This window comes from Carcharhinus amblyrhynchos, chromosome 4 (genome assembly GCF_965287045.1).
Source record: "Carcharhinus amblyrhynchos chromosome 4, sCarAmb.v2.hapA, whole genome shotgun sequence".
NCBI classification, from domain to species: domain Eukaryota; kingdom Metazoa; phylum Chordata; class Chondrichthyes; order Carcharhiniformes; family Carcharhinidae; genus Carcharhinus; species Carcharhinus amblyrhynchos.
This window is the reverse complement of record NC_137327.1, coordinates 19,929,073-21,070,017: the sequence shown is the minus strand read 5'-3', so window position 1 is coordinate 21,070,017 and position 1,140,945 is coordinate 19,929,073. Positions and strand designations below refer to the sequence as shown.

The window sequence follows — 1,140,945 nt, the reverse complement described above, 5'->3', positions numbered from 1 at the left end:
TATTCCCTTGGTTTCCTTCCTTGACACCACATCATTCACACGGTGGCACAACGGTTAGCCTCACAGCACCAGGGACCTGGGTTCAATTCCAGTCACAGGTGATTGTGGGGTCTGCACGTTCTCCCCCTGTCTGCGTGGATTTCCTACTGATGCTCCGGTTTCCTCCCATAGATTAGGTTGATTGGCCATGCTAGATTGCCCTTTAATGTCAGGGGGATTAAATAATGGGGTTACGGGGATAGGACCTGGATGGGATTGTTGTTGGTGCGGGCTGGATGGGCTGAATGTCCTCTTTTTGCACTGTAGGGATTTTAGCAGGCCATGCCTGGTGCTCAGGAAAGGCCCACTGGTACCAGAAGCCCTCTAGAATTGCACCTGGATGGTTATTCTTCACATGGAAGCCTGGTGGAAGGATATTGGTTGATATTCCACTATGGGCCGTATTTAAAGGAATAAATTAAAACAGTGCTAAGGGCTGAGGATTGTCAGTTTGATAACACTCAAAAAAAAAGTAGATTTTACGGTTTCACAAAGAATTGAGAAGGAGTTGGCCATTAAACACTTCCCAGAAACATTTTGCTTTAGGCATAACACAAACATATTATCAATAGGTGTCCACTGGGGAACACAGTCAGATTTCTGCCGAAGGTCGGTTAGGAACTGTAGAGGGAATTGGGGGAGTACTGCATTTTGAAAATAAAGCTTGCATATTATAAATTCCAGGACATAACTTCTGTTCTTTTTGCTTGTAACTTTAGAAATGGACACTGAGTTGAATGTAGTGGTTCAATTTTGTGCTGTAGAATGAGTGCTAGCAGAAATGCAGTGAAAAATTGGAAGCCATTTTTCTGCTGTGTTTGGAACAGATACCATTGAGTTCAGCACAAAATCTAGGCTGATGCTCCAGTGCAATGCTCAGGAAGAGCTACATTGTCCAGGGTGTTACTTTACAGACGAGACATTAAAGCAAAGCCATGTCTGCTCTCTCAGGTGGAGATCCCATGGCAATATTTGAAGAAAAGCAACTGAGTTCATCCCAGTGCCTTGACCAACATTCACCCCTCAACCAATAAAACAGATTATCTGGTCATTATCAGATGGCTTGTCAGACTTTGCTGTGTGCCAATTGGCTGCTATGTTTCCTACATACGACACTTCCAAAGTATTTCATGATTATGAAGCATGTTGAAGCATTCTGAGCTTGTGAAAGGCACCTTGTAAAAGAAAGTCATTCTTATTTTACTTTTTATCCACTCTATATTTTATTTTTTGCGTGTGAATCCCTGAAGGCATGTAATAGCTATCTCATTTTCTGAGTTTAAAGTCATTAGTCTGCCACTTACTCTGTTGAGGAACACTCCTCAGCAATGTGCAGCATTATCTGTATCTTTCCACAAGTGCATAAGGGATTTGCACTGAGGCCCCAGCAGTGAAGTCTGACTACACAGAGGCCTAGGCCTGCCCAGAACCTGTTTAGCAGGGACCATGCTTGTTGTGGTAGTTCAAAGCCATTTGATAGATTTGTCGGAATTCTACTGCCCTGCCCACTATGGAATCAGAGAGACAATGGACGGACAGTGGAAATGTCCATTGACCTCATGCGGGATTTTCCGTTCTCCCTTGAGCGAGCCCGTGAAATCCCGCCCATTGTGTTTGTAACACAGAACTTGTTAGTGATTTCCCTTGTTTCCCATTCCTTGATCTAAAGCGTGTTTTCCTAGTAGATTGTGCCCAGGAAAGGTGTTCCATAAATTGTGCCAAAATCAAAGCTGCCAGTAAATGGATTGAACAGGTCATCATGGAGTGTTAAATGAGATGCAGCATGGATTTTAAGTTTGGTTTATGGGTTTTTGTCAGTTGGTGGATGTGTTGGGGAGTAATGTTTCTGAGGATAGAAAGCCAGGGGAGGGTTTTTCAAATTCATTTATGGGATGTGAGCATTGCTGATTAGTCCAGCATTTATTGTCCGTCCCTACTTGCCCTTGAGAAGGTGATGGTGAGCTGACTTCTTAAACCACCAAAGTCCCTGGTGTGTAGACACACCATGCTGTTACAGAGGGAATTCCAGGATTTCGACACAGTGACAGTGAAAAAACAACAATATATTTCCAAGTCGAGATGATTTGACTTGATTTGATTTATTATTGGCACATTTATTGGGATACAACGAAAAGTATTGTTTCATGTGCGCTATACATACAAATCATACTGTTCATAAGAACATAAGAAATAGGAGCAGGAGTAGGCCATCTAGCCCTTCGAGCCTGCCCCGCCATTCAATAAGATCATGGCTGATCTGTCGTGTCTCAGTTCCACTTTCCCACCCTCTCCCCATAACCCTTAATCCCCTCGCTTATCAAAAACCCATCAACCCGCATCTTAAAAATATTTAGCGAGGCAGCCTCCACCACTTCAACGGGCAGAGAATTCCAGAGATTCACCACCCTCTGAGTGAAGAAGTTCCTCCTCAACTCCGTTCTAAACTGACCCCCCCTTTATCTTGAGGCTGTGTCCCCTAGTTCTACTGTCCTTTCTGAGTGGGAAGAGTCTCTCACCTCTATCCTATCCATCCCATTCATCATCTTATATGTCTCAATGAGATCTCCCCTCATTCTTCTAAACTCTAACGAGTACAAGCCTAGTTTATTCAGCCTCTCCTCATAGCTCAACCCCCTCAACTCCAGTATCAGCCTAGTAAATCACCTCTGCACTCCCTCCAAGGCCAAAATATCCTTGCGTAAGTATGGCGCCCAAAACTGCACACAGTACTCCAGCTGTGGCCTCACCAGTGCCCTATACAGCTGCAGCAAGACCTCCCTACTTTTATATTCAATCCCCCTCGCTATGAAGGCCAGCATCCCATTAGCCTTCCTGACCACCTGCTGCACCTACAGGCTGGGTTTTTGCGACTCATGCACAAGGACCCCGAGGTCCCTCTGCACCGTCGCCTGCTGCAGTTTTTCGCCACGTAAGTAATAGTCCTTCCTACCATTATTCCTACCAAAGTGGACCACCTCGCACTTGCCAACATTAAATTCCATTTGCCAGTTCCTGGCCCATTCGCCCAGCCTATCTAGATCCTTCTGCAGACTCTCCACGCCCTCCACGCAATTTGCCGTTCCACCAATCTTGGTGTCATCAGCAAATTTCGACACTATACACTCGGTTCCCTCCTCCAGATCATCTATATAAATGGTAAATAGCTGAGGCCCCAGCACCGACCCCTGGGGCACTCCACTAGTCACCAACCGCCAATCCGAATAGCATCCATTGACCCCCACTCTCTGCCTCCTATTTGACAGCCAATCCTCTATCCACGCTAACACCCTACCCCCAACTCCATGCCCCCTTACCTTCTGCAATAACCTCTTGTGAGGTACCTTGTCAAACGCCTTCTGAAAATCAAGAAAGACCACATCCACCGGCTCTCCTCTATCCACCGCCCTAGACACATCCTCATAGAACTCCAATAAATTTGTCAGACACGACTTCCCCTTAACGAAACCGTGCTGCGTCTGCTCTATCAAGCAATTCCCCTCAAGATGCCTCACTATTTCCTCCTTGATGACGGATTCTAACATTTTACCTATAACAGACGTTAAACTGTTCATAATGTATATAAGGGAGACGGAAAGGAGAAGGTGCAGAATATAGCATTGCAGTTACAGAAAGGGTGAAGAGAAAAATAAGCTTAATATATGATAGGTTCATTCAATATGTATGATAACATATGAAAGGTTTGATGGCAGCAGGGAAGAAGCTGTTCTTGATTCAGTTGGTACATGTTCACAGACTTTTGTATCTTTTTCTCAATGGAAGAAGGTGGAAGAGAGTATGTCCGAGAATCGTGGGGGTCCTTGATTATGCTGGCTGCTTTTCCAAGGCAGGGTAGACAGTCAATGGATGGGCGGTTTGCATGAGGGACTGGGCTTTGTTCACAACTTTTTATGGTTTCTTGCAATCTTGGATAGCGCAGGAGCCATTCCAAGCTGTGATACAACCAGAAAAAATGCTTTCTATGTTGCATCCATAAAAAATGGTAAGAGTCGTAGTGGACATGCAAAATTTCCTGAGTCTCCTGAGAAAGTAGAGGCATTGGTGGACTTTCTTAACTACAGTGTCTTGAGTGGCTTGGAGATAAACATCCAAATGGTGGTGTTCCAATGTGCCTGCTATCCTTGTCCTTCTCGATGGTAGTGGTCATGGGCTTGGAAGGTGCTGCCTAAGAAACCTTGGTTTCTGCAGGGCATCTTGTAAGTGGCACACGATGCTGTCACTGTTTGTCAATGGTGGAGAGAATGAATACTAAGAAAAGGAATACCAATCATGTGGGCTGCTTTGTCCTGGATGGTGTCGAGCTTCTTGTGTGTTGTTGGAACTGCACCCATCCAGGCAAGTGGAGATTATTCCATCACACTCCTGACTTTAATCTATAAATGGACATTCTTTGGGGAGTCAGGAGGTGAGATAATTGCCGCAGAATTCCCAACTTCTGACTTCCTCTTGCAGACCCAGTATTTACAGAGCTAGTTCAGCTTCTGATCAATGGTAACCATGAGGATGCTGATAGTGGAGGATTCAGTGATGGTAATGCCACTGAATGTCAAAGGCTGAGGATTAGGTTCTCTCTCATTAGTGATGGTAATTGCCTGGCACTTGTGTGAAGTGAATGTCACTTGGGCTGAGGGTTCTCGCTATGATACACATTGTTGCATTCAATTGAGTGTCATCACATTCTGTATGATGAACCTTGTTAGACATGTGTACAGTACTCTTCTGGGGAGTATTATTCTACTGCCCTGCCCACTATGGAATCAGACGAGGGGTGGACAACGGAAAATATTCTTTCTTGCATGCTATACAGACAAAGCCTACCATTCATAGAGAAGGAAACAAGAGAATGCAGACTGTAGTGTTACAGTGATGGCTAGGATATAGAGAAAGGTCAACTTAGTACAAGGTAAGTCCATTCAAAAGTCTGACAGCAGCAAGGAAGAAGCTGTTCTTGAGTCGGTTGATACGTGACCTCAGACTTTTGTATCTTTTCCCCGATGGAAGAAGATGGAAGGGAGAATGTCCAGGGTGTGTGGGATCCTTGATTATGCTGGTTGCTTTGCCGAGGTAGTGGGAAGTGCAGACAGAGTCAATGGATGGGAGGCTGCATTGCATGATGGACTGAACTACATTCACAACCTTTTGAAGTTTCTTGCAGCCTTGGGCAGACCAGGAGCCAAACCAAGCTGTGAAACAACCAAAAAGAATGCTTTCTGTGGTGCATCTTTAAAAGTTGGTGAGAGTCGTAGCTAACATGCCAAATTTCCTTAGTTTTCTGAGAAAGTAGAGGCATTGATGGACTTTCTTGGCATGTATTGGCATGGGGGGACCAGGACGGGTTGTTGGTGATATGGGCACCTAAAAACTTGAAGCTTTCGACCATTTCTACTTCATGCTCATTGAAATAGACAGGGGTATGTTTTCCTCTATGCTTCCTGAAATTGATGACAATCTCCTTCATTTTGTTGACATTGAAGGAGAGATTATTGTTGACGTACCAGTTCACCAGATTCTCTATCTTATTCCTGTACTCTGTCTCATCATTGTTTGAAATCTGACCCGCTACGTTGGTGTTGTCATCAAATGTGAAAATCGATTTGGAGGGGAATGTGGTCACATAGTCATAGGTGTATAAGGGGCATAGTATGGAGCTGGGAGAAGGCAAGTGTGCCCCCACCCTATCATAGGTAGCTGTGAGGTCCAGTAGCAGGTGTCCCTAAATAGCACTAACCAGTTAAAAGTTAGTCACACCTTCCTCTAGCCCCACAAAAGTCAATATAATCTTAAGCATCAATGCAATATCAATTTTGAGATAAAAAAGGCTTGATTTTTTTTAAGTAAATTTACTTGTGAAAATTGGAGTAGCAGAGGGATAAGAATCTGAATGGGGAGACACAAGAGAGGAAACAAAGAAATGAAGACAGAAAAGTAGAAAGGAAAATTGGAAGGCACAGGAAACAAAAGCTCACAGCAAGTTGGGCCATAGTACGTAGAAATAACATAATGTTAAAAAGACAAGTCTAGAGACACTGCTTCTGTACGCAGGGAGGATTTACAACAAGGTAGACAAATTAACAATGCAAATTGAATTAAATGGGTACAAAATGATTGCGATTACGGAGACATAGCTGCAGAGTGCCCGAGGCTGAGAACTAAATATCCAAGAGAACTCAATGTTCAGGAAGGACACACAAAAAGGAAAGGGCATGGGGTGCAGTTGTTAGTCAAGGATGAAGTCAGTGCGAGAGAGGATATTAGCTCAGAGAATCTAAATGCAGAATCGGTCTGGGTGAAATTAGGAAGTAACAAGGAACGGACAACGTGCATGCAGTAAAGCATTTCCCCACAGTGATGATCAAGTTAAGTGTAATTTAGCAGCCAGATAAGCTTTTGACACGTGCGGTGCTGAACAGTTTCAAGAAGACAAGCTTTGGCATTTTGCGGGATCACACGAGTGGAGAGATCAGACAGGTGGAGGGATCAGACAGGTGGAAGGATCACACAGGTAGAGGGATCACAGGGTGGAGGGATCACATGGGTGGAGGGATCAGACTGTTGGAAGGATCAGAGGGGTGGAGGGATCACACGGGTGGAGAGATCAGACTGTTGGAAGGATCAGAGGGGTGGAGGGATCACACGGGTGGAGGAATCACAGGGATGGAGGGATCACACGAATGAAGGAATCAGACAGGTAGAGAGATCATACGGGTGGAGGGATGCACACATCACAGTGTAGATTGATAAATAATTGCATTTCGTGACATGGGAGCCAGGGCTGTTAGCCTACAGTCACTCATGAGGCAAGTTAGTATTGCAGATGAGTTCTAACTCCTGTCAGCTTCTTATTCATCCTGCAGACAGCTGGTCAAAAAGCAAATGAAGACTGCATTCATTGATGCCTGCATAACAGCAGACAGAAATGGGAGAAGGAGACAACTGCGAAGGAGAAGGCTGGCGCACCAAAGGCAGGAGTAAAACCTGGAAGACCAAGGCCAAGCGGTGCACACTCTGGACGGGGTGGTCCAGGAAAACAGAAATGTTGTGCGTCGGTGTCTTACTGCAGTGAGGGTGTACCGACGTCACATGTTTTATCTGCAGGAGAAACAGTTTTGCCAACATTTCTGCATACTCAATGATCTAATCTGATTTGATTTGATTTATTATTATCACATATATTAGCATACAGTGAAAAGTATTGTTTCTTGTGCACTGTACAGACGAAGCATACCATTCATAGAGAAGGAAACGAGAGAGTGCAGAATGTAGTGTTACAGTCATAGTTAGGGTGTAGAGAAAGATCAACTTAATGCAGGGTAGCTCTATTCAAAAGTCTGGTGGCAGCAGGAAAGCAGCTGTTCTCCAATCGGTTGGTACACATCCTCAAACTTTTGTATCATTTTCCCGAAGGAAGAATGTGGAAGAGAGTATGTTCAAGGTGTGTGAGGTGCTTAATTATGCTGGCTGCTTTTCTGAGGCAGTGGGAAATGTAGACCAAGTCAATGGATGGGAGGTTGGTTTGTGTGATGGATTAGGTTACATTCACAACGTTTTGTAGTTTCTTGCGGTCCTGGGCAGAGCAGAAGCCATACCAAGCTGTGATACAATTAGAAAGAATGCTCTCTATGGTACATCTGTAAAAGTTGACAGGAGTTGTAGCTGACATTCCAAATTTTCTTAGTCTTCGAGGAAAGTAGAGGCGTTGGTGGGCTTTCTTAACTATAGTAATGGCAAGGGGGGACCTGGATAGGTTGTTGGTGATTTAGACACCTAAAAACCTGAAGCTCTCAATGATTTCTACTTTCTCCTCTTTGCTTTAGGTAAGGATATCTTCTCCACTATGCTTCCTGAAGTTGATGACAATCTCCTTTGTTTTATTGACATTATGGGAGAGATTATTGTCATTGCACCGGTTTACCAGATTCTCTATCTCATTCCTGCAGTCTTGTCTGATCTTGTAACTCACATTTGCCATATTCTGCACAAGTTGGTGTCATGTGGATGCAGAGGGCATCCGTTGCCAGTGGCTGTGAAAGCAATAGCCACACTTAACATCTACACTGCTGGTTCCTTCCAGGGTTACACTGGGGACCTCTGCAGGATCTCTCAGGCATCTACACACAAGTACATGCATGAAGTCACAGAGGCCTTTTTGCCAAGGCCCACAGTCACATCACATCACATCAACTTCAACAAAGATCAGGTACACCAGGACGTCAGAGTATAGGCCTTTGCTGTGACTTTCGGGTTTCCATCGACTGCCCATGTGGCTATCAAAGCTCCCTGGCAGCAGGCACTACAGTACATAAACAGAAAAGCTTCCATTCCCTCAGTGTATGGCTGGAGTGCGACCATAATAAGCAGGCATGACTCCAGGAAGCTGTGTTGTCTCCCTGGGGTCAGACATGTCACTGAATGGCTGCATGGCTTCCTAAAGGGGTCAGAGGTCATGGAACATGTTGGTGGAATGAAAGATGAGGCCTTGAATCAAGAATTCAGGGAGCTCGACAGTAGACTAAAAAACAGTATCTCAAAGGTTGTAACCTCTGGATTCTTCCCGGTGCCACATGCTGGTGAGTACAGAAATAGGAGAATAGGGCAGATGAATGTGTGGTTCAAGAGTTGGTGCAGGAGGAAGGGTTTTAGATTCTTCGATCACCAGCACCATTTCTGGGGAAGGTGGGACATGTACAAGCAGGATGGTCAGCCCGTGAACCAGAGTGGGACCAACATCCTTGTGGTGGGTTTGCTAGTGCTGCTCAAAGAAACTTAAACTAGTCTGGTGGGGGAGGGAGCATGGATCATTAGTACAACAGGGTCACAGCATACTATAGTAAAGGAAACAAGACAGAGAGATACCAACAATGTCAAGTTCCAAGGGAGCAAGGTGAACTGGATAGCCTCTACTTTAATGCTAGTAGCATTATAGATAAGACTGATGAGTTAGGGCGTGGATTGACACTTGGAAATGGGATATTATTGCCGTCACAGAGCTGAAGTTGCGGAGGGGCAGGATTGGCAACTCAACATTCTGGGCTATAAGATCTTCAGGGGAGACAGGGAGGTTGTGTTGGATTATTAATTCGGGGTCAGTTACTGGAGTAAGGGGGGATGATTCTATAACACCATTGAATCATACAGTGCAGAAGGAGGCCACTTAGCCCATCGAGTCTGCCCTGACCACAATTCCACCCAGGCCCTATCCCCATAACCCCCATGTATTTACCCTAGTTGGTCCCCCTTAGTTGGTGGCACTAAGGGATAATTTGGCATGGCCAATCCACCTAACCTGTGCATGTTTGGACTGTGGGAGGAAACCAAAGCAGCCGGAGGAAACCCATGCAGACACGGGGAGAATGTGCAAACTCCATATAGACAGTGACCCAAGCAGGGAATTGAATCCAGGTCTCCGGTGCTGTGAGGGAACAGTGCTAACCACCATGCCACCCCTCTGTGCTCATCAGGTTGGTATCCTCAACCTGTTCTACATCTCAGTATGACTAAGGTGTGTGTCAGGGCATTGGTGGAGGATGTGGGTGAGAAAGGTGACAGGTCCTCAGGATCCTCATCCTATTTGCTCTTGTCTTTGGAGCGGAGGCCCAGGTTGCCTGAGGATGTCCGGCTCATTGTCGATGTGCCTAGGAGAGAAAGTGGCAATTATTAGTACGCGACAGCTGTGTAACACACAGAACAGCTAACTCAGAGTAGCATTGCCAGAGTGATGATCTGGTGCAAGATCCTCACATGGGTGCTTGCTGCTGGCTTCACCATTGCAACAGGAACGGTCAACATAATCTCTGGCCGGTGCGATGGCTCTGTTTTCAAAGTTGCAAAGGCCCGTGAAGTCCATCACACAACCCCTCGTCTGTGACTTCCACCTTTTATTGCGTGTGATCTTGTCCTACATAAAGTGAAATGGTGAAGGTGTAAGCAAGATGATGGCAAGGCAATTGGGAAGGATGGCAGGCATTTCAGGGTCATTAATGGAGCCATGGAAGGAACGAGGACATGATGAGCAGAGGGAATGGGACCCAATAGAGAAGGTATATCTGACAGAGTGAGTGATGATGTCCATTGAGCTGAAAGTTGAGTGAGATCCCTGTTGATGTGTGGTGGGCTTGTGATTGTGTGAGCTGAGAGTGATGAGATGGTTAACTTATCCTGGCAGAATGGACGCAATCATTCATCCTCTTCTGGCATTGGGTAGCAGATCTCCTCTGGCAACATTTGCACTCACCGCGGCTGTCACCACTATCCAAGACAAATTTGTCACAGTGCTGCCCTTCTTGTGGCCAGAGTGGAGGTGAAGGACATCACAGTGGGTCTCCACAGTGTCCATCAGGCTCACAAATGAGGCATCACAAAATCAGGGGCAGCACTCTTCCTTTGGGGCCATCTCTTCAGTGGAGTGATTGTACACTACAAGCATTTAGAAATGTGTGCACTGTGCCCTTTTAAATAGGTCGCCCCAACTGAGGAAACGATGAGTTCACATCAGGGCTAGCGAACCGGAGACCACCACCAGCAGTCTGGTGGATTTTAAGGGAATTCATAACAATGAGGCAGGATGGGATGACATGGTGCGAAAACCCACCATTGCAGCTGGTGGGATCAGTGCCGATTTTACTGCCATTATTGCACTTAGTGAAATTCAGGGAAATTTCACCCTTCATTTTACTTCCCTTTCTGGGTGGGAAGAGGGCAGAGAACAGTTGCCAGTAGGGCATCATTAGACTCGCAGATAATGGGTGGGGTTTTTGAACAGGTCTCAGGGGGACAGAGGCTCAGAGAGAATGGACTGGTGGAGATTGTGACTTTCTTTGGGGGACGTAGAGGAGCACTCTGTTCCTTGAGGCCCCAGAGGGGAAATATCTTCACTTTCACTGGTGGACCTCTTTGTTCTTTCCACCAGCTGCTGCCATATTGCAGTCTGGCAAGTGAATGGACTGTCCCTTCAGGTCCCGGTTAAAATGTCTTTCGAGGCCTATTGATGTCATAAGATTTTTATTATTCATTCACACAATGAGAGCATCACTGCTAAGGTCAGCATTTATTGTCCATCCCTAATTTCCCCTGAGAAGCTTGTGATGAATACCACTGAATGGCTTATTGAGGGCAGTTAAGAGTCAACCACTTTGCTGTGGATCTGGAGCCACATATCTTGTAGGCTAGTCAAGGGTGGTGGATTTCCTTCCCTAAATGATATTAGTGAACCAGATGTTTTTTTAACCACAATCCAGTAATGTCATGCTTACTATGACAGATACAAGTTTTTATTCCAAATTTATTTGATTAATTGAATTTTAAATTCCCCAGTGACCATGGTGGATTGGAATTCATGTCATGGTATCTGCATTACTCATCCAGTAACCATGATACTACAGTACCCATTATACCATGCTACCCTTCATGAATGAGGTTATCATTTGTGTATTTACCTCAGATACCACCAAAACCAACAACTGTAAGATCAGTGATTGGCGAGAAGGGAACAAATAAAGGAGCCACTCTAGATTAGCCTCTAAAGCAATCCTTTCCTACCCAGTGGGGAAAGTTTGCACCCCCTATACTGGCAGATAGCTTAGAAACAGACACATAGTAATTGTCCAAATGCTTTATACCATAAGAAGGGTGCTTTTTTTCCTTCTAGATATTTACATTCTTTTATTAACTTACATATTTTTAAATGTGATGTGAATCCCAACGTTGTTCTTTCAAATCAGGATGGAGTTTCCACATTGCACACATCAGCAGTCCTGACGCAAAATACAGTTGAAATTGTGCCAGCTGTCCTGAATTGAGTAATATAGCTAAAACCTATTTGCATATGGCTGAATGTAACATCTTCCATGAATGAATGCTATCAAACAGTATCATAGAGGATAATAGTTTACTTTTTCCTTTGCAGTAAAACATGTTCCTCGATACATTTAAGCACCAAGTGTTGTTTTATCAATACAGTTAAAAATTAATTTATCACAAAACAACATAAGCATCTTAATAAGTTCCCTGTGTGAGTAACCTGATTTTAAAGATTTGAAAATGCCTTTTAATGAAAACAAAGCAAAACCTTTAGTTTCATTGGTGTGCACCATAGACAGTTTCTTGCATTTTAAAAAACTTTGTGAAAATAAAGCTTAATTTCCTTGAAGGACTACAATGAGAGCAATTGGTGAGAAGATGCTACGTAATTAATTTTGGCAGGGACAGTTTTATGGCTATGGCTGGCTTCCCACATGATTTTTAAAAAAAAACTTGTATAAAAGATTGTGGAATTCCTATTTATGCTTAACTGACTTGTGTTTAAAATTCCTTGATCTCTGATGCTTTATTTTGGCCGAATTCAGACAAATCGTGCTGGCGAAACAGTACAAAGTATTGGAAACTCTAGGTTCGAGAGAGATTAGACGAATCAAGGCAAGCGTTTTCCTTTGTCTGTTTCTCAAGATTGTTACAGCTTCCTGGTTTGTGATGCACTCGTGTTTTAAAGCCATTACTCGAATACTGGAAAATTGTCATGTGGAGAGGGAAGCATTGCATCTGGACAAATGTAACTGTTGTCAAACCTTTGATGAATAGTACTTCATTGTAGGTGAAGTATATATTATTACATATATGTTTTTAACATATGCTGTTGATTTGTTGAGTTGAATTACAAATTCTAATAACAAAATGCTTCTACCGTACACAACTAACAATATGTAAGCAAGCATATGACAAAACATCTGGAGGTTGTGACACTAAAGGTTTCTGTCTAAACACAAGTAATGAATCAGAAAATGACACGGCATTTTTTTGTCACATTCAACATTTCTTGGTTATTCATAGCAATGCAATAATATTTTATTAAACTATTAATTATTTATAGATGTCGTAGTATGACTTTATTAAACATTAATTCACAGGAATATTTAAAATGAACTGTTTCCTAGCATGTGAGACAAAGGAAATAAGAGACATAAATATTAAGCGAAATATAGTGTGAAGATAAAACAAGGCCAAAAGTACTAATCTATTCAAGTAAATATATTCGTCTTTGATGTAATTCAAAAATGAGACTCAATTAATGCAATTCCAACTAACCTGAATTCGGATTCTGACAATGAGATGCTTTGTTTCTTTCTGTAGAATGCAGTTTTACTTAAAGCAAACACATAATGAAGTTAGAAAAATAGAATTCTGAATGACAATATTCCTTTATTCCTTTATACTTTACTGCTAAGACATGTCTAATTTTAATTAATAGTGAATACAGTTCCTGCTCCAATAATAGTAGCAAAGAGACTCCAAGCACAGGGAAGAAATAGTAATAATGTCGACCAGCACCTCTCTATAATTCCATGTTACTGCAGTCTTTTATTCTCATGTGTCACATCCCTATGCATGTGACTTCAATCATGCTGTGTTGCTGCTGTCTATCTGCTGAAAATGAACAATCTGTCTGATACACAATCAGATTATCCAAGCAGGTTAAGTCAATTACTACTGCCAATATGATGTCACAGAAGTTGTTGCATTGCCATTTAAATAGAATTAAAATTTCACTATTTTAAGTATAGCTAGTTTCATTGACGCAAGATCTCGTGTATAAATTGCACCTCAATCCAAGTTTTATGAACATCCTTTAAATGAAGAATGTAGGAGCCACTTCAGCAAAAGTGCAACAGTAAAATGGGGGAGAGTTTTGTGCAGAGGTGGGACAATTCTCCCACCCTGCTGTGCTAATTGTTTAGTGCAGTGGGCTGGGAGATTTAGGCGGCACCTGATCCGTGGTATCCGCACTGGGTGTCTGGTCTCGAGCATATCTCCCAGCACCATCAGTTTATATAAATTCCAATTTAAATGTGATTTTAATGCTATTAGCGGGCCCCAGGACTGAAATCTCTGGGCCTGCTACCATCTCCCATCCTTGCCAGGAGTATTTCATTCCAGTGGGGTTTAAAGTAGCTCCCCACTTTTGGGGAGCTGGTGGCCCGACCTCACTGGAGTGAAGGGGGGCAATTGGGGCCTCCCAGGGGGAGGTCACGCTGTTGGAATGGTTGCCTGAACTGCCTGAACCCCCTGGACCCCTGGCACTGCCCAAGGGGCAAAGAACCAATGCCCAGGGGGCACCTTGGCACTGCCCATCAGACCTGGGGCAGTGTCAAGGGGGCAGAGCCTAATGGGGGTGGGGCCTGGTAGGCTAATCAGTTGGGGTTGGGGCTCCCACTGCCACTCTGCATTTGGGATCAGTGGGGAGGGAGGGAGGCCAACGATCAGGGCTGGCCATTTGGGCTCAGGGTTGGGGATGTGGGGGGGGGGGGGGGGGTGCGGTGTGTGAAGGGGGGGAGGGGGGAGTGGAGTGGGGGGTGGAGGGCGGAGGAGAGTGGTTGGGACTGTTGGAGGGCTGGAGATGGGGACGGGCCGGGGGTTCAGGGCTGGCCCAGGAATGTTTGGGGGGGCCAGCAATCTAGTCGTGGGGGCATCAGTGGGGAAGCGTTGCAAGGTCACAGGGCTCAGGTCAGCAATCAATCCGGCCAGCAATCGGGAGGCCAGCAGACCGGGGCCACTACACATGTGCCCATCTTGGCACTGACACTGAATTCTGACTGGCCCTGGCCCACTGAATTCTAGAGTGAATCATATTGTGCACTCAGCAGTGCACAAAGTGTGGGACATTCTTCTCTGAAGTCCCACTTAAAAAACCAGCATGTTACTCCTGTTCCCACGCAAATTCAACACTTGGAATTTTTGGGGGGGAATCCTGGCCTGATATACATTAGGATTTACAAAAATGTTATATTGATACAAAAATATATCAATTCACCACGTCTCTAGTTCCCACCATCAGATTCACTGCCCCAAACTCCCACACCCCCATCATTTACAAAGGGATTGCGATATAAAAACTAAGTCTAGCATGTGATCATCGGATAATGCTGCTTTATGTGCAAGTCAAATGCTTTGAGTGACATCTTAAAATCAGGTTAAAAATACTGCTTTCAGTGCAACAGTAGCAAAACATAGAATCCTGACTTATCTTTCAATGTTCCATAGTTAAAAGTAAAGCCATTTCGATAATACTTCAGATTGACAGAGAATAGTTCTTTAAAATGGTTGATTATTTTTGTATGTACTGTACTTCTGTTCGTGTTTAAATTTTAAAATATGTGTTATTATTAAAGTTTCAATGACTTTATATATGAGATGATTTCACAGTCCATTGGAAATAAATAAAAAACTCAAATAAATGCTTTGTGTTCATAACACTGAACTACAGTTTCAGGCTAATATTAAAACCCATTAGTTAACGTGAATCATTATGTTCTGGCTCCAGTGATACTTGCTTCCTCATTTTTGCACAATCAGATCTAACTTTCTTATCTGGGTGAACAGATTTAAGGTGTCATGGCCAACAATTTGTACCTCTCTAGTAATGGCTCAAGTTAGAGCATTATCCATATTCAGTTTAAGTTTATCTATTCGTGCCACAAGTAGGCTTATATTAATATTGCAATGAAGTTACTGTGAAAATCCCCTAGTTGCCACACTCCAGCACCTGTTTGGGTACACTGAGAGAGAATTTAGCATGGCTAATACACCTAACCAACACGTCGTTCAGACTGTGGGAAGAAACCGGAGCACCCAGAGGAAGCCCACACAGACACAGGGAGAATGTGCAGACTTTGCACAGACAAGCTGGGAATTGAATCTGGATCCCTGGAGTTGTGAGGCAGCAGTGCTAACCACTGTGCTGCCCTGCCACCCATTCAAATGCTGCCTGGTGAATGGGTATATCTTGTGTAAGACCAGTCTGTACATTTGTGTAAGACCAGTCTGTACATTTCCTGTCTGTTTTAAACATCTCTGACTGCTCTCCACCCCTTCCCTAACCCACATCCCTGGAGTTTAATTTAGACGGATGTGGGGTGATGCATTTTAGTAGATTGACCCACCTCAGGACTTACTCAGTTAATTGTAGGGTGTTCGGGAGAGTTACAGAACAAAGAGATCTAGGGGTACAGGTTCATAGCTCCTTGAAAGTGGAATCATAGATGAACAGAGTGGTGAAGGAGGCATTCGGAATGCTTGGCTTCATCAGTCAGAACGTTAAATACAGGAGTTGGGACGCCTTGTTGAAGTTGTACAAAACATTGGTAAGGCCACACTTGGAATACTGTGGGCAATTCTGGTCACCCTATTATAGAAAGGATATTATTAATCTAGAAAGAGTGCAGAAAAGATTTATTAGGATGCTACTGGGACTTGATGGATTGAGTTATAAGGAGAGGCTGAATAGACTGGGACTTTTCTCTCTGGAGTGTAGGAGGCTGAGGGGTGACCTTATAGAGGTCTTTAAAATAGTGAGAGGCATAGACAAGATAGTCAATATCTTTTCCCAAAGGTAGGAGAGTCTAAAACTAGGGGACATAGGTTTAAGGTCAGAGGAGAGAGGTACAAAAGTGTCCAGAGGGGCAATTTTTCACACAGAGGGTGGTGAGTGTCTGGAACAAGCTGCCAGAGGTAATCGTAGAGGCAGGTACAATTTTATCTTTTAAAAAGCATTTAGATAGTTACATAGATACAATGGGTATAGAGGGATATGGGCCAAATGTGGGCAATTGGGATTTGCTTCGGGGTTTTAAAAAAAAGGGCGGCATGGACAAGTTGAAGGGTCGAAGAGCCTGTTTCCATGCTGTAAACCTCTACGACTCAATGACTCTATGACACATATATTAAGCATGAAAGAAAACCCAAAAGTAAATGAAGCTTCATCTTTCTTTTTAGGGACTCATCTCAACTCATTATTTTTGTATTTGTTTATTGCTTGTAATAAAGCTATCTAAATCAAATTCAAATAAACAAAGCAAACCATTAAAATGCCATTCAAATATAAATCCATACAGTTATAAAACTGGGAGTTATGTACATCTCATGCGCTCTGAAATAAGAGTCATCCTCATTCAAAACATTGGCTCTATTCTCTCTCCATAGATGCTGTCAGACTTGCTGAGATTTCCCAGCACTTTCTGTTTTAGTGACAATATATATATTGGAATATATACCAGTATTCCAAAATTATCAGCACTGAAGGATGCTTTTGTCCTTCTAAGTTTCCTACATGTGGTGTGACTAACATAACTTACCATATCGTCTTGATAATAGTCTGAATTTCCAACTTGTTAAGGAAGTTGTGAAACATTACTTGAGTTCTGAGAATATCACTATATTTGGTTAGATCAAGAGTTAATTATTTTGAAGTGAAATTTGTCAAAGTTAAAACTATCTGATTGGGTTTCCATGCTGAAGTGCTCAAGAGTGATAACAGGATTCCACCGCCCAACCTCCCCGCTCCCTGCGATTCCAGCCAACCCCACAACACTCTCCTACACTCCCCCTCCCTTTTTGATGTTCTATCACTGATTAGAAAGTCAGTTATAAATTTCTCTGTGCCACAAATGAAACATAGAAACACAGAAGATAGGAGCAGGAGGAGGCCATTTGGCCTTTCGAGCCTGTTCCGCCATTCATTGGCTGATCATTCAATAGCCTAATCCTGCTTTTAATTTTCCACAAAGCCTTCATTGAAGAATATCCCATTTTTGTCAATTACAAAGCATGAATAATTTTGTAATCTTTCAGAACTGGAATAGGGAGAGGAAGCTATCAAAAATATTTTGTTCTCTTTACCCAGACTCGTATTCTTAGATTAATTTGTTAGGTTTTAAAATTCATTCACAAAAGATTGTGGGATTGAGGCCAATGTCCCCTCTAGATGTCATAGCTGCAGCACTTTAAAGCCTGTGCACAGGCCATGCGTAAATTGGTACCTTTAAGTTACCACCCACGTGCATTGATGCAAAAGGAAGTAAAGGGTTTGTGCACTTAAACAAGTTCACTGGGCTCTACAAAAAATAGAGGGTTTGTTGAGTGAGGCAATGTGTTGATGTTCAATGCAGTTTACAATGGAATAATTGTTCACAGGTTTATGCCTGCAATACCCAACATACCACACGACAAATCCCTGAAACTGACTGAGCCAACAGGAGTTGCAGTGGCAGAAACATCCCCTCAGGCAGTAAGGGAACAATCAGTTTGCAATTTATCCTGATTTTCCTACTTATTGTCTATTTGGTGACAGCCAGAGACTACTGCAACAAGGGAAAATTTGGCTGCATTTGACCCTGATGGTTGCTGGGAGTAAAGAAAGACTGAGAATAAGTTTAACAAGGGTGGCAAGTCATGTATTCCTATTTTGATATATTCTCCAGTAATTCCAGTGCAGCAAGTCACATTTACCTCTGCATTTCACCTCTTGTGCATGAGGGATTAAGTTCCAGGTAATGATGTTGCCTGGGAAAGAGTTGTATCAGGGTTTGAGAAATGCGTGACTGCCCGCTTCTGGCATTGTGGCTTAAGCTGTTTGCGGCTGGATCAAAAGCAGCTTTGGGAGAGTCAAAGAGCAAGTTGTCTCATCACCTTTCAACTGGAAAATGAAATATCTCAAAAAGAAGGACAGAAGGTCTGCGAAGAAGGTCTTTATAGGCTCATAACACAAAGTTATTTAATCCCATCAATTTATAATCAACCTCCTGCCTCTCATATGAATCAGTTTCTGCCCTACTGGTATGAGGGCTGTGGGATGGTGTGTGACCTCCCAGTGTAAGGTATCTTCATGCTTCAACCAAAGGAAAAGGGAAGTCAACAGGCCATTGACTTGGCGAGACTGCTTTTCCCTGAGGGGAGATTTCCTACCAAGCACCCAATGGAGAGGTGACAAAGTTCACTGGGCATTGTGACCAAATTCCAGTGTCACACACAACCACGACCGACCACATCTGCAGGAGTAAACACCTTGACCACCTAGTAATTCAGTATTAGCGTTACAGTTCATTCTACAAAAATTGTATATAAAATAAATGTAATTTCTTCATCAAGAAGTGTACTGTGAACTAAACATAGTTAGGCTATGTCTGTCATTGTCTAATAAGTATTAGGATCTTGACAACTGGAAACGTATTGCTGCCCAAGAATCTGTATTTTAAATTCAGTGATCATAGCCACAAATACACACACAAAAAGATGCACTGTCAATTTTTGCTAACAACATCTGCACTTTCAAGTTGAAAATTTTGCTATTGAAAAATATCACACCAATTATAAAAGATAATTACCTTTGTTAAAAAAAAACTCCTAAGGTGTTTGGGAAGAGAGTAATGATGGTTCTTAGCTTGGATAATTCAGCCAGCCATTGGGAGAATTGCTGTCTTTGTATCAGAAGATGACTCTTGTTTCTCCTTCTATTCCGGCACACCAGGAAACTCATCTCTATCACTCACAATCACAGTCCTCTAATCACAAGACACAAAAAAACAAGACAGTCATTTATATAATGTATTTCCCTGCTGAGTGGAAAATGGTAGGTGGCTTTGTTCAGAAATCGCTGGCTACTTCTGATGGTCTTATAACCGTGCTGTGTCTTTGTTTTCTCATCTAATGCTACAATTCAAGACCATCAAAAATCAAATATGCACATACTTTTTACACCCGTAAACCTACTTATGAAGCTCAATGTAACATTTCTCCACTTAAATTCTGAAGTTGAAATTGTGTACAAAGTGGTTTCTATATTGCATCCCAACGACCATGCAAAATGATTCTTACAGAAGAAATATGCATTATTGTAGTTAGGTTATATCCAACCACCACCTTGTCCCCCCTCGCACCCACATTTACTCCAATAATTGAAGGGTAAGCAAATAGGCCATTGACTCGAACACAGTTCCCATTCTATTGTGCAGCTGACAGGATTTATGCGATGCCTGAGCGAAAGAGGAGTGCCTACTGTTTTCACTCAATGTAGATGCCATGCAAATCCTGGCAATTAGCTGATTTTATCCAGTGCCTTTCATGACCTCAGAATGTTCGAAAGCACTGTACTTTTAAAATGTAGTCACTGTTCTAACATTGCAAATTAAGGTAACAATCTGTTCATAAGCTCAGCAGATTCAGCTTTGTTATTATTGAGACTGGAACCTGCAAGTGCAATAGTTGCAGACAATATTTTAACTGCTGTGCTACTAGATTCCTCAATAGCACTAAAACCTTTTCACCCCCAAAGTTCACTCCTTGTGAATGTGCTGTCTCTTTCTAGGTTTGATAGACATTGGCAACTTCTGGCACCCTCATCATTATGACTGTCTTTCGTTTCTGAGCTTACACATTGCAATGATGCACATTCAGAGACTTCATTAGTAGAATAAAAAGGGATTTATTAGCAAGTCATGTAGTTGTAGAACCATTATGAATGCAACTAGTTCTTAAATACTTTGTACTAGGAGAATTCCTCCTCCTTAGGTGATCCTCTGCTCTGAGTTCTGATTGGTCACACCAGTCAGATGACACTTACTCTGCTGTGTTGCCCTTAAAAGGACAATCACCACACTGCTCCCCTTTTTATCTCCTTTATACAATCTTCAATAACTAATTCACTTAGCCCTCAATCCTAAATAAACATTATATACATGACTCAAATATTTATAAATTCAGTCTTGGAGGGTGTTTCCTGATACTTATTGAGTGGCACAATTCTGTTGTTGGGGATCCTTTCTGAGGATTGACCTTGACTGCAATAATGAGTACCTCTTCTAATACAAGTAATTCATCACTATTTGATGCTAAGGAGGCATCAGTTATCCTATAATAGATCAGTAAGGTACTTTGGTTTTCACAGATTCGGAAACATTTAATGATGGCAACACTGACTGCTGGAGCATCTCTCTAATCCTCAAGTGATCCATATGTTTACAAATGATCCATCCCTCCACGTCCATGTGGTATAGAAGAGGTCTGGCCTTAGAGACAATAATTCCGGCATCCAACTTGATCTACTACTGAAGTTTCTGACATATATATCTTTATTTACCACAACTGAATGTGCTATGTTATGTGAATCATGGCTTACTTTCTGATTACTTTGGCTAGCTTCTATCCTCCCTGGTAAATTTGGAAACACGAGGCTCAATCTTGTTCTGAAACAGCATTTCATTAGCAGTTCTGCTGGTGGAACTCCTGTTGTTGCATATGGAACTGTATGATAGCTAAGGAGGAATTGTGAGATTTTGGTTTCCAAGATTCCTCCAGATATTTTCTTTCTTGAAAGTTTGGACAGCTCTCTCAGCCAATCCATTTGATGTTGGGTGGTAAGGCGCAGTTCTAATATTTTAATACTGTTGAGAGTGGTGAAGTTTTAAAATTCCGCACGTGTGAATACGGCTCCATCTTCTGATATCATGACTTCAGCCAAACTGTGAGTTGGAAAGCACTGGTGTAACCTTTCAGTGGTAATATCAGAGTGCCCAGGAATGGATCAACCTAATCAATATGTGTTCATACCCGTAGTTGGTCAGGCCATTCCCAAGGGTGCAGAGGAGCTGCAGCAGGCAACCATCACTGCATTTGGCACTGTTGACAATGTTTGATTAGTTTCTTGATACAGCATCAATAGCTGGCCATAACACATAACTCCTGGCAAGCATCTTCATCTTAGAGATGCCAGGATGAGTGCTGTGTAATTCAGTTAGGTGCAGATCTCTGCCTGGTACAGAAATAACTACGTTTGCGCTCTGAAGTATGATGCAATCCTGACACCTCAACTCATTTGTGTGGGTAATGGTTTCAGTTCCTCAGAAACTGGTTCATTTACCAATCCGATAAGTATTTTGTTTCTCACTTTGGATAGAAATGGATCTTGATTGATTCAGTTCCTGATCTGCTTTGCAGACTGGCAATGTATCTAAAAATTTAATGACATAATGATTTCTTGTGGCACTGGAGTGCAGATAATCCCATTTGCAAGGGTGTTTAGATAGAGGGGCTGCATTCATTATGTGTGTTCCAGATCAGTGTTTGAAAATATATTCATAGGTGCTCAGAATTAATGTCCATCATTGAATTTTTGCTGAGGCAATCGGTGGGATAGTCTTGTCTTCTTCGAAGAGAGCCAAGAGCGGTTAGTGCTCAGAAACAAGGGTAAAGTGCCTACCATGTAAGTACTGGTGGAATTTCTTGACACTAAAGATTATTGATAGTCCTTCTGTCTTGATTTGTGAGCAGCCTTTTTGGCTTCTGAGAGATAATATATTTGGCTTCTTGACACATAATATATCAGCCTTTCAGAGTCATCATCCAACTCATTGCACCCAAATCTCACCAACATCATATGGAAAAGTCAATATCCATTCTTTAGATGGATCGGAGTACACTGACAGCAATTGCTTGTTGAAACCTTTCTCCTGGGAAGCCTTCCAAGACCAATGATTCTTTAGCAGAAGATGCGGGAGTGGGGGGCAACATCTTTGATAAGTTTAGTAAAAAGACATCCATAGTAATCTATTATCCTCCAAAATAATTTGATTTTGATTGTGTCTGTAAGAGGATCACCCTTACGTTGTCTTTCACAGGGTGTAATCCTTGCCCTAGGTAGGTCACCCTAGTGGCTTGAAAGATGTATTTCTTTCTTGAGCTGAACTCCAGCCTCCTGGAATCCCTTTAACATCCCTTCTAAGTTTGCTGGATGCTTGGCCTCTGTTGATCCAGTTATATGGACATCATCAAGATATACTACAGCCAATGGTAGTCCCTGTAGTGGACTCTCCATTGTCCTTTGAAATATTGCACATGCCAAAAACATGTTAAAAGTGCACTGCAATAGGCCTTTTGTGTGTGTTTATCATGACCCCATATCCCAGGAAGCATCATCTAATTCAAGTTGTTGGTATGTCTAACTCATATTCAACTTTGTGTAAGATTGACCTCCTGCCAGCTTAGCATACAGGTTTTCAACTCTTGAGATTGGATATTAATTCAGCTTAGCATCCTGATTAACTGTTAGCTTATAATCACCACAAATGCAGATAGTTTTGTCCACTTTCAGCACAGGAACTACAGGTGCAGATCCTACTACTGAACTCATTGGATAATGCCTGGTTCTTCCAGTCTGTTTAACTCAGCTTCTACTTTTTCTAGTAAGGTATATAGTATCTGTTCCCCCACCACCCCCCCCCAGCCCAGCAAAAGAATCAGGGAGTTGTCTCTGGATCAGTGTAAATTTTGGCTTGTAGCCCTTTGATTTTGCCTAATTAATCACAAAAGATACTGTTATATTTCCTCAACAATTCTCACAATCCCCTTCCCTCACTTGAAGGAACTCAGGCCAATTCAACTTAATTTCTTTCAGTCAATCATGGCTTGGTCCTCCACCAGTCATTACTATCACCGGGAGTTGGGTAAACTGTTGTCCATGGCTTACAGGTACCACTGGGGTGCCTTTTATTTTTATTATTGTACCCATATAGGTTTTCAATCTGACAGAAGTGCTCTTCATATTCAAAGGTTGGACTTCCTCTTTCTGGTACTGAAATGTATGTTTGCCCACTACTGTAGCTGATTCCCCTGTATCCATCTTCATCTTAACAGGCTTCCCATTTACCCAGAGCATTATGCGTTAAAGTAGTAGGATCTGGCTTGTGCATTTTCAGATTAAAAGGAAAGTGAATACTAGAATCACTGGTACCAGGTGCTCCCACATTGTGTACCTGTAACATCTTGCTTGATCAATTACTCTGCAGTCTGAGTTAGCACTGCATAGCTTTTTCAAATGTCTTCTGTTGTAACAATAAAAATACTCAGCCTCCTTAAACTGATAACATATAAGAATCATATAATCCTTCCAGAAGGAGGCCATTTGGCCCATCAAGTCTGCATGACTATAATTCCACCCAGACCCTATTCCCATAACCCCATGCATTTACCCTTTCTTGTCCCCCTGACACCAAGGGGCAAATTAGCATTGCCTATCCATCTAACCTGCAAATCTTTGGACTGTGGGAGGAAACTGGAGCACCCAGAGGAAACCCACACAGACATGGGGAGAATGTGCGGACAGTGACCCAAGCCGGGAATCGAATCCGGGTCCCCAGCGCTGTGAGATAGCAGTGCTAACCGCTGTGCCATCGTGCTACCATGATTCAGGAGTGTGGTTACCCACACAGCGATAACATTCCACTCTAAGTATCACTGTCTGATTGCCTCTGCTGTATCATTTCTGTTGTTGGAAGCTGAAATTGTTCCCCGCTTCGTGGCTACTTCAATGGTTTTGGCACCCCACTGGTGGACAGTGTCATTTTGTGCTTTCTGTAGATCTTGTGCACCTTTCTTAGCACTTTCCATGGCCAGCGCGATCTCCATTGCTCATTTAAAATTCACATCAACTTCTGCATTGAACTGTGTTGTTCATGCTGCCGACTAACCAATCCCATAACATGCCATTATAATGACTCCAAAATCATGACTGTCCAATAATTGCTTCAGTTAAGCCATGCAAGTCATGATCGATTCAGTTTGGGCTCTCAACCTCACATTATATTTCAATCTCTGGAGTATGATTGAAGGTTAAGGTTGCAATTGAGAATTGAACATCGCTGAATGTTTCGGAGCTGGGCACATTTGGGGTTCTAAGACGACTGTAAATAAGGTTATATGCCTGACTTCCACAAACATTTAGGAGAATTGCTTTGCATTTTGTTTCTTTTCCACTTGGAAATAATACAGAGGCGCTTGACACATGTGCCAGAATTCTACTGTCTTGCCTGCCTGAGGCTCGTAAGATTCCACCCGAGGCCAATGGAAAATGCCATTCTGTGAGTCTTGCTCACCCTGATTCTGGGGAGGATAAGCGGTAAAATTCCAGCCATTGTGTCCAGTCCCCCATTGAAGAATCAAATCAGTCTCTTCACTCAATAACCAGCATTCTGGTGAGTATATTTCTTTCTTTCTCTCAGGTTTCGATTAAACTTCCTGGTCAGGGAAGTTGCTTTTGGGCGGCACGGTGGCATTGTGGTTAGTGTTGCTGCCTCACAGCACCAGAGACCTGTGTTCGATTCCTGACTTGAGTCAATGTCTGTGTGGAGTTTACACATTCTCCAATGTCTGGGTGGGTTTCCTCCAGATGCTCCGGTTTCCTGCCACAGTCCAAAGATGCAGGTTAGGTGGATTAGCCAAGCTAAATTACCCCTTAGTATCAGGGGGACTAGTTAGGGTAGATGCATGGGGTTATTGGGGATAGGGCCTGGGTGGGATTGTGTTTGGTGTAACCTCGATGGGCTGAATGGCCTCCTTCTGCACTGTAGGATTCTATGACTTTAAAACAGGGTCTTCATGGATGTTGGGCTAGCGCCAGTGCCAGGATAATTTATCTTTGTTAGCAGATGTAATGATGCACTTTCAGAGACTTCATTAGTCAAACAAAGGGGATTTATTAACAAATCATGTAGAGCAACTGCATGTTTACAGCTAATTCTAAAATACCTCTGCCATAGGACAACTCCTCCCCCTTGGGTCATTCCCTGATCTGCGTCCAGGTTGGTCACCCAGGCTAAGTGAACCTTACTCTGCTGTATTTCCTTTAAAGGGACGATCACCACACAGTGAGTTTTGTCAGGCTTGGAGAGGTATAGCAACTGAGATCTTATCTGAAAGCCACGGATGTGCAATTTCCAGCAAGAGCCTCTCAAGATAAGCAATCAGTGGGTTCTTGATCCTAGGAGGCTGAAACTATTCATTGCACTTCATCTTTTGCCTTGATTCAGAACAGCAGACAAACCAATTCTGTGATTGTTTCAATAGAATGGATTGGTGCTGGTAGTAACATGAATAACATTGTACTCAACATATTTTCTCACTCCCATTATCAGCCTTTTGGTAATGGCTTAAATGAACATGTCCATGTGTATCTGGACAGGTCTATGAGTGCATGAGCATTTCAGCCACTGAGTTTGATGAGAATAACAAATGACTGACAACAAATCATTAAAATAGCAGAAAAAATCTAAAGTCACCACTGTTGGGAGGATGTTGGTTACAGACTGTGTCTCTTAAAAAAGTCTTCATAGTCTTCAGTAAGTTAATTATAAGTCTACATTAACAAGTAGAACTATTTCCATATGTTTACTAAAAGGTACAGACTAAGAGCTATCTCCATTTCTTATGTCTTAACCCATCCCTGCTCAATGGCACATAGACCCCTGGATCTGGGTCATGTGCCTTCTTACATCACTGTGTGTAGGTGGTACTGTACTTAGTCCTATATTGACCCTGTAGGTGCCAGACCCTTTTGCTCCAACTGCTGTTCCGAAACTCTCCAGTTCCCTAAAAGTGATAATTGAACTATTGAAGTGGATATTACTCAGTGTCAAGACTTTTAAATGACTTGACAGCTTTGACAGGTCCTTTTGAAAGGTCCTCTTAACAGTTCTAATAGTTGATTTTGACAGTTCTATTAGTTGATTTTGACAAGTTGACAATTCAGATAACAGTGAATAGGCTTATGCACTTTTTACACACATTCATATCTACTTTTAATAATTCCAAAACGCATCTGACCTCCCCCAAAGGACGCCTTACTTCACCAAAAAGGCACCTGTCCTTCCCCAAAGGTATCCCAGGACAAGATCCATGGGGCACCGTCTCTAAATGGGTATCCTGGCTATCCAAAGAAATGCACAAAGATCAGAGCTGCTCTTACGAAATCTATGCTGCATACTCCGGGATTCAAGAATCCAATTTGAGTGAAGGCAGCTGATGATTTAAATGGCCAGTTGCCTGTATGAACCGAGTATCCATTTCTGCCCCTGTATAAATGGGAGGTACCAAGTTTGGTAGTGGAGTTTACAATTTTCGGGCACTTCCAGTATTTCTGCCACAACAGAGAAGCTCTCTGTTGTGGCAAAAATTCAGACCTCAGTCTATAGTACAGCGAATGTAGGCATTGCACGCCAGCTCTAGTTCATCTTTGTACCTTATTATACATAATTCTGTCCAGAATATTCTCTGCACCATTTGCTTTTCAGTAGAATGAGGGTGTTACTTTGGGTTTGACTTGACTTTAAGATGATCTATCTGAAGATGGAAGATTGGAACCAAATTGTATCTTAATAGCAGATTTGGTGGCCTCTTGCCTGAATAAGGCAGGTTTGTAGGACTCCAAGGTGTTATTGATTATTAATCTATCAACCTAACCTATCAAAGGCCTTGTCAAAAACGCCTAATTCCAGACATCTAAAACCGTCTAGATTTCATTTCCTTCTGGGTAGGAGTGCGTTCTGGTTGACAATTTTGTCAATATCATTCTAGATACTTGCTGCAGGTCAAAATGGACTCGTTTCCTCAGCTCAGAGGTACACCCTTCTCTGAGTCAGACATCCAGTCACATCCAGCTCCAAATTCTTGAGCATAAAATCTGAGGATTTAATAAGGATGCTGCACAGTCACAGATGCCTTCTTTTAGCTGAGATGTAAACCACTTTCAGCTGGTGATAAAGGGGGTGATCTTATCAGCTCTTTATGTTGTTCGATTGATATCCAGTGGGGGGGACCCTGGCACAGGGAGCGATTGGCAGTGGGTCCCAATGTGGTGGGTCGGATGGGGAGGTGTGATAGGAGATCTTTCATGACATGGTGTGCACTGTGTGTACACAGTATTCTGGGAGATTGGGGCACATGTGCAATGGTGTCCCTAAAGCTCAGCAGCTGGCTTCATCGGCGAGATTAGGCTCCACCCCCTACTGGCGAGAATCACATCCTGGCGCTATTTTTTAACCAAGCGCCATAAAATTGCTTCTTTCAACTCGTAGTAAAAATGACTCTCCCATTTTATTGCTTGTTCGGCATTTAGAATTTTTTTGGTAAGGTCACTATCAAAGTTCTGATGGCAATATTTAGGGAAAGAAAGCAGGATAATTCTCCTGATTAATATTCATTCCTCATCTGATGTGCTAAACAAATGATCTGATAATTTTCACACTACTGTGGGACCTCACTGTGCACAAAACATTTCCCATGTTACAAGAGTGACTGAACTGTAAAGTACTTTAGTGACTGTAAAACATTTTAGGAAGCTGTGAGATCATGAAAGACAGTTGATAAATGCAAGTTAAAGTTTATTTATTTATTAGTCACAAGTAGGCTTACATTAACACTGCAATGAAGTTACTATGAAAATTCCCTAGTTGCCATACTTCACCATCTGTTGAACTTAGCATGACCAATTCACCTAACCTGCACATCTTTCAGATAGTGGGAGGAAACCGGAGCACCTGGAGGAAACCCACACAGACACAGAGAGAACGTGCAAACTCCTCACAGACAGTGACCCAAGCCAAGAATCAAACCCAGGTCTCTGGTGCTGTGAGACAGCAGTGCTAAGCATTGTGCGACTGCGCTGCCCCTATTTCTTCCTTTCTGATTTTGGAAGGTGATCTAGAAGTGTAGGACCAGATGAAACTCCATTTTTGATAAAATCTTCTCTAATTCCAAGCAAAATCTAACCTATTAACAATTAGTATTCTTTACCTTTTTTCAATGACAAATGTGAGATCATGGCTGGGCTCCAGTTTCTATTTCACAACTAAGTCTGGCAGGATTTTACAGGACCAATCATTACAATATTACTGTGATGTGCATATTTAAGTATTTCTGAGTCAGAGGACAGCCATAATATGCTCTGAACTTATCCTGGCCAAGATTAGATAAAGATTAAATTTCAAATACAGAAAGTTTTATAATCACAATGTCACTGGACTGTTGCTAATAAAAATGACCTTTTTGTAATGTTTCGAACTATTTAATCGTGTTTGGTCATCTATGTTGAATATCCAATTTATTAATTCCAGATGACTCATCAAAAGTCATTTAATTTTCCACAGGTAAAGTCAAAAGCATGCCCATTTAAAGGGGGCAATGTTTTTCTTAGTACTAAGCTGGATGTCTAACATGTGCACAGATTGTTATCATGCTTAAAGGTCTCCCAGTCAAGGAATTGTTGCATCTATACCCATCTGTGGGGTTTTTATTTGGTTGGCACTTCCTGTAAGTATCCATCCCATTATTGAAGTCAAGGAAACATAGTTTCAGGCTGGCAGAGTCATGATATAAAAATCTCTGACTACCTCTCAGAATATACTACCAAAAGGATATGGGAGCTTTGGAGAGAGTGCAAAGAAGGTTCACCAGGATGTTGCCTGAGGGTGTTAGCTATGAGGAAAGGTTGAATAAACTAGGATTGTTTTCACTGGAAGGACAGAGGCTGAGGGGAAAACTGAGAGAAGACTACAAAATTATGAGAGGCGTAGACAGGGTGGATAATCAGAGGCTTTTTCCCAGTGTGGGAATATCAATTACAAGGGGCACAGGTTCGAGGTGAGAGGGGGTAAATTTAAGGGAGATGTTGGGGGGGATGTTTTTCACACAGAAAGTGGTGGGTGCCAGGAACGTATTGCCAGAGGATGTGGTGGAAGCAGGCACATTAATAAAATTTAAGAGGCATGGATAGGGAGCAAATAGAGGGAATGGAACGAGCAAGGGCAGAACGTTTCTCTTGTAGTTTAGTTAGGGCATCATGATGGACACAGGCTTGGAGAGCCAAAGGGCCTGTCCCTATGCTGTGTTCTTCTTTGTTCTTACTTTTTTGTTTGTGAAGGGTTTTAGGAAGAGGTATGCTTGACCATACCTTGGAGCACTAGAAAGTTCTTCCATTTAACATAAAAGAATTCAGAACTGTGGGAGAGAGCCTCAAGGCCACAGTTTTAGCACACAAGATCATCCTCATTAGAACTTCACTGTCATTGAAAAATGACTAGAGGCAAGAAAGACCAAGGTGCCATTGTGATTTTTCAGTACGATTACAGTGGCTTGTATCTACGCTGAAGCTAGTACCCGCTAAGAACCCAATAGCCAATATGGACTAACAATTGGAACTGATGTTCGCATATTTTCCAATTAATAACTTTGAAATCTCCCTGGACTTTGTAAGGCCAAAAAAATTATTATTGGAGGGACATCACTGCCTTCTCCTACCAATGCCTAATTAGCTATTTTCTCATGTAAACATTAATTAATTAATTTTCATACTTGGGATGTGGACATGCGAGCACGGCCAACATTTATTGGCCTTAAAATAATAGAATCCTGAACTGAACTTGAGAAGGTGATGGGGAGTTCCCTTCTTGCATCGATGCATATGTAGAATCTTGTGGAGGCAACAGGAGTCTCAGCTGCTGGCTGGTGAGCTGGTGAGATCCCCATGTTGCCTCTTTTTGGGAAAGTACACTGCAGCTTGTGCCACTCCTGTACTTAACAGGCCAGTGACAGACCTTCTCCTGGGGTCAGGGCACCAACAGGTGGACATCCCATATGCTGAGAGCTGCCATCCAATCTGAAGCCAGCAACTTCTGTACTCAGCAGTGATGCTGGGGAGGCGGTAGCTAATGCTGTTATTTCAGCCTCCTGAGGCACATGTCGAGGACAGCAGAGGTTAGTGATGGCAGGAATGGGTTGCAGGAAAGGGCTCACAGGGAAGGGGAAGGGGTCAGCAATGAGGGCAGAGGATTGGCCTCTCCCAATTCTGTGCCTATTGGTTAGCACTGTTGAATGCCTTTGAATGAGGGACCATCCTGGGACCCTGCAACCAATTGTGGTAGGGTTTGTACATTGCTTTCCCCATTTGGTGAGCTGGGTTAATGGTGGTAGAATGAGGCTCTTAAGCAGGCACTAATGCTGACTTCAGGGCCTCAACTGGAGACGGGGAAGGCTACAAGATGGTAGAATTATAGAACCCCTGCAATGCAGAAGGAGGCCAATCAGCCCATTGAGTCTGCATTGACTCTGTGGCAGAGCATCTCTCCAAGGCCCTATGCCCATAACACCACCTATTTACCCTGCTAATTTCTTTAGCCTTTACATCTTGGGACATGAAGGGACAATTCAGCTTGGCCAATCAATCTAACCGGCACATCTTTGGATTGTGGGAGGAAACCACAGCACCGGAGAAAACCCATACAGAGATGGAGAAAGTCACTCAAGGCCAGAATTGAACCTGGGTCCCTTATGCTGTGAGGCAGCACTGCTAAGCAGTGTGCCGTCATGCCATCCCATCACAGTCTTTCCCACTTCAGACTTACTCAACATGGAGGTGGAAGGTGGCAGGTCCCACCCCAATAAATCCACCCGTACACCCAGCAAGACACAAGATCACACCCAATGTGATGTAATACACAATGCTATTGGGAAAGGCATTCCAGGATTTTGCCCTAAAACATTGATGCAATGGTTGCCAGTCGGGATTGTGCGTGACTTGCAAATGATAGTGTTCTGTTGCATCTACTCCCCTTGTTCTTCTAGGCAGTAGAGATTGCAGGTTTGAAAGTTGCTGCTGAACATTGCTGAGTTGCTACAGTTCTTCTTGTAGACGGTGTACACACTGCTGCCATTGTGTGTTGTTAGTGGAGGGAGTGAATATTTAGGGTGCTGGATGGGGTGCCAGTCAAGTGAGCTGCTTTGTCCTGAATGGTGTCAAACTTCTTGCGTGTTGGTGCTGCACTGATCCAGGCAAGTGGAGAATATTCCATTACATTTCCGACTTGTAGATGGTAGACAAGCTTTGGGGAGTCAGGAGGTGATTTACTCACTGTAGAATTCCCAGCCGCTGACCTGCCCTTGTAACCCTAATATTTGTATGGCTAGTCCAGTTTAGTTTCTGGTCAATGGTAACTTCCAGAATGTTAATGGTGGTGATTCAGTAATGGTCATGTCATGGGGAGATGGTTAGATTCTCTTTTGTTGGAGATGAGGTGGCACAATGATTAGCATTGCTACCTTACAGCGCAAGGACCCAGGTTCAATTCTAGACTTGGGTGACTGTGTGGAATTCATACGTTCTTCCCATGTCTGCATGGGTTTCCTTCAAGTGTTCTGGTTTCCTCCCACAGTGCAAAGGTGTGCAAGTTAGGTGGATTGACCATGGTAAATGCACCTGGTTGTGGGGATTGAGCAGAAAGGAGGGGTTGGGCAGAATGCTCTTTCTGAGAGTCAGTGCAGACTTGATAAGCCGAATGGCTTCTTTCTGTACTGTAAGGATTCTATGGTTCTATGGTCAGTGTCTGGCATGCATGCTGCAAGGCAATATTATGTGAAACGAGGTTGCAGTTTTATGTACATTTTGCGGTTTCAAGAAGATAAGGTATATGGATCAGCAGTTGCAAAAAAAATGTCACTTGCAAAAAACCTGCGGTGCTGTTGATTTGATTGTAGGGTGGTGAAAAAGGCAAATGGGACACTTGTCTTTATCAGTCGAGGTATAGATTACAAAAGCAGGCAAGTCATGTTGGACTCGTATAGAACTTTGGTGAGGCCACAGCTGGAGTACTGTATGCAGTTCTGGTCACCACATTGTAGGAAGGATGTGATTGTACTGGAGAGGGTGCAGAGGAGATTCACCAGGATGCTGCCTGGGATGGAACATTTAAGTTATGAAGAGAGGTTGGAAAGGCCTTGATTGTTTGCTTTGGAGCAGAGAAAACTGAGGGGTGACCTGATCAAGGTGTACAAGATTATGAGTGGCATGGACAGAGTGGATAAAGAGGAGCTATTCCCTTTAGTTAAAAGGTCAGTCATGAGGAGACATAGGTTCATGATGAAGGGCAGGCGGTTTAGGAGGGATGTGAGGAAAAACGTTTTTACCCAGAGGGTGGTGACAGTCTGGAACGCGCTGCCTGAGAGGGTGGTAGAGACGAGTTGTCACACGTCCTTTAAAGAGTACCTGGACGAGCACGTGGCACATCCTAAAGTTCACGGCGATGGGACTAGGTGGGTGTCAGGTATTTCACATGTGTTGGTGCAGACTCGATGGGCCAAAGGGCCTCTTTTGCACTGCACGATTCCATGAAACAAAACCCAATGTACTTTTGTTTTTCAGGTGTGCAACAAGTTGCCCTTTGAATAACATCATAGTAAATGACAGAGAACTGTATAAAATTAACACACGGTGAACATAGTGAGAATGGCATTGCGTATGTTTAAACTATGAATGCCTATGTTCACACAGTTGAAATGCTAAGATAATTTGTGAAAAATTATATCATTGCCATAATGGTTTCTGGCTGCTACTAATCCAGTGTAAGAGGAAGAATGAGGTCATTTCAAAACAACATGGGACTAAACAATGGAATAAATGCAACACTGTTATACATGTTGTAATTACTTAAAATTATGAAGGACTGATCAAAACAGAATGGTTGTACAGAACGAATAACAATTTATTTTAAATGGAGCATATCACAGGATTTTTCTGGGGATTGAGTGATGCATACAAACACCTCTGAGCTAAATAACTAAAAAAAGCTATGGAGCGGTTCGTGAAAAATATTAAGCATTCTCATCAAGTGCTGGTATACATGTGATTTTTTTGATGATTTAAAATATAGCCTAGGTAAAAACCCCAAAATGATTAGCATTTAGATTGTCTGCTTCCTGAGACACTGGCATGCAGCGCTGGGCTGGGAGAATAACTGTGCTGTGCCTGGAATTGTTGTTTCAGAAACTTTAACTTGAGTATCAATGGGCTGGAGTGCTGTTCATCATAGACAGCTTCACTTCAAAAGCACAGCAGAACCTTATTCAACTAAACCCCTTGGGACGGAGGGTATTCCAGATATGTGAATATTTCTGATATGTTGAGATCAGTTAGCTCGGGAAAAAAAAATCACAAAACAAATCCAAAATTGGAAAGGACAAAAGGAATTAAAATTCAAAGACATAGGCGCATCAACAAAATTTCAATCAACTCCATTCCAAACAAACATGTAGTGCCCATGAGTTATGAGTCTTTTACATTCATGAAAGAACCCCCATACGTGGCGCGTACTGATAAGCTATTGTCATTCTATCCCTGTGCAAAGACATGACTGGTTTGGATACCACATTTCATCTCGTGGGTCTGATGCCTGAAACGATTTTAAAAAAAGGAATGTAAGCTACTCCCAAGCAGCAGGAATGGACTGTGAGATCCCCAGAGCTGTGGTGGGTGGCACGGTGGCGCAGTGGTTAGCACTGCTGTCTCACAGCACCGGAAACCTGGGTTCGATTCCTGGCTTGGGTCACTGTCTGTGTGGGGTTTGCACATTCTCCCTGTGTCTGTGTGGGTTTCCTCTGGTTTCCTCCCACAGTCTGAAGGACGTGCTGGTTAGGTGCATTGACCTGAACAGGCGCTGGAGTGAAGCAACTAGGGGAATTTCACAGTAACTTCATTGCAGTGTTAATATAAGCCTTACTTGTGACAATAATAAATAAACTTTAAACTAAAATTAGAGTGTTACATTTATCGTCCCATTCCTGCTTCCCATCCACCAACTTTTAGTGCAGTCTTTACATCAGGATGGCCCAGCCACTCACCTGAAACTGATGGGAGCTTTATTAAAGTATGTAAATTGACATCCAGTAATATCAATCTGACCCTGGTGCATGATTATGTGGTGGAAATAACACACTGTACTGACTTCACCCATTACTGCAGACTTGAAACAACAATTTGGCTACATTTAAAGTGCTCAGAACATTGGCATCCATGTGGAATTGAGTTGGCTGGATTTCTTCAGAAGTCTTTGCATTCATTAATATTTTACTTTGAGATCTTCAAAAAACACCGCACCCAAGCTGCACACCATCCGTGCTGACGCGGAGGGAGGAAGAGATGAAATGAGAACAAAAGAAGCAGCAACAGCATCAAATGGGACCTCAGGAAATTGTAGATGGGCCTCTCTGGAGACCACACATAAGGAGAGCTACTCACAATCATCCTCACAAAGCTTACGGAGCCCATAGGCCCCAATCGCATCCGGCCTTCTCAGGAGCAATGAATCAGGTTGCTGCTCTTCCCTGGACTTGCGAAGTCCCTTATCACAACCCCTGCCACTGCATCTCCCAGGTGACCCAGCAATACAATCTCCCAGCTGGCCCCTACTGTCACTTCAAAAGACTAATGTGCAGAAAAAAAGTACTTTAGAACATCAGACAATACAAGGTAGTGTCTCTTCTCATATCCCCTCTCTCAGTGCATTAGACATCAGCCCTTAATTGCCTTGGGCTTGTTCCAGGCGGCAGCTGGAGACATTAATTGCATAAGTCAGTCTTATGACCATGAGGCAAGTGACTGATATCATCTTTGCCAAGATGATGTGGTTCACACTGCAGTTAATCTGTTTTTGGTGGTGTTGATTGACAAAAGAACATTAGCAAGGACGCCATAAGAATGTCCTTTTCTTTCAAATAATGACTTGAGATATTTTGAGTGCAACTGAAGAAGCAGATAGTGCTTTATAATAAGGATACTGAATATTGTCCTTTGAAAGATGGCACTTCCAAAAATGCCACGCTCTTTGTATTGTATTAACATGTCAATAGGTGGCACGGTGTCAGGGGGATTAGCAGGGTAAATATGTGGAGTTACGGGAATAGTGCCTGGATCAGATTGTTGTCAGTACAGGCTCAATAGATCAAATGGCCTCCTTCTGCACTGTATAGATTCTATGATTACATTCCAGTTCCATGGATGCCAGCAGTGAGCACTGAAGGATGGTGGCTTTTGTTCAGTGGCAGGCTTGACACCAGCGCAGTCTGTTATTGACTGTACCACTGTAGCCACAGGAGTGCCTTCCAGCCTTCGTAAACAGGCAGGGTTTTCATTGTTCAGCTGGTGAGTGACCAGCACCACCAACACATGTAGCCCTCCCTCTGTGACTGGTGCAGTTATCACATTGCCTTTTGCACTGCACCAATCTACCGTACTTAAAGAAGTTTATTTACTAGTCACAAACAGGCTCACATTAACAGCGCAATGAAGTTACTGTGAAAATCCCCTAGTCGCCATGCTCTGGCGCCTGTTTGGGTACACTGAGGGAGAATTTAGCAAGGCCAATACACCTAACCAGCATGTCTTTCGGATTGTGGGAGGAAACCTTAGCACCTGGAGGAAACCCACATTGACATGGGGAGAATGTGCAAACTCCACACAGACAGTGACCCAAGCCAGGTTTGAATCAGGGTCCCTGGAGTTGTGAGGCAGCAATACTAACCATTGTGCCATGTACTTAGCTTAGCATACCAGAGAATGGCTTCTTGAGGACAAGGAAACCTTCTTTTGAATACTCTTCCTCAGAGAACCATGGAGGCTCTGTTGAATATATTCAATTCAAATAATGATGGACTTTTGGATATTAAGGGATATTAAGGATATGGAGCTATTGTGAGAAGGTACAACTGAGGTAGCGGATCAATCCTGACAGTATTGAATGGTGACACAGGCTCAAGGAGACAAATAACCTATTCCTCTTCCCATTTTTTATTTTGTTGCATTCTTGTTTTCGTAAGGCCAATCCTCTGCTTTTAGCTTGAAGCTTGCAATGCCCATACATAGTTCTAAAGAGGTTCATTCACCAGTTTAGGGGAAGCACAACTTGTTTATTTCCTGGTTAAAACTATACAGAGGCTTGTAGCCTTGTGGCTGCAATCAGCTCCCAAGGTGACTCCAAGCCCAGAAGCCTGTGTTTCCAAGGGTGATCTGCCACCCTCTCCCTGATTGGTTTCTGGATCATGTGACCCTCACCCTGCAGACTGATCCTTAAAGGGACAATCACCACAGTCCCGACCCCCTCCGCCTCCCCCCCCCCCCCCCCCCCCCAGCAGCCCTGAACCTCCTGGTGGCCCCCCCACCCCTACCTCCCCGCCGGCACTGACCGATGCCTGGCGGGTAGTGCCAAGTGCCCCTTGAGCATTGCCATTTTGCCCCTTGGGGACATTGCCATGGGGCCAGGCTGGCAATGCCAAGCTGGCAATACCCAGGGGCAATCCCACTTATCCCTTACCTCCCGGGGAGGGGGGCCCCCCTCTTCACTTCAGTTGGGTTGGGCTTCAGTTCCAGGCCCACTAATGGGATTCAAATGAAGATTTTAATATTCAAATCAGCCCCGTGTCGATTTCTGATGCAGACCTGACAATGCCAGAAACTCAGGGCCCAGAGACGTGTGGAGGCGTGGCATCCAGTGGGAAGCTCACTAAACAGCATCCGCTGATGTTTCACAGCCTGGTGCATTGCTTGAGCAATACAGCAGGGAGGGAGAATTGCCCCCTTTCTGTTTGGAGAGATCTCTGTAGAATAAGCCACAGTGGGGGTCAATTGTAACACTCCTCAGAAAATAGAAAAAAAGCAGATGGATTTGGCAATTAAAACGGAATGTGTAACTTTCCCCTCTCCTTTCTTGTTTGATCTGACCCAAACTGTATAGATTAAGCACCAATGGTATGCTATTATAACCTGAGGCCTGACAGGGAGCATAATAGTGACTTTCAGTAAGGTAACCACTTTGTTAAAAGAAATAGGTTTTCTGGCAGGAATGCTCCTCAAGGTTTCACTATGAAACCTCATACCCACCCCAGCCCGGGACACCCCGGGTCGTTGGAAGTGATTTTAAGGGCTGAGCAGCATAACCTGGCCCGGAAGTCAGCAAGCACGCTGACTGAAAATCAACCACGCCTCCATGTACGAAGTCACACAACACCAGGTGAGTCAATCTGATGAAGAAGCAGCGCTCCGAAAGCTGGTGATTCCAGATAATCCTGTTGGAACTTAACCTGGTGTTGTGTGACTTCTTACTGTGCCCACCCCCTGTCCAACACCGGCATCTGCACATCATGGTTGCTGGACAGAGCGATACATTCACATTCTCACTTATTTTCTTTCTGAACTATATTTTCTGGAGCTAGTCGGGGTTCGAGACCATTGACTAGTTTGTGACCCAAACCAATCTTCTGGATACATGAGAATTGACAAGTTGGGGATGGGGGGGGTATTAGTGTCACAAGTAAGTTTACATTAACACTGCAATAAAGTTACAGTGAAAATCCCCTAGTCGCCACGCTGCGGTGCCTGTTCAGGTACACTGAGGGTGAATTTAACGTTGCCAAAGCACCTAACCAGCATGTCTTTCAGACTGTGAGACAAAACCGGAACACCCGGAGGAAACCCACGTAGACAGGGGAGGACATGCAGACTCCTCACAGATAGTGACCGAAGACCAGAATTGAACCTGTGGCACTGTGTGGCAGCAGTCCTAACCACTGTGCCATTGTGATGGATGGGGAGGCGGGGGGGGAGGTGCTGGTTGGAATGACATCCCAAAGGGTCGATTAAAGGAAACATGGCTTACAAATACAAAGATATATCCAACTGTGATCACGAAGAAACATATCTTCATTACCAACTTCAACTGAATAAGTGAACGTGGATCAGAAGATGTACTCTCCATGGCTCTCCACATGTCACTGTGTAGAATTGCTTGTGGCTTATGCAGAAGTAGCTGACCGATTTCAGGATGTCTTGCTGCCAATCAGCTTTAACAAGTCTTGCAAACCAACTTTGAGATTGCCACCAGCTAAGCAAGAGCCACATGTTGCAAAGCCAGCAATACTAGCAGGGCACAAAATCAATACAACATCAGCTATATACATTGAAGATTTGTGCGTGCAGAGGATAATGGGCTTGTAGGGGAATCTGTTACACAGTGAAACTCTTTTATATTGATCACCAGTTGCACATAATGATCAAAATCTGTTCCCAAAATGACAAATCTGATATCCTGTTAATTCAGTTCTTATAATAATCAGTACAGCTCAGTTTGTAGTGATTATTTAAGTCACAGTCATCAACTTAGTGACAATTCCCCATTATTGAAAAACAATTGCCTTTTTTGCCTCAGTTAATTTCCATGATGCAGTTTATGAATGGCAAGCAATATTACTGATGGCTCATATTAGTAAGCAAAATTCGCTTTGGGTTCACACTTCAGTTGAAGCCATTCCAAATAACATCCACTCTGTCATTTACAGAAACCTTGCAGGGACACGTGCAGATAATATCTGCTTTTCCCATTCAAAATTGACTTCCTTTTATGCATTCGTGTCTCACTACTGTTATTGGAAAACCGTAAATGCTTACCTTAAGTATTGATAGCCAGTAACCAGATGGTTATAAGTGTAACATATTAGGCCATCAGCTGGGAAAACTAAACCTTAACCAGAGTCTCAATTTGAATTACTTACATTTCCTATTCTTTTCTGGAAATCAGCTCAATGAATCTTAGGGATAGTTATTGGAGAGCGTGTATGCTAGACATCTCTCCCCTTTTTGAACATGTCTTCCAGCTGAGCTCCTTCTTTCCACAATGCTTATAAATTAGCATTTTCCGTATTATGTTTTGACTCCATCTACACTGTCCCGCTGCCTCAGAAAAGCAGCCGGCGTTATCAAGGTCCCTACGCACCCCAGACATAGGGTGGGATTTTTGAGCCATGCTCTCCCCAAATCCAGAAAATCCCACCTGAGGTCACAGACCTTTGCATGGTACCGACCCTCCCACCCACCCCCTGCCCCCCACCCCCCCACTCATGGCAGGTGGGGCAGTAAAATTCCACTATCTTCCGTCAGGAAAAAGATACAAAAGTCTGAGGTCACGCATCAATCGACTCAAGAACATCTTCTTCCCTGTTTCCATCAGACTTTTGAATGGAACCAATATATATTAAGCTGATCTTTCTCTACCCAAGCTGTGACTGTAACAGTACGTCCCGCACCCTCTCCTTTCCTTCTCCCCTATTTGCTCTATGAATGGTATGTTTTGTCTGTATAGCGTGCAAGAAACAATACTTTTCACTGTATCCCAATACATATGATTGTACAATAATAAAATCAAATCAAATTATTGAATTGGGGGAGTGATGGCTAACTGGAAATGACCTCTTTTCCACGCTTTTGAAGTGTGTCTTTTGCTGGGCGCTAGATAGTTATGTCCATGGGCTGAACTCATCATTTGTCTCCAAAGGGATTTTCACAGTGACTTCATTGCAGTGTTAATGTAAGCCTACTTGTGACTAATAAATAATTTTTAAACCTTATGAATCAAAATAGGAGAAATGCAACAATCCTTAAAAAACATGTAGAGGCAGAAAAATAAAGTTGAATAAAAAATTGCATAAGGTTATAGCTTCCACTTCTTGACTGCAACATTGCAGACAATAAGTCACAGTGAAAAGCTTCAAGTAAGCAGGCACCATTATAACTCAGCCCAAAGAGGATTATAATCACTCCCATCCTCAGATCAGAAGTGTTGGCCGTTCTCCTGTGTTCTATTTTATTTCACAATATCAGCCTGCTATTGATGTGAACTGTTGAAAAAGTTCCACCGTGTCAGTTAAATTATGTATGGCTTTTATAGCAGCTTGTACAAAGGCTGTATATGAAATGCAGCTCTTTTTAAGAAATCTTTGTTTTCTTATTTCATTAGCTGACCTGTAACGCTGTTACTAACGCTCTCCTGCAGCCATCACAGGAAAATTGTTAAAACTTTTTGTTCTGTGAAATTGATAACTCCTGTCTGACTAGCTCTGTGTGCAGCTTCCGTCTTACATCTATAATTTACCCGCGATACACCTCACCAGTCAAGGCTGTCACTTTTTTCCACAGAAGAATATGAAATCCAGTTTCAGCTCACAGTGGGATCGACAACTGAATCCTACAGGAGTAAATTGGTATCAGAAGTCTTCAGATTTAAAATCTCCATATGCCATTATTTTCATACTACATTATCTCCCTGTATCCTGGAGCCATCAGTTACCTGACCACCATTTAATTCACCTTGTCATGATGAAACTCTGCTCAAAGAGAAACCCTCTTCATTTTGTTCCTTACAGTAAATCTGCACCGTTCATTTTTTTCAAGAGCCTTATGCTAGGGTTTCACCAGAGTGCAGTCAACAGATGTTTATGGAAAGATCTTTCCAGATCAAAGGCCTATGTCTACTTTATGTGGAAAATATGCATGTACAATATCCTATCTCTAAGGGGGGGAGGGGCGATCTCACCAAAATAATTTGAAGTGCCAAATGAACATGAAAATGGGAGAGAATCTCGTTGATTTTTGGGTGAGTTAAAAATCCAATCTTTCCACACTCTGAGGAAAAATGTTAAGCAAGACCTGTTTCCTACCAGCAGGGGGAGGGGACAGGGCCTAAGCTTGCCTGAAAGCTGGCAGCTTACAGTGGAAGGCACTATTTTGCATGCGCAGATCTCTCTTGTGCTGTGTGCAACAGCACGGACCATAGGGATCTGTCTCTGATTCCCCCACCCCAGCTATTGTTGGGCTGTGCAGCCTGCATAGAGCTGCTGATTGGCCCCCTCCCTCCTCCCCATCCTATCCTGGTCGATTGCCAGTTTTAGAGTGCACAACTCACCAATCCTGGTTGCAGGATGCACAGCATTTCTCCCCTCCACCTGTCCTGATCCCGGTTGCAGAGTTTGTCCCGACCCCCCACTCACCTCCCCTTAGGCTTCGTCCCTTCAGACTCCATCCTTCCCAGTTGGCTATGCCCCCTCCAGCCTCACCCCCATGAGATCCCTTGCCACCAATGAAGGAGCACTGCCTTGACTGCTCCCAGCCTCCTGAGAGGGCCTCCAATCCTACTGGTGAGGCTATCTCCATAAGTCTGCGTTGATGAGGATCATGCATGAACTTTGCAGGTTAGAACCTTGTCCAGAGGCTGCTAAGGCAAATGATTCTAGATGTTTGTGCCTCAGGCTCAATTGTAATATGCAAATTTTCGTTATCATAGAATTTAAACATTATAAAAGCACGCGAGGCTGATCTCACCGGAAAACCGGTGCCAGTAAGATTGCGAGAGGTGAGAAATCAGGCATCCCCTAAGAATCATCTTGTAACACGTCCTGTTGAAAGAAAGCTTTTGGTTAGAAATTTGTTTTTATTATTGTTGGCAATATTTAATTTGCTTCTTAAACTTAGCTGCTAAGATGACTAAGAATGGGTTAATCATTCGTTCAATTCCAATCCTTTATTATTTGTTTCATTCTTCCTCAGTTTCCCAGGAGATGTCCTGTTCCCTCACATCGAAATGTAAAAGGTGGCTTGCTTCCACGTCTCAGTCTCGCCTCGTTTTGTGACAGGTCGTCGAGAGGTACGCAAGAGCAACTCGAGATCCCCTTGGCAAATGATCAGCTTTTCTTTGGAGTTTCCCCGACGCTCGAAACAGTATCAGAAACTGCCCACCAGGGTTCACCAGTGTGTACCTGTATTTTATGGCTTGGTCTGGTTTTGCGTCTATATGCTGCACAAATTAAGTGAGGCACAGAACTACAAACAAATATATTTGTATGACTATAGAATATAGTTGAGCATCTTGCTGTTAGCATTCATGCCTGTGTTTGGAAATAACCATCATGGGCATTGAGAGTGAGTCAGCTTTGTTCTGATTGCGGTGTTTGCTTTAAATGTAAAAAACTTTTTCTAGAAAGTCCCGTCCCTTCAGTGACATAAGGCCATTTGTCTACTCTCAATTTTAGATTTGAAAAATATTAAGTACTTCCTTGCAAAGCAGCCAATTTATTTATAATTTTCATAATAAGTTAAATAAAAAAGCAGACACCCCACAGATGGAACATTCAGAATCGGAAACAATCTTCACTGTACAGTACTACAAATTCAAGTGTGGTTTAAAAGTTTTTTATTTCCCTGTCAAAATATTCCATAGGATTGCTCACTGAAAAACCCTACATAATTCTTCTAACATTGGAACAATTGCAATAGGATCTCGAAGGATAAATTATAAGTCAAATAGGATTTTTACAATCTTATAGGATCCGCTAGGACTTTGCAAGTTACAATAGATTTGACGTAATATTTTTCTGTGTGTTGGTTCCGTCTGAGTCTAGACTGTTTTTAGTCCAGTCCATTGTAAGTACCATATCTGAATAATTTGCCCCATCTCAAAATATCAAATGGATGGTGCATTATTTACTGGAAAACACTCTTACTTACGCCGGTATTCAAGGGAAAAAAAACATAATTTACACTATTGGAAATTTTTACGAAAGGTGATTTCGCTGAATACATTTTATTTAGAGGCCTTTGTTTGCACGTTAATAGAAGTTATATTTTTACCATCTTCAGGAACCAAAAGCAGCTGTAATTTCCATTTAGAATATAAATTGCTAAATCATCCACCTCTTCTAAGTTTAAAATAAAAGGGGAAGTAAAAAAAAGGCCTGTGCTTTGATCTTTCCACCTTATTGCAATGGTAAATCAAAAAATATCAGATCCAAATAGAAAGCCTATGGAAGGTGCACTTTACAATTGAAAATTACAGCTCATTATTTAGCCATTGCCCTGTCTCCTTTGAAAATAAAAAAGGAAGATGAAAGAAAAGAAACAACCGAACAGACGTGACCACCATATCTTCACTGAAAGGAAAGGAAAAGCGACCACCATGTATCCACTCTTCTCCCATAAAATGCATTAGTCTACAATGTACCATCCAAATCCATGCCTTCCATTTTCGTGGTGCAATTTCCAGTTATTCACAAAAAGCCCGTGCTTCAATGTGGGCTATATTGCTTTTTGTGGAATTAAGTGTTCAAATGCAATTACAGCATGTTTCTGATCCTAACTATTCAGAAACCTCTTGTTCTTATTTGCAAACAAAATGGGACTTTTTAGTGGTTGTGATGTGTCTGCATGCAATTAACTATGGGCCAGCATTGCCTTATTTCTCTATGATGACTGGAATGACATTATATGCCAGGACTTGTTTGCACTGTAATGACAAGTAACAGGGGACCCAGGTCTCCTAGGCAACCGCCTGAGCTCAATATATCATACCTCGTTACAGCAGTCAAGCGGGGGACATTTGGTCAAAAATTAATATATCAAAAAAAATTGTCCTGTATTTGTTATAGAGCACTGATAACCGACCAAAATGCTAGCATTCTTAATTTAACACAGAAGCTGGCTGGCAGTGTAAATTACTGCTCCGTGACCCAGGTTCCAGTGTGTCTGCATACCAGTGTTAGCCTGATTTAAAGTCTAATAAAAGGCACAATCGGAGCACTTTAATTTTGATGTTTTTGTAGATTTGATAAATTTATATTTTCAGGTTGATGTTAAATAAGCCTATTAAATAACCTCTCGCATGTTTTCTTTAAAGTTATTACAGTCTTTACTGCGTTCCTCAGAAGTGCTATGTGACCAGAGGATAGGATTAGCTCGAAACTGTAGAAAAATCCAAATCTCAACACATAGCTTTTCTGAAGCATTTGTAATATTGAAACAATATGCAAGCGAGGAAAGAAGTAAAACTTAGCATCAATTATGAATTTAATACTGTAAAAATCTCTTGGAGATTTTGGTAAAGAGGAATAAAGAATAAAGATCAGTACAGGTGAGAATTACTTGTATCATTTGTGTCCACCTGAGCACTGTGTTACAAACCATGCTAAGCAGAGTAGTCACTCAGACAACCAATGCCAAGTGTTCGTGTTTGAAAGAAAACAACCTGCTTGCCAGATACTTTTCAGTATGATGCTTTACTTAGTTCACATCATGATTAGCAATCAAAAATATATTCATGAAATTAATAGACCATACTTAATTTATAGTTTGAGAGTTTAATTTATGTTGTAAATTGTAATAATAGTCTTTTGGGGGGGTCTCAATAAATGACAAAGATTTGATTTAAATTCAAAGATTGTTTAAAATGTGCAATGTTTTCAAATGGAAGAGAGTTGTGCTACATCTGTCACAGACATGCATTGCTATGTTGATACATTTGGAGTGAAAGGAATTTTGTGTGTTCAATGTTTCTTTTATTCATATGTGTGCATTTCTCCAACAAAAGTTAACTGAAATTCTTTGTTTCTGCTTCAAGATATTCTTGTAGAATATATTATAACTCTTTTAGGTTAAGGACAAGAAACAATATGAAGAGTGATTTAAGGGTAAATGGTTAGACTGGGTAAAATGCATCTATTTTTTAACCTAGATCTTGCCTACTCTTAAAATTGATGTTCACACAGCACTTAAGGATTGCAGAGTCTGGATGCTCCAGTTCCTTCTATTACTGGCACTTTAGTAACAGTATGGATTAGAAGATTACAATAGAGAAACTGAAATTTACAGGTTAGGAATATATTTTCGTAACAGAACAAAGACAATAACTAATTCTTACCTTTGCACACGAGTGATACTTTCCTTTAAATTGGTATTTCTCAAAGGACTTCTGTGAACTGCCATTTCATGGGTCCTCTGCACTTTGAACAGATAAGATTCTCTTATCTTCTTCCTGTCTTTGTTCTGTCTTTTTAAAGATACATTTTACATTAATTTCTCTGTTGTTTTGACGTTTTGCTCTTCAATTTTGCGTTTTGACTATAATTTCTCCATATGTTCTTTATTAAATTGTATTGATTTTCCAGATAATATGAATTGCCTGTCTTCCATAAATTTTCTTATATCCCCTATAGGAACTGTGGGATACAACATATAAACATCAGCCGGTTAGGGAATTTTTCTGTGTGAAGGGATATTTTTTCCTTTGCTTTTAAGATGATTTTGACCTGGTGCAGATGTGTTCTTGGTCTACTGGGGTCTGTGGCTGCCAAAACCTAACTGACATAAAGCTCCATTAGAACATTAGAACAGTTTCTGTCCAAAGTAAAAAAAAAGTCTTTTATCATATTATAAAATAGACTCAAAGGTTGAGGTTTTGGAAGAACATTTATTCGGCTTCCCGCAATACTTTTTCTTTCATTTCACTGTCAGATTCTTTAGGAGAAGGTTTTTTTTAATTCAGTTCGCACAATTGTTTTCTTGAGGACAAGAGATCAGATTTTTGCAATGCATTTGGCTACAATGGCTTCTGGGATTTCTATAATAGATTATTACCCATCATACAATAGTTAAATCTTCAACCGTTCAACTTTATCTCCTGAAAAAACCCTTTTAATTCAAGGTCAGCCTGTTTATCAATGCATACCTGCAATGCTTTCCTTCTTAAGCAGTCTTATTCTGTGCGAGTGGCGTATCGTCTTGCCTTCACAATGTGAGGGGCAATGCAAAGAGTGTGACAAAACTTCCCAAGCCAAGTTGCTCCATGATTGGCAAGCTCGTGCAAGTGACATCTATTGAGCAGAAAATATTCACGTCTAATCCACTTACTTTTTTTTAAGGTTAATCTTTACCACTAAATGCTGATACAAACTGAAAAGTAGCAGGTGCCATTAGCTGAATTACCTTGCAGGCCTCTGTCACTTGTGCAAAAAAATATGTACTTTAAAAATAATTATAGATAAACAGCAGAGATTGTTGTGTTTGTGCTAGGAGGTCTAAAATATTAATTTCCAATATATACTCCAGCCTTAAAGCTCAAGCCAGTTATTAAATCACTTACTCTCCTGTTCCCCGGGGGGAAAAGGAAACTGGGAAAATAAGCATGGTCTGCGCTTTTTTATTCCCATTTTACCAGGAGGTAGCACTGTTAGCTTCAACGTATAGGAAATGGATATGGTGTCATCAGAAGAAGCAGGGCTTGTTAGTTAACCTCATTTCTGGTTCAAGAATCGTGCATTTTGACACTCTATCCAGTGCAGATAATCAAAATCCTGTGAGGGTTTTGATCAATCATTATTTAGGCCTCTTCTGTTATTGCACAACTAAAATCTGTGACTTTAAAAAACCCTTTAAAATTCACCTTGAAGTCTGCTCGCTACACGTTTTCCAAATTAAAGAGATTTTACTAAAGCCGTGGTTACTTATTCAAAATTAGTGGAAATATGTTATCAATAAAATATGCAACAAAGTAAGAAGGCGGGAGTACTCCTTCAGCAGCATTTTCAAAGGTTACATGGCACTGCCAAATTTATAATAGCAGTTGCCCCTCACAATGTTTCAAAGTGGTTCCAGATTTCTCAAAATTCAAACCCACTTTTGACTCAGCTATCATCTGGTAACGGTGTCTAAAATTTAATCTAGGAATCTAGCACAAGGCAAAGATATGGAATGCTTATTTATCAACAGAAACTAACTCTCCTTCATCAACTAATTTTGCATGGATTTTTCTCATTTAGCTAAACCTGCATGTGATTTGACCTAATGGTCATTTATTTTTGGTCTGTCTTTGCATTGTAACATCTTTCTGATACATTGGAAAGTTAGGATTTTCCCTTTTGTTCACTCAGGTAATCTGACTCATTGTAGTAACATGTGCGCACTGTAGTTTGGAGGTACGGATAGTGATGGTAGAGACTCCAATGTTTTTTTCGACCACATGGTTGACCAGGAATCTCTCCCACTTTTACAGCCCGCCATTGGGATGCATTGGAAGGATTCACTCAGCCTGGTTGGCCACATTAACAATACGGCTTTCTTGACTACAAAGTCCTGAGGTGGAATTCAGTAGCTTATGGGGTTACAACTTCAAGGCTTCGCATTGTGCAAAGGTTTCTCGTGCTGCCCATTATATTGGATCAGTGGTATGATAAGGCCATAAATTAGGGATTAATTGGTCCATGGCTGGGTGATCCATCAACATCTCCTCAGTCATCTGTATAATTGTGGAACAAGCCAGGGGTGGGTCAGTGGACTGGTTGGGGGGGGGGGGGGTGGGGTGGGAATACTGCCAATGGCACAATGTTCTAATTTATGAGTCTAGTCATTTGGTTTACAGCCCACAATGGCCCATGTCTTCCATGCTGCTTCCTAAAGGACTCAGCAAGAGATGCTCTGGAGTACAGTTCTCTCTGGGCAATGATCTCTCGTTGGTGAGGAAACACTGTAATACTGGGAAACCTGAAAGCAGATACTATGTTGAACTATGAATGTAACTCAGATCATCTTGTTTAAATTACTATTATTGCATTCTATCATAGATGGATTAGCCATGGTAAACGTGTGGGGTTATGCGGGTGGGGTGGGGAGAAGGTCCAAGTAAGATCCTCTGTCAGAGAATCGGCCCACACTCAATGGGCTGAATGGCCTCCTTCTAAAAACATTTTTTGTTAAATAAAAGAATGGAAAAGTACCTTCCCACACTTTGTCCTGAACAGGCATTTTAGTAAAGTCTGATTTCATTCTTTTTTTAAAACATATTTTGAGATCCTTCATACCAACAGCAACATTCTGACGAAATAATGATTGATATGTGTACAGTTCAAGCCAGCCTGGGTCCTTATTATTGGAGGATAAGTGGCATTTATCACTATTTTTGGAGTTTTAAATGCAGTCAAGGACATGTGATGGTGAAAGAGCTTCATGAGAATTCAACATTATAACAAAACCTGATCGTTTCTGAATCGGCTGCACAAAATAAATATAGAATAGTAGATTCTCGCAGTGAGTTACAAGATTGTAACCTAATTGAGGGGTTTAGATGACATCATAACCTGCGAGAGTGAAGCTCAATGGTTTATAAATGTCAACTGAAACTCAAAGATTAGATTACGGCCTTTAACTCACCCCTTTTTTGTACCTACTATTTGATAAAATATATTCGGTGTATGAATTTTTAAAAAAACTTTCGTTTATTTGTATATTTCCGTGTGTGGAAATACTCTGGTGTCTCGATGCAGTGCCAGATAACATTCACGGGATGATATTAGGTTTCTCTGTGATGTCATTACTGCCAATTTACCACAGAGAAAGCTGCAGAGTAGATTGTGAGGAAATTCCGCACACAGTAATATATTATAAACAGGCACATTTCAGCAAACGTGTGTGGTTTATTAAAATCAGAAATGCGCCTGTCTACCTAAAGGTCACCTATATATTATTGGGTACTTGAAATCACTCTGCCGCTGTAGATAGATTAGACAGTACATTTAATAACCATTGTGACAGACTCGAATTCTTTTATCACTTGTTTCCTTCATTAATGATTTGAACTGTGGTGTTGTTCGAGTCTGCTGGGAAAAGCTTTCTTGTGATTCTGCGAGGGAGGAAAAGAAACCACATTCTACATCTTTGAAGTGAACATTCAGCTTTCCTTCTGCACCTTGGATAATTGGTGATAGAAACTAATTTTCTGCATATATTACATCTCGATAGCATTTTTTCCAGCCACACAATATTTTTACCATATCTTTTTCATCCGGTCTTTCATGGAAACATAGAAACAAGAAGCAGGAATTGGCTATTTGGCCCTTTGGGCCTGCTCCATCATTCATTATGATTATAGCTGATCATCAAATTCAATATTCTGATTCCCCCCTTCCCCCCATATCCCTTGATTCCTTTAGCCCAGGAGGTATATCTAATTTCTTCTTGAAATCACACAATCTTTTGGCCTCAACTACTTTCTGTGGTAGTGAATTCCACATGTTCACCACTCTCTGGGTGAAGAAATTTCTCTTTACCTCAAGCCTAAAAGGTTTACCCTTTATCCTCAAACTATGATTCCTAGTTTTGGACTTGCCTGCCATTAGGAACATTCTTTCAGAATCTGTCTCATCCTATTAGAATTTTATAAGTTTCTATGAAATCTCTTTTCACTCTTCTAAGCTCTAATGAATATAATCCTAACTTTAATGAATACAATGTTTCAAAGTTGAATATATTCAATGGCGCATTTTAGGTACACAGCGACGCTTCTTGGCTAGGATCAAGTATAATATCGATGTGCTGCACTTGGTTGAAGTCATTAGGTTACATTTAAGCTTCATTTGAAGCTATTTTTTAAAGCAGCATCTCGGCCTTTTGGCTAAGATGCAAATGAGATCAAGCCTTGGAGGAGGAGCTCTGCCTACTCCAATCAGCTTGGATCATGTAGATCAAGCCCAAGACAGGAAGTGAGAGCCCCGTCTTGTCAGCTTGGATTGGGAATGTCTCAACTTGTTGAGACTCTGAATTGGATTTGATTTGATTGAATTGGAATAAAAACAAAAAAAAATTGTGGAAAACAAAACTCTTCTCATTCTCTGAGAAATGCCATACAATAGCTGTTACAAAATCCATTATCAACTTAGTTTTGCATAAACAAGCAATTTGTTTTGGAGGTGACTACAAAGATCTTTATTTTCAATGCCTCTTGGTACTATGGTACTGCTGTTAATGATAAGCTTTGAACTTAAATCCTCTCATTTGTGTAAATGGGAATCTCCACCTTTTACATTTTTTTTCTCGTGCTGAAATTATCAACCGTAGTCTAAGACAAGTTAAAAGCTTTTCTCCAGGTGAAAGCACATGTGGCATTGACTAACACTAAGGGCAGAATTTTATCACACTTTTAGTAGCACATAACAGCTTTCAGTTTTTGTTCAATATACTGGGAACACAACTATGCAGCATTTTACAAATTGGAAGAAGATTCCCTCCAGTGTAGATGTGTTAGTCAATTAGTAAACACGCAGGAATATTCTTGTGTTTCGTCATTCTAGCAAAATGATAAAGGTGCTCTGAAAGAATTTGGATGATAGGGAGCAGAGATTACTCTTAATGTACTTACTTTCAGAGCACATCTTCATTGATCACCTCAACTGCTTTGGTTGGGATAGAGAGAATGAATTTGAAGTTATACTGGCCTCAGGAAGCATCTTACAGTTCTCCATCTCTGGCAGTTGTGTCTCATGAAATCTACAGAATGGAAGGAAACAAAATAATATACCATGAAATGTTCAAGTAAGTGTTCAGATCTATCAACACAGTTGAGTTGCTCAGTTACGTTTGTTTCTAGTGTCTACAATTGCCAATGTCCTACTGTTTTGAGATAATGGCTTTCAATTTGTCAGCAACTTGTTTGTAGATTAGTGAGGGAGTGAAAGGACTTAGAGGGAAGTAGAAATTGGGCTCTCCCTGCATGAACCTGGAATTGCCCCGGATTGAACTTGGGCTCTCCCAATTGATAGCCAAAGAGTTGCTAATTTACACTTGGGCCGATAAATGGCTGGACAGCAAACTTGTCCATTTTGGCTGTGAGGCATCTGAATGTGACAAGATGGAACCATACATGTTCCACTCAGTCGTACCAGGTAGCGTGTGGCCTAATCTGTGATCCTTGAAAGGGGTAGTGGTGGGTCACTCCAGGAAATGCTATTAACCATTTCTTATTTTAATTTGGTGGGCTGGGAGGTAAGTGGACTATTCCTGGCTCACCTGCCGGTATACTGTGGCTCACTGATGGCCTGTGATCCTCTAACTCAGGAAACAAACTGTTGTCGAGAGCAAATATAGGTTTGAAACTCCTTATGTCGTTCCCCTGACAGTTATGCCAAATTGTTCATTGCAGCACTCGGTGCTTGCAGGATTAGAGGGAGAGTATCTCATTAACACTGAGCAGGGAGCTGTAAGCAGGAGTAGAAGCAGATCTCTGCCAACCATTTTGTCCATACTTATATGAACCTCCCCTTCTGAGAGGGTATCTAAATCTTGCCCCCAGCCACAACCATGACATCCTCTGCTTCCAGAGAAACAGGGCCAATTTGGAGAAATGTTTTTGGCAGTGGTTTCTAAGGTTTTTAGCAATGCAAATTTCAGGTTTCTTATCTGGTCTGAACCCCAAATACACCCTTTTGGAGGTTGCTGCACTTCCACCTCATTCCTTGGCTGCGACATCTATCTTGGGCTTTAAGGAACAGGAACAACCAGCTTAGAGAAACTTTTCCCCTTTCCACAGGTCATCATTGCCATGCAAGTGCTGGGTGGAAATTCCAGCAGAACCCTGTTTGCCTAAAACTAATGTACACGTAATTTCTTTTTAGCTTTGCTCCATTAACCTGCAGGGCCCATAATGGGTATTCGCTCACTGTTTGGATATTCATTATGGATTCAAGAATCCACTTGACAGGCAAAGCCATGAGAAGGCTGTCATAATCCACAGTCTTCCATAGAATCCATAGAATCTCTGACGTGTAGTAGGAGGCTATTCGGCCCATCAATGTTGCACCAATCCTCCGTAAGAGCATTCTACGTTTCTCTGTAACCCTGCGCATTGATCTTGGCCAATCCACCTATAGCCTCCATATCTCTGGAGTATGGGAGGAAACTGGAGCACCCGGAGGAAACCCACACAGGCACGGGTGGAACGTGCAACTTTCACACTGACAGTTGCCCAAGGCTGGAATCAAACCCAGGTTCCTGTCCCTGTGAGGCAGCAATGCTAACCACTATGCTACCATGCCACCCCTACTTCCCCACTGTCAGATGACTTTACCCTAATGGAACTGGAAGTTTGCCTAGCAATTGCAAAAAACGGCAAAGTTACTGAGAAAGATGGCAGCCCACTGGAGTTCCTGCATCATCTTGGCCCACTGGTGACACAGTGGCTACTGGAACTCTTCTCAGTCATAATGGGGAATGGCCACATTTACAATTCTGGCATGAGGAGTTGATAGCTTTGCCAAAACTATAAGAGCCAGCAGATGAGCATGAAAGCCCATTTCACTGCTCTACAAAGCCTGTAAGCTCCTGGAGCAGCTCATTCAAGAGCAGGATGGCTTCAGACCCTATATCAGTTGTTGTGAACAAGCCCCTGTTATCATTACAAACATTGAGGCTGGTTTTCATCACAGGCTGAAGATTGGAGCTGCTTTGGTATATTTTTCCTTAGTTGATGATACAGAGGAGATGTCAGGGGTAAGTTTTTCACTCAGAGGGTGGTGGGTGAGTGGAATCGGCTGCCGTCGGTGGTGGTGGAGGCGAACTCGTCGGGGTCTTTTAAGAAACTTCTGGATGAGTACATAGGATTTAATGGGATTGAGGGTTATAAATAGGCCTAGTAGGTAGGGATATGATCAGCACAACTTGTGGGCCGAAGGGCCTGTTTGTGCTGTAGTGTTCTATGTTCTATGTGTGGGAGCATGAGACAAGGTCTGCATTCTAAGAACACTCAATAATGGTCTCCGACATACCAATATCCTGGTACTTATACTTCTTAATATCTCATATGCGACCTGCCCACAACATCATCACAATAATTTATTTACACTGACAATATTGCGCTGACAACTCAGACTCTTCCCAGGATAAGAAACCACTCTAAATTCTGACCTGTCAAAAGTGGCTGAATATTTCTACCAGTGGATGCTGGGACCAACAACCAGCCACGCCCACCATTTCTGCATTCTACAGTGAAAATCATAACATAGGAAAACAGAAGCAAAGAAAATAGAGGCCCTTCAGCCATTCATTTTGATTATGGCTGATCATCAATTTCAATATCCTGATCCTGCCTTCCCCCCCATATCCCTTGGTCTCTTTAGCCCCAAGAGCTATATCTAATTTCTTTATGAAATTAATTATCATTGCAACAAGCGATGTGGACCAGATCACAATCACATCTGGCCCACAACATCCTAATCGTTACCTTCTGTGGAAAAATTGTACCCTATGGCCCAACCTATATTGGACTGACCCTTGGTCATGCTCTGACTTACCATAACCATCTCTGAAAGACAGGTGAAAAGACTGAGACACAAGTGGACATCATCATCAAGCTTGTCAGCTCCAAGTTGGGGTGCAAAAGACACCATCCTTGTTACTTCTGCTGTGACACTGGTCTTATCAACAGCTGAGTACTATGTACCTGAATGGGCCTCACACCAAACTCACTGACACACAACGTCGCTCAGTGTGGGGATAATCTCTGGATATCTGAGATCAACTCCAGTACCAGTCATGTCAAATATCACCCCTTCATCCATCTGAAGGAACACAACAACATTTAGAGAAATATCAAAAGCAACTTGAACTGCCCCAACCTTAGAGTTGAGACCCTCCAATTTACCACATGGCTGTACAAAATCACCTCTGAATATGGAATCAAACATCTCCTAATCCATAACACTGATGAAACCCAGAGGAAAGCTTGGGTAGAAAAGATACACCAAATAAACAGATGGTCTCTGACCCAGTATCTCAACAACCAGATTTCAATCTCCCTGGAGCATGTGGACAACGCTCAACAGAATACAGACTGGACATGGCTGATGTGGTCACTTGATATACAAGTGGCGCTTCGAGATCTCACAAGGCTGGGGCTGTGGAAACCCTGATCAAACTATGGAGCACATAATAATATCTTGTCATGACTGAAGTTTGAGGGTGACATCTTGGTGTTATACTGGCTTTCTAGTAGAGTCTTGAACTGCATTGGGAACTTGTCATTAAAACTGTGGTGACAGCTGCTCCTAAAGCCATACGAAAGAAGAAGATCCAGTCACAGTTGAATTGCTGAAAACACAGATATCAGCCATTAGGACAGATGCAAGAATTCCAAATTTCAAAGGGAGCCATAATTTACACTGAAAAAGAAAAGGGTGCTGATTGGTTGGAAAGACAACTCTGATTGGTCAAGGCATTGCCATGAAGAATATACTTGGGAACTCTGGTCCCTGATGCTTTTGCTTAATTCAAAAAAGGCACATTGCCTGGGCATGTTCCTTTTCCCCATGGAGGAAATCCACACAGTCACGGGGAAAACGGGCAGTCTTTGCACACAGTGACTCAAGCTGGGAATCGAACCTGGGTCCCTGGTGCTCTGAGACAGCAGTGTTAACCAGTGTGCCACCATGCCATCCCAAGTTGTTGGTTCCCTTTGGAATTTGGCATTCTTGCATCTGTCCAGATGAGTACAAGATAAAAACTTTATCAGCTTGTCTCTTTTTTCAGCAATACACATGTCTGTACTACCAAGTGACAATTAGTAAATTGTATGTCCTGTTTTGTCCTCTGTGGTGGATTTCCTGCTGAAACACATGTTGAAAAGGACAATTGCACCTTTACTTTTATTTTGTCACCTACTATTTGTCATAAAGGATACTGACATGGTGAACATTCATACGCGAACAGCAAATAACTGACTAATCCCTTGGAGAAAATTTTATTACATTTGTGGCACCATACAATAGTAAACCACATTTTGCAGAATGATGTCAATGCTGGGAATAATAAATATTGAGATAAAAATAAAAACAAATGGAAATCTGAAATGGAAACAGCAAATACTAGAAATACACAGCAGGATCTGTAAACATCTAAAAAAGGGGAATGGTTAACACTGCTGCCTCACAGCGCCAGAGGCCCAGGCTCAATTCCAGTCAGGGGTCACTGTGCAGAGTTTGCACATTCTCACTGTGTCTGCATGGGTTTCCTCCGGGTAGTCCAGTTTCTTCCAACATTTTAAAGATGTGCAGGTTAGGTGCATCGGCCACGCTAAATTCCCCCTTAGCATCCCAAGATGATAAGGTTAGGGGAATTAATGAGATAAATAAGTGGGGTTACAGTGTTAGGGTCTCGATGAGATGCTTTGTCAGACAGTCAGTTCAGAATTGATGGGCTGAATGGCCTCCACCTGCACTGCAGGGACTCTATGATTCTATGATTTGAATCTCTTCCTCATTGGCACTTTGCAATCCTTTCGTTTAAACATTGACTTTCGCAAATGAAGGCCTTTCATTAAGCAGTTTCCTGCTATTTCTGTATTTTTAATGTATTTCATCTCCTGACTGAGGTGATTATTGTCTAGCATGGAAAATAGCAATTATGTGATAGCATATTTCAATTCTTGTCTTTTACCAGCTGCTTTCCCCTTCAGAATTTTGTTCTATTAATTGTGAAAGTGGAATACTTTTCTAATTCCCAGTTCAGATGAAGTACCCAGATCTGGAACCTTATTTATATGTTTTTTTTCTCTCTCAGGCTTCCTCAGGTCCAAGCTTGAGGACTACTGAGATACTGGTTTGAAACTAGTACCAAAACACAGTTGGTATAATTTTTTAGAACGTGCAGAATGAGAAATCTTTTATCCCATCAGGCTTGGCTGGATCCAAAAATAGAGACAATAAGAAGTCTCACAACACCAGGTTAAAGTCCAACAAGTTTATTTGGCTGCAAAAGCCACTAGCTTTCAGAACTTTGCTCCTTCATCAGGTAAGTGGGAATTCTATTCAGGGCATATAAAGACACACGCTCAATTTACAAAATAATGCTTGGAATGTGAATCTTTACAGATAATCAAATCTTAAAGGCACAGATAATGTGAGTGGAGAGAGCATTAAGCACAGGTTAAAGAGATCCCGATTGAGGCTGTCCTCATGTGTGTGGAACTTGGCTATCTGATCTCGGGTAAGTGTTCTCCACGACAGACTACACACAACACAACACAGAGTTGCTGAACAGAGACTGATAGCCAAGTTCCGCACACCTCAACCGATCTTGGATTCATGACACACTATCCGTAAGCCCCACGACTTGCCTGGGCTTGCAAAATCTGACTAACTGTCCTGTCTGTAGACAATACATATCTCTTTAACCTGTGCTTAACCCTCTCTCCACTTACATTATCTGTGCCTTTAAGACTTGACTATCTGTAAAGACTCGCATTCCAACCATTATTTTGTAAATTGAGTTTGTGTCTTTATATGCCCTGTTTGTGAACAGAACTCCCACTTCCCTGACGAAGGAACAACGCTCCAAAATCTAGTGGCTTTTGCGGCCAAATAAACCTGTTGGACTTTAACCTGGTGTTGTGAGACTTCTTACTGTGTTTACCCCAGTCCAATGCTGGAGTCTCCACATCCAAAAATAGAGCACAGAGGAAAAAGAGTCTGCAAACTAACATCCACAGTTTTACCATGTCTCTAATAAAGGTAGATATTTATTGATTCAAAATTTTCACTGTATGGAGCTGAACTTTCCTGAGAGTTACTTTATTCTAGATGCATTTTTCTTATTCTAAGTTTACGCCTTTCAACACAAGCACCCTATCACCAAAGCAGAAGACTTTGAATCAGAGTTTTTGAGATGTTTTTGCATAAAAGGTGTAAATACATTTGGACTTCGACTGATTTAGATGAAATTTCAAACAGTAATCTTCCACTAAACCTTTAAGCTTTCTGAGATTGCAATTTTCACAGATGCACCATGGAAAGCATTCTTTCTGGTTGTATTCCAGCTTGGTATGACTACTGTTCTGACAAAGACCGCAAGAAACTACAAAGGGTTGTGAACATAATCCAATCTATCACACAAAACAGCCTTCCTTCCATTGACTGTTTACTTCCCGCTGCCTCAGAAAAGCAGCCAGCATAACCAAGGACCTCATATACCCCAGACATATTCTCTTCCATCTTTTTCCATTGGGAAAAAGATACAGAAGTCTGAGATCACATACCAACTGATTTGAGAACTGCTTCTTCCCTGCGAACACAAAACTTTTGAATGGACCTACCTTATATTAAATTGAATTTTCCCTACACCCTAGTTATGATTGTAACACTATATTCTGCACCCTCTCCTTTCCTTCTCCTTTTTGTACTCTATATATCTATGCTTTGTCTAAATAGCATGCAAAAAGTAATATTTTTCACTGTATCACAATACATGTGAGAATAATCAAATCACATTACATATACAGGTTGTCTTCAAATGTTTATCTTTGGCATCAGATCAGCACTTAATAGAAATTACAAAACTTGAGAAATGCATTCAGAAGGGCATTAATGTTAAGTTTATTTATTAGTAACACAAGTAGGTTTATATTAACACTGCAACGATGTTACTGTGAAAATCTCCTGGTTGCCACACTCTGGCACCTATTTGGGTACACTGAGGGAGAATTTAGCATGGCCAATGCACCTAACCAGCACATCTTTCGGACTGTGGGAAGAAACTAGAGCACCCGAAGGAAACCCACACAGTCATGGGGAGAACATGCAGACTCCGCATAGACAGTGACCCTGGAATCAAACCTGGGTCCCTGGCACTGTGAAGCAGCAGTGCTAACTGCTGTGCCACCGTGTCACCCCGTCTATAATACCTATTTCACACTTCTGCTTAGATACTGAAACCAAAGTATAAAGTCCTGGAGCTTGACAGCTAACTTTGTATCGCCATGTGAAGGAACATTACACTTTGTATAATTAAGGTTACCAGGGGATTTTAATTCCTTTACAATCTTCCATTTCTTCCTAACACTGATGAAAAAGAGTTTATGATATTTGCAAGTTTTGTATCCACGATAACATGCAGTTGAAATTTGCATGGATTATTTGCATTCAGGAAATAGCACCATGTTGGTGAATTCTCAATAAATATGCATTTCTCTTCAGGAGAAAGAAACAGAAAATGTTTAGTTACATCTGATCAAAAATAGTGCTCCATAAACTGCTGCAATACTTTGGAAAATATTCCACATAAGATGGAACAGAAAACTTTAATTTGCACAGTGCTAGGAATATTTAATACATTGCTGTTCCTTCACTATCACTGCATTAAAATCCTGGAACTCGTTCCCTAAGAGCACAGAGAGTGTACCTACACCACATGAACTGCAGAGATTCAAAAAGGCAATTCACCATCAACTTCTCAAGGGTAATTAGGGATGGGCAATGAATTCTGGCCTTTCCAGCAACACCCACACCTCTTGAATGAGTAAAACATAACCCAAGATGTGAAAAAATGTGGGAAACAGTTCAATTATTAAACAGAAGAAAAACACTATCATTTAATTAATAAGCAAATGAGAATGTGAACTTCAGTCCAGACTCATTTAGATTCTGTGCCCTTGGTTTTTCAAGATAACTGGAGCATGTGTATGCAAATTGGGATGGAAATTTGATTCCTTATGCTTTGGGTAGGCCAGTTCACGATAGCAGGGCAGGTCAGAGGCTGGGTATTCTGCAGTAATAACTCATCTCCTGACTCCCAGAAGTATTTCACCATTGGGAATCAGATGGATTTGCTGCACAAGTGCATTTCCAACAACACTCAAGAAGCTCAATAGCATCCAGTACAAAGCAGCCTGTTGGAATGGCACCCATCTCCAAATCCAACTTCTGTACAAGAGCAGCAGATGCACTGGAACAAGTGCTGCAAGTTCATCTCCAAGGCACAGCCACACACCATCCTGTTGTAGAACTATGGCAGCATGATGATACAGTGGTTAGCACCATTGTCTCACAGTTCCAGGGTTTAATTTCAGCCGTGGGTGACTGCCTGTGTGGAGTTCATACATTCTCCCCGTGTCTGTGTAGGTTTCTCTGGGTATTCCAGTTTCCTCCCGCACTCCAAAGATGTGCTAGTTAGGCAGATTGGCCATGTAAGTGCATGGGGTTACAGTGATAGGGTGGGGTAGAAGGCCTGGGTAAAGTACTCTGTCAGAGAGTCTGTGCAGACCCGATGAGCTGAATGGTCTCTTCTTCAATGTATGGATTCTATGATTCTATACCACTGTTTCTTCAGTGCCGCAAGTTAAAAATTCCGAGCATCACTGTGTGTGTACTTACACCAAATCAATTGGAGCAGTGGTTCAAGAAGGCAGCTCACCACCACTTTCTCAAGGGCAGTTAAGGACAGGCACACAATACTCAAGGTGTGGCCTCCCAAGGTCCTGTACAACTGTAGCAAGACATCCATACTCCTATACTCAAATCCTCTTGCTATGAAGGGCAGCATGCCATTAGTTTTCCCCACTGCCTTCTGTACGTGCATGCCAACCTTCAGCGACTGTTCCACCATGATACCTACGTCTCATTGCACTTCCCCTTCTCTTAAGCTGCCACCATTCAGATAATAGTCATCTTGGCCAAGCAATGCTCACATCCCATGAATGAATTCAAAACAAGGATCACAAACAAGTTGCTATGGGAACACCTTTGTTGACAAATTACCATTGCAACCAAATAACACTGTTCATTCATTGTTGCTGGATGAAGATCCTGGGATTGCCTGCCTAATAGCAATAAGTTGCCACAAGGACTACTCCCATTGAAAAGGAAGACAGGCCTTTGTTTTCTCAGAACAAGGAGAATTTGACAGTATTTCATTTTGGAAGCCTTACCCTCGTCTTCAGAATAAATAATTTAAAAAAATTTAATCCACAGTGCAGTGCCTACCATGACTAGTTTGCAAAGCATTCATCAGCTCTTGCTGCATCTTTTTTACAATTTGTTGTACTATTTTCTTTCAACTCTCTCAGGGTCTTTGTGTGTTGCTGGCTGTTGCCCTTGAGAAGGAGCTGCCTTGTCGAACTGCTGCAGTCCATTGACGTAAGTGCACCCATAGTGCTGATAGGAAGAGAGTTCCAGGATTTGGGCACTGTAACTGAAGAAATAGTGATCTATTTCCAAGCCAGGATGATGTGTGACTTGGAGGGGAGCTGGCACGTTGTTATGTCCTCATGTATCTGCTGCCCTTGTCCTTCTAAGTGGAGAGATTGTGGAATTGGTGCAGTTGAAGGAGCCTTGGTGAATTCCTGAAGTACATCTTGTAAATGGTGCACTCTGCTGATACTGTCTGCTGGTGATGGAAGGAGTGAGTGAATGTTTAAGGTGGTGGATGGAGTGCCAATCAAACAGGCTGCTTTGTCCTGGATGGTGTCGAGCTTCTTGAGTGTTGTTGGAGATGCACCCATCCAGACAAGTGGAGAGCATTCCATCACACAATTGAGTTATTGATGATGAAAAGACTTTGTGAAGTCAGGAGATGCATTATTCACTGTAGAATTCCTCAGCCTCCCAACTGCTCTTGTAGCCACAGTATTGAAATATCTAGTCCAATTAACCTTCTGGCAATGGTTACCTTCAGGATGTTGATGATTGGCGATTAAGCAATTGTAATGTCATTGAATATCAAGGACAAATGGTTAAATTTTCTCTTGTTGGAGATGGCACGAGATGATGAGAAAACATTGGGAAGTCAGGAGGTGAGTTATTCTCTGCTGAATTCCCAGCCTCTGACTTGCTTTTGTAGCCACAGTATTTATATAACTGGTACAGTTCAGTTTCTGGTCAATGGTAATCTCCTCCCATGAGAAGTGATCAACGTTTAGTGAGAAATGATGGATGCCACTCTTCAGCAAAGCACTCAAAACTCTTAAGGAGAGCCTGAATAAGGCTAGAAATCTAAAACATCACTGAACCTGAAATATTATAACTATTTTTCCTCTTTACAGTAACAACTTAGCAGTTGTATATTTCCAAAAATCTTCATTTTTTTTAACGGAAATTTCCAGCATTTGTGGTTTTAGTATTTTATCTTATGACGTGCTTGAGCTCCTGATCTGTGTTGATCACCGAGAAAAGACTTGAACACTAGGTTGTCAGTTATTTAACAAATAACTAATGGCTTTCTTTTTTTGTTGGGGGCTGGAGGGGCAGTATATGGTCTCTTTGGGGTTGGAAGATTACAAGTGATAGAACTGTTCGATGGAAGTTCACAAGCAATCCACCTTCTTTGACTGACATAGCAATCTCATACCTGTCTAGGTAAGTCCACAGTGCTCCAGAGCAGGTTTGATGATTTGTTCATGAATGAAATCTGGAGCAGATATCACTGGTAGTTGGGAGTCTTCCCGTTTGACTCCAGATAATACTGCGAGCGAATGTCTTAACATGTTGCACATGGCCTAATTCTTTGAGTAGTATAAAGATTACCAGTGATCTTTTCTAGTATTGTTATTCAGTTTTAGTTGGTTTCACTCCAAAAATGCCCCTGGACATATTTGGGAGCTTTGCCAACTTGTGCCTGAGCTCTCTGAACTTAAGTAACTGGAGTGTCCTGTTGAGTGAGAATGTACATTCCATATCAAGTAAACAAAAAAAATCAAAAGGCAGAATTTTCTCAATCCATTGGAAGCCTGTTCCAGTCTCAGCAGAGTAGGAAGATCCCTGAAATTGATGTTAGGTTGAAATCCCGACATGATCACACGCTCTTCTGGCTTTCCCTGGGGCAAGTTTGAAGGCGTGTCGGGAGCAGCCTTGGATCTGTCAGTTGAGTAATTAAGAAGTGATTGAGGTTGTTAAAATAATTATGAGCTGTTTTATTACTGAACCCTGGATTTCCCAGCCAGGGAACCTGTTTCTTAATCTGTTACAAACTCATCGGGGTCACAGAGGTGAGGGCACAGCAGGAAGTGCTTCTTCAGTGAAACTGACAGGCTTTCCTCCGTTACACTGAGGGCTTCCAACCACTGAGAAACTGATGTTCAAAACATTGGATCCTCTTGGCATGCTGTCTCCAGGTTGAAAGGTTGCTGCTGACTCCCCCAGCTATTTCCATTCACATCTGCTTGGATGGAAAGCTTGTCCACTTCCTCCAATACCTGGATCCTGTAGCAGGATCCGCAGGTAAGAATGAGAGGTCCATGGAGAGAGAGACCTTCCACTGTCTCTCCATTCCTCTGGTTGTTACGGCCTCAAAAATCCAATTGCTGGTGAGCCCTCGTGACCTCTGCTGTGGTCCCTTTAATTGAAAATTCTTCCTTAGTCAGAATGGACAGGTGAAGCCCTGAAGAAGAGAGATGGAGCGGGATTTTGCAGTCTTAGGTTGAGCAGACATTCCCATTGTCCGCCCCTCGCTCACTCCAATTCTCATGGTGGGCGAGTTGGTAGAATTCCGGTGATGATGTCAGAAACCTGTCACTTTTTAGGGATTTAATTCCCATCAGGAACTGAGCCCACCTTCCTTCTGCCCCGCCACTTCAAAGAATTATACACAAAAACACACACAAACATTATATGACAATTCTCTTAACAATATTATACAGCGATCTGGAAAAAGTGATGAGGGAATACAGCCCTCTGTGTTCACGTTGCATGAGACAAAAGATCACCCTATTATCATTGCATTCTGTGTGATATTATTCTCACTGTGTGATTATATCTGCGTTGATGGTGATCTGTAGCAATGATAAGGAGTGGATTTTTAATCCTTGGTGCCATTTCCTGGGGAGCCATCAGTAAACTGTGCTTAGCTGAGGCCAGGAAAGCTTCATAAAATAATAGCTTGGGGAAGTAGTCCAGAACTGTGACAATTGAATTTTGTTCCCCTTGAATTTTTGCAGGTTGCGGTTAACTCAGGTATTTGGGTAACACAAAATCTAGTCTCAGCAAACGGCTGCTGGATTTTAGTCAGCTAAATTCAGATTAATTCGATAGTGCTTAATTGAATTAAGATTCCCTAAGTGGAATTGTACAGCTTGTAGTGTGAAATTCAAGGCTGGAATTTCACTGCCCCGCTCGCCATGAGAGGTGGACAATGGAAAGGTGCATTGACCTCAGGCTAGATTTTACAGGTTTGGGATGAGGAAGACCGTAAAATCCTGCCCCAAGAGTCAGAGCAAACCCAAGGTGAGGTGCAATGCCTCATCTGGTCAACTTGATTCTTGTCAGCATGGTTTTGTGAAGGGTAGGTTGTGCCTCACTAACCTTATTGAGTTTTTTGAGAAAGTGACCAAAGAGGTGGATGGGGGTAGGGTAGTTGACGTGGTATATATGGACTTTAGTAAGGCGTTTGATAACGATCACCATGGAAGGCTTCTGCAGAAATTGCAGATGTATGGGATTGAGGGTGATTTAGTTAATTGGATCAGGAATTGGCTAGCAGATAGGAGACAAAGGGTGGTGGTTGATGGTAAGTATTCGTCATGGAGTTCGGTTACAAGTGGTGTGCCTCAGGGATCTGTTTTGGGGCCACTGCTGTTTGTAATTTTTATAAATGATCTGGATGAGGGTATAGTTGGGTGGATTAGTAAATTTGCTGATGACACCAAAGTCGGAGGAGTGGTAGATAGTGAGGAGGGGTGTCATAGTTTACAGAGAGACTTGGACAAGTTGCAGAGCTGGGCTGAGAGGTGGCGGATGTAGTTCAATGCGGGAAAGTGTGAGGTAATTCACTTTGGCAGGAATAACAGATGTGTAGAGTACAGGGCTAACGGTAGGACTCTGAATAGTGTTGATGAGCAGAGGGATCTAGGTGTATGTGTACATAGATCCCTGAAAGTTGGGAATCAAGTAGATAAGGTTGTTAGGAAGGCATACAGTGTCTTGGCGTTTATTGGTAGGGGGATTGAGTTTAGGAGCCGCAGTGTCATGTTGCAACTGTACAAAACTCTGGTGCGGCCGCACTTGGAGTATTGTGTGCAGTTCTGGTCCCCACATTATAGGAAGGATGTGGAGGCATTGGAGAGGGTGCAGAGGAGGTTTACCAGGATGTTGCCTGGTATGGAGGGGAGGTCCTATGAGGAGAGACTGAGGGATTTGAGGTTGTTTTCGTTAGAAAGAAGGCGGCTAAGAGGGGACCTTATTGAAACATATAAGATGATTAGAGGTTTAGATAGGGTGGACAGTGATAGCCTTTATCCTCGGATGGAGAAAGCTAGCACGAGGGGGCATTGCTTTAAATTAAGGGGTGGTAGTTATAGGACGGATGTCAGAGGTAGGTTCTTTACCCAGAGGGTGGTGAGGGATTGAAATGCCCTGCCTGCTGCAGTTGTAAATGCGCCTAGTTTGGGGGCGTTTAAGAGATCCGTGGATAGGTTTATGGATAGAAAGGGATTGGTTTCGGTTAGAGGGTCATTGCTTTTTAATTGGTCGGCGCAACATCGTGGGCCGAAGGGCCTGTTCTGCACTGTAATGTTCTATGTTCTATGTTTGTCTCCCTCGTGGGGGACCTTGAATTGGATTCAATTAGATTTTGAATTTAGACCAAGCAAGGAATGGATTTGAGTTTGTCTGGTCCATTCTGAGCACTGGCTTTGTAACTTTAAGAATAGAGTAGGGTAAACACTTGCAGACAACTAAGTTCAGGAGCTTTTTTTTAATTGCAGGTAGAAATCTGCCTTTGACCATTTCATGGAAGTGCATCGTTAAGCTCAATTAGCTGTACTAAGTGATCCACTTCATTGGAGAATCTTTAACAATGAGAAGAAAATGACATTGATATTTACCTGATTTAAAACATTGGGAACAGTGTTTCTGACAGAATTCTCAGAAGGTTAATTGAGGGCATTTGGTGATACTCTTGTGTTTTGCCCAGACTTATTCTTAACTATGCAAACAGCAAGCAATGATGACCTTAATAGGAAATTAACTTCTAGGTGTTTCTGAGCCAGACAATCAAATGAGTTCAATTAATATTGGAAAAGACACAATCATTAAGGTAAGGCGTTTCAGCGGCTGCGCAATTCAGCAGCACATGTTAATTCATCTCCCCCACACCCTCGTTCACAGAGAACTCCTACAAGCTGCTTCCCCAGTGTCATAAAGCTTCAGTGGTTAGATACAAAAATTCTTTAACTCAACAGAAATATACATAAAAAGGATGCTGAAATTCATTAAAATGGCACTGTGGTGAAACTCCCACTGTTAGCTTGAGTTACTGGATTAACATCTCTTTATTAAAGCTTATTAGTCTCATTTTATTAAAATTTGAAAGCATAAATACATTTGGTCATTCTTATGAAGCAATGACATTTATTAAAATGTATCTTATATTGGAGTGGGACTTTGAGACTCTAAAGCAAACCAGTATCATATTTGATCTAGGAGTCCTTGGCATGCAAGGGAGTATTTGATTTTTTAACATTGGCCAGGAATTTGCCATTGTAATCATGGAAGACATTGTCATGCATTCACTGTCATTACTTTGTGAACTGACAGCTACTACTGCCATCCACACACGCACAGATAGATGCAAGAATCCGCAAGTCGCTGTCACTGATACCACCCTCACCGCATCCCAGGCCCAGTCCTCCGCAAGGTGTACTGTTAAAATCCTCATGGATGAAAATCAATTAAAAAATGTTTAAACCTGGCCTAAAGAAGCATGTCATGAGGAGTCCTGGACACTCCAATCTCACTACTCCTTTTTGGTTACTGGACCACTGCACATGCAACAGAGTCCCGCCAATTGATAAACCATCCTCTCAGAATGAGACTGAGCTTTGTGTTTCCAATTTTGCTGGACAGCATGGAGCCAGCCAGAGTAGTCAGAAGACAAGTCACGATTCAGGTCAGTTAACATGGCTTTTTATGGTGGATTAGGGCATGTATGTGAAGACTTTTGGTCGAGAGTTGAGTTGGATCCTGGAATTGTTGTCTCTAAAACTGGGCGTCTGTCTTTCAAGTGAATGTGGAAAGAAAGATCATCCAAAAATACAGAACCATTTGAAAAAAGACAGATGCCTCAGCAGCCAGTTTTGCCATCAGGAAGTATATTGCCATGAGGAAATTTTGCCAACTGTTTTACTGCTGAATAAACTGGTTGCCCTGTGGCAGGCACAACTGGCATCCCCATGGAAGTAGATAGAACTGAAGTGCTTGTGCCTGAAGAGGCATTTGTTGCATTTAACCTCACATCTATCCACATTATACAGCATCTACCATGCACACGCCCACTCACTTAGCTTGTCCAAGTCACGCTGAAGTTTCTTTGCATCCTCCTTACAGCTCACCCTCCCACTCAACTTCGTATCATCTGCAAATTTGAAGATAATATACATTTGGTTCCCTATTGCAAATCATTAACATATAATGTGAACAGTTGGGATCATTGCACAGATCCCGGTGGAACCCCATTAATCACTGACTGCCAATCAGAAAAAGACCCATTTATGCCAACTCTTTGTTTCCTATCTGCTAACCAACTTTCTATCCACGTCAAGACATTATCTGAAATCCCATGTGCTTTAACTTTATGTAATGAACTGTCATGTGAGATCTTGTCAAAAGCCTTCTGAAAGTCTAAATAAACCACATCCACTGGTTCACCTCAGTCAACCCTACTAGTTACATTCTCAAAAAATTCTAATAGATTTGTCAAGCACAATTTCCCTTTTGTAAATCCATGCTGATTTTGTCTGATTAAATGCCGAGTTATGAGTTAGACTCTAGCAACTTCCCCAGTACCAACGTTAAGCTCACTGGCCTATAGTTCCCTGTTTTCTCTCTACCCCGCTTTTTGAATCACGGGCTTACATTAGCTACCCTCCAATCTGTAGGAACTATTCCAGAGTTCAAAGAATTTTGAAAAATAACCACCAAAGGATCTCCTATTTCTAGGGCCACTTTCTTAAGTAGTCTGGGATGAAGGTTAACAGGATCTGGAGATTTATCCACCTTCAATCCCATCAATTTCCCCCAAACCATTTTCTCTACTAATGTTGATTTCCTTCAGCTCCTCACTAAAACATGTTTCTCTCAACACTCTTGGCACATAATTCATGTCCGATAAGTTCACATACCACTATTTTGCACAAACTGTGATGTAAGGCTATGAGTGCGAGTATTAGTTATAGATATGGGGCACAGTTACCTCACAGCTCTAGGGATTCGGGTTCGATTCCCAGCATGGGTCATTATCTGTGTGGAGTTTGCACGTTCTCCCTGTGTCTGCGTGGGTTTCCTTTGGGTGCTCTGGCTTTTCCCACATTCTGAAAGATATGCGGTTAGGTGCATTGACCATGCTAAACTCTTGCGCCATGTGCCCAAACAGGTACTGGAGTGTGGCGAATGGGGGATTTTCACAGTAACTTCATTACAGTGTTAATGTAACCCTACTGTGACAGTAATGAATTAACTTCAAACATTAATTGTCAACAGTAGAGTGATAGTTATAGCAATGTGAACTATTGTAAAGCTTTCTGTTTGCCTGGGCATTTGATTGCGATAATGATAGTTAGTTATTAAAATAGGATGACTTCTTCATTTTTTGAATAGTCTCCATGGTAGAATTAAAGATGCAATCAAGGGTGGTATACAAATGGAACGCTGAGTAAAGTCTGTGAAATACTAGTGTCGCACATGAGCAAAAGGATAGTCATGGGGAAGAAGGAACTCAGTTTTATGGCTTTTTTTGGTTGAAATATTTTCCTAAGTATGTCCGAGTGGAATCTTTGGGCCGGATTCTCTGAACCTCGCCTGCAGCTGGGATTCTCCAGACCCCCTGCAGTGAACGGAGATTTGGCTGGGTGCCAAATTGTCCGTTCTCTCAGATAACGGAGCTGGGGAATGAATGGTTGGCGAATTCTGGCCTTTATCTCTGAGACTCACATTTTATATTTAAATAATTTTTTTAATTGATGTACACTGATTAAAATGACTTTTTTGTACGATTGTGGAAACTGAGATTAGAAGATAGCACTGAACTAACTGGAGCCATTTGTTAGTGGATGTCTTGGGATTATTTACTAATGAAAGAGACTGACTACTTTCATTCATCTCCTATCCGATTACCTGCTAATTAAAATCACTAAAACTACCTGAAGGTATACAACAGTCTATCATAAATGAATGTTTACGGTCCACTCCACAATTTTAAATTTGATCTCATCTGTGACAAAAACCCTTTTCCTCTTAAATATAAATTTAGTTTGGCAAAACTGAATTGATCTTATCAGAATTGGACGGTGTTCAAATTTTTGCAGTAGTTCCATTTTTTGAAGGATAGGCCTTGACAGACCACAACTACTGTATATGCAGTGACACATGTTATACAACTGGGCTTTACAATTTAGTTTTCACTGCCAAAACCTAAAGAACAACGATATGAGAAAGATAAAGCAAATGGTTTTACTCTGCTGTGCTTCAGTTGCCAAAATTATTCTATCCTGGTTAAGAAAGGATTTGGACAATCCAGGAGGATTATATTTATGTGGCATAGCCAGATCTGAAGCAAGAGGAACATATGAGTAAGCTGAACACAGGCTCCTGTTTCAAACACCTGGTCTCCATTAATTTCACATCCCCATATCCATGCATCCTGCATCGGACTGGTATGTAAATTAAGCCACAGGCACTTTAATCTTTATATCATTAAACCGGTAAAAGGTCAACATGGAGTTACAACACATTTTTTCTCTGAATTCTTAACAGCAGTCTGACTCGAGTGGAAATCAAGGGCTGCCAATATTTAAGAAGAGAACAATTATAGTATTAAGAACCCACTTTTCTCCTGGCCCTTTTCCCAGTGCTAAATGAAACTGTACCTTTGTGCCTCATGTTGAAGTTATTTATTCTCCTAAGCTTAGTTGATCAAAGGGACCTGCTAAAACAAGAACAGATAGACAGAGCTAATAGGTACTGAAAAGGCATTAAAATCTCATTGTTGCCAAAACATATTCCCTATTCATTTGAAAAAAAAATGAAGCATTCCTTACACATATTATCCTAATTATTCGGGGAAAAATGATCAGTTCTTGTGTGCGTAGCTAATGTATTTCTGTCAAGGTCTATTTCTCCTCAGTTTTTCTCAAAGTCTTTCTGATGTTCTTCATTTAGGAATAAATGAAAACAGAAGTTGTTGTGAAAACTATGAGAACTGCTATATGTTTCATGGTGTAAAAAAAAACTTCTGCTGTCTGCCAAGTACAAAGCCCCCAAAATTTAATTCCACTCCTCTGAGGCCTGTAACTGGGTTTTGGATTAAAACCACCAGATCTACAGAGAACTTGCAGTAATATGCAAACTCCCTAAAGTTCTTTCTAAAGGTCAACGTGCTTCAGAGGCCAGAGTTCACAGGGGAGCAGATCTAAACCACTATATATAAAGAAGTAATGAGAAAGAAGGAACACTGATCAGATCCAGTAACATTACACTGATTTGGATGTGAATGGCAGACATTTGGAGCAGTAAAGGTTTCTGCATTTCTTCTCTGGCAACATACGCATATGTGCATTTTTCTGTCAAAGAAATGCAATTCTAACATCTGTTGGGGAGCTGGGGGGTGGTGGTGTGGAGAGGCGATTCTCCCAGCCCCGCTGTGCTTCTATAGCAGTGAAGCGGGCCAGGAGACTCTAACGAAGGCTGTTCAGCGGACTCTCCGCTGTGTGCCACAGCCTCTGCGCGTCTCCTGCCACTGGATTTCCGGCGCCACCAGCTCCTCACCAGAAACTGGTGCAGAGTTGTATAATTTGTGAAAATTATTGTCGGACTCAGTGACAGAGGGAGGGAGGCCAGTGATTGGGACTGGCCATCAGAGTGGGGTGGGGGGGGATGGGGTTGGGGGGTTTGGGCAGTGATGCTGGGCTCACAGGGCTGGCCAGCAATTGAACTGGCCAGCGATCAGGAGGCCAGCAGTGTGGGCTACTGCGCATGTGCTGATATCAGCGCGTGCGCAGTGGCCGCTCAGCACTATGCTGCCAGCCGCTCCAGCTGGAATAGGCCCCGCCCACAGATTTTTAATGAGATTCATGCTAGAGCACACTGTGACGCACAGAGTGTGGGAGATTCATTTCTTTCTGCTGAGAAATATAGCAGTTTTACTGCAATTTTTATACGAATTTGACACTTAAAATTTTCTGGGAGAATCCCACCCCTGACTTGGGCACTCAATACAATGTTAAATTTGATTGATCCCATATTTGGATTGATTTTGATTGTTACATGTTTTTAATACTAAAATAATACTCAGTTCCATGAAGTGAAACTTTGCTGAAGATGCAAAGGATAGCTCAGAATGGGATGCAACTACCATTGCCATTGTCCATGCCTCTCTGGACAGTAACCCTATATTGGACAAATTATGGTAACCATTTTGCATGACCATTGCATACTGAAGTATATATCTGCCGCTTAAGGTACACTGACTGAGCCGGCTATTTAGGGCAATTAAATACGCTTTTGTTCCTCTATATTGAAGTTCTCTTAACTATTTATCTAAGGAACTGAGTGCCATGGAGCACAGTCCCTCCTTTTTATCTGTTTCTAATGCCGCAGGCAAAGGTGACTGAAGCTAAAATAGTGTCCACTCTCCCACTCTGGGGGTGTTAACAGTGCAAAAAAAGATGGAAAATGTAGGTTGCTTCAGTCAAGTGTTTGTTAAATTTAGATGATCTGTTTGACACACAGGCATGATGCGGACTATAAATCAGAAGTGGTTATTAGGCATGTAAAGTGAGGAGTTGATGAAATTATCATACTGCTGAATACAGAAGTTTAAGTTTATATTCAATGATGAATTTTCCATTCTTCAAAGTGTCCATTTCCATTCTGTTTTCTTTAGCAAGGAACATTCAAGAATGGATAGCTTGACTAACCATGAGAAATGATGTCATTGGTAGTGTGAAACATTATTCAAACCAACAGCAATACCTGCAATGAATGTCAGTTGGCATTGATTTGGGCTTTCGGGTTACCAGATACGGCATGGTGGCACACTGGTTAGTACTGCTGACTCACAGCACCAGGAACCTGGGTTCAATTCCAGCCTTGGGTTACTGTCTGTATAGAATTTGCACATTCTCCCCGCATCTGCATGGGTTTCTTCCTGGTGCTCCGATTTTCTCCCACTCTCCAAAGATGTGTGGTTTAGGTTGATTGGCCATGCTAAATTGTCCCTTAATGTCAAAGGGACCAGTAGGATAAGTAAGTGGTGTTACGGGGATAGGGCCTGGGGGGAATTGTTGTCTGTACAGACTCGATGAGCTGAAGGACTTCTTTCTGTACTAGAGTCACAGAGGTTTACAGCATGGAGACAGGCCCTTTGGCCCAACTTTTCCATGCCGGCTTTTTTTAAGACAGAGATTCTGTGATATGTAGTAACTGCATCGATTTAGACCACCTATTAATTGATTTTTGATTACAGCAAAGACCAATTAAGAATAATAGTGTTAGCGTCAGTCATTACATTGAAGGCCCCATGTTCATGGAAACATATTTGACCGACTGCATCTGTTCAATAAAAGAGAGCGGAAGAAGTGAGGCCTCTTATTGTAATTTGAATTTTTTTCAGCCACTTTGAATGTTTGTGGTTGCTTCTAAAAAGAGATGGATCACTGCCATTGAAGAAAAAGTATGATTTAAAATGTACGGCCGGGTTTCATCCTCCTAATACTGTATTTACGATTACTCTCTTGGTAAATGTCAAAAAACATTTCTCATTCAACTGTTTCAAAAGTTTTCGCTCCAATGTTATGTTTCTGCAGTCTGTCGGAGGCCACTTTCTTTTTGAAATATAATGGGAAGGAATCTCCAGCCGTTCATGCCAGCGGGATTCTCCAGTCCCGCTGCAGTCAATGGAGATTTGGCTGAGTGCCAAATTCTCCATCTTCGCTTGCAGCATCAGCGGGGCGTGAACGACTGCAGAATTCCAACCAATAACGTTTCAGGCTGTATAAGTTCCAAAACTTGACCATTCATTGAATATTCCTTGATGACTCAAGAATTGTAAACATATTCACGTATCATGACAGTCAAAGCATTCTGTATGGCAGATAATTGAATAATTCTGAAAAGATGTGACAAACATTATTACTTTAAATAATAAATACTGCAAGCGTTGCTCATATTTTTCCTTAAATTAATTTAAAACCTCCATGCATTCAAACATTAGCAATTAGCATTTGCATTGTTGCTTTGCTCATGTTAAACAAGGTCAGTGAATCTGAAACGTTCCCACTTGCGGTGCATTTGCTAACCTGCTGTAGCAACTTTCTGCATTTTTTTAACTAAATTGACATTTGCAGCACTGTCCCTTAAAAGAATTACAACAATTACAGGAAACTCTCTTTTGGTAGATTAACAAAAGCTTTTTCTTTTGACTGTGGGGCTTTTAACAAAATCCCAGTTACAAAACTGACAATGACTTGTTACACCATCTTTCTAGAACCTTTGAAAATTTCTGATAATAAAATAAGAGATAATTCATACACGGCCACGGTGGCATGGAATTGAGGTACTACTGCCTCATAGCGCCAGAGACCTGGGTTCAATTCCCATCTTGGGTCAATGTATGTGTGGAGTCTGCATGTTCTCCCCGTGTCTCCGTGGGTTTCCGCTGGGTGCCCTGGTTTCTTTCCACAACCCAAAGATGTGTAGGTTAGATAGATTGGCCATGCTAAATTGTCCTTTAATATCAGGAGACGAGCAGGGTGGATGCGTGTTGAAAGGATGGGGCCTGGGTGGGATTGCAGGCTCAATGGGCCAAGTGGGGGCTCTATTCCAAGATTGAACATAAAGTTATCTTGGTACTGATGACATTAGAATGTGAGAGTAAGAGATTGAGTGAACCATATGTAAATTTGTATTTAAGTCTGATAAGAGTAGTAACATTCATTCTGATTCAAAAGGAGTCAAAATAGCAATTTACATTCATCATTACTGATTTGTGCTGCTTATTGAGATTGTTTGATTTTATATATACTGATAGTTCGAAAAACGATCTTTTCACCAAAAATCTTCAAGGTGTAAAGCTTTAAAATTGGCTTTTTAAATATTAGCGCATGAAGACAAAACATTTCTTTGAAATCCCTTCCTCCACTGTTTTATTGTATGGGCTAATTTACAGAATAATCTTTGCTAATCTTCGAAGTGCCTGATTTCACAGAAACAGGTTAAAACTTCTATTTTGAATGTAAAAGCAACGTTAAAGGCAGCAAAAGCAGGAGGGTAAAAACATCTGCTTTTCACATGTACATGTGCTGTGGCGGCTTCTCCTTCATGCAAGTTTGAAAAAAAGGAAGATTTTATTATTAGTAGCTTAGCAACAGGCAATAGACTATTATTATATGGTTGGCATAGCAATGTGGAATGAACCACGATGACATCATGATCTTAGTAATCATATAGGCCTCACTAACAAAGCCTGTTTCCTTAATATTTTGTAATTAAAAGCCAATACAGAGTTTTTTTTAATTGCAGTTTAAACCCTTTTTTAAATAACATGAAGAAATCACTGGATTCCAGCATTATTTAGCAGCAAGCATAAGGACACGAAATTGCTTGCCCATTCCAGTAGATTCCTCCTGTAATTCTAGAGCAACTTTTGACAGAGAAGGGCTGCAAACTCTATTAGCATTTGGAAATGCCTGGACATCATATGCTGGGAGTACCTGCTTCCTCTGCTTCAAAGGGACCTAAAATAATTTTGGAGACTGGTTTTCCAATTGAGAAGGAGGCATACCAGACTCCTTGAAGGGTGCAGGTAAGCCCCTGTGGGAAGTTTCCAAGCCTGTAATCCTGAAGGTAAGTAATATATTCTTTTTATGATTACCAACATTAGAAAAGGGGCTAAAAGGTGCACAATCATCTTTCTGTGGGGGAAGCGGTGGGGGAGGGAGGAATTTTGGCAACCTCCCAACCCCAGAACAGCTGGGGGCTCTGGGATTTCCATCACTGGGTTTCTGGTGAGTGCATGAGATGCAGTCAGGATCACGTAGTTAGCATTTTTCAGGCCCTAACATTTCAAATTATTTTTGAGCCATACAAGTTTCAGGTGGGATAGTTTGGACTTTTAGTTCCAAAATGCTAGATCCAGCAATGTTTGGAAAATATCAGAACCCCCCCCCTTCCTGCCCCCCGCAAGAATTTTTTTTTAATTTAATGTATAAATAAATAAAACCTCAATGTTCAGCACAAGGGATCTTAACATTAAATAACTAAAGTAGCCATGACTTTAATTATGAGATTTGAATCTCTTCTGCTCTAACAAACTGCAATTGATCCTAACCATGCCCAATGGCTTTTGGCAACAAAGAGCAATCTTCCCAATGCATTCGAATCAAATTATGACACTACTGAGAGGGCAGTCATTTTGTATGCAATTGTCCTTTGATGCCGTTTCCTCAAGGCCATGGACCAAATTCAGGTTTAGACTGGTACTAATGCGTCATTTGCTACTAGTGTCATGTTAGGCTTAACTAGCCTTGACCTGTGCCAATTTGTTATTGCATTGCCTTTACAGCAGTTTGAAACCACAGGAAAATTACACACCACAACAATTTGAGCACATCTGAATTGCATCCAGCACCATTGTCAAAAGTACATGTTAGAATAAAAGCCTCAAAACATACATGACTAAAAGGACCATATTATTCCCTTTCATTTGTGTAGCTTTACTTCTAATACCATACTATACCAGCTTGGAATGGCTCCTACTCTGCCCAAGACCACAAGAAACTACAAAGGGTTGTGAATGTAGCCCAATCCATCATGCAACCCAGCCTCCCAGTCACTGACTCTGTCTACACTTCCCACTGTCTCGGCAAAGCAGCCAGCATAATTAAGGACCCCACGCATCCCGGACATTCTCTCTTCTCTCTTCTTTCATGGGGAAAAAGATACAAAAGTCTCAGGTCACATACCAACCGACTCAAGAACAGCTTCTTCCCTGCTGCCATCAGATTTTTGGATGGACCTACCTTGCAATAAGTTGATCTTTGTCCACATCCTAGCTATGACTGTAACAGTATATTCTGCAATCTCTTGTTTCCTTCTCTATGAATGGTATCCTTTGCCTGTATAATGTGCAAGAAGCAATATTTTTCAATGTATACTAATACATGTGACAATAATAAATCAAATCATATAATGTAAAGGTGTGTGTAATTACACCGTGCTTTGACTTTTGGAGACAAGACTCTATTCTATCTTGCAGGAATATCTGAAGAGTGATAATAAACCTCTAAAAGAACTTAGTTTTATTGAAGTTGGCTGACAGATTGTGCAAGTCAAATGACTTTGGAACACAACATTAGGTTTATAACACAGTTTCAAGCCATTCTAATCTCAACTTGTTCTTTCAATTCACCCCACAATTGTTGTCACTGCATCAACATGTGACAAAATTTAATGACTCATAAGTAGCCATTAGTACAGACACATTGGGGGCAATTTTAACCATCCCTGGATGGGTGGGAATGGGATTGTTTAAAAATGTAAAAAATGGAACCTGAACTTCACCTCACCCTTCTCCAGTTTTAATGGACTATCATGCCTGTTCACCCCCTTTGTGCTGATCTAATCCCGCTCCAATGCCATTGTCCTTGCCAGCCCCACCGCAATGTAATACCAGATCTCCAACATGTTGCCCCAACATCCCAGATGCCTTCCTCCCTTCCTGCTGTCCACACCCTGCATCCAACCTGGTGACTTCACTGCTGAAGAGCCAGTCATACTCTCAAACTGGCTGGCTGCCACCTGGGAAATAGAGTCAAAAAACCAGAAGTCCTGCTGTTAAACTTGGTCAGACTGCTGGGATGCCCGTACTTCCACGTTTCCCAGCCATTATTTGTGTGTCTGTGAGAGTTGGACCCTAGATAAACTGAGAAGGGGATTAGAACTTTTGAAATATGGCTTTGGCGAAGGATCTTAGAATAAGCTGGACAGACTGAAGAACCAATTAATTTTTCCACAGGAAGATGAAAACTGTTTTGTGTCGAGCAACTCCCCTCAATTCTTTTCGATATTGTTGGTTATTAAAAATGTATGGCTGGCTAAAGCCAAAAGATTAGAGTAGGGCCAATCTATTCTGTTAAATGTTTTTAATCTTTGCATTTCAACTGAGTCAACACAGAATAGGTACAAATTTTACTTAATATTTTATCTTATAATTAATGATCTGCAGATAAGGAAAACCAGTGCCCAATTTAAACCCTGTGCAGCTGACAACAGAAGACTTTATAAGGGATTATGTTCCTGTTACAATGTATAATATGGAATATTATTGTACATGATAGAGAGAGCATTATTGCACACTAGAGGTCACTGTTCTAACCCAAAAGCACAAACATTGGCATTGTTTCCAGGCACCTTGCAATCGGCACTCGTTTTGGCACACTATTACCAGCTGCTACGTACTAACATGCTCATAAATCAGTGATTATAACCAGCCTGAAGTATTTGTTCAAAAAATAAGTTAAAAAGCGTGCGGTGCTCTCAAGTTCTCGGACTAGAGCTCTCTGTAATTAAAAGTTTACCCAAAGGCAAAATAATGTTCCCGATGATAGTACTTAAATTTACTGGTGTCTTTCAGAAAATGTAGAATTCCCTAAAAAAAAGCTACATAACATCAAAGGTGAGAATCCAAGGATGTTGCTTCTCAATGGACCCACTGTTTCAAAGGTTTAGAAGATAGCAGTCCTCCAACTTGTGAATTGCAAATATGATGGGTTTCACTTAACTGTTCGCTAGCAGGACTCCTAATTATAAAGGCTTTATAATCTGGGAAATAGCTGAAAGCAGTTTGCTCAACATGATCCTCAGGAGAAACTGAGGCGATAGACAGGTCAGCACAGGTACTGGTGGCAGAAGAGCATCCTTGCCTTCTCTCCTTGTGTGTCTTTTGTTGAAGCAAAATTGAGACACTATGAAACAAGAAATAAAGTAAAGCCTGGTTGTAGGTTTGGTTAATTATGTCAAGTAATCCTGTTTCCACTCTTTTTTTTTATACATTTATGTGACATGGACACCGCTGACTGGCCAGCTTCATTGCCCATCCCTAATTGCCTGTGGGCAGTTAAGAGTCAACCACATTGCTGTAGCTCTGGAGTCACATGTAAGCCAGACCAGGCAAGGATGGCAGATTTCCTTCCCTAAAGGACGTTAATGAACAAGATGGGTTTTTCCAACAATTAAAGAACAAAGAACAGTACAGCACAAGAACAGGCCCTTTGGCCCATCAAGGCTGCACCAATCATGTTGTCCTCTCTCGACCAACCATCTGTATCCCTCTATTCCCCGCCTATTCATGTGTCTATGCAGATAAGTCTTAAATATTGCAAACATGTCTGCCTCAACCACCTAACTTGGCAGTGCATTCCAGGCCCCCATTTCTCTCCATGTAAAAAACTTCCCCTGCACATCTTCGCTGAATCTTTCGCCCTTGATCTTGAACTTGTCTCCCTTGTAATTGTCATTTCTGCCCTGGGAAAAACCTTCCAACTGTTCACTTCATCATTACCCCTCATAATTTTATAAATTTCTATCAGGCCATCCCTCAGCTTCCGTCTTTCCAGGGAGAACATTCCCAATTTATTCAATCTCTAATACCCTCCATACCAGGCAACATCCTGGTAAACATTTTCTGTATTCCCTCCAAAGCCTCCATGTCCTCCTGGTAGTGTGGGGTGACCAGAATTAGACACAGTATTCCAAATGTGGCCGAACCAACATTTTATATAACTGTAATATAATTTTCCAACTTTTATATTTGATGCCCCGGCCAATGAAGACAAACATGCCATATGTTTTTTCGCTATCTTTTCCACCTGTGCTGCCACTTTTAAGGATCCGTGAACCTGTATTCCCCGATCTCTCTGTGTGTCTATGCTTCTGATGGTTGTGCCATTTATTTTATAGCTCCCACGTGAATTGGATCTACTAAAATGCATCACCTCACACTTGTCCAGATTAAATTCCATCTGCCATTTCTCCACCCAATTTTCCAGCCTATCTATATCCTACTGCATTCCCTGACAATCTTCTTTATTATCCGCAACTCCAGCAACCTTAATGTCATCCACAAACTTGCTAATCAGGCCGGCTACATTTTCTTCCAAGTCATTAATACGTATTACAAACAACAGATGTCCCAGCACTGATCCCTGTGGAACACCACTAGTTACAGACCTCCATTCAGAAAAACACCCTTCTACCGCTACCCTCTGTCTTCTATGGCTAAGCCAGTTCTGAATCCATCTAGCTAGCTCACTCTTGATCCCGTGTGATTCAACTTGTTGTACCAGCTTGCCATGAGGGACCTTGTCAAATGCTTTACGGAAGTCCATGTAGATAACATCCATGGCCCTTCCCTCATTAATCATTTTTGTCACCTTCTCAAAAGACCCAGTCAAAGTAGTGAGACATGACCTCCCTTGTAAAAAACATGCTGTCTATTACTAATAAGACTGTTCAGTTCAAAATGTGTATCAATCCTCTCCCTAAGAATATCCTCCAGTAATTCCACTATCACCGACATCAAGCTCAGTAGCCTATAATTACCCAGGTTATCCTTGCTACCCTTCTTAAATAATGGGACAACATTGACTATCCTCTAACCTTCTGGGACCTTACCTGTGGCTAACGAGGAAACAAAGGTTTCTGTTAGAGGCCCAGCAATTTTATCTCTTGTCTCCCTTGGTAACCTGGGATAGATGCCATCTGGCACTGGGGATTTGCCTACCTTAAGGCTTTTTAATTCAGCTAGCATTTCCTCCCTCATAATGAAGACTTGCTCCAGAGGGTTTACGTACCCCTCTGAGACACCATCTATCAACATATTCCTCTCCTTTGTGAATACCGATGCAAAGTACTCACTATGGATCGCACCCACTTCCTTTGGTTCAATGCATAATTTCTCTCATTTGTCTCTGAGTGGACCAGTTCTTTCTCTTGCCACCCTCTTGTTCCTAATATATGTACAAAATGCTTTGGGATTCTCCATAATCCTGCCTGCCAAAAACATTTTGTTACCCCTTTATGCCCTCCTAACCCCCTGTTGGAATTCTATAATGACAATTGACAATAGATTCATGGTCATCAGTACATTCTTAATTTCAGATTTTTTTTGTTGAATTCTGTCTTCTACCTTCACAAAAAGAAGACACAAATCAAATGCCAGAAATGTTGGAGAATGCAAGATTTAGTGAGAGGGAAGAATACTGAGGGAGATAAATATTAGTAGAGAAATTGTGCTGGGAAAATTGTTGGGATTGAAGGTGGCTAAATCCCCAGAGCCTGATAATCTACATCCCAGAGTACTTAAGGAAGTGGTTCTAGAAATAGTAGATGCATTGGTGGTCACTTTCCAGGATTCTATAGACTTTGGAACAGTCCCTGCAGATAGGAGGATAGCAAATGTCACTCCAATACTTAAAAAGGGAGGTAGAGAGAAAACAAGGAATTATAGACCAGTAAACATAACATTGGTAGTGGGGAAAATTCTTAAATCCATTATCATGGAAATTTTGACAGAGCACTTAGAAAGCAGAGGCAGGATCAGACAGAGTCAGCTTGGAATTATGAAGGGAAATCCATGCTTGACAAATCTATTGGAATTCTTTGAAGTTATAACTAGTAGAGTTGACAAGGGGGAACCAGTCAATGTGGTATATTTGGACTTCCAGAAAGCATTTGAGAAAGTCCTGCAACAGAGATTATTGTGCAAGATTAAAGCACATGGGATTGGAGGAACTGTATTGAGATGGATAGAAAACTGGTTGGCAGAGAGGAAATAAAGAGTAGGAATTAATGGGTGCTTTTCAGATTGGCGGGCAGTAGCTAGTAGGGTGCCACAGGAATCAGTTCTGGGACGCCAGCTATTCACAATATATATTAGTGGTTTGGATGACGGGACAAAATGTAACATCTCAAAGTTTGCAGATGATACCAAGTTGGGTGGGAGGGCGAACTGTGACAAACATACAGAGATCCTTCAGCATGATCTGGACAGGTTGGGTGAGTGGGCAGATCAATGGCAGATACAATATAACTTGGGTAAGTGTGAGATTATTCACTTTGGAAGCAAAAACAAGAAGGCAGATTACGACTGGTAAACTGGGAGAGGGGAGTATGCAGTGGGACCTAGGTGTCCTTGTCACTGAAGGTAAGCCATGCAGGTGCAGCAGATGGTAAAGAAGGCAATTGGTATGTTGACCTTCATTGCGAGAGGTTTCTAATACAGGAGCTGGGATGTGTTGTTGCAATTATACGGGGCCTTGGTGAGGCCACACCTCGAGTATTGTGCGCAGTTTTGGTCTCTTTTTCTAAGGAAGGATGTTCTTGCTGTTGAGGGAGTGCAGCGAAAGTTTACCAGGCTGATTCAGGGGATTGTGGGGCTGATGTATGAAGAGGGATTGACTAGGTTAAAATGTTTTCTTTGGAATCCAGACAAATGAGGGGGGATGTCAGAGAGACTTATCAAATTCTTACAAGACTAGACAGGGTAGATGCAGGGAGGATGTTTCCGATGGTGGGCTAGTTCAGAATCAGGAATCACTGTCTGAGGATTCAGGGGTAGACCATTTAAGGCGGAAGTGAGGAGACACTTCTTCACCCAAAGAGTGGTGAGTCTGTGGACTTCATTACCACAGGAAGTAGGTGATGCCAAAACATTGAATGTATTCAAGAGGCGGCTGGATACAGCACTTGGGGCAAAGGGACCAAAGGTTATAGGGAAAAAGCAAGATTAGGCTACTGAGTTGGATGATCAGCCATGATTGTAATAAATGGCAGAGCAGGCTTGAAGGGCCAAATGGCCTCCTCCTGCTCCTATATGTTTCAAATTCCACCATCTACTGTGGCAGGGTTTGAATCTGGGTCCCCAGGACAGTCTATCCACTGTTGACAAAGCTGCCCTGGTCATTGTTTGCAGGTGTGACTATCTCCCAGCTTCTTCCCAATACAATCTGGATTCCCCCTTTCACCTTTAATGAGGAAGCCACCCAAGCAAGCATGTTATCGGGCAGAATTCAGAGAAGGTCTCAAGAACTCTTTTGGTTCTCCATTTTACACTAAGTTAAAGAGACACCACAAATTTCAAATTCATAACTGTCACCATTAATTGATTTACCGATCCATCATTTTAGCTGCATTACCTATGAACTGGACATGAGGTTGTCTTTGCATCAAATGTCATGAAGCTCTATCTCCTTTCACACGTCTTTTTATTTGAAAGAACTCACAGGCGATTAAGAGGGAAAGGGGAGGCAATGGCCGAGTGATTCTATTGCTGGATTCTTAATCCAGAAACGCTACACTATTTACACAATAATGCACTCCAAACAATTTTTAATTTTATCTTTAATAACAGAAATACCATTTCCTTTGAACATTTTTGAAACCCAGATATTCTGTGGAATTGCCAGTTGTGTAAAGAACAAAAGACACAATTATAATCGTAGTTGATAACATTAATGATTTATCATATTCATATCTTATGATAACAGCACAAACATTTATGGAATAATAGCCATTCAGCTATTGTGCCTGGTATATTGGTACTTTAGGCAGTCAGCATACATCATTTCTGAGTCACATCCTATCAAATATGAACAAATTTAATTAAACTTTATTTTGTATAACTTGTTTTAATAACTTTGTTTAAAGTGAATTGTTTTATTTTTGATTTGTTAGAAAGAACAAGAATATTAACTATTCTTTAGTCCTAGATTATTAATGGGCATTCAACAGGCAGTATGGTGGCACAGTGGTTACCACTGTTGCCTCACAGTGCCAGGGACCTGGGTTCGATTCCCGGTCTTGAGTCACTGTCTTTGCAGATTCTATACATTCTCCCCGTGTACGTGTGTGTTTCCTCCCAAAGTCCGAAAGATAAGGAGGTTTGGTGCATTGGCCATACTAAATTTGATTATTCAGGCACACATTCAGTGTAGCTGAATAATTGACGGATTGTGGTGACTGGGGGATTTTCGCAGTAACTTCTTTGCAGTGTTCGTGTTAGCTTACATGTGATTAATAAACATATCCAGTTTCCTCCTTAAAATGGGTCATGTATAATTTGCATTGTCATTTATCTTACCCAATTTATTTTGCCTTATGAGGGAGGGGATTAGCAAATAGTAAAACTTTCATGAGGAGAAAATTCTGTGGAATAAGTAAAGGGCTTTCATGCAAAAATTCAGATATAAATCTGTCATGTGCTGTCCTGATCTTGAAGTTGCAGTTCTCTATGGCTGAAACTTCAATTTGGAAGTCCAATGCTCGAAACTAGTCTTGGTCATCATGGTGGACAAATGTCGAATGCACTTGTATGCTATTCCTTTGTCTGCTAGTTTATTAAAGTATTTCCCATTTAAACCATAACTCCTGCATTAAAACAATGAACAAAAGGAACACATTAAGCCTTTGTCTGCTAATATTGAAAAACTTTTGGGCCATAACTAAGAACATAATAAGAACATAAGAACATAAGAAATAGGAGCAGGAGTAGGCCATCTAGCCCTTCGAGCCTGCCCCGCCATTCAATAAGATCATGGCTGATCTGTCGTGGCTCAGTTCCACATTCCCGCCCTCTCCCCATAACCCTTAATCCCCTTGCCTATCAAAAACCTATCAACCCACGTCTTAAAAATATTGAGCGAGGCAGCCTCCACCACTTCAACGGGCAGAGAATTCCAGAGATTCACCACCCTTTGAGTGAAGAAGTTCCTCCTCAACTCCGTTCTAAACCGCCCCCCCTTTATCTTGAGGCTGTGCCCTCTAGTCCGAGATGCAATGTATTTTACAGCATTAATGCCAATTCCCTGGACTTAATCTAAACTTTTTGCCATGCATATTAACATTTTGATTGTCTTAACTAATACTATTTTAAATTGCAGAGCTATTTTGAACACCAGTTCATAATCATTCTGATGTCCTTCTTCTAGGTCCATTTTGTAGAGTTAATGCCATCTGCATTTAGTTTTGCTTCTTTTCATGCTAAATACCAACTACTGACAATAAACTCACTTCAAATCTTCACCAGATCCTTTCAATAATAAGGGTCTTGGCTAAGAAAAGGTTTGAGAAAATATATGGTGGCTTTCATCAGAAGACATGAAATTCTTCTTTTAAAATGTGTGATTGCATTATGAGCACAAATTGTGAACATACAAACTTAGAATTTAGGAACAGGATTGGGCCATTCAGCCCTTTGAGCACGTTCTCTCTGCCATTCGATGAAGTCACATCATACCTGATCTGATTGTAGTCTTAACTCCACTTTTCTGGTTGCCATCCATAACCCTTGACTCACTTGTTGGTCAACAGTCCATCACTTCCCCCTGATCAGAGCAGAATGCAACCCTGACTGTCAATTGCTGCACTCTGCCTCCCACTAGGTTCCCCAAAAACATGGCTGCCCCATGATGTGACTGCCCATTTATGCACCTCACCTACTGACCCACCTCAACCACTTCCATCTCATCTAACAACCCACTTTACCCACTGACCAACCTACCTATCCACCTCACCTACTGACTACCTACCTACCCACTTCACTCACTCACCCTACCCCTTCACCAATCACTCGCCTACTCATTCACTCACCCACCCACTCACCCATTCACTAAATGACTTGAGACCTTTAAAAACTTACCTGAATGTGGCAGCCATTGTCATGGAAAGTGAGTGTGTCCTTGCTTTCCCCCAACCCTCCTACACTTGCTGGACTACTGGAGAAGCTGCACTGCCCATTCCTGCTGCTGCCAGGATTGGAGGATACAGCTGAAAATGGGTAGCATTGTTCAGTTAGAGTGAATGTCGTGGGTAGAGGCATCCAACATTACCTCTATCCAGAAGATCTAAACCAGAGTCTCTTCATAATAACATCGACCTTCTTTGAGATCCCACCATCTTGATTGTGGGATCTAGAATGGCTCTTTCATGGATATTCGAGAGAAAAATCTTCTTCTCACCTTCAGCCTTTCACTGATCCATTGTGACTAATCTGCTGGTTTAACCCTTAACTGGGGACCTAACTTGTTATCTAATCCTCTGCCACAAAGAGTTTATAAACACAACATTGAATTCCAAATGATCCCTCCACAAGCAGGAGCCAGACCTTCCTGTCACTTTCCACTTCAACACACCACCCGGCTGTCTTGCCCACATGTCCGTCCTTGGCCTTTTGCAATGTTCTAGTGAACCCCAATGCAAATTGGAAGAACAGCACCTCATCTTCCGATTAGGCACTTTACAGCCTTCCAAACTGAACATTGAGTTCAACCATTTCAGAGTATGAACTCTCCCCTCCAACCAAAAGAGAAAATGTTGGCAAATCTCAGCAGGTCTGGCAGCATCTGTGAGGAGAGAAAAGAACTGATGTTTTGCGTTCGGATGACTGCTTTGACAAAGGGTCGTCTGGACTCGAAACGTCAGTTCTTTTCTTTCCTTACAGGTGCTGCCAAACCTGCTGAGATTTTCCAGCATTTTCTCTTTTCATTTCAGATTCTAGCATCCGCAGTAATTTGCTTTTAATTCTCCCCTTCATTCTAGTTCCATTTATTTATTTCACTTTATTTAATCTCATTCTCCATTTTATCGCTCTCCTTCCCCACCCCCATCCCCCCTTCCTACGGCCAACTGCCACATTCCTCAGGCAGTCCTTTTTCAACCTGTACCTTTGTTTTGCCATTAATGCACTTAATGGACACTTTCAAAACCTTCTCAACCTTTTGCATGCTCATTTACACTCTCTTTGTCCAAGTCCACCACCCCTCTCAACCCTCATAGTATAAATCTCCGCTGACTCTCTTTCCTTTCAGCTCTGACAAAGGGTTATCTAGACACGAAAAGTTGGCTCTACTCTCTCTCCACAGATGCTGTCAGACCAGCTGAGATTTCCCAGCAGTTTTTGATTTTTGTTTCAGATTCCAGCATCCACAGTATTTTGCATTTATCTTATGTTGTTGGTGCTAATGTTGCCTGGAGCTAATTATGAACTGTTGCTATTTATCTCTAACTTACCCATCTGCCCACCCTCAAGTACTCACATTCTTTTGCTCTCAGCTAAATATAAAACTCTTGAATTCATTGCTAATGTGATAATAAAGTTAAAGCAAAGTATTTGTGTATTTGGCCCTTCTCTATTAGCTGCTGAAACTGTATACCATTTTATGATGCAGTCAAATCTGGCTGCTGTATCTTGGCTGCCCATTTATAAACATTTCTGTGAAAGAATCACCTTTTGTTGGTCCTCTGCTCTATCACCTGGCTGCAGCAAATCAGCCAGCCATCTCTTCTTGTTCCCTTGCAAGAATAACTAAATAAATGCACGCCATACGATCTGCAGCGGTTCAAGAAGGCAGCTCACCACCACCTTCTCAATGGCAACGAGGGACGGGCACTAAATGTAGGAGAGGCAATGACACCCATGCCCCAAAACTGAATAACCAAAACAATATGAATAAAATAAAAATAATGATAAACAGAAAAAGAACAACTTTCTTTGAAAATGAGAGAACTGAAACTAATAAGGAGACCCTCAATGCAAAGAAGAATCAAAGGCAAATTTAAACTAGATTAATGCCAAAGGTTGTATGAAAAGTAAATGAAACTTAAAAAATGAACAAGAACGAGAAAGGACAACAGGCAAAAATGATAGACAATGCTGCCTCCGCTATCTATATTAACATACCACAAATCTTGCATTTCTTTCAATTTATCTCCTGCAACACTATCATATCATGTCTATTTCTGTCATATCTTTTCGCTTATGTTTAAACTTACCTTTTCATTACTTCTGATATAGTTCTCTGCCACGTAAATGTAACTATTGCATATCTACTTTTGACATTCCTGAGCTAGATCTTCAAGATATCTTTTGAAATTCCTAAGATCAGGCCATGTGTCTGATTCTTGCTCCCTCTTCCCGCTGTGATTGAGGGGTCCACTTAGGCCAGCTTTGCCTCCTGGTAATGGGGCAAAGGCAGGAACATTCTTTCCATGTCCACCTTGTCAGTACTGTTTAGGATTTTATCCACTTCAATCAAGTCGCCCCTCTCTCTTCTAAACTCCAGTGGAAATAAGCCCATCTTACCAACTTATCATAAGACAACTGCTCATCCCAGCTATCAATCTAGTAAACTTCCTCTGAACCACTTCCAATGTATTTCTTATGTTCTTATGTTCTTATTTACATGTTTCATTTAATAAAGAGACCAAAACTGCACACAGTATTCAAGATGTGGTTTCACCATCTCCCCGCATAACTGAAGCATTTATGCTCAATCCCTCTTATAATAAAAGATAGTATTCCATCAATGGAAGGAGCTAATGGTGTTTTAGTTAATTCATTGACTGGATGTGATGTTTCTGGGATGGCAAGTATTTATTGCCCTTTCCTAATTGCCCCTTGAAAAGATGCTGATGGACTACCTTCTTGAACTGCCACAAATGAATGAATACCCCTATGGTACCTTTAGGTAGGGAGTTTCAGAACTTTGGCCCAGCAACAATGAGGGAATAACAAAGGTTTCCAGGTCAGGGTGGTTTCTGATTTGGAAGGGAACTTGGGAGGTGGCAGTATTGCCAAAGGACTATTTACCATCACTGAAAGGAGCATTACATTCCAGATTTATTAGCCAAATTTAAAATCCAACCTCTGCTGTAGTGGGTTTTGAATCCTTGTCTCCAGAACCTGTGCCCCTGGATTCCAGTGATATTACCACTATGCCACCATCTCCTCAACACTGTTTTTCAGAAGATAAGCTAGACTGTACTTTTGTCAGGTTTATCCTACAACCTTCTTTCTAATCATTTCCTATACATAAAAACCATTTCCATTGTTCTCTCTCACATAATCCAAGATTACCACAGTGCTGTCATCTATTGACTTCCCTTTTTCCCCTCCCATCTTTTAAGATTCAGTACTGTTAAAACCCCTATCATTTCTCTCCCATTCATCTCAATCCCCGTTTCCTCTTTCAGAATGGTCACAAATTGTAGGACTGCCATCCTGCAGCTCTCTTACCCCGTAGCACCTGTCTTGATTCTCGGAAAAGCCCACCTAGAAGCTCCAGTGACCTATGCACACAAACCCCATATCCTTTGACTGCATTTCAGAAGGCTAAGATATAAATCTGAAAACATGTTTAAATTAACTTTCAATTGTAATAAGGTCTCTGATTCACAGTATAACATGTATACACATATTACCATCATTCAATTGTCATATATCAGTGACCAACTATGTTCCACTTTACATAGCATAAAGCTCCATCTCAGACAGGAAATTTTGAAAACACCTTTCGAATCACAAAAGTTTCTTTTATGTTTGAAAACCCTTTACCTTGTGGGTCAAAAATGAGCTAAAAAAAATGAATACAAACAATCTATATTCACTCTCATTTCCTTAAAGGTATGGTACTCAAGAGAAGAACCCAGGGTTTAATTTATTAATCTCACAATTGTTCTCGCAAACTTTTCAAGGTGAGTGGCAGGACATTTAGGGAGTTTTACTCTGAGGTTGGTGATGGTCTGGATTGTGCTGCCTGGGAGGGTGGTGGAGGTGGGTTGCTGCACAACCCTTGAAAATTACCTGGATAAGCACTTGGCGCGACGTAACATTCAAGGCTATGAGCCGAGCACTGGCTAATGCTATTAGCTGGGAGGTCAGGTGTTTCTCATGTGTTGATGCAGGCTCGATGGGCTGAAAGGCCTCCTGCACTGTTTGATTCTATGATTCAAACTATCCGTCTGCCACTGTGGGTCGAGTCACTTCTTGCCATCTTTGCCTGCTCTCAATTCCTTCAATGGCCTCCCCCCACTCAATTCTTTTGCCTATATCTGCCTCTGCACTGCTCAGAATAAGTAATTTGCTAAGTGTGGGCTATTGGAAGAGAGTTTTGCCCACAATATTGGGGAAGGATATCATCAATGGGGGAATAGATTCCACAGGGATTCTGCCATGACTTCAGTAAGAGACCACGGGGAAACAGCCACTTTTGTCATTTTCTGGTGGTTCTGGTGAAGTTGGAGACTGAGAGAAACATTGGCATCAATTCAAAATGGCGGTATTTTCTCCAATTCCATTTTTCTGGTGCTCTCCAGAGTTTGCCCGTCACGGCCCAGTTGGGAGTTGAACCTGGTCCTCGTGCAGTTTGGTTACAAGCCTAGCAGAGTTGTGGAAGATTTGTGTGAATAAGTGAAATGTTGGCTGCTGAGGCAATCACATGAAAATCAGTGAATCTAAGAGATGTGCGGAAGGATTCTTTTCCTTGACTTTGTGGAGCACACCCAATTCACTTCTGCCTCATTGGCATGCCTGTGTTTTGAGCTTTGCAGATGAAATCTTCTGCTTAGGAGTTTGAGGCAAAGAAATTAGTGACATGGAACAGATAAGGAAGCAAGTACTTTACATGGAAAGCACTTACCTTACCAATGTCTTCTTCTCAAAGTACTCTTTTATGTGTCACCCAATTCCTCCTCTCCTACTTAATGCTTGACACCCATAAGTACTGTACTATTGGAATTGACATGTTTTATTTAGGCTTTTCATATATCTTACACCCTTTAAAAAAATTGTGCTGAAGCTAATGAGTGCACGTGTGTGACACATGATCACATTTGCTTTACATGGGCATATACATACAAATTTGACTACATTTCTTCCCAGGCAAATGCATACGCATGCAAACAGTTACAGTGATCCTTCTTTATAGTGAAATATCCTCAAGTAAGTCAGCCAAAATAAACAGGTTGTCAGGATTAGAAAAGCTCTTTGCTAAAAACTCCACATGTGCAGCTGGTTTGTATTACCAGTTTAATAAGGCAAAAGTAATACAGTCGACTAGATTGTAAACATGATAGAACAACATACTTGGGATCGAATTATAGTAACAGCTCAAATGCAGTTCTCAAAAGTTGTTCTGAATAAACTTAAAAAAATCAATCAAATCAGTCCTTCCACTTACGGTGTTACCTTACGAGAAATATTTCCCAATTCCCTCAGTTGCAACGAGTAAACTTTCAGATGTTATATAGTCAGGGTGTGGCTCTGAGGAAATGTGAAGAATGTGTAATTATGTCTCCTTTCATATGGCAAGTAATGAAAACCTTATATGTTACAGTCTGCTACCAGAAATGATGCTTGTTTGTTTCATGTGGAATATTTGGAAGAATTGATAGGTTCACATACCACTATTTTGCACAAGCTGTTTGATTTATGATCTGATTTATTATTGTCACATGTATTAATGTACAGTGAAAAGTATAGTTTCTTGTGCGCTATACAGACAAAGCATACCGTTCATAGAGAAGGAAAGGAGAGAGTGCAGAATGTAGTGTTACAGTCATAGCTAGGGTATAGAGAAAGATCCGTAATGCAAGGTAAGTCCATTCAAAAGTCTGACAGCAGCAGGGAAGAAGCTGTTCTTGAGTCGTTGGTACATGACCTCAGACTTCTGCATCTTTTTCCCAATGGATGAAGATGGAAGGGAGAATGTGTGGAGTGTGTGGGGTTCTTAATTATGCTGGTTGCTTTGCCAAGGCAGCGAGAAGGAAAGATAGAATCAATGGATGGGAGACTGGTTTGCGTGATGGACTGGGCTACATTTACAAACTTTTGTAGTTCCTTGCAGTCTTGGGCAGAGCAAGAGCCATACCAAGCTGTGATACAAGCAGAAATAATGCTTTCTATGGTGCATCTGTAAAAGTTAGTGAGAGTTGTAGCTGACATGCCAAATTTCCTTAGTCTTCTGAGGAAGTAGAGGCATTGGTAGGCTTTCTTATCTATAGTGTTGGCATGGGGTACTAGGACAGGTTGTTAGTGAGTTGACATCTAACAACATGAAGCTCTTGACCCTTTCTGCTTCAGCCCCCGTTGACAAGCATGTTCTCCTTTATGCTTCCTGAAGTCGATGACAATCTTCTTCATTTTGTTGACATTGAAGGAGAGATTATTGTGATCTGTGATCTAGTGTGTGAGTATTGGTTATATATATGCAGCACAGTGACACAGTGGTTAGTACTACAGCCTCACAGCTCCAGGGACCTTGGTTCCACTCCTGGCCTGGGTCACTGTCTGTGTGGAGTTTGCACATTTGTCCTGTATTTGCCAGGTGCTCCCGTTTCCCTCACACTCTGAAAGGCATGCGGTTAGGTGCATTGGTCAGGCTAAATTCTCCCTCAGTGTACCCGAACAGGTACACTGTTCGGGTTCACTGGTCAGGTACCCTCCTCGTCAGGTACTTCACCTGACGAAGAGGGTAACCTCAAAAGCTAGTGAGTTTACTATCAAATAAATCGGTTGGACTTAAACCTGGTGTCAGACTTTTTACTGTGTTTACCCCAGTCCAACGCCGGCATATCCACATCATACCCAAACAGGTGCCAGAGTGTGGCGACTGGGGGATTTTCACATTAATTTCATTGCAGTGTTAATGTAAGCCTACTTGTGACACTAATAAATAAATTTAGAATAATTTACATAAATGGGCAAAAAAGCCAACCCCTGTAATTATACCTTTGGCACTGGTGAAACTGCAAATGATGGCCAAGTTGTGAATTCTAAACTAGCAAAAGAATACAGAAATATAAAGTGCATTCCCCACCCCTTCGCAATGCTGACCTGCTTAATGGTACATTGTTTCCTTCAATTCAATGAAAGCCACTCTCAGGGGAAACAATGGAAAAGATAAAATCCTCCATTTTTAACAGAGGCAACTAAATGAACAACCATTGATATAGAGACTGCATTATCTTTCTCTTGTCGAGTGTGCTGATTTGAATACAGATTTCTGCAATATGAGACTTCTATCAACTACTCCTGATTAATTCAGAGTAATTGAAGGTCATAACTTTCAACAGGCAGAACTTAGCAACAGAAATGTTCACAAACGTAAGCCAGAAATCTCATTTGACTCCGCTATGTAAATCCATCAACTGCCTCGGTACTAAGCTATACAGAGCAGTGGGGAGGAGGAGCTGATACATTGTCTGATTTATACTGGGTGACTTTATGAGAACAGGAGTGGCGGAAGGTGGAGTGGGAGTGGATGTGTAAGGGAGAGCTTTAACAAACTTTAACATCCCTGGGTAAGAAGGAAGAAATCAACATTCGAATCATGATGTAATGGCACCTGTCGAAATAAGCATGGAAGAGAAAAATACAGCGAAATGCTTAAAAAGCAGAAATAAAAATAGACACTTCTGGCAGCACCTCTGGTGATTTTATGGGGTGGGACGGTGCATACTCCTTGTACTAAACATTTGGTCGGAAACCGGCTGACTAATAATAAAATCTACCCCACAGTAATAACACGCTGTGGGCAGCAGCAACGAGGAAAGAATGGGACTCCCCACCCCTCACTGAGAAGAAGTCCCGTCCTCCAGATGTGCCAAATAATCTGAATGGCTGACAGTTCTTGCAGTGCCAGGGGTGCCAGAGGTCAGTATTGGGCACTGCCAAGACTGCAAGCAGTCACAGGATGAAGGCCCAGTGGATCCCAGACTCAGATAAATTGAGGCACTGAGTGGGGAGCAATCTTATGAGGGAGGAAAGAGGGGATACTATCTTCAGAAAAGGCTTATTTAAATGTCTTCTGAAAGAACTGGCTGCACACTCTCGCCTGCCTGCTCACACCCACATTATGGAATGGACAGCGAAATATCGGTGTCAACTGGCTTGTAAAAGAAACTATCTATTTACATATGGTGGGCAGGCTGCCAATTTTGGCACCTGCCTGACACCACTGCTGTTTTATGGGGGAGAGGGAGGGTGGGGGTGGGGGTGGGGGCAGTGGGACTGCCACCTCTTGCAGTTTATGTGCCCCCACCACCTGCCCAGCAGGGGAGCCAAAAACTCCAGCCCACATTTCAGGGAAATAACCCAGGGCTCACACTTCATGGGACAAATGGGGCAATTGGGCCTCCAGGACTGGCAGGGCAAGGTGACACTGGGGCTTCTGGTGCTCATTCCAGCTGCTGTCCATCCCTGAGGGAGGAAGAAGCTCTGGAGCCATCGCCAAGAAACCTTCCACCCGGGAGATTCTGACAATTCCTAGACCTTCCATTTCCCACCTTCTTGACACCACTCTTGGGCAGTAGGATGAATAGGGTGGCACAGATAGGTCCATGAACAGTCAGCACGGTGGCACAGTGGTTAGCATTGCTGCCTCACATGCCAGGGACTCGGGTTCAATTCCAGCCTCGGGTCGGTGTCTGTGTGGAGTTTGCACATTTTCCTTGTGTCTTCATGGGTTTCCTCTGGGTGCTCCAGTTTCCTCCCACAGTCCAAAGATGTGCGGGTTAGGGCTAAATTGCCCCTTAGTGTCAGGGGGATTAGCAGCATAAATAAAGGGGGTTATGGGAATAGGGCCTGGGTGGGATTGTTGTCGGTGACGGCACAATGGACCAATGGCCTCCTTCTGCACTGCAGGGATTCTATGATTCTATGACACAACAAAGTCAGCTGGGAGTTCCAAGTCCTGGCCCTCTGTAGGATACCTACCAAGGGGATCATAGGTCATGGGGCACAGGACGCCGCTGACATCCTCCACTTCTGATGCACGTACATATTGGGGGAACACCTCGATCATGGGCCATGTAAGATTAAGAAGTTGTAGGGTCAGCGAGAGGATAGGTTGAAGGATTGCACTAGTGAGGTTTAGGAAAATAGGCATTGTTTAGAATCACACACACCTGTTTTATTGCACTGTTAAACATCACCACTGAATGTTATCGCACTGTTAGTTTCACCAATAAATGTGACTGAACCCCACAGCTCTGACTAATCTGTTTGTGATTTGCCTGTCACAGGATTGACTGTACCCTGAACATACCCAGAGGGACTCAGAGCATCATTCTGCATGGAACAGGCCCTTCAGCCCACCCAATTGGTGATCCCCATTTCCCAACGCCTGTCCCAGATCCCTGACTGGCATGGGACTCCAAACTGTCCTAGCATTGGGTGTCCCATGAGTCCATTCTGTCACACAGCCTGGCATGGCATCCCCAGCACCTACCTGACTCTGAGAATGTCCTCTCCCCCAATAAACCAACACCGCCACTCCCCACCGCACTGGGGGCATTTTGAACCAGGCGGTTGTGCCCTTAACCCTCACTCAGGTGCCACTGTGCAGTCTGAGAACAGGTAGGAGTCAGACTGTGTGGCATCGGGGCTACATCAGATTGTGCCACGTAGCGAGTTGTCATCACCCTCCTGTTTGGACCAGTAACTCACTAACACGGCCAACCCAGGCCCATCACCCTGGTGTGATGTCAGTGGGTCCCATGGTGGAGGGGGGGGTGTGGATTATGGGCGCGGGGGGGTTGCAGGCTCCAGGGGTGGGGTAGGAGGTGGTGGATCGCATGCCCCCCAAGTTGTTGAACCTTATGCGATGAGGGCCTGCCCTGCGGATGCTTGTTGTCACATATCCTCTTGCCCCTGGACCCTCCTTGGCCTCCTCCTCCTCATCATCTTCCTCTTCCTCCACATCCTCCTCAGGGCATCTACCTAGTTGCCCTCCTCCTCCTCCAGGTTGTGTAAAGGTTTAGGCTGCCGTAACCTTCACCGTCACCAGGAGCACATGTCCCCTATCCCTCAAAATACCCAAGTGCACGACGACCCGACATAGTTGCTGCACTGTCTCCTTGCTGAGTTGGAGCCTGTGATGGCACATGCCTTCTGTCAGCTCTTCATAGGAAATGTGCGTCTTGAACTGTTGGGGTTTCCATCTCCTCTGTGCCCTGGCCCCCTTCTCAGCCTGCCCTGTCTGGTGCCATCTTGCTGCAGTCTCTGGCCCAGACTAGCTTTGCAAATGTCTCCCTCCTCCTCCTCCTCATCCTCCTACCCAGCAGCAGCGAGAAGAATGATGGCCAGGTCTATTGGCTCCATGCTGAAATTCTTCTTTGCTCTGGAGGGGTGGGAGGGGGTAAGAAAGAGAGAGACAGAGGGAGAGTCTGTGGCGTTATCCGTCCAGTGACCCACACTTCCTTCAGCAACCCATGTCCCCATGAGTGTGGATGGTGGCAACGCCACACCATCCTTCCTCGATGGGTTGGCAACCGTCACTGTACCCTCACCATGGAGGACAGGGAAAGCAGACAAGTGGCTGTGCAGGGTCCCAATTGAGAACCCTTGAAGCAGAGGCATTGGGTACACCCACCCGGACATCTGCTGCAGTGGCTTCCAGGAATGCTTGCAGTTCAGACAGATGATGGAGAAGCGCCTTCATGACTAGCACAAGCTGGGCTCCCACTGAGGGCAGCACTGCAACATCCATGCTGTGTGAGGAGCCGCGTTATCAAAGAACAATACAGCACAGGAAACAGGCCCTTCGGCCCTCCAAGCCTGCACCGCTCATTGGTCCAACGAGACAATTCGTTTGTATCCCTCCATTCCCAGTCTGCTTATGTGACTACCCAGGTAAGTCTTAAATGATCCCAGCATGTCCGCCTCCACCACCCTACTTGGTGGTGCATTCCAGGCCCCCACCACCCTCTGTGTAAAAAACGTCCCTCTGATATGAGTTAAACCTTGCCCCTCTCACCTTGAACCTGTGACCCCTCGTGATCGTTACCTCCGACCTGAGAAAAACCTTCCCACTGTTCACCCTATCAGTACTTTCACAATTTTATACACCTCTATTAGGTCTTCCCTCATTCTCTGTCTTTCCAGGGAGAACAACCCCAGTTTACCCAATCTCTCCTCATAGCTAAGACCCTCCATGCCAGGCAACATCCTGGTAAACCTCCTCTGCACTCTCTCCAAAGCCTCCACATCCTTCTGGTAACACCAGCACAGCTCCCTTAACTGCAGCAGCAGCTGACAGACCGGCTCCTTGTTCCCATGAGTGGAGACTGGGATGGGATTTCAGCAATCAGCCACAGAGTTTGTCCAGCAGAGAGGCGGCAGGGTAACCGTGGTAGCATCAGTGGGGTTGGGGGTGGGCACGACCTCATATGCAACCCCTCGGGGGTCATGCAGTGGGGAGGAGGAATGTGTGCAACACCAGTCCCCCCAAGCCAATGCCAAGCCCCAAGATGTTGGAACTCCAGACTGGCTTAAGCCAACCCAAACCGCTGCAAACATGCAAGCACCCCACCACACCTCGTACCAGGGCCACAGCTGGAACCCACTGCTGCACCAGGAGGTGTTGCTATTGGTACTCTCCTTTTCGCTCACCTTCATCACTGCGGCACCTAAAACTCAATTAGATAGAGCAGCTGTCTAACCAACTGGCTCTCTGGTGTCTGACCAACGAGAAATGTCTGCATTCGGACATATGAGTGTCCGCATTCTGAGACGCGACTGCCTGCATTCTGAGACATAGGTTTCTGCATTCTGAGACGTGGGTGTCTGCATTCTGAGACACGAGTATCTGCATTCTGAAACATGTGTGCCTGCATTCTGAGACATGTGTGTCTGCATTCTGAGATATGCGTGTCTGCATTCTGAGATATGTGTGTCTGCATTCTGAGATATGCATGTCTGCATTCTGAAATGCAAATTTCTGCATTCTACAACACAAGTGACTGCATTCTGAAACATGTGTGTCTGCATTCTGAGACATGTGTGCCTGCATTCTGAGACATGTGTGTCTGCATTCTGAGACATGTGTGTCTGCATTCTGAGATATGCATGTCTGCATTCTGAAATGCAAATTTCTGCATTCTACAACACAAGTGACTGCATTCTGAAACATGTGTGTCTGCATTCTGAGACATGTGTGCCTGCATTCTGAGACATGTGTGTCTGCATTCTGAGACATGTGTGTCTGCATTCTGAGACATGTGTGTCTGCATTCTGAAACATGTGTGTCTGCATTCTGAGACATGTGTGCCTGCATTCTGAGACATGTGTGTCTGCATTCTGAGACATGTGTGTCTGCATTCTGAGACATGTGTGTCTGCATTCTGAAACATGTGTGTCTGCATTCTGAGACATGTGTGCCTGCATTCTGAGACATGTGTGTCTGCATTCTGAGACATGTGTGCCTGCATTCTGAGACATGTGTGTCTGCATTCTGAAACATGTGTGTCTGCATTCTGAGACATGTGTGCCTGCATTCTGAGACATGTGTGTCTGCATTCTGAGACATGTGTGTCTGCATTCTGAGATATGCATGTCTGCATTCTGAAATGCAAATTTCTGCATTCTACAACACAAGTGACTGCATTCTGAGACATGTGTGTCTGCATTCTGAAACATGTGTGTCTGCATTCTGAGACATGTGTGTCTGCATTCTGAAACATGTGTGTCTGCATTCTGAGACATGTGTGTCTGCATTCTGAAACATGTGTGTCTGCATTCTGAGACATGTGTGTCTGCATTCTGAAACAGTAGTGTCAGCATTCTGAAAAGCTGGTGTCTGCTTTCTGAGACACGAGTGCCTGCATTCTGACATACCAATGAGTGCATTCTCAATGAGTGCACCAATGAGTGGTGAGGGATTGGAATGCCCTGCCTGCTGCAGTTGTAGATGCGTCTAGTTTGGGGGCGTTTAAGAGATCTCTGGATAGGTTTATGGACGAAAAGGGATTGGTATAGGCTAGTGGGTCATTGTTTTTGTAACTGGTCGGCGCAACATCGTGGGCCGAAGGGCCTGTTCTGCGCTGTAATGTTCTATGTTCTATGTTCTATGTTCTGAAACATGAGTGTCTGCAGGCTGTGATGTGAGTGTCTGCATTCTGAAACATGGGTGTCTACAGGCTGAGACGTGAGTGTCTGCATTCTGAAATGCGAGTGTCTGCAGGCTGAGACATGAGTGTCTGCATTCTGAAACGCGAGTGTCTACAGGCTGAGATGTGAATGTCTGCATTCTGAGACACGTGTTTGTGTATCCTGAGACAGGAGTGTCTGCATTGTGAGATACGAGTGTCTGTATTCCGAAACATGAGTGTCTGCACTCTGAGACACAAGTGTCTGCATTCTGAAACATGAATGTCTGCATTCTGAAATGCCAATATCTGTGTTCTGAAACACCAGTGTCTGTATTCTGAAGCACGAATGTCTGAATTCTGAGACACGAATGTCTAGATTCTGAAACGTGAGTGTCTACATTCTGAAAGGCGAATGTCCGCATACAAAGACACAGGTGTCTGCATTGTGAAACGTGAGTGTCTGCATTCTCAATCACGAACGTCTACATTCTGAAATGTGAGTGTCTGCATTCTGGGATGTGAGTGTCTGCATTCTAAAATGTGTCTGCATTCTGAAATGTGAGTGCCTGCATTCTGAAAAGCAAATGTTTGTATTCTGAGATATGAATGTCTGCGTTCTGAGACACAGGTGTCTGCATTCTGAAATGCAAATGTCTGCATTCTCAATCATGAGTGTCTGCACTCTGAAACACAGATTTCTGCATTCTGAGACACAGGTGTCTGCATTGTGAAACATGAGTGTCTGAATTCTGAGACGCGAGTGTCTGAATTCTGAGACACGGGTGTCTGCATTGTGAAATATGAGTGTCTGCGTTCTGAGACACGGGTGTCTGCATTCTGAAACACAAGAGTCTGAATTCTGAGACACGGGTGTCTGCATTCTGAGACACAGGTGTCTGCATTCTGAGACACGGGTGTCTGCGTTCTGAAACACGAGTGTCTGCATTCTGAGACACGGGTGTCTGCATTCTGAAACACGAGTTTCTGCATTCTGAGACACGGGTGTCTGCATTCTGAGACACGGGTGTCTGCATTCTGAAACACGAGTGTCTGCATTCTGAGACACGAGTGTCTGCATTCTGAAACACGAGTGTCTGAATTCTGAGACACGGGTGTCTGCATTCTGAAACACGAGTGTCTGAATTCTGAGACACAGGTGTCTGCATTCTGAGACACGGATGTCTGCATTCTGAAACACGAGTGTCTGCATTCTGAAACACGAGTGTCTGCATTCTGAGACACGGATGTCTGCATTCTGAAACACGAGTGTCTGCATTCTGAGACACGGGTGTCTGCATTCTGAAATACGAGTGTCTGCATTCTGAAATACGAGCGTCTGCATTCTGAGACACGGGTGTCTGCATTCTGAAACACGGGCGTCTGCATTCTGAGACACGGGTGTCTGCATTCTGAAACACGGGTGTCTGCATTCTGAAACACGAGTGTCTGTGTTCTGAGACACGGGTGTCTGCATTCTGACACACGAGTGTCTGCATTCTGAAACACGAGTGTCTGCATTCTGAAACACGGGTGTCTGCATTCTGAAACACGAGTGTCTGCATTCTGAAACACGAGTGTCTGCATTCTGAAACACGAGTGTCTGAATTCTGAGACACGGGTGTCTGTGTTCTGAAACACGAGTGTCTGAATTCTGAGACACGGGTGTCTGTGTTCTGAAACACGAGTGTCTGCGTTCTGAGACACGGGTGTCTGCATTCTAAAATGCGAGCGTCTGCATTCTGAAAAGTGAATATCTGCATTCTGAGATACGGATGTCTGCATTGTGAAACATGAGTGTATGTATTCTGGGACGTGAGTGTCTGAATTCTGAAATGCAAGTATTTGCATTCTGAGACACGAGTGTCTGAACATGAAAACAAACATGGAATGGTTTAGATTTAAAATTTAACAGAAATAAACTCCTTTGAAACAGTGGCAATATCTGTTTTTTAACCAAAATCTTTCATTTTGGAAACACTGTGAAATGTCTTTTTCTGTTTTACTTGAGGCTTATTTGTCAGATTATGAATTTATGTGACTGGAAAATGTTAATTAGTTTAGGACTGAGTTTTTGTTCATGTTCACATTTTAAAATCTCCTCGATTTGGTTTTTTATTCAGAGATTTTAAGCATCTGTGAGTCGAATTGCTGTTTTCTGTTTGGGTGTTTCATTTGGGTGACCTTTGACATTAATATTTTGATTTGCACCAAATTTGAGTTCTGGTAATGCTTGCTATTTCACTTTCAAAATATGTCTAATCAGATCATAATCTGGCAAAATAAACAGAGCTTCTTCCTCTCTCACTGGGCATTTTCTATTGTTTCTCCTGTGGTCTAATCTCATAGACCACCCCCCCCACCCCCCCCACCCCCAGTGCAGAAAGAGGCCATTTGGCCCAGTGAGTCTGCACCAACTCAGACGGAGAATCTTTCCCAGGTCTCTTCCTCTACCCTATTCCTGTAACCCTGTGCATTTACCATCGCTAATCCATCTAACCTGCACATCTTTCCCAGGCCCTTTCCCCCATCCTATCCCCAGAAGCCCATGAATTTATTATTGTTAATCCATCTAACTTGCACATCTTGGGACACTAAGGGGCAATTTAGCATGGTCAGTCCATCTAAACTACACACCTTCGGACTATGGGAGGAAACCCACGCAGACATGGAGAGAATGACCTGTCTTCACCTCTGCCACTTTGCCTGGAGTCTTTAGCTTTGCTGGCCTGATCAGCTACATGGCCTACTCCCCCTCCTATGTTCCTATTATAGTTTTCTAATTCTTTCTTTCCTGAATTTCTTGATCCAATTGTGCCTAAGAAGAGGGTAGTTAAGTAGGTTCATAGATTCATAAAGATTTACAGCATGGAAACAGGCCCTTCAGCCCAAACTGTCCATGCCATCCTTTTTTTTAACCACTAAGCTAGTCCTGGTTGCCCACGTTTGATCCAAACCTTTAGACAGATGTTCAGGAAGGAGAAAGGAATAATAGACATAGGGTGAGATGAAGTCAATTGGGAGAGATTTGGGTGAAGTATCGACACTAACGTAGACCTGTTGAGCCAAATGGCCTGTGTCCGTGCTGTAAATTCAATATCCTTCAATGCTTGTCTCTCTTCTGTTTGCATATGAAATTTGGATGCTCAGCCTTCAGCTACTCCTACCATCACGTCCCTCATTGACGCACCTCAGCTCAGTAATGAAACCTTTTTATCGTATTGCAAAATGCTAGAGTACTGATTATGAAAAGGTTTGAAAGTGAGATCTTAAGTGAAATAAGAGACAAGTGTAATGAGTCAGTGGCGAGGATATGAAAGGTGACATTTCATATATTGATAGAAGAAGCAGTGCGAATATAAATATTTTGTCCTTTTCCATTTCGTTTTCCTAATTTCTTTCCTCATGAACAAATGAGGTAGGATAGTTACCATTTATATGATCATTGATGAAAGAACGTGACTGAATGGGCACCTGTCCCAAAAGGAACAATAGGCCAAGTTCTCTGTGCGGTCCATTTGGTACTGCACCGACTCTCAGGCATTTTCTTGACCTTAAATGTCACCCTTTTATCATGATCAAGACTGCTGTTGTTACCTTTGGACCTTGTTCGATCTGTCACAAATAACATGCCAATAAGGTTAATATCTGTAGACTTTTATGTACACGTTAAAAACCACTTTGTGCAACGCTGCCCAAACCTTTAGACAGATGTTCAATCAACTCCCTTTTGGAAAATGCACAAAGGAATTTGATATTACGGCTGCTGATCATTTTGGGCATTTTTATCCTCCTCTAAAAATAGAAGTGTAACTCGAGCAATTCCAAAATGAACACAAATGACCTGATTATCAAGTACAGGATATTGCAAGTAAAAAGGGATTGTATGCCACTTTTTAAAGCTGGAACACCTGGTGGATTAAATAAATGGAGGATAGATGAGGAAAAGATGTGGGGTATGATTTATATCTTATAATCTGTTAACCCACTGGTTCACAAGCAGCAGTTATCATAGAGTCATAGAGGTTTACAGCATGGAAACAGGCCCTTCGGCCCAACTTGTCTATGCTGCGCCCTTTTTTTAACTCCAAAGCTAGTTCCAATTGCCCATGTTAGAACCACAGAACAGTGCACAAGTGGGCCCTTCAGCTCCCAGGCTCCCAAGCCCTATCCCCCCACCCTATCCGTGTAACCCTATGCATTTACCATGGCCAATGCACCTAACCAACACATCTTTGGACACTAAGGGGCAATTTAGCATGGCCTAATCCACCAAACCTGCATATCTAAGGAGTGTGGGAAGAAACTGGAACACCCAGAGGAAACCCATGTGGACATGGGGAGAATGTGCAGACTCCTCACAGACAATGACCCAAGGAGTCGAACCTGGGTCCCTGGTGCTGTGAGATAACAGTGAAAGAAAGATTTGCGTTCCTATAGCGCCTTTAATGACTTCATAACATCCTGAAGCATTTAACAGCCAATGAAGTACTTTTAAAGTGTAGTCACTGATGTTGTTTCATTTTTGATATGAAAAAGTGGGATGTTTGGGATTTGGAAATGCAATCCTCTATTGTCATGTGACTGTCATGAGGCATTTTGCTTCTGGAGGCAAACCTTTCACTGAATCCAGAGACTGCCATCCTTCCAGTTGAAACAGTTGTAACACAGCAAACATCACAGCAGCCAATTTGTGCACAGCAAGCTCCCACAAACAGTAGGTGACAATTAATCCTTTTTTTGTGGTAATGATTGAGGAATAAACATTGGCCAGGACACTGGCAATAACTCCCCCAATGCTCTTCTTCAAAATAGTGACAGCGGATCTTTTACACCTTTCCCAGGGAAACATTTCATCTCAAAGATGGCACCTTTGATAGTGAAATGCCAGGACTTTTGTGTTGAAGCCTCTGGAGTAGCACATGACCTCATAACCTCTGACTGAAAGGTGGGAATGCTTCCAATTAGGTCAAGTTTGACAATGTAAAAATAGTGAAAAGGCTATGAAAGAGTGAACATGAGTAGCCCCACGGTGACACAGTGGTTAGCACTGCTGCCTCACAGCGCCAGGGACCTGGGTTCGATTTCGGCTTTGGGCGACTGTGTGGAGTTTGCAAGCTGTCTGCGTGGGTTCCCTCAGGGTGCTCCAGTTTCCTCCCACAGTCCAAAGAGGTCCCTTAATGTCAGAGCGGATTAATAAGGTAAATATGTGGGGTTTTAGGGATAAGACCTGGGTGGGATTGCTGTTGGTGCAGGCCCGCTGGGCTGAATGGCCTCCATTTGCACTGTAGGAATTCTTTGATGTTTTGTTACAGCCATGGTTGAAGGAGTGGTTAGTATTGTCAGTGCAAATGATTCTCACATCTACTGATTATGGATAAATATTTCTTTAAAACTAGCCTTGTCTTCAGGAGAGATTTGATTTTTAGTCATCTTCACATAGCTGCAGTTAGGATTACCTTTTGAACATCGATGGATCTCACTCACTTGAGCTGATGTTTCAAAGTGTTGGTGCCTGCAATCGGCACTCAATGCAGAAAAGGACACAGACTCCGGCTGATTTCAGCAAGGGCACAAAACAGCAGGTGTTGAAGAAGTTGAAGTGGGGACAGGGATATTAAATATTGAATTATCTTCATTAACTTTTGCTTTCTTTAAAGAGTTTATAAATCCCCTGAAGCTGATGAAAAGCAAAATAACCACTCAAGTGATTAGTGATAGCCGAGCCTCCCATAAATAATATCACCCAATCGTGCACATATTGTGGCACAAAGAGCAAAGAAAGTTACAACACAGGAACAGGCCCTTCAAGCCTGCACCGATCTTGCTGCCCATTTGAACTAAAACCCCCCCTATCCTTCCGGGGACCTATATTGTCATCTCATTCATGTATTTGTTCAGATACCCCTTAAACATCACTATAGTTTCTGCTTCCACTACCTCCCCTAGCAACGAGTTTCAGGCACTGTGTAAAAAACTTGCCTCGTACATCTCCCTTACCCCTCGCACCTTAAACCTATGCCCCTAGTAATTGACTCTTCCACTCTTGTCAATCACAAGATGTTAATTGTCTTTTGTCCAAGATTCTGAAGTTCAACCAGGGAAGTAATCACAGAAATTGTTCAATACAGACTGAACTAGTAATTGTTAAGTGCAATTAAGTACAATTAAGTAAAACCTCCATCTCGCTGAACGGAAGTTCTGTGCAGACAACGAAACAAATGTTTTAAGGAGCCAGGATTAACTTTATCTTCTGCTAGCAGGGTGGTCTTTTAGTCACGTTGTTCAACATTCTCTTCAGTTCTTTGTCCAAAGAAGGGGGGCATTGGCTTCTTCAGAAACTCTTGTGTGCAGACGACTGACCTTTATTTTTATCTTCTGCAGATCTGGCCTTCAGTCATGGTCATCAGCTATGGAAGCAGATTGTTGCATCAAGTGATCACACCCAGACAGGGGGCATAAAATTCTTCTTTGCATTAGAACTAGGCATAAAGTGTAGCAATTAATAAATGTCCAGGATCCTGAACTTCAGCCAGGCAAGTGATTTGGTTTAATGTACATTAATGCAGATCTGGCATTTTATATATATGTATTTGTCTTGTTCGGAACTTGTTAAGCTCTATTAGATGATGAGCTTAAACATTCGCTCATAATAATAAAAACAAAATACCGCAAATGCTGGAATCTGAAACAAAAACAGAAAATGCTGGAAAATCTCAGCAGGTTTGATAGCATCTGTGAGGAAAGAATAGAGCCAATGTTTCAAGTGTGGATGACCCTTTGTCAGAGTTCTGATGAATGGTCATCTAAACTCAAAATGTTGACACTAACATTTGCTCATTCTTGACTGTCAGTCCACATACATTAATGGCACCCACCATGAGATTGATGTGGTGAAGAGAGTCAGCTGGATTTCAGATAGTCAATTTTGCAATTCAACTGTTGGATTAAACTACAACAATCTTCCTTAATGTTAGGTATGCCTCCAGCTTGTGGAGAAATTTCTCCCTGATTCCCATTGACTTCAGCTTTACTTGGGCTCCCTTGTTGCCAGTTTCACCTCACTTCTGGAGTGCAGTTCTTTTTGTCTATATTTAGACCAAGGCTATAATAAGTGTCAGAGCTAAATGGTCCTAGACAGAGATGAGGAGATTTCCTTTTTAGAATGGTGGAAGCAGAGTCTTTTAATAATTTTATGATGGAGCTGGAAAGATTCTTGATTAATGAGGGGGTGAAAGGTTATCAGGGGTAGGTAAGAATGTGAAATTGAAATTATAGTAAAATCAGCCATGATCTTATTGAATGGTGACAGATCAGGTTTGAGGGGCCTAATGGCCTACCCCTGCTCTTAATTCTTACGTTCATATGTCAAGGAAGCCAAATTGGGCATCAGTGATCAGATTATTGGTAACTAGTGTTGTTTAATAGAATGGTTAACAATGCTTTACCTCACTTTGCTGATGATTGGCTGATAAGTGGTAATTGATGAGATTGTATTTGTCCTGCCAGCATTTATGGAAGTGGGGACTTCAGGAAGAAGCAAAGCTGGAAGAGGCAAAGAGGCGCAGTCAGGACCCTGATCTTCCCATTGCTTGCCATTTTAACACACAATCCTGCTCCATCCCACATGTCTGTCTTTGGCCTGCTGCAATGTTCCAGTGAAGCTCAACGCAAACTGGAGGAACAGCATCTCATCGTCCAGCGAGGCACTTTACAGCCTTCCCGTCTCAACATGGAATTCAACAACTTCAGATGATTAGCTCTGCATCCCCCCCCCCCCGCCCCGCCCTGACCCCTTTGCTTTTATTTCATTTTTAACTGTTCTCTACCTTTTATTACAGAGAAATACAGAGTTGAGTTGAACATTTCTGAATTTCTTTATTACAGAGAGTGATTGAATAGGTTAGGACTTTATTCCCTGGAACGTAGAAGAATGAGGGGAGATTTGATAGTGGTGTATAAGATTTTGATGGGTATAGATAGAACGAATGCAAGCTGGCTTTTTCCACTGAGGCTAGGGGAGAAAAAAAACCAGAGGGCATGGGTTAAGGGTGAAAGGAGAAAATTTTACAGGGAATATTAGGCGGGGGGGGGGCTTCTTCACGCGGAGAGTGGTGGGAGTGTGGAATGAGCTGCCGGACAAAGTGGTAAACACGGGGTCACTTTTAACATTTGAGAAAAACTTGGACGGGCTCATGGATGAGAGGGGTGTGGACAGATATAGTCCAAGTGCAGGTCAGTGGGACTTTGCAAAAAATGGTTCAGTACAGACAAAAAGGGCCAAAAGGCCTGTTTCTGAGCTGTAATTTTCTATGGTTTCTATGGTTCTATTTATTGTCTTCCCTTATTTTTCTTTCCCCCCACACTCTTTCCCCCTACTTTATCCCTCATTTCCTTACCTTTTCTCCCCTTTGCTTCTGCTTTCCACCTTTTTCTCAATTTTACCTCTCACCTACCCATCCAGCACCCCCCCCTTTCCCCCATATCTTCATCTGTCACAGTTTACCCTCTGATTTCATCTTCTCTGCCATTTGGCCATTCACACCTTCTATTTCTCTTTCGGGCTGCCATTAGCAGACTTTCCTCTTGTTTTCCCTCACTCTGCAGCATAAATATCTCCCACTTTCTATGCCTTTTAGCTTTGACAAAGGGTCATCTGGACTCGAAACGTCAGCTCTTTTCTCTCCTTACAGATGCTGCCAGACCTGCTGAGATTTTCCTGCATTTTCTCTTTTGACAAAGAGGGATTATCCACTCACAATTTCTGGTTGAAGATTCTAATTGCAAACTCTTTCGCTTTGTCTTTTGTATTCATGTGTTGGGCTCTGCCATTGTGGAGGATGTCCATGTTCATGGAGTCTCCTCTTCTCATTAGTTGAGTTGTCCACTAGCATCACGATGGTAGGTCTGTGGTTATGGGATTGCTACGCTCTGTCTACAACTTGCTGCTTCCACTATTTAACATGCGTGCCATGTTGTATTGTAGCTTCACCAGATGTGAAGTGACTCAATTCATGCTTCTTCTTCCAATCCTGTAATATTCTCCAGATGATCAGACTCTGGGCTGATAGCTGCTTCAAGTGGTAATGATGCTGAATGCTGCGGTGAGACTTGTTGCCAAGAAGGTCTTCAGATTGCTTCTGCTGTGGTTCTGGCTATTTGTAACAAAAATTGAAGACCACATGATGAAGTGCGTAATATGTCATGTTGCTGTTATACAGACAATACATGATGGGTGGAATTTTACAAGATTTTTCTAAGTGTCCAGCTATTCTGAAAATGGTAGAGTTTCAGATCCCTTTTTTTGGCCGAGTTTTCACACCCAATCTTTTGCAGTATGTCTCTAAAAAGATGGGCTCGTCATTTTCTAGCCAGACAGACTGTGGGTTGGGCTTAAATCACCAGACAGCCTGAAGAGGGAAGTATTGTGCATGTGCAGACCTCTGATGCTGCACATGCACAACAATAGACAGACAAAGCAGAGCTGTCAGGCCCCTGCTACTGCAGGCAGCCTCAAGCAGCAACCTCCCCGCAATTGCAGGGTCCTGCGGCCTGAGATGCAGCTCCTACCACGACTCTGTCACTCAGATCTATCACAGCCCCACCGCCAAAATCAATTGCAGCCTCCTCTTTCCCCACCGATTGCATGTAGAGTGGCAGTGGGCCCCTTCCCTCCCCTACCAATCACATGCAGAGTGGCAGCGGGCTCCCCCCATTGACCACACCCTGAGACTCACACCCTCCCATTGACCCCACCCTCTGGCACTGCCCCCATAGGCCTCACCCCCATTGGCAGACTGCACAATTTAGCCCTTCTGTTCAAGTCAGGCATATAGTTCCAGGTAGCTCTGTAGCTACTGTGATACATGATCCTGACCATAAGACCAGAGTGATATATGGCTCATATAACTAGCACAAGTAACTAGTGCTTGGGCGCCGTACTTACGCAAGGATATTTTAGCCTTGGAGGGAGTGCAGAGGAGGTTTACTAGGCTGATGCTGGAGTTGAGGGGGTTGAGCTATGAGAGGCTGAATAGATTAGGCTTGTACTCGTTAGAGTTTAGAAGAATGAGGGGAGATCTCATTGAGACGTATAAGATGATGAATGGGATGGATAGGATAGAGGTGGAGAGACTCTTCCCGCTCAGAAAGGATAGTAGGACTAGGGGGCATAGCCTCAAGATAAAGGGGGGGCGGTTTAGAACAGAGTTGAGGAGGAACTTCTTCACTCAAAGGGTGGTGAATCTCTGGAATTCTCTGCCCGTTGAAGTGGTGGAGGCTACCTCGCTAAATATTTTTAAGACGCGGGTTGATGGGCTTTTGATGAGGGAGGGGATTAAGGGTTATGGGGAGAGGGCGGGAATGTGGAACTGAGCCACGACAGATCAGCCATGATCTTACTGAATGGCGGGGCAGGCTCGAAGGACTAGTTGGCCTACTCCTGCTCCTATTTCTTCTGTTCTTATGTTTATGTTCTTATGTTACATCACACAGAGCAGTTCACCTTGTACTTGCGTCCTTTGACTCTGAACTGCAGATTTTGTCGAGACCACCATTCTGCCAACTCTAATGCCCTTCCATTTCAATATCCAAGCTTGGCTGCTAAGTGGGAAGTAAATTCATGCCACACAAGTGAGAATCTAACTTAACCTTCAATTAGAGAAAGTTTACGGCACCAAATGAGGCCACTTGGCCCATTGTGTCTGCACCAGCTGAAAAATGAGCCACTTAGCCGAATCCCACATTCCAACATTTGGTCTGTAACCCTGCAGGTTACGATAATTCAGGTACATAATGTTATGACGCAGAGGTTAATCCCCTTTACCTCGCTTCGGAATCTGGTATATGTGTTTGGGAACATGTTAACTGTTCTTCATTAATATTTAGATGTTCGTTAGCATAAAGACCTGGCTTTCAGGGAATAATTAACAAGTTATTTTATTTTTAACCAAACAGGAACTTCAACTGAACCAATAACGTTTTAATTAAAGGAAAGTTCAACTGAAATGCTGTTGAAGTAAACACACGGAACATTCATTACCAAAACAGTAATAACAGAATTTTAGTCACTCTCAAAGAAATGATATAGCCAGGTCTGATAGTGTTCAGAAGTTTTGGCGTTCTTTGGTAGTTGTCCACTATCTATGAATGCTGTCTGATTTAGTGCTGCTCACTGATTAGAGGATGACTTATCTTAAGACTTGTCTGAAACTTACAGAGTTAAGAACCAACTTCTCCAGTCAATCTAATTTCCTTTAACTGCTTCAGATGTTCAGGGTTCTGCTCCTGGCTCAATCCCTGGTGGAACTGAAGTGAAAGCAGTTGAGTTCCTTTTTTATATTCCTGATGACTTGTGCACTCTCTGCATTAGGATTGGTCTGATGATGAGAACAGCAGAAAATTCAAATCTGATAGGCACCCTTTAACTGAGTGTTTTCTTTAAACTCATAGGCTAACAAAATGCAAAAACCTACAGCGTCTGTTACCAAGGCAACATTGTTGTCTGATCCTCAAAACAAATGTTGCAACTTCGAGTCTGTGTATACTCTGCATTTTGAACCCCTCAGCATTGAGAAAAACAGTTTTTAAAGGAACTGACATAAAGCCAGCTTTTAAAGGGACCATGCACTGTTGTTTCCCCTCAAGTATTTTACATTCTTTATAAACTCAACCTCACAACAATACCCAGAATGAGTTGAACATTTCTGCATCTACTACTCTTTCAGGCAATGAGTTCCAGACCCTACAAATTGTGTATGAGGACATTTCCTCACCTCCCCTATAAGCCTTCTAACAATCACTTTAAATGCATGCCCCCAAGTCACTGACCATTTTGCTAAGGTCAGTAGGCCCTTCCCATTCACTCTATACAGGGCCCTCATAATTTTGTACACCTCAATCAAATCTTCCTTCAGCCTCCTCTGTTCCAAGGAGAACAATCCTAGCCTCTCTAATCTTTCCTCATAAGAGAATAATTAACAAATTATTTTATTTTTAACTAAACAGGAACTTTAACTAAACAGTACCATTAATTAAAGTTTGACTGAAATGCTGTTTAAGTAAACACAAGGAACATTCATTACCAAAACAGTAATAACAGAATTTTAGTCACTCTCAATGAAATGATACAACCAAGTCTGATAGCTGCAATTTTCCAATCCTTCCATTCTTGTAAATCTCCTCTCTACCCTTGCCAGTGCAATTACATCCTTTCTATAATGAGTTGACCAGAACTGCACACGATACTTCACTTGTGACCTACCTAATGTTTTATATAGTTTGAGCATAATCTCTGCTGTTATATTATATGTCTTGGCTAATAAATGAAAGGAATCCATATTCCTTCTTTACCATCTTATCGAGCTATCCTGCTACTTTCAGGGATCGGTGGATATTCACTCCAAAGTCTCTCACTTCCTCTGCACTTCTCAGTATCTTTCCAATCATTATGTATTCCCTTGCCTTGACTGACCTCTCCAAATGCATCACCTCACACTTCTCTGTGTTGAATTCCATTTATCACTTTTCTGCCCACTTGACCAACCCAATGACATTACCATTGCTGAATCCCCCACTATTAACATCCTTATCATTGACCAGAAGCAGAACTGGACTAGCCTTATAAATACAGTGGCTCCAAGTGCAAGTTAAAGGCTACAAATTCCATGGACAGTAATTGTTATGATCCCAGTTGATGTTATGACCAGACAGGAAGATCCCAGAATAAAACCCTGGCTCAAAAGACTTTGAGAAAAAGTGGAGGAGCAGAGTCACATTTCTCTTTAAAAAAATATGAAAAGTTTGACTACAATACAATACTCCTTCACTCCCACTTACCTTCTGCACAACCGTACATAGATTTCAAACTCAACACCCCCCTCTGAAACACAGTGGCAGGTGCCACTCAATGATCTGTGAATTTCTCCTCAAATTCCTCCCAGATGATTGTGACATGAGTATTTCTGAACTTAAAAAGACACGCTTTAAAATCTTTTTTCTACCAATGCTTTCCCTCTGCTGTTTTCATCGAGGATCCGTCTCCAGGTTTTCAAATTATCCTTTCAAACAATTTTTTCTCTCAGTTGTTTTAGCAAAGGTCTACCTCCAGGTATTTAACTCTCCTTTCAGTATTCTTTCATATAAATTCTGAGATCCAGTCACCAATCACTCCACAATTACTTCAATTATTGCTTCACCAACTGTATATGACATCATAAACCTGAAATTACTTGAGGTATCTTTCTGGCTTTCCACTAGCCAACTTCCTGTCAGCTCTGTCTGTTACTTAAATGAGCAGTATCTGGTTCTAGTTCCAGTTTCCCTTGTTTCTGTAACTTCAAACTTCCTGGAAACTCGTTTTCATTTCTTCAGTTTCTTTAACTTTAGATTTCTGGTATTTGCTTCCTTGTTTCTCGTTCCATTATACGGCTTTTCTTCTAGGAGAGCTCAGAGAGCTGTTACCTCTCTAATTGCAAAGCTCTTTCTGCCCTGACTTCCAGTTAAAATCCAAACTAAAAAAGTTATTTTTCCTAAAAGTGATCCCTGGTTGCAAAGAAACAGCTTAATCTTTCTCCAATTTCTTATTGACTTTTTATGTTGTAAATTCTCTAAATGCAATAGCCACAGCTTAAATTGAAACCAACAACCCTAATATATGCAAACGCCTTTGTTTAACATGAATTGAACTTGAGTTTTGGCCTTCCTTACACATAAACATTAAAATAAACCCATATATAACCTATGTGTAATATTTAATGATAGAAATAGACATCACTTAAACTCACAATAACAATAACTCACCTCTTCACTCTGCAAAACTTGTCCATCATCTATAAGGTGAAGAGTGCAATGGCATATTCCCCACTTTTCTGGATAAATGCAGCTCAAACAGCACTCAAGAAGCTCAACATCACCCAGGACAAAGCAGCCCACTTGATTGACATCCCATCCAACACCTTCAACATTCACTCTCTCCATAACTGACACAGTGAGAGCAGTCTGTACCATCTACAAGATGCACTGCAGCATCTAAGTGAGGGTCCTTTAACAGCACCTTCCTAACCCAGGACCTCTACTACCTAGAAGGACATGAGATACCTAGGAACACCATCACCTCTTAGTTCCACTCCATTGTCATACATCACCCTGACTTGGAATTCCCTCCCAAACAATAATGTTGTTGCTCCTACAACACATGGACTACAGCAGTTCAAGAAGGCAGGGCAGCACCAACTCCTCAAGGACAGTTAGGGATGGGTAATAAATGCTGGCCTGGCCAACAATGGTCACCTCCCATGAACAAAAAAATCAGTAAGAAGTCTCACAACACCAGGTTAAAGTCCAACAGATTTATTTGGAATCACGAGCTGTCGGAGTGCCACTTCATCAGGTGAGTCATCAGGTGATGAAGGAACGCTGACATCTCCACATCAAAAAAGACAGGTTTCAGAACTTTGCCACATGTAATATATTCCAAAGAAAGTGTTGTTGGAAGTTCATAGCATATTAATAAACATATCAGTGCTCTGACAATGGAATTGGTTGGATAGGTGTGATGAATATTTTAGGCACACATAGCATAGAACAAAGAACAAAGAAAATTACAGCACAGGAACAGGCCCTTCGCCCTTCAAGTCTGCACCGACCATGCTGCCAGACTTAACTAAAACCCTCTACACTTCTGCGGACCATATCCCCCTATTCCCATCTCATTCATATATTTATCAAGACACCCCTCAAAAGTCACTACCATATCTGCTTCTACTACCTCCCCTGACAACAACTTCCAGGCAGCCACCACTCTCTGTGTAAAAAATCTGCCTTGTACATCTCATTTAAAACTTGCCCAAAGTTGCCCACTCATCACAAAGATGAGTGGAAAAGCAAATTGTGTGGAGGGTGTGGAAAGTCTGCAGAGGGATCTAGATAGGCTGAGCAAGTGGGTGAGGACCTGGCAGATGGAGTATAATGTTAGCAAGTGTGAGGTTATCCACTTTGGCAGGAATAATATTAGGAGGGATTACTCTTTAAAGGGCAAAAAGCTGCAGCATGCTACGGTGCAGAGGGACCTGGGGGTCCTTGTGCATGAGTCGCAAAAACCCAGTCTGCAGGTGCAGCAGGTGATCAAGAAGGCGAATGGGATGCTGGCCTTTATAGCGAGAGGGATAGAATATAAAAGCAGGGAGGTCTTGCTGCAACTGTACAGGGCACTGGTGAGGCCGCAGCTGGAGTAGTGTGTGCAGTTTTGGTCGCCGCACTTGCGCAAGGATATTTTGGCCTTGGAGGGAGTGCAGAGGAGGTTCACTAGGCTGATACCAGAGATGAGGGGGTTAGACTATGAAGGGAGACTAAATAGACTGGGTCTGTACTCGTTGGAGTTTAGAAGGATGAGGGGGGATCTTATAGAGACGTATAAGATAATGAAGGGGATGGATAGGGTAGAGGTAGAGAGATTCTTCCCTCTCAGAAAGGACAGTAGGACTAGAGGGCACAGCCTCAAGATAAGGGGGGGGCAGTTTAGAACAGAGTTGAGGAGGAACTTCTTCACTCAAAGGGTGGTGAATCTCTGGAATTCTCTGCCCATTAAAGTGGTGGAGGCTACCTCGCTAAATATATTGAAGTCACGGGTAGATAGGTTTTTGGTAGGCAAGGGAATTAAGGGTTTTGGGGAGAAAGCGGGAAAGTGGAACTGAGCCACTTCAGATCAGGCATGATCTTATTGAATTGCGGGGCAGGCTCGAAGGGCTAGATGGCCTACTCCTGCTCCTACTTCTTATGTTCTTATGTTCTTATGCCCCTCGCACCTTAAACCTATGCCCCTAGTAATTGATTCTGGAAAAAAGCTTCTGACTATCCACTCTGTCCATGCCCCTCATAATCTTGCAGACTTCTATCGGATCTCCCCTCAACGTCCGCCACTCCAGTGAGAGCAAACCAAGTTTCTCCAACCTCTCCTCATAGCTAATGTCCTCCATTCCAGGCAACACCCCGGTAAATATTTTCTGTACCCTCTCCAAAGCCTCCACATCCTTCTGGTAGTGTGGTGACCAGAATTAAGCACTATATTCCAAGTGCAGTCTCTCTAATGTTCTATAAAGCGTCAACGTGACTTGCCAATTTTTTAAACTCAATACCCCGGCCAATGAAGGCAAGCATGCCGTGTGCCTTCTTAACTACCTTCTCCACCTGCATTGCCACTTTCAGTGACTTGTGTATCTGTACACCAAGATCCCTTTGCCTATCAGTACCCCTAAGGGTTCTGCCATTTACTGTATATTTCCTATCGGTATTAGACCTTCCAAAATGCATTATCTCACATTTGTCCAGCATATTATGAATACCTTTTTTTTCCTTTGATTCTTGGCCCACTTTTCCACTTAAGGCTTTAAATTGCATATATTTTAATAATCTGTTTTCCAGGAATCTTCTTGCATCAAACTAAGTAGTGTACAAAATGGTCCAAATCAGGAAAGAATAGTTCACTCCTTCTGCTCCCAAGGATACATTTTTACTACTAGAAACAATTTATAAAGAGTAAAACCACAAGGGTCTTCTTCATAGATATTTCAGAATGTATATTCAATCAAGAAACCCAATTGGTATTTTTCTTTTAATTCATTCGTGGGACATGGGCATCGCTGGCTGGCCAGCATTTTTTGCTCATCCCTCATTGCCCTTGAACTGAATGGTTTGTTAGGCCATTTCAGAGGGCAGTTTAGAGTCAATTATATTGCTATGGCTCTGGAGTCACTTGTAGTCCAGACCAGATAAGTATGGCAGATTTCCTTCCCTAAAGGACATTAGTGAACCAGATGGGTTTTTCCGACAATCGACAATGGATTCATGGTCATCGGTAGATTCTTAATTCCAGACATTTTTTATTGAATTCAAATTCCACCATCCGCTGTGATGGGATCCGAACCTGGGTCCCCAGAACGTTAGTTGAGTTCCTGGATTAATGGTTGAGTGATAATACATCGAGGCTATCACCTCCCACAACTGATCCACAAGATTAATCTGACAAAATAATTTGAAATTCCTCAATTCAGAAGACGTCATGAACAAAAATTAGCCATAAAAGGAAGATTGCAGCCAATAAATCTGTTGGAAATTTGTGATGGAACTACCTCATTGACGTTTGAAGGAAATGTGACTGATAATGAAATGTTTTGACTTTCAGATGCATTTAATAAAGTCAGTTTTGAAAATATTAAGGAGGAAGCCTGGACAGCCACTTGGACTGAAAAATAGCTCCACAATACAAAGAAGGAAGAAACTGTGATGGGGAACAATTTAAGTGAGAATTGGTGTCTTGCGAAGATCAGCCCTTTGGCTTCTTTTAGTCATAATATTTATTAACAGCGTCAACTATTCTAAGCAGCAAGCCTGAATTTGATGCTTTTATACTATGTGAGAAAGTGATACGCACCAGCGATGTGAATATGAGAGAACGAGATTTTCAGAGCCTGGATATCTGAGTTAAAAACTGCATTCAATATTGATGAATGTAATGTATATGGATATAAAAATAGGAGAAACCTAAGGAATCAAATGGAAAAAAATGCTGATTCTTTTCCTTGACAAATTCAGAATCTATGCATCTATTGAGATATTCTTGATCAGTATGCGATCAAAGGCACAGTGGTAGCACTAAGCTATGACAACCTTGCTGTTGTGTTTGACCCTGAGATGAACTTCCGACCATATAGCCATGTATTCTCTGTGATTGCTTGTTTCAATCCCTATAACATCACCTGACTGCACCATTGATGAATCTATGAATCTCCAAAGAGTAGAGGTAATCGGCTGATATGCCCAGATCTTACATACCTACAGTGCAGAAGGAGGCCATTTGGCCCATCAAGTCTGCATCAACTCTCTAACAGAGTATCTTATCCTGGCCCGTTCCCCTGCCCTATCCTTGTAATCCCACACATTTAACATGACAATTTCATTTAATCTGCACATCTTAGGACACTAAGGGACAATTAACAATGGCCAACTCATTTAAGTTGCACATCTTTGGATTGTGGGAGGAAACCAGAACACCTGAAGGAAACCCAAGCAGACATGGGGAGAACGTGCAAACTCTACACAGTCAACCAAGGCTGGAACTGAACCCAGTTCCCTGGCGCTGTGAGGCAGCAGTGCTAACTACTTATAATGGTAACCTTGTCTGGAAGTTGTTTTTAGCTGTTTACAGTGATCTGTGGGATTGGCATTCTTGGATGTTGTTTCTGGTTGCATTTGGGGTCTACTCCTCAATGTAATAGGATTGTATGGTGGTTGAGGAGATGAAATGTATTTGATTTGTCTGCAGTTATGTCTCACTGTGTTACCTTTGTGTGTAATGACTTCACAGATCCTTGATTTTGAACAATTCCTTCTCATCTCAGCTGGTTTCCACATAACTTCTGTGCAATCCTGAATGCTATCATGTTATCCCAACCCTAAACAGGCAATTCCATACCTATATTTTTATTGTGCATCTTTTCCAGTTGTAAAAGTTGTTCTCTAGTTTCTGAGAGAGTAGAGTAGGTAAGGGCAGGTAAATTTGTGTGCACTGGCCTACCAAATAGCCTCTTCTAAAGGAAAGGAAGGATAAACTATGAAGCTGGGCTAGCGCTAAATATGAAAAAGGATAGTAAGAGTTTTTATAAATATATAGAAAGGAGGAGGCTGGCTAGGGTGAATGTTGGACCCTTAGAGGATGAGAGGGGGGATTTAGTGGTGGGGATGAGGAAATGGCTGAGGCCTTGAATAACTTTTTTGCTTCTGTCTTCACGGCGGAGGACGCGAATAGTTTGCCGGGTGTTAGCGATGGAAAGATGGTAGGAGTGGAGGGCCTGAATGACATTATTGTTACTAGAGAGGCAGTGCTCAACAGACTAGAGGGACTGACAGTGGACAAGTCCCCAGGACCGGATGGAATGCATCCAAGGGTTCTGAAAGAAATGGCGGAGGTGATAGTGGATGCCTTGATGATTACTTTCCAAACCTCGCTGGATTCCGGGGAAGTGCTGGAAGATTGGAAAACGGCTAATGTTACACAGTTGTTTAAAAAGGGTAGTAGGCAAAAGGCAGGGAATTATAGGCCGGTTAGTTTAACGTCTGTTGTAGGTAAAATGCTTGAATCCGCAATTAAGGAGAAAATAACGAGGCATCTTGAGGAGAATTGTTTGATAGAGCAGACGCAGCACGGTTTCGTTAAGGGGAAGTCATGTCTGACAAATTTATTGGAATTCTATGAGGATGTGTCTAGTACGGTGGATAGAGGGGAACTGGTGGATATGGTGTTAACTGATTTTCAGAAGGCATTTGATAAGGTGCCGCACAAGAGGTTGTTACAGAAGGTTAGGGGGCATGGAGTTGGGGGTAGGGTGTTAGCGTGGATAGGGGATTGGCTGTCAAATAGGAGGCAGAGAGTGGGTGTCAATGGGTGCTATTCGGATTGGCGGTTGGTGACTAGTGGAGTGCCCCAGGGATCGGCGCTGGGGCCTCAGCTATTTACCATTTATATAGATGATCTGGAGGAGGGAACCAAGTGTAAGGTGTCGAAATTTGCTGATGACACAAAGATTGGTGGAATGGCAAATTGTGCGGAGGGTGTGGAGAGTCTGCAGAAGGATCTAGATAGGCTGGGCGAATGGGCGAGGAAATGGCAAATGGAATTTAATGTTGGCAAGTGTGAGGTTGTCCACTTTGGTAGGAATAATGGTAGGAAGGACTACTACTTACATGGTGATAAGCTGCAGCATGCTATGGTGCAGAGGGACCTCGGGGTCCTTGTGCATGAGTCGCAAAAACCCAGCCTGCAGGTGCAGCAGGTGGTCAGGAAGGCGAATGGGATGCTGGCCTTCATAGCGAGGGGGATTGAATATAAAAGTAGGGAGGTCTTGCTGCAATTGTACAGGGCACTGGTGAGGCCACAGCTGGAGTACCGTGTGCAGTTTTGGTCGCCGCACTTACGCAAGGATATTTTGGCTTTGGAGGGAGTGCAGAGGAGGTTCACTAGGCTGATACCGGAGTTGAGGGGGTTGAGCTATGAGGAGAGGCTGAATAAACTAGGCTTGTACTTGTTAGAGTTTAGAAGGATGAGGGGAGATCTCATTGAGACGTACAAGATGATGAATGGGATGGATAGAGGTGGAGAGGCTCTTCCCGCTCAGAAAGGACAGTAGGACTAGAGGGCACAGCCTCAAGATAAGGGAGGGCAGTTTAGAACGGAGTTGAGGAGGAACTTCTTCACTCAAAGGGTGGTGAATCTCTGGAATTCTCTGCCCGTTGAAGTGGTGGAGGCTGCCTCGCTAAATATATTTAAGACGCAGGTAGATAGGTTTTTGATAGGCGAGGGGATTAAGGGTTATGGGGAGAAGGCGGGAAAGTGGAACTGAACCACTTCAGATCAGCCATGATCTTATTGAATGGCGGGGCAGGCTCGAGGGGCTAGATGGCCTACTCCTGCCCCTATTTCTTATGATCTTATGTTCTTATGTTCTGCATCGCAAGGATTCTATTATTCTAGGATCATCTGGTAATGGAATAGTTGCAGTTGAATGTGTCACTCTTAGATGTAACATTGTGTTCAGTCTGCCTACATTTGAGAATTAGAGATATTAGCTTGTGAATCATTCTTTCAGCTAGGACATTAGGTCTAGGGTAATTGGAAGAAGTAGTGTGATTGATATTACACTCCTCACACACATCCTGAAATGGCTTACCAATAAATTGAACATCGCTATCCATAGTGATATCTCTATGCACACCAAATAATCTGAAAATAATACTAAAGAGCACGAGCAATGTTTGTGCTTGATGCACAAGTAAGGCATTTGATAAAGTCATCAACAATGACAATGAAGTCAGTGCCATGGATCTAAAAGCAGTCAGATTCAATTTTGAATCAAAGATGATAGGAACTTCATTTGGAATCAGTAGTGCTTGGTTCTGACTTGGCAAATGCTCTTGACATACCTCACATTTCTTGGTGATGGCTTCAATGTCTTAGTTCATACCTGGTCAAGAGATTGTCTCTCTTGCAAGTCTTCTCCTTGAATGTCCCTTTGCCAAAACTTATTTACAATGGTTTACAGTTCTCTGCCAGGTAACTTCCCAGTCCAGAGTATTCACCCCGAATACTGGTGGTGACCCAGACACTCCACCTGTCTCGAGAGCTCCCTGATTGGGCAGCCTTAACAAGCCTCAATCAGGGAGCTCATATTCCAGCAAGCGGTAAGGCCCAAATGTTCTCACATGTTCTTGGACATGCTGAACAGAATCAGGCTGTCCATCAATGATGGCTTTTCACCGTTTATGCAGTGTGAAATTTTTCACTATTTTTTCTTGTAATCCAAATGAGCATTGCGCAAAATGTGCCAAGTCAGCTGATGGGCTTGCATTCTCTTGAAACTGGCAATTTTCACAGAAGTGCAGAAGAAGGCCATTCAGCCGATTGAGCCTACACCAACAGTAATCCTACCCAGGCCATATCCTATCAAAACGTTCTGGATATTTGATGATAAGTCATGAACTGAAGTGCTAGGAGTAGTATCTGAGGTTAATCTACTGTATGAAGTCTTACTGATTCCATGGATTGCTGTAAGTATGAGATGACGACGTGCTAGTAGATCTGCAATTACCAGGCCTTTTGTCTTCATGATTAGAACATTTCTGGAGGAGGATTGATGGAACCTGCACATCAGGCCCATTGAAGTGGTGGAGGCTACCTCGCTGAATATATTTAAGTCACGGATAGATAGATTTCTGAGAGACAAGGGAATTAAGGGTTATGGGGAGAGAGCGGGAAAGTGGAACTGATCCACTTCAGATCAGCCATGATCTTATTGAATAGCGGGGCAGGCTCGAAGGGCTAGATGGCCTACTCCTGCTCCTATTTCTTATGTTCTTAGGACTATGTGTCCTACACGTGGAATCAGTGAACGGTTGGACACTGAAAGTTTCACATTTGTAGGTTTCTTCACAGCTTTCTGTGTTTGTGGATACAGGCCTTATAGAACTGACAGAGGTATTCTGTTGTCATTTGCCCCATGTCAATCTTGGCCACTCACAAGCAGTCACCAGTCACTGGGCTAACAATTTGAATCTTGGCAAACACCTCAGAGGGTGAGAAGGCATTTAGGCTTTCCATGAGGTTGAGGGTGTGAAACATATGTTCATCACTCGGCGTCTTATTGTACACATCATTGTTAGGAAAAAGGGTTATCCTATCTCGAAATGTTGACTCTATTTTCTCTCCACAGATGCTGTCAGACCTGATGAATTTCTCCAGCAGTATCTGTTTTCGTTTCAGTTTCCAGCATCTGCAGTATTTTGCCTTTATCGTTATTTTTTAGTTTGTTGGGAGAATGATACAAAAGTCTGAGGACACAAGAGCAGCTTCTTCCCTGCTGCCATTAAACTTTTGAATGGACTTACCTTGCACTAAGTTGATCTTTCTCTACACCCTAGCTATGAATGTGACACTACATTCTGCACTCTCTCCTTTCCTTCTCTATGAATGGTATGGTTTGTATAGCACAAGAAACAATACTTTTCACTGTATACTAATAGATGTGACAACAATAAATCAAATCAAGATCAGATCAAAATGCCAATCACCTCATGTTTATGTTTCTGATGGGAAATCGGGTGGTCATTCTTAGTGCTTGAATGTATCTGTCATGTACAGTTTTTTCTGGATCAGCGCATAGCTCTTTATAGCTGCATCAATCTTTGATCGAGTACATTGCTGCTGCCATTGGCCCTTTCTGCTACATGCCGAGCAGAATTGCTGGAAATCTGGGCATTTCCTTGGTGCATGCAAAAGGCCACACCTTCCACATGTCTTGCCGGGTTTAGGTATTCCAGTGATTGCATCAACAATTTGGATTGTACTTAGCACCTGTGAGCTTTGGGTACTTAAGTCCATCCTTGAGGAGTTCTTCAATGCTATATGTTTTCAGTTTGTGTAGTGGATCTTTCTGGAACACCTCCATGGGAATGGATGCAATCACCAACTCAATAATTCTTTTTGTGTTTGAAAAATGACACTGCATTCCCTTTTCTCTACATCTGCTGCTGAAGCAGTCTGTGGATTCTATAAGCTGTTATCAAAGAACAAAGAACAAAGAACAACACAGCATGGGAAACAGGCCCTTCAGCCCAACGAGCCCGCACCGCTATTTTAACATTGTGCTTTTCCTCTTCCACCCTTGACCCATGTCTATGCTTATGGCACCCACATTGGAAACCAGATTGAGGGGAGAATAATTTAGGGACAATTTGTTACACCAATCAGCGTAAGAGCACATCTTTGGGGTGTGGGAGGAAACCGGAGCACCCGGAGGAAACCCATGCAACCACGGGCAGAATGCACAAACTCCCACAGATACTGGCCCAAATCCATGTATCTGCACAGCTAACAGTGATAGTCACTGAGCTGAACTGGCCTTCCAGTATAGCTCATAACTTTTGAGGATTTTTTAGCTTTTCCTATGTAAATCCTGATATCGGTGCTCTGCTTGTGTTGATCTTCATTTACAATTGCGAGGTAAATTTTTATGGCTTGCTTGCCTAGTTTAGACAAACCTGAATCAGGAACCTATAGCTCTGTACAATGTTTAAACTTCAGTCAGCTGCATCCCTAAACAAGCTGGGGAATTTTGTAGACATTCTGACAATATTCCTTTGACCTTCCTTCCCCTATACTATCTGGGATCAACGTTGCTGTAGACACTCCCACATGCTTTTTCAAAGCTCCAACTATTATAATTACAACTTTCTTGGACTGATTTTTATGACAGATCTTTTGTTTTTTAAATTTTGTTTGACTCTCCCTCATTCGCGATCAATCCAGTCCATACCCTGGTTACACACTCTTCCCGACCGTGCTGACCTAATGCTGGTCCATTCGATGCACTAACTGAACTGGCAAGGTATGCATTGCAATCTTACCTCAACGGATCTGTTTACTTACCACTTCTTTATTTAAGCAGTCTACAAAGCTTCCTGTGCAGTCACCACACTGTGGTTCTTAGCACCCCCTGACACTATAGCTTCATCACAATCTGACCAAGGTTCATAAGAACATAAGAACATAAGAAATAGGAGCAGGAGTAGGCCATCTAGCCCTTCGAGCCTGCCCCGCCATTCAATAAGATCATGGCTGATCTGAAGTGGATCAGTTCCACTTTCCCGCTTTCTCCCCATAACCCTTAATTCCCCTGTCTATCAGAAACCTATCTACCCGTGTCTTAAATATATTTAGCGAGGTAGCCTCCACCACTTCAACGGGCAGAGAATTCCAGAGATTCACCACCCTTTGAGTGAAGAAGTTCCTCCTCAACCCTGTTCTAAACTGCCCCCCACTTATCTTGAGGCTGTGCCCTCTAGCCCTGCTGTCCTTTCTGAGCGGGAAGAATCTCTCTACCTCTACCCTATCCATCCCCTTCATTATCTTATACGTCTCTATAAGATCCCCCCTCATCCTTCTAAACTCCAACGAGTACAGACCCAGTCTATTTAGTCTCCCTTCATAGTCTAACCCCCTCATCTCCGGTATCAGCCTAGTGAACCTCCTCTGCACTCCCTCCAAGGCCAAAATATCCTTGCGCAAGTGCGGCGACCAAAACTGCACACAGTACTCCAGCTGCGGCCTCACTAGTGCCCTGTACAGTTGCAGCAAGACCTCCCTGCTTTTATATTATATCCCCCTCGCTATAAAGGCCAGCATCCCATTCACCTTCTTGATCACCTGCTGCACCTGCAGACTGGGTTTTTGCGACTCATGCACAAGGACCCCCAGGTCCCTCTGCACCGTAGCATGCTGCAGCTTTTCTCACTTTAAATAGTAATCCCTCCTACTATTATTCCTGCCAAAGTGGATAACCTCACACTTGCTAACATTGTACTCCATCTGCCAGGTCCTTGCCCACTCGCTCAGCCTATCCAGATCCATCTGCAGACTTTCCACACCCTCCGCACAATTTGCTTTTCCACTCATCTTCGTGTCATCAGCAAATTTCGTCACCCTACACTCAGCCCCCTCCTCCAGATCATCGATATAAATGGTAAATAGCTGAGGCCCCAGCGCCGATCCCTGTGGCTGGGGTCGTTTTATGCCGTGTAACATGATCTAAGGCTGATTACCATACTGTACCTGTATTTAATCTTGCTACCACATTGTTTGGCCATTGCTGAAACCCATGTTGTGTTTTTATAATGATATAAAGCCACCAATCAATCATAAGGGATTGGGACACCTTGTGGGTTAAGTTGTTGAGATTAAGCACGTGAGAACATTTATACAGGCGTTTAGAGTTTGAAGAGCTGAGCTGTGTGTACAGTGTTCTGCTCACAGGCCAAAGTGAAACTGAGACTGGATCACATGAGACATTGGACTGGATTTTACGGCCTCGCTTGTCCCAAAACTGCCTGAGGTTAACGGATCTTTCCATGTTCCTACCCTCGCCCGCTCTGATTCTCATGGTCGGCAAAATGGTAAAATCCCAGCCATTGCCTTTCTAGTAATGTCATGCTGCTCCCCCTTAAATGCAGATTATGATATAAAATTCTCATTCTGACTTTCAAATTCTTCCTCAGCTTCACTGTTCCCTTACAGCTCTCTAAGATGTCTACACTGCACCAATTCTGATCCATTGTTGCGCTCCCATTGCTGTTGGCAGCTGTTAAGTCCCAAGATCTGAAATTCCTTCCCTAACCTTCTCCAGCTCTCAGTCTAACATTGCTCCTCTATGACCATCTTTAAAATCTATATCTTTGACCAAACCTTTGGCCCAAATAACCCCTTATGTGACTCAATGCCAAATTTTATTTGATAAACTTCCTGTGAGCTGCAGTGGGACATTTTTTTACAGTAAAAGCACTACATAAATGCAAGCTTTTGTTGCTATTGAGAAACAGCAGCTAATGTGGAACACAGAAAAAGAAGCTTCATAGAATCCCTACAGTGCTGAAGGAGGCCACCTGGCCCACTGTGTCTGCACCAACCACAATCTTACCCAGGCCCTATTCCCATCACTCCATATATTTATCCTGCTAATTCCCAATACTAGGGTCAATTTAGCATTGTCAGTCAACTTAGTCTTTGGACTGTGAGACGAAATTGGCACATCCAGAGAGGCCCATGCAGACATGGGGAGAATGTGCAAGCTCCACACAGACAGCAATCCAAGGCTGGGATTGATCCTGGGTCCCTAATGCTGTGAGGCAGCAGTGCTAACCATTGTGCCGCCGTGCCACTCCAACTTCAATTAGAGTTAGTTGTTCTCATAAATTATCCTATCTATTCCTCTCCCCCATCACCCCCAACAAAAAGGCGAGGGTTTTAAATGCTGGGAATGATATACTTAACATATCGGGCATCCAGTATAAATCCTAGCATTCCCACATCAGACACCATAGAGTCAAATCCAAAATAAAACTGTCTATCCTTCTCTAGCACACCCCCTTCACTACCAACTCCCACCCACTCCACACTCCCCCTGCCTTCCCCACGCCACCTCCCCCCGCCACCCCGACCCCCACCCCCCAACCCACCTCAGAAGAGTAGCCTCTCACTACATCACACTTCTGACATCAGACATATGCAGCGCCTCTGGGGGGTGTTATCAGTTAGAGCTAAAAAGGGAGAGTTTTGTGTTGTGTCCCATGCCCAGTCGGAACCTTATTGAGACCCTAATAGAGAGCACTGACCTTTAATCAGCCTAGGCTGGATTTAAACCCAGAGCAGGCAATCATTGAGTCATACAATCTCTACAGTGCAGAAGAGGCCATTCGGCCCACTGAGTCTGCACTGACTCTCTGACAGAATATCTAACTCATGCCCTCTCCCCTGCCCTGTCCCCATAGCACCACACATTTCCCATGGTTAATTCCACTTAACCTACACATCTTGGGATATGAGGGGCAATTTAGCATGACCGATCCACCTGACCTGCACTTCTTTGGACTGTGGAAAGAAACCAGAACACCTGGAGGGAACCCCACAGACAAGGGAAATGTGCAAACTCCACACAGTCAGCCAAGGATGGAATCAAACCCGAGTCCCTGGTACTGTGAGACAACAGTGCTAACCACTGTGCCACGGTGCCACCCCAGAGGCAAGTGTAAATCTTTCTATGCCACCCTGTCCCCTGTTCTTTATTCTCCCTCTATTCTAAAAGCAAGTGATTGGTTAAGTTGGATAAATAATTAATCTTTTGCCAGTGTTCTAACTAGGTTTCCAAACAGCAATGCAAAGTCACGCCTGTTCAAGTTCACTCTTGATGCCATTTTCAGTTGTGGTACCTGCCTCAGTTGCAGCAATGGGAATTGCAGCAGCAATCCGTTACACCAAAGAAAGAATTGTAATAAAGTAACATCTAGAATATCATCTATTAATCCCTTCTGCACATTTCATTTGGTGTCCTAATGTATTGAACAAAAAAAGCAAATAAGATAACTCGCCCCTGTAAGGACAAGTTTGATCCACAGTTTTTGTGTACATTTTCTCAAGTGCTAAAATTCTCACAGGCCAGTGATTTAGCTTGTCCTTAGGTTCTTTCATTCTGTATCTACACCGGTAACCATCAATGACTCTTCACCATATAATGAAGCCTCCAAATGCACCAGTCTATCTCTACAAAATGAGATGATGACGAGGCACAATGTGAATTGAAGTACAGACTGATATTTTTCACATAAACTGGCTAATCGGCAATTCCCAAGTAAGAGTTGCTGTTCTATTTAGACAATTCTTCCTTTCTACTCTATGCCACTCTACCAAATTCACAGCGTTTCGAGAACGAAATGACAAGCTTCATGGGGCTGGATTTTCCATCCTGAGGATAGAGTTCAATGCGTGGGTCATCTGTGTCCTGACTCCATGTCACATCTACTCGGCTCCCGCAATGTTATTTCCATATGCAAAGCTGCTCACTGGGCTGGAGGTGAACTCAGTGTTTAATCAGCAGGAAACAGAACTGGCTCTGGAGACCGGGGGAGGGATTTTTCGGCCGTGCTTGCCCCAATGCTGGAAAACTCCTGCCCGAAGTCAACTGTGTTCCCGACGACCGTGCACTTAATTCTTTTCCATTGTGGGCGCTTCTAGCTAGGCCAACATTTATAACCCATCCCCAGTTTCCTTTCAGAAGATGATAGTGAGTTGTCTTCTTTAATACTGCAATCCATGTAATGCAGGTACACCCATGGTGCTGTTAGAAAGAGAGTTCCAGAATTTTGACCAGCATTACATGGAGCGCAGTCTTAAAGAAGGCAACTCACTACCATCTTCTGAAGGGAAACTGGGAATGGGTTATAAATGCTGGCCTAGCCAAAATTTTGACCAGTGACAGTGAAGGAACGACAATAGATTCCCAAGTTAGGATATTGAGCAGCTTGAAGGAGAGCTTCCAAGAGATGGTGTCCCCAGGCATCTGCTGCCCTCATCCTTTGAGACATTGATCATGGGTTCATTCTTCCCATTCTCAGATTTTAAAATGTAGTTCTGTTTCTCTCCAACACATTAATAATTAGCAAGACCTTCAAAGAGGTTAACCGCCAGGTAAAAAAATGTAGAATTGGAGATATTGTAGGATTGTAGGTAAAATGTTAGAATCCGTCATCAAGGAGGAAATAGCGAGGCATCTTGAGAGGAATTGCTTGATAGAGCAGACGCAGCACAGTTTCGTTAAAGGGAAGTCGTGTCTGACAAATTTACTGGAGTTCTATGAGGATGTGTCTAGGGCGGTGGATAGAGGAGAGCCGGTGGATGTGGTCTTTCTGGATTTTCAGAAGGCGTTTGACAAGGTACCTCACAGGAGGTTATTGCAGAAGGTCAGGGGACAGGGAGTTGGGGGTAGGGTGTTAGCGTGGATAGAGGATTGGTTGTCAAATAGGAGGCAGAGAGTGGGGGTCAATGGGTGCTATTCGGATTGGCGGATGGTGACTAGTGGAGTGCCCCAGGGGTCGGTGCTGGGGCCTCAGCTATTCACCATTTATATAGATGATCTGGAGGAGGGAACCGAGTGTAGGGTGTCGAAATATGCTGATGACACCAAGATTGGAGGAAAGGCAAATTGTGCGGAGGGTGTGGAGAGTCTACAGAAGGATCTAGATAGGCTGGGCGAATGGGACAGGAAATGGCAAATGGAATTTAATGTTGGCAAGTGCGAGGTGGTCCACTTTGGTAGGAATAATGGTAGGAAGGATTATCACTTACATGGCGAAAAACTGCAGCAGGCGACGGTGCAGAGGGACCTCGGGGTCCTTGTGCATGAGTCGCAAAAACCCAGCTTGCAGGTGCAGCAGGTGGTCAGGAAGGCGAATGGGATGCTGGCCTTCATAGCGAGGGGGATTGAATATAAAAGTAGGGAGGTCTTGCTGCGGCTGTATAGGGCATTGGTGAGGCCGCAGCTGGAGTACTGTGTGCAGTTTTGGGCGCCGTACTTACACAAGGATATTTTGGCCTTGGAGGGAGTGCAGAGGAGGTTTACTAGGCTGATGCCGGAGTTGAGGGGGTTGAGCTATGAGGAGAGGCTGAATAAACTAGGCTTGTACTCGTTAGAGTTTAGAAGAATGAGGGGAGATCTCATTGAGACATATAAGATGATGAATGGGATGGATAGGATAGAGATGGAGAGACTCTTCCCGCTCAGAAAGGATAGTAGGACTAGGGGGCACAGCCTCAAGATAAAGGGGGGGTGCGGTTTAGAACGGAGTTGAGGAGGAACTTCTTCACTCAAAGGGTGGTGAATCTCTGGAATTCTCTGCCCGTTGAAGTGGTGGAAGCTGCCTCGCTAAATATTTTTAAGACGCGGGTTGATGGGTTTTTGATAAGAGAGGGGATTAAGGGTTATGGGGAGAGGGCGGGAATGTGGAACTGAGACAAGACAGATCAGCCATGATCTTATTGAATGGCGGGGCAGGCTCGAAGGGCTAGATGGCCTACTCCTGCTCCTATTTCTTATGTTCTTATGTTCTTATATGTGAGTTTCTGCTTCTCACCTGCCCACCCTTCTTTTGAAAATTGCAGAGCATTCTGCAGCCACTATGGAGCGCTATTTTCAAAGCGTGCCTATGTTCAGCATGCCTCACGGAAGATTGGAAATTCAACCTACAGGGCTGTTGAATCTGTGAATTGTATGAAATCATGATAGGAAGTATGATTTATAGCTTGGCACTTTAACACATGGGTATTTTTCCTTCTTCACCAGCAATGGATATTTGTGGTAAGTTGTTGAGTTAAGCTTTTTGACCTTGACTTCCTGTTCTGTTGTTGTGTTAGCACTGTTGCAGATGTTCTGTCCACTGCACTGACACACCTTGACCCTGGGTGATTTTCTGAATGTATACCACTTAACGATGCACTGCAGTACTCATCAGGTTTACTTCAATAGCTCCTCTCAGCACATGACCTTTGCCATTGAGAAGGCCAAGATCAGTATTGTCACAGAGACACCATCACATGCGGGTTCCTCTCCAAATGAGACACAATGTGGTTGAAAGAGCGGCAGAATAAGACTAAGTCTCACAGAAATGGCTGAGGCCGTTTAAGGAGAAGTTATACCACTATCTTCTCATGGCCACTAGGGATGGATAATAAATGTTGGGTGTGATTCCACAGCACCCCCACCCCTCACCTGCTTCTATGGCATGTGTAGGCGGTTCACCATTGGCTGGCAATGGGATCTTCCAATCATAGGATCCTGACAGTGCAGAAAGAGGCCATTCAGCCCATCCAGCCTGCACTAACAACCTATCCTAGTAAATCCACATATTTACCCTATGAAATTTCCTGACACAATTTAGCATGGCCAATCCACTTAACACGCACACCTTTGGGCTGTGGGAGGAAACCAGAGCCCCGGAGGAAACCTACACAGACACAGGGAAAATGTGCAAACTCCATACAATCACCTGAGAATGGAATTGAACCCGGCCCCTGGTGCCTTGAGGCAACAGTGCCAACGACCTTGCCACCGTAACACTCAATGTCAATGTCAACTGCACTTTGCATTGCTTATTGGCCGGGGAAGCTGCCAGACGGGGTCACCATCAATGGGACTGGAAGATCCTGTCAATGGGAAGGGCTGGAAAATTCAGCTCATTATCTTTCCAGTATTATGTCAACTCAAAAATAACTAAAACAAAAATGGGAACTGATTGACTTCTGTACACTATGATCTAATTATTTCTTATCCTCTTTAAGTGTGTTGCTTAAAGGCCACACTTGCCCCTGAGTTTTAAGAGGAACATGTTAGGTGTTTGACTAGCATATCTGGTAACAATGTTTACACATTTTTTTAAACAAACCTTGTTTTACAATTACTCTTAAGAGTTCAGTGCTATTTTATGGTGGTCTGTTACATCTGTACACCATGCAAGTGGCTAATAAAAATTTAAATAAAGTTCTCCCTTTCATTACCTTACTGAGCAGTAACATTTGATATACTTCTAATTAACATTCTTATTCTTTGTACCTAGCTATATGTTTAACTACCGTTGAAAAGATCAAGTGGAGGCCAGGAGCAGCAAAAACAGCACAAACATCCAGTAAATATGAGATTATATTGTATCATTGAACAGAGATGAGGAAGAGCTTTGTTGTAACACAATGCATTTTTTAATTTGCCACTTTTAAGTGAAGAGAATTATCTGGTAATAAGGAAATCCCTGTAATGCAGCTGTATCTAAGTAAAATAATTAGATGCAAATCATATTTATTATGAACAATATGTGCCCAGCCATGGGTCACTGTCTGTGTGGAGTTTGCACATTCTCCCCAAATCTGTGTGGGTTTCCTGCAGGTGCCCTGGTTTCCTCCCACAGTCCAAAGATGTGCAGTTTAGATGGATTGATCATGGTGTCCAAAGATGTGTACGTTAGGTAGATTGGCCGTGCTAAATTTTCCCTTGTCCAAAGATGTGTAGGGTCGGGGGATTAGTGGGATAAATGTGTGGGGTTATGGGGATAGGGCAAGGAATAAGATACTGGATAAGATAGGCCTGGATAAGATACTCTATCAGAGATTCGGTGCATACCCGATGGGCTGAACGACCTCCTTTTGCCTTGTAGTGATTCTATGATTCTATGAAAATATTTTGTACCTCTTGACAATTTCAGGTCATTGAGTTGTTGACCTCTGATGCATTATTGACGGTGACACCGAGCAGACTCTCTGGTGTATAGCATAATCAGTAGAGACCTGCAATGGGAATGTCCTTTCAGTTTTTCATCTGCACATGGTACAGATTCTTGAGAGCTAAGAGAAAATGGCGTCAAAATGGTGGGATTCATAGCGTCTACAAACACAATTAGATAAAAGGCAAAAGTAAAATGTGAACGAAACCAGTTTGAAATGATAAATAATCCACTGTAAAATCAGATTGGATTTTTTAAAAGGATTGCTAATGCCTCAAGTGATTAAAGATGGTCAACTTGCTGCCTTCTCCATGAAGTAGCACATTCAGGCCTCAAAATTTTCTCTGCAAACTCCCCCACGCAGGGGTGGGTTCCATCTTATTGCTCAAGAAGCATTATGCAGAAACTGGCCGCTTTCTCATGGTTAGTCGCTATTTTGTTTTGGAGCTCTACTGAACAACATTAGAGGCTGAGGTAAATTGATCATGAGTTATGTGTCTGTATCCTGCAGGGACTTTAAAAAAAATTGGCAAATATAGTGTTCAAATGTAAAAATGTTTTCAAGAGTCAGTTTATGCAATAAAGTTGTTTGTTAACGACATCAGTAGAGTTAAAGATATTTATTTGCGCTGACTGGGTTTTCAGCCGTTTAAGTCCAGTGACATTTGACATTTAAACATTCTGAACTGCAGGTGGTGCGATCTCTGAAATTCATCCAGCATCAACAAAATTCCGCCCTTTTATCAGACACTCTCTTCTACCTTGGGAGACTGGCTTAGAGAGAGCACATCAAATTAAAAGCAGACGCGTTCATGTTACAAAGTGCCTATTATGCAGTAACTTTACATTCTTTCTCGTTTGCAAAAAAATGTAGCTTCCATGAGGCTTAACATGAACATTTTGGTTAGGAACTATGCGTCATTATTCTAAAACAGAAAAACAGAAAAAGGGAAAACAAGCATTGTTGGAGTTTGGGCGATTTGTAGTTGTACAACTGCACCAAGTTGGATTGGGAAACTGCCTATTTGAGTCATCCAAGGTCTAAAGTTCCTCACTTGTTGCACATTAGTCAAGCTCAATACTGGAGAGTTTTTTTTAGACATAGCTAAGTAGAGTCTTTTAAGCCTCTAATTCTATGGGATATTCACAAGAACGATCCCAGGAATGAAAGGTTCCTCATATGTGGAGCAGTTGGGGAGTCTGGGTCTATACTTGAAGGAGTTTAGAAGGATCAGGGGGGATCTAATTGGAACTTACAGAATACTGAGAGGCCTAGATAGACTAGACATGGAGAGGATGTTTCCACTAGTGGGAGAGACTAGAACTCAATGGCACAACCTCAGAGTGAAGGGATGCACCTTTAAAACTGAGATGAGGCAGAATTTCTTCAGCCAGAGGGTGGTGAATCATTGGAATTCATTGCCACAGAAGGCTGTGGAGGCCAGGTCATTGCGTATCTTTAAGACGGAGATAGATAGGTTCTTGACTGGTAAGGGGGTTAAAGGATATGGGGAAAAGGCAGGAGAATGGGGTTGAGAAACTTATCAGCCACGATTGAATGGCAAAGCAGACTCGATGGGCTGAATGGCTTAATTCTGCTCCTATATTTTATGGTGTTACGGTCTCAAGGACTAAGGTTTCCTCCATATAAGTTCTAACATAGTTATACAGTGTTGCAGTACCACAGATATGTGCATAGAGTCCAAGGGACCATAACCACAGTTGACAGTGAGCTGTAGTGATATGATTCTGAATGAGGTGTACCTACTCACGACATGTTCATTGACTCCATGGAAGCCACAGTCTGTCTTAATAATGTTAAATTTTAGTTGCTATTGGTCTCTGTGCTGGAATAAAGGAAGTGTAATGCATTCCTGCTCAAATCCTTATCTCTGATTCACCTTGATTTTTGTTGTTTTGCAAGTTCTTTGAATTTTATTGCAATAATCAATATTTTCCTCATCAATTTGTTTGTGAATGACATAAAATTGACATGAGCATATTTGGAAAAAGGATGATTCCTGTTTTATACAGCTACACTATAACTACCAGTTGCAGAATTTTGCAGTCAACAGCTTGAACTCAATGAAATCACTTCCAATGACTAAACATAGAAGGGTCTGGAACCAGCCTGAGTGAAATGTAACTGTTTTGGGACAGCTTTTTAAAAAGTCATCAAACATTTAACTACATTCCAAATGGGAAAAGGACATGCTGATTGGGTGCAATGGCCATGTTAAATTCTCCCTCAGTGTACCCAAATCGGTGCGACTGGGGGATTTTCACAGTAACTTCATTGCAGTGTTAATGTAAGCCAATTAGTGACACTAATAAATAAACTTAAAAAAAACTGTAAATGTAATGTCATGACCATTCCCACTTACATTTATTTGTGCAGACGCAATAGCTTTGCCATTTGGTGTCTTTTGATTTGCAATGGGAATTATGCCCAATGGCGTTTGGACGAGTAAATGAGTTAAGAATAAACTGAACTTATCAGAATTGATCTTCAAAGAGTTCCGCTGTCATTAGGAAATGTATTTGATTCATGGTTAACCATGTGGGCATGACCAGGACCACAGACTCCAGTCTGACAGCAACCAAGGGTCCTAGTCACGTCCATATGATGGATGAACCACTTGTAGGTAAATAAATACAAGAAAATTTTCACTGTTGTAGCTCAGTAATTCAAAGGAATGGGAGAGTTGCTTTTCATTGAAATTAGAGCTGTTAGGAAGTGTTTCAGGGGTGGGAGGTGTGGGTGCTGGGGGTAATCAATCTTTTATTACATGAAGGTCCATGATGTTAAAGTGATCTTGTTCTCTTGGAAGATCGTTTGCCAAGTTAGTAATTGGACAATTGGGCAATAGCATAGCTGCTGCTGCATGATATAAAAGTGAACACAAAGAAAAGACCAACTCTGGAAGGTACGAACTATTTCAACAGCTCACATGCTATTGTTGAGCGAGTGTTTGCCACAGAGTGTGCAGATTGTGCACTGGACTTAAAATCATTTCAGAACCCATCAGACTAGAGTGGAAGGAAGTCATCCTGGATCCCAAAGGACTGAGGAAAAAGGGAGGTGGAAGTTTCTCATGTTAACTGCTCAAGGGACTGTGTAACCAATGCTGCTCCTATCCTCCCCTAGGGGTGGCCCGGTGGCACAGTGGTTAACACTGCTGCCTCACAGCTGCCAGGGACCCGGGTTCAATTCCCAGCTTGGGTCATTGTCTGTGTGGAGTTTACACATCTTCCTCGTGTCTGCATGTCTTTCCTCCAGGCGCTCCGGCTTCCTTCCACAGTCCAAAGATGTGCAGGTTAGGTGGATTGGCCATGCTGAGTTGCCCCTTACTGTCAGGGGGACTAGCTAGGGTAAATGTATGGAGTTATGGGGATAGGACCTGGCTGGGATTGTGGTTGGTGCAGACTCGGTGGACCAAATGGCCTCCCTCTGCACTGTAGGATTCTATGATCCTCGCTTGTGTATGATTACATCAGATGACATAGTTCAGTTATAGCCTCCTTGATGAAGTAAAGTCCCCTCACTGATTGCTTCTCAGTGAGGTTGAGGTAAAAGACCCCTGAAGATCCACATTGTATGGTCTCTAGTGCAATGTCCTCTTCTCCCAGAAGCTACTGCTTCTGACTGTTTTGGAATGAATTTATTCCAGTCAAGTGTGGTCTGATCAGCTTAGCAGCTCTCTCTTCTTCTCCAGCCAGGGGCAAACGATAGTAGTCGAAGGGCAAGCTAACATCCAACCCATCTCTTACATGGAAGGGTGAGTTGAGTGAATTCGGTCCTTCCTAATTGTTAGTTTGAATGAGCCGTGTAACTCATTGGCCGTGTAGTAAGTCAGAAACAGTGACAGAGGCCAGAATTCTCCATGCCGCTGGGATCTTCTGTTCCTACTGACACACACCCTGCCACTGGTTTCCTGTTGGATTGGGATGCAATCAATGGAAAATCCCAATAACGACGGTAGGACCAGAAAAACCCTGCCACCAACAAATAGCGGGTCACCTGCTTCTGCCAGAAACATGCCAGAGAAACCCCCCCCAAATAATTTTGGGAAGAGGGTCCAATGAGAACATGTGGCTTTGAGGGGGGGCAGGGGGGAGGCGGCATGGTGGCACAGTCATTAGCTCTGCTGCCTCACAGCTCCAGGGGCCTAGGTTCAATTCCCGGCTTGGATCATTGTCTGCGTGGAGTTGACACATTCTTCCCCGTGTCTGCGTGGGTTTCCTCTGGATGCTCCAGTTTCCTCCGAAGATGTGTGGGTTAGGTGCTAAATTGGCCCTTCGTATCCCGGGATGCGTAGGTTAGAGGTATTAGCGGGGTCAGTATGTGGGGTTACAGGGATTGGGCTTGGGTGGGATTGTTATTGGTGCAGACTTGATGGGCAGAGTGGCCTCCTTCTCTACTGTAGGCTTTCTATGATTCTGTCTGTGATTTAAATATGTTAATAACATTTTTGAATGCCATAGGTACCCAGCAGTGTCCAATCCAATACAGCCACTTGATGATGGCGTGGATGAGTACCCTTTTGGATACTTGGTTGCTAAATTGTCATCTGAAGAATGGATGCAATGATATTCAATTTCTAAACCATTAATTTCAGTGAGCCAAATGGCCTCCTTTGTGCCTAAGCATTGATTCTATGATTTATGCATAACCAGCAAGATTATTAAAAACATACTTTCCTGTTGCAGCAGCAAAACAGCAACAGAACTGAACGAACAGGAACATACTGGGGATTACTTAGGTGTATGTATTTTTCATCCACTGCACAGGGACATTAACAGCAAGCTCACAAAATGCATCGAGCACCAGAGCAAATGGGAATATAAATGGAATTAAATAATGATGTGGAACGTGTGCCAAAAGCACAAAATGAAACAGATGCAAATAGTGCAATGTCTGAAGGCAAGCCAGCTCCCAACGGCTTTCCTTTCTTTGCTCGGATTGGTAACCTGAAGCAACAGCGATCCTGATGACAGAGCAGATGGGCTGCAAAGCTGAACGGAAATGGTTGCAAGGTTCTCACACATCTAAGAACTTGGATCATCACAAAGTCATGAGGAGTAATGCGGTGCTGTGGGCGGCAATTAGGGCTCCGGACCAAGAATTTGTTTCGGTCAACAGGATCATTAGTATTCAGAGCTCTGATGGCAGCCTGAGAGTCAGGAAGAAGGGTGGGATCAAGCCTCGAGCTTGCAAAATAATAAAACAACATATTTGTTTCAGGAACGCAGCTGTAGCTGTTTCAGATTAGAAAGTTCCAGAACAATTTATTAGATGAGTGCAAAATATGATTGACTGACTACTGTGAAGTGGTATACTTCTGACTTATGTGTCAGGGAACATGTAGCATTATGGATACCTGAAATGGCGATGCAATTATCTATAAGGGTACTTTATAGTAAGAGAAAAATGTTAGTGCTCCATGAAGGGGGGAGGGGGGCAGCATCCTGTGGGGAGCAGTCATGCCAGTAGCGATTAATATATCTTGGACCTGTATAGTGGTGCATAGAAAATGGAAAGGAAACTTTATGAAAACACTTGCTGAATAAGTCACATCATGATCCCATTAGAATAAAGTGCCTTATCCCTGGAAGTTACTGGATGGTCTCAGAACAGTAACGGCTGATGTTGACAGCAGCAAGTGCCTTCACAGTAATATTGCGCACAGAATGATTCAAGTCAACCAGAAAGGGCTAAGAATGTAATCAAAAAGCTTGCCAGCAGTTTTCTGTATGAGAAACAGAAATGATTGTTATACGTCAGGTTCAATTACCGGAAGACATGACAAAGTAATAATCAGTCACGACACAATGCAGCACTAGATTGCGTGTCACCGCAAACATTCTGAATACATGGGGCCAGATTCTCCCACCTCACCCGGGCTGGGATTCTCCCACCTCACCCGCAGCTGGGATTCTCCAGTCCTGCTGTAGTGAACGGAGATTTGGCTGAGTGCCAAATTCCCCTTCCTCGCTGGCAGCGGTGGGGACATGTGAACGGCCAGAGAAAATAGTTGCAAAAAAAAGTTATAAATCTTTGAGTGTTCACACCTTACATTGACAGAATCACCAAAAATGGGAGCAATGCCAAGGGGGTGGAGCAATGCAAGTATGATGCTAATTTACAAAAAAAAAACAGATGGCTATTTCAAGGAACTGCAGTCTTAGGAAGCAGACATCTATAGTTGAAAAAACAACGGGACGTATCCTGAAACAGATAGTATTGAAACACCAGGAGAAATGTAGGCTGATGTTACCTTTCGACTGTGGAAGAACATGTGCAGCAATAGATTGGCTGTTTATTAGGCAACCTTCCCAGACTTCAGTGAAAAGGAATTTTAGGAATAGTGTATAACTAACTAGCGCTGGTTGTCCATTTTCCCTTACCATCAATAGGCAAAATCAACCACATCGGGCTTGATTTTACCATTTGCATTCCAAGTGCTGAATCTGGACGCAATTCAGGTCCAACTTGGAAATCTGCTTTCAGGCAACCCCCCCATACGCACTTAGCCTGGAAAAAATATCGTGGGTCTGAATTGTGCTATGGACAGGGCTTAGCACACCTGAAATGATTGGAGTTCCAAACTGCGCATGTGCAGTTAGAAAAAAGATTGATAAAGCACGCCCGTGTCAGATCGCTCCCAGGACACAAAAAGGGGAGAAAGTGGCCCGGGAACAAAAAAACGGGAGCGCTGGTGCCCAAGGACATCACTGTCCCCCTTATCCACCCACCTCTCCCACTACCCAGACTGAGCGCGACCCCCTGCCCCCTTCCCCCCTACTGGTCACCCACAGAGTGGCCCAAAGAATGATCTGGCCTCATTCCTTCCCTCCCCCCAGTGAATGATCTGGCCTCATTTGCCCCTCCCCCCCTACCAGAGAATGATCTAACCCATCTCCCCCTCTCCCCCCGCCACTGACCTGAATCAGAGAGCCATCGGAAGTGCTGAACTCACCTCTTCAGCAGCTGGAGCGCCTGAAACAGACTTCTATTCAGCATGTCCATTTTGGTGCAGTTCCAGATTGGCGGTGGTAAAGAGGGAAAGGGGGATAAAGTTGGGCAGGCAGTTCATTAATTCAATTTAAATGCATGCATTTAGGCCTCGGTAAAGTGGCCATCTGCGCGGACGGGGGCGTGGATCGTGTTAATGGCCTCATACCTGACTTTACCACATTTTCACACCAGAAAACGGGCGCGACACAATGGTAAAATTGGGCCCATAGAGTGAAACACAGCATGCTGAGAGAGTTCAATCTTGCTTTGCAGCGAAACCAAGAATAATGAAGGAATGGCAGACTCTCTAGTGAAACTGGATAATACTTGCAGCAAAATGCACAATTAAAATATGAAAGAAAATATAGCTTTACTGCAGGCTGAAACAGTAATTAAAACAGGAATTAAAACAGAAAATGCTGAAAATACTCAGCAGATCACGCAGTATCTATGGAGAGTTAATACATCAGGTCATAATGACCCTGCATTCGGACCTTGGGATTTCTATTCAGTTCCGTTAATATGGATGAGATGCAAAGTCTGGTCACAAGCTCATCCGAAATGGGGAGATTTGGCATTGTGCCAATGCCTGGCATATGCTTAACCACATCACATTTCGTGCCCTCCTCAGCGACAATGGGGAGAACAACCACCCCAATGGTACTACTGATGTTTCTAATTAACTGGTGCATATTCTGAAGCGGGGCAAAAGCTTTCCTGATGCTTCAACCCCTGGGAGGCAGGTGGGCCAACGGTTGTTTGCAAAGTGGCAATTGAGTAATCTGCATTCGAGCTGTAACTGCCATGCATGGATTTCCTGAGCTCTCGGAGACATGCCAGGTCAGAGCAGTGGAGGAATTGACAGAGCTGTGAAATTGACAGACTAGAAAGACCTTAAATGCAGAACCATGACAGATGCTTCCTTAGTTGATTGCAAGGATTTCCCTCTCAGAATTATTCCAAGAGTGTGCTTTGCAAGCAATTTCCAGCACTTTGGAGGTCATTCCTGCCTTTTTGGAGTTTTGTTTTACTTTGATCTTCAGTTCTCAGATGTCATTGTTCACAGGAGCATGGGAGCTGTTTATAAAGCTCTATCATGGTCCTCTGATGAGGATCAGCAATTCCAACTGCAAAAGCACCAACAGCAGGAGCAGCAGCAGCTACCTTCTCTTTAACTGCACACTACTCCATGGGGCAGACTAAATTAACATTGATATCCAGCTCAAAGGACACAATACCTCTCCCAACACAGGTTCTACAGATAGGGGATCAGCTGAGTAATATTTGTCTTGATTTGATTTGATTTATTATTGTCACGTGTATTAACATACAGTGAAAAGTATTGTGTCGGCATGGGGGGACCAGGTTGTTGGTGATCTGGACACCTAAAAACTTGAAGCTCTCGACCCTTTCTACCTCATCCCCGTTGATGTAGATACAAGTTCTCTTTTACGCTTCCTGAAGTCAATGACAATCTCCTTCATTTTGCTGACATTGCGGGAGAGATTATTTTTAGGGCACCAGTTCACCAGATTCTCTATCTCATTCCTGTATGCTGTCTAGATAATGCCTCAGGAGGTTCAAGTTTCCTTGGTCCTCCAAAGCCTCCATGATCAAGATCTCTTTCCAAATAGATCTTGTATTGCTCATGGCTGTCAAGTTAATCATAATCATGAGTTTTGTTACCTCCAGTTCCTTCTATCTACAGGTGACATTTTCAGGATTTGATAATATGTTGCTCACAAGTGCATCCCCTGGGTGACTGATACCATGTTTGTCAGAATTGCTACTTAGATAAACCTTGCTATAGATGTGGCCATGTTTGCTGCAATGGCTAGATTCCCACAGGTCTAAGGAAGAATTCAATGCACTCAAACAGCAGTCAAGGCATCCCCAAATCATCCTGGAGTATTCATTCATTTAAGAGCTTCCACTTCATAAACATTCAGTCGGTATGTTATTGTTGGAAGCTCATTCATGTCTGTGCAAAATACCCTGGGAGCTTTCGGGATGCCTTTGTCCCACGTGTCTCCCACAGATCTTCACCCTTCCAAACAGGTGGCTTCTTGGAGACAGAGGCCATCCTCTAAGGGTATGGCTGATGCAGAGGAAAGGTACAACCCGAGATATAAGTGCACTCATTGAACAACCCTTGGGTTGCTGAGGATGCTGAATTCAATATCACTCCCACCCCTCACTGCATGTGATAATCCATCCATTTCATTGACACCTATTGCTCATCTTCTACTTTGATCAAATCAGTTTCTTCAAGGCTAATGGTCATTTGGCTGGTCAGAGGCAATGATGGAGATGACTGAATGGTGGAGACTTGGAATAAAAGGTGTGATTTATTAACATTGATTCTAAAACTGGCACAGTGACAAAAACACCCAAATGATACCTGAGCAAAATTAAGGGCAGGCAGAGAAAACGGCCTTGAAGCCATCGGCCTCACGGGTGGTTTCTTCCCTCATATTTTTAGGGTCTTAAAAAAAACGTTGAGGGGCATGCTGTCATGCTGACGGGGTGGAGTCTAATTGAACCCACGCCACTGGCAATGTTGTTTGTAAAAGGTTCTTCTGAAGGAAGCGCTGACAAAGCCCCCACCCCCTACATCCCAGCCCCTCCCCAACAACCAATGAACCCCCACCCCCGTCCCATCAGGGAGTCCCCCTTAAAGAATGCCCATGGAACACCTACTCACGGACTCCCGCTCCCCCTCACATGGAGAACCCCCAGTACAGCTTCCTGGCACTGCCCGGACAGTGTGAGGGGAAATGCCCGACCATGTGAAGGGGCACTTCTGGAGCAATTTCAGGTGTGAGTTTAAGAGCCTGTAAGGACTCTGCCAAATTATGGACATGGACAAATTTGGCCAGAAGGACAGGAGCCAGCATTTGAAGCTCTGACTGAAGGGGAGTCAAAGAAAACTTTGCCTCAGTGTTGTGTCAAATGGATGAGGTGAGAATTTCCTCCATCCTATCTGCATTGGCAGGTTGATTGTCTAAGGTCAACACACACTCAGTTACCTGTTGTGTCTGATGCCTGCATAGGTGTCCCCACTAATTCCTGAGATCCATTCTGAGACATCATGACACTCATGCTGGAGACAGACTCCTACAGTTATTTGTATTGCCCTTGGGAGGGTTGACAGAACCTCACATCTGCTGCTGCTCCATAATATTTCTCTACCTGGATGACAGCCAGAGCTCTCAATTTATGTTCATTTCAGCAGAACTTTGTGTGTCCTTTGTGGATTTTCCACTGCTGTCCCTGTCTCCAACACCTGCACCTCTTCACCAGTGATATGTGGCTTCCCAGGTGATAGCATAGCTATCTCCCTTGGACATCCTGTCCAGATGTGTGTGTGTTTGCTGATGGAAGGTGTGTGGTGTGTATCAACCCCATGTCAGTGCTTCGTCAAGCGTGCACGACCTGCTCTGAGAACTCTTTGATTTCCTACCACACAATCTTCTGTTTCACGCCTGTCAGACCTGTGGGAGATGAAAGACATGGATTAGAACTGACAATGATAAAGGGTACAAACTATCATTGTGCAGATCATTTTATTTCTATGGTGTTGGTCTGAGGAACACTGTGCAGGAGAAAGCTGTGGAAAGTAGAATGAGGGAGTTGTGCACATTAATGTGGCTTGTCACTCACCTATCCATGGTGGCACAGTTTTTATAGCACTGCTATTTCGCAGCACCAGGGTCCTGGGTTCAATTCCACTGTTTGTGTGGAGTTTGCACAGTAAGAATTCTCACAACAACAGGTTTATCTGGAATCACGAGGACAGTGTGGAGTTTGCGCATTCTGCCCACAAGTGCACCTCCTCCACAATCATCCTCATTATTGGTGCCCCACAAGGCTGTTTTTCAGTCGCTATTATGCTCTTTATACACCCATGACTGTATGGCCAAACTACCCTCCAACTCAATTTTCAAATTTGCTGACGACACCACTGTAGTGGGTCGGATCTCAAACAATGACGAAACAGAGTAGAAGAATGAGATAGAGAATCTGGTGAACTGATGCGGCAGCAATAATCTCTCCCTCGATGTCAACAGAACAAAGGATATTGTCATTGACTTCAGGGAGTGTAATGGAGAACATGCCCCTGTCGACATCAACAGGAATGAAATAGAAAAAGTCAAGAATTTCAAGTTTTTAGGTGTCCAGGTCACCAACAACCTGCCCTGGGCCCCCCATGCTGACACTATAGTTAAGAAAGCCCACCAACACCTCTACTTTCTCAGAAGATTAAGGAAATTTGGCATGTCAGCTGTAACTGTCACCAACTTTTACAGATGTACCATATGAAGCATTCTTTCTGGTTGCATCACAGCTTGGTATGGCTCCTGCTCTGCCCAAGATTATGAGAAACTACAAAAGGCCGTGAATGTAGCCCAATCCATCACGCAAACTAACCTCCCATCCATTGACTCTACCTACACTTCCCACTGCCTTGGCAAAGCAGCCACCATAATTAAGAGTCCCACACACCCAGGACATTCTCTCTTCCTCCTTCTTCCATCAGGAAAAAGATACAAAAGTCTGAGGTCACGTACCAACTGACACAAGAGCAGCTTTTTCCCTGCTGCCATCAGACTTTTGAATGGACCTACCTTGCATTAAATTGCTCTTTTTCTACACCCTGGCTCTGACTGTTACACTACATTCTGCACTTTCTTGTTTTCTTCTCTATGAATGGTATGCTTTGTCTGTATAGCGCGCAAAAACAATGCTTAATATATGTGACAATAATAAATCAAATAAAACCAAATCAAAAAGATATGTAGTTGAGGGGCATTAGCAGGGTTGAGGGAATGAGACAGCTGGTGTGCTTGGGTAACATGCAATGTTGGAGAGTTGGTACAGATTCGATGGTCAAAATGGCCTCCTTCTGCACAGTAGGGATTCTATGATTCTATATATCTATAAGTCACCATGTGGGACTCTGAATGAGGTGAGGCTGAGTTGAGAATCCATCATTGCACTGTTCTCTCTCCCTTTCCAGATGGTTTTACTGTAGATCCATTCTGATCGCTACCTGAGATCTTTGAAGTAGAGAGCCTTCATCAGTCAGGTCTGGGGAAACATTATCACCCACCCTAACTGGAGACCTGGAAAGCAGGATCCTGTGGCTGAGTTATGTAGTCAAGGTAAAGCCAAGGCAAAAATCCAGTGACATTTGGATCACTTGCATAAAAGTAAAAATAGCTTCTTGAAGAATTACTTTGTGTTTTTAGTCTGAAGAATAATGGCACAAAAAAGTTACGATTGGAATGTATGCATTGACAGGAACAGCCATTTTTGAAGAAACCACAGCAGATATATGTGGCAACACTATAAAAGGATCATGTGACTAATCCCACAAGTTACTTTGACAGTGTTCTTTGAAAATTTAATGTCCTTTGTACAGATCTCCTGAAGAATGGAACAATCCCCAAAGTCACTAAGTCAGTTTTATAAATAATCTATATGAATATTTTGCAGTGCTGTTTGTAATAATATCTCTCCACACATAAAGATGACTTATTAATGAACCTGTTTTGATTTATACCTGAACTTTCTTCAGGGCTTTTTGCACTGTTGTAATTGGTTGGTAATTGTTCTACATTAATAAAAAAGAAAAAAGAACAAAGAACAACACAGCACAGGAAACAGGCCCTTTGGCCCAATGAGCCCGCGCCACCATCTTAACAAAGCATTTTCCTACACCTACCCTGACCCATGTGTATGCGTATGGTACCCCCATTGGATACCAGATTCAGGGGAGAATAACTTAGGGACAATTTATTACACCAATCAGCCTAAGAGCACATCTTTGGGGTGTGGGAGGAAACCACAGCACCCAGAGGAAACCCACGCAACCACAGGGAGAATGCGCAAACTCCCACAGACACTGGCCCAAAACCATATATCTGCACAGCTAGCAGTGATAGTCACTGAGCTGTTCCAGTGCCCATCTGCTGGTCCAGTTTTAAGCACACACAACAACGCAAAGTACTAGGCCACTCTCGAAACATCCAAGAGCAGGCCACGCACAACCCACTGTGTGCATGCCCCTTGTTAGACAACAAGGTGGACTGACACACCTACGGAGTAAAAGAGACAAAACATCAACACATGTAGCATTAGATTTCCAGTAATGTCCCGAGGCTCTGACCCTTTTTAAAACCGTCTCCTATAACCCTCCATCCCTGTTTCATTCATGTGTCTATCTAAGTAAACCTTAAACAAGTCCAGTGTGCCTGCCTCCACCACCTTACCTGGTAGTGCATTCCATACCCCCATGACCCTCTGTGTGAAAAACCTCCCTCTAGTATCCAAATTATACTTCTCCCCCCTCACCCTTAGCTTGTGACCCCTCGTGATATTTGTCTCCAATCTAGGAAAAAGCCTGCCTCTATCTATACCCTTCATTATTTTATACACCTCTATCAGATCCCCCCTTAATCTCCGTCTTTCTAAGGAAAAGAGCCCCAGTTTACCCAATCTTTCCTCATAACCCAGTCCTTCCATACCAGGCAGCATCCTGGTAAACCTCCTCTGCGCTCTCTCCAAGGTCTCCACGTCCTTCCGGTAGTAAGGTGACCAGAACTGGACGCAGTACTCCAAATGCGGTCTAACCAACGTTCTTTACAACTGTAGCATTAGACACCAGCTCTTATACTTAATGTGGTCAGCACACTGGTACAGCAAGATAAAAAGGGTGAGAAGGTTGTTGCACTTTGGGCTACTTGACCAATTGGTCAGGATTTATGAGTAGGTGTTGCTTGCTTACAGCCCAGGATGGAAGAGAAGGAAAAGTCCATGAATGTCTCTAATGATGTCTCTATACGTCATGTGACTAATCAAATAGTGATGCATTTCTTTACAATGTATAACAACCCACCCCCTTTCCTTCAATAGTACAACAACAAACTTTAAACATTAACACATCCACTATGGACATATGTTACATTACCAATTATTATTATGTATATATATATGCATTGTTAATATAGGTTATAGGTGGCACGGTGGCATAGTGGTTAGTACTGCTGCCTCACAGTGGGTCCAATTCCAGCCTTGGAGCCTGCATGGAGTTGGCATGTTTTCCCGTGTCTTTGTGGATTTTCTCTAGGTGTTCCAGTTTCCTCCCACAGTCCAAAGGTGTGAGGGTTAGGTGGATTGGCCATAGCAGATTGATCCTAGTGCCAGGAGGATTAGCAGGGTAAATGAGGGGTACAGAAATAGGGCCTGGGTGGGATTGTGGTCGATGCAGACTCGATGGGCCAAATGGCCTCCTTCTGCACTGCAACGATTCCATGATATAAGAATCTTTTTGGCGGAAGTCGATTTCATTTTGGTAAGATATGACCTTCTGAAGTCATATCTTCAATATCCTCGGCAGTCTGTTCTTCACTAATATCAGGTCCTTCATCTTGTGATTTTGCTTCCTTGCCAGCTTCCAAGGATGTGAGTTGTTCATAAGAACATAAGAAATAGGAGCAGGAGTAGGCCATCTAGCCCTTCGAGCCTGCCCCACCATTCAATGAGATCATGGCTGATCTGATCTGTTCTACCGGCATAAAATCTGAGCTCAGTATTGAAGCAACTCTTGGTTCAGGAATTTCACAACCTTGGGTGTCTGATGTAAGCCTTTCTAATACAGACTCCACTAATTCACTCTTTGAAGTAAGGAAATGATCTGTGTGTCCCCTCCAAATTCTCTCATCATCAAGTTGTATGGTATAAGAACGGGGCCTGACTTACCTAGATTGGTTGCAGGTACTCACTTCTCAATTGAAGAGTAGTTTCTTGCTAAAACATTTTGTTCTTGATTAAAACTCCCCTGTTTCACTGTTTGTTCACTGCGCTTGTTGTCGCTCTCCTATTGTAATGGTATCAGGTAGTATGGGTAAATCAAATTTTGTTCTTAGTTTCCTCCTCAAAATCTATTTTGTCGGTGAATTTTGTGTTGTTGCATGAATATGTTTCAATAGGACATGAGAAAGTTGTTTACTCTGATGGATAACAAACCTTCATTTTTTGACACTTTAGGGGCATGCATCAGTGACTGTACAAGCCTCTCTGTCAATCCATTAGTGGATGGATGGTATGGTGCAGTCCTTATGTGCTGAATATCATTGCTCTTAAAGTAATCCACAAATTCCTGACATGCAAATCGTGTTCCTTTATCAGTGACTAGTTGTTCAGGCTTTCCAGATCTTGTGAATAACTCATCTGACTTTTCTGTGGTCCTTTCAGTCATGGTAGATTTCATCATCATGACTTTGGGCCATTTTGATTTGTCCTGTATGTGTATTCTCTGCCATGACTGTTTTGGCCATTTCCACGGATGAAGTGGTTGTAAAGGTGGAGTATTCTAGTGCAGGACTGGCATTGACCCACTTTTTCTTCTAGGTGTGAGTCAAGCATCTGCCAGCTCTTTCATTCTTACTACCCCTGGATGACCCTCATGTAATTAATCCAGGATTCAGTTTCACTAACAAATGATCACTCTGATCCCTCATGGCAGTACTCCATTTTGGATAGTTAATTCAAGTTCCCTTGTGATATGAGGTCTGAATTCAGGCTTCTTCCTTTGTTTGTCCGGTGATGCTTCTCTTAAGACCATAACTTTCCCCATTGCTGGGTCATTCCTCATGTGCCTTAGCACCTGAGGCGATGTTATTGGTACACTTTCTACATGGGAAAACTGTAATAGTTGATGCAGCTATCCTGTGATTCAGTTCATCCTGAACTGACAATCTTGATAAGGCACCGGTGTTGGCGTGTTGTTCTGATCTCCTATAATTGATATCATATACTTGTGCACTGATGGTATTAAACATCACCTTTGTAGACGGCTTGCAGCTGATGATGGAATTCCCTTGTATGGACCAAAAATTATTGTCAATGGTCTGTGGTGGACCAACAAAGTGATGTCTCCCATACAGATACTGGTGAAAACATTTGATTCCAAAGATTATGCTCAGGGCTTCTTTCTCAAGTTGAGCATAATTGTGTTCAGCATTTGATAAAGTTTGAGATGCAAATGCTATTGGTCGTTCTTCCCCTGTTGGCATGATGTATGGGGCAACTCCATAGGGCGATGCATGGCATACTAGTCGAATTTTCAACTTTGGGTTAAAATGGAGCAATACTTCAGATTTCTTCAGCATATCTTTAACTCCTTTGTACGCACTTTCATACTGTTATCAAATTCCATGGCTGGTTAGCACACAATAAGGTTTCAGTAGTGTTTGCCAGGTTGGGAATGAATTTTCCATAATAATTTATTAGCCCTAAAAATGACTGCAACTGTAACATGTTCTGTGGCCTTGGTGCCTTGAGGATCAATGTCATTTTCTTTGGTTCTTAATGGAGGCCATCTTTATCTAGTATGTGACATAGATACCTGATTGATGATTTGAAAAATTCACATTTTTCTTTCTGCACACAAAGATTGTGCTTCTCTTCATGCTTCAGTGTTTCTTTTAAGTTTTGTAAATGTTCCTGTTCATTTTTGTCTGTAATTAGCATAATACCATTGAGGCCATCTCGGATTTGATCCATGGATTTTTGGAATAAGGCTGGTGCCAACTTTAATTGAATGGTAGGTATTTATACCGGAACAACCCTTCATGAGTAATAATTGCTCGCAGTGGTTGTAACTCAGTTGCCACCTTCATTTGGATGTATGCTTGAGACAAGTCTATCAAACTGAACTGCTGACTCCAGACAACCCAGCAAATAGGTTCTCAATTAATGATAACGGGTACAGATTGATACACAGCACTGGATTTACTGTCATCTTGAAGTCTCTGCGAATTCTTGTGGAATGATTTGGGTTAGTGACAGGGACAATAGGAGTTGCCCAGTTGCTCTTGGTTACAGGTTCAATAACTCCATCCTTTACTAATTTCTTTGGTTCCATTTTTACTTTTGGTTTAATTGTGTATGGCACAGTTCTTGTCTTTAAGCATCTAGGGTGCTATCAGATTTGTTCTTGAGTCTTGCTTTGACTTCAATCATGGGCCCTAAAGTGTTCTTGAACACCTTTTTACTTGTCTAGAAGCTTTTCAAACGTGTTCTTTTCATCAACCAATTGGTTAACTGCTACCCAGTTTAGCCTGATTTTATTTAACCATACTCTCCCAAAGAGTGCAGGGAAATTTCCTTTTACTATGTGCTGTGGCAGTTCTGCTGATTGGCCATTAGCTTCTATTTAAACCATGATGTATCCCTTCAGTGGAACAACCTCCTCAATATAAATTTGCAGGATTACGTTTGATGGTTTTAGTGACAGATTTTCTAAGATGACTGATACAGCTATTCCAAATCTATTTCTGTCTTTACTTCTTTCCCATTTAACTTTGGATAAACCCAGAACCTTTATGTATCCCCTTGTTTGGCTAGGATGCCTAGTTTATGTTCTTGGATCCTCTCTAGTATGGTAATGTCTGGAAAATTTTCATCTTCATCAGACATTTTGTAGATCTTTTTTGTAGTTCTTGTGTTTGCACACCTTTGGAGTTTGAGAAGTCTGTCATGTCCAACATGCCTTTGTTATGTGGCCTTTCTTGCCACAGCTCTAACGTTCATATGGAGACTGTCCCACCTGAGCACATGCTTGCATCTTTAAGAGATTTCTTTCTGTGAATTCCCATCTTGTGTATTTTGGCTCCAGCTTTAATTTGGGAGATTCTTTCGTGGCCAATTCCATGTACACCACAATCTCAATAGCAAGTGTTAGTGTTAAAAACTTTTGATGAGTAATTATTTTTGAATTGTTTCATTTCGAAGTTGACAAACACGTCTGTTTCACTGAGTGGAGTGTCCTTGAGGGTTGGGCCAAACTCATAGTTCTTTGCTTGCCTTCTTAATGTTATTACAAATTGCAATATATTTTTGTCCTCTTTCTGTCTCTGTTGATGGAATCCAAATCTCTCAGCAATTATTCGCGGTTTAGGTGAATCTTGTTCAGTTCCTCATAGGTTTTTCCATCGAGCTTCTTGCGGTGGACAAGAACTCTGCGGCAGTGTAAAAGGTCTACCAGGAAAGTAACCACTCTAGGTTCTTCCAGGCCCCTGTTTGCTGCAAGAAAATATTGAAATCCTTCTTTGTAAGTATTCCACGTTTGCTCATTTTCGTTGAAAATTTCCATGGTGCCGCCTTTGCCCATTATTGCCAGTACCAATTCTTAGGTTACAGTACAAAGAACAAAGAACAATACAGCACCAGAACAGGCCCTTCAGCCCTCCAAGCCTGTACCAAACATGTTTACCTATCTAAACCAACCACTTATAATCCCTCGATTCCTCATTTGTTCATATGCCTATCAAAGTAAATTTTAAATGTGGCTAACGTAACTACCTCAACCATCTCACTTGACAGTGTATTCCAATACTTCTTCAACTTCCCTCTTATTTCTTTTTATTTCCTTGTCAATTTGTATTCTTTCTTCTGTTGTTTCTTTAAATTTGTTGTTTGATTTTGGAGCTGCGGCGTTTTTAAAATCACCAATCCAATCCAAAACAAAAAGATTTAAGCATTAATTCTTGCCTAGTTTTCTTTGTAGCTTTCCCTTTTATTTTTGAAAGAATGCAGGCTCTCTCTCCGTCTTCCAGTGTGAGGTTTCCGAAGCTACAGCCCATCACATGCGAGGACTTGGCAGTTCAGAAACTTCTCCCAAGGCTTACGGGTAAGTAAACCAGACCTTTTTTCAAAACAGCTGACTCACCAATTTCAATGATTTCCTCAATGTCTGGAAGGTTTATTTTGTTCTTCTTGTTGCATCTACTTACTGGTTTACTTTGATTTATTTTTCAATCGATTCGCTGGCTTAGATTTTTTTTTCCTGGTTTCCCGCCTCTGACTCTCCGGAGTCACAGTCGAGAGAAGAAAAAGAGTTAGGATCAGTCCAAAGTATTTCCTTTCCGTTTTAAAAATTAACTGCTGCTTCTAGCCTTTGCTCGTACCCGATTCCTGTAGCAAATTTTACCGTAGTGCAATTGATGGTGGAGTGGTTCCAGGAAACCAGGCCTGAGTTAATTTTGTTGGAAAATGCTTTGTCAACAAAGATGAGTTTTAGACAAAACTGGTGACACAATCTTGCTGGAAAACACATCTCAATGCCAGTTTTATTTTTGTTCATTTCTGGGACTTGGGCGTCACTGGCTGGCCAGCATTTATTGTCCATGCCACTTGCCCAAGGGCAGTTGAGAGTCAATCATAATGCTGTGATTCTGGAGCCACATGTAGGCCAGACCAGGCAAGGACAGCAGATTTCCTTCCCTAATGGACATTAGCGAACCAGACAGCTTTCTTCCAACAATTGACAATGGTTTCATGGTCATCAGTAGATTCTTAATTCCAGATAGTTTTCTTATTGAGTTCAAATTGCACTATCTGGCATGGCAGGATTCAAACCCTGGTCCCCAAGACCTTCTGGATTAATAGTCCAGTGATAATACCACTAGGCCATTGTCACCCCATATCTTTTACTGTGATAAGCTTACTTGCACAGCAAGATAGAAAGGATGAAATGGTTGCCATATGTGGGTAACTTAACTAGTTAGTTGAGCTTTATTACATAGGTGTTGCTTGCTTACAGCCAAGAGAGAAAAGAGGGAGAAAAACGTGTAAATGATGCCACTACATGTCATGTGACTAATCAAACAGTGATGCATTGGTTTACAATACATAACAGAGATTTAATCTTAAAGACTATTTGCATATACGTATTTCTCCTAACTCCTCTCAACATTTTTTTGGTGAAGATATTAAATTTATCCCTTCTAGTCACCAACTCATCAACAAGTGGAAATAGGATTTTCCTCTCTACTGCACCAAAACCCTTGTGTTTTGTCAACGTCTCAGATTAGCCCTTGGTGGGCTTTATCCTTGTGAAAAGAGCTACACATTTTCCTCATAAGCAAATCAGCTCATCCCTGCTTTAGCCCTGGTAAATTTATTTTGTACCTGGGCTGTGGCACTGTTGGTTGCATTCCATTCCAGTGACATTCCAGTGCAGTACTGCAAAAGTATTGGAGGTGCCATTTTTTAGGATGTTAGAACAATGGCCACCTACCCTCTCAGGGGGGTGTAAAAGATTCCATGATGCCATTTTGAAGAAGAATAAGGGAGTTATCCATATGTGCTGGTCAATATTTATCCCTCAATCAACAGAAGAACATATTATCTGATCATTTTCACACTGCTGTGTGGAGGAGCTTGTAGCAAGGAGCTTGTCTATATTTCCTAATGGTTGTCAAGCACTTTGGGATGTCTTGTGATCATGAACTGTGCAATATGAATGCTACTCTTTCTTTTTGTCCATGGCTTTAAGATTCTTCCCAAATTAGACCATCCAGAAATGGATACAACCTTCTATCTTTGACCAAAGTAGCCAATTGTGTAGGTTTAGGATATTTGTAAAGTTCAGGCTTGATAGACATTTTTCTTTCACTAAACAGCTCCTTCATTAACTTGTCTTGCTATTTTTAAAAGAAATGTCATTAGAATTCCTGTATCACTCCCTGTTCCTCTCCTCTCTTTTAAGTTTTATAGTATTTGCTTTGATGCGAGTTCCCCTTGTTGTCCACTGAAATTTCAACAGAAGTTCTGCAGAAAGGCAATGGCAGAAATTCAACCTCTTTATCTTAATGTTTAGCATAAATATTTCATCCACTTTTTCTAACTTTTCAAATGTAGCATCTCACCTTTCTCTGCATATAATTTATCCTGAAGTCTTTTGCCCACCCTAGCTTATCTCCATATGAACTTGCTTCACAACCATGTTTGTACTGTCGCTAAACATTATTACAGTATTGTAAGAACCACATTAATCCCAGGGGTTACTAGTGTTTACAGCTCAGTAATCTAAAAAAAAACCATGAATTGCTACCACATTCCCTTTCATAATAATCATCTTAAATTTATTAGTATGGCTTATATACTTGTAAGGGGGATTGGCCAAACTAAATTGCCCCCTTAACATGCAAAGATGTGTAGGTTAGGTGGTAAATACGCAGGGTTACAAGGATAGGGTGGGGAAGGGTTGGGCCTGGGTAGGTGCAGACTCAATGGGCCAAATGGCCTCCATCTTCACTGTAGGGATTCTGTGGTTCTATGACACGTATCTGTTTTCTCAAATGCCTTTTGAAAATTCACACACACAACATCCATTGAAGTTTCTTTCTCAATACACTCCATTGTTTCCTCAGCATACCCTATTAACTTTTGCCATACAAGACTTGCCTTTTACAAATCAGTACTGACTGTCCTTATGGACCCATGTCTCTCCCTAAGTGAATATTAATTGTATCAGTGTTAGAACTCAGATAGCAGATGGTGGAGGATAGAACACTGCTGTTAATTGTATATTAATTGCACTTAATTGTATGCAGGTGGTGGACATTAACTGGGGATTCACATGTGCTCCTACAAATAGATACAGATTGATACTGCAGTTGTTGGGTTACGAAATTAATGCAGTTTTTTTATTATTCATTCTTGGAATGTGAGCATTGCTGGCAAAGGCCAGCATTTATTATCAAACTCTAATTTCCCTTGAGAAGGTAGTGTTGAGCCATCTTGTTGTCCACGTGATACAGTTATATCCGCACTGCTGTTAGAGAGAACATTCCTGGATTTAGATCAAATGACAGTGAAGGAACAGAGCTATAGTTCCAAGTCAGGATGGTGTGTGACTTGAAGGGGGACATGCAGATAGTGGAGCTCCCACGTATCTGCTGCCCATGTCCCTTTAGGTGGTAGAGGTTACGCATTTGGAAGGTGCAATCAAAAGAAGATTGGTGAATTGCACCATGTAGAAGGTACATCCTACTGCTGTTGTACACCAGTTGTGGGAACAGCAAATGTTTATGATGGCGGATAAGGTGTCAAATCAGTGGGCGACTATGTCTTTGATGGCGTCAAGTGCCTTGAGTGTTTTTGGAGCTTCATTTCATTTATCAGCTCACTGTAGATGGTGGACAGTCACTTGGGGGCCATGCGACATGGAATTCTCAACTTCTGATCTGCTCATTTGGCGACAGGTTCTATATGGCTAGTCCGGTTACGTTTCTGATCAATGGTAACCTCCAGGGTGTTGATGGTGGGGGGGTTTCAACAATGTTAATAACACCTAAATATCAAGGAGAGAGCTGGTTAAATTTCCTCTAGTTGGAGATACCACTGCATGGCATTTGTGTAGCATGAATATGTAACTCTGTAAATAAATACTTGCAAAGGTGTGTAAAGTTTGGCTCCAGTTCTATCATACATCAATTGGCTTTCTAGGATGCAAAACTGGAACCAATGTATGTCACACATCTTCGCGTACTTTCAGTCTGTCCCTTTCTATACAGATATTTTTAATCCTTTTGTTTTATCCCAATCTCACCCCCTCCCGCAGGCCCATCTGCCACTTATTCTTAAATTTGCTTTAAGAGCATTGACTCTTGTTCTGTTACTTTGCCTTTATGTCAGCAAATTATTTAGCTTTCAGCATTCCCATGAACACTCCCTTTGCCTTGTGCCCATGACATCTTTATCAAATGTCTCCTAACTCCCACTTATCTCTGACCTTCTATTTTGCTCCACCTACGGGCCTTAAATAGCATAAAATCCATTAATTTCTCCCTCTCTTTAAGTCTAAAGAAGAATCCAATGGACTCAAAATGTTAACTCTGTTTCTCCCTCCACAGCTAAGAATTGGAAAAAATCACAATCATTGATAACAACCATCTTTTGAGTCTGAGTTCCATTTTTAGCATTGTCTTAGAACCATTTTCATCTGGCTTCCAGTTTTAATTGGGAAAATTTTTCCATAGAATCCCTACAATGTAGAAAGAGGTCGTTTGGCCCTTTGAGCCTGCACCAACAGTCCCACCCAGGCCCTATCTCCGTAACCCTATATGTTTGCCCTAACACTAAGGAACAATTTTATATGGCCAATCAACCTAACCCGCACACCTTTGGAGCGTGGGAGGAAACCGGAGCACCCGGAGGAACCCCACACAGACATGGGGAGAACGTACAAACTCCACACAGAGAGCGACCCGAGGCCAGAATTGACCTGGGGTCCCTGGCACTGTGAGGTAGCAATGCTAACTACTTTGTCTTAGTTTTCTGCATTCTACCTGACGTATAAAATTTGATTTGTTTTTATGGCAATTCAACATCCAAGTTTGTCATGGTGTTTGGCAATTAGAGACCTTGACCAGAATTTTCCGACCATTCACGCCAGTGGGATTTTCCCATCCTGCTGCAGTGAATGGAGATTTGGTTTGTCGCCAAAATCTCCATCTTCACTGCAGCGGGACAATGGCGTGAACAGTCGAATAATTGCACCCCTTGATTCATGGTTTAATTTTGTGAATCGCTAATTCTGCTACTTTTATAACATAGTGGATTTTGGACACCATTTTGCTTTAGCCATTGCCAGCAGAAGCCGTTAACAAAGGCCAATTATTTGAATTCCTGTAAGCTTTTTAATTTGCACAATTGCAGCTAGCATTCCATTAGATATCTTAACTGGCTATATTTGGCAAATTAAGATGTGAAAAGAAGTAAATTGTATATTACTGCTTGGGTTGTAATTGTAGGTAATTATGTCACAGTTATCACTGAAATAATCTCAACAGCTGCATGCAAAACAATTCTGCCCTTTATTCAAAACAAGTTATGTGAGCACTTTTCTTAACCCGGCCTTTTTCACTCATGGTGAAGCAGTTGAGGCTGCCTCATTGAATGGTTTTAAGGCAAGAATAGATTATTTTTTGAACAGTAAAGGAATCAAGGGTTATGGTGAGCAAGCGGGTAAATGGAGCTGAGTCCATGAAAAGATCTGCCATGATTTTATTGAATGGCGGAGCAGGCTCGAGGGGCCAGATGGCCTACTCCTGCTCCTCGTACTTAGGTTCTTTTGTTCTCATGGTATTCCTATTTGGTTTCATAACCTGCTTCCTTGCAATCTGTAGTCTTCTGTCTTATCTTCTGGTGATGCAACTCACTTAAACACAGCATGGTTCACCTATATGCATTAGATTCTTCTCAGAATGCTAAGGTTCAACTCTTCAACGCAGCAAGTTTTGACCAACTTAAACAACAGCCCAAGACAGGGGTGTAAAACCTGTCATTTTACAGTTGGAGATGTAGCAATTAAATAACCTGGAACTTGGAAGTTTTTCACCTTTTCAGGTCTTTGTACTAAATATAATTTTTCCGACATTCATTTGAAATAGGCACTTAGATGTATAATTCCTTTGTAAAAGTAACTTGTTGAATTGCATATACTATTAAAGTGCACAGAAATCACACCGCCCAGTCCATGCAATTAAGGGGGAGGTTGGGCGATGGAAATCTACTATCATTTTGAGATGTTTTCGGGTAATAATGATAGGTTCCACTGGGGTATAGTTAGGAGCCTACAAAAAAAAACAGCAAATTCAACAGATGTTGTCAGAGATGAAAGCAGGGAACTAACTGTTGAAAGAGAAGCAGTTCTGGGTCAATCGAAAGATGATTTGAGTGGCTTTTAAACATATAGAGTGGAAATAACAGGTTTGGCATCTGGATTTCACAGACAATACTGTATAGGGATCAGTTTGAAGTTTTATCTATCCCATGAGTGATTCAAAGTCATGAGAGACAAAGTCACAAGTAAATTATGCAAGCCAGGTTCACATAAGGAACAAATCATGCTCTTTATAGGTGAACTGTTATTGAAGATGAGATAGTTAAAACAGTTATTTTCTTTTGTAAGGTTTTTCTTACAGTTTTTCCATTTAGTTTGGAGGTTGGGTGAAGAATAATGCACATTGGATCCAAAGATTTCCATTAGATCTCTTTCCATGGAGCTGTAGTCCTAAGCGTTTTCGTATTAAGTATCTTTTAACAAATATTACAACAAAAATATCAAAAAGCTATATAGGATGTGGAGACTGCTGAAGTAAATGTTATGCAAACTAAGAGAATCAGTACAAGGTCTGAACTATGTTTGGCTGCGTATTCTGTAATCCAGTTTGAAACATTGCATACTTCCAGTGCACAGAGCGTGAGATTTCACTTTCTCATATGTTGCTTTCATTGTGGACAGATTTCCAACTAACAAAACTGTCCTTGGTAAAATACATTATTCGAAGTACTTCAATCTTTAAACCCCTAACCAACTGGTATAGTATGAAGAGTATCGATTATCTCAACATAAATGGCAGTGTGCATTAATATCAGCTTAGTAATAATTACATACCAAGACTGTGATTGGGCAGGGATGTGCATTACCGCTGTGGTAATTGTAAAAGAATAGCATATTCACAGACTGGTTAGGGGAGACTCTACATATCTATGCCTCTCATAATTTTGTAAACTTCTATCAGGTCACCCCTCAGCTTCTGACATTCAAGTGAAAACATCCCAAATTTGTTCAATCCCTCCTCATAGCTGATACCCTCCAAACCAGGCCTCCAAACATCCTGTGAACAAATATTTGAAGAAATGCTGAAAGTTAAGGTAGATAATAGTTTAAAATGCTGGACGAGGGTATAAAAGTTGTGATGGCAAGTGTTGTTGAAAAATAGAAAGATCAAGAGCTGTAGTCACATTTACTGTTCTTGTGTGATAATTGAATCTCATTTTATATTGAACCTAAGTCCTAGTGGTGACACTACCAGCACTGACTCTCATAGCCATTGCTGACCAGCCTGTTGGACAGTTATTCCTGGTCATGTCTTGCATGTGTGGTGAGCAGTATCTCTCTCCTGACACAATCCTGTAACTCATTAATTCTGGTATTTCATTGGTATCCTTAAGAAACTCTGCAATATGTGTACAAGGTCTTTTACATTACCCTTTGACATCACATTCCTGCAGTCACATCAGCTTCCACTTTGGGCATTATAAACCTCACAAAAAAAATGTGGCGATGACAGTCACTATCCCAATATGAATCTAAAACAGGAAATAACTGGAGCGTGTGTATGTGTGCGTGTGTTGGGGGGAGGGGGGAGGAAGCGGATTGGGGGTGGAATGTATGACAGTGTATAAAACATCTTTCTGAAAATTGTGAACAACATGGAAAGTGCATGCCAACTGACATTTTTAAACATTTTCTGGAAATTAAGTGATGAAATGAGAAGCTAACGTGTGTGTGTGTGTATGTGTGTGCATGTATGCATGTGCGTGTGCGTATGTTAGTGTTTACAGGTGGAGAGAGAATCAAGTTTCCATCAACTTCACTTTTAAGGCTGATGCAAGGGCACAGCTGGGCACCTGCTTGAAGTGGGTATGCCGGCGTTGGACTGGTGTAAACACAATAAACACAGTAACTGCAGGATCCAAGTGGAGAGGATCTCCAAGAAGATTGCGCATACCGACACAGACATCATGTTTTTACAGAGATGCAAGAAAGCAGACAAGATACCAAAAGGACTACAGATCACGAACCCACTCAGGGCAACCTATAACACACCTGCTTGAAGCCAGACTATGTTTATTTAGTACTCAGTGATAAATCCTCTTCAATTCGGGGAGATCAACAAGCAAAAGTTGCTGACAATACTTCTTGTGTTTTTTTAAACCAGCCTTTGTGTCAATGTTTGATAAAGAGAATTCCCCTTCAAATAACTGCCTCTGTGCTTCTCTTGGCCTGCCCTGCTGACATTTTTATATTTTGAGATCTTTTCCAACTTTCTAATCAAAGACTATTCCATCTGTGATATCTCAGATCACTCCTATAAAGGCTACACAGTGACACAGTGGTTGGCACTGCTGCCTGGGACCTGGGTTCAGTTCCCAGCTTGAGTGACTGTGTTGAGTTTGCATCCCCTTGTCTGCATGGGTTTCCTCTGAATGCTCTGGTTTCCTCCTATGATCCAAAAGATGTGCTGGTGAGCTGCGTTGACCAGGCTAAATTCTCCCTCAGTGTAACTAAACAGATGCTGGAGTGTGGCGAGAAGGGAATTTTCACAGTAACTTCATTGCAGTGTTAATGTAAGTCTACTTGTGACACTAATAATTAAAATTTAGGTGAGTCCTCACTGTTGAAATCTTCCAGATTGTCCATTCCTGCCTTGAGATCCAGGTAATTATTTGGAAATACAATTACTAATTTCTGCTTTCTACAATTACTTATTTCCGCCTTCATAAGATCTCATTTCAGTCTTTGCATGCAGCAGATCATCACATTCGGCGTCAATTAAAGTCAGACAGATCATTTGTACGCAATATTTAAACACACATTTCAGGTTGCAATCAGTAGCATGTTGCACATTTTCTAAGAGCAAGAAAGGCATCAGAAAGCCATAACCTGCTGTGCAAAGTTCCATGTTGGAAGCGCTCCTCCACCATATTGATTTGGGTTTTTGATAGGTGTCCTTGGCAGCTGCCTGAAACAAACAGAGGCATCATTTAAATATATTAATGCAGGGTCCCGTATTGCAGCAGATCTTTGCTGCCTTCCTCCCTGTGGCAGTGCTGGTTACCATGATTCCAAAATCTGGCTCCTTCCAAAATACTTCTGATGATACCAACAACATCAATTTGCTGTGTGCTCCTCATTGGCATGTCAAAGCCCAACCCTGATCTCGCTCATCTATAAACTTTCTCTGAGATGTCTATGCCAATTCCATCCTCACTAACAAATACCCCCATGAGATTGCTTCACGTCTACAATCTCACAGTATCACAGCCTGTACTTCTTCTGAATTGAGGCGCTCTGTCAGCCTCTTAAGACTCCATACACGGAATTGTGGAATGCTGGATATCATTAAGGGCAGCGCAGTGGCGAGTTGTGCTACCTCATAACTCCAGGAACCCAGGTTCAATTCGGTCCTTGGGTGACTGTGTAGAGTTTGCACATTCTCCTTGCATCTGCGTGCACTTTCTCCGAGTGCTCCAGTTTCCTCCCACACACCAAAAAATGTGCAGGTTGGATTGATTGGCCATAGTAAATTGCCCCTTAGTGTCAGGATAAATATGTAGGTTTATGGGCATAGGGCCTGGGTGGGATTGTTGTTGGCGCAGGCTTGATAGGCTGAATAGCCTCCTTCTGCACTGAAGGGATTCTATGATCATTCCGCCTTGTTACTTCCCTCATCAAAAGCCGCAATAAACAGACTTTTTTGACTGTGTCCTTGACCACCTTCTTGAACTCTTCTCCAAATTTCTGTTCAGTGTCCACCCCTGCCATGAGAGGCCTCGGGATACAAGTTCAGCGAACACAACATTCACCTTGAACAAATTGGTTCTTAATTTTATAATGAATTAAGCTGAAGTGTCTAACCATCTGCTGAAAGTTGACGTGTGTTGAGTTCCAAGCCAAGCTCTCAGAAATAGTCGCACCTTTTGTACACATTTTGCTTATTGCCTAATAGATTGTCGTGCCAGCTGGATGGTAGATTAGAAGCTTCAATCAAAGTCTGGTGGCTTACATGAATAGTTTATGATAATAGGATAATAGCGTGTGGAAGGAATGGTAAAATAGGATTAGTACTTAGGGCATGATGAAGGAATTTGTGGTTAGGGTGTTGGGGGGAACACAAGGAAAAGAAAAAGCTTGTGTTGTTTACGATTCTGAAACATTTTCCCGATCATTAGTCACTAAAAGGACTCTTTCAACTAATGCGCGAATAAAGAAATCATGAGGAAGATCACAAGGTTATTATTGCAAATAGCATCATGTAAAGATGCAAGAAATTTAGATAAAATAGTTTAAAAATAATGCCAGTCTCTATACTGCAGTGAGAAAATGAAGGCAGCCAGGTCAGCTGTGCAAGATTTTTTCGATTTAATTTTCACATCATAGCTACAAAACACATGAAAGAAGATTATCAATCACATCATGTTTTGATTATATTTTGTTTAAATTCCAACCATAGATGCTATTTGCCTTCCCACAGCCTTGGTGGGATTTTTAATTGCTCAGACCTGTTGTAGTAATAGTAGGACCACTGATGGGTGGGGAACTTGTTGATGTCCGTAGCTTTTACAAGGCTCTTTGTCATTAGTGTCCAGCCTCCGTGTTCACTGGCCAATCAGGGAGGGCAGGTGGGATGACGCACCAGATCTGTCGAACAAAAGATTATGTATTAAAGGTCATCATGGGTTGGAATGACTCAACGCCACATAGATTTCTGAGGTTGCAGCAAACATGAGAGTGGAAAGGAGAACTGGGAAAACTGCACCCCACCCCCCGAACCTGAGTCTTCCACTTTTACTGGGGGTCCTGCCACTGGATCTGAGGATCTGAAGTGATCTTTCCCAAGAAAGGGAGGAAGAAGTCAGCCTCTCCAACTAAGCAGGCATGGATGGAAACGACCGAAGATTTGAGCAGTGGAACTGCAGTCCCTCCAACGTGAAGACAGTGCGGCAAGAACCTCCAAGCCTTCAGGGGGATGGTGAAGTTGAGTTGCATCGCAATTTTAGGTGCCATGCCCCACACTCTGACTTGCCCATGCATTCACCTGCATAGCTCTCCTCAGAACGACACATCTTCGAACTCCATTCATTCCTCTAGAACATAGAACATAGAATAGAATATAGAACAGTACAGCACAGTACAGGCCCTCTATGTTGTGCTGAGCTACGTCCAAAACCCAAGATCAAGCTATCCCACTCCTTATCATTCTGGTGTGCTCAATGTGCCTATCCAAAAACCGCTTGAAAGTTCCTAAAGTGTCTGACTCCATTATCACAGCAGGCAGTGCATTCCACACCTCAACCACTCTCTGAGTAAAGAATCTACCTTGGACATCCCTCCTATATCTCCCACCATGAACCTTATATTTATGCCCCCTAGTAATAGCTACATCCACCCGAGGAAATAGTCTCTGCACGTCCACTCTATCAATCCTTCTCATCATCTTATAAACGTCTATTGAGTCTCCTCTCATCCTCCTCCACTCCAAAGAGAAAAGCCCCAGCTCCCTCAACCTTTCCTCATAAGACCTACCCTCCAAACCAGGCAGCATCCTGGCAAATCTCCTCTGCACTCTCTCCAATGTTTCCTCATCCTTTTTGTAGTGAGGTGAAATATCCCAAATGTCCTGCATAGTTGCAGCATAACCCCACGACTCTTAAACTCAAACCACTCTCTCCAGGGACATACTCACATCCTCATCTGAACAGCCAATATCCTCTTACACCCATATTTCACATTCACACTCCACAAATGTTGCCCGTTCTTGTTTCAAATTCATAAAACTCCCTGAGTGCACACAACGTCGGGGAGAGGCAGAGACTAAGGGCAAACCTCCAGTGGCAGCCACCTTGACAACCACTGGCAACAGATGCCCAGCTAGTTCAGTGGGAAGAGGATATTGTTCCAGGAGATTGCAGCTGCCAGCAATGACCTGCTATGAAGCCTGAGCCTTCTGAGGCACTGGTGCTCGTACATTGAGAAAGCTGTAGATCCTAAACTGGGGACCTCATATCCTTGTAGCTGGATCTCCTTTGCCCTTGGAGTGGCATGTGGCTGAGGAAAAGGCAGCTGGTGTTGTTGATGTTGCTCGTGACCATCAGAATGGCAAGATGCATCTGCAGCAGTTGCTGCCATGCTGTGATAAAGGCCAGCAACAGGGAATGGCAGCAAAAGCTGAATGAAATGCAAGGCAGATGGAGTGACTTCCAAGAAGTTGGCAATCACTTGTCAAGCAATGCATGCACCCTCTGAGAAGGATTGCCAAGCATCCACGTCTCACTAAGCCATGGCTGCAGCTCTTCAGTTTCACTGATCAAAGGCTTCCAAATCTGCCAGTTTCGCTGAAGGAACACTCGCCACCGTGCACTCGTCCCAGTGACCCTGCTGAGTTGCTGAAACAAGTGAAATAGATCGGAGGGCTATTAAAGCCAGAATGTTGAATTAGCTGCCTATTTGCATAATCTGCATGATGGTTCATCACTTGTTATCAAACCTGCCAGGATAAAACACACAAGGCAGTCAGATAGGGATGGCACAATGCCACAATGGTCAGCACTGCTACCTCACAACGCCAGGGACCCAGCTACAATTCCCATTTGTGTCACTATGTGTGTGGAGTTTGTACATTCTCCCCATGCCTCCATGGGTTTTCTCTGGATGCTCCAGTTTCCTCCCACAGTCCAAAGATGTGTGGCTTAGATGGATTGGCCATGCTAAATTGACCCTTAGTGCTAAGGGGTCTAGCTAGGGTAAATGCATGGGATTATGGGGATAGGGCCTGGGTGGGATTATGGTTGGTGCAGATGCGATGGGCCAAATAGCCTCCTTCTGCACTATAGGATTCTATGATTCTATAATGTTGGACTTCAGGGAATAAACTCCCTGTGCACTCCTGAACCTGCCTCCTTGTGTACCTAGTTAACAAACAGGCATGGCAAACAATTAGGAAGGCAAATGGTGTTATGGCTTAACCGTGGAGGACAAGAACAAGGAAGACTTGCAACATTTGTAAAGGTTTTCGTTAACTGGGTGTAATGTCGCGATAGCAGAGGCTATAGACGATGGCGTGAATAAGATGACTTGCATTATGACGTGATATTTTGCTTTGTTTTCTGCACCGTGTCCATGAAAATGCTCACCTGAGGTTTTCCTCATACTCAATTTCCTTAATTACGCTTCATTACAAATTCAAGAACTGGCCAACCCCATTGCAGCGTTCTTCGCAGATATCTCGAATGAAAGTTGCAGAGCCCAGTCCAAGATCTCATCACTTGTGCAGGTAAAACTCCTGTACTTGTAACTTAAAAGGATTTCAAGGATTATCACAAGTTTGACAGATTCAGGATAAACATTACACATGATGAACAACTGGTACTAGGGTATAACAGGCTTTACCTTAACAGAATTTATAACCACTATTGTTTCAGACGAAACAATTTAAAGATTATTTATTTATTAGTGTCACAAGTAGGCTTACATTCACACCGCAATTAGGTTACTGTGAAAATCCCCTAGTCACCACACTTCGCCAGGTGCACTGAGGGGCAACTTAGCATGGCCAATGCACCTAACCATCAGGTCTTTTGGACCGTGGGAGGAAACTGGAGCACCTGGAGGAAACCCATGCAGACACGGGGAGAATATGTAGATTCTGCACAGACAGTGACCCAAGCTGAGAATCGAACCTGGGTTCTTGGCGTTGTGAGGGAGCAGTGCTAACCACTGTGCCATGATGCTTATAAGAACATAAGAACATAAGAAATAGGAGCAGGAGTAGGCCATCTGGCCCTTCGAGCCTGCCCCGCCATTCAATAAGATCATGGCTGATCTGTCGTGGCTCAGTTCCACATTCCCGCCCTCTCCCCATAACCCTTAATCCCCTCTCTTATCAAAAACCCATCAACCAGCGTCTTAAAAATATTTAGCGAGGTAGCCTCCACCACTTCAACGGGCAGAGAATTCCATAGATTCACCACCCTTTGAGTGAAGAAGTTCCTCCTCAACTCCATTCTAAACCGCCCCCCCTTTATCTTGAGGCTGTGCCCCCTAGTCCTACTGTCCTTTCTGAGCGGGAAGAGTCTCTCCACCTCTATCCTACCCATCCCATTCATCATCTTATACGTCTCAATGAGATCTCCCCTCATTCTTCTAAACTCTAACCAGTACAAGCCTAATTTATTCAGCCTCTCCTCATAGCTCAACCCCCTCAACTCCGGCATCAGCCTAGTAAACCTCCTCTGCACTCCCTCCAAGGCCAAAATATCCTTGCGTAAGTACGGCGCCCAAAACTGCACACAGTACTCCAGCTGCGGCCTCACCAATGCCCTATACAGCCGCAGCAAGACCTCCCTACTTTTATATTCAATCCCCCTCGCTATGAAGGCCAGCATCCCATTCGCCTTCCTGACCACCTGCTACACCTGCAAGCTGGGTTTTTGCGGCTGATGCACAAGGACCCCGAGGTCCCTCTGCACCGCCGCCTGCTGCAGTTTTTCTCCACGTAAGTAATAATCCTTCCTACCATTCTTCCTACCAAAGTGGACCACCTCACACTTGCCAACATTAAATTCCATTTGTCAGTTCCTGGCCCATTCGTCCAGCCTATCTAGATCCTTCTGCAGACTCTCCACACCCTCCACACAATTTGCCTTTCCACCAATCTTGGTGTCATCAGCAAATTATAAGGAATCTGATTCTATTTGCCATGTCATGGCACCATCCCCATGTGGCATGCTGTCAGGAAGATAAAAGCAGGTTGAAATGCACGTATTAACACTGACTGTGCCAGCCCTTTGGAGTTTGTTTTTATGGATGACACAGCTCTTCAATGCGCTGTCAGCTGACCCAGGACCTGCAAGAAACAGTTTACCATAGATGACATCTGATTTTATGACAATGTCAGCACAATACACAATCATAGAATTGTACAGCACAGGATGAAGTTGCAGGGTTGGGTTTTCTTGTGCGCTGGCACTGTGGGAGAATTATCCACTTAGTTCCAGTCCCCTGTCTTTTCATTACACCCTTAGAACAATTTATTTTTCAAACATTTATCTGCTCCTCTCTCAAAGGCTAAATGTATTCTACTTTCATCAGCCTCCTAAAAACCTTCCTCTCTTAATCTCTCCCGACGACTGACTCACTGACGACTGGAAATAGTTTCCTCATGTTATCTTACCAAAAACAGAAATGGTTAGCAGCCCTACCTTCTCAAACAGGCTGCTAATTACACTGGTGTACAGTGGCTCTGAAAGCATGAAATATGTAACTGAGATGTATCCAGCCTAATAGTGAATCAGTCATTCACATAGAAGAACTGTGCAATCAGCCTTATTGTCACAGCTTACCAGCTTACATTGGGAATAGAAGCCTCCAAAGTGAGGTGTATCTCTCACTGCCATTGTGAGTTGGCGCAGACATCTCTGGTAGAACCTGATGGAGCCTTTGGTTCTTTGCTGCCTACTCCAAAGAATAGAGATTGAGGGTTTCCATTCCAAAGAATAGAGATTGAGGGTTTCCATTCCAAAGAATAGAGATCGAGGGTGAGAGGAAATGTTTTAGAAAGTACATGAGGCTGAAGAGAGCACAAACCTCAGCAGGGATGGTCAGACACCTTACCTTAACTTGACTCTGGTGTCCTCCAAGGATCTATCTTTGGTCACCTCCAATTTCTCAACCACACGTCTCTCAGTGACATCAATGTTAGTTTTCACATGTAGGCTGGCAAAATCTAGTTGTTCTTCACAACCTCTCTTGGCCCCTTCACTGGATTGCATTTTAACTGTCCCCTACACCGCACTACCGCCACCCGCCCCCCCCCCCCGCCCCTGACATCCTGGGGTGTTTTCAAAGGGTGGGGGAGAGGTCATGTAAAATAGGGCAGGGGCCCACCCCACCATCTTGCTGCCAGCCCAAAGATCATCCCCATAATGCTGGAGGTGGGTGGGTACCAAAATTGGAAGTTCGCCTGCCAATATTTAGATAATCAAGGGTCAATTCAGATTTTTAACAAGTCAATTGACCCTGACCATGCTACCCACACCATAAAATGGCTGGCATTGGCAGTTGGGCAGGCTGCTTTTAAAAAACCTTCTTAAAAGAGGGGGAAGATGGGAGCATATTCTTTGTGGATCGGGGGAGGGACTGTGGGGGAGGCATTGCCGTCAAACAGGATCACCCCCTTTCTTCCGAACCACCTAGAACGTAGAACACAGAGCAGTGCAGCACAGGAACAAGCTCTTTGGCCCAAAATGTTGTGTTGAACTTGACACCAAATTAAACTAATCTTTTCTGTCTGGCCTTGGTCCATATCCCTCTATCTTTGCATATTCATGTGCTTATCTAAAAACCCCTTCAACACCCCTATTGTATCTGCCTGCACCCCCACCCTTGGCAGCAGGTTCCAGACACTTACCACTCTCTGCGTAAAAAACTTGCCCCTCACAACTCCTTTGAACTCCCCCCCCCCACCCCACTCCCCGAGTATTAGACATTTCAACTCTGGGAAAAAGATTCTGACTGCTACCCCTATCTATGTCTCTCATAATTTTATAGGCTTTTACCAGGTCTCTTCTCAGCCTCCACCGCTCCAGAGAAAACAACCCCAGTTTTCCCAGCCTTCCCTTACCCTCTAATCCAGGCAGCCTCCTGGTAGACCTCTTCTGCACCCTCTCCAATGCCTCCACATCCTTCCTGCAATGTGCTGACCAAAATTGAACACAATTCAATATTGAATTTAACCTGGGCCATTAACCACACCACCTCCACCACCTCCATCACCTCCCCATGGCCCTGCCCATGGCACTGCCCAAACCTTCCATGCCCAAGATCCTCTTGCATATCTCTCTCCAGAATCTATGAGCTTTCTTCTCTTCTGGATTGCATTCCCAGCAGTGCTTGTTAATGTGCTCTTGGCGCTGCCAGCACTGATTCAGCTGCCAACTAATCAGATTGGCTGGTGGCTCCCATGGCAGGACTTTCTCCCCAGTGAGGGGCGGAACTCCAATGCTGCCCCTACTTACCCCATCCACAGCACATTATGGCTGTGGGGGGGGCTGGCATCATGCTGATTTTACTTCCAGAGACACCACTCCTGCAACATTTTGCCCACTGTCTCTAAATTGTCAGACTGCTGGCTCAACATACTGTACTGGATGCACAGAAATTTCCCCCATATAAATATTGGGAAGATCAAATCCATTGTCATCGGTCCATGCAGCAAACTCCCAAGCCCCTGTCTCCAGCCCTCCCTCAATTATCAATTGCCTGAGGCTCATCCAGACAGTTCAGGTATCATATTTGACCCTGACCCAAGCTTCTGACCACATATCCACACCAACACGAAAACTATTTATTCCCACCTTTGGAACATCACCTGCCCCTGTCCCTGCCTCAGCTCATCTGTAGCTAAAATGCACTTGCACCCCAATGTTACCTCCAGACTTCACTACTCCATTGTGTTCTTGACTGGTCCCCAACATTCCACCATTGTAAATTTGAGGCCATCCAAAATATTCCTGCCAAGGGCCGAACTTGTGCCAAGACCTGGTCAGGAATGTAGGCCAACGCTGTCTCCCAGTTAAGCAACACATTGATTTTACAATTCCCATCCTTGTTTTCAAATCCCTCCTTGGCCTCATCCCCACTTATCTCTGTAATCTCATCTAACCCCCACAGCCTTCCCAACATATTGCTTCTCCTCCACTTCTGGCTCCTTGAGCATTGCTGATTTTAATCGTTCCACCAGTGTCTTCAGTGGCGAAGGCCCTAAGCTTTGGAATGCTCTGTCTAATCCTCTCTTTCCCCTTTAAGATGCTTCTCAGAAGCTATTTCTTTGACCAAGTTGTTGTTACCAGCCCTTGTCTGGCTCGGCATCAGATCTTGTTAGATCACGATGCTGTGGAGTGCCATTTTACAAAGGTAAAGGCACTATATCAATGCAAATTACTGTTTTTCTTTTTGAATCACTGTGCTGCATATGTGAGATTCGATATACTACCTAGCCATAGCAACTCTGAGAACAAAAAGCCATGAAATTGCACCAGGATAATGTGCTGACATTTTAATTGAAATTACCACCATTTCCAAGTGCCCATTTTCTACTTCCTATATTCCTGCCAATGAACGTACAAGGACCACAAATTGGATGGAGCTCGTACACCATGGATACTTACTTACTTTTCCAATGGAATTTGTTCGATTTATGTCTCTGGATCAGGTGAGCCACATTGGAATGTATTAAAAACCAGTTTGCGGTGAATATTCCAACTTCACAGTGAATGGACACAAGGACATCAGTGTCTCAAATTCATGTTTTTGCATTCCATTTTTTCCAAATTAAGAAAGCAAAACCTACAACTATCCATGTGATATTGATCCTGGCATAAACTTTAACCTGCTAGAAGTATTCGCCCATGTCATTCTTTTATGAGGGCTTTCTTGAAGTTGAAGTGTGTGCTTTGGTGCTCTGGTTTCCTCCCACAGTCTGAAAGATGTGCTGGTTAGGTGCATTGGCTGTGCTAAGTTCTCCCTCAGTGTACCGGAACAGGCGCCAGAGTGTGGTGACTAGGGTACTTTCACAGTAACTTCATTGCAGTGTTAATGTAAGTCTACTTGTGACACTAATAAAGAAACTAAAATATACATATAAACTACCTGGTCAACACATTGGAATCACAGTATAACCTGCATTATCCACATGGAATATGAGATGGATGCAGATTTGTGAAATATAGGGTGATGGAGAATGACACTTTTGGATTCTTGCGAGAGAATTTCAATAATAACAAATTTGCAGGGCAGTGGTGTGCGGAGAGTCAGACCTCTTTTGTCATACAGCTATATTTTACAACCTAGCTGATACGGACTAATATGCTCTCAAGTTAACAATGCGGTAACAAAATGCATGACATGAGTTCACCATTAAGATCTTAGCAAGCGGCTTCCAATATGTTTTTAAACAAATTTCCACGAATACAATTTTAGTTGATGGTAGTCAGCGAATCAGTGCCACACAATCTGGAAGCACATTCAACTGACATCATACCATGTTCCACCTTTTACTCACAGCAAGATTTCTATTAAAATTATCCAAGGAAAATATAGTCTTGAGTTGTTTGAAGTGGGATATCTGTTTATAGAATTCCTACAGTGCAGAAGGAGGCCATTTGGCCCATCGAATCTGCATTGACCACCATTCCAACCAGGCCACGGCCCAAAAACCCCACCTATTCACCCTGCTAGTTCCCCTGACACAAAGGGGCAATTGAGCCTGGCCAATCAACCTAACCTGCACATCTTTTGGAGTTTACAGTAGAAATTGGTAACAATGTGAGCTACAATTGAGGTAAAACACTTTTCCTTCTCCCTGCACCTCCCCAAAAACATTGAAAAGACATTTGTTGAAGAATTTCACAGCCAGAAAATTCGTACCTATCCAGGAAATAGTTTGAAATATGGAATCAAAAGGGCTGAACCACTTTGCATTTTCAAACTACTAACTATCTTTCTGTATCTGATAATAATTATAAACTAACCTGCATTATCCACATGGAATATGAGGTGGATACAGCTTTGTGAAGTATAGGGTGATAGAGAATGACACTTTTGGAGTCTTGTGAGAGAATTTCAATGCTAGTGTACTCTTAATCATGTCCTGCTTTTAGTAATATTGGAGACTTAATTATGCAAGCATTTAGAATACCTATTGAACTATCCCACTGGAGTAAAGGACTTTCGGGGTTTGCAGCTGGGATCAGCAAATCAGCCTTGACTCAATTTAGATCAATCAAGCATCGCACCAATGTCTTTCATGACTAGGTATTTCCAAAAGCATCTGATAACCATTCATTGACTTGACAGCTTTTCCATCCAGATATAACTTTATTATTCATTTTCATTGGATGCACTTTATTTAACAAAGACTTCTCCTTCTTCCATTCAGGAAAAAGGCTTTGCCTCTGAAATTATACATCACCATATTCACTTTTGGGGGAGACCAATTCATTGCCTCGCATGGGGTATTTGTTTTTTCACCATGGCACTTCACAAACACCCCTAACCAACTGAGCTCCCCTATCAGTCAACTGACCTTGCTATTGTCATACTGCTAAGACCAATATCACTTACTTGTGGAATTCCAGCATATAAATGTCGTGGAAATGTTGCCCAAACTGTACTGGTGATCACTATTTTTCAATGCTTTGGAACCTTACCAAGTCAATCTTACTGCACCCAAACAGAAATTTAAAAAATATAAGGGCGGTATGGTGGCACAATTGTTAGCACCACAGCCTCACAACACCAGGGACCTGGGTTCAATACCGGCCTTGGGTCACTGTCTGTGTGGAGTTTGCACATTCTTATGTCTGTGTAGGTTTCCTCTGGGTGCTCCAGTTTCCTCCCATAGTCCAAAGATGTGCGGGTTCAGTAGATTGGCCATGTTAAATTGATCCTTAGTGTCAGGGGGATTAGCCGGGTAAATATGTGGGGTTACGGAGATCGAGCCTGGGTGGGATTGTAGCTGGTGGAGACTTGATAAGCCAAATGGCCCCCTTCTACACTGTAGGAATTCTATGATTTAAGCTACAAATTATTAGTTGGGCAAAGAGTTCTGTTTCTCGCTCTTGATATCCTGAAAGTGCTGATTCAGAAAAAGAGTCCAATACGAAGTGAAGAGCAATTCCCTCATGGGGCTAGTAGTGACATGTCATTTTGGACACCAGATGAAGTGAAAATCCAGTATGGCATCAACTTGCTATGCAGTATGCTCAAGATTCCACTGAAATGCTTTAAACAGCAGGCTTCTTCCTCCAACTCTCCAAACCTTTCAATTCCTAACTTTTGGAACAAGTCCACATCTACAGGTGTGTGCACAGTCTCAAACAAAGGGGTTAAAATTCCATTCAGGCAGGAGTCAATCATATAAATGGGCTGGAAACTAAACTCCAGTCTCAGACTACAGAATAAATGCACCCTAAAACAAAAAGCTAACTGTGGCCTGGTCTCATCAGACTGACTGTTTGCTGATCAAGAGACCTGATGATCACTTTTCCTTCGTCCAGCCTTCACTATGTTGCATTGAGGATGAACATGGATCTGTTTTACATCTTTACATCCGCAAAAAAAATCAAGGTTCTAAAAACTGTGAGCAGCGTTGGAACAATCTGACAATCCCACCTGGACTTTGCCCCAGATCTGCCAATAAATCACCCTCCCATTCCCTTCTCATTCTGATGCATTTATTTCATGAAAATGTGACTTTATTGAATACATCATTTTATAATATCAAGAGGTAAACTCAACATGGAATTGTTTTGTAATCCAATCAAAATTTAATTGTGGTACAACCTGCATTTCAGAACAATGGAATGTCAAAGCTTAAAAACATGACGGCAAAAAAAAATTACTTGATATCATGGCTGTTTTAAAACATGAGCATCCAATATGGCACATTTCTGCCAGAATTTTACCATCTCGTTCGCCTGAGGCTCGTAAGATCCCACCCAAGGCCAACGGAGAATGCCATTCTGTGAGACTTGGGACAGACATGCCAGTAAAATTCTGGCATTCATGTTAAAATTATGCTGCCGACTATATTGGTAAAAGCTCCAATGTTGGTGCCCAGGAGCTGTTGCATTCAAGGTAATAGTGCCTGCATGCGACCGAATCAGCACTTCTCAGCATTTTGGATAAGATCAAGCATCAGATCATAGAATCCCTACAGTGCCAAAAGAGACCATTCAGCCCATTGAGCCTGCACCAACAACAGTCCCACCCAAGCCGTATCTCCATAACCCCTATGTATTTGCCCTGGGAATCCCCTTGACATTAAGGGATAATTGAACATGGCCAAGCAACCTAACCTGCACATTTTTGGACTGTGGAAGGAAATCGGTGCAGCCGGAGGAAACCCACACAGACACAGGGAGAACGTGCAAACTCCACACAGACAATTACCCGAGACCAGAAATGAACCCTGGTCTCTGGGACAGTGAGGCAGCTGTGCTAACCATTGAGCCCCCCCCAAAGCCTAAGATCAGTTTGGATCTTGCTTGTCCCTCTTGAGGGCACCATAAATTGGATTCAATTTGGATTTGTTTTTGGAGGAAGCAAGGCGATGGATTAAGGGCTTGCCTGGTTCGCTCTATGCATTTGCTTTGTAACTTTAAGAATGAAGTAGATTTTTTTAAAAGGAGCAATCAGTGTGACTGCTGGAGACTGCCACTGAAAGATAAAGTTTAGAAAAATGATTATCAGGAGCCAGGAGAAACGGGAGTGGATTCAATCAATTCATTCAGTCAGGGGCATTTAACTGCAGCCCACACGGGCAGTATTTTCTGGTCACAGCTGCCCTGAGGACGGAAATTTCCACCCATGGTCAATGGACCTTTATGTGGTCTATCAAATTGTCTCTCCCAACCCTGACAATTCCTGCAGTCGGCAGGACCAGAAAATTTACCCCTTTATTCTGATGATTAAATAACTAATTTTCAAATGAGATTACAATCAGTTGACCTCTTATATAATTTTATGAAGAAAGTAGAACCCGAGGAATTGGGAATATGGCCATGTTCCACTGCGTAATATCATGTCGCACTTGTTATTTTAAACTGCATTGGGCCATGAATTCTGAAAACTAGGCCTTCAGGAGTGACTAAAAGGCCTTTGCGTCTCTTGTAGTATTTCAAATTATAATATTTACATGGCTTTGCTTCCTCTGGTAGCATATTAATACGCTTGCATAAAATGTGTTCTCCACTGTTTGAACAGTTGTTAACCCAATAATTGCATAAAGGATTCTCACACAAATGCAATTGAGCGTTTTGCTATTAGAGAAAATTACGCTCCTTAATGTCTTAGAAATGTGGGGCTTTTAATAAAACAACTTAATAGCACAAAAGGTTTACACGCGTGTAATGATCAGGGTTCATAATATGTTTTACTGCATCTCATTACTATGCAATTATCATGGTGTTTAACCGTTTTGCACCAAGATTTTCAGTACTTTTTCTCAATTGTTCATGAATATGGTTCTGTTCAATTACTGACTATCTTCAAAACAATCATCAGCGTATGTATGCAGTATATATGTTGAGACTAATTAGGCTGAGAACTCATTCTGTGGTGTGTAAATATGGTCATTAGCACCTGGATATTGTGGGCAGGAATTCAATCTATAGGCGCCTGTTTCTCTGCCATAAAATCACTTCCAAATTTTCCAGTCTTGATCTTGAGTCCAAATGTCAGAATTGTGCCACTTGAAATATTAGCTTGGGCAACTTTCATCCTCTGAAATGAAGGCTTCATGAATATACTATTAGGATCCAATGTCTGGTTCAGGCCCACTTTCTGCCAAAATCAACTGAGAGCACACAATGCTGGAAGTCTTAATTGCTAAAACGGCCCACTATCCATTGATGCCAATAGTAAGGAAGAAAGTTTTGGCAGCGTCAATTAAAGAGATTGTCACTGTATTTTGGAGTGGCACAGTTGGTTAGCAGTGCTGACACAGAGTGCCTAGGGCCCTAGGTTCGATTCCTGGCTTGGTTCACTGTCTGTGTGGAGTTTGCACATTCTTCCCATGTCTGCGTGGGTTTCCTCCGGGTGCTCTGGCTTCCTCCCGCAGTCCAAAGATGTGCGGGTTAGTTTGTTTGGCCGTAGTAAATTGCCCATCATATCGGGGGGCTAACAAGGGTAAATGAATGGGGTTGTGGGGATAGGACCTGGATGGGATTGTGGTTGGTGCAGACTGGATGGGCCAGATGGCCTCCTTCTGAACTGTAGGACTCCGATTTGTGTAAGTGACTGCCGAATCTTACCAGACTGTCCATGGTTATTGTTGGCTGCCCAGGCAAAGCTGTAATATTTCGGAAAATTACTTTTGGAAACAGCAGGACAATTTGTGTGTGGGAGATCCGAGTGTCACTCGGTCAGTCCATCCTTGAAGTTGAAGGAGGAGGAAGGGAAAGGGCAGAATTACAGAAAGTTACAGTACTCTGTAACTGTCAGGGAGAAAGAGAAATTAGGAAAGACACAGGTCGAACACCATAGGAGTGATTTTCAGCCCGCATTAGCGAGAAGGGTGCGCGGAAAATATGGTGGGAACCGGGAAGTGCTATTCTCACTGGAAAGATCGCATTTCCTGATTTTCCACACCCCTCACTGGTGACATCACATTTTCACTTCACACAAAGGGTGAGAATCTCATTTTTTTTTACATACAATTTAATCTCATTACCAAACCTACCGCACTCCCCGCAACTCCGCTACATGATCCCCACCTCAAATATTCAAATTTCACTGATGTTTACAACAGCTATTTAAAGACATGAGTCAGCCAAGTGGACACCCAGAGGCATAAAAGCAAGCGTAGCCCCCAGGGAGAGAGGGGCGCGCCCGGGCAGTGCCCTGGCACTACCGCTTGGCACAGGTCAGCAGTGCCAGGTTGATCCTGGCAGTGCCAAATTGGCAATGCCAACCTGAACGAAGAGGCAGTATCGGGGCAAGCCCTCCAAGGGGGGGCGGACAGGTGGGTTCCTGTTATTTTGAATGTGTGTTGGGGGGGTGGGGGGGGGCGAGTATTGAGGAGGGGAATGATGGCAAGGCAATACTACCAGTGACTATTGGTCATGGCAGTGGGGGTGGGGGGTGGGGGGTGGCGGGGAAATCGAGCTCCTGATGATTGTGCCGTGGGGTGAGTGGGGCAGAAAGAGCCCTGATATCGTCATGGTGGAGGTGGAAGAGGGTGGAGGTTAACTTTGGTGCTGATGTGGACGCCCTTTAAAGCTGGTGGTGCCCAGTCTCTGTGGACCTGGCCTTGCTGACTCTCAGACCCTGCCCCACCAGACTGATGGCATAAACCATCCCCCCTCCACCCTGGTTATTTTTAAAAATCAGAGTGGGCTGAAAACTCGGACGTGCGACTGGAGGGATACACATCGACTTTCAGTCAAAACTTGGCCCTCTGATAAATAAGGGGAAAATTCTGCTCCATGTGTGCAGGAGCAAAACATGTTCTCTGCATTCAGCTGAGGGGCCATGTGTCCAATGGCCATGCTTCACCTTCTATGATGACCAACTGCAGCACAGTGCCGGGTGACACACTCCACTGACTTTTCTCAATCAGAACAGGACGTGGCTATTTGGTGACCTTCATGGTGATTGTCCACATCTGCTTCCTGTGCCTGCAATGTCATAGAAACATAGAAAATAGGTGCAGCAGTAGGCCATTTGGCCCTTTGAGCCTGCACCACTATTCAGTATGATCATGATTTCAGTATTCCACTCCTGCTTTCTGTCCAAACCTCGTTAGCCACAAGGGCCATGTCCAGCTCCCTCTTGAACATATCGAACAAATTGGCCTTAGTAGCTTTCTGTGATAGCGAATTCAACACGTTCACAACTCTCTGAGTGAAAACTCATCTCAGTCCTGAATGGCTAACCCTTATTCTTAGTAAGAAGTCTCAGAACACCAGGTTAAAGTCCAACAGGTTTATCTGGTATCACAAGCTTTCAGAGCACTGCTCCTTCATCACTCACTCACCTGATAAAGGAGCAGTGCTCTGAAAGCTTGTGATTCTAAATAAATCCGTTGGACTTTAACTTGGTGTTGTGAGATTTCTTATTGTGCTTACTCCTGTCCAATGCTGGCATCTCCACATAATAGCCCTTATTCTGAGACTGCAAGAAGAAAGGGAATGTGCTCCTTGGTGAAAGGTTACAAAGATAATTTTGGCATAGAGCTGATAGTGTCTAAAAGATAGTGGGCAAGTGGGGGAGTAACTTTGAGGGTAGCAGGTGAGGGGGTGAAAGCAGCAGCTCATGAATGGTCCAGTCATGTGTACTACTGCACAAAAGTCAAATTCTGTAGATGTTGTAAATTGGAATAAAAAATACTGCAAACACTCAGCAGGTCATGACCTGTGTAGAGAAACAGAGTTAACCTTTCATCAGTACTCATTGGCTCACCTGACCACCTGAGTATTTCCAGCAATTTTGGTGAGTTTTTTTGATAGAAAACCCCATGTGGTTCACTAATGTCCCTTTAAGGAAGGAAATCTGCCATCCTTACCTGGTCTGGCCTACACATAACTGTAGAGTCAAGGAAATGTGGTTTGACTCTCAACTGTCCTCAGGCAATTAGGGATGGGCAATAAATGCTGGCCAGTCAGTGACACCCATGTTCCACAAATGAATAATATAAAATCTTTGCCTTTATTTTGCATCATACTGTGATTGGAACAGTGATACAAGCAGGGTAAAGAAGGCTTGGGAGTTCTGGAACTACAGCAATAATTTCAGAGATGCAAGTTGGGTGTCTTACCTTAAAGGTCCAGCTCATTAACCTTCTTCTGCCTTTGCAACAAGTCCTGGGTCCAGTTCTTTTCACGTTGACCTGTAAGGCCACCTCTGTCAGCTGATTCTGGGCAACTTGCCTTGATACCTTTTTGCCATCTTTGGGACAGTTCCTTCCTCCTCACCTCTTCAAAGCGACCTCCAGAGCAGCATTTGGGAATCTGGGATGGGGCTGGGGGCTAGTCTTGCTCTCCTCCATTCACAATGCTTAGCAATGATTCCCTTCAGTAGAGTGTACCTGCCCTTTAAGGGCTGCAAGCAGTCTTTAAATACCAGTATTGACATCTGACTTTCTGACCCCTGAATTGGAGAGTTGCCAATAAAATGGCAAGGAGCGGCAGCAGATCCCCAATCAAAATGAGCCACTGCCCCAATTTTATTTGCTTGCCTCATCAATGTCATTGGGCACTACATCTATTTTCCGCCTGCTTTTGGCAATGGGTGAATTCCTCCCCCGCGTACCCACACCGCCCCCCCCACCCCCACTCTCCCCCTGCTTCCAGTGAGTCTCGTAAAACTATGCGCACTCTGTCAACTTTTATTTCATTGTAATTTTGCCAACAAAAAGAAAATGCTCAACTCAAGTCATCAAAGCTAATTCAAAATCCAGAGGAATCATTAGAACCACAGGTCAGCATAATATAAAAGCAACTGCGAAATGCAACTATTTCCTCATTGATACGTTTAACAATGCGGTTATAGTACTTCTTTTATGGAAAATTATTTTCAAGGTGCAGCGAGTTAGCAGGAGTGTTCAGATTGCTAATCCGACTGCGTGCTGTACCAAATGGAGTGAGTCAACCATTGCTGGCTCTACTCACTCCTTGGGCTTTGCACCAATTGGAGAGTCAGTCCGCCCATTATGAAGCCGCACGCCATTGAATAGTCTGAGAACTTCATAAACTTGTTTTGAATCACTTCAGTGCTCAGAGTCCACTAAGTCCCGATCTTAGCATTTAATTGCCTGGAGAGTGGGCTACTTGCTGCTAAGTTTAATGCAATGTTCTTTATTTAATAGTGTCACCATAGTGAAGTTACTGTGAAAATCCCCTAGCCGCCACACTCCGGCGCCTGTTCGGGGACACAGAGGGAGAATTTAGCATGGCCAATGCACCTAACCATCATGTCTTTCAGATGTGTACTGAGCTAAAGCCAGCGGTGGGATTCTGGTCTGCCAGATGCACATCACATTTTACAAGTACTGATCAGACACTGGCATCTATCACATCATTTTAAAAGTCACCCAGGCTTCGTAATAATTTTGAAAATAATTTTTGCTATGTGCACCTATTAATAGTGAGCGCAAGAGCCCATGCCAGGTATCAATTATAGAACTTGCATCCTGATCAAATTATTACACTAGAAAATCTGTTTGCAGAAGTACACAAACACACTTCTAAGATCCTGGCACTTTCCTGAGATGCAAGTTTATTTTATGATGTTCCCCACAATGTAGGCATATAAATTAATATTCCTCAGGTGATCTACTCAGTAATGTTGCTGGTTTACCAACCTTGCCAGTAACTTATGTCACTAGGTCATGATATTCATTCAATCCCATTTGTCCTGGCTGCAATACTCAAGTTAATAATGATCTCCACATGGTAAACACATGCTGTATTGCAATATATTATTACCATATGGCGATCAAAGGATTATTAGTATGACAAAAGGGGTCAGGTTTGGTGCCCACTGGTTAAAAACTGAAATATTTCTGCATATATTTGACTTGCAAAGATTGGAGCAGACATTCACTATACTACCTTAATGATCACCATATGGTCAAAACAGGTGGGAGACTAGGCTTGTATTGTCAGAGGCTTAGTCACTCACCTCACATTTTCGCAGACTGTGAATGTAAATGGATGAGTTGGTTTGTGCAAATCTAATTCTGCATTTATTTCTGTGGAGCTTTTGCAACACAATGTTGCTGCTTCCATTCTGAAGTGGATGGGCGACACAGTGGCACAGTCATTAGCACTGCTGCCTCACAATACCAGGGACCCGGGTTCAATTCCTGCCTTGGGTCATTGCCTATGTGCAGTTTGCATGTTTTCCCCTTGTCTGGGTGGGTTTCCTCCAGGTGTGGCAGTTTCCTCTCACAATCCGAAGGACATGCTGGTTAGGTGCAGTGGCCTTGCTAAATTCTCTGTGTATGCGGTGGAGTGTGGCGACTAGGGGATTTTCACAGTAACTTCATTGCAGTGTTAATGTAAGCCTAATTGTGACTAATAAATAAACTCTAAACTTTTAAGCTGAGGGGGAATGAGCAGCATATCTGTCTAGAAATGGAGACGGAACGCTGCTGCTATTAAAAACAGTCCCAGAGAATTTCAGCCCAAACTGCAATGTACACTAACATGAATGGTCAACGCATTTGCACGTGTATGAAACCTCTACCTGTGGTCTCCAGACTCAGGTGGAATGGACTGTGCTACTTCCCAATCTCTGAGAATGGCAGCACCAATATCTCACCAGACCGGTAGGTATAATAGTGATATTGGTTACTGTAAGTTGTATTTTGAGTAGGATCAAGAGTCATTTCTTAAATGAGTGAATAACATTACCAAACACAAGGTTTTGCTCATACTGGGTTTTTTTTAATGTATCACAATGAGCAAGAAACATACTTGATGAAGTATTTTCAAAGGAGTATATTCAATTACCATCTACAATCAACTTAACTATGACAACAAGGTTTGTGACAAAATTTTTAAAGTTCGAAATCCACGTGGTTGTTAGTTTCCATGATTTTGGTACAGTTGAAATTTTTTTTCATTATTGTTACAGTAACAAAAAAACTAACAAGACTACATTATAGAAAAAACATCAAGAACATCATTTTTGGTTTAACTTGCTCTTTTTTTTTGTACATTGCAAGGCTGGAGATACCTCTTTCACCTCAGGGTAATGTTTCCAAAGTTGCCCAAGATGTAAAAGTCAATGCTGTTCACAGTGGGCAGTTTCTCCACAAGAACGACAATAATCTTCTTTATTGTCCAAGAACTTAGATACATCAAGTATGCTGACTTGTGTTAATGCTTCTCTTGTCTTATTCTTTTTCCCCATGCCACAAAAAAATGGACACTTTTAATGTGGCATCATTCTCATTGCTTAAAGCTTTGGCCACATTCATATATAGTTAAATAATTTTTTTTTCAAAAAACTGCTCAGTGCTTTTATCCAGCTCCATGTTTCAGTACTGGTGGTGCCTTTAGATGCAAATATGTCTTGTCCACTTTTCACCTGTACGTCTTGCTACGTTTAACTGTAAAACTTGGGGTAGCCTGACCCACACAATATTAGTCTTTGTAAATGGTAGAGTACAAGTGCTACTGAACAGACTTTGGAAACAAAGGTCAGAGTTCCAAGAAAATACAAACCAGAAAATTGCACCTTAAGAGGCCATGTCATAGTATATAAAGATAAAAAACATAAAACAAACCAGTATTTAAAATATAATGCTAGTGTTAAAATGTTAACAGTTAATATGAGGAAAATTATATATGATACAGAAACATACTAACATACAAATTAACAGTTAAATGCCGAATATATTTCATAGAATCACATCAAAAAACAAAACAAAAAACAAAAACTGTACAACCTTGGAATAAAATTTTTCATCTTGTGGGAGCTATTTTTTTTTTCTTAACCTCATTTAGAAAAGATTTTGATTTTTTTCCGTTTTTGAACGTTATCAGATATCTTTATGTAAAATAGGCCTACTTTTAAATGTAATTTAAACTTCTGTCACCTCTGAACTGAAGAGTTATACTATCTGCATGTAATTATTACAAAAAAATCATTTTTGCACTGTGCACAAGCCTGATTATGAATATGTACAACAGCTTATCGACTACTTCAAAAAAATAAAAACAAAAAACAAAAAAAAAAGATTTTTTAAACAAAACATCAGTCCCTGCAACAAACTCCAAGTTGATAGTTTGGAATGAACTGGAGTTCTGCAATTTGTATTGGCTTTTGACATTAATAGAAGCATCAGCCAAACTGAACCATGGAAAGGTGTATTCACAGTCTAAAAACGTTCCATTTGCAACAGAAAGATGAAAAAAGGAATATCAAAAAGCAAGGGCTAAAACTGATTTATTGGTTTGCAGTAAAGCTTAGCAAAAAGCAAGGTATAAGCAAGCATCTATTGTGTGACTACAACATTTGCAGCAAAAAAAGATTTTTTTTTCTTAAAAAAGAGTTCAGACCTTTTTAATCCTAATGAAGTTTTGACATTAATGTGACTACAGAGATGTACATAACACAAGTGCCCAAATAACAAAGACATTTTCTTAAAAGATCACTATCTGATATTCTTGGTAGTAGCAGTGCCTTCTAACCACCACTGCACTTATTCCACAATACAAGGACAAACCTTTAAGTAAAAAGTTTTTTTTGGTATTTTTATTTGTTTTGTCTTAAGCCACTCCTTTGCTTGCAGAAGAAGCAATGGCAGCGACCTGGATATTACCATTCCTTTTTTGTTAAATTTTTATTAAATCAGAAGAACAAATTCTCAAGTATAAAGATGCCTCTTTTCATCTTTATGCACCAATGGTGAAAGTGTATGTCTTTGGATTTTGTTAAAGCGCGAGAATTTTTTCTCTTTATGACAAAAGAAAAAAATAATAATTAATCTCCTCCCTCCCTCCCTCCCCCCCCAAAAAAAAGACCAGACTGCCGCCACACTACACAAAAAACAAATGTCTGCTTCATAGGAAAAAATTCCACAGCATCTACAAAAGCAGAGAGGTAAGTGCACAAAGGTTACAGACACAGGTAAATAATCATTATGTTCCTTAAAGGTTCACAAAAAAATTGAAAAGGACCCTATCCACAAAAAATCTTTAAATTTACTTTTTTTTTCTTCCTTCTATAAAACTAGAGCAAAGCACCTTCAAAGAGGAAGGTGAGCATTAAGGAAGGTTTCAAGGTCAGAAGGGGAAGGTGGGAAAGGAAGGAATACGACAGAAAAGCATAGACCAGTAACTTGATTCAATCTACCCTATAGGAATGAACAAGACAACATCAAAATGAAGAGCTTTCTGTTGGACAATACAAAAGCTAATGTACACAAAGGTTTTCAATCTACCATACTGTTTAGGTCATTTCCAATGCAACAAACTACTCAACACCAAAATGTTCATATCTATCATAAATACAGAAAGTTAGTTTTTCCTTTAAATTCGTTGTTATCTCAGCTACAAGTCCTCAACACTCTTGTGTTTTGGTGGCAATGGGAGTGCTTAATTATCCCTCAGATTATACAGCAGAAGAGCTATTCTTTGTAAATCCCCAGTAAGATGTGTTTAATATTTTAACTCTTTTTTTTGAATACTTTCTGCCCGTTTTGAAAAAAAAAATCTTCTTCTGGAACAAAAAAAAACAAAAAACAGGAAAAACAAACAAACAAAAGCAAAGTATGATTCTGAAAACAGAACAAGGTGTGAGCTATTGACCTGAGAATACAAGACATTACATTTTAGCTAGCCATTGGTATCCGAATGCTTACATAGCAAGAAATCTAAACTGTAAATGGTGGATTGTCATCCCATAAGGTACATGCTGACATCTGCTGTGCTATCAACTTAGGGCATGTTTGCACTGGGGAAATAAAGGGTTTCAGGTTCAAAGACCACTGTAATTAAATTGAGGCAGTTCATTGCTTTCTGGTTTCTGTCATTGCTCAGCTAACCATAGTACCTTCTAGCAACCAGTGTAACAGGTTTAGATGTTGCCAGCATATCAATATGAGACAACAATCCTGAAAGATTTTATTTTTTTTGGTTAGAAGCTTTGGAATTGCAGTTAGTCTTTTTTGAAATTGGTTTGTTTTTTTTTATTAATCATATTGTCCATCTTCAAGCTTACAATCTGAAGGTGTCCATTCCTACACTAGTCAGACTACTGTCTCTGCGGCAGCTGGGGTCATTTGGACCCTCCAGCGGGCAATCCAGGCCATCTGACTTTTGGCTGAGCTCACTATCAGACTCATCTGAATAGCCGTCTGTTGGTATAGAGGTCTGAACCCCTGAGGTGCTGCATGAACTTGAGGTAACTGTTGAAGATGAGGAGAGAGAAGGTAAAGAACAGGGCTTCCTGACTGAGGCTCGGGAAAGAATGTTAGGCCAAGATTTTATGGAGGCATGGGGGGACAGGCTGGAGGAGGGGCTGTCGTTAGAGTGAGTGGCAGACTGCGAGGTAGATGCGGTGTTAGGATCGGGGAAGCAGGCTGAGTGAGGTAATAAACTAGCGTGCTCTTTGGCGTATCTTGCTGCTCGTTTGATTGTTCTGTGTTTGTGCAAGGTTGACTCGAGATGTTGACTTAGAGCTTCATCCCCGCTCAGTGTAGTATCACAGGCCAGGCAGTGGTAGGTGCTGGTGGGGACACGAAGCACCGTCTCTTGCAGATTTATCACAGACTGACCGAAGAAACATATTGACTGCAGGTGGCTCATGGCTGTCTCTTCATCAGTGAAGACCATCTGACACTTGCGACAGACCAACTTGTACTGCACCTTTGAAACAATGAACAGGTCAAGCGAGTCCGTACTTTTGCTTTCTGTTTGTTGCCGTTCCTCTGGTTTTGAAAGGGATGTTTCTCTGGGAGCACTGGCTTGCTCTTCTGTTTTAATAGATTCTTTGGTGGATTCTTTATCTGGAGAAGCTGTTAGTTGTGGGGCGGGGACTTGGCTTGGTTTAGGCTGCTGCTTTGGCTGTTGCTGCTGCTGTTGCTGCTGTTGTAGCTGTTGCTGTAACTGTTGCTGGAGCTGCTGCTGTTGCTGCTGCTGCTGTTGCTGCAATTGCCTGTGTTGCTGCTGGAGGGCATCTTGTAGACTTTGCTGATATTGCTGATATTGCTGCAGCAAAGAACCTGGCGACAGCCCCATCAGAGCTTGGGATAAAGCTGGGTTGTAGGGGAAGAGACCTTCCATCCCGTACATCGGTTGTAGGTATCCTCCTTGAAGGGCTCCGGGAATCTGTGGGGCATAGTACGGAGAAAAGCCTGGCACAAAGTAGGGCAAAAACTGGCTGGTGAGCAGGGCAGTCGGATCAGAAGCCAGTGCGTTTTGCAGAGCTTGAAGCTGGGCCGGGTCGACCACGTACTCCATGCCAGGAAGAGGCACCGATGTGCCGGCGCTGTTGTCGTTTTTCTCCTTGTTTGCTGTAGGCATAGGGTCCATCTTATCTTTCTCCTTTTCTTTCGCCCTCTCGTTTTCTTTGCTTTTGCGTGGTTCGGGTAGTGGTTGCTGGGTAGCTGAAGCCGGACGTGGAGTTGTCGGGGTAGTCTGTGTCGGGGCCTGGGATGTCAGTGAAGAAGGTGGCTTGCTTGGCAGTCCAGTAGTAGGAAGGCCAGGGGAGGGTGCAGTTGAACCAGGAATGCCCAAAAGGTTAGGTTTAGGAGAAGTTAAAGCTAAAAGAAAAACAAAATACAAAGCAGAAGAAACATAAATACTAACAGATCCCAAATACGTTGAGGAAAATAAAAAGAGTTTGTTTTTCAATTTATACAACATTGCAAAATAGGTTAGAACAAGTTATTTGTTTTTTTCATGCACGTCTCTTTCATTAAGACGAGAGTTTTACAAATGCAAGTAGGTCTTTTACTCTTTATGAGTCAACGGTGAGGCCAAAAGTAACATGCAGCACTACCATAAAGTTGTTGTAGAACAACAAAATTCTGATAGCAAGGTTTTAGCATTTAAAGCTTCACCCGACAGAACATATTTCACCATCCAGTGTACAAATCCGTTTCATTCTTCCTCTTGTTGAAACTCTGTTTTCTTCCCATTCTTACTTTGTAACTTACTCCTCTCAATGCTCCGCTGACTTGCAATGCAGCATCATCCATCTCAGACACACACCAGTGAGCTACACTTCGGCCCTTGCTGCACTGGTGGGGATTTTGTTTTTATTCATTTGTGGCAATTTGGGCTCTGCTGGCTAGGCCAGCATTTATTGATCTTGAGGAAGTGATGGTGAGCTGCCATCTTGAACCGCTGCTGTCCCTGTGGTGTAGATGCACTCACAGTGCTGCAAGGGAGGGTGTTCCAGGGTTTTGATCCAGCAACCCAGGAATGAATGCCACACGCCTCGTCTTGCCCTCCAGACTACACCACCATAAAGTCTAGCCCAGCTAAAGGATCTAGGGTGAGATTCCCTGGTCTCCTCGCCATGGGTTTCCTGCCAGTGGGAGGTGGCATGTTGTTTGCCAGTGGTGGGATTCTCTGGTCCTGCTGCTGTCGATGGGCAGACCCTGCTGGTGGGAAATCCCCATGCGGGGGTGCACAGCTGGCTGGAGCAGGAAATCCCGCTGGCATGAATGGCCAGAGAATTCCTAGTTCTTCCCCATCACCTTTCATAGATACCTTACCGCTATCAAGAATTCACTGTAAAGAATGCAGTGCTGGGGTGGGGGGACGGGTGGGGTGGGGGGGGGGGGGGGGGACGCTTTGCCACACAGTGTTCAGTTTCTCAACCAGGGTGGCACAGTGGTTAGCACTGCTGCCTCAGAGCACCAGAGAACCTGGCTTCAACTCCAGTCTTGGGTCACTGTCTGTGTGGAGTCTGCACATTCTCCCCATGTCTGTGTGGGTTTCCTCTGGGTGCTCCAGTTTCCTCCCACGTGCTAAAGATGTGTGGGTTAGGCTGATTGGCCATACTAAATTGGCCCTTAGTGCCAGGGGGATTAGAAGGATAAATACCAGCAGATGGGGACAGGGCCTGGATGGGATTGTTGTCGCTGCTGGCTTGATGGCCTGAATGGCCTCCTTCTGCACTGTAGGGGTTCTATGATAATGTTCTGGTGGCAGTTGGGCACAAATTATTGTTACTGTTAATAAACCTTAATTATTGCGCAATAGCTATTAGGAACATGAGTTTGATCGTTGTGGTTATAACCACGTTGTATAAAATGTGAATCAAGTTAGTTTAGCACTGGAGCAAACAGGTCAGGTTATAGGCTTCAGCTCTTGGTTTCTGCTCAGTTAGTTCATCTGAATTGGGCCCCAAATAGGCTTGTGGCTTGGGAAATGAAATTTAGCGAGAGTTCTGCTCCTCATCAGAATCCAGTGCTGGGTATGGGTATGTGTGGATCACAGGTAAGAACCTGGTCCAAACTGAGCTACAATGGCTCTCCACAATGGCTCTCTCTACAATGGAGAATACTCTGCCAACACTTATCTGTAGCATCAAACACGGATGTGAGGCATTCAAAATCCAGCAATGTCAATATGGAACTTCATGCTACTGAGAGGTCAAAATGAGAGCAAAACAACAGATTTGAGCCCTGATTTTAAACAAGTACCATAAAATTTATAAATTTGTATTTTATTCCAGTTGCCATAATGGCGAGAGATCACTGAAGGAATTCTAATTTTGAATATTTTTCTGGGTGGATCATCAGTTTCTCAAGCAAGTAACAAGCAGATAAGAATGTAGGCCAGAATATGCAAAACCTGTTAAGACATGTGATATAAATATTAGCATCTCATTGTTATTGGAAAGCAGTGCCTGTAATAGTTCAGTGCCAACTGAACTCACTTGGCATTAGAAATGTAATTTAGCAACATGGTGCACTGAAATTGACTTCTATGCAAACCTGATGAGCAGTAACATCCACTTAAATGCAAACTGTAAGCAGTGTCCATTTTAGTCATGTTAGGAGGGAATCTGTGACTTTGTCTTCTCGAAGACTAGTGGACTGAATCTCAATAAAGGGTTTCAAGTGGGTTCCTTGACAGGAATGGTGCAGCCTGATGGATGTGGGTATCTTAACAGTAACTGCAGAGTCAGTTCCACTGCCTGATTATGTGCAAGTAAAAGGTTTAAGCATTCAATTGTTCCAATGAGTACTCCTAGACGTCCTATGTTATTCTTATGATCATAATGGCATGATGAAATCCCTATAGTATACTCAAAATTAATTATCAAACTAATAACCATTTCCCTGGCAGCACCGAAAAAGAGGTTTGACTCCATCTCTTGGAGGGCTGTGATTATTCCCTTCTGCTGCTGCATTTGGAAGAAAGGTTGTGAATCTTCACGACTTTAACTATTCTCCTCCAAAGAGTGAGGCACTTAGATGTCCTAACTGTTTGTGTTGACTTCCCGCAGTACTGAACGCAGAGGGACACTAACAAAATAATGCAATTATTTTGGAAAATATATCCAAGATCTATTTCTCACTTAAAAGAAAATCAGAATCTGTATAATTTATACAGCGCTGTAACTGAAACAGCAACAGCCTTCTAAAGTACAAGGACAGATTAGAGTTGAACACACATTGTTAATGTCGTATTTTGTTGAATGCTATTTAGTACAACAGTAAAATTTGATTCTATGTAACAGCGAAAAGGTGAGTAACATTGGATCAAAAGACTTTCTTCTTTACACTTCTGTTCAATTTAACCATATTATGCTGATATCTTTTAATAACATTGCTAAGATCTTTAAATGTAATCCTGCAGGTGACATGATCCTGTTCCAAAGAAATGTCAAGTAACCTGCTGTTATTAAATTAACAAACATGAAGCTATATGAAGTTCATATCCGATCCACTACATCATACAATTAATCTATGGGCTAGATTAGTGCCAATGTCACAAAACCTGTCAGCAAGTCAGCTCCTATCAGTTTACAAGCTGGAGATATTATTCCATTAACAAGGTTGCTATTTCAGGTTGAATTGGCTTTGTTTGGTGGTTCTGTTTTATTGCATATGTGTGTGTGGTAAAAATGGAAGAATAACATGCATGAAAGGGACATTTTCCATTTTGCATATAGTGAATAAAGCACTGCCAGGTCAGGTTTGGCTCATCCTGACAAAGTACTTTAGCCCCAGTCTCAGAAGAGCATCTCCCAACCCATTCCCCACATTCTATCCTTGGTGCCTTCTAGAGCAAGATTGCAAAAAAAAAATTAATATCAAATGTGTAACAATTTATTGTCATGGATTAGATCCTCTGCAATTTGTATAAACCATTTTTGATAGCAGCCTTCAAAGACAGGACACCTTCATCCTATCTGTTGGGCTGGATTTGACTCCAGGTGATCCAAGTTAAATTTGTATGGTCGGCAAATATCAGATTGAAATCTACCAAGAAAGCTACATTATGCAAACTTAAACCATTAATGCTACCCACCTGAGTTAGATGAAGTAAAGCCAGGTAAAGATGAAGGACTGCCCACACCTGGCAGTAATACAGGTGAAATCCCTGGCAATGTTGGGTAGGCAGTAGGAAGATTAAGAGCTTGTACTGGTGGATTATCAAACAAGCCTTGCTGCTGAAGTGTTTGCTGCTGTGCCGTCAAACCAAGAACCTCATTAGCCTTCTTAATACGGTCCAGTTCTTGTTGGGCCATTAGCCGGCGGACAGTGGCTGGATCAATGTATTCAACTTCTTTGTCCAGCTGACTTCCAATGGTCTCCTTCACTTTGGAGATATGTTGCTGAGAAAAGATATGATCTCGCACAGACAATCGGGCACTATACTTGACGCCACACAAAGTGCACTCTGCTTTGGGTCCTTCATAAGTCGTCTGATTGATACCAAAGTGTTTTGCCATATTCAGCTTGGATTTCTTCTCCTTAGCCCGAGCATTTTGGAACCACACTTGAACAACTCTTTTTGGCAGCCCTATATCGTTTCCCAAGACCTCACATTCCAGCATGGTTGGCGTTCGATAATCATTAAAGCAGGATTTCAGCAGCTTGAGTTGGAGATTTGTCATTTGAGTACGGAAGCGTTTTTGCCCTGGACGCTCATTGTCCACATGCCTTTGCAATGTGCTGCTTCCACCAGGGCACGGTGAGGAGGGATCAGCAAGGCTGGAGGTCTCACTGTAATCAACTGTACACTCATTTTCCAACTCTTTAGCACAGTAACTGGGCGATGGACTGACCAAGCCAGATGATATCCTGTCTTCATTGTCTTGTATTGATGATTGCACTATCCTCTGAAGACCCTCTGCTTGATAAAGGACAGGTTTGGATTCAGCCATTATTCCTGTTGCGCTGTCATTGTCCGCATTGGCTTCATCCCCAGTTGTAGTGTCAGTGATAGCTGTGTTGACTGAGGAACAATCATCATTATCAAGCCTGGCTTGGTCAAATCCCAAGTTCACTGAAGAAATTGTAGGACCATCAAATTCCTCAAGCCCCTCCACTTTGATAGATGATGGGCTCAGGAGAGCTTTGGGTGAAAATTCCCCGCTTTTGTTCACCGGTGAGAGGGTAGCAGACTGACTGTCACTATTCATTGAGGATAGCTGGGCAAAACCGGAGCAATCGGTCGGATCTACCTTCAGTAGGTTTCCTCCGTCGCCATCGGTTGACAGGACAGAGGACATGATCAGGCTGTAGCCGGCACGTTTGGCTTCGTGCCAGTGGCGTGATCGGATGTGGGCTTCCAGTGCTGTCTTGGCTTTAAAGAGGGCTCTGCAGAATGGACATCGCCTGTGAGCTTGCGCAGGACCGACAGCCCGAAACTGTCCTTTCCTTTCCCGAGCGCGGGTGTTCTGAAACCAAACTTGGACGACGCGTTTTTTGAGACCGACTTCGTGTGCAATGTGGTCCAACATCTTCCGTGTGGGGTTGGAATCGAGCAGGTATTTCTGATAGAGGATTTCCAATTGTTCTGGGGTGATGGTGGTCCTTAAGCGCTTGTCCCTCTGAGGCTCATCGCCGTTGTTCCCACTGTCGTTATCCCCGGGACTAACACTCGCCTTTTCTTCCAGTTTTCTTTTGAGTGTGTTCATGGCGGAATTTGGTGTGGATGGTGAGGACGCGGAGCTTGTTGCGATCTGAGGTAGAGTTCCTGAAAGTATCTGGCTGGCTAGCAGAGGGTTGGTGGGGTCAAAAAGCATGAAGGGCATCTCGATGGGCCGGTCTAAGAACTGGGGGTGCACAAACTGGTTCTGCGCGGAGAGAAAATGCAGTTGCTGATGCTCTTGCCACAGGTCGAAGGTGGGGAATGCCAGCTTGCACTGGTCACACTGGTAATGAATCATCTGTGGAGGTAGGTTTCCAAGCTGCTGTGGTGTCGAGGTGTGAAGGGGGTTGAGGGAGACGTGGGGGAGCTGAGATGGGCTGGGGATGGCTTGGGGTACAGAGCATTGCTGCTGCGACTGTGAGGGTGAGGAGAGCTGGGGGGCCTTCTGCTGCGTTACCTGTGTCTTCTGATCTTGTTGCGGCTGCTGCTGTACCTCAGGTTTTGGTTGTAACAGCTTCTCTTGTGAATGCTGCTGCTGTGTATCAGGAGATTCGGGCTGCTTTGGTTTCTCGTCGGGTAACTCTGGATTGGAGACACCTTCCTCCTTCTCGGGCGCGCTCCCAGAGGTGACATTTGATGTTGCCGTTGAAGCACAGACAGCTGAGGTCATAGGAGTGCTGCAGGATGAAGCAGAGGGCCCTGACATCTCAGATGCGTCCATGGAGTCCTCAGTCTGACTGTCGTACTGACCGTCGTCATCTTCATCTTTGTAGCACAGTTTTTTTTGGTGTTTAATGAGGTCGAAGATGCGTTGGAATACCAAGCTGCACTTTTTACACTGGTAGTTGAGATTATTGGTGCGGATGTAGCGGTCGTTGGACAGCTCGCGGCGTTCGCCCTCCTTGCCATCCCCTTGGTTCTCGTAGTTCTTGCGCGCCTTCTGCCGCGCGTTTTGGAACCACACCACGATCACGCGAGTCGGCAGGTTCAGCAAGTTGGACAGTTGCTCAAACTCGTCGTCCTTCGGGTAGGCATTGGCGTCAAAGAAATCCTGCAGGACCCGCAGCTGGTAGTCGGTGAACCTGGTGCGGGTCGACCGGTTGCTTCTGTAATACTCTGCCCTGGCAGGTTCCGGGGAGGGGGGCTTCGAATCCGCCTTCAGGTCTTCTAGTGAGGTGACGGGGGGATTGTTGAAGTTGTAGGGCGAATCCTTATTGCGCTGCCGCTCTTTGAAGAGTGTGTTTCGGAACCAGTGCTTAATCACCTTCTGGGGCAACCCTGACTTGTCTGACATTTCTTTGATTTGGTCCTCGTTGGGTGAGTTGTTGATGTCAAAGTAGCCCCGGAGGATTTTGAGCTGTTCGTCCGTGATGCGCGTGCGTGGCCGCTTGTTCTGTTGCTGCTGCAGGAGGCTGGGGTTCAGCTGCTGCTGGTAGAGTTGAGCCAGGTCGGCGGGTTTGGGCTCCACGGGGGTGAGCTGCGAGGGCAGCTGCGGCGGGAGAGACTGCAGAGGCATCGACTGCATCAGCAGCGGGGAGAAGATGGGCAGGTCCATCGGCATGGAGAGCTGAGATATCGACACCGAGGGCTGGGAGGTCGCGATCGCAGGCGGCGTGTGGGCCGGAGCACTGGACGGGAGACTGGGGGCGCTGGCCGGCTGGGGGGGTGCTGGCGGCGGGGGCGGGGGTGGGGGTGGAGGCGGGGGAGGGGGAGGGGGGTCCGGCGTCTGTGGCCTCAGGGGGTACAGCTTGTCATAGCTGTCCCTGTACTGCTTGGCGAAGTGCTCAAGCTCCTCGAAGGGCAGGAACTGCTGGTGCACGTGCTCCTGGTGGCTCTTCAGGATCAGGATGTTGGAGAACATCTTCCCGCAGCTGTCGCACTCCAGCTTGTCCACGTTGTCGCTCAAGCCGTTCTTGCTTTTCTTCTGGACCTTCTGCTTGTTCTCGTTGTACTGGATGACCAGCTCGAAGCCAAAGTTCTCCAGCAAGGCCTTGGTGGCGTTGCCCCGGGCGTCAGAGGGGATTCGGGGAGGGAGCAAGGACGCTTCGGGCGCAGTCTGCTCTTTCCTATCTTTGGATTTGTGCGCCTCCACGGATATCTCCTTCGACATCAACCCTTCGTCGGATTTCTCCGAGTTTTCCTTGTCCTTGTGCCCGTCTTTGTCTTTGATGACCGCCTTTGGTTTCTTGTCCAGCTGCTGGCTTTGTTGAAGCAAGTTTGCATGTTGCGGTGTCAGTGAGGACTGTTGCCCTTGTTGTTGGATCAGCTGGTGCTGCAGGCTCTGGGCATGGGGTTTCACATCTTCCAGCAAAGTGTTAGTGCCCGGCATTGTTAACGTGGCACTGCTGGCTGGTATGTTGATCTCTGGGTTCAGCTGGAACTCGGTGCCCGGTATATAAAACGGAAACAGGAGCTGCTGTTGCTGGAGCTGCAGTAGCGCCTCAGTGGTCATGGGAAAATGTGGGAGTAAGGCTGGATTGAAGAGCTGGGGCTGGAAGAGAGCAGCTTGCTGAAGCTCTTGCTGTAGCTGAGCCTGGACCTGGGCCTGAGCCTGGGCTTGGGCGTGAACGTGGGCCAAGGTTTGGACCTGCTGCTGTTGGGTCTGTTGCCGGGATGTGATCATGTCAGCTATTTTCCTCTTGCTGGCATCCTTCTGTTCCAAAGATGTGGCAATGCTGGTCGCAATCGAGTTGCTAATTGTACACGTTCCAATGGAATCGGTCGCGATCTGGCTTCCGCTCATTAAACCTAAGCTAGAGGTAGCACTATATGTAACTCCACATCCACTGCCACTTATGCTAATGTCAACGTTACCATTGCTATTGCCAATTGGGCTCGGGCTAGATGTTGACAATGCTAGAGTAGCACTACTGTTACTACTGGTACCACCAGCACTTCCACTGCTACTAGCAGCTTCTAACTTTGCTGCTCGTGCTTTGGTCTGGTGTAACACTGATCTCATATGGATTTCTAGGGTCGAGCTTTGGCTGTAGGCCACGTTGCATGTGTTGCACTTAAAAGGCTTGTTATCCGGGCTGCTTGTTGGCTCAGATTGACCAGTAGCAGATTCCTGAAGTGCCCTTTTCAGCTTGTGCAGGTGGGATACAGAATTGTAATGGACCAGCAGGATGTTCTTTTGCGTGAAGGACTCCTTACAAACGGTGCACTTGTAGGGGCGAGAGGGATCCAGAAATTTCTCCATCGTGAAATTGGGGCCTTTCCTGAATGGCAGAGCCCGCTTTGGCTCAGATCCGGAATCTTCTTGGACGGAGCCAGAGTCGCTTCCGACAGGGCTCTGCTTCTCGTCGGAATCACTCTCCTCATCTTTATCCTCGTCTGCCCCCAGAGCCTGGTCTTCACTAAGAGATGCATCACCCAGGGCCACAACGTCACCATTGACCGCAAGTCCGCTATACAACTGCTGGATGTCACTTTCACTCAGTTCCAGGTGGCTGGTCTCTAGGTGCTTTTTCAAGGCTTGAAAGGTACGGAAGCTGCGCTGGCACAGACTGCACATAGTGGCAGCTCGAATAACATGGTATTGAGAGTGCAGTTGGAGTTTTTCAATGGTCTTGAAGGCTAGGCTACACTGATTACAGCGGTATTTGTAGACATGACGATCTGATACAGGTAGTTGGGGCCTTTTTGCATGAATCTCATTGAAGTGGGCCTGAAGTGCAGTGGAAGTCTTAAACAACTGGTTACATCCTTTCTTCCAGCACAGGAACCCAGCATCATCCTTCACTAAATTCTGGTCAACAGAAGACTTTGGTTCCATGCTACGCTCTGTACTTTCCGAAGGTACACTGCTCTTTTCTGGTGGATCTGATGTTTCTAATGAAAACAAATTTAATGAGAACTATCAGTGGGTAGTGTAATTTCTAATAAGTCCCACTTCTAATTTGCTTTTACTGAATATGAGACTCGTAATCGCCATATTGACTAAAAATTTAGATTTATAATACCATTTGTGCATTGTACAGCTCAATACCAAAATACAATATGTAACCACTTCATTAAAATACCTTAAATATTTTATAGCAATTTTTATTCAATGGTTTGTTTTTTAGAAACAGATCAAATTGATAAAATTTACTGGAGTTTATTTTTCTTATCCTCAAGAAACCAATAACTGGGGCCAATAGCCATATCACTTACAGAGGCAGTGATGTTTCTGCTACTTTGCATTCAGCTTTGTACACACCCGTGTTATCAATACGCTAGGTCTTCAATATCATACATTTCGTTATAAGATCATTTAGCGTGCCTCGAGATTCAGCTCATTTTGGCACTGTGCTGTAACGCGGTGAAATGGTTATACAACCAGTTTTGAAGCACAAATTGAGTTTTTTTTTAAGTTGGCACCGGCGTTTTTGATGAGGCAATGCTAGGTGCATGTAACAATATTCACTGCCAAGGTGAAACTGCTGTTTATGTTAGCACGCTGAATAAACAGGAAGAACATTTCCAAAAACAGTGGTGACTCCATAATCTGACATTTGCCAAAGGTAGATTCTGATGGAAAAAAACAAGCCTGGATGCACACAAATCAGGCAGCCCTTATTCTAATAAATTTATAGAAATATCTATTTCATTTCCCACATTAAGGGATACAATTCCAATAGATACAACTAATTCTACAAAATACTTTGGTGTTCAAATTCAGAATTGTTAGCTGATTGTTTCATTCACTTTGTATTGCCATTGAGATTCACTTCCTGCAGTCTGGTTTCAATATTTTTACTTTAAAAGCTAGCTTCTAGCAGCTTCATGGAACAGGAGTTGCGGAAGTGAAAAAAGAAAGGCAGATTCAATAGTGAAGGAGTTAAAAGGGCACATGGTAAAATGAATGTGCCCCTACTAGAATGAAGGTGTCAGAATAAAACTACTGATACTGAACTGTAAAATGGGGATAACGTTGAAATTCAAAGATGCTGGAAGACTGAAGCTTGGAATGCAAAATCAAATGTTTGTAAGTTGACAACTTTTGCTCACAGAAAGTCTTTCAGGACACAATCTGACCTTAAAGAAAGTACAGATTATGGGGTTCACACTGATAAACAGACACAAGGCTCTACATTAACTTTCAGAATATTGACCAGTGGAACAAGATACCTCTTAACACATTTCCCCAAAATTGCTAAATAATTGGCAACGGCATGAACAAACCTCTCTTCTTGGATGCACCAAGTCTAAAGCAGTACAAGCTAACTCGCTCACGTGAATTGCCCATTCAACTCTAAAGACTGTGTGGAGTTAGTTTTAACTTTTGGGCTGGAGCATAAAGAAAGAGAGATACTGGAGCAGATGCCCGACATACACTCCGTACCATTTTACTATCCTCTGATTCCGCCTTTGGGAAACATAACGAATATCTGATTGGCTTAAACACACAGGTTCTGCATAGCAATATTCCACCCAATGCCTGGGTATTTTCATTTTGCAATGTTGCCCGTAAGGAATCCAAGAGTAGAGCATTTGTCAAGGTAAGTGTGATACATATGAATCTAAGAGAGTCCCAAGGTGGAGGGAAGAAACTCTCCTTGTTAACTTACAATTGTTTCAGAAACTGATCTGAATCAGGACTTTTAGAATTTTGTGTGCAATATCATTATCAATTTTGGGTCATTTGTTTATATATTGCCTACTTATGCAAGTGATGGACAAAGTTTGGCTAATACGCGATGATGCTTACTTGCCCTAGGCAAGTGAGCAATGGTTAATGTAGAGCCATAAAACATTAATAATAAACAAATCAATATGCAACATTTTCTCTGATAATGCAAAGTCATTACATTCTATAGCCTGACTTGTGTAAAAACAATGACAGTACAAGCTGCAGAATGATAGGTACTCAGCAATGCATTTTACATTTCCCGTCTGGCTGCTAATAACCAACATACCTAGTAGTTTTGTGGTGTCCTCTGCATTGGAGCTTGTTGCAGTCACCGAATGGCTCTCTCTCTCTGGAACAGTTGTAGGGAGAAACATGGTGCTTGGCATCATCATCTCTGGTGTGGTTACCTAAATAAAATAATTTTAATAATTAGGAAGAAGCACCTAGCTGGTTTAATCAGGCTCCAACAACACATTGTGCACTCAGTACATAATACTCACTTTGGAATAATGCCCCAAGAATACAAGGGTCTATGAAGAGAAAAACATGAACAACGCAGGAAAGTCCTACACCTAGAAAACACATCATTCCTATTTTTCAAAACTTCATAATTTGATTACTGACATGTTATCATGTATGCAGAGTCATGTATGCTATAGCCAATTAAAAAGACTAGCTAAGAGAACCCACCTGACTTCCAGAAAGAATTTTGATAAATTAATCCTTCTGAAATATCTATATTATACTATAGAGTATCAGTCATTAACTGGAGAACTTAATGGGGAACAAATTAGACACAACTTTCTCCGACTTGATTATTTTGTTAAGATTTAATGGTTTTAAATTTCATTTCTTTTCAAATTACAGTAAGATTTCTCCCTGTTCAATTAAATTCCCTAATTCATTTAGTGGACTGCTAATTCTCACAAATAGCTTTTCCTTCAGTGCTCTGTTTATTGTCCCTTTGAAGATTCATCTTTTGTTTCTTCTAACTTTCAGATATGGGTCTTACTTGCCCATCCTCCTCCCTACATTAAATAAAAGCAAATTACAGCGGATGTTGGAATCTGAAACCAAAAGAGAAAATGCTGGAAAATCTCAGCAGGTCAAGCAGCATCTGTGAGGAGAGAAAATAGCTGACGTTTTGAGTCCAGATGACCCTTTGTCAAAGCACCAAAATTACTTTACTAAAGACACGTATTGAAAATTCGGTATTCGGTGCACTCCCGCTACAAGACCCTCCACCCTTCCTCTCAAGACCAAGATGAACTTTTTACAACTCTCAATCTTTTCCTTTTTCTATATGTATTAGCCTATACAATTCAAGTTTTGTTTCATGCAATATTGACTGATCATCTTCACAACTCATTTTATCGTGATATCCTATATATTTAATTCATTCATAGAAACATAAAGAAATAGGAGCAGGAGCAGGCCATTCAGCCCATCAGGTTTTCCCCTCCATTCAGTACGATCTTGGGTCATCCTCTATGTCAGTGCATACTCCCACACTCCCCCCATATCCCTTGATGCATTTAGAGTCTAGAAATCTATCTATTTCCTTCTTAAATGTATTCAGTGACTTGGCCCCCACAGCGTCCTTGGTAGAGAATTCCCCCGGTTCATTGCCCTCTGACTGAATAAATTTTTCCTTATCTCGGTCCTAAGTTGCCTACCCTGTATTTTGAGGCTGTGACCCCTTGTTCTAGACCATCCCAGCCAGAGGAAACATCTTTTCCTGCATCTTGTCTGTCCAGCCCTGTCAGAATCATAGGATTCATACAGTGCACAAGGAGGCCATTCGGCCCGTCGAACCTGCACCGACAACAACCCCACCCAGACCTTATCCCCATCTTTACCCTGCTAATCCCACTGACTAAGGGCAATTTAGCACGGCCAATCAACCTAACCTGCAGATCTTTGGACTGTGTATGGAAACCACAGCAACTGGAGGAAACCCCATCAGACACAGGGAGAACGTGCAGACTCCACACAGTCACCTGGGGCCGGAATTGAATCCTGGATCCCTGGCGCTGTGAGGCAGCAATGCTAACCACTGTGCTGCCCCAAAATCAATGTCAGGACTGGGATGTTATGGTCAGTGTTCCCTAAAGGACCCTGCACAACAGGATTATTAATGAACCCCTTCTCTTTCTCTTTACATAGTATAACATCACGGGATATGGGTGTCGCTGATTCATCCAGCATTTATTGCACATCCCTAATTTCCCTCAAGAAGGTGCTACCTTCTAGAATCACTGCAGTCTATGTATTGTAGGAACACCTGCAGTGTTGTTAGAAAGGGAGTTCCAACATTTTAGCCCTGTGACAATGAAGTTATGGCATTTTGGTTCCAAGTCAGGATGGTGTGTGACTTGGAGGCGAATTTGCAGACGGTGATGTTCCCATGCATCTTCTTTTAGGTGGTAGAGGTTTCAGGTTCGGAAGGTGCTGTCAAAGGAGCCTTGGCGAGTTGCTGCATTGCATCTTGTAGATGGTACTGTGCATCAGTGCTGGAGAAAGTGAATGTTAAAGCCTTGAATGGGGTGACTATCAAGTGGGCTGGCCTTGTCCTGGATGGCATTGTTGAGTGTTTTTGGAGCTATTCATTCAGGCAAGTGGAGAGTGTTCCATTACACTCTTGGCTCATGCCAAGCTTCAGAATTCCCAGCTTTGGACCTGGTCTTGCAGCCACATGACTAGACTAGTTCAATTTCTGTATTATGGCTTTTGGCCCTCCACTTAAGTTTTTAAGAATAAAATTGTTATGGCTGAACAATAACTCTTCTCTTGTGCTGGTAAAGGACCTGTTTAAGTGGGTATAATCATCGTCAGTTTACCAGCATAATCAGAGATGACTGGCTCTTGCATGTGTCGAATCATCCGTTGTTCTAATGGAGCCTGATTGCAGGCCTGCATGGCTTTCTACTGTGCGAGAAAGAATGAATTGACTGATTTTGTTTGGATTGCCCAGTCTTTCAAGCCTGCCTTTTGTATTTGCTGCCTGAAGGAAACACCATTACTTTAGATTGCTTCCCAGGTAGGTTATTTTTGTACCTTTTTCTCCAAGCCAGTGGTAGGTAGGCCACATTTCCTGAGGGCCGCCTTCAAGGAGCCCTTGAACCTTAAAAATCTGTCTACTTCACAGGGACATCCAAGTTTAAGTTGCGAATACATGACCACATTAGGGATTTTATCATCTGTCATGCTTACTATATGACCACTCCATCTGAGCTGAACTCTTAACGATGAGCTCTTCAATTCCTGACATTTCTGCCCCAGTGTTGGGCACTTAAGAATCACAGAAGCCCTACAGTGCAGGAGGAGGCCATTTGGCCCATTGAGTCTGCATCAACAATAATGCCATCCCAGGCCCTATCCCCACAATCTCTTTGTCCTCCTATTTGATGCCCATGATATTCCGAATGCATCTCATGTGGAGACTCTCCAGCTGCTTAATGAAGTAGGTAGTGCAGATCTCACAGGCATGTAGGAGGATAGGTATTTACACAGCTTTGAACACAGCAATGGAAGCAAAATACTACGACTGCTGGAAACCTGAAAAACCTCAGAGGGTCTGGCAGCATCTGTGGGAAGAGAAACAGAGTTAATGTTTCAAGTCCAAAGAGGTAGCCCATTCCCTCCAGTTCTGAAGAAGTCATATTGGACACGAAACATTAATTCTTCACAGATGCTAACGGACCTGCTGACTTCTTCCAGCATTTTGTGGTTTTGTTTGTACACAGCAAGTTTTGTTGTTAAGATACCTCCCCCCATGCTGATCCTATAGTTAAGAAAGCCCACCAATGCTTCAACTTTCTCAGAAGACTAAGGAATCAGCTACGAGTCTCATCAACTTTTACAGATGCACTATAGAAAGCATTCTTTCTTGTTGTATCACACCTTGGTATGGCTCCTACTCTGCCCAAGACCGCAAAAAACTACAAAGAGCCGTGAATGAAGCCCAGTCCATCATGCAAACCAGCCTCCCATCCATTGACTCTGCCTACATTTTCCAATACCTCAGAAAAGTAGCCAGTATAATTAAGGACCCCACGCACCCTGGACATCTCTTCTATCGCGACAAAGATACAAGAGTCTGAGGTCACTTAGCAACCAACTCAAGAACAGTTTCTTCCCTGCTGCCATCAGGCTTTTGAATGGACCTACGTCACATTAAATTGATCTTTCTCTACACACTATGACTGTAACACTTAGGGTGGCACCGTGGCACAGTGGTTAACACTGCTACCTCACAGCCAGGGACCCAGGTTCAACTCCGGCCTTGGATCACTGTCTGTGTGGAGTTTGCTCCAGGGGCCTGGGTTCGATTCCTGGCTTGGATCACTGTCTGTGTGGAGTTTGTGTATTCTCCCTGTGTCTGCGAGAGTTTCCTCCGGGTGCTCCAGTTTCCTCTCACAGTCCAAAGACGTTAGGTTAATTAGCCATGCTAAATTGACCCTAGTGTCAGGGGATTAGCAGAGTAAATATGTGGGGTTACTGGGATAGGGCTTGGGTGGGATTGCGGTTGGTGCAGGCTTGATGGACCGAATGGCCTCTTTCTGCATTGTAGGGATTCTATGATTCTATGAATTCTATAACTACATTCCGCACTCTCTCCTTTCCTTCTCCATGAATGGGATGCTTTGTCTGTATAGCGTGCAAGAAACAATACTTTTCACTGTATACATGTGACAATAATAAGTCAAAATAAATCAAATCAAATCTCATTTCTTCCACAGTCTCTGCATGAAAGGGCAAAAGCTGAATTTGATCTGGCAATTGGATTTGCCACTTTGTTATCAATGCAGACGTTTCTGAAGCACGTATCTTGTGCATTTGAGGTAGATGAAATTATCTACTGCCTTTGGGGCTGTGTCATTGATAGTTATAATAGGTGGGCATTGTCAAAATTTGGTGGTGATTGGTGGGGTATCTCTGTCTTCCTTGAACTGAAGGTTCACCTAAAGTCAAGATGCTTTTGAAAAAGAGCCCATTATCCTTTGAAGGCCATGCTCACAGGGTGATAGTGTGAAATATATTTAAAAATGGGCATTATATATCTGATTTCCTTTAGGGATAGTTTGTGTCTTATTTACAATAAAATAAAGTCATAGCAGTACTCAGCTATATCTAGTTTATGCTATCCTGTTTTTGAAATGTTTCCTACATTACAACAGTGACCCCATTCTTTAAAGTTAATTCTTCACTGCAAAGCATTTTGAGCTTTCCCATGGTGAGGAGAGGTTCTTTCTTTATTCACTCATCTTCACGGACGTCACTGGCTGGGCCAGCATTTGTCGCCCATCCCTAGTTGCCCTTGAACTGAGTGGCTTGCACGGCCAGTTCAGAGGGCAGTTAAGAGTCAACCACATTGCTGTGTCCCTGGAGTCACATGTAGGCCAGATCAGGTAAAGATGGCAGATTTCCTTCCCTGAAGGATATTAGTGAACCAAATGAGTTTTTCCGACAATGGTTTCACGGTCATCATTAGATTCTTAATTCTAGATTGTTTTTATTGAATTCAAATACAACCATCTGCCGTGATGGAATTTGAACCCAGGTCCCCAGAACATTTGCTGGGTTTCTGGATTAATAGTTTAGTAATAATAAGATTAGACCATCGCCTCCCCTCCCTTGCTGTTTAGGTGCAAGCATTTTTAATTCTTTATACATAATATGCTGAATACTGAACTAATAGCTTTCATAGCACAAGCACTCTACAAACTGACCAACAGAGATGCACTATGTTCAGCAACGTACTGGCAGCAATAAGATTGGGGGCTGCCTTCTGCTCAGCAACCAGTATGCCTTATGAGTATCCAATGAAGACATTGGAGACGCTCATTGCCAGCTGCTGAAATATGTGGCAGATAGGTTTAGGATTAGATGCCACATAGTGGGGTATTTAACAACTTCTCTGAGACAATATCCTTCATTCGCACATGCCAATGGCACTGTGGGGGCTAAGGGGTTCTGACGATTGGCGATGCAATCTGCTCAGAAAATTTGAATTTCTCAGGCAAAAGCTGCATGTTGATTCCTTTCAGATATATATCGCCGACAAATGTAACAACAGTGTATACAACATTATTGTGGCAAAGAAGGATGGGTCTATTGCATCAGCAAGCTTAACAGTTCTAAGAAATTTTGAGTGTCAAGATAGGAGAGTATTATCCTAGTAGCAATCCAATATATAAGCATCATCTGTGCAAAAGTAAACCTCTACAACACTTATTTACATGGTAATAAAACATCAACTTCTGCAATACAAAAGTCATTAACTACACAAATTGGTAACACAAAGCAAAGGTAAGTTTTCTGGCCTAAACAGATGAGTGAGATAACCGCACAAGGGGCAAACACTTAAAGATTCGTTGAATAATAATGGTCTCTCAAACTGCAAGTGAAGACCAGTTGGAAAAATAATATTTGGATATTCTAATGCAATATTGAAATTAGAATGTAAGCTTTAGCTGCCATGAGGCAAAAAATGACTTTTGTACTTGAAAGGTGAAAGTCAATCATGTGTGAATGACAGCAAGAACAGACAAAAATTCATCAACTCTGTTATTACACAGAGCCTATTTAATCATAATCAGTGATTAAGTTTAGAGAAAGCAGTGTGGCTGCACAGTGCTTGCCTTCACTTTCATTCAATTAACTGTTGAAAAATAATAATCAAGTTCTCTTGCTACTCTGCATTTTAATCAGAGGGCACATTTTACAGTCATTAACCCTTTTGCAAAGCAATATCTAAAGACCGATCAGCCATTTGTCAACAGAGATTGAAATGCTGAATTTGGAGAAGTTTAAAATAATGAAGGCAGAGGGTAGCTATAGAAATACGACTGGGGAATTAAATTATTACACTGTGTCATATTTTTTCCATTTTTTTTTCATTCATTCGTGGGACGTGGGCATCGCTGGCTGGCCAGCATTTATTGCCCATCCCTGGTTGTTCTTGGAGGGCAGTTGAGAGTCTACCACATTGTCGTGGATCTGGAGTCACATGTAGGCCGAGCCCCGTTAAGGGTGGCAGATTTCCTTTCCTGAAGGACATTAGTGAACCAGGTGGGTTTTTCCCACAATCGATAATGGTTTCATGGTCATCAGTCAATTTTTAATTCCGGATAATTTTTATTGAATTCAAATTCTTCCATTTGCTGTGGCAGGATTCGAACCGAAGTCCCTAGAACATTAGCTGAGTTTCAGGATTAATAGTCCAGTGATAATATCATGAGGCCATTGCCCCACACATGCCCCTCATCAAGTTTATGGTTTATTTTATTAGCATCACAAGTAGGCTTGTATTAATACTGCAATGAAGTTTCTGTGAAAATCCGCTAGTCACCACACTCTGGCACCTGTTTGGGTACATAGGGAGAATTTAGCATTGCCAGTGCACCTACCCAGCACATCTTTCGGACTGTGGGAGGAAACCGGAGCATCTGGGGAAACCACACAAACACGGGGAGAATGTACAGACACCGCACAGACAGTGACCCAAACCGAGAATCAAACCCGGATCTCTGCCGCTTTGAGGCAACGGTGCTAATCACTGTGCCACCTAACAGAGATTGCATGCAATGGGTGCCTGTAATAAGGGGAGATGCTTCAGCTTGGGAATCTTTGCATCACTGGCAATAAACTGGTGAGATTAGTGGGAGTGTTGAACTGCAGCCCCAGTGGAAATAGCAATGGTCCAACGGGAACAGTGATACTGCCCACTCTCAGGATGTCAGTGCATCTGCTCCTTTACCACCTGTCAGTGTAAATCACTGGGCCAGAAAGGCAGCTGAGCGAGAGTGTCCTGCCAGAAACCAAGGTTCTGTTGCCTGCAGCACAGCGTCACTGGCCACAAGCACCTGAACAGTCTCTACATGTGCAACAGAATCAAAAGGGTGGCAAAAAGGGAACAAGAACAATCTACACTGAGGCGTCTGTTGTCACTTTTCAGGGAAGGGGATTGGGGAAGTGTTTGAAAGTCCTGTTTTGAAATCTACTCCCTGGCCTGCCTGCCTGCAGCATATTGTTCTGCCCCATGCCTTGTTGTTCTCATTTGCCTTTATCCAAATCTATCCTGTCCGTTGATCTTTCCTGTCGCTCCTGGGACTCCAACACTCTTTACGTTGCCAGGTTCGTCAGATGTGATCCACTTTAACTGAGCCACAGTGCACAGAACCCTAAGGGCAATCTAAATCTTAGCTTTACAAGGCAACTGACAAGCTTCTGATCAGCCTGTGACTGTGAATGTATCCGAGCCAATCAGGTGTGGCAGAGTTGTGAAGGAAGTCTCATCCACAATGTGCAGGCATCACATCTCCTTGTAGCCACCTTCTGATCATCCTGGGTGGATCAAAGCACCCCAAAGGGAATAGGTGAGTGCCAGAGGATTCAGGTATCCTGCCAAATGCCAGGAAAAGGGGCACAGGTTTGTATGATTGCACACAATTGGACATCGAGGAGTGGAAGTCCCTCCAGTTCTCAAAGGCTCACGATTCAGCCTTGGGTTCCATGAGACAGTCTATCATTCCCAGGACACGTGGGAAGTCCGTCAATCTGTGTGCTGGTGTCCATTAGGAAGTGACTTGCTCTGGCAAAGGGGGTCTTTGGCGGGCCGCTTAATGAATTTGTGAGCAGCAGGTTAGGAGATCATGGGATCACATGCTCTTTCAGAAAGCCAGAGCAGATTCAATGGGTTGATTTGTCTTCTATACTGAGACCATTCTATGATGCTGCAAAACACACCATCCTCCAGCATTGCACTCATCGAGAATATCCAAGAAACCAAATACAGTCTGATAGACACTGCCACCTGGCTAAAGCCTTTATAGAGTTGCTCCTCTCACTTGCAATGCTCCAACAGGCCCATCTGATTGCTGCTCCTGCTCCTTTAAATTTGTGCCCACTCAAAAAGAAATGAATCAATAATAACACCCACAGTAAATATCATAAAATCCCTACAGTGCAGAAGGCGGCCATTCATCCATTGAGACCACACCAACAACGATCCCACCCAGGCCCTAACCCCGTAACCCCATGTATTTACCCTGACACTAAGGGTTAATTTAGCATGGCCAATCAACCTAACTCGCACTTGGGACTGTGGGAGGAAACCGGAGCACCTGGAGGAAACCCACGCAGTCACGGGAAGAATGTGCAAAATCTTCATAGCGAGGGGGATTGAATACAAAAGTAGGGAGGTCTTGCTGCAGCTGTATAGGGCATTGGTGAGGCCGCAGCTGGAGTACTGTGTGCAGTTTTGGGCGCTGCACCTGTGCAAGGATATTTTAGCCCTGGAGGGAGTGCAGAGGAGGTTTACTAGGCTGATACCGGAGTTGAGGGGATTGAGCTATGAGGAGAGGCTGAATAAACTGGGCTTGTACTCGTTAGAGTTTAGAAGAATGAGGGGAGATCTCATTGAGACGTATAAGATGATGAATGGGATGGATAGGATAGAGGTGGAGAGACTCTTCCCGCTCAAAAAAGACAGTAGGACTAGGGGGCACAGCCTCAAGACAAAGGGGAGGCGGTTTAGAACGGAGTTGAGGAGGAACTTCTTCACTCAAAGGGTGGTGAATCTCTGGAATTCTCTGCCCGTTGAAGTGGTGGAGGCTGCCTCGCTAAATATTTTTAAGAAGCGGGTTGATGGGTTCTTGATAAGAGAGGGGATTAAGGGTTATGGGGAGAGGGCGGGAAAGTGGAACTGAGCCACGACAGATCAGCCATGATCTTATTGAATGGCGGGGCAGGCTCGAAGGGCTAGATGGCCTACTCCTGCTCCTATTTCTTATGTTCTTATGTTCTTATGTACACAGATGGTGACCCGAGGCTGGAATCGAACCTGGGTGCTAAACACTGTGGCACTGTGCCACCCCACGTTAATCAAGGCAAGCAAGGGGAAAATTAGAAAGAAGCAATGGCCAAGGTCGGAACTACCTTGAAAATGAACTGACCACAATGGCACAGGGACCTTAACACCTCAGGTGATTGCTCTTTTAAATGTTGCTTCCAATCGTCTCAGCCAGTCTATGATGCTCGTCCCAAAAGTTTTCACTCAGTGGATTTATGGCTGGGCAGGATTTCTGACCTACACAGTTAAAATGAGAATGGGGCATTAATTACAACATACGGTGTGGAGCTCTCCTGTCCTGCCCAGCCCGGGAATCGTAGTGTGCAGGGAAAGTGGGGCGTGTGGAGGTGGGGGTGGGGGGGGGGGGGGGGGGGGGTGGCCAACAATGCAACGATTTGTTGAACTTGGGTGGGATTTTCCATCTTTGGGGCTAGTGCAGCAGGAAAATCCTATCCCACAGTCTCTTCGTGTATTTAATAATGAGGTACTTGTTGGTTCTGAGCAGATACATCTGTCGCCAAATTAACCCTTGACTTAAAATGGGACAGCAAATGAATTTTTGCTTTTTAGCCACTCACTTGATCCATTCTAACTGGACTGAAAGGGGTTAAAATTGGGCTCTTGGGGTTTTCCTATTTCTCATGGTGATTATACATTGCTATCAATTTTTTAAAAATCAAATTAATCTTACTTGCAACTTAACCTGAATGGCCATGCTTGTATTTTTGGCATGAAATTGAGAAAATATACACTGCCCGACAAAAATGAACCTGCCAGAACACCATTTTGAGCAGACTTATATTATCCACATACCTTGTTTACATTAAACTCAACAAATGAATGTGAAAACAAGTGCATCAAGTTCAGAATTACATTATTTTAATGGTATTTACTCAATGAAAGGAGGCTGGTAAATTTACAGGGGAGACCTACATCTCCCTTGTAAACCTATGGTCTAAAGGGATCCTGTTCCCAGGGGAAATATCAGTTCAATACATCTCTCCCCTTTTCATGAAGAAGCTGAGGCTTGACACAACCAAAAGAGAAAAATGCTGGAAAATCTCAGCAGGTCTGGCAGCGTCTGTAAGGAGGGAAAAGAGCTGACATTTCGTGTCCAGATGACCCTTTGTCAAAGCTTCCAGCATCTACAGTAGTTTGCTTTTATCCAGTGAAACTTGATGCAATCTGAATCCAGGAATATAGGCAATTCTCAAGCAACTTGCAAACGTGACTATTTCTCCTATTCTGGGTTGCAACAAACTTCCTAATCGCGCAGGACATCATAGCCGATCTTATCCTCATTTAGCATCTCTACACACACGTCAGTCATCTCCACACACACACTTTCCAGCAGGGCTCACTGAATAGAGATCAAGAATAGAAACCTGGATATCGTTTTCATCTTTTCATCCAGAAATGCTGACATCAATTGTCAAACTCCAACTGAAAACCACAGGTCAAACCAAGGATATTCCTAGCTAGAATGGCTCAACTCCACAATGGCCAAGCATTACCACTCTGAACCACCAGTGTATGTGGCAATTCATTGCTTTTGTTAATAAACATAGCACAAAACTAGGCTCTGGATTGAATTGTTGAAGCCCTGAGGCAAGATAAGAGTGATTGTCTTGACATCAAGACAGCATTCAATCAGTGGAGATCAGGGGCAAATGCTCCACTGACTGGAGTCATACCCGCTACAAAAGAAACAAAAGTTGTGATTGTGAGAGGCCAACCATCTTAGCCCCAGGAATTCGCCATAGGAACTCCTCGAGACAGCATTCTAGGTTCAACTATCTTCAGCTGCTTTATCAATTGTATTCTCGACATCATCAAGTCAGAACTGTGGCTATTCACTGATGATCGAATGTTCAACACCATTTGTAATTCCTCAAATAATAAGGCAGAAAATACCTGCTGGAAGAATGATGTCCAGGTTTGGGCAGTTAAGTCACAAGTAATCTTACTGCTGCATGAGTGTCAGATAATACCCATCTCTAGTCAGAGAAAGCCTTAACCACCTCCCCATGACATTCAGTGGCATTCCCATTACAAGCACCATCAGAATCCAGGGAGAATGGCCATTTATTTACAGTCGGTCTGACATTCAAGACCTATGGCGAATGTTTCAATTTCTGACTCCCCAAAACCTTTCCATCATTTACAAAGTAGTAATTAAAAGTACAATGGAATATTGCCTTACCCACTCGTCTGGGTACAACTGCAACAACACTCAAGACAATCAATGTCATTCAGCGCAAAATAACCTGCTCAATTGGCATTTATATGATTGGCCAAAGCAACCATTCACTCCAACACTGATACAATATAGCTGAAGTGGTAATGAGGCTACAGGGAATCAAGGGATATGGAGATCAACAGGAAAGTACAACTCTGTTTGTGATCAGCTGTAATATGATTGAATGGTGGGTTCTATGGCCTATTTCTTACACTCAAATTTGTACAATCTACAGGATGCAGTCCTGCAACTCACCAAGGTCTCTTTAACAATACCTCCCAAAACAGTGATCTCCACCACTGAGAAATGGACAAAGCAAACATATGTGAGCACTATCATCTGCCAGTTTCCCCTCCAAGTCACACGCCATCTTGATATGAACATACACTGCTGTTCCTTCTTGGCACTGGGTCAAAATCCTGGAACATCTGACTTAAAAGCATTGTGGAAATACCTTCACCGTAGGCACGTACACTACTGCTTAAAGGACAAAGGTGTGAGGGCACTAAAGGCTAGGCTGCCAGCAACACCCGCATCTCAAACCTAAACTGAAGTAAAATGTTGTCTGTTTGTAAAAATTCAAAGGCATTCGGGTGGGAGAATTGAAAGTGCAGTGCTGGCAGCATACCTTAATGAATCTGGTAATTTGGTGTGCATGGGTGAGAGTTTGGTCAGACAATAGTTTGCTATGTGAGCCCAAACTCTCCATTTGTCACTGTCCAGTGAGCAAAGGTCCCCACCAGAAACACAGACTCATTATGTTATTGAAGAGATTTATATCTTTTAACCTGGATGAATTCAATTCTGTAATGAAATCTCTGCAAGATTAGAGTTCCCTCATTAGTACTGAAGCTTACTTTATTTTAGTTATTTATTAATGTATATATTGAAACAGAAGAGGATACACATATTGCCAAGCCTTTAATGGCTAGAACTGCTCCAATATCTGAAAGAATGTTATCAGAACAATACTGCAACTTAACAGGAAGGTTTCAGCATTTCATAAAGACAATTTTTTTTGAATTACAATCTAGGTGAACCAACCTAACACAGGAAACTGTTCCTGTAAATCAATTCTTGGCAGGGTTTTTGTGTGCATTACTGGATTTAATGATCAATTAAATGATAAATAAAACAAACCCATACTGCAAATCCCACAATTAACATCCAGTATACAATATCCTCATTCTCGAGAGAGATTTGGACTGGAAGAGGTTAAGCACTTCTTTCTTCCCAAGTATTCCTCCCACACTCATTTCCATTTTGAAGTTGATTTACTTGGGGGTGGGGGGGTGGTGGCGGCGGTGGGGGCAGAATGTGTCTTTAGCTATCAGCTAGTAACTACCAGAGAAATCCCAAGGTCACTTTTAATTTAGATGATTTAATTGGCAAACATAGTTCAAAATGGCTGTCATCTCACAGGGCTCCTGTTTAATGAAGCATGATCATCTTCATTACCTGCAGTTGAGTTAGGCAGACAAAAGAACACCTTTATGCACAGTGCATAAAGAAACAACGTCTCTTCATAAAGCTTTCAAAAACCTAAAGTATTAGCTTCATAAGAGCAGTCATGTAAATAAGGGGATTAAGTGATCATGAATACACACACAGGCTGGAATTCTCTGACCTCGCCTGCATGGGATTTTCCAGTCCTGCTGCAGTGAATAGAAATCTGGCTGACCGTCAAATTCTCCGGCCTCGCTGACTGCAGTAGCAGTGCATGCGAGACCGGAGAATTCCAACCATATAATTGTACTGTAAAAGCTGCTTCAAAGTAGGGATATTTAAAACAGGCTGATGGTTAGTTCCAGAACTAGCGGTCACCGCTTTAGAAATTAAGGGTCACCCATTTAGGGCAGAGGTGAGGAGAATTTTCTTTCTCTCAGAGGACACCGAGTCTTTGGAACGCTCTTCCTCAGAATGTAGTGAAAGGAGACTCTGAACATTTTTAAGGCAGAGCTAGAGGTACGTTTGATAAGCAAGAGGGTGGAAGGATATAGTGGGTAGACAGGAAGGTGAAGTTGAGGTTGCAGTCAGGTCAAGCATGATCCTATTGAATGGTGCAGCACGTTTGAGGGGCCGTGGCCCCTAATTTCTATGTTCATATGTTAAACTCATAATTCTTTTAGAACCCCCTCAGTTCGGAGAAGTAGGGCAAACTAAGTCTACTTGGGCTAATCAATCATAGCTGGAATTCACAAAACATCTAAACATTTTACCTAATCAATGTATCTTTTCACGAATGTTAGCATCTGCTCTGTGCTCCGTTGGAAAGGTTGGCACAGAGGAATCTTCAATTGCTGCCAGTGGGCACCCTAGGTAAACTCAGATGAAGCATGCTTAAGTGGTGCGGGAAATGATCAGTGACTGGCAAGTTCCCCTCTGCTCCTCAGATGACTTGCTGCAGGTTTATAGATTTTCCCGTGGAGAGCCCCGTGTGATTTGAAGTCTAGGTCTGTGAACTGAGATATCAATGCTGCTGATCTGCCACACATATTTAATTTGCAGTGTGATTAAAAATTAATAATCTTAGAAAAATTAATCTGTTGCTCAGTTGCCGATTTATTGGGCCCCGTTATGACACCACAACATTCCTGTTTTAAGTTCTGGAAAATGTAGCAGCAGAACCTCAACGCGGGTATTGTAGATCGTGACACGTGTCGCCAGTTTTTCAGCTGCTCACTCCATAAACTGTGACCAACCTATTATTCTTTCATGTTGCTTAAGCGTTGCCAACAATTCCCTATTGTTGCTGTGTCACAGTGACTTCATGAAAATATGTGGCACCAAAACTGCACAGCTTTCAAACAAACCAGCCAAAGGACCCAATCTCATACGATAAGCACTACTTTCCGACGTCCCGAGGATGATCAGGCTGCCGGCAGTGGCAACACCAACTGGACTTGCCAGATTTCACAAGGAAGGTGGCTGGGCTGATCCATTCTTATATGCGAGGTCTTTCCGGCCACTGGTCTCAACGAAGCTGGAACACTCTCCTTGGGGGTTGTGGCTAGCTGCACAAGAGTCACACATGTTGCAAGCTGGGTGTCGCCAACACAGTTGCACAAAAGAGGTGAACCTTGCAGAGAGGCACTCAAACATTTCACGTTTAGCAAGTAAAAATTTCAGCTGTACTTCAATTTCGGGCGCATGGTGCATTATGCAGCTCAAGGGCGTGCGCTTTGGCTGTTCCTTCCAGATGCTGATGCATTCATACAAGTATCCTTGCATTATGAGTGGCCTCAGGCTAAAAGGTGTATATATTTCATGGAGAAATACTCTAGTTTTCAGATGCACTGAACTTGTATTTCGAAGGTAAAGACAGTAATAATATTTTGAATAATAATATTATCAAAAGCCAAAATGTTTTACAGAAGAAAGGAAATCCACAATATCTATCATGTCTCAGAATCACAATCAGGAATGAATTAGCATTCTTCAACTAAGTGCATTATCATAAAAGGACCTACTCTCATCATTTTTGTATCGTGTTCATTTTTTCCTAATATTGATACTGAAAATGTCTACAATGCATAATCTTCAGTATTATTAAGTGAGCAGCAAAGCGGGGAAAAATAAGCTCCCAGAAGGTTTGCATTATTCTCATTAAAAAAAACGAAACATTCTAACCATGTCATGTGTGGTTCAGGGATGTCATCTGAGAGCTCGCATGCAGGCAAGTGGATTAAGTGTACTGCATACTTTCATTAAAAGGAGTTGCTGAAGACTCTAGTAATGCTGGGAGCTCTGCAGCGTAAGCAGGAAACAGTAACCATAACAACGACCACATTACAGGCTCTGAAAAACTGACTGCCAAATCATCAGCTAAGCTACTTTTTCCTTCATTTGGCAAATACAATGCTGCATCAAGCTGTAATGGCAAAATGTATTTTCTGAATTAAGCGGTCACTTACTGTGCTTCAGAAGAGCAGGGCTTCCCTTTTATGAGCCCAGAATCCCTTTTATGCATTTATTTAGCATTTTCCTTTTGGTTCAAAGTACATGTTGCACATATGCAACACCTTTTAAACTCCATAATGCCAGCCTCACGACTAATCCAATTGCCTTCAGAAGCATGGACAAGATTTCTCATTATTTTGTCACTTTGCATTAGTTCTTAAACTTCACTACACAATTAGTCTGAGAGACACCATATGATCATGTACCTTAGTCTTTTGTTTACAAAGCCCACTCATTCCGTCCAAGGCTCTTGCACTTCCAGTCATTGCTGCAGGAGCACTTCACTGATTATTCCACAATAACTGCACAAAGCCCAATGAGAAATTTTGCGGATCATCGCTACAGTACCCTGTACGCTCTTGAAAAACCAGCTAGTTATGTAAAGGAAGTTACTTAACACCAACATGTTCAAAGCTTGAAGAGCCAACTACCCAAGTTTCCACACGTGCCCAACGTCCTTTAGGGGCTGGGGCATCATAAAAATGTCACTGTACAGAAACCCCATCTTGCAGTTAGCTAACAAATTCAGCGACAAAAACTATAAAGTGATTCATAGCGAATTTATGCTTTTTCAAAGGGACAAACAAAAAATCCGATCAGATTTTGTAACTCTTTTGTTAAACCTCTATGTCGACTGTGTCATATTCCCTCACAGTATTAGTAAGAGAATGAGTTCTGCATTAAGTTAATGAAAGATACATGTAGACCTGAAGATAGGGGACTGCCAACAATCCTCACTACATTAGAAGCTCTGCAGTCACTCACACTGAAGCTCCGACTTCCTCTCTTTACTGCTAATACTCTTAAACCTCCTTGTTGTTAAGATGAAATTGACAGATAAGTTCGGACAATCACAGTAATCTGAAATTGTCTCTTTTGTTGCCATTTATGACTGACTGAAGTACTCTGCTAATCAAATTAATGTTGAGGTGGAACTTCCTGCCCTGGCCAATTAAGCACGGACATAAGATAGCACTGGTCAGGGGCACCTTTCATCTCCTTTTATGCCCTGAATCTTCCTGATTCTAGAGTTGAAACACAGGTTAATGGAAAAATGCATGTCTGAAACATTGGATATTGAATAATGTGGGTGTTGCATTACGGCAAACCCTTTAGTTATTACAGATAATGGGAACATCTCCACATTTCTACTCCACAACACCAAAGAGTGAAATGTATCTTATAGTTTAGATTTCCGCTGTTGCTATTAAAGCTTTATGTTTCAAAGATTTATTATTGCAACTCACCACACTAAATAAACATAGTAATGCAGGCTGATTGTTGAGAAGTACAACTCTCCTGGGAGGAGTGAGACAGGAAGAGAGCATTTGAAGTCATATGTAATTGGGGCTGTGTATATTGGGTTGGACACTTACCGCCACAATGAGTTTTTCAACGCAGTCGGGTGCCACACTGTGCAAGTGAGTCAGGTGTAACTGGAGATGGATCTTGTTATTCAGCATGTCTTGACAGAGAGGGCAGCGCAGCATGGGCTGCACAGAATGTTGGGATAACACATGCATCCTGATGCGGTTTACATCAGTGTTGCTGTACTTGCAGTATGGACATTGATACATCTGGCGGGAGGGAAGAGGAAAAAAAAACGCTTAAAACTTTTTAACATTATGACAAGTATGTGCAAATAGCTCGCGTGACGAGAGATGTCTAATATCTTGGTTTCTCCTCAAAAGAGCTTTATCGAAATCCTCCTCCTGAAATCCTAAATTTAAATACTTTCCCTTTTCTAATCCCTCCCCCACCTACCCCAACATCCCCTCCCCCAACGAGTGCAGTTTCATCCAGCAATCTTGTACAGAAAGAGGGGTGGGGGGGGGGGAGGGGGGGGGGGGGGTCAGCGAATAAATTGTTCCCCTGCAAAAATAAACAGTGCTCATTTAAGGCTTCCCATAAGAATATGAGAGAAACCAAAGACCCTTTCCTATTGGGAAACGTCCAGTTTTTTTTTCTGCCTCATGGCAGAACGTATTCGCACACCAATTACTGCATCACCCAGAGTTTTAAAAAATTATTTCTCAATTAAGTGCTATTGTGCCTTACCCTTTGTAAAACTGCCATTTCTTTCCTCCATTTCTGAAGGCCCTTACTCATGCTACAGTTCCACAGGAAAGAATATCCAACCCATAAATCTCTCACACTTTCCAATTCTCTCGTCTTCCTTCTGTTCCTTCCCCAGTTGATTGAAGTTTGCACACAAGGCATTGCTCAAGCTTATATATGGGCCTGCTGTTACCTGAGCTGCTCTGGGGAGCAGAGGACCAGAGCTACAGCTTCTGGCTACTTAGTAGGGTACTTGAGTCCGATGAAGATTACCTCTACACTTGACTATTCCAATGCATGGTTGCAGTGTGATTAGCACTGCTAATCTCAGTAGTAAGGACCTGGGTTCGATTCCAACCTTAGGTGACTATCTGTGTGGAGTCTGCACATTCTCCCCGTGTCTGCATGGGTTTCCTCCGGCTGCTCTGGTTTCGTCCCACAGTCCAAAGATGTGCAGGTTAGGTGGATTAGCCATGCTAAGTTACCCCTTAGTGTCCAGAGATGTGTAGGTTAGGGGGATTAGTGGGATAAATACATCGGGCTATGGGGATAGGGTGGAGTAGGGGGCCTTGTTAAGATACTCTTGTCAGAGTCAATGCGGACACAAACGGTTGCCTTCTGCACTGTAGGGATTATATGAACACATCTCTGGCTGGCCTCCCGCATTATTCTCCATAAACCTGAAATCATCCAAAGCTCTCTGCTGTTTGTCTCTTAACTTACATCGAGGTCCAGTCCTTTGCCAGCACTATGCTCACGGATCTTCAACTAGGATTGACTGGGATGTCAATTGCCTTCTCTCATATAGTGGCATGGAACCTCACAGGTCTATTTGAAGCACTAAATCAAACTAAGGGAATCTTTGACTTGATGCCTAACTTCATGAACGAACTGCATTATAATATCCTGTGTAGGAACGTTGCAGACTGGTTTGCCAGGGCAAAAGAATGAAAATACAGGGAACTGCCATTAAAATCACAAAATACCGGATATGCATTTCGAGTTTGCCAGCATGTAAAAGGAACACAATACTTCAACGTTGCAGACCAAGGATGATGACCACCTCTCTCCCCTTCTAATGCCATCTAAACCACTGTGAATGAGATGAATGGTCTCCATGTGGAATTTATCCCCCCTTTCCTCTCAGGCACTAATGAAGCCACTGACTGTTTCCTTCATCCTTCCTTCTCATATCTAGGTTCCAGAATTCCCTTTTGAATTGAATGTAACTCCTGGATCAGTTATGAGCACCAGAAAGGTATCATAAATAACAGTGCATGGGATGTCCCAGTCTGAAGGAAATAAGTCTTTGGCTAAGAAGACTGAAAAGTGAAGAATGAACTGGCACTAGATAGGAGAGGTGGAATGGGAAGATGAAGTGTAGATAAATCATACATTCCATAACCGTCAGCAGCTACAGACGAGAATGGAAGCATCATGCACTGAAACTCCTCCTGAATTATGTCTAAATAAAAAAAAGGCAATTTCTAATAATTGTATGTGATTTAAAATGAACTTATGCATGGACATTCTCAGGAGAAATAAACAAAAAGCTAACTCAGATTGGGTGGCACGGTAGCACAGTGATTAGCATTGCTGCCTCACAGCGTCAGGGACCCGGGTTCAATTCCAGCCTTGGGTCACTGTGTGGAGCTTGCACGTTCTCCCTGTGTCTGTGTGGGCTTCCTCTGAGTGCTCCAGTTTCCTCCCATGCTCTGAAGATGTGCGTGTTAGGTTGATTGGCCGTTCAAAGTTGCCTTGCAGTGTCCCAAGATGTGTAAATTGGATGGATTAGCCACGGTAAAACGTGTGGGATTACGGGGATAGGGAGGGGTGGTGAGCCTGGGTCGGCGAGTTGGTGCAGACCTGATGGGCCGAATGGCCTCTTTCTGCACTGTAGGGATTCTATGATTCTATATTATTAACCTATCCTGTGAAACTAAAATGAAAAGTAATGATTTTCAGTATGTACCTGCTCTGTACTTGTTTCTTCGGATGTCCGTGGCCTTTTGGAAGTAAGAGGGGATTCCATAATTCCTGGTAGTGACGGTCGTTTCGCAGTTGCTGAATCCTGTTGTTCTTTGTCTCCTATAGATACTATAATCAAAGGGAGATTGTAAGTTGAGGCCGATCCACCCAATTTAATCACTATATAAGGTCATTTTAAATCCCACACATGACGAGAGCGTATAAATCAAAGTCTGCCAGCTGTAAAAAACAGAGGCATCATTTGGGAACATAAGATTTGTATATTCTCACAAAAACTAGACATTTCATCATCAGATGTGCTGTAATGCTCAGTAATTTTAATCGTTAGGCCCATTTATTTCAAACCAGGGCCAATTGCATTAAAAGTGGATGTAGTTTAACTCATTGAAATGGTGTACAATTGATAGCAAATAGTGGGACATTCTGTGGAGTGTGCTATTCCTAAACTCTGTAAGCACAGCATTAACTGAACTATTTATAGTGCGACAACACTGTCAAAAACAACAAAGCATACATTAATTGAAGTGAATTATGAGGCTTGTGATTTCACATATTCAAGACTATTTAATTCTTATTATAAATATATTTTGAAATATCCCCTTCCCCTCCACAGAACACTGGGTTATTCAAATGTAAGAGTTGATGGCCAGACCCAAATTTAACCTTGTTGATGATGATTCAGGGAGCAGTAATAAATTGGTTAACATTTGTAAAATTGTAATTAGTACGGCTTTTGGAGTGCAACTCAGAATCATAGAATCATACAACGCAGAAGAGACACTTTGGTTCATTGAGTCTGCACCAACACATTACAAACACCTGAATTCCCACCTAATCCCATCTGCCAGCACTTTGCCCATAGCCCTGAATGTTATGATGTGCCAAGTGGTCATCCAGATACCTTTTAAAGAATGCAAGGCAACCTGCTTCTACCACCCTCATAGGCAACGCATTCCACATCATCCTGTGGGTAAAAAAGTTTTTCCTCACACCTCCTCTAAACTCCCGCCTCTCACCTTGAACCTGTGTCCCCGCATGACTGACCCTTCAACTAAGGGGAACAGTATTTCCTTATCCACTCTGTCCGTGTCTCTCATAATCTTTACACCTCGATCAGGCCGCCTCTCAGATTTCTCTGCTCCAATGAAAACAACCCAAGCCTATGCAACCGCACTTTATAACTTAAATGTTCCATCCCAGGCAGCATCCTGGTGAATCATCTCTGCACCTTCTCCAGTGCAATCACATCGTTCCGATAATGTAGTGATCCGACCTGCACACATTACTCTAGCTGTGGCCTCACTAAAGTTCTACAGAGCTCCAACATGATTTTCCTGCTTTTGTAATTGATACCTTGATTGCTAAAGGCAAGCATCCCATATGCTTTTTTCACCATTCTACGAACATGCCCTTCTGCTTTCAGAGATCTGTGGACAAACACATCTAGGTTTCAGTTGTTCCACAGAACTTCCTGATGCCCTGCCATTCATTGACTACTTTCTTGTCAAATTATTCCTTATACTTTACAGAGTTAAATTCCATCTGCCACTTATCTGCCCGTTTGACCATTCCGTCTATATATTCTTGTCGCCCAAGGCACGTCGCCTCACTGTTAACCACCCATCCAAACTTCGTGTCATCCGCAAACTTACTATCCTCGTCTCCACATAGTTATCAATGTCATTTATATAAACGGCAAATAATAGGGGGCCCAACACAGATCCCTGTGGTACGCTACTGGACACTGGCTTCCAGTCACTAAAGCAGCCTTCTGTCATCACCTTCTGTCTCCTACAACTGAGCCAATTTTGAATCCACTTTATCTATTACCCAGTAACCCATGTGAATTTACCTTCTTTACAAGTCTCCTTGTCAAAGACTTTCTGGAAGGAGAAATTGGTTTGCTCCCGTTTCTAGAGGCTGGGACTGTGATACATCATTATTCCATGCCTACTCCTATGCAAGTGCATGGCACCTAAACTTTGTGCTCTTCTAAATGGTTTCAGTGTGCAGCTCAGTGCAATGCATGCTGCACTTCTTAATAGGAGACCCAGCAGCATGTGCACCAGGTAGCCTAGAAGACCTCTTAAAGGCTGTCTTATATAGGTACTTGCAGCACGAGCTGCTTTAATTGTCTCTGAAAGGCTTGGTTGTAAGGAAAAACACAACAAATGGAGCAACGGGCAACAGATGTAGCACTTGGAGGCATTGGTAATGGAGATGGAATGGAGGTAAGACTCCTACAGTTGGCCAGGACACATCTGGCATTGCTGAGAAAATTCTGAGATATCTTCTTGCCTCATGCCCCTTTTCAAATCCCACCTCACTCTCATGCTGCTAATCAACACAAAGTACGAGTTACAGATGGTATGACCCTGGACTTTCTACCTGTACTCATCCTTGCTGCACGCACCCTTGCCCTCCCATTCTATACTTGTTTTCAGATAGCCGAGAACTGTTGCCCGGCCTGTCACTGCAGCCTCAGCATGAAGGGTGAGCATTGTTGCAGACTTTTGATGAAGGCGCACCATCGATTGCAACCACCAGGTACTAGCAGTATACCAACCTGAGGGCAGTGTAGAGTCATCAGGTAAGGGTGGGCCACAGTGGAGCCAAGGGAAAAGGATAGCTTTTATCCCAGCTCACTGTGGGAACTGCGGGGTGCACGGCATGGGCACAAGTCCAGCTTGTGGAGACTCAAATGAAGACTTCCACGGTGGCCTACAGGAAAATGCTGCACACCTAGATGCTTGATGTATTGTTAAGCCTGATGGAGCCTCTTACATTTGCCAGGAGTCAGGGCGAGTCCAGCTCGAACCTGGCACAGGGTCTTTCAGAGGTATTGTGTTATTGTCACTGGACTAGCAATGGGAGCCCCAGTGGTCCTCGCAGTTAAGGAACATCTCCCTCTAAATGTCTGGCTCCTGCAGTGCCATGCCCATGATGTCATTGCACCTTCATTACAGGGAATCCTATCAGTTTGGAAAATCACCATCTCCTGGTCAGTGAGAAGACAATGAAGTCCACTCTCCTTCTATACAGGCCCTCTGTCATTGATGGATGGTGAACAGTGAGATGTTGCTACTGTTCTCTGCTCCGGCCTAGAAATTGGCTTAGAAATTAAGGATGACTGTAACCTTGACAGCTCTTCTACTCGTCTGGGGGCATCCGCTCTGCTTCTGACATGTGCATGGCATGCCAGCGCTGGTGTCTTGTCAATGTGTGTGCTGCATGGGTCACATCAGAAATGGTGGCGAACGTTTTGAGTTTGGGACTTCCACTGCTCCTGCAGAATGGGGTCTCAGCACCTTCAGCATAAATGTGGTTTTCATTTATACTGTAGACTTTTGCTTGAACACTTTCTCTCTATGTAAGCTGTTTTTCTTATTCATCAAACACGCCTACGTATTGCTCAATTCCCAATTCCAAGCAGTTCTTCTCAAATAACATTTGTTTCTATACATGTATTTAAATTAACCAGAGTCCATGATAGATCACAGAGTTAATGGATAATAGAAATAATTACATGGTGAGCTGAATGATTAGTTCTTGGCTCTTGCTTTATGTTCTTCCCATCATTTTTCGATTTGCTCACATTCCAAAGCATGGAAAATGCAAGGACTTTTAATTAGAAATATTAGTTAGCTAGCAGACCCAACAAAGGATATTATTAAACGAAACCCTTAAAACAAGTGAAATGCATCCTCTGCTGGGTCTATAGGTAAATGCACCACTTGAAATGATACTAATGTGCACGTATTACAACCGTCCTATATTTGACCCCGGTTTTGGGGCTACGTTAGCCGCTTCCCAGAAGAAATGTCAAGGGAAGCACTCCACAAACTAAGAAAGGAATCCTGCTCTGGAGGGCTATCATTGGAAAGTATGTTTTTTACATTGGGAGAAAAGATCAGACCGGCAGCATGGTAGCACAGTGGTTAGCACTGTTTGCTCACAGTGCCAGCACACTGGGAATGGAGGGATACAAAAGAATGGTCTAGTTGGACCAATGAGAGGCACAGGCTTGGAGAGCCAAAGGGCCTGTTTCCTGTGCTGTACTGTTCTTTGTTCAGAGACTTGGATTCGATTCCAGCCATGGGTGACTGTGTGGAAATTACACATTCTCCCTGTATCTGTGTGGGTTTACTCCAAATTCCAGTTTCCTCCTACAGTTCAAGGATTACCTTATCATAGAATTCCTACAGTGCAAAAGGAGGCCTTTGGCCCATCACGTCTGCACTCATCACAATCTCACCCAGGCCCTATTCCCATAACCCCACATATTTACATTGTTAATCCCCTGACACTAGGGTCAATTTAGCATGGGCAATCTACTAACCAGCATGTCTTTCAGACTGTGGGAGGAAACCAGAGCACCCAGAGGAAACCCACACAGATACGGGGAAAACGTGCAAACTCTGCACACACAGTGACCTGAGGCCGGAATTGAACCCAGGTCACTGGCGCTGTGAGGCAGCAGGGCTAAACACTGTGCCACCCCATAAAGATGTGCAGGTTAGTTGGATTGGCTAGGCTAAATTACCCCTTAGTGTCAGGGGGATTAGCAGGGTAAATAAGTGGGTTTATGGGAATAGGGCCTGGGTGGGATTGATGTCAGTGCAAGCTTGATGGGCTGAATGGCTTCCTTCTGCACTGTAGTGATTCTATGATTCTATTCTATGGTTATGTTACCATTGATTTGTCAAGATTGGTGACTCAGCAGATGTGGAGACTTCGGTCTGTAAACAGTAGGCATTGTCATTCCCAAGACGTTGCCAACGAAGGAAGTTCAGAAATTCATTCTAACCGCTCGATCTTTAATGCACCATTCCTTGAACTTGATAGTAGAGATCAGTTGACCAAATCCCGTACAGTTCTTTCAATGTTCAAATTTCATGCGTAAATTAGCCATTACTTTTCAGTCTATCACTCAAGTTCATTGGCCAGAGCTCTACTATGCTTTTCTTCTACGGAATATAAAGAATATTTTATGTGCAATTTTAACTGATAACACTTAAATAATTGAGAAGGAAAATTATATTTTTAGTTAAATATGTAAAATTACAGAATGTATCCCCTGTGACCAAGTCTCTAATTCTTTTGAATATCAGCTTGTTGCCATATAAGCCAGCTAATAGATTTGCCCCCAAGTTTTACTGAGAGGTAATTCCATCGAGATATGGCATTCAGAGAAGGCAATTTAAATTTTAATGTTACAAGAATGTTTTATAAAAACCAGTTTGCTACTCTTAAAATGGGATTATTTGCCAACTTCAGCATTGGATCATTGTATAATGAAAAGGCTATGTCCTAGGGCTCAGCTAGTTTTTACAGAGCTTGGGCACATGGGTTTCAGTTTGTGTCTGAAAGGAGGGTAAATGAGAATGATCATAAGTGGTATTCTACTTGTAATTAAATAGCACATAATTCCTTCATTAATTTTTGATATTTATCATTTTTGTTCAGCCGCGGATTATTCTGATGATTGACTGGGCTTCAGAAGTATGCACAAGTCTAGCACCAAAATAAGAAATAATTCTGCCTTACCATATTCAAAGAATTGCCATTGAATTTTACAATTTTGCAAAATTAAGTATGACGTTTTTTTCATTTACTTGTTCCCGGGACGTGGGCATCATTGGCTAGGCCAGCATTTTTTTGCCCATCCCCAATTGCCCTCAAGAGTACACCTGCCCTAGAGAGGGAGTTCCAGGATTTTGACCCTCGACAGTGAAGGAACAGTCAGGATGGTGTGTGGCGAGGAAGGGAGCTTACAGGTAGGCGATGGCGTTCACATGCATCTGCCCTGATCTTGTGGAAGAGTTTGTGGATTTGGAAGTGGTTGTTGCAGGGATCTAGGTGAGTTGTTGCAATGCATTTTACTGGGGGGATTATTCTGCTGTCACTGTGCACTGGTCGTGGAGAAAGTGAATGTTTAACCTCTAACCCACTCTTGTGGCTACAATATTTATATGGCTGGTCCAGTTCAGTTTCTAGTCAATGTTCACCCCCAGGGCGCTGATAATGTAGGATTCAGTGCTGGTAATGCCATTGAATGTCATGGGCAAGTGGTTAGATTCTCTCTTATTGGAGTAAAAACTAAAAACACATTGAATTCATGGTAATCTACATTAATGGACTGAAGTGTTTTGTATTTGACACATGTTCACCAATATTCTTCCCCCCGAAGGTGGTACTGACTTCTTGTTGGGGTACAGTGCCACGGGTATTATTCAAATGTGGGTTTTGACTCTGAGGCCTGGTAAACTCTTAACAATGGCAGGTATCAAACGGTGATCAAACTTCCATACAAAGTTCACACAGGGGTCTCTGGATAATAATGCAGAGGGAAAGCTCTTAATGACTTTCTGCTCTGAAGTCAGGTGTGGCAGCACATCCAAAGTGCTGGATAAGACCAGGTAACCTCAGCAAAGACTGGGGACAGAAATGGGGACATGGATAGCTTCTACTGTGCAACTGAGTAAACTTACTGAGACACGCAAGGACAGTATCTGACAATCTCAAAGAACAGTGTGTTGAGATGAAAAATCATAGATAGATAGAATCCTACAGTGCAGGAGGCCATTCAGCCCATCGAGTCTGCACTGACCACAATCCCACTCAGGCCCGATCCCCATAACCCCATGTATTTACCCTAACTAGTCCTGCTGACATTCAGGGGCAATTTAGCATGGCCAATCCACCTAACCTGCACATCTTTGGTCCACATGGCCAATTCTAATAAAGTAATTGCAATCTTCATTCTTCTTCTCAGACACACACACTGCAAATCAAATTCTTACACGAGGAAAGTACCTTAAAGACAACATGGGAATACCATACAAGAAAAAGAACAAGACTGTGTAGTGTGTACAATATGTTGAAATTCGAGTTGGATTACTATTTTCCAAAGATAATATTGTCACAAAAAGAAACTGGGGCTCCTCAAATGCATTATGATGATCTTACTTAATAATTATCAATTAAGTTTTGTCCAAAAATATGGTTATTTCAGACTGAAAGATACACAGTAGCTCTCACTGTGACACACTATGATTTACCACGACTGTTGACATAAAACAATTTATTTATGACTCTCTCGGTAACATACAGCCCATGAAAAACATGAACAAGCTCCCTTACATAAACATATTTTTGAATGCTTTCCAATGGTAGTATTATGACGGGCAATTGCAGTTTGAGAGAATTCTTTGAAATGCCGTATGTACAGAGACCATTTGCAAAATTCCAGCATCTGCAGTGTATTCTTTTTTTACACCGTATGCAAGTTTATGTTTCACTGAGTAGAACATATGGATGAGTTTAGTTAATATAATTTAGGACTGAAGCTTGTCTTTCACATTTATTGTTAAAACTTTTAATGCTTTTGACAGGGCCATTAAACTAACATTCCTCACACTATACGCCGAGATTCAATTGCTGGTGATCTCATTCTAGTCACCAGGCTGCATAAACCAATAAAAACTTCCATAATCAAATGGCAAAAATTGAGCTCAGAATTGAATGTCTGAAGCCTGCATTTTAACTCCTTGGTGCTTAGTGTTCAAAAACTGAACACCATTAGTTTATTTATTAGTGTCAAAAGTAGGCTTACATTAACTCTGCAATGAAGTCATTGTGAAAATCCCATAGTCACCACACTTTGGCACTTGTCTGGGTACACTGAGGGAGAATTTAGCATGGTCAATGCACCTAACCAACATGTCTTTCAGTCTGTGGGAGGAAACTGGAGCTGCTGGAGGAAACCCATGCAGACACGGGGAGAATATGCACAGGCTTCACACAGACAGTGACTCAAGCTGGGAATCCAACCGGGTCCCTGGCGCTATGAGGCAGCAGTGCTGACCACTGTGCCACCGCGCTGCCCAATTTCAGCAACAAAACCAACAAATTGAGCTTGAAAAGAAACTCAACACTTGATGAATAAGCAAGTCATCGATTAAATTTGGTTAATAATTAGTAAATATTTGAAAATTGATGTTTTTCTGTTCAGTGATTCCTGTAGTCACACATGTAGCAATCTGAAGCACGCAAACTTCTTTTAAGGAAATTTAATGCAAGAAATATTATTTTTAAACGAATTGACTCAGATTATTTAGAAAAGTTTTGGAAAACTCCTTTAAACTTTACTACATGGTCTACAGAATTCTGCTAGTGGGGGCAAAACAGACTTGAAACAATTCTCGCTACATGCATTGACGTGAGAAAGTCCTTTGCAAAATGTTGACATAGATTCTATATAAAATCCCAAACGACGTAGGAGTTAGATCGACATTTGCTGTAGCAGAATACACTAAGATTTCTGATTGGGAAAGTGAGGGTAGAAATGGCAAATCAGTTTTAAAATCTTTTCCAGTTGATTCAAAGTTATGTTGCTTCTCGGAAATGATTTAGAGCCCGAGTCACATGTTAATCTGCTTCTGTCCCTTCTGTTTCTTTGACCACTGCAGAGATTTATTGGGCAGCCTTACTCCTGCTGCTATATGGCCAGGTTAGCTGTACAGTAAAAGTCACACCAACTAACAGATTGCTTTGACCTTAGTATAGCAATGTTTTATTGGCCCTTTTCACATCCAGAAGCCCCCATAATGGCATAAAAAATATTTACATCAGGAAATGGCCTTTAAAACCAGATATTCTGCTTCTCAACTTTGCCTTAGAAAAAAAATGAACTGATCAAAATTGTGAAACATTTGAGTGCAGTTAATAGGTTACAAATCACTTACGGTAAATACAGTGAGTCAGGTTGTGGTTGTTATTTGTTGTGTGCTGAATGAACGAAGCATAGGCTGGTACATAATATGTTTGCTTCTCCACCCCCCACTAGACTAGCTTTCACATATTAATTTCCATCATTGTTAATTGTCATCTACACAATTGGTCTACGCTGTTTCATACATTCACACGGGCATAATTTAGACTCAGCAACTCTGATGTTAAGTAAATATAAAATAATTAGAGATATATTATATGGTGATGTCTGTGGCATATGTTAACATATTCCTTTGTCCCAATTAGCAGATTATAAATGGCATCTTTAACACCCTGTCTTACAGCAACACAGCCCACACAATGCAAATGGAAAGAAGCTGGCAGTTGTCCAAGAGTGCCAAAGGCATCATCAACAAATTATGGGTCCAAAAAGCTCTGTTATGTGATAATGCGAGGGTGCAATGCAAACACAGCTGCTTTATATTGAGCAACAGGCACACTAGGCCAGGCAGTATATGGACTACTGAAAAACAAACCCCCCCCCAAAAAATTAATTCTACACGATGAAAACAATTTTAGTCTATTTTTACATTACACTTACACATTGTGCATCTGAAAATTTGGCTTTAAAATGGGAGCGCAGCTCACATAAAAACAGTAGCAGATAATGGTTATGGTACAACACCTTTCTTATCTCCTTCTGGACTGGTCAAAACAACACCAGCAATAAGATTAACAGCCCTCATAATAGCTCTCTGCATTCCCTGTGACACAGGCAGTTGAAGGATTAGGAATCGGAATATTGAATTGACCACAAATACGCAAGTCTCTTCAATGATATAGAACTGTCAAGTCCATCAGTTTTGTATGAATCTATGGCTTCAGAATCAGTTAAATGGTCAGTAAAGTGGTTTGATGTGCACTGCAAATAGCTACCAGTCTGGTCTCCTGGAGCCATATTCTGCAGGAATAAAAAACCTAGACTGAAAAACATTAATTGAAGGGAGAAAAATATCTTTTATAGTCATGCTTTCAATGACAGGGCCTCATAAACATAGTGTAGATCATATAAAATAGCTCCTAAACAATTGTTGAGGATGCATTGAGCCAAGTGGCACGAGATACAAAAGATAATTTGGCAGTGAAAGTAAGTCAATCTTGAAGAAGAGCACTTCCTAACTTGCATAATAATTGAACTACTGTCAAGAAATTGCAGGACTCACGGGCCAGAATACTCAATATTTCTCACTCAAACATGAGTTTTGTCTTAGCTGGTTACATGTGCCATTTAGATTTCAATAATTAATTCTGTAAACTGCAATAAAGTAGGAAATCCATCATATATGATCAGGGGGCCTCACGGACATACTAAGTATAGAAAAATGCAAAACATTGCAATGACTGCAATGTCCAGGTTTATGATAAAAATGCACAAGCATCAATCAATACGTAGACTGAGATACATGGCCACACCCCAGGAATTTGTGCAAATCAGTTGCATACGCCTCTTTTAGAATTTTTGTTGCATTTCGTAAGGTGAATTCTGAATTCAAACTCTGTGGGATTTGTAACCATACACTTCTGAATCAATTCAGTTAGAGGCTGAATTTACTTTTTTGCTGATAGTTCTGCCCTTTTGCCAAAAGCCAGTTTCAAAATCATTAATTGGCAGCCAGTCCAGGAGATGGGGCTTTTGGATATGGTTCCCATGCTATCCTGAAGAATATATTAAAACATGAGAGAAAAAGGATTTGATAAGGCAACAGGCAGGTTTTATTTCCTATCTCCAGTGAGTCTAACACTCTAAACTAGTGTCAAAATAATCTTCACCACTTTTACTTTAATCTGCAGGAGAATGCATACATGAGGGGTGAATAGAGCAAATCTTTTCCAACCAAGTCTTAAAGATTCTTTGAACTTCTTGTCTTTATTTTTCCCCCTAAAAATACACAACTGATGACACAGTACTTCAAATGATGGTATTTTTTCTACCACCGTTCCTCTATCACAGTCCAGCTTACAATTTCATTTGTGCTATTAGTGGATGGCAATTATGGTATTGGCAAGACTGGATGGCAGCAATGCTGGAGGATCGATTATGTGCCAACTGATCTTCTAACACTGACAAATGTCGTTGCATTTATAGTGTGAAGATTGGGCAAGTGAGTGTCTTTGCTCAAGGTTTTGTGACAGGGAAGATGCAAGGGAAAGAGGAAACACTAATGGGGACGAGTAAAGGACTAGAGTCCAAAGGAAAAGATGGGAAAAAAGGAGGAAAAAGGGAAGCCAATTATAGGAATGGGATGAAATGAAATGACGTGGGAGGGTTTCACAAGGGAGAAATCAGAGGTGAGTGGAACTTTGATTTTACCAGTAACTAACTGCAACTCATTGTAATTGCACCAATTACTGATAGTAATGTTGGTAACATTCATATTTTTGTCATTACCAACAATAATACAGAAACCTGATAATCATATAAAATAACAGAAGGGCATTTTAATACCTTGGGTTTGATTTTCTGGCTGTGTTCAGCCCAAAGCTGGAAAATCCTGCCTGAGGTCAATGGTCCTTTGCATGGTCCGTGTCCAAGCCACTATGATTCCTGTGGTGAGCAGGATGGGAAATTTCTGTCCCTTGTTTCAGTTCTACAGGTTGGGGAGAACCATTGCTCATGTACTTAAGTTACGTGAGAGCAGGAACAGAGTGGGTGTGAGGTGGTTCCACTTCTCGACAGTGTGATGAACTGTGCAAATGTGCTATCAGCTTTTACAAGAGGTGAGAGTTGAACAGGTTTTTAGCTAAGGCAGAGATCATATCTTTTAAAAAGTTAGTGATTTAACCGTTAATGTAAGTATGGCCCGTTTGAACTTCTGGACAGTAGTCTGATTGCCTGACAGTGTCAGGATTTCCCAGACACTTGCCCCTCTTCTGGCCTTGGTTTTTATTCTCTCCCAGGGGAATATATGCAGCTGGGCAGTTACTAAATGCTTTATCATGATGCTCCAGGCATCAGGAGTGTGGGCCAAGACTAGATAGACCAGCTGCTCAGCAGTTTTGGCACACTTGAAAAGAATATGGTTCATCTGTCAGGAGTTAGATTGGGTTAGGTTGTTCGTGTGAGGTGGACCAAGTCGAAGAAGTCAGTAGTATTCATGCTAGACCACACCTGGACTACAAGGCGCAGGCAGGCTTGGCCATCCAATATTTAGTTCAAGTTCTCCAAGGCCAGGATTTTGCGGTCCCACAGAAGGAAATGGCGAGTTAAATGACCTGGCGCATCGCCAGCAGAGACAGGTCGCGGCGGGACTGTAAAATCCGGGCCAAGGAGTTCCTTCATAAATGTCTGATTTGTAAATTGAGCTCCACAAAGTATTCATCAAGGCAATGCCGGGGACCCGAGTTCAATTCCAGTCTTGGGTGGAGTTTGCATTTCTCCCTGCGTCTGCATGGGTTTCCTCCAGGTGTTCCAGTTTCCTCCCACACTCCAAAGATGTGTGGGTTCGGTTGATTGGCCGTGCTAAATTGCTCCTTACTGTCAGGGGGATTAGCAAGGTAAATATGTGAGGTCATGGGGATAGGGCCTGGATGAGATTGTTGTCACCCAACAACATGGCCTCCTTCTGCAGTGTTTTACGATTCTATGACACAAGTTCTTCATGCTCCATAATGTTTACATTTATACCATTTACATGTTAATTTAATAGTCGGACCGCATGGGTTCAATTCCTGTATCGAATGAGGTTATTCTTGAAGGCCCCGTCTTCTCAACCTTGCCCCTGCTGAGGTGTGGTGATCCTCAGGTTAAATCACCACCTACAGTCAGCTCTCCCCCTCAAAGGACAAAGCAGCTTATGGTCATCTGGAACTATGATAAATTTACCTTTCAACTGTGAGAAAACAGCAAAATAAATTATTATTGTTACATTGTTTTCTGCTGTGAATTTTCAAATTCTTGTTGGATGAAACTCAGGAAGAGACTGGGATCACCTCTATTTATACTGATAGCTTTAAACTCAATTGAAAAAGACGAACTTTCGTGGGAAAAAGAGGAAAATATACGCAGCAGCAAGAATTGAAAACAATTGCAATTCCAACTTTACGAATAGATGAAGCAGTGAAAGCATTAAACATATTGATAAACACATCCGAATTTGGATGATTTTCAAGAAAGGCTAATTGATTAAAAACTGGGTTAATAGTATTTCAAATGTTCGCTCATCTGGCCCACACCAACTTGAACGGTTTTAGAACTGAAATTGCCTGGAAATTGAATGGTTGTAGCAGCTTTTACTATTCTCATCTCCTATGCCCACACTTAGAATGGAAAACATCACAAATGAGCCACTGCGCTCTTGCAGTTTACTGAATCCATTCCTAGGCCGGGATTCTTCCAGCCCCATCATGGCAGGACCTGTTGCAGGAGATTCGGCAACCGAGCCAAAAAGTCCATCGACCTTCAGCAGCTCTGGACAATCCAGGCGGTGGGTGGGACTGGAAAATCCCACTTTAGGTTTGATTTTCCAGGCCCACCCACACTCAAACTTTCCGCTTGAGGTCAACGGATCTTTCAACTGTCCATCAAATTGTCCCTCCTATTCATGACGATTCCCATGGTGGGCAGGACCAGAAAATATTTACCCCTTAGTCCTTCTTTTGCCATCTGCTGACTTTTTCCTCTGTAACTGAAGTATGTGTTTAATTAGTCTTTCATTTTTGTTAGTGCATCCATTAAATCTCCTCCGTAAGTCTGTGCTTAAAGATCATACTTTGCCCATATTTGAATTTGGGCTCTGAGTTTACGCAGTGTATCTATTCAGTTTTCTAAAACAAAATCATTTACAAGTTGTGGTTGTCACTGGTGAGGCCAGCACTTATTGTCCATCCCTAGTTGCCCTTGAAAAGGTGGTGTTGAGCTGCCTTCTTGAACTGCTGTAGTCCCTGAGGTACAGGTACACTCACAGTGCTGTTAAGGAGGTAATTCCAGGATTTTGACCCAGTAGCAATGAAGGAAAGTGATACAATTCCAAGTCAGGATGGTGAGTGACTTGAAGGTTCCCTCCAGGTAGTGGTATTCCAATGTGTTTGCAGCTTTTGTCCCTCTAGGTAATAGTGGTTGTGGGTTTGGAAAGTCCTGTCTTGGGAACCTTGGTGAGTTCCTGCAGTGCATCTTGTAGATGGTACACATAGCTGCCACTGTTCGTTGGTGGTGGAGGGATTGAATGTTTGTGGAAGGGGTAGTAATCAAGCTGCTTTGCCATGGATGGTGTTGAGCTTCTTGAGTGTTGTTGGAGCTACACTGATCCAGGCAAGTGGAGAGTATTCCATTACATCCCTGTAGATGTTGAACAGGCTTTGGGGAGTCAGGGGGTGAGTTACCCTCTGCAAGATTCCTAGCTTTTGACCCGCTCTGGTAGCCACAGTATTTATATGGCTAGTCCAGTTCAATTTCTGACGAATGGTAATCCTCAGGATGTTGGTACTGGGAAGTTTAGCAATGGCAATGCCATTCAATGTCAAGGGGCAATGGTTAGATCCTCTCTTGTTGGAGATGGTCATTGCCTGCCACTTGTGTGGCGTGGATGTTATTACATATGGAGGAGTATTTTTCTTTGGTTTCTAGCAGTTTCAGCCCAATTGTTTCTCAAAACTATTTGAAGAAAAGCTAGGTGATATTACTGGAATAAAACTCAGAGATCTATTTAGAAAAAAGCTGTGCCTATCTGTGTGCATGACAGGAAGAAAAAAGTGTGACAGAGGTTGGCAGATGGAAAGATATTGGGATTAGAGATAGAAGACTGAAAGGAAGGAAAGACATATATTCATGTAAGGAACAACTGAATTTTCAAATCAGCTAATTGCATACCTGTGCTTTGATTGACATTTTACTTGTGAGAAATAATTCAAAAGATTATGAGATGGTGAGAGATAGGGACAGATAGAGACAAATACAGAAGAGTTTTTCTCCTCATTCTAATATAATTTCTTTGAAAGTTCTATTTTCCTAGTACATTAAAGCCATTTTGTGGCAAACAGGTGGTTACAAAGGAGGCAAAGGAAACTGGTGGATTTTTCCTGAAAGGAAAACTAGTGGTGGAGAGGGTGGAGAGGGCTGAGTCAGGTGACAGGAAAACAAGAGGTGGTGAGAGTAAATTGGATGAGCAGGTAGTTCAAAAGGGGAGACATGAGGATAATTATGGGAGCGCTAGTGTGGCAAGAAGGGCAATGGCGAGAGGGAAGCTAAGGGAGTAGAAAACGCAATGGAATGTAGGGGAAAGCTCAAATGATTAGAGAAATGAATGGGGAAGAGTGCTGCCGCCATTCTTTTTTCCCTTCACCACAACAACTGCTTGCAAGCTTTGGCCATTCCTTTGCCAACCACATTATATCAAATCATCCATCACCTCCCACCCAAAGCAAAATAAAAGCAAAATTATTTGAAAGAAACAGGGCTGAACAAGCAACAATGTGACAAAACTACACTGCCTGACTTACCCTATATAAACTGACAAGCATATATAAAAATATCTTGCATCTGCATACACTTCCTGTCACCCTTTCCCATTATAAATTCCTTTGTTCACATTTATAACGGGAGCTGCCTATGTAAACTTGTCAGTGTAATTACAACTATCCAGTGAACTGCCACCACTGGTAGGAGAATTAATTGCAGCATGATGCATTTACATTGGCAGTTTCCATTATAGATATAATGGAAATGTGGGAACATAATGGAAAATACAAAAATAAGGATTGAATTTATGACTTGAAAATGGTGACTGAATTACAGTGGTATACCTTGGTTCAATTATCCTTCGTCTGCAACCCTGCTACACCTGCGGATTACATTAGGTCTCACTCCCTGTGTGCAATGTGCAGTATGTGTATTACATGGACAGCTGTGACGTGGTGTCGGTTATGGTGAGTCACAGGACATGGTATTGCTAAACAGTAGGGATGTGACAAGGAAAACTTGACATGGGGAGTGTGACTGTAAGTAATTGCCACTGACAGGAAATGCATACTATATGACTCTTAATATAATAAACATTAATGTATTTTTACAAGCCTCCAGGATAGCCAAAATATTACAGACCGCATATGAATAATTCTGGTGAAGATTCAAGATGATCTGATTGCATATGGCGTGTTGCTCTGGTCGGTATGAAATCAGAACTGGGCAGAGATCTGAAGCAGTAAATGCCCAGAGTTCAGAAAAAGATCACACGAGAAAACTTAACTTTTTTGTTGCCAATTTTATGTTTCTGTTTGTTCCAATCAGAGTACAGCTGGCAGGCAGGAAATCTATAGGGTTAGAAATCAAAACTACTTACAATTTTAAGTTCAGTTACAGAGAAAATACTCGCATGATGAAGGAACTAGCTTTGGACAGAAACAATGCATTCTGTTTCATCTTTGAAAACAACTAATTGTACGTTAACGATTAAAATAAACTTTAAAAATGACCAAACCGAGAGCAATGACTCAAGTCTCTGGAAGACCAACCCAGCCCTCATGTTTACAAAGCCTGGAAGGGGACCACAGGCTTAGATAATCTCGCCACATAGGTAAAGTGACTAGTGCCCACAGCTGGGGTAGGCCATGAAGAAGTCCATCGTTCTCAAATGACAGGACGACTAGAATGGCATCTTCCTTTCTCTGAAAACCCACCTTTGCTTAACGATAATGATCCATTTTCACCTAATAAAAATAAAGTGCAACATCTGGAAAGCTCAAATGATTGAGAGAGCCCATATTGAAACATGTGTTGAGACGTTTATACATCAGAAGCCTCCGAATTTCATCCTGCCAGGAAAATAAATGTAATCTAAATATGACTGTATACACTGGACCTACTTCAGACTCACATTCCGCAAACACAATGCAAATCTTTCACTCATATCCTTTCAATTTTTTTTTGGTTCCTTGAGTGATTGTCATTCGAGTGAATAAATAATAAATGAGAGCAGAGGCCTGAGTACCAGATGTGGCTGGAATAGGTCAGACAGGACAACGGTTATTGCAGATATTTGGTGTTAAAGAAACATATGCTGCTGGAATGCAGCTTGGAGTTAAACTGTCCATCTCCACTGAACTGCTACAGATTCTTTCAGTCCTTAACTGAGGAGCAGGCTCAAAGCCACGGTGTCTAAATTTAAGTTTATATTTTATATTTACCCCAGTGTGGCCAGTTACAGTGGTCACTTCACACCTTTGATGGTTGCCTTCCTCAAGCCCTAATTTCGGCTGCTTTTCCAAACCCCCAGCTACAGATACCCAAAAAAAAGGTTTCCTGCAGTGGACTATAGGCATGCCTGTCTGCCTTTAAACTAATGTGTGTGTCTTACCACCTGACACAGCAAGGTCAGCCACCAGAGTTGTGGAAGAGTTTACAATCCTACTCGCTTGCCAAACTGGAGGTTAATGGCAGCAAATGGAAAAAAAACCTTTAAGGCCAAGAGACCGTACTTTCCTTTCCATTGGCTTGCTGAATCTATATTTCAAACTACTAAATCAAACTAATGGATTGTTTTTCAAAGGGGTATTTATCAATTGCTAGTCGGTGCTTTCAATTTCCCCAGTGGAACAGTGCGATGCCTTTGCTATCTATGCAGCTTTACAACAGCAGCACAAATAGGGCATCCGATGGTTAACGTCTCTGGACCAAATGAAGAACTCAGCAGAAATCTTGAAAATTAGGAGTAAGCATACCAGATGCCCTGACCAAATGTAAATTCATTTTGAATGAGCTGCGCTGGTAATTATATTATGTTACACATGTACATGCATATACTTCTGGACAGATAATTTAACTCCTACAAGTGGCATTAGAGAGGGTACATTCTTAAGACATCTGAATGAGCCTGTCTACTCAGTTTGCCCACTTTGTAATTAACCCCCAAAAGTATGACCAGCTGTTTTGTATTAAGTCCAAGACTAAGGCTTGCAGACTTGCGGAGGTGAGGGATGTGCATTATTCCTGCATCTTCCAACAATCACACCAAATCAAGTACTCCTACTTAAAGTACTCCATGGGTCAGTGGATTGGCTATCGCACCCTTCACATTGTGCCTGAAATAGATCTCATTCATCTATTTTATTGCTCGGGCAGCAAGGATTGAAGCTGACACTTCAGAAAGTCATTATGTCGCCAGTGCCTAGATCACAAAGAGTTAAATTTAGGCTGATTAAATGACACTGCTTTTGCTGGTAGAGGGAGGTTAGAAAGCCAGGTTAACCACATCTGACCTTTTGCACAGCTCAAGACATTAAAGTGTCAGTCTCAATCAAACATCAGGCGTCAAAAATGATTACATTGCAGGCCCGACATTACCCACACATACAACAATCTGCTGTGCACCATACTTTACACCAAAAGCCACAAAGGAAACCCACCCAGAACAGTATGCCACGGGAGTGTGTGTGAATGTATATGTGTGTGTGTATGTGTGATTGTGTGTGTATGATGGGGGAGGTGGACATTTTTCTCTCTTTAGCATCTACATCAGTCAGCTAAAGTACTTTTGACAGGCACATCACATAAACTTCCATCTCCCAGTGAAAAAAATCTAAGAGCCAATTAGGTAATTATTAATTCATGCCATTTTCCGTAAGTCCCGTGTTTTCAGCATCGTGTGTCTATAATACAATACCGTAAACTAATAAACTTTTGCGGCTATAAATTTGCCTGTCTTTCTCCCACTTATTAATAATAAAAATTCACAACACTTTAACCTTTTAATCACTGGCTGCTGTTATCAGCGTGGAGATGCCAGATTTAATCTGTTTGTTTATGGCTCCTCGGCAACAATTTTTTTTTATATATATCTAATAATAGTTCAAGTTATTTTCAGTAGCAGCAGAAAGAAATGATGCACACAGTTGCCCAAGAAACACAGCCCTTGGGCGATGACAAAGAAAGATTACCACAAAACTAAAACTGGGTGGGTCTGGCTTGTCTTGGCTCTCACCTCATACCGCTATAGCAGCAGTTTACCGATGAACAATAGATAGTGACTGATTATAGGACATGATTTTTGCCGGCTCCATGTTAGACGGCATCTCTGTTTGGGGAAGAGTGAGAAAAAAAACCCCACTGATATCATTAGTTCCTCCTGTTCAAACAAATCCTGCAGACAGCTCTGTAAGGTTACCTGCATAAAAACTGTTTCATTATTACAGTGTACCTGCCTGAACCACTTAAATGTCCTACCATTTAATTGGTTACTCTTGTGGATTAAGTGCTTATGTAGAGAGTATTATAAATGAAGCTAGCTAATGGTATCAGATGCAGTTGCTTGGGTGACTGCTGTTATGCAGATAAAACCATTCCAACATTTTAGTTCAGGATATGAGAAGATTGTAAGCTAGAGAGAGATATGACTAAACACTTTTTAAAAAAATGAAAGTTACAGTGTAACTCTCTTGAAGGTCTGGGGCGAAATAAAATAACCAAAGAAACCCAAGGATAACCTAATCTATTTCTTGGGATCTGCAGTAATTGCTTTAATTCTATTGTTAGATGTGGGCTTTGTTGGCTAGACCAATATTTGTTGCCCAATCCTACTTTCCTTTGAGAAGGTGGTGGTGAACTGCCTTCTTGAACCGCTGTAATCCATGTGGTGTATTGTTAGGAAGGGAGTTCCAGGATTTTGATCCAGTGACAGTGAAGGAACAAAGCTATATTTCCAAGTTAGGATGATGGGTGACTTGGAGAAGAACTTGAAGGTGATGGTGTTCCCATATATCTGCTGCCCTTGCCCTTCCAGGCGTTAGAGGTCACAGATTTAGAAAATGCTGTCAAGGGAGCCTTGGTGAGTTGCTGCAGTGCATCTTGTATATCGTACACACTGTGTATCAGTGGTGGAGGAAGTGAGTGTTTAAGTTAATAGATGGAGTAACAATCAAATGGGCTGCTTTTTCCTTGATGGCATCGAGTTTCTTGAGAATCAGTGGAGCCACACTTGCAGTGGACAGTATTCCATCCTGTTCCTCGTGGTGAGGAGATATGCACCTCAGAATTCCCTGCTCCTGTGGCCACAGTATTTATGTGGCTGGTTCAGTTCAGTTTCTGGTCAGTAGTAACCGCCAAGATTTTGGGGCTTTCAGTGATGATAATGCCTTTGAATGTCCAGGGGAAATGGTTAGATTCTCTCTCGCTGAAGATGGTCATTGCCTGGCACTTGTTTGGTGTGAACATTACTTACCACTTAGCAGGCTAAGCCTGGATGTTGTCCAAGTCTTGCTGCATGTTGACATAAACTGCTTCCGAATTTGTGAATGGTATCTGCGAACATCCTCACTGACCTTATGATGGAGGGAAGGTCATTGAAGCAATGGATGTTGGTTGAGTCTGAGACTCTATTCTGAACAACTCCCCCAGCCATGTCTCAGTAATGAGATGACTGGCCTCCACCAATTACTATCACCTTCCATTGTGCTAGTTATGACTCCAACCAGTGGAGAGTCCATTGACTTCAATTTTGCCAGGCTCCTCAATGCCGCACTCAGTCAAACATTGTTGATATCAATGCAGTCGCTCTCACCTCCCCTCTTGAGTTCAGCTCTTTTTTTCCTTATTTGGACCAATGCTGTAATGAGATCAGGAGCTTAACGGCCCAATGCGGAACACAAGCTGAGCGTCAGTGAGCAGATGTAAATGCCACTTGCTAACACTGCTGACAATACCTACCATCACTATGCTGATGATCGAGAGAAGGCTGATGGAGCCCTGCTTTTTGCGGACAGGGCTTACCTGGGGAATTTTTCACATTATTAGATAAATGCCAGTGTTTTAGCTGTACTGGAACAGCTACAGGTGCGGCTAATTCTGCTGCATAAGTCTTCAGTACTATTGTCAGGGTGGTGTCAAGGCCCTTAGCCTTTGGAGTATCCAGTGCCTTCAACTGTTTCTTAATATCGTGCTGAGTGGATCAAACTGGCTGAAGACTGACATCAGTGATACTGGGGACCTCCAGAGGAGGAGGTCAAGATGGATTATCCACTCAGCACTTCTAGCTGAATAAGGTTGCAAATCATTCAGCTCTCTCGTTGACGTGCTGGGCTCCCCCAAGATGGGGTGATACATGGGGCTTCCTCCTCCTTTTAATAGGCCACCATCATTCATGACTCGATGTGATAGTACTGCAGAAGGTTGATCTGATCTGTTGGTTGTGGAATTGCTTAGCTGTTGCTTCGACGATGTGGCATTTAAATGGCTGGTGTTGAAGCTTCACCAGGTTCACACCTCATTTCTTGGTATGGCTGGCGCTGCTCGTGGCATGCCCTCCTGCACTCCTCATTAAACAAAGGGTGATTGGCATGATGGTGATGGTGGAGTGAGGGGGCTATGAGATGACAGACTGTCATTAAATACAATTCTGCTGCAGCTGATGGCCCACGGCGCTCATGGATACTAAGTTTTGAATTGTTAGATCTATTCTGAATCCTCGCCATTTAGCACAGTGGCAGTGCCACACAGCACGAGGGAGGATATGCTCAGTCTGAAGATCGGATTTTGTCTTCATAAGGACTGTGCAGTGGTCACTCCTACTCATACAGTTATGGACTGGCAACATAGCCCAGCAGAAGCGATTGCACAGTGGTATATAGTTGGGAGGAAACTGTGCTGGGAGTCCTCAACATTGATCTCAGACACCATGAAATCTCGTGGCATCAGGTCAAACTTATGGGCAAGGAAACCTCCTATTGATTACCAACTACCACACTTTCTCAGCTGATGAATCAATACTGCTCCATATTGAATACCAATTGGAGGAAGCACTGAGGGCAGCAAAGGCACAGAATGTCCTCTGGGTGGGGAACTTCAATGACCAAGAGTGGCTCAGTAGAACCACTTCTGACCAACTGGCCGAGTCCTGGAGGACACAGCTGCTGGTTGGGGTCTGCTGCAGGTGCTGAGGGAACCAACAAGAGCAAATTGAATTTAGATGCCACCAGCTGCTGTGATGGGAATTTCCCTGGGTTTCTGGATTATTCAGCCAGTGACAATACATCTATGCCCCATCTCACCATTCACAGAAGAAGCATGTGAAGTAAATGTATTTTTGTTTGAAGGGAAACAGCAAGTAGTTCGAACATAGAACCCTACAGTGCAGAAACAGGCCCTTCGGCCCATCGAGTCTGCATCGACCACAATCCCACCCAGGCCCTACCCCTCATATCCCCACACATTTGCTAATCCCTCTAACCTACACATCCCAGGACACTAAGGGGCAATTTTAGCATGGCCAATCAGCCTAACCCGCACATCTTTGGACTGTGGGAGGAAACCGGAGCACCCGGAGGAAACCCACGCAGACACGAGGAAAATGTTCAAACTCCACACAGACAGTGACCCGAGCCGGGAATCGAACCCAGGTCCCTGGAACTGTGAAGCAGCAGTGCTAACCACTGTGCTACCATACCGCCCAAATTTTTAATTAACAAAAAAGGGAGAAAAAAATCACCCACACACAAGAATGGAAATCATATTTAGATATTGATTAAAATATTATTGTTTGATGTAACAAGAGGAAATTGTGTAAGAAGGAAATGGATCATTGAAAGGGTTAAGAATTTTTTTAATGAGATGGAAATGGCTAAATTCTGGGGTGTTTTCAACATTCCTTTAACCTTAATGCAAGAGTGAAAATAGATGTATGGTTTTAAGTACACTTTTATGTGAAAAAGTCCATCTATATATTTATTGTTAGCTTCTGATTAAATACAACCAAGGTGAAATGAAAGTACTACACCATATTAGGTCCTGAATCTTGGCTTAAATAGAGACTTAACTTGCAACACATTGAGGTAAGGGGGGTTTCTGACAACAGGACTGAATGCATATTCAGAAGGAGTATTTTTACAGAATGGAGTGCAGGTCCAACAATATCGGTATCCAACCGCCCATCCTGTCCCCGCCCATGCATCATGAGTGGTTGCTAGCCTTACATAATTTAATTTTGGTAAATAATTTGCAGGTGTTATTTTGCATTTCTCTTTCTCCCTCCGATTGTGGCTTCCCTGTTTTGCTGTCTGAGCATTGGCCGACCACCCTAAATTCCAAGGACATGATCTTCGCCAGAAATAGCACATGTCTGCAGAACTTCTTCAACTCTGGAGATGACAGTCTGTGCAGGACAAATCACTGTTACTTAAATATAACAGCCACTGTTACCGTCAAGTAACAGAAACAGCTACAGCAACTGTCCATTGCTGGATCTAGCCTCTATTTTGTTCAGCATGCCTGGACTGCACCACTGGAATCACCGTCATCATCCTCACTTGAGCTCTGATAGCTCTTTTCCCCTTTACATGGTTTCCACCAGTTTCAGTTGTCCCAGGAGTTCCAACCTTAGTTTCTAGAGAAACTGGCAAGAGTTTCAATTAGGACCTGTCTCAAAAAGTACAACCTTGGAATCTACGGATTCCACCACACTCATCACCAGGGGATACCTAAACTGGACTTAAGGTCATTTTTCTTCTCAACTGATACTTTCTGCGTCCACAAGTAATCCAGCAATGGGAGATCAGGGCCCAGATTACAGTGTTACTGAGCCATGGAGGTCTGTATTTCTGCTGTTAGCGGTTTCATTTTCTCAACTGGTCTGCCCTGTGGCAGAACAGGGACTAAGTAGCAACAATGGAATTTCATTTAGAGTAAAGGACAAGATATTCAGAGAGGATTTGAGAAAAAAAACGTCGCCATTTGGGGGGATTGTGGGAATCTAGAATGCACTGCCTGGGAAGGTAGTTGAAACTGGAAACCTTGCAACCTTCAAGAAATATTTGGATTAGCACTTGAAATGTCATTATAGGATACGAGACAAGTGTAGGAAAATGGGATTAGTGCACCTTTAGTGGTGGACTCGATGACCTGAAGGGCCTTTTCTGCACCGTATGACTCTATGACTATGACTCAATGACCTCTGAACTGCAGGTATTTGGGTTGTAGCCGAAATATATCAAGTTCTACATATATGATAAAAATTGAATCCTCATCAGCTACAATCACCGGAATTCTCTGACCTCGCCCACGGCTGGGATTCTCCGGTTCTGCTGCAGTGAATGGAGATTGGACTGAAGCGCCAAATCCTCCAATCTCGCAGGCGGTGGCGGCGGGTATGGACGAGACTGGAGAATCGTGCCTAATACCTTTAGTTGTAAGGTTATACTGTGAAACACAAAAAAAATGAAAATGCTGCTATCAGGGCTGACTCAAGAATGCCAAATTTGACTGATAACTGACTGGTAAAGGCTGGCTTTGGTTAGGTCTCTTGCCGAGGCATTAGCAACCCCATTGGGGCTGGGGACCGCATGAAACTGTGAAAAACAAAGCCAGCGTTTCACAGGAACAACTCAGCCAGGCACACTCTTATTATAGTGTAATGCATTCTTGGATTAAATTGTCTGAAGTGTCTAAAGTTTATTATTTATCCAGAATAGAAATATTACAGCTCATTATTCCACCCTACAATGCTCCAGGCATTCAACATCACTTACAAAGACAGCAGACCTTTCATTGGTGCATCGCGCTGATGTTAAAAACTCAAACAATCTAACCCTGATGACATTTTCCTTTATGATTCTCAGCTTCTCATAAGATTTTAGGTATCATCAATTAGGTTAATTTTTGCTGCAGCAATCGACTTCTATCTTTATTTATGGCTCTGTGGAAAAACTACCTTTGAGTGATTTAATTGAATGTGAAGGCTATGGTATATTAGACAGCTTTAATACTCATTAGTTCTGATTTTGCAGTCTAGGTAGGTCATCGAACAGGCACCAATGAATAAGATTCAAAAAATCATACCTACATTGCATCTTCTTGCATATGTCTCAGCCTTGCCACTAACTTGTCAATTTATATTTATTCTGAAAGATGATAGCGAGGATGTTTTCAAGAGGTGGGCAGGAGGCTGGGGAGCTGCAAGGGGGTCCCGATTTTTGACAAAGGGACCCAATTTCAGGCTCCAGTCCCAGCTGGTGTTTGCACTAAAGGTTTCTTCCTGGGGATGGTTGCCAGTCAGAACCATGTCATCACAGAGCATAAGGGAAAAGACGACTGGTGGAGAGCGCACGTGGTGGTCCCCTCATTCACTGCACAAGCATGGCCTCCTGGCTGCTTGACTTAAGGGCACAATCAACGAGGGGTTTGTGGCACCTTTGGAGATATTTACAGATTTGGAAGCTCCAATCGCCTAATTCATAACTTGGAAAGGGGGAGAGGGAAGGGGCGTTTAGAGACACTACTGTGTAATTTATAAAGCTTGCTGTTATGCTTTTGTGCTCTCTATGTGGGAAACATGAAAATATTTGCCAGGACACTGACAGGGATTTAATTATGCCACTGGCAAGTAAGGCCTTGGTCTAGCTTGTACATTCTTTGTGCCAGCATAGCTGACGACAAAAGGTCTTTAGGTCCTTTGAAACTAAATTATTGATTTTATATAGATTTGATGATTGAAGAGTTTAAAATAAAACCCAGTTAAAGCCATTGTAAGGAAGGTGTCTCATTCAAATCCTATTTTATTCTAATTATTTAAATAAATAATGCAACGCATTTTCCATTTTGAAATTTTGAATGTCCACAAATATATATATCATATGCCTGAACGCCTCACACTAAAGATCAAGATATGTACAAATATTCACGAGAATTTGTACAAAATATGAGACTAATGGCTCTAACATTTTTTTATGAAGCTCACTTGACAATGATTTCAAGATCTTTTATTCCTTCCTTCCTCAGGTGATTTAAATGGTTAAAATTCTGGAGAGATTAAAATAAACTTTTTTTTTAGCGTCATTTTGTTCACCTTTACATTCTCCTTGCCCTTTAAGCTGTTTGTCCGGCCAGCTCATTGTATCACAGACGTATTCTGCACATCCAGCACTCAAGAGGAGGAAAAAATACTGCTGCTCAAGTAAAGATGCGCATGACCTATTTTTTCAATTTCAGTAATTAGGGAGGCATGGGGCCTGAAGGAATTATTCATGAATGCAGGAGCCCTGCTGTATACATTTATGTTAAACATGTCAAAGCCTATTGAAATCATGCCTGCCAGCACTATACACCATAAACACACTTCCATGACAACTTTTCTTTGCTTGCAGTCCATTAATACCATCTTTAATAGCTATTGCTCCCTTCCTCTCTCTCCAACTCAAATCAGAAACGGTCCATTTCACTAATCGCACAACGTTAGGTGAGCAACTCCAACCTTTAGGCCATAGTTTCATAAATATTTTATTTTTAGTACAGGAACGTGTGGAGTAGGATAGGGCACTGCAATGATTAGACACTTTCAGAATCAGTTTATTCTAAGAAGTCCTCTTATCATTCAGACAATTAATTGGTTTGACAATGTTACTTCCTACGTGTTTATTGTTAGCATTAGCTTTCATTTTTCATTTCGTTCACTCACTTATTTGCACAGTCTTCCATTAAACTGCTCCTGCTTTCCTTCCAACCGTAATGATAGCTGCTTGTTTTTAATGTGCTATGGTATACGGCTCTTTGTAAGTTTGCTCCTCCAGCGTTACACATTTCTTATTCACTAGGTGAGAGGGCGTAAAAGCAACCTGCTTTTTAAGAGCAGTGACAATGTCATTGGTCATTGCCTCTCTATTTTGTCTCGCATATTACTATATGTCAAGCTAGTGTCCAGAACTCACCAGGTGGAGGAATTCTTGTCATCCTTTAGGAGCCTTTGAGAGGGATTTGAGAGTTGCAATTATCTGCAATTACGGGGCAACACAGCAGCACAGTGGTTAGCACTGCTGCTTCACAGTGCCAGGGACCTGGGTTCGATTCCCGACTTGGGTCGCTGTCTGTGTGGAGTTTGCACGTTCTATCCGTGTCTGCGTGGGTTTCCCCCGGATGCTCTGGTTTCCTCCCACATTCTGAAAGACGTGCTGGTTAGGTGCATTGACCCGAACAAGCGCCGGACTGTGGCGACTAGGGGAATTTCACAGTAACTTCATTGCAGTGTTAATGTAAGCCTTACTTATGACTAATAAATAAATAAACTTTAACTTTATCTACCAGCTAAGTTCTGCTGGCCAGGAAAGATGCTACCTTTATTTTAACATCTTGTAAAATGGAACACCAGTCAAAGGTCATTCAGTTGATGGTCTTCCAATTTTCCACACTGATTGAAGGAAGGACTATATTTATCCAAGTACATTTTTTAAATAATGGCTAATAGGTAAGTGTGAACAAGATCTTGATTTGAATCATTGAGGGCCTCTGTAAGGAAAGCTATGATGGTCTTCTCTCTGCAATTCTCTCTGCAGTGAGGTGGAAAATTCCAGGAGAGCAGCAAGATTCACTAACTATCGTCAGTGACTGGGAATATTCCTGTGCTTGCCTCGACAAATTTTCATGTATTATATATGAAATTATTATTCCTTAAATTAATTTTGAGAAGTAGATTGCTTCCACGTTTCGTAATAGAAACTTTCCACAGCAGAGATTAAGCATTAAATCCGTGAGCTATCTCAGCCTTGAAAAACACATAAGCGCTTGTTAATTATTGAGTCAACCCAGCTAGTGGGAATGCAAAAGAAAAAAAACAAAAAAATGTATTTCAAATTTACCAGTGGCTTCAGAGAGGAAAAAAAATACCATCCTTATATCCTGCAGCGATTCTAAGGCAGTGCTAAAGGTGAGCTGTTTGGCGTTTTAGAGGCCTACAACTCATGATTAAGAACTCAAGCTGTAAGCCCACGTTCAATGTTAAATTTCAACATAATTTTGGGTTTTGTACAAAGAAAGACGTGTTTGACTTACTGCTGGAGTTTACCTTTTTTGGGGCTTATGTTGTTTTATGTAATCCTCATGCAAATGATATTGGATCATAAAATAGTAGAATCCCTACAGTTGCAGAAACAGGCCATTCAACCTGTCAGATCTACATCCAACAATAATCCCACATATCTATCTTGCTAATTCCCCTGATGCTAAGGGGCAATTATGCGTGGCCACTTCACCTAACTTGGGCGGATCAATGGCACAGTGGTCAGTACTGCTGCCTCACAGCTCCAGGGACCTGGGTTCGATACCCGGCTTGGGGTTCTGTCTGTGTGGTGTTTGCACATTCTACCCGTGTCTGTGAGGGTTTCCTAGCGGTGCTCTGGTTTCCTCCCACAGTCCAAAGATGTGCATTGGCCATACTAAATTGCCCCATCATGACCCAGGATGCATAGGTTAGAGGGATTAAGGGAGTAAACATGTGGGGTTACAAGGATAGGGCCCAGGTGGGATTGTTATTGGTGCAGATTCGATGGGCCGAATGACCTCCTGCTGCACTGCAGGGTTTCTATGAGCTTTGCACTGTGGGAGGAAACAAGAGCATCCAGAGGAAACCCACAAAGACATGGGGAGAGCACGCAAACTCCACACAAACAGTTACCTGAGGGCAGAATCGAACCCAGGTCCCTGTGCTAACCACTGTGCCCATTTGCAATGCTTTAATCGCTGGTACAATTGCCCCAATCTTCATAGTTTAACAAATCTTAAGTCATTGATGTGCAGGTATGGAACATATCCCAGTGATGCTCAGATATATATGAAATGAAACCTGGACCATTCTGGTTCCATTCTACCCATTTTGCTTTTGTCTTCATGTGGCTAGTAGGCTTTTTGTAACTTGTATTTCCTTGACTGCTTCCTTTCAAAGGAGGTAAAACCTCATTCGAGTACAGGGAGGATTTAATGCACTTCCATTTCATGGTAAATTTTGCTGTTTGCAAAATTCCATGAAGAAATTCTGGGTCCAACCTAATTCCCCAAGGAGTTGGTGCTTACGACCGGCCAGTGTGCTGGAGACGATCTCTGACAGCAAGGTATGAATGGGTAACAGCCTGAGGATTGACCACCTATACAGCAGAAATGGCGGTGATACTGGTATTTAAAAATTAATGCGAAATGATAACAACATCGCTTTTCCCGTAACAGCAAAAGTAGAAGAATTATGCATCACTGGTCGCATAATGTGAAATTCCAGAGAAGATTCTGTTACAGCCCCTGATAAGCACCTCTTCATTCTCCCATATGCACTAACAACATTGAAACGCTATTATAGTGGAAGCTTGTGGGCTAAACAATCTTGGCGGACTTCAGGGCATTGTATGCACTCCCAAGTGTATATGTACACTAACTAGTGTATAAGTAAAATAAGGTGGTGAATTACAGGCTGTAATGCAACCTCAGATCGCAGTTCAGATTGTCGTCGGAACCTCTGTTTTTATTACAGCCTTATAAGGTGGTCCAGCCCAGCCACTACTGCACGGGCTGTGGGATCAGATACCTGCATGCATAAATACATTAACACTCGTGGCAAATTCTTTCTCCCATCCCCTTTAAATTGTACAGGCATTACATACTGGCCACTGCATTAGAATTGTTCATGATACAATCCAAGCTAAAATGCTTTACATTACAGATTGTGGTATACTGGACATTGAAAAGCTACTCTAAATATTACCTCACAGAATTGCAGAGAGGCAGCACCATTCATGAAGGGAGATGAAGAAGGCATGTGAAGGCACGTGAATCAATTCAGCACTCAGAAGGTTAAAAATTTTAAACATGCAACATGCTGAATAATATATACAAATTTTTGCAAGAAGACTATTTTGGAGCCAGTTGAGTCAGTTGTAAAAGCCAAAGTGTAACCCTTTTGTGGCTCATTTTATAGAAAGTAGCATACGGGTGAAAAGATCATCCATGGGTTGGTGTTGTTTAGTCTTATAATTCTTACTAATCTTTAAATGCCCACAAAACTTCATAAATCATTTCATTAAAGTGATGCATCGTTTTTAATAAGGTTTTATTCATTTTTATGGTCTGATCAAGCAATTTTCATCTAAAAGAATTACTGTGCAATCACAAAGCATTTTGTGTGAAAAACTAGTTATTATGGAAATTGTGTTATCAGAGAATAATTTTTCGTACAGCAAATTGAGGCCAGACACAAGTGGAAATTTAATAGGAGCGTGGTGCTGAAGTAAGCAACCATATTACAGAGAATGCCAGGCTAATATTTTAGACCAATTTCAGAAGAATTATTTTTAAATTGATTGGCGATATTAATGGAAACTGCCTTTACATGAAATCCCAAACTCCTTCCATTATGCTCCTACGATTTGTAGCCATTCTTTTTAAAAACATTTTTTTTTAAATGGAGACCACTCCAGATTGCACTGACTATGCAATTACAGCATTTAAAAAGGGTAATAGTTTCTCCGCACCCTTTTCAAATGTGATGAATATTTAAATGTTTCATGAATAACTGATCGTTTTAATTAATGTGGTTGTTTTCCATACTTTTTGATGTCACTGAGCCTATCTGTCATCATTATGCTATGATTGGTCCAGGCGGCCTTGCAGGTGATGTGATGTCGTACCGAGTCCCTAAGGATGATTATTTGCAACCTTCAAAATAGAAGTAATTATAAAATATACGTGGATTTGCATGTGTGACTGGAAACCTTGGAGCTTAAATGAATCACACTGCCTAGTTTTACTTGTGGGGAAAAGTGCGGAGAAGAATTTCTTCCAGCAGTTTAATGTTTTTGCTCCTCTTGGGCAGCACAGTGGCTAGCACTGCTAACTCATAGCGCCAGGGACATGGGTTCGATTGCCGGCTTGGGTCACTGCTTGTGCAGAGTCTGCATGTTCTCCACATGCCTGCGTGGGTTTCCTCTGGGTGCTTCTGTTTCCTCCCACAGTCTGAAAGACCTGCTAGTTAGCTGGATTGGCCATGCTAAATTCTCCCTCAGTGTACCCGAACAGGCACCGGAGTGCAGCAACTAGGGAATTTTCACAGTAACTTCACTGTAGTATTAATGTAAGCCTACTTGTGACAGTAATAAATGAAATAATTAAGAATAATGTTCCGAGATACCAATCCCTAACTGCAGCACAATGAAAGTTGCAGTGTGCCTTTGTCTGAGGCTTTCACACATCTCAGCTCATGGGATAAACCTACAGGTCACGCCTCCATTCATTCAAAGAGAAAACTTATCTACACCTAAAGTGTAAGGCTAAGGTACAGGTATTGGAAAGTGGGATTAAAATCAGCAGCTAGTTTCTTTCTCTCTTTTTGGGCCAGTGCAGACATGATGGGCTGAAAGGTCTCATTCTGCATCGTAACTTGTAATGACTTCAATCAGGCCACTAAGATTGGCCTACTGGAATATGAACTCCCTGATTAAGGAGTCAATTGGTGGGCCAATCAGGGGGTCTTTTCCTTGTATTTAACTGGGAGTGTCAGTTCCTCTGGCACTCCCAAAGGTAGATTGTTGACTGATATCACTCTGTGTAGTGCTGTTGGAATTGTAAATAAAGGGATTTTGTTGAAGTGACTTCTGCCTCTGAAGGCTTATTACATGATTTTTCTATAGTTCTAAGAGTACAACATCATATTGCCGCCCAGCAGCCGAACAGATTAAAGTCCACATGATAAAGAATAGTATGAGAACATTGGGCAAACAGTGTTGGATCCAAATTCCCTTAAGCTTGCAAGCCTATGTTTTTTCAGCCATGCCCACTTATTCCTCTGCCTTCTTTCAGGATCCCAGGAGATCAAACGTAGACACAATTCAATCGATATAGCTTCACGTCGCTTTACATATACTTGTGATCTTGGCTTCCATTTGAACCTCCTCTACCATGTTCTGTGCACATGCAAATCTTAGGAGACATGGGTTCACATCTCACGTTGCAGCTGGTGGAATTTAAATTCAATTAATAAAATCTGGAATGAAAAGCTAGTCTCAGTAATGGCGACTGTTGATTTAAAAACAAAACCCGTCTGGTTCACTAGCGCCCTTTAGGGAAAGAAGCCATCCTTATCTGGTTCCAAACCCACAGCAATGTGGATGACTCTTACCTGCCCTCTGAAATGGCTGAGCAAGCCACTCAGTTCAAGGACAATTGGGATGGGCGATAAATGTTGGCCCAGCCAGTGACACCCACAGTCCCGTGAAAGAATAAATTTTTAAAAGATGTAAAGAGCTGCTACACAGAAAGGAAACCAAAGCAAGTAACAAAATACTCTCACGTGGCTGTCTCATGTGTTTTTAGATGGTCACCCTTCTATATTTGTCGGAGTGTATTGACATCATTTGGATCATTGGGCCACTTGCTGTTCAAGGTTTTCAACAATCCCTGGATTAAGTAGGGAAATATTTAAGTTGAATAATAAGTAGCTTGTGTTGCTCTACCTGTTTCTTTGCTGGGTTCCTTCTCACCCCCACTGTCTTTGTCTTTGGTAGAATCTTCTGCTTCTTGGATGGACTCATTAGGACCTTCCACATCTTCGTTTGCTTCATCTAGAAGAAAAGAAAAATGTATTTTTATTTAAACGCAGTGCACTTCCAAGTGGACAATCTGAAGACAACAGCAAGCCAGACGATGTCCAGAATGGAAAATGTCTCACATAGATTGCACAGGGTCTCATTCTCAAATGCTGCAACCGTACTTGGGACTGCCTTGCAGAATGTCCAACTTGCTGGTGGTGTCTGAACCAGTCAGCTTGAATTCAAATGTGCACAAATTGCACTGACATTATATGAATAACATGGTGAAGCAGTTGCACTTAAGTGTGCTGTAGAAATTTACAGAACAGCGTTGGGCAAGGGGATGGCTTGAAATGTGCTCAAATTAAGCTGAATACCACAAGGCTTTCTTTGGAAATGGGAGGTGCACCACACAATTGTTTGGCTGGCCTACTCATTTCCACATCTGTCCTATAGGTGTCACCCTAAGCAAGCAGACGTTCCAAAGTCAACCTGTTTCCCCAGAGCGCCACCACCAGAACCCAACCCCCAACCTGAGCACATGGTAATAATATACCTCACCATGGTGTCTGGATACCAGGCTTGATAAAAAAAACACAAAGTGCTTTAAAAAGAGAATCTTATAATCCTTTCTGCATGCTCTGTTTTGGACCACATCAATTAATCAAATTAAAATCTCAGTTTAAGTGTAGGATTCCAATAGCCAGTCCCTGTGGCGACTTGAACATTTACCTCTTGATGGGATCCATCATATAAAAGATATTTTACCACCTCTTATCCTGCTGTGCTACATTGATTTTTAATAAGACGTTCCTCACTGATGTAACATTCTACCTTCAGCCAGTTCTTTTTTCAAGCAGTTTTTTTTTTAAACCCAGCTTTTTCTTCCAGCCAGGATCAAAGCAGGCAAAAATAAATCAGGTTTGGAGAGAGAGCTAAGGTACCTCACATACCGATATCATCAAAAGCTCATACTGTATGAAGTAACTCAGGAAGGTCAAAGGTCAGTTTGGCATCCATATTTCATCTTTAGCTCAGGCCTGTAAAATATCTATGCATCAACCCCAAATGAGATATTATTCCTGAGGCCTGACTCCCCTTCAGTCAGTCTGATTACATTACACTGTGACCACTTGCTCGCTCTGCAAAGAGGAACAAAACATTAACTGCTTATTAAAGGGGCTTTCCTCTGCTTGTGGATTTTAACTGCTTCATAATCGTGCCTTCCCAGAAGTAAGGACGATCTGCCACTTCTTTTTAAAAAAAACTTAAGAATAAGCTTCGCGGTTATCGAAGTGAGACTCCTTGCGCCTTTTCATTGTAATAAAATGTGAAGCGACATGTGCGACTGGCAGGAGTGCGCTCAGAGACAATGAGTGCTGGCTTCCATGCTGTGATTCTTTCATGCATAGTCCGGTTTTTTTTGATCTCCTGCACCTCTCCTTCTCCACACATCTCCCGACTGCTGCAGCGCATCCACATTTTTTTTTTGCTAACATTTGTGTTTTCTCTTCCAATGTATTCTGTGGCCCTGGCAACTTTCTGCTTAATAACACAACAACTCAAAAACGTTGGTCTGCAAGATTGGGGCTTAGTAAATAGCACTCGAAAAGTTGAGCATGAAAGAGGAAAGTGACTTCGGGGGGGAAAAAAAAGCCGAATACAAGCTTTCAAGGTATCAAGCAGAAGGAATGTACCCCACAGGTCTGGGACACATTTTTTTTTGCTGGGCGCATCTTTCTCAATAGTTGCTGGTATGTGTTTCAGTTCAAAATAAGAATCCCAGACATGCCTCTCCTTACATCATTACTAAGTCTGACCTTAGACTGACCCCTGGAGCTGTTAGACTAATCTAAATGTGAATGAGCACTTTGTGCCAATGCTGTGAAGGGGCCGAATCCAGCAAACAGCAAAACTTTACACATCAACTTAATCACAAACAGCAGTGACTGGAGGCCCCAGAACAATGACAATCCTCCACTTCCCAAAGAATGAACAGTTTCTTCAATGCTTTAATGTAAGTCCTTATTAAGGACAATATGCAAAGTCAGGTCAGGTCAGGTCAGGTTAGCTGATTGAGATTTTTGCTCATTAAGCTCTCCAGCTGTTCAGTGAGAAAAGAAAGTAGGTATTCTTGAGGTTTCTCGGTATTAGTTCCGAAGAACTTAACAGCAGCTGCAGCAGGCCCTGGCATAGATGATTTAACCTGTTTAGACATGATCAGATTGTTTCATCAGAGGAGCCATACAGTGACTGGAGATGACCCAACATTGTTTCAATTAAAACACTTTTATATCTCTGCTGGTATTTCACACTGTAGATTTTGATTGCCTCTTCCATCAGTTTTATGTACGTGCTATTGGGTTTGCAGAGCAAGGCTGGCTGGAGACTTGAAGACAGCGAGCATTGCATTATACACAGGGGGCGGCGGGGGAGCTCAGGGGCCAGAGAAGTAGATCATTGTGGGGTGCAAGGTGGGGAGGGGGCACTTTATGAAGCAATATATTAGTGGTGTTCGGGGGTGGAGTGTTGACACATGGATTCACGAAAGCTTCAGACAAGACAGTCTTGGTAAATTAAATTGCGAGTATCAGGAAGTTGTGTGAATTCACAACTGCTTTTCTCAGAAGCTCGTTGGGTTGAAAGAGAGGAATCATAAAATATGAGCGAGCAGAAACTCCATTTGTTCTGAAAATCGGGTATGTTAAAGACATTCTGAATTTGGGACCTGAATTGAAACTTAAAGTTATTACGACATGACCTGGCCCTCTATATTTACAAGATGGCAATACAGGGGACACTATCTCACCAGGCATGTGTAATCTATTTTGTGCTTGCCATTAGGAAAGGTCGACTTAAACCTGCCTGCCATTTTGCAACAGATGTTGCTTCTGTGCTGGCAATGCATTCTCAGATTGCTCAGTTATCCACTGATACAAAAGCAGTGGTGCCGTACATAGATAAAGCAGTGTGCCATGCAGTGGTAGGGTACAGGGTTCATGTTCTCCCACTTCTTGATGTTATTCATTTTGGCCCTACAAGAGGCAGATATTGAGATGTACAAGATCATGAACAGAGTGGATAGGGAGCAGCTGTTCCCCTTAGTTGAAGATCAGTTACTAGGGGACAAAGGTTCAAGGTGAAGGGCAGGAGGTTCAAGAGGGGATGCGAGGAAAAGCTTTTTTACCAGAGGGTGGTGACGGTCTGGAACGCACTGCCTGGGAATGTGGTGGAGGCAGGTTAAAATGTACCTGGATGAGCACTTGGCACGCCATAACATTCAGGGCTATGGGCCAAGTGCTGGTAAATGGGATAAAGTGGGAGTCCAGGTGTGTCTGGTGCAGACTCGATGGACTGAAGGGCCTCTTCTGCACTCTATGATTCTCTAAATGGGATGTTTCTATACGGCAAAGGAAGGGAAGGTGAACAAACAGTCACCAAAACCTACTCTCACATCAGGTCTTTGTGTTGGTGCTGGGAAATGCCTCACTACAGCTGCCCACAACCTCGGCTGGAGTGCAGAATAGCAGGAAAATGTAATTAGACTAAAAAGATAAAATCAAGGTTAAACAACAAGTGGTCGCACCTCAAATTAACAATAATAACATGTCCTGGATTTTCATCCTCAAGGCTTATAGTGGGAATCAGGAAAATTCCCAGCTCGGCCAGCTCCCTCTGTTTCTGGGGGGAGGGGCATACCTTGGCATGGGGAGGTTCTCTTAAACTTACCTTTAAAAGGTCCACACATGCAGGTTGTGGCTCAAGTTGTCTCTGAGGTGCAGTGAACCACAACACATTGAAATCCTTGCCCAATCCATGAAAATTGCAGGGGACTGGAACATGGCTGTCCCCCCGCAACGGAGCAGGCTATGTCAGGAATGCAGGGGACAGGACTTTGACCCGGCCCCAACCAACTCCAAAAAATTGGAAAACAGGGGAAGGGGGTCAGGAATCTGGTCGTGGCCACGATTTTTAAAGGGCCCTTGAATTACGCAGATGCAGTGAAAATCCAGCCCTACTAGTATGAATTATAAATTAAGTTTATAAATTAGTTTATAATTTAGAGCTGGAGTTTAGAAGGCTGAGGGGGGGATCTTATAGAGACATATAAGATAATGAAAGGGATGGATAGGGTAGAGGTAGAGAGATTCTTCCCACTTAGAAAGGACTGCAGAACTACAGGGCACAGCCTCAAGATAAGGGGGGGGGTGCAGTTTAGAACAGAGTTGAGGAGGAACTTCTTCACTCAAAGGGTGGTGAATCTCTGGAATTCTCTGCCCGTTGAAGTGATGGAGGCTACCTCGCTAAATATATTTAAGTCACGGTTAGATAGGTTTTTGATAGACGAGGGAGTTAAGGGTTATGGGGAGAAAGCAGGAAAGTGGAACTGATCCACTTCAGATCAGCCATGATCTTATTGAATGGCGGGGCAGGCTCGAAGGGCTAGATGGCCTACTCCTGCTCCTATTTCTTATGTTCTTATTAACATTAAAATTAAAAAAGGCAAGCATAATCAAATGCCTCTGGTCTTTGTTATAGTTACCAGCTTCAAATTCAAACAGTAAGAGTTAGTCTTCTCATCTCATGGCGTTTGCGTGCTTGGCAGCCTCCAGAATTATGTTGCAACTTTTCATCTGATTGAAACTCAAAACAACCTTACGCTGAACCTAAACTCTCAGTGTATTTTCAGCTTTTGTCTCACCATAAGTAGCATGCCTTCAAAAAGCAATAGGAAAGATGGTCAGCTTTCAGATAGCTAACTGGAAAGCTATCTTGATGCTGCGGCAGCAGATATTAGCATTTCACCTCCTGCAACATGAATTCAAAACTGGTTCAGATAAGTGAAAGTCATTGCTAGCTGCAAAAGCTCCAAATGAAATGGGTTTTATAGAATCATCAGTGCAGTGCAGTGCAGGAGGCCATTCAACCCGTCAAGCCTGCACTAACAACAATCCCACCCATGCACTATTCCCGTAATCCCTCATATTTAACCTCCTAATCCTCCTGACACTACGGGACAATTTAGCATGGACAATCAACCTGACCTGCACATCTTTGGACTGTGGAAGGAAACTGGAGCACCCGGAGGAAACCTACGCAGACACTGGGAAAACGTGCAAATTTTGCACATCACCCAAGGCTAGAATTGAATTCGGGTCCCCCTGCACTGATGCCTCACAGTGCCACTGTTGCACCCACTGTGCCATCATGCCACACACTGTGCCATTTGGTCAGATTCGAATCAGTTCTGAATACAGATGGGACCAAAAACAAAACTGTCCCTGATGCGGTAAGAATTGGCAAACTCACTCAAAGGGATGGAGTTTCTAGCTGCCCAATGCCCCAAGACTAGCAATTCCCACCTGAGGTTAATGGACCTTTGCACAGCCCGCCAAATTTTCTGTCCTGCCTGCTACAATTCCCGTGGTGGGCAGGACAGGAAAATTCCACCCAAAAAGTTTCTAAGAGGCGTTGGACGTGGAATAAATCTCGCACTGGTGTGGCACAATGACCACTTCTATGGTTGGGGTGAGGTAGAGTATTGAAGCTTCGTAGCAGGAGGTTTAATCTTCATCTGACTCTGTTATACCTGACCTGGGAATGCTAAATACTGCCAAGCATGCGGAGTGAAATCATTCCACTGCCCAAAAAAAACTTCAGCACAAAAAAAACTGAAAATATTTTTGCTAAATTACAAACTGAATTCTTGAAAGAAATCCAAAACTTGACGAAAAATCTATTTAAAAAACTTTGGCCTGATTTTAGCTCTCTGCAAATGAGTGGATTTTGAATCAGTTAGAATCTCAGTTAGACCCATTGTCTGATATTTTTTGGACCTTTGGCCACCTTTTCTGTATCAAAAATTAAAACGGGGGTGATGGTAAGATTTTAAGGGTCGTTGCAAACAGCAAGCCAAATTATCGGAGTTGGCGGGGGGGGGGGGGGGGGGGGGGGGGGCGGGTGGCGGGTGGGTGGGTTGGTGAGGATGGGAGGAGTAAGTGTGAAAGAAGGGCAGGGGCAGAAAAATGAAGTGACTGGACACTGTAGATTATTTCTTTGAAGTACTTGGTCAAAGTCGAGCGTCTTAACATATGATGAGAATGCCCAAAGGAAGGCAGTTGTCCTCTTTCGCACCAATGTTTCTAAGTGATCTAATTTTATCACTGTGTTGACTAATTGTCCTACCATTAATTCACAGAGTACCTGCATTATCTGCAGTTCTTCTGGGTCAGATCATTTTCAGCTGACTTAATCAGACATGTTGGAAAATTTCAAAGGACAAAAACAAGTTTAAGCACACCAAATGGAATTTTGTCAAAACACCCAAACCAAATGACCTGATAAGAGGCAACTTTCACGAGTGTGGCATAAATTGGCTTTTTTTTAAATATTGAGGTATTTAATTAATTTGGGAAGCTGTCGACTTAAGGTTGAATTCATGTTACAAACTTTGGCACGTAACTTTGAATAATACAGGTCTGCCAGCAAATTCCATAATGGAATGAGCTAAGTGACTACAATTCAGAAACTGTGAGATCAAACCAAATGAGTCATTTTCCAGCAGGTCCCTGTGAATGGGAAACAAAAACAGAAAATGCTGGAAATGCATAGCCTGTGGATTAAGCGGTCTTTTTTTGCCACAGATGCCCCTGCATTTCCAGATGTTGCTATTTCAGGTTTCCGGCGTTCTTTGGTTTATATCTCTCCACTCACAAATCCAGCCAACCTGAAGGCTTTCACCGGGACATGAAACACACACAAAACCGAGAAGGAAAATGGCATCTGTTGGAGCTCAAAGTGCTTCTTTCTGATAGGATCTTTTCATCCGTGTGGAATGTGAGCTGGAGGTGGATCATAAACAAAACTCATCTCAATGAATTGAGAGACTGCGAGCCAGGGCTGAAAGGATTAGCATAAAATCAGCCTCAATAGAGGAGAGTAAATTTTAAACACACAGTCCAAAGGTGTGCGGGTTAGGTTGACTGGCCACGCTAAATTGACCCTAGTGGCAGGGGCTTAGCAGGGTAAATATGTGGGGTTACGGGAATAGGGTCTGGGTGAGATTGTGGTCGGTGCAGCCTTGATGGGCCGAATGGCCTCTTTCTGCATGCAGGAATTCTATGAAACACATGAATGTAATGAGCAGATATGGGACGGTCCAGCACTGAGGAAAATAAAATTAAAAGATGAGTCACCCCTGGTTCCTCTCACAGGCCTCCATCTGGCTAGTTGTTGAAAGGAGAACATCAGTTGCCTTCACTGCAAGATTCTGAGCATGTGTTGCAGAAGACGGGGGTATAAAAGTGGCAACAAAAGAGGGGACTGCTTAATAATAAAAAAAATCACTAGTATGGCAGCCCTTTTCTGTGCCAGGCGAGAGACTTTCAGGAAAGATGATAGACACAGACGCTGAATTTTATGTGCAATGAATGCTCAGATTACTTTGGAGGAAATTTTGGGAAGGTTCATTTTAAGATCACATTGAGATGCATTGCATAAAAGGCAAGTGTAACAATCTGCTTCACATTCGAATTCTCCACCTTGCCCCCGCTTTGATCTTTCTATTCCCCACTTCCTGCTGTGTTGCAATGAAGCTCAACCTAAGCTTGTGAAACAGAACCTCATCTTTCAGTAGGACACGCTGCAGCTTTCTGGATTCAATAATGAGATCAACGGTCCCACATTATAACCTCTGCCCCCACTTTGTTTCCGGTTCTTACAAGGTTTTGGTTACTCTCTCATTTTCCCTCCCCTTTTGCTCTTGACTGGATGTTCATGATCACGCCATCTATCACCTCCACCTGGGAACACCTTTCATTTTCTCATCCATGCCATTAACACTCCCTTTGGCCTTGCAACACTACCGCTTTTGGCATTTAATCCCTCCTCTGCCTTCCACCCTGTCATAGACTATGGATGGGATTCTTCAGCCCTGCTACCGCTGCCAGCGAGAATGGAGAATTTTGCGCTCAACCAGATCACAGCAGCAGGTCTGGAGAATCCCAGCTGCGGGCGAGGTCAGAGAATTTAAGTTTTTCAAGTTTATCAATTAGTGTCACAAGTAGGCTTATATTAACACTGCTATGAAGTTAGTGTGAAAATCCCCTAGTCGCCACACTCCTGCGCCTCTTTGGGTACACTGAGGGTGAATTTAGCATGGCAAACACATCGAACAGCACATCTTTGGACTGTGCGAAGAAACCAGAGCACCTGGAGGAAACCCACACAGACCTGGGGAGAATGTGCAGACTTCACACAGACAGTGACCCAAGCTGGGAATCGAACCCAGTCTCTGGAGTTGTGAGGCAGCACACCAAATGGAATTTTGTCAAAACACCCAAACCAAATAACCACTGTGCCACCATTCCGGCCTCTCTCTCTTTAGTTTCTTTTCCCCCACCCCTCCGTCCCCCCCTCCTTTCATTTGCCTAAATCTCGTCACATCCTAATTCTCCCCCCAACAGTTCTGACGAAAAGGCAATCGACCAGAAACATCAACTCTGCTTCTGTCCACACAGATGTTGCGAGATCTGCTGAGTGTTTTCCAGCATTTTCCGTTTCGGTGTCAGAATTATGAGGGGGGCAAGTTGGAACTTACAGCAAAAACCTATGGACGCAAGCAATTCAAACAACAGACTGCTTTTAAAGTAAAAAATCTCGTAACTGTGACACTGGTTTAAATGTCCAGTGTGTCCCCTGACAGCTCCACAGATACACCACGCAAAGTTAGTAGTTTTTTTAACACGAGCAGGGCTGAAAGATGGCTATTTCCCATCTTTTCCTGCAGGCTATTTTCCACACAATGTGCGAAACACTAGCCAACAGCTGACACTGCTCAGTTACTTGAAGTGTGTGGTTAGGGGCTGAGGACATTAACGCTGTCATGAACTGCAATCAAATCATGTTGAAATATTCACCAGTGGATTGGAAAATGGAATGGTACAGATATGGCGAGAGAGGAAGTAACAGGACACCTATTTTCCATTATGATGGAAAGATCAGCCCCATTCTGAATATGTATAACCCAGAAAACATATTGATTTTTCATCTGGAATAAAAATCACCAACCTGAAACTGTCAGATCCCTTTGTTAATAGCTCATCCCCTATAGATATGAGTCCACCGCAAGCAGATTTTAATTACAAAGCATACACTCGATAAACAACTAACAAAAGGACGTGCTGTCCTAGAGGCTTCTGTTTTCCAATCTTGTTTTTTTTTAAAGAAAACAATTAACCTTCATCACGAATGCAAGAATGGCCCACAATCTGCCTGAGCAGAGGGTCTCACGGGTGTTGCATGCTTTAGACTGACTTCCTCACCTTCCAGTTCCAAAAACTTTTTTTGTGTTGCAGATTGCTAGAAGTACAAGCTGAAAATGGCACAGTGAGGTCAAAGGGCACAGAGGTTAAAGAGTGGCTCTGACTTTGGTGGACCAAGGAACCCAACCGTCTATCTCCCTGGCTGATAAGAAGGAAACAGGAGTGATAAAAATGCAATGGTAAGCCCACATTTGGAGTACTGGGCACAATTCTTGTCGCCCCCGTTATGGGAAGGATGTTATTAAACCGGAAAGGGTGCAAGAAAGATTTCCAAGGATGTCACTAGGACTGGGAAGTTTTCCATTATAAAGAGAGGCTGGATAGACTGGGACTTTTTCCCTGGAGTGTAGAAGGATGAGGGGTGACCTTATAGAGGTTTACAAAATCATCGAGGGCACAGATATGGTGAATAGCAAAGTCTTTTCCCCAGCGTGGGGTAGTCTGAAACTAGAGGACATAGGTTTAAGGTGAGAGGGGAAAGATATCAGAGAGATCTGAGGGACAACTTCTGGCACAGAAAGTGGTATGTAGATGGAATAAGCTGCCAGAGGAGGTGGTTGCAATTACAACATTTAAAAACATAGGCACAGGGATCGGAAAGATTTAGAGGGATGTGGGCCGAACGCAGGCAAACGGGACCAGTTCAGCTTAAAAAACCCGGTCGGCATTGATGAGTTGGGCCGAAGAGCCTGTATCCACGCTGCATATCTCTAATGTCTCTATGAGTGGATTAGAGTCAAACTAGGTACAAAAGGAGAAATACAAAGGGGAAATAAAAACGGGATTGTGAGATTTGTTTCTGCGGCAAATTTAATTCGCTTTAATAATGCAAATGCAGCAATTCCTTAAAACTCACAGGGAGTTTCACAGTGAGCTCTTGATTTGAAAGGCGAATGGTCAGGCAGTGCAAATCACCCAGCAATTTGTGGCAATTCTCAAATCATGGCGTATCTCTTCTTCGCTGTAAATTGTTGGACAATTTACATATTGATAACAGTACACGCACTGAACTTGTACTTATTTTTTCAGCATATTCTTGCCCATTAATCTGCATTCTTAAACATGGTATTGTTTTTGTTGGTCTATATGGAATTCCTATAATGCTGCAATGTTCCAAGGATGGTGGAATTCTAAGTATGTTCACCATAAAGTAATAACTGATTATTCTGTTGTCACAAAGAAGCACATTTATCCTCTGTGAAGTGTCAGGAATAATGGGGAGGACATTGTTGAGCCTGGGCTGGAATTAGTGTCTGGTCTATTCATTGAATAGAATCCCTGCAGTACAGAAGGAGGCCGTTCGGCCCATTGAGGCTGCACTGACAATAATCTTATCCTATCCACGTAACCCCACATATTTACCCTGCCAATCTCCCCAAAACTAGGGTCAATTTAGCATGGCCAACCAATCTAACCCACACAGACACAGAGAGAACATGCAAACTCCACACAGACAGTGACCCAAAACTGGGAATCAAACCATTGTCAATGCTATGAGGCAGCAGTTCGAACCACTGTGCCACTGTATCGACCTACGTATCTAGATTGGAAGGTCAGTAGTTCAATTTTTGGCCTCTGTTGAATCATTTGAAATTAACCTGAACAGCACAGTGGGTAGCACTGCTAATTCACAGCTCCAAGGTCCTGGGTTCGATTCCCGGCTTGGGTCACTGTCTGTGTAGAGTTTGCACATTCTCCTCGTGTCTGCGTGGGTTTCCTCCAGGTACTCCGTTTCCTCCCACAGTCCAAAGATGTGCGGGTTAGGTTGATTGGCCATGTTAAGGAATTGCCCCTTAGAGTCCAGGGATGCGTAGGTTAGAGGGATTTGTGGGTATAATATGTAGGGATATGGGAGTAGGGCCTGGGTGGGATTGTCTTCAGCGCAGACTCGGTGGGCTGAAGGGCCTCTTCCTGCACTGTAGGATTCTATGATTCATTTGGTAAGTTACAGTTCACTTCAGAAACCCCAAACTAGGAAGTGGAATAAAGCAGCCACTAACATCCTCGATGGCTATGTTGTGATCTCCTTGGTTCAACTGTGATTTCCTCTACAGTCAAAGACTACAGTCACATGCATGTCACAAATAGACACATAAAACGAGTGTCTTCAGGAGAAAAGGGGAGAAAACCGGAAAGGAGAAAATGGAAAGAAAATCTTAAGTTTTCTCCCAAAACTTTCTGATGAATGTGGTTTATCTGGGGCCTTTGCAAATGGCACTGCAGGTCAGAGAATGAAACGTAGAGGTGAATGCAACTGATCTGTGATCTTCCGCTTTCTCGTCATATTTATTCTAATGATGACAAAAGTGAGGGCGCTTGATACTAACCCTAGCAGCTGGTCCTCTGATACATTCATCTATCTGATCCTCATGCAAAGTAACCAGCATCAGCACAACGGGGACAAGATTCCGATTAGGTAGCACTGTTTAGTCCTCTATTGCCAGAACCAATGATCCCCCTTTAAAATATTCACTATTTCACCGTATTGATTATTCAGTGATGTTAGGCTTTGAAGTTTGCACTTGAGAATGTGTTACGAGAAGGTGAAGATTAAGAACACTGGGAGTATTAATTAAACAACATATGATGGCTGTGTGCAGAGCCTTGCCAAAGTGAAGACAGATTTGATACACAAGGACAATGGTGACAAGCCAGCTCATATATTACAGTCTGCTTTTGATAGAAATACACAACAGACATTTCCTCAGTTTGCGCTTTTTAAATCCTCACATGCATTGTATGTACTCATTATTCTGACTTTGGAATAATTAATAAGAAAAAGAAGCCGGCAGCCTATTATTGTTACCTCATCACGGCTTTAAATTGTGTCTTGATTTTTACATTCCTTAGTGCGTCTGAAGTTGTTTGGTCAAACGCAGTGCTGCCAATGCCCCAAGCCTCTCCGATGTAGTTGAGTCCCAATGTGAGAACTAGCACCAAGATGGCATCAAATCGCAGTGCTCAAGGGGAGGCAATGGCCGGGTGGTATTATAGCTAGACTATTAATTCAAAAACTCAGCTAATGTTCTGGGGAACCCGGCTTCAAATCCCACCACGGCAGATGGTGGAATTTGAATTCAACAAAAAAAATCTGGAATTTAGAATCTACTGATGACCATGAAACCATTGTCAATTGTTGAAAAAAACCCATCTGGTTCATTATTGTTTCTTTGAAGGAAGGAAATCTGCCATCCTTAACTGGTCAGGCCTACACATGATTCCAGATCCACAGCAACGTGGTTGACTCTCAACTGCTCTTGGGCAACTAGGAATGGGCAATAAATGCTGGCCACCCATATTTCATGTGTGAATAAAAGGAACAGTAGGCCAGAATACCATGTAACTTGCTCTGCTACGTTTTCTGAGGAAGCTTGAAGAGTAGCAGAACTTAACAATCCTAATTATCATCATGGTGACACTATTTCTATATAGGAGGATGTTCAGTGATAAGGGCAGCAACATGATACTGTCATTACGCCACTGATTATATTCATGGGACACATTTTATTGCAAACCAAAAAGTTTTTCCATTTGAAAGCTTCAGCCAGGAATTTCTGCTCTCGATCGCATCGGGCAGGTTTGGCGACAGGAGCAGAAATCCCAAATCGTGGCTGAAATTCTCCTGACCTGCCCGCCGTGGGAACAGTAGCTTGAGCTTGAGTGGGAATTTCTGGTTTTGGGGTGCGTGCAGCTAGAGAACCCCATGTTTTATATCGTTATAAGTATGTGATGTGATAGTCCCCACCCCCTGTCAGTGACAGGACATGCTTGAATGTATTATCATCTACTTATCATTCCCCTCTGCAGCACCCCCACCCGCCAACCTCCCCCCCACCGACAAAAAGACCATCCATGTTGGCATGAGGGCAGACCCGCGTGAATCACAATTGGCCTCCCAATGTGTACGCCTGGCAAGCCGACCTCATAGGGGAGCTCAGGTGAGCACATCACTCGGGGGTAAGAAGGTCAAGCACGGGAGTGCCAGGGGGCGATGGCGAGAGGGAGGGGCAGTGTGGGGCGGTTCCAGGTGAACTCCTTTGTGCTGCAGCGGCCTTTAAATGGCACCCTGATCATCGTGGGACAACATTGCTAGTGGGGTGGGTGAATCAGGGGGCCAGCGTTATGTCATGGGACCCAGTCCTTTAAGTTTTGTACACTAAAGTCCTGCACTAAATGGTGGACAAAGTTGTTGTCAACGCCATTTTCCCCTCTTGCTATTGGCTTTTGCCACTTTCTGGGAAACTTCTGCCACTAAATTCTGAATTGAAGGGAAGTTGGGGCACCAGGAAAGCTGGGGTTTTCTGACTCCCATTCCTGGCAGCGGGATCTTCTGGTCCCACCAAAAGCATACTCTAAGCTTACCAATTGCCCTTTTAACGAGATAGATGACAGTCAGATCACTTAATATCCTATGCATCCAGACTAAGTCAAAGGTGCGCTGTTCAAGAGATGTTCTGTCCCTAAAGGGTTATGTTACCGATTTTCCTTTCAAACCCTGACATTTGCACTCTGTGAAACTTTCCTCAGTTGTTCTGACACTAATTATCTAAGTTCCATTCTAACTGTGGTATATGATAACCAAATGGAACAAAACAAAAAAGCTTAAGAGAATTAAAATAACTCCCAAGTTGCAGCATTGTCTCTCAAGTATGTTCTTTCTGCAGAAGAAACACTGACTTATTTGATCGGATATTTTCTAATAATAAACTAAAATACTGCATACCAGAGGAAAATTTTCTCCCTTCTGAGAAAAATGTTTTTTTGTAATCAAGAGAGAGTTTTGCCAAAGGATCGTCTGGACTCGAAACGTCAACTCTTTTTTCTCTTTACAGATGCTGCCAGACCTGCTGAGATTTTCCAGCATTTTCCCTTTTGGTTTCAGATTCCAGCATCCACAGTAATTTGCTTTTATCCAGTGTTTTCTTTTTGTGACTAACTGCACAGAAGTATCAAAGCTTTAACCATCTCTTCATTAGGTTATCAACTCTTTCCAAGAAATCACTAAAATGGGAAATCAAGTTAAGCCACAGAGTACCATGGGTGGCACGGTGGCACAGTGGTTAGCTTTGGTGTCTCATGGTGGCAGGAACCTGGGTTCAATTCCGGCTTTGGGTGACTGTCTGTGTGGAGTTTGCACGTTCTTCCCTTATCTGCTCCGGTTTCCTACCATGGTCCGAAAGACCTGCTGGTTCGATGCACTGGCCATGTTAAATTCTCCCTCAGCATACCCAAACAGGTATCGGAGTGTGGTGACTTACATTAACACTGTGACTGTTGCAATGTTAATGTAAGCCTACTTGTGGCAATAAACTTAAACTATCTTTAATACGTTAAGTTTCCCCTCTTCTATTTTTCCTTTTCAGTCATGTGCGGGTCTATTCTGTGAACTTGTGAAACAGGTATAGAAAACACAACTCCTTCCTCAATAATCAGGAGACATGCATCAGTGATGCAAAGGCTAACACATTCCTCTCCCAACTGGGACAACTTTCCCTCCAGTCAAATTCTAGTGAGTGGCCACAGATTTCAGCTGGGAATGGTGCTTTGGTCTTCTCCCAGTAACAAGCTCAGAAACTAGGACAGCAGTTTTCAAGACTCTCAAAGAAAAGGTGTCAATTTGCCAGTCTCTGCACTTCATCACAGAATCGTTATTCTCTAAAGATCATAATAACGGGGATTATAATCAATGTTATGCTGTCTTTCTGTCTGCCCTCCCACTCCACCCCACAGAAAAATAATATTTTAAATTCTGGCGCTTCTTAACTCCCTTAGACTTTCCTTCATTTGTCAATCTATAAAGGTTTGAGACTTGATCTGTCTCCCACCTAACCACAAAACTCTTGACTTCTCCTGCTTTCTTTCCTAAGCATTTAAAGCTGCTTTATTTCTTGCTGGTGTCGCTGGCTCCCCACATGTTGTAACATGTAGTTGATAAAAAAGTCTTAAATTAACACTAGTGGCTGAAAAGTTGTATTTCTTCCCAAATCGGTAACATTTACTTGTCTGCACAATGGAAACTGGCAGCAACCACAATCCACAAAACCAAAGGTTACTTTTCACTTGTGTTCTGCAGGTTCTGGTCTTCTCCTTAAGAAGGGCAATCTACATATACTAGTCACCTCTTTACAATGTAAGCTCTGTAGTCGCACCGTGTAATGTAGAGAACCAGATCGGAAAACATATGGGACCAACTCCACACATGTATTTCACTGAACCATTACCTCAGTTCAACAACATTTCTGTAGAAGCAGATTTTCTGGGTCTACAATGACTTTGTGGGTTCTCCAATTTGACTCTGGATATCTGTGACTTCCTTCAGGCTTCTCTGTTCATTTCGTTTCTCCACTCATACTTCCATGTCTTTAGACATTTTTACATAAGAACGTAAGAAATAGGAGCAGGAGTAGGCCATCTAGCCCTTCGAGCCTGCCCTGCCATTCAATAAGATCATGGCTGATCTGTCGTGGCCCAGTTCCACATTCCCGCACTCTCCCCATAACCCTTAATCCCCTCTCTTATCAAAAACCCATCAACACGCGTCTTAAAAATATTTAGTGAGGTAGCCTCCACCACTTCAACGGGCAGAGAATTCCATAGATTCACCACCCTTTGAGTGAAGAAGTTCCTCCTCAACTCCGTTCTAAACCGCCCCCCCTTTATCTTGAGGCTGTGCCCCCTAGTCCTACTGTCCTTTCTGAGCGGGAAGAGTCTCTCCATCTATATCCTATCCATCCCATTCATCATCTTATACGTCTCAATGAGATCTCCCCTCATTCTTCTAAACTCTAACGAGTACAAGCCTAGTTTATTCAGCCTCTCCTCATAGCTCAACCCCCTCAACTCCGGCATCAGCCTAGTAAACCTCCTCTGCACTCCCCCCAAGGCCAAAATATCCTTGTGTAAGTACTGCGCCCAAAACTGCACACAGTACTCCAGCTGCGGCCTCACCAATGCCCTATACAGCCGCAGCAAGACCTCCCTACTTTTATATTCAATCCCCCTCGCTATGAAGGCCAGCATCCCATTAGCCTTCCTGACCACCTGCTGCACCTGCAAGCTGGGTTTTTGCGACTCATGCACAAGGACCCCGAAAGGTCTGTTGAATGCAAGTTGCTGTTTTAAATCTAGATTATCCAGGGAGTTGCAGTGGTCCATGCCCATATGCAACAAGGTGTGGAGAACATTGAGGCTCAGGCTGATAACTGACCTTCGTTTCACACAAATGCCCAATAATGACCACTTCCAACGAGAAAAAGTCTAATTCACCTCTGCTCGATGGTGGCACAGCGGTTAGCATTGCTGCCTCATAGTGCCGGGTTCGATTCTCAGCTTGGGTCATTCTCTGTGTGGTGTCTGCATGTTCTCCCTGTTTCTGCATGGGTTTCCTCCGGGTGTTCTGGTTTCATCCCAAAGTCCGAAACACGTGCTAGTTAGGTGCATTGGCCATGCTAAATTCTCCCTCAGTGTACCCAAACAGGCACTGGGTATTTTCACAGTAACTTCATTGCAGTGTTGACGTAACCCTACTTGTGACACTTAAACTTAAAAAAGTTCAACAGCATTGAATCCTGCACCATAAATATTCTGGGGGCTCGCTGTTGATCAGAAACTTAACTAGACTAGCCACATAAAAACTGGCTACAACAGCAGGTTGGTGAGTAATTTCCTTCCTGACTCCCCTAACTCTTTCCTCCATCTGCAAGGCATAAGTGAGCAGACTGATGAAAATAATCTCAACTTGCATGGATGACTGCAGCTTCAGCAACACTGAAGAAACGCCACATAATCTGGGACAAAGCAATCCATTGGACTGGCACTCCTCCATCACCTCAAGCATTCATTATCTCCACCACCAGTGTCAAGCAGCTCACCAAGATTTCTTCAATAGCACCTCCCAAACCCATGTCCTTTACCCCTAGAAGGTCGTGGGCAGCACCTGCCAGTTCACCTCTAATTGGCACACCACCCTGACTTGGAAATATATGGCCATACCTTCACTGATGCCAGTTCGAAATCATGAATCTGTTCGTATATGGACATCAGGCAGACCTCAGCGACTCAGGGCAGTGGCTTGCCACCATTTTCTGAGGAGTGAATAGGGACGTGCAGTCAATGCTGGCCTTGCCAGCAAAGTCCACAACCCACAATCAACTAAAACAAAACTTGGATCCTTTACTTCAGATTCTCAATTTAGAAAAAAAGGACTTTATCTGAATGATTCATTCGGGGTTCTAAATTAAGCCCTTTCTATATCAAATCTGAGAAGGCACTTATACAGAGAATAGGAAACAAAATGTGGTTAGATTCTAAGGCATTGCAAGGTTCTCCTTATTTAAAAAAAACACACCTGATATGATAAATATACAACATCAAAATATGTAACATCAATTAGATGAGGACATAAGCTGATTTCTAAACAGAATAACCCAGGTTAAAACAGCTGAAAAATGAAACAATCATCCAACAGAAGGAAATAAGTAGATTCCATACAATGTGCTAAAGGGAGGAAAGCGACAGTGAAGGGCTGTAACAAAGATAAGAGAGTGAGTGAGAGCAGAAAGATTAATGTAAAGTTCAGGGTTATTTACAAGCTTAAGGATGGTTCATTCACAACAAAATTCAATGTGAAACATTTAAGCAGGCTTGAATGTTAAATTCAGGCTATTTTCAAGATACTTTTAACCCAGACATTAAATTGGGTTCCACTGTGGTATAAACAGGCTAATTTATGTCAGAATTAATAAGAAGTAGCTCATTTTTTCAAAAAAAAAATTGAGTATAATAATCAAGTTTCACTGTGCTACAAATGGTCCTTTATAATTTTAATCATTTGAATAATTATTTATTCATGATGTTGTACGTTTTTTTTCATATACAGTGTATAGGGATATACACTTCAAGCCATTTATATGCAAATCTTATCTGAGGAAATTCCTGAGATAAGCACATTTTCACCAAGTCCTAATTTGTTCCAGGGAGCCTGTATATCCAGTCCTGTTATATGTAAACCTATTCTGGATATAAGCAATTTATTTTGAAAATCTGTTGCCCTGCTGCATATGAAAGGTTTTCAGTTCAATGTACATTCTATATTAATTGGCCACAAATAACAAAGGGAGCCAATTTATTATGTGGAATCCTCAGCGCACCAAGGAACTCTTTCAACAAGCTGCTCTTTCCCCCACCTCCCCCTGCACTGTGTAATAGGACTGTGCATTTGGATGCATTCAGACTTTCGATATTGAAGGTGCGACATTCAGAATCCTAAATCTAAATAATGAGGTCAGTGCACAAGCTTCTTTCAAGACACCAGAATGGGAACGGTGAGGGATTTCCCACCCAGCCTGAAGGATCGGATGCATACTCCCTTTTCTAACCAAGAAGGCCACCAGGGACTGTACATGATACATAACGTCCCTTCGTGACTCCCAAGCAGACCAAAGACAATTGAAACTGAGTAGACCAACACGAGTGAGCCAAAACACAGCACGCTGCCGCCCCCCCCCCGCCTCACTTGACTGTCAGGAACTGACTGGATGGACAAACCATGTGTTATTAGTGACCCTAAATAGAAGAAAACAGCAACAAATTCTCTAGGTAAAGAGGGAAAAATAAGGATATGAATGTGCAAAGAATGAGAAGCCGCTCCTATGTTGATGCCCACCAACTATCACATAAAGAGTTTGAAAAGACCAAGTTTTAAAATAAAAGCAACATCCAGTGGATGTTGGAAATCCGAAATAAAAACAAAATGCTGGAAAAAGGCAGCTCGTTCCAAAACTGTAAAATCCCATCCCCCGAGGTCAATGGACCTTTTATGGTCCGCCCTTTGCCCGCTTTGATGGGCGGGATGGTAACATTCCGGCCAGTGGGTCTAGCACCATCCATGGCCGGTGAAACACAGTTAGTGCTTTGAGTCAAATCTGACTCTTCCTCTATCCCATTCTGGTGTACTGAAGCAGTCCCCTCACGTGCACTAATCTCATTATTTGGATTTAACATTGTGAAAGAAGAGTGCTGAAGAGTTGCATCGGACTCAAAACATTAACTCTTGTTTCTCCCTCCATGGACGCCGCCAGACGGGCTGAGGTTTCTCGGTGCTCTCTGTCTTTTGTTACACTATGAGAATATGTGTTGACACAGAAGCTGGTAGGGTCCCCATGCATTTCTCCGCCTGCAGGTAGTCAAAAGCAAATCCCATTGCCAACGCTGGAATTATTTAAAAATAAAACAATTTGGTGACACCCGTACTGTACACTATTTTATAACGAGTGGTTCATGGAGCCACTTTGCTGGCTTTTCCTTTATTAATTATAATTCTCATGCGGCAATCTGACCTCAGCATATTAAACATCGTGGCCAATCACAAAGCATGGAAGTTTGATGCAATTTTATTTTCCTTAATTTGATAAAAGCATCATGTTTTCAACCAGTAAAAACAACCTTGGACACGGAATGAAAAATGGATGTGCTATTAAAATACCACCGGTGCAGCCTTTATTATTTTGAAAACAACCTTCTCTGAGATGAAGAATAATTATGTGCCTTCTGTTCATTTTTCAAACTAAATAACCAAACGCATGTTTCTCTTAATTTTTAAACCTGTTGCTTAAACGACAATTATTATTGCTTGAACAATTATTGTTATTGCTGAATACCTATTTGATCAGCCAATGAAATGTACAGCAAGTAGCATGGAGCAAACAATGACCATTGCTTAAGCAAAATTGTTAGATTAATTAGCTATTACCTGTCCTAAAGAAAAAACCTAATCTGGTGAAATCTACATGGCGTGCATGTATTTCTCTGCTCTTCTTTTTAGCAGTTCCATTTAAGTTAACTGATGTGTTTACTGTCTAGAATGGCTGAATAAATTCCGGGTCACAGTGCAAAAACAAGACCGGCTAATTGCATTCTGCACTTTACTTCTGCCGAGCTTCCATCTCCTACAATAACAGCATGCCTGAAGTGGTAGGAATATTCATCAAGCAGAAAAGGCACAGACACCTCCTTGTTATGATTCTGCAAGACCAAGCACTACTACCCCCAAGGTCATTTATAAACCTCAGCCACAACTAACAGCAAAACAAGTAGGTGACACGGTGCTTCTTTTCATATTAAAATTACACATCGACACACACACACAAAAATTTGATTTCCTAAAACACAGCGAAAGGTTATTCATAACATGGATTAGGGGATTAGGTCAGCGGTCTGGATGGAAAGTAAGCCAGTTTCTATTCCTTAAAATTATCACTGCCGCCTAGCAGAACATCGTAAAATCAAAATGAGAATGAACAGCAATTTGACCATGCCTGTCATTTTTCTGCCCAGTTATTCACATGCATCCCCGGTCATAGCAAAAAAAATTAAGCGTATTCTTTATACGTAAACATGACTCAAACCGTGTGCACCTGATATTTTCACACTTCAGGACATCTAATTAAAATCATTCCATGGGTCAAAGTCTTTGTTTTGTGAATCAATAATGGAAGAGCGGCTGAAAGTTGATCAAACTTCAGATGTGGCAAATTAATCCCACAGCCTGTTTCTGTCCCCTGAAGCCAGGCGGTGAATTTTTAAAACAAAAATCCACGTAAACTCAAAATTGTTAAAAATATCTGCGAGGATTAGGTTTCTTTTTTTTAAAAAATAAGAATTTTAAAAACAGATGGCACTGGACACCTCTCACTTAATTAAGTAGAAATGCAATCAAAGGATTCAAATAAGGCCATGAATAGTCAGAAGGAGGCTCAAATCGGAACCCCTTAATGATCTTGCAAATCACTGACGTTAACCATTGTTGTTCATAATATACAAGGTGCGAATTTTCCTTCATTTATTATTTACAGTTGAAGGACCACAGTTTGCTTTTTTGTGTGCCAGGAATTAACATAGGACAAAGATGCCACGGATTTTTATGATTTAGGAGTCTGGAGGTATATCAATTTGATGAAAGAGGATTTGAAATATTAGCAGACTATTTTTTTCGCAAATTACAGGAGAATGCACTATCCTTATGTGCCTTTGTTACTGAAGCCTTGTTACTTCACACAACACACATTTTAAAAAAGCATCTCTATTCATAATGATTTATATTATTTTCTTTGAAATTTCTCCTCTCCTGTGAAAAATCTACAGGGCATTTCAGCGAAGGTAAAATAGCTCCAGCCTAGTGTCTAACAGGAAATTGAGTGGCGTAATGAGCCAACATGTTTAAATCTGTCTTGCTTCAGAGGGGTGGAAGGATCTGAGTAATTGCATTTCCACTCTCTTCTCCATCTCAACCCCCTCTACCCCCACCCCACTACTGATAATCATTTCAGCAGAGGAAGAATTCAAGCTTCCTCTATTCAACAAAGACTTCCCTGGAAAAAAATAATCTGAACTGACTGCAATTTCAGTCCTCAGTCTGCTGCATTTATCTATCCCAGCGAGGTCGCCGATGTCAAGTGCACGCTCTTCAATTCTTACAATTTTCCTGCCCATGACATTCACTCGTGTGCTTGCCTCGGCCACACAATCGGAGGTAGCCATTGTGGAAACAATTAAATATATACATCACTTGCGTAGTTTTTTTTGAAAAGGGGAACTGTGCTGTGCTGCACAAATGTGCCTAGCGTTATCTGTTGTTGCGCAGGAGAAAAGCTTCGATCCTGCACAATTTTTCATTAAAAGCTGAACTTCCCCCCACGCCGCTTCCCTTAAGATTTTTATATGGACTCATTAGAATGCTAAGTGACCAAAACCTGCCTTCCGCATTTGTGGTAGATGTAGCACTTTTTTTTAAGGGATGCCACGGTTGTGCTACTTTTAACACAAAAGACAACCTCATGATTGTGCACATTTGCTCCAATGGTCAAAGTGTCAAGTTTGAGTGATCTGGAATTAAATGAATTGAAGAACTTGGGGCAAATTCAAAGATGAGGGATCATCACCAAATGGGTGGCTGCAATAAAATGCAAACAATTTGTTAAAGGGCCTTTCAGAAGTAGCAAAATTTGGGCGAAATAATTTTGAAATTAATGGGAGTGAAATTTATTATGCTATAGATTTTTGAATGGACAAGAAATGCGGCAAATTGAACAGCACTGAAGAAAATTCAGGTTCCAGAGGCAAAGATTTTCTAATAGAAAGTTTGCTGTTAGATTCAATGATTAAGGAAAACGAGTTGTTTCCCCCCCCCCCCACCCACCCAATTTCTCTCTCATCCAAAATAACTCCCCGGTAAAGATGTATACTGAAGATGGTGCACTCTCGAACAATTATCCTGACTCCGTCCAGAAATGTAAATTGGAGACAAATGAATGGAAATTGAAAACTGGATTCATATTACCGATTCACTTTGGTGCGCTCTATCACATTAGAAAGGTCACAAGGAAACTCTGCTATTAGGACTGTCCGCTGCCACATCCCCTGACTTTGGAAGGAATGGGGCCAAATCACCACAATGAAAAGTGGGCGGTTTCAAAGTGAAATTCAGTCGGGGTGTCCCTCTGAAGCCAAACCCAGTCTCGCAGAAAGAGAGAGAGAGAAAAACAATTGGCTCTATCACCTCTGCTACTTTTGACAGGGCACTTGATCAAAGTGCCATGCCACTTTGGCCCTGCAGCTCATCCGAAACTGCATCAGGATTACTTTTGCGTTTGCGTAATGGACAAAAATACCGAACGATCACTTCTTAAAACAAAAACAATAATTACTTAGAGCACAAAATAATTGGAAATTCATGAAATGCCCTTTTTTGCAATGGTAAAATAAATGAGATATCAAATTATTTGACTGTTGTAACAAAGAAGCTCAAACATGCATGAATCAGGATGTTCGATTTCTGATTGTTCTCGGAAATAAAATTGGAATTTTGTTTGGATACAATGAAGTGAAATTACAGAATGCCGGTGAAACAAGTTGAACTGTTGCTTCAATAACCCAATCCTCTGTGTCCCTTTTTAAACAGAGCCAAGCGTTTTGTGCCACCTGTGATAAGAATTTATTTCTTTCAATTAGGTGCACTTGTCCCCAGTCCCAGTTCATCAGCTCAGCAGAGCAAAGTCAATGAAAATGTCTGTAATGAAGTAATCAAATGCAGCCTGGCTTCCTAGCTTACTCTGGCCACCACGGTAATAACACTTTGAACGTAACTGAAAGAACGACACCGCTCACTGCGCCAGGCCTGCTGTGTGGCAGGCAACTCGAGGAGCAGTGTCGAGGTTACAGGTAAGCCAAGGAAGAAATCAAGGCAAGATCAATAAATGAAAACCTCACTGAGAAAGGGGCAGCATTAAAAGTCGAGTGCGAGCAATCGGAAGAGTGATCGCAATGGCAAAAATGTTTCTGTGTGGGACATTAGGGGCAGACTTTTCACCCTGATATGGTAGTGGTGGGTAAGTAATTTCACGCGTATGTGGCACAGTGGCATCATCCCTCCCCCAAGCCATTATCCCAGAGGTTTGATTGGGGGCATAAGGATTTCTGGGAGTGCTGGGTAGCCAATTAAGGTAAATTAAAAACCAAATTTGTAAGTAATTGAGTGATTGCAAAGATTGAGTACAGTATAAGGAGAAAAATCACACCATTTGGCTTGAGAATGTGTAATTAGAATTATTTTGTTACTGTCCTTGTACTGCCTTTTCTCTTTCACCTGCAATGGCAAGCTGTAGCTCCTGTTGTGGTGGAGGGCCTATGATTAGCCATCCAGCTTCACTAGCTTATAGAATTATTGAATTATAGAATCCCTACAGTGCAAAAGAGGTCATTTGGCCCATCGAGTTTGTATCAGCTCTCTCACTTACCCAGACCCTCGCCCCTGTTCTATGCTTGAAACCCTATACATTATCATGGCTAATTCACCTAACCCACACGTCTCGGGACACTAAGGGGTAATTTAGTATGACTAAACCAGCACATCTTTTAGATGTGGGAGCAAATGGGAGAAAACCCACGCAGAAATGGGGAGAATGGGCAATCTCTATAAAGACAATCACCTGAGGCCAGAATTGAACCTGGGTCCCTGGAGCTGTGAGGTAGCAGTGCTACCCACTGTGTCACGTTCTTTAGCTTGTCAAGTTATTTAAGTTTGTCAGCCAATAATTGAGAAAGTCAAGGAAAATCACTACTGGGTTTGGATCCCTATTTAAACCTGATGGCGCTATCTTGACCCAAAACCCCAAATCCTGCTTTAGGTTTTAAGCATCATCTCAGATTGCAATGTGCACAGTGAAATGATGTGGAACAATAGTTGTTCCAAAAGAAAAATCACATTTCATTTCTCCATTTTTAAAATTAAAAAAAAGGATGCAAATGTCCTTTGGAGACTGGATTCTAGTGCCATTGTTTGCCACTCCTATGTTAATTATTGCTGACACGCTCAGTATACAAAAATGTAGTGACACTTTCAGAATCAATCCCAATTCCAGAACTGTAACTACCTGCTGATAAGCACTATCTCCCAGGCCATTTATTCATGCGCGATTATTTAACAGTCAGATTACTGCCTATTGAATCCAGCCAAGGTGTGGCCAAAACCTGTACTTATCTATTCAGAGTCAATAGTGAAATATTGTCTATCTCTTCCAGGACAGTTGTGATAGGCACTCTATAGCATTGTAAAACAATTTCAACAACACTACAAAGTATAATGTACATACGTTAGAACCACAACTCAACTGTTGACACTTTGGGGTTTGACAAAGTCTTTCCTCATTTCATTGTTACAAATTTATATATTTTAAAGATGTAGAAAATATCCAGGTTTCAGTCAAACATGAACATTTTAGCTCAAAGTCAAGAAAGAAAGGTGTTGTAGCCTTACAAGAAATACCACCATCACTGGAACACAAGTAAACTGAGCCCTGTGCATGTTTATGGACAGATGCCAGAATTCTGTTTTCTCCATATCTGAAAGCATTATGAAGTCAATTTGCATGACTCTCAGTTTTAAAAAAAACTGTATACAGTATAATGTTCCTGGAGTAAAACATTCTTTGGCAACTGTGCCAGTTACTAGTCCTCTTTTACTTATTCATGGCATAAAGTTGAATGTTTTGTTGCTAGTTTCGACTTCTTAATTTCAACGGTGGCACAGTGGCAAGTGGTTAGCACTGCTGCCTCACAGCGCCAGGGATGCAGGTTCAATTCTGGCCTCCAGTGACTGTGTGGTGTTTGCATGTTCTTCCTGTGTCTGTGTGGGTTTCTTCTGAGTGGTCCGGTTTCCTCCCACACTTCAAAGTTGTGCAAGTTAGATTGAATTTCCACTTTGTGTCAGAGGGGATTAGCAGGGTAAATGCGTGAGGTTACAGGGGGTGCAGACTCGATGGGCTGAATGGCCTCTTTGTGCACTGTAGGGATTCCACAATGCAATGCTTCCATGATTCTGCAGTTTGGCTGCAAAGAGATCCTCAGTCAGCTGTACTCAGGAATAAAAAAGTGTTGAGCTTCAGATCGGTTAGTGACCTGAAGTGTCAGCTACTTGCACTATTCTTTGTAAACCCATGAAGGCCTTGGACAAAAGTACCCTCTGCCTTTCAAACCTGATGAATATCCCTGCTTCTAGCATGTTTTATTTGGCTCTATTTTTCTGATCGACATGAACAACTCTCAACTTAAGATCCCCTCTATGCAATGCTTAACAATCAGTCTCAATCATAGATTCAAGTCCGGCTCATGGAATTGGACCGATAACCTTCAAGTTTAAGAGCAAGAGTTAAGGATAGTAACAAATCACATTTTGGACAATCTTCAGACTGCTGCCAGATGCAACAAACCACCGAATATCTGGTTATAAAACAGAAGCTGGCATTTCTGTCAGCCATTCAAACATATTACCGAGACGCAAATAACAAAAATGCAGCAAATGAATATGGTTTTTGTCTTGATCAGTTAAGGAGCACTCTTACCCTAAAAGGTTGTGGGTTCAATTCCATGAGATGGACCTGAATCCGTGATTGAGACTGACTGTTAAGCACTGCTGCAGCATCAGAAGCACTGTCCTTTGGACAAGACTTTACACCTATATGTGCCTGGCCGCTCAAGCTGACACAAATAAAAATCAAATGGAACCATTCAAAGCTGAGCAGCGAGTTCTGAGAGTTCTAACTATCATTCTTCTGTCATCTAAAACCACCAAAAATAGTTCAAATTCATTTGCACCAGACATCATGTTGCTAATTGTGTGACCTTGCTGAGCTCAAACTTGCTTGTTCGTTGGCCTACATTGAAGTCATTGTGATTCAAAGGATGCAATGTAAATGTTGGGACTTAATGTTATCACATTAACTTTCTGCAATAACTCACAAATGTGCACTGCACCTAAGTGGATAAATTATCACCATCATGCCTCCAACAATTTTTTTTTTAATCAACACTTAATATTGGGCCAACGTTCCCAATTTCCTGTCATAACCTTGGTTGGAGATCGGCAGAGCACTTGGGAGAATCGGCATGGTGGCACTGTGGTTAGCATTTCTGCCTCACAACGCCAGGGACCCGGGTTCAATTCCTGACTTGGGTCATTGTGTGAAGTTTACATGTTCTCCCTGTGTCTGCATGGGTTTCCTCCGGGGGCTCCAGTTTCCTCCCACAGTCCAAAAGATGTGCTGGTTAGGTGCCTTGGCCATGCTAAATTCTCCCTCAGTCTACCTGAACAGGTGCCGGATTGTGGCAACTAGGGGATTTCCATAGTAACTTCACTGCAATGTTAACGTAAGCCTACTTGTGACACTAATAAAAATTAATTTAATTAGCCAGCTGTGTTATTTTTCTGCAGGTTTCCCAGATCACAGGGTAGGAGAATGTGAGCAATTCCGCTGAGGTTCAGGGTGCTGATTTCTCATTTTGTGGGGTGCTCTCATCAAAAAATTCTCACAGTAAAGGTTGTTAATCCCTGGAGTTGTCCATTTAGGAAACATTATTTTCACTGAAAAGAATACAACATTCAGTCAAAAACCCAGTCAAGATCAGATGCTACGGAATAAGTAAAACCAAAGCAAAGCTGGTGCACACTGGCTTCCAAAGTACATTATCATCAACAAATATTTTATCAGCTTCAAGTTTATTTATTTGTGTAACAAGTAGGTTGACATTAACATTGCAATGAGGTTACAGTGAAAATCCCCTAGTCACCACACTCCGGCACCTGTTCAGGTACAATGCACCTAACCAGCACGTCCTTCAGACTGTGGGAGGAAATCAGAGCACCCAGAGGAAACCCACACGGGGAGACTGTGCAGACTCTGCACAGACAGTGACCCAAGCCAAGAATCAAACCCGGGTCCCTGGCGCTGTGAGGCAGCAGTGCTAGCCACTGTGTCACCATGCCACCCTCATCAGCACTCATGAATGGATATTCTGGAAAAAAGCTTGATTGAAATGAACACATATCTCAACTAGAATATCCCAATTCGAAGGAGTTGACAAAAATTAGTCAGACTTTCTGCTTCTGATTGCCATCCTGTTATCCCGGCCTGAATGTGAAGCTGAGTTGGCCTTGAAAACGATCTTCTTTTCTTCTAATAATATGTATTTGGACTTCAGCATCACACAGCTTTTTCCCAGGGTGGGAAAGTCAATTATCAGGGGGCATAGGTTTAAGGTGCCAAGGACAAGGTTTAAAGGAGATGCACGAGGCAAAATTTTTACGCAGAGGGTGGTGGGTGTCTGGAACTAGCTGCCGGGGGAGATAGTGGAAGCAGATGCGATAGTGACTTTTAAGGGGTATCTTGACAATTGCATGAATAGGATGGGAATAGAGGGAAATGGTCCCTGGAAGAATAGGGGGTTTTAGTTCAGTCGAGCAGCATGGTCGGTGCACGTTTGGAGGGCCGAAGGGCCTGTTCCTGTGCTATAATTTCCTTTGTTCTTTGTTCTTTATGATGCTGCGGAGCTAAATGGAATATCCATTTCACAAATGGACATTGTAGAGGTGATAAAGTCCTGCCTGCATTATCTGTTTGAAATACCTGCAACAAACAAAACGATTGAGAGCGGGTTTCCTTCATTTGTTTAAATTCCACAAGTCAGAATCGTTATGGCTACTATGTTCACACATTTTCACATTTCACTCCAGGTTTAAAGTTGACACGTCAATTTTCCACTGTGCTACAAAGAAAACCTCCCTCTGCAGATTCTGTGCAACAATGGTACTTAACTGCTCTGAGTCATTAACCTTTAGTGCAGTGTGGTGTAATGTGATGTACTACACTGAAGTCTACTGAAGGGCCCTATTGATCCAGCTGGTCTTTTCCACATAGTTTGTGCCTTCAAAGTTGTTTATGATCAATATGCAAATGACTTGCTGCATTGATCCAATATTAATTTTCAATTAGGAAATCCACAGGGGTCCTGAGGGTCAATATCTAACAATTCAAAGAAAAATCTTGAGCAGGTGTAGGCATCGACATTCCCCACCACTGAACAGCTTACTTATTTCACATTTATCCGCTCATTTCCTTTTCATTCTGTCATGTACACTTCACGCATAGGGGGCTTTCTCTCCACCCCCCCCCCCCCCCCACCCCCCCACCTTCTCACACACACGCCATTAATACCAATGGAATATACAGCAGCGCTGTGTAGAACTGTCACTCCCTCTCGCCAGTATTCAGGAACTATTGATGAACAAACAACAGCACAATCAAAATTAAACAACAATCTGCTTGTTAAGTTCTGGTATTAAACGTCCACCATGGTACTCAGATGTCGAAGCAACTTTCAGCATGAACTAGTACATTTTCTACCAGGCCTAATTGGTTTATGGATAACATTAATTACTGTGTTGCTCATTAATGGATGAAATCTTTATTGGTTCCATTGATCAGTGTGACTTGTTACCCATCTTCCTAACCAATGGCGGATATAACAAGATCATTTATTGGCATATCAATTAATGTAATCAATTTCTAGCCAGCAGATGCCATTTGCTGCAAGGCTTGTTTAAACATACAAGACAAAGGTGGAGGAATACTGGTTTTAAATTACATTGTGCCCACACACATGTACACATTGCAACTCCAGTCTGCTGTTTCAGATTTTGGCTCTTTTCATGAGACTGTGTATCTGACTAAATGTTACAAGTCATTCAAAATAAATTTCCTAGCGTTTTGTGTGAGTACTGTATTTTAAGGCAGGCATGATGGTCATCTTTACTTACAAAGCAGGGTATTTCAGGAATATTTCAAGAAGTAGGACGCAGCCACTCTGCGTGGCACAGTGGTTAGCACTGCTGCCTCACAGCGCTAGGGACCCGGGCTCGATTCCCGGCTTGGGTCACTATCTGTGTGGAGTTTGCATGTTCTCCCCGTATCTGCATGAGTTTCCCCCGGGTGCTCCGGTTTCCTCCCTTTCAGACATGCTGGTTAGATGCATTGGCCATGCTAAATTCTCTCTCAGTTTATCCGAACGCCGGAATGTGGCAACTTGGGGTTTTCACAGTAACTTCATTGCAGAATTAATGTAAGCCTATTTATGACACTAATAAATAAACTTTAAACTTAAAACGTGCAGTGTATATGAGAAGAAATGGAGAGTAGCTATTGCATAGGTCAACCAAAAGAATGGACGTGTTTTAAAAATTTCAAATATATGCATTATTCTACATATTACAAATATCGACTGCATCAAAGCTGTAACAGTTAGTGGCCCCAAGATCACATGTTTAACCTGGGGGATAGCAAGTTAGTCTTACAGTCAATGTTAGTTTAATTACTGGTGGAAGTTTATTTAAACTGTATTAAAAACCTTTCCAGCTGTTAAGCACACCCCTGCACAGTGTGACATCAGTAGGCGCCAATCTCTGTTTGATTGCTTTGTCAATGACTTTTATACCGCCAACCACTGCCTGCCCCACATCATGAGTGGCTAATCGTGAAAGCTAATGCACAGGAAGGATAGTCACAGGCCACTGATCTCAGTCCAGTAAGGTTAGGGAATTACTATATTATCATCCTTGTTTCCACATTTTTTTTAAATTAAGTATAGTCCAGCTATCAGCTTGCATGTTTAATAACATCTATCCCAGTTGCACTATCTGCCTGTTTAAAAATGAAAGGATTAACACAAAATGATCTGTCCAAACATTTATTACAGATGCAAAATATTGCAGATGCTGGAAATCTGAAATGAAAATAGCAAGTGCTGGTAATACATAGCAGGGAGGCAACATCTGTGGGAAGAGGAATACAGCTAATAGCCACATTCCTCCCCAAAATAATCTAAATGCTGTTGCCAGTGACAAAATCCAAATGTTCCTGTTGGTGTTGGCAGCACTAACCAGGTGGCATTCTTTGACTGCAAAAAATGTCTCCAATGTGAAACACGCCGGCATGCCTGGCTTCACGGAGATCGGGCCATCATCGACCTCAGAGTGCCAGCCCCCAACCCGCACCAACCATGGATATTGCAACTCCCCCACCCTCCCCACAAAGGGAGCATGCCCAACCATTTACCACAATTGAGGGTAAGCTCCCCTTCCCTAACATACTGGCACGAGGGTGACCTGGATTCCTCCCTCAATTCCAGGCTGAGTCTGGACAAGAACCTGATCAGGGCAGACGCAGCATACCAGGAGACTCGCAACAGATTGGATGCCCCCCACCCCCTCCCCTGATTCAACGGGCCAGTGGGATTCCTAGCTAGGGCTAGTGGCCCTGGAAAATCACCCCCAATATCCCAGGTTGATGACTTTTCATCAAAAGTGGGAAAGATTGGAGATGTTTTAGGCAAATACAAGGGGAAAGGTGCCTCAAGGGGTGCCAGTTTGTGACGTGTTCCTGAAGTTTAAAACTGAATTGCTGGTATTAAGGATTGGAATATTCAGGCTTAGCATATTAATAATGAATTATTGTTTATCCTGATTCTCCAGTGTTTGGGGAAAGGGTGGCGAAAAGAACAAAAGGGGGAGGTCTATGAAATGCCGTGAGGCAGGTAGGATTGAATGCCAAAGGGATTCATGGTGCAAGGCCAAAGGAAGTGATAATGGGAGCAGTAAAGCAACAAAAGATGTGCCTAGAGGAGAAGTGAATGGCATTTTCTCTCACTTGAAACTACCCATTCATGCTGGGGCACAGGTGGTGATAGTTCTGCAGAAGCTATTAAAATGCCATTTTGTCAAGTTGAGCCAAGGGCCGGGATTTTACTGCCTTGCCCACCCCAGAATCGGGATGGAGAGGCTCGCAGAATGGCATTCTCCATTAGCCTGAGGGCAGGATCTTACAAATCTCAGGCAGGCGAGGTCGTAAAATACAGACATAGGCATCCACACACTAAGCTAATAGCAGAGGTGAATGGATAGAGTGCAAGAAACATTTCCCTCTACAATGCTACCATATAAAATATAAAGTTTGTCTAGTCAAGTAGGGTGCACAAGTTTACCTTCCCAGAACTAAGTTTCTAGGTACAGTCTGTGATGCCATTGGGCCTGAGTGGCTGGCGAGAAGGGAACTTTCAATAGTTCATCATTAGCCTCTTTAAACACATGGGGCAACATTAACAATTCCTGGAATGCAGAATAAAGTGGCAGAAGGTGGATACTTTATTTGCATCATTTGTTGCATGGATATTGAAATAATTTTTAAAAAATGAAACCTAAACCAGCCCTGCCCTCTCTTTCTAATTACACTTACCCCTCTCTGAAACCTAAACCAATCTTAACCTCTGTTTCCTAATTACACTTATCCCTCGCCGAAACCTAAACTAATCTTAACCTCTGCTTCCTAATGACCCTTATCCCTCTCTGAAATCTAAACCAATTTAACCTGTTTCCTGGTTACACTTACCCCTCTCCGAAACCTAAACCAATCTTAACCTCTGTTTCCTAGCTACATTTACCCCTCTCTGAAACCTAAACCAATCTTAACCTGTGCTTTCTAATTACCCTTATCTCTCTCTGAAACCTAAACCAATCTTAACCTCTGTTTCCTAGCTACACTTACTCCTCTCCGAAACCTAATACAATCTTGACCTGTGCTTCCTAATTACACTTATCCCTCAGAAGTTTTTTTTAACAAGCAATTTTAAAGATTTTTTTCCCAGCATAGTTTTATTTTTCTCAAAATATCTTTAAAAGGTATCTAAGCAAGTAGCAGGCGTTTACCAACCCACTAAAGTTCAGAATTAGCTCAAAGGATTTTATAATCTGCCAAATCAGTGGTATTACTGAAGGACCAAACCTGACTGAATATGTCAGTTTTATTTTGGAACAACTTCTCACTGTAAGATTACATGCCAGCACATGGGACACTATACTTTTAGACGTTACAGAATTGATATCAACTTAATCTATAAATTTATAAACTGCTGCCAAACAGAAGGGCAGAACAAGAGTGACTGAAAAGCGAGCTTCAAAGCAATGGCATTTGTTTGGAAGAGTGAACATTTCAAAAAGCTGTCACTTCTCATGTATAACATCCACTTCCCTGAGCTTCAACGACACGGAGGCAAATCACAAGTAGCTAAGGACAACCAAATGCCGAAACATGACCCCACACGTGCCTGACAAGTGGCACAAGACCAAGAAAGATGAAGTGACTGTGATGGAATCAACGGCATCCTTCTCAGCTCCTCTGCCCTGTGTGCTTATTAGACACAGAGCACAGGCAAACATGTTGAGCGATTATACTCCATTTCCTTTCTGCCATCCCATCCACAAAATCTCTAAATTATGGACCAGCTCCCACATATTTCTAAATGGTTATCTGACATAAGTTGCATGTTATACTAGGATTACTGACGCAGACGCTGTCAAACCTCTCCTGCTGATGTGCATACTTACCTAATGGTAACAGTTTTATTTTGCTCAGTATTCTTGTAGAATCTGAGTCAGCAGTTAAGGTTAGAGTTCATTTATTCCTCACAATACCGGGCGGCAAGGTATCACAGTGGTTAGCACTGCTGCTTCACAGCTCCAGGACCTGGATTCGATTCCCGGCTTGGGTCACCGTCTGTGTGGAGTTTGCACATTCTCCTTGTGTTTGCGTGGGTTTCCTCCGGGTGCTCTGGTTTCCTCCCACAGTCCAAAGATGTGCGGGTTAGGTTGATTGGCTATGCTAAAATTGCCCTTTGTGTCCTGAGATGCATAGGTTAGAGTGGTTAGTGGGTAAATATGTAGGAATGTGGGGGTAGGGCCTGGATGGGATTGTGGTCAATGCAGACTCGATGGGCCAAATGATCTCCTTCTGTACTGTAAGGTTTCTATGATACAAATAGGCTTGCATTACACTTCAATTCAGTTATTGTGAAAATCCCTTACTCGTCATGCTCTGAGGCCTGTTTGGATACACTGAGGGAGAATTTAGCACGGCACCTAACCAGCACAACTTTCGGACTGTGGGAGGAAACTGGAGCACCTGGAGGAAATCCACGCAGACACAGGGAAAATATGCAGACCCTGCACAGACAGTGACCCAAACCAGGAATCAAACCCGGGTCCCTGGTACTGTGAGGCAGCAGTCATAACCACTGTGCCACCCATGTGTTACATGGATAAATTACTCAGGCTTCAGTAACTTCAGTATTAGAACTTTAAATGTACTGAAATGCACTTAAACAGCAATACACTGTACTTGATTTAACTTTATGATGACCCATGCCTCAAGTGGTGTCAGTCTGTGATGTGTTCCTACGGTTTAAAACCAAACTGCTAGCATTGAAATATTGGGATATTAGGTTTAGTGATTAATATGAATGAATTATTGTTCATTCTGACATTCCAGTATTTGTTGAAATGTAATATCAAAAGACAATACCTGCAATGGGAATAGAGCCACCGCCTTTTAGCAGATGCTGAACCAGACCATAAGCTACTTCAAGCAATTTCAAGCATTACACACATGTGGTAAGCCGCACTCGTTTCCAGAGGTAATAGTAAATTAAATTAGGAAAAAAACTCCTAGGAATTAAAATGCTGAAAGACGTTAATGGAGACAAGGATGCAATTACATTTATCTGAGTGCCACTTTTGAATAGCTACAGCAAACTTCTAAAATATTTAATATTGTGCTGAAGGTATGTTGTAATTGCATATGAAACAGGAGCAAAGCATTCACAATGATTATCTCATATACATCTGATGTTTTGCGCAACTCATAGATTCATAGAAACCCTACAGTGCAGAAAGAGGCCATTTGGCCCATCGAGTCTGCACCAACAATCCCACCCAGGCCCTACCCCCATATCCCTGCACATTTACCCGCTAATCCCTCTAACCTACACATCTCAGGACACTAAGGGGCAATTTTAGCATGGCCAATCAACCTAACTCACACATCTTTGGACTGTGGGAGGAAACTGGAGCACCTGGGGGGAAACCCACGCAGACACGAGGAGAATGTGCAAACTCCACCCAGATAGTTACCCAAGCCAGGAATCAAACCCAGGTTCCTGGAGCTGTGAAGCAGCAGCGCTAACCACTGTGCTACTGTGCCGCCCTCATTCTGAACAGGAGCCGCGTAACAGGCTCACCAAGAACAGAGGGCAGGACTTTCCGGCCTGGCTCACCCCGAAACCGGACAATCCCGCCCAATTTTAACGGACATTTCCATGATCCGTGCCCCTCGCCCGCTCCAATTCCTGTGTTGAGCAGGATGGGAAAATCCGCTCCAGAATGTTGGAATTTTTGAAACTCAGCATCTTGCGAAATAAATTCAGAATTCAAAGGTTCGTGTTTGCATAAAAACATAGAAGATTGGAGCTGGAGGAGGCCATTTTTGACTTGATTTGATTTATTATTGTCACATGTATTAACATACAGTGAAAAGTATTGTTTCTTGTGTGCTATACAGACAAAACATACCATTCATAGAGAAGGAAAGGAGAGAGTGCAGAATGTAGTGTTACTGTCATAGATAGAGTGTAGAGAAAGATCAATTTAATGCAGGGTAAATCCATTCAAAAGTCTGACAGCAGCAGGGAAGAAGCTGTTCTTGAATTGGTTGGCACGTGACCTCAGACTTTTGTATCTTTTTCCCAGAGGAAGAAGATGGAAGAGAGAATGTCTGGGGTGCGTAGGGTCCTTAATTATGCTGGCTGCTTTGCCGAGGCAGCGGGAAGTGTGGACAGAGTCAATGGATGGGAGGCTGGTTTGCGTGATGGATTTGGCCCTTTGAGCCTGCTCCATTCATTATGATCATGGCTGATCGTCCAACTCAATAGCCTACTCCTGATTTCTCCCCATAACCTTTGATCCCATTCGCCCCAAATTCATTAGGGAAGGTTAACGACTGCCTGCGTTCCAGGAGCCACCTTTCCATAAAAGCAGTAAAAATCTATGTTTTATACAGAGAAATAGCTTGACAGATTTAAATTTAGCACACAAGTAACGCTTGTGAACCACTTTGCCGTTTTCACTCACCTCGAAGAACAATGCAAGGTTACCTAACAAATAACTTATTAAAAACAACTACATAATTCAAAAGCTAAAACTGATCTGCAACATTGTTACCAAAATTGGTTATGACAGCTCAGTATGACGCTGAATTTAATAATGCAAACTATCTTACATGCTCTGTTACAGTGCCCAAGTGGCTAATTTTCACAGTCTAGATTTTACAGCGTGCCATATTCCCCATCACTCTCTCTGCACCAACTGCAAAGTTCATCGGGGGGGTGGGGGGGGGGGCCTTTCCACAAGAGGCTGGTTGCACCGTAGCCATTTTATTTCACAAACGAAGTTGATTGGCTCAGGATGAGACTTCCGTCCTAATCTGGGGAGAAAGCCCCACCCGACTGGCCAACAGCTCTGCAGTTCTAGCAATACCGGGTTTGAGTGGTGATAACCGCTGGGACCAGAGGCAGCGCCCAAACAAGAGAATGTTACGGAGGATTTCAAGCTAAGTCCTGGTTAGCTGGATTGGCCATGCTAAATTGCCCCTTAGTGTCGGGGGATTAGCTAGGGTAAATGCATGGGGTTATGGGGATAGGACCTGGGTGGGGATTGTGGTCAGTGCAGACTCGATGGGCCAAATAGTCTTCTTCTGCACTGTAGTATTCTATGATTCTAGCATCTTGCCGGCAGACCCCGGGAGAGGTGACGGCAGGGTATGAGAGGCCAGTGAGGACAGAGGGGAGGATTCAAGGCAGGCATAATCTTGGGTAGGGGTGTGGGGGTGGATGCCTTTGATGGGCACAGGAGATCCTCAAACAAGGTCTTCCCCCCCCTTTCCTGACACCAGCCTGTGCAGCAAGAGCTGCCGGACATACACCCGTTCTGCTCCCCTCTTCCCCCTCGTGCCATGGGTAAAATTGGGGCAGAAGCAGATTGGGCCATTTCAAGTAGCCTTAATCAGCCACTTAAAGGTCTCAATAGGCCTCAGGTTGGGTGGGCTGCTGATGCCTACTCACTTCTCCCTTCCATCAAGCTCCCCCACTGTAAAATGGACGACAAGTTAAGGGTGAGCGAGAAGGCCAGATGCTGCGTTGTATGTGCCCCTCCCCCCACCCCCACCTTCAAACACACCACAGGGAACCATAAAATCGAGCTCCCTATGGAGGCCAAAGATGTGCGGGATAGGTTGATTGGCCATGCTAAAATTGTCCCTCAGTGTCCTGGGATGCATAGGTTAGAGGGTAAAATATGTAGGGATATGGGGGTAGGGCCTGGGTGGGATTGTGGTCGGTGCAGACTCGATGGGCCGAAGGGCCTCTTTCTGCACTGTACGGTTCTATGATTATGATTAAAGAGTATGGGCAGTGAGCGTCAACCCATTATTTGACAGTGTGGAGGGCTTCATAGTCAATCTTTTTTGGCAAAATGATTGAACTAAATCAAGTTAACTGACGGTTAAATCAAAATGGGGCAGTCCCCAAAAAGAAGGGAAACACCTGAAACAAAAAGCAAAGTAGAAAGGAAACTTACAACGCCAAATTAAAATGCAATTCAAGGGGTCGATAATGCACCCCAGCCCCTGCGATGCCCATCAGGCACAGAAGACAATGACAGGGACCTCGGACACTGCATGCCCTCTCTCCAAGGACACCTGGCTGCAAATGTAGCTGAAGTAGAGTACAGGCAGTCGGGCCAGATGACCTCCTCGGTTGCTCACTGCCTGGACCTGTTAATGGCAAGTTTTGCCAGCCCCTGGAGCAGGTTAGTTGAGTTCACTATGTGCTCTTTCCAGTATAACTCAGTGCTTGTGCGCAAGAATCCTGATAGACTCTTCTCTAATTTGACATAGGCACAAAAGTCATGGTCTTGGGTATCCTTACCATGGTTGCAACAAGCTAACCCAGCACAAACTGAGCAACAAAATCAGGACATTCTGTAGGACTTGCATAAGGTTTGCTAGCGTAGGGAAGATTACAGTTCTGAATGGTGCAATGTCATCATTTTCCATAATGTCAGTGACCACTGCAGTAAATCAAGTCAGCATAGATTAAAAAACAAAAGAATCAAGAGGTCCAAGCTGTGGTCAAATATTGATTGCTTGGATTTTAATGATAGCTGGGCTCATGCTTATTGCAAGCAGACCAGATGAATTTTTCAGATTTGTTAATCAGTTATTAATAGAAACTTAAAACATATAAGCATTGATTTGAAGAATGTCCTATGGTTAGAGAGTTCTGTGTTTCCCACAGCAGAGATTGCCAGAGGAGTACAAACATTTTTGACTGAATCCATCGCAAATTACGGAAGATGTTGTGTCTGTTTCTTTTCCTTTTTTGGTCATTCCTCCCACTCTTTGCTCTTCCCATTCCATTCTTAAATTTGTCATCTTCCAGGATTGAAAATGATCTCCACTTTCAAAGTTTAAAAAGAAATTGTCGTTTTCTGGAGAGACTGAGGTCAGAATCCAGGAATTCATTCTCTTCCCCTGCCCCCCCCTCCACCAACAGAAAAAAAAATGCTCACAGTTATAACCACTGGCAGAAGAAAAATGCTGTCTAAAATGTCTTCTAATTTTTGTCCCAAGTGATCGGAAACGTGGCATTTTATCCAAACCACATGTCATAGGGATATGTCACAACAGATTTCTGTCTACACGTTTGGGACACATCATTAATTTGACCTGTTTTCTTTTCTGTAGCTTATAAAAATCAAAGGGGAAAAGTAGACTCTATACTTTGATTTGATTTGATTTATTATTGTCACATGTATTAGTATGCAGTGAAAAGTACTGTTTCTTACACACTATACAGACAAAGCATACCGAAAGATATACCAAAGCAGAGAGAAGGAAAGGAGAGAGTGCAGAATGTAGTGTTACAGTCATAACTAGGGTGTAGAGAAAGATCAACTTAGTGTGAGGTAGGTCCATTCAAAAGTCTGATAGCAGAGAAGAAGCTGTTCTTGAGTCGGCTGGTACGTAACCTCAGGCTTCTGTATTATTTTCCTGACAGAAGAAGGTGGAAGAGAGAATGTCCGGTGTGCGTGGGGTCCTTATTTAAGCTGGCTGCTTTTCCGAGTGCAGGTTACGGACCAAACCAGCTGGGAAGTAAAGATGAGTTGCCTGTTTCGTGACAAAAACTGACGCCAAATCTGAGTGCGGTGTAGGGCCTCTGGTTTCAGAAGCACCAAGGTAAAGATTAACATTGTCCGATGCTGTGTGATACTTTTTATTTGGAATTACCTACTGGCATTGGCACGCATCAAACAGAAGTTTAACAGAACAGAAATCCACATAGTAAAATGCTTGAAAAGTTCATTTTATATTATATTGCACCACCATATGACAACACGGTAAATATGGCCCATCATAATTGCAGGCAACTGCCTGGCACAACTGGAGTATGTGATGTTTCCAATTTAGTTACACTGTATAAGAGTTTTACTGTTCAGTTGTGGTGGTGCTGTGCTTAGCACTGCTGTTTCATAGCACCAGGGCCTCAGGTTCGATATCCGATTTGGGTCACTGTCTTGTGTGGGATCTGCAAGTTGTCTGCATGGGTTTCCTCTGGGTGCTCCAGTTCCCTCCCACAGTCCAAAAGACATGCTGGTTAGGTGCACTAGCCATGCTAAATTATCCCTCAGAATACCCAAACAGGTGCCAGAGTGTGACGACTAGGGGATTTTCATTGCAGTGTTAATTTGAGCACACTTGTGATACTAATAAATAAACTTTAAACAAGGAACACTGTTCGGTCACTGTAAGCAACTGGTTAAATAAGGCACATTTGTTACAGGAAAGATATGGAAATGCTTGAAAGCTCTGTGTGTTGCTGTTCAGAGTTATAGCTTTGCAAATTGTTTTTTAAATAGCTTTAAGTTACCTACGTGCATCAAGTGAAAGGAGATTTGTCCCTTTAAATATAACTAAGTGGTGTAGTCTCCATTGAGGCCCTGTTATCAGCATGGGTTGCAATTTAACTCTGTTTTATGAACTAGCTGTTAGTTTGATTCAAGTCAGATCAAATCATCAGCCAGGGACTACCAAACCAGAAGTGTTGACCTTCATGCTCCAAGTACAGTTTATCATAGATTTACTAGCCTACTGAAAGGGGCTGAACACAGAGGACCAGACTCCTGAAACATTAATCCAGACCACTTCGCCTGTCAATACCAAAATGGATGTGAGGTTAATGAATTTAAAGAGCCAGAGATATTACACATTGAGTTGACTGAACTGTGTGAACTCATTTTTATATTTCAACACCAATGACAAGTGCCTTCCTTTAGGTCACCAGACCAGCAAAATCCTCAGTAACCTGGGTTGGAAACCACCAAAACGTGTGCATGTTTATTTTAAAGGAACGTTTTCCTGGATTTCTGATTCCTAAAAGGGTCAATGTTTATAGTTAGCTAAACCAAATTGACACCATTATTTATTACTGATCTCAGGTTTGAGTTGTTTACTTCTCATCTCCAAATTGAACTCTTTTGCAGACCACTTGAGCATTCCATCTTTCTTGGACTCAGAATAGATCACCGTGCACTAATACCTCAAAGAGAAATTATTTCTCCACTTTAATACCTGTAAAAAATTTTGATTTGCTTTCCACGTTCTTATACAGCTGCCACTTGCCAGGGATTGTTCCTCCATCAGTTGGAAGGATTAGAAGGCTTGGACACTGCAACAGTCAATGGAAGCTCATGATAATTGAAGATAAGGTGAGTATCAATGTGCTGGTTCCCAGTGGGCCTCTCTTCAATAAAGTACTCTCAGTACTTTTCTCCAATTGTAAAAGCACAGTATCATATTTTATTTTTGCCGTCTACCTTTATACTTAAGGCCTTCATAATGTATCATGGCATTACCTGTAGCTGATCTGACACTGGATGCTGATGTGTTCAGTATGTGCCTTGATTTTACTCCAATTTTTCTCCTCTTTCTGCACTGAATTATCTATTCTTTGACCTGCACCTTTTGCAATGCTAAAACTCAGAACAGCAACTCAGCCTGCCTCCCCATAATTTTCCATGACAAATAATCTTTTGCTCATATAGCCTGATGACTCCTAGGCTGAACCATCTTCAGCTGCTTCATCAATGAGCTTCCCTTGGTCATAGAGTCAGAAGTGGGGATGTTTGCAGATGACTGCACAATGTTCAGCACCATTCATTGACTCTTCAAATGCTGAAGCAATCTACGTTCAAAGGCAGAAAGACCTGGACAATATCCAGGCTTGGGATGACTTATGGCAAGTAACATTTGTACCAGGCAATGGTCATCTCCAACAAGAGAGGATCTAACCCTCAACCCCTGATATTCAACAATGTTATCATCAATGAAACCCCAACCCCCATTGCCAACAACCTGGGGGTCACCATTGACCAGAAACTGATATGGATTTGTCATATAAATACTGCGTCTACAAGGTCAAATGCTAGGAATGCTGTGTTGAGTAACTCACCTCCTGACTTCCCAAAGCCTTCCCATCATCTTTCAAGGCACAAGTCAGGAGTGTAATGGAATACTCTCCACTTGCCTGGATGAATGCAGTTCCAGCAACATTCAGGAAACTCACCACCATCCAGGACAAAGCAGCTCACTTGATTGCTATCCTTTCCACAAACATTCATGCCCTCCCCAACTGATGTATACCATCTACGAGATGCACCACAGGAACTCACCAAGATACCTTAGGCAGCACCTTCCAAACCCACGGCCACTATCATCTGCAGGAAAAGAGCAACAGATACCTGGGAACACTACAACCTGGAGATTCCCATCCAAAGTCATTAATTATCCTGACTTGGAAATACATCAGCTTTCCTTCACTTGTCACTGGATCAAAATCCTGAATTCCCTACCGAGCAGCACTGTGTGTATATCTACAGCCCGGGGACTGCAGCAGTTGAAGAAGGCAGCTCATCACCACCTTCTTAAGAACACCTAGAAATGGGCAGTACATGTTGTTCCAGCTAGAGATGCCCATGTCCCATAAAAAATGAATTAAAAAAAAAATGTTGCTTTATTAGATTGTTCTTCATCCACTAGTTACCACTATAATGGATGCATCAGCAAAGAAAATACACTGAGTTGAACAATAATATCATATAGAAGCTGCTGTCTTGTTTCATAGTTTGCAATGACGTAGCAGTCATGTGGAATGGGTCAGCCAATTAAACTGATGTCAGAATGTTCCTCCTTCTTAAGTGGGGTCAGTAGGTAGGAGACAAGTTCCTTGGCGAGACACCAATCTCAACATGACATCATTGTTTTGCACGTGGGGAAGGTTTTGACAAAATTTGTCTGCTTTCATTTTCAGATATTCAAACAGCTTTGGCTTCAGGCATTGGGCCCAGAAAAACTGACTTCATGCGCATATTTAGTGGGATTTAAGGTTCTATTGTGTGCTTACTGAACTCAGCAAAAACACTGAGGCTACTTGCTGGGTTCTATTTCTTCCTTTTCCAAATTTGGAAACTCATTGCAGGCTTGCATTATCTCACCCAAGTAACCATTCTTCATGTGTAAGTCTACAGTGAGTGCTAGCAGACTGCTGATCTGTGCATCCCAATGCAATCTGACATCCACCTGGCAGCCACCCATCTACTTTTTATTGGACAGTGATCAGAAATGGAAATCCTGGATTAGTTTCCCCTCTCTAACCGAGAGACACTTAGTCCAAACCTACTTTTCCTATTCCCGTCTGGATTGAAATGAAGCTAAACCAGTGACTGAACTTGGAAACACCTTGTGTATTTGCCACTCATCAAATCGCTAAGATAAAAGCAAAATACTGCAGATGCTGGAATGTGAAACAAAAGCAGAAAATGCTGGAAAATCTCAGCAGGTCTGACAGCATCTATGGAGAGAGAATACAGCCAAAGATCCAAGCCTGGATGACCCTTCGTCAGAGCTAGGAGCACTCATAAATTCTTTAATGCAGTGTCTCTGGGCAGGATTCTCCAATCTTGTCTGTTATTGCCAGAAAGAATGGAGAATTTGGTGCTCAGGCAAATCTCTTTTCACTGCAGTGACACTGGAGAATCTCAGCAGCGGACGTAGTTGGAGGTTTTCAGCGTATATGCAAGCGGCAAAACTCTTAAAGACACTTTTTCAGTTATAGAAACCTTGTGAGTCATAGATCAATGATGAATCACTGATTGGACTTATCTCCCTGAGTCGGTGGGTTGTGGGTTCAAGTCACACTCTGTCGACATACCCAAGTCTGACATTGCAGTGCGTTACTGAGGGAGTACTGTATTGTTGCAGGTGCCAAGTTTTGGTGGAGACATTTAATCGGAGCCCCATCTTCCTATTAAGCTGGAAGAAGAGCAGATGAGTTCTACTGGTATTCTCACCAACATTTATCCCTCAATCAATACAGATGGTCTGTTAATTTATTTATCTGGTATCTGTGGAACCTTGCTGTGCACAGATTGGCTGCCGTGTTCCCTACATTGCGATGGTGACTACACTTCAAACATGCTTATTGGTTAGCCACCCGGGTCATAACAGACAAACCTGGCTGAATGAAGACAAATGGCCAGAACGCATCATTTTACCTGGAATATCACTAGTACTGTAATTACTTTTGCAGCTACCAGCACTTTGTTGTAAAGTTATCACTGGGTACTTATAACCCTGATGTACGGTTGCTTCCTTATTGGCTGTTAGCAGTTAATCCTGAATGCAGAAATAACTCGCTATTATAAATGGAGTGAAGAACTCTACTTTAAGGGCACTTTAACTCTACTTCTTTAATAGACTGGTAAATTACCCAGTTACCAAATCTCATGGTCCATCACAAATACTCGGAAGTGAGGTTCAGTGAAGCAAGAATGAAGTTAACAATTTTTTTTTCATGGCACATGTAATGGAGTTAGTACCACGTTCCACCAAAGGAAGAGGAAAGGCTGCAGAAGAGATTGATGCTGCCGAGGAGGGAATATTTAAGTTATGAAGAGAGTTTGGATAGACCTGGGTTATTTTTACTGGAGCAGAGGAGATTGAGGGCCAACCTGATCGAGGTGTACAAGATAATGAGGGGCATGGACAGAGTGGATGAGGAACAGCTGTTCCCCTTAGTTGAAGAATCAGTCACAAGGGGACATAGTTTCAAGGTGAGGGACAAGAGGTTTAGGAGGGGTGTGAGGAAAAACCATTTTACTCAGAGAGTGGTGACAGTCTGGAATGTGCTACCTGGGAGGGCAGTAGAGGTGGGTTGCCTCACATCCTTTAAAAAGTATTTGGATGAGCACTTGACACATCATAACATTGAGGGCTATGGGCCAAGTGCTGTTAGATGGGATTAGGCGGGTGTTCAGGTGTATCACATGTGTTGGTGCAGCCTCGATGGGTCAAAGAATCTCTCCTGCATCATACGAAACTATGATTTGATGAAACACTTTTAAAGGGAACAAGTATGAACTCTTCCATGATCCTGATGTCTCCTTTTAATATACGGCTGCTCCTGTCATGAAGTCATGATTTGAAGAAATTTCATGTTCCAGGCAATTTGTTCCTTTACTGTAGAAACCTGCACTTACTCAAAGGGCTCTACCAACCACTTAAAGGGCTTTCCTGTGGAATGGAAGAAGGGTAGAGGATTGAAGATGTAAACTATTACTGCTCTATGGTGACTTCCAGATGTGCAGGCCAAATTTGTGGATGTTGTCTTTCAGGTGTTCCAAATTGCCTCAACTGGCACTTGGAGGCATTCTCCCCAGATAAGAATTAATGTAGTAAAACATAATATGATGCTTCCCATGAAGCATTACTGAGCAGACTGCAACATTGAGCCGTGTAATGACTAAAGCCTGATCAAAGAGATAGCTCTGAAGACTCACCTCAAAAGAGGAGTCACTGATTCAGAAAGGCTGAGGGCCCACACGTAGAGGACATTGCCCCTGTCTACATCAACAGCGACAAAATGGAAATGGTTGAGAGCATCAAGTTTCTAGGCATCCAGATCACCAACAACCTGTCCTGGTTCCCCCATGCAGATACTATAGTTAAGAAAGCCCATCGATGCCCCTACTTTCTCAGGTGGCTAAGGAAATTTGGCATGTCCACTATGACTCTCACCAACTTTTCCAGATGCACCATAGAAAGCATTCTTTCTGCTTGCATCGCAACTTGGTATGGCTCTTGCTCTGCCCAAGACCATAAGAACTACAAAGGATTTTGAATAAAGCCCAGTCCATCACGAAAACCAGTCTCCATCCATTGACTCTTCCCGCTGCCTCAGAAAACCTGCCAACATAATTAAGGACCACATGCACTCTGGACAGTCTCTCTTTCACATTCTTTGTCAGGAAAGAGATACAGAAGTCTGAGAACACGTACCAACTGACTCAAGAAGTTTCTTCCCTGCTGCTATCAGATTTTTGAATGGACCTACCTCATTGGTTGATCTTTCGCCACACCCTAGCTACGACTGCAACAGTACATTGTGCACTCTCTCCTTTCCTTCTCTGTGTACAGCATGCTGTCTGTATAATGCGCAAGAAACAATACTTTTCACGGTGTACTAATACATGTGATAATAATGAATCAAAATCAAATCATGCAAGCGCTGAGGGCAAGGTTGACAATAATGAAGTGAGCAAAACTAGGAATACGCAATGGAGCAGAATTGGAGCAGCACTGAGACCTAGGTGGTTCTAAGTGGTTACAGAAGTAGGCACAGACAGGAGATATACAAACAAGGACATTAATATTAAAATTAAAGTATTGCCAGACTGGGAGCCAATATAAGCCAGCAAAAACAGGGGTGATGAGTGAATTGAATTTGATGCCATGGGCTGCAGAGCTCTGGATGAGTTAAAATTTATAGAGAGTAGAAGGGGAGGCTGGCCAGAAGAGGGTTTCAGTTGCCAGGGAGCTGAGGCAAGGGTGGTGTGGGACAGTGTTACAGGAGTGAAAATAGGCAAGGGGGAAGGGGATTTTGGCAGGTGGCTTGATTCCTGCTAAGCTCACAGGACTTGGAAGATGATGAGGAAAAGTGTTAGGTACACAACAGATTTCTAAATCAAAAAACTTTCCTAAATATTTCTATCCCATTCTCTACCATTCTGTGTGCAAGAACACCGCACGTGAACTATCAGTTTAGGAAAATTACACACAATACAAAATTAACAGAAATTGAGTGCTGTTACTTGTGATTTTCCACTCCCCACTTGCCAATTCCGGCTAGTGATAATGTTTTTGCTGACAAGAATTCCTACCCGTTCACATTTGCAAATGAAAGCCATTAGTTTCAGTCAAAAGGATACAAGGTAAAAATAGAGATGACATTGAAACTGGTATTAACATTTGTCCTACTATCACACTATAACTCTGTACACTGATTGCTAATTTATGCCACAATTTCACATTGGGTTTACATTTTGTTCTGAGTGGTAGGTGTTGAGGGACAAGAGGGATACATGATAGCACTGAGTTAGAAGGAAGGGTATTTTTCTTAAACTGCTCTTGTGATGCTTTTTTGCATCAGTGAGGGAATCTGTATCTTTAAATTTAATTTGTGGTTCTTGTGACATACTACTTAAAACAAAAACTGAAGATAAGAGAAAGGGAAACACAACATAAATAGAGATAGAAAACCGACTCTCCCATTTTCTAAGGAAACGAAAACAAACTGAGGTTTGGAAACCAAAACCTCTGGCAAACTGAACCTGTTTAAAGAACACAAGTCAGTCCAAGCTGCGCGGTAGCAGTTGATGAGTCCCCTGATGCAGTATGGGCAAGCTGAAGAAGACAGATCCAGAAGCTAAGTATGTGCAAAGGTACAGTTGCTGCAGCTGTTTTATGTTGCATGAAGATAACATTGATGGACCTACAGCACCCAGATTGTGTTGAGAAGGTTCTGAAGGCATGCATAACCTTGTGGTGAAGTGTGCCTCCCTGGAACTCGGGCTGTTTGTGCACTGCTATCAGCTGGGGATCAGAGTATTGAGGAGAAGGAGAGGAGCTGAAATTCTTCCTGAGGAAGATAGAGTTTGAAGCAATTTGTGACTGAATGAGATCACCAAAATCCGAGTGTATTGCTGAACAAATATGGTAGATCTACCTTCGTTGTGCCTGCCATATGATGTGCAACTTAGTTTATATTAATTGCAGTTTGCCTGTTAATTCATGTTTAACTCATGTTAATTCTAGATGTTAGAATATAGAAGATAGTATTTAGCGAAGAAAGAAAGAATTGATGGTTAAGAAACCAGAAATTCCCATTTGCCGTCAGTGGACCTTTTCATGGTCCACCCTTTGCCCACTATGATTCCCGTGGCAGGCAGTATATGAAAATTCACCCCAATGTCTTGAGTCCAATATGATTCTTCTTCAGAACTGAAGAGAGGTAGAAATGGGATGGGTTTGATGTTGTTGAAGAAAGGTAGATGGGGGGGTGTGTCAGGCTACCTGACACCCCCGTCCCCCCGCCACCTACACTGCCAGACATATCACCGTAAACCTCCCACCTTACCCGTGGCTGGGATTCTCCAGTGCCGCTGCAGTGTAGAGCTTGACTGAGTATCAAATTCTCTATTCTCACTAGTAGTGGGGCTGGGGCAAATATGGCAGAAAAATCCCTCCCTAACTCTCTTCACAACTGCTGGCAAACCTGCTGAGTTTTTCCAGCACCTTCTGTTTTTATTTTGGATTTCCTGCGCCTGCAATATTTTGCTTTTATTTTACATCATATTGTGTGTTTGTTTTGTTGGTTATTGACTGGGATTTTAAAAAAAAATCAGGATTTTGTATTTCCCTTTTCAAAGAAGTTACTGCTTCCTATGGCTATCGTAACACTTGAAACATTGAATTCATTTTGCTTGCTAATGGCTACTGTGTAACTGTGAATATTATCTAAATACTATCAACTGGCAGACCTGGGGAACAGAAAACAAAAAGAACTCACTATTTCTGACCCACCATTTTTTCGGTTAAAGTTTATTTATTAGTGTCTCAAGTAGGCTTACATTAACACTACAATGAAGTTACTGTGAAAATCCCCTGGTTGCCACACTGTGGCACCTGTTTGGGTAGACTGAGGGAGAATTTAGTATGGCCAATGCACTAACCTGCACCTCTTTTGGATTGTGGGGGGAAACCAGAGGACCAGGAGGAAACCCATGCAGACACTGGGAGAACGTGCAGACTCCACACGTACAATGACCCAAGCTGGGACTCAAAGCTGGGTCCCTGGCATTGTGAGGCAGCGGTGCTAACCACTCTTTAAAAATTCTTCACAAAAAATATGCAACTGACTACTGCCCATATAATTAACTCGAGCCAATAATTCTTGTGTCGAGGACAGTTAGACCTGGAGTGTGGCAGGACTTGTCACAAGGGAAACTGGCTATTTCAGTGAATTCCGCCACTGTGCCTTCCGTCTTAAACTTCTATCATAGATCAATGTTACATTTTAAGACTGGCTGATTTGCATTTACATCGCAGGCGTGACATTTTTAAAAGTAGCAAACAATTCCAGGTTTTTAAGACGTTTCATTAGCATATAGTCATTCCGTGGAATTTTTTTTATTATTAATTTGACGCATAATGCGACCGACCATCTAAATACCTCTTGCATTGATGCCTTTGACTGTTTAACATTATCATGGTTTATTAGCATTGGTGAAAAGCATTCGGGCATTCTTATAAAACAAAGCAGTAGTTAAAAATAATCATTTGTATACAGCAGGGACCTAGCACTAACATGAGGGTCCTACTGGCAATTTTATTTGCAGGATTTGTCCCCAGAGCACAGCATAAGTAGGCTAAGCAATTAAGAATTTCATGCTGATTGCCTGCAGCATGTTTTCCTATGCTATAAAGATAATAGCATGGACGACTGAGCCCTCTTTTTTTCCTGTATTCCTATTAGTGCTGTGCTGGATATCTACAGCCTGTTTGTGCTTTATTAAAGTCGCACTCAATTTTAAACGTATAATGAAATTTGCTGCTCCTGCAGTGTCACCCCTGTCACCTCAAAAAACGTGCCTCGGTGATTTCCTTTGCCAACACCCTCGGAGCTGTCGTACATATAGGCAAAATGAAAACTGGGAGAAGAAAAAAATTGTCTTATGAAATAGCGTGAATACCTAATAGTCCAGCAAGTGAGGCGTTCTATATGGTGATAGGGAGAGGGGGGATTAAATCAGAATGGTTTCAGTGCTGCCTTTATCCAGAATTCTCATGATCAATTTACACACACACACATACATATATATAATATATATACACACTCACACACACACAGTCACACACAAAAAAATCAGCAACGCTTCTCTATTTCACTGCATTTAAATTGCAGTCACATCACCTCAGAGAGTGAGTGATAATTGTGGCTGGCCAGTAAATTACAACAGCCTCCACATCAATTATAACCATCACGTCTCGCAATGAAGAAAATGAGATCTTGTGACAAATTTCATGAGCCTTGCTACCCAGAAGCTTTCTTAACATTCCACAGATAGCAATTCTTTATCGGTGAGAGGTAATAGGAAGGTACAGGGGGGCGAGATGAAGAAAGCAACACGACGACAGTCATTTAATTAAACTCGAGGAAAAATTGTAATTTATTTTCAGGCACAGCAATGATGAAATTGGAAGCATTTTGAATTTTTTTTCAAACACTGCGAATAATACCCAAGGAGCTGGGATTAAAATTGGGGTGGTGGGGGGAGGGTTTTGAGTAATGGAAGCGTTGGGTTGCTTTTTTTTCCCCAAGAATAAAAGCGCACAAAATTATAATCTGAAGGAACATTTTGCAAAAGCCCAATCCAAAAGTGGCAGAGATTAAACTTGATATAAATGCCATCTGATGAACAGCCAATTCAGTCAGAACTCCTTTATTAGAAACATATGTGCATACAAAATTGATGAGAAAGAAAAGACCAGAATGACTATCAAGTCTGTTCCACACCCTCATGATGACTGCAGCACCATGATTAAACACTTCCCCCCCAAAAACAATGTAAACTTCCGAGAGGGGCAACATTTCGGGCACAATGAAAGAACTGTACCTTGGAAAAGGGCTGCACGGTGGCACAGTGATCGCCACTGTTGCCAGGGACACAGGTTAAATTCCCAGCTTTGGTCACTGTCTGTGTGGGGTCTGCACGTTCTCCCCATGTCTGTGCGGGCTTCCTCCGGGTGCTCCAGTTTACTCCCACAGTCTAAAAAGACGTGCTGGTTAGGTGCATTGGCCATGCTAAATTCTCCCTCAGTGTACCCGAACAGGCACCAGAGTGTGGACGAGGGGATTTTCACAGTAACTTCATTGCAGTGTTAACGTAAGCCTTACTCGTGACACTAATAAAATAAAAATTCCCTTGAGACTGCTCAGATGACAAATGCTGTCCGGGGGATCTGTTACAAAAGCAAAATATTGCAAGGGCTGGAAATCTGAAATATAAACAAAAAAATGCTGGAAATACTCAGCATCTTAAGAGAGGGAAAGAGTTCATGGGGGGGATTTCCCATCCTACCTGACATGGGAATTTTAGCGACCGGGAGGGGAGGAGGGGGTGAACGAAGGGTGGACCATGCAAGATTCCACTGATCACGGGTGGAAGATTTCGGTTTTGGGGCCAGCGTGGCTGGAAAGTCCCACACTGTGTTTCAGGGCAAAGACCTTTCATCAGAGCTATGCATCTCTCTTCTACAGATGTTGCTGGACCTGCTGAGTACTTTTCAGCTTTTTTATTCAGGTGTGTTGTTCTACTAATATATTGCTGGGGGCTGCTCCCTGTTTTAATGAATACCCTTCATAATAATCTCAGCAATGTGAAAGCCTCTATGTTGAGGCATGTACTTGGGTGGAATATTTATTTTTAGTAAGAATGGTGGTGTAGGAGTGAGTTTTCTGAGAGCCAGATTTGGTACCTGAGGACTGGACTCCTTCCCATCCACTTCTACATTCAATCAACAAGAGCTACCATACCCCTGTACGAGTACGAATGGATTGGATTACATTTGGTCGCTCAGTGAATAGTTTGTAAAGCATGTTTTGTGTAACTATTATGTTCCAGTTTTCCCAAATACTGAATAAGAAAAAGGAAGTGAGATAACGACAAAAAAAACAAAGATCTAGATGGCAAGCTGTCGCCTGTGAGGAAAATTCAAGAAACGCGGATGAAAAATGAGGATCATCTGAGCTCATTTTTTTGGTCGCTAGGTACGCGTTAGAGCTTCAAAATGGTGTGTGCAGCATGTGCGTGCACTTCTGGGGCGAGTTATGTAAGACAACATATTGACAAGGCGGGTAGCGAGAGACACTGTGAATGCCTGCCAGGCGTACGGAGAACCTGCAGATCAGGATATCAATCAGCTGGCTTAATGCCAACTGTGCCACTTGGGAGCTCACCACACCAGCTATAATGGTACCACAACACACCAGCCAACATCCTCCTATTACCTCCTGACAAATGAAAACACACTCAGAAGAACATAAGGAATAGGAACAGACCAGATATCCCCTTGAGCATGCTCCACCATTCAGCACATCTACGGCTAATCTTTGACCTCACTTTGACTTTCCCTCCCAGTCCCCAATTTCAAAACCCTTTCGAACTCAGCTTTACAAATACTCAAGGAGTGAGCATCTACAGCACGCTGGGGTTCACAATCTTTGAGCGAAGGAATTTATCCTTGTCTCAGTCCTAAGTGACCAATTTCTAATTCTAAGATGATGTGCCCCTAATCCCAGATTCTTGCCAGAGGAATCATCCTCTCAGCAGCTACCCTGTTAAGCCCTCGCAGAACATTATGGCCAGGATTTTCTGGCCTCCTCCCTCCAGCAGTGGAATGTTCCAGTCCCACTAAAGTGAATGGAAGTTTGGGTGACCTGTCACATTAGGATGGCACAGTGGTTAGCACTGCTGCCTCACAGCGCCAGGGCCCTGGGTTCGATTCCTGGCTTCGGTCGCTCTTTGTGCAGAGTCTGCATGTTCTCCTTGTGTCTGCGTGGGTTTCTTCTGGGTGCTCTGGTTTCCTCCCACAATCCAAAAGATGTGCCGGTTAGGTGCATTAGCCATGCTAAATTCTTCCTCAGTGTACCAGAACAGACACCGGAGTGTGGCGACTAGGGGATTTTCATAGCAACTTCATTGGCAGTGTTAATGTAAGCTTGCTTATGACAATAATAAGTAAAATTTAATATTTTAAACATCTGCAGTAGTTAGAGCCACAGTGCTTCTCATTCTTCTAAACTCCAGAATATATTCCATTTGACTCAATTCCTCCTCTTTGGATAAGCCTCTCACCCAGCAATCAATTTAGTGAATTTTTATTACAGCCCTCCCCAGGCAAGTATATTCCTCCATTGGCATGGAGATCAAAACTGTCCATGTACGTTCTCATCAATTGAGGCAGGAGTCCTTACTCAACTCACTTCCAATAAAGGCCAACATATCATTTGCCTTCCTAACTGCTTGTTATATCTGCTTGCTTTCTTGTACAAGTGTTTCTTGTACAAGGACACAAAATCCCTCTGGACACCAACATTTACTCATTTACCGTAATCTCAAAAATATTCATTTTTCCGATTCTTCCTACCAAAGTGAAGAACTTCATCTTTCCCACATGATAGTTCATCTAACTCCTCAATTAACCTGTCTACGTCCATCTGCAGTCTCTGCTGTCCTCTCAGCTTACTTCCCACCTCACTTTGAATTGCCAGCAAATGTGGGTCCGTTACACTCAATCCCTTCATCTGAGTCATTAATATGGATTGTAAATAGCTGAGGCTCCAGCACTAATTGTTGCGCAAAGCAATAGTAACAGCATGCCAACTTTAAAATTACCCTTTAATTCCTATCCTCTGTCCTTTAAGCAATCATCTATTCATGAAATGAATGTTATTACCCCAAATCCCATGAGCTATGCAGGATGCCGTTCTCTCTTTGGTTAGCTTCAGTTGTGTGCCACCTTGTCTTGTAAGACAGCACAATGTATATCATCAAGTATCTTGTAAGGTGATGTGACTGTTCTGGTCAGTGTGTGAAATGCTGTGGACATGGGTGTGTCACAATTGCTGTCAACACCAGTAACCTTTTTAAAGTTTATTTTTAGTAAAGAATAAATCCAAAATTCCAGTTACTTATTGAAAGAATGAAGCCACTGGATTCAACAATTTAAAAGAAAAATAATTTTAACTATATGAAGGTGGAATCCTTCCATCTGCCACCTACGTTCTGATTTGTGATTTGATTTGATTTATTATTGTCACGTGCATTGGGGTACAGTGAAAAGTGTTGTTTCTTGCACGCTATCATGAGTTAATTGTACATCAGTCCCTATTGCCTATTTGTAAGTGCTATTGAACTTCACTAATGTTCTATTTTGGTTACGGAAGCACTGAATGATGCCATATTTGTTTTTATTCATTTGTGGAACATGGGCATCGCTGGTCGGTTAGCATTTATTGCCCATCCATGGTTGCCCAACGGCAGCTGAAAGTCAACCACATTGCTGTGGCTCTGAAGTGGCATGTAGGCCAGACCAGGTAACGATGGCAGATTTCCTTCCCTGAGGGACATTAGTGAGCCAGATGGGTTTTTCCGACAATGGTTTCGTGGTCATCAGTGGTTTCGTAATTCCAGATTTTCTTATTGAATTCAAATTTCACCACCTGCTGTGATATGATTCAAACCTGGGTCCCCAGAACATTAGCTGAGTTTCTGGATTAATAGTCTAGCGATAATACCATGAGGCCATCGCCTCCCCTTTATTTGTAATGAACATATTGGCTGTAGTTCTCCAGCCGTTCACATCAGCGGGACTCTCTGGTCCTGCTGGCAGTGCAGCCCCACCCGTGGACATCAGCGTGGGGTGATGTCAATAGGAATTCCCATTGACAGCAGTGAGACCACAGAATTCTGCTACTAGCAAACAATGTGCCACTTCCAGTCGGCAGGAAACATGCATCTGGGAGGCTGGAGAATCTCACCTGTATCCTTTCATTAAGTTGAAGGAGAAATTTCAATATCATATGTTAACTTATTTATCACTCGCAATAAATAACACAATTTCAACTCCATCATGATGGGTGTGCACAGATTCATTATTCTTTTCTGGAGCAGGCAAAGTAATGAATATTAAGAATGAATACTATTTTAAATGTGGTGCATAAATGGCTACAATTAAGCAGTGAGCAAAGACTAACCAGGGTTACAAACAAAGAGAAACAACCACAAAATGCTAGAGTGGTGTAGAGAGAAAATCTGGGAGGACCTTATTAGGGCTACATCAATAAAACCAATGTGAGTGTAAAGCTTATGATAAAAGACCCAGGCTGGGATTTCCAACTGCGCTCCCCCAAAACCTGAAAATCCCTCCCGAGCTCAACGGACCTCTGCATGGTCCATCCCCCCTCCCCACCCACTATGATTTCTGTGCTGGGGGGAATGGGAAAATTCCCTCCATTTAAAAATTGAATCGAATAGGGAAATTAGAAGAAAAATAGATAAAAAGGAGAGAATCCTATCAGGACTACAGAAATGAAATTAGGTCCAAAACACCAGGAATCTGTGCATTGTTGAACATAAATGACTTATGTTAAAAAAAATACTTTCCTGCACTGGCCTCTACAATACTCTCCTCCCCTAGCCCACCACGTAACCCACTCTCCCCAATGTATCCCTCTTTATATCTCTCCCCCCCAGTGATATTGACACCACAACGACTGGTTTGCCTGTAATGAGCTGCGATAGTACAGGATCTTCTTTGGCTGGTAATTCTTTCACAACTCCCGTTTCACCCCTGGGGAAGCCTCAATGCAATTAACAGGCAAGAATTCAATTCAGACTTTGGTTCAACAACCTGGTTTATTAACTTCCAGTCTACCCTACCAAATACATCGCTTCATAAAAGGATTAAAATATATATATATATATAGACCATTGGTTTCAATTCTAATGCAGCTCCACATATTAAAGGGAAATTGCTTTTTATTCGGGTTTTTTATGTGGACAGATTCATTTTAATTGAAGCTACATTCACGACCAATGAAGTGAAAAGCTTTGATTGCCTGGATGCTCGACTGCTTAATTGGTCAGTCTTTTCCCTCTATATGAGCAGAGCAATTTCCCCCCTTACTGGGTTCAATTCCCGGCTTGGGTCATTGTCTGTGTGGAGTTTGCATGTCCTCCCCTTGTCTGTGTGGGTACCATCCGGGTGCTCTGGTTTCCTCCCACAGTCCGAAAGATGTGCTGGTTAGGTGGATTGGCCATGCTAAATTCTTCCTCAGAGTACCCAAACGGGTGCCAGAGTGTGGCCACTAGGGGATTTTCACAGTAACTTCATTGCAGTGTTAATGTAAGCCTACTTGTGACAGTGATTAATAAGCCTTTTAACTTTATAATGCTGCAGATGGTGTCACAGAGATCAGTGAAAGGCTGGATACAAGGGGGGCATGTGGATGGCTGTGGCGCTATCTTTCATTTCAAGCATCAATGGCTTTCTATAGGTTCAGAATCAGCAAGATAACTTGCCCTTAAAGATGGATACTTATGGTTGAAGCCATACAAACTACTGGGGAGGCAGTGGCATGGTGGTATTATCACCAGGCTAGTACACTGGAAACTTCAGACCTCGTCCATGGCTAGAATTCTCCAGCGCCGCTGCAGTGAATGGAGCTGAACACCAAATTCTCCATTCACATTGGCACTGAGGACAGGATGAACAAGATTGTAGAATTCCGCCCACAATCCAGAGACACAGTGTAATGCTCTTGGGACCTGGGTTCAAATCCCACTCTGGCAGGTGGTTGAATTTGAATTTCTTTAAAAACTTCTCAAATTAAAAGATCACCATGAAACCATTGTCAATTGTCGTAAAATCCATCTGGTTCACTAAAGTTCTTTAGGAAGGAAATATACCGTCCTTTCCTGGTTTGGACTATATGTGACTCTGGATTCACAATGTGGTTGACTCTTAAATGCCCTCAGGATGGGCAATAAATGCTGGCCCAGCCAGAGATGCCCACATCCCATGAACGATTAAAAAAAATTCAATTGGCAGATCAGGATGAGAGTTTCTGCTGGGAAACTGCAGGAACCTGTGACCTGTCCTGATCGCCCTCGAAATGTGTGACACTGTCTATGGCTTTGAACATGTGCACACTTACGGTCTACTCTACTAAATTCTGCCAACTGACTTTCTTGTGGCATGAATGTGGATTACGTATTTATTATGAATGAGGATTATGTATTAAATGGCAATGTATGAACAAAAGAAAGAAATTCAAGGATTTTGGTGCATGCAAATCAGTGTTTGGGTTTTGAAAATGTCCTATCTGGCTTGCCGTAGTCAAGTGACCTCTGCCACGAGGGACACCCTGCAGGCAGCCATCTTACAATCGGTTCAATAAAGACATTACACCAGAAAGACTGTCGTCTTTGAGCTGGTAACACCTTGTCAGGAGTGGAGCTGAGATTGAGTTTTGAAATCCTGGAAGAGATGGCACAGTGACTGAAAGAGGAACACTGGAATGTTCCAATCTGCTAAAAAGCATAGAAAAAATCTCACACAAGCCAAAGGCTGCAAATATAATACTGGGTGAGGTATAGATGGCTGTAAATTCTCCACTCCCAGCTCCTGTCAAAATTAAAGGAGTTATGTGGCAGAACTAGCATTTTTTTCCACATGCAATGGCAAAACTATGAGACTGCAATAGATTTATTTAACAAATTGGAACCAAAACGAGTAGCAACATTCTTAACATTACTGGGAATACACTGCTATTAATTGTATTCCATCTTAAATCTATCCAAAAAACTGCTTTGAACCCCAGGTGAACATAATTCATGCATGGTACGTGTTCAACACTAGAGCTCAAGGTGAAAAGAAGTCCATTGATCACTATTTGACGACAATAACACAGCTTGCAGAATCATGTGAATTTGGGCAACTAAAAGATAATCTCGTTAGAAATAGAATTGTTTTAAGCGATCTGACAGTGAGAACAAGTTGACTGATAGGAGAAGCATGCTCCCAGCTAGAGCACATGCATGGCAGAACAGACCAGAAGATTGATTATGCTGATGGACATTCCAGGTTGAAAGAGCAGAACAATTGAGAACAAAAGGCAGGATGCAAATACTGCATAGGACATCATACAAAGGAAAAGAAGGTTCATCCAGCGTGGGGAAGACAGTGTTTTAACTGCAAGAAGTGAAATCATTTCACACACAAGTGTTTGGCTACAAAGAAGCAAAACAAGCCTATATAGTTTGGGGTGCCTCACAGCGCCAGCAACCTGGGTTTGAATCTGGACTGGGGTGACGGTGTGGAGCTTGCATGTTCTCCCCGTGTCTGCGTGGGTTTCCTCCAGATGCTTCGGTTTCCACCCACAGTCCAAAGGGTTGGGTTGATTGGCCATGTTAAATTGATCCTGGTGTCAGGGAGATTAGAAGGGTAAATGTGTGCGATCGCAGGAATAGGACCTGGGTGGAATTGTGGTCAGTGCAGATTTGATAGGCCGAAATGCCTCCTTCTGCACTGTTGGGATTCTAGTTGGCCACCGCAGAGATATCAGCTGATGGTTGTTATGGGTAGTGAGATCTTTTCAGCGCTTTATTTAGATACTTTAGGTCTAAGCATTCTCTCAGTTTGCTAGGCTGCTAATCCAGTTTGTCGGAGTTGTCACTCTCTAGATTGCTCCCTTCTTCTCCAGCTCTTTTATCTTCTTTTCAGTCTGACTTCAGGGCAGCTGGAACTCTTCTCAGCAGATTCTGCATTGGTCTTACCCTCTCATCTGCTTCAAGATGATATTCTCCAGGTAGACATCCAAACACATCTTTATAGTCCTCTAGCGTCTGCTCAGTGGTTAATGGTTTTGTGTGCTGCAACACATTGCAAATCACGATTGTCACATTTAGGGTTACCAGTCAAATGTTAAGACTTGCTCCATTAAGATGAGCTGCGGTTGTGTACTGTGTATGATCTGGAATGCCACATCTTCATTCTCGCCATTGCATTGGGCTCTCAGGCTAATTTGTCCTCTCGGTATCAGTACTGAGCCATCATCTAACTTCAACATAGTTCTCGAGGGCTTCATTTTCAGATCGCCAAGTTGAGCCACTTCATACAGCTCTGTGAAGTCGTGATGTTTCATCATGTACCAATCCTACCTGACTCTCCTTGTTCATGTGGTGCTCTCCTTCCTTCTCCTTCTCCCCTTTTGTAGAAATCATTCTAATAGTCACAAGCTATTAATCACCTTTAGCCTTGACAGAACCAACTTGTTGTATGCAATGCATGTGCAGTGACTGATGAGAATAACAAACAGTTTATTAACATGTGAGAACAGTTGTCATGTAATGGATAAGTTGAGTAACTTAGAGTTACACATTATTATTGTGGTTCCTCATCCTGTACCATGTGGTGCACAAGGCAGACTTTAATTTGTGCCCATAGCTAGTTTTTCCTGAGCAGGTGGCTAGATTGTTGCCAGAGACTTATAAATTGAGGGGCACCACTAAACATGGCTGACCAGGAGTCTCTTGCACTCTTACTGCCTGCTGTTGATGTGTGCTGGAAGGATTTTAGGTACTCAACCTGTTGGCCATGTTAAGAACACACCTTGCTTGGCCGGCAAGTCCTCAAATGGAACTTGAACCTGGGGCTTCTGGCTCAGAGGTAGGGGTGCCATCCACTGGACATCGAGACCTCCTAGTTATACATGATAGTACATGCAAACCTGTCTTTTGTTTGTTCGGAAAAAAAGGGGATATTTGTGTCTTTTGTCTGTTATGAAAAGGAAGGTGTTTGGATATTAAAATGCAATAATAATACATGCCCATTCTGCCTTGCTGTAGTCATGTGACCTCCGCCACGCAGGACTCCCTGCATGGCAGCCATCTTAACGTTCAGTTCAACAAAGACATTTCACGAGAAAGACTGTCGTCTTTGAGCTCAGAACAATCAGTAAGACCCTTGGTGCAATGTTAGCAGGTGTTGACGTAAAAGAAAATATTGAGAATTATGGATGGTGATTTATAAGTTTAAGGATGAGATGTTGAAATATGTGGCCATAGTGAGGCTGCATCAGGATGAGTTTGGGGAACCGTATTATGGGAAAGACGCAGAGTTATCAGGGAAAGAGAAACTAAGGGAACGTTTAGAAGCAGATTCCTGAACTTAGAGACAGATTATGAAGAAAAGATGTTCAATCTCAGGAGAAGCGGACATTGATTCGGGACTTTACGGAAATCACAGGCGCAAAGAATTTGAATCCAGTAGAAAATATTTGCCAGGCACAAGAATGGAGGCCTACAAGAGAGAGTTTAATAATGATGCCAAAACGAAAATGGGAAATATAGGCAACACCTTTGGTAATAAGGTGTTGGAACTGTGTAGCAGATTACCAGCAGAGGTGGTAGATTAGAAAATCGTTGGCAGGCTCTCAAAAACAAAAATCCATTAGTTTGCATTGGGGCTAAGAGCTGGAGGTCCACATCAAGGAAGTGGAATGATTTGGATGAGAGTAAATTTGAAAACAAACAATCTTTATTTAACAGTAGACTGCATGTTCCTAATAAAAACTGGCACCAAATTAAATGTCACTTTATGGGAACTGGTTCATGAAAACACACTGTTTTGGACTATTCAAATGTTAAAAAAGGGGGAAAATTCTCCTCAGTGTCTCCACATGTTGGAGAAACCCCAGATCATGGAATTGAACAAGCTTTACCAGGCCGATCCCTGGGATGGCATATGAGGAGAGACTGAGTTGGTTAGGATTATATTCACTGGCGTTTAGATCTCATAGAAACTTATAAAATTCTAACAGGGTTAGACAGGGTAGATTCAGAAAGAATGTTCCTGATGGTGGGGGAGTCCAGAACCAGGGGGCGTCACAGTTTGAGAATAACGGGTAAACCTTTTAGAACTAAGGTGAGGAGAAATTTCTTCACCCAGAGTTTAATGACTTTAATCAGGCAATTGAGGTCGGCCTGTTAGCATATGAACTCCCTGATTAAAGGACCAACAAAAGATGTCCCTGATTAAAGGTCAAATTGATGGGCTAATCAGGGAGTCTCTTGCTCTGTATTTAACCAGGAGTGTCAGTGCCTCTGGGATTCCTATTGTAGACTGCTAACGGAAGATGCTCTGTATGCTGTTGTCAGACTTGTAAATGAAGGGATTTTGGTGAACTGACTTCTGCCTCGGAGGACTTATTGCACAGGGGATGGTGAATCTGTGGAATTCACTAGCACAGAGTGTAGTTGGGGCCAAAACATTGTCTGCTTTCATGAAGAAGTTAGACGTAGCTCTTGGGGCTAAAGGGATCATGGGATATGAGAGGCAAGGTGGGATGAGGGTACTGAATTTGATGATCAAAATGAAGGGTGCAGCAGGCTCAAAGGGCTGAATGGCCTTTTTCTGCTCCTAGTTTCTACGTTTCTAACGAATGAGGTCAGTGTCATCGTGAAGAAGCAGAGCCAGGACCCAGAGTCAAGTGCAGTGGTCAGGTGTGGACTTCCGCAGGTCTGCTGATGTGAATCACGTTGCTGCTGCTTCAAGCACGAGTTGCTTATTTGTTTTCCCTATTTTTAGCAAGTGCTGCTGCGCAAGTCGCACAGGTCAGAGCCTTGATTAAAATTCATTTTCCAAAAAGCTTAAATCAGAAAGCATTAGCGAGGCGGGGGGTGGGGGGATAGAGGGCATTGCTTTAAACTTGTGATTAGATGGCTAAGTCAGCTGATGGTTGTGTTGACTGAACGCCGCTGACATTGGTGTTTGACACCCGCGTGTGGATAGCGTGAAGATCAGCAATGTGCAGGTTAGTACCGAGCCATCAAAGAAAATTCAAGATGACATTTCTTTTCTTAAATCACTGTTCCCTTTGTATTACCTTTCATGGGCTGGATTGCAAATGCTTAAAAAATAAAATACAATAATTCATATTGATCTTTTTTTAAACTGGGCCCCATTCACTTGGCTTGATGATTAAAAAAATCTCCCCAAGTTTCGTGGTTAATTTTAAATTCTTTACTTTCAGTATTATGACTAGCATGTACACTTTTAGATATTTTATTTTGCAGTATTTAAGTGCAGTAAGAAGTCAAACAGTGTCCAGCAATAGAAACCCTCTTCCAGTGATGCACTAAACATTGTTATTAAAAAACAGAAAATTTGCATTAGAACATAGCACAAACACTACAGCACAAACAGACGCTTCGGCCCACGAGTTGCGCCGATCACATCAACACCTACCAATCCATAGACCTATCTATAACCCCCAATCCCATTAAATCCCATATACTCATCCAGAAGTCTTTTAAAAGACCCCAGCGAGTTCGCCTCCACCACCACTGACGGCAGCCGATTCCATTCACTCACCACCCTCTGAGTGAAAAACTTACCCCTAACATCACTTCTGTACTTGCCTCCTCGCACCTTAAATCTGTGTCCTCTCGTAGTGACCATTTCAACCTGGGGAAATAGCCTCTGAGAATCCACCCTATCTATTCCTCTCAACATTTTATAAACTTCTATCAGGTCGCCTCTCAACCTTCGTCTCTCCAGGGAAAAGAGTCCCAGCTCCCTCAACCTAACTTCATAAGGCTTGCCTCCCAGTCCAGGCAACATCCTTGTAAATCTCCTCTGTACCCTTTCAATAGCTTCTACATCTTTCCTATAGTGAGGCGACCAGAACTGCGCACAATACTCTAAATGAGGCCTGACAAGGGTCTTATAAAGTTGCAGCATTACCTCCCGACTCCTAAACTCAATCCCTCGATTAATGAAGGCCAGTACACCATACGCCTTCTTGACCACATCCTCCACCTGCGAGGCCGATTTAAGAGTCCTGTGGACCCGGACCCCAAGATCCTTCTGCTCTTCAACACTACTAAGACTCCTGCCCTTGATAGTGTACTCGTTCATCCCATTGGTTCTGCCAAAATGGACGACTACACATTTATCTGCGTTGAAGTCCATCTGCCACTTCTCTGCCCAGTTCTGCATCCTATTTATGTCCTGCTGCAACTTTTGACATCCTTCCAGACCATCCACAACACCACCGACCTTCGTGTCATCAGTGAACTTACTAACTCATCCCTCCACTTCCTCATCTAGGTCATTTATGAAAATGACAAACATCAAGGGTCCTAGAACAGATCCCTGGGGCACTCCACTGGTGACTGACCTCCATGCAGAAAAAGACCCATCCACAACCACTCTCTGCCTTCTGCAGGCAAGCCAGTTCTGGATCCACAGGGCCAAAGCCCCTTGGATCCCATGCCCTCTCACCTTCCCAAGAAGTCTTGCATGGGGGACCTTATCAAACGCCTTGCTGAAGTCCATGTACACCACGTCCACTGCACTTCCTTCGTCAATGTGTTCAGTCACATTTTCGAAGAACTCAACTAGGCTCGTAAGGCACGACCTGCCCTTGACAAAACCATGCTGACTATTTCTGATCATGTCAAACCTCTCCAAATCCTCATAAATCTTGTCCCTCAGAAGCCTCTCCATCAGCTTACCAATCACTGAGGTCAGACTCACCGGTTGGTAATTTCCTGGGCTACCTCTGTTCCCTTTCTTGAAAATAGGAACCACGTCCGCAATCCTCCAATCTTCTGGAACCTCTCCCATCTCCATTGACGATGCAAAGATCATCGCCAGGGGCTCTGCAATCACTTCCCTCACCTCCCACAGTATCCTGGGGTACATCCCATCTGGTCCCGGCGACTTATCTATCTTGATAGAATTCAAAAGTTCTAACACATCCTCCTCCTTAATATCCACATACTCAATCTTTTCCATTTGTTGCAAACCTGTAGCAAAATCTCCCAGATCAGTTTCCACTGTGAATACTGAGGCAAAGTACTCATTAAGCACCTCTGCCATTTCTTCTGGTTCCACACAGACCTTTCCCCCTTCACCTTTTATAGGTCCTATCCCTTCTCTTCTCATCCTTTTACTTTTCACATATTTATAGAAGGCCTTGGGATTCTCCTTAATCTTACCCGCCAAGGTCTTCTCATGACCCCTTCTGGCTCTCCTAATTTCCCTTTTAAGCTCCTTTCTACAATCCTTATACTCCTCAAGATCCTTAACATCTCCTAGCTCCCTGAACCTTTTGTACACCTTCCTTTTCCTCCTGACTAGGTTCACCACAGCCTTCATGCACCACGGTTCCCGCGACCTACCAAGACCCCCTTGTCTCATCGGAACGTTGTCATGCAGAGCTCCAGACAAACATTCCTTGAATATCTGTCACCTTCCTTCAGTACTTTTCCCTAAGAACGCCTCCTTCCAGTTTATTTGTCCAAGTAACTTCCTGACTTCTTCGTATTTCCCCTTACTCCAGACAAACACCTTCCTAGCCTGCCTGATCCTATCTCGTTCCAATGCAATTGTGAAGGAGATAGAATTATGATCACCATTCCCAAGATGCTCTCCTACCGAGAGATCCATCACCTGTCCTGGTTCATTCGCCAGTACCAGGTCAAGTACAGCCTCTCCTCTCGTAGGCTTATCCACGTACTGTGTCAGGAAACCTTCCTGAACACACCTAACAAACTCCTCCCCATCCAAACCCCTTACCCTTGGGATATTCCAATCGATGTTTGGGAAATTGAAGTCTCCCATCACGACAACTCTGTAGGATAGTTAGGATGTAGAGAAAGATCAAGTTAATGCAAGGTAGGTCCATTCAGAAGTCTGATGGTAGCAGGGAAGAAGCTGTTCTTGAGTTGGTTAGTACGTGTCCTCAGATTTTTGTATCTTTTCCCGACAGAAGGTGGAAGAGAGAATGTCTCGGGTGTGTGGGGTCCTTAATTATGCTGGCTGCTTTTCTGAAACAGCAGGAAGTGTAAACAGTGTCAATGGGTGGGAGGTTTGAGTGATGGACTGGGCTTCATTCATGATCCTTTGTAGCTTCTTGTGGTCTTGGGCAGAGCAAGAGCCATGCAAAGCTGTGAAACAACCAGAAAGAATGCTTTCTGTGGCGCATCTGTAAAAGTTGGCGAGAATCGTAGCTGACATACTAAATTTCCTTAGTCTTCTGAGAAAGTCGAAGCATTGGCCAGCTTTCTTAAATATAGTGTTGCACGGAGGGACTAGGACAGTTGTTGGTGATCTGGTCACCTCAAAACTTGCAGCTCTTGACCATTTCTATTTCTCTCCATTGCTGTACAGTGGCATGACCTCCACTACACTTTCTGAAGTCAATGACTTATCTCCTTCACATTACTGACATTGAGAGATAGATTATTGTCATCGCATTAGTTCACCAGATTCTCTATCTCATTTCTGTACTCTGTCTCGTCATTGTTTGAGATCCAACCCAATATGGTGGTGTCGTCTGCAAACTTGAACATTGAGCTGGAGTGGAATTTGGCCACACAGTCATAGGTGTATAAGGAGTAGAGTAGGGGGCTGAGGATACAGTCTTCTGGGGCACTGGTGTTGAGGATGATCGTGGAGGAGGTGTTGTTGCCTATCCTTAGTGTTTGTGGTCTGTGGGTTCGGAAATTCAGAATCCAGTCGCAGAGGGAGGAGCCAAGCCCCAGGCCATGGAAGTGAAAACAGCGTGTAAACAACAACCAGATACCAACGAGAGATTACAAGAACACAATCTCGACAACGTTTGGAATTGTTCGAACTTCGCTCTCGTGGTTTGTGATGTCATCTGAACCTCTCATTTAGATTATGGCCTCATAATCGCTCCCAGATACCTTCTATTCCCTGTTTAATTTGAGTGTTAATGGTAATAGTTCTAATCTAAACCAGAAGGTCAAAACACAATGCCATCAGAATGGAGAAAAAAATGTTCACTTGCCAGCAGGGACAAAAAAAATGGGTCAGGAGAGTGGAAAAATAACAATCACTGTCAGTTAGTCAGCTCTCGTTTTCTGAAATTTGCAGAGCATCTAAAGATTTAAGATTTTAACCTCCAGAGGTAATCCATTAGGGTGTGTAAATGCAGTGAATGAACCCTCTGCTCAACATAAACATGCCGGTGAGGGAAAGGAGCTCCACTCTGCATGCTTTTACTCAAACACATTTTACATCGGAAATGATGGCGAAAATGTAGATGAGATGATGCCTGACAGGGGTGTGCTGCGCGTGATTATCTTTGCACGGAGTTGTCACCATTTCTGGACGCAATAGAACCCAAGAATAACTGCAGCGGTCAATTAAAGGGACTGCTTAAGAAAGTGAAAAGGGTATTTCACAATGCTTGCTTGCACATATTAGACATTGTATACCAGTCCATCAGTGTAACATTCTCTGATACGCCATGACTTCTAGTACGCAGTGCCTTGCTTGTTGCTCCCTCTGGAGTAGGGAAACCACACAAGACCTACTCTCATGGACTCCTTAGGTGTCACTTAAATTAGAGTAAACATTGATGCTTTCGAAATATAATATTTTTAGGCCACTCAGCTACTATTCATATTGTTAACATTGATGTGTTTTGATTAAAAACCTTGAGATTAAAAGTACACATCAGAAGCGCGCAGGGCTGTCAATATCTCGATGGGTGAGGGGGAGGGTGCGTGGAAGCACAAATTGTGTGTCAGGTATAGCCCTTCCACAGCATTCAGTGTCTTCGTGACTTTTTCACTTGAAAGATTGAAGTGTCCTCTTTTGTTCAGATGCTGACCAACCTTGCGCGTACTTCCAGCTTTAATTTCAGCCTTGTAAATTCTCCTCGAGGTAATTTTGTCAATTGTTGCCACTGGCAGGGCATCTCCGAAATACAAGCAGAAGGATTGCCAATTATCACTTACGTTTCAGCTTTAAAATTCTCTGCAATGATTGTTCAAAGACCTAGTTTTCGCTCTTTTTCAGAAAGGTGTGGCGCTTCTTTTTTTGAAGTTTTTTATAACCTGCGAACGAACTAGCGGACACACCAAATTTCATTGCATGCAGTGCAAGTAGCCAAGTCTTAAACATTTAGCCAATCTTGATACACCTAGAATCCCTACAGTGCAGAAGGAGGTCATTCAGCCCATTGGGTCTGCACAGTCCCACCCAGCCCTGATCCCCGTTATTTACCCTTCTAATCCCCCTGACACGAACTGACAATTTACCATGGCCAATCCACCTAACCTGCATGGCTTTGGAGTGTGGGAGGACGCCCATGTAGACATAGGGAGAATGTGCAAACTTCTCACAGACAGTGACACGAGGCTGGAATTGAACCTGGGTCCCTGGCACTGTGAGGCAACAGCATTAACCATTGCGCCACCCTGATGATCCTCTCCAAACAGCTAATGAGACATTCTGCTGGTGTAAATTTTGAAAAGCCATTCAATTGTGAAGGGCACACTAGTTTATATAGGCAATGCCCCCATAGACAATGTCAGGAAGCAAATGTTTATCGAGGTGCCTCTGACATCTTCTGCATGAACATTTTACCAAACTTTCTGCAGAGGTAGGACAGCCACTCAAGAGAATGCAAATGTCACAAAGCATGGAGACACAGAGCTGAGTCATTACTGTGTCCAATTCTGCTGGGTTATTTAAAAAAGCATATAAGAGGTTGGGTGGCACAGTGGTTAGCACTGCTGCCTCATAGCACCAGGGTCCCGGGTTCAATTCTGGCCTTGTATATGTGGAATTTGCACATTCTCCCTGTGTCTGTGCAGATTTCCTCCAGGTGCTTCAGTTTTCTCCCACAGTCCAAAGATGTGCGGGTTAGTTTGATTGGCCATGCTAAATTGCCCCTTAGTGTCAGATGGATTAGCAGAGTTAGGACCTGGGTGGGATTGTTGTCAGTGCAGACTCGATGGGTTGAATGACCTCCTCCTGCACTGCAGGAATTCTATGATGCTTATGACTTAATGGATAGCACCACAGTTCAACAAGCATATGAATGTGAAGTATCGCTACAGGGCACGTATGGACAGGCTGTAAGGTGTTTTGGACAAACATACAAGTAAAAAGGGGATTTGAATCAAACCCACATTAATAAGGATGTTTCGTTGAAACAAACAAATTTATTTCCAACCCCTGTAGTTAAGACCATAAGACATAGGAGCTGTAACAGGCAACTCAGCCCATCGAGTCTGCTCCGCCATTCAGTCATGGTTGATATTTTTCTCACCCCCATTCTCCTGCCTTTTCCCCATAACCCCTGATCCCCTTATTAATCAAGAATCTATCTGTCTCTGTCTTAAAGACACTCAGTGACCTGGCCTCCACAGCCTTCTGTGGCAGAGATTTCCACAGATTCACCACTTTCTGGCTGAAGAAATTCCTCCTGATCTCTGTTTTAAAAGATCGTACCTTTAGTCTGAAATTGTGCCCTCTGGTTCTAGTTTTTCCTACTAGTGGAAACACCCTTGCCATGTCCACCCCCTCCAGGCCTCACAATTGACTAAAAAGAGTTGTTGGAGAGGTCTCCAACCAACCCAGCATCTCACCTGTCATTTATACTCAGCAACATCAACCAAACCTAGAATTTATCCAGCTTCTTTTTGACCATTTGTAACAAACATGCTCACTACATGAGCTACAGAGGCTGCTGAACCCTTGCAAAAATGAAAGAAAAGCTCCTGACCTCTATGCTGGGAAATAATGGTGAGATTGGGCAGAGCCAAGGTGGAATTATGAAAGAGAAGTCACGCCTGTTAAGAATATTTTTGAGGATATCGGAGCAAGATAGGCAAGGAAAAACCACTGGATGTGGCAGATTTGGAGTTCAGAAGGCTTTTGACAAGGTCACACACAAGAGGATAGTAAGCAAAATTAGAGCAAACAGAATTGGGGGTAATACATTGGCATGGGTTAAGTTTTGGTTAAAGGAAAAAAAAAGTCGGGTTAAAACTGGCTGTGACTAGTGGGGCACTGCATGGATAAGCGCTTGGGCACTAACCATTCACAATCTATGATTTGGATGTGGGGACCAAATGTAATGGGGATGATTTTCCCAAAAAATTCTAAGATGTATGAGGCAAGATTTTTTACACAGAGGGTGGTGGGTGGCTGGAACTCACTGCTGGGGGAGATAGTGGAAGCAGATACCAAAGGGGTGTCTTGACAAATATATGAATAGCATGAGAATGGAGGGATATAGTCCCTGGAAGGGTAGGGAGTTTTAGTTCAATCAGGCAGCATGGCCAGTGTGGGCTTGGAGGGCCAAAGGGCCTATTCCTACGCTGTAATTTTCTTTGTTCTTTGAATTCACGTGAAAACTGGAGTAAATCACGCTGAATCTCCCACACCCTGTAAACTGCAGAGTGCATGAGCATTAATCGCTCTAAAAAGGTGTGGGCTATTCCCACTGAAGAGGCCAGCAGCATAGCACTGAGCAGACCACTGTGCATGTGCTGATCTGTCAGCACTGAGATCAGCCCATGCGCCCTATCTGCCGACCTCTCGATTGCCGGCAGCTAAGTGAATGGACAAGAACATGGCAGATGGCAGTTTCACCAGATTAATCCCTGGGGTGCTGGGATTGTCCCATGAAGAACGATTGAGGAACCTGGGCCTGTATTCTCTCGATGAGAGGTGACCTGATTGAAATGAACAAAATTCTTACAGGGTTCAACTTGGCAAGTGCAGGAGGAGGTGATGTCTAGACCCAGGGAAAACAGTCTCATAATGCGACAAGCCATTTTTGACCATTTATTTCATTTATGTTGATTTCAGCAAAGCCTTTAACAAGGCCCAAAGATGGGAGACTGATAAAGAAGATGAAAGCACATGGAATACAGGGTAACTTGGTAAGTTGGATCCAAAACTGGCTTAGTGGTAGGTGTCAGAGAGCAATGATAGAAGACTGTTTGTGTGACTGGAGGCTGGTGTCCAGTGGTGTCCCACAGGGATCAATGATAGGCCCCTTATTGTTTGTGATATATGTAAATGAAATAGATGAGAATGTGAGGGGGTTGGGGAGGGTGATGAGTACATTTATGGATGACACAAATTGGCAGTGTAGTTAATAGTGAAGAAGAAGGTCGTAGTTTGCAGGAATCTATAGATGGGTTGGTTATACAGGCAGATCAGTGGCAGCTGGAAATGAACCCAGACAGAAGTGTGAGGTGATAAGACAATGGAGTATTCAATGAATATGAAGCTCAGAGGAACCAAGGAATCTTGAGGTATTTCCTCACAGATCCCTGAATGCGGTAGAACAGGTTAATAGGATCGTTAAGAAGGCATACGAGACACTTTGTCAGTCATGGCATAAGAGAAGGGAGGTTATGTTGGTACTGGATAAAACTTTGGTTAGGTCACAGCAGGAGTACTGTGTGCAGTTCTGGTCACCTGACGATAGGAAGGATATGATTGGACTGGAGGGGGTGCAGAGGATATTCACCAGGATGTTGCCTGGGATGGAGTGTTTGAGCTATGAAGAGAGGCTGGATAGGCTCAGGTTGTTTTCTTCAGAGCAGACTGAGCAGGGACCTGCGGTGTAGAAGATTTTGAAGGGTATGGACAGGGTGGATATTAAGCAGCTGTTCTCCTTAGTCGAAGGGTCAATACCAGGGGACATAAATTTTAAGGTGAGGGGCAATGAGTTTAGAAGGGATTTGAGGAAAAAATCTTTCACCCAGAGGGTGGTGGGAGTCCAGAATGCACAAACTGGGAGGGTAGTAGAGATGGGAAACTTCACAACCTTTAAATGGATGAGCAATTGAAATGTCATAATATTCAAGGCTATGGGCCAAGTGTTGGGAAGTGGGAATAGTGTAGATTTAGAGTTGTTTTGTCAGTGCAGATTCGATGGTCAAAGGGCCTCTTCTGTACTGTTTGACTCTATAACTGAGAAAAGGAGGAATTTCTTCAGTCAAGGATGGTGAATCTTTGGAATTCTTTAGCCCAGGGAGCTGTGGAGGCCCAATCATTGAGTATGTTCAAAGTAAAGAGCCACAGATTTTTAGATACCAGTTACTTCAAAGGATATGGGGATAGTTAAGGAAAACGGAATTGAGCAAGATGATTAGTCATGATCTAGTTAATTGGCTGAGTAGGCTAAAGGAGCATATGGCTTACTCCTATTCCTACCCTAGTTCTATTCCAAAGTAGTTCCTGGTAACTTGCACACCTGCCACGGTTCTCTTTAATCCAACTACAACAACAACAGCATATTTATATTGCGCCTTTAACATGATGAGAGATCCCAGAGCACTTTATTATAAATCTTAAAAGAAGACTCCAAGTTAGAGAAGGACACACATTAGGTTAGGTGAACTATAAGTTTGTCAAAGTGGAAGGTTTTACAGAGTGGCTTAAAGGTGAAAAGTGAGGTGGACAGGCAGTGTGGCATGTCGAACCACAGAATCTCTCCGGTGCAGAAAGAGACCATTCAGCCCATCACGTCTGCACCAACACCCTGACAGATCATCTTACCCCAGTCTACACCCTTCCTTGCTGTACCCCTGTAATTTACCCCCTTACATTTACCTTGGCTAATCAATCCAACATACACATCTGTGGGAGGAAACTGGAGCACCTGGAGGAAACCCACGCAGACACAGGGAGAATGTGCAAACAGCACACAGACAACTGCCCAAGGTCGGAGTTGAAGCCGGGTCCCTGGTGCCGTGAGGCAGTTGTGCAGATGGCCTAAGCAACTGAAAGCATGGCCACCATCTCAGAGTTGAGGGTGTAGAGGAGAATATAGAAATAGGGAAAGGTGAAGTCATGATGGGATTGAAAACAAGGGTGAGAATTTTAAAATCGAGCCGTTACTTGATTGGAACCCGATGTTCTTCTCTCATTTACTCTGAAACAGTTGCCTGTCAAACTAGGGATTAGCAGCACGCAGGTGAGTAAGTTGGCTTTGTCGCTTTTAAAATTAGGTATTTCTGAAGTATGATGTCCACAAAAAGTGAAAGTTAATGGCAATGACAATGAATTACTTGCAACTCTTTACGAGGAGCTCAATGTGCCCCTTCTGAAGCTTTGAGACTTTCTTTTTAACTGGTGCTAAATGCGCCTGACGTTACTAAATATGTATCTTTAATATAAAGTATCTGATCATTTTCAGCAAAGCTTGCTGCTAGGATACTCTGTTACAATGAGGCTGGAAAGATAAGCAACATTCTGCAATTCTCAAATTATATCATTAAATATCTATAACAGAAAATGCCATATTTGAATAGATAATCGCTTATCCTGCGCAAGACTTCACTTTGTCCATTAGAATTTTTGCATTTTACTGCCTGCTCTCCCCATTACCCAGCAATATCAAACATGACATCAACCGTGACCAAGATACCTTTCCAAAGTTGCCTAGCAACGTTCTGCCCAATTCCTTAATTCCAGGTGAGCCAGGCTTCCTTCCGTCCTACTCTCTCACACCTCCTTCCTTCTTCGAGAGCATACAGTTTGAAAAATTACTCCAGCTTCTCGACTCGGAGGCACTCACTGAACACAGAAAATCAATTTCTTTCAGTCACCACCTCTTGCCATTGTTGGATATTGTTGGCTGTAACGTTACATGGTGAAACACAATGATAAACTTCAGAATTATTATTCCCCAAAAAGTCAAACCTTTAGAGAAGAGTCGGTTGGTTCTGCTTGCATTCTGATCGAGTATTAGCAAAACATTTTTACAGAATGATCAGTGAGTAAGAAACAGTAGCTAAGTTCAGCGTGTCTAGTCTTGTTGGATAATTTGTAGTGACACGGTTTCTCCAACTACAGTGCAATTGCAGTAAGCAAACTGACTTTACTAAGTATTTAAAAATACCTTTCCTTGATCCCCTTCGAAGTTGTGATTAAACACAGTTAACAACATCTAGTAGCAATTAAATCTACTTGACATCTGCACAATATGTCAGATTTCAGGCTGGGTAGTGTGGCCTCAATGTCAGACTCTTGTCCCTCCCTTCCTCCCCGAAATGATAACTTATTCCTTGAGCACAGTCAGATACTCTAGTGCAATGCTGAGGGAGTGTTGCAATGTCGCAGGTGCTATCTTTTAAGTTTAAGTTTTAAATTTATTTATTACTGTCACACGTAGGCTTACATTAACACTGCAATGAAAATCCCCTAGTCACCACACTTCAGGTACACTGAGAAAGAATTTAGCGTGGCCGATGCACCTAACCAACACGCGTTTTGGACTGTGGGAGGAAACTGGCGCACCCAGAAGAAACTCATGCAGACACGGGGAGAACATGCAAACTCCGCACAGATAGTGATCCAAGCTGGGAATTGAACCCGGGTCCCTTGCGCTCTGAGGCAGCAGTGCTAATCACCATGCCACCACCTTTTAGAGTTTGCATGTTCTCCCCGTGTCTGCATAAGTTTCCTTCTGGTGGTCCAGTTTCCTCCCACCAAAACACATGTTGGTTAGGTGCATAGGCCATGCTAAATTCTTTTAGATGAGATGTTAAACTGAGGTGTAAAGAAAACATGGCACCACTTAAGTATGAACACCGGATTATTCCTCGGGTCCAGGCCAATATTTATCCCTTAAACAACATCACAAAAAGAGATCTGATCCTTCATACATTGCTGTTTTTGGAAGCCTGCTAGGTCCAAACTGGCTGCTGTTTCCTATAATATAACAATGCCTGCACTTTGAAAGTACTTCATTGTGAAAAACGCTACTTAAATGCAAGTCTTTCTTTCGTTCTGATATGGAAATTATCTTGGGAGGAGAGAGTATTTTGAATGCGTTTTTGTAAGTGGATTATCTAAGTGTTTCAAAAATGTGAATCAGGACTTAAGTTTTAAAAATATAAATCAGTTTTTGCCATTTATTTATCCCATAATGCTAAAGCATTAGTTATGAAAGTTATCAATTAACTTCACTTATCAATAGAGCAATCAGCAAGACACCTGTCCTGATCTGCGTTTGGGTTTAGTCTCGAAAACAAAGGTGGAAACAATATTTCTGGAAAGGTTGCTGGTCGTTTTGTTACCTTTACAGGAAGCACCATCCATGGAAGTCAATGATATAAGGGCTCACTGATAGAAAGAGAGACCTTTTGATTTGGAAAGTCATTTTTTTGTTTAGCTCGGCTAGGTTATGCCGATGTGTGGCCTTGTGTACTCAGGTGCTTCACTCAATATTTCAGTTTTTGACAAGACTCAAAAACAGTTTTCAAAAACAGGAGGTTAATAAGAGAACAAGTCCCCGTCAAGCAGCTGAGTCTAATTCAACTGACACTGATGAGAATCAATGTTCCTTCGAATGCATTACTTGGCAGAAACAGAATTTTGTCCCCAAACCCAGCCAGTGAAAATGATGCCCTTCAAACATTAGTGAGAGGTGAAAATGAACAGAGACCAAATTCCAGTTTATTCTCTTTCATAGAGCAAATGGATTCTGTGCACTTTATACATTAATCAATCAATAACATGGACAGTGCATCAGGAACAAGGCAAAGTTATGAATGACCTTTTAAACAAAAGGACGCTCTAATGCTCATAAGACAGCTCATAGCTTGGCAACTTTCTGGCTTTTATTCACATGATTAACCCTTGGTGGCATACAAACCTGGTTGCTTTAGGAAATAAAACGGTAACAATAGCAGTGCTACTTGAAAATTATCAATAAATAGCATTTCACTGGATTGTTCATTTTTCTGATTACATTTTTTAAGTTGTTAAGGTATTATTGCAGGACAGTTAAGGATAGGACTTGTACGGCATGCTCACTTTGGGAACCACGTGAGTGAAGCATAACCCTGCTGCAACACTCAAACCTTCTTCCCAGCAATTCACTGACCCTCTGACATGGCCACTGACATTTAACCCCAATCCCCTCTGTGGTGAGATAAGTAAATCAGGATAAAGACTGTGCACCGACCTTACACTCCATTAAACACAGGTCAGCCAGATTTACTGCGTTTTCATCCTGATGTAGTTCACTTCATTCCTGGGCAACACCACTGTCCTGACTGTCCTAAGCTCTCATCTGAGTTGATGTCTAATTCATAATCAATTTGGGGAACATCTCCATCTCGATTCTACCCTCGGCCCAGACCGGTAAAACTATCACTCATGGGACTATTAACAACCCTGGATGACAGGTACTTCCCAAACTTTGCAGGCAATTTGCATTACGAAAAGTCACATCAACATCGGGCAGTTTATGGGCATTGGTCTCAACATTTCCATTTTAGTGCCCTTTGCTAATTTGCATGAAGATGTTGCATTGTTTATGCAGGGATGTTTTGCTACACAGCATCAGGGTAAATGAGAGGAAATCAGATCAATAATATTAGAGACTAATATAGAATATAGTGTAAAAAAATCATTTAACTGCAGAGATGTCATCAGCTAAGTGAATAACATAATTAAAATAGTATAGAATATAGTGCAAAAAGCCTTTTAATAGATCTGAATTTTCTTAAAAGCCCTTAAGCAAAGAGATTGGAAATGGTACAAATACATGACCCTGGGAGATTGATGCAAATCACTGTCCTCAGTCACATGAAAGCTAATGAAAGTGGGCCACAGTAATGAGATTCAAAGCCTCTCCTGTTATTCCTATAACGGCAGACAAAATATGCGTAGAGGAATATTCAAAAACATCTCCTTTCTCGAGACAACTGATGAACTTTCACGAAGTCATGACATTCAGAGTCTTTCATGTTAGGTTTACCAGGGAAAAATGAGCATTGTAAATACTGAAGGAAATTGTGAGGAAATGCAAGGGTAAATTCAGCCAGTCTCCTCTTTTGCCATGGAGCCTTCCGAGACAGGATCACCAGAGTGGAGATAAGATTGCAATACCAATGTTTAATGCTCCAATTTCTGTTTCATTCTAGCACAGCTCCACCTCAGAGTTGTTTCTTTATGGATCTGTGGGTCTTTATTAGAAAACACAACCAGCTAAAGAGCAACCTATTTGAATGCTCAAAAATTATTGACTTGTATACTGGGCAAATTTGGGATTTAGGCTCAAACCCAAAGTGTTCAGCCTTTCATTGGAATGACTAACATGTTTGACTTCCGTATTTGTGGCTGCATGTTTGATGTTGCAAATTTAAAAATAAATCCATGAAAAGAGATTCTTAAGATGGGTGCTACATTGGATTTGTTTCAGGGGTAGACATGAGCTTCCAACACAAGGTCATCTGTCCCAGGTGAAAGTGATTTGAATCAGTTTTGATGGTCCAGGCAGTGGGAATGTACTGGAGGTTGAAGTAAGTTTCCAGAGAAATTAAGATGGCTCAGCATTGCTGTCATACAGAATCTTAAGAGCATCCAAAAATAATACTGAGGGTAGGGGAAGAAACAATAGTGAAATCATAGCGTGAAAGATCAGTGTACTGGAGTGTCCTGGCACAATGCCATGGAATAGTTTTCTTTATTCATTCATGGACATGGGTGCCACTGGCTGGGCCATCCCTGAGGGCATGTGGGAGTCAACCACAATGTTGTGGATCTGGAGTCAAATGTAGGCCAGATCAGGTAAGGATCGCAGACTTCCTTCGCTAAAGGACATTAGTGAACCAGCTGGGTTTTTACGACAATCAGCAATGGTTTCATGCTCATTACTTTACTGAATTCAAATTTCGCCATTTGTCCTGGTGGGATTCGAACCCAGGTCCCCTAGTGACAGTACCACTGCACTAATACTTCACCTGGTGTAACATGTATTAAAGCAAAGGTGGATGCACTTCCCCACAGGGAGGAAACAAGGAATTTGTCTTTGTGGCTGCTGGAAAAGCCTCGATTGTTACCTGAGGAATGATGGGGCGTGGGGGGACCTGAGGAATGATGCATGGCATGAGTGGGATTGGGTGGGCCGTGGGGGGGGGGGGGGGGGGGGAGGGGGGTGGTGGTGGCAGTGCAGGTTGGGGTGGTGAGGGAAAGGGAAGGGGAAGGGGGGTTAGTGGCAGAGGGTCAAAAGAGTTTTTTTTCATAAAAAGTGATATGGGAGGTTGGAACCAATCTTTAATTGCGCTCAGTTTCTTGTTGTTATAAATGACATGTCCCATTGCAGAATGGGTGACTATTGTCCCATTGTCATTAAATCTTTCATTTAAGACTCTAGACTTTTGAATAGACTTATCTTGCATTAAGTTGTTCTTTCTCTACACGCTAGCTATGACTGTAACATTACATTCTGCACTCTCCTTTCCTTCTCTATGAACGGTCTGTTTTCTCTGTATAGCGCTCAAGAAACAATACTTTTCATGGATGTTAATACATGTAACAATAATAAATCAAATTAAATCATGTGGTTTGAAAATCTAAACGTTCAAAGAAATATTTTTAAAAATCAGACTGTATTTGTATTACATTACTATTTGCTTGTATCCAGGTAACCAAAAGGTGCCTGTTTATGTAACCAATATAATAATGATATTATTCAGCAAACCCCCAAACCCACAGTGATGGAGGGCAAAACAGAGAGAGAGGGAGAGGAAAAGAATAAGATTCCACAACACTAAGAACACTTTGCATGTTAAATCTTAATTTCTGGAACAATGTACCTGGTTTTCTTCAAATCTAAGCAACTACTAAATATACAAATGCGCCAGAATATTTCTCTCTCTTAGCTCTCAGTTATGCAGCCCTCTGCTAGTTATTTCTGCACCCCTGCTGTCCCATAACAATGCAGCCACTGCAGTATCACAACTTTGCACAACTGTTATGACTTAATAGGATTTATTAAAAAAATATATATAGGAAAGGGCTTTCGACAAATCAGGGCTTGAGACAATGGAAAGGGGCAGAGATTGGTGAAGCGAGTTCAGATAGACAGCATTTTCCTCCTGGCTGACTTAGGAAGTGAAGTGTGAAGACTGAGTGGAACGGACAGGCCCTGCACTGTGATAACTGAAAGGGAAGAATCAGGTTAAAAGCAGAAATTAATGCTATTATTTGCTCACAATGGAAGCTGCCAAATGACTGTGACCAAGAGAAAGAAAAAGAAAACAAGATGGCATTTCTTGTCCATTTAGAACAGTGTCGGACTGTGTGTGTGTTTAAAAAAACAAACGCAACTACCAACATGCTAATGGCAGAAGAAGAATTTTTATGGTTTGGCTGGAAGAGAATCCAAGTTCTCTGTTTTGGGACCATGCCCCAAAACTATGGATATCTGCAGTGTGTCTCAGATCCACTGAACAAGTATTTACACAAAAAAGGATATTTTTAGTGAGATGATCTTGTAACCCGCTGTGATTGCAACTGTGAAAATAAACTCTTTCAGAATGTCTTATTTTTCTTTAGGAAAAAAAACGACTACAATTTGATCGATTGCTAATCCAACTTCTACCAGCGATTACAGAAGAACAACTTTATAAAATAGGGTTTATCAGAGGTTTGGCTTATCGCTGCCAAGGCATCAAAACAATATTTTCTGGAAGGGGGTGAGGGATCAGGTTGTCCCCTCGGAAGAGTATCTCTAGTAACGAGGAACTAAGGTCTCTTGTTGAAATCATTTGCTTGTTCCAGCAACAAGGAGCTAATTTGAATAGGCTACTGGTGACGTTCAGCCATTTTAATACCTGAGCAGGACAATAATGCCGCTACACTGGGGGAAAGGAGGCATTTGACCCCACTGTGCAAGCTAGTCACACGGCTAATCATGAACTGATTCCTTGTATCCTCACCACCGCAGCTGGTGTACAATCCCATTGAGGTCAAGAGTCCAGAGAAAAACAAAACAAACAAAAATAAACTCCGCACTACCCTGAGCACTGTGGGAAAAAAAATGAGCTTTTTTGTTTCTGCGCATTGTCACATTAGCTCCTGGACTAAAATTTTTAGAAAAACCGATGTGGACCACTGCTGTCACACCCATTAGTAAAAAAAATGCAGAGTTACAGCTATAAACCGCGATCATGTGTAATGTTGCTCATCAGAAAACTGAACACTGATGACGCCACGCCAAGCCCATACTATTCAAACAAGCGCTGCATGTCCACAAACACAGTGCAGAGTTTAAACCACCACCAGAACACACAAGACAGCTGAGCCACGATATTGTACGGTTAAAATATTTGCGATCCACGTGCTGAATGTCGTATTCCAGCTCCACAGAGCATCCACAAATACAGACAACAGGTGTGGTGTTTCGTGAGCAAGCTTTAATGAAAATGTAACTAAACTGGCAATATTATGGTCGAATATGTCATCGAGACCCCTTTGAATATAAAAGGCCCTTCCGGCTTTGGAAGCCAACGTCCTTCCATTGCAGGAAAGCTGTGAAAACACAGAGCTGCGAGTTCTGATTGGGAAACAATGCACATCTGTATTAGATAAATACGTGGACCACTGTTTAATTAATAAAATGCACCTATGCATTTTTTTTCCCCTCAATAAATCTGGCTGTCTTTTACTCCCAGCCTTAGTGCGGAAAAGATACCATCGTCCTCAAAAGGTTAATGACGCACTGGTGGAATTCAGCAAGACGCCTTGAAATAAAAGTATCATTGAGCTCAGCTTCCTTTATTATTCTGGAATTATCAGTTACATTGCATCAGTTTTTTTTTATTGTGTAGTGGGTGTGAGATTACTCGATTAAAGATTCATGGAATCATATTTTTCGTTGTTGCTAGGCTGTCTTATCAGCCAGCTACTTATTTATTTATTGCGAAATCAGGGTCAGTGGCGGCTGATGAGAGAAAGAAAAAAGAAATTTGTGCATCATCTGACCCCATTGGTCCCATAAGTTATAGCTGGAGGTGCATTAACTGCTCTCCGCTATTAGAAATCAAAAAAAAAATTAGGAACCAAATCCATCCCCCCCCTTCCCCCCCCAACACACAGAACCATGTGCACAAATAACGAGTTTGTCCAGCTGCAGCCGATTTCTGAGCAGTGGAATTATGTTTTTATATAATCTTTTAATGTACTCTATTTATAAAACTGGAGAAAGGGTGGTGGTGGGGGGGGGGGGGGGAGCAAAACAAAGATACCATTCAAAACAAAAGGCAAACATATAAACCCATGTCTCGAATACCCAAAGGCAACCTTTATTGTCGTGTAAAATGAAGGAAATATAAAAGCGACCCAGCACAGCTTACTCTCATCATCGCTGAAAGGTCACTGGCAGACAGCAGCGACCTTGAATTTGCACCTTTGTCTGATTAGTGACTCAGTGGAGTGTGCCAATCTCTGGGGTCAGATGCAGAGAAATGAAAAATGGCCCGGTATAACCTTATTTTTTATTCCGAGGTTTTCATCGAGACAGAGGAGCCAGGGCTGTAGATTCAGCCAGATACCCTGCGCTCCTTCAGGACGGTTTTTGTCAAGATTCCGGGTAGGCGTGCATATTCAAATTGTGAAATATGATTACGCGGACAAAAAAAAAATCATGCCACCTCCTGACTTTAATCAATAACTGCAGGGACCCAAATATTATCTTCGCGGTGTCCTCGGTATTATCCCCAACTGTCAGGAACCTTCCACCTGCAAGGGTAGTGAGAAAAGGGAGCTGGTTCGAATCGCAGAAGAAATACGGACCGGTACATGTGTCGCGTGCACCTGCGTGATTTTTTTTTCTTTGGAGAGAATTTATTTCCAGAAAATGTTCAGTGACTGAAAATTAACTAGGCGCAGAGAATGAAATTTAGGTGCTTCTTCCGCCGTTCCCACCCCCCCCTTCCCCACCACCACCCCCGACCTTAGACCACATAAACAGGATTGAAAAATATCGAGAAGCCGCTTTACAGAATATTAGAACATACATTTACAAAATATTATCTGCATCACTTACCCTTCCTAGTAAAGAGGTTTAAAATCCCTAATGGCTACTAAGTATCACATTGCTCTTAAAGGGACTACTTTTTATTAGCCCCATAATTTCTCTGACAATGCACTGGTAAACTGCTATTTATATGCTATCCAACAGTCAAGGATTATCATTCAGGAGATGTGCACAGCAGTCACTTGCTGTACCGGTTGCCAATCAGAAGCAAACGTGAGGAATATGTCAGCGGAACCGTAGTTTGTAAAACCCTGATGATGCCATTTACCCAGGCATCTTTCTTGACAGTCTCAGTTTTGACCGTCTGGTTTTGGAGTTGATGACAAAGCCTGAAGCCTCCAGCTCCTTGTCCAACTCTAGGTGCACTTCATGTTCGCTGGTTAGTTCAAAAATGACTGAAGACACATTCGAGGAGGCAGGTATTGGGATCAATTCAGGTGGCTCAGCCACTGAGGCAGCTGAAGTGCTGGGGGCGGTTCTCCCCCAAAATTTCTAAGTGTCAAATTTGCATGAAAACTGGAGTAAATCGCTTTTGTTTTTTTCAGCGGGTGTTTCAAAATGAATCTCCCACACTCTGTACACTGTAGAGTGCACGAGTGTGATTCATTCCAGAACTCCTGCTGAACAGGCTGGCAGCATAGTGCTGAGGGAGTCATTGCGCATGCGTCGATCTGTCACGCGCAGAGGCCCCTGTCTGCCGGCTCCCCGATTGCCGGCCAGCTCAATCACAGGCCAGCCCCGTGACTCCCACAATGCTGCCCTCTCACTTTGCACGGCCTGATTGCTGGTCCCCCGGGCATGTCTAGGCCAGCCTCCACTACCCCCCTGCCCAATGTGCCTTGATCTCCCCTCTGTTTGCGACAGCAGCTCTAAACTCCCCCACAAAGTGTGGACCCGCCTTCCCCCACCCCTGCAGCTCCAACTCCCCCCAGCACTCTACACTGTCCACTCCAGTTGCCAGTCCCAATTGCTGGCCTCCCTCCCTCCCCCTGTCCGACCTCCCTCCCACCTATCCGACCTCCCTCCCACCTATCCCAACTGCAGGGTGACAACGGGACCCACCACTCCCACCGATCATTCCCCAGAGGATCCGCCCGCCATTCCCATCAAACCCTGCTCCCATTAGGCCCCACCCTTTGGCACTACCCTATGGCTGATACACAGTGCCAAGATGCCCCCTGGGCATTGCCATATGTAAATGTATGAAAGCTAGGACCTGACCATCAGAGATGGAGAAAGCTAGGGCAGTGCCAGGGGGCCAGGCTGGCACTGCCAAGATTTCAATGCCTGGGGGCACCCCCCAGCACCCAACCCACCCCCCCACTCCCGGGGTCTCAAATACCTCTCCTTCACTCCAGCAGGGTCAGGCCACCAGCTCCCGTTAGTGGACAGGTCCTGTAATCTCCGCTGGAATGAAATGCTCCTGGGGGATGTGGGGGGCTGTGTGGCGGGGGGAGAGGCCAGAACACCCAGAAACTTCAGTCCCAAGCCTGCTAATTGTACTTAAATCATATTGGCACCAGGGTCTGAATATAGCATGCAGCTCTGCACCCATTTCTAGCGCAGAGCTGACAGCACCATAAGTCTGGCGCTGAGAGACACACTCAGGCCCGGACATCCAGTGCGAATTGCACGAAATCGACTGGCGCCAGAATCTCCCGGCTTGTTGTGCTGAAAAAATCAGGAGAATTGGCCCCGATGTGTCTGAGAAAGAGACTCTCAAATCGGTCATTGCTAGACCAACATCTGATCTAACTGACCATGGCTGGCAAGTTACTGGGGATTTACATTTGCCAAATCGGGATATCAATATTTTGTATCAGTGCATGGGACTTCATATTGCTCTTCCTCACAGTGCCAGGGACCCCAACTCAATTCTGGCGTTGGGTCACTGTCTGTTTGGACTTTGCATGTTCTGCCCGGGTCTGTGTGGGTTTCCTCCGGGTGCTCCAGTTTCGTCCCACGTCCAAAGATGTGCAGGTTGATTGGTCATTGTAAATTACCCCTTCGTGGCAGGGTGAATAGCAGAGGAAATACACGGGGTTAGGGGAATAGGGTGAGATTGTTGTCGGCGCAGGTTCAATGGGTTAATAATCTCCTTCTGTAGTGTAAGGATTCCTTACAGTTTTTTTCAGATTATTTCTCCAGGATCTCAATCTCATGCATCATAGGATGCATCTTTTCTCCTCCCCAATCCGTACCGGTGTCCACGGTTCAACAAACCACTTTGCTATGTTAGTATCTACTGGTTGAAAGCATCTTTGTTCTTCGGTTCCATTCTCTCCATCCCTTTTTATCTCACCTTCTTTAAGCATGCCCTGTGTTGTCGATCAGGTCTTACCCTCTAGAAGACTGTGATCCAATTGGCACCATGGTTCTTTCTTATGTATCTGAACTGTTGTACTGCATTGCATGCTTCCTGGTTATAGGAGAATGAACTTCTCCATCTCAAAACCTTTTTCTCCCACTTTAATTACATGTTTGTCAGATTGTAATGGTTTGCAAAAGTTAATTTAAGGTTTGCAGGAAGTAGATTTTGGCAGGTGGGGGGTGGGGTTAGTGACCGAGAGCTGTTGGAATTTATTACAAAGAACATGTCCCCTGTGATCCCAAGTTTGCCACAGTTACTGTTCGTACCTAATGTACATCTTTTTGATGCTGTGTTGTCCACTGATGCACATTGTAAATATTGTTTGTTCCACCTGCCATGGAAATCGTAGTGGGCGAGGGGTGGACCACGGAAATGATGTTGACCTAGGGTGGGATTTTCCGGCTTTGGGGCAAGTACGGCCGGAAAATCCTGCCCCTAATGGAGCTTTCTCCATCTCTGACGGTCAGGTCCTAGCTTTCATACATTTACATATGTCAATTGTAAATGAATTATGTGGTTATGTGCATGTGCCACATGTAGGATACCACCCAATTTAAGATTACATAGGTTGGCAAATATTGTCTGTATTTTTGCTCGTTCGCTGTCAAATTCTCTAAAGGAACAGACACAAATGTATCAATGAGCATTCCTACCTTGGTTACTCAGTTTATATCAAAGTGTGTTAAAATTATGTTCAAATGTACTTCGTGGTTCTCTCTCAGAAGCCAAACTCATATTTCTGAACTCACGCATCCTGGGATGAACAGACTGAAACATCAGGGATAACTCAACATTGCTTCAAAAGAGAAAGGCCCCATCTCCTCACATCTCAGATTGGGAAAGATCTTCAATATTAGCAAAAGCCTGGAATATCTGAGGCTATTTCCTATAGTGTCCCAAGGTGTGTAGATTTGGGAGGATTAGTGGGGTATATGTGTGGTGTTACGGGAATGGGGCAGAGAGATGGGCCTGGGTAAGATGCTCTGTCAGAGAGTCAGTGCAGACTCGATGGGCCAAATGGCTTCCTTCTACACTGTACGGATTCAAAAAAAGTAAAGTTAAAGTTTATTTAATAGTCACAAGTGAGGCTTACGTTCACACTGCAATGAAGTTACTGGGAAATTCCCCTAGTTGTCACACTCTGGCACCTATTCGGGTACAATGAGGGAAAATTTAGCATAGCCAATGCACCTAACCAGTACGTCTTTCAGAATGCGGGAGGAAACTGGAGCAGCCGGAGAAAACCCATGCAGACATGGGGGAGAACGTGCAAACTCCACACAGACAGTGACCCAAGCTGGGAATCAAACCCAAGTCCCTGGTGCTGTGAGGCAGCAGTGCTGCCCATATTACTGTATGAACAGATCTCACCCCAACAATGTTCACCATCAGGTTTTGGCAACGTGATTCACATGAAAATACTGATGTCTACCATTTAGCTGACAATAAAAAAAAACTGCAGCATTGTTTTGGAACGCAAGTGTTAGGAAATATGAAATCTGCACTGCTGGAGTACACAATCTGGTCTATAGAGAACTTTAGGCCTCAAAGATGCTGAAAGTGAACAAACGAAGACAGAATTCTTTAAGCTCAACCATGTTCCCTTTTATCCAAAAGCTACACTGTGTGAGCAGCATAAGCAATATAAATCTAAGCACTTCAAACTTTGGAATGTCCCGATTTGTCAGAAACAAACACCAGCTTGGCCTTCCCTTGGCAGATTCCAAGCATCTGGTTAACACAATGGAATCCCAGTCACTTGAAAGAGAAAAGCAAAGTGTGTTTGTCCTCAATTATCTTCCAGTATTGAAAACAAAATCAGACAGTCATCCAAACTCTTTGACTGATCTTCCCAATATTTTTTTTGACATTTTTACACCCTGCTCATGTTGAAAAATGTAATGGTCCTAGAAAAGGCAAGTTCATCCATCATCAAAGTGACGTTCAAAGTTAAACATAACAGCTTATGTTTTGTTTAAAGGAAGCATAAAACATCTGCTGCAGATTGTGGACAAGCGACTGACAGTGGAACGGATAGAACTGGTGTAATTGCTTTTTTTCTTATTAACAAAGAATGCATTGTGTCATGTGCATGGACCAAGTGCAGGAGTGGAAAAGGATGTGCCCATGAGCAGATAAAACTAGCTGATCTCATGCGCTCTCCACACTGCAGGTATAAAAATCAGACTGAAGGAGCTGGGAGACAAAGGGCGAGATTCTCCTCCGATCCCATCTCACCAGCCCCGCTGCCAGTGAGAACGGAGAATTTGGCAAGCAATTCACTGCAGCGGCACCGGAGAATCCCAGCCATGGGTGAGATCGGAGGTTCCAGGCGAGAAATGAAAGCTGAATTGTTGATTCTGGAGCTTTTAGACCTGATGGACAAAGTGGGAAGAGGTGAAGAACAGACCCTTTGGCATCAGAAGAATCAGGCAAATTCAGAAAAAACAATTTATCAGATGATAAATCTGACAGAATTGTCACAGCACAGGAGCCCATTTGCCCCATCGTGTCTGCACTGGCAGAATGAGTGAGAAACCTAGTGCCATTCTCCTGCCTCCCCCCTAAATACTGCAGATAAGAATCAAATTCCCTCTTCAATCCTCAACTGAAGCTGCCTCCACCACACTCTGAGGCAGCGCATTCCAGACCTTAACCACTCGCTGCGTGAAAATGTTTCCGCTCATGTCTCCATTGCTTCTTTTGCTAGTTGTTTGGATTCTGTGCCCTACCATCTTCAATCCCTCCACCAATGGGAACAATTCTTCCCTATCTACTCTCTTCAGACCCCTTGTGATTTTGAATATCTCTTTAAATCTGCACTCAGCAATCTCTCCTAAAGTGTGATGCCCAGAACTGGACATAATAGTCCAGCTAAGGCCAGACTTTATGAAGGCTAGAGGACAAGGTGATCAGGAAAGACCCAAGAACCTGAACGCAGTGTTGCAAAATGTTCAATTACCTCACATGACTGGTCAAAATCAGTGAATGCACTTTCACACTGAGTATCTTATGAACTGCACCACGACTACCACACACTGTTCAGTACCCTTACTATTCACTTATCAAAAATCACTGTTAATCATGACTCACACCTCACTTTCATATCTTCACCTGCCCTCCATCTTCAGCACACACACAGTCAGCTATTTGACCATGACAGCCGCATCCCCCAAAGACATTGTGCCCCACTCACTGACAAACCTCCTGCACTCCAGTAGGACAAGGTGAAGCACAATTGGAGCCAGGTTGGTGCTAACCATCAGGGAACAGGAACGGCTGCATGTCCTAACCTTAATGGATGCCACGGTTGGCAACATCCTCATATCTGAACCATTGATATGCAACCATCTCCATCACTCCAGCAAAGAACTGCTGGGATTTGACAGCCAGAGATGTGACTGCAGGGATGTCCTCTGGTCGGGCTTCCCCTTCATACTGATGCCCTGACAGTGGTGGCCCTGAAGATTTTTAAGTTTCTACAACCCTGCAAAGAGTGCCTCCATTTTGAGGTGACCTATTGGTCAACTACCTGTCTCAGCAGAGTGCCACCAGTCCTGAGGAGAGCACTAGCTGAACACAACTGACAGTCCTCCTACTAACCCTCCCACTTCACTGGTTCACCCATTGTCATTAACCGGATGGATTTCCCGGACACTTCTTCTGTGTAGGTTATGTCTGGGTTGATGGCGAATGACTTTGTTCCATAGCCAGTTCTGTGTTCCTTACCTGGAATTGAGACTAACATTGGGATTGTAACTCAATTAGCATGTTGCCATGTTCCGTGCTGCCTCTGCTTATTCTCAGGATAATTGGTTGACGATTTAGGACGAAGGTGAGGAAAAAAAATTCTTCACTCCTAGGAATCTTTGGAATTATGTACACTGGAGGGTTTTGGAAGTTCCATCATTGAAGATATTCAAGCCTGAGGTTTTCTCGGTGAATTGAGGGATGTAAAGAGTGGTCAGAAGAGTGGAGGTCAGGTAGAAGATCGGTTGTGATCATACTGAATGGCCAAGCAGGCTGGAGGGGCTGAATGCCTCGCTCCTACTTCTTATGTTCTTATTTTCCCTGCCTTGCTGTAGTCCAATGGCACCAAGTCGGGGAGCAACTTGTGCTGAATCTGTGAGGTCTGGACACAGTTCTTTGGCATTTGCCACATCATTTTAAGCAACTTAAAAGAACACAAATCCACAGCAAACACTTCTGTAATCACAGCAGCAGCTCACAGAAATTAATCAGGCGCTGGCCTGAACGATGCCTTTGTATATCAGTGATATGTACCTTCAGCTGTGTGAGGTTAAGTCAAAGTGCTAGCTGGAGTGTTGAACTCCAAGGTGTTATACACCGACTGACGCCAAAACCTGCTTACTCCACTCCCCTCACTGCATGCTCTAACATCCTCACCAAAAGTGAAATCTGGTGTAGCTTGTACACCGTGAGTGCCATACTGGGGGCAAAGCAGAACTTGGTGTTGAAAACTGAACATTGGGGCAAAAATGACCAGTAAATTCCTACATTGGCTCTTTAGTTTTTTTGAAGCTAATCATCGTGTTAGCATCCGAGTTACTGAAGGGAAGACAAGGTTCTACTGACACACACAATACTTACCCAGCCAATCCATGCTAGTGTTTACCCTCCATACAATCATCACATTTACACTTTTTTCATCCATCCACCTTTTCACAGAATCAGAGAATTCCTACAGTGCAGAAGGAGGCTATGGTGACGTATCGAATTTGCACTGACCACAATCCCACCTTATCCCCGTAACCAAACACATTTATCCTCCTATTGCCCCTGACACCAAGGGCAATTTAGCATGGCCAATCAACATAACCTGCACACCTTTGGATTGTGGGAGAAAACCGGAACACCCGGAGAAACCCACGCAGACACGGAGAGAATGTGCAACCTCCGCACGGACAGTGACTCAAGCCTGAAATCGAACCCGGGTCCCTGGCACTGTGAGGCAGCACTGCTTACCACTGGGCCACCATGCCACCCCATCTAAAATTAGATTTACAATCTAATCTGACATAATTTCTGCCTCAAATACTCGTTCTGGGAGTGAATCCCACAGTCGCACAGTTGTGTGAAGAAACTTCTCTTGCTGTCGAAATCTCTTACATTTAATCTCCTATTTAGTCCCCACGTTCTAGACTGTTCGACAGCTGGCAACAGCTTGCTTCCATCTACCTATCCTCCTATCCTCTCTGAATGTTAACTGCTTCTATTATGCAATCCTCCAATCTGCATTAGGCTAATAATAAAAACACCCAACTGCTCCTCTGGCTTCGTATTTGTAGATTTTTGTACCTACTGGCAACATAGTGAATCTGCTTGTGTGCTCAAAGTCAGGTGCCAGCATTTTGTAGCATTAACACACAACGCTGTTTTACAGGGTAACTTTTTGACAGACCGTCCGCTACTCCAATGGTTCAGTGGGCGAGTGCACTGAGCAATCTGAAAATGAACCTTCCAGACTGTGCTGAGTTTAGCTGAAGTGACAGTAGGGTCAATAGAATTGGTTTCAGTGTCCCAAGCCAAGGAGCAGGGGAATCAATCAGCCAATGTTCATATCGGAAACTGTGCCGTAGTAAACATTTAGGTCAGACACAAGCAGGCTTGACTAAGACGGCCTCCAGTGGTCAACTGGCTTGCTGGTGGTCATAGAAAAAAAACCAGCCAGTGAGTTGAGAATAAATACCAGCAGTGGCTCAGGAACTGTACACGCCAGCAAGACTCAATGAAGCAGGAAGGACAGAGGGGAAACGGAGGGGCAAAAGAAATAAATAGATATGCTGACAAACTAGAAAATAATTACTTCTAAGTGAGCCACTTACTATTCAAAGACAAAGGCACCTTGTGAAATCAATCATGGTTAAAAGTGTTAAAATTATATTTTCTTCAGTTTTTTTTCACGATATTTCTCATTGTCAGGCTGTTGTGTCCCACAGTGAACAGTGATAGTATGAAGAGGGAAAACAAATCTTCGCAGTTTTGAAATCTGTGACATATCAGTTTTGAAATAGTGATATCTGTATATAGTGCAATTCACTTTGACACTGAATCCAACTGGAATTTATTTTAATAGAATACTTCATAATATTGGTAAATGTGTATGCAAAGCACTGTGCTGAAATGATTGTGCACATAAGACTGTATTAGAGTAATTTGTGCTAAATAAACTGAGATATAGCTTGTTCTCAACCTTGTGACCTCCATCATTCGACTAATATCAAGTCAAGTATCATTGACTCCATCTGGGAGCCCAGACAACAGGAATGAAAACACAATAGCTGCACAAACAGCCGAGTGCAATGATCTGTTCATGAGAACAAAAAAATGTTCAAATATGTTTTCCGTCAATGAACTCACTTTTTGCCCTCTTTCACCATATTTCCCTCAAAAATAAAGATCCAAATCTTGTGACGTATTCGCTAAATTCATTATATACTGCAACTAATCTATTACAATTATCGTACATGCCCTTCTATGATTCCGTCTCCCATATATCTTCCTCGCTCCCCAACAAAATTGGTGGCATAACCATCAGCTCTCATTGTGCGTCAGTGCTTCAGAATTCTCTGTTCACCTTGTAACTTCTCTTCCAGAGTTTAAAAGCACTTTTCTTTCTGGCTATGTTTTCTGACATTTCTGGTGATCCTATTCTTGTAGCTCTCTCCTTTGTTTAGTTCCCGGGCCTTTTGCTGCTGTTGAATGGATCAGCTACAATCTGGATGATTCAGCTCTTAAAAAGATGGAAATGTCTTGTCTGTTTTGTCTTAAACTGAAATGTCAAGAGGCTGGAGAGCGCAGCAGCCAGAGAAGCCAGAGCCACTGCGTACAGAGGCCAATGAATTCAACAGAGAGATTATAGCAGCCACAGAACATTGAGGCCAGAGAGCGCAGCAGGAAAAGAGTACAATGGCCAGTGAGCACATGGCCAGAGAAGGCAGCTGCCAGAGAGCGCAGCAGAAAAAGGGTACAATGGCCAGACAGCGCAGCGGCCAGAGAATGCAGTGGCCAAAGAGAGCAGTGGCTAGAGAAGGCAGTGGCCAGAGAAGACAGCAGTCTCCGTGTATAGAAGCCATTGAATGCAACAGGCAGTGAGTGCAGGGGCCAGAGAACACAGTGGCTACTATGTGCAGAGGTTAATGAATGCAATGGCCAGAAAGCATGGTGGCCAGAGAAGGCAGCAGCCAGAGAACACAGTAACCAGTGTGTGCAGTGGCCAGAGAAGGCAGTGGCTGGCGAGTGCAGTGGTCAGTGAACGTACTGGATGTGATAAACAGTAGAACATGTATTTAATTTAGTTGTGGATAACAGACTCATGAAGAGATATGGTAATAAGAAATGGCCCAACGCCGGCATTCATGGGCACGTGATCATGATCGAGAATGTGCTGCCTGAATGGAAGAAGATTCATAAGAAGAAGGAGCAGGAGGAATCCATTTGGCCCCTCGATCCTGCTCTGCCATTTCACAAGATCATGGTGATCTGATAGTAACCTCGAATCCGCCCCCTGCCTTCCCCTGAAAACCCCTCACCATCGTGCTTACCAGCAATCTATCCATCTCAGCCTGAAAGGTATTCCTTCTGCTTCCACCACCTTTTCAGGAACAGAGGTCTAAAGACTCATGAACCCCCGAGAGAAAAAGACTGCCTCACCTCCATTTTAAGGGCGACCCCTCATTTTTACACAGTGAATCCCTGGATTTAGATTCTCATTCAAGAGGAAACGTCAGGGGAATTTCTCTGGCCTCCCAGCTGCGTGTTTCTCGGAGGTGGCACTCTGTTCACTGGCAGCGGGATTCTCTGGTCCCACTGGTGTCAATGGGGATGTCACCCCGTGCCACCATGAAACCTGCAGGAGGAGGTACCCGAACTGGAGAATCCCACCGGCTTCAAGGGCCAGAGAACTCCCCCCATCCTCATCACATCCACCATGACGAGACACCTCAGGATCTTATCATTTTAAAAAATTCATTCGTGGGGTATGGACGTTTCTGGCTGGCCAGCATTTGTTGCCCATCCCTAGTTGCCCTCGGAGGGCAGCTGAGAGTCAACCACATTGCTGTGGCTCTGCATTCACATGTTGGCCAGCACCACCCTTTCTGCACACTGTATGAGTCTGGGGACATTTGCATTGTGTGCATATTCATGGAAGGAAAATCTACCTCAGATCAGGCTCTTCCTCCACACAGCGCTGCCAGGTTCCTGCTGCTGAAGCGCTGCCTATGATTGAGATCAGGAAGCTCTTACCCAAAAAGCAGAGCACTGTCGTCACAGCAGTAACATTGGCGGATGGGAGCTTTTCAGTCCAGCTTCAGGAAGAAAGAATAAAGCAGTCCCTGGAAACCAGAGAGGAACGAGGAGGAAAAAGCAGTGATAGGGAGCAGGAAAATAGGGAAGCCAAGGAACATTGCTGGGTAGGAGAGGAGGAGGAAAATGCCCAAAGGCAGCACCTGCATTGGTGGCGGCATTGTACTGGTTTAAAAGTGTAAAGTTTATTTATTAGTGTTACAATAGACTTACATTAACACTGCAATGAATTTCAGGTACACTGAGGGAGAATTTAGCATGGCCAACGCATCAAACCAGCACACTTTTCGGACTGTGGGAGAAAACCGGAGCACCCAGAGGAAACCCACGCAGACACGGGGAGAACGTGCAGACTCCGCACAGACAATGACCCAAGCCAGGAATCAAACCCGGGTCCCTGGCACTGTGAGGCAACAGTGCTAACCACATCATTCAACAAAATTGAGCAGAAGTCTCCTTTTAAAGATGGTGCTCATTATGAATTACTGGAAAATGCACTTAACTATCCGAAATCAAAATATTCCATGTGACACACTTCCATAACCACATAGCAGCACGGTGACAATAGTCAACACTGCTGTCTCACAGTGTTTGGGATCTGGTTTTGATTTCTGGTTTGGGTCACTATCTGTGTGGAGTCTGCACATTCTCACCGTGTCTGTGTGGGTTTCCTCCGGATGCTCCAGTTTCCTCCACAGCCTGAAAGATGTGCTGGTTAGGTGCACTGGCCATGCTAAATTCTCCCTCAGTGTACCCGAACAGGTGCTAGAGTGTGGCACCTAGGGGATTTTCACAGTAACTTCACTGCACCGTTGATGTAAGCCTACTTGTGACACTAATAAATAAACTTAAAACACTACAACATTCCCCCCACCACATTCCCAGAATATAAATCCTGTACCTTTGCAATTGTCTCCAATTGCAGACATTCTGTACTTAAGAGTGCATGTTGGGTTTAACTGCAATTAAATTACAAGCCCTGCCATTCATTGTAATATTACATTCCAAATGTGAGTCTTTTCTTCAGGTCTGTTTTTGAGTTGTTCTATATCAAAGTCTTGTGCTGCATGCTCTGGGAGCCTCCAACAGTGAAACATGATTCTGAGGTAGGCAAAGAGGTATTTTTTGTGCTCAAACATAGCAGCAAATGACTATATTTCCCTGACATCCCTTATACTACCTTCAGAATATTTAACATTTAAATCTACTTTGCCACACACAGAGAAAACCCTGTGTGCCAGCAATGCAAGGTGTACTTGGAATTTGCATCACTATGAACAAATAATGGAGAATGCATTCTAACCCACAACTGCATGATTTGCACTTTATTTCAATATACTGGTCATTTTAAGTAACATTATCATATTATTCATGATCAATATTTTGCCAAGAATGGAGAAATAACCAGTAAGCTAGAAGGGAGATGTTTGTTACTATACTACCAATCCACAGTTTACTGAGAAAAAAGTATTCAAATATAAACAGGCCGAACTTCATTGAATGCTGCTGCATTCATTCTATAACGAGGTGCTGAAAATAACTCACAAAACTGAGATCATGTACTCCCACCCACCAGACACAAGGATCCAACTGGATGTCAATCCAGAATGCGACATGGTGGCACAGTGGTTGGCACTGCTGCCTCACAGTGCCGGAACCCAGATTCAATTCCTGGCTTGGGTCACTGTCTGTTTGGAGTCTCCTACAGTTTGAAAGACATGCTGGTTAGGTGCACTGGCCATGCTAAATTCTTCCTCTGTGTACCTGAACAGGCGCCGGAGTGTGTCGACTGGGAGATTTTCAGAGTAACTTCATTGCAGCTATTTCAGCTATTAAACACAATCAGAAATAGACTTCTTTTTAAATCTTTAGCATGAAGGAAGAGTGGGTAAATAGAGTTATGGTACATATAAGGTACAGTTGGTGTCTAGGAGGAGGCTTGAAGGCTATATGTCTTTTAAGTGTTCCTACATTCCCATAATGAGTACTGAAAGGAAAATGCACCTCTTACGATGATCTTTACTCTTAAAACATCAAAAGTTCATGACAATTGACATTTTTTTAACGAATCCCTATAATGCAGAAAGAGGCCACTCCACCCATCGGGTCTGCACTGACTCGCTGACACAGCATCTTACCTAGGCTCACCCCCTGCCTTATCCCTGTAACCTCACACATTTGCCAAACTAATCCCCCTAACCTGCATATCTTTAGAGTGGGAAGGGAAACGGGAACATCCAGTGGAAATCCACACAGACGCAGGGAAAACACGCAAACTCCACACAGTCATCCAAGGCCAAATTGAACCCAGGTCCCTAGTGCTGTGAGACAGCAGTGCTAACCACTGTGCTGCCATACCACACATAACTACCTACCACAATTTTATCGAGAAAAGAACAAAGAAAAGTACAGCACAGGAATAGGCCCTTCGGTCGTCCATGTCAATCATGATGCCCTAACTAAACCAAATAAAAACTTCTACCCTTACTCGGTCCAAACCCCTCTATTCCTTCCCTATTTATTTACCCATCCAGATGCCTCTTAAATGTTGCTAATGTGCCTGCTTCCACCACCTCCTCTGGCAGCGCATTCCAGGCACCCACCACATAGTCATACAGTCATAGAGGTTTACAGCATGGAAACAGGCCCTTTGGATCAACTTGTCCATGCTGCCCTTTTTTTTTTAAATCTCCTAAGATAATCTCAATTGCTCGCATTTGGCCCATATCCCTCTATACCCATTGTACCCATGAAACTATCTAAATGCTTTTTAAAAGATAAAATTGTACCTGCCTCTACTACTACCTCTGGCAGCTTGTTCCAGACACTCATCACCCTCTGTGTGAAAAAATTGCCCCTCTGGACACATCTGTATCTCTCCCCTCTCACCTTAAACCTATGCCCTTGAGTTTTAGACTCCCCTACCTTTGGGAAAAGATATTGACTACCAATCTTCTCTGTGCCCCTCATTATTTTATAGATCTCTATAAGGTCACCCCTCAGCCTCTTACGCTCCAGAGAAAAAAGTCCTAGTCTATTCAGCGTCTCCTTATAACTCAATCCATCAAGTCCCAGTAGCATCCTAGTAAATCTTTTCTGCATTCTTTCTAGTTTAATAATATTCTTTCTATAATAGGGTGACCAGAATTGCACATAGTGTTCCAAACGTGGCCTTACGAATATCTTGTACAACTTCAACAAGACGTCCCAATTTCTGTATTCAATGTTCTGACCAATGAAACCAAGCATGCCGAATGCCTTCTTCACCACTCTGTCCACCTGTGACTCCACTTTCAAGGACCTAAGAACATGTACCTCTAGATCTCTTTGTTCTGTAACTCTCTCCAACGCCCTACCATTAACTAAGTAATTCCTGCCTTAGTTCAATCCACCAAAATGTATTACCTCACATTTGTCTAAGTTAAACTCCATCTGCCATTCGTCAGCCCACTGACCCATTGATCAAGATCCCATTGCAATTGGAGATAACCTTCCTTACTGTCCACCATGCCACCATTCTTGGTGTCATCTGCAAACTTACTAACCATGCCCCCTATATTCTCATCCAAATCATTAATATAAGTGACAAATAACAGTGGGCCTAGCACTGATCCCTGAGGCACACCACTCGTCACAGGTCTTCAGTTTGAAAAACAACTCTCTACAACCACCCTTTGGCTTCTGTCAATAAGCCAATTTTGTATCCATTCAGATACCTCACCCTGGATTGCGTGAGATTTAACTTTATGCAACAATCTACCATTCGGTACGTTGTCAAAGGCCTTGCTAACATCCATGTAGACAACATCAACTGCACTGCCCTCATCTACCTTCGTGGTTACCCCTTCAAAAAATTCAAATTGATAATATATTAATTATAGTTTAATATTTAAGTGCCAACCACACAGCTTTGGACAGAATGTTATAGCTTCCTTTGAACATCATGAAAGAGTACGGATAAGGACAGAAGGTTTTTTTAAATTTAGTTAGGGCATCATGATTGACACAGGCTTGGAGGGCCAAAGGGGCCGTTACTATGCTGTACTTTTCTTTGACCATTCACTAGCTGTAATTTATTTGGCAACTCAAAGCAAAAGGCAAACAAATGTTACGTTTCAGTGCAGTAAGGGCGTCTGCCTGCAGTTCAGTAACTGCCGAGGATGGCTGGATGGGGGCAAAAACAATGTGGCTACCACACACCACATTAGCATCTTCCGTGCATTGGTTATCCATTGTCTGGCCAAGAAGAACCTCACTTCTCACACAGGCACAAAGCAAGATAAATTTAGTCTTTTTTTAAACAAGAGCCCCCGGCCTCTATTAGCTATTTAGAGAGACTTCTGTGAAAATTACATTGAAGACTAAACAACAAAGAATCCAAAAAACAACTTTTAAAGTGACTAAAGTAATGGTTTATGCTTTCAATTAAATACATTCACCTTTGACAAAGAGACGTCTGCTCCTATAAAAATATCAATTCATTGAACCTTTTGCATATTTGGGAGATATTTCTGTTTTAAGTCAACTGGTTCAACAAGAAAAATAAAGCTTTAAAATTGCCAAATTGAAGTTTTTTTTATGATTTTAATTAACAACATTTGTGCTTGATGACAAATGCCTAACAACACACGGCTATCTATTCCTCAGATTCTTGCCACGTTCTGGGATACACAGACACAAGGTCAGTCTGAACCACTGCTGCAAAAAAAATCAAACAATTTCCTTTTGAACAGACGTGTTAGATTAAAAAGGATTTATCTAGACCACAGTTGTTTTTAATTTCGGGAGAAAAGCAGGATGACAAAATTTAAAAGATATTAAAAAGTTAATTTCTTTTCTTTCAAAGTCCTCCAGGCAAAGATTTAAAAGCAGTCCCAAAGTACAGTATTGTGGTTCTTACATAATTTCAACATAAGATTCTTCAGTTGCCCGTGAATGTACGTAACCAAAAATAATCAGAAACCTAAGAAAATTTACCCCACCTTTACATTTAAATGGTATCTTCTTTCCATCAATAATAAGCCCTATTGCTTTAATTAGGAAGTGTATTATTAAAATCAAATCAATGTTTTAAATATAACCTTGAAGAAACTTACAGACAACTAGAGATCAAGAAACAACAACATGTTTCCAATCTGGTGCTTTTAAGAAACTTCTTAATTTTGTGTAAGTTAAGCTTGTAACTCTTGCACGTTTCTATGTGTGTAGAAATTGATTACAGTGTATCTGTAAATGTGAGAGACACTGATCAGCCTCTAACCTGCGTGTGTGAGTGGAGGAGGCAAACCAATGACTGTGTAAATGATCATCCTATGGTTCATTAATGCCCTTCAGAGAAGAGATTTACCACCCCTACCCAATCTGTCTCCACATTGTTCCAGTACCACAGTACGTGCTTGACAGTACCCTCAAGGCAATGAGAAATGGGCAATAAATACCGCCTTGCCAGCGGCAGCCACATCACAAGAATAAATAAAATCCAAATGTGCACACATTATAGTTCAGTATAATGGCATACTCTACTTTTCTCATAGCAACTGAGAGGTGCCAATGGTTGCTGACACACATGGGGTTTCTCAGTCAATGGTAAACAATGTACACAATGCTGAATTTGCTAAGCCTAGCTATTAAAAAGATCAAAACTGCTGAATCCATAAGACTCCCATCTCTTAATTTATTTATTCATTCATGGGATATGGGCATCACTGGCTGGCCAGCATTTATTGCCCATCTCTAGTTGCCTAAGGGCAATTGAGAGTTAACCACATTGCTGTAACTCAGGAGTTACCTTAGGCCAGGCCAAGTAAGGATGGCAGATTCCCTTCCATAAAGGATATCAGTGAACCAGCTGGGTTTTTCTGACCGTCAAGAATTGTTTCACGCTCAACAGTAGATTCATAATTCCAAATATTTTTTATTGAACTCAAATTCCACCATCTGCCATGGTGGGTTTCGAACCCAGATCCCCAGAACATTAGCTGAGTTTCTGGATTAATAGTCTAATGATAATACCATTAGGCCATTGCCTCCTGACTTGGTTAGCTCCAACGTTAACATTTTGTTAAAGTTGGTACAGAAGCTATTGAGGTTTAGCTGTGGGCAAGGTGAAGACACCAACAAGCTTTTATTGTCTGCACAATGAAAAATCGAGGTGGGGGGGACATAACAATTGGTTAACGGATATAATTTGTTATTAAATTCCATGGCTTCGAATGTACTCCACAGAAAAGCAAGATTACAATGTTCCATGAACACTGGCAGACCTTAATGGATACTCACTGAATCAGGGATACAACGATCGGAATTTTTCCATCCCGCTGCAGTGAATGGCGATTTGGCTTGTAGCCAAAATCTCCCATCTTCGCTGCAGTGGGAGTGTGGCATGAGCGAGCAGTAAGATCGTGCCCAATGATTTGAAATCAGGATGTGCAAAGTATGAATAGGAAATATCAGAGATGATCATTACTCATCATGTGCAAAGTTGTCAGCAGAAAGCACTGGACAGCATTCAGCAAATCTAACCGTGATCTCCGAGTCTGTAGTCTGGTTTGGCCAAGGAGACTCCCAACAATAATGCACTGCATAACACACACACAACAAAGACTCTTAACACCACAGATTCATGCATGCAAAACTTAATGATTTTCCAATTTAAACAAAATAGATTAAAAAGGGAAGTGAAAGTACTGAGTGAACTATGAAGAAATACATACCACGGCAAGAAAGACAAGCCAAAATGAATGCTTTTGTGGAATTTAAAAGGAATGGCTATTTCCATACAACCCTGAACAAAGGGCTAACGATAATCACAAAAATTGTGTTTTAATTCCGCAAAAAAGTCAGTGACTCAGAAATTAATTTCCTGAAAATCTGCACATATGTACAGTAAGACAAAGTTTTAATATAGCTACAAAAAAAAGCATTCAGCTTCACCCCAATAGCATCAAAACTAGACACTATCACGGTTTCACTGGCATCTCAGTTATAGAAGTAGCTGTTTCTAATTCTTAGGAGATGTCTGTCTGCTTTTTTTGTGCACGAAAGTCTATGTATTATGAAAAGTAGACAATGCCGCCTTCTCTCCTGCCAGCTCAATGTCTTCCAGGCAGACTGGGATTTCCTAAACAGATACCAAAGACGTTACGTTTCACTGATCAAGCACAGCAGCTGTCAGGGAGGGGTGGACTGCAATTCAAAACTTCCAGTAATCCAAAATACTCATCATTATAAGCCCTTTAAAACTAGCAGCAATCTCATTGCTTAGCACTTGGGTCAGTACCTAGAGGTAGCAACTGAAGTAATAGTTAAGATGGATTGGGTAGTACACAGCCAGCTTTCAACAAAAACGCCAGCTTTCAACAAAAACACCAGCAAAAAGCCAACATGTTATTTAACAGAGAGGGGGGTAAACATCAAACTGTAAATTGAACAGTAAATTAAATAAAGAGACAAAACACAAATTCATTCAACGCTACTCTGGGGCTGCAGCAGCACAGTAATACTAGTAGCAACAACATCATTGTCTACTGTTCCAAATCATTGCTCTTGCAAACTGACAGCAGAATGTATTTCACCAAACTTTTCGAAGTATTTATGGGTTCATCTTATTTCCCACCTTCCCGTCTGCAACATCTTAGGCTATGCACAGATATCCTCAACCGAGCAGAGAGAGAACCAAAGGGTACAGGATATATCCACAATGTCATTTTCAGCCCAGCTGGGGAAGTGTGGCCTTACCTACAAACATGAATCGGCCAACCAAGTAGCTCACTCGGACTGCTTCATGCCCGACGGAAAAAGGGAGTAAACCGCTGATTAAAGTTCTTCATTGAGAAAGTAAAGTCTGAGATGGATGTCTCACCTTGGAACAGCTGCGTGGCAAGGGTCACATGCTCAATTTCGGGGAATGTCTCATTCGGTGAAGTCTATCTGTCACATGTTTCCAGGTAAATAACAACATTCACAATCATACCTGAACACATCTGCAAAGGTGATTCGAGAGTGTGACCCATATCGGCTCTTTGCAAATGTCATTTCTTTGAATTGAGTGAGCTCTGTGATCAGTCAGAACTTGTACACAGGACGTCACTGCTACATTTACTTTAGATTTTCTGACGTCTATCTTTCAGAATACTCTTGTAGGTGAGCCCTAGTTCGTAATGTCTCAAACAGACAATTTAAACTCACCATGATATCTAGGTAAATGTGTACCACGTCCAAGGAGTAAACAGCAAAGACTGTGCGTTGTTTCAGCTGCTGGTTTTATCATTTAACTTCAGAAGGTGGCAGAACAATACTACACTAGAATTTGATGTGGACTTAACTGCCAAGCAAACTTAATAAACAGCCAAAGTGCAAGAAAACAGTTGTTATATATCTATATGTTTGCAATGTGGGTTGCTTAATTCTGCTGTCCCACTGTCATATATTTTATGTTTCATTTCCAGGCCTGGATTCTCCACAGCCTGTTCCCACCCAGTCACCACATTCTGTGATGTATTTTCTGGCGGTGGAGGTGTCTCACTGTTGGCTGCCAACACAATTTTCCAGGCCTGCCGGAGTCACGGGCCATTTGCACTGTTCGACACGCTGGGAGGAGGTCACTTTAGACAGGATCGGAAAATCCCGCTGGCAGGAAGGGCCAGAAAATCTCATTGATAGGCTGGTTTATAAGTCTGTATAGTTTATACAAAATTCATCATCGCAATGCCAAACTGTGATGGAAGTAATATTTCTATGCCGTGTTTTCTTCTTATATCATTCTCTACAGAAGCTATTTGCTTTGAATACCAACGTTCAAGAGATGCAGAAGGATTCGGCTCCTAAAAACAAAGATTGCAAATGCCCTCATAAAAGGGATGGAGACAAGAACATTTTTGTGACTGTAAAGTTTAAATAAGCCACCCAAGATGTATTTGAATAAATCCTAAAGGATGTTTGCATTCAAATTGAGTAGCCTGGTCCTTTCCTTGGACGTGTGTCCCTGGAAGCTAGTGACAAAAGCATGGGCTGAGGTTAGACAGGTGATATTACGGAGATGGAAGTCGGCAGCCTTTGTGTTGAGGAGCATATGGAGATAAAATCCGCTCAGGGTCATATAGGACAACTCACAAATTGAAAAAAATCTCGTTCAGCCCAAGGCATTGGAAAGGGAGGGGGTGGAACTGTCTTTTACATGAGATGTTAATTCAAGGACTGATCTGCCCTTTCAGCGAGACTAATAGCAAGAGGAGCGGTGGTGTTCTCCCTGGACAATGATTCACTCTTAACCAACCTCACTAAAACAAGTTATCTGATCATTATCATTCCTACATTACAACAGTGACCACACTTCAAATATTCAGTATTGCTGAAAAAAAGACACATTGTTAAAGCTTTCATTCATCAGGACAGTCCAAAGAAATGTCAAATGTAAAGGGAACACCAGCTTATGGCAACTGCCTGATCAAGGCACCTGGCACTGGGAAGGATGGGCACCTTCTAAGAGCCAACCCCCTGCCTTTCCTGCCAATCCACCCTTTCCTGTGACCCCTCCCTCCCTCTGCCATAACTCACCTGTGGACTGGGATCCAGCAACGATATCAGGCCTAAGGTGGGTATCGTACCAGTGGCAGTAATTGCCCTGTCCCCGCAATGGCAATTGCCATTCAAATGAGCTGCTGGCCTCTCTCTGGCTGGCAACAATGGTGGACAGGACTTTTACCTCGTGTGCCCTTGATTCCAATCCTGTACAGTTAAATGCCTGATTGGCACTTAAGGCTATGGGCCTTCCCTAACGGAGCCAATGCAGAGACCTCACCAATTTTCTGGATTCCATTAAATATGACTTTGGATGATGTGACTGAATGGCAGCACTTAGATGAGAAACAGGAAGTAGATAATATGCAGAATGAGGAAAGAGAGGCCATTCTTTTGTGGAGACTGCAACCAGGCAGGAGTAGTCTCACTTAAGACAGCAGAGGAGAAGTGTTTAAAAAAGGCTGCAGAAGGCTTTTAGATAGATAGTGCACCACAGCCACAGACAATTTCATTATGCTATAAGGAGGGAACAGAAGTCTAGGGTAAGGAGACCAAAGGTTTCCTCATGTAGCCTGGGTCAGTTTTTTTTAAACTTACCTTTTCTGGGTTGAAGAAGTGTTTAAAAATAAATCCAGAAACCACAGGCTAGTCAGAATGACCTAAGTGAAATGTACACTTTTAGAAACCAATAAGACAGGACAAAATTAACAGCCACTTAGACAAGCTTTGGATTAATTGAGGGAAGCCTGTGCATATATCTTTTCAAGGCAAATTGTGCTTAACTAACTTGATTAACTTTTTGATGAAGGGGTTGCTAATGGTAATGTGCTTGATTTGCTGTATGTGGACTTTCAAAAGATGTTCGATAAAGTGTCGCATAATAGACTTGCCAGCAAAGCTGAGGCCTGTGAAATAAAAGGGACAATGGCAGCATGGATACAAAGTTGGCAGAGTGACAGGAAACAGTAAGTAGTGTAAACGGTGACTTTTCAGACTGGAAGAAGATATGCAGCAAGTTTCTCCAGGACCACTGCTTTCCTTAGTATTAACTACCCAGACTCGGGTGCAAAGGCACAATTTCAAAGTCTGCAGATGACACACAACTTGGAACTATTGCGAACTGTCGGAGAGAATAGTGACAGACTTCAAGAGGATGCAGGCAGGCTGGTGGGATAGTCAGGCATGTTGCAGATGAAATTTAATGCAGGGAAATGTGAAACGGTACATTTTGTTCGGAGGAACGAGTGGCGGAAACACAAAATAAAATTTTAAGTGTGAAAGTAGACAGAAAGGGGCACAATCACTCAAGGTGGTAGGTGAAAAAATGCTTTATAAATAGAGGCACTGGATATAAAGGCAAGGAAATGATGATGAATCATAGTAAAACCACATTTGGCCTCAGGTGAAGTATTGTTTCCAATTATGGGCGCTGCACTTTTGGAAGGATATGAAGGCTTTAGAGATGGTGCAGGAAAGACTTATGAAAATGCTTCAAAGCATGAAGGACTTCAGTTACTTAGATTGGAGAAGTTGGGGTCATTTTCCTTACAGAATAGGAGACTGAGGGAAGATTTGATCGAGGTGTTCAAAATCGTAAGGGAGTCTAGACAGAGGAGATAGAGAGAGACTGTTCCCAGAGGATGTCAATTTAAGGTGAAAGTAAAGTACTGCGGATGCTGGAAATCTGAAATAAAAACAGAAAATGCTGGATAAACTCAGAAGGGCTGACAGCATCAGTGGAGAGAGAAACAGACTTAACGTTTTGAGTCTGTATGACTTCTTCGGAGCGACAGAGAAGGAGAAATATAATGGATTTTATACTCTTGAAGATGGGGTGAGGCGGGTTGAGTCATGCAGATGGTCAGGAAAAGGTGGGAGCCTGGAGAGATTGGACAAAGATGTTTAGAGCACAAGACGAAGTACGTGTGAATTGTATTGTTTAGGACTAAAAGTGATTCCAACTTAAGGTGATTGGCAAAAGAACCAATGATAACATGAGGCAAAAAAAAATTTACATACAGCATGTAGTTAGGATCTAGAATGCCCTGCCTTAGATGGAAGGTTAAACTGTGATTTTTCAAAGGGAATTGGATCAGCAACTGAAGGTGAAGAGATATTGGCAAGGCTGTGGGAAAAGAGTAGGGCGAGGGACTCATTGAGTTGCAGTGAGCTGGCATGGGCACAATGGGCCAAATGGCCTCCTCCTGTACTGTAACCATTCTATGATTCCATCTGGTCCTGGGCCCACTTCCTGACAGCTTTGCCTTGGCAGGAAAGCTACATTTGCTCTCCTGCTCAAGTCTCAGGTTGGGATTGCAGTCAGGCCTCTGTCACGTCATCAGAACCAAGAATGATTGAGCAATGGAAATATAAACAGCGTTGGAAATCTGAAACCAAAACTACATTGACTGAAAACAGTGGCCTGGCAGAACTAACTTGGTTTGGGGAAAAAAAATTAACATTTCGGGTATAACCTTTCATCTGGACTAGTCCAACTGAATGTTGCCAGAATTTTCAGTTTGTGTTAATCATGCTAAAATGTTCTCTCACACAGTTTTTCCAGTGCCATTTCTACTTAAACAATGGAAACACACACCAGAACAAAAGGATGGCCAAGTTCCTAAAAGAGTTTGAATTTTTAAAAAAATAACTGGATACTCTCTAAAATATTCTTAATATAACAAGGATGCATTAGAAAGTACAATGCTGCACTATATTTGTCCAAAAATCTTAGCACAAGGCTTCTCAACTTCTTAAAGACCCAACGCAGGGTATAATGTACAGCATTTGAGCAAATTTCATGTCATACATTTTTCACGTTGCTCAGTTCAATTGCCAAGTTAGCATGTGTGAAAGAGAGCACAAGGCAGTGCCTAGACACAGAGCACTGGGGTTTAAACACATCTCAGAAGCGAACTCAAGCCCACATTTCATAACACTTAATTTCAGCTGGCACAATGTGCAGTACTTGAAGTCTCAGCGAAACATATAGAGGTGGATTTTACGGGGCACAGAATATCCACACCCACCCCCCCAGTTGTAAAGACCTTCAGACCAGAAACCAGGCTGCCCACACCGATAAGATGCTGGAACTGGCGGGGCAGCCCCACCTGCATCAGAGTGGGACTTTTGTTCCATCTTGGAGAGCTGCCCCATCTGAGACAGCTGCTGGCCAATTAGACTGGGGGAACGTAGCAAGAAAGATATAGGATGGTATAATCTTATGGAGGTGGTGGGGGGGGGGGGGGGGGGGCGGGGGTGGTGGGGTGCTGTTTCTCCCCAGTGGGCAGGGGAGAGGGTGTCCCCAGTGGGCACAGAGGAATCTGAAAAGGATGTGTGCTGCCCTTTCTTCCTGGGCTGTCCACCTTGCTTCTGTTTTAGGCTGTTGCACATAAAATTGTGGCTGAAAAGGAGTGAGGTCCTTATGTGGCCACTGATTGGCCAGTGATAGGCCCAAGTGCATGCGGGCTGCCTAACACACTGCCCGCCCACTGCACTATGGGAGACAGGTTGGAGACGGGCAGTAAGGTGGTGGACAGGCCACTGGTTTTACTTTATGAGCTCCCCCTCCCTTTAAATATGCGAACAGGGGACTGTAAAATTCACCCCATAAGCTTGTGAAGGGGTTTGACAGGGTAGACACTGGGGAATCTTCTCCCAGATTCTATAGCCCTGGGATAGGGCTCTTTGAGGGACGCTGCACTCCACATTTCGAGAGAGATCAGGCTCATAAGACTTGGCAAGAAAGATGAGGCAACATAGAGCACAGTGGCAATCCAATGATGACTGTCATTCTGCAGGAAATCCTGTGCAGCTTGACATAGTACTCAGTACAAACATCCTGATAATAAATTACTGCTTTATACATCTGCATGAAATTCTACCTGATATCCACAAACAATCTCCCATTCCCAACTACTTTACATAATGAGGAAATTGGAATGGCTTCCCAGCAGAAATTAATGCCCAACATGCAATATTTATCCTTGCTACAAATCACGAAGTTTGGTAATCACTAATCACCAATTCAACTCAACCGCTCACCGCCCAACAACCTTTCCTCAATAGCTAACATTCAACCACTCTAATTTGATTCATTTTTTGTTATTACAGTCTACCTGCTCTGTCACATACTTATCTCATGAGTTCTATGCTCAGTCTTAAATATTTGAACACAAGTTGAAATTAAAAAGCACCAAAAGTTTCGAGCTGAAAACATTAGAAAGGGCATTTTTTTCTGTGGCATTTCCAAAATAATTGTCCTATTTAAGAAAAGTTTTTTTTAGGCCAATTGGAAAAGAATGATTACTCAGCATTCGTGGAAGATGACATCAATTTTAATGAAGTAATTTAAAGGTACAAGTCAAAAATTGTGTATCGTGTAATTTATTTTATTATTTATAAAATTTATTTTATTATTAGTCGCAAGTAGGCTTACATTGATACTACAATGAAGTTAGTGTGAAAATCCGCTATTCGTCACACTCCAGCACCTGTTCGGGTACACTGAGGGAGAATTTAGCATGGCCAATGCGCTTAAGCAGCACGTCTTTCGGACTGCGGGAGGAAAACCGGAGCACCCGGAGGAAACCCAAGCAGACACTGGGAAAACATGCATACTCTGCACAGACAGTAACCTAAGCCAGGACTCGATCCCAGGTCCCTAGCAGTGTGAGGCAAAAGTGCTAACCACTGTGCCACCATGCCAAGACAACTCAGCACTTGCAGTCTCATAGTAAAGAAACACATTTTAAAGTAATTAAATCAAAAGTGCGCTTTTAAAAGGTTCATATTTATTTGGGAAATTCATTCATCTGCTATCATAGCTCCCTTGATATTACAGTTGAAGGCCTCAGAATGGTTATTCAGAATAGCAAGGATGAACATGGAAAGACATATGGATAAGAATTCTCAGCTGACACCATTTTCCGACCTTCTTCCTGTCCCAACAAAGAACTCTTTGAGGAAACTTGGCTTTGTTTTTTAAACTATTCAAAGGCATCTCATTCCTGACATTCAGAGCTGCAACAATGACTTTATGTGTTAGACAAAGATGGCTGCCAAGGTTTTTGCAAAGATTAGCATAAAGTGTTGAACTGATACATCCACTATAAAAATTCTGGGTTTTTTTAAATCAAACCTCAAAAGGCAAAGAAAATTATACCTTCCCGAAAAATAATCTGAAAAAAGGAGAAAAAAAACTGAAGGATCTTGGTACATGAGAAAAAGAGCAATTTGACATCTTTGGAAAGCAAATAAAACCTTAATCAAACTTTCAGAGAGAGGACTGTCGCAACATTTCCAAATAGACACAAAATATTGTGTTAAACTCCAGATCACTTTTTAAGGATTAAACCAGAGTATTAAGGCATTTGACACCCTGAGATGTAAAACGTTTATCTAATTCTATGCTAAAATACTCAGTCTTAAAGGCTTAAGTAAAATCATTACTGAAGTTGATGTTGTATCTTTGAAGTTCTAATATAAAAATAAAGGACTGAATGTCAGATAAAAGGGGCTCTTAAAGGAAGGGTTAATGGGATTCATTCCATTTAACTTTTCCAATATCCATTTGGTCCCCGAGTAAGCTTTTCACTCACACATGTGCAAAACCAGAGGATCTTCTTTTTATAAACTGCATTATATAAAATGAGACACAGCGGACAACAGAGTTATTTTCTAACAAGATAAAAACCTGGTACCTGATTCTGGCGAGCTTAAAATCTGTAATAGTAGCTTTTTAGACTGAGGCGAAAGATAAAAGAATGCTGTTTGTCACATTTCCAACTTTAGTTTAGGCCACTGGTGCATAATTAATATAAAAATAAGGGTAGAATAAGAATTAAAAATGTACAATCTAAATTTCAGCTTGTATGCTCCTCTCTGCTACCAATCACATGCACCGCTTTACAGAGACGTGGCTTAAGCATCCTTCAAACTCTATCCACCAACACCTTTTAGGCAACATCTGGTACATTACTGCATTCATCATTCTAACTGATGGGATAGCAGACAACAAAGAGGTAACAGCTAACTACAATAAAGAACTATTCCCTGAATATTTAACATAGAAATAGAAACATATTAAAACAAAATCCCTTTATTGTTCAAACTGATGTGAAACCTACCAGCCTCTTAATTCTTCTTTGCTTTCCAAATCAATATTCAAATATATGAGAGATGAAAAGGTTTCTTTTACGTTTAACAATGTTTGGCAAAAAAAAGGTAATCATTTGTCTTTCAGATCAGTTTATTAAACGCAAAACAAAAAATGCTGGCGGTGGAGATGATGTTCACAGTGGTGTAGTGGCTAGCACTGCTGCCTCACAGCTCCAGGGACCTGGGTTCAATTCCCGGTTTGGCTCGCTGTCTGTGCGGAGTCTGCACTTTCTCGCCGTGTCTGTATGGGTTTCCTCCGGCTGCTCCGGTTTCCTCCCACAGTCCAAAGATGTGCAGGTTAGGTGGATTGGCCATGTTAAATTGCCCCTTTAGCTAGTCGGGGGACTAGCTAAGGTAAACAGGATAGGGCCTGGGTGGGATTGTGGTCGGTGCAGATTTGATGGGCCGAATGGCCTCCTTCTGCACTGTAAGATTCTATGAAATGATCTAAGAAATATTGCCTGCCTGGCATAAACTAGGCAGGGAACGGTTAAAATGGGCAGAGGTCTTAACCACTAGTTACCACAGAATATGTGTCGACTGAAATGTTAAAATGTGGCAATGAACCCCCCCCCACCCCACCCCCACAGCAAGCTCCTCAGCGGCAGAGGACACGAACCACGCAAAGCATCATAGCCAGCAGCGAGGCTAGAATACCTCGCCAGTGGCCTCTGATGAGTCATCTCTGCTACTGGAAAACATTCCAATGTGGTTCTTCTTTAAGTATGCAAATGATCTCCAAAGTCACCAATGGGACCTCATTGCAATATTGGCCAAAGGCTCAAAACGAGCTGTGGTGGTTTCCCTGCCAAGCTGCAGCTGTAGAGAAATGGATCCAGGGCTCAAGATCCAGAATGATAAGTTTGTTTGTTGACCCAGTGAAGTAGGAGTGCTCCTCTCAGTCCCACAAGGAAACGTTGGGCATTCCCTGACTATAATTCCCAGCAGACCTCATTCCTGACCACCTATGTTACTGGCTTCTACTCTTCGATGGTGGCTGCCAGCTGCCAGCCTTAAAGTCCAAACAGCTGGATGACTTGCAGCCATTTTAAAAAAGGTAATGCTAATGATAACAAGTGCCAGGCAATGACCATCTCCAACAATAGAGGGTGACCATCTCCCTTTGATATTCAACGGCATTACCATCGCTGGATCCCCTATTGTCAGTGCCCTGGGAAGATTACCATTGATCAAAAACTGAATTGGACCAGCCACATAAATACTGCAGCTACAAGAACAGGTCAGAGGCTGGGAATTCTGTGATGAGTAACTCACCTCCTGACTTCCCAGAGCTTGGTCACCATCTACAAGGCACAAGACAGGCATGTGGTACCAAACTCCTTAATTGACTGGATGAGTGAAACTCCAACAATACTCAAGAAGTTCAACGTCACCCAGAAGAATGCAGCTCTCTTGACTGACGCCACCTCCAATGTCCCTTCATCACTATTGCACAGTTGCAGCAATGTGTACCATCTACAAGAAGCACTGCAGGAAGTCACCAGGGCTCCTGAGCCAGCACCTTCCAAACCAACAACCATTACCATCCAGAAGGGCAAGGGTATCAGATATATGTGAACATCATCGCGGGCAAGTTCCCTTCCAAACCACATGCCAGCCTGAGTTGGAAATATATCACCATTCCTTCACCGTTGCTGGGTCAAAGTCCTGAAACTCCCTTCCGAACAATACTGTGGGTGTACTTACACCACATGGACTACAGCAATTTAAGGAGGCAACTTACCCCAGCCTTCTCAAGGGTAATTAGGGACGGGCAGTAAATGCTGGCCTATTCAATATTACCTGCACCAATCAATGAATAATTTCAAGCATCGGCTGGGTCATTCCACTGCTGCTCTTGGACAGGCTCGACTAAGTCCCCATCCAGAAACTAAAATCAACCTCATTTTTGAAAAGATAATCACATTACCAACTTTTTATTTAATAACAGGGAGTAATTGATGACAATGTGAAGCTGGTTGAATTGCTTAACGATTCATTCCTGAAAATATTTGCCAGGACTAAAACTGCTTTTTAATTATTAGATTACTATGGCATTATGAATGCAATAGATACTATCTTAATGAGACACTTGAAAAGTTACAGAAGATCGAACAACAAATTTCGAGTGAGATGGAACATATCCGAGGGTGCTGAAGGAGACTATGCAGTGCACTGGAAGATTCACAACGTTTAATAAGGGTCCACAAGATTAGAAACAAGTGTGGAAAGCAGACACAAGAGCAAAGATCCAAACAAAGTGAGCAAGTTACACGGGTACTTATGGCTGAAATAGCTTACTGACACTTAATGTCAAATTTAATGGAGGTGATTTGACTTCTCCTTACTTTCTTGAGGATTTTACAAATAAAATGCTTGGTAAATTGGTAAATTGGTCTTTCTTGATTTTCAGAAGGCGTTTGACAAGGTACCTCACAAGAGGTTATTGCAGAAGGTAAGGGGGCATGGAGTTGGGGGGTAGGGTGTTAGCGTGGATAGAGGATTGGTTGTCAAATAGGAGGCAGAGAGTGGGGGTTAATGGGTGCTATTCGGATTGGCGGTTGGTGACTAGTGGAGTGCCCCAGGGGTCGGTGCTGGGGCCTCAGCTTTTTACCATTTATATAGATGATCTGGAGGAGGGAACCGAGTGTATGGTGTCGAAATTTGCTGATGACACCAAGATTGGTGGAACGGCAAATTGCACGGAGGGTGTGGAGAGTCTGTAGAAGGATCTAGATAGGCTGGGCGAATGGGCCAGGAAATGGCAAATGGAATTTAATGTTGGCAAGTGCGAGGTGGTCCACTTTGGTAGGAAGGACTATTACTTACATGGCGAAAAACTGCAGCAGGCAATGGTGCAGAGGGACCTCGGGGTCCTTGTGCATAAGAACATAAGAACATAAGAACATAAGAAATAGGAGCAGGAGTAGGCCATCTAGCCCTTCGAGCCTGCCCCGCCATTCAATAAGATCATGGCTGATCTGTTGTGGCTCAGTTCCACTTTCCCGCCCTCTCCCCATAACCCTTAATCCCCTCTCTTATCAAGAACCCATCAACCCGCTTCTTAAAAATATTTAGCGAGGCAGAGTTGCAAAAACCCAGCCTGCAGGTGCAGCAGGTGGTCAGGAAGGCGAATGGGATGCTGGTCTTCATAGCGAGGGGGATTGAATATAAAAGTAGGGAGGTCTTGCTGCAGCTGTACAGGGCATTGGTGAGGCCGCAGCTGGAGTACTGTGTGCAGTTTTGGTCGCCGTACTTACACAAGGATATTTTGGCCTTGGAGGGAGTGCAGAGGAGGTTTACTAGGCTGATACCGGAGTTGAGGGGGTTGAGCTATGAGGAGAGGCTGAATAAACTAGGCTTGTACTCGTTAGAGTTTAGAAGAATGAAGGGAGATCTCATGGAGACATATAAGATGATGAATGGGATGGATAGGATAGAGGTGGAGAGGCTCTTCCCGCTCAGAAAGGACAGTAGGGCTACGGGGCACAGCCTCAAGATAAAGGGGGGGCGGTTTAGAACAGAGTTGAGGAGGAACTTCTTCACTCAAAGGGTGGTGAATCTCTAGAATTCTCTGCCCGTTGAGGTGGTGGAGGCTGCCTCGCTAAATATTTTTAAGACGCGGGTTGATGGGTTTTTGATAAGCGAGGGGATTAAGGGTTACGGGGAGAGGGCGGGAATGTGGAACTGAGCCACGACAGATCAGCCATGATCTTATTGAATGGCGGGGCAGGCTCGAAGGGCTAGATGGCCTACTCCTGCTCCTATTTCTTATGTTCTTATGTTCTTATGTAAATTCAGGGGAGATATTGGCTTGGTGACAATGTCTTTGGGAAGATGAGTCCTGAGGCTCTGGCCGGTACAGGGATTCAAACCACACCAGGGAATTTGAATTCAATTCATCAAATTCTGGAATACAAAGCCAGGCCAGAATCTTATCACCATTCGCGCTGATGGGATTCTCCCATCCCACTGTAGTGAACGGAGATTTGGAAATTCTCCATCTTTGCTACGGTGGGACTGTGATGTGAACAGTCAGTAAGATCGCAACCCTTAGTAATGGTGACAGGGTTAGTCGCAAGAACTCATCTGGTTCACTACTGTCCTTTCGAAATCTGCTGTCCTTACCCAGTCTGGGTAATGAGATACCAGACCCAGTCTGGGTAATGTGACTCTAGGCTCAGTCTGGGTAATGTGATTCCAGACCCAGTCTGGGTAATGTGACTCTAGGCTCAGTCTGGGTAATGTGATTCCAGACCCAGTCTGGGTAATGTGACTCTAGGCTCAGTCTGGGTAATGTGATTCCAGACCCAGTCTGGGTAATGTGACTCTAGGCTCAGTCTGGGTAATGTGACTGTAGGCTCAGTCTGGGTAATGTGATTCCAGATCCGGTCTGGATAATGTGACTCTAGGCTCAGTCTGGGTAATGTGATTCCAGACCCAGTCTGGGTAATGTGACTCTAGGCTCAGTCTGGGTAATGTGACTCTCGGCTCAGTCTGGGTAATGTGACTCTCGGCTCAGTCTGGGTAATGTGATTCCAGATCCGGTCTGGATAATGTGACTCTAGGCTCAGTCTGGGTAATGAGATACCAGACCCAGTCTGGGTAACGTGGTTCCAGACTCAGTCTGAGTATTGTGATTCTAGGCCCAGTCTGGGTAATGTGATTTCAGACCCACAGCAATGTGGTTCACTCTTAAACTGTCATCTGAGATGGTTCTGCAACTCCCATTTGAGATGGCAAAAAATGCTGGCCTTGTCATCGACACCCACATCCCATTAAAATCTCCACAATTCATTTGAAGGCCTTTTGAGAAGATCACACATGAAAGACTACAAAACAAAGTACAATCTACTGAAGAATGTGTCATTAGACGAGACAATTTGCAACAGAAATGGAGAAGTTGCGGCAGGCTTAATATAGTCCAATTTTACAACATCATGCCTTCCCCAACAGGGAGCCTTGCTCACTGGTAACACCCACAAGGAAATGGCATGGTTACTTCCCATGTTTTTTGGCACTTTCTGGATAGTTTCCATGAATATGTGCCCAGAAGGTGAACTTCCTTGCTGGTGGTACAATTTTCTACTTGTGACATCAGACTGAGAGAAGTGTTGAGCGAAAGTAACAGAGATGTCAGTGTTTGAATTTTTTTTTCAGAGAGATAAATTACCTGGATGCCAAAAGCATGTGTAAACTTGTTAAATTTTGCATTTGCAACTAAAATTGTGAAGCAAAGAAGTGTTTAGATCTCCTGGTGGATGCTATCATTGTTTGAAACAGAAAGTTGGATCACACAGAATAGAATACAAGCCCAAAGGTTATGGTGGGGATTTTTAAAGCATTCCTTAGAATCACTTGTTATACCAGTTGTCGCATTTCAAATGCGCATCAGAACGGGCATCAGAAGTAGAACAAGAAGCATCCCAATGCAATGAGAATGAGCTTTATGAAAAGATTCAGGAATCTAAGGGTGCGATCTTACCTACCGTTCACACCACACTCCCACTGCAGCAAGGTCAGAGAATTTGGCCCCCAGCCAAATCTCCATTCACTGCGGTGGGATGGGAAAACCCCGCCAGCGTGAATGGCCTTAACATTAAGAACATAAGAACATAAGAAATAGGAGCAGGAGTAGGCCATCCAGCCCTTCGAGCCTGCCCCGCCATTCAATAAGATCATGGCTGATCTGTCGCTGCTCAGTTCCACTTTCCCGCCCTCTCCCCATAAACCTTAATCCCCTCTCCTATCAAAAATCCATCAACCCGCGTCTTAAAAATATTTAGCGAGGCAGCCTCCACCACTTCAACGGGCAGAGAATTCCAGAGATTCACCACCCTTTGAGTGAAGAAGTTCCTCCTCAACTCCGTTCTAAACCGCCCCCCTTTTATCTTGAGGCTGTGCCCCCTAGTCCTATTGTCTTTTTTGAGCGGGAAGAGTCTCACCACCTCTATCCTATCCATCCCATTCATCATCTTATACGTTATTATCATCTTATACATTCTGGCCTTAATCTTTATACTGTGGTTAGGTTAATGGAGATCTGACTGAGGTTCATAATTTCCTGAATGATGCAGATGAGGTGAACTGGAATATTACCCTGAGATCTGATGAAATTAGTGAGAAATAAATTAGTGAGAAATAAACTTATTACAAATATTTTTTAAAAAACTGTTGATGAATTAATTGCCACTTCTGGTAAAGAAGAAACAAGGTACTTGGATTGAGACTGACAGCTGAACTTCCCAAAGTCTTCCACAGTCATTGTACTTTCTCAGTGCAGTCACTGTTGCAACATGCAAACCTGACAGCCAATTTGTAACCAGCAAATTAGATAAATGACCCGATAATCTATTTTAATGATATTGGTTGAAGGAAAAGCGCTTGCCGTAACATGTGGAGAATTTTGCTTTGATAGTGCCATGGGATCTTTTACATTGTTTCATATACCATGCCATTGACTCAACTTAAAAAGTATGCTACTGTCGTAAAGAGGGAGGTGGTGGCACAGTGGCATTGTCATTGGACTACGAATCCATAGACCCGGGACAATGCTGTGGGGGTCGGGTTCGGATCCCACCATGGCAGATGTCTGATGACTGTGAAACCCACTGGAAGTCATTGTTAAAAATCCATCCAGCTCACGAATGTACTTCAGGGAAGGAAGTCTGCCATCCTTACCCAGTCTGGCCAACATGTGACTCTAAAAGACTGTTAAAAGGCTCTCTGAAATGGACTAACAAGCCACTCAGTCCAAGGGCAATTATGGATGGGCAATAAAAGTGTTGGCTCAGCCAACAACACCCAAATCCCATGAAGGAATTCTGGTGGATGTGAAAGGCGCTATATAGATGCAGATTTTCTTTTCGCTTCAAGTGAACAGGTAAGATCCCATCTCAGCAAATCATCCAAATAAGAGTGGGAATCAAAAACATTTGTCAGATTCAAGATGAAGTTGGATGCCAGGGGAGGTAAATGGAAATATTACAGGAAACAACTTTTTTTTTTCATCTTTCACCTTTCAACCTGCGCACAAAGTGATCTTTGAGTTTCCTAAACTGGCAAAACATGGAGAAAATTAAATGATGATTGGCGATTCCATTCAGAGCTCAAAGAAGAAAAGCACTTCAAACTTCTGCACATTTATGTTTTTAAAATCATCAGACGTGCTCCCAAATGTTTGAAGTGAAGTGGGACAAGAGATTGATATCTGAATGATTTAATGTTGACCATTTAGGTTTGGAGATTCCTTATCAAGAATGGTAGTGTGGAAATATCCTTGTCAACATTCTGGAACCAGTGTATCTAAAAGTTGAAATTTTATTTTTTAAATATCAATATCATTGCTCCGAACTGTTTCTATGCATTAGGATCTGTTGGCAGCATGGATGGCACAGTGGTTAGCACTGCTGCCTCAGAGCGCCAGGGACCCAAGTTCGATTCCTAGCTTGGGTCACTGTCTTTGTGGAGTCTGCATGTTTTCCCCGTGTCTGCATGGGTTTCCTCCGGATGCTCCAATTTCCTCCCACAGTCCAAAAAGACATGCCGGTTAGGCGCATTGACCATGCTAAATTCTCTGTCAGTGCAACCGAACAGGCCCCGGAGTGTGGCGACTAACGGATTTTCACAGTAACTTCACTGCAGTGTTAATGTAAGTCTATCTGTGTCACTAATAAATAATTTCTTTTAAAAACTGTTACTATTATTGCTTCACTGTTCAGTCCAAAAAATTCAATTAAGATTGCTAAAGATAAACGCAAAATACTGCAGATGCTGGAATCTGGAACAAAAACTGAAAACTGCTGGAAATTCTCAGCAGGTTTGACAGCATCTGTGGAGAGAGAGTAGAGCCAGTGTTTTAAGTTTGGAAGACCCTTTGTCAGAGCTCTAGATTACTAAAGAATTTGGTTTCGGGGCTGAAGGTGCTGACTTCTGCTGGCATATATGATTTCACAGTTGCCAACAGTCCTCAATTAGCAAACTTTTATGTGTGACCCTAGGTAGTGTGTGTAGTTTAAGAGCATTACAAAGGTTAATGTGCGGCTGCCCACAGTACAGATTCATGTACCAGTCTATCAGGAGTCAACATAGAGATAGAACCTGGATAGGACTATACTTTGATGAAAGCAAAATACTATGGATTTTGGAATCTAAACCAAAAATAGAAAATGCTGGAAAATCTCAACAGGTCTGACAGCATCTGTGGAGAGAGAATAGAATGATTCGTAATGTAATCATAATGAAGTGTGGCAGATCTCTACACCAAGGTTCATTTTTGCACCTGAGGTTGAATGGTTTCATTCCTCCTTCAGTCAGGAACGAGGGGATAATGTGCACCAGCAGTGAAATTGTGTTGGTACTCAACTGTTTGGAAAAGGTGTTATTCACCAGACTTCCCACACCAGTAAGCAGGAACAACTGAACTGCAGAACTATGACTAAAACTCTTGAGATGACTCAGCAGATAAAAACACATTGTGCTGTGATATGCAGCCGTACAGATAATGAAGTTTCATGTTCAATCTGTGATCTAAATATCTAATCTCAGGCTGAATTGGTGAGTTGGTGGCAGGGGCAGGGGGTGATGAGATGGATTACAATTTACAATTGACCTCAGCAGCTTGGGTGGGAGAAGGGGAATAAATCATTCATGGTTCCCACTCTAATTCAACATCTGATGATGCTTATTGGAAAATGCAGAGCTGCAATGCACAAGTGCTGACGTTTGTTGTTTAGGTCTCTTGTACAAAGGGTAACAAGTCAAATGAGATGCAACAATCTCTCTCTCTCTCAATGTCAGTAAAATGAAGGAGATATTCATCGACTTCAGGAAGTGTAGTGGAGGACATGCCCCTGCTTACATCTACGGTGATGAAGTGGAAATGGTTGAGAATTTCAAGTTTTTTGGTGTCCAGATCACCAATAACCTGTCCTGGTCCCTCCGCTCTGACACTATAGTTAAGGAAACCCACCACGTCTCTCCTTTCTCAGGAAGCTAAGGAAATTTGGCATGTCCACTACGACTCTCACCAACTTTTACAGATGTGCCATACTGTCATGGTGTATCGCAGCTTGGTATGGCTCCAACTTTGACCAAGATTGAAAGAAACTACAAAGGGTTGTGAACATAGTCCAGTCCATCATACACCCCAGCCTCCCATCCATTGACTCCGTCTACACTTCCCATTGCCTCAGAAAAGCAGACAGCATAATCAAGGACTCCCCACACATTCCAGACATTCTCGCTTCCATCTTCTTTTGTCAGAAAAGAGATCCCATACCAACTGACTCAAGAACAGTTTCTTTCTTGTTGCCACCAGACTTTTGAATGGACCTATCATAAATTAAGCTGAACCTCTGCTCCACCCTGACTATAACACTATATTTTGCACTCTCTCCTTTTCTTCTCCCCATGTACTCGATGAACAATATGTTTTATCTGCATAGCGTGCAAGAAACAATTCTTTTCACTGCATATTAATACGTGTGACAGTAATAAATCAAATCAAGCCAAATCAAATCAAATGAAGGATTCCTGGTACCTAGGCAAAGATATTCTACATGAACAACACTTTCATGAGAAAAGGGAAAACAGAGTTTGAAGATCCAAAACCAGGTCAAAGACGGGAGAGAGTTGAAATGAGTGCCAACATTTTCACCAAATTCCTTTCACTTCTTGGAAAAAAGCCAAAGATGCTATTTCCATTGCCAAGAGGGCTGAACATACGAATAATAAAAAAATCCCTTTAGGATAGTAAAGACTCTTTCGAACAATGCTGTGTCTGTTACTTTATAATTCAGATTAAACACCATCTTTGGCTATAATAGTCAAAAGTTAGCAATCAAATCATCTCAATTAAAAAGTGACAATGTCGACCTCTGTATGATTAAAAGAATAGCACAAACAGAAGCAATTCATGCACAGTTCAGTTGTTTGAAGTCACAAGTGTCTCTTGTCCAAAGCTTTACCTGTGCATGGTAACATTAGCAAATGCTTGATTGATGCTGGTTACGTGTCTGGCCAAGTAGCAGCTATTCTAAATGGTCATTACAAAACCCTGGGGAGAGGGGGGCAAGTGAACACAAATCTGTTCCAGGCTTCGAATTTAGAATTTTTCTATGGGAACCAAACATTAATTCCAGGAATTGTCAGCTGGGAACTCCTGGCAGGAGCCGAGACGAGGAGGAGTGCTAGAAATGGCTTTTAATTTATATTACACAGGCAAAACAAAAACACTACTTTTAAGGCCTGGTTTGAGTAGGAGTTAAATTTAGTTTTGCCAGCAGACCACTTACAGGAGTTGCTGTAGCAAGGCTAACTGGTTCTCAGGATTGTTCGCCGTTTGAACGTTGTACTTACAGCATGGCGTTGTGGGGGTGGGGAGAAGTATTGCAACAATAATCATTTTCATGCGCTCTGTACTTTGAGAGTTCAGTGATTTGTAAAAGGCACTTGCCTCCATTTTAAACATTCAGCATTTTCACACTCACTCGTGATATTGTTCAGATTATGCATCTTCACTCTAACAAACTCAAAACCAACTTAAGCATCTCCAACAGCTATTTGTAATTTATGTTTGAATTAATGATTGTCTTGTCAGGTCTACTGTTATTTCCAATTCTCACATGGGTAAAAATATTCCCGATAACTTTCTAAATTGGTTCATGATATCACTATACTTTACGCATAAAATATCTTCCTTTATGGGCCTACTTGCAAGAAATTGATTCCTTACAGCTCTCAGCAAAGGGCATTTACAATCTAAAATGCAGCATATAAACTGTTAGATTATCAGATGTGAATTCATCCCAACAGGAATTTGTTGGGTGGAGGGGCAGAGGTTGGTCATAATTCAATTCCCCATGATCTGTCTGTGCCAACCTATGCCCCCTACAAACTCCAACCCCTCAAACTCACCTTGATCCTTCCAATGCCAACTTACTTGTGCAGCCACTCTCATGCCTCCACCAAACAACCCCGTACCACCTTCACAAATTAGCAGTGATGCACACCCACCAAACAAAATCCATCATGATGTGATTTTTTTTACCAAGCTATTCATTCTGGAGAAAACACTTGTTGGTTCTTGTTTTCCATTGAAAGATATATCCCGTCCCTTCTGCATTTTCTTCTTTAGTGATCTGATCCTCATGATTTGTTAAATGTGGTAAAGTGAGCTAGGGTAAGCACAATATTATGCAAATGATAACTGTGTGTGGACTGAATAGATACATGAAGGTGTGTGCTGCTATGCTGGAGTTCGTCACTACATTTTACCAAGCAGCAGTGAGTAATCAAGAGAGGCTTGAATTATTACACATCAACATCCCATTACAGACTGACAAACAACATAAATGGCACAAGGCATTGGCCAGTATATTCTGCCCACACCATTCCCCCCACTCAGCACCCCCCAACACCCACAGCACGTTTTTCCATGGCAGAGGAGGTGAGCCATTGTCACCGACGGGATCTTCCGGTCTCACCAAAGGCAACGGCAAGTTGCACGGATCACCTGCCCCACTGCTGGGACTGGACTTTGCTGGTGAGACAGGTCAGAAAATCCCAAATTTTTATGCTACATTTTCTTCTTCAAACTGACACAAGGATAATGTGAGGATGCCCTAAGCACCATGGGGCTCCATATTGCATTTCAAACCTCTTTGTTGCCACCTGTTCAGTTGACATGCAATGCTGGCCCTACACAGTTGAATAAAGCCTCTCCCATGAACCTGCACTGTCCAAAACACCATGATCCAACTCTAGAAATCTGTTAAACATCCATTTCTATTCCGATATCAGTGGGAGATCTATATGGTAGGAATCACTTCAGCTGCTAATATACGTAGAAAGTCCAAGAGCAAGACTCCTGGGTCACTACAACCACAACTACTGGACAATCAAGACATCCACTCAATTTTTAGACTATCCAAATGTTCTGGATCCGATTAGTTACATACAAGTGGCTCTCTGAACAACTGCACACTTTGAGGTCAAATTTTGCAAACTCTAAATTTCAGATGTCTCATGATGACAACCCTACTCAGCAACTGTATGAAATATTGATTTTTAATATCCCAACCCCCCCCAGTTTGAAAGCTGCTGTAAGTGTTCTTCTGGGCTGGAAAGAAGCACAAGTGTCAAATACTGGGATCTTCATTGCTTAACTTGCCACTTTGAATGACTTTGCTTGTATTGGATCTGTAGATGACTGCCACTGAGGTGGGTGGTTGGAGTTGGGAAATTTCCTGACCCAACAGGCACTCAATTGAAATTTTGCTCTAGGAAGGCAGAGTGAGACAGAGTCAAGTCTACCGCCCTCAGGAGGCCACAAGAGCAGGTGAGTACCAAGAGGATGGGTTAGAAGACCCACTTCGGTTTTCTGGGATTTTATTTTAGAAGCCAGTCGACACTCGAAACTTCACCCCATAATCCAATTTCCCATGGTCCGTCCGTGCCAACTTATGCCCCCTACAAACTCCACCCCCTCAAACGCACCTTGACTCTTCCATGCCAACTTATGTCTGCAGCCACTCTCATGCCCCCACCAAAACAACCCTGCGGCCCCTCATACCTAAGGCCATCTCCAGAACACTCACCCAGTATCTATCATGGCAGACACAGTGTTCCACAAAGATGAAAGAACTATAGACTTCTAACAGTCAAATGAAACTCTCACTCATACACACTTCATTGTGAAGAAAAACTCCCATTCATGAAACCCATTCAAAGCTTTTACATTTCCTCAAGTGGTTAATCTTTAACAAATAGAAACGAGTTTATGATCAAATACAATTAATCTTTCAACAGATTTTAAACTGTCAATCAAACTGTGTAGTGAGAACCTGCTGCAGAGACAACTGTAGATTTTGAACTCAGCCAGGCATTCATAGAATCCTTACAATGCAGAAGCAGGTCATTCATCCTATTGAGTCTGCACTGACCCTCCAACAGAGCATCTTATCCAGAGTCTCTCCACCCCACAAGACTCCCCATTTCCTTAGATGCCTGAACTAATACCTAAATCAACCCCACGCCCACACACAAAACTATCGTCAATTGTCATAAAAGCTCACCTGCTTCTTTAATGTCCTTTAAGAGAAAGAAATCTGCCATCTGTACCTGGCCTGGCCTACATGTGACTCCAGGTCCACAGCAACGTGGTTGACTTTCAACTGCCCTCTGAAATGGCCTCACATGCCAATTAGTTCAAGGGTAATTAGGGAGGGACAACAAACACTGGCCTTACCTGTGACGCCCACATCCTGTCAAAGAATTTTAAAAGAGCAAATAACATCAACTTCCATTTGAACTCAAGTTATTTTTAAAACACTTTAACCCTGTGTGTCTGAAGTCAAATAAAGATTAATACATGCAGGAAGGCTAGAACCATAGAATCCTACAGTGCAGAAAGAGGCCCTTTGGCCCATCGAGTCTGCACCCAACACAATCCCACCCAGGCCCTACCCCCATATCCACCCACTAATCCCTCTAACCTACTCACCCCAGGACACTAAGGGGCAAATTTTTAGCAAGGCCAATCAACCCAACACGCACATCTTTGGACTGTGGGAGGAAACCGGAGTACCCGGAGGAAACCCATGCAGACATGAGGAGAATGTGCAAACTCCACACAGACAGTGACCCGAGCCAGGAATCGAACCCAGGTCCCTGGAGCTGTGAAGCAGCAGTGCTAACCACTGTGCTACTTCAGAAAAATAGCAGAAAGTACACAGCTTTATGAAATTGTGTTCCAGGAAGGAGTTAGTGCCTTAAAGGAGGATAATTGAAAAGAAAATTAGATCAAAAAAATATTCTGACAACCCCAAGAATATTTTCTTGACACTGTTAAGATTAATCTTAATATTGGCCACCATTGTTTCTATATTTCATATCCTTCTGATGTGCCAAATAATTAATTCAAATACACCTTGACATATTTAACTTACTGAGTCTCAGAAAGAGTTAAAATCCTGGAGAGGTGCGTGAAGAATGCTGCACGCAAGAACGTGTGCAGAATCAAACTGTGCTCACTCAGAACACTTCTGCTGAAGCCTGAGCCTGTCCAAAGAAATTGCTTTGGTGCTGACCCATAAATCCAGGCCATCTTTGTTTTAACAAGCAGGAGACCTTTGGCTGCTTTATGGCAGAGCCCCAACCACAAGGAGTCTCGAGTTCTAACTGAAATCATAATCATTATGAGGGAGGAAATTAAATATAATATCAGTGGAGAATATTTTCATAGCTGAAACCTTCTGAGGCCCATTCCAGGCCCGCTCGGCAAGCAGTGCTTACTAATGTTTTGCCCTCTGATGGGGTTTGGTTCATTATCAAATTAATCAAATCAAGATGCCCAGGGACTGAGAGTCAGTACTCCCTGTATGTTAGGCTGAAGTTCTTGCACGCAGACCCGGCCCTCACTTGCACAGTTATTAGAAAAGATTATAAGTTACCTCTGTGGTAAAATTACTTCTAACACCCGAAAGCAACAATCTGGATAAAACATTCCAGTGTTTCAGGGAAACACCAAAAATAATTTAATATATGGAACACATGCACTCACACTTTCAATTTTACCATTTCAATTATTGTCCGTATGAAACTACTTTGGGGCCAGGGTTCCCAGAGACACAAGTCCACGGTGGGGGGAAATTATGAACACGAAGAAAAACTAATGAAAAAGACAGATCAACTAAAACATGTCAACTCTTTTTGTTTGCACCTTCAGAAATATCAAGCTTTAAAATTCATTTTCAGATATTAGCCTCTAAATGTGTCATCTTTAGCATAAAAAGTCTCACTGAGATATGCCCTCTCAGCTCTGCTGTAGGTCAGTTATCAATTATCATGATGACACATCAGTAGGTACTGATTCAAATCATCTGCAACTAATTGATCAGTTAATGGTTTTATTGCCAACAGAACATTACAAATCTACTTTATAAAATTCCAAAACCCAAAAGTTAGAGATCTGATCTCTTGCTAATCAGAGATTTTTTCTGAAGAATGCACCTTAAATTCACATGATGACACATCAGTAATTACTGATTCAAATCATCTGCAACTAATCTCAAAAAAATCAATTTAATTTGAAGACTGGTCAAAAGCTATCAGATTTCCAAATTTGTAATGATTAAATAATTGGAGTTTTGCATCAGATTTGCATTGAAAGATTGATTTTGCTGATCTTTGCTGTTCGGGTATACCGGTTCCCCAAGAACAAACATGAGGGGGTTTGACCAAAGTCCGACTGAACTAAGCCTCCAAGCACTTTAATGCGGCCCCAGGATTTTTGGGTTGGTGAAATGGGAACTGGGAGGGAGGTGGGTTGCATGAGGTAAGAAGCTGGGTTTGGTTAGCATTTGCAGCAGGTAATGGTCTGTTAGATATCTGTAGACTCGTGGCAATCCCCAGCCTTCTGACTGGTTTCCTGAACACTTGTCAACTGGCCTGGTGTCGCAGAGCCATGCCAATATGACATTGTGACCTGCCCCCAGACTTTCAGTAATTGGGAAACCTGTGGGAATCCTGCTGGAAGACCAAAGTGTGGAGGCAAGCATTCCTTATAAGCTTTTAAGTGTTACCTTAAGTAACAGTGTTACTGGAGCCCTCAGGGTGTCAATTACATTGATGCCAGCAAGTCCTGACTGCTGAGGCTCTAAACATCCTGTCGATAATCTGCCTTTAATATGTCCTAATAAAGGTGCTCCTATTTATTTATTTCTTGTTTGCATAGTTGCAGAGCCAAGCAATACCTTGTCAATGGCTCAATGGAATTCTTTAAGCCTGCCTTCAAGTTTAGTCAAGAACATTCCTCAACAATCTGAGGCACTGGACATGACCTTAATGGCCATTCATGCCTTGCAGCGAGAATTTGGCACCCACCAGCATGAATGGCTTTAAGATTCCAGCCACTGTTTGAACTGCACCACAGCTGCTGCCTGGATGGTCTTGGTGACTCCACTGACAGTGGGTGGCTGCACAGAGGCCTTGACCATCGATGTGGGAGATCAAAGCTGCTGTGGACAAGCAGTGGAGTCTACGATGAGAGTGCGGTTTCTGGTGGGTGTTTTCTCCATCGGTCCTCACTCAGGTCTGAGAGCCATGGGAGGTAAGAGGTTGAGCTGTATCTGTGATGGCGCACATTACTGAGTTGAGGTTTTGTCTGATCATACTGATGCATGGTGTGCTGCAGTTGAGTCAGTGATGGCAAAACCAGAAATCTTTGGAGTCTTGGCTTATGATCCCCATGAGGTACTGATCAAGTTACATAAGAACATAAGAAATAGGAGCAGGAGTAGGCCATCTAGCCCTTCGAGCCTGCCCCGCCATTCAATAAGATCATGGCTGATCTGTCGTGGCTCAGTTCCACTTTCCCGCCCTCTCCCCATAACCCTTAATCTCCTCTCTTATCAAAAACCCATCAACCCGCGTCTTAAAAATATTTAGCGAGGCAGCCTCCACCACTTCAACGGGCAGAGAATTCCAGAGATTCACCACCCTTTGAGTGAAGAAGTTCCTCCTCAACTCCGTTCTAAACCACCCCCCCTTTATCCTGAGGCTGTGCCCCCTAGTCCTACTGTCTTTTTTGAGCGGGAAGAGTCTCTCCACCTCTATCCTATCCATCCCATTCATCATCTTATATGGCTCAATGAGATCTCCCCTCATTCTTCTAAACTCTAACAAGTACAAGCCTAGTTTATTCAGCCTCTCCTCATAGCTCAACCCCCTCAACTCCGGTATCAGCCTAGTAAACCTCCTCTGCACTCCCTCCAAGGCCAAAATATCTTTGCGCAGGTGCGGCGCCCAAAACTGCACACAGTACTCCAGCTGCGGCCTCACCAATGCCCTATACAGCTGCAGCAAGACCTCCCTACTTTTATATTCAATCCCCCTCGCTATGAAGGCCAGCATCCCATTCGCCTTCCTGACCACCTGCTGCACCTGCAAGCTGGGTTTTTGCGACTCATGCACAAGGACCCCGAGGTCCCTCTGCACCGTCGCCTGCTGCAGTTTTTCGCCCCGTAAGTAATAGTCCTTCCTACCATTATTCCTACCAAAGTGGACCACCTCACACTTGCCAACATTAAATTCCATTTGCCATTTCCTGGCCCATTCGCCCGGCCTATCTAGATGCTTCTGCAGACTCTCCACACCCTCTGCACAAGTTGCTGAGGAAGCCATCGTGTGTCTGCAGTCTGGATGAGGTGCTGCCTGCATGTGAGGGCAAAAGTAGATAAACAGGGTAGGGATCATGCTTCAGCCTTTGGCCACCTGGGATAATGTTCTGTTCCCTCTTAACGTGAGCACTGTGACTCTGGAATGTACTAGAGACTCATTTCCTTATGTTCAGTTTTAGGCATCATGTTTTATAGTAATTTGCCAGCTTTGTAATATTGTCATTCACTACCTTTGAGCCCAGGGAAAGTCTGAGCCTGTATGTTACAACAGATGCCACCTGCATCGATAAAGATAGATAGAGAAACTCCTGAGACACATTAATGGTCTGGGACGACAGGTCCTGATGTTCTTTAACTTAAGTAAAAGCAGAAAAATCCAATTAAGACTGTCTTTTATGTTAAGGTGCCACACCTACAGACCGGTCTTGGATAACACAGTTAGCCAATAGCCACCATGGACCTGCTGTAAGTTCAACCTCGGCTTTTTAAAGGTTACATAAAAACATAAGAAATAGGAGCAGGAGTAGGCCATCTAGCCCTTCGAGCCTGCCCCGCCATTCAATAAGATCATGGCTGATCTGTCGTGGCTCAGTTCCACATTCCCGCCCTCTCCCCATAACCCTTAATCCCCTCTCTTATCAAAAACCCATCAACCCACAAAATTCCTTTGTGAATCAGGTTACAGAACCACAGTACAGTGTAAAATGGGCTGACAGCACCAAATTACCTCTGATTGAACAGCAATTGACAATGTCAATCAGTTAGGTCTCAGAAAATTGTTGTGGCACATGGGAGAAATATACCAAAGGTGCAAGGAGAGGATATTCTTCTGAGACGAAGGGCCAGATTTTCACAGTCTTTCTAACTCTACAGATATTTAAAAATTGCGGGCGCACCCCAGATGTGGAAGTCATACCTCCAATTCTGACAGATCCAATTTTTTGCCATAAGTGGAAGAGGGCATGACATGAATCAGACAGAAGAGAACCACAGACTCAGCAAGGCCATTAGTGTAAAGTTCAAATGGACCCAAGTTTTGTTGTTCCAAGGGCCTTAACACACAGTATGAAGGCATGAATTGATAGAGTCAAGGTAAATTCCCTTGAAGGGCAGATAAAGTCTGTATAACTGTTGTGGTCTGTGGTTTTTTAATTCTTCCACTCTTTAAAGATGAAAGAAAGCAGTTGAAGCTGTTAGTGAAAGTTAAAAAAAAACCCTGCTTGATGGGTTGTTTTGATTGACAGGCAATCTGGTGTAGCAACAGGAAACATCGTCATTGGTTGTGTAATTTCAATACAATGTTTGTTGATGCTACCCAATGTTATTATAAAAGCTTGGCTGAGTTTCAAGGCTACATTCATTCCAGCAGGGATAAATTCATGGCTTGACAGATTAAAAAGTCGTTTAAGGTATAGAGAATGAGTAAATACTTTTCTGTTTTTGTAAGAGATTAACCACTTGAAGAGATTTAAAAGTTTTGAAGGATTTTACGAAAGGGAGTTTGGTCACATGAGCATTGGTGTTGCGGATAGAAGACCTAATAACTACTAACACAACTGGCATAAGAGTTCCAGAAAACCAAGGTGGACCTTCCAACCAGAACCACTTCAACATTTGCCTACCCCCAGACTGCATATGGCAGGCCCGACTCTATCTGCACTTGTTCCCCCCAACCCAGGCAGAAAATGTGCATTTCTGGGTAATTTACAAGGTGAGCTGGGAAATTTCCTGCCTTGAGCTCAGTAGTCAAAATCCATGCCTGATCTGAACTTAGTTGCTGGGACAGAGTCAGATGAGCTTTACCCTACATCCAGCTTAACTGGAGGGCCTGATATTGGCACAGAGTGGGTAACTGAAGGCACACCAATCTCTCGCTATAACTTTCCTCGTATTGATGAGCACAAAAAGCCAACAAATTATAACGTTTTTTTGAAGTTTATTTATTAGTTACAAATAAGGCTGACGTTAACACTGGAATGAAGTTACTGTGAAATTCCCCTATCGCCAAGACGATGGCAAAGTGTGACACAGTATCATCTGGAATGTGAACTAACAAATGGGATGAGTAATGTAGACAAAGCTAAAGCAGGTTGAATAGTTCTGATTGGAGGAGCTGAGCATTAACAAGAGCAGAGGAGCAAATTAATTGTAAGGAAATTTCTCAGCTCAGCTCCAAGGCTGGATTTGAAACAGGAAATAATATTAATATCACGTGATATTACATTAGCCATGGATATCAGACTATATGTAGTATCCTATCAGATGCTGATGTAAATGTCAACACATTTAAAAAATCTGATACTTCAATGTTGTCTATTGTTTCGTAATAAGATAAAATGATATCAGTGTTTATCTAATGCCTTTACATTCAAGCTCTGAGTAGTTCACACAATGACTCATTCTTGAAGTGCAGGAGCTTGCCATATAGATTTCATATGCCTGCAATTCTGCTGAAATGTCAACTTTTCCAGAATCTCCGCAAAATCTTCCAACAGCTGATTCCAACACAAATACCAAAGCAGCTTGCATTAACTGTCATCGTCTACCATGACTAATACTGCGTTGTGAATATGCCGATACAAAATACAATCAAATAAACAATTTCTGGTGTGTGTAAAAGATCCCATGCCACTCTCTGAAGAACAGAAGGGGAATTTTCCAGTACTCTGGCCCACATCTCTCTCTCAAACAACACCGTAGCAAAAGAGAGAATAAGTGGTCGTTTATCTCACTGCTAGTTGTGGTTCCTTCTTGTGTGCAAACTGGCTTCCGCATTTGTCCACATTACAACAGCAACTATATTTGAAAAAGCGCTTTGGGGCAGTCCTAGAACACGAAAGACTCTAAATAGGGCTTTCTTCCCCTCCCATGGAGGGGTGCAGGACAATCAACACTCTGCCTGGCTTTGTAATCTTCATGTGGCTCAGAAGGCTAACATTGCTAAGGCAGTCCAGTTACTTTTCAGATCTATTATTCATATTGTTTTAAAATATATCTATTTCCTAATGAGTAATAGCCGTGCCCTCTCTGAATTGTGGTGAGGTCATCTGCTAAATCCAACTAACTTATCGGGTTGGATTGCTAAGTGGTGCACTTGGAACCAAAACTGTCATGTCATAGCTTTCCACAAGAGGGTTATAAATTTTAAAAAGGTGACTGAATTTCTGCCCAAAGACCACATTATCTGTACTGCAGTCCTCTTAGCAAGTCAAATGAAGTGCCAAGACCAGCATCCAGACTTCAATGGGAAATAAAATTGAGTATGGTGCAGAGGGGGCTTTCAAGTTCGCTATCAGCCCATTTAGCACTGACCAAATTCAACTCAAGAGCCAATACTTCTGGTGCTGGCTCCACAGAGGAACAGTTTTTGCTGGAAGATTTAAGGCATTGTTTCAGTAGGCAAATTTGTGTTGTTGCTGAACAACCATGACTATGAATCAGTTGTCCATGGAGCTATTATGTTTTTCAGATCAATTCCCCCTAACTGAAAGAAGTGTGCGCAAAGGTCAAATGGCAAAAAAAATTCCAAGAGCGAGCACTGTGTGTAGGACTGGAGTCACATGTAGGCCAGAATGGATAGGGTAGACAGGTTGTGTTCCCATAACGACAAGAGAATGGATAGGGTAGACAGGTTGTGTTCCCATAACGACAAGAGTCACCCAGTTGGATTTTGGAACAGTCTGGCAGCTTGCATGTGCCACTATTTTCTGGTGCCAGCTCCAGCAGGGTCACAAATTGGCATTTTGCGTTCCATGAATGCTACCAGCCCTCAAATGATCAGCTTTATTGTGTTCCGTTTCAGAATTTGCGAGAACTATAACCAGCAGGAGATTATTTGCACTTAAATAAATATTGTACTGCCTACTTGTCCAGGCTCCACTCAATCACAGGATCCTACAGTGCAGAAGAGACCCTTCGGCCCATTGAGTCTGGACCAACACATGAAAGGCCCTGACCTGTCCACCTAATCCCACTTGCTAGCAAATGGCCCTTGGAAAATAACCCAAGTTTATCCAATTTCTCTTTATAATTATGCCAATCTCGTCTTTGCACTTTTTCTCCTATTTTCTCTTTGACTAAACCCACCTGAATTAAATACTGCCCTAATGCTGTCACTTGAAACAGGCAAGTCAGCAACTATGCCATGAGACCCAGTCTTTGCTCCAGCTCTACAGGCTGGTTTCTTCTCTGGGTGTTGAAGAGTGCGGGTGAGAGAAGACTACACCCCAAGGTTATAGTCCTGTAACAATTGGAAGAATTCTTGTTTGCAATCTATTTTAATGTTTAAAAAGCACCTTTACAGTTACGCATATTGTATGAGTTCTTTTTATAAAAGGTTGCTAGTACTATATTTTGCTTCTAACTACTTGGGATCCCACCCCAACCAAAGGAATTCATTACACAAAGGGCATGGCAATATTGAACTGGGATCAGTGATGGCTTTACAACAACTTTGCTAAGACTATCCGTTTGCATAATGTAAACATTTATTTCAGGTAAACCACAATGTGCCACTGCCATTATTACTACCGTTGATGCCAGCAACAATTAAGGTAAGACAGGAGTAATAGAATGACACTCAGGGTCCTTTTATGTTTGGTTCAGTTAAGTGGGAAATATCAAATAGTGCAACATTCATCACTTTGCAAGTGGATTTGTTTCAAAAAGATGAGATGATTAGATCAACATTAGTTCCTATTTTTAATGCGTTCTTCATAAAAGAAATAAAATCTACTGCAGTGTTTAAATCGATTTATTCCCTTCAGAATCCACATCAAACATATTCCGCTATCTGAAGTATTTTGATGAATTAACTTGTGTCAAGAAACAATTTTCTTAAATGAGTTTATTAACCTGCAGGCTTTGGCAGGTCAAGGAGAAAGTATTGGACTCGCTTTGCGAGAGCCATGTTAGAAACCAAGGGGTACTTACCAGTCTCAGCAGCTGGACACTTGCGTATGGTGAAGATCTGCCCAAGGTCATCATCATCTTCTGGCAAACCCTTCTGTAGCCGCTGTAATTTGCGCAGGCTCTCACTGCGTTGGTGTTTCATGGAGCGTACGTGCTGAATAAGGTTAAGTTTTGCCTTCGTAGAGTAGTTACACAGTGAACAATGGTAGTAACATGCCTCAGCCTCCACCGTGCTGTCATGTTGTTGCAAGTGCTAAAAACAAAGGAGAAAAAGAATCAATGTTTAACACTACTGACTAAAATATCACTATTTAATTATATGTTTTCCACAAATGTATTTTCCTTCTTTTTATTCAAAAACATTTACCAATTCCGGCTATTTCTTTCCTCAGTTTACTCTCATAAGAGAGGCACTGAGGTGGTATGGACAACACAAATTATTCATCTGACCCATTGGCCCACAAAGAGCTTTACTCGAGCTACACCATACTGAAGTAATGCTGCATCATTTCATGTTTTTGATGTATAAGCAGAAGCTGCCAATTCATAGAATCGTAGAATGGTCACAGCAAAGAAGAGACCACTTGGCTTATCTATCCACTTCTTGGCAAGATCAATTCAGTTAGTCCCACTCCCTGGACCTTTCCTCTGGCCCTGCATTTTATTTTCCCTACAGATGCTATCCAATGTCCTTTATAAGCCAAGATTCAACTCTTCCACCTGAGGATGAACCAGTACATCACACTTTTGTACTCTAGGCCTCTAATCATTCTCTTAACTTCTCCTCCTACTTAGAATGGTTGTGTTTCTCCGTTCCTGCACCATCTTTAGAATTGCACACCTCAATTTACACTGCCAGTTTTTGTTCTTCCTACCAAAATATGTCACTTCCTGCTCCTCTGCATTAAATTTCACCTGTCACATGTCTCCAGCTTATCTATTTCCTCTTGAGTCCGCCCTCACAATTCACCATGCTTCCAACTTTTGCAGCATTTGTAAATTTTGGAATTGTACCCTCTACACCAAAGCCGAAATCATGAATGTCGATCATGGGCTGGAATTTACTGCTCTTTGCTGGGCACGGTTTTGTCAGGTGGTGGGGAGGGGTACGTAAAGCAAGTCAGGTGGCCAACCTGCCACTTTCCCGTCCACCCCCGACCAAGTCAGCATAATACGGAGTGGCCAGTTACTGCCCATGCAAGGCCCTCAATTTGCCTCCACCATCACAATACATTGGTTGGGGCAAGAGTCGACAGGCTGCCTCTTTAGCAGCTTTGGTGAAAGAGTGGGATTACCTCATTTGGGGGCAAACCCCATATGCTCTTACCATCCCCCCCACCCCCTATATCTTCCTGCATGATCTTCATTCCCCCCATCTCCCTAGCATCCCTCACCAGGGTCTCCAGTCATTCCCCACTCCAGACTTACCCTAGTCCACTGGCCATTGCCTCTTAATCATGGCTATTCCTTGCAGCACCCATGACACAGTTCAGGCATTTGCTGGGACTGGAGCTGCCAGACAACCAGAATGACTGGCAGTTCTCAAAGGTGGGAATTCATCCCATTGCGGAATGTCAGTACGTCTGGTCCCCAGCTTGTTAAGGCTGCCTGGAGCATGTTATAGCTGTGAGGCAGCTTCGATTAAAATCGCGCAATTCGGGACCAATTTTTTTTCTGATGGAGGGGATAGTTTGCGGGGGTGGGGGAGGCAGGGAGAGGGAAACAGAGTATACCACCCTCCCTCAAAATTGATGAAAACCGGTGGTCCTGTCTTAGCAATGACCTGTGGGGAACTCCAGTCTGATAAACAACCATTCACCGCTGCCCTCTGCTCCACCTCATAAAACCAACTGGACGGTAAATAAAATAACAATCCACATGCATCAGTTTACTTTCTCTTCCAATGATGGTGCATGTTATCCCGTGGTTCTGGTGCCAAAGCATTTGTTCTCTACTCCAGTGTCTTTCCTGAATGGAGGCAGGGAAATTAACAGCCAGTGAGATGACCAATGGCTAGAACTTTCAAGTTTTCCCAATACATGAGGAAAATGTGAATTGGCTGGACAGTGGTAGGGAGAGGAGGTAATAATAGAACAAGTCAGGAACATTAGAAAACCATACTTCTAGAAGTGGGCAAGGAGACAATTTCAAAAACCTGGGTGGCACAGTGGTTAGTACTGCTGCCTCACAGAACCAGAGACCAGGGTTCAATTCCTGGCTTGGGTCACTGCCTGTATGGAATCTGCATGTTCTCCCCATATCTGTGTGGGTTTCCTCCACGTGCTTCGATTTCCTCCCACCATCCGAAAGACGTGCTGGTTAGGTGCATTGGCCATGTTGAATTCTTTCTCAGTGTATCTGAACAGACACTGGTAAGTGGCGACGAGAGGATTTTCACAGTAACTGCATTGCAGTGTTTTTTATAATTAATTCATGGGACATGGGCCTCACTGGCTGGCCAGCATTTATTGCCCATCCCTAGTTGCTCTTGAATTGAGTGGCTTGCTGGGCCATTTCACAGGGCAGTTGAGAGTCAGCCACATTGCTGTGGATTTGGAGTCACATATAGGCCAGGCCAGGTAAGGACAGCAGATTTCCTTCCCTAAAGGACATTAGTGAACCAGATGGGTTTTTCTGACAATCAACAATGGTTTCACGGTTATCAGTAGATTCTGAATTCCAGCTATGTTTTACTGAATTCAAATTCCACCATCTGCGATGACGGGATTTGAATTGAGTCCCCAGAACATTAGCTGAATTTCTGAATTAATAATCCAGCGATAGACCAATAGGCCATCGCCTTCCCTGACAATGTAAGCCTGCTCTTGACACTAATGAATAAACTTCATCCAACCACCAACACAACTTGGGAATTCAGAAGTACAATGCAAGTGATTTTTAATCAGTTATTTTACTCAGAAAAACCCAATTATGATAAAAGGCCAATTTTCAAGTAAGTGTCAATGTTTAACTACTTGCAATTCTTCAATACCATCCTCTGCTCTGACAAGCCTACACATTACGCTAGTGGATCTGCTATGAATCCTTGAGTTGACCAACAGCGTGAGGATGAGTTACAGCCAGGCCAGTTAGGACTTCATTCCCTGGAGCGTAGAAGAATGAGGGGAGATTTGACAGAGGTCTATAAAATTATGATGGGTATGGATAGCATGAATGCAAGCAGGCTTTTTCCACTGAGGCCAGTGGGAAAAAAAACTAGAGGACATGGGTTAAGGGTGAAGGGGGAAAAGTTTAAAGGAAATATTGTTGGGGGGGGGGGGGTCTTCACGCAGAGAGTGGTGGGAGTGGGGAATGAGCTGCCAGATGAAGTGGTAAATGCGGGCTCACTTTTAACGTTTAAGAAAATCTTGGACAGATATATGGATGAGAGGGGTGTGGAGGGATATGGTCCAAGTGCAGGTCGGTGGGACTAGTCAGAAAAATGGTTCAGCACAGCCAAGAAGGGCCAAAAGGCCTGTTTCAGTGCTGTAGTGTTCTATGGTTCTATGGAGTGAAATCAGGAAACATTTTCTCACACAAAGGATAGTGCTAATCTGGAGCACTATATGCCTCAACTCTTCTGAGTTTAAACTAAATTAAATAAACTGAGGGACAAAGCAAGACGGGCCGCCCTTAAAGGGGAACCACCTAAAACAAAAACAAATCACAAATAAAACTTAAGCCATCAAACCAAAATGTGATTAAGAGGGGCAATAAAGCACCCTGTCCCTGTAGGGCTCAACGTGGATGGGAGATCTCAATGATGCATCCTCAAGATGTGCAAATTCTGAGTCAATTTAAATGGTCAAGACTGAGATTAATCTGTTTATTTGAGGTAAGCATGTTTGAGGCATTGCAAAAAAGATGGAGAAAAGGAATTTAGGTATGCAATATTCATGATCTAACTGAAGGGCAGAAAAGGCTAAGGGAACTGAATGACCCACTTTCCTTCCATGTTCCAATGAATTCTTTGCAGTTCCCCCAAGTGCCTAATGTACAAAGAAGGCCTCAATTTACTTTGATTGTACTCAAGCATCCAGCCACCAATTCAATTTCTTATTTTCACATCCACAGTTTCATCCTTTTGCAACATCCACATTGCTGTAGCCTGAGATAGTCCTTGTAAACATCGAACTGAAGAACACACTTATCTTTTCAGCTCTGTCCTCTCCACTAAACTCAAGGACAATATTTCTCCCTCATTTCCTCTTGAAATTTTTGTCAGTTGTCTATGCGTGGGCTGCTCTTGGAAGTCCAGGAGTGGCCTAGTACTTCATGTCGGTGTGTGTGCTTGATCCTGGACCGGTAGACGGGCGCCGCAACAGCTCAGTGACTAGCACTGCTGGCTGTGCAGACACATGGATTTGGGCCTGTGTCTGTGGGAGTTTGCGCATTCTCCCTGTGGTTGCGTGGGTTTCCTCCGGGCGCTCCGGTTTCCTCCCACACCCCAAAGATGTGCTCTTAGGCTAATCGGTTTTTACCAAATTGACACTATTTCTTCCCTGAATCTGACTGAGTAGGGTTCCATTCGTAGACACGCAGGGTAGAATAGGTGTAGGGTGATGCGGCGGCGCGGGCTCGTTGGGCCGAAGGGCCTGTTTCCCGTGCTGGGTTGTTCTTTGTTCTTTGTATTTCTTAAACAAATCTAAAATTGTGCAGTTGCTATGTTATTTCAGCAGTTTTTTTTATGCTTTAAGAGCTTTCCTTGTGTTGCCCTTAACCATCTTATGTCACTGTGTTGAATGTTCTTGCTTTATCCCAAAAAGCTTCCATCGCTGATGACTGTAGCTGCTGACCAGACTGGCCTTGCACCCCCACAAGTCATAACAAATGCATTCTGTCTTTGATGAATGGTAATGTCACTGGACTGGTAACCCAGAGGCCCAGGCTAATGCTCTGGGGACATAGGTTCAAATCCCATTATAGCAGCTGGTGAAATTTAAATTCAAGTACTAAATCTGGAATATAAAACTAGTCTCAGTAACGGTGGCCATGAAACTATGATCGATTGTTGTAAAAACCCATCTAGCTCTCTAACGTTCTTTAGCGGAAGTTTGCTGCATTTACCTGTTCTGGCCTAATTTTGACTCCAGACTCATAGGAATTGACTCTTAACTGCCCTCTGAGGTGGTCTAGCAAGCCACTTAGTCCAAGGGCAATTAGGAATGGGCAACAAATGCTGGCCCAGCCACTGACATCCACATCCCATAAAATAAAACTTTTGAAAGCCTGTTTTATTTAGCCTGGACCCATTCTCCTTTACCTGTGTGAGCATCCTTCTATAACATGTGGTGTGAAGCTTAATGATCAAATGTTATTCTTACTTTTGACTTTCCATTTATTTACCTTGAATCCTATGACCCTATCTACTAGCTGGGGAGGCGATGGCAATGGCCTAGTGGTATTATCGCTAGATTGTTAATCCAGAACCTCAGTTAATGCTCAGGGGACCTGGGTTCAAATCCCACCCCGGCAGATGGTGGAATTTAAATTCAATAAATATATTTGGAATCATGATGACCACGAAACTATTGTCGATTGTCAAGGGAAAAACCCATCTAATGTCCTTTAGGGAAGGAAATTGGTCATCCTTACCTGGTCTGGCCTACATGTGATCCAGAGCCACAGCAACATGGTTGACTCTCAACTGCCCCTTGAACAGAGGGCTGGGCAATAAATGCTGGCCAGCCAGCAACACCCATGTCCCATGCATGAATTTAAAAAAGTTGCCGCTTCCTCACCTCACCTCATGCCATAATGTGTCTATTGTTCAGCAGCAATATGTCAAATACAGCTTCAGTTCAAGTCCTCCCCATAGGATTTTAATTTGTGTGGCAATACTTTACATATCCAGAAATTCCCAAGTCCCAGCATGTCCATATTCCATTCAACGTTTATGTGGTCAAAATCCCCATTCTCTAAGTATTGCCACTGCTGGATGCCTTCCTCGATTCCCTGTGAAATCTCTAATCAATGTCTGGTGGAAGTCTGCAACAAATTCCCACCAGTAACTTTCCCTGGTTTCCTTTATTTAACTACATCCCAAGTGACTCAGTCTCCTCTGAGGCCTCACTGATGTCATGTCTTTCTTGGACCTTCATGTCGTCCTTTATTTATCCTCCAAGCCTGAGCGGATATCTTTTGCTTCCACACTGTTTACACCCTATTAGTCACTAGCTGGTGCTTTTCCTGCTTATTTATGTATAACTCCTTTCATTCACTCATTCTTTCGCCACTTGTGTATTTTTGAATCTCATTCAAGGGATGCAAGCTCTCCAAGACAACTTGTTTTCAACTGCCCATTTCCAGATACAACTGAGTGGCTTACTAGAGTTTAGCCACAAACTGATGCATCCGATTCGAGCTTGCCTTGCCGCTTGTTGCATGTGGCTTCAATAGCTTTAAGATTCCTCCCTGAAATTATCTTGAAGGGCTGCTGAATTCCTATCTTTGATTCTTCTTTGATCTGAGACACAATATACAGGGAAAACAAGGACAGAAGTCATCGTATTGGAAGGTGGGAGTGGAACTTTGGGTGAGACAAGAAGGTGAGGAAAGGCCACGCCAGCCAGACATAACAACTTTGGACAAAGAAGGCACTGGCAGTGATGTGCAAGTACAAGGATCAAGGAAGAAACCGGTTTTGAAAGCTGCATTAAAACCAGAAGAAGTAGAAGACAGTTCCACCATCATCTGCTAATTACCACCTAACAAAAACCCACGAGTTATTTACCACAAACCACAACTTTCTCTGTACAACGTTAATTCAAAGATTCTCCAGTCATGCAATTTGCAAGATGTAAATTCCAATCTAGGACACATGACAGATTTGACGCAAGTCAGTCCTTTGAAAATGCAGTTTAGCCATTAACAATCCTTGGAACAGTGTGCATCAGACAACATGCTACACAAATAAGCAAGAAATTTAATTTGGATTAACTGAAAATAAACTCTATATTAGTGTACACTGTAAGTACATGGGAATTTCTGCATATTACTACCCCAAGACACAACATCTTACGTCGCAGTGTCCAAGAACCGTAGTAAACAGTTAAAATGAAACAGAACACTATTCTGCAGTAGTTCATTCTCTAACGAGACTTAATTCAGATATTTACCAAAATTTAGTGCAGCAATGTATGTATTTTACACTGCACTTACATTCAAAAATTATAAAGCATTTATTTGATACTTCATTAGGCCTTAAAGGATGTCTTTGAAATACAGGTTATGTAAACCAAAGTGATGGAGTGGTTTGCACTGCTGCCTCACAGCGCCAGGGACACGATTCAATTCTGGCCCAGGGCATTGTCTGCGTGATATTTGCACATCCTTCCTGCGTCTGCATGGCTTTCCTCTGGGTGCTCCAGTTTCCTCCCACAGTCCGAAGAGGTGCAGGTCAGGTGCATTAGCCATGCTAAATTTCCCCTTAATGTCAGAGGGTAAATACTTGGCGTTACGGTCAGTAGGGCTGGCTGGGATTTATGTTTGTGCAGGCTCAATGGCGTCCTTCTACAAGCAGGGGTTCTATGATTAACATTTAATACAGTACAGGGATGAAGATGGAAAGTATATTAGCATTAAGTAAGAACTTTTCAAGGTAATTTTACTGCCTCCTATTTAGTCGTTTACACAATTACAAATCTTTCTACAAACATTCACTCCATGACAAATGCACAGTAGCAGCAGTGTGTACCATCTCCAAGATTCGCTGCAGGAACTCACCAAGGCTCCATAGGCAGCATTTTCTAAACCCATGACCGCTACAATTTATGATGTGGGTATGCCGGCGTTGGACTGGCGTAAACACAGTAAAAAGTCTGACAACACCAGGTTTTAGTCCAACCTATTTATTTGATAAATCATTAATAAATGAGTCTATTATCAAATAAATAGGTTGGACTAAAACCTGGTGTTGTCAGACTTTTTACTGCGCTACCATTTAGACAGATGGGAACCCACGAAATCCCCTCCCACCTGTACACCATCCTGACTTGGAAATGCATCGCCATTCCTTCATTGCCGCTGGGTCAAAATCTTGGAATTCAATCCCTAACAGGACTGTGGGTGTACCTACATTATAGGGACTGTAGCAGTTCAAGAAGACAGCTCACTGTCACCTTCTCAAGGGCAATTAGAGATGGGTAATAAATGCTCATCATGCCAGCGAAGCCCACATCCCTCCAAGGAATTTAAAAAAGTCAATTTCCCCAGTTGGAATGATTTATTGGTAACTGGCAAGATGGGAGATGGGAAGAAATAATGGAGGTTGCTGTTCTGAAAAAGACCACTTATCTGCAGGAACAAAGGGTGAGTTTTCTAGTCACATGCTCCCCAAGACCAGAAAATCCTGCCCGAACTCCACAGAACTCTACACGGTCCAACAAATTTTCTGTCTCACCTACTATGATTCCCATGGCGGGAAATTTTCAGCCAAGGTTTTGGAGGGAAAAGTCTAAATAATATGCAAGGCCATCAGGCTGCCTCGAGGAGGTGAGGAAACGTGTCGCTGGGGTTGAACAACATGGCCGTGGTTCATGGCGGAGGACAGATAGAGATTGCAAACCAATTTGTGTGCTAACTTTTATTGATTTTGAAGGAAACTATTTGGGAACCAGGCGCAGTGTTCATTCATTCCCCAAAATTAGACATGCACATTAGAAATTACACTCCGTGGATCACATGATGCTGTCATTAGATGTAAACACTGTACACAACTTGTATTCTTTCTGTTAATTTTCAGAATTACTCACAGCTGGCGAACAAGCCTGAATATTTTGTAATAAGCTACTCATGGTACAGCAAGCTTTAAGGAATTAAGCATTTCAAGGGCAGCACTTAATTTTATTACAATTCTCTTTAAAGAATTAGTTTAAAAATGTTTCCTTTGATCTTATACATCCATACGCATGTTCATTTCGCTCTTAGCGCAGCATCTCATAAACATGGTGGTTATAGCTTGTTCAAACTCAAGACAAGCTTAAGGCATAGTATCCCTCGAGCTGTGTACAACGAGCTGCGAACAAAATCACAGCAGCATTGAAAAAAAACAAACTAAATTTGTTTGATCTATTTTTATGCAGGTTGGGTTGGGGGTTGGGCGGGGTGGCAGGGTGGAATTTCGTCAAGTGTTTTTTAGCTGGGGCCGAATGTCTAACTGATGTGAGATTTGCATTCAGAAATTGCCATAAAAGGATTGTTCAAAGGAATTCTTTCTATTCAGTCTGACTGGTCTTATGTGTAACTGTTAAGTTATCTGTTCTGCACAACTTTAAAGTTTACTCATTAGTGTCACAAGTAGGCTTACATTAACACCACAATGAAGTTACTGTGAAAGTGACTCTGGTGTCTGTTCTGATACACTGAGGGACAATTTAGCACGGCCAACGCACCTAACCAGGACGCCTTTTCGCACCATGGGAGGAAACCGGAGCACCTGGAGGAAACCCACGCAGACACAGAGAGAACATGCAGACTTTGCACAGACAGTGACCCAAGCCGGGAATCGACCCCGGATCCCTGGTGCTGTGAAGCAGCAGTGTTAACCACTCTCAGTCTGAAAGAAAACAAGCCACAGCAAGAGTGACGCAATCAGCAAAGCACGTCCACTGGCGAAGTGTAAAAGGTACTGAGTGAAGGAGGACACACCCCTTTTTATGATACTAGATGCTGTAAAGCAGGTGGGTTTAAAGGTCTCATTGAAAGGGAGAAAGTAAGTTTCCAAGTTGAGTGGATGGGATGTGGGAGTGAGGGTTCAGACATCAGAGGTTAGGGTTTTGGGAGTAACTCTGAAGTTACAAGTGGCATTTTTCCTTCTAACTTTTTCTGAGTGACTATGAGGATACAACTAGCAGAACCATCTGAAGATTTAAATCATTTCGTTGGATGGTTCCCAGCCCATCACAGTTGTCCAGGGGAGATTAGCACTTCTGGACAGTTGCTAGATAAATCTTTACATGGAAAATCCAAAAGGGATGCTTCAGTGCATCTTTGGGGCAACCCCCAAATGCAACACTGGGCAGCCAGAATGTTAGGGCCATTGTGTACATAAAGACACAAAAATATGGACAGCTATGCAAAACTTCAAGATTGCCTCATTGTACTAGAGATTAGGTATTTTCCTACTGTCTAGTCTTAGTAATGCATAGTTTTTCTATTAATCTACAAGTCAAATCTTACTGCATGAAGATATTTACCACAGGCCTTTTTTTTACAACTAATTCACTTCTTCTGTGCACATAAACACAAAAGAAATATATAAAACACAAGAAAGATTAAAATATCATTAACAAACTTGAGGTCATGGTGCTTCCTCTGTTCAAACAGACATAATTATTATAGCAGTTCCCACTAAATCCCTAATGCAATAGTAATACATTCTTTCTTTATGATTTCCTTAACTGATGTTGCTTTCTTCCTCCAACATCAAATGCTCTCACATGGCTGGGTTTAAATCCGCAGTCACAGTTCTCTTGGAGGAGGACATGGCCTGATCAACTCACTTTCTCGTTTTACAGACACAGACACTACCTAACCTGGATTTCAAGCCAATGGATTCTTGAGCTTTCTTTTCTTGCCATGTTTGATACGTTAATAGCACTGGCAAGAAGATCTCATGAACTATGGAATCAAAGTTCAGTGTTGGCCAGTCGTTTTTGTCATGCCAAGAATGCAAATTTGGGTACGGCTTTGACTCAAGTATCGCTGCAAAATGATAGCAAAATGAATATTTTTAATAACACATTTTCTCAATTTAAAATAAATCTAAATAGTGTACTTTTGTACCAATATAACAAAAGTGCATTATTCTTACCATATTCCTTACCATATTCAAACCAGAATATACATAAAACACAGAAGACCTTGGGGCTTTGCAGACATCTACTGGGACTTAGATCCCAGCAAAGGTTACTTCTCCATTCTATTCAAGTAAAATTTTAATTTGAAGATAGCAAATGTAATTTGTTTGTACGTGCCCCCCCTTCACTAATTATAATGTAATCATCAGGGATCAAAATGTATTAAATTAAACTCGGTGCAAGTGCTTTCCTTAACCCTCTGAGTACTGGCACCTCATTTCTACGCGAAAGCATTCACTGCAATAAGGCATCCATTTTTGTATGTATTCACAGAAGGCCAACCTTCAATTAACTTTAATTTCTGATCTGATTACTTTTCTTCTCATTCCTGCTTTAATATTTTTTACATTATTAAAAGTACTTTCCGTCAGTAATGGGTTTGTTGGAGTATAAGCACAATCTTCACAGGGAGTGCGGCTAAATTTGGCAGTTAAAGACGGGGAGATTTTGTATAAAGAATGAAAGATCAAAGACTTACATTTATATCTTGCCTTTTATGGCCTCAGGATATCCCAGAGCACTTTACAGGCAATGGTATGTTATTGACGGATAATCACTGCTGAAGTGCAGGACACATGGCAGCCAATTTGCACAGAGGAAGATCCCACAAGCAGCAATGTGGTAATCTTGGGGGGGGGGCGCGGTTTTAGGTGTTGGCTGAGCTAAGGGGTGGTAAGGCGACACAGTGGTTAGCACTGCTGCCTCACAGCAACAGGGGCCCAGGTTCGATTCCTAGCTTGGATCACTGTCTGTGCAGCTTTTGCACGTTCTCCGTGTGTCTGCATGGGTTTCCTCCGGGTGCTCCGGTTTCCTCCCACAGTCCGAAAAACATGCTGATTAGGTGCATTTTAGGCCGTGCTAAAACTCTCCCTCCGTGTGTCCGAACAGGCGCCAGAGTGTGGCGACTTGGGGATTTTCACAGTAACTTCATTGCAGTCGGCTTGTGACACAAATAAATAAACTTTTAAAACATTAACTATTTGGCTGCAGCTCACCTGCTTTTCTCAACAACAAAAGATGTGGAATCTTCTGTGTCTGCCTAAGAGGGACCACGGTTTAATGATTCATCTGGAAGGTGGCACTGTCGACAGTGCAACACTCCCTCAGTATTACACTGGTGTGTCGGCCAAGATACCGTGTTTAACTCCTTAGGGTGGGACGTGAACCCACAACCTTTGGATTCTGAGGTGTTAGTGCTATCAACTGATGCTCAAGATCACTTGCCTGTTAAATACCATCACAGTCATATGATCTTAGAGGTGCAGTGTGTTAAAATAACTTCAGAACCCGTGGCTGAACTGTTTTGAATCCATGAAAAAAAAACTGGATGAGTTTTCTTCTCTCCCAAGGTATTTCATGTTACAGTAAGTGTCAATCTTTGAATATCAGCCTCACATACAATATTCACTAGATGACATTAAATAATAAAAACTAAGCTATTTACTTTGGAGGACCACCATTGCAGAGAGAGTGATAAATGAAAAGTACACTCTGTACACTCCAGTAGTTCTAGAATTGGTCTTCAGAGGTTAGTATTCTTTCTAATAGGCTTGCTCCACTGGTGTGCTTGTTGCAGTTCAGAAGCCATGGATAGTCAAAGCAAAAACTACTGACACAGTCCAAAATTGCAGTTGCAGGACCATTCGGATATCATGACAAATAACTGATGCCCCAAAAAACCGGGAGTGTCTCCACTGCACTCTGACATGGCAACTGCAACCGGGAGTGGTCCCACAGGATCAAAGGGCCCCCAGCCGAGTAACATTATTGGTGTATACCGACAATGTAATCACTCTCCACCAGGAGATGTGGCATTTCTGGCTAAGTTCTAACAAACGTTAGTTCCAACGGATCTATTATGAGGGATAACGGGTGAAATTTCCCAGAAATATCTGAGATTATCCTCAGCCAAACCACTTACGAAAGAGGAGGATATGGTAGATCCATTTCCGCCTGTCTGGAATTTTCCATTCCATGGGGCAGGATTCCAGCACTCCACTATGGTTTTGTCCCAAAAATGAAATTTCAGGCTTAATATGTTGTGGTCAATATTGATATCAATAGTGATCCAAATCTCATTTATATTGGAGCTGGAGAAATGGTCTGCTGTGAAAAATCTGAAAGTTTGTGAAATGGAAGGAACGGGCTTTATTCTGGGTTTCCACCTGCGCCCACCTTCCATGAGTTTTACGGTGAGGTGGGCAAGTCCTCAGACAGACCATCTCCCCTTGCCTCAGTTAAGGCACAATAACTGGCCACCTAAGGGCCATTTCCCACCCAGCCTTCATTTTTAGATTGGCGGGAGAATTTCCTAGGGTGAAGGAAGCCCAACAATGATTAGATTTACACCCTGGGGGAGAGGGAGGGGAGGGGAAGTGTGCCGTATTGGGAGACTTCCCAGATCCATGAACGCCACTCCAACACTATGTTCGACGCATGCCAACTCATGTCCCCACCCAATCCCATGGCTCCTCATACTCTCCATGAGAAGCTACATCCCTACACCCCATCTCATGGTTGTTTATAGCCCATCTACTTACTTAATGTCAAATCATGCCAACACAGGCCCCCACTCATCAAAGATTGTCTTGCACCCAAAATGCCAACTCATGCAGTATCCACTACGGGCAGACCTCAGAACCCATGCTGAGATTAAATAAAGTTCTTGAGTCTAACGGTAAATTGTCTATTTTTAATAAAACACAACTCACTACATTAATCCCTTATAATTACAAACATTTGTGTTAATGGACCCACTTCAAACATTCTATAAGCATTTGGAGCTGTCAAATGAGCTGTGAAATGACAGGCACCCCATTGTCATAATGATAGGTTATGAAATCAGTTAGGTAACACTAACCCTGCACTGGTGGCCCTCAAGATTTCTTCAATATTAATAGCAGTCACTCATTTTTTTCAACATTACTGGCAGTTTTTTTCTCTAACATTTAAAGGGCAGGAGACTTAAATGCTTTGATAGCTCCTCTTGACATTTCCCATGCCTTCGATAATTCCAATGAATGTATCTGCTTTTAACGCATGCTATTCTACTTTCAGAAATCCCAAAGGACACTTGATCTCTCTCAAAAGCCCATCTTACCATTACCAAAAGGGCCTTATCTCTCCCAAGGACATGTGATCTCTCCTGGTGTCCTGGGAGGATATTCAAAAGGGCGTTTTACTTCTCCAAAAGGATACCCTACCTTTCCAAAGAACACCACAATGTTTAGACCTTTTCCTAACAAGTCTAATTCACACAAAAGTCATATTTCCCACTCCTTCTTGGTGAGAAACAAATCACTTTAACACATACAGCTGCCCCTGTAAACCACGAGTGTCCAAAGTTTGACCTGCCCTCGGTCATCACTTTTGCGGGTGACTCAAACAGACTTGACAAAGAAACAGTCGCCCCTACCCTCATTCTAGGGCAGTGTTAATGTTGTGATGCAGCAATGTGCCAAGATAACCCAGCACCTTGGTATTTGGCACACTTCCCTGCTCCAATCTCAATAGCTAAACCACTGAGTATACTCCACTCAACTACAGTAATAGATTTATTAATGTGGGGATTAGGATTTACAGATATAAATCAAGTCCTGGCTATTTTATATTTCTGAAATATTAATGCACCACATCATAGAAAATTTCACAAATTGTAAAGTTCTATAGCGCTAGCAGCTTTAATAATTTACCAATTTTTGCTCAAAAGCAAAATTTAACAAATAAAAGATTTGTTTTGCAATTCTATATATTTAACTAAATTACACGTTCTTTTCAGGTATTGATGTAAAGTGATTATTTTGTCATAAAAGATCTTCTGAAATTCTATCAATGTAATTTTATCACCTTATTTTGAGAGCTAAGTGTTACAGGAAGAGTGAAAATTGGACATTAGTAATGTAATTCCACACATTTTCATGTGCTTTTGCTATTATGCTTTGGCAAAAATCGAGAAAATATATGATGAAAGGGAGAAAAATAAAAGCAGTCTGTATTCTCTATTATCTTTCACATATCCTTAAAATGAGTGCATGTTTTCTTTTTGTTGGCGATTTTGCTGCTTTTTCCTACCTCAGTCATGCTAATCTGAAAAAGTGGAGGCCAGTTGATTTACCGTAGGAAAGAGGAAACTATGTTGAACCTGATAATTCGCGTGCTCTTTGTCTAATGACAGATACACAATGATATTAGTGACACTAAATGGTTTTGGCTGTTACTAACATTTTCTTTCCAAATGGCAACAGGCACATTTCATCCCTGTACTCTTTTTGAGTTGATGGATGGCAACGAGTAACTGCAATACGTGCTCCACAACAACAATTTACCTCTATCTTCTTTTTTTTTAATCCTTTATGGGTTTTTAAAATTCATTTATTATTTTATTAGTGTCACAAGTAGGCTTACAGTAATACTGCAATGAAGTTACTGTGAAAATCCTCTAGTCGCCACACTCCGGCACCTGTTCAGGTACACTGAGAGAATTTAGCATGGCCAATGCACCTAACCGGCACATCTTTTGGACTGTGGGAGGAAACTGGAGCACCCGGTGGAAACCCACGCAAGCACAGGAAGATCGTGCAGACTCTGCACAAACAGTGACCCAAGCTGGGAATCGAACCCGGGTCCCTGGCACAGTGAGACAGCAGTGCGGACCACTGTGCCCCTTATGTATACCTATAGGTTGGCACTGCAGGATAGCTTACTGGTAATAGGTTAGTACATCAAGAGATTGCTGATGGATAACTAGAAGAATTGTTTATATGGGATTGTGATATATTTGTCATTACCTCTGGAATCTTAGGCTTTGAAGTTATACAGTGTGAACATTACTGTATGAATCCTTAACACATTTGTGTGAAATTTCTTTAGTCATTAATTTAATGGGTGCATTATCTTGTCTGAAATAGGCTATTGGCTTTGTTAAAATAAGCCAAAAATGGCACAAACGCCACCAGTAAAACAGCAGAAAACACAACTTCAGACAAAAGATATTAAGCAGCCTCCAGTGCATATTCATACTTAAAGCTGACTTGTTTAATGTTCTGCTAAAATTAGCTTTCTGCTTCTGGCAAGCAGGTTAATCATACTTTGTAACTGTATTGGGCATCCAGAAGCAGATCAGTACAATCATTATATTTACCTTTCAGATGACGGGAGCAAAAGTCTTGCAAAGAGTCATTTAAAAAAAAACTATTCAACGTGCTCTCACGATCAAGATGTGTTCAATGCTTCTTACCTAGACTGGACACTAGTTATAAAATTCACCATGCGGATTTACTTTCTTGTGATGGAGGCCTGGACAAATAACCCATATCGGCGTCGGATTTAAAAAAAAAGAATTTTTTTTAACGGGGAAACGTTGTACAGAATTGACAACTTGAGGGGAAGAGAAAATGAAATCAAATAAAAATTATCTGGGTAATTTGCTTTGCAAATTTCTTTATGCAGACAAGTGCTACACTGCTACTTTCATTTTGCTGTTATTTGCCCAGGGAACACAAAAAGATGGCATATATAAATTCATAAAATGCAGATCCGCCCTAGAATTAACCCTCAAGGGTATATGTATGTGCTGATGCTTTCATTAGAATATTCAGTGCTGCGCTGCAGTGTGTGCTCCTGCAGACTGGGGTGTCTGTAATGTCCCTTTTCTGTTGGCCACTCTCTCATATTTATTGCAGAGTGATGTTGTGAGGTTCCAGTGATAACCCGCAATCTGTAAATCTCACACCCCTTGCATGGAGATGTAAAGAATTGCTCAGCTTTCACCTTAGATTGTCCCCAACTGTACATGTTCAACCGACCGTTGATTCAGGCAAGATATTTAGACTGATCGTCTGACGTTTGAAACAGAGCCAAATGCTAATAAGACTAATCCATTAGAAATGAACCATTAAAACTTCTGTCTATAGGTCAAGTGGCTGCATTGTTAAACCACAGAGTGCTGTAGTGCACGGTTATCTGACAGATCTAATATTTTATTCCCTATTGTACTGTCAGTGCCATGCAAAGCTGGAGTCTGAACCGTGTCAATAGGTACCACTGAATCACATGCCGGTCTTTGAGAAAATGTGAAATAAAACTCGAGTGTTTTCTCTAGGGCTAAATACTGTCAATGGTTTTTTATGGTGATAGATTGGTGCATCCACACTGACAACGCACTCAATGATTTCACCATATTCGTCGAAGGCCAGTTCCAAAGGAAGAGCTTGGTTGCCGGCGAACGAAGCTGGGTTTAGACAGAAATAATGAAAAAAAAGGACGATACGGATTTAGCGAGGACACCAGATGAATTAACAGGGTTAATTTTTAAGACTTAATTTTAAAGACAGGCAGCAGTGTAACTACGGAACAGCGTACAAAAATGACTCTGCGATATCAGTTTAATTTCCTTCACTAGGTGGCCGGCACCCTGTATTTGTACAAGTCACTAAAATAAGCCATTAAAATGCATGTCTTCTAAACCAGTTTATAATTGAAGAACTTGTACAACTTGCGTCTAAAACTATAGCAACCAATCTTGATAAAATTTACACATATAATGCAATCCACTAAATTAATATGCTGCAAGATCAAAGCACTATTTCTCATCAGGGTGCATCTTATTATGCCCAGTATCCTTTCGTAATTACAAGTAATTACAAGAGTTCCATACTGGCATCCGTTACGATAATGGGTTTGTATTTATAAGATCCAACTATATTATGTATACAGGGATGCAGTCACACTGACAGCATGCATCATTTTTTTAATGACTCCTGTATCCCTATCATATGTCTGCTATTTTAATTAGGTTCACTTTTCCCACATGTTGAAAACCACCATGATGCCCTCTCCATTGTCAAATATAAAGGTTTTTCCAAGCATTTGTGATATGAAAGCCCATTTAATTGTAAGGTTCCATTTTCCCATCGCTGCTTTCTTTTTGGTGTCAGTTGCTAACACTCTTGCTCTGATGCAGAATGTCTTGAATTCAAGTCCAACCCAAGGGATTTGAGCATGAACTCCTTGTTGACGCATCCGTGCAATATTCATGAGGTGCTCTCACTGTTGGAGATACCAGCCCGAGTTCTCTGCTCTTGCCTGTGGCTGGGATTTTCCAGTCCTGCTGCCATGAACAGAGATTTGGCTGAGTGCCAAATTCTCTGCTCTCACTGACAGCGGTAGCGGTAGCCACCATCTTTCAGAAGAGATATTAAACCAATGCCTTAGTGCCTTCACAGATGGATATAGAAAGGTCCAACTGCACTCTCTGAAGAGGAGCAGGGAAATTATCCCTGATATTCTGGCCAATATCTAGCCCTCGATCAACACTTTAAATAAGGGCCTACTTATTTGTCCCGTTGATTTTTTTGGGGATCTCGTGTGCATCAATTGGTTGCTGTGTTTTACAGCAGCGACTAAATTTCAAGAGTACTGCTTTTGTTAGAAAGTGCTCTGGGACATCCTGAGATTATGAAAGGAGATTATAAATAAAAACTCTTTGTTTACAAGACATTAGGTGTCATGTGCTCCACTGCAAGCACTGGAACATGCTAACCATCGTATGTTATTTACTGTTTGATTTACAGTGGCATATATACATTACTCAGGTGGAGTAGGAGGGAAGGGAACTCAATTTTTAGAGCAGAAATTGGCTTGGGTAGAACAGTAGGGAGAAAGACAGACAGGTCAGACTGGACACAGGATAGTGAGCTGGATGGAATCTGACAAACTGCTATCATCCCTCCAAAGTAGCTGAGTTAACGCTGGAGAAATCCAGGGTGTGGAATTTTAGTTGCAAACTGTATACCCGTCCAATAGTTTACGTGAGGGCTTTCACTACCAACTGTTTATTTCTATTAGTCTTTGACAGTCAACTACATTGACTCTTAACCTTATGAATCCTGGTAGGGAGCCATTAACCCATTGTGCCCTTAGTGAACTCCACATCAGAGGCGACAAATCCAATCCCCATTTCTCAGCCATCACTTCTAACACCTTTCTTCCAAGTGTTTATCTACTTTCATCTTGAATGGACCCAACCAGAACAGCCTTTGTATAAAAATAAGTAACCTCCCCCTTTATGCTTCTAATATGAAACCTAAGTTGTCGGCTCATTTTTTTTCACAGTGTAGACATTGCCGGCCAGGCCATCATTTATTGTCCACTGCTTATTGCCTTTGAGAAGGTGGGGGTGAGCTATCCTCTTGAACTGCTGCAGTCCAAGTGGTGATTACTGATCACTGAATATCACCGAGTAACATCATTACTGATCCGCTGAATAAAGCAAGAGAGAGTATGAGAAGTGCTGCAATTCTTGGTAGGAGATTGTAACCATGAGTGAGGTGGGCAGGAGCCTCAACTTCCATCCTATGCGGCGGAGTTGCTTGACCTCCCTGAAAGTCAAGTTGTAATGCCATTTAATGAGGTGTTTCACAAGACACCTCTGTAGGCGTATGCAGAGCCACAGTGTAGCACCGTGATCAGTAACCAGATAATCCCATTGCCTCGATGACTAAGTTTTCTGGGTTAATCCGAAACAAACTTTAAAAAGTGTAACACTGAAAGGTTTGACCTGTACTGTAAACCAGATTAATGGACAAACCCTCATGTGTTCAGCATGGTTTATAAAGCAGGCTAATATAGGAATTTAGCCCGTATGACAATTCCCAATAATAAGAACAACACATCATACATAAAAAGATGAGCAGCACTGTGGCTAGTACTGCTGTCTCACAGTGCCAGGGACCCGGGTTCAATTCCAGCCTTGAGTTACTGTCTGTGTGGAGTTTCTCCCCGTGCCTGCATGAGTTTCCTGCAGGTGCTCCGGTTTCCTCCCACATTCCAAAGTTGTGCGGGGTAGGTTGATTAGCCATGCTAAATTGACCGTAGTGTCAGGGGGATTAGCAGCATAAATGAGGGAATAGGGCCAGTGTGGGTCGGTACAAACTCAATAGGCCGGATGGCCTCCTTCTGTACTCTAGGGATTCTATAAAGATACAACAGAGAGTGGAATGACTATGAAGGGGTGACAGTTCTCATAAGCGGCGAAAAATGCCTAGGGAATAAAAAATGTTTTTTTTAATTGGAATTGTGTTTGGATCGAGGAATCTCAAACTGTGAAGATAATTGCAGGCATAATTGTACCAAATCACTGCCCCCCCACCTCCCCCCCCACACCTCCCTCCACCCACCCCCATCCCCGCTGCCTCCTCCAAAACAAAGCAGACCTTCTCTCCCAGCCGGCCTCAGCTATAAATTCCATGCATCACCTTTGCTCGCTCACAACTCAGCACTGCGCAGCAGGGGCACAATGTGCAATCAGTTTTATTTCCATATGGACAGGGGTCAAACGTGTAACATCCACCGGTTTGGCGAACGCTTCAACAGGTCCCCGCTGTTCATCGCGGGGCCTCAGGAAATTCCACAGAGGTTGCAGGTGTGAAAGAACAATGCAGCAGGCCGAGCCAAGACACGCTGGACTTTTACGGACTATTCCAAATCAAGCATTGCTGGCTGCCCGCTTCCACATGAGCTTTTCATTAAGGGCCCGAATTCGTTTTTTTTTTCCGCGAAGTTAAACTGATTTATCTTTACAGACTTCTTCAAGTCAGAAATAAAAAAGTGGAAGCAGTGATCTGTTGCCAGACTCATGTAGTGCCTCCAATGGTTAATGGCACAGACAGTTCCACACAGCAGTGCAGAAGCTGCGGTGCACAACGCACTGCACTTTTCTTCTTCTTCCTCAGACCTGACTTACACTGCGCCAAATAGTTGAACCCCTTTTGATGGGGGGGGGCAACCAAGGAGCTGTGTGGTTATATACTGTTCCCAAATCAGACATGCTCTGCACGTCTGCCATTGAGATATTGTCGCACCACGACACTGCACCTTTATTTTGGCTTGGTACAAAAGATCACACACCATGATGGCAAGACCTGCTGCATTGCTGGGTCAATATCCTGCCCACTCTAAGAGGACAAAATACCCTTTCTCAACTTAGACAGATTGCTTTGTGGTGACACTCTTCTTCGTTTCAATTTTGGAATTTTCTCCAAGTTCCCACCTGGTACTCCCCCATTATATTTTGCCTTTCAATGTAACTTCATTGCAGTGTCAATGTAAGCCTAGAACATAGAACACTACAGCACAAACAGGCCCTCTGACCCACAAGTTGCGCTGATCATATCCCTACCTACTAGGCCTATCTATAAACCTCAATCCCATTAAATCCCGCGTACTCATCCAGAAGTCTCTTAAAAGACCCCAACGAGTTCACCTCCACCACCACCAACGGCAGCTGATTCCACTCACCCACCACCCTCTGAGTGAAAAACTTACCCTACTTGCGACTAATAAATAAATTTTACTTTTAAAAAAGAGTTAGTGGCAGTTAGCAGTAGCACTAGCGTTATGCCACCTTACCCAACTGGTTATTTTTCTCCACGCGAGTCTGCACCTCAGGATTTGCCAGGTTACCGTGTCCAGCTCTGTCCTGAACTAACATTCACACACTCCTATCAGGGATCAAGTGGAAGCCATTAGTTTCCCCACGTCCCTTCCCTCAGCTAGTGTCACCGGGATGAACACTCCAGCTCTGGCTGAAAGTGTTTAATGCGAGACAATCAAACTTGGGAGTTGCCTAGTCAAGGAGATTCTCCAGTCTATTCATGGTATGGTGGGGACCGCTTGATGCAGAAATAAAAGCGTAAAATGGAAGACTCATGGACATCCAGCTGATCATAGAATCCTACAGTGAAGAAAGCAGGCATTTGGCCCATTGAGTCTGCACCGACCACAATCCCACCCAGACCTTATCTCCCTAACCCCATGCATTGACCCAGCTAGTTCCCCCTGACACTAAGGGGCAATTTAGCACGGCCAATCCACCTAACCCGCACATCTTTGGACTATGGGAGGAAACTGGAGCACCCGGAGGAAACCCATGCAGACACGGGGAGAATGTGCAAACTCCACGCAGACAGTGACTCAAGCTGGGAATTGAACCCGGGTTCCTGGTGCAATGAGGCAGTTGTGCTAACCACTGTGCCACCATGCCACCCCTTTTAAGTATTTTGCTTTGCAGCTAACAGAGAGGAGTTTTACAGTGATGGGTTTCTGATGATTTGTGGTAGGTTTGCAATGTAACATGCGTGCCAGAAGTTGTGGAGTACACATTGGTGCCGTATGTTCTCTGGAAAGATTCTGTATGGCTGTGCCACGGATGGGATGGTAACAGTCCAGTCGTCCTTGCAATCTGCCTTTTCAGGAAGCTGGTTCGAAGGTAGTATAATGCCAAGCAGTGGGTGCAGGAATAGGGGCTTGAAGGATGGTGGTGCCAGAATTGGCGGATTTTATAATTTTATTCTTGATCATAGGGAGCAGGTGCATGATCAAAGCAGGTTGGCAGGGATGGAGGGTGGGAGAAGGGGGAATCAGACTTCTAGGAAACAGTTGCTTGTGATTCAGGAGAGAGCCAAATGAATTATTTCAGCAGTTGTCAAACAGGCTAATAGTTTGCTACCTTTAATTTAGGCAGTTCATAGGAACAGCATCATACTAAACAATGCCTGCATCAATAGATGTAAGATACAAACAGTATTCTGCAGTAACTCCTGGAAGAAGAAACAGTGACAGACCAACTTTTATAGTACTAGGAAGTCCCTTAAGACAAATAAGAATGTCGGAAGAGAAGAACGTAGTTCAACAAAGGCTCAGGGACCAGCGTGCCAGGTGAAATGCGGACACAATGCCCTGCGTGGTACTCCAGTTGTATCAGAAATTCGCTCTGTGTTCTTCCGGCATATAAACAGTATGTCTCGGCTATCAGACAGACTCTCTGCTGCAGCAGAAAGGGCTGGAAGAGTCCTGACCAACTATTTTCAATTTTGGTTTTCTGTGGAGTTGCCAGCAGTGATGCAAAAGGAGTCTAATTGTGCAGCCAAAAAGGAGATGACCAGAAACTTAAGTCAAAGAAGTTAAATTTTCAGGAGGTTCATAAAAAAGAGGCAAGGCGATAGGTGGAGAAGTTTCGTTATTAATTGCTTAAGATCTCATTTATTTTTTTCACCCTTGTCCAGTGAACCCCTCCCCACCGCCCACCCTCCCCCCACCCCCCTCTGTGTTGGGGCGCCTCGCTGTTCCCTGCCTGACAAACACCAGTGGGGTGTCGAGGTTCCAGAACTGCCAGCCCTCTGTTTGGGCTAGCTCGCCCGCAGCTTGAGGAAGATGGTGAATGTGGGGGTGACCAATCAGAAGGCCATTTCCCAGAAGACTGCTGAGTTGCTGTCACTCCTAACAAGGGCCGACTCAGGACCGCAAGCCCTGAGTGAATCCCAGTTCATTAACTCTGATCCTCGCTCCAAAGACGCTGCTGAATATTCCCAGCATCCTCTGTTTTGTTTCAATGTTCCGACTAAATGTGAATTGCGACTCTGTATGAGAGGTTTATCGCAAAGGCTGTGGAGATGGCCATTTGTTTATTTATACTGGAATGCAGGAAGCATGCATTTGTAATTGAGCAACTGAGAGAATGATTGGGGCCATAACATGCAATGAAGTAAACATAAATGATAGAACCGTAGAACCCTACAGTGCAGAAGGAGGCCCTTCGGCCCATCGAGTCTGCACTGAACACAATCCCACCCAGGCCCTACCCCCATATCCCTACATATTATACCCACTAATCCCTCTAACCTACACATCCCTGGACACTAAGGGGCAATTTCTTAGCATGGCCAATCAACCTAACCCGCACATCTTTGGACTGTGGGAGGAAACCAGAGTACCCAGAGGAAACCCACGCAGACACGAGGAGAATGTGCAAACTCCACACAGACAGTGACCTGAGCCGGGAATCCAACCCAGGACGCTGGAGCTATGAAGCAGCAGTGCTAACCACTGTGCTACCGTGCCACCCAAAGTAAATGAAGTAAAAAATGGTATTTACTTTTTATTTGTCTTGCTGGACATTTGCAATGCTTCTTTATTTTCTTAGAGTTGCATTTATATTTTTACAGCACACAGCAAAAATACAAGGAAAAATGTTTAAGTCTGCATGGGACCATTCTGGTACAAAACCAATGAAATGCTGAGAACTCTGACTTAAAGCAACTGAAATCTATGTGACCAGTACCTTACATCAAGACAGCAATTTATAGATTTCTGGACACTAATGACATCAAGGGTAACAGCCCAAAGATCTCCATAGGGGATCCCCACGTGGGTTAGGTGGATTGGCCATGCTAAATTGCCCCTTAGCGTCAGGAGAACTAGCTAGGGCAAATGCATGTGGTTATGGGGATAGGGCTTGGGTGGGATTGTGCAGACTCGATGGGCCAAATGGACTTCCTCTGCACTGCAGGAGTCTATGATCAAGGGATATGGGGAAAAATGGCTCAAAAGTAGATGATCAGCCATGACCTGTTCAAATGATGGAACAGGCTCAATGGGCTGAATGGCCTCGTCGTGCTCCTCTTTCCTGTGTTCCTAGGAGCAATTTTTAACGGTACGGAAAGTACTGACAACAGGATGCACAGCTTGATTCTTTGATAAGGTGCTATCAACTATCTTCTCAAATCTCTTGCCAGCCTACTGCAAGGATGACCACATTATATTAAAAAAAATCTATGATTTTAAAACGACGAGTGATTAATGGCAGCTTCCACTCAAAAACGCACCAATAGCAAACGTGTGCTCTATTATGAGAAAGTTTTTTTGTGCAATCCTTTTGTTTTAGACACTGTGAGGCAAAACTGAAATCAGCAAATGCTATTCATGTAAAGGCAATGGTGTCAAACGCCCCTGTTCAATACAAAGAAAGGGTAACAATAGAGATCTTTCAATGTTTTTCTGTTTGAAGCAATTAAATGCATTCCAAATCATGCAATGTACAATTATGCTTCTTTCCTGCTGTCTCACTGCCATTACATATTGAATCCTTGGGATTACCTATTAGAAATGGGTATGCAATTTTATTGCTCAGTTTGCATTCACAATAGACAAACAAAGTCTTTAAATAACCTCATTTCTGCATCTGCAAAGATGATCCCGTGTGCAGAAAGACCAATATTATACAGTTGCGGACCATTCAGCGGTGAGAAGTTAAAAACTTCAGCCACTCACCAAAATCTCCCTTCGTGTCCCTTCCCTTTAAAAATGTGAAGATACAGAAGGTTCTGGAGAACATTCAAAAGGCAGTAAAAATGTCAAGGGAAGAAAGCAGAACCAAACATCAGAGCTCACAACTTAAAGGGCTATTGTTTTAAATTCCGCAAACCGGGGTAAATCTTGGGTCATGTTTTGGGGCATTCCGTTAGACCGTGCTCAGTTACGGTTTAGGTGACAATTCGCAATTTGTTTTGCGTGCCAGCGTCTGGCCAGTTACGGATTGTGAGAACTGGGCTGCGCTTACTGAGTTGCAGTAGCGTCAAGTGTACACATATTCAAGAAAATTCTCCTAACACTTTTATTGTTTTTGAATGCATCGATGGCCAGGAATTAACTTGCTAATCCAGGAATGTAGGAACAGGAGGAGGCCATTTAGCCCCTGGAACCTATTGCAACATTCAGTGAGATCTTGGCTGATCTACAACCTTACTCCATATATACCAATATTATATTAGCCAAACTGTTGGAACTAAAAATAAACCAACTTGCTTTCTCTGTGTTGAACCATAATTATCAGGCAAACAGTCATATAACTCTTGATGCTCCCTAATGCATTCTTCATTTTAAAGAGTTTTCGTCACATAAAATAAAGCCTTCAATATGAGCTGCTATTTTGTTGACTTAAGAAACTCGTTTAAAGGAGGAATTGGTTTAACACATTGGGTGGGGAAACAGGCAGTTGGGTGGACCTGTAAATTAGGATGCCATCAGCAGCGTGCCAGCCACTGGCCAACCCATTCCCTCTCCACCCTGATCCTACAGGTGGCGTGGGAAGACATTAGATGGGTTGCCTACCAACTGAGGTCCCTAATTATGAAAATCAATGTCCAGCTAAGGGGTCTCATGCTGCTGCCACTCTGATTTAATGGGCTGCGGGAGAGGCCTGCACGCAACGTGTAGCCCAAGCAGGTTTAACCATATGGACTGCTGACCGGGTATAGAGAGGGGTGCATTCTTCTGGGTGCCCTGGGCCAATAAGATGCCTTTCAGCAGTTCTGTCTCCTCTCATCAACTTCCCCCGACTGTTCAACATATTTGTGTGACAACCCAGCCCCAGCAAGACTCCATTCTTATCTGGGCTTCCTTTCCTTTCTGGGCCTCCCACAATACCCGCAGTAGCCATCCATCTGATGTGGCGCAGAGCTGCTGGCTTCTAATTGCCCAGCTGCTCAGTTAGATTGGACTTCCTGCTGGAGACCAACAGAAGTTCATCTCTGAAGGGCCGTGCCCAAAGATTTGAAGCAAGCTGGCCAAATGGAAGTAGGATAGCAGTTAATCTTGTTCTAGCAAGGTGGTACCACAGTTAATTTAGTAATTATTCTAATCTGAAGTGAAATGTATCCATCTCACTGACTCATCCTTTGAGACACAGCCTTCTGACAGCCAAAGGTGGCCTCTCCTGACATCAGGTAGTGACTTAACCCTCCTTTTAAGTCTCCTCAGGGGAGAATGGGTGATTGGATGGCACTTTTACATTGCTGCATTGCATGGGGTCCTGAACTGGATGCAATTAGATTTCAAAGATGCAGCATTGAAAGTGCTTAGTTGCAATTCTTGAACTGTAATCACTTTAAATTGTCATGTCAGGGTACAGCCATTTAATAAATATGAGGGTACTCCAAATTCGCGGGTTACATGAGTACAATGTGTACACTCTGAAAGCTGGAGAGGAAAGGAACGTTTTTCAATGTCACAATTCGCAAAAACTGCTTTGATCTCCACTTTCAAATTCGCTTGTGTTTAAAATGAAAAATCCCAAGTTACCACCTGTGTTTATAACCCTTCTGTTTGATGTCACTTGGTGTGGCTGCACTGTGCCGATTTATGCCCTGTGTTAAATTCTACTTCCACGCTGCCATCTGCTATTCCCACACGCAAACCATTCCACCGAGAATCTGGTCACTTCACAAAGCTGCAATTGCTCAGTGTTCTGTAAAGAAACGTTCCATATATAACCTTCCTGCATCAAAGAGTTTGGATTTTTATGAATAAATTTTTTTTCAGAATATGGTGTGAGTGAGTGGTGGGGGGGTGTGGGGGGGCACAGGAGTTGCATTAGGTATTCAAGATGTCATTTAAATCTATTTTAAGTATCATTAGCGGGCCCGGGACTGAAATCTCCAGGCCCGCAAGCCTCCCCCACCACCCTCCACCAGTAAGAGTAGCTCCCCACCTGTGGGCAGCTGGAGTCCCAACCTGCTGCAGTGAAGGGGGGGTACAATCGGGGCTCCCCAGAGGGTTGGACGACAGAGGGATGCCCCCCAGGCATTGGAACCTTGGGCAGTGCCAACCTAGGCCTTCCTGGCACTGCCCAAGGGGCAAAGTGCCAATGCCCAGGGGGTATCTTGGCATTGCCCACTGGGCATGGGGCAGTGCCAAGGGGGTAGATTTGCCCTGATTGGAGGCCTCTGGGGATGAGCGGTGGTGGTGGGGAGGCCTGCTGCCACTCTGAATACAGATCATGAGCAGAGGGAGAGAAGCCAGCTACAGGGGCGGAGGGATGGGTGGGTGGGGATCGAGGATACGGAAATCCAAGGCTGGGCCTGGGCATGCATGGGGAGCCAGCAATGAGGCCGTGGGGCGGAGGGGGGGGAGGTGGTTGGTGAGACAGCAGGCGTTGCGAGGATCGTGGGTCTGGCCAGCTATCGGGAGGCCAGCAGATAGGGGACTGACAGGTTGGCGCATGCGCAGTGGCCCACTCAGCCATATGCTATTGGCTCTCTAGCGGGGATAGGTTCCACCCACTGGTTTCCAACGTGATTTGCGCTGGGTGCACTCAGCAATGCACGGAGTGTGGGAGATTGTCCTCTGAACTCCCACTGAAAAAACCAGCGTGAATTACTCCAGTTTTCACGCGAATTCGCCCCTATGCTATGAATTGCTATCTCAAAAAAAATGCAAAGACAACAAATAGAAATGGGCATTGTAAGACATATTGTCCTCATATATTTCCAATTATCATGTCCTCAATTACATAAAGCATTCAGTTCAATTACTTTCTTCCCCTGGTTCCTATCTTAAAAGAACATTATGCAATTATTTTCCATTTGGGGAAGGAAATAAAGAACCAAAAGTCTGTGGGCCACATTTGGGGAAGCAAGTAAATTCATACATGTTTGATTTCATAGAAGAAATCGGATGACCTTCAGGGGGTGCGGCTTTTTAAAATTCATGTCACAGAATTAATGGCAAAAGCACTAGCTGCATTAAAAATTGGTTTGGCAAGGGAAAACAGGATGTGATGATAAATGGAACAGGGGTTTAGGAGGAAGTTGTTGTTTGAAATTTTCTCACTGAGCAGTTCCACTGCTTTCAGTATTCATAAATAATAGGGAGAAAGGTGCTTTCACTAAAATTAGAAGATTGGCAGAACACAGAAGCTAATTTAGTCAGATGATAAATATATAGGCATTCAAAAGGTTCTAAACAACTGAAGAAATTGTCTAAGGAATGGCGGGCGAATGGATTTTAACATGGATGTATAAATGTAAGATAATGTACACTGCAACAGGAAACATATGCCAAGTTTGCCAAATGAAAGGATGTCCATTAACAAAGGTGGAAAAAAGAAAAGCACTTGGGTGTGATTATTGATGATTCACTGAAAGTTTCCAGTCAATAGAAAGCTGTTACCAACAAGGTAATCAAGTATTGGGATACATCTCAAGGGCATTTGATTACAAGCCCAAACAAGTTATTTTAACTTGGTGCCATTTAGATTTGCAATATTGCGTGAAATATTTAGTACTTTGTCTTCAAAGAGCATCACTGTACTAATCTTTATTTGGGGACAGGTGGCAAAAATTAAAGTTTAATTTATTTATTAATGTCACAAGTAGGCTTATGTTAACGCTGCAATGAAGTTACTGTGAAAATCTCCCAGTGGCCACACTCCAATGTCTATTCAGGTACACAGAGGGAGAATTCAGCATGGCTGATGCACCTAACCAGCACATTTTTTGGACTGAGAGAGGGAACTGGAGCACCCAGAGGAAACCCACATAGACACAGGGAGAACGTGCAGACTCTGCAAAGGCAGTGACCCAAGTGGGGAATCAAGCACGGGTCTCTGGTGCTGTGAGGCATTAGTGCTAACCACTGTGCCACAACACCTTGTTATTTCTGAACACGGTGGTTAAGTTACCAAGAAAAGTGGATGAAGCACACAAAACTTGAACCTTGGAAATGCTACAAGGCATAGATCATGTAAACATGAACCAATTATTTACTGGATCATGATTACAGAACTAGAATACAAATTTACAAACTTCAAGCTATATTAGAGGTGAAAAGTATTTGTGTCCCACATAACAAGTGAAATGAACTTCCATCAAAAGCTGTTAATGTCATTCAGCTCCTTTAAAAGAAACATGCTGGATGAACATTGGGGATGAAGGCTACAGGCTATCTACAGGCCATCTATGGCCAAGGTGCTCAAATCCTCTACAGTGGCATTTTCTTTGTTACTTGGGCCATAAAAATGTTACCAGTGGAAAATAACTGGCCAGGATTGAAGAATAGGGGTACATTTAGGCTCATATTCTGAAGTATTTCAGGGGCAGCTTTTTGATTTGATTGATTTGATTTGATTTATTATTGTCACATGTATTAGCATACAGTGAAAAGTATTGTTTCTTGTGCACTATAGAGACAAATCATATTAATCATAGAGAAGGAAATGAGAGAGTGCAGAAGGTAATGTTACAGTCATAGCTGGGATTTAGAGAAAGATCAACTTAATGCAAGGTAAGTCCATTCAAAAGTCTGATAGCAGCAGGGAAGAAGCTGTTCTTGAGTTGGTTGGTACATGACCTCAGACTTTTGTATCTTTTTTCTGATGGAAGAAGGTGGAAGGGAGAATGTCTGGAGTGCGTGGGTCCTTGATTTTGCTGGCTGCTTTGCTGAGGCAGCAGGAAGTGTAGACAGGGTCAATGGATGGGAGGCTGGTTTGCGCGATGGATTGGAGCTTTGGAGGGCATTGAGATAAAAAATGGAAAAATTCCTTTCAGAAATGAAATAAATGTGGTGAAATCCATGGCAGATTAGGTGATGTACAAATAAGGCTTGTCGAGCGAACATGTTTATTGAGCCAATTTTTTGTGAGAGTTTCTATCTTATATTTCTGCTGTAGGCCTCACTTTAAATATGCAGATCAGGCTCCAATGATGTCATTATACCCTGGTGGCCAATTGATTTTGGGGCCTGAGCAGGAATGTGTCGGTGCTCTTTTTGTAACGGCAAACTGGTGAGAAAGAGGCTGGTGTCGCCGAGGTCCAGATACATTTGATTTAAGCAAAAACTTTCCTTGTGGGGCAAAAGGAGAAGGGACCCCAAAAGGAAACTATAGCCTCCATCCATTGACTCCATCTGCACTTCCCGCTGCCTCGGGAAAGCAGCCAGCATAATCATGAACCCCGTACATACTCTCTTGCATCTTGTTCCTTCGGGGAAATGATACCGAAGTCTGCATGTACCAACCGACTCAAGAACAGCTTCTTCCCTGCTGTCATCAGACTTTTGAATGGCCCTACCATATATTAAGCTGATCTTTCTCTTCACCCTATCTGTAACTGCAACACTATACTCTGCACCTTCTCTTTTCCTTCTCCCTGATGTACTCTGTGAACGGTATGTTTTGTCTGTACAGCGCACAAGAAACAATACTTTTCACTGTATCCAAATACATGTGACAGTAATAAATCAAAAAGGTCCCTCTCTTCCCAATTACCTTCTTGAAGCTCCTTACTCGGGTGCTGGGGACCTCAGTGGTGGTTTCATGCCACTTGATATTTCATCATTTGTAACCTAACCAGCAGCCATAAACAGATTGTTGCTGCTATTCCAGGCCCAGCCAAGAGCGCTTATCATAGAATCCCTACAGTACAGAAGGAGGCCAATCAGCCCATCAAATCTACACCAACCACAATCCCACTCAGACCCTATTCCCACGACCCCACACATTTACCCTGCTAATCCCCCTGACACGAGTGTCAATTTTGCATGGCCAATCAACCTAACCGGCACATCTTTGGACTGTAAGAGGAAACCAGAGCACCTGGAGGAAACCCACACAAACACGGGGAAAAAGTGCAAACTCCACACAGACAGTGATGCGAGACTGGAATTGAACCTGGGTCACCGGCACTGTGAGGCAGCAGTGCTAACCACTGTGCTGCCCTAATGCTCCAAGAACCAAGAGGGCTTTAGTACTTGACACTGAACTGTTTGTTGCAACTAATTGCTGGTTTTAGGTCCACTTGCCAGTGAAGTTTAAAATGAGGCCCCAGTTCAAAATAGATTTGTTCCCCCTACCTATATGTGCAGGTCCCCTGTCCTGGTGTTAAATTTTCCCCTATGTTTCAGAGGCATTTTCCAGCACCGCTGCTCCCTCACTTTTACAGAAAGAAAAGTGGCCCAGTAACTTACAAGTGAAAGCCACTTAATCTGAGACAGAAATTCTTCTCTCCAATAATTATTTTAATGAGGGCTTCTGAAATATGAAAGAACTGTGGGATATGCAGCATTACTGCACTTCAAAAAAGTCACTCACAAGGTTGCCTGCCTGCTAGTGAAAAGTCAAAATGTCATAAAGGGGATAACAACCCCTTTTATCTTTTGAGTATCAGATTCAATGAAATATTTGCATTTCTGTCCATTATTAAGGGAGGGATGACAGAAGAAATGAGTGCACTTAGCCTTTCGCGGGTACACATACGTTCAGTGGCTAAGCACAGCAGCCGCGGAGAGGACTGCAGAAACTTATGCATTTACTGATGAGCTCAGCCCAGTGTACAGCCCGACATATTTCAGTGGTTTCCTGGATCTCTCTGTGCTGTCTTCTGAACCCTATGCAGCTGTGCTGTGCAGATGTCCAGCTGCTCGCTTTACTTTCTCTTGCCATATGAGCAACGACACATTGTTTTGCTTCCACTTGCAGGCTGACTTCATCACGGATGGCTTTCCCAATAAAAGCAATCCCTGGTGGGGGCACATTATGAGGAGTGCTTGATCACAACTGTAACTGGACAATGCATCCTGACTGGGATCATTTCTCACTGGGTCACAATAGAGAGGGGGAGAAAAAGGGAAGGGATTTACAAGAAAAATGTCAAAATAGGACTATTATCAAAACAGCATCAAACAAAAAAAAAACATTGCTTTATAATGAAAGTTGTAAATTGAATTTCTAAACAGAGGAACAGTAGATTGTTTATCATCTGTGACCAAACTCCATATAACTTTGCCCAACTTTGTTAACAAAAATCTACCAAACTCAGATTTTAAATTAATACTTGACCCAACATATATTGTTGCTTGTGGAAGAGAGTTCTAAATTTTGGCCACCATTTTCTCGTAGAACTGCTCCCTACTTCCACTTCTGAAAGGCCTAGCTCTCATACTGACCATACCAATGGAAATAGCTTCTCTTCACCTAACCAATCATTCCCCCTTACAATCCTGAAAACTTTGATCAAATCACCCTTTAACTTCCTAAATTCCAGAAAATACAATCCTAATTTGTGTAATCGTGTCTTGGAATTTAATTAGTGGAGTTTAGGTATCAATCTGGTAAATCTATGTTGAAGTTCCCCCATGGTTGGCAGCATACCTTTTCCGAAGGTGAGATGCCCAGAACTGCTTCCAGTTCTCTAGGCAATGTTTAACTAGGGATCTGTATAGCAGTGGTATAACTTCAACTCTCTTGTATTCTAGACTTAAGACTTTTTGATTCCTTTTTCTATGACATGTCAATGATCGACTTTCACGGACCCCCAAGTCTCTTTGGACCTCACTGTTTCTAGGTTTTCACTATGTAGACAATAATCTGTTCCGTCCTTTTGAGATCCAAAGTGAATGCCTCATTTCACTACACTGATATTTGTTTGCCCATTCACTTAATCTATTAATTAATTTTATGCTTCCATCTATATTGTTTCCAGTCACAATTATCTTTGTGTCATGAACAAACTTGAATATGTGTCTCTTTATCCCACCACCTAAGCCATTAATAAGTATGGTGAATAATCGCGGTCCCAAACAGATCCTTGCAAGACACCACTAGTCACATCCTTCCAACTAGAGTGTCAATTATCTCTACTCTGGACGGGATTTTACGGCCTCACTCGTCCCAAAATTATAAAATCCCACCTGAAGTCAACGGACTTTCCCATGCTCTTTCCCTCACCCACTCCTATTCCCGTGTTGAGTGGGCAGGTAAAATTCCGGCCTTTGTGTCTCATGGCACTCAGCCAATTTCCTAACCAGGTCAATAGTTGCCTTCAATTCCATAAGCTTCAACTTCAGGGAACATTCTCTTACAAGGGACTTTATCAAATGTTGTCTGGAAATCCATACAGATAACATGCATAGAGATTCCTGGTTCACTACTTTACTGCCCTCTTGAAAACATTCAATCTGGTTCATCAGGCGTGCTGCCTCTCTCTGATCAGCTGAAGGTGTTCAAGATGCTCAGATATTCTATTCTTAACTAAAGCTTCTGCTAATTGTCTGACAATATGGGCAGAAGTTTCCCATCCCACCCACCTTGGGAATCGTAATGGGCGGGACACAGATCAGGCAACGGTCCACTGACCTCAGGTGGGATTTTCCGGCCTTGAGGCGAGTGCGGCCAGAAAAACCCGCCCCACGTGTTAGGCGAACTGGCACATAACTAATTCCCTGATTTCCTCCTTTCACTTTTTTTTAATAATATGAACAATTTTCCAATCTAACGGGATGGTTCCTGAATGTAAAGAACTTTGGTGGCCCCTTTCAAATGTCTTTTCATATTCCATTTTTATAGCTCTTTTCTGTTTTGTCACCTTTTATGTTTCTTTAGATCTTCCCCAGTTGCCAGCGTATGTGCTATTTTTAGCTCCCTTGTATGCTTTTCTGTTAGCTTTATGCCGTTTCTTACCTCCTCCGCTGCCCATGGGTCTTTTTTGGCAGAGCTCTTGTTTCTTAAGTGTCTGCATCAAATTAACTTATTTTTTGAATACCTCCCACTGGTGTTCTGTTACCTCTGAGCAGATTTTGCCCAGTTTACTGTGGACAGTCTTTGTCTCATCGCAATCATATTAGGATCCCCATGATTAGATAAATGCTTTCACACCAGTAGGCTGTTAACCAAATAAAACTTGATACTAATTTCAAATATTATCTAGGTGCTTGTGAGATTTATCACTGTTCGACAAAACAATCCTGAGGACACTATCAAAACTAATGCTTATTTGTCACCTCATAAACTGCTTAACCTGGTGCACATGCTTAAAGATCCTCCCAAGTACCAGACATGGCTCAACCCTACAAAGTAATCTTAACTAATTCAAACAGGGGAGTAACACTGCAGCTCATCCAAAGAAATGTGCACCTTTACTAATGCTGGATTTTAGATATTTCTGATTATTCTAAATGATCCTGTTGGTATACTATAGGGCATCTTCTAAGTAGGATGATGTGGGGTTATGTAGAAACCAAGTGCTCTACTGTGACACACAGTTAGAGAAAAAGAACTTCCCAAAAGGATGAGAAAGGATGTGGGAAGGGGGGTAAAACACAGAAAGAGAAACAGATTGAGGGAGAGTAACATAGGCCAGTATTATGCACGACCTTCTAGCCTACTGAAGAGTTGCACAGGCAGGGGTCTGACAGCAGTACTTTGCCCACACACCCAGACAAAGAATGAGATGTGAGAACCAAATAGGAAGGGTGAAAAAGAACTAGATTAGTGGCTTCAACATTCATCCACTGAGAATTACTCTTTGCAATGCTTGAGATCATATATTCTATCCTCTATTTTGACTGAGACAGTTCTTGTCCTAAACGGGATAATACCTCTATTGAAATTACAGGAAGAACAAATCTTAAGGATTTATATACTACTGTTGCAAAATATAACTGACGGCCTTTAGTGTGTTGAAGTATTGTTCAACTTTGGATACTGGATGGATGAGGATCAGTTCTATAAGTACCATAGTGTATTTGGGGTAGTTCCCTTTTCCATGTCTAATCATATTTCTTATTTGTGTCACATGCTACAGAAGAACATATGGAGACTTTATTTTAAAATAAGTTCATTTGCTTTTGTTTCGTATTTAAAAATCGTGTCAGCTCGGTGTTACAGATTTACAGACATACTTACTAATGTGGTGTAAATAACAGGGCGGCATGTGGCACAGTGGTTAGCACTGCTGTTTCACAGCACCAGGGACCTGGGTTCGATTCCTGGCTTGGATCACTGTCTATGTGGAGTCTGCATGTTCTCCCTGTGTCTGAGTGGGTTTCCTCCGAATGCGCCCATTTCCTCCCACATTCTGAAAGAGATGCTGGTTAGGTGCATTGACCCAAACAGACACTGGACTGTGGCAATTTGGGGAATTTCATAATAACTTCATTGCAGTGTTAATGACTAATAAATAAACTTTTAAACGTTTACATGCTGAGTACCATATGACATATTCTTGGATTTGGCTCATACAATCTTGATAGCTTCTGCAATGTGGTCAGATGTTCATGCTAGTTACAGGCATGTAGAATCAATTGAGAGGTGTGAATTCTATCAATATGTTCTGCAAAAAAGGGCATGTTCCCCTGGGCCCTGAGACACACCAACCTGAATAGGGCCCCACCTTCCTTCATGACTACGTTAAAAGGACACAATAGATAGTGCCATGGCACAGGGTGAGGATCTCCAGTCAATTTGCAAGCACCATTCTGACCGGTGGAAGGTGATATTTAAATAATCGGACAGGAACATGACCACAGGAACTAGAATACCCCAGAGCAGTCACTTTGGTAAGCAGCCTTATTAAACAAAACATTTTTTAGCTAATGTCAAAATGACAAGATGAAGAGTGTCTAGACTGTGTTAGGAACACGACTGAAACAGATGGCAAATGAAAAGCATAATCTTGTACTCTGCCTTGTGAGACCTGGCTTTACCCTGACCTTTTTATACCTGTGTACTGGTCACACCCATGAGACGGATTGCTCTTTTCTTTACGCTGCTGTTATATCCAGAATCTGAGAAGTAGGACGAACAAAATTGTAATGGGAGCTAGCATGGAATTGACCCTTTATTCAAGATAGTTTACTTAGGTGCAAAGGACACCTGTATTCCTTCAAGTCCCTTTCTGTGCACCCATGGGGGAAAAGTGAAGATGTGGGTATGCCGGCGTTGGACTGGCGTAAACACAGTAAAAAGTCTGACAACACCAGGTTTTAGCGTAAACACAGTAAAAAGTCTGATCTAAAACCTGGCGTTGTCAGACTTTTTACTGTGGAAAAGTGAAGCCCAGATATAAGGGCAAATTAACTTCATTATTCGTGTCAACCTACCCTTGCTGCATCTCCACCTCTAAAGCCATCACAATACTGTAACTTTCCAGCATTACAATAGTGCATTGATCACATTCTTCCTTCTGTTTTTCTTTTAAAATAAAAAACGATTAAAAGCATTTTTCCTGAAGAAGTGGGTAAGCACTGGCTGATTGCGATTCAGACAATGAGCTCCAGCACAATCCGTCAGCTTCACTGCATCTGAGAGCACAGACTGCGATCTCTGCCAAGAACTACTTCTGTTTCAAATTACTATCACTGTAGAACAACACATTCAGATGCTGCGACGCAGCTAGCTTAGTCAGAGCCCTGCTGAAACATTAGCGTCCTTCCTGTCAACTCACTGTGCTTCACAACGTCTGCCAAATAAGCAGCTGTCAACCCACCGATTCAAAGCTGTGGCAATGCAGCCTGCTGATTCTGTTCCGATACACTGCAAGTATTCATGAAGATAGAAACTCACCAACAGTACACAAGTACATCCAAGGCCTATTCATCTTGGGATTTGCCAGGTAGCTTTTACAAAGCACAGATACACTGTCAGACAAAATTAACTCTCTTACTTCCACAGTATATTCAGAATGCAGAAACTCGGGTGAAGAGATTGAAGAATTCTGAAAAGGAACACTTCTCAAATGAACATTTTATCCTTTTGAACAGTAACTGCAGTTCTCTTTTATATCATTTCATAATGAAGGCCTCGCAAGTGCCAACAAATAGGGCTGATACAAATGAAAAAATTAGTCATTGATTCAGTTTCTCTAATTTTCTTTTTAAACCAAGCTGTTTACAATCTGCCTTCTGACCCGAACATTGCTTTGGACAGTAATCCATTAACTGTAATGTGGTTGACTCTGAAACACCCCCCAGTTGAAGGACAATTAGGGTTGGGCAATAAACACTGGCCCAGCAAGTGATGTCCTCATCTCATGAATGAACAAAGAAAAAGAATATGACTCACGTCACAAGTTCTGGAAGTTTACGTCTGGCTTCCTGTTAGAGGATGGAGATTATCCTCAATTGGAACCTTACATCTACACCACAGCTATTTGTCAACTGCAGCAAAGCTCAGATTGCTGGCACTCTTGCTTTGGAGTCAAGAAACTGTGGGTTCAAATTGCAACCCAGACGGGAGCAGTGGAGAGCAACACTGAGGGAGTGCCATTTGTCAGTGTTGCTATCCTATAGACGTGCTATTGAACATCTACTTGATATAAAACTATTGGGCTGAGTGGGTGCCATGTTTGACTAAGAGGCACTTTCCCAACACGGGAAAGTTGGAGAAAGCACAAACAGTAGCAATTCTTAGAAGTGTCCAGGTTGATGACAGAAGTTTCTTTTTTGAAGGAGGCATTGATTTAACTCGACAAAGATGGTCAATGCAGAAAACGATTGGGATGAATGGGCCATTTGTTCACATCAAGAGTTTCCACTATGCACAACCGAAATTTCTGCTGACCAAGCTCTTTCAAAGCATGGTCACTGATACAGGTTTGGCATTTGCAGCCTGATGTTACAGTCCTCGAGGGGTTAATTCCATTCTACTCCATTTCCTGTTGCTAGGCTGAAACAGGGTTTACTGATGGATAGCCAGTTCCATTCTGAAACTCTCCATCATGCTCTATTGTTTTGCTGCCTTGTGCCTCTACATCATTTAATGAGATTACTCCTTCTGCATACCTCTGCTGGTTGACAAGGCCTGATGTGGCAACCCACTTCAAACAGAGTACTCCTGCAAACAGTCATATTAATACCGATGATATTACCAGCACAAAAAAACATATTAGTCTCCACTATGAATAAATTACCAGTATTGCCAACACAGCTAAGTGAACACCTTTGATAAACAGAATATTTGTTTAAGTGAATGCTAATTAAAGTAAAGCTAAACCATTGCTCAACAGCTACCTTTTTAGTTTTGTTCTTTACCATGTGAATGCGGCCCAGCGTTATGTTAGGTAAATATCGCAGTCCTTTGATTCCAGTTATTTTTCTGAGAGTGGTGAGATTACATCAAGGCACCATCATGCATCCATTAGACTTCCAACTATGATGATGTACACCTTCTCAAACATAATCACAAGTGCAGGAGGGGATTTGCTTGGATCGTATAAACTATCATTTAAATACAACTTCCAGCACCAGCTCTGCAACAATCAATTCATTCTGTAAATGAAGAGTCTGTTGATTATTGAAATGAGTAATCAAATATTCTCATACAATAAACCATTACAAACCACAGCCTTCGGTCCCTGATTTAAAGAAATGGCACTTGAAACAAGTCTCAGCTCGTAAAACAAAAAGCAAGGAGGCGAAAAGTAGCTCATTTGCCTTGCTGACAAATAAATGTCTAAAAATACCCATGTTCTTCAGAACCTTACAAGGGCTAATCAGGTGGGAAATGTAGAGGACAGATGGATCCAAGTGAAGTTGTAGGCAACAGTCCAAAGACGTGTTGGTTCGGTGCATTGGCCATGCTAAGTTCTCCCTCAGTGTACCCGAACAGGTGCCAGAGTGTGGCAATTTTCACAGTTACCTCATTGAAGTGTTAACGTAAGTCTACTTGTGGCACTTTAAAACTTTAAACTGGGATAGTGCCAAAAGGCTGAAGGAGCACATATATTTTACAGACTGGTTCAAGAAGGCGGAGGAGGATGAACTTGGTAATTACAGTCAATCAGTTTAACAAAACTGGAGTCAAAAAACTCTGATATTTACTTAATACTGTGCTGGACGTACTCATGAACAATGGCTTAGCTTTGCTTCAATTAGCATTCAGTTAAACAAATACTCTGTTTATTGGTGGTGGGAAGTTTTTAAAAACAATAATCCTTATACTTGGACAAGCATGGATGAAAAATGGAGAGCCAGCATGGATTTGATCAAGACAAATCACGTTTGACTAATTTGATTGAATTTTGAGTCACGAATAGAGGGTGGTTGAGGGCAGTGCAGTTGATGTTGTCTACCTGGACTTCCAAAAGCTACCTGATAAAGTAACACATACAAACATAATTTGCAAAATTGAAGCCCTGGGAAAAAAGGACATTAACAGGGTGGATACAGAATGGTGGTGAATGGTTGCTGTTCATATTAGGAGGAGACAAATATCAAGATTCAGTACTAGGGCTGCCGCTGCTTTGATGTATATTGATGACGTAGAAGTACAGGGCACAATTCTGAAATTTACAGATGATAAAACCTGAAAGTGTAGTAAACAGTGAGAAAAATAGTAAGAGACATTAAAAGGAGATAAACAGGTAATAAATCGGTGGATAAATGGAAGATGAAATTCAATGTGGAAAAATTTGATTTTTTTGTTATTATCACATGTACTAGTACATAGTGAAAAGTATTGTTTCTTGTGCATTCTACAGACAAAGCATACCACACAGAGAAGGAAAGGAGAGAGTGCAGAATATAGTGTTACAGCCATAGCTAAGGTATAGTGAAAGAACAACTTAAAATGTGAGGTAGGTCCATTCAAAAGTCTGACAGCAGCAGGGAAGAGTCGGTTAGTATGTGCCCTCAGACTTTTGTATCTTTTCCTCGACAGAAAGTGGAAGAGAATATGTCTGGGGTACGTGGAGTCCTTAATTATGCTGGCTGCTTTTCCGAGACAGTGGGAAGTGTAGACAGAATCAATGGATGGGAGGTTGGTTTGAGTGATGGACTTGACTTCATTAACAACCTTTTGTTGTTTCTTGTGGTCTTGGGCAGAGCAGGAGCCATACGAATCTGTGATACAATCTGAAAGACTGCTTTCTACGGCGCATCTGTAAAAATTGGTGAGAGTCGTAGCAGACACACCAAATTTCCTTAGTCTTCTGAGACAGTAGAGGCGCTGATGGTGAATGTGTAGTGATATATAGTATCATGGATTTGCCTTCAGAACAGCAGGAACAGGAATTTAACAAAGAATGATAGGATATGATCCTCACAGGAACAGGTACAAACCTGCCTACTGACAGCAGTAGCCAGCATTCATGATGAGCTGTGACCTTTCCCAGTGATAGGATTAGTCACCATCCAGACAGAATCAGGTGTAAATATCATCAGGAAACAGATCTCCTAGACAATTGAGAGATCAGTGGAGGTATACAGATACTAATTTAAAAATCACTGAATGTGAGAGATGTAGATAGGCCAAATACACAGAAGAAAGAATCAAAGAGGAACCAGGCTATAAATCTCAGCACCCTCAGAAACAGGAAGGCATTGTAACATCTAAATGAAAGGCCAGTTTAACATCTTCCTTCCTTCTGGTAGTGTGGCAACCAGAATTGTACACAATATCCTAAATCAGGCCTAACTAAGGTTCCATACAGCTGCAGCATGACTTGCCAATCTGTATACTCAATGCCCTGACCGATGAAGGTATGATGTGGGTATGCCGGCGTTGGACTGGCGTAAACACAGTAAAAAGTCTGACAACACCAGGTTTTAGTCCAACCTATTTATTTGATAATATACTCGCAAGCTTTCGGGGTTAGCCCCTTCGTCAGGTGAATGGAGAGTTCTGGCCAGAACTCTCCATTCACCTGACGAAGGGACTAACGCCGAAAGCTTGCGAGTATATTATCAAATAAATAGGTTGGACTAAAACCTGGTGTTGTCAGACTTTTTACGATGAAGGTAAGCATAACACATGGGGGTTTAAGAACGTTTTTTACACAATGAGTGGTAATGCTTTGGAACATGCTGCCCATGATCAATGTTTTCAAAAAGAAATTGGATGGGTACTTGAAGGAAATAAACTTACAGGTTACAGGGATAGAGCTGGGGAATTGGACTGAATGGATTATTCTACAGAGAGCTGGCACAGATTTGATGAGCTGAATAGTTCCTTGTTGTATCATAATGACTTTATGACTAAGATTCTGAGGAATTACAGTGTTGAGGATAAACTGGAGAAGCTGGGGCATTGCCTTTAGAGCATGGAAGGGGATTCATGAAAGGCATAGGTAGGGAAAATAAGGAGAAACTGCTTCCAAATGACTGGAGCACCAACAAGCAGAAGGCAGATTTGGGATGACTAGTTCACTTTCCAGAAGCGACAAGAGGAAAAACTTCCATGGATTGAATGATGAGGTTTTGTTAACAAAGTTAACTTTGTTGGGACTGACTTTGTAGGAAAGGCCTTAAAATCACAGCCGATGATGGAATGACCTCCTTCAGTGTTGCACTATTCTATGATAAGGCATTTTCTTGATAGACTTTCCACGATCTAATGGGAAGGAAGATTAGAATGCGGAGCTGAGGAAGAATGGGTACGGTTCCAGATAACACTCGGGGGATGGAGGAGTATTGGAGTTGAAAGATCTAAAGGGTCAGGGGGTAGTTCAGTAGACTCATGAGAGGAGATTAAAAGGATTGGGATATGGAAAGCTTCCCTGGGAGTTGAGAAGGGTTGGTTGAGGCACCAGATCAGAAGGGTTGGAATATTGGAATCATGCCTAAGAAAAGGGGGTTCATCGAGATTGAAAAGGTTGGGAGTTGGCTGGGGAGGTAACTTTTATCTGATCACAGAGGTTGAAGAGGTATAACAGATCCAACAGGTTAAGTGGGAAGGTTCTTAACTCCTTGATCCAACAGTCCAAGCCTTCCTTTTAGGTGTTGGGTTTCCTGAAACCCAGGAAATGCAGCCAGCCAGCTTGAAATTTAAAATGATGAATAACCATAATGCACAAAGCCCCATGAATAATAGTTAAATTGTAAACCAGTCTCCTATGAGCAGGTTGGTCTCATTTCCTGTTCAGTCTCTTAAACCAGAAGTAGGTAGGTTGGCAGTGAATTCAAGTTCTTAACATCCCATACAACCCAAACACAGCTATTCTTGGGATTTAAAATTCCATCCATGGTCCAATGTAGACTTCAATCTTTAATCTCCAGGGCACAAATTCCACTCTTGCACCAATTTCTATGTTCATACATGGACGCCACCCCGAGTCAAGCTGAGCAATATTTGCTTTTCCTTTTTGATTTTTAACTGAAATGGCAGTCACATAAACATGAGGACATTTCACATAAGATTCATAAACAGGCTGCAGAGGTATAGAACAAATTCATCTCGCAACTACACTCAACAGTGCAAAGTTTTTTTTATTCTCTCATGGGATGTGAGCATGTATCGCCCATCCCTAATTTACCCATCCCTAAATCCCAGTTCCTATTCTCTTCCTGTACCTACTGGTGCACTAAGGCAAACGTTTGGCTGATTCCAAAGCTAGTAATTCCTGGAACAGGTCGCTGGTCTGTTGCCAGAGGCTTATAGCTTGAAGGATGCCACTCCACATCAAGAATGGCTGACCAGAAGTCTCTCTCATTCTTACTGCCAGCCATCGGTGTGTTGGAAGGATTTGCATGTTGACACTTAATCTGTTAGGGCACATTGATCATCAAGTCCTGGGGTGGGACCCAGGCTGAGAGCTGCTGGCTCAGAGGGAGGGATGTTAACCACCGTGCCACAAGATGCCCTCATTCCTAAACTGAAGAAGGCAAAATGTAGTTGAACCATACAAACCTTGACTGTCCCAAGTTGCGCAAGGAGGAAAGGTGAGAAAATTGCTACTCAATAAAAATAACAAACTTTGGCGAAAGCAAACACGCATTGTGTTCTTAGGTGGGAAATCGGAGCATCATAAAATGCATCTGCCAACTGAAAATAACCTGAAGCAAAAGGTTTTCTTTTACAAGTCCCAAAGTTTTATATGCTGAATGTACTGATCTGAAGGTAATCAAAGCCACATTTTGACAGACTGGCCGTGAGATTTTTTTTTGTTTAAATTACCTTTTTAAGGTAACTTGCACCATCTGTTGTGAATGTGTCAGCGTACTGTCTGCATTATTTTACAAATCGACTTCTTTCCTTTGTTTTTTTTTAAATGATACTTGGTCTGAAGCTGGTAGAACCTAATCAAGAATATAAATGGGTTTCTAACCATATTTTATCTTTTTCAGGCACTTGGACAGAGCCTGAGATTAATGTAAGCCACAATCAAAAGTCCAAAGTCTTGATCATTTTCTTCACTCAACTACTTCAAAGATCAGAGCGGCTGAAACCCTTCAATGGGGGTTTTCTCAGCCAGAAATATAAAAAAAACTTTCCTTTCTAGTGTCTTTTCATTTATTTTTATACATATATATTACGTTAGCCCGCCATTGTCTTTAGTTCAGAAGGATTCCAAGCTGTGTCACAGAATGAAAATCTTTTTTAATATCTCAAATTAATGAGGACTTTTTCAGCATTGCTTTGAATTTAGATCATAATTAGGTAGAAATATTACAAAATTTGTAGTTTAGCATATGCATATTTTATACTTTAAAATATTAATAAATGCGTTCAACTGCAATTATATTTGAAAAATTGATCTTAAAGGTGTAAATTGTTCCTATACATTCTGCAAAATTAAACACATCTGCAGCTTACATTTTTTCAAGGCATCATCTGGATTGTATTATCAATTCCCAACATGGAATTGGGCTAATGGGATCCTCCCTGGGCTTCATGTTGCTCTGAAAGGGGGAAGGTTTTGCCTGACAATTGACCTGGCTAACATTTTCTCCAGTACCCCCTCTTCCTGAGGAAACACCTCCTTGAAGGGAATAACCCTTCCTCTGACTTAGCCCTCATTCCTGACAGCCCACTCGAGATTGCCCACATTTACAGACATAATTCGAGAAACCGGAATGTTTTGAGTGATAACAGAACAGTTAACATCTAAACTTACTTGCATGAAAGAATACATGGAATTAAAACTGGAAGTGCTGAAAAATGTAGCAGGTCAGGCAGCATGCGTTTTCTAATTTATTCACGAGGTGTGGGCACTGCTGGTTGGGCCCAGTATTTATTACCGATCCCTAACTGCCCTCCATTTCAGAAGGCATTTGAGAGTCAACTACATTGCTGTGGATCTGGAGTCACAAGTAGGCCAGATCAGAGAAGGAGGGCAAATTTTCTTCCTGAAAGGACATCCTTCTTCAGATAAAGACACCAAAACTACACACAGTACTCTAGGTGTGGCCTCACAATGTCTAATACAATTGCAACAAGACATCCCTATTCCTTTACTCAAATCTTCTTGCTATGAAGGCCAACATACCATTTGCTTTTTTTATTGCCTGCTGTACCTGTGCACTTACTTTCAGTGCATAAGAGGTCTCGTTGAGTATCCACCTCTCCCACTTTACGCCCATTCAAGTAATAATCTGTCTTCCTAAAATTGTAACTGAAGTGAATAACCTCACATCTGCCATGCAGACGCCCAAACACTCAGCCTATCCAAATCATGCTTGGGAGTCACTGGGAGCATTCCAAGAGATTTGGGATTCATTGTTCAAGATTATCTTAAGGTTAACGTGCAGGTTCAGTTAGCAGTTAGGAAGGCAAATGCAATGTTAGCATTTATGTCTAGAGGGCTAGAATACAAGAGCAGGGATGTACTTCTGAGGCTGTATATGGCTGTGGTCAGGTCCCATTTGGAGTATTATGAGCAGTTTTGGACCCCATATCTAAGGAAGGATGTGCTGGCCTAGGAAAGGGCCCAGAGGAAGTTCACAAGAATGTTCCCTAGAATGAAGAGGTTGTCATCTGAGGAACAGTTCAGGAATCTGGGTCTGTACTTGTTGACGTTTAGAAGATGAGGGGGGGATCTTACTGAAACTTACAGAATACTGCGAGACTTGGATAGAGTGGACATGGAGAGGCTGTTTCCAATAGTAGGAAAAACTAGATCCAGAGGGCACAACCTCAGGCTAAAGGGACAATCCTTTAAAACAGAGATGAGGAGGAATTTCTTCAACCAGAGAGTGGTGAATCTGTGGAACTCTTTGCTACAGGGGGCTGTGGAGGCCAGGTCATTGAGTGTCTTTAAGACAGAAATAGATAGCTTCTTGATTCATAAGGGGATCAGGGATTATGGGAAAAAGGCAGGAGAATGGGGATGAGAAAAATTTCAGCCATGATTGAATGGCGGAACAGATTTGATGGGCTGAGTGGCCTAATTCTGTTCCTATGTTTTATGGTCTTATGAAGCATGAACCATTCCACAACACCAGTTCTTCCTCTACCCACTATACAGTCAGGGTGACTGCTATGACTTCTCCCAGAATGCTCCTTGTTGAAGTCTCTCTATTGCCTCTGCTGGATCCTGACCCTGGTATTCACATGGGACCTGTTCTGACAGCTCAGTTTATAAATGTAGCTTCAGCATTGTGTGTGAGAGCCATACAGATCACAAAGGATCGGATTTGGTCCTCGCCTATACGGAGTTACTTCTCAATGGGGACACCACTTTTCACCTCCAGACCCTTTAATTTGGAAAGGAGAAAGATAACCAAGAGTCTGATTTTTGTGAAGTGTGCGTGTGCAAATATTAATTGGTAATAGGGTTAGCTGGATTTACTTTTGGTAACCAGGGCGTCAATGGACATGAGGAGGAGGCAGGAAAGTGGAGACAGAGTACTGGTCTATCGAGTGATCATTGTATGGTGGAGTTTCTGGTGCAGATGGAGGAGGAGAAAGTGGGTTCCTGGACACGCGTCCTTTGTTTGAATAGAGGGGAGTACGGTAGGATGAGAGAAGAATTGGCGAATGTGGACTGGGAGAGCGTGTTGGAGGGAGGGTCTGTTGAGGAGCAGTGGAGGATCTTTAAGGAGATCTTTCTTGGTGCTCAACGGAAATTTATTCCGATGGTCAAAAAGGATAGTAGGAGGAGAGGTAATAAGCCGTGGATAACGAAGGAGGTGAAGGAAAGTGTTAAACTAAAAGCGGAGGAATTTAGAGTAGCTAAGAGTAGTGGGCGAGAAGAGGATTGGGAGAGGTTTAAATGTCAACAAAGATTGACAAAGAAGTTGATAAGGAAGGGTAGGAGAAACTATGAAGCTGGGCTAGCGCTTAATATAAAAAAGGATAGCAAGAGTTTTTATAAATATATAAGGAAGAGGCTGGCTAGGGTGAATGTTGGTCCTTTAAAGGATGAGAAAGGGGACCTAGTGGTAGGGGATGGGGATATGGCTAAGGTATTGAATAACTTTTTTGTTTCTGTCTTCACGGAGGGGGACGTGAATAATTTGCCGGGTGTTAGCGATGGAAAGGTGGTAGGACTGGAGGGTCTTAATGACATTACTGTTACTAGAAAGGCGGTTCTCGACAGACTGGAGGGGCTGATTGTGGACAAGTCCCCAGGACCGGATGGAATGCATCCGAGGGTTCTGAAAGAAATGGCGGAGGTGATAGTGGATGCCTTGGTGGTTATTTTCCAAACGTCGCTGGATTCCGGGGAAGTGCCGGATGATTGGAAAACGGCTAATGTTACGCCGTTGTTTAAGAAGGGTGCCAGGCAAAAGGCGGGGAATTATAGGCCGGTTAGTTTAACGTCTGTGGTAGGTAAAATGTTAGAATCTGTCATTAAGGTGGAAATTGCGAGGCATCTTGAAGGGAATTGCTTGATAGAGCAGACGCAGCACGGTTTCATTAAAGGGAAGTCGTGTCTGACAAATTTACTGGAGTTCTATGAGGATGTGTCTAGGGCGGTGGATAGAGGAGAGCCGGTGGATGTGGTCTTTCTAGATTTTCAGAAGGCGTTTGACAAAGTGCCTCACAAGAGGTTATTGCAGAAGGTCGAGGGACATGGAGTTGGGGGTAGGGTGTTAGCGTGGATAGAGGATTGGTTGTCAAATAGGAGGCAGAGAGTGGGGGTCAACGGGTGCTATTCGGATTGGCGGATGGTGACTAGTGGAGTGCCCCAGGGGTCGGTGCTGGGGCCTCAGCTTTTTACCATTTATATAGATGATCTGGAGGAGGGAACCGAGTGTAGAGTGTCGAAATTTGCTGATGACACCAAGATTGGGGGAACGGCAAATTGTGCGGAGGGTGTGGAGAGTCTGCAGAAGGATCTAGATAGGTTGGGCGAATGGGCCAGGAAATGGCAAATGGAATTTAATGTTGGCAAGTGTGAGGTGGTCCACTTTGGTAGGAAGAATGGTAGGAAGGACTATTACTTACGGGGCGAAAAACTGCAGCAGGCGACGGTGCAGAGGGACCTCGGGGTCCTTGTGCATGAGTCGCAAAAACCCAGCTTGCAGGTGCAGCAGGTGGTCAGGAAGGCGAATGGGATGCTGGCCTTCATAGCGAGGGGGATTGAATATAAAAGTAGGGAGGTCTTGCTGCAGCTGTATAGGGCATTGGTGAGGCCGCAACTGATGTACTGTGTGCATTTTTGGGCGCCGCACCTGCGCAAAGATATTTTGGCCTTGGAGGGAGTGCAGAGGAGGTTTACTAGGCTGATACTGGAGTTGAGGGGGTTGAGCTATGAGGAGAGGCTGAATAAACTGGGCTTGTACTCGTTAGAGTTTAGAAGAATGAGAGGAGATCTCATTGAGACGTATAAGATGATGAATGGGATGGATAGGATAGAGGTGGAAAGACTCTTCCCGCTCAAAAAAGACAATAGGATTAGGGGGCACAGCCTCAAGATAAAAGGGGGGCGGTTTAGAACGGAGTTGAGGAGGAACTTCTTCACTCAAAGGGTGGTGAATCTCTGGAATTCTCTGCCCGTTGAAGCGGTGGAGGCTGCCTCGCTAAATATTTTTAAGACGCGGGTTGATGGGTTTTTGATAGGAGAGGGGATTAAGGGTTATGGGGAGAGGGCGGGAAAGTGGAACTGAGCAGCGACGGATTAGCCATGATCTTATTGAATGGCGGGGCAGGCTCGAAGGGCTGGATGGCCTACTCCTGCTCCTATTTCTTATGTTCTTATGTATTGAATGGCAGAGCAGGGTCAAGGAGCCCAAAAGTCTATTAATGCTCCAATTTCTTGCATTCTTATACACTGGCCTAACTGTTAAGCCTTCTGCAGTTGAAGAGCTTCTTTTTATTTACTACCTTGCTCCATTCCATGAAGAATGATCACTCTCAATCAGGGTAACAGAATCAGCTGGTACCAATGGATCCAATCCGCAACATGAGATAAAATCTGTGGAAAAGGTGGGAAGAAAACTACTGACAAATGTAGGAATGCACCGTATCTTTGAAATGGGCAGACTTCTTCAGTTCTTGTGCACAACTTATAGAACCAAAGCAGTTTCAGAAACAGGAAGAGACCATTCAGCCCATGAAGTCTCTTTTAGCTTAAAGCAATCCAAAACGAATCTTGCTCCCTTGTGCTCTCCCAGTAGTCCTCCACCTTCCCCCATTTTCAAATACCTTATGTGTTTTTTGTTTAACAAGCAAGGGTCCCTACCTCAGTGGCTCCCTGTTACAAAGCTTTCAGCATTCGAACAAACCTCTGGGCGGAGATGCTTCTTTTAGTTTCCCTCCCTACTTTCCTGGATCAGGTGAACAATTCCATTGCTTTGTTACACACGCTGGGGAGCAATGTAAATAGAACAGACCCAGGCTGCAGTCAAGGCTGTGTTGTTCCACTTGAGATATCTGACCTCTAAGGAACAGCCACCCACATAACCGAGAATGCCAATCGTTTTGGCATGGTTGGACTATCTGAACTAAGTGGCACTAATACTGCTGTTACAGGGATAGGAAGTGCTTTGTTGATATTGCAGTTAAAAAGGGAGGAAGTATCGCAAACGCGGCTTGTACTGGAGCACAAACCTGAGCTGAGCAAACTTTATATTAGATAATGTAACAATTATCGAATATCTTTCTTAGCAATACAACCCTGTAATGTAAACAATACATAATTGTAGAAGGATCAATAGCTGCAATCACTTTGACCATGTTAATTGTAAATAAAATTGCTATAACATGTCAACCTCATTTCCTTTCTCTCAGCATCATCCTAACAGACGACCATGCCAGGTTCCCATTATGTGCTCAGAACTTTATAGGTTCTCAATCAGGCCTGATCAATGTGTCGAGATAATGCATGGAGTAAGTAAGACTCTTTCAAAATGCAACTTTAAAATCAATGGAGGGGACAACATAATGAGTGGTGTCCAAAGCCCAGAGGAAACCATACGCTGCACTGTTTGCGATTATATTTTATCATGGGCTGATAAACAGATCACTTTTAATGAGTACACAACATATGCAGGTTACTCAGGTTTTTCAGCCTCCCGTGAGAGCAAAGGTATATTAGCGCTGTAAACATCTTGAGTGGGTCAGCAGTTCTACAGGTGCAAGGCACTTAAACCTTAAAATAAAGCAAAACAGAAACAACTTCTAAACGCAAAGCAATCATCAACATATCGCATCAGGAGGGACAAAGAAGTGGACGTGTCCCTCGATCCTTGGCTATATTTTATCGGTGGTCCTGTATATTTGTCTATGTTGTGGGGGGGGGGGGGGGGGGGGGGGCAGCGGGTGGTGGTGGGATTACCCCGGAAATCTTCTTGTATTCTGACGAAATCCTGCTGGGAACTTACACCCTCCTAAACTGAGTTAAAACAGAGCTACTTATTCTGTGAAAACCTGAGATTGCTGCCAAAAGGAGATTTATTAAAAAAAGAGACAAAACAATGTAACATGCTGACAACTCAACAAATGCAGAGATGAGCAGATTCTCTGGGATCGGGGTGCGGTCACAAATGGAAAGGATTGATGGTCATGTTAAGAAATGCTTATAAGTGATATTTTCCACTGATTTCATTCTGCTTTGGACGGAGTGCTGTAAAAAAAACACTCTCGCAAACATTCTATTCTTTTGCGACTGATAGGATTTTAAAATCCACACGTTGTCATCTGACCTTTCTCATCTGACTCTGTACAGCCACAGTGGTGCCTTGCACGAGGAGTTTTTAATCTAGCTTTCCTTATAATAGAGATCTCCTGCTACCAGGTCACAATGCTCGATAAGGCTGGTTAAAGTAAATAAGGAAAATGGCCGGATCAATTTGGTTAAAGTAAAAGATTTCATAAAACTGTTGATTTTGCCGAAGATTCGACAAAGAGGAACTTTTCCCCTGCATACTAACGAGCAGTGAGGATTTCCACCTAACTTCTGTCAGCAGAATATACCATGACATCACAAACTGGTGGCAAAAACTCCTATCAATCTCCCCATATCAGTAGATCAATACAATCACAAACCACTTGCCTTTTTTACTGTGTAAATGAAATTGATAAATTTAATTTCATGAACTAGATGTTGAAGGAATGTTTTACTTGTTAAATGGGAGTTGTTTGGAATCTGGCTTTTCCCTCTAAGGTAGCTCGTGGAACTAAAACAGTCCTGTGACAGTGACTGCACTTGTGAAACAAAATCCACACAGTCACCGTGTTGTGTTCAGTTTTAACTGCCACTTGTCATTTCAAGGTAACCATTTGCCACCTGGCTATGAGATTTTTTTTTATCCATTACCCTCTAATGAGCACAAAAATGCAAATGAAAGAGAGGAAAAAAACTGGACCTATTTAGATAAAGACAATTGTGGTCTCAAGACCTGGGGCAATCACAGCCATTAGTCAGTCACAGACACAGTGATGTGTAACAGACATTTACAAAGACAGGGCTGTGATGCTGTCCAGCTGGGACCAATCCTGCTGTGAGTTTGTGGGGGGTTGGGTAGGGGGCTGTTAGCAAAATTCATGAAGGGTGAAGCTGTGCTCAAAGGCCTGCGATTTTCTCACACTTTCCCTTTAATTCCCAGCAATTGGATAGATAGCCAGACAGTATCATTACAGAGGACCAATTTGGCCAATCTTAGGTCAAGTTCGAGATGTGAAACATAGTCAACCCACAATGACAGTCCAATCTGTGTCTACGGTTCACTGTGATATTATTTATGGAGAGGATAACAAAGGAGATAACGATGGACGGCACGGTGGCCCAGTGGTTAGAACAGCTGTCTCACTGCGCCAGGGACCCGGGTTCAATTCCGGCTTTGGGTCACTGTCTGTGTGGAGTTTGCACATTCTTCCCGTGCCTGAGTGGGTTTTCTTCGGGTGCTCCGGTTTCCTCCCACAGTGCAAAGATGTGCAGGTTAGGTTGACTGGCCATGATAAATTTCCCCTTAGTATCAGGGAGATTGAAAGGGTAAATATGTGGAGTTACGGGAATAGGGCCTGGGTGGGATTGTTGTTGTTGCAGGCACGGAAGGCCGAATGGTCTCCTTCTGCAGTGTAGATTCTACGATTCTAAGTTCCTGGGCACACACTATTACATAGAGCATCTTTGTTGTCAATCTGCATAAAAGAATATTGGAAAAGTATTAAGATTGTGCCACTGTTTAATTTGCAGGTAAGCTACTAAAAAACAAGCAGCTGGAAAATCTGACAGTAAAATGGAAAATTGAAAATGCCCTGCATTTTCAGATTGGGAAAGCCTTAGTAAGGTTTTAATTGTACTTTATATTTAAAGTACAAAGAAATATTTGAAATGGGTCATATCTGCTTATGGAGGTTATGTTTGAAACATGGGGTTCAAAGTGGTGAACCTGAGCAGTTGGTAGGGAATTGGCAGACTGCTTATATAAGAGATTTCATTGTCTGCACTACAGACTTCAATGGAAAAGAATATGGGTCAATGGTGTAAGGTGGGCTGTTGAGTTACGATCAACCTGTTTTTGCATTATTGTTGTCAACCAAATTCATCTTATAATCTAACTAATTAGGGCTGTGTGTGTGTGTTTGTGAGAGAGAAAAAGAATACTGCATCACACAATAAAATACAGACACCAAAAGAGAAAATGCTGAAAATAGTGAAAAATCTCAGCAGGTCTGGCAGCATCTAAAATGAGAGAAAAGTAAGTAGTCTCACAACACCAGATTAAAGTCCAACAGGTTTATTTGATAGCACGAGCTTTCAGAGCTTTGCCCCTTCATCAGGTGAGTGATGAAGGGGCTCACTCACATGATGAAGGGGCAAAGCTCGGAAAGTTCGTGCTACCAAATAAACCTGTTGGACTTTAACCTGGTGCTGTGAGACTACTTATTGTGCCTACCCCAGTCCAACGCCGGCAACTCCACTTCAAGAGAGAAAAGAGCTGACGTTTCGAGTCCGGGCTTTGTCAAATGCAAATGCAAATTTGTCAAAGGGTCGTCTCGAAACGTCAGCTCTTTTCTCTCCTTACAGAAGCTGCCAGACCTGCTGAGATTTTCCAGCATTTTCTCTTTTGGTTTCAGATTCCAGCATCTGCAGAAATTTGCTTTTATTTTAATGAAATGCAGAGCTCTGGATTTGGTTTAGAAATGCGTTGAACCACCCGCCATTCTGTGTAACTACTTCCTGTCAATCACCACATGGTAGGGCGGATATCAAAGATGTTTCTCAACAAGATCTCATTTTCCAGAACAGTGGAATAAATCAACTAAATCGATCGCTTTTGAAACAAACTTTTTGCAGACTCTCGACATTTACAATGAAAAACTTAACAGGAGCAGTAATTTGTGGCAGATGCCAGCCAGGTCAATGAAATAAATGCAGTTCTCCTCCGGAGAAAAAGACCGGGTGCATTTTCCACCCTTCCCACCAAACAGGAGCACAATCAACCCCCTGCAAGCAGCCAAACCGGGTCACGATCATATACTGCAATGACCAAAGAGGAAAGTAGTCTCTTGGCTCTATCTGTGACCAGGCAGGGTCATCTCCCCATGGTACGGGGAAATCTATTATTTAGCAGAGAATATACATTTAGGCTCTGTTGCTGTAAATGCTTCTAAAGGAAGTTCAACTTTTCTGTATACTGATCAAAATAAGGCCTTTAAGTTCCTTCACCATGCTTTTAATGTGCCATTAAGATATAGGAAAACTGCATTGCCCTTTTCTTAAAAAAAAAGGTAAGTGACAACCAGCCCGACAGCCTGTCATGTCTGCCATTTGTCATACAAATGAGTCACTGGGACAATTGTTTGCACTGACTGCTGGGATTGGCATTAATGACAGATGTGGGTTACACTGTCAAAACTGAACTGGCTATTACAACTGCACACTTCTAATGATTAATAAGGTGCATTGAAATTAAAGTCAGCACAAGCAACATTAGAAGAATGTCATTTGTCAATGACAATAAATTTTAAATTTTGGTCCTGAAAAAAATGATTGCTTGGCTCCGACAAACCATACAGTATAACTTGTTAAAATAATCAAAAATAAAGGGGAGAGTGGGTGAGGAGAAAGCCAGTCGGTGAGATGCAAGGCTGTTCCTCATCTCCATGGAGTCTCAATTTGGGTAAAAATAAATCCTGTCCAGTATTATATATAAAATCTGTTCACACACACACACACACAGATGCATCTGCTCCATTTTCACTTATTGTGAAAATATTTCAATTGGAAATATAACTAGTCACCCACTTGTCAAGTCCTGAACAGTTCCAATCAATTCCAAAATCATTTTCATAAAAATGTAAATGAGTGGTTTATAAATTCAGAATCTTTCTGTGGATATGGAGCACTGCTTCACAAATACTAAAGTTAACATGATAGTCACTTAGAAGGCTTCATTTCTGCCAGCATATGCCATTTGCGATTACACTGCTCTCCAACAACACAGGACAATGATTTGCTTATGGCCACCACAAAGAAATCAAACCCACAACCCAATTAACAAAGCTAGCAAATTGGTGGAAATTTAATTGTTCATGGTTGCAAGATCCAATGAAAACAAGGAATAGTGATCTCCAACTGAACACAGACTCTCTCTTAATCACACACACACTTCATATTAAGCACATACATATATGCATATATGTTGCATATATTTCAAAGTGGCTATCTGTCATTCAAGTGGTGGTAAATAATAATTTTTGAAGAAGTGGCTATTTATACATTCACAGAACAACAGCCACTCAAAGAACTCATACATGTCCCTGCACTGATGTAGCTGCAGGTTCCTGAAATGACTTCTCACATAAAGAAGAGTCTCTGCTGCTCTCTGACCTTTTCTGAACAGATAATGTATTAGCAAAAAAAAACTGATCACAAGAGAATAAAGTCACCACCATAAATGACTCATTTGAAAATATCAGATTCAATTTGGAATGAATATCTGCTAATACTCATTATTTGGTACCGCAAATATAAAGTACGTTGGGAGAGAAGTGGACTGACTAAATCATGCTGCCTACTGAAAATGAAAGGATCAAACAGGTAGAGAGTATCAACTCATTGATTGGTGTCAACAGCATGGGGTTCGATCCCCATTTGAGCTAGGATGGATTTGGGAGCTAGCTCCTTGACCTACTTGTGCTGGAGGTCACGATGCTATGGGTTGGATTTGCCCCTGGACAGAGAGCCCAAGAAGAAGAAGAAGAATCTAATAACACACATTGTCAAAAACTGGTGCACTTGGAAAAGATTCCAACAGAAAGAAAGCGTTAGAACAACAATTCAACATTGCGTTGTATTAAACATGGACTCTAAAGTCGATCCAAACAGGATGTACAATGGGGGCCATGAACCAAATGTTTCTCTAAAATGCCAGTAATGTGCTGCTGGCAATTTAGGATTTGATACCAGCATTCAGAGTTTTAGAAATAAAAATGGTAATCAGCAAGGTAAAATAACCTCTTTCAGCGTTCATTCAAAAGCTCCTACTTGAACAAGCAAGTTTGAAGAAAGGCTCCTGCAAGTTACATAAATGTTTCTAAGCCTTTTGTGAAATTAAATTTCTAATGTCACATCAATGGCACTTTCTAGGTGTTGAGGTACAGCGAGCAGATTGATCCAATCCAGTACAGCAACTGAAAAGGCAATAAGCTGTGGACCTTGAGAGTTTTCAGAGCACCCACATAAAAACAAACTGTCCCCATTATACCTATAGTTAAGGATTAATTTTTCTGGAGTCCTGCTATTCAGGCATCTCAAACACTCTTGTGAGAGTTCAAATAGGAACACTGCGTCTGTTTGTGATTGTTCCTTAAATTCTCGTTTTTGTCAGGTTTGATTCGTGCCATCTCAGCTACCCCCACCCATGACCACCCTCAGAGAGCAGGGCAATGGCCTTATCATTTGAAAGTAGGTACACATTGACACTGGCTGACAGCTGATATTACCCTAGCTATGTCTGGAGAAGACAGTGGGTGGCATGGTGGCACAGTGGTTAGCACTGCTGCCTCACAGCACCAGGGACCCAGGTTCAATTCCAGCCTCGGATCACTGTCTGTGTGGAGTTTGCACATTCTCCGAGTGTCTGTGTGGATTTCCTCCAGGTGCTCCAATGTACAGGTTAGGCTGAATGACCATGCTAAATTAACCCTAGTATTAGGCGATTAGCAAGGTAAACATGTGGGTTATGGGTGGGATTGTGGTTGGTGTAGACTTGATGGGCAAAATGGCCTCCTTCTGCACTGCAGAGATTCTGTAATTTGAGTGTATGTGCATGTGTGTCTGCAAATAAGCTCCTTAGAGGTGAAGTATTGCTTAACTTTAGGTTTATAAAGTACTTCATTTAAGAAATGTCTGAAAATAAAATTGACATTGTGTCCATATCCAAAGTATGATGCTGGATGAAATATCCTTCCTTACATTGGTAATGTGGAAGTTTGCTTTAAACCAGGTTAGAAACCTTACATGTAAAATATACAGTCTTAAATCAAACTTTACTTTGGTGAAAAAAGAACTACTGAAGAAAAATAATGTCATCAGGCTATTAATTCATTCTGAAACAAATTGTTGTGTACTTAGCATGGGGTGTAAGAATTTTAAGAGAACTACCCGCCACAAAATCTTAACACAACTCCTTTAATGGCCGTCTCATTTAGCAGCCTGATCAGATTTCCTTGCCAAAGCAAATATTTACCAAGATCTCAAATTGAGAGCTTTAATTTTATCACTATGCCAACAGTGAAGTGTAAAGCCCTCGCAGAGATCCCATTCTCAAAATGCAAATATGAAAGATTAAAACACAGTTAATATCAAATAAATAAAGATAATTTGCATATTGCATTAATTGTCCTGTCAGAGTATGTTTGCAGGGATTATTTCTGCCATATTTTCAACTCTTTGACACACTATCTGGAAACAAACCTTGAAGTTTGTAATTCTTAATGTTTAATTGGCTTGTTATTGTCTTATAATTAGTTTCACGTTAATGGTGGATCATAAAAGGTATATATTTTTGCAAATATTTATCTACGAAAATGGCACGAAATCATGAAAATATATACCTTTGAAACTAAGTTTGTCATTTTTAATTTGCTTTCCCAGTTATGCAGTTTAGTATTGGTGGAAGAGGAAAACACACCAATGTACGTGAGGTGTTATTCAACAGTGCTTACTCAACATTATTTTGCTCATTCATAGGCAACTAAATTCATCAATGTAACAGTCATATTAATACAGTTATGCTTAACACTTTACCAATGTATCAAGACAATCAATTATTGAGGTGGAAGTGGACGTTTGCAGCAGAAGAGAGGGACCAGTATCTTGTGCAAAATGGCCCCATGACTAATGCGAGTGTGATACTGAGACTATAATCAGGATGAGATGGCTAATGCTCTCCGCATCAACCTTGCCAGGTACCATAATTTGCCTCTATATTTACGGGAATGGAATGTAAGGTGGGGGGGCAGTGACGTAGAGGTGAAGGGTTGGGGTGGAGCCAAGCCACAGTTCTTGCTCCTCTCCCGTCACAGAGTCAGTGAAGCGTCGCGGGATTTATTTTATGCTGCAGTTAAACAAGGTACTTAGTTCTATGGGTGGAATTTGCGGCCCTGTCGCAGTGAGGGGCAGGAGCGTAAAATGACAATAAGCCAGTCAAAAGTCCTTGGCGGGACTGTAAAATCCTTCTGGCGTAAAATTTCTCCTAGTGGGCGGGATTTTCCAGACACACCCTCCCCACTCCGTGGCGTATTTTCCAGTGGCAGAAGCTGCCTGACATTGGCTGGTGGCGGGATCATCCGGTCCCGCCAATAGCAGTGGGGATTTGTTTGCTCCGAACCCTCTGCTTCCAGGGAACACACTGTGGTGGGGGATGGGGGGTGGGGGTGTCTGGAAGACACTACCAGCAAGAAGGGCCAGAAAATGTGGGTCCAAGTCTCTGCTAAGGACAATCTGTAACAGGTCAAGGTAAGGGGGGCATTCAAGGTAAGGGGGGGCATTCAAAGTAAGGGGGGGGCAAGGTTCAGTACAGATATGCAGGGGACTTTTGTTTTTACACAGATGGTGGTAGGAGCCTGGAATGCACTACCAAGCAAGGTGGTTGAGGCAGACACGCTAGGATCATTTAAGACTTATCTAGACAGCCACATGAACAGACTGGGAATAGAGGGATACAAACGGATGGTCCAGTTAGGAACACATGATCGGTGCAGGCTTGGAGGGCCAAAGGACCTGTTCCTGTGCTATACTGTTATTTGTTCTTTGTTCAGGTCACTGACAAAGTGAGTGATGGTGCCTAGGTTGGAGCAGTGGGAAAGAGGGAATCACAATTAACAGAGAGAGAAGTTGCCCTTGTAATTAACAAGCTGATACCTAAATAACAGGGAAGTGTGGCTTTGATACTTAATATTTTTGAGGATGCATTTCTGTTTGTGGTTGTTAATTAAAGAGAATAAAAAGCGGCATCCTGTTTTTTGCTAAAAGAATTTCACCTCCAGGCTGACTTGGCTGTAAATTCTTTTCCGACTCGCTGGGAAGAAGCAAACGTCTTCTCCTTTTCAAATAGCTCAAAGCAGATTGAGGAAATGTAACCAACCACCACTCTGGAGGACATTATTTTTCTGAAAAGAAGATTTAATTCTTCCTGTGGCCGAGATTGTGATAAAGCAAAACGACACTGTGGCAATTCCTAGAACATGCCAGCACCGGTATCATGATGTGGAATACTTGCTTATTCATACATTCAGAGGAAAAAAACTGGCTACTGGGAAATACCATGTGGATACTTTTGTATGCATTGGGGCACATCTTATCGGAAGTGTGATAAACCTGGCAGAATTCTGTGCAAACCTTCACGAGTGTGTGATTGACCATATATTGTGGTGTTCTAGGAAAAGCTGATAGCACAACCTTGCCTTCAAAAAGCCACATATTTGTAAACACATTTACCACTGTCAGCAAGCTTCTCTGTATTGTACAAATGTTCCCGAGTACTGAGGAGAATTGCCCCAAGGATTACTACGACAGTAATCAAATGGGTATTTGTATCCTACTAGGTCTGAAATTGATCAGAACGATCAATCGCAGATCAGTTCTACAAGGCCTCATTAGCTTTGTGCAAACATAGTTAACAAGTGCTTTTCAACCAGTTCTACAGCCGAGACGGAAATCATTCAATTGAGTTGACTTTTCCAATATTGAAGAGAAGTTATACCGCATAGGCAGGGAGACGGTTTAAAAATAGGGAATTAAACGTAACTGTTCTCAATTTCTGTTAGCAATTATCAGCCCCGTCAGATTATTTTGATACATTTAGACAAAGAGTGTGCATTAAATCAGCACATTGTACTGCATTTCTCAGGTACTAGATTATCTGAACTAATTCAGAGTTAACACGTCATGGGAGTGCCCAACTGAAGAATTCACAACAATATGAACATAAAATACTGTGGTTGTTGGAAATCAGAAATTGAAACAGAAGATGCTGGATAAACTCAGCAGAATCAGTGGAGAGAGAAACTGAGTTAATGGGGGTGATTTTCCCACCTCGCCATTTCTGGTGCGGATCGTGCCAATCTGGGAAAACAGCGCATAGGCCTAAAAAAAAATCGCCTGGCACAAAACAGTTTACAATTGTCCTGGTTCCTTTCAAACGGCGTGAACCGGATTGGGCGTGAGGCCAATTGTCATGCGTTTGATTGGATTTCAAGCTCATTAACGAGTTTGGCACACCATCGTTCCTCTCTTCAAGAGTGTTCCCACCTCTCCTGCGGAAGGTCATGCTGATGCAATCAGTCCTGGTCTCTACTAGCAGAAGCCTGTGTGATGGTTACACTGGTGGGGATGGGGGAGGGGAGAGTCGGAGGCCATTAAAGCCCCTGATGGTCAAGGGCATGGCTGGGCAGTGCCCATCGGGCACTGGGCAGGGGCAGTGCCAAGTGCAGGGGGTTTCAACTGGGGCAGAGCCAAGTTCAGGGGGGGTTTAGACAGGGACAGTGCCAAGTGCAGGATGGTTTGTGAGCCCCCGGCTGATCAAGGGCATGATGGCCACGCAGTGCCCACCAGGCAGGGGCAATGCCAACTGCAGGGGAGTTGTGTAGGGGTGGGTCATGAAGAGGATCATGATGGAGGGAGTTGGGGGGTGCATGTTGAGGGCTATAATTCATCACCTGGGTATACTGTACAATAAATTGTGTGTTATTTGACACTCCATCAACTAATTCTCTACTAACTGAAATTTCTGATTCTCCCTGATACGAATCATTACTTTACTGACCAGAATAAATCACAAAGTTATCAGGAACCTGTACCTTTATGCTGCATTATCCTATACTTTATGTTTTAATTCACTGTTGAAGATTAGAAGCAAAAAAAATTGGTCTTTACTTCCTGGTTAGTTGCATATTAGTTCATGCTGCAGGCATGGCGTTGTGTTCCAACGGTAAATGGAACTCTCCCGTTAACGGCCATTTTTGATGAGCTGGCACCTTTCATCATTAATGCCAAATAGCGAAGATTCCACAGAATTTAGGAACTTCTCACTTTCAAATTGGCCTGTGCCTCATATTTTCACATATGCAGCCTATGTTATGATGATACATGTTCTTTGGACAATTTAAAGCCAAAGCTCATGTCTTGAATCTTGCCTGCAAACTAAACTGCCTGGTGGTGCCTGGGCTGTTGACTACACTGCTCTACCATGACTGAAATTGTATGTCGAGCCTGCAAACAGTGAAATAATAATTTAAACTGGAGAGCCTCGGTTTCTCCTTTCTATCCCTGTGCCTCAGTCGGTCGATGAACTTTGCTCTACACTAGCCCCTTGGCATATCTGGTTTCTTTTGTACTGTGTGTTCAGCTTTGGCCACCAATTCTTAAAATAAAGGCAAACCAGGCTACTAACTTGGCACAACCTCTTCTGACTTATACCCAACAGATCTAGCAATACAAATCGCTATTTATTACTGCTCCTCGGCAATGCAACATATTAAGTGGCATACCTACTTTCACTTCCTCATTAGCTATTTGTAACCACCCACAATGTATTTAAACACCCAGTGTTTTTCCAGTGTCTTGCACTTGTCGTTAATGAATTTCATCTGCCACTGATTTGCCTATTTGCAGATTTTATCGAATGATCATTGTAGTTTCCTCTCGGCTCCACAAACATGACTGCCCTCCAGCTTAGTAATACATACACATTTGACCAATTTGCATTGGGTTTCTAACTCCAACGTAGATGAGCAGCAGTAGGCACAATCCATTCGAACAAGGCCCTAGTGTCTGCAGACCTTCAGGTAATTCGTTACCAAGTTCAACACTTAACCTTGAATTCCCACAGTTTTCCCTTTTAGTAGCAGCATCTTGTCGGCAAATTTATTGAATGGGCTGAGCAGCTGTTCCTTCACCTTTGGGACTTACGGTCCCTCTATTTGCTGACTGGGAGGATCATTTGTGAAGTGATTCCAACAGCATTGTGTGAAGCAGTCAGCCAGTCGGTGTTGCTAGTCCGCAATTAAAATGAGGAGGAAATTAAAGTGATTGCATCTTTGTCAACAGGGCTAAAATTAATCTTGATGATAATTAAAACTAGTGAGATTAAAAATAAAGGAACAAAACTAAACAAATGCCTTTTTTGACAGCAAATATCCACCCCTCCTCACCAACTGCACAACATGAGCTTGTTGGTGTGAAGAACAGAAAGATACAGTGATTGCAGTCAGAATTGCTCTTCTGAAATTAGGTTTTGGGCATTTCTCAGGGTGGGGGGGGTAGTGGTGGTTAGACAGTAACAGTCGGTTACACTCGATCTGGGAAGGCCTGGTACAGATATGGGATACAAAAGATGGGGGAAAAACATCACTAATTCATGTCCAGTGTTATCAGACAACGATTCAGTACAAATTCTACCAATTATGCCAATAAGGTCATTCTTATCTTTTACTTTTAAAGATGGTGCAGTAAAAGTATTCACCAGGTTTTCGGCTCATGGTTCAACATCTATAAAATCAAAATTCTTTCTGATGCTTAAGGAGGTTGTTTTCGCCTGGGGCTGGATTTTCCTGTGGGAGAGGCCCACAAATTCCGGGTTCTAGCCGACATGCCGGCCTCCCAGACTGATTCTTTGGAGGCATTAGCCTTAGTGGAGGTAGTGGCGTGGGGTTGGAATGGTGCTGATGGCCTCCTGCCCAATCCTGCTGTCACACATGCCAACACCAGGATTCGGAACGTAGAATATTACAGTGCAGAACAGGCCCTTCAGCCCTTGATGTTGCACCGACCTAAAGCCCATCTAACCTACACTATTCAGAGGTGAAAGACTGGCAGCCATACTTCCAGGAGGTGGGAGCTGCCAATGCAGGAAGGGAAAGGAGAGACGTTTCAAGGTGGAGGCGCTCTCTGAAGAGCTTTTACAAACATTTAAAGATAAAGAAGGCCATTGTTGCCACGCCATCATTGTGGGAACCAGACTCGCCACGGGATTCCACGGTTGCTAATGTGCATATTTGAGGAGGGGGCGGAGGTGGGTTATACCTCTAGTTGGATGGAGTACCAGCTACCTCTGGCCTGTGGCCGGGAGGCTGCCCCATCCCTGGGCCATGTTCTGGCCTCAGCAAAGACCCTGTGTGCCAAGGGGGCAGGAGGCCATCAGCACCATTCCAACCCCATCCTACAGCCTCCACCAAAAGTTCTCCAAAGGCAGGATCAGACTGAGAGGCCGGCATGTCGGCTCGTATCCGGAATTTGCGGGCCTTTCTGCTCCAGTCCCACCTTAGCACCCAAATAAAAATTGTTCTCTTTAAAATAACATGCTCAAAAATAGAATGGGAAAACCAGTGCACAAGCTGCACATTCTTAAACCTCATGGAAGTTGCAGTTCCGTGAACTGCCAGTTAACCCACTGCTAGAACCAATGATTCGATGGCAAGGAAAAAGAGGTGGGCTTGATGTTTTCACAACTATGACAATGCCGTAGTCAGTTAAAGGATATCTGAGATGTTTTTATACCACGACTAAGGGTTTGAGACTCACCCCTACTGAGAACAATATGGTGTAGTTGATCCCAATTTTAGGGTTCCTTTCCCCAGCTCACTTTCTCTCCTTCTCAAAGGTGGCATCATTTTTCCAGTTCCAGGCACCTGTCATTATTTCTCCACTGATCATCTTTCATGTGCGCGCATGAAGCTTCAACAGCAAATGGCAGCAGGTTGGTCGACCAGGAGGCCCACTGAACTTTCCGTTCTGGGGCTTTGAGCTTCTTGTCGACATCAGAGCAAAGTGGCGGAAGAAGCGTGTGCACAGGCTGAAGCGTAAAAGGCGAAAGATGAGGCAGAGGTTCGGGTGAACGACTGCTGAAGATGCAGCACTGATCAGGCTTTGTTAAATCTTACATGGCAAATGGACTCCGTTTATACATCCTTTCCTAAGACCGTCGATTTCAAGGCACCTGGGATGCTGGTCATGAAAAGATCTTGTACGTTGATCTGTTGTGGTGCTTATGTACAGTAGTTGTAAAATATAAAAGGATAGCCACGAAAAATGCAATCAATCCTGTCCAGACCTGAAACTTTTGTACACATATTTCCAGCAGAAGTCACCCGATAGTAGCTATTAGCAAGGACTAAAGCTGGCCAGCGTAGGATAGAATTGGAGCCGATCTTTTACACACTTTCAGAAGCTATTATTGACAAAGATAGCCATTACAAACATGCACCTCCGCAGTTTACTGCTTCCTGTGTATAACAGCACAAATGATTCCCCCTTTAATGCCCCCCAGAGTTAAACTCGTACAATTATTAGGTTTGTGTTCCCCCACCCTCAGGTCACTGTGACCAATCTATTCTGTCCCAGCTGAAATCAGCAAAACCAATGAAGACCAAGGATAGAACCTGGCATCTTCCTGGTCTATACAAAGCAGGTCAAAGTAGCCCACTTGATTGGCACCACACCCACAAACACCCATTCCCCCTACCACTGACACTCAGTAGCAGTGGTGTGTTCTATCTACAAGGTGCACTGCAACAAATCACCAAAGATCTTTAGACAGCACCTTCCATCTCGAAGGACAAGGGCAGCAGATATAAAGGAACATCACCACCTGCAAGTTCCCCTCTAAGCCACTCACTGTCCTGGCTTGGAAATATATTGCCGTTCCTTCGCAGTCGCTGGGTCAAAATCCTGGAATTCCCTCCCTAACAGCATTGTGGGTCACCCTACTGCACATGGACTGCAGCGATTCAAAAGGCTGGTTCACCACCACCTTCTCAAGGTCAGCAATGCCCATGTGCCACGAAATAATAAAAAAATTCTGCAGTTCACTTGTGTTAAACAACTGTGCCCTTGGGAGAGCTTCAAGACCAGATACAGCTCCATGATGATCTCCGGTGCCTCAGTAGAGATTCTCCCCATGAGTACTTGGTCACATTTTAGAAGAATATTAAAGTTTCAAAACCTTTGGAGAATTTTTAACCCTTTCAATGATAGCGGCTGAGCAATAATGGCGTGGACACCTAGCTACTATTTCAGGGGAAGCACGAGAGTGTTTAAAACGTAATAAGTTAATACCATGTTAAAAGGAATTTCCTATCAATACACAGCTCAACTTCTTTCTGAAACGTGTTGAAGAGAAACAGAAATAAAAACAAAGGTTTGTTATGGCAGAAGACAAATATTTTCTTTACTTAAAAAACTAGAAAGTTAATTGGACTAAGTAGCAACACTCTGAAATACAATGTTTAAAAAGGAAAGACTAGCATGCTAAGTGTTGTCCTAAACATATTTGCCCTAGAGCTGGACATGATTAATAGATCAAAATATGCTAAAAGAAATATATGCAGAAAGCACCTGTAGGCACGCATTAAAATAACCCAAAAACAAATAAAGTTACTTATCCTCAACCCAACAATTGTTGCCAGGCATGGTTATTTGGATGAACACGTAATGACATAGGAACTCGACCAAGAGCCCCAGGGCTTCACTGCATGTACAATAACCACAAACCTTTTGAGTGACTCATGTATTTACAAACCAAGACATGTTGAAATCAAAGGAAATACCACACAACATAATTTGCATCAACATGTTTGAGCCATTACAATTAGGAGCCAGGCCACAACAGGTGGAGCCATGCATCTCTCCAACTTGCGCACTGCAACGATCAACAGTTAGATCACTTTGAACCGCTTCCGTTATTGTGAAATAATTAAAGGGCAGCCCGTTATGAGAGCTCATTGATGGAACAGAGGTGCTTCAATGAGTTTTTTTTTTACTCGTTAGGAAACAAACAGAAAAGCACAGAAGCAAAAGGTACATTCCCAGCATAGCGAGCTGCCTCAGAAATGCTTCATCAACTTTTAAAATTTTCTCTCCCACATTCCACCCTCTAGGGACGAAACATTTCACACGTTAAGGAAGCAACTGAAAAGTATGTATTTCCATTGGCTTCCCATTGCAAAAACTGATGGTTTCACCCTGCTGCTGGTTAGTCCGTATTTGCAAATATGTGTGTCATCAAAGATATTACAATAACAGTGGCCGATATCAGAAGAATTGATGGGCTGGATCTGTTGTGAGCTGTTCACACATTGCCAGTAAACCTGGGGCAATGACCAATCAAGGGAGTTGACATGGTAACTTCAGCAACACCAGCTTGCATTTATAGAGCCCACCAACAGTAGCCAATCATCCCCAGGCACTTCAGGAAGCATGATGAAGCAAAAACTGACAGCGAACTGGAAAGGAAAGGTTGCGGCAGGTGACCAAAAATTCGGTCATATAATCTGACAGTGCAGAAGGAGGCCATTCAGCCCATCGAGTCTGCACCAACCACAATCCCACCCAGGCCCTATCCCCATAACCCCATGCATTTAGTCTAGCTAGTCCCCCTGACACTAAGGGGCAACTTTAGCAAGGCCAATCCACTTAACCTGCACATCTTTGGACTGTAGGAGGAAACCCATGCAGACACGGGGAGAATGTGCAGACTCCACACAGACAGTGACCCAAGCTGAGAACTGAACCCAGGTCCCTGGTGCTGTGAGATGGCAGTGCTAACCATTGTGCCACTATGCGACCAGCCAACGCACTAAGTTTTAAAGTATATCTTTGAAAGAGGGAGGTTTCCAGTTTACAATGTACCTGAATGTTTAAAATTCTTTTTAGCTATCAGCTGTCTTTTGTTTGGCCACAGAGCAGTTTATTTCTAATCACTGTCACAAATTTGATGTGTTGGCATGACACGTTCTTTCTGTGGTTGAAATTGGTGCTTTGGACAGAGGAATTACCATCATATGATGTTGGTTCTAAAGTGTATTGAAGTCAAATGCTCCAAACTTTCAGCATTGCAGTTAGTTTCACAACAGACTGTCAGAAAACAAATTAGCTTGCTGATATTGTAACGTAGCCATGGACACAAAACACTCTGCTAGATGTAAACTGGTACTGGATTAATACGAGCAATTCTGGAATCACAGCCCTGGGACTGCAAGATGCCAGCAACTGTAAGCCAGAGGTGCTGTTTGCTGAGTTTTGCAACATCACCGAGACTCCCAACTGTACCATAGAACTGCAAATTTTCAGCCAGAATTACAGACTACAGCAGGGAGCCAAGAGTAGATACTGTAAAAATCACATGGAAAATCTTAAACCAGACATTTATTGGAAGGAACTTGCGGCAACTTAAACAGAAAAACAATCATTTCAATAACTTCATCCTAATAGGGCAATTATTGCAGCAAAATTTTCCAGTGAATTAGATACCTATGTTGCCAGCGCCTTTATTAATTTCTAATATCACGTCTACAAAATGCGCTGCTGGATCAGATTTTTGCTGTAGGGTTATGGTATTATCACAATCTCCCAGTTGCCCTATTTGTAAGTTTACCTCACACTCTGTTAGGACAGACAGACAAGCACACAAACGTGTCCAGCCTGTTTGCCAATGTCACTGCTGTCAGTCTGGCCACAAGAATAGGGAAATGCCCTTTTACGTTTCGCCCTGAATTTCTGGCCAAAGTGGGCAATGAGTGGACAGTGCAACAGTTGCGGCCAATTCAGGCGAAGAGCAGACGCAAAGTTCAACACAAATATCCAAATAGTTGTTCTCCGAGATAGCTTCACAAAAGCAGCAGCTGGTGGAAGGCCTCATGGTTCCACTGAGCAAGCTGAAGTGGTAGAAGTACAAACGATATAAATAAAACTTGCCACAGAAAGTGAAGTCTTGTCACTTCAAGTACGAGTCCCCTTTTAATGGCTTGCTAAATTAATTACTGCCAATTAAACTCAGTGTTGCAAAAGGTGAACTCTTATTCCTTCGAGTTCTAATTGATCAAGATTTTGTAAATGTCAAATTTTCATTCTTTTCCAAAACAACATTACTTCTTCTTTCTGCCTCTTTTGATGCCTCTTTCCTGATTCAACACTGAATTCACCCATTCTAATTCCTTCTCAGTTATGATCTGCTGCCTGATTCTCCAGCCTCCCACCTGTGCGCTTCCCGTGCTTCCAGCAACGGGATTCTCTGGTCCCCCCGATGTCAATGGGAATTCCAACTGACCTTATCCCATGCTGGTGGGAAACCCACGGCTGGGGATACACTGCCAGTGGGACCGGACAATCCTGCCAGCCTGAATGGCCGGGGAATTCTGGCCCTGATGTTTTTCCCCAATCCTTTAATTTGATTAGCTAAGGAGACACACAAATCACTGTTCCTGTTCATTCAGAACCAGTAGCACAGTGGTTAGTGCTGCTGCCTCACAGCGTCAGGCACCCGGATTCAATTCCCAGTTTGGGTCACTGTCTGTGTAGAGTTTGCACATTCTCCCCGTGTCTGTGTGGGTTTCCTCTAGGTGGTCCAGTTTCCTTCCACAGTCTGAAAGATATGCTGATTAGGTGCATTGGCCATGCTAAATTCCCCCTCAGTGTACCCGAACAGGTGCCAGAATGTGGCAACAAGGGGATTTTCACAATAACTTCATTGCAGCATTAATGTAAGCCTATTTATGACACTAATAATAAACATAAACTTTAAGAATCTAGATACCATATTTTCCTTGTTTGCAATCACTAGTTCATACTTTCACTAACTTATCATGCAAAACTTAGATATGTAAGGACATTTCCAACTAATGATGGATGCAATTAGCTGCCTTGCTACAGAAAATTCAGGTTAATTTGTGTTATTAAACCACTGGATCCTGCGCAAAAGTATAGAAAATCTATTAACTACTCGATATCAAACTTCCTTGAACTACAGGCTGAATTAGTTGAGCTCGAGGCTAATGTAACAATGCAATAGTAAAGTTGCCCATAGCACCATGAGAATAACGAAGATGATGTGTATGTGGGGGGTGGGGCCACAATATATCTATCCAGCGACTCATGCTGGAAAATGCATGGTTTGTGAATGTCAGCCAATGACAAATCAGGTCCCATTGTCGTGACGCAACCCCCAATGTGTCACTACCTTCCAAATGGAAGAACATTGCAAGTTTTCGGAGAATGGCTAGCTCTCATGGAACTGTACCTGTTGAGGAGAGGAAACAAAAGCAAGAAACAAAGACGGGGATTTGTCGAAACAAAATTTCCTTCCACCCTATCCCACTTTCTCACCCATTCAGCGCTCCAAATGGATCAGACCAGACCTTATTTATTATTACTTACTGGTTTTATGCAGTGTTTACAGTACCCCAGTTAATGTTAAATACAGCAACTGCTGCCAAAGGTGCCAGTGGAGGCTGAGCTTGTAGCACAGCAGGCTGTGTGTATGTCCCAAACTTCCTAACTGCTGCTTCATTACTTGGAACACATTAAACAACTGTGCATTGGGAGTAGAAAATGAGACTGTTAAACCAAGCTGATATAATTCTCATCAACAAAGGAAAAGAGCACGGATCAATTAAGCCTCCACGGTGCAGCAATGAAGCATAGCTGAGGCTGAGAGACTTAAAGGAATTGACTGTGGAAGACATTCTTGGACTGCAAGTCCAGGAGAACGAGCTTTAAATGCAAGCCAAACATCTGTGCGTGTCTGTGTGTGTGTGTTAAGTGGTAGAAGGCAGGGGTGGGTGTGCATAGGGTGGTGGCGCGGGGCGGTGGGGGGAGAGCAGGGGGATGGAGGACGAGAAGATTTGGGAAAATGGATCTCTTTGATGGCTTCAAGGCCCAAGGTGAAGGACTTCTGACAGCCTTTACTATGAAGCCAAGTGAACATGAGATCAGAAAACAAGGATGGTGTTGCTAAAAAAAAATAGTGGTTTCCACAATATCCATATTGGCTATACATACTCTTGTTATATTAACTAAATTCAGTCAATATTATACACACCATTGCTACACAAATTGCAACAGCTCACCTTGAGATTTTCCAATTAATAAAAGTAAGCCAGTGCCTGGGCACAGAATGTACTGCTGTACAGTCTATGTGAACAGGCAGTTAATCAAATGACTAATAGATCACCTTGAGTAAATGTGTTCAATAAAATGCTACTCACAGTATATAATAATGCACTCCTGAAAGTAAAGTGAGTGTATCAGGGACACATCTGGAAATATTTCACAGCAGAAATGCTGATTTCCTGTGTGTGGACCTCTTGAGTAAATACCTTCAATAAAACATTAGCCCCGTGTTCATCATAACAATAGCTCCCTGTAGTCTCCGCAGTTCACCAGCAATTCTTCCGGGTTAGAAGAAAATGTTTCTGCTGTAATTTTCTTCTGCGTAATTATAGAGCAGTTGCTCATAACACCCATAAATATAAATATAGCAAGTGTGTTTTTCAAACAGCACTGCGCCTGCAGGAATGTGAACTGTCTTCTGAGCTTCTGTGCATGGGCTCCTCTGCAATGTAGCACAGGCACGTTAGTCTGCATGACCTGTTTCCTTTAAAATACCCCCACAACACCCCCTGATCCCTGCACAATTTCTGTAGATAGCTCAGGTCTCCTCTCTGAGAAGGAAATATTGTTTAATATTCCGAGCAGAGAAATTTTCTTTTAAGTTTATTTATTGGTGTCATAAGTAGGCTTACATTAGCAACTGCAATGAAGTTATTGCGAAAATCCCCTAGTCGCCACACTCCAGCACCTGTTCAGGTACACTGAGGGAGAATTTAGCATGGCCAATGCACATCTTTGGACTGTGGGAGCAAATGGGAGTGCCTGGAAGAAACCCAAGGAGACACGAGGAGAATGGATGGATTCTGCACAGACAGTGACCCAAGCCGGGAATTGAACACAGGTCCCTGCCGCTGTGAGGCAGCAGTGCTAACCACTGTGCCACCGCGCCGCCTTTAGCTTTCCTTTTCTCACTAGGTTCCCACCCCCCACCGCACCCCAACATTCCTTCAGAAGATGTTCCAGTAGGTTTTCACCTTGTCGCCCAGGTGTAAAATGTGTTTACGGATCAGCCACCCCTTATAGAAATAGGCTTGTTTCCGGTTCCATCACCTGACTGACGCAGCCAGCTTCACAGTCAGACAGCAAGTTGCAAGTCTATCACAGGGACCTCTTGTTGGGTTATGGTTTTACAAAGGGGCTGGCGTCTGCATCCCAGAGAATCTCAATCCTCAGCTATAACCATTACTGTCGCTACGTAATTGCTACAAACGTCACTGAGCAACTTTCAGGTGAGTAGACTTGTTTGATTTCTCCCTCGCTAGTCCTGGAGCACTGAAGCTAATAGCACTGGCCTTAGTGCCAGCCCAACTGAGATAAGCTAATTCAGGGCAAAGCAGAGACCCTCCACGTTTGTGTGACTCACTTACTTAACAGGATAAACTCATTTGGTCCTTGTGGCGTTCCGTGATCACATTTCCTTTTAACTTCCATAAATTGGAAAAAAATTCTCATTTCGGGCCTCCCCTAAAAGGGGTGGTGAGATTAATGAACAGATTTCTAAACTGTTGTGGTGATTTTCCATCTTCAGCTTGCTTGACGCAGATTGCACCAATCCTGGAAAGTTGCGTGCAGGCCTAATATTGGATTTTGCGGCTGGTGCCAAACACTGCAATCGTCCCGGTCCCTTTCTGTACGTGCAATCCAGGTTGTGTGCAGAAAGGGCATGAAGCCTATTAGCATATTTAGAGTCCTTGAAGTCCCTGAAGCCCCTGGGTTTTCAGAAACATGGCTGGGCAGTGCCCACCTGGCACCCTGGCAGTGCCAGGGCAGTGCCAAGGTAGGGGGGGGGTGGAGCGGCCATGCAGGGAGGATTGTGAAAGGGGGACTCATGAAAGGGAGGATCGCAGCAGGGGGTCATGGACGATGGGGGGCGGGGGGGTGGGGCGCTGGATATCGGGTTGATGAAGGGGACTCATCGGGATGATCCCATTGCCCTGTTGCCGGGGATCCGTGTCAGGGGTGGGATGAGGAAACATGCTGCTGATGAAGGGAGTGTCCCGATGTCCATGGGGGCCTTGCAAAACGGTGCCCATTTGCTTTGCATGTTTAGGCTCTGCCCCTCACAGAACAGACGCGCAACTCACTACTCTGCAAAAAATGACTAAGTGTGAGACAATTGTGGATCAGACCACACTGATCACACTGGGTTTCCCACCATGTTTCGGGAAGATCGTGTTCTTTATGAGTTCATCTTTCAGACCTCTGAAGATATCCATATTATTCAAAAATACACACTTAGGGCTTGAATCTGATTCTGGCACTATGCAGGTAAATGACATTCCGTTCACACTTCTTTATGTTTACTCCTTTATGTTGTGTTTGACAGAGAATTTAGTTCAGTGGCGGGCAACCTGTGGCCTGGGGGCCACATCCAACCCATCTGGGTTCTGTGTGCGGCCCACGAGACATCTTGTTGATCACTGCCCTGGCGCAGTGTTGCCACATTCTACTGACTTCCATCCAGTATGTGTTTCTCCTACAGCTTTGACTGACAGATATGCACGTAAAGCAAGGGCAAGTGGAGTGGAGTCCATACTGCCACCACACAACATTGACTGTGAGAGCCACATGTCCAAAGCATAAATACTTCTTTTGTCTTTTTTCCATTTAAAGTTGATGATAGTTGTATTAATATATAAATGATTGAGCACTTTCCATAACTCATGATGAAATATTCGGCATGTATTAAATGCACTCCACCTTATTCATGGCGTCATGGTTAATGAACGAGACTGATATCTACCTTGTGGCCTGCTGAGACAAAGGAGGGCCATTTATGCAGGCCATCATTAGCCTAGATTGCCCACCTTGGTTCATTCACTTCATCAGAATTCTGAACTAGAATTGAGCCGACCTCTTTTGAAAGAAATCCTAATGTGAAGCTCCAATACTTAAAAAGGTTCAGAGGTACAAGTGAAAGGCTTTCAGAATGGTCCAAAGTAATACTCCAATAAGAATATTTCTCTTCGGGGAATTCTTTGTTTGTATAAACTCTATATCAAATGAGCTCCATTATACCAATGGAGATGTCTAGATGATAAAATGTTCACATCAAGGTAACACATTTGGATTCCAAGAAAGAAGAGGGTTGCCTTGCAAAAGATGATCCTAAGAAGAACTCCATTTATCAATCGAATAACAAAATAACATCTTCAAAATATTTCTTTGGATAGCGCGTTATCAATCACAAAGTGCTGCATGATAAATCACTGGGCCTAGTGTGACTGGAGGGGTCCATGCTTGAACTGTTATATTGTGACCCAGTCCAGAATTCTCGATGTCACTCGGGGTTGGGCAACTTTCAGCATCGTCATCGAGGGCGATTAATCTCTCTGAAAGAAAATGTCAGAAATCCAGCTGAGGATTGCAGGACCCTCCACGCTGTTCAAACCTGTAAATTAAACTACAAACTTCATTCAACGGAAAGCACTGGGCCCATTCATCATCATAAAACAATGTTTAAATCCTCCATCTTTCAAGGTGCTGCTTATTTGAATGAGGAGCACAACTACTGAACAAAACAGTGATGTCCGCAACGTTCCTGACAGAATGGGGGTGGGGGGGAGGTGCGGAGATACCTGGTAGACTCATTTCTGAGTACTGTGTGTTATCCATGTAACATGGAATAGATAAAAAAGAACGAGTGAACTGGAAACATTCTTTCAAAATGCTCGAGATGTAAAACAATCCATTCACACCAAAACCATTGTTTCAGATATTTGTGACTAGTGTGTGGCTTCCAACAAACATCAAGAGTCACCAACAGAACCTCTGTTACCCTCCCACTAGTTCGGGCCTCAAGATTAACTCTGGATGTTTGATATTGCTGAGAATTGCTTGGCTGGATGTAAATCAAGTAACAGGAGTTACAGTTGTTTTTTAATTCCAGGAACGCAGCCATTCAAACAAATTTCACTCCTGAAATGGATGGACATTTGAGGTTCGATAACTTTTGAGACCTTGTGAACCGGCTGCTTGGAACCAAAACACGATTGGGTTGAATCTGGTGTAAACATGCCTCCTGGGTTCAAAAGTAGAAGGTGTTTCCTATCAAAGCACTGAGGGCAATGAAAGCCAGGAGGTTTATTCATATCAGTCCATAGGCGACTTGGTGATTGTTCACTTGCAAGTGGACCCGGGTTCGATTCCAGCCTCGGGTTACTGTCTGTGTGGAGTTTGCACTTTCTCCCCACATTTGCGTGGGTTTCTTCCGGGTGCTCCAGTTTCCTTCCACACTCTAAAGATGTGTGGGTTAGGTTGATTGGCCAGGCTAAATTGCTCCTTAGGGTCAGGGTGACTAACAGAGTAAATAGATGGGGTTACATGGATAGGGTCTGGTGAGTAGTCGTAGGTGAAAACTCAATGGGCCAAATGGCCTCTTTCTGCACTTTAAGAATTCTACGATTCCATGACTACAACTTCCCCTCGAACCCCACTTTCTCAATAGCCTCTGATCTGAGGAGGAATTCCGCAAGATGTTTCAGAGATCACTGATGACATTAGAACTTTAGCTATGAAGCAGACATACACGAGTAGTCAGCAGTGTTGTCCTTACATTCATTTCGTAACTTGAAGTGTCCTTAGAAGTGAGAGGGCTGTTGGTCGTTTCCCCGCTCAGTTCTTCTCAGCCCCCTCGCTACTTCAAAAAACAGGTGAGGTGACATTTCACCTGCCATCTTTCAAGTAGTATCTTCTAAGGGATACTTAGGCAATATGGATGGCAGTGGTGGCACAGTGGTTAGCACTGCTACCTTACAGTGCCAGGATCTGTGTTCAATTCCTGGCTTGGGTCACTGTCTGTGAGAAGTCTGAACATTCTCCCTGTGTTGTGCATGTGTGTCTCCTCCAGGTGCTGCAGTTTCTTCCTAAAGTCCAAAAGACATGCTGGTTAGGTGCATTGGCCATGGTAAATTCTCCCTTAGTGTACTCAAATTGGTGCTGGAGTGTGGCGACTAGGGGTTTTCGCAGTAACTTCATTGAAGTGTTCATGTAAGTCTACTCATAACACGAATAAATAAACTTAAGTGGACATCACCATGGTTGCTGTTTTTAGCAAAGTCCTGATATTAACTTACCTCTGGAGCCCTGTAATCATTGCAATACAAGTGACGCAAAGTAAACAAGATGTTTTAATGCTTTTTAAACTACAATCAATTGTTTAGGTTCCCTCAATGGTCCAGCAGATTTGGTCATTTGAGTTCTTGAATCATAGATTGCAGTCCTGAATCCTGCTCTGTAATTCGAAAGCCTCTGCCTGAGTTGCAACAATCCTGCTAAAGAGGGGTTTGGCCTCAGTGTGCCCACTATCAATAAAGCTGTTAACATTCACCTCCAAGGTTCAAAGTTACACAATGATTACTTGAGGGTAAGGCATTGTAGTTACTGGTTTCACTCGCCCTGAAACCAGAAAATCCCGCCCGAGATCAACAGACCTTTCATGGTGCGCCCCTCCACCCGTTCCAATTCCTGTGGTGGGTGAGACAGTAAAATTTGTCCTTGGGTGTCCATAGTGAATCTTACATGACAAGAACCAAAATACAATATCTGGTAAAACACCTTGTGTAATCATCTTCTGTGGTGTTAAAACTGCAAAGTCAATATTACTGGCTCAATATTAAGCCTGCCATGATGACCAGGAAAGGTTCAGTTAAAAGTTTTAAGATGCAGAATGCCTTCCCAACCAGGCACCCTGTAACCCATTGCCATTTTTACTGTTTTGTGCTGTGACAGTGCCCATCCATAATATATTTAAATCAGGTCCCTACAGTGCAATTGAGAGCCTAATTTAAATGCCACAATTGTTAATTCCAATAACTTTATGTTGCGGAAGAATGTGTCTGAAGCTGGCCTGCACCTTACAAACAGGTTCAATTCCAAGACTAACGAAAATTCACAGATTCTCCTAGTTCCTCACAAACATCCAGAGTGAACTGGATTATATATGCTTGCAATTATCCCCTAATCTTTACCCACTTGGAGAAACCTGTGCTTAATTACCAACTTAAAGCATCTATTCAATTGCACCACAATGCCAACATTCACAGCAACTGCCATCCCCAATAAAAATATTTGCCATGCAGGCTTCCCAGGGCTCAGGCTTAGAAAACCCAGTAGCAAAAGAAAGGTGGCAGCTGCTGGCTCAAGCTTCTTTTTCCCGCAGCATTCCTTCTGGGCCAGGAAGAGAAGTAGCGGGAATGGCACTCTGTACTCTCTCCCCTTCCCCACCCAACACCCATGGCCCCTAAAGGAAACACTGGGGCTCCTCTCAGTCAATCACAGCCTCTCTCCATTATCTCACGATGGCCAACCTCCCTGCCCACCAACCCCAGCCTTGGCCTCTCCTGCTTTCTTGACTGCCAGAGACCACCAATCTTCGGCTGGCCCCCTGCTGTAGATTTGCCTACCCCGGGGGCATCCGATTTGCCCAGCTGCTGAGCGGAAAATAAAAGAATCAAAATTGTAATGAAATCCAGCCTTTATTTTTTTTCATCTATTCATACTAGGGAAGAAGGGGGTAAAACAGCACAGACACCTGGTTAAGAGCACTGAACCCTCAGCCAGCCCAGTGATCAAAGGACAATTTTAGCTTTGGCAGCATTGGACACAATTATCAGATTTTCTATAGTAACTGAGAAACCATTATTTTCATTTCCTATTTACAGCTTCCCAGTTCTGGGAAACATTACCTCATGTACTAAACTGCATGAAAAAAAATGTAGACTGCATAATCTGATATCTCAGGTCAAATGAGTAAAAACATTTCTCCCCCCAGCTGTAAAGTCAGCAGCCTCCTTGCTGGTGAATGAAAGCAACAATGACAAAACAAGTTACCACAACAAGGTTCCGAACCAATAATTCAGAATTATTATTTCCAAAAAAAATACAATAAAGGGCTACCTTTTTTTTGTCCTGTTTTTATTAAGGGATGAGAAAACACATATTACCCAGCATACTCGTTCTTAACTAATGCGCTCTGACCTAACCTCTGAATGCTATCAGTTTCCGATATAACATCTCTATTAGGTTGTAAAATAAGTAAATATACTCCTAATGACCCAAGTGCTTAATGATGCTATTGAACAAATCAATTCTCTCATTCCCATTGTCAGTCGCAATCTCTCCTGCCCAGATTTAGCCCTTATCTAATTCTAACACTGAGGGAGCACATTTGTAACTTTGTAAGCCTGGAACTTAATACACAGCCTATATTTGAGGCACAGTTTCATACCACATTTAAATTAAAAAAAGGTAAGTTGATAGCTTTGAAGAACCCTGTCCAAAAATACTGACTCCATTATATAAATAACGGTACTGTTCTGATTGTCTTTCATTACATTTCATTTGTAGAATGCAGGATGCTTAGTGTTAATCCCACCAGTCTCTATATTTAGAGACATTACAAAGAAATTCATAGGGATGTCATTATTGATGACACTGCATCCAGCTTTTGATTTGTTTATACAAGTGCCTTTTTTTTGCTTCCCATTCTTCTCCCACCTCTCCTGAACACAATGGATGAATTATTTGTCTGAAATATTGTCTGAAATCTAGTCAGACCACAGAAGGAAAGTGTACATTATGAGGCGCATCACCAACTTTTCAGCAATTTCCATCCCTTAGCGAGGCAGTTTCTGACCACTCCTTTACTGCCTGTAACAACGTGGGTAGGGGCCTGCATGGAATGGGTGGGTTGCGGGGAGGAGGGCACAATGTCCACAGCAGATTTGCTTCCTGCTGTTCTGCTTAACATTGTTTCCCAGAGCCACTGTGCAGAAGGTAAGCACAGGCTCCAAGAAGCAATGGTTGCAACCACTAGGTCATTCCTTGGAGGGACAGGGCCTTGTAGGAGCTACTTACTCTTGCATTCAGACCCTCCACAGCTATTCATTCAGGGCAATCTTCATTGCGAGGCCTTCAGACGAGCAGATGGTCTGAGCACTGGAATACTTCTTCCCCTTCAAGATCCTTCACCAGTTGTTGTGTTGCTATGTTTTCACACTGTATTCTTTGATACAATGGTGGCTCACTTTCAGTGACATGAGTTCAGCTGGTCTCCGGACGCCCACGATTCATCACTGATGAGGCCTAATCTAGAGAGTGAGAATGGAGCGAGAGGGGAAGCCCCACCCCAAAGAGGCCAATCCTTGGTATCCTGGTGGTATGGTCTGATAAATAACTGCTACTCTTGGGCAAGCAGTCAAACTCCAAAAAACGCAGGCCTAAAGCTTGTATGTGCAACCGGCGGGGTTGGGGATGGATTACAGTGAAATCCAAATCGATTCTCACATGGAAGTCAACATGAATTAGCTCATTACATCAACAATCAGAAGCAGGAACTTTGGTTGATTTCTCTTCCTCTTCCTAACCTAAAGACAGTGAAGCAATTTGTTGTGCCCTTTTTGCAGCCTTGGAAGATACCAAGCAAAATAGTACAGAGGGAGTTTAGGTATAGGACCTTTCAGGCATATGTGGTAAAATTCCACATCAGAGCACCAAGCAACTGGAAGAGCTCTCTGAGCTTTTCTCAAGTGCGTACGTTGTCCTGCTCTTAATAATTTTGTGGATGTAGAATCCTTTTTGTAAATACCTGAGTCGGAAATTGGAATCTTATTTTCTCAGGCAAAATAAAGTTAACTTTTAAAAATGCATTTTTGGGGTGCAGGTGTACATTGACAAGGCTGTTTACATTGGCTATTTCTAATCTCCCTGCAGGCATTAAATCTCAATCTCAGTCATCTGCAACTGGGGTCGCATCTAGAAAACACAAGCTGGGTTGATAATAAAATGCACCCATCGGGGGGAATTTTTCCATCCCATCCACCATGGGAATCGTCGCGGGTGGGGGTGGGCAGACCATGCCCATTGACCTCATGTGGGACTTTCCAGTTTTGGGGTAAGGGGGGGAGCGGAAGATCCTGCCCATTGGGTTTTATGACAACCCTGGCTGTTTCCATCCTTATTATTGGTGCCAATCTATAAATTTATTGAACTGAATTTCAAAACTTGTCACTGCCCCCCGATGATGGGTTTGATGGTGGGCAGGGGAGAATTTGCAAGGAGATCCAAACATCGGTTTTACGCCAGCACAAACTTCCCACCATGGCAGATCAGGAAATCTGCTGGAGATCACCACAAAACTGATTTGCATCCCATTAACGGGACGCAGGTGAACGCCTGACCACCCACGTCTGATTTTTGTAGCGCCAGCAGGAAAAACACACTGATGCGAAACGCATCTGGATTTTGGAAGACAAGTCAGGAAGACAAGTCGGGAATATAAGTCAGTACATCATATACATTCTGTTTGCTAATTGATGAACAAATTAAAATTCTTACTTCAGCGACTTTAGCCAACAGCTCCCCCTCTAACCAAGTCCACAAGAAACTACAGAGGGTATGAACGTAGCCCAGTCCATCATCAAACCAACCCTCCTGTCCACTGACTCCGACTACACTTCCCACTGCCTCAGAAAAGCAGTTAGCATCATCAAGAACCCCACGCATCCTGGACATACTTTCTTCCATTGGGAATAAGATTCGAAAGTCTGAGGTCACATTCCAACCAACTAAAGATCATCTTCTTCCCTGCTGCCATCAGACTTTTGAATAGACCTATCTCACATTAAGTTGACCTTTCTCTACACACTAGCTATGACTGTAACACTATGTTGTGCACTCTCTCATTTCCTTCTCCCCTATGTACTCTATGAACTGTGTGCTTTGTCTGTACTTGTTACTTATACGTGTGACAATAATAAAACAAATCAAGATTTAAAATTGCATTCCATTCGCAGCACACTACACCCAATGGAGCTGTTGACACAATTAGTTGTTGACGAAAACCTGGTACACACAAAGTGCATTTTTTAATATAAATTTTATTACATTTTGGTCCTGTTTTCCACACCATTTACAATGTTGGGCAGGTGAGCATTCAATTTTCATATTGTTGCCAATGCTCCACTTATGTTGAGACTCGCAGAGTAGTTCAGGTTTACTCTACTTCTGATTCCCCTCCCTCTGTCAGCACCCTGGCTGAAATCACAACTCAATGGATAGAAATTCACCAGTGGGAATTCCCCAAAATGCAACTTAAGGTGCACATAACAATAAGAGTCAACTAAAAAGGTTATGTCATCTACGGTCTTAATACACCAATAAGCTGTGCGACATTGATATACAAAGTCTTAACATATTTACGATAAATCTTTCGCCAATCTTTTAATGCAGACATTAATCTGTTCATTTTACAATTAAAAATACAATAAGTGTTAATGTGGAATATTAAATCAGTGATAAATAATGCATTTCCATCTTAGACAGTAGGATATCAAGGTATGTTATAGTGAACAATTGTACCAAATATCGTGGGGAATGACACCATTAGTAGGGAATGGTCCATGTATCTCATAAATCTGTTCCCAATGCTGTACCATCACATAGAAAATGACTTATTTATGTAAGTAAACATCATTTTGCCCTCCCTAACCTTTTTCTAGCCAAGGCTGAAATCCCCTCGCTTATTGTGACCTTTTAACGATCATACGGCTGACCTCTTCCTGTGAGCAGTAGCCTCCCTTTTTTTTATTAATAACGTGCATGAAAAATGTAATCTGCAGCCATGTATTGAAATACAGTTTGGTGCAGCAATTAAACAGGCAAGGGGCCGAGGGAGCATCCTCATTAACAACAGAGCAGGGTCATCAGTCTACTGCACCTATCAGGGCAACTGGACCGCGGGATCTCATCAGTCTTACAAAAGCACCTCTGCACTTGGCAGAATTAATGTAGGTATGAACGCTTTAATCACAAAACCGAGCATTTCATGATTAACTTTGGTTGGTTGGTTGGTTGGTTGGGGGGGGGGAGGAGTGTAGTGGGGGAAAAGGAGGAAGGAAAGAATAATCCTTTTGTCAAGCTAACTAAAAAAAAATCATTAGTCACAACAACATTGTTAAGTCGCAAGCTTTTTTAAAAGTAGAAAGACGGCATAAACGGATCCCTTTTGCCAGTTCCGCTAGGGCACCAGGGTTTTGGTCGCAGGGAGTCAAAGCAGGAAGGTGGCAGGATGCTATTGCAACCACTGCGTCCTTAAAATAAAACTTTCCAAGCGACCTGTGTTCTGGGATCATTAGGTACACTTGATAAATTACGCCATGTTTCTGCTAATGAGGTCTTCAGTTCATCGTTGGATACCAGTAGCCTCTCCCAATTATACAAACTGTCTTAACTACACAAGCTATCAAGCGTAGGAACTACTGCACAGATCTGTGGCGGGGTGGGGGGAGGAGAAGGGCGCCGACTGCTCCTGCGCTTTGACAATACAATTCTTTTAATAATCAGAAAATGGTTTACAGTGAACACTCCCAATTAAGTAGGCAAAATCGTAGCTGGATTATGATGCAGATAAATTGATGGCATCCATCTCCGCCAGAGAAGCCTGCTCTTTATTTTTACTCCTAAATAACACCAAATCCTTGCTAACGAATGCGATTTCATTAACAACGCATAATGCCACTGCAGAAATCAAGAATTTGGCCAGGGAAGTCTGATAAATATCTTCCGACAAAAAAAAGGCTAGTAATGGATTCCGGTGATACTTTGAACGCTGTTCAATCACTTGCTTTGCACCGACAGAACGTGTGCAGACATTTTGTGTTAAGTAACATTTAAACACCTTCCCACCATGGGAGAGTGGATATGTCGACTTCAGCTTTTGATCTCTGGCCACTTTTCACACATTCCAACATTAAGACACAAATAAGAAGCATTGTTTTATAGAGAGTTGAAGAGATAAAAGAAAATTCCTGGTGCCTTGTTGTTGTGCTATATTTGTTGAAACAAAAGCCTGTGCACCATCCCCCTGAGTAAAACTATACTACCTGTCAAATATCAGGTTTGCCCACTTCCCTTTGATGAGCTGTTAGTTAGCACATCTAATTGCACCAACAAAGCTCAGCTGATCTGCAATTCATCATTAACTTTAAGCCTCCCTGTCCCAATATTAAAAGTGAGTATTATGTCTGGGAGGACCACTCAACACTCCTGCTAATCCCTGGCCTATTTCACCACCTTACTCCATACAAATGTCAAAGAGCTTTGAGGAGGAGAATCAGAACAGTGATACTCAGCTCCCCCATCCCCTCCCCAACACCTTTAACACACATACATGCGTACACACGTGCACAAATGGACAGACACAAACCAAGCACATGTGGAGTGGGTGCTAAATGTGCACCTTTCATTAAATTAGAGGGAAGGATTGAGTAGCCATGGACTGAAAGGCTTGTCAGTGAGAAATAATTACTCCAAATGTGTCCTTTAACCTTTTTACTGCAAGAACTCAACAATACATTGCTGCATTTTAATCACAACAGATCGGCTAGTTCACTGGAAACAAGCCCTGGGTACTTTAGATATGCAAAGGGCAAAAGCCCAGACTTATACACAGCAGAACCATTTCTCATGAGGCAGAGCTGCATTTCATTTCAAATCCTGATGTTTGTTTTAATGTCACAATCTAATTTGTCATTGCACTGATCAATATTTTCTTGGTATTAAACTGCTGGAAAATAACAGCTTTGCTGTTTTAGTTCCTCCAAACAAGACATTTACATTTTAATCTTATGGATTTTTGAAAATAACTTCATCTGAGATGCGAACCGGTGAAAGGGGTTCAAAAAACGAAAGGTAAAATTCCAAACCACTGCGACTGGAGAGGGAACGCAACGGTAAATATTATTTTTTCTAATTAGCTGGTCAATGCTCCATCAATAAAAAAAAACGCTAGTTCAACCCTTTGCACTCAGGCAGCTATCAAATCCTTTCATAGGTAATGAAATCTGAGCCTCATTTTATTTGTTTTATTGAAAAAGAAGACAGAGCGTCTACACTGCTGTTCTCACCAACCGTCAGATTCAAATCAACAGAATATTTATTCATTTTCTCGAATCTTCGGGACAATGTTCAGGTTAAATTTATGGGGTTGGGTAGCAGAAAGCGTCATTTTTATAAAAAATCTTATGCTGTGAAATTTGCAAAGGCCCGTAAGAGGGGCCAAGGATCGAGATGGGCAATTAACCTGAGTACGTTGTTTCTGATGCAGTCGGCGACCTGCTCAGTTACGCGACTGCAACCCGCAGCCAGTGCTAAACTCGGCACTGAACGGCTAAACAGTGGGTGCAACACCGTGATAGATTAGCAAGTGTTCAAGCTAGGCTGCACAACTTAAAACCACCCCACTCCACTTAAAACCATTTTGACTGGAACAGGTCCACACACGGTGGCACAGCGGTTAGCACTGCTGCCTCACCAGCAGTCATGATGTGGAGATGCTGGCGCTGGACTGGGGTAAACACAGTAAGAAGTCTCACAACACCAGGTTAAAGTCCGGTGAGTGAGGAAGGAGCAAACCCCAAAAGCTATTGGCGCTTGGTACCAAATAAACCTGTCGGACTTTAACCTAGTGTTGTGAGACTTCTTACTGCATTGGCCGCACCAAATCCATAAGATTAAAATGTAAGTGTCTTGTTTGGGTTCAATTCCCGGCTTGGGTCACTGTCTGACAGAGTCCGCACATTCCCCCGGTGTCTGCGTGGGTTTCCTCTGGATGCTCCAGTTTCCTCCCACAGTCTGAAAGAATGTATTGGTTAGGTGCATTGGCCATACTAAATTCTCCCTCAGTGTACCTGAACAGGCGCCAGAATGTGGCGACTAGGGGATTTTCACAGTGACTTTATTGCAGTGTTAATGTAAGCCTACCTGTGACACTAATAAATAAAACTAAATTCTAAACACCTTCACTAAGTCAGCAATAATTGATGGTATCTTCAGTTTCACTGATGGGGCTATAGGGTTGGGGGTGTTGCCGGCGGGCAGGGATGAGCAGGTGAGGGTGTTCTTCCTGCTTCCTGAATACATGTCCAACTGTGTGCAGTTAAGAGAAGGTTACAGCTGGAGATTGGGGTACACTGCTAAAATAAACTCAGCATTATCCACTGACTTGATATCAGGATCTGCCTACTCTGCATACTTCCAATGCACACTCCCAGCACCCATGCTAATGACCCATCCAAAATGGCGGCTGACATGGCCAGCACCAGAAGTGTGCACACACAGCACAGACACCATTTTGGACCCAAAAAGTTGCCAAAATAACCCAGAAATAGGGGTTCTACTCATAAAAACTTTGTGGCCTTAATTCTTAATGAATTGAATTTTTTTCTTCAGAGGCAAATACATGCATTACTGGTCATTTCCTCTAAGTAGTCTTTTCTGACACAATTTATTTGAAATTCCTTTATTACGATGAGAATCGACAAATAAAAGAGAAGGATCTGACTAATGGCAGTGCAACCTATTAAGGCCTGGGAAAAGGAATACTGTCTCTTTAAATATCTCTCCCTTTAAATATACTTCAGGGCATGACAAAAATTTCCTCATTTCCTTTTAAGAGTGCTTCAGTGAACAGTGTAGTTCAGAGATCGATGCAGTGATTGGCAGCTAATGTTTTTTCCCTGTTATGTCTTAGTAAATTCAGCCTGACAGCTGTTCTTACTGATCAAAAATGGCAAAGGTTGTTTGATCTTGTATATAAAAAGCTGTAAACGTGCTGAAGAGATGTCTTAATTGTGTTTAACGACTTAAAATGGCAGGGCTAAGCAGATGAGATTTTTAAACCTTGGTTGCATTGCCCTAAATTTAACATTGCTGCCAAAGAAGGCCTTAGAAATCTTTCTACATGCTCCCAACTTTGATAGAATCCTGATGCAATCAAATTCAACTATTTCTGTTCTGCGCACAAACTAGGGCCAGGTCCCAATTCAGTTTTTGCACTCTGTTACAGGGCAACATTTTGTCCCACCTGATCTTTTCCATTTGCGAAAAGGGTTACTCCACAGGAATCTGCTTGACATCAATTAGTTATATGAGAGGCGGGTGTATGAGCAATGAGGCTGTGGGTTAGTTATTCTAGTCAGCCTCCTACAAAGGATTAGAAAGAGAATCAAACGATGTCCCATGATGTCACCTTCAATTTTAAATCCAGCGTGGTGACAAAGAATATCTAACATTGGGTAGCAGCGTGTTATCACACGCAGTGGGGAGGTGGATGTCTGGGTACATTCTTTCACCTCTGGGCTTGGGTTCCCACCGAGCCCAAAATTAGGGATACAATGCAAGTTTTCCCTGCCTGCTTCAAGGTCATCTTAAATAAATTTATAATATTCTGAACTCTGTGAGCTGACTGCTTATAACTCCCTATTATCTGGTGCAATCTATCTCCAAAATGCGTGCTAACACAGTGGTTAGCACTGCTGCTTCACAGCTCCAGGGACCTGGGTTTGATTCCCAGCTTGGGTCACTGTCTGTGTGGTGTTTGCACATTCTCCTCGTGTCTGCATGGGTTTCCTCCAGGTGCTCCGGTTTCCTCCCACAGCCCAAAGATGTGCGGGTTAGGTTGATTGGCCATGCTAAAATTGCCCTTAGTGTCCTGAGATTCGTAGGTTAGAGCGATTAGTGGGTAAATATGTAGGGATATGGGGGTAGGGCCTGGATGGGATTGTGGTCAGTGCAGACTCAATGGGCTGAATGGCCTCTTCCTGTACCGTAGGGACTCTAAGTCAAATCTAAGACTGGATTCAATTCCAGTCTCAAGTGACTGTGTGGAGTTTGCACATACTCCCCGTGTCTGTGTGGGTTTCCTCCAGGTACTCCGGTTTCTTTCCACAGTCCAAAGATGTGCAGATTAGGTGGCTTGGCCATGCTAAGTTACCCCTTAATGCCGAAAGATATGCAGGTTAGAGGAATTAGCACAGTAAATATGTGAGGTTACAGGATGGGACAGGAGGGTACGTCTGGGTATGATATTCTGTTGGGAGGGTCAGTGCAGACTTGATGGGCCAAATGGCCTCCTTCTGCACTCTATGTTTCTATGAAATGTTAATCTTGCTGATGAAAGCAGAGGAAGTGGAATAATCACACGTGTGCAATATGAGGGACTCCTTTAATGATGAGGCTAAATCTCGTTGTTGTGACAGAGTTTTACACCACAGTAAACTATGTAGTATCCGACCTGGGAATGTTGAGTTGACACCAGATGCAAAAATGCAGAGGTATCTCATTTCCTGCACTGACATCCCTCGCTTTAATAAAGATCATTTTCCAAAATTACCATCTTGTCATTTGTTGGAGCTCACTATTGCCATAACTCCAATTTAAAATATAGATTAAACTTTTAACAATGTGATAAAAAAAATATCTGCACGATTGATTTTGCAAATTATCTGACGGACCGCAATACTTATTTTTCACCAAACAGTCAGAATAGTCACTATATATTTAATCACAAGTGGGGGCAGGGATAATGAATGACTTTGACATTAGTCACTTCTTTAATGATAAGTTTTCTCATTCTAGGCACTGACAGTAACATAGTTACGCCTAAACAACCTCAGATTTCAGTGCTAGAAGTGGCAACAAAAGGTGAACATTGCTTTCAAACATAAGCAATTCCAGTCATTAATATTAGTATCGTTGCCTGACAAAGCACACATCTGTGACAACTTTCTGTTATCATCCTATGCTTGCGCTACTCCATTTAATGATCAGCGAACATTTGTGCTTAGCAAACAGAAACATTAGCACTCTAAACACTATTATTTTGGAAATTACACAGAAAAAACTTACTAATATTGATTGCAAGTTCTTGATGAGTGAGTGAAAGACAGGAAGCAGCCACATTTAACCTGCAGGATATTTTGTGGGCTAGAAATTCTCTTTCAAAACCATTCATTTACTCTGATCTCTGAAATTAGTCCACATCATGCGCAGGCACATCTGAAGGTGGTTGCTTTAACTCCATAAAGGCTGCAGTAAAGGACATAGTGGTTAGCACTGCTGCTTCACAGCGTCGGTGTCCTGAGTTGATTCCTGGCCTGGGTCACTGTCTGTGTGGAGTTTGCACATTCTTGCTGTGTCTGCATGGGTTTCCTCCAGGTGCTCCGGCTTCCTCCCACAGTCCAAAGATGTGCAGGTTAGGGTTAGGTGGATTGGCCATTCTGAATTCTCCTTCAGTATACCCGAACAGGCGCCAGAGTGTGATGACTAGGGGATTTTTCACAGTAATTTCATTGCAGTGTTAATGTAAGCCTACTTGTGATTAATAAATAAAGAAAGTCAAACTTTCCCCTTTAAAAGTTAACTAATCATTTGATTTTTGACATAACCATATTCTAAAAATTGCTGGAATCATTTTTTTTACAAGGTATTGTGGCAAAGTGGAACATAGAGAACTGGTTTGCTTTTGCAAATATTCTTACCAAGTTCAACCTCAAATCACTTTTTCAAATGCCGACAGCTCCAGCAGAAGTGGATCAGCTGCGAGGTTTGTTGCTAAGCACCATTTTTTCCACATATGAAGCTCTCAGTTATAAATACGGGGGCTCACTCACTAATTCCATTCCCAAGAACATTTTGCATCAGTGGACATCAAACTATACAGAAAGGCAATTAATTAATCACTCAGACCAGATCCTGAGTGGGTTTTTTTTACAAAAGGCATTTAAATGCAGCAAACAAACACTTGAGAATACATTGTATACAAAGGTGGAGTGGCCGAAGCATTTCAGGATTTCATATTTGACTGCACTTCCTCTGTCCACTGGGACCAATCTTCTCCTGCCCTAAGTCCCTTAAAGCCCTTGGCTTGTGAACACATCGCTCACAGAGTTGGGCAGACTCCACACTCAAAGCTGGTATGGTGCATGGTTTTCTTTTAAATGGTCTTTTAACAAGCATCCGATTGAACCCTCAAAGGTCCACTAGTACCTTTCCTTAAACACGGGGTCAGGAAGGGAGCGACATTTTTAGGATTCAAAAATATTTCTCTATTTTCTGCTCTGGTCTGATTTAAAGGAGCAATTTGGTCTCCCCCCGCAATTAGTCCAAGGTTTTGAGAAATAAAGACCACTTCATATTATTAATAGTTTCAAGATTGCAATAAAAAAATGCTAAATAATTGACAGTGAAAATTGCTATTTAAATTATGTTTCAAAACCTGGGCATTATCTTGCCAGAAGTGCACAGATTCTGGGGACAGGATGCTTTGGTCACCAGGGCAGAGATGTCACAGATTTAAAAAGGTAACAACAGTATTTGTTTTAAATCACTGGTCACCCCTGACATTAGTTCAGTCCACCATCTCCCCAGCTTCCACGCATGTAGTTTTTGCACATTTGACTAACCTGCTGTTGGAGACCATCTATATCCTGGGAAGGAAGAGCATAGTGGTTCCCATAGAATCCCTACAGTGAAGAAAGTGGCCCTTTGGCCCATCGAGTCTGCATTGACTCAATGCTTGCTGATGGGGTCAATAAATTTGGACTAAGAGCAACTGTAAATAGGGCAATAGGTCAGAACTAGAGAGCACAGCCTCAAAATAAGGGGGGACAGTTTAGAACGGAGTTGAGGAGGAACTTCTTCATTCAAAGGGTGGTGAATCTCTGGAATTCTCTGCCCATTGAAGTGGTGGAGGCTACCTCGTTGAATATATTTAAGTCACGGGTAGATAGATTTCTGACAGACAAGGGAATTAAGGGTTATGGGGAGAAAGCGGGAAAGTGGAACTGATCCACCAGATCAGCCATGATCTTATTAAATGGCGGGGCAGGCTCGAAGGGCTAGATGGCCTACTCCTGCTCCTATTTCTTATGTTCTTATCGCGAAATGCCCTTCTCTTTTGCTTGCCCAACTCACCTGGACTTGTGAGGGGAAGAGAGAGGCACAAGAGAAAAAGCAAGTGATTGTTTTGCATGCATCTTGGACTGGGTAGTGGAATACTTTTGTCCACAATAGAGGTATCAGCTAGAATGTAACATAATTGTGGAGCAGTAACATCTCATTAAGGAATAATGAAAATCAAAGTGCAACAAAATTAAGGACATTTAAGTGTCATAAAAATCCTCCAAGCATACTTTTAACGCGGTGCCCAAAAGTATAAAATTTAACCCATGCCTTATCGACACACGTTTGGATGGCGAACTCACTTCACCTCCCAATCCTAATGATATTCCACCTCTGTCTACCTACCCATCAGCCCCCAAGGAGCTGTCCACCACCCCAGTCTGTTATTAACGGCCCCATTAACAAATAGCATTACCGGTATCCAGGAACTTGTGCTAATATGTATTGTCCCTCAAGAGAACCATCTTCTGTCCCCAGCATGCAAAGAGCTACATCAATGTACAGGGCTTTGCACAGCAAAAAATTCCCTCAGAATGGCCAGCATGGAAAAGTGGTGCCAATTTTTCCCTGCTCTCTCCTCACAATGATCTCTGGTCAAAATATTCAGAAACAGGAGTACGGCACAATCAACTGCGCATCAGGAAATACTATGCCAGTCGCCAGTTATTTAAAGGCAAGAAATATTTTTAAAACCTCACAGACACACTGCCAATTTGGATTAACTGGTCACACCTCTCTCTCTCTCTCAATCTCTGTTCTGTTGTTCACTGATGTAAAGTTTCATATTCTGCTCCAGACTTTTAAGTAAACAAAACAAGTTTCAGCCAGACAGTCCAGTGCACTTTAAAAATCATCATAATTGACACAAAGAGATTTAGTTTAATAAAGTTTATTTAATAGTATCAAGTAGGCTTACATTAACTCTGCAATGAAGTAACTATGAAAATCTTCGAGTCGCCACACTCCGGCGCCTGTTCAGATACACTGAGGGAGAATTTAGCGTGGCCAATGCACCTAACCAGCACGTTGTTGGAATGTGGGAGGAAACTGGAGCACTCGAAGGAAACTCACGCAGACACGGGGAAAAACGTGCAGACTCCGCACAGACAGTGATCCAAGCAGGGAGTCGAATCCAGGTCCCTGGCGCTGTGAGGTAGCAGTGCTAACTACTGTGCCACTATGTTGCCTATTTTGTTGATATCTCTATGAGTTAATAGAGCCAGTAACTGAGCTTATAGACAGCAAGATCCACAGTCCAGTTATAGCAGAATGGCATTAGGAGTACAGTAATTGATAACTCACCATCTTTGGCTTGGGAACAACAAACGATATATATATATATTTTTTAAAACTGTAACCTTTAAATGTGGCCAAAGTAGGTCTAACAATTTGGATGTATCCCTTTAATCCAACAGAAGTGTAAACATTATTTATACATCTGACTGCAGCGCTTGCTGTACAGTAACCTGCTGCTTCTATAAAATGCATATGTGCGAAACCACTGAAGTGAGAGTTGTCTGACCTCTTTCAAGCATCTGTGTCAGTAAAAAAAGAGAGTGGAATTCACAAACCCCCTTCTGTTTACCTGCAACTTTAATGACCTCCTCTCTTAAATCAAATCACACGGTTCCTATAAAGGTACTGTATTCGTTTTAAAAAAAAGGTTTAAAGAATATTTCTTGATGAGAAAACAAGGTGTGAAGGATATTTTCCAGAGCAACAATGAAAACCAGATGACAATCTTTCTACCACAGGAGAGCTTTATTACAAAAGGATGTAATCTTCAAACACTTTTCAGCTGCTTAGGAACGAAAATGGAGAAAACATGAGCCCACAATGGTAGGTGATTTATAGACTGCAGGCATGCAGAGAAAAAGCAGCCAACAATTAGGCAAAATATTGTTATTAATACATGAGAACAGTCTAAAGCATTGCGAGGACACAAAGCCCAGACCAAGGCAAAAAGGAAAGAAACTAATCAAAGTGGAAATATTTGGAGTGGTGCAAGACTTGTTGGATGAAGATGGAAATGCGCAGTACAGAAGTATTTTACTGCTAATCCTTTCAGGTTTTTAACATATATCTTTCCCTATTTCCCCCTCTTTTAAGGTGCTGTAACACCCCTTTCATCTTCCCTCCCCAGTCCTTGCTAAGTAACATGATGGGAATCGGTAATAAACGAACAAAAGGCATGGTTCTGTCGGAAGGTTAAAGGGGAGACAAGAAGCCCATTCCAGCAGTGAAATATCATTCCAATCCTCAGCTACATGTGTGATATTCTATTTCTTTTACATCTGTGACTTTTCACTGTTATCCTGTTGCTAAAGAAATTGGGGGACACATTGAGAGATTAATGGGCAGATCACATTCCATACAGCTGTTATGCACATGAAGTGCAGCAAGCAGCCAGAGTTTAACACTATCCTCCAAGTGCCACTATTGACCAATAGTGAGAGGGTGAGAGTGCATCATTTGGAGGATACAATGGCTACTTCTCACATGGTGAAATTGATTTCAAAGGAAGAACACACAAAGCTTCATTCCTTCATTCCTATCCTGCCAGCTGGAAGAACAATCATTGTTTTTCTTTTAAGTCAAGGCACTTTATTCAACTTGGGAGGAAAAACAAGGGTGCACTCTGAAAAGAACTAAAGTCCTCATTTTATGATTCTGTCCTGCAAAATGGTCTTGATTTACAAAACATTACTCTAATTCTGTAGGATTACTCTTTCCTGTTCTCGCTGTCTCTTATTCTGAGAAGTTGCAATCAGAACCTTTTCCTTGTTACTATCTTCTGAATTCACTTCCCCAATTTTCTTCCATCTTCAGATGGCACTGGCTTGTGCTGAGGATCTGTTCTAAAGCTGCCAGGAGCTATTGCTACTTGGCCTTATTCTTGATGCTCAGACTGTGTATGTGTAGATAGGTTAATGTATACAGAAGACACTACAGTGGAGTCTAATCCTATGTTCATCTGTGTCTACAGACAGGCTTTCCAGGAGAGGTCAGCGGACAGTAATCAGGGACAATACACAAATCAATCACTGCAATCCGTGCACTGTAATTTTACTGACTATTATTGCTTTCATTCTTCGGAGCCATTTTAGATCTACTTTGCTTTTTGAAACATGGTGGGCGTAAGAAGGGATGTGGGTGGGTGGTGGGGGGGTGGGGGGCGCGGGTTCGGGGGGGGGGGGGCAGTAGGAAACACAGAAACAGCCAAACTGTTTATTTAACTGTACCTATATTGTGAAATATATATCATTCAACCATGTGAAGACACAATAGTCAAACCCAAATAAGTTACACCACGCACCGAGAGGAAGACATTCTCTCTTCCACCTTCTTCCATCAGGAAAAAGATTGAAAAGTCTCAGGTCATGCACCAACTTACTCGAGAAAAGCTTCTTCCGTGCTGCCATCAGATTCTTGAATAGAATATTAATATTAATATTGAATATTAAGCTGATCTCTCTTTACACCCTAACTATGACTAACACTACATTCTGCAGCCTCTCCTTTCCTTCTCTATGAAAGGTATGCTTTGTCTGTATATCGAGCAAGTAACAATACTTTTCACTGTATCCCAATACGTGACGATAATAAATCAAATCAAATTTTTTTTAAAGAACTCAATTTTTTGAATAAACTCCTTACTTAAGATATAGGTTGCTCCACAAGACACAGAGGCTGAGAAATAGCAGCAGTTTAATGCCATGCCCTGTCAAGCGTCACTGAGGTACTTTTGTTTATTTCCACTGTGGTGAGGTAACACTACATGTGCTGTGAAAATCCTGCTGAAAGACACTAAGTTAATGACAGAATTTGAAAGCTTGGGGAAGTGAGGGCTGAAGGTTCAATAATCACCTTCATCATAACAGTGCCTTCAATAGTTAACACCCATTTACATGCTAACCACACAAAACAGCACACCAGAAGTAAAATTTTTAAAAAGCCAACAAATGACATCAAATGGGCTGGCATTAAATCAAACCAGCGGGATCTCAAACTCTTAGACGACTTCTTGTTTTTTTTAACTTCAAACACTAATGGTCGGTCCTTTACCTTCAGGCTCAAGACCCAAGTAAACTAGTTGTGAACAAATTAGGAGATTATAAAATTAAATTCTCCTCATATTGTAAATGAACATGTTGCTTCAAAAAGTTGTATCTTTGTATGATGTTACAATTATGAAGGATCAAAGTGATTTTTTTTTAAAAAGTTCTTTGGGACATCAAATTTAGTAAAATGATTTTTTCAATGCACTCTTCTGAAGAAGTTTTAAATCTTAAAAGTTCTGTTAAAATGGGAGCAGACATTACATTTTACCTTCTCAAAATGCTCCAGGCTATATTTTGAAAGTTCTTTTTTCCCACAAATTGCAGTGGCAATTGGAAGTAATTTTTTTTTAAATAAATGCACATCTAGTGAATTTGTGATTGAATTCTGCATCCCCATACTTAGGATTTGATATTAATAGCAAACAGTAGTGACCTTCCACCTGGTACGTTAAAATCTTCCACAGATAAAGTGAACAAAACATCCAGAATACAATGCGGAGACTATTGCTGTTCAGACTCAATGATTGCTTCTATCGCAGGAAAGACCTGCATCTGTCTTTTAAACATGAATTCAATTTCAGATCACCCTTTAGCAAAGAGTTTCTCCTAAATCAGAACAAATCCATTACTGTTACACCTTATGATTTAAGTGAATAATGTAAATAGGAGTTTGTTTATTAGTGTTTTACAACACCACCAGCATTGTTGAATTAAAAGTTCCACTGCTTTAAAGTTTATTCATTAGTGTCACAAGCAGGCTTACATTAACACAATAATGAAATTACTGTGAAAATCTCCTCGTCACCACACTCTGGTCCCTGTTGGGTACACTGAGGGAGAATTTAGCATGGCCAGTGCATCTATCCTGCACATTTTTCCCCAGGAGCACCTGGAGGAAACCCATGCGGACACGGGACATGTGCTGCACTAAGTGCGTATTTTGGTGGCTAGAATTGTGTTTTCCAATTACCAAAGATATCTGAAATAAAATTAATATGTTCAATAAGAAAATAACACAATAAAGAAGTGAACTGACGTCAGCTTATGGATCGGATGGCAGGGTGGCACAGTGGTTAGCACTGCTGCCTCACAGTGCCAGGGACCTGGGTTTGAATCCCGGCAGGGGTCACTGTCTGTGTGGAGTTTGCACATTCTCCCCGTTTCCGCGTGGGTTTCCTCCACGTGCTCCTGGGGAAAAATGTGCAGGATAGATGCACTGGCCATGCTAATTTCTCCCTCAGTGTCACCAAGCGGACACCAGAGTGTGATGACTAGGAGATTTTCACAGTAATTTCATTATGGTGTTAATGTAAGCCTTCTTGTGACACTAATGAATGAACTTTAAAGCAGTGGAACTTTTAATTCAAAAAATGCTGATGGTGTTGTAAAACACCAATAAACAAACTCTTATTTACATTATTGACTTAAATTTTGTTCTTTATGATATAAAATGGTTTTCCCATAAAAAATAAACTTTATTTTTCTTATAGTAATGTCATGGTCATTCAAAACACATTAGACAATGCACATTACAAAATGATACAGCAACAAAAGTGCTTGTGACATGGGATGTGAGGGCACAAGTCAAATGACTGATACAATTGTTTTATTAGGATCTCTGACAGAAATTAACCAGGATTATAGCTCTTAATTATTAGTTAGTGGGAAGGCATAATGATATTTTATAGAAGAAAGTCAGTTCTAATTCTTGCTGCATTGTGCCAAATGTTTTGACTCCTCTGTGCTGCATCGCACATTTCGGTTTCTTTCGATTCTGTAACACAGGACTGGGCTGGTGTACATTAAAATTTAAACCAGTCAACTTGCTTCTGTAAAAAGGCATCCTGCAATGCTGTGACAAGCATACGCCAATTCTGTGCCCACATTTTACATTTTCTTCAGTCAAGAAGCACACAATACACTGGAGTCATTGAGGTGATGCAAACAAATGGTCAGTTGTCAGCAACTCAAAGTCACGCTCAACAAAGATTATTGGAGCCATTCTCTGGCCCTGCACGTTCCAGCACAAGTCACGTTACAGTCAGAGAATCGCACCAGATGGGCCAAATGCAATTTGCATTGAGAAGAACCTCTTTTGGGATTCTCCCAACCCCTCCGCCCCCACAGAGATGCCCTGGCTAGGCATGACCCAAATTAACATATTTAAATCTGTATTTAAATATGCAACCCCGGGTTTTAACCAGATTCACCAGGCTCCCAGTATTCACCAGGAACAAGAAGGTGGCAGAAATTACTACTGGTCCCCATAAATGGTATAAGCAGGCGTGATGGTCACATCAGGGGGTCTTGGAGTCCATGGCAGCCCCTGGGTGATCAGAGACAGAGCTGGGCAGTGCCCCCTGGCAGTTGGCACTGCCAGCGTGGCACTTAACGGGGTGTCTGAAATAGGTGGGGCCCAAAAGGTCTCCGTGAAGGAGGCGAAGCCCAAAAGGGGTCCCTGAGGGGCCTGTGACTTCATGACAGGAGATTGCTCATTTGGGGCAAGTGAGGCGGGGGGGGGGGGAGCAGTGGTGGGGTCACCTTCATGCCTGTGTGTGTTGGGGGGTGGTGTTGATCTTGACACTGAGCGATGGAGGTACGGTTGTTCCTCCGGGGGTAAATGGTTGGCGATGTCCTCCATGTCAGTAGGGTGGTGGAAGGGGTCGCAATAACAGGGCATCTCAATCTGTGAGGAGACGGCCTCACCAACGTCTTTCAGTCCCGCACTCCTGTTTGTTGGCTGATAACTCCCCAAGCTCCAAAACAAAACTAAATGTGGGTGAGTTGCGATCTGGAACACGCTGACCCACCAGGTGGAATTCTCACCGCTTTTCCCACCAGTGATAACTCTTGGGCCGGCCTTCTCCAATCTCAGTCGCCCCGTCACTGCTGCCAGTGAGAATGGAAAATTGGGCGCTCGGCCAAATCGACACCCCACTGCAGCAGGACCAGAGAATCCTCGCTGCTGGTGAGGTTGGAGATTCCGGCCCTGTATCGTTACGTCAGCTTATGTGGAGAGGCACCTTACCTGGTAAAATCAGGAAAAATCTGGTGACACTGGAACAAAGAATAAACAAGGGATATGTCTCCTCACCACCACCCCCTGCTCCTACGCCAAACGGTATTCTAATTAAATGGGGGATGCTAAAGGGACTGAAATCCTATCTAATGGCACTTTAGGAGTAATCAACACCATTCTGAATACTACGTTTCTGAGTATTGCCTCACCATCACATTCTCAAGCATAATTGGGAGGTTGGTACTATGTACTGGCATTAGCAGAAGATGCCCATACCCCATGAAAAAATATATATAAAAAAGATGCCCTTAAACTACCTTTAAAGCACCATATACATTCCACAGAATAATGTCTAGACATTCACCTCTGGATCTGTGTTGATGTGTAATGATACTGACAGACCACTAAGCTGCTCTCTCTCTCTTTCACAGCTCAGGTTCCAAAGAGACTAAACAATGCCGACAAAAAGAAATAGACAGAGAAATCATTAATTTGAGAGGAATGGGTTGGCTCACTAATTAAAGTATATTCTCAAAAATGTCCCAATTATTAGTTAATGACCCCATTCTCAGGCTACCATTGTTTGATGTGAAGGTGTCACTAGCAAAGATGCTTCAAAACTATTGCTGTATTAAGGAAATATGTAGGAGCTCATATCTGCTTCAGCATAGTACTTTCCTATTAAGATTACGACAGCACTTATATTAAAACTGTTGGTTGCTGTTTTTCAGATTTTAATTATCTTTTTTATATAGTGACATAACTTAACAGAGCAATTGCCCAATTAATTACTGTCCTTTCAGTAACAATTTTTTTTTAAAGCCAACACTTTCAAGTCAAGTTGTGGCTAGATTTAGTGGGACAAGGGCAGTTTGTCAACAGGAAAGGCATGTTATGAGTTGTTGGAACTAAGTAGAAAAAGTTCTCATAAAATTTGCTTCTTGTTATATTTCAGCAGTTTAAACAAAATACAAAGAAGAGCTGCAACTTAATCAGAACTGAGAAGGAACAACGTGCATTTTTAATCTTTGATGTAGGTCAATCAATGCACGACAGTTTATTTATTATATAAAAGAAGAGACAAAACAGTAACAGTTACTTTTGCTGGTAGCTTGGAGAGTTGCTGGTAATATTATAAAGCTGAGACGTTTTCTCATGAAATCGTTCATTCCTTTGAACAAATATTTTTTTTTGGAATTTGACAATCAGGAATTTGAACTTGTGGAAAAGTTTCAACTTTCCTGACCCAGATGCATCTACTATTTGCCAATAGATCTACTTCCACTTTCAAAATCTAGCACTGTGTTAAAGCCTTTAGATGAAGGGGCCATAACAGAGGCTTTTTCTCCAGTCAAAATGTTAGGATCACATGGTATTTGGAATCATTGAATCTACAGTGCAGAAGGAGGCCATTTGGCCCATTGAGTCTCCAGTGACAACAGTCCTGGGTCCTATTGCCATAACCCTCCTAATCCCCCTGTCACCCTCAGGGGCAATTTAGCACAGCCAACCAACCTAACCTGCACATCTTTGGACTGTGGGAGGAAACTGGAGCACCTGGAGGAAACCCACACAGACATGGGGAGAATGTGCAAACACCACACAGACAGTGACCCGAGGCTGGAATTGAACACGGGAGACTAGCACTGTGTGGCAGCAGTGCTAACCACTGTGCCACCATGCCACCCTAGCTTATGACAAGATATCAGGCAGGACCAATCATTTGTAGCCATTTTGCAGTATGTTGCAAATACTAATTTGTAAGAAAGGTGCAATTTGACAACCTGTTTTAATAAAGCACTAATTCCTCCATTGTCCAATTTAACATTGCTGCTGCAACATTGCCTAAAAGTTTTCTAATCTACCTTCAATATTTATGCTGTTGCATTATCTTTCTGGTATTAAGTGTGCTGTATCATCACCTCTACAGTCTATCACCAAGTTCCAGACCACAGGAAGAAACAGTCATCTTCAATGTGCTACTGCCACTACCGAATCTGATGCTGACTACTTGGCTCCCACACACAGCCTTATGTTGCTACTGGCAAGAGTGAGTACTGCTATCTTTAGCTAAGTCCAAAAGCAAAAGTGAGACTGGCATACAGGGATGGAATCATGGCTACAGTCTTAAATTATGATTTTGAAAATGATTACCAGTTGATTCCTCCAACATCGTTAACAAAGTCAGGAAGAAAAATTGGAACTCTGTTTTGGTCCCAAGGCATGGTGGCACAATGGTTAGCATTGCTGCCTCACAGCGCCAGGGACCCAGGTTCAATTCCAGCCTTAGGTGACTGTCTGGAATTTGTACATTCTCCCCACGTCTGCATGGGTTTCCTCCGGGTGCTCTGGTTTCCTCCCACGGTCCAAAGATGTGCGGGTTGGATGGCCTGGTCATGTTAAATTGCCCCTTAATGTTCAAAAGTATATAGGTTACATGAATTAGCCACACTAAATGCGTGGGGTTACATGAATAGGGTGAGGTTGTGGACCTGGATAAGATGCTCTTTCAGAGTGTTGGTGCAGACTCAATGGGCCAAATGGCTTCCTTCTACACCGTAAGGATTCTATGGTTTACCCAAAACTCCCAGTTGGACTCCATAGTCTGAAATTGGTTGAGGTGTAACCTGGTGTGGGTTTAGTCCTGAGTAACTTCAGAAGTGGGGAATTATGCACCTTCCTCAGTAAGTGGACTTTATACTCTTGCCCTTGTTCCACTGGCCAGAAGCACTGAATGTTATCTAGCACCTTGACTGAGGACCATTGGAAGAAGACAAGATCAACGTCACCACAGCTGGCACTTCAATGTGCACAGTTCTGCATTGCTGTCTGAACCCACCTGGCTGTTATTGCTGATAATTAAGTGGATTTCGTTTGTCCACAAAAATTTGATTACTAAAATTACAATAATTAAAAATCCAAAATATCCAAGCTAAAATTTATATCCTTTTATTATAAACAATGCCCCCTGACTTTACATGAAATGTATCTGATCATTATTCAAGCAGAAAAGTAGTTAAGCTTTATGAAGAGCTAGATTAAGCTATCCCAATGGGATAGTGGATAAAGCTGTTGAAATCTGAAAACTGCTGGTTGGATTCCTGATCCGCGGTAAGATCGCTACACTCCTCATTACTACCCAGGAACCCGCGCAGAAAACAGTGTTCCTCAAAAATGTGGAAGGCAAGATCGCACTTGACCGTAATAACCTCCACATGTGAACAGCCGACTGATACAGTCTAGATCCATATGTGAACAATGGTCACTTTGTGGAAGATTTCTGAAACTTCCACAGTGGTTAGTACTGCTGCCTCACGGTGCCAGGGACCTGAGTTCAATCTGGCCTCAGGTCACTGTGTGGAGTTTACACATTCTCCCCTTTTCTGCATGGTTTTCCTCCAGGTGCCCTGGTTTCTTCCCACAGTCCAAAGATGTGTGGGTTAGTTTGATTGGTCACAGTAAATTACTCCTTAGCATCAGGTGGATTAGCAGGGTAAATACATAGGGTTATGGGGATAGGGACTGGGTAGGATTGTTGTCGGTGCAGGTTCAATGGGCTGAATGGCCTCCTTCTGGGCTGTAGAAATTCTATGATTCTATTCTATATACTGTACAGAGTGCCAGTAAGGAAAGAAAGGAAAGAGAATTCCATCAGCCAGCTTACACCCAACTTTTTCCAAGTATCAGCAGCATTCAACCCAAATTGATTATTCTGTATGACAAGTGTTTAAAAGGACTGACGCATTTAATTTCAAACTGTACAATAAATTCAACTGCCCTTTTCCTTCTCTTCAGGAAGTAAACAGCCTCTCAAATGTCTCTACACCTTCTGGTGCCAACTACAATGGAGATTAGCTCATTCCCATCTTGAGCACTGGGGATAAAAAGCTATGGAGTGAAGGTGCAATTTGTGAATTCCCAATGATTGGGTTTCGAATGGAATCCAGGTCAATGTTCTTGGCGAGGTCATTGAGTGTTCTGCTGGTAATTAATGTTGTAACTGTGTTGCTTATCCAGAAAGCTCCATCATTTCCATCTATTTCAACTTCATCAACATTTGTCACACCATCAACCCCTCCAATGTCCCAATACCCTGAGCATTTCAAACATTGAACCTTCAGAGAAACCAATAACCAGATGTCTCATCACAAACTTTCTGATGAAGAAGGAAATCAGTTAGCATTTGCATTCACAAACTCTGTGAAATTGTGAAAACTGTTGGGCTGGATTTTTCAGGCCTCTGCCAGTGTATCGGAAAATGGCAGGGGCTCGTAAAATAAAGCGGTGGCCCTCCCACTCTATCTCCCATATTATGTGTGGGGGCGGGGGGGATATGCGCATGCAGGGAAGGTATCAGACACCCCACCCACCCTGTGGCCTATTCTGGCCTATAAATAGACAGTAATAACTACTGGAGGTCCTCATTCAACCTCCGCCACCATTTTATTTACAGCAGGAGAAAGTGGGGGCAAAGCAGGGAGTCCAGCCGCTTTCACTGTGCATGTTGCTGTCAGGCAAAGGGGAGGCGGGGGGAACTCCTTTCAATTGCCACATGGAAGACACTCCCCCCACCATCCCTCTCCAAAATGATCAGATCCACTCCCCCACTCCTTTTTTAACACTCCAAGGCCTCTCTAACCTAACCTCCTTCCTGCCGTCAGCCTCCCCAGTCAGACCCATCCGCTGCATCAGTATCTGGATTCCATGACTCTTCTTCCCCAGGGGCACTGGTGGCCACAGCCGAATCCCGGTGCTGCTGGGGCCAAAGCCAGCTTCCAAGTCAGTGGGCTCACTGTCAGCTTTCCTATTAGGGGAGGTGTAATGACTTGTTAGAATATGAACTCCTTTATTAAGGGCCAAATTGATGGGCCAATCTGGGAGCCTCTTTCTTTGTACTTAATCAGGCGTGTCAGTTCCTCTGGAACTCCGCGTGTAGACTGCAAACTGATCGCACTTTGTATGCTGTTGTCACACTTATAAATAAAGGGATTTTGGTAAAATGACTTCTGCCTCTGATGACTTATTACAGGAGATGGGTAATATATGTCTCCCTATAAAATCCAAACCGTCCTTTCCAACAGCTTTGTTGGCAGGATCCAACCCAAAGTAATCCTGCTTTTCAATTCATATTAACAGCTTCGAACCAAGACAATGCTGCCAGCGTCACTGTGGATTGGCTTCGCATAATCAAAGTCTGACAAAATTTGCAATGCCTTGGACTCTTTTTTTTCACTCGCCCTATATTATATTCCAAGGACATGAATCATAATTTAGCCATGCCAGAAACACAAGTGCAATTCAAAATTTCTTTGTAAAATAAAGCAATCTGCTGCCTCAGGTTCATCCACGAAATCTAAGAACAAGGCCAGTGGAATACTGAGATGTTAGTGGGGACAGGCGGGATTGACATTTTAAAATCTGCATTCATCCCATGTACTGACGGTGAGGGCTGGACCAGGGTCAGGTCAGTCAGAGTGAGTCTTGTACACAAAAGAGCGAGAAGCATTGGCCTAATGGCCCTAATCTGCAAGGTGTTAAGGCAGAATGTGGTTGAAAGTTTACATTGAAGCCCCTAAGGGACAGAATATCACAGCACTGATGGAGACTTACTGATGCTCTTTCACATGTGTGAGAGCCATTATAATGACTGCTCCTGCATGAAGTTTTTCTTTTTGATAGTCTTCAATGTATCCTTTGTAGTCCATAAGGGTTAGAGTGTGATTGCAGGATTCACAACATTGTGGACAATAGGCTCTGATGAATGCATGATGGACGTGTAAGTAACCAGTGCTCTTCTGTTCTCTAGCTGTGCCATTAGAATTTGATTCTGGCCAGCAGTTGGGTTTAGCATTTTGAATGAGAACAGGGGTAACTTTGAGATTGATGTACTGTACTTAGTTCAGGTGAAAATTCCCGGTTGTGAAAAAGCCCTGATCTGGTTTTGTTATTCATTTAATCAGTGGGCTTCGTGTAGACCTGGGGCCTTGTGCAAGCCTGTCAGGTCACATTCAGGCCTTTGATGTAACAAAAGCAATTATTACAGTCCTGGTAATGAGCTGTACCTGAGTGTTGCACAACAGAATGCTGCCTGTACTGCTACCCTTTTGTACTTTGCGCAGCCCCATCCGGAATAAAAGACAGGTGGGCCTGGGATTCTCCGACCTCACCCACAGCTGGGGTTCTCAGGTCCTGCTGCAGTGAATGGAATCTTGGCTGAGCGCCAAATTCTTCGTTCTCGCTGGGAGAGGGGGCGGAATGAGCAAAATCAGAGAATCCCGGCCGTGAGATTTCAACCCAAGCTGAAATAGATCCTCACCTTGGTGCAGGCTGCCACTTCCGAGCAGACCTTAGTGCAGGCCCACAGTCTCTGCTGATCTGAGGGGGTGGGGGGGGGGGGGGGGGGGAGATGGGGGTGAACGCCAAAAGAGGCCCCAGCCAACAGCAGCCCACATAGTTAAAACTGTCAGGCCTTCCTCATGGGTGAACATCCCCCAGGCATTACCCACTTAAAGTCTTCAATGGGACCAAAGGTGGGCAGGATGCCTGATGCCTTTGTGTCTCTGGTAAAATTTCAGACAGATAATGGGTGGGTAGATTTAACAGCAGGAAGGCCACTCACTACATATCGCTGTCGCAACCCTCTCCCCTTTTAAAGTTTAAGTAATAGTGTCACAAGTAGGCTTACATTAACACTGCAATGAAGTTACTGTGAAAACCCCCTTGTTGCCACACTCTGGCACCTGTTTGGGTACACTGAGGGAGAATTTAGCAAGGCCAATGCACCTGACCAGTACATTTTTCAGACTGTAGAAGGAAACTGGAGCACCCAGAGGAAAACCATGCAGATATGGGGAGAACGTGAAGACTCTGCACAGACGGGGACCCAAGCCAGGAATTGTTCCCTGGCACTGTGAGGCAGCAGTGCTAACCACCTTGTCACAATGCTGCCTCTTTCCCCATGCCTTCAAACCCTATAAGACGGCAAGATTTTAAAATATATGTAATATGTATGTTATATATATATATATATTAGTCAGAGAGTCATACAGTGCAGAAAAGACCCTTTGGTCCAACAAGATCTATAGTTTATTATTTCTTCAATTTGGATGGCCTGTCCATTCTTTTATAAATGTAAACTCTCACAGCGACTCCCTTTAATCATGCGAGAGAATGATAAAATTATAGATAAATTCACAACCATAAAGAGGTGCCTTCCAATCCAAATGTTATATATTCAAACAGTTTCAGCAATGAAACATTACATCCTCTGTGCAATTTGTGTAAAATTGGGCGCATACAATGTACTGGACCAGCTACTAGGAAATCTTCAGCCAGGATTCATAGAGAAATGGAGGGGGGCATTGGAGTGGGGGGGATATTATTGGGTTATAATACATTAAAACTTTTCCTTGTCTCAGAGAATTCAGAAACACTGGCTTCAACGAAATGAATTCCACTTTGAAAGAAGTCTCCATGGGTTAAAAACCTAATGGAATTATAAGATTTATACCATTTTGATTCACTGTGCCAAAGAATGCATAAATTAATTAAAAGCAACCCTCCTTGAAACTGTCTATCCATTCCTGGTGTATGTATAACCACTTACAGCATTCTAAAAGGCAACTTTTTTTAAAAAAAAGATAGTTTGTTTTAAACGATACAATTGATGCGATAGGAACTCTACTGCTCAACAGTTCAAACTGAATTGGTTATGACTACAAATAAACAAAATAAGGCAACTTTAGCAAATGCAGACAGCAGGAAAAGAGAGAGGGAGTACATTAGAGATTTCATCTCCGATAGGACCTGTGCTCGCACTCACTCTGTAACTGGCATCTGGAGCGGATTTGCTACAACAGACATTGAAGAACTAGATTACATCCAGTTAACTGAGCTCTAAACTGATTATGCATGTGCCAAACTAATGGATTACATTTGCAAGAGGAAAAATAACATCCAATCAATCTCAATTACTGCAGACCACACCAGCCCAGATAAACTTGAAAGTATCCAGCAACTACCCGCAACTGCACCTCCCCTCCCCACCAATCTTCTACCTATAGGGCTTGGGATATTAAATCAGAAACAAAAGTCGCTGATGGAGAAATACCATCACTGTGTTGTAGCAAACAGCAAGAGAGACAGTAACCCTTTCTGTGGGCTGTTTCTCCCAATAAAAACACTGCCCTCAACACATTTGTCATTTGCCTTTCTTTTTAATATTATGTTAAATAACATCTTTGATATGATGGTGATTAAAACTGTGATACATTGCTGGGAGGGGTGGGCTGGGGGTGAAATTTGGCTGAGACACTCAGCTGAATTTCACCTCCTAATGAGTCAGCATCAAGTGCAGTTTTCCGATCAAATGGGATTCAAAAGCAATGTATTGGACAAGGCCAGACAGATATAATTCAGTCCCCATTTTAAAGTTATACATTTTCGCCATACATTTGTATCCCATTATAAATTCCTTCTGTTCACATTTATAATGGGAACTACCTGGGCAGTATGGTGGCACGGTGGTTAGCACTGCAGCCTCACAGTGCCAGGGACCTGGGTTTGATTCTTGGGTGACTGTCTGTACGGCATCTGCACATTCTCCCTGTGTCTGTGTTGATCTCCTTCAGGTGCTCCGGTTTCCTCCCATAGTCTGAAAGATGTGCTGGTCAGGTGCCATGGCCATGCTAAATTCTCCCTCAGTGTACCCGAACAAGTGCCGGAGTGTGGCAATTTGGGGATTTTCACAGTAACTTCATTGCAGTGTTAATATAAGCTTACTTCTGACACTAATAAATAAACTTTAAATTATGGAAGCTTGTCAGACTAGAATTCCCTACATCATGGTGCATCAATGCCTTTACTGGTAGGAGGATGTAAATACACCGTTACAAATTTGCAGAGGAAGTCAATAGCACGGAAAATTGACAGGAAATGCATTCAGAGGCAAGACTTTTTAATACTGCAGTTGTCAAATTTATTTTGTGTCCTTATAGAGGAGCCTGTTTACACAAGGCTGGCTAAAATGTTGGTTTAATGGAACCTAAATTTGTCCAAAAATTGATTATTTTTAAAATTAAAATAGGATTGTGTTCAACTGTTAGCTTTGACTTTTATAGAAACTTGCTTTTCTCTTAACACTGGAGGAGAGTAGCAAGTCCCAGCAGGCCACCAGGAGGAGCACTCTGCGCTTGCAGATTATTCTGTCCCCCAGTAGGAAGGTCAAGGAGAGGAATGGCCATATTGCAGACTGTCTCACCAGGGGAGGTGGTAAGCTCAAAGAAGGAAGGAGCAAAGACCTAAGTGGGGGAAGTATCAATTTTAAACAGTTGAGCATCAAAAGTGTTGATACATTCAGCAACATTGCTTATTTATGCATCAATACAGTGTCTACTGAAGTGAACTATATTTGGAGACACACTGCTATAAGAAGCTTTATAACCTTCAATTTAAATCATAAAAACATACACGAGGGAAGGAAAGAGATTATCTATTTGCCTCAATTTGGGAGTGGGGGCAAGAGCACTACTGTGTTTTCTCTCCTGTACCAGGAAAAGGGCACAGTATGAAAATTTGGGCAAATCAGGGTTGAGATGAACAGCTGTTATTATAAAATCTCTACAGTGTAGAAGAAGGCCATTTGGCCCATTGAGCCTGCACTGACAGCAATCCCATCCAGGCCCTATCCCCATAACCCAATGCATTCACCCTGCTAATCCCCCTGACACGAAGGGGCAATTTACCATGGCCAATCCACCTATCTGCAAGCTTTGAGCATCAATGCTGAAGTAATTCATCAATGTACTACAATATCTACTGGAAGGGCGAGTTTACATCTCTTACAAATCCCTCATTGCCCTTTTCTGTGACACCCCAAACTTTACAATTTCTTTGCTAATTCTTGAATCCTGTCTTCAACAGAAAAATCTACGACTTCCACAGTTGCAAAGAAATGGAAAGTCCTCTGTGAAGCACTGACACATCCTTCCCTTCTCCAGAGTGTCGGGCTTTAGGTCGGCAATTTTTTTCTCGTTACTCAGCCCTGAAGGAATCAGTTTCATCACCCTCCTCTGGGCTTCATCCAATAATTCTTCATAATAACTCTTCTATTCAAAGTGACCATAATTGAACACCGTCTCCAAATATGGCCAAATAAGACAGTTTAAATCTTTATAAATACATTTTATAAATAAATGAGATGCAACAAATAGATACATTTCAACAATAAATAAAAGCAGCAATTGATGCCAGTCGCAATTCTAAAATCACCTTTTTGTGTTTACAACTCACAACCTGAACTGGATGTACCAACAATTTATTTGTTTTTTTTCATCATCCGAAAACATGCAGCAACAGTGTTAGATGACCAACCCACCAATACTCCCATTTCTTTTCTGTTCTGCTACTGTGCAAACTATTTATTATGTAATCCACATTCTTGCCCCCTCTATGCAATTGTATGAATGCATATTTATATTTTGGATGAAGCAAGGCCCTCCTGCTGGCTCAGCTGAAAGTAAAAGAGACCATGGCCCTATTCATGGAGCAGGGAAGTTGGCCAATGGTTATCCTTCAGCTACCACCATAAGATATTTCCCCTCTAGAGCCAGGAGAGACAGTCTCAGAATAGGGGATGGGCCATTTAAGACTGGGATGAGGAGGAATTTCTTCACAGTGGGAGGTGAGTCTTTGGAGTTCACCACCCTAGAGAACTGTGGAAGCTCAATCATCGAACACGTTCAAAACAAAAAGATAGTTTTCGAGATATTAATGACATCAAAGGATATGGAAATATTATGGGCAAGTGGCATTGAGGTAGATGATCAACCATGATCTAAATGAATGGAGGAGTAGGCTTGATAGACTGAATGGCCTATTTCTGCTCTTCTGTCCAATGCTCCTACCACTAAAAACAACCTAACTGGTCACAAATCTACTTGCCATTTCAGAAGCCTTACTGTGCCACTGTGCTTGCTTACAAAACAACAATGGCTACACTTAAAAGTGAAGTGCTTTCAGATGTTCTGAAGATATGAAAGAGGTTATATTAATGTGAGTTTTCTTGTTAAACTATTTTCTACAACTATCTTTCCGATCACATGTTTGGGAATGCTAATAGATGTTGAGTGTGTCGTTTTGTGCTATGGGCCCATTATCACTGCAAATATAGATTAGACTGACTAAACTTTTTTTCGACATTTGCACAGCCAGCTATGCTGATGCCACAAGTCTGACTGGACTCTAAACCAGGTTCCCAGAGATGCTGAGAATAGGACCCTACAGTAATGCATCGCATTTTTCACCAAAGCTGCACAAGTCATACTCGCACCTGAATTACAGCCCCAGACAGTTTTACAGCAGACCCTACCTCGATGTGTACTTTTGTTTCTGAGCCTCAAGTCTGGTTTCTGACATTACTCCAAAAAAAAGCAAACGGGGCCTCACATAAAATCAGAAATGACCAAATAATCATTGCATTTGCTCTCTCACCTTAATTTTTCAGACTTGATATCACAATTACCAATTATGTAACATGAATGCACACATTCCTTCGCATGTTATTCACTAATGAGTTAACAACCTATTAAGCGATCCCAAACAATATCCTGAGCGCTGGCTGACAGGAATAGCATGTGCTGAGGCAGGGCCCTGACTGCTCATCGTCCACGGGGAAAATAAATGCAACATGACCCAAATTACATCCACGATGTTCCCAACGCACTGGAGGCTTGTCAGTGTAATTCGTACCAATGGAAATCACATTGTGAACACTCACTTTAGCTTTCAAGAGTCATAATTTACACAAAGTGCATGAAGATTAAGCAGTGGACAGAGGTATTGTCATCTGGATAAACAACTAAAGGTTCACATCACCATTTTGACACTCAGGCTCCAGAATTCACATATATGGTCGTACTCATGCATTCTGGAACAAGGTGATATTCCGAGATTAGCTACTTGCAGAGAAACTAGAAGCAGGAGTAGGCCATTCGGCCCCATGTAGCTACTTGCCTATGTGCAACTAAAATTGAGCACCGCTACAAATATAAACGTGACAGCTGAATGAATAATTCATTCAACTTAACTAAATCCATTCCATTTGACAGTTAAGGTACTGATGATTTATGCAAGGGGACTACTGTTTCCACAAGAGAAGCATTTGCTCTAACTCATTTCTGATTATTTTAAAATGCCCGTACTTCCAAAGCAAAGTAACCAATAAAGTATTATATCTGACCAAATCTAGCAATGGTTATGGGAAATGTAGGCATCTTTTTTGTTCTGAGTTCTGCCAAAAGGTCATCGGCTTGAAATGTTAAGGAATGTTCTATCCGTAGAAGCTGCTAGAACTGCTGAGTATTTCCAGTATTTTCCAGCATCTGCAGTATTCTGTTCTATACAAAATTTTATACGCCAGAATTCTACTGCCCAGTCCGCCACAGGATTGGAGCAGGCAAGGGGCGGAAACGGAAATGTCTGCCTGACATCAGGCGGGATTTTCCAGTCTCGGATCGAGCGAGGCCGTAAAATCCCGCCCATAGTCTTCATATTCTTCTTGCCGATATTTGCTGCAGCTCCCCCAACAGTGGGAGGGTGCAACTACAGCGTGACACGTTTACACAGGCAATTTTCATTATAAATGTGGACACAGTCATGGATATGAAAATTGGGGCAAAATATTTGACTTGAAAATGGGGACTGAATGACGTCTGTGCTTTCAGGCCAAAATGTCCCTCTGGCCATGACTGAAGGTTCAAGAAAAGAATTAGCTAAATAGAAATTTCCTCACAACTTGCCTAAAATATTTCATATTTAACGCTCCTTTTATGAAAAGAATTTCCTGAATGGAACCATTCTTTCTCTACTCCATCTATAATTTCTAGAACATTAGATTTGCACTGTTAAATGTGATTCTCGAGTCAGTTCATGGATTCTCACAAGCAGGCCTATAAAATGATATTTCAAACATGTTAAATGATAAAGCTATGTTGTTGTGTGCTTTGACGCACTATGCAGTCAGACTGTGCACAGAAACTGTTCCCAAAAAACACAGCTGTTCTGTGATTCTATCTTTTTTTTTAAATGAAACAGCTTTACTGGCAGGAAAGCTGCACTAAAAAAAAATTGTCCCAAAGCTACTGCCAAGTTGGGTTAACTACAAGTCTGTGCCTGACATTGAGTGGAAGGTAAGTGGAATAAGGCTGGTAGATTTATGGCCATTTGTACCTGATTGTTCATACTAAAGCCATTATGGAATGATTAGAGAAAAAGGTGAAGCTTTAAGTCCAGTGAAAATCAATACAACTGTCTACAGCAATTCAGTTGCCTGAGTCGAGTACCATTAACTGGATCTTTATCCCGTCTTAGGTTACAGGGAGCTGGGTAAAGGCTTGCTGCGTGCCTACCTGAACAGTTCTTTGAAATCAGGAGGTTAAGCCATTTTTCTCCACTTTTATAAACAATGATTTTGGGGCCCAAATATTGCCCCAGATTATAAATTACACCCAGTGTTATGAAAATTGTGTGAAAGCTATTGAAAATGTTTGCCAGCAATTCCCATTCTGCTTTCTCCCCCTCGGTGTATCACCATATGTCTACATCAGAGCCTTTACCATAGGACAATATCGTAATATTGACATTCTCTGATACCAATACTGAAAGTAACACTAAATACCCTCAAATTGTAATCATAAATATACATTTAGCAAAGCAGTTCTTTTGGTTTGATGCTGCGTTTCAAATCTCAAAGAGACATTTTATTTAACACCATCCCCTGTAACACTACATACTGCATTCTCGTGTTACCTTGTCTATGAAGGGTATGCTTTGTCTTATCGCGTGCAAGAAACAATACTTCTCACTGTATATTAATAGAAGTGGCAATAATAAATCAAATCATATTTTAAGACTTCCCTCTAATTTGAAATATAATTTTGCTTCATTTGTATTGTTATGCATGGATAATTCTCATTTCAGAGGTAAGTTACTGTTCAAGACTGAAGGGAGGTTTGGAGGCAGCTGGTCTCTGGACCAGTTCCACCACAACCTTTCTGCACCCATTCTCATATTCCCCAACTCCTTCCTTCTTCAGAGAAATAATTAGCATGCTGAATAAATAACAGATCAACACTGGCACCAAAGCCAAACAGGCAGCGGGTTAATATCCACCCATTCATATTCCTTAACTCTTTGAAGTTTTGTACAAATACACAGCCTTCCACGCAGCATGGTCAAGGATGTTTGTTGGTCCATTTTTGAGTAACGTGTGCAGCAAAGTAGAACAAGAGCAACCGCTTCTGCAAGCGGATGGAAACCATTTCTTAATTCATACCATCTGTGATCTTGAAAGAAGCTGAAAACAAACAATTTGAACCTCTGGGATTTTGAGTTGGACTCTGCTCCTTCAGGTCAGAAAACTGTCCCAGACCTCAAAAGACGGAGGCATTTCTGAGTAAGTTTGACCTTACATTTGCCAGGAGGATATTCTCTAAATATGTCGTACTGCATATTTATCTAGCCGGCAACAAAAATAAATTGAACATTTGTTGTCTTAGCTGAAAGTTCCAACAATTAAAACCATTATTTCTCAACTGCTAAACACTGCAACTGTGGGACTCTGCTAAAGGCACAAACAATGATGGGATAGAATTTGCCATGGGATGTCCACCAGAACGCCCTCCCCTATAATTTTATATTTCACTTGTCCGTACTAGCTACGTCAGACCCATTCATCCACCACATAAAGGGCATTAATATTATTGAGAGCACAACACATTGAATGTTAAGCCAAGTTTAAAAACTTACTCTTTGCTCACCAGTAAAGTGGATCATTCTTTTCAAATAGGTTAATTTTCAGCGTAGAATGTGGCTGAGACACATTAATAGTGGTGAGACTTTTACCAGCTTCAATAATAAAAGGCCAACTAGATGATGGTATTGGTGGCCAGACCATTCTTACATTTCGCAATACATTGTCCTAGTCTTCCAGATCACACACACTTGCCTGCCTGTTTAGCATTGTTTTGCTTTGCGCCATGCATTTCTTTCTCATAGTGGCAAATGACAAGACAGAAATGGATAAGGAAGTGAGAGAGTGAGTATGGAAGAGAAAAGGAGAAAATGCAGAGAGGAGGGGAGCAGGGAGAGAGGCAGCAAGGAGCAAAGAGAGAGGAGATGGGGACAGAAAAGGAGGACAGACAAGTGAGATTAAGAGCAAAGTCTGATCAAGGCACTGGAAACAAGAAGAAATTACAGCTTAATGGGGAGTTTGACAGCATAGCTTCCACAGTGTTTCCACAAATTTAACAGTGTGAGGCAGCACAGTGGCAGTGGTGCCTCACAGCTCCAGAGAGCCGGGTTCATTTCCAGCCTTGGGTGACTGTATGGGAGTTTGCACATTCTCCCGGTAGCTGTGTGGAGTTCCTCCGGGTGCTCCAGTTTCCTCCCACAGCGCAAAGATTTGCAGGTTGGATGGATTGGCCATGCAATATTGCCCCAAGATCTGAAGGTTCGATGAATTAGCCATGGTAAATGTGTGGGATTGGAGGGAAAGGGAGGGGGAGGGAGCCTGGGTGAGATACTTGATGGGCTGAATGGCGTTTCCTGCACGGTAGGGATTCTATGATGAGAACAGCAAGATGGAACATCTTGCTTTATGAGGCAAAATGGAGCTTGAGAAAGACTGGGCATTAACACAGGTCACCTAAATGTATGTGTCATATGATTGAATCTTAGCGAAGTAGGCATTTTGCCCATCCCCTGTTGCCCTTTGTCTTTGCAGCAGATTGATACAATCCAAGTGGCTTGTAAGGCCATTTCAGAGGGAAGTTAAGAATCAGCCACACTAGAGTCACGTATAGGCCAGAGTGAGTAAGTTTGGCAGGTTTCATTTCCTAAAGGCCTTTGGCAAGCCAGTTGGGTTTTTACATCTGAAGCCAACTTCTTTTTCCCAGGTTTTATTTTGAATGGGATTGTTTGGAATGCGCAGGAAGGCTAGAAGAAACAGTTGGGAAATGAATGTGGGAAGATCAGCATCAGTCCAGGAAGTAGGAAAGGAATATACAGAATGGAGAAGAGCGTCAACAGTAAAGAGCAAGTAGATGGTGACAGTGAACAAAAAATTTCTGAGATATGCAGTACACTAAGTGCTGTAGAACACTCTGACTTGGATCCAAGAAACATAGAAGTAGAGGACAGGGAGGACACAGAGGATATAGCAGACGGTAGAGATTCAGAAATACATAGCTCATGGAATGATTGGTTGACAGTGAAAGAAACATCCCGAACTGTTCAAGGGGTACAAGTTCATAATTCCTTGAAAGTGGAGTCACAGGTGGGCAGAGTGGTGAAGAAGGCATTCGGCATGCTTGGCTTCATTGGTCAAAACATTGAATACAGGAGTTGTACAAGACATTGGTAAGGCCACACTTGGAATACACTGTTCAGTTCTGGTCACACTATTATAGAAAGAGTGCAAAAATAATTTACTGGGATGCTATCGGGACTTGATGGTTTGAGTTATAAGGAGAGGCTGGATAGAGTAGGGTTTTTTTCTCTGGAGTGTAAGAGGCCTATGGCTGATTTTATAGAGGTCTATAAAATAATGAGGGCTATAGATCAGCTAGATAGTCAATATCTTTTCCCATCTTAGACCCTTTAAGGGAGTCTAAAATTAGAGGACATAGGCTTAAGTTGAGAGAGGAGAGATACAAAAGGGTCCAGAGGGGCAATTTTTTCATAGTGAGGGTGGTGAGTGACTGGAACAAGCTGCCAGAGGTAGTAGTAGAGGCGGGTACAATTTTGTCTTTTAAAAAGTGTTTAGACAGTTCCATGGATAAGATGGGTAAGAGAGGGATATGGGCCAAATGTGGGCAGTTGGGACTAGCTTAGTGATTAAAAAAAAGGCAGTATGGACAAGTGGACCAAAGGGCCTGTTGCCATGCTATAAACCTGTATGACTCAATGACTATTTAGGGCTGTGACTTTGGGCTGGGCAGCTAGGCACTGGTGGTACTGGCCCACAATAAAACCTGAAATCAGGAATACAACAGCATATTCTGATCAAGCTTGCAAATGCTGACAAACTGCTGGGTTGGATAGAGGACAGGGAAGTCCTGTCAGCAGCCAAGAAATTGTACAGAGGAACCTAGGTAATAGTTACAAGTGGGCAGGACTAAGGCAGTTAAAATTCAATAAAGATAAATACAAGGCCTTAGGCATTATTGTAGGAATAAATGTAGGACATATTAATAAATAATGTTGAGTGAGCTTGGGAAGAGAATGAAAGAGGTCATGGATTGATGGACTCAGAAACGATCACGCTTAGTCAGCACAGAATTCGATCAACCAAACAAATGTAAGTTGGAGCTTTGCAGTTCAGGAAATTGGGAGCTAGAAGCTAAATGTGATCAGGCTGCTCCTTTTGTATTCAGTCCTGGTCACAAAGGAAACCATCCAAGCCCTCAAAATGGTGAGGAGAAGGGTTCAGGACAGATCTCTGACGTCAAGTGGATGGAGTTGAAGAAAAGCTAGAAATTGTAGATTCTTCAATTAGGAATGAGACATATAGCAGGGCACTTCATGGAAGTGAAAAATCAAAAAGCTAATTTTTGAGCATTATCTCAAGCTGAACTGTGACTACAGGAGATACACAGGAGTCAAGAACATTCCCCGATGACGTCAAGAAACATTTCCTCTTCAAAAGAATGGTTAGTACCAGCAATACTGGCGATGAATTCTGAAGTCAATCAAGAGGCAGTTTAACATTACTGTATTTTTTCTGAAAGAATGAACTAGATGGGCCAAAGAGCCTCTGTGATCTATACATCTCTTTTTGAACTTGAGTTGAGCAAGGCTTGAAGCATTTGGATTGAACTGATATGGGGTAACCTTAGGAAAGAAAATGATGAGTGGTTCACCACCATCAACTTCAGGACAGCAAAGGATAAGTAATCAGTGCTGGACTTGACAGTGACACCCACATCCTTTTCTTAAAATTCATTTTCTGATGTGCAAGCTGCTGACTGGGCCAGCATTTATTGCCCATCCCTAATTGCCCTTGAGATGGTGGTGGGAAGCTGAATTCTTGAACTATTGCACTCTGTGAGGTGTAGGTACACCCACAGTGCTGTTAGGGTGGGAGTTCCAGAATTTTGATCCAGCGATAGTGAAAAAACGATGACATATTTCGAAGTCAGGATGGTGATTTGCTTGGAGGGAAACTTCCAGGTGGTGGCTTTCTGAAGTATCTGCTGCCCTTTTCCTTCTAGATGGTATTGGTTGTGGGTTTGGAAGGTGTTGCCAAAGGAGCCTTGGTGAGCTCCTGCAATGCATCTTGTGGATGGTACACACTGCAGTTGCTATGAAACAATGTAAGAGAGGTGAAACACGATGAGCAGATACATAAAGTGAGTGGCAGAAGTGATAAGGTCATAATAATGACTTACTTTTACCTAACAAATTCAGTCTGAACATTTATGCAATTATTTTTTACAGACCCTAGGTGGTGCTGCAATGGGAGGCAACATCTGTACCCCACGTTTTAATGAATTGGCAAAATGGATGATGGTATTGATTACTGAGTCGAGCAGCTAAGTTGGGCAATTAGTCATGTGAAACCTGTTGAGCGATTGCCTGAAGGGTCAGTCATCAGAAAGCTTGATGTTAAACCCTGATTAAATAGGCCAGCTTTCCCTTATTTTCAAAAAAGCAAAACAATTTGTCTCATGACAACGCACCCCGCCCTTGCCCTTGGCTCTCCCAACTAGCCAACAACACTTACACTAAATGCAGGATCCTCAAGTCACTTCATAGTCTCAATTCACCATTAGAATTGACAACAGTTTTCCCTTCCCTAAATCAAAACACATCGAACTTGAACATTTTGTTTCTCACCTAAACCCATCTCTTCAAGGACTATTGCGTTAACCAGTTGTACAACAAATATTCATTCAAAAGCACAGATTTTAACTTTCATATTTTTGGATGAGTGAAACCATTTACAAACGTTCCAGTAGTTACTGAAACTTTGCAAGGAAGGCTTATTTCAGAGGTAAACGTGACCATCGCGGAACAACCCAAGAAATTTCTTCTGGAGTTTCAGCATGAAGAGGATTTTGATGATTGTTGACCAATACCGTTAGGGGAAATCTGCATTGGGAAGATATTGCTTTTCTTACCTTATATAGTTTCAAGCTGGCCTCATGTCTTGAGTTGACAGTGTGCAGTCGCAGCTTCTCAATGCTGTTGGTATAGTAGTCGCATGCGTTGCATTTCAAGTGCACTGGGTTCCCAATCGCCACGCATTTCAGCCGCCACTCATTGGCCTTGCCCCCTTCCTTGATGTGTGCTACGAGCTGGTATTTCTGCACGTGCTTGTCTGTCTTACAGTGCAACTGGAAGTTGGCCTTGAGCTGGGTGTTGTAGCGGCAGAGCTTACACTGGTAGGAGTCGCCAATGACTGCTTTCCACTCCTCCTCGGGCAGGTGGCGCTCAATGTTCATGTGCAGGCTGAGTGTCTCCAGGTTGTCTGTCGTGAACCGGTTGCAGACCGCGCACTGAAAAAGCTTCAAGGAAGGGTCATTTGTGGTCGTGAATGTTTCGCCAAGGTTCATGAGTTCTTCCGACACCAGTTGCCCACCTCCCAGTCGCATGTCAAGAGGAATCTCACCACCAACTGCACAAGACCAAAAACAGAAAGCATAAATGAGATTAGTAACAGGCACAGTAAGGATGAAGAGCGCTGTTCATACTCTGTAAGATATTGGCTTGATAACAAACCCACTGATCTGATAGTCTTGAGTTCCTCTTCTAAAGCTAACATTGACAATGCTACCTCTGTTAATGAGGTCAAATCTACCCACAAATATCGAGGGATAATATCTGCAGCATGGAAGGGCTTCATGTAAATAAAATGGCAAATCTCCTGCCATGTTCAACTGTGATAGACGATAGTGACAGATGTATATTCATTTGATTTGTTGATGGTGAGCTGTGCATAAGAGTCTGCTCAAGGCTCACGTCCCTGAATACAAGACTAGATGGTCAAAACTCATTTTACTTGTGATCAGTTATTAGCCTTCAGGGACAGTGATTCCTATCAGCTAATGCCAGATTAGATTTAAACTTTAGCCTCTACAGGTTTCAAAGCTAAACACTCAGTGTGCACGTAGCAATAGGAAACACAGTCAAAACGTGGTCTGATCAAGCTCAAAATTACTTGCTTTTGTGTCCCCTGTGTCAGCAATTTTGGGAGTAACATCACTTTAGAATGCAGCTTAAAAAAAAAATCCATTATTCATTTTAATTACTGTCAGCACCCAAGTACAGCGATGATGGTGACCATTCTGGTGTCAGCTTAGAAAGGGGCTGCTGACAGCAATGAACCTATCCTGGAATCTGACACTTCTCCATTTATCTGGACCCCATAAAACGGCTCAAGTCAGAAGCAATTCAAACTGAGATTTTTTTTTAGTTATATCACTGCAGATATTTTTTAATTCCAAGGGTTTCTTTCCATACTCCCCAGTTTGTTGAGTGCTGCAAGATTTCTCACTTCTTAAGCCCAAATTAAATTTTAAAGGGCATTCTAGATCAATTAGAATCTGGAAGACGAAGGAGGGATCCACTCTTTTAGTTAAGGCTCTTTTAATGAGTTCCTAATTGACTGTGTCATTCCAAAACATTCAAGTCTTTTTTTTTAACTCAGTTACTGACTGAGCTACAGAGCTCCTTGGTGATTCAAGGACTTTGTATCTATTTCAGGCGCTCATCAGTTGCAATGTAAGATTTTGTCTGTAAGTGCAAAATGAAGGCTTTTCGGGGCAAACAAATTATAGAATGGGAACGCAAAACTGTTCCTTGTCTGTTGCTTGGCATACATAGGAGAAGGCACAACAAGCTGAATGCTTTCAGCTACAGGGTGAAGAAATAAGTAGCTTGGAAGAAAAAGGGCAAATTTTAAAATATATATTCAGTATGCGAAGCAGTTTTAAATAGCTGTAGCAAAACTTGTGCTTTGTTTCAGCAACAGCAGAGAGGTAGAGCTAATTATCCCATTACTGCGTCAATACATCCATTTAACAGAGTTGTGTCAGTGCTAGTGCGATGGGTGATCTCATCAGTGGAAGGTGAAAACCTCTGTGCTGTACAGATCCGTCTAATGCCTCTTACTACACAATCTTTAATACATCATTGACCAGACAAAACCAAGAGCTGACCTTGTCCAACTTACAGTAAATTAATAACAACAAGCTCTTTATTTATAGCATAAAAGCTCTACAGCTGTGAATGGCACTTCCTAAGTTCAAGAAACTCAGTTCTTAGGCAGAGTTAGCTTTGAATCCAGTGTAAAATTTCTGCTCCTTTAAATAAAAGAGAGTGGCATTATGTGCTCCCTCGGTGCCCCCACCCCATTGTTCAGGTCTCCATTCGCCCAGACGTGAAGTTCTACAACCTTGCAATGCTCCATCTAGTGGTCTGGCTGAGAACTGGGTGAACCCATCCAATCAGAGCTGGTGTAAATTTGAATAAAAGTTTTCATATCATAGAATCCCTATGGTGCAAAAGGAGACCTTGCAGACAATCCTACCCAGGCCCTATCCCCATAACCATGCTAATTCCCCCGATACTAAGGGTCAATTTAGCATGGCCAATCAACCGAATCCGCACCTCTTTCGACTGCGGGAGGAAACTGGAGTACTCGGAGGAAACCCGCGCAGACTTGGAGAGAATGTGCAAACTCCACATAGACAATCGCCCAAGGCTGGAATTGAACTGGGCCCCTGGCGCTGTGAAGAAGCAGTGCTAACCACTGTGCCGCTCACACAGTGTGAATTCAGACTCCTAATGGCTAGACCATTTGGACTAACCAATTCCTGTCGAACCCTGGCAACACAAACTCAGATTTGTTCTCGGAAACAGCCTTTTGAAGTGATCTTCTTCAGAGGGTGTTTAAAAAAACCTCAGGCAGCAAGGCAATAAGGTTAAAAACCTTATGCAGCTGAAGAGAGCAGTCTGTTTGAAACAAAGGCAGTAGTAAAATGTGGTTTTGTTACTATGTTTGATGTTATGTTTCCCTTGTCCAAGCAGCTGGAAACCTTTCACTAAGTCTTCATCAATTTTGCTCTTCACCTGATTGGTAGAAAGTGTAAGAGGGGGTGAAAAGACAAGGAAGGGGTGATGCTCCCTCAACTGTCTCCTTTGGGAAGCAACTGGTCTCAAGACAGCTTAAGCAAATTCAGGGACTGCAACTATCGGAAAGAGGAGGTGCTTTCCTTGTTCTGTCTGGCAGTGCCATCATGCCTCTACCAAATATTAGTGGCGGCACGGTGGCACAGTGATTAGCACTGCTGCCTCACAGCACCAGGAACCTGGGTTCGATTCCCAGCTTGGGCTACTGTCTGTGCAAGAGTCTGCACGTTCTCCCATGTCTGCGTGGGTTTCCGCTGGGTGTTCCGGTTTCCTCCCACAGTCTGAAATATTACGAACGGATTAACAGACCTTCCAGTTAAGTCTTAATTTGATGTCAATTATTCAGTATAAGTCACTGTTACATAAACGGGCTACAGGTGGCACTGGGTGTTGGTGGAGAATTGTACATGGAGTTGGATCTAAGAAAAAAGTTTATGAAGTAGCAGCACTTGTGTCTCTTTTACTGAACTGCAATCTCGAGGCTCAAACATGAAAGATGTGCTGGTTAGGTGCATTCTAAATTCTCCCTCAGTGTACCCAAACAGGTACCAGATTGTGGCAACTAAGGGATTTTCACAGTGATTTCATTGCAGTGTTAATGTAAGCTTACCTTATGACAGTAATAAAAAACTATAAACTACTGCATGAGTATTGCTATGCAAAGGAAAGGGTAGTCTGCCACCATAACCTATGGCTGTTCCAACTCAATGTTATGATCATGGCAAATCAAGACTTCTTCAAACTGGTCCCATAAACATTCTTCACAACACTGGTTTCAGTGCCTATTGCCTTTCAAATTGAATCATCACGCTAGCTTTCTACATATTAATCAATGCACATCAAAATTCTTTAAACCCAAATGAAGCCTCATACCTAACCCAAGAGAAGATTTTGGTTGCAGTTCTCTCAGTATACTCGATGAGTGTTGTGAAGGTCATCACAAACTGAATCCTGATTTTGGCTATGTCTTTTCATGTTGAAAAATTCAAAAAAAAGTCTAATTTCACGTATTGCTAGCTTTGTATTTATCTGCTGATTAAAACGTGCATACGTGTGCTAATTTGGTCATTATTTTTGAGCTTTCAACAATACATTTGCATATGTGACTGACATGGGACATATATAGATAAAATATAGTTGATAGCAGGTAACAGTGGACCTGCATTAAACTTTTTTGCCAACCCTTCCAAATCTCGTTTCATGATCTTGCTGTAAGCACATGGAAGAGAATTGATGGGAGTCATAGTAAGGCAGCCGACTCAAATCAGCACCGCCAAAGGCTTCAGAACAGATTCCTCAGCTATCTCATCATTACACTGAGGTGACAGCACAGAAGCAGGACATTCAGTCCAAGTAGTCAATGAACACAATGACAATACACCCATTAAGCCTCCACTTCTCCCTACCTAAACATATCATTATATTTTTCTATTCTGTTGTCCAGCTTCCCTTAAGTATATTTATGCTACTCCTGTGGTTGCAAAAGTTCCACATTCTTACCACTCTTGGAATAATAAGGATTCTCCCTGAATTCCCAATTGGATTTACTCATGACTATCTTACATCGATGATTTCCCATTCTGGTCTCTCCTGCAAGTGGAAACATGCTCTTCATGTCTACCCTATCAAATGTTCTTAAAGACCTCAATCAGACCTCCCTCGGTTTTATCCTTGTGTTTTTGTTCAGCCTTTCCTAATAGATATATCCTCTCAGTTCTAGTTCCATCCTTGCGAATCTCTTTTGCATCTTTTTCAATGCCTTTTATAATAAACTGTGCATGGTATACAACGTATGTTCGAACCAAGGTCCCATGCAAGTTTAATACAACTTCTCTTCTTTTAAATTCTATCCATTTAGAAATGAACAAGAGTGCTTAGTTTACTTCTGTTTGTTAAATGACCTCACAGACCTTCATTTGTACTTTTATTGATTAACATACCTAAACCCTGGATCCATCCGGTCTTTTTTTAAAAATCCATTCGTGGAGTGTGGGCATAGCAGGCTGAGCCAGCATTTATTGTCCACACCTTAAACTGAATGGCTTGCTAGGCCATTTCAGAATCACATTGCTGTGGTTCTGGAATCCCATGTAGGCCAGACAAGGTAAGGATGGTAGATTTCCTTCCCGCAAGGACATCAGTGAACCAGATGGGTTTATACGACAATCGCTAATTAGACTTTTATTTCCAGATTTTTACTGAATTCACATTTCACCATCTGCCATGGTGAGTTTTGAATCTGGGTCCCCAAAGCATGTGGATTACTAGTCCAGTGACAATACCACTATGCCACCTCCTCCCATTTACTTTCTTATTATTCAAGCAATATGTGGCCTCCTTATTCTTCCCACCAAATTGCACAACTTTACATTCCGTGGCCATAATTGGCATGTGACCCAAGAATGAAGTATAACTGTGAGCACAAAGGCAACAATAGTTACAACAGGGTGGAACTGTATCAACATTCACTAAATTTACTGCAATTTAGACTTGAATCTGTTAACTTCCCTCAACGTAGTCAAATCAGTGGAACACACGATGCGGCAGAGAAGAGTTTTCTGCAGCTAATTAATTGAAGTGTTCAATGAACAATGAGTTTCTGTACAAGTACAGAATTTCATAGTCTGCAAACACTTCCAATTTGTAAACCCTGCTGCATTTACATTAAACTTGAAACACAGAAATTGTGAAAATGAAAAGCAACAATATGCAAATAGTAAATAAAATGATACAGCACTTTTTGAAAGGTACACGTGAATAAACCAAAGATGGGATGCTACAACTTTCCATGGCAGAATAAGAAAAAAACACACTGCAAAGGAAGCAGAGGAGAGACTAAACACAGGCAGAGATTCATTTGCTGGCACATTTTACTTCAGAAGTATTTATAAAATGACAGTTTGTCTAGAAATCCAAAAAATTTGCAGTATTTCCAAACATTCGACACTAATATTATATGTTAGTGAAAGGTATACAATTTCTATCTGTATTGGTATGATTCACTTCGTTTATATAAAAGTCTCAAAATTTGTTTTAGTTTGCATGGTTTAACCACCATTAAAGTAACAATGAATGATTTGTATGCAAGGGGAAGAGGCAGCTAGGCGCACATGCTGCAACTATCAACATACTGTGGATCTTAATTTTCCAATCTTCTCCCCCATTTTGGATCAATAATTGTCAACATATGAGAGATGGCATACATGGAGCCTAAGGTTTAAAACATTTGTTCGTGTTTTGGTACCTTCAGTAATTCACAAGCCAGAAACTTATTAAAAGTAGGCTTTGATTTTTATGATTACAGATATGAGAAGGGGGAGCAGGAATGAACTCTTGCAGCTATGATTTGTAGCAGCATCAAAAAAAAGGAATGTGAAAAAGATCAGATTATAATTTGGCTATATGAAACCATCAGAACGACTGTTTTGCTCAATGACTATTAAGAGACCTAAAGAAAGCTCTCTGAGCCTTTTTTAAAATTCATTCAGAGGAACATGGGCGACGCTGGCTGGCCAGCATTTCTTGCTCATCCCTAATTGCCCGAGGGCAGCTGAGAGTCAACCACATTGGTGTGGTTCTGGAGTCACATTTAGGCCAGACCAGGTAAGGATGGCAGATTTTGTTCCCTAAAGGACATTAGTGTGAACCAGATGGGTTTTTCCAACAATTGACAGTGATTTCATTGTCATCGGTAGATTCTTAATTCCATGATTTTTTAAATTAAATTCAAATTCCACCATCTGTCGTGGCAGGATTTGAACCCGCATCTCCAGAACATTAGATTAATCATCTAGCAATAACACTGAGAGGCCATCACCTTCCCAAATCTAAGGGTACATGATGGTACGTTGTGTGGGTTTCCTGCTAAGTGCTCTCTGGTCAACAGTCTCAGCTCTGGATCCAGGCATTTTCTCTATAGATAGCACGTGATCAAAGCTTTTACTTTAGGAGTTTTATAACATGGAATTCAATTTTCAGAGAAATATTTACTATTTATTAGTGTCACAAGTAGGCTTACATTATCACTGCAATGAAATTACTGCGAAAATCCCTTAGTCGCCACATTTCAGCGCCTGTTCAGGTACACTGAAGGAGAATTAAGCATGGCCAATGTACCTAACCAGCATGTCTTTCAGATTATGGGAGGAAACCGGAGCACCCGGAGGAAACGCATGCAAACATGGGGAGAAGGTGCAGACTCCGCACAGATAGTGACTGAAGGCTGGGAATCGAACCTGGGTCCCCGACGCTGTAAGGCAGCAGTGCTAACCATTGTGCCACCTTCATTCTACATATGAACAGAATATGTTTTCCATTTAAAATCTCAATAGCCATTTCTCTTCCACCCACTCAAATGGAACAATTGGTAAATAATGTTCCCTTAGTAACTAACTTGTCACCAATGAACAGGAGAACCAAATTAACCTTGCAGTCACTGAGATGACAAAAGAACAAATCCCTTTTGTTATTTTATGAACCATCATGACTCATCAGATACTCACATTTCTTCTTTTCTAACTTATTCCAAAGTTACACTCAAAAATCTGATTATTTTTGGTGCATTGACTTTGTGACTTGGATTATTTGAGCAACTTTGGCCATAAGGTAATGATCATGCAGAATAGTGCCGCAGTGGGTAGCACTGCTGCCTCCTTACAGCACCAGGGACCCGGCTTCAGTTCTGGGTAAATTCTGAGGAGTTTGCACATTCTCCCCATGTAGGCGTGAGTTTCCTCCGGGTGCTCCGGTTTCCTCCAACACTCCAAAGGTTAGGTGGTTTGGTCATGCAAAATTGATCCAAGCATCAGGAGGATTAGCAGGGTAAATACATGAGGTTATGGGAATAGAGCCTGGGCAGGATTGTGGTCAGTACAGACTTGATAGGCCAAAAGCCTCCTTCTACACTATAGGGATTCTGTGATCCTATGTCAAACATGAAGCTCTGCCACATGTACCCACTCTTTATATTACTTCCTTTGGAACTTGCTAAGCCATACGCCTGGGATTCTGATTGAGTGTGAAGGGAAATAACTTCATGGAGACTACAAATAACCAGGCACCTAAGAGGCATTGATATCTAACTTGTCTGAATCTTGCAGTTTATTCCTCCCCTCCCAACACTGCTGACATGGCACCTAATTTTTGCTGAGATCAGTAGAGATCCCTTTATTACATTTGCAGTGGGTTCCTCGCCAATAAGACCACATCGGGTAGCGACAATGTGAGCTTCTGAACTACAGTGACTCTCTGGGTAAGTGCATCAACCAAGCTGAAAACAGTCCATAAATGTCTAAGTGTATCACATACAGCGCATTGTAAAGGATGTGCAATGCACTTTCAGAGGCTGCCATGCATCAGTAAGAAGGAGAAAAATGTTTTCAATGAAAGATACTCTGCCAACTCATTAGGGTATCAATGATGAAGCAGTACGAAAGTACAGAGGGTTAGTCACTGGCATTTTAGCTTTGGGAGTTGGTTTCAACTCCAGCTCAAGGCTGATGAGATGGAAGTCTCCCATATCTCCTAGCTGTGAGGGAACTGCATACATGGAATGAATTGGGACAGTTTCAGTGTAGTTCCCAGCAAAAAGAAGGGGAACTTAATCTGGCAGTAGTTGCCAATTTGACTCAGGTTACTACAAGATAGCTTCTGCGAGAAATGGTCAGGGAATGGTAAGAGAAATGGTAAGGTGCAGGCTTAGAGAGCTGAAGGGCCTGTTCCTGTGCTGTAATTTTCTTTGTTATTTGAATTAAGATTGAGATTAAGACACATAGTTGGCTCAAAGTTTAATTTTTCATCTATTTATGCTTCTACACAACCTGAGGTGCTCCAACTCTCTGTAATGGTCACCCACCACAGATTTTTTACACGCCTGGGCGCCTGGAACTTGTTGCCGGGGAAGGTAGTGGAAATGGATGCAGTAGTGGCTTTTAAGGGGCGTCTTGACAAGTACATGAATGGGATGGGAATAGAGGGATATGGTCCCCAGAAGCGTAGAGGGTTTTAGTTAAGTTGGGCAGCATGGTTGGTGCAGGCTTGGAGGGTCGAAGGGCCTGTTCCTGCGTTGAAATTTTCTTTGTTCTTTGAATTAAGACTGAGATTAAGACATACAGTTGGCTCAAAGTTTAACTTTTCATCTAACTATACTTCTACACAGCCTGAGCTGCTCCATCTCTCTGTTTTGGCATTCGCCTTTCTGAGTAGTAAATTCCTCCCAAAAAAATCACCAAGTACAAAGTGGTGTCCATGAATTTACAGGTATCCGAAACAAATAGTGTCATCTTCTAACCATTCCAATTACTGCATACTATACAGTAAGTTTTAACAATGGTGACCCCAGTGACCCAGCTGATTAAGGATTGAATAGATGAATGAAGTCTAAACCTAACACGGTTTTATGCACTAACCACAGAAGTGCAAAAGATGACAGTAAAACCTGTTGTTTCTGAAAGGGTTTGACAACTGTAGGCACAACACAGCCTTGGAGACTGCTTGAGGATAAGATCCAATGAACTGGGAATGACATTATATAAAGGGCTTACTAGTATTACACATCTTAGAATGTAAGCATTCTAACTCATAGGAGAATTAAACAGATGGTAAAAATTAGTTACATGCGATCAATTTTTAATTGTAAAGTTGTGATGCTTAAACAAGTCTGTGCAAAAAACACATTGGCACTTACCAAGTAACTTACTGCAGGCGTTTACAATGTTATATAGTTAACTCTTTACTTTCTAGCCAATAGCACCACTAATTGCGGAATATTACTGAAAAAGCTCCCAACAATTTCAAAAAATTATTTTTGACAAAACACCTTTGGGACAATAAAACACTGCAGTTAGGATTTAAATGCCACACAGGCATTAAACTGTTTAAACGAAAGGATCAGCTCTACATGGAAGCAATATAAATACGAGTAATTGTAAAGTCGGAACCTTTCGACTATTAGCCCAATTATAATTTTGTGTATTTCTTATCTTATGAACATCTATATTACTGTATAATTTTTACATTATTCCTAATTAAGCCAAGGGCCACCTGAGCCCAATTTTGCAACCTCTTCTAGCCTTCTTTTCCCTCCCTATATTGGCAACCTGCCACCATTGCCACAGGGGACTCAGCAAACTCAACAAGCACTGTTGGTCCTATTACCAAGAGGTCCCATTACGAAGAGGTTCTTTCTAACAATATTATTGAAAAAAAACACAGACTCCAGCTCCCACTACATGAGTTCAGTGACAGATGTCATAGGATTCAGCACAATGTGTTAAAATATGCTAAGGCACTCTGATCTTTTTTAATCACTTTGCAGGAGATTACATTTAATATATTATAATGTGCGCTGGCAGAAATCCAAGTCCAATATTCTTACAAGAACATGTTACTGTTAATAATACAAGAATATGGATGATTTTTTTTCTCTCTCGCCGCTGAGAGCTACTGAACCAACAGACAAAATTCAGCCAGAATCAAAGGGAAAATTTTTATTTAAAACACTGTTGTGAAGACTGGAGAGATGCATTATTCTCCATGTGGCCTGATAGGGAAGGAGCAGGGGGCTGAGATGGAGGAGGGGATGGCCAATAATTCAGTAGTTTTTGGATTCAATTATGTCTTACTTAAGTTTTTGTTTGAAACTCTGTCCAAATTCTATTATCAGACCATCACCATCTACCAATGATTCATAATTGCATTATCCTATTGTGAAAGGTGTGTAGTCTATTGGTGCATTCATTTTCTGTTCTCTATTAAATACAACATTAATGGTGTTGACACCAACAATGGACAAACGTTAACTGTGTCTTGGTTAATATTTAAAAAATAGAAACAAACAAACAAGGAACTTGAAATGACAAGAGAGCAGCATAGGGTCAGATTGTCAGTCTAGTTTCGCCTGGAATTTATCCTTTGGCAAACAAAATGACTGACTGTTGGGATAGTGGCAATAAATTGTTAGGTGTCTTATTCAAAATGCCAGCATTCCAACCCTAATTTGATTAGTTTGAAGGCAGTTGCTCAAGTTAAGGCTCAGGCAAACACAACTAATACTTCAAACTTGAAAATATTCAAGCACTTCACATCACTTTTTTTTCATACTGAACACTTAGTAACTTCCTCCAACTGATCTCCAACCCATAATTAAACTACAGTGACTTGTTCTTTGTGCTATATGTTAGGGCTCCACATTATATAATGATTGTGGCTTCGCAGCTCCAGCATTGCAGTGCCAGACATTCAATTAGAGACCTTGAGTTTAAAGCCTACCCTCGATGCACTTTATTGGTGCTCAGCCAAACTCGTTGATGGTACACGGCACTATCTTGTAGAACATAGTGCTCCATCCTGAGGGAAATGATGGGAACTATTTGTCAGGTTAATGCTTCAATCTCCAATTAGCCATGGCACTTGGCAGGTCCAATGCTTCTGCCCTCCCTGCTGTCACTTACTCCAAGTACTCCAATCCAGTAAGAAACATCAGTACAATGACTCGAAGAGTGCATAACTGAACTCCAGCGACCAATGGCCCACAGTGCTGAAAACCCTCCAGACAGCCCAAATTGTCAATCTTGTCTCATTACCTATGAGTCAGAAGGTGATGGATTCAAGCCCAAAGTGCAGAGATCCTGACAGATAATTTAGGTTGACACCAGTCCAACTCTGAGGAGGTGCTGTGCTGCTAAGCAGTGCTATCCTTCAGGTGGGATGGCAAACAAAGAGTTGTTCACACAGGTGGACATTATTTGAAGAGAAGCAGGGGAGTCCTATTGGTGTCAAGGCCAACATTTATCTCTCAACTAACAGTTAAAAAGAGATTTTCTGGTAACTATTTCATTGCAATGTGTGGGACCTCCCCGTGTGTAAATTGGCTGGATTTTTCTTGCATTACAACTATGACTACGTTTCAAAAGTACTTAACTGGTGGTGGAGTGCTTTGGATGAAAGATATTATATAGGCAAGTTCAATCTTTTACTGCATGGTCGCTTCAGTAAATAATAGTCAACATTGAAACAAGTGCAAATGCTATACAAGTTAGTTGTACTTAACAAAATCAGATTGTTTCTACATAAAGGATTGTGAAACTGTGTAGCTATGCAGAAACAACCAGATAAAACATATATTTGCATATCTTTGTGGAGGTATTTAGTATGTAAATGCTTGTTGAAGTTTATATTATAAAGAATCTACACATTGTATTCTTATTGGAAAATATTAACTAAATATTAATCATTTGAATGATAAAACAATGGGCGGCACGGTGACACAATGGTTAGCATTGCTGTCTCACAGCAACAGGGACCTGGGTTCAATTCCGGCCTCGGGTCACTGTCTGTGTGGAGTTTGCACATTTTCCCCATGTCTGCGTGGGTTTCCTTCAGGTGCTCTGGTTTCCTCCCACAATCCCAAGGTGTGCCTGTTAGGTTGACTGGCCATGGTAAATTGACCCTAGCGCTGGGGATTAGCAGGGTAAATACGAGGGGCTACAGGAATAGGGCTTCTCCACTGTAGGGATTCTATAACAAATGCTAAATTTTCTTGAAGATGGGAGAAGTCAGTACCTAAGAAAAATCTCAAAGTTTTGGACAATACTGGCATGGCTACATTTATTGTCAATTCCTATTTGCCCTGATGGTGATGGCGAGCCCGAAAAGGAACTGTTTGTACAACTGCATTGTTGGCTTGGCCAATTCAAAGGATATTAAAAAGTCAACTATGTAATGTCACATCCAGGCCTGCCTTGGTAGAACGGCAGGTTCCCTTCCCCGAGATTTATTTGAAACATCCTAAAATCAGTAATAACGAGCTTTCCCAAACACTGTAATGAAAATAACAAACAGATCCCCAATGAGTTCACCCCAGATACCCATGACTTGCTGGATTCTGGATAAAATCCTTCTAAACACTGCAAAGGGAAAAAAAATGCTCCAATTTTTAAGGGGATCATGTGTGGAACATTTCTTCTTCGACATTCCACTAAATGGAATTATACAAGATACATAGATTTGAACATTATACATTATTTAGCTTCTTATTGCCATAATATTTAGAATATTAAGGCTTGTGTAGTGTTCAGAACAAGGCAAGAATATTTCCTAAACTTTGATATTTTAAGTCATCAAGATAGAGTCAGAATTAGAGCTATTTATTCTGGAGGAACATCAGGAGATTGAGTTCAGTTGTATTTTTAAAGATTAATAAAATTGTTGGGTGCGACAGTTTTGGGAGAAAACTGTTCAAAATGATTATAATAATAGAATTCATTGATAAAATACTTGGGCAAATACATTAAACACAAGAATATATTTCTCCTCTCAAATTGCCTCCCTGGAACAGGCAACTATTAGACAGGGCAGACGAAGAGATACTTTGTAATTCTTTCAGGAGAGATTTGTAACCTTGCTGAATGATAAGGACAGCAACACGACAAGGAGACCAGAAGTATGTTTAGGTATGTTTACGTCTCATTGAGACGTATAAGATGATGAATGGGATGGATAGGATAGAGGTGGAGAGACTCTTCCCGCTCAAAAAAGACAGTAGGACTAGGGGGCACAGCCTCAAGATAAAGGGGGGGCGGTTTAGAACGGAGTTGAGGAGGAACTTCTTCACTCAAAGGGTGGTGAATCTCTGGAATTCTCTGCCCGTTGAAGTGGTGGAGGCTGCCTCGCTAAATATTTTTAAGACGCGGGTTGATGGGTTTTTGATAAGAGAGGGGATTAAGGGTTATGGGGAGAGGGCGGGAATGTGGAACTGAGCCACGACAGATCAGCCATGATCTTATTGAATGGCGGGGCAGGCTCGAAGGGCTAGATGGCCTACTCCTGCTCCTATTTCTTATGTTCTTACGTAAGATGAGTGTGGCAAGCTATGGCCTAATGGAACTTAGAGTTGGAGGGGAATTATCCAGCTCTTCTCTTGAAAATAACGGCAGGTTTTTTTCCCCTTTTTTGGCCTATCCATGGAACTACTAAAAATGTTAGGAAGCCGGTGAGTTGGGATTATGCTGCGAATGGAACAGGCACCAAGGAATGCAGATGTCTTTTCATGTCTTTTGTTTTGATAGCCTGACTTAGCTTCCATGTGAGAGTTTAACTGAGTCACAGCTTAATATTGACCCTTTGCCCCGAAATAGAAATTTTGGGGAATACTAAAAGGAAGTGATGCTGAAAGATTTTGTAGGCTCTTCTAAATCAGACTTTTGAGCAAAATATCCAAATGGAACTACTATCAGCCACTCTGCTATGGGCATGGGGCTTGCTTTGGACTAAGGCCTGCTAACTCAATTCAATCATTTGACTCAAGAAAAGCCTTTGAATGACACCAATTACATTGTCTTATGGCATGAATTATTCAAATTCAAATTATCTAGCATTGTAAAATGGGATTAGGTCTTGTAGATTAGCTTCATTTCAGAGCGTTTGGGTTTGGATTGTTTGCTCAAGGCCAGAATCTTAACAGGACAATGTTACGCAAAGATCCTTATTAGAAGTATTATGACTTTTCGTGATGAATCAATAATCTTCCATTCCTATCATTTCTATATATTCTAACATTGATGGTGAATGATACATTTAATGATGAGTTAGCAACCTCCCATCTTCCTTTGCTGGCTACTAGGGAGTTCTCAGAACTTGTCAAGTGAAGCTTGAACATTGCTTTTTTTAAAAAATAATAAAGAAACTGCAGCGTCATTCAGTCTCATAACAAAATCAAATTTCACATTAAAATTAATGGGCAACTTCTTGGTAATGGCAAAACAGCCAAACACTCCAGACATTGTGGATGAAAATCTCCGTTAAACCATAAAAAATGGTCCCACATTCTTTTTAACTCAATTGTGTTTGATCTTACTTAAAAACATAGTAAACATTTTTTTTAATATCCTCTTTACTGTTCACATTATGTATTGTCATCTATCTGTCTGGGGACAAGTATGCTAGGCTGATTTACAGTTAACTGTTAAACTGCAAATAGAGGTCATCATATCCCTTTATAATGTAGACCACAATTTACATCACTGCTTTTTATTCAAAGACCATAAAATCTAGTCTTTTTATGGGAAGTTTAACATTTCACATTCAGTTTTAATATTTTTTACATATAAGTGCTATCATGGACATGCTCCAGGGCAGTTATCGCAAAAAGGTTTTTGAAACCCACCCAATTCAAGGACAAATGATTATCAGGCTGTCTATCAATCTGAGTGATCATTTCCCAGTGTACAGCCCCACCAGAATCAACACTTTCATAGGCTGATGTTGCCTATAATATGTGAAATTTTTTGAAGTATGTGAGCATCGCCGACAAAACCAAAATTTATTGCCCAACTCTAATTGCCCTTGAGAAGTCAACAGCTGCAGTCATGTATACCTATGATGCTTCCTGCACAGTGTGGTGGCTTTTACACAACAGTTACAAGTTATAGATCTGGTGGAACATGTAGGTCAGACTGCTTAAGGGTGACAGATTTCCTACCCGAAGGACACTCATGAACCAGGTGGATTTTTATAACAATCCAGTATTTTCATGACGAGATAGTATTTCAATCCAGATTTATTAATTAATTGAATTTAAATTCCCCCCTCCTGCTGTGTTGGGATCCGAACTCATGTCTCTGAAGCACTAATCCGGATCTCTGGAGCACTAATCTGGGTCTCTGAAGCATCAATCCAAGGCTCTGGAGCACTAATCTGCGTCTCTGGAACACTAGTCTGGGTCTCTGGAGCACTAGTCTGGGTCTCTGGAGCACTAGTCTGGGTCTCTGGAGCACTAGTCTGGGTCTATGGAGCACTTGTCCGTGTCTCTGGAGCACTCATCCAGGTCTCTGGAGCACTCATCCAGGTCTCTGGAGCACTAGTCTGGGTCACTGGAGTATTAGTCCATGTCTATGGAACATTAGTCCGGGTCTGTGGAGCACTTATCCACTTCTCTGGAGCACTAGTCCAGGTCTCTGGAGCACTAGTCTGGATCATTGGATCACTAGTCCATGTCTATGGAATACTAGTCCAGGTCTGTGGAACACTAGCCTGGGTCTACGGAGCACTACTCCGGGTCTCTGGACCACTGACTCAATATCATTACTTTAAGCTACCATCCCCATACATTAGATCGTATGACATTTCGTATCTTGAAATATATGTGCATTTATGTATGTATCGCACAATAGCTAAACAATACATGGAAAATATTTGAAGTAATAAAGTTATTATTTATTACCTAGTGCAGGCGCAAGTGCTGATACTGGATTTGATGGGTCCAGTTGAAATCCACCCAGCATAAACTGTGCGTCAGTTGCATTTTCCAGCTTCAGGCCAGGGAGGTTCATGTTCTGGGCCAGGTAGTACTGGTAAAGCTCAGCCTCTGCAGGTGCCAGGTTACTGAGGCCTAAGTGTCTGTTGTGCTGAATCTGGTTCATGTTCTGCTGGAGCAGCATCATGTTGTGCATGTGCTTCTCACTGGTCATATGAATGCGCAGGTTCCTGGCTACATTCGTCTCGTAGTCGCACACCTCGCACCGCCAAGTGGGTTTGGTTTTTGGTTTGGTGGGCGAGGAGGCCCCGCAGGTGCTCATGCTGGCGGCCGCGGCGGCAGCAGCTGCTGCAGCCGCCACAGCTGTTCCAGCAGTGTGGCTAAAAACTTGGTCGCCCCCGCCATTCTGTAGGTTCTGCATGTTATTGAGATGCTTGTCGGACTGCATATGAATACTGAGATTGCCTTTGGTTGTAGTGGAATAGTTACACACCTCACATCGGAAAGGCTTGTAACCACATGTATAGCTCTCGCCCCGGGCCAACCGAGGGTGAGGTTGCCCAGATTTGCAATACACACATGAGCCACCGGATTCTGGGTGCTTTTCCTTCATGTGGGCCTCCAGCGTCTGCTGGTACTTGTAGTGCCAGTTACACTTTGGACACTTCAAGGTCTTGCATGAGTTCCGAGAATGCATCATGGTCATGTGCCCACCAAGGGAGCGGGAGGAGCCCAGGACCGTGTCGCATTTCGGACACTCAACGCTGCTTCCGGATGAGCATTCCCCACCCCCCAGGTCGCAGGGAGTGCTGGCATGCTGATGATGGGAGGTACAGTTTCCTTCCTCGCCATCGACAGGTTCATTTGGTTCAGGAGCTGTGGCACTGTCTTTATTGGCACTTTCATCTACAAAGTCCGTCCTATTACTCTCAGTATTACCGACACTGCTATCGCCGCTTGCACTGTCGTTTGACAAGCTCACTGCATTCCTCCCGTTTGCACCATCGAAAACAACAAAGGAAGAAGTAGAAGAAGAAGAAGTGCCCCTTGGAGAAGGGTTTAGCACATTAGGCATTAAAGGAGATTTAGAAATGCTTTGGTTTGAGAGAGCGAGTTCCTTGCTGCTACATGCGTCACCCTCAGGGTCTTCCTGGGGCTCATCATCATCCTCATCCGACTCGTTTGGGAACAGTTCTTTGCACTCCTCATCTTCCTCCGCTTGTTCAGCAGAGTCCGCCTTTTCTATGAGGCTACTGTCAGCACTAAACTCTCCACTGGCTTTTTTCTTCTCAATTTCCATCCCCAAATCCTTGCTCTCTGACATTTTGGTAGGCCCGGAAGCAAGGTGGCCCAGAGGGACTGAGGTAATTGGGGTCTTTAGGGCTGAGCTCGTCAGCCCTCCAAGGTTCAACAGAGCACTTTGTGCCAGAGGGATTGAATGAGGCTGCTGAGCTGCACTCGTGTTACCTTCAGAGTCTTTTAATAAAGCCAAACCGGCCTGGACAGCCTCATCACCATCAACATGGATTCCACTAAAAGTACCATAGAAGTTCTGACCAGGGCCAATGAGGTTAGCTGTGGAAACTAAAGGGTGTTGAAAGTTTTTGATTTTTGGTTCCAGAAAGCTTATAAGAGGTTCCTTGTCTTTGCCTATCCCTTGGATGATAGCAGACACGTTCTTATTACTTAAGAGCTTGTGCTCCTCTTCACTAAGGGTCATTCGGTGGTCATGCACAGCATGCGTTACAAATGACCTCACATATCCAAAAGACAACTTGCACAAAAAACACATTAAAATCGGCTTTCGTTTGCCATAGAGCACGAAACTGTCAAACTTAGACAAGTCCACATTGTTAGGGACATCTTTGGATACACAAGAGTTTTTGGCAGAGCCATCACTGTTCAGGTAATCCTTGTTGCTTTTGTGTCGCACGTCAAAAACACGGAAAGTGTGCAAGACAGGACTGATGCCTGTCAGTGCTGAGGTATTTGGGAATGTCTGATCAGTACCAAACCACTTCCCAAAAGATGAGGCTATGTGAAAAGTGTTGATGATCTGTGGATAGACAGAGACGGATGCTGCGGAGGTGGACTCCCCTTGCTTGTTCCCGGCATTGGACATAGAGTTCATGAACAATGCTGGAAGAACACTACTGCCACTGGGCCCTCCAGACTGGATACTTTGCATTAGCTGGTTCACATTCTCCACGATGTAGGCAGAGCCATCTGCCTGATAGACAATCTCCCCAGTCAGATTCTCTACGTCGCTTTCCTCCGCCTCGCTCATTTCACTGTCACTCTCCTCCTGGAGCAGCTGAGGGTGGGAGTTCGGGCAATGGTGTTCCATGTACTTTTGTAAACTTGAGAATGAGGATGAGCACTCGTTGCAGCTGACTTCCTTGGTGGACAGTGAGCTGTGTGAAACAACAGCCGCTGCAGCAGTCTCTGAGCTGCACTCGTCGAAGGATGTCCTTAGGTTCTCACACGGGACGCAGTTCTCTCGTGCAGACTCCATTGAAGCAGCTTTATCAGAGACATGGGGGTTGGATTCAGTCCATTCCTGATGCTGGGAGGTGCTGCACCCATCCTCTTGCCCAGTGATGGTAGGGGAGTCACAGGTTTCCATATTGATGGCTACATGAGCGTTTCATTGCATCCAGTCCGGCAGGGGCCTAAAAATTGAAAGAAAATAGTAAATAAATAAGTGTATAAATAAACTCTTATATCTGGCACACTGTTACCAAACACTTTAAGATAGACTGATACTGAGAGTAATATATTCCTTCTACATTTTACACAGAACTGAGAACTCTCAAGATTAACATTCCATCAAATTCCAAAGCCCACTGTTGGCAATGTATGCAGACAAAGGTAGAATTCATTGGTTTGAAATTTCTCTGCCTACTATTTTAGCAGGAGGTGTTAGCTTTCTCCAAACAGAATGGGTTCATGCTGGAGTTAAAACAGCAGACAGAGGAATATCCTACACATACATGAGATGCTCACCCACACGTTGCCTGTGATTTCTAAGCAAATAGCACTGAAACGATTGTGAAAGAGAAAGGTAAATATCCATTTCACCAGCTCTTCAAAGTACACCCAGTGATCAGGCGAAACGCAACCCACTGAACTTGGTCAACACTGTCCACATAGAGTGTAAAGGTTAATCTCGAAGAAGGATTTATTGTGGCAGCAGGTCTTGCTACTGGGGAAGGGTAAGAGCATGACATCTTGTAGATTGCAGTCAGCGCCCGTCTTACGCCTGAATTTGAGCAGCTGATGGTGTACGATAGGTTCAAACAATCTTACTCAGAACCCTTGACGAGAGTCATTTCTGTTGCAATTCCATCAGGCAGGGGACACCTTTGAAGAATTTTCAGTAATCTGAGTGCAACACACACGGAACAACATATACAGGGCTGGTCCAAAAGGAAACAAATGAATCAACAAAATGGAATATATGTGCATTTACACCAAGGCAACACTAGAGTGGTAAATCACAACAGCAAGACCAGAGAAAATTGACGTTAAAAATTGTAAGGTTCCAACTATTAACCGTTTTCTTACTAATCCCAGAATACGTCATTGCGACAGAAGCACTTGGGTCCTAACTGGATATAAATCATGCAGTTTTGCATCAGTGTAATTGTCTATGTTACGAACATTACTGAATGACAATGAGTTGGTACTGTTGGACCCTCTCCACCGACTGGAATGACAGTGTGATGAACTAGTGAAGCAAACATTTACTTAACCCAAGTTCAATCAATATACTTTATTCACAAAATTTCCACTTTGAAAACCAACCCAGCAGCAAGCTGACTGAAGGCTAGATAAATCTGTGGCATTCTGTGCACATCGCTCATCAAAATGAGATTATTTTTTAAAAAAATACAACAAAAAGCAAGTACCTGTAATGCAATTACCGATGTTTTTTTTACAGTCTAAAGTGGATTGTCTGTAGTTCTACCTTGCAGGAGGACTGGAACAGTAATACTGTTTGCCCACAGAGCTTCACGTTGACTGACATCTGCTCAGTTACAAGTGCCTAAACTGTCACTAATTATAAATGAGATTTATAGTGCACACACTCAAAGCCATGTATGACTTTGCAGCTTCACAAAAGAAGGTGAATATTCTACCACCATCATTTAAATAAGGGTTGCAGAAGATTTCAGAAGCATCAGCAATTTCGTAACTGATGGAGGAGAGTAATATTAACCCCTTTTAAGTCTAAGGGGAAAATGAACACATGTGCATCCATATAGCACTTTTTATGACTTCAAGGTATCTCAAAGCAGTTGACAGGAAATGAATTACATGTGAAATGTAGTGACTCATGTTTTGTAGACAAGCATGTCAGCCGAAATATATGCAGTGAGATCCCACATATGGCAATGAGGTAAGCGACAAGGTCATCAGTTTTTGGTGGTGCTGGTTGTAAGATAAATGTTGGCAAGTACACTGGACTATCCCTCCTCTTTTTCAAATGGTACTATGGGATCTGTTAAGTTCAGCCAAGCTGGTAGGCACAGTTGGCTTGATGTCTCAATCAAAAGATGCCCTCTTCACCACTGTGCTCCAGTCCTCATGAAATAGTGCAACACAGGAGGCCATTCAAGGACAGATTGTCATCCCCGCTTTCCTGTGTTCTTTTCCCATACCTTTTCTGTTTGCTGTTTTTTATCAAACTTTCCTTTTGGAATGTACCATCAAATTCCACATCTACCACCATCTTTGGCATGTCATAGAATCATAAAATCCTATAATGCAGAAGGAGGCCATTCAGCCCATCGAGTCTGCACTGACCACAATCCCACCCAGACTCTATCCCCATAACCCCATGCATTTATCCTAGCTAGCTCCCCTGACACTAAGGGATAATTTAGCATGGCCAATCCATCTGACCGCACTTCTTTGGATTGCGGGTAGAAACCTACGCAGACACAGGGAGAACGCGCAAACTCCACACAGACAGTGACCCAAGACGGGAATCGAACTTGGGTTCCTGGCACTGCAAGGTAACAGTGCCAGGAATGATGCTCCTGATCTTTTATCTCATGGGCTTTAATTTTGCTAACAAGTCTAAGACTTAGCACTTTTTCAAAAGCCTTTTGAACATCCGTATAGACAGCATCAACAGCATTGCCTTCAACCACACTCTGTTATACTGTCAAAAAACTCAGTTAAGTTAATCAAACATGATTTGCCCTCACACGTAGAGAAAAACTTCTTCACGCAACGAATGCAGGTCTGGAATGCACTGCCTGGAAGAGTAGTGGAGGCAGATTCAATCAAGGCATTTAAAAAGGCATAAGATAATTATTTGAATAGAAACAATGTACAGGGCCTGAGGGAAAAGGCAGAGAATTGGTACTAAGCCATGATATTCATTTGGCAGGCCAGTGCAGACACGGTTGGCCAAATGGCCTCCGTTTGTTCAATAACAATTCTGTGATTCTTTGATTCCATGCCCAACTCAAGAACAGCCTCTTCTCTGCTGCCATCGCACTTTTGAATGGACCTACCTTATTAAGTTGAGCTTTCTCTACACCTTGGCTATGACTGTAACATTACATTCTACACTCTCTCCTTTCCTTCTCTCCGTATGGTCTGCTTGGTCTGTACAGCGTGCAAGAAACATTACTTTTCACTGTATACTAATACATGTGACAATAATAAATCAAATCAAATCAAAACAATTCTCCTTATTCAGCTCATGCTTGTCCAAGGGGCTGTTCATCTTGTTGTGGATTATTGTTTCTTAAAGCTTTCCCACCATTGCACAAAGGGTGGCACGGTAGCACAGTGGTTAGCACTGCTGCTTCACAGCTCCAGGGACCTGGGTTCAATTCCCAGCTTGGGTCACTGTCTGTATGGAGTTTGCACATTCTCCTTGTGTCTGCGTGGGTTTCCTCTGGGTGCTCCGGTTTCCTCCCACAGTCCAAAGATATGCGGTTAGGTTGATTGGCCATACTATAAAAAAATTGCCCTTGGTGTCCTGAGATGTATAGGTTAGAGAGATTAATGGGTAAAGATATGGGGGTAGGGCCTGGGTGGGATTGTGGTTGGTGCAGACTCGATGGGCTGAATGGCCTCTTTCTGTATTGTAGGATTTCTATGAACTGGCCTATAATTATCAGGTTTTCCTCTCTCCTCTCTTTTTGAACAAAGGTGTATATTTGCAACCTTTCCGTCTTTCGGCACCTCCCTTGCAGCACCTCTGCTATTTCTAACCTAACATCACACCCATTCCAGATGATTTTTACATTTTAAGTGATGCTAGCCTTTCTAGAACTTCTTGTTTATGATATGACATCTTAGCAGACTCCTCATTTACTGGCGCTTTGGCAAAGTCCTCTTCCTCGGCAAACACCGAGTGCAAAGTAGCACTCTTGCAATTCAGAGGGCCCCGTCACAAGGTCTTCAGCCAATCCGATATCCTCAATGGGATACCAAGATAGTTAGGTGCATTGACCCGAACAGGAGCCGGAATGTGGTGACTAGGGGAATTTAATCATAGAAACCCTACAGCCCATCAAGCCTGCACCAACCACAATCCCACCCAGGCTCTACCCCGATACCCCTAAATATTTTACCCACTAATCCCTCTAACCTTTGCATCTCAGGACACTAAGGGGCAATTTTAACATGGCCAATCAACCTAACCTGCACATCTTTGGACTATGGGAGGAAACTGGAGCACCCGGAGGAAAGGCACACAGATATGAGGAGAATGTGCAAACTCCACACAGACAGTGACCCAAGCCAGTAATCGAACCCAGGTCCCTGGAGCTGTGAAGCAGCAATGCTAACCACTGTGCTACTGTGCCACCCATAGTTTCGTTGCAGTGTTAATGAAAGCCTTACTTGTGACTAATAAATAAACTTTAAAAAAAAACAGTTGATGCCACAGGATATTGGAAAAGATGAGAGACTGGTGTTGAAAAATATATCAGCCATGTTCGAATGGCGGAGCAGACTCAATGGGCCAAATGGCCTAATTCTGCTCCTATATCTATGGTCTTATAGTCTTATACAGCCAAAGGCTAAGGGCTCTGACAACAGCTCTAGTACTGAAGACTTGTTAGCTATGCCCCTAGCTAAGCTGTTACTGTACAGCTACAACACAGGCATCTACCCAACAATGTGGAAGATTATCCAGGTGTGTCCTGAGCACAAAAGGCAGGACAAATCCAGTCCAATTAATTCCTGCTGCCATCAGTCTACCAGCGATCATCAACAAAGTAATGGAAGGTATCGGCCACAGTGTTGTTACATGCCATTTATTCAGTGATAACTCTGATCACTGAAGCTCAATTTGGGTTCTGCCAGCTTCAAACTTCATTGCAGCTTTGGTCCAAACATGAAATCCCTTCACTGTTGGTGGGTCAAAATCCTGGAACTCCCTTCCTAACAGCATTACTATACCACATGGACTGCAGCAATTCAAAAAGGCAGCTCACCACCGCCACTCCAAGACCAATTCGGAATGGGCAATAAAAGCTGGTCGTGCCACTGCCATTCCATAAAAGCTACTGCTGTGCCAAGCTAATACTTGCAAATGATGTAGCTTCTAAGGACTGGATACCCACACAGAAGAGCTGATTGATCATCGACTGTGAATCGACTGCAGGGAGCATGCAATGTGGGGAAAGTGGTTCCTTTTACAAGTGACACAATCAGTGATACATCTTGGTGCAAATTAGTACACAATTCTGATTCTGGACCCAATTTTTCATGAGTTCAGTAGAAAGATTGGCACTACTCTCATCTGTTAAGTTCAATAAGTGGTCATTATTTCACCAGATTCAACTGATGGGGTTTACAAGTAAGGCAAGTGCAATGGTATCACAGCAAAAGATTCCACACCACTGAATCGAAGGCCCCGAGACATAGAAATTTTTTTAAATCTTCCCCAAACATAGCATAATGCCGGGAGAAACTGAAGTCAAAGCTCAAGGTTAGAAGCTTTGTTTCTCACGTCTGACGTTTACACTCATAGTTCAAGGCACTGCAATCGTTAAGGAGGTGGAATCCCACACAAATTGTTATAAGCAGAAATGACGTTACTCCAAAGCTTCAACTTATCAACATTCATGAATTGGTTGTAGAATCAATATAAATGCACACATTTTTGCAACGTCTATTCCCCCATCTAAAGAAAAATACCATACAGTCCACTTACAAGAGACTCAAATTATTTTCCAAACTAAAGTCTCACCAGCATAATGGAGCTGGTACAATCATGTATTAATATTCTGAATTATTAACACACATCCTTCTCATGAAGTGTGAAACTGCTACATTAAATATTTCTCTTCCTAATACACTACATGCTAACTACATTTTAATGTGCCCCTGATGTTCACCAACAGTGACCCGAAAGGCTTTAAAGCTTTTTCTTGCTACCACTCCGGTCATATGAGAGTTAATAACCTTATTGAATAATCAATGCCATAAATGCCTCTCAATTTACAGGAAAACGTGGTCTGCTAGGACAGCTATTGATAAACTGGCATGTCTTTGATCTTGCATTGGGAGCTAGTTTACTGAAACTGAGTATGGCACTTCTGAGGCAAAGGAAGCAGAGAATTTTGCAAGGATTTACAACTCATTCTCATCACCCCCCCTCCCTTTTCACAGTTACTGCTTCAATTTATCACTTACACTGACTGATCCCCCAAGAAAAGGAATGCCCCTCTCATGTTGTTTAAAAAAATTCTTCCATAGCTCTTCCCTCCTGAAGGCTTGAGCTCCAGTTCTATATCTTCAAGGACTTCTTTTAGTAGCTCACTTGACAGTGAGCACTCATAAACTATTGAACGTGGGAAGCATCACGATCAAGACAGGGCCTGTGCTCTGTCCGGCATCCACACTTCCAGGTCTCAGACAGCAAGCGAAAGCTGAGAACCTGGAGGATTCCCCTCCATAATCCATGGCATTTGGATTGAAATTTAATGGCTTTTTATGCCAGCCCACCTAAAGTCATCTACATCAGTGTCCCGCGCTGTACAGCTCATCTACTCACTGGTTTAACCAACTGGACTATTAGGGGAGTTTTGAAGCAGGTTTAATTACAAACAATACTGCGGAGGTGCACTTTTCAAACATTACTGCAGGCACTGAAAAGTTCCCACCAGTAATTGGAATACTGTGTACAGTTCTGGCCACCCTATTATAGAAAAGATATTATTAAACTAGAAAGAGTGCAGAAAAGATTTACTAGGATGCTCGCAGGACTTGACGGTTTGAGTTACAAGGAGAGGCTGGAAAGGCTAGGACTTTTTTCCCTGAAGTGTAGCAGGCTTAGGGGTGATCTTAAAAAGGTCCATAAAATAATAGACCTGCTAGATAGTCAACATCTTTTCCCAAAGGTAGGGGAGTCTAAAACTAGAGGACGTCAGTTTAATGTGAAAGGAGAGAGATACAAATGGGTCCAGAGGGGCAATTCTTTCACACAGAGGATGGTGAGTGTCTGGAACAAGCTGCCTTAGGTAATGGTGGAAATGGGGACAATTTTGTCTTTTAAAAAGCATTTAGACTGTTACATGGGTAAGATTGGCATATAAGGATGTGGGCCAAATGTGGGCAATTGGAATTAGCTTAGGGGTTCAACAAAAAGGGTAGCATGGACAAGTTGGGCCGAAGGGCTTATTTCCATGTTGTAAACTTTCATGACTCTGTGACTATGACAGTAACATGTCTGAGAAAGGACTTCACCAGAAATTTTCAAAGTGCCCAAGTTTTATCTCAAAGAATAGAAATGTGGTATAAAGACCTTAGCCCAGTGTGCAAAACATTTACTGCCATATAGCAAACTGGATGGATGTAACTCTTCATTTAGATTTTTTTTAAAACTTCAATTTCTTTTGCTTAAACTGCTCCAGTTGTTGTGTGAAATATTAGGGAATAGAACTTTCAACATATCGTCCACCCTCTTAGCTGTTCTAACTGCTTTATTCTGAAAATATTGTCACAGAGCTCTATATTGCATTGACTGGCTAAGAAAGGTACTGTACCATAACGCTAGGGGATAAAGTTCATACAATAGCAGAAAATCCAAAGCACTTTTTCAATAAACATCTCTTAAGAGGCCCTTATTCAAACTCTGACTTGCCTGACAGATTTTTCAATTTTGGTTTCATTGTGACCTTTATTTCTTCACTGAATTCCATGATCCTTTTCCAAAAGGAAATCAAGTACTCCGTCCTCCAAAGTTTTTTCAATCTTTCTCTCACTCAACATGCCCCGATATTACTGGCTCTCTGCAGTTTTGGGGTGGGATGGGGGATAGAGAGAGAGAGAGAGATGGAGGGAATCATAGAACCCCTACTATGCGGAAGAGGCCATTCAGCCCTTTGAGTCTGCACCAGCTCTCTGACGGAGTAATTTACCCAGGCTCTCTCCCTGGTAATCCCACACACATACCATGGCTAATCTAACAAATTTACACATCTTGGGACACCAAGGGTCAATTTATCATGGCCAATCCATCTACCCGCACATCTTTGGACTGCGGGAGGAAACCGCAGCACCCATAGGAAGCCCAAGCAGGTCTGTGGGGAACGTGCAAACTCCACGCAGTCACCCAAGGCCGGAATTGAAACCGGGTCCCTGGCTCCGTGAGGCAGCAGTGCTAACCACTGTGTCGCCATGCAAAGAGTAGGAGTGTGCACCTGCCCTCAGGTTGAGTGCTGTATCATTTTCAGAATACCAGAACTCACTATAACAGAAAATCAGGAATGACAGAGCTTCTACTACTTTATAGCAGTGTGTAGCTGTGTGCTGACATTCTGCATGCAAACTACTGCTATGTCTTGTCTGAACGAGTCTCAACTCCAGTATGAGTTGGAAGGTTACAAAGCAGTGAAAAATGAAGGGACTTCAGTTTACACCCCATCAGGAAACACATCTACACAAGTCTTGTACTGAAGGTCAATGAGAATACAAATGGGTTGCCTCGCAACATTCTGAATCGCGTGACTTCATACTCTCACACTGCACAGGGGCTTTGTCAGTGGGAAATGAATGACAGCAGACACAAATGGTGTTAAGTGGAGGGACTGTTTCAGAAAAACCAATCAACTTCAATAATGAGATTTAAAAAGGCACAATCTAAATTTTTTTATTAAAGAATGCACAAAAGATTTCTGCTTGTTCCAGGTTACCAGTGCTCTCAGGTAGATCACATCTGCCTTAGCACAGTAAGGCAGTAATCTCTGTGTCCCAGAGCAGAGCACCAGCTAATTATCTATTAATATACACTTGCCCCATCCGGGAGGCATGTTGTTCAAACATCTGCTTATGTTTGCATTGGAGGGTTTTAACAGCAGGATTCACAAAATTCAAAATGAAGTTCTAAGCTGAATCCATGCTTTTCAGTTTTGCCAGGATATCAGTGCTACCCAACCAACTCCAGGTCCAGAGCAGATGACAGTAATGCATGGAGACTGATCAGGAATGTAAATCAAAATGATTACATTGGATAAAACCATTCCAATGTCCCAGTGCAATGTCCAGCTTCATCAAGCACAGTTTATTCTAATCGTCTTCCTCTATAACACCATGTCCCCAGTGAGAGTGCGCCGTTCTGTAAATGGCTACTCAAGGACACGATGAGTTATTGCTACCGTAATCTCCATTCACCAACTATTGCAGCTGACTGCTTATGAAAGCAGATGAGGATTACTGTGTGGCAGCACGAGGACAGCACCACCAGCCATTCACTTAGTTCAAGCCATTTGATACCCCAAGTACATTCCAGTTATTCAACACTCGCAACAGGAGAGATTAGAAGGTTCAAGTAGAATGATTTTTGATCGGATAAACTCTAACTTCTTGTGGTTCAGGCAACTTTTTACTTTCATCAGCATCAACAGTTTACATGGGTCGTATTTTTCTGAGGGAACTGGAAAGGGTCACTTCCCACAGTGAACAAATTTACAACATTTCCCTTTCATTTTCATAGAAAGATAGAATCTCTACAGTGCAGAAGGTGGCCATTCAGCCCATCGAGTCTGCACCGACTCTCAGACATGCCATGCATTTATCCTGCTAATCCCTATATACTTGGGACAAATTTAGCATGGACAATTCACACAACTTGCACACCTTTGGAGTGTGTGAGGAAGCTGTGATACCCGGAGGAAACCCATGCAGACACAGGGAGAACATGCAATGTTGTGCAAACTCCATGCAGACAGTCACCCAAGGAATCGAACCTGGGTCCCTGGCCCATACAGATAAATGCTGTAAATTTGTTCACTGTGGGAAGTGACCCTTTCCAGTTCCCTCAGAAAAATCCTACCCATGTAAACTGTTGATGCTGATGAAAGTAAAAAGTTGCCTGAACCGTTAGAAGGCATCTTGAAGGGAATTGCTTGATAGGGCGGACGCAACACGGTTTCATTAAAGGGAAGTCGTGTCTGACAAATTTACTGGAGTTCTATGAGGATGTGTCTAGGGCAGTGGATAGAGGAGAGCCGGTGGATGTGGTCTTTCTGGATTTTCAGAAAGCGTTTGACAAGGTACCTCACAAGAGGTTATTGCAGAAGGTCAGGGGACATGGAGTTGGGGGTAGGGTGTTAGCGTGGATAGAGGATTGGTTGTCAAATAGGAGGCAGAGAGTGGGGGTCAATGGGTGCTATTCGGATTGGCGGTTGGTGACTAGTGGGGTGCCCCAGGGGTCAGTGCTGGGGCCTCAGCTATTTACCATTTATATAGATGATCTGGAGGAGGGAACCGAGTGCAGGGTGTCGAAATTTGCTGATGACACCAAGATTGGGGGAAAGGCAAATTGTGCGGAGGGTGTGGAGAGTCTGCAGAAGCATCTAGATAGGCTGGGCGAATGGGCCAGGAAATGGCAAATGGAATTTAATGTTGGCAAGTGTGAGGTGGTCCACTTTGGTAGGAAGAATGGTAGGAAGGACTATTACTTACGTGGCGAAAAACTGCAGCAGGCGACGGTGCAGAGGGACCTCGGGGTCCTTGTGCATGAGTCGCAAAAACCCAGCTTGCAGGTGCAGCAGGTGGTCAGGAAAGCGAATGGGATGCTGGCCTTCATAGCGAGGGGGATTGAATATAAAAGTAGGGAGGTCTTGCTGCAGCTGTATAGGGCATTGGTGAGGCCGCAGCTGGAGTACTGTGTGCAGTTTTGGGCGCCGCACCTGCGCAAGGATATTTTGGCCCTGGAGGGAGTGCAGAGGAGGTTTACTAGGCTGATACCGGAGTTGAGGGGATTGAGCTATGAGGAGAGGCTGAATAAACTAGGCTTGTACTCGTTAGAGTTTAGAAGAATGAGGGGAGATCTCATTGAGACGTATAAGATGATGAATGGGATGGATAGGATAGAGGTGGAGAGACTCTTCCCGCTCAAAAAAGACAGTAGGACTAGGGGGCACAGCCTCAAGATAAAGGGGAGGCAGTTTAGAACGGAGTTGAGGAGGAACTTCTTCACTCAAAGGGTGGTGAATCTCTGGAATTCTCTGCCCGTTGAAGTGGTGGAGGCTGCCTCGCTAAATATTTTTAAGAAGCGGGTTGATGGGTTCTTGATAAGAGAGGGGATTAAGGGTTATGGGGAGAGGGCGGGAAAGTGGAACTGAGCCACAACAGATCAGCCATGATCTTATTGAATGGCGGGGCAGGCTCGAAGGGCTAGATGGCCTACTCCTGCTCCTATTTCTTATGTTCTTATGTTCTTAAGTTAGATCAAAAATCATTCTACTTGCCCACTGACAAAGCCCATGTGCAGTATGAGAGTTCAAAGTCACATGGTTCAGAACGTTGCACGGCAACCCATTTGTGAGGCAGCAGTGCTAACCACTTAAAACAAAAACATAATTTGCAACCAAATCTTGGTCCCTTAGTGAGATTCATCTACATTAGCACAACAGGCCAAAGGAAAGACCAACTGACAATTCTCAGGACTCATGCTAACAGCCTCAGTAATTACGCTTCCCCCCACCCCCTCCATTCTGCTATTCAAACTGTGTCCTGTGGGTTGTTTACAATGCGCTGATGTAATGCTGATTCAGCAGCTGACCTATATGCTAACCACTGTATCTTAATGATGTAATACTCCAATAAGTTACTCTGACAGCTCAAAATTTTGTCTCACTTTAGCTGCAATGCTTCTGCACCGTCCAACTCCTCCACTTAAGAGAAAAGCCTTGCACCCAAATGATGTGTCCAAATAATCAGAGGTTATCTTGACAATTTACCAAGGTCAATTTTAAATATTTCTGTACAGAGGATTAGGACAGGTGCCCGTACACAGAAAAAGTACATTTCTGTGCTGATTTCAATCTGGGTCCAAACTTCAGTTCAACTGTAGTCAAGTGTTTGCTTTGTTCAAGCTCACAATGCAACAAGTAGTCTCAAAGGCGTTTATTTCCAAGTCAATACATCATTAAACCTTCTGCATTTTAAAAAGTTAGTGGTGTGTAATTCTTCTTTTAATTAAAAGTTGGAGCTTGCTCATTTTCCTTCACAATGAATGGTCCACTATGTTAAAAAAAAATGAAATGACAATACAATTTCCTCAAAGAAAAAATATTAATTTGAGATTTTAAAAAGGAATTTCATGAGAATACAGTGAATTGAGGCGTTTTCTATAGTTTGTTCAATTGTTCTAGTCGCGCTGTACTGTATTCCACATCAGAATTTTACTTTTTGTGACATTTCCATTGCTAAGAATTGATATGCGTTTCGACAGGAAGATATGAAAGGCATTCAAAGACAAATGATTCATAAAAAGTGAGGACACAAAAGACAGCAAAGGAGTTTCCTAGTAGTTAGTACTTAAAGGAGTGTTCTAAATGCATGTGCAGTTAAGCATCTGCCCTTCACAGACAGAACTTTCCCAGAGTGTTTGATGTTATGCCAAAAGGGAAATCCAGAGTAGAAATTCCTCTGGTCAGTATGTGTAGTGACATTGTCAATGTGTTTGTGAATAAGTCCCCTATTTGGGATCTCTAGCAGATACGCGGTCATATTCTGAAAGAATGTGTTGATAATTTCACAGACACAAGATGACCACAGGGATTCTTACTCATCCAAGTTTGACAACCTAGAGTCTGTAGCTCACGTGAATGGAGAGAGCCTGTTATTCTTACCCCAACTCCACTATACGCCAAGGAAAAAGGAAAAAGTGAACTCAAAACTGTAAATGTACGTGTAAACATAGTACAAAGCCAAGCTTTGAAATCATTTTACACTCTGGCATATGTGGGATGGGGAAGAAAGCGGAGAGAGTGTATTCATATTCCCAGGCATGCTCAAGAATACTCTCAGTTCATGTGCACTAATATTTTGTGGTTCCATTCAAATTGGAAACATCCAATTTGGAAAAGTTACTGAATAAAATCTCTGAGCCCACCTGAATACTTATTTCCACATGCCAAAAATCTTCTACAAAGATCTTTTCATCACCAACTGTTTCTCAGAAGTTAAATACCATAACCTTTCTTTCTGTGGCTTTGGTAATCAGAACATCACATATTCTGACTCCAAAGTGGAAAAAAACAGAATGTAGAACTAGCTATGGTTAGCTGCTTAAGTAACTTCACATCTCCTGCACAATCAGTCAGAACAGATGCGTCATCTTTAATTAAGCATTTATCTAATAACGGGAGTTGCTCATGAGGAAGGAAATTATCCAGGAAGCTCTTAAAGATACACTCCTTCACTCTTAATATCACATTACCACCGAGGGCTACTGGATTCATTCTGTATGCAACCAAGGCCACTTCATTTCTATACTTGTGACCCAGAAACAAATCCAACTGCACAGACACAATACTGAAGCAAAATGATACAAGTGCTGGTGGAAGATTGTCATCGTGAAATGGTAACTCTGCTTCTCTCCATAGATACTGAGTACTTAGAGCATTTTATGTCACTGTTCTTGGTTCTTGCTCCAAACTCCATTCCCTAGCTACTGACTCCATGCAGCAAATTTTCCCATCCTGCCTGCCACAGACTCTAGATTTGACGATTCCAATACATTTCTGGCTGGACTGCCACGTTCTACCGTCAGTAACCTTGAAGCCATCCAAAACTCTGCAGTCTGTGTCTTAACAGATGTCCCATTCAACTATCACACCTGTGCTCACTCATCTACAGATGCATCCAGTCAGGTAACCTCTTGATGATAAAATTTTCACCTTTGCTCCCAAATCCCTCCATGCCCATGTCTCAGCCTATCAACGTAATCTCCTCCAGTTCTACAACCCCCCTAGATATCTGCATTCCTCTAATTTCTGTATGTCCTCAATTTTAATCACTCCATTATTGAGGCCTGCACCTTCAAATGCCTGGGCCCTAAGCTCTGGAATTCTCCCCCCAAAACTCTCTGGCTCACTCTTGCTTTCCTCCTTTAAGACACTGCTTACAACATTCCTTTCTGACCAAGCTTTTGATCATTTGATCTGGCATCCCCATATAGCTCAGTTCCATAATGATCCTGTGAAAAGCCTTGGGATATTTCATTCCGTTAAGAATCACAGAATCAGAATCCCTAAGTGCAGAAGGAGGCCATTCAACCCATTGAGCTTGCATGTACAACAATCCCACCCAAGCCCTGTCTCTATAACCTTACATAATCCCTCTGACACGAAGGGGCAATTGTTCATGGCCAATCAACCTAACGATGCACGTCTTTGGAGTGTGGGAGGAAAGCAAGCACCCATAGGAAGCACATGTAGATATAAAGAGAACGTACAAATTCCACACAGTCATCCAAGGCTGGAATCGAACCTGGGTCGCTGGCGCTGTGAGGCAGCAGTGCTAACCACTGCACCACCGTGCTGCCCCATATAGGTGCTATATAAAGATAAGTTGTTACTGTAGTAGATGTAGTAAGCTAGTTGTTAGCCAGAGAAACCCAATAGAACTGAAACAGCAACCACAGCAGGCATCCATATTGAATCATCACATTTCTTTAAATTCATTTTATGGGACATCAGCGTCACAGGGTGGGCCCGCATTTATTGCTCGTCCCTAACTGCTCCCCATTTCAGAAGACATTTGGGAGTCAATCATATTGCTGTGGGCCCAGAGTCACATGTAGGCCAACAGGAAGCACAGTAAAGTCCCTTCCCCTAAAGGGGCATGAGTGAACCAGATGGGTTTTTACAACAATCAACAATGATTTCGTGGTCATCATTAGACTTTTAATTCAAGATTTTCATTGAATTCAAATTTCACCATCTGCCATGACGGGATTTGGACCTGGGTCCTCAGATCTTGTTCTGAGTCTCTGGATTACCAGTCCAGTGACAATACGACTGCACCACTGCCTCCCTTTTTTATGCTACATCTTATAGTTTGAAAGCCATAGCCAGAGGGTCAATTGCTCACATCAATACAGACATAAACTGCAATGAATTGGTCCAGAGTCGAATGGACAAGTCTTGACTGTTGGCCTACTTTTTGTTTGCGGAGGGGTTGCTCACCGTCAAACTGCTGGATACTTGCATCAATGTGGAATTCTGATCATTTGAATTATCAGTGCTATTACCCAATTAACCTTTACAAAGACATTATGCCACTGCAGTCCCACCAACAAGAACTGTGCACGATGAGAGACCGTGTGCTGAGTTTGTGATTGCAAAATCTGCTTGGGGCTGTTGGTTATAAAACTATGAATCATCTGATCTTGGCCTTACCATAACGAGGGCAAGAAACAGTAAGAGAGGCTCTGATTCAATTAGTGTACATGTCTCTGGATTCAGCTGAGTAAATTCAGTTTTGGGACAATTCATTGTTCTAAATCACAACTGTTGATGCAAAATGAAAGACACATAACCTTGTGTGATCTAATTACAATAATGAAGTCAGGAGGTGAGGATATCAGGGATCACGCCATCTGATAATCTCAAATTAATATTTTTAACTAGGGTTTTAAAACATTTCACACCATGACACCCAATGCAAGTGCTTAACACTTCTGCTTCGACACTAAGTCCAAGATCTACATAGTTTGAAGGTATCAGAATATTTAAATTAAGTGCATTGTGTCAAAGCAAATGCTTCCCAGTGCACTCACTGAAGACGTACGTCTGGTTGTACAGTAAAAAGGCATTACACCAGATGTTACTGAAAAGCTTTTCAAGTTCATTAAGAGCCTCTTAGCTCCAGGCACACCCATTGCTCATTGGTACAGTGCTCTCAAAATGGCAGCAACATCTCTGCAGCTAATGCCATTCGCAGCTTATAGATTAAAAGGTTAACATTGATCAATGGCCCACTATATATTATATAGCATCTGTACTCAGATGCAAACGCTCAGTGTTAGGAGAGTATGATCACCGATTATACATAGAAAACCAAGTCTACATTCATCACTGAAAGCTCATTAAAGCCTGCATCAGAATTATAAATTTCTCCTTTCCTCAAATGATGCTCCAGCCTTTCCAACTAGTCACCTCATGTCTTTTTGTTTGGACACAGCACTTAATTAAATTTTTTTTAATTAGTGTCACAAGTAGACTTACACTAACACTACAATCAAGTTACTGTGAAAATCCCCTAGTCACCACACTCTGGCGCAACTGAGGGAGAATTAAGCATGGCCAGCATGTCTTGTGGACTTGTGGAAGGGAACTGGAGCACCCGGAGGAACGCCACGCAGACACAGGGAGAATGTGCAGACCCCTCACAGAGAGTGACCCAAGCCAGGAATCGAACCCAGGTCCCTGGCGCTCTGAGAAAGCAGTGCTAACCATTGTGTCGCCGTGCCACCCTTACTTTGCATTTAAGGAAGGGTGATCTCTGATCACGTGCTGTCCCCTTTTTGAAAACTGGAATCTTTCACACTGTTAACACTAGTCTAAATCTTTTGCATCTCACTGAATCTTTCAGCGTATATCAAGCTTCTTCCCCTGCTGAGAATGAAAGCTAGTTTGATGCCCCTGAGAGCACTTTTTAAACAAAAACATGAAACATTTACATCCCCGCATGCAATAACCCTGCTAAGATTTCCAGGACTGTGCAGAAATAGAAAGGATGAATTGCTTGTAACTATACTCTATCCTACTCACGCAGTGATGGCACAATGGTTTATTTTAAGAAATTAACAGCAGCCCATTAAAATTCTCCATTCTCAGTGTGTATTATTTTCCCCCGGGGTAACTTTATAGAAGAATTTCCTAAGCTGCTTCGCACTCAGGCATTTGCTTGAAAACCCTCTCTTGCCTTTCAGTCAATACAGGAAAGCAGAGTCAATTCTTACTTAAGGAGGCAAAAGTCAACCTGCTGGTCGATCATTTGTACGTCTGTGAACATGGATTCCCGTAAAATCAATGATCTTCAGTTATTGCTATCAGTCTGTTTTTAAAATAGACTGGAAACTGTTTAAGTTCATACATGCAGTCAGTGAGCCCAGGGCAACATCACTCACTTATCTTCCATCCATCCATTCCTCCAGCTATTACAGTCTGCAAGCTCTTACTCAGACAGGGCACGAATCCATAATTTTAAGATTATACTAAATTTACTTGGCGGGATCATGGCCAATTTGATTTGCGACAGTATCTGATTCTGAAGAACAGTCACAGGTCACACTTTGAACATCACAGAACACAGAACCGTACAGCACAAAAACAGGCCCTTCGGCCCCACAATGTTGTGCTGAACATGGCGCCAAATCAAACTAATCCCTTCTGCCAGCCCTTGGTCCATGTCCCACTATTCCTTGCATATTCTTTTGCTTTTCTAAAAGTGCCTTGAACACCCCTGTCATATCTGCCTCCACCACCAACCCTGGCAGCGTGTTCCAGACATCTCCACTCTCTGTGTAAAAAAAACACTTGCCCCTCACACTTCCTTTGAACTTTCCCCCTCTCACCTTAATTGCGTGCTCCCTAGTATTTGACATTTCAAAACGGATTTGACTATCAAACCTATCTATGCCTCCCATAATTTTCCCATAACTTGCATCAGATCTCCCCTCAGCCTCCGGCGCACCAGAGAAAACAACCCTAGTTTGTCCGGCCTCTCCTTAAAGCTTACACCCTCTTAATCCAGGTAAACCTTCTCTGTGACCCTCTCCAAAGCCACCACATCCTTCCATGTCTATGGGCCTGTGGGACAGTCTCAATGAGCCCACCTCTCCCAGCCTCACCGCGAGTTATGTGAGGCAAGTACAGAAAGCTGAACAACCAAATATGCCAAATATGATTCAAACAGGCCTGAACATTTTCATAAAATTAGATCAAGCACTCTCAGTGCGGGGAGGGGGGAGGTGGTGGTGGGTGGAGGGGGCAGGATACAGATTCAAATCTGTATGCACCTGCTATCTGAAAGAAAAGTGATCAATTTTGTAGGGGTGAGCACCACTTTGCCTTTTTTGAACTGCTGCAGCAACTTTACCCGAATGCATAAAGAAAAAAATTGAGTGCTTCATTTGTCTGATACTACAAACTTAAGGAGCTCAGCCACCTCCTCGCAGACCAGCCACAGGAATGTGCTGGGAACACCTTTCGCAGTTTCACATTCAGTAGAAAAACAGGCTTTTGTTTTAAAAGATTCTGAGCGCGAGATAAAAAGATTCTAAAATAGAAGAGGAAGCAATGATCGCAAAGATAGTATAAGGACAAATAAGAGATATACAGGGTTACAGAGGCATTAAACAGAGCGAATGCGGAGTAAAATGTCAACTTTTTAAAATAGTGTACCTTTAATCTTGACAGACTAATAAAGCAACTGAAATATCCTTTCTTGCAGTCACAATGTGCTTCGATGGTTTTAAATTTGCATTCCTAAACAGCTCACATATTAGGACATGTAGGAACAAGTCTACTGTATGGTTTGGACACTGAGGTTAACTGTACTGCTTTAAAGACAGTGAAAAATATAATACAGTGCAACAAAAACACCCTTGTAAAATAGACACTGCCACTATTGCCCATATTAACGATCTGTTCTTGTCACATAATTTAAAGGTTTGGACTCCAAGCAGACAAAGCAAGCTCTGTGGGATTGTGTGTCCCACTGGCATAACATGGCGGTGTCATGTAGGCCCAGACAGCTCCTCCTGAGTAAAAACATGCATAGGTTATGACTTCTAAACCTTTCTCTTCAGCAGAATATCTTCCTCTGTTGCCCCCAGCTAATTCAAATGCTAATAGACTATTGCAAAACAATCTCTCAGATGCATCTAATTTCGAGAGAGGAGGTAGCTTCCCCACGTTATGGCCAGAACCGTGTCCTTCAGCCAGCGGCATGTCAAACTGACTCGGAGCGCACAACCCAGAGGAGGAGGTGCCTCCGTTTGCTGCAAATTAAATATTAACAGCTTCAGTGTGTAATTTTAATCATTAATTAGCACCGGGCCTAATTACGTATGTGACTCACATGAACGAAGTAAATGTTGCTGGTGATAAACCAACACTGGAGAAAGCATGAAATTGCAACTGTGCTCCGCTTAGTTGGGAGATGAAAACAACGCCTGTGCAGTTTACGAGTAGACTAATAGAAAGACCCTTTTCACACCCTCTGCATACCCCCTCTTGTTCAATGTGGAACTGTGGCCAAATCAATGGAGGATGGGTTAAGGGATGAAGCAATTGAGGAAACACAAGGGAATCAGAGATTCAGGCTCAGCTACCTTCGGCTGCCGTGGTCTCTGACCTCGTGCAAGCAAACAGTGTTCTGCTCCCAAGGGTGTGGCTCTAAACTTCTTAAAAATTTGAGAGTGGACAATATACATGTTTTTAACATCGCAATGCACCGAATGTCCTTTGCCTGTGAATGCAGTAGTTCTAAGGAGAGATCTCCTGACGTTTATTATTTTCATTTCCGGATTATGATTCTTCTGTAACATATTTCACCAAGTTAGAAGTCTCAATCCTCGGAACAAATCTCCCTGATTTTATTTGGCAGCAAGCTTCATCTCTTTCTTAGGTGACAGAATGGTCAAAGTTTGAGGGCAGTTGTTGGGAAATTATATCAGTAAAATGGAGCGTGGCTCCCCTAAAATGCCTTTAAAATTTTTTTTTATTCCATTTCTAAGGACAATCACAGCTTTGCTCTTTATTCTTTTCCTCTGAGTCCATAAATAAGTCAGATGCTGATGTTAGATGAACTGGTCCAAATTTTGGGTTATGTGGTGTTCACAATGCACCAGAGGTTGTTGGACAGTCAGTTCCAGTAAAAAGATATCAGAATGGTCCATCAGAAACACTAATTCCAGGCACCATTTTCCAATCCTTCATTTTAATGCTGAGGCCCAGTTTCTTTCAGAAAACTCTGAAAGATGGGCGACTAAAAAAAAATCTTAAAATGTCATCAATGCAGCAACTAAATGTGAATGGTTGTGGAACAGCAATTCCAAGAATGTTCAGGTCTTTGGAACAACTTCTATTTGCACTGACTTTGGATTCAGAAATGGTGTGCAAGCTCAAATCTGAGGCGCCCAAACTGATTCAATTTCTTAGAATTCAATCATTGTGATTGGGAATTTGGCTACCGAAGGCAAGTACATTAGCTTGATAACTGTTACACCTTCGGTATCATCGAAAAGAATAAAATCATAGCATCCTCACAATTAGAAGGAGGCCATATGGCCCATCAAGTTTGCACCGATCACAATCTCATCCTGGCCCTATTCCCATAATTCCACTTATTTATCATGCTAATCCCCCTGACGCGAGGGCCAATTTAGCGTGGCCAATCAACCTAACCCACACATCTTTGGACTGCGGGAGGAATCCGGAGCATTCGGAGGAAACCCATGCAGGCATGGGGAGAATGTGCAAACTCCACACAGTCATCCAAGGCTGGAATTGAACGCAGGTCCCTGGCGCTGTGAGGCAGCAGTGCTGACCACTGTGCCACCGTGCCGCCCAAATATAACGTTCGTAGTCCCATTCCAGCCTCACCTTTCCCGCCCTCCCAGATTTCCAAGGGTTCCTGTGGGCCTGAAATTGGTCCAACCTCTGAAATTCACTTCAGTTTAATGCATGAATACTTGACCCAGTTCAATCACACACTGCTCTGATTAAACAGTCTGTATTCATATTGTGCTTTTAATGTAGTCGGTGCACATTAGTGGACAGCATCCATTTTCCCTTTGTGAACACTTAAAATCTTTGTCATTTCTCCTGTTATGAAGGTGGGGGGAAGGCTAGCAGTACCGAGGGAAAAGTAATAGCCTCAAAGCAACACAATGTGGGGATACTTTGATTGTATGATCTGCTTGATAGTCTAACACTGGTCTGCAATTGTGATTTTTCAATTGCTGCATTTATAATTTTAATGTTGTTACAATGGAAACATGCAGACAAGGGAGAATGTGGATGACCAATCTCAGGCATCAACTGGAGGATTCCGAGAGATGAGCACCTTTCTCTCATCCCCCAGCACAGCAACTCTGTGTTCAGCAGGGAATTATACAAGGAAGAGGAGGAAATAATACATTAAACAAAACAAAAAAAAAATGCCAGTGTTAGCAGCTACACTGCAAAAGTGGAGTCAGATCTGACGTAAACGCACTGGATTGCAAGGTTTTTCATGGAAACTTGACGAGACTCTGCAGGCAATGCTCATTTTAACCACAGCCACATTTTTTTTAAAAAAAATATAAACTTCCTTAGACTAAAGTGGAAGTGAAATATGCTAGGTTTGTCATATTTAGCTATCTGGTGAAAACACACCAAGCTACCGCCTCTCATTCGAAAACATAAATGCCTCTATATTATAGATGATCATCAGTTGTCCTGCTCACTTGGCAAAAGGGTGCCAGTGTTGGCAGCATGTCAACACAAACAAGCTTTGCTTTGCACATACTGATTAAAAAGACCAGGCGCTTTCGACACTAATGAGTTTATTAGCATAAACAGCTTCACGAGCAGCAGGAAGCCAGCAAACTTCTAGTCTAAACAAAGTAGGAGTGACAATTGAAGCCACTCGTACGTACAGTGAGAAAAGCAGCTCATCACAACTCAACTTTCTCCACAGACACGCTTTTCACTCCCCCAGCACAGGAGAATGCACAGAAATAGAGACTGAAGTCTGTTGTTGCTGCGTCTGGCATTCAGTAATCACTAGTTTTAATCTGGAAAAGTGACATTGTTCAACTAATCTGACAATACGTTGACGCTCAGGCCTAGTGCTGTTTAGGGCTCACCCATCAGTCAATGCTGATATGTAATTAGGACTTATAATATATACAAACAGTAGGTGACTACAAGGGGGCCCAGTGTCAAGAGATTGATTAATGTTGCTAAACACAAAGGCTTCCATTCACGCCGTACCTTCTCCCAGTTCAACAATTAAAAGGCATGGTTCTTTTACTGATGGGTTGAAAAAATGCCAAGTGGAATTTTCACTGTAATTTGCCAATGAATCATTCCCAAACTTAACTGCACTGCACAGGGAAGGATATGGAAGGGCAGAGTATAAATGTGTAGGTTTATTCTAGAAATGGAAGATGAGAATGGATTGGGTTGGGGCAACAGTTGGGGGACGGGGGGTGGGGGTGGTGGTGTTGGAAATCGGTGCTGTCACAGAGACAATGGAAATCAAGCCCAAAGCTTTGCGTACTTTGAACATGAAAAAATATGAAAGCTGGCGAGATTAAAAAGTTCACTTGAAAAAAAACAGGGATGAACATTGAGGAGCATGATAGTGAATTGAATGCACTCAATTAAGCTTGTTTGAGATCGCTGCCATTTTTTTTGGTGAAGTGGGACTCAACTAATGCGCTCTTCAGATGCTAGAATTAAAGAAGTAATTGAAGTGCATTTTAAAAAGCTATTTCTGTGCTCAAATTGGTCAGATGAATAGGGCTGACATTACTGTCTTTTCAGTGGCTCAGCACAAGTTTCCCTGGTCACCCAAATATATATAATGGCCTTGTTATAAGGTCTAAGTGAATCATTTTCTGTCAAAAAGAGAAGGCAGCTCAGAAATTCTGTCAGTAGTATAAAGCTCTGACTGCCACAGTGCTTCAGCAAAATAGGCGGCATATTCTTTTAAATCATAATAGCAGTCATGGGAGAAGGGCAAGGACAGAGCAGCAAAGCAAAGTCCAACCATCGCTCACCCTCCCACCTCCCCTTTATTCAGGTCTAGCCCAAGGTTCCATTGTGATGTGTACATCATATCTTACACTGTTCAATTCAAAACACACACACACAACACACACACACAACACACAAAACACACACACACACGCACACCATCCTCTTGCCTGCTAACAATCCCTCACCATCAAACACACCACAGAGAGAGACATTAGATCCCATCCACTAAGTCTGTGCAGCTACACTCAACTGTAAATTGCAGGGAGTGAAGTTTGAAAAATCTCTTTATTTGAAAGGTTGCTGGGGGCATATCCCTTCGCCCTAGACAATATTCTTGTGTTGCATTGCACAGTGCAAATTAATGACTAAATTCCATTTATGTTTCAATCATCTTCTTTTCCTCAAATTCTCAGTGCTCTCAGCCAAGACATTATTTCCTCTTTCAAATGCTCACTGACCACATTATGCAGGACCAGAATTTTGTTTTCATTTCAAATTTATCATCAATGTTCATCAATTTTCTTCCCACTTCCCAACAGTTCCGTGAGTCACGTCAATGTTCCCTTAAAAAACAAGCATTTTTAAAATATTCAAAGGCCACAAAATTTCCTTAAGTTACACATGTCTCTATTTTCCCCAGTGGGTAAAGTGAAGAATGAGAAGAATGGTTTTCATGTCATTATTAGTAGTATAATTTGGGAGTGATTTGGCTTTGCTCTAGTAATTGCACCACTTCTGAAGCAGCCTGGTACAGAGAGCCACCATTTGGGCAAGTTCTTGGACAAGCGGGGCCGAAGGTTTGAAATGATTTCTGTACGGTAAGGAGGAACAACGCGTTGAAGAAATGTGACTGTTTTCCAGTTACAATGAGGTGTGCTTTAGCACAGTGATTGTGAGTTACTGTGCTTTCACTCTGCCCAACCCCACTGTAACACTGCTAAAGTCCCTCCCAGTAGATGTTACTAAGTTAATGGGATCTATATTCATGAAAGAACCATTTGGCAAAATGTATTTGATGGGAGGGGAGAGAGAGAGATCAGTCTTACATCATGCAAAAGTAATATACTTCAGTGAAATTTATAGCATTATTTACAAATGTAAATACCATCACTCTTTTATAAATATGTGCATTTTACTGGAATATTCATGTGTTGGCACCTCACTACAACATTAATATTTTAAACACCTTAGCGCCTGTTAACTGAACTGAAGCAGCTCACAGTAAAATTAATGTTCGGCATAAAATACCTAATTTTAACTTTGTTTAGTGTGTCACAACCTCAAACCACTTTTATTTGTGTGATATGAATTCAATCACAGCCCCCCATTAAAACAACCTAAATCTCACCCTGAATGAAAGGATAACAGACTTAAATAGTAGTCAGAGATGTTACATCTGAATATTTGATGGTAACACTAGCTTTGCGTTTGTCATTTAAAGCATTAAATGAGCTCCTTGATGTGTTACTATCCTGTAAAGCAATCTGGCCTTTGCGTTATCCTGCATGAAGCACATTAGAAAAATTACTGAGTGAAGCACATTATTGTGACATTAGTAGGTGCTAATTAATCCACATCAGTACATTTGTTGCTTCTAAATTAGCTAACACTTTTGCCTTTTGAGTGGAGACTTTTTTGCACTCTGCCACCCATATCCTAACTTGTGTCAAATACTATTCACCTGTCAACCCCTAGGCTTGCCAATTTACATCGGTTCCAAGTCTAGTTTAAAATTCTGACACTTAAATTCAACTTGTTCCACTGTCTCCCTGCACCCAATCTATGTAACCTCCTCCAGATCTACAATCCTCCAAGATTGCTACTTCTCCAACCTCTAAATCGGATGGTGGCAAAATGGGTGAGGGGGTAATGCTTTCTCCCCAACAACATGCAGTGGTTACAACAGTGCTAAAATTGCATAACTTGAATTAAGTGCATTGTCGTGTAAAACAAAGCTAGTTACACAGCACTAAACAGATTAGCAAAATGTAGTCAAAAGAGGCAGGAGAAAATGTGTGTTACCACCAGCAATGAAATGGTTAAGTCACATTGCAAACTTACTGGAACCTCCACTCGGGAAACACTCAGACTCTGTCTAGTCACAATGAGAGCAGCTGATGAACTAAAGCAATTTAATTTTCATTGATCAGAAATGTAGATCACTGGCTTGTAATGATGGGAAATTCCATTAAAAAGCCACATACACTTCTTGTATGCAAGCATTTTGAATTCTTAATGCTGCTGTGAAACGTGTGAAAGAAGTTTCAAAGTGGTGGGCTTTTTAATAAAAAATCAACATTATTTATGGATAATGAAAGAAATTAAATCAAAGTGATTTAAAATGCAAGTTGTTTCCACACACTGAACCCCTCCCCTTCCCCACACCCACAACCCCAACCAACTTCCCACATTCGAGGGGTTCTTTTCATTTTATTCAGATCATACTATAGACTGGCTCCATTCATCTGCTGTAAAATTCTTTACAAAAAAGATGTATCTATCATTTAATATCTAATTCATTCACATAATATCTGACCAATCAGCATGAGAGGCCTTTCTCTGATGGTTGGAAGATGCATTGGGTTGCAATATGGCGTCCGTCACTAACAGCCACAAGGAATCACATGACAGGCTTCTTGCCACCATTCCATCTCTGGGTAATAACTGAGTTAAGGCGTCAATGCATCCTTTGCAGTCAACTTACCTGTCAGTAAGCTGTAATTATGCATATTTTTACAATAAAGGACAACCTTCTTATTCCTGAGTTTTTTGTTTTTTTTGTTCTTGTGTGTGCAGTAAAAAGTTGTTCCAACAGTTGTAAGTGCTTGTCTTTGTTTAAAGTGTCATCTGGACATATTCTCCTGCACAAAACCTGCTCATCTAACACATCACAAATCTACCGTGGGGGAGTGTCTCAACATTACATTCTTCAAATGTAGTCAAGTACCTCGGGCTGTCACTATAAATATAAAGCAATAGACACACCAGACAGTGATACATCTTGGGGTTCAGGTGATATTGCACACTACAAGAGCAATCCTTCAAATGCTTACAAACAGTCTGAGCCTTGCGATGTGTTCTGCACTTACACACCATGACACTTGAAAGCTACATGAAAGAAAACATAATCTTATACTGGAGGAGAGTGTGACTGAAAAGGAGCCTCAAACACTGTATTCTGCACTCTCCCGTTATCTTCTTGTAACGCTACATTCTGCAGTCTCTGGTTACCCTCTGTATGAAGGGTATGCTTTGTATAGCGCGCAAGAAATAATACTTTTCACTGCATACTAATACATGTGACAATAAATCAAATCAATGTATAGGAACAGATCAGAAGAACCAACTGCAGTTATATGAGGAGTTGGTTAGTAACTCCATGACAGCGCAAGACTGAACTCACACACAAAGATATTTATATTCCCAACATTTCTGGTTTATTTCAAAATTATAAGTGTCAGTCCTACAATACAGAAAACACACCCAGTATAGGCATTGAGCACTCTCAGTCCATGATTTAGAAGGTCAGACATAGAATAAAACTCCATTGCTTTATCTGAATCTGTGCTGCCTGAGGGTTTTGTTGATAGGTCAGGCCTGAAGGGTTTTTTCTCTCCACAGAGACACCGGACCTGCAGAGTATTTCCAGCATTTTGTTTTTATTTGGAGTGCCCTGGTTGTAAATGTACATCATGCTGTCTATTGAAACAATTGACCTGTACGTCAGCTGTGGCTCAATTGGTTGCACTCTCCCCTCTGAATCACAAGGTTCGGGGTTCAAGTCCTGCTTCAGAATTTGAGAGAGTCAAAACTTGATACTCCAACATGGTACTAGGAATTTGGGCCCAGAATCATAACATGCCAGCTTGGCTCAATTGGTAACATTCCCCCTCAGAACTGAATAAACTCTACTTTGTCAAACCTACTGTGCTTGGGATACACTTCTAGACTGAACCCTCTATTCAGGTGAATGTTCAGGATCCCAAAGAAAGATCTGCATTTATATAATTTTTTTTAAACCACCACACGAAGGTCTTTCAAGTCGATTAAGTACTTTTGAAGCACACTCACTCCTGCTATGTTGGAAATGTGGCAGCCAATTTGCACTCAGCGAACTCCCATAAACAGCAATGTGATAATGACCACATCATCAATTTTTATGATGCTGATTGAGGGATAAAATATTTTACCACAAATAACTCGCCTGCTCTTCATCAGGATAATGCCATGGGATCTTCTGCATCCATCCCAACAGGTGGGGCTCAAAGGCAAAGGAACTTCGGCTTAACAACTCACCCAAAGACAGCAACTATAACAGTGCAGCACTCACTCAGTACCGCTTTGGAGTATCAAGTTTTAACTCTGTCAAATCCTGAAGTAGGACTTGAACCCAAAACCTTGTGGTTCAGAGGGCAGAGTGTAACATATTGCAAGGCTAAGACACTGCAAGTCTCAAGCTGTTTGTAAGCTATTGAAGGAGTATCACCTGAACCCCAAGATGTATCACTGTCTGGTGTGTCTATTGCTTTATATTTATAGCGACAGCCAGAGGTTCTTGACTACATTTGAAGAGTGTGATATTGAGACATTCCCCCACAGTAGATTTCAGAGCGCTTTTGCAGCTGATGAAGGAGCAGCGCTCCAAAAGCTTGTGATTTCAACTAAACCTGTTGGACTATAACCTGGTGTTGTGTGACTTCTCAACTAAAATAATAGATAGTCTGATCACTATCACATGGCTTTGGAATTGTGCTGTGTTCAAACTGGTTGCCAAATTTGACTACACTCCACAAAATAATTAATGCCTGTAAAATATTTTGAGATGTGTTGTAGCCAAATGCTACCTATGCTGGAAATCTGAAATAAAAATAGAAAATGCTGGAAAACCTTTCCCGGTTTTATTGATAGGTCACGACCTGAAGTGCTTTTTCTCTTTACAGAAGCTACCAGACCTGCTGAGTATTTTTTGCAGTATTTCCTGTTTTTGTTTGGAATGTCCTGATTGTAAATGCATATCATCCTGACTATTGAAGTTATTGACATGTATGTCAGCTGAGGTTCCTTCGACAGATATGAAAGTGCTCTGAAAGCTTGTGATTTCAACTAAACCTGTTGGACCACAACCTGGTTTTGTATGACCTCTCATCTTGTCCACCTCAGTCCAACACTGGCATCAATGTATCATGTTATTTTAGTGATGTCTGGGCGATAAATATTGGCTAGTTCACTGAGGGGAGCTCTCCTCCTCTTCTTTAAAATATCATGGGATCTTTTCATTCTACCCAAGTGCAGTTGGGGTTTTCTGCTTCATATTTCATCCAAGTGATGGCAGCTCCAACAGTGCAGCATTCCCTTAGCGCGACACTGGAAGGTTAGCCCAGACTTTGAAACTAAAACCTTCTGTTGCCCGAAATTTCACCATTTGCTGCCAAAACCCGAATTCCTTCCAGTATCACTTCGACTTCCTTAAAGCTCCTTCACAAATTGCAACTCATTTACAATGGTGTAAAGTGGTTAAATACTCTTCTTGTACATAGTAAATGCTACAGACATAGACGCTATTGTTATCCCACTGTGTTGTGTGTTCTACAAAAACAATTGACCAACGACTTTAATTTGCACAAGGCTGGCCCTTTAAAAACTTCAATTTCTTGGCTACTTGCAGCAAAAAGCTTAACACTGACAAATGATATCCTATAATTCTGGCAAGACCAGGTTAGAAGTATTCAGCCATCCTGCGGTTATAGTGAGAAAGCGCTTGCATAATACAGAATTTGAGACATCTAAAACAGCATCCCAACACATCTGCATATTTATTATCATATAACACTTTTGTATTGTAATCAAATCTGCTCACAGCACTGCAGCAAAAATATACCTTTCCTTCTGTAAAAAAAAACCTGCTCATGTGACAATCTGAAACCATTCCAAAAAATTATGCAAACTGCTCAGACAGCTGAAGTATGAGAAAAACAATCCAGAATGGACTGGTGTGGTCAATATCACAAAGCATTAGCTCCAGTTTCCAAGCTTATTAATCCTGGCTTTCAGGGTAAACATGGACTCTTATCCCTCATGGAGAAATCTAAGCAGAAAAATACTTTGGGCCACAAGTTTGTCAGACAATTGGACATATATGCAAAGTCCTTGATGCCCTGCGGGAAAAGGAGCAGACAGTTCCGCGAACAGACTGTCAAAGTCGTTTGGCACTGTACCTCATCACCAGAATGTTCAAACAAGCACCAAGGCGTAGCTTGGTTGGTGGCGAGAAGAGCCCTCTCTGTCAGGTCCTTCCTGCACATGTTGGATACTATTGGCACATTCCAAGGTCTACAACTAAACATCGAGGGATGCACTAAAGCTTGGGCTTGCCACTGTTTAAGGCCCTTCAGCCATTGTACACAGAGGGGCTGGAAGTTCTGGAGGAGAACACCCCGGGACTTTGTTTTGGACTTGCAATGAGCATTGTAAATATTGACTGTAATTGTAAATGTAACACGTAAAATGAATCACTTTATGTAATGCCAACCTGATACTGGCATGGAATGAATGTATTTTTATAAACTTTATGAATAAAAGTATATTTTTGGGGGGAAAAACAGAATTCTTTTCCATTCATCATGGGATGAAGGCTTGAAGCAAATATCCTTACTAGGCAAAAAAGAACACTTGGAACAAACTGAATTTCTCTTCAAAATCAGATAGTTAAGGTCACTGCACAAGATCTCCCCTCCTCCCTCTTCACCAAACCCCTCCCTCCTCCCCCCGCCTCAGCTTCCAACATAAAAGCCACGCTGACTACACGCTTCATTGAAAAACTCCTGCAGAAGTGCTAAGGGAGAGGCATGATCTCATCAAGTTTGGAAGATAATGTGAAGATGAATACCGTGTTTACTGCTGTGTTAAGTCACTAGAAAGAAAGGGTGGTGAATGGGAGCGAAAGAGGCTAAAACCATGCTTTTGTTTCTTGAGCTGCAGGTTCTCGCGGGCTTTGTTTTACCACAATGAGCTCCTGAAAACTAATTTTACACAACCTTTTGAAGAGAGTGGTTACTTAATCTTCTTGATCATAGATGCAAAGCTATGACAGTGAAGGGTTCTGCTGGCATGGCATCTTCAGATTCCACTGTCACCTTTGCACTTAAAAATTCAAACGGGGTTTAGTTTCTTGTCGGGCTATTAAACATTGTGCACTTCACGAACAAGAGCATCTAAAATACTAGCTGTTACATGATCTTAATCAAGTTAAAAATACTCCAACTAGAAATCTACTAAAGAAAACAGATTCCCTTTTGTCTGACTTTCTTTGGTTGCATGTGTCATCGTTCCGAACCCAAACTAACATTGTGGTCCCATTAACATATTATCTGTGCTCACATCACCCAGTAAATTCTGACTGTTTCAAATTGAGACAATATCACTCGCCATCACTATTTTGGTTTGAGGGCACAAGAGTTGTGTTTATTCTGCATCATTATTCTGCATCAAATGGGCAGCACGGTGGCACTGCTGCCTCACAGCGCCAGGGATCCGGGTTCAATTCTAGCCTCGGGGTCACTGTGTGTGTGTGTGTGTGTGTGTGTGTGTGTGTGTGTGTGTGTGTGTGTGTGTGTGTGTGGAGTTTACACATTCCCCCCGTGTCTGCGTGGGTTTCTTCTGGGTGCTCCGGTTTCCTCCCACATTGCAAAGATGTGGAGGTTAGGCGCTTGGCCGTGCTAAATTACCCCTTAATGTCAGGGGGACTAGCAAGGTAAATACATGGTGTTGCGGGGATAGGGCCTGGGTGGGATTGTTGTGGTGCAGGCTCGATGGGCCAAATGGCCTTCTTCTGCATTGTAGGGGTTCTATGATAACGGTGGAAATGTCTAAAATCAGGCAGAAGTTTCAAGAAATAAACTATGTATGAAAAGCAATGTGTGCAGACAGGGACAGCAAGGGCCATTCATCTCCTTCTGAATTAATATCCTTCATTACTCAGAGTCCTACATACCAGAGCGGGTTTAAATGGTCAATGTTATTGATTCAGCTAATTCCATAGTTAGAAATGAAGCCTCAAAATTCCTGGTGCTTCATCAGCTCTAGCAATGCAAGGATAGAACCTAAAACTGATATAGTTCCACGGCCAGATACTCATGCCAAAGCCCAGGAGGAGAGTAATTGGTGTCTGCAATAGGCAGATACGTCAGTCCATCCTGGCTTTGAGTTGAAGCATTACTGTACAACTTAAGCGTGCTATCTAGTGGGCGCTTCAGCGTGCTGGCTGCCGACGGCGTTGGTCAGGCTGGCTGGCACAGAAACAGGTGACATCCTTCAGGTGAGACAGAGCACCAAGGCTGTCGGCTTAATTAGGCGTAAAAGATCCAATGTTGCTATTTGAAAAAGAGCAGGGGATTATCCTGGTGTCTTGATCAGCAGCTCCAAAGATGAAATAATTGATCAGTTCCCTCCATAGGACCCAGCTGTGTACAATTGTCCATGTGGGTTTCCTCCGGGTGCTCCGGTTTCCTCCCACAGTCCAAAGATATGTGGGTTAGGTTGATTGGTCATACTTAATTGGCCCTTGTGTCAGGGGGATTAGCACGGTGGATATGTGGGGTTGCGGGAATAGGGCCTGGGTGAGATTGTGCAGGCTCAATGGACCGAATGGCCTCCTTCTGCCCTGTAGGGATTCTATGAAAACAGTGACTCCTTCAAAGATAATTCATCCGCTGTGGAACACTTGGAAGCATTCTGAAGATGGGAGAGGTGCGACATAAATGTATGCTGTTTCTTCACTTAATGACAGTGTCCCAGAGCTGCTCCACAGCCTCAGGGTGAAGAAAAAGATGTGAACTTTTTGGAGCCTTTGGCTCCAGAAGAGAAGTAATTTTGCCTCAAGACAAGGTAAGAATCCAAGATCACAGTTATGCTTTAGGCATTAAAAGCACCAGCTCTTCTCTGCTTGAGAACGACAGGGATATTTTAAGGGTTTTAAGTGCAGAACCTCCAGGGTGGCAAAGAACTATTTCTCCTTTACTCTTCCTATTCTCCTTGACAAGGGTGTCACAAGCAGATTAAGTTCTCATTTCATTCCTTCATCTAACTTCAACAGATCAGCAAAAACAGGACAGAATCTCAATGGTGCAAATTTCTGGTTCTCCGAGATAGAAATCAAGCATTGGTTCCGGCTTGGGTCACTGTCTGTGCAGAGTCTGCACGTTCTCCCCGTGTGTACTTGGGTTTCCTCCGGGCGCTCCGGTTTTCACCCACAGTCCAAAAGACATGCTGGTTAGGTGCAATGGCCATGCTAAATTCTCCCTCAGTGTACCCGAATAAGTGCCAGAGTGTGGCAACTAGGGGATTTTCATAGTAACTTCATCACAGTGTTAATGCAAGCCTATTTGTGACACCAACAAATAAACTTTAAAACTTGCAAGATGCTCCAATTTGTACAAAGTTTCCAGCTTTCCAGATTCCAAGAAGTCACTTCCAAACGAAAGTGAGAAACCATTCGAAAGCTTCCTTCTGCTTACTATTCACAGTATTTTCACAGTATTTTCATTGCACTGCTGCCTCACAGCACCAGCGACCTGGGTTTGAATTCCGGCCTCGGGTCACTGTCTGTGTGGAGTTTGCACATTCTTCCCATGTCTGCATGGGTCTCCTCTGGGTGCTGCGGTTTCCTCCCACAATCTAAAGATGTGCAGATTAGGTGGATTGGCCATGCTAAAATTGCCCCTTAACATCAAGGGGACTAGCTAGGGTAAGTGCAAGGGGTTATAGGGATAGGGCCTGGGTGGGATTGTGTTCAGTGCAGACTCGATGGGCCGAATGGCCTCCTTCTGCACTGTAGGATTCTATGAATGTAAGCCTACTAGTGACACTGATAAATAAGCTTTAAAAACATTCTAGCGTTGTTTTCAGACAGCAGAATGTGCTGAAAACTCTTTAGAGAGTGATAAACTGTCAATTCCAGAAAGCTTAAAAAACCCTGAACTTCATAAACTCCATTCTTGCATCAGAATATTGCAGCTTCCCAGACAACTCTCCTCGTGCTCCCCATCCCTCTCACTGAAGTAAAAATTAGGAAATCAAAAATGCTTCTAATCAAACAAAAAACCATTTCAACTCACAATTAAACACATCATGGACTCAAGTGTTGGTTCTGTTCATGTTCATTTGATGCAAGCTCATGTTAATGCTTGTACTCATTTAAAGACAGGAGTCTCTGAGAACTTTTGAGAAAGTACATGAGGTCTTGACAGAGAAATGTCAAGTCTGTAATGTTTCGATCTATCGAGATCTTGCGTAACAATCAAAACAGGACAGAATAAAAATTCCCATCAGCAAATACCACACAACAGCATTTAACACACTCAGGCCATATTCCTGTCTGTACTCTATTCATGCAAGCATTAACATAAATGGGTCAACACCTGCATAGCAATGGCACATGCACAATGCGTTTGAACAGTAAGCACACATGGAAAATTTATTCAGAATTTTCAATCTAACAGTTGCTACTAAACAATTCACTTTGTCCACAGCCGCTTCAGAAATAGCCTCAAAGTTACTGGCCAACAGGGAAAATAGCGCTTTTCCAGCAATTCTAAATAAAGTCAACCCCTCAAAAGACAATTTTTACAATAACTCTTCATGCTTTGCATCCACCTTATGAGCTGATCTTCACATTCCAAAACGATTACACCCACCAACTGGCATGCATTCTATATCAAAAAAAAGTTAAAAGCTGTCATTAAGTAAATTTAAGAGTGCAGTTGTAAAAAGATATTCTTATATAAACTAATGCCTTGTGTCTGCTCATCTGGCAGAAGATAAGTACCTTCCTCCTAAATTGGCAGTGGATGAGTTTTAGAAATTTGTTACAACACCTGCAAAATATAAATCATCAGAGTGTTGTGGCGGGCGAGTCAGGGATTGAGTGAAGCATCACTCGAGAAAATTCAGTACACATGAAGTACAGCATTTTACTAAACCGCAGCATACCAGGCCCGACTCAAGGATTTTTCCTTTCTATCTCCTCTCTTCAGACTTCCCGCAATGTGTCCTGCAGATGTTGCTGTTAATACAACAGCCCAACTCCTGGAGGAGTTATTGAGAAGCGAAGCACGCAGCACAATTATGTACAGACAAACCCACAAAGACACACAAATGCAACAGTTTGTGTGTACGCTGACAAACACACACTCATTTAGCTTACCCACAAACATGATTAAAGGTTTACAGCTTAGCATGCAGTTAGCAGAAAATAATAATGGCAACAAATTTGATAATGAAAGGGTTGCCTTGTATGTTGGGTTGGGAACAAGGAGAGGCTTTGGGACAGCTTGAGATACAAACGGGGCAATAATAACTCCCCCTCAACCGGTTCCCATCGGCTCACCACACCTACGGAGCCCTTTTTGGACAAGCTAAGCCGTGAAATATCTCCATGAACACCATTATTGTTCTTCATTGACAGACGTACCAGGATTTTCATTTAATCACGGGTATCTCTACCTAGCTAGCTAACTTGCACAGTGTTCACCTTGGATCAGGAGTCCAACAAACCAGTTTTGCTGTTAATGGGCCAATGAGCAGTAACTGCTTTTTTTTTGAAAGAACAAAGCTTGTTTCTGCTTGCAATTCATCAAGAATTCTAATACTTATTTCAAACTACTTTTTTTCCCCAAAATGTGTACCAATCTTTTTTTTCTTGTAACACCAATTGGTTGCATAAGGACCTGTGGAGTTACTCTTTCATCTGAAATACTGGGGGCTGACAAGGGCAATAAACACAAGGAAAGATGTAGTTTTCCTGCCTTCTGGCTCTTCTATTGTTTCTAATAAGAGAACAAAATATAAGTCTAATTATAAACTGCAGTAAAAATCCAACGCAGTTAAAACTCCTGACTTCAACACCCAAGCAGCTGTTCTTAAATACCTCGCTATTTTTAGATTATAGATATATTTTTTTCTTTTAAAACTAAATGCAGCCCCAGAATAACAAAGAGTCAATTCAGTTTCGAGGTTGTTTCAAATAAAAATAAAACATCAGAAGCTGGAAAAGCAAAATATTTTTTCAACCCTTAAGCAAACTAATTTTGTGTAATATCCCCTGACAGTATAAAAGAACTTTTCAAATTGCTTCTTTATACTGTGTAAATAATAAACCCAATGGTCACTTCACTTATTGCCTTATTTCCTCATCATTTTTTTTCAAAAAAAATATCTTATTCAGTTACACTCAACATTTACATGAGTTGCTCTGACCGCAGATAAAGTGAAAGGGTAGGAAAATGGGAGAAGATCTTCTTAGTCCTGTGAGTTCTTCAAACTGAATAATAGAAGGGGGTTCAACACTGTTGCAACTGCAGAAAATTTCTGAGAATACACACAGCCTCAAGGCTTTCTCTATTTGTAAATCACAACACAGCAGGCAATGCTGGAATATCAAATGTGATGGCCCCCTGCTTTGTTTAGAGAGCCTTATAATAGGAACCTTTTAATCCGGGTGGTTTTGTTTACCTGCAGCATATTCATTTCAAGGATTTCTCACTCCTATTCCTGCTCCATAGCAATGGCTCAGCCACAAAGATGAGCAACACAACCTCCTTTAATATTGGATTCTATCGTGTTGCGTCAGCCAGCAACCCAAAGCAAACCTGCTGAATGTCAAAAAAAAATCACCCCACCTCAACGAACACAGCAAGTTTACATTGGTTTGCTGCCCCAACGCAGCCAGAAGCAGGACAAGGTTCTCCTTCCGTTGGCTGCACTCCTGTAAGTCAGTAAGTTGAGGTTTGTACACTCAGCATCGTGGTTCTACAAAGCTCACAGGTTAACTACTCGTTCCAGTGAAATAATACCTAAGCAGTTGTTCTTGGAGAGAGCTGGCACAGATGCAACGGGCTGAACGACCGACTGCGTTGTAACCATTCTATGATTTGGACCCATGTCCTGGTGCTCTACGGGGTAAAATTAATGGGCAGCACAGTGGCTTGAATCCTGACTTGGGTCACTGTCTCTGTGGAGTTTGCACATTCTCTCCCTGCGTGACAGGTTTCCTCTGGGTGCTCCGGTTTCCTCCCACACTCCATAGATGTGCATGTTACACTGATTAACCATGCTAAATTGCCCCTTAGTGTCCTGGGATGTGTAGGTTAGAGGGATTAATGGGGTAAACATGTGGGGTTGTGGAGACAGGGCCTGGGGTGGGATTGTTGTCGCTGGAGGCTTCATGGGATGAATGGCCTCCTTCTACACTATAGGGTTTCTATGAAACCCACTGCTGCTCTGTGCAAGTAATTGGACAACTGGTCCAAAGCCAGCATCTCTACATCATGACTACCAAGTAGCTGGGTCACAAACCATTTTGACGCTCAGGTCAGACTTACATATAAACAGTGAACTCCTGGAGCTAAGTGAATCCTGAAAAACAATTCAATGATCGGAGGGACGAAATTCAAAATTTCTCTTGCAGAACCAGCTAGCTGCAGTAAGTAAAAGGCGGTGGGAAGTAGAACACAGAACATAGAATGTTACAGCGCAGTACAGGCCCTTCGGCCCTCAACGTTGCGCCGATCAGTTGAACCAATCTAATGACCCTCTAAGCTAAACTATTCCAATATTATCCATATGCCTATCCAATGACCATTTGAACGCCCTTAAAGTTGGCAAGTCCACAACTGCTGCAGGCAGGGCGTTCCATGCCCTTACTACCCTCTGAGTAAAGTGGAGTGGTAATCATGGGAAGAGTTGATTTTTGTGAGGTCAGAAACCCTTTTTAGCTTTAAACACTTCGTAATTACACCAGGGTGCTGGCAACATCACGTGGGATTTTGAGACTTGTAATCAGCGGCACCTAAGCCATCCATTTCAATGTCCCTTGCCAAAATATCAACAGCAGGAATGGGACAGGTAATAGCGGCATTTATCTTAAACCGTATTGCCACCTCATTCCGAACAGCAGAGGTAACAGAATCGACCCTGGCTCTCCGCATGACACAGTAGAACCCAAATACAAATTTCCAATGAAGTATGAGGATCGCTGTCTGGCAACGAGATCCTTGAATGAGCAAAAACTATCTGTGAGGTCTCCACAGTTCTCCCATTACAGTGAAAACATCTTTTCAATAAAATAATCAATGTTGCCAATGCAAGTTCATAAAAAACATGCTTAGGATGATACTGTCAAGATATGTCACACTAGTGTGGATTTTCATCACATTTAGTCAGACTAATTAATGACACCATCATCATAGAATCACTACAGTGGAGAAGGAGGCCATTCGGCCCAACAAATCCATACTGAACACAATCCCACCCAGGTCTTATTCCCATAATACCACATATTTACCCTGCTAATCCCCGACACTAAAGGGCAATTTTAGCGTGCCAATCAACTTAACCGACATACCTTTGCTCTGTGGGAGGAAAGCTGGAGGAGAAACCCACACAGACACAGGAAGAATGTGCAAACTCCACACAAACAGTGACTCGAGGCCGGAATCGAACCCAGGTCCCTGGTGCTGTGAGGCAGCAGCGCTAACCACTGTGCCACCGTGCTGCCCCAGGGAAAAAAAGGTGAGAATAATATGGGTTCTAATTTACAGGAACCTTCCTCTCCACTTCTTTATTCCTTGCCACTTCTACCCACTGCCCCAACCTGCAACGCCCCCACCCCCCCCACCACCCACAACCCCCCCTTTCTTGTCTCCTGAACTTACAATGCTGGAGTACGATTTCACAATCCCCACAACTCTGCCAACCCCTGCATCACACACCAGTGAGTGTGAACACTGTGTGTCGATGGGCATCGCAGCCAGGCCCAATTTCACCCAACATCTACATATGCACTTTCCAGCAGGCACCATCGGTGATTAAAAGTGAAAATGTTGGTTAACTTGTACCCATCCCTAGTTCAGGATCATTGAGACCAGTTGTAATGGTCAGACTCTGCCCAACATGAGAATTGCAATCGCAACACACAATCTTCCAGCGAGTAAGATTTTCAGTACGTACACGTATAATCCTACAGAGCAGAAGGAGGCCATTCAGCCCATCGAGTCTGCACAGACCACAATCCCACCCAAGCTTTATCCCCATAACTCATGCATTTATCCTAGCTAGTCCCAACAGTGCAGAAGGAGGCCATTCGGCCCAACAAATCCGTACTGAACACATTCCCATCGATGCCCTATTCCCATAACATCACATATTTACCCTGCCAATCCCCTGACACTAAGGGGCAATTTAGCATGGTCAGTTCACCGAACCCACACATCTTTGGACTGTGGAAGGAAACCGGAAAACCCAGAGGAAACCCACGCAAACATGGGGAGAACGTGCAAACTCCACACAGACCCAAGCCAGGAATTGAACCTAGGTCTCTGGGGCTGTGAGGCAGCAGTGCTGACCACTGTGCCGCCCATACAGAAGCCTTTACCTCATTGCATCATGAGCCACAATTCAATAAGCCAGTCATCTCTGCAGCAACTATCACTGGCTGATTACTTGGGTTTCAATTACATCCGCTTCTCAGTGTGAGCTGCGAGTGCTCTCACCGAACGGGTGTGATAAGATCATAAAGTGGATGAGTATCAGGAGATTACACGGAACTATGATAACAGTTGGGGCTCACTGAAAAGAAACAATCATCACAAAGCGATTGCATGGGGGAAAGGGAGAAATTTAGGGACTTACAAATGATGGAGACAAGTTTCATCTCAATATGCATCTCCTGGTGTGCACCGAAAAACAGGAGGTGTTGACACAAACTTGGGGAACTATTGGTTTGTTTAATTTATTTACAGTTTGAGTTTTGAATGAATCAATTTGCCAGAGTTCCAATCTGAAACTGTACAGGGTCTCATGAATATAATGCCGAAGGGGTTCAAGTTACGTCATATAGGCCCATTGCACCATTTTCCACCCTCAGTGCCCGATTACCGAGAGTCCCACCTCCATCCACCCATCAATCACCAGCATTTCAAGTCAGGGGTGACAACTTGGAGTGACATTTAAAGGATTCCTCAACCGTCCTGATAAAGCACTTTGAAGCTTTTTGCAAACACTTTTCAGTTAACTGCTTGTGGAAGTTTTAGTCCTAAAGAATTTTGAAATGCTTGTACTAGTCACTTGCTTCTGACCTCATGTTGCCCGTGTCCCAGAACACTGCTTCACTTTGTGCTACACAAAACATGCACCAACTTTTTCAAGTGGCTGTCACAGGCTCCGAAGAAGCAGTCACACTGCCTGATTATTCATTGCCTAGCTAGTGAGCTACCTTTGGGAAAGAGGCTTCACACTGGCAGCTTGCACATTAATTCGGGAGGCGATGGCCCAGTGGTATTATTGCTCGACTATTAATCCAGAAACTCAGCTAATGTCCTGGGGACGTGGGTTCAAATCCCGCCACGGCAGATGGTGGAATTTGGATTCAATAAAAAAAATCTGGAATTGAGAATCTACTGATGACCATGAAACCAGTGTTGATAATTGGAAAAACCCATCTGATTCACTAATGTTCTCTAGGAAAAGAAATCTGCCTTCCTTACCTGGCCTGGCCAACATGTGACTCCAAAGCCACAGCAATATGATTGACTCTCAACTGTCCTCCAAGGGCAACTAGGGATGGGCAATAAATGCTGGACAGCCAGCGACACCCATGTTCCACGATTGAATTTAAAAAATAATCTGAGAATGAAATATTGTACAATTCCACTGTGTGATCACCCGAACCATACAATGCTCACACATAAATGCTCTCTCTTTGTCAAGCGGGGAAAAGATAAAATCTTAAAAGCTGAGGTGGTCCACAAGAGGCCACAAATTCTGTCTATTCACTAAATATTTATTTCAAAACTATATTACCTTCGCAAAGCTTCTCGACCCACAACCAGGCAAGAAACACAAACTTTGTTTCACACCAATCGCTGAGACTCTCAAACTTCCATCATTGAAACAGACTGCCTCAGCATTATGCTAAACAATAAGTTGGAGTAAATAGGATTACAGCCAAGCAGCTCAGAGGTGAGACTGAACAAAATTAAGACAGTACAGAGCCATTTCATTTTGCTTACTGACTCACATCCCACTTACCTAATTCTCTGGGCAAGAATTCCTATTTTGATTTTTCTCTCCTTTTGTCTCGAATTTAACAATGCCCTCCTTCAATGTTATATATCTATGTCTGAACAATGAGCTGGTGATCAGTTGTCAAGGTCCAACCAGTTATGCCCACTGCTGGGAGACACAACACGAGGAGTTTGGGATGACTCTAGTTTCTCAAGAGGCTAAGGAAATTCAGTACGTCTGCCATGACTCTCACCAATTTTTACAGATGCACCACAGAAAGCAAACCCTTGGATGTATCATAGCTTGATATGGCTCCTGCTCCGATCGAAATCACAAGAAAGTACAAAGGCTTGTGAATGTCACCCAGTTCATCACACAAACCAGCTTCCCATCCATTGACCCTGTCTATCTTTCCTGCTGCCTCAGAAAAGCAGCCAACATAATTAAGGACTCCACACACCCCAGACATACTCTCTTCCATCTTCTTCCATCAGGAAAAAGATACAGAAGTTTGAGATCATGTACCAACCGACCTCACAGGAGCTTCTTCCCTGCTGCCGTAAGACTTTTGAATGGACTTATCATATATTAAGCTGATCTTTCTCTGCACCATAACAATATGAAATACTATATTCTGCACTCTCTCCTTTCCTTCTCCCTTATGTACTCCATGAACGGTCTATTTTTATTTGCATAGTGCGCAAGAAACAATGCTTTTCACTGTACACCAATACATGTGACAATAATAAATCAAATTAAATGATTCATCTGTGATCTTCTTCGCTCCCCCTCAAACTGAATCAGGAGCCTTAAATCTGTGAAACAGCTCAATAAATGCTTTTCCCTTTATTCAGCAATAATTCTGTTCCATTTTTGTCACATTAGAACTTTACTTTAAGAAGCTTTAGTTTTAATTTCCAATTTTTCTTCTCAGCCTCAATTTGCTAATTAGTGGGCATCCTGCCAGAACATTCTAAGCCACTGATGCCTTATATTCTTCTATTAGTGATTGTTGCACAACAAGGCAACTTTGAGTATACTTGTAATGGGCTGCTTATGTATTGCTTCCCCTCCCCCAAGTGTCAACCTTCAAAATCTAATGCCTTCACTTCTGTGTACTTAAGATCATAAGTAACAGCAGCAGGAATAGGACATTCAGCCCTTGAACCTGCTTCACTACTCGATAAGGTCATGGCTGACCTAATCGTGGCTTTAACTCTGCTTTCCTGCCTGTCCCCTAAAGCCCTCAATTCCCTTATCGATTGAAAACCTTGAATATATCCAATGATCCGTTCTTTGTAGACGGGAATTCCAAAGATCAACATCCCACCGAGAGAAGAAATTCCTCCTCATCTCCAAATCATATGGGAGATCCCTTATTTTTAAACAGTGCCCCCTGGTTCTGGATTCCCCAATATCAGCAAACATCTTTCAGCATCTATTCTGTCAAACCTCTGATGACGAAGGGTCATCCTAGCTCAAAACACTGGCTCTATTCTCTCTCCACAGATGCTGTCAGATCTGCTGTGATTTTCCAGCATTTTCTGTTTGTGCTTTTCTTCAAATTTTTCCATGCTTCTTAAGTGGAAGAAATTTGGTAATGCATTTAATGATGTCGCCAAACACACAGTAAATCTCTTTGACCATATGCTCTCTGAAAGCAAAGAGTTTGTTCTTGCGCATGGTTTCAATTTTGATGTGCCTTCATCCCACGTCAAAACAGGAGGAGGTATTTGCTGAGTTCCAATCTCTCTACTCCCAACTAACCTGCCACAAACAAGCATGCCTACAGGTACTGAATCCTTGAAAGCAAGCCTGGCTGATCTAATGCACACCTATTGCGGGATTGCAATCAACTTCACTGATTTTCACATGTAGTGTGAATGTCTGGTAGCGTTGCGAGACCTCAAGGTCAAGCTAGGCATATATACCTGTAAATCTGGCAAAGGGACTGGAATAGGGTCCAATGTGACTATATCAACAAAATGCAAGTTATTTCTAATGACAGATCCTCATTCATATCTGTTGAACCTGCCACTGGGCATGCCCTATTCAAAAGCAAGCTACAGAAAGGCTTCTTGGACTTGCGCAAGAATAGTGGGCTGTCAGGTTCTCCATGATAGGATTTGTCCTCCCAGCTCACTGCATTTGGATATGTATGGGCTGCCCAAGACATACAAAAGTGATGTCCCTTTACACCCCATCTTACCTTTGACAAACCAGCTAAAAAAGCGCACCTAGCTGATGACCACAACCAGTTCTAAGCAAGATTTTCACATACACGGTGAAGGAGCCCCTCACCTTTGCAAACAGGACACAGGATGTGCACATCAACAGTCATTCAATATTGCTAGCCTAGTCACCAATGCACTACTCAAGGAAGACCTAGACATTTGCATAGCGTCACTACATCATGACGACCTAGGCACACCGCCATTGTCTGAATCTGTATTCGTTGAAATTATGAATTCAGCAATTCATGCAGTTGAGTTTAATTTCAATGGCATCATGTGTTCCCAAATAGATGGTGTTGCCATGGGAACCCTCTAGGCCTAGCTCTGGCAAACACATTTGTTGGGATTCTACAAGGAACTCATCCTCTTTAGAATGACCTAACCTAACCATCTACCTCCTGCATAATTCCAGTACAGGTGATATATTTGGGAAATTTGAATCTGCAGTTCCATGTATGAATTTCTTTCAATACCTTAATGGGCTCCATCCTGTTCTCAAATTGACTTTTGAAAAGAAGCAGTCAAATGAACCCTCCTTTCCTCAACATACTAGTTGAGAAAGCTGTCAATAGATTCTCTATTAATGTATGCCACAAGGCTATCTTCACTGATCAATATACGCGTAGACATTTGTTCCACATGCTGTAAGGTTGGTCTTATTAGCAATCTTGCAAATAGAACCCGAGTTATTTGTTCAGTTTGCAAGCTTGATGCTGAATTAGGCCACTTCAAAACATCCTCTGGGATAATGTTTACCCCGATCAGATCGCTGGTCACTATAAATCAATCAAATCCATGAATGGACCCAAGATCACCACTTTCAATCCTGAAAAGTGCCCAACTCAACCTCACATTACTCTGGGGGAAGGGTAAGGTGTCGCAAAGATTTGAACAACAGATGAAGATAGCCATTTCATGCTGCCATTATTAAGAAGCACCAAGTATTCTCACTAATGTCAAGCCAAAGAGATGTTCTGCCTATCTCACAAATGAGCAATGTAGGATATGCATTTTAGTGCCAGTGTGATGCTAGGTGTGTAGGCTCTATGTCCCAGTGATTGGTGGAACATATCAAACAGAAAGTCCCTCAACTATTCGCAGCAAGCAAATTACTGACTGTACCCATGCTTGCAAAACTCAAAAAACAATTGTGTCCAACAATTTTGCGATTGGGCAGAACTTGCTGAACAATTCTGATTGTACAAGAATGACACTGACAATCACTTTCAAACTATAAGTTGGGTTTGGGATGTTGATTACTTATACATGCTAGAAGCTACATATATATTTCTACATGAAGCCCTGTCATTTGCAGACAGAAGGAGTATGTCCATGCATTTCACTTTTTTCAACTAAACAAATAGCTTAGGATAAAGCCATTCCCTGGTTCATTCTCCATGGTACTGCCTTGACCAATCAGGATCAACCTGCCAAGATTGAATTTGAACAAAAATTTGGCGGTTAACCGTTCCCTGGTGCATTCTCCATGGCAATGCCTCTACAAATCAGAGCCCGCTTCCCAACTAATCAGTGTACTGTTTCTTTTACGATGGGTATTCTTGTGAATCTGTCTTGATGAGTATAAGACAAGAAGCTTTGACAGCATGTCTCTTTTTTTCAGCAATGCTTACATGTTTCAAGAAGAACACGGCTGATTTTTCTGAACTCCAATGATTCTTGCCAGACCTGCAACCTGTCCTCATAAGACAATTCCTTCATTCCAGGAAGCACTTTAGTGAATCTTCTCTGAACTGCTTCCAATGTAAGTACATTCACCCTTAAGCAAGGAAGCCAAAACTGCACATAATACTCCAGATGTGGTCTCACCAATGCCCTGTACAGCCGTCACAACTTTTATCCCCATCCTCCTTGAAATAAATGCCAAAATTCCATTTGCCTTCCTAATTACTTGCTTTATCTGCATGTTAACATTTCTGTAATATATACACAAGGACATCCAGATCCTCCATACTGCAGCATTCTGCAATCTCTCTCCATTTACGCAATATTCAGCTTTTTTATTCTTCTCAGCTAGATAGAAAATTTCACATTTTTCCACATTATACTCTATCTGTCAGTTTTTTTGCCCATTCACTTAATCTATCTGTATCCCTTTGCAGACTCATGGAATACTCCTCACAACTTGCTTTCCTACCTTTCTTTGTATCACCAGCAAATTTGGCAATAAGTCTGTCTCTTCATCCAAGATGGCACAGTGGTTAGCACTGCTATCTCTCAGGGCTAGGGACACGGGGTCAATTCCCGGCTTGGGTCACTGTCTGTGGGCATATCCTCCCAATGTCTGCACATTCTCTCCATGTCTGCGTGGGTTTCCTCCAGATGCTCCACTTTCCTCCCACAGTCCAAAGACATGCGAGTTAGGTGGATTGGCCATGCTAAATTGCCCTAAACGTCAGGGGGACTAGCTAGGGTAAATGCATGGGGTTATGGGGATAGGGCCTGGATGGGATTGTGGTTGATGCAGTCTTGATGGGCTGAATGGCCTCCTTCTGCACTGTAGGATTCTATGATTCTAAGACATTAATAATAAATCACAGCTATTTACCATTAATATAGATGATCTGGAGGAGGGAACCGAGTGCAGGGTGTCGAAATTTGCTGATGACACCAAGACTGGGGGAAAGGCAAATTGTGCGGAGGGTGTGGAGAGTCTGCAGAAGGATCTAGATAGGCTGGGCGAATGGGCCAGGAAATGGCAAATGGAATTTAATGTTGGCAAGTGCGAGGTGGTCCACTTTGGTAGGAAGAATGGTAGGAAGGACTATTACTTACGTGGCGAAAAACTGCAGCAGGCGACGGTGCAGAGGGACCTCGGGGCCCTTGTGCATGAGTCGCAAAAACCCAGCTTGCAGGTGCAGCAGGTGGTCATGAAGGCGAATGGGATGCTGGCCTTCATAGCGAAGGGGATTGAATATAAAAGTAGGGAGGTCTTGCTGCAGCTGTATAGGGCATTGGTGAGGCCGCAGCTGGAGTACTGTGTGCAGTTTTGGGCACCGCACCTGCGCAAGGATATTTTGGCCCTGGAGGGAGTGCAGAGGAGGTTTACTAGGCTGATACCGGAGTTGAGGGGATTGAGCTATGAGGAGAGGCTGAATAAACTAGGCTTGTACTCGTTAGAGTTTAGAAGAATGAGGGGAGATCTCATTGAGACGTATAAGATGATGAATGGGATGGATAGGATAGAGGTGGAGAGACTCTTCCCGCTCAAAAAAGACAGTAGGACTAGGGGGCACAGCCTCAAGATAAAGGGGAGGCGGTTTAGAACAGAGTTGAGGAGGAACTTCTTCACTCAAAGGGTGGTGAATCTCTGGAATTCTCTGCCCGTTGAAGTGGTGGAGGCTGCCTCGCTAAATATTTTTAAGAAGCGGGTTGATGGGTTTTTGATAAGAGAGGGGATTAAGGGTTATGGGGAGAGGGCGGGAAAGTGGAACTGAGCCACGACAGATCAGCCATGATCTTATTGAATGGCGGGGCAGGCTCGAAGGGCTAGATGGCCTACTCCTGCTCCTATTTCTTATGTTCTTATGTTCTTAAATATACGAAACCCTAGCACTGATTTCTGTGGCACATCATTAGTTACGGTTTGATAAATTTAAAATGCACCAATTCTCTGGAGTGGTGTGGTGGCACAGTGGTTAACACTGCTGCTTCACTGCGTAGTCTGGTGGTTGAGGAGTGTGAGAGATGGTGAGGGGATCCAGGTTCAATTCTGGCCTCAGGTCGCTGTTTGTGTGGAGTTTGAACGTTCTCTCCATGTCTGCGAGGGTTTCCTTCGGGTGCTCTGGTTTCCACCCACAGTCCAAAGATGTGCAAGTTAGAGTGATTGGCGATACTAAATTGACCCTAGTGTCGGGGGATTAACAGGGTAAATATTTGGGGATACGGGAAGAGAGCCTGGGTGTGATTGTGGTGGATGCAGACTTGATGGGCTGAATGGCCTCCTTCTGCACTGGAGGGATCCCATGGTTCCATGATCATCTATCCTTACTAACCTTGACCTTTTACCTTCTGCAAGTATTGAAAGTCTAAGTACACCACGTTCTTGTTTCTCATTATTATTCCCTCAATCTCACCTTCTAAGTGACTGATGCTTACTTCAGCTACTCCCTTCCTTTTAATACACTTGTAGATGCATGTATTATCCGTTTTTTATATTTCTTGTTAGTGTTCTTTCATCCACCATTATTATTTAGCTGCTCCAAACCAGAGGCAGGCAAGCATCAATAGCACAGCTCTAACATAATAATCACTATCTGCATTGGTTGAGAGGCAAATCCTCTATTCCTCTATTGTTTGTCAGGTTGTACCAGTTGAGTGATTTTAATATATTGAAGAGATTTCTTTCTCTCTGTTTAAAGAAGAGCATGTGTTATGTAGAACAGCAAAGAAGCACACCACTTCACCCCGAAGCCCATTCACTGAAACATCAGTTCACTCACTGGGAAACAAATAATAGCTGGGTATAAATCAAAAATGGTTAATATATATAAATATATATATACGTATGGCCTAATTAACTTTTCCAGAAGAGTCGAAAAGTACAATCTCAGCACTTAGTGTTTTTCACAACTGCCTGAGGGCAGCACAACTGCTTCTATGCAATTACGAAGTCTCGCAAACTCATAATGCTGCAGAGTTTATTAAAGCTTGTATTGAAAGCAGCTTTACAAAAACAACAGCCGAACTCCAGAAATGACGTGATGTTACTGAGTTCATCGGCACACTGGCTGATCTCTTTTAAAGTATCTTTCAATCATCTCTGTGCTCTCAAGACTTCCCATCAGCTGCCACCTTTTGCCTTGGCAGCTTGAACGCGAGTTGCCACCGCAAGAGGTTACTTAGGAAGGGAATCTGTCTTGACCTTTGCTGACACAGCAAACCATTCCCATGTAAACTGAGATAGGGCAATAAGGAGTGTAATTAGCTGCAGGCCAATAATTGCAGCTCCAAATTGCACTGGACAAATAATGTGAGGATTACCACTGGGACCTTAAAAGGGTTTTAACTCACGGTACAAGGTATATGCTGACCAAAACAAAACACTCAAGAAAAAGAAACCACTCAGCTAGTTTTATTTCATCAACTTGCTATGTGTAAATCAAGAAGTTTGTATTCCTGGCAGATAAAAATCGCAACCCAACATTCAAGTTTTTGTACTGTACACATCTGTATCTAGGGAGACTATAATATGTCTTGTGGTCCCAGAGGCAACACCTGTTTGCTTCAGTGCAACTATTATTACTTTTAATTAGTAGCTTCCAGCAACTCAGCATTTTTTTTGTGCGTGCCGTGTTTCTCTCAGTGACACCTAACAACTGAGCAATACCTCTAACTATGTGGAAAATCGCTCTGAACTTTTAAAAGGAAAATAGCTCCACTCTGCCAATGACTAACTGGGCAAATTCAGTAAGTAGCTCGAGCCATACACACCAGGAAATCCTGATCCTCTGGGCTATGTTGAGGCGGTTGGCTTTCCAGCCAGGATAAGGAGAAAACTGAAAACGTCAGAGCAGGATTAGGCCATACAACCCCTCAAGCCCCCTCTGCCCTTCAGCAAGATCATAGCTGATCTTCCATTCAACTCCACCTTCCAGCACTATCCCGCATATCTTGATTCCCTTGGTATCCCAAAATATATTGATCTCTGAAATATACTGATCAACAGAGCATCCGCTACTCTCTGGGAGAGAATTCCAAAGATACACCACTTTTTTGGGTGAAATAATTTCTCTTCGTCTCAGTTCCAAATGGCCATCCCATGTTTTTAAGATGGTGAGCTCACCCGCTTTCGCTGCATTCCACCACCACCCCGCGCAACCCCCTCAGCCCCCTGCAGTTCAAAAATTTACAGCCAGGGAAACATCATCTCAGCTTCTAGCATGTCAAAGTTCCTGAAGAATTATATGTTTAGATGTAATCACCTCTCATTCTTCTAAACTCCCAAATATATAGACATTATCTCCTTGATTTATTCTCATAGAACTGTCCCTCATCCCAGAAATTTGTCCTCTAAACCTATGTTGCATCCTGTCTAAGACGAACATAAGGGAACCAAAACTGTATGCCAAGACCAATATAATCATGGTAAAATTTCCTTATTCTCATAATCCAGTCCCTCTGTAATAATGTTAATGTACTACATTTGCTTTCCTAACTGTCAGCAATGTCATAGAATCCCAACAGTGCAGGAGGAGGCCATTGGGCCCATCAAGCCTACATCAACAACAACACCCACACCTTATCCCTGTAACCCCATCTATCCACTGACTTTAAGGGGCAATTTTAGTATGGGCAATCCACCTAACCTGCACATCTTTGGACTGTGGAAAGAAACCAGAGTACCTGGAGGAAACCCATGCAGACACAGGGAGAACATGCAAACTCCACACAGACAGTCACCCCGAGGCCAGAATTGGACCCAGGTCCCCAGTTTTGTGAGGCAGCAGTGCTAAGCACTGTGTCACTGTCCTGCCTGGCATGTTAACCTTTTGTGATTCATTGTATTTGGGTGTTAGAATAACACATTGCCCCATACAAGCAGTGAGAAAAATACATCTTAACAAGTGTCCTGTTCCTTATCCTTGCTGAATAATCCTTGCTTGGTTATCTATAGATATGAGGCTCAGCTGTGGTGTCCTTATGGTCAAATAATCTGCCAATGCCCAGTGCCAAGGCTCACTGTGACAAATGTCCATGAGCTGAATAATGGAAGGCAGCCAGACCATGTGGAGCTTTACCTTGGCTTAAAAGGCAAATGTTTTTAAAGGAGGAAACTTTGAAAAGCCAAGAGGCAGAATTTTCCCATCCCATCCGCCATGGGAATTGCAGTGGGTGTGACACAGACCGTGCAAATGTCCGTTGACATCAGGCAGGATTTTCCAGCCTTGGAAAATCCCGCCCAAGATCTGTTCCTGCACTCATTGCGTTATCCTCTTGCACACAAAATACCTTCAACCCATCCACTCCGCTGCGAAAAAAAGGGAGGAAAATATACCTAAACATATTAATCATGTCACCACAGTAATTTTTTTTTAACCTGACCTACTGCCTCGTCTCCTGGACCTGCAATGACAAATGTTAATGTTCGCACATGGCAGAAGTTGTGCATTTTTATCTAGTTTTGACACTTGGTAGTTCCTAATTCAAACCAGTGACAAAGAGCAATAAGTTACACACTGGCTGCTTTCAGAATCACAACTCTGGCCTAATTTGACAGTACTCTGCAACTGGTGTTCATTTCAGACTCCAAGCAGCTAACAAGGCCAAGCCATATAATTCAAGCACAAACAACAGTATAATTTATTGAGTTCTGTTATGACTGTCGTTATTTTTTAACTTAGGAGATAGCTCTTCAAATTTTCATTTCAGATATGGGAATTGGGAGATGGGACTTCTCATTCCCGTCTCCAGAAATGGGATATCCGGAGGCCCAGGTCCTAAGTAGCCTGAAAATGGGCAGAACGCAAAGCAGGCATGTTAAAAGGCTGTTTCCAAAAAAAACCTCGCCTCACTACTTCCCATGCAATTAATAGCTCACCCATATATAAATCTTGAATCTTCTGATGACTTTAAACATCTCCCACTCTATCTCCTTACCACCTCATACCCCTCACTTTGTGAGCAAAACTCACAAACCCTACTGCGGGAGTCAGAAGCTGTTGAATAGCCCACAAAATTCTTCAGGGCATCTGTTTGTCAAAACCAAGCATTTATAAAAGAGGAAGGGGTTGGATTTCAGTCAAGTGACCATAAAATCCTGAAAGAGAACAAAATGACTTCAGAACTGCTATCTCAACAGATCTCAGACTGAACACATAAAAGCAGTGTGAAAAATTTAATATTTACACATTGTTACCTACTAAACTATCCTTTTAACAGGCTGAAATGTATTTTACCTTTTGATCCATTTAGTGAACTTGAGCTCATTCAAAGACTTCTCCACATTTACAAAGTTGATACTTCATTTGACAGCTTGTTAGTTGCCTAAAGCAATCTGGCAAACACACTGTTTAAGGAGAGTCACATCATCCAATCACAGCACTGTCACGGCTCACCTTATAGAACACTAATGCTACACATGCTGCAGCATTTCACATGGAGCTGTAAAGATGTCAAAATTATTTATCTTTCAAACTCTTCCCAACTCTGCCCCATGGTTCATGCCTCCATGCAGTTGGTGGAAAATTCAATAGCTGTTAATGTCTGGCAACCTCCTTGAAAAGTTAATGAGCCCACAATGCTGTCACTTGCCTCCTTAATGGGGACGGACAGGTCCTTGATCTGACTTCTCCTCCAATCCTTGTCAGAATGGTGGAGGGCAGAAAGGAGGTGGGGCCTCCAGCCGCCCCACTCAGACACCATTTTTTCCAATCCCACCTCCATTTGTTCCAATTGGGACCATGAAAATCTGGTCTTTGAAACTGGAATACAAATATGGAACTTCAAAGAAGTTAGTGGATAGGATCACTTAGCCTTTGTAGTTGGTAACATAAGAAAATAAAAACTACACATTCCAACTATAATGACTTCCAGCAGGCCATTGAGGCTGTTCTACTGGAGTATGAGCTCCATGATTAAGGATCCAATTGATGGGCCAATCAGGGATCTTTGCCTTGTACTTAACCAGGAATGGCAGTTCCTCTGGCACCCCTGGAGATTGACTGCTAATTACTAGCACTCTGCGTCCTGCTGTTAGAGTTTGTAAATAAAGGGATTTTGGTGAAGGGACTTTTACCTCCAAAGACTTATTACACCAACCCCATTATATGATAAAATGATTTATCTGTTCGCTATCCAAGAAGGCACTTGAAGCAAGAGAACAGACGTGAGCTAGAACAGGGTTCAGAAATGATCAGTGCGTATATTCCTTGGAGGTAAACACTCTGGAAAGTCTTGCCTATAAAAATATAGTCAAGCAATACGAGAAGTTGATGTCAAAGCTATAGATTTGTACAATCTAAGCTTTGTGCTTTTCCTTCCCCTTCATTCACTGCCACAATGCTGTATTGCTCACAACCACAACATTTTGCATCTCCCAGCCAAGCTTGAATTTTACAACACAAACCCAAACAGCATACTACATTATAGTTCTAAAATGTAAGCTGAGTTCTAAGATGAATGAAGGACAGCATTATAACTCTAGCCACTTTTCTGTCATTGTAGACCCAGCGGACAAGCCTTCCAGCAACCCACTAAGTTACATCTCTATCTTCTCATGATAGCTAGAGATAGATAATAAATACTGGCCTTGCCCACGATGCATATATTGAGAGAATATATTTTTTTCTAAAAAAGGCATGAGAAGACATCTTCCTATGGGGAATATTGCAAAGATGATAGAATGGAAAAAATAAAGTGACACAGGCAAAGTAGATGTGTTGGTGCTTATGCACGATACTGTACACTGATTGGGCAAAGATTACATAATGCGGAAGGGCAGAGGGATATGTGAAGGTAGTGGCGGGAACAGAATGGGAGGGGTCAGGTTGAAAAGACATTAAAAATAGGGCCTCAAATGCACCTAACCATCAATATAACTAATAGAGGACTGGGTTTTATATCATGTCTCTGTTGATAGCACTCTTGCCTCTGAATCAGGGGGCTGTGAGATCAAGTCTTACTCCAAAGGCTTGAGGACAAGAATTGAGAGAATACGGAGGGATTACTGCATGGTCAATGATACTGTCTTTCAGATGAGACATGAAACTGAAGCCCCTTCAGCTTTCTCAGACAGCAAAAGATCCTGGCCAATACTTATCCTTCAATCAACATCACAAGATTATTTGGTGAATTTATCATTTATTGGAGCTACCTGTAAACAAATTGGCTGCTGTGTGTCCCAAGTTACATCAATAACTAAAGTTCAAAAGCACTTAATTGTCTTAAAAGTGCTTTAGGGTGTCTTACGAATGTAAAACTCACTGTATAAATAAAAGCAAGTCTTCCTTTCTTCTTTTTAAGATAAAGTGGTCTTCTATACAAAACTTCAGTGAGATCAGATGAACCAGTTTTAGGCTCCTCACTATCAAGATGATGTTGAAGTAAGAGAGAGCGCACAACATAGATTTATCATAGAGTTCCTACAGTGCAGAAGGAGGCCATTCGGTGCATTGAGTCTGAACCAACACTCCTTTCATATCCAGGCCCAACCCCACCTGATCCCCGTAATCCCACAAATTTACCCCATCAATCTCCCTAACCTACACATCCTGGGACACCAGGGACAATTTAACATGGTCAATCAGGCTAACCCGCACATCTTTGGCTCAGCTGTGTGTGAATAGACTCCTGCAATGCCCTAGGACAGTGACTACACTGTAATTCTCATGTAAACAGTGGGAAACTACATAGTTGCCTAATGATGTTATATCACACTGAGGGAGTCAGTTAGCTCAGTTGGCTGGACAGCTGGTTCGTGATATGGAACAACAGTGCAAGTTCAATTCCCACAGCAATTCATGAAGGCCCCACCTTCTCAGATTTTCACAGCAACTTCATTGCAGTGTTAATGTAAGTCTACATGTGGCATTAATAAATAAACTTCTCAAACTTGCCCGCCTTCCTGAGTTGAGGTAAGCCTCAGGTTAAATCACACCAGTCAGCTCGCTCTCTCAGAGAGGGGGAGAGCAGCTTCTGGGAGTTTGGCAATCTTCATTATATCTACTTTATCAACATATCGTTATTGAGGCACGTCAGCATCCACCACAGCAAGCAATGCGCATAATATTCAGCAACTATTATGCCCTTGTGACACAGACTTATTGGGCATGATCAATCAGAAAATTCATAACTTTGAGTGCCAATTCACTTCAGATTAATCAACAGAATTCACAGATGTTCTTGTCATAGTAAACATGCAAGATCTCCTCCATTTAATTACAATGCTGATTAAACTGAAAGGAGCAACAAACACACCTGCCCAACTGCGGAAGTAGATCTTATTATAGAAGCAGTAAATTGAATGTTTATATAATAATTATCCCTCAACCAACATCACTCAAACAGATTAATTAGCTATTTGCCTCTTTGCTGTTTGTGGAGCTTGCTGTGTACAAATTGATTCCATATTTCCTTACGATAGCAGCTACACTTCAAAGGTACTTCACTGGCTGTAAAGTGCTTTGGTAGGGGTGGCACAATGGTTAGCGCTGCTGCCTCACAGCCCTAGGGACCCAGGTTTGATTCCTGGCTTGGATCACTGTCTGTGCGGAGTCTGCACATCCTCCCTGTGCCTGCATGGGTTTTCACTGGGTGCTCTGGTTTCCTTCCACAGTCTGAAAGGCATGCTGGTTAGGTGAATTGGCCATACTAAATTCTCCCCCAGTGTACCCGAACAAGCACTGGAGTGTGGCAACTAGGGGATTTTCACAGTAACTTCATTGCAGTGTTAATGTAAGTCTACTTGTGACACTAATAAATAAACTGTAAACTTTTACGTTCAGAGTTTGTGAAATATGCTAAGTGAACCAAAGTTCTTTCTTTCAATATTATGACCATCAGAATAATAACGAACACAAAATATTAACCTCAGTACATCTAGTCCCCGTTCTTAGTTGCGCTATAATTGCCCATATATGGATGTACGAATGTGCTTGTTTTTGATATCCCTATGAAAATCTATACTGCCAACTCTCAGTATCTAGATTCACATATCAAAGTCTATTGGGCAAATTGCTGATAACTGGTGCCTATAGAATTAAAGATTTGTTTTCTTCAGGAGTGCAGAGAGAAAACAAACACAGCAGGACCTCATGCACAAGTAGGCAGAGTTTAACTGGCAACATTTATTACTGCAGTCAAACAGCTTTAAGTTAACAGGGTAAATGAGCTAAATTACAAACATCTTGTACAAAATTAAATAGAGAATTTGTGCAACATGTTCTAGGGCAATGTCTAGAAATTGATTCTAGATCACGAAGCAGAAGCAGCCACGCAGCCTCCAGTCTTGGTCCAATCTGCTTCAATTTCCAGTCAAATATAAAAGTGCTTTTCTCTCTTCTAGTTCAATGCCAATGTCAAAACCTGGCTCTGTGCCAACCTAGCTTACATCGCAGCATTCCCACGTTGTCATTGCAAAAATACTCCAGGCTTCAATCAGGGAAAGCTGGTGCTCCGTTTATTTTGCTCAGTCAGTTCACATCCGTGTGTGTGAGTGCGAGTGTCTGTGTGTGTGTGAGCGTGAGTGTGTGTGTGTGTGTGAGTGGTGGGTGAGGGTCAGAGACAGAGAAACAACTCAAAAGGAGCTTGCTTTATGATCTGCTAACTGATGAGAAATGTTGCATCACAGTTAGAAATCTATAGAGCAGGTCCACTGGTACACATCCTCCGACATCATTTCAAGCGCAACACACCGGCATATTCACAGGGATTTTCTCCACAAACTGGCTCCCAGGTTGTACAGCCTGCACTTCAACAGGGCTGATGTGTGAAAATAACTCCCAGATTTCTCCAGTGCCTCTGGCCATGATTGCACTCCATAAGGCAGTCAATCGGACCTTTTGCCAATTAACAGTTCTTTCTGGCTAAATACCTCCGCTTTGCCTCACCCTGTAACTGATGTCCCGAATACTCAACAAATCTTAGTGGATGCAAGGACGGAGTTCTAATGAGTATTCTCAGCCACGTCTGCACTGACCAAAGCCACCCATCACCTACCTATTGCAGTTTTCTTGTAAATTGTTATTTTTTATCCTACTTTAGACCATTCCACACTACTTGGCTCAGGCTCCTCACACTATCCACTACTGACAGAACAAGCAGGTGATCTTTTCCCAGTTCACAGAATCATACAATATAGAAAGTGGCCATTCAACCCATCATGTCTGTACTGGCTCTCCATAAGAGGTACCAATTTGTCCCACTCCTCAGCCTGTGACCTGTAGTCCAATATTCCTGTTTAAAGTGTTTACCAATTCCCTAGTGCAATTTGAACCATGGAGAAAGTTTTGCATCATAAATACTCCTTAAATGCATGAGATTCACAGAGTTTCTTCTACACATAGTGGGTAACTTGAAAAACCTCCTTCATTTGTTTTAAAGTTTATTTGTTAGTGTCACAAATAGGTTTACATTAACACTGCAATGAAGTTACTGTGAAAATCCCCTAGTCGTCACACTCTGGCTCCTATTTGGGTACACAGCAATAGAATTTAGCATGGCCAATGCACCTAACCAGACTTGTCTTTCAGACTGTAGGAGGAAACTGGAGCACCCGGAGGAAACCCACACAGATATGAGGAGAACATGCAGATGTCACACGGTGACCCAAGCCAGGATCGAACCAGGGTCCCTGGTGCTGCGAGGCAGCAGTGCTAATCACTGTGCCACTGTGACCGACATGTTAATTAACGTTACTCCAAAATGTCTACACTGTCTTGGAATAATCCGAAACATGTTTCTTTTTTTAAAAATCCCAGAGTCCTCCTTTAGTCTGTAGGTGATGATCTAATGTTTCTGCACTCCAGTCATTAACTCACCAATTACTGGTACAGTACTTATCAAAACCTTTCAATTCTAAAAAGATAATTCTGAGTCTCTCTCTACACCTTCTAAAGTTACACCTTCTAATGCATCTGTCTTTTTCTTATGTTTCTTCTGAAAATGTAACACCTCACATTTCTCCCTGTTACATTTAATCTGGCTTGTAACTGCTAAAATAGGAACCAATTTATCCTCCTGAAGTTCTCTCCACAGTTAACCAAATGCATTATGATTTAAAAAAGCAAAATGGTGCACATGCTGAAAACTTGAAAGAAAAACTGAAAGTGCCAGAAATACACAGCATATCCAACAAAATCTTTGGAAAGAGAAACAGTGTTAGTGTTTCAGGTCTGTGACCTTTCATTAGAATGTTCTCTTATCACAGGTGCTGCCGGGCCTACTGAGTATTCCCTATATTTTCTATTTTTGTCACTATGGCCCAGATCTTCCCAGATGTGTCGGAACCCTCTAGAAGTCCCCACGCAAGAACTACACAGGAATTGTCTGAGAATTTTACACTTCAGATGGTCAATTACCTTGCCCTGGAGACCATCCGATACTCCAATTTAAATTGGAGACTTTGGATGGTTCTGACTCTCTTAGCAGAATACTTACCCAGGAAAAATTGGAAAGGTTAAAACTGCATCAAGTTCCAGGTAATTACGGTACTGAACCACACTGACCATCCATTGAATCCCTCTGGTCACTCCCTCCCAACCGCCCCCAACCTACGCTCTCAACAATGCAACTAATGCTCCCAAGACTCTTCAATTGCCCTCCTAAACACGTGACGGCTGCCACCTGTCAGACCGTCCTACTAGCACACCCACTTCTCAATCCCCTCAACTACTCTCCCACCACCCCAACTACCTGCTAACCACTCCCTAATCCCTCTCCTGACCACCCAACTCTTCCCACCTTCCCAACTGCCCTCCTGACAACACTCTTGTTCACCAAACTACCCCGCTTACTCCCTCAACCCACTCCTCTCAACCCATTCTATCCACACTCCTAACCCAACACATCCTACCCACTCAGCTTGCACACTTCCTTTCTCCCAGGTTTCTTAAAATGGGTTTAAATACAGGAACCTTGAACTTAACTTGGAAAGTCAGCTGAAAAACATGCAGCTCCCAACTAAAGTAAGTGAAGAGGACCGTAGTGGCACTCCGACTGTAACTGCCCCACTCCTGAAAAGTTTTGGCCCAATGTTATGTTTGTGTTTCCGCAAATCTACCCAATACCCAAATCCAAAACACTTCATAATTAATTCTGTTTCATACACAATCTTCATTTTGGAGGGAAACACAATAGCCAACCATCCACCTAAAAGCCATGCAAACAGCAAATGTCAACTTTGAGCAATATATCTGTTTCTCTGGACTTGACCGATGAAGGAACTGTGTCTGGGACACAAAGAGATAACGTCTTCAAATACAGCCAGGGATCTTTCATGCCCACATGAAGATAAGGACAAGGTGCCCAAATGCAAAACAATCCATTGCATAAACAAGGGGTGCTTTTTATTCACTCAAGGGATATGAGCATCGCTGTCTAGGCCAACATTTATTGCCCATTTCTAATTGTCCTGGCATAGGTGTAGGTGAACTACCTTCTTAAACCCCTGCAGTCCCTGAAATGTAGGTACACCCACAGTGCTGGTGGGAAGGGGAGGGGATGGTGCAGAGTTCCAGGATTCCAATCCAGTGACAGTGAAGGATCAGCGATATACTTACATGCCTTATGGGTGGTGGTGTTCCTGTGTATCTGCTGACCTTATTCTTTTTTTAGATGGAAGCGGTCATGGGTTTGGAAGGCACTGTCCAAACAGCCTTTGGTGAGTTTCCGCAGTGTATCTTGTGGATAGACTATAGCAGCAGAAGTGGGCCATTCAACCCTTACAGTCTGCTCCACCATTCAATGAGATCAGGAATGATCTGATATGATAATCCTCAACTCCACTTTCCTGCTTTATTCCCATAACCCTTGATTCCCTTATTCATTAAAAATGTCTATCTCAGTCTTGAACGTACTTAACGACCCAACCTCCACAATCCTCTATGGTAAAGTATTCCACAGAGTCACTACCCTCAGAAGAAATACCTCCTCATCTCTGTTTTAAATGGGTAACCCCTTACTCTGAGATGATGCCCTCGGCACATAGATTCTATGACAAGGAGGAAACAACCTCTCAGCATCTACCTTGTTAAGCCCCCTGAGAATCCAGTATGTCCCAATAAGATTGTCTCTCATTCTTCTAAACTCCAATGACTACAGGCATAATGAGATAGTACACACTGCTGCCAGTGTGCGGTAGTGGTGTAAGGAGTGAATGTTTGTGAATGGGATGCCAATCAGGCGTGCTGCTTTGTCCTGGATGGAGTCAAACTTCTTGAATATTGTTGGAGCAGCACTCAGCCAGGTCAGTGGGGAGTATTCCTGACTTGTACCATACAGATAATGGACATGCTTTGGGGAGTCAGGAAATGAGTTATTCCCTGCAGAATTCCCAGCATCTGATCTACTCTTGCAGCCACAGTGTACTACCAATTGAGCAGAGCTGACCACAAGCAGCTGCCACAGGGCCTATTACATAGTCAAAAACTTCTGTTTCTATAGGAGCAAATAAGGCAGAGAACCCAAAAGTTCCAATCTATCTTATCTCACATGGGATTAAGTCAGCAAACAAACTTCTTCCCTGCTAAAGCTAACAGTGCATGGCCAACTGGTGCGGCATTCCCACAATCTGCAGATCTCAATGGTCAAAGACATGCAAACAGTTAATAGAGGTCTACCCAACATGGCAATGATATTAAGCAATTGATACAATATAAATAGACAGTATCTGATCTTCTCTGGGTGGTATCTATAACCCACATCTGTTCCTGTGCTGTGTTTGAATTGGTATAACCTTACTGTAAACCATTTCCTAAATGGGCTACTGTACGTTGTATAAATATCGACAGTAAAGACACATACCTTGGCTGTTTCACAGTTAGAAAGTCCACGTTGCATGAGAAATTAAACGGAACAGAATGCCTATATGGAAACTTAAAAGCTTCCAATAGTTACAAGGCAAACACATCACCTGATGTGGTCTTAGTTCATGCAGACCAGAGAATCCTAGGTTCAATTCATCTACATGCACTGCAGCAATTCACCAAAGATCCTTAGACAACATCTTCCAAACACACAACCACTTCCATCTAGGACAAGGGCAGCAGTAACATAGGAACACCACCACCTGCAAGCTCCTCTCCAAGCCACTCACCATCCTGACTTGGAAATATACCACTGTTCCTTCACAGTTGCTGGGTCAAAATCCTGGAATTCCCTCTCTAATGGCACTGTGGGGAACACAGATTGCAGCAGTTCAAGAAGCTAGCTCATCACCACATTCTTAAGGGCAACTAGGGATGGGCAATAAATGCTGGCCAGCCAATGATGCCCCACTAACGAATAAAAAATGTTGGCAATCTTAGTCAAGGCACTTATAGGGATATTACATTTGGCCCCAGGACTCCAGCAGACTAATTTTAATTCATAACATAACACCCAACTCCGCCCTGCCCCAGGGCCAGTACGCAACTCCTATCTAGTGATCCCGATAGAAAGTACAAGGATAGGTACAATGTTAAAGTTTATTTATTAGCGTCACAAGTAGTCTTACACTAACAATGCAATGAAGTTACTGTGAAAATTCCCAGAGCCCGTTCAGGTACACTGAAGGAGAATTTAGCATGGTCAATGAACCTAACCAGCATGTCTTTCGGATATGGGAAGAAATGGGTGCACGCAGACATGGGGAGAATGTGCAGGCTCCATACATAATGACCCAAGCCAGGAATCGAACTGGAGTCCCTGGCACTATGAGGCAACAGTGCTGACCACTGAGCCACCGTATCGCCTTTCTGTTATAATTACTCTCCAAGGTTGACCACCAAGGCTTAAATGGTTAGGCTCATTATATGACGAATGGCCAATTGACTGAGATGAGACCTGGTAATGTTCTAGAAGTGCAGCAAATAAAGAAGTCAATGCCTTCAAGATGGAGACAGTGAGAGCAGGGGCTTCGGGGCCAGGGAAAGGGAGAACGGACAATGTTCAAGCAGTAGCTTTGATGCTGACATTTCCTCCAGTATATTGATTCAAATCCAGCTGCCACCGATGAAAAGGCCTGCTTGTAAGAAGGTCCTTCATGGAATGAGTTTTATAACTTAGATTTATAATAAAAAAATGTTCTCAAAAGAAGCGCTTAATGACGACCTCAATTAAAATCGAAAGGACGACAGGGTGCAGGAATTGATAAAATTGGTTCACTTTGCACAATCAGGGGTTGCACTATTTTATGATGGAGTTTGAATTATGTTGGAAGAGAGAAGCAGGAAACTTACTTCTGCATTTGATTGAGCTACCTGACCAGGGAATGTTTGATGTCGACAATGAAGTGCAATAATAACTTGGACAAGTTCCATTCTCTAACCCACTGAGCACAGCATTTTAAAGAAAAGCACCTTTCTTCACTGTCGAGTCCACCAGCTCAAAGAGGATGCTTTAAGAATACTTCTTTGACTTTTCCTCTGCAAATGGCAGGTTTCGTCCATCACTTGTGCACACCAGTAGTTCGGGCACAAGGTGCATCATTTCCCAACCATTACTTCAAACAACTGGAAAATAAGGCGAAACCTATGTTCAAACTTTTAACACGCACAACTGATAAGATGCGGCTCTCTACCAAAAAGCACAAGATCAGAAAACGGCCTCTTAAAGACCAGTGGCATTATCCCTCGGATTAGATGACTGAAAACTAAAGGAGAATTCCGTGATCTGCTCTGATTTTTAATGGAATTCATCACATTAGATTCAAGGTTGGTCAACATAGGAAGATAAACTATGAGGACATTCTGTTGTAGACTCATTTTTGGACACTAAACAAACAGTGCAAGAATGAAACTGCAGTTAATTTTTGGCTCAGCTATCGCCGCCTAAAAGAATCGGTACAGTATATAAAAATTTCTGTGCTGGGTACAAGACTTCATTTCCAGCCTGGGAATCCTTCCAACAGCCTTAGGGTACTCCTTGTTTTAACAACCCAAGGTAAGCATAGGCGGCGATCCAACAGGTGGAGACACCACCACAACTCATGTGGACAGGTTAAAAAAAGGTCCTGCTCTAATCTGATTCAATTTACACCACAAGCAAACCAAGCCAAAGTGGGTCTGAAGGTTACAAAGGTTTGTATGTCCATGAAAGAGCCAAGGCAGAAAATCAATGCATCAAGAAAACAGCAAAATCTGATTCCGTGGGTGAAGCTTTACAGAAGTCCACAATGAATCCAACCTTTGACATATCGAGGCAATGTCACCATTCTGTGCCATCACTCGTACAAACCATCAACAAATGTCACTTGGGTCGTATTGCATGGAAGCTGATTATGTCAGAGATAACACCGAGGCGGGAACATGCAGATTTAGAACCATCCAAAAAGCTGAATCTGAGATGTGAAGCAATCTTCTTAACCCTTAGAATGACAGCCACAAAATTTGTCATGCTAACCCCAGCTAGAATCATCATAGAATCAAGAACCCTACAGTGCAGAAAGAGGTCCTTTGGCCCATTGGGTCTGCACCAAACACAATAATATGTAGGGATATGGGGGTAGGGCATGCAGGCCCGACCCCCATATCCCTACATATTACACACACGAATCCCTCTAACCTACTCATCCCTGGACACAAAGGGGCAATTTCTTAGCATAGCCAATCAACCTAACCTGCATATCTTTGGACTGTGGGAAGAAACCGGAGTACCAGGAGGAAACCTACACAGACACGAGGAGAATGTGCAAACTCCACACAGACAGTGACCTGAACCAGGAATCGAACCCAAGACCCTGGAGCTGCAAAGCAGCAGTGCTAACCACTGTGCTTCCGTGCCGCCCGAAGTCTCATCTATTTGGCAGGACAAGGATCAAAAGGTTTTCAGAGTACTCAAGAGTCTCCATGACTTGGCTAATATAGGTGAATGAGGACACTGCACATAGTTTGCTATACCTGTTTGAAGCAGATAGCACAAGGAACAGTGATCCATTCAATCATGGGCCCTAAATACAGGCAAATCTAAACATGAGCATATGTGACTTTTCTTAATTGCCTTTTATTAGACAATGTAAAAGTTAAGCAGCACTTTACCTATTCCCCCCTGCCTTTATACTTGGGGCATGGGGATAGCAAACTGTTAAAAAATCAATCAGCAACTTAATCCAGCTGGAATTCAACTGTACAAAACACTTCTTTGTGCTGCAGGGGAACACCAGTTACAAGTTATTTGTCACAAGTGACTCAACAGGTTTTACTGCTGTTCTCTGCTCCCTGGCATGGATCTGAACATCAAAGTGACAACATTTCAACATTTTCACAAAATGACAAACATTTCTGAGGATGAGTACATAGTAACTGCTCGTCAAAACAGTTATGTATTTCGGAGAGAGTGATTTTGCAATTATCTAAAACGGTGTGAAAATTAGCAAAATCCTTCTAACTGTCCTCATCATTTGATATAAACTGTCTGGCACTATCACTGTCTAACTATTCTAGTAAGCAAACTCGCTGGGATGCATATTAAAACCATCCATAATTTAGTCAAACTTGTTTTCATGACAATTTGAAGGCTCATCAGGGTGACACAGTGGCACATTGGTTAGCACCGCTGCCTCACAACACCAGGGACCCGGATTTGATTCCCGGCTTGAGTCACTGTCTGAGTGGAGTTTCCCTGTATCTCCGTTGGGTTTCCTCCGGTTAACTCCCACAATCCAAAGCTGTGCGGGTTCGGTGGATTGGCCACACTAGATTGACCCTAATTTCGGGGGGATTAGCAGGGTAAATGTGTGGGGTTATGGGGGTAGAGTGGGATTGTTGTTGGTGCAGGCTTGATGGACTGAATGGCTTCCTTCTGCACTGTAACGATTCTATTATTCTTAACGCTATTAATCGCTACTGTTGTTCTTTTATTTTAATTCACTCCAACCAACTGAAGCTACCAAATAGCCCAGATTGAGATGGTGAGCAAGCAACCTGATCCTGGGCCTCAGGCACTACCAGTTAAGGAAACAACTGTTGTGAATTGAGGTTTGCACATCATTTAATTCCCTTTTCCACCTTCTCTGTGGATGAAGTACCCCGTTCTGTTGAGCAATCCCTGCTGCTGCTGATGTGGTTGGGCTGAGATCAGGAACTTGTCCCATGAGGGACTTCAGTTCAATTACTACACTTGCAAAGCGGCACACGGAAGCATCACACTGCACCACGGAACCACATTTTCTTGAAGAAATATTAGAACTAGCAATATTTACGCACAATCATAGCTTTTTAGGTTTTTTTTAAGTTTATTTATTAGAGTCACAATAGGCTCACATTAACACTGCAATAGAGTTACTCTGAAAATCCCCTAGTCGCCACACTCCTGCACTTGTCCAGATAGGGAGAATTTAGCATGGCCAACGCACCTAACCAGCACGTCTTTCTGACTGTGGGAGGTGACCAGAGCACCCGGAGGAAACACATGCAGACAAGGAGAGACAGTGACCCAAGCCGGGAATCAAACTTGAGTCTCTGTCGCTGTGATGGTGCTAACCACTGTGCTGCCATGCCGCCCATTTATATCACAATTCTTATTTGAACTGGCTCCAAATGAAGCCTATCTAAAAATAAATTAATAGACAAGTAACATTTTTTTTAAATTGTGAATGTTGTGTTTTTATCCGGCAAGGTACAGAACTCTGCAGAGACAAAAGCCGGCAGCAACGTTTCCTGAGACCAATGTGAATGATTGGAGGATCAAGTTGAAGGGCTATAGTTCATCTGTGTGAGATCGCCTGAATAAAGTATGTCTAAGTCTTTGAAGCCCACTGAGTCAGCTTTGTGGCCTGTAACCACTTTGTCCCGGGGGGCCTAATTCTGATCTGCGAGCTGCCTGCCCTGACACACACATCTCAGGTGACTGGGTTTCCTACATTTTTTTTCCGGCCCTGTCTCTAAAAGGCATTCATTAAAGGGATCCTATTCCATGCACACTGAAGAAAATATTGTCTTGTATCATCTTAATGGGGAATAATTATAAGGTACATATTCACAATAGGGTACACCAGAGGCAAGAGGAAAAAAAACACACATAGGGCAAGGAACAAAGAGACCCATAATTATCAGCCCATTTTTCCCAATATAATAGATAGCAGCATTTGGTTACATGCAAGGATTAAAAGTCACCTTCTTTCTTTATGCTTATTGTTATACTGTATTGTTCGGGTGTTGCATTGGCTTCAGTTACATACAAAGGCCCTTCCCCAACAGAAATAAACAGAATGGGAAACCGGAAGTCAAGGACTTAGGACTGAATTTTGTGGTTAACACCTTCACTTAATGCTGGCTTTATCACCTGTCCCTTTGTAAATGTGCACGGCAGGGCCTCACAGCGCCCAACGTTTTAATCCAAATATTTCTCTAACCAATGTATTTACGCTAATACCAAGGTCGCAATTGCTGGTTAGTGCAAGACTGTTTGAGCTGAAGAAGCAAAGAATAGGTTGGTCTCAGTCAAGTCCAAGAGTATACATCCACACAAATTGTTCTGTCCACACTTCTGGCTCTTTGTTCTGTTGCATTTCTGCCTGGCACATTTTCTTTCAGGCTGCTTCTAAAACCCATTAGCATTTTCATTGCTTCTTGCATTAATAGAATTTCGGAAGTTCCAACAACCAACTGGAAAGAAAGAAGACTATTGAGCAGTGACTGTACTCACTTCTATGTTTGAGGTTAATGATCAGACTGTATGTTGTCTAAAATTTGAGCACTTTATAACTTAAATGGCCCAATGAGTACTGGCTAAATGATACATTACAGCAGCCAGTTCAGACTAAAACATCCAGTTTGCAATAAAATCCTGACATTGGCTTGAAAAGTGCAATCTGAATATATTCGGAGAATATTTCTAGTTGCAAAGCAGAATGAAGTTTCAGATGAAGGCTGGGTAGGAGTAGAAACATGACTAATAGCAGTAAAGATGACTAAATGTGGAGTTGCGGTTAGTGCTTTGATCCTGATTGAGGTGAGGTAGTTGGCATCTCTGTAGGGCAGATTAAAGGTGCGGGTTACAGGGAATTAAAAATCACACATCTCATTCTCCTGGTTCTGTTTGAACCCGGAACTCCAGTGAGATTCAACAAACTCGCTTGTTGGCCAACACAAATTGGACAGAATTCAACTACAAATGATGGTGAAGTGAATTAAAATGATTCAAGTTCACCTGGATGAGAACAATGTCACCGTGTAACAAAACCCGGCAAACTGGGCACGAGAGATGTACCCGATGTTAAGTTGAACATTTATGCCCGATACAAGACCTTCAAGTGAAAGTCAAATGAACGCAAAGAAGTAACCACAATATTAAAATCGGGGGAAGAAAGCAACCAAAGCTGATCCACTCCCGAGGGATTCCATTAGCTAGACTCACAATCGAAGGAGGAGCTACTCGTAAAATCTCCAAGGGCATTAGGACTTGAAAATGATTGAATACATTTGAAACACAAACTTGGGATGGAATTTTATTACTCTCCCATCCGCCTCGGGAACAGCGGGACACCAGGCCACGCACAGGTCCATTGACCTCGAGCAGGATTTTCCAGTGCAGCTGGAAAATCCCACCCTACATGTTTGCTTCACTAAATATACTCTAAAACAGCAGCTTGAATATATATTTATATAGCCTTTTGCATACTTAATTTCCTAAGACTACCTAACAGACAAGTACAAGATTGTACTGTTATATTGTTAACGAGGAACTTATTAGTAATTTAGTAAAGTTCTCATTATCATTATGCACATCCAGTTTTGAATGTAAGTACATTAAAACCAGTTGTTTCATCATTTGACATAGTACGTTGATACATTGCTGCCATATCCCACTTGGTGCCACCTAATAAAGTTCTCAAACTGTTTCAGTTGTATTATCCAATCAGCCACAGAAGCACACCAACCCCAGCTACCATTACGTCTTAGGAACTGACCATTCCCAGGAAAGAAGCTAATGAGACTATAAAGCTCCTTGAAGTCCCAGCAGAAGATGAGAAGTATATATCAGTTGCCAGCCTCCACATTTCAGACCATAATAATGCTGCAAAAATGTGTTTGTCAGTCAAAACCCCAGCGCAAGTTCTTAAACTGACCATGTTCACACCTTCAAGAAATAATTCCTAAAGTGAATTCATATTTATTATTTATAATTTAACACTTTTTGTTAAAGAATTTGGTTGCAGATAGACTCCGCAGAGGCAGGTAGACACCAATGAAGTGTCATTAGTCACTGAGGTCAGCTCCCAAATACAGTATTTCTCAATAAAGAGTCTTTTCTCACATGCACAATTGCAACAGTTCCATTAAGCATGAGAATCTTTTTTACCTGTGCATTTTTTAATTCATTCATTGAATGTTCAGATTACTGGCAAGAGCAACATTTATTGCCCATCCCTAACTGACCTCAAGGAGGTGGCAGTGAGCCACCTTCATGAACCACTACAATCCATGTGGTGCAGGTACACCCACAGTACAGTTAAGTAGCAAGTTCAAGGATTTTGACCTAGTAATGATTAAGCAACAGTTAACGCAGTTCCAAGTCAGGATGATGTTGAAGTTATAGAAGTTGGTGGCATGTTCCAATGCATTTTGCTAACCTTGTCCTTCCAGGTAGCAGAAGTAGTGGGTTTGAAACGCTGTCAAATAAGCCCAAGTGAATTGCATCATTTGGCTTGAATACACTTCTGACATGCTGCACCAATGGTGGATGTGGTGTAACTTCAGTAGGAGATGGTAGTGCAGTGGTAATGTTATTGGACCAGCCTTATCCTCTTGGGACACGCATTCAAATCCCACCATGGCAGCTGGTGGTATTTAAATTCAATTACTAAATGTGCAATTGATAACTGGTCTCACTAATGGTGGCCATGGTAACTATCAGCAACGGTTGTAAAAACCAATCTGGTTCATTGATGCCATTTAAGAAGGGAAATCTGCTGTCCTTACATTGTCTGGCCTCCATGTTGTCCAGACCCACAGCAATATTGTTGATCCTTAACTGCCCTCTGAAATGAGCTGGCTAATTACTCAGTTTGTAGCCATTGTGACTGAGCAACAGTTGCCAGCCTTGCCAGCAATGCCCACATCCCATGAACAAATAAAAAGGATGGCACTAAGCTTCAGCTGCACCCCTCCATGAAAGTGGAGAGTATTCTATCACACTTCTCACTTGTGTCTGTAGGATTTGGGCAATCAACAAATTAATCACCCATTACAGAATAACTAGCCTCTGACTTATTCTTATTGCCACAGTGGCTGATCCAATGATATTTCTGGTGAATGGTGACCCCCGCCTTGATGTGAGGGGGTTTTATTAATGGTAATGCCATGGAATGTCACGGGGAGGTGGTTAGATTCTCTCTTATTGGAGATGGTCATTATCTAAAATTTCTGTGGAATTACTGCTACTTGCCACTTTTCAGCCCAAACCTGAGTCTTGCCCAGGTCTTACTATATGTGGGCACAGGCCACTTCAGTATCTGAAGCATTGCAAATTGAACTGAAGAGCATGTAATCAATGGAAGTAACTTGTGATGGGGAGAAGATAAGGCAGCTGAAGGTGGTTGGGCCTAAAGAGTCCTGCAGTGATGTTCTGGATTGGAGATGATTGACCTCCAATAACCACAACTTTTGTGCTACAAATGCTTCAGCAGTGGAGCTTTTTCCCTTTAGTCTTGTTAATTTCAACTTTTCTAGGGTTCCCTAATGTTACACACAGTCAAAGCCCATCCTGATGTTAGGGGCAGCTGTGCTCAACTCCTGAATTTGGCTCCTTTGTCCATGTTTGGACAGGGCTGTATTGGGCTTGGAGCTGGTGAGGAATGTCCACTTGATAGCACTATCAATGGCCACTACTTTCAATTAGCTGATTATTGAGATGGGCAGATAGGACAGTCAGTGGTCAGGTTGGATTTTCCTGCTTTTTGTGGATGAACATAGCTGTGCAATTTTCCACGTTGCCGGGTAGATGCCAGGGTTGCAGCTTGATCAGTGAGCTGGCTAGTTCGGGAGCACAAGCCTTGTGGCAATGTTATCATACCCCAAAGCTTCTGCTGCCTGCAGTGCACTAAACTGGTTTCTAGGTTACAGGGAATGAATCAGATGCTTCTGTGATAGTGGGAACCTCAAGAGGAAACTGTGATTGATTATCAACTTGGCACTTCTGGCTGAAATCACAAATACTTGTGCTGTGCACTCATTCTGGGTTCCATTTGTTGAGGAATTTTCAACCTTAGTTAGGAAGAAGAACCTGAGAGTAGGAGGTTTATTGCTCACCTCAGAGCTTACTTCTCCCCTCTAACATCCATGCCCAGTGTTGGCTGACTCCTTGTATATATACCGGAGTACAATTAAAAAATCAACACCAAACACTTGTTCATCTTGTGGGTGGCTTAGTGGCATAATGGTTAGCACTGCTGCCTCACAGCACCAGAGACCTGGGTTCGATTCCTGGCTTGGGTCACTGTCTGTGCGAAGTCTGCACGTTCTCCCTGTGTCTGTGCGGGTTTAGTCCGGCTGCCCTGGTTTCCTCCCACAGTCTGAAAGGTGTGCTGGTTAGGCGGATTGACCCAAACAGGTGCCAGAATGTGGTGACTAGGGGGACTTTCACAATAACTTCATTGCAGTAATGTAAGTTTACTTGTGACTAATAAATAAACTTTAACTTTGTAACCTTAAACTACCAGGTATTTAAGAACCACTAGCAGAAACTATTAAATACTAACATCACCTTCACTGAGGAAGGCAATGTTCATGGAGCTTCCATACTTTCCTTCCAGTCCAGTCGCAAAATGAGGGTCATGAATAATTGTCAACATTCACCCTCCCGATGTGAAAAGGTGATTTGATACTATTTAAAGGAGTACCCTTTCCCTAATTAAAACACACCATTTAGAATATGCAATATGCACTACATTAATGTACAATGGCCACGGATGTTGCAAAGTTAAAAAGGTTAAACAGGATGGTACCAAACACAGTAATGGATCATTAGAAACAATTACGTATTATATTTTAAATAGAGATGAATCCATAAAAGGTTTCTAAAATGAATTGTGAAGGGTGGGGCATGCAGAAACTGCAATGCAACCGCACTGCAAATGAACTCTAAGTTCCCAGAGTTTCAATAAGATGTCCTAATCAATAAGTAACAATCATCAGAAATGGTTTACAAAAAGAATTTTATTTACAATAATTATTTCAAATCTTGAAATTTGCAGCGAATAAGTGAAGAGGAAGAGGTTGAAGAAGGTATTACCTGTGCATGCATGTCATATGTTAATGCAGAGGTCAAAGGCTTTACTTTGGTCACACTTTATGGAAATAGTGTTATTATAAGTATTTAAAGATTTCCCTTTATAGGAAGGGAAATGTTTTCATAGAATCATACAGTACAGAAGAGGTACTTCAGCCCATCAAGTCTGTACCAACATGCATTAAACACCCGGGCCAGAATTCCCCCATCCTGCCCACCACTGGAATTCTAGCAGGCGGGGGGGAAGCGGACTATGTAAAGGTCCAGTGAAGTCAGTCAGGAATCTTTGTTTTTCAGGCGAGCGCGACCGAAGAATCCCACCTCTGACCTCCCCCTAATCCCATTTACCAGCACATGGCCCATAGCCTTGAATGTTTTATGACTTGAATGAGTGAGATACCCTAATCAACAAGTACCAATTATCAGAAAATGGTTTAGAAAAAGACTTTTATTTACAATCTGTACAAATTTAGTACCACATTGGGCACTCAATATATATCAAAGATGTAAGCTTAATTAAGATCCAAGATAATGTTATTTTTAATAATGTGGGGACATAACAAAAAAGTCAAGTTTCTTCACGAGGTGCCCACAGTTTGTAACATGTCAGTATAAAATGATGCTGGTCTCGATGCAAAACCTAGTTGGGTTGACGGGGATAGTGCTATTTGTCATTGAGGTCTTCTTGGGCGTGTGTGATCACCCGCAGAGTTCAGGGAGGATTTCCTGAGATTTTTTTCCTAACTTTTCCAATGCATTTTGTGTAAGTGTGTTTCAGAGAGAGGGAGAGAGCATGGTGAGAGTCTGGGGAAGTATCTTGTTGAGGCACTGGGATCTCATCTCGGCTGGGGAGCTGGTGAGAGACGCGTGGTGCTTCTTTTCAGGGAAGCTCAAGCCATCAGTGGAAACATCGAGGACAGGTCTTTCCCCGGAACTAAGACACCAGGCGGACGTTCCATCTAGCGAGAGTTGCCAGGCTGGGTGTCAATTTTCAGCAGAGCCACTGAGGAGGCAGCAGCTGCTGTCGCAAGGCCATACCCTGGAATCCCAGGATTGCAAAGGACCCAGGCTCGAGGTAAGTGATGTAATGGGGGTGAGTGGGGTTTTGTGAGGTAGGGACTGCAGGGAGAGAGGAGTCAGAAAGAGCCGGGGGGTGAGTCTCAGTGACCAACCCCCCTCCTCCCTGATGATCAATGACGCAATCAGGCACTTTAACCCCTTTCTACCCTCCCTCCAAATGTTGATGAGTGCCTCGCATAGGTTCACCTGCCATGCATGCTGCATGGTGACAGGTCCACTTGCAGCTGAGGTAATACCAGTAGTCAAAGCCTTTAGTGGTCACTAATTGACCACTTCAGAGTCCCAACTGGCAGCAGGGTGGACAGAACTTAATTCTGTGGGAGGCACTCAGATGGTGAGTTCAGGTGGGCCACCACCCCACCTCAGGAGATGCCCTTCCTGACTCCAAGCTCACCACCAGCAAGAGCAAAAGATTCCATCTCAGGATGCATTATGTGGCTTGGATAATTTTTTAAACTCTTATCCTCTTTTTCTGGTTCATATCTGAGTCTTTCCCCCATAACCAAATCAAAATTATTGATTACCCTTATAAAACGTAGGAAGGGCAATATAATTAACCTTCTTGTGATGGATAAGTACACCACTGGTTTATTCAGGATACCATAAAATACTATCATTGAATCCCTACAGTGCAGAAGGAGGCCATTTGCCCTACCGAGTCTGCACCGACCACAATCCCACACAGGCACTATCTCACGTATTTACTCTAGCTCGTCCCCCTGACACTGAGGGCAATTTAATATGGTCAATCAACCTAACTCACACATTTTTGGAGAATGGGAGGAAACCGGAACTTCCAGAGGCAACCTACACAGGCACAGGGAGAATGTACAAACTACACGCAGACTGTGACCTGAATAGGAATTGAACCCAGGTCCCTGGCGCTATAAGGCAGCAGTGCTAACCACTGTGCTACCATGCCATCCTGCTCAGGATGGTTGAAAAATGCCTTTCACTCAAGTTCAGAAGCAGAGGCCATGGACAATGACTATTTGCTAGTCCTTAGTATTTAATGTTACATCACAAGTTGGCCATTGCCAGCACAGTACTCTTACACCATATGATATGTTCTTGTTTTACAAGTTCAGATTTACTTTCTGCTGGCATATATCCTGAACTGTTCCTTCTGAGAATTAGAAAAAAAAATTCCAAAGAACACAAATTACTAAACAAGCAAGAGCTAAACAGAAAATAATAGATAATGCTGGACTTTGGATCTGTTGAAGCATCCAAAGTATAATTTACATAAACCCATACCTTGAAGTCAAGAAAATCATGAAGAAAACAAATGGAAGAGTCTGATCAACGTTATCTAGGAATTTTGTTATGCACCCAAAGCTATTTTTAAATCTTCCCTTCTTGGGGTGTGGCGTCACTGGCTGGCCAGCATTTATTGCCAATCCCTAATTGCCCCTGAGAAGGTGCTGGTGAATTGCCTTCTTCAACCACGACACTCCAAGTGTTGTAGGAACACCCACAGTGCTATTAGGCTGTTCCACGCTTTTAACCCAGTTACAGTGTCATTGAGGTTTACAGCATGGAAACAGGCCCTTTGGCCCAACTTATCCATGCCGCCCCCTTTTTTTTAAACCCCTAAGCTATTCCCAATTGCCCATGTTTGGCCCATATCCCTCTATATCCATTTTACCCATGTAAATGAAGGAACAGCATTTTAATTCCAAGTCAGGGTGATGCGACTTGGAGGGGAACGTGCAGGTGGCGGTGTTCCCATACATCTACTATTCTTGTTCTTCCAGATGATAAGAGGTCATAGGTTAGGAGGGTGCTGTCCAAAAAACCTTGGTGAGTTGCTGCAGTGCATCTTGTAGGTGCTACACCCTGCTGCCCCTGTGCATTGGTGGTGGAGGAAGTGAATGTTTATTGTGGTGGGTGGGGTGCCAATCAAGCGGGCTGCTTTGTCCTGGACGGTATCTAATTTCTTGAATGTTGGAAATAAACAAAAATGTTAGGATGTCTGTTTTTTTTTAAATTCCATCAATTCAATTCAGGAACTGACTTCTCTTTGAATTGTTGTTAATTATAATTGAACAAAACACTCCTGCTTTTGAAGAAAGAACTCTTGAGGAAGAAATGCTGTATGTTACCTAATGGGTTAATCAACTACACAGACTGCTTGTTAAAATAGCCTCTATTAATTCAGAATCTCTCATTAAGCCACACGATGTTTAAACTGATTCCTGTATCATTTCTACTTATATGGGACTTATTTAGCCCACATACTTGTTCAATTTACTTCAATAAATGTGGTCAGATTGTAAATTATAGTACTTACATTTTAATAAGCAATGAATATTAATGAATTACAGTTATCCCACACCTATAAAGTAACTCCTTAAGACTACTCCAGAAGTTACACCACATCCTCTGGGTTCCCATTACAAAATCGAGGTTGGCCTGTTCGGTTTTACAAGAAACTAGAGTAACAAGGCAACATCAGGATGAAATGTAAAAGTTAAATAAATAAGTGACTGCGAACACAGCAAGCCCACCTTAAGGTTTCAGTTATACGCTCCACTTGTAAGTCGGTTATAGGCTGGCTTCCCGGAGCTGCCTATCAAGCTGTCAGAATGAGATGAGCCCCAGGCTTACTACATAACGCTAGTGAGAGCTGAACAATCACCTGAATGGAAGTGGCGCTCTGCCTATCCTTTGTTTGCCCTAGGCCCACTTCTCTTTGCCAATGTTTGCTGCACCTGAGTACTTGTAACCTGTACCACAGACTAAAATAGGATTTGGCATGGAGCCTACTTCAGTGCAATGCATGGCTCAGGAAGTCTTTTCTTGTACCTTTGTACAGAAATAACTATCAGGAATGTCAGAAACCCTTTAGAAGTATTAAAAATGCATTCCACGGCTCGGTGAAACCGCAGAGATTCCTCATAAACATTACAGGCCTTGACTGTTTGGTGGTGTAACGTAAATCTGTTACTCCACACACACACACACACACACACACACACACACACACACACACACACACACACTCTCCACTTTACAAGACGCATAGCTGATCATCACTCTTCAGGCAAAGTTTGAAAGCGAATATTTCCTGGGCGCTGCCCGTCTGTGAACATCAGTCCACAGGCTGGCATTGCAGGCAGATTGGACAGATACTTGCAGCGCCATTAGAACAGAACAGGGCTGCCATTCTTCTTGGGATGACAAAATGATGGTTACTAACTAGGGAATTTGTTTATATAACCTGCAGTCACCACCCCTTCCAGCTGGGGAAAAAGTAAGACATATGCCTATCCGTGGCACCACACTGCAAGAGAGACAACAACAAGCACAAACTGGCTACTGAATCAGCACAATTTGGCAGCAAGTCAAAGTATGTGAATACACTTCTGTGTGGTAGAAAAATTAAGTGTCGTGATTTATGAACATTTAATTTTCCAACTTCAGTAAAGGCTGCGGCCTACAAGAAGTTGAATTCCTGCTTCAAAGCTGCGATAATTTATGGGATATTGATGATATCATTTGACTCTTTGATGGATTTTTACATATCTGTTTAAGTTACAAATGTGGGAGATAAATGGTCTTTCACAGGTTATAAAACAGACCATCTTTCTCCACTGAAAAACAAACTTCCTGTGTAAATATAGAGGTCGGTTTAGGGAAATCATATGAGGGAAACTGTGGCCAACCTCCCTGCAATTCCTAATTAGAAGAATTTGAAATCCCACACAGTGAAAGAAGAACTTTTAGGGCCACTTGGGTTGTACCAGGCTGAACTGAAAGTTTTTTCTGAGGGCTGACTGCATGAGCAATGGTTGCTCTGTGGACCAGTGAAGTCATGTTCACTGGGGCCCCAATGTCACTTCCTTATTTCTTTGCTTTCCTCTTCTGTTGTGCTACTTGCCACAAACCAGAAATATAGGCCTGAAAACGTTATCATTCACAGCAAAGCTGCAGTGATTTGAAAATGTATTTTCCCTCGGTCAAAAATTGCATTACCAAATCCTAACAAAGAAGCAAGAAGGGGAAAATAAGGACCAACGTGCAAAGACAAGATGAGACGCAGGCACATCCCGCCTGCGAATGAAAGAGTCTGGATAAACTAATTTTTTTTTATGATATACCATGCAGCATGTGAAGGTATTTAACGGGACATAACAGTTCCTTGAACTACTGAAGTTCAGAACTGTAAGAGTTAAAGGGGACCTTTTGAACCTCTTCGTAGTACCATCAACTCAATACTCCCAGATGTGAACTTATGCACACAATCAATATGCAATGCTAACATGTGTATTTTGTTTACCAACCTTCTCTAACCATTTGAAATATCATCCTTCCTCCTCTCAAACAAACAACATCTCCAAGTTTCTCTCATTGACCACACATGGAAGAGGTACTCATTATACTTTAGGCTTCCGTGTCCGACACTTGGAATTTCTCTATTGGCACATCAAACAGTATTCCCACGAACAAAGCAAGATATACAAATGATTTTTAGCCTCAGCTTTCACAATCGTACAGGCAATGAAGAATCTTGCCTGTCAATGTATTAGTGGCTACACATTTGCAATTATCTATTACATGATGGCAGTGAGCAAGGTACTTCATCACTGGCACCTACGCTAAATATTTGTCTGCTCCAGCTGGAATTCTTCCTTGATCAGGACCATGCTTTGCAGATGTTCCCATTCTCCAACCTATGAGTGCATTATTACCTCTGCTAAAATCACTTTTCTATAAAAACTGGTTTCCTAAAAGAATTGGTTTAACCATTAATTACTGCCTCATCTCCAATAAAACTCAGAGTTGCTCATTGTAATGCATCCGAAGGTTCTGAAAGAAATGGCAGAGGTGATAGTGGATGCCTTGGTGGTTATTTTCCAGACGTCGCTGGATTCCGGGGAAGTGCCGGAAGATTGGAAAGCGGCTAATGTTACGCTGTTGTTTAAGAAGGGTGCCAGGCAAAAGGCAGGGAATTATAGGCCGGTTAGTTTAACGTCTGTTGTGGGTAAAATGTTAGAATCCGTCATCAAGGAGGAAATAGCGAGGCATCTTGAGGGGAATTGCTTGATAGAGCAGACGCAGCACGGTTTCGTTAAGGGGAAGTCGTGTCTGACGAATTTATTGGAGTTCTATGAGGATGTGTCTCGGGCGGTGGATAGAGGAGAGCCGGTGGATGTGGTCTTTCTTGATTTTCAGAAGGCGTTTGACAAGGTACCTCACAAGAGGTTACTGCAGAAGGTAAGGGGGCATGGAGTTGGGGGTAGGGTGTTGGCGTGGATAGAGGATTGGCTGTCAAATAGGAGGCAGAGAGTGGGGGTCAATAGGTGCTATTCGGATTGGCGGATGGTGACTAGTGGAGTGCCCCAGGGGTCGGTGCGGGGGCCTCAGCTATTTACCATTTATATAGATGATCTGGAGGAGGGAACCGAGTGTATGGTATCGAAATTTGCTGATGACACCAAGATTGGTGGAACGGCAAATTGCGCGGAGGGTGTGGAGAGTCTGCAGAAGCATCTAGATAGGCTGGGCGAATGGGCCAGGGAATGGCAAATGGAATTTAATGTTGGCAAGTGCGAGGTGGTCCACTTTGGCAGGAATAATGGTAGGAAGGACTATTACTTACGGGGCGAAAAACTGCAGCAGGCGACGGTGCAGAGGGACCTCGGGGTCCTTGTGCATGAGTCGCAAAAACCCAGCTTGCAGGTGCAGCAGGTGGTCAGGAAGGCGAATGGGATGCTGGCCTTCATAGCGAGGGGGACTGAATATAAAAGTAGGGAGGTCTTGCTGCAGCTGTATAGGGCACTGGTGAAGCCGCAGCTGGAGTACTGTGTGCAGTTTTGGTCGCCGTACTTACGCAAGGATATTTTGGCCTTGGAGGGAGTGCAGAGGAGGTTTACTAGGCTGATTCCGGAGTTGAGGGGGTTGAGCTATGAGGAGAGGCTGAATAAACTAGGCTTGTACTCGTTAGAGTTTAGAAGAATGAGGGGAGATCTCATTGAGACATATAAGATGATGAATGGGATGGATAGGATAGAGGTGGAGAGGCTCTTCCCGCTCAGAAAGGACAGTAGGACTAGGGGGCACAGCCTCAAGATAAAGGGGGGGGGGGGCGGTTTAGAACAGAGTTGAGGAGGAACTTCTTCACTCAAAGGGTGGTGAATCTCTGGAATTCTCTGCCCGTTGAGGTGGTGGAGGCTGCCTCGCTAAATATTTTTAAGACGCGGGTTGATGGGTTTTTGATAAGCGAGGGGATTAAGGGTTATGGGGAGAGGGCGGGAATGTGGAACTGAGACACGACAGATCAGCCATGATCTTATTGAATGGCGGGGCAGGCTCGAAGGGCTAGATGGCCTACTCCTGCTCCTATTTCTTATGTTCTTACCCCAGGTGTCTAAAAGAGCATTTTTTGCAGTAGCTGGTCAAAGTACAGAATGAACAATCTGTATTCCAACTTTTGAATGGATTTCATGCAGACTCTATCAAGGGGCCTTGCTATATGCTCTAATTATTCTCTTCACTGTTGTAGTAAATACTTGATGGTCTCCCCCAGTCGATCTCTGTAACAGATTCTACTGTAAAAATTAGAGCCTGATACAACCAACTCCCCTGTGCCAAAAAAAGTTGACCTTGCCAAAGTTTTGATGTAATCTAGAAGAAAAGTACAATAAAGTAATGCAATTGGACCCTAGATTTGATTCTTCTTTGGTTGATGTTCAGTGGATGCCACTGAAGCATACAGGTGGAATGCTGGGTTCAGAATTCTAAAGGATAATCGGATTTAAACCCCTCATTGAAAAAGGTTCCTCTGTTGGCACACTTGGCAGTCAACAATTTTGATGGCCATTTTCTATGGCCAGTCTTACCAATTAACGTTCAGACCATGTTTCACACAAAACATATGTGCATGTGCAATCTTTCAAACCCGTCTGCGCTCTCTGCCAAGAATACATAATGAGGCTTGGCTGCCAGCCCAGAAATCCATTAGCCTGTTGATACACTTGAGTCCCAGGGAAAACACTGCTTAACTGACAGTTCTGGCTCTCTGATCTATGCTATCAATTTCACAATGTTTACTCACACAAGATAACGAGGTTTCAAGTGCTGGCAGATTCAGCTATTGATACTTTAAAGGGTTGAAATGAAGGACAGTTTTATTAGCTTGTAGTAAAAAGGAGTTTCTTTCAAGTATGAAATTATCAAAGAATGGCTTTTTTAAAAAACATTTTCTTTTACACACATCCTACTGTCACTATAGCATTTGTTGCATCTGCGCAGTTTAGCTCAGTTCGTTGGACAACTAGTCCATGATACAGAGTGATGCGAATAGCCTGGGTTCAATTCCCGTACTGACTGATATTATTCATGAAGGCCTGGCTTTCTCAACCTTGTCCCTCATGAGATGTGGTGATCCTTAGGTTAAATCACTACATGATGTGGATATGCTGGCGTTGGACTGGGGTAAACACAGTAAAAAGTCTAACAAGAGGGAAACCCCTCAAAAGCTAGTGAGTTTACTATCAAATAAATCAGTTGGACTTAAACCTGGTGTTGTCAGACTTTTTACTGTAAATCACTACAGCCAGCTCTCACCATCAGAGTGGACAGCAGCCTTTGGTCATCTGGGATCATGATGATTATATACTATACATGTACTTTCAAATCTTTATTACCTGGCATACGCAGGGAATGGGATGGTGCCAGATAATCAAAGAAGACAAGTCAATGGGGAATTCCTTTTACCAGGGAAAACAACATAATATTTACAGCGTGAACTAATGGGCAAGTACTCAGGAAATAAAGTCCAGCATTCTTTTTACCTTTACATCTTTAACAGCACATTAAAACACAGGTCAAATGATTAAATAATACAATAGAAAGGTATGGGTTCTGAATAACCTCATTGGTAAAATGATGATTCATATCAGACGGACATCAGAAATTCTGATTTGTAGTGAATTCCAGTTGCTTGAGTGCTGGATAATGTGAGATTTATTCTATATAGTGAGCAATAATGAAACACTAAACTGAAACAAATTTTTCTACTAGTAAGGTTTCATAAGGGGTGTTATGCTACAACTGGTTTGCAGTTGTTAATGAGTAACTTTTTCTATATACGCTCTGTCAGAATTCAATAATCATCCTAATAGTTCTTGCCAGCGCTTAGGAGTTTTTTTTGCAAACTAGCTATCATTTTCTCACTTACTGCAAAAGATTCTGTAAATGTAAAACATCCTGAGATGGAACACTTGACAAAAACAATTATGTGATGCATATGGCACAGAAACTGTCACACACTTGCACCGTCTAATCAAACAAAGTAAATCTGCCTCTGTCCCCTCACTTTGAGACAACATCACAGCAAGCAAGCTGATCTGGAAGATAGAGAAACAGTGGGGAATCCGTTCTGGGAACGGATTTCACCCATGAATTTCCTGTCTGGCCCAGGTCAGAAAGATCAAAGACCTCCACAAAATGATAAGACAACCCTTCATGGGTCTTACTGGCATAAGAATGAGACTGGGTTTTACCTCACTTTCGTGACATTTAACGTCAAGAGCGATTAAAAGTGGCCCTGGTGGATTAAGATGATATTCTTAGAGGCATCACAACTCAGGGTTGTTAGCTTGCATTTCCAATGAGAATAGTCAGTCAATCTTCAGTCTACTAGCTCAGCAGTTCGCATACAAATAAACGAGTATTTACAGTAGAATTTTTTAAAAATCCAAATAGTCGTCTCGACTATAGAACCAAGCGTTGTACTCCAAAACCTTCATTGTTCCAGGCCCAGGTTATTTAATTGTGATCTCTCAGGTCAGTAGGACTAGAATAGGGAGGGTTGGAGAGAAAATCAAAGCTCCACGTTACAGGGACTGAAGTAGGCAAATGCATATTTATCTTTTATTTAGATAATTTTCTGAATCTGCAATTAATATAACTGATACAAAAACATATTAGGCTGTATAAACCAGAAACAGTGGGGCACGCGGTGGCTTTGAGTGATCGCACAGTTCACCTATAGTGATGCCTAACTTTAAGCTTTTTCACGTCACATACATGGACAAATTGGTCAGCAGTAAGTACTGCGAAGCTTCCTTTAAAAATCTGTTACTTATGAAATGAAAGAGGCCTTGCTGTGCCGGGCACAGCATATTTTAATTTTTTTTAAAACTAGAAATTTGCTGTTGTTTATATGTCTGTCATTCACCAACCAGCAATGTTGCAAACCAGAGACCCATATTATTTAAATGCAGTTCAGCTTTTTACAGTCAGAAGAAATGGCAAAAGCTAGTTGATAAACAAATAATTCAGAGTTTCCCTGTACAGCAGTTGTGTGTTTACAGGTCAGCACTGCACAAAAGAATAGTTGGTGAGCTAAAAGGGCTGAATTTTTACCAACTGCAGATTTTACCAGATGTCAGGAAGTAATTGGACTACAACACTTAGCTTGCATACAAAATGCAGGTCGGCAAATAGTCATGATGATTTTTGATAAAAAATTAGACTGGTGCAGTGCTGGAAAGCACAGCCTGGCTTTATGCAATTTTTTTTGCTAAATATTAAAATTAATTACAAGGGGACTATTTGGCTGCACAGAAAGAATGGCTCAGAGAGGGGTTAGGAGACAATAGACCTGGTGTGACAAGTAGCACTTCATTAATTCAGAGGATGCTGCTATCTGCTATGTGGTTCCTATCTAATCTTTTCAAAATCATCAGTGATATTATCAGCTTCCCTAGGGGAGGGGGAAGTTCACACTCAGCCTCCCTCCAGCCAGCGAGTTAATGGTGAATAGCAGCCACAGCTACTGGATAGCTAAACTCCATATCCACTGATCCGCTGCAAAATCATCACACACAGCACATAATCCAGTACAGCAGATTCCACACATGCTTCATTTTTTTTTCCTTGCGAATTTCATGTCTCAGAACAGGTACATGAAGCTGTGGAAAAAAATAAGTAAATTAATCAGCGGCAGCAAATTCAATCGACCCGAATTAAATGGTAACTTGCATTATTTCCCTGTAGATTTAATACCCTAATGACCTTGGGAGATATGACAGGGAGAATGACAAGAAACACAATCCGAGGAAGAGCACAAGCTCAAATCTTTCCCACCCGTCTACTGGCATTTGACTCTTACAGTATCCACTGAGACATGGAAGTATCATCCAGCTGCTCCTCTTCTGTAAGATAAAGTGTGCGCGCGTGTGTGTGTGTGTGTGTGTGTGTGTATGTATGTGTGTGTGTGTAATTAAAAGGCATTACTTTGCTAAATTTATTACCAAACAAGAAATAAATAGCAGCACTGCAGGTATTAAAAATTAAGAAATAAAAAATACACAACAACTCTGTCCGAGGTTAAACAGAAAGACAGGCTATTGTTTCAGGTGAAGATTATCCTGTTGAAGGGGCGCTACTTGAAATATGAGCCCAGCTGCTTTCGCAGATGTTGACAAATTGTGGTGCATTTCAATTTGTTTTTTCATGTAAATAAGACCACATCAACTGGGTTAATATTAAGGTTACTTTTACGTGAGCCTTATACAGGAAAGACAGCTGGAGTGAAAAAATGCCCTTCCCTAAATGCCATTAGTGTCATTCTGCATCAAATGGGCCTAAATCATTGGAGTTCATTTGATCCAAACTGTCAGTATCCAAATTACTATTGGCTTCTCAATAAGAATCTACAATGTACAAAGTGTTTACTGGTGCTGCACTGGTTTTTTGTCTACTCAATAGAACATTATTGACATCACAATAATGCTGTAATCCAACACAACTAATGCTAACTCCTTTTTCTTGTGGAGCACTTACATCTCTTCCTGAGTAGGCCATTTTTTCCATGACAATTTACTGTTAAAAGACTGAAGGTTATTTCCCCTCTCCCATGGTCAACTGGCAGCTTTAATTGTTAATTTATCTTCATTTTTTATTGGTTAAAAAAAAATCAATAATGTAAAATATAGCTCAAGAATTCAGTACTTTTAATATCTTAATTAAACATGCTCAGACAGATTGAGAATTTGCAACGAGCTAAGAAAGGAAGGCTGCAGAGATTGGCCATCCTTTACATGTTATCAAGTGAGCAGAGCCTGGCGACTGACACATGAGTACCATAATGGTAAGGAGAAAGTACGCCGTGTTTGGGAAGAAATGTCTTCAGTTCAAGTCCTGACACAATTCTATGAAAAGATCAGGGTGTGTTGCAGGGAAGAGAAAAAAACTCTTGCTTCCCACACCAAATCTGGTCAGTGACTAGTCCTGTAAGTTGGGGAACAAGACATTTTCTGCAAAAGACAGTTGTTCCTTTTACCCTAAGGACCTCCAAAGGCAAAATAACTGGGATTAATACTTTCGAGTGTCTCATGTTCACCTTTCACTGAATGTGGAGAAGGCTACACATTTATTCTCCAAATACTGTGATAAATTAACAAGACCAAAGAGTGCGGCACATTGGTCTGACTTTACAAACTCTTTGTGGTTGTGCAAAAAAGGTCATCTCGGTCAGATTTTTGCATACTAGATGCATGTATTTGTTTTCACATTATTCCAAGGCCAACTATCATTCACACCCTGTATAGAGCCAACACAGGGCCTTCTCTGTGCTCCTTGACAGATACTAATGGCTGCTGGCCTCGGAGCTGTAGCCAAACTGCCTGCTCTGCATTCCTGACATTAATGAAGACTTTAACTGAGGCCTGTACCTCTGCAATGTAAACAAATCCTGTAATGTTACTTCAACACAATACTGTCCTGACGTAAACAACTTTTCATAATGGCCGTATAACAGCGGCACATTCATATAATAAAATACAAGGGATTGATATAACATACGCCCATCAAAACCATCCCACAGGATGGTACATAATGCAGGCTTTCAGGGTCATTTCACCACGAGCTGCTTCAGTCATATTCTTTTGGTTTAGTTAAAAACTACTATTCATCAATGCATAGCTTCAACATAGTTATATAATTTCAAACCTGTTGCCAGGCAGTCATTAGTTAAGAAATTTTGATAAGGCCTCTTGCTGATACAAGTGTGCAACCATTTTCTTCAGCAAATGTCCCTCAACACGGCAATGTAAAAGCAGCAAATACTGCTTCATTCCCAAATCTGCTGCATTGTAAATAGAATATCTTTCCTTTTTGGCTAGTGATAGGGGTATAAATACATGAAAGGACAGGCATTACAAGCAGCAGAATTATCCTGTTCATTGATTTTAGCTCTGGGGTATTACAGAGCGCACTTGATTTATCTAGAGATTTTTCCAAAGCTTATTCCCGACTTTTAAACCTAAACGAGACTTTAAAGGCTTATCCACAGAAGAATCTATTAAATACAGCAACATTTGAACCTTTAGTGTGAGCACTGAAAGATATCATCTTCCCTTTGTGATCTAACAGCACATTAACATTACTACTCCCACTTTCACTGGGCAGAACAACTGCATACATACACATACAAAAATCAAACTTACCCCATTCTCTCATTCCATTAATTGCACAGTTTGCCACCAGAAAGATATTGTTTGCAACAGGCTGTGTCTGCTAAATGGACACAAGTGTGCCAGTGCCACTTCCATGCAGAATAAAAACTCATCAGTGCTGTAGATCAAATCTGTCCCTTCACTACTGCAATCTTATCTCTGCAAGGCAGTAAAAGATAGTAACCTTAGAACTCATTATAAACTGGAAGGATTGCCAGTATTTACCGGTAATATTTTTGACCTGAATTTCACTTAACACTACGAAACGTTCATTACAGAAAACAACAGTCAACACAAATAGTTTCTCTTCTCGACCTCATCACTTTCATTCGCAAGATCCTGTTGATATCTAAAATGAGATTGGAGTAAATTAAGCACAGGTATTGATACAGCATCATCCACATACAGAATTGGATTGGTAATGGTTGGCATTCAAACAGAACTTCAAATAGTCATGCCGGGGGGCAGCACAGTGGCACATTGGTTAGCACTGCTGCCTCACAGCGCCAATGACTTGGGTTCGATTCCCATCTTGGGTCACTGTCTGTGCGGAGATTGCCCATGCTCCAAGTGTCTGTGCAGGTTTCCTCCAGGTGTTCCGGTTTCATCCCACTGTCCACTGGTTAGGTGTATCGGCCGCACTAAATTCTCCCTCAGTGTACCTGAGTGTGGTGCTTAGGGGATTTTCACAGTACTTTCATTGCAGTATTAGTGTAAGCCTACTTGTGACTAATAAATAAACTTTAACTTTGCTTTATTACTCATGTTGCTGTTGATTGTGCTTGTGTACAGAGTTTTAAAAATGAGTATCTATTTGAAAAAGTGTTTTTCTATGTTTTTCAAAGTACCCAATGATGACATTCTGATGCTTAGACTATGTATTCTATATTGCTTTCAGATCAATAAAAAGCAAGGATCTTGGTTTTCAAATAATAACTATGCAACTTAACATTTTTGACCCCATCCTGGCCAACATTCCTATCTCTTTGTGTACCTCCACTCTTTCAGTACATCCACATCCATCCCACCATAAGCTCCATACCCTCTTCTCTGATTCCATCGGCCTGTCTCACCATTCTCTCAGGATGAAGCCAACTGCTTGAAAAGCTGGCATTCCATTTGATCCTCAGCCAAGCACCCATCCCAGGATGCTGTCCATCACAAAGACTGCTGATTTCCATCTCTATAACATCACCACAACTTCTTGCGAGCTGTCCCCAGCATATCCTCTAATTCTATCTTTTATTTTCATTCTATACTACAGTTAAGAAAGCCCATCAATGCCTCTACTTTCTCAGGAGGCTAAGGAAATTCAGCTTGTCCACTATGACTCTCACCAATTTTTATAGGTGCATCATAGAAAGTATCCTTTCCAGATATATCACAGCTTGGTATGGCTCCCGCTCTGACCAAGACCGCAAGAAACTACAAAGTTGTGAACCTACCCCAGTCCATCATGCTAACCAGCTTTCCATTCATTGACTCCATCTACATTTCCCACTGCCTCAGAAAAGCAGCCACACTTTCCAGACATTCTCTCTTCCACCTTCTTCCAACAGGGAAGAGATACAGAAGTTTGAGATTACACACCAACTGACTCAAAAAATCTTCTCTGCTGCCATCAGACTTTTGAATGGACCTACCATATATTAAGCTGATCTTTGTCTACACCCTGTGACTGTAACACTATATTCTGCAATCTCTCCTTTCCTTCTGCCCTATGTACTCTATGAACAGTAAGTTTTGTCTGTTTGGCATACAAGAAACAATACTTTTCACAGTATATACGACAATAATAAATCAAATCAAATCATCCCTGTCTCAGTCCAACTAGAGTAGAAATTCATCCATGCATTTATCATATCCAGACTCTGCTATTCAAATGTTTTCCTGCTTGGCCTCCCATTCTCCATCCCTGATAAACCTCAGCTCAACATTCCACTTTCTCAATTCCTCAAGTTTAAAATTCTGACCAAATTCCTAGTCAACACTTCTAATATAATCTCCTTTAGCACACTGATGATTTTTGTCCATTTAGCCTTCTGACAGGCACTTTGGGACATTTTCTTACTAAACATATCCATGAATGTGCTATTTTGTCGAATAAAAGAAATACCATGGACAATTATTCCACAAACTTTTATATTAGAAAGATACCATTGGTCAAATTGGTTAATTTCAAATATTTCCATACTATCCTGCCAATTCTCAGTCAATCCAGCCAAAAAGCACTTTGCCGCAGCTGGAGGACTGTGTGCAGTTTTGGTCGCCGCACTTACGCAAGGATATTTTGGCCTTGGAGGGAGTGCAGAGGAGGTTTACTAGGCTGATTCCGGAGTTGAGGGGTTTGAACTATGAGGAGAGGCTGAATAAACTAGGCTTGTACTCGTTAGAGTTTAGAAGAATGAGGGGAGATCTCATTGAGACATATAAGATGATGAATGGGATGGATAGGATAGAGGTGGAGAGGCTCTTCCCGCTCAGAAAGGACAGTAGGACTAGAGGGCACAGCCTCAGAATAAAGGGGGGGCGGTTTAGAACGGAGTTGAGGAGGAACTTCTTCACTCAAAGGGTGGTGAATCTCTGGAATTCTCTGCCCGTTGAGGTGGTGGAGGCTGCCTCGCTCAATATTTTTAAGACGCGGGTTGATAGGTTTTTGATAAGCAAGGGGATTAAGGGTTATGGGGAGAGGGCGGGAATGTGGAACTGAGCCACTTCAGATCAGCCATGATCTTATTGAATGGCGGGGCAGGCTCGAAGGGCTAGATGGCCTACTCCTGCTCCTATTTCTTATGTTCTTATGTTCTTATTGAGTGTGAAGGGAACATTCCTCCAGTTACCTCTAACTCTTCTAGCTTTGCAGAGGTTGCTGGAGTGCCTCAGTCCTTCTGCAGGACAGGCCCTCTGCTCCATCCCTTACAAAAGCACGATCTCTCCCATCTCCAGAGCTGTAAAGTATTTGAGATCCTATGGTTAAGTTCAGCCAAACAGATCAAGCTCAAAATTATCAAGATTATCCTGCTAACATTTGCCTTTTAACCTAATTGCTATAGAATTGGCAAACCATTTCTAGAATTGTGGAGTCACTATAGTGAAGAAGGCCATACAGCCTATTGAGCCTGCACTCAATCCCACCCAGGCCTTATCCCTTATCCATCTCAACTCACCACATCAGAAAGTGATTTTGCTAATTGCACATAGGGCAAAAACCTGCTATCTTAGAAAGATGACACTTTACAGCAACAGGTTTTCAATTTTAATATTGAAATATTGAAGATATTTAATATATCTCAAGGAATGCTTGTTCTTTGACAAAAACAGAAAATGCTGGAGCTGATGAAGGATCATCCAGACTCAAAACATTAGTTCTATTCTCTCTCCACAGATGCTGTCAGACCTCCTGAGATTTTCCAGCATTTTGTTTCTGTTTCCGATTCCAGCATCTGCAGTATTTTGCTTTTATCTTAATCCTTGTTCTTTGATTTGATTTATTATTGTCGCATGTTTTGGGATACAGTGAAAAGTATTGTTTCTTGGGCGCAATACAGACAAAGCATATTGTTCATACAGTACACAGAGGAGAAGGAAAGGAGAGGGTACAGAATGTGGTGTTACAGTCATAGCTAGGGTGTAGAGAAAGAGTAACTTAATATAAGGTAGGTCCATTCAAAGGTCTAACGGCAGCAGAGAAGAAGCTGTTCTTGAGTCTGCTGGTGCATAACCTCAGTCATTTTATCTTTATCCCGACGGAAGAAGCTGGAAGAGAGTATGTCCGGGGTGCATGCGATCTTTGATTATTCTCCTTCCCAACATTTGAAAAAGTAATTTCAATGGGTAACAAAACAGTCACACAAAGTCAGGTGACTCAAAATAAAAGGTTCTTGAAAATTGAAGCACAAAATGCACCCCTCAATATATTGCTCTGGGCATTAGAAACACAATTACAATCAACATGCTTACGCATTTATTAAAATGATGGTGCAGTGTCAGGAATAAACTAAAAGCAAATGATCCATCTTGCATTGCAACACTGCCTTGTTTTGTGCAGAGACCTTGTTCTTCTTGCTGCTTTTCTAATGACAGAAATCTTGAAGGAATAAGTAGATTTTGAAGATTTTCTAGATTTACAAGATTTCTTCGCACCCACACAGAAGGTCCAGTGGGTGATTTAAAAGGCCTGTGGGTATTACTTTGAAAAGTGGAAGGTCAGCTGCTGATTTAAAGGCCTGATGTTGCCATAATTCTACCCCGAAAGCGTTGAAAGGCCCATTGATGTCAGAAGTTTGACTTAGGGTGGCCTGTTCTAATTCAAAAAGCCTGATGGAAAAACAGTTTCAGAGCAGAAAATTGAGATTGTTCTAAATAGGGAACCCGGCTGCAATTTCAGCAGATGTTTCAACAACCAAGGGAGGTTCTGAGAATGTCACAAATTCAATTGAAATGTACTCGCAATCACCTGTACCACAGACCCTCAAGATTAGTACATCCTTAAGCTATCTGGTATTTGTATCATATTTATTAGTTTTGCAGAATTTTTCAGGCTATGTTTCAAAACACACCACTCTAAAATGTGAATCGTGGTCTGTTTGCAAGATTTACGGGTTACAAAAGAGCATTGTCATCTTTTGTAACAATAAAACTAAAGATTTTTGTCATGTGACCCATTGGAGTGTTTCACCAAGATTAACAGATTGCAATAGGTGCTGGGTTATTTGCTACAGACTATATGCTACTGAAAGGCAAAGAGGGTACTGTTGATGGACTAGTAACAGGATGGATGAATAGTCAAATAAATGCTGAAACCAGTTTTAAAAATGTCTTAATCAGACTCTTATAGAATTCAGCCTTGGCCAAATTATATTGCTTATTAAGCAAAATGCTGTTAAAATAAGTAATTTGTGAAATTTTCATCTCTGCATCTTGAGCCACACGTTGTTTTACTCTAATCGAAGAGCCAAGGGTGCCTCACAGCACCAGGGACCCGGGTTCAATTCCTGGCTTGGGTCACTGACTGTGCATATTCCGTACATCGTCGCCGTGGGTTTCCTCTGGGTGCTCCGGTTTCCACCCACATGTCTGAAAGACGTGTTGGTTAGGTGCGTTGGCCATGCTAAATTCTCCCTCAGCATACCTGAACAGGCACCAGAGTGTGGTGACTAGGGGATTTTCACAGTAGCTTCATTGCAGTGTAAATGTAAGTCTACTTATGACTAATAGATAAACTTAAGGAGGCGGGGGGGGGGCCTGACTGGAGATCAATGCCTTGAACGCTACAATTCTGCAAAGAAGATTGGACAGAATTTAAAAAGAATGACTAAAAAAGAGGGAAATTAAGAGTACAAGAGAAAGCTAGATAGAAATAAAAAAGCAAACATTGGATTTGTACAAGTACTTAAGAGGGAAATTAAATTTAAAGTGAATGTTGGTTCTCTTGAGTATAAGTCTGAGAATGAATAATGGGAAATAATGAAATGTCAGAAGCATTGCCCAGATACGTTGTATCAGTCGTCACTGAAGAAGACACAAATAACATTTCAGAAATACTTATATATCAAGAGGTGAAAGGGAAAGAGGAACTTTAAACAATCACAATCACCAGGACAAGGACACTTAAGGCTGACAAGTCCTCAGGACTTGATGGATTTTATCCAAGGTCCCTACAAAAAGTGGTTGCTGAAAAAGTGGGCATATTGGTTTTAATTTTCTAAAATTCCATCGAATATGCAAAGATCCCATCATGTTGGAAAATAGCATCTCATCTATTCAAGAAAGGAGAGAGACAGAAAGTAGGCCAATTAACCTAACATCCGTCACAGGGAAAGTGCTAGGATCTATTATTTAGGGGGTTATGGCAAGGACATAGAGAATGTAATGCAATGACACTGAGTCAGCACTATTTTGTGAAAGGGAAGTTGTGTTTAGCCAGTTTATTATGGTCTTTGAGGATGTAATAAGCAATGTGGATAATGAGGAACTTGTAGGTGTGGAACATTTGGATTTCTGAAAAGTATTTGATAAGGTGCAGTATCAAATGTTACTACACAAAATAAGAGCAGATGGTGTAGGAGTAACATTTGAACAGGGATTGAGGATTGGTCAGCTAACAGAAAACATAGAGTAAGCATAAATGGGCCATTTTCAGGCTGACACGATGCAATGTGTTGAGTGTCACAAGGATCAGTGCTGGGGCCTCGACTATTTATAAACTATACTGAAGACTTGGATCACAAGACCTTGGTTGCTAAGTTTGCCAATGATACAAAGAAAGATAGGAGACTAAGTTGTGAAGAGAAAATAAAGAATCTACAAAAGGATACAAGTTGGTTAAGCCACTGGGCAAAAACTCAGCAAATGGAGTATAAAAAAATGTGAAATTGTCCATGTTTTGCTATAGTTGTGAAACTACATCTTGAGTCATGTGTACAGTTTTGGTCCCTGAATGTACAAGAAAAAATTGCATTAAATGCAGTTTTGAGAATGTTCATTCAACTGGTTTCTTAACTGAAAGGGTTAACTTATGAAAAAAAGTTGGACAGCTTACGCCTGTATCAATAGGAGTTGAGAAGAATGAGGTGAACATACTGAAACATACACGATCATGAGGGGATTTGACAGGATGGATGCCATGAGGACATTTCCCCTTGTGAGAGAGTTAGAACGAGTGAACACAATTTGAAAATAAGGGTCTCCCATTTAAGACAGAGATGAGGAGACTCCTTTGCTTTCAGAGGATAGGTAGTCTGTGGAATTCTCTTCCTCAGTGAGCAGTGGAGGTAGGGTCATTGAACATTCTTAAGGCAGAGTTAAATAGACAAAGGAGTCAAACGTTATAGAAGGTAAACAGGAAAGAGAAGTTGAGGCCACTATCAGATCAGCCATGACCTTATCAAATGATAGAATAGGCTTGATGGGTCAAATGGCCTATTCCTGCTCCAAATTCATGTATATGTTTGTGCAGCTTAGGTGGGATTTTGCCTTTTTCTCCCCTGGCAAAGTGTGTTAATTCTGCATGGCTCTATTCTGAATTTCATCCTCCTCCCAGTGGGTTTTGAGCTGTGTGTGTGTGTGTGTGTGTGTGTGTGTGCCTGTGGTGAAGGGGCAGCGGGGTGGCATTTTCCCGCGCAGCATCAATTTTTAGGCTGATGCATGATGGTTAGCTCAGGGTGCGAAACAGAAACTTTTTAAATCCTTGATCTTGGGCAGGAAGTTGGGGTGGTGAGCACCTCCATCAGAAGCCCCCCCTTCTGACTGAAGGCACCCTCCCCTCAAGTACTTGACACCTTTGGTTCTCCCCCAACCCTCACCACCCTATCCTCTGATAACCCAATCACCCCACCTGTGACTGCCCCTAGGAGTCCTCTACCCTCCAAGTCCCAGCACTTGGTTCCAGGCATATCAATGTAATGCCTCTTCCGGCCACTGCAGCACTGTGCCTGGATGGGCTGGTTTGTCTGCTCCGACTGACTGTATTTCTTATGATCTATGGTCTCCAGTGATCTAAGCAGTTTGCCATCTAACTTCGGAGGCAGAAGTCCCATTACCAGAATCCCTTTATTTACAATTCCAACAGCCGTACACAGCCGGTCAGCAGTCTTCCTTCGGGAGTGCCAGAGGAACTGACAGTCCCAGTTAAATTCAAGGAAAAGACTCCCTGATTGGCCCATCAATTGACTCCTTAATCAGGGAGTTCATATTCCAATAGGCCAACCTCAAATGGCCTGATTGAAGGCATTACACAAACTAAGGTACACGTGAGAGCAAAAAGCCCAGCATAGACCTTTGAACCTAACCATCGACCTTGCCAGAAAGTTGATCAGTTTTCATTACTGAAGGTGGTTGGATATTTCAGTTCAGTATTTCTATACCATTTCATTAGTAAAGGTTGAATTAAGCACCAGAATTTTAAAGTACAACTGAAATTACCAAATCCAGATTAGCAGACTCTCTAAGACGTACATTCAAGTGTTAAATGATTGACATTACTTTTTATTTCAAAGGCAGCATCACGAACCAAAGGTCTTATTAATTTTTTTTTCTGACTGGTGTAATCCCTTGCAATTCTTTCAAATCTAATTTACCTCCACTCAGGTATTTACACACTGTGAATATGGAGATAAGATTTATGGTGATATTGGATTAAAATCACACCGATTGCAGGAAATCAATATGTAATATTCTGATCTGGTGCCAGGAGCTCCACTATTTGTTGACCAATTTATCCTACCAATTTATCAGAAACCTGGAAGTCATAAATTGTCAAGTCTGGTTTGAAAAGTTAAACTTTAGACCTCATCAATAGCGGTCACACTATAAGCACAGTATAACACATACACTGAGTACCAGCCATCCAGCCACAGCAAAGTTACTCCTATCAAATAGTTATCAATGACAGAGATATGATTAATTAATATGCTGCCTCTTATGCAGTTACCTCATTGACTAACAAGCAAACAGAGCATGGTGGCACAGTGGTTAGCACTGCTGCCTCACAGTGACAGGGATCTGGGTTTGATTCCTGGTTTGAGTCACTGTCTGTGTGGAGTTTGCACATTCTTCCCATATCTGCTTGGTTTCCTCAGGGTGCTCCGAGTTCCTCCCACAATCCAAAGATGTACAGGTTGGGTGGATTGGCCATGCTAAAATTGCCCCTTAGTGTCAGGGGGACTAGCTAGGGTTAATATGTAGGGTTACAGGGGTAGGGCTTGGGTGGGATCATAGTCAGTGCATATTTGATGGGCCAAATGGCCTCCTTCTGCACTGTAGGATTCTATGATTACCATGATAAATGTTCAGCACACTTGTGCTTTTTTTCGCCACACCCTTTTGATAATTCTAGGCCAGGAAGTGATAACATTGCCTGTAACATTGACAAAATAATCCGCATTTATACTCAGGAACAACTGGAATTCATAACTATTTGGGAAATGCTCCAGGCATGGGGCTGGATTTTCAGGGCCCATTTGCCACCAGTGCAATTCCCATCGTGGCCAGAAGCTCTCATGTGAGGGCCATAACAGGATTTGTGCCGAGGATATCTCAAAATTAGATCTTTCCTGCCCCCAATGTCACCAGGTTCACACCCAGTGAGGGGCTGAACCTAATTTCTGATTACCATCTATTTAAATCTGCCGAAATGGCATTAACGCCATAGCTTCTGGGTTCATCATACATCCCTCCTGGTGGGAATCACTACTGCTTTCCAACAGTTGAGATGACAACATGGGCTGGGCGGGGGGGTGGGGGGTGGGGGGGGGGGGTGCCGTTGCAGTTCTCACATGGTCAGGAATATGACAGGCCAGTGGTGCCCTCGCACTGCTCTTGAAACCACGGCAGTGCCAACCTGGTAGTGGCACAGGGGAGATCTCAGGTGAACATTGTTGGGGGTTATGAGTATGCTACCTATCATTGATGGTGGGAGGGGGGAAGCGTTTGGCTGTGGATATTTTTGGGGGGAAGCTATCTGTTAAAGTTGGGATTTGGCCCCGATCCCAGTGGAACTGACCTTGCCATGTGATTGCCATTAATCCTGCCCCTCAGGTATGATGGGACAAAACATACTTTTCTTTGCCAAAGTGTCAGGAGATCCGAAGAGGAAATCTGGCCGTTTCTCTTGGGCGAAATACACTGGTTTTGAGTCAGAATCTGACATGTTGCCATTTTCTGGGAAATTTCCACCCAGGGTGTTAATGTTGAGTCGGAAGGCCTGATTTGTGATACAGAATCCACCCAAGACTCTGAATAACTCGTAGAAGTGTTTTCGACATAAACAAGGAGAGAGCAAAAGGATACTATTTCAATAATAACATTTTAGCGAATTTTTTCACCTCTCCGCCTCAACGACATCCTTAAAACCTACTAACTTGAGCAATCACTCATTGTAAGATGTACTTCTTGGAATCAGTGTTAGGTTCTGTCTGAACAATATGTGAAGTGCCCCAAGGCGGTTTCCTACATTCAACATGCTTTATGTTGCGATATTACAGTGCTCCTCAACCACTCTACATGTAGCAATATAATGTAGCTTATCTTCTCCTCTGTTATCCTGTGATACACTGTACTCTATCCATTTCCATGACACCTTCTAATACAATGTAACACTCCATTCCTAGAATATAGAATCAACAAGATTGTATCTGTGCCCGAGGAAGGCCATTTAACCCGTAACCCATGCATCCAGAATAACAACTTCCCTTGCCACCGCATCCAACTGATTCTTTATGGGTTTCCATCCGCACTGTATCCAGGAATGTGCTTGTGTGAAAAATAACATCCTGATTGCTGCCATAAATTTGTATTTTGTCATAAGAACTTGTGATCCCTGTTTATAGCATACCTTCTATACAGGAGGCCATTTGGCCCAATCCGACCCAGGCCCTATCCCCGTAACCCCACATATTTACCCTGCTAATCCCCCCCAACACTAAAGGGCAATTTTCTTAGTGTGGCCAATCCACCTAACTTGCATATCTTTGCATTGGGGGAGGAAACCTGCACAGACACAGGGAGAATGTGCAAACCCTACACAGTGACACAAGGCTACAGCTGAAGCTGGGTCCCAGATGCTGTGAGGCAGCAGTGTTAATCACTGTGCCGCATGTTCTACCCTTGGGAATTAACTTAAATGGGCTATTTCCAATTACCTTTATTAGATACGGTTTTAAGACAACCAAGTAGATTTTAAGCTTCTGCATGGGAATCCAAGCAATGAAGAGTAGTTGCTTGCCACTTGTTTCAGAAGTAAAGAGACCCAGGCCAGCAAAATGGCAGAGAGCAAATGATTGCCATGATACAACTCAACCACTTTGGATCTGAGAAAGCTGATGTAGTTTACACCAGAACAGCATACTGGCAAGTCTACAGGTGCCAGAGTGTGCAAGGGATCTGGACCAGCTGTACTAAATTTTTTTATGAAGCCAGGAGGAACATTCCTGCTCTTTCTGGCTCTTCAGAAACATGTTAAAACAGTTCTGGGGCTGTTTCTGGTGTGTTGTCTCAGTTGTCCAATATCAGGACACATGGGCAGAGTATGGGTGGTGCACCTATCTCTCCTAAAACTGCATTTGAGAACCTAACTAGTTTATAGGCCATAGATTTTCACAATTCAGAGACCTGTCACCCAAAGACTTAAGGTCAATTCATTAGCACCAATTTTAACCTGTTCAAAATCATCCAACATCTCTAAAACACTTGTTTCCAACACCAAAGTTTCTCCAGTTTTTCCTCATAACCTTGAGCTCAAATGGAAAGATCAGTCTAATGGACTTTCATGCTTGAATGTCTCAGATGTGTGCCAGAAATGGGTACAGTATACAAGATATGGACTGATCAACATGCTGTACAGTTTAATCAAGACTTTCTCTTGACTAGTATTTGACTTTTTTGGTTAACTTTTTTGGTTAATCGACCTTATTGATTGTTGATCTGCATTTGTGGAAAAGTTTATTTATTTATTATTAGTGTTATAAGTAGACCTACATTAACATTGTAATGAAGTTACTGTGAAAATCTTTTCGTTGCCACATTCCGGTCCCTGTTCAGGTGCACTGCGGGAGAGTTTAGCATGGCCAATGCACTTAACCAGCACGTCTTTTGGACGGTGGGAGGAAACAGGGGCTGCTGGAAGAAAGCCACACAGACATGGGGAGAATGTAGAAACTCCACACAGACAGTGACCTAAGCCAGGATTCAAACCTGGCTCCCTGGTGCTATGAGGCAGCAGTGTTAACTACTATGCCACCCGAAGTTCTGAGTTTCCCTAAGTTTCCTGTCTATCATCTGCCCATACTACATTTTTGCAATCACAATCTGCAAAAAAAGTATAACAATTCAGTCTAACGCACGCTACACAAAACAAAAAATTTGCAAAACTTCAGCATTTGTGCTAAAATCTTAAGGATCATTTGCTACCTGTGACAATGTAAATTGATTACAAAAACAATAGTGACTATATTTTAAAGGTGATTTCTTTTTTGTGTGCACTTTTGAGATGCCACAGGAACAAGGTGCTAAATTAGACTTCTCTAAACTGGGGAAACGAAACACAGATGGAGTACCTGTTGCTCTGTCTGCAAGTGCAATCCTGAGCTACATGCAGCTTGTCACTCTGTCCCGCCTCCCATCCCACTTTAGCTTCCATGTCACTGGCATCATGCATAAGCCTCAAGAACCTTATCTCACTTTTTCTTCTCAATGTCCTACAACCTCTTGTGTGATCAGTATCAGACTATTGATAGATCATCATTGTAAAACTGATACCCACCTCCAGGTTACCCACCTCTCCTGTACTGCCATTCCTTCGGGTTGCCATTTCCTTCTCAGTTTACACACACCTCGTTGTTTTTAATACCTTAATGCTTTGACTTGACTAAGATCATTTCACTTATAATTCCCACATGTTTTTTTAAAAATTACACTTCTTTTCTCTAATTGTATTGATCATTTCCTCCTGAAAGACAATCTATCAAATCTAACCCTTTGGCCGTCAGCCTCAATTTGATCTTAAGTGGCTAGGTGTCAATGTTTGTATAATAATGTTTTGTTACAATATAGGTGCTACACAAATGCAGGTTGGCATTGTATTATGTCTGTCTGCATCTTATTTCTGAGGCAAGGGTGTATCTGAAATGCAAACTTGCCCATTCTCTCTGACTGACCTGTTCATTTTCCCAGCATTTTCTGTATCTGTATATTATTTTTTCTTTGTCATCTGAACCCTGACTTCCTGGTTGGTTGCAGCTTTGCAACAAGCTCCTGTTCCACTGTTTCATCTCAGCAACTCTGTTGCACTGCTTGACATTTTCAATATCATAACCTGGTTGTAACAGTGCCATGGATGTGTCACACATGCTTTCCAAGATGATGACGTACACTGTAGAGTATTAGTGCACACAACCTGGGAAAGCAGTATGTCCATTAATTCTGAAACTGTGGTTTCATGAATGAACGATGGGCTTCGCTACTGAGCGTCCCAGGCAAGGGGAAAGACAATCATCAAAAATTAGTATAATTGCATTTGGAAGTAAGAAATGTTTGCATTTATGTCATGCCTTTCAAAACCTTGGGATTTTTCAGCTTTTGACATTGAGACATCAACAGAATTACAAACTCTCGCACCTTCCCTTTAGGTAATGTTCTTAATTCTCGATACAAAAACGTATCTAATTAGTGTTTTGAAACCTATTCTGCAGTACAGTTCTAATATGTATGGCTCAGTGGTAGCACACACAGCTGAGTCAAAAGGTTGTCGGTTCCAGCTCCACCTTCGAATCTTGAACAGGTTTTTGATTTGATTTACTATTGTCCTATGTATTAGTCATTAATTTTACAGCTAATGAATTACTGTTTGTAATGCAGGAGATGCAACAGTCAATTTGTCCATAGCAATCTCCCAAAAGCAGCAACTAAGTAAATGGCCAGGTCATCTTTTTCAGAGGTTTGTTAGAGGATAGTATTGTCCAGGACACCAGGACTTCCCTTCTCTTCTTTAATACATACCAAGTGGTGGTTTTACAGCAAAGATTCCTCCAGATGAAAAATTTCACAAATTTTCAATATCACAATTAACACTGCTGCGTCACAGCGCCAGGAACCCGGGTTCAATTCCGGCCTTGGGTCACTGCCTCTGTTGAGTCTGCACGTTCTCCCCATGTCTGCATGAGTTTCCTCCAGATGCTCCGGTTTCCTCCCACACTCAAAAGATGTGTGGGTTAGGTGGATTGGCATGCAAAAATCTTCTAGTGTCAGGGGATTAGTAGGGTAGAATAAAGAACAATACACCACAGGAACAGGCCCTTCGACCCTCTAAGCCTGCCCTGATCATGTGTTCCGTTTGTATCCCTCTATTAAAGCGTAACTATGTGGGGTTACAGGAATAAGGCCTGGATGGGATTCTGGATGATGCAGACTCAATGGGCCAAATGGCCTCCTGCACTGTAGGGATACTATGATGAATGAAGCCTAGCCCATCACTCAAACCAGCCTCCCATCCATTGACTCTGTCTACGCTTTCTGCTACCTTGGAAAAGCAGCCAGCATAATCAAGGAACCCATGCCCAGCCATACCCTCTTCCACCTTCTTCCATCGGGAAAAAGGTACAAAAATCTGAGGTCACGTACCAGTCGCCTCAAGAATAGCTTCTTCCCTGCTGCCATCAGACTTTTGAATGGACCTATCACATGTTAAGCTTTCTCTACACCCTAGCTATGACTGTAACGCCACATTCTGCACTCTCTCCTTTCCTTCTCTATGCTTACAGTATGCTTTGTTTGTATAGCACATAAGAAACAATACTTATCATTGTATACTAACAGGTGACAATAATAAATTAAATCAAAAACCTGTTCAAGACTTAAGGGTGGAGTTGGAACCAAAAATCTTTTGACTCAGAGGTGTGTGTGTCACCACTGAGCTATGATTAACACCATACTTATTAGAACTGTACTGCAGAATACATTTCAAAACACTAATTAGATATGTTTCTGTATCGAGAATTAAGATCATCAAAATTACCTGAAGGGAAGGTGCCAGAATTTGTAGTTCTGTCAATGTCTCAATGTCAAATGTAATTAAAATTATATTTGTTTTTGTTCTAAATCTATCTATGCTCTTTAAACCTATTCATAATGATTCATTTTGAATTAAAAAGGATGAGTGCTGATTGCCTAACTTTAAACATGATTGCTTCAATATTGAAGTCCTGATTTGAAGTTACATTTTCTTGGATCCACATCTAAGTCAAAACTTCAATTTTAAACTTACTGGTGTAAAAGAAAAGCAAGGGAAAGACTTACAGTAAAAAATAATGATTCTGTAGCTGCAGGCACAGAGTACAATGTAGAGAATAATGTTTCAACTTGCTCCTCACATCAGCAATTTGTACTGTAAGTAGGCAAGGCTCCAAACACCTTGATGTGGGAGGGAATGGGGCAGGAAAAGAAATCAAATCTGACAGGAGTATAAAATACTCAGAAAATGTCTCACAGAGAAATGTTACCAGAAACAGAAAACATTTATTATGTTAAAAATGGCTAACAGAAAACAAAGAAATACCGAGGTAAGACAGGTATAACGGGCTAAATTTTCACCTTAGTGAAGAGGTGCATTTCAGTGAATTAACAGCAACACTATGGGTTTTTTTGGGAAGGAAATCCGATTTTCCTCTGCATTCCCGACCCCATGCCATTCTCCTCTGACCTTTATATGGCTTGGGAATGCCTGATCTGCAGAACACAAATCTGCACACCGCCCCCCCCGCCCCCGACAACTTTAGGAAGGGGGTCATAATTTAGATTTCCTCCTGGACATCATTTCCGCTCGTGGTGTGGGATTCTGGAAGTTCATATAAAAAAAACACATCAGGTGTGACAGTTTGTGAAGAATCTTTACTTGAAAATAAATACTACCCAAAGGAAACCAAACCACCAGTTCCCACAAATTGACAGGCACACTGCTTTGAAATTGAAATGAACACCTGCTATTCTTTCCTTCCCAGAGAGCAGTCTATTGTTTGGATAGCAGTGGCCATTTTGAATGCTTGGCTGCGTTTCAAGCATTAATGGGTTTTGGCATAGTAGGTGTTCCACTCATCTGAGAATGAATGACAGTTTCAAGAAATCATAAGTTGGCCTTTTCGGGTTGTTGACAAGCTAATAGGATTACAAGTATTACAAGATGTTTTTCATATGACAGAATTCATCTTTCTCAGTACCAATGATATGAAGGCTTTTATTAGATGTTTAAAGGTTCAATTCCTCCCCCCCCAAAGGAATGTAAAACATTTTCCATTGATATTGCATGGAATCAGAGGATTCCACATAATGGATACAAGACAATGGAGGGCAGCACAGTGGCTCACGCTGCTGCCTCAGTGCCAGGGACCAGGGTTTGAATCCTGGCTTGGCTCACTGTCTGTGTGGAGTCTGCACTTTCTCTGTGTCTGCTTGGATTTCCTCTGGTTGTTCCAGTTTCCTTCCACAGTTCAAAAGAGTTGCTGGTTTGGTGCAGTGACCATGCTAAATTCTCCCTCAGTGTACCTGAATAGGTTCCAGAGTGTGGCAACTAGGGGATTTTTACAGTGATTTCATTGATGTAAGCCTACTTGTGACACTAATAAATAAACATGGGATATAGTGGTGCAATGGGGAATCTGAAAGGGCATGAAGGATACATGGGGATCATAGTAATGCCACGTGAGAGTGGGGGGTATGAAGCTGGAGGTGAGATTGGGAGGGGGATTAATAAACACAGTTGGGAGCTGGGATGCTGTGGTGGAGAACTGAAGCAGGTTTTCTAACTGGCCTGTCTCCTTATCCAGTCCAGCACAGCTTGCAAACTGTGCTGCAAATGCAATCCCAGCGTAAAAAGTTAAAACGGCAGCTGAAGTCACAGGTGGGTCAAATGCGAAGGTTGGGTTTAGCCCAGCACAGAGGAAGATTTGGCCCATCATGTCCAGAAGTGACACAAAGTAGTTCATATACAATGACTTACTTTGAAGTTCAATGAATGTTGTTATGTAGGCAAACATTAAATCAAATGAATTGCTCAATTAAGCACACAACCAATTGCCTAAATTATGTACACTAATGAAAAGTGCACTTAGACAAATATAGCCTTAATATTTTAACAGTTATTTCAATGCAAATTGTCCCTCATAGCTATAAGCTAATAAAGCAGTGTCTGATCTAGAATACCTCTATAATCCAAACCGTGTACAATAACCTAGTTATTGACAGCACAGTGACACAGTGGTTAGCACTGCTGCCTCACAGCGCCAGGGATCCGGGTTTGATTCCCGGCTTGGGTCACTGTCTGTGCGGAGTCTGCACATTCTCCCCGTGCCTGCATGGGTTTCCCCCGCGTGCTCTGGTTTTCTCCCACAGTCCAGCGCTGGTTAGGTGCACTGACCATGCTAAATTCTCCCTCAGTGTACCCGAACAGATGCCAGAGTGTGGCAACTCGGGGATTTTCACAGTAACTTCACTGCAAGCCTACTTGTGACACTAATAAATAAACTTTAAAACTTTAGTTTGTTTCCTCCCTGGATAAGATCTTGAAAAAGAATTGGTAAGCACCAAATTTCAATGAAAACACTAAGCCGTTTTTTTCCAGCTAAATGAATGTATATAGAAAGAGGTAGATAGAATGAGTATTTATAGGAGGCAAAATGGAAGAGGACAGCACATCAGAATTCATTCTTTTTAAGCAAACAGTGCTTCACCAACAAAATACAGACTTCCAAACTTGTCAACAAAGGGCATACTTAGGTCAAGAGAGTAACTAAAGTGTTACGTGTCAGTTAGTACGAATATACAGTGCATTTGCTACCTGAGCAGCAGGTGTTTACAATCCACTAATTCCAGCAAATCACATTTCTGCATTTCCAATGCAGGTATTCATCAGTAGATCCGCTACTTATCTTTTCTATCAGGTCACAGGTTTTCCTCCTGCTGCAGCAAAAACAAAGTACATTTATAAAGCACACTTAAGGTCGTAAAACGTTCCACGGTGCTTCACAGGAGCATTAGCAAACAAAAGGATTGGCACTGAGCTTTATCAGTGCAGATGCCCCAAAGCTTAGTTGAAGACGTAGGTCTTCAGAAGGAGGCATGGGAGGAAGAGGGACAGAGGATTGGGGAAGAAATTCCAGAGCTGCCAATGGTGGAATGATGAATGCACAAGAGGCCAGAATTGTAAAACTACAAACATTTTTGTGGAATGGGTGGCACAGTGGTCAGCACTGTTGCCTCACTGCATCAGGGGCCCAGGTTCAATTCCAGTCTTGGGTGACTGTCAGTGTGAAGTTTGCACGTTCTTCCTGTATCTGTGTGGGTTTCGTCCTGGTACTCCTGTTTCCTCCTGGTGCTCCTGTTTCCTTCCACATTCCAAAGATGTGCAGGTTAGGTAGTGGATTGGCCATGCTAAATTGCCCTTTAGTGTCCCAATATGTGTAGGTTAGAGGAATTAGTGGGGTAAATACATAGGGTTACGGAGTTAGGGTCTGGGTATAACGCTCTGTTGGACAGTCAGTTTTAGACTTGATGGGCTGAATGGCCTCCTTCTGTCTGGTAGGGATTCTATAATATTTGGAGAATCCACAGAATCCTTACAACGGATAAGGAGGCTGTTCAGCCCGTCGAGTCTGCACCAATTCTCCAAAAGAGCATCTTACCCAGACCCACCCCTTGCCCTACCTCCTTAACGCCATGCATTTACCAGCGTTAATCTAGCTAACCTGTATTTCCTTGGCCAATCCAGCTGATGTGCACATCTTTGGAGTTGTAGGGCTGGAGGAAATTACAGCAATATGGAGGGGTGAGGCCATGGAAAGATCTGAAAATATGAATGAGAGTTTAAAAAATTGAGACTTCACTTAAATAGGAGCCAACGGACATCAGCGAGCATGGAGTTGAATAGGTGACTGAAACTTGGTGCATGTTAAGGGGTAAGCAGAGTTTTGAAACACCTCAAGTTTACAGAGCGTAGAATGTGGGAGGCCAGATAGGGTGTGCTGGAATAGTCACGTCCAGAGACAACAATGGCATAGCTGAGGATTTCAGCAGCTGATGAGCTTTCGCAGAAGCAGAGACAGGTGGTGTTACAAAAGTGGAAGTAGACAAGCTTTGTGGTGGTACGGATCAGTGGTCAGAAGTTCATCTTGGGGTCAACTGTGGCACCAAGGTTTCACAGTTCTATTTCATCCTCAGAAGGTTGCCAGGGAGAAGGATGAAGATGGTAATTAAGGAATAGATGTAGTGGCAAGGATTGAAGACATCGACTTCAGTCTTCCTAATATTTAGTTGTTCCAAATAAGTATAGGAAAAGAACAGCAAATGCTGGAAATACACACATATAGCCCAGAGAGAAATTTCAATCATGCCTTCATGTGACAGCCAAACTTTCCCACGGTGATCAGTGAATAGCTTTGAGGAGTAAGAATTCTGGTTGATCTTATCCTTCTCTTTAGCTTAATGACACAAGAATGCCGTCCCAACCAAATCTAACTCAGCATTGACCAAGGATCAATATTGGAAGTTTTCTGGTTCAGATGGTTCAGGTCTTCCCACAATGCACTCTGCCATGTGCTCAAACTCTGAACAAGCCAGGGAGCAGGGACAAGAGGGTATACCTGAAGACCTTAAGATAAAAGCAAAATACTGCAGATGCTGGAATCAAAAACAAAAAATGCTGGAAAAGCTTAGGAGGTCTGACAACGTCTGTGGACAAAGAATAGGGCCAACATTTCGAGTCAGGATGACTAATTGTCAGAATTCTGTCAAAGGGTCATCCTGGCTCAAAACAGTGACTCTATTCTCTTTCTCTTTCCACTGATGCTGTCAGACCTGCTGAGTTTTTCCAGCATTTTCTGTTTTGTACCTGAAGACCTTCATTTGTCAACATCGAGAAAAAGATCCAACACAGTCTCTATCCATCTCTCTTCCACGTACCTCACATTACAACAAACTGAAGATACTGCATGAACTAATTACATCTTTGGCAATGTTATCTGGCCTCTTCCAATATCTCAACAATCTGTTTTTATTCACCAGTACATGTCAGGATGAAGAAGCACTTACTGTAGGCTGCTCCACAAACTTCAGACTCTGAAACATAAAGCTGCCAGGCTAAATAAATAGGATTGGTCCAACTAATTGACTCTAGGCATTCAAATGTTCATAGAAGATTATGACTTAATGGCTTACCATAAACTCAGTTTGGTTGGTGCAACTGAACACATTCCTGCAGAGCTCAAAAGTTCACCATCTAACTAAAAGAAAGACGAATCTTGAAGGGAATTGCTTGATAGAGCAGACGCAGCACGGTTTCATTAAAGGGAAGTCGTGTCTGACAAATTTACTGGAGTTCTATGAGGATGTGTCTAGGGCGGTGGATAGAGGAGAGCCGGTGGATGTGGTCTTTCTAGATTTTCAGAAGGCGTTTGACAAAGTACCTCACAAGAGGTTATTGCAGAAGGTCGAGGGACATGGAGTTGGGGGTAGGGTGTTAGCGTGGATAGAGGATTGGTTGTCAAATAGGAGGCAGAGAGTGGGGGTCAACGGGTGCTATTCGGATTGGCGGATGGTGACTAGTGGAGTGCCCCAGGGGTCGGTGCTGGGGCCTCAGCTTTTTACCATTTATATAGATGATCTGGAGGAGGGAACCGAGTGTAGGGTGTCGAAATTTGCTGATGACACCAAGATTGGGGGAACGGCAAATTGTGCAGAGGGTGTGGAGAGTCTGCAGAAGGATCTAGATAGGCTGGGCGAATGGGCCAGGAAATGGCAAATGGAATTTAATGTTGGCAAGTGTGAGGTGGTCCACTTTGGTAGGAATAATGGTAGGAAGGACTATTACTTACGTGGCGAAAAACTGCAGCAGGCGACGGTGCAGAGGGACCTCGGGGTCCTTGTGCATGAGTCGCAAAAACCCAGCTTGCAGGTGCAGCATGTGGTCAGGAAGGTGAATGGGATGCTGGCCTTCATAACGAGGGGGATTGAATATAAAAGTAGGGAGGTCTTGCTGCAGCTGTATAGGGCATTGGTGAGGCCGCAGCTGGAGTACTGTGTGCAGTTTTGGGCGCCGCACCTGCGCAAAGATATTTTGGCCTTGGAGGGAGTGCAGAGGAGGTTTACTAGGCTGATACCGGAGTTGAGGGGCTTGAGCTATGAGGAGAGGCTGAATAAACTAGGCTTGTACTCATTAGAGTTTAGAAGAATGAGGGGAGATCTCATTGAGACGTATATGATGATGAATGGGATGGATAGGATAGAGGTGGAGAGACTCTTCCCTCTCAAAAAAGACAGTAGGACTAGGGGGCACAGACTTAAGATAAAGGGGGGGCGGTTTAGAACGGAGTTGAGGAGGAACTTCTTCACTCAAAGGGTGGTGAATCTCTGGAATTCTCTGCCCGTTGAAGTGGTGGAGGCTGCCTCGCTAAATATTTTTAAGACGCGGGTTGATGGGTTTTTGATAAGAGAGGGGATTAAGGGTTATGGGGAGAGGGCGGGAAAGTGGAACTGAGCCACGACAGATCAGCCATGATCTTATTGAATGGCGGGGCAGGCTCGAAGGGCTAGATGGCCTACTCCTGCTCCTATTTCTTATGTTCTTATGAATATACTTTCTTGCTTACTTGTGGCATTTCTGAGAATTTAATGAAGAATCAATTAGGTCCACTGCCAACCACCATGAGAAAGGATTCATGGCATGGATGGCTGTAGAAGGGTTGGTAATGATTGTTCATAACAAATCTGCAAGTTGCCTATCCAGTTAAATAGTCGTGCTACAGAGATAAAATTATCAACTTTCCCAGCATAATCTGCAAGGTGTGGAGAAATAAATAGTGATTGCTGCATAATATATATATATACAAAATAAAGAAATATATAACACACACATCAATAGCGCATTCACCTCTGAATCACAAGGTTTCAGATTCAAGTCCCAGTTCAGGGATTCAGCACAAATAAACAGCTGACACTCCAATCCAGTACTGAAGGAGTATTGTACATTCTGATCTAGCAGATGAGAAGCTAAACCAAGGCCCCACCTGCCTGCTCAGGTGTAAGTAAAGATCCCATGACAGTAAGAAGAGCGGGAAAGTTATTCCCGGTGGCCTGGCCCATAATTATCCCTTAATCAACATGACAATAAGCAGATGATCTAGTCGTTATCATATTGCTGTTCTTGAGAGTTTGCTGAGCAGAAATGAGATGCCACCACACTTCCTACAGCGGTGACAACATTTCAAGAAGTATTTATTGGCTGTGAAGTGCTTTCAACTGTCCGGCAGTCATGAAAAGCGCTATATAAATGCAGGCCTCTCTTAAAAATGAGGTTAATTATTTTAATCATCCAAAATTATTTCAATTATTTAAAAAGGGCAGCACAGTGGTTAGCATTGCTGCCTCACAGCACCAGGGATCCACTTTCAATTCTGGCCTCGGGTGACTGTCTGTGTTGAGTTTGCACATTCTCCCTGTGTCTGCTTGGGTTTCCTCCTGGCGCTGGTTTCCTCCCACATTCCAAAAATGTGTGGGTCAGGTTGACTGGCCATGCTAAATTGTCTCTTAGTGTCATGGGTAAATACATGGGAGTACGAGGATAGGGCCTGGGTGCGATTGTTGTCGGTGCAGACTCGATGGGCCAAAGGGCCTCCTTCTGCATTCTATGACTCTTTCTGCTTCTTTGCAGTACAAAACAGCAATCAGGGACAGGGTTGTTACAGAGCAGGCCCTGTGATGGTATCAAACAGTCCATTTCTATCGCTGAACTGAGTTTTCCAAGAACTGAAAGCTGTGCTGTTATATACGCTGTAAATTGGACAGCATGTCATAAGAACATAAGAACATAAGAAATAGGAGCAGGAGTAGGCCATCTGGCCCTTCGAGCCTGCCCCGCCATTCAATAAGATCATGGCTGATCTGTCGTGGCTCAGTTCCACTTTCCCGCCCTCTCCCCATAACCCTTAATCCCCTCTCTTATCAAAAACCCATCAACCCGCTTCTTAAAAATATTTAGCGAGGCAGCCTCCACCACTTCAACGGGCAGAGAATTCCAGAGATTCACCACCCTTTGAGTGAAGAAGTTCCTCCTCAACTCCGTTCTGAACCGCCCCCCCTTTATCTTGAGGCTGTGCCCCCTAGTCCTACTGTCTTTTTTGAGCGGGAAGAGTCTTTCCACCTCTATCCTATCCATCCCATTCATCATCTTATACGTCTCAATGAGATCTCCCCTCATTCTTATAAACTCTAACGAGTACAAGCCTAGTTTATTCAGCCTCGTAACTTGACAATCAAAATGTTTGGATGAAACATCCATTCGCAGATCTATATATTGCCATGTTCTCTGTCTCCAGTGCAATTCCTAGTTGACTCATCAGCTCTCCAGGTGAAACTAAAAATACAAGCCAAGCGTGACTTATTATGGGGAATATTTGCACATCACAAACAGACTTTCAAAAATCATCTCACTCTTTGTGAAGTGGTATCTTAATGCCCAGGTACAATTATCTTCCTGAAAAACATCTCCTTTAAACAGTCCAGTGATCGGAGAATCTGAATTTGTCTGCTTCACAGTCTGTCGGTCTGCATATATTAACTTGCCACTTAAGATGCTCCAGCCACTGAACCCTTTGCTGTTGAATTAATTTTTGAACAAAGCCACAGACGTAAACAAAGGAGAACCCCCATCCAGGGCAGCCGTCCCTTATTAAATATGCCAATAGATCTGGCCAATTATGCATGTTGGTCCACGGTGCAACAGGAATACTGGGATTTCCATAGAGATTCTGCTAGCTCTCCTTCAAAAGGAAAAAAGCGTCAAATTCATTCCACAAAGGCCACTCCTCCAAATCCAAAGATCTTTACCTATGAGTAATCGTGGATAAGCCAATGCTGTTTCTTGACAAATGAAACTGGCAACACTGCATTTTCAGCTGGTGTACGGCAAGCCCTGAAGACAACCTTTTTTTCCCTGATCACATTCATTAGGTGCTGAATTCATAAGAATTCTGAGTGATTTTGTGCCACTTGCGTGCTTACCTTTTCAACATGGCTGTTAATGGCAGAATTTGTAAGTATCTATTTAGCTGTATTGTGCAGGTAGTTTTTCTCTCTCTGCGGTAAACCGAATGCAAATTGTTGAGTATAGATTTTAGATGACCTGCTGCACAGTATAAAACACCGTTATAAAGTGAGATAAATTGCACCTGTTACTGATCACTGGAGGGTTTGATGAAATTCTATAGCTACACAAGGGTATGTGTGTTTTCCCAAGAAATAAATTGTGCTGCATTCATATTATATATTTGCAATTACAGCAGGCTCTGCCTATAGACAGTCCAGTTAACTGCTTCTAAAATTTCTATTTGGCTGAAATATTTGTAACCTCATAGATTAGTGGATTAGAATAGACAGCGTGGACGGTGAGATCCTTTTAAATTATGCTTTAGTTCTGATCAACCTGATCACTCCCCTGAAGTTACTTACAAAAAAGTTAAAAAAGCGCCCCATGCAGATTTTTATAGGATCGTGGAAAAAAATGTACATTTTTGAACAGCGACCTAGTGATGGGGGAGGGGTCTACTGCAGCAAACGCATACAGTTACAGTATAACCAGAATATGTAACCCCATCCTTGATATTCTAAAATACTATTTCCATTAGCAACCCAAATATAGTTCAGTCATTTCCATTTTATACACTTTAGCGTCTGCATAATGCTAGCAGTAAACCGAAGAGCCGGAGAGTGATTATTTGCCATTGTTTTTCAAATATCAGAACTAATCTGGAACTTCTGAATGTAACATTTTGGACTTTCAAAAGGAGGCTTTAATAAATAGTGCTCTCTAATTGCTCAAATTAAGTCATTTTTCTTTTTAAAATAATTTAATGTTGTCATAAAAACACATACATGGTGCAGTGAGGTGGGCAATGTATCTAGTTCTAGTTGATGAGAAGGAAACCAGAGAGAAAATTAACAGCAACACAGGGGAAAAAAATGGAATAAATAAGGCTAGTAAATATAAAGGCCAAAATCCAACCAGCGTGTGACAAATGCACGTAACAGTCTTTGTTAGCTTATTCTGGCCATTTTAAGCAACACGAATCATTTTAATCTCCATAGATACAACAGCCTACTTAAGCAAAATATAATGATTAATCACTGCTTTGATTACAATGGTGTGAACCAGTGACCACAACAGTCAAAAAAGGGATGCACTCATCTTGGGCTCTGTTATCCAGACATGCAACACACATTTAACAAACGTACTGCACAAGTTCTCAAATCCATAAAGCTAAGGACAAGTTGAGAAATGTATACTGTTCAGTTCGTAACTCGCAGGATGTCTATTTTCAGTTGGTGACATAGGCTGCAATTCAGCACGACAAAAAGGGAATTTCAATCAAATGCTGCTGGCAGTTCAAGTTGGGTAGGATTAGTGCAACCTTAACTGGTTTAATTTGACCAACTTCACAAAATGGCTGGCTAAAGCAAAACAACATATTCCGTGGGTTGGAGTTTTCTTCCCCAGCAAAACCTGTCCTTCTGGTCACCTTGACTGATTACCCAATGTTGTATGCAATCATTCTTTTCTTAATAATCAACAGCTTGCTAATATAATTAAATGGAATCTTTTAACTCAATTGTGTAGATGGCAAAATTTAGAGGGTAGCAATAATAAGCAAATGGCACCACCCTTAAATGCAGTGGTGATTACAGTTTAATACAACCATTGATTAACAACCATTTCATGGTTTTATGATAGAAAATAATATCACCTGGAATGAACAGCAGAGACTGCTATGCTTCAGTACCAAGGAGGACCGACACAGATTGTACAAATTCTGATGTATTTATAAACAATCCTATAGGTGCAGCAATGATATAATCTTGTTCGTCTGAAAGAGCGGAGAATGTACTTTAGGAGTTATTCAATTGATAGGTGTTGCCTTTGAATGAATTAAGGCATTTGTTCTAGCCCTGCAAAGCTCCAGAAAATCTTGTTTAAAGTTCATGGCAACAGTCAATGTAAATAACAGAAGGATACATATTTTCTATAGACATTAAATTTAGCATCTCCCAAAGGTTATTCAGTTTCAGGGTAGCAAGTCCAGCTTTCTTTCTGGAGACCATTAATGATAACAATCTTCCTCAGTGTTGTTAGCAAAGCTGGGTAAACGCAGTAGAAAACATCTGTTGAGCAGGATGTGAATTTAAAAGATTCTTTCGATTTTCAAAAATCAACTTAAAAATAGCATATATTGTGTTTGTCTGATGCAGGTTTCAAACCTCAAATAATCTCAGTAATAAAGAACATAAGTACAGAAAGAGAGAAGACCCCTTGGACTTGTCAGTCCGTTCTATCCACAAATCACAAACAGTAAATCAGCAAAACTTCCATTGATCCTACATTGCAGGCCAGTTGCCTTCCTTGATTTGATACTTCATGATTGGAGTAGCTCAGAAATCATCGTTTCCCAAAGTGTTTAGACTATATGTACTTACCCATATAGCCCTCCATTTCTTTCCTAAACAGACACTCACCCAATGTTGTCTTAAATCTGTCAATTGGCATAGTAACTGTTTAGCTGTGAATCTGTTCCACATATCTGCGACATTGGGGAGAAAAAAAATTCTTTAAGATTGCTGGCCCTGCTTGAGTTTCGTAAATGCTAAATGCATGCTCTCCTGCACTGTGCCGATAGTTCAACTTACACACAGTCCATGTGCATCCACTTCATTCACTTCTCTCATCATTCTCTATTCACTTTATCTCTAATGAAAACGCATTCAGCCAACCTCTCTTCGGATTCTGGAGCTCCAAGTCCCATTGAAGTTACATCGGCAAATAACATGCCATCCAGATTTACCAAGGCATCTCAAGGTTGACACAGATACAAAGAAAATTTCGAAATGTAAAAATACTAGAAGTCCAATGGTTCACCTGTTTCTAGATCTTTGTGTTTGTAACTGAAATGGAAGAAGGTACATTAAACCATCACTGTGCCATCTCCATTAGCACAGCCAGCGTGTCAATACCACCACCTCTCAACAAACCTAATTGACTTACATACAACAAAATGTCTGCACATTTAAATAATGACTGTTCCAAACTGTAACTACATTATTAAAAAGCAGCAGCAAGAGGTGGTGGTGGGGACACCAAGTGCTACGTTGAAATTCACAAAGTCTCCTCCCACAATACTTTCAAACCCATGACCTGTTACCCAGAAAGACAAGGGCAGCACAAGTTCTTACAAGTTCCCCACCAAGTCACTCACCATTCTGACTTGGAAATATACCACCGTCCCTTCATTGTCACTGGATCAAAAACCTAGAACTCCAGGCAGCATGGTGGCACAGTACATAGCACTGCTGCCTGACAGCACCGGGGACCTGGGTTCAATTCCGGCCTCGGGTCACTGCCTGTGTGGAGTTTGCATGTTCTCCCCGTGACTGCATGGGTTTCGTCCAAGTGCTCTGGTTTCCTCCCATGGCCCAGAGACGTGTAAGTTAGGTGGACTGGCTTTGCTAAATTGACCCTAGTGTTGAAGGTTTAGCAGGGTAAATGTGTGGGGTTATGGGAATAGGGCATTGGTGGAATTGTGGTCGGTGCAGCCTTGATGGGCCGAATGGCCTACTTTTGCACTGCAGGCATTCTATAATTCTCATAAACTCCCTCCCTAACAGCACTGTGTGCATACACCAGATGAATTGCAGCAGTTCAAGAAGGCAGCTCACCACCACCTCCACGGGCAATTTCTCCATGTAAAGGAAATAAAATGTGAATAAACTCTGAAAACTAAGATTCCATTGGTCACCATCATGCAACGGACGCTCCAGAGATAAAGGTGCAGCAATCAAAACGCACACAAAGTAGATGCGACCATTTTATGTGGTGAGCAGTGTGCTAGATCAAGAAGTTTCATCCTGTCAAAAGAATAAACTTGAGCTAGAAAGTTTTAAAAAATAATAACAGGCTATAACAATTCACCTTGAGTGTCCCCATTTCCAGTGTGTCACCCAGCTGCAGATTCCACAGGAGACACATAGGCCACTGAACTGCCAGTCACTGAACAATGAGATGGTTAAAGTTTGCCTCTCTCAGTTTCAATAAATAAACAATGCAATACAAGGCCTTCCCAGCAAGCACAGTCAATATTTGGCAAACAGAATGCTTGCAACAGCGGTGGACCCTGCTGTGGTGAAGCCCTTAGTAAGGTGAGGACTTCCAGCAACACAAAGGCAAGAACGAGAGCCAGTGCTGCTTGATTTTAATACTCCACAGAATTTTGGACCAACGTCTGCTCCAAATGTTTTTTTTTGGTCGGACATTTGTGACTACAAGGGATGTCAATCGAGAGTTGAATATCATTGTCTTTACTGGAAAAAATACACCAGCTGGGGTACCAGGAACCAAGCCCGGAGAACAAAACACCACTTTCCTGGTACCTTCCTTTTGTGAGTTTTACAATTACTACTGATGGTGCCTTTAAAGCACCAGCCTGGCGATATACATAGCACTCACTGCCCAAAGACTGAAACAGGCAATCCTACAGTTGATGCAATTCAGTTTATGCTATTCAAAGCTAAGGTCCCCTTCAGAAGTGTCTTTTTAATATTCACATGTTCCTTCTTCCAGAATTGTGATGTTCGAGTGGCTAATCCCATTATATACTTCATGCTCATCATTTCTGCTACAAAACATATCCAGATTGGCAATGTATATGAAATATGTATTTCATTATTTAGGAAGTGAATGCTGGGTGATACTATCAGGGAAATATAGTACAGGTCTCCAGGGATTATACCCAGGCTGTACAATGCATTGGTCAGGCTCCACTTAGAGCACTATGTTCAATTCCACTCACTTTGTCACAGTAAAGATGTATCTGCATTACAAAGACTAATTCCAAGGGTAAAGGGGATGAGCTACAAGGAAAGATTAAAGGGACTCAAGCAATATTGTTTATAAAGAAGTTACTGGTAATTAGAAGGGCGAGGGACATAACTAAGGTCATATGAAATAGTAACTAGCACTAATTAATAGAAAATAATATTAGTTTAAGCAAAGTAGGGAAGTAGGACCAAACAGTATGAAGCCAAAGCAGTGAGAAGTACGGCAAGTTGAAAACTTAGAAGTGCTCTGAATAATTTGCCAGGCAAAAGTAATGGAGGCAAGAACATTTAAGGAATGTGCAAAGTTCATCTGGATGCGATAATGAGTCTGTGGATATACTGTAAAGACCTTTGGTAGGGCGAATAGTTGGACTCCTTATTCTTGTTTTTCATTATTTACAAGCCTAGATTTCTTCCATCTTCAAGTTCGTTTCCTTCCTCTCATCATTTGGTCATACACCATTCGACTTTATACTGTTGCGGATAAAATTTCTTAGAGGTTTCCCCAATGTTTCTTGGAAACCACTTGCAATCCCTATCACCACAGTGAATTAAGTTAATCCGATATGATTCTGATAAGGATTGCAATTTCTGTGGAGATGCCACATTTGAGAAAACAGCAACTCGGTTACATCACACAGTGGATGTTATGGCTAATCTGTAGAAGAATCACAGACTTATAAATCCGGCTATATATCATAGTGTGGTATGCATTTTTGAAAAATGCCACATGCCTTCATTTTCCTGTTTCTCTTGTCTCTTATTGGTAACCACTCAAACTCCGCTGCACTCTCTACCTGCATAAATGTTAATCCATGCCCTACAGCATCTTCAGGAAGACGTCTGCTGTGTTGTTCCATTCCATTTTTTGCACGGGAGGGGGTGGGGGTAAACCTGACCTATTCTCTACGCCCTCGCACAGTGAGGCATCTGTAGCTGTGAAAGCGCAGAGGAAATTGAATCTGCGGCCTCCACTGATTGTGCTGCACTACTCTCTGGCTACATGCTAAAAATCTTGGCAAGAGGGCAGTAACGCTTTACTGAATACTACTTCCAAGACCGCACCACTCCTCCCACCACCACCCCACCTCCCCACCCCCGCAAACAAAAAAGCTGAAGTTAAACAGTAACATGGTAGAAACCATCTGACTTTCAGTTCAGTTTGGTTCAATCTGACCATGACAGTTGTCTTAATTTCCTATACACCACACCAGAATACAGTGGTCGGAGACAGAGAGCAGTGCAATGTGACTCTGAATGCTAAGGAAAGCTGAGAAGCCGCTCATGTTTTAGAAAGAAAACCCCCCCCTAATTTAAATGAAAATGTCAGCATTACGCTCCACTTTCCCAGGTTGTGACTGAAGCAAAAGCATTTCAGACACACTCAGTCAAATAGAAAGCTACATATGTGTTCTTATTTTTAAAAATTGGTAAGCGTCCAACAGAATTTGCTTTCAACAAATAACAGAAGTTGCTGACCGGGCAGCTAAATCAGATGTGGAAATGCAGCACAAATAATGCCCTCAACTGTCCTGGAATATCAAAGACTAAACACAGGTCAAACTAAACACTTCACTGAAGTTAGACGTGTTTTAGATTTTGAATCTGGATTTTTCTCTCTTGAAAATCCTCGGTTGCCGGCAGCTGCTGAACATAAAACTAGGCCCCGTTTGTCTCTGCAGCTTGAGTCGATAGTATCTGCTGAAGGCGGCGAGTAGACACTCGTGAGACTGACATTTGCACTTTGTGAACTCCTTCCCCTAACCCTTCCTTTCAGAAAACTGCTTTGACTTCCAATGAAAAACTACTTCTCATTATGTTAAATAGATGCTAACCCTGTCCTCCAGAGAGGGAAAAAAAAGGCCGCTGCAGATGTTTAAAGCCCTCTCAGCCCATCCTCAGTAGAACAATTACATCAATTTGCATTCCAGTTGAAGCTGGATTAGTGGTGGAATGCCTTTTCCAACTCTGTGCGGGTGAAAAAAAGAAGGGGGGGGGTGAAAGAGATTTTCTTTCTCTACTTTATTCCAAAATCTAAGACGCTACACTTTCATGAAACAATTGCCTATTGGAAACAATTTTCCAGTGTACTAAATACTTATCAAAGTTAAAAGGGCAAAACATTTCTAAAAAGCTAAGTGGACGTCAGGATCATGGTGCATTACCAAAGGAGCGACTCCTGTTGCTTTGATCCTCTCTGTTGCTACAGAAACAGACTGCGCTCCTTTTTTTAGTTAATCAAAACCAAATTATTTAGGAATGCGGCAAGACAGGTTGGAGTCTTGGACTTCTTTTGTCTTCACAGATTTTGAAAAAAAAGTATGGGAGAAAAAAAGAATAAAAATGAAACAAATATTGTCTGCTGGAATTGAAAACATACTTTTCATTTAACTATCTGGCTGTCCAAATATATATCTAGAAACAAAGGAGCAGGATTGAACAATTATGCATCTCTATTTAAACAGTGCCTTCTTGCATGGCCTTCAATCTAAAGGCCACATTTGAATATCATTAAGTCAAACTCCTACTAAACTCATGTCTATTTCTGATAACTCAGCTGGTTCTGATAGTTCAATGTGGTTAGAACCTATGATTGTTGCACTGGAAGAACCTCCCTGAGTATAAGTAAATTAGGTTTATATATATCTGTGTATTTACACACACATCACCACACATTACACAGAAAATATAAAATAGAAAATGAAAAGAAGAAAGTTTTGGTGTTGGAGAAATTCTATGAGCTCCAAGTCTTCCGATTACATTTTGCCCAAATTATACACTCTGCATATAGTAACAAAATATAGAAGTATTGTAGCTCTCGCTTATTTATTATTGTATACCTGAGCACTACAAAGAACAAATAAAGAACAAAGAAAAGTACAGCAGAGGAACAGGCCTTTTGGCCTTCCAACCCCGTGCTAATCATGATGCCCTAACTAAACTGAAAAAACCTTCTGCCCTTACTTGGACCGTATCCCTCTATTTCGTCCCTATTCATGTACCCATCCAGATGTCTCTTAAATGTTGCTAATGTACCTGCTTCCACCACCCCCTCTGGAAGTATGTTCCAGGAACCCACCACTCTCTGCATGAAAAACCTCCCCCGCACATCTCCTTTAGCCTTTCCCCTTCTGACTTTGAACCTGTGCACCCTTGTAATTGATACTTCCACCCTGTCTATGTCTCTCATAATTTTGTAAACCTTTATCAGGTCCCCACTCAGCCTCTGTCTTTCCAGTGAAAACAATCCTAGTTTATTCAACCTCTCCTCATCGTCAACACCCTCGAGACCAGGCAACATCCTATGAAAACCTCCCACATCGGAGACAGTAGTGGGGGTTGGGGTGGTAATGGGGTTCCAGTCTTTGATTCAATAAGCTCAGACAACCTTTAATCTGACCCTCGGGAGACACACAAGGGATAAAGGTCCTAACTTAGGAAATCCTGCCGGTTACCAGCATCACTTTGAGCTAAGATCTACTGACATGTTGCAAAATGTCCAAAATCTCTTGTGCTATTCATATGGACAGGTTTTCCTTCGGACAAGGAACGTTCAGCAGTATTAGCCTAAATATTAGTCCGTTGTTAGTCTAAAATTCTATACAGACCTTCTTTGGTCCATGATATTAACTTGACCTTCTACACTTCTCAATACATGTTTGCTTGCTTTATTAGGGATAAAGGATTGGCTCAAAGAGAAATGGTTACTGTGTGCTCAACGACTAAGCCACCTTTAATCATGTTTGCACTTACATTTTGCAATACAATAATTCAACTCTTTTTAAAAAATCAAAAAGTGCACTGAGCAAAATTTTTAAACTAAAAAAGAGCTGATACACATATTCTCACCCTGTTACAACACCTCTATTAAAATGGACAACTTTCTGATCCTCAAAATACATTAGAACCAATGCTCCAACCTATTGTTCACAGGAAGGATGGCGGCAACAACTCCTCTGTCAAGACCTCTTTTTTGCTGGACAATGTATGTGACAATTTCTCGGCCATCCTTATTCTAAATTCCCAGCAGGTCTTAGCTGAATACATTTATTATTATCATTAAACCTCTGTAAACAATATATGGCTTCAGCATAGGGTTCAGTGCTTGTTTGAGGCAACATCTTTCAAGTGAGATTGGTTAACACTAACACTGTAAACATAGTTACAGATAAACGAACACAATGAGATGGTGATATTGATGTGTGACTCTTAACTCTTATAAGAACAATTCCTATCAGTTGGATGCAAATTAAAAAAAGGTGTGCACTAAAAAGATGCACAAATCACAAAAGGCTTTCTTTAAATTTCTGATTTATTACTAAGAACTGAAAATACTTGGCAGGAAGATGCCCTGTTCCACCTATTGATGCACTGCTTCCATGCAATCTGTCGAGTAACATTCACGTGACAGAGTATCAGCTTGAAAACGTGCCTCAGGACTAGTAGTACAAACATAAAGGTCTCACTTTGGCACTTCTCAGTTGTTTCGAACGCAGTTCATGTTTTATTTTTATGTAAAACATAGCCTTGAAACACGGATGGGAACAGCAGTCAACGCACTATGACAGAATGGGTAGTGAATGAGTTAACAGATATAAAGTGTAAGCAGACAGCCCGACTGGGTATAAAATGGGCTGTTTGACATCTCAGCATGGGAAAATGGTGCCGGCGCACAACCAAAGTGGCATGTGCAAGAATGAGAGAACGTAGAGCCGCAGTCACGTGGAGATAGAGTAAGGGAGAGCTCCATTTGTGCACCAAAAGCAGGAGAAAATGTGTAAATGAGACCGACAGTGAAAGGCCACCGAAGGGCTAAGGCTGTGCTAGCACATTTGTATCAGACGATAATTTTAAAATTCAAATCACTTCATAGGTTCAAAACATTTCACATGCACTGTGCACAAAATGCAGATGAAGAGAAGATCCAGCAAAGTAATGAAATCTTGCATTTTGTTAACTCCACGAAGCTCCCACCCCCTCCTAGGTACAGCACAATAGGTAAAAACAAAAGGGCTTTTCTTCCTCATTCGCAAGCTGTTCCCCACCATTGATCTCGCTCTCATCTGAAGGGCAAAGATTTACTGGCCTGTGAGATCCACTGTCACCCGTGAGTGCTGCTCTGCAATTGGCTGGCTCAATTCAGAAAACATGCCAGAGAAGGTCAAGTTTTCCTTAAACACGGGGAATCACTTTTCCATCACCTGCATCACTTGCAGCTTTGATGCAGGTAAACAGTATTATATTATGTCGAACTGGAACAAAAGAACACTGAGGTTAAGGACTGACACATGGGAAACAGGATAGAACTTTGGTTTACCTTGATGAGACTGTTAGTTGACTGAGCTACCAGAGGAGAGAAACAGAAGTTGCCTCAAGATACACAAATGGCATTCCACCTTCAATCTGCACTTTCTTTCCACTGACAATTTGAAGATGGAGAGAAAGTAAATATTATGCCAAGCAAATAGTAAAGGCTTAATCCTCTTTTGTACACTGCATGTCAGAAGTCAGAGGACTCTGCAGCATTTATCCAAAAACTAAGTAAATCAGGTAATGGATATGATTTTAATATAATCACATATTACTAAATTACTGAACACCATGAAAAATGCTATATAATTAAGTATATACAAATGAACACTTGCACATAAAGGTGTGTGAGGAATCTAAACTGGTTAGGGGCCAGCTATGTATGTGCAAAGCAATGAAGGATTCACACTTGTGGATTTCACCCCCTCCTCACCCAATGTATTGTATATATGCAAGCTACTGTCTCCCCTTCTTTCCCAATGTGTGAAATGGCTGACGTCACTTGAGCTGGATGTACTGCCTACAGGTCTGTCTGTTACAGCAACAATGGATGGGAGGTGGTGTTGGTCCTTGAATGGTGGCTGGATGACGGTGCAGGAGCCGGAGAGCAATGGTCTACCGGCGGTGGTGGTGGTGGTGGGTTGGGGTGGGTTGGTTGGTGGGGGGGGGGCACGGTGCATTACAGCATTTGTAGAGATGCTGAAGTCCAGTCTAAAAGCATGTCATTTGTCAGACACGAGTGTATTTTACTAATTGCACTTTGTAACAACAAACCACAAAAAACTGTTTCCAGGATGTCAAGTCATGATCACTTGGAAAGTTCACAATGGTTCAGCTTTTAAGCTGTGGATTCTATAGGCAAACTATATATTTTTTTAATGTTAACTTATTGAGAATTTGCTCCAAACCAGTAGCATTATCCAAATACATCTAACACATTACGCCTCTCAATTTAAAACATAGGATAGCACAAACTGAAAGGTCAAAACACAATGATATGAAGGAAAATCTTTGGATATAGACAGAAAAATGTATAGAAGTACCCAATACAAATTACATATATAATTTGCAGGGACTTCTTCAGAGCGAGCAGAACAAGTCTGAATTGCTTCCAGGCATTAAACTATAAAGTATTTAAGTCTCAGTGGTATATACTGCATTATGCTCAAATGAATAGCCAATGCCAGTGAAGGAAAACACAGGTTTGCCCCTTAACTGTTGGAATTCGACATGGTTTCTCATAGCCCAGCTATATATCTGGCACCGCCACTGACGTAATTAATGACAAATAAACTACTTGTTTACTTGTTTTAAAAAAACCTGCACTGGGAACATTTGTTGCTCAAGCCTGTGTTACGCTTTCACAATGGACAAGTAACCAGATACTGACTGGAGGAATCCTCCATCTGATCACCGTGCCAACTCAAAAGAAAAGAGGAAAAGCTGCACGCAATTGCACTTCAGAGCAGCGCAAACTTTTATAAACCGGACTCTTTACTCAGATTACAAACCACTTCTCAAAAACAAAAAAAAGGGAAAGAAAGTGTATCGGTCTCCGAGCAGAAACCTCGGCACAGTGGAACCAAGAAGATGCCCACTGCTGAACAGAACTGGCTACTCTGTGGCTCAGAGCTATTTCAGAGACAGGTCTGTTGAAATCCTGAAAAACACCAGGGGCTGCTTCCTTCAAGAAGGAGAATGTAAACCCAATACACTTTTAGTTTTAAACAAGAATCCTGTCAATGCATCACTTTCTTTAGTCCATGTGTGCAAAGTTATCCAATTTCTGACCGTTTCAGAATCCCATCCCCCACCCCACTCCTTTTTTTAAAAGTAGTCTCACACCCCACAAAGGTTAAGCACTGCTATGAAAAATATATTTTCCAAAATGTCTTGAGCCTTGAGGTCAATCAGATAAAATGGCAACATTTGAAACATGGGGTGATTGGGGGAAAAAAGTGTCAGTAAAACATCTAAGTTCCCAGCCTATCAAAACACAACTTAAAACTCCATATTGGAATCACCCAGTGCAGCGGTTAACATTTTAAAATATGAACAAAATGTATCCAGGAGTGTGGGAGGAACTAGCCCTTTCTCGTATCTGAGGTACAAATATGCTCAGCTCACTAGCTTGGCAGCATAACAATAGCCCAATGTAATTAAACCAGCTATCAGTTGTTAACATTTGCATATAAATGCATGCACAAATCACTGTAAAACAAGCCACAGCAAGTCAGTCTATTAGCATACGCAAATGCACCCCGCACAGCCCTGTAGGTAGGTCACAGCATTGCTCAGTTTGACTGAGTGAACCAACAAGCTTCATGCAGGGTCAAAGCTCCATCTGTCAAGAACTTGAAATACAAATATTAATGTTGTACCTGGTGCAGGCCACAACTGGCTCCTTACAGGGAATAAAAAAAAGACTTTTCTTTCTCTTGTCAAGTGACATCATGCTTGAAATTTTAAGGAAAGAGAATCTTAAGGCAAATATGCTAAACTGCGACACCCACTCTTCCTCCCACAGGGTGTCTGCAAACGTTAATGGTGTTGTAACTTAAAAAGAGAGACGCAGATTTGCACTGCCACCCAGTAAGACAATGGCTTTGAAAGGGAATGCAGGTGACTCTTGAGAATTTTCAACTTTTATCACCGGTCTCAAACAATATTGGACTTTGTTCAAAAATTAGCTGCTTTGCGGATGCCTCCCACCATCCCCCGCCCCCGACCCCCACCCTCAGCAGAGGGTTGGAATTAATCTTTAGGGAATGATTAAACAAAATGTTGAAAAGCAGCCCTCAAAATATTGCAACAAAATTGGCAATGCATGATGTGTAGTGGTGAACCAGGGTTCCAAACAGATTCGGCAAAGTACATTCTTCTATGAGAAGCTATGAAAAAGAGGAATGGAGAAGCAGCAGTTGAATACTGTACGCCTTTCTCCTTAAAGTTTCAAGTTTTGCCTGGAAGTCAGAAAGGGAAAATGACGTAGCTTCACAGGGCAGGAAATTTAGTCTATCCTTTCGATTTTGATATTTACCCAAGGACTGTCAGGCGGGTATGAGGAGCCATGCGTGAGGGCTAAAGGGCCTAACAACTTCAAAAACAACTGGCTTGAAGTACTGGAGAACTGAAATGGACGTTCAACACAGCCCACCTCGGTACTTGCCCACTCTATAGTCACCTACACTAGGCTCTATTGAAATTACATGACCAGATGCTATATTTTTCCTAACCTAAGCCAGTCTCAAAATAGTCTAGCAATTTTTTTTATATACATGCTCTGACAGTGGGGGCTTTTTAAAAAGTTGATAGAGAGTGGGACATTTAAAAATCTTCAGCTCATGACCCTTAAGCAGAACATATCTGTCCCTGAAGAGTGTTTGTCTGTCCATTCGGAACTCCCACATTGTGGGTTAAGTTGCAGCAGTCAAAATGGAATCTGCTTAAACCAAGTTCAAATGGTCCTGATTTTGGGCATCCATCCTGGTGAATCACTCTCTGTCCCCTTTCCCCACTACCAAAAATTGGATGTCAGAAATGGGATTTTTGTATCCATGTCCCGTCCACCATTCTTAAAGAATACAAATCTTCCTGACCTCACATAAATTTGGCCCATGGTTCAATTTACTTATAAAACTATATGACCCCATTGTCTTAACTGTACATAATTTGGATGTTTAACTGTAGTCAGATAGTGGGCATTAACTGGGATTCACCAGTGCTTGTTATACATTGTATGCATTTAAAATATATACACAGACCTTTCTTATAATCTGAGCTGACTCTCACAGTGGCTGTTAGATTTGGAGGTGCAAATGTGTGTCATGGTAAATAAAGGCTTAAGGAAGTGTGAAAGGATTAGATTCCAGCTTTATCCTTCATGACCTAGCTATATGGAAAAGAAAACACTGGACTGCTGATTATCCTGGCACTGAGTTTACTCCTTGCACTCTCCCACACAGTTTTCCATTCTCACCCAGTCAACAGTCTCCACGCACATGAAAGCCTGATATAAATCAGGAAAACACACATGCAGAAGAGTCCATTGCTGATGCAAACTTCCAGGAACCACTGCATCGCTAGAGCTATAATGCGTGCAGAAAGGAATAAGTCTGTTGAATATCTGGAGGGGGGAAGGAAGAGAGTGGGAATAAATTCTATTCCTGTGGGAATGATGGGAAATCACAGACTCTGCAGGAAGCAAGAGAAATAGTTCCTGCAAAGGTTAAAAGACAATTTTGTCTTTTAAAAAGCATTTAGACAGTTATATGGGTGAGACTGGTATAGAGGGATATGAGACAAACGTGGGCAATTGGGACTACTAGCTTAATGATAAAAACTGAGTGACTCGGACAACTTGGGCTGAAGGGCCTGTTTCCATGCTGTAAACCTTAATGACTCTGACTCCATGACTCTGGGCCAACAGGTTTCAAGATGAAAACCCATTAAAAAATTGTTTTTATCCACTGGTCACCCAGTGTCATAAAATGCACAGGCACACAATACAGTTTTGCACCATGCTGAGTTGCATCTTCCCCATGTCACAATTGATCCAGTCACTGAAGATTAATCTTAGACCTACCCACCATTTTACCTTAACTGTGACAGAGCCAAGTTACTGATCAAGTACAATTAAATTTTTCACATGTAAAACTGCCGTTGTCAGCTCTGCATCCATCTCGGAGATGATCCAAAATGTTGTCCATTTATTTTTTTTAATGAGAAAATGGGCAAGGTGGCTGTTTCCAATTGACTAAAAGGTGGGGAAGTGGAGCAAAAATCAAGGAAGCGAGGTTGGGGAGCAAGGAACGGCGGGGGGGGGGGGAGGTGGAAGAAATCAAAAGGTGAGGAGGCAGGAGAATAAAAAAAGGGGTGGGGCAGGAGAACAGGTGGCACAGTGGTTAACACTGCTGCTTCACAGCGCCAGGGACCCAGGTTCAATTCCAGCCTTGGGTGACTGTGTGAAGTTTGCAAGTTCTCCCTGCGCCTGCGTGGGATTCCTCCACATGCTCCAGTTTCCTCCCACAGTCCGAAGATATGCAGGTAAGTTGATTGGCCATGCTAAATTGCCCCTTAGTGTCGCGGGATCTGCAGGGTACATATGTAGGGTTATGGGGATAGGGCCAGGGTGGGATTGTTGTCAATGCAGGCTTGATGGACCAAATGGCCTCCTTCTGCATTGCAGGGATGCAATGAAAAGGCAGGGGAAACAAAAAGTGGAGAGATAAAAAGAATGTCCAATTTCCAAAGGGTAACTCATCACGTCCGACTTCCTTTACACCTTAATACTTAGAAATGCAGAGCGCAGAGCAAAAGACTGTATCTTGATTGACCAAAACATTCCTAATTATTTACATATCAATTCCATCTCAAAAGCCAGACACTACACAAACTAAAGATCCAAAATGTTGCATATGGTCAATACCAAGATGGATAGGGTCTGATAATTGCTTATTTTAATATGGTACATTGGGATAGGTTGGGGAAAAGGGCCTGGCTAAGATACTCTGTCAGAGAGTCAGTACAGACTCAATGGACCAAATGGCATCCTTCTACACTGTAGGGATTCTATGACTGCAGGTGCATTAAAGCAGTTTAATATTGATGCTTCATTGACTGGGATTTCAGTAGACTGGCATCATAAATTGCATCCTGCTATTCATAATACTAAATCCAACTCTTTTATCCAGATTAGGAGACTCTGAATCCAGTTTGTAAAGGGGCTATATATCTTCTGGCCAGAACAGGTGAGCAAAATTCCTGGAATCTCAATTAAAAGTGCCAATATAAAAGCAACTTTGTAGAAGAGCTGAAATTCAATATTAATAACTCATAACGTCGTATCCAGGGATTAAGAATACAAATTGAAAGTGTCACTGTTAAAACAACACCAGTGGTATGTAACAATGGATTTCAATTCTCAATATGTCAGTGTTAATTTGTAAGAGTGCTGGGAATAACATAGTGACACATGCCAGTCCACTTCAAGCACTCATCATATTTTATGTATTAGCATTTTATTATTTCTTTCATAAACAAGAGAATGACAAAAGATCATAACCTCTATGCTGCATGTTTCATTTCTGTTTCTTCACCCTCGTTTAACTGAAGCTTTATTATGCGCTCCTCTACTTTTTCACCTCTGAATCCTTTCCATAGCCCAGATCTTCAAATATGAGTGGTAGAATATTAAAAGGTGCCACTAGTGCCAGACGTATGAAAATGAAAAGGAGCGACCTGAGACAATCATTTATCTTTCCGTCCCTTTTGGGAGCGGCCACCTCTGCCGCCATACCTCTCCAAATAGCATAGCTGAGATATGGAATTCAGCAAGCAGAGAAACAAAGCCGTTCAATGCATTTTCCACAATGTGTTGTACTATCATTATATGTGTCATTCCTATTTTGGGTCTTTTTTTTATATAAGGGGAGAAAAACTTGTCTATATTAGCTTTCATTTGAGCATTTTGAATGTATCAATGCACCGCAGTTCAACGTCTGCGTGTGAAAGCAGAAGAAGTGAGAATAGGGCTAAGCAAGCATAATCAAGGCCAGAGCGAGAGCAAAAAAAAGAACTGGAACCTATGGCAATGTTGCAAACTGGCCACGTGAACATTAAAGTCACTTCAAATGCTGAAAAAAAATGTCCAAGTGTTGTCAGAGACCAGTCAGAAATCACATGGGTCCTTCGAGGTGATGATAAATACTCCTGTACCAAGGTCAAAAAGCAAGAACGGATTTGAGTGTTTATTCGAAAAACACTGAATCTTGAGAAAGTTGGTTGTTCCATTATCCCTAAGTGCTTCACAGCATCAGAATTAAACCGGTACAAGAGTCATTTGTGCAGCTGTTAAACAAATAGTAGCAGATACCGATTTTGAACAATACAATGCAAATTTGGTACATAAAGAGTTAAAGCAGGATCTTATAACTCAGTATTTTTTTAACATGTCATTCCTACTAAACAATTAGCCCATCAGCTCCAATTAACTTTGCAGAAGCATTGTTATATCTGATACACATATGGCATACACACTCCCAAAGTGTTGGTCAAGTTACTTCCCTTTTCTCTCTATGGCAGTTGAATATTGAAATGCAAATCGAGCTGAAAACAAACCTTGTTTGAACTAGCCTCTGTTCTCAGCCAGTACCTGGTTTGTTTTAGGTGTACACGTACAGTTATAAACCTGTTCAGCTTAGCTTCTCCCCCCCACCTCCCCACCTCATACTAGCTCAGTTACACTGATGATCGATATTCCGGCAAAATGCCTGCTGTGAATCTGAGCAGTTGTAAGCTTTACGTAAACTAAGGGCCGCTTCAGCCTATGCTGGTTCCCACCCATTCTTGGCCTACATTACTCATTCTTTCCCAGCACATTTCAAACAAAAATGGACTGTGGATAAGGCCTCAGTAATTTCAGTTCTTTATCTTGTACTGTTTAGTTTCTGTTTAGCTCTTTAGGAACTGACACAGAAAGGAGGCAATGAGTGACTTCACTCATCAACAAAGGATTAGTACTACACTACTTTACCTTCTTCCCAGTTGCATACTATGTATCATTAAATTAAACCATTCCTATTGACTCCGTTTGGCAATATATTCATGAATTTTCACATACTCATACCTCCTTACACAGATAAGAGAATGAAAAAATACTTTTTCTATTTACAATAATGAGTACATTGTGTTGTGGAGGATTTAGATTTGATAAATGGAAGAGAAGACTAAATCGAGAACATAATTCCATGTCCCCTACAGCAACGACCATAGCTACAACACCAAATGCAATTATTGTACCCAGCTTCGAAGCTTATGCAAATTTACACAAACATACATAATGTGCCAGCAAGCATTTCATTCAAAGCCTTGTGTTAAACAATGTTCAAGCGAAGGTTAATCTGAATCATTCTGCCTTGCTGCTCAATTCAGCTTGCCGTGCAAAGCCTGACATCTACAGTTCTGTCTGGCATCGTCAAGGGCTGCATCATTTCCCACACAGCCATTGAGCAAGCTTTCGCTTTGCAGCACAGGTACCTGAACATACTCTTGGCCCTTTATTCCTGGCCTCGGCAATTCATTTTAGCCCTTGACTCCATCAATCTACCACTAACACACAACTTGCTTCTTTGACTCATCTACGTTAAGATGAAACTCCAATTGTCCAAACTGAACAACAGCAGACGGCCAAAGAGACTACAAATAATCAGGAATTCTGATTAATGGAAGCGTCCCATATATTTACTATAATATTAATGCTCGATACATAAAACGCAGGAGTTTGACTTCCATTTACTGCAAGTTTGGATAATAGGAAATTTATGTATTAAATTTCTTTGGCAGAGTGAAATCAAAATACATTTTTTGTAGCACTGTGCAACAGCGATGAAAGAATTAATAGGAACAGGCTTTTTGTTCCGATAATCTCTAAGCAAATTAAAAACTCTTACTGGCTGCATTTTCGACAGAAATATTAAAGGCGCAGTCAATTTAAAATACTTATAAACAGTAAATGCAAAAAAAATCACATTTGCAGTCCCACAAATGCCTCGGGGCACATTTTAAATGATTTTATTGCAATACTGAACATTTACTATAAACAATGTGCTTATAAGTTTCAATAGCACATCTAAATATAGGCTAGATTTTGCCAAAAAAAATTAAACCAAGCTGTTTCCGCAAAGATTTAATATTGACTGTTGCCGCACAGATCCACACAATACAAAACATTCCATCAATGGGCCACTTAGGACTGTTTTCACTTGGTGTCCTTTTTTTTTGGTTGGAAAAGGCATGGAGCAAAGAGTGAGTGCCTGAGCTCTGTCAAAAGACAAATAACCTCCAAAGGCATTAAGGGTTTGCATAGGTTTGTGACACCCCTGTGCTTTCAAATACCAAACAGTAAGGAGCCCCTCCCCACACACATACACAAGCCTTGCCAATTTAGAATTACAAGCAATTTATTGGTAAACACTATTGTTCTCAAATGTCTGTAGACAATCTGTTCCTTCCCTATTGTGCTCGGAATAGATGAAAGCCTCGCTTACATTAGCTTTTAATTTGAGGGGCTCCAATTATCATTTAAAGGCATGTATTAGAGGAATAAAATGGTTACATCTCGCTATCGACACCACAAGTCAATTAATGCAAAAAAAGGCAATGTTTCACTTCTTTTCACAGTGGCTGCTCCACCGAGGTTGTCCACATATTGGCAAGTGAACTATCCTACTGTGGTTGAAGGGGTTTAAAGGCACCAGTTCTGGTGCATTAAAAAAGGAATCCTGAAGATGAATTAACATACAACAATACATACACTAAATGGCCACTGATCTAATCGGCCAATGCATACCCTAACACTAAATCACAGTTTTGGGAGACACCTAAATGATAAATGGAAACTATCAAGCTTACAGAAGGAAAAAAAAATCCTGTTCAGTTACAATTCGTCAATCATTTGTGTGTATTAAAATGAATATAATTTATTTTAACAGCAAGTGTCAACACAACTGCAAAACACCGTGCCCCTAATGAAGCAGCATTAACAGCAACTTGTAGTCTTTAATTTTTAATGTCATTTACTTTCAGGTTACACAATGAAAGAAAAAACTGCAAATGGGCTGGTTATTTCGTTTGGGTGGGAATGCATAATTTAATTTTTGCGGTCCTTTCCTTGTCTTGCTTCTGAAGAATATTACCTGTACACATTTCTATCCCGTTTCTTAGCGTGTAAATGGATACACTGTGCGGATCACTTACATTGGCTTGGAGATGCCTGGGAACAAACTGCACTTGGGAAGCATTTGAGTCCAATTTCTAAATGTGGTAGCTCCAATTAAAAGCGCACCAAAACCAAATTGCTGTACGGGCTGGGCCGGCGACTGTCAATCTGGGACCTTCACTTTTACAGGGTTAGAGGCAACAACTGTGCTGATTTAAAAATAGGTCTGGCTAGGCATCTGCAACAGACTGAATGCGGACGTGTGTGATGAAGAAGCAATACACACACACACACACACACACACAGACACTAAATGATGCCCCACAATTAAAGTACAGGATTATTACAGCTTGAAAAACATATATAAATAAATAATTACTGATCACTACCCTGACACCTCCCCCTTTGTGCCCCCCTCCTCCTCTCGCTCCTGCCAGTTCCCCTCCCCTGTCGTTAACTGGAATAACTGGTCCGGTGTGCGGTGCCTCTGCACAGTGGAAATGCGGTGAAATCGGATCCTCGGCGGTGCCCATATTTCTGCCGGAACTTCCGAGCGATGTGTATTTCGTGTGTCTGTGTGTGTGTGTGTCTCTCTCTCTCTCTCTGCGGGCGAGCACCTGGCTGGGCTACAGAGGAGGAGGAGGAGGAGGCGGCGGCGGCGGCAGTAGCGGCGTGCTCAGCTCCTCACCCTTCTCGGCGCATCCCCTCCCTCCCCACCGCCTCCGCCGACATGCACGCACCCCTCGTCCGCGTACGAACTCGGGCTGACCCGGTCGCTGGTGGCGGGCGGGCGGGGGGGGGGGAGAGGAGGTAGAGGTGGGAGTGGAGAGGACGGTGGGGCGGGGGGGGGGGGGCGAAGTGTCAGATCCTATCCCGATCTCATCATCTAAATATAACATTTTCCACCACACTCCCCAATTCTATCCTCCAGTCCACAATTTCAAAGGTATAAAAGAAATAAGTGAGGGAATCTGTCCACATAAACTTTGCTTTCTCCATTGATTTGTGTGTGTGTGTGCGCGCACAAAAGTAGTCATAAAAATCGCCTTCGATCTGGTATCAGATGCCCTGAAACGGTATGTTTGGTAGCACAAATGATCTCAATGACTGACTGATGTGTCCCAGCTCCCTATTGAGTCTCGATTATCTGTTCATCTCATCTCACATCTCCCCCTCCACTTCACTTCTGCTCTCCTATTACTTCCAACACTCGGGTTTTTTTTTGTCTCTCTACCTTTCTCCCGTCTCTTCGGCGAGTCCACCTCCTCCTGGGCATTTTTTTTGTTATTGTTGCTCTCTTCCCCCCCCCCCACGCCCCCCCCCCTCTCCTGTCTGGACTGTCTGCTGAAATCTGCCCCAATGTCCCAGTCTCCCAGATGGGAGTCGATCCCATCCCTCTTTTTTTTTTCTATTATATATATTTTTCTCTGGTCCCAATCGGGACTCGCTCTTCTCCTGTACCCTTCTTCCTGCTGGATCTGCCAGCGTCTCCTGATCCTCTGCCCCCCCCCCCCTTACTCGCCCTTGTTTTCATCTTCTCCATTTCGCCTGTCGCCCTTTGCCCTTTTTTCCACCCTCCCTGCGTTTCATCTTGCCGTTTTCACTCTCTGCTCCCGTCCTTTCTCTCCCTCTTTATCTTCCACTCCTCTGATCCCCATCTCTTTCTCTCCATCGCTTTCTCTTTTCTCCTTTCTCTCCCCCTTTCTTTTCATTCCTCTCCCCTTTTTTTACCTTCCTCTCCTCTGATCCCCATCTCTCTCTCCATCGCTTTCCCCTTTCCTCTTCTTTCTCTTCCCCTTTCTCTACCACTCTGCATTCCTCTCCCCTTTTTTAAAATCTTCCTCGCCCTTGATCCCCATCTCTCTCCATCGCTTTCCCCTTTTCTCTTCCACTCTCGCATTCCTCTCCCCTCCTTTTTATTAGTCTTCCTCCCCTCTGATCCCCATCTCTCCCTCTTTCCATCTCTTTCTCTCTTCCCCCCTTGGCTCCGAGCGGCTCATCTCTTCCCCTTGCCCTTTTCTCGCTCTGACCCATTCTTTCCCCCTTTTTTTGTTACTTCCTTCTTCCATTCGCTGGATCTCCCACCCTTCTTCCTATTCTCCCTCCCTGTCCACCTCCAGGATTTCTCCTCCGCTCTGACTGCCGCTCGCTGACTCGCCGACTCTTTTTAAACACATTCTCCAAAACCGATCGATCACATGTGACTCTGAGAATCCGAAAATAAAGTCAACACGGGATCAAGGCTTTTCCTACATTCAGCTCCCCCCCCCCCTTTCCTCCCCTCCCCTCCCTTCCAACATCCCAGGAATTGAGAAAACAAAACCTCGGGGAAAAAAAGAGAGAGAAATGGTAAAAAAAAAAATTACAGAGAGAGAAAACTCTTTAAGACAGCTGCTTTACGATCCCGGGACTCAAAAGGAGGAGGAGAGAGAAAAGAGGAGAGAGAGAAAAAAAAACAAAATGAAGAAATCCAACCTCTTTTTTTAAAAAAAACAACCGCATCCCAACTAACACATCCAGGGACAGAGAGAGAGAGACAGAGAGAGAGAGAGGCAACGGGACGGAGAAAGAGAGCCCCGAGCCCGGCTACAGAAAGGCAGATCCATCCCTCCCCGCTATCCCCTCCCTCCAGAGGAAAGACGGACCCTCACAGCCGAGCTCCAAGCTTCATCTGCCGGCGTGCGGACCCCGGGCAGCAGCCGGCACTCGGAGCCCTCAATCCCCGCGGCTTCTCCGACTAGCCACCACCACCACCCCCCCCCCCCCCGGGGGAAGGGGTGGGGGTTAGAGAGGTGGGGGTGACCACCACTAAATAAGATAGCTATTGACTTCAAACAGATCTAACCCCCCCTCCCACTCCCAACAACAACAACAACAAAAAACATTGCACTAAAAAAAAGAGGGGGGAGAGAGAGAGAGAGAGAGACTTATGTTGCCGGCTGCTCAAGATCAGGTTGGTGCGGATGTAAACATTACAAGGTAACAAAAAAATAAATAACAATAATGATAAACTTGAGTGTTCAAAGTTGTGCTGGGATGCGGGCTGCGTTTATTATGACCATTTGCAAATAATAATAATAAGGAGAAAAGTACAAGTGGGAGGGAGGGGAAGGTTCAGGCTGGCGAAAGGGAGAGAGGAGAGAGGCGATGGTCTATAATTAACACATCCACAAAAGAAGCAAAGTGGCAGGAGAGAGAGAGGGGGGGAGAGAAAGGAGAAGGGGAGGAGAGGGAGGGGTGGGGGGGAAGAGAGAGAGAAAGAGAAGAAGAGGAAAAAAAAAGTTGCAACTTACGATTTTTCCACCGTGTGCTGTTTGCAAAAGGAGAAATGGTGTAATCCAGATCAGCTCGTAAAGATCCCATACAAAGAATCCTTCGGGGGGCCCCGGCGGCACCGCTTCGTGTTAGGACGGCCAGGACATTCCAGGAGCGAGCAATTTCAGCGGTGGCGGCGGAAAAGAGGGCGAAACTCGCAATGAAAAAAAGTCGATGGATCTTTATTCTGCTAATTAGTTTCCGTGCAAAAATGGCTGTGATTAATTCAGTGCGCATGTGCTTCATTACGAAGGCACGACGGGAAGGGCTAATTAGCGACCTCGGATCAATATTCAAGTGACGCTTTTCGGAGTGAGCTACAAAGTCAGGAATATAGAGATGTGTGTGTGTGTGTGTGTATATATATATATATATTTATGGGGGGAAAAAAAACCACCGACTGCTACACAAATGCAAGCAGGAGGGAGAGGGAGAGGGGGGAAACCAGATGGAAATAAAGAATCTACTGTATATGTATAATAATAAGGCGATCTGCTTAAAAAAAACTCCCAACCCCTCTGCATAGATTCTCATTAATTCCAGTCCTGATTAACAGGGGTCCCTGTTAGCTCTTCCCAAGACGTCGTGGTTTTTTTCCCCCTTTTTACCCCCCCCTTTCCACCCAACTATTAAGCCATCGTTTTGTGTGCATTGATAATTTTTAATTTCTTTTAATCCTCTCTCTTTCTTTCTATGTATATATATATAGTTTTAATTGCATTAGCTGCAAAATAATATCATCATGCCAGCACTACGATTTTTAAGGGGGGGGGTGATCTTTTTTGCTATAATGTTGCACACGCCAAATGTTGATTTTTCTAAGGTCGTTCTCTTCTTAGTATTATTTTCTCTTTAAAAAAAGCAAAAAGATTTTCCTGACCAATGTTGTAGAAATGAATTCTTATTTTAAAAAAATATTGACAATGGGCAGGTTTCCCAGGATCGAGCTTTCCAATTTTTTTAATTTTTTTAAAAATAAAACACGCACGTTACATTACTTTGCAATTGATGGATAAACTCAATTCTCTCAAAATTCTCAAAACTTTACCTTTGAATGCTCAGTGCTGGGAAACACACTTGTGAAACTTGCGCTCGGGAAGGTAAATTCCTTTCCCAGTTTCGCGATTCCTAACACACATTTCTCAAAGGATTTCATGGAGAGACTAATGCAGTATTTTCACCTTTTTTCTAAAGGCGTTAATACTAATTTCTTATCGGGTTTAAAAATGCTAATTTCACTGTTTTTTTGACGCTGTCACCGAGAATCCACATTTCTTTAGGTGTCGTTCCTTTCCTTTTTGCTTATTCACCTTTCCCAAGTAATTGAAGGCAACAATCTACATTGTCAAAATAAATGAGGTTGTGAAATCGGTTGCAGTGCAATTTGAACTGAAATGGTAGAATATTTTGGATTGCATGTAGCTTTCTTCCAACTTTCCCGCTGTCCGCATTGTCTTGAGAGAGTTGATGATTTGAAGGGTGGGGGGAGTGGGTGGGAAAAGAATAAAGAAAAGCCCCAAGTGCCAGGACCACATTTCAGAAATAAACACAACAGACAAATTTACTGGAAGCACAGAATGGGGAAAATCTGGGAAGACACACACTTGCTTGGTGCGGGGTCTCAGACTTTTCCTACTGCTACACTCGCTCGAATTGGAATTGAAAGTGTTTTAGTCACTGTATCGAGCGGATGTAACGGAATTTGCTGCGATCGATCGGCGATCTTTCGAACAGTTTTCAGGCTTGTTTGGGAGTTAATAAAATGAAATAAACCAACTACACAAATAAAAGCCAAGAGTTTGAACACAGTGTCGAATGCCACAGAAATAGCAAATATCAACAATTATCAACACTGCTCTATAATTATATAACCGCTGGATCAATAGCAACTATCTTTATATTAAGTATATAGTTTTCTCCGTGTTCTCAAATAAAAACAATCTACTGCCGCTCAAGCCCTGGTGAATATACTTGCATTTTTTTTGCTATTTATGTACGTATTTCTCCCGAACCAGTCCTGCTAAGTTACTGATAAGTCTTTCTTTTTCAGCGCTTATACCGATTTTTTTTTAATGGTGCCCATGTTCTGCTTCCCCATTTGAGAGAAATACGCGTGGAGGAGGAATATTTTCTGATGTGCTCAATTTATTGTGCATTATTGTGCGCGGAAATATTCTGAGCTTGTTCTAATCAAGCAATGGAGAGAGTAGGAAAATCAACCCCTAAATGCATGTCAAAATGACCAATTGTTATCTTCCCGCAAGCTTCCTGCTCCTGCTTCTTTCTATCTATATATTTAATATATTTCAATGTATGTACAAAATGCCTTGATGAATAAAACATGAATTGCTAAGGCAGAGGTTGTGTACAGGCAAGGGGAAGAGAAAAAAAACATTAGATATTTGGGGAATTATAGTTGTTCTGAAAGCGACATGGTTTCTGGGCAGTCCAGTGTGGGGATTTCAGGATACCGCGGTGCTTGTTTGGGGTAGATCAGCGGGGCCTGGGGTCTCTCTCTCTCTCTCTCCCTGTGTTCTCTTACTGGATGAAATGATAGTTGAATGAATGAAGGATGGGGTTGACGGTAGTTGTGTCTGGCTTGGGTTTTATTTTTGCAGGTGCAATGGCAGCGCCCTCTGATGTTCAACACTGACCGCCCTAAGCATTTTTCATCTCCCTCCCAACCTCCTCCACACCCCTAGCTGTAAATACGTACATGCAGCAAACAACAAATCTAACATCCTCTCATAAATACGCCTGACTAGCTGAGCTATTACACGGGCTTAGATTGGAACGGGAAGGTGGGGGGTGTTAGAAAGAGAGAGAGAGAAGATACATTTGATTACCGAAAGGAAACATCAAAATAGCAAAGCAAATCTGTGGCGAAATTATTTGCAATATAGTTTCCGTTAAAATAATAGTTAAAGTCTTCCCTTCCTTGTTTCATCGTGGCATCCACGTGTTTACCTTTTTATCTGCTGATCGACAAATGTTACCCTAACTTTCTTTTTCTCCCCCAAAAAATGTTTTAAATAAAGGAATGCAATTTCATTCGTACTCAATACAATTCACGCTGCGATTCTAAAAATGTGTTCTACTTTGCGAAACTAAGTTGAAATTCTTGCTCTATGCGGACACTTCTCACCTTTACCGCAATACGGATTCGACCCAATGCAGTTTTGCGTGTCCCAGGGCAGCATTGCTTAATTAACAATGGACCATGATTGTATTATAATTAGTACAAACTCAGGTTTATCATGAAAGTGCGTGTTTGTGGTCAAACCAACGAATATTTCAACGCAAACGGAGCAATTGCGTTATCGTCGCGCCAGGGATTAAAACAATTTTTGCTCAAGTTTAAATGCCCTCGAACAGTTTCAGGTATTGGGACTTTGATGTTCTGACTTGGTTGCATCGAATGCTAACGCTGAAAATTACCGTTTACATTTTACACAAGTGAGGTGTGGGAGCCCAGTGTTTACCCCTAAAGGGTATCTGTAAATTGCAAATGCTCGGTGTGTGTGTGTGTGAAGCTGAGTACAGTAATAAATACTGGTGAAATAATCTCCAAAAAAAAAGTCGACTGAGGTCTTTTTTCAAAGTGATTGTTTTAGGCTTTGATATCTGCTAAACAATTTTGGCAATAAGATTACAATGGAAATAAATCGGCAGTGTGAAGCGCTGATTCCCATTAACAACATGATGTATGAAGCACATTTTAGCATTTCTGTCAAAAACGACTCCTCATTCCTCGAATGAAAAAGGATACATCTTACAAAACGTTTACCTCGAAATAATTTATGCAAATCAAATTTAGCAATTTTATCATGGAAAAGGCACGCGCATCTGCTGGCTTTTGCCAAAAAAAAGGGCACTGGGCGAAAATCAAACTTTGATGGATGACAAAGTGCTTTATTTATTTCTCACTTTTAATACGGGGAATGCACTTTAACTAAGCAACTAAGGCACAGAAATCGTCTCCATTGCAAGGCACAACGTTTATACTTCCATTCCCCAATGTGCACATTTTAAGCTTTAAGAAACAACTCCACACCGGGGTCTAATTACAAGTAAACATCTTAAATTACTTCAGCACAGGCTAATGTACGAATACATGCTACCTATATCATCCCATTCAGTTTATCATGATACTCGTTCACTTGCTAGCCAGCAAAACGCGTGTGTATCCAGGTTTATATATCTTTTTAATATGAATCGACTGAACTCTTTCAAAGGGTTTGACCTGCGATGTAACGCTTTTTTTTATTAATAGTGGACAGTGGAACTCCGACAGATATAACGGAGATTGGTTTCGCTACAGGTCCCGAAGGTTGCTCGGAGTTTCCTTAGTGATGCAAATGCATTGCAGTTTAATGTCCTGCTTGATACCTTCGGTGTAACACAGTGCTTACATGTTACATTTTGATGTGCGTGTGGTTGGAGTGGGCGAATGTTGGAAAGCAAAACTAACTGATAGCTGTCCAGTCGAAAGGATTAGGCATTAAAAAAAATAGGTATTTGGTTCAGACTGTACTCCCATGGCCACAGAGAGAGGCAACGCTTTCTACACAAGAGACAGCCAGCCGCGCACACGGGCGCAGGCAGATACACACATAGACACACACTGAGACCTTAACAGAGCCATGTGATACATATCCAAAAATCCCTGCACCCAATTCATCGATGGATTTATCTATATGCATCGTATATACACGTACGTATACAGGATACTGTATCATGCATTCACACGTGTGTACAGTGCATACAAGTTACCACAGAGCTGCATAATTTATTTTTAATGACGGCAATATATATCCCCAACAACCTTTATTGGTAATTTTTTTTACATAGCTAATGTTATCTACAACAAAACCAAACAAAAACCTTTTTCCCTATTTTTCTGGCTGTCAGTGGGATGCACTGAGGAGATCCTTCGGCGGTGCCTTGCTAGAAACTGTTCCCTACAACACAGTATTCATGTCATTGTGGTCAGCTTATCAGCCCACAAGTTCCCAATAGAGGGACAGCGTAAAACTTTTTATTTGGGTATCTCCTTCAGGCTTGACAACTTAGGCAAGGTTTTAAAATGCAAATTGTTTACGCTACTAATTTCAACACCGTCCCCATCAGTTGCTTACAATGTTGCGACGTTATTTCTATACAGAATGTTATCAAATTAGTTTGGGATACTTGCAATGTTTCCAATTTTGGAAGCTTCGCTGTTTGGTTGTCGGATTGGAATGCTAGAATAACTTATCAATAAATAGGAATTTCCTACAATTCACAGTTTAGCATTGTGTAGTCGTCATTCTATTTGACGCAGTCCACGCTTACTTTTCTAAACGTTTAATTTCGATGTATTATGTTTTGGAATCAGCCAAACCAATTCTTCCATTTTATATATATGCATAATCTTAAACTCAGATAATAATACACCATTCGCCACATTTATTGATCAAATATAAGGAGACATATTTGCATACATTTAGTACCAAACAGGGATTCTATGCAAAATTCATAAATCGGCAGTGCATTTTAATATAACACATATATTCGTTTGCCTTTTTGCATTTCTAAGCAATATCAGGCTGCACTGAGCTGTCACCCTATAGATTAGTCTTATTTATTCAAATCATATGTATACATCCAACCTGCTCTCTCTCCCCAACCCGCAATACAATATGTGGAACTACAAGATCATTCCGAACTAAGCGAGTGCAACTTCAGTCTCTGAATGCAAAAAAAGAAAAAAAATAATTTGGCTAAAGATTAATTGGCAACGGTTTTACATATTGCAGTTTGCAAAGCACTGACTGGAGTTTGCTGACCTGTTGCCCTAAAGGTCTATGGCGTCGGTGGATTCACTGCAGCAACTGAGAGGCTCAGAACAGGGAATTTCCCTTTCGCATCGACCTTCCAGCCAACCACCAGCTCACCTGAACACATCACATGATTTCCCAGGGCTGGGAGGCCTTCTTGACGTCTTCCACTGACAGGTGACGTGCTTTTTTGACTGCAAAAGGTTGTCAAAAGGTGCAGTTTGCAAAGATTTGTGGGGATTGTAGTTCAGCGCGGCCCTTGAGTCCTATCTGACTTGCAAGCACTTGGCCCCTGAACAAACTACAGCACGCAGAGGACAAGGGCACCTAACGCTTGGCCGGAGAGAGCTTGCACGTTCCCATCAGTATCTCATCTCCATCTGGGACCATATCTCATTTGCACTTTTGTTTCGGTGACTTGCCACTGTGCACTGTTCGCTGTTCATTCATTACTTTTCTTTGCAGTTCTCAGTTTTTTTTATCACCTGCACATATATACATATAGTCGTTTGCGGCACTGGAAGTGTGTGTGTGTGTGTGTGGGGGGGGGGGTCTCCCACTTCGCCGCCGAGCCACAGTCAAGTTTAATTAAACTTACTTCGATGGACACGTTCAAGGCGTTCTTATCGATGAAAACACGACTGGTTAAGAAGCGCTGAATATTTAACACCCGCGGATAAATTATTGATAAAGCTCATCAAAAATACAGATCTTAATGTCAGGAAGTAACGGGGCAATTCAGCGCGTGCAACTCTGAAAAGGCATTTTTTAAAAAAAAATCTAAAATAAGCAAATTATTGCCATTTCTGCAGTTTGGGAAACAGCTTGGAGCGGAGTTTGGTGTGCCCGTTGTTTAATTGCACCTAGCGCATATCTCATCGCCCTGGAAGATTTTTTTTTGAAACTTAAGTACGAGTAATTCTTCCAGTTCCAGTTGATTAACTATCCATAGTATCCCTTCTGATTGTGCCCCACCACGTCACGTTACGAAACATACTATGCCCCTGACCCTTCCACTGAAATGCTTCTTAGCCTGATTCATGGAACAGTCAACATGTTAGCAGTTTTCACTATGACTTGCTAATTGACACCAACGTGCAACAGCCACCAGTGACTGACATCTAAAGGCTTTGAAAACAAAGAATGTTGCAGACTGATTTCACAAAGGACAAAGCACCTGATTCCCGCTTTGAAATATGTTCAGTTGTAATGCGATTCATTCTTGAGATACATATATATATATTTGTACAGTTAAAAATAAACAAGTGAATACTTACAATTTATGGGGATGTGACAATTGTAATCCATAGGTGTAATTTAACAAAGATTGCTTATTTTCACGCCTTTATTCCTCAGGTTACAGAAGTATCTCTGCTCTCAGTTTGATCTTGACTACTCTTAATCTGGACTGGAGCTGCATTTGTGTAACAATAAAAAAAACGCATCCCGCTGAAGAGGGGGAAGGGTCTTGCTTCCCTCTTTCCTCTTAATTCAAAGTCACTTATTTGATGATTCAAAAATATTTTAGGCACCGAATTCAGCCTCTGCTATTGTCTAATTTGAATAATTCAATTCTTTCCAATCTAAATGATCGGGGTATTTCTGGTTAAGATTTGTTGGAATTTATTAAATCAAACCAGGAGGGCGAACGTTCAAGGAATACTTTTTTCCCTCCCCAGATGATGGGATTAGAATTATTCCTATATGGAATTAAACTCAACCAGAGCTGACCTGTCCATATTGGGGAACACACCACATTCACATGACGGCGGGTTGTTTTTTTGAGAGTGACTTATCATATAATGCAACCCATTTTGCGCTGTATATGTCATACTCTCCTAAAAATTTACATCATAATATGACAGCTTGGCCCCGAGTCAAAAAGTCATGGGGGCCAGGATTTGCATATATAATCTAAATTGACTCCGGTGCAGCGGGAAAGGAGAATTTAACTGGTGGCAGGTTGACACATTTCGGGTGAATTGTTAAACTGAAGTCCCCATCCACCAGCTTGGGTGGATGTCGAAAGCCCCAGGGTACCAAATGAAAGAGGACAAAGGTGTTCCCCGGGTCAACATTTAGTCAACCTAATGAAAAATGTCCGCTTATCTCATTACGGGAGTCCTTGCTGGGAGGGCAAACTGGATGTTAAACATCTGTCTGATAAACAACACTTCAAAGGTAATCCACTGCCTTGGAATAACTTTGGGACGTTTTAAGGACATGAGCACAAGTTCTTCCTCGAATTTCATTCATTGTCGCAATTTTGAAAGAAAGAATTGCATTCATGGAGACCTCATGACCTCAAAGCACCCTTCACAGCTAGTGGCGTGCTCTATAAACAAAACCAGGAAAATGCTGGAAACTCTCAGACCGTGTCTGTGGAGAGAACAGGCAATTTAATGTTTCAGGGACGTGGATCAGGACTGAAGGAGCAGGGTATTTTTTTTAAAAAAGGAGCAGGGACCAAGGAAAAGTGGAAGGCAGTACATTTTGAAGTGCTGCGTGTGTGTGTGATGCAGGGCTTGACTCCGATCTCAAAAGGTAACGTCGGAACAAGGCTGGCAATTTCCGCTCCTCGCTGTTTCGCTGGACTTTCCACCAACCTTACACCGAAGTTACAATGGGAGATTGGATATCTCACTGCAGAAATTACTCGGTAGAAAAGAATCCATTTAAGGAACTCGACTATATCTCCTTTGTTAAAAAAAATCTCTGAAAGATGTACATCTATTTGAATAGGTATTTACGTTATTAAATATGAGTTAAAAATCGGCCTTAACTTTATCAAAAACTGATAGGCAAATCGTTCACTTCTTAGCATGACAATGCAAACTAGATCAAAGTGCATTAGATCAAGTGTGAAGATGCTATTGTGATTATTTTAAAATCCCACTATCTCAACACAAGAGCCACACACACCTTTTCCTGAAATTGCTGCCTTGCCCATTTAAAATGTTGATTAAAATTATACCTGCCATAAATGAACAGGTGTGTTTTTAGCTAACTTATTACTCAAAAGTCAATTTATTACTTAAAAGTCAAGATATTTGTTAAATGCATTGCTTTGTATGTCTACCTATTACTGTGATCTGTTTTAAATCAAAAATTAAATTACTTGCTCGAGATTAAATTTATGCCAAAAAATCAAATGCTTTCAGTTAAGCACATTTCTTTGTAGCTATAATTTAATTGCTTCAGAAATTCTTAATTTTTGCGTCTATATATAGACAGCGTTAAATAACAATAGCATGCTTCAAAATGTACTTTTACATAAAACAACTTCAAGCTTAATATTAAGCCCAGGCCTTTTTTTATTCTAAGCTACAGCAAATACCATAAATGTTAGCCTTTCCAACAAGACAACCAGTCTCCAGTTTCTAGGCATCCTCAGTAGCTTTTAGCCAGTGGTGTGCATTTTCCCACAGGAAAGCAGCTGCTGCTGGCTGTACACAGAGTCTGGACTGGAAAGGGTCTATTAATATAATGGCATGCAGTTCTTCTACGTGTTAACAATTGGATCTACACATCAAGATGAAAAACAATTTCAGTGATAGTACATTTGCTGACTAGTTTTGAAACAGTTTTCTTTTTTCCACCATGATACAGAAATAAGATTTTTAGCATTGCTAAAACACAGGCTATTCTAATACTACAATAGCCTATGCTTTAGCAATGCTAAAAATCTTGAGTGTTTCACTCAAGACTCTGCAGGATCCTCAGAAGCGGTGAGCTGCCTTTCATTTTTGCCTGTGTAGTTCACTGAGTGGGGGAAAAACCTTTTAGGTAGACCAATATCAGCTATAGGCCACCCAACAGTACAATTCTCCAGAGATTCCTCTTTTAGGTGAAAGCATCATGGATACACTCCCACTGAATTGGTCTCTGGAAAGAGTAAACAAGAATCTGGAATAGCTTGGCGCAGATTCCGTGACGATTACTGAATGTTTGTTTAAATCTTTCTGTTTTCTTCATTCCGAATAATGTTTGAGGTTTCAGTCTGTACTCTTCAATACAGCGGAGGACAGGGCTGCCAGCTTTCCACAGCCTTATTTGGCATGCAGAGTCGGTTATATTCCAATCCGGTGCAGCACTTAAATAGGACCTCACTCCAGGAGCTCTTTCATACTTTCCCTGTCTGGCTAGGGCTACAATAGCATCAAAATCACAATGGCAAAGTAACACAGCACAACACATTTAATTTGCACCCTTGTATCATAATCATCTGATTCAAAACAAAGGCCAAACACCCCCAATAATTTGGTCACAGTTTATCCCACTTTATGTTTCGAACCATTCCATTTGGTGCCACTTGTTATCAACAGGTGAAGCCCCACTGTTCACTTACTTTGAAACTTTTATATGGTGCTGTTTTCCATTTTCAATTCTTCCTCCCAAAAATATGTGTGGTATGGTGGCACATTCGTTAGCATTGCTGCCCCACCAGGACCTGGGTGTTTTAAATAAGGTTCATTAGCATTGGGACGTCCCTGGTAATGTAAAAGGATGTGGAATGATACTAATGTTTTTCTCTTTTAATTCACAGGTTTTAAGTCAGTCCACCTTGTGTCCAACGAGAGGCATACACACGATGGGTCGTACTAGGGCTGCTCTTGGATGTTCGAGAATAGCCTAGTGCTTCATGTCGTTAGTGTGTGCTTAAACTGGACCAGATGCTGGACAACACGACAGCTCAGTGACTATCACTGTTTGCTGTGCAGACACATGGATTTGGGCCGGTGTCTGTGAGAGTTTGCGCATTCTCCCCGTGCTTGCGTGGGTTTACTCCAGGTGCTCCGGTTTCCTCCCACACCCCAAAGATGTGCTATTAGGCTGATTGGAGGTAATAAATTGTCCCTCAATTAGTTTCCCTCAATGTGGAATGCCATAAGCATAGATAAGGGTCATGGGTGGAGGGGGGACTGGTAATGTTAAAATGGTGGTGCGGGCTCATTGGGCCGAAGGGCCTGTTTCCCGGGCTGTTTTTGTTCTTTGTTCTTTGATTCACAGCTTGGGTCACTGTCGATGTGGAGATAGCACATTCTCCAGGTGCTCTGGTTTCCTCCCACAGTCTGAAAGACGTGCTGGTTAGATGCATTGGCCATGTTAAATTCTCCATCAGTGTGCCCGAACAGCCACTGGCATGTGGCTACGAGGGGAGTTTCACAGTAATCTCATTGCAGTATTAGTGTCACAAGTAAGACCACTAGTGACACTAATAAATACACTTTTAATAAAAACTAAAGTAAGTCTTCCACATTTTGCTAATCTTCCAAGTTAAATGACCAGACAGTTTGATTTGCCACAGCAAGCACGCTTCTGGTTTTGAGTGACGCTGTGGTGGTTTGAAAAGACCCTCTCTATCTTGCATTTGCACAATGAATCGACCAAAACTTGCCATTTGGAATAGGGCGCAATATCATCTGGGACCAGAATCTGGATTTTCAGCTAGGTCTCTGGCCACATTGCACGGTGCGTCAACACAGATCACCAATGGAAGCCCACTAAAACTACAATAACTTGCATTTTTTATAGCACCTCTAACATTGGAAAACATCCCAAGTCAAATTGCAGCAGAAGACAACCTGCAAACCATAGCTCATTGAGCTATCAATAATTCTGAGATGAATACAGAGCAGAAATATACAGAGAAATACTCTAGCACTTAACAACCTAGAGTTCAGAGTTTATCAATTTTACATGTTTGGCAACTTATCTACAATGTTTTCCCCTTCTGACTTTGCTCTTTCCTTATAGTACATATTAAATCTTTCATTGTGTTTGTTTTTATTTCAGACTCAGTAATTTTGTGTCAGCTTTAGCTCAGAGGGAGCACCCCCACCTCTCCATCAGGTGAGGGTTGGGTGAAGTCGCACTCCAGAGACCTGAGCACATAATCTAAGCTGCCATTTCAGAACGGCACTGATAGAATACTGCACAGTTGTTTTCCTTCGGAAAAGATTCTCATCTGAGGCTTAATTTGAATCTTTTACGTGGATGCAAAAAGGGATGTGGAACGAGTCAGAGAACACCAGGGAAGTACCTTTGGTGGCAGTGCCAATATTATTCTTAAAACCAATACCCCTAAAACATATGTATCTTACTGTTATTTGTGAGGTATCACTTTGCACGAATTCACTGTTCCACTTCCTACATTGGAGCGGCACGGTGGCACAGTGGTTAACATTACTGATTCACAGCGTCAGGATCCCGGGTTCAAATACCAGCTTCGGCTACTGTCTGTGTGGAGTCTTCCGATGTTCTTCCTATGTTATGTGTGTTTCCTCTGGGTTCTCCGGTTTCCTCCCACAGTCCAAAGATATGCAGGTTAGGTGAATTGGCCATGCTAATTTGCCCCTTAGAGTCAGGGGGGCTAGCCAGTATAAATGCATGGGGTTACGAGGATAGGGCCTGGGTGGGGTTGTTGTCGGTGCAGACTCAATGGGCTGAATGGCCTCCTTCTGTACAGTAGAATTCTATGATTACAATGGTGATGACAATTCAGAATTATTTAATTAGTTGCAAAGTATTTTGAAATCTACCTTGCTTGAGGTTTTGAAAGGTGCTTTGGAAATAATAGTGTTTCCTTTCGATTCTCACTGGCAGAGGGAAACTTGGGTTGGAGAAGGGGAACATGAGCAAGGTGTCGAATGATTGTGTCTAGAATCAGGAAAGGAATTGGTGTGATGGATATGGGGAAATTTTTTTCATTCAGAACTGCGAGACTTGGCCCTAGGGATGTGATTACAAAGTGAGGAATCTGAAAGCTCGACATAACTCAATTCAAAGTTGGTACTAATGAAGTGAAAAGAGAGATTTGAAGAGAATCAGAATGGCTAGAGTGGAGATCATTGCACTTTTTAAGGGGAGAATAGATAACAGTTGAAACAGATGAAGATAATAGCGCTTTGCAAGAAGAACAGGGCAGTGTGATTAATTCTGGATTATCAAAAGGCCAGCAAAGCTGCAACAGATCAGATGGTTTGGGATCATAGAATGGTCACAGTGCAGCTACAGACTATTTGGGTCAGTATGTTCATGCTGGTTCTATGCTGGCTTCTCTGCCCTACCCTTTCCTCTCTAGTTCTGCAAATATATTCTCTTTGGGTGCTCATCTAATTCTCTTTGTAATTAATGATTGAATTCACCTCCACCACACTTTCAGATAGTGCATCCCAGATCCTAAGCACTTGCTATATAAAAATATTTTACTTCATGTTGCTACTGGTTCTTTTACCAATCACCTTAAATCAGTGTCCTCTGGTCCTTGACCCTTCAGCCAGTAGGAACAAGTTCTCTTTATTGATTGTGTCCATATCTACCTCATGATTTTGAAAACCTCTGCATATCTCCTCCCAACCTTCATTCCTTTTAGCAAAACCTGAGCTTCTCCAGTCTACGCACACAAATAAAGTCCTTCATCATAGATTCATAGCATCCTGACAGTGCAGAAGGAGGCTATTCAGCCCATCGAGTTTGCAGCAACTCTCTGAACAAGCATTTTACTCAGGATCACCCCATATCTTATCCGAGTAACCCCACACATTTACCCTTTTAATCCCCCTAGCCTACACATTTTTGGAGACTAAAAGGCAATTTAGCCAATCCACCTAAACCACACACCTTTGGACTGTGGGGGGAAACCAGAACACCTGGAGGAAACCCACACAGACATGGGGAGAACATGCAAATTCCAACAATCACCCAAGGGTGGATTCAAACCCAGGTGCCTGGCACTGTGAGGCAGTGGTGCTAAGCACTGTGATACTCAATCTTTTGAACCATTTTCAGAAATATTTTCCACAGTCCCTCTAAAGCCTTCAGATTCCTCCAAAGGTTTTGTGTCCAGAATTGGACAAAACACTCCAATTGGGACTGACCAATGTTTTATAAAGAAAGATTCATCATAACTTCTTTTGCTTTCATTTGCCTTGTCTCCATTTATAATGCTTAGGATTCTGTTTGCCTCTGAAATGACATTTTGATCTAAGTTTATCTTTGAAGTTGGAAAAGGCTAAGTCTGCATCCCGGACATTCTCTTTTCCACCTTCTTCTGTTGGGAAAAAAATGCAAAAGTCTGAGGTCATGTAGCAACCGACTCAAGAACAGCTTCCATCAGACTTCTGAATGGACCTATCTCGTACTAAGTTGATCTTTCTCTACACCCTAATTCTGCACTTTCTCCTTTTCTACTCTATGAACGGTATGCTTTGTCTGCATAGCATGCAAGAAACAATACTTTTCACTGTATACTAATACATGTGACAATAATAAATCAAATCTTAAAAAATCAATTTTTGGGTGTCTTTCTGTTAAAGTGGAGTAGTAGTGCCCCATTCAAATGGAGTGTTTAACTGGTTAAGGGTTCATTAAAAGTGGTGTACCCCCAAGTGGCTCTGTTACTGTGCCTACTTCTGAATTGAAGCTTTCATTTTCCTTGTTCTCCCATCAAAATCACTTTACATTTCTCTGCACTGAATTTTGGGCAGAATTCTCTCATCCAGGACTAAGTCCCGTGGTATGGATGGGGAATGTTTCCTGCTGCAGAGGCTGATGGGAAATCTTGTGGAAGCTTGTGTCCTGGCATCATTTATTATCCAGACGGGGGTGGGTGGGGGGGGGGGGGCGCGGGGGTGGATGGCTTCCTGACACCTAGTGTGGAGGGGCAGGCTAGATGGCATGCATTGTGTCATCAGATCCAAGCACCATTCTTAAAGCACCCAGGCATCCAATTTACTGTCAAGTTCTGCAGAGATGTCAGCAAAGGGAAGGGAAGGTGTGGTGCCCAAGTTCAGTGATGCCTCTCTATGCGTCTCCTCAACCACGGTGAGTTGTGGAGGATTGTTCTCTACCTAGGATGGGGGGAGGAGGCCTACAGAGAAAGCAATCCTGCAAAGGTGTGGGTTACTGGTGCTGTAAGTGCCTAAGCTGTCCAGCGCAGGTCAGACATACAAAATTGGAAAAGGATAAACAACCTCATCTGCTCTGTCAGAGGAAGTGAAGCTTCGGATGCCTACACCAAACACAATGAAACCTATGAATGTCAGGGTACATGTGTCTCTGTAGCAAGATGTTTGTGTCTCAAGGCCCCAGTACAGTACATCCACTCTGCAGTGGAGTGCCACTGTGCCTTCTGCACCTTTCTATATCGATATCAATGCTGTACAGAAAGGGTGAATGGGCTGAGGTGTAGACAGCACCAGCAAATGATATGCCCCGCTGAATGTTCTCACAAAGTTCAAGGAGAGGGCAGACCACTGGTAGGTGTGGAGTAGGACCGGGTAAGGGGGAGCTTGGATTTGGACTTCCTCCCAGTAAGAGTCCATGCAGAGTATAGAAAACTGAGGCCAAATGTGCCTCCATTCGCTCTCTCCTCTCTCACTTATAGATGCCACCAGGAAGAGGAGAGATGTTCACTTGTACAGGCATCATAGCAGGTACCTGTGCCCTCCGTTACCCCAGAGACATATCCCTCGGTGGGCATGAGCTCTGGCATAGAAAGGGTCGCACACTCTAGTGGTCACTGCACAGACACGTGTCCCAGCAGAAGGAGACAGGGTCAGCCGAGCTCTCCAGCTCTTGGAGAGCTGGGGAAGAGGCACCCCTGAGGTCTGAGCCCTATGACGGGCCTCGGAAATTGGCTTTTCAACTGTGGTGGGGTCAGCAAGAGGCAGGGGAACTTTAGGAGGTCCTTGCGAAGTGGCATGTGATCAGAGGAGTCTGTCCACCTTCTGGCTGATGAAATGGTAATGAGCTGTGTGTGCATTAAGCTCTCCTTGGGGAGGTTGGTGGGCTCTGTTGAGATTCTAATCTTGCAGATTCAGCTGAACATGCGCGCAGAACTGAACTCCACGGCAGCAATCATGGGGGAGCAGCTGCAGATGGCACGCAAGGAGGGGGAGGAGTTACTTTAACCCCTCTCAAGGTGGCAGGCCTGGGCATTCAGGCGTTCCCTGAGAGGGGTAGCAGCAGCTGGACACACCTGGGTCACCCAGTCAGAAATTTCAGACGTTCTACTCACTTTGAATTCCTTCTGCCTATGACCCCTTCATTCTCATCCTCTTATTGCTGTAGAGGGAGCAGATGGCCCATAGGAGGTCAACCAAATGAGGCTGGGACCCTTTGTCTCTCCAGCTGCCAAAGTCATCCAAGATAACAGGGCCAACTAGTCAGTTGGCTTTCTCCAGCCTGCTACAGATGTTGGAGTAATACTGAATAGTAGTTGTAGGCCAAGAAATATCAAGAAATATTGATCACAATTGGTTGCACGGTGAACAATTAATTGTCACAATTAGGAAACCTTGGTAATTGGAATGACTTTCACTTCAATAATGTCTACTGTCTTGTGTTAATGTGGTCTGAAAGGCTTCCTGAATGCCCCCCTCCATCTCTCATACAGATACCTGATCCCTCCAAGTGATTCTGCAGGGAGTCAAGGTTATGTGCCACATTCTATCATGCACACTGAGTTCATCCAACAAAGTCTCATGTTCCAAATACCTAGCAGTCTCAGTAGCTCTTGCTGGTGTTCCCTTTCATTTGTCCAGTTGGGATGCCCTGCATCTCCGTTGACCTGACTCCCCATGCAGCATGTTGGGATCTCCAGCACAAGGCTGTGTTTCGTTTTGACTAGACCAGCAATGGTGGTAGTCACATTCTTTATGAGCGCTGGCACTGTGTTCCCTCCTCTACTTACACGTGCTCTTTTCCTCATTACTGTGGAGCCCCTGGCATTGAGGTGAGACTGAGATGAAGAATTGAGTGGTGGGGATAGGTGTGGAGAGGGGCTGAAGGGAAGAGGATGGAAACATGGTTTGTAAGACCACAATATTGTTCATTTGTTCTCCATGGTACTGGGCATGGTACTGGGCATTGAAAGAGGCAGGCTTGATATTTTAAATGGACTGCAATGTAAGGAGTCAGTTAGAAATATTTTGCCTGTGTTGTGTAAAGTTCAGATGATGAAATAAGTTGAATAGGTTGGACAGATTTCTCATTTTTAAATAATTTTAAGTCTTCACTCATTTTGAGATATCAGCTTAACTGACTAGGTAACTTTCTCACCTTTGGATGAGAAGTTGATGGGTCCAAACCTCATAACTACAGACTTCTAAAAAAAAATTTTCATGGAATGTGGGTGTCATTGGCAGGGCCAGCATTTATTGCCCATCTCTGAGGGCATTTAAGAGTCAGACACATTGCTGTATGTCTGGAATAACATGTAGGCCAGGTCAGGTAAGGACGGCAGATTTCTTTTCCTAAAGGATATTAGTGAGCCAGATGGGCTTTTATGACAATTGCCAATGGTTTCATGGTCACCATTAGATTTTTAATTCCAGATCTTCATTTAATTTAAATTTTACTATCTACCATAGTTGAATTCAAACCTTGGTCCCTAAGTTTAAAAAAGCTTAAAAAAAAAACTTAAAAAACCCAGCTTGCAGGTGCAGCAGGTGGTCAGGAAGGCGAATGGGATGCTGGCCTTCATAGCGAAGGGGATTGAATATAAAAGTAGGGAGGTCTTGCTGCAGCTGTATAGGGCATTGGTGAGGCCGCAACTGGAGTACTGTGTGCATTTTTGGGCGCCGCACCTGCGCAAAGATATTTTGGCCTTGGAGGGAGTGCAGAGGAGGTTTACTAGGCTGATACTGGAGTTGAGGGGGTTGAGCTATGAGGAGAGGCTGAATAAACTGGGCTTGTACTCGTTAGAGTTTAGAAGAATGAGAGGAGATCTCATTGAGACGTATAAGATGATGAATGGGATGGATAGGATAGAGGTGGAAAGACTCTTCCTGCTCAAAAAAGACAATAGGACTAGGGGGCACAGCCTCAAGATAAAAGGGGGGCGGTTTAGAACGGAGTTGAGGAGGAACTTCTTCACTCAAAGGGTGGTGAATCTCTGGAATTCTCTGCCCGTTGAAGTGGTGGAGGCTGCCTCGCTAAATATTTTTAAGACGCGGGTTGATGGGTTTTTGATAGGAGAGGGGATTAAGGGTTATGGGGAGAGGGCGGGAAAGTGGAACTGAGCAGCGACAGATCAGCCATGATCTTATTGAATGGCGGGGCAGGCTCGAAGGGCTAGATGGCCTACTCCTGCTCCTATTTCTTATGTTCTTATGTTCTTATGTTTATTGATTAGTATCACAAGTCAGCTTACATAAACACTGCAATGATGTTACTGTGAAAATCCCCTAATCACCACACTTTGGCACCTATTCGGGTACCTGAGGGAGAATTTAGCATGGCAAACGCACATAACCAGTATGAGCATTACCTTGGGTCTCTGGATTACCAGTCAGCGACAATACCATATAATCTAGCCTAATAACTTAGTGCAGTTTTGATGATATGTTTCATTGTCAGAAGTGTCATCTTTTGCATGAGACATTAGCCTGATGCCCCAAATTCCTGCACAGATGGACATAAACTTTCCATGGCATTACGTTACAAGCGGAGTGAGAATTTACTTAATTTACTCCCCACCATATCACCCTCACAAATACTATTTGGAACCTTGTAGTATGCAAAGCGCACCAAAGTATCCAAATAACAATGATTGGTCGTCAGTAATATTCCAGTATTTGCAAAGCACTTTGGGGTGGCTTGAGATGTAACACAGTACAATTAAAATATAAATTCTTTCATTTGTTTTTTCCCCCAGTAATTTAAAAAAAAAGCCATATGACTAGCAAAGGATGGTTGCAACATGACTTCAAAGAAATCATTCTTGGTGGCTGGCAAGGCAAGCAATTATTGTTCATCCCTTGCTGCCCTTAGAAAAGTGGGTGGTGAACCTTCTTAAGTCGCTGCAGTCTAAATGATAAAGGCGCTCCCACAATGCAGTAAAGTAGGGGTTTCAGGATTTTGACCCAGTGACAAGATGAGGTACATTTATGCACAAACTAGGATTGTATAACTTGGAGGGAAATATTTGGTTGTGATGGCATTTCCTAACATCTTTTGCCCATATCCTTCTAGGATAGTGGAGGCCACGGGGGCAGGAGGCACTGTCAATGAAACCCTGATGAGTTGCTGTTGATAAAATGTGTATAACTGTGGAACTGATGGTGGAAGAAGTGGGCATTAAAACCATTGAAATAAACAAATGAGGTAACATTATAAATCAGAATAGTTAGTAGTTTGTTGATATCTTTTAGAAATATTTCATTCTTTTTATTGTTCACACCATTGTCTCACTGACAGTGGTTTTGATTTCAGCATCTTCCCACACTGAAGCAACTTCCTGTGTGAGTTTAATCACCCCATCAATGTCTCTTCAGCATGGTGTCATGGTGGTTTGCACTGCTGCCTCATAGCACTAAGGACTTGGGTTCAATTCCAGCCTTGGGTGACTGTGCGGAGTCTGCATGTTGTCCCCTAGATTTCCTCCGGTGCTCCAGGTTACTCCCGCACAATATACAGGTTAGGTGGATTAACCATGCTAAATTATCCCTTAGTGTCCAGTGATGTGTAGGTTGAGTGGATTAGCCATGGTAAGCCTGTGGGATAATGGAGATAGGGTACAGGAGTGGGCCTGGGTACAATATTCTTTTAGAAAGTTGGCATAGACTTGATGGGCTGAATGGCCTCCTTTTGCACTATAGGGATTCTATGGTTTATTTTTGGAGGAACGTATCTCACGTTCAACTTTTTCTCTAGATATTCGTGCTGAAGTTAAGAACTCTGTCTGATGGACCTTGAGTTTCTTGGCACCTCTGAGTGCCACAGTGTTATACCACATATTCATCTTGTGTCCAGATGATTTAAAAAAAGCACCAACATTTGACCAGTCATATTTTAGTTACATAAAAATATTTGTCCTGATTTTCTTGGTTCTTCTCCCATTTTTATAGGTTGCCTGTGCCAAGCACATATTTTGGCCGATAAACAGGAAAATAATCTGCTCCCAGATTAATTATATCAATTGCACTCCAAAACAAAATGCACATCCACAGGTTAGGGTGAATCCCTGTTCATACGAGCAGTCCCACAGCTATTTTACACTCTGCCGGGTGTTAATTGGCTAAGGGTGAGACTTCTGCCATTATCTGGGGAAGATGTTCTGCCCATTCAGAGGGCTGGCAGCTCTGTAGTGCCAACAGTTCCGGGTTTGAGAACTGACCATTGCTGGGACTACAGCCAGTCCCTAAACAAGAGGCGGTTAAAGGGGCTGAACTGAAGGTAAACTCGGGATATCAATAATGAGGGGAGTGAGAACGTTGGGGGGCTGGGTGGGAGATTCCCTCCTTTGCCTGACAAAGTCCGTGTAGCCAGAGCTCCGGAGTTTCCTGCATTGCCCTCCCCCCCTCCCCCGCCCTGCTGCAGGTAATGTGGTGGCAGGAACAGGATGAGGCACTTAAGTGGCAACTATAAAGGTTAAAAAGAAGATTTGCATTTTTATAGCACCTGTCAGAAACTCAGTGAGGTTCATTTTCTTATTCCACCCACCATGGGAATCGTAGTGGGCAAGGGGCTGACCATGGAAGGATCCATTGACCTCGGACGGGATTTTCCAGTTTCGGGGCGAGCACGGCCAGAAAATCCCGCCCGATGTGTCCCAAAGCATTTTCCAGTCGATGAACTACTTTAAAGTATAGTCATTGTAGTGATGGAGGATTATTGGATGAGATGTAAATGGATGGGAGTGTGAGAAAGAGGATAGATTTTTATCTGACCAATTCAAGCCTGATGGATTGAATGGTGTCCTGCTAACTTCTGTGGCAGCTGTGTGGCAGTAACAGGTGGTGCCCGCTAACCACCCCCCACCCCCCCCCCCACCCCACCACCACCACCCCGCCAAGTGCCACAGTCAAAGTAAAAACTCAGTAGAAATATTACTTGAAATTGAGACGAAACCCGGGTGGCTAAAACCAGATTTCTGGTCATTCTTAAACCATTTACATTTAACATTAAGATTTTTCCCTTTCATTCTTTGTGTTTTACTTTTTCTCTTTGGACTATATTTAATTTCCATTATGTAGCTTTTCCTTCATAATATTCAGATGCTTCCATTATAGATACTTGGAAGTTTGCAGATTAGAAGAAAATAGGGCCAAATTACAGTGGGGAATGTTTCCTCTGCCATTTGGAGTGCGACTGTATTCAGGAATTGTCATGAACATGCTAATGATTTTGCTACAAATGAGAACATAAGAACTGTTCTTCCCTGGAGAAGATTACTGATACTTAGTAATCTCTGTCACACATCACCACCTTCTTGAATATTCAATATCTTATAGTGAATATGTAACTTAAAATATCAGCAACTGTATCAGCGGCTGGCAATTTTCATCATCTTATGATAAATCCCATTGGTGTTTGAAGAACTGTTTCACCCCATCCTTCATCGGTTCAAAATATCTCCTTGGTGTTTGGCAAAAACACTTGCTTCAGATTCTCCTTCTGGCCTCAAGTCAGCACTCCCCTCCCCACTTGCTCCATTTGATTCTTCGATAGAAAGTGCCATAGAACCCTACAGTGCAGAAAGTGGCCCTTCGGCCCATCAAGTCTGCACTGAACACAATCCCACCCAGGCCCTACCTCCATATCCCTATATACTATACACACTAATCCCTCTAACCTACACATCCCTGGACACTAAGGGGCAATTTCTTAGCATGGCCAATCAACCTAACCCACACATCTTTGGACTATGGGAGGAAACTGGAGTACCTGGAGGAAACCCACGCAGACACGAGGAGAATGTGCAAACTCCACACAAGACAGTGACCTGAGCTGGGAATCGAACCCAGGACCCTGGAGCTATGAAGCAGCAGTGCTAACTACTGTGCTACCATGCCACCCCACTGCCATGCTTTGCCATGCTCCCACTGTCTTTACCATATGTAAGTGCTAGGCTATGGGGAGATGCTGCCATAGTGGTAATGTCACTGGGCCAGTAAACCAGAAGGCCAGGCTAATGCTTTGGGGACATGGGTTCACATCCCATCATGGCAGCTGGTGGAATTTAAATTCAATCAATAAATCTGGAATTATAGAGCTAGTCTCAGTAATGATTACCATGACAACGATTATGGATTGTTGCAAAAATCCATCTGGTTCACTAATGTCCTTTAGGGAAGGAAATCTGCCGTCTTTACCTGGTCTGGACTCCAGAGCAACAACAATGTGGCTGACTCTTAACTGCCCTCTGAATTGGCCTAGCAAGCCTTTCAGTTCAAGGGCAATTAGGGATGGGTAACAAATGTTGGCCTTGCTAGTGACACCCAAATTCCATGAAAGAATAAAGACTGGTGCCATCTCATAATATGACTTTTTTTTTCAACACACCCAAAAGCATTGGGACAATATCAATCCAACATTTCAAATTTCCTTCAGTAGCTGTCACTGTGGCCCCATTGAGTAGGACTGTCAATTTAATGCTAAGCAGTGTAAAAGATTGCTGTGTTTCCATTCTCATGAGGAAGTGAATTGGGGCTACTCAATCATGATCCATATCAGTCCATCACATTCTTTGATGAGATCTATCCCATTGGTCTAGGTTGGACCCAAATCTAGTTTCCAAGGATTGGAGGCAATGCTCTAACACACTGCGCTGCGCAGTTGCATCCTATAACAAAATGACAACAGTTTAAAATTTATTTATTAGTGTCACAAGTATGCTAACGTTAACATTACAATGAAGTTACTGTGAAAATCCCCTAGCTGCCACAAACTGAGGGAGAATTTAGCATGGCCAATGCACCTAATCAGCGCCTCTTTTGGACTGTGGGAGGAAACCAGAAGGAAACCCATGCAGATGCAGACTTCACACAGACAATGACCCAAGCTGGGAATTGAACCCGGGTCCCTGGTGCTGTGAGGCAGCAGTGCTAACCACTGTGCCACCATGCCACCAGTGTGCCTTTATTTATCACCATTAACGTAGGAAAACGTCCCAAAGCACTTCACAGGAGTTTTAGCAAATAACATTTTAACTCTGAGTCACATATGGAGATACTTGGGTCAATGACCAATGATGCTTGGTCAAAGAGGGAGGTCTTAAGAAGTCCATCTTAAAGGATGGACAATAGGTGGATAGATTTAGGGAGGGAATTCAGGAACTCAGGGCATAGGCAGCTGAAAGCATCACTGCCAATGGTGAGGCAATGGATGTCAGGTATGGTCAAGAGTGAAACAATAGTTCTGAGCTTTGAGTTTGCTTCTTTCTGATTTTGCTCCCTCCTCTTTCCCAATCTGATGAGTGTCAGGGAGATTAGTTAATACATGGGGTTACAGGGATAAGGCTTGAGTGGGATTGGAGTTGATACAGGCTCAATGGGCTGAATGGCCTCCTTTCTGCACTGTAGGGATTCTATGACTATAATGGGAGCTGTTTTTGCTTCACTGCCTTGGAACAGTTGAAGAAAGATGAGCTACAGCAAGCTGAAGAGCAGCTCAGCCCCTTGGTACACAGCTGGCGAGGAAACTGTTCCTTACTCGCCTCATGCTGCCCAGAGCATCTATAGATCACAACTGACTTTACTTAATTCTGAGGAGCAATATATGAGGAGGCTGCACTTTGCCAAATAGGCTGTTTCTGATCTATGCAAGCCCGTTGTAGTAGGACATGTTGCTGGCTGGGTTGAGCATGGGAGTGGGAGGTGCAGCAGGCTTCTCCAATGCTTGTCAAAATCATCAGCATTCCTACTTTTCTCGCCACAGGCTCCTGCAATAGGGAACATTACCCACAACTTGCAGTCTGCAGTGCACAGTTGGGTCAAACAGATTATTAATGCTTTCCTTGCTGGAGTGAGCTTGTACAATACTCTCTTGATGGATGCCAGTGGCCAGAATGAGAGAGTTTGAGGTTTTTAGCAGTGGATTGCTTTGTCTTGTAGTCAGGACTGCACTCGAATAGCCATCAAAGTGCCAGAAGATGAGCCAACTGCTTGTAGTGACAGGTAAGGTTTCTACTCCATTACTGTTGAATTGGAGTGTGATCACCGCCACTGGAGACTGCAAGCGCCAAGTCTTCAGCAGCTTCTGGAAAGGCCTGACCCAGCTAGTGTCCTGGCACTATGGATGAGATAGGTGGAGGGATCACCCTGCTTCACTCCTGCTACTGTCGCACCCACAGGTCTGGGACTCAGCGCCGATATGTGGGAGCGTAGACCAAACAAAATAAATGACTCTTGAAAATATCAATGTATTTGCTCTATCAGTCTGTCTCAGGTGAACGTCAGCCTTTCTAAGATGGGGAACCTGGATGCCCAGAGTCTCCGTGGCAACCATTTGAGCCTCCATAAAACATGTTAATCCTGCCTTCAAGCACTAGGAAACTGGGTTCGATTCATGGCTTGGGTGACTCTCTGTGCAGATCTGCACATTCTCCTCGTATTAGCATGGGTTTCCTTTGGGTGCTCTGGTTTCCTCCCACAGTCTGAAAGATGTGCTGCTTAGGCGCATTGGCCATGCTAAATTCTTCCTCAATGAACCCAGATAGGCACTGGAATGTGGCGACTAGAGGATTTTCACAGTAACTTCATTACAATGTTGATGCAAGCCTACTTGTGACACGAATAAATAAACTTTAAAATTTAGAAAAACACCATTGACTCTTGTTCTGTGGGCCCAACTGCAGCATCCTGGAGGTGACCACACTTTCCGAGGTAAACAGCAGAATACTGATGCCAAGCAGGACAACACTAACAGGCTGGAAGTGGGCTCATCCATACTTTCAATCTTCTTATGAACTAAATTAAACAAACTCAGGGACAAAAGAAGGGAACCACTCTTAACAAATAGCAAAGCAGAAAGGAAATTTAAAACATTTTAAATCAAAATGCGATTAAGGGGGTCGTGAATACACCCTGTGGTGCCCAATGAACAAGGAAGGCCTTGATGGGGCCCTCGGATACCATATGCTCCCTCTCCAATGACACCAACTGCGAATATAGCTTTCAACCAGGGTGACTACATTCCTTGGCAGGTCTTCCAATATCTGATTGAATGGCTTGTGTGAAAGAGTCATTAGCTGGGCCCTGAAGTCCATATTTCTATCCTGCTCAGCAGGCCTCAAACAGGAAATGAGTGTACAATGAACTGTCTTTGCCACCAGTGCGTTCTGCTGCTCAGTAGTAATGGCTGCTCTTCTATCCTATTATCTGGGTGTCAATCTCTATGCTGGTCTTTGGGAGTCATGGACCGGGTGGTGTTGTCTCTCGGAAAGAGTCTTCTCTGAGGCCTTTTCTTCATGGGGTTGAGAAATAACTACAAGAAAGAGATAATGCACCGATTCCTGGCATGAGGGACCTGGTATAATGGCACCGAGGGACTGGACAGCAGCAGATACTTTGTTTATTTTTATTTTATTTATTAATGTCACAACTAGGCTTACATTAACATGGCAATGAAGTTACTGTGGAAACCGCCTCGTCGCCAGACTCCAGCGCCTGTTCGTGTAGATTGAGGGAGAAGCTAGCATGGCCAATTCACCTAATCAGCGTGTCTTTCAGGCTGTTGGAGGAAACTGGAGCACGTGGAGGAAACACATGCAGACACAGAGAGAATGCGCAGACTCTGCACATAGGGCAGGATTTTACTGGCACGTCCATTTGAGGTTCATACAATCCCTCCCAAGGCCAATGGAGAATGTTGTTTTCTGAGCTTGCCTGAATTGGGGCAGGCAGGCCGGTAAAATTCCGGACAGAGAGTCACCCATGCCGGGAATTGAACCCGGGTTCCCTGGTGCTGTGAGGCAACAGTGCTAACAACTGTGCAACCATGCCACCCCTACCAAGCATCACTCTGCAGCTTGATGTGATCAATGCATTTCTCAAAGCTGTACAAAAAGACTCCCTTATACTGAAGTTTCTGGCTTCAACATACCCCATCCTGATGCCTCTTGCTTTCTTCTGCAGCTCAAAAAGCCTGATAATGTCAGGTGTTTCTGTGAACATTTGTTCTGAGGGCCCTACTTCCTCTTTTCCCCTGTTGGTGTGCTTGTTCACCTGATGAAGGAGCAGTGCTTCGAAAGTTAGTGGTTCTTGCTACCAAATAAACCTGTTGGGCTTTAACCTGGTGTTGTGAGACTTCTTACTGTGTTCACCCCAGTCCAATGCCGGCATCTCCACATGATGTGCTTGTCCCGCAGAGAGAAAAGGTGAGAATGTTTGAGGGTGTTGTACAAAGAAGAATGCATCTTTGTGGGGCTGTTGCCAGGAGTGCGGATGCTGAGAGAGAAGAGAAACCATCGAGTTGACAAGGTGTGCAATTGAGAGCAGGTGGGCGGAGTGTGAAGCGAAGGAGGAACGATGAAAGAAGTTGATGACTGTGCAAAACCTAGGAAGCTTGAAGAGACTGGCGGGGGCTGCGAAAGGAGCAAGGAAAGGGGGGAAGTATTTTTTTTTGTAATGAGATTGAGAAGCCTTATAGCCTTGTGGTAGGAGGTCAAGAATGTGTGAAGTTAAGTGTTGAGAGATATGGGAAAATAATTGTTTCCATGTGTTGTTGAAGGAAGTGATGAAATCAAGGGTAACACTCACCTTTGTTACTCTTGTGGGGTTATTGAAACCCTTCCTGCAGTGAATCCAAGTCCCGGGGAAATGAATCTTAAATTGGTAATTTTAGCAACGTAATAACAAGCAGCAAATTAATAAAAAAAAATACGCAGTTAATGCCTGGTGGACTTGAGTTTTGAGAATCTACTGACGCTGTCTGGAAGAGAGCTTCCCTCCTTTTCCTGAGCATTTCCAGTAGAGCCTCAAGGGGGTTCTCAGAGAGGCTGGAAGCTTGCCTGAGCATCCTGTTGCCTTGCTGCACCACCACCACAGTGTATTATCACAGACAAGAAAACAACTTGGCTTCAAGAGATGCATTCCCATTTTAGATAGGCCCCTGGCTGACCCACCAGAAATTGCTCCAGAAGCGGGGCAGGTATGCCGATGGCTTGAAAACTCGGTGGGAAATCCATTTAATGAGGCTCGAGATCTAAAATATTCTGGGTCTGTTTTTGGCTGCAGTGTCTGCAATTAGAATTCTGGTTCATTGGAAACAGGCCCAGTGTTAAAATCAAGCTCCACTATTTTTTGTCCATGATCCAAACTAAAAATATATTAAAGTATCGATGATAGGTAACTTGTCACAATAATCGTGGCAAAAGTTAGACCGTAAGACCATACGATATAGGAGCAGAATTAGGCCACTCAGCCCTTTCAGTCTGCTCTGCTATTCGATCCTGGTTGGTAGGTTTCTCAACCCTATTCTCCTGTCTCTTCCCCAAAATCTTTGATTCCTTTACCAATCAAGAACCTATCTATCTCTGTCTTAAATGCACTCAATGGCCCAGCCTCCATAACCTTCTGTGGTGACGAATCCCACAGATTCATCACCCTCTGACTGAAGAAATTCCTCCACATCTCAGTACTAAAGGAAACTGTTCTTTACTCTGAGGCTGCGCCCTCTGATCTTAGTCTCCCCTACTAACGGAAACGTCTTCCCCGCATCCACTTTATCTTTAAGTTGTTCATCATTTAATTGTGCATACAAACGCAAGGATTTTCCATCTGTCTGGTTGATGCTTACTCTCAGTTAAATAGCAAATACATTGCCCAGGCAGCACACCAAAGGGTTTTGAATTTATCAGTTGGTTTGGTGCAAACTAACTCTTAACAATAAACACGAAGGTGTTCAGGTACCTACAATATTAGTTCTTCAACAGCCTTTTTGTCACTTGGTGTGGCAAGGTGCAGAAGCAACCCTGAAGAGATAAAATCATCATTTTCTTTTCATTCTTGGATGCTTAACTGAATCCCTAACACAGTAATAGCAAACATCAAATTGTTAAATAATGTATATGCAGTTAATGAATTGCTAGCCCTGTCTGACTAGATGTTATTGCAGCCTTGTGATTCATAATTAGATTTGCTCTCCAGTATTTGAAACCACTTGCTGTAGAGGTAAATTTTGAATAAGCTGTTTTGAACTGAGTGATAAGCCCCGTGTACGGAAAGGACCAAGACATGTTTCAATCAAGTTCACCCCGACAATGTTATCCCATAGAATTCCTGTGTCTTTCAAAAGTAGGTTGCTTCAAGCTCATGTACTCAGCGTACTTCAGCTTTCAAGGGTTCACCTTCTATCACTTCAGTGTTAAGTACTTCTTTTTAATGCTTTCCCTTGTTATGTTCATTGCAGTTAGGGAGACCACAATCAATTTGTAACTAACTGCAGCATCAAAGAGTCATAATTTAGGTGAGCCAGGAGCTAGGTGAAATGTAAAGCACCTCCCCCCACCAGCCCCAATAACATGTCCGGGTGCCAAATTCAAAAGAGGTTCTCACAAAATGTACACAGGCCAATTAGTACCTCATCAGTCAGAGGTGGCTTCGTTGGGTCAGGTAGGATGGCGGATGGTGGGGTACCCAAGGACCTCTCCATGGTGAGGTAGCTGGAGCTGGCTAACAAGGAAGGCGTTCAAAGATCTGCTCAAGGATGCTTACAATCCTGACATGAATTCCACTGTCCTCCTGAGGAGTCACTAACTGATGAGAGAGGAAAATTGCGGGCTGACACGCACCATCGTGATTACCAGTGGCTACAGCAGCTTGGCAACAGATACTAATGTTGGAAAAGACAACTCACAATGACACTTGATAGCCTTATGTAGGGCACTTATGGCAGATCCTGCCTCTTAGAGATTGGCCTCCAGCTTTCAGCCATTGAACCATATAACCCCTACAGTGCAGAATGAGGCCATTCAGCCTATACAGTCTACACTGAATCTCTGGAAGATCGTCTTTACCTAGCACCCCCTCTACCTTACCCCTGTAACCCCATGCATTTACCCTGCTAATCTGAAGACAGCTTTTAGTGCTCAATGTCCACAGCTGATTTGAGGTGTACTGGAGAGAGAGTGCTACACTGTTGGAGCTCTCAGTTTATAATGAATGTTTCTTTATTGAATATAATGGACCGATATTCTCTGGAGTTTAGAAGAATGAAAGGTGACCTCACTAACATACTAAATTCTTAAGTTCTTGACAGTTTCCAAGAAGGTGGCTCACCACCACCTGTGAAAGGGTAATTAAAATTTATTTATTATTGTCACAAGTAGGCTTACATTAACACCACAATGAAGTTACTGTGAAAATCACCCAGTCGCTACATTCTGGTGCCTGTTCGGGTATGCTGAAGGAGAACTTAGTGTGGGCAATGCACCTAACCACACGTCTTTTGGACTGTGAGAAGAAACTGGAGCACCCAGAGGAAACCCACGCAGTCACGGGGAGAACATGCAGACCCCACAAAGAACATAGAACATAGAACATTACAGCACAGTACAGGCCCTTTGGCCCTCGATGTTGCACCGACCAGTGGAACCAATCTAATGACCCTCTAACCTAAACTATTCCAATATTATCCATAAAGACAGTGACCCAAGCTGGGAATTGAACACAGGTCCTTGGTGCTATGAGGCAGCAGTGCTAACCACTGTATGTTTGGCTAAGATCAAGTGTAGTATCTGTTCTTATCGGCCTTTTGGCTAAGATCAAGTGTAGTATTGACATGCTGCACTTGGCTGAAGTCATTAGGTTACACTTCAGCTTCATTTGAAGCAATTTTTTAAAGTGGCATCTCGGCCTTTTGGCTAAGATGCAAATGAGATCAAGCCTTAGAGGAGGAGCTATACCTACTCCAATCAGCTTGGATCATGTAGATCAAGCCCAAGACAGGTGGTGAGAGTCTTGTCTTGCCAGCTTGGATCGGGAATGTCTCAACTTGAATTGGCTTTAATTTGACTTGATTGGATTGGAATAAAGTAAACAAAAAAAATTAGAGAATGAATAAAATAAGAGGATACTATGAGGTCTTTTCTCATTGCTGGAGAGCCTAGAACTAAAGGTCATAACCTCAGAAAAAAGGATCATTGACATAAATATGATGGCTGCAATAGTGGGTTTGAGGCTCAGTATTATGAGGGAAATGACTCACCTTCTGCATCACCTAAGCCTTTTCACCAAGGTGTAAGTCAGGAATGTGATGGAGTACTCTCCATTCGTTTTAGTAAGAAGTCTCACAACACCGGGATAAAGTCCAACAGGTTTATCTGGAATCACATGCTTCCCAACCACTGCTCCTACATCAGGTGAGTGGAGGAGCAGCATTCCGAAAACTCGTGATCCCAAATAAACCTGTTGGATTTTAACCTGGTGAGGCTTCTTACTGGACCCACCCTGTCCAATGCTGGCATCTCCACATCATGGCTCCATTTGTTTGGTTGAGTGTAGCTTCAACAACACTCAAGAATTTTAGTGCCACACAGAACAAAGCATCCTAGTTGATTGGCACACAATCAACAATTTAAATATTCTGTCCCTCCCCCATGGAGGCACTGTGACTACTACTGGTACGAGTTACAAGATGCACTGCAGCATTTCGTCCAGTTTTCTTTGACAACATCTCCCAAGCTTGTGACCTCAACCATCCAGAAGGACAAGTACAGCAGGCACATGGGAGCCACCACTGCCTTGAAGTTCCCCTCCAAGTCAGCCACCGTCCACTCTTGGAAGTCTATTGCTGATCCTTCAGAGTTGCAGGGTCAAAATCCTTGAATTCCCTCACCAAAGATACTGTGGGAGTATCTTCGCCACGTGGACTACAGCGGCTCAAGAAGGTGGCTCACCACCAGCTTCTCAAGGGCAATTAGCGATGGGCAATAAAGGCCAACCTTGGAAGTAATGCGCACATCTCACGAATATTTTAAATTAATCTCTCCAGGGACTGTGAACCTTTGGAATACTCCATTCCAGAGTGGTTGCGGATGTTCAGTCGTTGAGTATATCTGAGACTAAGATCAATAAATGGCACCAAGGCTCGGAATTTTCTGGTCTCACCCGCTGTGGGAATTGTTGCGGGCGGTAAGGAGAATTTGACAGACCAGCTCTGTTGACTTTGGTGGGAATTTTGGGTCCTATGGTGGGGCTGGGGGTGGGGGTTGGGGGTCAGAAAATTTCTCCCCAAAGAAATTCCAGAAATTATGAAGATAAGTAGAAAAGGGAAGTTGGGATCAAAGATCAGCAGTGATCTCACTGAATCATGGAGCGAGCCCAGGAGGCCAGTGTAGAGTAGAATGATCTCCTGCACCCTGTTCTTCTGATTAACTGGGCAATATTCAGAGAGAGAAATCTTTCCTTTTGCCAATTTAGCTGAGACATACTGGAAGAGAATTGAACTGGGCCCTTCAGAGTAAAAGGGAGGTGTTGGCCTATTGTACTGTTGCCAGTCTGTTAATCCAGAGATTCAGATAATGTTCTGGGGACCCGGATTCGAATCCTGCCACAGCAGATGGTAGAATTTGAATTCAATAAAAAAAAGTGAAGTGTTGGCCATAAACATATTGGTGGATCTTGGGCACCATGGTAGCACAGTGGTTAGCGCTGCTGCCTCACTGTGTCAGGGACCAGGGTTCAATTCTGGCCTTGGGTGATTGTCTATGTGGAGTTTGCATGTTCTTCCCGTGTCTGCATGGCTTTCCGCCAGATGCTCCAGTTTCTTTCTACAGTCCAAAGATGTATGGATTAGGTTCAGTGGCCATGCTAAATTAACTGTAGTGTCAGGGGAATTAGGAGGTAAATATGTGGGATTGCGGGGTTGGGACCTGGGTGGGATTGTTGTTGGTGCAGAGTCAATGGGCTGAATGGCCTCCTTTTGCACTGAAGATTCTATGATTCTTTGATAACAATCCTCAATCTTTGACGTTGAATTTGGCAGGCCATGGCTGATATGCCCACACATCCCCTTCTTTTTATGCTTAAATTGAAAAATCAAATGTCAAGTACTGTAAACTGAATGATTGAAACATTCATTTCTGATGAATGTGGTTTACCTCAAATTGGTAACCTTTGTATATGCAAATACTTCTATTTGCTGTCAAAAAGAGCATCAGCTAAAATCTGTGCAAACAAGTCCTTGCCTCCTAAACAAGTTTCATTTCACCCTGAATCATAGATTCACTTCATTTTGGCTATTTATGTTGGCCTGTAGCGAGGAAAAAAACAATGCATTTCACTACACTTCTTGTTTCCCTCATCAACACACCACAAGCAACTGAGAACAAGATCTGTGGTTTTGTTGTTGAGATAGTTGACTCATACTTAGAAACATTTAGGGTTGTGCAATTAACCTTAGCACCCTTTACTTTCTGGAGAAGAAATGCAAGGCGTCCTGTTACTTACAGTGATCCAATTACCCCACCTAGCAAGCTTGCTTTTAAAAGTTTGTCTTTGGGAATTGAGAGACACAGGTTAAGGCCGTCTTTATCATCCACTCCTGGCTAACTAGTTTGTGGCTTTCAGCATTTGACCTCACAATGATAAAAGAACAGACATTTATATCCAAATCAGGATGGTACAAGACTTGGAATTGAACTTGAAGGCCATGTTCCTGCAACTTTATCGCTCCTGTGTTTCTTTCTGGGAGAGGGAGAGGTGTTTATTAAAACATCTTTGGTGAGTTGCTGCAGTGTATTCTGTATATAACAGCAATTATGTGGGGATGCCTAGGGAGTCAATATTGAATCGATGGTAGGGACACCAATCAAGTGAAATGATCAGTCCTCCATGGTGTTAAGTTTCTTAGTTGTAGTTGTGGCTGTATACCAGCCGCGTGAAAGGTAAGTATTCCATCATACTTTATGGAGAGGTTTTGACAGGTTATTTATCACAGATTACCAGCTCTGTCCTTTATAAAGCCATTTTCTTGATATGGATTAGCCAGTTTAGTTTTGGCCAATGGTAGATTGATGGTGATGCCAGTGAAGGTCTAGTGTTGCAGTGGCTGGAAGAGACACTGCAGCAACATACCTGGGACTTTGTGTTGAGACGTGAAGGCCAGGTAAGTGACAGGAGTCCTGGAGGGGGAGCAGAGAGTAGAGGACTTATGGGCGGATTGTGGGCACGTGGGGCGGGGTGATGATTGGGGTGTCAGTGGATAGGCAGATGAGGGGAAGGAGGTCTGGAGATGTCCAGTCCTTAAAGTGAGTGTTTCTTCAGTCAGAAAGGAGCTTTCGATAGAGGCAGCCACCCCTCCACTGAAATGGAGGATTTAATTTTTTTTCCATCCCACCCACCACCACCGCACCCCCCTCCCCCTCCCCCGCTCCCCCCAGACCTATCCGACACTCACCAGCCAAAAAATTGATTCTGGGTGGGAAAAGGTCCTTACGTGGTGATTAAGTGGCCTCTTAAAGGCCTTAATTCTGGCAAGGGCAGGCTTCCTACCTCTAAAATTACTTCCAGATCGGAGTGGGCTGGATCTTGGAAGGGATCCCACCCATGCTATTTCACGCTGTCCCACTCACTTCAAAACCTGCTGGGAGTGAGGGGGATGCTGATGATCACATGGCCAACACTACCATGGGTAGATACATCTGTGACAGGTAGGTTATTATGGATGAGGTTCAATGGGTTCCCTCCTCTAGTTGGGCTCCCTCATCACCTCATGCAGGTCCTGCATATATCCTTCAGATATCACCTTCAGGACTCAGCTAGCTCAGTCAGTGGCACTACAACTCAATCCCATAGTGATGCACACTGTATTCCCTCACATCAGAAACATTCTTCCTGCTTGCTGCCTCAGAGATTCTTCGATTTGATTTGGTTTATTATTGTCACCTGTATTAGCATACAGTGAAAAGTATTGTTTCTTGTGCGCTATGTAGACAGTGCATACCATTCATAGAAAAGAAAAGGAGAGGGTGCAGAATATAATGTTACAGTCATAGCTAGGGTGTAGAGAAAGATCAACTTAGTATAAGGTAGGTCCAATCAAAAGCCTGATGGCAGCGGGGAAGAAGCTGTTGTAGAGTCGGTTGGTATGTGTCCTCAGACTTTGACCTTCTTCCATCAGGAAAAAGATACAAAAGAGAATATAACAAGGCTGAGTGGGGTCCTTGATTATGTTGGCTGCTTTTCTCAGGCAATGGGAAGTGTAGACAGTGTTGATGGATGGGAGGCTGGTTTGCGTGATGGATTGAGCTTTGTTTATGACCCTTTGTAGTTTCTTGCAATCTTGGTCAGAACAGGAGGCACACCAAGTTGTGATACATCCTCTCTCAGTGATGGAAGTACCAAATGGTTATGTTGGGGGGCACATGAGAATCAGTGAGAGATTTCCTCGACCTTGTTTGGCCTAAAGCCATGAGACCTTTGGGGTCTGGGGTTCAATGTTGAGGATTCTCGGGACCACTCATCTGTGTCTGCACCAAACTGTGCTCCCACCTCCCCTCCTGGTAGGAGAGGGCAGATTCACTGCTGTCAATGGAAGAATCTTGGCTGTTGTCTGATAGATATGGATCCAAGTAAGTCTGTGTCAGGCTGCTGCTTAAAAAGGCTGTGAGGCATCTTTCCCAAACTGGGCAACAGTACCCAAACATTAGTGAGGAGGATTTTGCAGGATTAACCTGCCTGTTTTACCCTGATATAACGTATGCGTCATTACTAATGGGACTGTTTGATTTTTTTTTCCTATTGAACTATAACATTAGTGAAGGCCCCATGAGGACAGAATTAGTTTTATGCTATAATCAAATAACCAGTTGGCAATCATTATCTAAGCTCACACACTAGGAAAGCTGTTTGGGCCAAAATGCCTGAAGGGTGCAAGCAACCTTAGTGTACATGTACCTGTACTGTATACAAATCCTATGCACCGTAAAAATGTTAACGTCATAAGGAAGGATGGGGAAAAAATTAAATGAAAGGAAAATGACTCAATCAGTATTTAACAATCAGTAAACATTCAACATTTTATAGCATCCTTTTGGATTTTATCCAAAAAGGTTCAATGAATCTTGCAGAATTGTAGACTTTTAAAGAAAATATTTGATCTGTTTCAATGCAAAGTTCACGGATTTATGATTCAGACTGAATACCAATCTGGCATTTTAAGTGATTTAATTTTTATATATGCTTTCTCCCCTTCCTTAGGTCTCCCATGTCACACAACAGTCTCCTAAAAGAGGGCAACCAGGCAAAGTGATTCCAGTCCTGTGCCAACTCCATTATGTAATTGAATGCTGAACATCGCAGGTTGATAATGCCCTCAGATTTTCCCTTTCTGTTGAAGAGCTGTGCCTGCACTTGGCACCTCTTCAAACAGTCCAGCAGAGATTGGGAATGCACACTGTAAGGAACATTATGCGGCGCTGCATGTTAGTACACCAACACATGGTGCCATCATGCTGGTGCCCTGTCTGAAAATTAATATTGAAACATGCCATTTAACAAATACCCTCATTTCAAATGCAACACTTGGGAGACCAGCTGTTTGTTAGTGATGATCAGAGCCCTCTGCTGCCTGTTTCACTGGTACAGTTCTTCAAACTGCCAATCACAGACACAAGCAGGGTAGGGAATAGACATTAGGACCATTCCTGAGCACAATCCTCTGATACAAGAATTCATTAAGCACCATAGAGATGGAAACCTGGTTAAAGCAGGGGTGTTTGGAATCTAATATTTAGTCAGTGACATGTTTTATTAAACTTTGAAACCAGAAGCTGTGCCTGGCATCCTCTGCAGTGTCAATGCGCGCTGTGATTTAGAGTTTAGATGCGATGCTTCTTCACAATGTATGTATGTAAAGGAGAAAGAATTCTTAAGTGACTGTGCAAGTCAGCAGATATTAAAGTACAAGTTGTACATAAGCACTTAACTTCTCTAAAAGTTGCTTACAACCCAAAATATATAATTTAAACTTCTAACAATATGTATGATAAAACAGAAAATATACACTTTATAAACTGATACATTCCTGGATGATTAAAATAAGAAATAAACCTCTATGATGTACAGCAGAAGGAAGTTAATAATAAGATACCTTGGAGTGATTACAAAGCAGTAACTTAATCGTGGGGTTCAGGTGACAGTTATAAACCACTTGAGCTTCACTCCTACAATTTATGATATCATTTGAACCCCTCCATCAGATTACATCCTTGTAATCACTCGCAGCTATCCTAGTATTCCATTCAGCTTCGCAGCATTCTGTCTGCTTAACCCTTTCTTTCACTGCTCTATCCTGACACCAAGTTATGACTGAGAATTATTTTGCATCTTTTCTGAAGTTAATTCAATCTCCATTTCACACAAAAGTAAAAGCAAAATACTAAAATTGCTGGAAATCGGAAATAAAAACAGGAAATGCTGGATAGCTCAACAGGTCCGGCAGCATCTGTGGAGAGAGAGAGAGAGACAGAAGCAATGTTTCCAGTCTGTATCAGTCTTCATCACAGGTGCCACTGTCTTCCCCCTCACGCTGTCCAGACACTGCTCGCCCCCCACCAACAGCGCCCATCCCCTGACACTGTGCACACCCCACCCCCGACACAGCTCACCCACTGACACTGCACACCCAACCCCAACACTGCTCACCACCCCAACACTGCCCACCCCTCCAAACACTGCTCACCCCTCCAAACACTGTCCACCCCTCCAAACACTGCTCACCGCCCCAACACTGCCCACCCCTCCAAACACTGCTCACCACCCCAACACTGCCCACCCCTCCAAACACTGTCCACCCCTCCAAACACTGCTCACCACCCCAACACTGCTCACCCCTCCAAACACTGTCCACCCCTCCAAACACTGCTCACCGCCCCAACACTGTCCACCCTTCCAAACACTGCTCACCGCCCCAACACTGCCCACCCCTCCAAACACTGCTCACCGCCCCAACACTGCCCACCCCTCCAAACACTGCTCACCACCCCAACACTGCCCACCCCTCCAAACACTGCTCACCGCCCAAACACTGCTCACCCCTCCAAACACTGCCCACCCCTCCAAACACTGCTCACCACCCCTCGAAACACTGCCCACCCCTCCAAACACTGCTCACCACCCCAACACTGCCCACCCCTCCAAACACTGCTCACCCCTCCAAACACTGCCCACCCCTCCAAACACTGCTCACCACCCCAACACTGCCCACCCCTCCAAACACTGCTCACCACCCCAACACTGCTCACCACCCCAACACTGCCCACCCCTCCAAACACTGCCCACCCCTCCAAACACTGCCCACCCTCCAAACACTGCCCACCCCTCCAAACACTGCTCACCGCCCCAACACTGCCCACCCCTCCAAACACTGCTCACCCCTCCAAACACTGCTCACCACCCCAACACTGCCCACCCCTCCAAACACTGCTCACCCCTCCAAACACTGCCCACCCCTCCAAACACTGCCCACCCCTCCAAACACTGCCCACCCCTCCAAACACTGCCCACCCCTCCAAACACTGCTCACCCCTCCAAACACTGCCCACCCGTCCAAACACTGCTCACCCCTCCAAACACTGCTCACCCCTCCAAACACTGCTCACCGCCCCAACACTGCCCACCCCTCCAAACACTGCCCACCTCTCCAAACACTGCTCACCACCCCAACACTGCTCACCCCTCCAAACACTGCCCACCCCTCCAACACTGCCCACCCCTCCAAACACTCCTCACCCCTCCAAACACTGCTCACCGCCCCAACACTGCCCACCCCTCCAAACACTGCTCAGCACCCCAACACTGCCCTCCCCTCCAAACACTGCCCACCCCTCCAAACACTGCTCACCGCCCCAACACTGCCCACCCCTCCAAACACTGCTCACCGCCCCAACACTGCTCACCACCCCAACACTGCCCACCCCTCCAAACACTGCCCACCCCTCCAAACACTGCTCACCGCCCCAACACTGCCCACCCCTCCAAACACTGCTCACCGCCCCAACACTGCCCACCCCTCCAAACACTGCTCACCACCCCAACACTGCCCACCCCTCCAAACACTGCTCACCACCCCAACACTGCCCACCCCTCCAAACACTGCTCACCACCCCAACACTGCCCACCCCTCCAAACACTGCTCACCACCCCAACACTGCCCACCCCTCCAAACACTGCTCACCACCCCAACACTGCCCACCCCTCCAAACACTGCTCACCGCCCCAACACTGCTCACCCCTCCAAACACTGCTCACCGCCCCAACACTGCCCACCCCTCCAAACACTGCTCACCGCCCCAACACTGCTCACCACCCCAACACTGCCCACCCCTCCAAACACTGCCCACCCCTCCAAACACTGCCCACCCCTCCAAACACTGCTCACCGCCCCAACACTGCCCACCCCTCCAAACACTGCTCACCGCCCCAACACTGCCCACCCCTCCAAACACTGCTCACCACCCCAACACTGCCCACCCCTCCAAACACTGCTCACCACCCCAACACTGCTCACCACCCCAACACTGCCCACCCCTCCAAACACTGCCCACCCCTCCAAACACTGCCCACCCTCCAAACACTGCCCACCCCTCCAAACACTGCTCACCGCCCCAACACTGCCCACCCCTCCAAACACTGCTCACCCCTCCAAACACTGCTCACCACCCCAACACTGCCCACCCCTCCAAACACTGCTCACCCCTCCAAACACTGCCCACCCCTCCAAACACTGCCCACCCCTCCAAACACTGCTCACCCCTCCAAACACTGCCCACCCCTCCAAACACTGCCCACCCCTCCAAACACTGCCCACCCCTCCAAACACTGCTCACCCCTCCAAACACTGCCCACCCGTCCAAACACTGCTCACCCCTCCAAACACTGCTCACCCCTCCAAACACTGCTCACCGCCCCAACACTGCCCACCCCTCCAAACACTGCTCACCGCCCCAACACTGCCCTCCCCTCCAAACACTGCCCACCCCTCCAAACACTGCTCACCGCCCCAACACTGCCCACCCCTCCAAACACTGCTCACCGCCCCAACACTGCTCACCACCCCAACACTGCCCACCCCTCCAAACACTGCCCACCCCTCCAAACACTGCTCACCGCCCCAACACTGCCCACCCCTCCAAACACTGCTCACCGCCCCAACACTGCCCACCCCTCCAAACACTGCTCACCACCCCAACACTGCCCACCCCTCCAAACACTGCTCACCACCCCAACACTGCCCACCCCTCCAAACACTGCTCACCACCCCAACACTGCCCACCCCTCCAAACACTGCTCACCACCCCAACACTGCCCACCCCTCCAAACACTGCTCACCACCCCAACACTGCCCACCCCTCCAAACACTGCTCACCGCCCCAACACTGCTCACCCCTCCAAACACTGCTCACCGCCCCAACACTGCCCACCCCTCCAAACACTGCTCACCGCCCCAACACTGCTCACCACCCCAACACTGCCCACCCCTCCAAACACTGCCCACCCCTCCAAACACTGCCCACCCCTCCAAACACTGCTCACCGCCCCAACACTGCCCACCCCTCCAAACACTGCTCACCGCCCCAACACTGCCCACCCCTCCAAACACTGCTCACCACCCCAACACTGCCCACCCCTCCAAACACTGCTCACCACCCCAACACTGCCCACCCCTCCAAACACTGCTCACCACCCCAACGCTGCCCACCCCTCCAAACACTGCTCACCGCCCCAACACTGCTCACCACCCCAACACTGCCCACCCCTCCAAACACTGCTCACCGCCCCAACACTGCTCACCCCTCCAAACACTGCTCACCGCCCCAACACTGCTCACCACCCCAACACTGTCCACCCCTCCAAACACTGCTCACCACCCCAACACTGCCCACCCCTTCAAACACTGCTCACCACCCCAACACTGTCCACCCCTCCAAACACTGCTCACCATCCCAACACTGCCCACCCCTCCAAACACTACTCACCCCTCCAAACACTGCTCACCACCCCAACACTGCTCACCACCCCAACACTGCCCACCCCTCCAAACACTGCCCACCCCTCCAAACACTGCTCTCCCATCCAAACACTGCTCACCGCCCCAACACTGCTCACCCCTCCAAACACTACTCACCCCTCCAAACACTGCTCACCACCCCAACACTGCTCACCACCCCAACACTGCCCACCCCTCCAAACACTGCTCACCGCCCCAACACTGCCCACCCCTCCAAACACTGCTCACCCCTCCGAACACTGCCCACCCCTCCAAACTCTGCTCACCACCCCAACACTGCCCGCCCCCCAAACACTGCCCACCCCTCCAAACACTGCTCACCCCTCCAAACACTGCCCACCCCTCCAAACACTGCTCACCACCCCAACACTGCCCACCCCTCCAAACACTGCTCACCGCCCCAACACTGCCCACCCCTCCAAACACTGCCCACCCCTCCAAACACTGCTCACCACCCCAACACTGCCCGCCCACGAAACACTGCCCAACCCTCCAAACACTGCTCACCCCTCCAAACACTGCCCACCCCTCCATCTCTGCTCACCACCCCAACACTGCCCGCCCCCCAAACACTGCCCACCCCTCCAAACACTGCTCACCCCTCCAAACACTGCCCACCCCTCCAAACACTGCTCACCACCCCAACACTGCCCAGCCCTCCAAACACTGCTCACCGCCCCAACACTGCCCACCCCTCCAAACACTGCCCACCCCTCCAAACACTGCTCACCACCCCAACACTGCCCACCCCTCCAAACACTGCTCACTTCCCCAACACTGCCCACCCCTCCAAACACTGCCCACCCCTCCAAACACTGCTCACCACCCCAACACTGCCCACCCCTCGAAACACTGCTCACCACCCCAACACTGCCCACCCCTCCAAACACTGCCCACCCCTCCAAACACTGCTCACCCCTCCAAACACTGCCCACCCCTCCAAACACTGCTCACCACCCCAACACTGCCCTCCCCTCCAAACACTGCTCACCGCCCCAACACTGCCCACCCCTCCAAACACTGACCACCCCTCCAAACACTGCTCACCGCCCCAACACTGCCCACCCCTCCAAACACTGCTCACCGCCCCAACACTGCCCACCCCTCCAAACACTGCTCACCACCCCAACACTGCCCACCCCTCCAAACACTGCTCACCCCCCCAACACTGCTCACCACCCCAACACTGCTCACCGCCCCAACAGTGTCCACCCCTCCAAACACTGCCCACCCCTCCAAACACTGCTCACCGCCCCAACACTGCCCACCCCTCCAAACACTGCTCACCACCCCAACACTGCTCACCCCTCCAAACACTGCCCACACCTCCAAACACTGCTCACCGCCCCAACACTGCCCACCCCTCCAAACACTGCTCACCACCCCAACACTGCCCACCCCTCCAAACACTGCTCACCACCCCAACACTGCTCACCACCCCAACACTGCCCACCACCCCAACACTGCTCACCCCTCCAAACACTGCTCACCGCCCCAACACTGCTCACCCCTCCAAACACTGCTCACCCCTCCAAACACCGCTCACCACCCCAACAGTGCCCACCCCTCCAAACACTGCCCACCCCTCCAAATACAGCTCACCCTCCGACATTGCTCCCCCTGACACTGCTCACCACCCCAACACTGCCCACCCCTCCAAACACTGCTCACCCCTCCAAACACTGCTCACACCCAATACTGCTCACCACCCCAGCACTGCCCACCCCTCCAAACACTGTCCACCCCTACAAACACTGTCCACCCCTACAAACACCGCTCACCACCCCAACACTGCCCACCCCTCCAAACACTGCTCACCACCCCTCCAAACACTGCTCACCACCCCTGACACTGCTCACCCTGACACTGCTCACACCCAATGCTGCTCATCCCCGACACTGCTCACCCCCCTGACACTGCTCACCATCTGACACAGTTCACCCCCCCCAACACTGTTCACCTTCCGACACTGCTCATGCCCCCCAATACTGCTTACTGTCCTAACACTGTCCATCCCCCGACACTGTTCAGCCGGCACCCAGACACTGCTCACCCCCCCGGCACTGCCCACCCCTGACACTGTCGAGTCCCCGACACTGCTCACCCACCCGACACTACTCACCCTCCTGACTTTGCCGACCCCCCAACTCTGGTCATCCCTCCCGACACAGCTCCCCCCCCCCGACACTGCTCACACCCCTGACACTGCTCACCCACCCAACACTGCTCACCCCCCCAACACTGCTCACCACCCCAACACTGCTCACCCATCCGACACTGCTCACCACCCGACACTGCTCGCACCCCCGACACTGCTCACCACCCGACACTGCCCACCACCCGACACTGCCCACCACCCGACACTGCTCACACCCCCGACACTGCTCACCACCCCGACACTGCTCACCACCCGACACTGCTCACACCCCCGACACTGCTCACCACCCGACACTGCTCACACCCCCGACACTGCTCACACCCCCGACACTGCTCACCCACCCGACACTGCTCACCACCCGACACTGCCCACCACCCGACACTGCCCACCACCCGACACTGCTCACACCCCCGACACTGCTCACCCCCCCAACACTGCTCACCACCCCAACACTGCTCACCACCCCAACACTGCTCACACCCCCGACACTGCCCACCACCCGACACTGCCCACCACCCGACATTGCCCACCCCCCGACACTGCTCACCCCCGACACTGCTCACACCCCCGACACTGCTCACCACCCGACACTGCCCACCACCCGACACTGCCCACCACCCGACACTGCTCACCACTCCGACACTGCTCACCACCTGACACTGCTCACCCCCCCGACACTGCTCACCCCCGACACTGCTCACACCCCCGACACTCTTCACACCCCCGACACTGCTCACCCCCGACACTGCTCACACCCCCGACACTGCTCACACCCGACACTGCTCACCCCCGACACTGCTCACACCTGACACTGCTCACCACCCGACACTGCCCACCACCCGACACTGCCCACCACCCGACACTGCCCACCACCCGACACTTCTCACACCCAGGACACTGCTCACACCCCCGACACTGCTCACACCCCCGACACTGCTCACCACCCGACACTGCCCACCACCCGACACTGCCCACCACCCGACACTTCTCACACCCAGGACACTGCTCACACCCCCGACACTGCTCACCACCCGACACTGCCCACCCCCCCCGACACTGCCCACCACCCCCGACACTGCTCACCCCCCCCGACACTGCTCACCCCCCGACACTGCTCACACCCAGGACACTGCTCACACCCCCGACACTGCTCACCACCCGACACTGCCCACCCCCCCCGACACTGCCCACCACCCCCGACACTGCTCACCCCCCCCGACACTGCTCACCCCCCGACACTGCTCACCACCCGACACTGCTCACCACCCGACACTGCCCACCCCCCCCGACACTGCCCACCACCCCCGACACTGCTCACCCCCCCCGACACTGCTCACACCCCCGACACTGCTCACACCCCCGACACTGCTCACCACCCGACACTGCTCACCACCCGACACTGCTCACCACCGACACTGCTCACACCCGACACTGCTCACACCCGACACTGCTCACACCCGACACTGCTCACCACCGACACTGCTCACACCCCCGACACTGCTCACACCCCCGACACTGCTCACACCCCCGACACTGCTCACCACCGACACTGCTCACACCCGACACTGCTCACACCCGACACTGCTCACACCCGACACTGCTCACCACCGACACTGCTCACCACCGACCCTGCTCACCACCCGACACTGCTCACCCCCGACACTGCTCACCCCCGACACTGCTCACCCCCGACACTGCTCACCCCCGACACTGCTCACATCCCCGACACTGCTCACATCCCCGACACTGCTCACATCCCCGACACTGCTCACCACCCGACACTGCTCACACCCCCGACACTGCTCACACCCCCGACACTGCTCACCACCCGACACTGCTCACTTCCGACACTGCTCACACCCCCGACACTGCTCACACCCCCGACACTGCTCACCCCCGACACTGCTCACACCCCCGTCACTGCTCACCACCCGACACTGCTCACCCCCGACACTGCACACACCCCGACACTGCTCACACCCCCGACACTGCTCACCACCCCAACATTGCTCACCACCCAACACTGCTCACACCCCAACACTGCTCACACCCCCGACACTGCCCACCACCCCAACACTGCTCACCACCCGACACTGCTCACACCCCAACACTGCTCACCACCCCAACACTGCTCACACCCCCGACACTGCTCACCACCCGACACTGCTCACTTCCGACACTGCTCACACCCCCGTCACTGCTCACACCCCGACACTGCTCACACCCCCGACACTGCTCACACCCCCGACACTGCACACCCCCGACACTGCTCACACCCCCGACACTGCTCACACCCCCGACACTGCTCACCACCCCAACACTGCTCACCACCTGACACTGCTCACACCCCCGACACTGCTCACCCCCGTCATTGCTCACCACCCGACACTGCTCACACCCCGACACTGCTCACACCCCCGACACTGCTCACACCCCCGACACTGCACACCCCCGACACTGCTCACACCCCCGACACTGCTCACACCCCCGACACTGCTCACCACCCGACACTGCTCACCACCAGACACTGCTCACCACCCCAACACTGCTCACCACCCCAACACTGCTCACCACCCCAACACTGCTCACACCCCCGACACTGCTCACCCCCGTCACTGCTCACCCCCGACACTGCTCACACCCCGACACTGCTCACACCCGACACTGCTCACCCCCGACACTGCTCACACCCCCGACACTGCTCACACCCGACACTGCTCACTCCCGACACTGCTCACACCCCCGACACTGCTCACACCCGACACTGCTCACACCCGACACTGCTCACACCCCCGACACTGCTCACACCCGACACTGCTCACACCCCAGACACTGCTCACACCCCCGACACTGCTCACACCCCCGACACTGCTCACACCCCCGACACTGCTCACACCCCCGACACTGCTCACCACCCGACACTGCTCACCACCCGACACTGCTCACCACCCGACACTGCTCACACCCCGACACTGCTCACCACCCGACACTGCTCACCACCCGACACTGCTCACCACCCGACACTGCTCACCACCCGACACTGCTCACCCCCGACACTGCTCACACCCCCGACACTGCCCACCACCCGACACTGCTCACCCCCGACACTGCTCACACCCCCGACACTGCTCACCACCCGACACTGCTCACCACCCGACACTGCTCACACCCCCGACACTGCTCACACCCCCGACACTGCTCACCACCCGACACTGCCCACCACCCGACACTGCTCACCCCCCCGACACTGCTCACCCCCGACACTGCTCACACCCCCGACACTGCTCACCCCCGACACTGCTCACACCCCCGACACTGCTCACCACCCGACACTGCTCACCACCCGACACTGCTCACACCCCCGACACTGCTCACACCCCCGACACTGCTCACCCCCGACACTGCTCACCCCCGACACTGCTCACACCCCCGACACTGCTCACACCCCCGACACTGCTCACCCCCGACACTGCTCACACCCCCGACACTGCTCACACCCCCGACACTGCTCACACCCCCGACACTGCTCACCCCCGACACTGCTCACACCCCCGACACTGCTCACCACCCGACACTGCTCACCACCGACACTGCTCACACCCCCGACACTGCTCACCACCCAACACTGCTCACCACCGACACTGCTCACACCCCCGACACTGCTCACACCCCCGACACTGCTCACCACCCGACACTGCTCACCACCCGACACTGCTCACCACCCGACACTGCTCACCCCCCCGACACTGCTCACATCCCCGGCCCTGCCCACCACCCGACACTGCTCACCCCCCGACACTGCTCACCCCCCGACACTGCTCACCACCCGACACTGCTCACCACCCGACACTGCTCACACCCCCGACACTGCTCACCACCCGACACTGCTCACCACCCGACACTGCTCACACCCCCGACACTGCTCACCCCCGACACTGCTCACCCCCCGACACTGCTCACCACCCGACACTGCTCACCACCCGACACTGCTCACACCCCCGACACTGCTCACCCCCGACACTGCTCACACCCCCGACACTGCTCACACCCCCGACACTGCTCACCCCCGACACTGCTCACACCCCCGACACTGCTCACCCCCGACACTGCTCACACCCCCGACACTGCTCACCACCCGACACTGCTCACCACCCGACACTGCTCACCCCCCCGACACTGCTCACCCCCGACACTGCTCACCACCCGACACTGCTCACCCCCGACACTGCCCACCACCCGACACTGCTCACCACCCGACACTGCTCACCCCCGACACTGCCCACCACCCGACACTGCTCACCCCCGACACTGCCCACCACCCGACACTGCTCACCCCCGACACTGCTCACACCCCCGACACTGCTCACACCCCGACACTGCTCACCACCGACACTGCTCACACCCGACACTGCTCACCACCCGACACTGCTCACCACCCGACACTGCTCACCCCCGACACTGCTCACCACCCGACACTGCTCACCCCCGACACTGCTCACCACCCGACACTGCTCACACCCCTGACACTGCTCACAGCCCCGACACTGCTCACCACCGACACTGCCCACCACCCGACACTGCTCACCCCCCGACACTGCTCACCACCGACACTGCTCACCCCCGACACTTCTCACCCCCGACACTGCTCACACCCCCGACACTGCTCACCACCCGACACTGCTCACCCCCGACACTGCTCACCACCCGACACTGCTCACACCCCGACACTGCTCACCACCCAACACTGCTCACCCCCGACACTTCTCACCCCCGACACTGCTCACACCCCGACACTGCTCACCCCCGACACTGCTCACACCCCGACACTGCTCACCCCCGACACTGCTCACACCCCCGACACTGCTCACCACCCGACACTGCTCACCACCCGACACTGCTCACCCCCGACACTGCTCACCCACCCGACACTGCTCACCCCCGACACTGCTCACCCCCGACACTGCTCATCCGCCAATACTGATCACCTCCTGACAGTGTTTACTCCCCCGATACTGCTCACCCTCCACACTGCTCACCCCACCCGCTCCAGCACTGCTCACCCTCCCGACACAGCTCAGGCTTTACACAGTTCACCCCCCCGACACTGCCCACCACCCGACACTGCCCACCCCCCGACACTGTTCACCCCCGACACTGTTCAGTACCCCTACATTGCTCACGCCTGGCACTTCTCTTAACCCCGACACTGCTCACCACCCGACACTGCCCACCCCCGACACTGCCCACCCCCCGACACTGCTCACCCCCCGACACTGTTCACCACCCCTACATTGCTCACGCCTGGCACTTCTCTTAACCCCGACACTGCTCACCACCCGACACTGCCCACCCCCGACACTGCCCACCCCCCGACACTGCTCACCCCCCGACACTGTTCACCACCCCTACATTGCTCACGCCTGGCACTTCTCTTAACCCTGATACTGCTCACCAACCCGACACTACTCACTGTCCTGACACTGCCCACCCCACGACACTGATCACCCACCGACACTACTCACCCCCCTCGACTCTGATCACTCCCCAACACTCGTCACCCCCCTCGACTCTGATCATCCCCCGACACTGCTCACCTCCCCAACAATGCTCACCCCCCAGACAGTGCTCACCCCTCGACACTGCTCACCCCTCTGACAGTGCTCACCCCTTGTCACTGTTTACCCCCTGATACTGCTCATCCCCGGCACTGATCACCCCGCCCAAAACTACACACCCCCGCAAAACTGCTCACCCCTGACACTGCTCACCCCCTGAAACTGCTCACCCACCCCCCCAACATTGGTCACCTGGCACCCCGACACTGCTCATCCCCCGACACTTCTCACCCCCCCAACACAGATCATCTCCCCGACACTGCTCACCTGGCACCCCGACACTGCTCACCCCTGACACTGCTGATCCTCTCCTGAACTCCCAACGCTGCTTAATCTTCACCTTCTGACACTGCTTGGTCCCCCCAGGGTTTTGTGATGGGGTTGAGACCTCTGAGGAATTGTGTTAGCAGGTTTATGGAGGGGGTGAGGTGCTGTCTCGAGAGGTGGCGGGCAGTGTCAATATTGGGTGAACACTGTCAGGAGAGGGTGCAGTATTGAGGATGATGTAGTTAATATGGGGTGGATGGTTGGTAGTGGTGGCGGGTTGGTGGTGATTCTAGAATTAAAATTGATTAACAGGTACCCTTAAAATCAGTGGGAGTCAATAAACCAGAGGCTAATCTCATGGTGGGGGGAGGCATGTCTTCAGTTCATTGCAGCTGACGTGGTGTTGCTTGAATTGCTGCACTCCAGTAGGCCCCTCCACTCACCTCGACCAGTGACCCACATTGCAGCTGGGGCTGGCTACTCCTGAGCTTTCAAAGTAAAATTGTCAAGCTGCTGTTTTGAATGCGGTTTGCGGAGTGTGCTCCCCTCTGCCACTGACTGAATGATCTCAGCCAATGCAAACCAATCAAGATTCCACTTCACAGCCACCTACTTTTTTTAACTCATTCACGGGACATGCATTTCGCTGGCTGGCCGGTGTTCATTGCCCATTCCTAGTTTCCTGAGAGCAGTTGAGAGTCAACCACATTTCTGTAGGCCAGATGTGGGCCAAACTAAGTAAGGACGCAGATTTCCTTCTCTAAAGTACATTAGTGAACCTCATGGCTTTTCCCAATCATCAACAATGGTTACATAGTCATCAGTAGACTCTTAACTCCAGATCAACTTTTGCTTATTGAGTTCAAACTCCACTATCTGCCATGATGGGATTCGAGCCCGGATCCCCAAAACATTAGTTGAGTTTCTGGATTAGTAGTCTAGCAATAATATCACTTGGCCATTGCCTCCTTTTGTGCCAATATATCCACACCAGGACAATCCGTGTTCATGTTTATGTTTACCTGTCCATGATGTGGAGATACCGCGTTGGGCTGGGATGGGCACAGTATGCAGTCTCACAACACCAGGTTAAAGCCCAACAGGTTTATTTGGAATCACGAGCTTTCGGAGCGCTGCTCCTTCACCAACCCACCAATCCAGCTGGGATTCAGGCTGCCTCCCCGGCACTGGGAAAAATGTTTAAATAATACACCGATGTGGTTCTTTTTAATGAACCAATCAGAACTTGAGTGACAACATGTTTGCACCTGAGCAGAAAATTTATTATCTAATCGCAACCTTCAAGCTAGTCATTGCAACACTTGTCGGCTCAAACTCTGTCTTATTTTTCTACTGAAGCAGAAATAATAATGATAAGGTGCAGCTCTGTATACCATTAAAGACTGGGCACAAACCTGTTTTACACAGTTGTTAAGTAAGCCATAACAAACATATTTTATAGGGTTATGTTTTACTTAACCACTGCACACATCAGAAACTAGTCTATACATGATCAATTCACTCAATATTTATGAAGAAAAAGAATCCCAGGGGATCAGTCGCATTATTGAAGTGAGAATTCCTTACTCTTACCTGATGTTGCCTTCTAACAGTGGGAGAGTGAGCTGTGTCCTTTCCCTTTTAACTGGCTCTTTTGATAAGAAAAGTGAAAAGGTCCAAGGCTTCAAAGCGAGGGGGGTCAAACGTGCGTGGAGCAGCAGGATGGGCCTTGTGTTGACTTCTCTTGAGTTCCTTTCTATCCTTTCAGCAAACAACCTCTATGTTTTGTACTTTGGTTCGAGGGAATACCACCAGTTCACAGGCAGTGCCTGTGTGTAAGCAGTGAACGGAATCAAAATCCTCCAATTTAGCAGTGGCTTTCAAACGTTCCTTGCTAGAAGTAAAATATTCGCCCCCTTGAATAAAAACAAGAGAGAAGGAGAACAATCAACTTCTCGTTTTATCCAATTCAGATATAAACAAATGTCAATTCACACATGAACATTAATATTTTAACATGCAATCAGCAAGCGCAGGCAGAAAATGTACAGCAACATCAGCACTCTTATTTTGTGCTTTAGCGAACTTCGTTTCTTCTCTTTATCAGCTATGATCGAATGGTGGTGCAGACTCGATAGGCCGAATGGCCTAATTCCACTCCTATATCTTCTGAACCTATGCCCCCCACATATGGACATTGCACCTGACCTACATGCTTCCTTTCACCAAACAGGGCAGTAGGTGCAGAGGTGACTGCTATTAGGGGGATCTCAGAGAAAGCTACAAAATTCGTAGAGGGTTAGGCAGGGTAGACTCAGAAAGAATGTTCCTGGTGGCAAGAGATTCTAAAACCAGGGCCCACAGTCTGAGGATACAGGATAAACCGCTTAGGACTGGGATGAGGAGAAATTTCTTCACCCAGAGTGTGGTGAGCCTGTGGATTTCGTTAAGACAGAAAGTTGAAGCCAAAACATTGTTTTCAAGAAGGAGTTAGATATAGCTCTCGGAACTAAAAAAGGTCAAAGGAGATGGCGGGAACGTGTTACTGAGTTGGATGATCAGGCGCTTTGGAGCATCCCTGTTAAACTCCTTGTTTAAAGCCTTGTTAAACTCTTGAATTGAAAAGTAGTGGGTTAGCTTATTTACCAATGTTTGAATCACTTTTTGCCCAAGCTATGATTATATCATTACAAAAGTTTCAGTAGCACCATTGTCCTTATAAATATGCCTCAACTTTTTGGGTGAGGTTCTCTGGCCTCCCAGCCACGTCTCCTGCCGGTTGCTTGCTAGCTAGCGGGATTCTCTGGTCCCGCTGTTGCTGTCACAGGGAATTCCCATTGATGTCACCCCAATCTGTGGGAATTCCGCAGGCAGGGACGTGCTGCCGGTGGGATCGGAGGATCCCACTGGTGTGAACGTCTGGAGAATTCCGGCCAATATCTTTGACAAAAAAAAATTAGAGTACATTGCAGTATTATGACTATTTATTTATTTTCATTTATATACAGAGTAAGGGGTAAGTAATACATCCCCAATGATGGATTTCACAGGTGGTCCCTTGGATAATAAAATATTTACGCCCAGCATTAAAATCTGCTTCATCGAACGCTGTTGATTTCTTGCTGTGATTATTCAGAGTTTTGATGGAGCTCCATTCTGTCGTTGCACACGCTGATGTAATCAGAAAGTGAAAGAGATTTTGCAGCGAAGATCTAATTATATTACAACCATTACTAAATGTCTAATGGCATGCGCGAGATATTACTGCTCCACATCAGCAGCTGTAAAGGCCAACCCAAAATGTTGGGAACACGAAGTCTCACGATGCAACAATTTTAACAGCATGACTTAAAGATTACTGCACCACCTCCATTCCTAACAAAATATTGACAGATGTATGCATTCCTAACCATTTCCTTCAATGCAGGAATCATGTTCTGTAACTAATGTCAGCTTTATTGCCTTATTCTTTTCCATTTATAAATTCTGATGATGTATCCAATTGTGTTTCCATTAAAAGTGCAAACATATTCCCACAATAAATTGCGGTCCTGATCCCAAGCTGGGCTCCATAGGGATGTGGAAAAAAAGCATCGGCCCACAGGGAAAGATAAATATCTGACAGCAGGCTGACCCAGACTGACCTGAGCACTGGCACCTTTGAAGAACTGGCTCAAGAACAATATGTTAAAATGGAAAGCCAGCCTTCTTAGCGGGCCATCGTCGCAAAGAGGTCAAAATAAAATCCAAAGTATCGGTGAATTTGTCCTCTGGATTCAATCCAGAATTAAAATTCAGAGATGAAAGCTGCAATCATGGAAATCAATGGGTGCGATAAAAAATGGGTTTCCTGTATCTTAGAATCATTGAATCTCTACAGTGCAGAAAGAGGCCATTTGACCCATCAAGTCTACACTGACAACAATCCAACTTAGGCCCAATCCCCATAGTCCATGTATTTGTAATCCCCCTGACACTAAGGGGAAATTTAACATGGCCAACCAACCTAACCCCCATATCTTTGGAGTGAATCCTTGATTGGTTATTTTACATTCTCTCCCAATGTCAACAATACTCCAGGGGTCCTAGTATTTCTTTCCCCATTTCTGTTATTTCTCTGGCAACATCCACTCTCAAGAGGGCAGGGCAGGGTGCTGGCTTTCTGCCAACATCTGTTAGCAAGTGCCCATCTGGATGACAACAGCGATCCAAAGTTTGCTGAATCTCTACCTTGAGACACATGTGGCCTCCTTTCAATGATGAGGACACAATCTGAAAACCAGAGGATTTGATTTGATTTGATTTATTATTGTCACAGGTATTAATACGCAGTGAAAAGCATTGTTTCTTGTGTGCTATACAGAGAAAACATACCGTTCATAGAGAAGGAAATGCGAGGGTGCAGAATGTAGTGTTACAGTCATAACTAGCGTGTAGAGAAAGATCAACTTAATACAAGGTAAGCCTATTCAAAAGTCTGACAGCAGTTGGGAAGGAACTGTTCTTGAGTTGGTTGGTACGTGACCTCAGACTTTTGTATCTTTTTCCTGGAGGAAGAAGGTGGAAGAGAGAATGTCCGGGGTGTGGGGGTCCTTAATTATGTTGGCTGCTTTGCCGAAGCAGTGGAAAGTATAGAAAGAGTCAATGGATGGGAGGCTGGTTTGCAAGATGGATTGGGCTACATTCACGACCTTTTGTAGTTCCTTGTAAGAGGTTGAAGAGTATGGTGTGCCAACGTTCTGTGTTTCCAGTCCCGGTAACTTCAACTAATGTGCATGATATCAATAAATCAAAATGCACCAGACGGTTTTAGATTCTTCTTTTCCGGCCTAATAAGTAAGATCATGTTGCTTTAATTATGTAAATTCTGTTCCACCTCCCCCCAAACTTTCTTTCTGTAGCCTTGTGGGAGCACTTAAAAAATAATACTCATTCAAATCAGATTGTTTAAATCACTGAAGAATTGTTGAAAATGCTAGCAACTATTTTTAAAGCAGTTCATGTCTAATTGGTGATTTTCTGAAGATACTGACACATAATGGAGAATTGCAGAATGGATCTGATTTTTATTACATTCCAGTATTGAATAACCTCATTAAAATGTAATATAATTCACTTCTTTCCCACAAATGGGAACGTATCCTATACGTTGATCAACTTATTCAAGTTGTAAACAGTTTTAAAAGGATCATTAAGATATTTTATCAAAGAAGTTGACCAACAAAAAATGGAATTAATTTTCACATAGCACAAAGAGTTGACCACAAATTTCAAAGCCGGCATTCTAGTGCTGAGGGTGTGCTGCATTGTCTGTGGTGCCATTTTTCAAAAGAGGTATTAAATTGAAGTTCTGAGAGCTCTCTCAATAACAGATCCAATAGCACAATTGCAGGGAAATTGAGGTGAGTTACCCCTAGTGTCCAGGCCAATCTCTCTTCCTGAATTACAATCATAAAAGAAAATTTTGGCTCATGATCATACTGCCTTTTGTGGAAGCTTGCTGTGCACAAGATGGCAGACACACTTCCTACGTTACTATTCCTAAGTGCTTCATTGGCTGTAAAACATTTCCTCCCACCAACCTGGCCACAAGGCTCACCACTTTTTAATGGATGGCCTGCATCCTTGGTGTCCGCCTTGCCTACAGAGGTGGTGGGAGGAAGTCCGTGAGTGGCTGTTTGAAGATTTCAAGGGGAGGCACTGGCCTAGTGGTATTGTCGCTGGACTTGTAATCCAGAGATTGATGGTAATGTTCTGGGGACCCAGATTCAAATCCCACCACAGCAGATGATGAAATTTGAATTGACTAAAAGATACGGAATTAAAAGTCAAATGATGACCATGAAGCCATTGTCGTAAAAACCTATCTGGTTCACTAATGTCCCTTGGGGAAGTCTGTGTGGAGTTTGCACATTCTCCTTGTATCTGCGAGGGTTTCCTCCGGGTACTCCGGTTTCCTTCCACAGTCCAAAGATGTGCGGGTTAGGTTGATTGACCATGATAAGAAATTGCCCCTTAGTGTCTAGGGTAGCAGAGGTTAGAGGGATTAGTGGATATAATATGTAGGGATATGGGGGTAGCACCTGGGTGGGATTGTGTTCAGTGCAGACTCGATGGGCCGAAGGGCCTCTTTCTGCACTGTAGGATTCTATGATTCTATGAAATCTGTTATCCTTACCTAGTCTGTCTGATATGTGACTCCAGACACAGTGTCCTACAGGACAGTACCACAAGAAATGGTCTAGCATACCACTCAGTTCAAGGGGCAATTAGGGATACACAACAACTGCTGGCCCAGCCAGTGATGCCCACAGCCCATGAAAGAAAAAAAAGGAAAAAAATTGGCTCATGGGTAAACTTGGCCTTATCTGCCATGGGTAAAATAACCATGGGGTGGGTAGGTGACGGGCTTGGTGCTGCTTCCATGCACCCAATTTTACACCACCCCTCAGCAAGTAACCCACCCCAGTGGGGGTGTAAAATACCAGCCATCGCTCAATAGTAAGAGTGGGAGCCCTGAATTTGTCAAGATATCAAATAGCTTGATAATTAAGGAGTGTTGGGGCAAGAATCTCAGTGAGACTGAACCTGAAACAAGGGTAAGAGGTGAGTGGGATTGTATGGGGGGTGGTGGGTAGGTGGGGAGAAGGGGTTACTCTGTGACTGCTACTAGGTGGGCAGATTGTCAAAGGGCCAAAGATCCCAGCGGGTGTGGTAAAAGTTTCTTCTGGGTTGTCCGGCAGAAGTCTTCAGCAGTCCCTTGCTCTCATATTTTAAGAAGACTTCAGCCTAATTTGGGTGTAAGATAAGATTGTCAACCTCCACGATTAGATTGGAGTCTTCAGAAACTAAAGACACTGCTACAAACATCCCAGGAGTAATTTCATAGCTCTTTGCTCACTGTTAGATGATTGGATATTGGACAAAGGTTGTTTGACTGATTGTCATAAATCATCAACTGGGAAAGGAGAAGTCTATTCACCTTCTGATCGGTATAGGATGGCAAATGGCAAGAACGTGGGGACATTGCCGTTGGTGGCAAGAGGTCAGTGTGAGGAAGGAAATGCCAGTCGATGCAGTGAGATTATAGTAGATTTCCCTCTCCAATTCCATCCTTTTTTTATGTCATGATCAGCCTGGTTTTGCAGAGGGACAGGAAGGAAAACAGTGCTCACGCTGTCACTCTTGTAGTGACGTACCGTGAACAGCACTCTGCAGTAGCACCAAAATGGCAGCATGAGGACAGCCTGTTGTCACCACCCTGACAGAAACCAAGGAGCTAAAGGAGACAGGACCCTTCCATGGACTAAAATTGTCTCAGAAATATCATCGCATCTGAGATCCCTGAAACAAACGAGTGCTCTAATCAAACTTTTCCAGTTCCACAGCCTGGAGACGTAAACGTTCCAGAACTTTCTGCACGCACATTGCCAGGACTCCATTTTCACTGGGCCCCCTCTGCCCTTCCTTCAGTCACTGCCCATTTGGGTTATTGGTTGATTTATATTAAGTGTCTTTTAAAGGGGTAAGAACATGTTTTCAAGCAGCTGAGTGACCTTCCTTGACATTTTAATCTAACTGGCCTTTTTTTTCCCTCCCCTTCACTCACACGAATTCAATACAGCAACACCTCATTCTGGTTGCGACTGTGAACTGTTTCAGGTGCTTTCTTTCTATATTTAAGTTTGGTGAATTAGTTATGGTCTGTTGTATGTTCGCTTTGGCTCGTTGTTAAGAATTGTTAAGGTCTTGTAATTATGGAACAATTTATCAGTGGGAGCAATTTACAATATACATAATCCTTTTACAATGAAAGTACCGTATCTTTTATTGGGCATCGCATGCAACTGTTACACAGTTGATAAAGCACCTTGCCTGATAACAGATCCCAGTAGGAAAGAAGATACTAAAATACTTAAGCTGAATCATGTAAAGTTCTAATTGTTGAAAGAATATTCGGATTGCATTTTACTGACTGTAGTGATATTCACAGTAAAGATGCATTATGGTATTGCAGATAAGACCTTAAGATGAAGAAGCAGCAGTAGGCCGTTCAGCCCATTGAATCTGCTTCACCACTCAATTAAATTATGACTGATCTGTAACATTCCACTATCTGCCGTGGTGGGATTCAAACGTGGGTCCCCAGAAGTATTACTAGTCCAGCAATAATACCACCACACCACTGCCTCCCTGGTCTTAAGGTTCTGCAGGTGCTAGCATTGGACATGCATTAGGATCAGGGTTATTGCGGTTGTTTGCTGCAAATATGACTGTTTCAGGAGAAACTGAAAGTCAGGGACAACACCTCATGAGAAGTATTTAAAATTATTAATTCTACTCCTGGGTGGGGGGCAGTACGGGAAATGAATCTGGTGTATAAGTTAACACATGGTACATGGATCAGCTTAAAATGATCCCTGTGCAAGACTACAAGCTAGGGCCGTTTTGGTCTTTTATTAAATGTTAGCAGACCATTCCCTTTAGTTTAGCTCTGAATTTTCTGAAAAACCCATTTTTGGCTCTTTGCCTGTTATTGTGCTAGCAGTCCAGGGGAAAATTCTTTCAGATTCAATCGAAGTTTTTATTTTATATTATTATCCTCAGTCTTTGTGGCAAATTTCATGTGTGTCAGTGAAAACATTATAGCTATTATTAATCTCATTTGCACTCGTGCTTAGGTTGAGGAATATGCACACACACACATATATACATGCATACACATATATATATACACACGCACATACACACACATGCATATACACACATACACATACATACACACACACATACATACATACATGCATACACACACATACACATACATACATACACATGCATACACACACATACACACACACATACATACACACACATGCATACACACATACGCATACACACACATATACACACATGCATACACACATATGCATACACACACATGCATACACACACATACAACACATACAAGCATACATGTATGCACACACACACATGCATACACAACACACACACACACGGGCATACACGGACTCCACAGGAGAGCTGACAACATTCTTCTTGATTTATCCTAACCTTTTCAAACTTCTTAAGTTTCTTTCCAAGAGCCCAGTCAAAGCGTTTCAACACGCATTTACTCTGACTGCTGAAGTGGGGATTGAAGCACTTTCATATTTACATTCAGTCTTGTTAATCGACCTGTTTCACCGAAGGTTGGGAGAACAGTCCACTAGAGAATGGATGTCAGTAATAGGCCAACCTCATTAATCTCTTTATCATGTTCAATTACCAGAATGCATAATGAGCTTCACGATAGAGGGAAGAAACAATGGCAGATGAACGTTTGCTGAAAAACAAACCCATCGCATAACATCGCGATTGCATAATTGCCAGGTTGCAGTTGGTGGTATGATAGGAGCTGAGGGGAGGAAGTGAGTTATAAACCCTCTGTTTGTGGATGAGCTTATTTTTTCAAATAAAGCCCATTCCCACTTGGAAGGACTTTGTCAGTTTATCTCATAAATCTGTGAGGCATCAAGGACAAAATCCCGAATGATTCCTAGTGACCCAAGGTTGTGTGATGTCCCCGAAAAGCGTCGGGGTGATATATGTTTTGTAAACTAGCAGTAAATAGCAGGGCAACCAGGTTCCATGAACTACTGCGACGTTTTGGACAGGCTGAGAAAAGAGTGAGCGGTGGGAGAGCGCAATAAAGATGTTGGTGTTGGGGTAGGGGCTTGGGGAAAGGGAGTTACGCTCCTGGGTGCAAATCAAAGACTGTTTGTTAAAGGTACAGGAGCATTTTCCTTGTTTAGTTAGTACTTTCAGAGAACCATAGGCCGATGTTTTATGACCTCGCTGGGACGAGGCTCGTAAAATCCTGCCCGAGGCCAGCAGAGAATTCTGTCCCGCGGGAGAGGGGAGGTAGGGGTCGGGGGTGGGGTAGTGTTGTGGTAGAATTCCGGCCATACAATCTCTACAGTGCAGAGGGAGGCCATTTAGCCCATCATGTCTGCATTGACATCTTAACCAGGCCCACCCCACAACCTATCCCCGTAACCTCATGCATTTTACCCTGCTAACCCCCTAATTTACACACTAAGCGGCGATTTAGCATGGCCAATTCACCTAAGGTGCTCATGTTTGGACTATGGGAGGAAAGTGAAAGACTATGGGACCTAGTGTTTTTAAATTCCACACTAAAAATAAAACTTTTGGACCATGCTTAGAGAATTTCTAAGCTCAGACACTGACAATATTTAAATTCAGTAAAACAAAGTGCTCTGAAGAAATGAAACCCTTTTACTTGGGGGGTTTCCCCAGTTTCTTCTCCCTTGGCTATGGTGGACTGCAGGTAAATTATGGAGAAGTAAGTTTAAAAGCAATTACCTTAATCTGCTAAATGACAGATTGGTGTATCTTCAAGTAGGAGTACTGCTCTGATTGAAATCCCTTTGATGGGTGTTAACAGTAAAAACTGAACATATCTTTACTGTGCAAACTGGCAACAAGCTTTGAATGCTTTAACAATTTCTGCTCGTTAACACAAGCTACTGACATAACACCACATCTTTGGGTAATATTGATGTTAAATGTTTTTCTGGCATTACCGTCTGTCACCACAAAGCAGTTAGAAGTCCACAGAGTAAACTTTTGGCATATAATTTTAGTACTAACAAACCTGTGATTATTTTTGGCTGCCTCTGCTTACTACAGCCATCGGGGCACACTAAGGATCCGGCTGTTAGTCACTTGTTTTACCATTTTAGGAAATAATCTGCGATTAAAGGCTAACGCAGTTAGACTGTGAAGAATATGGATATCTGATCTGCATACTCACTGACCCCTTTCCCACTCTTGTGCTTTAATAGCCCATTTACTTCATTGGTTACAGAACCTGAGAAGTTTCAGTTTTGTTGTAAATTGCTTCATTACACACACACACACACACACACACACACACACACACACACACACACACACACACACACACACACACACACACACACACACACCACATCGCTTGACTAGCAGCATCAGACCTGACCTCAAAACCCCTTTCACACGATTTTATCTTGTGCTTGTCCACTTTCTCCCAGTTGAAAACCAGTTTCACATCTAATGGTTAAAGCCTTTCCCATAATTTCGCAACTTGTTTAATTAGATTCCTTTGGGAACAGCACTTGAAGAATGACGGGACTAATAAACACTTTCCCCTTTCTTTGAAACACAAATAGAAATAAATCCCTTATTATCCTGGTGAGCATGAATGCTTTATTGTCCAAGGCAGATTTTTGCCATCCAGTGTCTGTTAACAAGTGATAGTTGGATTTGCCACTATGGGTTGTGATTGTTTCAGGAATAATTTTACTTCTTGTTTCCAAAAATAATGTCGTGGAGCATTAGGTTTATTTCTGTTCTTTATTTCTAACCCAATGGAACATGAGTCTTTTTCAAGACACTTTGTTACGATGCAAATTGTCTTTTACCACAAAATCACACTTAATGAGGTAAAAATTAAGCATATCCCATATAAGGGCATAATCACTGATATGCTGTTGCATTATTTGGGCGAGCTGTTAGCATATCTTGCATTTCCACTGGCATCTCACCCATTTTCAATAGCCAAATGTTGAACTGCTATCTTGCCAGCAGTGCTGAGTAGGGAAGGAGGGGTACTGATTGATGGCGGGTCATGCTGGGAGAGTGTAGTAAATCACTGGTACTCTGGGGTCCACCACTGCTCTCTGTGGTCCCATTGCAAGAGACATTAGGTTGTTTTAGATACTGCCAGGGGCAGGGGTGGCATGGTAACGCATGGTTAGCACTGCTGCCTCACAGCACCAGGGACCCAGGTTTGACTCCAGGCTTGGGTCACTGTCTGTGTGGAGTCTGCACATTCTCCTGTGTCTGCATGAGTTTCCTCCGGATGATCCGGTTTCCTGCGGACGTCATGACGGTTAGGTGGTAAATTCTCCCTCAGTATACCCAAACAGGCACTGGAGTATGGTGACTAGGGAATTTTCACAGTAAGATCATTGCACTGTTAATGTAAGCCTACTTGTGATACTAATATAAAAAACTAAACCCTAGAAATACCATGATCCATGACCCAAGGGTGGCCTATGGAAATAACCCTCAAAATCAGGCACAAAGAGACCCAATTTCTTTTCCTATCCATTCTCGGGATATAGGTCTCATTATTAAGGGCAGTATTTATTGTCCGTTGCTAGTTGAGAAGATGATGGATGGCCTTTTTCTTTAATTGCAGCAGTTTGTGTCGTGAAGTTGCTTCCATAGCGCTGTTAATGGGAAGGTCCAGGGTTTTAACCCAGTCATCGCGACAAAATGGTAGCGATGCAAATTGGGATGGTCTGTGACTCGGAACTACTGAAGTCCCCATGCGCCTGCTACCTTTGTCCTCCTAGATGGTGGACGTCACTGTTTCAGATGGTGCTGCCAAAAGCTTTTTTTTTGCCTTGGTGATTAACTGAAGTGCATCGCATAGATATTTCTACCGCAAGAAATCACAGTGCGCCCTTGTGAAATACTTTGAAGTATTAAAAGGGGTGTCGCCAATTTTAGGAAAGCTTTACTTTAATCAAAGTGTGAATCCACGGAGTAAAATCCAAAATTATAGGCAGTATAAAATTAGTTTTATGATGAACATCAAGTTACCTTTCTGTAAAATTATAGCTTCTGTTATTTGAAAAATGTGTTTTCAGTCTTTGACATCCTGAGTAATTAAATTTTACATGGAAAAAAATTCCATCTGTACTGTTTTTATGAGACCAACAAAGGATAGCATCTGCACGGCATTCCCAGCATGTGGAACAGGTGCAATACAATATAAACTGGAACAAAATGTTCACTATTTACAAGTCTGATAAACAAATGTCATATTTAAATATACATTCGAAACGATCATAGCCTTGGACTGTATTAAAACCATTTGCCTCAAGATCTTGGGCTGCTGCAAGTTTAGATGGGGAGTTGACAAGTAACAATCACACTGTAAAGCAGCCTTTAAGAAATAACAGTGCACACTCCAAAAAGCCCTCTTTGCCTCTCAACAGGTGCTGCTGCTTCCTTATTCAGAGCGAATTACGTTAAGGTAGTTGCAAGTTAAGACGCCACCTCGAACATGTGTAGATTGACTGGCGTGTCAAGGCTGAGTAAATCTATAGAATCAGATAGCCTGCCCCTGCTCTCTGTTAGTCTCCTCTGCTCTTGTGTGAGCAAACATCGACAGCACGCTTGTGGGCAGTTTGCCGTCTGAACCATCTGCAATAAATTAGCCATAAATAAAGCGGGTGTTATCTCGATTCATTGCCTCAAATGCTTCCCTACCTGTTGGGACAATGGGCTGATCAATAGCAAGTAGAGCAGCTGTGCATGAGATTGTGGGGCTTTACAGAGTATTTAGTATCGATTAGGTTGCCCTCTGCCAACAGAAATGTGGTGTGAATGACAAGTAATGGAAGGAAGGAAATCAGTAGCCAGTGGCAGCCTCAGAGCAGCTTGGAGATATTGAATGGCTGAACAGAACCAAGTAAAACAGTAATTCCCATACATTACGGGACTGTAATCTGCTTATAAAACTGAGTTTAGCCATGGCTGTCACAACATTTAGGTTTGCCATTGATGTTCTTGACCTTCATTTGATATTATTAAAGCAGCTGCTGTTAAAAAAATGTGAAATTTCATTGAAGATCCCACAACTTGTGGACTCTGCACGAGCGCTTTGACAAAGGAAGATCCTTCCTGACATTAATTTTAACTATGTCGTAACTGTATCCCTATATTGTCCAACTGACTGAGATACTGCTTTCCTTCTGGCGAATGTCTTTGTTTGACCTGGTCTACCTGATAATTCTACCCAGAGTAAAACTGCCATTGTAATGCACACTTGAATTCTGCTGTCCCAATTATTTGCTGGCACGTATACAGGATGGAGCCTGGATGGGATACAGTCTCATTGTGCGGATCCTTTTGTCATTTTCTTTTGAATAAAATCAGGCACAATGTCTTTTATTATTTGTATCCTACTTTATTTTCGGTGCAGCTGATTGGCATGTGTAAAACCAAAATTTAGGGATTTTTGATTATCTGCCAGTTTCCATGACCCTTGAGGGCAGTTGCTGCTTTTATGGCAGATAATGAAAGTTGCAGTGCATATGTAAAAAAAACCCATTAAAGCTGAGGCTTACTGGTTATTGAGAGAATTCCTATTGATGAGATAGCGCTAAATGTTATTTGTCACATCGCACGTTGTGATGCATCAAAGTGTTACAATAAAGGACTATAAAACAGACAATGCTTTTTCTAACGGTTGTACTTAAAAGAGCAGCCCTAACAATTGTCGCAATTTAGTACATCAGTAAATTTCTGACTGTCTTTATCTGTAAATGGTTTGACAGTCCTGGTTTGAAAGATCAATGGACGTTTAAATTCAGTCGACATTATTAATGCCTCATAACGTGCTTTGTTTCTCAGCTGTGGCAGTTTTAAAATACAAAAATATTTGTATGCAACTGCTTTAGAGTTTAACAATGATCACAAGACTTTTAAATGCAGAGAAAAGTTTCCCAAAAATGTAAATATGCATTCAGTGATATTCTTCATTATGCTAACTCCACATAAACTCAATTTTCCCAATTTTTGCAGTAACTTAATTGCAGTGCTAACGTTTGGTTTGATTTGATTTGTTTTATTATTGTCACATATACTAATATACAGTGAAAAGTATTGTTTCTTGCACACTATACAAAGCAAACCATACATACAGAAGAAAAGGAGACAGTGCAGAATGTAGTGTTATAGTCATAGCTATGGTGTAAAGAAATATCACCTTAGTGTGAGGTAGGTCCATTCAAAAATCTGATGGCAGCAGGAAAGAAGCTGTTCTTGAGTTGGCTGGTACGTGACCTCAGACTTTTGTATCTTTTTCCCGATGGAAGAAAGTGGAAGAGAGTATGTCCGTGGTATTTGGAGTCCTTAATCATGCTGGCTGCTTTTCTGAGGCACTGGGAAGTGTAGACAGAGTCAATGGATGGGAGGCTGGTTTATATGATGGACTGGGCTACATTTATGACCTTTTGTAGTTTCTTATGTTCTCGGGCAGAGCAGGAGTCATACCAAACTATGATATAATGGGAAAGAATGCTTTCTGAGATTCATCTCTAAAAGCTGGTGAGAGTCGTAGCTGACACACCAAATTTCCTTAGTCTACTTTGTAAGCCTACTTGTGATACTAATAAATAAACAATTTGCATGCCCTCTTTCAGTCGATAAGGCAAGGGCAGGAATAGACTTTCATTTTTGAAGGTTTGCATATAATGTAAAGAATTTCAGCAGTTATTGATTGCTATCATAATGTCTGAAGCAGTGAAGTGTGTGTTGTCTGTCTTTCACAGTTAGATGTTGACAGCACACTGAACGAAGTACAGCTCACTCAGAGATGACATGTTTCAGTCAATACATCTGAAAACCTTTTGAGCAGAGAAAACGCTTAACTTTCAAAGGGCAGGTACCTTCTATAATGTAACATTTGCCCACATTATCTAGTGTAATGTTCTTAAATGAAGACTAAGGGGTGCCTGCCTGTTCTGTTGATTAGGAGCTGAGTGAGGACAGGCTGTTTGATCTCAGTTGAGTCTCTCAATCTGCCCGTTATCTGCAGTTCTCTGGTACAGCTGGAGTCCTTCAGTAGTATACAAATCAGCCTTTGACTACCGCTGCGTCCAAAACTTTTGTTTGTCTTGTCCTTTCCACCTTCTGGGCCAAACCATGAGCAACGAACTCTGCATTGCCAGCCCCTCACGCACCCGATATTTCATCGGGCCTTCTGATTATCCAGCTGAGCGTGAACAAAGTCAAGCCAGCTAGAACGCTGAGGTGGAATTTCAAACAGTAAAACTCCAATCCCCATCAGATACATACGAACATAAGAAATAGTAGCACAAGTAGACCATTTGATGCCTTGAGCCTGCTTCGCCATTCAATCAGATATTGGATGAGAGCTTCCAGTAGGTGATCTCCCCTTGGCGTATTCCCTAGTGCTGTGACTGCTGACCAAACCAAATTGCCATTAACTTTGTCAGGATTAGAGAGCCCACTGCAGGGTGGGGAGGGAGATAGTGGAAGGGTGGAAAGTTCCTGGCCCATGGCTGATCTGATTGTGTCCTTTTAACCCCACCCTGCCCAACCTATAACACTTCATTCCTTCGCAGATCTGTTTAACTCAGCCTTGAATATATTCAAAGACCCGATCTCCATTGTTCCTTGGCATAGAAAATGCCAAAGATTAATGACCCTCTAAGAGAAGAAATTCCTCTTCATCTCCATCTTAAATGGGAGATCTCTTTCCCCGCAGCTAGGATTCTCTGGTCCCACCGCAGTGAATGGAGTTTTGGCTGAGTGCCAAATTCTCCGTTCTCACTGACAGCGGGGGCAGGGTGAACAGGATTGGAGAATCCCAGCCCTTGTCTTGAAACTGTGATATCTAATTCTAGATTTCCGCACAAGGGGAAACACCGTCAGATGTGTGGGTTGGGTGGATTGGCCATGCTAAAATTGCCCCTTGATGTCAGGGGGACGAGCAAGGGTGAATGCATGGGATTATGGAGATAGGGCGTGGGTGGGATTGTGGTCGGTGCAGACTCAGTGGGCCAAATGGTCTCCTTCTGCACTGTAGGATTCTATGATTCAACCATCTCTGTGATTCATGCAAAAACATTCCACAAATCTCACTGGAAGAAGGTCTAAAGAAGCAAAGCATTGTTTCAAACCATACAGCTGATCTTAATTCAGGGAACTGTAGTTCTATTGCAGATTCATTATGACGCACAAACATCACTCTGGGGAAAATAAAGAGTTAACATTTGGGTGAAAAACAAGAAAACTAAAAATACTTTTAAGTATTTGGTTACAGTAACCGTGGCCCTAGACAATATTGGATGAATGGAAGATTTTAATGAGCGATGTGTATCAAGCTATTTAGAAGAATCATTGATAGAAATTGTGTTCCTCACCAGTAAAATAATCCCTTGGGACTAATTACTGAAGTCTTGATGCTATTTATCAATTTTTTGACTGAAAACTATCTCGTCCTTAAACAGTGGCATCAAAACATATTTATTACCTGTTCAAAAGTTTTTATTTTTCATTTTCCAATCTTATAGGTTGAAAACAGGAACATTTGTGGGCAGCCCAGTAGTACTGTGGTTAGTAATGCTGTCTCACAGTGTCGGCCTCGGGTCACTGTCTGTGTGGAGTTTGCACATTCACCCCGTATCTGCGTCCAGGTGCTCCGGTTTCCTCCCACCGTCCAAAGATGTGCGGGTTAGGTGGATTGGCCATGGTAAATTGCCCCACGGTGTCAGGGGGATTAGCAGGGTTAAGAGGATAGGCTCTGGGTGGGATTGTGGTTGGTGCAGACTCGATGGGCTGAATGGCCTCCTTCTGCACTATAGGGATTTTATTCTACTCATCCCTCAATCTACAATCACAGTTTCACTTTGTTGACTGTTGTGCGCTTGCACAAATGACCATTTCCTCTCTGAAAGATCACATTAAACATTTTTAAGAGATTAATAATATTTCTGCAATTGCTACAGCAGCATATTAATTTCACTTTCCATCAAATGGTGAAGTTGTTTATATACAGCGGGTATCACCTCCATACTTCAACCAGTAAAAGGACATCTGTACTCCAGATAAGCACAACAGGTTGACTACCAGTCAATGCTTCTGAAACAGGATATTTATCAAGTTAAAAAGCCACCCCTGATCAATTCCAACACAAATCAGTATCGGAAAACCAGTCCCCAAAGGGTTAATCCTTATTGGGCTAACAAAATAAGTCAGCTACTTAGCAGCTATTGTTGGCTTATAGCATTATCATACACATTTTAGATTTACTGCAGAGGCTTGTAGCCAGAGGTGGTGCATTGGTAAATTACGCTTACAACCAAATCATTGACCATCGTATCAGTGGCGCATTTAGGTCAATGTCAGGGTTAAAGGTCACAGAGGAGCAGACTGATAATAGACTGCTTGTGGACATTGTCAGATTGCTCCTGTGAAGTACTGGGGCAGCTCAGGCCTCAGGGCATTTCTTTTTATCGAAAGACTGCTTGTCTCGTAGGTGATGCAAGTCTGATAGAACCTAAATACCTTTTGATTGTAACTGTGAAATCAGTTCAGTGGTCACTAACAATTTGAAAGGCAGTTTATTGACTGGCTCAACAGAGGCAGCTATTGACTGCTGTGTTTTCCCAGCCGAGGAAGCGCATGGTGTACAGCAGGTAGCCGAGATATTGCTAAATGCAACAAAGCTCTATTTAAAGGAAAACTTAAACATATGCTTTATCAGTCCTTGCACAGGTATTACGCAACTGCCTCGCATATATCAATTAAATACAACAGGAACAATTAATGGTGTTCAATTTATTGAGATTTCACTCAGTTCAAATCAACGCATTTGCAGGGCTGTCACAATTAAACTATTTGCTCACATGTTAGGCAGAGTTTTACTTTGTGTGATAGGATAATTGTCGAAACTGTTGGCTTTTAGAAATAAACTCAAACTTCCAGTTGATAGCTTGAAAGAATGAAATGTCAGGATTTAAGGTATCTACTGTAACAAATCGTTAAAAATGTTATTACCTAAACACTAGGGGCGGTTCTCCTAGCCCGCTGCACTGGGGTCAGGACTGCAGGTGGGGTGGGGAAGGTGTCGGGGCTGCCAATGGTGGTGGTGGGGTGGGGTGGGGGGGGAGGTGGGTCAAAAGATCAGGACTGCAGGGGGAGAGGGGGGAGATTAAGGCAGCCCGGGGGTGGGGGGGTGGGGAAGGGAGGGTGATGGGTGGTGGTGGTCGGGGCTGGCTCGGGCATGTCCAGGAGGCCAGCGATCGGGTGATAGAGGTGAGTGGATTGGGGTGGGGGGGGGAGGGGAGATCGTACAACCAGCAATACGGGGTTGCGGGCCAGCCAACAATCGAGTACTGAGCGGGTTACTGTGCATGTGCTGATCATCGCTTTGGCAGAAAGTTAGGGGCTGGCCTCTCAAGTGGCCCCTGACTTTTAGCATGATTCACGCTAGTGCACTCTGCAGTGCACGGAGTGTGAAAGATTCATTTTGAAAATCCCGCTGGAAAAAACAGCAGGATTTACTCTGGTTTTTATGCAAATTCATCAATTAGAACTCTTCTGGGAGAATCCCACCCACTATCCGTGTTGGCAACGTAGGCTCAAATTTGTACCATGACAGAGAACCTCTGCATTATGCCAATAATGGCAGAAGGGTGTGAAAATTGAAAGTCTGATCTTCTAACACAATGCTTCCTATTTTCAGGGAGGCAGGATTGGGGCATCTTACATTTTGTTCTTATGCAATTTATGGAGGTAGCTGACCATTGATTGTCACAGCAAGGTGTGACTCATGGTAGGTGTACATGTCACTCATTGATTGCCTCGTGCTTGGATTGAAAAGACCAAATGTGAAAATTTTAAATGAGGCTGGAAGAGTTGTCTAGCTTAGGTCAGAGAGAGGGTCGCCAGGAAAAGAAAATTTCACCATGAAAGACAGTCCTAAGATTGGAAGTAACCAGGTTGAGAAAATAAAAGAACCTGAATGAATTCTTTAAAGTCAAGAATCAAGATTCTGGGAAAATTCATTATCTGTGTAAAGGACAGTGCAACATTTACCTGTCAAAACAAAATAGTTTTGGCGTAGAATAAGACTAGAGAGCATTTCATTCTGTGGTGAAAAGTATAAACCTGGATTTTTATCCACAGATTGGGTGCATGGAGTTAGGAGAATTGCTGCCTCCATGAGCCCTACCTTTGAAAACGACTGCCCAAACATCCAATTTTCAGTCCAAGAGGGTGGGTTAGATTTGAAGTCGGCAAGGATGACCCTGGAAGTAGTGAGGAAGATGCCAGCTATGTAGATGGACTGGGCAGAAAGACAGCACTGTGTCCAAACATTTTTTTTAGAAGGACAAAACATATAATATCCCTCTAACCCTCAGCCTGCCCAACCTCTCCCCCACATTCTCCCCATGACCAAACATGCCAGCCTATGGCACATCATGCCCTGTATCCACCACATAATCCCTCATGCCCACCATGCTAATCAAGGACATTCGAGGGTTCCATCAGTGGGACCAGAGTATCCCACCAACATGAACAGACAGAAAATTCCAGCTTTTTTTTAACAATTTCCCTTGATGGGTACTTCTGACACATATGATTGTTGATTTTGACAGGCCTGTTGACAGTTCCAAAGAGCTTGATGAGTTAATGAGTTTATGCATTGTTTATGCTTATTCATGCCAACTTTAAATACTTCCAAAAACAGTTGACCTCCCCAAAGTACATCTGACCTCCCCAGTGAACACCTTACCTCTACAAAAGGCACCAAATCTCTCCCAAAGATATCTCAAGATTCAGTCTAAGCCACAAGCTTTCTCTTTCTTGTCTCTTACTCATGCGATTCTCCTTTACATCATCATGTGGGTAGTACTGTTTCTCCATTCGCCTACATTTAACCCTTTCAGCCCTGAACCCCCCAATACCACACATTCCAGGTTGATCTACATTAACTGGTATATATGGACAACGTAACTTACATTTGGAGCTCCGGCAGTCAGAGGAGCAAAGGATAGTCGATTAACTTCAGAAGTGGAGGCAGCAGGATTCAGGGAAATACTGCAGAGATAGACATATTTACCAATTGTTACATGAAGGAATGTCTCCGATGATACCCGTAGTGACCAGATTTTGACTTGTAAAGCACATGGCAATGACAGAATACTCATACAGTTATGAAGAGTAGTGGCAGAATAAAAGTAAAATGATCCACTGGGAAGACAAGAGCATTGACCCAAATTTGCAGAGCAATATAACATAACATGCACAATGCAATCAGAGTGTTTCTGTGCATTATGCGTAACAAAATTGTAAATTAATTTGTACAGAATGCTCTTAAGATTTTGTTGCAAGCAGCACAGCTAAATTTTTTTCCAATAATTGGGATGGACAGTTAATGTGCATGCACTTATCCCTGCATCACTAATACAGTGCAGATAAGACTATTTGTGTCTCTTCTATCAATTTTGATGGCCCACGTTTTCTTGTGGAATCTATTTCTTCATATTCCTCACAAATATATTATTATTAGATCATCTTAATGTCCCTACACATCACAGTTCCACTTTAATCTGAAAAAAAACTAAAACCAAGTCTTATCTTGAACCAAACATGAACTTAATTTTTTAAACATCCTTTGATTAAAGAAAAATGAAAATTCATTTGTGTTTATAAAGCTGTCTCAAAGATTTAAATCTGTTTTTCTGTATGTGTCTTTCTCTTTTAATCTATTTTTCTATTCCACTGCCCCTCCACACCCCAGATTAATTTGAGCATCTCTGGATTAATTTTAACATCAATTATTTTTCATTGTAAATATTTTAATCCAAATTAAATCCACATTATCATGTTGGGAGTCCAGATGGTTTCAACATTCATTCTTAAGACAAATATTTCAAAAACCATCAGATAAAAAGAAAAAGAAAATGAAGTCTAGTAATACTTGTAGAAAGAAATAAAATCAAATGTTTTAATAACTTGCAATAGTCTATGAACCTAACCTGCCACTGATATTATAGTAAGTCTTCAAAATCTTATTGGTATTAATGTAGCATTATAAGCATATTAATCCTAAATAAATCTGGATTAGTTTTGTCCTGCCCCATCCAGATGTATTGTGGCACTAAAAACATTCTTAGATTCTGCATTGTAAAGCTGGTGGAAACATCCCTGAAAGCAATGTTTAAGTTATATGATCAATGGAATTCTTACAATACTGAAGGAGGTCATTTGGCCCATTGAGCCTGCACTGACAACAATCTCACCCAACCCCAATCCCCATGTATTTACCCTAATTCATCCTGACATTAAAGGGCAATTTAGCATGGCCAATCCACCTAACCTGCCCATCTTTGGACTGTGGGAGGAAACTGGAGCATCCTGAGGAAACCCACGCTGACATGGGAAGAATGTGCAAACAGTAACCCGAGGTTGGAATTGAACCCAGGTCCCTGATGCTGTGAGGCAGCAGTGCCAGCCACTGTGCCAGTGTGCTGCTCTATCAGGCATTTAAGCAATAGGACCATAGTGTAGGAGTGGGACACAGGCTCAATATCCTGACAGCTTACACTATTTATCTATGGTACACATTACTATTCTAACACTCCAGGAGATAATGATTCATGAATTCTATGTGAGTTTTATACCACGCATGAATATATATATTCATATAGTTGATGTGCTTTGGCATGATAGTGCCAACTCTGAGCTATTTGAATTGATACTATCATGGCTGTTGTGTATGTACTTGTGTATGTGTATGGCAATGAGTTCTCCAGCAAATTTTGGCTTTGGAGCGGTATTGGAGGATTGGGCCCAACAGTTGTCTTACTTCATAACAACTGTGACCAGTCATATCATTGCCACAAACTCCTGGCCAAAACCTTCTTCATTTTTTTTATTTCTGGAATGCCACCTTTTGAGCACATCCTTTGCTGTCATGTGCTTGAGACTAGAACTTCCCCAGATTTACCCTGTGGAGATCGATGAGAGGTGTTGAAGAAAAGGAGCTTCTGTAAGAGCAGACATTAAGAGACCAGGTGGCTGAAGGCTTGAGACGTTGAAAGGGAGAAATGAATCTGGAGCTGCAATTGAAGGTGCCAACATTCATGTCCTTAGTAGTGTTTATATTCCAGTCTGCCTTTCTTAAATTCTTCGTGCTGCATGTTCAGGTCAGAGTCTGCAGAGAATTTGAATTCTTGTCCATAAACTGAATACTCACCGCACATCGAAGATTTCTTGGCTAAAATGTGACTAAGTGGCTGTGCCAAGAAGTTCAAACATTTTGCAGTTCTGTTTTGTGTCTGTTAATTCCTCTGTTTTCCACCAATGTTGACAGTGATTTCAGAAAGTAAAAGGCAGGGGAATGTGACTTTAAATATTTACTTTAATTCCTGAAGTGCTGAATATCTGTGTACTTTGTAAAACAGATGTGATTACCAATGAGTTACACTCAAACACATCTTTTCAATGAAGATATAAAAACAAATATTGTGTTACTTTTTCCCACAAAGCTGCACTCTGACATTATTTTATTTTAAATGTACAATGCCTACATATAACAGTATATGAGTTCAGAGAAAACAACTCATTCCAATGAAACAAATTTTGAGGTATTGAAATAAAGAGTTTTAAAGATCACCGTTTACACAGGCAAGTGCCAATCACTGATGAAAGAGGAAATCATTCAACATTCTAATCTTAGTTTATAAACCTATCATTTAATAACATTATCTTCAAAGTTGTTACTCTGTTCCTCTCCCCTTTTACATACAGACATTAAGAAGACAATGCCTGAGGTGGGGGGGAGAGAGAGTAGGGCAAATGGAAATGCTGACCTAATTATTTTCTCTCGCAAGTCTTTTTCATCCAAGTGCAGCAATTCAGGACAATCTCAAAACTCTTTGAGTCTGGCAAGTTGCTGGTTTTAACTAGTTAATTCACAGTGCTTTAGATTATACAGCTACCCATGCTGCACAGGGCAGAATTACTGCTCTGCGTAAGTGTGAGGGTAAACTGAGGGAGCATTTGCAAATGGGCACAGCTCTAGGATGGCTTATACCAACCTGGAATACTGGAGCCCCTGCTTGTACCAAACTTTGGCATTAATGATCAATGCTCGGGGAAGGCAGACTTGGCTGAATCAATGCTTTTGTGTGAAGTGTCAGGTCATAGTTTTTAATAGAGTCGCTGCAGTGTTAAGACATAGAGGAATCTGGCAGACATACAAGCAGAAGAGGCTGCACTGCATTTAACACAAAAAGGCTTGTTGAGTGTATGTGCACGTGATAGAATGTGGTCTCAGCCTTTCTGCTGTGAAAGATGTGTTGGATGAATTCCTTGTCTGGGATCACAACGATTTTTCAACATTAGAATTAATGCTCAATGCATTTTGTAAAAAGGTAGCATTTCAAAATATGCATCTTGCATGAAACATTAGACAGATGCTCTTAACAAAATGGGCTTTGCAAAGCAAGCATATTTCATGCTTCACTAAGACATACATGTTGATGCAAAGGACAGCATTTCACATTCAAATATTCATCAATAACTAGTCACTGAGTTTGAAAGGAAAGAACTATCTCTTATGATTGACATTAAAACACTTTTTAAATACTGAAAAATCATGTCACCTCTTAGAATATATCTATATTCTTTTTCATTTAGCTGCCATCAGACTTTTGAATGGACCTATCAAATATTAAGCTACGAGTATGACACTACATTCTGCACCCTCTCCTTTCCTTCTCCCCTACGTTCACTATGCTTGGTATGTTTTGTCTGTAGGATGCACAAGAAATAATACTTTTCACTGCATACCACTGCATGTGACAATAATAAATTAAAATAAAAGATTACCATAAATTGGTGTAATTGGCTGATGTGCCCTCCTTCCCTGCTTACCCTTGAAGATTTGAAGCTACCAATTAAATATGTAATAAGCCCTTTTAACATTGATTTATTTTTTAATATCTATGATATAAATGAAAATTTATGAACATTTTAATAAACTTCCATCTTGTGTTGAGAATTACTTAAATGTGCACAGTTTCAGTCCATTTTGTTACACAGCACAACTGAAGTGAACTTTTCAGACAGACAATTCCTTACAGCTACAAGGCATATGTTTTTTGCAATGCGATGGTATGCAAAAAATGCAGAGATATCCTTCGAAGTGCAATCCACAGAAGTGGGCTTCAGACGGACAACATTTTTATGTGGTAGCAAAAAGAGTTTCCATCATACTTCAAAACATCTGGGCTCGAAACATTGCTGGAAGTGCCCTATCCGACAGTTATTTGTGCCATACATGACTGCACTGTGGTTAAACTTGCTCAACCAAGGTGTTATTGGGCAACAATACCGACACTTAATAACTTCCACGTGTCTCAAACAAACTGTGTAATTGAAGAGTTTATAATGAGGCTGAAGCCTGAAGCTTAATCCCACCCAAAATGAATAATTGGCTTCCAAAAGGCATTTGATACAAAGCTGCACAACCACAAAGTTTTAACTTATGGAATAAAAGGGACAGTAACAACATGGATTTGAAATTGGATCAGTGACAGGAGTGCTTAATGGGTGTTTTTCAGGCTGGAAGAAGGTTTGTAGTGGAATTGTCCAGGAATCAATGTTCTGTTTGATATATATTAGTGACCAGCGATGTGCCTGAGGGATCAGTTCTGGGTCCACAGTCATTAGATTTTTATATTAATGACTTGGATGAGAATTTATGGGACATGGTTAGTAATTTTGCAAATGACACCAAGATTGGTGGCATAGTGGACAGTGAAGAAGGTTATCTAGGATTGCAACAAAATCTTGACAATTGGGCCAGTGGGTTGATGAATGGCAGATGGAGTTTAATTTAGAAAAATATAAGGTAATGTATTTTGGTAGATCGAATTGGGGCAGGACTTACTCAGTTAATGGTAGGATGTTCGGTTGAGTTATAGTACAAAGAAATCTAAGAGTACAGGTTCATAGCTCCTTGAAAGTGGAGTCACAAGTGGACAGGGTGGTGAAGGAGGCATTTGGCATGCTTGGTTTCATTGGTCAGAACATTGAATACAGGAGTTGGGACGTCTTGTTGAAGTTGTACAAGGCATTAGCAAGGTCACACTTCATAGAAACCTACAGTGCAGAAAGAGGCCATTGGGCCCACCAAGTCTGCACCGACCATAATCCCACCCAGGCCCTACCCCCATATCCCTACATATTTACCCGCTAATCCCTCTAGCTATGCATCCCTAGACACTAAGGGGCAATTTTAGCATGGCCAATCAACCTAACTTGCACATCTTTGGACTGTGGGAGGAAACCCACACAGACACAAGGAGAATGTGTAAACTCCACAGAGACAATGACCCAAGCTGGGAGTCAAACCCAGGTCCCCAGAGCTGTGAAGCAGCAGTGCTAACCACTATGCTACTGTGCCGCCCCTTGAAATACTATTTCTCCATGTTCTTCCTACCAAAATGAATCACTTCACATTTCTCCACATTGAACGTCATCTGCCACATGTCCTCCTGCTCTACCAACTTTTCTACATCTGCAAATTTTGAAATTGTGCCCTGCATCCCAAGGTCTAGGTCACAGAGCTGGAAAATAATAAAGGTTTGCACCATGGAAACAGGTGCACCATTGAGTTCTGGTCACCCTATTACAGAAAGGATATTACTAAATTAGAAAGAGTACAGAAAAGATTTACTAGGATGCTACTGGGACTTGATGTTTGAGTCATACGGAGAGGCTGGATAAACTGGGACTTTTTTCCCCGGAGAATAGGAGGCTTAGGAGTGATCTTATAGAGATCTATAAAATAATGAGAGACATAGATCAGCTAGATAGCCAACATGTCTTCCCAAAGATATGGAAGCCTAAAATTAGCGGGCATATGTTTAAGGTGAGAGGAAAGAGATATAAAAGGGCCTAGCAAGGCAATTGTTTTCACTTAGAGGGTGATGAGTGCCTGAAACAAGCTGTCAGAGGCAGGTACAATTTTGTCTTTTAAAAAACATTTAGACAGTTACATGGGTAAGATAGGTATAGAGGGATATAGGTCAAATGCTGGCAATTGGGATTATTTTAGTGGCAAAAACTGGGCAGCGTGGACAAGTTGGGCCAAAGGCCCTATTTCCATGGTGCAAACCTTTATGATTCTATGACTTTGTGACCTAGACCTTGGGATGCAGGGCACAATTTCAAAATTTGCAGATATCGAAAAGTTGGTGGAGCAGGAGGACAAATGGCCATGTGGAGAAATGTGAAGTGATTCATTTTGGTAGGAAGAACATGGAGAAACAATGCAGAGTGAAGAGCGCAACACTATACGGGATGCAGGAGCAGAAAGACCAAGGTGTACATGTGCACACATCATTGAAGGTGGCAGGACAAATTGTGACAGCAGTTAATAAAGCTGACAGTATTGAGGCTTTATTAATCGGGGCACAGACTGCAAGAGGAAAGAGATTATGTGCAGGCTCCACGCACGACAGTGACCCAAGCTGGGAATCGAACCGCAGTCTCTTGTGCTACGAGGCAGCAGTGCTAACCACTGTGCCAACGCATCACCCAATTTTAAGGTGATGGTCTCTCATTCTTGATTTCTTCATCAGAGGAAATAATTCCCCTTAAACATCATGTTCAAATCATCACCCAATCTGCTTGAACATAAAAGAAAGGATGTTAGGGGCACGGTGGTATGGGTGGCATGGTGGCACAGTGGTTAGCACAGCTGTCTCACAGTGCCAGGGACCTGGGTTCGATTCCTGGCTTGGGTCACTGTCTGTGCGGAGTCTGTACATTCTCCCCGTGTCTACACGGGTTTCCTCTGGATGCTCTGCTTTCCTCCAACAGTCCGAAAGACATGCTGGTTAAATGCATTGGCCATGCTAAATTCTCCCTCAGTGTACCTAACCAGGCACGGGAGTGTGGCAACTATGGGATTTTCGCAATAACTTCGTTGCAGTGTTAATATAAGTCTAATTATGACAATAATAAATAAACTTTAAAACTTAAACTTTATGCTTCAGTTATACAGGGCTAATGCCCTGTAACTGTGAGACCACATCTCGAATACTGTGTACAGTTTTCATTTCTTATTTAAGAAAGACTGTAAATAGTTAGAGGCAGTTCAGAGGAAATTTACTAGATTGATACCTGGAATGAGCGGATTCTCTTCTGAGGAAAGGTCGGACAGGCTGGGCTTGTTTCCACTGGAGTTTAGAAGAGTGAGGAGCGACTTAATTGAACTAGATAAGGTCTGAAGTGGTATTGACAAGTTGGATGTGGAAAGGACACTTCCTATTGTGGGTGAGCCCCGAACTATAGGGCACTATTTTCAAATGAGCACAGAAGTGAGGAGAATTTCTTTTTTCTCAAGGGGTTGTGTGACTTTGGGACTCTCTACCTCAGAAGACTGTGGAAGCAAGATAATTGAATATTTTATAGGTGAGTTAGATAGACTCTTGTGAGGCAAGGGAATCAAAGGTTATCGGCGGGGGCGGGGCGGGGTAGATGGGAATGTGGAAATAGAAACTCAAACCAATCAGCCATGATCTTATTAAATGGCGGCGTAGCCATGAGGGGCCGAATGGCTCACTCCCGCTCCGAATATGTTCGTTTGTTCTGTGCCCAAGGCTTTGCAAAATTGGGGGGAGTTCTGATTGAGATACTGTTTTGGAAACTGGCATTTCAGCTTTGGTGACAGAATACCAGTACTAACGAGAGAAAGGAAGTGATTCCTTTTTGTGCATCAGCTTCTCGGTATAATGATATGGCTGACATATTGGGCATCAATTTAATATTTCAAGTTTGCCACCCAGTAAAAAAAAATCCTTATTAAAATAATTGGGTTACCTGGGGGAAAAAAGTCTTCTCTAAGGCTTGCTACTCCATGAGGTACAGTCACACTCACATAAAGGAACTCAACGCATATTTTGTTACATCCCTGGGTAACTATCATTGATAAGCAATAGGAGAGAGAAGCAGCTTAAATGTATCTTGCCTCAGGGCATGTTGACTTGGAGCACACATTCAGACAGGAGAAGAAAGTGCTGACGTGACTCCTTTCGCTGTCACTTTGCTTCGCAGAGAAACACGCCTGTTTACTGTTTACAAAGAAAATGTTAATTTTGGACACAACTTACGGGGCAAAGTAAGCACCAGGTACTGGAATGGTGCACTGCACTGCGTGTCAGAACCTCAGGCATATTGTGGGTGCCAGGAAGGGCTCACTGAGGCCCTTTCTGCTGTGTGTTGTTGTACCAATGATTTGCACTCTTCCCCAAGCCTTGTTTTATAAGTTTAGTTTATTTATTAGTGTCACAAGATACATTAGTGAGGCAAGATACATTTAAGCTGCTTCTCTCTCCTATTGTTTATCAATGGTAGTTACCCAAAGATGTAACAAAATGTGGGTTGAGTTCCTTTATGTGAGTGTGACTATACCTCATGGAGTAGCAAGCCTTAGAGAAGACTTTTTTCCCCAGGTAACCTGATTATTTTAGTAAGGATTAACAGGCTTGTGTTAACACAGCAATGAAGTTACTGTGAAAATCCTTCAGTCGCCACAAGCTGTCAGAGGCAGGTACAATTTTGTCTTTTATAAAACATTTAGACAGTTACATGGGTAAGATAGGTATAGAGGGATATAGGTCAAATACTGGCAATTGGGATTATTTTAGTGGCAAAAACTGGGCAGCATGGACAAGTTGGGCCAAAGGCCCTATTTCCATGGTGCAAACCTTTATGATTCTATGAGTTTGTGACCTAGACCTTGGGGTGCAGGGCACAATTTTGTTTGGGTACACTGAGGGAGAACTTAGCATGGCCAATACACCTAACCAGCATGTCTTTTGGACTGTGGGAGGAAACTGGAACAACATGGAAAAGATCTCCACCAAAGCAACTTGTTTCAACATAAACAGTCCAGACGAAATGAAGGACAAGGATGGAATCAATAGGTGAGCACAGGTCTGCTGGCATCAAACATCCATTTAAAGATAAAAGCAGTTACAATCAGCCTGATTGCCACAGTTGGCCTGACCATCTTGTAAAAAAAAAGTACAGCTCTTTCTACTGAATTCACTTTTAAAAAAACTATTTAGAGTCCATCTAGGCAGGATTACAGGGTGTGCATTCTACAGGTTTAATTATTGCAGTATAGCTCAGAAATAAATTCCTGATTTGATGACAAAAGGGAGCAGGATATATATTTCACAACTAAAGGTCACTTAACCACTTTAAATGATTATTGTCCACAACTTGTAAGACTGGCTCATTTGGGATGAAGATCTAATATTCAGATGACTCAATGTTAACTGCAAACATTCTCTGGCTTACATCAGCCAAAACTAATGCTCTCCCCCTCCCCTTATTAAAGTGGAGTATTCTAATTGCTTTTGTCCTTCAAGGAGAAGAATTTTAATGAAAATACTTTACGCCGAGTTAAAAATTCCGTCAAGCTGCTTTTGATTCCAGTCTAAGTCAAAATTTGTTTCCGTAAATTGATCGGATAGACACTTTTAACTTTTACTTTAATGGGACAAAGAAATAGAACAGATCTCACTGACTGAAAATTGCCAACAGCCTTCGGCCTTCTGCACGGTTGCAGTTGGCCTGCCTGTTTGCTCACTCATTCCTGTGGTTGCTGTATGCCTGCGCACTAACTGTTTCTGTAATCTATGCTCAGAGTTAAATGTACTCCGAGGGATATCCTCTGTATATTAAACAAAGTGTCAGCAGCTGCTTCCCTTACACTAGAATAGCACTTCCTGTATAACGAAAGACCAACTAGGCAACAGTGACGTACTGTAACCATTCTTAACTTCCAGCTTTTAAAATGAAATAAAGAGGACAATCAAGTCATGTACAAAAGCATATTTGTGAATTCCTCTGGCCCCAGCATGTTTCATTCATCAATGGAACTCAAAAAACAGTATACCCATCACTGACTGATATAGTGCAGCATCTAATACACATCAGATTTCGTTTATTGCCCTCTTATTAATAGTCAGCCAGCATTAAATGCCCCAAAACTCAGTCTGAAATCTGATTCAACTACCGACATTGGATGGGAGTAGGAGCAAGTCTATTAAAACACAAAACGCAATCTTGCCACTGTTCATGCCAATAGGAGTTTCCCACTCTGCCACAGTGAACGGAGATTTGGCTGGACACCAAATTCTTTGACCTTGCTGGAGCGGGAGTGTGGCCTGAACGGCCGGTAAGATCACACCCATACTGCAGATGTCACCTTTCTCCTCCATCTTAAACCCTTTTTTATTAAATATCCCGTATTGCCTCAATGCAAATGCCCTTCCTACGCCAGGACACCTGACTTTTGTTCTTAAAGTTGCCACCTTTTGTTCCAATCTCTCACAGCTCCAAATTATTCCACCCCACCCCGCCATCCCCACTTCAGTGCTGATGAAGAGCCAAGGGACTCAAAACATTAACTCTGCTTTCTCTCCTTACAGACGCTGCCGGACCCACTGAGTTTTTCCAGCATCCTCTGGTCTTGTTTCAGACCCTGCATGTGAAGTATTTTGCTTATTTTCGTGTAGAGATTTGTCGGGTTCTGTTTTCTGTCATAGCGAGCCTCATCTGAGAGGCCCAAAACCTAGCAAAAAAGTGAGCCTGGTTTACAAACTGCCAGCACCTATTATGCCACCCTTGCCAACTCCTGGATTTGAAGTGGAAGAGTGCTGTGCTCTTTGCCTGGTTGGCAGCAGACTGAAGTAATGCTGGAGTGCTCAATTATGTGGGATTGAGGAGAGAACAGTTGCAATGAATACCAAACCAAGAGAAGCCAAGTGCCCCTCTTGGCTTGACAGTAGAGAAAATCTTCTCAAAACAATACCTTTGGTTGATAGCTACTGCTAAGGGCACAGTGGTTATTAATGAATCCTGAGTGGGGTAGGCCTAATACTTGCCCTAAGTCATCACAATCAAGTTTCTATGGGGGGGACCTGAAATGTTATTGGATCATTCTTTTACATACGTTAGGAAGCTAATGCTATCCTTACCCAGTTTTATGTTGAATCGCTGAATCAGAATTACAGAATCTTTACAGTGCAGGATGTTTGGCCCATCAAGTGTACACTGGCTTGCTGAAAGAGCATTCTTCCGAGTCCAAGTCTCCTGCTTTATCCTCGTAACCTTGCACATTATTTCTTTTCAGATAACAATCCAATTCCCTTTGGAATAGCTCGATTGAATCTGCCTTCAACCCCATTTCAGGACGCTAATTCCAGACTCCAACCATCTCTCCGGGCGAGAAACATTTCTGATGGTTTTACGACATCCTTGAAGTGCAAAGATGTTGGTCCCTAAAATTGGGTCTTGTTGTACCCATTTTATGTGCAGCAAAATCCAATCCTCACCCCACAATTTTCTATCAAGCGCACAGGATTTAAGTAACAAGGCAAACCCTCCCAACTTCTGGTGACTACCATTCTTATGGGCATCATTTGAAGGGGAACTGAAAGTCCTAGCAACAGAACAACTATTTTTAAAGTTGTCAGAAAAAATCTGAAGTTTATTTAAGTCTGAAGTGAAACTTCCAGTGGAAGAGAACCAGATGCTCTTTGAATCTCAGGCTGAGCGTTCAGGCCCTGAGGAGACCATTGCAGAGGTTGATGGAGCCCAAAAATGCCGTGGCCTCCAGTGTATTGGTTTCCCATTTCCATTCCTGGTTTCAGCCATTTTAGGGGAGATATATATGGGTCTTGCTGGCTGACCAGCATTTATTGCCCATCCCTAGTTTGTCTTATTCAGAGGGCAGTTGAGAGTCATCCACATTGCTGTGGCTGTGGTGTCACACGTAGACCAAACCAAGTAAAGACGGCAGATTTCCTTCCCTAAAGAACATTAGTGAACAAGTTGGGTTTTTCCAATGATCGACAAGGATTTCATGGTCATCAGTAGATTCTTAATTCCAGATATGTTTTATTGAATTCAAATTCCAACCCCTGCCATGGCGGGATTTGAACCCAGATCTCCAGAACATTAACTGAATTTCTGGATTAATAGTCTAACGGTAACACCATTAAGTCATTGCCTCCCACTGTAAGGCAGGCAATTAATTAAGGTCATTTGAAAACCTTGTTTAGGGCCATTGAAGGAGGCTGACTTGGATTTTCCAGTTTAGCTGCCTGGAGGTGGGAACCTAATGTGAAGGGAAGCGATGGCCTAGTGGTATTATTGCTAGATATTCATCCAGAAACTAGGCTATTGTTCTGGGGACCAGGGTTTGAATCCTGTCACAGCAGATGTTGGAAATTGAATTCAATAAAAAAAGTCTGGAATCAAGAATCATTATCAATTGTCAGAAAAACCCATCTGGTTCACTTCAGTCTTTTAGGGAAGGAAATGTGCCTTTCTTACCCAGTCTGTTCAACATGTGACTCCAGAGCCACAGCAATGTGGTTGACTCTCAACTGCCCTCTGAAATGGCCTTGGAAATCACTCAGTTCAAGGGCAACAAATGGTGGCCGGCCAGCAATGCCAATATCCCACAAAATGAACAAAAAACACAGAAGGTCACGGGTCAATGTTCCAGGCAGACCAATGTGCCTGCCTGCCTTCTTGGATGCAGGCATTCAAAGGTCGTCTTTTATCTTTTCAAAAAAATTGATGAGAGATCACCTTCAGCTTGAAATACCTTCTCAATCACTTATCCATTGTTCCAGTCTGTTACTTCTCTTGAGCAGGGAGCCCTCTGACTGTTCCTCAAGCTTTGAAAGCCTTGAAACGGACAGAGAACCTTTCTCCCTGCCAATTATGAAGGTGCTTCAATCAAATTCCTGAAGAGTGATTGGTTTTGTCACCCCCCCTCTCCCCCACCCGCTCCTCCGAGACCCAGGGATGGGTTTAGGATGCAGAATGAGTAGCTACTTCTGTTCTTGCCACCACCCTCCCCCCTAACTGCCCGAGCAAAAATTCAGATCCAGATATTTGATGTCTTTTTGCATTATACAACCCTTGGTAATGTCACAGAATAATGCAGCCCAAAAGGAAGCCATTTGGCCCATTGTGCTTCTGGCAGCCCTTTACAAGACCTATCCAATTAGTCCTTATTGGCTGCACTTTCCCCATCACCCTTCTGATCTTTTCTTTTGAAGCATGTATCCAATTCTCTTCTGAAAGTTCAATCAAATGCTCTTTCAGACAGTGCACTCGAAATTATAACACCTTGCTTGGTCAAGAAAAGAATCTCCCGATTCCTTTTCTAGTTCTTGTGTCATTTATCTTCAATCTGTGACCTCTGGTTATTGAAAAGAGTCAAGTGCTAACAGTTTCTCCCTTTGACTCTATCAAAACTCCACATAGTCTCCTGCACTGTGGATCCCAACCCTTCACCTCAGTTTACCCTTGCTGGAAATGGGAGAACATCTAAAGTCAATCAGGGGCAAAACAAAAGCTGAAGACACTCTTCCACCGCCTTAAAGGAAATACAAAGAAATCGGAGAATAAAAGCGTCTAACAAAGCATTTGGGTGACATTGTCAACCAATGATGCCAATTCACTGGCTGGTGGCACACTTTTAAAGGGAAATACAATCCCTTTGCACAGATGGCATAATCCTGCACTAAAATGAAGTATTGTAGCAAATGTTTTACTCCTTTAATTTGTAAATCTGGATTTAAGTTTATTTATTCAGACAGGTAATCTGAACTAAAATAAAGTGAAAAACAGACTTCAGTATTTAGTGCACTTAATCCTCATTTTAATGAGTCCAAATATATACACAGGATATGTTTCCAATTACCCCACTGACCCTGTGGGGGAGTTGCCAACCCTAATATTTATTTCCAGGGTCTGCATTTTGTGCTCTGTCAGTCAAAGGTTGCAAAATACAAATGTTAAAAAGGCCAATAAAAATGAGCCAATGTTTGATGTTACTGTGTAAACAGTCTATCAGATATACTGCAATAACAACATATATCTTTACCAAAATAGACCTTCTCTGAAGTCCAAATAGATCTGTCCTTCCTTACTTCTCACCTGCTGTATTAACCATGTTTGAGGTAACCACTGAACTCATGATTGTTTCACTGTTTATTCCAAGGCATACCTTCATCAATATAATTTCATCTATTGTTTGTTGGCATAGAGTAAATATGAATTCAAATAAATAATAAAATGATCAGGAATTGAATCATCCAATCTGGTGATTCGTAATATGACTAGATCTATAAAATCTTACTGGAAGCATTAGGAACAAAATAATGAAGAAAGGAACAAAGGCAGAAAGAACAGAGGTGGAAATAGTAAAGGACAAAGGATGAGAATAGAATGGAAATAGGTAAAAAAAAATTAAAATCACATGAAGCAATTGAGAAGAGTAAGATTGAGGAAAGCAAATGATACACTAACAAATAAAAAAGCAAGAACAAGAGATGAAGGAAAGGAGCAAGCAATGAAACAATAAAAATACATTTCTAAAGTATGATTTTTAAGATTACCAGCTGGGAAGTATTCCTTTTCTTGACCACTGCTTCTCACCAGATGAGTCATTCATCCCAATGTCATCTCATTAAGAACAGAAAAGGGAGGATTCAAGGGTTTATGCTTTGACAGATCTACCGATGCCATTATTAGTCAACAGTGGATGAATTACAATATAAAAATATATCTGTGAGCACCTCTTCACATTCTGTGCTAATTCAGTGTGTAAAGGTAACAAAGCTGTATCACAATTAATGTTACTGTGTAGACAGTCTATCAGATATACTGCAATAACAACACATATATTTACCAAAATAGACCTTCTCTGAAGTCCAAATAGATCTGTCCTTTCTTACTTCTCACCTGCTGCATTAACTGTGTTTGAGGTAACCACTGAACTCGTGATTATTTCACTGTTTATTCCAAGACATACCTTCATCAATGTAATTTCATCTATTGTTTGTTGGCATAGAGTAAATATGGATTTAAATAAATAATAAAATGATCAGGAATTGAATCATCCAACCTGGTGATTCATAATATGACTAGATCTATAAAATCTTATAGATCTTCTTATATCCAGCTACCAGGCTCAAGCTGGGGTAGTTAGGTTGTGACTACTGGGCTATCCAAATGGTTCAGACAAATCTGAGAGGAAATGGAAAATTATTACAATTAGATGCTGTTGGAAAAAAGAGAAAGTAGTTTGACACTCTGCATTACCTTCCGCACAGGCGACCTTTAATTGAAATCAGTTGAGTGATTAATAACAAGAAAAAAAGTAGGATATCGATGTGTTCAGGGTCGAGAGCAATCCTTCTACAATGAAATAAATTCAGTCATACAACACTTCAGTGATGTGAAAAGAATAGTTACCTTGTCCAGTTGGTAGCAATGAATAGAACCAATTAAATTATATATATTTGTAAATGTATGAGATTCTTTCAAGAACTCTACTTAAGAGAGAAGGTTTCTCTTTAGTCTGACCATGAAACATGTTTAAAAAGAATGTGAAAAATCTCAGTATTCACAATATTCTTCTCTCTGCATTCTAACCCTTTCCAAAAGTTCATGATGTATAAGTAAATCTCATTATTGAGCTGTCTGTTTCACTATCTAAAATAGGTCTCACCATTCTCGGATCTTTGTATATTCTGAACAATGTGGGAAGCTGTTTTATTTCCTTAACAAAGAAAGACCTTGAAGCACGTGTTTGTTAATTCATGTCAACAAATGCAATTTCCAATAACTTTTTTGACTTTTAATAACTACCAATTACAAGATTGACTTTTGAAATGTTGCATGCTTGTAAAACTGTCACTTCATTAGTTCAAAATTTTCAAAAATCACAAACAGCTTTCACTGTGATTGTGATCTTGATGTACTATCCCTTCTTATCCTCCATGACCTCTCTACACAGCCAGTAACACCACTGACCGCACCAGCTTGATATGGCTCTTGCTCTGACCAAGATTGCAAGAAACTACAAAAGGCTATGAACGGAGTCCAGCCCATTACTCAAACCAGCCTCCCATCTATTGACTCTGTCTACACTTTCTGCTGCCTTGGAAAAGCAGCCAGCATAATCAAGGACCCCATGCACCCTGGATATGCTCTTTAACCTTCTTCTATCAGGGAAAAAGATACAAAAGTCTGAGACCCAGTACCAATGAAGTGAAGAATGGCTTCTTCCCTGCTGCCATCAGACCTTTGAATGGGTCTACCACATATTAAGTTAATCTTTCTCACACCGTAGCTATGACTGTAACACTTCATTTTGCACATTCTCCTTTCCTTCTCTCCTATGAACGATATGCTTTATCTTTAGAGTGCAGAAACAATAATGCTTTTCACTGTATATTAATACATGTGACAATAATAAATCAAATCATTTCCTTCATTGTGCAGCTCAATGGGATGTTGCATTGGCTGTACTATCACCAGATCATAGCTAAAATCTCTCCAGCATTTGTCCCTTAGTGTCGGGGGAGGGGGGGGGCGGCGGTGGTATCTAGCTAAGATAGATACATAGGGTTATGGGGAGAGGGCCTGGGTGGGATTGTGGTCATTGCAGACTCAATGGGCTGAATGACCTTCTTCTCAATGTAGAGATTGTATAATTTGCATCTCTTCCCTATTCTACAATTACATACAAGTATAGATGCTTATCCCAACTCTTCTTTTTTATTTATTAGTCACAAATAGGCTTACATTAACACTACAGTGAAGTTACTCTGAAAGTTCCCTAGTTGCCACACTCCAGTGCCTGTTTGGATACACTGAGGGAAAATTTAGCATGGCCAATGCACTTAACCAGCACACCTTTGGACAGTGGGAGGAAACCAGAGCACCCGGAGGAAACCCACATAGACTGGGGAATATGTGCAGACTTCACACAGGCAGTAACCCAGGCCAGGGATTGGACCTGGTCCCTGGCACTGTGAGGCAGTGGGGCCACTGTGCCAACTGTCCCCATCAACAATGCTGCCCTTTGACCACAACATCCAAATGCATTGGGTCAGCTTCCAGATGCATGATGTTGAAACTCAGCTTCCTCTTACCTGACCTCTCAACTGTTTGACATCCAGTCATGGGTGAGCAACAATTTGTTTGGATTAGACATTGGGAAGACCAAGGTGATGATTATCAGTCGGTGCCAGAAAACCCTGTACCCATGGCACCCATTGCATCCCTTTCCTTGGGCATTGAACCAGACTGAACCAAACTGGTCTAATCTCAGTATTCAACTATCGCTGAGCTCAACTTCTAACCCCCAGACTCCCAAACACTCAGACTGCCTACATAACACTCTCTACTTCTGCCTTCAACCCAGCCCAATTGCTGCTGGAACCCTCTTTCATAGTTTCTCCACTTCCAGACTTGAACATTTCAATTCTCTCCACAAACTTCAGCTCATCCAAACCTTGTATTCCGTCCTGGAACAAATCCTGCTTAACCAGCATTCTGTCTTTGTTGCCATGCACTGGCCTCAAGCTGTAAAATTCCCAACCCCAGATTTAAGTTCTTTCATTGGTTTGCTTCCTTCAGGCCTGGAGTGCACTTTTATAAGAGAATTTAACTGATAAGAGCACAAGAAATTGCGGAATTTGAAGCGCATATTATGTCGAATGCATTTTGAGTTTGTGCGCACTTTTGCGCTAATGTAAAGAACATTATAACAGAAGCTGACCCTGCGCACAAAACAGACCATCTTCCAAGGATGAATTTATCACTGTCAGTAGTTTCTGCTTATTGCACTTGTTTGCAAGCCTTTGAGAAAGCTCCAGAAATGGATCTTTTCAGTGCAAGGATTCCAACAGGAGCGTTTGAAAAGCTTTTAATTTTAGTTTGAATTCAGAAAGGAACTACTTACGCTATGTCACTAGTAAATAGTTATGTATTTTTTTTAGTCATTGACAATCGGGTTAACTCACAGGTGATGGATTGACACTGTGATTAGAAATGCTTATTTCTCTGTGACAAACCCATTTCCTGCTGTATAATCAAACCGCGCCCAGTTAACCATCAGGGAAGTTTTTATAGCAAAAGTTGTTTAAAAAAAAATTGACCTAAATTCTCCAGCTGTTTACGCCGACAGGATTCTCTGGTTCTCTGATATGCTAAGGGGTGGCACAGTGGTTAGCACTGCTGCGTCACAGCGCCAGGGACCTGGGCTCAATTCTTGCTTGTATGGAGTTTGCACGTTCTCCCTGTATCTGCACGGGTTTCCTCTGGATGCTCCAGTTTCCTCCCAGATTCCAAAGATGTGCAGATTAGCTGAATTGGCCATGCTAAGTTCTCGCTAAGTGTACCTGGACAGGGGCCGGAGTGTGGAGACTAGAGGATTTTCACAGGAACTTCATTGCAGTGTGAATGTAAGCCAAATTATGACACAAGTAAACTTTAAAACTTTTATTTTTAATTGGTCCCATCGGCAACGCATCCGCACTGCTGGTTTTTTGATGGTGTGGGATGGCATCAAAGAGAATTCCCATTGGCTCTGGCAGGATCAGTGGATCTCGCCACCAGTGAACTGTGCACTGCTTCCCACTGCCCAGAAACATGCAGCTGGGAGGCCGGAGAATCCCACCCAGTGGGTGGGACTTTCTGGCTGCACTCACCCCAAGATTGGAAAATCCAAGGTCAATGGACCTTTGCATGGTCTGCTTCACCCTACTATGATTCCTGAGATGGAAATGGTAGGAAAATCCTGTTCAGTATGTTTCTGAATGTTGTCTAATTGCTGGTTCATGGCAGATTTTGTGTTCAGCGAGGCAAAAAGGTACTTGAGTGGAAATGTGAGAAAGAGAAAGACTTTTCAAAATGGTTGCAATTTGAGGCCAATTTGTGTCTAAACAGAAACTCTATCCCATGTCTCTGGAAGCTCTTCTACCCTTCAGAAATAAATATAGAAAACAGCAAATGTTGGAACAAATGAAAATATTTATATATTTGTTGGGATAATGACAAGAGTGCAATAGTATTTAATATAAATAATGTTGTATTTTTGAATAGCACATCACACAGAGTGAAGAGACTTGGATTCATGCCTTCATTCAATAATGTTGTGACGAGGAGGAAATGATGTGGAGATGCCGGTGTTGGACTGGGGTAAACACAGTAAGAAGTCTGACAACTCCAGGTTTAATCCATCGGTTGGACTTAAACCTGGTGTTGTCAGACTTCTTACAAGGAGGAAACGCAGAGCAGAAGCTTGGTATTTTCCCCACAGTGGGGAGGAAAGGTGAAAGAGTGAGCCTTGCGCAGATATTAGTGACAAGCTCAGAGTAGTGTTATTGGAAATCTAAGATTGACTGCTGAAAGTGCATTGTCTGGGAGTTTCTGGCCCTTTCTGCTGATGGGATCTTCCAGCCTTGCCGAAGGCTCTCCACGGCGAGTTCCCACTGATGGCCAACGGTGAGCTGCCTCTGCCAGTGGAAAACTGACCACAAAGTGTGGGTGGGATGCAAAATCCTGGCCATTGTTTGGGAAAGACTATTTCAACAGATATAGAAGTATATTAAGTGTGATATAATTGATGCGTAGAAATTTCTATTCTGATATGTTTCCATATCATATTTGTTACACTAATTTAGCAGTCTTGCCTGAATCCTGCACTGGGCACCACTGTGACTGGTTGCTACATGATGACTTTGATCAGCAGTGAGTTAATCAGTAGTGCAATGGGCCAGGCGACATTCACGGAGGCCGTTTAGTGGGCTCCCCGCTGGGTGCCATGGTCTCCGCACGTCACCGGCTCCAAGTTATTTGGAGCTGTCAGCTCCTCACCGGAAGTTGGTACAGAGCTGATTTAAATATTGAAATCTGCATTTAAATGTCATTGGAGTCTCTGGAACTGAAGTCTCCGGGAACTAGGGCACTCTGCAGTGCTCAGAGTATGGGAGATTCATTTTGAAAATCCCGCTAAAAAGAAACAAGGCAAGTTACTCCAGGTTTTATGTGAATTTGGCTTTCAGGTTTTTTTTTGGAAGAATCACCTCTGATATTTTTCATTGTTGCCAAAGGGCTGTGAAGCCACTTCCTGAAGATTAGAATTTACCAGAATTAAAGTCACCAACAGATCTCAATGGAACTCCCTTAATTGTTACATTGGGTGGAATTCTCTCATGCCCCTTTGTTGGGTTCAATGATGGGTGGGGGAGGGATGGGGAGGGTGATGGGTTGCAAAATTTGGTAGGAGGCCCAATATCGGTTTTGTGCTGGTGTGAACTTGCTGTGTGATCTTCACTGGTGCCTGTTATTGGGGATCAGGAACCCACTACCGGCTGTGGTAAAACCGATTTGCACTTCGCTAATGGGATTCAGATGGAAGCTTGATCGGAATCTTCCTCTCATTCCTGATTCTCCACAAAGCCAGTGGGAAATACCCCAGTTCACAGCACATCTGGAACAATATGGCGTGCAGAATTTGGGATTTACCCAAAGAAGGCCTGAGGCTGCCTTTAGAGGTCAGGATGGAGGTTGCCGGCAATCCAGGACTGTGGAACAGCCAGGCAGTGGGTTCAGGGGGGTTGGGAGGCTACATCTTTCAGGTGGATCTTCCAACTTCAGTGTCTTTGAGGAAGTCCATCTTCCAGCCTCGAGTGTTCCTGGAGATCCACCTTCTTTCTTCAGGAGGTCCATTTTATTTCTTCTACTGTGGGTCAGTGATGTTAGGTGCCTACTAAATATGGCACATTGATATGAAGGCGGGAAGTGTGTAATCATCAGAGAAAGAATCATACAGTGCAGAAGGAGGCCATCCGGCCCCTCCAGTTTGCACTGACCACAATCCCACCTGGGTGCTATCCCCATTACCCCATGCATCTACCCTAGCTAGACTCCCTGACACTAAGAGGCATTTTTGCATGGTCAATCCACCTAACTGGCACATCTTTGGACTGTGGGGGGAAACTGGAGCGCCCAAAGGAAACTGATGAGGACATGGGGAGAATGGGCAAACTCTGAACAGACAGTGACACAAGCTGGGAATCAAACCCGTATCCCTGGCACTGTGAGGCAGCGGTGCTAACCACTGTGTCACCCCAAATCCCGCCCCATCACAGAGTATGTGAACCACCCAATGCATAATTAATGAGATTGGGGCCAGAAGATATGAAGTAGTCATCTATCGGTCTTCACAGTGGGAAACATTCCCTATCTATGCCTCTGCGATAGGGCCTTGTCCCAGATGGGAGAATTCCACTGATTGTCATCTTTATATTGAAGCAAAAGTTGAAACATGAAACATAATCAAATATGATTTACAAAAGCAGACTGATTGTTTATTTCCCTCAATTAATTTGGTGTTGATCAGTGAAAAGTTCTACTTAGCACAGTGTCACACCAAACGGTAAGTATGACACCAAAAAAGCAAATGGAGTACAGAAGATGCAATAAGAATCAATACGTCATTTCCACGTAATACTTGGCTTGAATGTGGCTTGTCTGTTCATATTGTGATATATTCGTTAAAACCAAGTGTTAACTGAATAAAGGACACTAATTTATTCAGTTCAGTAAGTAGTCTCACAACACCAGGTCAAAATCCAACAGGTATATTTGGTATCAAGAGCTTTCGGAGCGCTGCTCCTTCATCTGGTGAGTGATTTCATTTATTCATTTCAGGAAAGGCATGTTAGCACAGTGGTTAGCACAGCTGTCTGTGCAGAGGTTTGTACATTCTCCCTGTGTCTGCATGGGTTTCCTCCGGGTGCTCAGGCTTCCTCCCACAGTCCAAAGACATGGTTAGGTGCATTGGCCATGTTAAATTCTCCCTCAGAAGAATTACCCGAACAGGCACCGGACTGTTGTGACTAGGGGATTTTCACAGTAACTTTATTGTAGTGTTAATGTAAGCCTACTTGCTAATAAATAAATGATAAACTTTAAAATCTTTAAATTGAAAACAGGTGATAGATGGCTTGGGCAGTCAACATGGTCTGGATTTTAATCCTGGAAGATCATGCATCTTGGAGAGTTGGTGAGATGATTTAAAGTTATGCTTCACCAATTATGTTTGCTGCTGTGAGCAAGTCTCTTATGATTTGAGTTCGAAAAGATATTCTATATATGGAAATTTAGAAAACTAATAAAAGCTGACCGATGGGTTTGAGTAAAAATGAAATTTGATACAGCTCTGAATTCAAACCATTGACATGTAGCTGCATAGGAAATGCATTGATACAAAGACCCAAGATTCCATTAGATGTACTGAAGAAGACGCTTGTGGAGACTAAAAAGTACGTACCTTAATTTCTTGCGGAAAAAAGTCATTTAACGGCTTTGCTGCAATCTTCCTGGCCATTCACACCACGCTTCCACTGCAGCAAGGATGGCAAATTTAGCGCCCAGCCAAATCTCCGTTCACTGCAGCAGGATGGGAAAATCACGTTGGCACGAACGGTAGTAAGATTCCGGCCCTCAGGTCTGAAGATCTGGAATTCCCACCTCAAATCTTTGTGCCACTCCCACTTTAAAAATGCTCCTTTAAACCTACCTATTTGACCAAGCTTTTGGTCACCCTGCTCTAATATCCCCTTATGTGACTCAGTGTTAATAATATTCCTGTAAAATGCCTGTAAATCTGAGCTATTTAACTATGTTAAAGGTGATATATACATCAAAGTTGTTGTTGCTAAATCTGATTATTGTCACAGTGTCTCCATCACACATTTGGTTCACATTTATACTCTTCACTCCGAATGGAGGCTGGCATTCTTCAATCTTTCCTCGTCTCATCGTATTGGCATTTACCTCCCTCCAGTTCATCTGACATGTTTCCCACTCTCGCTCCTATTAATGTTGGCACTCTCCTCCTTCTCCCCTCCCTTCATTCACATTGGCATTTTTCTTTTCCTTGATTCATACCCACACTCTTTTCCCCCCACGTCAATTAACACTCAAGTTGGGGTGAATGAGATCAAAGGTTATGGGGAAAAAGTAGGATTAGGCTATTGAGGTGGATGATCAGTCATGATTGTAATGAATGGTGGAGCAGGCTCGAAGGGCCAAATGGCCTCGTCCTGCTTCTTTGTTTCTATATTTCTATGTTTCTTCCTCCCAATTCATGGAGGCACTCTTTTCATCTCTTCCCCGTGTCCACCCCTCAGCTGGTCCTTTCCCCCCCACTCCAACCACTTAGTTAATAGCAGAACTCTCCTCCCTTTCAGGCCACACTGACACTCATGACTCCCTTGCCCTCAGTTCAAATTGGCACTCTTTCTTTATTCCTATCTTCAACCCTTCTTTCCCCCATCATGCCCCCCCCCCACCCCCCAAACAATACAACTCTACTTTCCCCTCATTCGTACATGCATCATTCTCTCAAAATTCTCCCCAGCATCCTTGAAATCATTCTGGTATCCCTCCCCCCTTCCCACTCAGAACCACTCCTGGCTCCAGTGTCGGAGGTGATGGAGTTCAGTAACAGGCGATAGGTAGGCTGACGTTCTGATGGTCTAAAGCCACCACGAGCGTTCCCAGCCACAGCATACAGCAGTGTTCCATTCCAGGCAGCACAACCAGCTTCGGGTAGGATCTGTAAGCAGTCGTCAGGAGTAGAGCTGGCACTAATTTTTGTGGACAAGCAGACACTGACTCCAAAATGTTAACGTGTCAAGTGCAGTCATTTGATATGATTTGCAATTGAGGGATAAGCTAGTCTGGTAACAGCCTATATTGTGGCCTGAAGCCATCTTACTGCATCAAGTGAAGTTGGAAAAGCATGGATGTCTTTAAACATTAACGTTATCTTATTAATGCATTAAAGTATTATTTTAACTTGCGCTTCAATGCCTCTTTAAGCCGTGTTCATTGGTATACTTGCAACGATGCTTTAATTTATTCCTGGGTTCTGGGCAGTGCTGACAAGGTCACACACATTGCCCTTCTGGTGTTATCCAGAGAAAGTAGGGATGTCTCTTTTCCCTATGGCAATGATACTCCCTCCCACCATGGTGTCAGGTAGGTGACTCTGAGATATTGACTCAATGACAATGAGAGAGCAGTAATATTGGGCATAGTGGCACAGTGGTTAGCACTGCTGTCTCACAGTGCCAGGGACCTAAGTTCAATTCCTGGCTTGGGTGACTGTCTGTGCAGAGTCTGCACATTCTCACTGTGTCTGTATGGGTTTCCTCTGGGTGCTCTGGATTCCTCCCACAGTCTGAAAGGCGTGCTGGTTAGGTGCATTGACCCAAACAGATGCTGGAGTATGAACACCCGTCTAATGAAAACAGAATTTAATTTGGCTAGTGAGCGGCACGGTGGCACAGTGGTTAGCACTGCTGCCTCATAGTGGTTAGTACTGTGGTCTGCGTTCGATTCTCGGCTCGGGTCACTCTGTGTGGAGTTTGCACAATCTCCCCATGTCTGTGTGGGTTTTTCACAGTAACTCCATTGCAATGTTAATATAAGCTTACTAGTGACACGAATCAACAAACTTTAAATAATTTTAACTCACTAAGTCTAAATCACTTACGCAGAGTTAAAATCAAGCCCAAGTGTGTAAGTTAAGATGATTTGTGACCTGGAGGTATTACTAATTTTATGATCCTTAGGCCACCTAATTGTAACAGAGTGATTCAGGAGATTAATTTATTGGTCGTGATTTTCTGGTTGCCCCAAGCCAAAAAATTCCACCTACGGTCAATGGACCTTTGCATGGTTTTATGTCCCGGATATTACGATTCCCAAGGTGGGTGGGACAGTAAAATTCTACCCATTGAGTTGGCTATTGGTTTTGCTGCAAAAAAACATTCATTTTGATTATTTCGAATGTTTAAGATGAATATTTGAAGTGATTTCCAACTTCCTCAATGCTGTTGGTGCAGTATTAAAAAAAAAGTACAGTTGATCTAATTGCCTTTTCCCTTGCCTGAGATCGAGGTCTTTGCCCTACGCTTTGGCAGCTTCAATAACTTTTGTTGCTCCCATGGATTTCAAGACAAATATTATTGCTTTCTTAATGGGAATCCAACATGTTGAGCAATTGGACCATGAATCCATTTTCTAAAACAATTGCATTCCTTTTCCTTGGTGGTAATCTGCAGGTGTTCCTTCAGGCGTCGCAGAGCTTGGACAAAACTCTTATGTTCCCTTTGATCGACATTTGTGTTCCCTGGCACTGTAACAGTTTAATCTAATGCTGAATGACTTCCTGTTTGCACTCAGAAATATCCAGACCTGCCAATAGTCTTTTGGTTCCAATTATTTCACTCGATACCCAAATCTAATCTGATCAATCTGCCTCTTCACACATCCACTGCCAATCCAAAAGATCTGATTATTCACACACCCAATACCGGACTAAGTTATGGAAGGGCATAAGCACTGTTTCACTTGGGTTTAGCAGCTGTCAGTGGATTTGCCATGAGATCAGCAGTTGATTAGCCTCACTAGTATTAGGTTTATCCTGCACTGCAGTCAGGGGGCACTGGCGCCTTTTGATCCCTTCACGAATGACAGTATTGATTTTAGTTTGCCAACTTTTGAGGTCGTTAGTCCTTATGTTTCACCAGCATGCTATAAAGCTCCTTCCTCAGAGGCCAAGCTTAGTGGTACCGCCAAAACAGTCTTGTGCTGTTGACAGCCTTGGATTAGGTGTGGACTGCGCCGTGACGTAGGGCCCTCTGGTGGGAATGTTATGCAGTCAGCGAAGAGAAAGCAAAAAGCCAGTTTTAAAATTTGTGTGGTTGATTTCAAAATAAATGTTAAAAACTAATAATACACATCAATTTGTAGGCTTCTGTAGAATTCCTACAGTGCTGAAGGAGGCCATTCGGCCCCTCAAGTCTGCACCGATGCTCCGATAGACCATCCCACCCATGCCCTATCCCTGCAACTCCACATATTTATCCCCTAATCCCTCCTCACCTACATATCTTGGGGCACTAAGGGGTAATTTAGCATGGCCAACCCACCTAACCCACTCATCTTAGAACTGTGGGAGGAAACCAGTGCACCCGGAGGAAACTCACCCAGACTCAAAGGGAATGTGCAAGCTCCACACAGGCAGTCACTCAAACCAGGAATTGTATCTGGGTCCCTGGTGGTGCTGTAAGGCAGCGTTAACCACTGTGCCGCCATGCCATAAAGTACAAGAGCAAGGAGGTTATGTTGAATTTGTATCAGATACTGATTTCACCTCAGATGGAGTACTACATCCAGTTCTGGGTGCCACACTTTAGGAAGGCATTAGAAAAAATACAGAAAAAATTCCTAAGAATTGCTCAAGGAATGAATAGCATCAGTTATAGGGACAGACTTGAGAATTTAGGACTGTTTTACTTGGAGAAAGAAATAGTTGAGAGAGCATAATAACCCCCATGAGATCTGTGGGGACTCACTGATTTATCTTCCTCTGGGGCTCACTGAGTATGAGTTCCCCTGGTAGCAGACAATGGCTTGCCCGGCTGGAACTCATTTTATAAGGCAGGCCCAGGACTGGGCTTGCTGAACTGCAGTTCCAGGCAGGGACTAATGTACGTACACCATGATGGTGGTTTTACTTTGCATTCTGTAAATAAACTATGTTCCTGGAGGCTGAGTGGATAGGGAGAAACTATTCCTGCTTCTGAAATGATCGAGAATGAGAGGGCACAGATTTAAAGTAATTGGCAAAGGAAGCGAAAGCGATACGAGCAAAAACTCTTTCATGCAATGAGTGGTTAAAGTCTTGAATGCATTGCCTGGAGGCAAGTTCAATTGAGGCATTCAAAAAGGGGATTTGACTGTCATTTGAAAATGACCAATATACAGCATTATGGGTAGAAAGTGGGAAAATGCCACTACATAAGTTGCTCATTTGGAGATCTGGTGCAGACATAATGGACTGAATGGCTTCCTTGTGCACTGTAAAAATTCTGTGAATAAATGTCTTTCATTTGCAAATCTAGGGGGTAGGAATTGGTTTATGTTGCATGCATTTTATAGGCATAAAGTGGACAGAAGGAGAATCCATTTTGTGAAGCAATATCCTGAAGAAAGCCTGAAAGATTTAAAATCCAGAACTTGGGTGGACTTTTTTCAGGCCCTCAGGCTGACTGCCTAACTAGGCGCTTTTTATATGGTAGTGAAGGGCCTAGTGCTTATTTCTGACACTTTCCGGAGAGTGGGATTGCCCACACTAGGCCTTAGGCGTGCAGCACTTGGATTTCCTGTGGATCCAGACAGCATTAAATTTTGTTTCTACTTTTACTTTGGAACGAAGGGGAGTGAGAATGCTCTTCGCAGAGACACAGTATTCGTGACAGATGTGATGGGCCCCCTTCCATTGCCATCCCTCCCCAACATCCGTAAGGGACTTACCTAAGCACCGAGGCAGATTACCCAAAATTGGTGGCTTCCCTTGGATGAGCCGCTTGTGGGGGCACAACCGACGCTGACGGCATGGCCCAAATATGTTGATGAGCCAAAGGTCCAACTCGTCTTCAGGGCTTTCAGGAGCACGAGGATAGCCACTGCACCAAAAGTGGTTCAAAGATGCACCCACATTAAAAATCTGCTATCTAAAACATGAAAGAGCTTTTCTCTTTTTGTTTAATAAAGTAAAATATCCAAACAGATCTTGGATTGTTGACCTGAACAGACCAATCTCGCGTGCATTGTGTGTTACTAATGTAATTCCACAAAAGGCTGTCTCTACGAATTTGCTGCAACAGTTTCACTTGAGCAGTTATAATAAGCTGAAATGCAGTGTAAGTAAATTAGTTAAATGTGACATTTTGAGTCTAACTCATCCCAAAATAAGCTACTTTGAAAATTAATCTTGGCTTCTTACTCGCAGCTATCTAACAATTTGTGAAATTTTGCTCACGTGGGTCATGGCTATTGTAAGGTCCTGCTAAAGGGTACTTTATTTATAATTCCTCTCCCCGATCAGGTGCTCTCTGCAGCCTTGAGAAAATCAATGACCATCATAGGTATGTTCTTATACTCACTGAATACCAGATGGACAATGGCATTTTCTCCACTTGTTTGGACAAGACTGGTTAAAAATGCTCTCTGCATTTAAAACATCTGAAACAGCGAGGGAAGTTCAACATTCTCCACAGCTGCTGCTGCGCTTTTCCATGTGTCTTGGCCCCATGTCTGCTCAGCAAGGTGCAGACAGTGCAGAAATGGTGACTTATTGCCGTACACGCCTTGGCTGACATTGTCCTCAAAGCACACCCTGACCCTGACCTTGGTAAAGCCCTTTTCCTAATCTCATTCCTGCAAACTGCTCACATCTCACAACCTTCATAGGCGCTAATGAGTTACGCAGCTCTTTTACAAGATTAGAAGGACACCCTTATTCGACCAGACTGGGCAGAGTGCTCAGTTCATTCCACCGGAGTCTATCTTTAACAGAAGTCTGGTGTTTTATTCACTGCTGGGAAACAGTGCGCGTGGCCCTGAATTATTTCACATTTCGCACGCGTCAACTAGTATTTTCAGCTCGTGTAAAACGAAAGTTGAGCTGTGAAATTGTGCTCAACCCTGGCGAATAACCAAGCATAATTTACTGGTATATACCCTCTCTGTTTGTTTACACATTTCCAATCAGAAAGTACCTGTTGCCTGCTGCGTTTTATAAAGAGAAACCTCTCCCTATCCACACTTTTACCTGTGCAAAAACAAGAGTTCTTGCCACGTGTGAGAAGCAGTTAACAGCGGCAAGGTGGCAGCAGATGCAATAAAAATATGGTTTAGCTATCTTTTGCAACACCGCTTCCTTTGTTTTCCTTCAGGGAAAAGACCAATGCAACCTTTGACAATATCATAGATTGCAGGTACATAAACTGTCTGTAATCAGATATCAGATATCACTTGATAATGAGGAACTTGGTGTTTTTTAGTGCAAGGGCATATAATAAAAACTGCACCACCAAAAGCACTACAGTTAATCCCAGGCCATGTTAGCTTGGTGAAAGTACTTAAAAAAACTCAGTCTTGGTGGAAGTCAAGTCAAGCGCAAAGCACTAAACAGACCCTCCTTCACTGTCGTACACAAGGAATACACCTAAGACTGCAGAATGAATGTGTCAAGCATAATATTCAAATTCAGTTATGAGTGTGTGTGTTAGAGAGGGAATTTCCAGCCACACTCTCCCCAAAACCCAAAGTCAATGGGCCTTTGCCTGGTCCGCCCCTCTCCCCGTCACATCGGCTATAATTCCCATGGCGGGCAGTTCGGAAAAATTCCCTCCTTAGTGTGTACTATTTGTAGGTTTAAGGCTCTGGTCAGAACCTATTTGGAGTGTTGTGAACAGTTCTGGGCCCCATATCTAAGGAAGGATGTGCTGGCCGTGGAAGGGGTCCAGAGGAGGTTCACAAGAATGACCCCTGGAATGAAGAGGTTGTCTTATGAGGAATGGCTGAGGACTCTGGGTCTGTCACTCGTTGGAGTTTAGAAGGATGAGGAGGGATCTTATTGAAACTTACAGGATGATTGCGAGGCCTGGATAGACTGGATGTGGAGAGGATGTTTCCACTTGTAGGAAAAACTAGAACCAGAGGGCACGACCTCAGGCTAAAGGGACGATCCTTTAAAACAGACAAGGAGGAGTTTCTTCAGCCAGAGAGTGGTGAATCTGTGGAACTCTTTGCCACAGAAGGTTGTGGAGGTCAGGTCATCGAGTGTCTTTAAGAGAGAGATGGATAGGTTCTTGATTAAGAAGGGGATCAGGGATTATGGGGAAAAGGTAGGAGAGTGGGGATGACAAAAATATTCGCCATGATATTTCATGATGAGAAAAATGTCAGCAGTTGGCCAACTGGCCTAATTCTGCTCCTTTGTCTTATGGTCCTACAGTTTAATAAGGCTTTCAGTGCCATCCAGCACCAGCATCAGTGCCTAAGAGAAAGCTCTGAGGAAGGGAGCATTTGTTGAGGCTGTTCCACTTGTAGTGGAGAGTGAGAACTTCAATCAAACAGCACACATGTTACTTATGACAGTGCAGCTCTCCCTCAATATTGTTTTACTGCATCTGCCTAGATTATTTGCTCAAGTCTTGGATTGGTCCTTAAATTCCCAACTCAAGAGATGAGAACACTGCTAACTGAGTCAAATTGTCAAATGGTTGAATTTGAGCTATGGATATGATTGAGCTGTCTTACTTTCTGTGTTTCTTTGACTTAATCATGACTGGACTGGACTGAACTCCCATCACTACTGTTTATGACAAAATTGTGTCTTTACCCATATCATAAATATAAATACAAACATTAATTCTATTCATTCCACTTATTATCAAGAAATGCTTGAAGGCACTGGACACTGCAAAGCATATGAGCCCTGAGAATCTCTCAGCAATAGTACTGGAAACTTATGCTTCTTCAGAAGGAAAAAATAGTTTAGAGCTGTTTTCTTGCTTCCTAGTTTTTTTTTCCTTCTGTGTCAGAACTTGCCATGTCCATCGCCAAACTATTCCAGTATAGCTCCAACATTGGCATCTACATGGCAATGTGGAAATTTGCCCGGGCATGTCCTTATATACAAAGGAGGACAAATCCAACCTGGTCAATTACTGCCCCATCAGTCTACTCCCAATCGTCAATAAAGCAATGGAATGGGTCATCAACAGTGCTATCAAGTGGCACTCATATGGCAATAACCTGTTTATTGACGCTGACTTTGAGTTCCCCCAGGGTCACTCAGCTCCTGATCTCATTACAGCCTTGTGGACAAAAGAGCTGAACTATCGAGGTGAGCTGAGAGTGACTGCCCTTGAAATCAAGCAGCATTTGACCGTATATGGCATCAAGAAGCCCCAGCAAAACTGGAGTCAATGGGAATCAGGGAAAAATCCTCCACTGGTTGGAGTCATGCCTGACATAAAGGAAGATGATTCTGGCTGTTGGAGGTCTGTCATCTCATTCCCAGGCACCACAGCAGGAGTTTGCTGTTTGCTGTGCAGACACATGGATTTGGGCCAGTGTCTGTGGGAGTTTGTGCATTCTCCCCATGCTTGTGTGGGTTTTCTCCAGGTGCTCCAGTTTCCTCCCACACCCCAAAGATGTGCTAAAAGGCTGACTGGCAGTAATAAATTGTCCCTAAATTAGTTTCCATCAATGTGGATGGCCATAAAACAATAGAAAAGGACTGGTAGTGTTAAAATGGCGGCGCAGGCTCGTTGGGCCGAAGGGCCTGTTTCCCGGGCTGTTTTTGTTCTCTGTTTTGTTCTTTGAGTTCCTCAGGGTACTGTCCTCGGACCAACCATCTTCAACTGTTTCATCAATGACCTTCCCTCTATCATAACGTCAGAAGTGAGGATGTTTGTGGATGAATGCATAATATTCATCACCATTTACAACATGTCAGCTACTGAAACAGACTGTTTCCAAGTGCAGCAAGATCTCATTGATATTTCCAGCACGAAAGTTACTTGTTACTTGGGCGAATAAGTAACAAGTAACTTTTGTGCTGGCAATGACCATCTCCAACAAGAGAAAACCTAACCATTTCTCCTTGATATTCAATGGCATCATCATTATTGAATCCCCCATTATCAAAATCATAAGAGGTTTTCACTGACCTGAAACTGAACTGGATTAGCCATATAAATACTCTAGCTACAAGAGCAGGTCAGAGATTGGGAATTCTGTGGCAAATAACTCACCTACTAATTTCCAAAAGCTTGTCCACCATCTCAAGGCACAAGTCAAGAAGGTGATGGAAGACTATTCACTTGCCAGTAGTGCAGCTACAGCAACAAGGTAGCACAGTGGTTCGCACTGCTGCTTCACAGCTCCAGGGACCTGGGTTCGATTCCCAGCTCGGGTCACTGTCTGCGTGGAGTTTGCACATTCTCCTCGTGTCTGTGTGGGTTTCCTCCGAGTGCTCCGGTTTCCTCCCATAGTCCAAAGATGTGTGGGTTAGGTTGATTGGCTATGCTAAATTGACCGTAGATGTATAGGTTAGAGAGGATTAGTGGGTAAAATATGTATGGATTGAAGGTAGGGCCTGGGTGGGGTTGTGGTCAGTGCAGCCGAAGGGCCTCTTTCTGTATTGTAGGGATTGTATGAACACTCAAGAAGCTCAACATGATCTTGGACAAAGCAGCCCACTTAATTGGCATCCACCCTCACCTTAAATATTCATGCCTCCACCACCGGTGCACAGTGGCAGCAGTCGACTATCTCCTGGATGCATTGCAGAAACTCACTAAGGTTCCTTTAACAACATCTTCTGAACCCACGGCCTCTGCCACCGAGAAGGACAAGGACAGCAGGTGTATAGCAATACCATCACTTTCAGGTTCACCTTCAAATCACACACCATCCTGACTTGGAACGATGTTGTCATTCTTTCACTGTGGCTAGGTTGAAATCCTGAAACTTCCTCCCGAACAGCATTGTGAGTATTTCTGCGGCGGTTCAAGATGGTGGCTCACCACCATCTTCTCAAGTGCAATTAGGGATGGCCAATAAATGCTGGCCTTGCTCGCAGCACCTGCATCCCATTAATGAACAAATAAAATTTTGAAGAGAGATGTTAGCGCACAATTGATTAAAGGGTGGTGAACCTCAGCTACTGAAACTCACCTTGCACTAAATGATACATTGGTTAATTGAACTCCATTGTATACATGTTGTTGCCTCAGACCTCCACAATGACAGAACATGAGACTGATAAGGTGATATGGTCATGGGAGCATATTTCTGCAAGTTAGCTTAGTCTGGCTTAGATTAGGGTAGAGTGTCTTATGTTGCTGGGATGTGATGAGTCTGAACTGCACAGTGCTACAGCTGGCCTGGAGAGAAGGAAGCTTTGGAGAAAAGCTATCCTGAGACAGGCTGGGTACACAGCAAAGCAGGAGTCTGGTCAAAGGTATCATGTGTTTTTTTTCAATATCTCCCTGTGATTAATAAATAATTCCAAAGGGAGGAAGCTGTGGCCTGGTTCTATAAAGGAGTGGATGGATTTTATGACTAAACTGCTGGATGATGTGGCCATTCACAAATTGTCCCAGACAAGAGGTTACACCATCATCTAAATCATGATTTAAACATGTATTATTCATATTAATTGTTATATGGGTAACCATTAATGTACATCACATTTATTTCTTGATCAAGTAACTGAGGCCCTGAAATGTTGGCGTGGAAAACACTTGGGTGCAAACGCGGAACACTTTCACTTAGCGTTTCCCTCACCGGTATTTCAGTGGAGGTGTTGAACTATTTAAAAGAAATGCATTGTCATCTCTGCTAAGTTAGCTGAGTGAGGCAGACCAGACACATGCATTAAGCATATGCATGCTAGAATCCCAATGCGTCACTTCAGGGCTGTTCTTTTAATAAAGTGAAGAAAACTCTGGAGAGATTGAAGTGATGACAAACCAGAAAGGCTGAGCTCAAACAATAAAGCAATCTGAATTTTCTTTTCCCAGTGTGTTGTAACGCACCACTACACGATATGCGCCAAGTATTTTTATGGCAGTACGTGTATACACTACTGGCAATATATACACACCACTGATCTTAAAACTTAAATCAGAGCACTTATTATTGACGTTGTTTGTTCTTTTCAACAGCTGCTGCGCCGGGGGGATGGCCAATCATGACCCGTGCCAGTGTGTCATTCCTAAACTGACTTATCCTCATGTTAGAGACTCACACATTATTAATGGGACAGTGATGTTCCCATCCGCTGTAAAGGAGGGGGGGAGAAAAGAAATATTTTCACATGTTGCATTCATACCTGAAGGCCTCCCGTCCCATCCCCCCACCCTGTTGGAGAAAATGTCTGCATTATTTGGCAGATGGACCATCTTGATTTCGCCTGAACACAGTAAGATCACATAGCTGTAAAGTTTACAGCAGGAACTGAATAAGAAACATTTGATAAAAGCTTGCCAGACACATAACTGAAAAAAAAAGTAATACAGTGCAGAGGCTGTGTTATGACGGTTCTAAATCTACCATAATCCCTTTAGGAACTTGCCAAATTAAATGCCCCAGCATCCTTCTTCCTAGTGTCAGTTGCTTCTTCCCATGCTTTATAAGGAGCTGTCTCCTTCTGATGGATCAAAAACACTGGGCAAAACTTTCCCATGCCACCATCCCTCAGCATATCTGCATAGCACAATGTTTATAGTGGACAGCACTAATGGCAGAGTTGTTTTAATTTCCCCAGCCTTGTGTTTAGAGTTAACTATCACCCACAGGCGGTCTTTTCATGCTTTATTGTCGGGGTGTGTTGAATCCATTCACAAGGAGATGCATACATGCAGATACACAAAGCATCTTAAATGTTTACTATTCTATAAAGCAGCTCTAAAGAGAGCTTCAGTAAGTAGACTGAACAATGAGAAACAACGCAGGCAGCGTGCCAGCATGGGCCTCCTGCCAAGCCACATATCATTAGCCCAGGCTTGCTATAAGCAAGGAAATGAGAAACACATGTTGGGGAGCTGGGGTGAGCCATACGGGACTCCGGGTCACTGACAGTCAGCCTAAAGCTTTGCTTTCCTCTGCCTCTGCCCACTGATGTCAAATGTCAATGTGATTGTCTCAAGTTCTCAGGGTTTTTTTTTAAAAGCAACTCTTGAGTTATGATTTTCACAGTTATGGGAAAATAACAACCTTGTTTTCTGTTATGCTTTATAAATTCCTCGCCACTCCTTCAAATAGCTTGTGGAAGTGAGGTTGGAATGCTCGAGAAGGACTCGGTTTCGTCTGTGAGCCGCTCTTGTATTTTAAAAAAAATATATAATCAGCTCTGCCTCATCATTGAGTTACACAGTAGGTTCTTTTTACTTGCGCTATGTTTTGTACAGGTCGCAGCATGCGTAAGCATGTAGTTTCTCTATTTTGTTGTGTGTATGTGTGTGTTAATTTTGGCTTGTCTGAATACAGTCAGCAAAGATGTATCTATAACAGTGCTCGCTTTATTTCCTTCTAAAGCTGGATTCTATTGACATTTGACCTTTCAAGCATTCCATAGATAGTGCAAGAACATGATAATTACTGACTGGTGGTGAGAAAATCAAACAGAAAGGACACAGCTTTCCACTAACTGTTCTAAATATGCCATTAAGCAGCGAGATATAAATCATTGAGCATATTTAACAATAACACGGTCTTTGCATTGAGCAGCCCTTCCTTCATGTGTGTCCATGATCAGCATATTAATAACGTCTTGACCAACAAACATCACTTTGAAGTCTGAGGCATTTTTTGGCATGACGAAATCCACACTTGCAGTGTAAGGGGGGGGGGGCAGGAGGAGGAGAGATTCACCTAACAAAACAAGGAGGGAATGTGACTGAAAATGCAATTTTGACTCTCCACCCAATTCCACTTTTATTTTGGTCAAGTGTTTTTTTTAAATAATAAATTCCATTTTGATACCATCAGACTGAAGCCTTTGATCCGGAAAAACGCTGGCTTAAAATGAACTACACACCGACTGGAACCACGTTTCAGCGAGCTGCAAGGCCCGGTTTGTTTCTGCTGGGCGACTGAAGCAATTACACTTGGTAGGAAAATGCTGCTAAAGTCAATATTACTTTAGCAAACATCTATTAACTCAATGGAAACGTTTTTTCCCGTATCGCATTCAATCCCTTTAAGTTGTGCGGCAGACAGTGTCTATTTTTCTATCTGCATTTGTCAAAAATCAGTTAGCTACTTCGATACTATATTGTATGTAAGGTATGAACATGTAACCGCTCTAACCAGTTATATAGGCAGGCATCATATGTAAGAAATGACTGTGTAACTATTCTAACCAGTTAGTTATACAATATCTAGGCATTTCATGTAATGCACAAAGATGTAACCACTCTAACCAGTTATACAAGAGGTAGGCATTTCATGAAATGCAAGAACATGTAACTACTCTAACCAGTTATACAATAGGTAGGCACTTTATGTAATGTACAAATATGTAACTATTCTAACCAGTTATACAATAGGCATTTCATATAAGATACAAAGGTGTAATCACTCTAATCAATTATACTATAGGCAGGCATTTTATGTGACGTACAAATATGTAACTATTCTAACCAGTTATACAATAGATAGGCATTTCATGTACTGTAAGAACATATAACCATTCTAACCAACTATACTATAGGTAGGCATTTCATGATGATACCCTCCACTCCTGTAGTAGGGTCAGGCATCAGATAATTGTCCAAGTACCATGCAATAGAAGCTTTGATAGCAAAGTGTGCTGATTCTCGCACCTGTGCTGAAAATACAAATAATGACACGAAGGCTGATGACACGAAGGTTGGTCGTGTTGTGGATGGTCTGGAAGGATGGCAAAAGTTGCAGCAGGACATAGATAGGATGCAGGACTGGGCGGAGAAGTGGCAGATGGACTTCAACGCGGATAAATGTGTAGTCGTCCATTTTGGCAGAACCAACGGGATGAACGAGTACACTATCAAGGGCAGAAGTCTGAGTAGTGTTGAAGAGCAGAAGGATCTTGGGGTCCGGGTCCACAGGACTCTTAAATCGGCCTCGCAGGTGGAGGAGGTGGTCAAGAAGGCGTATGGTGTACTGGCCTTCATTAATCGAGGGATTGAGTTTAGGAGTCGGGAGGTAATGCTGCAACTTTATAAGACCCTTGTCAGGCCTCATTTAGAGTATTGTGCGCAGTTCCGGTCGCCTCACTATAGGAAAGATGTAGAAGCTATTGAGAGGGTACAGAGGAGATTTACAAGGATGTTGCCTGGACTGGGAGGCATGCCTTATGAAGTTAGGTTGAGGGAGCTGGGACTCTTTTCCCTGGAGAGACGAAGGTTGAGAGGTGACCTGATAGAAGTTTACAAAATGTTGAGAGGAATAGATAGGGTGGACTCTCAGAGGCTATTTCCCCAGGTTGAAATGGTTGCTACGAGAGGACACAGATTTAAGGTGCGGGGAGGGAGGTTCAGAAGTGATGTTAGGGGTAAGTTTTTCACTCAGAGGGTGGTGAGTGAATGGAATCGGCTGCCGTCAGTGGTGGTGGAGGCGAACTTGCTGGGGTCTTTTAAAAGACTTCTGGATGAGTATATGGGGTTTAATGAGATTGAGGGTTATAGATAGGTCTGTAGGTTGGTAGGTGTTGATGTGATCGGCACAACTCGTGGGCCGAAGGGCCTGTTTGTGCTGTAGTGTTCTATGTTCTATGTTCTATGTTCTATGTACAAATAGACTATTGTTCTTCCCACTTTGATCATTTTCTTTTCTACTGCCAAACTGAAACAAGGATAATACAGTCATTACCAAACACCAACTGGAATGTTGGGTAAAGCAATGATTTATGATGATTTTGTAAGTAAATGAATAAAAATGACTCTCTTGGTCAGGTTGATGTGTTTAGTACTCCATCTAGGCCGAATCAAACATGATCATCTATAGGGACTGGGTGATACAGTAGGTCAGTCGACGGCACTTTCAGTTCTGGGACTTGGTTTCAAATCGAGACGAGACTAATGGAATAGATGGGCCTTTTCTCTGATGGCTTTACAGAAGCTCTGAGGTGAGTTAAAATGGGGTCTCTGTTTCTTGTGGATGCTAGGGCAGTATAAAGGTCAGTTTTCTTTTCATTTGTTCGACATGGGCATTGCTGGTTGGTCAGCAGTTATTGCCCATCCCTGGTTGACCTTGAAACTGAGTGGCTTGCTAGACCATTTCAGAGGGCATTTAAGCACATTGCTGTGGCTGTGGAGTTACATGTAGGCCAGACCAGATAAGGATGGCAGATTTCCTTACCTAAAGGACATTAGTGAACCAGATGGGTTTTTCTGGCAATCGACAATGTTTCAAGGTCATCAATAGATTTTTAAAATTGAATTCAAATTCCACTGGCTGCCGTGGCAAGATTCGAACCCAGGAGCTTAGAATGATAGTTGAGTTTCTGGATAAATAGTCTAGTGATAATACCATTGGGCCATCATCTTCCCTAAGAGAACATTTAGTTACCAATGCTGGAAAGCAGGGAATATATGGGTTAGGCCAAGACAAGAGACAGCTTGGCTGTGATACCCTCTACAGTCAAAGAACTGTTGACAGCCATTGCATCAATGTGATCATGAAGTGTTCCACTTGAAATGGATGCTGGGTCACTGCTGATGCTTGTGGAAATGTACCCAGGTGTAAGTTATTGACTTCAGAATAAATAAGAAAATCGATGGAGACAATGTACTTTGTACCAGCTTGTGTTGTAACAGAATGTGTGAAGCTCAGGAATGTGTATCTCATTGTAGGCTGAAGAAAAGAATGGGTAGGATCTTTAGGATGAAAAGGTTCCCTGCTCTGCTGCCCAAGGAGACAGTGGAGAATGCATCCCCATTGATACTGGCTTCGCTGCAGCCATTTAATGCCCCAAGGGGTATTGATTGGCTGGAGATGGGACTTTTGCTCCTCACTGCCTCAGAGAGTTGTCAGGCAATCTGACTGGCTGGTGGCCCATTGATTCCAGCAGTGCCAGTGGTAGCAATGGCCAGCACTGGAACTACAAGCAGTCCCTAAGAGTCCAGAGTAACTGGTCTGACGGCAGGGAGAGGAGGTGAGGCCTGAGGGGAGTGGAAGTCTTGATGGAGAGGCTAGAGAAAGGGAGTATCCATTGGGCGGCAAGTCTTGTGGGGGAGGACGGGGGCAGTGTCATGTATAGAAAGGGAGCCATTGAAGGAATCCTCACCTCTCCCTCCCGAAGACTGAGCTCAATGGCTTCCCAAGCTTCCCACCTGCTCCTAAGCTCCTCCCATCAGCCTAAAATTGAGGCCAAGCTGGAAACTTAATTACCCACTTAAAAGAAATTGTGCCAACCTAAAAGGCCTCGACTGTCCCACAATAACATTGTGGAAAAGTTGGGCCAAGTAGGAGGGCAGTGGGAAGGCAATCCAGAGAATGCTATGGGCATCTGCAAACCTGACAAAGGGGGAGCTTAAAATTCAGCCCAACATGATGCTGTTTAGTCCTTCCGATTTGTAGGATAAATTTGATAGTCTAATCTTTGTTGGAATAGAACTTGCATTAATATAGTAAATTTCATATCCCGAGGAAATCTTAAAATGCTTTACAGCCAATAAATTAATTTTTGAGTACAATATTGGTCACTTTACACATTGTTAATCTCCCTCTCCAATACCTTCTGCTCTGAGATATCCAGCAGATGTCTGTCAATGCTTTTTTATAATCACCCACTAGGTGGCTCAGGAAAGTGACTCAGGGCATCTTAACCTTTTGACTTTCTGTCCTCACATGCGGGGCAACATTCTGCCTTGACTGGCCATCCCATTGCATGGCTCAGATCAGAAACACACTGCATCATTGATTTCAGGGCAATTCTCTCTGGTCGTTAGCCCCAGCTAGGAACCCCAATGGCATGCTGGATCGGGTAAGAGGATTGAATCAGGAATTCTCGCCAGGCACCCAAAGTGTTGCGAATCTCTCGGCCTATCCCGATCAGTTTCTCTTCCAGGGCGGGTGTGAACCTGATCACTCTTGCTTTAAATATGTTTAAATATAATTACTGTGCCTGAGGCCAGAGCACCCTGCTATGCTCCCCCCCCCCGCCCACCTCCCCACTCCTTGCAGCAGGACGTCCAGCGGGTGCCAATCTCTCCTGGTCTGGGCAAGCAGGGACCAGGTGCTGTGGATTCCAAGGACAGGGAAGAAGGTAGGTATTACCTCCAACTGTGCCCATTGGTTCCCTCTGCAGAGGGGGGGGGTCCCTGAAGGACCTGAGAGTTAGGAGGGCTCAGGCTTAGGGGAAGGACTTGACCTCAGGGCTCTGCTCTGGGATTGGGGTCTTGTGGCTAGACTTCTTCCTTCCCAGGGAAACATGGAAATCACTCTTGGGATGGTGATTTCAGGCAACTTTCTAGTTAAAATCTTCATTATGTCTGTGTCCTGTAAAACGTTTGAAGTGGCCTGGTCACTTTAAAATTCATGTCCCTGCACACCCGAAATCCTGCAAAATCACAGCAGCACTCCATTCCACAGTACAACTGATTTCAGAAGGCCCCGGTATCACCAGACCTCTTTGAAATACTTCCATTGATAGGAAATATCAACTGCATTCGGCCTATCCCCTTGCTGTTTCTCATAAGCCCAGGTGCTCTGAAAGCTCTTTGAAGCACTCTGATTGACATGAGCTTTGAATTTCATAAGGTGGATCCTCCTTCTAGCTTGAACAAACTCAGTTCATAGAACTGCTTTGATTGACAGCTCCAAAGCATATCAAAGAGGGGATTAGTTGAGATTTGCTTACACGAGGAATTTATGTACCATTAGCTGCTAAAACCTTGTCCAACTGATAGCTTCAGGGAAGATCAAACAGTTCAACGTTGATACAATCAGTTCATGCTCCATTAAGCCTGAAGTGCTTCCTCTTTTGGGCTGCTATAGTTTCTAATTGCAGTTTTGTAAAATAAGTTTTCTTTCTGATCTGAAGTGTCTATTCATGTAAGCAGTTGCTGTTTCTAATTGTAGATTTTTTAAACAGGCTTTCTCTTTGATCTGAAGACCTTCCTAGTGCACAGTCTGATGGTTTCTTTTTACATAGTGAGTCTTTTTCAAACTTTTATGCCAGAAGAGCATGCCTGTACTGGAGGTTATTTCCAGCCATAGAAGAAGGTAGCACAACTCAGATTATCCTTCGAGGAGTCTCAACAAGGACCATAAGACATAAAACATAGGAGCAGAATTAGGCCACTTAGCCCATCTACTCTGCTTCACCATTCATTCATGGCTGATATTTTTCTCATCCCCATTCCCCTGCCTTTTCCCCATAACCCCTGATCCCCTTATTACTCAAGAACCTATCTATCTCTGTCTTAAAGACATTCAATGACCTGGCCTCTACGGCCATCTGCGGCAAAAAGTTCCACAGATTCACCATTCTGTGGCTGAAGAAATTCCTCCTCACCTCTGTTTCAAAGGATTGTCCCTTTAGCCTGAGATTGTATCCTCTTGATCTGATTTTTCCTACTAGTGGAAACATCCTCTCCAAGTCCACTCTATCCAGGCCTCGCAGTATCCTGTAAGTTTCAATAAGATCCTCCCTCATCCTTCTAAGCTCCAATGAGTACAGACCCAGAGTCCTCAACCATTCCTCATACGACAAGCTCTTCTTTCCAGGGATCATTGTGAACCTCCCCTGGACCCTTTCCAAGGCCATCATATGGGGCCCAAAACTGCTCACCCTGGTAATATATGGGCGCTGAAGTGGTATGATAGCAGTGGGTAAACAAATGAATTGTGGCCTTAGAGTTTCTAACAATCATTTCTTCTCCAGCCTGGTGGATTGTTGAAATTCCGTTAGTGGCTGGTTGACACTTTTAACCATCCATATCATGGACTTTAAAAAGAAATTGCGACTTGATATTTGGACTAAAATATTATGTAATGTAGGCCTCAATACATAACATTAAAAAGAAAACTGCCCACTCTATTGCCATTTAAATCTTGCAACTGACCCTTTATATGGTGGGGGGTTGGGGGGCAAGTTGTTTACAGGTTATCCAATGAGTCAAGCAACCAAAACGTTGTGAATACAAACACCGTTGAGGCAAGTTGGCTAAATTGTGGCATGGCACCAGAAAATTAACCATGAACCCCTGGCAGACTGGTCACAAAACTCACCAAAAACATTCATACCCCTTAAGGAAGGCCTTGCCCCCTCCACCCCCCCTCCCTTTCCGACACCACCCCCTCCCCCCACCCCCCCGCCTGATCTTCATGTCACTCCAGTATGTAGTTGACTCTTTTTTGCAACTGGCATTTGGCAATAATTCCTCAACCACATCACAGAAACAGAACTGTTGACAATTTCAGAAACCCAGGTGGGCCAGGAAATAAAATTGTCAAATGAATTAATTGTTCACCAGTTTTTGTACCACTGCCCTGTTAAACAATAAAATCACCAAAGTGCCCAAACAAATTGTATGTATAGATGAGCTTTTACATTGTGAGCCTGACTGATAATCTTAAATAGTGTAATTCTTAGCATAATCGGTATTGTTCAGCAAGTGCTTCTCACAGCTTGCAATGTAGCTCACTTTCTGGAGGCTGCTGGTATTCATTTCTGGGGCTCTATCCTCTGCAGGCAAAAGGAATTTGTCCAGGTATTGTGCCTTTTTTTTGAGTTAAAAACCCAGGACCAAAGCTTCCAGGTGCATTCTCCATGGCAATACCTCGACCAATCAAAGCCAACTTGCCAACAAATCAGCACTCATTCTCATCAGTATAAATGGTTGCGCTCTTTGATTTTTGGCATTTTTGCACCTGTTCTGATGAGTTCAAGATGAAAAGCTTCAACAGCATGTCTCTTTTTTCAGCAACTTTCAAACCAAGTGCTAATATTTAAGGAAATACTCAAGTTCTATGCCTTCACATGACAAGTTACATTTCTCAGTAGGTCTCTGAACAACTAATTGTTTCAACAGCAGAAAATCCATGTAGTGCTAACACTGGTTTTTGGTGTTGAGGAGATTTTACATTGCACAATTATAAAGAAAGCTGACCAAAACTAAGATACCCCTTTGAGAAAAGAAATTCTCTCTGAAGCAGATAGCATGTAGTATCAGGAGGTGGTTGTTTGATAAGCAGGCAGTTAAAGAATGCTGTGGAGTGCTCGACATGAATGTTAAGTTGAGCTGCACTGTATATGTGAAGGCCAAAGTAGTATTAACCTATTTTCATCGAATGATAGAGTGCAGAAGAGGCCCTTCGGCCCATCGGGTCTGTGCTGACACGCAAGAAACACCTGAGCTTCCACCTAATCCCATCTACAGGCACCTGGCCCATAGCCTTGAATATTATGACATGCCAAGTGCTCATCCAGGTACTTCTTAAAGGATGTGAGGCAACCAACCTCTACCACCCTCCCAGGCAGCACATTCCAGACCGTCATCACCCTCTGTGTAAAAAGGTTTTTCCTCATATCCCCCTAAACCTCCTGCCCCTCATCTTGAACCTATGTCTCTTTGAGACTAACCCTTCAACTAAGGGGAAACAGCTGCTTCTTATCCACTCAGTCCATGTCCCACATAATCTTGTACACCTCGATCAGGTTACTCCTCTGTTCCAATGGAAACAACCCAAGATTACACAACCTCTCTTCATAATTTAAACGTTCCATCCCAGGTCGCATCCTGGTGAATCTCCTCTGCTTCCCCTCCAGCGCAATCACACCCTTACCATTTTACCAGTGAGAATAATATTCCTACACAACAACATCAACTTTCCAACCAAACACTAACATTTAAGGAAAGAATATTGTCACTAAGATCGAAGGCTGTCAGTATTAACTCATCTGATCACTTCAAAGGTGGAACTGGAGCCTGTTAAAACCAAGTACATTACAGAGGAGGACTTGCAAACTGTCAGAGTTTCCTAATGGACCACAAACGCGAGGCAGAGAAATCTTAAATGAGGTGCTGAGACCTGAATTTGGGTGCACAGATTCAGTCTTTAATCCTTAAAGAAGTTACGCAACACATCAGCTGTTAAGGAAAACTTATTATTTTCTTCGAAAGGAACCTTCTGGATTAGATGCCTGACCTTTGTCTTATGTGGAGGTCTATTTCCTTCAATAGTAGTTCCAGCTGCTCTTTTGAGATAAGGTGGACATTTCCTGCCTTGACTGCCTTAACGAGCCTTATTTGACAATTCTGTCACTGCGATTGTGCCATTGCCAAAGTTTAGAATTATAAAAAGAAATAGTGTTGTTTGAGTGATGATGTGTTCTGTTTAAACAAAAACATTGAGATTAATATTCAGAATTATTATAGGTCAAAATGCCAATAAATTCACTATTAAGAATCAAAATGTTTTGCTGGATCATGACTCCAGAGAAAAGAGATTGAATTCCACCCTTCAGTGATTCTTAAATTATCAATGCTTTTAATTGTGGTTTTGTGTGCTGTAATAAAAGTGAGTAAATGTTGGATATATTTGCAGCCTAGATTATAACATGTCTGATGGCACTCTTCTTGTCTAACTTGACCTCACGTGCCATAGGTCTAAACTCTGAATGGTTTGTAATCTTTCAGCTTTTTAGATGCTGTGACATTTTTGTTTTGAAACTTCTCTGACTGATTTTCTGGAAAGACATCTTTGAGCTTGTGAAAGTCATCGATGGCATCAGACAAGTAAGTATTCATGCCTTGGAAATTGTCCCAGGATTGTCCCCATGTTACTATTTAGGAAACACAATGTAGCAGAAAAAGCGGTGCAAACATCGATTATGAAATACTGGGGTGTTTGATTGATCCAAGACGAAACCAACATGATTCTCAGGCTACCTGCCCATGAAGAGGGCATATGTTAAATATTTGTTCTACATCACTGTTATGCCAGTGACATCAGAGGACATCTCCTGGAAGAGTTCTTCAAGTAACCTGTGCTGATCGATGCACTTCTTTCTCCTCTGCAGGTCACTTAACACATTTATATGAAGCCGATCACAGACATCGCGTTGAAAAGATGAGCTGACTTCCCAGTTTGCAGTCTGATAAATGTATGTAATCGCTCGGGGACAGTTGACTTCTTAACATCCAATAACTAGCTACTGGGCATTGTATGACCTCCAGTTTCTCAGTCAAATATAGAAAATAGGAGGAGAAGTAGGCCATTTGGCCCTTTGAGTCTGTTCCACCATTCATTATGATCATGGCTGATCATGTAACTCAATAGCCTGATCCTGCCTTCCTTCCAAATCCATTGACCATCATTTCTCCCTAAGCTATATCTAATTACTTCTTGAAAACATTCAATGTTTTGGCCTCAACTGCTTTCTGTGGTTGCAAATTGTCTACTATACTGTGTACAGTTCTCATCACCTTATTATAGAAAGGACACTATTAAACTAGAAAGAGTGCAGAAAAAGATTTACTAGGATGCTACTAGGACTTGATGGTTTGAGTTATAAAGAGAGGTTGGATAGACTGGGACATTTTTCTCTGGAGAATGGAAGGCTGAGGAGTGATCTTCTAGAGGTCTATAAAATAATGAGGGGCATAGATCAGCTAGATAGTCAATATCTTATCCCAAAGGTAGGGGAGTCTAAAACAAGAGGGCATAGGTTTAAGGTAAGAGGGGGGAGATACAAAAGTGTCCAGAAGGACAATTTTTTCACACAGAGGGTGGTGAGTGTCTGGAACAAGCTGCCAGAGGTAGTTGTAGAACTGGGTAGAAGTTTGTCTTTTAAAAAGCATTTAGACAATTACCTGGATAAGATGGGTATTAAGGGATATGGGCCAAATGTGGGCAATTGGGATTGGTTTAGGGGTTATTAAAAAAAGGGCAGAATGGACAAGTTGGGCCGAAGGGCCTGTTTCCATGCTGTAAACCTCTATGACTCTATGACTCTATAAATTCCACAGGCTTACACTCTCTGGGTGAAGAAATTTCTTCACACTTCAGTCCTAAAAGGTTTACCCTGTATCCTTAGACTATGACCCCTTGTTCTGGACTCCCCCACCATCAGGATCACCCTTCCTGCATCTAGCCTGTCTAGTCCTGATAGAATTTTTTAAGTTTCTAGGAGATTCTCCCCTCACTCTTCTGTAATCTCGTGAATATAATCCTAACTCAGTCAATTTCTCCTCATACATCAGTCCCGCCAACTCAGGAATCAGTTGAGTAAACTTTTGCTGCATTCTCTCAACAGCAAGAAAACACCTGTCATTAGATTTATTTGTGCTTAGAATAGGGAACAATTTTTTCACTGATACAAACAAAATAAGTGACCTATGTAACTTTAAAAATGCACACAGCTTTCATTTAAATAGGGTTCCTGATGATGGACATTTTATTTAAATCTCAGGGAACTGATTCGGAATTGTCATGAGGATAAGGGAAGCAGATGTGTCTCACTGAACGCTACGAAGTCATAGAGTCACAGGGCAGGGATTTTCTGGATGCCCTTGCCCCAATGCTGGAAATTTGCATCCGAGGTTCATGGATCTTTGCATGGTCCACACCCACCTGCCACGATTCCCCAGGTGGGAGGCTTGGAAAAATTCCACCCATAGAGTTTTACATCACTGAATGAGGCCCTTTGGCCCATCATGTTAGTGTCTGCCATCGAACACCCATCTATTCTAATCCCATTCTCTCATATATTTGGTCTGTAGCCTTATATGTTACGGTGTCTCACATGCTCATCTAAATGCATCTTAAATGTTATGAGGTTTCCCGCCTCTACCACCCTTTCATCCCACATAATTTTGTACACCTCAGTGAGGTTCCCCTCAGCCTTCCCTGCTCTAAGGAAAATAACCTCAGTCTATGAAGCCTCTCTAAGTAGCAGAAATGCTTCAGCCCAGGCCATCACTTGGTGAATCTCCTCTGCACCCTTTCTTGTGCAAGCATATCCTTCCTATGGTGTGGTGACCAGAACTCCATACAGTACTTTAGTGGTGGCCTAACGAGTGTTTTGTACAGATCCATCATAACCTCCCTGCTCTTATATTCCATACCTCAGTTAATAAAGGCAAGTATCCCATATGCCTTCTTAACTATCTTATCTACCTGCCCTGCTGCCTTCAGGGATCTTTGGACTCGCAGCCAAGGTCACTCTGGTCCTCTGTTCATTGTGTCCTACCATTCATTGTGTCCTACCATTCATTGTGTCCTACCACTCATTGTATATTCCTTCACCTTGTTAGTTCTCCCAAAAAGCATCACCTCGCATTTTTCAGGGTTAAATTCTATTTGCCACCATTCTACTCTCTGGCTAGTCAATCTGTATCATCCTGTAATCTAAGGCTTTCTTCCTTGCCATTTACCGCATCAGCAATTTTTGTGTCATCTGCAAACTTACTTGACATTCCCCCCCTTGTTTTAGATCTTTAACATACACTATAAACAACAAGGGGCTCAGCAGCAATCCATGCAATTTGCCACAGGACACTGGCTTCCAACCCAAAAACAACCTTCAACCATTACCTTCTGCCCCTTCCCACTTAGCCAGTTTTGGATCCAATTTGCCAATTTGCCCTGGATCCCATGGGCTCTTACCCCTTGATCGGTTTCCCGCGTGGGACCTTGTCAAAAGCCTTACTGGAGTGCACGTAGACTACATCAATGCACTGCCCTCATCTACACACGTAGTCACCTCCTCGAAAAATTCAATCAAATTTTGTTAGACATGATTTCCCCCTGACAAAGCCAAGCTGACTATCTTTGATTAATATTTGTTTCTCCAAGTGGATCCAAATCCACTTACAGAATGCATCACCAAAGGCCACTCTCTTGAGTATCATCAAAATAAACTTCCACTCCATTAAGTCAAATGCTTTTCAGGCTTCCATTGAGAGTACCAGGGCTGGAATATTAATAGTACTGTAATGTATCCAGAATCAGACTGCTGTCATCCATATAGAACTAGTTTTGTATACTGCCCATTTGAACTGTGTAGACCAACTGGTGGGTAAGCCCATCCAACTTTAAAATTGCATTATACTTAGAGTGAAACGCCTTATGCTCACCAATGCCAAAATCAAATGCAAAAGTTACGATCTTGGCTGATCTCACAAAATACCTTGGAGTTTCTGATCTGGTCCTTAGCAGTCAGTGAGTAATGGAGCTGATGGTCTCTGCATTGATCTGGTGGTCTCTGTATTGAGCTGATGGTTTCTGCAAGGAGCTGATGGTTTCTGCATGAAGCTGATGGTCTCTGTATTGAGCTGATGGTTTCTGCATGGAGCTGATGGTCTCTGTATTGAGCTGATGATCTCTGCATGGAGCTGGTGGTCTCTGTATGGAGCTGGTGGTCTCTGTATTGAGCTGATGATCTCTGCATGGAGCTGGTGGTCTCTGTATGGAGCTGGTGGTCTCTGTATTGAGCTGATGGTTTCTGCATGGAGCTGATGGTCTCTGTATTGAGCTGATGATCTCTGCATGGATCTGGTGGTCTCTGCATGGAGCTGGTGGTCTCTGCATGGAGCTGGTGGTCTCTGTATTGAGCTGATGATCTGTGCATGGAGCTGGTGGTCTCTGTATCGAGCTGATGGTCTCTGCATTGAACTGGTGGTCTCTGTTGAGCTGATGGTCTCTGCATGGAGCTGATGGTCTCTGCATGGAGCTGATGGTCTCTGTATTGAGCTGATGGTTTCTGCATGGAGCTGATGGTCTCTGTATTGAGCTGATGGTTTCTGCATGGAGCTGATGGTCTCTGCATTGAGCTGATGGTTTCTGCATGGAGCTGATGGTCTCTGCATTGATCTGGTGGTCTCTGTATTGAGCTGATGGTCTCTGCATGGAGCTGGTGGTCTCTGCATGGAGCTGATGATCTGTGCATGGAGCTGGTGGTCTCTGTATTGAACTGGTGGTCTCTATTGAGCTGATGGTCTCTGTATTGAGCTGATGGTCTCTGCATTGAACTGGTGGTCTCTATTGAGCTGATGGTCTCTGTATTGAGCTGATGGTCTCTGCATTGAGCTGATGGTTTCTGCATGGAGCTGATGGTCTCTGTATTGAGCTGATGGTTTCTGCATGGAGCTGATGGTCTCTGCATTGATCTGGTGGTCTCTGTATTGAGCTGATGGTCTCTGCATGGAGCTGGTGGTCTCTGCATGGAGCTGACGGTCTCTGCATGGAGCTGATGATCTGTGCATGGAGCTGGTGGTCTCTGTATTGAACTGGTGGTCTCTATTGAGCTGATGGTCTCTGTATTGAGCTGATGGTCTCTGCATTGAACTGGTGGTCTCTATTGAGCTGATGGTCTCTGTATTGAGCTGATGGTCTCTGCATTGAGCTGATGGTCTCTGCATTGAGCTGATGGTTTCTGCATGGAGCTGATGGTCTCTGTATTGAGCTGATGGTTTCTCCATGGAGCTGATGGTCTCTGCATTGATCTGGTGGTCTCTGTATTGAGCTGATGGTCTCTGCATGGAGCTGGTGGTCTCTGCATGGAGCTGGTGGTCTCTGCATGGAGCTGGTGGTCTCTGTATTGAGCTGATGATCTGTGCATGGAGCTGGTGGTCTCTGTATCGAGCTGATGGTCTCTGCATTGAACTGGTGGTCTCTATTGAGCTGATGGTCTCTGCATGGAGCTGATGGTCTCTGCATGGAGCTGATGGTCTCTGTATTGAGCTGATGGTCTCTGCATGGAGCTGGTGGTCTCTGCATGGAGCTGATGGTCTCTGCATGGAGCTGATGGTCTCTGTATTGAGCTGATGATCTGTGCATGGAGCTGGTGGTCTCTGTATTGAACTGGTGGTCTCTTTTGAGCTGATGGTCTCTGTATCGAGCTGATGGTCTCTGCATTGAACTGGTGGTCTCTATTGAGCTGATGGTCTCTGTATTGAGCTGATGGTCTCTGTATTGAGCTGATGGTCTCTATTGAGCTGATGGTCTCTGCATTGAACTGATGGTCTGTGCGTGGAGCTGATGGTCTCTGCATGGAGCTGACAGCCTCCACATATTGTAGAGGGCTATTGAACCAATAACAAAATGTTGCAGGGGCTCCAAAGTCATTCCTAACTGGAGCCTCAATGATGAGAATGACTTCTCTGCCCTGTTCGACAGATGGCTGATTTGCCCCCACGCTGCCCCTGGGAAAGATCCCCAAATGCATCTGGGAGCTGTACGCCATTGCTCCTCCCATTTCCCTGGTTCTTCCCACCTCCAAGCCCACTATCACTGGCAAATCCACCCCCAAGGGTCATTTGCTCATTGGTCCTGTGTGACTCAAGGAGCAGAAGGTCATTGACATTTCTGTAAAGTGTATAATATTGGCTGCTTGAATAGAGATGAAAAACCTTATGGCTGTCTGAATCCCGGCAAGCAGGTTAGAGTGATGAGCTTTACTGGGACTGGAATTTTGATTATAAATGTTTGACTCAAATACAGTACATAAATCCCCACCATCGGTTTGCTTAATCCTGCCTGGTAAACATTGTTACATCTGTCACAGATATATTAAATTTCCCATTCCATTATTCAAAGTCCAGGGAGATGATTTTCAACTTTGACCAAAATGGTGGGGGACTAAATCCCTGATGTTTCTGCCACACCATAAATACACTCTGAAGGAAGACTGAACATAAAACGAACATCGTTTGGGAGGACTTCCACCCAAAACTGCAGCTATGTACAGATCAGGCTCCCACACTGGTTGTCAGATTCCCTTTGCTAATTTTCAATTGGGTGCACAGACCCTACCTATTTATACCAGGAGGGGGAATAGGTTTGGACCCCAGAAATCATAAAACTCCTTAGTCTACAGAAGGCAACTGGTATGAACATGCCCCATTTACACTCCATCTCGGCCACTGCAAAGGAAAACAGTAGCATCCGTGAAACAAACTGATGGTATCGGCCATGGAGCAATTGGAAATGATTAAGCCTCATGTCATACCGCTGGATATTAAGCTGCACAACAGGAATAAGACTAGATAATTGTGCAATTACCCTGCCTGACAAACCTCACTGAGGGAAATGCACATTGTTCTGTTGTTCAGATCTCAACCAGTCAGATCCCTGTGGGATCCAATCTGGGAAAACCAAAGGATTTTTTAAATTCATTCATGAGGCATGGGTGTGGCTGGCTGGCCAGCATTTATTGCCCATCCCTAGTTGCCTTTGAAGTGAGTTTAAAAGGCAGTTGAGAGTCAGTTACTTTTTGCTGTGGCTCTGGAGTCACGTGTATACCAGTCTGGGTAAGGATGGCAGATTCTCTTCCCTAAAGCACATTGGTGAACTAGGTGGGTTTTCCCAACAATGGATAATGTTTTCGTGGTCATCAGTAGATTCTTAATTCCAGCTTTTTTAAATTGAATTCTAATTCCACCATCTGCCATGGTGGGATTCGAACCTGTGTCCCCAGAATATTAACTGAGTTTCTGGATTAATAGTCTAGCAGTAATGCCAATAGGCTATCGCCTCCCCAATTTTCTCCTGCTGATTTCTTTACCAATCAGGTCTTCTGGCTGAAACTCTTTCACCATGTCATGGAGACAAACATACTCCTAAAAGAAACCTTCCTAGCCACCACAATGGTTCTAAAAAAAATAAAAACAAGGATTCAACCAAAGCAAGCCAAGCATTTCCATTGTGCTCCTCAATGCTATGTGTAAAATACTGGCCAAGTTGGATGGACTTACCCAACTTTTACCCAACAGGGACCATCAGTTCAATGCAGAGACCTTCAGCTCCATGCAGAGACCATCAGCTCCATACAGAGACCATCAGCTCAATACAGGGACCATCAGCTCAATACAGGGACCATCAGCTCAATGCAGAGACCATCAGCTCAATGCAGAGACCATCAGCTCAATACAGAGACCATCAGCTCAATACAGAGACCATTAGCTCAATACAGAGGCCATCAGCTCAATACAGGGACCATCAGCTGAATGCAGAGACCATCAGCTCGATACAGAGGCCATCAGATCAATGCAGGGACAATCAGCTGAATGCAGAGACAATCAGCTCCATGCAAAGACCATCAACTCAATACAGAGACCATCAGCTCAATACAGAGACCATCCGCTCAAAGCAGAGACCATCATCTCCATGCAAAGACTATTAACTCAATACAGAGGCCATCAGCTCAATGCAGAGACCATCATCTCCATGCAAAGACTATCAGCTCAATACAGAGATAATCAGTTCAATGCAGAAATCATCTCCATGCAAAGACTATCAGACCAATACAGGGATCATCAGTTCAATGCAGAAATCATCAGCTCAATGCCAAAACCATCAGGTCCATGCAGCAGTCACCGTTGTATCAGGCAATGGATGGAACTAGTTAATCCACGCTCCAGTTACTGGGCAACTGACAGGAATCCACACCTGCATCCCAAACAATTCACCTTTGCCCCTCTGAATTATTTACCTGCCTAACACCCCTTGAGGCTTTCTCAAATTGAAGGCAGTGATATGGTCTCTGATTTGGCATTGTCCATCCCTCCGGATGGGGCTGCTGCAGCTTGAAAGCTGCTGGATATCCCATTGTGCCAACAGCATCAGCAAACCACCTGACTGCAGATTCTACGGAATTATAGAATCATAGAGTGCAGAAGAGGGCCTTCAGCCCATTGAGTCTGCACTGACAGGAGCGAAACACCTGAACTCCCACCTAATCCTACCTGATTTGTGAGATCAGAGGTGGTTAATTAGGGAACCATACACACTTGGGTCTCTTATTTGGTGTCAGGGTCCCAAAGCCTGCTCCAGAGACCGGAGCATAAAGCTTAGGCTGAATTGGCACTGTATTAAGGGAGTGGTGCACAGTCGGAGGTGCCGTATTTCAGATGAGATGTTAAGTCAAGCCCCTTCAGCCTTCTCAGGTGGCTGTGAGAGATTGTATGAGAAAAGGAGGGAAGTGAAGAGGCCACGACTTATCCTTCAATGACTAACACGGTTTATCTCATCATTATCACACTGTGGGTGTGGGAGCTTGCTGTGCACAATTAGCTGCCATGTTCTCCACATTACAACAGTGGCTACACTTCAAAAAGCTTAATTGGCTGTAAAACCCTCTCGTACGTCCTGAGGTTGTGAAAAGTGCTTCATAAATGCAAGTGTGCCTGCTCCCCCTGATGTCCCAGTTCTATTCGCCTGCTTCTTTTCCCTCAGTATTGGTCATGGCAGATTTGAGAAGCTGATGAAAATTAGGGAACTGAAGAGGAGTGATTCCAAAAAGCAGGAAAATGGTTATTATAACATTCTTGGGAGAAAGGACCTAATTCCAGATGTAGGACTTTATCAGAAATCTTACGTTAATGTAAACCAAAGTGATTGTTTTTCATATTAAAAAGGCTTGCATGAGAACATCTAATTTTCAACCAAGTGCACATATGATACATGTTATTGAATGAATTTTCACTTTTGAACCCACAAACAGCTTTAGGGCTAAAGGTTATCAGCTCCGTTCAGTTGGATAAATTATACTCATCACAGGTGCCATTATGAACTCTTTATTTACACATTTATTGAACTCTTACAGTAAGATTTTGTCTTTTAAGATAAATGTACTCCCAAGCTTCAGCACTTTACTGCTTGTTGTGCTTGTTGAAGAGGTCTCTGTGCTGATTAGGTAAGGACGAGCGAACACTTTGGATTTAAGTTGTTTGTTTGACCAATGAGTTCTTTGAGGCAAGTTTTAAAATATTTTCTGACTTGTAACCAATGAGGAGGTCTGCTTCTATCACTCAAATACTGTGATATAATTTAGCTGCAGATTTGTTATCTGCTTTTCTCTGCAGTGATGGAGCTGAAGATGTATCAAAGGAAATAAAAAAAGACTTGCAACGGTCCTTGAGCTTGGATGTCCCAAAGCACATTACAGCCAGTGAAATACTTTTGAAGTGAAGTCACAAGGACTCCAAATAGTGCACAGCAAGCTCCCACAACCAACGAGATAACGATCAGATATTCCATTTTCATTGGTGATGGCGGCTGACTTTATTTTAATTTCACTCGTGGGAAATAGACATTCCTGGCTGCCAGCATTTATTGCCCATCCCTAGTTGTCTGAGGTCAGTTGAGAGTCAACCACATTGCTGTGGCTGTGGAGGGAGATTTCTTTCCCTAAAGGGTGTTGGTGAACCAGATGGGTTTTTCTGACAACACTGGTTTCATGGTCATCAGTAGATTCTTAATTCCAGATTTTTAAAATTAAATTCAAATTCCACCATCTGCCAATGTTGGATTTGAACCCAGGGCCCAGAACATTAGCTGAGTTTCTGGATTAATAGTCTAGCGATAATATCACTAGGCCACGGCCTCCTCATAGTTATTGACCTAAGATTCACTTGCTCTTCAAAATAGTGCCATAGAATCATTAATATTTACCTGAGAGGGCAGACAGAATCTTGATTGAATGTCCCAATTGAAAAACAGTATCTCTGACAGTGCAGCACTCCATCAATACTTCACTAGGGTGTCAGCATAGAGTTTGTGCTCAAGTCCCTGAAGTGGGAGTTACAACTTTCTGATTCAGAGATAGAAGTGCTAACCACCCGTTCATGATTGAAATGAGTCATTTGTACTTAAAATTCTTGAGAATTTGCCTCCTCCAAAATCAAAGAGTGATAGAATTCTACAGTGCAGAAGGAGGCCATTCAGCCCATCTAGCCTGCACCAACCACAAAGTCACCCATTCCCTATCCCCACAACCCCATGCATTTACCCTAGCTAGTCTCCCTAACACTAAGGGGCAATTTATGATGGCCATTTCACCTAACCCGTATATTGTTGGGCTGTGGGAGAAAACCGGAGCACCTGGAGGAAGCCCACCCAGACACAGGGAGAATGTGCAAACCCCACACAGACAGTGACCTAAGCCTGGAATCGAACCTGGGTCCCTGGTGCTGTGAAGCAGCAGTGCTAACCACTGTGTTACCGTGCCGCTCCAAATTGCGAAATGTGAAGTATACAACAAGGCAGGGCTATTAACCCAGCCACTGGCACAAGAAAGCCAATATATAATCATGCCAGTCGCAAGCTTAGAGGGTAAACAGCCTGAAGGGCACCTGACCATAAAACTATCTGCCAAATCCAAATGATGATCCAATATGAAAGAAAATGGCAGCCTTGGTAGGGATTACACTGTAATCGATGTGCAGAGTGCCGACTGGAACTCTGTGAGGGATGGGCGTCCAGTGGCAAAGGTAGCTAAAGAAGAGAGTCTGAAGAAGAGGTGAAGGTGACCAAATTCAAAGCAACTGATTCAGTTGGGTTGGAGCAATTGGAGGAGATGTGGTGATGTATTCCATTATGTGAGAGAAAAGTATTGCTGAAACAGAAGGAAAGAATCTACAAAACTGTTGTGAAACTGCCTTGTTATAGAGTCCAGAAACCTGGGAATCACTAAGGGGAGAGGAACAGTGACTGGGTGTGAATGAGACATAGATTCTGAATGGACGTGTGGAGTGATGAGAAAGGACAAAATCAAAAATCAACGCATCAAGTAGTCAGTGAAAATTTTTTTTTATTCATTCCTGAGACCTGAGCATCATTGGCCGGCCAGCATTTATTGCCCATTTCTAGTTGCCCAAGGGCCAGTTGAAAATCAATCGCATTGCTGTGTCTCTGGAGACACATGTTGGCCAGACCAGATTAGGATGGCAGATTTCCTTCCCTGAAAGAAATTAGTGAACCAGATGGGTTTTTCCGACATCAGTAGATTATTAATTCAAGATTTTTAAAATATTGAATTCAAATTCCATCATTTGCTGAGATGGGATTTAAACCCAGGTCCCCAGAACATTAGCTGAAATCTGGATTAACAGTCTAGCGATAACACCACTCTGCCATTGCCTCCCTGGAACTATAGAAGAACTACAAAAGAAAGTAATGATGAAGAAACTGAAATAGTTTGGCGATCTGTTGCAAAGAGAGAAAGAGAGGGAGGGGGAGGGCAGAATTTTCACATCACGCCACTGCCCCCATGGGAATCGTAATGGGTGGGGAGTGGACCATGCAAAGGTCTGTTGACTTCGTGATTTTCTGGCCTCTTCATCAGGGAGTGGGAGTACAGAATTCCCACTCACCTGATGAAGGGGCAGCGTTCCGAAAGCTTGTAGCTTGTGCTACCAAATAATTGTTGGATTTTGACCGAGCGTTGTGAGATTTCTTACTCGACAAGTATACTTGCATGGAATATGTTGGCTTGCTGTTGTAATTGAGGTGCTAATTCCTTTGAAGTGTAGAAAATGAAGAGAAAGAGGATAAGGGTGCTGAAAAATTGCCAGACCCATTAAGAAAGTGGAAGTGCAGCCCAAAGGGCAACTTACAGGACTTCCTTCAATCCTCACTTTCCAACATGTAATTTTAGCTTGAGAATAGAGTTAGGGCATAAAAATTGCATGAATGGTTTTAATTAGGGAAGTAAACCTAGAAAATGAACATTTACATTGTTGAGTATTGTTTGCAGATAATTTTACAACTTACTATCCCAGGGGAAAATGATGATGAAACAAAACTTGATATTTAATTCTTGGTGGCTGGCATCATCACACGGATTGTCCACAGTATAAATTTGCCTCAGAGGAGCAATACATCTGTGATGTTGAATGTATGAGTGTCATTGGCTGTGAATGAAGAGTGGTACATGAGCGAGGCTGGCTACACACTGGATGTAAAGATACTCGTTCACCAGTTTATGGGAAACACAGCCCCTTCATTTACAGGTTAAAACTGTACAGAGGCTTGCAGCCTTGTGGCTACCAACAGCTCCCGAGATGACTCTGAGTAAAGAAGCCTACAATTACCAGGCTGATGCCCCACCCTGCTCCCTTTTTGTCCCCCTCCCTCAAGTCATGTGATCCTTACTCTGCAGATTTGATTCTGAAAGAGCAAAGTACCATTCTGGATATCACCAAAATGGCCAGATTGGGAACCAGCATGCTGCATACAAAGATGGAATGTAACTATAGAAATTGTTAAAATTGGTATATAATTTTCAGTGCCTCAAGCTTTTAAGATACACTGCCTCCTACCCTCCCACCCTCCACACCCCCACCCCCCGCCCACCTCTGCTATCATCATTTTAATCTGTCTTTAAGAGTGAAACTTGCTTGCAAATGGTTTCTGGTGCAGCTATTTAAAATCAGACCTTGTTGTATTTCATTTTCAATTAGTTCAATTAAGACAATTATTGAAGAACAACTTCCAAGCTGAATCGATTGACAGAAAAGCACACTGATAAATATGATATTGTTTGAAGAAACAAGCTAATGTCAAAATAAAGGTTGACACCCATCCAGGAGGCACTTCAGAAGGAGTAGAGGGTTAATTTTAAGTTAATTTATTAGTGTCACAAGTAGGCTTACATTAACACTGCAATGAAGTTACCGTGAAAATCCCCCAGTCACTGTACTCCAGCACCTGTTCAGCTACACTGAGGGAGAATTTAGCATGGCCATTGCACCTACCCAGCATATCTTTCAGGCTGTGGGAGGAAACTGGAGCACCTGAAGCAAAACCACACAGACATGAGGAGAACATGCATATTCCGCACAGACAGTGACCCAAGCCAGGAATTGAACTTGTGCCTCTGGCGCTGTGAGGCAGCAGTGCTAACCACTGGGCCACTGTGCCTCCCCCCCTCTTTTCCACCCCACTTTGTGCTGTACGATGAGACCATTCAGATGCACGTAAGAGGGCTGGAATTGCGTTACCAAAGGTAAATTTACCTTCAACACTTCAGTTATCTGAGGGCAGCACGGTGGCACAGTGGTTAGCACTGCTTCCTCACAGCTCCAGGGACTCTGGTTCAATTCCAGCCTTGGGTGACTGTGTGGAGCGCTCGCACATTCTCCCCGTGTCTGTGTGGTTTTCCTCCAGGTGCTGCTGTTTCTTCCCACAGTTCGAAAGATGTGCAGGTTAGGTGGATTGGCCATACTAAATTGTCCCTGAGTGTCCCAAGATGTGCAGGTTTGATGGGTGGTAAATGGGTTATGGAGATAGGGTGGGGGAGAGGTAACTTTGTCAGAGAGTAATGCAGACTGGATGGACTGAATGGCCTCTTTTGCATTGCAAGTGTTCTATCTGCAACATGAAAGACCAATATCTGTTAACTTAACTGCTCGCACTTACAGTTTCTTAAAATCAACCCACTCATCCTGATAACAGAAACCTCAACCTCGCAGTCTGCAATCCTGCTGTCAGGAGAAAACAGTCAGTTTTACCAATGCAGCAGCATGGGAAACAGTAAATAGATGTAACACTTCCCACGTTCAGATCCAGTGACGTACAAGGGTAAAAGCACCTCTGGCATTGTAGCTTCTGGCAGTAATGTCCCTCTTTCATGCAGGAACAAGTCTTTGACCTGGAGGGCACTCTTGCTATGTGCCATCAGATAAAAATGAAAAAGCTACCAATCCCTGGCCACCCCCATCGACAAGCTATCTGAAAATTTCCAGCATATAATCGTGGGCCGAACATGGTCTCCACTGGGAATTAAGCTTGCAATGCCAGAGGTGCAAGGTAAGTGTTTTCCCAATGGAGCATTGAGTTGAGAGATCTGATGTGGTAATGAGATGCTATTTGGAGATTGCACTACTTGTTAATCTTCAGTCTCTAACTGTCAGTCTGTTCCTCATCACAAGATAATCTATGTTTTTTTATTAAGCAGTTGTTTTAGGCAAAAGACCTCTGGTTTCCTGTTTATTTAATGATTTTCGACAGTGTAAGTTAAAAATGAATTCCTTAGACGCACACCTAAAGTCCAATAATTGTTATTCTTAATATGCAGGCAAACTTTTTTAATGTAAGTTTTGATGGTTTTATTTTAAGATTAATGCTGGAAATACGCAATATCTTGTGTTTTGAATCTGGTTTTATTGCTGATCCAATCACCAAACAATTAACTTCACCATTATCTTGATTAATTGTAAATCCTTCTTCCTTTGCTTGGTTTTCCTTTCTCTGTTTTACTGGGCTCCACAAGGACTTTCCAACCAGAGCTTCCCTCTCTCCACAATCGCTCCCAACTACAAAGACCCCCCAGAACATCTTCCGAACTTACCCCTGCGCTAGGTGTTAGTCCTGTAGAATCCAAGCCAGTTGGTGAAGCCAAAACCAAGTCACAAAGCTTTTTGTTACTGAGTTTACTGTCTTTGTTCAGTCTCATATCCTTCCTTCCAATGCCCAGGGGACGACTCTCCCCCAAAAATTCTAAGTGTTAAATTTGTGGGAAAAATGGAGTAAATCATGGTTGTCCTTTCAGCGGGAATTCAGATTCAAATCTCCCACACCATACACTGCAGAGGTCACATTTGTGAAGGTCATTAAAAGCTCAGAGGGGGGCCCACTCACGCTGGAGTCTGACAGTTCTGGGCCATGCTGTCTTGGCACTGCCCGATGCCCAGTGGGCAGTGCCAAGGTGCCCTCTGGGCATAGGCACTTTGCCCCTTGGGCAATGCCACAGGGCATAGGCTGGCACTGCCAGAGTGCCCATGCCCAGGATGCATAACACCCTCACCGTTCGACGCCTGGGGGGCCCTCATTGCGCCCCCCCCCCCTTCACTACTAGTTCCCCGAAAGCAGGGAGCTACTCTAGACTTCAGTCCCAGGCTGATAATTACATGCAATTAACATTAAAAATAGATTAAAATTACTTACCTGGTCTTCCTGCCAATTTCCTGCATCGTCCTGACCCCGCTGGATGTCCAGCGGTGGAAAATTTGTATGCAGAATCCCATGAATTGTCCCACGTGTGTCTCCCAACCTGACTGACCAAAAAATTAGCAGGTCAGATGGGAAAATCATCCCCCCAGTATTGTGGCCATCCTCCATTTATATGCTCTATTAAATAAACAATACACCAATAAAATAAACTAATTAACAAAGTGACAGCTCCTTAAGTTGTAATAAAGGATACAACTTAACGGGGAATTTATGAAACTACATTGAAATGTAGTTCCCAGGGCTGATACTGCCCAACAGACCCCTGTATTGTCCACTAGTTGTGCAAGGCATCAAGCACGCTGGTGAACACTGCCTGCTCCCTCTCCGGGGACACTCAAATGCGAACATAGCCACAGAATAGTTTGTGTAAAGTTTAATTATAAGTCACAAGTAGGTTTACATTAATACTGCAATGATGTTACTATGAAAATCGCCTCATGGCCATACTCTGGCACTTGTTCAGGTACACTGAGGGAGAATGTAGCATGGCCAGTGCACCTAACTAGCATGTCTTTCAGATTGTGGGAGGAAACCAGAGCACCTGGAGGAAACCCATGCAGACAGAATGTCCACGCAGGTAGAATGTGCAGACTCCGCACAGACAGTGACCCAAGCTGAGATTTGAACTCGGGTCCCTGGCGCTGTGAGGCAGCGGTGCCAAACATTGTGCCACCGTGCCACCCATAAAAACACCCTATTGGTGCAATATCAGGAAAACTTCATAGCTCTCCACTGGGGAAGCGAACCCTGGCCTCTTGTGTGACAGGTGGGGATAATAACGAGAAGTTGCCTTGCTTTGCTCACAGTCGGGTCTACGTAACGGCTGCACAGTTCCTCAGTACTGCATTGGAATGTCAGCTTTTATTTTTGTTTTCAAGACTTGGGGGGGGGGGGGGAGGGGGGGGGAACTTTCCAGCCCCGCCCGCCATGAGAATTGTAGCAGGCGGGACAGGACCACGCAAAGGTCTGCTGACCTCGGGCGGGATTTTCCATTCTTGGGGTGAGTGTGACCAGAAAATCCCGCCCTTCGAATGAGACTTGAACCCAGAAATATGTGATGTAGAATTAAACCTGCTGCAAACTTCACCACAGCAGACACCTTGTGCCCTATATGTGCTCAAAGTATTTAATTAAACAATGTACTTTTGCCTGTGTATCTTTATAATGTAATGAATACACAGAAACGGCAGGGAATGTTCCCCCACTCTCTGACAGTGGCCCACATTGTCCACCGTTCTACTCCCACCGCCACCTGGCAGGTTCAGGCAAGAGGCTGACGGGACAGATGAGACTACCCCCACACAAGTGCTGGCCCAAGTTAAAATTAGGTGTGATCAGTTTGCGCAAAGTCAATGTTCCAGAGATTGTACTGAACACTTCAACATTTGCAATGTAGAAATCAAAGTTCCTGCCCATTTGTTATGTATCTTTTGACGTAGAGGTCCAACTCAACTTACTAAAGTTGTTTTGCAACAGGATTGCATTGTTTGCACAACAGCAGAAGAATAACATTGTGAGCTACAAAGTTCCTCAGCAGTGCCAGCCTAGGCCTTTTCAAAAATACAAACTCGTATTTATCTTAGACCTTCAACTTAAAAAGGTTCCCAAGGTACGTCACAGGAGAGTCACAGTTTGATATCAAGCCATAAACAGATAAAAAGACAGCGGTGACCAAAAGCTCAATCAAAGAGAATCATTTTAAGGGGCATCCTAAAGGAGAAAAGGGGAGTTTTAGTTTTTTTTATTTTATTACTGTCACAAGTAGGCTTACGTTAACACTGCAATTAAGTTGCTGTGAAAATCCCCTGGTCACCACACTCCGGTGCCTGTTTGGGTACACTGAGGGAGAAATTAGCATGGCCAATGCACCTAACCAGCATGTCTTTCAGACTGAGGGAGGGAACCAGAACACCCGGAGGAAACCCACGCAGACACGGGGAGAATGCGTCTCCGCACAGATAGTGACTCAAGCCGAGATTTGAACCTGGGTCCCTGGCGTTGTGAGGCAGCAGTGCTAACTGCTGTGCCACAGTGCCACCCAAGCAGAGAACAGAGAAGTTCAGGGAAGGAATTTCAGAGCTTAGGGCCCAGGCTATTAAGGCACAGCCATCGATAGTGGGGGCGATGAAAATCTTCAGCAGGATGTGCCAAGTGGACGATCCATCTCTGTCTAATCCTGAGGTCCCCTGCATCATTGATACCAACCTTCAGCCAATTTGACTTACTCCATTTAATATAAAGAAATGACAATAAGTACTGGATACCATTGATAAGAAGCACTGCAGCAACAATTGACAGCACTGCGTCCAAACTCGTGACTTCAATCATTTTGGAGGGTGAGGGGCAGCACATACACGAGAACACCACCACCTGAACTTTCTCCTCCATTGCACACATCATCTTGACTTGGAAATATATCATGTCCCTTCATTCACTGTCACTGGGTCAAAATCTCGGAACCCCCTTCCTAAGAGCACTATGAGTGTACCTGCACCATATGGCCTGCAGCTGTTCAAGGTGGCAACTCACCAGCAACTTTTCCAGGATGATTAAGGATCAGCAGTAGATACTGGCATAGCCAGTAAAGCCCACATCCCATAAAATAATAGATACTTCTAAAAATTGGGAATGTGCAAGAGACCAGAATTAGAGGAACATAGGTGCTTTGGAAGATTATACTTGGAGGGGAACAAGACAGAATCCTAAAACATTCAGCAATAAACACAGTGGAAATATCGTGGGTGCTAAAATGATTTGGAATAGAACAGGAAGGAGAGGATGCAATGCGATACCAGCTCAAGTTGTGTTCACCGTGGAAGCAAAGCATGCCTGTGCTGGAACAAAGCATCTACCAGATTTATTTTCAGCCTTGTTGCAGCTGATGACTTGGAGGTGTTCTTGCTCCTGAAAACCTGTGCTGAATTGGAACATCCCCTGCTGTGGGTTAACCAAAGGGGGAGAGAAGTGATGGTTGCTGTCCTTGTTAAGGAAAAGTCACCATGGTGTAGGAAAGTCAATAATTATATCGGGGGTGATTCTCCCAGCCCGCTGTGCTGCTTTTGTAGTGCAGCTGGCCAAGAGACTCGAATCAGCATGGAGCCGAATAAGTTATGATTTACGAGCATTTTAATTGGTTTAACTTATAAATAGCAGGCCCAGGACTGAAATCTCCAGGCCCGCTAGCCACCACCGCCCCCGCTCCCCCACCCAGGAGTGGTTCACTCCAGCAGGGTTTACTGTAGGACCCCACTTCCCGGGAGCTGGTGGCTGGACACACTGGAATGAAGGGGAGGTCATTGAGACCCCCAGAGGACCAGGTGCCTGCAGGGCTGGCTGCAGGGGGGCCTCGGCAGTGCCAGCTTGGGCCCCCTGGCACTGTCCAAGGGACAAAGTAGCTATGCCCAAGGGGCACATTGGTTCTGCCCATCTGGGCATCGTGCCCATTAGAGGATGGGCCTAATGGGAGTGTGGCCTGTGGGGGCGGGGGGGAGCCGTTGCCAATCTGCATAGGGATCGCGAGCAGAAGGAGGAGGGGAGGCTAGCAATCAGGGTTATGCATCAGGGTGGTGGGGGTGAGAGGTACGTGGGGGTTGGCCTGCTCGGAGGGGGAAGAGGAGTCGAGGTTGCAGTGGGGTGCCAGACTGGGGTGGGTGTCAGACTGCAGGCAGGGGAGTTGCGATTGCTGGGGGTTAACATTGGGAGATCAGGGCTGCGGGTGGGGGATGGGGAGGTTGAGGCAGACTGGGGGTGGGAGGGGGGTCGAGACATGTTACGGGAGGTGGGGGGCAGCAATTGGGCCGTGGGAGGATCAGAGCAGATGCCCAGTGATTGAGCTGGCCAGTGATCGGGAGGTTGGCAGTGCGGGGATACTGTGCATGCGCCGATCTCGGCACTGACAGATTGGCACATACGCAATGGCCCTCTCAGCTCGATGCTACCGGCCTTTTCAGCAGGAATAGGCCCCATCCACTGATCTTTCCTATGAATCCCACTGGTGTACTCTGCAGTGCTCAGAGTGTGGGAGATTCTGAAAATACACAGCAGGATTTACTTCAGTTTTTATGCGGGTTTGACACTTCAGATTTTTTTGGGAGAATTGCCCACCTGGTGTGATAACTTCTGCTCAGCAAGAGACGTTGAAGTGTGACTTTTGACAAAGTTTTTCATGATGATCTGCTAGTTTATTCTGTTTGATTGTGAAGGTTTCTTGGATATTGGCATTAACCAGCAAAGTAGATGTGTGGAGCTGTACAATTTGCAAGATACCAGATCACACATTTAATATGAAGTGTATGTAAGTACAATATTATGCACTTGGGTATTAAATGTGCAATTTGGTGTCTTGCAAATCGTACAGCCCTACACATTTACTCAGTTAGTTCGTACAAGTTAGTTTAAGTTTAAACTTAAACTAATTGTGAAAAAATATAGATTTAAAATAGATTAAAAATTTCTCAGCAGATTGCTTTGCTGAGGGTTTTAGCACAGAAGCTCAATGTCTTTCTCTGCCTCTTATGCACAAATTATGCTTGAAGCCATCTTACCCCTCCTGCCTCCCCACAAACGTTGTTGATTTGTTACTACGGTTGCATTACTGCCAGCAGGGGAAATGTCCACCCGTCTGGCCTCAGAGACATGACTGGCGACAGAAGGTTGCCAGCGAGCGCACCAATTATTTGCCCAGCTGCTTTGAAGAACCCAGGAGCTTCTCACATGACTGCAAACTTAAAAAGGGCATCATCGCCGATCAGAGCCGGGAATCAAGTGGGTTCAAATAATCCTAAAATTGAGTAAACTCCTTTTCTTTCCCCTCCTCTGCCTTGGTGCTTATGAAGAACAAGCGGCAGCAGTAAGCTCAGAAGAGAGACCCAAGTGGATGTTGTTCAAAATAGTAGCACACTGTGCGGGAATGCTGTATGATCGTTTAATATATAAAAGGTCTGCTTTACAGGTTTCACAAAGGCAGATTTTTTTTCCAACTGCATCAAAGCACAGTCTGCTGTGACTCCACTAAATGTCTGACTTTGAATATCAAGAAGAGAATCTAAGCCATACTTCTGGCATGAAAAGTATGAACTGAGCCGATAAGAGCTTTGGGGGATGAGTCTAAACACTTTTCTTATCTGGCATAATATCTTTGACATATTTCTGCCAACTTCAGCTTAAGAAATCTATATGTACATATTGTACAATGTTTTCAGTCATATTTACATGAGGCTCCCATGTTTGAATTCAATTTGAACCATAGCTAAGGATACTTCAATGCCTGAAAAGCAGCAGGTATGTTAACTGCTGAAAGATTGAATCCATATAATGACTGTCAGTTCCCAGAAGACACCACAGCCTCAGTGTATGGCTAATGGAGAGCATCTCAAATGTAATAAAAGGTTATATTTCTCAGAGGATTTTTTTTCCCATAGAAGACCGCGGCCCTGTTACTGCTGATTCCCTACTGTATTTTGTAGGGTTAGTAGAAGAGCACCCTTGCCATCCCCTTCTCTCACCAGTGGGAGCCTCACTGAGGACAGTGCATCTCATCTCACACATCAGAACCAACTACCGTTGATGCGTCAGGATCCATTCTGGGCAAAGATCAAGCAAAAGGTATCCAGGGTGGTTCCCCAAAGGTCAGTCATCAGACTGCTATTTCCCTTTCCTGATTCTATATAGAATCCCTACAGTACATAGGGAGGCCATTCGGCCTGTCGAGTCTGCACCGACCACAATCCCACCCAGGCTCTATTCCCATATATTTACCCTAGCTAGTCCCCTGACACCAAGGCGCAATTTAGCATGGCCAATCCACCTAACCTGTACATTTTTGGATTGTGGGAGGAAATCAGAGCACCTGGAGGAAACCCATGCAAACATGGGGAGAATGAGCAAATTCCACACAGACAGTGACCCGATGCCAGAACTGAACCTGGGTCCCCTGATGCTGTGAGGCAGCAGTGCTAACCTCTGTGCCATCGTGTTACCCCCTGATATTGATCCTTTAGACTCGGTGTACAGGACACACTTTCAAAATTTGCAGATGGCACAAAACTTGGAAGCAGTGTGTAATGTGAGGAGGATAATGATAGACTTCAAGCGGACGTAGATTGGCTGGCGGAATGGGTGAACAAGTGGCACCTGAAATTTAATGCAGAGAAGTGTGAACTAATACATCTTGGTGTGAATTGAAGGTCTTACTCCACACTCCAAACTATAAGTACACACCCTGGGTAGTCCCAAGCTGTTCGAAGCAATGTGATAATTGTGTGTGGGAGAGCTAACTCTATGGGTGGGTGCTTCCTGTAAAATAAGACCAATCTCTTCTTGTTGGCCAAGTTAAACCCGGGTAATCCCGGGCAGATCACTCCACACCCAGACTCACATGACCCGCTCCCTTAAAAGGGCTACGCCCCAGCATACCTAACGGGCACAATCTTAAAATTTGTGATGAAATCAAAAAATATTTTTCCACACAAAGTGTAGTGTGTATCCGAAATTCCTTTGAAAAAGCTGTGTTTCAATTCAGTAGGACTCTCAAAGACTGTGCAATCCAAATGGAGAGTGCAAGAGGGCATTGCCAGGGGCAAAACCAGACATATCTAAAATTGAAATGTTAACCTGTGGAAGTTACAACACAGAATCACTTGTGTGACAGGCAGCAGAAGAAGAGCTGAGAGATTCCACAACCATTGGGTCAGATCTAAGCTCTGCAGCCCTGTCACATCCAGTGAATTGTGGTGGACAATTAAACAGCTGACAGGTGGAGGAGGGCCCAAACCGTATCTTCATCCTCAATGATGGGAGAGCCCAGCTCAGACCCGACCCCTACTCAGACTCCACCCCCTTGGCATTGCCCCTGGCACATTGGTAATGTCCAACTGGGCAGGACCTGCCAGTGTGCTAGGTAGGCAGTACCAGTGTGCCAGAGAGGCACTGCCTGATGGGCACTGCCCAACCATGTCCCTAACTACCTGAGGGTTTCATTAGCCTCCGATCCCTCCGTTGTGGCCATCACGCCAGGTCTCCGCTCTTGGAGACCAAGTAGTGATTCTCACTGGTCTTGTGCTGTGCCCGAAGGTCGGAAGGCCTTTGGAACTGGAAGAATCCATCATCAAGCGGAATATACATATTTAAGTGCTACTTTGAATATGCTAATTGGCATCAGTAATTGGCCTCAAGCCCCTTCTGGGCACGATCTGGTTTGCACCATTAGAAAGGGACCATGACAATTGCAAACCATTTGGCGCCAGGCGCAGAACCAGTTTTTAGGCCCATATGCAATTTTCCAGGATCAGCATGAGGCACACCAGGCTGGAAAATGGCCCACCATTTCCCACTGCTACAGCAATTGCTGGCAAATGAAAAGATAATACACTTTTTAAAAATGTGTTTTAAACAAAAGTTCTTACCTGGTGAACTAGTGGGAACAATCTACTGGCTGGCCGATCTCACAGTCGAAAATGCATCCAATCCCTTAAAAGAGAAAAAAGAATTATATTTAATGGTCAATGTTTCTTTCTGATACTGAACAATCCGGGATGCAGCATCCATCGCATGACCATCCAGCGCTAGATATGCATCTGTCTCCTTTCAAACATTGGGCTTGATGGATTGAAGCACGCATTCAATCCATAGCAATCTCGGAGAGGTAGGAATACATTTATATTTTCCTGCTCATTGTTCAATATAGAATCATAGAACCCCTACAGTACAGAAGGAGGCCATTCGGCCCATCAAGTCTATACCAATACAATCCCACTCTGGCCCTATCCCCATAACCCTCATTTACTCTGCTTATCCCCCTTTCACTAGGGTCAATTTAGTATGGCCAATCCACTTAACCCGTACATCTTTGGAGTGTGTGAAGAAATGGGAGCACCTGGAGAAAACCCACGCAGACATGGGGAGAATGTGCAATTTCCACAAAGACAGCAATCCAAGCCAGGGACTGAACCTGTGTACCTGGCACTGTGAGGCAGCAGTGCTAACCACTTTGCTACCGTGCCGCCCATATATATATTTCATATCTGGCCTTCCGCAAGAGCTTCGATTATCAATCTTTAGTTTCAAGTTCACCTGACTGTTAGCCTCTGAACCTGAAAACTTATCCTGGAATGTTTATGTAAGAATGATTTGGCAGCATAAAAGTCAACAAACATGTTCTCCTCTTCAGAGGTCTCAGGTTCCACATCTTCTACAAAGCTAACAGTTCAATTTTTGGGTCAAAACCCAATGGATTTCCAGCAAATGCCCATTTCTACTTGCAGCATGACAGAGGGGACAATAGAAATAATGGGCCTTGTTTCAGTTCTCAGGCCTTACTGTCTGGGGCAATGGATGCTCAGGCATCGAGAAAAGCAAAAGTAAAGGGAGATTCAAGATGGGTGTGGGTGTGTGTGTGTGTGTGTGTGTGTGTGTGGGTAGGCATGATGTGGGTATGCCGGCGTTGGACTGGCATAAACACAGTAAAAAGTCTGACAACACCAGGTTTTAGTCCAACCGATTGATTTGATAATAGACTCACAAGCTTTCGGGGTTAGCCCCTTCGTCAGGTGAATGGAGAGTTCTGGCCTCAGACAGAGCATATAAAGCACAGACAGTTTAGAGATTACTGATTAGAGTGCGAATCCTTACACCTAACCTGCTGTTCAAGACGGGCCAGAGAGACTAAAGCGGCCAAAGTAGGAAAATATTAACCAGAGACAGAAAGGAAAAAAATACACAGCTGGAAGCAACAACAGCAAAGAGACTGAAAGAGAAATAACATGGAAGAAAGCAGCAACTTATAAATATTACAACTGAAGCAAGCTTACACTTAATTGAGTCGACTGAGGGCCGCCAGTGAAATTATCTGCTGCACCTTGTTTTGTTTAAAAAGAAACGTGTACTTATAGTGTCGCTATCTGAATGCTACTTGAATGGTTATGGAACTTTATTAAATTAGAATGAGATTTATGTTTGAGACCTGACAGGGAACTTATCCTCTGGAACTTTCCAGCAAGACCTGTGATTTTGCTGCATTCCAGTGGGGCCACAGTGTAATTTGCACTCATGTACTGGAAGAGAACCTGATTTATCCGGCTGCTAGCCGTAGCATTAAGAGGCTGTTGTCCCACAGTGAGATAATTAACAATTATCATTCTTCGATTATGCATATGAGTGATAGTAGAAAAAGCACCCATTACATTTTTCTCGGGGGTGGTGGAGAGGGGTGCAGGGCGTATATTTGTACTTGCTTGTGTTTTGGAAGCTATTTAAAATCCGCTTCAGAATGCAGAGAGGGGGGAATAAAAACTGGCCCGAGTATGTGACAAAGAAATAATCTAGTTGCAAATGTGAAGGAAGCCCTCATGGAAACAAATGCTTGTTCAAATCCCATGGCTAGACGCCCTTCAAAGTTACCAACCTGAACCAGATGAGCTTCCAGGAGCTACTAAGTTGGGAAATTGGGAACAGGAAACAAATGGAAACACAAATGATTCTGCCTTTCAATGAACAATTTCAGTCATGTTTATCTATACCATAAGCCTTCAGATTGGGATGCCAATAATGTTGCATATAGCGGATGAATATGTATGTGTTAAGTACTTGCAGCTGACATAAAGCGCACTAAATGTGCATCATTTTCAACCACATTCCCGCATGTGACAAGAAACAACTGAATAATGCGAGGAAAAATGACATGCCCAAAGTGTCACAAGTCTTTAGCATGATGTGTCATTTTTGACAATTAAAATTGCATTCTTACGTACGAGTACACAGTATTGGGTTTTGTTCACTTCAGACCTGCCAGCTCGGCAGAACCTCTGCTATCTGTCCCTGAATTTCCCAATTCACGGATGATATTCCTCCGACGATCTTATCCCAGGTCTCAGGAGAAACTTAGCCAGGGTGAGAGATTTTCTTTTCTCTGCGCACTGTGTAACAGAATCACGATTCCCTCTTTGTTAAGCAAAGCACACTGACAAAATCCTCTGTACCAGCCACCTCAGAATTCAGCGAGTATGGCTCGGTGCAGGGAATTCTTCCAAGTGCTGTATTTAAATACAAAGAAGAAACCTGTGCTACAGACATGTTTACCTTTATCTGTAGCATTTTTTGCAGCTGGAGAGATTTAAAAAAAAATGTATTATTGGTGCCACTGACAAACATTTATTGTGCAAAAAGAATGAATTCAAAGCAACGTCATTCATTACGCAACTTACCAAAGCACTTTATGCAGGTCAATGCATAGGTGGCTATGTTAAACCATCTTCTCTATAAAGCATTTCAGAAATTGTGTTATGAGGTACATGAAAATTTCTGCAACTTGCAAAAGAAAACCTCCAAAGGATCAGCACCGTGCTCAGGGGGTTAAATATGAAATTTATTTTTTCGCAAAGACCTTTCTTATCATGTTACTGTCAGCTCAAAAATGACATTTTCCTGATCTGATCCTGAGGAGATAGCTCTGGGATTTTATTAGCTGTGCAGATACTGACTGCTGATCAACCTATGGAGACCCATCAAGGACTGTTTTCAATCATAATCCCTGACCCTCAGTAACTTCCTCTTACCATCTATTGACATTGACCTTAAAATGCAGTAAGATAAGATAACAGATCCTGTTGTGTTTAAGAAATGTGTAGCCTCATGAGCTTGAAGAACCGATGCCTCATTGCATAAAAATCTCCATTAAAATGTATTTTAGCCAATGAGATTGACATAAAAATGATGAGGGGGGTGGTGGGGGCTGAGGAGGCGGGAGGTGGGAAGCCAGACTAGCATCGCTACATCACTAACACTCCAACTAAAAATAAATTTGGGGGCTTTGTGAATTTTTTTGGCTGAGATTAAGAAGAGGTCATGACCAGGTCCCCCCATTATAGCTCACCACAATTTACAAATTCTAAACCCTTGCCCATTATAGATAAATCCGGTGCGGAGGTGCAGAGGTTTTTAATATTTTCACTTGATGTTGCTGCACTGTTGATTTTCCAGTGGTTGTGCAGCAGAGACGTTCACACAGTATTGAAGCGAATGAAAAGAGGGAGTCAGACAGCTTCACAGAGGCAGTGAGACAAATCCAAATAATTCAGCTGCTGTGTCTTCTGTCCGGACATGTAGGAAACATATGGCTTGAAACACAGAAACATAGAAGATGGGAGCAGGAGGCGGACATTTGACCCTTCAAGCCTGCTCCACCATTCTTCACGACCATAGTCGATCGTCCAACTCAATAGCCTAATCCTGCTTTCTCCCCATAACCTTTGGTCCCATTCACCCCAGTGAAAGGATAGAAATTATGAACAGATAAAGAGTTTCTCCATGGAGAAGTGGAAGCCCTCTTTCTCACTTTCTTGAAGAAAGGGGTTATTTTTAAAAGTCACTTTTCTAGGTAACCCTCAAACCCCAGAACGAACATCAAATCATGTGACTCCAATTAGATCAATTATTCGTGCGTGGGCTTGCAGTTATATGAAATTATTTTGATTAAACACTCGTTACTAACCTTCTGTTCTTATTTTCTGTGATGTAATTAATTTAGGTTTCTTGGGCTCCACGCACAATTATTTTTACAATATTGAATCATTTAATACCTTTCTATCTGTTGTAATTTTGGGAAATGCAACACATTTTCTATATTCTTCAGCTGTAAGGTTATATTTTCATATGTTTACTAGCTGTGAGTGTCCCTGCCAGAAAACTCCAACATCCTTTGACATCATTTACTTTTAACAGCATTCATTTGCACTTATTTGGCATCAGTTGTGCTCATAAGCACTCATTTAGCTATTATTTGATATCACAAGTAGTGATCAACTGACATTATTGCAATCAACTGCCGTCAAATCACAGCGCTCAAACATTTACAATCAGCAAATTACTGGCCTGAAGCATTCAGATACCAAAAACAGTTTGTTTCTGAGGAAGTGGCACAGTTGGCACAATGGTTGTGGGTTAGGAAGTCTAGGATCCAGTTACAGAAGGAGGAACCGAGCCCCAGGCCATGAAGTTTGGAGATGAGTCTCGTAGGAATGATGTAATCTATGAATAGGAGTCTGACATAGGTGTCTTTGTTATCTAGGTGTCCCAGAGTCAAGTGTAGGGCCAGGATAGTGCCATCTGCTGTGGACCTGTAGTGGTGTTAGGCGAACAGTAGTGGATCCAGGCAGTCTGGGAGACCAGAATTGATTTGTGCCATGACTGACCTTTCGAAGCACTTCATAATGATGGTTGTCAGAGTCACTGGACAATAATATCGTCTGGTCGAGGTAACTTGAGAATATAAAAAGGTGATAAATAAATACGGGGGCAGTTTTCCATAAAAAGAAAACTAAGTTCTTCCATCGGCACGAAAACCAAATGATTTCCCATTGGCATTAACAGTGCCTGTCAGGTGGGAAACAAGTCAGCATGAAGAAGAGTTGAGTAGTGTTCCAGTGGGAACTGGAGAAGTTATCTGCACTGATGAATGTTTACAAATTGGAAGTCTGATTTGTGAAAGTGAAAGTGAAACTACTGTGGTTGAGGCACCTTTGGTTGAGCTGTGTGGTTTCCAGAGGGCGAGGAAATCCCCTGACAGACTGACTGTGTACTGTGTGCTAAGGAATTAATTTATGATGTTACATTGTAAATAATTTAACTTTTGTTGGCATGTGATAACAAAGGACTTAAAGCGAGAGGGATGTAATGGCAAACCTCTTTAAGGGACTAGGTTTTGGAAGATCATGGTCCAACTTTGCGCAAATCCTAGGGCTGAGTGTGGGCTCTCCCAGGGAGTCTGGAGGTTGGAGTGAAAGTAATTCTCGCTCTCTATACATTGTCATTCCTGTCAATAAATAGTTCTTTAATCATTTCAGATGGTGGTTGCACTCTTTCCAAGATATTGTAAGTGTCCACGGAGATTTAAACCTTCTTCAGTTGACACAGCATGTCCTGGATTGTGAGGGTGACCACAACAATCGTCTTAATTAATTTCTTTCACTTCTGGGGGTCCAGATTGCCATTGATTCATTGGAATTGAATAATTGCTGTTCATGATTGCAACTGAACTGAGTTCAGATAATTTCACTCTGGTACGCCCTAAGGATGATTAGTCCAAAATATCAAATCACTCTGCCTGCAGGATCAGGTACACTTTCATCTACTGCTGAGCCCAAGTTGGCAAGAAACCTGTATAATTATTGCTCAACGGGGTGTAAGCCCAAACTACGGACTTCAGTTTCATAGCAGCAAGATCACATTTCCTTCAGGACTGGTTTTATGTTGTTCTAAGGTAAGTCAAATCAAAGTTTGTAATTGGCCGACATCGACCTTAACCCAGTAATGTCATCCTGCAAGAAAGTTGGCTGTTTTTTGTCTGTCTTTGACCAATTTAAACATAAAATTGGCAAGAGTATATTTTAATAATGTTATTTAAGCAGGCGTTTTGTGCTCCAACAGTCAAGTGAAAGGCTGATCTCGAATCACTAGATGTCTGGAAGAGCTCCCTCTATAGGTCTCATTTTATGTTAGTCGATTGAACTCCAACTTAAGAGTATTAAAGGGAAAAAAGAAATGCTAGCATTTATACTGGACTTTATACAACCACAGGACATCCCAAAGCGCTTTACAATTAATGAAGTACTTTTGAACTGTAATTGCTGTTATTGTAGGAAAGGCAAAAGCCAATTTGCACATAACAAGTTTGGTCAAACAGCAATGTGATAATGGCCAGAAAATCTGTTTTTTTACGATGCTAATTGAGGGATAAATATTGGGGAAACTCTCTTGCTCCTTGAAATAGTGCCATAAAATCTTGTATATCCATCTTGGAGAGCAGACAGGGCTTCTGTTTAAAGTCTCATCTGAAAGATGGCATGTCTAAAAGTACAGCACTGGAACAGCAGTTTTGATTTTTGTGTTGAGGTCATGGAATGGGATTTGAACCCATGACCTCCTGTCTCAGGGGTGTGAGTGCTACCAGCTGAACCATGGCTACTGATACACAAAGTTATCCAAATGACTAAGCAGTATCCAACATCCAAGCCTTGAAAGGTTTACCATCTTCACGGTAATCCTCTGGAATCAGAATTTAATTGCACAGGCAACTTGTAGGTCTCAAAAGAAAGGATTCCTTAAATTCTCACAAAACTTTTCCTTTGATTTCAAGTGACTTGGTACAATGGGGCGATCTTGAGCTCCTGCTCTGCATCCATGGGATTGGCAGTGATGCCGACAATGACTGGTGGTAGGAGGGTTGTGTGTGTAGTTGACAGGGTTATATACTAATAGTACATTTCAGATGTAAGGCTACATTTTTTGAAGTCTTCCTCACTAGACGTACTGGAAACAGGCAAAATTATCACTCATGTCGGCATCAATTTGAAAGCCAACTAGTGATCGAACGTGAAAATTTATGCAAAGGAAATATATTATAAAATCATAGGACAGTACAATCTCTTCGATTTGAGACAATTGAATCCTCAATTAAGACATCAGAGATGATGACATAGGAACCCTGTTGACCAATGACCCTACCCTTGTGGTCACACTGTGAGCACTGACTTCAAATGATGATTGATTGTTTCTCAAAAACGGCTGATAGCTATGGGCTAGTCCGTAAGGAAGGGAGTGATGCTCCATCAACCACCACCAAATTCTGACTAAAGCCCACGTACTAGAACTGTGGATAACTTCACCTGTCTCAAAAGCATAATCTCCAGAAATGTTTGCATTGAGAGCAAGGTGGCAAACTGAATTGCCAGAGCAAGCTCAGCATTCACCCATTTACACAAGAGAGGATCAAGGAAATGAGATATCAGGCTTACAACAAAACTTACAGTGTACAAATCTGTGGCAATATGTACCGTCCCATATGCCTTGGAGTCACGGAACTATTCCGGATTTATTAAGCAATTGGACTAGTCCCCTAAGGGATGGATTCAAAATATCATGGACATCAAATGGGAGGACCAATTACCCTATGTAACTAATCTTTAATTACAAATATCTGTAATTGAGGCATTGCTCAGAGCCCAGCTCAGATGGAGTGGACATATCGTACATATAACTTGACGATAAAATCCCACAGATGTCACGTATTCACAATTTAAGCTAGGACACCGCCTTTGAACTCAGCCAAAACTAAGGTTCAAGAGCTCCTTGAAGATGGACCTCAGGAAATGTATACCCACCACACTGGAAAAAAAATGCACAAGACAAAACTGCTTGGGGAGTAACCTCAAGTTGTGGCATTGTTTCTTTTGAACAGCAATGTACACAGGCAGCAAAGGACAGATGGCAAGCAAGAAAGACTTGGGCAGTCCCAAAAAAATCAGCCTGCAATTAGGCTCCAGAGCTATGTTAGTTTGCACAACAAGTAACTCGACACACACAAAAAATAGCGACCCTTGATAATGAAGGGAAGTCAACCAAAGGGATCTTGATCGGATTGCAAAGGGATCTTGATCAATTGGGCCAATGGGCTGATGAATGGCAGATGGAGTTTAATTTAAATAAATGCGATGTGATGCATTTTGGTAGATTGAACCAGGGCAGGCTTTATTCAATGGTAGGCCACTGGGGAGAGCTACAAAACAAAGAGATCCAGGGATACATGTTATTGTTCCTTGAAAGTGGAGTCACAGATGGACAGAGTGGTGAAGAAGTCATTCGGCATGCTTAGTTTCATTGGTCAGAACAGGAGTTGGGATGTCTTGTTGAAGTTGTACAAGACATTGGTAAGGCCACACTTGGAATGTTGTGTACAGTTTTGGTCACCCTATTAAAGAAAGGATATTATTAAACCAGAAAGTGTGCAGAAGAGATTTACTAGGATGCTACCAGGACTTGATGGTTTGCATTATAAGGAGAGGCTGGATAAACTGGGACTTTTTTCTCTGGAATGTAGAAGGCTGAGTGATGATCTTATAGAGGTCTATAAAATAAGGAGGGGCATAGATCAGCTAGAAAGTCAATATCTTTTCCCAAAAGTAGGGGAGTCTAAAACTAGAAGGTATAGGTTAAAGGTGAGAGGGAAGAGATACAAAAGTGTCCAAAGGGGCAATTTTTTCACACAGAGAGCGGTGAGTGTCTGGAACAAGCTGCCAAAGGTAGTAGTAGAGGTGGGTACAATTTTATCTTTTAAAAAGCATTTAGACAGTTACATGGGTGAGATAGGTATAGAGGGATGTGGGCCAAATGCGGGCAGTTGGGACGAGCTTAGGAGTTAAAAAAAAAAGCGGCATGGAGAAGTTGGGCTGAAGTGCCTGTTTCCATGCTGTAAACCTTTATAGCTCTATAACAACACAGTAGGGAAGGAAGCCATTGGAGCTGTCAAGTTTGAGTTGACTCTTTCAAAGAGATGTTGCGTTAATCCCACTTCCCCGTATCCATGCAATTTATTCTCTTTCAACATTATTTCTTTGATTCCCTTTTTGAGGTTACTATTGAACCCAACCCACCACTCTATCAGGCAGCACACTCCAAATCTTAACCGTCCATTGCATAAAACATTCATCTTCATGTCACTTCTGGTTCTTTTGCCCATCCCTTAACACTGTGGTCTCTGGTAGTCCACCCTTCTGTCACTAGAAAGAATTTCTCTTTATGTACTTCATCTAAACACTTCATGATTTTAAACATCTATATCAAATCTGTTCTTCGCCTTCTCTGTTCTAAGTCAATCTTCTCCAATCCATCTACACAGCTGTGATTCATCACCCCTGAAATCATTCTAGTAAATCTTTCTTTATCATTCTAGAGCCTTCATTTCCAACCTAAAGAATGATGCCCACAATTGGACACTATAGTCTTGCTGGAGAACTTCAAACCAGGGAGGACTCAGACCCCATTGCTAAATTAATGGACATCTTGATAATATGGGAAGTCAATATTCCACTGAAGACGTGCTCCAGAACTTGCCATTTCCCTAGCTCAGCTGTTCCAGTACAGCTACAACTATAGTGCCTACCCAGCAATGTGGAAAATTGCCCAGGTACACAAAATCAGGGGCAATCCACCCAGCCAATAATCCACCCCCATTAATTGACTCTTGATCACCAGTAAAGCGATGGAAGAGGCAATCAAAAGCACTCTAAAGTATCACTGGCTGAGCTATAACCTGCTCACCAACAGGTTATAGGGCTGAAGAGCCTGTTTCCATGATGTAAACCATTATAGCTCTATAACAACACAGTAGGGAAGGAGGCCATTGGAGCTGAGTAGTTTGGGTTCTGCCAAGGCCATTCAGCTCCTGACTTCATAACAACTTTTTGCAAAATGCAAAGGATTGAATTTTGATAGTCAGTTGAGGGTGACTGCCCTTGACATCAAGGCAGCATCTGACTGAGTGTGGCATCAAGGGGCCCCAGCAAAACTGGAGTCAATGGGAATCAAGGGAGAAACCTGTTGTTGGCTGGAGTCATACCTGACACAAAGGAAGATGATTGTGGCTGTTGGAGGTCAATCGTTTCAGTTCCAGGACATCATTGCAGGAGTTTCTCAAGGTAGTGTCCCAAGCCCAACCATCTTCAACTGCTTTATCAATGAACTTCCCTCCACCATTTGGTCAGAAGTGGGGCTGTTTGCCGATGATTGCACTACGTTCAGCACCATTCATGACTCCTTAGATACTGAAGCAGTCCATGTCTAAATGCAACAAGATCTGGACAATATCCAGGATTGGGCTGACAACTAGCAAGTAACATTCATGCCATACAAGTGCTAGGCAATGACCATCTCCAAGACCATCACTTCTTTATATTCAATGGCATTACAATTGCTGAATCCTCCACTATCAACATCCTGGAGGTTACCATTGACCAGAGAGTGAGCTGGACTAGACATACAAATACTGTGGCTACAAGACCAAGTCAGAGGCTAGGAATTGAATGGCGAGTGGCTCACCTCCTGACCCTCCAAAGGTTATCCACCATATTCAAGGCACAAGTCAGGTGTGTAATGGAATACTCTCCCCTTGTCTGGATGGGGCTTCATCAACACTCAAGAAGCTTGACGCCATCCAGGACAAAGCAATATGCTTGATTGGCACCTCCTTCAGAAACATCCATTCCCTCTATCACCAACACACAGTAGGAGCAGTGTGTACCATCTACAAGATGCAGTGCTTGAACTCACCAAGCCTCCTCAGACAGCACCTTCCAAATCCACTTCCGTCTAAAAGGGCAACGACAGCGTGCACATGGGAACACCACCACTTTGAAGTTCCTCTCCAAGTCACTCACCATCCTGACTTGGAAATATGTCGCTGTTCCTTCACTGTCATTGAGTCAAAATCTTGGAACTCTTTCCCGAACAGTACTGTGGGTGAACCCACATTGCAAGGAATACAATGGTTCAAGAAAACATCTCACCATCACCTTATCAAGGGCAACTAGGAATGGGCAATAAATGCTGGTCTAGCCAGTGACATCCATATCCCAAGAATGAATAAAAATCAATAGGAATTGGTGATTTGGCCCTGTGAGGCTGTCCTACTATTCAATAAGGTCATGGCTGATGTCCCACCTTTAACTCCACTTTCGCAATGTATCCCTTCCTGCAATTCCCTTAATCCTGATTCCCAAAAATCTAATACATCCCTCTTAAGAACATCCACAGCACTTGGGGGTGGAGAATTCCTCCTGTTTGGAGGACAGGTTTGAGGCCATGTCGTTCGGGCGTGCAGATGGATGCAAAGATTATGATAATTTAACAGTGCTAGGTATGATCACTAGGAGCAGAGATAAGCATGTGTGATTCACCAGTAATATTATTATCCGCCTTAATTAACTCCAGAGAAACAGCCTTAGGCCCTTCAGAAATACTACGGGTGCATTGCTGAAATTTGGCAGCTGTATAAAGGCAAACTGATGCAAGTTAAATCAGATCATTCTTAAATGGCACGCATAAGCATTACGATAGATTTATTTTATAAACAATTCCTAATCTTATCCAAAATATTCCTAATGTACATACACTTGGAACTCGGAGTTGTTATCAGTGAGACTGTGGACATTATTTCACAAACTTTTCACCGCAGCAGATAGTAATTACAAATCTAAGAACCAAAACAATGCATATTTGTTCCAGTCAACCCCTGCTGCATCTGTAGTAGTCAGTAATATCCATGGGGATAAGCTTTCACTTTGATGTCTATGTTGTACTTTTTTTTTGCTAGATTCCAATAACCAGTAAAGGCCAACAGACAGACAACAGGCAGTGAAGGCCTCACTGGTAACAACTGGGATGTAGGATAGCCCGAGGCAGTTCTTTAAGACCACAAACCTCTTCATTGATTTTTGTTCTGATCTTTCCATCTCTTTCAACGCAGGCAGTGCTATTTCTATTAACATCGTTGGTTACGTAGGCTTTCTTCATCTGGATGGAATAATCCTTGAACACCACATTCCAGTGACAAGAACGCACGTTTTAAAACAAAATCCTCATTTGACCATGGTGCATTTAGAGCTTGTTGCATACTTGAAGGTATTCAAATTTATTTTTGTTTGAAACACAGCTGCCAGTGAAAGTCTTTTAACCCTAAGGCTGCCAACAGGGCCAGAGAAATGAATAATTATCTCCTTGGTCTGGACTGTTCCACAAGTTTTCAACTTCTGCACAAATATTGTCATAGTAAGACATCAAAAGCCAGAAGTGGCTGCATTTCTGTATTGCTACTCCGAAATTAGAGAAATACTGTTCAAAGAATTTGAAATCTGCTCACACTTTCCCCGCTGTTCCCTGTAGTTTCCCTATTCCTTTCTTTTGACATTAATTTAACTTTTCTGTCTGACTGACCTTCTCTGTATCTCAATTCTCTGGGGAAGAAAGAAGCCAATTCTAAAACTCCTAAGTGTTTGACTTGCTTTCTTTGATTCTTCATCTTCCACTTTGGAATTGGAAACAATGAGCAAAACTGGCTTTTGAGTAAGAAAAGACTGGCTACAAAGAAATACTTGAAAGCCAGAGAAATGAAGATCGCTATGGTCAAATCAGAGCAGCTCAGAGGAAGTTTTTATGTGCCAAAATAGGAAGGATTGCCAGTGACTTGACAATTCTGGAACTTGGGTATGAATCCAGCACAGCTGATGGCCTCCCCCAGCCTAGTTCAATAGTAACCCTCTGCCAAATAAACATCCTCACTTAGACAGGCCTTTGGATTGGTGGTGGGGGAAATGGCAAGATTACACTTCAAGAGATTTGGGGCTGGATTTGCAATTGCCTGTTGGGGTTAGATTCGGTAAAGGTTCAATTTGAAAACTGCAGCACATCACGGAGCCATTGAAAGACTCCATCCAAGAGCAGTATTTTCAGAGGGAGGGCTGCGGTGGAGGTGGGGTTTGTTTTGTGGTGTGGTTGGAGACTGTTGACTCTCTAAACCAGAAAGTATTTACATATTTGTACCTCTAAATGAGGTTAGAACTTTTCCTCCTTCCAGATCTCACTCACTCCTCAGTCATATGATCTGACATAATGAATACATGAGCATCATATACGTTTCCGATGCTACTCTACATTTTTACATCTCCCCACAAAGTCTCAGACTGCACAGGGTTTGTCTTTGCGGTGTCTTGATCAATCTTCCTCATCTTGTTTTGACCTCCTTTTGACATCAAGCATATTCTGTTCTCCCACTTCTGTCAGTGTGAGAGATCATCTCCTTGGTGGTTGTAGATCTTGTGGGAAGACTGTCTTCTTTTGCATCAGGATCTGAGGAGCAAACCTAAGTTTCTATTGGCTTTTTCTCCAAGGATATTACGTTGTTCCGGTTTCTCATTGTGACACCCTGGTCTGTCCAAATTCAGTGCGATCTTTGTCGTGGAGCTTTTTCAATGATTGTCCCTTCCCTCTGTCCAGAGGGATTGTCCCTTCCCTCTTCCAGAGGTCTTGGAACCATATTCTCTCCCTATGCTTCAGCATTGATAACCCACAAACTCTGTGCCTGTGGTTAAAGTACCGACACTGGTTACTTCTTTATTCTTCATGCTGTTTGACACTCTCATGGCCGTTTGTCGTGGTGTTGGGCTTGAGTTTCTGAGCTAGAGATGGAAGCTGTTTTATCGATCTCCCACCATTACTAACTTTGATGGTGAGAAACCATTTTGTAGTGGTAATGTTTGATAATTCAGAAGAGTTAAATTAAAGTTGTGGTTTTTCTCCAATAAATCTTTAATGGTTTGTACACATCTCTCAGCTTCTCCATTGCCTTGAGAGTAGCGATATGAACTGTTTACAAGAACAAATCCATATTCATTTGTGAAATTGTGGAATACCTCATTAGCAATTTGTGGCTCACTGTCAGATATTACAATGTCATGTCTTGTCTAAGTTCTTTTGGGGTATTGGAAGGCTGCTTCTGTTGTAATGCTATGTAATCTACTTACTACAATCTTGTTTTTTTATTTGTGGGACATGGATGTCACTGGCAGGCCAGCATTTATTGCTCATCCCTCATTGCCCTTAAGAAGGGCAATGAATAGTAATCAATACTGTGAGTAGTAATCAATGGCCATAAGGAAACTTTTCCCCTTCATTCCTAAGTGCTCCCAAAGCCATGATGGAACAATAGAAGGTGAAAGAGGTTCTTAATTTTTCTTGGCTGATTACAGCAGAAGTGAGGCAATTAGGAATCTTGTCTTCGATAGATTGAGTAATGCTCGACCATCAAACTGATTGCTGTGCTCTCACATGACATTTTGCTATTTCTAGATAACTTTGGTGAAGTTGTTGAAGAGTTTCAAACTAAAATGTTCTCTGTATAACTGTTCTCTTGTTGAAGACTAAGATAAGACTGTGAAGTGCTCACATTGTTCAATGTGCTGCCATGACATCAGATTAATGTGAATATAGTATGACCATTCTTCTGAACTATATTCTCAGATTTGGAGGCATGATTCATCTTGCTGGTGGGCTTGTTTTATTTCCTGCAACCTTTTTGCAATTGATACTAAGTGCTGAGTGATTAAGGCTGTATATGCTTCAATCTCCTCAATGAAGTGTAACTCTTTTGATTGGCCCCTACTGATGAAAGTCGTGGTGGTGTGTCGGCCCATTGTTTGATACTTCCCTTACACATGCTCAGTGATGGACTCATATCTCATCAATCTTAGACTCTTCTGCTGGATTCTGAGTGTCTTCTGCATAATTTATTTCATCTTCAGGAGGGTAGTTAGTGGCTTATGGTCTAGTTTGGATTTTGAAATGCAATCCCATAACATAGTTTGAGAATTTTTTGCATGCCAATACTTCTTTTTGCATCATGGCATATCATTGTTACACTTCTGTTTATGATCTAGAAGCACAGTAGACTGGTCATTGCTTGCTGTCTCTTTGCAGTTGAAATAAAACTTTCCCCAGATCTGCAGACGATGGATTTCCTGTTTCTGTCACCTAATTCTGGGTGGTAATATTCCAGGATTTTAGAAGATGTTAAAAGTTGTTTGATCCTTTCAAAAGCAATTTGCTGGTCCACATTCCAGCTGTCTCAAGGGCTCTTGACCTCTGCTACATCCTGTTGGAATTTACCTACTTGGTTGACCATCCCAAGGAATCTTTGAAGTTTGCTTATATTCCTGGGTGGTGAAAGTCCTCTGATTATTTTAGTTTTTTTTGTAGCTTGACTGTGATTCCAGTGGCTTGTACCATATAAATTAGAAACCTGATCATAGGTTTAGTGAACTCTCATTTTTCATTCTGTAAGACTCTCAGACTGCTCTGTCTCTGCAATCATGCTCCCCTCTTATGGACCATGTTTAAGTATGATGTCCATATGGCATTTTGTTCCTTCCATGCCTTCTACTCTGTGAGAATTTGAATTCTGGAAAAACTCTGAAGTAAGAGCTATTCCAAAGGGCAAACTATTAAAACAACAACAACTGAATGCCTTGAACATGCAGCTGTCCAGAGGCAACAGCCAAAATCCACTCTTCAAACCCAATTTGGTAAACAAAGTAGAACATAGAACATAGAACACTACAGCACAAACAGGCCCTTTGACCCACAAGTTACGCAGATCATATCCATACCTACCAGGCCTATCTATAACTCTCAATCCCATTAAATCCCATGTACTCATCCAGACGTCTCTTGAAAGACCCCAGCGAGTTCACCTCTACCACCACCGACGGCAGCCGATTCCAATCACTCACCACCCTCTGAGTGAAAAACTTACCCCGACATCTCCTCTGTACCTGCTCCCCAGCATCTTAAACCTGTGTCCTCTCGTAGCGACCATTTCATCCCTGGGAAATAGCCTCCGAGAATCCACCCTATCTATACCTCCCAACATCTTATAAACCTCTATCAGGTCACCTCTCAATCTTCGTCTCTCCAGGGAGAAGAGACCTAGTTCCCTCAACCTATCCTCATAAGGTATGCCTCCCAATCCAGGCAACATCCTTGTAAATCTCCTCTGCACCCTCTCAATAGCTTCCACATCCTTCCTGTAGTGAGGCGACCAGAACTGCGCACAGTACTCCAAGTGGGGTCTGACAAGGGTCTTATAAAGTTGCAGCATTACCTCCCAACTCCTAAACTCAATTCCTAGGTTAACGAAGGCTGGCACACCATACGCCTTTACTCTTGATATTTGGCAAAGCTCTCAACCACTGAGGCCATCAAATGGATATAATGTTCCGCTGACTCATTTAGATGAGTAAAGCCCTGGTAGATTCTTATGGAGCTGGTCAGCAACTACAACCATTCCTGAACACTATTTTGTTGGCATAGTGACCAGTGAGATGCTGCATCTTTTCAATTTAATCCTCAACTTTATCCTAAAGTAGGTTAGGGACTTTCCTTGATGTATTGGGGAGGCGATGGAGCAATGGTATTATCGCTAAACCGTTAATCCAGAAACTGAGCTAATGTTCTGGGGACCCATGATTGAATCTCACCACAGCTATCACGAAACTACCATGTAACATGATCATGAAACTGTTGGCGATTATCGGAAAAACCCATCTGGTTCACTAATGTCATTTAGGGAAGGAAATCTGCGAACCTACATGTGACGCAGCAATGTGGTTGACTGTCAAATGTCCTTTAGGGATGGGTAATAAATGCTGGCTGGCTAGTGACCCCCATGTTCCACGAATGAATAAAAAAAATTATTGAGGCAAATTGGTTTGGCACCATCTCATGGGGTAATATGACACTCTCTTTTTCAGTTTCCTACCTCAAAGAATTTTAGAAATTCATTTAAAATGCCCTGCTGCAGTTCACATCAGCAACTTTGTCCACTTGATAGATTAATTTCAATTTAAAAAAAATATTTTTTATTGAAGATTTACATTGCTACAGTACGTACCAATAATTGGTACTTATCTCTGGCTCAAGTAGGGCTGTCACATAATTGATTTGATTTATTATTGTCACATGTATCAGTATACAGTGAAAAGTATAGTTTCTTGTGTGCTATACAAAGCACACCCTTCACTGAGAAGGAAATGAGAGAGTGCAGAAAGTCGTGTTACCGTCATAGCTAGACTGTAGAGAAAGATCAACTTAGTGCGAGGTAGGTCCATTCAAAAGTCTGATGGCAGCAGGGAAGAAGCTGTTCTTGACCTCAGGCTTTTGTATCTTTTTCTTGATGGAAGAAGGTGGAAGAGAGTATGTCTGGGGTGTACGGGTTCCTTAATTATGCTGGCTGCGTTTGCGAGGCAGAGGGAAGTGTAGACAGAGCCAACGGATGAAAGGCTGATTTGAGTAATGGACTGGTGATATAAAAATCACATTGTGCCACCAATGCTGGCATAACAGAGTTGGGATCTGGAAATGACCTGGGTGTCAGGTTTCCTGACCCCAGACTGAAAAGTTAGTCCTTTATTCTTTTAAGTTTTTTAACATTCCTGGTGGCTTTAACTGAAAATAAAATTATTTATAAGACGCAAAAGCTATTTTCACTAATCAATTTAATATAAATTCTGGAGTAATATCATAATTCACAGTGCTCCTGTGGGTATCACTCTGCTCCAGATTGACATGAAAATATATCGCTGCCAAGTCACCTGTAGATTTAGTTGGTAGGCTACATTTGGCTGCGAGATGGTGTCTTTTAGTTCAATGAGTCCAGCTAGTTTTCACAGTCAAGCTTTCCAGTCAGGAATAAAATGTTTCAGGCAAAATGTAGCAATGCAAATCTTCATGCAAATGCTTGGCACTTAGTGTTTTGCAGAGAAAATTATACTTTCTGCTCTGGTCCAGTGCAAAATGCTTTAATGAAGCTAACTGCTGGGCAATCACATTCTTCATGCAATGAACATATTTAACATGCCAAATTACATGCTAATGATACATAAGCTCATCTGAATTTTCATTAGATTAAAATGCTGTGAAAAATCTGAGCGAAAATGGTAGAAGGGGCAGATCAAAAAGCTGGCAAGGGGTGTAAAGGCTGAGATTGGAGAGAAAAAGTTGCCCTCAAGGAATAATAGAGTTGACTTAACACAATGAAGTTTTTTGCAAGTTCTCTCCCCTCCAATGTGAATACAACTGACATTGGTAAGTGTGGATCAGTACAGGCGAGAGGCTCGATATAGGTGAAGGGCCATGAGGGAGACCTGGGATTAATCAGCCTCCTGTAATTTGACCCTGCTACTTCTCATAATAGTACAACATCTATTTCTCTTGCTGTCGTACCCTCTGGGATACAGCAGTGGTCACCATGAAAGAAGTGAATATCATATTACTCATGTTTTACGTTTACGCTGGTTGCTAATTGTGGGCAAACAGATGTGATCTGATCTATGAATATACAAAAGGAATATGTGCAAAAAAATGTTCTATACGTGGCACAAGTTAATCAGTTATGCTTTCTCTAATGCAATTAGTGACACAGCTAAGATCGCAGTTATATTAAAATGTGAAAAAGGGAAATTTAATCAAAGCCAATGGAGACAACAATAGACACCAAACAAATACTAGTAACCTCATCATCAGAGCTAATTAGATACTATTGATGCTTTCATTGTCTGTTACCTCAGGCAACACTGGAGAACAAAAATAACTAGAGTGCAAATACCAGCATAAACAGATTTTACTGGAATAAACCCGCCATAAATCAAGCACTTGTATTCTTGCACCAAGGCAACCATTCCACTTATAGAATACAACAAAAATTGAAATGATTTTTATCCCCTGGGAAGCAGCATGTTGTTCCTTAATAAGCAATGAATGACTTTGGATAGCTTTTATCTAAAACAATTTATAATGCTCAAATCAGGACACACATCTTTTTCTGAATTTGTCAGTTCATCAAGGAGAAGGAATGAAATGCTTCTGGCAGGAGTGGACATTTCCTGGCTTGCTATAGCATGTGTCCACTGCAAGGTGAGCGTCATATTTCTTCTCCTTGGTTGCCTCAGAAAGGCCCCTTCTGCTGTATCAGTTCACTAATGTCCTTTAGGGAAGGAAATCTGTTGTCCTTACCTGGTCTGGCCTCCAAGTGACTTCAGAGCCACAGCAATGTTGTTGACTCTCAACTGCCCTCTGAAATGGCCTAGCAAGCCACTCAGTCCAAGGGCAACTAGGGATGGCCGGCCAGCGATGCCCATGTCCCATGAATGAATAAAAGAAAGTAGGAATCACCCATTGGTCACTTCTGCTGCCTTCAATGACTCTCATAGAATCCTACAATGCAGGAGGAGCCATTCGATCCATCGAGACCACAATCCCACCCAGGCCCTCTCCCCATAACCCATAGATTGAGTTTCGGAGTCGGGAGATAATGCTGCAGCTTTATAAGACCTTGGTCAGACTCCTCTTGGAGTACTGTGCTCAGTTCTGGTCGTCTCATTACAGGAGGGATGTGGAATCCATTGAAAGGGTACAGAGGAGATTTACAAGGACGTTGCCTGGATTGGGTGGCTTGCCTTATGAGGATAGGTTGAGGGAGCTCGGTCTTTTCTCCTTGGCGAGGCAAAGGATGAGAGGTGACCTGATAGAAGTGTATAAGATGTTGAGAGGTATAGATCAGGTGGATTCTCAGAGGCTTTTTCCCAGGGCTGGAATGGTTGCCATGAGAGGACAGAGGTTTAAGTTGCTGGGGAGTAGGTACAGAGGAGATATCAGGGGTAAGTTTTTCACTCAGAGGGTAGTGGGTGAGTGGAATCGGCTGCTGTCGATGGTGGTGGAGGCAAATTTGACAGGGTCTTTTAAGAGACTTCTGGGTGAGTACATGGGACTTAGTAGAATTGACGGTTATAGTTAAGCCTAGTAGGTCGGGATATCATCGACGCAACTTGTGGGCCAAAGGGCCTGTTTGTGCTGTAGTTTTTCTATATTCTATATTCTATAACCCCTACATTTACCCTGGCTAGTCCCCCTGACACTAATGGGCAATTTAACTTGGCTAATTCACCTAATCTTTGGACTGTGAGAGGAAACCCACACAGACATGGGGAGAAAGTGCAAACTCTGCACAGACAGTGACCCAAGACAGGAACTGAACCAGGGCCCCTGGTGCTATGAGGCAGCAGTGCTAACCACTGTGCCACTTGGAGTGAGGTTCATACCAAATCATAGTCTGTCTTATGCTATGGACCCATTGTCATTAGAAACTAGTACTGTCATCACTAATTGTATGAAAAGCACCTTTTGGAGTTGACAACAACTTACACCTAAAAAGGATGCTACTCGTAATGTGCTTATGTGTATGGTGCATGTGTGTGAATTCAACTATATTGTGTACACGGTGTGTAAATTTACCCATGTTGGAAATCCATTGCAAAGTGTATTTGGAGAGACCACCAAGGATTTGTTTTAACGATTAACACTGACAAAGAGGGTTGTCAAGTAGTTTTGTGGCACGAGAACAGGGTGCTTATAACACACCTCTGCTGCTGCAAGTCTGGCTGTGGTAAAGCCTGATATTCCAGTATTTTCTCTGCCTGTCACGTAAGTAATGCATTTCCTCCGTTTGCAGCAAGCCCAGAGCTGATGAAAATGCAGAGGGCACTTCCCTGCTGGGAGTCCAGCTCACCAAAGCCACCTTTAGGCACGCACAGCTCCCCTCAGAGATCAGCAATCAAGTGCACCGATCAACTGTGAGGCGGGGGATAAAAGCCAGAAAAGGGAGGGATCTCAAAATAGGGTTAAAAAAACAAGGAAACTGTCTTGTTTAAACAGTTTAACATTAGAAGACCAGCAGAATGTAGCCTGGAGTATAAATGAAAGAGCACTGGAACCTTCAATTCTCTGTATTATTAAACTTTCACCTTCTGATAGAGGTCAAGAGAATGCTTTCATGACTGTTTCCTCCTTGGAATGTGTTTTTGTGTCACACCAAATGGCAGTGAACATTTCAATGCACAGGAAACAATAAGCATCAGTCACCGAGGCATCATTTAGTTCCAGGTCTTTTATCGTGTTGCATCCGCACATGTAACTGGACATGTTAGGAAAGCATTTGATATATCCAAGCAATAATTAAAGATCGTCTTTATTAAGATATGCAAGTATATTTCCCTCCTGTGACTAATGCTCATGCTGAAATCGTTGTATATTAGCGAGGCTGCTGATTTAGTACACGCACCGAGTTTGGGGCTGATATTATGACCAGAGAAAGCGATACCCAGCAAACAATTGGGAATGGTGGGCAGTGGGGGGGTGGGAACCAGGGGTTCAAATCCCATCACAACAGATAGTGAAATTAAAATTGAATTAATTAATAATTCTGGAATGAAAAGTTCGTCTCTGATTGTGACCATGAAACTACCAATTGTGAAAAAAGACCCATCTGCCTCACTAATATCCATTAATGAAGGAAATCTACCATCCACAACCTGTCTGGCCTATATGTGACTCCAGACTCTCAGCAATGTGGTTGGCACTTAACTGCTCTTGAGGGCAATTAGGGATGGGCAATACATCATAACCCGTGCAAGTAATACCCATTCCCCACAAAATAATTAAAAAGCCACAATGCCTTGCCTGCCCCCTCCCACTAGCAGGTAAAACGTTGGAGGCTTTTTTGACAAGTATTGCAACTTGAGAACAAACAATTTCTCATTAAAATCAATTTATATTTTCTTTTTGCTTTCATCTCTCCGCAGCCCACTCCCACCTTACTTGGATTTCATCTGTTACATTCCTCCACCGCGCTCACAGTAGCAGTTGGGAAAAAATCCGGCCGGAATTTTCCAACCTCGTCCGCCGCCAGGATTCTCCAGTCCTGCTGCAATGTATGTTTTAGCTGAGTGCCAAATTCTCCATTATCACTGGCAGCAGGAGGGGTGGGGGATGCGTACGAGATCAGAGAATCCCAGCCTTTGCCTTTATTGGTTCTGTTCAGATCCGGTAGTGGAATCCTTCTTTGTGCCATTATTGGCTCACGTTATTCAGGGAACAACACGGTGGCACAGTGGTTAGCATTGCTGCCTTACAGTGCCAGGGACTTGGGTTCAATTCTGGCCTTGGATGATTGTGTGTATGTTTTCCCATGTCTGTATGTTTGGGTGCACCAGTTTCCTTTGCAGATTAGGTGAGTTGGCCATGCTGAATTGCCACTTAGTGCCCCAGGATGTGTAGGTTTGGGGGATTAGTAGGGTAAACATGTGGAGTTATGGGGAAAGGGTCTGTTAGAGAGTTGGTGCAGATTTGATGGGCTGAATGGCCTCCTTCTGCAACATAGGGATTTTATGATCCTATGATTGATATAAGTCAAATTAGCATGGTTGAATAGATTAGCTGTCATCAAGCAATATTCCATCTCATATTTGTATGTTTTAGTCCCTATCATAATTGGGGGATAGTGGACATCTAATGGGTCCTCAGAAAAGTTGAACAACATTGAAACTTGTTGTGCAAGAAAATGCCAATCATAGTGGGCGGGATTTTACAGCTTCACTCGTTCTGAAATTGTAAAAATCCCACTCAAGGTCAATGGGCTATTCCATTGTCCGCCTGTTGCCTGCTCTGATTCCCGAGGCAGGTGGAATGGTAAAATTCTGGCCATTATTAGAAGTAAGTTGTCACTGAACAAACAACAAAGAAAATTATAGCACAGGAACAGGCCCTTCAGCCCTCCAAGTCTGCGCCGACCAAGCTGCCCGACTGAAATAAAACCCCTGTCCCTTCCGGGGACCATATCCCTCTATTCCCATTCTATGCATGTATTTGTCCAGATGCCCGTTAAAACTTCTACCACCTCCCCCGGCAGTGAGTTCAAGGCACCCACCACCCTCTGTACACAAAATTTGCCTCATACTTCTCTTTTAAACCTTACCCCGGCACTTAAACCTTTGCCCTCTATGCCCCCTGAGGAAAAGCTTATGTCTATCTACTCTGTCCATGCTCCTCATAATCTTGTAGACTTCTATCAGGTCGCCCCTCAACCTCCGTCGTCCTAGTGAAAACAAATCAAGTTTCTCCAACCTCTCCTAATGCCCTCCATGCCAGGCAACATCCTGGTAAATCTTTTCTGTACCCTCTCCAAAGCATCCACATCCTTTTGGTAGTGTGGTGACCAGAATTGAACACTATGTTTCAAGTCTGGCCTAACTAAGGTTCTATAAAGCTGAAATATGATTTGCCAATTTTTAAACTCAATGCCCCAAACACTAAGAATTTACATAGCTTATGGAACTATGTCCCACCGATGATGCCAGAACAGAATCATGTGTCTTTCTCGCCACTTGTGTTCATCAGACTGGTCTCTTGCTACTTTGAAAGAACTGGGAAAATATTTGTGGTGATGGAGCTGTAGCAGGTTAGATTTTCCAACAGTTGTGCACAAGACAATCAATTAATTGGTAAATAAATGGCACATATATTTTCATATTTTTACCCGTTATATTTTTGAAAGGTTCAAACCTAAAAGGCAAACCTTTACTTTTTTGCCTTTGGGGGTTCTCACCCACATTGGCCAAATGGGAAAAGACCATGACTCCACCATACTGCTATCTGAGGAGTTATTATCAGATATGCAAGTGTAGTGCTTGAGAAATGCCTGGCTTCTGATCTTTCCCAACCCTGACATCATGTCTGAATTCAGGAACTTACTGTCCGGGGAGTAGTTTGGAGATCTCAGCCAAACCACCCCAGCCCTTCCACCTGAGTAATTGGCAAGCAACTGAACCGCGGGAACCAAAAGGGGAGATAGATTATGGATATCAATTTCTCAGACAGTACACTCCAGGTTTGGACATGATGCAAAGTGACAGCAGAGGAAAAGTCTACACTTTCAAAACACCCAGCCTAGTTTTAGGTCAGATCAGCATATTCCTACAAAGAGAAATTTGCTCTGCTCAATTATATTTTATTCAACTTTTCTTATGAATTAGCATCAGATCTTTCCCCAAACCTCCGTGTAGTCCCTGGTGAACCCCTCTGTGACCAGTTACCAATTTTACTCCCCCCTCGCATGCAGGGTCAAGGTCTGATCAGTTACATTTGTGAATGGAACAGTTGAGATTAGGAACCTGGCACAAGGGCAAACCTGCCCGTTGTAGCACTTTGTGGAGACCCAGCTGCGCAGAGTGTAATTCTCAAACAATTTTGCAGTTGGATAAGACTGGCACGGTGGCATAGTGCTTAGCACTGCTGCCTCACGGCGTCAGGGTTCAATCCCAGCCTTGGGTGACTGCCTGAGTGGCATTTGAGCATTCTCCCCGTGTCTATGAGCAGGCTCCCGTTTTCTCGTGCACTCCAAAGATATGTGGGTTAGGTGGGTTGGCCATGCTAAATTGCCCCTTAGTGTCAGGCAGATGAGTGGGATAAATACGTGGGGTTACAGTGGTAGGGCCTGGGTGGGATTGTGGTCGGTGCAGACCGGATGGGCTGAATGGCCTCCTTCTGCACTGTATGGATTCTATGATTCCATGATTGCAAGAAAAACTGCAGCAGGTGGAACTGGGAAGCAATTACATCACTCATCTTCCTGCAGGGAAAAATAAATAAATCAATTTCTGAGAATTAAATAAATATCAGCTTTTTTCCCTTTGATGCATGTGAGAACAATTCTATTTGCAAAGAATGGTCTGTCTGTCACTCGGAGCAGCACACTAATGTGATTGACATACATTAGAAGTAATCGGGTAGGCAAGTCCTTTCCAATCAGGTCTTTCAGTGAAGTTTTAGCAAACATTCCATTATCTATCATTCTTTGCTTAATGGCATTTTAGTCACCATGCAGGTTTGTAAGTTTAAAGGATATCCTTGAACTTTTCATAGGACATGATTCGCAAGAAAATAATTCATGCTGTTTGCCAGTTCCGACAGTTAACCATGTGCATTTATTGCAACTTGCGAAGGCCAGTGAATACAAGCCAAACAGAGGATGAGGCACAAAAGGGAGACTCAGTCAAAGCCAGAATATGAAATCTTAAAACGTGAGAAAGAAAAATCAATGGAAATGAATGGCTTTGATGGTACTTAAGATTTGTAAATAGCCACAAAAATCTGCCATAGATTAAAAATAGGGAACTGTATGCATTATCACCTGTGAGTCTACAGCATAGGAAAAGACCCTTTGGCCCATCATGTCTGCACCAGTCAAAGATGCTAAGGCATCACAGGTTTTAAAGCTTTTTTTTAAGTTTATTATAAGTTTTTAAGTCAACTTACGTTAACACTGCAATGAAGTTACTGTGAAAATCACCTGGTTGACCCACTCCAGCGCCTGTTGGGGTACACTGAGGGAGGATTTAGCATGGCCAATGCCCCTAACAGGCCTAAATTTCAGACTGAGGCAGGAAACTGGAGCACCTGAAGGAAACAGACAACATGCAAACTTTGCATAGACAACGACCCAAGCTGGCAACCGAACATGTGTCCCTGGCACAGCAAGGCAGCAGTGCTAACCACTGCGCCACCATGCCGCACAACTGCACATCTAAATACTTCTTAAGTGTTATGAGAGTCGCTGCCTCCACCACCCTATCAGGCAGTGAGTTCCAGACTCCCATTACAGTTAAGGTGAAAAAGTTTTTCTTCACATCCCCTCTAAACCTCCTGCCCCTTACCATAACACTTTATAGCTAATTAATTGTAATGGGCCACTACCTAACCTTACTTGACAGAATCTGACTCAACTGCGGAGACGCTAATCTAATCCCTTAAGTGAAAGTCATTGTCCTGGTGAACCAAGATAACTGCAGGTGAAGGCAACACAATTTTAAAGATCAGAAATCAAAAAACAATTGCCAAAGTGTATTAAAACTGAGGCCAGAGAGCAAATGCCACCTTTATTCTTGTGGCCACATAGTAGAGCATTGCAAGGTTGGAAGAAAGAATGGAAACATGAAGATAATGAGAGAATTACTACACACATTAGAAGTGGTGGGCCAAAAAATAAAAAGAGAAATATTCCCGGATGTTTCTCAGTTCTTTCTCGCCGACATTGAATAGACCTTCTGTCCACCCACACCAACAATTTGAACATTGCCAAGTCTCTGACACTTACCTAACCTGTTTCCTGAAAATGCTAAACTCTAATTAGATATTTGAACAGGTTCCCACTGTAACTTCAGCTCATCTTAATTACAAACTGTCTTTTATGGCAATGTTGAATTCTGTTTAGAAATATGGATGTCAATTCACAATTAACAATGAACCTTAATGAATATTAATCAATGCTAGGGACCATTATAAGCTTGAGTTAAACTGTTTTGTTAGCACAGAATTGTTACAAGAACATAAGAACATAAGAAATAGGAGCAGGAGTAGGCCATCTAGCCCTTCGAGCCTGCCCCGCCATTCAATAAGATCATGGCTGATCTGAAGTGGATCAGTCCACTTTCCCGCTTTCTCCCCATAACCCTTAATTCCCTTGTCTGTCAAAAACCTATCTAACCGTGACTTAAATATATTTAGCGAGGTAGCCTCCACCACTTCAACGGGCAGAGAATTCCAGGGATTCACCACCCTTTGAGTGAAGAAGTTCCTCCTCAACTCTGATCTGAACTGCCCCCCCCTTATCTTGAGGCTGTGCCCTCTAGTCCTGCTATCCTTCCTAAGCAGGAAGAATCTCTCTACCTCTACCCTATCCATCCCCTTCATTATCTTATACGTCTCTATAAGATCCCCCCTCATCCTTCTAAACTCCAACGAGTATGGCGCAGAAGCAGGCCATTCAGCCCATCCTCTGTGTATCAGCTCTCTAACTGATCATTATGACTTACTATCAAGGATAATGTCTACAGCCCTTCACTACCCCCCTCCTCCCCTTCCCCAGCCCCCCCAGTCTTGGTGTCTCCAATCTGCCAATAACTGAAGGTGTAAAATATATTGGCCAAGGGCGCTCTTCAGAAACAAATAATTGAAAACAGGCAAAACATAGCTGCAACTGTTTGGCATGAATTCCAAAATGAAGAAGGAACATTTGGGAAGACATTGAGCACAGAGAGAGACTTCACTGGGAGTTTGCAGAGATAAACTTGAAGCATTGGAGAGAATGCACATATCTCCAAACAGCCCAAAACCCTTCAAGCACCATTTACCCAGCATGAGTCTGCACATTACACATTGGACTTATCTACAGAAAGAAATTCGAAAACCACTTCATTATTTCCCCCTTTCCTCCATCCCCCTCCTCTTCCCCAAGAAGATTCATCATGGCCTCCTCCAAATCACTGGCTGCAATATCACCAAGCGCAAAACTGGAATTCCAGCCACCAACCTCACACCCCATCCAACTACTGCACAAAAACTCCACTTTTCTTTATCCCCTCTAAAAATAAATTTCAATATCTTCCTGCTTGCAACTGAAGTTTGTTCTCCACCCTAACCCTCACGTGGAACATTTGTACTTGATCGTCTGAACAGAAAGTCTCCACTCACCTGAAAAGAAGCAACTTCATTCACTTTGACATCTGCTGATCAGCTAACTCCTGCCTCTTCCAGCACCACTACACCTCCACACCCTGTAATCCTGGGCTGAAAATCTCTGCTATTCTCACAGCCAGGGAGAAATGCACTGGCTTATACTGGCCTTAACCCACTGACGTAAAACTGATCTGGGCCTACCAGCTAACATTCTCATCCACCATTGCTCTCCCTGCCTTTGGTTCATGTGGCTACCTCCCTCACACCCTGTCCCATTCTCCTGCCCTATCCTGCCTCATCTCTTTCCCGGCATTCTCCTTTCACCACGCCCACTCCCCCCCCACCTCCCCCCCCCACCCCCAAACTTCCCGCATCACCTTTCTCCTGTCTCTCCTCCTATCTTCCAGTCAGCCACTTGGACCCAGTGTTCTCACGGCTTTCTAATCTGTTTGATCTGAATTCTGGACTTAACCTCAACTCGTCATTGCAAGTCCACAGGGAATTGACCACCCATACACTGTAATCAATACGGGTCGGTAATGACACCTCCTCCAAGATTATCCTTAATACTGGTGTCCCACAAGACTGTGTCCCCAGCGCCGTATACATTTATGACTGTGTGGCCACATTCTGTTCCAACTCCATTTATACATTTGCTGATGACACCATTATACTGGGTTGCATCTCAAACAACAGTACAGGAAAGAGAAAGAGAATCTGGTGAAATGGTGCAACAACAATAATTTTTCCCACAATATCAGTACAACAAAGAAGCTAATCATTGACTTCAGGAAACATAATGAAGGACGTATCCCTGTCTATATCAATAGTGAGGAAATGGAACTGGTCGAGTGCTTCAAGTTCCGAGGTGTTCAGATCTCCAACAATCTGTCCTGGATCCTCCACGTGGAGGCAACACGTAAGAAAGCTTACCAATGCCTCTACTGTCTCAGAAGGCTAAGGAAAAAATTCAGAATGTCCACTACAACTCTCACTAATGTTTACAGATGCACCATAGAAAGTATCCTATCCAGTTGTATCACAGCTTGGTATGGCCCCTCCTTTGAACAAGACCACAAGAAGCGAGAAAGGATTGTGAATGTAGCCCAATCCATCACACAAACCAGCCTCCCATCCATTGACTCTGTCCGCGCTTCCTGCTGCCTTGGGAAAGCAGCCAGCATAATCAAGGGCCCCACACACCCTGGACATAATCTCTTTCACCTTATTCCATCAGGAAAATGATATAAAAGTCTGAAAATACGTACCAACAGACTCAAGAACAGCTTCTTCCCTGCTGTCGTCAGACTTTTGAATGATCCTATAACGTATTAACCTCATTTTTCTCTTCGCCCTACCTGTAACTGCAGCACTATATTCTGTACCCTATCCTTTTCCATTTCCCCTATGGATTGTATGAATGGCACATTGGGACCTGTGTAGTGCACAAGAAACATTGGGCAGAATTTTCCCTGCTGCGCTCACCCCAAAACTGGAAAATCCCACTTAAGGTCAACGGACCTTTGCATGGTCTGCCCCCCACCCCTCCCTCCCCGCCTGCTACAACTCCCGTGGTGGGCGGGATGGGAAAATCTCCCTGAAGTCTTTTCACTGTGTCCCAATTCATGTGACAATAATTCAAATCAAATCAATTTAGTAAAAGTTCACAGCAAAGTGGCTTTTATTAACCATATAACAAAATATTGATATTTTCCGTCGAAACATTATGCACTTAAGGAGTTACATTGATTATGCAATGTTTTCATTTGTTTGGTCACATTGTCACGTTCCCCACTTTTACAGGCATTTCTCTTTATGTCTAATATGAAGGACTGCGTGCAAAAGCAAGCCTTCATTCTATTTGAAGTCTTCATTATTTTTTCTTGTGAGATGGAAAGACATGTCTGCAAAGTAACCATATTTTATCATTCCTAATAATATAAAAAATAGGAAGTGGCCAGATCAGGTCGGAGCGATAGGTTCCCTTCCCTGATGGATGTTTGTGAAGCACTTGAGATCTTTGAAAAAAAAAGGCAACCTGCAGCCCATGATGCCAGCATACAATTACCACGTTCAGTGAATTCAATTATACAACTTGCCATGATGGGATGGAGCCTGAGTTATGAGGAGAGATTGGCAGCACTTGGGTTCTCAATCTAGAAAAGAAGCACGTAAGAGGTGATCTTGTAGAGGTATACGAGATTGATAAGGGTATAGAAAAAAGTTAACCTGGAATATTACTTCAAATTAAACTGTGAAAGTAGAACCAGGGGACGTATGTTCCAAATGGCAGAAGGTAATTTCAGGACTGGTAGCGGGAAATGCTTCTTCACATAAAGAATGATCAATGTGTGGAATAAACTTCCAGATGGTGTAGTGGAGACATAAACGCTGAAATCATTTAAAAAAAAAACACACACAGTTACTTGTTACAGTGTGTTATGCTTTCTCTGGATGGATGAGTTAAAATTGGCGGCAGAGCTTTCTACATTGACAATTATTTTGCAATCTCTGGTTTGCTGGTTCAATACCATAATCATCGCAAGACCACACCATCTTCAGTGCAAAATATCTGATCATGCTGCATTGCCTGGGATTGACAATTAAACATTTCATTCTGATAATAGGCTGACTGTAAACAGCAACACCGAACGCCTTCAAATGATGAACTGGTCACATTTCCACTCAGTCTACAAACAGGTGGGTTTATCATGAAACAAAATCAGGAAGAGCAAATGTCAAACTACAGCAGAAAAGATAAGTCGTGGTGGCTCATTTGATGCAAAATGCGTCAGTATAACATCAGCATCTCAAAACTCCTGTAATTCTCATAATTTGAAGAGCATGTCACACAGGAAAAGAAAGCTAGTTTGCAAAAACGGACGCTCTGGGAGCATTTCCATTTATTTCAGTTTCATAGAATCTCTACAGCGCAGAAGGAGGTCATTCAGCCCAACAAACCTGCATCAACAACAATCCCACTCAGGCCCTATCCCTATAACCCCGTATATTTACCACGCTAGACTCCCTGACTCTAATGGACAATCAACGTACCTTGCACATCTTTGATAAACGCAAAATGCTGTGGATGCTGGGATCTGAAACAGAAACAGAAAAATACTGGAAGATCTCAGCAGGTTTGACAGCATCTGTGGAGAGAGAGAGAATAGAGCCAATGTTTTGAGTTTAGATGACCCTTCATCAGAGCTGATTTCTTCAGTGATGCTGTTAAGCCTACTGAGATATTTCATCATTTTTTTTTTCTGTTTTTGCCGTACATATTCAGACTGTGGGAGGAACCCGGAGCACCCTGAAGAAACCCACCCAGACAGAAGGAGAACGTGCAGACTCCACACAGACAGTGACCCAAGGCTGGAATTAAACTCAGCTGTATACGCTGTGAGACAGCAGTGCTAACCATTGTGCCACTCGTAGTGTACCTGGTAAAAAAAAACCACGAAAAGAAAATAGTACAAAGCATCCAATTATATATCCCGATGGCTTTGAATGCTGATTGGGACAAAGATTGATCAAAAATGTTGCCTCTATAATAAAAGAACATTGTGGAGTCAATTTTAACCTTTGGCCAGGAATTGGGTGCAGTAATTGGCCTGGCCTATTGATGTGTATTAATGAGGACACCCAGATGATGTTAAATAGCTCAGCCCTATCCATAAGCCTCTGATTGAATTCCCAAAAAGGCTAGAAAGTTAGCTACAAGGCCATTAAATTCAGGATAAGAAGCTGTGCCTGTATGAGTGGTCAGGTGGAGGTTGGGGAGGAGGATTGTATGGGGAGGAAAGTCTGGTCAGAGCCCTAAGGTTTTGTCTGGAGTCTAGCATTCCTGCTTTGCCTGGCTCAGAAGGAAACTACAAAATTAAATGTCAATAATTTCATTGGCTGCGCATTTTTTAGTTTTGTACAGGCTTCTGAACAGCCTCGGCTTTCCATCCTGGCTTTTACGAATAGGTCCTGGGGTTAATATTGCAGTCGGGCCACCCCAAAGATGTCCTTTGAAGGTTTGAATATCAGGGGTGTGATAGAATACTCTCCCCTTGTTGCTCCAACAACACTTGAGAAGCATGACGCCATCCTTAAATAGTCACTCCACCACCAAGCACAATAGATCAGTGTGTATCATCCATTAGTTGCACTTCACAAACTCGCCAAGGTTCCTTAGGCAGCACCTACTAAATCCGTGACCGCTTTCATCCAATTGGACAAGAGCAGCAGATACCTGGGAAAACCACCACCTGTATGTTCCCCTTCAAGTCACTCACCATCCTGACTTGGAAATATATCACCGTTCCCTCACTGCGGTAAGGTCAAAATCCTGGAACTCTCTTTTTAACAGCACGGTGGGTGTACCTACATCATAGGCTCAGCTTCATCCAAGACGGCAGCTCACCACTACCTTCTGAAGGGCAATTAGGGTTGGGCAATAAATACTGGCCTGGCCAGCAATGCCCACATCCCATATATGAATATAAATAATTGAAGAATCCTATCATTTTGTCCAGGTCTCATCAACACCCTCCATTGCACAAACAAGCCTCCAATCCATTGACTCTGTCAATGCTTCCCGCTGCCTCAGCAAAGCAGCCAGCACAATCAAGGACCCCAGGCACCCTGGATATTCTCTCTTCCATCTCCTTCTATCGGGAAATGATACAAAAGTCTGAGGTCACATACTAACCGACACAAGAACAACTCTTTCTCTGCTGCCACAGGACTTTTGAATGGAACTAACATATATTTCTCACTACATCTTAGCTACGACTGTAACACTACACTCTGCGCCCTCTCCTTTCCTTCTCCCCTGTGTACTCTATGAACGGTATGTTTTGTCTGCAGAGCACTAAAGAAACAATACTTTTCTCTGTATCCCAACATGTGACAAATATAAATCAAATCAAAAAATTGACCTTTGCTGGACTGGAGCAGGGTAAGTCTTTGGCTCGATTTTAACTCCCTTTTCTCAGTTTCTCCCAGCTGAGGAATTAAAAATACCCCCCACCAATCAGAAGTGGAATGAGAGGCAGCCATTAACAAGACAGTATTTTTCATAATGTCATAGATCTCCTAATTCACCAACCCCCCACCCCAAAAAATATCCAGCCTCTGGTGGGCTTGCAAACTTAAATGATTTCTGTCTCCTTCTTGTAGCCGGGTCATAATATTAAGTGTTTCTGTCACAAATGTGCCTTTTAAGGTAGTCCAGCTCAGCAGAGGTGACTCATCCATCCTTTGAAGTGACAATAACACATGATACAAATAAAGAGTGTTTCAGCTGCACATATGGAACGTGCATTTCCAGCAAAGAGTAAATAAATGAAAGTGGCCACCAGCTAGCCAGCTACCAAAATTCCATCAAAAAATATTAACAATATAGAGCCTTCCATGATTAAAAAAAAGACATCTCATCCATCAAATTCATATCCTATGAATCCAGTTTTGTAAGTTCCTTCCAATAATGCAGAATTTCACGAGAGGGTTTTTCATTCTTTCCCGACATGGGGCAAGTTTAGATTCTGAAAAGCTTCCCTCTCGGTATGTGAGTCTTGGTGATCTCTTTTCAGTCTGGATGACTTTTGTTCTGTAAAGGTCATTCCAGATGATCTCACTGAGATCTGGGCGGCATGGTGGCACAGCGGTTAGCACAGCTGCCTCACAGTGCCAGGGACGCGAGTTCAATTCCTGGCCTCAGGCGCTGTCTGTGCGGAGTCTGCACATTCTCCCCATGTCTGCATGGGTTTCCTCTGGGTGCTCCGGTTTCCTCCCGCAGTCCAAAAGACGCACTGGTTAGGTGGATTGGCCATGCTAAATTCTCCCTCAGTGTACCGGAGTGTGGCGACTAGGGGATTTTCACAGTAACTTCATTGCAATGTTAATGTAAGCCTGCTTGTGACTAATAAATAAACTTTTCTTTGAACGTTGTGAAAGCTGGAATGGCTTTGGACAGCATTTTCTGGTGTAAAGTCACTGTCTGCCACCAAACATTTCTCTCAAATACGTGTGGACACACTGGTGATGAAACTCCTGCAATTGGCCTAATTAATGATGTTCAGTTTGTTTTACCCCACACAGTGTGGACGATATTTAATGGAGTTAATGTGGTCTCACCTAGCAGTTAGAGGGTTGAATTAAGTGCTGCTTACTTAACTGGGTAGCGGCTGGCCTCCCCCTGAATCAAGTGCAATTTTGGACGCAAAAGTCCCAACCAAAGATAACAGTCGGCCCATTTGAGGTCAGCAACTCTGCTGAACAGCAGCGCCAGCAGGAGGCAGTGGCCACTGCTGGTACTACGTGCAGCTGAGGTTCAGGAGGGAATCTCACCCCTCCCCACCAAGCAACAGCCATCAGCGGGATTTGTGATGGGTGGGGGTAGAAGGCGTCTCTCTCTCCCTCCTGTTGTGGGCCACATTCTCCAGCATAAAGACAGATTGTGATGAAGGAGTAAGTCACAGGCCGATAACTCTATGGCTGCTAACTGCCCTCGTGACTCCCAAAGTCCAACCACCATGTGCATGGCACAAGTGGGGTGTGAGATGGAATAGTGTCTCGTTGCCAGGATGAGTTCAGCTCCTAGAACACTCAGGAAGTTGGACAATATCCAGGACAATGCCAGCCACTTGACTGACATTTCATCCAGCACCCTCAACTTTCAATCCTCCCACCTCTTGTGCACAGTGGCAGCAGCGTGTACACATGTACAAAGTGAACTGCAGCAAGTCTCCATTGCTCCTGGAGCATCACCTGCCAACCCTGCGAGTTCTACCAGCTGCAAGGACAAGGGCAGCAGGCACAAGGGAGCAGCAGCACTAACAGCTGCCTGCTGTGCCTTCCCTGTGGCCGGATGAGAACTCTGCAGTTCCCTCACCAATAGCATAGCACAACGACTGCAGGGGTTCAACAGGCAGCTGCCTACACCTTGTCAAGGCCATTTAAGGATGAACAAGAGAAATGCTGGCCTTGTCAGTGATGTCCAGATTCCACGAGACAAACACAGATGTGGTGAGTTGGGTTGGAAGGATAGAAGGTTCATTTACCCTTGTGGAGTGGATTAAATCATTAACCCTTTTCCTGCACTGTAAGGTGGCTCTCCTCTGCACCCCACAGGTGCTGACCATCCTGGCAACCTCCTCCCAGGCCAAAGTGGTCGGCAGGGATGGCCTCCTGCAGCCATCCCAAGGGAAGAGGTTCTCCTGCCTTTCCTGAATTGCTTCGAAGAGATGCATTGCCGAGGTGGGGAGCAGTGGCACGTTGTCTTCTCCTGCTCGTCCTTTCCCATTAATGAAGGCTTTTCTGAGACCCTTTTAAATATGGCGTTCAGACATGGCAGCAGCGTGCCCCCTCAGTGGTTAGCACTGCTGCCTCACAGCACCAGGGACCCAGGTCTGATTGCTGGCTTGGGTCACAGTCTGTGCAGAGTCTGCATGTTCTCCCTGTGTCTGCGTGGGTTTCTTCTGGGTGTTCCAGTTTCCTCCCACACTCCAAAGATATGTGGATTAGGTTGATTGGCCATGCAAAATTGCCCTTCAGTATCAGGGGGATTAGCAGGGTAAATACATGGGGTTACAGGGAAAGGATCTGGGTGGGGTTGTTGCTGGTTGGTGCAGGCTTAATGGGACGAATGGCCTCCTTCTGCACTGTATGCATTCTATGATTCTATTTTCTGACTGCTCTTCTGTACCGTGCGTGTAACCTTGTGGGAGTGACTTCTGACAATCTCCCATGTATTACATATCACGATGGGTGCATGAGTCATTTGGCAACACATGAATGAATAAACATTCTATTGGTGGGAATGGACCCTCCATGTCTATTATGAATCTCCGTTTAACACAATTCCCCTGGGATTCGACTCATCAGGGTTTTTACGGTTGATGCAAATCAGGTAAAGCATTTTGTTGACTTAACTAAGAACAAGATATTTTCTACCACGTTCTGGCTGTGTGTAATTTGTACTCAGAGTAGTGTTCTACAGAACTAGGTTCTGTCATGTCTGTATTCAAGTCTTTCTGATGGGAGCAGGTCATGTCTTTTCTGTTGAAACACTCTCTTATCAAAGGCTTGAACACAAGACCAAAACAACAGTATTATGTCAAGCTGATCATAAATCAATAGGGTCATTTACTGACTTGATACATTTTTGTTTAAAGGCATCGTGGTGTCAGAACAAGTACTTCTTTAGTTGTCAAGATGTAGAAACCTACAGGCTACAATAATTAAACTTATGCACAGCAACAAATTACTTCAAACACTCCCGCAGAAGTCTTTATTGCTCTCACAATAAAGGGATTAAGCATGAGGCAATAGCTAAGTACTTCGATCCATTTGAAGTCTGCGATCTTAGCACAGAACCAAAATACTCAAAACATTTGTCAGTTGGGTCACAGTATGGAGATGCAACTTTTAAATCAGCCCATAAAAATATGGGATTTAGTTGGTGCTGGGCAATTGATTTACCAAATTTTAATGAATGATTTTTAAAATTTTAACAAAGAGAATGATATTTTTTGAACCAATTAGCAAAACAACTCACATTGTAAACAGCTTTGCAAATTATGCAAGTGGTAAAACTCTTAAATTATCCATTGAATGATAGAAGCAAATTTAGAAAGGATTTTGATTGCAGAAAAGATTACGCATGCAACAGCAGTATAATAAACGAGGGCTTCCAATCAGTGCTGGTATCAGTGCTGTTTAAAAAGGGCATGTGAAACATTTCTGATTCCTGTTATTTTGTTGTAATTGAAATAAATATCTTTTTGGTTTTAAGAAGGATAACTTCAGTCTATTTGCTGACGAGTATGTTAATTTCCAGAAGGCGCACAGATTAGAAATGAATCTAAAGATTAAATTGTTAAATATCTATGTGCAAATTACTCATACTTACAGAGTTGTGACTATGTATTCTGGAATGAATGGGTGTTAAATACATTCCCTAATTCACATGCTTCATCTAAACACAAATCATGCTGCGTCATTTCTTCGAGATTGGCTGATGTTCACCAAATGCATCAGGTTTCAAAGCAGGTTTCCTCTTTGTGAAAATACACATTTGAACCTTGGATTGCCCACTTTGTGATGACTCAGAGCATGGTTATAGAAACATAGAAATATACTAGAAGCAGGAGTTGACCATTTGGCCCTTCAAGCCTGCTCCGCCATTCGTTATGATCACTGCTGATCATCAAATTCAATATCCTGATCCAGCCCTTCCCCCCAATATCCATTGATTCCTTTAGACCCCAGAGCTATATTTAATTTCTTCTTGAAATCAAAGTTTTGGCCTCAACCACATTCTGTGGCAGTGAATTCCACACATTCACCACTCTCTGGGTGAAGAAATTTCTCCTCACGTCAATTCTAAAACGTTTATCTCTTATCGTCAAACTATGACCCCTAGTTCTGGACTCCCCACCAATGAGAATATTCTTTCTGAATCTACCCTGTCTAACCCTATTAGAATTTTTCAAGTTTCTATGAGATTCCCTCTCACTCTTCTAAACTCCAGTGAATATAATCCTGACTGACTCAGTCTCTCCTCATTTGACTGACCTGCCACCCCAGGGATTGGCCTGGTTATTGTTAAATTGCTTCCTTTTGCATTTCAGCTAAATGGTTTGAAATATGGGGAAGGATTATCCTCAAGGGCCTCAGGACTCTGTCATCAGCCTCAAGTGGGGTTTGGAACCCCATGCAACGTGGGAAAGATGAAAGATATCATGTGATTTCCTCTGGAGAGACCAATGAACAAAGGTGGGCTCGCTGTCCAATTCAATCCAGTTAGCGGGCTATTGAAGGCGGACAGCTTCCAGCTTGGAAACTTTTAAAAGTTCAAATTATATCTGGCTGTTATAGCTGGGCTGCCAATGTGTGGGTGAGGATATAGTGAGTTTGGGGGAGGGTGGGGGGAGCCCTTTACAAGGCAGTTAGAGGCTGTTGTAGCACCAATGCTGGTCTGTAAGCTTCCCGAGAGAACTAGCCCATGGGCCTTCCACTAGCCCAAGGGCATCTTTGACAGTCAACCTAGTCCCCACCACTAATGGAAACTGGGATTGAAGGGATTTGATATCCTCTCACATTGTGAATGAGGTGGCATTTAGTCAGACGACAGGGTATCAGGTGGAGACTTCACCATCTTCCCAATTCCTCCCAACTAAATTCATGGCAGGCTGGCCTAAAGAAGCATAGAATCCCCAAAGTACAAAAGAAGGCCATTCGGCCCACCAACTCTCCAAAACAGCATTTTACCCAGACCCATCCTATCTCCACAACCCCACAAATCTACCACGGCTAATAGTTCTAACCTACACATCTTTGGACACTCAGGGGCAATTTATCATGGTCAATCCACCTAACCTGCACATCTTTGGAGGGTGGGAGGAAACCAGAGCACCCGGAGGAAATTCACGCAGAAACAGGGAGAATGTGCAGACTCCACACAGACAGCGATTCAAGGCTGGAGTTGAACCCAGATGTCTGCACTGTGAGCATTAGCCCTAACCACTGTGCCACTCGTGATGTGCTTATTAAAAAACAACCACAAAAAGAAAATAATGTAATATAAAGCACCCAATTGTATATCCCAATGGCTTTGAATGCTGACTGAGTCAAAGATCTATCAAAAAAGGTTACCTTCATAATAAAAGCACATGGGACTGCAGGCAGTGTCTTGAGATGGATAGAAAGCTGGTTAGCAGATAAAAAGCAAAGAGTTGGCATAAATGGGTCTTTTTCTGATTGGCAGTCAGTGACTAATGGAGTTCCGCAGGGATCTGTGCTCAGACCCCAACTGTTCACATTATATATTAATGCATGTGGAGGGAAGTCACACAGACATGGGGAGAGTGAGCAAACTCCAGCCACACTGTCACCCAAGGCCGGAATTGAATTCGGGTCCCAGGTGCTCTGAGACAGTGGTGCTAACCACCATGCCATCCATGGAGTGGCTTCTTGCCCCTCTGCCAGTTGAGGCCTTTAAAGGGGCAATTAATGCTAACAGTGCTATTCAATCAGCAGCGTGTTTGCTTGCAGGCTTCCAGAATATTCTTCATTCAAAGCCACTCAGTGCCTGATTGAAGGATCTAACATCAGGAGGGAGATCAGCTGAGAGCCAATCTGCTGTCCTTGCTGTAGATACTCCTCCCTGCTTGACACCTACCTTGCAACGACTCACCTGCGCTGGGTCCATCCTCAATCCTAGCCTCAGTAGCTGTAATACCAGCAGTAGCCATGATGTGGGTATGCCGGCGTTGGACTGGCGTAAACACAGTAAAAAGTCTGACAACACCAGGTTTTAGTCCAACCTATTTATTTGATAATATACTCGCAAGCTTTCGAGGGGTTACCCTCTTCGTCAGGTGAATGGAGAGTTCTGGCCTCAGACAGAGCATATAAAGCACAGACAGTTTAGAGATTACTGATTAAAATGCGAATCCTTACACCTAACAGCAGGTTAGGTGTAAGGATTCGCATTTTAATCAGTAATCTCTAAACTGTCTGTGCTTTATATGCTCTGTCTGAGGCCAGAACTCTCCATTCACCTGACGAAGAGGGTAACCCCTCGAAAGCTTGCGAGTATATTATCAAATAAATAGGTTGGACTAAAACCTGGTGTTGTCAGACTTTTTACCAGCAGTAGCCACAGCCTCTCCATTGGCGCTGCTGTTCAGTGAAGAGCTGTTGGCCCCTGACTGGCCTCGGAAGGTATGTTTTTGTCCCAGCTCTTGGCAGGTGAGACTTTCCCACCCAGTTCCTTCATCCCAGGTGCAGCACTGCCCAGTTAAGTGCTTGAGAGTGACACTTAATTCAACACAACTCCCCCAAAGGGGGCAATGTGGGGCTTTGTCTGGCCATTCAGCCAGTGGTTGAGATACCTGATGCCTCCATTAAATATTGCACCTGCAGCCAAATTCTAATATCCCACCTGACATCCTTTCATTTGTCTTAATGGGCTCTTAACAAGCTGGATGGATTACCTACTCTGTCTAGATGGTCCTGCTAACCCCCCCAAAATCCTGCTGATGTGAACAGTGGCAAGATTCCGGCCTTCATATTTTGTTTGCACCACGGTGGCATGGTGGCACTGTGGATAGCACAGCTGCCTCACAGCGCCAGGGACCCGGGTTCGATTCCCGGCTTGGGTCACTGTGCGCAAACTCTGCATGTTCTCCCCATGTCTGCGTACGTTTCTTTCGGATGCTCCGGTTTCCTCACACAGTCCGAAAGACGTGCTGGTCAGGTGCATTGGCCATGCCAAATTCTCCCTCAGTGTACCCGAACAGGTGCAGGAGTGTGGCGACTCAGTGGTTTTCACAGTAACTTCATTGCAGTGTTAATGTAAGCCTACTTGTGACACTAATAAATAAACTTTAAACTTGCATTAACATAGCACCTTCAACAGGCAAGAAGTCCAAGGCCACATCACAGAGGCAAACAAAGTGTGACACTGAGACGCATAAGGAGATATTTGGACAGATACCAAATCCTGGTTGCTTTTAATGAGTGTCTTGAAGGAGAAGATAGAGGTCGAGGAACAGAGGCGGGGGAAGGGATTTGCAGAATTAAGAAGCTAGGCATGCCTCCCAATGTTGTTGTAAATTATTTAGTGACCCTCTGTTACCCTGTTCAATGGAAATTTGCTCATTTGTCTCTTGGCACACTTGTTCTGGGCTGAGAATTCTGTATTTTCTTGAAGCTGTTTTCCTAAAACCAAATCTCATTTGAATGGAGTGGAAATTTTTGGGTCTAAATGCTGATCGTCAAGACAATTAGATAAAACCTTTTATTTACTCAAAGGCTCCCATTTCTGCTTCTGTGAAAGGTGACACGATTGGGTGACAAGAAAGGGTAAAAGCAGCAGCAGAAGAAGAGTCCGTGAGGTCAAGGAAAATGAAGGGACAGGGCAGGGCTGGATTTAACTCTCTCCGCCTGTCAGATAAAAAGCAGAGTCAATGTCGAGGTGCTGCACTTGCAACCTTGTCCCTGCTCGAGCTGCCAGCATTTGTCCCAGGGTTTTCCACTGGGCTGCCAAGATGTCAGCCTGAATCAGGCTGGGGTCTCATTAATTTGTGCAAATTGGAGTGTTATTACATAGGGAGAAACGTGATCCCATTTTAACATGCCCTCTGCACAAAACAGGCACTGTGGATTCGAAAGCCAGTGTTTTAAACTTAAATAAAAGCAATTACAAATGTATGCATACAGAACTGGCTGAAGAGAATGGGGAAACTAGGTTAACGGGTAGGTGGTAGAAATGCAAGGGCAGATATTTATATTTCATAACGTTCAGGTAACATGCAATCCAGTGAGAGGGGAATACTCTAGAAGTTCAATGCATCACCTCTGGCTATCGAAGAAAGTTAAAGTTATTTATTAGTGTCACAAGTAGGCTTGCATTAACACTGCAATTAAGTTGCTGTGAAAATCCCCTAGTTGCCACATTCCGGCTCCTGTTTGGGTACGCTGAGGGAGAATTTAGCATAGCCAATGCACCTGACCAGCACAGCTTTTGGACTGTGGGAGGAAACTGGAGAAACCCATGCAGATATGGGGAGAACTTGCAGACTCTGCACAGCGACCCAAATTAGAAATCGAACCTGACACGTAGGGTAGCAGTGCTAACCATTGTGGAAAGACAAAAGTCGGAACGTTATGGCCATTCACGCCAGTGGGATTTTCCCATCCTACTACAGTGAACAGAGGTTTGGCTGAGCACCAAATTCTCCAATCTTACTGCAGCGGGAGCGTAGCACGAACAGACGGTAACATCACGCTCAAAGTGTACAATTCTGCGAAGGTTAGTGATAGGTCAGAAGATTAGACTGAATTTAAAAACCAGCAAACAATAATTAAAAAATTAAGGAGGGAGGAATTGGAATGTGACAGAAAGTTAGCTAGAAATACAAAAGCAAGTAGCAGAAGTTTCTATATGTATTTAAAAAGGAAATGAGTAATAACAGGAGTGTGGGTCCTCTAGAATGAATGGGTCTGGGGAATTAATAATGGAAAATAAGGAAATTATGGATCTGTTGAATGTATATTTTGGCAAGTCCCAGCTCTGTGAATCTGACCTTTACAAATGTCTGCTGAACTTCTAATTTTCAGTTGGGATTAGGCTAGAATAGGAGTTGGAACGGGTGTGAGTATGAACACTGACATCCAGGAGGCTGCATACCCTTAACAGGATGATCACATTGTTGGCCCAGAGACTGTTGGTTTGGATGACTACTGCACACCAAGCAACCAGCCCCATCAACTTCACCTGTAGGCTACCCAATGGCTGTGGAAGTCACTGAAGAGGTTGAACGTGTCAAGAGCTCCTCGGTATTCTCACCTTCCATCATTTCCCCAACCCCTCCACTGGAGCCCTCATCTGCTGCACTGGCACCAGTGACCATGGCTGCCCAATGACAGATGGTAGGCTAACTGGCCTCTTAGGTCCTGCTTTCTGTCTCTTTCCTCTCTTGAATAGGAGAGTTACATCCACTATTTTCCAAGCTGATGGGACCTTTGCAGAATCCACAAAATATTTGAAAATTAAAGTCTGTGTATCTGCCACCTCCGCAGCCAATTCTTTTAGGAGCTTATGGCTGGGCACTTAGAAAATGTGAACACAACTGGGCAGAATCAACATGGCTTTGTGAAAGGGAAATCACCAGCGACTCAGAGTATTTTGAGGAAGTAACAAATAATGTGGATAAAGGGGAACCTACAGATGTGGTGCACTTGGACTTTTAAGTTATATTTCATGAAGTGTCACGTTAAAGGTTACTATGCAAAGTAAGAACTCATAATGAAGAGGGTAATATATTATCATGGATAGAGGTTTAGTCAGCTCACAGAAAATAGGGGGTAGTGATAAATGGGTCATTCTAGGGTTGGCAAGCTGTAACAAGTAGAGTGCCAAAGAAATCAGTGCTGGGGTTTCAACTATTTTCAATCTATCATAATGACTTGGAAAAAGGGGCCACATGTATGGTTGCCAAAATTGCAGATTGCTCACAGATAGTCAGTATAGTATGAGGAGGACATAACCTATCGAAATCCATTTGTGAGCCTCAGTGAGTGGACAAAAATTGGCAGAGGGCGGATAACGTGGGAAAATGTGAACTTGTCCATTTTGGCAGGGAGAATAGAAAAGCAGCATATTAACTAAATGGAGAAAGATTGTAAAACTCTGGGGAACAGAGGGATCTAGGTATCCTGGTACATAAATCAGTATGTAGGTGAAGCAAGTGGTTAGGAAGGCAAATGGAATGTTATTTATTTCAAGGCAAATGGAACATCAAAGTAGGGAAATTTCGCTGCGTTTGTATAGGGTGTTGGTGAGACCATGTCTGGAAAACTGCATAGTTTTGGTCTCATTACCTAGAGATGGGTATAAAAGCATTAGAAGCTGTTCAGAGAAGGTTCACTCAACTGATTCCTGACTGAAGGGGTTACTGAAAGTGATTATTTTACGTTTGCTTAGTTTTTAGACAGTATACATAAGGCACTAACAGAGCAAACAGGAAAGAGCTAAGTGATTCTTAAAACAAAAGAATAGCTTACACATGTATGAATACAGTCAGAGAATTAAAAAGTAACTATGATTTTAAAACATAAAGGCAGATATTTAAAATGTACTTTAAGTATAGTATGAATTTTTGTTCATTTTAGCTGAAGCAGGTTACCGAAAGGCATGATGGGAAAGATGAATAGTTCAGAGCGGAAGGTCTGGGATTCCTTTAGTTGGCAGAATTCACATCAGAAAGTTTCTTATGAGGGGACACATTTCACAACATAATGAATAGGTTCAGTCACTGTCCAGACACACAATAGATATGTCCCTGGACACAGGAACACATGTCTATTCAGCTTGGCAGTGAGCCAGTGGGAACATCTACTTTGACCTTTATGATAGCACCTAGCGTGAGCTGGCAACAGGAAAGTAGTTTTAGTCAAGAAGGGAGTTAGTGTCTGGATTTAACGGACGAATGAGATACCATTACGCTAGAAGGTACAATGCGGTTGGCTGAGGTATTTGATACAGAATTGTATTAATGTGTGATTACTAAATGAAATTAATTTTGTACTAATGAAGGGCGGGTAGTATAGATAAAGAAAATGAATAATTGTTTTGTTTTTTACTGTGAACATCAGAACTTGTCTGAGAGGTCTGGGTATTCTGTATCTGTGGCCATTGAGATAACTTTTCCCATTGATCACCGGCCATTAATAAATTTTTACTTTATGTACTGTGACATTGGTTTCCTGAATCTAATTGTCACATTGTCAAAAATCCCGCTGACAGTTAAAATCATAAAATTTTTACAGTGCAGAAAGAGGCCATTCAGCCCACCAACAACAATCCCACCCAGGCCCTATCCCCGTAACCTCACATATTTACCCTGCCAATCCTCCTGACATTAATTTAGCATGGCCAATCAACCTGACATGCACACCTTTGGACTGTGGGAGGAACACAGTAAGAAGTCTCACAACACCAGGCTAAAGTCCAACAGGTTTATTTGGTAGCAAAATCCACTGGGATTCCACTAGGATCCACTGTGGGAGGAAACCAGAGCACCCGGAGGAAACCCATGCAGACATGGGGAGAACGTGCAAACCCCACGTAGGCAGTCACCTGAGGCTGGAATTGAACCCGGGTCACTGGCATAGTGAGGCAGTTGTGCTAAAGCATTGTGCCAGTGTACTGCCAAAGTGGAAATAGGAATGATTTATCCCAAAGGACAATACTCTATGACTAAAACTGAAATAAAAGAAGATATGTTTGTTTAAACTGGTTTACTTGAGGGGAGTGCTGTGGAAAAGGCGATTATAACAGTGTAATTGACGTACACCTGGAAACAGACCTACACGGCAGCTCTAAACTTCTGCCGGTTAATGAACTGAAGTTATAAACAAATCAACACAATGTTAGCAGAGAAGGTTGTTTACTGGCAGAGATTTTCACAGCCTTTCAGGGTGCTGCATTAAATGCAAAAGCACTTCTTATTATAGAGTTTACAGCAGCATTTTTTTTTACTTTTGGCTTAGTTCTGAGCACAATACTCTGAATGAAGATCTTTAAAAAAAAACCACTGTCAGGGGAGGGGGGTGGGGGGAATAAATGAAGATAGGCTTGCATAGTAAATTATGTGCAATTTCCTATTTCCTATCAGCAAGCCTGAGGGAGAATCCGAGTTCACTGGAAGCATTAAGCTACGTTTTTCTGCCTTAACTACTCCTGACTGCTCCAGCTACTCTGCATGAAATGACTGTGTCAACACGAGCAGCACACAAAAAAATCTTGACATGATCATTAGACGCACATTGTCCCATAACATTTTCACCCTGTGCAATACCAAGTGGCTTAGTGTTTACAGGTTTCATAAATTATTGTTCTCACACTTAACACCCTAAGCCTGAAACAGTATGATGCAACGCAGGGAAATATCCACTATTGCAATGGCGTTTACCTCCCGCCCCCTCCCCGAGCTGATAAAGCAGGCAAGCCATAAACGTGGCTTTATTGGCGATGTGATGTGTCACCTCTGGCACACTTATGAGATGGGGTGGCATGGTGGCACAGCGGTTGGCACGGCTGCCTCACAGCGCAAGGATGCAGGCTCGATTCCGGCCTTAGGTGACTGTGCGGAGTTTACAGGTCGTCCCCATGTCTGCATGGGTTTCCCTTCAGGGCTCTGGTTTCCTCCCACAGTTCAAAGGTTTGTGTGTTTGGTGAATTTGCCATGGTAAATTGTCCCTTAATATCCAAGATGGATTAGATGGAAAAGGCATGGTAGATTGGTGAATTTACAGCGATGGGGGGGTTGGGGCTGGGCCAAGGTAAGATGCCATTTTGGGGAGTTGGTACAGACACAATGGGCTAAATTACCTCCTTTTGAACTGCATGGATCCCATGGTTCTATAGTTCCTTGGCTGGAGTTTACATACCAGGGACAAAGTTATGCCCCCATGTGGCAAATATGCTGCAAGAAAGCTAAGATTGAAGAATTGGTGCTACAGTGTTCATGAACGACTTATTCATGAAGATTACTCATGAGGTTACTCATGAAGCCATCTCAAACTTGCCCCTTGTCTGAGGTGTGGCAATCCTCAGGTTAAATTACTACCAGTCAGCTCCCCCCCCTCAAAGGGTCATCTCGGACCATGGCGACTTTACCTCTACCTTACCTCCACTCCAACTCATACAGTCTCCAAGCCATTGGTCCCCACGGGCAGCATTTACATCATGTTTTAAATCCCATCCAGAACATAATGATTATTAATTTAATTATTAATTTAATGATTATTAATGATTATTTGGCAAGAATAAAAACTGATCTTTCATCATCAGATGGGTTAACGGCAAAACAAATGGAGCTGGCTACAGCGACTCAAGTCAGTGGAGATGCTGACTTTCTGAGCTGGTGTAAAATGATTTACGTCTCATCTCACTGATGTCCACAGCAATACAAAAAAAAGGAGAGTTCTAAAATGGGTTACAAACGCCATTATCATCCATTTGACAATATTGGATAATTTCAAGGTCTACATCCTGATGTTGGAAGGAGGGAGCATCTCAGTGGAATAATTGTTCCGAGATTTTCTGAGCATGGATTCCCAGCAAAATTCAACACACAATTCTAATTTCTAAATAATTATGGCAATGAGTGCTTTCCCAACAGACATTTCAGTGCAGATTAGGACTAGAGGGCACAGCCTCAAGATAAAGTGGGGGGGGGGAGCGGTTTAGAATGGAGTTGAGGAGGAACTTCTTCACTCAAAGGGTGGTGAATCTCTGGAATTCTCTGCCCGTTGAAGTGGTGGAGGCTGCCTCGCTAAATATATTTAAGACGTGGGTTGATAGGTTTTTGATAGGCAAGGGGATTAAGGGTTATGGGGAGAGGGCGGGAAAGTGGAACTGAGCCACGACAGATCAGCCATGATCTTATTGAATGGTGGGGCAGGCTCGAAGGGCTAGATGGCCTACTCCTGCTCCTATTTCTTATGTTTTTATGTTCTTATTAACCAAAATAACATGCAAGTAAGTCAGCAAATACAGAAAAAAGACAATGCACAATTCTTGGGACTGCAGCATTTGATTGACCCTTCCTGAAATGGACACTAACCTAACGAACTCACAGGAGTGCAGTGAGGATTTACCAGGCTGATTCTGGGGATGATGGGACTGATGTATGAGGAGAGATTGATTAGGTTAGGATTGTTTTCGCTGGAGTTCAGACAATTGAAGGAGGATCTCATAGAGACTTATAAAATTCTAACAGGACTAGACAGGGTAGATGCAGGAAGGATGTTCCCAATGGTGGGGCCATCCCACTGGGATGTTCCCAATGGTGGGGGCAACCTAGAACCAGGAGTCACGGACTGAGGATACAGGGTAGACCATTTGGGACGGAGATGGAGATGGGTGAATTTACAGCGATGGGGGGTTGGGGCTGGGTAAGATGCCATTTTGGGGAGTTGGTACAGACCCAATGTGCTGAATTATCTCCTTTTGAACTGCACGGATTCTATGGTTCTATAGTTCCTTGCCTGGAGTTTATATACCAGGGACAAAGTTATGCCCCCATTTCTTCACCCAATGAGTGGCGAGCCTGTGGAAGTCATTACCACAGGATGTACTTGATGCCAAAACATTGAATGTATTCAAGAGGTGGCTAGATGTAGCACTTGAGGCAAACAGGTTATGGGGAGAAAGCAGGATTAAACCATTGAGTTGGACGATCAGCCATGATTGTGATGAATGGCAGAGCAGGCTCGAAGGGCCGAATGGCCTCCTCCTGCTCCTGTCTTCTGTGTTTTTGGATCCTGAGAGATTCTTGGACCCCTTTTGAAAATCTATGCCTGACAGCATCCTATGCTGTGATCAATGGCTCAGATTATTGGAGCGGTTAACCCTGTCCTTTATTTCACCTGATCTGATATCTTGCCTGTTGCCCAAATTGAAAAGAACCTGATAAAATAAAGTACCTTTTTAAAATTTGGAAATTATTGCATTTTGAAATGCATCTTTCGCAATCTCAGGAGCATCCAAAAACATCTTACAGCCAGTGACATACTTCTGAGGTGCACACTCTTAATTCGCGTTTGAAAAATATACATTTTCACAACTGATAACAAATGGTCATAGTCTGGATTTTGTGTTTGGTAGCGAAGGTATGGTGCAGGCCACTTACATTTGCTGGCTGACTTCTTTGTGGAATTTATTCAACCTGAGCAAAACATTGTGCAGCACCCCTACAATGCATGTGGGGTCTGTGTGAACGGGGCAAGTGCTTCCTCAGTCAGATCGACAAGGGGATTTACACAAGGGGGGGGTTTAACCTGTCTGGGTGGATTGGTGTCTGTGCGCATTAGTGTCTGTGCAGGCACCAGTGTGGGAAAGCTAACAAGAATTCACCAACTTTTAATCTGAGCGCATCAGTTAGTGCCTGGTCCTGAGATTTAAATATGTTAAATGCAAAGTGATTGAGTTGTTAAAACCAAGGTTTAACCCTGACCTCATGGATTTCCCAACCATCAGCCTTCATAATAGCCACTTTTGTCGGGCTCCTTGGTTCCACATTGGAGGTCTATGAAGAGCATAACTGCAGCTGCAATGTCTTCTCCCTAACCACCTGCCTCTCCACAGGACAGAAAGGATGAACACAGAGCTCCACCACACTGGAGGCAATGTCTTCAACACAGTCTACACACTGAGGATCAGTTTTCTGAACTGGATTGAACACCAGGCTCAGACCTTGCTGTCAGGATGTTGATGACATTTGCAGCTTGCAGGAGATAGACCACCTCTCACGTGAACCAGGTGGCAAACATTACCAATGGCCATCAAGCTCACCTCTAGATCCTTCCAGATTTATAGAATCTCTCAGTCTGTTGTCCACATGTGCATCTCCCAGGTGACTGATACCATGTTTGCCAGGGCCAACACTTCTGTGTACTTTGTTACTGCTGAGGGCTGGTATTATGGGAGGGCTGTCTGATTTGCTATAGTGGGTGGTTTTGCCCAGGAACAGAGCGTTACACATATGACAATCAAGGCACCGTCAGAATACCTCAGCGTATTCATCAACCAAAACCGATTCTATCCCATCGGTATTCAGGTGGTATGCACCCACCAAAAGGTTGTCATGGGTGTCCCTGAAAGATATCCAGTGAATTACTATGATGCTGTCATTCTTCACCAGTGAAGTCTCCCGCAGATAATCACACCTCCAAACAGATTCATCTGTTTGGAGTCAAGAGCCATTCTTTATGAACTTGGCCAATGACATCTGTGAGAAGCCAATGATGCTCAAGAAAGGGAGGCCAAAAGCCATAAACCATTACTGAGCAAGCCATTGAGTTGATGAAGAACCAGATCTGTGGATCGCTTTCATTATGCTCAGGTATGGAGAATGATGTGTGCCTTGCACAGCAGTGAGGACCGGAGCTCCAGGAGGAGGGAGATTTATGGTGCTGTATATATCTGGAGGAGAAAGAGCCCAGTGTGATGAGGACACTTATAGACACTCACTCAGCCGCCAGAGTTCTGCAGGATGAACTCATTCAGACGTGATTAAGCTAAATAAACCCAATGCAGCCAGCTGGCAAATCAACAGGGAATCTGTTGTATCTTCCAGCTCCCACCACAAGTCCCAGAGTCAACAATCCATCTCTCTCATTTTTAGTCACACTACTAAACTTCAAATGCAACAGGCAGCAACGGGGACCACAGGACAATAGGGATTTAAAATAATGGCCGCGATTCTTTCATCACGACCTACAATGTTTCTGGTAGGTTGAGGTGGGAGATGAGCATTGCCGACCTTGTTCTGGGATTTGCGCATGCGCTGGGAATGCATACACATCTTCCAGAGCTGGCAAACAGTCGCCGGTCAGACCATGCTGGAAACAGGCGGGAAGGCAGGTAAGTCATTTCAATTCTTTTTGAAATGTATTTTAAATATGTTTAGCAGGTCATTATCAGGAACTTTCAGGTCCTAATTGAATCTTCCACGCTACCAGGAGTACTTCATTCCAGCGGGGTTTACATTAGCTCTCCATGTTCGGAGAACTAGCGGGAGACACTGCTGGAATGAAAGGGGGGGCAATCGGGGTCCTTCAAGGGGTCAGGCGTTGTGGGTTGGTGCCCCCGGGCACGGGCATCCTGGCAATGCCAGCCTGCGCCCCCGGCACTGCCCAAGAAGCAAAGTGCCCATGCCCAGGGGGCACCTTGCATTGCCCATCAGGCATCAGGCAGGGTTCAGGGGTGATTGGTGTGGCTGGAGGGTCAGGCTGCCACTTGCAGACAGGATTGGTCTGGGATGGAGGGAGGCCAGCGATCGGGGCGGGCTGGGCGGGGGTCTGCCAGGGGAGGTCTGCCCCCGGGGGGAGTCAGCAGGGGGAGGGGGTTTGCTGGGGTGAGGGGATGGGGGAATGCCATTGCTGGGGGATGTGGGCTGTACATTGGGGCACTCCAGGATGGTGGGTGTGGGAGGTCAGCGCTGGCCTGGGAGTTGCTGGGGGGGGGGGGGGGGGCGCGGCGATCGGGTCATGGGAGTGAGGGGCTGGAGGGGCAGCACTGCAGTGGTCCCAGGCTGGTCAGTGAGCGGGCTGGCCAGCAAATGGGGAGTCTGACAGATCGGGACCATTCCGCACGCACAGAGTTCCAGAACTATCAAACTCTGGCGTGAATAGACCCCGCCCCCCTGGGTTTTTAATATTATTCACAACTGGGATCTCTGCAGTGCGGAGATTCAGATGAGAAGTGAACTGACAAAGATTTAGAACAGTTTTCCTGTCAATTCAGCATTTTTGGGAGAATCATGGCCAATGTTTGTGGCTCATAAACGCTGTTCTATGTGTAAGGGTAGCAGTCTTCTTCAATGTCTGTTTCTGTGAGAGGCTTTGTTGAATAGCTCTTAAGTTGTCTGCCTCCCGAGGCACCCTCATTGCATAGTTTCATGACAATGGAAAACGAGATATGTCAGCCAAACTGGTTGTATTTCAAAACCTAAGCATCTCCCTTTTCATATTGAACTAAAGATAGAACCATCCCCTTTTTCTTAATGAACAAAAAAAATTTGCATGTACGATTCTGTATGACTTTGAATATCCAAATTACCCACAGTATGCCCACTGTTCTCTTGCATTAATAACTGTTTGTTCTACTGGTCAGTCGCTGCACACACATTGCACACACAGTCTTTAAATGGTGCAGATTCTCTTAATGGTCCATGTGTGCATTTATGGTGGCTGCATGTCTGGGTGATGTTTCTTGTCTTGCATGGCATTTGTTGCCTTGGAGACTTATGTTGTTGGTCAACTGAAAATCTCTCTCCAAACGTGTGCAGTGGCTGACAGAACCTCACCCACTTCCTGCTGCTTGTCTAAAGGAACCCTCTTTGTTGATGGAAACCAAAGCTCAGAATGTGTGCGCACCTGTGCAGTGCTCGGTGATAAATGGCAGATAAGATTCATGCCATCCAATGAATATCTCCAACCAGAGAGTATCCAACCACTTTCCCTTGATATTCAATGACATTGCCACAACTAAATCACCCAGTATAAACATCCTGGGAGTCACCATCGAATAAGGAATTGAACTGGACTAGCTATACAAATATTGTGGCCACAAGAGAAAGTCAGATCCTAGGAATTCTGAGGAGAGTAACTTACTTTCTGATTCCTCAAAGCCTGTCCATCATTTACAAGGTACAAGTCAGCAATGTGATGGGATACTCTTCATTTTCCTGGAGGAGTATAACCCCAACAACATTCAAAACCATCCAGGACAATGAAGCCCCCTTGATTGACATCCCACCTTCACCATCCACTTCCTCCACTATTGATGCATAGTGGCAGCAGTTTATCCATATGCAAGATGCACTGCAGTAACTCAGCAAGGCTCCTTTGACATCATCTTTCAGACCTATGACTTCTACCACTGAGAATGGACAAAGATACACCATCACTTGCAAGCTCCCCTCCAAGTCACACCATCCTGATTTGGAGCAATGTTGCCCTTCCTTCACTTTTGCTTGGTCAAAAACCTTGAGAGTCCTTTACAGTTCTGTGCATGTTCTCACACCAGATGGACTACATCAATGCACGAAGACAGCTCACCTTCTTAAGGGCAATTAGGAATGGGCAATAAAAATGCTGGCCAAGCCAGCAATGCCCCCTTTTGTGAAGAAATCAATAAAAAAGACCAAAGATGGCACAATAAGAGTGTTGCATTTGAACGTGCATTGACATACACCTTTTCTGCCTAGATTAGGTCACTGAATCTCTTGCAACATTGTATCTGGGAGCAAGGAACATGCTGCTGATCCTTTCAACCAGTTTGAGCACATATGCTTGTTCTCCGAGGCTCCCTTCTCCCTCCTATTTATGATGGAGGGATTCTTCCACCAGAAACTTAAACCCTATACCATGATGTCCAGGGATGCACCCAAGAAGCCTTTCCACATTGACACTCTCTTGAGTTCCTGATTGTGTTATGACACTTTGATACGATTTCAACCCCGATTTCCACAGGGTTCCTTTAAATAGTGGAGCTGAACCAGACTGCTCTGTGCCACTGCCATGCCTGTCCGCTCTAACTGGAGAGCAAACCCATGAGGTCAGGTGCACACGCTGCGATGGTGTTATAAAATCATGTTAAATCATGCTCCATGTACATTCTGGTTCCTGAGCTATTACTGACCTCCTGCTTTACAAAGGGGGCTGACAGTTCATTGTCAGTCTCCAGAGTCTAAACCAAATTGTTTGAGTTGGAATATCCAATGCCAAATTATGTACAATATGAAATAAAAAGTGTAAAAATAGGGCAGGTTTAAGAGACAAAGGGATAAAAAGGAAAAAAACAAAAAAAATTAAAGAAGGCCCATAAGATATAGGAACAGAATTTGGCCATTTGGCTCATCAAGTCTGCTCTGTCATTCAATCATGGTTGATAAGTTTCTCAACCCCATTCTCCCGCTTTTTCCCAAGAACCTTTGATTCTCTTACCAATCAAGAACCCATCTATTTCTGTCTTAAATATACTTAATGGCCTGACCTCCACAGCCTTCTGTAGCAATGAATCCCACAGATTCATCACCCTCTGACGAAGAAATTCCTTCTAATTTCGCTTCTAATAAGACCATAAGATATTGGAACAGAATAAAAAACCCAAAATAAGAATTGGAAGGAATGAGGTTCCATACTTGCAAAAGTTAATTTTCAGTGTCAGAAAGGTAGTTTAGCATAAATAAGGCTGATCATGCTGTTAAAAGTTCACTTACAGTTGAATGGACCAACCTTAGCTTTTACCAACATATTAAATGGGTATTCAGTAAGTGCTGAAAATTCATGCCTTTCCATGTATTTGAACTCAAAATCCTTGGACAAGATATCATTGTAGTGTCACTTCCAGAGGAGGGAGTGGTGGGAGGGGGGGTGGGTTGCGGGTTCGTGGGTGAGGGGAGAATTTACTCCTTAATAATGTTGAGTGCTGATATACCTGTTTATCCTGCCAGAAAATTCAGGCTCTAATAAATAAACACTGCGTCATTACGTATTAACAACATAATGCACAAAAAAACCCCAAAGTCCTGCTAAGCTTGTATCAATATTGGGTGGCCCTTCATAACCTGTCACTGGTTAGTTATATATTGTGTGGAGGAGGAAGAGGTGAAAGCAGTGAAGGATATCAACATACTTGAGAGAGGACTCGCCAGAAAATAAATTGTCACTATTTTAATCATCGGCAAATTGACATATTTATAGTTCTTTTATCCTTGGAATGCTCCTTATGTTTTTTGTACCTACAGTGAAATGTATCACACTTGTGACCTTGCAGCCGATTCGGTCCCAAAATGTGAGACTTCAAACTAAAAACAAATTAATTTGCTTCCTTTTAGCACCGAGGAGGCCACCATCACAAACCAAATCCCAATCTATTGTTGACTGGTTAAAAAAAAAGTGCTGTGAGAATTTCTATGAATTTTTGCATCCTGGTGTGACCTTTAGTTAGCTTCTTTCATTATCACTTATTATTACTGATGGTATTATTGCAACTTGTTAGGAGCACAATTCTATTTAAAACTGCCAAAAGGTGCAATTGAAGGTTACTGGACAATTATAGTACAAAGCTGCTAATATATATTTGTCAGGAGAAAAAGCATGGAGGAATGACTCCATTTGAATTAATGCAGCAAATGTAACATACTTACCATATATACAAAATACAATGGCACAATCAGTGTTGTAACAAATTTAACTCTAATTCTTTTCCGGCAGTACAAAAATGACTAAAGTTCAGAAATACTTCATTGGCTGCCAAGTGCTTTGAGATGTCTGGTGGTAATGAAAGGTGTTATGCAAACTCAAGTCTTTTTTTTATTACCCATGTGTTCAAATTAATTCATAATGTCAACATAGACCGATAACTGACTTTCTTAGCAAGAGATAACTAAATTTCACATCAGATGTTCCATGATGCCGGTGCAGACAGATCTTCCAGATTCAGTGTCCTGGAGTGGGTAGTATTTTTCTATTTATTAATATCACAAGTAGGCTTACCATAACACTGCAATGAAGTTACTGTGAAAACCCCCCAGTCGCCACACTCTGGCACCTGTTCGGATACACCGAGGTAGAATTTAGCATGGCCAATGCACCAAACCAGCACATTTTTTGGACTGTGGACCTGAAGGAAACCCATGCAGACATGGGGAGAACATGCAGACTCTGCACAGACAGTGACCCAAGCAGGAATCGAACCTGGATCCCTGGTGCTGTGAGGCAGCAGTGCTAACCACTGTGCCATCATGGCAGAACCCTTCGGAGCATTAATATACAGATGAATCTGGATGTACGTATCATGGATCCCTGAAAGTGGCAACACAGTTGGATAAGGTGGCCAAGAAGGCACACAGCAAGCTTACCTTCATCAGCCAGGGCATCGAGTATAAAAGTTGGCAAGTTATGTTACAGCTGTATAAAACCTTGATTCAGCCACATTTGAAATATTGCATGCAGTTCTGGTCGCTGCACTATCAGAGAGACATGGATACTTTGGACAGGGCATGCAGAAGGTTTACCAGGATATTGCTTGGTCTGGAGAGTTTTGGACCTGAGGAGAGGTTGGATAAACGCAGATTGTTGTCACTGGAAAGACAGAGGCTGAGAGGGGGACCTGATAGAAGTCTACAAAATTATGAGAGGCATAGATAGGGTGGATAGTCAGAGTCTTTTTCCCAGGGTGGAAGGGTCAACTACAAGATGGCGCGGGTTTAAGGTGAGAGGTGGTAAGTTTAGGGGAGATGTGCGAGGGAAGTGTTTCACACAGAGGGTGGTGAGTGCATGGAATGCACTGCCAGTGGAGGTGGTGGAAGCAGACACATTAGTAGTGTTCAAAGGGCATCTTTAGAGACACATGAACACGTTGTGAACAGAGGGATAAGAATTGTATCGATGCAGACTTGGCGGGCCGAAGGGCCTGTTCCTGTGCTGTATTGTTCTTTGTTCTTTATCCATTTTCCAGCTTCAGAATGTTCTTGAAGATCCATCTTAATTTTCAGGAGGACCATCTTCTGGTCTTAGAACGCTCCCGGAGATCTGCCTTCAGTCACAGGCAGTTGACCTTCTTTCTTCAATCGTGGATCAGTGATGTTGGGCGCCTATTCAACATGGTACCTGGACATGATGGCGGATTACAAGCAATCCAGGCCTGCTCCATCACGGAATGTGGTGCAAAGAACCAAGGTGCATAATTAATAAGGTCGGGGCCTGATGACCAGATGTGTTTTCCCACTAAACTCCAGAGAAGGGGGAGAGAGGTTCCCGGGAAGTCTGATTGCTTTTTGGAGGGCTGGCCAAAGGATTTTTATTGCTCCAGGAGAAATGGAAAGCATTGGAAATACATGTGTCAGCATCTGTGCAGAGAGAGGCAATTGTCAGTGACTCTTTGTCAGGACTAATGCAGATCGTGGACCTGAAGAATTGACTCTGTTTCTCGCTCCACAGATGTTGCATGGCCTGCTGAATATTTCTGATATTTTCTGTTTATATTTCTGATTCCCACCATCTGCAGTACTTTGCTCTCCCAGTATATGTTAGGAATTTGGGTGGTTTGCTTCAATTTAAAATGAAAAACTATTTATCACTCAGTGTAATTTTTCTGCTGACAAAACCCAGTTGTGTGAACGTATTGTGGGTGAATAATTAACTGGAGGATTTTGCTGTTTTGAAACTTGGAAGTGAAGCCAGAAGTCACGCCCCAACAGAATATGTCTGCGTTAGTTCAAGATATTCTTGCTTATACATGGGATTGTTATTTGCAGCGCAGGTTTAAATCTTTTGGATGTTGCTGTCCAGATATTGCATAGGGCCAGGTTCAAAGAAGTGAAACTGATTGCATAAGAAGATTGACCAAGTTGTGTGTCATTGCCTGACAAAGCCATGATAGTAAAGTGCATTATACTGATACTTTAACTTTAAATGGGCTTTATAAATAGAGGCTTAAGAGTACAAAAGGCAAGATGTTTTCCTGCACCTATATAAAACTGACTATCGTTCTCAATTCTGGGCACCAAAGTTGCAAATTATTAAATTGTGCGACTTCACAGAATTAGAATTCCCATACTGCAGGAGGAGGCCATTTGGCCCATCGGGTCTGCACTGACTCTCTGACAGAGCATCTTACTCAGGCCCACCCCCTGCCCTCTCCCAGTGTATTCACCCTGGCTTATCCCCCTAGCATACGTATCTTGGAACACTAAGGGGCAATTTAACATGGCCAATCCACCTTAACTACACATCTTTGGACTGTGGGAGGAAACCAGAGCACCCAGAGGAAACCCACACAGACACAGGGAGAATGTGCAAACTCCATACAGACAGTAACCCAAGGCCAGAATTGAACCCAGGTCCTGGCGCTGTGAGGCAGCAGTGCGAGTCACTGTGCCACTGTGCCACCCGACCTGACTCCCAAGTTCAAATCTATATGTATAGTGAACAACACTAATCCTGGTACCATTTCCAATAGATCACCACTTCCCACCTTTTGCCAGTCTGAGTAACTACCTTTAATTCTCATTCCCAGTTTGTGTTTCATTATCAGCTTGCCATCCATTCTGCTATTTATTCCCTAATTCCACATGTTCTGACCTCAGTCATAAAGTCTATTATGCGGCGCCTTGTTAAAAGCCCTTTGAAAGACTAAATGTATACATCCACTATTTTCTATTCATCTTTGAGCATGGATTGCATTTTTCTTCCTAACACTGATATTAATGTCTGCAGTGTCCTGGAGTTGTTCTATTGACCTTTTTAAATATACAAATCACAATAGCTGGCCACCATTCCTTTAGCAGTGTTCCCTCATTGTCATATACGCAGACAAAATATAACACTGATCAAAGGTCCCAAAAGTCAGAGCCGCGCATCAGGTACAGAGGAGATGTCAGGGGTAAGTTTTTCACTCAGAGGGTGGTGAGTGAGTGGAATCGGCTGCCGTCGGTGGTGGCAGAGGCGAACTCACTGGGGTCTTTTAAGAGACTTCTGGATGAGTACATGGGATTTAATGGGATTGAGAGCTATAGATAGGCCTGGTAGATATGGATATGATTGGCGCAACTTGCGGGCCGAAGGGCCTGTTTGTGCTGTAGTGTTCTACGTTCTATCATAACTGGAGCAGAAGATATAGCTGGTAATTGATTTCAAAGAATCAGAAGTTTACAACAGCACCAAAGCCATTCTGTCCATTGAAGCTGTGTTATCTATCCGAAGCAATTATTGACTTCGTTCCCAATTTTTATTTCATAAAATATCAATTTCCTTTTTAAATGCTATTATGGATTTTACTTCCACCATCGTGTCTGGAATCCCATACCCTAACAACTTGCTACCTAAAACAATTCTTAACCGTTCAGTTTGTTGTTCTGGTCTGAGTAAATACAGACATATGCAGAAAGACTTCAAAACTCAGGACTATTATCATTCATACAATGGAGGTTAAGGGGTGGTTTGATATAAATGTTTAACATTATGGAGAAATGGGATTGGGTAGCTCAAAATCTTTCACCTCTGGTATCACCTTAGGGAATCTCTTCTCTACCCTTACAATAGCCTGGAGATTCTCCCTCAAGCAATTTTGTTCCCTGCATTAAGCATGAGCCACATGTGACTAATTAGGAAACCAGATGTGGCTAATTATGTTTCTGATTAGTAAATAAAATATGACTAATGGACAAAATCTTTGGGCATGTGATCTCAAGACTTGTTTTTGCATGTCTCTGTACTTTAACATTTGTATGTGTCATTAAAATGGCAAATGCAAATTTGAGCATGTGGATATTTTTGAATTACTTTCTCGGCTACTGAATGTTGGTACATATAAATTAAGTAAACAGACTCATTCAGCACAATTAGGAGAGTGTCGGTATCATGATTTCTATTACAATTAGTGCATTTGGTTAAAACGATAGGTGGAATTTTCATTTTTTGAGACAAAATCCCTTGGAGGAGTCGGAAGGTATAGCATTTCCCACTGAGGAAGCAGGCAAGAAAACACATCAAATCAGCCAGCCCTGACCTCGTTAATTATGCACCTGGGTGTTTTATGCCACATTCCGAGATAGGGCAGACCGGGATGGCATGTAGTCTGCCATTGTGTCTGGGTGCGATATTGAAAAGGAACTCAACATCACTTACCCACTGTTGAAGAAAGAATGTGGGCTGATGGAAAATGAAGATCGATTTCCAGGTGCACTCTGAAAATGGAAAACTGATCTATTGAAAACAAAGATGGATCTCCAGGAACCTTCTGAGGCTGGAAGATGGACTCCCTCCAGGACACCAAGTCTGGTAGGCCCACCTGCAGAAGCACCCCCTGACCCACTGCTGTGGTGTTGCTGATCACCAGATGCAGCCCCAGGCATTGTTCAGCTGAGTCCCGACATCTGCACGCCACTTTGTTTGAAACGTGTTTTATACTGTCATATTTTCCTGTGTTTTGAGGCGGGGGGAGGGGGAAGGGCCTTCATCTGTATCTCATTAGTGGGATGCAAATGAGATTCATGTTCGCCATGACAGGCACCAGTGGGAGATCCTGCTGTAAATTAATGCTGATGTGAAACCGGTTTTTGGGCTTCCCGCCATATTCTCGCCCCACAATGCTTGCCATCAAATTCATCCGCAGGGGGTTGAGAGAATTCTGCCCAGTGTCTCTGCAATCATCTCTGTACATACTTGGTAGCTTATATTGGACAACACTGTGCTAAAGTAATGGCCGAAATTGTGTTACCTTCTAAAGAGATGTATTAAGGCAAAAATGCACCTTTGTTTAGATTTTAGATCGACAGAACTTTGCCACAGTAGCACCTTTCATATTTCCCGCATTATTTAGATTTTTGCATATTAATTAGTAATGCCTTAGCCTCTCTTCATAAAATCCTACAGTGCAGAAGGAGGCCATGCGGCCCATCAAGTCTGCACTGACCATAATCTCAACGTATCCCCGTAACCCCATGCATTTACCCTGGCTAGTCCCCCTGACATGAGGCTCAATTTAACATGGTCAAATCCATGTAACCCACACATCTTCGGACTGTGGGAGGAAACCGGAGCACCTGGAGGAAACCCATGCAGACACAGAAAGAATGTGCAAACTCCACACAGATAGTGACCCAAGCCAGGGATCAAACAGAGGTCCCTGGTGTTGTGAGGCAGCAGTGCTAACCACTGTGCCACCGTAAGAAGACATAAGCCACTTGCTTCATTTGTCATTCACTCCAGTTCAGTAAGTTTACAGCGACCTGACAATTATATCTACTTTGTTTAGTCTGAATTGCACCTGATGGTCTGTTGTGTCTATATGGGGCAGAATTATAATTAAATCACTATTAGGGATAGCTGATAACTATGCACCAGATTACAGTTCGGAACAATTGCTGATCTAAAATATAGCCACTGGATCTTCATTGTATAAATGTTGACAATCACATCTTCCTTCAAAGAAAATGCCCTGAGCAGAAATTTCGGATTTGCATCAACATTTTTTGTTTTTGAAAATTTGAAGTCACGACAGAAGGTGCAAACCACTGATAAATCAGGGAAATTAATAAAAGTGGGAGCTAGATCATGGGGCTACAATCGGTAAAAGTATTAATGAGGATATAATTCATACTTAGCAAGATTCAACACACCAGCTTAACAGACAGTAACACATGACAAAATAGTAGCTTGAAAGATTTCATGATTTCATCTAAAAGCCAGCCAATTTACTGCAATTTTATGGTCATCTCAACTGAGATCACTTGCCTCCTGGGGATTAACTTTTTAACTGCCTGAGTTTTTGAAGTTTAATATTTAAATGTTTCTTCATCCTTGGCAACTCAGTCCTTGCAGTATCAGCTGAATGGTTGGCTGATTTAATCTCCTGATTATTTTGGTCTCCAATATTAAACAAACCTTCCTACTTGTTTCCTTCATTTAATTATTGCCATTAAAGGGGATTTTTGCCACTGGAAAGCCAGCAATATGTTTGTAACTTATGTTCTGCAATAAAAACAAATGACTTGCACTTGCATTGTACCCCATGTCATGTCTTAGGAATGTCCCGAAGTCCTTCGCATACAACAAATTAGTTTTAAGTGCAGCAGCTATCTTGGCAAACCTTATACATAATATATTCCAGCAAAGAGACAATGAATGCCCTGTTCATATCTAAGGAGTGAATATTGGCCAGGATACCAGGAAAGGAGAGTGTGCAGAGTATAATGTTACAGTTACAGATATGGTGATTTTCTTCCTCCTCAATAGAATGGGCAGATTCAATGACTCATCTGAAAAGCAACACTTTGATGATGCGGCATTCACTTAGACCCAAGGGTCAATTGGAAATGCGTACTTGGGATTTGAACCCACAACTTTCTGACGCAGGGATAAGGGCAAATGAGCCAAAAATATGACAATGCTGTAAAAACATAGCTCCACCAGTGGTAGATGAGCTGATCATCAGATAAATCTCCGCAAAAAGGCAACCATAAAGAGAGTCCTTTCAGGGTGTATCACAGTTTGGTGTGGCTCCTGCTCTGATCAAGACCACAAGAAACCACAAAGGGTTGTGAATGAAGCCCAGTCCATCACACAAACCAGCACCCCACCTCCCCCCCCCCCCCCCCCCCCCCCCCCGCCATCTGTTGACTCCATCTACATTTCCTGCTTCCTCAGAAAAGTGGCCAGCATAATCAAGGACCACACATAGCCTAAGTCACTCTCTTCCACCTTCTCCCACTGGGAAAAAGATACAAAAATCTAAGATCACATACCAACTGACTCAAGAGCACTTCTTCCCTGCTGCCATCAGACTTTTGCATGGACCTACCATATATTAGGCTGATTTTTCTTACACCATAACTGTAACTGCAACACTATATTCCTTGCCCCCATGTACTCTATGAATGGTATGCTTTATCTGCATAGTGCACAAAAAACAATACTTTTTATTGAATCCCAACACATGTGACAATAATAAATCAAACCAAATCGGTGCCTCACAGTGCCAGGGATACCAGGTTCGATTCCCAGCTTGGGACATTGTCTGTCTGGAGTTTGCAAGTTCTCCCTATGTCTGTGTGGGTTTCCTCCGGGTGCTTCAGCTTCCTACTACAGTCTGAAGGATGTGCTGGAGTGTAGCAGCTATAGGAATTTCACAGTAACTTCATTGCAGTGTTAATGTAAGCCTTACCTGTGATTAATAAATAAAATTTATATGCAAAGAGGATCGCTCACAAAGCTTTTGCATTTGATTGTGTGTTGCCTCACTAATTTCCCCTATTCTCTCTATGCTGACTTCTTGCTTGCCCAAGTGGGTGTTATTCACATATGAGTCATGACAGTGCAGGTCAGAGATTACAGGACTGTCAGGAAGACAGCTGAATGCTAATCTGTCCAAAGCTAGTGGAGGTCAACAGATAGTGATCAAAGCTAGACAGCCTGGCCAATAATATATAACCAAGGTTAACACTTTGGCACAACTGCTTAAGCATAGCATCTTTCCAATTTGAGATCAATGAACACAGCAGGCATTGAAGCTTGATTCTGGGACCTTCTAGGTTTGCTTAGCCAAGTTAATCACTATTGAAAACTCATTTGTGCCTACTTGCAACATTCTTTGCATCGGAGAAAGCCAAGCTGATTAGTCTTTGTGACTGAAAGTTAGTGCATGCTGGAAAGCCCTGCAGTTACTTACACATTTGAAGAAGCCAATATGAATTCACTCTCGTTAAGAAAATAAATGTTGTTGCCAAACAGGAAGTCAAAAAGGACAATAACATCAAAGAGCAATTTCTGATCCGCCAAAATTTAAATATCTGTGATGATAAAATCCTTACATTTTAATTGCAGGTGTATTTAGGTATTTCCTGAATGTTGATATAAGTATTGATAGGGAAGGACTGTATTGATTCAGAAATCCAACTAGTAGCTTTTAAGAAATTATTGCTTTGTGCGTATTTGCAGAGTTTTCAAAGAATGCTGATAAATACAATTTCAGTAAAGCAGCAACTGAATGTGTTTAAAGTTATGCAGAGGTAGGAAGGCTCTTCTTTTATATATGAGGCAAATCAAATTTATTATGTGACTTGATTTATCTGGTTGCCATAGATGGGAAAAGTAACTCCAGAGGTGGACAACCAATAATTTTGGACTTGTGTGAAGCACTGGTGCATCATTACTCGAACAAGTGTGTTCGTTTCTGCTCATTGTCATGCTGTGGGGAGGATGCAGAATATTTAAACTGGCAGAAAGGACAGTTGTAGGTGAATGATGTGGGGGTCAGTCACATACCACTACAGTGCTGCCCACATTGCAGTTGGTATGGGAACCAAGCCTCAATAGGCCCCAAATTAAATGAATTGGCTGATAATTGGTTCCCTGTTGTTGGTGGGCAACCGATTGAATTCTGAAACAGGCTCCTGCTCTGACCAAGATTGCAAGAAACTACAAAGCATAGACCAGCCCATCACACAAGCCAGCTTCTCAAGCATTGACTCCATCTACACATCCCACTGCCTCGGAAAAGCAGCCAGCATAATTAAGGGCCCCACTGCAAACATACTCTCTTCCACCATCTTCAGTTGGGAAAAGATACAAAAGTCTGAGGTTACGTACCAACCAACTCAAGAGCAGCTTCTTCCCTGCTGCCATCAGACTTTTGAATGTATCTACCATATATTAAGCTGATCTTTCCCTACACCCTAGCTATGACTGTAACACTACATTCTGCATTTTCTCCTTTCCTCTCCTCTATGTGCTCTATGAACAATATGTTTTGTCTGTACAGTGCAAAGGAAACAATATATTTCACTACATCTTAATACATATGACAATAATAATCAAATCAAATCAAATCGAATTTTAAAAATACTTGGATCAGCATTGTGGAGGGATCTTGATATGAGAGCTATTGGTGCCAACTTACGAGTCTGTTTATCTCCGTCCTGAATGTCAATTTCAATGGAAAATACAGCGTGAAACTGGAGGAAGCAGTAAGCATGGCTCATAAACTTAAGGCCAAATTATTCAAGCTCTAACTCTCACCTTTTGGTCATTTTATCTCTCCTATTGTAACCCTATTCTCATTTGTTCATTCTGCCAATTTGCTAAAAAGCTATACCATTTGTAAACACTCCCAGTTCTGATGAAGGGTTATTGATCTGAAATGTTGACCTGGATTTTCATCACTGAGGCAGGTAGCTGGAGTTGAGAAAATTCACGGCTTGGCCTGCCACTTCTGGGGAAAGTGCCTGAAAAGGCAGGATCTTCATTGCTGGGGTGGAGTGAGGAGAGTATGGGTGGGGCAAGAATGGCCAGCCAAACCAGGAAAGAGGCTGAAAGCAGCCACAGGGCTGCTGGGTGCTAAGGTGGGCTGTTTAAATGGTCTGCCTCAGTGCTGTGGGATTTATTGCCAGCTGAAATAAAAATGGAAAAGACTTCATAACCTCGCCTTGAAACACTCCCCACGCACGCCATCTCAGGCATGCATAATAAGACTTGGCCGAGAGCCCTGGCATCCACTCCCCTTCTTGAAGCAACTAGGCCCGAGGATAACATTGCTTGACTGACAGCCCTGGGCCTCTGATCTTTGCTGCCAATTTCACAATTTTTATTGACAAGAAGTTAAGTGATTTCAAGGGCTTGTGATTTCTGTTATCGTTACTTTAAATGGTCTAACGTGTTTAATGGACTCTAGTGAAAAAAGTATGTTTAACATAACTGGAAGTAACCAATGGGTGAACTGTTAATTTTTTTTACACACTCTACTGATTGTCACTGTGGGGGTAATTGATTCTATACCCAGTGTATAGCAGGTGAGCGGGCATGGAGATGCCCTAACTCAAAAAGGGGGCATGGCTTGGCATGGGGCCCTGAAGAGCCGTGGGGATATAGGTGGATGAGCCTTACCTTAGTACAGGGGGCACGAGGACATTTGAAGTTACCTCTTAAACTGTCTCCTCATGAAAATCAAGTGTTTATGAGCCCCTGGTAAGAACTGGGGCTCTTTAAAAAACACAGTCCAAATCCCATGAAAATTATGAAGGAGTAGTAACGCCTATCTCTGCAATGGAGCCAGCCTGGTCAAGAGTCCTGTGTGCGAGATTTTGACATGAACCTGCCTGCACCCTTTAAAGACACTCCCAAAAATCAGGGAATAGAGTCAGGCATCCTAGAATCAGGACCCACCCGCTGTTTTTAAAGATCTCTCACGCCATCCCGGCTCAATGAAAGTCCAAACCATAAAAGTTTTTCTCTCTCCACAGATAATCTCAGAACAGCTGAGAATTTCCGCCATTTTTGGTTTTTGTGAACAGTGTTCTCTAGTCTGACCCTACGTAGGTGAACACCCTTGGTCAATTCCACATTAACAATGGGGCTTTAATCAGCTGAAATTTCCTCTGTGCAACGTCAGCAGAATTTGCCTGGTGACGTCTTCAATAGAAACCACATCACTCAGTTCAAAACCTCTTTCAGTTTCTCTTTTGTGAGTTTTGAAACTCAACTACATTCATGGAAATCGACATCCTTCTGAATCAAGGGAAGCTAGTGCAGAGAGCAAGAGGGGCTGTTCTTTCCTGTCCCTGTGCCAGGATGGGCTTAAACAGAAGGAGGAAGACTTAACTTTAATCCTAAATTTGAATGTCATGCTGTAGCAATGCTGGTGAAGACAATTGATGTTAACTGTGTACTAATTGTGTTTAATTGAATGCCACTCATGGGCATTTACTGGGGATTCACTTTTATAAATACTAACAGTCAAGTTGTGGTTCTTGGTTGGGAGGTTTGAAATATGTATCTCTATAAATAAAAACTCATAAAAATGTATAACTATTGGCTCCTGTTCGATCCTTCAGCATCTGCATTTCTTGAGTATCACATGGATACCACATTCTTCAAGCCTTCCACAGAGTGCAAAATGCATTAGATATTAATGAGTTGAACAGGAAATATGTGGATCATTGCTTTGCTGTTGGTGCAAAATTATCAGGCCTTCTACTACATAACGGTAGAAATTCATAATCTAATCATTTGCAGAGGAAACACAAGAATAACCTATATAATTCTGAGTGGCTAGTGCGATTTTAATTACAGCCTAAAAACTGATCAGGCAAATTCCTTTCCACAGATTGTAACACAAATTGCATATGAACAAATTGATACAACTCACATAACATAAAAGCAAATTGCTGCGGATGCTGGAATCTGAAACCAAAAGGGAGTCCCGATGACCCTTGGACAAAGGGTCAACTGGACTCGAAACGTCGGCTCTTTTCTCTCCTTACAGATGCTGCCAGACCTGCTGAGATTTTCCAGCACTTTCTCTCTCAATACGAACCACAGTTTGTTTACTGATGTTTTAACAGCAAAAGGTGAAATATGCTTACCAGCCTTAATATCTTTCAAATCAAATGTTCCTAAAGCCTTTAATATCATCTGAATAAAACTCCAAGAATGCATGAAACAGGACGTGACAACTCAGCTTCTGCAGTGAGAACTTCTGCACTCACCTAGAGCTTGCCAGCCCTGTGGTGTTAGCAAATATAAGAGGGAAATAGGATGTGATTGATGAGCGTAATAGTTCAGTGCATAGGAGAATATTTTTGAACGTCAGGACTAGCCAGATGGACTGTGGCGGTCTTCTCAAATTCCACTGTACCTCTTAGGCAAACACGTAATGGCGCTGCACCCTGAATATAATGTACATTATATAAACTAGCATATTAAAACCATAAAACCAACAAAAACTGGTGAAAAGAAAGCTAAGATCTGTGATCGCTAAAGGTGTATTTGCATGTACTAAAACTTTGGCAGGATCCTGCTTCACCTACTCCAGGGAATTGTAAAGCATTTGCAGGTCAATAATCTACTATTATATTACATCTGTGTTCTGTTTCTCATTGATATGAATAGGTTTGAAATTGAGCAATAATTTTCGCATTGCAAAAACCTGCCAGCCACCCCATCAGACCTCTCATATAAAAAAAAGAGACTGACTTCTACACTGGCTCGGCTTAAAAAAAATCCAACATTAACAGCTTCTAACCTGAATGGGAAATTGTTAATTCCTATCGAAAGCAATACCCGAATTTTTGAAATGAAAATGTTTCAAGAAGTGATTTCTTGTAACTCTTTCACTTGGGGAGACAATGGGATGGTGGGCGGCACGGCAGCACAGTGATTAGCATCGTTGCCCCACAGCACCAGGGACCCAGGCTTGATTCCCAGCTTGGGTCACTGTCTGTGCAGAGTCTGCACGTTTTCACCATGTCTGCATCAGTTTCCTCCAGGTACTCCAGTTTCCTCCCATAGTCTGAAAGACATGCTGGTTAGGTGCAATGGCTATGCTAAATTCTCCCTCAATGTATCCATCAGGCATCAGTGTGGCACCTAGGGGAATTTCACAGTCACTTCATTGCAATGTTAATGTAAGCCTACTTGTGACTAATCAATAAACTCTAACTTTGTTAATGAGCAAGATTTTGACTCTCGATACAGGTAGCTGAAGTGTTTTTTTTTGTTCTTTTCTTGGATGTGTACGTTGCTGGCTAGGCCCAGCATTTTTTGCCTATCCCTAATCGCCCTCAAAAAGGTGGTAGTGAGCCGCCTTCTTGAACTACTGCAGTCCATGTGGTTTAGGAAGACCCACAGTGTTGTTAAGGTGGAAATTTCTTGGCCTGGTTTACCTGCCTCAGAAAAGGGACCCTGAATGATGAGATATTTTGATTCAGGAGACTGGATACGAGATGGAGTCAGTACATCCTCCCATTCAGTTTGGAGGTGGCCACAGGGATCTGAGATCTCAGGCAGGCGTATCTCAGTTCCCTGGGACTTTGTCCCAGTTGTTTTATGAATGATACTTTGAATTGGAAAATGACTGGACGACCGAGGGATTTGGAAATTAAATTCAAAGGCATTGAAAACAGCACCTCAAGTAGATAAGGCAGTGAAAGAAAGAAAACTCAGTGCTGGGTCTTAGAGCAAGAGATACAGAATATTAAGCTGAGATTTAATGGTGAATTGAGCATGACCTTTTGAAAAGCACAGTTGGAGTTAGATCAAGAACAAAGAACAAAGAACATTACAGAACAGGAAGAGGGCCTTTGGCTCTTCAAACCTGCACTGACCACCTGCCCAACTGAACTAAAGCCCCCTACCCTTCCAGGGACCATATCCCTTTATTTCCAACCTATTCATGTATTTGACCAGATGCCCCTTAAAATTCACTATCGTATCTGCTTCCACTATCTCCCCCAGCAACGAATTCCAGGCACCAACTACCTTCTGTGTAAAAAACTTGCCTTGTACATCTCCTTTAAACCTTGCCCCTCGCACTTTAAACATATAGCCCCTAGTAATTGACTCTTCCTCCCTGGGAAAAGGCTCCTGACTATCCATTCTGTCCACATCCCTCATAATCTTGTAGTTCTGTGTAGTGTGCGTAGTTTTGGCTCCAGGTTTTCAGAAGGAGGATCAGACAAGAGAGAGATTGCAATACACATTCACTAAGATGTTGCCTAGTATTAGGAAGTACAAGTACAAAGGAAGACTTGAATTGTTCTTTTTCCATTAGAAGAGAGGACTTTAGAGAGCAATTCCAAACAGTGTTTAAAATTATGAGAGGGTGAGACAAAGCGGGTAGAAACAGATTGTATCCGATGATGCGCCGACAATGATGGGGACAATGACACGAGGTTTAGGGCAGAGAGCAGGAGAAACCTTTTCACACAGGATGTTGGGATCACTGGAATGCTTGACTGAAATTAGTGAGCAAAGGAAACTTCATGCATAAAAGGCTGAAAAAATGGTTGGAGGACAAAAGAATAAAAGGAAATGGGAACAGGCAAAATGAAGGTGGATTGATTAACAGCTTGTAGGTGTTTTTCAATTTCCATATAATTCTGTCAGTTCATACACTAAATTCATTTATAGCTGTTTAATATAAATATAATGTACTTACATATTCATGCATCAGAATCCATACCGTGCAAAAGGAGGCTATTTGGCCCATCGAGTCTGCAACTCTCTGACAGAGCATTTTACCCTGGCTCATCCTCTATCCTATCCCATAAGCCCATGCATTTAACCCACTAATCCCCCTAAACTATACAGCTTGAGACACTCAATGGCAATTTAATATGGCCAATCTACCTACTTACCTGCACAGCTTTGACCTGTGGAAGGAAACTGGAGCACTCGGAGGAAACCCACGCAGACATGGGGGAGAATGTGCAAACTCCATACAGCCAGTTGCCCAATACTGGAATCGAACCTGGTCCCTGACACTGTGAGGCAGAAGCGCGAATCACTGCCACCATGTTTGCATTAGGCCAGTGTATTAAGGGTTCTGAAACCATGGAAGGCAGATGGAGTTAAGTTGTAGCTCAGAAAGGATTTAGCTGACCAGTGGAGTAGGCTAGAGGGAGTGAATGGCCTACTCCAGTTCCTATGTTCTGTCCAAGTGAAATGCCACTGGCCACTGTCGCATTGCAGGGGTCAATCCGTAACAACAAAAAATTGTCATGGATAGAAAATACTTTAGGTAAACCTTCGCTTTGTGAAAAGGGAAATATTTTTGACATTAGACCAACCTTGCTCCAAATTGTATATTTAGAGATAATCATGCATCACTAATATTCCTGAAGTTTATTTATTAGTGTCACTAGTAGGTTTACATTAACACTGCAATGAAGTTACCGCGAAAAGTTCTAGATGCCACACTCTAGTGTCTGTTTGGGTGCAATGAGGGAGAATTTAGCATGGCCAATGCACTTAACCAGCACGTGTTTCAGACACTGGGAAGAAACCAGAGCACCCGGAGGAAACCCATACAGATACGGGGAGAATGTGCAGACTCCGCATGGACAGTGAGCCAAGCCGGGAATCGAACCCAGGTCCCTGGTGCTGTGAGGCAGTAGTGCTAACCACTGTGACACCATGCCACCTGTCCGATACCGATAACACACCTATTCTAAAACAACATGTCCAGAAATAGCCCGCCCTGCCCTTACGTCGAAAATCACGATAGTTACCATTGCCGCCTCACAGAACCAGGGACCTGGGTTCGATCCCTGGTTTCGATCACTGTGTGGAGTTTGCATGTTCTCCCCATGTCTGCATGGGTTTCCCCCAGGTGCTCCGGTTTCCTCCCACAGTCTGAAAGACGTACTAGTTATGTGCATTGACCCAAAGAGGCACCGGGGTGTGGCGAGTAGGGGAATTTCATAGCAACATCATTGCAGTGTTTATGTAATCCTTACTTGTGACTAATAAATAAATAAACAATATAATTTCCACTGGTGTGGGGCACAATTGTCCCTCTGATCTGAAATATGTCTGTCGTACATTCTTTCTCGTAACAAATTGCATCAGCACCCAGAGATGAACAGTAGCCCTATCATTTAGTATAATTATTGCAATTCAATCTTTCCTTTCATAATACAGACACTGGAGTTGACATAATATGCATGGTGTGGCCATGTCCTCTCCTTTGCTGAAAGCAGTGTTGTTTTCTGAGAATATCCAGGTCAAGTGGGATGAGATAATTGAGCTGGGACCATCTTGACCCCAAGAAGCAATAGACTATGAATACGATCTCAGGTGGAGACACATATGTGTTGCTGCAATTTCGGTTTAATCAATTTGTGAGACACTAAAATATAGAATTGACAAAACCAAGCAACACTCGCAAGAGCAAATTTGATTTTTTTTTGTTTTTATAACTTTTGTAATTTGAAGCAAATGAATTATTTTTGTGCAATAAAATCTATCACGTGAAACACAAATGTAAAATGTCTCGGATGCACTTTATAGAAAGACATCAGGATTATTCCAGGCTGCAACCACGAGCTAGTCCAAAAGCTAATGAGAACTGATTATACTTCAATATCAAAGGGGAAAAATATTGATGAGGAACGGAGGCTTAGGAGTAAAGGTTATGACTCCAAAAATAAAGGGGAGTGTCATTGGCATATAAAGTAATCATATGAAAGATGGCAAGTTATAAAGAGGTCACAATGTCACAGAGTGAATAAGGACCAATGTGTGAAGACCCGATAGCATTTATTAAATTAAAATGGATGAGTCTTCTGCTGATCTGCCTCTTTGTGTTTGGAAAAAAAAAGTTGATAGCAATAATAATGTGAAACTTACTGATCTTTGTAGTGAGATATTGATAGCAGGTTCTGAGACTTTTACAAAACCTATGGACCAAGAAAATCATTATAAAAGACAACAGTTGACTGCCCAATCTAAGCTTACAGATTCTCATTCTTGGAGTTGAAAATGGGGGAGTAAATCCTAGAATCCCTCCAGTGCAGAAGGAGGCCATTTGGCCCATTGAGGCTGCACCAACAACAATCCCACCCAGGCACTATCCCTGTAAACATACGTGTTTACCCTGCTAATCCCCCCTGACACCAAGTGACAATGTAGCATGGACAATCAACCTGTGGATTGTGGGAGAAAACCAGCGCACTCCGAGGAAACCCACACAGATATGGGGACAATGTGCAAACTCCCCACAGATAGTGACTCAAGGCCAGAACTGAACCGGGGTCCCTGGCACTGTAAGGCAGTAGCATTAACCACTGTGCCACCGTGCTGCACAGTCTTCAGATATCATTGGAGACATGAACTTTAGAGTGTCAAAATTGCAGACAATTCGCTAGTTCTTTGCATTTTGAGTCGAGTGGCTGATTTCTGACGTCTAACTCAGCCACTATATTCAACCGTCTCGAAGGTACCTTACATGTTTAATCCAAGTTTTGCAACAGAAATCAATTGGTATTGAGGAAGGGATGAGAAAAGATAAAATCAAAGGCTGCAAATCTGCAGACCAAATGTCAAACTCTTATCCACATCGATTGATCTACACAATGCTGTTCGAAGGCAAGAATTTATATGCATTTCCCAACTTCAAGATGTCCTGCCACACTTTGGAATTGTGATAATGTAGGCACGTTCTGCAGCCCAATTCAATCCCACAGCTTTTGAACTCTATTCTGTGTATCTATTCTGTTCTAGAATGTTGAGGCTGTGTCAAGGGAGTGGAAAATCTGAGGGACCTTCTGATATTTTTGATAATGGAATTGAGGAGATCTCCAAAATGCTGACAATTTCTATGTAGCCTGTCTGGATGCAGTGTGATCTGTTGACACTCCCTCCTGTGGTTTTCCCTCACTTTAATCCAATTTTTCCTCGTTTGATGATGTCTTTCTGCTTTGCATTGCCAGGTTGTGCAGAATGCACAGAAATACAGTGGTGCATCCTTTTTCTGGGCCATAACGTGATTGAAGGGCAAGAATTTTTGCTTGAAAATGTCAAAGGTATGCGCTATGATATTCCATGTAGTCACGTGGCTCTGAACTGTCCAGATGTGGTGCTGTTATGGAAGTGTTTTATCGGACCTCTGTCTCGGAGGTATCCCCTTGCCCTGATAGCTAGCCTCTGACATTCCTAGATGGATAGAACAGAGGAGGGATGTGGTGGCTGTGGTGAATAAAGACACTGTGTTAGCTGCCAGGGAAACTGTTCAAAACATGCCTAATCCTTTTGTAGTGATTGCGCACTCGTTGCACATTGAGGGAATGGATTTCCTGACTGTTCACTAGAAGAACAGCTCGCTCATCATCTGGTGCCTTTAGAGCTACATGAACGCAATCAATTATGCAGTAGGTGGGATAAGGCAATTACAGCTGAAAATCCCACTGCTCCCTCATTCTGGCTGTTGGCACCCATTATGGATGTGTTACTTTGTTCTGGTGGTAATAGTGGCAGTGGTGAGAGTTGGGGGGTGTGGAGTTGGTGACCTGTTGGTTGTAGCTGTGAACTGCAGACTGTGTGATACGGGTAATACCTGTGTACTAGCTTGGGAAGAGCCTGTGGCAAGAAGGTGAAGGGTAGTGGTGACTTTGACAGCCATCGCAAAGTGCGCTACACACCTGGTCCAGCAAGCCCTACTCCAATAGTGTATAATCCAACAGCATCCTGCCTAGTGTAGTTTCCTCCTGTGCTACTGCCCAGGAATATCCAAGGAACTAATACTTACCCAGTGGACTCTAAGTGGACCTGCGGTCTTCCAACAATATCTATTCTTGAAGCTGGTTAACTAAGTTTGGCAGGTTTATGACGCAGAGCAACGGCAACAGCATAGGTTCAATTCCAGCACCGGCTGAGATTATTCAACCTTGTTCCTTGCCCAAGGTGTGGTGATTTGCATATCAAATCGCCACCAGTCAACTCTCCCCCTCAAATGGGAGAGCAGCCTATGGTCATTTGCGATTATGGCTACTTTACCTGTTCTTAGTTGTCCCATTAGTTGAAGCTGCCATTGTTTTGCTTCCTCCGCTGGTTCATCCAAAGTGTGAAGGAAAAGCAGCATTTATGAGAGGTAGCAAGTGTTGAATGGGCACAAATAAGTGGGATAGGTGGGGAGTACGGAAATCAGAAGGAAGCAAACTGAAAACTTTGGCAATGCACTGCACTCAAAATGAGACAGGTCATGACTAGTGCCTGCCAGGAAACATCTTCATAAAGTTGCTTCCAGTCATGTCTGTGAACATCTGTAGCCCTTGACTTTACTCAGGAAGTTTCTTGCTCAGTACAACTTTTGTTTTGCCCACTTAAAGCTGGCATTGGGGTCCTCAGTGCAGAGGAGGTTTACTAGGCTGATACTGGAGTTGAGGGGATTGAGCTATGAGGAGAGGCTGAATAAACTAGGCTTGTACTCGTTAGAGTTTAGAAGAATGAGGGGAGATCTCATTGAGACGTATAAGATAATGAATGGGATGGATAGGATAGAGGTGGAGAGACTCTTCCCGCTCAAAAAAGACAGTAGGACTAGGGGGCACAGCCTCAAGATAAAGGGGAGGCGGTTTAGAACGGAGTTGAGGAGGAACTTCTTCACTCAAAGGGTGGTGAATCTCTGGAATTCTCTGCCCGTTGAAGTGGTGGAGGCTGCCTCGCTAAATATTTTTAAGAAGCGGGTTGATGGGTTCTTGATAAGAGAGGGGATTAAGGGTTATGGGGAGAGGGCGGGAAAGTGGAACTGAGCCACAACAGATCAGCCATGATCTTATTGAATGGCGGGGCGGGCTCGAAGGGCTAGATGGCCTACTCCTGCTCCTATTTCTTATGTTCTTATGTTCTTATTTCACTTTAATCTTGAGGAATTTGCCTGATTTAAGCAGCTGCGTTTGCTACCCAAGTCCACTGCAGAATTAAAATGTCTGCTGGAAGGTTTCTGCTGGCAGTGGTGCAGTATGTTGATTTTCAGACCTTTAATTGCTCACACACCTTGTTCCTGCTGAACAGGTTGGGTTAAAATCTGGGTTATAGAGCGAAGTGTTAGCTTCATGCAATTTATGAGATGGGTAACTTCTTAAATAAAAAATGGGGGGGAACAAAGATTTGCATTAAAGTGCGATGCAATCTCACCGCTCTATTTTAAAAATATATCTTTTGAAATCAATTAAATGATGAGATAATAAAATAACTGCAACTTTACACAGTGAACAATTTATAAAATAAATTTATTTTGCATTTTGCATTGCGGTGATAGTGGTGCAATAGATATAATTTTTTTGTTTAAGGGGAATGTTTAATGATTCAGCAGTCAGTATATCTGGAAAACATACAGCTCAGATGCTGGGAGAGCAGGATAATAATTCATTTTAGCCATGTAGTGTGTACTGAGGATGGAGTGAATGGAATTTTGTTTATAGATGAAAATTTCCCCAGGAGTTTTTGATTAGATTGGTTATTAGGGTCACATGATAATATGGTTAATAGGACCAGCTAGGTCTGTAGCAGAGACGAACAGCTTTTCAGTTATGGCTGGTGTTTGTTTGGGGACAGAGTTCTATAAGCTGCTCTGAAACTCATGTTCTCTCTATGAGTGCTTCAAGGCTGTCTACACTCATTATAGCAAGTAGATTTATGGATGCTAACTGCATTTAAAATGGCTTTGTAAGCCTGTAAAAGAAATGTTGCTTATTTGGAATTGAAGCCGTGATAAGTTAAAAATTAGTCTCCTTTCATTTTAAAATATTGTTCAACTATTAATAGTTAAGCTGCTTCCTTTGTTAGAACTATATTTAAACTGTGGTATTAAATAAAGTTTATTTTCTCTAAAAGATCCTTAATTTCTTAATGGGATTATTCCTGGAGTGAAGCATCCAATCCTCACATTTATGCCAAAATAGAAAAACTGTTGGGGTCTAGTATGGCTTCCTAATGTAATATATCTTAACGGTATATTTAATACCTATATTAAATGCCATGCATGTCCTCTGCATTTCCTGTATCACATTTGATTACATACCTCAAGGAATGGGCAAAGCAATGCCATAAGTAAAATGCCTATCGGCACCTCATATTGCCAGAGACTCAGGTTCAATTTCCAGCTTGGGTTATTGTCCGTGTGGAGTTTGCACATTCTCCCTGTGTCTGTATGGTTTTCTTCTGGGTGCTGCAGTTTTCACCCACATTTCATAGATATGCAGATTAGATGGATTGCCCCTTAGTCTCCAGGGATGTGCAAGTTAAAGGGACTAGTGGGGTAAATACACTAGGTTACAGGGCTAGGATGTGGGTTAATGCAGACTTGATGGGCCAAATGGCCTGTTTCTACACTGTTGGAATTCTATGATTGCTTGCTGGGTAACTATAACTTTCACCGTCAAACAAAAAATGGGCTTCAACAAATCAGCTGCCTGTTTTACACCCTGTCTTATTTTCCTTGCTATTCAAATGGGCTGTAAAATGGACAGCCACACTTTTGTCACCCATCTGTTGCTGTGCAATGAATGTTAAAATAAATTCCAGTTAGTTCTGAGCACTTGGAGTGTCGGATCTATTGGTATGTGGAAAAGCTGAATTAACATCAGATAGTCATTAACCTTGGGGTACTTCAGGGATCTTGTCAATTGAACTGCATATGTTAATTCAGCTCCCTCACACTGTCAGCCTTAGTTAAGTGGAATGAACATCTTATGTGCAAAACCTCACTAAAGATTTAAATGGTTCGGCACAAGATGTTTCTTGGAGAACTGGGAATGCTCCATTGTAGGTTACGACACCAAAAGTGAAAGAGGGAGGTGAATTTTATATTTTACAGTTGAACATTGTTATTGAAGGCTGACAAACGAGTTGTGGGCTTTACAGACAGACTTATTTGAATATGTGCCCAAAATGAAAGTCCCCTAAATTGGAATCTGTGTGAACTCATGGGCAGTTTTTAAACACTTGATGCCATCTGAAGATGAGGGTGCTGGACTTCATCGCCATGCCACCGACAATATATCCTCAACATGTGTCCCTGGCGCTCGCAACTGCAAGTCAGCACACTATCAGTCACTTGGCTGCTAACTTGGCCACCTGGTAGGCAGGTCCAGAGGATAGGGGAGAAAGGAACCATATATACAGTGTGCACCATATACAAGGTGCACTGAAGCAACTCACCAAGCCTCCTTTGACAGCACCTTTCAAACTCACAAACTTTTACTATCTAGAAGGACAAAGGCTGCAGACACACGGAAACTCTACCACTTGCAATTTTCCCACCAAGCAGTGGCAGAATGGTTAACATTGGTGTCTTACAGTGCCAGGGGCCAGGGTTCGATTCCGGCCTTGAGTGATTGTGCGGAGTTTGCACAATCTCCCTGTGTCTGCGTGGATTTCCTCCAGGTGCTCTGGTTTACTCCCACACTCCAAAGATGTGCAGATTAGGCACGTTGGCTATGCTAAATTGACCATTAATGTCCCAAGATGTGTAGGTTAGGTGGATTAGTTATGGCAAATGTGTGGGGTTACAGGGATAGGGCTGGGGAAAGGGTGTGGGTAAGATACTCTGTTAGAGGGTTGGTGCAGACTCAAGGGGCTGAATGGCCTCCTTCTACACTGTAGTAGGGATTCTATGCCGTCAGAAGCTGTACACCATCCTGACCTGGAACTATATCACTGTCCCTTCACTGTTACTCCCTCGAACTCCCTTTCAAAGAACACTTTGGGTGTATCTGCAAATGAACTGCTGCGGTTAAAGGTGATGGCTCACCACCACCTTCTCAAGGTCAATAGGGGTCAGGCAGCAAATGCTGGCCTTGCCAAAGATGATCAGATCCTGTGAAAGAATTTTTAAAAGTCACAAGGAGGAATGGCCGAGCCCGGAGCAGGAAATTCCAATATTAATATCCATGTCAAGCTCAGGAGAGCACTGTTTTCACTTATCTGTTCTGCAAAATTGCATCAGTATCCTGTGTATATCAAGAGACCCTGACATACATACAGTAATGAGGCAACTGCTTGGTCAGATGAATACCTGGGCCGCTCTGTGGAAGAACAGCATAAATGGCAAGATCTAAACAGTAACTTCCCCGTAGCTATTTTAACTGTGCCACTGTCCTTGTTTCACCAGAGCGAGATGATTGAAATCAGCTGTTGTGTTCTGCGATTAGAGAAAAAAATATGTTCAACTGTTCCTTCAGATTGAGGAGAAGTATGGAGTTCCAACTGTTAAGCTCCACCATTCCAGTGACCCATGGACTCTCAGCCTAACACCATTATAATGTTCCATTTTCACAAAACCTTTTCTTGGCCCAAACAAGAATACAATTACACTCATTGTAGGAGTTCAAAACCTCCCTGCGTGAGGCTTTGATAAAAATGACTAGCTAAATCGGTTCCCAGTTAAATAAGCAAAGGCAACTTTGCATCTTGAATTTTAACACAATGTGATTTAGGGCTTTATAATTTTGGCCATCTATTTAGTTGAAGCTTCTTTCCCCACAGCCAGAAACTATAAATTATCTCCACAAAGTGTCAAGGTAGTGAGGCAACAAGGAGATAGGTGCCGTGGTCAGTTAGATAGTCAACATCTTTTCTCAAAGATAGGGGAGTCTAAAGCTACAGGGCATAGGCTTAATGTGAGAGGGGAGAGATACAAAAGGGTCCAGAGGGGCAATGTTTTCGCGAAAAGGGTGGTGAGTGTCTGGAACAAGCCGCCAAAGGTAGTAGTAGTGGCGGATACAATTTTGTCTTTTAAAAAGCATTTAGATAGTTACATGGGTAAGATGGGTAAAGAGGAATATGGGCTAAATATGAACAATTGGGACTAGCTTAGTGGTTAAAACAAAGGGCGGCATGGACAAGTTGGCCTAAAGGGCCTGTTTCCATGTTATAAATCTCTATGACTCTATGGCTATGACTCACTGCTGCCTCACAGTATCAGGGACCTGGGTTCGATTCCCTCACTGTCTATGCAGAGTCTGCATGCTCTCCCTGTATCTGCGTGGGTTTCCTCCGGGTGCTCCGGTTTCTTCCCATATTCTGAAAGAGGTGCTGGTTAGGTCCATTGGCCATGCTAAATTCTCTCTCAGTAACTTCATTGTGGTGTTAACGTAAGTCTAAGTAAGCTTTAAACTTTGGTGACAAGACTACTCATTTGGGCAACTTTGTTCAATAAATATCCTGCTATCAAGTGTGCAATGCCCAGTACAGTTTAGGTTGTTTGTACAAAATAATGGGGTGCAGTTGGCAACGCAGTGACATAGTCTTGCCAACCTTGCCTAGCGTAACAGATTCATACAGGCCTGCTTGGCATAAATGTTTCCTGGCAAGTCATGTGGGGGCATGGCAAGGCGTTTCCAGAACAGGAGTTCGCAGAAGTGGGCTTGTTCAAAAGAATCCCTAACAAGGTGATGACAGCTCTTTAAACTGGTCTGCTATATCGATATCAGTGGCACGGCCCATTTATTTATAGAATAAAGGCTGGGAATAAACAGCATCGAAACTGAAGTGAGTAGAGGGATTTAGGCGATTCACGCCAACTAAACTTTGACACATTAGTGCACGTGACCCACTACTGCTTTATATGTTACGGAAAAGCTGTCAGGAATATACATATAGGATAATGCTAAGTGTTTTTCACCTCAGATGCTGGACAAGAAAGAAAACTGTCACCCGGCAGACACACAAATGATTTCAAAATTGGTACATAATTTAAATCTGCAAGCAGCAGTTGTTTTGCTGTTGTAATAAAAACAGCTATTCCTTTATTATTTAATCAATCCAAGCTTAATGTAGGCTCCCAGCCACTAGCTACAATCCCAGCTGCATCTGGTTTATGCTAAATGACCACATGTTGAAACTAACCCAGTGTTGACTGTTCATAAGACTTTATGACTCTGATTTACACTGAGAGCAATGTGACCACAATGACTGATGCGCAGACGCTGCCAAGAAAGATCCAGAATATTCTGTGTAACAAATATTGATGAATCTTACAGACTTAATTAAAATCAAGCTACAGCTGGTTCTCCCCTCTTACTGTTTGTTAGAAGCTTGGGCAAGCAGGTTAGAAAGGCCATTATAGGTCTGTATCTTATTTTCTTTGTCTAGCCACATTGTTCATTAATGATAGATACTTTTGTGCTTGCTTTAATGGAAAAAACCTGAACCTGTGACCAAGACAGCATCATCTCTTTTCATTATGGTTTCCATCAATAACATTCATAATTAATGAATTGCAGGTTCAGACTTGGCAGAATTAAGTTTATTCATGGCTCTTAATCAATATTATCTGACCATATGTGTTTCATTATTGATAGTACAAAGCCAATTTTCATCCCTTTGGTTAAGTTAGTGAAAAGCAGTTGACTATCTCCCCATGTCCCAACGAATGCTTTGCTAACAGCTCTCCGGCTAAGCTGTTTTGGTGTCAGGTATCTGATACTGGCTCATATTTCAACAGCTTTCTTTACCAAAGTATTAATAACATCTTTAAGCTATGCAATGTAGAATGTGGAATAATTAATATGGTCTGTTATAAACAGCTGCATTTCTTTATATAATCCCAGGGAAAAAAAAATTGGAAACTCAGAGAAGACTACCTTAAACCCCATGGGAAATTTTTATGCAGTTCACTGACTATTCCATTACTTGTCAGGGCTTGGTTTTCTTTTTATACAGAACACGTGCTTTGTTATTAAGTTATTAAAAGACATAAACCTAAATGATTTATGATCTACTGTTTAATTTAGTCCTGATTCTAACTTTTCACTGCAGTCTGGAGAAACACAAAAGTATTAGTTAGGGATTTCTCCCATCCGTACAACAGGATGTGTTTCCCACACTAAAGTCAAAGCTCCGGTGGAGTTGTGCCCCATTGCAGGGTGGACTCATTTTAAATCCTCAAAATAGCTTTTTCCCATGTACACCAAACCACAGAGCTACAACTTACACCTCAATAGAATTGCTTGCCTACAACAAGAATAGGGAATCAGTGAATGGTGCAGTCACGCAGGGCTGGGATTTACACAGCCCATAGTATCATAGAATCCCGGAAGTGCAGAAGGAGGCCATTTGGCCCATTGAGCCTGCACCAACAATCCCAGGCTCTATCCATGTATTTACTTTGCTAGTCCCCTGGGCACTAACGGGCAATTTAGCACGGCCAATCAACCTAAACTGCATATCTTTGGAGTGTGGGAGGAAACCAGCGCAGTCGGAGGAAACCCGCGCAGATATGGGGAGAATGTGCAAACTCTACCCAGGCATTGGGATGTTCTGTCCATTGTGGCAGAAACCATGGTATCCAGGCCCCACATAATGGTGGGAGAAGCCTTGTGTCAGGCTGTTGGCGGTGGAAAAACTACCACCATCCTGCACTGTGTGCCCAATTGAGAAATCCAGCACTGAGTAGGAGTTGGGGGGGGGGGAGGGGTGGGGAGGGGGGTGAGTGGGGAGAGTGGGGGAATTTGGGGAGAGGATGGGAGAGTGCCAGCTGAAAATTGTCCCCTACCCTTGTCTCCAACCTGATCCATCCTCCCCCACTCCTGCGACTTACACCCTGTGATCCACATCCCACCTTTATTGACCTGTGTCTGGGGTTCCTCCCTGATGCTGCTCCTCAGGTGCCTGTGGTATTGCCATCAACTACCATTCCCTGTGGGCAGCATGAGCCAATTGGCTGGCCGCTCTCTGTAGGTGAGACTTACACCACCAAGGATTTCAATCCTGAGGAAGTCCCAGTGATCGCCAACTGCGTGCCGGCTGAGGAACTTGATTTCGTCAGGCCTCACCCACAGGACTGAGGATGCTGGCAGTTTTCCCACCAGTTCTCTGGCCTCCCAGCAATAGTACTAGCTCCAGGCAAAAGACAGTATTTCAGACAATCAAGCCCAGTTCTCTCTTGGTGCAATTTTAACTATCCCAAGTGCTGGTAATGTTTCACATATTTAGCACTACATTAGCAAACATTATTCCTGCCTTGCAAACACTTCCCATCATAGGAGTAAGGCGCACAGACCTATAATTTAATGTGCCCCTGGCATTTGGCCTGGAAAGCCAGATGCACCAAGCAAAGAAAAGGATTTTCTGAAGGGCTGAGGAAGCAGGTTCAGAGGGAACAAAGCTGAGTACTGCAGAGGTCAAGCCCAGGGTGGACACTTATCCATAAGCCGGGCTTTGGGAAAAGAGCAGAGGAGTGGAGCTAATTGGATAGCTTTACCAAAGCAGAGAGGTGACAGACAGAGTGGCCAACTTCTGTTGCTGTATCACACTACGATTGGATCAGAGCCAAAGCTGCAGCTCAAATCTACAGGATTGTGTTGGTGCTGGAGGAGGACGGGCACATTAAGGTTATGGAAGGGTTTGAAAATAAGGACATGGATGTTGGAGTGAAATTATATGGAGAGGCTTGGGAAGCGTGGACTGATGACAATATAAGACTTGGAGTGGATGAATACAGAGGCTGTGAACATTCAGCCTCAAGGTGATGAAGGTGTTGACCATCTCTTCCACAATGGGGGTGAGCTGCAGTGTTGTAGGGGGCAGGAGATAGTTACGGTAATAAAAAAAGCATAGAATCCTGACAGTGCGGAAGATGCCATTTGGCCCATCGAGCCTGCACTGACCCTCCAACAGAGTATCATCCTAGGCCCTAATCCCTCATTTCCCATGGCTAATGGGACACTAAGGGGCAATTAAGCATTGCCAATCCACTTAGCCTGCCCATCTTTGGATTATAATGTGGGAAAAAGCTGAGCGAGAAGACATCACGCCTCAATTAGAACTTTCTGAGGTCCCACTGGCTTCTATTAAGGAAGTTACCATTAGCCCCAACCCCTCGCTCTGGCTTTCGGCTAAAATTTCAGACTAATTCTGATGATGTCACCATTCTGCAGGTTTAAAGTAGGACCCCAGTTCATTACTGTTCCTATCCTATTTGTCTGCTCAAAAAAAACTGGCTTAGATCAGATCAGGATAGAAGTCGGTGTGATCATCAGAGAGGGCCTTATTCAACTAACACAACCTCCCTCCACTCCCCTCCTCTCCAACCTCAAATTCAGCCAAGTTGAAGATAGCTAAAATCAGGGTCTAACTGTATGCAACATAAATGAGATCAATATAATTGTCTATCCCAGGACCACTGAGATTGGATTATTTGCCTTATTATGGCCATTCTTGCTTTCTGAATGGGCTGGGCAGTAAAGATATTTGACTTTGTTTGGGACCAGCACTGCACTTGGAATGGCCTGCTCACATCATTCTGCAGTTAGGCAAAGCAAAAATCTGAGAATGTGTAGCTGCTTGCACAGAGCCCTGATCTCTGACTTACGAGTTGCTGGTGAGAAATGTCAACATTCAGCTTTGTAGCAGTAATAGTTGCACTGGGACTGGTGTGAAGGTGAAATGGGGTGAGACATCTTCCTCCAGGCAGTCTCACGTTGCTCAGAAAGTGAGTTCCTTGCAGTTCATTAACTGCAGTTACGCTGCTCTCGTTACATCTATATTGCGCTGACACAGGTCATGCAGTCGAACTATCCCAAAAGGTATATACGGCACGATTTAATTATTGGATGGTAAGCGCACATGGCACCTTCCTACCTGCGCATATTTTCCTACAGTAGCCAAGTGCCCATATGGAATGGGTCAGAGTTGGCAGTGCTGATGGTAGAGAGGCGTGGGAGAGGACAAATTGCAGCCTGGGATGCCCAAGAATTCCTAGTTGGCCTCTAAGCAGTAACTCTGCTCTGCCTGGCTTCCAGGGAATCCTTCCAAGGACGTTGAAGTTGTCACCTCACCACCAACTTACACTCACAGTTTTGACGTACTTTTCAATTTTGAGTTAAAAACCTCTTGTGTTATGGCATCAACATGCTTCACTGGGACACCCAGGGACCCGAGTTCAATTCTGGCCTCGGGTGACTGTCTGTGTGGAGTTTGCACGTTCTCCCTATATCTGTGTGGGTTTCCTCTGGATGCTCCGGTTTCCGCCCACAGTCCAAAGTTGTGCAGGTTAGGTTGTTTTTCATGCTAAATTACTCCTTAGTATCAGGGGGATGAGTGGGGTAAATCCATGGAGTTCAGGGGATAGAGCCTGGGTGGGATTGTTGTCGGTGCAGGCTCGATGGGCCGAATGGCCTCCTTCCGCACTGGAGGGATTCTACGATATCACTGGATTGTGACTTTCACATTTTTATCAGCCTTTTCTATAACCTGCAGCCTCCAACACTGCTAGACCTCTGGCAGCTAAAACTCCAGTTGCTGCGAAAGCATTGAGTACCTGGGACAAAGCTCCCGACCGCCAGTTAACCGCTCGCTTGATGTGAACTGGCAAGGTTAAAATCAGGCCTTCTGTGTCGAAAGACATTACTGTTTGGCATCTTTAGTTCTTAGTCAGGGAGTGGGTGTTGGAGATATGGAACTTTGCAACCAGTGACAGCATGAAGCAGTGACAAGGGCACCCCCTGTGCACCATTATAACACGTTTGATTTCCAGACTTTTTATCCTCTGGCCTCCCATTACAGCAACAGTGTTAAGTTAGTGTAAATTGCTGCAGAATTCAGGGCAAATTTCATGCAGTGGACTTGACCACTGGGAACTGGATTGAGACTGCCAGAACTCATTTTACTTGTGACCCTTGTCAGGCACCAGAGAGGGAAGAATTTCTTCTCTGCTTTCTGGGCTCTATTCAAACCCAGCTCCCTGAGGTACGGATTCCTCTTTTTTTTTGTTGCAAATTTTAGAAATCTGTATGGTTTCTATTAAAAGTGACAAACAAAAACTACCGTTTTATTTGACTAGAAATGTTTAAGTAAGGCATGGGAGAGAAGGGGCATAACACCGGCTGAAAGATGCACTAGTCTCAAGCATAAAAATAGAAAAATGATGCTGTACATTAGAAGCAGTGCTATAATTCAACTGCCAAGCTTGAAACATGAGTGAACGCAATTCTGAGCATTTTCCAAGGGAAAAAAAAACATGACACAAAATACATTCAGCATTATGAATATTTAATGTCTCTTTCCCTACATGGACCCAGTTAGCATACCAAACCTAATTATACTTAAAACTGAAAGATGTTAGTAGCTTTAACAGTGTGGCATGCCAAAGCAGACTCCAAAGAAAGGCGGAGCAAGCAGTGTTGTGCACTCTTAATTCAGATAGGCGTACAAAATGTTTTAATTTCTATTAATGAACTAATATAATTTCAAGATAAATCTGTTGGTTAATCCTATTGGGATAACATTCAACGGCTGGCAAGGACTAAGCGTCCTGGCCCAACTTTATATGCTGCCAGTCGGGAGACTACTTATACATTAAATCTATGCATGGTGGCATTTTGGCAGATCGTAAATGTTTTATAAATCAGAGTGGTGAGAGGATGTGTCTCCTTGGCAGTACAGTACTTTCAGCAGTGCCAAATGGAGCAAGCAGGTCCATTGGGATGATTTACAATTCCTCTCTCCAAATGTAAATCTCCGGGATGCTGCCAGGTTGGAAGTCTCCTGTCATCAGTCTGTTATTTGGGTTACACTCTAGTAGCTGCTGACATGTTTGCCTGCCTGAAATGTTCATGTGTGTTTCTGCAGCCCCATGAGTTGGCTGCTGACTGCTGTGGTCCCCGCAATGGCAAACAGTCCCGACAGGTCACTACACTCCCACTGGTTTAGAAGTTGGAAAACTGAAATGATTGTGCGTTTCAGACAGTCTCAGTAGAATAGTGCAAGTTTAATACTAAAAACTTGCTGGTGTTTTCACCATTCCTTAACAAATTATTTTCTCCCCCATTAAGGATCATTGGCATGGTTGTTGCTGTTTATGTACCAACAGCAACAACAACTTGCACTTATAGCTCCTTGAACATGATCCACGTCAAGGGATTTCACTTGAGTGTCATCAGACAAATATAAAGGACAGGTTAGGACATCCAAAGATATGCAAGTTAGGTGAATTGGACATGCTAAATCGCCCCTTAGTGTCCTAAGTTGTGTAGGTCAGGGGGTTTAGTTGGGTAAATATGTGGGGTTAGAGGGATAGAGCCTGGGTACGATGCTCTTTCGGACAGTTGGCGCAGACTTGATGGGCTGAATTGCTTTTGCACAGTAGGGATTCTATGAGGCTACAAAGTGCTTGGTTAAAGTGGTGGATTTTTAGTAGTGCCTTAAAGGAAAAGAGAGACAGAGGGGGAGAGATGGAAGGTGGAATTTTCTCGTCCTGCCCACCAGGAGAATTGTAGCGGGCGGGACAAGAACTGTACAAAGGTCCACTGATCTCTGGGGCGGGGGATTTTCTGGTCTTGGGGCGGGTGCAGCTGGAAAATCCTGCCCAAAGAGAGATGAAAAGGTGAAGGGGATGGGAAAATTCCTGAGTCTCGGACCTGGACAGCTGAAGGCATGATCACCAATGCAACAATAACTTCTCCAAGCTACAGCTGATGTTGGTAGCACCACAAGATATAATGTATTTTCCTTGTAGTGTAAAGCAAGGCATCCTTCGTTCATTGTGTGACCTGGACAAGAGTGGATAGCAGACTAGTGGGAAATCATGGCCACAACTCCAAATCCAAGCACTTCACGTTAAAATACATGTGTTTTACACATGTCCATAACAATACATACAAACCAGATCAATCAGTTGGCATTGCCTTCCAATTAAGTAAATCCAGTGGTGTTTTACAGAAACCCAACCACTCACGCAGTGCTCATGAAATCTCCAACTCTCTTACACTTGCAACTTAAAGCCTGGGAGATTTGAGCCTGCGATCATTTATTTTAACCCTTACTGTGCCGTTGACAAATCATCCCATCATGGTATCATCTTGCTGTCCTCAGGTAACTCATCAACCAGTGGGACTCCTTTATTTGATCTCAGCCCAGTTCCCAAGATCTGACATGGTTTCATCAAGGCGAGAACAAATTCACTTGATTAATGGCAGCATACAACGAGAAAAAATGGAAACATAAGAGTGAAGCTAAGGCTGGAACCCCATGCTGGGGTTCAAATGGCAGTTTTGAACTCCCATGATTTACAGTGACATCTGAATCCCTGCAATGAGGTGACTGCCTTGAATTGCTCCCAAGTACTTGGAATGTTGTGTATAATGTATACAAGATGTTGAATATTATTGCTATTCTGTGTGATCCTGACCAATCAATAAAGCATGCATGCAGGAAAGGAACTTAGAAGTGAAATTCTTCAGACATTCAGGGGTGTTAAGTCAAGGTACAGTCACAGGTGTGGCTCCTGCTCTATCCTGCACGAAATTACAAAGGGTCGTGAACGAAGCCTAGTTCATCACTCAAACCAACCTCTCACCCATTGATACTGTCTACACTTCCCGCTACCTCAGAAAAGCAACCAGCGTAATTAAGGATTCCACACAGCTCAGACGTACTCTCTCCTCTGCTTCCATCGGGAAAAAGATACAAAAGTCTGAGAACACATATCAACGGATGCAAGAACAGCTTCTTTCCTGCTGCCAACAGACGTTTGAATGGATCTATCTCACACTAAATTGGTCTTTTTTTATACCTAGTGATGACTGCAACACTATATTCTGCACTGAGTCCTTTCCTTCTCTATGAATGGTATGCTTTGTCTGTATAGTGTGCAAGAAACAATGCATTTTACTCTATGCATGTTGACAATAATAAATCAAATCAAAATCAAAATTTTGAAAATTCCCATGTATTATTCACAACATTAGTGGTATTTGATTTGACAGACTCTTCGTTCTGGAAGAGATTTGAAGGATACAAATCTGTCATGCATGGGACTTTTTTGGCCAGAAAAGATGGACCAGACTATTGGCTTCTATTTTCTTGCCTTCTTGTGTTCTACTGAGAGTTATTGCTGCAAACCATTTTCGTTGTTTTTCAGTCTTGTGACCTAGTCCCAATCAATTATTATTTCAGATATATCCTTATACCTCGAGAACCAACTGGAACACTAAAAGCACGTCGTGATGTTAACACAAAACAAATTCAGGGTAAATAAATGCTTCCATTATGAATACAGCATAATGTATTGGTTCAGCAAATATCACAGCAAACATCACTGCCAAAAAGTACACCTTGTCCAAGTGTATTTGCAAGGTCAAGGTTTATAAGATTTTATCAGATTGGTTGGTCCGTCACAAACTATTTTCCTTGAACAAAAACCCTTATCTTTTCTCTAAATTATTTATGTTTTTACAGCGTTTATGTCTTATCGCTATCTGTTTTGAAATATCTGTGGTGTGTTCTGCCTTTCTAATGATGCCCAGAAGACTTCCAGGGTAAAAGCAGACATCTTTTAAATGTTCTAAACAGCTTTCTACAACACAGAACACAAACATGTGTTTCATCTGGAACTACCAGAAGGAGTTTGAATATTTGATAATCATTAAAGTAAATAAATGAATGTTAAGTGAATGATGCCATTGGCCCTGCACAAAAATAAATTCACAGAAAAGCCCACTTTTCACTTTTTGCGATTGGTGTTGTGTAAAACACTAAGGCGGGCCCCACCGTGGGAGATTTGTTGGCCTAATTTAAGATTCATTGACTTTTTTTTGGGACCAGATGATCCCGGTGGTGTGGGGCTGGAAAAACCCCTCCGTAAATATTTTTCTGTGACAGTTGGTTAGAAAACAAGTTATCGAGGTAAATACTGAACTGAGAAGCACATTTTAGTCATAATTCAGCAGTTTGCTTTGGTAATGGTTACATTTTTTAACCCCTCCCGATCCTCTCTCAAACTCATCCCACTATGGAGTTCTAACAGTGTCAGCTATCTTCTTGTGCAGTGCCCATATGGCCATTTTGGATTTGTGATCAGAGTTTGTGAGTGGCTGATTATGACTGACCTTCATAATATCATATGAATTAGGAGCAGAAGTAGGCAAATTCAGCCCTTCGAGCCTGCTCCCCTATTCAGTCACTTATTTCTAGTAGGATTTTACTGAACCTTAAAGTTTTCCCAGTCCTCCAGCTTACCATGAACTTTTGCAGTTTGGTATGTCCTTTTTTTTGTCTTTATGCTCTCTTTGACTTCCTTGTCTAGCCATGGAATGTTTTTCTTCCTTTTTCAATTCCTCTTCTTCTCAGGAATATATTTTAATTGATAGGTATTCAACATCTTCCTGAATATCTGCCATTGTTCCTCAACTGTCCTGCCCTTAATTCTTTGTGCCTAGTTTACTTGGGCCAACTTTTTTCTCAGGCCTGTATAATTACCTCTGCCCAATGCTAAAAACCTAGTGTGGTTTTCTGTCTTCTCTCGCTCAAGCTGAATCTGAAATTCTAGCATGCTATGATCACTCTTTCCAAGAGGACCTTTAACAACAGGACTTTTTGTCAACCCTTCTTCATTACATAATATTACACCGAAAATAGCCTGCTCCCTGGTTGGTTCTGTAACTTATTGGTCTAAGAAATAATCCCTCATACATTCTATGAAATCTCCCTCTTTGCTGTTTTTGCCTTTTTGATTAATCCAGTCAATATGCATATTAAAATCACCCATGATTACCATTGTGCCCTTCTCTAATCAGACAAATGTTCCAGCAGGACACATTATTGGGATTATTCGAGAATAGTCGCAGTGAGATGCAGAGTGAAACTACTTCTCCTCATACCCCCAACTGCAAACCATAGATGAAACTTTCTTTAATTAAGTAAGTGATTAACACTTCTCTGTTTGCATGGATTAAGCATGACAAGGGACATCACAATTCTCCAACTTTGTCACTTGCATCTGAATCATTGGGAAGAAAATCATGAACAGCAGTCCTTAAATAAACAAACACTTTCTTGAACCTTCTCCTCTACTGCTTTTAACCTTAGGAGAACTCTCGTTATTGCACCAATGTGACATTTCCATTCTTTGCACCGCATGTTCCTCTCAGGGTGTGACTTCAGTAGCAATTAATGTGAAGTACCAAAGGCTTGTATGCATCAAGAATTACTGCCCAACTCAACTCACTTACAACCTTAGATCACTCAAAGAACGTACCACCCCGTTTGTGCTGCCTTCAAGCTAAAAGTTGATTTTATACAATGCTACTGTTTTCAGTTGTATTGACTAACAGTTACCAATTATTCCACAAGGACAGCACAGGCCTCTGTGCTTTATTCAGGATAGATATGATTCTGGGCTTCTTGAAATTCATTGGTGGGTAATATTAATTTTGGCTGAAGTCAATGGAAATGAAAATTGAGAAAGACATATAACAGAGTGGTATGGTGGCATAGTGGTTAGCTGCCTCACAGCCCCAAGGACTGGGTTCAATTCCAGCCTCGGGTGACTGTCTGTCTGTCTGTCTGTCTTTGCACATTCCCCCCATGTCTATGTGGGCTTCTGTTGGGTGCTCCTGTTTCTTCTCATGGTCCAAGTATGTGCAAGTAAGGTTGATTGGCTGTGATAAACTGCCCCTTAATTTCAGGGGAATTAGGAGGGTAAACATGTGGGGTTACAGGGTTAGGACAGGACCTGGGTGGGATTGTCATCAGTGCAGGCTCAACTGGCCAAATAGCATCCTTCTGCACTGCACATTCTATGATATATATTAAATTTTCAGCCAAAATCAAAATAACTTGAGGAGGTGAGTGTCTTTCCACCTACCGTCTGGATCCAAATGCATGCCTCGTAGGAACCGCCAGCATAACTGGGCAAACCCACCCTTCCCCATGACCATTCCCCTGGGACCGTCAATTATATCACAAGGCCTCAGCACTCCACGTAGCTCCGATTCACCACTCCTCCAACAGGGCCGCTGAACTACCCCTACCCAAACAGGCCCCTGATTCCTCCTCCACCAGCTGACTCATCCTCTTCTTCCAGGCCCTCCCCAAGAACTCAGCCCCTCCTCCTTTCCCATGAGGCTCCTGGCCTCCCTCATACTCCTAGGCCTCAAGGTGGCTTCCGGGGCAAGGAATCGATCGGTGACTTTTTGTGCTCTCTGTGGGGTTAAAACTCTGCAGTGTGCATGGGAATCCCAGTTTCTGAGTTCTCTTCAACTTTCTGAACCACCTGCTCCCGATGGATCAGCTAAATAGAGATTCAGCCCTGAGGGAGCTGAAATCCTGAGTGTCCCCCAGTCTTGGCAGGCACAATTTGTTCTAGTGAGTGTTTCCTATGCTGGTGGCAGCAGCAAGCAAGTTGGATGTCTGATTGGTTGTTGCCCAGCCGACCCTGACTGTGGGCGCCGGGGATGGTGCGTGACCGTAAGTGGGAACCTCAGACCAGTGAGGAGTTTGGGTTATGGAGCTTGGAAAAATTACAATCAGTGAGTCTGATTTTCCAGTTTTCATTTTCTTCTCCTCATGACTTTTCCATTAGTCCCAGCAGGCATTGCAGGAAGTGGCAGGTTTCCAGAAGAACCCTCTTTCAACATACTTAGACTGATTTTATGGCTTCTGAATCCTTTACAGAATTATTCAGAGCAGCCGATGCTAAATTGCAACTTGTCCCCACCCGGATTTGTTTGCAGTATTTGGCACAATGAACTGAGAAGGTAGAAAACGTTTACACAGACCGCGAGAGATATATAGACCAATGCCAACTTTAATTGGGAATATTACCCCGATCGTTCCATGTAAGAAAAGAAAACTCAAAATAAGCCGATTTCTATTTGCGATCCGTAACGTCACTCTCATCAACATATTTTAGACGCGGGACATCTTTGCAACCTCTGATGGTTCAAAGAAATGTGGATGAGACCCACAATAACAAATTTTGTTCGTGAAGGAGTTTATAATAATTGTTATTAAGGTAGCACTGATGGAACAAACATTGGCAGCGAGAGGGAACAGTTTTGTGGCAATATATTTGGAGAAAATATTCCTGATGATGCAAATACGGGATTCAAGGAATCCCTTTACAGATGCTCAATGCCTGACAAATTCAGGTGATTTATTTATTTAGGGTTACATGAGAAAAAGAATCTACTGGATCAGCCCGTTGGATCAGTTACAGATATTAATTAATATAGCATACAGAGCTATATTTTCCATTCATACATTCCTCTTTCAAAATTCCCCTTCTAAAGATTTTTTATTCATGTCACAAGTAGGCTTACGTTAACGCCACAATGAAGTTACTGTGAAAATCCCCTAGTCACCACACTCCAATACCTGTTCAGGTACACTGAGGGATAATTTAGCATAACCAATATATCCTCACCAGCACATCTTTCGAACTGTGGGAGGAAACCTGAGCTCCCAAAGGAAACCCATGCTGACATGGGGAAGATTCGCAGACTCCACACAGACAGTGACCCAGGCCAGGAATCGAACCCAGGTTCCTGGAGCTGTGAGACAGCGGTGCTAACCACTGTGCCACTGTGCTGCCCATACACTCCTGGCTAAAGAGGTAACAAAAAAAATCACAAAACATGGGAGTGATATAAAATTTCATTTGAGGTATGGAGAATGAAGATGACTTCAGAAAATTAACTTTAGCAACTGATTGATCATCCCCTCTTGGATGAGATGTTCGACTGAGGGGGCCCCATTCATCCTTTCAATTGGATATAAACAATCACACTCCACTCCTATAAAGGAAAACAGGCCAATTTGTCCAGGTGCCCTGGCCAATATTTATCCTTCAGCTGATATCTATTGTGGATCATCTGGTGTTATAATTTTGCTGCTTCTGGGATCTTGTTCTGTGCAAACCTGTGCGCTGCCACATTTCCTATGACACATTACAATCACAATACTTGGAAAAGTTCTTCACTGGCTGTGAAGTGGCAAGAGATTGTTCTAAGGTGCACTGCAGAAAAACACCACAGGTCCTTAGCACCTTCCAAACCCATGACTACTTCCATCTAAAGGCCAAGAGCAGCAGATACATGGGAACACCACCACCTGCAAGTTCCCCGTTAAGCTGCCTACCATCCTGACTTGGAAATATATCGCTGTTTGTTCGCAGTCGCTGGGTCAAAATTCTGGAATTTCCTCCCTAATGGCATTTTGGGTCAACTCACAACACATGGGCTGTAGCGTTTCAAGAAGGCAGCTCACCATCACCTTATCATGGGCATCTAGGGATGGGCAATAAATGCTGGCTAGCCAGCGATGCCCATGTCCCATGAAAGAATAAAAAAAAGGTGCTATATAGATGCAAATCTTTCCCATTGTTATTTTGCATATACAATCCTGTGATGTCGCAAGTATCATGATGTCATCAGGGACTACTTCCACAGATCAGAATTTATTTATTTTTTTCGTGTCTCTCAAGAATACAAGTGATGTGGGAATAATTGAAAATAATTTCACCTGAGGATTCATATAGCTAGGATTTGCTCCCATGGTTTAATACCTCATCTAACTCTCTTGACAAGATCACTGTTTTTAGTAATCACTGGTATCAAATATTCTTTGTATGATGCGTACTGACTTGTTCTATTTTCCAGTGATAAACTGTGGATTATTACTCTATAAACTTTCCATTCAATTACCTTCTTAACAGTGAATATTATTATGTCTTAACCATGTGAAAGATATACTCAGTGTTACCAACACTGGCAATCTTATTAATGTTCATGATTCCCAAGGAACACTTTCAAGTTCCTTTGAGTTTGAGCAGGTGAAAACTAAGAAACTTGCTGACTCCCTCAGCTTTGGGTTACACCAAGACTGCCATTTAGATGGTGTGCTGAGCCGCCTTTGAGAATCACTAAGATTTCTATCTCAGTACACAGGTGTTTCCCAGTATGGGCAGCACTTTGGCACAGTGATTAGCACTGGGTTCAATTTCAGCTTTGGGTGATTGCGTGTGTGTGGAGTTTGTACGCTTTCTATGTGTCTTTCGCTGGGTGCAAAGATATGCAGGTTAGGTGGATTGGCCATGCTAAATTGCCCCTTGGTGTCCCAAGATGCGTAGGTTAGGGGGTTCGGTGGAGTAAATATGTGGGATTAAGGGGATAAAGCAGAGAGTGAGCTTGGGTAAGATGTTCTATCGGAGAGTCAGTGCAGATTCGATGGGCCAAATAACTTCCTTCTGCCCTGTAGGGATTTTATGATTATACATAAACAGTACTTAAATGTAGCTAACTCGGTGCGAAGAAAAAGTTCTGAACAAAGTTCAGCTTGACATAGAAACAAAGTTGAGGAAGGAGTCCCACCTCTTTTTGGAGTCACTTTTACTTCAATGCTCAGCTCTTTGCCATCATATTATAAATGTACTTTGTCATCGCACAAATTTGTAACTTCACTCTCGTGGTCTCTGATGATATTAGCATAACTGCTTGACACAACCACCAACCACCATCTGATTTGATTTATTACTGTCACATATATTGAGATACAGTGAAAGTATTGTTTCTTGCGCACTATACAGACAAAGCATACCATTCATAGAGGACAAAGGGGAGAAGGAAAGGAGAAGATGTTTAGGGTGTAGTGTAACCTCATTTTAAGTTCTCCCTAACCATGCAACCAACCACTGTTACAATACTAATATGTTTTACGTGGTACCATGTAAATATGGGGAGAGCACCATAAATGTATGAGGCATTAGGGTACAGGCCCTTGATGAGATTACTTTTTGTAATTACTCCTATGTCAACAAAATGTCTATAAAATAAAGGAATTGTCATTGACTTCAGGAAGCGTAAAGGAGAACATGCCTCTGTCTACATTAATGGGGACGAAGTAGAAAGGGTCGAGAGCTTCGGCGTCCAGATCACCAACAACCTGTCCTGGTCCCTCCATGCTGATGCTATAGTTAAGAAAGCCCACCAACGCCTCTTTTTTTCTCAGAAGACTAAGGAAATTTGCCGTATCAGCTATGACTCTCACCAACTTTTACAGATGCATCATAGAAAGCATTCGGCAAAGCAGCCAGCATAATTAAGGACCCCACGCACCTTCTTCCTTCAGGAAAAAGTCTGAGGTCACGTACCAATTGACTCAAGAACAGCTTCTTTCCTGCTGCTTTCAGACTTTTGAATGGACTTACCTTGCATTAAGTTGATCTTTCTCAACACCGTAGCCATAACTGTAACACAACATTCTGCAGTGTCTCATTTCCTTCTCTATGAAGGGTATGCTTTGTCTGTATAGCGTGCAAGAATCAATATTTTTCACTATGTTAATACATGTAACAATAATAAATCAAATCAAATCAAATCTAGTTATTCCTTTTGCTTAAATGAAACACAAGTCATTTATTACAACTGCGACAACATGTCTTTCATATTTCAAGAAGTCGAAGTAAGTATATACTTTCAACAGGCTGTCCTCTTCTATATTATGCTCATCCTTGGGAAACCAATGGGAGTTCCATGGAATCCATAAGCAACAGAACTGAAAATACAGCAGAACCATGAAAACGCAGCAAGCACCATTGGCTAAAAGTTGATAAATTATAAGAGACCATACTTAATAACATAGCTGCTCAAAATCCAAGAGCTGCAGCCAATATTTGCTTTTCATCTCCTCACATAGAGGATTAGTGCATGCGCAAGTGATGGAAAGTTTGAAGAGAGGAGGAATTTCCGCAATAGATTTTCAGGCTTAAAATGAATTAATAGAACCACAACATCATGCATCATTGTTGCTGTGTGTGTCGATACCTCAGCAATCATCAGCAACTTTATACCATGTGCACTTACATAAGCAAGCAACACCAGGTATTGTTAAGGGTGGTAGGGAGTTGATTCTCAAAGCTATATTGGTGTGCAGACAGGGCTGGATGAGAATGAATGCGTCAGAAGATACTATAGTCTGATTTAATTAGGACCAGCTGTTTTACCAGTCACACCCTTGGACTGAAGTTCAATAAATATGGAGCAAAACTTCAGCCATGTTGTTCAGCTGTGCTGCACGACAGAACCAGCTAACTGTCGGGGTTCTTTATGGTGTTTGTGATCTTTATAGTGTACGCAACCTCAGCCATATGGGAAAATAAAACAAATATTCACTATAATGTTTTTCCCAACTTTAAATGCTATGATATTGTTCCTCAAGTTACAGAAATAACTTTCAGGTTGGACTGGTGCCCGGAGCTTCTGGGCTGAAGGTATTACAGCACAGTCGTTCTCAGTTTCATAAACACTGGAACAATATTTTGATGATAAAGCCTTAATAAGCTGTAAGTACTTGTATGTTAAATATGAACCTTGCCTCTCGTGACTGATTCGCATATTTAAGTAAAATATTTTCAGACAGTTCCCTGGCTCCAGCAATAGATGGTTAGGTTCCTAACTAAGGGGAGCTAAAGTCAAATAGCATGTTGATAAATCTATCGGCTTTCACTGGACAGATCTTGATAGGATCAGATGTCTCGAGCTTGCAAAAAAATACTCTCTGCTGCTTTTGTTTAAGAATGGTATCAGCTTATCAAATCGTCACACATAACAGTCAGAGGTAGCAGGGGATGGGCACTAAAAAAGGGGGGAAAAAAGTTAAGGAAAACATTCTGCAGAGTGACTTTTAACACGTGCTTAAGTTTCGTAAGTGGAAATGTTTAAAATAAAATACTTTGGAAGTTCAGTAAACTTTTAGAGAATTTCCCATTTAGCAAATTGAACTTGCACATTGTTCTCTTTTAACTTTATTGTTAATGAAGATTGTAAAATTTTCTGAACACGATCCTATTTGCACTGAGATAAATAATAAATGAAGGTATGTTTGATCATAGATTACATTAGACGAGTATTGATTGTATTTGAAGACTATAATTGTAAACTAATGAATAAAGGTTACCAAAAAACATGTGTGCTTCAATACTTCAGTTATTATTGTATGCTCAAGGACTCCTGAATCCCAAGAGGCTCCAATTTACCTAAAGTCTTCAAAATGTCAGCCGTGATTTAATTTGGAATATTTCTGAGCGAAAACTACTGGAAATGCATCTTGGTTAATTTGTGGCCTCCACTCAATGGCATCCATAAACCATATTTTCCCATGGAGTTCAGTTAGCTGAAAACTATTCCCTGTTGTTAGCAACTCAAGGGAAAAAGCAAAAATAGTTCCCTAAAGTTTTATGTTTGTTTTGCTGACCATTGTGAGTTTTCAGTCCATGGGTATATTAAAGATATGCTACCTTTTCTGTTCCGACGATTTGATCTCCTGCTTATTGAAGGCTCATATAGGATGGGATGCTTTTCCCCATTGCTTTTGCAATTTTGATTGGCCTATTGGTGTATAATAGGGATGTCCAATCTCTTAACTTTAGGAGGCGTGTACATGTGCACCAAGAGCCACATGTAAAGGTTAAAGCCACCATTGCCATGTATCTCGTGTTGCCAATACAAATAGATTTTAATGTGCTAAGTTAGGAATCTGCCATTTGACCCAATGGAGGGGATTTTCTACCCACATAAGCCCCAAGGCTAAAAAAATCCTACCCAAGGTCAACAGACCTATGCATGGTCCATGTCCCTCCTACCACGGGAATCATCGGGAAAATCAATGGGAAAATTCCGCCCATTGCCTCTATCCTAATCTTTTTGCCTCAGCAATCCAAAACTAATCCCAATTTTCTGCTCACTCCATGTAGGCTTGGAACTTGCTCTCCTTCAAGTGTTGGTTCCATTTTATCCTTAAAAGTTACAATAGTATCTGACCCAGTCACCCCTTGTGACAAAGCATTCCATGCTCCATCAAACCTTTAGTTAAATCTTCTAATCCCTCTTGGAGGTCTAGCATCCCTACCTCTAAAGCAGATGACCTGGGTTCAAGTACCACTCTAGAACTTGAGGATCAAAGAAAATGTGTTCATTTTATCACCAGTCAGGTTGCCTGTTAACCTGCAAATCCTTCCCATGATCTATGGCAGGTGATAACAGCAGGGAATATTCCTGGTCAGCCATGCTTGATGTGGAGTGGTACCCTTCCGGACCATTGTCTCTAGCTTCACATTAGTGACCCGTCTGGGGAAACGAAAAACAAGCTATGGAAAATAGATGTACAGAAAAACATAGGACTTAGGAGCAGGAGTAGGCAAATCTTTGAACCCGCTTTGCCATTCAATAAGATCAAAGCTGATCAGATTGTGGTCCCAACTCCACTTTGCTGTCTATTCCCCATAACCTTTGACTCATTTGTCTCTCAAAACTCTGTCTAACTTTGCTTGGAGTAAATTCAATGACCCTTCTCCACTGCTTCCTTGGGAAGATAATAAATCAGACTAACAATCCTCAATTTCTCATCTTTGTCTTGTAGGGGAGACCTGTATCTTCTTGTTGTAGTCTCCCCCATAGATGAAAGCATCCCCTGATATCCACCCTATCAAGTTCCCCCAGAGTCTGATATGTTTCAATAAGATCACCTCTCATTTTTCATTGGATATAGGCACAACTTGTTTAATCTTTCTTCATAAGATAAACCCTTCATCCCAAGAATGGGTCAAGTGAATCACTTCTAATGCAATTATATTATTGATCAAATAAGGAGAGCAAAACTGTATGCAGTACTCCAGATGTGCTCCTACCAAGGCCCTGTATAACTGCAGTAAATGTCCCTACTTGTATGTTCCATTCCACTTGTAATAAGCACTGACATTCTATTTGCCTTCCTGGTTACTTGTTATATCTGCATACTAAATTTCTGTGATTCATGTACCAGGGCATTGGAATTCAACTGAGTTCTGCAATCTCCCTCCATTCAAACAGTACGCTGTTTTTTTTGATTTTCCCTGCTAAAGTGGACAAGTTATCATTTTCTCACATTATACTCCACCTGCCAAATTTATATCCACTCATTTAACCTATCCCTATCCCTTTGCAAACTCTTTGCATCCTCTTAACTTTCTTACCTATCTTTAGCAAATGTGGTTGCCGTACACTTGGACCCTTCATCTGGTCACTGGTAGAGATTGTAAATAGTTGAGGTATCAGCACTGACCCCTTTGGCATTCCACTGGTTACAGCTGGCCAACCTGATAAAGATACATTTATCCCTACTCTCTGTTTTCTCGTAGCAATGCCCCCCCTTAATCCCTGAGCTTTTATCTTCCTAGTTTTATCTTTTCTACCGATCTTTGTGTCATTTGTAAATTTAGCTACCATGCCTTTGCTTCCCTCATCTAAGTCATTGCTATAAATTGTAGAAGCTCAGACTCCAGCACCAGCCCCTGCAGGACTCCACTCATCACATCTAACCACTCAGACAAAGACCCATTTATGCATACTCTCTGTTTTCTTCCAAACAGCCAATCTTCATTTCTAGCTAATATGTTACCTCCTACACTATGATCTTTTACTTTTTGCAATAACCTTTGATGTGGCACCTTATTAAATGTTTTCTAGAAATCCATCTACAGGTGTGCTCAAATGTTTGTATCGGCCTGGGCTCAATCAAGCAGGGGTGTTTACTACTGCTGCACAGGGCAGCAGTGACAGCACATCTGGAATCTGCATATAGTTTAGTTCTCCTTATTTAAACAATAATATAATTGCATTAAGAGTGATTCACTTGACCCATTCCTGGGATGAAAGGGTTATCTTATGAAGGAAGGTTGAACAAGTTGTACCTATATCCAAAAGAGTTTAGAAGAATGAGAGGTGATCTTATTGAAAAATATCAGATTCTGAAGGAACTTGGTAGGGTGGATATCAGGAGGATACTTTCGCATTTGGGGGAGACAAATGCCAGGCAATGACCAACTCCAACAAGAGAGGATCTAATCATATCCCCATGATATTCAGGGACATTACCATCACTGAATCCCCCACTGTTAATTTCCTTGAGGTTATCATTGACCAGAAACTGAACTGGACTGGTAGTCTAAATACTGCGGCTACAAGAGCAAGTCAGAGATTGGGAATTCTGTAGTGAATAAAACCTGTCCTCCATTTACAAGGCACAAGTCTGGAATGTGATGGAATGTTCTTCACTTACCTGGATGAGTGAAGCTCCAACAACTTTCAAGAAGATCGACACATCGACTGGCAGCTTAGGAACTCTGAGAGCGCTGGCCCAGAAACTGGATACCAGCTGATACCAGTGCACTGAATTGTCTGCATTGCCCACATGCTCGACTTGTTACTGACTGTGGACAAGATCATGGTGATCCTCATTTTTTGGGGGACATCAGCTGGTGCATATAAGGCAAATCAAGGCCTTGATGCAAAAGGGCCCAGTTCTATCTAGATTAAGATACAAGATTCTGAATGGTGGATTGAGAAGACAACCCTCAGATGAAATGAAATCCTATCTGATGAAGAAAGATGAGCTCAGTGCTGAGGATGGTTTCATCCTCTAGAGTTTCCAGCTGTTCCTCACTCAGGGCAACATCTGATATTTATAGAATTATACCATAGCCATCATGGGGTTTTGAAAACAAAAATGCTAGCCAGGAGCTACATATGATGGCCTGGCCTGGATGCAGACATTACAGACATGATTGGATAGTGTGATTCGTGCTAGGAGGATCAAACCCCACCTCCTGCCACTCAACCTCCCTACATCCATGGGAATGGCATGGTAGACTCTGGGTGCGGGTGCATGTGGGCTTTGCTGGGCCTTTTATGGGCTCTATGTTTTTGATTATGATGGATACACGCTTCAAATGGTCAGAGATAAATCATTGGAGATCCCGTCACCTTCCATGCCACGATTGAAAAACCGTGACAAGGTTTCTCCACATACGGGAGACCAGGAGTCATGGTCCCTGACAATGGCACTGCCTTTTCTAGCACCAAATTCCGGAACTTTATGCTTTCCAATGGCACTAAAAACATTAGAACAACAGCCAGGAATTGCCCCAGTGGAATTGTTTATGGGATCGAGGCTTTGAAGAACATTAAGCCTACATTCCCAAACGTGGCGGTGAGGGTGGAGTCTCAGAAGGAGAACTGGAAGAAGAACTATGATTCTGCAAGGATAGGAAGAATGTTCAAAACCGGTGACCCAGTCCACATGAGGAACCTTGAGGATGGTCGCAGTTGGGTCCCTGGGATCATAACTGAGAAAATGGGGCTTGTGATATATGAAGTAAAAGTGCAGGGTAAAATTGTCAGGAAACACCCAGACCATTTCAGCAGTAGGGAGCCCCAGCCAATGTGCGTCTCATTACTAGCCACGGGGAGACAACCGCGCCATCGTGCAGCCTTGACTTAAAGCCGACCCTACTCCTAACCCTTTGGTGATGAGGATGGGATGGAATCCTCGTCACCGAGATCGAATCTGTGTCTTCAGTGCTGCCTCTGAAAACAAAAGGTCCCCAATTTGGTTCACACCCGCTCCCCCCCACCCCCCCACCGATCTGGTCCCGCCTTCAACCGATCCCAGACCCTTCACCAAGTGGTGGGAAAAACCCTCCATGATGGGGCTGCTGGGGAAATGGACTTGGGGGTGGCGGGGGGATGTTATGAATGCTATGGGGATAGATCTCCCCATGGGCCCTCAGGGGGAGATCTCCAAATGAATGTGGAGGCTTGTTCAATAGGAAAGGAGCAGGGGGGAGTGTAAAAACAGCTGTTTCTACTTGGACCAGCAGCCAAAGGACTCCAGGGCTTGACCTGTGTAGCGTAGCCGCAGAAGCAGTTCTTCATTCATTATATAAATAAAGGGTGTTGCTGCTGATGGAAGACTGACTTTGGTGAGATTATTGGGGCCATACAACTGACTAAGCCCTTGATGGCCAGAAGGTTGTGAATCTGTGGAATTCGCTACCCCAAAGTGCAGAGGATGATGGGAGAATAGGTAAATTTGAGGGGGAAGTTGTCAGATTTTTAATTGGGAATAGGTTGAAGGGTTATGGAGAGAAGGCAGGAAAATGGGGAAGAGGAGCATATCAATCATGATCAAATGGTGGTGCAGACTCGATGGGCCAAATGGCCTAATTCTATTCCTATATGAACTATTCCTATATGTTCCTTATGAACTTATGAGTGAACAGAAGATCTGCAATGACTGCCATGATTGCCTTTCAAATTAAATCTATTCTGAAATATGGCAAGGCCACGAAAGTGAGTGTTAAAAGCTGAGGCTGGTAGGAGTAGGGTTTCTTCAGGTAAAAATTCAGCCCTAGTTCCTCTGGGTTTCTCCCCTATTTTGCACCCATCTACCGCCACTCGGAATGCAGCCAGTGTCAAGTGTTGGTAACAAGGATTGGAAACCAATTCCCCAGTTCTGCCTCTTTCAGCCAGAGCTGGTTCCCCCTGTCTGGGATGCTGCTGGGCCAAGTTTATCCAGTGCCCATTCTCAAACCACCCTCCCAAAAGCCCCTCTCATTAAAACCCCCTCCTTGTTTCCAAAGTGGCAAAATTCAGTGCAACCGGTAAAGAGTTAAAGAGAAAGTAAATTTATGTAACACAGACTCCGGGAAAATGGGAAACTGCATAAATATGGAAAAATCTGTCAGACATAGGAATCAAATGTAATTATCAAACTTTTTTTTGTATTTGGCAGCAGCTGCATATGGAAATATTTAATCCTAAGATTTAAAAAAGCTCTTCAGTACTCTCCCATATGTAAAAAATCTTTTCAATTAATGATAATTTTCTTCAGTCTAATGTCAACTCTGTTTTACTTATTAACAAAGTGGCTGGGGTTTTTAGCGTCATTATTAAATGACAGAGCAAATGTAACCAGGTGGGATAACGATAATAGCTCTCAAGATTTTGTGAGTTGCTGTATCTGACCGGACTACGCTGAGTCCCTCATGGTAAGCAGGACTGCACAATGTCCAACCACACTGCTTAATGCGGTGATGTGGTGGGAGTGTAGACGTACCTCATTATAACTTAATTTCTGATTTTATATCCATTCTTCCAAGTTCCACCACTTCTTAAAACCACCAGCCGACTTCAGGCCAAAATACTTTTCGAGGGTATAATAATCTATGATAATAACATTTTGTTTTGCCGAAACTGCAGCTTTTTCCCTTCTCCTGGCAATCAGGAATGGTCCTTTTTCACTGAGTAAACCAGTTGAGTGGACTCACTTTCTTTGTACAGATGGCGACAGATTTCCAGAGATGTTGTCTTTCCAACGCCGTGCCTGTTTTATGAAAGATTCTTACAGCAACACGCTGTTTTCTGTTCCACGGAATGATCTTACAGCTTCCTTTTCTTCCTGTTACACGAATTGCCAAAACAAGTTGGTTAAGAGCTTTATTCCAATTCAATGGTCTTCCTGGCACTCAGTCTTGGGAATACCATGTAAATGCAACCCCGAGCCAAAGGAGGGGAAAGTCAGGCCAATATTAACTTGGAGATGTGTTGGGTGGGGGTGGGGTATGATTGGGGATGGGGATGTGGATGGGAGTGTGGGAGGATTGAGTGGGAGTGTGTGTGGGAATGTGGGTGTGGGTGTAAGTGGGGTTTTGGTGGGGATGGGGGTGAGTGGGGATGAGTGGGAGTGTGTGGCAGTGTGGGTGCAGGTGTGAGTGGGGTGTGCATGGGATGAGGATATGGTTGTGGGTGGGGGGGATCGTGGGGTGTTGAGTGGGGTGGGGATGTGGGTGTGGGTGGGGGTGGGGTGTTGGATGGGGTGGGTGGGGATGTGATGGGGGAGAGGGGGTAGGTATGGAGGTGTGGATGTGGGTGAGGTGGGGGGTGGGAGTGGGTAGGGGTGTGATGGGGAGAGTTGTGGGTAGGGATGGAGTTGGGGGTGTGGGTGGTGTGGGAGGGGGTGGGAGTGTGGGTGGGTAGGGGTGCGATGGTGAGGGTTGAGGATAGGGATAGAGGTGGAGGTGTGTATGGGGGGTGAGTGGGAATGTGGATGTGGATGTGAGTGAGGATGTGGACAGTGTGGAGGTTGGGTGTAGGAGTGTGGGTGGGGTCAGGGTATGGGTTGGGATGGAAGTGTGGGTGGGGAGAGTGGGAGTACGAGTGGGACTGTGTGTGGGAGTGTGGGTGGGAGTGAGAGTGAGGGTGCAGGTGGGGTGGAGTCAGGGTGGGAGTGTTGGCGGGGTGGGGTTTGGGTGGTGTGGGGTGAGAGTGTGGGTGGGGGTGCGGTGTGGCTGTGGGTAGGCTGGGGTCTGAGTGAGAGTGTGGGTGGGAGAGTGGGTGTAGGTTCTGGGGGAATGTCCAGTGTCACATGGAAAACCTGGAAGAATGTTAAGTGTGTCTGTCAGAGATACTTTAAATTAGTTTATTAGCATTTTACCTCCAGCTTCCTGTCCAACTTATCACAGTGGGTGTGATGAGGACCCTGTGAGATGTGATCTAAACTATAGCATGTTGCCTCAACCCCCTTCACTCCACCTTGTCCTCCTCACTTCCACTTACCATGCAAACATACTCATCCTTCTCTTCCTACTCACTCTCCCCAGTGCTGTCACTCAGCGGCACCCTGATCAAACTCCCGATTGTCATCCTCAAATGCATTCCATTCATGAGTGACCTGTAACATTACACTCTGCGTCATCCCCAGAAGTGACCAAAGAGAGAGAGAGATAGGATAGGAGATGGCGTCCACAGGTCTCGCAGTTCATAACTGCCGAGGATGAAATGCAAGAGATCAATGGTGTTTCAGCATCTCTGGCCAGTGGAGATGGGGGGATGAGGTTTCCCTGTCTACCTGCTGACACAATGAAATATTAGCTGCCCACATGCCATAAAACACTCAGTCACAGTGACTTGATATCAACAGCAAGTGAAATACGATCATCTTCATAATGATAGCAGCGACATTCTCATCCGACCAGTGCTAACTCACATCACTTATCTGCGACAGGACCTTCACACATGCAGCAGCAGTTGGTGGAGGTCGTGGACGACAATACCATCTCAGGGGTGCACCGTCACAGGGCTCACGCAGCAGCTCAGACACTCAAACTTTTGTGGGACCAGTTAAACAACCAGTTGTGTTTCCGAATGATGGATCACACACTTCAGGAGTGAGCAAGAGGTGATGGGGTAGGGGGGAGCAGAGGGGAGTCTGTGTTAGAGGGTGCAGCCCTCTCTAAGCTTTTCTTGAAGCTGGATACAGATGTGGAGAATGTGTGTTACACAACAGGCCTCCCAAGTCCATGGACTGTGACTGCGAAGAGAATCTTGACATCCTGCTTGGTGTATGTTGAAAGGTGCCTCTCATTTCGTCTCAATATCTGACAGTTGATTCGATCCTGCAATTGGCTTTCAGTCTTGGGGTTCATTGGTTGGGTTTCCAGCAGGTAGCACCAGCCAGAGTTGAGGCGGGCAATCCTTGTCTGAGCATTCATTGCCTAAGCATGATTGCTGGCTTGAAAAAGGTCAGGGGGCTTACATTGCTGCAGGAATATCATGGCAGCTTTCTGAGAATCCTGTACATCCCTGCACATTGACACAGTTGCCACGTGTAAGCAGTTAATGACAACCTGCACCAGCAGGAAGCCAATCATAGCTGTAAATTGAGGACCTATTCATACTGATTGGTGCCATCATGGACGAGATTCACAAATTGCCAACACCAGCAAACATCCCTTCACTCATTCATCTTTATGTATCTGTGGGCCACCAACTGGGAGAGTCTGCCAGAGCCTGGAAGGATTGGGAGGGTTTTATTTTATTCATTCATGGAACATGAGCAGCGCTTTGGAGAGCAGGTGAGAGTCAACCACAGTGCTGTGGCTCTGGAGTCACATGTAGGCCAGACCAGGTAAGGATGGCAGATTTCCTTCCCTAAAGGATGGTTTTTTCCGACAATTGTCAATAGTTTCATGGTCATCATAGATTCTTACTTCCAGATGTAACGTTGAGGGTGGTGATGACTTTAGCTGTCAATGTTAATGTGTGCCCACCAGGCTCAGCAAGTAGCAGGATTTTTCTAGCAGGGCTGAAGGTATCTGACATGACAACCTGAGGCCGCTGCCACACTGCGGTTTTGACGGGTTGAGGAATAAGATGTCTGTACGCACTGTGTCACAGGTAGAGCTTCCTTCAAGCTGCAGCTCTCTGCCACTCACCTCTCTGCTGTCTGGTTCCAGCTGTCTCATGTGGGTTGCTACTAGTCATGTTGAGCGTGTACCAAGGACCAGTCTAAAGCTGCCAAGTGCTAATCATCCTGTAGTCATGGTGTGGAGATGCCAGCATTGGACTGGGCGGGCACAGTAAGAAGTAGTGATTCAGAAAACCTCCAAAGTGTAGAAAATAACCTCTCAGCAAAGGGCTGTTAAGAAAGCCTTTCTCACTAAAAGAAAACCCCTGAGTACTGAGCTTTTTCCATTAATTTGATTCAGCCTTCCAATTAAATGGTTCAGCCACATAAATAATATGACCAGCAGAGCAGGTCAGGGGTTGGGAATTCTGTGGCAAGTGACTCACCTCCTGACTCCCCTATGCTTGTCTATCAATTACAAAATGCAAGCCAGGCACGTGATGGAATACTCTCCACTTGCCTGGATGTGTGCAACTCCAACCACATTGAACAAGCTCAAAACCATCCAGGACAAAGCAGCTCCCACAAAACTACCACCTTAAACATTGACTCCTTCCACTACTGACACCCACCTGGAAAGACAAGGACAGCTGATGTGTAGAAAGACCACCTAGAAGTTCTGTGCTGCATGTTGCATACCATCCTGACCTGGGAGTATATCACTGTCACTGGGGTCAAAATGCTGGAGCAGCCTTCCCTGACTTCATTGTGAGTGAGCGTATACCAGAAGGACATACAGCAGTTAAGAAAGGTAGCCCGTGACCATGTTCTCAAGGAATGACAATAAGTGTTCCTCTTGTCCACAATGCTCACATCACATAGGTTATTAAAACAAAACCACAAAATAAAATTGCCGTTCTGTTCTTGACTGGCCAGATTCAGAAAGCGTAAATTTGAGAACGACTTGAAATATAGAACACAGAACATTACAGTGCAGTACAGGCCCTCCAGCCTGCGATGTTGCACCAACCTGTGAAACCAATCTAAAGCCCATCTAACCTACACTATTCCAATGTCATCCAAATGTTTATCCAATGACCATTTAAATGTCCTTAATGTTGGCGAATCCACTACTGTTGCAGGCAGGGCATTCCACACTCTTATTACTCTCTGAGTAAAGAACCTACCCCTGACATCTGTCCTATATCTCTCACCCCTCAATTTAAAGCTATGTCCCCTCGTACTAGCCATCTCCATCCAAGGAAAAAGGCTCTCACTGTCCACCCTATCTAATCCTCTGATCATCTTAAGGACATTTAAATGGTCATTGGATAAACATTTGGATGACATTGGAATAGTGTAGGTTAGATGGGCTTTAGATTGGTTTCACAGGTCGGTGCAACATCGCAGGCTGGAGGGCCTGTACTGCACTGTAATGTTCTGTGTTCCATATTTCAAGTCGTTCTCAAATTTACGCTTTCTGAATCTGGCCAGTCAAGAACAGAACGGCAATTTTATTTTGTGGTTTTGTTTTAATAACCTATGTGATGTGGGCATTGTGGACAAGAGGAACACTTACTGTCATTCCTTGAGAACATGGCCACAGGCTACCTTTCTTAACTGCTGTATGTCCTTCTGGTATACGCTCACTCACATTCCTTGAGACTCTATTAAGTCACCTCTTAACCTTCTTCTCTCTGATGAAAATAGACTCAAGTCTCTCAGCCTTTCCTCAGAAGACCTTCCCACCATACCAGGCAACATCCTGGTAAATCTCCTCTGCACCATTTCCAATGCTTCCACATCCTTCCTATAATGCGGTGAGCAGAACTGTACGCAATACTCCAAGTGTGGCCGCACCAGAGCTTTGTACAGCTGCAACATAACCTCTTGGATCCTAAGCTCAATCCCTCTACCAATAAAAGCTAACACACATATGCCTTCTTTTCAACTCTATCAACCTGGCTGCCAACTTTCATGCCAGGTTGATAGATTGACATGGACACCAAGATCTCTCTCTCCAAAGAAGCACACATTAACAGGCATTCCTGTCTCTCCTGAGGAGGTTATGCGCAAAAGGTCAAAGGGTAAATGTGAAAGTTAGTGGGTTGGAACCGGAACATTAGGCAGCATCTTGAAATATATGGAGAACTGGAAAGGCGAGGTGGATTGGGGAGGAAATTCCAGAATATGACATTGAAGTAACAAACAAACATGAAGTAACAGTGCTGAAGCGAATGAAATGGTGAATGAATAAAAAGCTAGAGGAACTCAGAGGCTGGAATTTTCTGACTGTTCAAACCAGTGGGATTGTCCTGTCCTGCTGCAATGAACGGAGATTTGGCTTGTTGCCAAATTTTCCGTCTTTGCCGCAACGGGAGCATGGTGTAAATGGGCGGTAAGATCACGCCCAGAGTTGCAGGAGAGTTGTGGAATTTGAGGATGTGAAATTCATCCTGCGGGCATTTTGTTGCTCGCTACTCCCATACAGATGCTGGGGAAAGGGTTAAAACACATCCAGAACCTTTTTGGAATGTGCAAGTGTTTAGAAGATAATATTAAATAGGTCAAATCTTGTATGAGCTTGGATTACAGTTTAAGTACAGCAACAAAAGTCATATCGAATTCATAAAATGCATACGATCCTTTCAAAAAAAACCCAGAGAAACATATTGTTTGCAATATATATTCAAATATTAGGCACTGTCAGAGAGAAAGGCAGTGCAGTAATTGCAAAGGAATTTCAGCCCATGTGAACTTCAGTACCTAGTTGTTGCATGTACTTATGGTAACCAGAACACTAGTTGTCACTCCCAGTTTTCTCTGACCGCATGTCTTTTCCTGTCTGCTCTGGTGCATCTCATGTCGACCACAAAAAACTGCAAAAACACACAGCATTGAAAACAGATGGCAATGGTAGCCAGCTGCTGGTGTCTAAACACGGTACTTTCATTTTAGCAAACTAGAGCAGCAGCCAATTACTCACAAGAACTGATTCTTACCCCCTTCAAAAAAAACTCAAGAGAAGCACTGGTGGCCCCACTGCGAAGACCATGAAAGCTCTCAGTGTTTACATGAGCATCCTATTAATTAAAGAAAAAAAAACAACTCTTTTCTCATTTGCTGCAGTTCATCGCTGCGGCCTTCATCAAACCCAGATCCCCTAGATGTTGGTTAAATAAGGTTAGACTGCACACGACTGTTAGGAGGATGCCACTACACTTCTTACAGAAAGCCAAGCTAAGTTGCGTGGGCTATTAACCTTGTTTAAACAATCCTCGGTTTGAGGAAGCAAAAACACTGTAGCCACTAAAACACAGCCGCTTTAATGAGAAAGCAGTTTCCAATTTACTAAAGAATTCTTGGGATATTTTTGGTGGCTTTTCTCATTATTCAACAAGAGTTTGCAGTCATAGTTTCGCCTACTGGTTGGAAATCGACACTGCAATCGTACTCATCTGAGTAACCCCAGCTCAACAAGAATTGAGGAAAAAAAGCACCAATGGTACACGTGGAATTTCAGGATCGTCATATTTTAAATAATTCCCAGCCTTTTCCACAAAGCCCCCTTAAATTAGCACTTTCACGGAAGCTGTTGGCAAAGTCAAGTATCAGAAAATGCGCACATATTATTTATAGCACAATCCAGTTCATGAGGCTGTAGCAGAGAAGATACATTAAATATCTGTGCTGTCTACTTATCTAAATTATTTTTGACTTGCACTAGACAAATTTGTCCATGAGTAAGTGCTGAGGGTGACCTCCTAAATCTTCATTTTGACCCTCTCAAGTGTAAAGAACATGGGGTCAGAACAACTCTCACTTTTCAATTGTTAATGTAAGTACCGACATTCAGATCAATACTTCTCCTGACACAGGTAACACTTAACTGCACGTGCAGCAAGTCTGAATTCCACAAGGCTCTTGATATTTCTGCACAATTATTAGCTACAGATGCACAATCCAGGGAGATGCACAAGGCTAACAAAAATCTCTCAACCAATGTTAACTTTGGAAAACCAGCAGATAACATTGTTCTGATGGAAAATGCAGACGGACAAGGAGGCAACAAAATGTAGAATGAACAAAAACCCATGCCTTGCGATTTATGAATGAGATTTGATTTGGTTTATTATTGGCACACATATTAGTATACAGTGAAAAGTATTGTTTCTTGCACACTATATGACAAAGCATACCATACATAGAGAAGGAAAGGAGACGGTGCAGAACGTGCAGGACACACTCTTTTCCAGTAAAATCTGGCAACCACTTTCAACTTGTTAAAATGACTCTATATTTGAAAGCAAATCCTGTCAAAGGTATTTTTTTCAAGTTATCAAGGTGAAATCTTAATGGTCCCAATTGATCACGTGAGCTCTCGTGCAACCTTTTTCAACAGGACCATAAGTAACATGATAGAGACTCATGCTTTATTTATTAAGAATTCAATAAAATGTGTTTCGCCATTGAAGTGACAAATTAGTGTCCAAGATCAGTGTTCCGGGTCTACAGTTGAGCACAAATTCACAACTGAACAGGTATAGTTCCCAGCACATTGCAGGCCCATGGAAAGAAGTTGACCAATTAAGTTTGGTGAAAATCCCAGACAAGAGTTCTGGTGTTATTACTAATGTTTGCGGATACCTGGATGGTTCCCATCATCTCATTTTTGAATGGAATGGGATGGTTGATTAGAATAGCGCACTTGTGAAATGTATTTACAATCTGATACAGACATGTGCAAGTGATTGAGATGAATAGGTTCACAGACTGCAATACAGACAGACAGACAGACAGGCAGACAGACAATGACTTGGAACACGCCAGAGAATTAAAAAAAATCCTCCAGGAATATGAAACCTTCTGAAAGGATCCACAAAGGTCATAGAAAACATGGTCAACACTGTTACCCAATCGAAATTTATAAGACAATAATGGTGTACAAGATACCGTTGGATGTGACAGCATTGATTTGAATTTTAGAAAACCCAATGGATTGCTCAGCACCTACACAAAGTAGACTTCAAACAAATCTCATACCATGTTTTGTGAGAAAGTACAATTTAGAATCAAACTACATCTGGAAACCTGAAGTTAGGTAGTGCATTAGTCGCCCATCTGATTTATAGTGTGCTGACACCACGTGAGTTGGGAGGCGTGCAAAATTGCGTGCAGTGGGATTGAAAAGCCTGCTGTAAATTATAGGGAAGGCACACAGATATTTCCAACATGGGGGTGGGGGAAAATAAGATTTAATGCCAAATAAGAAAACAGAAAGAAAGAAAAACTTGCATTTTAGCTAATGCCTTTCATTATCTTCAGATCATTCCAAAGTGTTTTGCAACAAAGGAAGTACTTTTGAAATCTGGTCATTGTTATAATGCAGGAACTGACTGGTAACCAATTTGTGCAAAGCAAGCTCCGATAAGCAGCAATATAACCATGACCAGATGGTCAGTGATGCTGAGTGAGGGCGAAACTCCCTGATACTCGGAATAGTTCTATGGGGAACTTCCACTTCCATCTGACAAGGCAGGCATGGCCTCAGTTCAACATCTTTTCTGAAAGACAGATGAGGTTAAGTGGACAAAAACAGAAGATGCTGGAAAATCTCAGCAGGTCTGACAGCAGTTGTGGAGAGACAATAGAGTGGGTCATCCAGACGCGAAACACTGGCTTTATTCTCTCTCCACAGATGCTGTCAGACCTGTTGTGATTTTCCAGCATTTTCTGTGCTTGATTCCAGCATCCGAAGTATTTTGCTTCCTTCTGAGGCTAAAGAGATTCAAGGCGTGCTGCAAGGAGTGAAGCTGAGGACAGCAATGCTTTGCTGAGTGTTGAAGGCCTGGAAAAAGAGTAGCCCTGAGGAAATGGGAAGAGGTTCCATCTAACATGAATACTTCCACAATGTGATGTGCACGTCCGCAGCACAGGGAAATCTGATTAATCAGACAAGCTACAAGAGCTCATTAAGGCTGCACATTTCTACAGTATATTAAGCATGTACAGCACTTAGGAATAGTTGACCCTGACACAGGCTTATTTTGTGTCCATGAGGCTATGAGCACACTTTGCATTACAAGGCTTCGTCTGAAAATAGAAACATAGAGAGATGTACAGCACAGAAGGAGGCCATCTCATGGCCATGGCTTCTGTAATGGACTTTCCAGCCTACTCCTACCTTCCAGCTCTTGGTCCTTTGCCTGTCAGTTTTGACATCTTAAGAACGTATCAATGCAATGAGGAGTTCTGACTCTACCACGCTTTCAGAAAATAAGAACCAGACCTTCACCAGTCTCTGGGTGAAAACATTTCTTCTCAACTTCCCCCTAAACTTTGCACTAATCACTTTAAATCTATGCCACCTAGTTATTGACCTCTCTTGTATTGGAAATAGTCCTTCCTTATCCTCTCTATCTAGGCCACTGATGGACAATCTTGGCTAGTGAGTAGGTTACACGAGTGGCCTCCTTCATCTCAGTGGGCCACAAGATTGAAATCAGGCTTATTCACTAACCTTGACCCTCAGAATAAGATTAAGTAAATTTTAATACATGCCGATTATCTCATAATGAATTATGCTCAATCATTTATATATCAATAGAACTGTCATCAACTTCAAATGGTAAAGACAAAATAAATATTTATACTTTGATTGAGCACAGAGGGAGTGTGCAGCTCTCATGGTCAATGTTCGCAATCAGCACTTCCCCTTGCTTTAGTCATGCTGGTATGAAAAATCTATATGGACAGAGACCAGTGGAATGTGGCAACCCTATGCATGGGCAACAGTCAGCAAAGTGCCTCGTGGGCCGTACTCAGAACCCTGATGGGTTTCATGTGGTCCCTGGCCACCTCCGGTTTCCTCCCACAGTCCAAAGATATGCGGATTAGGTTGATTGGCCATGCTAAAATTGCCCCTTAGTATCCTGGGATGTGTAGGTTAGAGGGACTAGTGGGTAAATGTGTAGGGATATAGGGACAGGGCCTGGGTTGGATTGTGGTCGGTGCAGACTCGATGGGCCGAAGGGCCTGTTTCTGCACTGTAGGGTTCTATGTTCTATGGCCTGCAGGTTGCTCACCACTAATCCAGACTTTTCACCATTTTGTCAATTATATCTTCCCCCAGCCTCCTCTATTCCAAAGGAAGCAAATCCACCAAGCCAATCTTTCCACATCGCTAAAATTCTCCGCTCATCCTCACAAATCTCTCCAGTCCCCTCTTTAGAATGATCATATCATTCCTATGAAGAGATGACCATAACTGTGCACAGTACTCCAGCTGTGCGCTAACTGGTGTTTTACACAGTTCGAGCATAATTCCCCTATTCTTCTAATCTCAGCTTCAGCCAATAAATGAAAGTATTCCCTGTGACTTCTTGACCAGTTTTTCTACCTGTCCTGTTACCATCAGGGATTTGTAGATGCAAGATCCCTCTGTTCTCTTTACAGAGTCCAACAAGTTATTGTGTATTCTTTTCCTCTCCAAATATATAACATCGCCTTCTCCTGGATTGAAATCCATTTGCAATTTTTTTATTCCATCCAACCAGCTTTCATCCTCACTATTAACCACAAGGCTAATTTTCTGTATCATCTGCAAATACCTTGATTACACTCCCGTCATTTAAGTCAAAAGGGAGTTTCACTCCCCGTGCTCAAGTTGAAGCAGGCTGTCTGCAGGAACACAAGAGAAACATAAGCATGAGAACTGGAACAACAGAGAGAGGGTTGCAGTGCAGGAGGTCGAAAGAGGGGGAGAGAAGCATTGTCTCCACAGGTCCTCAGTACACACCCCGAGCAGCTAATGGGAACAGGAAGCTGGAGAAGTCAACGTGCCAATTACATGCTCAACAGTTGCCTTGCAGGGAACGGCACCTCATTATATCTACATTCAGCTAGTGCACTGAAATGCAATGAACCTTGACCACAGAGGATAACAATGGTCTACCAGGAACCACCTTGAGATTTGCCTTTATGGATCAAATATTCGTGGGTTGGTGGCCTGCCTGAAATTGAAGGTACTGCAAAAGGAAATAAACTTCTGGCTTCCATAACCTGGTGCTGAATGTTGCAAACAAAGCCAGGTGTTTAGAAAGTGAAATGCTTCCTTATTATGTACGGTGGCATTGGGTGAGGGAGCAGGTATGGGCCAAATGCAATATATAATCCCGGGCAAAGTTTTAAAATCGCACAGAATTTTCTGACAGCTCCAGTTTGTCCAGAGGGACGGAAGTGACCAGTGTAAAGAATGAATCTATGACTTGCTTCATATTATCCAAATGCCGCCGATTCTCTGTTGTATACGATGCGCCCAGTGGAAGCCTGAATCATGACACACTGTCTTTCAGCAGAGTTCTGCCTTATAAAGTCACTGGCAATGTCATGCCTGGTTTCCATGCAGAAGGTGACAGAAATCCACCATGGCTGCTCTGGTGGATGGATGTGCCACTATTGGGCCTTCTCTCAGGCAAGAGGAGGTCTATGCACCTGGTCTGCGGTATATAGGGTACATGTAGACCAGTTTCCCATCTCCCTCATCGTCAATTCTTCCACTGAGTAGGGACATTTCCCTATTCCAGTACAATGGCTAAAGCAGTTTGAAAGAAGATTGCACCAGAGCCATTGCTGTAAAGTTTCGCTAAAAATCTCAGTAGCAATGGTGGAACAAAATAGGAGAAAATCTTCAGCAAATGTTTGACAATGTGACGATTTGAATTCTGGCCTTGTTCATTGACTGCCATATGGAAAATAGCACCTAGCAATCCTGAATGATCAATTTCTCTGAGTCGTGGCTGAAATACAGTGCAGCCCTGTTGTAACGCGATGGTTGGGCTCCATGAAGTGTTATCGCGAATGTTATCGGAGTTGCACTAAATCGGGGTCGATTTAGCGCAACTAAATCATTAAACCGGAAAGAGCAAACCAAAAGGGTCCATCCGTCATATCACATCATATCCGATTTTGCGCTAAATTGGGGCGCGTAAGATCGGGGTTCCACCAAACACGTTAGTCTTGAATTTTAGGCCCTAACCAGGGTTGGGATTGGTGGGGGGCAGGAGCCCCTCAGGCCTGCGTGAAGCTGGTTTAGGAATCTGGAAGTGACCTCCTGGTAACAGGCCGAGGGTGGGAACTGTGATCAAAGAAAGCCTCGAGGCCTTCCCTGCTCGCCTGGATTTTCATTGAAACTTGGAAAATGTTCAAGCTAAGGCTTTTCTATTTGACACATCCTCCCTCTTACCCCCGACAGCAGACAGCAAATCCTTTCACACTGGAAGGCTTCAGCTTCAGGCATTTACTCACCATCTTTAACTGGATGACGCCTTCTGGTTAGTTTGAGGAAAATTAGAGAGAGTGATTGTCCTGCGATCTATGGGCCCATATCTTAGCCTGACGGACGGGCTCAGAATCCTGCAGGATCACAATATTCATTTGTTTATATACAGAGGGATGGCTGTTTCCTGGAGCTGACTGAGAAAAAATCAGATGAGGGAAACGTGAGTGGAGATCCAGCAGTCGAGAGCTCTAATCTATCTTCCATTTTCATAAAATCCATACAGTGCCAAAGAAGGCCATTCAGCCCATTGAGTCTGCACCGACCACAATCCCACCCAGGCCCTATCCTCATAATCCCATGCATTAACCCTGCTAGTCCCCCAACACAAGGGTCAATTTAGCATGGCCAATCCACCTAACCCCCACATCTTTGGACTGTGGGAAGAAACCAGAGCACCAGAGGAAACCCACGCAGACACGGGGAGAAAGTGCAAACTCCACTCAAACAGTGACGCCAAGCTGGGAATTGTGAGGCAGCATTTATTAGTGCCACAGGTAGGCTCACATTAACACTGTGATGAAATTAGTATAAAAATCCCCTAGTCGCCACACCCTGGTGCCTGTTCGGATACACCGCGGGAGTTTAGCATGGACAATGCACCTAACCGCACATCTTTCAGACTGTGGGAGAAAACCAGAGCACCTGGAGGAAACCCATGCAGAGACGGGGAGAATGTGCAGACTCCACTTAGACAGTGATCCAAACTGGGAATTGAACCCGGGTCCCCAGCTGCAGTGCTGAGGCAGCAGTGCTAACTACTGTGCCACTGTGCTGCCCTTTTGAATCTTTTGAATGGGTTCACCCAACTGACACCTGAAAGATCAAGCACCAGTTTCTGGTAGTGTTCTGGGAGCCTGGGGTAGTGTGATCAACTCCAGCTAGTGCTGTGGTGGATGTCATTACAAGTAATGTTGTCGTCTCTGATGATGGCACTACTCTCTATAGGGTGGTTAACTCGCCGTTTGAAAGACAAGTGGTGACTGAATCACTAGAGACAGAAACAGACCTGATTGGATAGTGAACAGACAAATGGTTTGTTATCTTCAGCACTGAGAGAGTGAAATCAATAACTCTGTTTGGAAAGGTACAAGGATAAATTCACTGATCCAGCAGAGAGCCGTACTTAAAGCGAGTGAGAGTCAGGGCAGAGGAGTACATAAGATGGTTGTAGCACCACCCCCTGCCCTCCCTGCTTCGAATAAAGCTCTCAGCTGGCAGCACGGGCTGGCTTTGTTTCATTATCACTGGAGAAAATCAGAGAAAGTGGCTCTAAAAGGTGATAGAAGAGGGCGAATTCTAAAAACGTGTCATGATCAGCAATTTCAGTAATGCAAAGTTCTGCAGATGGTGGCATATCATTCTCCTCCTTGTCAGGCCATGGGGAAAAAGTCGCTCGCTCCTTGATTCAGTCGGATGTGAAGGCATGTGTCCCATAGCATCAGAATTCCTCTCCAAAGTTTAAAATGGCAAAGAGTTGGCAACTCCTAAGCAAAACCTCTTACCTGCCACATTTTGTCCCCACCATTCCTCCGCATCCCCATTCCAACCCTTAATATCATAGAATCACAGAATCCCTACAGTGCAGAAGTAGTCATTCAGCCCATCGAGTCTGTACCAACTCTGACAGAGCGTCCTCTCCCTAACCCTATCCCCTGATGCCACATATTTACCATGGCTAATCTAACTAATCTACAGATCTTTGGACACTAAGGGGCAATCCACCTAACCTGCACGTATTTGGAGTGTGGGAGGAAACAAGGGTGCCCAGAGCAAACCCATGCAAACGTGGGGAGAACGTGTAAACTCCACACAGTGACCGAAGACTGAAATTGAATCCTGGTCCCTGGCGCTGTGAGATAGCATACTATGCAAAGTGCCACCATGCTGCCCACATATTAGGACCTCTTATTTCTTTCTGTTCAGTCCAGTGAGTGGTATTTATCGGTTGCAAGCATATCAATGATTGTTGAGCTTGTCAAGAAAAACAAAGACTCAAGTGTCCACAACCAGCCTGAGTAACGTGTAGAGAATAAGTTGATATTTAAAAAAAAATTCCCCCATCAGTTCAGCATATCACCACAGCTGCCTGAACCAGCCGACTGGAATCTGATCTTCTGTAAGTTAGACTACAGGAACGAACAACAGTGGGACACCAAAATACCAGCTTCAATCTGATCCTCCTGTTCACTCCAGTTATTTTTACTGGCCCAAAATCTTCTGGCAGGCGCCATGCAAATGAAGCTGAATTCTGACAATGAGGAGGAGCAGGACGACACAACGCTTCCTTGAGCACTCACGACGTACTTTCTGTGACATGGAACCATTCTAATTTTCCAACCTCTTCCAAAATCTGTGTCGTTTCAATTTCCCTGGAGGCAAAGAGAGTGAAATAACAGGTACTTTCTGTACCCTTGATGTTATTAACACCTAATGTGATCATTAATGTGTTATCTTTGAGCTAGTTTTTTTTGGTCAGTTTAAAAGAGTAAGTCAACAACATGGGGTAAAAGCAGTTTAAACAAATATAAAGACAGTCTAAAACTGTTGCTGCTTTACAGATTACCCAGAAACATCCAACTCTGGACCAGAGATGGGAAATGTGAAAGGAATTTTCCATTTAGCAATTAATTCCATTGCAAAACTGATCTGTGTGTCATAACTGGGGCTTGAAGGCAGAGGCAAGGAATTTATTAAAGGCCACTTCTGATGTAAGGAAATATATATAATTTATTCAGATATAAATGAGTAACTTGCCGAACATTATTCAACAGTGTTCCAAATCCCTAACCTCCATCACCAAGAAAGACAAGAGCCACAGAAGCATCCACTCCGCCTCCACCCATCACCCACACCCACACCCACACCGACCCCACCCCCACCCCACACCCCCACCCTTACACAACTATCATGACTTGGAATTATATCACTATTCCTTTGCAGTCACTGGGGGAGATCTTACCATATCATTCCTCTGACTGGTGGGCGGGGCGAGTTGGTAAGATCACAAGAGAGTTGAGAAATCAGGTTTGTGCCCGTTTTCTCACCTCTCACGCTCAACAGCACTGGGTATCTGGCACGAGTAGCCTTGCGCTCGAAAAGATAGCGATTGGCTCCACTGGGTCAAAATCCTGGAACGCATTTCCCAATAATGCTCCTAGACTACAACGAACTGCTGTGGTTCAAGAAGCGGCTCACCATCACCTTCTCAAGAGCAATTAGAGATGGACAATATCGTATAAAGATTTAAAGATGTGCTAATGCATGAGACGGATGATGATGTATCATTGACACCCGTCAGTTGTGTGTTTGACTCTTGTTACCGAGGTTGGAATCATACCTAGGAGCTAGGTGCCTACTCCGTAATCTGCTTAGATATAATGCTAACAACCAATTGTTAAGCAGATAACAGAGTATGTCTCCAGTCTGTCTAAGAACCAAGTTCCAAACTGAGACCCCAAGACAGAGGGACTCAATCTCAGAACATGGTGGCAGCCATGGAGACATTGATGTAAAAGACACATTGGTGTTATCGAAGGAACCACAGAATGAAGAAACCTCTGAAAGCAGCTCAAGAAATGTTGGCAGTAGAGATAATGATGATCGTGCCAATGAGTGCTTCCAGCCCTTGTCCCACCAGTTTGACTATAACAGAGACTTGCAGAGAGGCCAGAGGTGGGAGACTGTAAGCCTGTGATATCTGCAACCACAGACAGTAGTCAAAACCAATCACTGAATATTTTCAAGAAGCAGTGAGATATTACAACTTAGGGCGAAAGGGGAAGGCGATTGAGTTGGATAATCAACCATGACCATAGTGAGAGGTGGAGCAGGCTCGAAGAACCGAATTCCCTCCTCCTGCTCCTACTCTCTGTATTTCTATGGAAACACCATCTTTTCCAGTACTAAGCAGAGTCATTCTCCATGAAAATGGGTCAAAACTGCAAGTTAGTTACTTTCACTGTGCAGTAGCTCTAGTTGCAGATGGTGTTCTCTGATGATTTGGATACCTTTTCCAATCTGCCATGGAACCCCATTATCAAGCAAGCGGCTGAGTGTGCAACATGGCCCCAATTCTGAGTACTGGATTGGGCTATAATTCAGGGTGAGTCCAAGGCTTCACGTAACTCTGTGGGTTTGGTAGGCCCATGTGCAGCAGCCTTCACTCAGAAAATTGGCCCCCCTTACTGTGCAGAAAGCAGGTCTGAAACACAAATATAGACACCAAGACTGCCTGGCAAGGGGCTTGGAAAGCTTTGGTGTGGCAACATTGGGCATTTCAAAAATTTCTGCAACTCCAGTCATTTTCAAGTCAAAGACCGGAAAGTATTTACAAAACATATTCCTTCCAAAAAATGGAAAGCCTAGAAAACAACAACACTCCAGAGGGGAAGTAAATAGTCTGAATCCAGACTATTGGTCAGTCATAGCCCAAGTTCAAGGCTTTAATACTATTTTTAAGATGGACACTGGAGCGACTGTTAACATATTTGGAGATGACCTTTTCTGACCTCTGTTGACGACTCTTTATCCATCAGACATCAAGATACAAGGTTCTGGTAGAGTGGACTTACCAATCAAAGACAGCATTAATGTTTGGCTTCACTTTAGGGACTGACTGATAGTGATTCTCTCCATGTCCTTAATAATCAATGTACTTGCCCATTGACTGGCGATGTTGGCATGCATCTATGAATCCTAGACAAAGCGGAAGATGCTCACCATTCGAAAGACCATCTTTCATGCAAGATTCTTCATCCTTTTATATAGAAACAGTGGAAATGCAGCCTTCAGAAGCTGACCGAGTTTATACCTTCAACAGTAAGTTCCTTTCTTCCACAGAACAGCTTCTACTCGACCAAGGGTAGACAAGTAAGTTATGAATGCTCTCATTTCCTCATGAAGTAACGGCCAAGGTGAATGGTAGAGAAGACAATGCAATAGACGATGACCATCCCAATGAAGATTGCATGGACCTGAATGGAATCTTCCTGGAGAGTGATAAAGAAGAATCTTTTGCAACACTGAATGATTTATTGGAAGTTGAGGTCTGAAAAAACAATGGATGCACCTTTTGATGTTGCTGTTGTTACTTTAAAAGAACCTGCTGTGCTTCAAATGCTGATTACTTCCGTTCAATTTACCGATGTATTGCCCATTTTATCTCCCGTTGTCCATGAAGAATGTTTTGCCTGAGTCCATGTTAGAGTCCATAGAGGATCACATTGCTAAAGAACTGGAACAGACCAAGAGTGAATATCGATTGACATTCATACATCAGAAATCCCAACTGAGGACCTTCTTCTCTTCAGAACTGGAGATCAATGTAGAAGCTGTAACAGAATGTTTAGCACTTCTAAAGCTTTGCAATCTTGTACAGCAAACTTGTCTCTGGATTCGTTGTCTATAGGACATTTGTCTTTATTTTGACATTGAAATTCATTCCAGTGCAAATGATGGTTGAGTTCTTGTCTTCATATCCTCTGCAATTCCTCCTATTGCTCAGAGTGGAGCATGTGTACACAGAGAAAAGTTTGCCTCTCTTACCACTGCCTTCCAAAATATAAGTGGGAAATCACCTCTTCTTTTCCTGAAAAGGTTACTGGAATTTTATTGTTTTTTTCCCTTCATCATCTAAATTCATTGAAATTTCAATCTTTGGTGCCCTTTCAGTCTTTGATGCAGCAGTTGTGGTAGTCTGCCCAGAGTTCTTTGAGGGAGCAATGAGTTCCGCAGTCGCTTGAGGTCTCAGAGGGTCCAAAATTTTGTTATCCTCAGTCTTCTCTTTTGGATCTTTGCATAGTTTTCATTATCCTTCCAGTTCAGTCATTCTGCAACCTTCACTCTGCTTTCCGATGACAGCAATGATGCTGAAGCGTTTTTCTATTCTGCAGGAAATGATGTCCAACTAGATGCAGAATAAAACACTTATGTCACCAAGCTGTCTTCTCTAAGGGCTGAGAATACCATATAAGATTAAATCCCTAGAACTATGAATTGGGGAGGGTAAGAGTAGGGTTGGACATAAGTGGAATCTGTAGTTGTAAACAAGGAGTTACAGAAATCTAACATTAATAGTTAAAGACTTTGGACGTGTTCTCACCTGCCGTTCACGCCGCACTCCCACTGCAGCAAAAGTCAGAGAATTTAGCAGACAGCTAAATCTCCATTCACTGGGGCGGGATTAGAAAAAGCTGCTGGCATGAGCGATCGGAAAATTCCAGCCAAAATTTATGACTGTTGTTAAAAAGTACAATGGTATACTTGGGGGCAGTGTAGTACAAAGGGTTAACAGATGGGATGTGTTAATGTCTAATGTAACTGCTGAGGCACCCCTGACACTAGTCAGTCGTGTGTTAGACTCTCATTCCAAGAGGCTGGAATCATTCCTAGGAGTTACGTGGCTGCTTTGTAACCTGTTCAGATGTCACATTAATAAACAAGTGTTAAGCAGATACCAGAGCAGATACAGTCCCATGCTGAGAGCCAAAGATGGGAGGAGCCAATCTCACAACATGGTGGCAGCTCAGAAAGTTAAGAAAACCCACCAATGCCTCTGCTTTTTCAGAAGACTAAGGAAATTTTCCATGTCAGCTACAACTCTCACCAACTTTTACAGATGCACCATAGAAAGCATTCTTTTCTGGTTGTATCACAGCTTGGTATGGCTCCTGCTCAGCCCAAGACTGCAATAAACCACTAAAGGTTGTGAATGTAGCCCAATCCATCATGCAAACCAACCTTCCATCCGTTGACTCTGTCTATACTTCCCGCTGCCTCGGCAAAGCAGCCAGCATATTTAAGGACCCCACGCACTCTAAACATTCTGCCTTCCACCTTCTTCCGTTGGGAAAAAGATACAAAAGTCCGAGGTCACATACCAACCAACTCAAGAACAGTTTCTTCCCTGCTGCTGTCAGACTTTTGAATGGACTTACCTCACACTAAGTAGATTTTCCTCTACACCCGAGTTATGACTAGCAACACTACATTCTGTATTCTCTCGTTCTCTGTATGAATGGTATGCTTTGTCTGCAGAGTGCGCAAGAAACAATACCTTTCATTGTATGTTAATACTTATGACAGTAATAAATCAAATCAAATCAAAATCAAATCAGTTCATAACAGGCAATGCATGCTGGTCTTCCCATGAATAAATAAACAATAATCGTGTACAGCAATAAGAGCTGTGACTTCGCAAAATGATCACTGTGCAGCAGTACTGCTAGACTTTGGTACAAAATAGATTCTGATTCATCCCTAAAGTTACTTCAAAAGCTTAAAGAAATACTTTTCAACTTTATGTCTGTTTTATGGTCTTCTCTGTTTAACTGAAATCTGCTCTCTGCGGTAACACAAGTTCCATGAAAATATATCGGTGAAAGTAAATTGTTTTCACGTAAAGGTAAAAAATATTTTTCCTGAAATCAATGGTTTTGATTACTTCAACCTTTTGCAATTTTAGTGTCAAAACTTGCTTTGGACTTTACTCTCCGTATCTGTGCGTGCCTTTCACCAGGCTCGAGCTCCACAGACATCGTCTCTGAGTTATGTGTGGACCAGCTTGACAGAAACTTCTCATTGAGCCGCATGGGAACGGGGTCTTTCCTCCCTGTGAAGGACCTTCCCAAGAGTAAAGGGAGAATCACAACCTTTGACTGGAAACTCACTGACCTGACAATTCCCACAAATGGCGGCAAATTCCAACAGCTGATCACTCAGACATCAATATAAATTAACCCCAGATTAGATCCTAATTCCCATACGCAGAGCCGTGGGGCGTGATCTGTTCACGCCACGGTCCCGCTGCAGCAAGTTGGAAAATTTGGCGACCAACCAAATCTCCGTTCACTGCGGCAGGATGGGGAAATCCTGGCGGTGTGAATGGTCGGAAAATAGATTTTCTGCCGGCGACAGGCCAGCTCCCCAGTACTCCCCCAGTTGATTGGAGCCGGGAATATCTTTAGCAGCTGACTCTGTGAACTCTCTGAACTCCCCCTTGCCAGTTCAGAGATTTTCCATTTTGAATGTGGGAGAGGGAGGGAGATTTTTAACAAGCAAGAACCGGCGCTGTCGATTGGCCGTTCTTCCTAGGGGTTGCTCGACTTTTGTTTCCGTTTTAGGCGATTTTGTTAACAGGCCGAAAGTTGATGCTCAGGTGGCAAGTTGAAAATCTATCCTGTGTTTCACAATCGGCCCACCTGGAAGTAATTCCCAGCATTTTTGTCCGAGCAACAGTGGACATTAAGAAAGCCTGTGCATTCTGGCAAGCAATGTTACTAGGGCCAGTGGGGTTTTAAAAATTAATGGGATGCCTTAGCCTCTGCGATCAATTACAGAATGATCAACTGCATTGTCTAAGCCACTTTTGAAAAAGCAAGATGGAATGTTAAAAAAAAAACAAATGTTTAAAATAATATTTCCTGATAACATACAAGCTGCTAGTCAGTCCTGCAGTGTCTGCTGTAGTCATTGAGCCTCTCCCATCCCTCTGTGCGAGCCCTCCAACCTAGGCCTTAGAGTTAGCCTCAAATATATAATGTGGTCTGCTTCTGCTGAATCCTCCTGGGTCATGAGCAGAGATCAGGCTGGGTGAGACTTTAACCTCGACTGAGATGTTCTTTCTGGCAGTCTGCTAAAACACACATACCTGTCCATTCTCATGTACCATGGGCAGCACGATGGCACAGTGGTTAACACTGTTACCTCACAGAACCAGAGACCCGGGTTCCATTCCCGGTTTAGGTCACTGTCGGTGTGGAGTTTGCACGCTCTCCCAATGCCTGCATTAGTTTCCTCCGGGTGCTCCGGTTCCCTCCTACAGTCCGAACGATGTGCTGGTTAGTTGCATTGGCCATGCTAAATTCTCCCTCAGTGCGCCCGAATAGGTGCCAGAGTGTGGCGACTAGGGGATTTTCACAATAACTTCATTGCAGTTTTAATGTAAGCCTACTTGTGACTAATAAATTAACTTTCCTTTGTACCAATTCAGAAGATACAGCTTCATCAAAGTAAACAGGTGCATGTGAGTTTTATCTGCTTATTTTGATGCAAAACAAATGATGAAAAATGTTAGTGACGACATTTGTTTGAAATAAATTTTGTAAATTAAATGCTTTCAGGTGTTCAGATGCTACCTTCTAGACCTCTCTTCCTAAACCACTACAAATCTCATTTTTTTCCCTTCGGCTTCAATAGCTTTTGTCAAAATTGTGCTTCTGATCACCCAACCCTCCTCCCTACTGCCCAATCCTCATCCCCTCACCTCACGGCATGGTAGCACAAGTGGTTAGCACTGCTACCTCACAGCGCCAGGGACACAGTTTGAATTCCTGGCTTGGGTCGCTGTCTGTGTGGAGTTAGCACATTCTCCCTGTGTCTGCGTGGGTTTCCTCCGGATGCTCCAGTTTCCTCCCACATTCTAAAAGACGTGCTGGTTAGGTGCATTGATCCGAACAGGCACCGAAATGTGGCAACGAGGGGAATTTCACAGTAACTTCATTGCAGTGTTAATGTAAACCTTACTTGTGACAAATAAATAAACCATACTTTTTTACTTTACAATTCTCCTGTCACTGCTGGTCCTGTTCTCTGTTTTGTGATACATACAGAAAATTGCTTTATCACATTGCGCAGTCTTCACAAGTTCAGCTTATTATTGTTAATGTATTATTTTTAATCCGATTTTTCAAAGTTCCATGGTTTTGGAAACAGATGTTAAAATCTGAAATCCGGTCACGTTTGGAACCTGTGAGCTGTGTAGCTATTGATATACCATACACTGTACACCGGGTAAGCAATGGCCTCGCAGTATTATCGCTGGACTATTAATCCAGAAGCTTCGCCCATGTTCTGAGGACCTGGGTTCGAATCCTGCCACAGCAGATGGTGGAATTTGAATTCGATAAAACATATCTGGAAATTAAGAATCTACAGACGACCATGAGACCGATTGTCGGAAAAACCTGTTTTGTTCACTAACGTCCTTTAGGGAGTTCACTAATGTCCTTTAGGGAAGGCACTCTGCTCTCCTTACCTGGCCTGGCCTACATGTGACTCCACAGCCACATCAATGTTGTTCACTCTTAACTGCCCTCTGTACAAGGGCAACTAGTGGTGAAATGCTGGCCAGCCAGTGATGCCCATGTCCCATCAATGAATATAAAAAATTAGGATAAAAGAGGAACGGGGATATATGATCCAGTAACACGGTAGAAAATCTGAACTACAGGAGTCTCATATCATCCACTAGATAGAATTTTCTTGACTAGCCACATATTCATTTTGTCACATGTGTAAAAATATTATGCCTCTGCTTTGGAATTAGTAACCTTTGTTTACGTTAGAGCTACCACCCACCAGCAACCCACAATTCCTTGTGCTTATTATTACCAGGATGTGAGTCAATTGTGTAAGTGACTTGACATTTGCAAAGGATCATGAAATAACCAAAAGAGCCTTTTTAAAATTTCTGCATTCATTTTAAGGGAATTCTTTTCTTCTTAAAATGTGAACAATGAATTTCTGCTGAGATTGTGGACTGCCAAACATGTGTTCCTAATCAGCCTGAGCCAGCCAATGACCTTCATCAACTAATTTCTTCTGAGAAGTGAACTGAGGTCACAGCACTGAAAGGCAATGGCTCTAAGCCACTGATCCCTGGTTTAACTTTCAAATTAAAGACTGTGACAAATTCACGGAGCAAGAGGATACTGCGGACACCCCATGATCTTTTGCAAACGTCAAGTCTTTGCCGATGCCAGTGTTCGGCAATGGCTATCCCACTTCTGCAGCTCTCTCTATTCTGGAAAAACTTGAAAAGGAAGCAGCGAGGGGGGTCTCCCTAATTCCTAGAAAACAATCGGTGGGATGTGTTGATCTCCATGGGACGTCAAACACAACCATGCAGAAGAGGAACCACCATGGTGGATTTAGCACATAACTTGCTGAATTAATACATCTAAGTACATCATGAGTTCCCAAACGCTTTGCCTTTACAGGCCCCTAATGACAAGAACAGCTGAAGCACAGAGCATTCATTTTAAAGATCGGTCCACCAGATTCCCCTGATCAATTGCGTATGCTCAAAATACATTCTTAAAGTGCAATACCTCTTCAATCAATCATCCCTCACACCAGGCAAGCAGTATCTGCCAATTCTCTCAACCTGTATCCAGAGCTTTGGAAAAGCTGCAATGGACCCAAGCAACAAGGAGGGTTAAGTTACTTTCACTACACACTCAGTGTGTTAAATGGGAATTAAAATTTCTGCATATGTTAGGCCCATGAATGCATTAGGATATGTTCAGAGTTCTATGCAACTGATCAACCAGTTGGGAAGCAAGAAACATTGAAAGAAAACTGCTTCCTTAAGCAATCACTTAAGTCATCATCAAGGGTCCTCTTCAGGTCAACCCAGAATGTACACTTTCTGTAAGGAATGGAGGGAAAGTACAAAAGTCATGAACAGAGATTTACAGATAACACCTGCAGACCATTGCAGCTGACATGAGTGTACGGTGAAGTGTGTAGTAGAAGACTGGAGCACCAATTGTTAGAGGGCAAAATAGGTGTGACAGGCTATCCTATACCAGGAGAGGCTACAAGAATATCCAGATGCAGATGTCAGGATTGATGTGCCAAGGTGAGGAATGAGGATGAAGGTAAAGAAGCTCAACCTCTTGCCTACATATGTCACTGAGCATGTGGAGAGCTACACTAACTAAAATTAAGTACGTTGTAGGTGATGGAGGCATTTGCTTGAGTTCTTCAGAATATTTAACCCAAACTTAAGAACATAAGAAATAGGAGCAGGAGTAGGCCATCTAGCCCTTTGAGCCTGCCCTGCCATTCAATAAGATCATGGCTGATCTGAAGTGGATCAGTTCCACTTTCCCGCTTTCTCCCCATAACCCTTAATTCCCTTGTCTGTCAAAAACCTATCTACCCGTGACTTAAATATATTTAGCGAGGTAGCCTCCACCACTTCAATGGGTAAAGAATTCCAGAGATTCACCACCCTTTGAGTGAAGAAGTTCCTCCTCAACTCTGTTCTAAACTGCTCCCCCCTTATCTTGAGGCTGTGCCCTCTAGTCCTGCTGTTCTTTCTGAGCGGGAAGAATCTCTCTACCTCTACCCTATCCATCCCCTTCATTATCTTATACGTCTCTATAAGATCCCCCCTCATCCTTCTGAACTCCAACGAGTACATACCCAGTCTATTCAGCCTCTATTCATAGTCCAACCCCCTTATCTCCGGTATCAGCCTAGTGAACCTCCTCTGCACTCCCTCCAAGGCTAAAATATCCTTGTGCAAGTGCGGCGACCAAAACTGCACACAGTACTCCAGCTGCGGCCTCACCAGTGCTTTGTACAGTTGCAGCAAGACCTCCCTACTTTTATATTCTATCCCTCTCGCTATAAAGGCCAGCATTCCATTCGCCTTCTTGATCACCTGCTGCACGTGCAGACTGGGTTTTTGCGACTCATGCACAAGGACCCCCAGGTCCCTCTGCACCATAGCATGCTGCAGCTTTTCGCCCTTTAAATAGTAATCCATTCTACTACTATTCCTGCCAAAGTGGATAAATACGCCATACTTACGCAAGGATATTTTGGCTTTGGAGGGAGTGCAGAGGAGGTTTACTAGGCTGATGCCGGAGTTGAGGGGGTTGAGCTATGAGGAGAGGCTGAATAAATTAGGCTTGTACTCGTTAGAGTTTAGAAGAATGAGGGGAGATCTCATTGAGACGTACAAGATGATGAATGGGATGGATAGGATAGAGGTGGAGGGACTCTTTCCGCTCAGAAAGGATAGTAGGACTAGGGGGCACAGCCTCAAGATAAAGGGGGGGCGGTTTAGAACAGAGTTGAGGAGGAACTTCTTCACTCAAAGGGTGGTGAATCTCTGGAATTCTCTGCCCGTTGAAGTGGTGGAGGTTACCTCGCTAAATATTTTTAAGACGCGGGTTGATGGGTTTTTGATAAGAGAGGGGATTAAGGGTTATGGGGAGAGGGCGGGAATGTGGAACTGAGCCACGACAGATCAGCCATGATCTTATTGAATGGCGGGGCAGGCTCGAAGGGCTAGTTGGCCTACTCCTGCTCCTATTTCTTATGTTCTTAAATACAGTAACTCACTATGCAACACCAAAGAAAATAAAATCATACTTCCGAACAGCAGGGTGAGATGAAGTGAATCCAAAAGAAAGACTTCCATTTATCTTTTGCAATCTCAGAAAATCCTAAAGGGCTTTACAGCCAAACAAATGCTTTTGAAATGCAGTCACTGTTGCAACAAGGGAAATCTGGCAGCCAATTTGCATGTAGCAAGGCCCACAAAGAGTCCTATAAAAATGGCCATGTCATCTGTTTCTGTGATGTTCGCTGAGGAAAAAATATCAGCCCAAGATACCAGTAAAATCATCCAGCTAAGACAAATATTGAGGATTGACTATAATTATTCACATATCCGGTTAAAAGTTGCGAAACACTCAGTCAGCCACAATCCTCTTCTCAAAACCCATCAGCAGACAAGGCATTTTATAATCAGGTATGCTCTGCACAAAGCCACAATCTGTGCCTGAAATACACATCAGGAGATGTTCATTCAATTATTTGGGGCATAGTTATCTCCTCCTCGTAGAAACAAAACCCAAATTCAACTACAGGCATCAAACGTAGCTGGTTAGAAAGACTGAGCAGGCCAAACCTCTCATGGATGCTTTGCAAACTGGAGGAGAGGTTTGTAGAATAATGAGTCTTCTGTGTGTAAACATTTTGGCAGGTGTAACACAGGTTATTGTGTTATAAGTTGAAATATTCCACCAACCAGATTGATCAGAGCGATGCCACAGGATGAGGGCCTTCAGTTACATGCTGAGGTTAGAGGATCTGGGATGGTTCTCTCTTAAACAAAGAAGGAGAATGGGAGATTTAATAAAGGCATTCTAAACCTCAGTGCATTTTCGTCCAGCTTTTAGAACTATTATGCTCAGGGAGAAAAACACTCATAAAGATTTGCTACTTTTGAAAATGTTGCAGGACACCCTTTGAATCAGAATGACCTCTCCAAATGCATCCAAGTATAGAATACCTCCCTAAAAACTCCATATTCTTGATCTCATCCATGGCTTACCATCTTGAAGCTCACTCACTCTATGGGACATTTGCACAATTGATCAGGGAGATAGAGGATGAAGGTGAGCCAATGACACGTGAATTTTGGTATGGTTGTAACATTGTTCAGGCAATTAGCAACATTGCAAATGCATGAGAAGAGGTACAATGTGTGTTTGGTCCAAGATCTTCCTTGAAGCTGTTCATCGGAACATAGGAATTAGGAGCAGAAGTAGGCAAATTCAGCTCTCCAAGCCTGCTCTGCCATTCATTCAGATCATGGCTGATCTTTCCCTGTTCTCAAATCCATCTCCCCACCTGTTCCCCAAATCTTTTTAAGCCTTTTTTGTTAGAAATGTATCAATCTCCTCCTTGAAGCCATTCAATGATTCAGACTCCAATGCGCGACGGGGCAGCGAGTTCCACAAATTCACCACCCTCTGCCAGAAGTAGTTCCACCTCATCTCAGTTTTAATGTTTATGATTTCAGTGAGTCAACTGAATTGGTTCACCAAGTTACGATGGCCAACAAGGTAGGGTTTTCTGAGGTGGACCAAGATAACATTGAGAGGGTGTTGGAGGCCCACTGCAAAGGACTGACCAACAAGGAGCTAATGTAGCTTGTGCAAGAGTGAGCTACACTAGGGGAAGAGGAGGAAGTCTGACAGTGCAACTCACGTTAGAGGCTTTCAAGCTCATTGAGAGGGCATGGCACCTTTTTGAAGACAATGATCCTTCTTTGGAAAGAAGGTTAAAGGTCAGCAGAGACATTAACAGAGTCATGAGCTGTGACAGGGAGTTGCACCAAGAAAAACAAAAGCACACAATGCCACAATCCATTCAAGTGTCCTTCAAACCTGCAATTCACCAGGTTGTCCAAGATGTACCAAAACATGAAAGAGAAAAAAATCTTCCACTTTGATGGTGACTGTTAATTGCGTATTGCTGAAAAACAAGGCATGCTGTTGAAGCTTTTTGTCTTGAATTTATCTGTTCTGATGAGTGCAAGACAAAAAGCTTCAGCGGCATGCTTCACTGCAAGAGCACCAAATCGAAAGGGAACAACTTACACTGTTTATCATTTAGACTAGGCCTGGTGCAAACTGCCTGGTTTGAATTTAAACAAAAGCTTAGCAATTAACTGTTCCCTGGTACACCTTTCATAGCAATGCCTCTACTAGAGTTCTCTTGCAAATCAACCAGCGCCCTCTTATCATGCAGTATGAATTGTTGTCCCCTTTAGAATTGGAACTCTTGCAAATTAGTCCTAATGAGTATCAGGTGAAAAGCTTCAACAGCATGTCTCTTTTTTCAGCAATATTCAAGTTCTGTACAAACAAGTAACTAAATATAAATTGGTTTTGTGCATTGTGCATTCTGAATATTGTGTTTTTGGCTTACAAATAAAGCGTATTTCATGTTTACCTTATGTACTGACGTCAAAAATCTTGGGTTAGAAATGCATGTCTTGATGTTACATCTATTGCAGTAGGAAAAATGACTTTGATTTTGTTTTGATTAGCATAGCAGATTCCAGGGATGTTTCTACTATTTAGAAAAGGGCATTCCTATATTCTGCACCAGTCTTACTTCTGAGCTCAGCCAAGGGAGAGAAAACAAAGTAAGTTAAAAGGAGTAAATCCAGAAGCACAATCTATTGGAGATTAGTAAGATTTATAACGGATGCCTAATCCCTAACATTCTCCCTCAACTATCTGTAATATTTGCTTTATTATGGTTCTTTTTCTCCAGTGAGTGTTAGTGTTCGGTCTTTGCTAAGGAGTAGGAAAGCCTTGTCAAGAACCACATTTTGAGCAAGTTTCTCTCAGTTCTGCGGAGTCAACCATCTTGTTTTAACTTTGCAAAGATTGGTGGGGGATGGGGTGGTGGTGTGGTGTTACAATTCTCTTGCTATAGCAGTTGAATTCCCTCTTACACTGTGATCTGTTCTGCGCTGAAATTCCAATGTGTTCCTCCCCGGCTATAATGCCACTTTTAGGTGGCATAGTGGTTAGCACAGTTGTCTCACAGAGCCATGGACGTGGGTTCAATTCCTGGCTTGGGTCACAGCCTATGCAGAGTCTGCACATTCTCCCTGTGTCTGTGTGGGTTTCCTCCGAGCATCCGGTTCCCTTCCACAGTCCAAAAGATGTGCTGGTTAGGTGCATTGGCCATGCTAAATTCTTCCTCAGTGTACCCGAACAGGTGCCGGAGTGTGGCGACTAGGGGATTTTCACAGTAACTTCACTGCAGTGTTAACGCAGGCCTATTTGTGACACTAATAAATAAATTTTAAACTTAAACTTTATATGAGGAATTGTAATGAAGGTAACCATGATTAAATCTGCATCTCACTGCTGGCAACCATTCTGCACATTTGCATTTAATGGTTGCGGAAGGAGCCAGCATTCTTTTAATATGGCACTACATTGGTCAGTAAACTTGTCACGGTGTAAATTTAGTTGGAGATAATTTTCTATGCATCAATTGAAAAGCAAAGGCTGGACTTGTCTTGTGCCAACATGGCCAACTGGGTGCCAGATTGTCTGGACCACTGATTGTCATCCTCAGATAGGTTTTATGTGCCAACTGAGCCATGATCTCTGAGGCACGATCAACATCTATTCTGTGACAATCACATTCAGATCACATTGGCACAGGCACCGCCAGAAAGACAAAGGAGCAAACTGGACATTGGCTAAAGGATAGAACGGCCTTTTATGCCTATAATAAATTTACCATCTTCTCTGAATAGATCAAAGAGAAACAGAATAAATACATGTTCCAAGGTAGCTAGGGTGCTTGAGAAAGCAGATAGAGAGTTGCAAGGAACCTCTCGGGGAGCTTTTGTGACATTAGTACTGGAATAAGAGACAGGCTAGTGGTGCAAAATACTATAAACAGTTTACCACTGAATGAGCAGAGTGCAATCATCAAAGGTGTGGGATTAAGTAGCTGGTCATTGTGTAGAACTGTGATGTTCCGTTCCTTTTAGAATTGCTATAAATACATTTAGTAATTCAATTTGGAGCTTGAAAATAACTTGAGTTATTTGTTATTTCTATTTCCTGGGATTACAAGAATCAAAGTAAGAGTATGAGTTAAAATGGTGAATTGGGATCTCCCTGAGTTTTTAAAGTACAAGTTGTCTGTGGAACAGAAATTCAGAGATGGGAGTTTCAGATTGCAGAAGATGCATGGTTCACGTATAGGGTATAAGCACCAGAAATCCTTTTTCTCTGTCTGATAACTGCATTTCTATTCAAAAGAACGAGAAAAGTGAACTTCCTCCATGCCCACTTTGAAGAATTAGTTAAGAAACTGCAGCAAGACCACTGAAATAGGCTCATTATAAGTACCTCATTTGGAGGAGGTAGTGGTGTAGTGGTATTGTCATTAGACGAGAATCCAGAACCAGGGTAATGCCTGGTTCAAATCCTACAATAGCAGATGGTGAAATTTGGAATTAAAAGTTTAATAACAACCATTGTCAATTTTAGTAAAAAAAACCCCATCTGATTCACTAATGTCCTTTAGGGAACGAAATCTGCTGTTCTTACCTGGTCTGGCCTACAGATGACTCCAGACCCACAGCAATGTGGTTGACTCTCAAATGCCCTCTGAAATGTAGGGCACTTAGGGATGGGCAATAAAGGTTGGGCCCAGCCAGTGACACCCACATCCCGTAAAATGAATAAATGAAAAAAAAATCACACAGCATTACAGGTTGAGTACTTAAAACATTTTCAAAGCATACCCAAGATACGCTAATACAGCATTCATATTTACACTCTTGGTAATTCACTATTTGTGTTGGCAGTGTCACCAAAGTGCTTAGTTCAAATAATAACTAATTTTGTGACTGAACGGAAATTCAATTAATGGAATTAATGAATAGAAAATTCCATCACTTGCCTCAAGTGATCCGATTGTATTCAATTCACTGATGTTACATCCCATTTTACTCAATATTTTGTAAGCTTTCTCATTTCAAACTCCTTATCGATTACCTTTTGGAATCAAGAGATCTGATCTGAGAAATCTAACTGTCGTCCCTTCTTCCTTCCACCCACCCAGCACTCTCCCTGTGTGTGTGAATCCAGGGCCTAACTGAGAACTATTAAAACTTGAGCAATAGGGAGGTATAGCTGGAAACCAAATTGGTGAACTCACTGTGTTGGTGAAGCACCATGGTGACGTACGTTTGAAGTTACCCTAATAATCTTAGTTTTCAATATTCAGGGTGGTTTAACAAAATCAAGTTAAAAAGAGGTTTTACTGATGGAGAAAAGCAAAATACTGCAGATGCTGGAATCTGAAACAAAAACAGAAAATGCTGGAAAATCTCAGCAGGTCCAACAGCATCTGTCGAGAGGGAATAGAGCCAATGTTTTGAGTCTATATCATCCTTCATCGGAGTCTTCGAAATGTTGGCCCTATTCTCTATCCACAGATGCTGTCAGACTTGTTCAGTTTTTCCAGCATTTCTGCTTTAGTTTTACTGATGGAGTCTTATAAACCAAAGATAAAAAGCAATGTACGTTTGACTATCCTTCCATGGAAGAACACATGCCTATGATTGTTTCAAATAACAGAAAAGGCAGATGAGTAAGAACTGATGTCACAGCCAGGAATTTCCAGGAGTGTACTGTTTCAGAAATGGCATTGTAATTTGTTTATATCACAAGCTTGCTGCTCTCCAACATCAGTTATAGGATAGTTTGGAGAGATGGGACTATTCTTCTTGGAGAGAAGAAGGCTAAAAGGAGATTTGATAAAGATGTTCAAAACCATGCGAGGGCTGGACTGAGTAGATAGGGAGTAGCTGTTCGCGCTCATCAAACAATCAAGAATGAGAGGGCACAGATTCAAAGTGATTTGCAAAAGAAGAAAACATGATGCAAAAAAAAAACTTTTTCACACACTGAGTAATTTGGGTCGGGAATGCACTGCCTACAAGTGTGGGGTGGAGGCAGATTCAAACAAGGCATTCAAAAAGGCATTGGATGATTACTTGAATAGAAACAATGCACACAGTATGGGGAAAAGACAGGGGAATGAGACAAAGCCACGATGTTTGCCTGGAGAACTGGCATAGACACGATTGTGGGATTTTCCAGCCACGCACACCCCAAAGGCAGAAAATCCTGTCTGAGGTCAATGGACCTTTCCCACCCTCCCACCCGCTATGATTCCCGTGGTGGGCAGGATGGGAAAACTCCCCCGATGGGCCAAATGGCCACCTTCCACATCTTAAAAATTCTGCGATTCTATGTTGATTTTAATAACGAGAACATGCTCTGGAATTCTCTGTGAAAAATCCTCCTTGGAAAAAGCATAAATTAAACGAAAATCAGTGCAGACAATCAGGACTTGAGGGAAATGGAAATTATACAGCACCTCCACGTTCAAAGCTCCTTTCTATCTTGCTAATATTATGAACATTAAGCTTGAAGCTACCAAGACAGCATTAAGCATATCCGGTTTAAGAAAATGCAAGTGTGCTTTCCTCTATTGACATACCATAAAAATAATCAAAGATATAGAAAATCCAGGATAGGTCTCAGCAAGGAGAAATATAGTAAATATAATTGCTGAGATATGATTATAAAGGATCAGAAATAGATCCTGCTATGAGTAACATTTTATGTGTTCATTTGCACTAGTTCAAAATGGGCTTCAGTATAGATATTTCGCAACTGAAACTCTACGGCTGTTCACGCTGGCAGGATTCTCCAGTCCCGCCGGCCACGCACCCCCGTCCGCAGGTTTGATATCAATGGGAATTCCCATCGATAGCGATGGGATCAGAGAAACCTGTCGCTTGCAAACAAGGCGTCACATCCCGCCAACGGGAAACACACGGATCTTGCCCCACTTCTCTTGCTCATTTGAATGGAGGTCAATCAGACAAAAGGGATTTCTGTGGGTGCAACTTGTATCACACATTGTGATATTTAGCGTAAACCGGGGTAAGCCAGCTATGTGCCAGTTTCTGAAGAAAAACACTGCAACTGTAATCTACCCCAAAACTAGCCAAGAAATTCTGGGCCATTCGTTGAATTTGTATGAGTTCCACATCTGAATTTAAGTGATGATCCATGTTGATATTAAACTATATGTGTGACTTCAATGAAAAGCAACTTTGTCTAGATTATACTGACATTTCCTTCTACATCTTGAAGTCTGAGGGACTGCATATACAGAGAAATTTAGGCTATAAATCACTAACACAAGCATAGTGGCTAAACTAACCGTCCTTTGTCATTCAAATCAAAGCTGTATTTAAAAATGGCATCCTCTATTACCATTACTGTCATCTGATGGAAGAATATATTTTGTACTGGTAGATCTTTTCTCACTGATATTTTCCCCCTGTGCCCATTTATTCAGGCACACACAATTTACAGATGTAATTTAGGAAATGATATGAAGATTCAGTTTATGCAAAGCTCATCAATGAACACAGAGTGAACTATATTGTTCAGAGATTAATGGCTAATCCTATTCCCTACCCCAAACAATGCTGACAATTTTAGTCCCTGTGTTGTTTAGCATTTTTAATCAGTGCGTGCTTCTTAGAGAAACTGTGCTGAGGAATTGAATGTATTTACCATTTCTGGCACCCAGCATTATCCCAAATCAGATAATGGATGGATTTGACATAGTGTTAAGTTATATCTGCTCTGCCTCAACACTGAACTCAGAAGAGTGCCCCTTTTCCATTTATTTGACACTCCACTTTACACTGATTCCAATTAGCATCAAACCATAGCCAGCGTTGTGCTGCAGATGTACCCCGACTGACAACAGGGCTGAATCAACTCAGCAAGAGAGTTTCACTTCGGCCTGTTGCATTCTACTAGACAGAAGAGATTTTCATTCCAACCATCCAGGTCCAGTTCAAGTCCATGACACAGAATTGACATTATAATGATCTGAAGTTTTGCTTTGCATTTTTCCCATATTACACTAAGACCCGTGCCTACAAAAGTGCTTGTCTTTAATAATCTGGGATTGCCTCCCCAAAAATTGTTAGGAATTGATGAGACTGTTGACAGAAACAACCCATTTTTCTTGGGCTGCAAGAGATCTGTGCACTGTAACAGAGTGTCACCGCATTAGGTCTCTAATGGCAACCGTCATACTTCACTTGTTTTAACTGCGCCCTTCACGCACACCTCAACAGGGTTCCTTGGAAGGATTTGGATTTTCCCACCTGTTGATTTCCCAATAAGAGCAGTGCTATCTGAAAATGTTTGGCTGTTCCCTACAAAGGGAGGACCTATGGGAGCTTTTCCCAGGCTTCTCTTGCACAACTTCCCTTAGCTAGTTCAATAACAGCTCAGCTTCAAGCATCAGGTTGGTCTGCTTACCCTTTGGTTGGAGATGCTTTGTAATGCGGTGTGGAGAGATGTCTGGAGATGGGGAGTAATTAGCAAAATGTCAGTAAATGTAAGTTTCTCATATGGGTTCTGAAGTCTATGCAACTTAACTTCCATTAGAAGTGCACACTACAAGTATTTTAGCTTTGCATTTGAAGGCTTGATTTAACATTTGATTAAAGCCAAAGCACATCCATTTATTTGTAAAATCAAATGAACAATACTTAACCAGAACAATAATTGTATAAATCAATCAATCCATGTCAGAATGGTTAGAGCTACGTCCACTGAATGGTGGCATGGTGCATTGTTGTTCAGGGTGTCAGTGGCACCTTATGTCTTCTGCACCCTGTGACTAGTCACACAAAAATTGGTTACGTCGCTGGGGAAGATGCCAGCGTAGAAGAGGGAGACAGTTTCGCTTCCAGGGCTGCTCTCACACATCTCCTGGCAGCAGATTTCAGAACAGCATCAGGAAATCCCTGCAAACAGAGCAACCTCCTGCCGTATAAACTGCTACCTTCACCTCAAGTTGAAGAATGAAGCACACAGCTTCAAAATATAGACTAAATAAATTGTGGGAGAAACAAGATCCTACTTAGTTCCCACAATGGCGAAGCATTAGAGAAATCTTTCTGACGTCTTTTATTCATTCATACCTGGGGACTATTTCTTCAGTGTGTTACAAGTAACAGATTGTAAATCTGGTTCTGTGAAGGAGTTACAGTTTTCCTAAACATAGGAGGTCTTCTCGAATTGCCCTTCTACACTTTTTCTCTCTTTCTCCACCCTTATTTCAAATAGCTGCCTCGACAGACATTTCTCCCCATCCTTTTGGAGTTCTTTTTTGTTCATTTATGGGGATTGGGCATCACTGGCTTAGGCCTGTTTTTACTGCCTTTGTCCTTGAGGATGTGATGATGAGCCACCTTCCTGCAGTCCATGTGGGACAGTGCTGTTAGGGAGGGAGTTCCTGGATTTTGACCTAGTAATATTGACGGAGCAGCGATACAGTTCCAAGTTAGGATGGTGAGTGGCTTGCAGGTGGGAGTGTTTCCATGCTGCTGCTGCCCTTATCCTTCATGGCAGCAGAGGAATCTAAGGAGCCTTGCTAAGTTGCTGCAATGTGTCTGGTAGATGGTACCCACTGCTGCCAGTGTGTCAGTGGTAGAGGGACTGAATGGCGAAGGTGGTGGTTGGAGTGCCAGTCAAGTGGGATGCTTTGCCCTGGATGGTGTTAAACTTCTTGACTTTTGTTCAAGCTGCACTCATCACACAACTGATGCAAGTTGACAGTATTACGCCACACTCCTGACTTGTGCCTTGCAGCTGGTAGACAGGCAAGTCAAGGTGGAGAGTCAAGGTGGTAAGTTAGCAACCATGGATTTCCCATCCTCTGAGCCGCTCTTGTAGCCACTGTATTTGTGTGACTGGTCCAGATCCGTTTCTACTGAACTGTAACCCCGAGGATGTTAATAGTGGTGGATTCAGTGACGGTAATGCCTTTGAATGTTAGGAGGAGGTGGTTGGATTTTCTCTTGTTCGAAATGGCCATTTCTTTGTCTCTGTCTTCACAGTAGAAGATAATAATTCTGTTCCAAAAACTGCAGTTGATACAGTGGAACTTGGTGAAATTATTATAACCAGGAAGAAGGTTCTCAATAAACTGAAGGGTTTGAAAGTAAACAAGCCTTGGGAGCTGATGGCCTACACCCTCGGGTGTTAAAGCAGCTGACAGCAGAGATAGCAGATGCAGTAGTTGTGATATTCCAAAATTCCCTGGATTCTGGAAAGGTACCAGTGGACTGGAAACAGGCTACTGTGAAGCCCTTATTCTGGAAAGGAGAGAGGCAAAAAGTGGGAAATTATAGACCAGTCAGCTTGACCTCTTTGGTGGGAAAGTTGCTGGAGTCAATCATTAAAGAAAAGGTGACTGAGCATCTGGAAAAGCAAAGCTCAATTCACCACAGTCAGCACGGTTTTGTGAAGGCAAGTCTTGTTTGAGTTGCTGTCCTAGAGTGCTGGAGTTCTTTGAGGATGTAACCAGCAAGGGGATTCTGTGGATGTGATATACCTAGACTTCCAGAAGGCATTTGATAAAGTGCCACACAAGAGACTGATCCAGATGATTAGATCCCAAGGGGTTGAGGGTAGAGTGGTGGTTTGGATTTGGGGTTGGCTGACTGATAGAAAGTGAAGTATTGAGATAAATGAGTCCTTCTCCACTTGGTGATCTGTAACTAGTGAGGTTCCCAGGGCTCAGTTTTCAGGCCACAACTATTTACAATCTATATCAATGATCTACAAGCAGGGACAGAGCGTAACATAGTGAAATTTATTGACGACACAAAAATAGGTGGAAAAGCAGGCTGCCATAAGGAGATATAAAGTTTACAAATGGATATTGGCAGGCTAGAGGAATGGGCCAGAATCTGGCAGATGGAGTTTAATGTGGATAAGTATGAGGTTATCCATTTTGGCTGGAAAAACAATAGGGCAAGTTACTATTTAAATAGGAAACAGATTCAAAAGACGTCTTTGCAGAGGGATCTGTGTGTCCTTGTGCATGAGTCTGAGAAAGTGGGTATGCAGGTGCAGAATGTTATAAGGAAAGCAAATGGAATCTTGGCATTTATTGCAAAGGGTCTATAGTATAAAAGTAGAGAAGTGTTGTTACAATTGTAGAAGGCATTTGAGAGACCACACTTGGAATATCGTGTTCAGTTTTGATCACCTTCTTTGAGGAAGGATGCGAGGGCAATGGAGGCGGTTCAGAAAATATTCATTAAAATGATACCAGGTTTGAAGAGGCTGTTGTATAAGAAGTGGTTGAGTAGCTTGGGCTTGTACTCACTGGAGCACAGAAGAATGAGGGGGGATTTGATTGAGGTATATAAAATAGTCAATGGTATTGATAAAGTAAATGTTAATCAATTGTTTCCCCCTTCTGGAACAGTCTAGGACAAGAGGTCATAGTTGTAGAGTAAGATGAGGGAGGTTCAAGACAGCCATAAGGAGAGGCTATTTCTCACAGAGGATTGTGAATCTGCAGAATTCACTGCGCCAGAATGCAGTGGATGCAGAATCAATCAATGGATTCAGGAAAGAGACAGGTAAGTATTTGATCGAAAATGGGATAAAGGGCTATTGGGAAAATGCAGGGAAGTGGAGTTAGGATGAGATGGAGATCGGCCATGATCATATAAAATGGTGGAGTGGGCTCAAAGAACTGAATTGCCTAATCTCACTCCTAATTCCTACCTTCCTCTGGCATGAGTGACACCACACCCATTGTGTAAAAAACTCCTTTTATCTTCACCAATCACCATTCTCAATCTAATCTTTTGCTCACCAAGGTTTTGTGATCACCTCGCTAAACTTCCCTTTCAAGTCCTTAAGAGAAGGTGATGGCCTAGTGGTATTATCTCTATACTATTAATTCAGGAACTCAGCAAAGGTTCTGGGGCCCCAGTTCGAATCACATCACAACAGATGGCAGAATTTGAATTCAATAAAAATATCTGTGATTAAGAATCTACTGATGGCCATGAAACCATTGTTAATTGTCAGAAAAGCCCATCTTGTTCACCAATATTCTTTAGGGAAGGAAATCTGCCATCCTTACTTGGTCTGACCTACTTGTGAATCCAGAGCCACAGCACTATGATTGACTCTCAACTATCCTCAGGCAACTAGGGAAGGACAATAAATATTGCCCAGCCAGCGATGCACAATTCACAAATGAATAAAAAAAAACTGACTTCCATTCTGTCCACAAAACTGAGACCTGGTTTGTTAGCAGTGACATTCTCCAGGATGATAAACTTCTGAGTCATCTTTGACCTCTCTACTCCATAGGACACAACTGGCAAGTCTGTACTTCTGTAATGTCTGTGGCCTGTGGAGCTTCTCTGGGAGATTTACCCTGGCATGGTTCCGCTTTTACTTGTCACACACACACACACGTGCACACACACACACACACACACGTGCACTCACACATACACAGACACACATACACACATATACACATACACACACACACATGCGTATGCGCATGCACACACATACACACATATACACGCACACATACACAGACACACATACACACATATACACATACACACACACACATGCGTATGCGCATGCACACACATACACACATATACACGCACACATACACATGCGCGTCAATTAAATTGGAAATTCTAATTCGTCTTTCCAACTGAGGGCATTTCCAGAAACCTGGGTGGAGGCTGAGGGGAGACCTGATAGGTGTGTACAAAATTATGGTAGACATAAACAGAGTGGATAGTCAGAGGCTTTTTCCCGGGGTAGAAGTGTCAATTACACAGGGACACATGTTCAAGGTGAGAGGGGGAAAGTTCAAGGGAGATGTGCAGGTAAGTTTTTCATGAAACATGCTAGAAACATGCTGCCAAAGGAGGTGGAGGAAGCAGGCACATTAGCAACATTTAAGAGGTATCTGGATGGGTCCATGAATAGGGAAGGAATAGAGGGATATGGTCTGAATAAGAGCAGAAGGTTTTTTTTAGTTTAGTTAGAGCATCATGATCGGCATGGGCTTGGAGAGTTGGAGGGCCTGTCCTGTGCTGTACTTCTCTTTGTTTGTGGGTCTTCCATCCACCCCAGTGGGTTCCCATGCCAAGGTCTCTGCCAATGATCCTCACAGAATTGGGTAAAAATCAATAGCAATGTGCCAAGGATGAGGCCCCACTCTCTGATGGGAACATCAGAAGCCTTAAGGTTGCTGATAAAAAATAGATTGAAAGATTTCTAAAATGTTTTGCCATCTTCTTGTCGAATGCATGTAAATGCTTAGAAAGCTGTCGTCTAACAGGTATTCTAATGTGTCCATCATTCTCGAGGGGCTGGGGTGATACCATTTTCTCTCACTATAATATGATTAGCCACATTTCAGCTAGAATAGAATCATAGAATCCTACAGTGCAGATGGAGGCCATTCGAGTTTGCACTGACCTCAATCCCGCCCAGGCCCTATCCCCATAACCCCATGCATTTACTCTACTGAGTCCCCCTAACACTAAGGGGCAATTTAGCGTGGCCAATCCACCTAACCCGCACATCATTGGACTGTGGGAGGAAACCAGAGCACCTGGTGGAAACCCAGCAGACACGGGGAGAACATGCAGACTCCACACAGACAGCAACCCAAGCCGGGAATTGAACCCGAGTCCCTGGCACTGTGAGGCAGCAGTGCTAACCACTGTGCCACCCCACATATTGCGCATAAAGGTTGCTGTGCTGCCCTCTGGAGAAATCAAAGGACAGAGGGCAGAACTAAGAATACAGGAATGTGTCTGTGAGAACATTTCCAGCTCCTTCCACAATGGCAAGAACTGATTTAGAATGCCTTGGCCACTGTCCACAGGCAGGGCATGAATTTCCATATGCATGCTGATAAATTCCTGTTGCTTCACTTTACTATCATCCCCAACATCACAATCCCCCATTGCTGTGCTATTAGATCACCTCTAACATTAAACAAGAAGTGAGACAGAATTTGCTTCAATTGAAAACTGAAGACATTTGACTATATTTCCACCGAAACCTCATGCCCATATCCCAAACTCTGTCCTCTTTCTTGACCCCTTGTTGAGGCTGAACCAGCCAGTGCACGCTTTTTGAAGCCCTATTTAACTTTATTTATTTATTAGTGTCACAAGGAGACTTACATTAACACAGAAATGAAGTTACTGTGCAAGTCCCCTAGTCGCCACACTCCACACCCATTCAGACATGGGGTGAACATGTAGACTCCACACAGACTGTGACCCGAGCTGGGAATCGAACCTGGGTCTCTGGCGCTGTGGGGCAGCAGTGTTAACCACTGTGCCACGGTACTGCCAGTGGCAAAACAACAACCCCCATGTCCTGTTCAAAACCAAAATCACTGGGGTGAATTTTACCATTGCGTCTGCCACAGGAATTGTAGCGCACGACAGGCGGACCCATGAAAAGGTCCGTTAACCTCAGGTGGGATTTTCCAGTTTCAGGGCGAACGTGGCTGGAAAATCCCACCCACCGACTTCCATCTCTGTCACATTGTCCATTCCTTAACTCCAGTCCTAACATCTTCACACACACACACACACACACACACACACACACACACACACACACACACACACACACACACACACACACACACACACACACACACACACTTAAATGCGTTCTTGCTGATGCGCTGCCCACTGGCAACGCTAATCTGATCCTTACATAAACTCCAGCTGATCTGAAACTCTGCCACTCCCAACCGACCCACAATAAATTCAACCGCGCCCTCATTGACCTCCCATCCCCAATGCACTTAATTCAAAATCCTTGTTCTTGTTTACAGATCACGTCATAGCCTTTTTCTTCCTTAGCTCTGCAATCTCCTCGAAACCTAATTGCCAATCCGTGCCCTATGATCCTCTGACTTTGGCCTTTTGCGAATCCCACTCTTCCATCACTCCTTTTTTTTGCAGGCAGTGCCTTCAGCTGTTTCTATCTTACTCTAGGGAATGCTTTCTCCAAACCCATTCTGCTGCTTCTCTCTCTCTAGCCTTTGAAAAAAAAAGTCCCCTTTTTCTGACAACACATTTGCTTATCTCCCGTTAATTTTTCCACCCCTGCCTTGTGTCCACGACCTTTTATGTGAAGCGCTTGGAAATGTTTTATTATCTTAACGGTGCTACATAAGTGCAAATGATTCTTGTGCGTATGATAACAACAGAATTAGCTCCGAGCATCAGTATGCCACTGACATCACCATAACAGCAGCAACAAGAAATCTGGCAATAAAACCAAAGAAAATAGCAAATCACTTCAAAATCTGTTGCAAAAAATATGCATAATATTTGAAATGGAAATCTAAGTGGCTGAGTACTTTCCAAATCATGCATTTTTAAAATGTAGTATTTTTCAGACTTACCAGGTCACTGATTTCAACATTTAATTTTAAAATATAACTAAAACTAATTTATATCCCACCAGCCAATGACAGATGTATACATAAATATTTCACCCCATATATTAAATTATAGTTATAAATTTTGCCCAAGACATATGGTAAACAAAAATATTAACTGATTTTAATATTTCCAGCTATAAGCTTTGATACCGTTTATGCATAATCGCCGCTTCACATTTCTTAAAAATCGTCTGCTCAAATTGCTAACATTTTACACATATTAGAATTTTCATTTCTCTGTATTAAGCTCAATCCTGAACATTTTTATATACAGGCTGCGGCTGCAATTAATCTTCCCCAGTGGAAAGATTCACTGTCTTCAGGATTTATGACTAGGTCCGGGACACTGCAACAATATTGTGGAGCTGGCCTCTGATAGAAGTGTGCTGCTAATTGGATCACAGCAGCTAATCAGTGCTCTGCAAAAAAAAAAATCATCCCACTGGCTCCGTCTGATAAAATGGATGGCTCCCCTTCCATACTGAATCAGAGAACTGAATCCTGAAATCAAATCCAGCTCCCGATTAATATCATAAAGGTTACTAATGTTCCTGTCACAAACCCAATCTAGGTGCTGTGTGTTGAGTTGATCTTGTATTCGAGCATGATTGCTCAACTGAAAAAAGGTGATAGCCTGGTTTGAGAGCCCCAGACCTGGTTGCGGGTGTACCATCAACATTGTCTAGTCAGGTTCTTTCATTGTAGGCCATATGCAATGCCAAAATTGCAAAAAAAAAAGTTAATTCAGTCTGTTTAATGCGTGGCATATCACAGATTTTTTTTTTGCATTCCTTCACAAATTCACAGCTTCTGTGTAGTCAATTGTTGCAGAGACACACTGGCTTTCCCAGCACGAATGGACTAGACAGACCAATGAGCTTTCCCCTTTGAGTTCCCGCGAGTATCAGTGCTTTCCTTTTCTTCCTTTCAGGAATTTACAAACATTCACAACAAATCAATACGGCTATTGATTATTCATTGTACAGTGCGTCGTTGGTGTTAAGCTGGCACAGAATGCAAAGGCAGCTCCTGCGAACCAGCCGCATCCCATCTGGTGCCTGGTGGCACAGAGAAAGGAGAGAGAAGGCAGAGAGAAAGAGCGTGAGAGAAAGCCAGATGAGTGAGAGAGGTGGCAGGGCATCTCCGCAGGCATGGGAAGTACGCATTTCTGCTACGTAAGGGTATGGCAACGTGTAAAAAGAACTGACTCACAGGGAACAGGAGGTAGCTACTACGTAACAGAGGTTTCCTTGGCTCTGTGACAAGAAGAGCGGTAAGGTAATACATGATTGCTGTTCTAATGCTGTGACTATGCAAACGTCTGTGATGCATCCACTCATTTTGCAGTCGTGTAGCGACTGGGACGTGAAGGGGAGAAAAAAAAGATTGTGTCGCATTCTCGTAAGTAAACCTAACTGCATGCAAAAAAGGATCCTGTTTGAGACGATTTTCTGAAAAGGAAGGGAGGCATAAAGCATTAAGAAGCCGTAGCATGCCAAATGTTTTATTATATAAAAAAAAACGGAAGAGGGAGCGAGCGAAGAGAAGAGAAAGCACAGCTTGGCCCAGTGCCAACTCCAGTGAAATGAATGATAGTGTTGAATAATGGTACACCATTGATCCAGCCACTTGTTTCAGAGCAATGATTGTCCCTGAGCCTTAACAGGAATTTCTGTGCATGTGTATTCTGGGACTGCAGGAGCAAACCAATAAGTCACTGCTGCTGACGACACTGCGAGGGAGGAGTGGGTTGCCAAGTTATCATGCCCATGTTGAAGTGGTATTCTACTGTATAAATACAGGCGTTCTGTCTTCTCAATGGGAATTTCTCATGCACCAGTTCCTAGATTATCAAAAGGTTTACATTCTCCTCAGTCTATCAAAGTTTGCATTGAAAGGAGAAGGGGGGGTGGGGGCAACCCCTTCTCATGTTTTATCCATCGCGAAATAACTTTTCACGATTGCCAGCAGAAACAATCTGCCACATACATCAAAGTCTGAGAATCGGCATCTAGCTCACAGGAAATTACATAATAAAGGCTGGCAACGGGGAAACACATCCGCCAATCGCTGTAACAGCAGTGCTACTCACCTTTACAAAGTCTGGGTCAAGCACGGAGAACAGTCTTGTCGAGGGAAGGCAGAGTCTGTGTGTTTGTGTGTGTGTGTGTGTGTGTATGTGTGTGTGTATGTGTGTGTGTCAGTGTATGCGTGCGCGTGTATAATGCATGCAAGAAATTAGCAATTAAACATAGCAGCCACTGCTATAATACAGAGCTCCAGGAAAGAGAAGCTGATCTGAATTTATAATGCGGAAACTGAATTAGCATACTAACGGGGTGGTGTCACCAAAAGCATTCAACAGACACTTGCCTGCCACCAGCCTTTGTTTTACTGGATGCTGTTGAGGAAACGGCTGGCTGCGCACTGGCATCTGTCGAGTTTCTGTGTATAAACGTGGATTCATCAGACTTATACTCAGATTAGAATGACACACTTCACACATAACCTTGTGGACGTATCAGCACTGCAAGGAATGCCTTATTCCACCACAATTAAAATACTTTACATGATAGTAAGCATTTGCAATTTTTAAATGCGATGCAATTACTTCTCTTTCATCTGACATTACACAATAGAGTTCAATTCGGCATTTGTGAACCTTGAAGGGAGTTCCTGGGGATTGAACCATTCCAGAATTTCTCAAATGCTTGCCAACTGTACTTTCACTAGCTTAAAATTAATTGCAGATAAAGACAAACCTGAGACTAGTGAAGAGTGTTCCTGATAGAAATATCTTACAGTCAGTGGATTTTAACCTGCTAAATGGCATCGCTAAAAAACATACAAAATATCTGCAAAGGCGACCTCGTGTAAGATGTAAAAGAAACCCATAGACAAATGGAATTTATTGCTCTCACTGACCTGACCTGATTACTAATAGATTCGTGGGTAATTTTGATGCAGTAAATCCTTGAGAATCTAGAAGCTGGGAAATTTCCTGCCTGCACCACAGCTTAGTCTCTGGCAACTATTCAAGCATGTCCAGCCTTCGTCTGGTTCGAAAAACTAACACTGAGAATGTGGTAACTACCGTTAGGAGAAAGCTTGTAAATGACAAAAAAACATTTTTTTAAAAAAAGATTTTTAATATGCAACTGGCACGCAAAAGCTAAATAGCAAACGTCACATCTGTCTGAGCAGGAAGTAGGCACATCTTGAAGTCATAGCTCTTTTGTAAGCACCAGCTTTTATGATAAAAACTCGATTTTCATCTCCACTTTATGGGTCATGGAGTAAATTACCATCCCTTATTGGCGCTAATACAGAAGTTCTGCTCCTGCATAGACCAGGATCAATTGTCTTGTGTCCTCAATTCATGTTTTCTCCATGAGGAACGGCTGTACTATACCAAGGCTACTCTCACTACTGTCTCCTGTCTCAGTTCAGGTCACCCCTCCCACTCCTCCCCAGATGTTACCGAGCCATAAATTGATCCCGAGAGTTTGGATTCTCTTATACAGTTAGCCCTTCCTGCTCCTCACCGCAGCGGGAAAGGAGCTGAGCCACGGTCACTTAGCGGGGAGATTACTGAATTTACATCCCATAATGATCAGCCTGCTGGCCGCTGGGAGAAAAAGAAACGGCAGCCCAATCTTCACGTCTTAGGTACTTGCTGCTGAGGCACTACTGACAGAATTTGCAATTTGGGTCTTAAAGGAGTAGACATGCTGGAAGGAGTCCCTGACTTAGGGTGGCATGGTGGCACAACGGTTAGCACTACTGCCTCACAGCGCCAAGGACCCGAGTTCAATTCCCAGTTTGGGTCACTCTCTGAGCAGAGTCTGCATGTTCTCCCCATGTCTGCATGGGTTTCCTCTGGGTGCTCTGGTTCCATCCCATGGTCTGAAAGACATGTCGGTTAGGTGCATTGGCCATGCTAAATTCTCCCTCAGTGTACCTGAAAACTGGGCTGTGGCCATTTGGAGATTTTCACAGTAACTTCACTGCAGTGTTAACATAAGCTTACTTGTGACACTAATAAATAAACTTTAAATGTAACTGTTACCTCATTCAGAAATACTTCCCACTGGAAACATTGCATTATTTATGCAGCTTTTTCTGCCCCTCTTGCAACCATGTCAGACAAATGCTGGAAGTTTGTAAGTTCATTTTGTTCAACATTAGAGATCTGATCTGTTTGTTTGTGATAGATGAAAGCTCAAAATTGGCAACTGCCAAAGCAAAAGCTCATGAAATATGAATGTCACTGGTTAGTAGACACAACAGTCACTGAAATAAGCACCATGTATGCAAGACAATTGTAGGCTAGACTTGAGCCCTGATGTAAACCCTTCACACTCCAGGAATGCGTGCCAGAAATTTGGAAGCCAAGGTCAGAAAGGCCCATGGAAGTTTTTGCTATTTATTTGATAGACAGTAAAGCCCCTGGAGAGTGATAAACTCTGACCCTGAATTTGCAATTTGCACTGTTGGCAGGTGAACAGCATGAGGACTGCGTATTTGCAAACCCCACCTTAATATTCTTAAAGGTTCCGCCCACATCAATCCAAAATCATCTCTTCTGGATCTTAAGTCTTCATTTCTGAATATGCCAAACTTCAATCTGGTTGCTGATAGATGGATGTCACTTTGAAGAACAGATTCAGCCCAATCTGGAAGTTCGAAAGCCATTCCTAAAAACTCAGCTTACATCTTCCTGCCAGAGTCAATTCATGCTCCAGCAAATCCCGTTTTGGGAGAGGATGTTGGGGGCTAAGGCAGGTGACAAAGCAGCCAGACCTTGGCCATGTGAGGCCCTGAAGTCGCATTGGCATCAAATGATTTGGACTCATCCAAAACTGTTGGGAAATCACAGCTTGCCAGTGTGCAAGGGCACAAAGCCAGGTGGCAGGAGACTGCTGCTGTTAAAGTCACAGGAATGAGGTTTAGAGGAGTCTGTGATTGGGTTTTTAAAAGTTCTTTTGTGGGGTATGCGGCATCACTGGCTGGCCAACACTTATTGCCCATGAGGGCAATTGAGAGTCAACCACGTTGCTGTATCTCTGAAGTCACTTGTAAGCAGACCAGGTAGGGATGGCAGATTTCTTTCCCTAAAGGGCATTAGTGAACCAGATGTTTCTTCTGATAAGCAACAATGGTTTCATTGTCATCAGCAGATTCTTAATTCCAGATTTTTAAAATTGAATTCAAATTCCACCATCTGCTGTGGCGGGATTTGAACCTGAGGTCCCAGTACATTAGCTAAGTTTCTGTATTAATAATCTTGCATAATACCACTAGGCAATCACCTCCCTATTGGTTGGGGGGGGCTGGAGAATGGAGATCTGCACTTTCCTTCTAGGTTTCTGACAAGAGGAGAGAATTCTGCTTCTCCTGTCCCAAAGAGGCAAGTTGAAAAAACTAAAATAACTTCCTATCCTCATTCTGCCTAGAACCCGCCTTCTATATTGACCTAGTGGGAAACCACAATGGCTTCTTCACGCTGGCCTCCGGTTAAAATAGCAGTCGGGTCCCATCGATATCAGAGATGAAACTACATGTTTTGTAGCAGGACCCTATTATTTTCCGATGGGGTTTTCCTCTTGCCTCTGTAGACGCGCAGGTTAAACTTACAGGAATGTTGTAGGACCTTCATGGGTACATTCCAGGAGTGCTCTTAATTGCAGGTGGGATTTTAAAAACCCCTGAATGTAGAGAAAACAAAATTCTTACAGCTTATTTTTGTCATTGCATTTTGAATTTTTAAGTTTGCAAGCTTACAGGTGATTATATTGTCAGTGATTGATGGCACGACCTTGTCACTCATCTTACAATTAGTGTTGCTGGTGCTATCAGGCATTAATGCACCTAACAAAGCCTCTACAGTTCTATTCTGTTGTTTTATGTGTTAAACCATGAAAATGAGAGAAAGAAATCAGATTTAATTCAATGTTATTTTTCTGAAAGGAAAGACATGTTGCCAAACTTTCTGTCTTGCACTCATCAGGACAAATGCAAGAATGCCAAATTTCAAATAGTTACTACAATTTATACGACAAGAGAAAAGGATGTTGGTTGGTGACTCTGACTGGCTGAGGCACTGCCGTGGAAACAGCAACAGGGAACTACAGGCTTCCTACAGCTCTGGGATAATTAAAATAAGGTGCAAGGCTTGAACATATTCCTTTTGTTTGCAAAATATGGGTCCCTGCAAATGAATGAGTGTCATTTTGAGCAATGCTTACTTGGCATTGCACCAGATATGAAATTCATACTTGAGGTTGCTCAATTGTGTGGAAGTCAGAATATCTTTCTTGCCAGATGGTAGCATCATGTTAGTGGAAAATACACTCACATAGCAATATCGTGAAATGGCTTCTCTAATGAGTCATGACCCCTTTTCTCCTGTAATATAAATTACTGTAATGGATGAAATTTGGCATTCTTGATTTTGTCCAGGTGAGTGCAAGACAAAAAGCTTTGGCAAACATGTTTCTCTTTTCCTCAATATGCAATGTCTGCACTACCAACCCACTGCCTTTGATTTGCATTTCTATTTTCATGGTATTTTTGAAGTGCATCAAAAACTACAGCACACCCTTCCCAACAAACTCTTTAGCTTATGTGATTGAGATGCCTCAGATAAATGAGTCTGGTCACTCTCTGCTGATGATGGTGGAAATACCATTATCTGGAAGTCTGCCATCTGATTTAAGAAAGGCAAATGAGGCCCTTCTACAGACCTGATACTGAAGTTTAGCTCCGATTTACCTCTGCGCTGGAACAGGATATATTTTGGACAGTGTTGAAGAGTATTCTTAAAAAAAGGCAAGTTCACTTACAATGAATGCGAATGATTAAGTGATAATTTAACTCCTTTGCAAATTATATTTTACATTATCTCTCTTATCGCAGTATGATAAGCATTTAGCCAAATCAAGCTTGAAAGAACTTCCTTATTCAAACCTATCCTGGTGAGGTATAAAGTGTGATCTTGTCTAGTTTCAGCATTTATAAAATAAAGTTTATTTATTAGTCAAAAGTAAGGCTTACATTAACACTGCAATGAAGTTACTGTGAAATTCCCCTACTCACCACAGTCCTGCACCTGTTTGGGTCAATGCACCTAACTAGCACGTCTTTCAGGCTGTGGGAGGAAAATGGAGCACCCGAGGAAACTCACGCAGACACAGGGAGTACGTGTAAACTCCACACAGACAGTGATCCAAGCCGGGAATCGAACTCGGGTCCCTGGCACTGTGAGGCAGCAGTATTAACCGCTGTCCCACCGTGTGGCCCAGCAGTTATAAGGCAAGGCAGTATCAAATGTTACATGAGAAATGTATAGGTGTATGAAAGTGTTGCAGCAGAAAAAAACATCCATTTTGCTTAACCCAGAAAGTTTTGGAAAACAATCAACAATTGCAAAGCACTGAACAGGCAAACTCTGAAGAAAGTGGTGACAATTTCAATGGGATGAGGGTGACAGATTTCACCAATAAAGCATATCAGTTGGCCACTAGTTGTATTCAAACTGTCCAGTTGAGGACTACATCCATTCCGTGGGAAGCAGTCACCAGTGAGATTAGGAATAGTTACATCAAAAGCAGAATAACCAACAGAACAACAGTGAAAATGATCTAGTGAGGAATACTGTATCAATCTCTGAAAACTTTCATTTACAATGTTTTCTCTCTTCTGTCCTATTTGCCACAGGATAATTCCACCAGACGAAAGATGAGCATCTCACTGAGACGGAAATCATGAATGTGAACCTCACAGCTTAAAGCTCAGTAGCACTGAAGTTACAGTGTGTTGCAGTAGTGTTCTGCAGACAGTAAGGTGCTGGAGGAGCACTTGGGTTCTATTCAGAGTCAACTGAAACCTGAATGTCAAGTCAAGTGATCCAGCAGAGCCTCACCCAATGTCGCAGGTTGAAGAATAGCACTGACTGAACTATACCGATCGATTATGGGACTTTGGACCTTCTAATCTGGATACTGTGACCTGGAAAAATGAGACAGCCAATAATGGGAAAAAAATTCCTGACTCTAATGCTGCACTCAGGAACATGAACTGAGTTGACTTTCAACAGTGGGTTCCGCTGGAAGTGTTCAGACACTCCACATTAAAAGTTCTTTTCTTCAAGAATCAGACTTAACACAGAACAGGCATCCTGATGGACTACTCAGCACGTCAGTACTGAACGTCATCTACCTACTGGTGAATCCGATCATGAGACAACTCTTGACATTCAAGCAGGTTGAATTTCTTTGCCTGAGGGAGATATTTATTTCTTGTCACTAAAGAAAAATGATGAGGAAGCGATACTAGGATAGATAAGAAATACACAGGATTCAGATATTAACTAACCCAAAGTATAAAATGGAAAGAGAATGTTGGACCACCTGCATAAGAAATTGAATATTGTTTCTCGATTATCAATACGTCTAAAGGATAGTTTCAATATTCTGACAAACTGAAGCACAGGCTTTTAATATTGAGTGGAACCTGGTGTTGGGAATCTGAATGCTGTTTGATATTTTATGCTGTTTGAATAAAAAGGATGGAAAACACAACATATATTGCTAATTAACATACCTCCTTATCTTTAGAGTGCCTTAATATTTAGGGTCCATCGAAGATGTTTAATCTGTTATGTGGTCAGCCATAAAAATGTTCAAAGTACATAAGCAGTTATTCAGAGAGAGAACTACTCAGAGTCCTTGTCATGTATGTGGCTTATTTCAGAAGATGTCTATTTGCAGAGTCAAGTATTTTCATTGTCTTCTTTTGGAATACAGAACGTCCAGTTAGAGCAAGCCACAAGACTCATGGCCAGAAGTGACTGCACAAATAGAGACAAAGAATATTTGGCATAGATCTAAACCAGTGAACTCTGAAGGCTGCTGATGAAGGAATTATTCTATCATGCATCAAGGGTTTCCTTTTCTGATTTTGTGCCTCTCCCAGGAGATTACAATGCTGCTCAGAGTGGGGGAGTGTCTAATCATCACGCTACAGGCATCATGAATATGGGTCAGGCTTGACAGATCAGCAAGTCCTGCTGAGACCACGGGGCTAAAGTGGTCTGGAAGGAAAAAGTAGTGTGGAAGGATAAGCAGCCACATTGATGAAAAACAGCAATTCTGATTGGAATTAAATAGCAAGTAATCGTAATCAACCTGCAGAAGGGAGAGTTCATGTTACCAATGTGGTCAAATACTACAGGAGGAGAGGGAACCCTCTGTTGTCAAGTGAATTGTCAGTGGGACAGACGACACTCAATTATGTTAAGACATCTTTGAAGAAAGTCGAAATGGGACAAGGGCATTATGTTAACCTAAGAGACTGAAGGAAAACAATAGCTGAGTCAAATATTCCTATCCTCTGAAACAGTTGTTGCTTTTCATAGGGTTTACAGCACAGAACTTGAGCTATACCAGTGTTTATTCTTCTTCCCCCACAATATTCTATCAGCAGATTCTGCCTTTGCGTGATTCCCCATCATCTAGCTTCCCCTTTAATTGCCAGCCTCAACTATCCAGTGCAGATCAATAATGGTTTCAATAATGAGAAATGAATAGCTCCAACTGGGTACTTTGGATCAGTGGAGTTTACGCAGGGATCAGTCTTGGGATATCAATATAGAAGCAGGAGTAGGCCATTCAGCCCTTCAAGCCTGTTCCACCATTCATTATGGTCATGGCTAATCATCCAGTTCAATAGCCCGATCTTGTCTTTCCCTCATATTCTTTGATCATTCTCACCCCAAGAGCTATATTTAACTGCTTCTTGAAAGTGTACAATGTTTAGGCCTTGTGCAATGTTTAGGGTGGCACAGTGGTACAGTGGCACAGTGGTTAGCATTGCTGCCTCACAGAGCCAGGAACCCAGTTCAATTCCAGTCTCAGGTCACAATCTATGTGGAATTTGTACATTCTCCCCATGTCTGCGTGGGTTTCCTCTGGATGCTCCGGTTTCCTTCCACAGTCTAAAGATACGTGGGTTAGGTTGATTGGCCATATTCAATTGATCCTGGTGTCAGGGGATTAGCAGGGTAAATATGTGGGGTTATAGGAATAGAGTCTGGGTGGGATTGTGGTCGGTGCAGACTCGATGGGCTGAATGGCTTCCTTTTGCACTGTAGGGATTCTATGATTCTATGAATTACTTTCTATAGTAGTGAATTCCAAGGGCTTGTCACTCTCTGGGTGAAGAAATTGTTCCACGTCTCAGCCCTAAATGGTTTACCCCTTATCCTTAGAGTATGACCCCTTGTTCTGGACTCCTCCACTATGGGGAACATCCTCCCTGCACCTATCCTGTCAAGACCTTTTAGAATTTTATAGGTTTCTATGAGATTCCCCCCTCATTCCTCTGGACTCCAGCAAATATAATCCTAACTGACTCAATCTCTACTTATACATCAGTTCTGCCATTCCAGGAATCAAGTCTAGTAAACCTTTGCTGCACTCCTTTTGTAGCAAGAACATCCTTCCTCAGATAAGGAGACCAAAACTGCACACAATATTCCAGGTGTGGCCTCACCAAGGCCCTGTGTAACTGGGGCAAGATATCCCTGCTCCTGTACTTGAATCCTCTTGCTATGGAGGCCAACATATCATCTGCCTTCTTTACCGCTTGCTGCATCTGTTTTGATGAAGATTTTACAAGAGAAATGTTAAGATTTGGAAGTAATTTTATTTTTTTGCGGGAAGACAAGATTTTTTGATGAGGACATTGGGCAAACAGGTCTGAAGCAACTTAGTAAATGGATAACGAATTTACATTGGAAAATGCAAGATGCAGTGTAATTAAGCTAAAGGAAATGGCAAACAACATTGATTCACACACGTACTGCTAAGTTAAATGCAGCAAAGAAAAGATTTAGGTGTCCTTACTGATATGGCAAGGCCATTGCTGTTGGCAGCAGTCCAAAGGGAGCTCCAGTGATATTTTATGGGGCACCAATGGAATATTTGAGGATCTTGCCCAGTTTTGGGAGCTGGGTTTTCAAGAAAAGAGACAGCGAGGGAAAGGGATCAAAGAGCCACAAGGATGGTGCAATGTCTTAAATCAGTGAACCGTGAAAAGAGGCTACGGCAGCTGAGTCTGTTCTAACTGGGGAAGGCGGAATCAGTGGGGTGGATGGGCTTTTATGTTAGACCAGGAAATGAAAGCTGGAGGATATTATTATTAACCGAGGAAACGGCACACTATATCTAATTGCAACCTGGCGTGCTTAAAGACTCAACCAAAATGCTTTCAAAAGAGAGTTATTCATGATTCAGATGGCATATAAGGACATAATTCTCGTGTTGAGGCAGGGGAGACATGGGAGTGTTGCTTCAGGGGGTGAGGGATGAAAATGGAACGAGGCAAGCTAAAAAGGGTTAAATTGCCAATTCTCCGTCCTGCCATTTTTGGGACAATGATTTTTTTTCCAATATTGCGCCTAACAATTCAATCAGGTTTTTGTTACTCCTTTTTGTACACTTTTAATTTTAATGAGGACAATGTTCACCTTAAAATCACGTTTAATGAATTCATTGAAAAGAGGTGGAAGTAATATTAATAATGATGAATGAGTCTATTTGGTCACCTATAATTCTTGTTCAGCCAGATTTCTTTAACAGATTAAAGTGGAGAAATCACCTAACTGGAGGAAACCCGATCCCCGATTTCCTCTTTTCCCAGTTAAATGTGATCTTCAGAATTCTGTCTGCATTTGGTATTTTAAAATGGTCAGGTTTTCTTTTTAAATTTGACTGCGTTTCAAATTAGATCAGGAAGTGGAAAGGAGCCTAAATGGCAGAATCATTTTACAGTTTCTATGGGGATAATGGCAACGTGTGAAAAGAAAAGCAAAAGGGTCTTTGTCCAGGCTAATTCCTTATGTAACTGATAAAGCTTTTCCAGTTTAATTTGACGATTAATACCCTTGCCACTTCCACCTTCATCAATAATATTCTACAAATGCTATTGTGTTGATTAGTATATTTTTCAGAAATGTTCTCCACAGTTAAAATAGGTTCATGTTTTCTCTCATTGTTTGCTTATCTTTTATATTTGCAGGCAGTTATTAATGTGATGTCTTTCAGTTGTGTGGCTTGTTTATCAGTGTAGCTAATTAATTTTGGTACTTTAATGCAGCTCTTGAGAGCTATTACGTTCAGAACGTTACAAGTAAAGAGGGAATCCAATTTACACCTACAAAGAAGTGGCAGCCTGAAATTACAGAGTCGAGGCACTAAACTGACACTAAAGCTCCATTCATATAGAGCAAAATGGTGTCACTCTATATGACTTCAGTTTGTTTCACTTAACATAAGGTCTGCATTTTTCCACATTCGCGGAGCAATATTGGACCACGCAGGTACTTTGGACAGATGCCAGTGGGGTCAACACACCACCACACTAGCATTCCTCTGTTACTCAGAACCGCTTAGCATGCATCAAAGAGCGACTGTGGAGTCAATCAAAGCCAATTTTAAGTATCAGTTACACTGAATTCGTCTTCATTCTGGAGTAAAGCTAGGTAACTTGCTGACCCTTGGTGCCAGAGATAAAATCACGCCAGGGAAGTGTAATAAACTGGAATATGATATGAAAAAGGATTTGGAAGGATGAAAAAGAAATTCGGATTCATGAAACTGAAAACCTTTTAATGTAACTTAAAATTGAATGATTTGATTTATTATTGTTACGTACATTAGTATACAGTGAAAAATATTGTTTCTTGGCATGCTATACAGAGCATACCATACAGAGAGAGGGAAAGGGGAGAGTGCAGAATGCACTGTTACAGTCATAGCTAGGATATTGAGAAAGATCAACTTAATCTAGGGTTGGTCCTTTCTGATGGCAGCAGGGAAGAAGCTGTTCTTGAGTTGGTCAGTACATGACCTCAGACTTGTTATCTTTTTCCCGATGGAAGAAGATGGAAGAGAGTATGTCGAGGCTGTGTGGGAGAACTTGATTATGCTGATTGCTTTTCTGAGGCAGCGAGAAGTGTAGATGGAGAGACTGGATGGATGGGAGACTGGTTTGCATGATGGACTGGGCTTCGTTCATGACCTTTTGTAGTTTATTGTGGTCTTGGACAGAGCAGGAACCATACCAAGCTGTGATACAACCAGAAAGAATGCTTTCTACGGTGCATTGATAAAAGTTGGTGAGAGTTGTAGCGGACATGCCGAATTTCCTTAGCCTTCTGAGAATGTAGAACAAAGAACAAAGAACAAAAATCATTCAATTTTAAGGGTTGGGCCCTTCGGCCCAATGAGCCCGTGCTGCCATCTCAACACCACCAGTCCCCCTCTCCACAAATGACCCTTGTCTAATGTTTTATGGCCATCCAGATTGAGGGAAACTGATTTAGGGACAATTTATTACTGCCAATCAGCCTAACAGCACATCTTTGGGGTGTGGAAGGAAACCGGAGCACCCGGAGAAAACCCACGCAAGCACGGGGAGAATGCGCAAACTCCCACAGACACCGGCCCAAATCCATGTGTCTGCACAGCAATCAGTGATAGTCACTGAGCTGTCGTCTTGCCCAGTATCTGGTCCAGTTTAGGCACACACTAACGACATGAAGCACTAGGCCAATCTCGAACAACCAAGAGCAGCCCAAGTACGACCCATCGCGTGTATGCCCCTTGTTGGTGGGCTTTCTTAACCAATGAAGGTTTCATGGTAAAGCAATAAAACTTGTGATGAGACATCTGCAGTTATCTCTTTCTTTTTGGAGTTAGCATCAGCTATTACTGATTTTTCTCAGACCAGGAGGATGAGAAGTGTTCCTTGAGGTTGCAGAAAAATCATCTAGGCCCCTGCTGATGAATCACTGCTCCATTTTCAGGGGGTGGGAATAGGGTAGTGTGGGAGGGGGAGGTGGTGGAGGTGTGTTGAACTGAACTCTGGGCTGCTGGATATTGACTTGGGTCCAGATTCCACAGGATGCTCTAGGGCTACTATTTCTAACCAGTTGAGATTGAATTAGCAAGCATTAAGAAAGGTTAATCAAGGGGAGGCCAATATAAAACCGTTAAAGGGCAAGTAATCTTTCACAAATTTAATAGTGGTCTTTTTTTCTTTCTGAAGAAATAACCAAATGAATAAATCAAGGGAATACTGTCAATGTAGCGCATATGGATTTTCAGAAGTCGGCGATAACATGCCTTACAAGAGGCTTTTAGAAAATTTTAGATGTATGACTTTAGATAAAATGTAACAGTGCAAATAGAAAGTTGGTTACCAAAGAGGGAACAGAGATAGAACAAATGAGTGTTGCTTGGAACTGGTGTACCTCATTATATTCTCTGTCCATGGAGATGACTTGAACTTGAACTAGAGAAACGCAGGCCACGATTCTCCCATCTTGACCCACAACTTTTCTGGTGGGTCGTGGTGGGAGATGTGTGTCGCCAGCCTTGTTCCAGGAATTGCCATGTGCATAAGCATCTCCCAGAGCCGGCAAAGAGTCGCCGGTCAGACCATGCTGGAAACCGACGAAAAGGCAGATAAGTAATTTGAATCTGTTTTTAATATGCTTTAAATGTCTTTTAAATGTAATTATTGGGAACTCACTGGTCCCGTTTGAATCTCCCACCCCGCCAGGAGTACTTCATTTTGGCGGGGTTTAGAGTAGCTCCCCATGTTCAGAGAGCTAGCAGGAAACCCCGCCAGAATGAAGGGGGCAATTGGGGTCCCCAGGGGGTTGAGCTGTGGGTGGGTAGTGCCCCCTAGGCATGGGCACCCTGGCTGGGCCAGCCTTTTCCACCTGGCACTGCCCAAGGGGCAAAGTGCCCATGCTGAGTGGGCACCTTGGCACTGCACATCAGATATTGGGCAGTGCCAAGGGGGCGGGGCCTGTTGTGGGCAGCGCCTAGGGGTAATTGATGAGGGTCGCTGCCACTCTGCATGGGGATTGGTTTGGTATGGAGGGAGGGCAGCGATTGGTGCCAGCTGGGGGAGAGGGGTGATCTGCTGAGGGATGGCCTGCCTCCCAGGAGAGAATCTGATCCTGGGGGGCCAGCGGGGGAGAGGGAAAGGGGGACTCTGCCGGAGTGAGGGGGGTGGGATGGTTACCATTGCTGGGGGAGGTGGGGGAGCACATGGGCTGTACATCGGGGTGCTCCAGAACAGGACGTGGGGGTCTGGCTAGCTCGGGATTTGGAGTAGGGGGTCGCGATTGAGCCATGGGGGTGGCTGGAGGGGCAGCACAGCGGGGTCCCAGGCCGGCCAGTGATCAGGCTGGCCAGCAAATGGGGAGACTGACAGATCGGGACCACTGCATGTGCGCAGAGTTCCAGAACTGTCAGGCTCCAGGCTCTCCCCTGGGTTTTTAATGTTATTCATGACTGGGACCTCTGCAGTGCACAGAGTGGGGAGATTTGGATAAGAAGCTGAACTGACAAAACAGTTGAAATTTAGAACAGTTTTTCTGCCAATTCAGCACTTTTGGGCGAATGTGGACGCAACTTCCAAATTTACTGACAGAAGTAGGAATTCTAACAAACAACAGAAGAAGCAGATTAGTGGATAAGGCAAACTAGTGGCAGATACAATTTAATATGGATTAGGACCTCTTTGTAGAAGGGCAGGGAATTGGATTATACACTTAAATAGAAAGCACTGCAGGTGTGGGTAAAAGGAAGACCAATGTATACAGGTAAGTGCAAGTGGAGGTAGGGAAAGCCACAAAAGTACAACAACATTTTGGGTTCTATAAATGGAGCATAGAGTGCAAAGGTAAAGAAGAGATTATATATTTATAGAAAACATTGATTAGGTTGTAGTGAAAGTACACAGTGTAAGAGTTTTGATAGTGTGAATATGTAAAGGTAATTTCTTCTGTTGGGGAGTCAGTGATGAACTGTCATCAATTTAAAATTATCACTAGGAGGATGTAATAGAAAGATTAAGGGAAATTTCCTCACAGAGGATTGTTGGAGCAGGGATGGTTTTGCCACAGGTAATGGCTGAAGCAGGGATTGTTGCTCAGTGAAAATTAATAGGTTGGAAGCAGAGAAGGGTACCACTATGGGGAAAAAAAAACACTTGGCAATGTGGATCAGTTTTTGGTTTGCTTTGGTTTGAAACCAACACAATGAACCAAATGATTTCCTTCCAAACTGTACACTTCAATGGTTTGGGTATCAGTTACATGGTAAACAAAAACAACACTGAAGATGCTTTCCAAACACATAAATGCAATTGTGCAATCTAATGTTCCCCACGTACTCTGATAAAAGAGTTCACTCAAAATATCACTTTTCACACCATTTCTCTCTACGCTTCTTTAACACGTGATACATTTAAATGAAAAGAATATGACTTCCAAGATGAAGAATTTACTTTACAATTCTTAAAATAAAAAATGTAGATTTTAAAGTGAATTTAACAGAGAGCCAATTAACATTGAATGTACCATATTCTTTTGAATAATATGACACCAAATGGATCTTATTTAAAGAATTCTGGCTCCGTTTTGTGGATTTAAACATTTGTCCCCTGAAATCACCTACATGATACTGCTCACCGTATCACCATAACAAGTTTATAGCTAATTTACAAATGCGACCACTAGTGTTTCTGTTTAACTTGAGAAGCTTTATAGGTTCACAAGGGTCCTTTGGCTCATTTTACAACAACACCAAAGACATACTTACTATAGATGAACTAATTATTACACTGGCTAAGCAATAATATTGTTTGTTACACCCTTGGGCTAGAATCCTGTGACGTGACTGGCTAAAATAACATCAGTTAAATGGCATAAAACAGCTTCACCTGCTAGCTCGCTTCAAGCAGGCAATATCTTACGTGGGATCAAACGGCAACGCAGCACATGGTTGTTGGCATTTGACACCACCCATCTAGAGTTCTGCTAATATGGTGTGTTATATTTGGAAGTGAATCTGGAGTTGATTTAACTCTGGAGGGAGAGAAAAAAAAAACTTTTGTGATAAAAGTCCTGAAGTTTGAACCCTGCAGTAAATTTTCACCTTGATTAATAACCTTTTGCTAAGACAGGCTTTCCCTTTTGAGGCCCAGTGTGTGATGCTCAGTTTCGAATGTGTACTGATGTGAGCCGAATAAATAAGCAAACAACAAATAAATCATCCATGAAAGGAATGATGAAAATCTTTATTTGACCAACTAGGTGGGTTTGTTTAAAAATTATCAAAATTTGGGTGAATTTGTGGATTTCACAAAAAAAATGTGATTTCTTACATGAGAACACAAATGGTAGAGAACCTAATCATTAAAATCTTCCCAAAAACTATCAGAACTATTGACACAAGAGTTTCTCTTGTTTTTCATATGAATTATGGGCAGCACAGTAGAATAGTGGTTAGCATTGCTGCCTCACAATGCCAGGGATGTGGGTTCAATTCCTGGCTTGGGTCATCATCTGTGCAGAGTCTGCACATCCCCCCGTGTCTGCGTGGGTTTCCTCCCACAGTCCAAAAGACACGCTGGTTAGGTGCATTGGCCGTGGTAAATTTTCCCTCAGTGTACCTGAACAGGCACCGGAGTGTGGCAACTAGGGGATTTTCACAGTAATTCCTTTGCAGTGTTAATGTAAACCTACCTGTGATACTAATAAATAAACTTTAAAAAAGCTGGGAGAAGGAGTAGGCCATTCATCCCCTCAAGCCTGCTTGGCCATTCAATGAGTCATGGCTGATCTGCCTGTAAATTCAACTCCATTCTTGCCGACCCCAATAACCTTCCATCCTCTTGTTAATCAAGAACCTATCTAGCACTGCCATAAAAATATTCAATGTTTCCACTGCCTTTTGAGGAAGAGTTTCAGAGACTTGGGAACCTCTAAAGAGAAAAAAATTCTCTGTCTTAAATGAATGACCCCTTATTTTAAAAAGCAACACTTAACTCTAGATTCTCCTGCAAGAGAATCCTCTCCATATCCACCCTGTCTTAAAGGTTTTGATCAACTCTTACTCTTCTAAACTCTAGTAGATACAAACCTAACCTCTCCAAACTTTCCTCATAAGACAAGCCACCCATTCCCGATATTAGTCTATTAAACCTTCTCTGAACTGCTTCTAATGTATTTACATTTTCCATGGTTATAATTGGAGAATAAATATCTTTTTACACTAAGAGTAGACAGACTGCAATAGCTTTTGCGAGCTCGGCACAGTCCTACGTTATGAGACAACTTTTGCATTAATCCTCATTTATCTCTGGGGCCAGCTGAACTTTGATGCAGCACCTTGAAGGTTTCTGATGTATGATCCAAATCCCTATATGTTTTGGAGACTTGGACAACCTACAACCTCAAAGCACTGAAGAGGAACCACCAGTGGTGCCTTTGCAAGCTCCGAGGGCAAGAAACGCGATTCAGGAGCAACGGTCTCTGCCAAGCCAACATGCCCAGCACTGAGGTGCAAACTGTACAAAACAAACTCCTCTGGGCAGAACACGTTGCTTATATGTGACACTAGACTCCTGACACAACTATTCTGCTTGAAACTTGGTCCATTAGGAGATGCCCTGAATGAGATCGGGAATGTTTTAGGGAGGTCCCCAAAGCAATCCCCAAAAAGTTAAACAGTTCTGCTGACTCATGGGAGGCCTGGCTTGTACTGATCGAAATGGAGAAGGTTCATTCAGGAACACACAGATGACGTTGAGACACCAGAGAGAGTGCACAAACCTCCAAACACCTGGTCTACCCATCCCATTAAGCACTACTTACCCTGCATGTGTCAGATTCTGTAGATGCTCTATCAGAGAGTCGATGCAGACCTAAAAGGCTGAATGGCTCCTTCTGTACTGTAGGGATTCTATGGTTCTATGATAAAACTAAGGATGTTATGCCTTAATTGGGCAGAGCATTAATAAGGCCACATCTTGAATGTAGTTTTGTTCTCATTATTTAAGGAAGGGTGTAAATGCTTCAGAGACAGGACAGAGGAGGTTTAGAATCCCTACAGTGCTGGTTGAGGCCATTCGGTCCATCCAACCTGCACTAACCTCCTTACAGAGCATCTCACCCAGGTCCTATACCTATAAGCCCACACATTTACCCCGTTAATCCCCCTAACCTACATACCTTGACACACTAAAGTGCAATTTAGCATGGCCAATCAAGCTAACCTGCATATCTTTGGACTGCAAGAGGAAACTGGAGCACTCAGAGGAAACCCATGCAAATAGGAGGAGGACATGCAAACTCCATACTGAAGTCACCCAAGGCCAGAATTGAACCTGGGTCCCTGGTGCTGTGTGGCAGCAATGCTAACCACTGTATCACCATATTGTCCATTTACCAGATTGATAGCTGGAATGAATATATTACCTTATGAGGAAATGTTATACAAACTGGACTTGTTTCCACTGGAGTTTAGAAGAGTGAGGGATGACTTGATTGAAATAAAAAAGATCCTGAAAGGTATTGACAAAGTGGATATGGAAAGGGTGTTTCCAATTGCAGGTGACTCCAGAATTAGGGGCACTGTTTTGAAATTTAGGATAGGTATGAGGAGATTTTTTTTCTCTCAGAGGGTTGGGCGACTTTGGGACTCTCTGTCACCGAAAGTAGAGTGGCAGGGTCACCGAATATTTTTAAGGTGGAGATAGATAGATCCTTGTTAGGCAAAAGAATCAAAGAGTATCGGGAGTACATGGAGATGTGGAATTCGAAACACAATTAGATCGGCCATGACCTTATTGAATGGCAATGCATTGGGCAGAGATGAGGAAGAATTTTTTCACTCAAGAGAGTTCTGAACCTGTGAAATTCTCTACTATAGAAAGCTTTTGGGGCCAGTTCGTAAGATATGTTCAAGAGGAAGCTGGATGTAGCCCTTGTGGCTAAAGGGATCAAGGGGTATGGAAAGAAAGTGGGAGTGGCATACGGAAATTGCATGATCAACTAAGATCATACTGAATGGTGTACAGGTTCAAAGGGCCAAATGGCCTATTCCTGCACCTATTTTCTATGCTTCTATACTTAAGTGGTCCAATGGCATATTTCTGGTCCTATTTCAGATGTTCATTTCTAATTCATTTGTTCATGTTATTTTAATTAAAGGGACTGGGGTTGTTCTCAAGTTGGGTGCAAACTGGCTGAACATTGCAGTCATAGAGCAGAAGTAAATACTTGTGGATGTGGGCTCATCGATCAGCTGTAAAGTCGGTGATGACTGTGCTGCAACCATTTCTGGGAGCCCCCAAGGGTTTTAATTCCTATCAGGTAGTCTGCTTGCTGCAAGTGGGGTTCCTGGGTTTTGCAGGAGGGAATATCAGATGAAGCTCCCATCTGGTGGCCATCATTATGTAGCCACTGCCACTACTGCAGTAGGAGGAGCCCTGGAACACAACTAATCATGGCCGGATTGCAGGGGCAGTCACAGAGAACCTGACGAGGGAGGCGGGTTGGTGTCAAATGCAGGAGTGGTTGCTCACCCACAGGGCCCTCCTCTTCCAATGCCAAAATGCCTGAGAAAAATTGCCCTCTTGACCAGGCTGCATGTCTACCAGGGTTTACACATGGCGTGGCCTCCACTGGTTGAAAACTGGCACGTTAGGAAGAGGCCCTTAAGTAGCCACTTTAAGGCTTTGATTACTTGTCAGCGGAGAAGTTCATTACTTGATCTTTCCTACCATTCACATAATTAAAACATAGAAACATAGAAAAACTAGCACAAACAGGCCCTTTGGCCCACAAGCTGCGCCAAACATGTCCCTACCTACTAGGCATACCTATAACCCTCTATCTTACCAAGTTCCATGTACATATGCAAAAGTCTCTTAGTTGGGGAGAGTTAGATCCTCCAGCCCTCACCTTCCCATCCCAGTGCACAGTCCTCTACTTCCCAGCTCACTCTCAGGGAGCACAAAATTCTGCCCACGATTGCACTAATTTTCCCAAATTGAACCTTCCATGCAAATTTTTGATCAAATTCATTTGCTTATTACCAAATGAAAGACATTTCCAGGACCTGTCAGTTGCCTGTGAAATCAATGCTTTATTTTGTAATTGAGTAGTCTTTTCTCGCTGTGAAAAATATTCGATAGATTTAAAAGTAATAGTAAAATTAATTTTATTGAAATGGCACTATTTTGGGGAGGCGATGGTCCAGTGGTATTATCGCTAGATTACTAATCCAGAAACTCAACGAATGTTCTGGAAAACCAGGTTCGAATCCCACCACAGCAGATGGTGGATTTGAATTCAATAAAAAATATCTGGAATTAAGAATCTAATGATGACCATGAAACCATTGTGTCAATTGTCAGAAAAACCCATCTGGTTCACTTTAGGGAAGGGAATCTACCACCCTTACCTGGTCTGGTCTACATGTAACTCCAGAGCCACAGCAATGTGGTTGACTCTCAACTGCCCTTGAAATGGCTGAGCAAGCCATTCAAATCAAGAGCAGCTAGGGATGGGCAATAAATGCTGGCCAACCAGTGGCACCCCTGTCCCATGAATGAATAAAAGAAAGCTGAAAGTGGGATGATTACAAAAAATAATTATCTTGCAAGAGCCTGTACTTCCACCAGCTGTGAGTTTCAAATAATTGAAAAAGACTTGGAAAAAATTTTGCAAAAGCCATGTCCTTGTTTTACTGATGCTGAGTTTCTTAGTAAATTAAACTTTTTAAAAATATTCCGAAGCTTAGTTGCGTGCGGAAACAAAATGATTCAGTTTAAGAGCTTCCTTGAAGACCCAAATACAGGTGCAATTAATGGAAACTAGCCGGGGGTGATTAATTCAGGCTGGTGATATGGCCAATTCTGGGAGTAGGGCCTGCTTCCACTGAGGTGCTTTTAAGGAAAAAGGTAATACAAATGATTGTGGAAACTCGATTCACGCAGGACAGAATTTGCACCTGGGATTCCTGGATCTTTTGCATAGGCTTGGCTGTTTGTGGGCGAAATGCACTGAAAAATAAACCATTTACAAGTTAAGAGAAACCACCAGGCTACTTTGCTTTAAATAGTGTGCTGCATTAACTTTACAGGGTTCAATTCCTAAAACTGTTAATGCTGATGTTAGATGCCGTTTCGGTACGAAACCAATGTGTGATAACTTGGGGGAGGGGGGCGATTTGAATAAGTGGGGCAGAAAAAACATTTGACATTGCCTTTTTTTTGGAAATATAAGGATTTATACGGCAATCTTTTACTAATGTGCACTCAAACCCACTTTACATTATTGCTGAGGTGACAGTATAATTGTACCCAAAGTGATGGAAGAGATCGTCTGTATTCCACAGATGTCAGCCTAATTCAGTCTAAAAAGGGTTAACTTTCCCGAGCATAGACACATGTTTAGGTTTGGACAAAATGCCTCCAGGATGGCATTAACCTCTATTTAGGTTTTGCACTGCGCTATTTTCATTTTATTGCAATCAATAAAACATTACAGCTGTGTGACATTCTCTGAGCAAAGAACACATGAAACAAACGCTGTTCGGTAAAGGACTTAAATAGAAATATTTTTAAAATGTTGTCAAACACCACACGAAAGTGAGCCTCTAAAATAACTTGAAATCAGCTGGAACTCAGGTCTGTGCTGAAAGCATTTCAGGAGGGATCCCTGAAGGAGTGAACGTTGTAGGTAAGAGAACTTGCAAGGTTGAACCTCATAAATCAGATTGGGTTGCGCCATCTGTAGACAGCAGACCGTAACCCAGAGATACATGTGTTCCCCATAGTTCATCAAAGCCTTGCAGAAGCCTCTAGTAACCTAGAAAAGTGGTTGGCACCTACATAGTAATTTACGAGAGTCATTGACCATGACAAAGTGTGCACTTTTATTATAAAGGTAAACAGAACCCCTTAGCAGCAAGAAAGGCTGGGCTATTAGGCACGCAAACATATTTTATTCTTGTAAAAACACTTTTGCGCAGACTTCCTATCACCAATGAAACAATTTGATTTGGTATTATTATTTCATTTGGCTTCTGTCCAGGGAAGAGAGTCTCCGGGTCTTATGTAGCCAAAACTAACACAGTGCTTGGCGGACTGATGACCGAACTGGGATGCCTGCTGTCTCCTGCCCCGGAGGTGTTATGATTCAATAATTTTATTCATTTAAAGGACTTAGAGAGGGTCATTAAGAACAAAGGTGGAATCTCATGTAAAATGAGTTTGTGGTAGCTCTAGGGGAAGAAATTCCTTTCACCACAGGAGCAGGCGCTACTGCTAGGCTCGAAAGCTACACTGAAACCTTTATGGCGAGTGGAAAAGCAAATATTGCTCCCGATAATTGAGTTGCCTCCTTCACAAAAAAACCCGAGAAAGTGAAACAAGGCAGGCTACCGGCACATCAGGTTTAAGATGCATGTTTGAAAGAGAATTAGGGAGTTGCCTAGATAAATAAGAAAGCAATTAGCAACAATCAATTGTAACTTTGGTCTTAATTCATAGGTCCACCAAACTCCAGCTGTTATGGTACTATTTCTATGAGCGTGTCTCCTTCAGACGTGTCCCCAATGCAGAAGTGAACACCCCTGACATGTCCTCAGTGCCTGGTAGAAGGACCCAGTGGTTTAAAACATTTTGTTTTGTTTTATATCTCGGCACTGATTGAAGATGGAAAAGTTCCTCAGCAATGGCGCAGTGTTGTCAGAGCGCTAAGGGTATCACTCCAATACCTCCCAGTCCAAGCTGCCTTGGGAACTCTGTGCAGCCTGGCAGACCCTCCCGTGATTGGTATTTAAAAATGCTGCCAAGCTGATCAGATGCAATCACAGCTGGTTCCATCCTGCATTTGCTACAGATTGCCTGAGGGAAGGAGAGTGAGGGGGAGAGAGTGAGGGATGGAGACGAAAGAATGTGTGAGGGGTTGGGGGAGAGAGAGTGTGAAGGGATGGAGAGAGAGTGTGAGCAGATGGGAAGAGAATGTGAGGGAATGGGAAGAGAATGTGAGGGAATGGGGAGAGAGTGTGAGGCAATGGAGGAGTGTGAGGGGGTAGGTAGAAATGGTGTGAGGAGCTGGGGGAGACAGAAGGGGGGATTTTCCTGTCCTGCCTGCCATGGGAATTGTAGTGCATGGGAGGTGGACCATGCAAAGGTCCATTGACCTCGGGCAGGATTTTCTGGTTTTGGGGTGAGCATGGCCAGAAAATCACACCCTTTGTGTGAGAGGGCGGAGTAGAGTGTGAAGAGATGGAGAGAGAGTGTCCTTTAGGGAAGGAACAAGGAAGGGTAGGGAGAGAGTGTGAGGGGGTAGGAGGAGTAGAGTATGAGGAGATGGGGAGATAGGGGATCAGGAGGAGTAGAGTATGAGGAGATGGGGAGATAGGGGATCAGGAGAAATAGAGTGTGAGGGGATGGGGAAAGAGAGTGATTCGTATTAGTTCTTTGGCTGTGAATGCCTGGTGGTGTGAGATGTGGTATACTGTTTGTATTCCTTGCTGGCAAATTTGAAACAAATTTATGCACATAATCAGGTCATTTGGCCCATCCCATCTATGTTGTTATTTATATTTCACACAAGCCTCCTCCCACCCTTCTTGACCACACGTAGGGTAACCATCAGCAACTTTCTATACTAAATGGTTACAGAACAGGAAAAGGCCATTCAGTGCTGCAAAGTGTCAGTTCTCTGCCACAGCCGCTATTCCCACTCCTCCACCTTTTTCTATCAGATAGTTATCCAGTTCCTTTTTGAAAACTGCAATTGAACCTGTCTCCACCTCACACTCCGGCAGTGCATTCCAAATTGCTGCAGAAACAGTTTTTTTCCTTATGGTGCCTCTGGTTCTTTTGTTAGTCATCTGAGCATTCTCAGCCTTCTGCCAATGGGAATAGTTCCTCCCCATTTATGCTGTTCTGACCTCTCATGGTTTTGAGCAGAACGCACCAATCTCCTCTCAACGTTCTTTTCTCCAGAGAGAATAACCCCCAGCTTTGCCAATCTATCCACATAACTGAAGTCTCTCATCTTTGTAACTATTCTTGTAAATCTTTTCTGCAGCCTTCTTAAAACATTCACATCCTTTCTGCCGAGGCTGAACTGGTGTTTTATGAAAGTTCATAACATATTTGCTTTTGTACCCTGTGCCTCTATGGAGAAAATGTAGGACTCAATATAACTTATCAATTGTTTTCACAACCTTCAACCTTTCTCTCACCTTCATTAACTTATGCACATATACACCCAGGTCTCTCTGCTCCTGCAGTCCCTTTAGAATTGTACTCTTTATTTTCTGTCACATCTCCTCATTTTTCTGACCAAAATCCACCATTTTACACTTCTCTACATTAAACTCCATTTGCTGTGTGTCTGTCCATTGCACCAGCCTGTCTATACCCTCTTGATATCTGAAAAGCGTTTAGACAGCTGCATAGGTAAGATGGATATAGAAGGTTGTGGGCCAAATGCAGGCAATTGGGATTAGTTTAGTGGTAAAAACTGGGCGGCATGGACAAGTTGGGTCAAAGGGCCTGTTTCCATGCTGTAAACCTCTATGACTCTATGAAACTATCCTTCTCACAGTTCACAATACTTCCAAGTCTTGCGTCATCTTCAAATTTTGAAATTGTGCTCAGTATGTCCATGTCTACTTTATTAATATAAGTCAAGAAAATCAGTGGTATATACCATCCCCCAGTTAGAAGTAAGCAAAGTCTTCTGTAATTCAGGATTGAATTAAATAATTGAACTTCTGCATAATGAAATTCTAGCTATGCCAAATGCTAATGTTTTACTGAAGGCTAATGCTTCAAAATACCACATGGTTCAAAATAAAATGCCTACCAGCACCACTTTGCACTTAAAAAGCATCTTTGATGCTTAGGGACTAAAATGATTAATACATGGGAAAACAATGTAATAGTAGATATAGAAATTATATGGCTAACACATTTTCATGCTCCCACTCTACCACTTCTACTCACATCACCTTAGTTGTATTAATTGCTCATGAGGCACTTTCTCATGACTTGGTGCTAGGACACATATGATGGCACAATGGTTAGCACTGCTCCCTCACAGTATCAGGAACCTGGATTAGATTCTGGGCTTGGATCACTGTCTGTGCACAATCTACACATTCTCTGTATTTCCTCTGGTTTCCTCCTACAGTTTGAAAGACATGCTGGTTAGGTACATTGGCCATGCTAAAAAAAAATTCTCAGTCAGTGTACACGAACAGGTGCTGGAGTGTGGCGACTAGAGGATTTTTGCAGCAACTTCATTGCAGCGTTAATGTAAGCCTACTTGTGATACTAAGGTTTATAAAAGTACAGTGTGGTCAAGGTATATGTGCCTCTGCCTGTAAGGCCTAACCCTAGGATAATTATGTTGCATAATATTATTCTCCTTAATTCTTACCATCACATTCTGTCCTACCATGTCCACAGAATATCCAGTGTCCAAGTTCAATAACAGCAAAGTCCTCTGTAACATAATCCACCAGTTGCCCACTGTTGCAATTATAAACAAAAATCTGATCTTTGCTGACCCGAATGCCTACACTCATGGGATCTTCAGAATGAAGTGCTTTTTTGACAGTTTACAATGGAACTCTTATTCCTGCTACTTAACAAAAACATTAATGAACAGTTAACACAGACTCAACTAAATTTCTCATTTCAAACATTTTTTTTTGTTGATTAGCTACAGTTTACAGTTGGAAAGAGTACAAGGGGCAATGTGACAGACTTTACAATATCTGAACCGGCTCTGAACCTATCATCAGATAATGATCAACTGAGCTTGGAACATCTACTGCTGTAGAATAATATGTTAGAACTGCATATCATCATGAATAGTTAACAGTGCAAATAAAAGTATTCTGTCACACCTTAGTGATTGTTAAATATTGCTCTTAACATTCATTCTAATTGAGTTGTATTAATGGAGAAAGTTGATTTATCTGCCTATCTAGAAATAATTTGTCCTGTATTTGTTATGTTGTTCGCAGTGTTACAGAGTTAAATGACGCCACCTCAGTCAGATGTCAAGATTACATGGGGCATTTCCAGGCAATCTTGGGGTTACTGTGGTGGGTTTTTGGAATGGCACTGCCCACCAAAGTGCCCTCTGAAGTGACTGACTCACCAATTTCTCCTCAATCAATATGTGGCCTTCTTACCTCATGACCAAAAATCAACTCAAATGGACTGAATTTGGTTGACTCATTAGGTGCATCCCTAATTGCAAAGAGTATAAATGGAATTCCTTCAACCCAGCAATAATGAGAAAAACAAACTGAAAAAGTTTGCTTACAACTGCAGCGTACATGATGTAAAAAAAAAACTTCTTAAAGGTACACTAACATCACAAGAGGTTATACCTAGTAAAGCAGGCATTGAATTCTTCATGTTGTGAATTAACAAAGAACAACACAGCACGGGAAACAGGCCCAACGAGCCCACGCCGCTATTTTAACAATGTGCTTTTCCTCTTCCACCCTTGACCCATGTCTATGCTTATGGCACCCACATTGTAAAACAACAGCTGCCTCCGCTCTTGCCTAAGTTTGGTGATCCAGGTTTGTGAAACACAATGTGTGCAGATTAGACCTGTTGAGAGCAGGTCTCAACTTTATGTCATCCTTTGGAGTATGGGGTACTCTTTTGGATAGTTAGGATATCAGTTGGAAACCAGACTGAGGGGGGAATAATTTAGGGACAATTTGTTACCCCAATCAGCCTAAGAGCACATCTTTGGGGTGTGGGAGGAAACTGGAGCCCCCGGAGGAAACCCATGCAACCATACGGAGAGTGTACAAACTCCCACAGATACTGGCCCAAATCCATGTATCTGCACAGCAAACAGTGATAGTCACTAAGCTGTCATGGCACCCATCTGCTGGTCCAGTTTAAGCGTACACAAACGATGTGAAGTACTAGGCTACTCTCGAAACATCCAAGAGCAGCCCACGCACGACCCACCGCGTGTATGCCCCTTGTTAAACAACAAGGGGGACCGGCACACCTGTGGAGTAAAAGAGAAAAACATCAAAAATTACTGACATATGCCCTCAAATGATATGGGAAAGCAATTAGCTGTCAATGCATGCCAATTTTTTTTTCTGAAACTCGTTGATTACATTTAGCCTCCTTATAAGAACCATTGAGACATCTTGTGCACTGTGATAGCAATCTGACTGAAGAGCATTCGCAGGAATACTTGCCATGGGTTCAACTGGTTGAAACCAATAAATGGATACAAAGGCCTGGATTTTGCAATGACAGAGAGCCTCGCCAAACACTGTAAGAAGAGCAGAGGAGGCAGGAAATTAGAAGTCCTGACGCTGAACAGGATACCGACCATTTCTAAAGAAGTGGGAATGGTAATCGGTTTGATTTGTGCATGCACATTGCATGGATTTTCTGTCCATGTAAAACAACAGCTGCCTCCACTCTTGCCTAAGTTTGGTGATCCAGGTTTGTGAAACACAATGTGTGCAGATTAGACCTGCTGAGAGCAGGGCGCAACTTTATGTCATCCTTTGGAGTATGAGGTACTCTTTTGGATAGTTAGGATATCACTTTGCATTTGGTCCCTGGACATCTTACAGAGAGGTCAGGTGCTCATTGAGGGAGCTCAGATGTCCTTTTGGATTGTTAAAATTTAGGCATGGATGGATGTAATAATGCATAAACTATTATGTTAATTGAAACTGTCAAAAGTGTCCACATGAACTGCTAAAGGCAACTATCAAACTTTAAAGGCATTTAACACAGTGGCCCTTTAAATCTTGAAAAAAAACTGGATTGTTTAAAAAATGCTTGCTGTTTCACTCTGTTGAATTTACAACCTTCCATTATCTCGGTGAGGTGCCTGTTATTCCACAGTTTGATTGACACCTCCAAATGATTAAAACTCCTTGAAGCGGGATCAGTAATTCCAATGTTTGTTTTTAATAAGGGATTATACCTCTGAATGAAATGTTAATTCTTATAAGCAATTATGCAGTGAGTTGGCATCACAGGTATAAGGGAAAACAGTGGTAGATGGGGAGCATAGGTGGGCATAAAATTGGCCTGCGGCTACAAAACAATACGGGTGTGGGAGTGGGGCATAAGTTGGTGTGGAGAGTATGAGGGGCGATGTAGGATGGAAGAGGGTGGTATGGAGGCTGTGAGAGGCCATGGAGTGATGGGCATAGGAACATAAGTTGGCATACAGGTGATGAGGAGCAATTTTGTATGTTTTATGTTCAATAGGTCTCAGAAAGAGGTTATGAGTCTTGTATGGTTGAACATTAACTGTTTATTGATAGCACATAACTGTGTACATATATACATAGCTCAAGCTATGAACAAACTCCATGCTTACTTCTACACAGGTCCCTGTCCAGTCCACAATTGACTCCAGTCTCTATATCACACTGCATGTGGTAGTGTTTCCCAGTCCCAAGTTAACCCTTGTACTACACCTCTCCCCAAGTCTTTACATAACATATTTATATTATAATTGTGCGACCCTTTCCCTCCTCCTCAAGTCTCTAACTTTATAAATTCAGACTGCCTGGAAACTTGGCAATTCTTCCAGAATTTATTCTGGTCATTTTTAGAGCAGTGGTAGACTCCTTTGGGGAATTTTTGCTAATTTGGAGTTTGAGCTATAGTATGTGTTTCTGGCACCTGGTTGTCTTGTCCTGATACTCTTTCTCTGCTCCTTAAAGTTGAACTTGTCTTTTCAACTCCTGATATGTTCTCCTTGGGGAACAGCAGCTTCTAGTGAGAGTGTTCACCCTGTTCATTACAGAGTGTTACAAACTCAATCTTTCTTCTTCCTTGTGGTCCGCTGCAATTTTTGTGAGTTGAAGGTGCCTCTCTGTGTTGTTTGGACATTTCCTCATTGCTGGGCTCACCTTGCAGTTTGATTTTATCACAACACTGTGCTCTTGCATGCATCTCGGTGCTTCACTGTGGTTTGCACTGGCGAGTTGTTGCTCACAAGTTCCTTGTTCCAGCGTAATCTTGTAACCTTTGCAGTGTTGCGTGTACAGGTAGTGTGACAACAAACGTTTGAACCTGGGTTTGAGGCTCATTCTTCTGTTGCTGGTCATTTTCCTGTGTGTCTTCCACTCGAGATACAATGGTAGCCATCCCAAGGTTTGCCTGTCCAGACCAAAGTGGACCTTCCACTGCCTCCAAAGAAATTGGACAAACTGGCTCTTCAAAGGGTGAAGACAAGTCAGGGCAGATTCCCAGTCGATAGTTTCTTAACTGGTGGGTCTCTCAGAAAGTTGCAGTTCCATGTAGTTGACTATGGAAAATGTCTTGATGTCTTCTGCTACAACAGCACAGGCACCTCTGTTCAACAGAGGAGAAGATTGGCTTCGGATGACATAGATTATTTCAAATATCTGTTTGCTGGCATACCATAGTGATTCCCAGATCATGCCTATGGCTAGAAGTTGGATTCCTTTAGGTCTTTAGAGTGGTGCAGCTGCTGTTTGAGCCACAGATCTCCCAGCCATGATTCCTTAACCGAGAGGAGCTTCATGCTTCCTCCTGCGTCCAATTTGAAGTTGGTGAGGTGACCGTTAACTGAGATGTCGGCATTTCAAAAAGAGGATCCAGGATCCAGGATCCTGAACTTCATCCAAGAAGAACACTTGTATCTCTTTCTGGTGTGGAACCTCAATCTTCTGGATTTTCTTGGGATCCTCCACACATCCGGGTGTCTTAGCTTTGCATATCTTTCTGAATTGTCTTAGGCTTTTGCAGTTGAAACACTACACTGAGATCGCTGGACATTGCTCTCACTTATGAGGTCTTTTGGTTCCACAGTTGCTTGTTGGCCAATGCAGACACAATGGCCAAAAGGCCTCTTTTTGTGTTGTAAAACTCAATGATACTATGACTCACACTGCTGTCATTGTCATCCAACCTATTGTGGTTGGCTTGGGTACTGCCTTCCTTGGTCTGGAGTCTCTTTGCTCCTTTGTTGTTTTAGTGTCTGGAGGTTGGGGTTGCTCTGTATCATGGGTTGCTTTCGCCATATGAAATGGATTGGTGCTGCTGCTGGATTCCAGACTGCCTGAAAATTGGGATGGCCTTTTCTAGAATCAGATCTCCCTTGACCAATAGTAAGTCAGAAAGGACATTGTCTGCCACTCCAACAATAATCTGTCCCTTACAGGTTCTGTCTTAGGGTCACTGTAATCACAGCCTTCAGCCAATCTGCATCATTCATTTATGAAAAAGTCAATGGTTCTTCAAATTGTTGGACATGTTTGTTGAATTAGACTTTCTTGCAAACTTCGTTGCTTTTTAGATTAAAACATCTACTGAATGATTTTAGAATAATTCCAGCCTTTGGTGACTGTATATTCTCCCTGTGTCTGCATGGAATTCCTCCCACAGTCCAAAGATGTGCAGATTAGGTGGATTAGCCATACTAAATTGTGTCTTAGTGTTGAAAGATGTGCAGGTTAGGTGGATTAGCCATGCTAAGTTGCACCTTAGTGTCCAAAGATGTGCAGATTATGTGGATTAGTCATGCTAAATTGTTCCTTAGTGTCCAAAGATGTGCAGGTTAGGTGGATTAGCCATGCTAAATTGCCCCTTCATGTTCAAAGATGTATAGGTTAGGTGGATTAGCCATGATAATTGTGTGGCGTTAGGGCGATACAGCAAAGGGGCAGGCCTGGGTAAAATGCTCTTTCAGAGTGTCAGTGCAGATTCAGTGGGCCAAATGGCCTCCTTCTGCATTGTAGGGATTCGATGATTGGAGGTCAACTTTTGAATTTCTACCCAACTTCTCTGTGACTTTTTTTTCCATTCACTGTCACACTCAAAGGGTGGTGAATCTCTGGAATTCTCTGCCCGTTGAAGTGGTGGAGGCTGCCTCGCTAAATATTTTTAAGAAGTGGGTTGATGGGTTTTTGATAAGAGAGGGGATTAAGGGTTATGGGGAGAGGGCGGGAAAGTGGAACTGAGCCACAACAGATCAGCCATGATCTTATTGAATGGCGGGGCAGGCTCGAAGGGCTAGATGGCCTACTCCTGCTCCTATTTCTTATGTTCTTATGTTCTTATGTTGAATGTTGTATGTCCAGTAGTTCTAATGAAGCGGTTCTGAGTCCTGTGTGGTTGAACATGACCTGCTTATTGACAACATATTACTATGTACATACATACAGGGTACAGCCCAAGCTTTAAGCTAATTCCGTGCTTGCTTCTATATGGGTCTTTATCTACAACTGACTCTCACCTCAGGTCATGCGTTTCTCTTCATCACATCATGGGTGGTACTGTTTCCCAGTTCCACATGAACCCTTGCTATGCCAGATATCTTTATACTACAGGCATCAAGATTATGAGGAGCCAATGATTAGCGTGGGGAATATATGATGTCATTGGGGTTGGGTGGGAAGAATAAGTTGGCATGGAGAATATGAGGGAGTCATGAGTGGTGGGTGGCAGTCATGAGGTGGCATGGGGGGTTTGAGGGGCCAAGGGAGTGGGTAGAGCAGAGGTTGGCATGGATGGGGCATGGGGTGTGTGAGAGGGGTTTGAGACATGAGGTCTGCTTCATGTTTTATTGATGTGGAGATTCCGGCGTTGGACTGGGATAGGCACAGTAAGTAGTTTCACAAAACCAGGTTAAAGTCCAACAGGTTTATTTGGTAGCACAAACTTTTGAAGCTTTGCCCCCTTCACTCACCTGATGAAGGGGCAATTCTCCGAAAGCTTGTGCTACCAAATAAACCTTTTGGACTTTAACCTGGTGTTGTGAGACTACTTAATGTTTTATTGCCATTTAAAAAAAATGTCAACATGGTGCCGGAGCATTGAGGCAGATCTTCCGTCTAGCCTGTCTCCACATCTGGAAGCTTCTGCGCTCGTTCCAGGACCACCTGACCCAGTTCCCAAAAACACCCTGCCGCCCCGGAATGAAAATCCCTCTCCTTGGGCACTTTCTCCCATTGGGGGAACCAGGAAATTTGAAAATTCTGCATTCCCAACCGAGGAGTAAAAAGGCAGATCAAAAAGAGAAAGGGAAAGAATGATGAGGAAGAATGAACAGAAATGTTTAAAAGGTGAAGGGGTTGTATTGGTAAGTACTGATACAAAAGGGGAGGTGATGGCCTAGTGGTATTATCGCTAGGCTATTAATCCAGAAACTCAACTAATGGTCTAGCGACCAGGGTTTGAATCTTGCCTTGGCAGATAGCGGAATTTGAATTCAATACAAACTATCTGGAATTAAGAATCTACTGATGACCATGAAACCATTGATTCTCATAAAGACACATCTGGTTCACCAATGTCCTTCAGGGAAGGAAATCTGCTGTCCTTATCTGGTCTGGTCATCATGTGACTCCCAGAGTCACAGCAATGTGGTTGACTCTCGACTATCCTCTGAAATGACCAAGCAAGCCACACTGTTTCAAGGGCAACTAGAGATGGGCAATAAATGCTGGCCCAGCCAGCTATGCCCATGTCCCATGAATGAATTAAAAAAAAATTAAAAGTAATTCATTGGTTGCAAAGTGCTTTAAGATATTCAGTAGTTGTGAAAAGACACATTGGCACCAAGAATATTTACAGCAATGAGATTCCCATCATTTTCACACAAAATTAATTTGTTGAAAAATACTCAGGGTAAATATGGTAAATTTAATATGGTAACTTATGACTACATTTGACAGTAAATATTTCCCAATTTATATCATATTTATGGCTTTTCTTTTTAAACAAGCTTGAAAAATATTTGAACTGACAGACATCTACTGCGGAGTCTGAATGCTGAATATTAGGAAAAGAAACATACCCAGAGAGCTCAATGGTAAGTCTCTAGAGAGAGCAATCCCACTAAACCCAATCCAGTGGAGCAGACAGGCTCGAAGGGAAACCTATTGACTGCCCTCCCTCCTGTTAGCACGCCACTGCTGAAATTAAACGAAAGGAAAAGAGGAATTCAAGCTTACAGAGCACCTCGGCACATCTCGCAGAAATATCCCTAAATGCTTCACTTGCAATAAGCTGCTTTGCAATGAAAATTATTCTTGGTTCTGCAGTAAAGGTGATGAACAGCATGGAGAGCTCCGCAGGCAATTGCAAAGAGAGAGGAAAAAAAAACAGTGACTTTGTTTTAAAAGCCAGACAGTAAGAAAAATACTAAAAGAAAATAAAGAACTTGGCTTTGTGCCTTGCGTGACCTCCTGGATACCTCAAACCGCTTCACAGCCAGTTATGTACTTGTTGAAGTGCAGCCAATAAATGCACAGCAATATCTGCGCTATGATTTGAGTGACCAGATAATCTGTTTTCTCCTTTCAGCGATGGTGGTTGTGAGATATTACTGGCCTGGATAGCAGGAGAGGTCCCTGGCACCCTCAGACAGCATCAGCAGGCCTTTTATGTCCAATTCAATGGGTAGATGGTGCTTTGGTTTAACGTCTCATCCAAAAGCAGGCACCTGTAAAAGTGTGACATCCTTTCAGTTGTGCACTGACCTATCACCCTGGATTATGTGCTTAAGTGTCTTGAGTGGGGCTTGAATCCACAACCACGATGATTCAGAGATGAGATTGCAACCACTCAACCAAACTGGCGCCATTACAAAAGGATAGCGTTGAAAAGCAGAGAAATTGTTAAACTTACACAGAACCTTGGTCGCATCACACACTTGGAGCACTGTGAACAATCCTGACCTCCATGTTACAAAAAGTATTTGGAGACACAGGCGAAGGTGCAAAGATTTATTAGCTGATACAGGAACTCAGAGTTGTACTTTTCGGGAAAGATTGAACAATCTGGGGTCCTTTCGTGAAAAAAAGACCTGATAAGAGTTCTTTCAAATGCTGAAATGATCTGATCGGGCAGAAGTGGAGAAGATGCTTCAGCTTGTGAGGGAGAACAAAGATATGGACCATGATTTCCACTAATAAGTCCAGAGAAGACCCAGAAATGTTTTTCCTCGGTGAGTGGTAAGACTGTGAGAATTTCTATCACAAGGACGATGTTGATGCGAATAGTATAGGTGTATTTAGGGAAGAACCTATGAAGAAGAAATAATTAAAAGGGCGTGCTGTTGAGGTTAGATGGGGAAGGGTGAGATGAGGATTAGCACCAACAGAGACCTGTTAGGCTGAATGATCCCTTTCTGCACTGCACGATGCAACTACATAAAAGAATGAAGATTATTGATGAGTAAGTTTCTGCCATTCACCTCAGTGTTCAATAGTTTGGATCAATATTTGATTATCATAGAATAGAATCATAGAATCCTTACAGTACAGATGGAGGCCATTCGGCCCATCAAGTCCGTACCGACCACAATCCCAACCAGGCCCTATTCCTGCAACCCACACATTAACACTGCTAACCCCCAGCACTAGGGTCAATTTAGCATGGCCAATCAGCTTATCCCGCACATCTTTGGACTGTGGGAGAAAACCAGAGCACCTGGGGAGAAACCCATGCAGACACAAGGAGAACATGCAAACTCCACACAGACAATGACCCGAAGCCAGAACTGAACAGGGTCCCTGGCCCTGTGAGGCAGCAGTGCTAACCACTGTGCCACTGTGCTGTGGCAATTATGAATGACCAAATATAATTTGATTTTATTACAGTGAATTGATTACAGCGTCTTGGGAGGAGGTGGGGGAGGAATGTATTTCTAATTCTGATTTAAGGTAACAAATTAAATTAAATACCAATTCTATTACACAAGCTTTCAGGAATCTGCGGAGCTTATGGTTTTGGGGATTATAATACACAATCTGAGCCACTTATCTGTGAAAAATCTGTGCCATAAAGTATAGTACATTTTTTATTCATTCATGGGACATGGGCTTCGCTGACTGGCCAGCATTTATTGCCCATCCCTAGTTGCCTGAGGATATTGAGAGTCAACCACATTGCTGTGGCTCTGGAGTTACATGTTGGCCAGACCAAGTAGGTCAGCATACTTCCTTCCCTAAAGGACATTTGTGAACCAGATGTGTTTTTCTGACAATCAGTAATGGCTTATCAGTCGATTCTTAGAACCATAGAATCATAGAACATTACAGCACAGAAACAGGCCCTTCTTGGCTGTGCTGAACCATTTTTCTGCCTAGTCCCACTGACCTGTACCTGGATCATATCCCGCCACACCCCTCTCATCCATGTACCTGTAATCTTAATTCCAGGTTTTATTTATTGAGCTCAAACTCCACCATCAGCCTCGGTGGGATTCGAACCAAGATTGCCAGAACAGTTGCTGATTTTCTGGATTAATAGTCTAGTGATAATACCACTAGGCCATCATCTTCCCATTCCTTCTTTCATAGTCTGCTCTCAAGTTTCTGCCCATCCTGCTTAACAAAGCAATATGCAACAATGGTTGGGGATGGATTCTCTAAATTGTATCTACAGATCTTTGGCTTCATTGAGCAACTCCTCATGATAACAGGATTGCCATTTGGAATTCTGTGGGTGGGAGGAAGGATTGCAGGAACCCACCTAAACCCAGTCAGTGGCACATTACACTGATACTCCCAAGATATGCACCGCCTGTTACTGTTTTAGTACAGGGCTGAAATTTCAGTCTAAATTAATTATAGTGATGGAATTCAAAAGCTTAGCACTATTCTTACATTTATCGCATACTTTTAGGTTTAATTATAAATAAATCAAGTTATTTACTTCAAAGGGTCTCTTGGGACTGCAGCAGTTCAAGAAGGCAACTCACCATCACCTTCTCAAGGGTAATTAGGGAGGGACAATGAATGCTGGCCAGCCAGCAAAGGTAGTGTCCCAAAATTAATAAAAAAGAAATCGCTGGAAATTGGTCATTTTGCATCAAGAATTTTTGGTATTCTCTAAGCGATCTGGGTCTTCTGTTGCAGCACTAGACTTTATTGTCCCTTATGCAGGTCGCCCAATGCACTATTGCTGTGAGCTGGACTCTGGGTTTGATTTGGCCTACTTATATGTATATATGTGTGCATTGCATTACTCGTGGCAATGTAACCATTCTGATGATTTCCAAGGATCCATTCTGATATATGCTTCTGAAGATCAGGTCTCTCTTCTGATGGTGCATTTGATCTTCTTCAGAGCAGATTCCTCCTTCTTCCATTCTTGCACAAAATTTTCACCAGCACTGAATTCCCTTGCTGCAGTGACAAGTTAGCAAATGTTATGACTTTTAACTTGAAACCAGCTTCATACTTCATTCTTTGTGCTGGAGGATCTATTTCTGGTTGTCATTCACTGCACAGGGTCTGTTATGTGTGGACATGCCTTAAGCAGTAAGGATAGGCAACAACACCTCTTCCACAATTATCCTCAACACCAGTGCCCCACAAGGCTATGTCCTCAGCCCCTTACAATACTCCTTATACACCTATGGCTACGCAGCCAAATTCCCGTCCAAACTTAGGGGTAAGTTTTTCACTCAGAGGGTGGTGAGTGAATGGAATCGGCTGCCGTCAGTGGTGGTGGAGGCGAACTCGCTGGGGTCTTTTAAAAGACTTCTGGATGAGTATATGGGATTTAATGGGATTGGGGGTTATAGATAGGTCTATGGATTGGTAGGTGTTGACGTGATCGGCGCAACTCGTGGGCCGAAGGGCCTGTTTGTGCTGTAGTGGTCTATGTTCTATGTTCTATGTTAAATCAATTTTCAAGTTTGCTGATGATACCACAGTAGTGGGTCAAATCTCAAACAATGATGAGGCGGAGTACAGGAAAGAGATAGAGAAGCTGGTAAACTAGTGCAACGACAATAATTTCTCTCTCAATATCAGTAAAATGGAGGAGATGGTCTCAACTTCAGGAAGTGTGATGGAGGACATGCCCCTGTCTACCTCAATGTGGAAATGACTGAGAGCTTCAAGTTTTAAGGTGTCTTGTCCTGATCCCGACGCTATAGTTAAGAAAACCCAACAACTGTCTCAGGAGGCTACAGAAATTTGGCATGTCCGCTATGACTCTCACCAACTTTTACAAATGCACCATAGAAAGCACCCTTTCTTGTTGTATCACAGCTTGGTGTGGCTCCTCCTCTGCCCAAGACCGCAAGAAAGTACAAAGGGTTGTGAATGATGCCCAATCCATCACGCAAACCAGCCCCCCATGCATTGACTCTGTCTACACTTTCCACTGCCTCAGAAAAGCAGCCAGCATAATCACAAAAACTGGACATACTCTTTTCCACCTTATTCCATCGGGAAAATGATACAAAGGTCTGAGGTTATATACCAACCAGCTCAAAAACAGCTACTTCCCTTCTGCCACAAGACTTTTAAATGGACCCACCTTATATTAAGTTGATCCTTCTCTGCACCCTAGCTATGACTGTAATGTATGTTTTGTCTGTATATCGCACAAGAAATAGTACTTTTCACTGTATACATGTAACAATAATAAGAAAAATCCAATCAAATCAAAGCGACACTGACCTGCTTAATCTCTGCCTTATAAGGTGAGCAAAACTTGCATTTCTGAGGTGCAAAATTGAGGCCAACCCCAATTAGGAATTAGGGAGAATTCGGAGAGGGAGTAGACAATTCAGCCCTTGGAGCCCACTCCGTTATTTAACATGATCATATCCTAGTGTGAACTCCCTTTCCTGTCTGTTCCCCAGTGGCCGTCTATCCCACTTTCCATCAGAAACATATCTAACGTGATCCAGTACTTTTTCAGCAAAAGAGGGAGGTCAATTGCTAAGCCAAAACATAATTCGTGGCGTCAAAATTATGGGGTCATCTTATAAGCCAGTTGACTGAAATGCTGCGATCTACTTAGAATCGTACTGTGCAGAAGGAGGCCATTCGACCCATCAAGTCTGCACCAACCATAATGCCACCCATGTTCTAGCCCCAAGCATTTATCTTAGCTCGAACCCTCTGACAGATAGGGGCAATTTAGCATAGCCAATCCACACATCTTTGGACTGTGGGAGGAAACCGGAGCACCCGGAGGAAACTTATGCAGACACTGGGAGAACGAGCAAATTTACACACAGAGGTTTTACCATTTTCATTCTAAGTGCTAAATCTGGGCGCAATTCAGATCCGGCTTGGAAATCTGCTTTCAGGCACTCTCATATGCACTTCGCTTGAAAACAAAATCGGGAGTCTGAATCACGCTGTGGGCAGTTCTTAGCACGCTCAAAACGATCAGAGCTCTGAATTACATATGTGCAGTTAGAAAACTATTTGAAAAAAGTGCACCTGTGTCACATCGCTCCCTATCCGCAAAAAGCGGATAAAGCAGCTTGGGAGCAAGAAGCGGGATTGATGGCCCCCTGAGACATCGCCCCATCCCCACAACATAACTGTCCCCATTATCCACCCACCCCCACCCCCCGCTATCCAGACTGATCGCGACCCCCTGCCCCCTTCCCCCACCGATCACTCGCAGAGTGGCAGCAGACACACCTGCACCCTCCCCATATCCCCCACCAGAAGTCCATCTGCCCCCCTCTACCCCCCGCACAGTGAGCGATCAGGCCTCCCCCCATTAGACATACATCTTATCCGCTTCCCTCCTCCCCCCCACAAACCAGAGAATGACCTTGCCCCACTCCCCTCTGTCCAGCGCCACCACCCCCCATAGACGTACATCTGACCCGCCTACTTCTCCCTCCCTCCCCATCACTGATCTGAGTCAGAGAGCCGTTGGAAGCTCTGAACTCGCCTCTTGAGCAGTTGGAGTGCCCGAATCAAACTTTTATTCAGCATGTCCATCTTGGCGCGATTCCGGATTGGTGAACGCGGTGTTAAAAAGGGGAAATGCTGATGAAGTTGGACGGGCAGTTCATTAATTCAGTTGAAATGCATGCAAATACATTTGAATCGCCATTGCGCCCGTTTCAGGTGCGAATCGGATCACAGCCATTCCTGACCCTCAGTAAAGTGGCCATCTGCGCAGACATGGGCACGGATCGTGTTAATGGCCTCATGCCTGTCTTTACCATGTTTTCGTGCAATGGTAAAATTGGGCCCAGACTGTGAGCCAAGCCGGGAGTTGAACCCGGGTCTCTGGCACTGTGAGGCAGCAGTGCTAACCACTGTGCCACTGTGCCACCTACGGTTGATAGAAGATCATTTGGCTTTCAAGTTTGGACGCATTTCAGCTTTCAGCATATCTGCTGCAATTATGTTTTCTTGCACAAGTAGGCCAGTATGGCTCGATCAGTGCAAACTGCTGGAGGACAATTCTTCAGGAGGAATTCACCCAGGTATGGCTAAAGAGTGCTAAATAAATAATTGGAGCAGGCGAAATAATGAAAGATTTGAAAACGCGGACTTCCTGTACTGTCATTGCACTGAATAACTTTCTGAAAAAAGTCAGGACCTCGAGATTGTCTGCTGAGAGATACCTATGTACAGAAGGGTCAATATGTTGTGAAAGTACACCGTTTTGTTAAACTCCTGCGAGATCTGCTGCTGCTCCTGGGACTCTGCGAGGGAATATATATGAAGACCTCTTCTATTAAGGAGATCACAGGTTGGCCGAGATACACAACCTTGCAAAGATACTTGACTGCTGCCAGTTTTATTCCCCTACAGGCATCTTAAATATAAGCCCGAGGCAAAAATGGTCAGTGTTGGTGTGCCCTTTAAAAGCACAGGGAAAGCATTCTGGGGAAAAAAAAAGCAGGACCTTTTAGCTTAACTCAAAGGTCTGAAGCAGACAGATTATTGAGCCAGTAGCTCTAGGTCGCCTGGGTGTTTGTCTGGTCCAAGAAATAAATTAGCGTACAGGACACCATTTCTTCGGAGGGTTTCTCCAGTGATTCCCACCTTGTTCTGCTCTTTGTATCATTATGTGGGGGGGCCATGTTGTCAAAAATATAATCAATATAAATGCTACATGGTTTTCACAGTGTTTGTTACTTATTTACAACAGCTGTAGGCATCTGTAAATCAATTTCTGGCAAGGCAGAAATTTGTAGAGCAGTAAAGTTTAGTGAACAGCACATCTGTAATTATTTGTTAAGCACCGTCTTCAAACGCATGTTAATATTTGATACTTAGCAAAATAAAAACCGAAGCCCAATAAAAGTGCTCAGGAATGCAGTAAATTGGATGGGTTCGCATGAAATCTGTGAACTTAATTGTCTAACCATTTGTTAAAAATAACGCGTTGCAGGTTCGCAACACATTTGCAAATTGGCAAAACAAAGCAAGCGGCATTATAAAAACATTACACCGATAATAACAATGTACAGAGAGCCTTTAACACAATAAAACACCCAAAAGGTATATTGCAGGAGCATTATGGAAGAAAATCTACCACCGAGCCCCCCAGGTGAGGGTGTTAGTGATGATGAACAGAAGGTTGGTTCAAAGGGGTAAGTTTTAAGGAGCATTTTGAAACGAGGAAAGGGAGTGAGAGGGACAAAATGGTTTAGGAATAGAATTCCAGAGGTTGGCAGCTGAAGGCACAGCCACCGTGGTGGAGAAATTAAAGTTGGGGATGAACCAAGAGCTGGAATTGGAAGGACTCGGAGATCTTGGAGGATTGTAGGGCTGTGGGAGTTTATCGAAATAGGGAGGGAGGCAAGGTCATGAGGGGTTTCAAAGCAAGGGTGAGAATGTTAAAACTGAGGCGTTAAAACACCCACCCACCAACCCAAATGAAAAGTTCACCAGCACTATGACAACCAGAAACACTGGGGGAATGGTGGAGCCTTAACTGAGCACAATGGGACTTATTCACCACCACCGCACCCTCCCGCCCCAAGACACAGGGAGATTGTGCAGACTTCACACAGACAATGACCCAGGCTGGGAGTCGAAGCTGAGCCCCTGGCACTGTGAGGCAGCAGTGCTAACCATTGTGCCGCCACACAGGCTGCATATTGATTGAATCTACAGACATCATTGAAGCTCTGGCGGAGATTTCCCAGACTCCCCACCCACCCTTCATGGTGGTTCCCGTCGCAGAAGATTCACTTGCCCAACCGCAAGTCCATCAAGTTTCAGAGGGGCTGGAAAATCCCACCCTCTGTTTTTAATCATTTGAAACTAGAACAAGCAAAGAAGGTATCACTGGAAGGGGTTATGCCAAAAAGATTGGCTGCGAATAATCACATAACATGTTCCTCAGGCACCCATTTGCCAGAATAAACAGATTATTTTATTGAAACAATTTTGAACAATATTCCCCATCGCACAGCAATACAATTGATTGAATTGAACTGCGTTTAGCTAACAATAATGATCAGCGGGTGTCTACAGCTTTCGAGTCCATCCTGTGGACATTGTGGTATTCAGTGCTGTTGTAACATAACATTACATACCTTCAATCTGAAGCACGGGGAAGTAACAGTCTGGAGTATTCACAGGGCTGCAGAAGAATTGGGCTGTTAACAGCAATCCTCTCCTTGCTACAAGGTGATTGGCAGCTGCATCTGTGAACAGCAAGGTTTTCCTTATTAGTCAAGATTCCTTTCTCCCTCTGATTCACATTAGGATATTTGAGCAGTACCACCTTGATTTCTATATTTAATCTTAGGCAGTTATTATCATTTATTATTAAACGTTTTGCCATTAGTTTTGCATCTGGTTTACATCCATCCCTTTAAGTTTCTTACATTTTACACCAATCACTACTCCAAACCTCCCGTCCATTGACTCTGTCTACCCGCTGCCTCGGCAAAGCAGCACGCATAATTAAGGACCCCGGATAATCTCTCTTCCACCTTCTTCCTTCAGGAAAAAGATACAGAAGTCTAAGTTCATGGACCAACTGATTCAAGAACTGCTTCTTCCCTGCTGCTGTCAGACTTTTGAATGGACTTTCTTGCATTAAGTTGATCTTTCTCTACACTCTAGCTATGCCTGTAACACTACATTCTGCACTCTCTTGCTTCATTCTCTATGAATGGTATGTTTTGAATGGAAAGCACAAGAAACAATACTTTTCACTTTATGTTAATACATGTGACAATAATAAATCAAACCAAAAAGGGTCTGATTTTCACATTACATCTGCCAATACTGATCTTAACTCCTACCTGTGTAACTCATGCTGTAGAACCCTGCTCCAACCAGATTATTTCATACGACAAAGGGTGATGGGCATGGGAGGGGGTGGCATGAGTTAGCATTTGTTTGCACTGAATTGGCACAGGAGCTACCAAGGTTATGGAGGCATTGGCAGTGGGCAAAGGTTGGCATGGAGAATATAAGAGGCTATTGGGGGTGGTAGGGAGCCCCGAGTAGTGTGTGAGGGCTGAAGGCGGAAGGGCTTTTTCTCGTTTTATTTACTTTTTCATACCTTTAACGAAATGCTAGGGATTCGCGGCCAGTCTTTTGCCCAGCCTGCTCTGCATCCTGGCAACCTCTGAACTTATTCTGCACCATATGCTGCAACTCCCATTTTCACCTGCTTCCCCCAGGCTGGAAATCCACACTTCCTTGGCACTTTCTTCTGGTTTGTAGAACTGGGAATTATCCCAAATCTCTGCTCCCAATCATTTAGATTTTTTTAAAATCTTGGGATGTGCATGTTACTTACACGCTCAGAATTTATTGCCCATTCTTGCTTGCCCTGGGAAGGTAATCTTCTTGAACCATACATTTGGTTCGATATAACTTCCTTGAACAACAATGAGCCATTTGGGTTTTTAGGGCAAGCCTTACTTCCAGAATGTTTGGACTGAAATCAAATTCTCCAACTGGTAATGGCGGGGGAGGTTTGAACTTGTTTTCTCCAGATTATTCCTGCCATTAGTCAGGGAGGATTCACTCTGCAACCTTCTCCAAGCCAAAAGGTGACCTTAATTTTGACAAAGTTGTACAGCTAGTTAGGCTGTCCGAGCCACCAGAACAACATAGGACCATTCTCAAAGGGGAAGTCACTTCATGGGGGAGGACCAATGTCCTGAGTGCCGCCAAATGCTTCCACTACCATAGGCAGGGCAGCACAATGGCACATTGGTTAGCACCGCTAGCTCACAGTGCCAGTGACTGGAGTTCAATTCTGGCCTTGGGTAATTGTATGGAGTTTGTACATTCTCTCTGTGTCTGCATGGGTTTCCTCTGGATGTTCCGGTTTCCTCCCACAGTCTAAGATGTGCAGGTTATATGGATTAGCCATGGCAAGTGCATGGGATTATGGGAATTGTGGGCAAGCCTGGGCAAGATACTCTTTCAGAGAGTCGATGCAAACCTGATGGGCTGAATTACCTCATTCTACACTATAGAGATTCTATAATTTCAATGGTTCTCTCAACTGTGTCAGTCATGACCTTGACATAGAACAGACAACATGAGAGCCACCCACAAAGTCATGGCCTCTGACCCAGAAGACGTATAGCATTTCTTCCTGGTTGATATCAGAAGGTATAGCTCTTCCTTCTGGAAAGCACACATCTTGATTAACGGCCAACTGACCAATTTTAAATTAGATACTGGCATTGGGGTAACTGCCCTGTCTGACAAGGTGGCAGAGTGTAAGGACAAACAACTCCAACAGATGAGCATTTTGCTTCATGGATGGGGAGAATTCAGCCTGATGGCCAAGGGCATCTTGCAAGCTACACTGCAATACAGAGACAAATCAATTCACACAACCCTCCCCATGGCCCCCAGCCAGAACTACCTGTTACTAAGCCGAGCCTAGCATTGCATGGGGTTATGGGGATGGGAGGGGTAAGATACTCTTTCAGAGAGTGGGTGCAGACTCTCTGAAAGAATATCTTTGAGCTTAACCTCCTACAGTGTGCTACGAGGTCAACCAGCTACAGCCAGACTCAAAATATAGACAACCGTTCCCAAATCTCTTAAGGAAATCGACACAATTACCCCCAAGAGTGATGCCAAACCAGTCAGCCTCTTCATTTCGAGGAAGAGTCCCCTCCCCTCATGAATGAAGCATGAAGTCAGCTCAACAACCTGGCAAATCAGAGAATATTTCCCCGGTGAAGTAACCTTCCACATAAGGCTCAGGCATGGTCCTTGTTCAAAAACTGAATGGCTTTCTCTGCATCCTTGTCAACCTCATATAGCTGAACCTTGCAAACACAGGGAGGTCCACCCCATGGCGGATCAGAGCTTCCACACTCCATAATTTCTTTCAAAAGCTTATGCCAACCACTGCTCCTAGCAATTCTCCCTCACTGCGGATTCTCAGCTCCCAACCATACCCGTCTGCATTAGATGATTGTGACCATCTACTCTTTGGGATCACATGGGGGCTGAAAAACTTCCAGTTCACACTGTCAGATATCTTGCGGGGCCTGCAAGGGATCATTTGCCAACATGGAGAATATTCTGGTCCATGGGGCAAGAGGATGAGAAGCTTCTCGTAGCAGTCCTGGAACATCAGCTGGACTAACACAGAACAAAAAATACGAGTCCTCAAAAGCCTCCATCTGGTTCCTGCACTATGGTGTCAGCAGCAGTGTCATGGTGAAGGCCCCAGAATACCAAGGTGATCACCAACTAGTCCACTCCTTCCTCCGTCCCAGACCTGCACTGTCCCCTCGAGACAGTGAACCAGCTGGTGAAGCTTTTCTCTCTGCTGGCATTGGTCACTGAGCTACTTTACTTAGGAAGCACCAAGCCTGGATTTCGATTCCTGGCAATACCAGTTGTTTGCCCGCACCTAACAGATGCTGTTAAACTGACCCACTATGATCCTGCCCGATGTATTACCATTGAAGCTGATGCCCTTTGGGCGCCGCACCTGTGCAAGGATATTTTGGCCCTGGAGGGAGTGCAGAGGAGGTTTACTAGGCTGATACCGGAGTTGAGGGGATTGAGCTATGAGGAGAGGCTGAATAAACTAGGCTTGTACTCGTTAGAGTTTAGAAGAATGAGGGGAGATCTCATTGAGACGTATAAGATGATGAATGGGATGGATAGGATAGAGGTGGAGAGACTCTTCCCGCTCAAAAAAGACAGTAGGACTAGGGGGCACAGCCTCAAGATAAAGGGGAGGCGGTTTAGAACGGAGTTGAGGAGGAACTTCTTCACTCAAAGGGTGGTGAATCTCTGGAATTCTCTGCCCGTTGAAGTGGTGGAGGCTGCCTCGCTAAATATTTTTAAGAAGCGGGTTGATGGGTTTTTGATAGGAGAAGGGATTAAGGGTTATGGGGAGAGGGCGGGAAAGTGGAACTGAGCCACGACAGATCAGCCATGATCTTATTGAATGGCGGGGCAGGCTCGAAGGGCTAGATGGCCTACTCCTGCTCCTATTTCTTATGTTCTTATGTTCTTATGTTCTTTACACCCAGAACCTCAGAACAACCCTCTTTAAGGGGAACCGATGGCCTCGCGCTATTACTGCTAGACTATTAATCCAGAGCTAATGCTCTGGGGGCCCACGTTCAAATCCCACCATGGCAGCTGGTGGAATTTGAATTCAATAAAAAATATCTGGAATTAAGAATCTGCTGATGACCATGAAACCATTGTTGACTATCGAAAAAACCCATCTGGTTCAACTAATGCCCTTTAGGGAAGGAAATCTGCTGTCCTTAACCCGGCCTGGCCTACATGTGACTCCAGAGTCACAGCATTGTTGTTGACTCTTAACTGCCCTTCAAGGGCAACTAATGATGGGCAATAAATGCTGACAAACCAGTGATGCCCATGTCCCACGAATGAATGATAAAAAAAAGGAACAACAAGATGGCATGTCCATTTCCTATCCTTCCAGAGGATTCTCTGACACAGAAATAGGGTATTCCATCTTTTAAAAAGAAACTTTAGTAGTTACAGGGGCTGGTGAAATGGTTTCAGATGACATAATTGGCCTCAAAATCACCGTTGAGACAGACTACAGGCCTCTGATCTGTCTCAGTTAAAGGAGAAGAAGTTCGCAGAGATGCTTCTTGGACCCAGCAGTTCTACCTAAACCTTGTGCATTTTGTATTTGAAACCATCTACATCCAGGAAAGGAACCAGGCCACAGCCAATGTCCTTTCAAGGACCCCTGCAGGACTTCCAACTGACCATGACTTCACCTTTGCCAATGGAGTAGAGGCCTTCTCCCACTACTAGCCTCTACCATCATCCACAACCTGGCTTCCACAGCGCCATCAAGAACAGCAGCAAGACAAACACCGCACTCACCCCCACTCCCTCTGCTTACAAGGACGGCCTTGTCAGCAACCAAGTGGAGCATCAGCAAAAGCGTGGTGTGAACATCAGATCCACTTCACGGTCACAACCTACTGGTCAATGATGAGTGACTGGTCATTCCACCCTCTTTGTGGACAATCACCCTTTAGAGGATATAGGGATATCTTAGCATCACTCAATGTCGGGCAGGAGTCCAATCCACAATCTGGTGTCCGGGAACCACCAAGATAATAAGAGACTAAAGATATGCAGGTTGGGGTGATTGGTGATGCTAAATTTACTCTAGTTTCGGGGGGATTAGGGTAAACATGTGGGGTTACGGTGATAGAGTGGGATTGTTGTCTGTGCAGGCTCAATGGGCTGAATGGCCTCCTTATGTTCTGTAGGGATTCTATGAGGTAATTGTCAATTGCCATTCTTGCGCCTTTCACCACCAGGACTAGAGACGGTCACTAATTCTTCCACAGCTTCCCATCAGGCTGGCAACGAACCTATTTGATCACAAAGACATATCCTTCCTGGTTGCACGGACTACAATTCCTGATAAATAGAGGTAAAGAAAACTCCACACAACCGGGCGGGAAGGCTCTTGGATAATCTCCGGCCCAAATGCTAATAGAGACCCTTAAGTGGGCAATGATTGCGGGTGGGATGGTAGCCCGTGTCAGGGTTGCTAGTCGACGTGTTTGGGGGTGTGGGGGTTGGGGAGGGGGGTGGGGGGGTGGGGGGAGGGTGAGTGTCCCTCATTTACAGGCACTCAGTCTCAGCGCCTGTTCAAGGGATCAGACATTGGGAATCGGGCGGATGTACCCCATGCCCCTTCTTCTGATAGTCCTCCCCCACCAACCCAGCAACCCCCTCCCTGCAACCCCCTACCCCGCCTTCACTTACCCGCGACTGGCATTCCTCGATGATTCTAGACCTTTGGCAAACTAAGCTGCCATTGCTGTTAGTGACACTGATGGGCATCAGAGATCTGCCCGCCTGATTGGCTGGCAGCTCTCATGGGTAATGGTTCACTGCCCTGGGATCCTATATCTTGGAGAAGGCTCAACGCTGACCTGTTAATTGCATGATGGGCACTTAATTTTGGTGGATTTATACTGACAGAGGTGATGCAAATTATCCATCTAGTTCTCCAGCCAACAGACGATATTCCCATCGCCCACATTAAATTCCACCCACTGTGTCTTAAATAATGAGAAGAAAGGCTGAACAATGAAAGAATCAGCTCCGCTGATGAGAAAAACATGGAAAAATTAACAGTGAGAAGGCACTGAGTTATGATACTGTTCACCAACTCACTCACCTAAACTTCCTACCGTGTGACATCGGTTATCTGACTCAAACATAATCACCTGTACAGCTGATCCAATAGATATTTCACAGGTAATCAAGGAGATATATTAGAAGGATTGTTGATGCATTCAGTTGATAAACTGCAATTTAATTTTACCTTTTTTGATCACTTATTTAATAATTCAAGCAGCAGAAAATTACCTTTTCAAACTTTCTAAAAGGTATACCCATTATCTTTGCAGATATGGCAGGGACAAAGAGTGAGAACTAAAACTGGGAACGAGACACCCCCCATCCTTTGCGATCGTTGTTCTTGCTCTGCATTTCAAAATTATGAAATTGCCATTACGCTATTAAAGTAATTTACTTTCTGACGGAATAGGAGGATGATCAGTATTGTACTTGCAGGATACTGGCTGGTGGTGTCTTTGTAATCTACAAGCAGATCCGTTTGCAGCCCTGATCTAAAATGCTTTATGATGCAAAACATCTTTACAGAGAGCGTTTATCCAGGGGTGATCAAGATAGATGGGATCAAGAGGGCAATGGGAGGCATTCATGAGTTCCTGCACATAACACACCTGCCTAGTATGAGAGATTAACTCCTAAAATCAGAACTGATTATAATCTATTCCCCCCCAGTACATCCAATAATAATTGCACCAATAACCAGCCTACCAGACACAAAAATATACATGGAGACTGGATTTTACTCCTCATAGCATGCAGCTATTTGCAAGAAGTATCAGATCTCTGAATATGGGATGCGTTCCATCTGTTGTAACAGGATAGCTGGATTTTGCATTATAAAAGAATCCGTGAAATTGACAATAAATATTGTGTGGGATTTTATGGCCTCACTCGTCCCGAAACTGTAAAATCCCGTCCGAGGTCAATGAACCTTTCCATCCACTCTGATTCCTGCGGTGGATGAGATGAACATGACTTGAACATGTCTGCCCAAGTTTTGAACGATCCCGACTGAGGCCAACTGACAATTCTGTTCTCCGAGGGCGGGTGTGCTGATAAAATTCCGGCCATTATATCCATACAGCACACAAGAAACAATACTTTTCACTGTATACTAATACATGTGATATTAATAAATCAAAAGCAAATCAAATCAAATAAATATAGAGGTTAAAATCTTGCCACTGATTTGGTTATTTATTACCATTTTCTTTCATTCAATGTTTCCTCTTTTAAGCCCAGCAGTGTTTGTTTCTGCTGTCTATTATACTTTGACAGGATATATTTTGTTAAATAGAGGCCACAGGTTTTAAAACCTATGCCAGTCGCCTGACGTGATCAACTACCAGGAGCAAAATCTAGAATGAATTAGGAGGTGAAAGTTGTAACAGGGATAAAAATTCTACACTTCGACTAAAGAGATCCCAGCTGGCCTGCTACTCTCCCAGCTGCGGAAAGATGGCTGAGAATGGAATAATAATGAATAAGAAGGCAAGAAAAGGGGGAAAGTGAAAACAATTCTGGGAGATTTTGGCATTCTAGGCGATGATAATGAGAGAATGACATAAAAATGCATTGCAAATGCTGTGGGTACCAACTACAGCCCTTATATCTTGGTAGGGTTCTGATTTGCAACAATAATGCGCTTAGTAATGCTTTTTATCCCTCTGTGCCTTCACGCTGTGCTCCATTGTTTTCATTCTAGCACAATTAGTACCATGGAAAATGTATTTGTCCAGTCTAGTAGAGTATAATTACACTGTCAGTGTGAGCCAGTGTCTCCATCTTGTAAGTGGCATGTGTTGTTGAAGCTCCCTGTTGTTTCCTGCCGTTCTATTTTAGTTACAGAGTACCTTTAGAAATACTTATTACATGGCATCATTCCTTCAGCAGTCTCCCCTTAATGTTGCATCCTTTAAAAGTTGCCACCAAGTATAAATTCACAAACTTATTCCTGGAGCCTTGTAATCCTGGATTTCTTTATTTGGATCTTGGATACAAAAATGTGATCCTGATGCTCAAATTCAGTGACCTTTTGTTTCAGACTCCAGACAGTTTACAGACCTGTTTAAAAAATGTTTCAGCGGTCACCTGAAATAAAAGTCTCAAGAGTCAGAAATTGGCTCAGAAGTGGTGCAAAACATTATATCAGCGTATTGAGTGGTTATTACTTAATCCCAGTGACTGAAATTGAATTGAATTTCAGGTGTTGCATAGAATTGATGGCTGGTTTGATACCACCCATCTTGTACCTGTGTGCAAGAGGAACTCACAGCGCCAGGGAGACAAGTTCGATTCCCGACTTGGGTTACTGCCTGTGCGGAGTCTGCACATTCTCCCAGTCTCAGCGTGATGCTTCAGTTTTCTCCCACAGTCCAAAAGACGTGCCAGTTAGTTGCATTGGCCATACTAAATTCTCCCTCAGTGTGGCGACTAGGGGATTTTCACAGTTACTTCATTGCAGTGTTAATGTAAGCCTACTTGTGACACTAATAAAAAAGCAAATTTCAACCCCGATTTATTGGAATGTTTAGAGGAAAATAATTATTTCAAGATTAAAGAGAAAAATGGTGAACAACTGAGAAATCACGGAACAACAACACTTCCAATCCTCTTAACAGAATGGAAGTTTTGCATTTGTCATGCAACAATCGCAGAAATGGTATTTATTTTGCATTCTGTGACAGATTTATACCATTTCTGTAAAACCAACGTTGAATAAAAATTTCTGAAGTGTTCTTTTCACCAATCTGAAGCAGCCATGTAACGGACACCGACACTGATGACTTTGGTCCAGTCAGTAAATTGCTCTTGAATTTCATCACTTTCACACTACCCTCGCACTCAGAAGTACTGATTTCGTGAGACATGTTGCTTGAACTGGCTGACCTTCTTTTCCTGAAGTTAATTAAATGTCATTACAACAATCTATTTCCAAAATCTGCACGAGGACGCAGATTACCGACTCTTAGAGATGAGCAAATTGCCTCCGACTGAATTTCAACCAAATTCGGGCAAAATCAGCAGTCAAAATCCAGGACAGATTCAAACGGCTAAACTTGCTATTCCTTCCGCTAGTTGAATTCCAAAGTTAACAGAGCTCAGCTTGCATTTTCCACTGTGCCATTAAAATTACGTATTTAAAAAAAAACATGCCTTCGGCTTGATTCTGTCAAACCTCCAAAGTTTAGATAAACCTGGATTTTGGGCCTAGATTTGCTCTTATCCTTCCTGGACAGAAAACGGACAGGTAAATTGCTAGAAGAGGGAAAATGTGGTTTCAGCTTTAAGCCCCCTTTTCAACAGAAGGTTTCAGTCCACAACAAATTCATGGAGCACAAGCTCAGTGACACATCTAAAGACTAAGAGAGATCAGTCACAATTGGTCCCAAGTAAGTGTTGCTAGTATTATTTTCTTCTTGAATTTAATGTGTAAAAAAATAAATATACACAAAAAAATCAAGATTGGCAAGACCAGCATCTCAAAGGATTTATTGTACATGAGTCAAAAAAACTGAAAGAGGAAAATGGATTCGCCAGAGTTGCAGACAAATGGTCCTTACTGCGTATGAGTTAAAAGTGCATTAGCCCATATATTTAATTGTTATCTTGTATTATCTGTGCAAGTCGGACTATGTAACCTGCAGTAGAATGAAACGTACGATACTGACTAATCAGAAACTAATCTGAAATAGAAAAAAATAAAGAAAATAGAATTATCTGTAATAGCAGCAAATATACAACCAGCTTGTCTGCTGATTCAGAATCAATGAAGTGGGGAATACAGCCCAAAGTAGTTCATACTCAAAATACTGTATTTTAGCAATGCTTTCTAATCTTGTACAGTAAGATGTCTCACAACACTAGGTTCTAACCTTGTGCCATAGTCTGTTCTGCAAAAGTTTAAAGGAGGGTCAGAGTCTGCAAAATATTTTTTGATCTGAAAGTCTTTTCATCAATTTGTTCCCATTAAGCAGTTTTTGCTAATTTTAACTCAGGCTGGTTCATTGACTTTTAACAATAAATTGCACTTATTTTAGCACCTTTGGCATGGGAAATTGCCCCAAGGTGCTCCACAGTAATGTTATCAACAAAGAATTGGCAACAAACTATACAGAAGACGTTAGGAGAGGTAAGTTAGCACATTGAAACAGTGGTTAGCACTGCTGCCTCACAGCTCCAGTCAAGCACATCACTGTGGCTCCAGAGTCACATATAGCTCAGACCATGTAAGGATGGCAGATTTCCTTCCCAAGAGAAAATTAGTGAACCAGATAGGTTTTCCCAACAATTGAAATGATTTCATGGTCAGCGGTAGATCCTTAATTCCAGATTTTTTTATTGAATTCAAATTCCACCATCTGCCGTGGTGGGATTTGAACCTGGTTCTCCAGAACATTACCTGAGTTTCGGAATTGTTGGTCTTGCAATTATATCACTAGGCCTTCGCCTCTCCTCTAGGAATTACAGAGCTTGAAATCTAGGCAGTTGGAGTATGGTCAAAATCACAAATGCACAGGAGCCAGACATTTGATATTTGAGAATTTAAACTTTTCTTTAATATCTCTTATGTTGAACCTATGGCTTGACTTAAGCAGGTTGCTATTAATTGTATCAAGTTATCATAATTATTTACAACAAGGAATACTTTCTCATAGAATCAAAGAACCCCTACAGTGCAGAAGGGGGTCAATCGGCCCATCGAGTCTGCACCAACCACAATCCCCATAACCCTACTTATTTACCCTACTAACCATCTGACACTAGGGTCAATTGAGCACAGCCAATCCACTTAACCTGCACATCTTTGGAGTGTGGGAGGAAACCGGAACACCCTGAGGAAACCCATGCAGTCACAGGGAGAACGTGCAGATTCCGCACAGACAATGACCCAAGCCGGGAATTGAACCCGGGTCCCTGGCGCTGTAAGGCAGCAATGCTAACCACTGTGCCAGCGTGCTGGATAAGGATAAATATAGCTATGTCCTATTATGCTGCTGGATTTCACGAATCCATTGAACGTTAGTTTGCAATAGCAATCAATTTTATCAGAAACTTGAACCCTAACCTAAAGCAGAACAATTTCAAGTGCATTTTCAGTGCAATTTCCCGATTGTGCATGAACTGGAAATGTTGCCGTAGTTAAATCAAAAGGGAGTCACTCAAACTGAAGCCAAGTAATCTAACTCGACAAATATTTGGATAATGATTTTACAAAGAATATTGTGCTTGCTACAAGAACTTTACAGTAAGTTTATTTTTCTCTTCATGTGAATCATGCGTTGTACCAACTAATGACAAACGTGGGAACATACTTGGCCGGTAGACTTATATCCACTGGGAACTTGACTGAGACTGGCACAATATGTTTCAAGATCATTAGCAACCCCTCAGAATAGGAATGAAGCAAGATCCTCGATCTCTATTTAGGTTGGATTTCAAATCCAGGTCCCACAGGTCACATTTTATTCAAATCCAAATGTTAGAAAGTCAATGTATGCACCAAAAGATTTAGAGGAAATCCGACTTTGAGAAGGAGAATCATTTATCAGAAAGAGAATTTCACCAAAAGTGATGAAAATCAGTCATTTGAGCTTTTGGAGTAGATTGACAAGTTGCGTTTACTTTTACACCTCAATCATTTGAAATTATATTGTAATATATGTATCAGTTCTTCCTATTTCTGGAGCTTTTAGAAAAATATTCCATCATTCAAATTCTTCCACTTTTCAGGATACAGTGATAGAATCAACTTGTACCTTCTCAGTATTTCTTCTTACAGAATTTTGGAATATTCTGGATATCATTAAAGGACAGAATACTCTTGATGGAAGTGTATTTTTATTATCATAGAATCCCTACAGGGCAGAAGGAGGCCTTTTTTTAATTAATTCATGGGACATGGGCATCACTGGCTGGTCAGCATTTAATGTTCGTTCCTAATTGCCCTAGGAGGGCAGTTGCGAGTCAGTCAGATTGCTGTGACTCTGGAGTCACACGTAGGCCAGACCAGGTAAGGACATTAGTTAACCGGATGGGTTTTTCTGATAACTGACAATGGTTTCATGGTCATCAGTAGATTCTTAATTCCCGATATTTTATATTGAATTTAAATTCTACCATCTGCCGTGGCGGGATTCGAACGCAGGTCCCCAGAACAAGAGCTGAGTTTCTGGATTAATAGCCCAGCAATAATACCACCAGGCCACCGCCTCCCATCAAGCCTGCACCTACAACAACTAGACCCTATACCAGCCAGACCCTATCCCCATAAATCCCCTGTATTTACCCTACTGGTCCCCCGACACTAAGGGACAATTTTGCATGGCCAATCAACCTAACCCGCAAATCCCTATCGAACAAATAAATAGTTGAAGAGGTACAATTTCATGCCGTTTTTGTATCAACTACCTGTTTTCTAGCTACTAAAGATATACCTTCTTAAAACATGATTGGTGTCATTATTGAATGACACCAATAAGCTAGCAAGATCACCTCCCTTGTATGGTACTGAGAGGGATTTGACCACTTTCCATTGTCATGGAGTTTGAACCACTGTTCATTTTATGATTTGATTAATAGGGTGTTGTCAAAAGTCAGTGGGATACTTATATATTTAAGTACAGATTTAGCCTCCACTTAAGGAAATAATACAGCCCACAATAACTTTTTACTAACAGGTTTCTCTCTTCCATTCCTGAAACTGCTGATTCACGTTGGGGTATAAGAAGGTCAAAGTGAAAAATTGCTCAAGTGTATCCTTTCTACAAAAAGCAGGACAAATCCAATTTCACTAATTAGAATTCCAGTCTTCTCTCATTCATCAGCAAAGTGAGGGAAAAAGCAGTCAACAGTGCTATCAAGCTGCACTTACTAACTAATGACTTGTTCACTAATACTCAGGATCAATTGGCTGCAGACCTCATTACGAGCTTTGTCAAAACAAGGACAGAAGAGCTGAATTTTGGACGTAGGAGCCCACCAATGCCTTTGCTTTCCCAAGAGGTTAAGAAAATTTGGCATGTCCGCTATGACTCTCATCACCTTTTACAGATACGCTATAGAAAGCATTCTTTCTGGTTGTATCACAGTTTGGTATGGCTCCTGTAAGAAATTACAAAGGGTCGTGAATGAAGCCCAGTCAATCATGCAAACCAGCCTCCCATCCATTGATTCCGTCTACACTTCCCGCAGCCTCGGAAAAGCAGCCAGCATAATCAAGGGCCCCACGCACCATGGACACACTCTCTTCCAACTTCCATCGGAAAAGATACAAAAGTCTACAGTCATGTACCAGCTGACTCAAGAACAGCTTTTTCCCTGTTGTCATCAACGTTTTGAATGAACCTACCTTATATTAAGTTGATCTTTCTCTACATTCTACCTATGACTGTAACACTACATTCTGCACTCTCTTGTTTCTGTCTCTATGGACAGTATGCTTTGTCTGTATAGTGTGCAAGAAACAATACTTTTCACTGTATACCAATACATGTGACAATAATAAATCAAATAAAATCAAAAAGTGAGGTATAAGTGACCACCCTTGACATCAAGGCAACATTTGACTGAGTGTGGCATCAAAGAGCCTAGGGAAAATTGTAATTAATGGGAAATAGCGGGGAAACACTCCACCGGCTGGAGTCACATTCAACACAAAGGATGATGCTTGTGATTGTTGGAGTCCAATCATCTCAGCCCCAAGCCAACCCTGCAGGAGTTCTTCATGGTAGCGTCCTGGGCTCAACCATCTCCAGCTACCTTATTGATGACCTGCCCTTCAGGTCGGACAGTCAGAAGTGGGGATGATCTGATGATTGCACAAAGTTCAGCTCCATTCACAACTCCTCAGGCAATGAAACAGTCTATGCCCACTTAGACAAGGCCTGGACAACGCTCAGGCTTGGGCTGCTAAGTGACAAAGATCATTCACAAGTGCCAGGCAATGGCCATCTCCACCAAGGGAAGGTCTAAGAACCTCCCTTTGATACTTAACAGCATTACCATGGCTAAATTCCATCACCACTTCTCCACCAATCATTTAATCAACATCATGGGGTGCCAACGTTGACCAGGAACTGAACCAGACCAGCCACATAAATACTAAGACCAGACCAGCCACCGGCAATTCTACGGCGAATAACTCATTCCCAAAGCCTGTCCACAATCCACAAGGCACAAGTCAGGATATGTTCAGCTCCAACATCACTCAAGAAGGTTGACATCATCCAGAGCAAAGCAGCCCACTTGACTGGCACACTGATCAAAATATCTATTGCCCTATTGTTAGCCAGCAGCCATGTGACAATTCCTTCAATCCATTCTTATTGCTGTCTGCCTGGGGCGGAGATGTGGGAAATTGATTAGTCTCAGCTTTGCCTGTGTGTGTGTGTTTGTGTAATTTTGTTCCACACAGATTTGTGTTGAGTACATGAAGCACAGATTGGTGCCACATTTAACATGAAGGGAACAAGTGGGCTCTTTGGGAGAGGAGGGAATAAGGCAGGGGCTGTTAGAACATTTTGAAGTCACACGGTGACAACTGAAAATTAAATGCGAGATTGTGAAAATCCGCTGTGTTCACAGGACGGGATTACAATCAGGCAAAATTCAACTTCAAGACACCCACGCAGATTCCAGGACAGATGGCCAAGAGCTTGGTCAATGAGGCAGGTTTCAAAGGAATAGGTGGAAAGCTTCAGAGGAAATCATGGACTTTAGAGAATGAGAAAATGGAAGAATGGGTGTGGGAAGAGGAGAGAGGTATTTGTTGTCATTGTTTAGTAACCAGATAAATGGCATTAAATAATACAGTTCCATTTATATAAGCAGTTAGAAATTAATTTGTTGGTGTTTCTTACAATATAATATAAAGGATGCTGTTCTAATTTTGGGGGCAATCTGCAAAGCCACCTGAGATAGTGGGCTGGATTTTGTACAGGAATGAAGGCCCACATAACCATAAAGGAGCCCCATGTCCATGTCCTATTGGCAGGAAAACCTCCCAAAGATGTGCAGGATAAGTGGATTGGCCATGCTAAATTGCCCTTTAGTTTCAGGGGGACTAGCCAGGGTAAATGCCTGGGGTTATGCGGTTAGGGCCTGGGTGGGATTGAGGTCAGTGCAGACTTGATGGGCTGAATGGCCTCCTTCTGCACTGTAGGATTCTATGATCCAATGATTAGCTCAGAAGACGGAAGATAATGATATGGGATTCCTGGCTGTTGCCGGTGGAATTTCAATTTGACTCATTAATGACCCATTTCACGTTCACCGCATTTTGTGGTGGTTAAGGGATTAAAAGGAGGCTGCATGATTTTCCTGCACCCTCAGACTTGAAAGCCACCCAGCAAAACCTGATGGGCCATTCCCCTCATTGTCCTTCCCTCCAAAGGCCGATGACTCCCAACCAATGGTCTACGGGTGCAGTGCCACCAACAGCCACCACTCCCATTGGTACTGTGATGATGACAAGCCTCTAATTGACGAGCAGCTCTCAGTGGGCAGGACTTCTGCCAACAGGGACCTCAGTCGTGGGGAATGCCTAACCGTGGCCAAGTACCAGTAGGTGCTGGAATGACATGATTCTGTCAAAGCAGGACTGATGGGCATTCTCCACCAGTCCTCTATCACTGAGTGACACCCCTGTTGGCTTAACAGAATCCTTTCTATAACAATGCAACAATTTAACAATAAAAAGAGGACTTTTTTTAATGTATCAGGGACACCCAGGGCAATGCGCGAAGTAAAAAGTGAAGCGGCCACATGCTTGGAATTTAATCTCTCTTCATTTAAAGCGTGAGATGTCAATAAAACGAAAGGTAATGGAATCTCTACAGTGTAGCAGGAGGCTATTTGGCCCATTGAACCACAATCCCATCCAGATCTATTATCCCCTGAAGCAAAGGTGTTGGGAAAAGGGGGGTTGGGGTTGATACTCTCTGCCTCCTACCTGCATTTCTGGGTCCTTTCACTGTTCTATGCTGCATAAGGGTTATGAAAGCGCCCCTTAGTATCAGGGGGACAAGCAGGGTAAATAAGTGGGATTATGGGGATAGGGCCTGAGTGGGATTGTGGCTGACACAAACTTGATGGGCCAAATAGCCTCTTTCTGCACGCACATATTTCCCCACTAATCCTAACACAAGGGTCAATTTACCCCTCACTCACCACTACTTCAGTCAGTTGTAATTGCTCCATTGTTAGCTCGAGCACAATGCAAGATCTTTAAGTTAAAGGAGCATTCAATATAAACTGAGATGAGGAGATGCCGGCGTTGGACTGGGGTGGGCACAATGAGAAGTCTCATAGCACCAGGTTAAAGTCTGACAGGTTTATTTGGTAGCACGCGCTTTTGGAGTGCTGCTCCTTCATCAGGTGAGTTCAATTCCTTCATCAGGTCACCTGAGGAAGCAGCAGCGCTCCGAAAGCTCGTGCTACCAAATAAACCTGTTCAATATGAACTATTGAGAACATTTGCATGCCACTTTCAACTTTGCTAATGTAATCATCTTGTTTGCGGAGTTGTCACAGAAAAGGTGCATGTCGATGGGATCTTTGACCCACCAAAATTGTTTTTGAAGAAAAGACTTTTAAAAAAGGAACCACGATGAGAAAAGAGAATACAGAGTTCACCAACTGTGGTATCATTCATAACCTGATCACAACAATCAGCTTAAGCCTTCAGGAGTTTATACTCCTGAATTCACTTGTAGTTTAAACATCTTCTGTCAGACACAGGTTCACCTTATCATTAGCTATACATTGTATTTAGCAGGTTGATGCAACTAAGAGCAAGAGTGCTTTTCAACATCACCTTTGGGTATCCATGTTATTTAAAAACTACTGTTGTTGTATTTTCTACTCCACAACCGCAATGTAAGATATTTTCCATACTTTCTGCCACTAATTGAAGGAGTGACCACTTGCCTGCTCCAAATTCTGTTTGGTGTTTAGATTTTTGCTCTGCATCTTTAGGATTATTTTCTAGGTAATGCATATTCATTTCCCATGCTTGTGCTACATTTATTGGACCCATCAAATCTGTACTTACAGTTCCCTCCGCAAAAGGCTTCGCTTTAATCCCATTTTCCTGCTCACTCCCCCAATCCTATTAATATTCTTCTTTCTTTCAAGAAACTATCTAATTTCCTTTTAAAAGAATTTCAAGAAAGGCTTCCCATGAGGTGAAGCTGTCAGGAATAAGGGTCAGTGCCAGAATAAGCTGAAAGGTATAATATTATAATTTTTACAGGGACTTTTCCTTTGGGTTTCAGTGCAACAGGAGAGCTCCACTGGATTCTGAAAGAAGATGTTTAAGTCTCCTTTGCTTCAAGTCTTTCATCTTACCCATTGTGAGTCCTTCCTCTTCCCTCTGACCTCTCTGAGTGCAGCTCCTCATTAGCAGTCTTCTGCTGCCTGACAATCCACTCACATCCATCGTGCTCCATCTCTTTGAGGTGGCCCAGCACATTCAGATCAGGCCTGGGAGTAATTTCAACCAGCCCACGTAGGCCTCACATTTCCACAGCCTAAATAGCTTTCCACTTGCCTGGTATCCTGCCCTCCCACCCCCCTCTTCAAGTCATCTGTTGGGCCTAATGCAAAGCACCAAAATTAAACTTGTGGAGTGCACATGAGGTGCAAAAGCCCAAACTGATTCTACAGCAAAGCAAAACAGAAGTATCCCCTCCAGGGATTCCTAATCACTTTTATTGTTTCAGCACTGGGTTCGGCCCTGACTGTAAATTCAGAATATATTCATATACAGCTCGAACTTTGGGGCACGAGTTGGCTAGATCAGTTGGCTGCATGGCTGGTTTGTGATGCAGAGTGATGCCAACAGCACGGATTCAATTCCTGTACTGACTAAGGTTATTCATGAAGGCCAATCGTGATATATATATGTATTGTATGTTGGAGCTTGGGGTGCAGACTGCCCCTTTAAGAGTGTGGGTCAAATGATCCCTGGGCAATTAACTCCTCCCAGTGTGGGAACCTGTTTGGCAGCCTGGGATCTGACTATGGAAATAAAGGGCGGCATGGTGGCACAGTCATTAACATTGCTGCCTCACAGCTCCAGAGGCCAGGGTTCGATTCCCGGCTTGGGTCACTGTCTGTGTGGAGTTGGCACATTCTCCCTGTATCTGTGTGGGTTTTCTCCAGGTGGTCTGGTTTCCTCCCACTGCATTGACCACATTAGTATCCCAGGATGTGCAGGCTAGAGGGATTAGCCAGGTAAATATGTGGAGTTACGGGGATAGGGCTCATATGGGATTGTCATCGGTGCAGACTTGATGGGCCAAGTGGCCTTCTTCTGCGCTCCAGGGTTTCTATGAAAGAGCTCCCAATGTTCAAGCTACCAAGTCTACCTCATGATTCTTTATGCACACTTGTTCATAAGAGCATGCATAACATACGCAACCTTGCCTCTCTCCTCATATGTGGTGACACTCAGCTTAAAACCACCAACAGCTTCAGGTCACCTGGGAGTATAATGACTTTACCTTTGATAAACAAAACCGCTTTGCATTAACAGAACAGATAGTGTGAACACGCTTCATATTGTGTTTGGAGGCAGCCGATGAAAGATTGTCTCCAGGCGGCCCACTTATAATAGCTTCTTGGATAATTTCAGTTTCAACCTGCCTAATCATTTTGCCTGAATATAATGCCTATCAACATTTGGAAAAAAATAATCAAATGATCCCTTTCTTATGAAAGATCAACCACACAAGGGCGGGATTTTACAGCCTTACTTGGGCAAGACCAGAAATTCCTGCCTGAGGTCAATGGACATTTCCATTGTCCGTCCCTCACCCGCTCCAACTCCGTGCCACGTTGGGCTGGTAGATTTCTGGTGCAAATGTCCAGCTTATTCCTCAAGCTCTTCAAACCAAATCAGGTGCAACGACAATAATCTCTTTCCTCAATGTCAACAAAACGAAGAAGATAGTAATTGACTTCAAGAAACGTAGTGGAGGACGTGCCCCGGTCTACATCAATGGGAATGAAATAGAAATGTTCAAGAATTTCAAGTTTTTAGATGTCCAGATCAGCAACAACTTGTCCTGGTCTCCCCATGCTGATGCTATGGTTAAGAAAGCCCAGCAACACTTTCTCAAGAGACTAAGGGAATTTGGTATGTTCACAACGACTCTCAGCAACTTTTACAGATGCACCATAGAAAACATTATTTCTGGTTGTATCACAGCTTGGTATGGCTCCTGCTCTATCCACAATCCGCAAGAAACTACAAAGGGTCATGAACAAAGCCCAGTCCATCACTCAAACCAACTTCCCATCCATTGGTATTGTCTACATTTCCCGCTGCCTTGGAAAAGCAGCCAGCATAATTAAGGGCCCCCACACACCCCGAATATACTTTCTTCCATTGAGAAAAAGATACATAAGTCAGAGGACATGTACCAACCGACTCAAAAACAGCTTCTTCCCTGCTTCCATCAGACTATTGAATGGATCTTCCTCGCCTTAAGTTGATCTTTCTCTACATCCTAGCTATGACTGTAACACTACATTCTGTATTCTCTCCTTTCCTTCTCTATGAATGGTATGCTTTTTCTGTGTAGTGCACAAGAAACAATACTTTTCACTGTATATTAATATATGTGATAATAATAAATCAAATCAAATCAGCTAAAACATTGTCATGGCAAACACATTCAGTTGATATCGTTTCTCTCAGGGTAATGAACCTATGGAATTCTTTACTGTAAACAGTTCTAGAAGCTGTGTCATTAACATAGAAGATAAGTGCAGGAGGAGACCATTTGGCCCTTTGAGCCTATTCCGCCATTCATCACGATCATGAGTGATCGTCCATCTCAATAGCCTAACCCTGCTTTTCCCCCATAAGCACTGATCCCATTCACCCCAACTGCTAAATCTAACTGCTTCTTGAAATATATTCAATGTTTTGGCTTCAACTACTTCCTATGGTAATGAATTCCACAGGCTTATCACTCTTTGGGTGAAGAAATGTCTCCTCACCTCCATCCTAAATAGCCTACCCCGAATCCTCAGATTCAGTATGTTCAAGGCTGAGATAGGCAGATTTTTAATCAGTAAGGGAATCGAGGGTTATCGTGATAAGGTGGGTAAGTGGAGTGGAGGATTATCACATCAGGACAATCACAATCTCATTGAATGGTGGAGCAGACTTGATGGGCCAAATAGCCTACTTCTTCTCCAATGTCTTCTCTTTTTAGAATCCTTCAGTGCAGAAGAAGGCCATTTGGCCCATCGAGTCTGCACTGACTATAATCCCACCTATCCTCATAACCCCATGCATTTACTATAGCTAGTCCCCCTGACACTAAGGGGCAATTTAGCATGGCCAATCCACCTAACTCACATATCTTTGGAGCGTGGGAGGAAACCGGAGCATCTGGAGGAAACCCACACAGACAGGGAGAGAATGTGCAAACTCCAGTAACCCAAGTGGGAACCGAACCTGGGTTCCTAGTGCTGGGAAGCAGCAGTGCTAACCAGTGTGCCACCGTGCCACCCAAACTGTGCCACTATGCCGTCTTATGGTTTGGTGCTGTGCACCAGAAATCTGTCGCCATAGATGGTTGCATGATTCCGTTTGAATTATCTGGGTTGAGCTGCCCAATTGTCTTTTTCTCCCTAAAGTTATTTCAACAGCTTCGAAGGTGTTCCAAACAAAATAAAGATCAAGTTATAACTGATAATGATTCACAATAATATGGTAGAACGTAGCTTGACAAAGAAACAGATCCTTCCACTCTAGAAACACAAAGATGAATAAAATGCGCAGAATGTAACTGCGTTAATGATAATCTCAGAATAAAATGAATTCAGGTAACTCTCCAGTGCAATAATAGGCATGTCTCTGAGGCTGACGCTATCATTTCTCACCATGAGAAGAATGGGGAGTGAATTATGTGTAATATATTCCAGCTAGCAATGCATGTAGTCCCTGCATCATCGGTAAATAAACCAATGTGTTACACTCAGGATTCAGAATTTCTGATGAAACTGCAGAAATGTCAGTGCAGCCAGCAGATAGCCAATCAGCTTAAAGCTGAGGTGACCTTTGCACTTTGCTACTTTAGCATGACTGCTATCATCCTCCAGGAAGAGAAAAAAAACACTATACCCTTATTTTATCAGCCATTTAAAAGAGGTGAAGATAACATTCACAAATGAATGACACTTACACAATAAAGAGATAAAATGTTAGCATTCAAAGTAGCGGATGTCAGAGTTTTAGAGAGTTGATTTGAATGGCTAAGTGTTTAACATATTAAGCTCTTCCTGTGGCATGTAACAACTCTCCATATAAAAGCATATGCATCTTTTCATAAAAGTGATTTTTTAAAAAATTACAATATGCGTTGAATATTTGTTTTCAAATTGCTGTCGTCATAATTTATTAATGTAAAGAATTATGATCGCTTTAGTTAGGGAACACACACGGGTTAATGCCATGGATTTAAATTAGCTTACCCCCGATAGATATCATATTTAGTTACAACTGGGGGCAGAATTTTCCCATCCGACCCGCCACGAGAATCGTAACGAGTGGGACAGAAAATTCAACGGATCATGCAAAGGCGCGTTGACCTATGGTAGGGATTTCCTTGGGGTGAGCGCGGCCAAAAAATCCCACGCTTGATAAAAGCATCAAATAATTCATGCTTGCAATAATGGTTATTTCCACTTGTAAAAATTAAGAATGCAAAGGTCACAAAGTCTCTTTCTTAAACATTGTTTCAAAGTAAATGCATGTTTTGCTTTAGGAAGGGACTTATTTACTCCCCAGTACCAACGATGCTGTGCTAACCAATATTTGGCAATTTGGAATGCATTAGTCGGATCACATGGCAAAGAATAACAATAAAAAGTAACGTCCCAGAAACTTGTGAATAACAAGTGCAATTCTGGGACTCCAACTATAACATTGCATTATTTTTGAACAAGTACCCTTCAGGAAACATTTTTATGGTAATAAGAGTTTTCTTCAAGCTAGTCTTTATGGATATTCAAATTAATTTTTTTATGTAAAATAGAACTAAGCTAGGTTGGTATTCAAGAGGCGGCTGGATATAGCACTTGGGTGAATGGGATCAAAGGTTATGGGGAGAAAGCAGGATTAGGTTATTGAGTTGGATGATCAACCATGATCATAATAAATGGAGGAGCAGGCTCGAAGGGCCAAATAGCCTTCTCCCCTATCTTTTATGTTTCTACGTTTCTATATATCCACTTTATTTCAAGTTATTTGGATACTCCCCTTAATCAAAACAGTGAAAGTGATAAGATTAGCAGATAAAATAATAGGTAGTTTTGTTCTTGTTGCTTTGAGCATAAACAACTTGCTGTCTTACATCGATTGGTATGCATACTTTATGTGTGGGAAGGTTTATGTGTTATATAGGTGCATATATGTGTTTGCTTACAACGATAAAACATGAATGCATTATTACTAAAATACTTACTTGACTATATACTAAATTATTCAATACGTAATTGCATTTTTTTAAATTTAATTCTTGAGTGACCTTTGGTGCTGGCAGGACCTGGAGTTCCATTTTCTTCAAATGGCTAAAAATTAAAATAAAAATTACCTGTCACAGACCATATATTTAATTACTAAATGATAGAACAGAGCAGCACAGGTAATCGTTTTAAAATAAAATTTATACCAGATAAAGCTAGTTTCTTCCTTTCTCCCCCCCCACTCCGCCCCCACCACTTCCCTGAACACAACACTATCACACACCACTTTTTCCAGGGGTTTAACAAGACTTGCTTAAATGTGTGCCTTGTGTCAAAGCGACCAATCGAGACAGCTGGATACAATGGAGAAGTGCACCAATGTAATATTAATAAGGATAATAGAAGCAGGTCATCCCCTCCAGCCTGCGGATTGTTTGTCATTTATTTACCTAATTTGGGCAAATTGTGAGGAGGAACAATTTCCATACTGTGCTCTCTTAAAAAACGCTTTGGTTTTTAAGATTCACGGGAGGACGTTGGGAGTGGTGGTGGTGGTAGGTAGGGGGAGGCGGGGGGTGGGGGGGAGGGGGAGGGGGAGGCGGGGGGATGGGGGATGGTGGTGTGTGGAGGAGGGAGGCGTTGGGTGGGAGATACTGGAGGAAGAAAGGAGGCGACACACAAGAAAAAAGAAGGGATAAATAAAATGAGGACACTGAGGTCAAAGTGATTCCAAAGCCACCAGACGGCTTCCCTCCCCTGGTGCCTGTGGACAACAAAAAAAGGAAATGACTTTGCAAGGGTTTTTTAATGACTTTCCTGTGCGCAGAGATGACAAGGACTCTAAGGGAGGCCAGATGACAAAAGGAAAAGAAATGAAGTGTGGAGTGTTAGGAGGCAAACAAAAAAAAAAGAAAACCCTGCCAGCTTCGCACCTCATCACTGTCTCAGCACATGGGCCCGAGTATTGATTTTTTCCAGAACTGTAATATAGCAGTCATGTAAAACACAAATGGTAAATGTCACACTTTATTTGTTCAAAGGCTCAAGGATTGTTTTTTAAAATTAATAATAATCCCAACTAATGTTAAATAAGTCTATAGATAGCAGCTCGACTTTGATGCCACTGGGTTTGGACACGGACTGAAGAATAAGCCTGATGGTCGGAGCTACTGCTGAACACAAAAGAAAAATTAAAAATCCCCCGGACAACTTCTGCAAAAAAATAACCGTTCTTCCACAAGCCCGGCTGTATTTATTTATTTATTTATGTACGAAAGGTTGCCATTGTGAAAAACACTTAGCTGGATAAAGAAAAAAAGGCAAAAAAAAATCAGAACATTATTATTACTGTGTATCCCTGTTTTTATGTGGAAATTAGGCTTTCTTCAAATCCACCTTGACATAATTTGAATTAATAGCGGGTGATTGGTCAAGTCCTTGCGCTATCAAATATTATTTGTAAGCGTTCTGTGCTAAAATTCATGTAGAGTTTTCAAATTGTCAGACAGGATCCTATAACATAATCTAAAATAGTATTAACCCTGTTTGATCGCTCTGGGTTAGTTTTTAAATTACGTGGAGGAATGTAATGTGAGAAGGACTTTATAACAGAATAGTCCAGAATTTCCTGGAACTGCTGATCAGCTGATGCACACCACCATTTCATAGATTCCTTAAAGTGCAGGAGGAGGCCATTTAGTCCATCATGGGGGATTAACAGGGTAAATATATGGGGTTACAGGGATAGGGCCTGGGTGGGATTGTTCTCAGTGCAGGCTCGATGGGCTGAATGGCCTTCTTCTACACTGCAGGAGTTCTATGATTCTGGATTCTAAGTTGCACCAACTCTCCAATAGAGCATCTTATCCAGGCCCTATCCCCATAACCCCATGGATTTACCCCACTAATCCCCCTAACCTACACATCTTGGGACATTTGGGGGCAATTTAGTATGGCCAATCCACCGAACATGCGCACCTTTCGACTGTGGGAGGAAACCCAAGCATCTAGAGGAAACACATGAGAACACGGGGAGAACGTGCAGACTCCTCACAGGCAGTTATCCAAGGCTGGAATTGAACCCGGGTTCCTGGCGCTGTGCTAACCACTGTGCCACCATGCTACCCATCATTTGGCATGCCTGATCATTCAATGGTGGAGTAACTCCGAAATTCTGGCGGAAAGTAATCTGAGCTGTTTGCGGCATTGTGAACAGTGGCAAACTAGGGCCTTCAGGAGTGGCACAGATTCTGTTAAATATATCATTTACCCTCTGCGTTTGTTTTATTATTAAGAGTGGGATTTTCCAGCCCCTCCCATGGTGCGATCTTTTGGTCTCACCGATAGTGAGCACCTTTCCCTCTTGCCAAAATGCCCGGTGGCAGCTTCCCAGTTGGCAGGATGGACAAGCCATGTAGAATATCGTAGATATCAGCGGAATTGGAAGATCTTGCCAGTGGACAGTGGCCAAAGGCAAACCATCTCCATAACTGGAAAGCACAGCACTGGGGTTGGTGGGGGAAGGGGTGTGGTGGAGTTGGGGGGGTGGGGTTGATAAATCCCACTCTAAGGGAGATTTTCACAGTAACTTCATTGCAGTGTTAATGTAAGCCTACTTGTGACACCAATAAATAAACATTAAAAAACTTTACTTTCCCCTTCCTGCTACTACTGGGAAGGGTGGTGTGGGGGGCGGATTTTTCGGTTTTGGGGCAAGCACAGCTGGAAACCCACCCTCAGTCTCTGCATGAGAAAGCGATAACAATGTTGTCAATAATTCATGTGTTGAATTCAAGTTTGCTGTGTATTTGTATTGATTCTTCTTGGCTTACTGCTGCACACTATATTCATATATTCATCGGAAGTGAAGTCATGAATCCCTAGCAGAGGAAACAGGCAGGGGAGAAGCAGCCATGTAAGGGAACACACACTATCAGTAAAGCTCCATTGTTTTAAACTCTCCATGCTCCCTCATGTCATTCTCCAATATACAACATAAAAACTGGCGACAAGGATAAAGAAAGGCAATTGCTAGCCACCCAGAATGATATATTTACCAAGAAAAAAGTTGGGAACGGAGAAGTTAGAAAATAAGCTTCTTGCATGTGCTCTGGACCTGGCAAGCTAGGTGGATGTGAGTAATGATACTCCCCAGCAGTTATAGATCTGAATGTATTAAATAAGAGACTGAAATTCGGGTTGTTGCTTTGTGTGAAACAAAAATCAAGGTCGCTGCTGGAAATGTGTTATAAAGTGTACATACGGGAAACCTCCATGAGTAGAAAAAAGTGGTGGGAGCTTGGGCATTGTGGGACTCTTTGATGAAAATATGGAGTGATTGTGATCCTATACAGAGCATTTTGACTATGTTGCACAGGCAAACAAAATAACTGAAGATAGTTAGGTGCCCACTTCCCTGAGTGTGATGGGGGATAAATGCTTCATCTCCTCCTTAGTTTAGTGCAGCCTGAAGATCCAGGCACAAAAATGTATGAACAGATCATAGATATTTTGCAAGAACATTTTCCACCAACACCCTTGATGATTGCAGAGCAAGAAGAGAGGGAATCAATTGTGTAATTTGTGCCTGTGCTTAAAAGACCTGCAGAGTATTGTGAGTTTGGAGATGTGCTAAATGACATTATTTGAGACAAATTTATCTGTGGTCTCTGTAGCAAAGCAACACAGAAACGTTTGCCAATGAGAGTGACCTAACTCTGAAAAGGCCATGGAGATTGTTGCTTCTACAGAACTGGCTCGAAAGGAAGCAAGAATTAAGTTTGTGTACTCAAATACACAGATTGCTGGCTGAAATGACACCCAAGCACCTTGAAATTTGTGCATGTGACTGGTGTGCAAATCTAGGATATTCTGCAGTTGAAATGATGCTATATGTCGAAGCTGTGGGGAAAAAAAGGAAACTTACAGCATGGAAGAAAAAACAAGTTCTAAGTAAAAACAAGAAACAGAAACAAGACAGCATTTAATCAGAACCAAAAGAGAAATGTTCATGCTGTACAAAAAGGTTGAGAAAAACATAGCGGCTCATAGTCTGAAGAGGAATTGTCACGGAATGTGTTAGCCATTACTGGTGCTACACATTGATACTGAGTCACTCCACTGCTGCATGAACAATTAGCAAGGATAGAAGTTGACACTGGGGCAGCAGTTTCACTCGTGCCAGAGACATTTTACAAGTAAAAACTGAAACACGTTGTCTTGAAACCATCAAAAATAGAGCTGAAAATGTACATAGATGAAGTAGCTCCAATGAAGGGCTGCATCAAACTATCTGTTCAACTTTGGGCCAGTTCTCTGACTTCACTCGCAGCTAGGATTCTTGGTGCCATTGCAGTGAATAGAGATTTGGCTGAGCGGCGACAGGGCATGAGCGGCTGGAGAATTCTGGCCTTTACGTACAAGCATTAGATTTGTCTCCACACGTAGTAAAAGGCAACTATTCGATGTTGACAGGTTGTATCCGGCTGGAGAAGTTTCGACTGTACAGGGTCGAAGTCGACATGACGACAATAAACAATCCATTAAGGCCATTACGGAGGCACCTGCACCTTAGAACATTAACCACTTACGTTCCTTCCTGGGATTGTTGAATCATTATGGAAAATTAGTTCCAAACTTGGTAACAATTCTGAAACCATTACATAATCTCTTGTGGAAAACTTACAAGTGCAACCATGATAAACATGCAAATCAATGCAATAACGCTTCCATGTAAGCCATAGAAGTGTTATTTAAACCTGAAGTTCTTACGCATTTTCATCCTATTGTACCCCTACAGTTAGATTGTGATGCATCTCCTTACGGTATAGAAGCAGTGGTCTCCCACAACATCCATCAGTTGAAGAAAGACCCATTGCTTTTGTGCCTTGAACCTTGAGCAAAGCTGGAAGTAACTTTGCCCAGTTTGAACGGGAAGACCTAAGAATCATCTTTTGCACTGATGTTGGTCATGGAGGACTGGACATTGTGAGCCTCCTCTACCTGTTAGTTATTTAATTGTCCACCACCATTCATGACTGGATGTGATAGGACATCACCAGTTGGATTTGATCTATTCGTTGTGCAATAGCTGAACTCTGTCTATTTCTGTTGTTTGGGATGCAGGGAATCCTGTACTGTAGCTTCAGCAGGTTGGCACCTCATTTGTATGTATACCTGGTGTTGTTCCTTGCATTGCCTTCTGAACTTTTTATTTATGCACATGTACATTCAGGTTCTTCTGCTCCTGTGCCCTATAGTTTATATTGTCTTTCTGTGTTCTTCCTACTAAAGTGGACCATTTCACACTTCTCTACATTAGATTTCACCTGCCATGTATCTCCACAAACCTACCTACATCTTTTTGAAGTTCTACTTTATCCCCCTCATGTTTCACAATATTTTAAAGTCTCAAATCATCTGCAAATTCTGAAATTGTGCCCTGGTCTAAGCCATTATTATGAGAAAAAAAGAGTACAGGTCCTAACACCAATTTCTGGTGAACTCCAGTATTACACTTCTTCCAGTCTGAAAAACAGCCACTTGCCAATATTCTTTATTTCCTGTCACACGGTGAATTTCAATTTCATGTTATTATTATCCCCTTTATTCCATGAGCTTTAACTTTGCTCACAAATTTGTTGTGCGGCACTCTACCAAAAAGCCTTTGGAAAGCCCATGTATACCACTTCATCAGCACCATCCTTATCAACCCTCCCTGCCAACTCAAGCATGTTAAATATGACTTTCCCTTAACAAATCTATGCTGGTTTTCACCGATTAACTCATATTTGCCCAAGTGACTATTAATTTTGTCCTGAGTTATTATTTCCAGATGTTTCCCCACCACCAAAGCTACACTGACTGGCCTGTAGTTGCTGGGCTGATTGTTACATCCTTTTTTGACCAAGGGTGCAACACTTTCAATTCCCTGGCCCGATGCCACGACTGCCTGATCCTCAGGCCAATGATGGCCAGTGCCTCCACAATGTCCACTTTCACTTCCCTCAATATTCTTGGGAGCATCATAGTGTCTTAGCAACTCCTCCTCATTATTAGTTTTAAGCTTTTCGAGAGTCTGAATGAGCCCTTCTTTCATAATGACCTGGGCATCATCTTCTTCCTTGGTAAAGACAGATGCAAAGTATTCAATTAATACCTCAGGCATGCCCCTGCTCCATGTATAAATCCTGTTTTTGTTCCCTAATCAGCCCCTCTACTCCTCTTAGCATCTTTTTAATATATATTTGCCTGTGTACGACTTTGGAATTCTCTTTAATGTTAACTGATAATTTCTTCTCATACTCTCTCTTTGCCTCTCTTGCTTTCCCAATTCCCCTCTACACCTTCTATATTTGCTTTGATATAGAACTTGGGGCAAATAGGTTCAAAGGTTATGGGGAGAAAGCAGGACTAGGCTATTGATTTGGACGATCAGCCATGATCGTGATGAATGTAAAGCAGGCTCAAAGGGCCAAATGGCCTCCCCCTGCTCCTATCTTTTATGTTTTCCATCATCTTCTATATTTGGTTTTCAATCGTACTATCCACCTGAGATCTGCTATAAGCAAACTTTATCTACTTCATCTTAATCTTCATCTCTTTCATCTAATATTTTAATACAAAGGCAGGCACCTAGCACATAGGCTATGGAAATGCAAGTTTCCTTTATATTTGATGAACATGATCCTGTACTTGATAAATAACCCAGGAATGTTATAAAATATTACAAAAATTTTATAGAATGAGTATAATATTTGAAGTTTCCCTAACTTTAAGTGATACAAAATAACCAATGTTTCTTGATTTAAAATGAACGTAAAAGCTATGGTCACCGTGAAAATCCTAATTGTCCTTCAACCTGTAGCAGCCATCAAAAGAAGTAAAATAATCCATCTGAATCAAGCCGGATAGTATTGTGCTGTGTTGACTGGATCACAATAGTCAAGTGCCTGTGTCATTGCTATCTTGCATGCCTTGCACTCTCTGTCATCTACCTTAACCAGAATGATAAGGAGGGGGATAACTTGATCTTGGTTTCGGACAAAGCTTGGCACAATATCAAGGGCCAAAGGGCCTGTACTGTGCTATGTTCTATGTTAATCAAGCTTAGATCTGCACATATCCATTGCTACCTTAACCAGGCTGTTGCCTCCAATTATGTAAATGGACTCAGAAGTAGGCCATTCAGTCCCTCAAGCCTATTCCATATTCAATCAAATTAAGGCTGACCCATGTCTCAACTCCATTTTCTGCCTCTGAACCATATTTTTGATGTCTTTACCTAACAAAAATCTACCATTCTCTGTCTTGAAGTTTTTAATTAACCCAGGATTCAAAGCCTTTTTCAGGTTTCCAGTATAATTTTTTACAAAATGCTTTCGCGAAATGCTTTTTGATTTCATCCCTGAGTGATCCAGCTGTAATGTTAATTTTTTCTGGATTTGCCAATTAATTTTCTGTATCTACCCTATTAAAACCCTTTATCGTTTTAAGGGTTGGACCTACCCAGTCCCCAAACCCCAAGTTCCAAAACTCTAGGGGGAATGCAAATCAAATTTATAGGATCTGTCTTCATAATTTAACCCTTTAAACCCAAGTATGACTCTGGAGAATCTGCAATGTCCCCCCTCAAAGGCCATTGTAATTTTCTTGAATTGATTGCAATTTTCCAGATGAAGTCTGATCAAGCTCTGTACAACTGAAGCATCATTTACTCATTCGTATTCCAATCGCCGTGTAATTATGGAAAACGTTAGATCTCAGGAAGACAAAGGGTGGACTTTTCCCATCCCACTCACCACGGGAATCATAGCAGGCAGGGCAGGATCGTGCAAAAGTCCATTGAACTCAGGTGGGATCTTCCGACCTTAGGGTGAGTGCGGCTGGAAAATCCCACCTGAAGTTTAAATCAAAGTACATCACCTCATGCTTTTCCAAATTAAATTTCTTCTGCTGCAGCTTTGTTTACTGACTAGTCCATTATCTACTACCTTTCCGCTGCTGCATACACAACTTACTGAACCTCCTAACTTAGTATCGCTCCTAAAACTTGGATCTACAATTGTATTTCTTAATTTACATCATTATTATACAAGGTAAAATGCTAAGGCAAACGTATAATTCTCCGGGGAACACCACTTGTCAATCATGATCATTCCCAGACCACCCTCAGTCCCATCCATCCATTTACATAGCTTCCAGCCTAGCTCTTGTCATGTTACGTAGGTTGCTCTCCCTCTCTCCTGATCTCAACTTCACCTCATGCTTTCTCACATATCCAGGCTACATCTTTAGCTATTTGCCATCTGGCATTGTGATCTATCTCCTGCCAAGATAGCCACAACAATCATCAGTCACTGTTCTAACTGCTTAACTATTTGCCACACTTACTATGCATTACTACCTTTCCTTAACCATTATTCCAATTACTTGCCACTACTTCATCAGGGCTGCCATCCCTTGTGACCATACATCATAGGATCTCAAACTGGGCTCCATGAATTTTCAACTTTATATTTATTCTAATTGCACTAATAATTGACAAAAAAAAAATTGCTAACTTATTTAATGCAAGCATGCTTTAAACTAAGCTGAACACCAATGCATGATGAGAGATAGAGAAATATCAATAACACTCTTATGTGGTACTTCATGATAATATATACATACCAGAGAATACCATTCTTGAAAATTTCCTCTGGTCACATAACAGGAACTAGGGCCAGGACGTTATGGCCCTATCACAGGATGTCTCCTCCCCCAGCAGATTTAGTGGGACTGTTTTAAATTGCCACTTATTCTGCAGACTGGTGGGTCGGGGGGGCTGTAAAATCCTAGCCTAAGTTTCAGGCTGGAACATTTAACGAGGCACTTTTTTGGAGCAGCAAAAGGTTGAAAGTTCCAGACCAACGGGGGAACAGGACCCTGCCTTAGAACCAATAGCCAAAGCAGAGAATTCAGGCTGGTCTTCACCAATCTATTAGAATCAGGTTTTCCACCACAGGGGTTCGACTGCACCTCGACTGGAGTGTGAAGTGAGAGAAATCTGCTACTTCAAGCAATAAACCATTTGGGATCTATCTTCATCAATCTCCAGACTATATTTCTTCAGTGAATGGAAAGGAATCACAGCTCTGTAACATCTTATGACTTCATTTTGGGAGAAGTAAGTGTGAATTTCTTAACCTTTTGGATCTAAAGGCATTCACTTTTTGAGATCGCTATCTTTTCTTGCAATAAATGTGGGTCTGCATGAGTGTGGGAATGGGCATTGTTGCGAATATATTTTGTGTGTTGAGTAAACATTTATCCTTAAAACTTTAATCAGAAAAACTGTCATTTTGCTATTTTTGACAGTTAGCACTCAGGGGGTTAAAAAAAAATTCTTTTAAAAACATCTGTCTTCAGTTAGTTGAGAGGTGGGAAGAGGGGAAACTATCCTATAATCTCTCTCCTGTTCATAATAATATGGATTCAATAGCTGTCTATTTGCTTCCTTGGCCTGCAAGAAGTTACCAGTACTATGACCATTTGCATGCATTTTCTGTGTCTGCACATCCATACAAAATTATATGAATCACTACTGTTTTCCTAATTTACTTTACTTATTTTAACCTTGGCAGTTGTAATGACTCAGGAAGCCTGACTGGAAAGAAACATAGTTTATCACAGAATATGAAGTAAAACCACTACTATGGTGTACACACATTAGTCCCTGGGACTACAGTTCAGCAGGCCCAGTCCTGGGTTTGCCTTATAAAAGGCTCAGATAATGAGTTCCACCTGGACAGGTCATTGCCTGTTACCAGGGGAACTCATACTCAACGAGCCTCACAGAGAGATCAATCAGTGATTCCCTATGAACCTTGTGGGGGTTATCACAGTGGTATTCTGCATTGTAAATTTTTACTTTAGTTTCTTCATAAAGACATATATATGTTTGTCTATGAGATACAATGGGGAGACTATTAATCCAGAAACTCAGCTAATGTTCTGGGGACCCATGTCTGAATCTAAAGATGGTAAAATTTGAATTCAATGAAAATATCTGAAATTAAGAATCTATTGATGACCATGAAACCATTGTCGATTGTCAGGAAAACCCATCTGGTTTACTAATGTCCTTTAGAGAAGGAAATCTGCCATTCTACCTGATCTGGGCTGCATTTAGCTGCAGATCCACAGCAATGTGGTTGACTCTCAACTGCTCTCAGGCAGCTAACGATGGGCAATAAATGCTAGCTAGCCATGTCCCACGAATGAATTTAATGAAAAAATGTGAAGGATAGCAGACACCTCAGAGTTGCACATGGCTTTAAACCATCAAAGGTTTCGGAAAACACCATAAACTCAGACTAAAATTCACACAGTCTTGAAACCTCGACATAGATTGCTGTGAATTTTGTATCCACTAGGAAATTCATCAAGTTCTCTGGCGATTGACTGGAAGACAGTTGAAAACCCGTTTCTATCTGGTTTCTGATCTTCCAAAGTTACGAATAGGAAAACCCCCCAAGGAAATTCCCAGTGAGAGCATCTACAGTACTTGTGGTACTGTGTCTTAACATTTTGAGGAGATGGTACAGATAAAGCACTTTAAAGAATTTATTAATGAGTCGGAACTGACAGAGTAAATGAGGCTCCACAGCAACCTGGAAAAGACTGTCACTCAGCTGTGACATCCTTACTAGAATAATGTAACATTTCTGATTCATACTCGGCATTACACACCATTGCTTTAATATGATTAGTTTGTGTATAATTATTTATACAATATGTTTGATGCCTTTCTTTTTCCCCTTTCTTGAGAATGCTGATTTATGCTCAGGTACAATTACATGAACAGCTGTAACTTTCCAGTAAATCACACAAGTAGCTATTCAGGTGTTAGTGTCGGTTACATACAAACATATGAATAAGGAGCAGGAGTCAGCCACTCGGTCCCTCTAACCTGCTCTAGCATTTGATAAGAGCATGTTTAATTTATTTATTCATGTCACAAGTAGCCTTATGCTATCATTGCAATGAAGTTACCGTGAAAATCTTCTCGTTGCCACACTCCGGTGCCTGTTCGGGTACACTGATTTAGCATGGTCAATGCACCTAACCAGCACGTCTTTCAGACTGTGGGAGGAAGCTGGAGCACCTGGAGAAATCCCATGTAGACACAGGGAGAATGTGACCCAAGCTGTGTGACAGCAGTGCTAACCACTGTGCCACTGTGGTGTCCCAATATGGTAACTTTAACCCCACATTCCTGCTTACCCTTTCACTCACTTTTTTGACTGTTTGATATGGAAGGATCATAACTCACACTAATGCTTTCTTCGTCTAATGTTCATATGTGCGTCGGTTTGATTGTGAACCTCAACAGGAGCTGTGGCTGCTTTCCTCCCTTCCAGCCAGGGGTGTTGAGGGAAACAATAGCATGCTTACAGCTGCCCAGCTAACATTAACAGACTGGGAATCAGAACTGGGACCACTGGCTCTGTATGACCCAGTTACCTTCAACAATTGAGACATCTGGGGGACTTTCCCTTCAGTGTATTCCGAATCTTAATGCTTCATGAACAAGAAGTTACGCTACAATGTCAGACAGTTCTTCTGTCAGACACAATTAAAAGAAAAAATCTAGTTTGCATTGATTGAGAGTGAAGGGTATTCTAACTGATAACACACAAAACTAATAATCCACTTGATTAAAATTAACATTAATGATTTACGAGTTATCAGGTCTTCCTCAGCATGGAGAGTCAGTTCTGTGTTCTACATTCCCTTTAACTAGCCTTGGCCCCTCTGGAGTTGCCAAATTTCAGCTGGATTATACATCCGGCTGCACATTACATAAGCCTCCTTTAATGCTGGTGCACCTCGGACGATTCCTTCCAAAACAACCAAGATTTCTGACCACCAATGGATTGTAGACTTGCCCCAGAAAACCCAGAACTATTGAGATTGAGGACTGTGAACTAGTCTGTGCTCAAAATATGGAGCTTCCCAATTTGCAATTATCGGTATAAACACGTTGGAATGTTAAGCTACATTTTATGCTCATTCACTATGAATGGGCAGAATCTAGTCCATTTTTCAGACCTTAGTTACATCAGGTGTAAAATCTCTCCAAGTCTATGCCTGAATTATTACGTGTAACTTAGCAACCAAGAAAGCCCTGCTTATGAAATCAGCTCAGTAACTATGATATGGGCCTCAATTTAGAGGTCTGATACATTTCCGCTCATCAACTTGCAGCCCACCTATAGATTAGCTAAAACAGCAGACAAACGCCAGACAGCTCTTAGCTTTCAGTCACTACAGTATGTTGCTGTACAGAGATAAACACAGGCATTAAATTGCACGTCTACATAAAGCAGAACCCTAAGGGCCTGATAACTGATTACAGCCCATAATGAAGTTTGTGTTATCCTGATATTTCATAATTTTAAACAAAACTTATCATTTAACAACAATGTAATCAGTGGTGCGCACTTAGTGAGGACTTTGACTTCACCATCACCACCACTGCTTCAGACCCCATCATCTTTTTTAACACTAAAAGTTGCCACCATTCAAAGTTCTGTGTGCTTTATCACTGTATATATAAATTTTCTGTTACAGGGATGACATTTTGCAATTCGGATCAAAGCACTTTCTTCAATCACACTTTTACACTCACGTTCTGCCATTTGTGCCACCTTGCATTGTTAGCAGAAGATGATATCGGACGGCTGATTTTAACTCCACAAAGTTGGCACCCACGGTTCAGCAAAACAAGGATTTCTGAATGTCTTCCTGCTTTCCAAATTTATTCATGAAGGAACAAGGCTGGGATTTTCTGGACGCCAACACCGCTCCCCCCCGCCCCCCCCACCCCCCCGCCCCCCAATATGGCAGGACGTGTCATGGGATTGCGGCAGGCCAACCAATTGTCCATCGAATTTCAGCAGCATGGGAAGATCCCAGTGGTGAGCAGGGCCGGAAAATTCCCGATCAATATCACTAACCTCATGAACGTACAACCCAAAGTGTTAAATGTTAAAATGATTCCAAACACTCTTTACATTGAATCGCATGGATCGTCACTTTTGCTTACTTGCATTCTATTCCATCCGAATACTTACGCCCAGTTAGATGCAAGGATTTTTTTAAACTGTGCTGTGAATGATTTAAACAGTCTCGATTTCTGGCAGCAATATTTGGTGAAACTGTGTTGTAGTGACAAAGATCAAAATCAGCTTTAAAATCATTAAATTAAAAAGAGAGGAAAGAAGAGAAGGTTGAGGGAGAATGTGAGTGTGTAAGGGAATGAAGAGAAATAAAGTGCATTATTTTTGAACCGAAATTAGATGTTAAGTTTTATTTTGTGGTCCAACACTAATATTATAAAGCAGATACTCTAAGGCTGGCATCCTCTGGCCCTTCAAGCCCTGCCACTGCCACCAGCGAGAATGGAGAATCTGGCAATCAGCTGAATCTCTGTTCACTGCAGCAGGAACAGAGAATCTCAGCTGCGGGCTTGGTCAGAGAATCCAGCCCCAAGTCCAATCTTTTCAATGGGTAGGGGGATGGAGAGTACATTTCCAACTTTTTCACGCACATGTGACTGATGATAAGGTTTGGCACAATATTAAACATGAATTTCAAGACGCAGTTGAGTTTTATCAAATCTGATATGGTAGCATAGCCGTCCCACAGTACCAGAAACCCGCGTCCTATTTTGGCCCTGGGTGACTGTGCAAAATTTGCACATTCTCCCCGTGTCTGCCTGGGTTTCCTCCAGGTGCTCCAGTTTCGCCCACAGCCCAAAGATGTGCGGATAAGGTGGATTGGCCATGCTGAGTTGCCCCTGAGTGTCCCAAGGTGTGTAAATTAGGGGGATTAATGAGGTAAATGTATGGGATTACTGGATAAGATATGTGGGCCTGGCTAAGATGCTCTGTCAGAGAGTCAGTGCAGACTTGATGGGTCGAATGTCTTCCTTTTGCACTGTGAGAGTAGACTCTAATAGTCCCTAAAGCCTATCCTGACATTTAATCAAAGAAAGAACTTGCCGATAAAGCAACATTGAAACAAAACATTGATAATTAAAAGAGTAATTAATGTCTAAAGTGTGAGAGGGACAGAGACTGTTTGGCTCACAACCTCTCACTAGCTCACTCACACACCCTCACCCACCATGTGAATGTGTGTTGGTGTGTGAGGATGAGTGGGAATGATGAAACTGCGAGTGACACACACTTCTTCCACACACACTCATACACTCACTCACTCACTCCACAAACACTCCTCCCATACTCAGTCAGTCAGTCAGTCAGTCACTCACTTCCTTCTCATATTCATTCAAACTCTTTCTCTCCAACACCCCAGGCGGCAGGCAGGTTTAATTATCCCTATCATGCACTCCTCCCTGCACTATCTCACCCTGGCTCTTCCCATCAGTAGCCAGTCCCCTCCCTGACCCAGCCTAGCCTGGCCTGACTAAACATGATGTGGGTATGCCGGCGTTGGACTGGCGTAAACACAGTAAAAAGTCTGACAACCTACTACAACTGGCTGGGCCTGACCAGTTTGGATCTGGCAGCTAGCTTCCCCCCAGCACCTGGTCTGGCCCAGCCTGGCCTGACATGGCAACCGGTCTCCTCGCCAGTCTCTCTCTCCCGCCTTTTTTCTGGAGCTCACTCCAAGCCATCCATGTTGTTCCCTCTTCAATTGCAGATTACTTCCCTCTCACATTGGCTACTTATAGGTTCACTCTTAAGCAAACATAGCAGCGAAGGGGCCTGTGATTAGAACAACAGTTCCTTTCTGTATCTTCCAGCATTTTGAAAATTGCCTCTGGGGCTCACATTGGGGGATTTTGCTGGCCACATCTGGCCCGGGTGCTAGGCATTGGAGAAGCCACCTCCAACAATTGTGTCACCCTTACTCTAACTATCAGTAATGCTAATATTTGCTCACTTAATGCTAATATTTGTTCACCAAACTGACCAGTCCAGGGCAGAGGGCAGCAGCTTAAATGTTACGATCTTTGGAGAAGAGAGAGCGATTCTCAATTTTTTAACCACTCTTCTCTAGATGATTGCAATCTGCTGGATATGAGGTGTCTATTTTTGTGGAAAAGGAAGAGACCTAAGGGCATTTGAGAAATGTGTGCACTTAACTGGTGTAAAGTGGGAATTCAACGCTTCTTTGTTTCCAAATTCTCCTCTGATATAAAACAGATTATTATACACCATTGAAATCTCAGCATTGTTCTTCAACCAGTGGCAAGAATACGCAATATTCATAATCCAATTGTATCTGAATATGTATTCAGGCTGTTTGCAGTCACACTGGCCTATATATATATACAATATATATTGTATATACTGACATCATTGCCGGTACTTCTGATGCCATTAACAATTTAGCAACTTACTGGTGATGTACCAAGTTAGAAGGGAGAGGGGAGAAAAATTTTCCTTCCATCCTTGTGAACTGTACGCATCAAAATAGTGCAACCTCATTAAATTGTTAACAAAACTCACGAGTGATGGCAAGGTTGTATTCTTATGCCACTGTTATGTTTCTCGGAGCTTGAGCAATGACAATTCTCTGACAACATTTCCACTGGGATCTGAATACTTTTTAAAAATTTATTATTTCTGGGAAAAAAAAGGGACAACCCCTATCTCTAAATTGATTATAAAACCTTGCTATGTGAAGCGAACACAAGCAGGATTTGTACAGCAAGATATCGACCTACCACTCCCGATTCATTCCCCACACCCACCCAAACATAATAAGCATGACTTGTGGGATCTGAGATTAGACCACTTGTGGCACGCAGTCTATACCACAGAGGTCTTGCGTATGTTCTTCATAGATGCGATTAGAGGCCTCTTCTGCTATGTATGTTCCTGTCATACATTAATGTATCAATCCTTGCCGCATTTTCTCAAATCTGATACGGTGGCACAAAACTGATTCCTCTCCTCCAGGAACCCCTGGATATAGATCTTTTGTCTAAAATTAAAAGCAAAAACCCAGATGGTGCAGTGTTATGCCAAAGGGTTCACCCAAAGACCTTAATTCCTTTGTCAAAATAATTTCCACTTTTCCTTCTGCCAGCATTTTTATTCCCTAATGCTTAACTGCCCAGAGGCAATTTTATTTAAAGGAAATTATCCTTTAATGTGAAACAATTGCCCCAGTCAAGCTGAAACACAACAGATTAAACATAATTAGCTAAAAAATGAAATCATAATATAGCATTAGTAAGAAAAATAATAAAGCATGAGAGGGAATGATATTTTATGCATGACATCCAGATATGGATTTACATTTTGGCAGTGAACTGATGTTGCAATTCACTGAGGGAAACCCTCCACTACACCTCACTATGAAAATAGTACATATCAGTAAGTTTAATCATCCCCAAAACATTAATCAATGTTGCTCAATATCTGCTGCAAAATAATCTTGGTCAAAGCACTTTCAAGTATATTGATACACATCAAAGAATACTGATCTGTTATTGGCGCATTTGACTAAATTATTGTGCAGGCTATATTGTATGTTGAAACTTTATTTTGGACTTCTTAACATGTGCTTACTTTGTTTTATTATATTTCTCTAGATCTGCAGATGTGAAACTGAACTCATCAAGTATCATTCATTAGCTTTAAATCATCCTTTTGAAAAATAGAAGGTGGTGTAAAAATACAGTACGATGAATTTACAGAAGTTAAAAATGAGCAATGATCTATTATGATAGGTAGTGTTGGAAGATGGGACACAGTCCAGCAGGAGGCCACTGCTAACATGAGTCTACCTACAGTATCCTGACAGAATGTCGCAAAGTCCCATTGCATCACATGACATCTCAATTCTACATATTCTTAATGTTGGGTCTCCAGAGTAAAGGTTGTCAATTTCCACGCTGTGGGTTTGAGTTAATCATGCACGAGGCGATGACGGGATGACTACATTCAACATACAACTGGTAATATTGACAGACAAAACCTTTACCCCACCACACCAGATGCAGATGACTGTCGGCGTAAAAAGAGAAAAGATAGAATAGTAGCTTAGCTGGCAACATCACTTGGTTCCACTGGGGCAACTATTTTGCATATCAGAATGAAGCCTCACATTTTGACACGTTGCATTTCAGTTTTATGGAACATTACTTCATATGATGTCATTTGAGAGGAGGTAATATGAGCAAAAAAATGCTAAAATAGTTGCCATAAAGGTGTATTGCTTTGATTAGATTTCCCACGAACCTTTCAAAACTTTCTACAAGTAGCTATCAAGCTCCTCAGTCAAATTGCCCTGGGAGCTGAGTGTATATTCTTTCAGATGTCTAACAAGCATTGAACACGACTGAGGTTTATAGAGACACAGAAATCAATAGCATGGCTTCCACGAGGCATATAGAGAGATTAGACATCCCAGGAAAGCACAGGCAGATGGATAAGAGAGTCATGACTGAGAATACCCTAACAGGTCTGTAGGTCTGGCAATGATCCAGCCCAGATAACCTCACTTGCCCAGTGAACCAGATACTGTGGAAACATCAAATTTGTATTTTTATTCAGCTGTGCTCTATGGCCTAAAGGGGATCAAATTTAGCTACATCTAAATCATTTGGGGCTTTTGTGTTATCGCTGCCGGATGACTAGAAGTGAAAAGGCTTTGCCAATGGTATGACATTTTAACCTGGAGACTATTAGATTTCCAAAGTATCCACCCTTAACCTGCTGCTGGGTCTCGGGCCACTTTTGTCTATGCTTTTAGCCACCGTCTGTTCTGTATTAGGAAATTAGCGACTAATTTAATCCAGGCTCTCATCAATATGATAATGATATTAAATTCTGTGAAACACATTATAAGTAAAACTAAGATATCATGCAAAAGTCTATCAGCCTGCTATACAATACTGGGACCAAATGGCTGGGTTCTTATAAAGAGGGACATATTTATTAAAATGAGGTGTTATAGTTGTACAACGAGTTGTTCTATATGAATTATCATCTGAAGTCTAAGAATGTAAAGTTTAAAAAAGATTTGTACTCATGCAATATCGTGATGTGGATTTTCACAGTAATTTAATTGTAGTTAGTCTTCTTGTGACACGAATAAATAAGTTTAAACTTAAAAAAAGCAGTGTACATTTAAATACCTCGGACAGGACACTTCCTCGGCAATGAAATCTTCAAATCTTTACAGAACTAAATGTATTCTTGAAAAAGTGATTTGGAATTTAAACAAAAATTGATTAGGACAGTCACCTCTCACAACTTCCTTCTTTCCAGCTCCCCTCCTTTCTCTGAGGACATGCAGTATGTTCTGCTGCAAAGCCTTTCTAAAGTACCTGGAAACAAGGCTTCTGAATGGCTGCAGAATGGGACCACAGGAGCTGCAGATCAAGGAGTAGCGGGACATTGTTTGTTTCCGATGCGACTGGAAAGTTCAGTACATGTGACTGAAGAACTTGCTGCCAGTCCTATGATCAAGGAGGCAAATAACCATGTTTCTGTATTGATGGTACATCTTGAAGAAACTACAACTAAACCCTACTTTGCCCTGTTAGATAGCCACATTCAGGGAAGTCACAGAAGGTTTTGGAGAGTTTTTAGTTAATAAAGAAGTATCATTAAGCAGCCCGCCTCAATCAAAACCTTCATAAAAATAATTGCTGCAGCCAAACAATGTTTAAATAGGGCCAATTTAGGTCATTTTATTTTTTTCTTGGAACAGTAAAAATCTAAGCACCCCTTAATCTGGGAAATTTATCTGCAATTAAAAATGTTTTGTTTTGAAACTTAAAAGGGCGCTGTCTTCATGACTTTGTGAAAAACTACGGAGCAAAGTTTTCCTCCTTGTTTACAACATGACGTAAATCATGAGGCAGCAATTTGAGTATTGCTGGGAAAAGAGACACATGCCGTCAAAGTTTTTCATTTTATACTCATCAGAAGAGATACACAGATCAGGATCAGGATCTGGACAGATCCCAATGACTGGTGGATCAGTTGAAACAAGATTCAAAAGTGACATGGGGTGAGTGGGAGCAGCTGACTGCATGAGTACAGTTGGGTAAGTATTTACTATTTTTATCCCTTAATAGTTTAGAAGGTCATTATTTTGAAGTCAAGAATGTGTATATTTATAGAATCACAGGATCTGACAGTGCAGAAAGAGGCCATTTAGCCCACTGAGCCTGCAGCGACAACAATCCCACCCAGGCTCGATCCCCATAACCACAGGTATTTACCTTGCTAATTCCCCCTGAAAAAGAGGGGCAATTGGGCTTGGCAATCTATCTAACCTTCACATCTTTGCACCGGGAGCAAACCCACACAGACATGGGGAGAATGTGCAAAATGCACACAGACAGTCACCTAAGGCCGGAATCGAACCCAGGTCCCTGGCACTGTGAGGCAACATTGCTAACCACAGTGCCACTGTGCCGCCCATATCCTGTAGCAACAGAGAGTGCAGTGATCATAGGTGGTGGCACTTTGGTAAATTTGGGAGTTAGGTTAAGAGGGGGAGGGAGATGGGTTTTTCTTTTTTGGAGAAAGGGATTAGCTGAAAAACAACACAAATAAGTGAAGCCCAGGTCATCACAATAAAGTAACATAAGTAAGCTAAATAGGGCAAAGAGAGTAACGCTAGTGCAAAGGAAGTAAGTTCAATAGCATTCTTATATAAGCATAACATTTTCTTAAAAAAGTGAATAAATGAGAGGCTTAAGGTTAGTCATGGCAGGAGAGCTCACACACGTGGTTTGTTTCTCCTGTGCTATGCAGCAAATTGTGGAGGCTTCAGCTGTCCCTGGTGACCATATGTGCAGGAAATGTGACCAACTGAGACTATTTGCTAACTGTATTTCAGATCTGGAGCTGAGGGTGGATTCACTGGGGAACATCTGCAGTGCTAAGAAAATTGTGGATAGTACAGTCAGTGAGGTAGTCACACTGCAGGTGAAGATTGAATAGGCAGAAAGAGCATGGGTGACCACCAGGTAAAGTAGAGGAAGACAGGTGTGCAGGAGTCCTCGGTGGCCATGCCCTTTCTAATAGATGTATTGTTTTGGATACTGTTGGAGTAGATGACTGCAGGAGAAAGCAGTGGCAGCCAACTTCATGGTCCATTCCTCATGGCAATGCCTTCACCAGAGTCAACCTGTCTGGTTTGAATTTAAACAAAATCTTGGCAGTTAACTGTTCCCTGATGCACTCTTCATGGCAACAATTCTACCAATCAGAATCCACATGCCAATAAATCGGCTATGTCTTCTCATGCAGTATAAGTCATTGTTCTCTTTACTATTGAAATTCTTGCGTATCTATCCTGGTGAGTGCAAGATGAAAGACTTCAGCAACATGTGTCTTTTTAGTGATACAGTAATATCAGTGTTTGCAATGTCACATTGGTGAAGAGGATAAACAGCTCCATGGGCTCATCCCCAAGTCCTGTATCCTGAGGAAAGCCCTTTCCAAAAAAGACTTACAAGGAATTCTTTTAAATTTTTCTTAAGTTTCCAAGCTAACGCAACAGCATAGAAAACCCACAGTTTCAGTATTATGGGTGGATTTCATAGCTCAAACTTTGCACATTGTTTTATGTAATTCTTGTTTGAACTAATTATGTAAATTGATGGAATTCACCAGATCCAATATTTGCCGTTCAAACATGTATTAATCTATGGAAATTATAAAAATATTCTACGCTACTGTTTCTAATAAATTTTCCAGCGTGCAGGATGAATTCGGAATGAAAATAACATACATTTGAAAACTTCATTTGGAATTTCCCACAAGGTGGGCTCTGAGCCTCAGCTGGGCTATCACAGAAAGCAGTTAATTCCCCATAGGAAGGAGGAAGGGATGATCTGTGGGTGGGGACTAAACTACCCCACGGTTCTGTACCTCCATACTGCTTAATTGAAAAGCAGCATTGATGGGAAAAGCAGGCTGACTGCTTGACAGCTCAATGGTGTGTGATATAGCGCAACATAAAAATGAAAGAAAAACCTTTTCCTCCAATAGTAACAGACATGTTCGCAAATTGATAATGTAACATTGGAATGTTTATTGCACTGTCAGGAAACACATAACGTGACGATCACAATGCAAGTTACTCTTTGAGTCATGGGGGAAAACGTTCACCTTCACCGCATACTGGCGAACTGGTGGAGCGAATCGTTGGCTCACTATAGAGCCTACCCAGTCTTCATTTCCATTAATTTTGATACGACTTTAATCGGGCTGGTCTATAAATGGTGGGCAAGCTAAACCACCAGTTTATTGCCCAGAAGATGAAAGTGAACATTCCCCTAACAACACATAAGCGAAAAAAAAAAAGACTTGCCATTACATTGCACCTTTCATCATGTTAGGAAAGGTGCTGTATAAAGAACTTTCTTTGCAATGAAGTAGTTTTGAAGTGTAATCACTCTTGTGGTGTAAGAAATGTGGCAGCAAATTTGTGAACAACGTGCTCCTGCAAGAATATGGGAATGATCAGATAATAACAACTTTATTAGCGCCCTTAACATAATAAAATATTCCAAGATACTTTCCAGGAGCATGATGAAACAAATATAACATTGAACCACATAAGGCGATGCTCAAAACCTGATCAAAAAGGTAGGTTACAGGGATTGCCTTCAAGGAGAAAAGCAGGGTAGAGAGGTGGATAGGTGAAGGTGGGGTATTCCAGAGCTTAGGAACCAGGCAACTGAATGAAGACACTTTTTTTCTCTTCATTCATGGGATATGAGCATCACTGGTTGGCTAGCATTTATTGTCCATCTCAAGTTGCCCTTGAGAAGGTGGTGGTGAGCTGCCTTCTTGGCAGCTGAGAGGCTTGTTAGGCCATTTCAGAGGGCAGTTGAGAGTCAACCACATTGCTGTGGCTCTGGAATCACACGTAGGCCAGACCAGGTAAGGATGGCAGATTTCCATTCCTAAAGGACATTCGTGAACCAGATGGGTTTTTTCGACAATCGACAATGGTTTCATAGTCATTAGTAGATTCTTAATTCCAGATTTTTAAATTTAATCCAAATTCCACCAGCTCCATGATGGGATTTGAACCTGGGTCCCCAGAACGTTAGCTGAGTTTCTGGATTAATACCCTGGCAATAATACCAGTAGGCTGTCGCCTCCCTATTACATGATAAAGCAATTAAAGTTGGGGTTGCTCAAGAGGCTAAAATTAAAGGAGCACAGATGTCACAGAGAGTTGTGGTGCTGGAGGAGATTGCAAAGTTCGCGGGCAGCAGGGCATGAACAGATTTGAAAACAAGGATAAGAATTTTGAAATTGAGACAGAGCTCAACTGAGAACCAGTGTAGGTCAGCAAACACGGGGATAATAGGAGAATGGGACTTACTGCAAGTTAAGATACAGGCTGCAGAGTTCTGGATGACTTTACGTTTACAGAGGATAGTGGAGAGTAGAATGTGGGACACACGCCAGGATTGTATAGGAATAGTCAAGTCTAGAAAATTTGGAGTGGTGATGGAAAACAATGGCTTTAATCTTCCCAATATTTAAATGGAAGAAATTACTGCTTATCCGGTACTGGATGTCTAATAAGCAACCTGATACATTGGGTGGGATTCTCTGATCTCACTCATCCTGCCCCCATTGCAGGCAAGAATGAAAAAGTTGGCATTAGCCAAACTCTGTTCACTGCTCTGGAATATACCAGCTGTGGATGAGGTTGGAGGATGACCATTTAGAAGGAGTAGTGGAGTGTGAGAGGAGGCGAAGCTGGATGGCATCATTACACAGACACAGTGTTTTCAGATGATGCTGCCAAGGGGCAGTACGTGGATGAAAAATAGGGGAGTGCCAAAGATAGAGCCTTGAGGGGCAGCAGAGGTAATGTAGCTGGAACAGGAAGCCAGTGTAATGACTAAATAGAAATGAAGTGGACTGGGTGACAGCAGTCCCATCCAACTGAGAGACATTGGAGAAGGATGGTGTGGTCACCCATATCAAAGGTTAGATAGATTGAAAAGGATGAAGAGATAAAGATGAGCTTTAATCTATTTGACTATGTTAATTCAGGATAAATAGTGACCAGATTACTGAGGGAACTTCCCTGCTCTTTTTTGAAATAGTTTCATGGGAAGTTCAGTTGGAAGAGCAGATAGGACCTTGGTTTAACATCTTATCAAAAAGATATACCTCCGACAGTGCAGTGGTCCCTGGAATATCAACTTAGATCTTTGTGCTTAAGTTTCTGGAGTAGGACATACACCCACAATTCTTCAACAATTGAACCATGGTACCACCCAGAGCCACCGTTATACTGCACATAGGGATAAGTAATCATTGTTTAATTGTGCAAACATTTATTGCTTATATCCTATTGCCTTCCAGAAGGGAGTAGTAACAATGGAGTAGCTTCCTAGGTTATTCTTAAGGGTCGTTAAGAATCAACAACATTGTTGTGGATCCAGAGTCACCTATAAGCCTGACCAGATAAGGACAGCAGATTTTGTTCCCTGCAGAATGTAAGTGAATTACGTGGGTTGATGTAACAATCCAATAGTTTCATGGTAACTATTTGGTGCTATCTTGTTATCTCCAGATTTACTTGATTAAGTGAATATAAATTTCCCAACTATAAATTTTTGTAAGAGTGTTGGATTATTCCCGCAGCCTCCTCCTCTGCCACCCACACACATGCACACACATTGAGCTAAGGTCAGTCAGTACTTCTCCAATGTGAAATGTGGCTTCCCCACAGTGATTGGGCAGCTTCACTAAGGTGAGATTGGGACTTTCACCCATCAAGAACAGGAAGTCCTGCTCGAGAGATTTCAGACAATTGGATGAGCCTGTAATTCCAGCAGTGACTGCTGCCGGAACTACACGCAATTTCAAGGAAGAAGTGAAGAAAGGCATCAGAGGACATTCTTCAAATCAGGGAACTTAGGATGGGCATGATTGGAAGCCCCCAGCGATTGGGGTGGGAGATCAGATTAGAGAGGTCAGAGTGGTAAGAAAAAGGGGGCAGAGGTGGGGAGGGTGGGTAGATGTCCCTGTTGGCACAGTGGACTTCCAATCCCGCCCGTAGGAGGTAACCCCCTTCCTGCTTCCTAGCGGCCACTGCAGTGAAAGCTGCCGAACTGTTCACCGTCCTCCAGCCTTCCCCCACACACCAGAAAATGATGGTGGAGGTGAAAGGAGGCCCTTAACTGGCAGTTAATTGTCCACTTAAGGATCTCAGTAGGCCTAAGGGTGGGTGGGCTGCCTGATTTTAACCATTCCTTCTTCATACTGCAGTGATCTTCAAACATGTCAGTGGCAGAGAAGGGATGGCATAAAATTCAGTGACATGTCTCGGTGATTATGAGTGCAAGCTTCTGGATTACAAACATAACCACTCTGCTACTATATTCACAACTGAATACTGTATCGAGCTCCTAATATATGCAAGCAAATTAAAATCCGCAATAAAAGCTCAAGATTTAGTGTCATTCGCACTGTTTAAGCCGCACTTTTGTAGTTTATAACATCATCCGAGTCCCTTGATTGCATTACAACCTCGTAACTCCTTCTCACATATTTATTATTCTACACTTAACAAACCTTAACTAGAATCTGTATTTACAGTATACAAATATTGACTGCATTTGAGGGCTATACCAATAAATTATTGACAGAAATGCCTGGGAGCACATTATAATGCTGAAGGCTGAGGGCATTATTGTGCACTAAACATCACTTCTGTAACCCGAGGGACAATGGTTTACTTTATAGCTTGAGCACTACAGGCAATATTTGATTTATTATACTCTTGGACTGAATTTATTTGTAAAAACAGGAAACCTTTGCACCCTCTTTGCACAGGCCTGCCCTTTGAGATGTCAGCTGGCAATAGTCTCTGTGCTATTGCTTGGCAGCATCCTTCTCTGAAGACTATTCCTTGCTGACATCAATTAGTAGGACGTAGTTACGACTACATCCAGGCACATGATGGCAGTTCAGGCAAGACGGCTTCAGCCGGAGACAGAATTAAAAATAATACATTTCAAGTTTTGCACCATGTGGTACAGTCCAATGTAATGGGCCCCATATTAACCTCCTGGAGTATTTTAAAAGCAGTTTACACAGGACCACAGTCCCTGCGTTTTGCACAGTTATGGCACTTCTTGCATTGACAGAGCGATTTCCCGTCGATTTAAATTTAAAAATGCCGCAAATTCAAAGGTATGCTATTGTATGGCAGCGGACCATGAGTAATCTTGAAATGGAAATCTTAATGACGGGGCTGAAATAATAATGATTTCCAGAAATGGTGAGTGCTCCCCTTCAAAGACAGTCCCCACATCTGAACCTTTTGTTCGTCTCTAATCGACAATAATAGCACAAGCATCTATTTAACCCTGTCCAGTCAAAGCAGTGTTCAAAGGGTGGCAATGATTAGGAACTGATTATCAAGCAGCAGTGAGGCAATATTGAAAGGTAACAGCTTCAAATTCCCTGAGTTGCTATAATAAAAGAAATGGCTCACAGTGTACATTGTTAATGGACATTTCTGTAACCTTATATATGTCACAATGTTAACATTGTCAGCAATTTCTTATGCAGAATATTAAAAAAACACAGCTGACCAGTCATGTATTAAACCAACTTTTCCAAATGATCATGTGTTGACCCATTACATAAAAAAACCTTCCGTTGGGAAATTAGTGACAAGAGATTACAGGTTACGACTAACAAGTTGTTGATTGACTAAACGTGGCATTTTATAAAGGATGAATAGGAATCATTAGCGGTTAAACTGGGTGGCCCCTGAAAATGGGTGTGGGGTCACAATGTGTAATTAACCCAAGCCTATTGATTGAAATGTTGGCACAGATTAGGGGCGGCATGGTGCCACAGTGCTTCGCACTGCTGCCTCATAAAACCAGAGACTTGGGTTTGATTCCCGGCTTGGGTCACTTTCTGTGTGGAGTTTGCACATTCTCCCCATGTCTGGTGGGTTTCCTCTGGGTGCTCTGGTTTCCTCCCATAGACCCAAAGATGTGCTGTTCGGTGCATTGGCCATGTTAAATTCTCATTCGGTGTATCTGAAGAAAACCCAGAGTGTGGCGATTAGGGGATTTTCAGTAACTTCACTGCAGTGTTAATGTAAGCCTACTTGTGACACTAGTTAAATAAACTGATGAAAAAATAAGTTAGCTTAGTGTACACTCAAATGATTTCTGCATGGCAGCCAAGTCCACTACTTTGTTCATTGGCTGCATGTGTTAGTAGGTGGCTCAGAATTGTAACTTTCTAACACCACTATGAGATAGCTGCACCATGTAAAGTTGGCCGACACTTCTGTGACTGGCATTGTGACTGGAACAAGTGGTGGCAGTTGTGCAGAAAGAAAGTCTGAATCGGCTCTGAACCTGCAGTGTAAGAACTTGAGCTGTAAATATTTTTTATTCATTTATAGGACATGGGTGTCACTGGCTGGCCAGAATTTATTGCCTATCCCTTGTTGCCTGAGGGCAGTTAAGAGTCAACCACAGTGGCACTAGGAAGGAAACTTCCAAATACTGCTCTGGAATCCTGGTGGAGGAGGAGGGAAGGAGGAGATTTGTTGTGGATTTGCACAAGGCCAGGAAGCCCTCCAAACACATGGCCAAAAGGCAGGGGAGACAGTTAGCAATGGAGATCAATGGCAGGAGTACAGTGCTGAGGCCTTGGGTACAGCGGAGAAGTGAAAGCAACTTCAAATCCCGTCTCCTCCCAACTGTCCCACTAACCTCAGCCACTAGCCAGGCAGTGGATGAATGCCAAGAAGAGAGAATGCTGACCTGTATGAGCAGCCTGGCAGACTGCTGCTTTCATGACTTTCAGGGGATACTAGTGTTTAGGGTAACTTGCAGGATGGCACAGAAGCCTGGCAATCTGTCCTCTGACAGATCACTAGGATTGCTGAGATGCTACCTTGGGGAATTGGCAGTCTCTCCATGGAGCTGGACACTGCTGTACTCTCTCTTCCATCACTCCACCCTGCCAGCTCCCTTGTTATTGCTTGTCAGCAATCCACCCAGACCCTTACTATGATAATACAGTACACGTTTAACCTTTCTAGTCCCGGAGTAGCTTGAGGTTGCCCTCAAAGCCCATCTGCGGTCTGCTCCACTGAAAGTTTGTAGCCGCCCAGTAGACATGCAGCAGTCACTTGGGCAGTGTTATGTTGGAGAACTAGGACAGGGAAGGCACATGTTAGACAGGCTAACAGGGAACATACAGAGGTGAATAGTTTACCTTTGTATGTAATACAGCATGACCTCAGTCCAAGTTCCAGGCTGGAAGGGCCCAGATGTATCAAAGTTCATCGGTACAGAAACCTATACAGCCACTAACAATGCTACCCCTACCTCCTCTAATGTTACAGTTTTGGTTGCAACACATGGCAAGGACAGGGATTGTGATTGGTGCAGACTCGATGGGCCGAATGGCTCCTTCTGCACTGTAGGATTCTATGATTCTATAACAGACATGTTGAAGCACTGGACTGATGGATTTTGAAAGCGACCTCAAGTAGCTCTGGGCCTCTGGTTTCTTGCTGACGATCAATAAGAAGAGTGGCTCCCTTCTCTCTTGCTGAGAGCCTTTCCTTCCTTCCTCCTCCTCCTCGCCCTTCTTCCAACAGCTCTTCCAACTCTTATTAACCTCTTGTCATAGAATCATAGAATCCTACAGTGCAGAAAGAGGCCCTTCGGCCCATCGAGTCTGCACTGAACACAATCCCACCCAGGCCCCACTCCCATATCCCTACATATTATACCCACTAATCTCTCTAACCTATGAATCCCTGGACACTAAGGGGCAACTTCATCATTCACCAAAACCTGCTGTATTCCCAGTGCAATGCTTCTCACTACACCCATTGTCTGGAAACGTTTGGTTTGAGACCTGCAAGTTTATTTGATAATTTAATATCAAATAAACCTGTTGGACTTTGACCTGGTGTTGTGAGACTTCTTACTGTGTTTACCCCAGTCCAACGCCAGCATCTCCACATCATGACGTCTGGTTTGAACAGAAACCTTGAAGTCTCGGGCACCTACTACAACACTGCCTGCGGACTTTGGCAATTGGCGAGAACTATTTAAGGCACCAGATGTTTGAACAATTACAGCAACAGCTAGATGAATCCAGCAATTAGCTTCAAATTTGTTAGCCATTCTTTTCAATAACACTGTTGGGATGGCTGTGGTGGTATTGGCGGGAGGCCCTTCCTGCTGTTTGGTGCATGTTCAGATGTGCAAAATTAAGAGAGAGTGTTGGCTGGAATGTTGGCACCACTGGTATCAAATAAACTCTGCTTGCTGTGCTCTGCTTGCTTTGCATATATTTGGTAGTCGTTAGCTGGGCATGTGATGCGCCCTCACCAAGATGGCATCCAGCACGATTTGCAGCAGAACAGCGCTCAAACGAAAGGCATTAGCAAGACCGGCTTCAGGTCCCCACAGCGTTACCCAGGGCTTGTACAATTACAATGCTAGGGGAATGATCTTCCCCTATTTGCAATGGAAATATACATCTCTTGAAGGAGCGAAATACTTGTAGTATTCTGTAAACATGGTGCAGCTCTGTTATTATTGACTATTACTCTACAGATATATATTTGGCTAATTTTAAAATCAATAGGCATTAAATAATATTGACTGGAAACGCTTATTTAAAATGCAACCCTTTGCCCCAGCCTCGCAGTGCAGTAATATGATATTGTCACTTTTTTGAGCAGCACTATGATGTCAGCCCTCACTGTTTACCAGTAAAAGGCAATAATTTTCTAGCAAAAACAAAATTAACAGCTGAGTTGGAACCGAGTAGGTACTACAGTTTCAATTATATTTGTTGCAGATAAAAAAAATCCACAGAAATTAAATGAGGCAAACTGAGATCAAATCATCAGGAGAAGGTTTTATGAAATATTAGACTCCTCTTTATGTAATATGTGCTAACAAAGTACTTCCCGCACCTCCTTCTGTCAGAGATAATTTAATTCTTTGGTCAATTGCAAACATTAATTACTTGCTATCCATTCAAATAAGTCTTAAAATATTGGCAACACGCTCTATCTCGGACATTTCAGTCGCATTGGTAGAATATGTCTGTTCCAAATGCATCTTAACAGGCTTCCATTTGTATCATTTCCAAGTAATAAGCAAGCAGTTCAGCATTTATTTTCTGTGCAAATGGATGGCGGCCATAATAGACCAAACTGCAGGGGAAAAGAGCTGGAATGGAGGTTTTCCTCACAGGAACTGTCTTCCTCTGCTTCTCTGCCTGACCTTCCTTCTGCCGCCGACATAAATCTGCTCCACCTGATAGGAGATGGGCTTTTTAGAAGCTCTGACTGTTCTTTAAGGAAACACTTCTATGAACTCTGGCACAATAAATAACACTACCTGTAATATGTCTTTGGAAGAGTGTCAAGTTTCGCTCTCCTGCCATGAATTTTTATTTTATCATTGAGGAAATGAATTCCGAGCACGTCACTGAGGCTGGATTTCTCTCAGATCGTGTAATAATGAAAGACTGAAGGCTGAAATGTGGAAGCTGGGTCCAAATATGAATCAGATGGCTCATGAAAGATACAATTGTGTGCCCCTAAAAATAGCACACACAACACTGTAAATGATAACCTGACTTATTCAATAGTTTCCATTTTTTCATATTACTGCCCATTATTAATACTTACAATGAATCATAAAGAATATTATAACAATGTTTTATTTTAATTTGAAATACTTCGACATTGCTAAGGTTAGATTTCTGTTATGTTCTGTTTATTACCAGCTTGCATTGTTTTATGTCTAAATAATTATAAAACAATATAATTTCTGGGGATGTACTACTGATGACAAAGAAACAAATATCAATCTAATTCCCTTTCTTAATTATGTTATATCCTCCATGTCATTTAATTTTAGGTTCATTTATTAATGTCACAAGTATTCTTGCATTAACACTGCAATGAAGTTACTGTGAAAATCCTCTAGTCGCCACTCTCAGTGCCTCTTCGGGTACACTGAGGGAGAATTTAGTATGGCTAGTGCACCTAATCAGCATGTATTTCAGACTGTGGGAGGAAATCAGAGTGCCCAGAGGAAACCCATGCAGACACAGGAAGAATGTGCAAATTCCACACATACAGTAACCCATGCTGGGAATCGAACCTGGGTTCCTGATGCTGTGAGTCTGCAGTGTTAACCACTGTGCTGTCCCAGGTAATCAGGCGGCGAGCCACCCAGAATACGGGGTAGACATTCGGGAGGTTCTTGTATCTGATGAGAATGAAGTGGTGTGACCTCACCTCACGTCAACACAGTCTCCCCTGGTCAGGCTGATGATCGGACCATATAAAACAGGGTGGTGTGGTAGTGGGGTGGGTCGGGCGGTTTTTGTTAAGGGAACTAAACACAATGTGTTGCATACAAATACCCTGGAAGAAACCAGCATCTTGTGTGCAGCAATGCATGTATGAGAGGATGTAGCAATACATGTCAACATTTAAAGCATGAAATTTGAAAATAAAATTGTAACAGATGATATTAACAAATTATTAGCTCATCCCAGACTGCTGGGCCTTGGGACAAATGTCTGAAATATTCTTTTGGACAAGCTGTAGCAAGAGATATATGTTGTTTGTGCCCAGTAACTCAATCACACCTACTGAACTCAGGGGCCCTGTATTCATGTAGAACACCGTAGCTATTTGCATTTCTACATGAAAGAAAAAGTTGCATGGGAAAAGATCCAAGGGTTCAATAGGCAGACTGGTATAGTAGTTACAGTACTGGATCAAAAGTTATTAAAATAAAAGCTATTAAGATAAAATGGAGAATAGAGAAAGGCCTATAGAAAAATTACAGTATGCTTTTCAACCTACTAAAAATGTCAAGAATCAGTTTAAATGCAATGATTGATTAACATGTACTATTACTTATTAAATAATCCACTCAGAAAGAACACGAGGAAGAGTAATTAAAAGACTCCTTACATTCAAAATTACCTATTAAAATTATGGCCCTTTTTCCAATATGATAGTTTGAAATAGCAACATTGCATTACAAGTGATCCAATTTCTTCTCAATTCTTCAGGTGAAAACAAAAGTTAAAGCTTTCTCTTACTTGTCATTTCAGTCTCCCATTCATTTATCTTTCTTCCTCTCTTTTCATGATTCTTTTGTCATTCTCTGATAGCATTGTCTTCCTATTTCTTTCGTATTTCTCTTTCACGGTCCCTCGCTTACAATTTTATCCTGATATTTTTCTTTCGCTTCTTTCATTTTGTGCTTTTTAGGGCACCTCTTTTCTCCAGCCTTTTGTTCCATACCGATCTTTTGCTGCTTTGATTCTGTTAACTGCTCCTCGCTTTCTCTCTCCCTTTTGTATAGCCAGATACGACAATCTTGAAATTTCATTCTCTATTTAAACAAGTGCACCCTATGCATTGGCATTCTATCGTGGTGGTATTTTGGCAAGAATTTGGCAAGGTATTTTCTGGTTACTCTCCACAAAGCCAATGTTAATGTATGAGGCAGCAATGCTTAATTTTAATTGTTGCGACATCCTTTGAATAATACGCAGCTGCTTAAATAAACTTGCCTTACCAGGCTGTGGGAATAAGCCGAGAAAATGCAAAACATACATTTAAAATGATCAGAGCATTGGTGGAACGTAACAGGGAAAGCGGCAAAATGTACAGATCCAGAGTGACACAGGAAAACCGCAATATTATTGCTGTGAAATGTGCTGATTTAAAAGGGCCCCTGTAGCCTTTGAAAAATATCTCAGAAAGTTTCTTGTTTTTGATGGATCCTAATAGGATTACATCAGATCGCAATGCAAAAATGAAAATACATTGCTCAGTTGCGACCTCAGTATGGTGTATGGCTCTTTGAAGTTCACACTTCATGTGGCCAGAATGGTGTCTAGTAATGGGAGGCCAGCACTTAGCCTACCATGGACCTATATCAGAGGTACACGATCCATGTGGAAAACAAATGCTCGCATTTTAAACTGCATTTGGAGGGGGCCATTTAAAACAGAGCAGGAAGCGTTAAAGGGAATTAGTCTGAAAACCGCGTTAACTAAGCGAAGGGAAAGCCTTTAAATTAAGACAGTTGCTACATTAAGCAGTGAGACTAGTGCCTGCTGACAAGAGTCACGGGTTTTCAGCCACACAAACTGGAGGTCCACAAACACAACAGAAACTGATGATGCACTGACTGTGCCTTATAGACGCAGAGGCCATTGTTGAGGCAGTTTGTTTAAAAAAAAGGCCTGCTGACAAGGCTGACTGCATATGGCAGTCGAATGCTATGAACCTGTCTTGTCTTTGGAACATGTTCATGAAGTCATTGGAGCAATCACACTCTCACTGTTATTGGTTTGGTTTCAAATATCTGTTGGTCTCAGCCGAGTGGACCAAAGCTAATATCGGATTTTTTTAATACATATACATATACATAAGCCAAGATCAAATGTCAGCATCCCCTAATAAAATAAATTTCCTGTTCAAATCATGTTTCCAGTGGAGCAAAATAAAGTATCTTCCATCCGAGATTGTCTGTTATGTAACTAAAAATGATAATCTTATGATGATGGCTGGTGACAAAAATGCATCAGCTTTACTGGCTCAAATATCCTCTTCTTAAAGCTGGAGTATTGCTCCCCTGTGATCTGTTTGTCCATTTTATGAATTCAGAATCAACCAACCATTAATATATGCTGTGCTCATCTCCCATTAAAGTACAATCCCCAGATAGTTTGGAAGAATAAAAGGAATGGCGAGGGCAGAAATGAGGACGAAATTGCAGAAATCTCAAAAATGCCGGCAGAATAATATTAACTGGAGAACAGTGTTAACTACGGGCTCATGCCAAGCATATTTTATTACAAATAAACTGGTGGCCAACTCGCGGAAAGGAGAAGCTAGGCTGTGTATAAATTTTCAATTGGTACAAACTGCAGCTTGCGAAGGTCTTCCTGATTTTGTGTCGGTTGCAAAAAGAAGCACTCTATGCATTTCATTACAACTGTAGCAATTCTCTTTGGCAGCCTGCGTAGTCCAATTTTAAAAACATTAAAAAGTGTCATACAAAATCACCCATGAATAAATCACCATTTAACGCCTTAAGTACCAAGCTCCTCGGTAGAATTCGCAACACGCTACTCTCCGACCATCATGTTTAACTGGAGGAAAGATGAATTGTCGTGAAAGTCTTATGAATTAAACAGACTCGCGGAACCTACAGATCATATCTGTGCTGACTGGCGATAGATAATGCAGAGCTGCCTTCATTTTTCATTTTGATGCATAAATGCCACAACCGACAAAAAAGGGTTAAATGAAGCGAGCCATTTTGTTGACAATTTAAATTCTGCAGAGACAGCAGCGTATGAAAATGCTACAGTGTTTGCCCATTATCATCATCTTCCCCCACCCCCCCCAATCCGCACATAAGTGCTTCAATAAAAAGGTCTGTCTGGACCACAAAAAGAGCGACTCCTTTCCCTGGATCACAACTTTAGTGCACATGTGTTGCCAATACCACAACACAAAAAAAAAGGGTTGTATTTTATGTAGTTCCCACACATATTTGCCACATCGTTTTTGTTAACAAGTACCTACGAGGCAGGCATGTTACACTTCTTCTAGTCCTTTGTGGTACGTGCCAACTGCTTAGAAAGGATGACCATTGTGGCAAATAAACAAGAAAGGAGCTCGCAGCACATTAATAACGTGAAAATATCAAAAATCTCTTGTATCTGCATGTTGTCAGCAATGACCTGTTCATTGATGCTCAATTTGGGTTGCGTCAGGTCCATTCATCTCCTGACCCCATTACAGGTGAGGTGAGAGTGACTGAATGCGGCATCAAAGAGCCCTAGTAACACTGGAGTCAATGGGAATCAAGGGAAAACTCTCCACTGGTTAGAGCCATACCTTGCTATAAAATAAGATGGTTGTGGTTGTCTCAGTCCCAGGGCCTTCACTGCAGGAGTTCCTCAGGGTAGTGTCAAAGTCACAACCATCTTCAACAGCATCATCAGTGACCTTTCCTTCATCATTAGATCCGAAAGAGAGGATGTTGACTGATGATTGTACAATGTTCAACACAATTTGCAACTCCTGAGATACACAGGCAGTCAGTGCATATATGCAGCAAAACCTGGCCAACATTAAGGTTTGGGCTGATGTGTGGCAAGTGACGACTGCATCACAAGAAAGCCAGGAATTACCATCTCCAACAGGAGAGAATCTAATCATCACTTCTTAACATTGGATGGCATCACCATCACTGAATCTCCCTCTACTAACATCCTGGGGATTACTATGAATTAGAAACTAAATGAAACCAACCATTTAAAGACAGTGGCTATTAGATCAGGTCAAAGGCCCAGTATCCTGCAGACAGTAACTCAACTCCTGACTCCTAAAGCCTGTTCATCATCAGGAGTGTGATGGAGTATTCTCCACTTGCCTGGATGAATGCAGCTCCAAAAACACTACAGAAGATCAACACCATCCAGGCATCCAGGACAAAGCAGCCCATTTAATTGGCATCCCATTCATCACCTTCAACATTGACTCCCTCCATCACCGATGTACAGAAGCAGCAATGTGAACAGTCTATAAGATGGACTGCAGTAATTCACCAAGGCTTCTTCAACAGTGTCTCCCAAACTCGTGATCTTTACCACCTGGAAGACCAAGGAAGACCAGATGCATGAGAAAACTACCCACCCACAAGTTCCCCTCCAAGTCACACACTATCCTGACTGGGAACTATATCGACATCTCTTCACTTCTGCAGCATCAAAATCCTGGGAAGTCCTTCCTAACAGCACTGTGGCTGTACCTACACCAGATGCACAGCACTGGTTCAAGAATCTGGTTCACCTCCAGTTTTTCAAGAGCAATTAGGGGTGAGTAAAAATGCTGGCCCAATCAGCAACTCCCACATGCCAAATAACAAATGAGAAAAGAAGTCTGGGATGTGGGTACTTTGTCCCAAGACAGTGACAGAGAAAAAGAGAGGAGACTTCTCAGAAAAGTATTAAGAATAATTTTAATGGGTTTGCCTTTCTTTTTGGGTCATCAGCTTTTAGACAGTTACATGGGTAAGATGGATACAGAGAAATATGGGTCAAATAGGGGCATTTGGGATTAGCTTAGATGCTTGAAAAAAAAGGCAGCATGTACAATTTGGGCTGAAGGATGTGTTTCCATGCTGTATGACTCTATCAGAGTCCTTGTTACTATTACCAAATGAATAACACAAGAAGAATTAATTACCTATTGGATTTATTTTTCTCAGTTGTTGATCTTCCACCTTATAAGCAGTTATCGTGTTGGATATGGTTCCACTGGATCTGAGGAATCTCTGGTATGCTGCATGGTGGTGGCACGGTGGCACAGTGGTTAGCACTGCTGCCTCACAGCATCAGGGACCCGGGTTCAATTCTGGCCTCAGGTGACTGTATGGAGTTTGCACATTGTACCTGTGTCTGCAAGGGTTTCCTTCAGTTGCCTCTCACGCTCTGAAGATGTGCGGGTTAGGTTGATTCACCATGCTAAATTGCCCCCAGTGTCGGGGGATTAACAGGGGAAATATGTGGGGTCATGGGGACAGGGCTTGGTTGGGATTGTTGTCAGTGCAGGCTCAATAGGCTGAATGGCCTCCTTCAGCACTGTAGTGATTCTGTGATTCTACAGAAGTTGAGCTTGGTGAGCAACTGCCTGCAGGAAGCTTGAAGAGACGGAACAACAGAAATTGCCTGGGGTTGAAATCTGGCCAGCGGCGCAAAACCAATGATGACTCATTCATTCCACTAAACTGAGCAGAGTATAAACTTAGCAGCCAATTCTCTAACACCTGACTTTATACTTGCTTTTTAAAAGTAACATTTATTTATTGGTCACAAGTAAGGCTTATATTAACACTACAATAGAGTTTCTGTTAAATTCTCCTAGTCACCACACTCCAGCGCCTGTTCAGGTACACTGAGGGGAATTTAGCATGGCCAGTACATTTTACCAGCACACCTTCAGATTGTGGGAGGAAGCTAGAGCACTCAGAGCAAACCCACACAGATACAGGGAGAATGTGCAGACTCCGCACAGACAACGACCCAAGCCAGGAATCAAACCCAGGCCCCTGGCATTGTGAAGCAGCAGTGTTAACCACTACGCCACTGTGCTACCCTGGATTAAATGGTGAGAAGTCAGGCTGATTCTTCACCAATCCTTAGTCAACAATGATCAGAGACTGAACCTAGATCAAGCTAGTCCTTGTGGCTCAGTATCACACTGCCAAGTGCAATATTCAGCAGGGGGGTTCCATTTAGGCTTATAGTTGATTGCATTGGAATGCTATGTGTTCCCAATAATTCTATTGATCAATATTGTCTGAAAAAGTGTTGAAGGTCTAATAACAGTTAAGAAGATTCACCTTCACCAGAGTTATTCTAAGCTGATTCATTCTTGTCAAATCTAGACTTCATAAAACATACTTTCCTGAAACCACATGGTTAGAATCTTGGGCACTTTAGAACTTGGGCAATATTTAATGTCTGATTGAAAAGGCTTTGGTTCAAATCTTATCACTGTTCACAAGGCGGGATTTTCCCATCCCTCTGCAATGTACGGAGATTTGGCTGGGTGCCAAATTCTCCAACTTCACTGCAGTGGGAGCATGACATGAATCTCCCCATTGAGACCCTCCCTCAGCAGGTATCCTTTCTAGCAGCTGATGGTGGACAGGTGATACCTTCACAATCCTTGGTCATTGTCATTCTCAATACATCCACCAGGAGGCACACAAGAGCCTAAATCATCGTGTCACTCCCTGTCATCTGATGGGGTGTAAATCCTTCTTGGGTGGCCGGGCGACAAAAGGGCCACAATCACTACAAAATTGAAACAAAATTGGACGGAGTGTGGCAGATTTACTATCGCTGGTTTGTGCTATTGCACAAGTTACCCTAACTAGCTCTGAAAAAATTACCTTCCCTCAGTTCTGCATACCTGCTTCACACCACAGCCAAGAACAGACATTGCCCCTTGTGCAGTTCTTACACGCTGTGATGCTGCACTGCCTTAATTACCATTTTAAGGGAAACAAGAGGGGAACATTTGCCCAATAAATGAATGCCCAGTCATTAAGTAAAGGAAAAATAGGAATATCTAAATGAGTTGTGTGGCAGCCAGATAGCAGGTATTAATTTTAGGTATCTAAACTCTTGGTCACATTATAAATTTTACTGGAAATTTAAGCAGTTGTTTAACCTCACCGCAGGTTCCCGCTGAAAAAGAGATAATTGAGCTAAATCAGGAAGCTCTGCAGTTATTGTCACTGCACTATTTGCAATTGATGGCTTAAATGCTGAGAGCTATAGGATTCGCCAAGCTGCAGAAATAAGTTTAACAAACGAACAAAAACTCTGGAGCCGAAATACAAGGGTAGTAATGAGTGAGAAGGTGCGCAAATTGTGAGCTTAAGCAGACCGGTGCTAGGACGCAAAATCTGAGTGCTCGAAAAGGCGGCCAAAAAAAAATCCCACAGTCAAGGCACAACCTTCTCATCCATTATTGCAATCAAAATGCATATTGAGCTTTGTTCAAAAGCTCTGCAGGTGCGAGGGATAACTATTTATCAGGGGTTTTACCACAGCCCTCCACCAATCAGGGCCCTCCATTGTGAATAGTTCACATTTAATCATGGTTGCCGCAGTTCTCCGAACCACAGATTTGCTTCCATTTTTTTCTATTGTTACACTCCCTTTCTGAGGTTGTCTATATGTACATTCAGAGCGAAAAGCGTGGAAGATGAATACACATAGCAGGCAAGATGAATCTTCTGACAGTTGAAATGGCGTTTCCTTTTCAGAATGGCCAATGATTTTTTTTTAATAAACACACTCCCGTTCAAAGGCTCACTCTCATAATGCAGCGAGACAGTAAATTGCACCACGCACGGATAAAAATGAAACCCTTTTAAACCTTTTGTTCCCAAAAGGAAACAAATGAGATAATTAAGGTGTCCTGTAATACGACTTATTTAACATGCCAATGAATGGGAATAAGGCAGGAAATTATTTGAACAGATATCTCTAGTATTAGTATTGTTAAAGCTATGGCCCATGCATTGCAGATGCTGTCCCTATTCAGCACCATTAAATGGCCAAAGCATGCGTTAAGTGCCCTATTGATGAGAAATGGCAGAACATCAATCTTGCTCTAAAGTTCTCATTTTCAATTTTACAAACATGTCTTTGACGGGAGCGTTTCCCAAGCTGTAAATGTTGAAACCTGTCAAACATCTGAAGATTTTCGTTACCAGCAAACGGCATTTGCATTGAGCGAGCTCTGCTGAATAGCAGCCGGAATTAAACTGCTCCGAGAACCTGATTCAAGTGTCGGAATCTTTGCTGCTGGAACACGTCCGAGTTGCATTAATTGCAGCAGCACAAAACATCAGTAGTGTCGGCCGTGGAATTTTTTTTAGTTTAGTATTTACTTCAACTACATCGTGGCAGGCGTGATTGGTGACTCAACAAAATCATCGTAACACTGTAGATTTCTCTCACCAAATCTATAGCCTGGCGTGCAATATATTTTACCAAAAGACTGGGCCCTACACACACAGCAAACAAATCATTCAAACGGTTCTCTTTTTCAGCCATGCCCTCCATTCCCTTCTTCTTTTATAGCCAATTTTCTCCACCAGTTTTTATTTTGTCTTGAAGGCCTGACTCCTTCCCCGTGCTACAGTTTCATGGGTACTGATGACCTAGAAGTGGTTATTCGCCTGCGGACCTGAACTGTGAGTGTCTGAGTTACTCACCTACAGGGGTATCAGAGCTTAGTCCAATCTCAATCTTTTGTCAACGCTTGTTATTCATGGCCTATGTGCTTTGAAAAAGAGCTCATTGGGTAGCAATCAGGAGCAGGAGCCTTGCCTTAGTCTCCTCACCAGGCCCTGGTAATAAAATGTCCTTCTTCTACCACTGATGCAATTGAGATCGAGGTCTCCCACACAGAAGAAAGCCTGGGAAGTATCCTAGTTTGTACAGCTCAACTGCTCACTGGATAAACCTGCAACTAGTCAGGAACTATTTTTAAATTGGGAAAATAAACTCTACTGCCCACCTGCAACCATGGCAAACCCTTTGGCCTGGCCTTCCTCAGACTATTCAGCATGGACTGTTCTCTAATCTGAAGGCAGACCTAATGCAAAGTCAAAGACCTGACTGAGGCAAAGAGGTCTGCCATACAGTTGAATGAGACCAAACATGGCAGATAGGCAAACGCTCCCCGGGGAAGTGTTTTAGGGACATGTAGAGCATCACCTCTGGCAGTGTTGAGCTCAGAAGCTTTGTGTGTAAAGATCTAGCTTATTGCTTTTATTGATCCTAATTTCCTCCTTAGGACAGGTATCTTTCTGGTCTTGGAAAATAACCCGAAATAGGAGTCTGTGTCAAGTGGGGGAGGGGGAATGACATCTCACTACTTGCTGTCATGTGGGCATTAAGGAAAGAACAGCCATGCTGTGCGAAAGGAAATCAATAGCAATGCACTGTGGTACTTATACTGTTTGTGGGTCAATAAAAGAAGGTTGAAGTTCCTTTAATTCGATTCTCCGCAAAGTGTCCCTTTGCCAATCGTTAAAGTTTAGTGAATAACACTTGCACAGCACAATCTACAGGTCCATATTGCCATCTCCATTGTCAATATTCAGCAAAATCTCAGCAGTCAGATATGATTTCCACAATAGATGGTTTTGCAACTATCTGTAAAATTTGAAGAACAACATTACTCTCACATGCCTATAAAGGCAGAGCGAATGGAGGATAGAACAAGCAGCGGCGGCGGATAGACTGCACTTGCGTTAGTTTTTCTCAAATTAACCAGACCAGCAACTTCCCTCAAGCAACCAGGCTGAAAACTAATTGAGCTTGTTCGGTAAAGTGTGTAAATTCTCCCACCTGGATTGAAACCTGCAACTCCACAGATGTAGCATCACCAGGGTGTGACTTTACTCCTTTTCATAATTCTTTACAGGTTTTACTCAGTGCAAATTATGTTGCTAATCTTCCTGTACATCGAGGGTTAAAGCCAAGAGGTTTTTCAAGGTCAATGACAAATTAATGTATTGATTGCATATTAAAGTGTCATGTGATTAATATACCTTTGGAAGTAATTAGTGTTACAGATCTCTGGTATCTCTACACTTTAAATAATGCATCTCCGAACACAGACACCATGTCAATCTTATTAAGTGAGACTACATGTCATATCACATGAAAACTAATTTGGAAACTGGGCAAGCTGCCTGCTGAATATCTAAAAAAAGCGCTCCAAATTAGCCGCAGTGACATCCTTATTCTGTGAAGAGCAGCTAAACTGTTAACTGGTACTATTGACTGTTGGCTAAGTGTTGCCTGAACAACAACAGGGATAAGCAAATTATTTGTCTCCATTGCTGCATGTTTATTTCACCAACAATACTGTCCATCATCCCTGCTCTCATCCAGAAATGAGGGCAGGGGAAAGATATTGCCTTTCACTGAAGAGGAATGCCTTTGAGTTCACTATCAACATTACCAGGGGAAGTTACTTACATTCTTTAAAATGTTAGGGGCAATTTTAACTGTACTTGCTTACTAGAAACTAGCTTGGTGAGCAGTGAAAATCAGCCAAGGACACTTGCCCGCCAATATCATACATAGCTTCCGCTGTCTGCAAGTTTAACTATTGTTCTGTGAACAGATACCTGCCTGAAGCAACTAATGTCATAAGAACATAAAAACTAATAGCAGGAAAAGGCCATCTGGCCCCTCGAGCCTGCTCCTCCATTCAAAAAGATCATGGCTGATCCTTTCATGGACTCAGCTCCACTTACCCACCCGCTCATCATAACTCTTAATTTCTTTACTGTTCAAAAACTTATCTATCTTTGCCTTAAAAACATTCAGTGAGGTAGTCTCAACTGCTTCACTGGGCAGGGAATTCCACAGATTCACAACCCTTTGGGTCAAGAAGTTCCTCCTTAACTCAGTCCTAAATCTACTCCCCCTTATTTTGAGGCCACGCCCCCCCAGTTCTAGTTTCACTTGTCAGTGGAAACAACCCTCTTGCTTCTATCTTGTCTTTTCCCTTCATAACCTTTTATGTTTCCATAAGATCTCCCTCATTCTTCTGAATTCCAATGAGTGTAGCTCCAGTCTACTCAGTTTCTCCTCATAGGTCAACCCTCTCAACTCCAGAATCAACCAAGTGAACCTCCTCTTTAATCATAGAGATGGATTACATTGGGCCTCAACTCTAACTGTAATTGGTGTTATTGTAACTGTAATTGGTGTTATTGTGGGTTTGTCCGTCAACTAAGGATGACAGGAAGAGGATCCAGGACTAGAGAGGTCAAAGCAAGTAAGTCCTTGTCTCTGTGGGGACCAGGAGGAGCAGGCCCCACATGGAAATTGAATTTCAATGTCTGCTGCTTCAGGGTTCCCCCTGTCCCTGCCTGCTAAAGCCTCCCAAATTTTCTGGCATGATTTAGCCTTAGGCCGGCGAGGCTCCCTTTGGTGCCAACTGGTGGTTTCCTGCTTCGCATAACTCCTCCCAGTGGTATGGTTAATATTATCTGGGTACTCCCACAGCCCAGGATGAGTGGGGAGAGTTTAGCACTCACCTCATCCCCAGCCTGCCAGGGTTCTGCTTCAATTTAAATTCAGTGCCTTTGTGTTTCAAAATATAAAACAAATTACTTCATTCTGTTGTTTCTAACCTGTGTTTATCACAGAGTGGCTGTGGCTCCCACTGAGCATTGTGAATAAGATCAACATGGTCCAACTAAAAAACTACTTTGCCAGTGAGACAAGCACAAGACATAGGTTCACAGTGAGGGGCAGGAGGTTTGGGGGAATGTGAGGACATCCAGAGATGATTTGGAATGTGCCGCCTGGGAGGTTGGTAGAGACGAATTGTCTCAAAAGTTTTAAAAAGTACTTGGTACACCATAACATTCAGGGCTATGGGCCAAGTGCTGGCAGATGGGACTAGGTGCAAGCTCACGTGTTCCTAAGATGTCAATGCAGACTTGATGGGCTGAAGGGCCTCTTCTGCACTGTATGATTTTATAAATTACCTTACAATTTTTCACAATGCTATCTACGTTCCTCTATTATAGCAGAGAACATCCTTTAAATTTATGGATGAACATAAAGGCCAGAATTCTCCCATCCCGCCCGCCAATGGAATTTTAGCATTTACTCTGAGGTTAGGCTTAAACGTAATCAAATATAATTGATTGCACATCGAAGTATCAAGGGGCTTCCAGCTGGTGGAGTTTTAAGTCTTTTTGTCAAGGTCAGTTCCTGGTACATCCAAGTAAAAGTATGGAAACTCAGTGGTTTACAACACAAAGCTGATCGCTGCAGCATGTTTCAATGTCAGAAGTATGGGATCTACCTTGGAACAATTACAATCTCAGCTTTTAATAAGGGAAGATTTTCAAAAAATAAATAACAAATATGTTTGACATGATGATGGAATTGCACTTATGTGCTGCTTGAAACCTACTCTTGTGCTCAATTTCAACTTGCCTTCCTTTCTTTTAATTTGCATGTGTTTTGTTTGTGCAGAGGTCTCATGTTAATCATACTTCACAAGATTCACGTGTCTTTATTTTCTCCTGACCTCAGTCAGTTGGCTGTGGGTTCTGGGCCTCAGATTTAATCTGTGAGCGGAAAGGTTTACACAGCCAGAGGCTGAATCAAATTGTAGCATAGCGACTTCAAATGCAGGTCATGGAAGGAAGGGCTTTCTCATGTCAGCTGGATATTTTATCTGTGGCCTTTACGTGAGAGTTAAGAGCAAAGGCAGCAGTATAGTTGCTACTGGAGGACAATTTTTGTCTCCCTGCTGCTCTGCTTATGGTGAAAAATGCAGTTGTCAGCCAATAATTCTTTTTCAAGTTCTAATCTGAGTCCCAACCAACATTGATTTCTGAGCAAACTTTGGATGGGACGACCAGGGCTCCAGCAAAGCCCCTCACTGAATTCCTTCACCACTCTGGGACCTCAATGAGATTTTGTCTGCCGATAAGAGGAATGCATGGTATTGAACATGAAGTGACTTATCCAAGGGTTCTTCAAGGGCCTTGCTGTTTGTGGCTCCTGAGACAGGTACTTCTTCATTTTTCATAAGATTTTTATGAGGTCTGGGAAAGGGACGCTAAGGCTCCATCAAACTTTTCACACTGTTGCATACTCTCCCATGCACACTCCACTCCAATTGCTACCCCTCTACCTCCTTTTCAGAGCATCCAAATTTCCCACTGTCCCATCATCTGGCCTGTCCTTATGCTACACTCTTCTATGTCTATAACCCCCAGAATTTTTTTACCACTACAAATAAGAACATAAGAACATAAGAACATAAGAAATAGGAGCAGGAGTAGGCCATCTAGCCCTTCGAGCCTGCCCCGCCATTCAATAAGATCATGGCTGATCTGTCGTGGCTCAGTTCCACTTTCCCGCCCTCTCCCCATAACCCTTAATCCCCTCTCTTATCAAAAACCCATCAACCCGCGTCTTAAAAATATTTAGCGAGGCAGCCTCCACCACTTCAACGGGCAGAGAATTCCAGAGATTCACCACCCTTTGAGTGAAGAAGTTCCTCCTCAACTCCGTTCTAAACTGCGCCCCCCCTTTATCTTGAGGCTGTGCCCCCTAGTCCTACTGTCCTTTTTGAGCGGGAAGAGTCTCTCCACCTCTATCCTATCCATCCCATTCATCATCTTATACGTCTCAATGAGATCTCCCCTCATTCTTCTAAACTCTAACGAGTACAAGCCTAGTTTATTCAGCCTCTCCTCATAGCTCAACCCCCTCAACTCCGGTATCAGCCTAGTAAACCTCCTCTGCACTCCCTCCAAGGCCAAAATATCTTTGCGCAGGTGCGGCGCCCAAAACTGCACACAGTACTCCAGCTGCGGCCTCACCAATGCCCTATACAGCTGCAGCAAGACCTCCCTACTTTTATATTCAATCCCCCTCGCTATGAAGGCCAGCATCCCATTCGCCTTCCTGACCACATGCTGCACCTGCAAGCTGGGTTTTTGCGACTCATGCACAAGGACCCCGAGGTCCCTCTGCACCGTCGCCTGCTGCAGTTTTTTGCCACGTAAGTAATAATCCTTCCTACCATTATTCCTACCAAAGTGGACCACCTCACACTTGCCAACATTAAATTCCATTTGCCATTTCCTGGCCCATTCGCCCAGCCTATCTAGATCCTTCTGCAGACTCTCCACACCCTCCGCACAATTTGCCGTTCCCCCAATCTTGGTGTCATCAGCAAATTTCGACACCCTACACTTGGTTCCCTCCTCCAGATCATCTATATAAATGGTAAAAAGCTGAGGCTCCAGCACCGACCCCTGGGGCACTCCACTAGTCACCATCCGCCAATCTGAATAGCTCCCGTTGACCCCCACTCTCTGCCTCCTATTTGACAACCAATCCTCTATCCACGCTAACACCCTACCCCCAACTCCATGTCCCTCGACCTTCTGCAATAACCTCTTGTGAGGTACTTTGTCAAACGCCTTCTGAAAATCTAGAAAGACCACATCCACCGGCTCTCCTCTATCCACCGCCCTAGACACATCCTCATAGAACTCCAGTAAATTTGTCAGACACGACTTCCCTTTAATGAAACCGTGCTGCGTCTGCTCTATCAAGCAATTCCCTTCAAGATGCCTCACAATTTCCTCCTTAATGACAGATTCTAACATTTTACCTACCACAGACGTTAAACTAACCGGCCTATAATTCCCCGCCTTTTGCCTGGCACCCTTCTTAAACAACGGCGTAACATTAGCCGTTTTCCAATCATCCGGCACTTCCCTGGAATCCAGCGACGTCTGGAAAATAACCACCAAGGCATCCACTATCACCTCCGCCATTTCTTTCAGAACCCTCGGATGCATTCCATCCGGTCCTGGGGACTTGTCCATAATCAGCCCCTCCAGTCTGTCGAGCACCGCCTCTCTAGTAACAGTAATGTCATTTAGACCCTCCAGTCCTACCACCTTTCCGTCACTAACACCCGGCAAATTATTCACGTCCTCCTCCGTGAAGACAGAAACAAAAAAGTTATTCAATACCTTAGCCATATCCCCATCCCCTACCAAATGGCCTTCTTACACCCCCTTCCATACCTCCCCATTCTCACCTCTAACAAGACATACCAGAAGCTCATGCACTTCTTTGTCAGTAAGATTGTGACCATCTGATCAATTCTCCCTGGCACTTCTGTCTCTACTTATAGAGCTATCGACCAAGCTTACTTTAAGGTTCCCCTTTCCCTGATCCTGCACCAATTCTGGAGTCCTCCACAAATCTACCTCTGGACTCTTGCTATTTCTCATTTGCAAAATGTCAGCATCAATCAGAAACACAATATCAGATCCCAATACTTCAGAGACAGAATCACAGATGTACAACACAGAAAGAGGCCACCTGGCCCATGGAGTCTGCATCAGGTATTCATAGAAATCAGAGAATCATGGAACCCTACAGTACAGAAAGAGCCCATTTGGCCCATACAGTCTGCACCGACCACAATTGCACCCAGGCCCTACCCCCATATCCCCACACATTTACCCACTAATCCCTCTAACCTACGCATCTCAGGACACTAAGGGCAATTTTTAGCATGGCCAGTCAACCGAACCTGCACATCTTTGGACTGTATTGTGAAGAGCTATCTAGTTAATCTCTCTCACTTGCTCTTTCCCCATATTGGGTGGGTTCTATCTCCCCTATTTTTACCTTTCCTGATTTCATGATGCTTGTCCAGCATTCTGTATTGGATAAGAAGAGATTTCAACCAATTAAATAGTGGCAAGACCAGGGCTATTGGCTGGAGTTTTATAGTCCTGCACAACCCGCTACTACTGCTCGTGAGAATGGAGAATTTGGTGCTGAGGCAAGTCTCCACTCACAGCAGCGAGACTGGATAATCCCAGCCGTGGATGAGGTGGGCCATTAACTTTGACCCCCTGCACAAATTCCATTTCCTAGCCATGGACTCCATTCCTCGTATTGGTAACCATTCAAGGCTGGACCAGATTATTTGCCATCCTGAGACAGAGATGAGCTTCCAACCACATCTCCAAGATCTCGTCATTCCATCTTCATAATATCACCCGTGTCTGTTCCTATCTCAGCACGTCTGCTACTGAAACTCTCATTCACATCTTTGTTGTCTCTGACCTATCCATTGCTCTCCTGGCTACCCCCTCATTTTCTACTCTCCATAAACGTGACTTACCCAAAGTCCTGCTCAACATATCCTAACTCGCACCCCGTGCCATTCTCTCATCAAGCCTGGGTTAGTTAACCCACAGTGACCTCCGGTCAAAAAATAGTTTGAACAAAGAACAAAGAACAATTCAGCACAGGAAACAGGCCCTTCGGCCCTCCAAGCCTGCGCCGTTCATTGGTCCAACTGGACCATTCGTTTGTATCCCTCCATTCCCAGTCCGTTCATGTGGCCATCTAGATAAGTCTTAAATTGATTTTAAAATTCTCTTCCCTTTTCCCAAATTCCACCTTTCTCCACACATCTCTGTAATTTCCTCCAGCTCTATAATCCTCCACCATATCTTTGCTCTCTTCCACTTCTTGTCTCCAGCACAACTTCCTATTTTAATCACCATTGGCAGTTGTGCCTTTTACTGCCAAAGTTCTTAGTTTAGATTCCCCTCCCCAGATTGCTCAGCATCTCTCTCTCTTTTTCAACCTATAAGGGCGGGATTTTCTGGCCGTTCTTGTCCCAAGGCCACAAGATCCCACCCGAGGTCAACAGACCATTGCATGGCGGGTGGGTCAAGAAAATTCTGCCCTCTTTAAAATCTGTTTGACCAAGCTCCCATGTGAATATTTCCTTATATGGTCGGATGTTAAACTTTGTTTGAAACACTTGGGACTTTTTAACATGTTAAAGGTGGTATATAAATTCAAGTTGATGTAAATGTTGAGAAAGGAAAAGTTATAGAAAATATACCCCTGAGTAGGACAGATCAGGTAGCTTTCAAGCACTTAAATCTGACTGTATTGACTCCATAATAAGTGACATTTTCTTTCCCCAGATATTTTCCACAGTTAATTTCTTCTCAGATGTCAATGGGTTGTTGCAATTTTTAACTTGTTTTCTTTATTAGGTCTTTATTAACAATTGTCCGGAAATGGGCCTGATCCCACTGGCAGTGTGGTTAGTCTTCCTGCAAACTCAATTTGCCTTAATTGCTTCTGCTGGAAAGCTTCATACAATGGAATTATAGAGTCCCATTGAAGAGAAAAAGACTAAAGCAGGGAAACAGAGTTGAACAAAGAAGAGTACAGCACAGGAATAGGCCCTTCGGCCCATCAAGTCTGTACCAACAGGTGCGTCTCTAATCTAATATTTTCTTGTCTCTAATGTGGTCCCTTTCTCTCTATTCCCTGCCTATTTATATGTCTATCCAGATGCCTCTTGAACGTTGTTATAGAATCTGCTTCCACCACCTCCTTCAATAGCATGTTCCAGGCATTCACCAACCTTTGTGTGAAAAACTTGCCCCTTACTTCTCTTTTAGACTTTCACCCCTCACTATCAACCTATGCCCCCGAGTAATTGACCCTTTGACCCTGGGTAAAAGACTCTGACTATCTACTCTATCCAAGCCTGTCATAACCTTGTAAACCTCTATCACGTCCCTCCTAATCCTCTGGCGCTCCAATGAAAACAATTCAAATTTTTAAAATCTTTCTTCATCGACCATATCATCTAAACCAGGCAACATCCTGGTAAATCTCTTCTGCACCTTTCCAATACATCAATATCCTTCCAGTAGTGTGGTGACCAGAATTGTACATAATACTCCAAATGCGGCCTACCCAAAGTTGCAACATGATTTTCCAATTCCTATACTCAGTGCCCCAGCCAATGAAGGCTAGTATGCTGCATGCCTTCTTGACCACCTTGTCCATCTGAAGTGCGACCTTTAGGGAACTGTGGAACTGCACACCTAGATCCCTCTGTATGCTAATATTTCTAAGGTCTTTGCCGTTTACTGTACATTTTCCTTCTGCAGTAGGCCTTCCAAATCGCATCACCTCACGTTTGTCTGAGTTCAATTCCATCTTTCGGCCTAGATCTTCAGCCGATTTATGTCCTGCTATACCGTCTGACAATCCTCCTCACTATCCGCTACTCCCCCAGCTTTAGAATTATCTGCAGATTTATCAATCAGACCACCTACATTATCCTCCAAATCATTTATATACAACAAACAGAGGCCCCAGCACTAATCCTTATGGAACACTGTTTGTCACAGACTTCCAGTTAGAAAAGTACTCTTCCATTACTAGTCTATGCCTTCTATGCCCAAGCCTGTTTTGTATCCATCTTATCAGCTCACCTTGGATCCCATATGACTTCACCTTCTGTATCTGCCTGCCATGAGGAACCTTATCAAAGGCTTTACTAAACCCATGTGAGACATGATCTCCCCTTCACAAAACTATGCTGCCTATTGCAAAGAAGCCTATTCCCTTCCAGATGTGACTACATCCTGTGCCTAAGAATCTTCTCCAATAATTTCCTCAACACTGATGTAAGGCTCACAGGTCTGTAATCTCCCAGATTGTCTCTTCCGCCCTTTTTAAATAGATGAGCAATGTTAGCTACCCTAAGTCATGAGGAAGAAGTGGAATGCCTGACTAACAGGGCATACAAAACATAAATGGTGCGTAAGTACGTCATCAACAGCACCAAAGACCCATGAACTGTCAGTCAAAAACCATTGCTCATAACACAACATCTGGAAAACTTAAATGTTCCTTGAGAATCATCTTGAAATAATAGTGTGTACAAGAAAGACATTTAGACATTTTTATGATTTAGATCATTGTGCAGTTTGGCCTTTGCATTTACTCAGATGTACATTTTCTTAAAGAACCCCCCACCAAGGGAATCCATGGAGAGAACCAGAAAGAAACATTCTGTGATAACCCCCACGAGGTCAAAGAGAAGGTGAAGGCGACAAAAGGGGATCCAACTCCAAGGAATACAACAGCGTTGAAGTGTTTCCTAGGTCTCATAAATTACTATGGGAATTTCCTACTTGGCGATCCTGCTAGTACCCTTCCACAGACTGTTAAAAATAGTCAGAAAACACAGTGGCAAATACCACAGGAGAGAGCCTTTGCAAACGTCAACCTAAATCAGTTTCCCTCAATCTGGATGGCCATAAAACATTAGACAGGGGTCGTGGGGGGAGAGGGGGACTGGTGGTGTTGAGATGGCGGCACGGGCTCGTTGGGCCGAAGGGCCTGTTTCCCGGGCTGATTTTGTTCTTTGTTCTATCAACAAACATACTAGCCCATTATGGTCCCTGCAAACCACTAATTGTAGCCTGTGATGCCTCCTGCTGTGGGGTAAGAATGGTGTGATTGCACCTTTAGAATGGTGGGACGGAAAGTCCAATCGCATACACATTATGGACCCTGGCAGATGCAGAGAGGAAATAAAGAACAAAGAGCAAAGAACAGTATTTCACAGGAACAGGCCCTTTGGCCTTCCAAGCCTACACCGATCACATTGTAGTAACAAGACCAATAGCCTATATCCCACTACTCCCCATCTATTCATGTGTCTATCCAGATAAGTCTTAAATGTCGCTAACGTGACTGCCTCAACCAGCTCACTTTCTCCAGGCCCCTACCACTCTCTGTGTAAAAGCTTCCCCCGCACATCTCTATTGAACCTTTCCCCTCTTACCTTGAACTTGTGTCCTTGTAGCAGTCATTTCTACCCTGGGGAAAAAACTTACAACTGTTCACCCTATCTATGCTCCTCATAATTTGATAAACTTCCATTGGGTCACTCTCTCAGCCTCCATCTTTCCAGGGAAAATAATCCCAGTATGCCCAGATCAAAAAAAAGGTTTGGCCCTGGTATTCATGGTGATAAAATTCCACCAGTTCATCTACAGTCAGCATTTCATCTTAACAACCAATCACAATCCTTTGTTGGGTCTCTTCAAGGAAGACAAGGTGATTCCTTCCCTTGCGCCGGTCCAAATTCTACTCTAGGGACTGCTATAAAGTGCCTGTGAATATGCTGAGAACATTGCCCAGGGAGACATATCGCCAACATGAATGCCTTCAGGTGCTTGCCACTACCCACCAGTCTACCTTCTCCTCTGAAGATGGATGGTGTTGTTATGACTTTGAACTTCATGGACACTTTGTCAGTATACACCAAGCAAATCCAGGCATGGACCCAAAAGGATTCTAGGTTGGCGAAATTATTGTTTTAAGTGGCGGACCACAAGGGTGCCCACCGGAGGATTATCTCCCTAAATATCAGGAGTGGAGTATAGAAGGTGACATCATCTTGTGTGGAGCATGAGTGGCTGTCCTGTGTGTAGGCCAGCGACCAATACTTTCAAAATTGCACAATAGTCACCCAGGAATTTCTAAGATGAAAATGTTTGCAGGGAGCTATGTCTGGTGGGTTGGCATAGACAGTGAAATTGAAAACCTGGTTAAGCAGTGCAAAACCTGCCAGGAAAACCAGAAGACCCTTCTAGCAGCCTCATTGCACACTTGGCCAGGGAGATCCTTGGTGCAAGGACATGCAGAACTCGCAGGGCCATTTATGAGTTCCATGTTTTAAATTCTCATCGAAGCTCATTCAAAATGGATCAACGTGCACTGGATGGCATCTACTACCTCTCATAATACCACAGAGAAACTTGGTTAATCTTTCAGTACACATGGTATACCTGAGGTTCCCATGACAGACAGTGGGATCCCGCTCAGCAGTGAGAAGTGTCAGATCTTAATGGGTATGAACTGAGGAAGGCACATTTGTGTAGCATCCCAGTCACCCATCCTCAAACCCCCTGACTGACAGGCCATATGGACATTCAAAAGTAGCATGAAGAAACAGGTTCTTTAGAATCAAAGCTCTCATGTTTCCTTTCTAACTATAGGACAATGCCATATATGACAGTGGAATAGGCCCAGCAGAACCATTGATGGGCTGAAGCCTTCAGTCTAGGTTGAGCCTATATTCCCATATTTGTCTGGCAGTGTTGAAGCCCAGAAAAGGGGCCATGATGCTTAGAAACTGGATAGAGACTTCAAACCAGGAGATAAGATTCATGTGAGGGATTTTGGCGATAGTTCTCTGTGGATTCCAGGAATTATTCTGGAGAAAACAGGACCAGTGTCTTATAAGGTAAAAACCAGGGAGAAGACCTTAAAGAAAGTAGGTAGATCAGCTCCAGCACAGAGAACCCTCTGCAGAAGCAACTGTTTCTGTGGACTTGCATCCTTCACATTAGCCTGGGGATGGGACTCTCTGCCCTCTGGAACCTCTAGTGTCAGTTATCTGGACAATGAAGATTCTGGCTTGGACATGGTGACAGAGGCAGTAGACACCCAGTCAGAGGTCACCACCAATGATCAGCTCCCTGTAGTGGTTCTTTGATCCTCTTTGTGGAAGAGGCATTCACCATGTGCCACCCGCTCTTCCCACCCACCCCCCCCCAAACCACTCCCCACAGCCCCCCACCACCCCCCAACTAGACCCTACAAGTGATAGGGATGAGGCCATGGGCAAAGAGATGGAGAAGGCCCCATTATCATGGGAGCGAAGGGAAACCCTTGGACTTGGGTTGGGGGGAATGAGTTCCCCAGTAAGTCAGTGGCCTCCCCAGCTGGAACTCATTACCTGAGGTTTTTATAAGGCAAGCCCTGGATGGGCCTGCTGAACTGTAATCCCAGGTGGGAGCTGGTCTGTGTGTACAGCATGGTGGAGGTTTTACTTTGCATTCTGTAATAAACTATGTTCCTTCCTAGTCAGGCTTCCTGAGTTAATACACATTCTAACTGAAATGTTTGGAAATGACTCTAACTTTAACTGACCTGACCTGAACCGATTACACTTTTCAGAGTTTTCCCAGTTTATATCGATGTGAATATTGAACATAACATTAGCCACTTGTGCTATAACAATAACACCAACAAGTCCCAGTTGGGTTTGCTCCAAATGTTGGAATCCAGCGGCACATGTGTCAAAACATACATGATGTACCCATGTGATAAATGGCAATGAACGGGGTGATCTATGTTTTGGATCAAAGCAGAAAGTGCTCACGTACAGTGGACGTAATCTGGTTCCCATAAGTACAGTGCACCTCTTCAGCCTTGTAAGCCAAGTGTAATTGGAATAGTTTTTCCTAATGGATGTTGTGAACTGCCTTTGGTTGGATCTCCGATGGTTCATGTTAGGGATGGGGGTGATAGTCTCGGGGGAATGGGCTTATGCTTCTTCAGTCAGATTCTCCTCATTTTTTTCCACTATAGTTAACAACATTTTGGGTGGAATTTTACCGGCATGTCCTCCCGAGATTCGTACGATCCTGCCCGAGGCCAACGGAGTATACTGTTCTCCGGGCCTCGCCCGCCTCCAGATTCTAACGGCGGGCGTGCCATTAAAATTCCGGCCTTTGATCAATTTATCCATTATTATACTGTGACTAAGGGCAAAAGGATGCTAATGATCAGTAATTTTGTTTCGATTTATTACACATTTAAGAGGCTTAAGCTATATGAAAGTATGATAGTTACATTATTAAACGAGTGATCCACAAGATTGGATTAATAATCCAGTGAGGGGTTGAATCCCAGAGTTGAATTCCGTTTAAAAGAAATGCAAACATTGGTATCAATGGAAGTCACCAGAATGCTGTTGGAAAAACACAGTTGCTTCAATCCCGTCCTTTAGAAAAGGAAACCTGTCGTCGTTATCTAGTCTGTCCTAAATGTCCCAACCTGCCCTCTGTAGCAACCTAGTGAGGCTATAATTGTGTCGAATAACCAGCAACTGTTCAAGCTGTTGGCCTACCACCACCTTCTCAAGAAAACTGGGGTTGGACAACATTCTCCTCCTGAGAATGAATAAAAATAATTTTTAAGAAAATTAAAAATTGTCACCGGCACTGCAAAAACAACACACACAATGGTTACGAGTGTATTTCTCTTTGAGAGATGTTTTATTTCCCATCTCTCGAAGAGAAATACATTCTGTAACCAGTGCCACAGAATCTCATGTTGTCAGATGATCATTCTTTTCTAGTGGGGCACAGTGGTTAACATTGCTGCCTCACAGCGCCAGGGACCCAGTTCAATTCCCAGCTTGGCTCACTGTCTGTGTGGAGTTTGCACTTTCTTCCCGTGTCTGGGTTTCCTCCGGGTGCTCTGGTTTCCTCCCATAGTCCAAAAGACGTGCTGGTTAGATGCATTGGTCATGCTAAATTCTCCCTCAGTGTACCCGAACCTGCACCGGAGTATGGCGACTGGGGGATTTTCACAGTAAACTTCATTGCAGTGTTAATGTAAGCCTACTTGTGACACTAATAAATAAACTTTGAAACTATTGCATGTTGTAATCAGTTAGTATGCATTCTGGACACTGTTCACCTATTCAACAGATTCTCCTGGATTCCTGAAGATAAATTTGGCGTAAACCTAAGACTAGTAAACCAGACCTGTCCGAAAAGGAAAAATAGAGCTATTTCTGCTATCCTGAGTCCAAAACTGATGAGTGTTCCCAATTGCTTGGATTTGAACTGGTTCTGAACGTTACTGCCAATTCCAGTTGATTGCAGAAGAAAGGACATTTTAGGGTCAGTTTTAGCTTTTTCTCGGCTAATCCTGCCAACGGGAAGTTTGCTCTACTTCACAGGGCTAGGGCGGCATGGTGGCATAATGGTTAGATCGCTGCTTCAGAGTGCCAGGGACCCAGGTTCAGCCTTGGATAGCTGTCTGTCTGGAGTTTGCACATTCTCCCCATTTCTGCATGGGTTTCCTCTGGGTACTCCTGCTTCCTCCCACAGAGATATGTGTGGGTTAGGTTGATTGACCGTGCTAAATTGCCCCTTAGTGTCAGGGGAATTAGCAGGGTAAATACATGGGGGGTTACGGGGATAGGGTCTGGATGGGATTGTTGTTGTTGCAGACTCGATGGGCCAAATGGCCTCCTTCTATGCAGTAGAGATTCTATGATTGAAATTAACACTGGCCGCTAATACTGCACCTTTTGAAAACCATTATTCTCTCGGGGTCTCGCAAGCTGGCATCTCATTGTAGCTTCCTGATCCCACGTTGGCACAACCTCAGGCATCAGGTGGGTGGAAGCATTTTCATGAAGCCTGGATGAGCAACGCTCCCCATCCTGGTCCGATGACAAAAAAAACATTTGCAATACATAATTTTGCATTTTCATTTGGCTTGCCAGCTACACTGAACGAAGCATCCCAGTAGTTGCTGTAGGCTGTTAAAAATGCATTAGAGGCCCACGTACATCACAAGCTCAATGAATAATTTTAAATCTGAGATCACCAGGGGTAACTGGAGATAACAAGACCGAGCTGGGAGCTGGAGGTAGAATACAGATCAACCACTGATCTCATTAAATGGCAGGGGAGGCTTGAGGGGCTGAATGGCCTACTGCTGTTCCTACATTCCTATCATAGGACTCCGATTTGCACAGATTAATGAATGCCAGGGGTGGTCGGGGCAGTGGCGTGGTTGTGGGGGTGGGGGGAGGGGGGGGTGGATGATGGGGAGGGCAAGGGGCGGGGAGCTAGGATGAATAGAAAGGGAGTGGATAGTAAGTACATCACCTGGATTTTAACACCACTACTGTGAAATTTCTTAGAGGCAGAAGGAATTAAAATCTCCCCTTTTGTTTTTAACTGGATTTGGTGTGAAGTATGGGATTTTTAGACTGAGATTGTATGCTTCATCCTGACTTACCGATAAGTAAGAACTACTTGGGTTTTATTTGAAAATGAGTGTGTTTTTGCTTGACTGAGTGCAGGGTACAGCTAGATGGGTTTTACCAGAACAGTGGTGTTATTTAGCTTAACTGACATAAAATGTGAGCAGCTTGTGCTTATTTTAAATTTAGTTTGTTTTAACCTGACTGGCGATGAAACGCAAGCTGCTTGGATTTTATTTAAATCACTTGGTTAGCTAGCCAAAGCCTTATGAAGTGCAGACTTTGCATTTTATTTAATACAAACACTGACAAATAAGCAAGAGACACACAACAGCTACCCGACTGTCTCCCCCTCTCCCTCTCTAAGGAGCATATTGATGAATCTGCAATCCTGAGAGCAGCCAACGGGGCACAGAGCAGAGCAGGTCATGTATTTAAAGACAAAATCTCTTAACCTCACCTATAAAGATCAGTCAGAATGTCCCAATACCACTGCTACTCCCACCCAGCCCCTCCAGCTCCACTAAGAAAAATAGTACATCTGCCAGGCCCACCTCCTCATAAATCTTTTTTCAATCAAAAATGCAATTGCAAACTGACATCAAAAATTACTTCCACTACTGATGATCCTAAGGCTAGTACTATCGAAGTCCCAAAGTAAAGTCATGCGGGCCATACTGCTGTGTATTTTGTTACTATTTCTTTCATGGATACTTGTGCTTTATTGTTCTTTGTGTATCAGACAGCATGATGGCATAGTGGTTAGCACTGCTGCCTCACAGCGCTAGGGACCTCGCATTCGATTCCCGGCTTGGGTCACTGTCTGTGTGGAGTTTGCGCATTCACCCTGTGTCTATCTGGGTTTTCACTGGATGCTCTGGTTTTCTCCCACAATCTGAAAGACATACTGGTTAGGTGCATTGGCCATGCTATATTCCCCCTCAGTGTGCCCGAACAGGCGCCGGACTGTGGAGACTAGGGAGCTTTCACAGTAACTTCATTGCAATGTTAATGTAAACCTATTTGTGACACTAATAAATCAACTTTAAACTTTATCTACTGACCATTTCACCTAAGTCAATTTACATTGTCATCTGTCAGTTTGCTACTGTTCATATTCCAACTTGCTCCTCCGACTATGAAATTGTCCTTCTACCTCAGATATTCATTATCTACCATCCTCTCTGCCATTATTACCACTTGTGCTGTAACAAAGGCCGTTTTTCCTTCTCTCACGACTCGTTGGGTTCATAATTACTGTTTTATAATGTACTTTCAGTGAAGAATACTGGGTATGAATCATGTTTTGTAACAAAGGATATTTGTTGCCCGGTAACTTCTCACTATTGATTACGCAGAAATAGATCATTTGGCCAAAATAGTCCATGCGTATGCTATTGCTACATTGGAATAAAAATGCTCAACTGATGTTGCTATCTTCCTTGCTTAAAGTTGTTAAGGATGATGACATGAAATATGCTGAAATGAGGAATTGGAGTTGAACACAAAACTATTGCCACTAAGTATCAAAGTTAACAGTGAGGACTTTATGTGTGGTTGTTCATGGCAATAGTGCTTGAATGTGAAAAATAGGGTTGAATATATTAAAAAGGACAAGAATAAAATTAGTATTCACTATTCTATTCATCAATGTCCTTTGGCTGTTGCCAAATAGCTGCCAATATCACTTGTCATTACCCCGTAAAAATCATTTTTCTACCTAGTTCGATGTTTATGTACTTTCTTGGTCTGTCAGTAATGTTGCACCTTTTGATGTGCCATTCTACAATATACTGTTCCTATTAACCATTAGCAGATTATGTTTTCGCCCTGCTCAGAACTAACAGTGCCATTCACTGTATCATTTGAAAATGAATTGTTTCTCCACGTTATTGAACACAGGTTATCCTGTGTCTGTGAGTATTTTTCACAGTCGATAACACTCCTGTAATATTGTGGCTCTATTCTGCAGTTTTCTTCATTTCAGCACTATTACTCAAGTGTTAGCTGGGATGCCTTATGACTAGTGATCAAAAGCTGCTGTAATTGATGGAAGGGACTGTATGAAGAAGCTAGGGGGTGGGTGGGAGGCGGGGGTGGACAACAATGACTTTTAAACAAGCACCGGCATCATCTTGCTATCTGTAAAAACCTATAATTTCCCCTTTCATTTTATAAACAAAGGGAAAAGGAATTTTGATGACTTGATTTAAACATTTGGTTCAATGGGGTACATTTTCAACTCAACAGAACATCTGAAGCAGGATAGTTCTTTTTACTAGTAAGCTACACCACACCGCTGAACTCATAAGATAATGATAAAATTTGTAAGTAAGAAATATTCCTGTCCTTTACTGTAGCGCGGATATCAGTATGCCACTGCTGCTTTACTGTTTGTTATGAGATTCCACACTTCATACTTTTCAACAAGAAGCAAAGAGCTTTTATTTTTTGAGCTAGCTTGAAGTGATTGTAATAGGTTATTGCTGCAGAGACTTTCCCGAGTCTATACATTACAAATCACTGGTCACAAATGGCTGTAAATATATGCTGGTTGAAATGTGAATTCTGTGTGCTTGTCACATCAGCAAGACACTGCCACTTGAAAACTGATGAGCCTCCACTTTCCATTCAATTGAATGAGAAGCAAAGCTTATTAAAAAAAAGCAACAACTGAATACCTAACAATAACTTATAATTTAAACATCCCTGCCTTTTATTCTTGCTTCCCATCTCCCCGCATTTTTTTCTCTTACTGATAAGTTTGATTATGCCTCTACCCGCAGCTACATGGAGCACTCTGTGTGAACAATGCACGTCTTCCCAAAATCATCCTTCTCGCAAGGTTCACACAGCGGAGATTTATGCAATTCGGCTGAACCGAGAGTTGCTCTACGTGATTACGTGTCTGAAGATCAAGCAAGACAATATGAACCGAGCAGAGGCAGATCACAAAATAATAAAGAGGGGTTCGTTTACCTTCAAAAATATTAGCGTTGTTGAGAATTACCTGTTCTCAAGAACAGAATTCAGATTTATGAGTGGAGGGATAGGTTAGAATTGTTAGACTTGTTTCATGGTCATGCCCCTCCTCCAGACCATGAGTAGATATGACAAATAAAGCAGACCTTCACACCACAGATTCCCAATGATTTCAATGTAATGAATAGATGGGGGTAAATTCATCGCTACCTTTTGATTTTGTTTATTGCGACTTTAGATTTTTTTTAAAAAAGCAAACACCGCTAAGGGAAACTGCCCTTCGAGCATCCTCAGCGCTATATAAAATTCAAGCAAAGTTTCCAATCTCACGTGACGATATTGGCTTTTTGTCCTCTTCTATTGTTACAGAGTTTGGCTGGGTTTTCTGCATTAGGATGTTCATCAGCAAGTTGTTAATGCTGTATTCAATCAGGACAGGAACAAAACATAATTATGAAACCTGGATGCCATTACGCTCATAAGAAATTAAAATACTTCTCATGTGGACTTCCAGTGTATCTTATGATTGTCAGAAGATAACATTACTGTCGGGGTTATTGAAAGGTTACAGTTCTGTCCTGGGCAAGCTGCACCTGTTGTAATGAATTGAAATTATGGGTGAATGAAAAAGAAACTTAAGTCGTATCGAAGAAATGTTAAAACGATTATTTAGTCTAAGTGTGAACTTAATTAGGAAAAAGGTGGGCTTTGCAAGTCTCTGAAAGCTTATGAGAATTTTTTAAGGGAGTAAATATCTGTGCGACTCTTAGCATACGGACGGCTTCTGGCAATTAACAAACCTAAAGTAATTTTTGAAAATGTCAGGGTCTCATTTAGCAAAAGGATAAATAATATATGAGGCATAATTACTGTCCTGAGCTGCTGTATGGTTTACTAGTGTCATTAGTAAACTAACGGTATAATATCTTCATGTCACAGTTTAATTATATGTTGTAATTAGTTTCAGCAATGGATTCCAGCTAGTCAGATCCCCTGAGCTAAACAAAAGGTAATGGAACTTTCTGCAGGCTGCATTAATCAATTATGAAAGTGTCTTGGGTTATTTGATGCTTGTTTACATTAATTTTATGCAATAAAACTGCTGAATCTTATCATTAGTGCTTAGGTGCAAGGCTTTGCTGTAAAATTCATCCATGTAGTGCTACTTCTCCGTTGCTATAGAAACGTGATGGTCGGTTCACATGGAAACATATCTCAGGTCCACTATTAAAATGATGACTGTGAACTGGAATGCACTGTGAATGTCACACTTCAAGCTCGGAGAAGACATGGGCCAGTTCTGACATAACCTTCGACTCTTTTTAAGAATGTGGACCAAATTAATTTCAGCAATTTAGGATAGCCAGCAAAACTGTTTGCACAAGAATTTAAAATCAAGTGGAACACTGCTTTCAATTTGCAAACACAGAATCAACTAAATAGGCAAAGATTGAATTGCTACTCATAATCTTGGTTGTGATTGTTCCTGCATCTCTTTGATGAATCTACTAATTGTATGTCCCAAATTGTCCCCTCTTATTGTCCTCTGAGAGCTAACGCAGGAGACTACACAGACCCCTCTTGAATAACTATAGCTATCGGAAATTGCACATTAGGCAGTGAAATCTGCATGTACTTCACGAGCCACAAAGACTATAGGCACTCATGGGTGAAATACATTCCAGATTCCCCCGCATAACATGCAATATGTCCCATGTATTCCACACATTTGAACAAAAGAGCATGTTTCAGCTTAATTTTAAAATAAAACATCTATTGAAATGACAGGAGAGGTTAACTTGTTTGGGCGCACCTCAACATACAAATGCTGCACCCAGCAAAATCTTTTGGAAATAAAAACATTGGCATGTTTCACGGTTGACCTACAACTTCACTCCGCCCTTCAACACTTAATCCTTCATAGTGTTTGTGTAAGCTTCCTCTCATACCGCCTTTCTCTGTCAATTTTTACCATATGTCTTACATCCACATCAGGCTACCTAGATCTAAATGCTAATACTTCTGTTGGGAATGTTTGCATGAAGTTCTTTTTAACATTGACTTAAAATGCGGGAGTAATGTTTTCTCCACCGGGTGCTGCCAGTGACTCTTATTCACGACAGGATTGTTTGCACCTCTGGGGAAAAACTGTGCAAATTAATTGTATTATCAATCCGAAAGATTTCCTTTTGAAAATAAACACAGAATTATTTATAGAAATTTTAATTGGTTTCGGAGGATTGTTCTGAAAAGAGCAAAAGAAAACAGGAAAGTTGTGTTCTGATAATAGGCTGATCAAGGCGGAATGCAGAAATTGAATTTCACATCATATACCCAAGGCATTCTATACCTCAATAATAGACACTAATCTTAAACTGTGTGATGCTCTAGTATAAAGCACGTGATACCGTGCAATTAGGATACAGCCAGTGCGCTGCTACAGCGACACACAGACTGCTCCCTTCAATCAGTTCCCGTTCGTCACTGAACTCCTCATGCAGATTATCCTGTATATACCTGACTGTATTAGGGATAAAAGGGTTTCCAACCACTAACCGTCCATGTTTTTAATACTAATGAAATAGCTGCAGAAAGAATCCTATAATAGCCATTGTTCGGTGTATCTTTCAGGGGAAAGTACCCTCATTAAGGAGCAGTAATGCTGTAATAACCAAGGCAAAAGTGAAATAAGATAAATCCACAGCAGTTTTAGTGAAAAGGTTCTATCTTCATAGCTTCTGATACATTGCTATGATATACTTAACTCTCTGTGCAGAATTAGGACATTACAGCGTCACAACTAACAGCTTTCTTGAAGGTGACCAGTTGTATTTTACAACACATGGGAAATGTTTTATTAAAACACTGCCCTGTCACCAATAACTCAGTGTATGGAAATATGACTCCCATATAGAAAATGTAAAAGAACATTATGGAATTTGATGAGATACTGTCCTCATACATAATAAATGTCGGCAAGACGCTCCCCTCCCCCATTTTATAAAGACAGATTTAAGAATACGAGTAACATCACTGGTAATACGTCGGGAGATAGATCACAGAAAATAAACATTGTTACATTTTCAATCTTATTCCTGTTTTATTTTGGACCTTTAAAAGGCAGTGCATTCTGTTTACCACCCCCCCCTCCCCTTACTCTCACATTGAAAGAGAAAACTGCAGATAATGGCATCCTGCTGGTACGCAAAAGATTATCCTTCATGCATGAATCTACAAGGCTAGTGTTATCAGACTATTTGACTGTATGGACCATCATAGAAGAACTATTACCTGGTCTCTCAGTGCCTACACAGCCACCCAGGCTGGAATTTTGCCACCCCGCCCACCACAGGAATCAGAGCGAGTGAGGGGCGGACAATGGAATGGTCCATTGACCTCTGGTGGGATTTTACTGTTTTGGGACGAGTGAGGCAGTAAAATCCTCCCCACAGTTTTCTTTGGAAGGGTGGGGAGGAGGGGGATTCAATTGCTAGTCGTCATGTTTAGAAACCATTGCTCAATTCTATAGTCAGAAGTGTTGAAGTTTCCTGTCTATGAAAGATCAGCTCATTCATCACAAACCAGGGATGAGTCTGGGATCTTGCTGGCCTGCATTTTTGAGCACCCATATTGCACCAGATGTCTCTCTGTGAGTTGGCCTTATATATATCACTGAACGTTCCTCTTGTTTTATGCATTTAATAAGGGAGTGCTCTAGAAGCAAAAGGAGGTATTCTACGATGGAGTCTCCAAATAACTTGCCTATTTTGATTTAAGAAGTCCGTCCCTAACCCACCCTGCATCTCTTTCTGGATGGTACCTAAAACCTGCCTCTTTGACCGAGCTTTTGATTGCTTGTCCCATACCTCTTTGTGTGACTCAGTGTCAAATGTTATCAGGTAACAATCTTGTAAAATGCCTTGGGGCATTTACTGCATTAAAGGCACCATATAAATGAATATTGTTGTTGTTACCTGGACATGTTTCCTGAAGACCATGGGACCATTTCCAAAGTTCAGTCCACGTCCCAGTAATTTGCATAATGTTAATATTAATAAGTCTCAGTTTTCACCTGGAGGTTTCATTCACCGATTTCACTTACAACATTAGAAACAATTCTTTTGAAATCTCCATGTTCGCTATATTCATCCAGGACCAACCAGTGAATAGTAGCTTTGGGTGCAAATAGAACTGAGCTTTGTGGGTCAATTATTAGGGTTCAAGACTCTAGGGCTAGTTGTGTGATTAGAGCTTTTTTTAATTCATTTGTGGGACATGGGTGTCACTGGCTGGCCAGCATTTATTGTCATCCCTAGTTGCCTGAGGACAGTTGAGAGTCAATCACGTTGCTGTGGCTCTGGAGTCACATGCAGGCCAGACCGTGTAAGGACGGCAGATTTCCTTCCCTAAAGGACATCAGTGAACCAGATGGACAATGCACACGGCTATCATCAGTAGATTCTTAATTCCAGATATTTTTGATTGAATTCAAATTCCTCCCATCAGCCACGGCGGGATTCGAACCCAGGTCCCGAGAACATTAGTGGAGTTTCTGGATTAATTGTCTAGTGATAATATCACTAGATTATCATATGGTTGAACATGTTTGAGCATCAATCAGGAATATCTATAAACCACGTCCCCTCTGCCCCCAAAGAAGCATGCTGTTTATTTTAAAATATTCCACTTTTCAGCCATTTTAAGTCTTGTTTAAACTTTCGAAACTCTTGAGATTGCATTCAATTTGGTCTATGAGTTCTCCTTCGAGCCCTCTGTTTATGTGTGGGGAGATATTAAATTTTATTGAATTGCCCGCTTGAAGCATGTACTGAATTTTAATTTCTAGTTTAAACCCACAAGATTTATATAATTTATTTCCATACAAGAATTATGCAGACTTCCTTCTTTCACAGCACCTAGTCCATGGCTGAGGGGGAAGAGGTAGGACTCGCTCCTCTGAAAAATGCTGAGAGTAAATAAGTCCCCAGTGTTTATTTTCCTATAGTGTTGGAACCCTGCTGGATATTCAAAACAAATGCAAATTTTCAGCACAAGTATATGCAGGGTATTAAAAGAATTTAACATTGCATAGCCTCCAGGGTTAAATGACACCAGCGTTGGGAAAGTGACGTATTTTGACAAACAATAAGAGGATTAGTGTTAGCAAAGGTGGGAATGTGGCCCATTAATCTGCTGCTTGAATGTGCATTGTGTGTATTTACTGCAAAACTATACACTTAAATCAAGATGATCCTTTTGTGACGCACTTAACAGAACAGGCTTCCACAGCAATGAACAGGGGATATTTTGGCTTTTAAAAATCGATACACTTAAATGGGCTACAGATAGAACAGGCAGACGCTTCAGACAATATGAAAATATGGAACTGGCACCATCCAAGGAAAGGCAGTGGTTGTACAGAGGTACACAGACAACCCAAATACTGCACGTTAGTAATGAGTTAATGAAGAATGACCACTCATTGATGGGGACCTGCAGCACAAAATAAAGAATAGCAGGTGAAATAAGCCACCTAGCCTTGGCTGCTGTATTCCCAATATATACAGTTGTATCTTTGGTCAGACATTTAGGTCATAATGAGTATTGATCAGCCTATTATAGTGTATTACCCACTAACTGGATTCTACCCATGTTTAAAGACAAGTTCAGTGCCTTTGTAACTGACAGACGCTAAATTCAGATGTACAGGAGAAAATCGAACTCCCAGAACTCCAGGCTGGAGCTGTCTGACTTTTGTTTTCTCAGCCTTAAATATCATAATGTTTCAAAGCATTTAAGGAAACAAAGCTAAATTATGCCTATTGTAAATATGCACAAGGTGCTGTCGAAATTGTATTGTCCACTTAAATAATTTAGTTTGTTCCTAGTTAAAGGGATTACAGCCGTAATCGTCAAAGGAAAGTAAAACAAGACCTGTATTAAAATAGATCCTAAGGGTTCAAAGGGAATTGCCTATGAAATTATTTTCCTTCTGTCTCTCTCTCACTCAATTTCTATTTTTCAATGCTTCTTGCCATACAGACTTCATTTTATTCAGAGTTTGTCTAAATGATGGAGTTGTTTCTTGGCATTTGTGTGCTTAGGCGCTTAATTAAAGCAATCCATATTGAATTCTTGTCCAGTCCTCTTGACCAAGGCAAGCTCAGGGTCATTGGAATGCCAGATGTTTTAGTGGTGTGCAGCCTTGTGCATACTAATCATGGGTGCAGCAGTGATTCATCAGCCCTACTGCTGTTCCAGCATATACAACCACTTATGACATGTAATTGGTAGCACCATAAGCAGTGAGGATGCATTAAAACCTACAGACAGTCACAGATAAAAATTAATGACTCCTTGGCTCCTTGTAATCCTACAAGATTGGACTGTAAAGCTACACTAAATAGGTACGAAAGGACAATGGAAAAAGTGGCCTTGGCCACATACATGTTTTAAATATAGAATTAACAATCTTACAGAGGAGGAACTCGCATCCAAAAACAAGCAGCACAATACATTTGAATGTTAGGAGTGGAGAATAAACTAAACCTTCAGATCAGAGCTGAATGAATTTAGAAGCAGAACACTTATGGAGGGTGAGCTGACATTAGGCATTCTGATTTTATGGACAATCTCTTGGCAATAGGATATTGTGCATGTGGGATTTTTAAAAATAAATTCAAATAAACAGGAAAACATCACTATTTCCCCTACGTAAAAAAATGCTATTGGGCTACAATTGTTTTTTCAAAATCTGACACATCTTTTCATGAAAGCAATTCACATTTTGGCGTGAAGAAATTATGCACCTATAAAATATGCAGCATCAGCTGGCATTCTGATAGGAATTATAACGTGATAATAATAGAAGTTAATGAGATCAATAAGATAGAAGCTGGAAGAAGAAAATAAGTTGTGGGTGAGCAGAAACATTGAGAAGTGAGCAAACTTCAAGATACACCAACCAAAATAAATAGAATGAAGCCTAGCTTCCCGAATCTAGAAAACACATCGCAGGGTATTTGCCTGGCAAACACTTAAAGCCCCAGCCATTCTTTTGCCCATGTTGCAGTGATCTGGGCTATAGGTTTCAAAGATCAGCGGATTACATACCGATAAGGTAACGCGCCAGATGAGGAAATAATTTTATTATGAATGACTAAAAACAATACACACTGTGAGTCTGAAATCAAAACAGGGAGTAAGTTAATAGGTCAAAAGGTTAATGTTACATAGCTGCGTCACATTCATCAAGAATAAAACCCCTGGTCTGGCCAAATTGTATTTGCACATTTATAAGGAATCTAGAGACGAGTTGGTATGGGCATTAACATACATATTCAATCATTCATTAGAAATACATACAGTGCTATATATGAATAACTAACATTACACCTATATTTAAGAAGAGAGATATAACATAAAATTATAGAATCCTTACAGTAAAGAAGGAGGCCATTTGGCCCATCAAGCCTGCACCAACAACAATTCTATCCGGGCCTTAGCCACAAACCCCCAAATATAAAAGTCCCCCAGCATTTAGGGACAATTTAGAATGGCCAATCAATCCATCCTGCATATCTTTGGACTGTGGGAGGAAACCAGAACACCCGGACAAAAATCAAAGAAATAGAGAGCCAACGTACAAACTCCACACAGATAGTGACCCAAGGCCGGAATTGAACATGGGTCGCTGATGTTGTGAGGCTTGTTGTGTGCTTCCATGCCATCCAGGAAACTAAAACCCATATGTAATTGGAAAATTAATGAAATCCCTGCTAAAGGAGGAAATGGAAAGTCATTTGGAAACTAAAAGAATAAGAATGAATAGTCAACACAGATTCAAAAAGGGAAAATCTTACTTGACCAACCTCATTGGATTCTTTGAGGCGGCAACGGGGAGAACACAAGGCTTATATAGCAAAGTAATATATCTGGATATCCGAATGACCTTTGGTGAAGTACCACTAATGATTAAGGACTGCAGAGTCAGTGGACTAGTAACTGAACCCCAACTGGCTGGCTGCAAGGCAGAAAGCAGGGGGTTAAAAGATAGCTATAGAGTGGCAGAAGATGGGGAGTGGAGTCCATAAGAAACAGTACTGGGTTCACGAATGTTTACGATTTATATTAATGAGTTAGACTTTGAAACCAAAAACGCAATTTCTAAACTTATTCATGACAACAAATTGGAAGGAGTTCAGCCAACAAGTTGCAAAAAGACATTAATAAACTTGAAGAATGGGCATATAATTGGCAAATGAATTTCAACATAGATAAGTGTGAGGTATTACGTTTTGATAAGAAAAGTAAGGAGGTCATACATCACTTAGGAAATAAGAATCTAAATGAGATAGAGAAGCAAAGGCGTTAAGGAGTACAAATACACAAAGCACTAAAAGTAGCAACAGAGGTTAATAAGTCGATAAAAAAAGCAAATCAAGCACAAAGGTTTATTACAAGGGGAATAGAATTGAAAAATAGAGACATTATGCTAAACTTGCATCAAATCTTGGGTAGATCACACTTGGAAACTGAGTACAGTTCCGGTCGCCATATTATCAAAAGGCTATCAGGGTACTGGAGATGATGAAAAGAAGATTTACAAGGATGATAACAGAACCGTGAGGTTATCAGGGAAAGAGAAAATGGCTGGCTCTCTTTTCTGAGCGATGACCTAAAAGACTTCTTTGAAATTATGAAACGTTTTAATGGAATAGTTTCCGACTCAGAGTGTGCCCCACCTTGTGGGGAAGAACAAAACTATAGCCTGCCAGTATAAGGTAGAGAATTTAGAAGAATTTTTTTTTACCCTGAGAATCGTGAGAATGTGGAACCCACTGCCAAAGGGAGCAGTTGATTTAAACAGAATAGATGCAGATAGGCACAGTGGCACAGTGGTTGGCACTGCTGCCTCACAGTGCCAGGGACCTGAGTTCAATTCCCAGTCGGGTGACTGTCTGTGTGGGAGTTTGCACATTCTCCCCGCATCTGCGTGTGCTTCCTCCCACAGTCCAAAGATATATGAGTTAGGCCATGCTAAATTGCCCCTCAATGTCAGGAGAATAAGCAGGGTAAAGACATAGAGTTACGGGTGGTATTCTTGTCGGTGCAGGCTCGATGGGCTAAATGGCCTCTTTCTGTACTGTAGGGATTCTTTGATTTAAAAGAATGTTTGATAAACGTTTGTAGGGGAATGGATTACAGGATTATTCTGATAGTGTTATGTTATGCTTAGTGCATGAATTTAAATGTGATCCATATCCAGTATATAACTTCTGCAATTGTCTTTCTTTTAGAAAATGAACACTAACAGGGTACTAAAATGATAACCACAGAGTAGGTGACTTTTGCAATTTCTGTGCAGATAGAAGATTAATTCAAGTCTGAAATCCCTTTGCACAGTTCTCAAATGATCAGGTGCGAGGGGACCATTTCCTCATCAGCTCAATGTAAGAGATCTCACAAACAATGACTGTGTTGGGGCGGTGAAGAAGGATTATAAAATAAAGTCTTCCAGTGAGCTAATCATAGCTGGTATATTGATGGGAAATCAAGCATTCCACTTTGTGTAGCAATCATTCTGGCTCCAACCTATTATGGACAACGGAAGACACTGAAGCTTACCATCATGTGACTGAAACTGGCTGCAGATAATAAATCCACCATCCCAAGATAAGGATGAGAGAGAACCTGAGCAGTCTGCAAAGAACACTCTCTGCAGAATGCCAGCAATAAAAAAGGCAGTAAACTGTCTAGTATAGACTACTATACCGTTGGCAAATCATATTGTAGCTATATAAAACCTCGGGTAGGCCTCATTTGGAGTATTGCATGCAGCTCTGGTCGCTACACCACCAGAAGGATGTGGAAGCTTTTGAGAGAGTGCAAAGGAGGTTCACCAGGGTGTTGCTTGGTCTCAAGGACGTTGGCTATGAGGTGAGGTTGAATAAACTAGGATTGTTATCACCGGAAAGATGGAGACTCAGGGGAGACCTGATAGAGGTCTATAAAATTATGAGAGGCGTATACAGGGTGGATAGCCAGAAGCTTTTTCCCAGGGTGGAAGTGTCAATTACAAGGGGGCACAGGTTGAAGGTGAGGGGGAGAAAGTTTAAGGGAGATGTGCGGGGTAAGTTTTTCATGCAGAAAGTGATATGTGCCTGGAACGTGCTGCCGAAGGAGATGGTGAAAGCAGGCACATTTGCAGCATTTAAGGGAATCTGGATGGGTACATGAATAGGAATGGAATAGAGGGATATGGTCTGAGTAAGGGCAAAAGTTTTTTTTTAGTTTAATTTGGGGACCATGATCAGCATGGATTGCAGGGCCAAAGGTCCTGTTTCTGTGCTGTAATTTCCTTTATTCTTTGTGCATCTTAAAAGTCTTCTAGCCTGACTCCTCTTCCAAGTCCACTTGTAAAGAAGCTTGATCTCATGGTGAGAAAAAGTACATGAGTAATTTTGCAACCTACTGAACATGCATCTCTTCAAAGGAATCTTACACTAATTCCTGATATGGCTATTGCAGTCACCTAAACTGCCTGCCAGATGTGAAAACACCACTTTCACTAGGCTCACAAAGACTGCTTTTCTCATGATAGCCAACAATGTGAGCCATGAACTATTACTGGTTTATAGACTTCTAAAATTGTACTGTCTTCTTGGACTATATCTTACTCAGGGTTTGTGTGAGTGACTTAGCGTTTAGACTGTCTGGGCAAATGCATAAATAAATAATCCCCTTTGTTTAAACCCACAAAGGCTTACTGCTGATTGTTTAAGAAATGGTAACACATTCATAGATTGAAAAACATACACACCTTCCTTTCCAAAAACACACTGATTACTGACTGTAAGGAAAAGGGTAGAATGATTTCTGATCCTTCCCAAGTGAGAAAGGTAAAAGGGAAATCAAACAGGGTAGAGGTGGAGACCCTAAACTCTTTTTAAAAGTATCTGCCTGGATCTGCACCTTAAGTACTGTAAGTTAGAGGGCTATGGACCAAGTGAAGGAAGGTGCAAGTAGAAAGGCTTCTGGGTGTCCTCAGGCTGGCACGGACAAGATGAGCTGCATGGCATCCTTCAGTGCTGTAACTTTCCTATGGTTTTATGCTTCTACAACTGTTGGATGAGGATGGATATGCAGAGGTTCAAATAGAATAAAAAGGCTGACAGGGACTAGTTGGTTTGAATGGCTTATTCCATGCTGTTTGATCTTTGTAATTATATTCTGATTTCATTAGATATGGAATAATAACTAGGGATGAACTGACTCTGGAAGGGTATATGATTATTCAGGGTTCTTACACGGTTAATCCAACACTGCAGAACCATTAAATGGGCGGGGGGCAGTGGGGAGTGGGTGGGGTGGTTCCAGAAACCTGATGATTTCCCACATGGACAATCTACCCATGGTGAGAACCATGGATGTGTTTTGTTTTTGATGAAAGGATATTTGTGATTAATTCTGCTCTGTTGATATAGAAATGCTTCGAAGCTTTCTTCAGCGACCTTGACATTAATTGTTCCAGGCTTCGGTGTGAAGCTTTTGTTTCTGCTCAGGGTTTACAAATAAGAACACAACCTGACTGCCCAAAACATAATAAAAATCCACTTGTGCCTATTCAGTGCAGTTACATATAGTTTTACGTAATTCCATTCAATTATCTGGTATAGTCAAGATACAGCAATAACCGGTTGCTGCAGGCAGTGAACCATTGAGAATAGTTACATGAGGTTTACCACTGATGGAACGTGGTTGGATATTCTGCTGGTAGAATAGTGATGCCATCAACACAACAAAGGGTTCTTCAAGCAGATCAGTTGCTGCCATTTCGAAAGATATAGCTTTATTTAATTTAACTAGTGCAATGTAATCTGTTTACCACCGTGACAGTTTGTCACATGCTCACAGCTCTGTTCTCAGCCTGCTGCGATATTTCAGTGCAGCTCAACATAAACTGGAGGAGCAGCACCTCATCTTTCCATTGGGCACTTTAGCACCTTCTGGACTCAACATGGAGGTTGTTCCACTATGTGCTTTTGATGCCATTATTTGCACCAGCATTGGTCTTTAACGCTATCATTACCATTTCCTTTGTCTCTTGTCCATTAAGTAGTCTCATAACACCAGGTTAAAGGAGTGCTGCTTTGAAAGCTCGTGCTACCAAATAAACCTGGTGGACTTTAACCTGGTGTTGTGAGACTACATACTGTACCTATGTCAGTCCAACTCCAATCATCTCTTGTCTATGACATCTTGATCATTCTGTCTGTCTGGTGGAGAAAAATGGTCACTATCACCAAGAGTGATCAAAGACTGGTGAAGGTGTCCTTGATGTTAGAATCCTGACCTTGTTTGAAGAAGAGGCCATGGAACTTGCCTGGGAGGATCGGGACTGAGCCTGTGAAGGTGAAGAGACTGGCATGTCACAGTGATCCAATGAGGATGCCTCTACTCTGTTGCATAATTCTGTGTGTTCTCCACTTCAGGTTCTCAATGCAAGTCAATATCTAAAAAGAGGAAATTGCTCTAGCTCCAGCTCCATAACCACCTCTGAGGCTGATGATGCTGAATTATCAGACGAAGCACTGTTACAGCATTTCCCTTCACCACTATAGAGACATTCACCTCAGTGAGTTCACATTCTAGATCGGGCTTGGAGATCACAACTTGGTAAAGAATGTTCCCACAGCTGAGGATGTGACAGCCAAAGATCATGGCACTGAGGGGACTACTGGAGACCAGGCCTGTGCTGAGCCCCATTTGTGAAGTGCCTGGTGATGGCCAAAAGAGACCTACTTGGGATGGCAGGGGAATAGAGATTCCAATGCCATGTGCAGACTTGAAGGCCGGGGAGCCCTTCAACATTAATCACTGTCATCACTCTGGCATGAGAGTGCTTGGCGTCCTCCATGGAGAAGGTGTCAACTGCCATGGAGGGCTGGTCCAGCCAAATACTCAGTGGCTGCCAGACTTGCATTCAGACATGCATTCCATCACACTTAGGTATGGGTACAGTCCAATCTTGGCTAGGCAAGAGGGAGAAGAGGACTTGACCTACCTCCAGGTGCAACTTCTCCCCAAAGAGTTAATGAGTTCCATTGCGCAGCAACAGGAAGATGAAGTGCGAACAGAGCCATTGCCACAGCTTCATCCCAAGGATGCTCTGCCACTCCACCTCCCTCTGCCAATGAGCCTCACCACCCCTAGCAGATCAGACCAAGAAGGGTGAACATCTGCAGGGCTGCCTTCGCAAGCTGGGGTCCTTCAGACCTCAGACAACTAGAAGACATTGTCATGGTACCCCAGGCAATGGGGTATAGCAGTCAACAGGTTCCACTTCAGCTGTGGATATTGGGGCTGCATCTAAACATAGTGATAGGAGACGCTAGAATAAGAAATTGTAAGTGCACAAAGGTGGCACAGGTATATTACAGTATATATTGAATCACATGTCAAAACATGTTTAATGGCACTTTATTCATGTACATTGTATTTTAATTATGCCGTTATGTGCTGTAATGGCTGTGTGCATATAACAGTGTTGGTCATCATCCCCATGGTTATCTGTGAACAAGCTGCAGGGATTGACTTGATCAGTACATTTGTTGAGACCCTCTCTCCTGCCCAGAGCATTTCTGTCCAAAGGAAAGATTCTTACTTAGCATCAGGCAAACCCTGGCCTCTAAGCACTCCACCTTGATCAATCCCATCCTGGAAGATCAATGCTGAGATAACCCCTTGTTGATGCAACCATCTGCATTGAAACTAGATCATTGACACTGGAGTGACCACCGTCCTATCACTATTGAGTTTCTCTCCATCATCCTTGAGCCACAGTTCACACATTCTTGCCCTGATTGCAGATAAGTTTCATCCACCCCCTTTCCAGTCATGACCAATGTTAGAAAATAAAGATAGTTTGAGTAACTTATATCTGTATTGTGTGTGTTTGGAGGAAGGTACAAGTTTAAGAAAGCTTAATTTGCGTTTCTATACTTGTATGCGAAGAAAGATTTAAAACTTGAGTTCAGCTTTATGTTAAACACAGATACCTGCAAGTCCATAGGTTTAGTTTCACTTTCATCTTTGCCTGCATTGTAAAGAAGGTTTTACAATATAAAGACAAGCTTTTTTTAAAAACAAAGCTGTTGCTTAATAACCAGAGGTCTACACTGAAAAGAAGAACACTTGAGTTTCAGTTTGGAACCAGGTAAGTCAGAAGCAAGAAACATTCCAGACAAAGTGTTAGAACAGGGAGGGCAATGCACAAGGCAGAAAGTCAGTCCTGATCCAAGGAACTTAAAGTCCCAGAAATTAGGGAATGAGGTAGAGAAAAGTCCCAGTAGGACTGAAGTCAAAATAAGTAAGAGAGGCTTCCAGTTAAAGGAAAGGCTGATATGTGGAGACCTGGAGACATTAGTTAGCAAGAAGGCAGACATCTGAGGTGAAAAAAGTTGGCGACAGCTTAATACAGCCAACGAAGCAGTGGTGTTTTGTTGGCCTGAGTACCTGAGAGGTTGTGCGGAACCTTGAATGACCCAGAGCAGTGGAATATAGAAATGAGAGATTGAAATCCTGGAGGTGGATCCTTGGTGAAGATATCCAGGAGAAAGCATTGTTTGAGAAAAGATTCCAAGGCATGTTCTTTAAAAACAGAGATTTGAAACCCTCATATTAAAAACAGAGTTCCAGTGAGACCAACTGGCTCACAGTGTGACAAGCATCTGGCGGAGGGGGGACCGGGGAGTGGTGGGGTGTGGAATTGCTGAGAAAGATGCAGGAGTTGCATTGAGTGGCTTTTGTCACTTGGTTTCAGAGTATGGGTACCTGACCGCATTTCACTGACTGGTTTACATGGACTGAGTATTGACTGACAACATCAGAGTACAAAATGAATTTTGTAACCTGTGTTATCCTTACAAATCTGTATATTTCTGTAATGGTATAATTGGAGTGAAAGAAGAGAGTGTATTATAATTAATCTTTTCTTGCTTAATAAATGTTCTATTTTGTTAAGAGTTTATAGATAGTCCTGTGACTCTGTTCATCCATGTCTATAAACAACAAAATAAACGTTAAAATTTATTGAGTCAGGTTCCATACTGAGATCTGACTTGTCCAGTCGTAACATCAGCTGGGATCATAACACCAGCTATTATGGATTCTTAAGGTTCCCAAGTACTTGCCCCTCAATCTGTGATCTATTATCCTATGTACTTAAACTCTGTCATCCTTGAGCCTCCATCCTTTACCCTCAAGCCTCAGGACCTCAAGAACATTATTCCTAGTATGCTCTTCCCACAGTCATTCTGAATCTTTAGATTTCCCACATTGGAGTTCCCTGCATGGTTCTCTTTCTGTACCCACATTCCCACGTCCTCTGACAGCTCATGGTGTTACCAACTCCCTCCATTCACCCCTACCTCAGCCAGCAGGAGTTGTTCTCCAGCATTTAATGCTGTTGACCCTGCTGGGATCTCGCTGTAAGTAGACCCAGGGGTCAGGTGTCAATACTACTGTGTACAGATGGTGACCATAGATAGCCAAACTCAACTGAGGATGGTTCTCATCCAGTTGACTCATGATTATTAGGATGTCCCATTATTCTGCAAAACCTGGTGATTTAGAGCTCCACCTACCTGAAAAGATACTCCTCTTACTTTGGGGGATCACACTATGTTTTCTAGTTGAGATTAAAAACATGGCGCCAATGACCTTTCAGACATATTTCACCACCTTCTACCTCCCCTGTCACCCACAAATCTCCTTCCAAAGCCATTCCTCTCTCCTCTGTTATCCATGAACCTCTTTCCATTGCACTTGACCCTATAACTATTGGCCTTTTCTCCCTTCTGATTCTGAACACATTACAGTCCCCTGCCCACCCTGACTCCTTCCATTATTCATACCATTCCTTTTGTCCATTTCTGTGACCTCCCCCATAAGACCTTCTGCTATCCAACCATGACCTTGGATTTGCCATCCTGACAGATTCCAACACCCCCTCCCACTGTTGCAGATCCTTCCACTGCCCAGCACCTTCAGTTCATCCCTCATGACAGACATCAGTATTGACCACACTCTGTGAGACTCTCTCTCAAGTACCATCCCTGGCAGGATACCCTCTCTCATCCAACCACAGGATCTCCACACCAACATGAAAGACTCTTCCTTTGTCTTTGTACCCTTGCCTTTCCTCCTTCTCTCCATGCTCTGGACTCGCACACTCCCAGCCCATGTCCCTTACCTGGTCATTGAATTGCTGAATAATGCAAAGAGGAAGAGAAACAATGGTTGCACACTCCATTTCCAGCAGGTTGATGACTTCATTTGCTGCACAGCACTCATATGCAATCATACATCTAAATATCCTAATAACTTAACTGGGACAAGGGGCTTAATTTTGATGAGATGGTTTTTTAATAGGTACCATGATATGCAGGCACATACGAAAGGGAACTTCCTGATGCTTGCCATTGGAAAACTCAACCCACCTTCAAATTTTAATTTCATCCCTCCATCGGGAATCTGACTTTTGGCCTTCTGCTCTGTTAAAATCTTCCTCCCGCCATCTCCCTGCTCCCTGGAATGTTCCAAAATGCCTTTAACAGATAGACGTATGACATCAATAGAAGGGAAATGTGTCATGTGAGCTAGTCTTACTTTACTTTTGCCTTTGGGCAGGACGCATACACACAGCCCTGCTGCTGATACGTTTAAGCTTTTGATCTATATATAAATGTTCACATGTAGTTCTTGTCTAAATAAATGACTTTACAAAATGTTTACACAATTCCTTATGAGTGATTGATGCTTACACCAGCATAATATGGTACACAGCAATGGTGAAACAGTAGGGCAGCAAGATTAAATGCAAGTATAGGTGGTATGGTGAACAGTCTTAAATAATGCTACATAGCATGAGATGACTCTCGAAGTTCTGGTCAGAGCACAAAACGGGGGAATTTTCCCAACCACAAAAGTCTCGGGTGGGATTTTCCAATTTTGGGGTGAGACTACTGGAAAGTCCCACCCAAAGAGTCAGAGAGACTGCACCGAAAAGATTTGAAGGCACTGCAGCAAAAGTTCCCAAGCAGAGAGCTGATAAGTAGATGGATCCCTTGTGGTGAGATTGCAGTGCCTAACCTGTCAGTCAGTAAGTGGGCAATGTATCGAGAGGAACACCAACAGGTCAGCTCATTAGGACAGGTGAATGATCAGGGTGTGGACTGGATTGACAGCAAATGTAGGAGGGGAAAAAAAACAACCAAAAAAAAATCCATCAGAAAAATCAGGCCAGAAAAGGTTGTGATTATAACAGACAGAGCTTCAGAAAAGCATGAGAAGGCAATGACAGTGACAGTCATCCCAGGTACTATAGGAGAAGGAATGTCAAAGGGCGATTGTCAGAATGTCTACCAAATTCCCCAGTTTGAACTGGGCTGCAGTTGACCTATTTTCCAAATTCAAAATATTCAAATAGTCCACAGAGCAATGGCTTCTTAATTTCAGGTGTATCTGAACCAGACGAACAAGCCATAAAGATCATCTAACAATTGGGAATGAAGATCGCGACAGGCTGAACATGTCAGCATTAAACAGCAGAAGAACTAAAGGACCCCCAAAAAGGAGATGGACTACATTGGTTCAGAATCAAGTTAAAAACTTCCATACTTATTGGCCAGAGTCCATGCACTATAGAAACCGTAGACTGCTTCATCAGTGGATGTAGCAAAAAGGGTATGCACTACCGATTCTGAGCTAGCAGACAGAATTGTTGAGTTGGTGATCGCATCCATTCCCTTGGAAGCATTCCAGAAAGGTCTACCAGGTAAGCCCAACATGTATAGCATGGAAGAGTTACACAAGAATAGGCATAAGCATGAAACGATTCTCACAGGACAATGAAACGTACAGGTCCTAAGTAAAAACCAACTGTTGACACGCCCCTCAAATACCCAAACCTAATAAGATTTGAAGCCATCTATATGCGGGTAAGAAATGCACATATAGCCAATTATGTAAGGCATATGGCAGAAAGAGCCATTGGCAGTGGCAATGCACTAGAGCAAAGGCTGATGCTGCTACAAGGAGCCCTGCCTCAATCCAAACAGACCATACATTCAAGCAATAAGCATAACCATCTGGTATCTTATCAGAAACATATACATAAGGTGTGCGTATCATTCTTATTATCTGGCTTGTCAATGAGGCAGTAAAACACGTTTCACATAGTCAGTCACATGGAAAACATAGACATTGTTGCACCATCCAAAGTATTTGCCAAGGTTTGGATTATGAGTCTGATAAAAGTTTGTAACTATTCACAATAAGCCAAGATTGACACAGGCAATTTAGCACCCGTACCTTCAGTCATGTCAAGTCATTTAGATAAATTATAAAAAGCTGAGGTCCCAGCAGTGATCCCTATGGCCCACCACTCATCACATCCCATCAAACAGAAAAGGACCCATTTCTGCTAACTCTGTTTCCTGTCATCTGTCAGGCCTATATGTTGCCCCCATACCATGAGCTTTTATTTTCCACAGTGTCCTTTGATGTAACACCTTATCAGATGCACAGCACATTCACTGGTTCCCCTTTATCCACAGCATGTGACTGAAATTGGGAGCAAGATGCTACACTAAGAAATACCTTGGTGTACTTTGAGAAAAAGCTAGCACGAAGTGCCAATCTGATATGCACAATTAAATGAATGGATGTCTTAATTACTTACATGGTATTTCTGCTTTAATCAATTCTTGGAAATTTATATTAGTACAAAATATCTAAATTTCTATGTTAAGTCACAGCAGAATATGATACAAATTCTACTTTGAAGTATTGCATCCAACCATAACTAAGCTGATTTTAATGGTCGCTTTACATTACAGGGTTGCCATGGAATAGCACATCCAACTTTAGCTCACACACAATTATTTATCAGTTGTTGCTGCTACTTTAGAATGTGCACCATGGTATAATTTAGTACCAGCAGCTCCAGAGTATTTCAGAACCACTTGGGGCTGAAGTGTTTCTGCAATATAAAGAGGACAGCAAACATACCTCAAGTATTTTGCACAAAACCCCAGTGTGAATGGAGTCACGGGAACACTGCTGATGTGAATAGCCCTGACTTTTGAGTTAGTCCTTAACTTCCTCTTCTTATGTGCTCAAACTTTTCAACACCCACGCTTTTGACTTCTATCACTTTGCCTTAAAAAAAAACCTCTCACAGTTCTTTTCAACCATTCCCTTTAAAGAAGAATCTTTCTATTGTTGCTGTCATCTTTATACATTTGACAGACTCAACAAAAAAAATGACCAAAGTGAAACGATCAACACAAGCCTTAAATAAGCCATAGGTTTTATTTCCAATAATTATATATCGAGGAGGGTTGAGCCCAAAGCTAACATGCACCTTAAACAGGTCTATTTCCAAAGCAGCAAGGCAAAGTCACAGACTCTCCCACTTCCTCCTCCCTCAGTATGCAACTGCCCTCATTTATAGGCTGACCAATACCCATCCTGTATTTAACAATGCAATTGCCTTAGCACTGTCATTTCCATTGAACCTTTATTATGTAATTGCCATTTAATTAAGTGATTGCTTTTGGACCTGAACAATGGGCTGGAGTTTCTGGCTCTGTACCCCCTCCCGTCCTCCAAGACCAGAAATTCCCGCCTGTGGCAATGAGCCTTTATATGATCCATCAAATATTCTGCCTTGCCTGCTATGATTCAAGGCATTGATAACAGGGCTCAGAATTTGTCTGCATTTGGAAACAGCCATGTGGGAGGTAGGATTTCTGATCCCCCACCCCTCTTTGGTTTCAGGCCGCATATAAAATTGATTCTGGAATCTCCTTATAACAGGTCAGGTATAGAGGCAGCACCATCAGAAATGTTCCTAGGCTGCTTTTATTTGGAGTTGGGAGCAGAATTTGGACTTGACTGATCCTATTTAATGGGAGTCAGAATCTCTTAAAGTGGAAGTATCTGCTGGCTGTGGACCTCAACAAGTATAGATGGGTTATCTTGAGTCTGTGATGCCACCTGGTACAGGTGGTGGACTGCAGGAGAGAGAGAGAGAGAAAGAGACATTCTTTCCCTTAGGAGGAAGGAGGCTTATTGTCGATAATTGTACTGCCGATGGGAAGAAGTAGTTGGACTAGGAATCTGGGAATCTAGCTCTTGGGTCATGGCTATAATGCTGTATGATATTCAATGACCTGTCAAGGAGTTATAAAGGTAACAATATTGCTCTCTTACTGTCTGCTCATTTCATCAGTGCTACTTCCAATCCTCGCTTCAACCAATTCCCTTACTTCTCCTTTAATCAGCACACCTTCCGCGCCTGGTGATTAACTACCCTGTAGCTTGTACCATCTCCACTCCAGACCTCACTTTCCACACCTCATATGTGAAATGCCAAAGGCAAGCTGTTCTATCATGCCAGCCACATTCTCAAAATGACTCACAGACTGTCGCAAGCACACTTCATTCTTTCCTTTCAAAGAAAATCACCCGCAATCTAAGACAAAGGGTCATCATTAGAGGTGATAATGCCTGCCTCGAGACACTTCCCCCTCCAGAGGATGAGGTGCTGACCAACATGGGAAGGGATAGAATCATGGTTGTGGAGATTGACAACATTGGTGAAGATGTTGCTCAGGGTTTCCTCAAATCCTATCCTCTTCTTCCCCTTCATCGTATATCCTACATGAACAGCATAACAAACTGCAGCTGCTTTCAGCAACCACTCATCTCCCTGCTCTCCCCTCACTGAAAAATTAATCATTGTGGCACTCCTTTGATTTAAAAAGTGAGGAGGGACTGTCCCCTCTGTAACACCCTGGTCCACTCTTCAAGCAACCTCTGACACCCACTCCTCTCCCACTGCACCTTCCCTTGCGAGTGCAGGTGATGTAATACCTGTCCTTTCACGCCCGTCTTTCCCAATGTCCATGGAAGGTTTGAGGCCCCGAATGGTCTTTTGCATACTCATTTCCTGTGATCTTATGAGTTTCGTGTTCTTATTAAGAATGACTCCATTCAATCCACAAGTGCCCATCTTCCCCCTGGGCAGGGCCTTTGAGATCAGGTGTTCTGATCTTTGTGGAGCTGGACTTGCTAGCATTTATAGGTCCACGCCTCAAGAATGAGAGCACAAACACACCTCCCCTGTGTTTTCTTTTGACAAAGTGTTAGGAGATCTAGAGAGAAAACCTGGCTGTTTTATTTGGGGAGAAACATACTGGTTTTCAGTCAGAACTTGACAAATTGCAATGTTTTGGGAAAATTCTGCCGAATGTTTTGAATCGAGTGACTCTTCTTTGGCAGTCCTTGAACTCAATGTTAATTCTGCAAACTTGCTGCCAAACCTGCTGAGCTTTTCCAGTACTTTGTATTTTGACTTTAGGTTTTTGCTTTTTTTTTGTTGGACCTCCTGTACTTTTGCAATGTCCTTGGGACGAGACTCTGGAAAATTGACTTCTCTGCCCCTTAGGAGGGTGATTGTTTAGGTTACCATGACCCCCTTAGGGAACAGGGTCCCTCTCCTCCTGTGGACCTCTATCGCCACAGGCTCCGATGTTGCATCTGTGAACCGAGGAGCACTCTATCTCTGCCCCAGTGTTCCATTTCCCTTTATCAGAATTGCAGCAATGACTTTCAGCAGCAGCTTTCAGTGATTCAGTGTGGTTTCCCATAACGCGGGACAGACTGTCTACAGGAAGAGCAGGCTGGCTGCACCATGTGTTACAACCACTTGGACCCATGCTAGAATCAGCTAAACAAGGGGATAACACCAAATTTGCATGGTGTCTGCCGACACAGCGATGGCTGTGGGCAGATCATGAATCACCATCTTTATGATTACAAGACGTATGGCAAACCAATTTCTAGCTTGTCTTCTCTTAATGAGGCACTTAACAACCTTCCAGGCTCAACAATGAGTTCAATGATTTCGGATCATAATCTTTGCTCAATTCTTCTTGGAAGGCAACTACTTGTGATAGTTCTGCTATTCCCATTTACAATTCCTCTAGACTCACCTTTGATTTTTTTATTTGCCTCATTACTATCTCCTTTTGAGTTGCACCAACCCTTCTGCTAGCTAATTTCTTCTGCCTTCCCCCCCATCAAGTACCTTCCCATTGCTGGTTCCACCACTCCCTTTTACCCTAGTTACGTATTAATTTATTTATTAGTGTTACAATTACATTAATACTGCAATGAAGTTACTGTGAAAATCTCCTAGTCGCCACATTCTAACGCATGTTCGGGTACACTGAGAGGATTTAGGATGGCCAGTGTAGCTAACAGTATGTCTTTCGGACTGTGGGAGAAAACCAGAGTACCTGGAGGAAACCCACGCAGACACAGGGAGAACGTGCAGACTCCGCACAGACAGTGTCCCAACCTGGGAATTGAACCCAGGTCCCTGGCATGGTGAGGCGGCAATACTAACCATTGTGCCACAGTGCTGCCCTCCCCTCAGTGCACATGAACAGGTGCTGGTAAAGTAAAAGTAAAGTTCACTTATTCGTCACCAATAAGGCTTACATTAACGCTGCAATGAAGTTACTGTGCAATTCCCCTAGTCGCCGCAGTCCGGCCTTTGTTCGGGTCAATGCACCCAATCAGCACGTCTTTCAGAATGTGGGAAGAAACCAGCGCACCCGGAGGAACCCCCCACAGACAAAGGGGAAAATGTACAAATTCCACACAGACAGTGACCAAAGCTGGGAAGCGAACCCGGGCGTCTGCCGCTGTGAAGCAGCAGTGCTAACCATCGTGCTACTGTGCTGCCCGCTAGAATGTGGCAACTAGGGAATTTTCATAGTAACTTCATTGCAGTGTTAATGTAAGCTTTACTTATGACACTAATAAGTAAACTTTAAATGTCTACCAGTCCTGGCAAGAGGTTGTCAGCCTGAAATGTTAACTTTGTTTCCCTCAATATAGATACTGCCTGACTTGCTGAGTATTTCCAGCATTTTCTGTTTTTATTTCAGATTTCCCTTATCCATGTACTTTGCCTGCTTATACACCAGAAAATGCTAGGTGCTGTCTGTAACTTTGAGCATGTATGTAATCGCTCAGAACATAGACACGCCTAGCCTCAATCTGCGATGGGCTCCATACAAAGCATTCTGCCCAACATGGAGAGTGTGGTCAGCTCCATGATCGGAATAGCACCGTGCACCACGCTGGAACTGCTGACAGTTCTGACAACTTCCACGGCAGCTCACACTGCTGTCATGTAATCTCACATGGCTGGCATCCTGACTCTGAGGGACAATGTTGACAGTGTTTCCTGACAGCATCACATTACTCCTATACTCTGTTCTCATGCGGAGACTTGGAGTGATGAGGCAAACTCTCAAGAGGGTAGCCTCTCTTCAGATGACAGAGTGTCTATTCTCAGTCATACTGTACCGCACAGCTGGCTGCCAGATTAGCACTCCGCATCCAGGAACTGAAGGCTACTTGAGCTTGTCCACCAGGTCATCTGAAATGTCCTCAATAGAAGCCCAGCAACTTCTCACATCACAGGCTGTAACCACTGAGGAATCACCTTGTAGAAGCACAATGGGTAGGTGAATAAGCACACAAGGCAAACTCTCAGAGGTTGCACAAGGAAGATTAATTACTTCTATAAAATATGATGTAAAGTGGTAATTGAGTTGGTGGATAAATTATTCAGTGGAATGGGTTTGGTATTGGTGGTTCCATTTGTAATAAAGTAAGGGCAAGGAATAGACCTCTGCTGACAGAAGTCAATGGAGTGAGAGAAGAATGGATATAAAATTGTTTAATGTTCTGGCATGTGGCCTGGGTGCTTACAGAGCAGTTCATCCAATATGGCCGGAGGTATGGTTCCACCACATGATGTGTGTGCACTTTGCCTCAATTCGAAATGCTTGTTTTGCACTTTTAAAATAGGTGCAACTCCATTGAGTTTCTTGAACATATTTTTCCTGTCTTGACTGATTAAGGAATGGAATGAAGTGAACTGATCAACAATATTTTAAGGACAAAGATACAAAGAATTAGGTTCAATGTTGTTGAAATTTGGAGACAGATTTGGATGCCTACATCAAAAAACTGACTTTGATATGTTTTGGACTGCTTTCTGCAAAACCAAACTGGGTTGACCAAATGATAGCTCATGAATCTGAATAATTATGAAAGAGACAAATTTAGCTAATTGCGAAGAGAAGAAGTTTGGTCCATTTTGGATCACTCTGGAGACTTAAGTGGCTTTAGTGGAACATATTTTTTTACCAAATCTAATCTTGTTTGTATAAAATGTTGTAGCAGCTGAAAAACCATTTGCACTTTCTATTTCCCATCAGCTAAGGAATTTCTGAATAAACCATTCATGTTGAATATTATAAAAGTAATAGATAAATAAATGCCAGCGTTTCTAAAGGCAGCTCGTAACCACCTTCTCAGCTTCTCAAGGTCAATTAGGAAAGGACAATAAATGCTGACCTTGCCAATGATGCTCACATTTGGAGAACAACATTTCTGAGAAAAGTAGATAGGCTGGATATTTGGGCTAAGTGTAGCAAAGTTTTCCCATAATTTAGCAACATCTCCAAAGTCATTGTACAAATATCAATGTTTTCCATAATGTAACCCATTCTTTTCTATTTCAATCATCCTGTTTTCATATCACTATATCAAACTCTATTCAAAAGAAAGGGAAGCTACGGTTCTAAATCATAGAATCCTACAGTGCGGAAGGAGGCCATTTGGCCCATCAAGTCAGCAGTAACCACAATCCCACCCAGAACTTATGCCCACAACCCCATGCATTTATCCTAGCTGGTCCCTCTAACACTAACGAGGAATTTAGCAAGGCCAATCCACCTAACCCATACAACTTTGGACTGTGGAAGAAAACCAGAGCACCTGGAGGAAACCCACGCGGACATAAGGAGAATGTGCAAAATCCACACAGACAGTCATCTAAGGTGGGAATCGAATCCTGATCCGTGGCACTGTGAGTCAGCAGTGCTAATCACTGTGCCACCGTGCCACCCATATACAACGTAAGCTATTTTTTTCTACTTCAATTATTATGTTTTCATATGATTATATCAAACTCCATTCTAATATATATTCTAAAGAACTAACTTCTTTGTCCATTAGGCCACCTGATTGCAGAGGAAGTTCATATAAGTCTTTTTTTCTCTGCCATAGTAAACAAAAGCACTGCAATACAGCACTCATTGTGTTCTGTGAAGTTTAAGTACCCACTGTTTTCAATGTCTGATATATTACATTACTCACAAAACCTCAGCACATTTCTTCAGTCATAATATTAGCTGAATGAACTAAAAAATATAACCTTTGTTATGTTTCCTAGGGTCTTGTAAAAAGATTGTGGAGCTTACAGAATTCATCAAACTCGATTTAAACCAACAGTATTGATATTACTTTCGCTGCACATTTATGCATATTTTGGATTTGCTCCAAATTAAACACTCTGTGTAAATGTAATTCTTTTCCCTTCCCTTAATGATTACTGGTAATGAAAACTTGTCCACGTAACATTAGTTAAAAGTCTACGTGCAGCAAGCAATGGGAAGTAATGGGTGAAAAAAAAAGGCAAAGAGTGAGAGATAGACAGGGACAAGAAATCCTTGACCACAAAACATCTTCAAACTGAAATGGTGGATAGTGGTAATCCAATTTAGAAGAGATAACAGTCTTCTGTTACTTCTGTCCTTTCCTGGACGAACCCCTTACTGGAGTGTCAACCCTAATCCCCCAGAGGTCAGCGAGAGACCCTCTCGACTAATGTAGTACTGAATTGGCTGCATGGATTTCTACCAAATACATTGGCCTCTTAGAATTGATTTTCAACCAGCCTTATTGGTCCCTAACGTAATTACGCCACCAATGAGTCACTTACTTCAACTGATACATTTACACACTGGTCTTCAAGGGAGATCAGAGTTTTTGCCATTTGCTTGGCGCATTGGTTCTGACTTTAATTCAAAATGCTTTTCTGGTTAGTGGCTTTCAGTTATTGTGTTGCAGAGAATCTATTTCCCTCCAAAGTAGGAATCAATTTGCCTGTATTATGTATATAATTACATTAGCAAGCAATCAGATGTCGGATGTGGGAAGCAGAACTGGATTTTACATATCTATTTCTTGTTCCATTTTTTTTTGCCTCCCAATTAAAAGCTCCCAATTTATCATGCACTGTATCTACTGACTTTGACTCGGCGCTCCTCTAATAAGAGCCATGAAATTGGTCTTCATTTAGAGCCACTCTCTTCACTTTAACTGGAAATCAATTCTGCAAGTTTAGCAAATAGTTAATTACTCCTCAAAGCAGATTGATCCACCCCTGATCACTGTAAGCTGTGTTGTATCATTAGTCCTTCTCATCTGTGATTACGGCAGAGAGAAACAAAAGTATAGTCAGCATTTTCTGCCTTTGCTGCAAATTTGTTTGACTGATATACCATCGCTCACAATCTTAGGTGCTTTTTGAAGTGCTGCCCATTTAACCGCAAACACTGGAAATGCTGCCCAGGTATAATATTTAATGGGAAAGTGTTAAATTTTCAAACAAGAATGAGTGGAAGGAATGAAAAGTTTTGTTAATTTTTCTGCTAAGGATACATGAAAGTCTATTGCCTCCATTGACATGTGGATCAACCCTCATCGCTGGGATGACTGCATTTGACTCAAATGATGGTGGGGAGGAAGCATTTTAGTAAAACAAAGCTATGAGATAGCATCTCAGCAATTTGGTTACCAGCAGCTTAACATTCAGTTTATATACACTTACATTCACTATCTGTAGAGCTCAGTATATTTCTGTCATACTTGTACCATTTGATGTAAAATAAAAGTGTTAATGCACGCTCGCGTTTTTAATCAATGTCATTATAACTGGAATGGCTACCATCAAATGATAACTACCTAATGTAAAAGAAAGTAGCTGTCACATCTCAACTCGAAGAAGGTGCAGAATGCTTCAATGCTGACTACTGTTGAAGCAAATAGATAAATTGCATAACGGTGTGTTGAGTTTGTTAATAATGTCCACAACCAAAGATTAGACTGACCTGCCATGAGCGTACAATTCATGATAAGCGTGGGTGCTGTTTTTCAGAACATTCCTCACGACTAAAGTTCTGAAATTTGGTGGCTTTAAAATATTGAGCTATACAATGACATTTTTGCAAATTCCTCACATAATTGAAATGACTTATTGGAACAACCCCCTTATTTTCACCATGCAGGAGGCATACTGCTAAGTTAAGAGGCAGGAAATTCAGAGGGTAATTGAGAAAAAAGTTTTTCCACTCAGAGGGAATGTGGAACGCAATTCTTGGGAAGGTCGTGGAGGCCAGGAAACATTACGACCTTTAAAAAGTATTTGGATGAGCACTTGAAATATCATAACATGTAAGGATATGGGACAAGTGCAGGAAAACAGGATTAGCACAACTTTAGTGGTAGATACTGTCGGTGCAGATGTGATGGGACAAAGGGTCTTTTCTGCACTGTATGACTCTATGACAAGAACTCTCAAAACCAGTTGGTGGTCTACTTGTCAATCAGGTATTCATTGCTTGGTGATAGTTTAAGCCATAAACAATTCAGTCAATATTTTAATATTTTTTTCCCCACATACTGACATATCACTGTTTTCAGATCATTATTGTAAAAGATGTAAGGTTTCTATTTCTAACTCAGAAGCAAGGCTGAGTGCAACACCAACCCCATCTTAGATGACTTTAATTATTGTACTACAGTCTTTGTGCCAGGTAACGTTGGCCCATGGGAAAGGTTACCCAACTTAAAATTCGCTCATTCAATGGGATCTTTATAAAATGTTATCTATGTTTAATCATTACTGGGAACACCTCTTTTGAAGGTCAGATCCACCCACACATCTGAGATATATGACAAAGAGTGATTGTTTCTGCGCAATGCTGAGATATGAGACTATCATAGGACATTACAGCATAGGAGGAGGCCATTTAGCACATTATGCCTGTGCCAACTCTTTGAAAGCACTGTCCAGTTTAATCCCACATCCCAACCATTTCTCCACAACTCTGCCAATTAGTCCTCTTCAAGTACATTTCCTCTCAAAAGTTCCAATAGAATTTGCTTCATTTCTCTTTCAGATTGTATGTTCAAATCATAACAAATCTCTGTGTGAAAACAATTCTCCAAATTTCCCAACTAGATTTTTTTTTGCCAATTATATTAAATTTGAGCATTTGGTTACTAATCCACTTGTCAGAGAAATCACTTTCTCTCTACTTACTCTAAATCCCTTCTAACTTTGAATACTTCTGTTAGATTTTGTTTTCTCTACTCTAAAACAAAGAATTGCAGAATTAGGGAGCTCCAACCTGCTGGGACAAGCCTGTCAGGAACCTTGGGGTGTTGTTAATGCACACCGCCACTGTCATCCCATACGTCCATCCACATCTATCGATCCTGGTGTGAAGTGGGGGCAAGTTCCAAAACTGACCACTGAAAAGGGACAATTCCATTGAGGGTAGCACAGAGGTTAGCACTGCTTCTTCGCAGCTCCAGAGACCTGGATTCAATTCCTGGCTTGGGTTACTGTCTGTGTGGAGTTTGCACATTCTCCTCATGTTTGCGTGGGTTTCCTCCAGGTGCTCTGGTTTCCTCTCACAGTCCAAAGATGTGTGGGTTAGGTTGATTGGCCATGCTAAAATTGCTCCTTAGTGTCCTGAGATACACAGGTTAGAGAGATTAGCAGGTAAATATACAGGGATAAGGGGGTAGGGCCTGAGTGGGATTGTGGTCGGTGCAGACTTGATGGGCCAAATGGCCTCTTTCTGCATTGTAGGGTTTCTATGATTCTATGAATGTCTCCAGTGTGGATGCCACAAACACCAGTGGAGCCTCGATACAATGAGGCTCACACTTCAATGTGCCTGATGGTAGAGTAGGCAGGAATCTGACTTAGATGTGTTCAGTCATAATCCCACAGATGGTATCTTCACACCATTGGCTCTCAGCCAAGCACATACCCAAAATGTCTGAACCAGATGCTGCAGTTTTGGGGCCTGGACCAGTCAAGGGTTGCCCTACAAAATAGCCCCCAGATGGTCTCCCGCATTATTGTGGTCTGTTATGTTCTCCGCAACATAGTGCTCCGGAAGGATCAAAAACTATGAGTGCCAAATCTTCTCAGTTGAAGAGGATGTTAAGGAGGGTGTGGGCAGCCTGATGATGCCGAGGAGGAGGAGGAAGAATGCTGGGGAGTGGACAGGGCCAGAATTGGGTGAAAGAGCAAGGGATGCTCTTTGAAAAATCATTATGGTGAAAGGTGATTGCCTCTCGTTTCGGGGACAAGCGAGAATGACAGGTGGTGAGGTCTCCCACAGTGGGTATAAGGTTAAGATAATGGTCCAGCTGTTTGGTTGCACCTTTTCAATGGCAGGGGACTGCAGTCATTGGCCTGACTCTGCAGGAGAATGATGATGAGTTGCAACAAGGACAAAGTGATGTTTCTCTCATCCCCAGTGACATATCTGTCTCATAGAATCATTGTATCATAGAAACCCTACTGCGCAGAAAGAGATCATTTGGCCCATCAAGTCTGCACTGACCACAATCCCACTCAGGCCCTACCCCCATATCCCTACACATTTACCCACTACTCCCTCTAACCTACACAGCTCAGGAAACTAATGGGCAATTTTAGCATGGCCAATCAACCTCACCCACACATCTTTGGACTGTGGGAGGAAACCGGAGCACCCAGAGGAAACCCACACAGACACGAGGAGAATGTGCAAACTCCACACAGACAGTGACCCAAGCTGGGAATCAAACCCGGGTCCCTGGAGCAGTGAAGCAGCAGTGCTAACCACTGTGCTACCGTACTGCACCTTCCTGCCTAACAGAGAGCTACATGTGCCTTGCCAATGAATGGGAACATCATAGGGTTCCTCAAAGCTGGAATGAATAATCCCAGGCACCGTAGGCCTCTCTAAGTATTTGGCTTGGTTTTCAGTTCCATTGTACACCAGAGGTGGGCAGGCGATCAACACTTAGACAGTCGCTTGGCCTCTTCTGCTCAGGCGAAGAGATGCAAAACTGAACTGCCCTAATCTTAATGGATGGATGGGAGGATTTGCTCAAGTCCAATGGCAGGATTTGTAGATGACAGAAGGAGTGCTCATAACATGGTTCACCTAATCAACTTGGGAATCTATTCCCCCAAAGAGACGAACGTGTGTGAAGGTATACTAAGTTAAGCCTAATTATTCCCATTAAATGGAAAATTAATTAGAAGTATTAGAACTTTGGAAAAACTTTGGCAGCCAGTGATACCATTTTGTTTTGGTAAACTGTTGTGTTGGGTGGGCTGAATGCTTCATAGTCTGCCAACAAGATAGTTCTTTTTGAATGGTCTAATACGATATAGAAGCTCTCAAGTCCTCAGTGCTTATAGCTTTCCTGTGATGAACTAACCTATAACGGAAGAAAATATTTGGAGCATGGAAAGAAGCAGGGTATGAGGGGAGAGTTAGCTCTCAGAGATTAGTTTGCCGATGGGCAGCCAGTCTAGACAAGATAGCCTGAATGGCCTCCCTCCATAATCATGGCAAATAAAGCCTGCAAAATCGACCAAGGCCCAAAACTTCTATTGCCCAAAAACTAAACCAAGTACTTGGGTTGACTGATAATTCCAAACCCATGCTGTTCCATCGACTGGGAAAAAAACATTTAAAAAAAAATTGATAAAACTTATGTTGTATCATAATTCTCACCAAATAACATTACCTGCGGGATAATAGATAGCTTGCAGTGAGTTACAAGGCTGTAATTCAATCTAGAAGTTGTGAGATGTTATAAATGACAAGTGAAGCTTGAGCAGTTTATGAACATCAGCAGAACCCCCATATTGAATTACAGCATGGAATTCTCCGACAGTTATTCATCTTATATGTAACATACACTGAATAGTTGTTATACAAAACAAAAACCCCAGTAAAGTTTGTTTTCGACCATATTTGCCATAATGTGATTGGTGCAGTTCCCAAAAAAATTGTTGATGGCATCAGATCTACAGATGGCATTGGGTGATCGTTAAAAAGTATCAGTGCATACATAATACTTGTGATCACCAGTTTGGTAATGAAATACAGGGTGGAATTTTCCCGTCCTGCCTGCGATGGGATTTGGAGCGGGCGAGTAGTGGACCATTCAAAGATGCATTGATCTTGGGCGGGATTTTCCAGTTTTGGGGCGAGCACAGTTGGAAATCACACCCCATGTAGATTGTAAATGAACTAATTTTGAATTTGTTAGCTTTGGCTCGACTTGTAGCACATTTGCCTTTACAGCAGAACATTTTAGGCTCAAGCCCTGTTTCAGGAGAGAAGTCTGACACTTTGCTGTGGTATTGAAGCTGCACTGCCTTTTGGATGAGGTGTTAAGCTGAAGCCTTGGGGATAAAAGGTCTGATGGCAGTATTTTGAAGAAAAGCAGATGAGTTAGTCTCAGCTTCTGAGGAGTTATCCTTAGTGTTCCGGCCAATATTCATCGATTCATCAACACTGCGAAAACAAACCACTGGTCATTGACCTGAAACATTGGGTGGGAACTCTCCCATGCTCCCGCTGGAGTGAGACATGTTGGGCTGGGAGAGACAAATTTGGCAGGAAGCCCATATATCGATTCCATGTGGTGTGAAGTTACAGTGGGAACTTTCAATGGCAGATAGGGAATGCTGCTGGAGTCCGGCAGAAACTGATTTCTATCCTACTAATTGGGACACGTCTGCACCAACAGGGCACGCAAAAGCTGGGACTAACCAGAAGAAGGCTTGTGGCTGTATTTGGTAGTTCAGGATGGAGGTCATCAGTGACCCTGGAGCCTGGACCAGCGTAACGGTGATGGGAAGAGCATCGATCAAGTGAATCTTCCAGCTTCAGTGTCATGGAGAAGATCCATCTTCCAGCTTCAGAGTGTTCCTGGAGATCCATCTTCTTTCTTCAGAAGATCCACCTTCTTCGTTTGAAGGTGGGTCAATGATCCCAGGTGACTTTCAAAAATATGAGAGCAGGGTGCATGCCACCAAACCTGCCCCACCACTGAAGAGGGCGCAGAACGACTGGGCACATAATTAATTACGACGGGATGGAAGATATGGCATGGTTTGTGGTTGGCCACCACAATGGGGAACTAGTCCCCATCCCTACCCCCACATCTCAGGTGTGAAACTTTCACCCATTAACTCTCCATCTCTTCAGAGATGCTGCCTGATCTGCTGAGCAATTCCAACATTTTCTGTTTTTATTATTGGTGCATATGACGTTCCTGTTTGTGGGAGTTTGCTGTGTGCAAATTGGCTGCTGCAATAGCCACAGTACAACAGTGACTACACTTCAAATAAAGGATTCACTGATTGTAAAGTGCTTGGCAATGCCTGATGGTCATAAAAGGCATGGTATAAATACAAATGATTTGTGTAGAAATACATTAAAATAGTTACATCAGTATGGACTTCCTGTCAACTTTTTCCACTAGAAAAGTCTAAAACGTTGTTATAATTAAACCTACCCGTGCAAATTCATCACGTGCAGTTTGACTAGGAATATGGGAACAAAAATAGAAAAATAAGATCCAAACATTTCCCTTTAAAATGGAATCTAAATCACATCTGTGCCACCAAAGCTAAATATTGCAAATGCTGGATCCAATGCTGGAAACACAAGTTCAGGTAACGTAGGCACTCATACCTCGCTTTCTCTGAAGACAGCACTTGACTTTGATTAATGAAATACATACCACATGACCATTGACTTCTGTAATTAAAATCTTGACACTTATGTGTACTTATTCACTGAGAAAAGTTAACTTCCTGCTGTCAAAAGAGGGTGAAATATTTCTGTTGTGTTTTACACCTTGGAGATATGCAGAGATTGAAGTTTTATGTGCGTCGGAGTTGTATTCACAATGCTCTCTCTTTAAGTGACCGCACCCAGGCTTAACTAATCATACAAAGTGAACAGTTAACAGTCGACAGACACAAATAACCACACAGTGGTTAGCATTGCCACTTCACAGCACCTGGGAACTGGGTTTAATTCCCTGCTTGGGTCACTGTGGGGAGTCTGCACATTCTCCCTGTCTCTGCGTGGGTTTCCCTCCGGGTGTGGCTGAAAGACGTGCTGGTTAGGTACACTGGCCATGCTAAATTCTCTCATTGCATCCCTGAACAGGCGCCGGAGCATGGTGACTGGATTTTCACAATAACTTCATTGCAATGTTAGTGTAAGCTTACTCATGACACTAATAAATAAACTTAAAACATAAACAATGAATGATTGAGCCATAGAGCTCTACACCCTTAACACTGGCAGTACAGTATAGGCAGATAGGAAATTTACAGCTTGTTTTACACTGTGTAATAACTGGGATGGGAGGAATGCACTGTTTGTCTCTAATTCCACTACTCCACAGGTCACAACACAGAGTTGAATGATTTCTTCAGCTAACTATGTGGTCAAATATGTGAGCCTCCCCAGTGAATGTCAAGGTGTCCACTCATTGCTCTGGCTCCTTCAATAAACAACAAAATTATTAATTTATTAAACTTGTCAAGTAGAAAGCAAAGCTTATTAACATACTGTATTAAATAGGGAAGCATAATACTGATGACTCTTTTTCATGGCCCTAACTCACACATGCACACAGACAATAAACAAAGGAATTCTGTCAAGTAAGTCAATGGTTCAAGGGAAAAGGATGGATTATAGAACCCCCGAAATGGTGTCTGAGTTTTGCAGTTGGTCACTGAGCACTGGCCTGCAGAACTATTGGCAACGCTTGAAGTACTTTTCAGACCAATTTCATGGAAAACCCAATTTCAGAACACAGAGTGACCTTGGAGTATTTAAGTTCAAGCATTAAGTTTACTTAGTTGTCACAAGTAGGCTTACATTAACACTGCAATGAAGTTATTGTGAAAATCCCCTAGTTGCCACACTCTGGCGCTTGATTGGGTCCATTGAGGGAGAATTCAGCATGGCCAACCAACACGTCTTTCGGACTGTGGGAGGAAACCGGAGCACCCAGAGGAAGCCCACACAGACACGGGGAGAATGTGCAAACAGTGACCCAAACCAGGAATTGAATCCAGGTCCCTGGCACTGTGAGACAGCAGTGCTGACCACTGTGCCGCCCTGCCATCCATTCATTTTTTGCTTACGACTGGGTCTGGATCGTGGGGTGCTGTTGTTTTTTTTTCCCCGAGCAGTTTTATCTCCAAAAGCCAAACCAGCCGAACAACTTCTAAAACACAGACTTCCAGGCAGTTTTTTAAGATCACCATGTGACTTTTTTGTAAACAATTCACCAAGGTGAAGACGCGTTCAGCTTTGAAACTGCTCCATTTCCTTTTCTTGTGAAGTGCTGTCTTTACAAGCACTTTAAATACATTGTTGGACTTTAACCTGGTGTTGTGAGACTGCTTACTGTGTTTTCCAGGAACAGCAGTGACCAGATTCCTTGCATTACTCCTTTAAGGGACAGTTTCCTTTAAAAGAAATTTGAATTCTTCCAGAATTTTCTTAGTTCTTGAAGATGAACCATTTTCTGTCCTGAAAAGTGTTTATGACAACTGGTCCAATTTTCTTTTCCATTGACTTCAGATAACACAGTGTGAGGCAGGATACTGATTTGGTAGCAGTCAATTGGTTCAAACTGGTGTGAACCAATTTCACTCCCAATTAGTTTGCACAAAGAATCATCTCACAATCAGCAAATGAGGGACGGATGAGTAACTTAACTGTTTTTGGCGGCATCAGTCAAAGGCAGGACGCTGTACAGAAACCAGGAAAAACACTGTGCCCTTCTTGGAATAGTGTTATGGTAATTTTTATACCTGCCGGAACAGCCAATTGATGTCTTCGTTCAATATCTTTTTCGAAAGAAGTAGTGGTCCTAGATTGAGGTGTGGAGAAACTTCTTCATCTAGGGGATGGTGAATGTGTAAAACTCATTACCACAGAAAGTAGTTGAGGCCAAAATGGTGTCTGATTTCAAGAAGAATTTCAATATAGCTCTTGTGGCAAAAGGGATCAAGTGATATGGGGGGGAAGGTGGGATCAGGATATTGAATTTGGTGATCAACTAAGGTCAAAATGAATGGCGCAGAGCAGGCCAGAAGGGCCAAATGCTGTATTCCTACTTCTGTTTTCTGTGTTTCGATGTTTCTAATGCAGCATTCCATGGTGTTATGCTTTCCTGTCAGCTTTCTGCTGAACCCCTGGTTGGGACGAAACTCACAATCATGTGACTCAGAAAACAACTGAACCAAGTTGGCATTAAAAGAATCGTGAAAATCTTTAAACAGTGAATGTAATCAGCCATCCCACATTTTACTGGACCTATAACTTTGGACATGTAGGAAAGGATTAAAATAAATTAACATGCTACGAAGGCCATGCAATTTCAAATTGATATGATTATATAATAAACAATTTGGTGTGGGATTTTACAGTCTCGCTCATCCCGAAACCATAACATCCCACCCGAAGTCTACAGACCTTTCCATCATCTGCCCCTCGCCCGCTCCAATCCCCTTGGGAATCCAGCCTTGATATTTCAAACTTATTCACGTGTTGTGTTTTATAATTTCTTAAGTATTCATTTAAATTTTGTCTCATCTTGAATATGAAACTTTACGATCAGATTGCTGTATTTACTGAGTTGTTTAGAGAAGGTTGTCCAGTAAATGAAATTGGTTTATTTACCCCATGTGCTTGACAGATCCAGGACTTGTTTAAAACACTGTCCGCAGACTACACTGGGGAACCTCCAGTGGTTAGTAAATTTCATTTATTCGAGCCCTAGACTTAACCTTGACAGAATGCGTTTTAAATTGAATAAAAAGCTTTCTGTGGAATAAGCAAAAATAAGTGGGTAGCATTTTAAAAATATTTTTATTGTTTCACATGTGATTAGTTCTCCACTGGTTCCCTCTGAAGAGAAAAAAGTGCTCACACAGCATGTATACAACACAATTGAATAGAAAAATGCATCCCATATAAATACATGAATGTATAGAAGAGATCACTATGGTCTTTATGATCAGTCTTAGTTTCTATCTATTATCTCACATACCAAGTGTTAAATCTTTCACCAGATTGCCTTGAAGGAAAATTGAACATTCACATAAGCTTCTCTCTTCTGCATTTTCTGATAAAATTAGCTCCGACCATCTCCAGTGACAGTATGTTCTGCATCTCGACACAACATTAGCGACTTTGATTTGCATAGCACTTTTAACACAATAAAACTTCCCAAGGTACTCCATAGGGTGGGGTTTAGTCTCCCTACAGTGCAAGAGGAGGACACCGACCACAATCCCACCCTGTAATCCCACATATTTATCCTGCTAATACCCCTGACACTAGGGTCAATTTAGCATGCCAATCAATCTAACTCACACACCTTTGGACTGTGGGAGGAAACAGTAGCACCCGGAGGAAACCCACGGGGAGAATGTGCAAACTCCACACAGACAGTGGCCCGAAACCAGAATTCAACCCAGGTCCTTGGCGCTGTGAGGCAGCATTATGCCACTGTGCCATATTGTCAAACAAAATTTGACTTTTAGCCACCTAAAGGGGCTAATGGGGTCAACTGGTCAAGGACATAAGTTTCAGGGAGCATCTTAAAGTAGGATAGAGTCATAGAATCCCCACAGTGCAGAATGAGGCCATTCAGCCCATCGGGTCTGGAATGACTCACTATTTTCCATCTTTACCCAGGCCCTATCCCCATAACCCTATGTATTTACCCTGTTAATCCCCCTAACCTCACGTATTGAGAGACTAAGGGACAATTTGACTTGGCCAATCCATCTTTGGATTGTTAGAGGAAACCAGAGCACCCGGAGGAAACCCACGCAGGGGAGGACGTGCAAACTCCACACAGAGAGTGACCCAAGGCCGGAATCGAACCCAGTCCTTGGTGCTGTGAGGCAGCAGTGCTAACAATTGTGTCACTGTGCTGTCCGACTGGGGTAAAGAAGAGGAGAAGTATAAAGAAGGAATTGTGGTTACAATTGAGGCTTGCTTGACTAGAAACCCTTGTAGGTCAGTGAGCAGAAAGGTTATATGTGAATGGGATTTGGTGTGAATTATAACATGGGCAGCAAGAATTTGGATAGTATCAAGTTTACAGATAGTAGAATGTGAGAAGTAGTCAGGAGTGTATTAAAATTGTTCATCTGGAGTTAACAAACATGAGTAGAAGATGGGTTGAGGAATGGGTGGAGTCAGGTGATGTTACCAAGATAGAAATATGCACACTTGATGATGCTGTGCATATGTGGTCAGAGGCTAATTTCAGGGTTAAATCTGAGTCCAAGCAATCAGTCTGCCAGGAATGGGATGGTGACAGTGGCTAGGGAGTGGGGACCAAAGACAATTTTGCTCATCCAACACTGGATGTCAAGCAAGCAGCTTTTCAATCTGGAAACGGTAAATTGCATTAGTAGAATATTTCACTGACGAAGCTGATCTTTTAAAGTGGAGGTAACACCACATGTAGATTGAAGGCCAAGGCTGCACCAAAGTGTGGAGTGCTGTACATTTTATATCTCAGATCTAAGTAACAATGACAAAAGTTTCTATGCGTGCAACAGGTTTATTCATAGTGTTTTAAAATGTCTACTCCATGCCTCAGTCGAACTTCCAGTTTTCCAATAACTTCTACACTTTACTTACTTTTCTCTGAGTCCACACGCAGTCTTAACCAATCAAGCACAGTAAGCATAGATTAATTACCAGACTCACAAAATCAAACTCAGAATAACACTATGTGGAGAAAACATAAAGGCAGAAGAAAGAACACATTTTACATCATTTTGAATGTACACATCATGTAGCAACATTATGCAAATTCTACACAGCAGCCTTTAAAATTCCCAATTATAATTGAAATGAGGTCCACATAAAACACGAGAAATTAATGTATTCAATCGAAAAATGCAACTGAGTGAAAGCACTGACAACATAAAAACAATCCAATTGCTATTGGAAATAGCAATTATATTTAATCTTTCTGATGAGTAAACATAACAAACAGGACGCTAATATGGGAGAGGGGTTGCCTAATCTCACTTAGGCAGTTTATGTGTAAACTTCTTTACATCTCCAGGAAATAGAGCACTGGCCAACTGTGCCACCAAGGATTGGACACATATCTCCCAATATTCGTGCAGTGTACCTAGATAGGCTTCACTGGCAGAGGACAGGGATTAATATCACTCCCAAGGCTATTTGCAAGAGCAAACCTACTCTGCTCGAAAGTGATGTAGCTAACAAAATATCGACAGGAATTCCGCAAGACTATCAGGGGCTGAGCCATTTGTTTCAACTGTCAAAGATCACGCACCCCCAGCTGACTCACCAACTACTTTGTATTGCCATGGCTTCAGTTACAAGCAACAGGAGCCTACTGCCACTTCCAGTTAGGGTAGTAAATGTTTGAAACGGATGGAGACATTCAACTCTACTATAGTTGGAATTAAGCCAGCTTTAGGCATTTATGAAACTGAAAATGGTCAACTGAGTTTTCAGCGTGTTTTGCTGCCCCTCCCTCATATAAGAACATATGAAAGTACTCAATTCCTTTCCTTCTGGTCCCTGTTTGCCATCCGAGTTAGTGTAGCAGACATCTTAAAGGATCAATCTCCAAAAGCACATATTCCTGCTCAAATTAGCTCCAGCAGCAATCTAAAACACAAATAGTTCAGCAAATATTGAGCAGCGAGACAAAGTTTCTGAATGATTTTTGAGCTTTACGGTGGCTTCTTTGAATTAAATATCAATTCCCTGTTAATAATTGAATAAAACGTATGTTTGATTTCATACTATTGACCCCTTTAATGGGAAACAGATTTTTCTAAATGCATTTGTGTATTCATAACATATGACTGTTTTACTTAAGCAAAAGTTGTTTTTGCAAGGGATATGCAGTAATGATTTCTACAGTGTCACAGATGCTTTCTTTTTGTGAATTTAGCACTGATAAATGATGATGGTAATTTCGGGGAGTGGAATGGACTCAATTTTTGGCAACCAAAATCAACACCAGCTGTCCACAGGTTAGATGCAGACACAAACTCTGACCACATGGTCCCAATGCCACCCCCCCCCCCCCACCCCGCCCCCGTCACTCCACCGGTGTGACATTTCTCCACTTCCTATCCGTGGCCTCTCTCGCTGAAATTTCCAAATTACGGACATGTTAGAGGAACTGGGTTGAAAAACTGCTGAGATTCATTTTACATTAGACCCTTATGGCTGACAGACAGAACAGGCATTTACTGCAACAGCTAGAGTTGAATCTGAACCAGGCACTGGGAAGTGAAAGGCTGGTATCTAATTCACTTCCTGAGCCTTCTGTTTCCCATAGAGTTTGAATGGGAAACAAACCTTTCAGGATAACCCAATGCACCCTTTAGATTTGGAGCCTGAGCTATTCTGTTAAGAGCTGGTTATCCGACTGGATCTATTCCAAAAAGGTAGGAATACACAGGGATATTTGCAGGGATTTTTTTTTCAGAGGGATTATGAGATTCGGTTACCTACAAGTACTGTGCTGCATGAATTATTTTCAGTTGAAAAATAAACATTTTTATGCTGATGACACAATTTGAAAGGATGCAAACAATAGCACATTCAGTTTCTGCATAAAGTTTGAACAGGGAATCTCTTTCATTCCTTCTGAAGACGGTTCTTTTTAGTGTGTTCCTTACCAGCTGATAATTATGTCCTTGCCAAAATCAATGTTTTTATAGTTTTTTTTGCCGACATTAACAAGAAAGGTATTAAACTCTTCCAAATGTTAATGCGATTAGCAGTGGGCTTGGAATGCCATTTTTTTCCCCCTTATAAATGTTTTTATTCTTTCCAGCTTCAGTAATTAACTCCTCTGTGTCAACATCTTAAAGATTGTCGTTCAAATTACTTTTTTTTTGACAAAGCCCTAACTACATATTTATTACAAAGATATTACGTGACTACATGTATGACAAACCAAGCATGACACGCTGCAAGCTTGCCTTGCCATTAGTACCGATGCAAGCCCTAAACAAACTTTGCAGGTTGCGCCTCAGTTACAATTAACTACTTCACCATTCATATCCTTGTGTAACTTTGTATTTCTTTGTTAAAATGAATTACAGGAAAGGGGGCAGATTAATCCTGTTGGTAATTTGACAGAAAGGGTTAATTTGAGTTCAAAAGAAAAATAAATGATCACCTCCCCCCCTCCTCCAGCCCCCACATCATATGTCTTTAGTGCAAAGTAGTGCAGAGGCTGTGCCAAACAAATTTGTGTTGTAGGAAATAATGTCCCAAAAGTCAGCTGATCAAATGAATCTAAAATGTTTCAGATTGCACTCTATGCAAATAATCAAAATCTGAAACCAATTTAGGGGAGACGGTGGCGCAGTGGTATTGTCGCCCAACGAGTAATTCAGAGACCCACTGTAATGCTCTGGGGACCTAGGTTCAAACCCCACCATGACAAGTGGTGAAATTTGAATTCAATAAAAATCTGGAACTAAAAGTCAAATGATGACCATTGTTATTGTCATCAAACCCATCTGGTTCACTCATGCCCCTTTAGAGAAGGAAACCTGCCATCTTTACCCAGTCTGGCCTACATGTGATTCCAGGCCCCACAACAGTGTGGTTGATTCTTAAATTCCCTCAAGGATGGGCAATAGATGCCGTTCCAGTTGGTGACACCCACATCCCATTAACAATAATAGGTTTGAAGAGGCGTGACCAAAATCATAGTAATGGAAGTGTGTTTCAAGGAGGGTCTTAAAAAGTGATTAGGAGGTGGAGAGATGAAGGTATCCAGGGAAGAAACTCCAGATCCTAGGGCCCAGTTGACCAATGGTGAGCCAAAGTGGAGTGGATGTACAGAAGGTAGAATTAGAGATGTAGTGAGTTGGTGTGGGGGGGATTCTGGGGCGGGAGGAGAATACAGACTCAAGGAACAACGCTTCCATGCTGAGATTTAAAGACAAAGATAAGAATTTTAATTTTGATTTCAGAGCGAACCAGCCCTTTTGCAGTCTCAATTATGGATAGCAGAGTGTGCTATGCATTGAAGTTTCTGAAGAGTGAAAGGTGTGCAGAGTTTTGGGTTAGTTGAGTCAACTTAGATGCAGAAGCAGAAATTAAGGTTTCAGTGACAGAGGATCCGAGGTAAATGCAGGAGCAGACAAGGCAATAAATATGAAAAGAGAGCAGGGAGGTTACAGGGTTGACGCTGTTTGAGGTTGAAAACAGTCAAGTTCAGTCTGCTACAATAGCTGGGAAAATGTTGGCAACAGTACAGACTTACTGAAGAAAGTAGTTTTCTTCTTCCCAATGTTTAGATGGAAGAAATTGTAGCTCATCCTCAACTGGATACTAAAGACAGCACAGAGACAATGGAGAGGTTGAGATAGATGGTGGAGCTGTAGAGCAACAGAGTTTGAAATCTATATATATTGCCACCAAGTGGCAATGTATATATAGATGGTGAAGTGAATAAGGCTAAGGTTAGATTCTTGGAGCTGAATTTTCTGGCCACGCTTGTCCCAAGACTGGAAGTTCCTGCCCAAGATCAACAGATCTTTGCATGGTCCACTAAATTTTCAGTCCCACCCGTTACAATTCCCATGGCAGGCGGGATGGTGCAACTCTGCCCTTGGTGTATGTTGGAGGATGGAGGGTGGCAGGGAAGTCTTTGTTGATGATGCTCCTGATTCAATGGCAAGAATTAGGGAAAGCAGAATAAGAGAGAAGAGGCATTTGAGCAGAATGGTGCAGCTGACAGTGTCTACTGACACACCAAAAAATACGGGTTGGGATAATGGAGAGAAAATATTATTAATGGCTTTGATCAAGCTTGTTTTGGTCTTGTGGAAAGGGTGGAAACTTGAATGGAGAAATTCATACAGAGAACGGAGAGTGGGGATCAACAAGCAATTATGAAATGACAATGGTCAGATATTCTGGTGTCGCAGTAGTTGGATCTGCTGCAAGGGATATGGTGGGCCAGCCCAAAGTCCATTGACTTTCAGTGGACCAGAAGATCTCAGCCAATGTATTCAATGCTTGCATTGCAACAATGAAGTGTCAGCAGAGTCATAGATGATGGTTATTCCAAATCAATCCAATGCAACAAAACTACTCTATAATAACCTGCGCTTTGAGAAATCCAGATAGAAATGTATCTGAGCAAAAATGTAAATAATTTGCAGTGGTAATTCAAACCCTTTTCTGACAATACCTGCCAAAGGATCGTAACAAATTTTAATCTGAGTCCATCTAAATCAAGAGTTCACATAGTCTGTGATCTGCTCCTTAACTGCTATGGACAGTGAGACAAACTATGGAAGAGAAGAAACTGCTTTTCCTTATTTCATCTTCCTCACACACTGGTGGGTGCCTCTTGTATCAAGATGGTTACTTATTCCTGGATTTTTGCAATGACAGAGAGCTTCTCCATCTTAGCAAAAATGGCAGAAGAGGTAAAAATCTAGAAATCCCGCCCCCAAACATGGCACTTATCATTTTTGCAGGGGTAAGGATGGGCCCGGGTTGGGATTTGTACATAATCCTTGTTTATGGAGGCGGCCAAACATATAAAATGGCAGCCACCTCCAGTCATGTCCAATTTTGATTAGCCACGAAAGGCAACACAACATTGCAGTGTAGACTGAGAAGAAGCAAGTCTAAACTTTGCAGAGTCCTTTGGACAGGTGGGGTATCCTTTTGGATATGGTTCAGGGCCATCTATGGAGAGGTCAGTTGCCCTTTGGAGAGAGTAAGTTGACTCTTGTTAAACGTGGGGATACACGTGTGCAAAAGGTGAATAAACCCATGAACTGTCAAGCTCATTGAAACAATCAAAAGTTTCAAAATAAACTGTCAAAGGCAACTATCAAGCTGTAAAGGCATTTACAACTCCTCCCATTTAAACCTTTGAAAAAATGGCTCGAGTATTTTAAAAGAAAACCATTTCTTGCTATTCCGCTCTGTCTATTGGCATAAACCTGAGGGCTGGCATTTTACTGGATTAATGCATGACTGATTTCACAATGCTCCATTATCACAGCAGGGTGCCTTCCATTTCTCTGTTTAATTGGCAGTGGGACCATGAATTCCAATGTTTGATTTTAAAAGGGATTAAATACTTGAGTGAAATGTTTGCTTTTTTAAGCATCTGGTTGAAGGAATTTAAATGGAATGAATGGGGTTTTAGGAATTAAAAAAAATTTGTAAAATACACTTAGACCTTCATTTTGTTTAATATCAGCATGGGCCCTGAGGTCTGCCCATGGTTTATAATAGGTGAGTTGGGATGGCAGGTGTAAGGGCAAACAGTGATGGATTGGAGCATGGGTTGGCATGAGCTCGCAATAAGTTCGCAAAGGAGCTATTCATGGCTAACAGAGGTGGGTAGAAGGGCATAGATTGGCATGATGTGTATGAGGGCCATGACAACAGGTGGAGGTGCATAGGTTGGCATGGATGGGCCATGGAGAGTGTGTGTGGAGGTGTGAGGGGTGAGTGCTGGAGAGCAGTTCTATTGTTATGTTGCTTCTTTAAAAGATTTCGCACACAGTGCTGGCCTTCTGTCCAGTCTGCCTCTATCTCTGGGCGCCTCTGCGCTCCTACTAGGGCCAGTAGGCCGGACTCAGAGGGAAGACTGCCATCCCAGAATGAAAATCCCAACCTCTAAAGTGCTTTTCCCTGGATGGGTTTATGGAGCTGGGGATTGTCCTGAATCTGCTCTCCTAACTCGGGAACAGAATTCCAGGCCTTGACCTCCACCAATTCCCAAGAAGCTTAAAATTAAATTTAAACAATTTGCTTTACTTCTTGGAGGCTGTTTCAGATGAGTTTATCTCCAGAAGCAACTTCTGTCATTCCATTGTTAACTTCTGTTCACCGTGAAGTTTCAACTTGAAGTTTCAATGTAACACTGAAACAATCCTTGGCATGGTTAACCATTTGTGTAGATTCAAGACAAACCCCTGTGTGAGCTGAGGATATTTGCTGGGTGTCTACATGTAGCTTGCCAGTAATTTCACATTGGATGTCACGGACAGAATCCTCTGGGGGGGGGGTCCAGAGTATGGGTGGCACAGTGGTTAGCACTGCTACCTCACAGCGCCAGGGATCTGGGGTCGGTTCCCAGCTTGGGTCACTGTCTGTGCAGAGTCTGCTCCTTGTGTCCCTGTCTGCGTGGGTTTCCTGTTAGTGCTCCAGTTTCCTTCCACAGTCTGAAAGACGTGCTGGTTAGGTGTATTCGCCACGCTATATTCTCCCTCAGTGTACCCGAACAGGTACCAGAGTGTGGCGACAAGGGAATTTTCACAATCACTTCGTTGCAGTGTTAATGCAAGTCTACTTGTGACACCAATAAATAAACTTTAAACTTTAAAACTTGGTGAGGGAATGATTGGGAGACGGAACCGACCCTGAGGGAAGGTCGGGAAGTTTCAGTGGGGGGGAGAGCAATCAGGAGAGTTGGAGGTGATTTGGATCGGGAGAAGTGATCTTGAGTGATGTAGCTCCATCAGGAAAGGGGGAGGAATTAGGCGAATACACCTAACCAGCATGTCTTTCAGACTGTGGAAGGAAACTGGAGCACTAAGAGGAAACCCACGCAGACAGGGACATAAGGTGCGGACTCTGCACAGACAGTGACCCAAGCTGGGAATCGACCCCAGATCCTTGGCAGAAAGTGATGATTGGAAAGGCTAGAAGGTAGGGAGTGGGGGAGTGAAGTGATTGGGAGCTGGGTGAGTGGAAGTTTACAATTGTCCTCAGTATTCCTGCTCCTCCTGAGTCCACATTCAACTAGGTACATTCCAACAGATTCACCCTTTTTTGGTGATGTCCTGTAAAGACCAAGTGATGATGCCTCATGTAGACCTGGTTTTAATGAACACACTGGCTCAGTATCAGCTGCATTGAAGGGTCCAGTTTGAGGTTCCATTTCCAGTTTTGGAAATGGATCCTCAAAGTGGCATCAGACATCTTATTTGGATACAGTGCTACACTGATGTGTGTGTGCAGATGCACATACTGAATGCACTGGGGCCTGTTTTACACCCTGCAGAATGGGCACGGCATCAACTAATGTTTAAGCCCTAATCTCACTCATAGAGGTTGCAATAATGTGGAATGTGAAACTTTGCTGTATGTGCTGTAGCGGCTGTTCTTCTGGAGGTGGTCCATTTTCCTGCAGTAATCCTTAATCACATGGAAAAATATTCCATTCCCAGCAATTTACTAGATCAGCTCGATCAACACAAAAATTCACCCCAATAAAAATCTCAAAAAATAAGAAAAGGTTTATCACCGTAATGCCAGCAAATAAAAGGTATAAAATTAGTGTGTCCCAGCTAATGGAACACACATTATCCATGTTCCTTAATTTCTCCTAATTCCATCAGTTATCACCAGTTCTCACAGGATTGTATGCACACCGTAGAAATTCTTACATTCCTTTTTCCTTCCTCACACATCTCTGATTCCAAATGATTCTTTCAATACTGGTTAACAAGAAGGCTGAGAAAATCCTCAGAGAACACTTCATTTCCAGGCAATTCGAATTGCAAACTATTCGAATTGCAGCCCGAAATATTGAATGTTTGGCTTACATTTTCAAAGGATTGAAAAACTCTAGTCAAGACAAAATCAGTCCCCCTGATTTCTACCGATCAACAGCTAATAACTTCATCTGCATTTTCAGGAACAAAAGCCTCTTACAAAAATCAACTCTTGAGATGCCGGAAGGGCAAAAGCGGCAACATTTTTAGTCACTCTCAAGAGGACACTTACTCTTTTCAGCAGATCCCACAGAATGCTTTTGAACATTTCAATTGTTGAAAAGCTCTGGTTACAGCTTCTACTGACTGCGTCATTTGAACATCAAGAGTTGCGCTTAAATGTCCTCAATAATTCTGAAAGTGTTGACTTGGATTCAAAATTCAAAGGAGGTCACAGGTACAGGTTGAGAGGCAGCAGATATGAGGAGGAATTATTTCTCACAGAGGGTGTTGGATGCGTGGAACTCGCTGCCCCCTAGAGCGGTGGACTCTGAATTGTTGAATGGTTTCAAGAAGGAGATAGATATATTTCTGATAAAAAGAAAAGGATTTGGGGAACAGGTAGGGAGGTGGATTTGAGATCAGGGAGAGATCAGCCATGATCCAATTGAATGGCGGAGCAGGCTCGAAAGGCTGAATTAGCTTCCTTTTGCTCCTTAAAATTTCTCATATTTTTCTTGTCTTTCAGCTGTTTTTTCTTGCCTCCCTCCTTTGGCTCCTACTTTGATGACCCCTTCTGGCCTGTTACCAATTATAGAAAATATATTTGGGTGACTTCTGGTTTTCAGGGAATGTCTCATCAACCCAAGGCATTGTACAACTAACTACGGCAGTGTGTCCAAACTGCTATCAGGTTTTATTCATTTAACGTTATATTAGAGCTACAGTTGTGAAAGACAAGGGAAATTCTTATGCTTACTTGATTGTGCATTGATGGAGTTGAAAAATGTTTAATAAAGGCAACTTTTAATCCTATGCTTGGCATGCAGGCAACGTAGTCACGTGATATAGACAGAGAAAAGGCCAAAAGTGCATCAAACAGGACAAACCAGTAAATATTGAATGCTCCGATGCTTGTTTTACACTGGTAAAATTGACACAGTGTCAACGAATTTCTGGGCTGTAATCTCAACAAGGCCAACGTGAACGTAGCAGGTGAAGCTGGCATGGTGGCACACTGGTTAGCACCAATCTGGACCTGGGTTCAGTTCCAGGCTTGAGTCATTGTCTGTGTGGAGTTTTCACATTCTGTGTCTGTGTGGGTTTCCTCTGGGGGCTCCGGTTTCCTCCCTCAGTCTAAAGATGTGCGGGGTGGGTGGGTTGGCCATGTTAAAATTGCCCTTTTGTGTTCAAAGATGTGTTGTTAGATGGATCAGCCATGACAAATGTATAGGATAACTGGAAGGGGAGGCCTGGGTGCGATGTTCTTTTGGAGAGTTGGTGCAGACTTGATGGGCTGAATGGTCCCTTTCTGCCACTGCAGGGATTCTATGGTTCTATGAGGTTTTAAACAATACTGTGTTGTGCCCTTGCATTGTTTTAGCCTTGTGATTTCTAAGTGACTTTAGCACTTGACAAATTAGGCACTCAGGCAATCCAATTCCACACAGTCATAGGACTTTTTTATAGACAATATAATGAGACCTTCACTTTCTTCCAATATGTATTCTCGATTCCAATAGAGGAGCTGAATCCATATTTGTTACAGAATGAGTCTGCACTAGCCACCTACTTCTTTGGAGCTCTAAGTATCTATCTTGCTCCTGTGAAATGGGCAAAGCAAGGCTGAATTGCTAGGCCGCTGGTTGGAAAGCTTTTGCCTTGCTGGTCAGACCATAGCTTTGACTGTAACACTACATTCTGCACTCTCTCCTTTCCTTCTCGGTGAACGGTATGTTTTATCTGTACAGCGGGCAAGAAACAATACTTTTCACTGTATGTTAATACATGTGACAATGATAAATCAAATCAAATCAAAAAAAAATCAGACAGAGCCCAACCATGTGCAATAAGCTGGGACAAAGCAATGTGAATCTATCCAGATTAAAAGGAAGATTAAAATGGGACTCAGTACACAGGTATCAGATTTCTGTATACATTGAGCTCACTGTACCTGCACTTTTCATAGAATCATGGAATCCTACCATGCAGAAGGAGGCCATTTGGCCCATTGAATCTGTACCAACGCGCCCAAGCCCTATCCCCATAACCTCGTGCATTTATCTTAGTTAGTCCCTCTGACACTAAGGGACAATCCACCTAACCTGCACATCATAATGAGCAACATAAGTAACCTTCCCAAATTAAAAGCTGAGTCCTTAATACCTTCTTGAAGAAACAGTTTATCAAGTCACAGCTTCATGACAAATATCGTTTCATTGCACACTTCCTGCTTTCTGCATTTTACAAAAACCTGTCTGCTGGGAAAGTATTGTGGCCACTGGGAATTCCTTGCCATGACATATTAAGCTAATTGATCAGACTGGGACAATTTCAGGAGAGAGATGTAATTTTTTGTACATGTGAAATTTTTGTTCACACATTGCAATGAAGCAGTCAGCGAGCGTATTGTTTGCTGAAAAACGAACTGACTATATTACTTGAGGGGCAGAGATAAGGTAGATCATCAACATCTTTTCCCAAAGGTAGGGGAGTCTAAAACTAGAGGGCATAAGTTTAAGGTGAGAGGGGAGAGATGCAGAAGGGTCCAAAGGGGCATTTTTTCACACAGAGGGTGGTGAGTGTCTGAAATGAGGTCGCAGAGGTTGGTATAATTTTGTCTTTTAGAAAGCATTTAGACAGTTACATGGGTAAAATGGACAGAGAGGGATATAGGCCAAATGCAGGCAATTGGGATTAGCTTGGTGGTAAAAATTGGGCGGCTTGGACTAGTTGAGCCGAAGGGCCTGTTTCCATGCTGTAAGCCTCCCTGACTCAATATTACACTGGTAACTGTCCCTGCATTCTATCACTCTCAGGAGAAAATGGTGGGAGACAATAAAAGCAAAGATTCACAAAAGAATTTTGTAATGAGCACTTTTGCCAATGTAACACAGTGGAGCTTGGAGGGTGTGTGTTAATTGTTTAGCAATTATATACTGTTATTTCACATTTAACCAGGGTTTCTCATTTGCGGAATCCTCTGTGTATTTTGTAGATGTTGAAACCTGACACCTGTCAAACAACATAGCAGTAAATCTGACGTGTCAGTTCTGATGTGTTTGTGTTGAGGTGTGAATTAGATACAGTCTCTCGCTGTTGTTCCTCGAGACCTCCTCACTCCATTATCACACCATCTCACAAAATTCTCGAGCTTCAGAGAGAGAAAAAAAACGGCACACGAGGAACTACCGGAAATTATTCATATGAAATGGAGGGGGGAAACTGCAAATGTATTGGTTCATGCATTTACAAAACTATATAGAATAAGACAGTCCAGACACGTACCAACAGTTGATGGTGCACAGCGGCTCACGGTCTCTGTATCAGCTAATCAGAATGGTAAGAATATCCTTCGATAGTAGGGATGAGTGTAAGGTTTAGATTTGGTAGGCCCCTATAAGGGGAGTGAGCAGTACTTGATCTTGTTCTATGTTTGTGTGTGTGAATATTTCTTGTCCATGTTCGCATAACAAGGAGTGTGTGAAATTGTAAAGAAAAAAGAATATTAAACGTCTAATTGTCTTGTTCACAAACAGGTTAAAAAGACAAAATTCAAGCAGGTCTGTCAGGCCCAGACCTTTCATGCATCGCTGTATCTCAGAAAGTCTGATGATTCTGCATAAATGTGAGCCCACACATGCCATTTAATTTAAATCTGGCTCTTTACGGAACAGCTATATTAATCCATCAAAGTTTGCCTTCCACAGATGTAGCCAGATTGATAAATCACATCAAAATAAACAGCACAGATATGTGGCAGGTTTGGGTAAACTCTAACTGCTGCAGGAGAGAACTACAAGGCTGCGATTGAACTGTGGGCTTCTGATGGCATCACAAAATATACAGTGAAACCCAAGGGGTGTAATTTTAAGTTGGCGTAAAGTGGTGACAGTGAATCAACTGCCCATTTTCCATCCCGCCTACTTTTGTACTTCCACTGAAACACATGCCTTGATGTGAGTATAGCTTCAGTTCATACCCAGGTATTTGCCAAAATGCACAGCAAACTGTTTGTATTTAACAATTTATATTTTAGAATAAATCTTCCTTCATACACTTCTGAATTGACCAAGCAAGGCCTTTTGTAATCTTTGACTGTATAGAGAAGGCACTAGCCTTGTAGTATTATCACCAGACTATTAATTTAGAAGCTCAGCTCATGTTCTGGGGACCCAGGTTCAAATCCCGCCACAGCAGATGGTGGAATTTGAATCTAATAAGAAATATCTGGAATTAAGGATCTACTGATGACCATGAAACCATTGTTGGTTTCACAAAAGCTCATCTGGTTCATTAATGTCCTTTCGGGAAGGAAATCTGCCCTCCCACCAAAACAACCCCCATGGTGTTTCATGCCACTACTCCAAGCTATGCCTTGCCAACCACCTCCATAGCCCCTCATGCCCCTTTGCCGAGCTATGGCACTTCCATGCCCACTCACACTGTACACTGTACAAAACCAATGAATCCCATAGTGACAATACAACGTGTAATAAAAGGAGTGCTGAGTGTGGGCTTTTGACCTGAACCAGCCCATAACTGAAGGCACTCCTGAAATTCAGAAATCCTGGGAATGGAGTCAGGAATCCTGGAATCAGGGCTGATTTTAAAGGATTTCTGAGTCACCCGGCTCAGTGAAAACCCAGCCTGCAAACATAATTTGCACATCTTGATATGTGGCAAATTTCGTACGTACAACTTGATAAAATGACCTTGTGAATGTTAGATTATTGTTCACCTGCTCCCAAACTTGTTAAACGTAGATTTACTGTCCTCAAACAGAGGATTATGATGATTCAATACTGAATTTAATTTGTTGTCATGTGTAATAGTTTCTCACTTAACTTTTCCTGGCATACTGGTATCTCACACCCACACGTAACTTTCATAGTCTGATAAAAGGAGTGATCAGCCCAAAGACTTCTTGAGAATAGGCCTCATACATCTACATGATGATTGGCCCTTTAAGGGCAACACAGCAGAGTAAGGGTCACATGTGTTGGGTGACCAATCGGTGTGTGGAATAACTGCATTATGAGCGAGTCTCTGAGGCAGAGCCATTTTGGTCAGCCAGGAGGCAGCTGTACAATTCTTATTAATAACTCTACCCTACGTGTTAGCAAATTAAGTCTACGAAAGCATGAATTTACATTTTCTATTGGGGGGAATTTTCCTACCTGGCCTGTAATGGGAATCGTGCTGGTTGGAATGGGGAGTGGACCATGGAAAGGTCTGTTGACCTTGGGTGGGAATTTCCGGCTTTGGAGTGAACACGGCTGGAAAATCGGTGCCTCTGACACCAACGCTCAGATCATCGCAAGACTTGGATTGCAGGTTTCTATCAGACTGTCCATCTTGTGATGCAACAGGCTTTGAGGTTAGTTGACGCTCATGGGCTGAATTAAAAACATAATGGCTGTAACATTTGCTTGTGTGGCAACTCCATTTTCAGGGCTTTCAGGTCTGTTTCAGACCCAAAATGGCACCCGTACACAGTGAGCACGCTCTGAAGGATGTTGAGCAGGCTACTCTGTGATCTGTGAGTGTGTTATACTGATTTTGCCAGCTGTGACATTGTCAACCCGAACACTCCAACTAATAACTGTGCATCCTCGCTGAACATGTGCTCAGGGGCAGGAAGGGAAGTCCTCGGTAGGATAATTGAAAGGGATCATTCACCACTTTCTAACAGTTGCTGGGTTTGTCGCATCATTTGGTGATTTGTGCTGCTTTTCAAAGTTGTTGAAGTCTCCAGGGAGTGTTGAAGACCTCGCTTCTAACTTTGGGAGGTAGTGGAAGCAGATACAATAGTGACTTTTAAGGGGTGTCTGGGCAAATACATGAATAGGGTGGGAATAGAGGAATATGGTCCCTAGAAGGTCAGGGGGTTTTAGTTCAGCGGGACAACATGGTCAGTGCAGGCTTGGAGGATCGAAGGGCCTATTCCTGTGCTGTAATTTTTTTTGTTCTTTGTTCTTTGTTCACTATTTTGTTTAGACCACTTACTCCCAGACATGGCCGACACGGTGGCACAGTGGTTAGCACTGCTGTCTCACAGTGCCAGGGATCCAGGTTCAATTTCCGGCTTGGGTGAATGTCTGCCTGTGTGGAATCTGCACGTTCTCCCCATAACCGTGTCCATTTCCTCCGGGTGCTCCAGTTTCCTTCCACATTCTGAGAGACGTGCTGGTTATGTGCATTGGTCATGCTAAATTCTCCCTCAGTGTACCCGAACCGGCGCCAGAGTGTGGAGACTGGGGGATTTTCACAGTAATGTCGTTACAGTTTTAATGAAAGCCTACTTGCGACACTACTAAATAAACCATAGTTTGTTTCTCATCCTGGGCTGCAACATAACAAGGAAATTGAGCAGAAGCAGCAGAGGGGGACACGCTACTCAAACAAGGTGGAAAAGAAGGGTTTTCAGAAGTAGGATAAATCCACTCAAGGCCTTCCGGGAGCTATTCTCCTCCCTCAAGCTCTGTGAGGAACAGCCTGTCTGATATTTCGGCTTCACTGAGGGGATGCTCATTGAAATTTGCCAACTGTTGTAGCCCAAACTGCAGTCTCTGAGCAGCAAGGACAGCATCTTTGGTGCTTATGAAGGTGACCCCAACCATGGAGTTTTATGTGTCTTGTTCCTTCTAGGCTGGAGTAGCCATCCATGTAATTTCTCCCAGTTTACCATTCCCTGTGGAATGGACAAGGTCACTGACACTTGCTGTGGAATTTTCACATTCCGCTTGCTGTGGAAATTGTAGTGGGCGTTGGGAGATCATGCAAAGATCCGATGACCTTGGGTGGGAATGTCTGGACTTGGAGCGAGCGCAGCTGGAATATCCTGCCCTCTGTGTGCAAACAGCTGAGTTAATTTCATTCTCACTTGGCAAAGAGAGGCAGGCAGAGTGAGATTGCAGCTTCATAAGGATTGAAGGCTTCTCCAGGGTGCCGGGAGCCACTGACTGCCCGTATATCGCATTGCAGGCACCACGTGTACATTTTGAAATGTTTCAAAATGGAAAAAGACCCTGCTCCTTCAATGTCCACCTGAAGTGTGATGATACTCAGTGTATCATGCAGCTCAGTGCCCAATGTCCAGCAACACTCGTGACACCTTCATTCTGCGGCAGTCCAGTGGACCATCTGCACTTGAGCCATTGCAAAGACCAGAAGGTGATTGCAGGTCAGCAAGCGCTATCTACTGATGGCCTGGATCATGATGCCAGTGCATGCCTCATGCATATGTGGGCAGTATATAAATAAGGAGAGTCATGCTGCCTCAAAAAAATGTCATCAAGCAGAGCTCTGGGGTCCTTAGACAGTTGTATGGATTGCCCTGGAGGAGCCCCAGAGCACTCATCAGAAGGATTTTTCATTGCCTGCTGTGTGCTGAACAACCTAATCATCACCAGGTACATTGCCTGTGAGAGAGCAAATTGCTTTGTTCTTCATGACTGTCTTCTTGCTGCAATGAAAGAAAGTACTGTCTCTACAAGCATACGGACATGCATTCAAGCTTGGTCCTGTGGATTAGTTGCTCCTGTCTCTAATTACCACTTTGTCCCTCAAGAGAGAAGGACAAAGTGTGTGATTGTGTGCTGCAGTGTTTTTGGGTGATGTGCCTTCCATGGTTGAATAGCTGTGGCAGTGAGCAAGCTACGAATGCGGCTATGAGATTTGGTGAGTGTGTGAAGGTGAAGTGGAGTTAAGAATATGAGGTATGAGTCAGGATTCACTCCCTGTGGATATGGGGCATCTCTCCTCCTCTCAACGTCCTGCCGTGCCCGAGATACTTGGAGCACACTGTCTCCATTGTTGCACCATTGCAGGATGGCACGGTGGCGTAGTGGCTAGCACTGCTGCTTCACAACGCCAGGGAACTGGGTTCGATTCCAGCCTCGGGTGACTGTCTGTGTGGAATTTGCACATTCTACCCACGTCTATGTGGGTTTCCTCCAGGTGTTCTGATTTCCTCCCACAGTCCGAAACACTTGCTGGTTAGGTGCACTGACCATGTTAAATTGCCTGTTAGTGTCCCTAGTATTAGGAGCGGGAGCAGAGTAAATGCGTGGAATTATGGGGATAGATAGGGTGTGGGCCTGGGTAAGATGCTCTGTTGGAGAGTCAGTGCAGACTCAATGGGCTGAATGGCCTCCAGCACTGTAGAGATTCTACGATTCCATTAGTCCTTTTCTTTCCTGTTTGGAATGTGTACCCTAGCCATTTATAACCTCCTCCAACTGGCACGTACCTGCAATTTCAGTGCTGCTACTCTCAAATAAACTTGATAGTGCTGCCTACCGAAGCGTGCAGCCACTCAACAATGCATTTAGTGCTGGGCTGCACAGTGTTCTCAAGTGAATCAGAATGCAGCACCATATTGATGCATCTAAAGGAACAGAATCATAGAATCCTACTGTGCAGAAGGAGGCCATTTGTCCCATCGAGGCTGCACTGACAACAATCCCACCTAGGCCCTATCCTGTTACCCTGTGTATTTACCCTGCTAATCTCCCTGGCTCTAATTTAGCATGGCCAATCAGCCTAACCCACACATCTTTGGAGTGTGGGAGGAAACCCATAAAGATACGGGGAGAATGTGCAAACTCTGCACAGTCACCTGAGGCCAGTATCAAACCGGGGTCCCTGGCGTTGTGAGGCAGCAGTGCTAACCATTGTGCCACTGTGCTGCCCATGAACAGGAATGGGTTAATAGCAATATTTCAATCTCTGTGCCCATTTTTCCTTCACTTATATCTGACTGAAAATTGTTATTGGTCACCGGACTCGAAACACACGATCACGAGGACTCAAAGTGTTGATCTTTACTATGATGCTTCCAGTCTACCTCTGGGGAAGATTCCCTCAAGAGTTATGGAAATTTTCTAACAGTCGATAATATTAACACAAGTACACTACTTCTAATCATCATGTTGCCAGGTACTATGACATAAACTGGATGTCTAGTGATCACCGCCAAAATTAATATATACGTTACCACTAAAACAATAAAAATTTACAAGTAAATGTTTGGGTAGCAGAAAACAAGTTATTGATATTTTCGAGTTGTTCTTAAAAATAAAATAAACTGATCATTATCAGTATTGATTAATGCTAAACTGACATTGATTTTAGCTTTTCTGATCAATTTCAGTTGTGTCATCTCCTTTTTAGGTTGGAAATTGTCATTAAGTTTGTGATGAAAGTTTATTAGTGGACTCATCTGACCACCCTTTGCTGAACGTTTTTCCTCCTTTGTGTCGCTAACAAATGTTCCGATTGCGCCTTATGAAGGAAATTGGCTTCATGACAGACTATGAGGGTAATTGCAGTCGGAAACGCATTACAGTTGAATAGACGTGCCTGCCCTCCAGCATTTGATTCACCCTGAAAATTGTTTCAGGAGAAAGATGTGAAGCACTGCTTGGCTCAGCATGGCAGCCATAGTCCTCTGACAGCCGAGATACAGATAATTGTTGCATGATACATGAGAGAGGGGTGATGTCTTTGTGATTCAACCGACAGATTAATGAAAGAAATATGCATGGATCTGCACTGTGACAGTAGCGGCTAATAAAAACTCACCTTAATGAGAATATAAAAGAAAACAACCCACAAAGAAAATGAATTCTAGATTACTGGTGCAGTCATAACTCCCAAGATGAGGTTTCAGAAATAGGATAGAAGTGTTTAATAAATCAGCTAACACTTTATTAACATCTTAATCTTACCGTAGCTTCCCTACGTGGAGTCAACGAAATACAAAAAGGATGCAGAGAAAAGGATTTTACCTTCAAAAAAGTTTTAGGAATTAGGAGGTTTTTTTTTCAGAATCGGAGGTGAGCAGAATTCGCCCCTGAAAAGCCCGACAATACAAAATTCATGAAAAGGCTTTTTCTGTTTGTGTATGTCAGTGTACTCTGCCTGATGAGTGAAACTGTCGGAAATGAATTTAGTGTTCACAAATGAAATAAAAAAGGCGATGTATTCAGCTGTGGGAGAACCCGACAAATAAGTTTTCAATAGACAACAGACGTGTGGTTAATGGTGTAACCCGACTTTACTTCTGAAGGGAATTACCAAGGTTGGCCTCCCAGGTGAACTGGAAGGCAGAATTCAATGGCAACCATATATTGTTATTTGTCTGTGCAACTGCAAGAAAAATGAAAATAAATAAGCTAGTGAACAAGAAAAAACAAGAATGCTGAAGCATCATGAAGAACAGATGACATTGTTGAGGTATTGTCCTATTCTGGTATTTTCACTCCGCTGAAGACTGGTGTGACATTAAGCTGCAGTAAATGGAAAGTACAAATTGAACAGTTATTTGTTTTCATGCTTCATATCCTGAGCTTCATTGCTTATTTTTAAGTTATCTATCAGTATTGAAGCTTGCAACTTGAAACTCTGAGAAATAATTTTGTACATCTTTCATAGAATGCAACCACAAGGTCCTGCAAAGTTGCAGAAAATTTGCACTAAAGGCACAACTTACAAAGTGCTGGAAATACAAAGCAGGTCAATCAGTGTCTGAAATAGAAGGACCAGGTTAACACCTCAGATAGAAGCTTTCATCAGATGCAGTTTAGAATCCTGACAGTGCAGAAAGAGGCCATTCAGCCCATCAAGTCTGCACTGACTCTCCAACAGAGCATCTGACCCAGCCTTCTCCACCACCCTATCCCTGTAATTCTGCACACTTACCATGGCTAATCCACCCAACCTCCAAATCTTAGGACACTAATGGGCAATTTAGTATGGCCAATTCACCTGCTGAACATCTCCGAACTGTGGGAGGAAATCAGAGCACCCGGAGGAAAGCCATGCAGACACACGGAGAACGTGCAAATTCCACACAGTCAGTCAAGGTCTAAACTGAACCTGCGTTTCTAGATTTACCTGATTGAGCCTACAGGATTTGGCAAGCTGATTCCAAAAACGTCCCCATTCTCTTACAGGAATCAGACAATAAAAAAAATCCTCTGAACTGTTTGATGAATAAGTGATTCACCTACAATTTTTGAAAAAGTATTGACATTGGATTATACTAACTTCCTTCTACTTGTGACCATGACAAATCCTCCAGAAAATTCTGTTTTCCAAAATGAATTAAAATCTTACGAATGGTTGGATTTTGGAATTATTTCCCATTGACACTCTGTAGCTGAATATGGGTGTTACTAATTGACTGGACATTACCAAAGGTGATTCCATTACAAAAAGTACGTGAGAAGAATTGATTTAACCTGCAAAAGATATTGCTCGTGATTTACTGTCAGTTCTAAAAGATTTCATTTGTGTTGTTCCCCCAAGGAAGAATTGTGGTGCACAATGTTTCAAGTTAAGAGGAGGGGAAGGAAGGGAAAACCTTTACATTTTTGCATTACTTCCAACAATGAAATCTCTTTTATGCTGCCACAATGCAATTAGAACCAGTTCAACACGAGGGACATCAGCTTGCTGGCACTAAGGTACAGGTGGATTAGCCATGGTAACTGTGCAGAATTACAAGGATAGGGTGGTGGAGAAGGCTGGGTCAGACGCTCTGTTGGAGAGCCAGTGCAGACTTAATGGGCTGAATGGCCTCTTTCTGCACTGTCAGGATTCTAAACTGCATCTGATGAAAGCTTCTATCCGAGGTGTTAACCTGGTCCTTCTATTTCAGACACTGATTGACCTGCTTTGTTAGGATGTTAAGATGAATAAGTTTAGTCACAATCTACTTATAGCAGTGTTAGTAACTGGCAATATGAAGCCCGCCTATTAGAACGATAGAATCCTGCAGTGCAGAAGAAGGCCATTCAACCTCTTTCTGCACCGGTAATAATCCCACCCAGGCCCTATGTCTGTAACCCCACTTATTTACCCTGTTAGCCCCTGATACCAATGGTCAATTTACCATGGCCAATCTGCCTAATCTGCGCATCTTTGAACTGTGGGAGGAAACTGGAGCACCCGAAGGAAACCTATGCAGACATGGGGAGAATGTGCAAACTCCACACAGACAGACAGTCACCCGGGTCCCTGGCACAGTGAGGCAGCAGTGCTAACCACTGTGCCACCGTGCTGCCCCATGGCTCTGATTTATTTTCAGTACTTTAAGAAAATGCTTGTCACCTTCTGCTTAGCGTCCCAAGTGTTGGCAGAGATTGACTCTTCAATCCACACAAGAAAGGGACCAACTGCACAGTAGACTATTGATTAATGAATGCATGAATTTGACCACAATCGCACAGAGCTCTGCCACATTTCACTGCAAGGCAGCGTAACTGCTTATGCCCCTTCCTTGTATTGTTGTACTGGTAAAAAGATTGTAACAACAGCAGATTTTCCGAGGCTGCAGAGAAACAAGCTTTTGGTGTATGTGGGATGCCAAATCCATAACCCAACTCGAAGCCACGAAAGCTACCACCCAAGCCACAGACCTCAACTTAGACTGAGAAGGCGTGGGGACAAAAGATTTGATCACAATAATGTAGGCTGATACTCAGAGTACCGAGGAATTGTTGCACTATTACAGTTATACTCCTTGGGTGAGATGTTACAATGAGGCCATGTCTGCTTTCTCAGGTGATCATAAAAAACTCAATGATATTATTCTGAAGAAGAGCAAAGCTCCAGAATTCTAGCCAATATTCATCCCCCAATCAATATTACTAAAAAATGTCAGATTATCTGGTCATTTTAGCCCAGCTGTGGGACTTCATTGAATGCAAATTTTCTGTCATATTTACTACAGAGCAATAGTAAGTAAAATGACGAGATTAGGCCGATCTTTCAGTAAATGTCCTGGAATCTCCACACTTTCCTCTAGATTGCTCAAATGTTCTGGTTTACAAATCCCCTGAGTTCCCTCCCCATCGAACCTCCCCCTCGCATTCCATTTGCTGTTGGCAAACCAAAAGAAACATTTCTTGTGCTTTTCTGCAGCCTGGGAATCAGAATGTCACCACTTGATGATGACTATAAGGCAGCTGTGCCCAGATGCTTCCAGATGTGCAGAAATTCTTGTCACTGCATCTGGAGCTGGGAGGGAATCAGCCTACGGGTGAAGACAGAAGATCGGCAAAGGTTTCCGCCAACCACAGATCAGCCTCGGTGAGATAATTGGAGGGCACTCTTCGGTAAAACACCAATCAGCTGGAGAAGGTGGCAGGCAATTATTGTGATCAAATCTTTCATCCCCAAGCCTTCTCAGTCTAAGTTGTGGTGCTGCGGCTTGGGTGGCTTTGAGCTGGGTTGTGGATTTGACATACCACATACACCAAAAGCTTGTTTTTCTGCAGCCTCGGAAAATCTGCTGTTGTTAGTCTTTTTACCTGCCCAACACTCCTGATATATGTGTATTGATACAAGGAAGGGGCATATGCAGTTACACTGCCATGCAGTGAAATGTGGCGGACCTCTGTGCAATTGTGGTCAGATTCATGCATTCATTAATCAATAGTTGGTCCCTTTCTTGTGTGGATTGAAGAGCCAATCTCTGTCGACACTGGCAATGCTAAGCAGAAGGCGTCAAGCATTTTCTTAAAGTACTGAAAATAAGTCAGAGCAATGGGGCAACATGGTGGCACAGAGGTTAGCACTGCTGCCTCACTGTGCCAGGGACCCGGGTGATTGTCTTTGTGGAGTTTGCATGTTTGGCTGCACCCTGGCATGTTCAAATAAGTTTCTCATTGAAAGAAGGCATGTTTTCCTGCTTACAGCTTTCGATGGAAACAAAATCGCCTGAACTTGAGGCATCTTACATGCTGGTTTACCAAAATCCAGTTTCTGGTTGAAAAAGTCCATTGTACAAATGTAAATAAGCAAAGCTTTTCGATGGAGACTGTCCTTACTTGCATGGCAAAGTAAAATTACAACAGAGTAGTGGATTCTGGGATCTTCAATAACTCCTTCAGTGTAGGATCGGCCAATCGAGTCTGCCCTGCCAACAATCCCACCAGGCCCTATCCCCGCAACCCCACATATTTACCCTGAAAATCCCTCTAACACTAAGGGCCCAATTTTAGGGTGTGAAAACTTGGTAAAGTCCTGCCTCTGGGCCAGTTCCCCCTTTGCCAAGGCCCGAACATGGCTGCGATTTGGGACTGCGCCCAAAATGGACTTGATGGCCATTTAAATGCATCTGCATGCATTTAAATTGACTTAATGGTCTGCACGCCCAACTTTACGGGCACTTCCCCCTTTACCATTTTGATTCCATGCGCTGGGTAGACTTGAAACTGGGCGTGTTTCAGATCTGACGTTTAGACCCGTTCTGAGGGACCCCCGTACACACTCTGCCTGCAAAAATATCAGCGAGTCTGAATCGTGCTGCACAAGCCTGTAGGCAGGGCTTAACACACTCATCCAAAACCAGTGTGAAACAGACATATAAGTCCAATATAAATCCAATTTGGGCGCTCCAGTTAGTGAGGAGGTAGGTGCCTAGCATCCAGTGGCTCTCTGTTTGAGATTGATGGGTAGAGGGGGAGTGGTCAGTGGGAAGGGTGGTCTGCTGCCACTCTGTCTGAGATTGGTGGAGGGGAAGGCGATTCCACTGCTACTGTGCCTAAGATCGGTGGGGGAGAAGTGGGGGAAGGGCCCGTAATTGTTCTGGATGGTGGGGGTCGGGGGGGGGGGGGGGGAGGGGAGGTGGGGGGGGGGGCAGAATAAGGGGGTCAGTAAAGTTGGGGAGGTATCCAGTGACTGTCAGAGTCAGAGGGAGGCAATATCCAGCCTGGGAGGGATGTACCAGGGGAGCAGTATGCTATCTGTTTTTTCCTGCTCGTGTGCAGTTGGAGACGTCGATCAGAGCTGCAGGGTTACGGCTGTGTTAAACCCTGCCCACAGGCTTGTGCAGCACGATTCGGACTCGCTGATATTTTTTGCAGGCAGAGTGTGTACGGGGGTCCCTCAGAACGGGTCTAACAGTCAGATCTGAAACACGCCCAGTTTCAAGTCTGCGTAGCGCATGGAACCAAAATGGTAAAATAGGAGCCTAAGGGTCAACTTGGCATGGCCAATTAACTTAACCTGCACATCGCTTGGAGTGTGGGAGGAAACCGGAGCACCCAGAGGAAACCCACACAGACACGAGGAGAATGCGCAAACTCTACACAGTCACCTGAAGCAGGAATCAAACCCAGGTCCCTGGTGCTGTGTGAGAGCAGTGCTAACCACTGTGCCATTATGGACCCCCACCCCACCCCCCCCCCCCCCCCCCCCCCCACCCTTCCTAAGGCTTTTAAATGTGTCCCACTTATGACTTTTGAAAACCTGATCACCCCCAGAGTGACTCTACTTTAAAAGAACTTAATTCAACTGCATAGAGAAGGAGAGTCACCAATGCAATCTCACACAGGCACATCAAATAGAATGAATTTACCAACATCATAAAGAAACAGAGCAAATTAAAGTCTAAGTTCAAAGAACAATTTATGTATCAGTGCGTGCTCATGTAGAAAGATCTCAGCACATGTTGACATGGATTTAAATTTTCAGTGATTCATCTGCTCCACAGATGTTAGAATTCTCGTAGTTCTCCGAAAATTGAAGTTGAACCAATGAGAGCAGCTTCTGCTGCAGAAACCAGCTTGATCTGAGTTCAGCATAACATCAAGAAGTTTAGTAAATTGGTCCTATACTCTCTGGAATTCAGAAGAATGAGAGATGACCTCAGTGAAACAAGATTGTGAAAGGGCTTGACGGGTAGATATTGAGAGGTTGTTTCCCCCTTGCTGGGAAATTTAGAGCAAGGGGCACAGTCTCTAGAGAGGTCTTTGATCATCTAGGACTGAGATGAGGAGGAATTTCTTCACTCAAAGGATTTTGATTCTTTGAACATTCAGAATTTAAGGCTATGGCAGACAGTTTTTTTTTTGGCTATTTAGAGAATCAAGGGATATGGAGAGCAGGCGGGAAAGTGGAGCAAAAATTCAGCCAAGACTCTATTAGAGGAGGCAGTGACGTAATGATATTGTCACTAGACTAGTAATGCAGAGACCAAGGATAATGCTCAGGGGACCTGGATTCAAATCCCATCATAGCAAATGGTGAAATTTAAATTCAATAAAAAAATCTGAAATCAAAAGTCTAATGATGGATGTAAAACAATTGTTATAAAAAAAAACCCCATCTGGTTCACTAATGTCTTTCAGGGAAGGAAATTTGCTCCCCTCACCTGGTCTTGTGTTTATGTGACTGTAGGCCTGCAGCAATGTGGTTGGCTCTCGGATGCCCTCAGGGATGGGCACAGCCAGCGATGCCCACATCCCAGGAGCAAATAAAAAAAGTGTAAGGTGGAGCAGGCTCAACGGCTCATATGGGGCACTCCTGTTCTTTATGTTCCTATGTCATGCTCTTACAGATTATTGGAGGCCTCTGTTGGAAGACATGTAGCTAATACTCTGAATGGAGACTGATTGATAGCTTGGGACGAACCCTGAGTTCTTGCCTGGCTTATAGGCTGATGATCATTGCTTGGCCCCATACCATTGGAATTCAGCCTTCATGACAATATGAGTGAAGAAAAATGATAGCAAGCCACCAAATTCATGTGTGCAGTACTATTATTTTTGTTAGGGGTAATCTAGCAACAGGAGATTGCGAAAACATCACGGCCATCACATGAATCACAATGCCTGTCAGAGCTCTGAAATGGCTCTAATCAAAGTCATCAATGACATTCTCTGTGACTGTGAAGCAGTATCCTATCAAGTTCGCCTTAACCTGTCTGTAGCCTTTAAGACGGTTGACCATACTATCTTCCTCCCGAACCCGCATATGTCCAGTTCTCTGAGACTGCTTCTCTTTCCTTCCAATCTTTCCTAATCAGTCCTGGTGGTCCAGTGTTAGGATTCGGTGCTTTCACTGGCACTTTCATTGGCACGGCCCAGGTTCGAGTCCTGGTCAGGGAATGGAAATTTGTTGCGGCGGCATGGTAGCACAGTCATTAGCCCTGCTGACTCACAGCTCCAGGGATCCAGGGTTTAATTCCTGGCCTGGGTCACTGTCTGTGTGGAGTCTGCACATTCTCTCCGTGCTTGCGTAGATTTCCTCCAACACTCCAAAGATGTGCAGTGTAGGTACGTTGGCCATACTAAATTACACCTTAGAGTCCTGGATGCATAGGTTAGAGGGGTAAACATGTGAGGTTACGGGGTTAGGACCTAGGTGGGATTGTTGTTGGTGCAGACTCTCGAAGGGCCGAATGGCCTTCTTTTGTACTGAAGTGTTTCTATGATTCTATCCAACCATAACCAGGGCAACTAAAGCAAATTTCTGCTTTTCACGCCCCTGTATCATAATCATTGGAAGCCTCCAAGGATTCATTCTTAGCTCCCTATTCTTCCACAGTTACAGGATGACCCTTGGCAATATCATCTGAAGATCAGGCACCACAACATATGCCCAACTCAACCTCACCACCAATGTCTGAAGGAGTCGACAACTTTGACCCCTTCATTTCCTTTGTTATCAGACTGCTGGTTCCCCATTCAATCTTGGATGAGCTGCAATCTCTTCATAGATAAGGTGAATAGCCAAGATCTTTTCCCCAGGATAGGAGAGTCCAAAACCACAGGGCATAGGTTTAAGGTGAGGGGGGAAAGATTTCAAAGGGACCCGAGGGACAACTTTTCCACACAGATGGTGGTGCCCGTATGGAAAGAGCTGCCAGAGGAGGTGGTAGAGACGGGTACAATAACATTTAAAAGACATTTGGACAGGTATATGGATGGGAAACAATTAGAGGGATATGGACCAAACACAGGCGAATGGGACTAGTTTGGGTTAGGAAATCTGATCGATGTGGATGGGTTGGACTGAAGGGCGTGTTCCGTGTTGTGTATCTCTATGACTCGATGGGCAGAATTTTCCCATCCTGCCTGGGATGGGAATTGTAGTGGGTGGGGGCAGACCATGACAAGTCTGTTGACTTTGGGCAGGATTTTCCAGTCTTGGGACAAGCATGGCAAGAAAATCCTGCCCTCAGACTCTAAGTTAAACACTAAAGAGAATAAAATCTTCACCTTGGTTTCATGCCACAAACAATGTCCTCACCATTGACTACATTCCCTCTACCAACCATTGTCTTAGGTTAAACCTGATGGTTCATAACCTTGGAGTCCTAACTGACCCCAAGATGAGCTTCTTAACCCATCTCTCACCATCAAAAAGCCCATCTACCACTACCTCAGTAACAGCTTCTGACTGAAGTATTCCACTGGGTTCCCAGGCTCTATCCTCCCTAAATTCCATTTCATCCAAAACTCTGCTGCTTTGATCCGAACCTTCACCAAATCCTGTTCACCCATTACACTGACCTGCAATGGATCCCAATGCTTCAAATGTAACACTTCTCCAATAGTATGCAAATACCATCATGGCTTCATCCCTTGTTATCACTGTAACTTTTTCTACTCTATAATCCAACAGGATCACTCCCACATTTGGATTTAACCTGAGCAGGTTTACAGGTAGCACAACCTTTGAAATCATTGGGTAAATGGCTAAAATCTCCAGAGACCATTAACTGGGGGTTTAATCCAGCATTTCATAGAGTCATAGAATCCCCACAGTGAAGAAGGAGGGCATTTGGCCCATTGAGTCTGCACTGATCACAATCCCACCCAGGCATTATTGCCATAACCTGACATATTTACCCTGCCAATCCCCCAACACACTAAGGGGCAATTTAGCATGGCCAATCCACTTAACCCACACATCTTTGGACTGTGGGAGGAAACCTGAGCACCTGGAGGAAACCCATGCAGACACAGGGGGAAGCCTCCCAAACTCGGCATTTCCCAGGGTCGGAAGTGGGCTGACGCTCACACGTGCACAATTCACAGAGGCAGTTCACGATTTAAATCATTGGCTATCTTCACTGAAGCGGAATCTTGGAGCAGCAGGAAGGTGGAATCTGGAGTGTGCAGATTGCTATAGGTAAAAGGAAGTCTGAACTTACCTGATTACCCCTTAGGAGAGATAAAATGCTCCTTTGGATAAGGCTCAGGGACACCTTTGCAAGAGGTAAGGAACTCATTGGAATTGTTAAAAATGAACATGATTGTGAACTTTTTACACACAAATTCATTGGCATTGTCAAACTGCAAAATAAGTGTTCAGCTGTTTAAGAGATGTTCAGCTATCCATGAATTATCCAGCTGTCCAATAAATGTCCAGCTTCTCAGGAGGTGTCCAGCTGTCCAGCAACTGTCCAGCTATCAGGGAAGTGTTAAGGAGCTAACCAGCTGACAAACATGCCAAAGCTATCCAAGAAGTGTCAAAGCTGTCAAGGAACTGTCCAAAGATACTATGTTAGTTGGCATGGAGGGGGTAAAGGGTGGTTGGGGGCATCAGTTGGCATGAGTTAACACTACATTGGCATAAGGGGCATGGGAGAAATGGAAGTAGGTGGGCAGTAAAGGGATGCATTGGTCAGTGGTACTGTCACTGAACTAGTAATCCAGAAACCAAGGATAATGCTCTAGGATCTGGGTTTGAATCCCACCATGGCTGATATTGGAATTTAAATTTGGTGAAAAATAAGGAATTAACAGTCTAATGATGGCCGTGGAACCATTATTGATTGTCATAAAAACTCATTTAGTTCACTAATGTCCTGTTGGAGAAGGAGAACTGCAAACCTTACATGGTCTCCCGATTCTCAGTATTATGTTGACCCTTAACTGCCCTCTGAAATGCCTAGCAAGCCACTCAGTCCAAGGCTAATTAAGGATTGGCAACAAATGCTGGCCTTGCCAGCGATGCCCACCTCCCATGAAAGAACAGAAAAATTAAGTTGATAGAGGTGGAGCCATGGGGGTTTGGTTAGGGTCGTAAAGATTGGGCATTGGGAGTAGGTGGTTGCAGAGGGATGAGGGATGTTTTTTAAAATTATTTTTTATTTATTTAAACACACCGCTGGACACGGCTTTGCACCAAGCCTGCCTTTGCACCCAGCAGCCTGTAGATTCATTCTGTTTCAGCTCACTGTCCCCCCCACACCTCCTCACCACCACCACCACCCTGCACTCACCCCAACAGACAATCTCACCTGCGGAGGGGGCCATTTCTAAATTTGTGTATCGAGTTATAAAAACATCGGACTCTGCGCTCCTGACCCGGGGGACAAAAACCTGGATCTCAGTAATTGGACAGCCCCTGAATTCAAACCTAATGGTCATAAAATTGAGATCAAGCCTTGTTGGGCTCAACTGGCCCTATTACACTGAGTGATGTACTAATTGGAGCAGGTAATTTAAGGGGTGGGACTGAGGTCAGTACAAATAAGTGATTGATATAGGATGAAGAGAACCACTGTACTGAGCAGGATTCAGAGTGCAGGAAAATAAACTTCCACACCTAAGCCTGTAAATGTCTGGAGTATTGAACGTTGTTGCTTAGGCTTTTGGCTTTGTCGTGCTAATGTTTAGTGTGACCTATTGGAACACACACTTCAATCATAAATTTACTATTTTTGGGATGTGGGTGTCACTGGCAAGGTCATCATCATCTGTTGCCCTTCCCTAATTGCCCTTGAACTGAATGGCTTGTTAGGCCATTGCAAAGGGCAATTAAGAGTCAACAACATTGTTGTTGATCTGGAGCCATGTATAGGCCAGATCGGGTAAGAATGGCAGATTTCCTTTCCTAAACCAGATTGTTTCTTGAGCAATCGATGACAGTTTCATGGTCACCATTATTTAGACAAGCTTTCAATTCCAGATTCTATTGAGTGTATTCAAATTCTACCAGCTGCAGTGGTGGGATTTGAACCTGTGCTCCCTGAGAATCTATCTGGGCCTCCACACCATCATCTCCCTATTACTTTGCTCAACTAATGGCATCATCCAGGGAAACAAGCCAGCTCAGAACAAGGGAAAGTGGTCTCGAAGTTGACAGGAAGTATCTGAATCTATTCAGAGTTTTAAAGATTCTTGGCCTGCAGCATTAAGCTATGATGCACGTTCCAGAATTAGTCAGGAACACAAAGATTAACAAGGAAAAGCTATACAGAGGCCGCAGCTTCACTGGCTGTCCTGGCCCCAGACCCTACATATCTTCTATATGCCTTCAGACTGTCTTCTGCACAAGCGAGGACTCCACCCGCTGGGGTGATTACCCCAGTTGGTCCCTCAAGCCAAGTAACCCCCTTCTGCTATGTTGTCATTAAAGGGACAATTACCTCAATCACCATTGTTATCTGTGTTATCTTGCTGACTAAAGTAATGGAGGCATTAAAAGGGTGAAATGTTTCCTACATTTGCCTGCACAAGATGTAAGTTTCCTCATCAACCTCCACAATATCAGGTCCAGGGGTGGGCTGGGGGGGTGGTGGAATGGGTGTTGCAGTGATGGTGATAGTGAGTGAAAACATTTCCCTCACGGGAGGGTGAGAATTAAAAGGCGGATCAACCTAAATTAATCTCATTAGCTGGTTAGAAACGGAGAGAGATGACAGAAGCCTAGTGCAAGGTCATTCGCCTGCATTCTCAGCCAGAACATGGAGACACGGAGAGGACCAAAAAACAGATGAAAATTCTAACTTTAAGAACCTGCAGGAAGCTGGGGAACGGACTATTTGCATTCCAGTGCAACAGAAAATTTGTGCACCATTTTCATTCAGAAGTCAGATGTTCAAAGGATTTGCCGAACACCTTTGATGGCGATGGTTTCCCTTTAAAGAAAACTTAGTTCAAGTAAATGGAAGTGGATTATTTACATGTAACTGCACACCTTTCATGTGCTCACAGAATATGCTTCAGGAACATAAAAAACATGCATCTTTCAATTAATTAGCAGCCATTGTGGAGCAAGGTAGTTTGAGGAACTCAACGATAGCCAAATACAAGGACTTTTGCTTCCTTGGTGATGTAAAGTGAACAGTTTTGCTAATTTCTCGGAGGTTGCTGACTCAATAGAAAGTTAAAATAGCGATTTTAACATCTTACCGTGGAGTCATTCAAATGCATTCTTTACCTGCCACCGTAAAGTTTTCATAAGGGACCAATTAGTTGCCATAATATAAAAATGTACTGTTAATGACTTAGCTTGGGGATTTACTTTGAAAGATTGTGGTATTAAAAGAATGAAATTCCTACAAATTCAGCAGCAAAGTGATTAAACAATATACACAAGAGGTATCACCTCCTGCCACCCTGCTTTGAGAAATAAGTGTTGGTTTAATTATCACAATCTGTAACTCGCTACTCCTGCATTGCAAAAGAAGCCCGAACAGTGTGGATTTATTTTTAAATCCTTTTTTTGTTATTACTTCTGCTGAGCATTATTCTCCAGTTAATGCCCAGGTGACCTGCTCTTACTTTTTGTGATCGTTGGACTGTAGTCAGCTGCTCGGACATGTATGAGAACAGCCTATGGCTCCCTTTTCTTTCTCTTCCACCCTTTAGGTAATCACTTACTTGCTATAAATCCACATCACACATTCTGAATTCATGTCCAGAGGCCAGATCACTGTTCCACTTCAAAATGTTCTTCACTCATTTTCTTTCAAAATACCAATTTGCTTTCCTTTCCTTGGCAGTGTTGACCATGCTGGACAAAGAGTCTACACCAAGGATGGCCACCTTCCAGTGCCCATGTAGAGCAGGCAGCATTTGTGCATGAACTTCAACAACAATTGCAGTTGGGCAGACTAGCCAACCTCGAAAGATGAATCCCAGGCAATTACAGTTACTGCTCTCAATTGATGCCCAGGTACCCAATTTATTTGAAGTTTTAAGTTTATTTATTAGTGTCACAAGGAGACTTATATTAAAACTGTAATGAAGTTACTGTGAAAATCTCCTAGTTGCCATGTGCTGGTGCCTGTTCAGGTACATTGAGGCAGAATTTAGCACCTAACCAGCATGCCTTTTGGAAGGAAACTGGAACACCCTGAGGAAATCCATGCAGACCCAGGGAGAACATGGAGACTCTGCACAGTGACCCAAGACTGGAATCAAACACGGGTCCCTGGAGCTGTGAGGCAGCAGTGCTAACCACTGTGCCATCCTACGAACCAAACAAAAACTTTTAATTGCCTTGGAGATGATCTTTTGCAAACCTTGCCCCAAATCCTGTCAGTGGAGACCTGAACCAATTTGCCTGCTTGCCTCCTGCCCAACATTTCCCGGTAATAGCATACACACTTTGAATGACGGGAATGGAACAAGCGTGTTGCATGCTGGGGCACTAGTACACAGAATGGAGGGAGCCGAGTTTGATTACTCATTTCCATCAGGTCTCAATCCTCACCATGCTGAGCAGGGACAAGGAAGTGGTGGGGAGAAGAATAATTAGATGGTGCTGCTATTGCCAAGCAACCATTGCATCATGTGTGGTCTGGAATCACCAAAGATTCTGGACCTAAACATTTAGAGAGAAAAACTTGAGGGGTATACACCCTGCATTCAAAGAGAAAAATTCTCATATTATGGTAAAAGTTCTGTTGTGGTTAGCATTGTGGGTCTTTGTATCCAATGAAAAGAAAGTCAAATCTAGATTGCTAAGTTATGTAAAAAAAAAATTAAGGGTATGATGGTATATTGCAGCAACACTCAGTGACCATCACTTACATTGTGCACATTGCACTGATGACGATAATTATAAAAAGAGTATTTTTGAAATATTTATCCTTGTCAAAGGTACAACATACCACTAAGATAAAGATTGATGTTTACAACGTAAAGGATGCTGCTGCATCCAGTGTCAGAGGAAAGATGTACAGCTGTCCTTGCAGTGGGTTTAACGGCGCTGGTAAAATCCAACCCATTCAGAAATAACAGGTTCAAAATTAATAACTCTGGAAGCAAACATGTGTGAGGAATCCAACTTTGTGCTGAATCCCCAGTAGAATAGAATTAGCTTTTGAAAAAATAAAGACCTTAAGGCTGATTCCAGTTCTGTTCATGTTGACAGGCAGAGGTGGGGGTGGAGGGGTGTGATTGTTAAGGGAGTGGTCTTCAAAATGGCAACTCTAAGAGAGTTAAAATGTATGAAGTACCAAGTGCAATTAATGTTCACGCCTTGATTTCCTGTGCTAACGGTGTCCCAATCGATTTTTTTTGTACTATGTCAGCTCTTCATTATTTCTAATTAAGTTTCAAATTAAAACAAACTCTTGAAAAATTAAGTCACCATAGATAATGGTTGTGATTTTAGTGATCTTTTAAGATCGCTAAGTAATTAAGCTCCCTTACCAAACAAGAGAAGAGATATGGAAGATTAAGGCTGTAGAATATCGAAAGAAAAGCATTTTCCTTAAAGGAAAAGCACTGTTTCATTATTAAGGAACAGTAAGTTTGTTCTGCCTATTCATTAGGTAGTTCAGTTTGTTATAGAAAGTAAATTAATCCACCATGGACTTATGTTAATTCAGCGGAGGAAGAGAAAAAAGTGAGAAAGAGAAACAGATCGGACAGGCAGGCAAGTGAGCACTATAGGGACAGACCTCTCTGTGGACTGGCTTTATTCCAACTTCTGTAAAATGAAGGGGGGGAGGTGAGTGGTGGCGGAGGGGGAGACAGACAGATAGACAGAGAGAACATGAGGCAGGAACAGCAAAGATAGGCCTTATTATGGAGCAGTGTTATTCCAGCTGGTAATGCAACGAGGCACACAAGAATTGCTACTGTAGCCCAACTGGCAGATTACGTTTGTTGGGGAAGGTTCAGAGTGAAGGAAAATATTAAAATGGATTTATACAGAGTGGGCTGATTATGGACTGAGAACGACTCTTCAGGATTCTTTCAGGTCATAGAGGCAGCAATAAAAATACTCTGTAGCTTTCACAAAGAGTGAACAGACTGATATGTATTCTTTAATCATTTTCTGTATTAGCCCAATAATAACACATTTATTTAGTATCTGTGCCCTGAATTTGGTGTCCATGGTTTGGTAATCCATAATATGAACATAGGCGCGCTTGTACAGTGGTTAGCACTGCAGCCTCACAGCGCCAGGAATCCTGGTTTGATTCCTGGCTTGGCTCACTGTCCGTGCAGAATCTGCACATTGTCTGTGTGGGTTTCCTCCGGGTGCTCCGGTTTCCTCCCGCAGTCCAAAAGACATGCTGGCTAGGTGCACTGGCCATGCTAAATTCTCCCTCAGTGTACCCAAACAGGTGCCAGAGGGTGGCGACTAGGGGATTTTCGCAATAACTTCATTGCAATGTTAATGTAAACCTACATGTGACACTAACAAATAAACAAACTTAAGAACTGGAGAAATAAATTACATTAACAAATACATACGTATAAAGGTTCTTCAATAAGATATTGACCAAATGTGAATTTTGGAGCCCTGTGCCACAAACTGATACATGAACTTATTTACTAAACATCCATAGTGACTTCATTTGTCAGCTTAAGAGTATTTTTCAGTATTTTTAAAACCCAATGTACATTGTTGCATTGTGCTACTTGTTTATGTCATAATGGCTTTCTGTGTCATATGGAAAACTGACATGAGCTTTTATGGAATTAAATGTAAATTTCTTTATGACACAAATGGTCTGAATGCTCCATAGAACTGTCACAATGGGAGCTGTCATTAAAGGAGCATTCCTACCTGGATCTGCAAAATAAGTCTCTGAAAATCAAATAAATGCCATTCCTTAATTACCAGGCTTTCAGAACTCCCTAAATCAAACAGCACTTATTTATTCTTGGTTTTTTTTTCCTCAGAAAGGGAGGGAGAAGAGGAGGGAGTGATACTAGTCCACCAGTGAATCACATTTTTTTTTAAGATCAAGCATTTTGTGATCAAAAATGGTATCTTCTAAAGCAATCAAACTGTAGTTCCATTCCAATGAATGCTCCCTAACCTCTGAGCTTTTGTTTAACATTTGATGCTTTAAGATTGTGTCCCTTTGGAAGACTGATCTAGGATTGTTTGTGTCAGCACTTAGTTATGTGTCTACCATTTTGCTCACAGTAATAATGGTTTTACACATGGACAACATTACTACGGATATTCCCAACGTTTGACAATGACTACCTCAAACACTTTGAAAGTGCTCCATTGACTGTCAAGCATTGTGAGATGCTCTAAATGGGATTTTACGGCCTGGCTTGTCCCGACACCATAAAATCCGTCTCCAAGGTCCGCCCCTCGCCCACTCTGATTCCTGTGGCAGCGGGACAATAAAATTCCAGCTCCTGAGTTTGTGAAAAATATTTTATAAATGCAAATCTTTCTTTTTTTCATGATATATGTTAAATATAGCATGCTTGGGAGGAACAGAGAGCTTTGTACCCGCACATCCTAAAACTTAGCACCGCTGGGAGTTTTTCTTATTTCATGTTAAGGGCTGTTGCAGACTAATTGATTAAGATTGGTTGCCCCCAATAAACGAACAACTTCAATATTGTTGTATCAGCAACTGTCAGGATGGTAGATGTAGCTTGTTTGTTTTTTGCCTAGCAATTCAGAAGTTTCTCTAAGAAGGTGATTATCGGTGATTAACAGACAATTATGTAGCACAGAAGCTTTGCAAACTTCATAAACCATAAGACATTAGGGACGGATTTTCCAGCCATGCTTACCCCAAAGCCAGAATATCCTGCCCGAGGTCAATGGACCTTTGGATGGTCCATGTCCCATGTACTAGATTCCCATTGTGGGTGGGACAGGAAGATTCCGCACAAGGAGTTACAACATCATTTCAAGAACTTTCACTTCCTTAAATTTTTCACCTCACTTTCTTCTCCATACTTCAGCCGGAATTCTCCAACCCCGTCTGCACCTGGGATATTCCAGTTTCTCTGCTGTGTGTAGAGATTTGGACGAAGTCCTCTCTTCTCTCAAGCAGTGGTCACGGGCCATACCCGACTGGTGAGTTCTGGCCCTCCACTCACAGTTTGGTCTCTCAACTGCATCTCTCATTGATGCCATTCATCTCAAATGGGAAGATATTAGACACGCCCACAGACCTGCCATCTGCATTATTCATTGGTTGCAGCATCAGGCTATGTCCATAACCAGTGCAGGTCTCCCCTCACTCTACTGAGGTGCCTGAGGAATATTCAACTTCATTTTATAGGTGACTGGATGGAAATGCCAGTCAGGGTTGAGATTAAGAGTGTGATAAGAAATAAACATGTAAATCTTGTTTCATGCGAGTAAAGATTTTTTTAAAATCTTCACTGTGACAAATGTCAAGCAGATAAACCAGTCTCGTTTTAATGAAAACCAGGTGAGTAGAACATAGACAGTCTTTGCACACTACCTTTAAGTCCTGTGATCTAATGAATGAGAATGTATAAAATGATCCATGAGGAATGTGACTGTCGCAAAAATGAACCAATTTTCTCTCATTTGAGCTTAGTAGTGAGTCCTTTCATTCATGTACAATTCTAAAGAAACCTAAAAACAGCTGCAGTTAGAATTGTGTTCCTAGCCTAATGATATAAATGTTGTTTCGGTTTTCTGTAAGGCTGTTGACTTGAGGGACAAACCAGGCCATGCAATTGAAATTAAAATATGCTGTGCAATACATAATTGGTCATTTCATCTGAATTTACCTGACAATTATCCAACCAATGGAGCAATGGTAACTATTTTGTGGGGTTGCTAATTAGCCTGGACTGCTCAAATCAAAGGAGTTCGTTTGGCAGCCCAATTAGACCCCATGTTTGCTAAGATTATAAGGAAAGAATAACTATTGCATATTGCAGTTTTTTTTTAAATTCAACATATGGATGTGAACTACTATTTTTCCCATTCAAGGAGCTTGTATGATCCAACATATTCTGCTAAAATACAAATGTTGTGTTGCTGTTATTTATTCACATGGTTATCTATTTGTTGTTAGTGTTATTCTACCACTTTTGGAGAAAAAGAATAGATGCATAGAATAGGGTAGCTAAATAAATCTGAAATAAAGTCATTCTGTACATTATCCTGAGTATGCTTTCAAACCTCATTAGCTATCAATGCAAGTGAAGATTATTTTGAATCTGTGGGGAGTGATTATGACTTTGGTCTAAAACACAAAGGCTGCACATCTGGGACACAAAGGGCAGCATACAACCCAGCTAAAAACCTAGAAGAATTCTGTGACTCTTTTATGTAGGGTACCTCATTGGTCATCCTGACTTCCACAGTCCTCAATTGTTCCCTGCATTACCACCACTGCACACAAATGTGGAGTCTTAGATATTTAATCAAAAGAAGTGGACAGGAGACCAGCGGAGATTGGCGCCTACGATGAGCACTCCCACTTTCAATCCTCGCTGATTGAACATTCATTGCTCCACGCATGAATGAGACAAATTCGGCGCAACGAACAGTAAATCATTAAAATGAAGGAGAATCATCTCAAAAGACACATCTACAATAGAAATACAGAAGGAATATTGTTTGCAGCAATCAAAAAAAGAGCCGTGAGAAAAAAAAGGCCAAACTTCATTGTCATTGAGTACAAACTTCGAAGCTAATGTCCTGTATCTACATTGCAGAATTGTTTATTATAATTCTAGTCTGACACTGCTATCTTGTGCATAAAGGTCAACGGCTCCTCAAAGAATGTTGCAAGTTGCCATTTTTTATGTCATTTCTGCAGAGCCTGCCTAGAAGATCACCACCACTTAGAATGCAGGGCATGTTCGTCATTTGCTCAGATTCTGCAACTGGAGTTCTGTTCAGCAGTGATTGGCAAAAATCAGTGCATGACTGCGCTGCAGACGATGTCCTTACAATCGTGCTGTATACAACAAGATGGTAGGCAGACAGGGGAGGCAGCAGTTAATAAAGAAAATGGCAAGCGAAAGGGAGAGAGAGAGAGAGGTGTTTGCTTTTATTCATGGGTGTAATAACTGTGCAGAATATGCTTACATTTTCTTTGAGGTAATACATCATCAAAATGATGGCCTAGTAGAGGGAAGCCTATGTTATGAGGCAGTTGAGAAATGGTTGTGTTGTGAGCCTGCAGCAATATATTTCTAAACTGGCAAAATATTTGCAACGGTGAAATGAAATTACCTTGCTTTAATTTAAAAATAAATTATAAAAAAAATCTAAAACTGTGTCCATATCCAGGTTTTTACATCCTGCATTTTAGTAATTGTACTAAAATCTGGCCGCGCACACATTTATCCATTAAAGTAAGTTGTCAGCGTTGCTTCAAGCAAACCCAGGAAGCAGCGTGCATCGTACAGCAATGTGTTGTAAAATGTATATGATTTGATAATACTGTCTTAATCCCTGAATTCGATGGTCGTGTAATTGTATATCAAGAATACAGTGACATATTTCGCCTTTCGAAATGCTGCTATATCTGCTTTCTAAAGCTCATAATAAGCAAAAAATATTTCAGCACAATAGCTGCTTAGAATTAGGTCTTTCATCAAAATATTTTTGTATTTAGCTTGGCGCACTTGACTTCCTGAATGAAATAAGCCAACATCTTGTATTATGGGACTCTCTTCCAATTATAATGGGATCTATTACATTTTACATTTTTACAATATACTGTCAGTGTAAGGCATGTGAAATAAAGGCTATTTGGATGAAAAATTAACCAAATTGCTATTTTGTTTTATAAACAAGTTGAATAGGGGAATGAAAATGAAATTCAAAGCAGCCCCTTTGAAGTGACAATGAAGTAGAGCTATTACAAATGTTCAGTTGTTAGGAAAACCTTCCATTAAAATTGTGCATTTTATCAACTAGCTTACATTTCTGATTGTCTTTAATAGCAATTTACAGGAACAGCTTTTGAAATGAGTTATTTAGCCAACAAAACATTGTCTTAAAAATCTCTCAAGTAATGTGATATTATAGCATGAACTTTTTACATCGTTATCTTTTAAAAGGTTTAATGGCAACTTGAGCATCAAAATAGATTATTGCTTAAAATTATTTTACCAGTTGTAGTGGTCTGTAATGTTAGCAACCAACGAGATGATTCTAGGTTCAAGAACTTGGGTTACCTGTTGCTTGTTGTGCTTTGTTGCAGTCGGGACGGATCTTGCTCATTTTGTAATGAATTGCATCAGGGGTGGTGAAAGCAGATTCAATTGTGGCTTTCCAAATGGAATTGAATAAGGACCTAATTGTAAGAGGAAAGTGCTGAATTATTGGGAAAGGGCTGAGTTGTTCCTGTAGAGAGCCAATGTGGACTTGCTGGGCCGAAAGATTTAATTCTGTGTGGTAACCATTCTCTGAGTTGTGACAGCCATTCAAGAGAAAGGCCAAGCCATTCAACTCAAATACAATCGTCCTGTGGGTTTTAGTTGAAGACATGTCTGACTGATATCGCAACGTGAGTTTACAAAATGTGCAAATAAACTTCCTTTGTCTCTGTCAAATTTTAAGGAAATTGTCCTGCTTTCCTAGAATAAAAATGGATAGAAAATTGTGGAGTTTGTCCTCAATTTTGTAAAATGAGGATTTGGAGGGTAATCTTCCCAGACAGGTACAAGATTTTGTAAAATCAGGTCTCATATCTTCTTCCAAATGAATAACCATCAAGCAGGCCATTAAGTACCATGGATGATCAGCGATAAACAAACGTGTAGTAAAGTTAATATTTAAAGAACATTGCGCCATATCCAGTTCATGCTGAACTTTGTTGCAACTTGTGTAACTGCTATCGAATGTGTATTGCAGAATCATATTGTTACACCTTAGGCACAGTGAAGGAGGCCATACAGTCCATTGTGCCTACACTGACTCTCTGAATGAACAATTCATTTAGTGCCATTCCCTTGCCTCTCTCCCTAACACTGCACATGCTTCCTTTTCAGATAAGAGCTTAATTTTCTTTTGAAAACTTTTAACCGATCCTCCCTCCACCACACTCTCAGACAGTGTGATCAGATCTTAACCAAGTGAAAATGTTTTTTCTCAAGTCGCTTTTGCTTTATTTTTGTCAGTTACTTTATATCTGTGCCCTCTCATGGATGAGAACAATTTTTTCCTTTTGACTCTGCCTAGACCCTTCATGATTTTGGATACCTCTATCAAATCTCCTCTCAGCCTTCTCTTCTCCAAGGAAAACAGCCCCACCTTCTCCAATCTATCCAAATAACTGAAGTTCCTCATCCCTGGAACAATTCTTGTAAATCTTTTCTTTTTCCAATACCTTCTCATTTCAGCTGCAGCTGAACAAGTTCAACATAGCCTCCTTGATCTTGTACGTTATGTTCCTACTATCTCAGCCTAGGATACTGCATGAGTTATTAATTACTCTCTGAACTCTTCTGAAAAATTATGGCCAATGCATCTGCCATTTCTACTCCTACTTCCTTCAATATCCTTGTATGCATCTCACTGGCACCTGGTGCGTATTGAATTCAACACAAGACTGAGATTCCAAAACCTTCTGCTTACCAATTTTCAATACTTCTAGTTAATTAATTACCTCTGCTTTCACCATAATAATAATATTAATAATTAATAATAATAACTATTATTGGTAACTAGGAAGAGTACTCCGGAAAGATAACACATCCAAAGATGTGCGGGTTAGGTTGGTTGGCCATGCTAAGAAATTGTCCCTGTGTGTCCAGGGATGTGTAGGTTAGAGCGATTAGTGGGTATAATATGTAGGGATATGGGGGTAGGGCCTAGGGTGGGATTGCGTTCGGTGCAGACTCGATGGGCCGAAGGGCCTCTTTCTGCACTGTAGGGTTCTATGATAACCATGCTTTGGGTAGAATCTTCTCCTTGGTAAAGATGGATACAGTATATTAATACCTGAACCATGCCCTCTGCCTCCACGAATAAGCCCCCTTTCCGGTCCCTAATCTGCCCTTTTACCATCCTTTCAGTATTTGTGTGTTTATGGAAGACTTTGGAATTCCCTTACATGTGAGCTGCCAGTCTCTTTTTATACTCTCTCTTTGCTTCTCTTCTTGGCTTTTCCACTTCCCTTCTGAGTGCTCTGGTTCTCCACTGTATTATCTGTCTGACATCTGTCATAAATATATTTATTCCTCTTCATCTTAATCTCTGTATTGTTTTCATCCAGGGAATTCTGAATTTGTTTCCCTACCTGTCCTTTTCAAAAGAACGTACCTTGACTGTACCTGAACTATCACTTCTTTGAAGATGACCTCCTGTTTAATTGTTATTTCTCTTGCCAACTTAATTGGCCCAGATACATTCTTACTCCACTGAAGTTGGTTTTTCCCAGATAATCATTCTTACTCTGGATTGTTCCTTGTCTTTTCTCATAGTCAACCTAAACCACAAGATGCAATGATCACTGTTCCCTAAATGTTCTCCTTTGATGTTTCAATGAGGAAATAATTAATTTTGTAACCACTCTAATTCTCTTTTGTGACATTGCTTCTGTTTACATATTCATTTCAGATTCAATGAAGTGGATCTCTTGTTCCCATTTCAAGGGACCGGGAATTACAGCAGGGACAGAAAATCCTGTGGGAATCCTGAAATGGCTTTACAGCAGTGGGATTTCTCTGATCATTGTCTGCACCGCCATCAAAATTGTAAATGGGAATCCTGACTTTGAAAGTCAGGATGCCCAATTACATAGATTTAAATATCATTTTCAGACTTTTATGCTTGATAGTCCCTCGCTCTGTTAGATTCTCCGTGTACAGAGGCATGAGGGCATGTCAATGTGAATCACAACAGGTTGCCCATGACATGTACCTGGTGCATAGGTGAATACAGCCTCAGTAATGCCACCCGATACTGCACTGGTGCCAGGTACCACACACAGCATTGCCCGCTACACTACACCCAGCACTGCCCATGGCCCTGCTCATGGCACTGCTCCCGGTAATGTCCAGGCAGTGCCAGGGGCAGTACCTGGACAGTGTTGGAGTGTTGCATGGGGGGGAGGAAGGGTTCAGTTTCCATGGGGGGGGGGGGGGGGGGGGGGGTTGCTCCAGACTGTTGGGGGAGGACGGGATAGAAGCAGTTCTTGAGGGAGGAGGAGAGCAGTTCTGTGGAGCAGGAGTGTTTATATTTTCATCTTTTAAAAAATGGGTATCCTTTAAAGGGTGGCCCAATCTTTTAGGGATGTAACTGGCTAACGGGGCCTTTCCCACCATTGTTACATTGTGGGGCCCCCTCCTTAACTTCTTTTGCACTGCCTAAATATACACCAAAGGATACTGTCTTTGGGGCTGGTGTCTCTCCAGTACTTCACTTCCATCCCCCCACCAACTATTTTTCTGACCCACCATGCCACACTGCAAAAAAACCCAGGAAATTCTGCCCAATAAACCTGCCTGCCATTTGTGTTTGAAGGCATGGTCTAGCGGAATGCTCATTCCACCAGGAAGATAACTTGGGGGCATGTTATCAAAACAAGTAAACCAAAATAGAGTAATGAAAGTTTTCTTTCAAAAATGCATTTACCGCAAAATACTTACCTATCGGATAGTTAAAGGCACTTATATGTGCCTAGGTAGTGAGGGCTTATCTATGAGTCAAACAACAAAAACTTGTATTTATATAGATTGCTTAATGTAGTAAACTTTCCCATAATGTTTTATAGAGGTATAATTAAAACTTCCTTTACCTATGGAAGAAATCTGCTTAACAGTCGAACATTTGAAAATTCACCCCAACACATGCACAGTCCCATAAATTATAGGTTCCTGATGACAATGCCTAGAATGCATAATTTCTTACAAATAAAATCTAACTGATCTTCCATTGTGTTGCCCATGGTTAGTCTGGGGCTGGGAGTACATGCTTGATGTTTGATATCATCACACTCCAAGCTGAGAAGGGCCAAGAAGCAATGGCACACAATCCTAACATTGGATCTCAAGGCTTCAGCCATTATCAGGACCAAGTAAATGTGGTGGCAGCTGTTACAATTTTTTTTCAGGGTTTTGATCCCAGTTAGAAACCTCTATCTCGGAACAGTCATTGTTTACCCTCTCTGAAAATTGGGTACGTCTTTAAACGCTGTGTTTTTTAACAACTATATTTTAATAATTAAATTGACCCTAGTGTCAGGGGATTAGAAGGGTAAATATGTTGGGGTATGGGAATATGGGCTTGGATGAAATTGTGGTTGGTGCAGATTCAATGGGCCGAATGGCCTACTTCTGCACTTTTGGGACTCTATGATTCTATGATTGAATTGGTGCCATGGTTTGCCAGATTATGCTATCACTTTTTTACTCCCAAATCGTGTCTTCCTGTTTAATATTACACATTGTGGAGGTGTCTTAAGATTTAATAAGTGCCAATTACTGAACAGGTTCAGTGATTTTTCTTCTCAGTTTGTGAGTTTGTTCTTTTTGTTATGTTAAGGGGGAGGTGATGGTGCTGTTGCAGTATCACTGGACGAGCAAGCCAGGGGCCTAGCCTAACCCAGACCTTCCTATTGCTTGCCATTTCCTGTTCACATGTCCATCCTTGCTCTCCTGTTCAGATGTCCATCCTTGGCCTTTTGCAATGTTGTGGAGATGCCGGTATTGGACTGGGGTAAACACAGTAAACCCCAATGCAAACTGGAGAAACAGCACCACATTTACTAATTAGGTACTTTACAGCCTTCTGGACTGAACATTTGAGTTCAACAAATTCAGAGGATGAATTCTCTCCTTCACCTTCACCCCATTTCCATTTATTTTATTCCATTTCATTTCATCTCGTTCATCCATGTTATCATCCTTTTTTTTCACTTCTATTTTTCCACTTCTCATTTTCAGCTCTCCTTCTTGCCCCCTCCACCACCCTCCCTTCAGTGCATCTGCCACATTCCTCAGGCAGTCCTTTAACAATCTGTACTTCTGTTCTGCCATTCTCACATTCTGATCACTTAATGGACACATTTGGCAAATTCTCAGCCTTCATTTACATTCCCTTTGTCTCATTCCACATTTGCTTCCACCCAACCCTACCACCCCAATAGTATAAATCTCTGCTGATTCCCTTTGCTCTTAGCTCTGATGAAAGGCCATCCAGACTCGAAACATTGGCTCTATTCTCTCCCCACAGATGCTGTCAGACCTACTGAGATTTTCCAGCATTTACTGTTTCTGTTTCAGAATCCAGTATCCATGGTATTTTTCTTTAAGCCCAATTTAATGTTTTGGGGGCAAGAGCTCAAATGGCTGATGGTGGAATTTAAATTGAAAAACTAGTCTTGTTAATGGTGACACAAAACCATCGTCAATTGTTGGAAAAGACAATCTGGTTCACTAACGTCCTTTCAGGCATGAAATCTGTTGTCCCTCTCTACCTGGTCTGGTCTACATAAAACTCCAGGCCTACAGCAATGTGGTTGACTCTTAAATGCCCTCTGAAGGGGTCTTGCAAACTTTTCTGTTGTATCAGAAAAGTAAAATAGGGCCAAAAGCAGACAGAGCACCTAGCACCCAGCACCCAACTATGCGCTGAAAATGGAATAGGCACACCCAGCCTCGTTGACCCTGCATAGTTCTCCTCCCTAATATCTGGGGCCTAATTTCAACATTAGACAACTTCCCCACAGTCAAGCAACAACCTAATTACATTCATACTCACGGAATCATACCTCACCCACGATGTCCCAGATACCACTATCACCATCCCTGGATATGTCCATTACCACCGACAGGACGGAGACAGTAATGCAGTAGTATATTGTTGTGAGGGGATTGCCCTGAGAATCCTCAACATTGACTCCAGATTCCATGAAGTCTGAAGACATCAGATCAAACATGGGCAAGGAAATTTCCCATTGGTTACCATCTACCATTCTCCCCAGCTGAGTACTCCTCCACGTTGAACATAACTTGAATGAAGCACTCCAAGGGTGGCTCGGTAGCACAACTACCGAGACATCTCAGTCCTGAAGGAGGTAAGGATGAAGCGGGATCTCATTGAAACTTACAGAATACTGAAAGGCCTGGATAGAGTGGATGTGGGGAAGATGTTTCCATTCATAGTAGAGGCTAGGATCTGAGGGCACCGCCTCAGACTAAAGGGATGATCCTTTAAAACCAAGATGAAGAGGAATTTCTTCAGGCAGAGTGTAGTGAATCAATGGAATTCATTGCCACAGAAGGTTGTGTAGGCTAGATCTTTGAGAGTATTTATGACAGAGATAGATAGGTTCTTGATTGGTGAGGATTTCAAAATATATGGGGAAAAGATAGGAGAACGGTCAAATGGCAGAGCAGACTCAAAGGGCCAAATGGCCTAATTCTCCTCCTATGTCTTATGATCTTAAAACCCCTGGACTGGGTTTGCGGCAGTTTATGAGGAAACCAACAAGAGGGAAAGATTGGTTCACATCATTTGCACCAACTAACCTGTCTCTGACAGTACTGGTAGGTGTGACCATTAAATAGTCCTTATGGGGACAAAGAACCATCTTCACATTGAAAATACCCACCAGCATGTTGTGTAGCACAACAGTCATACTAATTGGGGTAACAGCACTATGGGTGTACCTACACCATATGGACCACAGCTGTTCAACAAGGCATCTCACCACCACCATCTTTTCAAGAGCAATTAGGGATAGGCAATAAATGCTGGTCTAGCTTGTGGCAACTAAAACCTGTGAAGTAAGCAAAAAATATTTGATTGGGAGCCATTCATCAGTGTAATGTGATAGAACAGAACTCCTACCCATCATTATTCTGTGCTGGAACTCCCTGTCGCAAATTCTTTTATTTACAGATGCTTGCAGCCTCAAGGTGCAGTCAGCTCCTGAGGTGGTTCTGGGACAGGAATCCGAGCTCACCAGGGTGATACCTCACCTTGCTCCCTGAACGATTTCTGATTCTTGTGACCCTTACTCTGCAGAAGAATCTTTAATGGGACAAACATCACTCAGACACTCATGAGGCACAGTTATCATGCAATCATGCTAGTCAGTAGGCCACACAAAGTTGTCCTGCATCACCTTGCATTGGTGCAGGTCAATGGCTCATCACAGTCCTCTTGCCTGCTTTGAGGAGGAGGGATATCGAATTCAGCCCTCGTCTTGTTCAAATAAATCTCAGTGCTAAAGCAGTTGAAATGCTGTTATACCACAAGATGCTTTTGTTTCATGCCTGCAGTTAATTTACGCCATGTGATGATGGGTTGCACTTACTGATGTGACAATCATAAATGCATTACAATTTTGTCTCTGATTTTTAATGGATGAATAGCGAACCAATTTTACTCCCTGATTGTTATGAGACGGAAAAGCTTAGCTACCTGCCATTAACAAGCTGAAAGGTGATGTGTAACCCTTGATGAACTTAATTTGTGACTTTACAAGAAAATCCAGCCATACGGTCTGATAGGAGTTGACAGTGATGTTAGTTGGATATGGATAAAGTCGGAGAATGAGGCAACGGAAACTGAAATAAGTTCAAGTGACTTCCATCAGAAGCAGATCTACAAAACAAATCAGCCCATTATTGATCATTAATTGGCGTCTTCGAGCAATTATGCCTAGACTTATGAATAGAAGGTTTGGCAAGGAGAATAAGGATATCACCCCAGTACATTTTTCAACTGTGAGGCATCATCCATATATTTTTAGCCTGATATGGAACACATTGTGCAATTCATCTCAACTACAAATACTTGATTGTAATGCTTGACAGGAAAATATTTTCCTCATTGTTCTCCCTCACTTTATTGAACATATCAAGACAATAGGAAAAATATGCATGTCCAATGAAGACAGCACACTCAGTCTCATATAATACTATTAATTAAATATAACAGATAAAGCTGTTGTCATGGAATAATGCATAGCTGTGAGCTTTACTCAACTGTAATAAAGAATTCATCTGACAACTCTAAAATTTTAATTTATGTAATAACTCGTCACATTGAAATGTCCAAAAGTACTTCTTGGAATGAAATTACTTTTTGGGAATCTGATTTGACCATTATGAATCTGGGTATTCAGTGGCGGAGGCTAATTCCTGATTATAGTCTATCCAGCATTTACAGGGTACAAGTCAAGAGAGACAGCAAGAATCAAGAAGCTCTACACTATCCAGTTTGCTTGATTGACAGTTCATCCACAGACTAAACATCCACCTCTTTCAATTACCAGCAGACTGTGGCTGCAGTGTGCACTCTATGCACTATCTGGATTGTGCAGTATGTGCAGTGTGCACTATCTGGAGTGTGCACAATGTGGAGTGTACACTATCTAGATTGTGCACGATGTGTAGTGTGCGCTATGTGTAATGTATACTATCTGGATTGTGCACTATGCTATCTGGATTGTGTACTATGTGCACTATGTGAAGTGTACACTATGTGCAATGTACACTATGTGCAATGTACACTATCTGGATTGTGTGTTATGCGGAGTGTACATGATCTGGATTGTGCACTATGTGCAGTATGCGGTATGTGCAATGCGCACTACGTGGAGTGTACACTATCTGGATTGTGCACTATGTGTAGTGTGCAGTATGTACAATTTACGCTATCTGGATTGTGCGCTATGTGCAGAGTACACTAACTGGATTGTGCACTATGCGTAGCGTGCATTATGTGCAGTGTGCAATATGTGCGTACTATCTGTACATATGTGCACTATCTGAAGTGAGCTCTACCTGGAGGTTGTGCTATGTCCAGTGAGCGCTATGTGCAGTGTGCACTACGGGGAGTGTGCGCTATGTGCAATGTGCACTATGGGGAGTGTGTGCTATGTGGAGTGTGCACTATGTGGATTGTGCACTATGCGCAGTGTGTACTATGTGCACTTTGGGAATTGTGCGCTAAGTGCACTATGGGGAGTGTGCGCTATGGGAAGTGTGCACTGTGGGGAGTGTGCACTCCCATATGAAAATGGTAGGAGCTGTGTTCAGGGACAGGACTTCCAGGTTTGGCCTCTGGCGCCATTTTGGCTGAGCTGGGGAGTCTCTCTGTCTGTGTGAACATTCAAGCTGAAGTTCCACAGAGCCAGTCATGGAATTATTGGAGCTAACAAATTTGAAAGGTTGGCGTGTGAAATTCATGGTGCTGCATTCCTGCTTGTGCTACTTTGATGCAGGCATTCATTCTTTAACATCAATAGGTTAATACCTACATATAAATAGTGTGTGCAAGAAAATAGTAAGAAAGCACAAAGTGCTCATGTATGAACTTTACCAATCAGAATTTCTACCCCAACAAGTCATTTATCTGTGCAATTTATACAATAAACTCCTTAAGAGTGGCTGGCTCATACGTACAACTCATCATTATATTATCAACAAAGCTGTTGAGAGTTTGGGAGACAGCAAATGATGTGATTGAAGCCAATTGTGTTTGAATGGTTTTAGTCAGATCCTCAAGATCCTCTACAAGTTAAAGATCTTTTATGCCTTTAAGGTAATTCCCCCTTCCACATTAATTAGCTATTCATCACACAATAAACGCTATGCATAAGGATGCAAGAACTTAAAAAATTAGATGGAGGAGTAGACTACTTGGCCCATCGAGCCTGCACTGCAACTTACTGGATAAAATCATTGTGGCCTTTCCACCACCCTTCCCCATAATCCTTGGCTCTCTGGTGGATCAAAAAGTTGTCTTATCTCAGCCTTGAATATATTCAATGGTACAACCTTCACTGTTGTCTTGCGAAGAGAATTCCAAACACTAATGGCCCTCTGAGAAAAAAAATTCTTCCTCATCTCTGTCCAAGACTGGAGACATGTTATTTTGAAACTGCACCCATTAATTTTAGATTCCCTCATGCGGGGAAACATTCTCTTGCATCGACCTTGTCAAGGCCCCTCAGTTAATTATATGTTTTGATAAGATCAATTCTCATTAATCTAAACTTGAGTAAATATGAACACAACCTGCTTGATGTTTTCTCATAAGGAAAATCGTTCATCCCAGGAATCAGCCTACTGATTCTGAGCAGTGTTTCCAATGGAAGTATATCCATCCTTAAGTAGGTAGACCACAACTGTAAACAGTACCCTAGGTGTGGTTTCACCAATGGTCTGTACAGTTAGCTCAGTTGGTTTGCCCAGTTGGCTGGATAGCTGGTTTGTGGTGAAGAGTGATGCCATCAGCATGGGTTCAATTCCAGTACCAGTTAAGGTTACTCATGAAGGTCCAACTTCTTGACCTTGTCCCTTGCCTGAGGTGTGGTGATCCTCAGGTTAAATCACCACCAATCACCTTTGAAGGGGAGAGCAGCGTTATGGTCTTCCGGGACTATACTGCCTTTACCTTTTTACAGCTGTAGCAAAACCTCCCAACTTTTATATTACATCCCTCTTGCAATGAAGGCCAACATTCCATTTGCCTTCCTAATTACTTGCTGTATCTGCACATCAACCTTTTCATGTAGGAGGACACCTAAGGTATGATTTCAATGAAACTGACATGAATACATGAAGATAAGAAATATTAATAATTGCTTAATATACTGAGAAATATATACTGGAAGAGCAAGATGATATTTTTAAGGTATTTTCCCCAATTTTGCTTTTTCCACACCATTGGTTGAATTTTATGGGAGAGATATATGCTTACATCCACCTCTCTTTCCACCCTTCCCCAGTAGAAACATTAGTAATCCTTCAGAAAGAACTACCCACAGTGGTAAAATACTGGGGGTAGCCGTAACAAAGTGAAAGTGGGGCTTCTGTTGTTTAGGGTCAGGAGGTCCCAGCCTTGACAGTTGCCAGCCAATCTGATTGGTTGGTGGCTGAGTAGCTCCAGCAGCCCCTGAAAACTCGAGTCTTGAAGGGCCCGAATGGCCTACTCCTGCTTCTAGTTTCTAAAGCAGTTGTGGCCGCTACCGGAGTCCCAAGGCGATGATCTATGAATACCATACTTAGGGTAAGTCCACAGCTTTTGATCAAGGAGGGATGGGTGATTCTGATGAGGAGAGTAGAGGGGCGGGAGGTTTCAGGGGGAGGCACAAAGGGGTGGTTTGGAGGTTTTTTTCCCAATGGGCACAGAGGGCAGGGAGATTACCCCGAAGGAGGTATTCTCCCTTCCATCACATCTTTTACCCTAAATTGGGAAAGTATCAAGCTTGTCAGAGGAGGTGGAAAAGTGGACCTTAAACAACTTTTAAGTGGCAACTTGAAGGCCTCTATAGGCCTAAAGGTGGGCTAGCTAGCTTTACCGGCCTATATGTGATGATGGAGGGCTGCCCAGGGGTGGACAGGGAGGCAATGGGCTAGTCATCCATTCAATACCCTGGTGGGGACCATAAATTTCCCCCCACTATTGAATTCAAAGCAATTGGGTAATTTAATCCAGGCCTACACCAATGGCACTCTCAAACTGCAAGAAAATCTGTGACGACAATCTGGTACAATCCCCCCGTAGTTCGGAGACGAAGGTTGTGATCACATTCAGGTGCCCCCTACTTGATGGGGCATTTTACCTGTGGAGGATTGGGAAACATGCCTGAGCTCTATCACTCCATTTATTTCCCAATGTGTCGCACCACTTTCCTGCTAATACTTTTAATAATTCCGATAAATACTGTTTGTTAAACCAAACTAAATGTAATAACTATTTACAGCACTCAATGGCATTTAAGAGGTGGATCAATACAAGACCTACCTCTTCATCCGTGTAAATTGGATCTGTCAAAATGTGAATAAGAGAAACTGATTTGTTTTTCTTAATCTATACTCTGTAACAAAGAAAATAAATGATTTTACTGAGAAAAGGAACTGCTTGCAGTGTTAGAATGCAATTGCAGCTCTAATTCGAAGTGTTGACAAAGACACTTCTAAATAGTCATTTTCTCTCTCCTTTGACATTGAAGTCGGTCTCCGTGTAAGTTGTACTGCAATCTCATGGATTACGTGCCTGAAGCGCCCATATTTTGAAGTTGTAATCTTAGCCGTGGCAATTAGGTGAGGTTCCAGCTGACAGCATTGAATAGGAAATGCAAGTTGGGTCGCTTGGACTTGTTACGTATCTCAGGCAGCGAAAACACTGATCAGACGACGAATGATATCTGGGTTCCTGCCCTAGTGACCAGAGGATGATTAATATTCGCAGGAGAACACATAAAGCCAGAAATGAAAATCAAATACGGAAGAAAATATTCTTTAAAAAAAGTTGTGGCATCATTCTGTACTCGGAAAAATCTGTAATTCCAATGTTTCAAAAGCAATTTTTTTTCACGTAAGAAGGGGCCTTAATTCAGTCAATAGTTTCAAGACAGGGTTCATGTTTGAGTTATGTAATTTAGAAACTTACCTATGATACATAATTCAAAAACAGCCCGACTATGTTCCAACAATGGGAATGTTTCCAGTTTATTAACAGAGCCATAACTTTGAAACTTAACATTTTCTTCATCTCCATGATAAGACGGAAGATGACAGTACGGCTGTAAAACTGGACTATGTCCAAGAAGTACTGGCTTCAGACTAGCAAAAATAATTATGGGGCTAACAGACTGTCAACAAGTCATGTTCCTGCTTTTCTTGATGACAGTTTTTATCTTCAAGTTTTTCTTATGTTGTAAAACTGGTGCGATTGTTATCTCTAGCATTTCAACACTTCTCATCCAAGAATGGATTTACAAGCCATCTTGTATCTTTGCTTTTTTTTGTTCAGCTTAGCTCTTACTATGTGAGTTGCTTTTGTTTTTATTCATTTGTGTAACATGGGCATTGCTGGCTGGCCAGCATTTATTGCCCATTCCTAGTTGCCTGAGGGTATTTGAGAGTTGGTCCATTGGTCTGGAGTCACATGTCGCCAGACCAGATAAGGACAACAGATTTCCTTCTCTAAAGGACATTAGTGCTAGTTCACATCTTTTAATTTCACTATCATGAGATATTATTTGGAAATTGAATTTTTTTAAAGTTATTTGGAGTTTCATCACATTAACTTCACAATAGATGTGGTCAGGGAACTCATTTTGGCACTGTTCTTTGCATTGTACTCTACACTGGACTGTTTAGGGTTTGAGAGGGGTGCTTGCTGCTCCCACATTGGCACCTTTCTTCAACTTCAGAAGGGTTTCCGAGCTTTTTAACTGTAAATTCTGTCCATTATTCCATGATGTCCATCATCTGAAATTCTGATTGTTTATTCCAACTGTCTAACAATTTCACTTTTATTGATGAAGCATCTTGGAGCCATTATTTTAGAATATCAGGTATTTTTAACATTCTGGTGCCCTGCATAGAACTGGTGCATGAACTTTTCTCTTCCTTAGCTGTGAGCTTATGATGTCTATTTTTGCAGAGGATGTTTGTTTTAAAACTTATGAATTCCTCTTGGACGGTTGGTTAATATAGGTAACATTTGGTTTATACACAATTGCCTCTGACCCCTGCTCTTTGTCTGCAGTTCCTGTCAGACGCATACACAGGATTCAGCTGAACATCATCGATCAGTGGTTGCGGTAGTTGTATTCAGAACAGTTTCAAAAATGTACTGTAGCCTGAAAGAAATAGCACGGACATGCTATATTCCTCTTTTCCCTGAGGTAGGGAACTTTGACTCCTGTCTACTTGTGGAAAATAGTTAATTGTATGTCGACTCAGGAGACTTGTAGTTTTAGGATAACACTCACAAAAAATTAATACCAATGTTAATTGGCTTTCTTTGTTTAAATTCTGTGATTGTTCCAATACAGGCGACATCTTTATTGAATGTCAGTAGGCCACAGATTTGAACTGGAAAAGTAGAACAATAATATTTAGTCTTCCCTCCTCTTGCATGATTAAAATTTCCTGAAGATTTTTGTTAAACTTTGCTGAGTTTAGCAATTGAACTGTTGGTTCGATTACCATCCATGTTATACAGGATTAGAAAGAATCAATAATAATTTTAGATTTGAGAAACGTAGATCCTAATTATAATTCAGCAAGACCCTTGTTAGATAAACAGGATCCAACCAATGAGAGTCAATTAACATTAACAATAAACTTCATTCTTGCCATCAGCTGAAGGGATTGAGTTTAAACCTGTCCGTCTCATTTCAATGGAAGCAAATCAGCAGAGCAAGAAGTTAAAGTTAAAAGTTTATTTATCAGTCACAAGTAAGGCTTACGTTAACACTGCAATGAAGTTACTGTGAAATTCCCGCGGTCCGGGTCAATGCACCCAATCAGCACATCTTTCAGAATGTGGGAGGAAACCGGAGCACCCAGAGAAAACCCACACAGACATGGGGAGAACATGCAAACTCCACACAGACAGTGACCCAAGCCAGGAATTGAACCCGGGTCCCTGGCACTCTGAGGCAGCAGTACTAACTACTGTGCTGCCATGCCACCCTTTGGGCAAACACAAACTGATTCAGTGCTTGTATATTTTGACCGTTTTTAAAATCTACAGGAGAAGCTAAGGAGCATTTTCATGAAGTTGGAGAAAGTTCAGTGCTACAAAAAACAAAGAAAAGTACAGCACAGGAACAGGCTCTTCAGACCTCCAAGCCCATGCCAATCATGATGCCCTAAATTAAACCAAAAAATCCTTCTGCCTTTACCTAGTCCATATCCCTCTATTCTTTCATTATTTGTACATCTAATGTTGCTAATGTGTCTGCTTCCATCACCTCCTCTGGCAGCATGGCCCAGGTACCCACCAATCTCTGCATGAAAAACATCCCCCGTACATCTCTGATATACTTTCCCCCTCTCACCTTGAACCTGTGCCTCTTTGTATTGTCACTTCCAGCCCGGGAAAAAGCCTCTGACTATCCATCCTGTCTGTGCCTCTCATAATTTTGTAGACTTCTATCAGTTTTCCCCTCAGTCTCTTTCTTTCCAGTGGAAACAATCCTAGTTTATTCAACCTCACCTCATAGCCAACACTCTCAAGTCAACATCCTAGTGAACCTTCTTTGCATTCTCTCTAAAGCTTCCACATCCTTCTGGTAGTGTGGTGACCAGAACTGTATGCTGTCCTCTAAATACGGCTAACCAAATGCTGATGGAATCAGTCAAGAACAAAAGAAATATTGCAAAAAATGTCCATTGAAGTAATGAGAAAAACTCAATAAACTAATGGCAGCACACACATTTTCCTGGTGACTTTCACATCGAATCATAGAATCCCTACAGTGCAGAAGGAGGCCTTTTGGCCCATTGAGCCTGCACCAACAACTATCCCACTCAGCATTATCTCCATAACACCACATATTTACCCTGCTAATTCCCTGACTAAGGTGCAATTCACCATGGCCAACGCACCTAACCAGCACATCTTTCCAACCATCGGCGGAAACAGGAGCATCTGGAAGAATCCCGCGCAGACATGGGGAGAACGTGCAAACTCCACACAGCCAGTTACCATAGGCCAGAATTGAACCTCGGTCCCTGGCGCTCGAAGGCAGCAGTGCTAACCACTGTGCCGCCTGTACTTTATGTTTTGAAAATGTTGGCTGCAAAGTAACACACAGTGAGAATGACACAGCAAAATGCTGAATGATATTATCAAGTGCTGTGAGCTCAAGACTCGTTTGAATGACAGCCCTTCGGGCAATTGAAGGGATGAGTTGTGCCATACAATTACTTTGCGCAGCAGAAATGCAGAGTGCACTTTCCTTTTACAGAGACTAAGCATAGTTGGGGGTGGGGGTTGGGGGTTGGGGGGGGTGGGGGCGCAGATTACGTAACAAATTTCCTGCTGGGTTGCGTTTCCTGATTTCATGCTGGGAAGCTCATTAACTATACATCAGTGAATCGCAAGGTGGTGCAAGTGCCAGATTCATCAACCTTGCCATCACCCAATGGTGTCAAAGCTTCAGGTTTCATTTTTCCATGCCATCCGAACACAGACATTACTCTCAGCTGGCCAGCTGTGTGAGGACACACCTTGAAATGGCTCCACCATAGAAAAAAGTCATCCCCATGTTCAGCAGTGATTTCCCCTGAGGTCCTCATTCCAGGAAATCACCAGCACTGAGGTGTCCTCGATTCAGGGGCTGTCTCCAAGAGGCCCACCGGCTGCACTTCACCAGCCTGGGAGGTGATTTAAAGGGAGGTCAGTTCATTGGGGCACCCCTCCCAGAAACACCATCCAGAGCAGGAAGAGGCTGAATGATCTCATCTGCTCCATCAGGGGGTCAACCTTCAGCTCACTCCCACTGCACCCACATAACAGGGACCTCACACAGTATTATCACTGGTTGTCTCACAGGCACTTTAACATCACCAGTGTCTCATCCACCATGCAAACCCCAACCTCAGCCCTTACTGGGGAGAGCTCAGCACACACAGCAGGTATGCGTGCTTCCCGACCATCCCTCCATTTCTTCTCATCACATTCCATTCCATTTATCTTCAGGCGAGCCAAGCTTACCTCCAACCCCAGGGTGATATTCAGGATAAGGGATGGCAGACACCCACAAGCTGCGCCAGTTTGAGGAGGTTGCCAGGCTGACAGGCAAAGACAAAGATCACTCCTGTGGGGAAGGCTAGATCAGCCTCCTCCTGCAAGCCAGTATGAGACATCCTGATAGTCACCGTGAGTCACAACGCAATGCTGTATTCTGCTGTTCATGAACTAAATCTATCTTCTCTGTCTTACAGGCACCAGCAGGTGCAGACAGATCTCCAGAAGCCCCAGACCACCTCAGAGGATGATGCTAGGGCTGTATCAAATGAAGACATGTCACTGCAATCATTGCACCTTCCACCTTGGGAGACACACACCATGATGGGTCATGAGTTTAGATTGGGCTCAGGGTCACATTCTGGAGAAAATCTGGCAAACATGTCTCTGCAGCAGTCAGAGGTGGTGACAGGCTGGTTCTTAGGCATATACAGGACAGCTGGTGATCAGGAACCCGCTGATTCAGGGTCAAATGATGAGCCTCTGGAGCAGCAGGTTGGTGAAAATCAGGTAGAATTGCGAGAGGCAGTTGACAGACTCAAGTGAAGGGTGGGGAAGTCTCTACAGTCTGTCTGATGCTGTGACTCCGATATATGAGCTCTTCAAGGTCTCCATGCGGAGGGTGGTTACCTTGGTGACCCTGGTCCAGCAGGTTTTGCATTATTTCTGCTCAGACTTTCGCTCCACTACTATCAGCTTTGGTGGGATCTATCAATGGCTCGGCAAGCGAGGGATGCAGAACTTTGGCCTCAGTCCAGGAGGTCACTTCTCCTCAGGAGGTCATGGAGGGACCCCTCGAGCATTCATGGGAAGGACAACCGGAGACACTGGGACCATCAACCCCAGGTGACTCTGAGAGTGTCTAGCCAACCCCAAGTCCTTCTGTCTGTGACCTCATCTCCTCCAGCTATACATGCTGAGGAGGGTGCACCTGACCCACAGACGGATACACAATGCACACCGGGGCCATTCAGCTCTTGGTCCTTGAGAGGACGCCCCCCAGGTCACTGAAGACAACAGGGTGTGTCAATTAATACGTTGCATCCACTTCTGTGGCGATCTCGGGCCAGAAAAATTAACAGATTTTGACATCTCTTTTGGATCATGATTGTTCAATCACTGTATATATCATCTAACTTTGTAAATAGATTTGCTGTTCATTCGAATAGTCTAGCCACATGAAAGTGGATATTTTTAAAGTCTATTTTTAAAGTCACAAGTAGGCTTACATTAATAGTGCAATGAAGTAACGGTGAAAATCCCTAGTTGTTCTTCGGGTACACTGAGGGAGAATTTAGCATTACCAATACACCTAACCAGCACGTCTTTCCGACTGTTGGAGGAAACCAGAGCACCTGGAGGAAACCCACACAGACACAGGGAGAACATGCAAACTCCACACAGACAGTGACCAAAGCCGGGAATCGAATCCGGGTCCCTGACGCTGTGAGGCAGCAGTGCTAAACTTTGTGCCACCGTATCGGTCCATGGGTTCACTGCTGTAGCATCTTGCAAAGATGGTCAACCATCAATTAGATGTATAAATGAACGGTTTATTAAGGTAAGTAATGATGTATAGAGAGTGAGATAAAGACTATCATACTCCACCAATCCAGACTCTTAAATGGCAGGGAAAACTCATGCTCAGCTTCAGGATTCATGTGCTCTGGCTCGATTGGCCAAACAGGTCACATGATCCTCTAAGCGCTTGCTCCTTAAAGGGGCCACTACTCCATCCCTCCCCCTTTAACTTCAAGATTAACACCTTTCAATAACAATTGAAGTATTTAAAACATTATATAACCAATATAACAATCCCTGATGAGTTAAGTCAGTGCGGGGACTTCCTGGTCCTTGGGGAACATCATAATTCACTAGCAAGTGCTTTGGTAATTGCGGTAAATTTGGTTTAAATCACAGTGGGTGGATTCTGTGAAGGCGCATCAATGCAGTTAACTTCTCCAGTTCCCACTGGGACATTACTTGGTTCGTCTTTAGGGTTTCTGGCTGCTGCATTTCTTTCATCTGGAGCAATATCACTGACAGGTAGACTGCCCCACTGGTCCTTCTCAAATGGCCCAGGTGTTTCTTTATCCTTTTTCCTTTGACATCTATTTGATGCAACATTGAACATGTTCTGGCCATGGCCGTTCCAGGGATCCAATTCGGACCAGTACCATAATTCATTACACATATCGAGTCATCCACCTCAAATGCCCTCTCCGTTTTTACTGCGTCATGATGCTTTGCTTGTGAGCTCTGTATTGTCTCCACCCTTCCTGCCAAATTCAGAAAATAAGAGTTCTGAGTTTTAGGTGTCCAGATCACCAACAACCTGTTCTGGTCCCTCCATGCAGGCGCTATAGTTAAGAAAATTTGGCATGTCCGCTACAACTCTCACAACTTCTACAGATGCATCATAGAAAGCATTTGTTCTGGTGCATCGTAGCTTGGTGTGGCTCCTGCTCTGTCCAAGACCACAAGAAACTACAAAGTGTTGTGAATGAAGCCCAGTCCATCACTCAAACAAGCCTCCCATCCATTGACACTGCCTACACTTCCTGCTGCCTCGGAAAAGCAACCAGCATAATCAACGACCCCACGTACCCTGTACATAATCTGTTCCACCTTCTTCCACTGGGACAAAGATACAAAAGTCTGAGATCACGTACCAACTGACTCATGAACAGCTTCATCCCTGCTAACATTTGCCTTTTGAATGGACTTACCTTGCATTAACCTGATCTTCCTCTTCATCATAGCAATACTTTGTAACACTGCAATCTGCGCTCTCTCCTTTCTTCTCCAGGAACAATATGCTTTATCTCCATAGTGTACAGCAAACAATACTTTTCACCGTATACTAATACACGTGACAATAATGTGACAATAAATCAAACCCAACTTTATTCTAATACATCTGTCCATTGGTTGCTTGGCAGGAATAACACCTATGGTGATGTGAGGTGTTCTTGTATAGGGGATCAGGAAACAGATCAGCTTGGTTTGTAAAGAGGCTGATTACTGTTTTTTCATGAGAGCTTTCGATGTTTGGACAACTCTCTCAGCCAATCCATTTGAAGCAGCTGGTAGACTGCAGTTTGAATATGTCATTGGTTCTCATGAAATGTTGGAACTCTTCACTAGTGAAAACAGTCCCATTATTGTATCCAGCACCTCGGGCAATCCGTGGGTGGCGAATGATGAGGTTATGGACTTCATTTCGTGCATGTCAACCATTTGGAGTGCGTGTATATTATGAGCAGGAATGTAGAGCCCATGAATGGGCCAACAAAATCGACGTGTCATCACACCTGCGGTTAACCTTCCTACTCACAAGGGTGCATAAGAACTGCGGATGGCAATTTTTGCTGCATTTGACATTGGTCACATTGTTTGACCAGATTCTCAATGTTGGCATCTATCCTGGACTACCACATGTAACTGTGTGGGAGTACCTTCATCTTTCTCACTGCAAGATGGACACAACGTAATTCTCGTGACAATAGCCCTTGCTCCCCTTAATAAAACGGCGGTCTCACAACTCATCTCACCTTCACTTAACTGAAAGGGCCTTAATTGCTCAGACCTATTATCAGGATGCCAGCTGTAGGGGACCATATGCTTAACTTGAGATAATGTGGGCTCTTTCTGGCTCCAGAACTTGACTAGCCGTGCCAACAGTGGCAATGTATCAGGAAAGCTTTGGGCAAGAACAATTTCCTGTGGCACCAGCGGAGGTGGTATACTTTTGGGTAGGAGAAGGTGACCTAAAATGTCTGTGTTTGAGTTGTATGTATACTACCAATGATGAACAGTATACTCATCAACTGCTAACGGTAGAACCCAGCATTGGACCCTCATTAAAAGCTGTGGGACAAATGGCCTTATCCCCCTTAAATAGGCCCAATCGGGGTTTCCTTGGTTTCCTCTCTCCTTGCCATCATCCCCTCCATTTCTAACCCCGCATATCCCATTGACCACCATGCTTACATCATCTTTCCTCTCACCTGGTCACAATGCTGGTCTCTGTTTCAAAATGCAGAGCGGACTGAGACTCTCAAGACACACCTTCTTGGAGTACAGAGGGAAGCAATGAGCCAACTAATTCCACACCCAAGCAGTGTAGTGTCTCACTGTCAGTGCTGAGAAACTAGCGCAGCACTGTTGCAAGTACGTTTGCCTGTTGTAATCATCTTGCGGTCACAAGCGAACTGAGGGCAGGCAGATGAAAACCATAGAATCGTAGAATAATAGAATCTACAGTTCAGAAGTAGGCCATTTGCCCCATCGAGCCTGCACCGAAAGCAACCCCACTCCGGTCCTATCCCTGTAACCCACGTATTTACCCTCCTGAACCTCCTGACACTAAGGAGCAAGTTAACATGGCCAATCAACTTAACTCGCACATCTTTAGACTGTGGGAGGAAACCGGAGCACCAGGAGGAAACCCATGCAGACACAGAGAGAAGGTGCAAACTCAACACAGTCACCCAAGGTTGGAATTGAATCCGGGTCCCTGGTGCTGTGAGGCAGCAGTGCTAACCACTGTGCCACCGTACTGCCCTGACTTATATCTGATTGTGTTTAGATCAGTCTAATTTCCCACATATAATCGGGGAGGGGGGAGGGGGTGAAATTGTGATTCCGGTGAGTACCATTTTCAATGAGCATTCATGTCGTGGTAATGCATGCAAGTAGCATTCCCAACATAGATCAGCAGGACACCTGATTGGCCAACAGCCTGCTATGAAAGTGGTAAGGGAAAAATTCCAAACTGATCTCCCACTGGCAGGATCCTGATTTTTGGGCTCTCCAAATTTTCCTCTCCCGATCGTCACACTGTTGGCAAATTCCACCAGCCATGTCCAAAATGAATGGGAGAGGGCAGGTTTACAGAATTATAAAATATCTCCAAGTCACATAGTAGATGGTGTTCAAAATAACTGTGAGCATCACTAAGATGACTGCTGCCACCATATTGGATGATTATGATTCAATTTCAAGGACTTGCTGTTCAGCAATTTCTTGTACCATCTTTGGCTACAATGGCACAAAATATTAAAAAGCAAAGTGTACTGTGACATTTTAGACCAGAAACCGTGGAAATTATGATGTTTTTCTCAGTGCGGTAATGAAGTAGTTAAGTGCTTTCATACAGAAAAGAATGTATTGTGGGCGGGATTCTTGAAGCAGGCCAACAGAAACAGATACTGCAGGGAGAAACCTATACTCTTTGAATTGAAGCCATTTACCATAGAATGGGGAATTTCATGTAATTATGAAACTGCACACATCTCACATGGGCTTACACATGCAACTGAAACTACTAAACATCCCCAGAAACATATAGGATTTCACTAAAATTCAGTTGGAGGTTGACTGATTAAATACAAATTCACTTTTATGTGTTGCAGATACAAGGAAGAAAAAAAATGCTTGTGTTACATAGCGCTGGGCATCAAATCCCAATTTGGCTTATTATGGAGATTAATTCCTGGACTGTCCTTTTTAATAACTGGTTCACCATTTTGTTTGGAACTCATTAAATCCTATAACTGCAAAGGAATACTCGGCTTCCAAAAAGCTGCGATGAATAAAATAAGAGTTTACATTTATATTTATGCTCTTTCTGAACCTATTTTTAAAACTGCCTATCAGTAACTGATTTAATAAAGAAAAAAATGATTGCCATAAGGGTTAGGAGACGTGTCTTGGAACATCTGGTTTTTCAAAGCTAGTTTGAACTGGAAAGCCTGCGATCGATGGTAAAATGGATGACATTGTGAATGACACTAATAAGCTCTAAATGTTCACAAAGCATGCTAGAACCAAAAACTTTTTTTTTGTTGCACATCAAGAGGTTAGGCATCACCGTGCACTAAATTACAGAACTGCCTCATGACACAAGCAAGGAGTGTGACTCCTTTATATGGACAGCCCAGCAATTAGGCTAGACAAGAAAACAGCCTTAGGTAGAAGGTCAGTATTTTAAAGCATTATTTTTTATATGAAAATTCTTCATTCTGGTGTTTTAGGTAGGAAATGAACATTTCCAGAAAGGTATGCAATTTATATCTTTCACCATAATTGGTTGTTTATGCAGCATGGAGTAGTTGCAGCCTTCTAGAAGAGGCCATATTAGAAGTAATGGAGTCAACTGTAGAGGCTGCAGCCTGACTGATGAGTTAGATATGAATTGTTAGTAACCAAGGCCTATCCCAAGGGGATTCATTAAGTGACTGGTACTCTACACCATCCTGTCATTTCTAACCTGGATGCATCCTCAACATTATGGAAGCTTTGTAGTATTTTTTGCAGTAGGCAGTTGCTAGGCTTTGCCAAACATGACTTGCTAATAGAATGAAAATTGAATGTCTCCTTGAAATTTGAACTTCTATTTAACTTATTTAGTGATTCATAAATACAGACAATTGAAATCTCCCTGAAAGCATTAAGGGAAAAATTAGGGTAGGAAATGCAAGACACAAAGAGAACTGGTATAAAACACTGTTAAAAGGACCTCTTAACTTTACTGTAATGTTTCATATAGAAGCTATTGGCAAATTTCACAGTAAGATCCTGATTACATTTCATGTTGATCCTTACACCATTGGTTGACTGCGATATTAATAAATGCGCAGAGCTTGGTGAGTCTTACCAATAATGCAATCTTAGAAAGAACAATACTTGTATTAATGACAGAAAGCAATTAGTTCAGTCTTTTGTGAATATATTTATTTCATTGCATTTTTCTATAAAATGACGTGGCTATCATGAAAGAATTTGTAGGACCGATTACAAGGTTCATCCGCACAATTTAAATTATCAATTTGTGCCTTATGTGCCATTAGGTACTGTTAAATCAAACTTTTGTTCCTTGAAATGAAGATTATTGAAAATTAAGCAAAATACTAATCTGCACAATCATCAAACCAATTTCTGTGTTACATTTCAAATCCGACAACAAAAATCAGCAAAATTCATTCACAAATGTCCTTAGATCTCAGCCTTAATCTCAGTGGTGAACAGCATGCTGGTGATTATAATATTTCTCGTGCACTATATTCTAATTTTAATTCCATTGCCAACATACATCTATTTAAAAAAGCTAAAGCAAAAGATGTTCGACATTGTAAACACAGGTGGGAAATGCTGGAAGTACACACCTCAATGTCTGCAAAAGGGAGACAGATTATTTTTTCAGGTGGAAAGCCTTCAGCTGAGGATTTAAAACAGTAATTCGCCTTTTCTCATACAGGTGCTGACTAACCACGATGTGCTTTCAGATGTTCTCTGTTTTCATTTCTTCCATGGAACGTTCTTCTGGGAATTATTAAACCAATGATCCATTTGCCGGGTCTAGTTCTTTAAGTGGACGCCAGAGGTCCACGGTAGTATTTGAAAAACATCAACCCAAACAACGATTCTCCTTCCTTCAACACAATGGTTAGCGCTGCTGCCTCACAGCACCAGGGATCCGGGTTCGATTCTGGGCTTGCATCACTGCCTGTGTGGAGTCTGTGTATTCTCCCCATGTCTGCGTGGGTTTCCTCCCACAGTCCAAATGACGCGCTGGTTAGGTGCGTTGGCCATGCTAAATTCTCCCTCAGTGTACCCAAACAGGTGCCAGAGTGTGGCAACTAGGGGATTTTCACAGTAACTTCGTTGCAGTGTTAATGTAAGCCGACTTGTGACACTAATAAATAAATAAACTTTACTTTAACTTTTCTTAGATAGCAACAAAACCGCAGACTGTCTGGTTGCTGACATGATTCCTTATTGTGGGATCTGACTGTACACAACACAATTGCTTGACTTTTCGATGCAAGTTGCCACAGCGCATTGTATGCAATATTTTGAGAAGTTTTTGAAGGTGCAGTAAGATGCTTTGTTAATGGAATTTTTTCTTCAAAACATTGGAGTGTAAATTATTTCAATTTTTATTGTCGGTGGGATGGAATGGTAATTATGAATGAGAAGGAATGTGTGTACTGAGGGTTTTTCCTTCTGGTAAAGTAATCAGTGTCATAATCAACTTCCTAGTTTAGCCAGCTCTCTCTTTCCTTATTGTCCCTTCTTTCTCCTGACACTATCACAAATGGCTGTCTACAACCAGATAAAGGACATAGGTATAATTGATGAAAATGATTAAGATCCCTGCACCAGGGAACTTTATTTTTCAGATACTTTTTAAATTCCTCATGGAAGAGAGTGTAATGCAAACATTTAAACTCCCAGTACTGTACAGGAAGATACTGTTCGCATATGAGCTTTAGGCTCCATCTATTTCCTAATGTCACATGTAATATGTCAAGTGTTGATGTTCAGTGTCATATGTCGTGTTGCAAATAGCCTGCAAGTGCTGCCGTTGGCTGCTGTACTTTATATCCTCAGGAAATAAAGCCTCTTCATTTTCCACCTAATGTTATAACAATAACTCTGTTACAAAACAATATTTCTAAGTTTAAGATGTGGTTATAATTGTCAATCATGCTATTCAAATGCAAAACAATCATCAATGTGAATATTGAAAAACAATAAACATCTATGAATTAACATTTATTGGTCATTGATAGCACAAGTCGTTTGAGAAATAATTGATTTTATGATTTGACCAGATTCTGTTCTCCTGAGCAATAAATACATCTCACTTATTACAATGAATGAATCATTGAATCCCCGCAGTGCAGAAGGAGGCCATTTGGCCCACAAAGTCTGTACCAACCACAATCCCACCTCGGCCCTATCCCCGTAACCGCACGTACTTACACTGCTAATTCCCCTGACACTAAAGGTCAATCCACCTAACCCATACATCTTTGGATTATGGGAGGAAACCAGAGCACTTGGAGGAAACCCAAGCAGACACAGGGAGAACATGCAATCTCACACAGTCACCCAAGGCTGGAATTGAACCCAGGTCCCTGGCACTGTGAAACAGCAGTGCTAACAACTGTGCCACCATGCTGCCAACCCACTCCCGACTGCTAGACTTTCTTTCATCTGTCGGAGTATGTGAAATAATAAAAGAATAAATACTCCACAGTGAAGGTACTCATTCACTCCTGCCATCCCACGCTCTCTGACTGGAACACAGAGCAAGTCATTCTCTTCTTGGTCCTGTAGCTTCAACAGGATGATGGGTAGCTATTGAGGTCAGTGGGCTCGCATCAAAAGTGGCAATTCTGGATGAACAGTGAGATAATCACAATGTTGTAGACAATGGTGTATCCCAACAATGGATTGGAGGAATGAAAAGATCAAAAAGATCCATCCAATATTGAGTGCTCCTACCTCTTGGGCCAACAAATGTTTGCACTACACTCCTCCACGTTCCTGCACTGGTTTTGTAATGACCTTAACGGAGTCCATGAAGTGGGCCTCTTGGAATATGAGCTCCTTGATTGAGGTAATGAATGCCTGCCCAGGGAACCTCAAATGTATATAGAGGAGTGTCGGGCCTACTGACACTTTGAATTCTGATCTTGTACCTAATGCACTCTTAGGGTTGGAATTGAGTTCGTAAATAAAAGAAATCTGGTGGAGGAACACTGGCTCCTGAGGAGTTGTTTCAGGTTTTAAATTGAATGTTCTGAGTCTCCATGCACTATATCTTAATTACTTACTTTTCCCAATACCTTTCCCTGTTTGTATGCCCAGATTTTCCATTGTCCTGTTGTTTTAATGAGATAATAATGACCTCAACATTTGGGACTAGTGCCATCTTGCTGTGCTTCTGCTGGTTCTGTTGTTTGGTGTATCCCACTTGTCCCTGCTCCAAGTGTGTCTAACACTTCTATGAGTTTATGTACCATAAGTATCCAGAAAATGCAGCTAGATAGGTTTAATGAGCAAATAATCAGTTTAATGATTATTTTCAACGTTATTACTAAAAAAAGGCTTTGCTTACTTTTTAAATCTGCATTGGAAAAAGGAGCTAGCTTCAACATGTATCTTAATGAGATTATACTTAGAGTTGCCTTTTCTGTACTGTGGTAAGTTAGCATTAACACTGCTGGATACAAATCCCTAATTAGACCTAGGATGTGCACAGAAGTACCACAATACTTCTCTACTCCTGATTTTCCTCTCTGCCTCAGAGGAATATTTTTCCATTTTGTCTCAGATCAGGACTTACCGTGTGAAAAATCTTAAGGGAAAACATGGAGAATTCCTCCATTTATAGTGTCAGCAGGAAAATCCCATAGAAGCAAAAACAAGCTACTCACTACTCTTGCCAAAGCTTTAAAAAGTCACTTTATATCAAGTACAAAAAAAACTAACAATTTACTGTGGTATTTTGAACATGGGACAAAATTCTGCTGCAGCCCTTGAGGAGGTTTAAACAAAAGAACACAATTTATCTCTTCTAATTAACATGCTCCCAGTTCGTCAACAACGCTGTCTTATTAACTTTTGTCAGATATACGATGTAAGGAACTCCTTCTGATACACAGAAAGGGGTCTGACAGTCAACTTAACTTTATTATCAGTGACAATTCGATGCTAAAAGCATATCATTTTGAAGGGGGAACGTACTGGGTTCTACCTGTGTACGATGATGATGAATGTTTTACAATTGTCATTTCATACAATCATACAATCCCTATGGTGCATAAGGAGGCCATTTGGCCCATTAAGCCTACACTGATAAAGATCCCACCCAGGCCCTATCCCTGCAACCCCATATATTTACCTTGCTAGTCCCCCTGACGCCAATCCATCTAACCCGCACATCTTTGGACTGTGGGAGGAAACTGGAGCACCCGGAGGAAACCCACACAGTCACGAGGAGAATGTGCAAACTCCACACAGACTAGTTAATTTTCTTTGTGAACTTAACGAAGTCCTTATGAATGTTTAACAGAGCCTGGCCTACATTAGTTTTTAGTGACATCAACCCTGCCAGCAATGATTCACTTGACCCTTTTGCCAATGTTTTTTGGCTTGCAGTTTGCACGGCCTGTTCGTAGGCCCTACTGCTACTTTGCGTTAGATCTATACATGTACAAGAGAGCAGTCTGGAGAAAACTCTCCTTTTCATTGTTGCTCCTTCTCTGTGAGAAAGCACTTTGCTCTTTGCATAATCCGTGATGTCTTCCTGCATTGTCTGGAAGCAGGAAATCTGTGGAGTGGGGTAATTGAATTTGTTTATGACTATTGTGTACAGCCCATGAATTTCTCAACATAGTATCTATCCTCACCATGGCTCTTACTGTGTTTTTATGATAAAACTATTAATTCATATCCTACAGTGTTACTTGTAGGGATTTATTAATAAAAATATACTAGACTGAGTAGACCTCGTCAGGTCTTTCACTTGATATACTATGGTTATGACTGAGGTCAGGGTTGTTCTAGGAAACAGAGTTTGACTGCAATTTAGTTAAAATCTCATTTGAAACTTAAATCTATAAAATGTGGACTTATTTCAACTTAATGGGGGGAATTTTCATACCCAACCTCACCACAAGAATTGGACCATGCAAAAGTCCGTTGACCCGGGACAGGATTTAATGATTTATGGGTGGGCGTGGCTGGAAAATCCTGCCCAATATCTCAGCTGCTACTTTTAAACAGCTAAGAGCCCTTTCAACGTATTTGGTTTTCTGTTGGTTTGGAAGTGCTTTTCCTTAAATTTGATTGTTTTCTACTCATTCATGACCAATAGGATGGATAAATTGGAAGATCTATGTAGAACATTTGATTATGTCGGTGAGTAGGTCAGCAGAGTGGTGGCTCTGTGTCTTGCTAATGCATAAAACCTTGAAATGATGGGATGTGAGGTTAAATTCATAACTGCCATCACATCAAGTTATGAATCCCATGGTATTGGGGGAAATGTCTTGGAGAAGCTGGGTGTCTTCCCACTAGGGGTGAGGGAAAATTGAAAACACCACTTCTCCGTGGTACTCAGATACTTCCTCACGAGGGAGCTTTCTATTTAGCAGGTTAGTGGGAATTGAAAACATCAAGGAAAAGAACCTAAAGATGAATGAGCGGGAAACAGATATCAACTGAGTGTTGGAGATGGGAGAGTGTTGCCAACTGGATAATGCAGAAGTCCTGCTGGCATCTTCCTCAAGTCATGCAATCACATCAAGACCACAGTTAACCAAATGCATGCAGAAAAATTATATTCACGTGGTCATAAATACATATTTTAAAATAAATTGAAGTTCATTACAAGGTCTTGGGGCTGTCGCAATATCTCATTTATAAGTACCATGGTTCTCTGCCTGCCATGTTACTTCTTTTTGTAATATTATGGGAAATTCATTATAACATTAATTCATTGGATAATCAGGGGATATTCATTATCCCATTATCAGGAGCAGATTCCTTGGCCTCCACAGCTTGCCTTGTAATGAATTGAAGTATATTGATGAAGCATCACAATGCGCCTCCATAGGCGTATGGGTTAAAAAATTACAGTAACGTAGTATCACAATGTGATGTCAGTAGTAATAATAGCTTTTCTTTAACTAAAGTGGAGAACATTTTTCCTCCATGCTCTTGCAAGCCTACAAGTAAAGCTAAGTCATTGGAATTCATATTTTATTTAAAGTGCACTGTGCATAAGTTATTTATTTATTTGTTTGACCCTTGATAATGATCACATATGTGCTTCCATATCCCTCAGGACAGTGCTTGTGTGGAGACGTACAATTTCCCATTTTAGCTGTGACACTGAGGCTCAAGTGTCATCCGGCAGGAGAAAGCATTGGATGATCATCTTTGCCTGTCAAATGGCCGTTCGAAGAAAAAGAAATCTTAAGGGAGAGAATGTCAAAGAAAATATGATGAATTCATCCAGTCACCCTCGCACCCAAAACTGGAAAGTCCAGCCTGAGATCAATGGACCTTTACATCGTCCACACCCTGGCCCCTCCCCATCCATTATGATTCCCGGGGCAAGTGGGATAGGAAAATTCCCGTTTTGAATTTAAAATTTAAAAGTTTGCACATAGAGTTTGAGACACCTATCATGAACAGATTTGCTTTCAAAGGCTGAAATGAGAGATAAAGCTTTTGCAAGATGGGTGGACAGAGAAATTTAGGTGTGCAGATGCAGAAGTTAGTACAAGCGAGATGGCAGGTTGATAAAACTGCTTGTGAGCTCCTCGGTTTTATAAATAAAGGAATGGAATACAAATTTTAAAAATTTATGTCAACACTACCCAAATGATTAGCCAAACTGCAATTAGAATATTGGGTCCAGTACAGTGCAGTGTCCCAAAACCGGCAGCCATAAAACCAGAGTCCTTTGAAAACTGGACATTTTTTATAATGTACCAAGCATCAACTGGGATTGCAAATAAAAATTACTAACCTGGATAGTTCCTCTAGGCACTACGTTGACCTGGTCTGGGGCTTGACTAGTTATTGACCTTGCTGCTTTGCACTTTGGACAATTCTCACCACACTGAATGACCTTTGAGCCTACCTGACTTGGTTGACCCAAACCTTCCCCAGCCCAAACTGCGCATTACCCAAAATCCAGCGAGATTTGAAATCTGGCGCGGCCTCAGTTCTGGAGTTGCCAATTTTGGGACACGACCTGAATTGGGTTACATAGGTTCAGAGAGGTTTAAAAGGCCAAAAGAGAAGCTGCAGAACACATCCACAAAGAAGCAACGGCGATGAGAGATGAGAAAGCAGTGGAGCTCACTTAATTAGAACGAAGGTGACGGGAAGAGATCTGATAAAGGGGTAAAATACTATGAGACTTTATCATGAAGTAAACCAAGAAAAAAGCTATCATCACTGGTTGTCATGATATGACTCACCTGAGGAAGGAGCAGTGCTCCGAAAGTAGTGATTTAAACTAAACCTGTTGAACTTTAACCTGTTGTGAGACTTCTTACTGCTTTCAATGGTTGTAGTTAAAGAATACGAGTTGATTATCATCAAAAGAGTAAGAGAATGGGCGGCACAATGGCAGAGTGGTTAGCACTGTTGCCTCACAGCGCCAGGGGCATGGGTTTGATTCTTGGCTTGAGTCACTCTGTGTGGAGTTTGCATGTTCTCCCCGTACCTATGTGGGTTTCCTCTGGGTGCTCCAGTTTCCTCCCACAGTCCAAAGATGTGTGGGTTAGGTGCATTGGCCATGTTAAATTGCCCCTTAGTGTATCAGGATGCATAGATTAGCAGGCTAATCATGTGGGGTAATGGGAATAGGGCCTGGGCAGGATTTTTGTCAGTACAGACTCAATGGGCCAAATGGCTTCTTTCTGCACAGTAGGGATTCTACGAAAAGATGAGGAGAAATGCTTTTTTTGACGAAGAGTTATTAGTATATGGAAAGCCATACATCAAAAAGTAATTCATAATGACTTTTAAAAGGGAAACGGATATATATTTGAAAGGGGAAAGATTAAAAAGTCACAGGAAAAGGTCAGGGGAATGGAACTAATTGGATAATTCTTTGAGGAAGTTAATAAAGGTGAAATGAGCAGGAGTCTCCATCTATGCTGTAAAGTTCTATTGAACAATGTCAACTCTGAAAAATAAATATACTGCCTGGATTGTTCCAACATCTCTCACCCACCCTCTCCCCATCCTCTCTATATACCATTTTTTTTCTCACCTACATTTGCTCTAACTTTCTTACCTCTCCTGCAGCTCCTGAAAATGGCCTGGAGGATTGAAATGCACAATTAACCCTCATCCATTACAGGCTAACTTCCTGCTGCCAATTCACTTGAATGATTGCAGCATCTAGCCCACCGATAAACACATGGCTGGGTGACTGCATGCCTAGGTGGGGGGGCCAAACCTGTGCAAGGTTAGCACCACTGAAAGCTGGCTTGCACCACTTAACGTCACTCTGTACCCCTTAAAGAGAGGTGCACAGTGGCTGGAGAGAGTTTTGGAAGAAGGTAGCAAAGAGAGGGTGTCTCCAATGATGCCACAGAGGAAAGAGCACATTCCCAGGTTTTCAGACATTGCACTGGAGGCCTTGATGCGTGAGGTACAGAGAATGAGGGATATGGCACGTGGTTTTGTGGCTACGCCCACTCCAAGACCGAAAAGTCTTGCCCGAGGTCAACAGACCTTTGCAAGGTCCTATCTCCCCCGTTACAATTCCTATGGTGGGCAGGATGGGAAAATTCCACCCATTCTATTCACAGGGGCCAAGGGGTGAGTCTCCAAACAAACTTCCCCAATGCAGTAGGACAAATAAGAACATAAGATCATAAGAACATAAGAAATAGGAGCAGGAGTAGGCCATCTAGCCCTTCGAGCCTGCCCCGCTATTCAATAAAATCATGGCTGATCAGAAGTGGATTAGTTCCACTTTCCCGCTCTCTCCCCAAAACCCTTAATTCCCTTGTCTGTCAAAAACCTATCTACCCGTGACTTATATTTAGCGAGGTAGCCTCCACCACTTCAATGGGCAGAGAATTCCAGAGATTCACCACCCTTTGAGTGAATAAGTTCCTCCTCAACTCCATTATAAACTGCAGCCCCCCCCCCCCATTATCTTGAGGCTGTGCCCTGTAGTCCTGCTGTCCTTTCTGAGCGGGAAGAATCTCTCTACCTCTACCCTACCCATCCCTTTCATTATCTTATACGTCTCTTTAAGATCCCCCCTCATCCTTCTAAACTCCAACGAGTACAGACCCAGTCTATTTAGTCTCTCTTCATAGTCCAACCCCCTCATCTCTGCTATCAGCCTAGTGAACCTCCTCTGCACTCCCTCCAAGGCCAAAATATCCTTGCGCAAGTGCACACAGTACTCCAGCTGCGGCCTCACCAGTGCCCTGTACAGTTGCAGCAAGACCTCCCTGCTTTTATATTCTATCCCTCTCGCTATAAAGGCCAGCATTCCATTCGCCGCCTTGATCACCTGCTGCACCTGCAGACTGGGTTTTTGCGACTCATGCACAAGGATCCCCAGGTCCCTCTGCACCGTAGCATGCTGCAGCTTTTCACCCTTTAAATAGTAATCCCTCCTACTATTATTTCTGCCAAAGTGGATAACCTCACACTTGCTAACATTGTACTCCATCTGCCAAATAGTGACAAATAGTCACTGCACGTCAGTTCAGGCAGTCTGGTCCTTTGGACCTTGGATGCAGTGCCACAGGAAATTCAATGACTTCACATGAGTGGTAGAGGTGAGTAACCATAAGAACATAAGAAATAGGAACATGAGTAGGCCATTCAGCCCTTTGAATTCCAAAGATTCACCACCTTCTTTGTGAAACAATTCCTCCTCACCTCTGTCGTAAGTGGCCTGCCATTTGTTCTGTGACTGTGTTCCTTGATTCTAAATCCCTCAACCAGGAGGATGCAATTACCAAGGCCATTTCCCACCAACTGCAGCATTAGCCTCACATACTGTTCAATGCAACACACTTATCTAGCACTAATCTCTACTAATTATGACTGATCACTAACGTTCACCACATCTTCACACACTTAGCAATGCTAGAATCCTCACACCCAGATCTCCGTATGTGCACACATTGCCAGCTGTTCTACTATGCTAGCCACAGAAAAGCAAATTCAAAAAAATTGCTCCACACCAGCTAACACACTTCCCTTTCTTATGGAACAAGATGGCAGCAAGTGCATTTAACTGGTGAGAGATGGGAAAGACTGCATGCCCTTGCCTCAATGGAGAAGATGGTGATTGTCATTATGGGTGTGACCATGACTGAGTTTGAGATCAAGGTCAACAGTGGTGGTGAAACATTGAAGATGTCAGTATCTTCCCTTATCCTCCCACTTACATCTCACTTCCCTCTAAACCCACACTCTCCTCTGATTTACAAGTTATACTTGGCACAAGCATGTATCTCTTGCTTTCCACCCTTCCCATTGCCATAACCTTACCCCATGTCTCCCTCCTTTCACATACACAAAAGTTGT

At 42.9% G+C, this 1,140,945-nt stretch overlaps 1 protein-coding gene across 3 annotated transcripts; it reads right to left on the bottom strand.

The window, feature by feature from the left end:
- Positions 1-177,955: 177,955 nt before the first annotated feature.
- On the bottom strand, positions 177,956-640,115 carry zfhx3b (zinc finger homeobox 3b). 3 transcript variants are annotated; one of them, XM_080186784.1, is made up of 10 exons: positions 640,052-640,115; positions 501,429-504,133; positions 485,197-485,693; positions 371,476-371,707; positions 243,680-243,787; positions 211,695-211,819; positions 209,041-209,241; positions 191,896-192,016; positions 184,424-189,826; positions 177,956-180,693 (listed from the first exon to the last, which is right to left on the bottom strand). In XM_080186784.1, the coding sequence occupies exons 2-10, from the start codon at positions 504,085-504,087 to the stop codon at positions 179,147-179,149; spliced, it is 10,893 nt and encodes a 3,630-aa protein (XP_080042910.1). In that variant the 5' UTR covers positions 504,088-504,133; positions 640,052-640,115; the 3' UTR covers positions 177,956-179,146. The 3 variants fall into 3 exon arrangements, with proteins under 3 accessions (XP_080042910.1, XP_080042909.1, XP_080042911.1); XM_080186783.1 differs by lacking the exon at positions 640,052-640,115 and adding an exon at positions 632,934-633,147; XM_080186785.1 differs by lacking the exon at positions 640,052-640,115 and adding an exon at positions 612,258-612,322.
- Between the last annotated feature and the right edge of the window lie 500,830 nt (positions 640,116-1,140,945).

Coding starts and splice junctions, on each gene's coding strand:
- zfhx3b (XM_080186784.1), bottom strand. CDS start 504,087: ATGGAAACCTGTGACTCCCCTACCATCACTGGGCAAGAGGATGGGTGC. Junction 211,820..243,679: donor GGAACCCAGCAAAGAAACAG/GTAGAGCAACAC, acceptor CTTTGATTATAG/TATCTATAGGAGACAAAGAA. Junction 192,017..209,040: donor TTGAAAAACTCATTGTGGCG/GTAAGTGTCCAA, acceptor TATTTTATTTAG/GTAACCACACCAGAGATGAT.